A 1,138,698-nucleotide genomic window follows, 5' to 3' on the forward strand; every position below is an offset into this window, starting at 1 on the left:
GACCCTCTCTTTCTAAAATTATCCGCCGCCATTGTTGCAGCCCCTATTACCAGTCTGTTCAACCTCTCTTTCTTATCGTCCGAAATCCCTTAAGATTGGAAAGCTGCCGCGGTCATCCCCTATTCAAAAGGGGTGACACTCTAGACCCAAACTGTTATAGACCTATATTCACAGATCACTGACCATTTCGAATCCCACCATACCTTCTCCGCTGTGCAATTCGGTTTCCGAGCTGATAATGGGTGCACCTCAGCCACGCTCAAGGTTCTAAACGATATCATAACCGCCATCGATAAAAGACAGAACTGCAGAGCCTTCTTTATCGACCTGGCCAAGGCTTTCGACTCTCTCAATCACCGTATTCTTATCGGCAGGATCAATAGCCTTGGTTTCTCAAATGACTGCCTCGCCTGGTGCACCAACTACTTTGCAGACAGAGTTCAGTGTGTCAAATCGGAGGGCCTGTTGTCCAGACCTCTGGCAGTCTCTATGGGGGTACCACAGGGTTCAATTCTCGAGCTGACTCTTTTCTCCGTATATATCAATGATGTCGCTATTGCTGCGGGTGATTCCCTGATCCATTCTACGCAGACGACACCATACTGTATACATCTGACCCTTCTTTGGACACTGTGTTAACTCACCTCTAAACAAGCTTCAATGCCATCCAACACTCCTTCCGTGGCCTCCAACTGCTCTTAAACGCTAGTAAAACCAAATGCATGCTCTTCAACCGTTTGCTGCCCGCACCCACCTGCCCGACTAGCATCACTACTCTGGACAGTTCTGACCTAGAATACGTGGACAACTACAAATACGCTAGGTGTCTGGCTAGACTGTAAACTCTCCTTCCAGACTCATATCAAACATCTCCAATCCAAAATCAAATCTAGAATCGGCTTTCTATTCCGCAACAAAGCCTCCTTCACTCACTCCGCCAAACTTACCCAGTAAAACTGACTATCCTACCGATCCTCGACTTCGGCGACGTCATCTACAAAATACCTTCCAACACTCTACTCAGCAAACTGGATGTAGTCTATCACAGTGCCATCCGTTTTGTTACCAAAGCGCCTTATGCCACCCACCACTGCGACCTGTATGCTTTAGTCGGCTGGCCCTCACTACATATCTGTCGCCAGACCCACTTGCTCCAGATCATCTAAGTCTATGCTAGGTAAAGCTCCGCCTTATCTCAGCTCACTGGTCACGATAACAACACCCACCCGTAGCATACCAGCAGGTATATCTCACTGGTCATCCCCAAAGCCAACACCCCCTTTGGCCGCCTTTCCTTCCAGTTCTCTGTTGCCAGTGACTGGAACGAATTGCAAAAATCTCTGAAGCTGGAGACTTACATTTCCCTCACTAACTTTAAACATCAGCTATCTGGGCAGCTAACCAATCGCTGCAGCTGCACATAGTCCATCTGTAAATGGCCCACCCAATCTACCTACCTCATCCCCATATTGTTTTTATTTACTTTGCTGCTCTTTTGCACACCAGTATCACTACTTACACACCATCATCTGCTCATCTATCACCCCAGTGTTAATCTGCTAAATTGTTATCACTATGGCCTATTTATTGCCTTACCTCCTCATGCAATTTGCACACACTGTATATTGCACCCATTGTATATAGACTTTCTTTTTTTCTATTGTGTTATTGACTGTACACTTGTTTATTCCATGTGTAACTGTGTTGTTGTTTCTGTCGCACTGCTTTGCTTTATCTTGGCCAGGTCGCAGTTGTAAATGACAACTTGTTCTCAACTAGCTTACCTGGTTAAATAAAGGTGAAATAAAAAAATAAAAAACAGGTGTATGTGTGTGTGGAGGGGGGGGATGGCCCAACAGACCTTGATTTAGGCCTAGTTAGATTCATACTACTGTAGTGTTATGACGTGCATTATTTTTTATGTTGCAATATTTAGTATCTATTTTCCAGATCATTGATATTGAATCTAATATCCTTTTAAAATGAATAAACATAATTTAACAATGTATTCATTATTCAACAGCCTTACTTAAATACAGTACAAGTGGATGCATATCTGTGCGTGTTTTGCAAAAATAGGATACACATATTTTCTCAGACTACGGAACATTTCAATGTAATCTCAAATGAAAGCATTGTCTGCGTTTGATAATTTGTTAATTAAAATGGTTTCTTACATTTTACTTAATGCCTGCCAGTGGAATGCGTTTTTACTTCTCATAAGCATGTTTGAGCCTTTATTATTATAAGCCGCATGTCATGACAGGTGCGGTAGAGGTAAACCTACATCACAGTGTCCTTTCCCTGACTTCACATAGCAGTTCTTTAAAAGCCATTATCGACAGTGTCATTTACCATATAAGCCCCGTTTATACCTGGTTCTAACATGCATCCTTTGTCCTGAACTTGTCCATATTCTGATTGATCACACATTTTTAGACACTTAAAAGATGCATTGATCAGATCTTCCTGAACATGTCCGGAAGTAGTCAAACACACATTTTGTCTTTATATATCCTACAAGTGTAGACGGATATGTTTTTGTCTGGATATCTCTAAAATCATCGACAGGTGATGCTATTGACGTATTATGGCATCAACATGTGTCTTAAAATAAATGAGATTGTTTTGAAAGAATATCTGTCAAATAACTTGCATACAGGGAGGGACCAGGATATTTGGTCACAATACACACAGTGGATGGAAAAGAGACATTTTACGATCATGTAATCATGCAATCAGAATGTGGATAGATGAGGCGAAATTACATCTGAGTACCAGGTATAAACAAGGCTGATGTCAACTCTATCTCCATGCAAGCCACAAAGACTTTGCTGGGGCTTTGCCTGGGCACACTGTCTCTTTGCTTCCATAGCCTGTGTCCTTAACAGCATTAGTTGCTTAGTATGCAACAAATGACAGATTGATGGATCAATTGGAGCTGCATTCTCATTTGAACTCGGTAGAAAAATATGGCTCTTATGAATCGATAGGCTTTAATGATTCATAGCTGAGGTGCAAGGCTGCCTGGTTATTACCTCCCTCCTTCCCTTCCTCCCAGCAGTGATTGTGAGAAACTGGTGGTCGCTTGCCAGTAGCAGTGCTCCTCCTGGTAAATAACAGTGTTTACTGGGAAACACGCATCACTATATATTGTTTTAACCCTCACAACCAATGAAACTGCAGCAATTGGATCTGTTTGACTGTTCCTCTTCTGAAACGCTACTGTGAGATCCTATTCACTACAACACAAGCCACATTTCTCCACAAACACTGCCAAATGTTACGATAACTTTATTGCCTTTCTGTGCCTTTCTTGTTGCAACAATATTGTGCCACAGTGGGAAAATGCCTGCGTTCTCTCTGAAATCAAAACGAATGAAACTCATTTGCGATGTGTGCACTTAATCTTGCCAAGAAATTGGAAGTGAAATTGTGCTCAGTAAAAAAGTTCCACCAAACCTTTGATCACCGCAAATTCACATCCAACATTATTTATAATCCACTGAACTTGCCTTTGTGTGTGGTGTGCTGGCAAATGTGTATAAACTCAACAAAAAAAGAAACGTCCTCTCACTCTCAACTGCGTTAATTTTCAACAAACTTAACATGTGTAAATATTTGTATGAACATAACAAGATTCAACAACTGAGACAAACTGAGCAAGTTCCACAGACATGTGACTAACATAAATTGAATAATGTGTCTGGTGTGGCCAGTACTGCACCAGATTTACCAGTTCTTGCTGTGAGATGTTACCCCACCAATGCACCTGCAAGTTCCCGGACATTTCCTCAGATTCAACAGGTCCCAGACGTGCTCAATGGCATTGAGATCTGGGATCTTCGCTGGCAATGGCAGAACACTGACATTCCTGTCTTGTAGGAAATCACGCACAGAACAAGCAGTATGGCTGGTGGCATTTTCATGCTGGAGGGTCATGTCAGGATGAGCTGGCAGGAAGTGTACCACATGAGGGAGGAGGATGTCTTCCCTGTAACGCACAGCGTTGAGATTGCCTGCAATGACAACAAGCGCAGTCCGATGATGCTGTGACATACCTCCCCAGACCATGACGGACCCTCCACCTCCAAATTGATTCCGCTCCAGGGTACAGAATTTCTGTACAAGAATTTGATAGCAAGAATTTCTGCACAAACTTTCAGAAACCATCTCAGGGAAGTTCATCTGCGTGCTCGTCGTCCTCACCAGGGTCTTGACCTGACTGTAGTTTGGCGTCTTAACCGGTTTGAGCAGTTTGCTGATTTCAACGTTGTGAACAGAGAGCCCTATAGAGGTGGTGGGGTTATGGTATGGGCAGGCACATTTCATCCATGGCAATTTCAAGGCACAGAGATTCCATGATCAGATCCTGAGACCCATTGTTGTGGCATTCATCCGCCACCATTATCTCATGTTTCAGCATGATATTGCACAGCCGCATGTTGCAAGGATATGTACACAATTCCTGGAAGCTAAAAATGTCCCCGTTTCTCCATGGCGTGCATACTTTCCAGACCTGTCACCCATTGAGCATGATTGGGATGCTCTGAACTGATGTATACAACAGCGTATTCTAGGTCCCGCCAATATCCAGCAACTTCACACAGCCAGTGATGAGGAGTGGGACAACATTCCACAGGCCACAATCAACAGCCTGATCAACTCTATGCAAAGGAAATGTGTCACGCTGCCATAGATTAGGACCTAATGACTTTCTAAATTGCTACATGTTGCGTTTAAATTTGTTCAGCATTAAACACAGACAATCACGTTTTTGACTGCACTGGGCCTTTAAAACATGTGGGTTTGTAACCGCAGCACCAAAAACAAGTATAGTTGGCATATACATCTCAGTTAGCCGTGTTTGATTAGCATATTGTATATTCAGATAATACACAGTGAGATTCATTAGTCAGTAAAAGGAAAAGAATACAGAGGGAGTTTCGTACCTTTGGCGTTTAGCATTAGCACACAGGGAACTCTAGCAAACAATATCATTATAAATAGTCAACACATCCCTTCATCTCAAACAGGCAAGTTGTAAGAGTAACTATACTCAGCAAAAGAAGAATCGTCCCATTTTTAGGACCCTGTCTATCAAAGATAATTTGTAAAAATCCAAGTAACTTCCTAGATATTCATTGTAAAGGGTTTTAACACTGTTTCCCATGCTTGGTCAATGAACCATAAACAATTAATGAACGTGCACCTTTCTACTGACTCTGAAAAACACCAAAAGAAAGATGCCCAGGGTCCCTGCTCATCTGTGTGAACATGCCTTAGCCATGCTTGAGGACTGCAGATGTGTACAGGACAATAAATTGCAATGTCCATACTGTGAGACGCCTAAGACAGCATTACAGGGAGAAAGGATGGACAGCTGATCGTCCTCACAGTGGCAGACCACGTATAACAACACCTGCACAGGATCGGTACACACGAACATCACACCTGCGGGACAGGTACAGGATGGCAACAACAACTGCCCGAGTTACACCAGGAATGCACAATCCCTCCACCAGTGCTCAGACTGTCCGCAATAGGCTGAGAGAGGCTGGACTGAGGGCTTGTAGGCAGGTCCTCATCAGACATTGCTGCAACAACGTCACCTATGGGCACAAACCCACCGTCCCTGACCAGACAGGACTTGCAAAAAGTGCTCCTCCCTGACGAATTGCAGATTTGTCTCACCAGGGGTCGGATTTGCGTTTATCGTCGAAGGAATGAGCGTTACACTGAGGACTGTACTCTGGAGCGGGATCGATTTGGAGGTGGAGGATGCGTCATGGTCTGGGGCGGTGTGTCACAGCATAATCGGACTGAGCTTGTTGTCATTGCAGGCAACGCCTCATCCAGAGGGCACAAGAGGTCACTGAATGGCTTGATGAGCATGTAAACAGTGTAAACCATGTGACATGGCCGTCTCAGTCACCAGATCTCAAACCAATGGGAGAAGGGAGATTCTGGAGTGGCATTTGAGACAGCGTTTTCCATCAACAAAACACCAAATGATGGAATTTCTCATGGAACAGTGGTGTTGCAGCCCTCCAATTGTGTTCCAGACAGCTGGAAAAACTATGCCAAGGTGCATTGAATCTGTTCTGACTTGTCGTGGCCCAACGCCCTATTACATAATGACCGGTTGTGCTTCTGCTTGTACATGTTGGTTTTTGTCTATCCCCACCAGACGCTTAAATGACAAGCAAGATAAAATATTAAAACCAACTATACTAATTTGGGGAGAGGTCGAAACGTAACACATTCATGGACATTTAGCTAGCTTGCTGTTGCTAGCTAAATTGTCCTGAGATATAGACATTGGGTTGTTTTACCTGAAATGCATATGGTCATTTATTGATTTTTGCTGGATCTTTGTAGAATTTTGACCCGTTTTGAGTCAAATCCATATATAAAAGGGGAAACCTAGTCTGCTGTGGATTTTAAATGGCGGTTGGCAACCAACTTCAAAGTGCATTACCGCCACCAACTGTCCCTGACATTTTTCTTGGAGAGTAGTGGCTTCTTTGCTGCCCTTCTTGACACCAGACCATCCTCCAAAAGTCTTCGCCTCACTGTGCGTACTGATGCACTCACACCCGCCTGCTGCCATTCCTGAGCAAGCTCTGTACAGCTGGTGCCCCGATCCCGCAGCTGAATCAACTTTAGGAGACGGTCCTGGCGTTTGTTGAACTTTCTTGGGCACCCTGAAGCCTTCTTCACAACATTAGAACCGCTCTCCTTGAAGTTCTTGATGATCCGATAAATGTTTGATTTAGGTACAATCTTACTGGCAGCAATATCCTTGCCTGTGAAGCCCTTTTTGGGCAAAGCAATGATGACGGCATTCCAAGCACCACCCTCCTTTTGAAGCTTCCACTGACATGATGTCAGCTGGTCCTTTTGTGGCAGGGCTGAAATACAGAGGAAATGTTTTTGGGGGATTCAGTTCATTTGCATAGCAAATGTGTATTTTGCAATTAATTGCAATTCATCTGACCACTCTTTATAACATTCTGGATTATATGCAAATTGCCATTACACAAACTGAGGAGGCAGACTTTGTGAAAATTAATATTTGAGTAATTCTCAAATACTGTATGCTCGTAAATTCCAATGAGTAGATGGTAGAGGCAGGACTTGCAGCGCGTCAAGCGTCTAAAAGCTACCCAAACGCACGAGAGCAGTTTAGACAAAATTATTAAATAATATCTATGTGTACATTTATTTTTGCAATGCGGGCAGTCTGGTCAGCATGTTAAGACACTTTATATAGGTGTTTCCTTTATTTTGACAGTTACCTGTATCTGCTGTCTCAGTATACATTTGTTGATCACATGATATGAAAAACATTTGATTTCATAGGAACTGACACTAATTCCCAAATTAATTTAAGTAAAAAATGTAGCTTGGGTAAGCAGAGAGAGTCTACTTTGAAAACATTTGTAAAAACACAAAGAAAAACATTAACACGGTATGGATTAATGTAAGGCAGTCAGTGGCTTGTTTAGTTAAGGCTTTTTGATTAAATTATCATAAATTGTCTTTATTGTTGGTTTATCATGCACATTTTAGAGAATTCATTCTGATCTACAGGAGAGTACAGAAGAACAATGTGTTTTTCTTCGGCAATCAACTAATGTCAATTGAGGCGCTGGTTAAGAGTGACATTGTAATTGCGTTGTGGTGTTCTCCACTTAGATTTACTCTCATCAATAAATAAAATGCCATCAGCTGGTGTCTGATAAGTGTGTGCATTATTCTAAAGTAATGAGATTGTTCCTTTAAAGAGACAATGCATGATTCATATAGAAACATGAATGGAAAAAGATCACCCTACTGTAGGGAGTGATATTTCACCCTCTCATTGCTTCTTGCATCGCTGCTTCTTAAGGCTTAATCACAACACTTGGTACAGTGCAAATTCTAAACAGAGTAAGTTTGTGGCATTACAGTCAAATAAGACTGGAAATGTTTAGGTTTGCAGTATTTTTTAAATGTTTTAGTTTCGGCCATAGCAGACATATTTTATAAGCAAACGTGTTGTTAGTAGAGCTCCACTGTTTACCATCCAAGGACCCCTTTTCGCGCTTTAGTCAAGGTCTTCTCGAACAGTGTTGAGATTCAAGTGCTGTGTTGTGCACTGCGGAACACTACTTAGCCTTCTATTCCAGCCAACAAAATATAATAATTTGATGTCTTTGTAATCTGAAGAAAGGTAGATCAAATCAAATCAAATCAAATGTATTTATATAGCCCTTCGTACATCAGCTGATATCTCAAAGTGCTGTACAGAAACCCAGCCTAAAACCCCAAACAGCAAGCAATGCAGGTGTAGAAGCACGGTGGCTAGGAAAAACTCCCTAGAAAGGCCAAAACCTAGGAAGAAACCTAGAGAGGAACCAGGCTATGTGGGGTGGCCAGTCCTCTTCTGGCTGTGCCGGGTGGAGATTATAACAGAACATGGCCAAGATGTTCAAATGTTCATAAATGACCAGCATGGTCGAATAATAATAAGGCAGAACAGTTGAAACTGGAGCAGCAGCAGCACGGCCAGGTGGACTGGGGACAGCAAGGAGTCATCATGTCAGGTAGTCCTGGGGCATGGTCCTAGGGCTCAGGTCCTCCGAGAGAGAGAAAGAAAGAGAGAAGGAGAGAATTAGAGAACGCACACTTAGATTCACACAGGACACCGAATAGGACAGGAGAAGTACTCCAGATATAACAAACTGACCCTAGCCCCCGACACATAAACTACTGCAGCATAAATACTGGAGGCTGAGACAGGAGGGGTCAGGAGACACTGTGGCCCCATCCGAGGACACCCCCGGACAGGGCCAAACAGTAGCATTTACAATTGAATGTAAAATGTATCCTAAACATGAAATATTTCTGTCAAAATGCAATCTTGGTTACACAGGACTACCCCTTAAAGGCAATAATACATACCCAAACATCAATTATTATTTAATTTGGAAATATGACAAGCAATTAGACAAACTATTTTCAATGATGCATTGTCACTGACTAGACTTCATGTTTTACTGTAGAAATCTGTTGAAGGTTGTAACTAAGTCTACTATATTATTGTACTATTAGATTACAAATGATACAAGTGTAGACTATTACACTGCTGAGCCATATACACGGTGATGAATATGGACAGATCATGTTATCTGAGAGGAATTCACACATATCGGTTAGGGTCTTAATTAACCTTTCTGTTGATCAGTATGGAGTGCTTTATGGGTGTGCTTTGTTGTGAATAAAATGAAATAAGTGTTCTTCACATTTGCTTTTTAATCATCTCTGTGTGTCAAGCCTCTCCTGCACAACATCTGTCAAATACTCATTAAAGCTCAAGAGCTGAATAGATTGGTGTTTTGAACTGTTTTATTATGTAAGTTATTAAGGCTGTGAGTCAAGTGGTAATAATGTTTGTATGAGTAAGCCGCCGTGTTAGAAGACACCAGAACATCCAGACCCTTGTACATTTTTTAGTGGGCGTAGCTATGCTACAGATATGTGGGGTCCAAAATGATTGACACCCATGACAAACATGAGCAATAATGACTGTATAAAATGTATAATCTTAATTCTGAGCTGTATTGTATGCTCCAAAAAATGGGAAAGAGATTTTGTTAAAGAAGTAATACATGTTTTTCTCAAAGGTCGGGGTCAAAATTATTGACACCCCTAAAGACTCTTATGAAGTGTCAAAAGTTTAGTATTTGGTTGTATGTTCGTAGATCATACCGCCAAGACATGCTAACCTCCCCTGTTATTGGTAATGGCGAGAGGATAGCATGTCTTGGGGATATGATCTTTGACTCTCTGTAACTTTGTCATTCATCATTATCCACAATTCATTCCGGATTCTCCATAACTATGGTAGCATCCACATAAATGTAGAAGTGTTTAGAAACATTTTCTTATTTGCAATAAAAGTGACTCCAAATTTACACAATACAGTAGAAATTATTCATTTCTATTAGGCATAAAATAAACTCCAAATGCATCCAACCAGTTTGTAAAGTCACAACCAAATATTTCAAATAAAATCAAACTGTATTTGTCACATGTGCTGAATACAACAGGTGTAGACCGTACAGTGAAATGCTTACTTACATGCTCTTAACCAACAATGCAGTTAAGAAAAATACCCCAAAAATAAAGAAATAAAAGTAACAAATAATGAAAGCGCAGCAGTAAAATAACAATAGTGAGGCTATGTACAGGTTGTACTGGTACAGAGTCAATGTGCGGGGACACCGGTTAGTTGAGGTAATTGAAGTGATATGTACATGTAGGTAGAGTTATTAAAATGACTACGCATAGATAATAAACAGAGAGTAGCTGCAGCATAAAAGAGAGTAGTGCAAATAGTCTGGGTAGCCATTTGATTATATGTTCAGGAGTCTTATGGCTTGGGGGTAAAAGCTGTTTAGAAGTCTCTTGGACCTAGACTTGGCTTGCCGTGCAGTAGCAGAGAGTCGACGACTAGGTTGGCTGGAGTCTTTGACAATTTTTAGGGCCTTCCTCTGACACCGCATGGTATAGAGGTCCTGGATGGCATGGAGCATTTGCCCCAGTGATGTACTGGGCCATACGCACAACCCTCTGTAGTGCTTTACGGTCGGAGGCCGAGCAGTTGCAATACCAGGCAGTGATGCAAGCAGTCAGGATGATCTATATGGTGCAGCTGTAGAACCTTTTGAGGATCTGAGGACCCATGCAAAATCTTTTCAGTCTCCTGTCCATAGGTTTTGTTGTGTCCTCTTCACGACTGTCTTCGTATGCTTGGACCATAATAGTTTGTTGGTAATGTGGATACCAAGGAACTTGAAACTCACAACATGCTCCACTACAGCCCCGTCGATGAGAATGGGGGCGTGCTCCATCCTCCTTTTCATGTAGTCTCCTTGGTCTTGATCACGTTGAGGGAGAGGTCGTTGAGGGAGAGGTTGCTGTCCTGGCACTACACGGCCAGGTCTCTGACCTCCTCCCTACAGGCTGTCTTGTTGTTGATCAGGCCTACCACTGTTGTGTCATCGACAAACTTAATGATGGCGTTGGAGTCATGCCTGGCCATGCAGGCATGCGTGAACAGGGAGTACAGACTGAGACTGAGCACACACCCCTGAGGGGCCCACGTGTTGAGGATCAGCGTGGCGGATGTGTTGTTACCTACCCTTACCACCTGGGGGTGGCCCATCAGGAAGTTCGGGATCCAGTTGCATAGGGAAGTGTTTAGTCCCAGGGTCTTTAGCTTAGTGATGAGCTTTGATGGCACTATGGTGTTGAACGCTGAGTTGTAGTCAATGAATAGCATTCTCACGTAGGTGTTCCTTTTGTCCAGGTGTGAAAGGGCAGTGCGGTGTGCAATATAGATGACATCATATGTGGATCTGTTGGGGCGGTAGGCAAATTGGATTGGGTCTTGGATTTTCCGGGATGATGTTGCTGATGTGAGCCATGACCAGCCATTCGAAGCACTTCATGGCTACAGACGATAGTCATTTAGGCAGGTTGAAGCGGTATTTATTAGAGAGGGGTAAAGATAAAGATTTTGTTCGGGCGCCATGCCGAAAGGAAAAGAGTAGAATAGAGAGAGTACCACTACCAGACCCACACACATCAACAGGAGAGACTGCCTAGAGTGTAGCCTGTTTACCAGATAGCCAGTGGAGATAAAAGAGAATCCACACCCTATAAAACCCACATCACAGCACAGGGGTAACCCCACCAAGAACCTCATATAATAATAATAATAATAATAATAATAATAATGGCAGAGCAATTGAACAGCAACTTCATACAAGAAAGAACCCAGTCATCAACAGAGGATTTCCAGTAATCTGTATTATCTTCCAGTGGATGAGTGCAGAGGGTATAAATGTGGGGTGATGTTCATAGACACAACAAAGGCCTTAAAAATGTCCACAATCTTCTCGGCCACATGTCATTAGTACACCCCACCTCAATACAGTTCAAATAACAATACACAACTTGCAAGCAACCTCCCTTTTAACTAAAATGTCCACCCAAATACTTCTGGCAAGGCAATAATAGTCTAGCTCTAATGAACTTCAATGCGAAGTGCATCTGAAAAAATAGAAAGTCTGTTGCAGGGTAAAGCACTGACACAATAGAGGGAAGAAAAAGAGAGAAAGAGAATGAGAGAGATCTTCGCTGTGGTCTTCAGGCGTGCATGTGTACTGTCTGACTGTCCGATGGTTTATTGGATTGTATGTCAAAACTTCGCAACAATGTTGCTACTAATCCATGTGTTCCATAACCGGCGGGGTCCCAAATGAAAACAACCACGACCAAGAGCGGTCACACCGATTATTGAGTTAAATAGTTTATAATCTACACACGTTGAAAACAAACAAAACTTCTGCAGCATAGCACACACAATCAAACTGTCGCGCCACCCAAGAGCTCCTCCCTGAAAGAGCTGTCTTTATTTCCTCCTTCCTTACTGCTGATGCGCTCTTAAAGTGGCCGCGCACGGTGAAGGCTACGTGCAGGATGTGCTACCATATTTAGGCGAGTGCCGGTGTAGTATGATTTGATCTTAGTCCTGTATTGATGCTTTTCCTGTTTGATGGTTCGTCGGAGGGCAAAGCAGGATATCTTATAAGCTTCCAGGTTGAAAGCGGCAGCTCTACCCTTTAGCTCAGTGCTGATGTTGCCTGAAATCCATGGTTTGGGGTATGTCCGCACAGTCACTGTGGGGATGACGTCATCGATGCACTTATTGATGAAGCCAGTGACTGATGTGGTGTAGTCATCAATGCCATCGGAAAAATCCTGGAACATTTTCCAGTCTGTGCTAGCCAAACAGTCCTGTAGCTTAGCATCTGCTTCTGCTGACCACTTTTTTATTGACCGTGTCACCGGTAATTCCTGCTTTAGGTTTTGCTTGTCAGCAGGAATCAGGAGGATAGAATTATGGTCAGATTTGCCAAATGAAGGGCGAGGGAGAGCTTTGCACGCATCTCTGTGTGTGGAGTGAAGGTGGTCTAGAGTTTCTTTCCCTCTGGTTGCACATTTAACAGGCTGGTAGAAATGAGGTAAAACGGATTTAAGTTTCCCAGCATTAAAGTCACTGGCCACTAGGATTGCCGCCTCCTGGATGAGTGTTTTCCTGTTTGCTTATGGCAGTATACAGCTCATTGAGTGAGGTCTTCGTGCCAGCATTAGTTTGTGGTGGTAATTAGACAGCTACGAAGAATATAGAGGAAAACTCTCTTGGTAGATAGTGTGGTCTTTACCTCAGGTGAGCAAAACCTCAAGACTTCCTTAAATATTGTGCACCATCTGTTGTTTAAAAATATACATATACATTGTCTTACCAGAGGCTGCTGTATGTTATTCATGTCGTCGTTCAGCCACATAAGATATTACAGTTTTTAATTACCCATTGGTATGATATATGTGCTTGTAGTTCATCCACTTTATTATCCAGCAATTGTACGTTGGCCAATAGTACCGATGGCAAAGGCAGATTAGCCACTCGTAGCCGGATCCTTACAAGGCACCCCAATCTCCTTCCGCTATATCTCCGTCGTTTTCTCCTGCGAATGATGGGTAATAGGGTTTTTATTGGGTGTCTGGAGTAAATCCCTCTCGTCCGATTCATTAAAGAAAAATTATTCGTCCAGTTCAAGGTGAGTAATCACTGTTCTGATGTCCAGAAGCTCCTTTCAGTCATAAACTACAGCAGCAACATTATGTACAAAGTAAGTTAAAAACACTGTGGAAAAAAATTTACAAAATAGCACGATTGGTTAAGAGCATATGAAACGGCAGCCATCCCCTCCGGCGCCATCTTTTTGATTTATTTGATGCAGTCAATATTGCTCATCTTTATCAAGAGTGTCAATCGTTTCAGACCCCACTGTAGGTACAAAGACAAAACTTAACATCCTAGTCACTTGAAAAGGATTGAGCATCTATTCACTCCAGGATTTCAACAACAGCAAAAAATCTCAGGCCCACCCATTTGGGAGCCAAGCACACTCACTGGGGAGCCAGGCACAGCCAATCAGAAAATGTTTTTCCTCACAAAAGGGCTTTATTACAGAAATAAATACTCCTCAGTTTCATCAGCTGTCTGGGTGGCTGGTCTCAGACGATCCCGCAGGTGAAGAAGCCAGATGTGGAGGTCCTGGGCTGGCATGGTTACACGTGTTCTGCGAATGTGAGACCGGTTGGACATAATACTAAATTCTCTAAAAAGAATTATGCTTATGGTAGTGAAATGAACATTCAATTCTCTGGCAACAACTCTGGTGGAAATTCCTGCAGTCAGTATGTCAATTGCAAGCTCCCTAAAAACTTGAGACAGCTGTGTCATTGTGTTGTGTGACAAAACTGCACATTTTAGTGTGGCCTTTTTTTTGTCACCAGCACAAGTTGCACCAGTGTAATGATCATGCTGTTTAATCAGCTTCTTGATATGCCACACATGTCAGGTGGATGGGTTATTTTGGCTAAGGAGAAATGCTCACTAACAGAGATGTAAACCAAGTTGAGCACAACATTTGAAGAAATGTTTTTTTGTGCTTTTGTAACATTTTTGGGATCTTTTATTTCAGCTCATGAAACATGGGACCAACACTTCACATGTTGTGTTTATATTTTTGTGCAGTATATTTTGTACAATACAGATATACAGTACAGCAAATAGTACATACTCTGCCAACTATAATTTCCAATTGGTATATTTACTCATCAATGATATGGACAATATGATTATATTTTGTATTTCTATTCAATGACGTATTATTTCTGGAGGAATCTCTTCATCAGAAAACAAGGGTTTCTAGTACTTGTAGTGTCCTATCCATTGCACCTGCTTTGGTTCTAAATCAGCCCTAAAAAAGTGCAAATGATGGTGCACAGCTTTTACTAACCAACTCATTTAGTATTTATGTAGGACAATTACCTATTAACGACATACATGCGTCTTTGTCATGGCCATTAGACACCTTGGCAGGATAAGGACCAATAGCTGTGCCGCAAACACAGAGAACTAGAACTTAATACTGGTTTTCTGTGATATATGCCCACATTTGAGAGGAGCAAAATGCTCTCAATGAATGATGCAACCTAAAATCATAAGAGCATTTAGAAAGTAAATGTGTGACTCTCACTCTCAATAAAAATCTTGATGCTTTGTTTACGTAAATGCAGATGCTTTATATATCGTATACACTGATTGTACAAAATATTAGGAACACCTGCTCTTTCCATGACATAGGCAGACCAGGTGACTCCAGGTGAAAGCTATGCTCCCTTATTGATTTGACTTCAATCAGTGTAGATGAAGGGGAGGAGACGGGTTATAGAAGGCTCTTTAAGCCTTGAGACAATTGAGATCATGGATTGTGTACGTGTGCTATTCATAGGGGTGAATGGGCAAGACAAAATATTTAAGTGCACATGGTATGGTAGTAGGTACCAGGCGCATCGGTTTGAGTATGTCAAGAACTGCACACTGCTGGGTTTTTCAAGCTCAACAGTTTCCAACGTGTATCAAGAATGGTCCACCCACGCAAAGGACCTCCAGCAAACTTGACACAACTGTGGGAAGCATTGGAGTCAACACGGGCCAGCACCTCTGTGGAACGCTTTTGACCCCTTGTCGAGTCCATGCCCTGATGAGTGTAGGCTTTGAGGGCAAAAGGGGAGTCAATACTGGGAAGGTGTTCCTCATGTTTTGTCGACAAAAATGGCGTGTTGTTGATCATTATTATATAAAAGGTATAGTGTGTATCTTGAGTATCTTATAAAGGGGATATAACAATTCAATTCCTGAATATCAACTTACCCTACAATGTAACTACAATGTTAAAAAATAATTTTCAAGTTGCCTGCCTACACAGTACAATTAACCTTCTATTACTGAATTTCCACATATTTCCACATATTTCCACATATTTCCCACTAACACTCCATTGATTTCTAATTTGAATGTTGTCAGTGCATGAACATTGCATAACCTTCTTCCTTTTGAGACAGAGGAAGAACATTTTACTTGAGGCACATATCAAGGATTTACAAATAGCAGTATATTTATCCAAATTGAAATGCAAGAGCAACTGAATTACTGTTACCTTGAAGCTTATTTGGCACTCATAAAGGGTCCCTCTACATTGTCCAACCTTGGTGAGCCTTCTTTTTATTCTCAAATGTTTGCACTTAATTACTTAGTTATCACTGCTTATTCATTCGGGTTGCATGTATTTTTTCATTGATTTCAACAGCCATGGCCTTTTCGTGGATCAAGGCTTCTACAGAGGAATATGTCTACAGTGTGTCTGTGTTAGGATTCATAGTGGTTGTTATGTATGCAATATTTATCCAGAAAGAAGGAACTTGCAAACAAAGAATTAGTTAAAAGAATAAATAGCATATTTAGCAACCAATGTCCACATATTTATTCATATCTACTTATTCACCTTGAATTTGTGACTTTCTAAATTGAACATGTTGTTAGGTGTCCACTCTCTAAAACAAATATTTAAAATACTTTTACTGGCCTTCTAGGCAGAGTTGCAAAGAAAAAGCCATATCTCAGACTGACCAATAAGAAGGTACGATTAAGATGGGCAAAATAACACAGACACGGGACAGAGGAACTCTGCCTCGAATGCCAGCATCCCGGAGTCGCCTCTTCACTGTTGACGTTGAGACTGGTGTTTTGCGGCTACTATTTAATGAAGCTGCCAGTTGAGGACTTGTGAGGCATAACCAACAACTCCAATACCAGAAGTAAGTGTGAGTGATGTTGTTGCACGTGTGTGTGTCTGACTCTCCTACCTTGGCCTGCTGTAACTATGTATGTGAGTGAGTGAGATGTTAGTAAAATTCCTGAACAAAGTGTCTTCATCATTTTAGATTGCAGCCGGAAGCAACAAGAAGCGCTGTGATGTGTGTGGACCCAAGAAGGACAGAAGACAGTACACATGCATCAAGCGCAAGAAATACATTTACAGCACACACACAGTAAAATTCTGTCCCTCATGTGGTGTGTAGACCGGTCTTAATTTGTGCTCAATGTCAGCTCATTTATCATTGAAAACCTTGATTCATTTATATTTGTTCATGATGAACATGATTTATTCCACCCATGTCTTGATCATATATATATATTTGTTTTTACTTATAGCGCTTTTATTGATAAATGTTGCTGCCTCCAGCTCTGCCTTGGGGCGGCGATATTCCCCAGCCTGTGCCCAGGGTCCCTTGCCATCAAGTATCTCATCCCAACGATTGACAGCTGCCTCTGATTGAGAACCATACTAGGCCGAACACAGAAATCCCAAATTATAGAAAAACGAACATAGACAACCCACCCAACTCACACCCTGATCATACTAAAACAAAGGTCAGAACGTGACTGTATGCTGTCTACATTGCTTTTAATTGATATAAGTCAACATCTACCGTAATTTCTGGACTATTAAGCGCACCTGAATATAAGCTGCACCCACTGAATATTTAAAAAATATGTATTTTGTACATAAATAAGCCGCACATGTCTATAAGCCGCAGGTGCCTACCGGTACATTGAAACAAATTAACTTTACACAGCCTTTAAACGAAACACGGCTCGTAACAAAAATAAATAGGCTTTAACGAAACACGACTTGTAACAAAAATAAAAAAAATTGCAGTAGCCTACCAAGAAAGTCATTGGTCAATATCTTCCTCCTCCTGTGGACTGAAACCACTGAAATCATCTCATTCGGTGTCGGAGTTGAATAGCCTCAGAATTGCTTCATTCGATGTTGGATCGTTTTTCATTGTCGCTCTCATCACTTTCATCCGGAGGCAAATTCACTGCTGAGCTCATGCTGCCCTCTTCAACACGCAGCAGTCCAGCCTTTCGAAAGCCGTCAATGCTCCACACTGTCAGGACCCACTGGCAGACTTGACCATAAGTTGCTCTTCGCATGCGGCCCGATTTCTCCCCACTTGTCATCCAAGCCTCCCACTGAACATGGAGCGCCACCTTGATGGGAAGTTTGAGCACGCTCGATTTACGTCACATTATATGACGGTGCTCAGTTTTTTGGCGGCATGACTCTTGTGAAAACGGGAAACATCCTTAAATTTGCCGCGTCATTGTAGAAGTCGCGAGGTTCAAAGCGTGGGAAAAAAGTAGCGGCTTATAGTCCGGAAATTACGGTAAGTATTTTTACGTAAATGTTTATGGCATGTGCCCTGAGTGCTCGGTCGGTAATTCAGCCATGATCACTACAAGTTTAGATAGCTGGCTAAAGGACCCACAACATTATTGGGTTTTTAAAGCAATACAGCCCAGTGGCCCTGACCTCCAGAGGGCCCCCACTTGATTTTGTAAGTCACTCTCACTCAGATACCATATCAACATGGGATTCATCATGACAAAATGTGTATAATTGCAGGAAATTAGCTGTAAACCTGCAAACAAGTTATGTAAAGCAAACATTTGACCTGCTTGTGTTACTAAAAAACTTTGTCTACTAACAGATCTCTCTGTACGTAATCAATTATAGTTTTTAATCCTGGTGCTGAGTTAATGAGAGTTAATGTTTACTGGCTAATTGTATAGCTAATGTCTTTGAACACTGGTCACTTTAATAGTGTTGACATACTGTTTTCCACACTTCATACAGTATTCTGGTCAAGGCTCATCCTATATAACTACTTATCTACTGCTGTACACGCCTTTTTTATTCATATACTGTCCATAATGTTGATACAAGGCAAATCATATACATATACTGTATATTTATTCTGGACTCTGATATTGCTTTTTGGGATTTGTGTGCCAGTGTTACTGCACTGTTGGAGCTAGAAACATAAGCATTTCGCTGCACCTGGGATAACATCTGCAAACGGAAGAAATAACATTTTGTGCGGAACCAAACTAATTTTATTTTATTTGACAGTAGGCTGAGTTTGTCGATCAACTGATGTAAATGAAGCTACAGCAAACTATATGGTAACGGCTGGGGAAGTTTTAGCATGTTTTTGGCAAATTGGCTTTGTTTACTCTGCGGATACATTGATTATTCACAACAGTCAGATGAATCATTTAGCAGCGCAGCAATGCCATTTGACACATGATTTATCAATGACATTATTATCATCACTCGCTCCTTTAAAGTATATATTTTTTTACCATTGATTCCCAGTGCATTCACAGAAATCAGAACGCTATCACAGACGCCACTCTGTCGGGGCCGAGATGTACCTTGAGAAGGTAGGGGATGGTTGAGGATGGGGGGGAAGGAGAGACTAATTGGCTGAATGACAGGTACAGAGACCAAAGGAACAGGTCACTCCAGAACTCTAGTACCCTAGTGACAGCCACAACCAGCCAAACGGTGCATTCCAAATGGCATGAAGTGCTCAAATTTTGACCAGAGCCCCATGGGCCTTGGTCAAAATGAATGCAATAATGAATAAGGGTGCCATTTGAGCCGCACCTCTAAGCTAGGGTAATAATATACTCCAGCCTTGAACGGAGATGCACAGCCATATGTCTTTCTGTCACAATACGCTTGAGCGCCTCGTAGACAGATCATGCAAATATTTAACCTAGACCTGACCTTCCACATCCACATGCATATCTACCGCAGAGTCAGGGAGGATGCTCACAAATAAGGAGTGGACTCGATTATGGATGAGTTTCTATTTTATTTGCATTGTAACTACCCATTCTGAAATCACTCCACTGTTGCTCTAGTTGTTTCTTCTTTTGCTCGAATTCTCTCACAAACACATATACGACTACACACAACACACGCACATATAGGATGCTATCTGGAATCAATCTACTGCTCTTTACGAATGCCTTTGAATAGAATATTAAAAGGCCTCCTAGACCTACAGTAGTGGCTAATGGGGAGTGCCCTAGCTAGCGACAACATAAAAATTGGCCCTTTTAAAAAGCTGGCTATTTACCCCTCCCCCCCCCAAAAAAATGCATCCAGCTACCCTGATGAGAGTAGATAAAAATCAATCATGCTGTTTTAATTTTTCCAAACCAGATTGTTTTTTCATCCCATCATCCTAATGGCAGTGGCGCCACAGCTGTGTGAAATATTCCCCTGCCACATGTCCACATCCACGGGCCTGCTTCAAACAGGTAGCCCAGATCTGCAACAAGTGTCATCCTGCAAAGGTCACGTTATTGTAGGAGTCACCGGGATGCCTAGCTACTTCCAACACATCCAACAACATGAATTAACTTGGCCCACTTCTCACTTGTTGCCAAACGTGGCTCTCAAATTGGTTTATTTTCGATATAGTAGCCAGCCAGGCTATGTCCCAAATGATACCCTATTTCCTATGAGCCCTGGTCAAAAGTAGCACACTATATACAGAATAAGGTGCCATTAGGGATACTACCCCAGTGTTGCGCAGTTCGGCAAATTCCGAGCTTCCAAGTCTGCAAGCCGTGGCTATGAAGTCCCTGCTTTTTGGGGAAGGGGGATTCAGTCTGGGTCTCAACTTACTGTTGAGAGTTAGAATAGTAGAATACACGAGATGCAATTTTGAAATTTGGTTGGGCATCAGCAGTTTTACTCTTGTTATGTCAGTCAAAGTTACTCAAAATATTTTTTATTGGTAGTAGTGATGCTCGGGTCTGCTGTTTGTTGACTCGCACTGCCCGAAATTGCTAGTAACCCATTCACAACCTCCCAACTATATGTGATCATGTGAAAATCTGAGGCCTGACCCTAACCTGCATATATAGAAATGTGCTGTACAGTCAGATGGCAAAACAAGTTTTTGACAGACCTTTTTTAGATAAGCCTATGTTTCTGCTTAAAATTTCAGACATTTTGTTAGGATATTTGTTTGTCAACTTGTCCATAATTAGATGCATGCACATTCTCTTCTGTCATTACTTGACAGCAATTCCCAAACGTGACTCACATTTTTAAACAGTCCATTTATATTTTTCAATGGGGCAATACATTTGGGTGAGGTTTTTTCTCGCCTGAGTAGCCTCTTTACACTGCCAAAAATAAAATTAAACCATCTAATGTTCAGCGACATAATTACACAATGTCAAATACAGGTAGCCTAGTCAAATAATTAACATCCAATCACATTAACCTGTAACGTGCGTTGTTTGAAGGAGACGAAGGTGCAGCGTAATTTGTGGTCATCATATCTATTTAAATGAGAACCAGCAACAAAATAACAAAGTGAAAACAAAATGAACGTACCGTTCTGTAGGCTACAAGAGCTGTACAAAAACAACATCCCACAAAACTAAGGTGGCAAAAAAGGCTGTCTAAGTATGATTCCCAATCAGATACAACGATAGGCAGCAGTCCCTGATTGAGAACCATACCCGGCCAAAACATAGAAATAAAGAACATAGAACAACTCCCACCCGAGTCGCAACCTGACCAACCAAACATAGAGAATAAAAAGATCTCTATGGTCAGGGCGTGACAGTACACCCCCCCCCCCCCCCCAAAGGTGCGGACTCCGGCCGCGAACCTGACACTATAGGGGAGTGTCTGGGTGGGCATCTATCCTGGTGGCGGCTCCGGTGTGGTACGCAGACACCGCTCCACCTCTGGCTCCCCCAACTTTGGTGGCACCTCTGGTGCGGGGACCCTCTCCGCAGGCCCCGGACTGGGGACCCTTGTTGCAGGCCCCTGATTGGGGACCATCGCTGGAGGCCCCGGACTGGAGACCGTCGCTGGAGGCTCCGGACTGGAGACCATCGCTGGAGGCTCCGGACTGGAGACTGTCGCTGGAGGCTCCGGACTGGAGATTGCCGCTGGAGGCTCCGGACTGGAGACCGTGGCTGCACGCTCCGGACTGACCCATGGAGCAGGCACAGAATGAACCGGGCTGTGGGGGAGCACTGGAGATCTGGTACTTATCCTTGGCACCACTCTTCCAGGCTGAATGCCCACTTTAGCCCGGCACCTCCAGAGAGCAGGCACAGGTCGAACCGGACTGTGGGGAGCAATGGAGATCTGGTGCTTAGAACTTGCACCGCTCCTCATGGCTGAATGCCCACTTTAGCCCGGCACATGCGGAGCGCAGGCACAGGACACAATGAGCTGTTACAGCGCACCGGAGACACAGTGCGCAGAGCCGGCGCAGGATACCCTGGGCTGAAACAGCGCAGCAGAGACCAAGAGCGCTGAGCTGGCACAATTTGCCCTGGCTGGATGACCACTCTAGCGTGGCACTTGCGGAGAGCTGGCTCCGAGCGCACCAGGCTGTGCACGCGCACTGGAGACACTGTGCGCTTTACCACATAACACAGTGCCTGACCAGTACCACAGTCCTTGCTGTGAGCACGGGGAGTTAGCTCCACCAACCCCCCCTGTGTCACCCCCCCAAAAAAATGTTTTTTGGAGTGGCTTCCCGGTCTTCCTTGCCAGCCGTGACCCTGTGTAACGCTGGTCCCCTTTTCTCTCTGCTTCCGCCTTCCTTGCTGCCTCTGCTGCTTCCACGGCTGGCTCTCGTGTCCTCGCATCACCTCATCCCAGGTCCATGATGTCCTCCACTCTGTCTGCCCCTCCTGGCCACGCTGCTTGGTCCGCTTGTGGTGGGATCTTCTGTAACGTGCGTTGTTTGAAGGAGACCAAGGCGTAATTTGTGGTCATCATATTTATTTAAATGACAACCATCAACAAAATAACAAAGTGAAACCAAAACGAACGTACCGTTCCGTAGGCTACAAGAGCTGTACAAAAACAACATCCCACAAAACTAAAGTGGCAAACAGGCTGCCTAAGTATGATTCCCAATCAGAGATAACGATAGACATCTGTCCCTGATTGAGAACCATACCCGGCCAAAACATAGAAATAAAGAACATAGAGTTTCCCACCCGAGTCACACCCTGACCAACCAAACATAGAGAATTAAAATATCTCTACAGTGACATAAATGTTACTCTCTTGCTAGAATTCCACTAACTGTCCAGACGCAGATGCTGCTTTGCTCGAAAATTGATAAATGGTACAATTTAAGGAAAGGCCAATGCTACCACCAGCAGTGCTTCACCTGCACCTGTCGATGACACAAGTTGTTTTTCCAGGAGCACATCCAATGCTAGTGTCAGTAATTCTACATTTGTTGCTAGCACAGCTAGCATGGACACTGACAGTTGTGAATCTGATGCAGCCAAATAGCTACTGCCACCTTACCCGGGAAAGCACCGAACAACAAGGGACCTTGGACCATCGAAAGGCCCAATATGAGGAGAACTACATTGATTTGGGGTTCACTTATATTGGGAGTAGTGCCTTCCTCAGCCACAGTGTCTTATCAGCCACAGTGTGTTATATGTGCAAAAGTACTTTCTCACAATTCAATGAAACCTTCACTCTTGCGCAGACATTTAGAAACAAAACATGCCAATTAAAAAAATAAGCCACAGGGGGTTTTTTTAGCGAGAAATTAAAATGACTTTCGAGTACTACGACCTGTAAAAAAGAAACACATACCATTAAGAAGAATGGGCTAGAAGTGCCTTATATGGTGAGCTACCAAGTGGCTAGGATAGGCAAGTCCCATAATATTGTGGAGGACTTAATTCTACCTGCTGCTGCTGATATGGCTGGGACCGTGCTGGGGGAAAATGCCAAATAAACTATACAGACAAATCCTCCATCACTTTCACGACACATCAGTGACATGGCAGGAGATGTTTTGAAACAATTACTGCTTTGCATACAAGCCAGTGAATACTATGGTTTACAGCTGGATGAGTCAACAGACATGGTGGGTCTGGCACAGCTCCTGGTATATGTCTATTACGTTTGTGGGGGGTCAATTAAGGAAGGCATCCTTTTCTGCAAACCAGGACAACAGGAGAGGATATTTGTAAAGTACTGGACAGCTTTGTGACATCAAATGGACTTTGGTGGTCAAGACGTGTTGATATTTGTACTGATGGCGCAAAAGCCATGACAGGGAGACATAGTGGAGTGGTAATGTGCATGCAAGCAGTTGCTCCCAACGCCACTTGGGCACCCTGCAGCACCCACCAAGCGGCTCTTGCTGCCAAGGGAATGTCTTGTCTGACGTAAACCCAACACCTCTCATCACCCTGAACATCTTCTCCACAGTGAAGCATGGTGGTGGAAGCATCATGGAAACTGGTCAGAATTGAAGGAATGATGGATGGTGCTAAATACAGGGAAATTCTTGAGGGAAACCTGTTTCAGTCTTCCAGAGATTTGAGACTGGGACGGAGGTTCAACTTCCAGCAGGACAATGAACCTAAGCATACTGATAAAGCAACACTTGAGTGGTTTAAGGGGAAACATTTAAATGTCTTGGAATGGCCTAGTCAAAGCCCAGACCTCAATCCAATTGAGAATCTGTGGTATGACTTAAAGATTGCTGTACACCAGCGGAACCCATCCAACTTGATGGAGCTGGAGAAGTTTTGCCTTGAAGAATGGGCAAAAATCCCAGTGGCTAGATGTGCCAAGCTTACAGAGACCTACCCCAAGAGACTTGCAGCTGTAATTGCTGCAAAAGGTGGCTCTACAAGTATTGCCTTTGGGGGGATGAATAGTTATGCATGATCAAGTTTTTTTGTTTAATTTCATGTTTGTTTCACAATAAAAAATAATTGTAATTTCAAATTGACTTCCGGCGCCGACAGAGATGGCCGCCTCGCTTCGCGTTCCTAGGAAACTATGCAGTTTTTTGTTTTTTTACGTGTTATTTCTTACATTAGTACCCCAGGTCATCTTAGGTTTCATTACATACAGTCGAGAAGAACTACTGAATATAAGATCAGCGTCAACTCACCATCAGTACGACCAAGAATATGTTTTTCGCGACTCCGAAAAAGAGGGAAACGAGGCGGTCTTCTGGTCAGACTCCGGAGACGGGCACACCGTGCACCATTCCCTAGCATTCTTCTTGCCAATGTCCAGTCTCTTGACAACAAGGTTGATGAAATCCGAGCAAGGGTAGCATTCCAGAGGGACATCAGAGACTGTAACGTTCTTTGCTTCACGGAAACGTGGCTTACTGGAGAGACGCTATCCGAGGCGGTGCAGCCAACAGGTTTCTGCACGCATCGCGCAGACAGAAACAAACATCTTTCTGGTAAGAAGAGGGGCGGGGGCGTATGCCTTATGACTAACGTGACATGGTGTGATGAAAGAAACATACAGGAACTCAAATCCTTCTGTTCACCTGATTTAGAATTCCTCACAATCAAATGTAGACCGCATTATCTACCAAGAGAATTCTCTTCGATTATAATCACAGCCGTATATATCCCCCCCCAAGCAGACACATCGTTGGCTCTGAATGAACTTTATTTGACTATTTGCAAACTGCAAACCATTTATCCGGAGGCTGCATTCATTGTAGCTGGGGATTTTAACAAGGCTAATCTGAAAACAAGACTCCCTAAATTTTATCAGCATATCGATTGCGCAACCAGGGGTGGAAAGACCTTGGATCATTGTTACTCTAACTTCTGCAACGCATATAAGGCCCTGCCCCGCCCCCCTTTCGGAAAAGCTGACCACGACTCCATTTTGTTGATCCCTGCCTACAGACAGAAACTAAAACAAGAGGCTCCCACGCTGAGGTCTGTCCAACGCTGGTCCGACCAAGCTGACTCCACACTCCAAGACTGCTTCCATCACGTGGACTGGGACATGTTTCGTATTGCGTCAGACAACAACATTGACGAATACGCTGATTCGGTGTGCGAGTTCATTAGAACGTGCGTTGAAGATGTCGTTCCCATAGCAACGATTAAAACATTCCCTAACCAGAAACCGTGGATTGATGGCAGCATTCGCGTGAAACTGAAAGCGCGAACCACTGCTTTTAATCAGGGCAAGGTGTCTGGTAACATGACCGCATACAAACAGTGCAGCTATTCCCTCCGCAAGGCTATCAAACAAGCTAAGCGTCAGTACAGAGACAAAGTAGAATCTCAATTCAACGGCTCAGACACAAGAGGCATGTGGCAGGGTCTACAGTCAATCACGGACTACAGGAAGAAATCCAGCCCAGTCACGGACCAGGATGTCCTGCTCCCAGGCAGACTAAATAACTTTTTTGCCCGCTTTGAGGACAATACAGTGCCACTGACACGGCCTGCAACGAAAACTTGCGGTCTCTCCTTCACTGCAGCCGAGGTGAGTAAGACATTTAAACGTGTTAACCCTCGCAAGGCTGCAGGCCCAGACGGCATCCCCAGCCGCGCCCTCAGAGCATGCGCAGACCAGCTGGCCGGTGTGTTTACGGACATATTCAATCAATCCCTATACCAGTCTGCTGTTCCCACGTGCTTCAAGAGGGCCACCATTGTTCCTGTTCCCAAGAAAGCTAAGGTAACTGAGCTAAACGACTACCGCCCCGTAGCACTCACTTCCGTCATCATGAAGTGCTTTGAGAGACTAGTCAAGGACCATATCACCTCCACCCTACCTGACACCCTAGACCCACTCCAATTTGCTTACCGCCCAAATAGGTCCAAAGACGATGCAATCTCAACCACACTGCCCTAACCCATCTGGACAAGAGGAATACCTATGTGAGAATGCTGTTCATTGACTACAGCTCGGCATTCAACACCATAGTACCCTCCAAGCTCGTCATCAAGCTCGAGACCCTGGGTCTCGACCCCGCCCTGTGCAACTGGGTACTGGACTTCCTGACGGGCCGCCCCCAGGTGGTGAGGGTAGGCAACAACATCTCCTCCCCGCTGATCCTCAACACTGGGGCCCCACAAGGGTGCGTTCTGAGCCCTCTCCTGTACTCCTGTTCACCCACGACTGCGTGGCCACGCACGCCTCCAACTCAATCATCAAGTTTGCGGACGACACAACAGTGGTAGGCTTGATTACCAACAACGACGAGACGGCCTACAGGGAGGAGGTGAGGGCCCTCGGAGTGTGCTGTCAGGAAAATAACCTCACACTCAACGTCAACAAAACTAAGGAGATGATTGTGGACTTCAGGAAACAGCAGAGGGAACACCCCCCTATCCACATCGATGGAACAGTAGTGGAGAGGGTAGCAAGTTTTAAGTTCCTCGGCATACACATCACAGACAAACTGAATTGGTCCACTCACACAGACAGCATTGTGAAGAAGGCGCAGCAGCGCCTCTTCAACCTCAGGAGGCTGAAGAAATTCGGCTTGTCACCAAAAGCACTCACAAACTTCTACAGATGCACAATCGAGAGCATCCTGGCGGGCTGTATCACCGCCTGGTACGGCAACTGCTCCGCCCTCAACCGTAAGGCTCTCCAGAGGGTAGTGAGGTCTGCACAACGCATCACCGGGGGCAAACTACCTGCCCTCCAGGACACCTACACCACCCGATGTCACAGGAAGGCCATAAAGATCATCAAGGACATCAACCACTGCCTGTTCACCCCGCTAGCGTCCAGAAGGCGAGGTCAGTACAGGTGCATCAAAGCTGGGACCGAGAGACTGAAAAACAGCTTCTATCTCAAGGCCATCAGACTGTTAAACAGCCACCACTAACATTGAGTGGCTGCTGCCAACACACTGACACTGACTCAACTCCAGCCACTTTAATCATGGGAATTGATGGGAAATGATGTAAATATATCACTAGCCACTTTAAACAATGCTACCTTATATAATGTTACTTACCCTACATTATTCATCTCATATGCATACGTATATACTGTACTGTATATCATCGACTGTATCCTTATGTAATACATGTATCACTATCCACTTTAACTATGCCACTTTGTTTACATACTCATCTCATATGTATATACTGTACTCGATACCATCTACTGTATCTTGCCTATGCTGCTCTGTACCATCACTCATTCATATATCCTTATGTACATATTCTTTATCCCCTCACACTGTGTACAAGACAGTAGTTTTGGAATTGTTAGTTAGATTACTTGTTGGTTATTACTGCATTGTCGGAACTAGAAGCACAAGCATTTCGCTACACTCGCATTAACATCTGCTAACCATGTGTATGTGACAAATAAAATTTGATTTGATTTGAAATTTTAAGGTAACAAAATAGAAAAAATGCCAAGGGGGTGAATACTTTTGCAAGCCACTGTACACTGATGCCCTTTGCAACCACGTACTTATGTGAGAGGGGATTCTCGGCCCTCACTAGCATGAAAACTAAATACAGGCACAGACTGTGTATGGGAAATGATTTAAGACTGAGATTTTCTCCAATACAACCCAACATTTCAGAATTATGTGTGTCCTTTCAATCACACCCAAATAAGGTATCATATATAAGATGGCTAACTAAAGAGCGAAATGATTGATTATTATTATTTGTGTTCTGGTTCTATAAGAGCTCTTTGTCACTTCCCACAAGCCGGGTTGTGACAAACTCACACTCATTCTTATGTTTAATAAATGTATCGGATAGTGTGTGTGCTGCAGGCTTACAATGTTGGCAAAAAACTAAATTTGAGAGTGACCCTGACCCTGGTGTTAGAGGGGTTGTGAAGCTGGAGGTTGAATGTTTGAAGGGGTATGGGACTTGGACAAGTTTGGGAACCACTGTCCTAGAAGACTAAATAACCCCTTGCTCACCAGAATGTCAACCAGAATACTTCAATCTAGTTGACATCAGCAAAGTTTGTTTTTCTCTCTCCTCTTTCATCTCTGCTTCTCTCAGGCAGGCTAAGCAAAAATGTTTAGGGACCAGGGAGGAAATGCAATAACTCAACAACAAAAAAAAAGGGAAAGATTTTCCATGCAAAATGTACAAATGACAAAAGTTTGACAGGTTTTAAGGAAATGAAAAGCTGTTAATGCGACCCAACATGTTTTTGATAAGATTTCCGTTCAACTTGGATGCATATTTTTGGTTGAAAAACGATTTTTATTATGCTTATAAATATAGCACCGCCACCTTTACACGCATTCATTCTCTCAAGTCTCTCAAGTTGCTGAAAGAAATAAATAATATTTCTCAGTCAAAATGTACATTTGGTGTATCATTTTCCTGCAAGAAATGCTTCATTCTGCAGCAGGTAATATTATATTAGGCTATGTAAGACGTTATAGACCTGCATTCAATGTCCAGATATCAGTTAGGTTTCTATTTCCATTTAACCCATCTGAACAGTAGTCTAGTTCTCTGGATGTGCCATTTTGAAATCCCTGTCTTCTGACTGTCAAATGTGTTTTGTGCCTCACAATCATCACACAAAATATAGTTATGTGGCACTGCTATCATCCTCTTTCACCACGAGTACCTAATATTTCCTAAACATTATACTACTGTTTTTGCCCTACCTTCTATTTTATTTTCTACTTTCCATTTCGTAGCTTTCAACAAAACGTAATTAATTAATAATATTATTTTTTCCACTGTCAAGAAGGGGACCACTAAAATGTTTTGCTCGCAAAAGGCTATATGTCACGACTTCCGCCGAAGTTGGCGTTCGGCGGTCGACGTCACCGGCTTTCTAGTCACCATCGATCCATGTTTCATTTTAGTTTTGTTTTGTCTTCATTCTACACACCTGGTTTCCATTCCATAATCATGTTCCTTATTTAACCCTCTGGCTTCCCCTTTTGTTTTGTGCGTGATTGTTTTTGTCAAGGTGTTCCGTGTACGTGTTCTGGATTGTTCATGTTTATCCTTGTTGGATTATTGTTGATATTGAGTAAATATCGTGGCTTTACTCATACCTGTGTCCTGCGCCTGACTACGCTTTATTCCATTCACCTGGAACATTGACACGATGGCTGGCTTTGACTGTATGTGTGGGTAGGCAGACCCGCAAGCCACTGCGGCCCCTCATGGTGAGTTCAGAATTTTTGTGGCCCTTTCCTCCACGATCTGCAGCTGCATCCAACACCCAAGGGGGAGGGGATGGGAGAGCAGGGGAAGTGGGGGTTGGACTCCCTGCAGGAAGAGAGATATCCAAGGAATTTCAATTGATCAGTTCAACTGTTGATGTGTGCAACTAGCACCCTTAAGGCTTCCACATGCTTCCCAGCCGAAACAGTTCGGTAGAATTTGTGCATACTGTATGTTATGAAGACATTTTGTGATGTTTTTGTTCATTTTGGACTTTGATAAGGTTTTTTTCAGCTGTTCGGGCACAAATTCTTTCCTGAGGCAAGCCAAAGTTCAGAGCCAAAGTTCATCGGTGATTGGTCCCCCCTTCATCGGTGATTGGTCAACAGTAGGGATCCTTCAATAAAGTCTTTGTTGTCATTCAATGATAGACAACTCGTTTTCATGCTAATTTTTCCATTACAACTGCACCAAACATCTTCGTTAGATGTAAAATTGTACTTGTAAGATCATTTTTTTCTTGTTTTTCAAGCAAAGGTTTTTTTAATGGAGACTGTGAGCACACTCTTAGACGCCAGCCGAACTGAAGCATGCTGACTCCTTTACTCTCTCTTCTAGCTATAACAGTTCTTGTAGGTATTTAAAGGTTAATGCTTTGGCATTAATGATTCAAGACATCCCATTAGATGTTTAGAAAATGGACATTAGTCTTATTGAGTAGCCTGACAGAGTACCTGAAGGCATTGAGATGGAGATGGGGGAAGGGGGTTTTGAGGGAAGGGGTTGTTTGAAATCTATAAGCATTAAAAAACAGAACTGTGACACTGGCCCAGGGGCTTCATGCATCCCAAAATTCTGAGGTGGTCACAAAGTATGTGAGGATGTCTGGGAGGTGGTCCGGAGGTTGGTTAGCTCCCATTTAGTAAATTGGAGAATTAAAAAAAATGTTAACACTTGAAACAGTCATAATCATTATGCTTACAATGCCTTCAGAAAGTATTTACACCACCTTGACTTTTTCCACATTTTGCTGTGTTACAAAGTGGGTTTAAAATGTAAACGATCTACACAAAATCCTCTGTCAAAGTGGAAGTAAAATTCTAGCATTAAAACAAAAAGATACATTAAAACACTATCTTGATAAGGTAAATATTCAACCCCCAGAGTCAATACAAGGCAGTGATTACAGCTGTGAGTCTTTCTGGATAATCCCCAACTGGATTGTGCAACATTTGCCCATTGTAATGGTTTTCTTTCGGTGAAGGAGAGTCGGACCAAAATGCAGCGTGGTGGTTATTCATGTTCTTTAATTAATAAAGACACTATACATGAAATAACTAATAAAACAATAAATGTGCGAAAACCTAAACAGCCCTATCTGGTGCAAACACAGAGACAGGAACAATCACCCACAAAACCCAACACCAAACAGGCTACCTAAATATGGTTCCCAATCAGAGACAGTGACTAACACCTGCCTCTGATTGAGAACCATATCAGGCCAAACATAGAAATAGACAAACCAGACACACAACATAGAATGCCCACCCAGCTCACGTCCTGACCAACACTAAAACAAGGAAAACACACGAACGATGGTCAGAACGTGACAGTACCTCCCCTCCAAGGTGCGGACTCCGAACGCACAACCTAAACCTATAGGGGAGGGTGTGGGTGGGAATCTGTCCGCGGTGGCGGCTCTGGCGCTGGACGTGGACCCCACTCCATAAATGTCTTAGTCCACCTCCTTAGCGTCCCTAGATAGGCGACCCTCGCCGACGACCTTGGCCTAGTAGTCCTCACCAAGGGCCCCACTGGACTGAGGGGCAGCTCGGGACTGAGGTAGCTCGGGACTGAGGGGTAGCTCGGGACTGAGGGGTAGCTCGGGACTGAGGGGAAGCTCAGGACTGAGAGGAAGCCCAGGCAGGTAGTTGGCTCTGGCAGATCCCGGCTGGCTGGCAGTTCTGGCAGATCCCGGCTGACTGGCGGATCCTGGCTGACTGGCGGATCTGGAAGATCCTGGCTGAATGGCGGATCCTGGCTGAATAGCGGATCCTGGCTGACTGGCAGATCTGGAAGATCCTGGCTGAATGGCAGCTCTGGCTGCTCCATGCTGACTGGCAGCTCTGGCTGCTCCATGCTGACTGGCAGCTCTGGCTCCTCCATGCTGACTGGCAGCTCTGGCTGCTCCATGCTGACTGGCAGCTCTGGCTGCTCCATGCTGACTGGCTGCTCTGGCTGCTCCATGCTGACTGGCTGCTCCATGCTGACTGGCGGCTCTGGCTGCTCCTTGCTGACTGGCGGCTCTGGCTGCTCCATGCTGACTGGGGGCTCTGGCGGCTCCATGCAGACTGGCAGCTCTGGCGGCTCCTTGCAGACTGGCAGCTCTGGCGGCTCCTTGCAGACTGGCAGCTCTGGCGGCTCCTTGCAGACTGGCAGCTCTGGCGGCTCCTTGCAGACTGGCAGCTCTGGCGGCTCCTTGCAGACTGCCAGCTCTGGCGGCTCCTTGCAGACTGGCAGCTCTGGCGGCTCCTTGCAGACTGGCAGCTCTGGCGGCTCCTTGCAGACTGGCAGCTCTGGCGGCTCCTTGCAGACTGGCAGCTCTGGCGGCATCCTGCAGACTGACAGCTCTGGCGGCTCCTTGCAGACTGGCAGCTCCTTGCAGACTGGCAGCTCCTTGCAGACTGGCAGCTCTATGCAGACTGGCAGCTCTATGCAGACTGGAGACTCCGGCAGCGCTGTAGAGATGGAAGGCTCTGGCAGCGCTGAACAGGCGGGAGACTCCGGCAGAGCTGTAGAGGCGGAAGGCTCTGGCAGCGCTGGACAGGCGAGGCGCACTGTAGGCCTGATGCTGGCACTGGTGGTACTGGGCCGAGAACACGCACAGGAAGCCTGGTGCGGGGAGCTGCAACCGGAGGGCTGGTGCGTGGAGGTGGTACTGGGTAGACCGGACCGTGCAGGTGCACTGGAGCTCTTGAGCACCGAGCCTGCCCAACCTTACCTGGTTGAATGCTCTCGGTCGCCCTGCCAGTGTGGCGAGGTGGAATAGCCCGCACTGGGCTATGCAGGCGAACCGGAGACACCGAGCGCAAGGCTGGTGCCATGTAAGCCGGCCCAAGGAGACGCACTGGAGACCAGATGCGTAGAGCCGGCTTCAATGCACTTGGCTCGATGCTCACTCTAGCCCGGCCGATACGCGGAGCTTGAATGTACCGCACCGGGCTATGCACCCGCACTGGAGACACCGTGCGCACCACAGCATAACACGGTGCCTGCCCGGTCTCTCTAGCCCCCCGGTAAGCACAGGAAGTTTGCCCAGGTCTACTACCTGGCGCAGCCATACTCCCTGTGAGCCCCCCCAATACATTTTTGGGGCTGACTCTCGGGCTTCCATCCGCGTCGCCGTGTTTCCTCCTCATACCAGCGCCTCTCCGCTTTCGCCACCTCCAGTTCTTCTTTGGGGCGGCGATATTCTCCTGGGTGAGCCCAGGGTCCTCTTCCGTCTAATTGGTCCTCCCATGTCTAGTCCTCTCGCTGCTCCTGCTGCTGTTTCTCCTGCTGCACCTTGGGACGGCGACACTCCCCTGGCTTTGTCCAGGGTCCTCTCCCGTCGAGGATTTCTTCCCAAGTCCAGAAGTCCTTATCGCGCTTCTCCTGCTGCTGCCCGTTACCACGCCGCTTGGTCCTGTTGTGGTGGGTGATTCTGTAACGGTTTTCTTTAGGTGAAGGAGAGTCGGACCAAAATGCAGAGTGGTGGTTATTCATGTTCTTTAATTAATAAAGACATAAATGAAATAACTAATAAAACAATAAATGTGCGAAAACCTAAACAGCCGTATCTGGTGCAAACACAGAGACAGGAACAATCACCCACAAAACCCAACACCAAACAGGCTACCTAAATATGGTTCCCAATCAGAGACAGTGACTAACACCTGCCTCTGATTGAGAACCATATCAGGCCAAACATAGAAATAGACAAACCAGACACACAACATAGAATGCCCACCCAGCTCACGTCCTGACCAACACTAAAACAAGGAAAACACACACGAACGATGGTCAGAACGTGACACCCATTTATTATTGTTGATCCTACTTGAGACGCAGACGTCTCAAGTAGGCACCTGGAAATGCAAATGCGCTACTCTAAATGCTAAATGTACTCGTTAAAACTCAAACGTTCTTTAAAACACACATACAGGGTATTGAATTAAAGCTACACTCGTTGTGAATCTAGCCAACAAGTCAGATTTTTAAAATGCTTTTCGGCGAAAGCATGAGAAGCTATTATCTGATAGCATGCAACACCCCAAAATGCCTGAAGGCGACGTAAACAAAAGAATTAGCGTAGCCGGCGCTACACAAATAGCAGAAACAAAATATAAAACATTCATTACCTTTGACGAGCTTCTTTCTTGGCACTCCTATATGCCCCATAAACATCACTATTGGGTCTTTTTTTCGATTAAATCGGTCCATATATACCCAAAATAGCCATCTATGGAAACTGTGTAATTCAGAAAAAAACATTGTTTCAAAACGCTGCGTCATTTTTTAAAATTAAAAAAGTAGACGATAAACTTTCACAAAACACTTCGAAATACTTTTGTAATCCAACTTTAGGTATTAGTAAACGTTTATAATCTATCAAAATGATCACGGGGCGATGTGTATTCAATAGCTCCACGTCTTCAAATCATGGTCGAAAATCTCTACTCCAAAACATCCTGTCGGAGACCGGAAGAAATGGAATGTCTTTCCTTTGTTTGACTAAGAAATAACTCTCAGGAAAATGACGACAATGGCAGCATCGTGTGGTATCTGTAGGAATTGCATCCGTGGCCCTATTTAATTTGGTGTCCTTTAAACAATACATGCAAGTGGCGCATGGATATTATTTTCAGCTTTCAGTGACCAGTTTTTCTTGCGCTTTTCGATGAAACACACGCTCTGTTATGGTCACAGCCGTGATTTAACCAGTTTTAGAAACTTCAGAGTGTTTTCTATCCACACATACTAATCATATGCATATACTATATTCCTGGCATGAGTAGCAGGACGCTGAAATGTTGCGCGATTTTTAACAGAATGTTCGAAAAAGGAGGGGGTAGACTTAAGAGGTTTTGGGATAGGTGGGACGGTAGCATCCCACCTCGACAACAGCGAGTGAAATTGCAGAGCACCAAATTCAAAAACAGAAATACTCAAAATAAAAATTCCTAAAACATACAAGTTTTAATTCAACCGCTGTGTCAGATTTCAAAAAGGCTTTAGGGTGAAAGTAAACTATGCGATTATCTGAGAACAGTGCCTAGCAGACAAATCATTACAAACACTAACCAGCCAAGCAGAGGAGTAACAAAAGTCAGAAATAGCGATAGAATTTATCACTTACCTTTGATGATCTTTGTATGGTTGCACTCACAAGACTCCATGTTACACAATAACTGTTTGTTTTGTTTGATAAAGTCCCTGTTTATGTCCGAAAACCTCCTTTTGTTAGTGCGATTTGTTCAATAATCCATTGGCACAAAGCACGGTCACAGCAGGCAGACGAAAAATAAAAAAGTACCATAAAGGTTCATAGAAACATGTCAAACGATGTTTATAATCAATCCTCAGGTTGTTTTTGTCATAAATAACCGATCATATTTCGACAGGACAATAGCTTCATCAATAGAAAAGGAAAAACAAGAAAGGCGCACTCTCGAGATCGCGCAGGACACATCTCTGGAAAAAGCCTGTAACAATGCCTAAAGACTGGCCACATGTAGTGGAAGCCATAGGGATCGTGAACTGCGTCAGTCTTTGTATAGTGGATAGGCTTTCAATGGAAAAACAGACATTTCAAAATAATAGCACTTCCTGGATGGATTTTCCTCAGGTTTTCGCCTGCCATATCAGTTCTGTTATACTCACAGACATTATTTTAACAGTTTTGGAAACGTTAGAGTATTTTCTATTCAAATCTACCAGTTATATGCATATCCTAGCTTCTAGGCCTGAGTAGCAGGCAGTTAACTTTGGGCACCTCAGTCATCCAAACTTCCGAATACTGCCCCCTATCCCAACAAAGTGTAATAGTATCCACAAAACTCCAGTATCAACAGTGAGGTGACTCAGCGATGCTGGCCTTCTAAGCAGAGTTGCAAAGAAAAGCCATATCTCTCTCCAGTGTCTGTTATTTTGCCCATCTTAACCTTTTCTTTTTATTGGACAGTCTGAGACACAGCTTCTTTTTTTTTTACAATTCTGGATTAGCTAACATAACGGGCCTCTGTATGCCTATGTAGATATTCCATAAAAAAATCTGCCGTTTCCAGCTGCAATAGTCATTTACAACATTAACAATGTCTACACTGTATTTCTGATCAATTTGATGTTTTTTTAATAAATGTGCTTCCCTTTCAAAAACAAGGACATTTCTAAGTGACCCCAAACTTTTGAACGGTAGTGTATGTTATACGTGCATCATACACGTGATGCACAATAGGGGCTACTGTTATGATTCTTCTCATTGTGGCATCTACAGTACCAGACCTGAGTTCAAATAATATGATTAACTTCAAAAACTCTTGAAAGTCTGATTGAGCCAGCACAGAGGGCCAGACAGCCAGGGCTTGTATGTGAAGTTTTGGGACTATTCTATCGGTCCCATTGAGCCAGGCAAACGTAATCAATCTTGCCTATACTCTTGATAAATGAACAAGGTTTCTCTTGTTGTCTATATCTGTGTATATAGAGAGGTTGGGGGTTAGAGTCATTATCCTCCTAAGATCGATGTCCACACAACCCCAGTTGGAATCTAATTAGCATAGAAAAGAAATCCCCATCAAAATCTGTCAGTTTAAGCTTGAGATATTTTAGCATTTTTTTGCATTGGCTGTGTCTCGATCCACCGCATCCACCTATGCAACACTTCCGCATCTGTGGTGGATAGTGACAAGTGAAAAGTGGTGTTTGTCAGACCATGAGACATCCCGTAAATTGGTCTTCTGACAAAAATCCTGACCCCTCTATGGTAAGATGAGACTCTCACAAACACGTTTGTCTTCTCCATTTTTTTCTACGAGCCCCACAAGCATCTTGGGACTCGTTTGAAGTTGGTAGAGCCAATCTGCCATCTTCTGTTTGTAGCGTTCGAACAGTTTGTGCTAGACACTAATATGACCCATCCATGTAAAGGAGAGACTCTCCAAACACGTACAGTACCAGTCAAATGTTTGGACACACCTTCTCATTCAAGAATTCCAAGAGTGTGCAAAGTTGTCATCAAGGCAAAGGGTGGCTACTTTGAAGAATATAAAATATATTGATTATATATTGACTTGTTTAACACTTCTTTGGTTACTACATGATTCCATATGTGTTATTTCATAGGTTTGATGTCTTCAATATTATTCTACATTCTAAATAGTAAAAAAATAAAGAAAAACCCAGGAATGAATAGGTGTGTCCAAAGTTTTTTTGACTGGTACTGTATATGTCGGTTGTTTTGCTCTAGGAGGCCCACAGGCCTTACAAGACTTGTCTGGTCCCAGTACCAGTTGAGAAAATATGGAAGTACAGTATATACAGAGACTGTTTAGTGGCAAAAATAATGTAGTGAATCTGTTATTCAATGCGTTTGTGTGGGCTAATAGCAGTAAGGCCAAAAATTATTATTCATAAAATTGTTTTTATATATTTTTTATATACTTCAAGCGGTCTTAAACTAATATATCAAATAGAAGAATTATCCTTGGTATGACCTTAAAACAATTCCATATAGTTTAGTAGTACCCTCCTCCCGCAGATTAGACAGACTCTTAAGAGTTTATAAGAAGGTGAGTGTTGTTTCTCTGCATTTTGTTTCTCAGTCAGATGTATCAATAAAGATTTGATTCATAGATTGAAAACAATGTAGCCGACAATAAAATATAGTATCATCATGCCTTTTGCTCTAGTAATATAATTCAAGTATATCATCTATTATTTGAATTTCTTCGCTATATATCCCAGCCTAGAGTGAACACTTAATAAACACAAAAAAAGCAAGCTATGATACACACCCATTGGTGCATGGGTCAGTAAGACATAATTCCGTCTTGGTTTTTGGTATAACCTGCAATTTATCTTCCATGTCTTGTGGGTTGGCACCAAAATGGTGGAACAGTTCTGGTGTTCCCCTCTGAATATCTACAAACATACAGCTAGTGCTGGCCTGCAAGATCCAAAAAATCCAGCACTGGCATCGTACCATAGCCTATAATAATGGTGGCGCATTATCTCGGCTAACAACATATTTCCTTGTTGAGGGCAATTTGGCAATGGTCTTGATGTTAATGCCCCACAAGCCTGTGGAATGAAGCTTGGCGAATGGTTGAAAAAGACACCCCCTCACACACACTGTGTATTCTGTGATTGATTAGCACAGTGACATTGGTACAATAGCTCCGAGGGGGTGAGATCCCTAAATAGAAGGTTTTAAGCAACAGTGAAGCGAGCCAAGAATTCGGATCATCTGTGAATGCGATGAGAGAAGAAAGAGCTCCTGGTGCTTTTCAAGTAATAGCTTCACACAATTGTGAAGTCTGTGAAAATGTACTTTCTGACTTTAAAGGGGCAATCCTTAGTTGTTACATCTATTTTTGAACTTCGACAATCAATGGGTACATATCATTAACTAATTAAGAATATACATGTTTTACTCATGAGCTCAGTTCAATTGTCGTACCATATCAGAACCCAAAATATAAGCTTGTTTAATTCTAGTGTTTGTAAACAAAGTAAATGTAAACAACCACTAAAAACACTAAAACATGGTTAAAACTACAATGTTGTTATCATGGATGGTCAGTACTTTCATCCATAGCCTAGTCTATGGATTCTGAGAGTGGTTGCATTTCTCTAGCCCCATCCCTCAGCTTTTTACTGAAACTGTGTCAGGGAAAACACTTTGTCAATGTTTCAATTAAGGATTGCCGATTGAAAATGTTGTGTATCCAATTTTGTTGTCAAATTTTTGACCGTCTGACTCCATGTGGATTCTTCTATTTTTCACCTGTAGGGAAATCTACCATCAGGAGATTTCCCATTCCGTTGTACCTGTTATGGTGGCCATTGTGATTTTTTTCTCTGATCTTGTCTTTCTCTAGACTATATTCCACTTCACCTACAGTTTATTTGGCAAACCTTGATGCTTTGGATCTCCCCTACTTTTTCAGAGGTATGCAGCGTGTATAACATTCAATCAACAAGTCAAACCAATATTCCTAAAGACCGCCTCAGTCTCATTTAGAGCGAGACATATCATCTGCCAACTGACAGGAATCCACACCTTCACCACAATGTACTGTTTTGACATGTGGAAAATCACATCTCTTCTACCTGACAAGCATTACACCCCCTCAGTCATTCTCTAGAATGCCCAATGCACATAAAGGTATGCCAGCACTACAAAAGGTTGTAGGAAAATGGTGCTTGTTGGGGTAAATACCTACTAGAAGTCTATATGAAATATCATGATTATGTACCCTGCTGTCTCCTTCCCTCTTTTTGAAATACTTCAAAGCTCATTGTAGCTTTCTAAGCCAGACCAAGATACCTTGCAGGTAGATATCAGCCTGCTCGCAACTCAGACAAAGCCTCTTTCTTTGCCTGCTACATTGCTGTACCACAACGTGTATGCTGGGAGTCGGGAAGCAAGTACAGGGAGTGCAAATGTAATAATAAATAGAACATTGTACAAAACAAGAATCACGTGACGAGTACAGACATGAAACAGAGTCAGAGTCAATCACGACTGAGGAAAGAACCAAGGGGAGTGACAGATATAGGGGAGGTAATCAGTAAGGTGATGCGGTACAGGTGAGCGTCATGAGGCGCAGGTGCGCGTAACGATGGTGGCAGGTGTGCGTATTGTCCATGCTATGGAAACTTAATAATGTAATATGGGAAATGGATGTGTTTTTGTTAAGATAGGGATGTGATTTGAGAGGTTGTCAGAGATAATTGTTTTTCATAACTTTGCGCAGTGAGTAATCACTGCCCCAGAGTGAGGTCAGGGAGCGTGCCAGCCTGCCAGAACCGCCCCTTTAGAGCAAAAGGTTTAAATGATGGGTTAAGAAAAAAACACATTGAACCAGAAAAAGCGTGAATCGGCAGCTACACTTTAAACTGGTTTGAACTTTGAATATTAACACGAGGTGGTGACGATAAACTCGCCTCCCGGACAATCACTGGTACGGCTGATTAGCTGTCCTAAATAAAGTATCTTCGAAAGCAATTTTTTAAAACTCTGCTCAAACCATTGTATTACGCTGCTCTCATCACCCCACCACCAGATACGACTGGCTATCCCATCTTCAAATAAGTATCTACAAGATTGAATGGAAGGAAAATCAACTTTGTAGGTCTGTTCAGGACTACACGACAAGTCATAGGATACCAGACAACTACGAAGAAGGACAACAGTTGGAACCATTTCAGACAATCAGAGCCTTACAAGCGTGTCGTGAAAAGACCCAACCCCCTTTCCAATGCTGCCCTGTTCATGAGAGATCCCTAGCGAACCCAGGCATTTCACGTACATACATTCAGGATTTGTTGTTCAAAGTGTGCACAGTGTATGGTTATTGTTGGTGAGAGTAATTTCTGAATGTGGCAATGTTAAGTCTCTCTGTCCCTCTCCATCTCTTCTTTAACAAGCATCCATGTTGTTGTCATTCCGCGAGGGACCTGTTTTCAGCGTATTATGCCTCCAGTCAATAACAGGTGCAGAGTGTGTGTGTTTATCGTGTATTCCCATTTAATTAGCTAGTAAATAAATAAACTACTTTGTGTAGTACTGAATCATAAGTAAGGCTCGGACTTTTGCAGATGCAAGGAGGTTACGACTTCAGAATGGTGATATGATACGAGGTTATGATTAATAAGTTGACTGTTTATAGATGTGATAGGTAAAGACCTTTTTAGACCTGATTAATTTAAATTGGGTAACAATTAAATATAGTTGGTTAATTAGATAAATAACAGTCTTCGGATTAATGTTAAAAGTCAAGTCATGACAACAGTTTCCTCCATACTTTGGAAAATCTGAAGGTTTCATAGGCTGGTAAGGTAGGAGGTTACAGCCTACCTGTCTGGATGGCATGGCGACCGACCTGGAGAGATGACTTGGTTTACGACACACCTCTGGACCTCTCTCTCTCTCTCTCTCTCTCTCTCTTTTCTCTCTCTGGGTTTCTCATTTCCTCCCTCTCTCTTTTTTCTTTCCTCTCTACCCAGACCTACATGCCACATTACATTCTGAAGGTGAATCCCATAAATACTGAAATTACTTAGGAGGATAAATTACCCAGGAGGCCATTTTTTAAATATTTTATATATTTTTTTCTCCGGGCTGGTTATTTTAGAATGAGGCCCGGGTTCATTTGGTTTGCGTAATGTCAAAGGAATAGAATCCCTGATACCACAGCCCAGGTACCATAAAGGCCCATTTTGTGGAAATGATGCCAAAAAATAAATGTATATTTTCCTTGAAGAAATGATGGATATAGACAAAGGACGAATGAAGGGAAGGAGGGAAAAAATGTGCTGATTTACTTAATCCCACCAGATAGGTATATCAATTCCAGATTGGTTCCTTACCGCTCAGATTTCCTCGCTCCGTCTGAATTTTTATCTATGAAAACAGGCTGGGGAAATTAATCTCCTGAAGCCTTCTTACAGGGTCACATCCACGACCCACAGATATTCTCAGCAGGTGTTCCGTGTGTGTCTGTGTGTGCGCACACGAGTGTACTGTAAGTGTCATTGTGTATGAGTTAGTGAGTGTGTGTCCAAATTCCTTCTACACATGACAATTGTATTTCATTGTTCTTATTTAGTTATGTGAAAAGGCACAGTGATTTGTCATAGATCATAGAAAATCAAGCCTTAGTGGATACAATTTGTCAGTATATGATTGTAGAAGGTAGCTATTCATGAAGCTATTATAATGCATTGCCATCTTTTAGCATGGGTTCAATTGTTGTTCCTTATTTGTATGTCAAACTATTTACTAATTTCTTGGAAATGTAAAACAATATATAGAATGGACCTATCCCTTCAGACCACTGCAATTTAGCTGGTACACCACTAACATTTAAATTGAGGCCGTGACCGGGAGTCCCATGAGGTGGCACACAATTGGCCCTGCATCTTCCGGGTTAGGGGAGCGTTTGGCCGGGGGACTTTACTTAGCTCCTCGCACTCTAGCAAATCCTTGTGGCGGGCCTGGCACCTGCAGGCTGACTTCAGTCATCAGTTGACCGGTGTTTCCTCTGACACATTGGTGCAGCAGGGCTAAGTGAGTGGATGTAAAGAAGCACAGTTTGGTGGGCCATGTTCCGGAGGAAGCATGACTCCACCTTCGCCTCTCCCGAGCCGTTGCAGCGATGAGACAAGATCCTAATCATGAAATGTTATAAGAATTTGAATGGAATTATTTTAGTACCACAAAGATGGCCCCAGTCACCATCAAATATCGTCTTAAATGTTCATGTCTGTTTTATAATCTATTATTCTATAATTTCAATAGATTTTCTATGGATGATTGACAGTGTAATTTATAACAGGTATTCCAATTCAGAAATTCTCTGGTGTGTGGACCTCCAACCATTTGAAAGTTGAAATAAAAATGCTTTTGCCATTTTAGTAAATGTATCAACCAAAACATGATACCCACCCTGCATTCAAGAGCATGTTGTCTCAACCAATGACAGGCACAACACAAAATACTCAGATGATGTAAAACAGGGTCTAAGCTACAACATATGCTAATATGATTTGTTTTTGTTTTCTGACGTTGAAGTTAAAAACAAGAAATATATATATATTTTTTTAAATCAAGAAATTCAAAAATAAACACAAAAAAAAGAAACCTCACTGTCACTGTCAACTCCTCTCACTGTCAACTGCATTTATTTTCAGCAACTTAACATGTGTAAATATTTTTATGAACATAACCAGATTTAACAACTGAAACATAAATTGAACAAGTTCCACAGACCTGTTGACTAACAGAAATGGAATAATGTGTCCCTGAACAAGGGGGGGGGGATTACAGTCCATATCTGGTGTGGCCACCAGCTGTGTTAAGTACTGCAGTGCATCTCCTCCGCACTTATAATTTGCTGTGAGATGTTAACCCCCTCTTCCACCAAGGCACCTGCAAGTTTCCGGACATTTCTGGGGGGGAATGGCCCTAGCCCTCACCCTCCGATCCAACAGGTCCCAGACGTGCTCAATGGGAATGAGATCAGGGCTCTTCTCTGGCCATGGCAGAACACTGACATTCCAGGAAATCACGCACAGAACGAGCAGTATGGCTGGTGGCATTGTCATGCTGGAGGGTCACGTCAGGATGAGCCTGCAGGAAGGGATCCACATGAGGGAGGAGGATGTCATCCCTGTAATGTACAGTGTTGAGATTGCCTGCAATGACAGCAAGCTCAGTCCGATGATGTGACACACCGCCCCAGACCATGACGGACCCTCCACCTCCAAATCGATCCCGCTCCAGAGTACAGACCTCAGTGTAACGCTCATTCCTTCGACGATAGATGTGAATCCGACCATCACCCCTGCTGAGACAAAACCGCGATTTGTCACTGAAAAGCACTTTTTGCCTGTCTGGTTCAGCGACTGTAGGTTTGTGCCCATAGGCAACGTTGTTGCCAGTGATGTCTGGTGAGTAACTGCTTCACAACAGGCCTACAAGCCCTCATTACCAGCCTCTCTCAGACTATTGCGGACAGTCTGAGCACTGATGGAGAGATAGTGCATTCCTGGTGTAACTCAGGCAGTTGCCATCCTGTACCTGTCCCGCGGGTGTGATGTTCGGATGTACCGATCCTGTGCAGGTGTTGTTTATACGTGGTTTAACCACTGCGAGGACGATCACCTGTCCGTCCTGTCTCCCTGTCTTAGGCGTCTCACAGTATGAACTTTGCAATTTATTGCCCTGGCAATACATCTGTAGTCCTTATGCCTCCTTGCAGCATGCCTAAGGCACGTTCACGCAGATCAGCAGGGACCCTGGGCATCTTTTTTAAAATGTTTTTCAGAGTCAGTAGAAGGTCTCTTTAGTGTTATAAGTTTTCATAACTGTGACCTTAATTGCCTTCCGTCATTAATTGTTTATGGTTCATTGAAGCATGGCAAACAGTGTTAAAACCCTTTACAATGAATATCTGTGAAGTTATTTGGATTTTAACTAATTATCTTTGAAAGACAGGGTTCTGAAAAAGGGACATTTCTTTTTTTGCTGAGTTTAGTTTGACAACCCTGTTTGTAAAATGTAAAATTATATAAATCAACCGTTTATCTTTTCCAGTGATGAGGACATGGGTGTCTGATGATGATGCAAATTTGGTAAACACTGAGCACCTTTCTCTCTTGAATGTTTTGTTTTTCAGGTCCAAAAAGTCACTTTCTGAACACTTCGACAATCTACAAATATGTATGAAGCGTTTCAGTCAAATCAAAAGGGGTGCTGTCAAAAAGTGATTGAATTCAAATGGATTTACCCATATATGACTTGCAAAACAGGTTATGTACAGACATTATGATTGATCACTCTTCCTTGGACTTATAGATTGCCATCTCGAGGGAGAGAATAAAAGGTTATTGCATGGATGTGAACTTGTTTCCGATAGAGGCTTGGAAAAGTGCTAGTTGAGAAGCTTTGGAGGTGAAAGGCAAAGCGTTCAATGTGCTAAGGTGTTTATCATTGAAATTGTTTCCCACTCTCCCACAACATACAGTGAAGGTGAAGTCTGAGCAGTGTGTAGGTTGGTTAGTAGTGCACTTCGGGAGATCTGGGTGTAGACTTCAAATGCAAGTACAGTACATTTCTTGCCCTAATCAAGTGAAACTCTTTCCAATGACAAAAACTGCAACAAGCTATAACATGAATTTTATTATTGATTTGAGTTATAGTGCAGACAGTAGTTGCATTTTTGTTCTGCGTAGACTATGAAGGCAGCTAGGGACTAGCATTAGATCGTTCACAGCATGTATTGTCAACACTGAAAGATGGTTTCAATGTCCTTTTCAGTGTTTACTTGAGGTATTTGATACACCTGTGTTTTGGAACTCAATGGCATACCCTTGAGTGACATTATTTCTCAAGTTCAACTATGTCATAGTGCTGTTGATGCTGCCCATAATAGATCATTATGACATTATCAGTTATGTCTTTATAAACACCACATTTTCCAGATATTTCCTTTAGGAGATTTCCTGTGTTGTGTGTTTATTTCACCATTGATATGTTCTAAGTCATTTTCAGAATTTATGGAACATCAGGAACTACTGGAATGTCTACCAATGGAATGCTTATCTTTTTGTGAGAAATTACATTGGTCACTTAAAGAATAAAAGATTAATAGCACTCACTTTAGATTATGGACCGCAAAAATACTTTACTAATGATTAGTAGGTTCATAAATGTGGGAGTAATGATTAATACATAATGAACACACTGAACAAAAACATAAACGCAACATGTAAAGTGTTGGTTCCATGTTTCATGAGCTGAAATAAAAAATCCACTTTATTTTAAGAATGTGAAATAATAGAATAATAGTAGAGAGCATTATTTATTTCAGCTTTTATTTATTTCATCACATTCCCAGTGGGTCAGAAGTTTAAATACACTCAATTAGTATTTGGTAGCATTTCCTTTAAATTGTTTAACTTGGGTCAAACGTTTCCGGTAGCCTTCCACAAGCTTCCCACAATAAGTTTGGTGAATTTTGACCCATTCCTCCTGACAGAGCTGGTGTAGGCCTCCTTGCTCGCACACACTTTTTCAGTTCTGCCCACACATTTTCTATGGGATTGAGATCAGGGCTTTGTGACGGCCACTCCAATACCTTGACTTTGTAGTCCTTAAGCCATTTTGCCACAACTTTGGAAGTATGCTTGCGGTCATTGTCATTTTGAAGACCCATTTGCGTTCAAGCTTTAACTTCCTGTCTGATGTCTTGAGATGTTGCTTCAATTTTTCCACATGATTTTCCCGCCTCATGATACCATCTATTTTGAGAAGTGCACCAGTCCCTCCTGCAGCAAAGCAACCCCCACAACATGATGCTGCCACCCCTGTGCTTCACGGTTGGGATGCTGTTCTTCAGCTTGCAAGCCTCCCCCTTTATCCTCCAAACATAACGATGGTCATTATGGCCAAACAGTTCTATGGACATTTCTCCAAAAAGTACGATCGTTGTCCCCATGTCCAGTTGAAACCAGTAGTCTGTTTTTTTTATGGCGGTCTAGGAGCAGTAGCTTCTTCCTTGCTGAGTGGCCTTTCAGGTTTTGTCGATATAGGAATCGTTTTACTTTGGATATACAGTGCCTTGCGAAAGTATTCGGCCCCCTTGAACTTTGCGACCTTTTGCCACATTTCAGGCTTCAAACATAAAGATATAAAACTGTATTTTTTTGTGAAGAATCAACAACAAGTGGGACACAATCATGAAGTGGAACGACATTTATTGGATATTTCAAACTTTTTTAACAAATCAAAAACTGAAAAATTGGGCGTGCAAAATTATTCAGCCCCCTTAAGTTAATACTTTGTAGCGCCACCTTTTGCTGCGATTACAGCTGTAAGTCGCTTGGGGTATGTCTCTATCAGTTTTGCATATCGAGAGACTGAAATTTTTCCCATTCCTCCTTGCAAAACAGCTCGAGCTCAGTGAGGTTGGATGGAGAGCATTTGTGAACAGCAGTTTTCAGTTCTTTCCACAGATTCTCGATTGGATTCAGGTCTGGACTTTGACTTGACCATTCTAACACCTGGATATGTTTATTTTTGAACCATTCCATTGTAGATTTTGCTTTATGTTTTGGATCATTGTCTTGTTGGAAGACAAATCTCCGTCCCAGTCTCAGGTCTTTTGCAGACTCCATCAGGTTTTCTTCCAGAATGGTCCTGTATTTGGCTCCATCCATCTTCCCATCAATTTTAACCATCTTCCCTGTCCCTGCTGAAGAAAAGCAAGCCCAAACCATGATGCTGCCACCACCATGTTTGACAGTGGGGATGGTGTGTTCAGCTGTGTTGCTTTTACGCCAAACATAACGTTTTGCATTGTTGCCAAAAAGTTCAATTTTGGTTTCATCTGACCAGAGCACCTTCTTCCACATGTTTGGTGTGTCTCCCAGGTGGCTTGTGGCAAACTTTAAACAACACATTTTATGGATATCTTTAAGAAATGGCTTTCTTCTTGCCACTCTTCCATAAAGGCCAGATTTGTGCAATATACGACTTTGTTGTCCTATGGACAGAGTCTCCCACCTCAGCTGTAGATCTCTGCAGTTCATCCAGAGTGATCATGGGCCTCTTGGCTGCATCTCTGATCAGTCTTCTCCTTGTATGAGCTGAAAGTTTAGAGGGACGGCCAGGTCTTGGTAGATTTGCAGTGGTCTGATACTCCTTCCATTTCAATATTATTGCTTGCACAGTGCTCCTTGGGATGTTTAAAGCTTGGGAAATCTTTTTGTATCCAAATCCGGCTTTAAACTTCTTCACAACAGTATCTCGGACCTGCCTGGTGTGTTCCTTGTTTTTCATGATGCTCTCTGCGCTTTTAACGGACCTCTGAGAATATCACAGTGCAGATGCATTCATATGGAGACTTAATTACACACAGATGGATTGTATTTATCATCATTAGTCATTTAGGTCAACATTGGATCATTCAGAGATCCTCACTGAACTTCTGGAGAGAGTTTGCTGCACTGAAAGAAGGGGCTGAATAATTTTGCACGCCCAATTTTTCAGTTTTTGATTTGTTAAAAAAGTTTGAAATATCCAATAAATATCGTTCCACTTCATGATTGTGTCCCACTTGTTGTTGATTCTTCACAAAAAAATACAGTTTTATATCTTTATGTTTGAAGCCTGAAATGTGGCAAAAGGTCGCAAAGTTCAAGGGGGCCGAATACTTTCGCAAGGCACTGTATATGCTTTTGTACCTGTTTCCTCCAGCATTTTCACAAGGTCCTTTGCTGTTGTTCTGGTATTGATTTTCACTTTTCGCACCAAAGTAGCTTCAGCTCTAGGAGACAGAACGCGTCTCCTTCCTGAGCAGTATGACAGCTGCGTGGTCCCATGGTGTTTATATTTGCGTACTATTGTTTGTACAGATGATTGTGGTACCTTCAGACATTTGGAAATTGCTCCCAAGGATGAACCAGACTTGTGGAGGTCTACAATTCTTTTCTGAGGTCTTGGCTGATTTATTTTTTATTTTTCCATGATGTCAAGCAAAGAGGCACTGAGTTTGAAAGTAGGCCTTGAAATACATCCACAGGTACACCTCCAATTGACTCAAATTATGTCAATTAGCCTATCAGAAGCATCTAAAGCCATGACATCATCTTCTGTAATTTCCCAAGCTGTTTAAAGGCACAAAGTAGATGTCCTAACCAACTTTCCAAAACTACAGTTAGTTAAAAGAAATTTGTGGAGTGGTTGAAAAACGAGTTTTAATGACTCCAACCTAAGTTTATGTAAACTTCAAACTTCAACTGTACATCGCTTTTATCCTTTCCTCAGTGAACACTGGAGCAGAGCCCGAACCTACGGAGGTAGGGGACACACGCCTCTCTGCGGTGGAGCAACGCAGCTGGAGGCTGAGGCTCTGTCTCTATTGTGGTCAAGCAGGGCATCAGCTTCAGCAGTGTCCAGTTCGTCCCAATTAGGGATCCACGAGAGCAGAGTGATGGTCACGTAATCTTCCACCTCCTGGGGCAGGTGTGAGTATCTCATCTTCATCAGTTTCTGCTTAACCCTTTTTAGTGTCGCTCACACTAGCTCGCTGTTCCTCATGTACTGTTTCTACAGCGCTAGTGGATTCCTGTGCCTTTATTGACCAATCCATTGCCTCCTCTCTGAACATCCCCTCTTACCCATTCTCCTCTCTGTTTTAGGTTCAGTTCAAGGCCTTGATAATCGGCCCCTAGGATCCGGAACCACACACACATCACCACTCACCCTAATGTCAGGAAAACATCCCCTTCGTCATCACTAGTGCACCGGCTCACTATAATTCTTGGCCCCCCTGGCTCCAACGCCATAACCCCACCATCTCATGGTTGAGGATGAGAATCACGGACTAGTCACCTGAATGCCAAAGGACATGTTTTCCTGTTCCTCTCGTGTCGGAGTCCCTGTGGTCTGGGACGTAGATGTTAACATTTGCAAGGCTCTGGAGAGGGAACCCCCACTACCTGTGCACATCTATGTCACCACAGAGATAAGGGAACAACTGTTGACCTTGGCACACACAGCTGTCATTGCTGGACATCCTGGGATCACCCGTACTATACAATCGATCTCGAAAAGTATTGGTGGCCCACCTCGGTACGTCAACACCTGTTCTGTGTGTGCCGATACTAAGTCTCCCGGCATGCTCCAGCAGGATAACTCCTTCCCGTGCCTCAGCGTCTCTGGTTTCATCTGTCCATTGACTTTGTTATTGATCTACCCTTCTTCTGACGATCTCACCACCATTCTGGTGGTTGTGGAACAATTTTCAAAATCATGCCGTTTCTTCCCTCTCTCTGGTCTCCCTACTGCTCTCCCAGCCACTGAGGCACTGTTCCAGCAGGTCTTCCCGGCATTATGTCCTTCCGGAGGACATCGTCTCCGACCGTGGCTCCCAATTCACATCATGGGTATGGAGAGCCTTTATGGTGAAGCTCGGGGTCACAGTCAGCCTCACTTCCGGGTATAGGCCTCAGTCAAATGGGCAGGTGGAGAGGATGAACCAGGAGCTGGGGAGGTTCATGAGGAGTCACTGCCAGGACTGGCAGGGGGAGTGGGCCCGATTCCTTCCATGGGCGGAGTACACTTCATTACGTCACTCTTCCACCGGGCTGACTCCCTTCCTGTGTGTTCTGTGTTTTCAGCCGGACCTGACTCTGTGGACCCCGGGCCAGACCAAAGCTCCTGCGGTGGATGAGTGGTTCAGGCACGCAGAAGAAGTGTGGAGCGATGCTCACGTGAGACTCCAGCGTGCCGTCCACATATACAGGAAACTCACTCTACATCTTTAGATGAAGTTCCGTGGAAAAAGGAATGGGGTGTTGAAATAATTTTCTGATTTGGCTCATTAATCTACAGGTATATGGTCCAAATCAGGAGCATCCGTACTTCTTGGAAAATATTTATACCAATTTTATACCAACTTACAAGCAACAAACGAAATCATTATGTTGGTAGACTTTAACACAGTGTTAAGTACCTTGATGGACAATAAAGGAAATCGCTTTACAAATGATCATCACTGTGCCCTTAAGGTGATCACAAATATTATGGACACATTAGAAATAGTGGACATTTTGAAGACAAAACAACCCTGACTTGGAGGAGACTTAAACAAGCTAGTGTTTTGACTACTTTCTTATCTCTTTCTCTCTTGTATTGATAGAAGACAGAATGTGAACGGACCATCATCTAATTGGTCTTCACATGACTCTTACAGACTTTCCAAGTGGATGGGGATATTGAACATTTTATCAAAGTCTAATGGAGGACAATTTATAACTGACATTTTTCCCAGTACAAAATTAGGTTCAGCAATTCCCCGTATTGTTTGGGATACCTTTAAATGTACCTCAGAGGTCATTCAATTCGATATTCATTGCAAAGAAAAGACTTACAAGGGAAATACAGGTGTATAGCAATAGAAACGATACTATAGAGATACAAAACAAAATGACTGGAGGAACTTATTCAAAAACAATCTAATGTAATCTATTACACAAATAAAGCAAACTGGATGGAACATGGCGAAAAACGCACCAAATTCTTCCTCAATCTCCGACACAGGAATGCTACCAAAAGGAATTTGTAGAAAATCATTACTTAATACGGAGTCATCCATGATTCTCAGAACAAATTTTTTAAAGACAAAGCTAAATATTTTAAGCAGATGTTTTCTTTTCCATCTCATCCTAACTCTCAATGACGATTGCTGTAAGGAATTATTTCCAAGTAATAAAAAACATTGACAATTAACAAATGCACAAAAAAATCAGTGTGAAGGCCAGATTACAGAGGAAGAAGCTTTTGAGGCTATTAAATCCTTTGTCTGGAAAAACCCCAGGGCTTCATTGCATACAGGTAGAGGTATATCAAGCCTTTTTATATACTCAAATCTCCATTATTAACAACTCCTATAGAAGTGGTGGAATGTCTGATATCACTATTATTAAAACAAGATGGCAAATATAAAGATCCAGTCTATCTAAAAAACTGGAGGACTTTAACACTTGTTGAGATGCATAAATACTAGCAAAATTAATAGTACTCAAAATTAAATAGGTTTTTACCAGGTATTGTTCATCCTGATCAAACTGATAATTTATGACAACTACTAGAAATAATTGAAACATCTAAGAAGCCAGGCCTGGTATTCATACAGGATTTTGAAAAGGCCTTTAATAAAGTAAGACTGGATTTTATATATAAATACATGGATTATTTCTATTACGGTGAGACGCTTATTCAATTGGTAGACGTAATGTATAGGAACCCCAGAGAGTTTTGAGCTGTGAAGAGGAGTTAAACAAGGATGTCTGCTGTCACCATATCTATTTGTTATGGCCATCAAAGTACTAGCTATTAAAGTCTGATCAAATAATGTAAAAGGATTATAAATCCAGGGCTTAAAAACAGAGGTGTCCATGTAAGTCAACAATTGAAGTTTTAAGTCCGCAAGCTAGATCCCTGTAATATCTCATTGACGATCTAGATAACTTTTCTGTACTAAAGCCGAATTATGATAAGTGTCGCATTGGATCATTAATCTTTACCCTGCAGTTTACCTATAAAATGGGCTGACGGTGAAGTAGACATACTTGGTATTCATATCACAAAAGATACAGTATAAATTAGCTCTCTGCAATGAATTTCAATAGAAAACTAGTAAAAATAGACAAGATCCTGCAACCATGTATATTTATGGAAGAATTACACTGATTATCTCCTTAGTTATATCTCAGTTTACTCCTAATGATTCATTTTTCAAATCATATCAGCAAAACATATTTTGCCTTATCTTGGATGCTAAACCAGACAAGATAAAGTGTGCCTATCTATATAATGAATATGAACTGTGTGGGTTGAGATTATATAAAAGCACCAAACCTCTGTCAAAGTTATATATACTTATACAAAAGTTTTTCTTGAACCCAAAATGTTTCTCAAGATGATTACTAAGAAAAGCTCATCCATCGTTTAAAAATTGACTATTGGCCTTTGTGCAGATTGCCAGGTCTCATTTTGATTAATTGAACATGAAACCTTGTTCAAATAATCTCTCTTTTATTTCATCCCCCAGAAAAGATAGAACAAATATTATGGTTGAACTCAAATGTGCTGGTTGATAAAATACCTGTATTAATGGAAAAGGAAAATTGTAAATTGGAATGGAAGAGTTATGTGTTTCATGGAGCTTTTGGGATTTTAAGGGAAGGTCTGCTGAATCCAAGATTACAACCAATTGATTTACCGCATTACCCAAAAAATGGAGGAGGCAGGTGGCAGCAGGAGGAGGTAGTGAACTTGTCTGCCTGCCCGATATAAAGGATCAAAACTGGTGGAGGAATAAAAATAGCATAAATAGGAAAGTATACCAGTTTAATTTGAGGACCAGAATGTTGACAGCTGTTCCATACAAATTGCAAAATAGCTGTGAATATACCGATTCCATGGCACAGGGTGTACGAGTGGCACAGCGGTCTAAGGCACTGCATCTCAGTGCTAGAGGCGTCACTGCAGACCCTGGTTTGTTTCCAGCCGGCCGTGATTGGGAATCACAACCGGCCGGGATTGGGAGTCCCAAAGGGCGGACACAATTGGCCCAGTGTTGTCTGGGTTAGGGTTTGGCCGGGATAGGCCACCATTGTAAATAAGAATTTGCTCTTAACTGACTTGCCTAGTTAAATTAAGGTTAAATACAAAAAAAAATATATAAAATGAGATTCAATACTTTGCTCTTTCAGCTAAGATTATTGCACAGAATTCTTGTCACCAACAACATTTTGAGTATTTGGGGCATACCTAGGTGCCTGGTTAGACTGTAAACTCTCCTTCCAGACTCACATTAAACATTTCCAATCCAAAATTAAATCTAGAGTCAGCTTCCTCTTTCGCAACAAAGCATCCTTCCCTCATGCTGCCAAACATACCCTCGTAAAACTGACTATCCTACCGATGATTGACTTTCATGATGTCATTTACAAAATAGTCTCTACTGCAAAATTGAATGCAGTCTATCACAGTGCCATCCGTTTTCTCACCAAAGCCCCATATATTACCCACCACTGTGACCCGTATGCTCTCGTCGGCTGGCCCTCGCTTCATATTTGTCGCCAAACCCACTGGCTCCAAGTCATCTAAAAGTATTTGCTAGGTAAAGCCCCTCCTTATCTCAGCTCACTGGTCACCATAGCAGCACCCACCCATAGCAAGCGCTCCAACAGGTATATTTCACTGGTCACCCCCAAAGCCAACTCCTACGGTGGCCGCCTTTCCTTCCAGTTCTCTGCTGCCAATGACTGGAACGAATTGCCCTCACTAACTTTAAGCATCAGCTGTCAGAGCAGCTTACAGATCATTGCATCTGTACATAGCCCATCTGTAAATAGCCTACCCAACTACCACATCCCCATATTGTTATTTATTTTTTTGGTCCTTTGCACCCCAGTATCTCTACTTGCACATTCATCATCTGCACATCTATCGCTTCAGTGTTTAATTGCTAAATTGTAATTATTTTGCCAATATTGACTATTTACTTCCTTACCTTCCTAATTTCACTTCATTTGCACACACTGTATATAGACTTTTCTATTGTGTTAGTGGCTGTACGTTTGCTTATTCCATTTGTAACTCTGTTGTTTGTGTCGCACTGCTTTGCTTTATCTTGGCCAGGTCGCAGTTGTAAATGAGAACTTTTTCTCAACTAGCCTACCTGGTTAAATAAAGGTAAAACAATCATCTCAGCTCTTCAGATTATTTTGTGAGGATGCACTGTCAAAAGACTATTATGTTCTGATATTGCCCTCAGGTAGCCCGTTTCTGTTCCCAGGTTCAGGAATGGCTGAAAAAGCATAACATTAATCTAAAATTGACGCTAGAAATAGCATTGTTGGGAGATCTGGAGGGACATGGTCAGTCAATAACTAATATACTAAAATACTTTCACGAAGAGTATATCTTCAATTCGGAATCTGTGGATTATTTTCGATTATATAGGTTCAAATTGTATGTTAAACATCACAGCATAGTTGAAAGATATATGGCGCGTAGAAATCCGAAGATGGTGGAGAGCAGAGATAGTTGGGATGGGCTGAGGGAAACTGAAGGCTGAGATGTGGAACTGGAGACAAGTGGATAAGGAGTTGCTGGGCGGGGGATAGAATGACGGTCAAAGATAAGAGTAAAAAGTCTAAATAAACCTCCCCAAAAAATTGGTTTTGAACGACACTGAGGGGGAACGCTATTACATCAAATACTGGTTTGCCTGAGGCTGATGCCACGCATGTGCCTGTACGCGTGTACACATGCATCCACACAAACTCGGATTCAAATGCACACATTTGTACACACATGGACTGTGGAACTGTTGTGGATCTTGGATGGTTGGTGGTCTGGAGGTTGGGAGCTTGGGCCAGCGGCCGTAAGGTTGCTGGTCCGGCTCCCTGATTTGACTTGGTGGGAGATCTGCTCGACATGCCGCTTGGCGAGGTGCTTGACCTTTGACCCTCCTGTGTGTTGCTCTGGATGGGAGTGTCTGCTAGATGACTGAATGTAATGTAAATATTGATCGGTAAATGTATGTTTTAATACTCAATCAAATTAAAATATTTGGTATATAAATGCCTTATAAATGTTTATTATTAATCCTTAATATAAAGTGTTACTAGAAAAGTGAATAAGCTGCAGTTCATATGACTTATTGGTGAGTATCTTTAAGAGCTTCCATGTCATTTAGTTGGTTTTGATAGTCATGAGCATATTCTAAAGCAAACCAGCATTACCATAGCAACAGGTAGGAAGGTTTTGACTTGTCAACTACTGAAGACCAATGATACACCGCTGAGGTATTCGGTTTTGTTTGCTTCAAAAGCCTTCTACATTGTCATCCCCGTAAAGGAATTGTCACCCCCCTTTTGCTTTTTCTACCTCTCTCTAGCTATTCTAGCATTTCAAACAGCATGTCATTAAGCCACATCATTTTAAACACTCAAAAGCAGGTTTTATAGACCTACGTTATGAATAATTCATGTTTGTAGCTAAAGGTTTCTTAAGTACGTGGTGCAATGTTCATCTAAACGTAATGTGCTTCAAATAGAATGGGAATTTCATGGCATCAACACCTCCTCTTATGTCAGAGAAAGCAATGAGCACAGTTGCTCACGACCTCACAGCATAAATATCATAAAGGATTTTACTTTATTTTAAACTTTGCGGTAGCCTACTCACAGCATAATAGATGTCACTTGTCTTTCACAAGTCCCCTTGGTGAAATCCCTCAGGTAGACATCACGCAGGTAACCATTTTGTATTGGAACATGATCTTAACACCTTACAATGACAATCTCACTTGCCTGTCAGTCATGACAGAGAAAAGGGGGCGAAGGTGTTAGAAGCAGACGGGAACTGTTTGAGGGGGAACAGGAAGCAGCTGCTGTTTAATGGGGTTGGGCCAAGAGCCCCCTACCTCTCCAGACAAATGCCAGTGCTGAACAGGGCTCTCGCTGCTGAGAGCAGGCCAGGCTAGGAGGGCAGAGGGGGCACAACCTGTCAGAAACAACACTGCCAACCCAGAGTGCCATTTGGAGGTAGCATTGACTGAAAGTGACTTTCAAAGTTCCACTCAGAGGGTTGGTGGATTGTCATTGCACAGTCCCTGCTTACAGGTCTAGTGTACCAAAAGGTTAGCCCAGGTGCGAACATTAAACAAACATTATTTTAACCAAAATGAATAGCCTCTGTAAATGATTCATTCATATTAATGTGCTCAATGGTATACTACAACTGTTTAACTTTGTATTTAAATTGAATCTCATCCAAAGGAAATGTGAATTGGTTAAATGCACCATGGAAGATTATCACAACTATTGATATGATCCAAAGTACTCTGAAGCAATTGATGGTGATATCCCATAGCTATTGACAAGCTGTCAAACAGGTTTCATTTGAAAGAGGGGGGAGATGTCAAGCTTAGAAAGAGCCTTATGGGACCAGGTAGTTCAAAATGGCAGACAATAATTAAATTCAGTGGTGCGCCACAGATGTGTTTATTCTCTTCCTCTCTGTTCTATCATATTCACTCTGAATAAGATTGTCAGATTAAGATAAAGCCAATTTGGGGTAGGTTTTGTGTGTTATTGGCGAGGGAAAGTGACTCCAAGATGAATATTTCCTCAATAATGGCCTCTCCATCTGCGGCTCCACAGATTTCGAGTGACCCCGACTACATCTAATTTGAGAGCAAATTCCTGCTGTTGCGTCTACCGCAGTGACATATTTTTTTCGCTAGCTTGGCCTGTAGAACATGGTGAGAGCTATTGCCTATCTGATTGCCAGTGTAATTGCACGCGACAGAGAACTCCCACAAAGTCATCAATCAGCCACTATCCATGTGAGGTTTAACTGAATTTAATTTCCCCCTCCCTTTTTGAAGTCCCAGTCCGCGTGTGGGTGAATTTGTTCAATGGAGAATGTTACATGTATCATATGATGCAGTAGCATCCGTTACAAAGTTACCCACTGTTATTTTCTTTTATCTGTTTATCTGCTGTATGAATTGTATTATGTCGTCCATTGATCATATACTGTATAGGTCTGTGCCACAGTCTGCACAGGTGTGCTAGGCTTATTTCCTAAAGTAAAAATGCTTTTTAAAACCACAATAGCGGGTGCAAAAATTTGATTGCAAAGGAATTCAACTTCATTATGAGAAATAAACTTTTCCAAAATACAATGGTGCGCTCTCCATAGCACTGAAATAATTTGAATGTCGATATACCAACATGCTATATATGAGTGTAAATAAAAACAGGGAAGTACACATCAAAAAGCACAATAACAATCTATTTTTTCATTAAGTCTGCAGAGAGAGTCTAGGAGTGATATAGTAGTAAACTCAATCAAATTATGCTTTTTCTTGTACCTTTTGCAGACAGTCAATACATTTGATTTACAAAGTTATCATCCTTCCTCCAGTCATCAGAAATGTGTATCATGAATAACATGTCATGTTCCATTCGTATGTCTTTACTGTTAAGACTCAAACTGTTGTAGCGGTATTGTTATAGAGGGATAAACATAAAGATTTTTGTTGGGGAGCCAGCCAGGTATTAACCCTGTTGATAGGAAAGGAGTAGGATAGAGAGAGTACCACTACCAGATACACACACATCAGCAGAAGAGACTGCCTAGAGTGTAGCCTGTTTGCCAGATAGCTAATGGAGAGAAAGGATAAGACACACCATATAAACACAAGTCACAGCAATCCAACCAATAATACCTCATACAATAATACGGATTAGAGCAACTCATTGGCAACCAGTGGAGGCTCCTCTGAAGAGGAGGACCATTCTACTCAGTGAATTCCAGACAAATTAAAAAGAATGAAACATTTCAAAGTTATCCTTTTTAGATAAAACTTTACTAAATATATTCACGTCACCAAATACCTGATTAAAACACACTGTTTTGCAATGAAGGTATACAGTAGTCTTAACAACACGCTCTAGGCTAGCACCATGGTGTAGCCAGATGATAGCTATTTCCCGTCCTCCTCTGGCTACATTGACTTCAATACAAAACCTAGGAGGTTCATAGGCCTTAACCCCTTCCAAAGACCTACAGGGTAATTATGACCACTTCCAGAGGACGTCCTCCAACCATTCAAAGCTTTCATAGGATTAGGATCAGAGAACAAACCTAGTGTGGTGTTTTGGGGTTGTGCCACAGAGCATTATGGGGGTTCTATGTGTTGAGAAGCTTGGTGAGTTGGTGACATATTGGATAGAGATTGAGAGTGATAGTTGAGCATTTTTAGGATATTTCTATTCAAATTAAACTGAACAAAAATATAAACACAACATTCAACAATTTCAAAGATTTTACTGAGTTACAGTTCATATAAGTAATACATTAATTAGGCCCTAATCTGGATTTCACATGACTGCTGGTCACTATTTTTTTTTATTTTTTAGTATGGGTGTGGATCATATAGCATGACACATCTCCTTCGCCAAGAGTTGATCAGGCTGTTGATTTTGGTCTGTGGAATCTTGTACCATTCCTGGAACACGCTGTCGTACACGTCGACCCAGAGCATCATTCTATGCTCAATGAGTGACATGTCTGGTGAGTATGCAGGCCATGGAAGAACTGGGACATTTTTAGATTCCAGGAATTGTGTACAGATCCTTATGACATGGGGCCATGCATTATCATGCTGAAACTTGAGGTGATGGAGGCGGATGAATAGCATGACAATGGGCCTCAGGATCTTGCCACGGTATCTCTGTGTATTCAAATTGCTATCAATATAATGCTGTTGTGTTCGTTGTCCATAGCTTATGCCTTTCCATACCATAACCACATCGCCACCATGGGGCACTCTGTTCACAACATTGACATCAGCAAACCACTCGCCCACAATACGCAATACAGGTGGTCTGCGGTTGTGAGGCCGGTTGGACGTACTGCCAAATACTCTGAAACAACGTTGGAGGCAGCTTTTGGTAGAGAAATTAACATTCAATTATCTGGCAACAGCTCAGGTGGACATTACTGCAGTCAGCATGCCAATTGCATGCTCCCTCAAAACTTGAGAGATCTGTGGCTTTGTGTTGTGTGACAAAACTGCACATTTTAGAGGGGCCTTTTGTTGTCTCCAGTACAAGGTGCACCTCTGTAATGCTCATGCTGTTTCATCAGCTTCTTAATATGCCACATTTGTCAGGTGGATGGATTATATTGGCAAAGGAGAAATGGTCACTAACAGGGATGTGAAGAAATTTGTGTGCAAAATTAAAGAGAAATATGCTTTTTGTGCGCATGGAAAACTTCTGGGAACTTTTATTTGAGCTCATTAAACATGGGGCCACTTTATGTATTGCATTTATATTTCTGTCCAGTGTAGTTTCTTCAAACTTCAGGAGATAAAGGCGGTAGATTGTATACTGTTTTCTTTGTTTTAGAACTTTATTTTTGTGTGGAGTTAAAATTACCTTAATAAGTGAGTGCAGTTTTCTCCACCAGAATGTCTAGCTAATGCTAACAACAATGTCATAGATTTTTTTGTTGAAGAACCCCATTCATTGCTCACTGATTCAAGCTTTTTGGAAAAAGCAGCATCTATTCTATAACGGACGAACGTCTGCATATTCAAACTGCACAACACGAGAAGGTAAGAAGAAACAAAGTCACAGATAGTCTAGTCTAAATATAATTAATATTAACAAGTATAAGGTTGTTGCAGTTTGACAGGGTTTTCATACTCCCCACAAGTTTTTTGTAAACCATGTGACCTGATTAGGAAAAACTGGTACCATCATAGCCCATATATAACCTTTTTTTTTTTTACAACTAATTAATCACTGGCATACCCTATAGGGTCTAGAGATTTCCTGGTTAGGTTACCAGATAAAAACTATGGGCCCCGGGATGAAAAAAAAATGCCCCACCACTCTGTGATCTACGGTTCCACCAGTCTGCTCTCACCACTCTACTACCATTGTCAACTCTCTCCTGACATGAACTGAAGCCACTTCTCATGTGCCCTCTCATCCACTGGCACATTGCATGTTTCATCTCCAAGCACTGTGAGAAGACCTGTCCATTTTCTCTCATTACTGTATGTAAAGTCAATCACACACAATCACATTATTACACATCAATGGTTTACTCCTTGCTGAACTAACTCATTCTTAGCTATTTTGTATAACTGTGTAGTGTGTTGTGTTATTGTCCTGCACTCAGTGGAAGAGTTGAGCTCTTCTCCAGAACTATCCATGAGCCTGTCCTGCACTGAAGCCTATGAATACCTCAACCTCTGTCCTGCACTGAAGTCAATCTTCTGAACACCTCAACCTCTGTCCTGCACTGAAGCCTATGAACACCTCAACATCTCTCCTGCACTCAAGTCAATCTTCTGAACTCCTCAACCTCTGTCCTGCACTGAAGCCTATGAATACCTCAACCTCTGTCCTGCACTGAAGCCTATGAACAACGCAACCCATGTCCTGCACTGAAGTCTATGACCACTTCAATCTCTGTCCTGCACTGAAGTCAATCTTCTGAACACCTCAACTCATACCTCATACCCTCATTCAATCACTGCTGTGATCCCTACCCAACACTGTGTAAGTATCCTCCTCATTCCCATTCCCCATAATATTTTATTAAATACTTATTTCCCACCATCATTTGCAAATAAATTCATAACAAATCCCAAAATGTGATTTTCTGGATTTTTTCCCCTCATTTTGTCTGTCATAGTTGAAGTGTACCAAGAGAATTCTCTTCGATTATAATCACAGCCGTATATATCCCCCCCCAAGCAGACACATCGATGGCTCTGAATGAACTTTATTTAACTCTCTGCAAACTGGAAACGATTTATCCGGAGGCTGCATTCATTGTAGCTGGGGATTTTAACAACGCTAATCTGAAAACAAGACTCCCTAAATTTTATCAGCATATCGATTGCGCAACCAGGGGTGGAAAGACCTTGGATCATTGTTACTCTAACTTCCGCGACGCATATAAGGCCCTGCCCCGCCCCCCTTTCGGAAAAGATGACCACGACTCCATTTTGTTGATCCCTGCCTACAGACAGAAAGAGGCTCCCACGCTGAGGTCTGTCCAACGCTGGTCCGACCAAGCTGACTCCACACTCCAAGACTGCTTCCATCACGTGGACTGGGAGATGTTTCGTATTGCGTCAGATAACAACATTGACGATTACGCTGATTCGGTGTGCGAGTTCATTAGAACGTGCGTTGAAGATGTCGTTCCCATAGCAACGATTAAAACATTCCCTAACCAGAAACCGTGGATTGATGGCAGCATTCGTGTGAAACTGAAAGCGCGAACCACTGCTTTTAATCAGGGCAAGGTGTCTGGTAACGTGACCGAATACAAACAGTGCAGCTATTCCCTCCGCAAGGCTATCAAACAAGCTAAGCGCCAGTACAGAGACAAAGTAGAATCTCAATTCAACGGCTCAGACACAAGAGGCATGTGGCAGGGTCTACAGTCAATCACGGACTACAGGAAGAAATCCAGCCCAGTCACGGACCAGGATGTCTTGCTCCCAGGCAGACTAAATAACTTTTTTGCCCGCTTTGAGGACAATACAGTGCCACTGACACGGCCTTCAACGGAAACATGCGGTCTCTCCTTCACTGCAGCCGAGGTGAGTAAGACATTTAAACGTGTTAACCCTCGCAAGGCTGCAGGCCCAGACGGCATCCCCAGCCGCGCCCTCAGAGCATGCGCAGACCAGCTGGCCGGTGTGTTTACGGACATATTCAATCAATCCCTATACCAGTCTGCTGTTCCCACATGCTTCAAGAGGGCCACCATTGTTCCTGTTCCCAAGAAAGCTAAGGTAACTGAGCTAAACGACTACCGCCCCGTAGCACTCACATCCGTCATCATGAAGTGCTTTGAGAGACTAGTCAAGGACCATATCACCTCCACCCTACCTGGCATCCTAGACCCACTCCAATTTGCTTACCGCCCAAATAGGTCCACAGACAATGCAATCTCAACCACACTGCACACTGCCCTAACCCATCTGGACAAGAGGAATACCTATGTGAGAATGCTGTTCATCGACTACAGCTCGGCATTCAACACCATAGTACCCTCCAAGCTCGTCATCAAGCTCGAGACCCTGGGTCTCGACCCCGCCCTGTGCAACTGGGTACTGGACTTCCTGACGGGCCGCCCCCAGGTGGTGAGGGTAGGCAACAACATCTCCTCCCCGCTGATCCTCAACACTGGGGCACCACAAGGGTGCGTTCTGAGCCCTCTCCTGTACTCCCTGTTCACCCACGACTGCGTGGCCACGCACGCCTCCAACTCAATCATCAAGTTTGCGGACGACACAACAGTGGTAGGCTTGATTACCAACAACGACGAGACGGCCTACAGGGAGGAGGTGAGGGCCCTCGGAGTGTGGTGTCAGGAAAATAACCTCACACTCAACGTCAACAAAACTAAGGAGATGATTGTGGACTTCAGGAAACAGCAGAGGGAACACCCCCCTATCCACATCGATGGAACAGTAGTGGAGAGGGTAGCAAGTTTTAAGTTCCTCGGCATACACATCACAGACAAACTGAATTGGTCCACTCACACAGACAGCATCGTGAAGAAGGCGCAGCAGCGCCTCTTCAACCTCAGGAGGCTGAAGAAATTCGGCTTGTCACCAAAAGCACTCACAAACTTCTACAGATGCACAATCGAGAGCATCCTGGCGGGCTGTATCACCGCCTGGTATGGCAACTGCATCGCCCTCAACCGTAAGGCTCTCCAGAGGGTAGTGAGGTCTGCACAACGCATCACCGGGGGAAAACTACCTGCCCTCCAGGACACCTACACCACCCGATGTCACAGGAAGGCCATAAAGATCATCAAGGACATCAACCACCCGAGCCACTGCCTGTTCACCCCGCTATCATCCAGAAGGCGAGGTCAGTACAGGTGCATCAAAGCTGGGACCGAGAGACTGAAAAACAGCTTCTATCTCAAGGCCATCAGACTGTTAAACAGCCACCACTAACACTGAGTGGCTGCTGCCAACACACTGACACTGACTCAACTCCGGCCACTTTAATAATGGGAATTGATGGGAAATGATGTAAATACATCACTAGCCACTTTAAACAATGCTACCTTATATAATGTTACTTACCCTACATTATTCATCTCATATGCATACGTATATACTGTACTCTATATCATCGACTGTATCCTTATGTAATACATGTATCACTAGCCACTTTAAACTATGCCACTTTGTTTACATACTCATCTCATTTGTACATACTGTACTCGATACCATCTACTGTATCTTGCCTATGCTGCTCTGTACCATCACTCATTCACATATCCTTATGTACATATTCTTTATCCCCTTACACTGTGTACAAGACAGTAGTTTTGGAATTGTTATTTAGATTACTTGTTATTACTGCATTGTCGGAACTAGAAGCACAAGCATTTCGCTACACTCGCATTAACATCTGCTAACCATGTGTATGTGACAAATAAAATTTGATTTGATTTGATTTGATGAACATTACAGGCCTCTCTCATCTTTTTAAGTGGGAGAACTTGCACAATTGGTGGCTGACTAAATACTTTTTTTGCCCCACTGTAAATGGTATTAATTCCTGCAGTAGGAAAGTTCCACCTCGGCACTGCACAAAAAAAGGAAAAAGTGCAAAAAGAGAAGAAATGTCTGTGTAAAGCACTGAAGAGATAGAGATTTAGAAATAAAGAGAGAAAAAGAGGGGGTTTAGCTGTGGTAGGCACTCAAGGCTTGAAGTATATTCGTCCCTCTGTCCATCCCACGATTTGGTATGTAAGTTTGACTAACAAAAAGCTTCATAACAATGTTGCTAATAATCAATGACATCCAAGGAATGAATGGCCCAACAGGTTCCAAACCGTTGGGAGTAAAGCGATAAAGGCTAAAAACACCGAAAAATTAACATGGCTTCTGTCAGGAATTGCATTCAGATTGAAAATCTTCATCAGAGACCGAGAGCTCTCACACAGAGTCAGAAGAGCCATTTTTACGTCTTCCTTCCTGACAGCTGATGCTCTTTTAAAGTAGTTTTAATGAAAATAGAGAATAATGTGGCCATTGGTGACAACAGTTGCATAATATTGTTGCATAAAGACTATTTTCAAAAGGACTTTAGTGGAATTAAGCATCACTATATGATCAAAACATAATCAAAAGCAAGTGCAGTTATAGTATATTGTAGGTATACCAGCATGTACGTGTTTACTTTGTGCACTTACATTATACAATTAACTGTTAAAGTAGAGTAAGGTGAGCAGAGATTATACTCCAAAATATTAATAGAAACGATATTCCCTCGTTCGTTAATGTTTCATCGTAAGAGGGGGGCCTTGCCACAACAGAGCAATGTCGTTCTCATCAAGGACTTAATTAGCTGTCATAATATGGCCAAGAGGGATTTTATATAAAAGATGGTTCCCTTGTCACAGTACAGCAGTAGCAGATAGCGATGGTAACTGTATATGTGGAAGCCTTTTCAGCTCCTGTCCATTACTAGCATGGTTAAACCAGACGGATTGCAGCACTCATGTGAAACAATGGTTTTGTGTAGCGTTCATTCTACTAGTGCTTTACAGGTGCATGTGGTGGTTGGTGATGTAAAATGTTTGGGAGGATTGCTATTATATAATAAAACACATTTTTTAAAGTGGGATATTCTTCTCTTCCTCCTTGTAGGAGCCTCCTCTGCCCAGACCTGTGTCCTTCTGGGATGTATGTTTCCATCCTCTCTCCAAAAGCAAAGGAAATGACAATGGGGAAAAATGGATAAAGTTTATTTGAAAAGACATGTACAGTATCACAGGTGTCAGACATCTGGACTGGGAGAGCGCCACATGTCCCATGTCATCAGTGGTCTTTTACCATGCTCAGACAGGCAGGCAGGCAAGCAGACAGACAGACATAGTGACACACACACACACATAGCCACATTGAAACAGACACACACATATGTACCCCAAACAGACATGGGCGTTGTATAGCAGTGATCCTAATCAAAAGTGCTGTCTCAGTCAAAAATCTAATCAAATCAAATTGTATTGTCACATACACATGGTTAGCAGATGTTATTGTGAGTGTAGAGAAATGCTTGTGCTTCTAGTCCTGACAGTTCAGCAATATCTAACAAGTAATATCTAACAATTCCACAACAGATAGCTAATACACACGAATCGAAGTAAGGAATGGAATACGAACATACAAATATAAAATATATGGATGAGCAATGTCAGATCGGCATAGGCTAAGATGCAATAAATAGTATAGAAAACAGTACATATGAGATGAGTAATGCAAGATATGTAAACATTTTTTAAATTGAATTATTAAAGTTACTAGTGTTCCATTTATTAAAGTGGCCAATGATTGTCTAGGGTGGCTAGGGTTATCCATGATTATCTTTTTGGCCTTCCTGTGACATCGGGTGCTGTAGGTGTCCAGGAGAGCAGGTTGTTTGCCCCCGGTGATGCGTTGTGAAGACCACACCATCCTCTAGAGAGCCCTGCGGTTGTGGGTGGTGCAGTTGCCATACCAGCCCGACAGGATGCTCTCAATTGTGCATCTGTAAAAGTTTTTGAGGGTTTTAGGTGACAAGCCCAATTTCTTCAGCCTCCTGAGGTCGAAGAGGAGCTGTTGGGCCTTCTTCACCACACTGTCTGTGGTAATTTGTGGTTTAGTATGGTACCCTGCGTCACTACTTCATTGCTCTAGACCAGCGCAAGGGGGCGTTAGAGCACAGATTATGCTTTTGGGTCCCAAGGCGCTACTGTGTCTCTAGCTGATAATTAATGGGCGACATAAACCAAATAGGAACTGATAATTGTGCACAACTTCAGTATTACTTGCTAAAACTGTTGTTACACTAAGGTTTTTAAACTAAGAGAAACTTAGACTACAATTAGGGTGTGGAAATGTCAGGATTATTTTGCTCTTACTGCAGTACAGTGGCCTACTCCCGACCAGTCATGCTGTACAGCACCCAAGTGGTGAAGTGGTCTAAGACACTGCATCGCAGTGCAAGCTGTGTTGATATAGATGCTGGTTCAATACATGTGCTGTCCTTGACAGGGAGACCCAATTTAAATGACAAACTTTATTTACAAATTAGTAACAATGTCTCACCCCATGTTCAAGAATGGCCTTTTTCTCGCTCACTTTACATTATTTGAATACAAAATAATCAAAGCAATTGTTATTATTAACAAATTAAAAATTATATAAAAACCCCTTACATATTTTCACAGATATATTATTAAACCTGTTTTTCACAAGCGTAGCAGGCTGTGAATTCTGCAAACGTTTCTAGGATGGGCTATTAGCAGGATAAGCGTCATCCGGGTTAGGGGAGGGTTTGGCTGAACGAGATGTCCTTGTCCAAAAAATAGGAAAGGTGGGGCTTCTCTCCCTCTAAAAACAGAAATAAATATTTTTGCCTTTATAAATATTATTTTGGCCTTTATTCATATTAAAATCGCTCACTTTAATTTTTTTTGAAAACAAAATAATCTCAGCAAAAAAAGAAACTTTCCTTTTTTCAGGACCCTGTCTTTCAAAGATAATTAGTAAAAATCCAAAAAACTTCACAGATCTTCATTGTAAAGGTTTTGAACACTGTTTCCCATGCTTGTTCAATGAACCATAAACAATGAATGAACATGCACCTGTGGAACGGTCGTTAAGACACTAACAGCTTTCAAACTGTAGGCAATTAAGGTCACAGTTATGAAAACTTTGGACAGTAAAGAGGCTCTGAAAAATACAGAAAGAAAGATGCCCAGGGTCCCTGCTCATCTGCGTGAATGTGCCTGCAAGGAGGCATGAGGATTGCAGATGTGGCCAGGGCAATAAATTGCAATGTCCAAACTGTGAGAAGCCTAAGACAGTGCTGCAGGGAGACAGGGTGGATAGATGATCGTCCTCGCAGTGGCAGACCACATGTAACAACACCTGCACACGATTGGTACATCCGAACATCACACCTGCGGGACAGGTACAGGATGGCAACAACAACTGCCTGAGTCACACCAGGGACGCACAATCACCCCATCAGTGCTCAGACTGTCCGCAATAGGCTGAGAGAGGTTAAACGGAAGTCTTGTAGGCCTGTTGTAAGGCAGGTTCTCACCAGACATCACCGGCAACAGCATCGCCTATGGGCACAAACCCACCATCGCTGGACCAGACAGGACTGGCAAAAAGTGTTCTTCACTGATGAGTTGTGGTTTTGTCTCAGCAGGGGTGATGGTCGGATTCGTGTTTATTGTCGAAGGAATGAGCGTTACACTGAGGCCTGTCCCTCTGGAGCGGGATCGATTTGGATGTGGAGGGTCCGTCATGGTCTGGAGCAGCATCATCGGACTGAGCTTGTTGTCATTGCAGGCAATCTCAACGCTGTGTGTTACAGGGAAGACATCTTCCTCCCTCATGTGGTACCCTTCCTGCAGGCTCAGTACTTAATGCAGCTGTTGGCCACACCAGATTCTGACTTGTATTTGTGATTTTGAAACCCCCTTTGTTCAGGGACACATTGTTCAATTTCTGTTAGTCACATGTCTGTGGAACTTCAGTTTATGTCTTAGTTGTTGAATCTTTTTATATTCATGTTAAGTTTGCTGAAAATAAAACTCAGTCGACAGTAGAGGACGTTTCTTTTTTTGCTGAGTTTATATAGCCTACCCACTGTGGTCAACTATGTGAGCACCGTTTCGTGCTGCTCTGAGACAAGCACGGAGAAACTAAAATGTTCCATTGTATTCCATGTTATTCGTAAGATATACACTACCATTCAAAATGTTGGGGTCACTTAGAAATGTCCTTGTTTTTTAAAGAAAGGTAAAATTACATAAAAATGATCAGAAATACAGTGCAGTTATTGTTTTTGTTGAAAATGACAATTGTAGCTGGAAATGGCAGATTTGTTTTCTACAAAGGCATATTATCAGCAACCATTACTCCTGTTTTCCAATGGCACGTTATGTTAGCTAATCCAAATGTATAATTTTAAGAGACTAACACAACATGCCATTGGATCACAGGAGTGATGGTTGCTGATAATGGGCTTCTGTACGCCTATGCCTATGTTGATATTCCATAAAAAAATCTGCCGTTCCCAGCTACATAGGGGTGGCAGGGTAGCCTAGTGGTTAGAGCGTTGGACTAGTAACTGGAAGGTTGCGAGTTCAAACCCCCGAGCTGACAAGGTACAATTCTGTTGTTCTGCCCCTGAACAGGCAGTTAACCCACTGTTCCTAGGCCATCAAGTAAGAAAGTTTTCTTAACTGACTTGCCTGGTTAAATAAAGGTTAAATTAAATAATCATCATTAATGTCTACACTGTATTTCTGATCAATTTGATGTTATTTCAATGGATAAAAAATATGCTTTTCTTTCAAAAACAAGGACATTTCTAAGTGACCTCAAACGTTTAAACGGTAGTGTAAATATTGACTGAATATAAGCAAAATAATCAAGTTGATGGCACAGTCATATAGCCTCGACACCTACATAAAGCTGAGTGACTCACTTATTCATGGCTTTGGATCAAAATAAATAAGTACCAACATTCTTTCTGATAGTCTTTAATAAAGAAATGTTTTAGTTATCCTGACCGGGACACCATGTGCAGTATTATAATAGCCCATTAGGGGATATTAGCAGGACAGTATACTCTTACCAACAACTGGTCAACTCTCTAAAGTTTGATACTTTGCACAAGGCAATTAATCAGCATTAAAAACTTTGTGGATGGGCTTCCCGAATGGCGCAGCGGTCGTAGACACTGCAGCGCAGTGCAAACTGTTTTTCTACAGATGCTGCTCCCTCTAAAAACAGAAATAAATCATTCTAAATAACAAAATGGCCAACATGCTGAAGAATGGCCTTTTTCTCGCTCACTCTAGGTTAAATGAAAACATCCTGAAAACATCACCAAAATATTATTTTTTAAACAAAGCAATTGTTATTATTAGTATAAATGCATTTATAATTATATAAAAGCCCCTTAGATATTCTCACAGATCAGATTTGCCCTAATGAAAAATTACCCTTAGATATTAATGACTAAATCTAATTATTGGCAGAGAGTCAAGTTCTTGAAAAGCATTTTTTTTTCGATATACAGTAGGCCTACCGTATATGAAATGAGTCTCACTAGTGCTGTTAAAAGTGGTGTAGGTCTTATTTATTTAAAAACCATATTGAAGTTAGAAGCAATAGCCTACCCACTGTGGTAAACTATTTCAGGACCGTTTCGCGCTGCTCTGAGACAAGCATGGGGACTGGTCTTGATAAATCAATAAGATTTTTTTATTTTTTACTGAATCTCCATTTGGGTATTAGTTAGACTACAATTAGGGTGTGGAAATGTTATGCTCTTAGTATTGTAGCCTACTCCCAACTGTCACGTTGTAAAGCGCCATATTTTCCGTTCCATCCTAATGGAAACCCTGAGGATTACATTTTTCTTGGAATAGAAACATCATAATATTAATCTAATTAATTAAGCAACATTTCTTAAAATCAATCCCATATACTATGTTCTTACAAAAAATTTATTAAATTCTCTAGTATAGCCACTATCAAATGCTTCTCAAAGATGCCCTCTGGTGGTCAAACTAGCATTAATGGTAACAATGGCTGACAATTAAAAACGTGCCATAGAATTCCGTGGCAGCCCGCAATGCATGTTATTTTGCTGCAAGGCAGTTTGCCGCAACTTTTAATGGAGGAACCACTGTATGTGCAACGAGGAACTTAAAACCTTCCACCTTCTCCACTGCTGTCCCATCGATGTGGATAGGGCAGCGCCCTCTACTGTTTCCGGAGGATCATCTCCTTTGTTTTCTTGAAGTTGAGTGAGAGGTTATTTTCCTGACACCACACTCCGCGAGCCCTCAACTCCTCCCTGTAGGCTGTCTTGTCATTGTTGGTAATCAAGCCTACTACAGTTGATATGTCTGGAGGCATGCATGGCCATGCAGTCATGGGTGAACAGGGAATACAAGAGGGGACTGAGCATGCACTCTTGTGGGGCCCCAGTGTTGAGGATTAGCAAAGTGGAGATGTTGTTTCCTACCTTCACCACCTGGGGGCAACCCGCCAGGAAGTCCAGAACCCAATTGCACAGGGCGGGGTTGAGACCCAGGGCCTCAAGCTTAATGATGAGCTTGGAGAGTACTATGGTGTTGAATGCTGAGCTATAGACAATGAACAGCATTCTTACATAGGTATTCCTCTTAACCAGATGAAATAGGGCAGTGTGGTGGCGATTGCATCGTGTGTGGATTTATTGGGGCGGTAAGCAAATTTAAGTGGGTTTAGGTTGACAGGTAAGGTGGAGGTGATATGATCCTTGACTAGTCTGATCAAAGCACTTGCTGATGACAGAAGTGAGTGCTATGGGGCAATAGTCATTTAGTTCAGTTATCTTTGCATTCTTGGGTACAGGAACAATGGTGGCCATCTTGATGCATGTGGGGACAGCAGACTGGGATAGGGAGAGGTTGAATATGTTCGTAAACACACAATCCAGCTGGTCTGCGCATGTTCTGAGTATGCGGCTAGGGATTCCATCTGGCCCGCAGCTTTGCGAGGGTTAACACATTTAAATGTCTTACTTACGTATGCCACGGAGAAGGAGAGCCTACTGTCCCGTGTAGCGGGCTGCATTGGTGGCACTGTCTTATCCTCAAAGCAGGCAAAGAAGATGTTTAATTTGTCTGGAACAAGACGTCAGTGTCCGTGACATGGCTGGTTTTCCTTTTGTAGTCCATGATTGTCTGTAGACCCTGCCACTTACGTCTCGTGTCTGAGCCGTTGAAATGTGACTCCACTTTGTCTCTGTGCTGATATTTTGCTTATTTGATTGCCTTCTGGAGGGAATGACTACTCTGTTTGTATTCTGCCATATTCCCAGTCGCCTTTCCATGGTTAAATGTGGTGGTACGCGCATTCTGGTTAGGGTAGGTTTTAATAGTCATAGTGGGTACAACATCTCCTATACACTTCCTTGTAAACTCACATACCAAATCAGTGTATACGTCGATATTATTCTCTGAGGCTACCTGGAACAAATCCCAGTCCGCGTGGTAAAAAAAATCTTGAATTGTGGATTCTGATCGGTCAGACCAGCGTTGAATAATAGGTACTTCCTGTTTGAGTTTTGCCTATAGGAAGGAAAGAGCAAAATTAAGCCGTGGTCAGATTTTCTGAAAGGAGGGTGGCGGAGGGCCTTGTATGCATCGCGGAAGTTAGAGTAACAATGGTCCAGTGTTTTTCCAGCACGAGTGCTGCAGTCGATATGCTGATAGAATTTATGCATCCTTTTACTTAAATTTGCTTTGTTAAAATCCCCAGATACAATAATTGCAGTCTCAGGATATATGGTTTCCAGTTAGCATAAAGTCCAGTGAAGTTCCTTGAGGGCCGTCATGGTATCGGCTTGAGGGGGGAGGCTGTGACAATAACCAAAGAGAATTCTCTTGTGAGATAATACGGTCGGCATTTGATTGTGAGGAATTCTTGATCATCTGAACAAAAGTTCCTGTATGTCGTTAATCATGAAACATACATGAAAAGCCCTTCTTCTTCCAGGTGAGATGTTTTTTCCTGTCGGTTCGACGCACTGAGAATCCAGCTGGTTGTTCCGACTCCGATAGCATATCCCGAGAGAGCCATGTTTCCGTGAAACAAAGTATGTTACGATCCCTGATGTCTCTCTGGAAAGCAACCCTTGCCCTGATTTGGTCAATTTTGTTATCTAGGGACTGGATATTAGCGATAAAAATACTCAGAAGCGGTGGGTGGTGTGCAGTTCTCCGAAGTCTGACTAGAAGACCGAGCCGACTCCCTTTACTCCGGTGGCGTTGTTTTGCGTCAGCCTCTGGAATCAGTTCAAATGCCCTGGAGCGGGCTGCATACTAAAGGATCCGCTTCGGGAAAGTTGTATTCCAGGTCGTAGTGCTGGTAAGTTCACGTCCCTCTTATATATAATTGTTCTTCCAAGGCTGTATGTAATAACGCTTAAGATTTTCTGGGCTAACAGTGTAGTAAATAATACATAAAAAAGAAAATACTCCAAAGTTTCCAAAGGACTAGAAGCGAGGCAGCCCTCTCTGTCAGCGCCATTGTACAGTCGTAGCCAAAAGTTTTGAGAATTAAAAATATATTAATTTTCACAAAGTTTGCTGCCTCAGTGTCTTTAGATGTTTTTGTCAGATGTTACTATGGACTACTGAAGTAAAAGCATTTCATAAGTGTCAAAGGCTTTTATTGACAATTACATGAAGTTGATGCAAAGAGTCAATATTTGCAGTGTTGACCCTTCCCAAGATCTATGCAATCCGCCCTGGCATGCTATCAATTAACTTCTGGGCCACATCCAGACTGATGGCAGCCCAATCTTGCATAATCAATGCTTGATTTGGTCAGAATTTGTGGCTTTTTGTTTGTCCACCCGCCTCTTGAGGATTGACCACAAGTTTACAATGGGATTAAGGTCTGGGGAGTTTCCTGGCCATGGACCCAAAATATCGATGTTTTGTTCCCCGAGCCACTTAGTTATCACTTTTGCCTTATGGGAAAATGCTCAATCATCCTGGAAAAGGCATTGTTCGTCACCAAACTGTTCCTGGATGGTTGGGAAAAGTTGCTCTTGGAGGATGTGTTGGTACCATTCTTTATTCATGGCTCTGTTCTTAGGCAAAATTGTGAGTGAGCCCACTCTCTTGGCTGAGAAGCAACCCCACACATGAATGGTCTCAGGATGCTTGACTGTTGGCATGACACAGGTCTGATGGTAGCGCTCACCTTGTCTTCTCCAGACAAGCATTCTTCCAGATGCCCCAATCAATCGGAAAGGGGATTCATCAGAGAAAATGAAAATGACCCCAGTCCTCAGCAGTCCAATCCCTGTACCTTTGGCAGAATATCAGTCTGTCCCTGATGTTTTTCCTGGAGAGAAATGGTTTCTTTGCTGACCTTCTTGACACCAGGCCATCCTCCAAAGTCTTCACCTCACTGTGCGTGCAGATGCACTCACTCCTGCCTGCTGCCATTCCTGAGCAAGCTCTGTACTGGGGGTGCCCCGAACCCGCAGCTGAATCAACTTTAGAAGATGGTCCTGGCGCTTGCTGGACTTTCTTGGGTGCCCTGAAGCCTTCTTCACAACAATTGAACTGCTCTCCTTGAAGTTCTTGATGATACGATAAATGGTTGATTTAGGTGCAATCTTACTGGCAGCAATATCCTTGCCTGTGAAGCCCTTTTTGTGCAAAGCAATGATGACAGCACGTGTTTCCTTGCAGGTAACCATGGCTGACAGAGGAAGAACAATGATTCCAAGCACCACCCTCCTTTTGAAGCTTCCAGTCTGGTTTTTGAACTCAATCAGCATCACAGAGTGATCTCCAGCATTGTCCTCGTCAACACTCACACCTGTGTTAACGAGAGAATCACTGACATGATGTCAGCTGGTCCTTTTGTGGCAGGGCTGAAATGCAGTGGAAATGTTTTTTGGGGGGATTCAGTTCATTTGCATGGCAAAGGGGGACTTTGCAATTCATCTGATCACTCTTCATAACATTCTGGAGTATATGCGTATTGCCATCATACAAACTGAGGCAGCAGACTTAGTGAAAATCAATATTTGTTTCATTCTCAAAACTTTTTGCCACGACTGTATATAAGTCTTAGAGAGACAACATGTCTTACGACACTCGGCAGACCTATCGATGACACCAGAGCCCCAGAGTGGTAAATAAAAAGATCTCCAGGCAAAATAAAACGTCAAGATTTTGATTTTCAGATGTTCTCACATGTCAAGCCACCTAACTCAACCTGGAGTCTAATTTTAGCTGACCCCCCTGCTGCAGTAGAGTGTCTTCCAGTGTGTTATGTTCTCCAGTGTAATTATACCTCTTCTTAGTATCATGCGTTTTGTGCCCTCAACAGCTTCAAATATGCATTTGTACAACTCCACTTAAATCTGAAGACATCAACATTCATACAACATGGTATCATTACAAATGATGCCAATTGCCTAAGCATAGTTGATGAGATATTGCGATCCCATTCTCTGGTTTTTGTGTCATAAGGGCAGCCGGCAGACGGCTCTGCGAGTGTGATGGCACCCGAGGCAGTAATAGATGTTCTGTGGAGCTGTAGGTTTCATGAGTTGAGAGACTTTCCTTCCATTACTGGGATCAGGCCCTGTTCCTTCTGCCTCATTTGCAGTATGATTGGAGGCCAAAAGAGCGAGTCCGGGCCATCACAGCCTGATTCACTCCCATAATAAACAAGATTCATAATTAGTAAGGGGATCAACTGAATTTTTTATAAAGCTTGAACGTGTGTGTGTTTGGTGTGTGTGCCTTGGTGAATATATGTTTGCTTGTATCTATTGACGTGTTTGTTTGTGTGTGAACGTGTGTTTGCAATAGTGTGTAATTGTGTGTGTGTGTTTCTGTTGGCCTTCGTATCAATGCTAATTGCTGCTAATGAGATGGCTAGTAGACTGTGTTTGTCAGAGGGACTAAGTACCTGGCTATATATATTGTCCCAATTTTCCCTTTCATTGCATCTGGCCCCTCCATTTACACAGACCCTTTTCCACATGGCTATCCCTGCAAAGCAAGAACCACCCCAGCTTTTTATTATTAGAATGGCCTCGACGTGGGCTTCTTTCAAAAGGTTAATTGCCGCTGTCCCTCTCTCGCCTGATGAAGATTATTTTCATCTAGCAAAGCATAGCACTTCACAGAGCACTTGTTCCTGCTGTTATGGTACAATGAAGTTCCTTACCTCACAGTGAAATGGGAAAAAGGAATAAAAAAACACTCCCCTTTCAACCTCCGCCTTCAGTGCGTTAGAGTGAAGTCTTAACGTTGGAGATGATTACTCATTAGAGCCCTGTGTTGAGAGAGAGAGACGAGCTCGCTTGTCATGGTGATCGCTAATTTGGCCAAAGCTAAAGAGCCTTCTGCCAGTGATAGACTTTAATAATCCCACTACCTCCCTTTGCTATATGGCCAATTTAGTACAGCTGCTGTAATACAAATACTTTTAGCTTTGTTTGTGATCTCCTAATATCTTGTGACGGATTTTGAATGTGAAAGAAACGCAATCTCCTTAATAGCCTCGTCCTAGCCTCCACAGTATGTTGAACTGAGATTTATTCTTCTTGTTGACCACTTGTTGACCAGGCTCGATGTTATTCGTGTCGACATCTGAAAACATTTGGATTGAATCCATCAGAACGACTGTAGTTGAAACCAACAGAGAAGATGTTTGAAAAGCGGCAGATCCCAAAGGGGTTGTGTCATGGCTGATGTGATCACAGCTTTCTGGAGCAGCTACCTGATTGATTAGAAACATGGAAAGACACCAACATTCTCGTGCTTAGTTATCGGAGCTCAGACTTCACAATCAACCTGGTTTCAGGGCCACTTGGCATGGTCGTGACAGCAAAACCCACGGTGCAAACAAATGCGTATTTTCAGTAATGGATCAAACAAATCAAATGTGTTTATGGTAGAGTAGCTCGTTTCCTCCCCAAGAACATTGGCCACTAAGTGTTTAACACTAATCCGACCTAGACCTCAAACACTGTGAATTGTACTGCACGGTCAGTATAAAATGCTTGGTCAGAACATGTTGTTCAATCTTAATAGATATGAAGTACAGCAAGGGAAAATAAAAGATAAGGCCTCATGGCCCATCCTGACCCCGACACAACCCTATTGGCTATCAACTCAATGCAGCAATGGTAGATGTGACTGAACAATAGCAAACATTGGAACTCTGAGATGAGGAAGTGATGTCATCATTGCCATTATGCTTAGTGTAAAGGTTTGTTTTATACTAGAACATGGAGTACATAAAGGCAAATGGTTCAGCAGTGTCACTGTTCTTTGAGCAGCAGCGGCACACTTATAACGACATGACCTTGCTACTAGTCTTAAGAGACGTATTGACAACAAATGACCATTCAACCTCGATAGGTCTTGAAAGGCCTTGAAAGGTCTTGAAAGGCCTGAGTTGGACGCAATAGGAGATGGTTCAGTTGATGAAAATGTACAGTATACTTTCTGATATGCTGTTAGGCGATTCCTCCGAATAGCCAGAGAGTGCCTATGAACCTGGGAGGCAGCAGCCAATGTCAAGGCATTAGCAGTTATCACACAGAGCAGAGAAAATAGTGGAGCAATATAAGTGAGTTGTGTGTGTTCACAAAAAAAGTATATTGTGTGTGTGCCTGTGTGTGTGTGGGTGCGTGCTTGTGTGTGTGTGGGTGCGTGCACATTGAGTATGGAGTGGCACAGAGCAGTCACCTGGAAGTGAAGGAAAGGGAGGCCTGTCAGCTTTCCAATAGATGTGTAAATTAGTTCCTAGACTAATGTCAGGGACATTTGAATGTACCTGTAGCTAGGTTTCCATCCAATTGGCAACAGATTTGCGTGCGAATATTAAAAAATCCGTATTAAAACAATTTGCCCACCAAATTGACTTGTTACAGATAAAAGGCTGTGCGTGATGACTGTGCGCGCTAAAAGGCTGTGCGCGCTGTTCAAAATACATTTGTGGTTAAATTCTGAATATAAAATTCAAGTTAAATGGGTTTCCATAGCATTTTCTGTTTAAATAAGTTGATGAACTTCACAGGGTGGTGAATGTGCGATGGAAACCCATTTCATTTGTGTTCTTCATTCAGTAAGGATTTTTACGTGCACTATTTCCTCACTCACTACCTTTTACATGCAACAAGTCAATTTGATAGATTCTGCAAGTTTACTTCGATATGATGGTTATTATATCAATATTTGCGCATAAAAGGGTTTCTACCGACATTTCTTACACATATATTTCCAACATAAAAAGATCCCACCTTGTCTAGCTTATTAGTTTTGTCGACCTTTTGAAAGTTTACTGAAAAATGTTCTGTTTCCATCATTTTTTATCCGACATGTACTTTACTTGCATAAAAAGGTTGGATAGAAAACTGGTTACTGACAGGCAAATATGTTTTACGAAACTGGTGGGAAATTGCTTATGCCATTTTTTCTCATTAACATTTTATTAAAATATCTTGTTATACCTGCTTTCGAAAACAGATGCTCACTAAAGGAGCTTGTTCAACTTTGATTTTAAAATTGATGTGGCTTAATACAACACCATTTGCATAATAAAGTACCTAATTGAACATTCGCCTATATTTAATACGATCACATGGTCCGCATGGCCGTAAGACTTATTCATTTTCCTGGTCATTAATAAATGATAAAACACCAAATACAATATTTATAAAATTAAATATTCAGAGGTTTCGGAACGCAATACACTGAGTGTACAAAACATTAGGACCACCTTCCTAATATTGAGTTGGACCCCTTTTTGCCCTCAGAACAGCCTCATTTGGTTGGGTAATGGACTACAATGTGTTGAAAGCGTTCCACAGGGATGCTGGCCAATGTTGAGTCCCCGAGTTGTGTCAATTTGGCTGGATGTCCTTTGGGTGGTGGACCATTCTTGATACACACAGGAAATGTTGAACATGAGAAAAACCCAGCAGCGTTGCAGTTCTTGACACAATCAAACTGGTACGCCTGGCACCGAGTACCATTCCCCATTCAAAGGCACTTAAATCATTTGTCTTGCCCATTCACCCTCTGAATGGCACACATACACAATATCTCAATTGTCTCAAGGCTTAAAAATCCTTTAACCTGTCTCCTCTTCATCTACACTGGTTGAAGTGGATTTAACAAGTGACATAAATAAGGGATCATACTGTAGCTTTCAACTGGATTAACCTGATGTCATGGAAAGAGCAGGTATCCCTAATGTTTTGTACACTCAGTGTAGGTTGAAGGATATAAACACTTATTAAAGCTTCCATGTATTTCAGTTTGAGGTAATTTCAGAGGGTCTGTGACATTTTTTCATAATGGCCAGTTCAAATGAGAAGTAAGGCCAGAAAGGAATGAAACCGGGGCATTAACTTGTCCCATAGCCACTGTGATAGGACCCTACTGTACAGTATCAGTCAAAAGTTTGGACACACCTACTTATTCAAGGGTTTTTCTTTATTTGTACTATTTTCGACATAGGCAAGACATCAACACTATGAAATAACACATATGGAATCATGTAGCAACCAAAAAATATCAAAATATATTTTATATTTGAGATTCTTCAAACTAGCCACCCTTTGCCTTGATGACAGCTTTGCACACTCTTGGAATTCTCTCAACCAGCTTCATGCATTTCAATTAACAGGTGTGACTTGTCAGAAGTTAATTTGTGGAATTTCTTTCTTTCTTACATGCTGACCAGACCGGACACATCGCGTGCGCGAGCGTCACAAAATAAATGTAGAAATCCATGTTATTCAATTATTGCACCCACACTGCTCGCGCGCGCCAACGAGCGTCTGCGACGCCAAGGGTTAAAATAGAAGTCATTCCTATTTCTGACCTCAATCGCACTGCAAGTCCTGCCTCTCCCATCTCCTCATTGGTTTATAGAAGCAGGTACCCACGTGCCATCTCCTCATTGGTTATACCCACGTGGGTGATTGAAAGATTAACTTTGTTGCAGGTTGTCATGGTAATACTATGAAAGTTTAGATGCGATCACCATATAAGTTCAAAGATGAAAAAGCCTGGAAGGAGGAGAGATGACTAGAAACGATTCGTTTGGCTGTTTTATGTGTGGATTAATTGTCGGAGTAGAGGTCCTTGTGCATTTCAGGTAAAATAACAACTCAATGTTTATATCCCAGGACAAATTACCAAGCTAGCTAAATAGGACAAATTAGCTAGCAAGTGCAAGCTAACTTGCTAAATTGCCATACATGTTTAATGCTTTTCGACCTGTCCCCAAATTAATGTAATTGGTTCAGAGTTTGTTTTGATATTTGAATCTGCTTGTTGTGATCGCGTTTGGTGTAGGGGAACAAAATACATTTAAGCACGATAGCGCAGGATGGCGCATGCACGCAGCCGGTTTGGGTTCCGTGTTGATATGTGTTTAGCCAATCATTTGTGATGTGACAAGGTAGGGTTGGTATACAAAAGATAGCCCTTTTTCGTAAAATACCAATTCAATATTATGGCATGTACAGATCAAATAAGCAAAGAGAAACAACAGTCCATCGTAACTTTAAGGCATTAAGGTCAGTCAATCTGGAAAATTTCAAGAACTTTGAAAGTTTCTTCAATTGCAGTAGCAAAAACCATCAAGCGCTATCTTGAAACTGTCTCTCATGAGGACCGCCACAGTAAAGGAAGACGGAGAGTTGTCTCTGCTGCAGAGGTTAAGTTCATTAGAACCATAGACTTAATTTCAGCCCAAATAAATGCTTCACATAGTTCAAGTAACAGACACATTTCAACCCCAACTGTTCAGACGAGACTGCGTGAATCAGGCCTTCATGGTCGAATTGCTGCAAAGAAAACACTACTAAAGGACAGCAATACGAAGAAGAGACTTGCTTGGGCCAAGAAAGATGAGCAATGGACATTAGACCAGTGGAAATCTGTCCTTTGGTGTGATGAGTCCAAATTTGAGATGTTGGTTCCAACCGCCATGCCTTTGTGAGACGAGAGTAGAGTAGGTGAACGGATGATCTCCACATGTGTGGTTCCGACCGCGAAGCATGGAGGAGGAGGTGTGATGGTGTGTGGGTGCTTTGCTCATGACACCGTCTGTGATTTCTTTAGAATTCAAGGCACACTTAACTAGCATGGCTACCTCAGCATTCTGCAGCGACACGCCATCCCATCTGGTTTGTACTTAGATGGACTTTCATTTGTTTGTCAACAGGAAATTAAGGAAAAGCAGCCAACAAGTGATCAGCAATATGTGGGAACTCCTTGAAAGAATGCCAAGAGTGTGCAAAGCTGTCATCAAGGCAAAGGGTGGCTACTTTGAAGAATCTAAAATATAACATATTTTGATTTGTTTAAACACTTTTTTTGGTTGCTTCATGATTTCATCGTTTTGATGTCTTCACTATTATTCTACAATGTAGAAAAAAAAGAAAAAAAAAACCTTGAATGAGTAGGTGTGTCCAAACTATTGACTGGTACTGTATATTTAAAGGGACAGTACAAGTGGCACTTCAAAGCCAAGTTAAACTTTGCTTTTTTGAACTGTAGTGTTCCTTAACAGTACATTTGAAAAAATAGAATAATAAACGTAACTAAGACATTTAACCAGCTTTGAAGTACACTTTTTAAAAGTTGTTAATGTTAATGAACATTGTAAGAATAATTGACAGACAATAGGACAAAAATTTGGGTGTACTAGCAAATAAATAACCTACGTTTTGTAGTCCCTCGTCCCTTTCCATGGTTAATGGGCATTTTCCTGTACCTTTCTGCCTTTTTATAATGATAGTTTTCTTTATTCTGACACAGCTTTATTCTGACCTCAGCTTTGCTTCAAGCATTTATTTATCTGTAATTTCTTCGGGTTCTTGAGGGGAGCGACACTGATCTTTAGTGTGTAATTGATGCATAAAACATGTTGTGCTAAATGTGTTACAACTCCATAGATCAGTGATGACCCCCGCTAATACATTTGTTAAAACTTGTTGGGGATAGGGGGCAGTATTTTCACTTTGGATTAATTGCGTGCCCATAGTGGACTGCATCCTACTCTGTCCTAGATTGCTAATATATGCATATTATTATTACTGTTGGATAGAAAACACTCTGAAGTTTCTAAAACTGTTTGAATTATGTCTGTGAGTATAACAGAACTCATAGGGCAGGCAATCTTCCAAATAGGAAGTGAAATTCTGAATACATGTCTCATTTCAAGTCATCGCCTATCCACTTCCAAATACGATATGGATCTGGTAGCACTTCCTACGCCTTCCACTAGATGTCCTCATTCAGTAGAATGTGGAATGGTCTTGGCAGAATGCAATTTCCTTGTGGCGCATTTCTCTGTGGGTGTCACCGTCGTTCCATTTGGCTGCAGATGAAAACGTATGATCCGGTTGGAACGTTATTGGATATATATGAAAATAACATCCTGAAGATTGATTCTCTACTTAGTTTGACCAGTTTATTCGACCTGGAATATATATTTTTGAAGTTTTCTTCCGAGTTGTCCTGGACCAGCGTCAGCTTTTGGGCACGTGAGCTGAAAGTGCTAGCAAATGTAGCTAATTGGACACTAGTATTGGACATTATGGAACAAAACAACAATTTATTGTGGAACTAGGACTCCTTGCACTGCATTCTGATGAAAGATCATCAAAGGTAAGGGAATATTTATGATGTAATTTCGTATTTCTGTTGACTCCAACATGGCGGAGAAATATATTTACGTCTAAGCGCTGTCTCAGATTATTGCATGGTAGGCTTTTTTCGGAACGTTTTAAAAAAATCTGACACAGCGGTTGCATTAAGAACCAGTGTATCTTTAATTATATGTAGAACATGTATCTTTAGTCAAAGTTTATGATGAGTATTTCTGTTATCTGGCGTAGCTTTCTATGATTCCTCCGGATATTTTGGAGGCATTTCTGAACATGGCGTCAATGTAAACCGAGATTTGTGGAGATAAATATGCATATTATCGAACAAAACATAAATGTATTGTGTAACATGTCATATGAGTGTCATCTGATGAAGATTTTCAAAAGGTTAGTGATTCATTTTATCTCTAATCCTGCTTTTGTGACTCTATCTTTGGCTGGGAAAAATGACATTTTTTTTTTATCTGGTGGTGGTCTAACATAAATATATGTTGTGTTTTCGCTGTAAAACATTTAAAAAATTGGACATGATGGGTAGATGAACAAGATGTTTATCTTTCATTTGCTGAATTGGACTTGTTAATGTGTGAAAGTTAAATATTTCTAAATAATATTTTTGAATTCCCTGCGCCACCTTTTCAGCTGAATGGGGGGGGGGGGGGGGGGATCACTAGGGGATCACCTTGCCATAACTGGTTTTAACTGTATTGAGCAACCATAGTGGATTTCCGATTCATATATTCATATTCATCATCGCTTCAATACAAGTGTTTATTCTCTTGATTATTGAGTTAAATTGCATATAGATAGCGTGATGCATGTTTTGGAAATACTGTAAATATCAATGACGATATGGTTTTTGAATATGTGCCATCAAATAGTTGATCTTCGACAACTTTCTTCCTTACCTATTCAGTTTGTCTATTCTACATATTTATTTGCTTTGTTTACTCAATCAAATGTTCTCCGCTGTTGAATAATCAAATATAAAAGGAAATTGATGATTCTGGTGGTGATGTGATGTAGAAAAATTGCTGCACCCAGAGTCATGCAGATTAATTGCCATATCGCTGACAAAACACTCAGAGATTCTTCAAGGCACGGACTTGCTTATCTTGCAAAATATGTTGACTGAAGAGCAGCAAGATTTATATTTTTCATACACCATAGTGAAATATATGGATTTACTTATATAATTCACAATTTAGCCATGCTTTAGATTAGGTTGAAGCAAAACTTGAGAAAATAAGTAAAATAATCAATATTATGCTATGTTTTGCTGAAGAAGTGCAAACTGTAGAAAGAGGTGTTTTGAAAAGATTTCTTGACACGTGTCAGTTTGCCATTGGTTGGCATCAGGGCGGCATTGGTTGGCATCCGGGTGACATTGGTTGGCATCAGGGTGGCATCGGTTGGCATCGCACATCTGCTCCCCAGGTTGTGCCAGTGTCACTTGTGCTCAGTGGGCATCGTTGGCAGTCACACCAGTCGTACCAGCTGCCTTCTTCACGATGCCAACTCTGATTAGCTTTACTGTTGGAGAGGTGGGTCCATCTATTGTCTGATGTATGATCACACAAGTTAAAGGGAGATTTGAGAATAAATAACTTTATTTTAGTTTATTAAGATCCCCATTAGCTACTGCACATGCAGCAACTACTCATCCTGGGGCCCACATTTTTTTATTTTTTTACAATATATGACAAAAGTACAGAACAATAATAGACAGTAACAACATAAAATATTACATTAAATTCAAAATAAAAATAAGAGTTATACTGTTTATAGGAAAGTCACCAAGAGACAACAAAAATACTATTTACACACTTTGACTTGCTACTTGCTGAGAAAAATATAAAAGGAGCCTTTCCTAAAATGACTCATTCACTGAGCATTGAGATGCTGACGTCGTTGATGGCTTGTTTTATAAAGGTATTTATCCGTTAATGTGCTGTGCCCAGAATTTCAAAGTGCATCGCTCGACATTAAGAGCGAGAGCTTGTCATTTGGATGGAGGCTGTCAAAATGCTTTGTTTGTTTCTCAGTGAGAGTATGGGAAGGTCAGAGTGGCAGAGTAAAACTCTGTTTTCCCCATTTAGCTGAAATTGCATTATCCCCCCAGGCCACTGACGACTGCTCAGAAAACTAACAACCTTTTCCTGAATCCATCCTGCACACTGTGGTTTACTCTCCTTTAAATCTGAGTCATTGCACCAGGAGAAGCAATTTTAAACCACCAAGATACCTTGAATAAGGAAAAAACATTTTCTGGAGGGATCTTTGTAACCTTAAACAGCCTTGTATTGCAGTGGGCTAAATCAGTGTCACATACAGTAGAGTGTTTCTTGGTAGTCTTAAACAAATCTACTTTGAAACAAAAGTGTAGACCTCACACACATGATCATGGGCTCAAACAAGTAAGAGACCTATACCGTGCTCAAATATAGAGTTGAAATGCATTCAATTTTGCATTTACATCCCAATATTAGACTTTATATACATCACAGAAGACTGAAATATAGCAAAACTGTTTGACATAGAAACAGCAGATTTTCAGAAGTAAAAAAATAATAATATTATTGATTATGAAACTATGAAAAATATGAATAACATTCCACCCATGAGGTCACTAGATGGTGATTGTCATTTGACTGCAGGAAAGGGATACTACATGGTCACCAGACCTGGGTTAAAAGAGTGTTTCTGTGTCCTTTCAAATACTTTAGCCGTGCTTGATTGAGCTTGCCTCGTGCAATGGAACCAATGGAATAGTCCCAAAAGTGCAAGCCCCGCCCACCTGGTACTTCAATTATGCTCAATCCAACGTTCAAAGTATTCGAAAGAAAACAAGTACTATTTAAACCCAGTTCTAATGGTCAGAGAATTAATACAGAGGCTCTCAAGCATTTGAAAGTGATTACAGGCAGGAAGCGTCTATCTGCGTAGTGCCTTTCACATCGATTTTCAACAGCCCAAGCCCAAGGAGGTAAAAAGGCATGCAATATTTCACCGGATACTGGAGTAGGCCAATCAAGTATGCAAGTGTTAGTGTTTGGATGGATTGGTGCTCTACATGCTATCTCCATTAGGTCTGCCTGGATGTTGCTGCAGGGTTTGCTGACCTGTGTAGTCTCTTACTCTCTGCATCTCTCTCTCTCGCTCTCTTTTTCTTTTCTCTCTCCCTCTCTCCATATCACTCTCTCCTCTCCCTCTCTCTCTTTCCCCCTATCCCTCTTCCTTTCTCTCTCTCTCTCTCTCTCTCTCTCTCTCTCTCTCTCTCTCTCTCTCTCTCTATCCCACTCTCTTTTTCTTCATCTCCCTCTCTCTCTTAATCCCCCCCCCCTTCTCTCCCTTCTGAGATGTGTAGTGGGCAAGACATCATATCATACACTTTTTCAAATGTGCTGGGGAAATATTTCATAGGATTTATCAGTGGAAGCTGCCATGTTTCGGGTTCGTCTGCACTCTGTGTTTTCCCTCTCATCCTTCTCCCTCTTCTTCTCATCCTCTTCTTCTACCCCTCATCCTTATTCTCCTGTAGAATGGCGTGGTTTTGTGAATAATTACAGTGTGCTCAGACGGAATGAAGTGGATCTTCTCTTTACCTTGCGCCAAGATTACACTCTTGTCTAATCAAACAAAGTTTTAATGGAGGCTGCTGCCATTTTGTTGGAAATTTCATATGAACCGGCGGGTGATAGGGTATATTTGGGAATTTCTATAATAAAAGAGACTCTGTCTCGTGCATAATAGAAAGTTTAATCACATGAGAAATTTCTCATAACTATGTAACCTCTTATAAAGGGGTGAATAATGTCCCTGACGAACTAATGAATGAAGATATTAGACAATCAGCGCCATCCGTCTAAGCTGCTTCAAACCGTCCTCGTTTCCCCTGCTCAATTAGATGACATTTTGTGGAGTCATTAGTGCCCACTTGGTGTGTGTAACGTGAAATGTATCCAGCATTGCCTAACCTAACTGCTGACCAATGACACAGGGAATTCTAGATAATTGTCCAACTTCCCAATTACCGTTGGATAGTTTTTTCAGACTAACCATGAAGTTTATTCATATTCCTAGTCTTGTTAGTTTCATGTGGAGATTTTTCCCAATTCCAAAACGGTATTTGATGCCCTGAAATAGAGATATAGGATAGGACATTTATAAATGGACATTTTCAAATATGATTTCATATTTCCGCTAATACAAACAGACAGAGGGGGAATTTGGTAAATGTGAGAAAAATAGGTAAATTGATTTAATATTGAGGATGGGACCCAATAATGCAAGGTTACCTCTGTCAGTGTCAGAGTGTGTGCTGCATCCAATTTTACTTGGACAAGAGAAATGTATGTAAGAATGTTGTTCATTGACTACAGCTCATCACCAAGGCCCTGGGTCTGAATCCCTCCCTGTGCAACTTGGTCCTGGACTTCCTGGTGGGCTGACCACAAGTGGTGAAGGTGGTCAACAATACCTCCTCCATGCTGATTCTAAACACAGGGGTACCACAGGGGTGCGTGCTCAGCCTCCTCCTGTCCTCCCTGTTCACCCTTGACTCTGTGGCCATGCACATCACCAAGTCAATCATCAAGTTTGCTTATGACACAACAGTGGTAGGCCTGATTATCAACAAACGATAAGACGGCCTACAGGGAGGAGGTGAAACATCTGGTGGAGTGATGCCAGGAAAATGACCACTCCCTCAACATCAACAAAATGAAGGAGCTGATCGTGGATTACAGAAGACAGCAGGGAGAGCACTCCCCCATCCACATCAAAGGCGCCGCAGTGGAGAGGTTCAAAATCTTCAAGTTCCTCGCAACAGCGCCTCTTCAACCTCAGGAGGCTGAAGAAATGTGGCTTGGTCCCTATGACCCTCACAAACTTCTACAGATGCATCCTGTTGGGCTCTATCACCGCCTGGTACAGCAATTTATACCCCCGCAACTGCAGGGCTCTCCAGAGGGCGGAATTCGAAAACCTCCTTGGTCTTTGTGGTTGAATCTGACATGGTAGTCATTCAAAAATCATGCTAAACACTATTATTGCACACAAAGTACTCACAAATTATTTTTTACAAATATTAAAACATTGTATCACACTGGTGAGCGTGTAGATTTGGGGGTTCTGTGTTGATACAATATGTAAGTCAGTGAATTTGATATTGGCGTGAAAAGACGAAGAACCTCATATAACAAACATTGCCACATTATTAAACTATGTGGTAGAGCAGGGTCACAAGGAATTATAGCTTTGATAAAGTACAACTGGCAAAACATGAGAACATATTTTGGGGTTTCGAAAACAATTCGGCTCAGGAAAACCAGTAGCTTAAAACTCGTGGGACTTTATTTTGTTTAATTCTATAATAGATTTATTGAATTGACGAAAGGGAGGAAGAGATAACAGAATTGTTAAAGTGGCATTGTAAATAGTAGAAGTTATGTTTGTTTTTACTATAATTAAATATTCACCTGTTAACATAACATTAGACGAAAAGACAGAGAGTAGAGATTCTAGAGGGCTTTCTGAGTTTAATGGAAAATATGTAGACAAGTGAAGATGACAAAGGAGAGTAAAGTTCATTAGAAAGTAAGAATTTCAAATTTGAATTGTTTGGATTGATTAAGAATTGGCTGACGTATTTTCTACATTTAGTGCATTACAGGTTCATCTTAAAATAACAGATGTTTAATGAGTGTGAAGCAGTGGTTAATGATAAAAAAATAGAGTCATATTGTTAAGAAGGATTGATGGGAACTTAATGAGTCTTGACAGTCTGTGAATGGTAATATGTTATTCATGTTTTTTTCATAGCACTCTAATGATGCAATATTTCAGTAATATGAAAAGCTGAGGTTTCAATACAAGGTTAAATGATGAGTAGAGGGATTGAGCCTTGAGATTGTAAAAAAGATTAGCTGTGGTTGAAAGCGAGCAGGCAGTGGGAGATTGAAGTAGAGGTATGAGAACCATTCTTTGACAGTTGCTGATTATTGTTGCTTGGTTTTTTAGTTCGGTAACTCCAGTGAATTTGTGAGCAGGAAGTTAATGTATTCTTAAATTACAATCTGTTTGAAGTAGATTGAAATGAGTATTGAATATTAAGGCTGAATCGCATCCAGGCGTGATTGTGGATCCCATAGGGGACGGCGCACAAAGGCCCAGCGTCAACTGGGTTTGGCCTGGGTAAGCCGCGTGTTTTCTATCCAATACTACCAATTACATGCATATCCTAGCTTCTGGTTATAAGTAACCGGCAGTTTACTTTGGGCACCTCAGTCATCCAAACTTCCAAATAGTGCCCCTAGCCCGAAGAAGTTTACAACAGGTTTATATTTTGACTAAATGAATGCAACAGGTTGAAATTACAACATTACTGGAAAGGGGTTATGGGTTTGTTTATTGTTTATTTTAGGTGTCGATTTCACTTAAACACTGTATTATCTGATGTGTTTTGAGTAGGATTCCTCCTTCCGGGAGTGATGGAAGTCCCCTACAGTATGTATGTTAAGGGAGAAGTAGGAGATTTAATCTAAAACAACTTTTTATTAAATGCCTGGGATCAAATATCACAGATTCCTTACGCTGAGAAATGTACTATATTTGCGACAGAAAAAACTATTACATTTAGAGGGGTAACAGGAACAATTTAAGGCGAAACAGCTATCACATATTTGTTGCACATTGCTCTAGTTACGATGCCAGGATAATTTAATTTGGTTCTGAAACGAGAAACCAGTCATATAATATAATATGGGAGTGAATTGTTAGACTCGGGGGCGAAATACATTTTGCTGTGTCTAGGGGTAGCACATGCTAAATTAAGCGCTCTTAAACATTGAGGTAGGTTAAAACGAACTATTAATGATCTGAGGGAGTACAGTGGACTTATCATCAGATTTTGTTTGTAGTTAAAACTTTTGGGTTGTAGTATAGTGAAAGCTAACGAAAAGTTTTGTGTTTTTTTCTGGGAAAATTGGAGTTTCATTATCTCTCTTTGAAATGTTTCCTGGGGCTATGGTCTTGGGGAGAGCAGTGAGTGAGATTGAGGCCGTAAACTACCAAATGAAATAAAGCCTGGACATTTTTGTGTGTTTTTACCATATGTCTTAGAGCCCAGGTATCTTAAAGGGGCACAAACACACTAACTTTTCTGAAGTTTTAATTAAACACGTGAATTTATTTGATAAAGAAATGTCCTGGAAACCAGGAACACAACATGTATGAAATGTTTGAATGTTTTTCATTACTTTGTCTAATATAGTAAGAAAAACTTATTTGAAGGGTATGTATGACCTCTGACCTGACTTTCCAGTGTGGTTTGATCACCCTCATTGGAAAGCCATTTGGTAAATTAATTTAAGGTCATTTGTTATACTGATTTGAAGGTCATTTGTAATGTTGATAATGATGATGCAGTTTATAGTTCTTAGCCATATTTGTGATTTGGACCAATGTGAAGAAGGAGAGGGCGCTGCCTTTGACTAACGGTCTATTTGCCGAAGTCTATTTTCCTATGACCGTATGGGTACAATTATTTTTCTTTATGGAGTTCTTAAGGGTAGTGATTTTAATTCAATTTTGTTTTATTTTTTGACCAGTAGTAGTGTTTTTTTTAAAGCATTACTCACATGGGGAGTTATTTGTCAAATGGGGGAGATAACAGTCCTCTGAGATTTTGGATTGAAGTTTACACGCCTTGATTGACATATAGGAGTGTATTGCATATGTGAAGAAGTGTATTTTTGTGTTTGCTCTGTTCTGTTTTGATACATACTGTATCTCACCAGATTAGGTTCGCTGGATTGTTGGGATTTCTCCCGGTGGGTTATAGGTCTAACTTCCTGACCCTGTGGCTCTGTGAGGAAGTTGACAGTGTAATGGGGAGTATAAGCCAGTTTGAAAAAAATTGTTTCAATAGAATGTATTGTTATTCTCTTTGACACATGTTTAGACATTGGTATTAAGAATAATTGGTCAAAGTAATAATCATATAGTTAATGCTTGTCTGGATTTCCTGAATCAAAATTGAACTTAACTGAACTGTTGTTCTTATCTGTCCTCTCAAGGTTATTGTGAAAGGTGACGTCAGTCGGTTTCATAATGCATGGAAGAGATAATTGGACCGAACACTCCCTCTAATTGGTTGAAGAAGAGTGACAAAGGTGTTCAATGCGGCCCAGTCCGCATCACTTCTACCAAGAGACCCGAGTCCTGAGCCAGCATCCAGTGTACAGCACCTGATCGGCGCTATCGTGTCTTTTCTCTCAGAAGTGTAACAGGAGTCCACGTGGAGTGAGCATGGGGAGAAATCTGTTCCAAACTTCTCTCATGTTGCTGGTATACATACTGGTTGACGAATGGACAAGACATAATGGGTGGTAAAGGTGATGGCGGCTCAGGCGAGACTTTGAAATTAGGACATTATCATGGGCCATCCACTTTGAACAGTAAAGCTATCTGAAGAAGACAATGAAGAACACACCAGAATATTGAGTGCCTGAAGGGGGGGCTTGGTCAACTGTGCCCAAAATTGATATAGACTTTTGGGGTATCAGATTGATTGTAAAAGGTCTACACACTACATACAATTGTAGTAATTTAGATTGAGAATGCCTTAAGATACTGATCTGTATAATCGTGATAAGAAAGGTAATAGTAGAATTTTTGGATATTTATACTGGATGTTAATATAAATGTACATTCTGCCAATGTTGATGTGTGTTAAATTTAGTTTCTACTTTGAGTGATAGGACAAATTTGAATCACTGAGCAACTTCATTCTAAATTTTGGTTGGATATTTAATTGGGTTTTTGATTATGATTTGGAAACTGAAGGATTGATTTGAGTTTAGTATGTTAATAACTATATGAGTGAAGCAATTCATGTATTATGGATTGATTGTTTTGATTGCTGTTATGATCTAAAGATTTTTACACTATTCTCAGTATGCCCTGCTGAATGGAGAGGATGAACTCTGATCCAGAGAGTGAAATCCTAACCTATTTGATCTATAGGCATTGCCTTATAAATAGTGGAATCATGATGTTTGTGTTGGGCCATATTAATTAGGCACCAACGGAATACATTAGACTTAAAACAGGAGTCACTACCTGGATTTGTCCAACAAGATATGCTAATGTTAGTTTCTGGGAAGGAAATAGTTATTTCCACCATGCTGATCCATTGGAGTGTGATAGATAACTAAAGCTTATTTTATTAAACTCCATTGTTGCATGTACTGCATTATGCATTAAATATGTGCTTTTCACTGTCTATGAAGATATAGCTTTGAATCTCATAAACTGTATGCATCTTCTGTTTTTCTTCATGGGTTTGTGCAGGTGACTGTGTATTAAGACCTCCCGAGACAAATTGCTAGAATGCTTAGAAAAGGGAGACTGTTCTATAGCAGCCGGTTACGTGCAGGAACCCATGCAATGAGTTATTGCTTTTATGCTTCTTGTTTTATGAAGAACGTATCCATTTTCAACGTGAGTTAATGTTCTTAAATTGAGAGAATTCTCAAAATGGGGAGGATGGTGGAAATTACAAGCCTATGTTATAATACTTTCCTTGCATCAAATGTTTGTTTTATGCAACATAATAGAGGGTTCTTATAACTCTATTGTGTCTGTGTGAAATGAAAGTGGGTCTCTGGGAGATAACACTGACAGGAGATTTACGATGTCTTTGGGGATACCGCAGTCCAGAGCATGAGTTAATGTTTCTGTTCTATACGGTACCAGGGAGACATGACTCCAGTATGGAGTTGTTGGGGGGCCAGACACTGGTCTCTACACAATGAAAACTGTTGAAGCAGCAGATACTGTCTGATGTGAATTATAAGTATCTTTCATTCAAATCGTAACCTTGTGACCCATTCCATACATATGTTGTGTTATGTAGACTGAAGGAGGATGGACTTTGCTATAAAATGCTGTGGCTCAAACCAGCTCATTGAGTTCTCAGTGATCACCTCCAGGGGTGGTTACCAACCAGCTCCATTACTGCAGTAATTAAATAATGTTTCATCGTTTTGAAGAAATCTAAAAGTCTCTCATTTTGATTACAATAATTCCACCACAAGAACAATGATCTCTGCAGCACTCCACTAATCAGATTTTTATGGCAGAGTGGCTAGACTGAAGTCACTCCTCAGGAAAAGGAATATGACAGCCCACTTGGAGTTTGCCAAAAAGCACCGAAAGGATTCAGACCATGAGAAAGAAGATTCTCTGGTCTGATTAAACCAAGATTGAACTCTTTGGCCTGAATACCAAGCGTCATGTCTGGAGGAAATCTGGCAACATCCCTACGGTGCATGGTGGTGGCAGCATCATGCCATGGGGATGTTTTTCAGCGTCAGGGACTGGTAGACCAGTCAGAATCGAGGGAAAGATGAATGGAGCAGTACAGAGAGATCCTTGATGAAAACCTGCTCCAGATCACTCAGGGCCTCAGACAGGGGCAAAGGTTCACCTTCCAACAGCACAACGAGCCTAAGCACACAGCCAAGAAAACAATTAGCCTATCAGAATCTTCTAAAGCCATGACATCATTTTCTGGAATTTTCCAAACTGTTTATAGGCACAGTCAACTTAATGTGTGTAAACTTCTGACCCACTGGAGTTGTGACACAGTGAATTATAAGTGAAATAATCTGTCTGTAAACAATCGTTGGAAAAATGCATTGTGTCATGCACAAAGTAGATATATATCCTAACCGACTTGCCAAAACTATAGTTTGTTGAAAGAAATTTGTGGAGTGGTTGAAAAACGAGTTTTAATGACTCCAACCTAAGTGTATGTAAACTTCTGACTTCAACTGTGTAATTGAAAACAAAAATGTGACTCAGTTGCTATTCTATTGCCTTTCAAAGCAGAAATCCTCATAATATAGGCCAGCAGGTCAATGACAAGTTATAATACTTGTGAGACGTGGTGAGATATGAATCATCTGACCATTTATTTCAAAATGTATGAGTTATCCTGTTATGAACCAATTAAATAATTTGGACTAACACTGAGCCATTTATACGATGTAGGTGACATTTATAAATACTACCTCGGCACTATGATGTCCCTTCACTCAGTCAAGTTGAAGTATTGCATTGTTTTGAGGCTCAAGGAATATTCAAGGTGGGGCTTGGGTGGTCCAGTGGTAACACTAACAGCAGTAAGCACACATTTGCCACTGTGATGGTTATGGGTTCAAAACGCACCTGTGACTATTTTGCCTCCTTGCCTTCCTCATCCATCTAATTATTCACTGTCTAAATAAAGCTTTAAGGAGGGGTTTTAAAGATACACATTTATATATTTACAGAACATTTTAACAGAACATCACAGATTTAGCCGGTGGTGACTTGTGCAATAGACACTGGCTGGAATGCGGTTTTAACCAATCAGCATTCAGGGTTAGACCCTGGTGGATGGGTAGCTCTGAGGTTGTAATGCTGTGTAGATTTTTATTTAACACTTATTTTATTAGGTAAGTTGACTGAGAACACATTCTCATTTACAGCAATGATCTGGGGAATAGTTACAGGGGAGATGAATGAGCAAATTGGAAGCTGGGGATGATTAGGTGGCCAGATTTGGAATTTAGCCAGGACACTGGGGTTAACACCCTTACTCTTACAATAAGTGCCATGGGATCTTTAGTGACCACAGAGAGTCAGGAAACCATTTAATGTCCAATCTGAAAGACAGCACCCTACGCAGAACAATATCTTCAATCACAGCCCTGCATACACAGCCTTGCACACTACAATAGAATAGAATGTACCTTTCATGCATATGAAGGCGCAGGACAACGTGCAATACATGTATAAGTGTAATTCAATGCAGTAGAAACAAAGTAGCTTGAATAACAGGCATATTGTAAGTCCTGAAGATATCAGTTTACTGGGGTTAAGCATATAAGAATCTGGAATTGTTGAAATTTTAATCTTTCCCTTGCCTTTCGGATATAAATTCTGACCTGGATCAGAGATTGAAATAACTGTTAATTCACTTCATGAATTATTTTATTGGTGTTCAACCGAGATAGTGTGTGTCTAAAACCCATGTATCATATACTCGCTGCTGCAATGTTCCTGAATTATATGGGGAACGGCTCATGTTAATGACAGTTCAGTGCCTTTGAAGAAAATACATCTTGGAAACTTACAGCAAACCCCATAAACTTGAGGTCACACACTATGCCGTATACTGTCCTCTCAGGATTGAGAACTGAACTGAATATACCACCAACCTGAAGATGTTGATTTAATCCTAGTATAATCAACATATGAGACTGGATCATTTTGAATGTTATTGTTTATGATAGGAGAGTGGGAATAGACAGCTGTGGCCCTTCAGTAGTGTGGTTACAGACAGAGTGCCCGAGACAGGGCTTGAGCCCCCGCCGCAAGGTGCATATCTAGTCTGGAGTTGGCTGTGCTACTACTAGACCAGATTCCAGCAACAAAATCATGTTATGATAGATGGCTGGTGTTCAGATAGATTTAGATGTATGATTTCACCTCAGCATGATTTGTAACTCCTCACATTTTCGGGTAATGTAGTAAACATTATTTGAATAAAGAGATCATTGTCGAGCTCATGGACCTGGCCACTTGACTGATGGGATGGCACAAGATATACAGTAACGTGTCTGTCTGGATATTGTGCCAACATCAACATCCTTTCTACCTAACAATGCATCTCCTTAGACTAGGGTCCCATGTGAATTGCTCATCACACAAGGCCCTCAATGAAGAAAACAGCTGTGATGACAGATGTTTAGAAGGATTCCCTCTACCTCCTTCCATAACGGGAATAGACGGTATTCCCAAATTCTCAAAGATGAAGCACATTGAAACACTGAATTCTCTGGATGCATGTGTAATGGTGACATACAGTGCCAACGGAAAGTATTCAGACTCCTTTACCTTTTCCACATTTTGTTACTTTACAGCCTTATTCTAAAATTGATTAATTGGGATTGGTGTCCCGCTAGCATTCCACTACGACAACATCCGGTGAAATTGCAGAGCGCGCAATTCAAAATACAAAAATTGTAATATTAAACATTCATGAAAATACAAAATGTCTTACATCATTTAAAAGTTCAACTTCTTGATCTTGTTAATCCAACCGACTTGTCAGATTTCAAAAAGGCTTTACGGCGAAAGCATACCATGCGATTATCTGAGGACAGCACCCCACATCAAAATTATTTTTCAAACCAGCACAGGCGTCACAAAATCCCAAATAGCGATAAAATAAATGACTTACCTTTGAAGATCTTCCTCTGATTGCAATCCCAAGGGTCCCAGCTACAGAATGAATTGTCGTTTTGTTCGATAAAGTCCCTCTTTATATCCAAAAAAGTTTGTTAAAGTTGGCACCATTGATTTCAGTAATCCACTCGTTCAACATGCATACAAACGAATCCAAAAAGTAAACGGTAAAGTTCGTCCAAACAAGTCAAACAACATTTCTAATTAATCCTCAGGTACTCTAATATCTAAATAAATGATAAAAATTTAAGACGGAGAATAGTATGTTCAATAGGGAAGTTAAATAACGAACAGCGTGCACCTCATTCACTTTTCTAATGAGGGACACCTTGGAAAAACTACAACTACTTGTTCATTTTTCAAAAAACAAGCCTGAAACCCTTTCTATAGACTGTTGACATCTAGTGTAGGCCATAGGAACTGCAATCTGGGTCCTATCTATTTGTTTGTTTTTCCCATAGGCTAGCACTGAAATGGTCTGTGACCTCAAAAACAAATTTTCCGGATGGATTTTCCTCTGGTTTTCGCCTGCCATATCAGTTCTGTTATACTCGCAGGCATTATTTTAACCTCTCTAGGGGGTGTGGGACGCTACCATCCCACCTGGCCAACATCCAGTGAAATTGCAGCGCGCCAAATTCAAAAGCAGAAATACTCATTATAAACATTCATGAAACATCTTTTTAAAGATAAACTTCTTGTTAATCCAACCACGGTGTCAGATTTCAAAAAGACTTTAAGGCGAAAGCATACCATGAGATAATCTGAGAACAGCGCCCAACAGACAAATCATTACAAACAGTAACCAGCCAAGTAGACGAGTAACAAAAGTCAGAAATAGCGTTAAAATGTATCACTTACCTTTGATGATCTTCATATCATTGCACTCCCAAGACTCCATGTTACACAATAAATGTTCGCTTTGTTGGTGCATTTAGTTCAGTAATAGGGATCATAGGGATCATGAACTGGTTCATAAGTCTTTGTATGTATTGTATTTAAATTGACTGATTTTCGTATATGAACTATGTGAACTGAAATTGTTGCATTCTGAGTATATATTTATTTTTTATGAATATAGCTGATTATATGAATGTTGTTGATTTACTCTAAATCATTTCAGATGAAAACAGTGCAAAATGTGTTTAATAATTCTGAAAACCGTTCCCAGTCTATTGTTATAGCCCTACTGTACGTTTGCTGGGCAATCCTTGTTTTAATTATAGTGCCTTGCAAAAGTATTCATTCCCCTTGGCATTTTTCCTATTTTGTTGCTTTACAACCTGTAACATACAGTGGGGCAAAAAGTATTTAGTCAGCCACCAATTGTGCAAGTTCTCCCACTTAAAAAGATGAGAGAGGCCTGTAATTTTCATCATAGGTACACTTCAACTATGACAGACAATATGAGAAAAAAAATTCCAGAAAATCACATTGTAGGATTTTTTATTTGGTTAGCTCAGGGTGTGACAAGAGTGGTTTGTGTAGTTTTTGTATTGTCTAGGTTTTTTTGCATGTTTATGGGGTTCCAGTCAAGGTGTTTATATCTGTCTATGGTTGCCTAGATTGGTTCTCAATCAGAGGCAGCTGTTTATCGTTGTCTCTGAATGGGGACCATATTTAGGTAGCCATATTCCTTGGATAGTTGGTGGGTTGTTATTCTATGTTTAGTTGCCTATTCTGCACTAGCCATATTGCTTCACGGTTAGTTTTTTTATATATAGTTTTTAGTTCTGTTCAGAGTTAACTCTTTAATAAAAGAGCTATGTTCGTTTACCACGCTGCGCCTTGCTCTCCTCTTTATGACAACCGTGTCACGTTCTGACCTTTATTTCCTTTGTTTTGTATTTATTTAGTACGAGGGCGTGAGTTGTTTTTCTATGATTTGGGTATTTCTATGTTTCGGCCTAGTATGGTTCTCAATCAGAGGCAGGTGTCATTAGTTGTCTCTGATTGAGAATCATACTTAGGTAGCCTGGGTTTCACTGTGTTTGTGGGTGATTGTTCCTGTCTTTGTGTTTACACCAGATAGGGCTGTTTTGAGTTCTCACGTTTCTTGTTTTCGTTAGTTTATTCATGTATAGTGTCTTCATTAAAATACAATGAATAACCACCACGCTGCGTTTTGGTCCGCCTCTACTTCACAACAAGAGAACCGTTACAGAATCACCCACCACAACAGGACCAAGCGGCGTGGTAACGGGCAACGGCAAAAGCAGCAGCAGGAGAAGGAACAGAGGCAGCAGCAACAGGAGCAGCAGCAGCAGCAGTGGGAGAGGCTGCACTACTTGGAGAAATGGACTTGGGAGGAGACTCTAGATGGGAAAGGACCCTGGGCAGAGCCAGGGGAATATTGCCGCCCCAAAGCCGAGCTGGAGGCAGCAAAAGCAGAGAGGCGGCATTATGAGGAGCTAGCACGGCAGAGCAGATGGAGGCCCGAGAGTCAGCCCCAAAAATTTATTGGGGGGGAACACAGAAAGTGTGGCGAAGCCAGGTAGGAAACCTGTGCCAACTTCCTGTGCTTACCGGGGGGCGAGAGAGACCGGGCAGGCACCGTGTTATGCGGTGGAGCGCACGGTGTCCTCAGTGCGGGTGCACAGCCCGGTGCGGTACATTCCAGCTCCGCGTATCGGCCGGGCTAGAGTGGGCATCGAGCCAAGTGCCATGAAGCCGGCTCTACGCATCTGGTCTCCAGTGCGTATCCTTGGGCCGGCTTACATGGCACCAGCCTTGCGCACGGTGTCCCCGGTTCGCTTGCATAGCCCAGTGCGGGCTATTCCACCTCGCGGCACTGGCAGGGCGACCGGGACCATTCAACCAGGTAAGGTTGGGCAGGCTCGGTTCTCCAGAGCTCCAGTGCGCCTGCACGGTCCGGTCTATCCGTCACCACCTCCACGCACCAGCCCTCCGGTGGCAGCCCCCTGCACCAGGCTGTCTCTCCGTCTCATCCCTACAGGTGCTCCTTCCTCTCCAGCGTCGCCTGAGCCACCCGTCTCCCCAGCGCCGCCTGAGCCACCAGTCTGCCCAGCGCCGCCTGAGCCACCCGTCTGCCCAGCGCCGCCTGAGCCACCCGTCTGCCCAGCGCCGCCTGAGCCTCCCGTCTGCCCAGCGCCGCCTGAGCCACCCATCTGCCCAGCGCCGCCTGAGCCGCCCGTCTGCCCAGCGCCGCCTGAACCGCCCGTCTGCCCAGCGCCGCCTGAGCCGCCCATCTGCCAAGCGCCGCCTGAGCCGCCCGTCTGCCCAGCGCCGCCAGTGCCGCCCGTCTGCCCAGCGCCGCCTGAGCCGCCCGTCTGCCCAGCGCCGCCAGTGCCGCCAGTCTGCAAGGAGCCGCCAGTGCCGCCAGTCTGCAAAGAGCCGCCAGTGCCGCCAGTCTGCAAGGAGCCGCCAGTGCCGCCAGTCAGCCAGGGGCCGCCAGTGCCGCCAGTCAGCCAGGGGCCGCCAGTGCCGCCAATAAGCCAGGGGCCGCCAGTGCCGCCAGTCAGCCAGGGGCCGCCAGTTAGCCAGGGGCCGCCAGTGCCGCCAGTCAGCCAGGGGCCGCCAGTGCCGCCAGTCAGCCAGGGGCCGCCCGTCTGCCCAGCGCCGCCTGAACCGCCCGTCTGCCCAGCGCCGCCTGAGCCGCCCGTCTGCCCAGCGCCGCCTGAGCCGCCCGTCTGCCCAGCGCCGCCAGTGCCGCCCATCTGCCCAGCGCCGCCTGAGCCGCCCGTCTACCCAGCGCCGCCAGTGCCGCCCGTCTGCCCAGCGCCGCCAGTGCCGCCCGTCTGCCCAGCACCGCCAGTGCCGCCAGTCTGCAAGGAGCCGCCAGTGCCGCCAGTCTGCAAAGAGCCGCCAGTGCCGCCAGTCAGTCAGGGGCCGCCAGTGCCGCCAGTCAGTCAGGGGCCGCCAGTCAGCCAAGGACTGCCAGTCAGCCAGGGGCCGCCAGTGCTGCCAGTCAGCCAGGGGCCGCCAGTGCCGCCAATAAGCCAGGGGCCGCCAGTGCCGCCAGTCAGCCAGGGGCCGCCAGTGCTGCCAGTCAGCCAGGGGCCACCAGTGTCGCCAGTCAGCCAGGGGCCGCCAGTCAGCCAGGGGCCGCCAGTGCCACCAGTCAGCCAGGGGCCGCCAGTGCCGCCAGTCAGCCAGGAGCCCCTCAGCCCAGAGGCGCCAGATCCCCTCAGCCCAGAGGCGCCAGAGCCCCTCAGCCCAGAGGCGCCAGAGCCCCTCAGCCCAGAGGCGCCAGAGCCCCTCAGCCCAGAGGCGCCAGAGCCCCTCTGTCCCGAGCAGCTGCCCCTCTGTCCCGAGCAGCTGCCCCTCTTTCCCGAGCAGCTGCCCCTCTGTCCCGAGCAGCTGCCCCTCTGTCCCGAGCAGCTGCCCCTCTGTCCAGTGGGGTCATGGAGAGGAGTTGCCAGGGTTAGAGAGCCACGGAGGCGGACAATGAGGCGGACTAAGACAATAGTGAAGTGGGGTCCGCGTCCCGCACCAGAGCTGCCACGGCGGACAGACGCCCACCCAGACCCTCCCCTATAGGTCAAGGTTTTGCGGCCGGAGTCCGCACCTTTGCGCGGGGGGGGGGGGTACTGTCACGTTCTGACCTTTATTTTCTTAGTTTTGTATTCATTTAGTATGGTCAGGGCGTGAGTTGGGTGGGCAGTCTATGTTTGTTTTTCTATGATTTGGGTATTTCTATGTTTCGGCCTAGTATGGTTCTCAATCAGAGGCAGGTGTCATTAGTTGTCTCTGATTGAGAATCATACTTAGGTAGCCTGGGTTTCACTGTGTTTGTGGGTGATTGTTCCTGTGTTTGCACCAGATAGGGCTGTTTTGAGTTCTCACGTTTCTTGTTTTCGTTAGTTTATTCATGTATAGTGTCTTCATTAAAATACAATGAATAACCACCACGCTGCGTTTTGGTCCGCCTCTACTTCACAACAAGAGAACCGTTACAAACCGTGACAGAACAACCCACCAAAAAAGGATCAAGCAGCGTGCTAAAAATGAGTGGACATCTTGGACCTGGGAGAAAGAGGAGTGGAGGACATCCTGGACCTGGGAGGAGGTAATGGCAGGGGACAAGACCATGCCATGGAAGCAGGTGGAGTTAGCACAGGAGGAACGGCGTCGATATGAGGGTACACGGCTGGCAAGGAAGCCTGAAAGGCAGCCCCAGATTTTTTTGGGTGGGGGCACACAAGGAGATTGCATGAGTCAGGTCGGAGACCTGAGCCAACTCCTCATGCTTACTGTGGGGAGAGTGTTACTGGTCAGGCACTGTGTTATGCGGTGGAGCGCAAGGTGTCTCCAGTGCGCTATTCTAGCCCGGTGCGCTCTATTCCAGCTCCTCGCATTGGCCGGGCTAGAATGGGCATCCAGCAATGAAGGAGGGTGCCGGCTCAGCGCTCCTGGTCTCCAGTGTACCTCCTTGGACCAGGATATCCTGCGCCGGCTTTGCGTACTGTGTCTCCGGTGAATCTACACAGCCCAGTACATCCTGTGCCAGCGCCCTGCATTTGCAGGGTGAAAATAAACATCCAGCCAGGACGGGTTGTGTCAGCTCTACACTCCAGACTTCCAGTACACCTCCACAGTCAGTACGTTTGTTCCTCCTCCCCGCACTCGCCCTGAGGTGTGTGTCACCAGCCCAGTACCACCAGTGACAACACCACGCACCAGGCTTCCAGTGTGCCTCCAGGGTCCAGTACGCCCTGTTCCTCCTCCCCGCACTCGCCCTGAAGTGCGTGTCCCCAGCCCCATACCACCAGTGCCGGCACCACGCACCAGGCCTACAGTGCGCCTCGGCAGTACAGAGCATCCGGTGACAGTACCCAATCCAGAGCGTCCGGCGACAGTACCCAGTCCATAGCGTCCGGCGACATTAGCCAGTCCAGAGCGTCCGGCGACAGTACCCAGTCCAGAGCGTCCGGCGACAGTACCCAGTCCAGAGCTTCCGGCGACAGTACCCAGTCCAGAGCTTCCGGCGACAGTACCCAGTCCAGAGCTTCCGGCGACAGTACCCAGTCCAGAGCATCTGGCGACAGTACCCAGTCCAGAGCTTCCGGCGACAGTTCACAGACACACTTCCGGCGCCGACAGAGATGGCCGCCTCGCTTCGCGTTCCTAGGAAACTATGCAGTTTTTTGTTTTTTTACGTGTTATTTCTTACATTAGTACCCCAGCTCATCTTAGGTTTCATTACATACAGTCGAGAAGAACTACTGAATATAAGATCAGCATCAACTCACCATCAGTACTACCAAGAATATGTTTTTCGCGACGCGGATCCTGTGTTCTGCCTTACAAACAGGACAACTGAGTGGATTCCATGCAGCGACCCAAAAAAAAAACAACTCAGAAAAAGAGGGAAACGAGGCGGTCTTCTGGTCAGACTCCGGAGACGGGCACATCGTGCACCACTCCCTAGCATTCTTCTTGCCAATGTCCAGTCTCTTGACAACAAGGTTGATGAAATCCGAGCAAGGGTAGCATTCCAGAGGGACATCAGAGACTGTAACGTTCTTTGCTTCACGGAAACGTGGCTCACTGGAGAGACTCTATCCGATGAGGTGCAGCCAACGGGTTTTTCCACACATCGCGCAGACAGAAACAAACAACTTTCTGGTAAGAAGAGGGGCGGGGGCGTATGCCTTATGACTAACGTGACATGGTGTGATGAAAGAAACATACAGGAACTCAAATCCTTCTGTTCACCTGATTTAGAATTCCTCACAATCAAATGTAGACCGCATTATCTACCAAGAGAATTCTCTTCGATTATAATCACAGCCGTATATATCCCCCCCCAAGCAGACACATCGATGGCTCTGAACGAACTTTATTTAACTCTTTGCAAACTGGAAACCATTCATCCGGAGGCTGCATTCATTGTAGCTGGGGATTTTAACAAGGCTAATCTGAAAACAAGACTCCCTAAATTTTATCAGCATATCGATTGCGCAACCAGGGGTGGAAAGACCTTGGATCATTGTTACTCTAACTTCCGCGACGCATATAAGGCCCTGCCCCGCCCCCCTTTCGGAAAAGCTGACCACGACTCCATTTTGTTGATCCCTGCCTACAGACAGAAACTAAAACAAGAGGCTCCCACGCTGAGGTCTGTCCAACGCTGGTCCGACCAAGCTGACTCCACACTCCAAGACTGCTTCCACCACGTGGACTGGGACATGTTTCGTATTGCGTCAGACAACAACATTGACGAATACGCTGATTCGGTGTGTGAGTTCATTAGAACGTGCGTTGAAGATGTCGTTCCCATAGCAACGATTAAAACATTCCCTAACCAGAAACCGTGGATTGATGGCAGCATTCGTGTGAAACTGAAAGCGCGAACCACTGCTTTTAATCAGGGGAAGGTGTCTGGTAACATGACCGAATACAAACAGTGCAGCTATTCCCTCCGCAAGGCTATCAAACAAGCTAAGCGTCAGTACAGAGACAAAGTAGAATCTCAATTCAACGGCTCAGACACAAGAGGCATGTGGCAGGGTCTACAGTCAATCACGGACTACAGGAAGAAATCCAGCCCAGTCACGGACCAGGATGTCCTGCTCCCAGGCAGACTAAATAACTTTTTTTGCCCGCTTTGAGGACAATACAGTGCCACTGACACGGCCTGCAACGAAAACATGCGGTCTCTCCTTCACTGCAGCCGAGGTGAGTAAGACATTTAAACGTGTTAACCCTCGCAAGGCTGCAGGCCCAGACGGCATCCCCAGCCGCGCCCTCAGAGCATGCGCAGACCAGCTGGCCGGTGTGTTTACGGACATATTCAATCAATCCCTATACCAGTCTGCTGTTCCCACATGCTTCAAGAGGGCCACCATTGTTCCTGTTCCCAAGAAAGCTAAGGTAACTGAGCTAAACGACTACCGCCCCGTAGCACTCACTTCCGTCATCATGAAGTGCTTTGAGAGACTAGTCAAGGACCATATCACCTCCACCCTACCTGACACCCTAGACCCACTCCAATTTGCTTACCGCCCAAATAGGTCCACAGACGATGCAATCTCAACCACACTGCACACCGCCCTAACCCATCTGGACAAGAGGAATACCTATGTGAGAATGCTGTTCATTGACTACAGCTCGGCATTCAACACCATAGTACCCTCCAAGCTCGTCATCAAGCTCGAGACCCTGGGTCTCGACCCCGCCCTGTGCAACTGGGTACTGGACTTCCTGACGGGCCGCCCCCAGGTGGTGAGGGTAGGCAACAACATCTCCTCCCCGCTGATCCTCAACACTGGGGCCCCACAAGGGTGCGTTCTGAGCCCTCTCCTGTACTCCCTGTTCACCCACGACTGCGTGGCCACGCACGCCTCCAACTCAATCATCAAGTTTGCGGACGACACAACAGTGGTAGGCTTGATTACCAACAACGACGAGACGGCCTACAGGGAGGAGGTGAGGGCCCTCGGAGTGTGGTGTCAGGAAAATAACCTCACACTCAACGTCAACAAAACTAAGGAGATGATTGTGGACTTCAGGAAACAGCAGAGGGAACACCCCCCTATCCACATCGATGGAACAGTAGTGGAGAGGGTAGCAAGTTTTAAGTTCCTCGGCATACACATCACAGACAAACTGAATTGGTCCACTCACACAGACAGCATTGTGAAGAAGGCGCAGCAGCGCCTCTTCAACCTCAGGAGGCTGAAGAGATTCGGCTTGTCACCAAAAGCACTCACAAACTTCTACAGATGCACAATCGAGAGCATCCTGGCGGGCTGTATCACCGCCTGGTACGGCAACTGCTCCGCCCTCAACCGTAAGGCTCTCCAGAGGGTGGTGAGGTCTGCACAACGCATCACCGGGGGCAAACTACCTGCCCTCCAGGACACCTACACCACCCGATGTCACAGGAAGGCCATAAAGATCATCAAGGACATCAAACACCCGAGCCACTGCCTGTTCACCCCGCTATCATCCAGAAGGCGAGGTCAGTACAGGTGCATCAAAGCTGGGACCGAGAGACTGAAAAACAGCTTCTATCTCAAGGCCATCAGACTGTTAAACAGCCACCACTAACATTGAGTGGCTGCTGCCAACACACTGACACTGACTCAACTCCAGCCACTTTAATAATGGGATTTGATGGGAAATGATGTAAATATATCACTAGCCACTTTAAACAATGCTACCTTATATAATGTTACTTACCCTACATTATTCATCTCATATGCATACGTATATACTGTACTCTATATCATCGACTGTATCCTTATGTAATACATGTATCACTAGCCACTTTAAACTATGCCACTTTGTTTACATACTCATCTCATTTGTACATACTGTACTCGATACCATCTACTGTATCTTGCCTATGCTGCTCTGTACCATCACTCATTCATATATCCTTATGTACATATTCTTTATCCCCTTACACTGTGTACAAGACAGTAGTTTTGGAATTGTTAGTTAGATTACTTGTTGGTTATTACTGCATTGTCGGAACTAGAAGCACAAGCATTTCGCTACACTCGCATTAACATCTGCTAACCATGTGTATGTGACAAATACAATTTGATTTGATTTGATTTGATTTGAACCTCAAATGACAGGCCACAGTCCGGAACCTTAAACGACGGGCCATAGTCTGGAACCTCAAATGACGGGCCACAGTCAGGAACCTCAACCGATGGTCGACAGTCTGGAATTTCCAGCGGCGGTCCCCAGTCCGGGGTTTCCAGCGACGGTCCCCAGTCCGGGGTTTCCAGCGACGGTCCCCAGTCCGGGGTTTCCAGCGACGGTCCCCAGTCTGGGGTTTCCAGCGAAGGTCCCCAGTCCGGGGTTTCCAGCGATGGTCCCCAGTCCGGGGTCTCCAGCGGCGGTCCCCAGTCCGGGGTTTCCAGCGGCGGTCCTCAGTCCGGGGTCTCCAGCGGCAGTCACCAGTCCGGGGTCTCCAGCGGCGGTCCCCAGTCCGGGGTTTCCAGCGGCGGTCCTCAGTCCGGGGTTTCCAGTGGCGGTCCCCAGTCCGGGGTTTCCAGTGGCGGTCCCCAGTCCGGGGTCTCCAGTGATGGTCCCCAGTGCAGAACATCCGGCGATGATCCACACAGCGAGGGTCCCCAGTCCGGGGCCTAAGGCCAGGATCCGCAGTCCAGAGCCTCCGACGATGATCCACGGGTCAGTGATACGAAAGCTGACTCTGAGTAAAGACGGGGGGCGGCGTCCAGAACCAAAGCCACCACCAAGGTTAGATGCCCACCCAGACCCTCCCATATAGGTTTAGGTTTGCGGCCGGGAGTCCGCACCTTTGACTTGACTTTAGTTCTTTGTTTTCTTTATTATTTGGTTAGGGTGGTTTGTGTAGTTTTTGTATTGTCTTGTATTTGTATTGTTTTTGTATTGTCTTGTCATATTGTATATGTCTATCGTTGTCTCTGATTGGGGACCATATTTAGGTAGCCATATACCTTGGATAGTTGGTGGGTTGTTATTCTATGTTTAGGTGCCTGTTCTGCACCTGCCATATTGCTTCACGGTTCATTTTGTTGTTTTCTTTAGTTCTGTCCAGTGTTCTCTCTTTAATTAAAGAGTTATGTTCGCTTACCACGCTGCGCCTTGGTCTCCTCACTATGACGACCGTGACACTGACTGTGTATATTGGTTCCTGACTTCCCTGAAAAGTTGCCTATCACGGGGGCTATTCGATGCACAGGATGTTTTTGTGCTGGTTTGATACATTTTTTTTGAATGGGGCATGCTTATTTAAGATGGTGAGGAAAGCACTTTTAAAGAATAACCAGGCATCCTCTACTGACAGGTATCCTGGAAGGATATTGACCTGCTCGCTGGAGTATTTTAGGGAGTGTTTCACAGTGATGAGGGGTGGTCGTTCGACCGCGGGCCCATTACAGACACAGGCAATGAGGCAGTGATTGCTGAGATGCTGGTTGAAGACAGCAGAGGTGTATTTGGAGGGCAAGTTGGTCAGGATAATAACTATGAGCTTGCCCATGTTTACAGATTTAGGTTTGTACCTGGTAGGTTCCTTGATAATTTGTGTGAGATTGAGGGCATCTAGCTTAAATGGTAGGACGGCTGGGGTGCTAAACATATCCCAGTTTAGATCACCTAACAACTCCACCCTCTTTGACAGTTCTATCTTGACGGAAAATGTTGTAGTTGGGGATGGACATTTCTGAATTTTTGGTGGCCTTCCTAAGCCAGGATTTAGACAAGGCTAGGACATCATATTTGAGGGAGTGTGCTAAAGCAGTGAATAAAACAAATTTAGGGAGGAGGCTAATGATGTAAACATGCATGAAACCAAGGCTTTTATGGTTACAGAAGTCAACAAATGAGAGCACCTGGGGAATAGGTGTAGTACTGGGGGCTACAGGGCCTGGGTTAACCTCTACATAACCAGAGGAACGGAGGAGTAGGATAAGGGTACAGCTAAAGGCTATAAGAACTGGTTGTCTAGTGCATTGTGAACAGAGAATAAAGGGGCAGATTTCTGGGCGTGGTAGAATAGATTCAGGGCATAATGTACAGACAAGGGTAAGATGTGAGTACAGTGGAGGTAAACCTAGGCATTGAGTGACGATGAGAGAGGTTGCATTTCTGGAGGCACCAGTTAAGCCAGGTGAGGTCTCTGCGTGCATTGGGGGTGGGACAAATGAGCTATCTAAGGCATGCTGAGCGGGACTGGGGGCTCTACAGTGAAATACAACAATAACTAACCGAAACAGCAATAGACAAGGTATATTGACATTAGAGATAGGCATAAAGCGTGTTGGTCGGGAGAGCTAATACAAAAACGGGTAAATGGCGATGAATGGGCAGAGAGTGTCAGGTACACACAGGACCTGAGTTTGAGGCTGGGGCCGACAGATAAACAAAATGAGGTACAGTGTTAATGAACAGACCAACAGGCATCAGCTGTGTAGCTGGGTGATCATCAGCGTCCAATGAGCAGCAATAGGTGAGTCAGGGAGCCATTTGGTAATTGCTACTATGCTAGGCGAATGGTAGACACAGCTTTCCAAAAGCTAGCGGGCCGGCGCAAGCAGATGGGTCTTTGGCGACATCACAACGAAAAAGCCTGTTGAAACCACATTGGACGATTACGTCGGTAGACCAGTCATGATGGATCGGCAGGGCTCCATGTCGACAATAAAGGGTCCAGGCTAATTGGCAAAAGAGGTGTTGTAGCCAAAGAATTAACTGGTATACTCTGTCGGATAAAGGGGAGATGGCCCTAGCTCGAGGCAAGCTCAAGGCTAACTGCTGCTTGCTTCAGGACAGAGGCATTAGCCAACAGTAGCCACTTGGTTGCAGCTAGCTAGCTGTGATGATCTGGTGTAATGGTCCAGAGCTTGCGGCATGAATCCGGTGATGTGGTGGAGAAAATCAGTCCGATATGCTCTGGGTATATATCGCGCTGTGCAAACTGGCTGATAATTGTCCGTGCTAAAGGTGAAGACCGCTAGCAGTGGCAAACAATGACTAGTAGCTAGTTTGCTGTCTAGCTTCTGATGGAAGTTCCAGATATAAGGTATAAATAAATAGCAGATCGGGTTGAAGGAAAGTACGTTTAGTTCGTAGATGGAAAGTGAGCTTAAAATATATAGGTAAAAATGAAAAACTTACTGTTTACAGACTAACTAACACAGGACGGGACAAGACAAACACACGTCCGACTGCTACGCCATCTTGGAAGAGAGAGAATGTATTCTCCTGTCTTCTATTATAGTTGTGCATGTTGAAATCCTTGAACGTGTTTCCATGGAAAAGCTAAAGAGCCTTTATACTGGATATTCAGTTTGAGCGAGTGAGCATCAAGTAAGTGGTTGAATGTTTCACCGGCTAATTGGAAGACAGTGCTAAATTGGTGCTTTGCTGTCTCGACTCAAACCTAAACTGACTGCGTGAATCAGGCCTTCATGGTCGAATTGCTGCAAAGAAAACACTACTAAAGGATACCAATAATAAGAAGAGACTTGCTTGGGCCAAGAAATTGACATTAGACCAGTGGAAATTTGTCCTTTGGTCTGATGAGTTCAAATTTGAGGTTTTTGGTTCCAACCGCTGTCTTTTTGTGAGACTCACAGTCGGTGAACGGATGATCTCCGCATGTGTGGTTCCCATCATGAAGCATGGAGGAGGTGGGGTGATGGTGTGGGGGTTTTTGCTTGTGGCACGGTTAGTGATTTATTTAGAATTCAAGGCACACTTAATCACCATGGCTACCACAGCATTCTGCAGCGATACGTCATCCCATCTGGTTTGCATTCAGTGGGACTATCATTTGTTTTTTTCACAGGACAATGACACAACACACATCCAGGCTGTGTAAGGGCTATTTGATCAAGACGGAGAGTGATTGAGTACTGCATCAGATGACATGGCCTCCACAATCACCCAACCTCAACACAATTGAGATGGTTTGGGATGAGTTGGAATTCAGAGTGAAGAGAAAGCAGCCAAGAGTTGCTCAGCATATGTGGGAACTCCTTCAATACTGTTCAAAAAGCATTGCTCATGAAGCTGGTTGAGAGAATGCCAAGTGTGTGCAACGCTGCAATCAAGGCAAAGGATGGCTACTTTGAAGAATCTCAAATATATTGGGATTTTTTTAAACACTTGTTGGGTTACTACACATGTTATTTCATAGTTTTGATTTCTTCACTATTATTCTACAATGTACAAAATGGTAAAAATAAAGAAAAACCCTTGAATTAGTAGGTGTGTCCAAACTTTTGACTGGTACTGTAATTATCAAAAGCTCAATTATTATTATTATTATTTTACAGATAGCCAGGGGAACACTCCTACATAGACATATTTACAAACTAAGTATTTGTGTTTTGTGAGTCCTCCAGATCAGAGGCAGTAGGGATCAGAATTTGATAATTTTCCTGTCCTGCATTTAAAATGTAACGAGAAAATTGAAAATGTTTTCAGTAAAAAGTACTATTTATTTTCTTTAGGAATGTAGTGTGGCAAAAGATAAAGTTGACAAAAATATAAATAGTAAAGTACAGATATCCCAAAAAACGACTTAAGTAGTACGTTATAGTTTTTTTTACTTAAGTACCATACGCAACTACTTTACAATATATCACAGTGATATGTCTTCCTGCATTGTGTTATTTGTTTCAAAAGCAGCTTTAAAGCATTTTCAATAGCAGTGGAACTTTTCAGAAATGTTTGGGAAATAAATGGTTTGTTTCACCCTTTCATTTCTAACCCAGGAGAGAATCCTGTAAGAGTTCTGCAAAACTCGTCTCTCCTCCCTGTTGGAGACTGCAATCTTCATATTGACTCGCTAGAAAATAGAATTCCTGGAGAGATGGAGGTGGGGGAATTAAAAGAAACACAGACATACAGGTGTTGCAGGAATAAAGCCGAAAAAATGGTGAGGAAAAAACAGCTACAAAATGGGATGGGGTTGGAGGAGGAAAGGTGGGATGGAGGAATGGTAGTATTAGACTGGGCTTACTTTTTAATTAGCTATGGTAGCCCGTGGCTGTGCACAAACACTGGCCTCCTCCTCATATGCAAAGTTCCCTGGAAGCCCATCTAATAGAATGATTGACTGCACCGGCAAAATCAACTGATAATTACCTTCAAAAGCATTGCACTCGTGTTTGATGACCAGGGGGTTTAAAACACATGATGGATAACTGCCTCCTGACCGCATGTATAAAGATTGATAATTGGCATTCTCGCCTTAGAATATTAACTCAAGGTTTTTTTGTTGGGGGCTTCTGTGTACTCATCGGCTGGCTGTACAGTGGTTTTAATCTCTCTCTGCCTAATTGTGAATACCCACCTTCAGTTATGGATCAATCTGTTGTGTGTGGAGCCGTGTTTTTTCCCGGGTGGCTCGGTTGGCTCGTCCCTGTGTACTTATACGCACGCAAATTGCCATTGTAGTTATGTTTATGTTGGAAAAACAAAAATGTATGTTCATTTTCACGATGAGTTCAAACTGGGTCACGCAAAAGCCTATCTCGGAGGTGGTAGCATTTCATATAGTTCTTGGTTTGGTCTCCCAGGTCTCGGAGTGATTCTCTCATTTTACTTGGAGAGAAGGAGAGGGGAAGGACTGAGGCCATAACTACCTTCCTTTGTGTTTCGTCTAATTGGCCAGCCAGGGAAATCAGCCATTGAAATGGTGTCACAGAGAATGGGAAGCTATCCCGAATGAGAAAGTGTTTGGGGGAACTTGTCAGGGGGCCGACATTAACAACATGCAGAAGAAGCAGCAGCAGCAACCTCCATAGTCTCTCACAGGAGAGAGATGCCCCAGTAAAGCAAATGGTACTGACAGGGAAGGCTGAATACTAGTCACACAACTCACTGCTCTCGGGTCAGCTCTTATCATCAAACCTTCACACTTATTTAGTTAACCTGACAAGTCGGTTTAAGAACAAATTCTTATTTACAAGGATGGCCTGACCTTGCAGACCTCACATGAGGTGACTGAATACAAAGGATAATTGTGTGGTGTCGGTGTGACTTCTAAACAGTTTGTTTTATTGTAATTTCCCAGTGGTGCCTTAAAGCCTCCGCATCAGACATCATTACTATATAGCCAGAATAATGAATGTTGAATGTCAAAATAAGCTGCTTTAATTATCCGAATGGTGTGAATTCACCCCCGATCACTTCAGACTTGACTTCTCCTATGAAGTGACCTCATTAATTCATATTAAATTCACACCTCTCAGGGGTGTTGTTCACAGGTTCCTTTCTCCTCCCCTGCCATCCTCGACCTCCCGTCTCCTCAAACTATGTGGTCTGTTTGTCTGTCCTGTCTGTTCATTTAATAATTTAATGAACAGACAGGACAGACACAAACCGAACACATAGTTGTGTCCCAAATGACACCAGATTACCTATGTAGTGTACTATCTTTGGCCAGAGCCTGTCAAAAGTAGTGTATTAATTGGAAATAGGGTGTCATTTGGGATGCAGATATATGGAATTGATTACATGGTGGTATGAAAATATCGCTCAAGTTGCTAACTATATCATGTTGAGTTTTTTTAACTGACAAACGGAGAACACTCTCAGAAATAACAAAAAATACTGTGTTCTTGAGGTGATTTCCTGTTGGCTATGATCTGTTGTGTGGAGGTTGCTACACACACTGTTTTTTTTACCATAATTCATGGGGTCATGCCGGATAATGATGATTGAAAGCGCTGTCATGTGTCCGGTCATACACTCCAAAATGTCAATACAATGCCTAATGTGTACTCTGAATAATTTTCACTCTGTGTTATGTTTAAAATCAAATCAATCTTTAGAGGATAAAAACATGTTTGTTTACCACTTATCTTTGTGGCACCGTACAGTTTGACTGGCTGGTTGTTAAGTCTTGACAAAAAACGAATAAGTAAGAACTTATTGCCAATAATGTGTTGCTATGGACCATTCACACGTTTTTACTAAACTCACACACAGCATGTACTAAAATGAGCTAATGGATGACCCAAGTGAACGCAAACAATTGTCAAGTAACAATGAATCGCATGTCTCTGTTTTCAATATCCTCTGCCTAATAGTCAAAATTCTTAATTTAGGTATAGTTTTCCTATAAATGCTATTCTTAGAGAGATATGACCTGAAGAGACATTTTTATTAAATGTAAGACCTTATTATGTAGATCTACAGTATATCATCTTGGGACTGACTGCATAATTTTGCTGTTAGGATCACTTTTCAGCTCTATGGACAGATCCACAATTTGTTAGGATAACTTTCATTATGCAATCTCAACAAAAGCATCTCTCCTTTCTTTGAGTTTAGGGCAGAATTTGAGTAAGGTGGCAGAAATGTCATAACCACACGGGAGAGGATATCAACTGAAAAGTGTAAGTCAAGTTGTACATGACAGACCAACCGACCGACAGACAGAGCAATTATACACAGTACCAGTCAAAAGTTTGGACACACCTACTCATTCGAGGGTTTTTGTTTATTTAGACTATTTTCTACATTGCAGAATAATAGTAAAGACATCAAAGCTATGAAATAACACAAATTATATTTTAGTTTTTTCATAATAGCCAGCCTTTGCTTTGATGACAGCTTTGCACACTCTTGGCATTCTCTCAACTAGCTTCATAAGGAATGCTTTTCCAACAGTATTGAAGAAGTTCCCACGTATGCTGAGCACTTGTTGGCTGCTTTTTCTTCACTCTGTGGTCCAACTCTTCCCAACAATCTCAATTGGTTTAAGATTGGGTGATTATGGAGGCCAGGTCATCTGATGCAGCACTCAATCACTCTCCTTCTTGGTCAAATAGCCCTTACACAGCCTTGTCCTGTTGAAAAACAAATGATGGTCCCACTAAGCACAAACTAGATGGGATGTCGTATCGCTGCAGAATGCTATGGTAGCCATGGTGGTTAAGTGTGCCTTGAATTCTAAATAAACCACTGACAGTGTCACCAGCAAAACATCCCCACACCATCACCCCTCCTCCTCCATGATTCACTGTGGGGACCACATATGTGGAGATCATCTGTTCACCAACTATGTGTCTCTCAAAAAGACTGGTTGGAACCAAAAATCTCAAATTTGAACTCAACAGACCAAATGACAGATTTCCACTGGTCTAATGTCAATTTCTTGGCCCAAGTCTATTCTTCTTATTGATGTCCTTTAGTAGTGGTTTCTTTGCAGCAATTCGACCATGAAGGCCTGATCCACGCAGTCTCCTTCTGAACAGTTGATGTTGAGATGTGTCTGGTACTTGAACTCTTGAAATGTTCATGTCTGTGAAGCATTTATTTGTGCTGCAATTTCTGAGGCTGGAAACTGTAATGATCTTATTCTTTGCAGCAGAAGTAACTCTGGGTCTTCCTTTCCTGTGGCGGTCCTCATGACAGCCAGTTCATTCATAGTGCTTCATGTTTTTTTTTGCAAATTCACTTGAAGAAACGGTCAAAGTTCTTGACATTTTGCCCATTGACTGACTTTCACTGACCACCCTCTTAAGGATCTGCCCCTTTTTTTTAATTTTTGCCTAAAATGATATACCCAAATCTAACTGCATGCAGCTCAGAACCTGGAGCAAGGATATGCATATTCTTTATACCATTTGAAAGGAAACACTTTTTGTGGAAATATGAAATTAATGTTGGAGAATGTAATACAAAGTAAAAAATTCATTTAAAAAAAATAATTTGTACCATCTTTGAAATGCATCTTTGAAATGCTATGGCAGCATGGTATGTGCAACATTTTAGACTGATCCAATGAATCATTGCATATCTGCTCAAAATGTTGTATCAAGACTGCCCAAATGTGCCTAACTGGTTTATTAATACATTTTCAAGTTCATAATTTTGCACTCTTACTTAAAACCTCATGCTAATCACTCTAGTCTACGTTAGCTTAACCGTCACTTGGAGGGGGCACAGATCCTGTTGAGGTTTTAACACTTTTTTGTTTACTACTTGATTCCATGTGTGTTATTTCGTAGTTTGGAGGTCTTCACTATTATTAAACGATGTAGGAAATCGTAAAAAATAAACAAAAACCCTTGAATGAGTAAGTGTGTCCAAAATTTTGACTGGTACTGTATCTCATTGAGTGTGGACAATAGAGTGAACCAGTAACAGTTTGCAAGTAAAACACAGACGTGGTTGCCTAGTCTCTGTCTGTGAGGTGTTGATACATTCGGGACAGAACAGAGTGAGATAAGTTGCTGTAGCAACCAGTCTAATCAGTTCTGGCCATAGTATCTAACTTCGCTCTCATTAAAGCAGGCGAGTGACATTTAACTATAGCACCAAGGGACCCCACAATGCAAATAAATGGAGAGAAACTCAGTGCAGAGAATTATAATGACCTCCTTATTCTACTTTTAATGACCCAATTGAGATCTCAAGGTCAAATTCCTCAGGAAAGGTAGTCTTACCAGTCTTGCAAGCCCCTACCCTACCAGTACAACCTCGCCTCACGGTTGGCTAATGGTTCCATTTAACCCTGCAGTGTGGGGCATGTTGAGAAACAGAGTATGAAGGCTAATAGCTTTATCACTTTCCTTAACTCCCTCATACTTAACTCCACTTCTAGACTGGCTTAAGAAGCCCCCTATCCTGGTATGTTCATGCTACGTTTCTTACAGGGGTCTTTTAATTTAATCCCTCAGGCTCACCTAATGAAGAGGTAATGAAAAGTTAATCCACATTTCTAGCTTAGCTTTTACTGTGCCTTTGGCGAGTGCTGCTTTTAACTGCCTATAACTATCTTGCTCTCTTATTAACTTTAAAATCATGGGTCATTAACAGTAGGTTGGTAGATGCAACCCCGTTGGCTGGTTTTTGCCCGAGCACACTGCATCTCTGAGTGAGGAACACGTTCCTGAAGGAAGTTTAAAGTGCAATTAGGGACAGCAACCCTTGGTACACATTGATCTCTTATTAGGAAGGATACAAGCTGGGTTTTTGGGAGCACGGCTGTCACAGTATCGACTTTACTTCGCTTCAAGGTCTCACCCTCCAGGGCCAGTGAAATTGGGCGCCAGAACTCTGCCCAGACTGTACCCATTTTCAATCCTTGTTTCTCATATAAAGGATAAGGTGTGCACACAAAGAGTTGAGTTCATTGAGATAATTGGAAAAATGCTTTGTCAGTGTACTTTTGAAATATAGGCGTTTTGAACCCAGTCTGACAATGGCAGCTTACTCTTATTTTTATTTCTATTAGAGTGGCTAAACATATTGATTTTGTATGTCTTTATTTTTTTATATGAAAGGAAAAAAATAATGATTTAAAGGGGTAATAAAAAATGAATCACCTTGCAAGCTGAGTTGGGCTCTTAGTTATTTGAAATTACAGCCAAGGCTAGTAGCATGTCGTCTTTCCTCATAGTTTGATTCTGATCCGAGTAAGAAATGGCTCCATTTCCTTGTCTCTCTCTGCCTGCACATGACAACGCGGAGTCAAAAAACACGTTAGAACGAGCCAAGTGATTTGATTACAAATGGTTAATGGAAGGGCAAACAAGTGTAAATTAAACATTCCTGGGGCTTTCTTGACAGCTCCTAACTGATTACCAATTCATCATTTTGGGGCTGTGGTGATATATAGTTCTCCCACCAACGCTGCTTAGAAGAATAAGAATGAGTTTAACGAATGGGGATGAGGCTAATTGTTCTGTCCTTGCGAGACCACCAGTCGATATAGATACCATACTTGGGTTCAAATACTATTTGAAATCTTTTATAGTTTAAATATTTTCTTTAGCCTGCCTGGAGTACCAGGATTTATGGCTCTTCCATTGCTCTAGGCAAGCTGAATCAAGCCCAGCAATAGTATTTGAGCCCTGGTCTGCTAAAATCCACTCTATATCAAGATATTCCACATCAGAATTTGTACAACCTCAAGGATTCTCAGCAAGAAAAACAGTATCTTATATATGAGCAAAACATACTTCTCTATCTGTTTTCCTTCACTGAAAGTAGAAAATCATGGTCTTGAAGAGTTTTCTTGACATTATAAACTGTTACTGTATATGTTTTCCCTTCTTCATATTCTTTCATAAGTTACTTTACAATGAAAACAACGTGTTTGTCTTTCCACTATATTAAAGTCCACATTATTTTAATTGTGAATATCCAATGAATTCCACTTGACCTAGATAAAGATAAGAGAGGAGAGAAGAGAAATGACGTACAAATTAGAGAAAACTGGCAGAGAAAGTTAAAGGTACTGGGAGCACTGGCATCTCCTGCACATTTTCGTCAGTCTGCGTGATGTTATGTCCATGTTGAAATTTTAATCAAACGCATATCAGACTGCGAGTGGCTAGTTGCCTGTCACTGCTTTTATCTAGTCTTTGGGGACTCTCTCCTGGCTCTGCTTGGGCACCACCTGTGCCTTTCTGTATGCCTTATTGTGCCAATCACATTCCCCTGTCCCCTCAGGAGGCTCGGCACAAGTCTCTATCTAATTTCTGCTCTACGATTTCTCCTGTTTTCTTTCCTTCTTTCTCTCAGACAGAAATGTGATATCCACTGCAGGGTTATCATCACCTGAAACGTGTCTATAAATAAATTTGTCAAGATGACAGTCAGTAACTGTCACTCAATCATTATAATCAAGCATTCACAACATCCAGGACTAAGAATGTGTGGCTGCCCACATTTGTAAGAATGGAATATTCTATAGAAGTGTACACAGTCACCTAGGAAATGGATTACATAACTGTGAACATAAGTAGGTGGGGAAGAAGTAACTACATTTTTAGCTGTGTTTTTAATTCTCCGTTTTGGCCTTCAACACAGTTGATACAGAACAGATTTCACAGGGAAAAGCATGCACAAAATATTTAAAATTGCAAGTGACAGAATGTACCGGTATCAAACAAGCGACTGCTGACTTGCTCCCATCCTTTCTCTATGTACTGCAGCACTTTTCCAACAACTCACAGTTAAAGATAAAACAAGAAAAATAGAAATAGTGACACAAGGAATAAATACACGAATAACGAGGAAAAGTAACATGGCTATATAGAGGGATTACCAGTACCGAGTCCATGTGCAGGGGTACGAGGTAATTGAGGTAGCTTTGTACATATAGGTATGGGTAAAGTGACTAGCAACAGGATAGATAACAGACAGTAGCAGTAGTCTATGTGGTGAGTGTGCAAGTGTGTGTGTATGAGTGTGTGGGACGTCAGTATGCATGTGCACGTCTTTTGTGTGTGTAGGAGTAGGTTGTGTGTGGGAGTATGTAGTGTGTGTGTGTGTGTGTGTGTGTGTGTGTGTGTGTGTGTGTGTGTGTGTTGGTTTGTCAGTGTAAGTATGTGTGAGTGTGTGGAGAGAGTCCAGTGTGTGCGGATAGAGTTAGTGCAAAAAAAGGACGATGCTGTTAATCCAGACAGCCATTTTATGAGCTATTTAGCAGTCTTGTTTAGCAGTGTTATGGCTTGGGGGGTAGAAGCTGTTAAGGGTCCTGTTTGTTCCAGACTTGGTGCACTGGTACACAGGCAGTGTCAGAGGATACAGTCTGTACTGTACAACCACACAGCATCAGTGTACTACTGCTTCTGCTCCTCTAAAGCATTGTCTTCCTTTTTTTCCACAGGGGGAGATGATTATCTGTTGTCACACTCAACTACAATATTCCAGTTCCTTTTACAGCCACTGCAACGGAGCCTGGATGGTACTTGATGCATTCACTCACGATTTAACACACATTCAGTGATTTATTTATCTGGGCCTGCTCTGTAATTGTGCAGGAATTCCTTTGCATACCTAATTCCGACAATGAGTTATGGCTTGTGCGGTACACCGTGGCCGCTATGCCATACAGTCTATTTCGCATGGTTAGAAATCAATTTCTGAGTGTTTACATAGTCTGGCTGGTGTCAGGCTGGTGAGGCTGGGTGGTGTCAGGCTTGTGATGACTTGAAACCGGTGACTGTTGTAGCCCCAAATCGACTCATCTTAATATTAAAAACATGCTGCTTATGTATTTTTAACCGCTGATATTTGATACTATTTGGTTATACTCCACAATTACACTTTGTGAAGTTGTTCATCATTTATTTGAGGGCTTTCATCATGTACGTTAGAAACACGATCGCGACTAATCTGAGGATTGTTCGAGAACATCAAAGTTGAGCTAGCCTTACCCGCACTTAGAGTGGGTTTGTTGTGAAAGTGCTGAACTTGGTGGTGGTGGAATTAGTTATGCTTGTGGGTATTGGCCATATAAAAGCATGAAATCCATGTTTTTTAAGGCTCTCGCTTAATTCCTTGATCCTCTTTATCCCTCATTCTTATTCATTACAGTAGATAATATGCCTGAATTTGGTTTTAGAAACCGAGATCATTAAATCTGGCTGTAACATTTTAAGATATGGACCACAATATTTTTTTTGTAGCAAAAACCAAGATATATTCCTCTACATCGATAAACTAAACGTTTTTGTTTAAAGCAGGGGGGTTGACAGGAGAGGGGTGCTGGACAATAAATCAAGATTTGCTGAATTTCAATTTCACTGTCACGCCCTGACCTTAGTATTCTTTGTTATTTTGGTTAGGTCAGGGTGTGACGAAGGTGATATGTGTTTTGACCTGTCTAGGGTTTTTGTATGTTTATGATTTTTTCTAATTCTAGGTGTTTTTATGTCTTTGGTTGCCTAGATTGGTTCTCAATCAAAGGCAGCTGTTTATCGTTGTCTCTGATTGGGGACCATATTTAGGTAGCCATATTCCTTGGGTATTTTGTGGGTTATTGTCTATGTGTATTTGCATGTCAGCACTCGTTGTATTAGCTTCATGTTCATTTTGCTGTTTTGTATAGTTTGTTAAGTGTTCTTCGTTTATTAAAAGAAGATGTATTTATATCACGCTGGGCCTTGGTCTCCTCGTTACGACGAACGTGACATTCACACTTATGAAATAACCAGGGCCTTGAGTGTTTTGGGAGACGTGGATCAGCAGAATTTATCTCAGATGATAGGGAAACATGTTGGAGGCCAACTAACATTTCTACAGCATCCGGCAAAATGTAAAGCTACGCTTTAACCTCTGAATTGGTATTTAAGTAACTGGGAGCCACACCATAATCAGCCATTTTCTCATAGCAATAATGAAATGGTGTTTGTTTAGGTTGTCTTTGTTGTAGACTAATGAAATAATTGGCTATTCAATGTAGGCATATTGTGTAATAATGTGTAGAAAGGATGACCTGCGACATCCCTTTGTCACTATAGCCATCTTTCTCTTGTCTTTGCCAAAAAGGATTGTGTTGCAGGGTTGTGAGTGTTCTGTTGCTGAGATACCATTTTTGTTTTTTCCACTATTGTGTAAGATATTTCTGGGAGAGATTAGAAAGCTCAGGAAATATATACTTTTGAAGTCGGAAGTTTACATACATTTAGGTTGGAGTCATTAAAACTCGTTTTACAACCACTCCACAAATGTATTTTTAAACTATAGTTTTGGCAAGTCGGTTAGGACATCTACTTTGTGCATGACAAGTAATTTTTTCCAACAATTGTTTACAGACGGATTATTTCACTTAAATATTTCACATAATTCACTGTAAAAGTGCAAATCAATCCATGAACAACAGCAAAGGACCTTGTGAAGATGCTGGAGGAAACAGGTACAAAAGTATCTATATCCACAGTAAAACAAGTCATATATCGACATAACCTGAAAGGCCGCTCAGCAAGAAAGAAAAAAAAAAGCCAGACTACGGTTTGCAACTGCACATGGGGACAAAGATCATACTTTTTGGAGAAACGTCTTCTGGTCTGATGAAACAAAAATATAACTGTTTGGCCATCATTATTTTTGGAGAAAAAAATGGGGAGGCTTGCAAGCCGAAGACACCATCCCAACCGTAAAGCATAGGGGTGGCAGCATCATGTTGTGGGGGTGCTTTGCTTCAGAAGGAACGGGTGCAATTCACAAAATAGATTGCATCATGAGGGAGAAATGATGTGGATATATTGAAGCAACATCTCAAGAAATCAGTTAAAGCTTGGTTGCAAATGGGTCTTCCAAATGGACAATGACCCCAAGCACACTTTCAAAGTTGTGGCAAAATGGCTTAAGGACAACAAAGTCAAGGTATTGGAATGGGCATCACCTTAATCCTACAGAGAATCTGTGGACAGAACTAACTCCGTTACACCAGCTCTGTCAGGAGGAATGGGCCAACATTCACCCAACTTATTGTGGGAAGCTTGTGGAAGGCTACCTGAAACATTTAACCCAAGTTAAACAATTTAAAGGAAATGCTACCAAATACTAATTGAGTGTATGTAAACATCTGAACCACTGGGAATGTGATGAAAGAAATAAAGCTAAAATAAATAATTCTCTCTACTATTATTCTGTCATTTCACGTTCTTAAAATAAAGTGGTGATCCTAACGGACCTAAAACAGGGAATTTTCACTCTGATTAAATGTTAGGAATTGTGAAAAACTGAGTTTAAATGTATTTGACTAAGGTGTTTGTACAGTCGTGTGAAAAAGTTTTGGGCACCCCTGACAATTTCCATGATATCCATTTATAAATAATTGGGTGTTTGGATAAGCAATTTCATTTTTATCTATCAAATAACTGATGGACACAGTAATATTTCAGTAGTGAAATGAGGTTTATTGGATTAACAGAAAATGCATCAAAACAAAATTAGAAAGGTGCATAAATTTGGGCACCCCAATAGAAAAATCACATCAATATTAAGTAGAGCCTCCTTTTGCTAAAATAACAGCATCTAGACGCTTCCCATAGCCTCTAATGAGTGTCTGGATTCTGGATGAAGGTATTTTGGACCATTCCTCCTTACAAAACATCTCCAGTTCAGTTAGGTTTGATGGTTGCCGAGCATGGACAGCCCGCTTCAAATCATCCCACAGATTCTCAATGATATTCAGGTCTGGGGACTGGGATGGCCATTCCAGAACATTGTACTTGTTCATCTGCATAAATGCCCGTGTAGATTTTGAACAGTGTTTTGGGTCGTTGTCTTGTTGAAAACTTCATCCCCGGCGTGACTTCAACTTTGTAACTGATTCTTCAACATTATTCCCAAGAATCTGCTGATATTGAGTGGAATCCATGAAACCCTCAACTTTAACAAGATTCCCAGTACCGCACTGGCCACACAGCCCCACGGCATGATGGAACCCCCACCAAATTTTACTGTGGGTAGCAAGTGTTTTTCTTGGAACGCTGTGTTCTTTTGCCGCCATGCACAACGTCCCTTGTTATGACAAAATAACTAAATCTTTGTTTCATCAGTCCACAGCACCTTATTCCAAAATGAAGCTGGCTTGTTCAAATGTGCGTTTGCATACATTAAGCGACTGTTTGTGGTTCGTGTGCAGAAAAGGCTTCTTCCGCATCACCCTCCCATACAGCTTCTCCTTGTGCAAAGTGCGCTGAATTGTTGAGCGATGCACAGTGACACCATCTGCAGCAAGATGATGTTGTAGATCTTTGGAGGTGGTCTGTGGGCTGTTTTTGACCGTTGTCACCATCCTTCGCCTTTGCCTCTCCGATATTTTCCTTGGCCTGCCACTTCTGGCCTTAACAAGAACTGTGCCTGTGGTCTTCCACTTCCTCACTATGTTCCTCACAGTGGACACTGACAGCTTAAATCTCAGCGATAGCCTTTTGTAGCCTTCCTCTAAACCATAATGTTGAACCATCTTTGTCTTCAGATCATTTGAGAGTTGTTTTGAGGCCCCCATGTTGCCACTCTTCAGAGGAGAGTCAAAGACACCAACAACTTGCATTTGGACACCTTAAATACCTTTTCTCATGATTGGATGTGCTTGTATATGAAGTTCAAGGCTTAATGAGCTCACCAAACCAATTATGTGTTCCAATTAATCAGTGCTAAGTAGTTACAGGTATTCAAATCAACAGAATGACAAGGGTGCCCACAGTTTTTGCATAGCCTATTTTTCACATTTAATTTAATTTCATTCAACTTAATATTGCTACACTAAAAATCTTTGTCTACCCCAGTACTAAGCTTTTATTAGAAAATGAATGGCATGCCACTGTGATCATTTTCTGTGACGACAGAGTAAATTATTATGCAGCCTCAGAGGGGTGCCCAAACCTTTTCATACGACTGTAAACTTTCGACTTCCATTAAAATAGCATCAAATGGATCAGAAATACATTGTAGACATTGTTAATGTTGTAAATGACTATTGTAGCTGGAAACGGCAGATTTTTTATGGGAATATCTACATAGACGTACAGAGGCCCAGTATCAGCAACCGTCACTCCTGTGTTCCAATGGCACGTTGTGTTAGCTAATCCAAGTTGATCATTTTAAAAGGCTAATTGATCATTAGAAAACCCTTTTGCAATTATGTTAGCAATGAGCTGAAAACTGCTGTACTGATTAGAGAAGCAATAAAACTGGCCTTCTTTAGACTAGTATCTGGAGCATCAGCATTTGTGGGTTCAATTACAGCCTCAAAATGGCCAGAAACAAATATTAGTTTTGATGTCTTCACTATTATTCTACAATGTAGAAAATAGTTCAAATAAAGAAAAACCCTTGCATGAGTAGATCCAAACTTTTGACTGGTACTGTATATACTGTATATATATACACACACAGTGCCTTTGGAAATTATTCAGGCCCCTTGACTTTTTCCACGTGTTAGTTTCAGCCTTATTCTAAAATGGATTAAATAAAACAATAACCTATATAATAACCTATAATGAAAAAGCGAAACCAGGTTTTTAAAAAGTTTATTTACATAAGTACATCCATTGCTATGGACTCGGAATTATGTTCTGGTGCATCCTGTTTCCACAACTTGGAGTCCACCTGTAGTAAATCCAATTAATTAGACATGATTTGGAAAGGCACACACCTGTCTATATAAGGTCCTATATAAGGTCCCACAGTTGACAGTGCGTAAGAGCAAAAACCAAGCCATGAGGTCGTTGGAATTGTCTGTAGATCTCCGAGACAGAATTGTGTTGAGGCACAGATCTGGGGAAGGGTACCAAAACATTTCTGCAGCATCTAAGGTCCTCACGAACACAGTGGTCTCAATCATTCTTAAATGGAAGGAATTTAGAAACACCAAGATTCTTCCTAGAGCTGGCCGCCCAGCCAAACTGAGAAATCAGTGGAGCAAGGCCTTGGTCAGGGAGGTGACCAAGAACCCGGTGGTCGCTCTGACAAAACTCTGGAGTTCCTCTGTGGAGATGGGAGAACCTTCCAGAAGTACAACCACCTCTGCAGCACTCCACCAATCAGGCCTTTATGGTAGTGTCCAGACGAAAGCCACCCCTCAGTAAAAGGCACATGACAGCCCGCTTGGAGTTTAGCTAAAGACTCTTAGAACATGAGAAACACGATTCTCTGGTCTGATCAAACTAAGATTGAACTCTTTGGCCGGAATGCCATGTGTAATGTCTGGAGGAAACCTGGCACCATCCCTAAGTTGAAGCATAGTGGTGGTAGCATCATGCTGTGGGGAAGTTTTCAGCGGCAGGGACTGGGACACTAGTCAGGATCGAAGGAAAGATGAATGGAGCTAAGCACACAGCCAAGGCAATGCATTAGTGGCTTCGGGACAACTCTCAATGTCCTTGAGTGGCCCAGCCAGATTCCTGACTTGAACCCGGTCGAACATCTCTGGAGAGACCTGAAAATAGCTGTGAAGCAATGCTCCCTATCCAACCTGACAGAGCTTGAGGAAATCGGAGAACTTCCCAAATACAGGTGTGCCAAGCTTGTAGCGTCATACCCAAGAAGACTCAAGGCTGTAATCGCTGCCATCGGTGCTTCAACAAAGTATGGAGTAAAGGGTCTGAATACTTATGTAAATGTTATATTTCAGTTTCATTTTAGATTAGCAAAAGCGTCTCATTACTTTGTCATTATGGGGTATTGTGTGTAGATTGCTGAGGAAAAAAAGCAATTTAATCCATTTTAGAATAAGACTGTAACCTAACAAAATGTGGAAAAAGTCAAGGGGTCTGAATACTATCTGAATGATTTTCAAGCATTGCCACAAATCTACTTCCATTCGTTTGTATGGGTTACCTTCAGACGAGTCCTGTGACACCATTGTGTTTGTGAAAGTCTCCCCTTTCCATAGTTGTGCTCCACTCCTTTGATTGGTGTAACGTTTATTTGAAACCACAATCTATCGATCTATCCAGATCAGGGATGGGCAACTCCTGTCCTCGAGGGCCTGATTGGTTTCACACTTTTGCCCCAGCTAACACACCTGACTCCAATAATCAACTAATCATGATCTGCAGTTTAGAATTACTTTAGTCCGCTGTGTTTGCTAGGGATGGGGATAAAGTGTGACACCACTCCGGCCCCTGAGGACTGGAGTTGCCCATCTCTGAACCAGATAATGAGAAGGCACCCGCAAAAGAAAACCTAAAGAACTTGTCATTTGCAGCATGCATGATCATGAACAAAGTCATTGTAGCCTATAATATGTGGAAGATGCCAATAGATGTCAAAGATACTGTTGGCCAGTGGTTTCCATCTGTGGCAAAGTTTTCCCTAAATCAATGTTTATGACAAATCCAGCTCCAGAACCAGCCATGAAGCCAGCTGGCAATTTTTTTGAATACAGTGTAATTAAAAATAGAGTTAGCTAGCAAGTGCCCTATTTGTTGATGTTCATCAACTCCACATGGAAATTCCCACACCCAATTCGTGAATAAGCAGCCTTTGTCATTCTTCGGAGGTGGAACCTAAACACGCATTTCCTCCTAGGAAAGGAATTAAGTCGAAATAGTGGCAGCCACTTACACTGGGGGGTTCTTTTAACGATGTGGGGGTTTTGTACGTCCCGGACACCAGCTGTTTTTGCAGTAACCAGGGGTGCTGAACCGGGTCCTATTGGAGGAGGGTGAGGAGGCACCTACTCTATGGTTAGCATCGGGGCCACTCGGCCAGGGGGAATTAATTAGCAAAGGGCTAATGGAGAAGAAGCCTGCCTTGCACTGCATGATTAATTAATTATAATGTTCTGCTTGATGGCTCTTTAAGGACCATGGTTCTTTTCTGCTCGCTGCTGATGCACTGTCAGCAGTTGTTGATCTATTACCAAAAGGAGTGAGCCGTGTAAAGTAACACGATACACTACCAAGTTACTTTACAAATGACTAGTTGTAATGTGATAGAGGGAAATGTAATTGGCAGATTGATTACACTCTGTATTCAACCTATTTCCTCGAAACATATGCAATTACACTGATACCGGACATGCTATCTTGAACCCTCGCATAATTACTGTACGTCAGTTCGAATAGAGAATGTCTGTCTTCTTTTTTCAATACGGCTTTAATTTGACAATGTTCAGATCTTTGATGTTCTCCGAAGGCTGTGGTGCAGATTATAGGAGTCAATCATTGTAGTTGGATTGACACAATTAATTAAACATTTTTTAAATGATTTGAGCCAGGCCAAGGTGAAACATAAGACAATGGAGACAAAAAAAGTTTTGTGCCTTGAATTTGACTCTTATGATGGCACACGAAACCAGGGTACTGGAGACTATTTGAAACTCAGTAAAAAATGTAGGTGTTGATATTTTGAATAAAAGGGATTTATCAGCAGATATTGGGAACAGTTAATCCTGTTTTCCAAAAGTAAATAGCATACATTGGACATGGTGGCATTGCCAAGCCAAACTTGATTGCGGTTTTATGTGATATTGGTCTGGACACATTTTGCCTTCTACCGAGAGGCCATCATGCAGTCCTCACAGAGCCCTTGGCACAGCTAATAGGCCAGCTGATATATTGGAATATTTGCAGTGGGCCCAGCTTGAAAGCTGTGCCTAGCATTCATCCATTCGTCTCTGTTGGAGGCACTTTGGCACCAAAAAAGGCATTCTTTTAACGGCCTAATTCGGGTCATTTCACGGAACCAGTCATCTGAACAAGCTAACAGGCCTACCGAGGTCTGAGTGGAACAGCTTTGGGGTACTGCATGAGTTAGAAACTTCCGTCCTAACAGGACATCTGTGACATGGCAATCTGTTCTCTCAGACATCTCATGTTGCGATTGATGTTTCCATTGTAATTTTCAATGTTGGCACACTTATTTATCTGCTTTAGGTTTTGTGTTGAACTGTGGATACATTAGAAACTGGCTGTATGGCTATACAGAGAACGTAGTAGATGGATGTGAGAGACGTTTAAGTTTTGAGTGAAAATTAAATGTCACGGAGGAGGTATGCAAGCAGATACCTTAAGGGTGAGCAGGGTGAAATTAGAGTAGGTGAAGTGAGACTGGAAGATCATTTCCAATCTGAAAATCCAGTGTGACTGTTAATTTTTTATGCAGCTCAACCAAGTTACGCTTCACCGTAAGAGAACCCATTATGTCTGGTGGTGACTAACATACAGTTGAAGTCGGAAGTTTACTTACACCTTAGCCAAATACATTTAAAACTCAGTTTCACAATTCCTGACTTTTAATCCTTGGAAAAATGACCTGTCTTAGGTCAGTTAGGATAACCACTTTATTTTAAGAATGTGAAATTTCAGAATAATAGTAGAGATAATTATTTATTTCAGCTTTTATTTCATTCATCACATTCCCAGTGGGTCAGAAGTTTACATACACTCAAATAGTATTTGGTAGCATTGCCTTGTTTAACTTGGGTCAAACGTTTCTGGTAGCCTTCCACAAGCTTCCCTCAATAAGTTGGGTGAATTTTGGCCCATTCCTACTGACAGAGCTGGTGTAACTGAGTCAGATTGTTAAGGCCTCCTTGCTCGCACATGCTTTTTCAGTTCTGCCCACACATTTTCTATAGGATTGAGGTAAGGGCTTTGTGATTGCCACTCCAATACCTTGACTTTGTTGTCCTTAAGCAATTTTGCCACAACTTCGGAAGTATGCTTGGGGTCATTGTTCATTTGGAAGACCCATTTGTGATCAAACTTCCTGACTGATGTCTTGAGATGTTGTTTCAATATATCTACATAATTTCCCTACCTCCTACCTGCACCAGGCTGGGAAGACTGAATCTGCAATAGTTAAGCAGCTTGGTTTAAAGAAATCAACTGTGGGAGCAATTATTAGGAAATGGAAGACATACAAGACCACTGATAATCTCCCTCAATCTGGGCTCCACGCAAGATCCCACCCCGTGGGGTCAAAATGATCACAAGAACGGTGAGCAAAAATCCCAGAACCACACGGGGAGGATCTTAGTGAATGACCTGCAGAGAGCCGGGACCAAAGTAACAAAGCCTACCATCAGTAACACACAACGCCGCCGGGGACTCAAATCCTGCAGTGCCAGACGTGTCTTCCTGCTTAAGCCAGTATATGTCCAGGCCCGTCTGAAGTTTGCTAGAGAGCATTTGGATGATCCAGAAGAAGATTGGGAGAATGTCATATGGTCAGATGAAACCAAAATATAACTTTTTGGTAAAAACTCAACTCGTCGTGTTTGGAAGACAAAGAATGCTGAATTGCATTCAAAGAACACCATACCTACTGCGAAGCATGGGGGTGGAAACATCATGCTTTGGGGCTGTTTTTCTGAAAAGGGACCAGGACGACTGATCTGTGTAAAGGAAAGAATGAATGGGGCCATGTATCGTGAGATTTTGAGTGAAAACCACCTTCCATCAGCAAGGGCATTGAAGATGAAACGTGGCTGGGTCTTTCAGCGTGAAAATGATCCCAAACACACCGCCCGGGCAACGAAGGAGTGGCTTCGTAAGAAGCATTTCAAGGTCCTGGAGTGGCCTAGCCAGTTTCCAGATCTCAACCCCATAGAAAATCTTTGGAGGGAGTTGAAAGTCCGTGTTGCCCAGCAACAGCCCCAAAACATCAATGCTCTAGAGGAGATCTGCATGGAGGAATGGGTCAAAATACCAGCAACAGTGTGTGAAAACCTTGTGAAAACTTACAGAAAACGTGTGACCTCTGTCATTGCCAACAAAGGGTATATAACAAAGTATTGAGATTAACTTTTGTTATTGACCAAATACTTTTTTTCCACCATAATTTGCAAATAAATTCATAAAAAATCCTACAATGTGATTTTCTGGATTTTTTTTCTAATTTTGTCTATCATAGTTTAAGTGTACCTATGATGAAAATTACAGGCCTCTCTCATCTTTTTAAGTGTGAGAACTTGCACAATTGGTGGCTGACTAAATACTTTTTTGCCCCACTGTATGTATGGGAATCTGGTGTGATTGTGTCCGTCCACCAAGATTACCATTATTCTGCAAGATTTGCAATATGACCTGTGTCTGTAACATGTTAGGATTAACGAAAAATTATGTATGTGCTGGCATATGTGTAATGTTAGGATTTAGATTATCAAAGTGTTTATTCTTATTTTGTGTGGATCCAGGAAGAGTAGCGGCTGGGTCTGAATAAAATAAAAATGTAAAGTTTCTCCCAGTCAAACGTATTCTCCATTCATGTAATATACCTATGCGTGTACTTCATAATGTCATGGTTTCTCTGGAATGATGATCAAAATAGTATAATATAAACCATTTACTGCTGAGTTAAATTAATCCTCACAATCAAGGTTCTGAAACCGAAAAACACAATTTTTTTCTTTGTTTTTGTTTTGATAATGAAGTGATTTCCGTGATTGTGAATTGAATAACTGCTTTTCCCATACATTTCCGTACAAGTATTCAGACCCCTTTACTTTTTCCACGTTATGTTACAGCCTTATTCTAAAATTGATTAAATAAATAGCAATCTACACACAATACCCCATAATGACTAAATGAAAACAGGCTTAGAAATGTTTGTAAAAATGTAAAACAGAAATACTTTACTTACATCAGTATTTAGACCCTTTGCTATGAGACTAGAAATAAATTGAGCTCAGGTGCATCCTGTTTCCATTGATCATCCTTGAGATGTTTCCACAACTTGAATGGATTCCACCTGTGGTAAATTCAATTTATTGGACATGATTTGGAAAGGCACATACCCGTCTATATAAGGTTCCACAATTGACAGTGCATGTCAGAGCAAAAACCAAGCCATGAGGTTGAAGGAATTGTTCGTAGAGCTCCAAGACAGGATTGTGTCGAGGCACAGATCTGGGGGATGGTACCAACATTTTTTTGCTGCATTGAAGGTCCCCAAGAACACATTGACCAATTCTTAAATGGAAGAAATTAAGAACCACCAAGACTCTTCCTAGAGCTGTCCGCCCAGCCAAACTGAGCAATCAGGGGAGGAGGGTCTTGGTCAGGGAGGTGACCAATAACCCGATAGTCGCTCTGACAGAGCTCTAGAGTTCCTTTGTGGAAATAGGAGAACCTTCCAGAAGGACAGCCATCTTTGCAGCAATCTACCAATTAGGATTTTATGGTAGAGTGGCCAAACAGAAGCCACTCCTCAGCAAAAGGCACATGACAGCCCGCTTGGAGTTTGCTAAAAGGCACTTAAAGACTCTCAGACCATGAGAAACAATATTCTCTGGTCTGATGAAAACAAGATTGAACTCTTTGGCCTGAATGCCAAGCATCAAGTCTGGAGGAAAGCTGGCACCATCCTTATGGTGAAGCATGGGTGGCAGCATCATGCTGTGGTGAAGTTTTTCAGCAGCAGGGACTGGTAGATTAGTCAGGAATAAGGCAAAGATGAACAGAGCAAAGTACAGAGAGATCCCTGATGAAAACCTGCTCCAGAACACTCAAAACCTCAGACTGGGGTGAAGGTTCACCTTCAAACGACCCTAACCACACAGCCAAGACAACGCAGGAGTTGCTTCGGGGACAAATCTCTGAAAGTCCTTGAGTGGCCCAGCCAGAGCCCGGACTTGAACCCAATCGAATATCTCTGGAGAGACCTGAAAATAGCTGTGCAGCAACGCTCCCCATCCAACCTGACAAAGCTTGAGAGGTTCTGCAGAGAGAAGTGGGAGAAACTCCTCAAATACAGGTGTACCAAGCTTGTAGGGTCATACCCAAGAGGACTCGAGGCTGTAATCTCTGTCAAAGGTGCTTCAAAAAGGTACTAAGTAAAGGGTCTGAATACTTAGGTAAATTGTTTAAAAAACAGTTCTTGTTAACATTAATTGCAAGTGCATGAAACCAGGAGGACTGTCACGTTCTGACCTTAGTTATTTTGTTATGTCTTTGTTTTAGTGTGAGTTGGGTGGGTAGTCTAAATTCTTTTTTTCTATGATTTGGTATTTCTGTGTTTGGCCTGGTATGGTTCTCAATCAGAGGCAGCTGTCAATCGTTGTCCCTGATTGAGAACCATACTTATGCAGCCTGTTTTCACCCTTGAGTTGTGGGTGATTATACTTTCTGTTTAGTGTGGTTTGCACCTGAAGGAGCTGTTTCGGTTGTGCTTTTTTGTTTCTTTGTTTTGTGTTGTTCAGTTTAAATAAATAACATGAACAAGTACCACGCTGCGCTTTGGTCCTCACCTTATTTCACCGACGACCATTACAGAATCACCCACCGCGGTGTCTGGCAGCCAGTCCAGAGATTCTGGACGGCAAGGGACCCTGGGCACAGGCTGGGGAATATCGCTGCCCCAAAGCAGAGCTGGAGGCAGTGAAAGCTGAGCAGCGGTGGTATGAGCAGGCAGCTCGCGGCTGGGACGAGAGGCAGCCCCAAAAATGTCTTGGGAGGGGGGGGGCACACGGGGAGTGTGGCTATGTCAGGTAGGAGACATGAGCCAACTCCCCGTGCCGGCTCAGCGCATCTGATCTCCAATGCGTCTCCTCGGGCCGGGGTACATGGCACCAGCCCTACGCATGGTGTCCACGGTTCGCCAGCACAGCCCAGTGCGGTCTATTCCACCTCGCCGCACTGGCCTGGCTACGGGGAGTATCCAGCCAGGTAGGGTTGTGCAGGCTCGGTAGGGTTGTGCAGGCTCGGTGCTCGAGACATCCAGTGCGCCTCCACGGTCCGGTCTATCCGGTGCCTCCTCTATGCACCAGGCCTCCGGTGGCAGCCCCCGCTCCAGGCTGTCTCTCCAGCTCCTCCCTACAGGTGCTGCCGCCGGTCAGTAGTCTATGTTCTTTTTTTCTATGATTTGGTATTTCTGTGTTTGGCCTGGTATGGTTCTCAATCAGAGGCAACTGTCAATCGTTGTCCCTGATTGAGAACCATACTTAGGCAGCCTGTTTTCACCCTTGAATTGTGGGTGATTAAACTTTCTGTTTAGTGTGTTTTGCACCTGAAGGAGCTGTTTCTGTTGTGCTTTTTTGTTCAGTTTAATTAAATAACATGAACAAGTACCACACTGCGCTTTGGTATTCACCTTCTTCCGCCGACGACCGTTACAAGGACTTTTTCTGTTCCTCTTTTCAGCATCCACCATGAGGAAATAGGGCCGATGCAACGTCTAAGCAACTTTGTACTCGATCAGCCCCAGGAGCCAGATGTAATAATAGCAATAAATAATAATAAAAGATGTGCCGCAAAGCTCTCCTTCCTCCTCTTAATATCAATACGGAATCCAATGGTGCTGGACTTACCTCTTTATTGATCCTGGAGCTGTGCAAAGAATAGAAATGCATGTGTTTTATAATTTATCACAGATAAGTGATTTTAATCTTGCTGAACCAGGGCTATTGATCGGAAAGGTGTTGTGTTCAATGTAAAAAAAAAAAAATGCAGTCAATTAGTCATTAATAAGAATGTCCCAGGCCTTCACTGTAAACGTCTGATTTGATTCTGCATGGAATTCGTTGTGTTAAATGGTTCCCTGCTGGAGGCTGAATTTTAGCCTGGAATTCACACTGTTATGCTACATTTCACTATAGTTTTTTATATTGTGAAGTGAAACAACAGCATATCTGTTAGGATTCCGGACTAGCTCTATTTCATCTCATCAAATGTTTGTCAGTCTTCCTTCCAGAAACAGAGCTTTTGTAATTCGGTAGTAAATGCCATTCCCATGGATGGTGTGAACATGCTGGATGTTATGGTGGACAGGTGGCAGCTGGTCTCATAAAAGCGGCACAATGGTGGAGAACAATGAGAAGGCAGAGTCAATGAGCATTGGAGAGCATCATGAAACTGGTGCCATGCCATTGTGTAGAGCCATTGGTCCATTTTATGGCACCTGGAAGGGTGATAAGCCTCTCTCTCTCAAACACAAACGCACACACACAAATCGATAGCCACATGCACTCACACACACGTACACACAAACACACTCTCTCACATGCATGCACGCACACATACAAACACACACACAAGCTACATACAAGAAAACAAGCCCTAAGTAAAAACACAATACCTTCTCTGGACACAAGATTCCATGACTCCATCCAAGGCCAGGCTATCTCAATCCTGCCGATTCGGGATGTCTCGCACCCGTAAAAGTTCAGCTGCTGATGTCTTATTTATTGAACCAACGCCACATCCATCACGTCAAATCCTCTGCAATATTACCTACCGAGCTTGCATGCAGCACATTTCAATTGGGTCCAGCCTAGCAGGGAGGAGAGCTGTATGTGAGTGGGAGGCCATTTTAACATTTTATACTGTGCTTTTGGCTGGTTGCCATTACCACACCTGAATACACCAGCAGTGTAAAGGTCGGGGGTCAAGAATATAAACCGTTAGCATCTCATTAGTTAATTATCCCCCTCCTGTGCCAGCTGTGTGATTTGCAGGTGGTGTTAACCTACATGGAGGCAGCCGCTGTATTTCATTCTGAAGGAGCAAGCCGTTCACTTCTTTCCCACTCACTTATTATAATATTATAACAGTAATAATATGATATTATACAGTAGCTCATATGTTCTTAAAGAGACCCTTATTATATACCACAGTCCTGCTTTGCTTGCTATCTGTATGTTGGAAATGTTGTCAATAGCAGTCAAGGTTCATTATAATTTATAATGGTTGGGGGCCAGTGCTAAAAAGGATGATGATCCTTCAATGGAGATAAGAATAAGCCAATGGTGAGAGCTTTTCCACATCCATCCCCATCCCCTGTTATCCGGTGGGACGGAGGAGAGAGGGACAAACATCCGAAGAAATAATGTTTGCCGTCAATGGTTCCAAATTGCATGTGGATTGCTCATATCTTTCTTGTAACCACCTTACAGGATGCTGTCGGAAACGTCAGAGCAGAGAAGAGCATCTCTAACAAAACATGTCTAAGATTAACTGTTTTAAAACTCAGCGTTTGAACATGGCTTCTTGGAAGAGCTACACAATTATTAAAAACAACCAATATTCTAAAACAAAAAAAATGCTCCGTTAGGGAAATTGCTCATTTCAATTTGAAAAGAGCAGAATGTGTTCGCTAACTTGCCAAAGGTGTTTTTGAAAGTACAGCAGCTATTCTACTTCGGCATAGCATAGTTTTTCTCCCACTCCTGTCAGTTTTTTTTCTTCTCAATTTGTGATACGAACGATGTATAATGCAAAAGTCAAACTCCCTCTGAACAATGGACTGTATTCTTATTCCTGTCAGGTTCGGCTGTAATTGCATTCTCTTTAGTGATTTGAATTCTGACACTTCATTTTAACAATGACAGTATTGTAATTGCTCGGAACAGTCGCGGGTGAACATTGAGCGATATCAAAACACAGCTCCCACCTTTCTCCTTCACTACTCTTCCAAGTAAATTCTAGCAAAGCTGCAACGAGGCACTACGGATATCGCTTGAGACCTGGCCCGTTGCTCGTCATCCATTTGATAATGTATCTGGAGAAAAAAACATAATTGAAAACAAAATTTACACAAGCTCTACAATGGGAAAGCTGAATAACCGAAATCAAAGACTCACTCAACCTGTCACAATTCACTTGTTGAAAACAAATGGAACCACGTCTTGTGGTCACGATACTGGACTTTCTATAGAAAGGACTTATTTTCTATAGAAAGGAATGACAGGAAATTGTATTAAACGGGTGAGAATTCCTACAGCTGTTTTATGGCATAGCACAAGGTGAGTGTGGCCATGTTTAGGATGCTGCTCAGGGGGGAAGAAGAGGAGGCATGGTGCCACATGCCAATTGCCACCCGTCAGATGCCTCACATGAGTTCTGCCAGCAGCCACGTTGATTGAAAGTTTGACAGCAAATCACAGGAGTGAGTTGTCCGGGGCTGGAAATGCATTATAAGTCCATGATCTGGATTATCGGAGCGAGGCCCTACTTTCTCTCCCATCCTTCCAATGATCTATGGTCATTTCCCTGGAATTACGGAAGCGAATAACCTCCTCAAACACACCCACCAGACCGATTAACGCGGGAGACCTGGGGACCCAGAGTTGCGCGTGACCATGAAGAGCATCGATGTCAAAGCTTAAGTGAGAGGGACCGGCAAAGGGGAAATCATCCAAAGAGTCGGCAATGATAGATAGGAGAAAAAAGTTGCCAATGATAGGAGGGGGATTCAGAGTGAATCTTTTAGCCGATTGTTGGTTCCGCTTTGTGGTTGATACAACGGAGAGGGGCTTCCCATCTGTCCTGCTTTCACCTTGGCCAGTGCCTGCACACCTCACTGGGATGCTTGTCACACCTCAGTGGGCCAACTCTGGGTATATGTCCACGGAGACCGGGTCATAGAGCACAAAGAGCAGGCTCCCGTCATCAATCATACAGATGAGCACTGTGGACGAGTGGGACGCTTCTGTATGATGGCCAAGAATCCACTTTGGGCATTTGGTTTGGCATGATGGGAAAGAAGTTTATCTGCTTGAAGTGTTTCTGGGAAGATTTAGTTCTTCTGACAATGTTTTTAGAGTAATTGTATGTTCCAAAACAATTAGTTTGACACAGGTTGATTAAAAACCCTGCAAATAAATATTATGACAATATTGTGTAAATGCCATGTACTGTAACTACAATGTAACTACCATATCACATAATCAATAAGGTCTACTATAACCTTTAACTATTCAATATTTAACAACTTACATTTCACTATTATGGTCATTTGAGTTGGAATAGTGGTCTGCCACAGTCCACTAATTAAATAGTGAACCCATCAACCAGTCATGTTACTTCGCCAAGCGTCCCAAATGGCACCATTTTCCCTACATAGTGCACTACGTTTGACATGAGCCCTGGATTCAGGTCAAAAGTAGTGCACTATGTATAGAATAGGGTGCCATTTGGGGAAAATAATTGGTCATGCGTCAGGTAAAGAAGCTAAAGGTTTATTCAGAGGGAGCCATTATGTGAAATGCATAATTGCCTGGCTTTAACAGGAGGTCAATTATAATGGAGTTTTGTCACCCATAGGGTCGATAATCAACATGTGTAGGGACATGCTGGACTAACCGCTAATCCATAGCCGGCGCACTTGAGCGTACCTAGCTTACTGGCCTGGTGGGTTATTCAGTGCTTAGTCAAGATTATTTTATCCCCACCACCTAATTCAGAGATTCAGTTCAGAATAGAAAAGGTGCTTCAGTCTTGGTATGGTTTTCCCTTTTACACAGTCATTGAGGAAAAACAACTGAGATCCACCGAGGCCAGATACCTATAAAGAGACTATGCTCGAAATGTCTTCCTTTCCCATAATGACTCATCGAACACATAGGAGTATGATAAACTTCATGTAAAAGTGTTACCGATGTGACTCTGCCATCCTCACAGCCCATTTGGGCTGCTATGTTGTAACCACTACAATATAGCAGTTGTTCCGTTAGTGTCAGGCATAATTCCGTTATGCAGAGATCTGCTTAATGTGTTCACTACAGAAGTAAATGTTTTTACTGTATCCTATTTGCTGCTGCCGCCGTGTGTGTGTGTCTTGTTATGGGGGGAGTGATCTTTAACTTTGATGGACTAATCGGCTGTGTGTGTGTGTGTGTCTGTCTGTGTGTTTGCATGCATGGTTATGGGGGACTGATGTACTAATTACCTGTGTTTAATGTGTGCATGCATGCTTGCACGCTCACATGTTTGCTCTGCTAATCAGGACCACCTGGCCGTCAGGAGATAATAGACACAGTATTAGCCCCTCCAATACAGGTGAATGTCAGCAAAGGATTGTTTTGGAAAGCCGTCTTTAAAATCAGCCAGTCGTCCTCTCGGGGGGATTAAGGAGGGACTCTGGTGACGCTAACGTCACTCGGCACCATCCCAAATAGGTCAGGGCCCGCGTATGAAGACTTAAGCATCTTATGAGGAGATTGACTTGAGTTAGAATGAAGACGGTCCTGTTTAAAGTAGATGAACAAGCGACTTTTTCTGTATTATGTGTCATTTATTAAATTGTAAAAGTGAGTATAGTCCATTTGAGGAGTGAATACAAGTTTGCTCATCAAATATACCCAAAACATACGTGCTTTACATACGTAGATAAAAAGAATTTGAGCAGTTGGTGTACTTGCTTTGACAATGTTATTCCCTCCACCAACAGACCAGACCACCACTAAGAGCCTATAGCAATATCCGTCCACCAAATGCAGCCTACACAGGTTCCTACCAAGGTTCACCACAGCAAAATATAGTACCCGCCAGCTATGTGATACTTCTCTCCTCTTCACACTCCTCCCTGCCCAGTCTTCTTTACCCAGGACATAACACAAATCACCCCCAGTTGAGAACTAGATTTATTTCGCTCGTCATTTTGTTCTATTTTCTGTTTTGAAAATGTGTCTTGTCAGCCAGCGCCCGAAAGTCCTACTGATGTGCATCATAACTCCTCCTAATTTGACCTTATTCAAAGATTGCCTATATGTGTCAGGGCTCTGCAGGAGAGGGCCCTCATATTGAGCTGGAAAAGAGAGGAGAGTCTCAGTGGAAGGCCAATTACATAAGACAGACTGGTCTTAACACAGAACAAATACATTAAAGATCCATTTAACAATTGATTTAGCCTGTCTGGAGTATACTGCACTTGTGTTCTGTACCGCTAAAATATTTGAAAGAAAACACTATTTTAATACAGCCCTGGATAAGACGAGTGCATTTGGACAGTTCTCTAAACATCCTAAAATACTGCATGTGCCTCCCATCAAACATCCTATATCCAACAGTGGATGTCTGAGTGACATTTTGTTGTGATGAAGTAGTCAAATAGTTACCTAAGTCAAAGCTGTTGAGTTGCTCTGGGGCCAATACTCCCGTAACCCTTGGGAAACATTCAGTACTTTTGTGTCGCAACTGTCAACCATAGAAACACAGACGTGGTTGTTTAGCTGGCCTGACTCAGGGAATAAACAGGATGGATGGAGGTTTAGTTAACACATATTGCAGATAGATAGCACTCGCTGTGGAATGTGTTTGTCTCAACCGTCTCACTCCAGCTCCCCCCCCCCCCCCCCCCCCATGTACCAGTGGTGTTCTTTTTAGGGTGAATTACAATTGCATTAGTCACTGTCTCTTGTCAGAGGTACGCCAAGGCTTTATTTTGACTCCTGTTATGTTGCGAGGGCTGTTTAGTATGATCAGATGCTGCTGGTGGTATGCTGGATACTCAATTTCTGGGTTACCATAAAAGTAGTGCACTAAATGGGAATGGGGTGCAATTTGGGAAACACACCATTCCCCATTGCTGCTTTTTTGGCTTACACATCCTGACTCATTTTCCAGTGCGTCAACAGTATTGATTAACTGCTTACCACAATGAGGAGCTTTTTTTGAGGAGTTTCTTGTCACAACAGACGTTTGCTCTGACTTTTCCCAAACATTTAGTGTTGTTTTGTTAGAATGAATCCTGCACATTAGTATTATTGTCAGGGGAAGGCACGGAGAAAGGAGTGGACTTAATCAAAATGACATGAAACGGGTCATTCCACGAAGTGAGTCCTTTTTGGTGATAAAAAAAAAAGTAAATTCACCTAATTTTAACATTTTGTCATGAAGAGCACATGTTCAACTTAAAGACATGCTCTGGTACTTTGGCGACTACTAAGTCTTTTTTTAAACCTGTCGCTTTGGGCAGGATATGTCAATGTGTAGTTCAAACATGCATGATCTATAAACAGAAAAACTGTTTTACCTCAATCAGCCACGAAATCACTAGTTTGAAAGTGACTTTTCTGGAAGCTGTGCGGTGCCACTTTCCCTACATTTACCCCCATGTTTTTTATTTATTTTATTTTATTTTACCTTTATTTAACCAGGTAGGCAAGTTGAGAACAAGTTCTCATTTACAATTGCGACCTGGCCAAGATAAAGCAAAGCAGTTCGACAGATACAACAACACAGAGTTACACATGGAGTAAAACAAACATACAGTCAATAATAAAGTATAAACAAGTCTATATACAATGTGAGCAAATGAGGTGAGAAGGGAGGTAAAGGCAAAAAAAGGCCTTGGTGGCAAGGTAAATACAATATAGCAAGTAAAACACTGGAATGGTAGTTTTGCAATGGAAGAATGTGCAAAGTAGAAATAAAAATAATGGGGTGCAAAGGAGCAAAATAAATAAATTAATTAAATACAGTTGGGAAAGAGGTAGTTGATAGGGCTAAATTATATGTGGGCTATGTACAGGTGCAGTAATCTGTGAGCTGCTCTGACAGTTGGTGCTTAAAGCTAGTGAGGGAGATAAGAGTTTCCAGTTTCAGAGATTTTTGTAGTTCGTTCCAGTCATTGGCAGCAGAGAACTGGAAAGAGAGGCGGCCAAAGAAAGAATTGGTTTTGGGGGTGACTAGAGAGATATACCTGCTGGAGCGTGTGCTACAGGTGGGAGATGCTATGGTGACCAGCGAGCTGAGATAAGGGGGGACTTTACCTAGCAGGGTCTTGTAGATGACATGGAGCCAGTGGGTTTGGCGACGAGTATGAAGCGAGGGCCAGCCAACGAGAGCGTACAGGTCGCAATGGTGGGTAGTGTATGGGGCTTTGGTGACAAAACGGATTGCACTGTGATAGACTGCATCCAGTTTGTTGAGTAGGGTATTGGAGGCTATTTTGTAAATTACATCGCCAAAGTCGAGGATTGGTAGGATGGTCAGTTTTACAAGGGTATGTTTGGCAGCATGAGTGAAGGATGCTTTGTTGCGAAATAGGAAGCCAATTCTAGATTTAACTTTGGATTGGAGATGTTTGATATGGGTCTGGAAGGAGAGTTTACAGTCTAACCAGACACCTAAGTATTTGTAGTTGTCCACGTATTCTAAGTCAGAGCCGTCCAGAGTAGTGATGTTGGACAGGCGGGTAGGTGCAGGTAGTGATCGGTTGAAGAGCATGCATTTAGTTTTACTTGTATTTAAGAGCAGTTGGAGGCCACGGAAGGAGAGTTGTATGGCATTGAAGCTTGCCTGGAGGGTTGTTAACACAGTGTCCAAAGAAGGGCCGGAAGTATACAGAATGGTGTCGTCTGCGTAGAGGTGGATCAGAGACTCACCAGCAGCAAGAGCGACCTCATTGATGTATACAGAGAAGAGAGTCGGTCCAAGAATTGAACCCTGTGGCACCCCCATAGAGACTGCCAGAGGTCCGGACAACAGACCCTCAGATTTGACACACTGAACTCTATCAGAGAAGTAGTTGGTGAACCAGGCGAGGCAATCATTTGAGAAACCAAGGCTGTTGAGTCTGCCGATGAGGATGTGGTGATTGACAGAGTCGAAAGCCTTGGCCAGATCAATGAATACGGCTGCACAGTAATGTTTCTTATCGATGGCGGTTAAGATATCGTTTAGGACCTTGAGCGTGGCTGAGGTGCACCCATGACCAGCTCTGAAACCAGATTGCATAGCAGAGAAGGTATGGTGAGATTCAAAATGGTCGGTAATCTGTTTGTTGACTTGGCTTTCGAAGACCTTAGAAAGGCATGGTAGGATAGATATAGGTCTGTAGCAGTTTGGGTCAAGAGTGTCCCCCCCTTTGAAGAGGGGGATGACCGCAGCTGCTTTCCAATCTTTGGGAATCTCAGACGACACGAAAGAGAGGTTGAACAGGCTAGTAATAGGGGTGGCAACAATTTCGGCAGATAATTTTAGAAAGAAAGGGTCCAGATTGTCTAGCCCGGCTGATTTGTAGGGGTCCAGATTTTGCAGCTCTTTCAGAACATCAGCTGAATGGATTTGGGAGAAGGAGAAATGGGGAAGGCTTGGGCGAGTTGCTGTTGGGGGTGCAGTGCTGTTGACAGGGGTAGGAGTAGCCAGGTGGAAAGCATGGCCAGCAGTAGAAAAATGCTTATTGAAATTTTCAATTATGGTGGATTTATCAGTGGTGACAGTGTTTCCTATCTTCAGTGCAGTGGGCAGCTGGGAGGAGGTGTTCTTATTCTCCATGGACTTTACAGTGTCCCAGAACTTTTTTGAGTTAGTGTTGCAAGAAGCAAATTTCTGCTTGAAAAAGCTAGCCTTGGCTTTTCTAACTGCCTGTGTATAATGGTTTCTAGCTTCCCTGAACAGCTGCATATCACGGGGGCTGTTCGATGCTAATGCAGAACGCCATAGGACGTTTTTGTGTTGATTAAGGGCAGTCAGGTCTGGGGAGAACCAAGGGCTATATCTGTTCCTGGTTCTAAATTTCTTGAATGGGGCATGTTTATTTAAGATGGTTAGGAAGGCATTTTTAAAAAATATCCAGGCATCCTCTACTGACGGGATGAGGTCAATATCCTTCCAGGATACCCCGGCCAGGTCGATTAGAAAGGCCTGCTCGCTGAAGTGTTTCAGGGAGCGTTTTACAGTGATGAGAGGAGGTCGTTTGACCGCTGACCCATTACGGATGCAGGCAATGAGGCAGTGATCGCTGAGATCTTGGTTGAAGACAGCAGAGGTGTATTTAGAGGGGAAGTTGGTTAGGATGATATCTATGAGGGTGCCCGTGTTTAAGGCTTTGGGGAGGTACCTGGTAGGTTCATTGATAATTTGTGTGAGATTGAGGGCATCAAGTTTAGATTGTAGGATGGCTGGGGTGTTAAGCATGTTCCAGTTTAGGTCGCCTAGCAGCACGAGCTCTGAAGATAGATGGGGGGCAATCAGTTCACATATGGTGTCCAGAGCACAGCTGGGGGCAGAGGGTGGTCTATAGCAGGCGGCAACGGTGAGAGACTTGTTTTTAGAAAGGTGGATTTTTAAAAGTAGAAGTTCAAATTGTTTGGGTACAGACATGGATAGTAGGACAGAACTCTGCAGGCTATCTTTGCAGTAAATTGCAACACCGCCCCCTTTGGCAGTTCTATCTTGTCTGAAAATGTTGTAGTTTGGAATTAAAATGTCTGAATTTTTGGTGGTCTTCCTAAGCCAGGATTCAGACACAGCTAGAACATCCGGGTTGGCAGAGTGTGCTAAAGCAGTGAAAAGAACAAACTTAGGGAGGAGGCTTCTAATGTTAACATGCATGAAACCAAGGCTATTACGGTTACAGAAGTCGTCAAAAGAGAGCGCCTGGGGAATAGGAGTGGAGCTAGGCACTGCAGGGCCTGGATTCACCTCTACATCGCCAGAGGAACATAGGAGGAGTAGAATAAGGGTGCGACTGAAAGCAATAAGAATTGGTCGTCTAGAACGTCTGGAACAGAGAGTAAATGGAGGTTTCTGGGGGCGATAAAATAGCATCAAGGTATAATGTACAGACAAAGGTAAGGTAGGATGTGAATACAGTGGAGGTAAACCTAGGTATTGAGTGATGAAGAGAGAGATATTGTCTCTAGAAACATCATTGAAACCAGGAGATGTCATTGCATATGTGGGTGGTGGAACTAATAGGTTGGATAAGGTATAGTGAGCAGGACTAGAGGCTCTACAGTGAAATAAGCCAATAAACACTAACCAGAACAGCAATGGACAAGACATATTGACATTAAGGAGAGGCATGCTTAGTCGAGTGATCAAAAGGGTCCAGTGAGTGGAGAGGTTGGTTTAGGGTCACGGCGATTTAGACAGCTAGCCAAGCCAACCGGTAGCAAGCTAGCATAGGATGGAGTCTGTTGTTAGCCACCTCTTGCGTTCGGTCAGTAGATTAGTGGGGTTCCGTGTGGTAGAGGGGATTAATCCAAATCACACAACAACAAAAATAAGAACAATAGATATAGTTATAGAGGCCCGAGAAGAAAACATAATAATTCAAATAAATAAATTGTCCGATTGTCTATTCAGATAGCAGCCGGAAAGACAGCTAACGGTTAGCGGGCCGCAGATGGGCGTTCCGGTAACGTCGCGACAGAGGAGCCAGCCGGATCTCCTTCAGGTAGATAACGTCGGCAGTCCGGTTGTGAAGGCCCGGTGGGGCTCCGCGTAGGCAGTGAAACGGGTCCGGATAGGTGACTGCAGCCCAGGAGTGAATGATGGAACTCAGGCGTGATTGACGGAGCTGGCTAGCACCGGAACAATCGATGTTTGCTCCGGAATCGACGAAAGCCGACTGTCACACGGATAGCAGCTAGCTAGCTGTGAGATCCGGGTATGAACGTCCAGAGAGCAGTTGAAATCCAGGGACATGGAGAGAAAAAAAAAAATGGTCCGGTATGTTCCGTTTCCCGAGCCGCGCTGCGCCGTACAAAACTGGCGATAGATTTTCGATAGATTTTCGAACTAAAGGACAGCCGATGACCACAAACCGTGGTTAGCTTCTGATTAGCTTCTGGGCTAGCTCCTGGCTAGCTTCTGGCTAGTTTCTGGCCAGCCTCCTGGAGTTTCTGGCTAGCTTCCTGAAGGATTGCAGATCTGAGGTAAATAATACTTTTTTATAAATATAAATTGGTGAGGCTGGTTGCAGGAGAGTGTTTAGAAGATGAGTTGATGGAAAATAAAAATAAAATGTATGTGAAAAAAAGTTGTAAATATATATATATACAGGACACGACAAGACGAGGACAAAAGACGTCTGAACTGCTATGCGATCTTGGAGAAAAAAAATGTGGGCCAGCTACCTGGCAATTCGAGGTTCAGCTACTGAGCTTCAGCCCCTCGCTATTTGAGTGACAGCGAGCAAGAAGAATACACAATATAGCGAGAGAGAGAGCAATGGCGTTGTGCAAATACATTTAAACTCAGTTTTTCACAATTCCTGACATTTAATCCTAGTAAAATTTCCTTGTTTTAGGTCGGTTAGGATCACCACTTTATTTTAAGAATGTGAAATGTCAGAATAATAGTAGAAATAATTATTTATTTCAGATTTTTTTATTTCATCACATGGTTAGAATTTTACATACACTAAATTAGTATTGGGTAGCTTTGCCTTTAAATTGTTTAACTTGGGTCAAACGTTTTGGGTAACCTTCCACAACTTTGGAAGTGTGCTTGGAGTCATTGTCCATTTGGAAGACCCATTTGCGACCAAGCTTTAACTTCCTTACTGATGTCTTGAGATGTTGCCTCAATATATCCACATCATTTTCCATCCTCATGATGCCATCTATTTTGTGATGTGCACCAGTCCCTCCTGCAGCAAAGCACCCCGTGCTTCACGGTTGGGATGGTGTTCTTCGGCTTGCAAGCCTCCCCATTTTTCCTTCAAACATAAAGATGGTCATTATGGTCAAACAGTTCTATTGTTGTTTCACCAGACCGGTTATGTTGATATAGGACTCGTTTTACTGTGGATATATATACTTTTGTACCTGCTTCCTCCAGCATCTTCACAAGGTCCTTTGCTGTTGTTCAGGGATTGATTTGCACTTTTCGCACCAAAGTATGTTCATCTCTAGGAGACAGAACGGGTCTCCTTCCTGAGCGGTATGATGGCTGCGTGGTCCCATGGTGTTTATACTTGCGTACTATTGTTTGTACAGATGAACGTGGTACCTTCAGGTGTTTGGAAATTGCTCCAAAGGATGATTCAGACTTGTGGAGGTCTACAATTATTTTGGTTTTCCCATGATGTCAAGCAAAGAGGCACTGCGTATGAAAGTAGGCCTTGAAATACATCCACAGGTACACCTCCAATTGATTCAAATTTTGTCAATTAGCCTATCAGAAGCTTCTAAAGCCATGACATAATATTCTGGAATTTTCCAAGCTGTTTAAAGGCATAGTCAACTTATGACCCACTGGAACTGGAATTATAAGTGAAATAATCTGTCTGTAAACATTTGTTGGTAAAATGACTTGTGATATGCACAAAGTAGATGTCCTAACCGACTTTCCACAAAATTCTTGTTAACAAAATATAGTTTTGGCGTGGATGAAAAACGAGTTTTAATTACTCCAACTGTATCTGCACATTTGTGACATAGTACACCATTGTTCAGGGTGCTATTTTTGGCTCTTGGGTGCTACTTTCAGAACAACTGGCTAAAAAGGATACACAAGTACCAGAGAATATCTTTCTTAAAAACTTGTTTGTAAGAGGGTTGACTGTAACAGGATGACAAATTAATCTTAAATCAGCCATAAATCACTCATGTGATAGGGCCAATTGAATGTAAGCTTCACAAAACAATTTACATTGTTAAAACATATCTGGCTTGTCTATCTATTGGTAACATGGTTGATGTTATTTTCCACCACAAGCCACAGAAACTGGCCAAAAAGAGTAAAACCAGCCTACCTGATGGCGTAACAAAGTTTTAAAAAAAATGTCACTCATTTAAAGGTCAACCCTGTTACGTGAACTGATCTTCCGGAAATCAATGTTTCTTTTGAAAAATTATATTTAAAAAGCAATACTTTTACCATATTAAAACGAGCTTTGGGACAGTAAACGAAAGGTTGCTTGTTCGAATCGCAGAGTCAGCAAGGTGAAAATATCTCCCCGGGGACAAATGTCAGGACATCAATAAAAAACATTGCATATCAGTTGAGATTTTAGTAATAGTTTGCAACAAAAAAATAGCAAGCACACACAAACACATTGTTTTAACTATCCAAGTGGGGGACAAAAAATGTATTCCCATTCAAAATGGTATTTTCCCTAAACCCTTAACTAAACTAACCTTAACCCCAAACCCCTAACTAACCCCTAAGCCAAAAATAACACTTGCTGAAGCAGATTCAGCGATGTACAGGTGCATCAAAGCAGGGACCGAGAAACTGAAAAACAGCTTCTATCTCAAGGCCATCAGACTGTTAAACAGCCACCACTAACATTGAGTGGCTGCTGCCAACACACTGACTCAACGCCAGCCACTTTAATAATGGGAATTGATGGAAAATATATCACTAGCCACTTTAAACAATGCGACTTAATATAATGTTTACACACCCTACATTACTCATCTCATATGTATATGTATATACTGTACTCTATATCATCTACTGCATCTTCATGTAATACATGTATCACTAGCCACTTTAAATTATGCCACTTTGTTTACAATACCCTACATTACTCATCTCATATGTATATACTGTACTCGATACCATTTACTGCATCTTGCCTATGCCGTTCTGTACCATCACTCATTCATATATCTTTATGTACATATTCTTTATCCCTTCACACTGTGTGTATAAGGTAGTAGTTTTGGAATTGTTAGGTTAGATTACTCATTGGTTATTACTGCATTGTCGGAACTAGAAGCACAAGCATTTCGCTACACTCGCATTAACATCTGCTAACCATGTGTATGTGACAAATACATTTGATTTGATTTGATTAAGATAGTTTCTGATATAGCTGACATGCTGACATTACTCCATGTGTAACTCTTTGCTTTATCTTGGCCAGGTCGCAGTTGCAAATGAGAACTTGTTCTCAACTAGCCTACCTGGTTAAATAAAGGTGAAATAAAAAAAATAAGCAGCGTTTACCTTGAATGCAGTCTCTGTTAAAGCGGAAACAGTGTCTTTACATTTCAATCGTGCTGTAAAGTAAAATTCCACGATGCTGATTGAATAGAGCCCCAGGACTTTACAATGATGGCGAAAGCTTGTAGAAATGTTGCAGTTAAGTGGGTTTATACCTTCCTAGAAGTCACAGAGGGACATGTCAACTGCTGCATTTTGGTACTTTAGTAAGTCTTTATTCATATAGAAATCATATTTATTGAATCTTCCATGTGGTCTATATTATTAAAATGATATATTGGTGCTCAATTTCTACTTAAAATATCAAAGTGATGCAAAAGGGATTTATTTTGTGGAACGACCCAGACAGCGGCAAACCCTACAGCAGTGGTCACCAACCTTTTCTGAGTCAAGATCACTTTTGCATTCAAAAAGAATGACGAAATCTACCGCTCAGATTTTTTGTTTTTAAACATGACTTCAAAAATGTAACATTAACCTAATAAAAACAGTTCTGCAGGAACGTTGGGTAGGCATGAAACATTACCACGGCATATTGGCTATATATTTCAAAACTCAAGCTTTTGAAACGAAATAGATCAGCCGAGCATAAATTAAAACAATTTGCAAATAATTAGCTGTTTTATTTTATTAGACTGATGGTACATGCATCTGATGGGTCGTGGAAGCTCTGTAGACACAGTGATTGGCCAGCGCTGTAGGTGCACCCAGAGATCTTCCGGTCCGCTGGGTCGGCAGAGTTTGTCTTTTTAGGCAAATTAAATGGTTACACGGCGCGAGGGGCTTCTGATGCACCAACCGCCAACACACACAAGGAAAAGAAGGAGCGCACGCTTTTCTACAGAAATGTTTGCGGATCGAATAGGAATGCCTTGAAGATCGACCGGTTGGTGCCACTGCCGTACAGTGATAATACATAGTGTATGTTTGTAAGTTTATGTTCAGAGTTGTTTGCGTGTGAGTGAGGGCTATTTATTCATTCATCCTGGTAGTAGTTGTCCTTGCTTCATGGCAAAAGCCCTTAGTTAAACCCGCATTATTATGCCAGTTACAGACAGGTTTTTCATATTTAATGTCCTGTATACTGTCGCTTACCTCAATCCACAAGGGTTGCCATTTGCTTTTCGAAACATCCAAGTAAATACAGTACATAACACTGAGGTCCACTACACTTGGCCTCAATATACTAGCCTCCTGTTTTTTTCCTTGAAAGTTCTTCTTTCTTTCAGCCATCCTGCTCTGCCCTGTCGGTATCAATCCCTCCACCAGGATCATCATCAACCGTCCCTGGTCTTAATGTGGCAACCGATCAGATTAGCAAGGCCAACTATTTCTGGACCAATATGGGGTCCCGGTATCTCCCCCCAACATGTAATGAGAAAAATGAGATTGAATTTGAAACTCGGTTTGACTGGGGGATTAGCCAAGGAGCCTGAGAGTTCTTTACCTCAGTTGGATTGAAGCTGGGGGAGGAGAAGGGGGGAGGATTGTATGTGATTACCTATATTTGAGTTAAACGGATCGCTGTGTGTGCAGGGTACTTAGGACATGTGATGAATGCGATTTAGAATGTGTCACCACCAAGAAAAATGACATGTTAACAATTTAATGGAAGCATACACTGTATATAAAGCGTGCAACTTTTTTTGTCACTGTATAGCGGAGGGATTCTTATCCTTGTCCCTTCCATGCACTACAGTGACATACAGGCAACAGCTAATTTCCCAAATTTTATTAACAGCTGCCTTTTTTTCTCCAGATCTGACACCGGAATAGAAAGATAGTTAAATATGTGCACACACACAGACATGTATGAGACCAGCATCCTTGATGGAAACACTAATCCTTCCTCTCCAGTGTGTTAATACACTAACATCACACACACACACACGCACACACAAACTCTGCCACGCACTGGAGCTCAGCTGTTCGATATTCGCTATAGTCTGGAAGGCTTTGGATGCCCATTGTACTGACGTCTCAATGGTGTTCATAAACAAGCCTGTAATTTACAGCCCTTGTTTACAGTGCCTTGGAAAAGTATTCATCCCCCTTGGTGTTCCTATTTTGTTGCATTACAACCTGTAATTTAAAAGGATTTTTAAATTTGGATTTAATGTAAAGGACAGACACAAAATAGTCCAAATTGATGAAGTTCAAAACATTTGAAATTCAAAAACTGAAAGTGGTGCGTGTATATGTATTCACGCCTTGTGCTATGAAGCTCCTAAATAGGATCTGGTGCAAGCAATTACCTTCAGAAGTCACATAATTAGTTAAATAAAGTGTCACCATGATCTGTCACATGATCTCAGCAGTTCTTAAAGGCCCCAGAGTCTGCAACACCAAGCAAGTGACACCATGAAGACCAAGGAGCTCTCCAAACAGGCCAGGGACAAATTTGTGGAGAAGTACAGATCAGGGATGGGTTATAAAAAAAAAACGTTGAAAATCCACAGAGCACCATTTAATTCATTAGTAAAAAATGGAAAGAACACGGCACCACAACAAACCTGCCAACCTGCCGCCCAGAGAGACAACAAAGTGAGCAAAGATAACCCTGAAGGAGCTGCAAAGCTCCCATTAAAAAAATAAGCAAACACGTTTGGTGTGGAAGACTCCCCAAACATATGGAGGAAGATACTCTGGTCAGATGACACTAAAATTGAGCTTTTTGGCCATCAAGGAAAACCCAACACCTCTCATCACCACGAGAACACCATCCCCACAGTGAAGCATGGTAGTGACAACATCATGCTGTGGGGATGTTTTTCATCAGCAGGGACTGGGAAACTGGTCAGAATTGAAGGAATGATGGATGGTGCTAAATACAGGGAAATTCTTGAGGGAAAGCTGTTTCAGTCTTCCAGAGATTTGAGGCTGGGACGGAGATTCACATTCCAGCAGGATAATGACCCTAAGCATACTGCTAAAGCAACACTTGAGTGGTTTAAGGGGAAACATTGAAATGTCTTGGAATGGCCTAGTCAAAGCCAAGACCTCAATCCAATTGAGAATCTGTGGTATGACTTAAAGATTGCTGTACACCAGGGGAACCCATCCAATTTGAAGGAGCTGGAGCAGTTTTGCCTTAAAGAATGTCTTTGTAAGCTAGATGTGCCAAGCTTACAAAGACATACCCAAAGAGACGTCCAGTACCTCAATCTAACGTACCTCAATCTGGCCTTGAGCTCTGTGAGCCCCTCATCTCATCATGTTTATAAGGACAAGATATCTCCTATTTAATGGCCTTTAAGATGTCCTCGAGAGAGAAATCCCTGCCAAAATAGGACAAAACACTAATTTGCATGACTAATAGACTTTCTGAACGACAAACACATGTACATACTCTGTCACGCACACACTTTATTTTATTCAATAAATAACCAAGTGACTTGTGTTGCTCGGAAACCATACCAAAACTACTTGCATCATTTTAACAGTCAATGACATTGGGCCCAAATCCCAGTGTGTGTCGTAGGTTCCGGAGGTTAATGCAGAATCAAGGTATGATGTAGTACACCACGGTATATCTCATTTGCCCACTTCTGAAGTCGGGGGGGGGGGGGGGGGGGGGGGGGTAGTAAAAAATAAAAAAGTGCACTCCTGTCCCCAAAGTTCAAAATATTTTTACTCGGCTCTCCCTTTGTAATTAATTGAATGCTTTTGTGACACAGTTGATGCCACACAGGGCCCCAGGACAGAAGGTTGAGGGTTCGCAGACCATCACAGACTAGCTCACTCTCCCTGCATGTTTCAGTACTTCACGATCGGAGCCGGTTGCAGACAATGATCAGCTAGGGGAATCCGATTTTCAACATTCTGATGTCGTATTTAAAATGACATAAAATACATGCAACAATTTCTCCACCAACAGGTTTCTGTGCTAGTGCACCACACGACCAATAAACAAAACATACTGACTTTAGGCACTTCAATATCATGGTTTACGTTTTCGACACCACAATAAATAGACCACGTCAATCTCGACAAACAAAATACACATCCCTCCCTACCTTGTAGGTTTACCCAAAATCTCCGAATGTCATGTAACAGATGTCTCTTTCCATTCGCCATTGCACAGTTTGGATTGATTGATTTTATTTGCGGGTAAAAACAAATACATATATGCACAAATGTTAAAAGTGAGCGTACTGCACAATAAAGATGGGGACTTATTTCCATTGTGGTCCCGACACTTGCTGCAACATATGCTAAGGACTAAATGGTGTCTAATTTGTGACTCGTTCCAGGAAGCTAGTCGCACATCACTACTTCACAAAAGAGGCATTTGAAGGTACATTTGTTTATGGGCAGAAATGTATTCTGGAAGATGTGAACTTTCATGTTCAGGTTAATAACAAACTTGTATACCATTTGTAAATAAACTTGTTAAATTACGAGCCTAGTTGGTTTAGCCACTGAAAAAGTCAGAAACCTTCCCGCTAGCCATGATTGGCTGGACATGCCGAGAGATGAGGTCAGATTGGTGTGCATGTAGCATGCTTCTGTCTATAACATGAGCTGTTAATACTTTCTACCGTGGCTTTTTTGAAAGATGCCATGAAGAACCGCAAAAGTGATGCTACTGCTCCCAACATTGCTGCTCTGATTTTAAGAAGCGCTATCAACGAAGATCAGTCAGAAAAAGTTGTGATGGACTACTTTTTGGAGAATGATCATGCTATGCTGACTCTCTGACTCTGAAAATGATTCAGATGACGAGGAAAACATTTTCATTGAACCAGACATTGTAGTCTTCTGATGACAGTGATCGTGAAGAAACAGAGATAAACAATGTTGTTTTCACAGAAGCAGTTGAATGCCCGGTGGAAGCAGAGCATGATTGCAAATGCGCTGGGAGTCGAAAAGAGAACACAGAAGGCTGTCGAATAAAACACCTGTCTCCAGATTACATCTTCAAACTAAGGGCAACAATGGAGTCCATGACAGAGAGGGAGAAGTTTTCATTCATGTATACGGGTAGCTTTAGCAGAAATGATATTTTTCAAATTTTGTAAAAGTCATTTTTATTGCAAGGTAAAGTCCACCGTTAGTTAGCTGACAGTAGCTGTCTGGCTCAATTGGCTAACATTACGTGTTTCAGCTGTGAAGTAATATTATTGGTATCTCAGAAACCCATTTGTGTTATAGCCTAATGTCAGCTAGCTAGCTAACATTGAGCCTAGTTGGTTAGCTAAGGGCAACCATGGCATCCTTGACAGTGAGGGAGAAGTGTTCATCCATGTATTCCGGTAAGAGTCTTGCTACATTTTCAGATATTATAAATTTCTAATTTTGTCAGAAAGTTGTTTTCATTCCATGAAAGCGTGCTGGCTCGCTAGCTAATGTTACGTGTATGAGCTGTGGTCATATTATTAGTATCTCCATTTACTTTGCTAGCTAGCTAACATTGATTAATTAATGGTGCATAGTTGTATGGGTTAAGATTACTATTTCACTGTACCGTTTACACCTGCGGTATCCTATGCGTGTGCCAAATAAAAATGTATTTGATATAGTGTGTGATTGCCAGAGACGTTAATGTGAAGGACAACTTTAGCTGCACCAAAGTCAGATTATGATATAGGCCAAGGACTAGTTCATTTTTACTACTACTTTCACAATTTTTTGTCTTAATCTTTGATGGTTTACTACAGTACTTACTCACTATGTCCAGCACATGTGCATCCTTAAAGAGATGGGTGGGGCTAAGGCTTAAGAGAGTTTGAACGATGTTGAATGGGTGTAGACATTGACAATGGTTTCATGGTTCCAACAGGGGCAGGCAATAGACAGGTCAAGGCAGGCAGGGGTCAGTAGGCAGGCTCAGGGTCAGGGGCAGGCAGAGTGGTCAGGCAGGTGGGCTCAGAGTCAGGGCAGGCAAGGGTCCAAACCAGGAGGGTAAGACAAGGAGAGACTGGAAAAAGCAGGAGCTGAGAACATAAACGCTGGTTCACTTGACCAACAAGATGAACTGGCAATGGACAAACAGAGAACACAGGTATAAATACACAGGGGATAAGGGGCAACACCTGGAAGGGTGTTGAGACAATCACAGGGACAGGTAAACAGATCAGAGTGTGACAGTAGACAAAGATCTGCTCTCCAGTATGTACCAAAACAGTCACGGGCCATTTTCTCAAAAGTTTATCAACTCTCAAAGCACGATATAGCATTTTCAGCCAAAAACAATTTCAAATGTTGCTAGCTAGGACTGAATCAAGGAGGTGGGTCACATTTACACATCTCCATCTGGCTTTCGAGGGTCAGCTTATTTTTGAATTGTAAAGATTTTTCTTCAACTCCACAGGTTTAACACTTTGTGCACCCGAACACTATCATAGCCTTTCTCTCTCGCCATCAATTCCGTTCAAATTGCATTACCTGTCTCTTGCGCAACACTCACCATGCGCTCAGCTGGCCTCTCTCCTTAAAAACCTTCACCAAAGTTATGAACAGGCTATATTGCAGCAATTACCAACAAAGGCAAGTGCATACAGAAAAGCAAAGTGTATAAGGGAAGTACCAAAACAGCTTGATATATGGGAGGTGCATGCATGCAGATGAGGAAATGTGGCTAGGATGGAAGAAATTATATAGTAAAACCTGCAAGAGAGAACGTCCCCTGTGCCCAATAAAAAAAACACAGAACTATCCCCAAAGATGTGTTATTTTTTTTGGACCACCCCTCCCCTCCAGTAAATTGTGATCTGTCCCTTAAATCAACAGACCCATGTTTTAATAGAAGTGCAATAATCGAAGAAATCACCTTCTTCATATTTTTGATCATCTACTGTTCCTTGAGAACTCAGCAGGTATGTATTCAGATCTGACAAGAGTTTAATGGAGTCGTGAGGGGAACCACTGGCATTGGCAATCAAATTCACATACTGTGCCCTTGAAAACCCAAGAATGCCGCAATTCACACGTCATCTTACCTCCCAAAGTGAACCTGACGGCTAATCACCTGCAAGCCCTTTCTTCGGCCATGTGTCCAAGTGAGACTTCAACACCGGTGCCAAGCCATATACATCCCTGTGCGAGACACAAACAGAGAAAAAAAGAGAGAATTTTAATCAAAGCTCAAAGGGAAAAAAAACTGTTATTTTTCACTGCACTGCTCGATGACGGTATAGCACCTATACTGCCACCACCTAACTCAATGCCGTCCCTTTGAATTTCAAGATGGCTCATCTCGCAAGGCTACCCTGCAATATTACACAGTTCAAGCAAAGTACCTGGAGAACCTCTGCAGCCTTCATTGGGTATTAGATTTTCGCTCTCATACACTATGGGTTGGAAAGCGTGGCCCACCTCTGCTACAGCCAATATGGTAACACTTTACATTAAGTTGCCCCTAATACTTATGTTCTGTAACTACATAGTAATAACTATAGTAACATAGTAGCTATAAAGGCATTGCTATGTAATTACATGGTAATTGGATTTAGAGGTATCAGTTTTTACACAATTGAAACAAGGACTGCAATTTCACATCCACTTGCTGAAAGTAATTCCACATATGTAATTTCTAATGTGTTATGTCTTATTTTTGCTAGACTGACTTTTTCACACATTGTTAACATTGTTTGAATGGTAACCCTTTATTTGAAGGGAATATAACATTTTTAAGCAGTACATAATCAACTTCAAGACAATGCATGTATGAACTGCTTATAAATGCTCTATGTATGGGTTATTTGTGTTATATGTACCCTTCAAAATAAAGTGTTACTGTCTGAAGTGTAAGGCTGTTACAATAACATAAAATCTGAAAATATCGTAGCATCTCACCCGTTGCAATTTTACTGAGATTATTCATGCGTGACAGATACTTTTCCTAGACCAAATGCTATAAAAACGGGTTAAAATCCTTTGTCGACTGTCAACAGTAGACATGAATACCGTCTTTGTCAGATAGGCTCAGCACTAAGGTGGTGAAAGGGGCTTATCAAGCTTGTGCTGAATGCTTGTAATAATCAATTACAGGTGACTATCCGTGACCTTCAAATATATTGAATCTGCAGAAATACAATGAGTGTATTTGAATTGCACACATCAATGCACTACTGCCTTCATTGAGCACAGAGGGCAGGAATTGTCCTGAAAATAAAGGTGTACTGTGCCGGAACTGGTCAGGCAAACTCCTAACTCTAACCGAATATCATGCTGAAATGCATCTGCTCTCTCCAGCCTTATCTCTCCAAGTTTCCCTTAGTAGTTTAGGGCTTTTATATTGCATGAAGTGCATTGGTGTCATATTGGGCTCTGTCTTGTTCCCTAACATGCTTCCCTTTGTCTCCTCTCAATGAATCCAGGTCCCACCAGTGTATATGAGCCTGAGAAACTCTCTTAATGAAGTCTACAGGTGTCAGATCCCCCCAAGGAGATGTGGGTGGGGAGTCAGGAGCAGGTGACACAAGTTCCGAAGGAAAAGGGTTGTTTTATTCAACAAGCTCATAAATAACAGGACACCGGGCTGCAACAGTAGCCACAAAACCCCACTCAGACACAGTCCAGGGAAAAACCACCTGTTAAAAATGAACTAAAGAAAAACGCAACCCAAAACTAACTGACAGTCAAACGAAAACAAGGCAACATTGTATAGATGTATGTTTCCGTATTTATATACCTGTAGTTGATTGCTTTTGATGGTTTTGTTAGACAGATAAACATAATGTTTATAATGAAGTTGATATGGAAGGTCACTGCAGATTTTTAACTAACAGTTGGTTATAGGTGATGTGTGCTTTTTATGATTTTGTTGATACAGATTTTGGTAAAGGTTGTATTAACTGTTCGCATCCTTCTGGCTCAGAATAATTTCCATCCTGCAAAATGTTAGAACCTGCAATCAATCAGGAAATGGTCTCTCCTTTGTTGAGCACAATACTTTTGTTCCATTGTTATCTGTCACTTGGGTTCAAAGCCTTACAAGTTATTTCCTTAGCAGACTCCGTTTCTATTTGATTTGGACAGTATGTCATGCAGTTATAAAGTATTAAATGTGTCTGACAAAGATAGCAGTAATTGGGAACCGGTAGCGATTGTTGTGGCTGTTCTGGTGGGGATTGTTGGAGTTTTAGTCATAATAAGCAAAATATAACATGTGTTTTAGAGCAGAAGGAGTCATAACACAGATCTCAGTCTTCTTTTTGTAGAGCCGTTTTTAAGCAAGTGTAGTCATTAGTGCACTGCCAAAACTAACTAGTACAATGGAGAACACATGTCAGATGCTAAAAGCAATGTAAAACTATTCTTATTGTCTTGTTTCTCTAAGGAATTGTGTGTACTTGTACGTTTGTCTTCTCTGTGGTTGTGAATAAGGAGGAAAATGAAAGTGCTAAAAAAGGAATATGAAAGTGCTAAAAAGACCCTTTGTTTTTTAACCTGAAAATGTTTCAATTCGCAGATTTGCACAATGGAGGGGATCCAAATTATTCAGGAATATACTGCACGTTGTAAACAGAGAGTACTTCTGCTTCATTGCTCACACTTGAACAGGTCATGCACCTGTCTTTCACCTGCCCTTGTGCTTGTCTCCACCCCCCTCCAGGTATCGCCCATCTTCCCTATTATCCCATGTGTTTATACCTGTGTTCGCAGTTTGTTTGTTGCCAGCTTGTCTTGTTCGTTCAAGCTTACCAGCGGTTTTCCTGTCAGCTTCTATCGTTTCCCAGCCTCTCTTTGCTAGTCTTCCCGGTTTTGACCTTTGCCTGTCCTCATCCTGTACCTTTGCTCCACCTGAACCCTGCCTGTCCCTGACCCTGAGTCCACCTGCCGTCCTGTACCTTTCTCTTACCCTGGATTTTGCCTTGACCTGTCTTTGCCTGCCCGTTTGCTACAATAAATAGTGTTACTTCGACAATCTGCATCTTGGTCTTACCTTGATCCCTGATACCTGTCTATGTGTTCCACCATTACGTAACCAAAATGCAAAAACTCTGCCAATTCATTAATTCAGCTACACTACCTTTACCTTCATTTCAATTGTTCTACCGTAGCCTACTAGGTGTCAGTGAGGCCTGCAATATTCATGAGTTCACATCTATAAAACAAAATAACAACATATTCAGAGGTTGGTCCTCAATTAAACTCATAATTAACGATGTAACACAATGTTGTCTGAAAAAAATTTGATCAAAATTACCTTCATACCACAAATAGATGAAATGGAATTTAATTAAATGCAGCTGTAATAACATGGATCAGACACATGTACTACATCTGCAATGTGAAAAACAAAACAAAATGATGCACAAATTCAGTAGTCATGTAACCTAAATGTTCTTATTAATATAGGGGTCCCCGTTTGTAGACAGTTTTGTGGTTTTCGCATGGGACAGAAATAGCGTTGTTTAAATAGTTATTCAGGCAACAATATTTTGGCGGGGAGGGGTGGTGTTGTTGCTCATTAAAATAGCTACACCAGCTTGGTTGAATAATTTCAAGTAGTGTTGCTATGGCAGACTTTGATCCAATTAGGTCTGTGATATGCTAATATCACCACAACAATGTAGGTACGTAGTTTGAAATACTCTCTGCCCTCAAAACGCAAGTAAATGAAAACCATGAATCTCAGCACTTTTGTAATTATCCTAGACTTGAAGATCAAAGGATATTTTCCCATGAAATATATTTACCTCGAGTGAATATAAAGTTGACTAAGATGAACCCAAATTCTAGCTGCAAATACAGCACAACTTCCAATGTAGATTTTCAGTTTGTAACTACACTACCGTTCAAAGCTTTGGGGTCACTAGAAATTTCCTTGTTTTTGAAAGAGAAGCACATTTTTGTCCGTTAAAATAACATCAAATTGATCAGAAATACAGTAACATTCTTAATGTTGTAAATGACTATCGTAGCTGGAAACGGCAGATTTTTTAATGGAATATCTACATAGGCGTACAGAGGCCCATTATCAGCAACCATCACTACTGTGTTCCAATGGTGCACAACTGATTAAGAGGACAAGTACATTAGAGTCTCTAGTTTGAGAAACAGACACCTCACAAGTCCTCAACTGGCAACGTCATTAAATAGTACCCCGCAAAACACCAGTCTCAACATCAACAGTGAAGAGGCGACTCCGGGAGCTGGCCTTCTAGGCAGAGTTGCAAAGAAAAAAAACATATCTCAGACTGTCCAATAAAAATAAAAGATTAAGATGGGCAAAAGAACACAGACACTGGACAGAGGAACTCTGCCTAGAAGGCCAGTATCCCAGAGTTGCATCTTCACTGTTGATGTTGAGACTGGTGTTTTGCGGGTACTATCAGTTGAGAACTTGTTAGGCGTCTGTTTCTCAAACTAGGCACTCTACTGTATTTGTCCTCTTGCTCAGTTGTGCACTGGGGCCTTCCACTCCTCTTTCTATTCTGGTTTGAGCCCGTTTGCGATGTTCTGTGAAGGGAGTAGAACACAGCGTTGTACGAGCTCTTCAGTTTTTTGGCAATGTCTTGCAATGAATAGCCTTAATTTCTCAGAACAAGAATAGACTGACGAGTTTCAGAAAAAAGGTCTTTGTTTTTGGCCATTTTGAGCCCACAAATGCTGATGCTCCAGATACTCAACTAGTCTAAAGAAGGACAGTTTAATTGCTTCTTTAATCAGAACAATCGTTTTTCAGCTGTGCTAACATAATTGCAAAAGGGTTTTCTAATGATCGATTAGTGAACACAATCGTGATGGTTGCTGATAATGGGCCTCTGTACACCTGTGTAGATATTCCGTAAAAAAATCAGTCGTTTCCAGCTCCAATAGTCATTTACAACATTAACAATGTCACAAAAAGTGCTTTTCTTTCAAAAACAAGGACATTTCTAAGTGACCCCAAACTTTTGAACCGTAGGTTAACAATATTCGTCGTCTGAAGAACTACCCACAAAAACCCCATGGGAAAAAGCTACCTAAGTACGGTTCCCAATCAGAGACAACGAAAGACAGCTGTCCCTGATTGAGAACCATACCCGGCCAAAACAAAGAAATAAAAAAACATAGAATGTCCACCCAAATCACACCCTGACCAAACCAAAATAGAGACATAAAAAGCTCTAAGGTCAGGGCGCAACACGTAGTGTACATTCACTAGTCCATACTAGAGCCCATTTGATTTACTTCTGAGGAAGTGTAATTGAAAAAAGGCGGAGAATATTTTCTGAATTCTTCTTGAGCTGTGGAGTGAGCTGTTGAATGCCAGAACAGGCCAGAATCATTGCCAAATGATTTTGACTGGCTCTGAACAGGGGTTCTAAGAGTTTGAGCACTTCTAAAACAGTTATTTTTGCCTTTTGGATTAAAGTTCATTTCCAGACACAGAAATACCCCAGCCCACCGCTTAAGACTCTCTCTCTCCAGCTGCTGCTCTCTCCCCCAATGCCTTCTTTCTCCCTGTTGCCCTTCAGGTTTCATCACCCTCGCAATGGAGGATTCGCTATGATCCCAGGACACACACTGTCTATCCTCCATTACCCAGACCTCATGGCCCACTGCATCCATGCTTCATTCACGCTTCCTGGCACTCAGGAAAACAACGTAATTTGTATGTGCGTGTGTGTGTGTGTGTGGGCATGTGCACGATTTAATGTATGTGTGTGTGAATATAATTATTTTCATACATGTTTTATTGCTGACTCTTGTTGGTTAGCAAGTATATACACAGCAAATATACATTGTAGTTCATACTATAGTTGCATTCATAATGATAATGTAGTTTTGCACGCTTAAAGGAAAATAGCACCCAAAAACCATCCCCCAGCCTCTGCCTCTTACGGTGAAACTCTCCGCGTATCGAAACCTCCACACCCCTGAAAACTTGATGATGATGTTTCCACCCCCATGCTTCACAGTAGGTATGGTGTTCTTTGGATGCAACTCAGCATTCTTTGTCCTCCAAACACGACGAGTTGAGTTTTTACCAAAAAGTTATATTTTGGTTTCATCTGACCATATGACATTCTCCCAATCTTCTTCTGGATCATCCAAATGCTCTCTAGCAAACTTCAGACGGGCCTGGACATGTACTGGCTTAAGCAGGGGGACACGTCTGGCACTGCAGGAATTGAGTCCCTGGCGGCGTAGTGTGTTACTGATGGTAGGCTTTGTTACTTTGGTCCCAGCTCTCTGCAGGTCATTCTCTAGGTCCCCCCGTGTGGTTCTGGGATTTTTGCTCACCGTTCTTGTGATAATTTTGACCCCACAGGGTGAGATCTTGCGTGGAGCCCCAGATCGAGGGAGATTATCAGTGGTCTTGTAATTGCTCCCACAGTTGATTTCTTCAAACCAAGCTGCTTAACTATTGCAGATTCAGTCTTCCCAGCCTGATGCAGGTCTACAATTTTGTTTCTGGTGTCCTTTGACAGCTCTTTGGTCTTGGCCATAGTAAATTTTGGAGTGTGACTGTTTAAGGTTGTGGACAGGTGTCTTTTATGCTGATAACAAGTTCAAACAGGTGCCATTAATACAGGTAACGAGTGGAGGACAGAGAAGCCTCTTAAAGAAGAAGTTACAGGTCTGTGAGAGCTAGAAATCTTGCTTGTTTGAATGTGACCAAATACTTATTTTCCACCATAATTTGCAAATAAATTCATAAAAATTCCTACAATGTGATTTTCTGGATTTTTTTACTGATTTTGTCTGTCATAGTTGAAGTGTACCTATGATGAAAATTACAGGCCTCTCATCTTTTTAAGTGGGAGAACTTGCACAATTGGTGGCTGACTAAATACTTTTTTGCCCCACTGTATATGCTACTGTTAACATTGTTATTATATACATATACTATCCATTGGCAGTAAAGTATGTGAATATGCACAAAAGAGTGTATATACGTGCACGTGTCTGTGCATGGACCAAGGACACTTGGTCTTATCCTGTTTCACCTCACCAAACACCCCCCCCCCCCCCCATCCCCAGAAGGAAGCATGGGTAGAGTGAGTAAAAGGGAAGTGCCTCTAGGTCATCAGGCTGCTGATTATTCCGCACACCATCGTCCTGCGCACCTACGCCTCTTGACACTCACCTGGACTCCATCACCTCCTTGATTACATTCCCTATGTCTGTCACTCCCCTTGGTTCTTTCCTCAGGTGCTATTGACTCAGTTTCATGTCGGTTCGTTATTTGTGGTTCATGTTTATTGTTTTGTTTATTTATTAAATCACTCACTCCCTGTACTTGCTTCCTGACTCTCAGCGCATGCGTTACACTCTGTAATAGTGTCATCAAATGAAAAATGATTAGTACCAAACCAAGCATTAGTACAGTACTGTGCTAGTTTGCAGTCAGACCTATATTGGGGCTAAAGGGAAATGTTTGAGACTCGGGCATCAGTTACTACAGTGTGGGTTTTTAACTTTAATTGATCACTCAGCAAATTGGAACAGTTCTTGGTACATGGTTTCTGATGTTAGACCATATGTGCTGCCATTTGTCTTTTCAAAAACCTAGTGTGACCAAGTATAATCATTGTGGAAATACAACATCGTTCTCTCTTTTCCTCTCTGTGCAGTCAACTTTGTAGCATGGATCTTCTTAGCTCAGCACTGACTAAGAATCCTGGCATAGGCCTACATGAGTCTGTTTTTTAAACAGAGCTCAGACACTCAGTAACAAAGACTAAAGTGTCTTTGTTATTGTGACACAGTGTTCTTCTCCGACAAATCAGGTCAACCTGCCTTTGCCCAGAGACACAAACACCCTGACTAGGAAGATAAATTGTTTTATCCATAGAATGCAATTAAAAACTGTGAAATCAGTCAAAGTAATTTGATATATTGGATTCTTATCTTTCTCCGTGTGCGCACAAGCGATTGCGTTTACCATCAAACTCAAGGAAATCGGGACTTGAGGTGGAAGGCAGAGGAAGTTGACTGGTGGTTTACTCACCAGTCAAGTCAAATAAAGTTGAAGGCTATTTAGACTCAACCAATGGAGCTTGTCGTCACTAGAAAATATTTTTGGGGACGCTATTCCATCCTTAAATGTTTATATACAGTATATCTGTTTGGCAATATGTCTCAAAATTATTGGAACAGCTTAGTAACCTTGATCATTCTCATTGTGTGATTTCCATGGATGCTTAACTCACTGATATCCAAAGTTGAAGGTTTCTTGTACTGTGTGTTGCAAGCAGGGGTTTATGTCAATCAAACCAAGACATACAGTATGCTAATGTCTAAATGTACTGAAGCATGAGAGACGAGAAGATACAGAACAATTATTGTGTAATCAATACATTATATAATTAAAGGAATGCACACGGCTGTGAAAATATAAATATAAATATAATATACTCTACAGTGCCTTGCGAAAGTATTCGGCCCCCTTGAACTTTGCGACCTTTTGCCACATTTCAGGCTTCAAACATAAAGACATAAAACTGTATTTTTATGTGAAGAATCAACAACAAGTGGGACACAATCATGAAGTGGAACGACATTTATTGGATATTTCAAACTTTTTTAACAAGTCAAAAACTGAAAAATTGGGCGTGCAAAATTATTCAGCCCCTTTACTTTCAGTGCAGCAAACTCTCTCCAGAAGTTCAGTGAGGATCTCTGAATGATCCAATGTTGACCTAAATGACTAATGATGATAAATACAATCCACCTGTGTGTAATCAAGTCTTCGTATAAATGCACCTGCACTGTGATAGTCTCAGAGGTCCGTTAAAAGCGCAGAGAGCATCATAAAGAACAAGGAACACACCAGGCAGGTCCGAGATACTGTTGTGAAGACGTTTAGTGCCGGATTTGGATACAAAAAGATTTCCCAAGCTTTAAACATCCCAAGGAGCACTGTGCAAGCGATAATATTGAAATGGAAGGAGTATCAGACCACTGCAAATCTACCGAGACCTGGCCGTCCCTCTAAACTTTCAGCTCATACAAGGAGAAGACTGATCAGAGATGCAGCCAAGAGGCCCATGATCACTCTGGATGAACTGCAGAGATCTACAGCTGAGGTGGGAGACTCTGTCCATAGGACAACAATCAGTCGTATATTTCACAAATCTGGCCTTTATGGAAGAGTGGCAAGAAGAAAGCCATTTCTTAAAGATATCCATAAAAAGTGTAGTTTAAAGTTTGCCACAAGCCACCTGGGAGACACACCAAACATGTGGTAGAAGGTGCTCTGGTCAGATGAAACCAAAATGGAACTTTTTGGCGTAAAAGCAACACAGCTGAACACACCATCCCCACTGTCAAACATGGTGGTGGCAGCATCATGGTTTGGGCCTGCTTTTCTTCAGCAGGGACAGGGAAGATGGTTAAAATTGATGGGAAGATGGATGGAGCCAAATACAGGACCATTCTGGAAGAAAACCTGATGGAGTCTGCAAAAGACCTGAGACTGGGACGGAGATTTGTCTTCCAACAAGACAATGATCCAAAACATAAATCAAAATCTACAATGGAATGGTTCAAAAATAAACATATCCAGGTGTTAGAATGGCCAAGTCAAAGTCCAGACCTGAATCCAATCGAGAATCTGTGGAAAGAACTGAAAACTGCTGTTCACAAATGCTCTCCATCCAACCTCACTGAGCTCGAGCTGTTTTGCAAGGAGGAATGGGAAAAAATTTCAGTCTCTCGATGTGCAAAACTGATAGAGACATATCCCAAGCGACTTACAGCTGTAATCGCAGCAAAAGGTGGCGCTACAAAGTATTAACTTAAGGGGGCTGAATAATTTTGCACGCCCAATTTTTCAGTTTTTGATTTGTTAAAAAAGTTTGAAATATCCAATAAATGTCGTTCCACTTCATGATTGTGTCCCACTTGTTGTTGATTCTTCACAAAAAAATACAGTTTTATATCTTTATGTTTGAAGCCTGAAATGTGGCAAAAGGTCGCAAAGTTCAAGGGGGCCGAATACTTTCGCAAGGCACTGTACATATCACCACCCCTCTCCAGGTGTTGCCCATCTTCTTAATTATCCCCTGTGTATTTATACCTGTGTTCTCTGTTTGCCAGAGCCTACCGGCAGTTTTCCCTCTGTCCTGGTCTCTCAATTGCTCCTGTTTACTAATTTTCCCGGTGTTGACCTTTTCTGCCGTCCCTGACCCTGAGTCTGCCTGTCGTCTTGTACCTTTGCCCCACCTATCTGGATTACTGACCTCTGCCTACCCTGAGCCTGCCTGCAACCTGTACCTTTTCCCCACCTATCTGGATTACTGACCCCTGCCTGCCCTTGACCTGTCTTTCCTGTCCCTGTTGGATTAATAACCTGTTGTCTGCATCTGGGAGGCACTGGTTGGAAGGGGCGGAATATCCGTTCATTGTGTGGACCGACCACAAAAACCTGGAGTATCTCTTCACCGCCAAGTGTCTCAACTCCAGGCAAGCGAGATGGGCCCTGCTGTTAACCTGGTTCAACTTTTCCCTCTCTTATCAGCCGGGGTCCAAGAACGTCAATCCGGATGCCCTGTTTCACCGCTATAGCCCCACGTTTACCACCCCGTAGCCCGAGACCATCCTTCTCACCTCGTGCCTGGCGATGGCAGTCAGCCGGGGTATAGAGAAACATGTCCAGAGGCGCAGCGGTCCCAGCCGAACCCTGGGGGGAGGGCCCAGGTAACCAGATGTTTGTGCCTGACACTGTCCGCCCAGCGACCCTGGAATGGGCCATTCTTCCAGGCTTGCCTGCCACCCGGGCTCCCGTCGGATCCTGGCCTACAATGGTTCCGGATGTTGCCCCGTTTGTCGCTGCCTGCACGGTCTGCGCCCAGAAGAAGATTCCTGGGCAAGCTACTGCTGGTCTTCTGCAACCACTGCCTGTCCCTCACTGTCCGTAGTCCCACATATCTCTGGATTTTGTCACGGGTCTCCCTCTGTAATAGGGCCACACTGCCATCCTGACTGTGGTCGACTGTTTTTCCAAAGCCGCCCACTTTATTCCTCTCCCTAAACTACCCTTTAAGGAGACGGCATTGCTCATGGTGAAGCATGTCTTCCAGATCCACGGGCTGCCCATGGATGGGGTCCTCAGTTTTTGTCCCGGTTCTGGAAGACCACCCCCAGTCCAATGGCCAAGTCAGAGTGAGCCAACCAAGACCTCGAGACTACTCTGCACTGCCTGGTCTCCGCCAACCCACCACCTGGAGCCAGCAGCTTGTGTGGGTGGAATACACATACAACACCCTCCCCAGCTCTGCCCTGGACCTTTTGCCATTTGAGTGTTCCCTGGGGTATTGGCCTCCGATCTTCCCCGAGCAGGAAGAAATGTCAGCATACCTTCTGCCCAGATGTTTGCCGCATCGCTGTCATTGTACCTGGAGCAGAGCCTGGTTGGCCATCAAGGCCACCTCCAGGTATCGATGTCAGGCAGATTGACATAGGCTACGGCTCCCTGGTATCATCTTGGGCAGAAGGTATGGCTATCTACCCGGGATCTGCCCCTCCGGGCGGAATCCCGCAAACTCTCCCCTCCGGTTAATCAGCCCATTTCCCATCTCCAAAATGATTAGCCCCTCCGCTGTTCGTCTTCTGCTGCCCTATACCCTTCATATACATGCCAACTTTCATGTGTCCAGAGTTAAACCCATGTCTCACAGCCCTTTGTCTCTTGTTTCCAGGCCCACCCCTCTCTCCCGTATCATCGAAGGCCAACTGGCATACACGGTGAGGCGTCTCCTGAAGGTTTGACCTCGGGGCAGGGAGTTCCAGTACTTGGTTGACTGGGAGAGTTATATTCCGGAGGAGAGGTGCTGGGTCCCCGCCAGGGACATCCTAGACCAAGGACTCATCGTGGATTTCCAACATCGCGGATTTCCAACACACCGACACCCCGGTCAACCAGGAATGCTCCCAGGTAGGATGCCAAGTCGCATCTCTAGAGGACGGGTGGTACTGTCACACCCTGATCTGTTTCACCCATCTTTGTGATTGTCTCCAACCTGCTCCAGGTGTCACCCATTTTCTCCATTATCCCCTGTGTATTTATATATGTGTTCTCTGTCTGTTGCCAGTTCATTTTGTTTCGTCAAGCCTACCAGCGTTTTTCCCTCTGTTCCTGTCTCTCGATTGATCCTGTTCTCTCGATTGATCCTGTTCCTGTCTCTCGATTGATCCCATTGTCTTGTTTTTGCCGCACCTGTCTGGATTATGACCTCTGCCTACCCTGATCCTGCCTGCCTGCCGTCCTTTACCTTTGCCCCACCTGTCTGGATTACGACCTCTGCCTACCCTGATCCTGCCTGCCGTCCTATACCTTTGCCCCACCTGTCTGGATTACGACATCTGCACACCCTGATCCTGCCTGCCGTCCTTTACCTTTGCCCCACCTGTCTGGATTACGACCTCTGCCTACCCTGATCCTGCCTGCTGTCCTTTACCTTTGCCCCACCTGCCTGGATTACGACCTCTGCCTACCCTGATCCTGCCTGCTGTCCTTTACCTTTGCCCCACCTGCCTGGATTACTGGGGTGGCAGGTAGCCTTGTGGTAAGAGCACTGGACTAGTAACCGAAAGGTTGCAAAATCGAATCCTCGAGCTGACAAAGTAAAAGATCTGTTGTTTTGCCCCTGATGAAGGCACATAACCCAATGTTCCTCGGCCGTAATTGAAAATAAGAATTTGTTCTTAACTGACTTGCCTAGACAAATAAAGATAAAATAAAATATCACTGACCCATGCCTGCCCTTGACCTGTCTTTTGCGTGCCCGTTGGATTAATAAACTGTTGTTACTTCAACGTTGTCTGCATCTGGTTCTTACCTGAAATGTGATAGTAATGTATGCCTTCTGAAATTACATGGCTTCCAATAACATATGGGGGTATAAAGAAAGCAATGGTTCAACTATGATTTTCATTTATTTTACTCAAAATCAACTTACTCTTTCTTTATAACAAATACCAACAGATCTAATCTCCAACACAACAGACAAGCTAAATTACACACAGTCGCCATTGCGTTTATTTTCTGCCCCTCTCAGAAATGTTATGTAGTTTCAAAAAGAGCTAGCTATTAGACCCAAGTGCATGTATTGCTCTTATAGGTTGAGTCTCAAATGGTGTCTAATTCTTATGCAGTGAACTACTTTTGACCAGGGCCCATAGGGCTCAGGTCAAAAGTAGTTCGCTATACAGAGATTAGGGTGCCATTCTGGACTCAACAATCTAATGTCTTCCTGTAATCAGCAGGAAGTCTGTTTTCTCTAGTCATTTAGTGACCCCTTCAAAGCCTGCTAATGATTCACACATTACTGTTGAGAGTATCACGCCACCTCATGGGAAGGCCTTGCAGAAGACCACACAGCACACAGTTTGGTCTTTTACACCAGCTGAACATCCCAACATGGTCCCATTTGTTCTCCCAATACATTCTGATGCACAGTGGTTGTAACTGATGAAGACAGATTGATTGATCAGAGGAGTGGATGGAGGTGGCATCAGAGCACTCAGTCTGGCAGTGTAGCTGCAGGCTGCAATCGTGGCACCCCCTAGGTCTACACAAGCATGAGGAATCTGATAATGGCAGGGGAGGAAGAGAATCTCGGCAGGGGGCCCCCTATGAATTACCGGCTGCATTTATGGAGAGAGTTGCAGTGCCGGAATGCTAATTAAGGATTTGATAAGACGGAGCGAGCAGAACCGGAGTCAAGTGCGAGAGACACATGTGCCATGCACGCGTGGCCTATTTCTGCCAAGCAGTTTCCTTTTTTTCTGATGACAGAAGAAGAGGCCAAGGACCTGGGAAGTGCTGGGCCCTACAGTTTATGAAATGGACGAGACAGCCTTTCCCATATTGTAACCAGATATTCTGATTTGTAGGGGTTGTCTGAGACAAGCCGTGTTGGCATTTTAGAGACAGGGCTTTAAGGGGTAATGAGTGGTGCTAATTAAGTGGGTTTCCCGCTGTGTCCATTCTTCTAGTGCAGTGTCCATATTAGGACAGTCACAAGTGTGCCACATGTGTTCTAATATGACAAAGATTCTGGTATGGTGTCCATACTAGGACAGTCATGCTTGTGCATCTTGTGTTCTAATATGGACACCATACTCCTTTTCAGACGAAGCGTAGGACTGTACTGACCAAGGCATAGCAGCACATTGTCCCGCTTGTTTTATGTGTAAAGTGAGAACAATATCCGTTGATTAGCATAGGGCATAAAACAGAGTGAGGCATAGCAAAATCAATAATGGTGAGGGAGACCATTTACTGTTAATTATTTTGTAGATTCATGACCTCGTGTCAGCCTGTGCTGTTGTTGGGAGGACTAGAAAAAGGAGAATAGCAAAAGGAGTACGGGAAAAACACGCTGGTTGACTTGACTAACCTACAAGACAAACTGGCACAGAGAGACAGGAAACACAGGGATAAATACACTGGCGAAAACAAGCGACACCTGGACGGGGTGGAGACAATCACAGGAACAGGTGAAACAGATCAGGGCATGACACCTCTGATGATGGGGTGGACACATCTGGCCGTAATGAATGTCTTGATCAAAACAGGATGCCACAGCCACTGCTAAACGAGCCATTCAAAGTGCCCCGTCAGCCGTCATACAAAGAAATGTCTATGTATCTCTGTGTCATGCCGCATGCCATCCTTTCCAAAAAGAGCAATGTGATTAAATAAGTGCCACAGCACTGCCAGGAGATGTAATGAAGCTGGCACACGTATGACGGGAGAGATGATCCTGACTTTAATTGACAACCTGTCGTAGTGCAGCAATGTCAGGGAAGACAATATAATGTGTATGCCCAGAGTGACCAGAGATCTGAGAGAGTTCCTATTTGTTTTTGACTAGTGTGTTGGAGATACTGTTGTTGCTTGACAAAATTACTAATGTGTCGACCGATGTAGATGTATAGGCATGATTACCAAGCCAAATTCTCCCAAATAGACTCCTCTAAAGTGATGCACAACCTAAAGGCACATCATGCAGTTACGACACTGAAAACTTCACAGTGCACAGTGCGATATTCTACCTTGCAAGACTGTCACGTCTGAAGAATTTAAACATTATTCCAACCCTCAGCCCACAGAGAGGGAAATTCAGCCCACAGTGAGCATCTAATTAAAAACACTTGAGTCTGCAATTCCGTGCACAAGAACATATACCCAGAGGGACTTCCTTTGGCGTAGTAATATTGCATTTTCTTCTGCTTGCCTTGGTTGACGACTCTATATGGAGTGTTTTCTACAGTAAATGTGTGTGTGTGCAGTGAATGAACACACTTACGGTTCAATGCCTTAAGCATAATTACCTTACATGCCCCAACGCATGTATTGGAGTCTACATTCCTACTTCTTCTACTGTTCCATTTGAATAGACAATAAAACCTGTTGTATCTTCCATATTTCTATAGTCTTCTATCTCCCTTCTCGAGACATTTGTAGCCTTCAGACATTATTGAAGTTGACATAGCTCTTGGTGGCAATGTTATTTTTGCATTTTTCTCATTTCATGCAGGTTTTGTTTTCTCCATATTTCCTTTGTGTCGTGGAAGATCAGTGTTTCTTCCGTTCACCTTGACTGGGTCAATAAACTCATCCTCCATGGAAAGTGACAGTTATGTCATATTCTCGAGGTTAAACAGATGTGGTATTTAGTTTGTTGCCACTCTGTTGTTGTGCCGCTATAATTAGAACTAACACAATTCCCATTTGTCATGTTTTGGAAAGTAACATGGGGTGTGGTCTGTCACGTGTTTTATTCTCCCAGAATTATCTGAATGCTATGTAACTAAATTGCTAGAGAAATAAAAACACAAAATATATCTTGATCACTGATGGAAGCACTTATCTTCTCAAGGTTATGGTAACAACACAATAAATAGGGATTAAGACTACGATTACAAAGTGTACTTTGTAGCCACTGTTTTAAGAAATAATACAAGTTGGAGCCCGAAGCAAGCCAAATAAGCCATTAATTTATTCAATTTTTTTTACTTTAATATTATTTGTTCTAGTCATATCCTTGTCATTATGATATTTTCCCTCAACTTTAGAAAACACAATTCTAACAGAGTGAATCTCTAACTGTGTCAGCAGGAAATGCATGTTTTTTCCCCCGCACACTACACTTTCAATGTATAGCTATGACTACACTACACAGTCCCTCCAGGATTCTGCAATCGCAATTATTTTTGTTTGCAAAAGAGGGACTCACTACAGTGAGTGGCCAAGAAAGGGAGATCAGGTTGCTGATCATTTCGAAGGCAAATCTGATCAGCCAAGACTTGTCAGCAGAGGCAAACAACTCCAGAAGGAATGCATCAAAATGGGGAAGGAAATCATATCCGTCTGGATTCAATTTGTGTTGTAAATTCACTTTGTTGCAACAGCAGGAACACGGCCATGTTGCAACTCTCAACATTCCTCTCACAACCACCACAAGCATGATCCAAGTCCCTGTTCGCTCAGGTTATTGCCTGACTGTAACGTGTACCCTGGGAGTCGGGAAGCAAGTACAGGGAGTGCAAATGTAATAATAAATAAAATATGGAACAAAAACTAAACATGAATAGCGTAGGCATGAAACAGAAACAATAACGTCTCAGGAAAGAACCAAGGGGAGTGCCAGATAAAGGAGAGGTAATCAGGAAGGTGATGGAGTCCAGGTGAATCTCATGAGTCACAGGTGCGCGTAATAATCTGGCGACGTCGAGCGTCGGAGTGGAAGTACACGTGACACTGGCTATTTTCTTCCTCTTATTTAAAAAATATATACTTTCAGTGAATTGATTCGGATACTAATCTCTTTTGAGATGTGTCAAGGGGGTAATAAATAAATAAAAAGCCATTAACGTGGGGGTCCAGAACAGAAATTCCCCCCTTCCCATTATTTGTCCTCTAGGATCAGCTTCAATCTTTAGGCTGTTTTTGGCGATTAGGCTCCTTAATGTTGTCAACTGAGTTTTTATTTTAAATCAGCGGCCACTGCCTTTTCTCTCCTCCCCCCTCCTTTTCTCCCTTGCCCCAGGGCTCAGTGTGTGAGAGGGGAATGGATGGGAATGCACCCCATGCCTCCTTCCCCATCCCCCCTTTCTCCTGGAGGGACTGTCTGCCACTATGGAGCTACAGATGACCCTTGCTATTGTAGCACAAACTTCCAAATTAATTTACCCCCCCTTCGACACCTCATGTCTCTGGAGATGGTGCCAACTCCCACATACACATGGATGTCTGTCATTTCCTCCCATACTGCGATTGATACACCAATGATGAACGGTGTAACATCCTCGTTCATGTGTTTGGGTAAGATGGTAACAAGAGACTTGGCCAAGGGTAGTCTCAGCATTGAAACCCATCCTTGGTGTTGAGGTACAGTGTTACATAAGGGTAGTTGATGGGCAAAGAAATGCACTATGACGTGTTAGCAAGGCCTTGTTAGAGATATTCACACATCCCGACCAGTCATCTGTCTTTTCTTCAGTAAAATGAATGCAATCTAAGCCCTGTCTAATCCGGGGATGGGGGTTATACCAAACCATATGGCATTTTTTTTCTTTTAAAAGTTCATACCAAGGATCATTTAGCAATTTGATATGAATTAAGACCCCTTGAAGCATAAAGAAATATATATATATTTGATGACATTTTTTTTTTGGCCTTACTGCCATTAGCCGATACAAACACATTGAACAATTTTTAGGGACTATCAAAAGGAAGTTTGTTCTTTAGTGTCTCTCCTATATCTGCGTGATATAAGATCAGGAAACATTTCTTAGTTTTTCGGACACTTATTTAACCGCATGTTTTTGGCATTAAACAGACTTCATACGTATACTGTATACTTCAATAATTTTTTTCAATTGGTACCGCAGGACCTTTGGACGGTTCTTGTGAGGCCTGTGGCGGTCCTAGAGCAAAACATGTACATGTTTGTGAGAGTCTCACCTTATCACAGAAGGGTCATATTAGTGTGTAGCTCAAAATGTTCTACAGACAGAAGTTGGCAGATTATTTGGGTACCAAAAAATGTCTGCAGCATTGAAGGTCCTCAAGAACGTAGTGGCCTCCATAGTTCTTCAATTAAATAAGTTTGAAACCACCAAGAGTCTTCTTAGAGCTGACCTCCCGGCCAAACTGAGCAATCAGGGAAGGGCCTTGGTCAGGGAGGTGACCAAGAACCCGATGGTCTTTCTGACAGAGCTTCAGAATTCCTTTGTGGAGATGGGAGAACATTCCAGATGGACAACCATCTCTGCAGCACTCCACCAATCAGGCCTTTATGGTAGAGTCGCCAGACAGAAACCACTCCTCAGTAAAAGGGCACATGACAGCCCGCTTGGAGTTTGCCAAAAGGTGCCTAAAGGACTCTAAGACCATGAGAAACATGATTCTCTGGTCTGATGAAACCAAGATTGAACTCTGTGGCCTGAATGCCAAGCATCACGTCTGGAGGAAACCTGGCACCATCCCTACGGTGAAGCATGGTGGTGGCAGCATCATGTTGGGATGTTTTTCAGGGGCAGGGACTTGGAGACTAGTCAGGATCGAGGGAATGATGAACGGAGCAAAGTACATAGAAAGTTTCACATGTAACTGCATTTCCGATTTTCACTTGAAAGTTTGTAACATATTCAACTGTGAGGTGAAATTATGTTTTTCTTCTCACATGTAATAAGGTGGTGTTAACATCTGAACTCTAAATCTAATACACGTGAAAATATGGTTTCACGTGAAATTTAAGGTCAACATTTTAAAACAGTTTTTTTTGTAAGGGCACAGTCAATGTAGGCTCCAAGTTCACTGACCCTAGTGGCGTTACTACAGCACAGCGGCGTGATGGAGGTGAATCGGGTAAGTAGGAAAGTTTTGACATCCCATGGCGATGAAAGCGCCCAAAGAGTTTTGTCATGTTATGTTGCTAGTAGATAATAAAAAATGAAGATATCCACCTACATTACATGGCCAAAGGTATGTGGACACGACTTCAAATTATTGGATTCTGCTTTTTCAGTCACACCCGTTGCTGACAGGTGTACAAATCGAGCAGACAACCATGCAATCTCCAATGTCCATAGACAGCAGAATGGCCCGTACTGAAGCGCTCAGTGACTTAACGTGCCACTGTCATAGGATGCCATTTTAGCATGTCAACCTTGGTGGGGCAAACTTTAGAGTTTTTTGGATGATAGCAAAGCCACTACACAACACAACAGTAAACAATACATTAATTGCACTATCATGGAGACAAACGGTGCACACAAACTGTTAGGGCCTACATAAAGCTGTCCCAACAGCAGTACCAACCCCTTACCACTGCTACACCTGGCTATCAGTGGAGCCTTGTCTGGCAGCGAAACAGTTAATGCATCCTCAAACATAGTTGATATGGCTGACTTGCTTAAACAAATGTGGTTTACAAACTATGGCATAAGGGGAAAACGAGCAGATAAGATGTGATCCGTCATTTTGATTATGACATTAATGAGCGAGCTAGGACAGACGTAGTCAATATAACTATTTGTTAAGCACTTTTGAAATGTACAGCAAAATACCAAATTACCAAATTATTAGGGTGAGGCACATGGGCTACTAATAGCTTACTACACAACAATACACTTAGTATTACTTTATTAGCTACAGTATATTTGGCATATTACATAACTTATTCAGTAGCATAAAATTGTGCTCGGCTCACTTGAACAGGAAGGTGGCGCGATGGTCCTTTGTGGGCAAGTTTTGTCATCAAAATCTATCATTCTCTGGATTTATGGTGCTTTCAAGACAACTGGGGACAAGGTCGAAGAATGAAGACATCAGAGATCTTCAGGTCGGAGATGTAGAATGAGGCCCGAGTTCCCGACGGCAATTTCATGTCGGATGATCGTTCAAAACAGAGCTAGTTTTTTTCCGTTCCCAGTTCTGAATTTACAGTTGTTTTGTGCTCGTTAGAAGTCATGCTGGATTGACATGTCCGATGTTGAATGTTTGTTATTTTAAGCTTGGAAAAGAGACCCTTAAACCCAGACTTGGAACCACAAACCCACTCCACTAGCCGGCTAGTGATTGCTTTGTAATGCTTGCAGTTAGCCACTAATTCATTCCAAACCATTCATTGTTGAATTAGCGATTTCCAACTTGTGTAATGTTGATGGCCGATGAGCACCGATACACTCTGCCCTGAATAATGGATTGCTACTGCACCTTTCCAACAAGTCAGTTCATCAAATTTCTGCCCTGCTAGAGTATCCTTGCCAACTGTAAGTTATGTTATTGTGAAGTGGAAATGTCTAGGAGCAACAACGGCTCAGCCGTGAAGTGGTAGGCCACACAAGTTGCAACACTCCCTACTGATTTCCAAACTGCCTCTGGAAGCAACGTCAGTACAATAATTGTTTGTTGGGAGCTTCACGAAATGGGGTTTCATGGCTGAGCAGTCGCACACAAGTCGAAGATCACTATGCACAATGTCAAGCATTGGCTGAAATGGTATAAAGCCCACCACCATTGGACTTTGGGCAGTGGAAATGCATTCTCTGGAGTGATGAATCATGCTTCACCAACTGGCAGTCCATCGGACAAATGGCAACAAATACCAAAATGCTACCTGCCCGAATGCATGGTGCCAACTGTAAAGTTTGGTGAAGGAGGAAAAATGGTCTGTGGCTGATTTTCATGGTTCGGGCTTGGCCCCTTAGTTCCAGTGAAGGGAAACCATAATGCTATAGCATACAATGACATTCTGTGCTTCCAACTTTGTGGAAATGCCACTCTGCACAAAGTAAGGTCCATACAGAAATGGTTTGTCGAGACCATTGTGGAAGAACTTGACTGGCTGGCACAGAGCCCTGACCTCAACTCCGTTGAACACTTTTGGGAGGAATTGGAACTGCGAGCCAGGCGTAATCGCCCAATATCAGTGCCCCACCTCACAAATTCTTGAGTCTGAATGGAAGCAAGCAGCAAAGCATCAAATTTCCAACATCTAGTGGAGGCTGTTATAGCAGCAAAGGTGGGACAAACTCTATATTACTGCCCATGACGAGCAGGTGCCCACATACTTTTGGCTATGTAGTGTATCTAAGTAAACCGAGCAAATCAAAACGATCTTGCCCACTCACACGGATCTCTCATTGTGTCTGGGTTGGAATAAGATAACTAGGTAGCAAGCAAGCTACAACTCCATCAACAGAATACGGCATGTTTAGCAGAAAGAAATGGTCAAAGACCAATCGGTATTGTTTATTTCGCTATTGGTTATGTTTATTTCAAGATATAGCTTTCTTTTTACTGAACTGCCTGATCTTTATTGGGCGATATAACTTGTAGGCCATCATGATAGCCAATGTTTGTGTTAACCATTATACCTGGATTTACTGCTGATAGCACGTGGCTAACTATAGTTTTAGCAGAGTTAACAGAGTTTTAGCCAGTTTGGTTATAGACATTCAACGTCTACTATGATGATAAAGGTTTATCTAGATTTTGTGCAACATTATGAGAAATGCTGATGTGCTTAACTACTAATAAGTGTTGTTTTTCAAGGCTGCTAGAGATGAACTAGTAGGGGTAAACCAGGGGTGTGAAATGGGCTATGCTAAAAGCCTGCAAGCTGCGAGTGATACATTTTTTTTTGCTGATATAGAATTAATAAATAATAACAAACTGCTCCTCTTTACTTCACATTCCCAAATGCTTTGTCAACATGGAATTCTGATAAAATATAAATTTCTCCCAGAACACCCAATGCAAAGTAATGTGTCATATTGGGACTTTTAGGTGAAAGGATGACACAAATCAGAATGTTTAACAGCAACCTAATTCTGCAAACTTCCCTTTAAGCCTGTTTTGTTTAACGAGTATATATCACGTTCACTGTCTTCAAACTCCCTGTCATAGATGAGCCAAGGCGCAGCGTGCATGTAATTCCACATCTTTAATAAAGTGAAACCGGCACAAAAAACAGGTAAACAGAAACCGAACGTGACGCAACCGTGGCGCACACAAACACACACAGAAAATAAATAATTACCCACCAAAACAGGTGGGAAAAAGGCTGCCTAAGTATGATTCCCAATCAGAGACAACAATAGACAGCTGCCTCTGATTGGGAACCATACCCGCAAAAAACGAAGAAATAGAAAACATAGAATGCCCACCCAAATCACACCCTGACCTAACTAAATAGAGAAATAAAAAGGCTCTCTAAGGTCAGGGCATGACAGTATATAGTAATCAAGATGCAACCTCCATACTCTGTGGGTATTTAGTAGAGGGAACGTCTATCATCGGCGCAGTCGCACCGCATAGTATGTAATTGATATGTGATTTGACTGGAAACCTGTGAAACCACAGGCAAATTCTAGGCTTGTTCATTTCCACAAATAACCAGAGTGGCATCTCACAACGAGGACCTGTCACTCCTCTCTGAACATACTCTAGTTCTCATGGCGATTAATTATTAATTACACAAGCGTATGGAGCAAGAGGGTAATATTATGATGAGAGAGTTTCTTATTAAAAATTAACTTTGAATTAGCTTTCAGAGTTCAGTTAGATTAAAGGAATGTGCGGCTGCTCATGTCAATATGGCCTCGCACGCGGTTCCCTACGCCACTGGACAGCCACAATTCATGAGCGAGTAGATTACTTTGGTTCTTATTTCATCAAAAACAACTTGATCTAGGTATTTTTAGCGGGCGGATAATTAACTGTGTTTCCTCAGTCGTTAAAAACGTGTTGAAGTGAAAGATAACTACCCCTTCTTTTCCGTTCTATTTGTGGCTCGTATGAGACTAATTGTGTGTCATTATCCTGGCATGTGACTATTGATGAGTACCAAGGTGGCGTGCTCCTTCAAAGAGGTCACAGAAAGAATCACAACACCCTTGTGCAATAGCTCCGTAGAGTCCTCACGAGATTTCAAAATTGGAATAAATTGACTTCAGAAACAGTGAGAACACAAGTGAGATTACATCTTTAGGCTTGAAACTGTCACTTGTAGATTGAGGTCTCCTAATATGGACACCGTGCACTTAGTAGTTTGGTATTTGTCAGAATGGGGTGGTTGACAATTTAATATGTTTGAATCAAAGCTTGTGCACATACGTCACATAAATTATGTATTAAATAATGTAAATAAGATGGAGACAAAGTGCCAACAGATACGGGAGGTGGGTGGACATATTAGGGCTAGCTCATCCACTATAAATATTTCAACTTTCTCAACACAGGGTAATCGACAAGAAATAATAAAAATGCATGAATCACGGCACTGTTCCAGAAATAAGATTATTAAAAGCAAATATTGTACCAAATAGTTTCCAATTTGTCTCAATATAAAAAAATATATAAAAAATGGGTTGCCACATTAGCACTCCTATGCCATAGATCTTTGAAAAGAAGAACAGGGCTGTGAACTAGTGCCCTCCTCAGATTCCGTTATCTGTTCATTTTCAACCCTAACAGCCTGTGGAATTTGACAGGGGCGCAAAGTTGCCACAAGCGTCTGACATTCCATGCTATTTACCTTGTGACTAATTTCTAATTCTTAATTGATTGCTAACTGAGGGACAGCACCCCACAGTATGTTGATGTATCGTTGATCCGTGATACTTTTGGGCTGTGAATTTATGATCCCTTCTCAGCTCTGGGAGAAACATTGTCATGCACATTTCATACTGTAATTTGTGTGCTACACAACACTGTCGCAATGCTAAAATGCTAATGTCAACGCAACTTGTCTGTCAATTCTTCAGGACCTTGGATGCAGCAACCGGGGAGGTGGATATGCACAGGATCACACTCTTTACTCAACTGGCCAATCCGAAGGATGCAGTCTGCCTTCAGGAGCAGGTACCAGTGTTGATTGTGGCAGGGGTCTGCAGTTGCTAGGCAACACCATCTATCTGTTATTAAGCAAAATTGTTGTGGGTACGGGCTATTTATTAAATGTATAAATCGCTGGTAATCTGTGCTCTTCAGATAAGGTGTGATGCCGGCACATCACACCGTATTCATTTCCGGAGGAATATCTGAAATTGATCATTTCAAGAGGTTGAGGTCACCCTTGCAAAATAAATCTGGAAAAAATCGTGAAAAAACGTGGTTTTCAGACACGTTACTTTCTTTATTTGACGTTTACATTTTAGTCATTTAGCAGACCCTCTTATCCAGAGCGACTTTCAGTTAGTTTATTTTTCACCACTTCCAGCTAAATCAAGTATTTCCTTGCAATATTTTATTTCCAATACTATGATTTTTGTTATCGACTTCAGAAGCTGTGGAAGATATTAATGACAGAAAAGTAACTCACTAGAGAATTGCACCATATAATAACACTACTCTATTAAAACCTCTCTGGGATAGGCTTGCCAAAAGCCAGGGAAAATGGCTCAGAGCGCCAAATTAAAATAAATTACTCTAAAAATCAAACTTTCATTAAATCACACATGCAAGATAGCAAATTAAAGCTACACTCGTTGTGAATCCAGCCAACATGTCAGATTTCAAAAAGGCATAATAGCATAAGATGCTATTATCTGATGATAGCACAACAGTAAACAATGAGAGAGTAGCATATTTCAACCCTTCAGGCGCGACACAAAACGCAGAAATAAAATATAAATCATGCCTTACCTTTGACGAGCTTCTTTTGTTGGCACTCCAATATGTCCCATAAACATCACAAATGGTCCTTTTGTTCGATTAATTCCGTCCATATATATCTAAAATGTATTTGGCGCGTTTGATCCAGAAAAACACTGGTTCCAACTTGACCAACGTCACTACAAAATATCTCAAAAGTTACCTGTAAACTTTGCCAAAACATTTCAAACTACTTTTGTAATACAACTTTAGGTATTTTTAAACGTAAATAATCGATACAATTGAAGACGGGATGATCTGTGATCAATACAAAAAGAAAACAAACTGACACTATTTTTCTAGTCACGCGCCTCTCTCATTCAGTCAACTTCAAGTGACTCTCATTCAAGATGGCCGTACTTCTTCATTACACAAAGGAAAAACCTCAAACAATTTCTAAAGACTGGTGACATCCTGTGGAAGCGGTAGGAACTGCAAGCAAGTCCTTGTTTCCCAATGAAAACCAATTGAAAAGACAGTGACCTCAAAAAAAAAGTCTGAAAGGTTTGTCCTTCAAACAGTTTTAGAAACTTCAGAGTGTTTCCTACCCACATCTACTAATAATATGCATATCTTATATTCTGGGGATGAGTAGTAGGCAGTTGAATTTGAGCATCCTATTCATCAAAAAGTGACAATGCTGCCCCTTATCCCAAATAAGTTTTAAGAGGAGTCCGTAATTTGCTTTCTAATGATCATGATCTTTTCCTCAAAGAAGTTCATGCATTTATTACTGCTGAAGTGAAAGCCATCCTCTCATGGGGCATGATTCTTTTTAATTAGCTTTGCGAGAGTATCAAAAATAAATGTCTTATTTTGTTCTTAAAATAAAAAAAATAGGATGATCGAGCAGCATTGAGGGCTCTTCGATACTGCATGGTACGGTACTGTCTTTCCAAGCTAGTCGGAAGACTTCCAGTTTGGTGTGGCACCATTTCCGTTCCAATGTTCTGGAAGCTTGCTTCAGAGCTTGGGTTTTTTCTGTATATCAGGGATCTAGTTTCTTTTGACAAATGTTTTTAGTTTTTACGGGTGCATCTAGGGTATTGCGCAAGGTTTTGAGTTCCTCAGATAGGTGTTTAACTGATTTTTGTCCTCTGACATTCTTTGGTAGGCAGAGGGAATCTGGAATGGCATCAAGGAATCTTTGGGTTGTCTGAGAATTTATAGCACGACTTCTGATGCTCCTTGGTTGGGGTCTGAGCAGATTATTTGTTGCGATTGCAAAAGTAATAAAATGGTGGTCCGATAGTCCAGGGTTAAGAGGAAAAACATTAAGATCCACAACATTTATTCCATGGAACAAAACTAGGTCCAGAGTATGACTGTGGCAGTGAGTAGGTCCAGAGACATGTTGGACAACACCCAATGAGTCGATTATGGCTCTGAAAGCCTTTTGGAGTGGGTCTGTGGACTTTTCCATGTGAATATTAAAGTCACCAAAAATTAGAATATCATCTGCTATGATTACAAGGTCCGATAGGAATTCAGGGAACTCAGTGAGGAGCGCTGTATATGGCCCAGGAGACCTGTAAACAATAGCTATAAAAAGTTATTGGGTTGGCTACATAGATTTCATGACTAGAAGCTCAAAAGATGAAAATGTTTATTTTTTTTGTAAATTGAAATTTGCTATGGTAAATGTTAGCAACACCTCTGCCTTTGCGGGATGCACAGAGGATATGGTCACTAGTGTAACCAGGAGGTGAGGCCTCATTTAACACAGTACATTTATCAGGCTTAAGACATGTTTCAGTCAGGCCAATCACATCAAGATTATGATCAGTGATTAGTTCATTGACTATAACTGCCTTTGAAGTGAGTGATCTAACATTAAGTAGCCCTATTTTCCCTCATGATGCCATCTATTTTGAAGTGCACCAGTCCCTCCTGCAGCAAAGCACCCCCACAACATGATGCTGCCATCCCCATGCTTCACGGTTGGGATGGTGTTCTTTTGCCTATCAGAAGCTTCTAAAGCCATGACATCATTTTCCGGAATTTTCCCAGCGGTTTAAAGACACAGTCAACTTAGTGTATGTAAACTTCTGATCCACTGGAATTATGATACAAGTGAAATAATCTGTCTGTAAACAATTGTTGGAAAAATTATTGTCATGCACAAAGTAGATGTTCTTACCGACTTCCCAAAACTATAGTTTTATAGTGGTTGAAAAACAAGTTTTAATGACTCCAACCTAAGTGTATGTAAACTTCCGACTTCAACTGTAACTCTGCAAAGATGAGATTTTCCCAGTTGGTTTTCTTACATGCAAAACTCCAAATTAGATTTTCACATGTTGATTGTGTTTCACATGTGAACTGGCAATTCCATATGTGAAAGTCAGATTTGTTTTACATGTGAACCTGCAAATTACATTATCACGTGATTGACTTTCATTTTACATTTGAATCATTCAGCAGACACTCTTTTCCAGAGCAACTTACAGTTGTGTCTAGTGCAAGTTCTGATTCAGGGTTGAGGTGAGGAGGAAGAATATTTAAGATGCTGTTTAAGATGCTGTTTGGTTTCAGATGTTTTCGGAAGATGGTCAGGGACTCTGCTGTCCAAGCTTCAGGGGAAGGCTGGTTGTACCATTGGGTTCCAGGACAGAGAAGTGTTTGGACAGGGCTGAGAGGGAGCTGCCCTGCTGTAGGTGTGGGAGGGCCAAGAGACCTGAGTTGGCAGAACAGAGTGCTCGGGTTGGGGTGTATGGTTTGAAGGTAGGGAGGAACAGTTCTTCTTGCTGTTCTGTAGGTAAGCACCATGGTCTTGTACTGGATGCAAGCTTCAACTGAATGCCAGTGGTATGTGCGGAGGAGTGGAGTGAAATGAAAGAACTTGGGAAGGTTGAAAGCGTTCTGGATAAGGTGCAGAGGTTTGATGGCACAAGCGGGGAGCCTAGCCTGGATTAGGACCTACATGGCTTCCTGAGTGAGGTAGGGTTGTACTCTATGGATGTTGCAAAGCATGAACCTGCAAGAGTGAGTCTCTGCTTTGATGCTTGGGAGGGAGGAGAGTAGGGGAAGAGGCAGAATCAGGAGACAGGAGGGAGAAGGATTTAGCAGAAGGAAGAGGTGATAGGATAGAAAAAGCAAAGATTGCGACAGCGCATGACCAACTGGGTAGAGGCTGAGTTGTTAGGGTTGGAGGAAAGGGAGACAGAAAAGGAAACAAAGTGATCATAGACCTGGGGGTGGGCTGCAGTGAGATTAGTAGTCGAGGAGCCTTTACAAAAGATGATGTCAAGCGTATTGAGTTGGAGGGGATTGGGGAAATGGTAAGGTCAAAAGAGGCAAGGTGGGAAAAGAGAGAATTGGAGAGAAATTAATCGAAGGCAGATGTCGGGAGGCTGAAGTCGCCAAGTACAATCGGCGAGCCATAGTCAGGAAATTAGCTTATCAATGTGTCAATCTCATTGAGGAACAGCAAGGGCACCTGGTTGGCGATAATGTTAAGCTTGAGTTGACAAGTGACAGCATGGAATTCAAATGAAGAGATGGACAGTTGAGAGAGAGATAAAAGAGAATCTTCACTTAGGCAAAACGAGTAGACCTGTGCCACAACCGCAACGACCAGATGCTCTCGGACTATGAGAAAATGTAGTCAGATGAAGAAAGAGCAGCTGGCATGTTCTCTGGGATGATCCATGTCTCCGTCAGGGCCAAAACAATCTAGGGCCTGAAGGGCAGCATAGGCTAAGATGAACTCTGCATTCTTGCAATTCTACACGTGAAAGTGAGATTTCCACGTGAATGTTTTTAACATTTGAAACCAGAAACTTCACATGTGAAAACATTTTATTAACCTCGCATGAAAAGATGGTGTTAACATGTGAACAAAAACTTTTAGACATGAAAATCTCACTTTCACGTGAACTTGCCATTACACATGTGAAAAAACGATTTTCACACGTGAAACTGCAAATGTACATGTTTTTTTTTTGTAAGGGCAGTGAAATAAATAAGTACTTTTAATTTTGTTGCTTCAGGCTTTGGGTGCTTTAGGCTTTGTATTGTTTTTACCAGAAGTGAATTGTTCTGTCTGTTGTGTGGAGAGCTCGAGGTACAAGGTTGTGCAGCTAGATAAGTGGAGTTTATGGGCTGTCAGTATCCCCCTGACAGAACAGATGAATCCGCTGTGAAACTACAGGTAAGAATGAATAGTTTGGGATAGTTTGTTTAACAGATGAGCTATAGGTGATAGATATTTTCTGGAGGCCCGTGATATATGTATGTACTTCTTGGCAAACGGTGCAGTGAGCAAGCAGAAGTGATGAGTATCGTGACATCGAAGGCATATATCACACAGAAGCATGCAAGGAGCCAGAGCATCCATTTCAACTTCAAATGTTTGTCGGTTATGTTGGAACCCCAAATAGCCAATCCTCTCACAGCTCATCTCCAGTCTAGAAACAAGAACATTAGCCACCAATTCCGCAGGTGCATTAATGAACTGTATGATGTTGCTCTTAACACTCAATTCCATGGAACAAAGATAAGTATTGTCTACAAATTATTGTGGAAATACATGCATTCAACATGCTGGCATCTGGTTGATGCATAAATATGAATACAGTATCCGTGGTTTGAAATGACAGCAAGAGAGCGAGGGAGCAAGTGATAGCAATTGAGGCAAAAAGAGACATGAGGCATCAAGCCAAGCCATGTCTATTAGTCCCACATTTTCCCAGATTACCCTCACATGAAAGGTACACTCCTTAACTGTGGCATTTTTTACTCTGTGCCGTTAATACATTAAATATGATATCTGTCCTGCAGCACACAGCTGCTTGGTTAAAAGGAGGTTTCGTATCATGGTGGACAGGGCCCAGCCAGCACAGTTCGGGCACACACAAATGGGCACAGATACACCACAAAGGACACATGCACGCACACACACTGTTACTTTCTCACAAGTACACGCGCACACACTTTCACTCTCTCTCTCTCTCACACACACACACAGGCTGAGCCATGCTAGTTTCGCCAGGGGCTGGCTGATTACAAGGAGGCTTCACTTTGGAATTCAGGCAATTATCGACCCACCCAGTCCCAAGCATCAGCCCTGCGTTTGTTACCCTTATTTTTTTACTACTTTATACAGTGCCTTGCGAAAGTATTCGGCCCCCTTGAACTTTGCGACCTTTTGCCACATTTCAGGCTTCAAACATAAATTATAAAACTGTATTTTTTTTTAAAGAATCAACAACAAGTGGGACACAATCATTAAGTGGAACGACATTTATTGGATATTTCAAACTTTTTTAACAAATCAAAAACTGAAAAATTGGGCGTGCAAAATTATTCAGCCCCCTTAAGTTAATACTTTGTAGCGCCACCTTTTGCTGCGATTACAGCTGTAAGTCGCTTGGGGTATGTCTATCAGTTTTGCACATCGATAGACTGACATTTTTTCCCATTCCTCCTTGCAAAACAGCTCGAGCTCAGTGAGGTTGGATGGAGAGCATTTGTGAACAGCAGTTTTCAGTTCTTTCCACAGATTCTCGATTGGATTCAGGTCTGGCCATTCTAACACCTGGATATGTTTATTTTTGAACCATTCCATTGTAGATTTTGCTTTATGTTTTGGATCATTGTCTTGTTGGAAGACAAATCTCCGTCCCAGTCTCAGGTCTTTTGCAGACTCCATCAGGTTTTCTTCCAGAATGGTCCTGTATTTGGCTCCATCCATCTTCCCATCAATTTTAACCATCTTCCCTGTCCCTGCTGAAGAAAAGCAGGCCCAAACCATGATGCTGCCACCACCATGTTTGACAGTGGGGATGGTGTGTTCAGCTGTGTTGCTTTTACGCCAAACATAACGTTTTGCATTGTTGCCAAAAATTATAATTTTGGTTTCATCTGACCAGAGCACCTTCTTCCACATGTTTGGTGTGTCTCCCAGGTGGCTTGTGGCAAACTTTAAACAACACTTTTTATGGATATCTTTAAGAAATGGCTTTCTTCTTGCCACTCTTCCATAAAGGCCAGATTTGTGCAATATACAACTGATTGTTGTCCTATGGACAGAGTCTCCCACCTCAGCTGTAGATCTCTACAGTTCATCCAGAGTGATCATTGGCCTCTTGGCTGCATCTCTGATCAGTCTTCTCCTTGTATGAGCTGAAAGTTTAGAGGGACGGCCAGGTCTTGGTAGATTTGCAGTGGTCTGATACTCCTTCCATTTCAATATTATCGCTTGCACAGTGCTCCTTGGGATGTTTAAAGCTTGGGAAATCTTTTTGTATCCAAATCCGGCTTTAAACTTCTTCACAACAGTATCTCGGACCTGCCTGGTGTGTTCCTTGTTCTTCATGATGCTCTCTGCGCTTTTAACGGAACTCTGAGACTATCACAGTGCAGGTGCATTTATACAGAGACTTGATTACACACAGGTGGATTGTATTTATCATCATTAGTCATTTAGGTCAACATTGGATCATTCAGAGATCCTCACTGAACTTCTGGAGAGAGTTTGCTGCACTGAAAGTAAAGGGGCTGAATAATTTTGCACGCCCAATTTTTCAGTCTTTGATTTGTTAAAAAAGTTTGAAATATCCAATAAATGTCGTTCCACTTCATGATTGTGTCCCACTTGTTGTTGATTCTTCACAAAAAAATACAGTTTTATATCTTTATGTTTGAAGCCTGAAATGTGGCAAAAGGTCGCAAAGTTCAAGGGGGCCGAATACTTTCGCAAGGCACTGTATATTATTTTTACTCCAGACCGCTATGCTTCAAATGGAATTTAAATGGCCCTCCCTTACTAAAAAAAATGTATCATTGGCTTCCCCTCTCTGTTTCTCGTTTAGTCTCCCGCCTGATAATGCACTTTGTTTATTATTATTTGCTCCGGCAACGTTTCATGCTGGTCCTGTTGGTTGGTGGTCCACTGGTAAAGTTTCCTCTGTAAGATCCTTGGCCTGCGTTCCAAATGGCACCCTATTACATTTTATATTGCGTTACTTTTGACCAGGGGTCATTGTTCAAACTTTGTGCACTATATAGGGAATAGGGTGCCATTTGGGACACATTGTTGTGCTAGTTCTTCTTTCTCATGTTGTGTCTGTATGGTGTTGTCCCCTCAACTCACATAACTCGTTTTACAGTATTCCATACTCACTTTGCTATCTATTTCTCAGTGGAATTTCAGACTAGTACTGTACATGTGAAATACAAAGTGTGAGATTTGCACCATCTTTGCGACCAATCATAGTCTGGGATGAACATGCTGGAGTCAGTTTTATTTAACTAGGCAAGTCAGTTATGAACAAATTCGAAAGGCAAAAGGGCACCTGCGGGGACGGGTGATTAAAAATAAAAACACACAACAAAACACCACATAAAGAGAGACCTAAGACAACAACATAGCAAGGCAGCAACACATGACAACACAGCATAGTACAACACAACATGGTACAAATATTATTGGGCACAGACAACAGCACAAAGATCAAGAAGGTAGAGACAACAATACATTACACTAAGCAGCCACAACTGTCAGTAAGAGTGTCCATGATTGAGTCTTTGAATGAGGAGATTAAGATAAAACTGTCCAGTTTGAGTGTTTGTTGTAGAATATTCCAGTTGCTGGCTGCAGTGAACTGAAAAGACGAGCGACCCAAGGATGTATGTGCATTGGAGACCTATAACAGAATATGACTGGCAGAATGGGTGTTGTATATGGAGGATGAGGGCTGCAGTAGATGTATCAGATAGGGGGGAGAGAGGCCTAAGAGGGTTTTATAAATAACTGGTTGATGCCACTGGCATCAACCAGTGGGTCTTGCAACGGGTATACATACAGACATAACCAGTTTACAGAGGAGTATAGAGTGCAGTGATGTGTCCTATGAGGAGCATTGGTGGCAAATCTGATGGTAGAGAACATCTAGCCACTCGAGAGCATCCTTACATGCCGATCTATAAATTATGTCTCTGTAATCTAGCATGGGTAGGATGGTCACCTGAATCAGGCAGTGGTGGAAAAAGTACCCAATTGTCATACTTGAGTACAGATACCTTAATAAAAAGTCAAAGTAAAATACTACTTGAGTAAAAGTGTCATAGTATTTGGTTTTAAATATACTTAAGTATCAAAAGTAAAAGCATAAATAAAGTCCTTATATTAGGCAAACCAGACGGCATCATTTTCTTGTATTGATTTTATTTATGAATAGCAAGAGGCACGCTCCAACACTCAGACATAATTTACAAATAAGCGCAGTGCGCGCTAACCAAGGTTGCCAGGTGCATGGTGTTTCCTCCGACACATTGGTGCGCGCTGGATGCACGCTGTGTTAAGAAGCAGTGCGGCTTGGTTGGGTTGTGTATCGGAGGACGCATGACTTTCAACCTTTGTCTCTCCCGAGCCCGTACGGGAGTTGTAGTGATGAGACAAGATAGTAACTACTAAAAAAACCATTGGATACCACGAAATAGGGGAGAAAAGGGGATAAAATTCCCCCCCCCAAAAAAATATATATATGAATAGTAAAGTAAAGTACAGATACCCCCAAAATATACTTAAGTACAGTAGCACTTTCAATTATTTGTATTTTACACCACTGGAATCAGGGTTCGTTTGGCAGCTGGGGTGAAAGAGGAGCGATTACGATAGAGGAAACCAGGTCTAGATTTAACTTTAGCCTGCAGCTTTGATATGTGCTGAGAGAAGGACAGTGTACCACCTAGTCATACTCCCAAGTACTTGTATGAGGTTATTACCTCAAGCTCTAAACCCTCAGAGGTAGTAATAAAACCTGTGGGGAGAGGGGCATTCTTCTTACCAAACCACATTTCCTTTGTTTTGGAGATGTTCAGAACAAGTTTAAGGGTAGAGAAAGCTTGTTAGACACGAAGAAAGCGTTGTTGTAGAGCGTTTAACACAAAGTCCGGGGAGGGACCAGCTGAGTAAAAGACTTTCATCTGCATATTAAATGGATGAGAGAGCTTCCTACTGCCTGAGCTATGTCAAATCAAATCACATTTTATTGGTAACATGCACATGGTTAGCAGATGTTAATGCGAGTGTAGAGAAATACTTTTGCTTCTAGTAATGACAAATCCGACAATTATATAACAATTCCCCAATGACTACCTAATACACACAAATCTAAAGGGGTGAATCAGAATATGTACATATACATATATGGACGAGCGAAGGCCGAGCAGCATATGCAAGGTGCAGTAGTTGGTATAAAATACAGTACATACAAATTATGAGTATTGTAAGATATGTAAACATTATTAAAGTACCATTATTAAAGTGCCATTGTTTAAAGTGACTGGTGATCCATTTATTCAAGTGGCCAGTGATTGGGTCTCAATATAGGCAGCAGCCTCTCTGAGTTAGTGATTGCTGTTAAGCAGTCTGATGGCCTTGAGACAGAAGCTGTTTTTCAGTCTCTCAGTCCCAGCTTTGATGCACCTGTACTGACCTCACCTTCTGGATGGTAACGGTGTGGACAGGCAGTGGCTCGGTTGTTGTTGGCCTTAATGATCTTTTTGGCCTTCTTGTGACATTAGGTGCTGTAGGTGTCATGGTGGGCAGGTAGTTTGCCCCCGGTGATGCGTTGTGCAGACCCCAACACCCTCTGGAGAGCCTTGCGGTTGAGGGTGGTGCAGCTGCCATAGCAGGCGGTGATACAGGATGTTCTCGATTGTGGACCTGTAAAAGTTTGGGAGGGTTTTGGGTGACAATCCACATTTCTTCAGCTTCCTGAGGTTGATGAGGTGCTGTTGGCCTTCTTCACCACACTGTCTGTGTGGGTGGACCATTTCAGGTTTTCTGAGATGTGTACGCCAAGGAACTTTCCACCTTCCCCACTGCTGTCTCTTCGATGTGGATAGGGAGGTGCTCCCTCTGCTGTTTCCTGAAGTCCACGATCATCTCCTTTGTTTTGTTGAAGTTGAGTGAGAGGTTGTTTTCTTGACACCACACTCTGAGGGCCCTCACCTCCTCCCTGTAGGCTGTCTCGTCGTTGTTGGTAATCAAGCCCACTACTGGTGGGTTGTCTGCAAACTTGATGATTGAGTTGGAGGTGTGCATGGCCACACAGTCGTCAGTGAACAGGGAGTACAGGAGGGGGCTGAGCACGCACCATTGTGGAGCCCCAGGGTAAAGGGTCAGCGAAGTGGAGATGTTTTTTCCTACCTTCGCCACCTTGGGGCGGCCCATCAGAAAGTCCAGGACCCAATTGCACAGGGCGGGCTTTGCTCGAATTTTGTCTACCTTGTTGTCAAGAGACTGGACGTTGGTGAGTAGTATACTCGGGAGCGGTGGGCAATGTGCACGTCTACGGAGTCTTACCAGGAGGCCACTCTGTCTGCCCCTTCTGCGGCTCTGTTGTTTTGGGTCGGCTTCTGGCATTAGATCCATTGTCCTGGGTGGTGGTCCAAACAGAGGATCCACTTCTGGAAAGTCGTATTCCTGGTCGTAATGTTGGTAAGTTGACGTTGCTCTTATATACAATAGTTATTCCCGGCTGTATGTAATAAGACTTAAGATTTCCTGGGGTAACGATATAAGAAATAATACATAAAATTTAAAAAATACTGCATATTTTCCTAAGGACTCGAAGCGAGGCGACCATCTCTGTCGTAACCATCTTGCCATATGTTGTTGATGTAAATTGAGAAGACCGTGGGGCCTAGGATCGAGCCTTGGGGTACTCCCTTGGTGACAGGCAATGGCTGAGATAGCAGATGTTCTGACTTTATACACTGCACTCTTTGAGAGAGGTAGTTAACAAACCAGGCCAAAGACCCCTCATAGACACCAATACTCCTTAGCTGGTCCACAAGAATGGAATGGTCTACTGTATCAAAAGCTTTGGCCAAGTCAATAAAAATAGCAGCACAACATTGCTTAGAATCAAGGGCAATGGTGACATCCCTGAGGACCTTTAAGGTTGCAGTGACACATCCATAACCTGAGCGGAAACCAGATTGCATACCAGAAAGAATACTATAGACATCAAGAAAGCCATTATTGAAAAAATTTTCCCAACACTTTTGAAAAACAGGGCAAAATAGAAACAGGCCTAATAATGAGTTATGTGAGTTATTGCAAAACATTGATGGCCAGATAGTCCACTGTCTACAACAAGATAAATATTTAGACATTTACTGTATCAAATTGACAGTCTGTCTGTGCCAAGTTTAGCGGACTGGTGTTACCTTGAGGACCTAGCCTATTTGTATTCAGTGTAGTGCTCATACAGGAGAGCCAGTAAAGTGGAGGGATACAGATAAGAGGTGTGATTAGATGAAGAGGGACAAAGTTTAAACCTGCAGCCTGTGCACACAGAAACCATAATCCTAGGGATATCTAATTTCGGTACTCCTCGAGTTTAGCTTCACCAGATGACCTCAGGTTAGAAGCCGTAGGTTACTAAATCCTTGAGGAAGTCTAAAACAATCAAATCCAATAAATAAATAAATAAATAAATAAAGGAGCAGATAAAATTTGAATGATTTAAACACTTGTTTTGAGTGTCCTGTGACTCTCAGAATATATCTGATGTTCTGTGCTGAGCTTACTTTTCGTCTTGTTTTGTAGCAGACATAATGTTGCCCCTACTCTAATTTAGTTTGTTAGATGTGATGCTTGCCCCATACTTCCCTTCTGAAAGTGTCTGTATTTTCCATTGAGTTTTATTTAGCAGGCCCGCCATAGTTAGGGTGGAGGGTAATTTGCAGCATGATATCAGATCAGACAATGCCCTTCTCACCGACCGTGGGGCCAGGGAAGAGGTGTCATGCCGATAGTTGGCACAGGGGCATCTCCCAAACTCATACTTAGCAATCAAGAAGCCATTTCAGGCTATCAATCAAGTTAGTGTAGCTTGCTTGTCTAACTATAGTTGGCATGCCTGCTGGTAAGGTTGGTAGACTTTAGAACTAAATGTACTGTTTAAGATGCACATTCCTTTAATTTTTTTACCCAGATTTTAGCAGTGATGCAGAGATGCATATTTAGTTTCTGTATAAAATTATGTTTTTTTGATATGCAGAAAAGTACATATTATTTTCTTATAATTATAACGATGTGCGATGAGAGTCAGGAAGCAAGGCCAGGGAGTGAGTGTTTTAATAAATAAACACACCATAATACAAAATAACAAACACAAAACAACACACAGACATAACACAGGAACAGAAACAATGATGCCTGGGGAAGGAACCAAAGGGAGTGACATATATAGGGCAGGTGATGGAGTCCAGGTGAGTCTGATGACACGCAGGTGCGCCATAACGAGCAGCCTGGTGACCTAGAGGCCGGAGAGGGAGCACACGTGACAATAATTACAGTGCATTCAGAAAATATTCACACCCCTTCCCTTTTTCCAGATGTGGTTGTGTTACAGCCTGAATTTAAAATTGATTAAATTTAGATTTTTTTGTCACTGGCCTACAAACAATACCCATCATGTCAAAGTGGAATTATCTTTGAAAATGAAAAGCTGTCTCGAGTCAATACATTTTCAACCCCTTTGTTATGGAAATCCTAAATAAGTTCAGGAGTTAACATGTACATAATAAGTTGCATGGACTCACTGTGTGCAAAAAATATTGTTTAACATGATTTCTAAATGACAACCTCATCTCAGTACTCAACTTCGTCTTGGGCCTAACAACACCCATGCCAATATACAGTATCCTCCAAACACTGGCTTCTCTGGCATTATCACTTAAATAAGGCACAATAGCCTTATTCAGCCCGATGCGATACTGTAGTAGAGATTCCCCATGCAAGGGGAATCTGGGCAAATGTGGGACTAATGACATGGCTTGGGTTGATGCCTCATGTCTCTTTTTGCCGCAATCTCTCACTCGCTCCCTCTGTCATATTTCAAAGCACATATATTAATATTTATGCATTAACCAGATGCCAGCATTTTGAATGCATGGATGCTCACAATCATTTGTAGATGATCGTTGTCTTTGTTCCATGTCATTAAGAGTGTTAGTTAGATATAACTCAAACAAAAAGTGTAAAAATAGCGAAATCCTACAGTTTATAGATGCACCTATGGAATGTGTGTTTAACCTTTCTGATCTCCCCATCCCGGATCCGGGTTCGTGAATACAGACTCAAGCTCATTACCATAACGCAACGTTAACTATTCATGAAAATCGCAAATGAAATGAAATAAATATGCCATCTCTCAAGCTTAGCCTTTTGTTAACAACACTGTCATCTCAGATTTTCAAAATATGCTTCTCAACCATTGCAAAACAAGCATTTGTGTAACAGTATTGATGGCTAACGTAGCATTTAGCATTAGCATTCAGCTGGCAACATTTACACAAAAAAACAGAAAAGCATTCAAAAAAATCATTTACCTTTGAAGAACTTCAGATGTTTTCAATGAGGAGACTCTCAGATAGCAAATGTTCAGTTTTTCCTGAAAGATTATTTGTTTAGGACAAATCGCTCCGTTTTCTGCGTCACGTTTAGCTATGAAAAAACCCCTGTATCCAGGATTGTGTAAATCTATCAGCAAGCTCATTAGCATAACACAACGTTAACTATTTATGAAAATCGCAAATGAAATGAAATAAATATGCCATCTCTCAAGCTTAGCCTTTTGTAAACAACACTGTCATCTCAGATTTTCAAAATATGCTTCTCAACCATAGGAAAACAATCATTTGTGTAAAAGTAGCTAGCTAGAGTTAGCATTTCGCGTTAGCATTTAGCGTTAGCATTAGCGTTAGCATCCAGCATGCAACATTAACAAAAACATAAAAGCCTTCAAATAAAATCATTTACCTTTGAAGAACTTCTGATGTTTTCAATGAGGATACTCTCAGTTAGATAGCAATGCTCAGTTTTTCCAAAAAGATTCCTTGTGTATTAGAAATAGCTCCGTTTTATACATCACATTTGGCTACCAAAAAAAATCCATAAATTCAGTCCTCAAAACGCAAACTTTTTTCCAAATTAACTCCATAATATCGACTGAAAACATGGCAAACGTTTTTTAGAATCAAGCCTCAAGGTGTTTTTCACATATCTCTTCATTGATACATCGTTCTTGGACACATGCTTTCTCTCCTGAATCCCAGGAGAAAATGACCGCACCTGAAGATTACGCACAAATTTAGACAAAGGACACCGGGCGGACCTCTGGAAAATGTAGTCTCTTATGGCCAATCTTCCAATGATATGCCTACAAATACGTCACAATGCTGCTAAGACCTTGGGCGAACGACAGAAAGTGTAGGCTCATTCCTTGCGCAATCACAGCCATATAAGGAGAGAATGGAAAACAGAGCTTCAGAAATTCTGCTAATTCCTGGGTGATGCATCATCTTGGTTTCGCCTGTAGAATGAGTTCTGGGGCACTTACAGACAAAATCTTTGCAGATTCTGAAACTTCAGAGTGTTTTCTTTCCAAAACTGTCAAGAATATGCATAGTCGAGCATCTTTTCGTGACAAAATATCGCGCTTAAAACGGGAACGTTTTTTATCCAAAAATGAAATAGCGCCCCTAGAGCTCTAATGTTCCTTTACAAAACTGTTACCAAAATAATTTAAATAACAATGATATTGCATATTTTCATACAATTTCATTCTTCCACCAGAAGACAAAGATATGTTTGTTATTTATTTTGGTCATATTGCTTATGACCCAGTCCGCATACCCCTTTCCTGCAGTCAAATCACCTAGTGGCCTCATGGGTGGAAAGTTATTAACATTTTTCAGAATTAATAAACAATTATATATATGCATAAATACATACACACACATTTTTTTACCTCCTTTTTCTCCCCAATTTCAATCTTGTCTCATTGCTGCACGGGCTCGGGAGGTGAAGATCAAGTCATGCGTCCTCTAAAACATGACCCGCCAAACCACGCTTCTTAACACATGCCCACTTAACCTGGAAGCTAGCCTCACCAATGCATCAGAGGAAACAACGTTCAACTGACGACCGGGGTCAGCCTGCAGGAGCCCGACCTACAACAAGGAGTCGCTAGAGCACGATGAGCCAAGTAAAGCCCCCCCGACCAAACACTCCCCCAACGACGTTGGCCTAATTGTGCACCGCCCTATGGGACTCCCGATCACGGCCAATTGTGATACGGCCCAGGATTGAACCAGGGTCTGTAGTGATGACTCTAGCACTGCAGTACCTTAGACCTCACTCGGGGAGGCCAATTATTATTATTTTCAAACGGTTTTGTTATATTTCAGTCTTCTTTGATGTATATAAATTGTCATATTTGGATGCAAACCCAAAATGTAATGCATTTCAAATCTATCTCTGACATGGTACTGGTGTCTTATTTTTTTGCCTATAACGTGTGAGGCGTACACTGTTGTTTGAAAGTAGATTTGTTTAAAAACCTGTTAAGGATATGGCAGACATATTTTGGAGAGATTGGGTACCCCTAGTAAACTGGAAAAAAAATCTGTCAAAAATATTATTGGATAGAAAACACTCTAAAGATTCTAAAACCGTTGGAATTATGTCTGTAAGTATAGCAGAACTCACAGGGCAGGCATTCTTCCAAACTAGTTTTTGTGGCCATGAAAGTTGGAGCAACTTTGACGTCATGGCCCCCACCCTTCCCAACCAGTTATGATTCTGGGGAGACTTTCTATCTCTTCCGCTAGATGTCCTCTTTCAGTAGAGCTTTGAATCGTTCAAATCCCGCGAGAATTGACCCTATGGGAGTGAAATTAGTGCGTGCCACGAGAGAATAGGCTGTGCGTATGGGCGCGAATTGGTCCCAGCCATTCCTTTGTTCCAGCACTCAGGAGAAGGGCAGACGATGGCCGATTGAATTGAAGTTTGTTTTGCGTGTCTAAAACATCATAAAGCTTGCTTCTGCACTTTGACCTGTTTAGTCGACATATAATATGTAATTTTGAAGTTTTGATGCGCAACTTTTCCGGACCAGAGGACGTTTTGGGTGCATTTCAGCTGATGTTATTAGCAGTAGCTAATACAAAGACGCAAGACTTGAAACCAAACGATGTATTGGGTAAGTATGAAGCCTTCCAGAACATTCTGAACGAAGACCATCGAAGGTAAGGGAATATTTATGCTTAAATCTGTGTTTCTGTTGACTCCAACATTACGTAGAAATGTAGCTTGGAACTGAGCGCTGTCTCAGCATATGGAATAGTGTGCGATTTCTGTAACGTTAAAAATAAATCTAACACAGCGGTTGCATAAAGAAGCAGTGTATCTTTCTAACTATATGTAGAACATGTATATTTAGTCAAAGTTTATGATGTCTATTTACGTTATCTTGCCGCTCTACATAGATTTCCTGCGGGCATTTTTGAGTAATTTCTGAACGTGAACTCACTGTAAATGGACATTTATGGATATAAATGGCATATTATTGAAAAAAAAATATATGTACTGTGTAACATGTCATATTACTGTCATCTGATGAAGACTTTCAAAAGGTTAGTGAGCGATTTATTTTTTAATCCTGCGTTTGTTGATTGCATGTTTTGGCTATTCAAATGAGCTGTGTCTGGTGGTGGTTTTACATATATATGTGCTATGTTTTCGCCATAAAACATTTTAGAAATCTGACTTGCTGGCTAGATGAACAAGGTGTTTATCTTTCATTTGAGCTATTGGACTTGTTAATGTGTGGAGGTTAAATATTTTTAAGAATATTTTTGCGTTCCATGCGCCACCGTTTCAGCTGAACGTGGGAGGGTTGATTCCCAATTGGGAACCAGTATCGTAGACAGGTTAATGTAGGGTGCATTCGTATATTCACTCTGGCTATCTACTCCGATTTCAGAGCACTCTCGTCTGAGTGTGCCAAAGTGCCGAATAACTGATGAATTTATGAATGCTCAACAACCGTTGAATATGGCTGGTGTCAATAAACGACAGCATTGTAAAAACGCATTAGGAAGTTGTTTCCAGCAGCACAGTTAGTCACCAACACTCTGGATAACATGAAAACAGGCTAACCAACTCTTCTAGGGCGAGTAAAATGGTCTCATTTGTGTCTGGAAGTAGCAAGCAAGCTAGCCAACATTAGCCAGATAACGGAATGAAACGCTCTCAAAATAAAAACAGACAACTTAATTAACAGTGCTCTGAATTTACAAACAACCCAGAGTGCACTCTGACACACTGGAGACAATTTATGAATGCACCCTGAGTATGCCAGAGCGCAGAATAATTGATGAATTTAGGAACTCGCAATACCCGTTGAATAAGGCTGGTGTCAGTAAATGTTGGCAAAAAAAGCATAATTCAATTGTTGCTAGCAACACAGTTACAGTCACAAACGTTCTGGATAACATGAACAGTCTACCCAGCCCAGTAAAATGGTCAGAGTGAAGTCTTCTCTCATTTGTGTCTGAAAGTAGCTAGCAATATAGCCAATGTTAGCCAGTTAGCTTGGGTGCTTGACTGCCATTGTGAGGTCAGAATACTCAGGATCAACCCTACTCCTCGGCCAGTGCGTCCAGTGTGCGCTCTGAATGCTCCAAGAGCAAAACACTCTGAATTTAAGAACTGACAATCTGACAATGATCTAAAATTATGAGCTCAGAGCGCACTCTGGCACTCCAGATAGAATTTTGAATGACTACCTCAACTCTGTACCCCACACATACAATTATTTGTAAGGCAGTCCCTCAGTCGAGCAGTGAATTTCAAACACAGATTCAACCACAAAGACCAGGGATGTTTTCCATTGCCTCGCAAAGAAGGGTACCTATTGGTTGATGGATCAACAACAAAGTTGTTACTCCACAATACCAACCTAAATGACAGAATGAAAATGAGAACAGAATACAATTATTCCAAAACATGCATCCTAAAGTAATACTGCAAAAAAATGTGGTAAAGCAATTCACTTTTGTGAGCGGACCAAGTAATTGGGCGTCACTCTAAAGCGGGAAGGTGGAATAAACGAGTCAGGAGTAAGTTTTCTTGATTGAACACAGTTCTCTATTGAGGGCATTGGGTCAACACAAACACTCCAACATAATCAATGAAAATCTTCCAAGGAAAAACATACATCTTCTCCAGATGAAACAAGAACATAATAGGATTATCTTTAAACTACAACAAAAAGTCACAGGATTGTCACCGTCTTAGTGGTTCTTCCTGGATAGCTCCTCTCTCTCAGTGGCCATCTTCCAGAGATAGTTTTCCCCCCTCTCTGCTGGTTCCATTCTCTCTCTTATAGGGGAAGGAGAGTATGTCATTAGTACCGTCAGCTGTGCTTAATTGCCTCTGGTTACCTTGTCTCCCATGCCTTGTTGGGCTACTATCCATGAGCCCAGCCTGCCCTCTGGTGGTCCTTCCACATACCATCCCCCCCAGGACCGAACCGCAGGGTCGGGATCCAGACGCACCGTCTTGGTCGCGTCGGGACAGCGCGTCTGCATTCCCGTTCCTCGATCCGGCCCTGTGGATGACATGGAAAGATAACGGTTGTAACGACAAAAACCATCTGGCTATTCTGTTGTTATTGTTTCTCTTACCAGCCATCCACGTGAGGGGCGCAAGGTCAGTAACTAATGCAAACCTCCGACCCAGTAGTAGTACCGGAGATAATCGAGGGCCCACTTGATGGCTAAGGCCTCTTTCTCTACGGTCGCATACCTCTGTTTTCCCGATCGCTGAGCTTCCTACTAATGAAGAGAATCTGCTTCTCTTCTTCACCTTTACCCTGAGCTAGTACGGCCCCGAGCCCTGTATCCGAGGCGTCGACCTGCACAATGAACTCTTGTGAGAAGTCCGGAGCCTGTAGAATGGGATCAGACCTTCTTCCTCCTGTCAGGTTGCTTGATGAGGTAATTGAGGTAATTGACCGGTGAGACCCTTTTCATTACCTCGTAGGGCCCCCTCCACTGCGCCAGCAAGCGATGTTCGGCAGTGGGCACAAGCACCATCACTTTCTCTCCCACGGTGAACTCACGGGGGGTCGCGGACTTATCATAGGCCCGGCCTTGGGTCCTTTGGGCCTTCTCCATATGCTCCTTGACTATGGGCCACACTGCTGACAGGCGGTCTCTCATCAGAGTAATGTGTTCTATTGTGGATCGAAAGGGGCATGGTTGGGTCTCCCAGGTCTCCTTGGCTAAGTCGAGGATCCCTCGACAGGGTCTGCCATAGAGCAATTCAAACGGAGAGAATCCAGTGGATGCCTGGGGTACTTCTCGCAGGGCAAACATTAAGTGTGGGAGAAGCATGTCCCAGTTTTTCCCGTCTCGGGACACCACTCTTCTCAACATGCTTTTAATCGTTTTGTTCAAGCGTTCACACAACCCGTCTGTTTGAGGGTGGAATATGCTTGTACGTATCTGTTGAACCTGATATAACCGACACAAGTCCTTCATCAACCGGGACATGAACGGGGTTCCTTGATCGGTTAAGATAGTCTTGGGGAGGCCCACGAGAGAACATCAGGAATAACTCCTTGGCAATTCCCTTTGACGACATGTTACGCAGAGGTATGGCCTCCGGGAACTTGGTAGCGTAATCTATAACCACTAGGATGTACTCGTGTCCTCTGGCGGATTTTGGGAGGGGTCCTACGAGGTCCATAGCTATGCGTTCAAAGGGAGTCTCTATGATGGGGAGAGGAATCAAAGGGTTACGTAGGTGTGGCCGTGGGGCTGTACGTTGACATTGATCACACGTCCTACAATACCTGGCCACATCCCGGGTGACCCGTGACCAATAGAATCTCTGCATGATTCTGTCAATAGTCTTGTCTCGTGCCAGGTGTCCTCCTAGGACGTGGGAATGGGCTAACTGTAGAACTGTATCCCTGTATGGCCTAGGCACCATTAGTAATTCCTGGTTTTCCCCCCTTCGTCGTACGACCCAGTATAAGAGACCCCGCCTGATTGCATAGTAAGGAAGAGGGGGCTCACCTGATCCGTCGACGTTCCTCCCGTCGATCACCTTCACCTTCCTCATGGCCTCCCTTAGGTCTGGGTCTCTATGCTGCGAGGTGCCCGAACTGTCCCTTTAATTCCTGGGGCAGGTCGACCTCGGTAGAGGGATGTGGAGGATGTTCCACATCCCCATCAGGGGTGACCGAGGAGAATCCCTTCCAGGTTCCCTCCTCGGATGGAGCTTCAAATATATCCCTTAGCGCCTGGTTGCTCCTTTCTTCCTGCGTTGTGTATAACCCTTCACATGTGTCTTCATCGGTGGTTTCCTGGAATATCTGTTGTAAACGTTGGGTCGCTGTTTCTTCCCCTGCTGCAGAGGACGAGGACGCGTCTCCTTGTAGGACTACTACCTCGGGCTTGGATTTTCTCTTCTTTCCTGTCCCCCTTCTTCCTGTACATAACGTCATCTGCCGAAGCTCCTTATATAGGGGACAGTCTCTCCCGATCAATAATGGCACCTTCAGCTGGGGCACTTTCCCTGCCCTGACTGTACACCTTCCTTTTGGAGTGAGAATAGGCAGATTCACAGTGGGGTAATAGTGGGTGTCTCCATGGATACAGGATACGGCTACTTTGTCTGGTAGCAGTGTTGCGGAGGTCACCATCCGCTCCTCTACTAACGTAACCATACTTCCCGAGTCGAGAATAGCTACCACATCTTGTCCTTCGACTCGCACCGGAATCTCTGAGGCTGGGGCTATCTCTGCTAACCAACAGTGTTGATCCTGCCCCCTCAAAACGGGATGTGTGGGGATAGGCAGTGATGACTCCGTGACCATGGGCTCATCCTTGCTAGGACATTGTGGGGCATAATGGTTGGGAGACTGACATTTATAACACCGACCCTGCTGTGTGGTGGCTGACTTCTCCCACCTCTGGGGGGGGTTTGGACGTTTCGGTGGCGGGCGCGCCGGGGTGAGTCGTGGTACGGGATTGGAATGCTCCTTCCGTTCCTCCTTGTCACTTTTTAACAACTCCCCTGTAGACTGATATGTTTCCACCGCCTGGGCTATGTCGTCGGCTGACAACAGGTTGGCTTGCCCCACAACCCTTTTTAAGTCACTGGGTAATTCTCTCAATATCTTGTCCACTACGAGAGTCTCTATCACATGTCCTACTCCCTTTCCAGGTTCTAGCCACTGTTTCGTCAGTCGTATTAATGCGAAGATCTGGGCACGGACGGGTTGATCAGCTGTATAGGTCCATTGATGGAATTTTACAGCCCTATCTCTGGCAGTCAGCTGGTACCGGGACAGGATCTCGGTTTTTAGTCGCCCATAGTCCGCAGCTTCGCGGGAATCCAGGTCAAAATAGGCTTCCTGAGCCACCCCGGTCAAAAGAGGGGCTAATGCGCTCGCACATTCTGTGGGCAGCCACTCTTCCAAGGTGGCCGTCCTTTCGAAGGTCATGAGGAAGGCCTCAATATCATCCTCCTTGGAGAGACGAGGTAAGATGGCGTGAGCAGCCGCTCTTGGCTTAACTCTAGGTTCTTCTCGTCGGCTCAGCTGTTGTTGCAGGAGTTCTATGGTTGTCTGCTGTGCCGTGATCAATTGTTGTAGTAGGGCGTTATCCATCGTTCTTGAATGGTTCCTCCGGGTCTACTGGAAGAATCTTGATTTACTCACTTATCCTTGTGTCACTCGTCCACCTAATGCCCGCATCCTCCACCAATGTGAGCGGACCAAGTAATTGGGCGTCACTCTAAAGCGGGAAGGTGGAATAAACGAGTCAGGAGTAAGTTTTCTTGATTGAACACAGTTCTCTATTGAGGGCATTGGGTCAACACAAACACTCCAACATAATCAATGAAAATCTTCCAAGGAAAAACATACATCTTCTCCAGATGAAATAAGAACATAATAGGATTATCTTTAAACTACAACAAAAAGTCACAGGATTGTCACCGTCTTAGTGGTTCTTCCTGGATAGCTCCTCTCTCTCAGTGGCCATCTTCCAGAGATAGTTTTCCCCCTTCTCTGCTGGTTCCATTCTCTCTCTTATAGGGGAAGGAGAGTATGTCATTAGTACCGTCAGCTGTGCTTAATTGCCTCTGGTTACCTTGTCTCCCATGCCTTGTTGGGCTACTATCCATGAGCCCAGCCTGCCCTCTGGTGGTCCTTCCACACTTTTCTTCCTAAAAAAATGAACCCTAAATTTGGGGCAAATCCAATCAAATATTTGAATGCATCACGTTATGGGTATGCTAAAAATACTGGGTAGTTTTCCAGGATAAAAAAAAGTATGGAAGTGAGCTACACAGGCAAAATCCTAGAGGAAAACCTTGCTCAGTCTAAATTCCACCAGACATTGGAGATTAATTCATCTTTCAGCAGGATAATAACCTAAAATACGAGACCAAGTGTACACTTGAGTTGCTTAGAAAGAAGGCCGTGAGTGTTCCTGAGTGGCCGAGTTAAAGCTTTGACTGAAATGTATGGCAAGACCTAGAAATGGTTATCTAGCAATGATCAACCAATTTGACAGAACTTGAAAAATATTTAATGAAGCTGCCAGTTGAGGACTTGTGAGGCGTCTGTTTCTCAAACTAGACACTCTAATTTACTTGTCCTCTTGCTCCGTTGTGCAGCTGAGCCTCCCACTCCTCGTTTTATTCTGGTTAGGGACAGTTTGCACTGTTCTGTGAAGGGAGTAGTACACAGTGTTGTACGAAATCTTCAGTTTCTTGTCAATTTCTCGCATGGAATAGCCTTCATTTCACAGAACAAGAATAGACTAGCAAGTAGTAACTTGGTGCCGACAGAGATTTCACCTTTATTTAACCAGGTAGGCTAGTTGAGAACAAGTTCTCATTTACAACTGTGACCTGGCCAAGATAAAGCATAGCAGTGTGAGCAGACAACAACACAGAGTTATACATGGAGTAAACAATAAACAAGTAAATAACACAGTAGAAAAAAATAAAAAAGAGTCTATATACATTGTGTGCAAAAGGCATGAGGAGGTAGGCGAATAATTACAATTTTCAGATTAACACTGGAGTGATAAATGATCAGATGGTCATGTGCAGGTAGAGATACTGGTGTAAATAAATAAAAACAGTATGGGGATGAGGTAGGTAAATTGGGTGGGCTATTTACCGATGGACTATGTACAGCAACGTCAACTTACCAACATTACGACCAGGAATACGACTTTCCTGAAACGGATCCTCTGGTTGGACCACCACCCAGGACAATGGATCGGATTCCAGTAGGTGACCCAAAACAATGGCACCGCAGAATGGGCAGACAGAGCGGCCTTCTGGTCAGGCTCCGTAGACGGGCTCACTGCTCCCGAGTATACTACTCGCCAATGTCCAGTCTCTTGACAACAAGGTAGACAAAATTCGAGCAAGGGTTGCCTTCCAGAGAGACATCAGAGATTGTAACATTCTCTGTTTCACAGAAACATGGCTCACTCGGGATACGTTATCAGAGTCTGCACAGCCACCCGGTTTCTTCACGCATCGCCCCGACAGAAACAAACGTATCTCTGGTAAGAAGAAGGGCGGGGGTGTGTGCCTTTATGATTAACGAGTCGTGGTGTGATCATAACATACAGGAACTCATGTCCTTTTGTTCACCTGACCTAGAATCCTTACAATCAAATGCCGACCACATTATCTACCAAGAGAATTATCTTCGATTATAATCACAGCCATGTATAGCCCCCCCAAGCAGACACCACGACGGTCCTGAAAGAACTTCACTGGACACCATATATCCTGAGGCTGCATTTATTTATAGTAGCTGGGGATTTTAATAAAGCTAATCTGAAAAAGAGGTTCTCTAAATTTTATCAACATATCGAATGCGCGACCTGGGCTGCTAGCATTCTGGATCATTGCTACTCTAACTTCCGCGACGCATACAAAGCCCTCCCTCACCCTCCTTTTGGCAAATCTGACCACGACTCAATATAGTTGCTCCCAGCCTATAGACAGAAACTAAAACAGGAAACGCCTGTGCTCAGGTCTGTTCAACATTGGTCCGACCAATCTCATTCCATGCTTCAAGATTGCATCGATCAAGTGGACTGGGATAAGTTCTGGATCTCCTCAGACAACAACATTGATGTATACGCTGCTTCGGTGAGCGAGTTTATGAGCAAGTGCATCAGTGATGTTGTACCGTGACTATTAAAACCTTCCCAAACCAGAAACCGTGTATTGATGGCAGCATTCACAAAACTGAAAGCGCGAACCACTGCTTTTAATCATGGCAAGACGACCGGAAACATGACCGAATACAAACAGTGTAGCTAGTCCCTCTGCAAGTCCATCAAACAAGTTAAGTGTCAGTATAGAGACAAAGTAGAGTTGTAATTCAACGGCTCAGACACAAAACGTATGTGGCAGGGTCTACCATCAATCACGGATTACAAAAAGAAAACCAGCCCCGTCGCGGACACCGACGTCTTGCTCCCAGACAAACAAAACAACTTCTTTGCTCGCTTTGAGGACAATACAGTGCCACTGAAACGGCCCGCTACCAAAACCTGCGGGCTCTCCTTCACCACAGCCAACATGAGTAAAACATTTAAACGTGTTAACCCTCGCAAGGTTGCCAGCCCAGACTGCATACCTAGCCAGGTCCTCAGAGCATGCGCAGACCAGCTGGCTGGTGTGTTTACGGACATATTCAATCCCTATCCTAGTCTGCTGTTCCTGCATGCTTCAAGAGGGCCAACATTGTTCCTGTTCCCAAGAAAGGTAACTAAGGTAACTGAGCTAAACGACTATCCCCCCGTAGCACTCAATTCCGTCATCATGAAGTGCTTTGAGAGACTAGTCAAAGCACCTCCACCCTACGGGATACCCTAGACCCACACCAATTTGCTACCGCCCCAATAGATCCACAGACGATGCAATCACAATCACACTGCACACTGCCCTAACCCATCTGGACAAGTGGAATACCTATGTAAGAATGCTGTTCATCAATTACAGCTCAGCATTTAACACCATAGTACTGTCCAAACTCTGCATTAATCTCGAGACCCTGGGTCTCAACCCCACCCTGTGCAACTGGGTCCAGGACATTTTGACGGGCCACTCCCAGGTGGTGAGAGTAGGAAACAACACCTCCATCCTGCTGATCCTCAAAACTGGGGCCCCGCAAGGGTGCGTTCTCAGCCCTCTCCTGTACTCCCTTTTCACTTCAACTCAATCATCAAGTTTGCAGACGACACTACAGTGGTAGGCTTGATTACCAACAACGACGAGACGGCCTACAGTAGGGAGGTGATGGCCCTCGGAGTGTGGTGTCAGGAAAAAAACCTCACACTCAATGTCAACAAAACAAAGGAGATGATCGTGGACTTCAGGAAACAGCAGAGGGAGCACTCTCCCCTATCCACATCGACGGGACAGTAGTGGAGAAGGTGGAAAGTTTTAAGTTCCTCGGCGTACACATCGCGGACAAACTGAAATGGTCCACCCACACAGAGAGTGTTGTGAAGAAGGCGCAACAGCGCCTCTTCAACCTCAGGAGGCTGAAGAAATGTGGCTTGTCACCAAAAACAATCACAAACTTTTACAGATGCACAATCGAGAGCATCCTGTCGGGCTGTATCACCGCCTGGTACGGCAACTGCTCCGCCCACAACCGTAAGGCTCTCCAGAGGGTAGTGAGGTCTGCACAACGCATCACCGGGGGCAAACTATCTGCCCTCCAGCACACCTGCACCCCAAGATGTCACAGGAATGCCAAAAAGATCATCAAGGACAACAACCACCTGAGCCACCGCCTGTTCACCCTGCTATCATCCAGAAGGCGAGGTCAGTACAGGTGCATCAAAGCTGGGACCGAGAGACTGAAAAACAGCTTCTACCTCAAGGCCATCAGACTGTTAAACATCCATCACTGACATTGAGTGGTTGCTTTCAACATACTGACTCAAATCTCTAGCCACTTTAATAATATAAAATTGGATCTAATAAATGTATCACTAGTCACTTTAAACAATGCCACTTTATATAATGTTTACATACCCTACATTACTCATCTCATATCTCAAATATGTGGGAAAAGATATGATTGTTACCAACGTCATTAAATGTTTTGATAACGATAACAGAGAAAGGGCATGTTCGGATGCAGTTTAGGATTGTACAAAATGAGCTAGGCTTTACTTCACAGTACTTTACATACTATACACAAATCATCACTACTATGAGTTAATGACATCTTATTCTATCTAATCTCACTTGTGGCCGCTGTGGAGGAAGTTGAACTACATAGACCAGGGGTTCACAAACATTTTCACTCAGGCCCCCCTTCCAGCATTGGGGAATATCATGTGCTCTTCCACGGGCCTATCACCTTTTGAGTGTTCCCTGGGGTATCAGTCACCGCTCTTCCCTGAGCAGGAAGAAGAGGTCGGCATATATTCTGCCCAGATGTTTGTCCACGTTGTCGTCGTACTTGAAGACCACCTACAGGTATCGATGACAAGAAGATCGCCACCGGACCCCGGATCAGCTAGGAGAGAAGGTATGGCTGTCCACGTGGGATCTGCCCCTGCGGATGGAATCCCGCAAACTCTCCATCCGGTTTATCAGCCCGTTTCCCATCTCCAAAGTCATTAGCCCCTCTGCTGTTTGTCTTCTGTTGCCCCATACGCTTCGTATACATCCTAACCTTCATGTGTCCAGAGTTAAACAGCCCTTTGTCTCCTGTTTCCAGGCCCACCCCTCTCCCCCGTCTCATCGACGGCCAACTGGCGTACACTGTGAGGCATCTCCCTCGGGGCAGGGGATTCCAGTACCTGGATGACTAGGAGCGTTGTGGCCCGGAGGAGAGGTGCTGTGTCCCCGCCAGGGACATCCTGGCATCATTGTGGATTTCCAACGCCAGCACCCCGGTCAACCAGGTATGCACCCAGGTAAGACGCCAGGTGGTGGGGGGGGGTACTGTTACACCCTGATCTGTTTCACCTGTCTTTATGATCGTCTCCACCCCCCTCCAGGTGTCTCCCATCTTCCCCATTATCCCCTGTGTTCTCTGTTAGCCTGTTACCTGTTCGTTTTGTTTCGTCAAGCCTACCAGCATTTTCCCCTCTGCTCCTGTTTACTAGTTTTTCCAGTGTTGACCATTCTGCCTGCCCTGACCCTGCCTGCCGTCCTATACCTTGACCTGCCTTTCTGCCTGCCCCTGTTTGATTAATAAACTGTTGCTACTTCGACATTGTCTACATCTGGGTCTTACCTGAAACGTGATAGACTTGACAAGAGGAAAACTAATAATGCACTACCCAATTTCAAAACTGCAACTTGTCCATTCTACTATTACAACTTTCAAGAGTAAGTTGATAGCCGGACTGAGTTCCTTTAAAAAAAGGAACTCCTACCAACCCCTGCCAAACTCTCAGTTTGGGAACCACTGAGTATCAAAAGTATAAGTATAAACCATTTCAAATTCCTTATATTAAGCAAACCAGACAGCACCATTTTATTTTTCATTGACCGATAGCCAGGGGCACACTCCAACACTCAGACATAATTTACAAACAAAGCATTTGTGTTTAGTGAGTCCGCAAGATTAAAAGCAGTAGGGATGACAAGGAATGTTCTCTTGTTAAGTGTGTGAATTGGACCATTTTCCTGTCAAAATGTAATAAGCATTTTTGAGTGTCAGGGAAAATGTATGGAGTAAAAAGTACATTATTTTCTTTAGGAATGTAGTGAAGTAAATATTGGCAAAAATATAAATAGTACAATACATATACGCAAAAAAATGACTTAAGTAGTACTAAAGTATTTTTACTGAAGTACTTTACACCACTGTAGACGATTAGAACAGTCTGGAATCACATACTGTTAATTTCAAAGCTCCATATCAGTCCTTGACACATATTCCCAGGAGTCTGGAGACTAAGGATTACACAAACCTGGTGTGAAACTGTTCCCCTAGCCAGATTGTGTATGTATAAATGTAGAGCCACACTCTTAAATCTTGGACTACTGCCGGTGGAGAGAGGGGGCCGAGATGAAGAGAAGAAGAGGACAAGGATCCATCTTTTCCCCTTCTGTGTGTGGCTTATATTCGCGACTGAGCTAAAGTAGTGGTGGAGTGCATTTAAAATGTGTGTAGGGAAGAATGTGTTTACATGTTTGTGTGGTGTGTGTGTATATGTGTGAGTGTGTGTTAAGCTGGAAGCCGGTAGATGTAGCAATTAAGGAAGTCTGTGTTTTCCTCGAGACTGTAACAGAAATCTCAGATAGATGACAATACATAAATGAAAACACAGCAGCTGAGGCCAAGCGACGCACCAGTAGCTTGCCATAGGGAAGACTCAGGGAGCATCTCCTAAGTAGTGCACTATAATAGGGAATAGGGTGACATTTGGGAAGCAGAATAAGGTCTCTGTGCCCGGAAGACTACCACAACAGATGCCAGAGCTAGTCCAACCCGCCCCACATATACAAAAAGGAACTGCATTTAATCAGTGACCCTCTGGCTTTAGAAAGAGAAAACGAAAGCGAAAAATAACAAAAGAAAGAAAGATAAAGAATTCAAACACAACTTGCTTTTTTGCATCTGTGGAGCTTGCAAGCTTTTCCCATCTACTGTAGCTTTAATTTCAGAATCCTTATGTATCAAAATGACCAAAGGGATTAAAGGCAGATGAAGCCCTAATCGCTTTAAATTAATCCTGAAAATGTATATTTGATCTGCCTGAGAAAAGGACCACTGTGTGTCCATTAAATGCCTTTTATTTTGTTTTCTACTCATGGGCTGCGCCCCCGCCCCCCCTTAATGCAGCCAATAACCAAGGTGGTGTGGAGTGGGACTGCATCCCAAATGACACCCTCTTCCTTACAAAGTGCACTTATTTTGACTAGAGCCGTGCACTTTGCAGGGAATAGGGTGTCATTTGGGACTCACACTGGCGTGGAGTGGAAGACTATCTCATCCATCATGATCAATGTCTCCATGTGACCATCATATCAGTGCAAAACAGAAGGCTATTCATGGCTACTCGCAACACCCAATGAAGCTTAAAAACGAGTCTAAACGTGATCGAATTTAGGGCAAAAACAATGGCTGTCAACAAAACTGCAAGCAAATCTAATTGTATGTAATTTCCATTTCTATTACTTGCTGGAAGGGATGTTAGTGACTGGTGAGTGGCGTGTTTCTGTTCAGTAAAATGCAACTTAGAGATCATTTTTGAATCATTACATGGCTATCTAAAATTATTGATTGATTTATAGTCTTGTTCAATGTTTGTTTTGGAGAAGGCCTTTTCCTGTTTTTAGTCAATATAAAATGGATTCCTCTGTCAAAAAGACCATCTGAAACCGATATGGTGATTTTAACATTTGTACAGTTATCCTGGTTTTAAATAGTATTTGTATTCTTTAGCTGCAATTGGGTGAGCTTGTCTAGCACAATGGAACCATTGGAATTGTTCCAAAATTGAAAAATGTATACTAAAAACCATTACTCAAGGCATTTGAAAGAAATACTGTACTTTTATAACAGGTCTACAGTAAGTGTCCCGAAGAAACAAATGCCATAGATCTACGGGAAAAGCTCAAACAAGAATGAACAAAACACTTTCGCCAAAACATGAATGTACAGAATATTAAACACAGTCCCTTGAATGAGGTTGAGTATATTCATATGGAGATCAATCAGATCATAACATACAGAGAGGGTATTGAGGATTGTGTCATCAGAAGAGAGCATGAAGAAGCAACTCTCGGCAAATAAGCCTATACGATAATCTCCAGCGAAGTTGCTCTTAAAAAGAATGAGACATCATTAGTCACACAATCACTTTGTTCAGCTGTCGCAGAGAGAAACTTAAGCTTAGACAAATGTTCCAGTTGGACATTACGTGCCTGGGTAATAATTATGATACGAGCACCAGAACACACACACAATGAATGCGCGTACACACATCTATACAGTACATTCGGAAAGTATTCAGACCCCTTTACTTTTTCAACATTGTTACGTTACAGCCTTATTCTAAAATAAATTCAATAGTTTTTTCTCTCATACTCCATGATGACAAAGTGAAAACTGTTTTCAGAAAATGTTGCTAATTTATAATAAATATAAAAACATATTTAGACCCTTTGCTATGAGACTCGAAATTGAGCACAGGTGCATACTCTTTCCATTGATCATCCTTCAGATGTTTCTTCAACTTGATTGGAGTCCACCTGTAGCAAATTCAATTGATTGGATATGATTTGGAAAGGCACACATCTGTCTTTATAATGTCCCACAGTTGACAGTGCGTGTCAGAGCAAAAACCAAGTCATGAGGTCAAAGGAATTGTCCGTTGAGCTCAGAGACAGGATTGTGCCGAGGCACAGACCTGGGGAAGGGTACCAAAACATTTCTGCAGCATTGAAGGTCCCAAGAAAACAGTGGCCTCCATCATTCTTAAATGGAAAAAGTTTGGAACCACCAAGACTCTTCCTAGAGCTGGCAGACCGGCCAAACTGAGCAATCGGGGAAGAAGAGCCTTGAACAGGGAGGTGACTTTGGGTCACTTTGACAGAGCTCCAGAGTTCCTCTGTGGAGATGAGAGAACCTTCCAGAACGACACCAATCAGGCTTTTATGGTAGAGTGGCCAGACGGAAACCACTCCTCAGTAAAAGGTTCACCTTCCCGGACAGCCCGCTTGGAGTTTGTCAAAAGGCACCTAAAGACTAAGAAACGAGATTCTCTTGTCTGATGAAACCAAGATTGAACTCTTTGGCCTGGAGGAAACCTGGCACCATCCCTACAGTGAAGCATGGTGGTGGCAGCATCATGCTGTGGGGATGTTTTTCAGCGGCAAGGACTGGGAGACTAGTCAGGATCGAGGGAAAGATGAATGGAGCAAAGTACAGAGAGATCCTTGATGAAAACCTACTCCAGGGCTCTCAGGACCTCAGACTGGGGTAAAGGTTCATCTTCCCAGACTTTGAACCATCGAACATCTCTGGAGAGATCTGAAAATAGCTGTGCAGCGATGCTCCCCATGCAACCTTACAGAGCTTGAGAGGATCTGCAAGCTTGTAGCATCATACCCAAGAAGACTTGAGGCTGTAATTGCTGCCAAAGGTGCTTCAACAAAGTACTGAGTAAATGGTCTGAATACTTGTGATATCAGCAGAGGGAACACCCCCCTATCCACATCGATGGAACAGTAGTGGAGAGGGTAGCAAGTTTTAAGTTCCTCGGCATACACATCACAGACAAACTGAATTGGTCCACTCACACAGACAGCATCGTGAAGAAGGCGCAGCAGCGCCTCTTCAACCTCAGGAGGCTGAAGAAATTCGGCTTGTCACCAAAAGCACTCACAAACTTCTACAGATGCACAATCGAGAGCATCCTGGCGGGCTGTATCACCGCCTGGTACGGCAACTGCACCGCCCTCAACCGTAAGGCTCTCCAGAGGGTAGTGAGGTCTGCACAACGCATCACCGGGGGCAAACTACCTGCCCTCCAGGACACCTACACCACCCGATGTCACAGGAAGGCCATAAAGATCATCAAGGACATCAACCACCCGAGCCACTGCCTGTTCACCCCGCTATCATCCAGAAGGCGAGGTCAGTACAGGTGCATCAAAGCTGGGACCGAGAGACTGAAAAACAGCTTCTATCTCAAGGCCATCAGACTGTTAAACAGCCACCACTAACACTGAATGGCTGCTGCCAACACACTGACACTGACTCAACTCCAGCCACTTTAATAATGGGAATTGATGGGAAATGATGTAAATATATCACTAGCCACTTTAAACAATGCTACCTTATATAATGTTACTTACCCTACATTACTCATCTCATATGCATACGTATATACTGTACTCTATATCATCGACTGTATCCTTATGTAATACATGTATCACTAGCCACTTTAAACTATGCCACTTTGTTTACATACTCATCTCATTTGTACATACTGTACTCGATACCATCTACTGTATCTTGCCTATGCTGCTCTGTACCATCACTCATTCATATATCCTTATGTACATATTCTTTATCCCCTTACACTGTGTACAAGACAGTAGTTTTGGAATTGTTAGTTAGATTACTTGTTATTACTGCATTGTCGGAACTAGAAGCACAAGCATTTCGCTACACTCGCATTAACATCTGCTAACCATGTGTATGTGACAAATAAAATTTGATTTGATTTGATTTCAGTTTGAACTTTTTTTCGAAATGTGAACAAACATTTCTAAAAAACATTTTTTGCTATGACATTATAGGGTATAGTATGTAGATTGTTGAGGAAAAATATAAAATAATACATTTTAGAATAAGTCTGTAATCAAGGGTTCTGAATACTGAATGCACTGTATTTGACACGTGCACACACGCACATGTACTTCAACCGCACTCTTTTTTTGTTATGACAAACTGACAAAACTTTACGACCTAATGGTGTAAGTTAGATGCATTTGATACCTGTGTGTACATGTCCATCCAACTGGTCATCTACTTAAAGTTTACAGCATATGGGAGCCATTCAACCTCAAGGAGAAATCCCCATTTAAAAAAAAAACTCCCTCTTTAACTGTGGGAAGATCGAATTTCGATTTTGGGCTCATAATCTAACCACCCAATGGGAGTATGTACAACATTCTCCCTTTACATTTGTCTGTCTACTATTTTTTTTATGTAGCACTTACTCAAACGGGGCTAGTAAAACCAGCCCTGACAGATTTAGAGCATACTCTATGTCCTCTGTGTCACAAGGTGCACCTGCCACTCAAAAAGTGATTGAGAAGAGATGGGGTTGCAAAATGAAAGAGAAGATTTGGTCTTTTTAGCTTCTGAATGCCGTCAAGGCGTCAACTGGTCATTTTAAGCGCCCCCTGGGTTAAGCTGCACACTGTGTTTTCAATGTCAGGTATTGTAAGTAATAAAAATCCCTTGTCATACTTTGAATATGACAGGCAAAAGTACCGTATGTTTTCAAAGTTGAAAGATTATGACAGGCACTGCATGTTGCTCTATGCTTGAAAGAAACAAAGTTAAGGGACTCCAACAAAACTTACACTCATATCCCTAATAACTGTTAATTTACCGTACTCAAGTAAAATAGTAAATACAGTACAATTAGCTTGTTTACTTGAATCAAGTACTGCACATTATTCTCTTGCAAAACACAATACACATATCTATGAAACATCTAACCTACTGCAGGATCATTTAGTTCAGAGGGCCACATTCAGTCTTAAACAACGTCCGGAGGGCCACACCGAAAGTGTTATATTTTCTCACCAGTAAAATGTGCAAATAATAGTCCTCTAATTTCCAATGATTAGCGAGCTGTACACAGTCAAGAAACTGTATGAATGTAGGTCCATTATCATCAGAAGATGGTGCCGACAGACATGGCAGCTCTGCTTCTAGCTCCTAAGCAACTTTGCGCCATTACTAGCCGGCCTCCACCCAATACCCTTCCCGTAACTTAGTCAATGTCACTAGCCGGCTATTCAACCCTGCACCTTAGAGGCTGCTGCCCTGTGTACATAGATGTGAAATCACGAGGCATTTTAATCATGTTTACTTACTGTTTTACTCATTTCATATGCACTGTATATACGGAATTCTAGTCAATGCCACTCTAACATTGCTCGTCCTAATATTTATATATTTCTTAATTCCATTCTTTTACTTTTAGATTTGTGTGCAGTGTTGTAAATTGTTACACACTACTGCACTGTTGGAGCATTTCACTACACCCGCATTAACCTCTGCTAAATATGTGTATGCGACCGATAAAATTGTATTTTATTTCTACAGTTTCAATTTGGTTTCATTCATTTTAAAATATTGAGTTTGTTTCCCCTGCAAAAACATTATCACAAAAATAAATATATATATTTATTTATTTTACTGAAACCACCCATGGGCGGGATTGGACCCCCTCTTGGCTGTATGTTTGACACCCCTGATTTAGTTGTAGTGGTAGACACACTTGGGAAATAACTGGTGGGCTGGAGTTCTGGGTTAGCTGACCAATGGCCGTGGAAGGGAGCATGACACAGCCGTATTGATTCTGTTCCCTTAAAAAATATTAGCACCATTCTAAAACCTCAATGTTACCCCAATACATCAGACATGTAAGGCAACACAAGACATCCTGAATTGAAATTGTGGATATATACAGTATCCATATCTACTGGATTTCTATCCATCGGTGTATACACTGGCGGTGTTCAGACAGGCAGCCCAATTCTGGTATTTTTTCCACTTTTTTGTATTTAGTGGTATGGAATGCACCATATTTGCCTACACACACACACACACACACACACACACACACACACACACACACACACACACACACACACACACACACACACACACACACACACACACACACACACACACACACACACACACAAACCCTTCACTCCAGTGGGTCATGGATTGTTTGGTCAAACAATCCATTTTACAATTGGCACTTTGCATTCGGGCCTGTAGCATTCTCCTGGCACATCCAAATGGAGAAGCATGATTTATCACTCCAGAGAACGCGTTTCCACTGTTTCCACCGTCCAACGACGGCAAGCTTTACACCTCTCCAGCCGACGCTTGGCACTGAGCATGGTGATCTTAGGCTTGTGTGCGGTTGCTCGGCCATGAAACCCATTTCATGAAGCTCCCGTCAAACGGTTCATGTGCTGAAGTTGCTTCCAGAGGCAGTTTGGAAGTTAGTAGTGAGTGTTGCAACTGAGGACAGGCAATTATTACGCGCTACACACTTCAGCTCTTGGCGGGCCCTTTCTGTGAGCTTTAGTGGACTACCACTTCGAGGCTGAGCCGTTGTTGCTCCTAGATATTTCCACTTCACAATACTGCACTTACAGTTGACCGGGGCAGCTCTAGCAGAGCAGACAAACTGACTTGTTGTAAAGGTGGCACCCAATAGCGGTGCCACATTAAAAGTTACTGAGCTATCAATAAGGCCATGCTACTGCCAATATTTATCTATGGAGATTACATGGCTGTGTGCTCGATTTGATACACTTGTCAGCAACAGGTGTGGCTGAAATAGCCGAATCTACAAATGTTTTCCTCCAACGCATCTGTGCAGTGCTTTCCTGCAAGCCATGGATCAGGCTGGAACTTAGTTTGCAGCAGAGTTATCTTCACTCGTGTGTGTGTGTGTGTGTGTGTGTGTGTGTGTGTGTGTGTGTGTGTGTGTGTGTGTGTGTGTGTGTGTGTGTGTGTGTGTGTGTGTGTGAGAGATTCATCCATGCAAATACACTCTACCTGTATTCTCAACATGAGACCAGAACAGACAGTACACCGGCGAAGTGTCCCACAATCAAAATACTTCAAACAAAGCACGCGACCGCAAACCCGATCTCTTGATCTGGGCGTAGGGAAATTAACCTACAGTGCATTCAAACACCTCCGTGATTAAATCACCACTTAATCCTCTATGCTTATCGGTGCGGAAGGCCAGGGTGAGCATAAGAGTGGCCTGCTGTTCCTTATCCCCTCCCAGCGTGGGCCTCGATGCTGATCAGAGGAGAGGGGGACACAGGTGGAGACCTGGAACAGTGTCATCATGGCTCCTCAGACAGAAGAAAAACAGTCTGGCTTTGACGACGGGGGCCGGATTTAGCAGGCCTTTGGAAATGCCAGCCAAATGCCTTTTTCTCTCGTCTCTCCGATTCATCCTCTCAAAACAATATCATTGTGGAACGAGGACATTAGTGGAGACTGGAGAGAGGGTTGAATATTGAACTGGGGTGAATCTGATCGGAGCTAAAATCCCTCAGGAACAAAAGAGAAGATTAAAACTGAAGCGAACTGAAGCAATGGCGGGACAGCAAAAGGCCTACTGCCTGAAAGAAATTGCACAGACCCTTTGTAAGCATTAAAGGAATAAGGCATAGTAGAACTAGGTGTACAAATTGTGTGAATTTCTTTGACGGGACTAACTGAAATGTTTCCAACAGATGAAATATAGAAAGCACGGTTGCAATTGAAAGAGAACACTGGAGATTATCAGACCAAAAGGTGAGGACACATCAGTTCACCTGACAAAGATTAAACTGCTAATTTTATGTGTATTTTACATTTACTGTACTTTTCACAGCATTTGTCAATAATGACATCTGAAAATACTCTGGATACATTCAGTAACATAATAAGAATAGTCATTGCAATTTTGGGGTAGGTAAAACATAAGAAACAATTATTGCAAGGGTTTGAATGAGAGGCGTAACTGGTGTCTTCAAGTGAACACAAACACCTCTCCAAACTGTGCACAGTTCTCAAGGAAAGAGCCTTCAACAATAAGGTGCTTTTTTGAGCTCTCCTAGCTTTGCTGTTAAGGAACTAAAGCAAGCACACTTTTTTTGTTTGGAACACAGCACTGCATCCACACCATCACACAATTGCGGTTATTGTTTATGCAATGAAAATAAGATATATTATGAGTTGCAATTTGGGTCAGGTGGGCATCATTAGAATTTTTATTCCACTGCCAACATGACTACCTGAGGCACTTCAGACAAACATATTGTAACTGTGGTGCGTATAGAATGGAGTGATGAGTGCATTCAAGTGCATGTTCCACAGCTAATTTTCTTAACAAAATGACAAACATAGGCTCACCCTGTTCAGGACAACTCATGAGTTTTCAAATATGGAAGTTTGAAGTGCACATTTGGACTGGGTGTACGGTTTGCTTGTAGGACATCAACGCAGTATTTTATCATAGTCCTCAAAGTCTCATCTGTCAGAATACATCGATTCCTCTCGATCTACAGCAACATTTGTTTGCGCGTAGTACACACGTTTAGAACGGCTGTCAGTTGAGTCCCAGACAACACTGTAAAAGTGAAGCGCTCTGACATCATATATAGTACGTTACTGTACAGCCACTGAGTTCCAATGATGGTGCTTATCAGTGATCAAATCTGCAATTTTCAACCTTTATATGGGATGACAGGGGCTGTGATTGTAAAGGGATACAATGACTAGCTTTCCGATACGTTTATATTAAAAACCTGCTGTTAAAAGGTCTTGATAGAACTGGAGACTGAGGAGAGGCTAACACTCAGATAAAGGATTGGAATCTGCAATAAGCTCGTATCAGGCCACAACAAATCTTGGCATCACCAGTCAACATCATTAAATAACTAACCTCCCACTGGGCACACACTGGTTGAATCAACTTTGTTTCCACGTCATTTCAATGAAAGTATGTTGAACCAACATGGAATAGATGTTGAATTGATGTATTTTCCCAGTGGCCTATAGACAAAATGTTACTTTTACTCTACTCCTTTTTTTAAGAGAAAAAAAAGTGAAGTCCAGTAAGAATAAAGTATTCTACAGTAAATGTTGGATCTATAACTCTTGACTTCATTAAAATGTGAACTAGCTTCCCTCCAAAAGCTTACAGTTCTGTCATCCTATCCCATTTCTTCCAGGACATATCCCCAACCTCTCAGTAGCTCATAATTCCTTTACACTGCCACACTGTATACAATTACAGGGCATGCATGCACAGAACTTCCTCACACAGCCCCTCTGCTCCATGTTAACACCCATCATTATTAATCTAATTAATTACAGAATAATTTGACGAGCTAAAGACTAAGCAAATGTAATAGAGAGTATGCCTGCACTACACATCACGCTTCCCAATTAGAAATGGACAAATTATCCTTCTGTCAGGACCATTTGAATTCTGGTGAGCACGATGATGTAAAATTATTGAGCATTCAATTGGACAAAACTCTGTTCAGTAACTAGGCTTAATTATGGTTTTCTGATACAACAGGGCTCGGATCCCTCAGGAGCGAACTGCCCTGTCTTGACATCTTCTACATGGAGAAAATGCTAAATCCTTCGCCATAATCGTTGAGCTTTGATTGCATTTCACCCCAGGCTGGTCTCATAGACTAGAAGTAACTTATGGCTTGGGGGTAGAGGCTGTCAATAAGTCTTTTGGAACTTGACTTGGTGCTCTGGTACCGCTTGCCATCCGATAGCAGAGAGAAGAGTCTATAACTAAGGTGGCTGGAGTCTTCAACAATTTTTAGGGCCTTCCTCTGGCACCGCCTGGTATAGAGGTCCTGGATGGCAGGAAGCTTGGCCCAAGTGATGTTGAAGTTCAGAATAAGGAAAACAGTCGATTGAAATAAATTAAATGACTGGGAACACAGATATGCATACAGCATACCAGCAGCATACCACCCTGCTCCAGCAGCATACCACCCTGCATACCACTGCTGGCTTGCTTCTGAAGCTAAGCAGGGTTGGTCCTGGTCAGTCCCTGGATGGGAGACCAGATGCTGCTGGAAGTGGTGTTGGAGGGACAGTAGGAGGTACTCTTCCCTCTGGTCTAAGTCTAAAAAAATATCCCAATGCCCCAGGGCAGTGATTGGGGACACTGCCCTGTGTAGGGTGGCGTCTTTCGGATGGGACGTTAAACGGGTGTCCTGACTCTCTGAGGTCATTAAAGATCCCATGGCACTTATCGTAAGAGTAGGGGTGTTAACCCCGGTGTCCTGGCTAAATTCCCAATCTGGCCCTCAAACCATCACGGTCACCTAACAATCCCCAGTTTACAATTGGCTCATTCATCCCCCTCCTCTCCCCTGTAACTATTACCCAGGTCGTTGCTGCAAATGAGAACGTGTTCTCAGTCAACTTACCTGGTAAAATAATGGATAAATTAAAAATAAATAAAAATACCTTAGGGGAGTGGTTCAGAAAACTAGTCAGTATCTGGAATGACCATCATTTGCATCATACAGCATGACACATCTCCTTTGCATAGAGTTGATCAGGCTGTTGATTGTGACCTGTGGAATGTTGTCCCACTCCTCTTCAATGGCTGTGCGAAGTTGATGGATATTGGCTGGAATTGGAACACGTTCTCGTACACGTCAATCCATTGCATCCCAAACCATGCTCAATGGGTGACATGTCTGGTGAGTATGCAGGCCTTTGAAGAACTGAGACATTTTCATCTTCAGGAATTGTGTATAGATAGGCATATGGGGTTATCATGCTGAAGCATGAGCTGATGGCGATGAATGAATGACAATGGGGCTCAGGATCTCGTCTCGGTGACTCTGTGCATTCAAATTGCTATTGATAAAATGCAATTCTGTTCTTTGTCCATAGCTTATTCCTACCCATACCATAACCACACAACGCTATCTCCCAGGTACAGTTGTAACCGGGATTACTTTCTTTGGTACTGGGGGGGCAGTATTGAGTGGCTTGTATAAAAAGGTGCCCAGAGTAAACTGCCAGATCCTCAGTCCCAGTTGCTAATATATATATATTTTTTTGCGAATTGGATTGATCCCCCCTACCACACGGAACCCCACTAATCCTACCGACGGAAACGCACGAGGTGGCTAAAAACAGACCTCCATCCTATGCTAGCTTGCTACCGATGGCTCTGCTAGCTGTCTGAATCGCTGTGACCCTAACCAACCTCACTACTCACTGGACCCTTTTGATCACTCGACTAAGAATGCCTCTCCTTAATGTCAATATGCCTTGTCCATTGCTGTTCTGGTTAGTGTTTATTGGCTTATTTCACTGTAGAGACTCTAGTCCTGCTCACTATACCTTATCCAACCTATTTGTTCCACCACCCACACATGCGATGACATCTCCTGGTTTCAATGATGTTTCTAGAGACAATCTCTCTCTCATCATTACTCAATACCTAGGTTTACCTCAACTGTATTCACATCCTACCATACCTTTGTCTGTACATTATACCTTGAAGCTATTTTATCGCCCTCAGAAACCTCCTTTTACTCTCTGCGTTCTAGACGACCAATTCTTATTGCTTTTAGCCGTACCCTTATCCTACTCCTCCTCTGTTCCTCTGGCGATGTAGAGGTGAATCCAGGCCCTGCAGTGCCTAGCTCCACTCCTATTCCCCAGGCGCTCTATTTTGATGACTTCTGTAAACGTAATAGCCTTGGTTTCATGCATGTTAACATTAGAGGCCTCCTCCCTAAGTTTGTTTTATTCACTGCTTTAGCACACTCTGCCAACCCGGATGTTCTAGCTGTGTCTGAATCCTGGCTTAGGAAGATCACCAAAAATTCTGACATTTTCATCCCAAACTACAACATTTTCAGACAAGATAGAACTGCCAAAGGGGGCGGTGTTGCAATCTACTGCAAAGATAGCCTGCAGAGAGAGTTCTGTACCCAAACAATTTGAACTTCTACTTTAAAAATCCACCTCTCTAAAAACAAGTCTCTCACCGTTGCCGCCTGCTATAGACCACCCTCTGCCCCCAGCTGTGCTCTGGACACCATATGTGAACTGATTGCTCCCCATCTATCTTCAGAGCTCGTGCTGCTAGGTGACCTAAACTGGAACATGCTTAACACCCCAGCCATCCTACAATCTAAGCTTGATGCCCTCAATCTCACACAAATTATCAATGAACCTACCAGGTACCTCCCCAAAGGCGTAAACACGGGCACCCTCATAGATATCATCCTAACCAACTTGCCCTCTAAATACACCTCTGCTGTCTTCAACCAAGATCTCAGCGATCACTGCCTCATTGCCTGCATCCGTAATGGGTCAGTGGTCAAACGACCTCCACTCATCACTGTCAAACGCTCCCTGAAACACTTCAGCGAGCAGGCCTTTCTAATCGACCTGGCCGGGGTATCCTGGAAGGATATTGATCTCATCCCGTCAGTAGAGGATGCCTGGTTATTTTATTTTTTTTATATATTTTTTTAGATGTATATATATATATTTTTAAATGCCTTCCTAACCATCTTAAATAAGCATGCCGCATTCAAGAAATGTAGATCCAGGAACAGATATAGCCCTTGGTTCTCCCTAGACCTGACTGCCCTTAACCAACACAAAAACATCCTATGGCGTTCTGCATTAGCATCGAACAGCCCCCGTGATATGCAGCTGTTCAGGGAAGCTAGAAACCATTATACACAGGCATTTTGAAAAGCCAAGGCTAGCTTTTTCAAGCAGAATTTTGCTTCCTGCAACACTAACTCAAAAAAGTTCTGGGACGCTGTAAAGTCCATGGAGAATAAGAACACCTCCTCCCAGCTGCCCACTGCACTGAAGATAGGAAATACTGTCACCACTGATAAATCCACTATAATTGAGAATTTCAATAAGCATTTTTCTACGGCTGGCCATGCTTTCCACCTGGCTACTCCTACCCCGGTCAACAGCACTGCACCCCCCACAGCAACTCACCTAAGCCTTCCCCATTTCTCCTTCTCCGAAATCCAGTCAGCTGATGTTCTGAAAGAGCTGCAAAATCTGGACCCTACAAATCAGCTGGGCTAGACAATCTGGACCCCTTCTTTCTAAAATGATCTGCCAAAAATTTTGCCACCCCTATTACTAGCCTGTTCAACCTCTCTTTCGTGTCGTCTGAGATTCCCAAAGATTGGAAAGCAGCTGCTGTCATCCCCCTCTTCAAAGGGGGGGACACTCTTGACCCAAACTGCTACAGACCTATATCTATCCTACCATGCCTTTCTAAGGTCTTCGAAAGCCAAGTCAACAAACAGATTACCGACCATTACGAATCTCACCATACCTTCTCTGCTATGCAATCTGGTTTCAGAGCTGGTCATGGGTGCACCGCAGCCACGCTCAAGGTCCTAAACGATATCTTAACCGCCATCGATAAGAAACATTACTGTGCAGCCGTATTCATTGATCTGGCCAAGGCTTTCGACTCTGTCAATCACCACATCCTCATCGGCAGACTCGACAGCCTTGGTTTCTCAAATGATTGCCTCGCCTGGTTCATCAACTACCTCTCTCTCACTTATCTCCCTCACTAGCTTTAAGCACCAACTGTCAGAGCAGCTCACAGATTATTTATTTATTTTGCTCCTTTGCACCCCATTATTTTTATTTCTATTTTGCACATTCTTCCACTGCAAATCTACCATTCCAGTGTTTTACTTGCTATATTGTATTTACTTTGCCACCATGGCTTTTTTTTGCCTTTACCTCCCTTATCTCACCTCATTTACTCACATCGTATATAGACTTGTTTATACTGTATTATTGACTGTATGTTTGTTTTACTCCATGTGTAACTCTGTGTCGTTGTATGTGTCGAACTGCTTTGCTTTATCTTGGCCAGGTCGCAATTGTAAATGAGAACTTGTTCTCAACTTGCCTACCTGGTTAAATAAAGGTGACATAAAATACAATTAAAAAATATGCATGAATGAGGTCTGTGAGTATAACAGAACTCATATGGCAGGCAAAAACATGAGAAAAAATCCAACCAGGAAGTGGGAAATCTGAGGTTTGTAGGTTTTCAAGTCATTGCCTATCGAATATTCAGTGTCAATGGGGTCATATTGCACTTCCTAAGGCTTCCACTTGATGTCAACAGTCATTAGAACTTTGTTTGAGGCTTCTACTATGAAGGGGGAGAGAAAGAGAGCTATTTCAACCAGGTGTCTGGTATGAGCTGATCACGCGCACTCCCGTGAGAGGTAGCTGCGTCCCATTGCATTTCTAAAGACTAAGGATTTCTCCGGGTTGGAACATTATTGAAGATTTATGTTAAAAACATCCTAAAAATTGATTCTATACATCGTTTGACATGTTTCTACGAACTGTAACGGAACTTTTGGACTTTTCAACTGGACCTAGTGCTCGCACCTCATGAATTTGGATTACTGGACTAAACGTGACAACAAAAAGAAGGTATTTGGACATAAATGATGGACTTTATCGAACAAAACCTACATTTATTATGGAACTGGGATTCCTGGGAGTGCATTCTGATGAAGATCAACAAAGGTAAGTGAATATTTATAATGCTATTTATAATGTTACTTCTGTTGACTCCACAACATGGCAGGTATGGCTTGTTTTTGTGGCTTAGCGCTGTACTCAGATTATTGCATGGTGTGCTTTTTACATAAAGTTTTTTTGAAATCTGATACAGCGGTTGCATTAATGAGAAGTGGATCTAAAATCCCATGCATAACACTTGTATCTTTTAGCAATGTTTATTATGAGTATTTCTGTAAATTGATGTGGCTCTCTGCAAAATCATCGGATGTTTTGGAACTACTGAACATAACGCGCCAATGTAAACTGAGATTTTTGCCTATAAATATTAACTTTATCGAACAAAACATACATGTATTGTGTAACATGAAGTCCTATGAGTGTCATCTGATGAAGATCATCAAAGGTTAGTGATTAACTTTATCTCTACTTCTGATTTTTGTTACTCCTCTCTTTGGCTGGAAAAAGGGCTGTGTTTTTCTGTGACTAGGTGTCGACCTAACATAATCGTTTGGTGTGCTTTTGTCGTAAAGCCTTTTTGAAATCGGACACTGTGGCTGGATTTACAACAAGTTTATCTTTAAAATTGTGTAAAATACCAATTTGTTGAGTAGGGTATTGGAATTTTAATCATGGGATTTCTGTTGTTTTGATTTTGGTGCCCTGCAATTTCACTGGCTGTTGGCGAGATAGGATGCTACCGTCCCACATATCCCAGAGAGGTTAATCCGTGAAGGGCACAATTCTTCAGTGTGCCAGTGGCCATCGAAGGTGTGCATTTGCTGAAATTTGTTCTTAGGTCGAACTGCAGTCAGGTCAAGATCCTGGTGAAGACAACGAGCACGCAGATGAGCTTCCCTGAGACAGTTTCTGACAGTTCATACCGAAATTCTTCGGTTGTGCAAATCCACAGTTTCATCAGCTATCCGGCTGGCTTGTTTCAGATGATCCCGCAGGTGAAGAAGCCGAATGTGGAGGTCCTGGGCTGGCGTGGTTATACGTGGTCTGCGGTTAAGAGGCCGGTTAGATGTACTGCCAAATTCTATAAAACGGCTTATGGTAGCGAAACAAACATTCAATTCTTTGGCAACAGCTCTGGTGGAAATTCCTGCACATCTGCAGCATCGTGACAAAACAGCAGATTTTAGAGAGGCCTTTTATTGTTGTAATGATTATGCTGTTTAATCAGCTACTTGATATGACACACCTGTCAGGGGGATGGATTTTGACAAAAGAGAAGTGCTCACTAACAGTGATATATATAAAAAAAAGTTTTTTTTATTTCAGCTCATGAAACATGGGACCAAAACTTTACCCAGACTAAAACAGACACAGACTATTTGCATTGCCTCCCACCTCTTTTACACTGCTGCTACTCTCTGTTATTATCTATGCATAACCACTTTAACTCTACCTACATGTACATATTACCTTAATTACCTCGACTAACCGTTGCCCTCGCACATTGACTCTGTACCGGTACCCCTTGTATATAGCCTCGCTAATGTTATTCTACTGCTGCTCTTTTATTATTTTTTTCTTAACACATACTTTTCTTAAAATTGCATTGTTGGTTAAGGGCTTGTAAGTAAGCATTACACCTGTTGTATTCGGCGCATGTGCCAAATAAAATTTGATATATGTTTTTGGTCAGTATACTTTTTTGCTACTTTGCAACTACTTAGCATGTTAGCTAACCCTCTCCCCCTAACCCCTTGCCTAGCTAACATTCGTAACATATAATTTGTTTTGCTAATTTGTAACACATAATACGAATTGTATTCCATAACACGAATTAGTGACGGACATCCACAAATGAATACATACATATCATTTTATAATGAGGGATACGTGGAGAAAATCAAATCTCTCGGAAATGAAAATGATTGGCCCTCCCTTCAGTAAAATATATTTTTACTGACCCTCCCTGAACTTTTGAAAAAAAACTATTAACCATCCTCTATACCCAAAATAATAATTAAAACATAAAGTGGATATGTTTTTGCCATGTAATGCTTGATTTTGCAAGAGTTACATGGAAAAGTAGCCAGAAGGTTGTGGATTCACAGGCCACCGTGGACAAGGGTGAAATATATCCATTTTAATAAAAGCACTGCTGAATCTATCATGTTATTTAGCCTTTTATGAACCCATTTCATGCAATTCTATGTCATTTTACATGACTGGAGACAAGCAGAATATTTTTCATTACAACAGAGCATGACAACGAATGAGCACATGCTGTAGTACCATACAGGCTATTGTTAAAAATGAGGATAGTCTAAATTTGGAACAGTGCTAAAGTTGTCTATCAACTGTAAAAAAAAATAATAATAATAACAAAAATAAAAAATAACCAGTTGCAACTGAAGTATCTGATCATCAATGAATTTGACAAAAAGCCATTCATTGGTTAACTTCGAGATTGGTGAGCTAACACAGGCTAATGCGATTAGCATGAGGTTGTAAGAAACAAGAACATTTCCCAGGACATAGACATATCTGATATTGGCAGAAAGATTAACATGGATTAACTCGAAACTAACTGCACTATCCAATTTACAGCAGCTACTACAGTGAAATAATACCATCCTATTGTTTGAGGAGAGTGCACAATTTTGAACATGAAAAGTTATTAATAAACAAATTAGGCACATTTGGGCAGTCTTGATACAACATTTTGAACAGATATACAATGATTCATTGGATGAGTCTAAAACTTTGCACATACACTGATGCCATCTAGTGGCCAAAATCTAAATTGCACCTGGGCTGGAATAATACATTATGGTCTTTCTCTTGCATTTCAAAGACGATGGTACAAAAAAATACAGTTCGTTTTTTCTTTGTATTATATTTTACCAGATCTATTGTGTAATATTCTACTACATTCCTTTCACATTTCCACAAACTTCAAAGTGTTTCCTTTCCAATGGTACCAAGAATATGTATATCCTTGCTTCAGGGCCTGAGCAGTTAGATTTGGGTATGTCGTTTCAGGCGAAAGTTGAAAAAAAGGTGCTAATCCCATTAAATCAGGGATGTACTTGTAACTTTTTTTCATTTAGGAAACTGTCATTTTCAAATGTATTCTATATTATTCCATGATATTATTGTTAAAAAATAGATTTGTGTTGACTGTGATTAGGGCATGGGAATATAAGAGCATATGCTAGGCTAAATTAACAAACAAGACATGCACAGTTCACCACATGATCCTTAAACCAAAAACTTGTGTTTCTAAAAGTGGCATTGTATAGCCTAATAAGGCTTCCCCCCCCCCCCCCCCATTATTATTTAAGGAGTGCATGGTGACTGAAGGAATTGGCGGACAAAATCTATGGATAGTAGACTATAATTTTGTCTGTCACAAGGTAGGCCCACCTTTAATTAATTGAAAAGGAAAAAATAGGCTCCAACACAAAGCATTCTTGTTGTTAGTAGCCTAGAGTCAAATTAAAATGATACTTTAAATGAATTAGGTCTTCTCGAATTAGCCTAGCTTTAGCACCCATGCGCTGTCCGTCTTCACTCCATTTCATAGTAATGTATGTAAAGTACTCGAATATGGTTATTGTGAGATCAATAACTTTCCCCAGCTGTCATCCTTGGCAGATCTATGATGAGGAACATCTTGGTTCCCAGTGCAAAAACCCTGTGCAGGATATTACGAGGTTGCTTCAGACCTTTCTGTGACAGATACCAGGAGCTGATGCTGTCTTAGTCCATGTGGGGTTAAACGTCATCAGAAGGGCTGGCTTGGAACTTCTGAAAATGTATTTTAAAGACCTGATTCTAGCACTGAAAGATTCCAAAAAGTGGCCAATCATTTCAGGTTGGTTACCATCACACCGCGGGTGTGAAAGATTCAGCAGGCTACTGGCATTACACACCTGGCTAAAAGACTACTGTAGCCCTGTTGGAATCACTTTTATAGATACGTTTGAAACCTTCTGGAAACAGAAGATACTCTACAGGAATGACAGAGTCCATCCAAATCATTGTGGCTCCTGGACTTATCAATGACCCCAAGACCAACTCAGTTAATCCCTACCATTGTGACACTAAGTTGTCATAATACTGCATCAAAAGTACATTATCCCAGGGGGGTTGGCAGACACAATGTAAGTAACTTAATGTATGTCCCCCTAACTGCTCTGAATACGTCTGTTGATCCTACAGCTATTGTATTCTGTAATCACGTGCCTATGAGTTACACTGTTAGCACTGAGGCGGTGTAGGAAAAGTCCACTGTGTGCAGCTCACTGTGCAGCTCCACTTTAAATAAGCTTCCCAGTAAATATTTCCCAGTCGTCCAGGTTTTTTCTTAACTGACTTGCCGAATTAAATACAGGTTAAATAAATAAATAATAATGTGTTAAAAATAATCAAGCAACCCAGAAAGAGGTAGGTTAATATAGTCAATAACGTGCTTGTAACAGATTACATTCATATTCTGACTATCTCTGAAACTCACTTGATGATACACTGGTAGTTGTACATAATGTAGCTATCACATCTACCAAAAATAAATACCAACGGAGGATCTCATGTTGAAGTAATATGGCTACAGGTTAAAACTGCCTCACCCATGAAGGAAAGCTACTATAGACAACTTTTTACATCTGCTCCTGCCACGCCCTCTACTGCTCATCCTGTGTCTCCTTGACCTGCTGCCACTCCCCCAGTGCTCTCTCCCTCTCTCTCTGTGTTTGAGATTGTGTGGGCGGATACGTGTGTGCTGGAGTCAGTCGTGGTCTCTGCACAGATCGTAGTCAGTGTATGTTTCTAGCCATGTGTTACTATTTAGATCCTCTTGTGCCTGTTTTCTTGCCTGACAGTTTTCCTCTCTGCTACAGTTCTGCCTGCTCTGACTCTGGTCTCTGCCTCCAGTCCCACGTCTCCTCATCCTGCTACTCTGCCCTGAATTCCCCACTTTACTGCTCCCTTGGATTCCCCTCCGGACCTGCTTACCCTGTCTCAACCCCTCTCGCTCCAGCCTCAGCCTCAGCCTCCGCACCTGGTTTCCTGCAACCCGCACTCCATCTTCCCTGCGTTTCAATAAATACCTTGGTTACTTCCTCCCAGTCTCCTCGTCTGAGTCTGCTCTTGAATTTCCCTGTTCCACTCTGCGTAACACAACCAAGTGCTAACAGTCAGTATCTGGATAATATGTGTGAAATGCTTGATAATGTACGTTTGTGATATCAACAGAGAAGTATATTTTCTGGGTGATTTAAATATTAACTGGGTTTCATCAAGCTGCCCACTCAAGAAACGGCAAACTGTAACCTAAATATTTCCAATATGCTGTAATAGAAATGAGGCCATGCTCATTTTAAACGGCATTGACCACAAATGGTTTAGTAGTGTGGTCAGGTGCCACAAAGAGGGACTTAGGAAAATTACAATTGGCTCAGAACAGGGAACTAACATTAATGATATGCATGTCAATCTCTCATGGCTCAAAGTAGAAGAGAGATTGACCTCATCACTACTTGTTTTTGTAAGAAGTGTTGACAAGCTGAATGTCCCGAGCTGTCTGTTTAAACTACTAGCACACAGCTTGGACACCCATAGATACCCCACAAGACACGCCACCAGAGGTCGCTTCACAATCCCCAAGTCCGGAACAGACTATGGGAGGCGCACAGTACTACATAGAGCCATCAAATTGTATTTGTCACATGCGCCAAAAACAACAGGTGTAGTAGACCTTACCGTGAAATGTTTACAAACCCTTAGCCATGCAGTTCAAGAAAATATTTACAAAAAAATAAAGGAACATGAAATAACAATAGGGGGTACTGCTACCGAGTCAATATGCGGGGGTACAGACTAGTCGAGGTATTTTGTACGTGTAGGTAAGGGTAAAGTGACTATGCATAGATAATAAACAGTGAGTAGCAGCAGTGTAAAAACAAAAAGGGGGAGAGTTTCTATTGGACAAGTTCAGTTGTTTATCCCCTTTTTTCAACAGAATCAGGTATGAATAGACCCCTGATCACGCGTAAACACAGTTCACTTTGATAGCGGCCACGTTGTATTCCTTCTCTCATCTATGCGCACTACTCCTCTCACCTTGTCCCTTCTCTTGTGGACTTCAACAAAGGGGGGGGGGATTAAAGTAAATAGTCCGGATGGCCATTTGATTAATTGTTCAGCAGGCTTGGGGGTAAAAGCTGTTAAGGAGCCTTTTGACCTGGACTCTGGTAACGCTTGCCATGCGGTAGCAGGGAGAGCAGTCTATAAATTGGGTGATTGGAGTCTTTGGCAATTTTTGAGTATCTGGGGACTCATGCCATATCTTTTCAGTCTCCTGAGTGGGAAAAGGTGTTGTCATGCCCTCTTCACAACTGTCTTGGTGTGTTTGGATCATGATAGTTTGTTGGTGACGTGGACACCATGGAACTTGAAACTCTACCTGCTCCACCACAGCCCAGTTGATGTAAATGGGGTCTCTGACCTCCTCCCTATAGGCTGTCCTATCATTGTCTGTGATCAGGCCTACCACTGTTGTGTTGTTACCAAACTTAATGATGGTGTTGGAGTCGTGCTTGGCCACGCAGTCGTGGGTGAACAGGGAGTACAGGAGGGGACTAAGCACGCACCCCTTAGGGGCCCTTGTGTTGAGGATCAGCATGGCAGATGTGTTGTTGTGAGCCATGACCAGCCTTTCAAAGTACTTCATGGCTACACACTTGAGTGCTACGGGCAGCAGTCATTTAGGCAGGTTACCTTTGCTTTCTTAGGCACAGGGACAATGGTGAGCTGCTTGAAACATGTTGGTATAACAGACTCGGTCAAGGAGAGATTGAAAATGTCAGTGAAGACACGTGTGCATGCTCTGAGTACACATCCTGGTAATCCGTCTGAACCTGTGACCTTGTGAATGTTGACCTGTGTCATGACGTGGCCCTTTCTGGATGTAGCTTGTAGCTCTGCAACCCCCCACCCCACCCCCCCTTTCACTCTCTCTCCTAAACAAGGTTTATTACCTCAGGTCATAAATACCATGCAATCTGGAGGTAGAGAGCCTAGAGAGAACAAAGAAAGACTTGGCCAAACTCCTAAATCCCCAAAATGTGAGAAATAAAACAATATTTCTACTTTTGAGAATGTGGAAATGGTCCATGGGAACTTAAGGGACAGTCATGTTGAGTGTGTTTCATTTGGTGATCTCATGAAGGACAGGAAACACACAACTGTTCTTCTTAAAGTGTACATTTTCCAGCTGTCAGGTTTACATTTAAATATTGTGAAACGTATGTTTCTGTACTACCTGTGAAAAGATGTAATGTGATGTTAACTTTCTAAATGAGAGTCTGGACATTCATATAAAGATTGACTAGTCAGTGGCCACACCCACGTGAGCCCAGACATCACATTAGGCGTCATGGATCGGGCTTTTCTCTGAAATGTATAAAACCACCCGTGAAGTCTTGCATGGTTAAGACCAAGCAAACCACGCTGTAAGCTAAGGTTGCAAATGGTTAAACTCTGAGACTATCGATCACAAAAAAAAAGAACAAATCTTAGATGTATTACTTGTCTGCAGCTGGAAATTACGTAAGTCTAGAACGAGAAAACTGACAACCGCCAAAGCATCTATCTATGAGAACATTTCTGAATGGTACTCTGAAGTACCACCTACAACCACGAAAGACTTTGTGGCTTCAATGAAAGTTAACCAGAGACTCTGATGAACCCTACAGGATGATAGAGGATTCCAACAGAGGATAAACTCAGCAAAAAAAGAAACGTCCTCTCACAGTCAACTGCGTTTATTTTCAGCAAACTTAACATATCTAAATATTTGTATGAAAATAACAAGATTCAATAACTGAGACATAAACTGAAGAAGTTCCACAGACGTGACTAACAGACATTGAATAATGTGTCCCTGAACTAAGGACTGCAGTGCATCTCCTCCTCATGGACTGCACCATATTTGCCCGTTCTTGCTGTGAGATGTTACCCCACTCTTCCTCCAAGGCACCTGCAAGTTCACAGATTTTTCTGGGGGGAATTGCCCTAGCCCTCACCCTCCAAACCAACAGGTCCCAGACGTGCTCAATGGGATTGAGATCCGGGCTCTTCGCTGGCCATGGCAGAACACTGACTTTCCTCTCCTCCAGGGAATCACACACAGAACAAGCAGTATGGCTGGTGGCATTGTCATACTGGAGGGTCATGTCAGGATGAGCCTGCAGCAAGGGTACCACATGAGGGAGGAGGATGTCTTCCCTGTAACACACAACGTTGAGATTGCCTGCAATGACAACAAGCTCAGTCCAATGATGCTGTGACACACCACCCCAGATCATGATGGACTCTCCACCTCCAAATCAATCCCGCTCCAGAGGGACAGGCCTCGGTGTAACGCTCAGTCCTTCAACGATAAATGTGAATCCAACCATCACCCCTGGTGAGACAAAGCCGGGAATCGTCAGTGAAGGGCACTTTTTTCCAGTCCTGTCTGGTCCAGCGATGGTGGGTTTGTGCCCATAGGCGACGTTGTTGCAGGTGATGTCTGGGAAGTAACAGGCCTACAAGCCCTCAGTCCAGCCTCTCTCAGCCTATTGCGGACAGTCTGAGCACTGATGGAGGGATTGTGTGTTCCTGGTGTAACCTCAGCAGTTGTTTTACCATCCTGTACATGTCCCGCAAGTGTGATGTTCGGATGTACCGATCCTGTGCAGGTGTTGATACATGTGGTCTGCCACTGCGAGGATGATCAGCTGCCCGTTCTGTCTCCCTGTGGCGCTGTTTTAGGCGTCTCACAGTACGGACATGCATATTTATTGCCCTGGCCACATCTGCAGTCCTCATGCCTCCTTGCAGCATGCCTAAGGCACGTTCACGCAGATGAGCAGGGACCCTGGACAGCTTTCTTTTTGTGTTTTTCAGAGTCAGTAGAAAGGCCTCTTTACTGTCCTAAGTTTTCATAACTGTGACCTTAATTGCCTACGTAAGTTGTTCGTGTCTTAACAACCATTCCACAGGTGCATTTTCATTAATTGTTTATGGTTCATTGAACAAGCATGGGAAACGGTGTTTAAACCCTTTACAATGAAGATCTGTGAAGTTATTTGGATATTTAATAATTATCTTTGAAAGATACGTTCCTGAAAAAGGGACGTTTCTTTTTTTACTGAGTTAATATATACATTGCAATTATTCTTGAATGAGTGGCCATTCATGTGCAAACGATTAGCATTTCAATTAATAATAATTATAGACTGTGTGTAGTGAATCCATTTGTCTTTCCCGCTAAGTCCCCCACCCCTTTCCTTTTGTCTACCAAGCGGACATATTGGCTTTGCCCACTAGGGACTTTTCTATCATTGTTAGTAACCAATATCTACTGTTTGTTTGTTATTTAGTTAGTTAGCAAATAATTAAGCCAATTTGTATATTGCTGATTCAATATGGAAACTAGGGTCCGTGCAGATAACCACGAATGTTACGACGTTCAGATGAGACTGATAGAAGGTAACAATTAATAATCATTAATGGAAGACTGTAATTGATAAGATATTAAAATACCTGAAGAGTTATATTTGGGAAATTATACCTCTGTAACTCTAAACATTTTCCCATGCCCAGACTTCCTATTTAATTAATGCTTAGATGATTAGTTATTAGTTTAATAATGTAATACTTAAACGTAGAAAACTGAATTGATATAAATAAGTCTTCACATGTAATGATTGTCCAGAAACGAAGGTCTTGCTTCAAAGGTCTTTAAAGGTCTTGCTCACATCGGCGACAGACTGCGTGATCACACAGTCAACCAGGAACAGCTGGTAGGCTTGTGTCACTGGGCAGTCCGCGGCTGGGTTTCCCTTTGTAGTCCGAAATAGTTTGCAAACCCTGTCACAGCCGAAGAGCGTCAGAGCCGGTGTAGTAGGATTACATTTTCGTCCTGTGTTGACGCTTTGCCTGTTTGATGGTTCGTCTGAGGGCATAGCGGGATTTCTTATAAGCGTCCGGATTAGTGTTCCGCTCCTTGAAAGCGGCAGCTCTAGTCTTTAGCTCAGTGGGGATGTTGCCTGTAATCCATGGCTTCGGGTTGGAATATCTACTTGCGGTCACTGTGGGGACGACGTCGTCGTCGATGCACTTATTGATGACGCTGGCGACTGAGGTGGTATACCCGGGCACATTCCAGTCTGTGCTAGCAAAACAGTCCTGTAGAGTAGCATTTGCGTCATCTGACCACTTTTGTATTGAGCAAGACACTGGTATTTAGTTTTTGCTTGTAAACAGGAATCAGGAGGATAGATTTATGGTCAGATTTACCAAATGGACGGTGAGGGAGAGCTCTGTGAAGAGTAAATGTGGTCTAGATTTTTTTCCCCTCTGATTGCACATGTGACATGCTGGTAGAAATTAGGTAAAATGGATTTCAGTTTGACTGCATTAAAGTCCCCGGCCAATAGGAGCACCGCTTGTGGTGAGCATTTTTTGTTTGCTTATGGCCTTATACAGCTTGTTGAGTACAGTCTTAGTGCCAGCATCAGTTTGTTGTGGTAAATAGAAGGCTACGAAATATATAGATGAAAACTATCTTGGTAGATACTGTGGTCTACAGCTTATCATTAGGTACTCTACCTCAGGCGAGCATTACCTCGAGACCTATTAGACATTGCGCACCAGCTGTTTTTTTACCCTCTCCCCGACTAATTATCACCCTGAGGCACCCTGATCTCCGCCCCCTGTATTTCCGTCTTTTCTTCACACGTATTTGGGACTCGTCTCGGAGAGGCAGTATATCCTTTGCGTCGGACTCGTTAAAGAAAAAAATCTTTGTCCAGTTTGAGGTGAGTAATTGCTGTTCTGCTGTCCAGAAGCTATTTCCGGTCATAAGAGACAGTAGCAGCAACATTATGTACAAAATAAGTTACAAACAATGCGGAAAAAAACACACAAAATAGCACAATTGGTTAGGAGCCCTTAAAACAGCAGCCATCCCCTCCGGCATCATTCTCACACCTCTATTCCACATCAGGTAACTGATGCAAAGCTGTATAATAAGATTTAAAAAATACTCCTTATGGAACAGCAGGGACTGTGAAGAGACATGCATACGTACACAAGCGCTAGCACACGCACTCTAAACACATGCACATTGTAATATTGTTGTATGGTGGTATTATACATTGTGTTGTAGATATGTAGTGGTGTAATAATGTTATATGATGTACAGTTTTATCTTTTGTTTTATATGCAATGTAAGTGCCTTAACGTGTATGGACCCAAGGAAGAGTACGTAGCTGCTGCCATGGAAGCAGCGAATGGGGATCCTTAATAAGTACAAAATACAATTACAAACTCTGATAAATAGCTTCATTATGGGCAACTAAATATTTTGTTTTTTATTCAAATCAATTATAGCAATAGCAATAATTTTTTTGTGCCAGGGACACTCCAGAGGTGTCAACAGCCAGTCTGTTGCAATATTGACATTTTGTTGCACCAAAGGATGAGAAGCTGGTCTCAAATAAATCGGTAGAATGAAAGGGAATTACCATCTTCAAATCAAATTTTATTTGTCTGGTGCGCCAAATACAAGAGCTTACTTACAGGCTCTTACCAACCGTGCAAAAAAGGTATTATGTGAACAATAGGTAGGTAAAGAAATAAAACAACAGTAAAAAGACAGGCTATATACAGTAGCGAGGCTGCATACAGACACAGGTTAGTCAGGCTGATTGAGGTAGTATGTACATGTAGATATGGTTAAAGTGACTACGCATATATGATGAACAGAGAGTAGCAGTAGCGTAAAAGAGGGGTTGGCAGGTGGTGGGTGGTACACAATGCAGATAGCCCGGTTAGCCAATGTGCGGGAGCACTGGTTGGTCGGCCCAATTGAGGTAGATGTACATGAATGTATAGTTAAAGAGACTATGCATATATTATAAACAGAGAGTGGTTGGGGTGCCACACAATGCAAATGGTCCAGGTAGCCATTTGATGACCTGTTCAGGAGTCTTATGGCTTGGGGGTAAAAACTGTTGAGAAGGCTTTTTGTCCTAGACTTGGCACTCCTGTACCGCTTACAATGCGGTAGTAGAGAGAACAGTCTATGACTGGGGTGGCTGGGGTCTTTGACAATTGTTAGGGCCTTCCTCTGACACCGCCAGGTGTAGAGGTCCTGGATGGCAGGCAGCTTAGCCCCAGTGATGTACTGGGTCGTACGCACTACCCTCTGTAGTGCCTTGTGGTCAGAGGCCGAGCAATTGCCGTACCAGGCAGTGATGCAACCAGTCAGGATGTTCTCGATGTTGCAGCTGTAGAAGCTTTTGAGGATCTCATGACCCATGCCAAATCTTTTTAGTCTGAGGGGGAATAGGCTTTGTCGTGCCCTCTTCATGAATGTCTTGGTGTGTTTGGACCATTCTAGTTTGTTGTTGATGTGGACACCAAGGAACTTGAAGCTCTTTACCTGCTCACCTACAGCCCCGTCGATGAGAATGGGGGCGTGCTCGGTCCTCCTTTTCCTGTGGTCCACAATCATTTCCTTAGTCTTGGTTACGTTGAGGGATAGGTTGTTATTCTGGCACCTCCTGGCCAGGTCTCTGACCTGCTCCCTATAGGCTGTCTCGTCGTTGTTGGTGATCAGGCCCACCACTGTTGTGTCATCTGCAAACTTAATGATGGTGTTGGAGTCGTGCCTGGCCAGGGAGTACAGGAGGGGACTGAGCACGCACCCCTGGGGAGCTCCAGTGTTGAGGATCAGCGTGGCGGATGTGTTGCTACCTACCCTCACCACCTGGGGGTGGCCCGTCAGGAAGTCCAGGATCCAGTTGCAGAAGGAGGTGTTTAATCCCAGGATCCTTGGCTTAGTGATGAGCTTTGAGGGTACTATGGTGTTGAACGCTGAGCTGTAGTCAATGAATAGCATTTTCACATAAGTGTTCCTTTTGTCCAGGTGGGAAAGGGCAGTTTGGAGTGCAATAGAGATTGCATCATCTGTGAATCTGTTTGGCGGTATGCAAATTGGAGAGGGTTTAGGGTTGCTGTGATACTGGTGTTGATGTGAGTCATTCAAAGCACTTCATGGCTACAGACGTGAGTGCTACAGGTCTGTAGTCATTTAGGCAGGTTGTGTTTGTGTTCTTGGGCACAGGGACTATGGTGGTCTGCTTGAAACATGCTGGTATTACAGACTCAATAAGGAACATGTTGAAAATGTCAGTGAAAACACCTGCCAGTTGGTCAGCACATGTCCGGAGAACACGTCCTGGTAATCCGCCTGGCCCCGCAGCCTTGTGTATGTTGACCTGTTTAAAGGTCTTACTCACGTCGGCTACAGAGAGCGTGATCACACAGTCATCAGGACCAGCTGATGCTCTCATGCATGCCTCTGTGTTGCTTGCCTCGAAGCGAGCATAGAAGTGATTTAGCTCATCTGGTAGGCTCGTGTCACTGGGCAGCACGCGGCTGTGCTTCCCTTTGCAGTCACAGTCATCTTCACTGCCATCTTGCAGAGTTTTGGGTATTCTCATTAAAAAAAGTATTCAGGTCTTGGTCACAGGACAGCTCCAATAGTCTATCATCAAGAACTGGTGACAAACTGTGAGTCTCTTCAGCTCTGGTGAACAGATGACCCATCCACTGCTTTCCCGTGCGTGCAGCAGATGTGACCCCATCCATTTGTGAATGTGATCCATGTCTACATAACCTACGTCAGCCAGAGTTGAGAATAGGATGAACATAGCGAAAATGCCTCGATCCTCGGTCTCTCCAGACGCCCCGCTTTTTCTTGAAATCGGCAATTTTACAATTTGTTTGGAAAATGTCACTTACGTGACCCTGCATGGATAGGTTGAGCAGCAGTCTCGTCAGTAGGCCTACAGATCCCAATATAACGATCCCAATATCCACGTCCAGTTATGTATTTCACCTGCAGTTGTATTCTGAGCCAAGTCTTTGCAACAAATACATATTCATATGCTGTATTTAGCAAATATATACAAGAAATGTTGATTCGAAATGTCAGTTGTCTAATCTAATTGGATAGCAAACCAATTTGATGTGCGGGCTGTCTAAAACCTGCATGTGATTGAATATCATCTGCCATATCCTGGATTCTGGGTGTGACAGTGTCATTGGAAAGTGGGATTTCATTGATCTTTGTGCAATAATCTTCAATTATTGCACCCACACTGCTCGTGCGTGTCAACAAGCATCTGCGTTGCCAAGGGCTAAAATAGAAGTCCTTTCTATTTCTGATGCAGATCTCACTGCAAGTCCTGCCTCTCCCATCTCTTCATTGGTTTGTAGAAGCAGGTACCCACGTGCCATCTCCTCATTGGTTATACCCATGTGGGTGATTGAAAGACGAACTGTGTTGCCGGTTGTCGTGGTAATACTATGAAAGTTTAGATGCCAATCACCTAATGTTTATATCCCAGGACAAATTAGCTAGCAACAGCAAGCTAGCTAAATAGGACAAATTAGCTAGCAAGTGCAAGCTAACTAGCTAAATTTCCATAAATATTTAATGCTTTTCGACCTGTCCCCAAATCAATGTAATTAATTCTGCGTTTGCTTTGATATTTTAACCTGCATGTCGTGATCGTGTTTAGTGTAAGGGGACAACATAAATGTGTGCATGATGGCGCACGCGCGTATGACGGTTTTATTAAACTCTCATTGTCTGAGAAAATATTGAGCAGCTTTTTTTGGTGGTTGGTGAAGTTTATCCTTGAGATGTGGATGCTTTGTTTCTAAAAGTCTGTGCATTTTCAAAGGCTTCATATACAGTGCCTTGCGAAAGTATTCGGCCCCCTTGAACTTTGCGACCTTTTGCCAAATTTCAGGCTTCAAACATAAAGATATAAAACTGTATTTTTTTGTGAAGAATCAACAACAAGTGGGACACAATCATGAAGTGGAACGACATTTATTGGATATTTCAAACTTTTTTAACAAATCAAAAACTGAAAAATTGGGCGTGCAAAATTATTCAGCCCCTTTACTTTCAGTGCAGCAAACTCTCTCCAGAAGTTCAGTGAGGATCTCTGAATGATCCAATGTTGACCTAAATGACTAATGATGATAAATACAATCCACCTGTGTGTAATCAAGTCTCCGTATAAATGCACCTGCACTGTGATAGTCTCAGAGGTCCGTTAAAAGCGCAGAGAGCATCATGAAGAACAAGGAACACACCAGGCAGGTCCGAGATACTGTTGTGAAGAAGTTTAAAGCCGGATTTGGATACAAAAAGATTTCCCAAGCTTTAAACATCCCAAGGAGCACTGTGCAAGCGATAATATTGAAATGGAAGGAGTATCAGACCACTGCAAATCTACCAAGACCTGGCCGTCCCTCTAAACTTTCAGCTCATACAAGGAGAAGACTGATCAGAGATGCAGCCAAGAGGCCCATGATCACTCTGGATGAACTGCAGAGATCTACAGCTGAGGTGGGAGACTCTGTCCATAGGACAACAATCAGTCGTATATTGCACAAATCTGGCCTTTATGGAAGAGTGGCAAGAAGAAAGCCATTTCTTAAAGATATCCATAAAAAGTGTTGTTTAAAGTTTGCCACAAGCCACCTGGGAGACACACCAAACATGTGGAAGAAGGTGCTCTGGTCAGATGAAACCAAAATGGAACTTTTTGGCAACAATGCAAGACGTTATGTTTGGCGTAAAAGCAACACAGCTCATCACCCTGAACACACCATCCCCACTGTCAAACATGGTGGTGGCAGCATCATGGTTTGGGCTTGCTTTTCTTCAGCAGGGACAGGGAAGATGGTTAAAATTGATGGGAAGATGGATGGAGCCAAATACAGGACCATTCTGGAAGAAAACCTGATGGAGTCTGCAAAAGACCTGAGACTGGGACGGAGATTGGTCTTCCAACAAGACAATGATCCAAAACATAAAGCAAAATCTACAATGGAATGGTTCAAAAATAAACATATCCAGGTGTTAGAATGGCCAAGTCAAAGTCCAGACCTGAATCCAATCGAGAATCTGTGGAAAGAACTGAAAACTGCTGTTCACAAATGCTCTCCATCCAACCTCACTGAGCTCGAGCGGTTTTGCAAGGAGGAATGGGAAAAAATGTCAGTCTCTCGATGTGCAAAACTGATAGAGACATACCCCAAGCGACTTTCAGCTGTAATCGCAGCAAAAGGTGGCGCTACAAAGTATTAACTTAAGGGGGCTGAATAATTTTGCACGCCCAATTTTTCAGTTTTTGATTTGTTAAAAAAGTTTGAAATATCCAATAAATGTCGTTCCACTTCATGATTGTGTCCCACTTGTTGTTGATTCTTCACAAAAACATACAGTTTTATATCTTTGTGTTTGAAGCCTGAAATGTGGCAAAAGGTTGCAAAGTTCAAGGGGGCCGAATACTTTCGCAAGGCACTGTAGTTGCCAGTTTTGGCGGGGAGCTGTTATTTGAAACAATTCCAGGGAGAGCGAGAGAGAGCTTGCAGCGCAGCAGGACTAGCTTGTGTGTGTGTGTGAGTTGTGTGGCTACACTTCGTCATGGCAACACAATTTGTTTACTGTGGCCTGCATAGTTCAACGCATTGCGCAAGCAGGAATACGACAAGTATCAAGTATTTACTGAAGTCAAATATGTCGCTGACCACAAAAAAAACAATCTATTCAAGACAAATATGCAGCAGAACGGTAGGCATTCTTCCACTGACCGTCGCATTTTATTGAGACCACACTAGGTGTCACGCCCTGACCGTACAGAGCGTTTTATGTCTCTATTTTGGTTTGGTCAGGGTGTGATTTGGGTGGGCAGTCTATGTTCTATGTTCTGTGATTTTCTATTTCTATGTGTTTGGCCGGGTGTGGTTCTCAATCAGAGGCAGCTGTCTATCGTTGTCTCTGAATGAGAACCATACTTAGGTATCCATTTCCCCCACCTGTTTTGTGGGAAGTTAACTTTGTCTTTGTTCAGAGCACATAGCCCAACGCTTCACGGTGTGGTTTTTGTTCTTCGTTTTGTCGGAGTCATTTTTTAATAAAGAGAAAATGTACGCTTACCATGCCACCCTTTGGTCCAGTCCTTCAGCCAGCCTTGACAGAACTTCCCACCACCAACGGACCAAGCAGCATGGTAAGGTGGACTCCTGGACATGGCAGGACGTTCTGGACGGCAAGGGAGTCTCCACATGGGAGGAGATCCTGGCGGGAAGGGATCGCCTTCCATGGGAACAGGTGGAGGCAGCTAGGAGAGCAGAGGCAACCGGAGAAAGGAACCAGCGGTATGTGGGAACACGGCTAGAAAGGAAGCCCGAGAGGCAGCCCCCCCCAAAAAAAAAAAATTGGGGGGGGGGGACACACGGGGAATGTGGCAGAGTCAGGAAGCAGACCTGAGCCAACTCCCCGTGCTTACCTTGGAGAGCATAGGACTGGTCAGGCCCCGTGCTATGGGGTGATACTCACGATGTCGAGGCGGAGCATTCACAGGCCGGTGTGCTCGGTGCCAGCGTCCCACATTTGCCGGGTGAAAGCTGACATCCAGCCAGAACGGGTGGAGCCAGCTCTGCGCTCGAGACCACCAGTGCGCCTCCACGACCCAGTGTATCCAGTGCCTCGGCCAAGGAAGAGGCCTCCTGGATGTCTCCCCAGCCCGGTGAGTCCTATGCCTGCTCCCAGAGCCAGGTCTCCTGTGTGTCTCCCCAACCCAGTGAGTCCTGAGCCGCCCACCTGTCCGGAGCTGCCAGTCTCCCTCCTGTCCGGAGCTGCCAGAGTCTCCCGCCTTCGACGTGTTTGGCCGGTTGTGGTTCTCAATCAGAGGCAGCTGTCTATCGTTGTCTCTGATTGAGAACCATACTTAGGTACCCTTTTCCCCCACCTGTTTTGTGGGAAGTTAACTTTGTCTTTGTTCAGGGCACATAGCCCAAAGCTTCACGGTGTGGTTTTTGTTCTTTGTTTTGTCGTCGTCATTTTTGAATAAAGAGAAAATGTATGCTTACCATGCTGCACTTTGGTCCAGTCCTTCAGCCAGGCGTGACACTAGGCACACTTGATATTGCGCAACCAGCAGAGAATCAGGGATGAGGAGCATCATCGAGCACACATGAAATACTATAGCAAGCAACTAATTCTCAAACCCTGAGCAATATGACATTTAATGGTTTCAAAAATACATGACCCTCCCCTGGACTACATTTAAAAAAATACTAAACCATCCATCCCCCTGACTGAAATTGAAAAAGAATGTCCCTCCCCCATTTTCCTCCAGTTATTAACTATTGTGTACAATTCAAACTCCCTAAATGTAGCAGGCAGATATTGTGGGCTATGACCAGAGGCATTGAGGTGACATTTCCACTGGCAAATTGAGGTGTAATCCTTTGAAAATGGAATGTCAATATATGCTATTCAAAAGCTGGAATCCTTAATTTAGCTGCAGAAACTGAATGTATCACAGACACCACTAAACTGTACTTCTTCTAAGTGGGAAAAGTAACACAGACTACAACAATGCCACTGTATAATGGATTAGCAGCAGAGCTGAATCCAGATTGAATTTAAAGCAGGTCTCTGTAACTCTTAGGCACACCTGAATTCTGTTACAACTGAGTTGTTGGGATGGGAATAAGATGCTAGTTAGAACGCCCACACTGACAGTACTGTTGACACGGAAGATATAGATAAATGAAGCATGCTAATGCTTTCCAGGGGCTCAATGCTCCAGATAATCCAAGGACCTGTCATTGCTCGGATTAACTCGTAATATGAATATGAGGATTAGGCAGAGAATATTATAAAAGGTGAATATGGGCTACCAGTCTGAATAAAAATATTTGCACAACTTAATACAACTTAATACTACAGAAAGTTATTATTCAAAACAAGGTACTGTGTCAATGCTCATAGATCATAAATGAAACCTTGTGTGAAATATAGAACACACAGTGAAAATGTGGGTTACGACCCATACAATATAAATATCTATATTAAAATGCAAACGAATGTAGATTATACCATTTTTTTTTACACTGAAAAGCCCTACAAAGTTAAATTGGGAAGCTGATAAGGTGACGTTGAGAAGTTTGGGGGGCATTCGTGATGACTGGTGCCCAAGATGTTTCGAAAGAACGCGCAGATGTTGAATGGGTGGAGGATGTCAGAGTGAAATGTAGCTGCGGCAGGTGCCAAGATACACCCTGCATCAGAAATAGAAACAGGTAGACACCAGGCGCCAGCCACAAGTTACTGGCACATGGTGAAGTGGACTTGGCACCGGCAGCTAGCGAACAGATGTTAGATCCAGGACAGATAATTACATCAGTGAGCGAGCAGACATTTTTCCACTTAATTTCAGTCTTTTAAAAGTGTGACTAGTCCCAGAGTTCCTCGGCTAGCGAGACGCCCCCGGACCCTTTCCTGGTAGGGTGCCCAAGGCATTGCACAGCGCCCAGTAGGGTTGCTGATCGGTGGGCCTTCAACATGGCCTAGGCCTCGTGGGGGGGAGTGGGGGTGTCAGTCCTGGCGGTAGAAGAAAGTGGTGGGGAGGGAGGGGGAGTGTGTGGGTGGAGGGGGGGGACAGCAAAAGCAAAATTAATCTCTTTTGTTGGGTTGAATGAGGATACACCCGGGCTAATTAAATAGTGCTTAGATGACACATGCATTGTTGATGAAATAACAAATAGGCTTTTGATTGGCAATTTCACCCTTCATCAAGTGCCAACTTGACATCAACGGTAGAGTGGAACCTTCAAAAAACCTGAAAGGTAAAGGAAAATGTATTTGATGTGTCAAAAAGCAAAGAAAAGGTTGCCTAGATAAGCCAGGGTATTTTGTTAATGGAAGTAGCATTGGGTAAAACTGTATTGCATGTGCATAAAAAAACGTCCCAATCCCCATTGACTAATTCTGTATTGCATGTCCATTAAAAAAATGACCCCATCCTCCTGTCAGCCTTAAAGAAATAAAGTTTCTACTTCATTTTCTGCCTAGTTTATGAGGGTACACTTATGACCAGATTTTCTCTTACTGGTGTATATCATGGCTCTTGCTCTGTTCTCTATCCGACATCTCGGTTGCATTTGGTACCAGGAAAATAACTCTGGAAGATAGTTAATAGGTTAGTGGGAACAGGACAATTTCTAAGTAGATCTTAGTTGCAATTTAGCGACCCAGATCCACAATGCCATGCCGGGATTGAGCTCCAGGACAATGGTTCTCCCTGGCCCAGGCCCACAATAAATCTCACCTTAAAAGGTAGTTAACTTGTTCTGCTACATTGCTTAATGAGCTGAACTAGTAAACAGTGCGGTGTTACTTTCTCTGATTGATCGGTGACAGCGTCTTTATGGCCGTCAGGTGAAACTCGAAGGGACAGCACAGGGGGCCTCGTGGCAGCCACTTTCACCACATCCCTCCTCAGTAACAAATGTGTTGGTGTGTTTGTTTCCTCAACACTCAATAAAATAAAAGGGAGTAGGTAGTCCTCCAAAGAGGTGACTTCACAGCTTTTATGATTGTGTGGGGGCTGAGTGGGCGGAGGGGAAGGCGGCTGAACTGCATTAGGGAAATTTACAGTCCAAAAGACATTAGATAATTCACGGCGTGAAACAGTGTAATAAATAATGGGCGCGGGCAAATAGGCTGCCGCATTGACTATCACCGAGCGACAAAGACCTTTGTTGCCCTTCCTGGTGCAAGTGGGCACCAATAACCCCCCTCCTGACAGCAACCTGTCTGAAATACAAGTGCCCTTCACCCAACCTATGAGAGACGTTCTACGGGATAAATATGGAAGGTTGATATAGCACTTTATTATGAATAATGAGGACATTTGCATAATATTGAACAGCTTCTTGATATTGTATATAGAGACAGTACATCCTCTAAGATGAATTTCTTCATAAAGTGTATGACTCCAACTCATTTCTGAATGTAAAATATCAAAGTAATGGTTCTTGTTTGACATTAAATGAGAGACACTTCCACCCTTTATTAAACCTCCATTTCCATTGATTGACATTGGTTCTGATCTTCCTCCCCGGATCCCAATAGGCCTACACATCCACAGACTGTCATGGGAATAGACATTGCAGCTATGCACTTAAGTGCTCCCTCCGATTATAATCCACCACTCACACCCTTATTTAACCTACAAAGAAGTAGGAATTAAAAATACTTTTGATCCGAATGTGCAAATTGTTCAATCAGATAAACAAGGTAGATGGATTCTTTTAAATATGTTATTGGAACATAAAGAGATTTGGCTCAATCTATATGGTCCAAATAATGATGATCCATGCTTCTTTGAAAATAGAAATAGTAATTTATCAAGTCTACAAGAAATACAAGACTATTATTTTGGTGGGAGCTTTTTTTTTTAATTACCTCGATGGACCGTAAACTAAATCACACTATAAACTATCACCCTTATGCACTTAATGAAAACACAAATATCGTGGATATATGGAAACTTAAATATACTGAACTAGTGAGATCGGACCATCAAATCATTGGCATGTACAGTGCATTTGGAAAGTGTTCAGACATTACATCTTTATTCTAATATGGAATAAATTCCACACAATACCCAATAATGGTTTTAAAGATTTTAACAAAAATAAATAACTTATTTTCATAAGTATTCAGACATTTTGCTATGAGACTCGAAATTGAGCTCAGGTGCATCCTGTTTCCATTGATCATCCTTGTTTCTACAACTTGATTAGAGTCCACCTGTGGTATATTCAATTGATTGGACATGATTTGGAAAGGCACACACCTGTCTATATAAGATCCCACAGTTGACAGTGCATGTCAGAGCAAAAAACAAACCATGAGGTTGAAGGAATTGTCCGTCGAGCTCCGAAACAAGATTGTGTCGAGGCTCAGATCTCCGGAAGGGTACCAAAACATTTTTGCAGCATTGAAGGTCCCCAAGAACCCAGTGGCGTACATCATTCTTAAATGGAAGATGCTTGGAACCACCAAGACTCTTCCTAGAGCTGGCTGCCCGGCCAAACTGAGCAATCTGGGGAGAAGGGCCTTGGTGAGGGAGATGACCAAGAACCCGATGGTCACTCTGACAGAGCTCCAGAGTTCCTCTGTGGAGATGGGATAACCTCCCAGAAGGACAACCATCTCTCCAGCACTCCACCAATCAGGCCTGAAGCCACTCCTCAGTAAAAAAGGCACATGACAGCCCGCTTGGAGTTGCCAAAAGGCACCTAAAAACTCTCAGACGATGAAAAACAAGATTATCTGGTTTGAATAAACAAAGATTGAACTCTTTGGCCTGAATACCAAACATCACGTCTGGTGGAAACCTGGCACCATCCCTACATTGAAGCATGGTGGTGGCAGCATCATGCTGTGGTGATGTTTTTCAGCAGCAGGGACTGGGAGACTAGTCAGGATCGAGGAAAAGATGAACAGAGCAAATTACAGAGAGATCTTGATGAAAACCTTCTCCAGAGTGCTCAGGACCTCAGACTGGGGCGAACGTAAAGCGTTCAACAGGACAACGACCCTAAGCACACAGCCAAGGCAAAGCACTAGTGGCTTCGGTCTTTGAATGTCCTTGAGTGGCCCAGCCAAAGCCCGGACTTGAACCCGATCGAACATCTCTGCAGAGATCTTAAAATAGCTGTGCAGCGATGCTCCCCATCCAACCTGACAGAACTTGAGAGGAGCAGCAGAGAAGAATGGGAGAAACTCCCCAAATACAGATGTGCCAAGCTTGTACGGTCATACGCAAGAAGGCTTGAGGCTGTAATCGCTGCCAGACGTGCTTCAACAAAGTACTCAGTAAAGGTTCTGAATACTTATGGAAATGTGATATTTCATTTTTTTGTCATTATGGGGTATTGTGTGTAGATTGATGAAGGACGTTTGAAAAAAAATCAATTTTAGAGTAAGGATGTAACGTAACAAAATGTGGAAAAAGTCAAGGGGTCTAAATACTTTCTGAAGGCACTGTACATTACTCTTACAGAATTTCCACTTGGGGGAGGATATTGGACAATTAATCAAAGCCTATTGGATGACAACATGTTTTTAACCAGGACAGAATAATATATAACGGACTTTTTCCTACATGACATGCCATACAGTGCCATGAAAAAGTATTCATCCCAATTGCAGTTTTTTCTATTTTGTTGTATTACAACCTGTAATTTAAATGTACTTTTATTTGGATTTCATGTAATGGACATACACAAAAGAGTCCAAATTGGTGAAGTGAAATGTAAAATAAATAATAATGATTTAAACGGAAAAGTGGTGCATGCACGTGTATTCACCCCTTTTGCTATGAAGACCCCAATACGATCTGGTGCAACCAATTACCTTCAGAAGTCACATACAGTGCCTTGCGAAAGTATTCGGCCCCCTTGAACTTTGCGACCGTTTGCCACATTTCAGGCTTCAAACATAAAGATATAAAACTGTATTTTTTTTGTGAAGAATCAACAACAAGTGGGACACAATCATGAAGTGGAACGACATTTATTGGATATTTCAAACTTTTTTAACATTTCAAAAACTGAAAAATTGGGTGTGCAAAATTATTCAGCCCCTTTACTTTCAGTGCAGCAAACTCTCTCCAGAAGTTCAGTGAGGATCTCTGAATGATCCAATGTTGACCTAAATGACTAATGATGATAAATACAATCCACCTGTGTGTAATCAGGTCTCCGTATAAATGCACCTGCACTGTGATAGTCTCAGAGGTCCGTTAAAAGCGCCAGTCTCAAATCTCTGGAAGACTAAAACAGGTTTCCGTCAAGAATTTATTTGGCACCATCCATCATTCCTTCAATTCTGATCAGTTTCCCAGTCCCTGCCGATGAAAAACATCCCCACAGGGATGGTGTTCTCGGGGTGATGGGAGTTGTTGGGTTTGCGCTAGACATAGCGTTTTACTTGATGGCCAAAAAGCTACATTTTAGTCTCATCTGACCAGAGTACCTTCTTCCATATGTTTGGGGAGTCTCCCACATGCCTTTTGGCCAACACCAAACATTTTTGCTTATTTTTTTCTTTAATTAATGGATTTTTTCTGGCCACTCTTCCATCAAGACCAGCTCTGTGGAGTGTACGACTTAAAGTGGTCCTATGGACAGATACTTCAATCTCCGCTGTGGAAATTTGCAGCTACCTCAGAGTTATCTTTGGTCTCTTTGTTGCCTCTCTGATTAATGCCCTCCTTGCCTGGTCCGTGAGTTTTGGTGGGCGGCCCTCTCTTGGCAGGTTTGTAGTGGTGCCATATTCTTTTCATTTTTTATGATGGATTTAATGGTGCTCCATGGGATGTTCAAAGTTTCGGATATTTTTTTATAACCCAACCCTGATCTGTACTTCTCCACAACTTCGTCCCTGACCTGTTCGGAGAGCTCCTTGATCGTCAGGGTGCTGCTTGCTTGGTGGTGCCCTTTTCTTAGTGGTGTTGCAGACTCTGGGGCCTTTCAGAATGGGTGTATATATACTGAAATCATGTGACACATCGATTGCACACAGGGGAACTTTATTTAACTAATTATGTGACTTCTGAATGTAATTGGTTGCACCAGATCTTATTTAGGAACTTCATAGCAAAGGGGGTAAATACATATGCACGCACCACTTTTCAGTTTTACGTTTTAGAATTTTTTTAATTCAACTTTACCAATTTGGACTATAAAAATCTATTTAAATTACAGGTTGTAATGCAACAAAATAGGAAAACCGCCAAGTGGGATGAATACTTTTGCAAGGCACTGTAGTGTACATAAGTACCGAGCTAGGAATTCCATTAAGCCTTTCGCATACTTCTAGTTTTCATGCACATTTTTTCGCTTGAGAAAAATACTGCACCCAACATCTTAGTTTGTAAAATTGTGTAACTAAGACCTCCTTGGTAAAAACTTGGTAAAAACTATATATAGATTTCTTGATCTGTCTGATAAATTCAGTGTACAAGTGTATACTGAATATGTTGTTGCTATGGCGTCTCAAGAGGAACAAACAGTAATTTGGACGGGTTTTTCTTGTTTTTCAAGCAAAAGGTAGTGTGCAAGGCACAGACTTTCACTTCGCCTAGCTGAGCATGCAGGCGCCTTCACATTACACATCTGTGGCATTGACTCCATCTCTAAGCAACTGGAGGTGATATTTCATCGCAAACTCATCATTTCAGAGACAAGAGGCAGGTGTCCATTCCTTCCCAATTCAATGTGAGGCTGACACTAACATTCAAAGCAACACCATTAGTCAGGTATGTAACATTGTGGGAAAATATTCATTGCTCATTGTTTGGTGGAATACATATACCCAAGTTAAATAACACAAAAAGAGTGAGTCTGCATTCATAGAAAACACATGTAAAATGGCAAACACATTTCACTTGTGCATTAACAGTACACACATGTCAACTCTGAGTGTGGCATTCTCCCCCACTGTTTGCTCCCAAACAAATCAATATGGCCTCATTAATAATAACTACATAATGCAAATGAGCCAAGGGCACCATTGTTGTGGAAGGGGGCCTGTCATTCCCAACAGTTAAATGCAAATCAAATGCTATCGCCCCGCACACTCTAACAGTGAGGTAGGCCTGATGCCTTTTGTGCTCCCATTGCACCAGCAGGAGGTACATGGCCTTTGATGACATGGTAAAGCACTCCTGACTGAAAGGGACTTGTCAATCACATCAGAGAACCACACAATACCCACTCTGTCTGTAATTATGGGCTTCATTACACTGCTGTATACCTACTGTCACACACAAACACACACAAACACACAGCTAACAGAAATATGAAATCCCTCCTACTTTTCTGTAATCTTCTTAAGGAAATTTGCACATCATAATGTGCTAAATTCTCTGGCTTGGCTGTTTGAACACAACAGTTTGGAGATGTGCGGCAGTGGGCACAAAGGCAGCGCAGTCGCTAAATGTCAAAGGAGATTTTACTCACAGATTGTAATGTAAAACATTTTCGGTTTTCTCTAATGAACAGAATGTTGCTGTGGTATTATAGAGTCTCATGGAGTGATAGTTTGGAATATGTTCTTTTTCAACCAAGCGGTTGATGGGAAAAGTCCCAGGCAGCAGCCTCTCTGTGCTAGTGATGGCTGTTTAACAGTCGGATGGCCTTGAGATAGAAGCTGTTTTCAGTCCCAGCTATGATGCACCTGTACTGACCTCACCTTCTGGATCGTAGCGGGGTGGTTGTTGTCCTTGATGGTTGCTTTGGCCTTCCTGTGACATCGGGTGCTGTAGGTGTCCTGGAGCGCAGTTTGCCGACCGCACCACCATCTGGAGAGTCCTGCGGTTGTGGGTGGAGCAGTTTCCGTACCAAGCGTTGATACAGCCTGACAGGATGCTCTCAATTGTGCATCTGTAAAATGTTGAGGTTTTTAGGTGACAAGCCACATTTCTTCAGCCTCCTGAGGTTGAAGAGGCGCTGTTGAGCCTTCTTCACCACACTGTCTGTGTGGGTAGACCATTTCAGTTTGTCAGCTTTCCACCTTTTCCACTACTGTCCCATCAATGTGGATAGGAGGGTGCTCCCTCTGCTGTTTCCTGAAGTCCACGATCATCTCCTTTATTTTGTTGACGTTTAGTGAGAGGTTATTTTAGTGAGAGGTCCCAGTGTTGAGGATCAGCGAAGTGGAGATGTTGTTTCCTACCTTCACGAAGTCCAGGACCCAATTGCACAGGGTGTGGTTGAGACCCAGGTCCTCAAGCTTAATGATAAGCTTGGAGGGTACCATGGTGTTTAATGCCGAGCTGTAGTCAATGAAGTGCATTCTTACATAAGTTTTCCTCTTGTACAGATGGGATAGGGCTGTGTGCAGTGTGATGGCAGTTTGCATCGTCTGTGGACCTATTGGGGTGGTAAGCAAATTCAAGTGGGTCTAGGGTGACAGGTAAGATGGAGGTTTTATGATCCTCTAGTCTCTCAAAGCACTTCATGATGACAGAAGTGAGTGCTATGGGGCATTAGTCATTTCGTTCAGTTACCTTTGCATTCTTGGGTACAAAAACAATGGTGGCCATCTTGAAGCATGTGGGGACAGCAGACTGGGATAGGGAGAGATGTAATATGTTCGTAAACACACCATCCAGCTGGTCTGTCCATGCTCTGAGGATGGAGCTAGGGATGCCGTCTGGGCCGGCAGCCTTGCGAGGGTTAACAGGATCGCGAACTACTTTCCTAATGAGGCTCTCCTTGGATAAAATACATTTACTTGCTTGTCTTTCAATAAACAAGCCTGAAACCTTGTATAAAGATTGTTTACATCTAGTGGAAGCCATAGGCACTGCAATCTGGGAGTTATGTTTTTGTATAGCCCAGAGGCTTGCATTGGAAAGGCCTGTGACATACAAAAATATAATTTTCTGGATGGATTTTTCTCAGATTTCCGCCTGCCATATCAGTTCTGTTATACTCACAAACATTATTTTAACAGTTTTAAAAGCTTCAGTGTTTTCTATCCAATGCTACCAATTATATGCAAATTCTAGCTTCTGGGCCTGAGTAACAGGCAGTTTACTTTGGGCACGTCAGACAGGAGGAAATTCAGGATACTGCCCCCTAGCCCTAAGTAGATGTCTTACTCACGTCGGCCACGGAGAAGGAGAGCCCACAGTCCTTGGTAGCGGGCCTCGTCGGTGGCACAGTATTATCCTCAAAGCGGGCAAAGAAGGTATTTAGTTTGTCTGGAAACAAGACGTGGGTGTCCGTGACGTGGCTGGTTTTCCTTTTGAAGACCGTGATTGTCTATAGACCCTGTCACATACTTCTCGTGTCTGAGCCCTTGAATTGTGACACCACTTTGTCTCTATACTGACATTTTGCTTGTGTGATTGCCTTATGGAGGGAACCTTCACTGATTCAACTGCACCCAACTCACCCATCCTGAAACCACAAATGGATCCACCAAAAGACAAGGGTCCACTTTCTCCATAAATGTCACTCCTACTGGATGATATTCTTCTTTATCATGTCCATCGATACCAGGCTTGGGCTCGGAACTCTTCACCACACCTTTCACCTCACTTAACTCACCCTAATTACCTTCCATTTCACCTCCAGAACTCGGTCTGGTGCATGGTTCACTCTGTTTGCCCTTGACACCAATCTTCTTCAACATCCCATTTCCATTTTCATCACAATCTTCCTCAAATTCAATTCGTCCTAGTGGCATCCCGACATAACTCCATCTTATAATCGTCCTGCTCACATAAGAAACGTGTCTTCTCCAGGCGCCGACATTTCGAATGCATGAGCAGTGGCACAACCGTTCTCCTTTCAAATCATTCTTGGCCTAATTCAAGATGGTTTGGCCTAATTCGAGATGGCTATGTTTTGGGCCACACCACCAACCACACCGACACCAACAGATTTAAAGGCCTATGCTTCAGGGGTGAATATAATCAATAAACCAGTCTTTTTTTCAATGTAATTCAATGACTGAGTTAACATTAGCCTTGGCCAACAATACTGTGTATGCCATGTCAAAAACAATCCCACCACCTGTCAGAGGACTTTGTTATGGTCCCATTCATCCATCAGCTCACCACCCCATCAAATTGTATAATAATGAGACCCTTTGGCATTGTGGGGCTCTTCTCAATCTCTCCTTCAGTCTCCCCCCCCCCCCCCCCCCCCCCCACACTCCATGCAGGCAATAATGCTGGGGGGAGAACATTGAGAGTTAATGAATTGGTGTAATGGGAAGACTGAAGTAATAACACAAATGAAGTCTTTCATGGGCTTTTTATGGATCTATGGCTAATTAATGAAAAATGGAGGGCACCTATTGTCTCCCAGCAAATCCAATCCCCTTTTATTTGCCAATCACCCTTATGCGCTTCAGCCTAACGTTTTAATCACTTCAACTCCAGTACACCAGGCCAGTCCCCTAGTCGATTATTACAATTCAATTTAGCATATTAATTATAGCCGCAGCCGAAGGGGATGTACTTTCTACTCCGCCGTGAACCTGGACCTTTCTTCTATATTCTTTTCTCCCCCAACCATGTTTACTTATCTTTCAACTTTTTTAGGCCCGTGTTTGTATTGCATTGTACTATGGGATGGAGGTTATCTTAACAGTATGGTAATTTGCAGCTTACTGCCCCAGGACATTGGCTTAAATGAGCGGACATCTCTCTGTGGGGAGGTTTCCCCTGGTAATCCCTGTATAAAAAGGAAAATAAGATCACTGATGCCCCCATGGGCGGGGACATACTCCATCCTCTGGCTGAGAGGCCGTGGCAGGTGTGGTCTAGCACTGTGTGTGTGTGTGTGTGTGTGTGTGTGTGTGTGTGTGTGTGTGTGTGTGTGTGTGTGTGTGTGTGTGTGTGTGTGTGTGTGTGTGTGTGTGTGTGTGTGTGTGTGTGTGTGTGTGTGTGTGTGTGTGTGTGTGTGTGTGTGTGTGTGTGTGTGTGTGTGTGTGTGTGTGTGTGTGTGTGTGTGTGTGTGTGTGTGTGTGTGTGTGTGTGTGTGTGTGTGTGTGTGTGTGTGTGTGTGTGTGTGTGTGTGTGTGTGTGTGTGTGTGTGTGTGTGTGTGTGTGTGTGTGTGTGTGTGTGTGTGTGTGTGTGTGTGTGTGTGTGTGTGTGTGTGTGTGTGTGTGTGTGTGTGTGTGTGTGTGTGTGTGTGTGTGTGTGTGTGTGTGTGTGTGTGTGTGTGTGTGTGTGTGTGTGTGTGTGTGTGTGTGTGTGTGTGTGTGTGTGTGTGTGTGTGTGTGTGTGTGTGTGTGTGTGTGTGTGTGTGTGTGTGTGTGTGTGTGTGTGTGTGTGTGTGTGTGTGTGTGTGTGTGTGTGTGTGTGTGTGTGTGTGTGTGTGTGTGTGTGTGTGTGTGTGTGTGTGTGTGTGTGTGTGTGTGTGTGTGTGTGTGTGTGTGTGTGTGTGTGTGTGTGTGTGTGTGTGTGTGTGTGTGTGTGTGTGTGTGTGTGTGTGTGTGTGTGTGTGTGTGTGTGTGTGTGTGTGTGTGTGTGTGTGTGTGTGTGTGTGTGTGTGTGTGTGTGTGTGTGTGTGTGTGTGTGTGTGTGTGTGTGTGTGTGTGTGTGTGTGTGTGTGTGTGTGTGTGTGTGTGTGTGTGTGTGTGAGAGAGAGAGAGAGAGAGAGAGAGAGGCAGGGCCACTACTCCTCTCCCTGTGTCTGGTCCTGTAAAGTGTAAAAAGCTGGACAGGTGCAAAAGGCTGAGAGAATGGATGACCCTTTCATGGTTGTTGAAGAACGATGGAGTGAGAGAGACGGAGAATATGTAGCACATTAATATTAGCTTTTGCCTGGAGACAGGAAATTCCAAAGCTAATTTGTGACCCAGCAGAATTTTAAATTGTGTTTTTACAATGGACAAAAATAGAAAGTCAGAGCTAGAAAATGCTATATCATACACTGCAGTTGAGGAACAATGGAAAAGTAATTCTCTTTGAAAGTTAATAAACTTGTAACCCCACTTTTGAGAAAATGTTTTGGTACACCCAGAGTAAGGTAGTGTAGGTAACAACCAAAGATTAAGACTAAAAGTGGTGAAAGTAGTAGCAAAAAGTAATAGTAAAAATACACTTTATCTAGTCCTTGAACTATATCCTAATCTGACTTTGATCCAGGTCATGTTGTTCTTCACATTAACTTCTCTGGTAAATACACACTATATCAAATAAAATCTAAGTTTATTTGTCACCTGCACAGGATACAGAAGGTGGAAACGGTACAGTGAAATGGTTAATTGCATAGTGGAGTCTTTTGTTAGACTGATAATTCCAAACCATACTACCATACATCATGCATGAATCTGCAGGTAGCTAAAGCTAACCAACTAAGTTCAATGTTAGCTAGCTAGCTAACATTAGGCTATAACTAGTGATGCAAATGGTTTTCTGTGATATGAGTAATATTACAACACAGCTCATATACGTAAAATCAGCTAGCGAGCCAGCCAGCCAGCTAACGTTAGCTAGCTAGGTAACAGTACGCTTTAACTTGCAATGAAAATGACTTTCTGACTAAATTAAAAACGCATAATATCTGAAAATGTAGCTAGACTCTTACCCGTATACATGCATGAATGGTTCTCCCTCTCTGTCATGGATGCCATGGTTGCCCTTAGCTAACCAACTAGGTTCAATGTTAGGTAGATAGCAATAAAAAATATTTTCTGAGATACAAATAATATTAGTACACAGCTCATACATGTAACGTTAGCTAGCGAGCCAGCCGCAAATGTCTGCTAACTAGCTAGCTAAAACTACACTTTACATGGATGAACGCTTCTCATTCTCTGTAACGGATGCCATGTTTGCCCTTAGTTTGAAGATGTAATCCGGAGACAGGTGTTTTTTTACAACAGCCTTCTGTGTTCAAATACTGATTCATTTGAGAGTGGTAACATTTCTTCACCCCCAGAAATGGGTGACAACTTTGTTGTTGTTTGAACTGCAGAATCAATGGGTGAAAGAACCAATTTGAGCCCCTTTACAAACCAATAAATATATATTAACATTGGGAACATTGAACAGATTCCCAGATGGCATGTGTCTTACATAAAAAAAACATGTTTACATTACATAGTACATGAATGAGGTAAACCTACTCTAGGAGTATGTATTAGGCTGTTTGAGAGAAGGTTTGAAAATGTTTAAACCGATGTGAGTACATACACTACATGACCAAAAGTATGTGGATACCTGCTTGTCGAACATCTCATTCCAAAGCCATGGGCATTAATATAGAGTTGGTCCCTCCTTTGCCACTATGACAACCTTGTCTCTCCTGGGAAGGCTTTCCACTAGATGTTGGAACATTGCAGCGGGGACTTGCTTCCATTACCTTTATTTAACGAGGCAAGTCAGTTAAGAACAAATTCTTATTTTCAATGACGACCTAGGAACAGTGGGTTAACTGCCTTGTTCAGAGGCAGAACGACAGATTTTTACCTTGTCAGCTCTGGGATTTGATCTAGCAATCTTTCGGTTACTGGCCCAATGCTCTAACTACTAGGCTACCTGCCACCCCAATACGTCAATTAGCTTATAATTTCTATATTTTTCGGCTTCAGCCTTATTTCACTTAAAAATTTGTTTTTTGTATTCATTTCCAGGTTTTTTCCCAGGGAGTCTGATCATAGCACAAGTCCTGCCATCAAACATTATTACTGTATTATTCCGTAACAACAACATGGGTGTCAATGACAGCCTAAAGTGTTTGGTTTTCAAAATGGTACAGCTCTGTAGCAGTTTAAGTTACAGAGACTACTAGACCAACAAACTGTAAAAAGATCTTACAATTACATAAATAGTTTATGAACTATGCAATGAAAATATGCTCACATTTGCATAAAAGGGATACATTTACCACAGTACATAACCACCCCCATTATGCTATTATTATTATTATTATTATTACGCAGTTAAACTGGCCACAGGACCATTCTTTACAAAACTTGATATACAGCATCCATGGACCAGAATTTCAATCTCCAATGGTCTATCAATTGTAGGAGTGTAGCTCAAACAAGATGGTCACTCTGAACCAATTAATGTTTATAAGGTTTGCGGCCTATCAAATAAATCCTTATAAATTGTAAACGAATTGGTGGATCACCACATAACTTCGTATTTAACGTGTCAATCCCTTTAGCCTTACCAATATCCACCACATGATTGTACTGTTATTAGTATATGTCTGTCTCTTAACCTGTTCACTCGGGGTTAAGAAAGTTGGCACATAGTCAGTGTTCCAAGAAAAGGTACTAAAGGTAGCCTGTAGAATATGGTTCTGTTTGTCAGAGGAGGGGGAGCCAGGAAAATGTGTGGTTAGTTAAAAGTTTGGTTAATAATGCAACACATCAATCTAATTCCTATTATGAACCAAAAATGATGTCTGAAAAATCTGAGGATGAACTGCTTGGTGTAGTTTCATTGTCAGAGAGAAGTCGCAAGGGAGCGAGTGATTTCTTTCTGTCTTTTGCTTAGAAAACGCTCTTTTTTTTGCCCTATCCAACAATCTCAAAGTTAAAGAATATAATTAAGAAATGTATAGGACGAGCAATGTCGGAGTAGTGTTGACTAGAATACAGTAAAATACAGTATACATATGAAATTAGTAAAACAGTATGTAAACATTATTAAAGTGCCCAATTTTTCCATGTCTATGTACACAGGGCAGCAGCCTCTAAGGTGCAGGGTTGAGCCGTGTGGTAGCCGTGTGGTAACCGTGTGGTAGCCTGCTAGTGACAGTGATGAAGTTAAGGGAAGGGTACTGGGTGGAGGCCGGCTATTGATGGCTATTTAACAGTCTGATGGCTTTGAGATGGAAGCTGTTTTTCAGCCTCTCGGTCCCAGCTTTGATTCACCTGTACTGACCTCGCCTTCTGGATGATAGCAGAATGAACAGGCGTCACTGCCACATACGCCTCGTGTCTGAGCCATTGAATTGCAACTCCACTTTGACTCTGTACTGACGTTTAGCCTGTGTGATTGCCTTACGGAGGGCATAACAACACTGTTTGTATTCAACCATATTCCCAGTCACCTTGCCGTGGTTAAATGCGGTGAACTCAGCTGGCTGTATGGACGGGGACTGTATATCCAGAGAGAGCCCTGATTCCGTGAAACAGAGTATGTTACAGTCCCCAATGTCTCTCTGGAAGGAGATCCTCGCCCTGAGCTCATCTACTTTATTGTCCAGGGACTGAATATTAGCAAGTAATATACTCAGAAGCGGAAGATGGTCCGCGCTTTGAGTCGGAATAGAAGTCCACTCCGAATACCTCTTCTCCGCTGTTGGTGTCTTGGAGCAGCCTCTGGGATAAGTTCAATTGCCTTGAGGGGTACGAACAAAGGATCCAATTATGGAAAGTCGTGCTGGTGAGTTACCGCCACTCTGATATCCAAAAGTTATTTCCGACAGTATGTAATAACACAAAAAAAAACAGTAGTACAGGATAAGGTAGGAGGGTTTAGTTTTTCTTAATGTTTGTTTCTTTATTCATATAGTCCGTAAGCTGTGAATGACTACACACTCCAGTACCGTAGGTACCTCTAATTGTTGTTTGCAGACTGCCATAATACCTTAAAAGAAGAACACTGGGAGTGGTTTTTGCATAGACAAGTGAATACCATACTGTAACGTTAGGGCATTGTCGTAAGAGATTGGTTATTTGTACCATTGTTGAATGTTCAAACTGAAATGGGTAACTATTATGTTAAGGTAATGATTATTTAAATTATAAAGTTGTTGCTTTGTTTTCTGAAACTGTCGCTGGGCAGTGATGGTTGTTAACATTAGCTAGCTAGCCAATGTTAGTTGAAACAGACCAAAGGGGGTTAGTTAGCTAATAAACCTTGGTTGCATTTTTTCTGCGTATCATTCTATGCATCGTTCTGTTTGTGTCTAGATAACAACGTTAGACGTTGAACATAGGAACTAGCTAGCGTTAGCTAGGTTAGGTAACGTTTGAACATTGACCCCCCCCCCCCCCCCCTCAACAAGATACACAGTAAGCTAGATTGGTAGGGCCTTCGGTCATTGTAATGAAATAAGTCATCGTATTCCCTTTTAATCTACTTTAACATTGTAGCTAGCAATATAACGTTAGTCACGTTAGCGAACGGCGCCATTGTACCGCCGATATAAGTGGATGCTATTTAGCTAACGTTAACTAGCTAGCAAAATATCTAGCTAGCTAAGTTATCTCGCTACCTGGCTAGCTACAGACTTGCGACCTTCGACAACAAGCTACAGCCTTGCTACATTCCTCCTGCGAGTAGTTTTGGTCATTCCTCCATGTGGACAAAAAAGCTAGGACTTAAGCTAGGACTCCAGTACAGTAGGTGGCGGTAATGCACCATAACGTTGGATGCCAACTACTGAAGAAGAGGCGGGGGAGACACCGCCTGTAGTTAACTAGCTAGAACAATGGTAGACAGTGTCCTTTGCTGTCTTTCCCGCAATTTTGTTAACGGAGGTGAGGACAGGTGTTTCGGCAATTGGGAGCAAAGGACACGGTGTTCTAGCTAGTTAGGCTGTAAACTCTCCTTCCAGACTCGCATTAAGCATCTCCAATCCAAAATGAAATCTAGAATCGGCTTCATATTTCGCAACAAAGCATCCTTCACTCATGCTGCCAAACATACCCTCGTAAAACGAACTATCCTACCGATCCTTGACTTCGGCGATTTCAGTTACAAAATAGCCTCCAACATTCTACTCAGCAAATTGGATGCAGTCTATCACAGTGCCATCCGTTTTTTCACCAAAGCCCCATATACTACCCACCACTGCGACCTGTATGCTCTCGTTGGCTGGCCCTCACTTCATATTCGTCTCCAAACCCACTGGCTCCAGGTCATCTATAAGTCTTTGCTAGGTAGTTCACTGGTCACCATAGAAGCACCCACACGTAGCACGCGCTCCAGTAGGTATAGTTCATTGGTCACCCCCGAAGCCAATTCCTCTTTGGCCGTCTTTCCATCAAGTTCTCTGCAGCCAATGACTGGAATGAATTGCAAAAATCACTGAAGCTGGAGACTCATATCTCCCATACTAACATTAAGCATCAGCTGTCAGAGCAGCTCACAGATCATTGCACCTGTACATAGCCCATCTGTAAATATCCCATCCAACTATCTTATCCCTATTGCAACAATTGTCTTCCTCTTCTGATGAGGAATAGGATGGATCGGACCAATGCGCAGCGTGGTAAGTGTTCATGTTAAATTTATTAGAACAAAGTAACAAAGAGAGTGAAATGAAAACGAAACAGTCCTGTAAGGTGCAGCAACACAAAACAACTACCCACAAATCATTGTGGGAAAACAGGCTGCCTAAGTATGGTTCTCAATCAGAGACAACGATTGACAGCTGCCTCTGATTGGGAACCATACCAGGCCAAAAGCAGAAATACAAAACATAGAATGCCCACCCCAACTCACGCCCTGACCAAACTAAAATAGACACATAAAAAAGGAACTAAGGTCAGGACGTGACACCTATATTGTTCTTTTTTTTCTTTTCTCCTCACTCCAGTGTTTAATTGCTAAATTGTATTTTTTTTTTTAAACATTCATTTAACTAGGCAAGTCAGTTTAGAACAAATTCTTATTTTCAATGACAGCCTAGGAACAGTGGGTTAACTCTCTGTTCAGAGGCAGAACAACAGCTTTGTACCTTGTCAGCTCAGGGATTTGAACTTGCAACCTTTCAGTTACTAGTCCAACGCTCTAACCACTAGGCTACCCTGCCTTATTGCCCTACTCCCCTAATCTTACCTCATTTGCACACAGTGTATATAGATTTTTGGATGGATGCATTCACAGACACAGCGATCAGCTTGTTGGTGTTGAACTGATAGCACAGTGCTATAGGAGACGGCAAAAGAGAGGGCTTCATTATGAGTCTCATACTACAAATCCAGTTTGAGGAGTTAGCGAGGTAACTTTGGTCATCTTTGGTCAACTCTGAGTTCAACTCGCAATAACCGGTACCTTAAAAGTGGCTCACATTTTAGCCAGATACAGTGCCTTGCGAAAGTATTCGGCCCCCTTGAACTTTGCGACCTTTTGCCACATTTCAGGCTTCAAACATAAAGATATAAAACTGTATTTTTTTTGTGAAGAATCAACAACAAGTGGGACACAATCATGAAGTGGAACGACATTTATTGGATATTTCAAACTTTTTTAACAAATCAAAAACTGAAAAATTGGGCGTGCAAAAGTATTCAGCCCCATTAAGTTAATACTTTGTAGCGCCACCTTTTGCTGCGATTACAGCTGTAAGTCGCTTGGGGTATGTCTCTATCAGTTTTGCACATTGAGAGACTGAAATTTTTTCCCATTCCTCCTTGCAAAACAGCTCGAGCTCAGTGAGGTTGGATGGAGAGCATTTGTGAACAGCAGTTTTCAGTTCTTTCCACAGATTCTCGATTGGATTCAGGTCTGGACTTTGACTTGGCCATTCTAACACCTGGATATGTTTATTTTTGAACCATTCCATTGTAGATTTTGCTTTATGTTTTGGATCATTGTCTTGTTGGAAGACAAATCTCCGTCCCAGTCTCAGGTCTTTTGCAGACTTCCAGAATGGTCCTGTATTTGGCTCCATCCATCTTCCCATCAATTTTAACCATCTTCCCTGTCCCTGCTGAAGAAAACAGGCCCAAACCATGATGCTGCCACCACCATGTTTGACAGTGGGGATGGTGTGTTCAGCTGTGTTGCTTTTACGCCAAACATAACGTTTTGCATTGTTGCCAAAAAGTTCAATTTTGGTTTAATCTGACCAGAGCACCTTTTTCCACATGTTTGGTGTGTCTCCCAGGTGGCTTGTGGCAAGACACTTTTTATGGATATCTTTAAGAAATGGCTTTCTTCTTGCCACTCTTCCATAAAGGCCAGATTTGTGCAATATACGACTGATTGTTGTCCTATGGACAGAGTCTCCCACCTCAGCTGTAGATCTCTGCAGTTCATCCAGAGTGATCATGGGCCTCTTGGTTGCATCTCTGATCAGTCTTCTCCTTGTATGAGCTGAAAGTTTAGAGGGACGGCCAGGTCTTGGTAGATTTGCAGTGGTCTGATACTCCTTCCATTTCAATATTATCGCTTGCACAGTGCTCCTTGGGATGTTTAAAGCTTGGGAAATATTTTTGTATCCAAATCCGGCTTTAAACTTCTTCACAACAGTATCTCGGACCTGCCTGGTGTGTTCCTTGTTCTTCATGATGCTCTCTGCGCTTTTGACGGACCTCTGAGACTATCACAGTGCAGGTGCATTTATACAGAGACTTGATTACACACAGGTGGATTGTATTTATCATCATTAGTCATTTAGGTCATCATTGGATCATTCAGAGATCCTCACTGAACTTCTGGAGAGAGTTTGCTGCACTGAAAGTAAAGGGGCTGAATAATTTTGCACGCCCAATTTTTCAGTTTTTGATTTGTTAAAAAAAATTGAAATATCCAATAAATGTCGTTCCACTTCATGATTGTGTCCCACTTGTTGTTGATTCTTCACAAAAAAATACAGTTTTATATCGTTATGTTTGAAGCCTGAAATGTGGCAAAAGGTCGCAAAGTTCAAGGGGGCCGAATACTTTCGCAAGGCACTGTACATTTCTATGACAACGAATCCTTCAGAACTAACCTGCTCCGGGGCAGGCTAACTCAGGGCTAACTTGATTTATCCTGAATGAAATGACTGAGCCATGAGTTGAGGACCAATGAATTTATATCCCCTTCATTTGAGGAAGATGACTGATTCAATATTTTATGAATCAAATGTAATTTTTTGTGTAAAGAAATAGTCATGTTAAAATACATAAGACATTACACATTTACTAAGGACAGCATTTGCTTTCCAAACTGTACATTTTTTGTGCGATTGTATTTTGAAATTTGAGAAAGGCAAACCAACCATATATATATAATCCATAGATGGCGCTTCCCATTCAAGTCAAGACTGGCAGCCATTGTTAGTGTACCCAACAGTGTGTGATTCCTTCACCATTACATCATAATTTAAAATAAAGTGAATAACCTGTTATATCTTCTTGTTTGTTTTGCCAGGGAGGTCCAGAAGATTAATATGAATAGTACTGATTACTTTATTACAATCATGTTGGTAAGGTTGACTACAGTGAAATATTGTTATGCTTTTAATGTTTTGGTATTGTAATACTTTCTGTAACTGGTCTCAACACCTGCTGCTTGCATTTCAATAACTACGTTGTTTATGAATTACACAATTGAAACTGTTGCGGCATTATGCTATTGTGCAGTCTGTAATTTGAGCATTAGTTTGATTAGCTAACATAGCTAACTAGCTAGCTACGGTGAAGAGGTTGATTTGATGCAACAAAGTTTGTAGCCGATCTGAGCTGATGCCTGTTAATAGTTCATCTACCTTGGATTTAATTGTGAATATGGCTGAGATTGAACGCAAGTAGTACTGTATATTGAGGGTCAATGTTGTCAAGGTACAACAATTTAGCTAGCCAGCTAGCCCACTTGTGCCATAGCTGGGCTGCTCGGATGAGACGTGAACCTGGGAGCCTGGCTAGAAAGCTAGCTAGCAACTATCATTTCAACGTCAACACATTTCAATGATGTAGGCTATCTGGCTTGAATTACAATTTAAATATGGCTTTGATATGGCGGTGAACAAAAATATTGAGCATCAGCATGTATATTGAGCATCAGCTAAAAACTTGTGTAGCTAGCTATCTACTGTTGCAAAGACAGGAGTGGCTAGGTTTCAGTTTTGCATCACAGCTCGGTACATAGACCAGGTAGATCAACAATGAAGATATGCTGCATTTCTCACTTCGAATTAAAATTACAGAGCATACAATCTCATTAAAAAAAAAAGTGGTTTCTCCTTCAACAAAAATTAAATATGTGCCTGTTATCCCCCATGTAATTAGTTAGCTCTCCTTCATGATTTGCTGTAAAATATCTATCCATCCTTCTAGCAAGAAAACAAGCGAGCGGATAGCGGCGTCGTCTGCTGACCATATCGGGAATTGAGTTCTCAACCAGTGTGCCAATGTGTGTGCCGTCCTGTAACATGGAGTATTGACGAAGAAATTACAAAGGGAAAAAACACTAACCTGTATTGCTGACTCAAAATGGCTATAGATTAACCTGTGTAAATATCATACAGAGTTCACATTGTTTTGAAATATTAGCGTATCACTCATAGAAAAGAAACCTGGTATGCACAGGTAACCTCAGAGATCATGCTCTCCGCCTCCATTTCACTTGTTTCACTTGCTTCTACAGAGGATTTCCTCTGTCCCTTCCTCCCTCTTTTTCTACCACACTGCTTTCTCCTGGCACTCCTAGCATGGCTTGTCACTATCCCAGCACACACGGACAGATGGGGCCTGCTTTTTATGTACTAATCAAGGAGGAATTTGCTCTCTCACAGACACGTCACCCTCCTGACCCCTGCGTCTAGCCACATGAATTATTCATCCTCAGCGAGGTGAGAGCTGCTTCCGTGGAAGGACGGGAAGGGAGAAGATGGAGGGGGGTGGGGGGAAGATAGGGACGGAGGGACGTATATAGTTCCGGCGCCAGCTCACCTCTTGGTGTTCACAATGTGTTCCCTCTCCACCCCACAGGAGGTTTGCTTGGAACATCTGGGTCAGACCCCTTGTGCTGTCCCCTTCTCTCTCATCCCTCCATTCTATCATCCTTCCTCCCTCCATCCCTCTCTCTAGAGATGCCTGAGGGACACTCCATCAGGCCATTGACATCAGGAGCAGAGCAGAGTGACTAAGTGAGCAACGGTGGAGGAGAAGGAACAAACATCCATGGATTGCTAAGGTCAGATGAAAGTCATATTTTAGTTTTGTTTGGTGGAACTGTTAAACTGTTGTTTTATTTCCTCTGAATTCATATAGCCACATTTTCAAACTTCAAACAACTGATTGATAATGACAAAATTAACAGGAGGATACTTTGTAAAAGCTACACAGAAAGATGAGCAGCGACAAACATGCTTTCACCTACCATCTCATAAAACCTGGAGCACCTCAAGTTAAACACTCTCTAATTATGTCACTTCATATCTATTCACTCCAAAAAGGGGATACAAGTGCAGAGAGTGAGACCTTTAATTTGGTGGTGGAACCGCTGATCTTGTGACCTCTTGGAGAGGAAGTGGTGTGCGTGACGGCCCGAATCAGTGACAACATTTACATAGGTAATCACAGGGAAAAGCCATATGAGCTACCTGTATAGGTTGCTAAATGTTAGAAGCAGAAGAAGAAGAATTACACATTATACAATATCTTTAATATAGGCCTTTGTCAACCATTTGATAATTATTAATTTAGTATTTTTCCCTGGACTCATCGAAAGTGTGGGCTATTTATACTTTATAAATGTATAAATGTGTCCAGTGAGTGTCATTTCTTACAAAAATATGGACATGCCATTGGTAAAAATGACAGCAGTACCTGATGCTACTTAAGGTCTCAAAATGTCCAAGAACATATCGATGGTTTAACAATAAGCACACAATACAGATGTTTAAGTTACAAAACAGTCATACTTAAGACATACTCCATCCTGTGTAAAACACAGTTTTTAGTCTGAAAATGCTAAAATAAGCCTTTCTTGGCAATGACTTTTCCACCAAAACCAAGGTGTGGATTGCAGCAGTCACTCCTTAGACCAGTCTAATCTTGGTTAACCCAGATCTAAAATCTTGCATACTGTGATTCAGTTCTGGATCCATACATTTTAGAAATAGGGTGTTCTGGTTTGCAGACTCCACCCTCTAATAAGGAAACTCTCGTGCCTTTTAGGGAATGATAATTTTATAATTGGCAAAAGCTAAATCTGATTTAGAAATAAAAATTTAAGAAAAATAAATCACTATTTTAGAAAAAGCCCAACAAGATATTTTAGCTACTGGTAGCTACTAGATAGCTACTGGTTAAACCAAATAAAGCATACTACTTAATGGCAAATAAACCTGCAGCTTTCACGAAATGAATACATGCTTAACCAGTTATAATTTTCAAAGATAAAGATACAAGAGCAGCGATGAGAAACAACAATGTGATTAATGACAATTAATGAGAGTGATGGAGTGCTGCATCAGGTGACCTGGCCTCCACAGTCACCCAACCTCAACCCTATTGAGATGGTTTGGGATGAGTTGGTCCGCAGAGTGAAGGAAAAGCAGCCAACAAGTGCTCAGCATATTTGGGAACTCCTTCAAGACTGTTGGAAAATCATTCCTCATGAAGCTGATTGAGAGAATGCCAAGAGTGTGCAAAGCTGTCATCAAGGCAAAGGGTGACTACTTTGAAGAATCTCAAATATAAAATATATTTTGATTTGTTTAACACTTTTTTGGGTTACTAAATGATTCCATATGTGTTATTTCATAGTTTTGATGTCTTCACTATTATTATACAATGTAGAAAATAATTCAAATAAAGAAAAACCCTGGAATGAGTAGGTGTGTACAAACTTTTGACTGGTACTGTATATATAGATTATATAGATGTACATAAAACATATACTGTATTAAAATGTGGAAATCAATTAATCTGGCCTTCATTAACGCAATGGAAAAATCTAATGATTTATTATTGAAATATGGATATACCATGGGCGACCGGGATAGATACATTGGTACAGTTTAAGGCCATTGTGGCAAACAATAATGCAGGCACTAGGGATGAATGTGTGAGCATGCAGGTCTGAGCAGAGACCCGATCTAGATCAGGTCTCTGCTCAGATCTAATTGTTGTTTGTGTTCGTCTGGAAGTTGTTGTTCATATGTGTATTTTTGTATTTGGAGGACAAATACTATATATAAAAAAAGGAATGTCTACCAGTGGCATGTCCATCTTTTTTTTTATTACACAGGTCACTCAGAATATGTATCATTATATTTATAAAGTGTAAATAGCCGACACTTTAGTTGAGGTCACAAAAAAACGTAACTAATGATTATTAAATGGTTTAAAAGGACATACAGTGCATTTGGAAAATATTCGGACCCCTTGACTCCACATTTTGTTACGTTACAGCCTTATTCAAAAAATTCTCATCAATCTCCACACTATACTCCATAATAACAAAGGGGGGGAAAAAATATTTCTTTTTTATTGAGCTCATCAGGTTTCCATTGATCATCTATGAGATGTTTCTACAAGTTAATTGGAGTCCACCTGTGGTAAATTCAATTGATTTGACCTGATTCTGAAAGGCACACACCTGTCTATATAAGAACCTTCCAGAAGGACAACCATCTCCGGAACACTCCACCAGTCAGGCATTTATGGTAGAGTGGGCAGACAGAAGTAAAAGGCACGTGACAACACACTTGGAGTTTGCCAAAAGCTACCAAAAGGACTCAGACCATGAGAAACAAGATTCTCTGGTCTGAGGAAACCAAGATTGAACACAATGGCCTGGATGCCAAGCGTACCATCTGGAGGAAACCCGGTACCATCCATACAGTGAAGCTTGGTGGTGGCCGCTTCATGCCATGGTAATGTTTTTCAACGGCAAGGACCATTGAAAAACCGAGAGAAACTTCCCAAATACAGGTGTGCAGAGCTTGTAGTGCCATACCCAAGAAGACTTGAGGCTGTAATCGCTGCCAAATATGCTTCAACAAAGTACAGAGTAAAGGGTCTGAATGCATTTGAATAGTTTCTTTTACATAAATTAGCAAAAACATCTAAAAACCTGTTTTTGCTTTGTCATTATGTGGCATTGTGTGTAGATTGATGAGGGGGGGGGGGGGGGGGGGGACTATTTAATACATTTAAAAATAAGGCTGTAACTTAACAAATTGTGGAAAAAGTCAAGGGATCTGAGTACTCTCCGAATGCACTGTATATTAAACATCTTGTGCTTGGAGTAGTGATTCATAAATAATAAATAAACGATTTACTAATCCATTACAAATACTATATTACATGGAGTTATTATATAAATTGATACCCATTATACTCATCTTAGCGAGGGTAATCCATTTACATTCACCCATCAAGCTCACTCAGATCATTAGAAGGCTATTTCCATATTGCCCATTAGTTGCTTGAGCAACATTTGACTCGAAATAGAGGCACAGATTGTCTCTAGGCAGAACAATAACAAGTGGATAGGAATGACATGCAAATGCATCCTTAGATCTAAAAAACACATTGTCTGTCAGATCCACCAATGACAGGGAGTTCCCAAAGGCATCAAGCAGATATAATGGCCTGCTTAGACTCCCTCCAACTTTGTCAGAGTTTCGAAAATCTGTCATATTTACTGCTCTTCAATGTTCCTTTGAATAAATCATACCCATTGATGCTGAAACATAGATTCAGTATTGCGGCTTTCATGTGTTTATCGGGGCCTTTCGGACGTCCATCTTAATAGATGGAAATAGGAGAGTACGGCACGCTCCGCCGAGAATCCATCCATGAAGCGATGACTTTCAGCTACCTTGCATAAGGTGGGCAAACCAGTGGGGAGCAAGCAGCCATTATGGGCAATGTTGTGGTTCATTTGGTTACTGTGCAGGAAAACATGATCTTTCCCAGTGGCCAGAGGATTCAGCACAGCAGGGGCGCTGGAGAGGAGTCGCCTGTAAATTACAGACTAATTACCGCTTGTATTGAGCTGGAATTCAGCCTGAGCCCAACCCACCACTATTCTCCCCTGCGAAAAGACATGGGAGGACTTTACACTTCACTTAAGCACAGCGGTCATATGCAGCACAGTAGAGCATAAGAGATGCAGCTCAATGGATTTCGAGCTGTAGTGAAGCATCAGCCTTTAATGTAAAAAAAATACATGCTCTACAGAGTACACATACAGTTGAAGTCAGAAGTTTATATACTCCTTTGTCAAATACATTTAAACTCAGTTTTTCACCATTTCTGACCTTTAATCCAACTAAAAAGTCCCTGTCTTAGGTCAGTTAGGATCACCACTTTATTTTAAGAATGTGATAATAATAGTAGAGAATGAGAATGATTGATTTATTTCAGGTTTTATTTATTTCATCACATTCCCAGTGGGTCAGAAGTTTACATACACTCAATTAGTATTTGGTTACATTGCCTTTAAATGATTTAACTTGAGTCAAATGCTTCAGGTAGCCTTCCAAAAGCTTCTCACAATAAGTTGGGTGAATTTTGGCCCATTCCTCCTGACAGAGCTGGTGTAACTGAGTCAGGTTTTTATGCCTCCATGCACAAGCTTTTTCAGTTCTGCCCACATTTTCTATAGGATTGAGGTCAGGGCTTTGTGATGGCCAATCCAATACCCTGACTTTGTTGTCCTGAAGCCATTTTTCCACAACTCTGGAAGTATGCTTGAGGTCAAGGTTCATTTGGAAGACCCATTTGCAACCAAGCTTTAACTTCATGACTGATGTCTTGAGATATTGCATCAATATATCCACATAATTTTCCTACCTCATGATGCCACCTATTTTGTGAAGTACACCAGTCCCTCCTACAGCAAAGCACCCCAACAACATGATGCTGGTCATCATGGCCAAACAATTCTATTATTGTTTCATCAGACCAAAGGAAATTTATCCAAAACGTACGATCTTTGTCCCCATGTGTAGTTGCAAACCGTAGTCTGGCTTTTTTTATGGCGGTTTTGGAGCAGTGGCTTCTTCCTTGCTGAGCTGCCTTTCAGGTTATGTCGATATAGGACTCGTTTTACTGTGGATATAGATACTTTTGCACTTTTTGCACCAAAGTATGTTCATGTCTAGGACACGGTGCTTCTCCTTCCTGAGCGGTATGACTGCTGCGTAGTCTCATGGTGTCTATCCTTTTGTACTATTGTTTGTATAGATGGACGTGGTTCCTTCAGGCGTTTGGAAATTGCTACCAAGGATGAACCAGAGTTGTGGAGGTCTACAATTTTTTTTCTGAGGTCTTGGCTGATTTCTTTTTATTTTCCCATGATGTCAAGCAGAGGCACTGAGTTGGAAGGTAGGCCTTGAAATACATCCACAGGTACACCTCTAATTTACTCAAATGATGTCAATTAGCCTATCAGAAGCTTCTAAAGCCATGACATCATTCTCTGGAATTTTCCAACCTGTTTAAAGGCACAGTCAACTTAGTGTATGTAAACTTCTGACCCACTGGAATTGTGATAAAGTGAATTATAAGTGAAATAATCTGTCTGCAAACAATTGTTGGAAAAATTGCTTGTGTCATGAACTAAGTAGATGTCCTAACCAACTTGCCAAAACTATAGTTTGTTAACAAGAATTTTGTGGAGTGGTTGAAAAACGATTTTTAATGACTCCAGCCTAAGTGAATGTAAACTTCAGACTTCAACTGTATCTAAGTACGTTCATCTCTAGGACACACAGGATAGTACATAGTACATAGTACACACAGGATAGATGTACTACATATTTCCATGAATAATGAGTGACTCACTAACAAGACTTAAATAATACATTCCATTGGTCATAATCAAAAAGGGGTCCTATTATTGGGAACAGAACTGTGAGGTAGTCTTTTAACTTCTTTGGGATAGGGGGCAGCATTTTCACTTTTGGTTGAATAGCGTTCCCAGAGTAAACTGCCTCCTACTCAGTCCCAGATGCTAATATATGCATATTATTATTAGTATTCGATAGAAAACACTCTGAAGTTTCTACAATTGTTTGAATAATGTCTGTGAATATAACAGATCTCATATGGCAGGCAAAAACCTGAGAAAAAAATCAGGATTCCTGGGAGTGCATTCTGATGAAGATCTTCAAAGGTAAGTGAATATTTATAATGCTATTTCTGACTAATGTTGACTGCGCAACATGGCAGATATTTATTTTGGCTGTTTTGGGCTCCGTACTGAGATGATGCTTTTTCCGTAAGGTTTTTTTAAATTCTGACACAGCGGTTGCATTAAAGAGAAGTTGATCTATATTTCCATTTATAACACATGTATTTTCATCAACATTTATAATGAGTATTTCTGTAAATTGATGTGGCTCTCTGCATGTTTTGGAACTACTTACTGAACATAACACGCCAACGTAAAATGAGATTTAAAATGAACTTTACCGAAAAAACTTACATGTAGTGTGTAACATGAAGTCCCATGAGTGTCATCTGATGAAGGACACTCATAGGATGAATTTTATCTCTATTTGTGCTTTTTGTGACTGGATTAACAAGAATTGTATCTTTAAAATGGTGCCTAATACTTGTATGTTTGAGAAATTAGATTTATGAAATTTCAGTTGATTTGTATTTGGCGCCCTGCAATTTCATTGGCTGTTGGCGAGGGGGTTGCCTCGCCAACAGCCAATGAGGGGTTCTTAATGATCAATTAGCCTTTTAAAATGCTAAACTTGGATTAGCTAACACAACGTGCCATTGGAACACAGGAGTGATAGTTGCTGATAATGGGCCTCTGTACGCCTATGTAGATATTCCATTAAAAATCAGCCGTTTCCAGCAACAATGGTAGCAATGTCTACACTGTATTTCTGATCAATTTTATGTCGTTTTTTTTACAAAAAAAATGTGCTTTTCTTTCAAAAACAAGGGCATTTCTAAGTGACCCCAAACTTTTGAAAGTTGTGTATATAAGCACTCACCAAAATATTATAAAGCTTGCTCAACTTTGGATGTTTGGGGGGGATAAGTGGTGAGGGTGAAGGAATAGTGGTGGGTGGATGGAGAAGTTGGATGGGTGTGGTTGGGGGAATGGGATGGAAGGTTGCGAGTGATTCAATACTTTGTGTTTATGTGCCTTTGTTCTATGTTTTTTTGTGTTGTTCTTGAGGGCAGGCCACAGACTGTGTGTATTGTGCCTCCTCTTCCGGAAGGAGAAAATTACAAAATTAATAAAAATGTGGTCAGATGAAAAGAGAAAAAGCAAGAAGAAGAACCTGTACCTTATGTCATCTGTACCTTGTGTCACCTTGTGTGACTCTGGCATTGCTCCTTCTGATATTGCCCGTTCTGATATGTCTTAATCTCCTGTTTCTTTTTTTTTTTTTTTGGGGGGGGGGGGGGGGGGGTATTTGTATATTAGTATGGTACTCTTAAACATTTAGTGCACTCACTGCTGGAGCTAGAAACGTAAGCATTTTGCAGCACCTGCTTTAACATCTGCAAACCTGTATATGCAACAAATAAACTTTGATTTGATTTGTAAATCCCTGAGCAGAAGACCTTGTCTTTTATTTGTGCTTCTCATGCACAACACCCGGGTCTTTATCTTCCTCAAAAAATAATGTATAATACACACAAGGCAAACGAGGGCCCACGAGAGACGAAACCTCTCAATGGTGTTTACAAGCATCTCTCCACCAAGAGTGAGAAAGAAGCCCACAAGCAATCTGCACTGAGATAAGAGATAAATAAAAAGAGAGAAAGAGAAAGGAGGAGGAGTGGCAGAGAGAGAGAAAGGAGGGATGGAGAGGGAAAGGCAGAGATAGAGAAATTAAGAAAGAGAGAGTGAAAGGGAGTAGAGGGAGAAGAAAAAATACGGGCATGTATGTCCAGTCCAGTCCCGGGGATCTGTTATGGTTCTCTTGCTCTACAGGAGAATTGTTTTTGATGACTGGAGGGAGATGAGTCTGAGCTTCAAGATCTGAGGCCCTGTATCAAAGCAAGCCACACTTGAGACCCTGTATCAAAGCTAGCCACACCCCACCATGGGTATTCATTCACCCTCTCTCCCCGCCATCCCCAGCCTGAGCAGCAGCTCACTGTCAAATCATTCACAGCGTGGTTACCATGGGCACTGTGCCTAGCTTCACTAGTTCCTATTTCTTTGTGTTTTCTTGTCTATTCTTGTCTGTTCTTCTTCTTTCCTCTCTTCTCTACTCCCCTTCCTTCTTACTTTCTCTTACCATTCCATACAGTAGCTGCTAAAACCAGAAGCAGTATATTGACAGGCCCCACATTACTCTGGCCCCAGTAAAAACAACTCCGGCTCTCTCTCCACCCAGAATTTCCACCTCTGCACAGAACTTCTATCTTTGTTTCCCTCAATATTGTATTTTGTCAAAGACATCAGGATGGCATTCAAGTCTTTCAGGAGGGCCCAGGGGACATAGCTGCAGGAAGTAGGGGTGCTGAGAGTGCTGCACCCCCCCCCCCCCCCCCTCCAGAGAATTGGGATGGAGGTATTGAAACTAGTGAGGCCCGTGACCAATCTCCACAGTGAGAATAGTAGAGAGGGCAACCCATTAGCACCTGGGAGGCTGGTAGATTGCAGCTTTGGTAAAGCCTCTTAGCCCAGGTCCGTGCCACTATGGCATGGCGGTGTGGCACAGGTTCAAGTGATATTTACACACTGTTTGCCTCTGTATTACAGTGGGGGCCCACGGTAGATGCCACACCTGCAATGCCAAGGTGAGGCGGGAACAGTGCCCACCTGTGTCATTCCAGCCTGGGTAAGTTAGTTTGGGTAGAGGGAGAGGGTAATTATCTAATTTCCTACTGGTGTGTGTTACAAAGAAAGGAGGGAGTGGCGGGACAAAGTCACAACACTGCATTTATTTAAGTGCAAACAACCTTATTGTGGTTTTGGAGCGGCTGTGGTTTTGAAGAGCGCTTTTGAAGTAGGTATCATGGAATCTTCAGATATCATGAATAAATCTGTACCTGAATCATTCGCCGCCTGATTCAAAGAGAAAGTGCTTGTGAAGTAAAATGGACATTGTTATTAAACACAAGTCTTTCCAGGGAAATATAACAGGTCTCTGTGCTGACATTGATGACTCGCTCCATTGTAATGTCACGATGGTCTTGTCAGACACAGCTGTGATGTAAATTAGCTCAACCTTTGGGTAAAGAAATGACAATACTATTCCAACAACAACACACCACACATTCCTCCTTCCCTACATTTGATTTCCTGGCAAACTCCTTGCACTGTTTTATGACAGCTGGATTGCCTTCAATGATCGAAAGGAAAAAATAACTAATCGGAAACCAACAGCTGGTAGATACGGCTAAGGATAACAGATAGCAGGATTTCATCCCAATAAAAAGTATATCATATGTACAGGCGGATGCTGCTATGAGGCCTGGCGAAGGGTTAAATGGTGGTGTCCCTGCAGTGTACTAACAGCAATCCAAATATAGGGGAGGAGAGGTGGAACGAGAGAGTGAGAGTGATAGGGGGTTGGAGGAGTGGAGGGCAGTTGTGGCGGACACATGTGTGCCTGTGAAGAAGTCAGAGCAGCTGCATAGAGTAGACAAAGAAACAGCCGCTGTATTGAGGGGTTCAGAGGGAGGAAGGCGCATCAGACTGAAGTGCAATTATTATTATTATTTTAGTAATTTAGCAGATGCTCTTATACAGAGCAACTTACAATTACTGCAGTCAACTTAAGATAATATAGCTAGGAGACAACAACACAATCGTATCAAGTACATTTTCCCTCAACAAAGTATTTATCAGCAAAGGCAGTGCTAGTAGGAAAAGATAAGAGCCTTTTTTTTCAATTTGGGGGATTTATTTAAGATACTCTTCAAGAAGTAGGGTTTCAGACATTTTTGGAAGATGGGCAGGGACTCCACTGTCCTGACTTTAGGGGAGGCTTGTTCCACAATTGGAGTGCCAGGACAGAGAAGGGCTTTGACTAGTCTGAGTGGGAGCTGCCCTCTTGCAGGGGTGGGAGGGCCAGAAGACCAGAGGTGGCGGAACGGAGTACTCTGGTTGGGGTGTAGGGTTTGAGCATAGCCCGAAGGTAAGGAGGGGCAGTTGAAGATGATGCAAGCTTCGACTGGAATCCAGTGGAGTGTTTAGAGGAGCGGAGTGATTCTCATCAACGGGGCTATAGTGGAGCAGGTTGAGAGCTTCAAGTTCCTTGGTGTCCACATCAACAACAAACTAGAATGGTCCAAACACACCAAGACAGTTGTGAAGAGGGCACGACAAAGCCTATTCTCCCTCAGGAAACTGAAAAGATCTGGCATTGGTCTTGAGATCCTCAAAAGGTTCTACAACTGCAACGTCGAATGCATCACTGCCTGGTACGGCAACTGCTCGGCCTCTGACCGCAATGCACTACAGAGGGTAGTGAGTACGGCCCAGTACATCACTGGGGCTAAGCTGCCTGCCATCCAGGACCTCTACACCAGGCGGTGTCAGAGGAAGGCCCTAAAAAATGTCAAAGACCCCAGCCACCCCAGTCATAGACTGTTCTCTCTACTACTGCATGGCAAGCGGTACCAGAGTGCCAAGGCTAGGACAAAAAGGCTTCTCAACAGTTTTTATCCCCAAGCCATAATACTCCTGAACAGGTAATCAAATGGCTACCTGGACTATTTGCATTCTGTGCCCCCCCCCAACCCCTCTTTTTACGCTGCTGCTACTCTCTGTTTATCATATATGCATAGTCACTTTAACTATACATTCATGTGAATACTACCTCATTTGGGCTGACCAGCCAGTGCTCCCGCACATTGGCTAACCGGGCTATCTGCATTGTGTACCACCCACCACCCGCCAACCCCTCTTTTAAGCTACTGCTACTCTCTGTTCATCATATATGCATAGTCACTTTAACCATATTTACATGTACATACTACCTCAATCAGACTGACTAACCTGTGTCTGTAGGTAGCCTCGCTACTTTTAAAGCCTTGCTACTGTACTGTCATGGCCAAAAGTTTTGAGAATGACACAAATATTAATTCTCACAAAGTCTGCTGCCTCAGTTTGTATGATGGCAATTTGCATATACTCCAGAATGTTATGAAGAGTGATTTGCCATGCAAATGAACTGAATCCCCAAAAAACATTTCCACTGCATTTCAGCCCTGCCACAAAAGGACCAGGTGACATCATGTCAGTGATTCTCTTGTTAACACAGGTGTGAGTGTTGACAAGGACAAGGCTGGAGATCACTCTGTCATGCTGATTGAGTTTGAATAACAGACTGGAAGCTTCAAAAGGAGGATGGTGATTGGAATCATTGTTCTTCCTCTGTCAACCATGGTTACCTGCTAGGAAACACGTGCTGTCAAAAAGGGCTTCACAGGCAAGGATATTGTTGCCAGTAAGATTGCATCCTGATCAACCATTTATCAGATCATCAAGAACTTCAAGGAGAGCGGTTCAATTGTTGTGAAGAAGGCTCCAGGCTGCCCAAGAAAGTCTAGCAAGCGCAAGGACCGTTACAGAGCTTGCTCAGTAATGGCAGCAGGCAGGTGTGAGTGCATCTGCACGCACAGTGAGGCGAAGACTTTTGGAGGATAGCCTGGTGTCAAGAAGGGCAGCAAAGAAGCCACTTCTCTCCAGGAAAAACATCAAGGACAGACTGGTATTCTGCAAATGGTACAGGGATTGGACTGCTGGGGACTGGGGTAAAGTCATTTTCTCTGATGAATCCCCTTTCCGATTGTTTGGGGCATCCGGAAAAAATCTTGTCCGGAGTAGACAAGGTGAGTGCTACCATCAGTCCTGTGTCATGCCAACGGTAAGGCATCCTGAGACCATTCATATGTGGGGTTGCCTCTCAGCCAAGGGAGTGGGCTCAATCACAATTTTGCCTAAGAACACAGCCATAAGATGCCCAACCCTGAGAGGGTGGAGAGAAGAATCTAATGGTTCACTGTGTCAAAGGCAGGGGATCGATCTTGGACAGTGGTTCTCAATCCTGGTCCTGGGGACCCAAAGGGGTGCACATTTTTGTTTTTGCCCTAGTACTACACACCTGATTCAAATCATCAAAGCCTGTTGATGAGTCGATCATTTCAATCAGCTACGGCAACAAAAAAAATGTGCACCCCTTTGGGTCCCCAGGACCAGGATTGAGAACCAGTGATCTAGGAGAGTGGGAACAGAGGAGAGAGAGTCAGCTTTGGAACAGTGGAGAGCCTCTGTGACACAGAGGAGAGCGGTCTCAGTTGAATGAGCCATCTTGAAGCCTGACTGGTTAGAGTTAAGAAGATCGCTCTGAGAGAGATAACGAGAAAGTTATTCAGAGACTGCACGCTCAAGTGTTTTGGAAAGAAAAGAAAGAAGGGATACCGGTCAGTAGTTTTTGACGTCAGAGAGGTCAAATAACCCCATTCTAGTAGCCCTGTCCTCTGCTTGTTCTTCTCTCCAAGAGAGGAAATTATCATTACAATCATAACATTTAATTGACAGGCGGCCACGACCAGGCACGTGCTGATATTCTGACCGGTATCTGTGGGATTAAAGCAGGCCCAGAGTCCTTGTGGGTAATTCTTCAATACAAATAGCCTTTAGCCGCACCCTCATACTACTCCTTCTCTGTTCCGCGGGTGATGTGGAGGTAAACACAGGCCCTGCATGTCCCCAGGCACCCTCATTTGTTGACTTCTGTGATCGAAAAAGCCTTGGTTTCATGCATGTCAACATCAGAAGCCTCCCCCCTAAGTTTGTTTTACTCACTGCTTTAGCACACTCTGCTAACCCTGATGTCCTTGCCGTGTCTGAATCCTGGCTCAGGAAGGCCACCAAAAATTCAGAGATTTCCATACCCAACTATAACATCTTCCGTCAAGATAGAACTGCCAAAGGGGGAGGAGTTGCAGTCTACTGCAGAGATAGCCTGCAAAGTAATGTCATACTTTCCAGGTCCATACCCAAACAGTTCGAACTACTAATTTTGAAAATTACTCTCTCCAGAAATAAGTCTCTCACTGTTGCCGCCTGCTACCGACCCCCCTCAGCTCCCAGCTGTGCCCTGGACACCATTTGTGAATTGATCGCCCCCCATCTAGCTTCAGAGTTTGTTCTGTTAGGTGACCTAAACTGGGATATGCTTAACACCCCGGCAGTCCTACAATCTAAGCTAGATGCCCTCAATCTCACACAAATCATCAAGGAACCCACTAGGTACAACCCTAACTCTGTAAACAAGGGCACCCTCATAGACGTCATCCTGACCAACTGGCCCTCCAAATACACATCTGCTGTCTTCAACCAGGATCTCAGCGATCACTGCCTCATTGCCTGTATCCGCTACGGAGCCGCAGTCAAACGACCACCCCTCATCACTGTCAAACGCTCCCTAAAACACTTCTGTGAGCAGGCCTTTCTAATCGACCTGGCCCGGGTATCCTGGAAGGACATTGACCTCATCCGGTCAGTTGAGGATGCCTGGTCATTCTTTAAAAGTAAATTCCTCACCATTTTAGATAAGCATGCTCCGTTCAAAAAATGCAGAACTAAGAACAGATACAGCCCTTGGTTCGCTCCAGACCTGACTGCCCTCGACCAGCACAAAAACATCCTGTGGCGGACTGCAATAACATCGAATAGTCCCCGCGATATGCAACTGTTCAGGGAAGTCAGGAACCAATACACGCAGTCAGTCAGGAAAGCTAAGGCCAGCTTCTTCAGGCAGAATTTTGCATCCTGTAGCTCCAACTCCAAAAAGTTCTGGGACACTGTGAAGTCCATGGAGAACAAGAGCACCTCCTCCCAGCTGCCCACTGCACTGAGGCTAGGTAACACGGTCACCACCGATAAATCCATGATTATCGAAAACTTCAATAAGCATTTCTCAACGGCTGGCCGTGCCTTCCGCCTGGCTACTCCAACCTCGGCCAACAGCTCCGCCCCCCCCCCGCAGCTCCTCGCCCAAGCCTCTCCAGGTTCTCCTTTACCCAAATCCAGATAGCAGATGTTCTGAAAGAGCTGCAAAACCTGGACCCGTACAAATCAGCTGGGCTTGACAATCTGGACCCTCTATTTCTGAAACTATCCGCCGCCATTGTCGCAACCCCTATTACCAGCCTGTTCAACCTCTCTTTCATATCGTCTGAGATCCCCAAGGATTGGAAAGCTGCCGCAGTCATCCCCCTCTTCAAAGGGGGAGACACCCTGGACCCAAACTGTTACAGACCTATATCCATCCTGCCCTGCCTATCTAAGGTCTTCGAAAGCCAAGTCAACAAACAGGTCACTGACCATCTCGAATCCCACCGTACCTTCTCCGCTGTGCAATCTGGTTTCCGAGCCGGTCACGGGTGCACCTCAGCCACACTCAAGGTACTAAACGATATCATAACCGCCATCGATAAAAGACAGTACTGTGCAGCCGTCTTCATCGACCTTGCCAAGGCTTTCGACTCTGTCAATCACCATATTCTTATCGGCAGACTCAGTAGCCTCGGTTTTTCGGATGACTGCCTTGCCTGGTTCACCAATTACTTTGCAGACAGAGTTCAGTGTGTCAAATCGGAGGGCATGCTGTCCGGTCCTCTGGCAGTCTCTATGGGGGTGCCACAGGGTTCAATTCTCGGGCCGACTCTTTTCTCTGTATATATCAATGATGTTGCTCTTGAGGCGGGCGATTCCCTGATCCACCTCTACGCAGACGACACCATTCTATATACTTTCGGCCCGTCATTGGACACTGTGCTATCTAACCTCCAAACGAGCTTCAATGCCATACAACACTCCTTCCATGGCCTCCAACTGCTCTTAAACGCTAGTAAAACCAAATGCATGCTTTTCAACCGATCGCTGCCTGCACCCGCATGCCCGACTAGCATCACCACCATGGATGGTTCCGACCTTGAATATGTGGACATCTATAAGTACCTAGCTGTCTGGCTAGACTGCAAACTCTCCTTCCAGACTCATATCAAACATCTCCAATCGAAAATCAAATCAAGAGTCGGCTTTCTATTACGCAACAAAGCCTCCTTCACTCACGCCGCCAAGCTTACCCTAGTAAAACTGACTATCCTACCGATCCTCGACTTCGGCGATGTCATTTACAAAATGGCTTCCAACACTCTACTCAGCAAACTGGATGCAGTCTATCACAGTGCCATCCGTTTTGTCACTAAAGCACCTTATACCACCCACCACTGCGACTTGTATGCTCTAGTCGGCTGGCACACGCTACATATTCGTCGCCAGACCCACTGGCTCCAGGTCATCTACAAGTCCATGCTAGGTATAGCTCCGCCTTATCTCAGTTCACTGGTCACGATGGCAACACCCATCCGTAGCACGCGCTCCAGCAGGTGTATCTCACTGATAATCCCTAAAGCCAACACCTCATTTGGCCGCCTTTCGTTCCAGTACTCTGCTGCCTGTGACTGGAACGAATTGCAAAAATCGCTGTTGGAGACTTTTATCTCCCTCACCAACTTCAAACATCAGCTATCTGAGCAGCTAACCGATCGCTGCAGCTGTACATAGTCTATTGGTAAATAGCCCACCCATTTTCACCTACCTCATCCCCATACTGTTTTTATTTATTTACTTTTCTGCTCTTTTGCACACCAATATCTCTACCTGTACATGACCATCTGATCATTTATCACTCCAGTGTTAATCTGCAAAATTGTAATTATTCGCCCACCTCCTCATGCCTTTTGCACACAATGTACAATGTTATCCCCCCTTTTTTTTCTACTGTGTTATTGACTTGTTAATTGTTTACTCCATGTGTAACTCTGTGTTGTCTGTTCACACTGCTATGCTTTATCTTGGCCAGGTCGCAGTTGCAAATGAGAACTTGTTCTCAACTAGCCTACCTGGTTAAATAAAGGTGAAATAAAAAAATACAAATAAAAAAATAGCAGGGCTCCCCAGACACAGCCCCCTGTGAGGCGGCAGGCAGCCGGTGCATATTAGCAAGGGTGTGAAGGAGAAATCATTACTTTATATCCAAACTCCTGCATGCCCTACATCCCCTTACACACACACACACACACGACGTTCAACGACAACACACAAACCCCTTCTTCCCTCCAGCACAGGAAGGGAAGTTCAGGAGGCAGAGGAGTTCAGGAAACGGGGGGTTGAGGTGTGGGTTGAGGTGTGTGGGTGTGTGTGTGTGCGTACGTGTTTGTGTGTTGGGCATGCAAAATAAGGATGTCTCTTTCAGGTGGAAGGAAAGAATGATAGAGATATCACATGAGTGTGAAGGAGAAGAACATTTGGTGGCAGGTATCCTAGCGGTTAAGAGTGTTGGGCCAGTAACCGAAAGGTCGTTGGTTCGAATCCACGAGCTGACAAGGTGAAAAATCGGTCTGTGTTCTTGAGCAAGGCACTTAACCCTAATTGCTCCTGTAAATCACTCTGGATTAGAGCGTCTGCTAAATCAGTGGGTCCCAAACTGTTGTTCGGGACACACTTGAACTAAAAGGAGGAGCTTCCGATAACTCCAATAGCACGTGAATGTAGCACTAGTTATAATGTTTGAGCATAAGAACACACAATTAAGATGTTTTTAAGCAAATTACCTGCAATTATTATCTCAACTCCATGACAAAATGTATAGAATTGCAGAAAATGTGGCTTTAAAACTGCAACATTTTATTTAAGCTCCATGGCAATATGTTTAGAATTACAGGAAATTAAAACTACAAAAATGTCTCTCCACTTCCAAGATTATATTTTTTTCTTGAGAAGGGACGAGAAGGGACGAGACGATTGATGATGGAGGGAGTGAGAATGAGAGAGGAAAGACATCCCACTCTGGGAAATGGAGGGTAGAGGCAGACGGGAGGGGGTACATGCTATGAGCTTTGCACCCAGCAGAGGCCATCACTTCCTGGGTGTAATTGTGGCGGGATGGGCCCCTGATTGATGACGGGGTAGCCCGCCGAACCTCTAACCCACCTCTGGTGCTATGCAGTAGGGACCTGTATGGCTCAGGTGTTGGCACCCCTCCCATGGTTCCCTCCACCAGCTTGGGCCACATATTTCAAGCAGTCACGATTCATGAGCGCCAGTGCTTTCCTCCGACCCCGGCAGGCCTGCAGCACATATCATCAGGTAAAACTCAAAACAGTCGTGCCCTTCCACGATTAATGAACCCCAGACTGGCAGAGCTCTCGCCCTCATTCTGTTAAGCTCCCTCCATGTTATAGCCACCATGTCCACCATGCCACCCACACAACCTCAACAGTGTTAGATCCCATGGTGGCCCAACACCCTATTAAGACCCATTATGTTGGTGTTTCCTATATTTTGGCAGTTACCTGTGTGTGCTTGTGTTAAAACTTAATCCACGGTTATTTTTTTTAAACTATTCATCCTCTGTGGCTAAATTATGCTATTTTATGTATTTTGAACATTGAGAGTGGGCTCCTGTAGTTAAAAAATGTGTCCCTGATTAACAGGAGGCACGGTTCAAGGAGTAAAAAACATATGGGCATATCATAATCCAAGTAAATGCGTCCCCCCATTCATGTACGGACACAAATCGCCACAGGCGTACATTGCATATTCTAACTAGTTATGGTTATCTGGTTTAGTGTAAACGCTGCAAGTAAATGATGCCTCGTTCCCCGCCGGGACTCGGGAAATTCTCGACTGCCATTGCTCCGAGAGCATTGTGAATATTTCGACATCGCTCAGTTTTGCGTGCATGGTTTTAAAACGTATGTGATTTTTATTTCATGGGGACAGAATGTGTTAAAAGCCGAGAAGCTAGTGACCTGTTTCATTTCTCTCCCTTTCAGTGGTGCACTTATACCGAGTGGCACTTACCAACACAATGCACTTTAGCTGTTTGCTCTCTCCATACAGTTAACATGCCTTTTCGTGTCTGGAAATCTGGGGGACAATGAGTGGAAAAGGAAGAAACAGAGACATTGAAACTTTCACTGTTGGACTGTACACAGAGACATGTATGTACAACCGGCCTGGGTTCAAATAGTATTTGTCTTCTTTCAAATACTTTAACTATGCTTCTTTGAACAGGTCCGCCATAATTGAACCAATGGAATAGTCCCTACAGTGCAAACCCCGCCGGTCTGGCACTCAAGGCTCAATCAAACACTATTTGAACCCATGTCTGCTGTACAGTACAACCATCATACATTACCACCTTAAACTTGTAGTACAGGACCTGCAGAAGCAAATACTCTTACATTAGTGGAAGAAAACAAAAAGACTCTGAAAATACCCTTAAGTCAGACTTGAACCAGGTTGCAAAAAAGAACGCCAGCGAGGGTGAAGGAGGGCATTTGAGGCAAGCTGGCGTATAATCTGTCCCCGAAAAAAAGCACTTTCAGCACGTATTCATAAAGGTTCTCTAAGTGCCTCCAGTGGGACTCCGACGGGGCCCTCCCTGCAGACTGAGACATTTCACAGGCCCACAGGCAGAGCGAGCCGAGAGCAGAGTGGGCAGAGAGAGAATGTCTTCATCATGAGCAGAATAGGAATGACACCCCACTGGGGTCTATTAGGGATCCTTTACATACAATGGCAGCCTTTTCCGACGCAAGGAAGCAAAGGAAAAACAACGTAAAGCCCCAGCCTACCACGGCAGGGGGATTGAGGTCAGTGCAGTGACAAAACAGAATGTGATAAAAAATGTCATAAAAAGAGCTGCAGTGAAATGTGTTGTTGTACATGGTCAGCCACAGTAGTACGGCACCCCTCCAGAAAATTACATTTAAGTTCCATGTTCAAGAGCACATCGCCAGATTTTCATCTTGTCGGCTCAGATTTTATTTTATTCGAACCAGCAACCTTTCTGTTACTAACGCTCTGATCAATAGGCTATCTGCCACCCTCAATAATAACAATTATAATAATCATAATCATAATATATAAAGTGTATACAGGGCCTATTATATATTGTAAGGTGTTTCGTGTGGCCAAAGGGAGGGTAAACTGACCAAAACTGATCAAATATATCATCAAATTATCTGGAAATAAAAGTCTACGAAAGTAATATGGCAGAAAAAGTACTTGGTCCAGATTGGCACCAACTTGGACAATTAGGCTGGTGAGCAATAGCTGCACATTGGCCAGACGTTACAGAGTGGTCAGTTCTCATTTGAACTGCACTTAGTACTTTTACTACTCGTATCACCGATGAATAAGGTGGCATCCATTATCAGCTCTCAGCTGAAGGAATTCTCAGCTCGACATGGCGCTCATTAAAATTGTATTGGCAGGGTGCCATTTTCACTTATTCGCTTAATTGCCTGGTTATGTAGATGGGAGAGATGACATTGAAGGTGTCTGTGCCAAAGGACGTGTACAATCGCTCTAGTCAGGCCTGCCGTTTGAAAGAACCCCATCACTTGCTAGACACAGAGCCCCCGAATTAGGCCACAGACAAATTATGGCAGGAGGAGGTGATGTATTAATGTCCTACTAGTCATCAATCACCCAGGAGTGGAACTCTTTGTGTTGCTCCGTGTACAGTAGCTACGTTACTAGCAGCGTGTGGCTCTCATGTTTGACTCCCTGCTCACCTCATTCATTTTCCCCGAACTGCGGGACGAAGGAGAGGTGTCACAGCGGCGCTGGCTAGCTAGCACAGAACTAACTAGCCTCAGTGCTAATGGTCTCAGTGCTAACCTTAGTGGTAGCTCTATGCTAACATCAGTGCTAGCTCAGTGCAAACCTGTGTTAGCTCAATAATAATAATAATAATAACAATATTACATTACATTTATACTTTTATTTTCATTGAAAAACATTTGCAAAGTGCTACAGCTCAAATTTCAGCGCTGTCTAAGTGCTAACACAGATAAAAAGGTTAGTTATCATAATCTTTGTTTGCTGAACAGTGCTAGTAGACTCAGTGCTAACCTCTGTGCTAGCTCGGTGCTAATGTTAACATCAGTGCTAACCTCAGTGCCACCTGTCTCAGTGCTAGCTAAGGGGTTACTGTCTCAGTACTAACCCCGGAGCTAGCTCAGTGCTAACTTCAGAGCTAACTGTCACAGTGTTAACCCAGTGCTCACCTCAGTTGTGTTTCCTCACTGTGGCTGATGACAGGCACATGAATGCAGCTCCCCTGGTGATAGGCACATCAAACGAGTTCGATGCCTGTGAGTCATCGATGGCAACCCATCAAACAGTTCTAGTTGACAGGTGTGCTTGAGAACATGTTTAAATATGTCCATGTGCGTGTGGGTGTTTGGGAATGTGTCACTGTGTGACAGTGTATGTGAATATGTGTGACAGGATGTGTCTCTGTCTATGTCTGTGTGTGTGTGCGTGCATTGTGTGTAAATGTTTGTGAAACATTTATTGTCGACATCTGAGAGTCAATTCTTACAGCATGACCAAGTGTATTAATGTGTATCAATGTCTGTGCGCTTGTCCAAATACCCATACTTGCATCCTAAATAGTAAGCCGTTTGAGTATGTGGAAAAAAATTACGATTTATAGTATGTGACATTTCGAAAATAGAGTATACTTTAAATACCCAGATGTCATCGACAACTGCTGATAATCAGATTTGTGGATGTGCTACCGAAATTAACCAATAACGTGAAACAACTTAATTGGGCGTTCTCAGTATGTGAAAATATAAATATTTATTGTATGTGCATTCTCTAAATCGGGTATGGTTTAAATGCCAGGATGTTATACTAATATTGACTCTTCATCTAGTAGAATTCGATGAACACTTTTCCACAATGCAATTGTAACCGATGTGAAATGGCTAGCTAGTTAGTGGTGGTGTGCGCTAATAGCGTTTCAATCGGTGGCGTCACTTGCTCTGAGATCTTGAAGTAGTGGTTCCCCTTGCTCTGCAAGGGCCCTGGCTTTTGTGGAGCGATGGGTAACGATGCTTTGTGGGTGTCAGTTGTTGATGTGTGCAGAGGGTCCCTGGTTCGAGCCCGGGTATGGGTATGGGTGAGGGGACAGACTAAAGTTATACTGTGACACAATTGTGGGCTGTGAGTGATAGGCCCAAGTTCTCTTCAAGTACCCAAACAACAAAACTAGGCTACTTAATTGGGAAGATGATGAATATCGAAGTTTCTGCAGTGGTGTTTACATGTAGGCTAAGTCGTCGGCACTGGGGACTCAGGATGGCTGCGTTATTGATGTCATGTTAATCAGGCCTTCTGATTTGAACATATGGATTGTATTTTTCTTGTAGATTAGGCTACCGATTTAATTTTATGGATCTAGCCTTAGCAGTTATTCTGATCTCGTTCCCAATGATCAGTGCTTTAGTTTATTATATTGCTGTCCAGCATTTCTGAATTATGCGATGCTCCCGACTGAATACATTTAGCCTTTTGATTTGAAGATTTGAAGAGTTTTAGTGTGTGTACTAGGCTATTTGATAGGCTATATTGAATTAAATGTATATACAGCGCTTTGGTTTCACTAATAAATATGTTGAAATAGAACCAAATTATATTTTTTGGCTTCAGTCCTTTTTAAATAGTGGGCTACGGTATACAGTAGGAAAAATGTGATAATCTGCTTTGAATTTGGAAAAATCCACCCGCACTTGGCCTCGCCACTGCTGATGAGTACAATGAGTACATAGTATGCAGATTTAGTATGCAGTACGTTAGTATGGGTATTCTAACTCGACCACTGTCTTCAATAGAAGGTATACACAGTATACAGGAGGTTGGAGTGGGGCTGTGTATTTCTGGGGCTGTACAAGGCAAACTGGTTGAATCAATGTTGTTTTCATGCCATTTAAACAACAACAACAAAATCTAAGTAATGACGTTGAGTCAAAGTGGAAAACTGATTGGATTTGCAAAAAGTCAGCAACATAAGGCAATTTACAGTGCATTCGGAAAGTATTCAGACCCTTTGACTTTTTCCACATTTTGTTATGTTGCAGCCTTATTCTAAAGTGGATTAAATAAACACATTTATTCATCAATTTACACATAATACCCCATAATGACAATGCGAAAACAGGTTTTAAGATTTTTTTGCAAATTTATAAAACATAAAACACAGAAATACCTTATTTTACAGTTTTCAGACCCTTTGCTTTCAGACTCAAAATTCAGCTCAGGTGCATCCTGTTTCCATTGATAATCCTTGAGATGTTTCTACAACTTGATTGGCGTCCACCTGTGGTAAATTCAATTGACTGGACATGATTTGGAAAGACACACACTTGTAAGGTCCCACAGTTGATAGTGCATATCAGAGAAAAATCCAGCCATGAGGTCGAAGGAAATGTCAGTACAGCTCCAAGACAAGATTGTGTCGTGGCACAGAAAATGTACCAAAAAATGTCTGTAGCATTGAAGGTCCCCAAGAAAACAGTGGCCTCCATCATTCTTAAATGAAAGAAGTTTGGAACCACCAAGATTCTTCCTAGAACTTTCCGCCTGTCCAAACTGAACAATCGGGAGAGAAGAGCCTTGGTCAGGGAGGTAACCAAGAACCCGATGGTCACTCTGACAGAGCTCTAGAGTCCCTCTGTGGAAATGGGAGAACCTTCCAGAAGGACAACCATCTCTGCAGCACTCCACCAATCAGGCCTTAATTGTAGTGCCCAGACGGAAGCCACTTCTCATTAAAAAGCACATGACAATCCGCTTGGAGTTTGCCAAAAGGCACCTAAAGGACTCTCAGAGCATGAGAAACACGATTCTCTGGTCTGATAAAACCAAGATTGAACCCTTTGACCTGAATTCCAAGCATCAAGTATGAATGGTGGCAGCATCATGCTGTGGGGATGTTTTTCAGGTGCAGGAACTGGGAGACTAGTCAGGATTGAGGGAAAGATGAACAGAGATAAGTACAGAGAGATCCTTGATGAAAACCTGCTCCAGAGCATTCAGGACCTCAGACTGGGGCAAAGGTTCACCTTCCAACAGGACAACAACCCTAAGCACACAGCCAAGACAATACATGAGTGGCATTGGGACAAGTCTCTGAATGTCCTTGAGTGGCCCAGCCAGATCCCGGACTTGAACCCGTTCGAACATGTCTGAAGAAACCTGAAAATAGCTGTGCAGTGACACTCCGCATCCAAACTTACAGATCTTGAGAGGATCTGCAGAGAAGAATGGGAGAAACTCCCCAATTACAGGTGTACCAAGCTTTTAGCGTCATACCGAAGAAGACTCGATTCTGTAATCGTTGCCAAAAGTACTGAGTAAAAATACTTTAAAGTACTACTTACAACTTTTTTTTTTATCTGTACTTTTCCATTTATTTATTTTTTGACAAGTTTTACTTCACCACATTCCTAAAGAAAATAATGTACTTTTTATTCCATACATTTTCCCTTAGCTGGACAGGAAAATGGTCAAATTCACACACTTATTAAGAGAACATCCCTGGTAATCTCTACTGCTTCTGATCTGTCGGACTCACTAAACACAAATGCTTCATTTGTAAATTATGTCTGAGTGTTGAAGTGTGCCCCTGGCTATCCGTAAATAAAAAGAAAAAAAAGAAAATTCCGCCGTCTGGTTTGCTTAATATAAGGAATTTGAAATTACTTATACTTTTACTTTTGATACTTATGTATATATAAAACCAAATACTTTTAGCCTTTTACTAAAGTAGTATTTTACTGAGTGACTCACTTTTACTTCAGTAATTTTCTATTAATGTATCTTTACTTTTACTCAATTATGACAATTGGGTGCTTTTTCCAACACTGGATATTTGTAATTTTTTAAAACTTTTGCAAATGTAAAAAAAAATCTTTTTTTTTTTTTGTCATTATTGGGTATTGTGTGTAGATTGACGAGGGGGTAAAAAACGAAGTAACCAATTTTAGAATAAGGCTGTAACGTAACAAAATGTGGAAAGTGTCAAGGGGACTGAATACTTTCCGAATGCACTGGAGTCTTTTTTAAACTTTTAACCTAAATCCAATGACGTGAGGTTTTTTGTTGATTTCACGTGAGTTGACTAGTAAATCAAAACTAGACGTCGAAATGATGTCTGTGCCCAGCGGGAGGGGTGAATACACAGAGCCTCATTAGTAATTTCCTCTCTCTCATCGGTGATCATCCCGGCTCTCCACCTTATCCTCAAGGTCTGTTTGATTGGTACATTACATGTGTGGGAGTCCCAGTGCATCTTACCCGCTCTCACTATAATGAGAAAAATGACACTTTCACTCATTTCAACATCTTACAAATGCTTTGCCAACACAAACCTCCTGGTGTAAGAGATATTACGGATACATTTTTTTCCCCCTCTAAAAAAAAGGTAGGCCTAACCCTGGATCTCGGAAATGTTGTGATTGCCTCTCAACCACTGATGCAATTTTGTTTTGTTCTCACTCAAGGTTTACGAATTGCAAAAGCTCCATTACTCACCAGCAGTATATGAGCAATGTATTTTCAAACATTACCCTCCTCCACCCCCATGATAAATAATAGTCATTCAATGTATGTTCAATTTATTTTCATTCATTGATGGATTTCGCAAGTGAATGTGTTCACTTTAAATTGGTATCTATTCAATACTTAGTCAAGTCTCTTGATGAAACTATTTGGTTCACCCCACGTCAATTAAAAACACAAAACAGTTGTCAAAATAGAGGCCTATCCATCAGCTCAATTTCAAGTCTCATTTAAGTATGTCTTATTCATCATATTGATTTGGATCATTAAAACCCATGTCTACTGTATGGTGCAGTAAAGCCTTCACAGACGATTAATCATACAGCAATCAACACCCACACTGACATGAACACAGGCAATCAATCATGAAAATGACCTTGATTCATCCAAAATCTGAAACCGATGCAAAAATGATCAGAGGAACACAAATCAGTGTTCTTATTATGGCAATTCCATTAAAAGCAACAAGACCCTACTATAGTCTTCTATTGGCAATGATTGACATCCTCTTGGAATGCTTAGGTGCAGGTCAATCTTGTGAGATCATGTTTCTGCTCTCAGCCAATCCTTTTAATGTGGCCCTGTGAAGAACATCAAGGTGATACTTGGCACGCTCGCACACACACATATTACGTTTACATTGTACACTACCGTTCAAAAGTTTGGGGTCACTTAGAAATGTCCTTGTTTTTTAAAAGAAAAACACGTTTTTTTGGCCATTAAAATAACATCAAATTGATCAGAAATACAGTGCAGACATTGTTAATGTTGTAAATGACTATTGTAGCTGGAAACGGCTGATGTTTTTATGGAATATCTACATAGGTGTACAGAGGCCCATTATCAGCAACCATCACTCCTGTGTTCCAATGGCATGTTGTGTTAGCTAATCCAAGTTTATCATTTTAAAAGGCTATTTGATCATTAGAAAACCCTTTTGCAATTATGTTAGCACAGCTGAAAACTGTTGTTCTGATTAAAGAAGCAATAAAACTGGCCTTCTTTAGACTAGTTGAGTATCTGGAGCATCAGCATTTGTGGGTTCGATTACAGGCTCAAAATGGCCAGAAACAAAGAACTAGGCTATTCCATGCGAGCAATTGCCAAGAAACTGAAGATCTCGTACAAAGCTGTGTACTACTCCCTTCACAGAACAGTGCAAATTGTCTCTAACCAGAATTGAAAGAGGAGCGGGAGACCCCGGTGCACAACTGAGCAAGAGGATAAGTACATTAGAGTGTATAGTTTGAGAAACAGATGCCTCACAAGTCCTCAACTGGCAGCTTCATTAAATAGTACCTGCAAAACACCAGTCTCAAAGTCAACAGTGAAGAGGCGACTCTGGAATGCTGGCCTTCTAAGCACTAGACACAAAGTTTTTGATACAGAAGTTTTATAGAGAATTAATCAAATATGTGTATCTGTTAGAGGACGGATGAGTGGATGCAGAAGAGGAACATCTTTCCAGAGTGGAATGTGTCATTTCAATGAGAAACAACAGTTCTGGTAAAAAATAGAGTAGCTTATCATTGAGACAACAAAATGTCCTATCACACGCTACAATGACCAATGATTAGTCAAACAATCCAAGACAATCCCCCAAAATAAAACAAAAACAGGTTTCAGTTTGACATTTGGCATAATCCGCCAACCACTCCAACCACTCTCCATGCACTCTTAACACCACACAATTGGCTTGACAATAAAAAAAAAATATTCTCAGGTGAACAGGAGGACCGTGGAATATTTGGCTGGGAGAGAAAAGTAAAGAAGGCACAGCTGGCTTTTAAGAGGAAGCACTCCCTGGGAGCCTGTGAGAGGTCACAGCTAGATAGGCCACGAAGCGCTGCTCGGCAGAAGCCCTGTGTAAAGGCAGAAGGCCTGTGCCACTGTGTGCAGACGTTCCTGTGCTCCGATGGCTCTGGCTCCACACAGATACAGACAGCACACACAACACACAGTACTGTACACGCATACCATACATATGTGAGCAAACACACAAGACATACTATGAATTCAAACAAACACACATAATCACATCTCTCCTCTCCACAGACACACCACTGACTCTTTCCCCTCCACTCCATGGCAACAGGCTCCACATAATCCACAGGGCTGTTACAAGATGGTGGTGGGTTTAAATGACCTCTTCAAGGTCTAGGATACTTTAGTGAATGCAGGCAGGTGGGTGCCCCTCAAACTGCAACAACAAAAACATAATTTTCTCTATTCTCCATCAGCCTCCATTCAATGCCCACGAGTACACCTTCAGTAACTACAAACACAAAGAAGTACTACATGAACACTCCGACCTTCACAAAGTGTGACTTATTATGCATGTATTGCACAGTTGGGCACATTTAAATAGCAGGGTTCTATACAAACAATCGATAGAACAAGAAAGAATGTGCTCCTGTTAAGTCCTCGGCTATATGCATTTTTCAACCTCAGTGAACCCTTGAACCCCAGGTGCATTATGGAGGTGTGGGTTAAGGGGCATTCAAGCCATAGGTACGTAGCCCACCTAACAAAGAAGATGCAGTGGACATGCCTAGTGAATGGCTATGCATTGTGAGAAAAGGTTATGTTGAAGTTGCGTAGGGACAATGAATGCTGTGAGGCCCAGGCACCAGAAGACCAGGGGACCAGACCACTGCCGTCAAAATCCCAGCGTCAGCAGTCCGCCGACCGTGACGAATAGAAACAAAAACAGCTTTGAGTGGCAGACAGCAGAGTGGGACTGTGCCACGCAATCCGCACCGTCTGTCCACCAACGACCGGATCCCACCGCTGCCACCAGTGGACACATGCATCTGGTGACCGGGGCTCTCTGTGACCACACCAATCAGTTGCTTAATATTCTCACCGAGTTCCCTTCTCTATGTCCCACAGTGATTCAGATGTCAGTGGAGAGCAACCTTTCAACAGGAAATGAAATATTAATGGTCACTTATAACAGTGGCTTATAAAAGTAATGTCGCCGTAATGGCAGGCTGACATTGAGATCCAATCAGTCAAAAAGCACATATAAAAAGGATGAAATATGTCACTTATTGGATTGTGAATTGGGACAGAGCACACATGGATTCTGAATAGCCTGTCTTCTGGAACCAGCATCTTGTGCAGTTTAGTTCCAAAAGTGTACTTTGTCTTGTAACGTCCTCATTGACAGTTGGTCAGTGAGCTACAAGATAAAATGAATAATGTTGTTTGTCATGTTAAATCCTGAGTAAATATGACAATAGAAGTTGTATTATACCTATTTTTATTGTCACCCCTTCATGAATTATGCGACTGGCCAAAGGCTATACTGTTGACTAGGGAGAGAAATGTTATATTGATAAATCTCCAGCTTTCACCCACAGATTTCATTGTGTTAACAAATAATTTTGTTTGCAAAACAATTTTGCATTTAATAAATCATCAAAAGGGGAGAGGCTACTATCATTCAATATCGGCATCCCACTTTTGAAATCAAAGATCATGTCCTTTTCACTGACAATACATTCAAAAACTGTGTCGTGTCTTTTGGCTGTGCCGGATTAAGTGATATGACATGCTAGTAAATAAAATCCTTTTTCCATAATTAATATAACCTGATTGAGCTCATTATGTAAATATAATTAACTAGAAAGTCAGGGCACCACAAAATAATATTTATCTTCCGAATAAACTCTTAAAGACCTAGTAATATTTTACATCATTAGCAGTCAATATTAATTGTCACCTTAATTCAGTCTCATCTAAAAGTTGTAAATTCTTGGTTATCTTCACGAACTAACAAGTTGAATCAGCATTACAAAATTGGGTTGAATTATTTATTTACTAAATACCTAACTAATCACACAGAATTACATATACACAATGAATTATACCTTGATTACAAATTACGTCACTTCTGTAGTGAATAAGAGTTCAAAGTTCATACCATTCACAACCAAAGCTCACGCTGAGGTTGGCTTAATTCTGTAGTTGACATGTTAGTCCTTTTAACAAAGAGTCTGCAGACCTCACGTACTTGGAACAGGAGGTTACATTTTCGTCAAGGCTTTATGTTGTGGAGCGAGAAGGGTGTGTCTGAAAGGTTTTATAACCCATGTCTCTATTTGAGCAGAGCCCAAACCCAAATATCTAATTTGGAAGCTAAAATTACATTTCATCTCTTCACCAATAATTTTACATTAAAACATTTAAATTGAGCAACAATTCCATGTGACTCCGATAACTACAATGTGCAGACTTTCCACTGTAGAGTTTATGTCATCCTGTCATTGATGAGAATGTCTCAGATGACAACCAAACTGACATCATATTCATTAAGTACCACCGCATATGTTCAATTGGTCAGATTACCAGAATATAGTTAATTTCCCCCCACCTTCTGATGTTCCCAGAATCTCTATGTTAGCCAAGGGATTTTCAAATGTCACATCAGTAGGGGGGGAGAGGTATTTATGACTGTCATAAACCTACCCCCAGGCCAACGTCATGACAACTGTGTCCTCTTCAATACATTATTTAAACAAATATTCTGCAAGGTTGTTTTAGATGTGGGCACAGGGACTGATTTCTAACATGTATGGAACTAACCTGAAGTCTGTCTCTTTGTAAAGTCATTTATATTCCATAAACATTCAGTAAGTGCCTGCCAGATCTAATCATATTTCTAGATAGTCTGAATAGTCTGATACACAACATCACAATCTCAAAGGTACTGTCATTTTGATTTAAGGCCAGGTACCACAGGCTAAAATGACCTTTTTGCATGTACTAATACATTTTTAGATTTTGGGGGTATTTTGGTCCATTAGTATTACTATATTCAACAACAAAAAATGACAAAGTTGATTAATATGTATGTTTTCATTCGTTTATCATACTACCGTCATCAAAATATCATGACTTATAACCATTTTTAACAGTCTCCATCACGGCATGGCATAATGTGTGCAGCCATTTTTTCTGTCCTTCTATGCAGGGACTGGCACAAGATGACTGTTGATATTAGGGGTAGCTTTTCCACGCTGGGGCGGCTTCCTCATTGGTATTTCCTGTACAGCCTTGGCAAATTCGTCACATTTCATAAACTTCCTTATTATTCACTGGCGGTGAGAGTAATGCAGCTCTGCCACTTGCAGTGAGCAAGAGAGAGGGGGAGATCTTTCGCTCTCGTTAACCCTCCTACCAAACCCTGACTGTGACTTCCGCCTCTCTGCTCCACTCGCAGGTCCCATTCACCAGAAGAGTAGGTGCTGGAGAGGGCATGCGGTGGAGGGCTCCCAAATTCAGTAACTCCTCCTTCCTATTCACATACACATACATTCCACAGCATTGTATCTCCCGTGGGGAGTGAAGTAATCACTGTGTGGTGTGTGCATCCCTAGTAGGTTAGGCAAACAGAGATATCTAGAAGTGACAGGCCCCATTAGGGGAGGAAGTGAGGGGTATAGGAGCAGTTGCAGGAACAGAGAAAGAGATCCATCAGCTGGGCCCTGAAACAAGCAAGGCCCGGTCCCCTGGTGCTTCTTAGTCGCCCTGGAGCCAAGAAGCTGTTAGAAGCCAGATGAATGTGACCCAGGATCGGTGCAAATGCAGCCAGGCAGCCATTTTGGATCTGTCGACTTCTGTCTGCACCGCCCTTGTATATCTTCGTTGGTCGCTGAGTGTGCCCATAAAGGCAGGCGGGCAGTGGGGGTTTATACACTGAGCAGGTGGCCATGTTTTAAGGGCCAGAAAGCATAAAAAAACACAACCTGCCTCCAGCATCTGTGTGGCTATAAAACACATTTATGTCATGATGTCCATTGGTTGTCCCTGAAGTGTGATTCAGGCTATGGTGAATTTGGGGCAGAGAGGGAGAAACAGGACTGACTGTTTTTTTTGTGTTGTACTCTGAGTGGAGCTGTGTAAAGTCTGCGGCAATAACCTTTGACCCCCTAACAAAACCATTTCATTGTGTATGTCGGGCTGCGGTGAAGGTCGGAATAGTATGGGGCTCCTTTCTCTCTTTAGAGGTATTTGAGTTCTAGGAAATGTGAAAACAACCAAAGTCAGATAAAAAGGGACATTTTTACTTTCCTGTGCAGCCCGCATTTTCCTTTTGAGTTTGTTCTATGTGCTGTTTCCAGTCCTCCTCCTCTACCTTTACTTCCGTGGCTGTTCCAAAGAAGAGTGCCTGCCTGCGAAGTCGTCCCGATGGGCAGCGGCGGCAGTGCGCCCACTGGAGCGTAAAGTATGCCACAAGGTGGACCGGCATATTAATGGGCTCCGATGAGAGCAGCTGACCTGTGAAGCAGCGCGGACAGCGGTGAGGTGAGCAGCTCTCCCTATCCATAAATCCAGCCAACAGCCGTCCCCGTCGTTCACCTCCACATCAGCTCCCCCTTCCTCTAGGGCCCCATTAATGGAATGTCAAATCATGCTTCATTACCGATGGGTGACAGAGTAGTCAATAAGGGTTTGGATGTTCCATCTGGTTAAGGTCATAACTGGCCCCTGTTTGTGCTCTTGATTCAACCCCCCATAACAAATAAAGAGTCATTTACAGTCTTCAGGGCCACAGTCATGGTCCTAAGTCGAGTAAAGGATGCAGCCTGCGTACATTTATGGCGGAAGCAAATGTGTAATGTTATAGCACCGTTCCGAAATGTTATGATATTTTTGGTGTCCCTGGATTTGTGGTCTTCAAATTAACGTATGCTCTAATTTGCTCTTCCGGTGAATCGGTACCTGCGAGCAGAGGTCAAAGCCAGTGTTTGGTAAGAGGGTTAACGAGAGCGAAAGATCTCTCCCTCTCTCTTGCTCTCGACTGCGAGTGGCAGAGCTGCATTACTCTCGCCGCCAGTGAATAATAAGGAAGTTTATGAAATGTGACGAATGTGCCAAGGCTGTACATGAAATACGAATGAGGAAGCCACCCCAGCGTGGAAAAGCTACCCCTAATATCAACAGTCACCTTCTGCCAGTCCCTGCATGGAAGGACAAAAAAAGAGAAAATGGCTACACACATTACGCCATGCCGTGATGGAGTCTGTTGCCGTGATGAACCTACACTCTTATAAACAAGGGTTCCTAAAGGTTGTTGGTTTTCCCCTTGGTTGTCCCCATAGGATAACCCTTTTTGGTTCCAGGTAGAACTCTTTTGGGTTCCATGTAGAACGATTCCACCTTGAACCAATAACATGTGCATGGGCATGTGAGGAATCTGGGCATGCAGACAGGTGATCGGGCACGTGTGGGCAGTGTGCCATGGTAAGCTGGCACATGTGCGGGGAACACAGAAGGATGAAGGTACAGACGTGGAGACGACAGGATGTTGTGTCACGGAGATCATTGCTGGCAGCCCAGCTAACAACAAACTTTCCAACAACTTTAGAGAACGTTCCCTTAAGAGTCTCCTTAGGTCATTTTCACAGGAATGTTCCAGTGATGTGCAAGGACTGGTTCCAAGAGACCACTCCCTTAATGTCAACTTAGAACATGGTTACCATGTTCTCAGAATATTAAATATAAATGTTCTAGACACGTTTCATTGGAACGTTGCAAGAATATTCCAGTGTCCAGTTTTCTGAGGGTTAGGAGAATATTCGATCAATGTCCAACCAAACATACACAGAAAATAAGATATTAATGTTCTAAGTAAAAAGTATGTAGACAACTGCTCGTTGATTCCAAAATCATGGGTATTAATATGGAGTTGTTCCCCTCTTTTCTGCTATAACAGCCTCTACTCTTCTGGGAAGGCTTTCCACTAGATGTTGGAATATTTCTGCAGGGACTTGCTTCCATTCAGCCACAAGAGCATTAGTGAGGTCGGGCACTGATGTTGGGAACGCCTGGGTCGCAGTCGGCATTCCAATTCTTCCCAAAGGTGTTCGATGAGGTCAGGGTTCGCGCTTTCAGTTTTGCGTGAATGCCGCCATCTATCCACAGTTTCTAGTTAGTGTAGGTTTTAATAGTCACAGTTGGTACATCTCCTATGCACTTCCTTATAAATTCACTCACCGAATCAGCGTATAAATCTATATTATTCTCTGAGGCTACCCAGAACATGTCCCAGTCCGCATGATCAAAACAATCTTGAAGCATGGATTCCGATTGGTCAGACCAGCGTTGAATGGTCCTTGTCACGGGTACATCCTGTTTGAGTTTCTGCCTATAGGAGGAGATAAGCAAAAAGGATTCATAGTCAGATTTGCCGAACGGAGTATGGGGGAGGGCCTTGTCTGTATCAGTGATCCAGTGTTTTGCCAGCCCGGGTACTACAATCAATATGCTGATAGAATTTAGGCAGCCTTGTTCTCAAATTTGTTTCGTCAAAATCCCTAGCTACAATAAATGCAGCCTCCGGATATATGGTTTCCAGTTTGCATAGAGTCCAGTGGAGTTCCTTGAGGGCCGTTGTGGTATCGGCTTTAGGGGGGATATACACTGCTGTGACAATAACCAACGAGAATTCTCTTGGGAGATAAATCAAATCAAATTTTATTTAAACATATATACATGGTTAGCAGATGTTAATGCGAGTGTAGCGAAAATGCTTGTGCTTCTAGTTCCGACAATGCAGTAATAACCAATGAGTAATCTAGCTAACAATTCCAAAACTACTACCTTATACACACAAGCGTAAAGGGATAAAGAATATGTACATAAAGATATATGAATGAGTGATGGTACAGAGCGGCATAGGCAAGATGCAGTAGATGGTATCGAGTACAGTATATACATATGAGATGAGTATGTAAACAAAGTGGCATAGTTTAAAGTGGCTAGTGATACATGTATTACATAAAGATGCAGTAGATGATATTGAGTACAGTATATACGTATACATATGAGATAAATAATGTAGGGTATGTAAACAAAGTAGCATTGTTTAAAGTGGCAAGTGATATATTTGACATCAATTCCCATAATTCCCATTATTAAAGTGGCTGGAGTTGAGTCAGTGTGTTGGCAGCAGCCACTCAATGTTAGTGGTGGCTGTTTAACAGTCTGATGGCCTTGAGATAGAAGCTGTTTTTCAGTCTCTCGGTCCCAGCTTTGCTGCACCTGTACTGACCTCGCCTTCTGGATGATAGCGGGGTGAACAGGCAGGTGCTCGGGTGGTTGTTGTCCTTGATGATCTTTATGGCCTTCCTGTGACATCGGGTGGTGTAGGTGTCCTGGAGGGCAGGTAGTTTGCCCCCGGTGATGCGTTGTGCAGACCTCACTACCCTCTGGAGAGCCTTATGGTTGTGGGCGGAGCAGTTGCCGTACCAGGCGGTGATACAGCCCGACAGGATGCTCTCGATTGTGCATCTGTAGAACTTTGTGAGTGCTTTTGGTGACAAGCCGAATTTCTTCAGCCTCCTGAGGTTGAAGAGGCGCTGCTGCGCCTTCTTCACGATGCTGTCTGTGTGGGTGGACCAATTCAGTTTATCTGTGATGTGTACACCGAGGAACTTAAAACTTGCTACCCTCTCCACTACTGTTCCATCGATGTGGATAGGGGGGTGTTCCCTCTGCTGTTTCCTGAAGTCCACAATCATCTCCTTAGTTTTGTTGACGTTGAGTGTGAGGTTATTTTCCTGATACCACACTCCGAGGGCCCTCACCTCCTCCCTGTAGGCCGTCTCGTCATTGTTGGCAATCAAGCCTACCACTGTTGTGTCGTCCACAAACTTGATGATTGAGTTGGAGGCGTGCGTGGCCACGCAGTCGTGGGTGAACATGGAGTACAGGAGAGGGCTCAGAACGCACCCTTGTGGGGCCATAGTGTTGAGGATCAGCGGGGTGGAGATGTTGTTACCTACCCTCACCACCTGGGGGCGGCCCGTCAGGAAGTCCAGTACCCAGTGGCACAGGGCGGGGTCGAGACCCAGGGTCTCCAGCTTGATGACGAGTTTGGAGGGTACTATGGTGTTAAATGCTGAGCTCTTGTCCAGATGGGTTAGGGCAGTGTGCAGTGTGGTTGAGATTGCATCGTCTGTGGACCTATTTGGGCGGTAAGCAAATTGGAGTGGGTCAAGGGTGTCAGGTAGGGTGGAGGTGATATGGTCCTTGACTAGTCTCTCAAAGCACTTCATGATGACGGAAGTGAGTGCTACGGGGCGGTAGTCGTTTAGCTCAGTTACCTTAGCTTTCTTGGGAACAGGAACAATGGTGGCCCTCTTGAAGCATGTGGGAACAGCAGACTGGGATAAGGATTGATTGAATATGTCCGTAAACACACCAGCCAGCTGGTCTGCGCATGCTCTGAGGGCACGGCTGAGGATGCCATCTGGGCCTGCAGCCTTGCGAGGGTTAATACGTTTAAATGTTTTACTCACCTCGGCTGCAGTGAAGGAGAGTCTGCATGCTTTGGTTGCGGGCCGCGTCAGTGGCACTGTATTGTCCTCAAAGCAGGCAAAAAAAGTTATTTAGTCTGCCTGGGAGCAAGGCATCCTGGTCCGTGACTGGGCTGGTTTTCTTTTTGTAATCCGTGATTGACTGTAGACCCTGCCACATACCTCTTGTGTCTGAGCCGGCTCAGACACAAGAGGTATAATACGGATGGCAATGTTTGTCTATGGAGATAGTGTGGCTGTGTGCCTGATTTTATACACCTGTCAGCAATGGATGTGGGTGAAATAGCCAAATCCACTATATTGAAAGGGTGTCCGCATACTTTTGTATAAATAGTGTATGTTGCTAAGAAGGTTAGAGTAGGGTGACTCCTGTAGCGGGTCTCAAACCCAGGTCACCAGCAAAAATGACAAATACCGTAACCACTGACCCAATAAGGGATACCTCTAGGGGATGTGTTTATTGGGCTTGTATAGTTAGGCCCTGTCCAGAAGAAACCCTAACCCCTCTTCCTTAGGCACTTGTGTAGATCTGAAACAACTTGATAGGTGTAAGCAATAGGGTAAATGCACTTTGAAGTATACAGTGCATTCGGAAAGTATTCAGACCACTTTAGTTTTTTAACATTTTCCTCATCAATCTACACACAATACCCCATAATGACAAAGTGAAAACAGGTTTTAATTTTTTTTTGTAAATTTAAAAATGAAAAAACAGAAATACCCTACTTACATAAGTATTCAGACCCTTTGCCATGAGACTCAAAAATTGAGCTCCGGTGCATCCTGTTTCCATTGATCATCCTTGATGTTTCTTCAACTTGATTGGAGTCCACCTGTGATAAATTCAATTGATTGGACATGATTTGGAAAGGCACATACCTGTCTATATAACGTCCCACACTTGACAGTGCATGGCAGAGCAAAACCAAGCCATGGGGTCGAAGGAATTGTTCGTAGACAGGCACAGATCTAGGAAAGGGTACCAAAAAATGTCTGCAGCATTGAAGGTCCCCAAGAACACAGTGGCGTACATCATTCTTAAATGGAAAAAGTTTGGAACCACCAAGACTCTTCCTAGAGCTTGCCACCCGGCCAAACTGAACAATCGGGTGAGAAGGGCCTTGGTCAGGGAGTTGACCAAGAACCCGATGGTCACTCTGACAGAGCTCCAGAGTTCCTCTGTGGAGATGGGATATCCTCCCAGATGGACAAACATCTCTGCAGCACTCCACCAATCAGGCCTGAAGCCACTCCTCAGTAAAAGGCACATGACAGCACACTTGGAGTTAGCCAAAAGGCACCTAAAGACTCTCAGAGCATGAGAAACACGATTCTCTGGTCTGATGAAACCAAGATTGAACCTTTTGGCCTGAATGCCAAGCCTCATGTCTGGTGGAAACCTGCCACCATTCCTACTGTGAAGCATGGTGGTGGCAGCATCATGCTGTGTGGAAGTTTTTCAGATGCAGGGACTGGGAGACTAGTCAGGGTCAAGGGAAATATGAAAGGAGCAAAGTACAGAGAGATCCTTGATGAAAACCTGCTCCAGAGTGCTCAGGAACTCAGACTGGGGTGAAGGTTCGCCTTCCAACAGGCCAACGACCCTAACCACACAGCCAAGACAACGCAGGAGTGGCATTGAGACAAGTCTCTGAATGTCCTAGAGAGCCTGGACTTGAACCCGATCTAACATCTCTGGAGAGACCGGAAAATAGCTGTTCAGCGAAGCTCCCCATCTAACCTGCCAGAGCTTGAGAGGATCTACAGAGGAGAATGGGAGAAACTTCCAAATACAGGTGTGCCAAGCTTGTAGCGTCATACCCAAGAAGACTCGAGGCTGTAACCGCTGCTAAATGTACTTCAACAAAGTACTGTGGAAAGGGTCTGAATACTTACGTAAATGTGATGTGTCAATTTTAATTTTTTATCGATTTGCAAACATTTCTAAAAACCTATTTTTGTTTTGTCAATATGGGGTATTGTGTGTAGATTGATGAGGGGGGAAAAAAAGCAATTTAATCCATTTAAGAATAGGGCTGTTAACGTAACAACATTTGAAAAAAGTGAAGTGGTCTGAATTCTTTCCGAAAGCACTTTGTCTCGGCTCTGTTAAAAGTACACTCAAGAAAACCTTGTATTGATCTTAGTGATTCAGGAGTATCAATAAAACAGGTTAATATGCCCCATTCAACATTAAAGAACTACACAGAAATAAGTAAATCAAAGATGAGAGACTAGTCAAATGAACTTATAACTGACACAGACATGATGGCATTGCAGGATCTCAATGCTGTGAACCAAGAGCTTGTGAGTTCATATCCCAGGTGAGGACATATTGAATAATAATTACTGTATAAAAATGAACATGCACAATGTAACCATGTATGTTAAAGTGAGTCAAATGTATAAGTTGAAAACACTATGTTAAAAGCACTGTGTTTGTGAGTATCCCGAACCTTGCAAACAGTACAAAAAGAGCTGTGAATGGATCAGTGGTTCACCAATCAGGGCCTTGATAACAGTAAAAGGGTGTGTGTGACAAAAATGTTTCTTTGGGACCATCAGGCGACGTCCTGACAACTGATACACTGAAATGTTCTTTCAACGTTCCCATGAAATGTGTCTAGAACATTAATACGGTATATTCTGAGAACATGGCAACCATGTTCTGTGTATTTTGGTAGAACGTTAATGGAATATTGTCATAACCCTCAGATAACTGCACACATAAATGTTCTTGGAGTGTCCCATAAAATGTGACTATAACATTAATGTTGTATACTGTATGTTGGTGTTAAAGTTAATGTTGTAACTTTAACACCAAAACATACAATAAAAGGTTATTTGAAGGTTTTTGCTAACATAGATAGAATGTTACAATAACTAACGGAAAACTGGACACTCAAACACTAGGGAAACATTACAGGTAACATTACAAAAACGTTCTCTCTCTCTCTCTCCCTAGAATTATTTGCTGGGATCGCGTTATTTTATTGAAGTCCTGCAGTATGTGACCTTATTATTCTGGGTACACTCGCGTTCTACGACTAAAGAAACACTCGATGCCAAACAAGTCACTGGAAGAAAGTGAATCTAACAAAAGACATTCAGAAATGAGGGGCTCTTTTTGGTATAATACCTTTTTTAATGTGATGTCAATCACATTGCATCAATATCTTAATGAAACAAACGTTTTTGTTGTTGTTGTGGTATTTCTTTCTATTAGGCTTAAACTATCGTAATCTCACTCATCTTTCTATGAGCTTATCCAGTCTCTCTATCCTTTGATAGCCAGACCTTGTAGTCTATTTACATAGCAGGGCTATGAAAGCCTCTTTTGACTGAAGTCGACTGTCTGCATCTCTTCCTCTTTATCTCTGCTGGCTATGCCACTGCAGGTCAGTCCTTGCTGCTAGGGAGAAGAGAAACAGGGAGAGATAAAAGCATACTTTGCGCGCATGTTTGTTTACTTGCTTGCACACTTTGAACCTTTCAGTGCAAACTAAGTCCTGTTCTGTTTAAACTGAGGCATTATTAATGAATCTGGGGTTAAGACGCTATGGCTCCAAAATGATAGCAGGCCTGAATAGAATGCCGCTTTATTTTTTCATGAATGTGTGTGTAAGTGTGTATGCATGTGTGTTTTCAGAGAGAGAGAGAGTGTGTGTGAGTGCTCTTGTCTTCAAGGCTTTTACCCCGGTAATTTGGAGTGTGTGTTTGCTTGCGTACATGCGGGTGTGCATGTTTTTGCACATTCTCCGCTGGGACTACTTCAGCTAAGAAGCAAAAACTAAGTAAAACTTTGGGAAGGGCTTTTATGTACTTCGGAGTGAACCTGATCTTCAGAAAGCCTTTTCATTAAAACATATTTTTTTCAGGATCCACTCTCAAACGGGCATTCAATTACCAAGCTCCCTCCCTCCATCCATCCACCCCTCTTTCCCTATTCTTGGTTCTGCATTATGGATGCTTGTTCATGCATCACCACTGCCGAAGAGCATGGGTCGCATAGTGGAGCAATGTGGGGCAGATCAGTAAGTATTCAGGGAGTCAGCCTTTAACAACTAATATTGTGTTGCTGGGACCAATGGCGTACCTGACACCCCTGCAGCCCCCGCAAGGTGGGGGTGGCCACGAGCTCTGGGGGCCAATTCGCCTGTCATCGATGTAATTGTTTTTACCAAAAGCACTTCATAAATCTTTTTTAATTTCCATATGTAGTAGGGAGCTATGTGTTTGTTTCTTGGGCTTCAGGAATGTGACTGAAAAAGTGCCTCAGGCCTTGAAAAAGTAAAAAAATGTACTGAGTGAAAGTAAGGGGATATCACTGAACAAATGCCATGCTCAAGGTTACGACGGCGCCAGTGCAATGAGTGGAGCTTACTCTTAGATAGTTTGTTCGGAGTTCTAGTTCAGAAAATGATCTCTCTGCAGAAGTGACAGTTACAGGGATTGTAAAAACTGCTTGATTACTTGTAGCAACATCAGTTAAACTGGACAGAAGGAAGTGATGCTTCAAATACAGCCGTGTGTAACATTGTTACTTGAGTCTCTCATTTTCCTTAGTTACTGGCCTCAACATGTTATGGAAAGAGATGAACTGTGTAGGAAGCTCTGGCAACAGGTCGCCTGGATACTAGACAGCAAATAATTTGGCAGATGCGAACAGATTATCATCTTTAGGAGACAACAGTTCTTGAGGGCTTGAACAAAACAAGCGGTTTATGATTTCGCTCATACTGGTGAACCGGCATTTGAGTTTTGTGGTTGCAATATCAACAGTCCCTTATCTCTGTTATATCTTGGCATGCATCATTCAAAACTAAGTTTAAATTATGGACATATAATGCATAATGACTGTCTGAAATGTCAATACTCAATATAGAAAAGAGTCGGGCCTGCAAACTGGACCTACAGGCTGTAGTGAAAACATTTGAAAAGATTTGCACACGAAAATGCAAGGCAACTACAGGCCTCTATGTAGTAAACAAAAGAGAGAAGTACAGACACAGAGATACTTTTTTTCTGAGAGAAAGAAAGAGAAAAAGAGACAGAGAGAGAATCAGCAAGGAGGACTTCAGGAGACCAGGGGAGTCTCTCAAGTTGGTTTTAATTTTATTTGATTTAATTTACTGTGAATATTGCAGCCTATTTGTGTTTGCTATTAGCCAGAGAAAATCTGCAGAATTCAACAATAAATAGTAGCTGAATTTATCCTAAAGCCGACTACTTTTGTGTGTAATTTGAAGTGTAATTTATATGAACAGTTTATAAATAGCAGCTAAATCAGGTATATTATAGACATGACAATAGTCTCGTTTTGATTGGCCAGGGCATGTTAAAGTGAGTTTTTCCCTTCCTAAAAAAAAAGAAGCAGATACCGAACATCCCTTTGAGCATGGTGAAGTTATCAATTACGCTTTGGATGGTGTATCAATACACCCAGTAACGACAAAGATACAGGCGTCCTTCCTAACTCAGTTGCTGGCGAGGAAGGAAGCCGCTCAGGGATTTCACCATTAGGCAAATTGGTGATTTTAATGGTTGTGATAGGTCAAAACTGAGGATAGATCAACAGCACACACACACACACAAAAGAGAGACAGAGGAGACATAACACTAACACTTTCTACAAACAATTAACAACCAATTAGTAATTCGGAATTGATGATGCATCATAATGAGATGGTGAGTACTGAATGACTCCAACTACTTAAGGTCTTTGTAGACTGTATGATTATAGCCCTCTTATGCCACTATGTTGCCATCACAGACAACATTTTGAAGTTGTGGGCAAATTCTAGTCACTCCACAAAACTAACCGGCATGACAAAGTGAAATAAAAAAGCTTGTACAGAAGAAAAATATTCATGAACATTTTTTTTTTATTTTTTTTTATTTCACCTTTATTTAACCAGGTAGGCTAGTTGAGAACAAGTTCTCATTTGCAACTGCGACCTGGCCAAGATAAGGCATAGCAGTGTGAACAGACAACACAGAGTTACACATGGAGTAAACAATTAACAAGTCAATAACACAGTAGAAAAAAAGGGGAGTCTATATATACATTGTGTGCAAAAGGCATGAGGTAGGCAAATAATTACAATTATGCAGATTAACACTGGAGTGATAAATGATCAGATGGTTATGTACAGGTAGAGATATTGGTGTGCAAAAGAGCAGAAAAATAAAAATAAATAAATAAAAACAGTATGGGGATGAGGTAGGTGAAAATGGGTGGGCTATTTACCAATAGACTATGTACAGCTGCAGCGATCGGTTAGCTGCTCAGATAGCAGATGTTTGAAGTTGGTGAGGGAGATAAAAGTCTCCAACTTCAGCGATTTTTGCAATTCGTTCCAGTCACAGGCAGCAGAGAACTGGAACGAAAGGCGGCCAAATGAGGTGTTGGCTTTAGGGATGATCAGTGAGATACACCTGCTGGAGCGCGTGCTACGGATGGGTGTTGCCATCGTAACCAGTGAACTGAGATAAGGCGGAGCTTAACATGTATCAAGACATTAAAGTAATGCTGCAAAACAAATGGCAAGGATATGCATTTTTTTTCCTGAATACAAAGCAGTACTACTCTTCACATTTTCAAGCATGGTGGTAGCTGGATCATGTTATGGGTATGCCTGTCATCAGCAAGGACTAGGACATTTTTTTGTGGGATGAAAATAAACATAATAGCGCTAAGCACATGCAAAATCCTAGAGAAAAATCTGGTTCAGTCTGCTTTCCAACAGAAATAAATGTACCTTTCAGCAAGACAATAACCCAAAAACATGAGGCCAAATATACACTGGAGTTGCTTAGCAAGACAACATTGAATGTGGAAAAAGTCAAGGGGTGTGACTACTTTCTGAATGCACTGCACATACGGTAGCTAGTGAGAGTCGAGGTGAGAAATGTGGTCATTTTTAGCACTACACAGCCGACTCAAATAATCAACTTATCATCAAGTGTTGATGATTTGAATCAGGTGTGTAGTGCTAATGCAAAAACAGTATATCGTTCTTCACTGTCCCTGTCCCACACTGGGAACCAGAGATCCTCTACTCGCAAACACACCGAGCAGAGAATCACAGTCCTCCTTTACGACGTACCAATGGTTTGTGCTACCCAAAAGGCACCAATTGGATGCCTCCATATGCAACATTTCAAGCTAGCTGTGGAGTGAGCTTACAGCACGTTCCCAACTCTGTTACACATTTGTATGTGATCATGTATTAGAGTACGACTGGGATTCTTCTCGTGGCCCACCTGCCCTTAGCACTACTCATTCCTAGCACTGTACTTGTACACCTCAGTCTTGCCTTGATCATTCTTCAGTGAGACGAGGTGGTGGTACTGGGGGGTTGCCTTCTGTCTCATTCATCCGAGGTAGGAACACTGGTGAGGGGGGGGGGGGGGGGGGGGTGTAAGAGGGATAGATGGGAAGGAGAGAAAATTGACATGGTCTTATCAGTAAAAGCCAATTTATAATTGCTCCAGATTTACAATCCGGAGGCTCCTTACGGAGGGTGTGACGCAATTGCAGAGCCTCTGGAGGCTTGTGGAGGCCAAATCGAGTTCTGTACCACATCGCAGTGCACCTCACACATGTTGTAACAACGTGGAGGACTTCGTATAGCTCTGCATTGACATGATTGGTTGACAGTAGGTGGGGGCAAGAGGTCCTGTATAAACACAAATTCACTTCCTTGACAACTTCCTTCACAACAGCTCTGCTCTGCAAAGCACAAAAAAGTATGTTTGCTCTGACTTCTGCCGAGGCCGCATCTCAGTAAATGCTGTACGGCCACTGCAGATGTGGATTGACCATGCAGAGCCGTTAAGGTATACCAGTATAAAAACAGGTATTCTTGTTGAGGCAAATAATGCATTACTAAACCTAAAAAGAGATTGAGGAGCCATTGAGACATTGAGGAGCTGAGGGGAAGATACACAAGTGTACATGGAGAGGAAGCCATAGGTGGAGTTGACTCTGTATGTCTCCTAGTTGAACATCTCACTGGCATCCCAGCCATTAGACTAACAGAGAGCGTTACAAAGGTATGGTGGTTAGTGTGTTTGTCAGTGTGTCTCGCTGTATCTGTCATCAGAGTGGTATACTACGAAGTAAGCTAGATCTACTCAGGCTTTTGTAAAGCTAGCCAGCTTCAGTTAGTTCCACATTTCAGGTCAGGCTTCATCAGTACTATGACGGTGGATATTGCTCGTCCGCCTGTAGCTAACTCTAGCAGACTTGTAACTGTGTGTGCATGTTGCACTTTGCTAGTCGAACGCCAAACTCTTCATTGAGACAATGCTGAAGCATCAATCGATCGGATAGTCAATGCCAAATTTTAATTTGTGCCAAAATTTAAATGAAAGAGAAGCGATCTTGCAAATTCATCAGGCTATGGTGTGAAATAGGCTTTTCAAAGTGCCGACTTTATCTTATAACTTATCGTTTATGCCATCTTTAGTGTGCTTATCAATGCACAAGCACCTTTATCCACTCCTATCGCTCCTTGTGGAACAGCTTGTTGCGTTGTGACCATAGACGTACCCGTTTTTTTCTCTAGTCCCCGTTTTCTAGTTTTCACGGTTTTGACCATTCTGCCTACCCTGACCCTGACCCTGCCTGCTGTTCTGTACCTTGTGACACTGACCTCTGCCTGTCCTGAACCTGAGCCTGCCTGCTGTACCTTTCGGACTCTGCTCTGGATTACTGACCTGATGTTTGCCTGCCCTCTTTTTTTTGTAATAACCTTTTGTTACTTCGAACTGCCTGCATCTGGGTCTTCTCCTGAGCCGTGATATGTTCACGATGTGTATTTTTGACTGTTGTTAGTATGATATTGTGTAACCCATTTGTGTGTTATACTTGATGTGCTTGCTCTGTGACAGGTCGTCATTGTAAATAAGAATTTGTTCTTAATTGACATACGTGTATAAATAAAGGTTAAACATTTTTTTTTAACAACCAAACAATTCTATTTTGGTGACTACCCTATTCCAGCAACAATCTATGCAAAATATACATCATATACTTACTTGCAGCATGGTTTTTGGTACTTTGTATTTATTTAACCTTTATTTAACTAGACTAAGAACAGGTTGGGCCAATTGTGCGCCTCCCTATGGTACTCCCGATCACGGCCGGTTGTGATACAGCCCGGTATCGAACCCGGGTCTGTAGTAACGCCTCTAGCACTGCAATGTGCCTTAGATCGCTGCACAACTCGGTACTGTATCTCTTTGTCTACCCACTCTTTGTTACTTCTCATATGAGACCTTGAACATTACATTGGTAGGGTAAACTGAAAAGATAATGAAATCAGAACGTTTTGATCTGTTTCTTTGTAAAAGGTGCAGAAGACAATATCAGTCTGCACACTAAGTTTAATTAAATCTTAGTAATCGCTGTTGATTTGCTGCACCTGGCGCTGATCTGAATTGGCTGAAGGTGAGATGTCATGAATGTTGCACATTCAAATAATGTATTTTATCAGAGAAGGAGAGGCGAAGCGAGAGGTTTAACTCTGGATCAAATCTCTCCAAAATAAGCCCAATGCGTTTCTATGGGCTTATTTTGGACCTAAGCTTGGCCTTCCCGCCTTTGGGACAATGACTACCATTGTTAGAGTGGAGACATGAGCATCTCGTCATTATATACAGATCTCTGATTCTATCAAACTGACATTCCCTACTCCAGTGAGTGTACAAAATTTTATGAACACCTGCTCTTTCCATGACATAGACTGACCAGGTGAATCCAGGTGAAAGCTATGATCCCTTATTCATGTGACCTGTTAAATCCACTTCAATCAGTGTAGATAAAGGCGAGAAGGTTAAATAATGATTTTTTTTAGCCTTGAGACAATTGAGAAAAGGACTGTGTATGTGTGCAATTCAGAGAGTGAATGGGCAAGACAAAATATTTAAGTGTCTTCGAACGGGGTATGGTAGTAGGTGCCAGGCGCACCGGTTTGAGTGTGTCAAGAACTGCAACACCGCTGGCTTTTTCACACTCAGTTTCCTGTGGATCAAGAATGGTCCACCACCCAAAGGACATCCAGCCAACTTGACACAAACACGGGAAGTATTGGAGTCAACAATGGCCAGCATCCCTGTGGAACGCTTTGACACCTTGCAGAGTCCATGCCCCGATAACTGAAGGCTGTTCTGAGGGCAAAAGGGGGTGAAACTCAATATTAGGAAGATGTTCCTAATGTTTTGTACACTCAGTGTACATCTATCTGGTTCTGTGAATACACTTCTGAAGGTGTGCCTCGTTTATTTATTGTCTATTTCTGTGTTTGAATTAAATCCTTAAGATCGTCAACAATAACTTTGGAAAGAGGAGATTCTCTCAAACACGACGGTGTTCTCCGTTTTCCACAATGACACACAAGTGTCACGTAGTCGTCTGAAGGTAACCGGTACTAGTTATTAAACAATTTATAGATGTATGGAGGTAGGTTTGTGTCATAAAAAAAGGGATTAAATAGGATATAGGGAAAACACTTCAAAACCTTATTGCTTATGATACATTTTTTTCCCCATTTATGAATGTTTTATTCAATGCGATTATATGAGTTATAGTAGTAAAGGCCCCCAAAAATATCAAATAGCTAAATTATCCATGGTATAACCATCTTAAAACAATTCCATGTTAGCTTAATAGACCCCCCCCCCCCCCTACAGATAAAACAAGCAAGGTACATTCTAACTATCAAGTATTTTATAACTCACCAACCCTTCCTTCATTCCACTGACACTCAGCACTTTGACCAAAGACCTCACAAGTTTGACAGATAAAAGTGCTCGCACTTCAGTCCTGCTAGATGGTTATACATGTCCCCCAAAAATATTTTCTCCCTCTTTCCTCTCTCACCTTAATCTCTATCTGACCTGCTCTTGAAAGGGTCACTGTTTGTCCGTCCGTCAGACGGTCTGTCTGCCTAATGGAACTTCTGCCTCAGTGATTTGAAGACGGCCAGGGAGAGTTTTTTATTAGGATCCCCATTAGCCGACAGGTAGTCTTCCTGGGGTCCGATACTTAATGGAAAAGACATTACAGACAGAAAAATACTTCACAATTGACATTTCTATTTTACATTTTTAGTAATTTAGCAGATGCTCTTTTTCAGAGCAACTTACAGCAGTGAATGCATACATTTTTTTGTACTGGTCCCCCGTGGGAATCAAATTGTCACACTGTATAATGATAGGAGACAAGCGCAGGAATAAGTAATAGAGGGTTCTTATTTTCTCCACCCAAACAAAAGCGCGAGGTGTAAACCTATAAATAATACACGGGTCGAGGCCCGTAAAGCATGTGCACGATAACATGTAGCATGGAAGCCGATACAATAGCACAGGTCCTCACAACACCAACGGACATAGTAACAATAACCGACAAGGACAATGGGGAACAGTGGGCACATATATACACATACAGTGCCTTGCGAAAGTATTCGGCCGCCTTGAACTTTGCGACCTTTTACCACATTTCAGGCTTCAAACATAAAGATATAAAACTGTATTTTTTTGTGAAGAATCAACAACAAGTGGGACACAATCATGAAGTGGAACGACATTTATTGGATATTTCAAACTTTTTTAACAAATCAAAAACTGAAAAATTGGGCGTGCAAAATTATTAAAACGTATGTATGGGGGAAATGTGTATTTATCCCCGGGACACACCCGGGCTCAGGTGTGTCCATTTTGCTGAAGACCCTCCCAGCTCTGCCCACCGCCATCCTATTAAGGAAAGCAAGAGCAGAGAGAAAGAATATGGCCAACAGAGTGGGAGGGTCACTACATCCAATGGGTATGGATACAACTTTAGAACAAAGTTCTGCAGCATTGGTAAAAATGTGATCAATACATGTGGATGATGTAGTTCCTGTACTATTTGCAAACACTTCTGTAGGTTGATCAATAACCTGAGCCAGATTACAGAAACTGGTTCCAGTAAGAAGCTTCCTCTTGAGCAGACAGCTTGATGAAAACCAGTCTCTATTCAGGTCACCCAGAAATTTGACCTCTCTGTTAGCATCACACACATTATCAAGCGTTGCGCAGATATTATCCAGATGCTGGCTATTAGCACTTGGGGACAATAGCAACACCCCAAAAGAAGAGACTTTAGATGAGGCAGGTCAACTTCCAACCACAACAACATTAGACATAAGCGTAACAGGAATATGGCTCTGAACATATACAGCAACACCTCTAAAGGCATTCCTGTAGTACTGAGCGATTACTGTTTTTTGATGTCGGTTTCAATTTCGGTTCAATTGTTAAAAAATATTTTTTACAATTATTCCGGTTTCGCTAATTATTTTAATTAAATAAACTATGCATTATGTAGGTTGAATGCTGTAACAACCCAGTATAAAACAATTAATAAAAGTCCCTTGATGGTAGTGACTGACCATTACCGCTCATCACTCATTAACCATCATTTATTCACATTTATATTTTATATTATTCACGTTTATATTTCAGTTGTTTGGTATATTATATTTGTTTTATTTGATTACTTTATTATTTCATTTCAAGTCGTCATCTCATCTCTATAGCGCTGTTGCCTATGTTGTCTGACAGAATCTGAATTTTTGTAGTTTCTTAAAGTAAATAAGGCATTAGTTTATGACTGTGGAATACCAACTATCAATCCCTTAGATCATGTACACTACCGGTCAAAAGTTGAAGATCAAATATTCAGTCAAGGGTTTTTATTAATTTTTTATATTTTCTATGTTGTATAATAATAGTGAAGACATCAAAACTATGAAATAGCACATATGGAATCATTGGAAAAGCATTCCAGGTGAAGCTGGTTGAGAGAATGCCAAGAGTGTGCAAAGCTGTCATCAAGGCAAAGGGTGGCTATTTATATTTTTTGTTTAACACTTTTTTGGTTACTACATGATTCCATAGTTTTGATGTCTTCATTATTATTCTACAATGTAGAAAATAGTAAAAATAAAGAATCCCATGAATGAGTAGGTGTTCTAAAACTTTTGACCGGTACTGTATTTTCAAAGCAACGTCTCTCTATCCGTCTCCATCGCATGTTCTTATCTCTCCTCTCTCTCCATGTCTGCCCCACACTAGCCTAACATAGCAGGCAAAAAAGAAACACACAGACCAGACAAGTAAGCACGCAATGGATTGAGGTCACTGTAGTTAATTACCATGTTTTCTGTGCTCAACTATGTGGAATGCCTATTGGAACCTACAACACCCTAGTCCATCGCACAGCTTGATCTTATTTTTCTCTAGAGAAGCTCACAGAAAGAAAAAAATATGAAATGGAAACCAAATAATTTAACATTTTGGTTAATTGCGCAGCACTACATTCCTGTCTCTTCTGTAGATGTTATATCCTTGTATTTCTACTGAAATTGCTACTCCACATACAGGAAGGAGGGAGGATGGGAGAGAGGGGGATGGATAAGACTGGAAGGTGTGTGTGAATGGGAGATAGAAAGATGGGTGCCGTGGAGGGAGGCAGAAAGAGAGGGAGATGGAGAGGAGAGACAGGGGTATGTGGATAGGAGACATGAACATATTCTGACAGGTTGTAGCCTCTCCTATGACAACCCCTCCCAGCTGGCAAGTGACTACTCCACCTGGATCGGGTTTCTGGTTGGATGCGGTTCGGGTGAGATAGAGATGGAGAAGGATGGGGGAGTTAGGGGATACAGGACCATGTTGGGAGCAGCAGTGAGCTCCACAGCCCCAGGGCAGACAGGAGAAAAGATGCCAACTCGCTGCCCGTCTGCTAGCGAGGGGAGAGGGAGGAGAGAGATTATGACAGGAAGACGGTTCCTGAGAGCCAGCCTCAGCAGACATTTTGGGTCTGCAGTGATCTAAAGAAGGAAACGACCATGTATGGGGTAGGAGACACAAACAACCCCTAGTCCCTAATCAGGCATTTGTTTAAATGGGGTGGCAGGGTAGCCTAGTGGTTAGAGCATTGGACTAGTAACCGGAAGGTTGCAAGTTCAAATCCCCGAGCTGACAAGGTACAAATCAGTCGTTCTGCCCCTGAACAGGCAGTTAACCCACTGTTCCTAGGCCGTCATTGAAAATAAGAATTTCTACTTAACCTTGCCTTGTTAAATAAAGATGAAATACATCTGATAAGTGTAAATAATATGGCACCTACCATAATGCTTACATGTATATATATTTTATAGAACTAGTGCAAGAGGTGGCCACGCACATGAGGGGGTTTTAGGGTTTCAGATGTATTCGGAACAGGGGTAGGAACTCTGATGTCCTGGTTCCACCATTGGGGTGCCAGGACAGAGCAGAGCTTAGACTGTGCTGAGCGGGGGCTGCCCGCCCGTAGGGGTGGGAGGGCCAAGAGACCAGAGGTGGCAGAACTCAATGCTTGGGTTGGGGGTGTAGGAGTTGAACATAGCTTGAAAGTAGGGAGGGGCAGTTCCTCTTGACACTCCGTAGGCAAGTACCATGGTCTTGTAATGGGCTACAGTGGGATGCAGCGTTCTGGATAAGTCGCAGTGGTTTGATGGCACGAGCGGGGAGCCCAGCCAACATAAGAGTTGCAATAGTCCAGACAGTAAAATGACAAATGCCTGGATTAGGACCTGCGCCGCTTCCTGTGTGAAGTAGGTTCGGTACTCTATGGATGTTGTAGAGAATGAACCCGCAGGAGCGAGTCACTGCTTTGATGTTTGCAGAGAACGACAGGGTGAAGTCCAGGTTCAGTTTTTTGCACTCTGTGAGGGGGACATCGGGAAGTTGTCAACTGTGATGGAAAGGTCTTGGACAGGGCAGGCCTTCACCGGGAGGAAGAGCAGCTCTGTCTTCCTGAGCTTGAGGTGGTGGGCCGACATCCAAGCTGAAATATCTGCCAGGCATCACTCCGCTGCTATCTCATTTTCTATCTTGGCTGGATGTAATAATCTAAACGCCACACTGTTTCAAATGGGCACTCTTTTCTAACATCACATTGGGTTTAACGGGACTGATCAAATTCACTACAGGTTCCATTTCCGCATGTCTTTGTGATGATCATCCGATGATCAGTGGGCTGTTGTTAGAGCTGTGTAACCCTGGAGAATGCCAGGAAAAAATATATCATTGTGTCTCCCACAGACAGACACCTGCTGACAAGCGCGCGCGCACACACACACACACACACACGCTGCTCAACAAAAGGTTCCTCCAACTCTGAGACAGAATTAGCTCAGGTAAGTAGGGAGTCGTTACTTTCTCCCTACTTCGCCTCGCCTTGCACACGCTTTTATATTCCTGGAAGTTTGGGAAACAAACACGCAACATGTTATGTTGTACTATTGTTGACAGCTGATCTGTCAGCGGAGAGCGTGTGGACTCTGCTCATCTTTCAGACACTGAAAGGGCTAGTTTACCTGGGGTGTCAAAAATAACAAAATCCCATCGCCGCATACCATATATACTGCTGCACTGCTAAGCTCATTACCTGTACAGGGCCACCCATGCCTCATCCCAGTTAGTAGCTCAACATTATCCCTCACCTTCGTAAGAAGTACAATTTCACCAGACCAGACAAATACGACAAGAGGAGCATAATCTTTCTGAATCACCTCGAAAAGACAAAAGTGGAACACCTTCCCTGTAGCTATTGTTGTAATCATCAGTCAAAGCTGTAAACTTGTCGTGTTACATTCTAGGAGGAGCATAATCTTTCTGAATCACCCCAAAGACTTATGGAGGCAAAAACAGACCCACTTCGCTGTTGTTGTCATCATCAGACAAAGCTGTAGGCATTTGTATTACATTCTAAGGAAGAAGAGCAGAGTGAGGTTCTGTGCCAAAGCTAGTAGCCGTAGGTAGCAGGTGTGTAAAAACAAGCTAAGAGTAAAGTAAACCTCAAACTGGCTGATCTCGGTCTCCGAGGCTGACGTAAGTAAGACCTCTAAACAGGTCAACAGTCATAAGGCCGCTGAGCCAGACGGAATACTATGGAGCTTCCTCAGAGCATACGCAGACCAGCTTGCAGGCGTCTTTACGGACATTTTCAACCTTTCTCTGTCCCATTCTGTAATCCCCACATGCCTCAAGCTAACCGCCATTGTTCCTGTTCCCAAGAACAGTAAGGTAACCTGCCAGAATGACTACTGCCCAATAACATTCACATCTGTAATAATGAAGTGCTAAGAAAGACTGGTCATGGCACACATAAACTCCACCCCCCCTGACACCCTAGACCCACTCGTTTGCTTACCGCCCCAAAAGATCCACAGAAAATGCAAACTCGATAGCACTCCACACTGCTCTCTCCCACCTAGACAAGAGGGGAAGTACAGTGCATTCAGAAAGTATTCAGACCACTTGACTTTCTCCACATTTTGTTACGTTAAAGCCTTATTCTAAAACTGATTAAATATGTTTTTTTCGTCCTCATCAACTACAGTACACACAAATACCCCATAATGACAAAGAAATAATAGGTTATGTGAATTTTTTGCAAATGTATAAAAATACAAAACTGATTTAGATAAGTATTCAGACCCTTTATGTGTGAGACTCAACATTGAGCTCAGGTGCATCCTATTTCCATGGATAATCCCTGGGATCTTTGTACAACTTGATTGGAGTCCACCTGTGGTACATTTAAATGATTGGACTAAATAAGGTCCCATAGTTGACAGTGCATGTTAGAGCAAAAACCAATCCATGAGGTCGAATGAATTGTGCGTAGAGCTCTGAAACAGAATTTTGTTGAGGCACAGATCTGAGGAAGGGTACCAAAAAATGTCTGCAGTCTTGAAGGTGCCCAAAAACACAGTGGCCTCCATCATTTTAAAATGGAAGACGTTTGGAACCACCAAGACTTCTTAGAATTATCTGCCCGGCCAAACTGAGCAATCAGGAGAGAATGGCCTTGGTCAGGGGGGTGAACTCTGTGGAGATGGGAGAACTTTCCAAAGGACAATCATCTCTGCATCACTCCACTAATCAGGCCTTGGTAGAGAGGACAGACGGAAGCCACTCCTCAGTAAAAGACCCACGACAGCCCACTTGGAGTTTGGTAAAAGGCACCTAAAGGACTCTCAAGCCATGAGAAACAAGATTCTCTGGTCTGATGAAACCAAGATTGAAATCTTTGGCCTGAATGCCAAGCATCACATCTGGAGGAAACCTGGCACCATCCCTACAGTGAAGCATGGTGGTGGCAGAATCACACTGTGGGGATTTTTCAGTGGCAGGGACTGAGAGACTTGTCAGGATGGAGGGAAAGATAAACAGAGCAAAGTACAGAGAGATCCTTGATCAAAACCTTCTCCAGAGCGCTCAGGACCTCAGACCGGGGCGAAGGTTCACCTTCCAACAGAACAACGACCCTAAGTACACAGACAAGACAACACAGAAGTGGCTTCAGGACAAGTCTCTGAATGTCCTTGTGTGGCCCAGCAGAGCCCAGACTTGAACCCAATTGAACATCTCTGGAGAGACCCGAAAATAGCTGTGCAGCAACGCTCCCCATCCAACCTGACAGAGCTTGAGAGGATCTGCAGAGAAGAATGGGAGAAACTCCCCAAATACAGGTGTGCCAAGCTTGTATCATCATACCCAAGAAGACTGTGTGCAGATTGATGAGGAAAAACATGTATTTACCCCATTTTAGAATAAGTCTGTAACTTAACAAAGTGTGGAAAAAGACAAAGGGTCTGAATACTTTCCGATAGCACTGTACCTATGTGAGAATGCTGTTCATTGACTATAGCTCATCATTCAACACCATATTCCCCTCCAAGCCTGTCACCAAGCTCGGGAATCTGGGACTGAACACCTCCCTCTGCAACTGGATCCTGGCACCTGTTAATTGAAATTAATTCCAGGCCTCATGAAGCTGATTGAGAGAATAGCAAGAGTGTGCAAAGCTGTCATCAAGGGAAATGGTGGCTACTTTGAAGAATCTCAAATGGAAAATGTGTTTAATGCTTTTTTTTTTTTTTTTTTTTTTATTTCATAGTTTTGATGTCTTCATTATGATAAAATGTAGAAAATTATCAAAATAAAGAAAAACCCTTGAATGAGTAGGTGTGTCCAAACGTTTGACTGGTACTGTATATAACTATACTTTCACTATCCTTCTCTATCTAGTTTAAATACATTTCAGGTGTTTTGTCAATGTACCACAAAATGTTACTTGCTAACAAAAACAGAAATATAGCACAACATGTGAAATAGCCACTCTTCAAAATCATCAGCACAAAATAAATAGCCTAAGCTGTGTACATTTGAGGACAAGGGGAGCAATATCGACAACCTGCCCAAAAATTCTCCAACTTACTTCAACGCAAGGAAATCATGGATTTACGTCTGGAGAGGGAGAAATAAGTAAAACAATTACATATTTATCACTCTCCAGACAAAAATGCCATGATTTCCCTGCATTGAAGTATGTGGGAGGATTTTTTTTTGCAAGTAGAAGAGATTGCTTCTGTTGTTTGCCTCAACTTCATGGGTTGATGGTCATTTCCATAAGCTACAGTTAGTGCTGACAGTGTTATCTTCTTGCCTTTGACACAGCGCAAGATAAAGGGCTGGGGCGTGAAGCTCCAAATATGTTGCCTTTCTAGGTATGACTGGAGCGGTCCCATTTATCATGCGCTTACACCACTAGCACTCAGTACTCTCTGTCCATAAGTCAGCCAGGAACAGGTATCATCTGCTCGGTCATTGTAGCGAGACTGTAATGGAAGAAAGTGAGGGAAGCTGTACACTACTTACAGGCTGTAGGTATAATGCATTATGATGAAGCTATAATGCATTGTAATACCCTATTATCATCAGGGACAGGTATCATCTGCTTTGCCATCAGGAGGAAATTATCCTAACAAAAAAAACAACAAACATTTTAAGTCAGATAAAAATAGACAGCGACATAATAAATCCTTATACCTGTCAGCTAAAGTGTTACTTACAAGAATGACAGGCGATACTCAGTGATTAGATCAGGAAAATAGACATTTAAACAGGGGTTGATAAAAAAATCAGTTTGTACTTAGGAGACACAAGTCAATGGTAAAGATGACACTTCTTTCAGAAATCAATTTATATAACAAAGTGGTTATTATTTAGTATGATATTCCGTTACATACTTCACGCAGGAACAGTGTGCATAACAATTACATTTTGTCTTCCTTATGGATACAAATAAATGTAAAGATATTACAAATATAAATTGTTTTTACGAAAAAAAGAAAGAAAAAAGTAAATGTGAACAAAGCCGAGGGCAGGCAGGGCTATGGTAGCATACATCATGTCAACATTGTTACTTTATCTTTTCTTTATTCATCATATCATAATGTTTCGTTGACAAATTACAATATAAAGGACTAACAAATTGGGAACAATAAGGAAATGCGGCCCGCAATGAACTATTTGCTTAAAATAACACTTTCACCAAGTGGTTCACTTGGTTTCTGTGGCAATGTAGCAATCATGAAGTTGAAGTGCACCGTCAATGAGTTTGAACGTCGATCCAAAATTTTGCTACTAATCAGAATACACCAAATGATGGCACCTAATAGTTTCACATACAACTGCCTCCTCATTGACACACATCACTCTTATGGTCAGTTTCTCAGTTAGGGCATTATTCTGACTTGAGATCCACTTGCCCAATTCAGACGTTCATGTAAATCATTTATTGATGTCAATAAGAGACTTGGGTGAACATGTGAGTTAATCGGGTCGTCCTTAGTATGGTCACCTCACAGCAGATCTCAATTAAGAATAATGCCTTTAGTGGCAAACACGGGGTGAGCATGAAATTATTTGGCCCAATCAGAGGGACCATTTAACACTACTGTGGTGGTTCAGTCCATTGACAGGTACTGTTGCCACCTGCAACACTGCTACTAGTATCTGCGTATACACAGCACACATTTATCACTCCACAGCACAAGTTGAATAGCCTGGTCACATATCTGTTTGTGCTGCATAGGCGACAGTTCGCTATACAGCACAAAACAGATATGGGACCAGCCTACAGGGGAAAATACAACAATCACAAATGGGGTAGGTAGTTTTAGTCTCTGATTTCATTGTACCAGGAAATCAAGAATGAGAGATCCATCTGGAATTTAAAAAAAAGTATAATTCAGTCAAAATATTCTGTATTAAATTCCAAAAGATATTATTTGATGATATTTGCATGAATTGTGTTCCATTATGTGCGATCACATCACAATTTCATATTTTCAATGTATCAATGTTTAACTGCTTAAATGTGTACTATGGACTTGTTTAAAGAGTTGGCAACCAGGTTCAAAATCTAGATTTGATTCTGTACAAGCTAAACTATTATTTCACTTGACTAGGAGAGATATTTGATCCCTTTTGATAAATACAAAAACCAAACATTACAACTGAGGATCCAGTCACCCTTCTGTAACAGTTTTTCATGTTTTGAATACTTGGCACAAAAAAAAACACATTTGATGAAAGTAGGATAAAACAACAATTTGTCTGTCTAATTATTCAAATTGAAGCTAGGAGCATTCTGAAGATCGCAGACTCACACGTAGAGTAATTTATGGAATTGGAATATGTTACAAATCAAACACCTTTGGGTGTGGGTTCACAACGTTCATAGTGTTGTATGGGTGGGAGTTCAAGAAATGGACTGTTAAGAAAACAGCATGTACTGTGTGATGGTAAAATAGAACAAAAGGGTGATTTTTAATGAGAAAAAGCCAATCAATGCCTTTGGCAGTGCTGGACCTTCCACAACGGGTCTCTCTAGTGTATATGACACATTGTGTGAAGCCAAAGCTATGGCAAACACACTCCTTCACTTCTTTCTCTGGCTGCATCCCAAATAGAACCAGATTCCCTATGTAGTGCAATCATTTTGACCAGGGCCCATAGAGCTCCAGTTAAAAACACTATGTGGGGAATGGTGTGCCATTTGGGATGAAGCTTCTCTGTAACTGTACACCCCCATCTCAACAGAACATGACTCATCTCCTTCCTGGACTATGCCACACTTCTCTCAGGTAACTCTCATGCACCTTGAACCTGAAGGAATAGAATATTATGGAGATCGAATTGATGAAACTTGGCCAGTGAGGCTTCTAAGACAAGGAGTGCAACAAACCGTCTCATCACACACCTCGCTGGCAGACTGTTTAAACAGCAACATTGCTTTTCTCCCAAGCTTCTGTTCCGATCACGGGGAAGGCTTGATTTTCTGCCAGCAGCTTTTCCAGCAGTGTTATGGTAATTACCTCACATTATGGCAAGCGGTTACTCACGCCATAAGCAGTAGGGCAAGGGAGGGTGTGTGGAGGCTTCCCTTACTGAGATAGCCACCATGTTGTCTGCATCAACCCTCAATGTATTCCTCTGGCTACGGTTGCCTTTTGCGGGAAAGCGACCGTTTCTCTAGCATCTGCTTACTGCTCAGACATGGAAAGGACAAGCGTGCTCGAGGCCCTCTTTGTGAATATGGGAATAAATATGTGTGAAAAAAAGGGGTAAAAATCTCAAATGGCTCCTTACTGTTAGCACAATAATTTGAGATTTATTTTCTAACTGAATTCTCAAACTAGCATTTATGCATTTGATTATTTTTTTTATTTGGCAAGTTTGTTACGTACGACATTTTGTCAAATGAATGTGAAGTCTGGGCAGGTTATGCTACGGTTAGAAGGAAACTGATAGTAACGGGAAAGCTCTTAGCACTGACATTAAGAAATGGGGAAATCCCTTTCTGACAAGCTAATGGCTTAGCATGCTAATGCTAGTAAGCCATTTAGAAGCCTGACTGGAGCAGACAAGCTAATGCTTTAGCTAGCGCTAGCTAACAATTCAGAAGCTCGACTGGCTTGTGTGGTCGAGCGCTCAGTAAAAGCAGCCTTTCGCTGAGGCTTGTATGTTCATTTATATTTCAGATTCTGCGTGAACAGCTAGCGTGCAAAACCTCTCAAGACCTAAGGCATTTGACATTTAAGGGAGAAAAAAACACAAAACAATAAATACAATCCACAATATATGGAGAATTCAGTCAAGGATCAGTGATGCACATTTACAGGGTGCAGTTCTGTGTCGTTGTTGTGAGATACGTTATTCATAATATGATCTGGTTTCATGCCAGAGAAAATAATATTTGACAGAAAAAGGGTTTCACCCCTGTGGCCACAGTCAATTGCTGGATGTGTTGAATACAAGCAGAAAAGAAAAGGAAAGCTTTGCTGGGTGTGGTTAGTAAAATCTTCTTGCTGAAAAGCATACAATATAGTGCAGTCCTCACTGACTATTCTCTAGCTACATCACTACTCACATTTCTCAAGCAATACTGCACCCAATCGGAATAATATGACCAGAGATGAGAGGACAAGTTCTGTGGACCTATATGACAATATGAGAGACCATGTATGATGTGTCCAGTCAAAAAAGCAAAAACAACAAAGAAAAAAAAAGCTTTTTCAAAACATCCAAAGCTTTAAACAGTCATGTACAGGCAGAGCCATGAGAAAGTAGTGAATAAATATGTAAGGCGGTCAGACCAACAGTATGACTATTGAATGTTCTGTGAGTGAAAATGTACTGTTCTTGGTTTGTCAGTTCCTCAGTTCAGCATAGCCTCTCTATGGGTCTTTTTTTTCCTTCAGGACCTGGCAGTATGTATGTATGTATGTATGTATGTGTGTATGTGTGTATGTGTGTGTGTGTGTGTGTGTGTGTGTGTGTGTGTGTAATATATACAGTTGAAGTCAGAGGTTTACATACACCTTAGCCAAATACATTTAAACTCAGTATTTCACAATTCCTGACATTTAATCCTAGTAAAAAGTCCCTGTCTAAGGTCAGTTAGGATCACCACTTTATTTTAAGAATGTGAAATGTCAGAATAATAGTAGAGAGAATGATTTAGTTCAGCTTTTATTTCTTTCATCACATTCCCAGTGGGTCAGAAGTTTACGTACACTCAATCAGTATTTGGTAGCATTGCCTTTACATTGTTTAACTTGGGTCAAACATTTCAGGTAGCTTTCCACAATAAGTTGGGTGAATTTTGGCTCATTCCTCCTGACAGAGCTGGTGTAACTGAGTCAGGTTTGTAAGGCCTCCATGCTCGCACAAGCTTTTTCAGTTCTGCCCACACATTTTCTATGGGATTGAGGTCAGGGCTTTGTGATGGCCACTCTCTAATACTTTGACTTTGTTGTCCTTAAGCCATTTTGCCACAACTTTGGAAGAATGGTCATTGTCCATTTGGAACCAAGCTTTATCTTCCTGACTGATGTCTTGAGATGTTGCTTCAATATATCCACATAATTTTCCCACCTCATGATGCCATCTATTTTGTGAAGTGCACCAGTCCCTCCTGTAGCAAAGCACCACCACAACATGATGCTGCCATCCCTGTGCTTCACAGTTGGGATGGTGTTCTTTGGCTTGCAAGCATCCCCATTTTCCCTTCAAACATAACAATGGGCATTATAGCCAAACAATTATATTTTTGTTTCATCAGACCAGAGGACATTTCTCCAAAAAGTATGATCTTTGTCCCCATGTGCAGTTGCAAACCAGTCTGGCATTTTTATGGTGGTTTTTGAGCAGTGGCTTCTTCCTTGCTGAGCGGCCTTTCAGGTTATGTCGACATAGGACTCATTTTACTGTGGATATAGATACTTTTGTACCTGTTTCCTCCAGCATCTTCACAAGGTCCTTTGCTGTTGTTCTGGGATTGATTGGCACTTTTCGCACCAAAGTACGTTCATTGCTAGGAGACAGAATGCATCTCCTTCCTGAGTGGTATGATGCCTGCGTGGTCCCATGGTGTTTATACTTGCGTACTATTGTTTGTACAGATGAACGTGGTATCTTCAGGAGTTTGGAAATTGTTCCCAAAGATGAACCAGACTTGTGGAGGTCCATGATTTCTTTTGATTTTCCCATGATATCAAGCAAAGAAGTAATGAGTTTGAAGGTAGGCCTTGAAATACATCCACAGGTACACCTCCAATTGACTCAAATTATGTCAATTAGCCTATCAGAAGCTTCTAAAGCCATGACATACTTTTCTGGAATGTTCCATGCTGTTTAATGGCACGGTCAACTTCGTGTAGGTAAACTTCTGACCCACTGGAATTGTGGTACAGTGAATTCTAAGTAAAATAATATGTCTGTAAACAATTGTTGGAAAAATTACTTGCGTCATGCACACAGTAGATGTCCTAACCGACTTGCCAAAACTATAGTTTGTAAACAAGACATTTGTGGAGTGGTTGAAAAACGAGTTTTAATGACTCCAACCTAAGTGGATGTATGCTTCCGACTTCAACTGTGTGTGTGTGTATATATATATATATATATATATATATATATATATATATATATATATATATATATATATATATATATATATATATATATATATATACACTATATGAGTAAAAGTATGTGGACACTTGCTCGTCGAACATCTCATTCCAAAATCATGGGCATTAGTATGGAGTTTGGTCCCCCATTTGCTCCTATAACAGACTCCACTCTTCTGGGAAGGCGTTCCACTAGAATTTGGAACATTGCTGTGGGGACTTACTTCCATTCAGCCACAAGAGCATTAGTGAGGTCGGGCGATTAGGCCTGGCTCACAGTCGGCGTTCCAATTCATTCATCCCAAAGGTGGTAGATGAGATTGAGGTCAGGGCTCTGTGCCGGCCAGTCAAGTTCTTCCACATCGATCTCTACAAACTATTTCTGTATGGACCGTGATTTGTGCACTGTAATGCTGAAACAGGAAAGGGCCTTCCCCAAACTGCCACAAAATTGGAAGCACATAATAGTCTAGAATTTCATTGTCACTGTAGCTTTAAGATTCCCTTCACTGGAACTAAGGGGCCTAGCCCGAACTATGAAAAACCGACCCAGACCATTATTCCTCCTCCACCAAACTTTATAGCTGGCACTATGCATTAGGGCAGGGAGCAATCTCCTGGCATCTACCAAACCCAGAGTCGTCCTTTGGACTGCCAGATGATGAAGCGTGATTCCACTGCCCCAGAGTCCAATGGTGGCTAGCTTTACACCACTCCAGCCGAAGCTTGGCATTGCGCATGGTGATATTAGGCTTGTGTGCGGCTGCTCGGCCATGGAAATCCATTTCATGAAGCTCCCAACGAACAGTTATTGTGCTGACGTTGCTTCCAGAGGCAGTTTGAAAGTCGGTAGTGAGTGTTGCGACATCAGCACTCAGCGGTCCTGTTCTGTGAGCTTGTTCGGCCTACCAGTTCACGGCTGAGCCATCGTTGCTCCTAGACATTTCCATGTCACAATAACAGCACTTACAGTTGACCAGGGCAGCTCTAGCAGGGCAGAAATTTGACTAACTGACTTGTTGGAAAGGTGGCATCCTATGACGGTGCCACGTTGAAAGTCACTAAGCTCTTTAGAATGGGACATTCTACTGCCAATGTTTGTCTATGGAGACTGCATGACTGTATGCTCGATTATATACACCTGTCAGCAACTGGTGTGGCTGAAATGGCCGAATGCACAAATTTTAAGGGGTGTCCACATACTTTTGTATATATAGTGTATGTGTGTTCATGTGTTGGTGTGTTTTTTTTATGTGTCTGTGAGTGTTTAAGTGCGTGTGTGTGTGCCACACGGCTTGGGTCCATCTCTCCTACTATACGTCCTCAGATTCTCCTCGCAGGCCTCTTTGGCACTTGTCTAACGTCTTCTGGTAGGCGCGGGCCATCATCGAGCCTGGGGGTTTGCGTTGTGGCGTGATCGAGACCTTTCCAGGACCGCACGGCGGTTGTCTGAAGAGAGAGAGAGAGAGAGAAAAAAAAATAGAAAGAGAACAGGAAAGTGTTGTTAGAGTCATAGTAACACACAGACGGTACCTCAAATAAAAAAAAGGGTTGTGATGGGAAGGAGGGAGGGAAAACATCAACAACATAACCCAAGCTGATTAATAAGAGAGCATCAGGGTTGAGAGGAAGAGACAAGAGGGGCTGGAGTGGTGGTGCTTGCGTCTGGTGTCATAGTAACTCCATTGAGCTCGGGATCTGGCCTCCCACTCAAGAGCCCTTCCACCTATTCTCACATCACAGGGAGCATGTCAACTTTATATTTCCTTATCAACTTTATATTCATCATATCCAACAACACCCCAACGTCAACATAATTGCGTGTTTCTGCGTTTTGTGGAGAAAAATATATAGAGGGAGATATGACATCGGCGTGCCTCGTGTGATTTGAACCAATTATGAGTAGGCATTGTCTACTTCAGGCACAGCGCTACACCGGGGCAATGGGGGGCTATAGGCACGTCGCAAATCGGCATAGCCCCAGTTAAGCCCCCTCAAGCATTTTAGTATTTTTAAATTGAAAAAAATATTTTTAAAGTTAATAACCAGCCATTCTGTTCTCAATCCGATCCCTGGCTGCGTGCCAGACCCACGTATGACGTGTGTGTGTGTCTGGTGTGTGTGCTCGTGCACGTTAGGCTACGTTATGTGAGCTAACTTCTAGCTAGCTAGTCGCCCATCTCACCCTGTTGCGATGGACCGTTTTCTGATCAAGAGAAGAGTACGGGTAGAAAATAAAAATCCAGACCCAGACCCTGTCTCTGAGGGGGCTAAGGAAGAAAAAGGAGATAAGAAAGATGAGTCGGAGAGAGAAACTCGTGAGCCAAGACGTGAGGGAGCACCAGAGCAGTTTGTCGCTGCTAGCTGTTCCACAGCCACCGTTGGCTGCACCGTTAGCACAGCCACCGCTCCCTCTGATTTAAGCCTGTCACCTGTTGAAGAACTAAGGCGCCCTCTTCTTCGGCGTTATCCAGCCACAAAAGTTGGACAGCAGGATCACTACTTCAATTGTAGATGGTATGAGGATTGCAAATGGCTGGAATAATCTATGTCAAAGACCGTGCTTTCTGCTTTGCATGCCCTTACTTTCAACGTCCAGGAAACCATGGTGGAGAGAAGGGGGCATTTACCCACCATGGCTACCAGAACTGGAAGAACAAGTTCGTTCAAGACACACAATGCGGAGCATACAGTGCCTTGCGAAAGTATTCGGCCACCTTGAACTTTGCGACCTTTTGCCACATTTCAGGCTTAAAACATAAAGATATAAAACTGTATTTTTTTGTGAAGAATCAACAACAAGTGGGACACAATCATGAAGTGGAACGACATTTATTGGATATTTCAAACTTTTTTAACAAATCAAAAACTGAAAAATTGGGCGTGCAAAATTATTCAGCCCCTTTACTTTCAGTGCAGCAAACTCTCTCCAGAAGTTCAGGGAGGATCTCTGAATGATCCAATGTTGACCTAAATGACTAATGATGATAAATACAATCCACCTGTGTGTAATCAAGTCTCCGTATAAATGCACCTGCACTGTGATAGTTTTAGAGGTCCGTTAAAAGCGCAGAGAGCATCATGAAGAACAAGGAACACACCAGGCAGGTCCGAGATACTGTTGTGAAGAAGTTTAAAGCCGGATTTGGATACAAAAAGATTTCCCAAGCTTTAAACATCCCAAGGAGCACTGTGCAAGCGATAATATTGAAATGGAAGGAGTATCAGACCACTGCAAATCTACCAAGACCTGGCCGTCCCTCTAAACATTCAGCTCATACAAGGAGAAGACTGATCAGAGATGCAGCCAAGAGGCCCATGATCACTCTGGATGAACTGCAGAGATCTACAGCTGAGGTGGGAGACTCTGTCCATAGGACAACAATCAGTCGTATATTGCACAAATCTGGCCTTTATGGAAGAGTGGCAAGAAGAAAGCCATTTCTTAAAGATATCCATAAAAAGTGTTGTTTAAAGTTTGCCACAAGCCACCTGGGAGACACACCAAACATGTGGAAGAAGGTGCTCTGGTCAGATGAAACCAAAATTTAACTTTTTGGCAACAATGCAAAACGTTATGTTTGGCGTAAAAGCAACACAGCTGAACACACCATCCCCACTGTCAAACATGGTGGTGGCAGCATCATGGTTTGGGCCTGCTTTTCTTCAGCAGGGACAGGGAAGATGGTTAAAATTGATGGGAAGATGGATGGAGCCAAATACAGGACCATTCTGGAAGAAAACCTGATGGAGTCTGCAAAAGACCTGAGACTGGGACGGAGATTTGTCTTCCAACAAGACAATGATCCAAAACATAAAGCAAAATCTACAATGGAATGGTTCAAAAATAAACATATCCAGGTGTTAGAATGGCCAAGTCAAAGTCCAGACCTGAATCCAATCGAGAATCTGTGGAAAGAACTGAAAACTGCTGTTCACAAATGCTCTCCATCCAACCTCACTGAGCTCGAGCTGTTTTGCAAGGAGGAATGGGAAAAAAATTCAGTCTCTCGATGTGCAAAACTGATAGAGACATACCCCAAGCGACTTACAGCTGTAATCGCAGCAAAAGGTGGCGCTACAAAGTATTAACTTAAGGGGGCTAAGTAATTTTGCACGCCCAATTTTTCAGTTTTTGATTTGTTAAAAAAGTTTGAAATATCCAATAAATGTCGTTCCACTTCATGATTGTGTCCCACTTGTTGTTGATTCTTTTACAAAAAAATACAGTTTTATATCTTTATGTTTGAAGACTGAAATGTGGCAAAAGGTCGCAAAGTTCAAGGGGGCCGAATACTTTCGCAAGGCACTGTAAATATGCAATGACAGCGTGGAATGAGTGGACTATTAAGAAAGAGTCTGGCTCAACAATATGCAATGCTCTAAGTGATGAACATTCAAAAATTGTCAGAGAGAACAGAGAGTATATGAGATCTGTCGTGGAGTCATTGCGTTACACTGCATACCAGGGACTTTCACAGAGAGGAGACATAGAAAACGACATGGCTGTCAACCAGGGAAACTTCCTTGAACTTTTACAGGTCATAGGCAAATTCGGCAAAACAGTTGCACAGGAAAATCTCGAAGTACACGCATCATGATATACAGAATGAAATACTGGGCAAACCCTCGACTCGGCAACCTTGCCTGCCTGTCCATGCACACAGAAAGAACCAGGGCCCTGGATGTCCAGAAGATTATAGACGTATTTGCACTGAACCACAACGGACGTATCGTCCTTCCATAAAACAACACTTGGTGAGTATCTGAAAGGCCTTTTATTCATTGACAGAGCGCGCCTTTCTGGTGGTGGGAACATTATTAAATCGCGCTGATCTCGAACTGGACGAAACAAGAAGATGCCAGTCGGCCTAGAAGTATTTTTGCAATAGAAATATAATCCCTAAGAAAAATGATAGCCAGCTCGTTTTTTCACCACGTGTACACAGTTGACAGGCATAGGGTAAATTCACTTCTCGTTGTGGCTGCACTGTGGATATAATCATTTCTGATGTTGTGATGGACATTTAATCCGTAACATTATAATCAATGCAGAGCAGGATACATGTATATTGTCAGTCTACAAGTTATTTTGGTTTGCAATATAAATATAATCACTAAGATTGTGATGATAGCCAGTTCGTTTTACAAGTGTGTGCACAGTTAACAGGCATAGGCTAACTGCATTGCACTTGTCATTGTTGTTGTACTTTGGATATTATTAATGTCATTTCTGATGTTGTGATAGCCATTTCATTTCAAACATTATCACCAATGCACAGTTGTCTGATTATACATATGGAATAAATGCACTTAAATGTCATGAAAATCAACTATTTTCTTAGCACCCCCACGTATTGGGCAAAAATCCTGGCGCCGTGCCTGGTCTACTAATCAGTTGATGATGTCATTGGAAACGCTTATCTTCCTCTATCTTTTTTGTTACAAAACATTGAAATGCACCGTTTTCACATATGTTGATGTTGGTGTGGTGCTGGAGATGAGCAATATGAAGTTGCACAATTTAGAAATGTCCCTTTAATGCAGGCCAAACTTAATGCAGAGACACACACCGCACAACCCTAAAGATCAAGGGTGCCAGGCAAGTACACAAACACAGCACACTACAAACACAGCACTCTCTCTCTCTCAGAGAGAGAGAGAGATAGAGAGAGAGAGTCTTGTCTTTGGTTAGTTTCAAAGGGGATTTGTTGTAAGGCAAGGTGTTCCGAATTTCTATTAGGACTTCCAATATTTATGCAACAGGTTTCACTCTGGCTGCTCCTGCGAGCTCACTTAGAAACCTTTGGGTTGGCTGCGTCGGCCCACGCCTCCCAAGTCCATAAGAGAATTACAAGCAATCCCTCCCTCCCTCTCAAACAGGCCAACCATGGCTGCCCATGGCTACCCATGGCACGGCCCCGCCATGCCAGGTGGCAGGAGGGTTGGGCGGCACTGGGCGGCCAGGAAGCAAGATATCAACGGAAACAAGGTAGCTAGCTAAGCCCATGCAGGCCTCCCCTGGCACTGCCATGGTGGAGCCCATTACTCAGTGCCAGCTGTGGGGTGCCAGGTGTCCCGGGCTGGGCGTTGTTTAATGCGACAGAGTGACTGTGACGGCAGTGGGGTGCACACATCTCCACTACCAAGACTTCCAACACAGACGCCTCAGATTGAGAGAGAGCATGCAGATGGCGCACAGAAGGAGAGGGGGGAGTAGGATGGAGGAGAGAATGCCGGGGGGGGGGGGGGGGTAACAGATAGGGAGGGAGATTGAAAAGAAGAGGGGGAGAAGGACAGACAGAAAGAAGAAATCAGGGCAGATATAAAAAAGGGAGGAACCTAGAGAGAAAGAGAGAGAGCCTGAGTGAAAAAAAGAAAGAGGCAGAGAAAGCCGGAGAGATATATATGCATAGAGAGAGACAGATGTGCTATATGCTTCCCGCTGACTTGAGTTGCTGAGAGTTAAAGCCTGCGACCTTCTGAACTTCACATGCCCCATATTGCAGAGCACATCTGAGAGACTTTCCACGTTCACCCTCCCTTTCATCTTCAAAAACGCTTCCAAGGGTTTCCCGTGCCTACGGGGCAAGTTCGAACAACTTCACGGGCGCCAAATGTTCCATGCAAACCACCACCAATGGTAAACAATAAACTTTAAAACAAGAGACCAAGGAACCAACTTTAAAACAAATCCAGTGCCAGAAAAAGTCCATGTCCGATTCCTCGCCTTTTGCAATTCCAATCAAGGTGACCTCATTTCGGGACGAGCACTCGCCTCTGACCTTGAGCCCATTAGAACAGCATATAATGGAGGCACTTGGAGAATACAGTCCTCCTCCCTTTAATACCGGGTTTAGAACTGGCTGTATCTATTACCAGACGTGGGAGGGAGAAAATAAGGAGGAGTGAGGACAGATGAAAGAGAGAAAGGAGACGGACTGGGTATGGCCAAGAAATGAAGAGTAGGGATGGAGCGAGAAAACACAAACACTTCAACACAGGAAATAATTATCGCCGTCTGTTTGGAATCACTTTGAAGATTTGAAGTTGCACACATTATGCGCTAAGGTCGGCATGAAGACACTCGATCAACTTCTTGAACTTGTTCGGCGCAGTGAAGAACCAGCCATTGTGTGCAGAAGGTTGAAATTGGAAATGGTTCACACAGTTCCCATCTCTACAAGTTCCCCAGCGAAGATTGCCTTTCCATTCAGGTGACCAGACAACAGTTTTAAAATGACATGGGTAATTGCATCAAGCCTACTGTTGAAGGTATGGGTAAGCTTTTACATAGACTTGGTGAGAGGAGGGAAGAGGGAAGGTGGCCGGTAAAATCAAATGCATCTCCCAGTGGAAACATTTGCTTCTAATAGCCCTTCCAGTTCGCATCGTCAGGTATAAAAGCCCATCTTTCCTCCCCACATCAATCTAGCGCCAACAACTGCACAAACAGCAGCCCATTTCTATTGGTAGACTAAACGTTACATCCTCTACAGGGATGAAAACACTTAAACACCCATAGAAACACACACACACATACTATACAAGGACAACCACACACCAAACAACTTCAAGGGTATTTCTAGCACTGATCACGAATCTGTCTGCTGCCATCGGTTTTTGATGGCTCCCTTTACCTGCTTCTCCCCGAGGCGACATCTTTTAGTGTTAGCGAAGTCACAGAAGCACAAGAGAGGGAGAAAGGGGGAATTGACAAAATAATAAGAGCATTCCTGGTTACAGTGGGGACTAAGCTCTCACAGAGCTTAATTAAATGCAAACGACCAGCATTCTTTCTTGTTCCTTGAGTGGTAAAGCAGCACACCAAGGGGGGGGGGGGGGGGGGGTGTATCACCACACAACACACTCTAAAGGGGTGTATAACAATGCATCCCAGTTATCCATGCCACAGGGAGACGCAGTCTGTATAGGCCAAAGGTAATATGAAGGGAGGACACCAAAATGGCAAAATGATAACCAACCATATGAAGGGAGGACGCCAAAATGATAACCAACCTGGAGGCCTCCTTCGCACTTGCGCGAACACACACACACACACACACACACACACACACACACACACACACACACACACACACACACACAGAGCTCTTGTCTGATTTACTGGAAAGCGTCCAGTAAAATGCCATTTCATGTTGTGATGGAGCGATGGGGAGCTCCAGCGTCTCTGGTCCCTCCAAAAGAGATGAAAACCCATAATGGGTTTTGTGTTACTTTCATCCTTTACTAATTACACAGTATTACATCATCAGCGGGGCCTGTGATCCGAACGCAAAGAGAAAGCCTGCTAGTAATCTATCAAAGTATTCCCAGTCAGATCTTCCAGGGGTTCCTGGAAAACCGGTAAACTGAGCAGGGATTAAATACAGTATGTTAAAGTTCATTAACATCTGGGTAAGCTGCCGGTTTAGCAACTGCATAAACACACTGTATGTATCCATTAGGGTTAAGGTAACAGTGGTAAAGGTAAGCATAATCACCATCATCATCCTTCTCCTTTTAGGATAATTACACACACGGCCAAACACACTCACACAACACTTTATAATTCAATGAGACAAAATGCAATATGGGGTGATTCAATATTTTTCTGCGTCACACGCCATTACTCCCAGTTCTCTGAGAGCTGTGCTATCCGCTGCAACTTCTATCTTTCCCTCACATCTTCTCCCTGTCTTCAGCCAGGGCTAGTGGCTGCAGAGTAATGGAGCTCCAGGAAACACCAGAAGCAAGATATATAAATGGGATGCAGGGGGCAGAGCAGACATTTTTCCGGCTTTAATTTATAGGGTTGCAGAAGCAAAACTACAGTTTGCGCCATAACAGAGGCCTGTTCAAAGATGAGAGTAATTGCTTTGAATGGGGAAAACTGGAGTCCAACTGAAGGGTTCTGGAGGAGGGTAGGGGGGTGAGATGGAGAGAGAGAGTGTGGAGAGAAAGATAAATAGCAGAGAGAGAGAGGGGGGGAGAGGAGAGGGAGAGAGCAAGACAAGTGGAGAGGGATTAGGGTCGAAGAACATGATAACCAACCATATGAAGGGAGGACGCCAAAATGAAGGTAGGAAGGACGCCAAAATGATAACCAACCAGGAGGCCTCCTTCACACTTTTACCCATAGACTGATCTCAGATCAGGGGTAATTTATCAGTTGGGGTTGAAATCTATAGTCAACAACACAGAATTAATTTAGGGGATTACTAGGAGCAACTGCCTGCTTTTCTTCACATTTGTCTGATCAGCTTCTGTGATAGGCATCTGTTATATGTGTTATACGTCCACTGCACTGGCTGTGTAACAGTGTCGGAGAAAAGACAAAAGATTGATTGACGTGAAGGGATAATCAAAAACACAATAACACAATTTTGACAGTGTAAAGAATATTATAACACTGTCAGATTGTGGCAGAGTTGCATTGACTTCAGTAGACCCCCTCTAAACATTGCTATATACTGTATTTCCTAACAGAATTTAACAAAAAAGACTGCAAGAGCTCACAGAAAGCTTGGTTTATTTACTCAAACTTTTATAGCTATACAACTGCAAAGCATGTCAATGGCTCGGCAATGTCTCGTGTCTGGTATCTTGTGAAGGCCTTTGGTCTTCAGTAATGTCAGCTAAATGAGTGTACGGGGTGTCAGGAAATTTTATGGGGTGTGTTCTTCACGGGGCCTGTATCAGATAGAAAAAGGGATCAGAGTGGTGTGACAGAGGAAACACAGAAGGCGGGCCTGGATATGCTGAGGCAAGATGCTGAAATTCTCCTCCCTCTTTCTCTCGCCCGTTCTCTCTCTCTCTCTTGCCCGTTCTCTCTATCTTTCTCACTCACTTTCTCCCTCCTTCACTCCTCTCCCACTCTTTCCTGTCCACCTCTTTCACTCTCCCTCCATCTCAGGATCCCATGCAAGCATGGCCGGATTTACAGATGTTTACATGAAATCAAGGGTTAGTTGTCAAATGCCCAAATCCCCAGGAACTACCAAAAAGCAACCCCAAACAACAAAACCTGCTTGAAATTCAAGGAGAAAGCAGATAAGCTTAAGGTATGGTGTGCCTGGCGTGTATGTATACCCAGCTAAAATCCTTTGGAGGGAAAAGTGAATCTAAAGTGAGCCTAGTTTGACAGTTTGTTGAGACAAAGGATAACGAAATGTTAATGGGATATAAAAGCGGCGTCAGTCCAAACACAACTGATGCGTATCTCTCTCATGTCCATATCGTGGATCTCAATCATGCATGGGGTCGCCTGTGATGTAGCACGCTGCTCACCAGTTACACACACACACTGGTGAATGACCCAGATACTCAATACAACCTATTCTCTCGACCAATAAAAATGCCTCTTTCTCACAAATCTACCTTAAGGACTGCATTAAAGTACTGACCAACCGGGCACTTTAGCCCCCTATTTGAAAGGAGGCAGCATCTTAACTGATTTTGCTACAGGCCTTGCGTCTTCCTTTGCCCACTGCTGTGCCCCTCCACACCAGTCCCTCCTCCCCCCACACTTCTCCATTGTCCGCTGCCCCCTCTCTTTCTTTCTCTCTCTCCCCTGCTCGCTGTCGCTGAAAGGGGAGTAGGGGCTGAGAGTAATGTCTCTTGACAGCTCGGAACACAATACGGCGCAGGAGACCTGGAAATCACTACACATGTCCATAAACAAATATTTTTTGTTTAGAGGGGAGATAGAGTACTAGGTTACCTCCTCGGCGGGACGGCTTTGACAGGCTTGTACCAGTGACAAACAGTGTGACGGGAAGAGAGAGAAAAACTGTGTGTGTGTATGTGTCAATCTCACGATCAAAAATAAAAAAAGTTGAAACTTCTTCCTCTGCAGCCTAGCGTGTGCTCAGTCTTTTAGGCCTCTATCTTTGATTGAAAACAACAAGCTTGACAGGCCGCTAGTACTTGTGATTTCTCATTGGGCCCTCTTCCCTTCTGATATCTGGACTGGAGGTTTCTTTTGCTACGGAACAATACTTCCTAGCATTCTCCTGGCAGTCGAGGCAATGCACAAACGCACCAAACAGGCAAAAGATGAAAACCTTCTTGCAATCGATCAAGCGCCAGAGGCAAAACTCCCATTCATGATCATCAGCTCAGCAGTAGATTTCAGGAAGCAGGCTTCAGAAAAAAAAAAATCAATTTCAACTGTGCATTCACTCCTCAAATCGTTAGGGTGCCTGCTCAATGCCTGTTTGAGATTCATTGCTAGGCTAGCTGTCCATATTGGCAAAAGGCTAGCATTGGGGTATATAAGGCTGTGGGGAAAATAGCATTGACAGTAAGCCTCTGAGTGGGGGGTTCATTACTGGCCTAAGCCTGTAGCCCGGGGGGCAGGCTGGAGCTGGAGTCAGCAATGAACACAGATGGGGTCTGTGGCATCTAGTGCAGCTAGGGCCCGTGCTTTTCCTAGTCCTGAGCCAGGATAGCGGGTAATCCATCAGGTCCAGGCACAGGGCCGCCCGAGGGGGGGGCAATCGCTGATCCTCCAAAACTGATAGGGGGCTCGGCGGGAGGCCAGGGTGGGCCTTGGGGCACTAGCAGCTCCAGAGGCCAGAGCTGGGGTGAGCTGGACCAAATGGAGTCAGTGCACTGGCCTGGTTCAGCACAGCTTGACTTGTCTCCGCAACCGCCAACCGCTTGTCCTCCGTACCAGTGTAGTAAAGTGGCTGCGGCCAAAAACACACACCGTGAACCATACCATATCATTCAATGATACCATAGGCCAACATCAATCAAAGCACATACAAAACTGTCAGCATCGTTCACCTTTGCAAAAACACATCACTGTCTCTGTGTCACGTAGCACTTATGACGCCTACAACAACCTAGAATCACTCACCATCCAATTCAACCAAATGTCAACACAGAAAGAGCTGTGAATTGCTTGTAATTATATGTGGGACCCGTATGCATGTACTGTAGCCGGCAGAGAGGACAAGGAGTCCGGAGGAGCCTAATTGTGCTGCAGCCAGAACCACTTAAACAAGGGTCTAATGGTGTGGCCTGCAGGAGAAGAAACACAGGAGGAAAGAGAGCAACTCCGCCCTGACACAGCACTGCTTTGATTGAGAGAGTTAGACAAATGGATGCTAAGATATAGTTTGACAGACAGATGGGAGTGTAAATGGATGATTTGGCAGCGTGATAAAGTAAATAGACTGACGGACCACCAAACAAATACAGGAAGAAAATGTGCCAGGTTGTGGACACAAAAGCCTCTGTGATGATGGGAACGCTAGATAGCCTGGTAAACACAGATGGACCATGCTGATACGAGGCAGGATAGACGGTTTCATTCTATTTGTTTGCCCAAACCGATATTTGATATTGGATGTAGTTCGCATCGAGAATCATTTCAAGGGAGAATGTCTTGATGTGAATGTTATGGAGGAGGCGTCAAGAGGAAGTGACGGACACATCTCTACATTATCTACAAAATTTTGGCATTAGCGTTCACATTACTGCATGTCAAGTCATTGCCATCACATTCATCCATCTTTTTCTTTTCCAAACATCCCTGAATAAAACCACACAACCTCATACAGTACTGAGCTAAGCTGATGGCCGCTCTGACAACTCAGTGCCTCATTACTGTCAGATGCTGTTGATGATGTCACAATTAGAGTTTGGAGGGTTTGAAAGGGGCCGTCTCCTACTCGGAGAAGCAGCCTCTCTCTGCTGTTCCTTCAGGGACCTGAGGGGGCCCGAGGGGGCAACGCGAGACAGCCCTGAGAAGTGTTGCAGGGTTGTTAATAGACAGCGGGGCCCCAAAATCATGGCCTTTAGAGGTGCTGCATCTCTCACTGTCTGACAGCCTACAGTGACTTTGGCTCCCGCAATGACCCTTTCAGAGTGCACTCCCAATGACGCGCACACACCAACACACTCACAGGTGCATATGCTCAAATACACAGAGGAGGCAGGCATGAAAACACACACAGGCAGGGACACAGGGCACACACACACACACACACACACAAGTGATGAGACAAAGACACACACACACTAACCTATTCACAAACCAGAAATAACACAATAGGCTGCTGGAATTCCACTTGAGACTGCATTCACCTCAGGAGGGATGAAATGAAAAGTAAGATGTGCTGTTGCCATAGTGAAATACAACAATTTACTCCTATAAAAGAACAACATGCTAAAATATCCACGGTGGAAAACGGGTGAAGAAGGGCTAGTATGACCATTGTCCACTAATATAGGTCTAGATACAGTGGGGAGAATGAGTATTTGATACACTGCCGATTTTGCAGGTTTTCCTACTTACAAAGCATGTAGAGGTCTGTAATTTGTATCATAGGTACACTTCAACTGTGAGAGACGGAATCTAAAACAAAAATCAAGAAAATCACATTGTATGATGTTTAAGTAATTAATTTGCATTTTATTGCATGACATGACATGACAAGTATTTGACACATCAGAAAGGCAGAACTTAATATTTGGTACAGAAACCTTTGTTTGCAATTACAGAGATCATACGTTTCCTGTAGTTCTTGACCAGGTTTGCACACACTGCAGCAGGGATTTTGGCCCACTCCTCCATACAGACCTTCTCCAGATCCTTCGGGTTTTGGGGCTGTCGCTGGGCAAGATTTTCTATTGGGTTCAGGTCTGGAGACTGGCTAGGCCACTCCAGGACCTTGAGATTCTTCTTACAGAGCCACTCCTTAGTTGCCCTGGCTTTGTGTTTCGGGTTGTTGTCATGCTGGAAGACCCATCTTCAATGCTCTTACTGAGGGAAGGTTGTTGTTGGCCAAGATCTAGCGATACATGGCCCCATTCATCCTCCCCTCAATACGGTGCAGTCGTCCTGTCCCCTTTGCAGAAAAGCATCCCCAAAGAATGATGTTTCCACCTCCATGCTTCATGGTTGGGATGGTGTTCTTGGGGTTGTACTTCTTCTTCCTCCAAACACGGTGAGTGGAGTTTAGACCAAAAAGCTATATTTTTTGTCTCATCAGACAACATGACCTTCTCCCATTCCTCCTCTGGATCATCCAGATGGTCATTGGCAAATGTCAGGACATGTGCTGGCTTGAGCAGGGGGACCTTGCGTGCGCTTCAGGATTTTAATCCATGACGGCGTAGTGTGTTACAAATGGTTTTCTTTGAGACTGTGGTCCCAGCTCTCTTCAGGTCATTGACCAGGTCCTGCCATGTAGTTCTGGGCTGATCCCTCACCTTCCTCATGATCATTGATGCCCCACGAGGTGAGATCTTGCATGGAGCCCCAGACCGAGGGTGATTGACCGTCATCTTGAACTTCTTCCATTTTCTAATAATTGAGCCAACAGTTGTTGCCTTCTCACCAAGCTGCTTGCCTATTGTCCTGTAGCCCATCCCAGCCTTGTGCAGGTCTACAATTTTATCCCTGATGTCCTTACACAGCTCTCTGGTCTTGGCCATTGTGGAGAGGTTGGAGTCTGTTTGATTGAGTGTGTGGACATGTGTCTTTTATACAGGTAACGAGTTCAAACAGGTGCAGTTAATACAGGTAATGAGTGGAGAACAGGAGGGCTTCTTAAAGAAAAACGAACAGGTTTGTGAGAGCCGGAATTCTTACTGGTTGGTAGGTGATCAAATACTTATGTCATGCAATAAAATGCAAATTAATTATTTAAAAATCATTCAATGTGATTTTCTGGATTTTTGTTTTAGATTCCATCTCTCACAGTTGAAGTCTACCTATGATAAAAATTACAGACCTCTACCTGCTTTGTAAGTGGGGAAAACCTGCAAAATCGGCAGTGTATCAAATACTTGTTCTCCCCACTGTATAAGGAAACAAATGTGTGTACCCTAGATACTCCGCAGGTACTCTGCACACTGAAACAGGTCGTAGCTAACACTCAGAGGTCCCTTGTTTCTCCTCACAAACCCTCAAACTATTAGTTTGCAATGGGTCTACCCCTGGAAAGTTCTCCTCCACACCAAATATGCCCTGTGGCCTTTTCAAACCCGGCTGCTTTCAGAACTCACCAGGACTCCTCTCCAATCCTCTCCTCGCCCTATGGAGATAAATAAAACATGCTGTTGTTGATTATTTATTTACCAATTGGTCTTTTGATGTGTTCCAGTGCACAAAAAAAGCGGAGAGAGATCATGGGAGTGCAGTGAGAGTTTAAAAGGGTCTCTTTCCTCAACAACATCAGGCCCATTTGGTGAAGATGATGCAGAAGATGCCGTGTTTCCTGTGGCTTGGCATTAAAGACAGAGTGAGTTCTAGTCTCCTCTCTCCACTCTGAATCATTCATCAGTCGGCTCTCCCGGATGTACAAAAATCACCCGCGATGGGCCGCACCTCGCTGCACTTCACATTCCCTGCATGTTTTGCACCGAGAAGTCTACACTTCGACATATCTGATGCCATCTCAGCTAAGGGAAGGGAGGTGCCACGTTATTGCATCATAGTCATTCTAAAAGGACAAGGTGGGATGTGCAGTTCCCTCCTAAATACCATGCAGGAAATGGTTCTAGAACAGTTCATGCTCAAACATTAATTTGACTCCCTGACCGAATGAACAGAGAAGGAGATACAAGAGCATATAACTAAATCACTGCAATCAACTGACAGTGAAACTCATTCAGTACGACTGGATGTCTAAGTAAAGGCCGTAGATGTCCCAGTGCAAACAGCTTGCTCTGTTGCCTTTCACTGTGGGAGGTAAAAGGTGTAGGGCTTTGCATGCATCTTCCTTAACCACGGCTGCCACTCACTCTGTGCAGCACAGCGAGGGGTCCACCACAGACCTGTGACGTGTTTGTGTGTTAGATTGTTTTCCACCACCCACACGCATCTTACCAACACGTCCCGGGCAACAATGGATCTTCGCAGGGATAAAAAATGTATCCGCACTCCCTTCACTTATTTATCGAAAAAAGGATGAAGATGTTCTGCAGCGAAGCCCCCCGAGAGATGTTCACATGCCAGCTCCGGTGCCACTTTACCCGCAAGGTTTTCAATAAAACAAGCAAACAACAAGATTCCGACACCTTTAAATAAGTGATCGTTCCTGAATAAAGTGGTGTACACAGGTCCTCTCAACAAGGCTCCTCATCACTCTTTTATGGGGCCTTGCTCGGGACAAAGCCTCTTCGGAGGAGCGGGGGGAGCAAAGGAAAGAGGCGACTGGTAAACAAGGGAAACAGGGAAGTGGTTTGAGGAGGTGGCTCCTGTTCAAGACGCCAATCTGGTGGCACAACATTGGTTAGGATCCCACAATGTTGTTTGAAGAATTTACGAGTGCAAACCGCAACACAGGAGGCTGTCACCTGCCTCTCTAGCTTTTCTCTCTTCTCTCTACTTTTCTCGCTGTACCTTTCTCCCTCTCTCCGTGACTCTTTCTCTCTGTACATCTGCATCGCGATAAAATGCTGTAAAAGCTCCACCCTCCAAGTTGTGTTTGTTTACTCTTTTACTTCCCTGTTTTTCTTTATCTCTCGTCCAATCGCAGTGACAGGGTGTGCAATAAGCGGTTTGAAAGTTCTGAGTGGCTGGCTTGCCAGATGCTCGGGCGTCTGTCATGGCGAGCTATTGTTAGCTCGTTTTTGATGAGGTTTACATGCGGAAAAGCCATCAACTATGAGATAAATGAAAATAGGAGACAGGATCAGTTGTAATCCCTACACCTGGCTGTTATAAGTGGTGAGAACCTCCAGGTAAAAACACAAATGTACAACCAGCTGTGAAAACTGATTTTGGTCAGTGAATTAGCGAATCTACAGTACAATTTTGGCACCGTTTTCCAGCAGATCTAAGTCAGCATACAAAACAGACACACATGTGCAGCCCCCCCCCCCCCCCCCCACACACACACACACACACACACACCATTACAACCCACATACACACACCACTACCAACCCCCACCCCCTGTGCTAGCTTAAAAAAGGAAAATAGGTCATTCTCCAACTCTCCCTCTTCCTCCCAGCGGGCACTCTGTGCCATGCCACAGTCCTGTACCCCAACGGTCCATGCTGTTACCCAGCCCTCCCTGCCTTTCCGTGGCAGGCCCTATGGCAACACACCTGTGTCAACATTCCTTCCCCGGCCTTCCTTGGGCTCAATTAGCATTAAAGTTTCAGGTCCCTGTCTGGTCTACCACTGTCTAGTCCACACACTATAGCAGTGTCCCAAATGGAACCCTGTTCACAACATAGTGCACTTCTTTTGAACAGGGCCCCGGTCAAAAGTACTGCACTATATAAAGAATATGGTGCAATTTGGGCATGGTGGCATAGGACTGTACATTGGAGGGGCCAGGGAGGGAAACCCGTCAAGGAACCACAGACAGCTACACGCACCAGCCTTGTCAACCTATCCATCAAAGCAGGTGCATACAGGAGGATGCAAAGAGGCACAGGCCTCAATGCTGTCCTGATTTTAACTGTTCAACCTTCTCCTCCTCAGTTCAACCAAATTAGTCTGAACACGACTTTGCTAATTCCTTTTTCTCTCCGGTGGTTAAAAGGCTGTATCACAAGTCCCATATGGCGGCGCACAATTGGCCCAGCGTCGTCCGGGTTTGGCCGGGGTAGGCCGTCATTGTAAATAAGAATTTGTTCTTAAATGACTTGCCTAGTTAAATAAAGGTTACATAAAATTCTAATAAAAAAAGAGCTGATTGAACTTCAGATTGTATCATTCACTCCTAGAAAGAGTTTCAGGAGATGGATGCAGAAACATGAGAGGGGAATAGTAAATAGGCAAATCAGTTGGAGTGAATGACAGTGGGGAGACAAAATTAAGTCTCCAAGTAGTTCAATCAATTTCCATGTATTCTTATGATGCATTCTTTGCATCCTGACCTAACATAAAAAATACGTCCTCTTCTGAAGGATAACTAAATAAAGAAATATAAGTCTTGAAAAACAAGCCTGATGACATGGTAAGGACAAGAAGATCAACAAGACATGAATGCCCCTTGTGGGATAAATCAAGTATTTTTATTTGAATTGAAGAAGAGATCAACAGGTTTTGGGCAAGGCTGAGAAGGTATATTTTGAGGCCTACTCACCAGCAAATATGCCCATAGTCGGGACACAGGAAGTGGGTGTGCTGGGTCACAGAAAGTGTGTATGTGATTGGTCACAGGAAGTGTGTGTCTCATGCAGCCACTCTTTGGCGAAGGGAAAAGAGGGAGAACACAGAGGGCAGCTGTACCTGCGGCCATCTCTTCTGACAGCGCCCTTCATGTCATAGCACGGGACCCGACATCAGATCTGACAGAAGTGCCCTCTACGCCACATCACCCCACACACACATCGGCTCAAACCCGCGCACACACACATTCAAGAACACACAAACACACACACTGGCTCAAATGCATGCGCGCGCAGACTTGTTTAAACATGCACAGTCACACTCATGCACATACACGCTTGCAAACACAAACACACAGGCACACACACACAGACACAACACCACACACACATAGAACACACCCACTCGCTGCTGCCCAGCAACCCAGTGTGACAACTATCAATAGGGAGTCTCTGCCAGACAGCAAAGTAAACAAAGAGGGGACACAAAAGAGCTGGAATCAAAGGCTGCGCAGGGACCCTATTATTCCCAAGAGCAGGAAATCATTTGTTAGCAATTTGTGACTCATTTTAGGACCTTTTTATGCAGGGCGGTAGTTGTGCGTATGTAGGCTGGGGGCTTGGAGGGGAGTGTGGGAGGAGTGGGTGCTTAACTTGGCCTCATATATTTATACTGTCAAATAGTTTGTTCTTTAAAATGTTGCAATCCCAAGAACTTGTTGGCTAATCAGCACATTTGTTTTTTTCTTTTATTTCTGGCTGTGCAGAATGAAAAGTCTTGCGCCAAGACGTGAATTGATGGATTTCAACCGTGGGCACAATTCAATTTGATTGATCGTGTGTGGAAGGAAGAAGTGGAGGCCTAGTTTCTATTCAACCCCTTTCAGAAAGTATTACACAATGTATTTCTGCAATCACACAGTAGTGTGTGTTCCACATGAATTGAAACCTAAGTTTCTGATAGGGATTTTATATGGCCTCTTCGACTGTCTTAATCGCTGTCAATCAATAGCCAATTACAAATCGCATGAACCATTAGACTCTGCTAATTAGCCATACGTTAACACAAGTTATTGCCTTCTACAGCTAGCTACCTTTCCTATACTCGCTAGGGGCCTATCGGGTTGCTTTAATACTGTCACGAGAAACACTGTACTGCAAAGCAAGTTACCAGGCTGTTAGGCTGGACTTCTATGAAGAGGATAGAGTGGTGGAATAGGAGGATATTTCAAAACATTGTATTTCATACAGTTATTCATCATGGTTCTCGATCGTATTTATTAGTCAATATTCATTAGGCATGGCTTGCGTGAGAGTGTGGTTGTCCTATGGTAATTTTGCATGCAACCTTCCCACAACGTTCTGGGAATGGTGCAGATTACCCAGCTAGCATATAATGTTCTGGAACCATATGTTTCTCAGGAAGGAATTTCAGTACTTCAGCATAACGTTTCCTACAGGTTTCGTCATGGTTCTAAAGTAATGTTCGCAAATTGTTCAATGGAAGTTTCAATATTTCATGATAATGTTTTCTACAGGTTTGAAATCAAAATGAAACCTGTGTATCATGTCGTCGTTTCTACTGTAGCATGGAGTCATTAAAACTCGTTTTTTAACCCCTCCACAAATTTCTTGTTAAGAAACTTTAGTTTTGACAAGTCGGTTAGGACATCTATTTTGTGCATGACTTGTAATTTTTGTTTACAGACAGATTATTTCACTTAGAATTCACTGTATCACAATTTCAGTGGGTCAGAAGTGTACATACACTGAGTTGACTGTGCCTTTAAAGAGGTTAGAAAATTCCAGAAAATTATGTCATGGCTTTAGAAGCTTCTGATAGGCTAACTGGCATTATTTGAGTCAATTGTAGGTGTACCTGTGGATGTACTTCAAGGCCTACCTTCAAACTCAGTGCCTCTATGCTTGACATCATTGGAAATCAAAAGAAATCAGGCAAGACCTTAGAAAAAAAATTGTAGACCTCCACAAGTCTGGTTCATCCTTGGGAACAATTTCCAAACACCTGAAGGTACCACATTCATCTGTATAAACACCATGGGACTACGCAGCCCTCATACCACCCAGGATGGAGACATGTTCTTTGGTGCAAATCAATCCGAGAACAACAGTAAAGGACCTTGTGAAGATGCTGGAGGAAACACGTACAAAAGTATCTATATCCACAGTAAATCGAGTCCTATATCGACATAACCTGAAAGGCCGCTCAGCAAGGAAGAAGCCACTGCTCCAAAACCGCCAGACTACGGTTTGCAACTGCACATGGGGATAAAGATCGTAGTTTTTGGAGAAATGTCTTCTGGTCTGATGAAACAAAAATAGAACTGTTTGGCCATAATGACTATCGTTATGTTTGGAGGAAAAAGGATGACGCTTGCAAGCCGAAGAACACCATCCCATCCGTGAAGCACGGGGGTGGCAGCATCATGTTGTGGGGGCGCTTTGCTGCAGGAGGTACTGGTGCACAAAATAGAAAGCTTCACGAGGATTGGAAAATTATGTGGATATATTGAAGCAACATCTCAAGACATCAGTCAGGAAGTTAAAGCTTGGTCGCAAATGGGTCTTACAAATGGATAATGACCCCAAGCATACTTCCAAAGTTGTGGCAAAATGGCTTAAGGACAACAAAGTCAAAGTATTGGAGTGGCCATCACAAAGCCCTGACCTCAATCCTATAGAAAAGTTGTGGGCAGAACTGCAAAAGCGTGTGCGAGCAAGGAGGCCTACAAACCTGACTCAGTTACACCAGCTCTGTCAGGAGGAATGGGCCAAAATTCACCCAACTTATTGTGGGAAGCTTGTGGAAGGCTACCCGAAACGTTTGACCCAAGTTAAACAAATTAAAGGCAATGCTACCAAATGCTAATTGAGTGTATGTACACTTCTAAACCACTGGGAATGTGATGAAAGAAATGAAAGCTGAAATAAATAATTATCTCTACTATTTGTTTGTACATGTGAAAAGGTTAAGAAATATCAGAAGGAGGAACATAAATCTGGAATTTAATTCTGGAACCCTCAAAAAGCAAGCAATGCAGGTTTAGGAAAAACTCCCTAGAAAGGCCGGAAACTAGGAAAAAACCTAGAGAGCTTGGCACACCTGTATTTGGGGAGTTTCTCCTAATTCTTCTCTGCAGATCCTCTCAGGCTGGATGGGAAAGGTCTCTGCACAGCTATTTTCAGGTTTTCACAGCGATGTTCAATTGGGTTCAAGTCCGGGCTTTGGCTGGGTAACTCAAGCGTTGTGTGCTTAGGGTTGTTGTCCTGTTGGAAGGTGAACCTTCGCCCCTCTCTGAGTTCCTGAGCGCTCTGGAGCAAGTTTTCATCAAGGATCTCTATGTACATTGCTCCGTTCATCTTTGCATCAATCCTGACTAGTCTCCCAGTCTCTGCACCTGAAAAACATCCCCACATCATGATGCTGCCACCACCATGCTTCACAGTAGGGATGGTGCCGGTTTTCCTCCAGATGTGACCATTGGCATCCAGGCCAAAGAGTTTAATCTTGATTTCATCATACCAGAGAATCTTGTTTCTCATGGTCTGAGAGTCCTAAACTCCAAACGGGCTGTCATATGCCTTTTACAGAGGAGTGGCTTCCGTCTGGCCATTCTACCATAAAGGCCTGATTGGTAGAGTGCTGCAGAGATGGTTCTCCTTCTGGAAGGTTCTCCCATCTCCACAGAGGAACTGGAGCTCTGTCAGAGTGAACATCGGGTTCTTGATCACCTCCCCGACGAAGGCCCTACTCCCCCAATTGCTTAGCTCTAGGAATAGTTTTGGTGGTTCCAAACTTCTTCCATTTAAATATGATGTAGGCCACTGTGTTCTTGGGGACCTTTAATGCTGCAAATTTGTTTTGGTACCCTTCCCCAGATCTGTGCCTGGGCACAATCCTTGGTTTTTGCTCTGACATGCACAGTCAACAGTGGGACCTTATATAGAGACGTGTGTGCCTTTCCAAATCATGTCCAATCAATTTAATTTACCACAGGTGGACTCCAATCAAGTCATAGAAACATCTGATGGATGATCAATAGAAAAAGAATGGACGTGAGCTAAATTTAGAGTCTCATAGCAAAGGGTCTGAATACTTATGTAAATAAGGTATTTCTGGATTTTATTTTTAATAAATGTATGAGAAAAAAATGAACAACCTATTTTTGCTTGATCATTTTGGGTATTTGGTGTACATTGATGAGGAAACTTTTTTATTTAATCATTTTTAGAACAAGGCTGTAACGTAACAAAATGTGGAAAATGTCAAGAGTTCTGAATAATTTACAAATGCATTGTATTGACAGTAGAGACAGTATATGAACAGAAAAGGTTTGTACAGCAGTAGATATATAGGATGAGCCATGACTAGAATACAGTACATATACATAAAGTTGGTGAAAAAGTATTTTAACATTATTAAAGTGACCAGTGTTCAATGACTATACTGTATGTACATAGGGAAGGGTAGAGGGTAGAGTATCGCAGGGTAGAGTACCAGGTGGTAGCCAGCTAGTAACAGTGACTAAGGTTCAGGGCAGGGTACTGGGCGGAGGCTGGCTAGTGGTGACTGTTTACCTAGTCTGATGGCCTGGAGATATATGCTATTTATCAGTCTCTCAGTCCCAGCTTTGATGCACTTGTACTGTAGATGGTAGCAGGTTGAACAGGCCGTAGTTCGGGTGGCTGAGGTCCTTGATGATCTTCTTGGCCTTCCTGTGACAACGGGTGCTGTAAATGTCCTGGAGGGCAGGGAGTGGGCCCCTGATGATGCGTTGGGCTGACCTCACCACCCTCTGGATAGCCCTGCGGTTGCGGACGGTGCAATTGTCGTACCAGGAGGAGATACAGCCAGACAGGATGCTCTCAACGGTGCATCTGTAGAAGTTCGTGAGGGTCTTAGGAGCCAAAAAACTAGGCCAAATCAGCGGGTGCAGTTCCCCTTTAAGAAATCCTTGATTCAACCCAATAGCCGTCTAATTGTGTGCTTGTGTGTGTGTGTGCGTAGTAGGTGTTTGCATTAGGTGAGTATGAGTCAAGGACAGGGCATTTGGAGTGTGTGTGTGTGTGTGTGTGTGTGTGTGTGCGCGTGCGCTGCAGGATGAAGACTAAAGGTCCTCCTGTGACAAGTCTACAGGGACCAGAAACATCTGGTGGACCGGCTGCTCCTCTGGTTAACATGCTCTTCCAATCTGCACCAGATGCTCTTCTGTGAAAATGTAAACCTGTTTATTATTACTTGAAGAAAATGCAATGTTATTGGCACCAGAGAGCCTCCATCCTCCTCGTCCACTCCAACAACCCCTCCTTGTGTGTAGCTTTTTGCGGATTGAATGCTGGCTAATTCCCATATCCGTGCTGTCATCTAACTTCTGAGAGACAGTATTCCCACACACAGGCACTAAAAAAGTAAGAACGGACAAATCGCAGCCACGCTCATCCTGTCAGAATAAGGAGATCTCAAGGAAGTAGTACTCATCGGAGCGGGCGCTGTGTGGCACCTTCTCACCTTTTTATTTATTTCACCTTTATTTAACCAGGCAAGTTGAGAACAAGTTCTCATTTACAATTGCGACCTGGCCAAGATAAAGCAAAGCAGTTCGACACATACAACGACACTGAGTTACACATGGAGTAAAACAAACATACAGTCAATAATACAGTATGAACAAGTCTATATACGATGTCAGCAAATGAGGTGAGATAAGGGAGGCAAAGGCATAAAAAGGCCATGGTGGCAAAGTAAATACAATATAGCAAGTAAAACCCAGGAATGGCAGATTTGCAGTGGAAGAATGTGCAAAGTAGAGATAGAAATAATGGGGTGCAAAGGAGAAAAATAAATAAATAAATAAAATAAATACAGTAGGGAAAGAGGTAGTTGTTTGGGCTAAATTATAGGTGGGCTATGTACAGGTGCAGTAATCTGTGAGCTGCTCTGACAGTTGGTGCTTAAAGCTAGTGAGGGAGATAAGTGTTCAGTTTCAGAGATTTTTGTAGTTCGTTCCAGTCATCGGCAGCAGAGAACTGGAAGGAGAGGCGGCCAAAGAAAGAATTGGTTTTGGAGGTGACCAGAGAGATATACTTGCTGGAGCGCGTGCTACAGGTGGGTGATGCTATGGTGACCAGCGAGCTGAGATAAGGGGGGACTTTACCTAGCAGGGTCTTGTAGATGACATGGAGCCAGTGGATTTTGCGACGAGTATGAAGCGAGGGCCAGCCAACGAGAGCGTACAGGTCGCAATGGTGGGTAGTATATGGGGCTTTGGTGACAAAACGGATTGCACTGTGATAGACTGCATCCAATTTGTTGAGTAGGGTTACCTTGCGTAATTAATTTTTTCTTTATTTAACTTGGCAAGTTAGTTAAGATCAAATTCTTATTTTCAATGACGGCCTAGGAACAGTGGGTTAACTGCCTTGTTCAGGGGCAGAACGACAGATTTTTACCTTGTCAGCTCAGGGACTCAATCTTGTAACCTTTCGGTTACTAGTCCAACGCTCTAACCACGAGGCTACCTGCCACCCCGTAAGGAAACAGGGTGAGATGGGTATGTGGGATCCCTTGTGTCTGGTGTCTGGGTTAATGGAAACAGTTAATATGACAGGCATGGCAGGCCTTGGTGGGGTTTCTTTACCAGAGGACATCTTATTCTCCATTGAAAGCTAGTTTTGTGCCAGTGAGGCATAAATGCAATGAGCTGAACAGAGATGACAGTCTTACTTAAACAGCCCCTCCCCACCTGTCTAACCTCTAACCTCAACCCAACACAACCAACCAACCCTTTAGGACATCACAACCAGGCAGTTCAGTTCGCAACCAGGCAGCCTCTCTCTGGATAATGATGGTGCCACTGACGTCTGGGCTAGCGAGGGAATAGAGTAATCTCATCACTGGCCATGGAGGAGGAGATGTGGAGAGGTGGGGGAGGAGGGAAGAGCTAGCATGGCTAGCACTAGGGCTACTAGCAGTTGCTAGCAGTAATAGCAGTGGCTCTGTGTAATGGCTTGATGGCCAGGCTATGAGCACTAGAAGAGCTAGCACAGCTAACATGGCTAGTGGTATCTGCTACTAGCTACTAGCAGTACTACCAGTGGCTCTGTGAAATCATGCGGCTGATGATGGCGTGGATACAAGCGCTAAGAGAGCCAACAGGGCTAGTGCTAAGCTACCTGCTACTCCGGTCGATTAGGCCCAAACGTCTGTGTCAGCCACACCGATGCCTACCAGCTCCTTCAGTGGCGTGACAAAGGTAGATCATTTGTTTTCTAGCACAAACACACGAAAACAAGGCCGGGTAGAGATCAGAACACAAATTCCTCTCTCAGTCAGCTCTCACCGCTCTCTAGAGAGAAAAAAATATCTATAGATTTTTTTCTCAGATAAATAATACTGAAGAGAAAAGGAACATAAATAAAACTCAGTAAACAATAAGAGAGTCGGAGGGCGAGATGGTAGAGGGGTGTAACGGCTCTCGTCGAAAGGAGTGGACCAAAGCGCAGCAAGGAAAGTGTTCATTAAAACACTCAAACAAAATAACAAACATGAAAACGAAAGCGCACAGTTCTGTCAGGTACAGACACTAAACAGAAAACAAGATCCCACAAAACCCAAAAGAAAAATGACAAGTTATATGTGATCCCCAATCAGAGACAACGATAGACAGCTGCCTCTGACTGGGAACACACACACGGCCAAAAACAAAGAAATAGAAACCATAAGACTTTCCCACCCGAGTCACACCCTGACCTAACCAAACATAGAGAATAAAAAGGATCTCTAAGGTCAGGGCGTGACAGGATGAGAATGGACAACAAACATGAAAAGCCTTTCTTGTGTTATTGGTAAGCACCAGTGAATGGAATACTGAGAAGAAGGAGGGCAGAGACCAGCTCTCTACAGTACGAGTTGTGCATGATTGAACCTGCTGGATATGCATAGATCTTTCCCTGATATTGAACCACATAACCAGCACCTAAGTACCTCCAGAGCGACCGGCCGTCTCTGACCATCACACACTCCAGCCCCAAATTTATGAATCTTACCGGGCTCTCCTGCACTTTATCCCTCTGCCATCAATAATTTCCGCCAAGTTATAGAACCTCTTTGTGTGTCATCATCAGCAATAGAACGCACATGAGAATGAGGGAGAGGTAGAGAAGAGATATATACGAGTGGTAGAGAGAGAATACATGTGTAAGTGTTAGAGGGAGAGAGGGAGATATGAATTAATAGAAAGAGATGGATAAAAAGAGATACAGCGAGAAAACGTGAGAGGGATAAAAAGCATTTCTACGTTTTCAATGATTCACCGATACAGGGCCAGCTCTGCCTGATGAACAATAGAAATGCAGTCGGGATTAAATATCTAAACTAAATAAGTGAAGGCGACCAGACGAAGTGGCTGCGGCTAATTTGATTGGGATCCACTCTGACAGAAAATGTACTTTTAATGAAGAGCCATGTGCCGGGAGAAATTAGCCATTACCCCTGCAAAGTTGATATAAAAAGTTGTATAAATTACAGTGGTGTTGGCGGTGATCGCGGAGAAAAGGTTCAGTCGGCGGAGCATCCTGGACCGTTTAACTGTACACCGGGCAGACACTGAAGGCTGAAGGGAGCCTGGCCTGGGCCTGAATTCCTTCTCTTCCTTCCAGCAGTCGACAAGCCGTTAGAGGAGTTAAAAAGCCCCAGCGTCTGCTCTTTGCTTGCTGGACAGGAAGTGGGCGACTGACAGCGCTGAGCTGGCATGTGACAAGCGCGGCAGAACAAACCTGTTGTGACGCGTCGGCTCCCTCGTTCGCTGCCTGTGATCAGATACGGTGGGACAAGGGACCATATGGGGTGGCAGAGCTTGTTCATCCAATCACAAGGCTTGCATATGGGGCTAGTGGTGGAGGAGGTGGGGGGAGGCGGAGTAGGAGAAGGGGAGAAGACTCTTGAGGTTTCCAGGTTGTCATAGGAAATGACAGAGGAAGAGAGGAAGAAGGGAGGAGAACCAGTGAAGCCAACAGGAATGTGGCTAATCTACTGAAAGCTGGAGAATGTGCAAAGAATGGAGTGGGGGAGGGTGACATGTTCTGACATGCTCTTTGAACCATGACCTTTGACCCTAGCCCAGCCACAACACAAGTTCATTGGTAACTAACAGCCTTAGGTAATACAGAACACAGAATAGCTACTTTTTTATTGGTTCTCCAGTTATTTGCTCATCCCATTGCAGAAAAAAGGTAACCACTGACTCTGTCGTCTTCCAAATTACACATTAAAAGGGAGGCAAAAAACACATGATTAAATAATCACGGCTGTCATTCCCGAGTCTCGTTCAAATACAGAGTAAGGCAACTCCACCGCCCACAACCACAGGGCTCTCCAGAGGGTGGTGCGGTCTGCACAACGCATCACCGGGGGGAAACTACCTGCCCTCCAGGACATCTACAGCACCCGATGTCACAGGATGGCCAAAAATATCATCAAGGACAACAACGACCAGAACAGGTGCATCAAAGATGGAACCGAGAGACTGAAAAACAGCGTCTATCTCAAGGCCATCAGACTGTTAAATAGCCATCACTAGCACAGAGAGGCTGCTGCCTTCATACAGACATGAAATCATTGGCCACTTTAATAAATGGAACACCAGTCACTTTAATAATGTCACTTTAATAATGTTTACAGTCTTGCATTCTCATCTCAGCTCATATGTATATACTGTATTCTATTCTGTACAAACAATAGTACGCAAGTATAAACACCATGGGACCACGCAGCCGTCATACCGCTCAGGAAGGAGACGCGTTCTGTCTCCTAGAGATGAACTCCTAAGTGAAATAATCTGTCTGTAAACAATTGTTGGAAAAATTACTTGTGTCATGTACAAAGTAGATGTCCTACTTGCCAAAACTATAGTTTGTTAACAAGAAATTTGTGGAGTGGTTGAAAAACGAGTTTTAATGACTCCAACCGAAGTGTATGTAAACTTCCTACTTCAACTGTATTCTTATTCCCTTCCGTTACTTAAAGTTGTGTTTATTAGGTATTTGTTGTGAAATTGTTAGATATTACTTGTTAGATTTTGCTGTACTGTCGGAACTAGAAGCACAAGCATTTCGCTACACTCACAATAACATCTGCAAACACGTGTATGTCACCAATACAATTTGATTTGATTTGATTATGGCTACACTTTCAGAGGTGAAAGGGCTGAAAATGTAAGCCTATAGCACATGGAGCCCTGTAATGGAAATAAACATAATCTCACTAAAGACAGATTTTTTGGGGGGATGAGAAAAAGAACATGTCGACTCGGCTGCCAAGAGGCTATATAAACCCTTTATAAGGTACCCGAATAACATTACACACCGCCACCCCGATAAAAGTGTTTGGCACTCGACGGTGGGAAAAGCAAATGTTATCCAGTTTGTTACTTCCTGCCACCTTGCCGGCTCATTCAATTTTTGCCAGTCAGATACTCATGAACATGGGTATAATTTAGGATTAGATTGCGGCTGTTTTTGAATCAAGTGTACCCTGACAGAGTAAAGATGTTTGCCTGCACTGAATACTAAATAACACGTCTATCGTAGTCAGCAGATTTTCCTGGGATATCTGCTAATTTTGTTATTTGAAGGCTGTTAAAGAGAGCAATGCAGTAGATCGAAAGTATGGATTTCATGGATGTCAGTGTCCTTCAACTCTAGTAAAACCAGAGAAACCTTGTTCATTCAATCCTCAATATCATTGATAAATCCTTTCAAAATTGAGTTCTAATACAATATCGGTGACTTTTTTTATACTCAGTAAACTACTGCCCAGTGAAATAGTACTGGGCCTGGAAGGTATCCAAAATAGACTGTGATTTTGAGGTAAATACAGAGCCTACTTTGTGGTTAACATGCTAGAAAAAAAACAACGCAAAATGAGGACGAGATGAATCCAGCGGGGAATACGGCAACTAGCATTGGCAACACAGACACACATCCTCCCAAGAAGTCACCTGGTCTCACTCGCACCCTTTCCTCCTGCTTTCCCTAGCCCCGTTTGCCCTCTGCCATGCGCTCTCCTCTCTTCTTCGTTCCTACCTCAAAACTGTTCCACGTTTCCACTCGCAGCCGACAAAACAAATTTCATCTCAAAAGAGAGACGATCACAGTGACTTGTGGAGAATAAGCAAAAAGGCGGTCACGACGTGTACGCATGGGATCAAGGTTTGAGGAGAGCTATATAAAGTTGTTATTTCCGGGAATTACGAGGGAAATCCAAGACCTATGAGGTCAGGGAGACCACGAAGAGGGCCTTGCTAATAGTGAGAGATGGGGGTTCCAAGGGAATGCAACGAGAAGAACATTGGCTACTGATGCTCCTAACCTCGTGGACACTTACACCACACAAGAGTGTGTACCATACTGCAACAATAAGGGCCTACCTGAGGTGTTTGCTTGGGAAAACAAGGTTGTAATCATGGCATGCACTGTATCTGGTCTACACACAGATTCAGAGGGGCCTTAGCTACCTCTGACTATCCAGCCACACATTTGGCTAAAATTGGGGCCACTCGCACTCCCTTTCACCAGAGTGATGCTTATTTGATGAGCTTGGGCATTCATAAAGGACTCGTCCTCGTCCAATAAAATGGTCATATTCTGACTACAGATAATAGATGTAGCCATTCTAAGCAAATAATAGTGTCTATAATGAAATCAGTGGAGCAGAAAAGAGGCGCTCTTTCATTTCCTCCTGGTGGGCTGTGTGTTTTGTACATCCCATTATTCATCAGGTCCACTGCTGATAACAGGGACATTTGCATCTGATTCAGAAATGCTTTATGACCTCTCACCAATGCAAATTACTTGACCCAAAAAAGGGAAAGTCTTACATTCAATTAGTCAAGACAAACTTTGTTGTGTCTCTGGGGCCAGGAAAGTCTGTCCATTGGTAGCATCGTGAGGTGAGGTCGTTCGCTATCCTCAGGTAAGGTTGCTATCTGGCTATCTAGATCATTCTTCTCGACAATAACAATGGGAGTTCCTCTGTCATTTCAATAGTTAGCATTAAAAGCTAAAATCATGCTAGTATTGCTGTATTCCAGGCCAGGTAACTACAACAGGCATGCATATATGCTTTTGCTCATATTTTTTCCTGAACTGCCCTGGTTTAAAAAAGTAAAATAAAAACACAGAGGAAATGGCGAATAAACTCTGCTTCTCTCTACAGAAAATATTTGACTTAACCATGCATTTTCCACAGTTCAAAACCGAAAACCTTTCCATATGAAATCTTTTCAGCAAAGTCAGGAACAGAACATCCTGTGTAATATTTGTGATAAATCATGGGTGCAGAGGGAGATTGTGCTGCCTCAAATAAAAAAAGAGATGCTATCGAGAGATAGGGATGGAGAGAGAGAAAGAGAGAGAGAGAGAAAAGCACAACGCCTTTGTAAAAATGTGCTGTGGCATTTCCACCCGAGCTTGCATGTGCTACAACACACACTTCACTGGCAGGGTGATAGAGTATGGCATCACATGATCTTCTGACATCCAAGACAAGGCTGAATGTCATTTTCAGAACAGCTAACGGCAAGAGCATGGAACAGGTGTGTGTGTGTGTGTGTGTGTGTGTGTGTGTGTGTGTGTGTGTGTGTGTGTGTGTGTACCTGGTTTCCTAACTGATCCTGTAAACCCGATTTCACATGCAAGACACACCCTGACTCTAATTCAGACCAGTTCAATTTGATCCATGACAGATGTAAGCTGATTGAAATGGTGGTGCTGGACAGAGGGGTTGAATAAATATGTGGCTGAACATGTTATTGAGCAACGGGGGAGTCTTTGAGTGGCGAGGTGAGCTAGCTACTGCTGCTTCTCTCTCGCTCTCCCTCCCTCGTTCACTACTGCAGCCATGACCTTTCTGCTTCACATGATGCATATACTCTTCTCCCTCCCTCCCTCCCTCTCTCTCCTTCCCACCCTGAGGCTCTGAGGCATACTGTTGCTGATGACTGACTCAGATATGCTCTTATCACAGATGCTCGGCTCACTTCTACATCTAAAATATGCCACATAACCATGCTCTCATGGTACGACTCTAGCAGTGAGGCTAGCCCTGGCTCAACATTAGACAGCTGTGGCTTTTCAAGAGCCTGTACACAGAAAGAGAAACCATAATAACAAATGTTCTGAGTATGTTCTCTGAATGTTGCTGGGTTTTGCTGTGTCTTTTCCACTTGCGGTTGTAGAGATAGAAATGTGTCAGGGAAGCACACAGAGTTGGGCATATTGGGAGCATGGTGACCGTAAAATAATTTCATATCACCGAATGGTGGAAAGAACAACTGTATTATGAAAGAGGGAGATTAATTATGCTTGGAGGGATTGGGGGAAACTAGGCCTCAGACAGTTACCTGAAACACACAGTTGGTTGTTTTCCATGGCTAAAGAGTCAGCTAGCGCACACAGCTAGCGCACCAATCTGACTCCTCAGTACGCAACAAGCTGGAAAGCTAGTCCTAATTGGCTAGTCTGCATGACTAATGTTGCTTATGTGGTCTGTCTATGTTGAGTGCATAAGAGGCATTCATAAAATGAGGAACTAGGGCCTTGGATCCTGGGTTCTGTCGAAGCTTAGCTTTGAAAGGAAAATATCAGCATATAATTTCTCAAGTCTTTTTTACCAGTTAAACCTTGACGGGGAGTTCTCTTTCCTCAAACCTCAAAATTATTCATACAAATATATATCCTCCTCCTCACTACCCGCAAAAGTAATATTTGTTATCGGCCTGACTTCAATAAATTGAGTTTTTTTGCATTTATCTGGCCCACTGATTCCATTTCCCCCTTTTCCAAAAAGGCCGAATGAACAGAGGCCTGCACCTGCACTTCCAAAGAAATGTAATGCCCTGTCAACCACGCACAAAAAAAATCACTCCCCAGAAAAGAGGCAAAAAGGCTAAGCCGTGGTCTAAACTCTAGAGAACAGAGGCTAAGGGTTAGTAGGACATTGGGCCCAGGCCTGGAACTAAAGAGGGGCATGCCTCCCCTTGCATTCTCTTGCCTGTGAAACAATTGGGGTCTGTGGGAAAAGAATGGTCTCTGGACTAGATGCCATCCATATTTTGGGGTCTGGGGCACTTCCAGGGCCCAGTGCTTTGTATGAGGGACAGGACAGCTACCTACTGTGGAGCAAGCAACTGTGATGAAGAGGTAATGTGCACAACTATTATAGACTAAAATCCTAGATACTAGAGTCCCTCTATTTTTCTCTCTACTCCAAACACCAGTCTCTTCCTTTCAAACTACCAACCCACCCATGCACCCAAACCTCCCACCAATATAAAGGTGGGTTTATAAGGGTTACCAATACAATCTGACCTCTGAAACAACAAGTGTATGGTACATTACGGAAAAAATGGGATTCGTAGAGAAAGTCCATTTAAAAAACATAAAAGCGAGGACAATTGGATATGGAAGTGCTCTCTTTCTCTTTACCAGTTAAAGCATACTCTTATTCTCCAAGTCACACTCAGATCTGTCTAGCACACAAGATCACAATGAAGACTCGTGTTCATAGTTTTCACGAGCGGAGACGAGAAAATTGCCTTTGTTGAATGTTTTACAATGGTGGAATCATATAACGGTTGGCACTGAGGACCTCTTGAGATCATATTGCTCATATTGTTCACCAACTACAACGTTCTATGTCTAACACCAACAGATTCTAGGGTAGTTGTTCTACGTCTAACATCAACATATTGTAGAGTAGTTGTTCTATGTCTAACACCAACAGATTCTAGGGTAGTTGTTCTACGTCTAACATTAACATATTGTAGAGTAGTTGTTCTATGTCTAACATCAACAGATTCTAGGGTAGTTGTTCTATATCTAACATCAACATATTGTAGAGTAGTTGTTCTATGTCTAATATCAACAGATTCTACAGTAGTTGTTACATGTCTAACATTGAACAATTCTAGAGTAGTTGTTCTATGTCTAACACCAACAGATTGTAGGGTAGTTGTTCTATGTCTAATATCAACAGATTGTAGAGTAGTTGTTCTACGTCTAACATCAACATATTGTAGAGTAGTTGTTCTATGTCTAACATCAACAGATTCTAGGGTAGTTGTTCTATGTGTAACGTCAACAGATTCTAGGGTAGTTGTTCTATGTCTAACATCAACAGATTGTAGAGTAGTTGTTCTATGTCTATAATCAACATATTGTAGAGTAGTTGTTCTATGTCTAATATCAACAGATTCTACAGTAGTTGTTACATGTCTAACATTGAACAATTCTAGAGTAGTTGTTCTATGTCTAACACCAACAGATTGTAGGGTAGTTGTTCTATGTCTAATATCAACAGATTGTAGAGTAGTTGTTCTAACATTGACAGATTGTAGGGTAGTTGTTCTATGTCTAACACCAACAGATTGTAGAGTAGTTGTTCTACGTCTAACATCAACATATTGTATGGTAGTTGTTCTATGTCTAACATCAACATATTGTAGAGTAGTTGTTCTACGTCTAACATCAACATATTGTATGGTAGTTGTTCTATGTCTAACATCAACATATTGTAGAGTAGTTGTTCTACGTCTAACATCAACATATTGTAGAGTAGTCGTTATATGTCTAACACCAACATATTGTAGAGTAGTCGTTCTATGTCTAACATCAACAGATTCTAGGGTAGTTGTTCTATGTGTAACGTCAACAGATTCTAGGGTAGTTGTTCTATGTCTAACATCAACAGATTGTAGGGTAGTTGTTCTATGTCTAATATCAACAGATTGTAGAGTAGTTGTTCTACGTCTAACATCAACATATTGTAGAGTAGTTGTTCTATGTCTAACATCAACAGATTCTAGGGTAGTTGTTCTATGTGTAACGTCAACAGATTCTAGGGTAGTTGTTCTATGTCTAACATCAACAGATTGTAGAGTAGTTGTTCTATGTCTAACATCAACAGATTGTAGAGTAGTTGTTCTATGTCTATCATCAACATATTGTAGAGTAGTTGTTCTATGTCTAACATCAACAGATTGTAGAGTAGTTGTTCTACGTCTAACATCAACATATTGTAGAGTAGTTGTTCTATGTCTAACACCAACAGATTGTAGAGTAGTTGTTCTACGTCTAACATCAACATATTGTAGAGTAGTTGTTCTATGTCTAACATCAACAGATTCTAGGGTAGTTGTTCTATGTGTAACGTCAACAGATTCTAGGGTAGTTGTTCTATGTCTAACATCAACAGATTCTAGGGTAGTTGTTCTATGTGTAACGTCAACAGATTCTAGGGTAGTTGTTCTATGTCTAACATCAACAGATTGTAGAGTAGTTGTTCTATGTCTATCATCAACATATTGTAGAGTAGTTGTTCTATGTCTAACATCAACAGATTCTAGAGTAGTTGTTCTATGTCTAACATCAACATATTGTAGAGTAGTTGTTCTATGTCTAATATCAACAGATTGTAGAGTAGTTGTTATATGTCTAACATCAACAGATTGTAGAGTAGTTGTTCTATGTCTATCATCAACATATTGTAGAGTAGTTGTTCTACGTCTAATATCAACAGATTCTAGGGTAGTTGTTCTACGTCTAACATCAACAGATTCTAGAGTAGTTAAATTTTTTCTGCTGGAGTGACCCTCTCTCCAGTCTCACCTTGAGGAACAGTGCATCTAGTTAGTGATTGGTCCTGGGTCTGAGGGCATGTGAGGGTAAGGGCGGCATTGTCACTCCCAGCAGTGGCTCAATAGAGTTGGGCTAATCCCAGGCCGAGGCCTGACTGACGGGCTCCTACTATAGCCAGAGTTGGCCCTGGGCTTTGCACTAGGCTCCATTCACAAGCCCTCTGAAACATTCAAAGCCTTTCCTTCTAAAGTGCCAAACTTTTGTTCCTTTCTCAATGGGCCGACCAGAGGTAATCCCATAGATCGGAGGGCTGTTCAAAATCAGATTATTTCCACCGAAATCACCCTTTCTCCACCTGCCAGTTAACTATGTCCCCACCATTGTCTTCGACCTGAATAAGCCATTTTAGGCATGATGGAGACTGGATGTGTATTGCTGCATTTATTGCTACATTTATTCTAAAAGCAAAGAAAATAGTTTTTTTTCCCCCGTCCTTTCCCTATATTTTTCTATGAAGAAGAAATCTGGGCCACATGCCCCCGAGGAACGCAAAGTGCATTAATTCTTTTCCACCTTTTCTCTCAGGCGGATTTTTTCGGGCTGGACTATCAAAGCAATTATTATACCAGCCTGCTTTTCTATTATGAGGGGGATATGACTGACAACAGCGTGATGAGGGGGTGGCACTTGGTTACAATTTATTCGATCTAAAAGCCTTTTTCATTGCCCACCGCGTCACGTAAACAAACCGGTCATATTCAAATAAAAACGATTAAAATATAAGACCTCTGCAAATGTTTCCAAACGTGCTGCTGCCTGCCTCTGCCGTTCTACCTTGTGTGATCGAGAGCGATATTTCCGCCTAGAATGACAAACGATTAGTGCGAGGAATGGATTGATGGAGAGGAAGTGAGAAAAAGAAACAAAAGAAAAGCAGAGCACAGTGTCGGGAAGAGGAGGGTAAAATGGAAGGTTGATAAAGGACTGGGGAAGGAGGTACGGGGGGATGACAAGAAAGAGAGCGATAGCACGTCAGCTAATAAGTCTCCCGGCATTTTATTTCTCCGATACCATATCTGTACAGTACCTGCGACCCAAATGCCACCCTGTTCCCTTTATAGTGTACTACTTTTAACCAGGGCCCATAGCTCTGGTCAAAAGCAGTGCATTATAAAGTGGAATAGTGTGCAATTTGTGACACATCCAGTGCCGTTGAGGGCCCCTAGCCTCCCATCAAAGCTCTATCCTTCTGCCCTCTCTCCCATTGACTGATTCCCCTCGTCAATTATTCAGCCTTTATAAGCAGCCACCATCTATTCTGTTAGTAACAGATCTGTCAGCCTTATGTGCTGTCATAAAACTTTTTGCAATAGGCAAAAGAAGATCCATCAATCACACGGTTACCGACCACTGTAAACAGATACATGAAAAGATACAGAGTGAGAGAAGACAGAAGAGTGATCTGCTGTGAAGCGGAGTATTTTACAACACTGTGATTTTTACATGCTTCTTCTGTTACGTGATGATATGTTAATCAAACTGAACATTGTCCTGGCATGGTGTATAGTGTGTATAATCACAGGACAGTATGGACCTGTACCCGTGTCTGTCGATCTGGTGCCGTATGCATCAAAAGTCTCAAAGGAGGAGTGCTGATCCACGATCAGTTTTGACTTTCAGGTTTTAATTATTTGAATAATAAGGACAAGTAAGACCTGATCCTAGATCAGCACCCCTACTTTGAGAGGCTTTGTGAATACAGGCCCTGGATGAGGATGAGGCTTCTGAGCATTGATTAAGAGCATAGTCACCAGCCCGACTTCTTCCGTGCTGTCCTCCAGTATAATCTACAACTCCTGAATCATAATCTACCGCCTGAATCATTCCTCGGACAGCCAGTGTAGCCCAGGCTCCAGCGCGCGCGCGCACACACACACACACACACACGCACACGCACACTCACTCACTCACTCCTAGTGACTCCCAGTGCCAAAACCCACCACAGCCCCATCCATATAACAGCAGTCTGCCGCAGGGCAACACTGACCTAACCCACTGGAAAGGAAGTCATCTGCAGGAGAGAGAGAGAGAGCAAAACAACTGCTCCCTAGTTGAGGTAACGCAGTGAGTCGCCAGCCTCATCCTTTACTTAGCGCTCTCCCCCTCAGGGCGCCGAGGTCACTTGGCAAACTCCACTAGCCTCCTCGTTGATGAACACTTCCTGTCCTTTCCGCGCCACGCACTCCACCGGCCCATTGGTTTGTGTTTCAGCCCATCGAATTCAAACAGCCACAGATTAGCACCACACTGATGATCCTAGCTGAAAGTCCTAGAAAACAATAAAGAAAGTGCCACACTCCCAGTCTGTGTTACTCAGTGTGCGTTGGGTGTGGGTCTCCAACTCGAGACCCTAATATAGCTGAACCCCCAAACATTCAGCCATTTTTTCTCTTGATGTCCTGCATTTGAAAGGAAAATGTTTGTGAAGTTATGGAACACGGTCTATTTTTAAACAATTATATTAGTCATCTGTTAGAAGGTATTGCAAATTATGGAATTCATGAATACCAAGTAATTTTTCCTTCTCAGCACGGGAAGAATTTGGGATTATTTCAAATAAAGTCCTAAAGCTAGCTGGGTAGTTTGGTTGAACCCAGCTGGTTCTGAGATTCTGAACATCACGGGAGACGGATGCTAATCAACTCCTAGTAATTTAGGATTTCTTAAAATTTATTTAACTAGACAGGTCAGTTAAGAACAAATTCTTACTTACAATGACAGCCTACCGGGGAACAGTTCAGGGGCTGAATGACAGATTTTCACCTTGCCAGCTCGGGGATTCGATCCAGCAACCTTTCAGTTACTGGCCCAATGCTTTAACCACTAGGCCACCTGCCACTAGGCTACGTGGGGTAAATGAGTGGGAGATTCGAGAGGGGTGGGATTACCCCCTCAGTGTAATGTCAAAATCTGCTCCACCATTTAGCATGTGGGTGCTAGCACAGACAATATATGAGGCTTGCTATCCTATGGCAGAGATACTGTAGAGAAAAACAAAATAATCATGGGAGATTAAGTAGTTACCCAACCTTTAGCATGTAGCCATCACCCAGAATAGCTAGCATCTCCTTGGGCAGACCTTTGTCTAGAATATTGGCAAACAGGATAACGACCTCAATTGGTACACTAGTGGGTAATTAGGCATGGCCGTTCCCCAGTCTCTGGGAAGAGTAAATATGTCAATATGTAAATATGGGAGAATAAACAACCATTAGGGGTTACACAAGTTGCCCTCTAATTGCATCATCATCGCCATAGAGAGCCATTGCAAAAAAAGCTAAGGGGACATTTCAAGATCCACACAGTCACAGATGATATCAAAGGCGCTTTTAAATCACTGGTGGAAAAAGTACCCAATTGTCATACTTGAGTAAAAGTAAAGATACCTTAATAGAAAATGACTCAAGTAAAAGTGAAAATCACCCAGTAAAATCCTACTTGAGTAAAAGTCTAAAAGTATTTGGTTTTAAATATACTTGAATATCAAATGTAATTGCTAAAATATATTTAAGTATCAAAAGTAAAAGTATAAATAATTACATTAAGCAAACCGGACGGCACCATTATCTTGTTTTTACTTTATTAACGGACAGCCTGGAGCACACTCCAACACTCAGACAGAATTGACAAACAATGCATGTTTAGTGTACAGATAACCCTAAAAAAAAAAAACTTTAAAAAACGAGTACTTTCAAGTATTTTTACTTAAGTACTTTACACTACTGCTTTTAATTTAAACATCAATGATTATAAGTTTAAAATCAGATGTGGACAAACTCCCCCTGACAATGGACCAAAATATCATGCCTGCAGTTTTAAGAAGTCATGGCTGTATTGCAGCCATCTTGCACTGTTCATGAGTCCTGCTGCACACAGTCGATGTGGAAGTCTGTGTTAAAAAAAGCACTCTAAAAATAACCCAAACCTATGAGGAGGTCTCACGCTGCTCAAATCAATCCAGAAACCACCCAACTATAAGTCAGAAGAAAAAAAATAGGAAAGAAAGAAAAAAGAGAGGAGAAAGAAAGAGAAAGCAAGAGCGAGAAAGGACCCACTAAACCAGTGGGATTAGTGCTAAGTAACTAAATGGGTCATATCAGTTTTCCATTAACAGGAGAGAGGGATAGCCATTTGGACTGCTGGAATCTAAATGGTGAACCTGCTCTCCCTCCTCCGACAGACGGGGCCATTAATTCGAGTGTAAATGTTGCACACACTTAGGCACACTCTCTTTCTCCCACTTTCTCTCGTTCCTTCTTTCACTGCACAAATGGAAATTTGCCGTCACATCCTTGAGCCCCGTCCATAAATAACATTGACACAAATAAACAGATAAATAAATAAATAAATGCGTGCAGACTCGCAAATGGGCATCCGTCAGCATTAGTGACGGAGCGATATCAGGCACAATGACGCTTGGAGTGCCTGGGTGGGCACAGAGATTCTTGCCGATGGCTCTCTGCCGAACAAACCGACGCGAGGGCTCTCCACATTTTAAGGCAGCCTTCACTGCTGACTTCTTTTTACTCTCCCCTCACTATCGCTGTTGCTCTCTCTCTCTCTTGCTTGGTTTAACTCTGTGTTTCTCTCTGTCCGTCTTTCTCTCCTCCTCTGCCAACCGATCTCCATCTCCATCTTGAACCCTAAGTACTCATTCCCTCTCTCTCTCTTTCCCTCTCACTCAATTATCTTTCTTACCCTCTCCTCCCCTCCTCTCTATCTCTCTCTAGGTCACCCTCTCCCTTACTCTTTCCTCCCTTCCACCCATCCCTTCTCTAGCTCTCTCTCTTACTCTCCTCACCCTCAAACCCTCAACTCCCACTAGCTCTCTCCCTTCTTTTTATCCTGCCTTACAACCCTCCTCTCTCTCTCTCCATCTTTTCTCCCTGCCTGTCTAAACAGAAGTGCTACAGCACGCGGGAAGTGACGTTAATGTTCTTTCTCTGTGTCATTGGGTTTGTACAGTTGCCAGGCCGTTGAAAGCCAGTGGTCCGTCTCTGTCGCACACAAACACCTACACCAGACAGCTGACTGTATCCCAGTTGTGACCTTGAAACACCTCATGAATTTTTATCATTGCACACTTTCATTGAACTTTTAAAGACTAAATTAAAAGGCTACACTTGATAAATAGTGCAAACATCCCCCTAGTAGCTATTTCACATCTGTTTGTAAATATGATACATTTAACAGCTCAACATCTGTTTTGTTACTTGTGATGTGAATTGAGGCAAAATAAATTAAGTAAATTAGGGGATCCTCTAAGGGAGATCTACTGCTCGGTGCTCAGTCTAATGTATCGCTACCCTTATCTACAACCAAGAGTGCTATTTTAATGCCACAGGTCAGATATAAAGTTGCCCCTATTAGAACATTAAAACTAAATTCCTAATACTCACTGATAGCATGGTCCCAGATCTATTTTGTGCAGTATAGCCAATTTCTACAGCTGTATGGCAAGACAGAACAAACATATCTGGGACCAGGATAACTAACTGACTCTCCAGTGTAAACAATCTGTCCAGATTGCCTGTGCTTACTGCACTGTGGGGAGCAAAATATTGCACTGTTAAAAATGTTATGGGTAAACAGATAGTATATTTGGAAAGTTCTGAGTACATTTTCTACATTTTGTTACATTATTATTCTAAAATGGGTTAAATTGTGTTTTTCCCAAAAACAATCGACACACAATATTATGACAAAGCAAAAACAGGTGTTTAGACATTTTTGCACATTTATTAAAAATAAAAACTTAAATATCACATTGACATAAGTATTCAGACCCTTTACTCAGTACTTTGTTCAAGCACCTATGGCAGTGATTACAGCCTCAAGTCTTCTTGGGTTTGACGCTACAAGCTTGGCACACTTGTATTTGGGGAGTTTCTCCCCTTCTTCTCCGCAGATCCTCTCAAGCTCTGTCTGTTTGGATGGGGATCGTCGCTGCACACCTATTTTCAGATCTCTCCAGAGTTGTTTGATCGGTATCAAGCAACAGACGCCTCAACTCACAGCTTCATTAAATAGTACCCGCAAAACACCAGCCTCAACGTCAACAGTGAAGAGGCAACTCCGGGATACTGACCTTCTAGGCAGAGTTGCAAAGAAAAAGCCATATCTCAGACTGGCCAATAAAAAGAAAAGATTAAGATGGGCAAAAGAATACAGACACTGGACGTTGAGACTGGTGTTTTGCGGGTACTATTTAATGAAGCTGCCAGTTGAGGACTTGCGAGGCATCTGTTTCTCAAACTAGACACTCAAATATATTTATCCTCTTCCTCAGTTGTGCACCGGGGCCTCCCACTCATCTTTCTATTCTGGTTAGAGACAGTTTGCACTGATTCTGTGAAGGGTGTAGTACACAGCGCTGTACCAGATCTTCAGTTTCTTGGCAATTTCTCGCATGGAATAGCCTTAATTTCTCAGAACAAGGATAGACAGACGAGTTTCAGAAGAAAGGTTTTTGTTTCTGGACATATTGAGTCTGTAATCGAACCCACAAATGCTTCAATGGCGGTGTATTTTTATTTTTTTTATTTTAATACAATTTCAAAAATATCTAAAACCTGTTTTCATTTTTGTCATTTTTGGGTATTGTGTGTAGATTGATGAGGATACATTTTTTTTTAAATAAAGCTGTAACGTAACAAAATGTGGAAAAAGTAAAGGGGTCTGAATTCTTTTCGTATGCACTGTATATATGACATTAACGTATACCTTTTGACTTTACTATGGCTGTCGTCGGGTTTGTTGCTTAGGAATATCTACACAGATATACCACAAAGTTCTTTAGAGAATTAATATGAATTCGGAGGGCAGAAATGCTATTAAAGCATTAGATCTCTCACTAGAGGCTTCAGTTATGCAAAAGCTTTACTTAAGTCCGAACTGGTTCTCGAGCAGATTAGCAAGAATGGCCTTTTTCCCTTTATTCATATTGCAATCTTTCCCTTTTGGGTTATTTGAATATGAAAAAATCTCCTAAATATAGCTATTTTTAAAACAATCCACAGAAAGTTGGTTGCAATTTCAGTTTAATCTACCAGAAACAAATATTATGTTTAAACTCAATTATAATGGATGAAAAAAACATTATTTTTTAATAAAGAAAAAAAAGTGGTATAATCTTTGTAAATTATATCATAAGTAGGACTGGTAGAGTTATGTCACACATGCAGCTAACAAAAATATATGGACATTTCTGCTCTATCCAAAATTACAACTAACTTTGCAGCATTACCGCAAAAAAATTGGAAGAGGCAAAGGGAATGGTCTGTGGCCCTGCATTTAAAGACCAAAATTGGTAAAAAGAAAAAAATAGATCAATAAAAAAGTATACCAGTTTCATTTACAGTGCCTTGTGAAAGTATTCGGCCCCCTTGAACTTTGCGACCTTTTGCCACATTTCAGGCTTCAAACATAAAGATATAAAACTGCATTTTTTTGTGAAGAATCAACAACAAGTGGGACACAATCATGAAGTGGAACGACGTTTATTGGATATTTCAAACTTTTTTAACAAATCAAAAACTGAAAAATTGGGCGTGCAAAATTATTCAGCCCCTTTACTTTCGGTGCAGCAAACTCTCTCCAGAAGTTCAGTGAGGATCTCTGAATGATCCAATGTTGACCTAAATGACGAATGATGATAAATACAATCCACCTGTGTGTAATCAAGTCTCCGTATAAATGCACCTGCACTGTGATAGTCTCAGAGGTCCGTTAAAAGCGCAGAGAGCATCATGAAGAACAAGGAACACACCAGGCAGGTCCGAGATACTGTTGTGAAGAAGTTTAAAGCCGGATTTGAATACAAAAAGATTTCCCAAGCTTTAAACATCCCAAGGAGCACTGTGCAAGCGATAATATTGAAATGGAAGGAGTATCAGACCACTGCAAATCTACCAAGACCTGGCCGTCCCTCTAAACTTTCAGCTCATACAAGGAGAAGACTGATCAGAGATGCAGCCAAGAGGCCCATTATCACTCTGGATGAACTGCAGAGATCTACAGCTGAGGTGGGAGACTCTGTCCATAGGACAACAATCAGTCGTATATTGCACAAATCTGGCCTTTATGGAAGAGTGGCAAGAAGAAAGCCATTTCTTGAAGATATCCATAAAAAGTGTTGTTTAAAGTTTGCCACAAGCCACCTGGGAGACACACCAAACATGTGGAAGAAGGTGCTCTGGTCAGATGAAACAAAAATTTAACTTTTTGGCAACAATGCAAAACGTTATGTTTGGCGTAAAAGCAACACAGCTCATCACACTGAACACACCATCCCCACTGTCAAACATGGTGGTGGCAGCATCATGGTTTGGGCCTGCTTTTCTTCAGCAGGGACAGGGAAGATGGTTAAAATTGATGGGAAGATGGATGGAGCCAAATACAGGACCATTCTGGAAGAAAACCTGATGGAGTCTGCAAAAGACCTGAGACTGGGACGGAGATTTGTCTTCCAACAAGACAATGATCCAAAACATAAAGCAAAATCTACAATGGAATGGTTCAAAAATAAACATATCCAGGTGTTAGAATGGCCAAGTCAAAGTCCAGACCTGAATCCAATCGAGAATCTGTGGAAAGAACTGAAAACTGCTGTTCACAAATGCTCTCCATCCAACCTCACTGAGCTCGAGCTGTTTTGCAAGGAGGAATGGGAAAAAATGTCAGTCTCTCGATGTGCAAAACTGATAGAGACATACCCCAAGCGACTTACAGCTGTAATCGCAGCAAAAGGTGGCGCTACAAAGTATTAACTTAAGGGGGCTGAATAATTTTGCACGCCCAATTTTTCAGTTTTTGATTTGTTAAAAAAGTTTGAAATATCCAATAAATGTTGTTCCACTTCATGATTGTGTCCCACTTGTTGTTGATTCTTCACAAAAAAATACAGTTTTATATCTTTATGTTTGAAGCCTGAAATGTGGCAAAAGGTTGCAAAGTTCAAGGGGGCCGAATACTTTCGCAAGGCACTGTAACTATCTAAAAATGTACAGCTGTGCCACACAGATTGCAAAATAGTTGGGAAGAGATTTTCGAAACGTAGAGTTTTTCAATAAATTATTAGACATAATTTTGCAGCCAACAGAATGTTATATGTAGGGTATATGGGGGATACAACCATCCCAGCTCTGCAGATATTGCTGAAAGAGACAGAATCATCAGATCATTTGTAGCTTGTTTTTGGTCTTAGGTTCAGGAATGGCTGAAGATTTGCACCATTTACTTGGAACTAACTCCAAGAGTGTAAAGCTGTCATCAAGACAAAGGGTGGCTACTTTGAAGAATCTCAAATATAAAATCTATTTTGATTTGTTTAATACTTTTTTGGCTACTACACGACTCCATATGTGTTATTACATCATTTTGATGTCTTCACTATTATTCTAAAATGTAGAAAATAGTAAAAACTAAGAAAAACCCTGGAATGAGTAGGTGTGTCCAAACTTTTGACCTTTACTGTATTTGGCAAATATAAATCAATGGTGTTCAGAGATACAGTGGGGAGAACAAGTATTTGATACACTGCCATTTTGCAGGTTTTCCTACTTACAAAGCATAGAGATGGTCTGTAATTTTTATCATAGGTACACTTCAAAAGTGAGAGACGGAATCTAAAACAAAAATCCAGAAAATCACATTGTATGATTTTTAAGTAATTAATTTGCATTTTATTGCATGACATAAGTATTTGACACATCAGAAAAGCAGAACATAATATTTGGTACAGAAACCTTTGTTTGCAATTACAGAGATCATACGTTTCCTGTAGTTCTTGACCAGGTTTGCACACACTGCAGCAGGGATTTTGGCCCACTCCTCCATACAGACCTTCTCCAGATCCTTCAGGTTTCGGGGCTGTCGCTGGGCAATACGGACTTTCAGCTCCCTCCAAAGATTTTCTATTGGGTTCAGGTCTGGAGACTGGCTAGGCCACTCCAGGACCTTGAGATGCTTCTTACGGAGCCACTCCTTAGTTGCCCTGGATGTGTGTTTCGGGTCGTTGTCATGCTGGAAGACCCAGCCACGACCCATCTTCAATGCTATTACTGAGGGAAGGAGGTTGTTGGCCAAGATCTAGCGATTCACGGCCCCATCCATCCTCCCCTCAATACGGTGCAGTCGTCCTGTCCCCTTTGCAGAAAAGCATCCCCAAAGAATGACGTTTCCACCTCCATGCTTCACGGTTGGGATGGTGTTCTTGGGGTTGTACTCATCCTTCTTCTTCCTCCAAACACGGCGAGTGGAGTTTAGACCAAAACGCTATATTTTTGTCTCATCAGACCACATGACATTCTCCCATTCCTCCTCTGGATCATCCAGATGGTCATTGGCAAACTTCAGACGGGCCTGGACATGCGCTGGCTTGAGCAGGGGGACCTTGCGTGCGCTGCAGGATTTTAATCCATGACGGCGTAGTGTGTTACTAATGGTTTTCTTTGAGACTGTGGTCCCAGCTCTTTTCAGGTCATTGACCAGGTCCTGCCATGTAGTTCTGGGCTGATCCCTCACCTTCCTCGTGATCATTGATGCCCCACGAGGTGAGATCTTGCATGGAGCCCCAGAACGAGGGTGATTGACCGTCATCTTGAACTTCTTCCATTTTCCAAAAAATTGCGGCAACAGTTGTTGCCTTCTCACCAAGCTGCTTGCCTATTGTCCTGTAGCCCATCTCCCAGGCTTGTGCAGGTCTACAATTTTACCCCTGATGTCCTTACACAGCTATCTGGTCTTGGCCATTGTGGAGAGGTTGGAGTCTGTTTGATTGAGTGTGTGGACAGGTGTCTTTTATACAGGTAACGAGTTCAAACAGGTGCAGTTAATACAGGTAATGAGTGGAGAACAGGAGGGCTTCTTAAGAAAAACTAACAGGTCTGCGAAAGCCGGAATTGTTATTGGTTGGTAGGTGATCAAATACTTAAGTCATGCAATAAAATGCAAAATAATTACATAAAAGTCATACCATGAGATTTTCTGGACTTTTTTTAGACCTCTACATGCTTTGTAAGTAGGAAAACCTGCAAAATCGGCAGTGTATCAAATACTTGTTCTCCCCACTGTAGATGGGAAGGGTTGAGTGTAGCTGAAGGATGGGACAAAAAAAAAAACAAGATAAGTCATTTAAAATATACTGTGTAAGTAAAATGTATATAGTATGAATAAGCTGGAAGTAGAAGCCTAATTGTTGCTTTCCATTAGTTTACTCCCATTAGGGGAGGGGTGATAGGGAAAGGAAAATATATTTTAAAAAATACATATATATTTAAAATGATTTGTGCATGGGGGCATTGTCCTGCTGAAACAGGAAAAGGCCTTCCCCAAACTGTTGCCACAAAGTTGGAAGCATGAAAAAAAGACCCGGATCATTACTCCTCTTTCACCAAACCTCACAGTTGGCACTATGCATTGGGGCAGGTAGCTTTCTCCTGGCATCCGCCAAACCCAGATTTTTCCGTCGGACTGCCAGATGGTGAAGCGTGATACATCACTCCAGAGAACGCGTTTCCAATGGCGGCGAGCTTCACACAACTCCAGCCGATGCTTGGCATTGCACATGTTGATCTTAGGCTTGTGTGAGGCTGCTTGAACATGGAAACGCATTTCATGAAGCTCCCGACGAACAGTACTTGTGCTGAGTTTGCTTCCAGAGACAGTTTGGAATTCGGTAGTGAGTGTTGCAAACCAAGGATAGACGATTTTTACGCGTCACTCGCTTCCGCACTCGGTGGTCCTGTTCTGTGTGCTTGTGTGTCCTACCACTTCAAGGCTGAGCCGTTGTTGCTCCTAGACATTTCCACTTCACAATAACAGCACTTACAGTTAACCAGGGCAGCTCTAGCAGGGTAGAAATTCAACGAACTGCCTTGTTGTCGAGGTAGCATTCTATGACGGTGCCAAATTGAAAGTCAATGAGCTCATCAGTAAGGCCATTCTACTGCCGATGTTTGTCTATGGCGATTGCATGGCTTTATGCTCGATTTAATACATCCGTCAGCAACGGGTGTGGCTGAAAGGTCCATATACTTTTGTTTATATAATACAAAAATATATATGGGGGATTGGAAATGATGCAGACAATTACACAGCTAGAAGCCACAGTCTATTTGCAATATTAAAGCTGACCCCCCCCCCCCCCCCCCCCCACAACCTAAAAAAAAGTTAGTCAGAGAAAATAGATACAAAATTATAATTGATTGTTTTAGCTTGACCTTTCATTTACCTGTGGACTTGTGAACCCGAACAAACAAAGCTACCCTCATGTTGTCATTATAGCTTTGGTAAGTGTGGCTTCTGCCAATTAGAGCTTTGGAACAAACTACATTTGAAAATCACCTAATATGTAACGGTACAATCCAATGAACTGCTAATCAAACGAATCTGCCGATCAAGACACAATTGCAAAACATAGCATTTTGCAGCTCGCAAACAACCTCAGACATGTATCAAAATGTCTGAATTTTCTACTCCCCCCCCCCATGCTTCCTTATTACACGCCATCCAGCCCGCCAAATGGAGAACTAAAATATTAATTATGCGCTATGGCGCCTGACAGATCATGGATAATGGCTGACACTCCAATGCAAACACCACCCAGATGCTATTTGTCTGTGGGTAAATGGCCACCTCGCCATTTGGAGATGAAAAAAATGTATATATTGGGGAAATGACAGTGGGAAATAGCATTAAAAGGGTGCAATCGCCTCTCATCGTTACGGAACATAACTACATTTCATTGTGGAGAGCCTTTATTTATTCTACTGCCAAATATTATTAGAACCTCTTCACTCTCTTTCGGCTTTAATAGGCGATGAGTAAGGTTTAATTTGTCCAAGGGAACTGTCCATCCTTCAAAAGGCTAAGTATGATAGCTGCGGAGATTCCATTGGAATATTATGAGGCCGATTTTTCAGCCCTGAGGACAGTCAGTTGGTTGGTTCATACGCCTCTCTATGCCGTCTCTGTTCTTTCTCTCTCTCCAAGTGATTCCCCCTTTGCTTTTAGCAGCTGAGAGTTATAGGTCTATTAGGAATTCATCACACAATGAGTGAAATCAATCCTATTGTGCGAATGTGCCAGCGTAAAAAATAAGATAAAACCTTCAATTATGGGGGCTCAGAAGAATATTTGCCCTCCCAAATTGATCCGATATTGACAATTTACACTTCAGATGACCTTTTCCAAGATCTGCCCACATATTTGAGGACCAGTGCTGTATTGGGAGTATTTGGAGAGTGGATAGAGAAGTGGGAAATGCTGTTATATTGCAATGCTTTAGATAAAAAAATAGGAGATGGGGTATAAACTGCATTTCACAGAAAACTGAAAGGGTATTCACGAAACACACAGGCGAGGAGTAAGGCCTGCCATTGTAAGTGTACACACAGATGGGTCTGCGTCATATGGACACAGTATGAGAGGAGGCGGGCACCTAGATGGGACCCTTAACGAAGGTCAAAAGCCTCTTGTAAGGAACCATATAATGCATGGCTGGAGATGTGGTCGTCTTCGGCTTGCCATTCAGAAAGTCCAACCTTTTATTGAAATTTGATTTATCCTCAAAAAATTGATCTTGTGTCACACTCGACTCATTTTAACTGTCCACTCCAGCTCGACTGGCGGAGTAAAACGGTAGATCAGTTATGCGGCGGGGGTACTCAAACGGCACATAAAATCCTCATCTATATTTCCATGATGATATTCCGCTAGGCCTGTCAAATGGATTTTTTTCTGGGCGGAAGGTCCTTTGGGTCTGTGAGAAGAACAGAGGGGGACAATAGAAGTGAAGCACATCCACCCTCGGACATCAAACCGACGGTCTGTCGGGCCTCTGATCCATCAGTCTCTCCTCTATCTAGCCTCTTCCCCTTGGCTGTTGATAAGTATCCTTTATCTATCACGAGCAGGTGATAGGGTTCAAGCGGCCGTCTTCACAGAGCCTTCTCTTCCCCTCTATTGATATCTAGGATCTACTAAGCCATACCCAGTCCATAGCCAAGCGCACATTCCAGGTCCCCTCGGCTCTAGCAAGTCACATTAGCTCCACTACCTTTAGCAGTAGTGGAGGATAGTAAAACAAGGATAGTAAAACAAGGAAAATTCTCCCTTGTGGGGACATTTCTCACATCCCCATCAGGACAAACGCTATTTTAAGCTTAGGGATTAGGTTTAGGGTTACAACTAGGGTTACAATTAGGGTTAGGGTAAGGGGTTAGTGGTTAGGGTTAGGAGTTAGGTTTATGGTTAGGGTTAAGGTAAGGGTAAGGGTAGGGGTTAGGGAAAATAGGATTTTGAATGGAAATACATTTTAGGTCCCCACGAGGATAGAAGAACATAACGTGTGTCTGTGAGCGTGTGTGCGTTTACAGTACATGCACCTGTGTACATGTCTATGCGTGTACGTGTGTCTGAGAACGTGAGGGAGCACAAGCCAGAGAGTGGGAGACATAATGAAAGACAGGAAGGGAGCGATAAAGAGACATACACCAGAACACATATGTGAGAGGAAATGACTTGCTAAAGGAATTGCGAACACCATCACATCCACGTGATATAATAGCGTTTATTAATTTAAGTAACAAACTGTGTAATTCTCCCCAGATCACATGCAGGATGAAGAAATGGCTCACTAGCTCAAAAAAACATAGCCATCCAGTACACAGGCCCATTAGTAGGGACAACCGGTATTTGGTATTGAGTGATAATTTACAACACGATGATGTGAATAATAAAAGAGGAGAAAAAAAAATCCTTTAGCGGTGTCCGGCTTTCTCTTCCCGCTGCTCTCTCCCCTCTCTTTCATTTGCTTCATTGCAGATTCATCCCATTCTCTCCTTAAAAATGTCATGACTGAAAATAGGTAATTTAATCTTCATTAAATTTACAGGGGGCCAGCTCTCCCCTCTTGCCTGGGTGAATTAGCGGCTAGACCAGTGAGATTAGGCGGTTGGGTTCTGAAATCCCATAACTGTGACAAGCGTTATATCACAGCATCTCTTCTGGTTTTTAATGGAGGAAAGATGATCTCTATCCATTCAATGTCAAAGAGGCCCTTATGAGGCTAGTGGAAGGACACACACACATGTACGCACACACACACACACATGTACATATGCACACACACACACACACACACACACACACACACACACACACACACACACACACACAAGCTCATACATGCACACATTCTCACACACACACACTTTTGATGGGCAACACAGTGAAGGTGAATCCAGAGAGTCAGAGAGGAGGGGATAGTACTGGTTAGGGACATCGTAATGACTTTGAAAATAGGCAGTAAATAAATACCGATTGGCTCCCATCCTCTTTTGAAATCTGATTGATGTGCCTTTTGGGAGATGCCCGTATAAAAGAGCTACTGAGTCTGTGGCTTTCATCACAGACCAATCGATGGTGAGAGGATGTATGAGCCGGCTCCATGCCTCTCTCTTACCAACCAATCTCTTGGGTTATATACCGGGTATCAACACACCAGAGTGGGGGGAAAGAGGGGGCTTTTGTGAACAAAACTCCCCATGCTCTTATTTGCCCATATTCGTTTGAACATCAGTGTTGAGATTTGATGAGCTCTTGTATGCAGCAGGGTTGGGGTCAATTTTAATTCAGTCCATTCAGGAAGTGAACTGAAATTCTAATTGTTTAAGTGGAATTTCAGTTTACATCCTGAATTGACTGAATTGAACCTCTTGAAGCTAGGGGGCACTATTTTTATGTTTAGAAAAATAACGTTCCCAAAGTAAACGTCCTATTTCTCAGGACCAGATGCTAGAATATGCAAATAATTGACAGATTAGGATAGAAAACACTCTAAAGTTTACAAAACTGTCAAAATATTGTCTGTGAGTATAACAGAACTGATATTGCAGGTGAAACCCTGAGAAAAATCAAACCAGGAATTGCCTCCCATTGCTCCATTTAAAGGGATATCAACCATATTCCTTTTCCTATTGCTTCCTCAAGGTGTCAACAGTCTTCAGACATAGTTTCAGGCTTTTATTTTGAAAAATGAGCCAGAACGATAACATCGCGTCAAGTGGTCACATGAGTTTTGCTCGCGCAACAGAATTTGGACAGCTATTGTTTTTCCCTCTCCTACTGTGAAAGACATTTGCGGTTGATATATTATCGATTATATATATATTAAAAACAACCTGAGGGTTGATTATTACAAACTTTGACATGTTTCTGTGGACATTACGGATATTATTTGGAATTTGTCTGCGTTGTCGTGACCGCTCTTTCCTGTGGATTTCTGAACATAATCAGCCAAACAAACAGAGGTATTTTGGATATAAAAATAATCTTTATGGAACAAAAGGAACATTTGTTGTGTAACTGGGAGTCTCGTGAGTGAAAACATCCGAAGATCAGCAAAGGTAAACTATTAATTTGATTGCTTTTCTGATTTTCGTGACCAAGCTACCTGATGCTAAGTGTACTTAATGTTTTGTCATGCGATCGATAAACTTACGCAAACGCTTGGATTGCTTTCTCTGTAAAGCATAATTGCAAAATCTGAGACGACAGGTGGATTAACAAAAGGCTAAATTGTGTTTTGCAATATTGCACTTGTGATTTCATGAATATTAATATTTTTAGTAATTTTATTTGACTGAGGCGCTATGCTATTTAGCGGTTGCTGATGACAATTATCCTGTTTAAGGGATGGGTAGAAGTTAGCAATCTCTCCTGTCCTATATGTTGTTGTTGGTAATGTAGGTTATCTGTAGATCATTCGGAAAGTATTCAGACCCCTTGGCTTTTTCCACATTTTGTTACAGACTTATTTAAAACATATTTAAAAAAAAATTAAAAATTCCTCATCAATCTAAACCTCATAATGACAAAGCAAAAACAGGTTTTTAGAAAAATGTGCTAATTTATAAAAAATGTAAACGGAAAAAACGTATTTACGTAAGTATTCAGACCCTTTGCTATGAGACTCGAAATTGAGCTCAGGTGCATCGTGTTTACATTGATCACCCTTGAAATGTTTCTACAACTTGATTGGAGTCAACCTGTGGTAATTTCAATTGATTGGACATTATTTGGAAAGATGAAATCAAGATTAAACTCTTTGGCCTGAATGCCAAGCGTCACATCTGGAGGAAACCTGGCACCATCCCTACGGTGAAGCATGGTGGCATGATCATGCTGTGGGGATGTTTTTCAGTGGCAGGGAAAGGGCGACTAGTCAGGATTGAGGGAAAGATGAATGGAGTACATATACCGTTGTTTGTTGTTGGTTATGTTGCCTTTCTACAGTGGGGTCCGGAATTATTGACACCCTTGATAATCATTCAAATTCTGAGCTACAGTGTACGCTCAAAAAAATTCTGATAAAATTGCTCAGAAAAATTGATTTTGATTAACAAGTAATACTTTTTTTCTCAAAAAGGGAGGAGTCAAAATTATTTACACCCATTTTCAATCCCCTTTAATACCCAACCTTGCTTGAATAAACGGCACTAAGGCTTTTTCAACAACAAAAAGATGAGTTGAGGAACACATTGGGAGGGATCTTAGACCATTCCTCTATACAGAATCCTTCCAGCCACAAGTTTTCAAGTCGAGAGATTATAGTTGATTTTGTTAATAATTTCTTTGTGAAGCAACTTACAGTAGAGAGTGCATACATTTTTTAAACTCTTTCATACAGGTCCCCCATGGAAATTGAACCCACAACCCTGGTGTTGCAGGTGCCATGCTCTACCAACGGAGCCACACGGGACTCAGTTGGGGTAAATATCTTGCTGGAAGATCCACTCACGGCCAAGTTTCTGGCAGACGCAATAAGGTTTTGGGCTAAAATGTCCTGGTACTGGGTAAAGTTCATGATGCTGTTGACCTTAACAAGGGCACAAGGATCAGTGGAAGCAAAATAGCCCCATAACATCAGAGATCCACCACCATACTTCACAGTAGGTATGGGGTTATTTTCTGCTCATGCATTCTTATTTCGACACCAAACCCACCACTGGTGTGCATGGCCAAAGAGCTCTATTTTCATGTCATCCAATAAATGTAAACGCCTGTAGTTTGCTAAACGACATTGGCACTTGGATTGAAACCGGTGCTTTGGTCAGATAACATGAAAATAGAGCTATTTGGCCACACACAGCAGTGTTGGCTTTAGTATCAAAAATAGAAAGCATAAGCGGTGCCTGCACTACCGTTTTCAGCCTAGTAATATTAAGCCCCTTGAGAATAAATCGAGTTTTCTGAATTGAATTGAGACGTGTGCAGCCTTTCTAATTTGAAGGAAAAAATACACTTCCTGGAAATTATATATGCCCGAGTTGACCCAAATATCATGCCAATAACATGCATTGTCTGATTGAGGAGAATGAGAACTCAAAAACCCACACAACAGAATGCCTGGTTCTAGCCTCTGTCAATTAGGACTGGCTTCTGTAATTGCATCAAGTAGGTTATGATGACTTCACAGGGTTTAGTTACGTTCCACACAACTGGAGAGGCGGAGATGTTGGAAATGTTCTGGAAATTGGCTTGAACCCTAAAAGTACCGATCAAAAATGTCAATTGTCAATGTTTTGTTCTGAAATTGTAAGACTTTGTCAAACAACTAGTTACTGACAAAAAAACACACTTTACCATGATTTCTGTGTTAATATGGAGGACTGAAAAAATAATATCTCTTTTGTATACTAGTGGTGGGTGGCTAAGCTGAAAATGTGGACACAATAGTAGACTTTGTGATAAAAGCACAACATTTGGCACAGAGGTAGATGTACGGTGTACAGAAAGTATTCATACCCCTTGAGCTATTCCAAATTTTACAGCCTGAATTCAAAATTGATTAAATATATTATTATTTTTCTCACCCATTTACACAAAATACCCCATAGTGAAAACACGTTTTCATTTTTTATTTATTGAAAATGAAATACAGAAATATCTAATTGACAAGAGTATTCACACCCCTGAGTCAATAGAAGTTAGCACCTTTGGCAGTGATTACTGCTGTGAGTCTTTCAGTGAAAATCTCTAAGAGCTTTCCACACCTGGATTGTACAACATATTATTATTTTTCTAAATTCTTCAAGCTCTGTCAAATTAGTTGTTGAGTGCTACCAAGTCTTGCCATATATTTTCAAGCAGCTTTAAGTAAAAACTGTTACTCAACCATTCAAGAACGTTCACTGTCGTCTTCGTAAACTCCAGTGTAGATTTTGCCTTGTGTTTTAGGTTATTGTCCTGCTGAAAGGTGAATTCATCTCCTAGTGTCTGGTGGAAAGCAGACTGAACCAGGTTTTACTCTAGGATTTTGCCTGTGCTTAAGTCCATTCCATGTATTTTTTTATAGAAAAAATCTCCTCAGTCCTTAATTATTACAAGCATACCCATACCATGATGCAGCCACCACTATGCTTGAAAATATGGAGAGCTGTACTCAGTAATGTGTTGTATTGTATTCAGAACAAAAACAAAACATTTTTTTTTTTCAGTATTCATTTAGTGCCTTGTTGCAAACAGGATGCATGTTTTGGAAAATATTTATTACGTACAGGTTTCCTTCGTTTCACTCTGTCAATTAGGATAGTACTTGTGGAGTAACTATAGTGCTGTAAACACTAACTGTTTCATGATGAAATCCCTGAGTGGTTTCCTTCCTCTCCTGCAACTGACTTAGGAAGGATGCCTGTATCTTTGTATTGACTGGGTGTATTGATACACCCTCCAAAGTGTAATTAATAACTTCACCATGCTCAAAGGGATATTCATTATCAGTTTTTTACCTATCTACCAATAGGTCCCCTTCTTTGCGAGGCATTGGAAAACCTCCCTGTTCTTTGTGGTTGAATCTGTGTTTGAAATTCACTGCTTGACTGAGGGACCTTTATAGATAATTGTATGTGTGGGGGTACAGATATGTGGTAGTTATTCAAAAATCATGTTATTGCACGCAGAGTGAGTCCATGCAATTTTTTATGTGACTTATACATATTTACTCCTGAACTTATTTAGGTTTGCCACAACAAAACATAATTCCACTTTGACATTATGGGTTACTGTGTGTAGGTCAGTGACCAAAAATGTTATCCATTTTAAATTCAAGCTGTAACAACACAACAAAATGTGGAAAAAATAATGGGGTGTGAATACTTTCTGAAGGCACTGTATGTACCCTGAAAATATATAGATATGGATTCACCCATATATTTGGCCCCTGGTGGCGTGCCACTATAACTAAAAAATAACTTCCAGTCAATGTCTCTATACCAAACCGAGAGTCATCTTGAAGAGGCAATTGGAACTGAGTTGATAGCCCGTAGTGTTCCAAAGTTAGAGCTAAAAGTCTGATGGTACCGGCGCCCATATCACCCATACCACTGGACATCATATGTCCTACGGATATGCCAGATTAGCTCAATCAACATTTTCTCAGCCTCTGAGTATCACAGAATCATAGCAATGTGAATGAATAACAGACATACTGTATTTTCATAACAAATGGCTATGGATGAAATTGATACTGTAAATACCTGTTCAAAACATGAAAAACATAGTCATTTTTTAAATCAAATTTGACTATACCTTTTTTTTTAATGTTTCAATATATGCTAATTTGGGGATTTTTTTTTGTTTCAAAAGGTTCATAAAATAAAAAGTGTTACTAATTGAAAGACAGTGTCTCTGCAATCATTACCAATTTGGTGTAAAAATGACCCCTTTTTTAAGCAAAACATATTTTGGCACTTTTAGGGTTCATTGTGATTGGTGCCTCCTGGTAATATACGAGTCTCTACGTAATGTACCTACAGACTCTTGAGGAAATGTGAGGGAGAGCAGTTCCATCTTGACAATATTAAGGAAAGACAAGCTGCTTTCAACTGAACTCCTCCAATGTAAACAAACTCCTCTTGTATATGATGCTCGTTTGTAGGATGACAAAAGGTTAATCACACTTTGAAACTGTAAGATTTCAACAGACATGACTAAGCAGGAGTAGATTCTGTGGACTTCATGAAATTATCACAAATGTTATTGTCTCTGAGAGGGAGGGATTTCTGGGCTAAGTTCTTATCAAGTTCAGAGTCAGTTCTGTGTCGTAATGGGATGAATAAGAAAAGAAAACGATGAGAAAAGGAAAATCACAGACGAATATTACAGATGTTGTTCTGACCTAGAAATCATTTTCGAAAAGCTGACACTCAAATGTCGACAATTTTCCTCCTCTGTTGTCGCCAAAATAGCAACAACCTCCTCCAAAAGACAGCTAATCAGCGATTCGGGAGAAGGAGCCTTTAATCGTCTATTCAACCGTCGGTAGCAGGGGGAGCTTAATTGTTTATTTTCACAGCTGGTGCATTTCTGATTGCGTCCCAAATGGAGCCATATTCCCTATGTAGTGCATTAATGTTGACCAGGGTAGTAGTGTGCTATATTGGGGATTTTCCTCAAAGTGCGCCCAAAGATTGGCGCTCTAACCGCTCGCAACATACACATTTGATCCAAATTTCCTTTAAAGCATGGTGCTTTGATTTCAGAACCTATTTGCCACACAATCCTTGGGAGCCTGCACATGTCAAGAGGATTCTCTGCTACACCATACCTCTCATAACCTAATGGGGTTACAATCCACACAGCTGTTTATCAAATCATATACAGGCCTCTATCTTGACAATAGAAAGACATGCACACAGATACACACTGCACACGTATCAGAATACAATAATGCATTGCCAATTCGAGGAGCAGCGGGGTTGTATATATCTCATATGATTTGTGAGGACCGTAGTGTGAGGACTCAGCAGTGCCATGCAGTGAGAAGCGAAGAGAATACGTACAGAAACAATTGGCCCATTGGCTTGTGTACGGCTTATCATAACTATACAGGGTAGAAGGTCAAATGCATATACAAAGCAGGAGTGCTACTAAGGAAAATAACACAAACACAGAAATACATAAACCAGTGGTCACCAACCGGTCGATCGACTAGGCATTCCTAGTCGATCACCAAACATTTCTGCAGAAAAGCCGCAGGCCAATCGGATAGCTCATATCACCGTGCCTATAGCTTCTAGGACCCCACAGCAAAGTTTGATACTAGCGTGACATTTCATAACTTTTAAAACCATGACCAGAGAGAGATGGTCAAAGAATACTGCAAAGAGCTGCTGTTTTTATGAGTGAATTCATGTTCCACTTTCTAATCAGCATTTTTTTTTTTTTTTTCTAAAGATGAAACGCGTTTTTTCCCCTACTTCCACTCACGCTGCAGCTGCAATGAATGAGTAGCCAAGTGTATCAACAGCCCTGCGTTTAAAAAATACAAAATAAAATTAGCAGCTCGTCGTGTCTATTTTAATATCAAGAAATATTTCACTTTCTCTGGTTATAGGAACAGCATGAATTTGTGCACGAGGCAGAAATAATGCCGTTGTGACTCGAGTTCCTCCATCAGGTGGAAGACGGTGTCTCTGGTCAGCCTCACCGGAGGAAAGGAGAGAGCCGGGACCATGAGAGGCAGACCTTCCGCTGCTCTCTCCCTCTCTCAACTGTTATCGAAGCTCGAATTTTGAAATATAATATGGTCTGAGAAGTGCAATATTGGCAGGGTGAACATTTGGCCAATACGCTGTGATAATGTATGAGGACTGCACAAACCTCATTCCTACATAGCGTTTATTAGGTTAAAGTTGCATAGAAGTACATTTTTTAAGTCATAAATTTTTTTTACTAGATCTCGGCTTGCTTTTTAACTATGAAAGTGATAGACACACACAAACAAAGACAATACACACACACACGTGCGCGCAGAGACGCACACACGCACACTTGAAGAGACACAGGCAGAGACAAAGGCAAAGACAGTCAACAGCATAACATGCACCCCACAGAGATGTACCAGACTGGAGAGGTAGGTGGTGAGAGGTAGGTGGTGGGTGGAAGAAATCACAACATTCCACAGACATTTGTTTCAAAGTAGGCCAGGGCACACAAAGGCAAGAATACATTAAAGGGGAGTATTTGTAGGTGTTTGCGCATTGTGCAACGGTTTACATTTACCAGACGAAAGCCCTGGTAGGAAAAAAAGAGCGAGGGATGGAGCATGCCGAAAAAAATCAGTGTGTGGCGAGTGACGAAAGCCAACTATAGCCCTTGTGTTGCTAACAAAGCGCTTCCTAAAAAGTGCCATGAGACAGGATGTGAAGTCATGCTCTATCAGCGTAGATCTACAATAAAAGGGCTGGTCTACTTAACAGAAACCAGAGTAACCTTCAGTCACTTAGTTAACAAAGCCGGTGCATCCAAAATTCAACCCTATCACCTAGCGCACTACATTTGGTCAGATCTCTATGAGGCCTACAGTTGAAGTCAGAAGTTTACATACACTTAGGTTGAAACTAAACTTGTTTTTCAACCACTCTACACATTTCTTGTTAACAAACTATAGTTTTGGCAAGTCTGTTAGGACATGTGCATGACACAAGTAATTTTTCCAACAATTGTTTACAGACAGATTATTTCACTTATAATTCACTGTATCACAATTCCAGCAGGTCAGAAGTTTACATACACTGAGTTGACTGTGACTTTATACAGCTTGGAAAATTCCAGAAAATTATGTCATGGCTTTAGAAGCTTCTGATTGGCTAATTGATATCATTTGAGTCAATTGGAGGTGTACCTGTGGATGTTTCAAGGCCTACCTTCAACCTCAGTGCCTCTTTGCTTGACATCATGGGAAAATCAAAAGAAATCAGCGAAGTCCTCAGAATGTTTTTTTTGTAGACCTCCACAAGTCTGGTTCATCCTTGGAAACAATTTCCAAATGCCTAAATGTACCACGTTCATCTGTACAAACAATTGTACGCAAGTGTAAACACCATGGGGACAACGTAGCCATCATACCTCTCAGGAAGGAGACGCGTTTTGTCTCCTAGAATGAACGTACTTTGGTGAGAAAAGTGCAAATCAATCCGAGAACAACAGCGAAGGACTTGTGAAGATGCTGGAGGAAACAGGTACAAAAGTATATAGATACACAGTAAAACGAGTCCTAAATCGATGTAACTTGAAAGGCCGCTCTGCAAGGAAGAAGACACTGCTCCAAAACCACCATAAAAAAGCCAGACTACGGTTTGCAACTGCACATGGGGACAAAGATCGTACTTTTTGGAGAAATGTCCTCTGGTCTGATGAAACAAAAATAGAACTGCTTGGCCGTAATGACCATCGTTGTGTATGGAGGGAAAAGGGGGAGGCTTGCCAGCCGAAGAACACCATCCCAACCATGAAGCACGGGGTGGCAGCATCATGTTGTGGGGTGCTTTGCTGCAGGAGGGACTGGTGCCCAAAATAGATGGCATTATGAGAAGGGACAATTATGTGGATATATTGAAGCAACATCTCAAGACATCAGTCAGGAAGTTAAAGCTTGGTCGCAAATGTGTCTTCCAAATGGGCAATGACCCCAAACATACTTTCAAAGTTGTGGCACAATGGATTAAGGACAACAAAGTCAAGGTATTGGAGTGGCCATCACAAAGCCCTACAAACCTGACTCAGTTACACCAGCTCTGTCAGGAGGAATGGGCCAAAATTCACTGAATCTTGTGGAAGGCTACATGACAAGTTTGACCCAAATTAAACAATTTAAAGGCAATGCTACCAAATACTCATTGAGTGTATGTAAACTTCTGACCCACTGGGAATGTGATAAAAAAAAATTTAAAAAAATTAAATAATTCATTTTCTCTACTATTATTCTGACATTTCACAATCTTAAAATAAAGTTGTGATCCTAACTGACCTAAAACAGGGATTTTTTTTTGACTGGGATTAAATGCCAGGAATTGTGAAAAACTTCTGACTTCAACTGTATATTCATTCCTGTTATTGAGATAATCAATCTTCTATATGTAACCTAATCAAACCATTCAAATCAATCTAATCAGTCTGTAACCACGTCAAGTTGATATCACCACTGAATTGAGGGTGTAGAACTAAGCCTATATCAGACCGAAACAAGATAATACTATGTAACCTAATTGACTGTCGCCACAGAAATAATCAGACAAGTTATGGATCAGTGTAGGAGTCTGTCAGAGAGTGCACCAGCTCTGGTTCAGTAGGAGAGAGAAGAAGCCATATGAGTTACACAGCCAGGAGTAGAGGTGGTGCAGTACAGTGCAGCATAGAAGCAGGTTCAGGGTTAAACTACAGACACACAGATTGGTTGTGTTACCATGGTTAGCACCTGGCCACCGAGAGGCAGGACTGGATGGATTTTGATCACCTGCAACATTGACGAAATAAACAGAAGAAAAAGAAAGGGAGGACAAGGAGAGGGGGAAGAGAAAGAGAGAAATATATCAGACACCAATTATCCACTCTGAAAAGTTTTGGTGTTGGCACAAACAGTACAAACTGCCTCATTCACACAGAAAAAAGACACTTGAGAAGGAAAATAGATTGGGTTGGTTTGGAATCATGTCATGTGTATCTCCCATGTTGTCAGTCTGGGTGAACTATGTTAGAGTAGGAGAGATATTGTGGATGAAGGGCAGGTGAATCAGAAGAGTGCGTTTGTGTGTGTGTGTGGGGGGGGGGGGGGGGGGATGTGCATACAATACTGTGTGTGCAATCCTTTGTGTTTGTGCATTGTGTGTGTGTGTGTGTGTTTCTCCACATGGCTGCCTGGCTGCCAGCAAGCTCAAAATGCAGGCCAAGCTAAGAAGAGTAGGACTCAGGAGTGTGAGTTGTGACACCCTGTTTCATTAACCTGGTCTTATTGGACAAACTTGACATGGGACCTAGTAGGGAGATGTGATTGGCCAAGATAAGCAAGAGGAGAGACAATGTGGGAAATGAACAGGTCATTTCACATAGTGACAGTTAATTTAGGACAATTATTTTGGTCACGGAGTGCATATGCTGGTTTATTTGTTGTTGAGGTTGTTAGGATAACACTGAATGAGTGCTCCATAAGAGCTTTGACAACATATGCTTGTCTGAAATAGGCTTTTTACTATAGGCCCTTTTATAATTAACTCCACACCACCAAGGCACTTGTATAGATTTGAGAGGACTGTATAGATGTGAGCAATGTGGTGAAAATTACACCCAGCCTATCGGAGGGAAAGGGGGAGCTACTACCATATTCAGTGCCAAGGTCCAGGGCCCTAAAACCTCTGTGCATACTCACTCGACTCTGTTCATACTAAGCTATGTTAACCGAAGCCTAATGAGGCCCAATAAACACCCGATATAACAGTTTAGTGATTAGCATGGAGCAGGTAGTGCACCAGGAATATCGCAGCACCTGTGGATCCTCCAGCTCCTCCAATACAGACAGGGCTCTGTCTCTCCACCTGCATTTCAATGTAACCCGGAACCTCTACCAGGTGGCACCTTACCATCCCCCTGGATACAGGCCATTCATCATGGCAGGATGGAATATCTTAACATTAGGATTACGTTAACTCACTTCTAGCCCATAGCCCCCACTCGCATCCCATTTCTATTGTGATCTGCACCTTACGAATGACAATGTGACGATGAATGTGTAATGAAGTGCACGGGGATAGCACACGTGTGTGTAGTGAGTGTGTGTGTTGGGGAAGGCCCCAACCCCACACACACAGAGAAGCACATGAGCGTACAGACATGTGTCCGCCCTTGGCATATACCGACTTTCATATTAAGGACAATGGACGAGACTGAGTGTGTTGATGGAATCAGGTTATACATAACGTTTAAAGAGGTAAGGCAGTTACTCTGTGTCCGTGCAGGACACAGATGGTCGCCAGCGAGGGAGGAAGTAACCTCGCCAGAGGTGGGGGGTCCTTACCGTTGCGCGGGGTTCGTTTTCGGCGGTCGCGGAAGGCCGCTCCGGATTGCAGGGCTTCCATTAAGCTGTCCATCACACCTGTCTCATTCTCTCCTCCCTCTGTAGAACAGGACAGACAGAGCATATGGTTAGAGGATATACACCCACACTGAAAAAAAAAATCTCAGATACACTAAAATACACACACACGTACGACTCGTCAAGCCAGACTTCTCTCTTGGTTTGGATATGTAATTGGGAGCCAGTATCCATGCACATTTTGGATCCACAATGCATGTATTTGAATGTGTAAGTGTTTGTGTGTGCCTGCAAGTGTATTTACATGCTTGCATACAGTATGAAATGTCAGAGGCCCGGAGCAGTCAAGTGCCTCAGAAGGAGTTTTACGACCCTGTGCCTTGCCCCGCTCCACTAGTCCTCTCAACGACCTACTCCTCCAGATGCCCTACAGCTATACACACAGGCCTACTTCACTGTGGTCTACCCTGTCCTCAACCCTCCCCTCTCCTTCCCTTCCTTCCTTTCCCTATGGTGACACTTTACTTGTATCTCTCCTCCCCTTCCATCTTCTCCCAGGGATATAGGACATACACGCACACACGCACACAGCCAGGTACTGTACATTGTTGGGGAGAGGGAAACTAATCATGATGTGTGAAGTTAGCAAATCCGTCAGAGAGCCGGGGCCTCGTTATCCCCTAATTAAAACGTGATAGTGAACCCTAGTAAATACATCACAGAGACAGAGAGAGGGCTCACTGTTACATTTGGCAAGATCCCCAGGGCCCAGGTGGCACCTGATACCCAGGGACAGAGGAAGTGATGAGGGGAGGGAGGGAGGACAGGTACAATGGCTTGATGAGGTGCTACATTGCTGGGAAGAGTTTTGTCGATTTCTTCGGTTTTAGCCCATCTTAACCCATTTTGGAAAGAACATTTCCTGCGAGCGGGGTATCACTTATTCTCAAGACAGACCCTCCTGCATAAAGGTTCGCTTTTCTGTAATTCCCTGCCGCGCAATCGACGAGACTCGCTAATTCAGAAAACGGCAGAATATATTTGCCCTGGGTTTTAACAGCTCAAAATCAGAGAGGCGGTGCGAGAACAAGAACACGGTAAACAACAGTCGTCTTCTAAGTGGGCTATGTGTCAGATCAAGAGAAGTTTGCTGTGGGGATTTAGACATCATTCTCAAATCATCCAAAATGCATGAGTTTTTTTACTTTAATTTCTGTTGAAGCATTATATTTAGTGTGTCGAGGGGAAGCGTTTGGACACAGTTGGGGATGTTAAGAGATTCTCAGAAGCCAGGGCCTCATCTTTGAGCTATGAGCTTCCGGCATTAGAGCTGAGGTCTGGCCGGCTGTGGTGGAACGTCGGGTCCAATAGGACATTGTTAATGGAGCGCTGGAAGGTCACCGGGGAGCATGTTTCCCATTTTAGTCATTTTGCTTCTTTGTGTCTGTGATCCTCCGTCTTGAACTCAGTCTACCCAGCCTAGCTCCCAAGCCTTGGTCATTACAAATGATGAATTGGGCTACAGTTAAGCGAGAACTAGGACAAATTGATCAAAGTTGTCAGGGGCCCTGTGTGATGTCTAGGTCTCTGAGAAGAATGAAACTGAAGCAAGCGCTGTCTAAAAGTTTTCCAGGAGCCAAGGTGCAGTAGATAAATGTTTACCTGCCCGGACTTAACACGTTGCATTCATGTCGAGGTCCTGGTTCGCCTAGATACGGAAAAACATGAACAAAGTGGGAGCCGGTGCTGTTCTCAGTGTCATAGCTGTTAGATACAGATTGGCAATCTTGTTTATACAGGGCAAAGCAGGTGAAATGCATGTCCCGCTTTAAACCAATTAGCAAGGCTATCAAAGTGTAGCCGAGCCAATTTGAAGATAAGCACTAGCTACTTGGACTTTGCTTTGTTCTGTTTCAAGATGGTCTAATTAAGCTTGATTTAATCTAGGTGGCTTTTAAACAAAGCACATAGAAAGAGAGATCATACACTTTGGTTTTCAAAGTAGCCCTTGGGAAGGGCCTTAGGAAGAGGGAATGAGACGAGCAAATCAAGAAAAGAAATTAGCGCAAATAAAGCGTTTGTGGCTAATTAACATAAGATGCGTTTCTATTCTTGGGTACATCTTTTTTTTTGTAAATCATTTATCATTGGGAGGTTGTGTTGCTTGGATAAGGCAACAAAAATAATACTGTGCGTCTAGCTTCTCTATGGTAATAGTGGAATATGTGGCATTTCCTCAAATGAATTATGTCCCAGTGTCAACTTCTTCGATTCCTAAATTAAATTTGCCCGACAACGCCACGCCGCAATGGAAAAACAAAAGATTGATCAACGCTCACTGAAAGTGCTGCTGAAAGTCCATCCTCAGACTCTGGCTGGCACAAACGTTTCTTCTCTGCCATGATGCCCAGAAGCGAAATAAGAAGCCCCGGCCTTTCTCGCCGTAAACATTACCCACAAGTTAGTTCAGCCATGTATGCAAACGATGGATGGCATAGTAACCTTAATGATCCCAATTTAAAATAGTGTCTGTTCTGGACCACAATGATGAACAGAGGGCCCACTGACTCATTAGTATGGGGGTAAAGATAGATGACCCAGATATAGGACCAAATGCTTCGTCTTCTCTGAATCCTTCCATCTGAGCCATGTGGTGTACCATGCTGTACGCATGGCAATGCACTGCACACACTGTGCTAATACGTGTAGAGACAGAGACAGTGGCCTATCCCAAAACTCCCTCTCCTCTTCCCCTCCTGTGGTAGCACAGTGGGGCCATGGATGTACTAAGCCGTTTGGCGGTTGGAATGTTTTCCAAAGGCAGACCCGGTGTCATCGACGGAACAATGATGGAGCGGCCCAGTATTGACCGGCTCCACACTAAATCTTGGTAAAGAGCACTTAGCTCCCCTGCGTAAGCCACAGAAATAATATGTTTCAATGGTCATCAGTGGAGGCTTTCATCCACAGCCGTCCTCTGCCTGCATTAGCCGCTGAAGTGACTCTGGTTATGTCTTAAATGGCAACCTATTCCTTACATAGTGCACTACTTTTAGTGCACTACTTAAAAAGGGCATATATGGCTATAATCAAAATAAATTAATTATATAGGCAATAGGGTGCCGTTTGGGACATACACTCTGTGCTTTAGGGATTCCCCCCACCCCGTCCGAAGCCATTCAGTTGGAGACAGGGGAGACGTGACGTGACAGGCCCTGGGTCTAATGCACTGTTTAATAGTTCCATCTACCTTATGTGTCTTGATCAGGGGAGAGTCTCCCATTGGAGTGATGTAAGGCGGTTGTTAAAACGCTGCCTGTGTAGAGGGAGAGGGCGTTCTGGTGTTTACACAGTGGACAATTCTATTCACACAACTGTGTGTGTGTTAGTGTGCATGTGTCTTTGTGCCTATGTTGGGTGTGTGTGTGCTTGCGTGGTGTGCATATGTGCATGCTATGTGTGTGTGTGCGCTCCAGCACAGACTGGTGTCAGCCATGCAGTGTGACCTATAGCGGTGGCTGCTCTGGGCCAGTTCAGAGGATGAACTAGAGAGCCAGACAGACCCCTCTAATAGCTACAGTGGCTTGCAAAATAATTAAATATTTTTTATTATGAGAAAAATAAAAAATATTCACACACCCCCAAAGTCAATACTTTGTAGAACCACCTTTTGCAGCAATTGCAGCTGCAAGTCTCTTGGGGTATGTCTCTATATGCTTAGCACATCCAGCCACTGGGATTTTTTCCCATTCTTCAAGGCAAAGCTGCTCCAGCTCCTTCAAGTTGGATGGGTTCTGCTGGTGTACAGCAATCTTTACGTCATACCACAGATTCTCAATTGGATTGAGGTCTGGGCTTTGACTAGGCCACTGCAATACATTTAAATGTTTCCCCTTAAACCACTCGAGTGTAGCTTTAGCAGTATGCTTCGGGTCATTGTCCTGCTGGAAGGTAAACCTCCGTCCCAGTCTCAAATCTCTGGAAGACTGAAACAGGTTTCCCTCAAGAATTTCCCTGTATTTCCCTGCATCCTTCAATTCTGACCAGTTTCCAGTCCCTGCTGATGAAAAACAGTGTTCTTGGGGTGATGTGAGGTGTTGGGTTTGCGCCAGACATAGCGTTTTCCTTGATGGCCAAAAAGCTACATCTGACCAGAGTACCTTCTTCCATGTGTTTTGGGAGTCTCCCACATACCTTTTGGCGAACACCAAACGTGTTTGCTTATTTTGTTCTTTAAGCAATGGCTTTTTGTTGGCCACTCTTCTGTAAAGCCCAGCTCTGTGGAGTGTACGGCTTAAAGTGGTCCTATGGACAGATACTCCAAACTCCGCTCTGGAGCTTTGCAGATTCTTCAGGGTTATCTTTTGTCTCTTTGTTGCCTCTCTGATTACTGCCCTCCTTGCCTGGTCTGTGAGTTTTGTTGGGCGGCACTCTCTTGGCAGGTTTGTTGTGGTCCCATAGTCTTTCAATTTTTTAATAACGGATTTAATGGTTCCGTAGGATGTTCAAAGTTTCTGATATTTTTTGATAACCCAACCCTAATCTGTACTTCTCCACAACTTTGTCCCTGACCTGTTTGGAGAGCTCCTTGGTCTTCATGGTGCCGCTTGCTTAGTGGTGTTGCAGACTCTGTGGCCTTTCAGAACAGGTGTAGATATACTGAGATCATGTGACACTTATATTCCACACAGGTGGACTTTATTCAACTTATTATGTGACTTCTGAAGGTAATTGGTTGCACTAGATCTTATTTAGGGGCTTCATAGCAAAGGGGGTGAATACATATGCACGCAACACTTCTCAGTTTTTTTTATTTAGAATTTTCTTGAAAGAAATTACTTTTTTTCATTTCACTTCACCAATTTGGACTATTTTGTGTATGTCCATTACATGAAATCCAAATAAAAATCCATTTAAATTACAGGTTGTAATGCAACAAAATAGGAAAAGCGCCAAGGGGGATGAATACTTTTGCAAGGCACTGTAACACATCATCAAAAACCTCCACAGTGTAGCTCTATACTACTTAATTTACTGTCAGTATACTTCTATTAAATACAAATATAAGATTTTACTGTGTACCAAAACACATCTTCAGGTAACATAAATACAATAATTTGTATGTGGATGCAAGACAAAAATAAAATGCAGATCTGTTAACTTCCTCTGAATCCCAAATGGCAACATATTCCCCACCTATGGTAAACCACCACCTTTGGTAAAAAATTAAATAATAATTATAACACCACTTAAGGAATATGGTGCCTATTGAGAAGCAGACTTTCATCCTCTTCCCATCCTCCGAAGAGAAACGGACGCACTTTGGTTTCAATCTGTATTCGTCGCCATGCTTTCCTTCTTAAGCACCAAAGGGATGGCATTCTTATCATTATGCAGCAGTGTCAACACAGGCTGTTCATAAATTCAATTTGCTATCTGTCATCTCCCTCCATGTTGGGGGGGAAGAAATACAGAGGGATCGATGGAGAACTACATTTCTGATGGCTCGCATACAGTCGCCGACAGCTCTGGAGGGAAGGGACCAAAACTGACAAAAACAAGCAGAATTAAAGCAGAGAGTTTCTGTCTGGTCTGAGTCGCGGTACATAATACAAATAGGGTGCGAAATGGCACCCTATTCCCTATTTAGTGCACTACTTTTGAACCAGGGCCCATATTCTGCAATAAATAACACGATTTATATTGGTAGCTGTTGCAGCGGCAAACATCACTAATTCTAATTCAACATGTATCAATAATAATTATATGTCATACAGTAATATGAGGATAATAACATTAGGTTAGTGTTTATGTCATCATTACCAGCAACAGCGTGGTGTTAGCGAACACACCGGTAATCTCCTAGTTAAACCGATAAGAGTGTGTAAAGACAAATAAGGGAACTACATCAGTAGGAAAACGTGCATTGTGTGGTTTTTTTGCGTCGTCTGTGTGTCTGTCTCTGTTTGCGTGTTTATGTATTGCTTGTGTGTCTCTGACAGTATTTGTGTGTGTGTGTGTATTTATGATTTGCCTCTGTTCGTCTGTCTCTCTGTCAGTGTTTGTGTATTACCTGTGTGTGTATTGTGTGCGTGCGTGTCTGTATCTGTGTCGCTGCCGTCTCCAGCCTCCCCTGCTCCAGCTTTCCCAGTGACAGATCCCCTACTCTCATTTGCACTGTAATGAGCTCTAATAAGTGCTTGCAGCCCTGTGCTTGATGTGCTGAGACCACTCTGAAGGGAGAATGATGCTGCTCCTACTGGAGATGCGCTCCCTATCACCCTTGCCATTCACTCTCTCTCTATCTCTCTCATTCGCACTCTCCCTTGCTTTTCTCCCACTTTCTTTTCCTCTCTCTCCCCTTTCTCTCTCTTGATGGAAAACAAGAAGTAGAAGAAGTTTTCTTTTCTTCCCGGGAATTGTTTTTAAACACATTTTAGCTCATCTGAAGGGCTGCAGAGTCATCTGTGCAATTAACCTGGTGCATTAGCTGTGAACAAAGCTTTTGTGTGGAGGGAGGGAAGCTTGCACTATGGCCAGGTGTATGGCCAGGTGTACAGGCGGTGCCTCTCTCTCTTTCTCCCCCCCCCCCCCCCAGTCAGCCAGCCAGATAGAGCCAAACAGTCAGACATCACTGCCATGGAGGGAGGGCTGGGAGGACAGACACAAGCCACACCCCTCTCTCTCCTCTCGCCTAGCTTTCAACCACACATACACAGATGACTGATTCACGCTATAGAGCCAAACTGAGCAACACCGAAACGTAAGCTGAAAGGTTTGTTTATCCCTCAAATAAGACCATAGCAGACATCTGAGTGCTCCCTCTTCTATTTCTTTTCGTGGGATAGTCAGGTGAAGTATCCTGGGGTAAGATTACATTTTAGCTTCCTGTTCTGTGTCTTTTTGTACTACGTTTGAGCAGAAAATATAGGACCCTCTCCAGTGGAGGGGTGGTGGGGGGGCTCTTCTGCCTAATGAGGAAGATGGATACACAAGCAGATTATTCTTGACTGTTTGACTGTAACAGCTTGATGTGCAAACCCACTCATGTCCTCCGTAATAGAATTATGGATGCTCCTACATCCCCCCTGTTCCGATGGGAATAGGAGTGCAAGGCTGGCAAGCCCCAGGATGGCGCCAAAGGGTCGGGCGCCCGGGGAGGAGGGTAGGGGAGGGTGGAGTGGAGTGGGTCAGGACAAAGACCAGGGAGGCACAAAATGAGGATGAGGGCCCCAGTGAGGTCTCTACTGGTTTTGACACAAGATGAAGAGGGTGGTGTGCTACAAAGATGAAAGTAAGACCCCGTTCGCTCCCATCACTCTGTTTTGGCCCACAGAACCAGTGAGAGAAGGATGAGAAAGAGACAGTGGTGGCGAGAGAAAGAGATGAAAGTGGATTAGCCACCGTGGCGATTTGCGTTTGTGGCATGGAGACGAAAGCCCCAGTGATGCCCTGAATAGCTGGATGCATGAATAAGTGAATAAACAAAAACAAAAGTAAACCCTCTCCATCTGGATTAGTAGGCGGTAGCAGCAGCGAGGCCACATGTGAGGCTGGGGTGGGAGAGAAAGAGTAAAGCTACATGTAACAAAGGAGACAGCACCACTACTACTTCTACTACTACTACCACCTCTAACTCTCTTTACATGGAGTAATATTCTATAGGGAAAAATATAGAAAATGTTTTAAAACATTTTTGCATTTCCTTTTGGGCAAGGCCAGCTGGTGCCTGCCTGTTTCAGTCTGTTTTTCTGTTTGGTGCCTAATGAACATGACCCAGCATGCTAGTCCACAGGGGTAGCTCCAGCCTAGACAAGGCAGCCAGCCTGACTGGCTAATTGACAGAGGTAGAGTTGACACACTTTAGGAGGACCACATGGAGTCACCATGTCACTGAGCCAAGTAAGGCCGTACAGAGGCAAGGGCTACATACAGTAGTTGAGTAGTCCTAATGGATCAGTGGGTTAGAGTATTATGCTGGCCAAACCAGGGCTGTGGGTTATATTCCTGCATAGGCAACTTTAACTGGATATATGTGTCTCTGCCAATGTCAGCAGTTCTGTTCAGTAAGCTGCTTTGAATAAAGATGAACGCTATATGACCATATTATAAGCACTGGCATAATCAACTTCATTTTTTTGGTATTATTCTTTTATTTTTTTAGGAACTCAGTCTTACTCAGTCTTACACCAGGTGCAATTTGGAAATTTGATTGCCTCAGCAGTTTTTCTCTTATGTAAGTCAATGACATTCATTCAATTAGCCATGTCAACATTTTTTTTATGGATCGGTAGTTAGTCTAGCCAGCTATCTAAACTTGTAGTAATCATGAATACCGACCAGGCACGCACGGCACGTGCCCAGGGGCCCTGACATCCAGGGGTCACCCATTGATTTTGTTAGTCATTCTCACTCGAATATGAGTGATGGCAAATGTGTAGAATTGCAGAAAATTAGCGTTCAAACAGCAAAGATGTCGCTCCACCTTTCCCATGGCAAAATGGGTAGAATTGAGTGGCATTTGCTATAAAACTGCAAATTTTTTCTCTTTGCCCCATTACAAAATTAGAATAATTGCATGAAATTGCTAATTTTTTGCTCCAGCCCATGGATTGTTTTGAATTGCAGAAAATGTATTTGATTTATTTTACCATAGTATAGTATGGTAATAGTTACAGAGGAGAGGAGATGAATGAGCCAATTGGAAGCCAATTAATGAATGAGCCAATTAAGACTTGTTTTAAAACCGCAACATTTTCTCTACACCTGATTGCAAAATGTGTAGGATTGCAGGAAATGTCTCTTCGTCATTAAGAGTTGGCCAACCAAATCTCACTTAGGGTCCGCAAAAGGCTAGGGCATATTATACCATTATAGTTCCTGCATCCACTAGCTCACAGTAGACGAGGACGACAGTGTGAGCAGTGCTAAGAGGTCCAGTGGTCTAGGGGAGTTTGCGAGACAGGGTGACTCTCAATCATACAAATTAAATCTGTACAACTTCCATACCAGTCTGCCATCCATCCAGAACACATCTCCCTGTCCTCAGTCTCTCTCAAAGTGGCACACTTAACATTCTCTGCCTTCCATTTCGCCCAGATGAGGTATCATCTTCTCCGACTCCCAATCCCGTTTTTTTGCAGCCAGCCGTCTTGGTGGCGAGTAAACAGATTTGACAATGCAATTTGGATGGGCTTTGTAGTGAGTATAATTATGTTTGATTGACTGTAAAGTGACTCCAGACGTCCAGATCGTGAAGTCTCTTGAATTGATCTGGGAGACGTCGGGCAGACCACCCATGACTGCATGAGGAAATGTAAGGATTGAATGAGATTCAACTTAATGAAATTGAACCTTTTTTTCTTCCTAAGGGAGGCGGCTTCATACGTTTAGGCAAGGAAGGAGGATTGGAGGGAAAATGTCACCAATGAGGAATCATAGACACACACACAGATGTATTGTATCTTCTCATTTAGATCTGCCTTCCTGACCTGAGGGAAAAGCAGACCAAATGATGTCAAACAGATTTAAAGTGGTTAGACACTTCAAGTACCACTCCTAGTTAGGCCTCTCTCTCCACACATAGACCACTTTTTATTTTATTTTTTATGTAAAAATACTATTTGATACAACAGACGCCGACATAAAAAACTGGGGAAACAATAATTGTTTCCTGGGGTAACAATAATTGCAGATGAAATAATGATCGTTGGATAATCGAAGGGTTTCCAAGATCTTCACAACGTGGATGGCACATTGTCCGAAAAATTATTTTGATAAAAATGCATCGAAAACAATGTCTGGGTAGGAAATGGACAAGCGCAGAGTTTCCCAAACTCAGTCCTCGGGACCCTAAGGGATGCACCTTTAGATTTTTGCCCTAGCATTACTCAACTGATTCAAATAATCATCAAGCGTTCATCATTTGAATCAGTTATGTGGTGTTAAGGCAACAAAAAAAATTAACACGAAGCCCTGGGGTCCAGAGTTTGGGAAACGCTGGACAAGGGACTGGCTTATTGTATCACCTTAAAAGACAGAAATACAGACAGATGGTGTGCATCCCAATTACACTCTATTCCCTATATAGAGAATAGGGTGCCATTTGGGACACAGAAACAGTCTCACACACACACACACACACACACACACACACACACAAACACACACACAGTGCATCAGTGCCTTGGGGCACAGTCAGATCCTCCAAGATGATACGAACGCAATCTAATATGGCGTTATTTATTAGAGTTGATGGACTACAGCAGATAAACCCGATGAAGCCCAATGCCCTTGTTGCACCTTCCAAGGTAATGACAAAAATCTCAAATTCACAATGGCTACAACCTAAATGGAACTCTACTCCCCTACTCCATATACAGCACAATTTTTTACCAGAGCCCTATGGGGGAATAGGCTGCCATTTGGGATGCAGTCAATGCCGTCCACCACGTGCAGGAGGAATTTTCCCGAGCGCTCATTTGGTTTGCTTCCTACCAGCGCCTATGCCCCGGATCCCTGCGGCATTGAAATGTAACGTAGCATTATTTAAAAGAGGATGCTGCCATGCTGACAGCTGGCGTAAATAACACGTGCAAAAGTGACAGGTCAGCAGTGGCCGTCGTATGCAGATGTGGTGTTCGAGGATCCTTTCTACACACGTCGCCAATGAGGAATAACACACGTACACACACCACCGAGACATGCACACACACACAGACACACAAGCCATCAAGATAAACTGAAAAGAAAATTAGCTCATGGAATAAACATGCAGAAGCGGGAATGTCAGGGCACGACACCAAACATCCTAATCATGTCGATGAATCTGTCCTTACTCACCAGCGTCTGTATCAAACATGAAGATCAATATTATCCCACTAATACTAGACTAATTTAAAAGCTAAGCTAAAGGAATACTATGATGTCTGTTCCAATATGCACACTAGCCTACTGCTTACAGTAGTGTGAGTCAATGCATTGGGTACGCAATTCTGAGTGGAATTTTATTGGAGCAAAACCACAGTCTCTGCAAAAACACTCCTTTTCCCCATAGGTCTCATCTTCCAGCTGTAATATATACTATATCTCTAAGATCATCCTGTGACAATGTTGTCCCCTGCCCTTTTATACAGAGAAGAACATTATGGGGACATTGTGCGACCACGAGGACACAACCTTTTCTCAGCGTCAGCCTCCTGTCATCGCCTCTCTATAATCACCTGCCTGACAAAGTCCCCACACAGGTAAACACACACGCACACGCACGCACACACGCACAGGCGCACACACACACCTCCCCCACACACACAGGCACGCTCTCTCCGGCCCATACGTGTGCTGGCTGTCACTGTCAAACACCACCATCAATCTCCGTCCCCTTCATACTGCCCCTGTCACCCCAGTTACCGTCGGCCCCAGGCAACGGCAAAAACATCTCAGGCTCCCCCGAGACTGGCATGCATTGCGCACACATTTCTGATGGAGATCGGCATATATGCACAATCTGCATTTAAGATGCCACAAGCCTGACCTTGTTAGCTAGGTATAGAGATTGAGATTGACATGGTTGAGGTATACTACTGTATTGTAAAATGTGGATAAACAGGATCTATACATTGATAAAAATGCCTACCAAAGCCACTGGTGGTTCTTTGCTGTCTTTTCCATACCCTTCTATTGTAATACCCGCTTGCTGTAGCGTGTACTTTGTGTGAAAAGCGTGACACCCACTAGTTTTTTTCCCTTCGTTTTTCAAGGAGATATGTAGTCTCTTCAAGTTGCAAAGCCGACAGGGAGAATACATGAATAGGTGTTAGAGGCCATCATTGTCAATGTTGTTCTCTCTCTGAAAGCCATAAGGCATGCCAACCTTATTCTAATAGGCCTGGTGAACTGGGCAAGAGTAGTAGATCATCAGCCAAATGGATGCTTTTTAAACGGTTGCACTCAGTCACTCTTGAAGAGTGCCTTTTAATAATAAAAGGCGCAAGACAAATGAAAAGCTAATTATATAATCGGCTTTATGGATAACCTGTGAAAAGACCTCCTTATTTTCACACTTATTTAGTCCATGACAATATGTTAAGGTTGTGTCCGCACCAGTTAGAGAGATTAGGAAGGTTGCTGGCTTGTTTTTAGTAATCGTCTCAGAGCAATTTTAATGAAATGGTGTGCTTTTATTTCAAGGCGAGCAGTCGTTCATCTTATTTTGAACTCTGAATCAGAGTGGTTTGATTCGACATAACTTGAGTTTTCACACAGTAAACATTGATGTCAGTGAATAGCCTACACCAACTTAGCTAAAGGCCAAAGCCCCCGTCTCGATTGTTGATAATATTCCCCCATAGCAGAGAATTGTATGAAACTGAATTCTGTCAGTGCCTGCAAGCTGCTGGAAAAATGGATTGGAGTGGATCTGCAGATTTTAATTCGCACTGTGAAGAATGATCACATGCAGGTAAAAGTGAATTAGGAAAAAAGCATCTGTGAGCCTCCAACTATATGAGTACTTTATAAGATTGCTGGAATAGTTTGGGAACTATTGGTTTTGTAATTTACAAATATTCCATAAAGAATACAAGTATTACAACAGGTAAACGGGTTAACAATTACTGTGCGTTAGGAAGCTAGGCACAAATGGGTCTATGTAATACAGGACACAATGCACAGCCATTGTTATCGTAGCAAGTTGCAACGACAGCTTTTCAGCTCAGAATCTTAAATTCAATAATTCACCTCATACGTCTTCAAAATGATGTACTGTTTATCTATTTACCAACAATAAAGCCCCTTATGCCCCTTGTCATAATACTATACAGGCTCTAAAAAACCAAACCAAACCAAACAGGTGAACGAAAACATCAAATGAACTTAGTAATTATTTTAATGAATCATTTTTAATGATAGAGTGTGTTGTGATTCATGTGAAATGCATTTTAAATACACTTGACTTTGTATTTACCGTGTTGTTCTAACTTACCTGGATTATTACTATAAGAAATGTTCAAAGGACTTTTAACTTGTTGTTGAATTGTTCCAATGTGTCCCCTATGCCATGTCACATTGTGCTCAAATCAGCGTAATACTTGCTTTCAGGCCCCATTCAGACCTAAGTGGATTTGACTGTAGGGACGCTGTCCACGTGCGGGCAGCGACACTGACTGAGACCTGGGCACTGACCCTGTCTGATGCCAGCCGGTCATGGGTGGCACACCAGTGCCCACTTGTCCACCCCCCTACTCCGTCTGATGGCTGAAACATCAATGACGTCAACTTGTAAACTAAGGATGTTTTCCCCCATTAGAATGTCAAATCCAGTCTTTCCTATAGTTATCCCTCCCTCCCTCTCCCGGCTGTCGACACACTCTCTGTGACATTGTTTCATATCTGCAAGCATAATAAATACCCTGTTGGGATGAAATATCTCATTAGAGACGGAAGGATTAGGGTGGATTTAGGCGGTATTTTACAGCAGCGTTGGCTCGCCTGTTCACTTGTAGCCGAGGTAAAGCAATTTGGGTTAATACTGAACATCTGGTCAGTCCAAGAGAATATGGTAATCCACTTAGGGGAAATTAAAACAAATGGAGAGAAGTACGTAATGATTTCATAAGCAATTTCCCATATTAGTATTTCCAATACTTCACAACGAAAACTGATTTAGCCCGACCCTTGTCAAGGGCATCAATAACAGGCGTTCAAGCAAGTACTTGCTGACTGAAAAGAGTACATTCTCAAGTTTCACTCCTGGGCAATGGAGGGGACTTTTTTGTGTGCCATTTCCTAAAAGCATTTGTCCATCAGCCCCTCCCCCCCACCCACCCGACCACCACCACCCAACGCCATCCTCTTAAAGCTAAATGAATTAAATTCTCATTAAATATGCATTTCATTGTTAATCATTTGCATGTGAAGCGGATTAGTTATCAATTTGCTAAATGACTTAAAATCTATCTCTTTACCAAAATAGCCCCTTGAAATTGCATTAAACACCATAGTATGATCCATCAAACAGACCTCACACGTTGGAATGAATTAATGCATGAAACCGTAAAAAAGTCACATTTAAATGCACAGGTAACTAACAAAATAAAGGAAACACTTGAGTAAATGAGGAATACAACATCTATTGAAAGCAGGTGCATGCACACAGCTGTTGTTCAGTTAATTAAGCCATTAACATTATATTATGCTTAGGGTCATGTATAAAAATGCCCAGTTTCCCAATATTCTGGCTACCATGGCTAGAATAAGATATCTCATTGTCTTTGAAAGAGGGGTCTCAAAAGAGCATAGGGTATGTGTGTGTGTCTCATTCACTAGATCTCAACCCGACTGAACACTTACGGGAGATTCTGGAGCAGAGCATGAGACGGCGTTTTCCATCACCACCAACAAAACACTAAATTACGGAATTTCTCATAAAAAAAAATAGTGCATCCCTCCAATAACGTTCCAGACACTTGTCGAATCTAGGAGCATTGAAGCTGTTCTGGCGGCTCAGGTTAGCCCAACATCCTATTAAGACACTATATGTTGGTGTTTCCTTTATTTTGGTTGTTACCTGTATGTCATTCCAGGAAAATATTGGACATACGTTTTGTCCCAGCTGGCTGTGAAAAGATATTTGGATACACCGAAGGTGATGATAGTGTACATTTGTTATAAATGTATTATATTGAAGCAAGCATTGTAACCAGAGATACATATATTCTGGGATAGGGGAGCCTAGTTTTGAAGGGGGGCTGAACTTCCAGATTCAGCCTCAGTTTCATTTCTCCTCATTAGGAAATGTGACTGTGAACAAGATTTGGGTCTTGAAGGCGTGCTTTGATATGGATGTCTCTTGTGTCTGGAAGTAGTCTAGACTAGCTAGCAAGCTAGCCAACTTCTTTCACCAATTAGCTTCAGCCGGCCAGTGTGCGACTGTGGCAAAGTTAGTTTAACTTTGGATAACCAGCCTCTAGGCGCTAGTCAGGGACCATCATTAAATTAGACGATGAAAATGGGACAGTGGTCTCATTAAAAGCTAATTTAATTTCTACAATTTATAGTTGGATAGAGGTTAAGTCATTGAAATTTGGAGCTACTGATATTTAAAAAATATTGTCTCATGTACATTTACTGATGGTCCATAACTAGCCCTATAGGGATTTTGAATGTCAAACCAAATTGACCATGGGAATTCTGATTGGTTCACGTGCAGCTGCGCCCCAAATTGATTACTTGGGTGCTGAAGGTTATGGGCAACTCATGGAAAACTGTTACGTTACCCTTCATTCCACTCCATTTTCCCCCCCTAATTATCTCGCAAATCTCCTTTTTGGATGAGACTGACTTGATGACAAACATGATCCTATTTACACTTTGTAGTCAATTTAGACACTCAAATACATTTTTCTGACTAATATCGATGCCACATAGGCCGTTTTGTACCAGAAAATTTGTTTATTGCCTTCAGTTGGTCTTTGCATTAATTTCCAAGAAAATGTATGTCACATCAAGCCAAGAGATCTATTTTTGACCTACCGCCTTGATTGGGTCTTATGTAGCAAAATTTGAAATTGTGTGTTTTTACATTGGATAAAAACAGATACACAGAGCTACAAAATTGAATATCATGCACTGCATTTGAGGAACAATGGGAAAGTAATTATGCTTTGAAAGTTGATCAACTTGTAACCTCACTTTTGAGAAAATTACCGTAGAACATTTTGGTACCTACTGGAGAGCTCTTCTTTGTCTGTACCCATTCAGAATCATTCACACCCTCTTAAGCTTTAGCCCCCACCCAAACTCTGACCATTTTACTCGCCCTAGCAGAGGTGGTTAGGCTATTTTCATGTTATCTAGAGCGTTGGTGACTGTAACTGTGCTGCTGGCAACAATTTAATTACGCTACTCTCTAGCAGGGTAGAATAAAATAATAATGGATACAATGGAAAAAATACTAGATAGACTGACATCTGTGTTCTGAACAGAGCACTAAATAGAAAACCTAACCTTGTACCCCCTTTTAAGCTGAATTACAGCAAGTTCACCATTTGCAGGCCCATTTAGACAGGATAAGAAAATAAAAAATCATCCAACTGTCATTCCCCTTCCAGTTCTTCACTAAAAGGACCTAGTTAGGGTACAGAATGTGCCGGGAAAAACGATCTAAGAGGGACGAATCGACTTTGATTTAATCGTATTGGCTTATTGGTTTCAGAACCACCAACCGCCTACGATATCAAGCTGCTAGGTATCGTCGTCCTTGAAACATGAAAGGCTCGGGATTCAGAATTACAACGTCTGGATGATCAGACACTAAGTCGAGAGAGACCAGGAGTCTGGGTAACGGGGATGGCAGAGTATCCATGCTATCTCCTAGGCTCCAGGCTACCTGTCCGTGTCCTTGTCATGTTTTCTTAATTCCCCAACGTATTATGTCTTCTGACTGAAACAGATATCAAAATCTGCTCGGGCAGAAATCTTTAATATCACACCTGTTTCCCTCTATCTGCTTAGAAATAGAGGGGGAGGGATAGGGAGAGGGATGGTGGGAGGAAGACCAAGATAAACCGAGAGGAACACAGAGAGAGAGAGAGAGAGAGAGAGAGAGAGAGAGAGAGAGAGAGAGAGAGAGAGTGGGAATGAAAGTGATAGAGTAGAGAGAGAGAGAGAGAGAGACAGGCTTCCAAGGCATCTTCAGAAGACAGCGATTCTGGATTATTAAAAGTGAAGCTTTCAAAGAGGTCACCGTTTGAAATACTTGCATGCATCAATTATCTCACAGAGAGTAACAGCAGCAGTGTGTGATGGAGAGTGACTTGGAGCGGCTTGTCACATTGCTGAATGCGGCAGAGCTACAGAAAGGTCCTCGGCTAGCTGTGACATTTGAAACTGGTGGATTGTAAAAAATCCCAGTGTGTTTGTCAGAAAATAACAAAAAGAGACCACACTGACTGGTTCCCAGCCCCCCAAAGGCCTCTAGGCACAACATTCTGCCTGACTCAATGTCATCTCAGTAATAGGGAACTGAGATTCACGGATCTCTATTGCTATTTTGCCATGTCTGAATAACTGTGCTGTCTGAAATAATCAATAGCGTTTTCACCACCATTACTTTGTTTATGAGAAAGATAAAGGCAGTCGTTCAAAACGATAAACTACTGTATAAATGACCTGGCTGGGACAGAATCAAAATGTCCAAATCCAAACCAGGAAGTTGGCAAAAATAATTTCCTACAAATCTCTCTAAAACTTACTGTTAACTGTAATAAATTAAGTTTTAATGTTGTGAACATTTTTGCAATTATTTCCCACTCATTTCTCTTACACGTCTATGGTTAAAAAAGTAATAATTGCAACTCCATTTTAGTCATCCAGGTTTGTTACAGCTGCAATATGTAACTTTTTGGGCGACCCGACTAAATGCACATAGAAATGTGAGTTATAAATCTGTCATTCTCATTGAAAGCAAGTCGAAGAAGGGCTATCTGTGCTATTTCCATGTTTAGCATTCTTAAGTTTAGTTTTTGCATCTTTTACTTTCAGTTTTGTACACCAGCTTCAAACAGCTAAAAAAACTAAATTTTTGGTTATTGTGAAGATCCAGTATTTCACAGTGGTTAACATGGTGCAATGATTCTCTGCACTGCTTGTTTCATCACACACACTGAAATTAGACAACTATTTCTAATTTTAGAAACCAGGAAATGGCGGAGCGATTTCTGCCTTTTGCACCTTGAAATGTTTTAATAGCAAAAAAAGGGCGGTGTTATTCTGTGTGATGTGCCAGCCCTATTAACTGTCTGCTCTACAAAGCCAGCGGACCTGATATCCCATCTTTACATGTGACCTACATCCACCATGACACTGGAGGCCAACAGCCTGCTCTCTGCTTGTCACCCCGCAGAGCTGAGCTGGGCTACACCCAACAGCCAACACAGTGACGAACACAGGGACATAATAGGGATTCACAATGGAACTGCTAGGCTTTGTTGTCACTGTCACTATTTCTATTGCTACTACTGCTACTATACTGACTACAACTACTATGGAGGACAACTATAAGTACTGTCTTCTAATACAATACCTAGGTTCAAATATATGACTTTTAAGTAGCTATTTGAATATATACTCTTATGAACGACAAAGTCTAACACTGTAGTAATACTACTGTGACTATTAGCCTACTCCTATGACTAATATTAGATAATATTGATACATTGTTTGGAGTTTGGAGGATATTGGCACGGTTCGTCTCGAACAACACCCGTGCCAATATATCTTCCAAACACCGGCTTCTCGGCATTATCTCTTTTATATAACGGGTTACCAACATATTCAAATAATGATTGGCATATTTTCATTAAAAAAGTTATTTTGCTTAATTTATTCAAACTATTTAATCCTTCCACAAGATATAGTCCCCACACAAATCTAGGGTTCTATCGGTTCAGTTGCCAGAGACACGACCCAGTCGTTCAGTCTTTTTGTTTTGTATCTATGGATGCAACCCAGTCATTCGTTCTAGCTAGACAACTACGACCAACTTACAGTCGCGTCAAATAGTGCAGCCAGAATAACAACAGTAGCTGCATTGGCATTTGTTTAAGCTGTTTTTCTAGTGACATTTATTTGGATACATCCATAACAACGAGCTAATGAGGCATGATTTCGCCTGGCATAGAAAATGTAATATCTCGTCAGGACACAATCACTTCAAATTGAAGTTGGAAAGACGGCAAACTAGCTGCACTTCGTTTCGTTTTACCTTTTACATTTCTTTGTATATATCCATAAAAATGATGCCAGCTGATTCATGTATTCGACTGGCTGAGAAACGCTGCTTATTTTCACATCCCAACTCAAGACACATCCATTACTATGGGACGTCTGGAGATCGAATTTGAATATTGAAATAATGTTGCAAATGTTATAGAGAGACAGCAAGGTTTATAAGAAACTCTGCTGTTGAAAACTAAATGTTAGTCTAAAAGAAATGTCAGATAATGTCTAGATGCTTTTTATAGTGGAGATCAAGTTTATAAAATTGTCTGGCTGAGCTGATGAGACAGTGGATTGCGCAGTCAGATGGAACAGAGTAAATAGGCATTTCAAAGTCAGAGCTTTAGCCGGTGGTAACTTGTGGAATAGACACCGGCTGGAATGCGGTTTTAACGAATCAGCATTCAGGATTAGAACCACCCGTTGTATCATTATTAGCAATCATCATCAGAACGATATCAATAATACATATATGAATATTGAACAAAACATATGAATATGGATACTATACCAAACTGTTGTTCACTATTAAATAGAGACAGGATAAAACACATGCTAACATTAGGGTGTGTTTTTTGTAGATCTGAGTGTGCAAAGTGTGTGATTTCTTCTCAGTGATAAAGATGCCTCTCCTCCCCCCTGTAGAGTTCAGCTCAGTGTGAAGTACCATTCAGTGCTGCATCCCTTACTCAAGCTATGCACCCCTCAACACACCTCTCTCCCAGACACTCTCAAACACACACAAACACATAAACACACCAACACAGCCTCCCACCCATACACACAGACCCCTCCCCCCTCAACACACACACACGCACACACGTGCGCACGCACACACTCTCAAACTCTCTCTCTCTCTAGAAGTGACAGAAGAAGTGGCGTACCTTTGTTCATGTCAATCAGCTGCTTCTTCTTTTGCTGGCGCTCCTGCTTCTCGCGCTCTGCTTTCTCCTTGGCCAGTCTGGCTCTCTTGATCTTCTCCTCCATCTCCCTCTTCTTGTGGTTCTCTTTCACCGCCTCCTGGAGAGGGAAAGGGAAGACACACACAGGCATGAGGATCCAGGCACACACACGCAGGCACACACACACGCGCACACACACTCACATACACACAGGCACACACATGCGCACACACACACACACGCGCGCGCACACACACGCGCATGCACACACACACACACACACACACACACACACACACACACACACACACACACACACACAGGCACACACATGCGCACACACACACACAGGCAGTTAAAATTCAGTTCCTGACGCCACTTTACTTCTCCAAAAGCTCAGTACTGGAGGATCCCGTCATCAAATGTATAGTTTCATAGGAAATGGAATAAACAATGCAATTGAAAAGCACAAACATATTTATTTCTTATGTGGGCATCTTTGCATCAACACAAATATTGAAAGGAGACATGCGATGGCACATTTCAATAATACATCAATCAACATTATACATAATAAAGATAACACTGCATCACACACACAGTACAGTACAGTAACAGGATGGTGCATTCCACTGCAGTAAGACCAGACATTCTCTTTGGAAATATGTCAAAAACATCAATATTTATAGAATATCTTTGTTATTCCACATTAATTATTTGTGTTTTCATATAGAGGTTCACTGCATGTGAGTGTGTTGTGTTGAGACTCTCTATATATTGCTTCAAGCTTGTCTTGTTTTTATGCCTGACTAAGGTCGATGACCTAAGAGTGTATTTTGCATCTAGAGTGTGCAGTGTATCGTCAGTCTTTTTAAGTCTTTACCTTACAAAGATGGCGGGGAACCATAACATAAGAGGGTGACACTATAGTGAACCAGTCTCCTAAGCAGGAGAGAGAGAGAGGAGAGAGACGACAGATATCACCCTCTGCCCTCTTCACTGGCTTAAATGTCACCGAGCTGTCAGGGAAGGAGCTTGAGGAGAAAACAGAGAAAACAGTAGGGGGCTCTCCGCTCGCACAAAATGTTCTGACGCCAGGTGAAAGAGAGGGGGGAAGGAGACACTACCACGCAACCTTTGGAGCCCACAAAGGTTCTCTCACCCCGGGCCTGTGGCGCATGCATGACAGACCTCATCTTAGAGTGTGTGTGTGTTCATGCATCCATGTGTGTGTGTTTGTGTGTGTGACTGTGCGTGCATGTGCAACTGTGCATGTATCTGACTTTTCCGACATATGTGTATTTGAAAGTGTGTGTGCGTGTGTGTGTATATTTGTAAGTGTGTGTTTAACTATATTTGGTTATTTGTTTTACTATACTATACCATAAGTCCCCACTACAATAGTAAACAAACACATATTTTACCAACGGGGGACATTTTGTTAGTCCCCACAAGGTCAAATGCTATTTCTAGGGGGTTTAGGGTTAAGGTTAGAATTGGTGTTAAAGTTAGAATTAGGTTTAGGGTTAGGAACTAGGGTTTGTTTTAAGGTTAGGGTAAAGAGCTAGGGTTAGGGTTAAGGTTCGGTTTTGGGGTTAGGGTAAGAGTCAGGATTAGAGGTTAGGGAAAATAGGACTTTGAATGGGACTGGATTGTGTTAGTTATACAAGACTGTGTGTGTGTTTGTGTGTGTGTATCTTGGCACGCCCTGCTCCCTCTTTCTCCTCCAAGGTCTGATATAATGAGTGTCGACAGTCAGACACCCCCCTCAAAATCCCCCCATGGTTTCCTGACGTGTGTCGTGTTGGCGGCTAAGACACAGGGATTACGGAGATCGTGTGGAAGGAGCAAGGAAACAAGCAGCTCATCATGCCAGTCAATAGTGAAGCCTCAGCTCCCAAGGACGAGAGCACTCATTGTCACTGTCTCCTTGTGAGATGACAAGGACAAAGGGAGAGAGAGAGAGGCCGAGAGAAAGCCACACACAGACAAAGATAGAGAGAGACATAGGGAGAAGGAATAACGCAGAGAGAGGGAGGGAGGGAGAGAGAGAGAGAGCGAGAGCGAGAGAGAGAGAGAGCGCGAGAGAGAGAGAGAGAGAGAGAGAGAGAGAGACAGAGAAACAGAGGAAGAGTGAAATAGATAAAGGAATATCATGCTCCACATGTCTAACGTTATTTAGACCTGGGAGCAGCATTCACATATTCACTCATTCCTTTGTGTGCCTGTGCATTGAATCGAGGATACTGGATTCACTGGTGATATAGATACCCATGGTGTGTGTAAACATGTTGACTGTGTGCACTTTACATAATTATCGAATACAGAGGGTAAGTGATGATGCATTGCCTCCCCTCCCTATTCAGTAATGAATCCACTATTGTGTTTTAGCACATTGTTGTAGAGCCCTATAGGCTATATTGGTCTACATCTGCAGTTGATCAAATCCGTTGTCATCGTAGTTCGATAAGACAATTCAATTCATTTGAGGAAGATATTATAAACCACCTTCTAGTTGAGTGCTAGATTACATATCAAATGATTTGACAAAAAAAAAGACCAAAAAAATTACTCTAAATAAACAAGCAATTCTGACCGTAAACACAATTACACAGCGTAATTGCTAGAACTGATCAAACATGCTCTACCCACTAATTGCCATAGCAATAAATATGTTTTTCGTTTGTTTTTCCCCTTCTCTATATGCTGTTACTTGCTTTGTGCCAATGGCAACGTCTATGTATCCGTTTGATCTGTTTCCTTATTTGTCCTCTTGTAAGAAGACTTATGGGAGATAAACTGTACCCAAGGGAAGGTTTTTCCAGTGTAATCTTCAGAGCAGGATTCAAACTTTGACATGATTGAGAGTGTAGGGCAATGACACACAGGTTGCTTTCAAGGATAAGGACAACATAAAAGACCTCTGATAATAATACACAGTTGAAGTCGGAAGTATACAAACACATTAGCCAAATATATTTAAACTCAGTTTTTCGCAATTCCTGACATTTAATCCCAGTAAAAATTCCCTGTTTTAGGTCAGTTAGGATCACCACTTTATTTTAAGAATGTGAAATGTCAGAATAATAGTAGAGACAATTATTTCTTTCAGCTTTTATTTCTTTCATCACATTTCCAGTGTCAGAAGTTTACATACACTCAATTAGTATTTGGTAGCATTGCCTTTAAATTGTTCAACTTGGTCAAACATTTTGACCCAAGCTTCCCAGAATAAGTTGGGTGAATTTTGGCCCATTCCTCCTGACAGAGCTGGTGTAACTGAGTCAGGTTTGTAGGCCTCCTTGCTCGCACAAACTTTTTATGTTCTACCCACACATTTTCTATAGGATTGAGGTCAGGGCTTTGTGATGGCCACTCCAATACCTTGACTTTGTTGTCCTTAAGCCATTTTGTCACAACTTTGGAAGTATGCTTGGGGTCATTGTCCATTTGGAAGACCCATTTGCGACCAAGCTTTATCTTCCTGACTGATGTCTTGAGATGTTGCTTCAATATATCCACATAATTGTCCTCCCTCATGATGCCATCTATTTTGTGAAGTGCACCAGTCCCTCCTGCAGCAAAGCACCCCCACAATGTGATGCTGCTACCCCCGTGCTTCACAGTTGGGATGGTGTTCTTCGGCTTGCATGCCGCCGCCCCCTTTTTCCTCCAAACATAATGATGGGCATTATGTTTCATCAGACCAGAGGACATTTCTCCAAAAACTACGATCTTTGTCCCCATGTGCAGTTGCAAACCGTAGTCTGGCTTTTTTATGAAGGTTTTGGGGCAGTGGCTTCTTCCTTGCAGAGTGGCCTTTCAGGTTATGTCAATATCGGACTCGTTTTACTGTGAATATAGATACTTTTGTACCTGTTTCCTCCAGCATCTTCACAAGGTCATTTGCTGTTGTTCTGGGATTAATTTACACTTTTTGCACCATATTACGTTCATCTCTAGGAGACAGAGCGCGTCTCCTTCCTGAGCGGTATGATGGCTGCGTGGTCCCATGGTGTTTATACTTGCATGCTATTGCTTGTACAGATGAACGTGGCACCTTCAGGCATTTGGAAATGGAAAGGATTGCAAGGATGAACCAGACTTATGGAGGTTATTTTTCTGATGTCTTCCCTGATTTCTTTTGATTTTCTCATGATGTCAAGCAAAGAGGCACTGAGTTTGAAGGTATGGTTTGAAATACATCCACATGTACACCTCCAATTGACTCAAATTATGTCAATTAGCTTATCAGAAGCTTCTAAAGCCATCATTTTCTGGAATTTTCCAAGATGTTTAAAGGCACAGTCAACATAGTATGTAAACTTCTGACCCACTGGAATTGTGATACAGTGAATTATAAGTGAAATAATATGTCTGTAAACAATTGTTGGAAAAATTACTTGTGTCATTCACAAAGTAGAAGTCCTAACTGACTTGCCAAAACTATAGTTTGTTAACAAGAAATTTGGGGAGTGGTTGAAAAACAAGTTTTAATGACCCCAACCTAAGTGTACGTAAACTTTCGACTTCAACTGTACAACTCAGACATAACATGAATTCTAGATATTACCTTTGACATAATACCTATTTACTGTTGCTAAGATGGGAGATTCAAAAGGTTAGTTTTGAACTAATGCATGATTTTTGAACATACATTTTCTCAGAATGGAGATTGTTATGTCAATGCTTTTCAGTTGAACATTCATAACAAACTACCTGTCTCCCTGAATCAAGCTTATCTCCATGGTTACACAGCATATCCTTAAACTTATCGATTATACCCACAGCGATGTTCACTGACATTGAACATTTTTTGTTGACAGCTAATGGCAGAACTTAAACAAGAAAACTTTGTTTATTTTTTTTGTGTTATTGTCTGTGTGTTGAACGTCATCGGAAAATGAATGGCGAGACAGGAAAAGAGATAGTAAAGACTGAACACAGTAGGACGTCTTCAGGTATTCAGCGGTGGTCACCAATCGATACGTTAAGGTAAATTAGAAAGGGGGATTGGGTTTCAACATTAAATAATCCAAAAGTCATTACTAAAGCTGATTATGAGAGAGAAAAAAGCCTCACTTAAAACTATTTCGTTAATTGGAACAACTCTAGGTGGGGTATTTAAAAACCGAGCTGGAAGATGGAGGGATGGAGATAGAAAATGAAAGGAGATTAAAGGATGAGTGAACTGCGGATGTTACACAAAGTCACAGATGGGTGGTTTCTGCAGTTAAATAAAACAAACTAACCATTACAGTACATAAACTACAGTGGCTATCACGTAAACCGTGATGTACAATATATTCTAAATTGTTGAAATTAGACTCTCACTATCCAAAAGATAATTACCAAGCTACAGGTAACTGCGAAAAATAAAGGAAACACTTAAAGTAAATGAGGGTTACAAATTGTATTGAAAGCAGGTCATTCCACACAGGTCTGGTTCCTGAGTTAATTAAGCAAAAAAACATTCCTTCATGCTTAGGGTCATGTATTAAAATGCCCAGTTGCTTTGAAAGAGGGGTCTCAAAGGAGCATAGGGGGTTTACAGTGCATTCAGAAAGTATTCAGACCCCTTCACTTTTTGCACATTTTGTTACGTTACAGCCTGATTCTAAAATTGATTAACATTTTCGTTTTTTTCACTCAACAATCTACACACAATACCCCATAATGACAAAGCAGAAACAGTTTTTTAGAAATGTTTGCAAATATATTAAAAATAAAAATCTGAAATATCACATTTACATAAGTATTCAGACCCTTTACGCAGTACTTTGTTGAAGTACATTTGGCATTGATTACAGCCTTGAATCTTCTTGGGTATGGCGCTACAAGCTTGGCACAACAGTATTTGGAGAGTTTCTCCCATTCATCTCTGCAGATCCTCAAGCTCTGTCAGGTTGGATGGGGAGTGTTGCTGCACAGCTATTTTCAGGTCTCTCCATAGATGTTCGATCAGGTTCAAGTCCAGGGTCTGGCTAGTGTCGTGACATGTCTACCATTAATGTGATGACGGCTATTCATTGAATAATTACCTCCGACGTTTAAACATTATCCGATTACATTCATTATGTAACAATTAACTCATTAGGAATCTGGGGCACCATGGGAAAAGTTTGTTAATGAGTTTCATGAATTAACTCAATAATCTATCAGAATATATCGTTATCATCCCAGCCATCAATTTATAATTTCCTCATATAAGTCTCATTATGAACATCGTTGACCTAGTAAATCTGCACGAACCCTAGCCTAAAAGTGATGATTCAGCGATACATAAATTGTCTTAATCATTTATTTACTAACTAAATAATCACACAGAAATGCATTAAACACACGTTGTAGGTTATTGATTACTAACATAATGCAATGAAAAGTCCCTAGTGGACTAACCCGATATGATGGCTTGTTACACAATGGAAAGGGAGCGGCATGTAAGGAGAGGGAGAGACAAAGAGAGTGGGCTGGTACATACATGTGGAAGCTATGCTCAAAAGAATGAATACTTTACACATGAACGACTGCTCATTCAGAAAATAAATGCAACACATATATTTATGTGTGTATGTCTTTGTCGTCTCTTTGTTGAAATCACCAGGTCCGCCTATGGGGGGTAGTTCGACAGAAGTCTCTGATTTGTCCACCAGAGGACACAATGTCCTTTGTAGTTGTAGTTTCTTTGTTCGGGAGTGTTTGTTAGAATGTATCCATCAGAGATGTATCACACAGTGGTAATAGGGAAATATTATTATTTTCTCGTCTTCGGTCGAGTTTCCTAGACTATTTAACATGTACAGCTGCAGACTGTTAATGTGTCGTCTTTATCTTCATCACTCATTGAGAGTTTCAGAGGTTCTTACCATTTTCTGGTTTCGTAGTTTTCTGGTCAGTTTAATTTAAATTGCCACCATTTCAACGTGTGGACTGTGTCCTCACGTTCTCTGGTCTAGTATGTTAATTGTTCAGCGTGTCCTTTAAGTACTCGCCTTGGAGGATGGTTCCATCATGTTGACACAATGTCTGTGCTCACATGGGCGTGGTTACTGACTTGGCAAAATATCTGAAAATTAATTATCTCATTTAGAAGGCTAAAGTCACATGGCTATCTTTTCACAAAAAGTTTCATATTTAATCATCTAAGTTTCACAACATTTAGATGCAAACCTGGCAACTCGGACGTGTCTACTTTCAGAGTGACAGGTATTGTGTTATACCATCCGTAATGACGTCAAAAATTGCTAAATGATATGTCATGATTATTGTTTGGATCCCCAAAAATAATTTCCCACATTCTTTATGTTAGAAATATTGTTTCATTATTCACTTTTGGATGTTGGAGTTCTGGCAAAGTCTCCTTTTGATTCCCACCAAGGAGAGAGTCATGCCACATGGCCACTCAAGGACATTCAGAGACTTGTCCCGAAGCCACTCCTGCATTGTCTTGGCTGTGTGCTTAGGGTAGTTGTCCTGTTGGAAGGTGAACCTTCCACCCATTATGAGGTCCTGAGTGCTCTGAAACAGGTTTTCATCAAGGATCTCTATGTACTTTGCTCCGTTCATCCATCCCTCGATCCTGACTAATCTCACAGTCCTTGCCGCTGAAAAACAGGCCAAAGAGTTCAATCTTGGTTTCATCTGACCAGAGAATCTTGTACCTAGTAGTACATCCGTTCCATCTAGTAGTACATTCACAGGTTCTGCTCCTACATACATACACAGTCCAAGGAGTGTGTTTGATTCTCCATGCTAGCAGAGTAAATATAATGCCCAATAGATTGCTTCACACGTAGCGGTATAGAATAGAATGGAATAGAGCTGCTTTAATTGCACTGTTCTGTTGCACCATTGATTTCACACGCACACACACACACATACACACACACACACACACACACACACACACACACACACACACACACACACACACACACACACACACAGAAATATATATTGTAGATTTTGTATCTCATTTAAATGTTAACACTAACACTGTCTCTGTAGCACAACAGAACTTTGGGCAGCCTATGTGTTTATCCACCATCTGTTTCAGTATGTGCCAGCTTCTAATGGAATGGTGTCAGGAACTTATGGGGTACAAGTACACTAACTTGTCTTTGAGGCGCATTGTTATTATATTTTCCTTACTGAGGAAATTACAATTCAGAATCAATGAAATCTAGTTAAGATTGAGTAAAGCCTACAGTGTGAATATCAGTGACTTAATCATTGAGAGCCAGTATCCATAGCAATATGTTTGTGTGTCTGTGTACAGTACGTTTGTGTTAGAAGAGTGCAGCAGCTGTAGCAGCTGCGGAGGATGATGCAGCAGTCACAGGGGCGTGGCAGGAGAAGCATCATATTACCGGCCCCATCATTATTATCATTATTAGCATACTTTTGAGATCGAGCCACGAGCCAATGGCCCTGAAAAGATGGGACACACACCCACCCGGTCACGCACGCACGCACGCACGCACACCCACACACCCACACACCCACACACACACCTACCAGCCAACATATTTTGATCTCTAAGCTTATGCGATGATGCTTGCAACCCCACACCCATTAGTCTTGCTTTATTGGTCTTATTAGTAAGTCACTCAATTAATGACTAAGACTGTTAGCTCGTCCTCCATCTGCCCGGGCTTTGATAACTCATTAATGTAGAGATCCTCATCCTCCTCTCTGCCCCTGGTCAGGATTACACACACAGAGCCGACTGATTGCATTTCACTTCGACTCCATCCACTCCATATTCAAATATGGCCGTCTATATTAAAATAGCAAATTGTCAGGGCATTTCTATATATGTGGACTTTATGCACAAAATTTAAAGATTTGTATTAGCTTCGCTGTCAGTAGAAAAGAACCCATAGCTAATGGATTTATGTTATCTGTTGTAGTCAGCTCTATGAGGTCTATGTACTTAAATGCCTCATGACAGTCGGTGTTGCATTAAGCCAAGGCTTTTTAGTCAAAGCAATTTAGAGGAAAGTAGTATTCCAATTGAGTTCTTTATCGTCTGGGATGGCCCTGTGTGTAATGAATGCATTACATAGGCCAAACAACACTGTGTGATGCCGGCGAATAAATGTTTAGCCTCAAATTACTCAAAGCCCATATGATGAACTGTAAAGAACCATACATTTACTGTGCATGTTGAATGGGAGTCAGAGTGAAATCAATTGGAAAGTTAAATGAGGTCTCCGTCATGAATATGAATTTCTTTAATGACCCCAACTGCCGACCAGTCACAATATCCATTTGCTGTATCACTATAGCTGTATCAGCATTATATACAGTATACCCTAAGTGCCTGTAGTTTAAGTGATGGGTGATGCAAGGACGTACCGCTAGCATAGCCAAAGCATAAATACTCTCCCCAAGACAGATCCACAATAGCTGGCTAGGCTGCGACTGGCTAACCAAGCTTAGCATGGTGCAAAGGGGAAGGGCTGAACAGCTAGCACCTATAGCTGCAAAGAAAACGGTTAAATTATTTCCGTTTTACATGGGGAAAAACAAACAACCAACATGAAATATACATTGAACACCAAACATTCCTCGAAGTTAGAAGCTTCTGTCAACTGGGGCTCCCAACGAGTAAGGAAAACCAGATTAAATATTGGGAATATAGTTGCTATTCATCCAAGGATTGTTTACTTTATACACTAAGAACAACCCCAGACTCTATCCCAACCCTCACCTCAACCGCCCACTTCCCCAGGCCACTCCTACTCCTTGGCATTGAAGTCATAATCAGTAATAACTTATTCATAAAGACCTATTTGCTTGAGAGAAGAATGTACTTCTTAGCGGTCACCTCCTTTAGGAGGCCGTGCAACGGCAAATCCTTGGGGAGCGCCGTGTCGTACGCTGGTACACTTTGATCACCGGAAGGAAAGTTAGTTTTAGATATGGGAAGGAGAGAGAGAAGAGAGAGAAGAATCTCAGACAAGGGGACCTTGCCATTCACATGAATAGGTTTGGAAAACGTTGCACTTTCTGGACATCGTGTCATCATCCTGACACATTCAAAACAAATTGGGCACCGGAAGGAGAGGGAGAGATGGAGGAAGGAGAAAGGAGTTAAACAAATGTTTAAAATACTTCTACCCGGGAGGTAGGGTCTCTGCTTTGTTCTCCACCGTTTGAGTTGGGACAAATATCCCTAGTTTAAGACCAAAATGTCCCTGCACCTAACAACCCCCTCTTGAGCATTCTGTATATTTTCATGAGCGTGTTTTTCTGACATTTAATTTTCAGACTCACCTCACGTTCAGTCCAATAAATGTTATATTTGTGTTTTTTAATAAACTGGAAATGTGTTGCTGTTTGTATAATTGTCTCTGTACTATTTTCCTGGATATTCAGAGGTTTGTGTTGAAATACTGACGTCCATTGATCATGGTGTAGTTTCACCACCTTGATAATCTAAATATATCCAAAGCAATTCGTTTCTGTCAGTGGCGTGTATTCATGGACAAAGCATATTCTATTTGACAAGAGCACATGTTCACTCAACAACCCTCAAGCCACCACAGTTTTTCTGATCTTGCAAACCTGGGCAGTTCCCTTAACCGACAAAAAAAAAAAAAAAAACATTACGGCAAACCTGAAACTAAAGCTCTTTGGTCGAGTCCGGAAACAATGAGGCTCTCGAACCAGGCTGCAGTGATCAGTGTCCGGAGGCACAACAAAACAGGTGAAGAAAAACAGAGACAGTCTGAAGAAGCTGGTCATCGCAGTAATGTACTTGGGACGGCAGGGGCAAAGCCTTCAGGGAGCACGACGAGTCAGCAACAATTTTGCGGTATTCGCGTCAATGCATTTGCAGTGTTCGACACTGCCATGGTGTCATCCTCATAACAGCCAGGAGGATGACACTACAGACATGTCCTGCAAATGTCACTTGATAATCCTAGCACGCTATTTAAATGACAAATAAGGGTGTTATATGCTAGAGATTCCTGGGCTTTTCAGTTGTGAGTGCAGAGAGAAATGCAGAGGCCATCACTGCTGTTGTAATGCAAACTATTGGCAAACGCAACCAAGCAGCCAAACTCATTTGCCAGAATTACAACGGGGCAAGCTGCAAGAGAGGGCGGCGAGGTGGGGTTCAGGAGCTCGTGAAAAGCCGCTGTCAATATGCCCTGTTATGCCCACAAAGTACATTTAGTTTTATGACAGGGGACAAGCAATAGTTTGTTTTTTTGCATCCATAGACAGTTTTCATAACTGTTTTACCCAGTCATGCAAAAAGACAAGCATGCTTACTGAGGTTGACGATAACATTCAGGTACAGGGAGGTTGTGCCACTCCTTGGAACTTCAAAAGTAGAGCAGTGCATGCTGTGCACGAAGGCCAGAGATCATTGGACATGGTTTTTGATCAGATCAATATTGAGCCAGACTGGGATAAATATTACATCGTCCAGAGCAGTGCTCTGAAACAGAAACTGAAGGAGTTCATGTTACAAGTACATCAGCTGAAAGGTCATTTTCCTGTCTGAAAATGATTAAAACCTACATACACAATTGTTGTGGACAAGAGAGACAAAAACATTTAAATGGAAGAGGGTGTACTGTATGAACTTAAGTCCAGCGGAGGAGGCTACTGTATTACAGAGTCATAGACCCCTTTTCAGCATGAAAGAGAGGAGGATGGTATTCTTCTGCAAGTAGGGTAAATCAACATTTTTTTTTCTCTTTTCTCTTGCGTACACACACACACTGATTAATTGGACTGAATTGTTTTTGGTGTTTTTAAATTGCTAATGTCCTAGGCTAGGTATATTGTTGATGTTGTTGAAATGTTGAAGTTGAAACGGTTTGTGTTGTCATCTTCGCCGTAAGATGATGAGTAGCTAGGATTCCATCCAATTGGCGACAAATTTGAATGCAAATATTCTAAAACGCAAATTTTCCCACCAGTGGTGTGTTTCCACAAAACGGACTTGTTGCGGATAAAAGTCAGTGCACACAAAATATAATTTTTCAGGTACCTAATAAAAATCGAAAGTTTCCATCGTATTTTCAACTCTATTAATAGTTTTGTCACAAAAACTGTTGGGTTATATAGCAAATGTATATACTCTGGTCTTGGCACATGTGCTCTAGCCAAAGGCTCACGAATACAGGGTGGGTAGGTTGTGTGGGTAGGCTAGCCTACATGATAAGAATATTATGGATAAGAGTGAGAATATTTCTTCAAGCATTAATCGTCATGTCATAAGAATAAGACCTTGGATATTTATTGAAAAGGAGCATCAAGATCAATGTACACCTTCACAACTCTGTGAAGTGCAGGTGGATAGATGGCAGCATTCGCGCAAAACTGAAAGCACGAAGCACCGCATTTAACCACAGCAAGGTATGGCAGGATACAAACACGGTAGTCATTCCCTCCGCAAGGCAATCAAACAGCCAACACGTCAATATCGAGACAAAGTGAATTTGCAATTCAACTGCTCAGACACAAGACGTAGAGTGGTTGCTCCACTAACAGTTTTGTGATTATGCGGTACCCTGCATCACCACTTCATTGCGCCAGACCAGCGCAACAAGGGGGAGTTAGAGCACTGATTATGCTTTTGGGTCCTACTGTGTCTCTAGCTGACAACGAATGGGTGACATAAACCTAAATAGAGAAGGATAACTGTGTACAACTTCAGTGTTACTTACTAAAACTGTTGTTACACTAAGATTTGTATTAATTTGTTTTGTTAGGATTATTTCGCTCTTACTGTAGTATTGTAGTCCACTCCCGACCGGTCATGTCGTACAGCGCCTGAGTGGTGCAAAGTCTAAGACACTGCATAGCAGTGCAAGCTGTGTTGTTACAAATGCTGGTTCAATACTCATGCCATCCTTGACAGGGAGACCCATGAGATGACTGTAGGTTTTTGGTTTCTCTCCTTCTAAAAACAGAAATAAATCATTCTAATTAACAAACTGGCTTTATTTACAAATTAGTAACAATGTCTCATCCCATATTCAAGAATGGCCTTTTTCTCACTCATTTTATGTTATTTTAAAATAACAAAATCATCTCCAAAATATTGTTATTTTTTAAACAAAGCGATTATCATTATTATTAATTTAGAATTATACAAAAGCCCCTTGGATATTCTCACAGATATATTATATCTGGAGGACAATATACATTGGTCATGGCTCTCGAGTGGCGCACAATGGGATTGCCTTGCAGTTCTCCAGCTGTATCCACTGCAACACTTTTAGGGGCATTGCACTAATAATGGCGCTGACTAGGGAAACATTCCCGCTGTTCTAGCAGGTATCTGGACAAAATACTTGCCTAGATGGAGGTCAGGGGGAAAATTCTATCATCAAATTAATTTCTAAGTTAGGCTCTAAGTTAAGTATTATTATTATGTTACACATCCAACCGTGATTGGGAGTCCCATATGCAGGCACACAATTGGCCCAGTGTTTCTCTCCCTCTAAAAACAGAAATGTTTTTGCCTTTACAAATATTATTTTGGCCTTTATTCAGATTACAATCCCTTACCTAATTATTTTTAAAAACCTCCAAAATAACCTCAAATATCATTATACAGTATCAAGTTGATGGCACAGTCAAATAGCCGGCACCTACATAAAGCTGAGTGACTCACTCATTCATGGCTTTGGATCAAAATAAATAAGTACCAACATTCTTTCTGGTAGTCTTTAAATAAATAAATGTTTTGGTCAACCTGACCTGGACACCATGTACAGTTTTATAATATGGGCTACTAGCAGGATAATATACCTTTACCAACACATCTCAGTATTTTGATACTTTGTGGATGGGGCCTCCCCTGTGGCGCAGCTGTCTAAGTCACCGTATCGCAATGCAAACTGTGTTGCTACAGATACCAATGTTGGGAGACCCATGAGGCGGCTTTTGGTTTTAATTTAGAAACCTCCAATCCTCTATATGTAATTATTGGTGGAGAGTCACGTCATATTTTTCGATATATACTGTAGGCCTATCGTAAGCGACATGAGTCTCACTATTGTTGAGTAATGTGCTGTTAAAAGTGGTGTATGTCTTATTTATTTAAAGAGCATATTGAAGTTAGAAGCAATAGGATTTGAAGCATTAGCCTACAACTATTTTAGCACCGTTTCGCGCTGGTCTGAGACAAGCATGGGGACTGGTCTTGTTAAATCAATTAGATTTTGACTGAATCTCCACTTGGGGATTGGTTAGACTAAAAAAAGTGATATAGAAATGTTATGCTCTTAGTGTAACCTTTATTTATCTAGGCAAGTCAGTTAATTATTATTACAAGGACAGCCTACTCTTTCCTCCCCGTCGAGGAATTGAACCCTGATCTCCCACGTGCCAGCACATGACACAGGGATTCTTTAGCTAAATAGCCCAGTACTATGTAGCCTACTCCCGACCGTCACAATGTACAGCGCAATTCCATCCAAACGGAAACCCAGAGGTTTTTCTGTTTTTCTTGGAATATAAACACCATAATATTAATCAAATATTAATCAAATTAACCAAACTCTAAAAGTAATTGGAAAGGTAGATACAAATTATTTGTGACATTGTGGTTACAATAAAGAATGTAAACAAGATGCTGTGTTTTTATTTACAGTAGAGATGGAAAACAGGTTTTCAAACACTTGTAGCCTGATTATCAGGACAATAGACTCTTTATAGCCCAGCTACCGTAGGTGTGAACATCCCCTTACCTGCAATGTATTCAATGGTTCAGAGTACTCCCCAATATCGTGGTATCCAACTGTTAGTAGTTACTGTCTTATCTCATCGCTACAACTCCCGTACGGACTCGGAAGAGACAAAGGTCGAGAGCCATGTGTCCTCTGAAACAAAACCCAACCAAGCCGCACTGCTTCTTAAGCGGGCATTCAACCCGGAATGTGTTGGAGGAAACACCATACACCTAGCGACCTGGTCAGCGTGCACTGCACCCAGCCCGCCATAGGAGTCGCTAAAGATTTTCTATTGGGTTCAGGTCTGGAGACTGGCTAGGCCACTCCAGGACCTTGAGATGCTTGGCTGTGTGTTTCGGGTCATTGTCATGCTGGAAGACCCAGCCATGACCCATCTTCAATGCTATTACTGAGGGAAGGAGGTTGTTGGCCAAGATCTCGCGATACACGGCCCCATCCATCCTCCCCTCAATACGGTGCAGTTGTCCTGTCCCCTTTGCAGAAAAGCATCCCCAAAGAATGATGTTTCCACCTCCATGCTTCACGGTTGGGATGGTGTTCTTGGGGTTGTACTCATCCTTCTTCTTCCTCCAAACAAGGCGAGTGGAGTTTAGACCAAAAAGCTATATTGTTGTCTCATCAGAACACATGACCACCTCCCATTCCTCCTCTGGATCATCCAGATGGTCATTGGCAAACTTCAGACGGGCCTGGAAATGAGCTGGCTTGAGCAGGGGGACCTTGCGTGCGCTGCAGGATTTTAATCCATGATGGCGTAGTGTGTTACTAATGGTTTTCTTTATGACTATGGTCCCAGCTCTCTTCAGGTCATTGACCAGGTCCTGTCGTGTAGTTCTGGACTGATCCCTCACCTTCCTCATGATCATTGATGCCCCACGAGGTGAGATCTTGCATGGAGCCCCAGACCAAGTGTGATTGACCATCATCTTGAACTTCTTCCATTTTCCAATAATTGCGCCAACAGTTGGTGCCTTCTCACCAAGCTGCTTGCCTATTGTCCTGTAGCCCATCCCAGCCTTGTGCAGGTGTACAATTTTATCCCTGATGTCCTTACACAGCTATCTGGTCTTGGCCATTGTGGAGAAGTTGGAGTCTGTTTGATTGAGTGTGTGGACAGGTGTCTTTTATACAGGTAACGAGTTCAAACAGGTGCAGTTAATACAGGTAATGAGTGGAGAACAGGAGGGCTTCTTAAAGAAAAACTAACAGGTCTATGAGAGCTGGAATTCTTACTGGTTGGTAGGTGATCAAATACTTATGTCATGCAATAAAATGCAAATTAATTACTTAAAAATCATACAATGTGATTTTTTGGAATTTGTTTTAGATTAGTTTTAGATAGTCTCTCACAGTTGAAAGTGTACCTATGATAAAAATTACAGACCTCTACATGCTTTGTAAGTAAGAAAACCTGCAAAATCGGCAGTGTATCAAATACTTGTTCTCCCCACTGTATATGTATATATATATATATATATACACACACTGCTCAAAACAATATAGGGAACACTAAAATAACACATAGTTGAATGTGTTGACAACAAAATCACACAAAAATGATCAATGGAAATCAAATTTATCAACCCATGGAGGTCTGGATTTGGAGTCACACTCAAAATTAAAGTGGAAAACCACACTACAGGCTGATCCAACTTTGATGTAATGTCCTTAAAACAAGTCAAAATGAGGCTCAGTAGTGTGTGTGGCCTCCACGTGCCTGTATGACCTCCCTACAACGCCTGGGCATGCTCCTGATGAGGTGGCGGATGGTCTCCTGAGGGATCTCCTCCCAGACCTGGACTAAAACATCTGCCAACTCCTGGACAGTCTGTGGTGCAACGTGCCGTTGGTGGATGGAGCGAGACATGATGTCCCAGATGTGCTCAATTGGATTCAGGTCTGGGGAACGGGCGGGCCAGTCCATAGCATCAATGCCTTCCTCTTGCAGGAACTGCTGACACTCCAGCCACATGAGGTCTAGCATTGTCTGGCAGTAGGAGGTACCCAGGGCCAACCGCACCAGCATATGGTCTCACAAGGGGTCTGAGGATCTCATCTCGGTTCCTTAATGGCAGTCAGGCCTGCTCTGGCGATCACATTTAGGGCTGTGCGGCCCCCCCAAAGAAATGCCACCCCACACCATGACTGACCCACCGCCAAACCGGTCATGCTAGAGGATGTTGCAGGCAGCAGAACGTTCTCCACGGCGTCTCCAGACTCTTTCACGTCTGTCACGTGCTCAGCGTGAACCTGCTTTCATCTGTGAAGAGCACAGGGTGCCAGTGGCGAATTTGCCAATCTTGGTGTTCTCTGGCAAATGCCAAACATCCTGCACGGTGTTGGGCTGTAAGCACAACCCCCACCTGTGGACATCGGTCCCTCATACCACCCTCATGGAGTCTGTTTCTGACCGTTTGAGCAGACACATGCACATTTGTGGCCTGCTGGAGATCATTTTGCAGGGCTCTGGCAGTGCTCCTCCTGCTCCTCCTTGCACAAAGGCGGACGTAGCGGTCCTGCTGCTGGGTTGTTGCCCTCCTACGGCCTCCACCACGTCTCCTGATGTACTGGCCTGTCTCCTGGTAGCGCCTCCATGCTCTGGACACTATGCTGACAGACACAGCAAACCTTCTTGCCACAGCTCGCATTGATGTGCCATCCTGGATGAGCTGCACTACCTGAGCCACTTGTGTGGGTTGTAGACTCCGTCTCATGCTACCACTAGAGTGAAAGCACCGCCAGCATTCAAAAGTGACCAAAACATCAGGCAGGAAGCATAGGAACTGAGAAGTCGTCTGTGGTCACCAGCTGCAGAACCACTCCTTTATTGGGGGTGTCTTGCTAATTGCCTATAATTTCCACCTGTTGTCTATTCCACTTGCACAACAGCATGTGAAATTTAATTTCAATCAGTGTTGCTTCCTAAGTGGACAGTTTGATTTCACAGAAGTGTGATTGACTTGGAGTTACATTGTGTTGTTTAAGTGTTCCCTTTATTTTTTTGAGCAGTGTATATATGGTTTCCAGTTTACATATAGTTCAGTGAAGTACCTTGAGGGCCATCATGGTGTCTGCTTGAGGGGGTATATACACTGGTAAAAGCAAATTGCTATGATATAATCCTTAGTCATTGTATTCAGTTCAATCCAAACACTACTAACTAGCTATTTGAAAATGGTGGGAGGTAATAGCTTAAATACAGCGGACTTATGTCAAAATAATGTTTACAATAAAATACAATATATCAGAGTAATACAATACATCATATGCTACGATATCATTCTTAGTCATTGTATTCCTTGAAATGGTGGGAGGTAGCTAATAAGTCTAATACATTTTTTTTTTTTACAATGGAATAAAATATACTAGAATAGAAAGAGTCACCCTCCACGGTTCCAAGCTCTTCACAGTTTTAATAAGCGCAGGCCTCAACAGACTTACCACACCCCTCTACCTGTGTAAGACCTGCTTGACTGTTTGACGCACTGAAGGCGGAGGCACTTTCATTTTCTTTCTGACAAGTACACTGGCACGCTAATGAAAGTACATTTAAAGGGGATAAGAAGCTTCCAAAGTCTCTTTACTCAGTGTGGAACTTACACTATTCCGTGATACATTATACATTCCGTTCTCAGGCACAGGCTGTGTCCCAAATGGCACCCTATTCCCTACAAAGTTCTCACTTTTTCACCATGGTCTTGGTCAAAAGTAGTGCACTATGTAGGGACTAGGGTGCTATTTGGGAAGTACCTAAAGTTTATGTACGGCTTAATCTGTCCTATAAACCCGCCCCTCCGTCGCCAGGCTCCCAGGTCTGTAAGGCACATTTCTTTATCTGCTCTTAAGACGGTGCCAACTTTCTTAAATCTGAGACAGCTGCTCTTGCTTTTGGTTTAACACACCGAAAGTAAAATGGCATCAGCCATGGATTTCACTAATGGTTTTTTGAGATAGATGTGTTCGTGAATTGAAAGTAGCTTTCCTTTCTAAAAAACTGTTTTCAGTTATCGTGTCCTCACTGCTGTTGGAATGGTTCACATTTGTGTTCTCTCACGAGGAATGGAGAAACATGTGTTTTTGTTACCTCATGAGTTTTGAAGTACACTCTAAGAAAAAAAAAGTGCTATTTAGAACCTAAAAGGGTTCTTCGGCTGTCCCCATAGAATTCCAGGTATAACCCTTTTGGTTCCAGGTATGTATAACCCTTTCCACAGGAGATTCTATATGGAACCCAAAAGGGTTCTACCTGGAGCCAAAAAATGTTATCCTATGGGGACAGCCGACGAACCCTTTTGGAACTATATTTTCTAAGTGTACAGTAGAACTACACTACTAAAGTCAATGGACACTAACGTACCTATGAACTAAGAGCATTTTATCTGCATTTTTAGCACACCATCTGTAACTGCCTAACTATTATTTAAAAGCATGTTTGAGATAAATCCAACATTTTCTCATTGATCAAGTATAAACAAAGACACCTATCAAACTGATAAAGTTACCATTTGGGTCTTTAACAGGGTTGACAATAAAAGGGTTGAGGTTTTTAGGTGAAGATCGGCCATTACTCCTCATGTGGTGAAGAGCATGGGATGACATGGCAAGGTTGATGTGTTGAGTTCAACCACCTCAGTCAAAGATGATAAAGCAATTATAAATAGACAAAAAAGGGTACTTTTTTTCTCTCACCATGCTGTTCAGAAGACCCAAACGATGTCACCTGCTGTGAATAATTTAACTTGGTGGAATGGTTGATTATTTTAAATTGTTTTAAAATGAGGGACATACGTGAATGCATCCCGAATCACACAAATATAAATAATCATCTTCATCTTCAGCAAAATGACAAGGCCTTTACAATGCTGGTGAAACTTGGGATACATTTCAGGATTAAGTGTGTTGAAATCTTCCTAGAAGTGACACAGGGTTGGTGTAGGGACATGTCAAAATGATGCATTTTGGGACTTTAGCAAGCCTTTATTCATATAAAACATATGATGTATTGACTTCTCCATGTGGTCTATATTAAAGTGCACTCCATTGAATATAACAAGCTAATAACATTCAATATTGGTGCATCATTTCCACTTCAAACTTCAAAGGGACGTAAACTACAACAATTTTCATGGAACGACCCACACTTACTGATGACAAATTGAGAAAAAAACAACACGTGCGCGTGTTTGTATGTGTGTGTGTGTGTCATGACCGTACAGGTAAGATATATTTTCCATCTTTTCCAAAGAGAACAACTTGTATATGTGCTGTACTCACCACAAAGAGGCTGCGGAAGGAGGCCAGGTCACCGAAGAAGTCTTCGACGCTGAGGACGTGGGGGTCGAAGGCGTAGTAGCTTCCCAGGCTCTCGTATAGCTTCTGCATGTTCTTGTGCATGGTGGAAAGCTTCTCGTATTGCTCCCGCGAATGCTTGGAGAAGCCGTGAAGGGAGGTACAGTCAAGGAAAGTAACATGTTTTTTTTGTCAATAGCATTTGAAAAATCGATTCAAATACTTTAATTGTGCCTGATTGAGCTTGCCTTGCTCAATAAACCAATAGAAAGGTCCCCAAACGTTAAACCCCACACATCTGGCACTCCAGGTGACTGGCACTCCAGACAGACTCATGGAAACGCTCAACAACACAAAAATGGTACTTCATAACACTTTGTCACCATGATGTGTGATGTCACACAACAATAAACAGTCATCATTAAGCAAATGGAGAAAACTATAACTTCGCATCATTCACTCTCTTGCAGGGAAAAGAATAGCGGCGCGAAAGCCAGTGCTTTCCAGACAGGAGAGGTCAGAGAACGTGTGTTGTCATACCAACAATAGAAAACCATCCCTGAGCTAGTTATCAAACCACCACCACTCACTCGTTTGTAAACCCACCCACACAATAAATGCTAAAAGAAAACATTGAATTTCACACAAGGAAAGGTCGGAGAAACTATTGTGTGTGTTTCAATAACCTCTCCATCTCACTTTGGAGTCTTTGGCACCATGGGCTAATAGCACGCGGGCCAGGAGTAATAGGAATGTATTTTGTAGTAGGCCGCAACACAAATGGCTGTTGGAATAGCTGATTTCAGTCATTGTTCCATTGTTTCTCCCTACAAGAGAGGGGTTGGGTCGTCTTGAACCGCGGCCCATGCCGCACTGTGTAATTTACAGGGCAGATGAAGCACTTTCTACCGGGTGAATGGCTATTAACAGCTGCTCCTGTCAGTGAGGCATTATCCCAGCGACCTCTGAACGCATGGAGACCAGACTCTGGTTGTTCTTTGCCACAAACGCAGATGGAAAAACACACAGTGTGACAGTGTGTGAGATGAGGTGAAAAGCACACCTATATTGCACACATTTTGCAAAACAACTTTCAGAAGGCATGGTAGCAGGCATGGATACACACACAGCAGTGTGACTGGACACACACACACACAACCACTACGGAGCTCTCACTGTCAGCAACATACAACAACACTGAGGATTGTTAGACACAACACGGCATCCAACACCGCCACTGTTCTATCAATCACTTACATAATCCTTCATCTATCTACCTGTATCTCCTGATCTATGCATTTGTGCATCTGTCCCAGGCTGTCTAAAACTGATCTATAGGCCTATTGGCTGGGCTGTGGATCTATGGATGGGGGCTGGTTTGTATGGGATCTATCAGGGGTTCTATGGGGGATCCTATGGGGGTGTGATGGCTGATCGGGGGCCTTGCTGCAGCCGTGTCCTCGCCGACGTTGAATCAAACTGAGCAGGGATGAAAGCAGGGCCGGCAGGAGGCGAGACAAGCTGGATTAGCTCTCAGCGGGTCAGTGTTTACTGGACCTCAACAGCAGCACTGGCAATGACCAACGCTACAGCCCACACAGCCTGGCGATGATAGATTTATCTGGCTGATAGATGTGTCTATCTCTCTCTTTATCTCCCTTTCACTTTTTCTGTCACACTGTCTATCTCGCTTACTCTCCCTTTCTCTCGCTCTCTCTCTCTCTGTCACTTTCTCCATTTCTCTCTGTTTTCCTCTATCTTTCTTTTTATATATATTGTTTCTCTCTCTTTCTCCCTCTCTCATCAGCTCCCTTTAAAGATCAAAAGAGCGGGATGGAAGGGTGTTTACATCAAACCTTGTTTCCACACATCCAATCTCTCAAAGATGCCAACTTTCAACAAAGTTGTACAGTAGTTCTAGCCCATTAAGGTCTGGCTAAACCACAATATGGTCCTGCTTAACCAATGTTCCTGACTATTTTTCTCTCCCCTTCACCAGCTGAAAGCAGCACTTTTAGTGTCACGTGATAATGAGCCCAAAAATGTAATCAAATCCACTAATGGTGCAAGGTTTGAGTGTTTCACACAAGTGCTCCCACTCCCTTTGTCATATGATTCTAGCTTAAACACTAGAACCAATAAAGCAGTCAATTTGACTGCTCACGAAGTCAAGCTCCCTCCATTCTTGACTTTTCCTAAATAAGTCTATACAACAAACTGTCAGTGTTTGAATCTTAATATCACAAATAGAACTGGAGTTATAACCAGTTATAGGAGGGCATGTAATTTTTTAAATGGGTTTTCCCCTATTGCTCCTTCTCCCAACAGTTGTAAATACCTAGCTGATAATTGCCCTGATAATTGCTTCGAAACTAAACCTAAAATACACCAAAACTAATTTCACAAAAATAACAACAGATTCCAAAAATTAAGTAAAGTATGATGATGAGAAAGGGGGTGAATGGGTGAGTTGATGAGCTCCCGAGTGGCGCAGCGGTCTATGGCACTGTATCTCAGTGCATGAGGCGTCACTGCAAACACCCTGGTTTCGAATCCAGGCTGTATCACAACCGAAAGTGATTGGGAGTCCCATAGGGACAATTGGCCCAGTGTCCTCTAGGTTTGGCCGGTGTAGGCCATCATTGTAAATAAGAATTTGTTCTTAACTGACTTGCCAAGTTAATAAGGGTAAAAAAAAAAAAATCTATGAGCGAGGGGAAGTGCATAATTCTGTAGAGGCATAATTCCGTAATTACCAATAGTGAATGAAGAACAGGGCAGGTTCATTGTATTGTATTGATCCATTCTAATTATAATCTTAAAATAGTATGTACCCTATATCAGTCCACTGAATCCAAGCAGTCTGATCAGTCTACTCTAGCCTACTCGGAGTAGGCTACACAGTGAGAGTGTGTGTACATTTAATTTTTTGGTGCTTTTTACCCCTTTTCTCCACAATTTTGTGTTATCCAATTGGTCGATACAGTCTTGTCCCATCGCTGCAACTCACATACGGACTCGGGAGAGGCGAAGGTCGAGAGCCATGCGTCCTCCGAAACTCGACCCTACCATGCCACACTGCTTCTTGACTCACTGCTCGCTTAACCCGGAAGTCAGCCGCACCAATGTATCGGAGGAAACACCATACAACTGGCGACCGTGTCACCATGCATGCGCCCGGACCACCACAGAAGTTGGAGGCCAAACCCTCCCCTAACCCGGATGATGCTGGGCCAATTGTGCATTGCCTCATGGGTCTCCCGGTCATGGCTGGCTGCTACACAGCCCGGGATCGAACCCGGATCTGTTGTAACGCCTCTAGCACTGAGTGTGTGTAATTGTACATGCTGAACGGCTTCCAATATCTGGGAAAAAAATCGGGCAGCAGGAGAGAGTGTCGGCGAATGTGGTGATGAGGCTTGTGGAACCTTGCGTTGGCAAGCGGAAAAATGTAACCTTGGACAATTTCTTCACTTCACTGTCATTGGCCGGCCCTGCAAAATAAGGCACCTGCACAGCCGTTGCACAGTACTCCACAATGGTGCTGAAGAATGACAAGATAATGGGGACACAATAAAGAGAGAACCGGAGACTATTACACACTACAAACAAACAAAGGTATGTCAAAGTGTGTCAAGCAAGTGAAAGTTCCGAAGATTTCTGTCAACTGTTAGGACACCGAATAACAGCTCAATTAAATTCAACCAATGCCATTGCGTGAAGACGCACAAAATGTAAACATGAGCTGACAGTAATTGACTATTTTTGATTGCTGCTATATCAACGCTTATGTTAATTATAATGCCATTATTGCTTTTGTGCTGATTTTTACTATTTATCAAGGCCACTTGGTGCTTAAAATGATGTTTAGGCTACTGATGTTTTCATCATTTGACCACGCGTATGGCTGACAATCAGTCTTGGTGGATGGAGTATTTAGTTTATTTTGTCATTAGAAGAATAAGCTGTTACCGTGTTCCAACACATATGCCTTCCGTTTCATAGTTGTAACAAAGGCACTTCAAAAATAAAATGCATAGAACACTTGAATTTGTGTTTTTGTAGCCAGCCTACAGTAACGTAAACTAATGAAAATGCTTTAGTGTTATTTTAAATATTATTTTAAAAAGTATTCTAATGTTACCCAAGCCTTCATAAAAACAACACAATTATTATTTTTACGCTAGCACATATGAAATGTATTAATTACACTGTTAGAATGTTGCAGTCAGAATGACTGCTCATTAGCTTGAAGGTGGTCCCCTTGAGGCCCACCGATTCAAGTGTTCATGTTCAACCTAATAGTGCGTATATAGAATTCAGGTTATGCAAGTTTGGTTCCAAATATAACTAAGGGATATTACTATTATTACAACATTATTATGATATATTTCAAGCAAACGGTGAGAATAGAGAACAGAGTGTGATGGTGAGGAGTCGTCAATGGCCTATGCTCGCTAGGGAGAGGCAGGCTGAAGTAAGTAAACCGTGAGGATGAGAAGTGTTCATAACAGGTGAATGGATGAATCAAGCAGGTGAGAAAGTTGAGGTAACTGTGCTTGAGCTGTTCACGTGGCTGTGCTGTGGTGTGCCATGCATTGATTGCTGGGCCACTTGTTGTTCAGCATGAGTGAGGTATCTACACCAGAGCAGTGAAGGGTTGCTGTCCGTCTATCTGGATGCCTGTCCATCTACCTGGCTGCTTGTCCCTCTGTCTGTCCCTCTGTCTGTCCCTCTGTCTGTCTGTCCGTCCGCCCGTCCGTCCGTCCGTCTGCGTGCCTGCCTGTCTGTCTGTCTGTCTGTCGCTGGGGACTGGTGTTAGGCTCAATGGGTTTCAGCGACTGTTCTTTCCACATCAAAGACATGTCATACTGACAGTATCTGACACCTGACTGTCCTACAGCAGTGCCAGCATGCAGCCTTCTCAAACAAAATATCTCAATTTCTCATACAGTCTCTCTCTGTTACTCTGCTATTCTCGTGCTTTCTCTCTGCTGGTCTCTCTCTCTCTCTCTCTCTCTCTCTCTCTCTCTCTTCCATTGTCCTGCTATCTTTTTTATCTTTCTTATTTTCTTGCGTCCTTGCTATTTCCCCATTCTCTCCATCTCAAAATCACACACACTCACATACAGACACATCGTTTTCTCTCAGTATTTATTCCCTCTCTCCCTGCTCCCTCTCTCCCTCCTCATTCCTCCCTGTCCTCCCATATTCAGAGAGAGAGGAAACTTTCAGAAGTGCTCTCAGCACTCACTGTGCCTGTTTCCTGTGTCACCTGGGCTTCAAAAAGCTCTGAGCGGAGAGGGGTCTCAAGGTAAAGCATAACGCAGCCTCCTCTGGCAGCCAGGCTCTGCCTGTTTGTCAGTCTCCTCTCATCTCCCCGTCTCTCTCTCCACCAGCTGTCCTCAAAGGAGGAAAGGAAAGGCTGCATTACCTCTGCACTGCGCCTTACATCACTGACGCAGAGCAAGATTCATTGTTAGGGAGTTGTAGTGGGCTGATACAAGGGATGTACTGGATATATATATGGATTAATGGACTGGCTACTAGACTGTCCAATACTCAGAATATTACATCACTTTCTAGATTCCTAGAACAATATACTAGTTCTTTATCAGCTCTGCCTGCAATTTGCTATGTTGCTATGTTGTCCCTTACTTTGCCTTTTGCACAAGAGGCTAGTCAGTTATTTAAAAAGAAAAATTGAATCATTATTGGATTCTTAAGGACATTTAGCCCAGTAGAGAACTGTGTTCTGTCATAGTCAGTCTGAGCCCACCATTCCTCCACTCTCAGCCGGCTAACGCCTCTACGTCTGTCCCTGTCTAATGCCTCTCTCTCCCTCCACCTCACTCCACGTCAACACCACTAGGTCACATCCAATCCCATGAGTTGGCCCGGGCGCTAACGCCCTGTGACAGCCTCCGCGGTCTCTGCCACGGCCCGTCACAGGGGGTTGTCAATCTGCACCAGCTGACGTGTGGCCTCCAATTCTGTCCTGTACACAACACAATACAACAGGCTGGTACTGGTTGGCACCGGCGCCATCATGGCCATACCTGGCTCACCCCAATGTTGCTGTCCAAGGGACTGTACACTCTGCTTCCTGGTTGGATAGACTGTGTCCAGTCTACTGGGCAGCCACAGTGTAATTTGGCTCAAAGGGACACAGGGGATAAAGAAGCCTGAGAGCCTGGGTAGGAAAAGCTCAGGTTTAGCGTCGGGCCTCCAGAGTACCAGGGTCCAACAGGCACATAGGAAAAAGCATTAAATAAACATTAATGGAACTGGGTTAGAGGAGATTTATTAAGAGAGCTTTTTGGCCCCTTCGTCGAAGAGAGTGACGTGCACCATTTGAATAACTCTTACATGCACACAGGTAAACAAACAAGTCAATTTATGTGGCCATTTTGAAAATAAATGTTTCAGCTGTTCTTCCAGGGGAAGTGTGTGTGTGTTTTTATTTTGGAATGGTTTATGACAAAACCGAGAAGTTGAACAAGGTCGAATCCCCGAAAAAACTCTTGGCTTTCAGGCTACAGTAAGTCTGACTTGGTGTCACGTTGCCGTGTGCTAAAAACAAGGCCTTAATCGTGGCTTAGTGATGATGAAAACACCCTTTGCCAATGGTAAATACACTGATAAAGAGTGACTGATTAAACAATACACACAGTAACGAGAACAACTTTGTTTCATAAGCTCAGAGTTTGTGACAGCATACCAGTAGATTAAAAGTGGAAAAGAAGAGTTAGGTCATATACAGATTGACTCCCAGAATTGTTTCCTCATTTTGAAAACTTTGTGGACCCAATGTTCTGACAGATATGTCTGACTGACTCTAGCACTGCAGAACTGTATCAATAATGTGGTAGGTGAGAAAAATATGTGATAGTCAGTTTTAAAATATACTCTTATAGGCTGGCTTTTGTCCCCAAAAACATTTCTCACAAACTGCTTTACATTACCCCTACCTATACCTCCAAAGAGGAAGCAGCAGCACAGTGGCAAAAAAAACCAGGAAAAGCTAATTAAGAAACCTAGAGCACAACCAGACTGTGTGCCTACAACTGTCTGAACTCAGAATTCTAGTCAATAACAACCAGAATACTTCTCCAACTCCCTAAAACTCCATTTGAATGTAGGGAAAAGGTTTGTTGTGCCCATGAAAAGAACACAAAAGTTGGGTTCATTTCACACAGTGAAAATAATTAAAATTGTACCAAATTGAAATCCACAGCACTGTAAAACTCATTGAAAACTGCTGGACGTTATCCAAAGTAATTAACAAAACACCTTGGACATGCCATAGACAACACCCTCCCCATTCTCATTCATATTGCTGTCCGGTCTTCCTATCTCTTTCATTCTCGCCTTTTTCTTTCTTCTCTCTCTCCCTCTCTGCCCCCTCTCTCTTTCTCTCCCTCCCTCTCTAGCTCCCTCTCTCCCCCTCTGTCCTTCACTTCCAACAAGGTGAGAATTGTCTGATAGTGTCACTCCTGCCACTCCTCCATGTGTAATTACGTTTCATTGTACGGCTGCACGAGCAATCAGAGCACATCCTCATTTAGCGGTGACCCCCACCGGTGAAAAAGGATGGAAATGGAGCACAACCGAGGGAGTGGTAAGATGACTGAAGAGGTACTCGTTTACTCCAATGTATATTGACGAGGATAGTTTGGCTGAGGAGAAACCTTTTGTCGGCATCCCAAATGGCACCCTATTCTCTTTAAAATACATTACCTTTGACCGGGCCCATTGGCCTGTGGACAAAAGTAGTGCACTATGAAGGAAAGTGGGTGCATCAATTAGCTACCCGGAGATGTTAAATAACAAGACGGTACAGAAAACACAAAGGAGTATAAAAGGTGTATATCTGGATCTGTCAACTACAACAGTAGTACACACATGCACGTACACAAGCATAGAACTAATGGAAATGAGGCTTTTAACTTCTCCACGTACATTGGGTCTCTCCTTAATGTCCCTTATCTCTGAGTAAGGCTGGCAGCTGAGAGTCAAATCTGATTGCAGATCAGTGTCTCTGTCAATGTCCCAAGTGCATACACAGACTTACAAGTAAAGATACAGACACAGTCAGAAACACAATAACATTAAAAGTACACATGCACAGCCTTTCACACTTAAGATCAGAAACGCACACACACACACACACACACACACACACACACACACACACACACACACACACACACACACACACACACACACATTTTATGATTTCAGAGGTACTGCTAGGGTTGCAAAGCGTCGGAGCATTTCTGGTAAATTTCCAGAATTTTTCTGGAAATTTTCATGGGAAGGTAAGCCCTGGAAATTGAGGAATTTTGCTTAAATTAATCAAAAAAGTTAGCTTACAACAGTGAACCTTTGTTGTGGGATACACATAAGGGAATTCTAGGTCTTGTGGCATATTTTGGTTAAACTATCCCCAATTCAATGGAATTGCAACCCTCTGCATGCACAGTGCATTCTTCCATCACATGTGCAGTGCACTATTCCATCACATGTACAGCTGTTCTCAAGATCTTGCACACAAATGAGATGCTATTGAGCCCACACTACTACACTGTCTGAGCCAAGGACTACATGCTTTCTGGTAAGTTTTGATTACAATACTGGGTGGGGTGAATATATTTTATATGACATACAGTTGTAGTAAAGAGTAGCCTACAACAAAGTGTGTTTAAATAATTTCTTCTAGTTAGTTTTTGTTACCATGTGGGTTTTAGCTTGCTTGAGCCTGCTAACCGAGCAATGTTAATTAATCTGTTTCCATACGTTTCATTTAAAAAATATATATCTTACAAAGGGGTTGTTTAATCTAACAGCATAACTATTTATGTATACATGGAATTGTATTTGTTCTTTTACACATTTTTCATTATCTTTACAGGAAAAGGACGCGGGCTGTTACGATCGTTTAAAGATGGTTTGGACCAAGGTGCAGCGTGGTAGGCGAACAACTTACTTTATTTAAAATGAACACCGAAAAACAACAAAATACAAAACGAACATAAAGTTCTGCAGGCTACACAGCACCTATACAAAATCAAGATCCCACAAACTAAGGTGGAAAACTGGCTGCCTATGTATTATCCCCAATCAGAGACAACGATAGACAGCTGCTTCTGATTGGGAACCATACCCGGCCAACAAAGAAATAGAACACATAGATTTTCCCATTCAAGTCACACCCTGACCTAACCAAATAGAGAATAAAAAAGGCTCTCGAAGGGCACTATCTGATGTGTGGAGACATTTCACTGCTGCTTGTGTAGAAGGAAAAGGAATGCCACAAAGATGCAGAATCATCTGGCCAAGTGCATAAAGTTCCCTCAGCGCTCACAACAAGCAACCTCTGACAAAAGTCCCAATACTTCTATATTCCAGGTGAAAATGATGAATCAGAATCATCGATAGCAACAGCTCATGGTCCTCCTGGAATCAGACGTTTTTTTGACTCAACGGAGGAACGTAGTCAGAGGAATGCTGATGAATGTCTTGCTCAAGCTGTGTATGCAACTGGTTCACCTCTGATGCTCACAGTCAATGTGTATTGGAAGATATTTCTGAATGTTCTTCGCCCAGCATACACCCCTCCAACCAGACATGCTTTATCTACTAATTTGTTGGATGCAGAGTTCAACAGAGTTCAAGTGAAGATCAAGCAAATCATAGAGAAAGCAGACTGTATTGCAATCACCTCTGATGGGTGGTCGGATGTTTGTGGGCAAGGAATAATTTACTACATCATCTCCACCCCTCAACCAGTATTCTACAAGAGAACAGACACAAGCGACAACAGGCACACTGTTCTCTACATTGCAGATGAGCTGAAGGTGGTCATTAATGACCTTGGACCACAGAAGGTAGTTGCACTGGTGACAGACAATGCTGCGAACATGAAGGCTGCTTGGTCTAAAGTGGAGAAGTCCTTCCTTCACATCACACCCATTGGCTGTGCTGCTCATGCATTGAATCTGCTCCTCAAGGACATCATGGCAGTGAAAACAATGGATACACTCTACAAGAGAGCCAAGGAAATGGTTAGGTATGTGAAGGGTCATCAAGTTATAGCAGAAATCCAACAAGCAAAGTGAGAAGAATATGAGCACAACTTTGAAGCTGCCCAGCAATACCCGTTGGGGTGTTGTTGTCATCATGTTTCACAGTCTCCTGGAGGGGAAGGAGTCTCTCCAAGAAATGGCCATATCACAGTCTGCCGATATGGGCAGCCCCATCAAGAGGATCCTCCTGGATGATGTATTTTGGGCGAGAGTGGTGACCAGCCTGAAAATCCTGAAACCTATAGCAGTAGCCATTGCACGGCTGTCTGATGTTCAGACTTGCTGATGTAAGAGAATAAATCTGTACCGCCTTGTCCACTTCACTAATCATTTGCAATTATGTCTACTTATGATAAGGTTAAAGGTTTATGTTTCTGTCTCCAAATGATATGGTAAATATATCCAATGCAAAAAACATCAACATTTAAATGGTATTAATATTAATTTGCATATATTTCCGTTAATTCCCATATATTCCGGTTAATTGCCACAGAAAGTTTCCACCTCTGAATATTCCCCAAAATGTGTAACCCTAGGTACTGCTCATGACCATACAAACACATCCTGCCGCGAAGGACGCGTACGCATGCATGCACACACGAACACGCAGACACGTCAACGCACACACACACACTAATGAAAGGGTCGGGCTGTGAAGTGTTGTGTCAGTGGTTAGATGAATCTCTACTTCCCCATAGAGACCACTTTCCATCTCCTCCCTCCCTCCTCAGCATTTGAAAAATTAAAAGGAAGATTCAGTGTCAATTTTACTGTCGATTTATTTTGCTATGCTCGCCGCTGAAATATTAATGTGCGTTGAGAGGAAGGGCAAGTTAGCCTCACTTGAGTATTCACAGCTCCGTGCTTGCACCCAGCTGCTGTTGCAACAACTCAATGAGTGGAGGGATCACAACGTGCACATGGTGTAATGACCACCTCTGAAATGGATTGCAACTGGATAGTGAACAATCAGACATAAGGTGTTAGGTCAGTGTGGGTTAAGTATTGAATGATTGATTTGTAGAGTCAGCAGAAAAAATGGTGCCATTGACTGACATCCAAGATTCATCCTAGCGAGCTGTGTGTAGAGCATACACAGACAGGGATATTGGCTCATGCATATATATGTAAAGACACACACAAGCATACAAACAAATATGTACAGTATATCACATGTATCAAAAAAGATGTCATCATATCTACCTATTTCCAGTGTTAAATGCAGACACCAAAACATATATACATGTATATATATCATAAAGCACGTGTCATCTTGTTAACTACACCTTTTCTAGTTGAACACACTTACAATTTGTTGTTTATTTCTAGTGTGGTTCCCAATGTCACCCTGCTCCTCCCACAGCGTGGTCTTCGTGTAATTTAGCGTCAGTGAAAACATGACAATGCAGATCTGCCTTGTTTACCAGACTCTGGCTTCATCTTGTCAACTCGTAAAAGGTCAAACATCCCGCTTCCCCAAACGGTTGATCTAATCGGTAAACATCAATTCATACCTCTCCGCATTGCAACCGTAACTCAAAATAGCTCCGTGCAGTGTATCACGGATAGACACGAAGATGAAGACTGGCACTCGATGCTAATTGTTTATCACAGATATACACGAAGGTGGACTTCTCCTCAGAGCGCTAATGGTCCTGTATCATCTCCTCACTGATGCTAAGCTAATGTAATTAGGATAACAACTAGATTGTATCTGTAAACATCATCTTCTCCGTATTAGAACTATGACTCAAAATAGCTCTATAGTGTATTATATACAGTGGGGGAAAAAAGTATTTAGTCAGCCACCAATTGTGCAAGTTCTCCCACTTAAAAAGATGAGAGAGGCCTGTAATTTTCATCATAGGTACACTTCACCTATGAGAGACAAAATGAGAAGAAAAAAAATCCAGAAAATCACATCATAGGATTATGGTGGAAAATACTTTTTTGGTCACCTACAAACAAGCAAGATTTCTGGCTCTCACAGACCTGTAACTTCTTCTTTAAGAGGCTCCTCTGTCCTACACTCGTTACCTGTATTAATGGCACCTGTTTGAACTTGTTATCAGTATAAAAGACACCTGTCCACAACCTCAAACAGTCACACTCCAAACTCCACTATGGCCAAGACCAAAGAGGTGTCAAAGGACACCAGAAAAAAAAATGTAGACCTGCACCAGGCTGGAAAGACTGAATCTGCAATAGGTAAGCAGCTTGGTTTGAAGAAATCAACTGTGGGAGCAATTATTAGGAAATGGAAGACATACAAGACCACTGATAATCTCCCTCAATCTGGGGCTCCACGCAAGATCTCACCCCGGGGGGACCTAGTGAATGACCTGCAGAGAGCTGGGACCAAAGTAACAAAGCCTACCATCAGTAACACACTACACCGCCAGGGACTCAAATCCTGCAGTGCCAGACGTGTCCCCCTGCTTAAGCCAGTACATGTCCAGGCCCGTCTGAAGTTTGCTAGAGAGCATTTGGATGATCCAGAAGAAGATTGGCAGAATGTCATATGGTCAGATGAAACCAAAATATAACTTTTTGGTAAAAACTCAACTCGTCGTGTCTGGAGGACAAATAATGCTGAATTGCATCCAAAGAACACCATACCTACTGTGAAGCATGGGGCTGGAAACGTCATGCTTTGGGGCTGTTTTTCTGCAAAGGGACCAGGACGACTGATCCGTGTAAAGGAAAGAATGAATGGGGCCATGTATCGTGAGATTTTGAGTGAAAACCTCCTTCCATCAGCAAGGGCATTGAAGATGAAACGTGGCTGGGTATTTCAGCATGACATTGATCCCAAACACACTGCCCAGGCAACAAATGAGTGGCTTCGTAAGAAGCATGTCAAGGTCCTGGAGTGGCCTAGCCAGTCTCCAGATCTCAACCCCATAGAAAATCTTTGGAGGGAGTTGAAAGTCTGTGTTGCCCAGCAACAGTCCCAAAACATCACTGCTCTAGAGGAGATCTGCATGGAGGAATGGGCCAAAATACCAGCAACCGTGTGTGAAAACCTTGTGAAGACTTAAAGAAAACGTTTGACCTCTGTCATTGCCAACAAAGGGTATATAACAAAGTATTGAGATAAACTTTTGTTATTGACCAAATACTTATTTTCCACCATAATTTGCAAAAAATTCGTAAAAAATCCTACAATGTGATTTTCTGGATTTTTTTTCTCATTTTGTCTGTCATAGTTGAAGTGTACCTATGATGAAAATTACATGCCTCTCTCATCTTTTTAAGTGGGAGAACTTGCACAATTGGTGGCTGACTAAATACTTTTTTGCCCCACTGTATAGGCTATACACAACTTCTCCTCAGAAGAAGTTCACATTCCTGTATCATCTTGTCAATGATGCTAAAGTAATGTAGTTGAGATAACAATTGGGCGCAGTAGATAAGAACCAGATGTAATTGTATGGAAGGTGGATCTGTGGGGCTCTCTGCCTGGCATAGAGAGGGTACTTGCTTAGAATACATTTTTTGGGTTCTGCAGGGGGCATATGGAGGAATCTCATGCTGGATAGATATCTCTCCTTTCTCTATTTCTCCATCTCTTTATCTCGCTCACACACACACACACACACACACACACACACACACACACACACACACACACACACACACACACACACACACACACACACACACACACACACACACACACACACACACACACACACACACACACACACACACACACACACACACACACACACACACACACACAAGCACACACTCGTTGCTCAGAATGCTTTCACCTGATGGTAATTAAGTTTATCGCGCTGTGATTACATGAATTACACAATTGGATCCACTGATTGTATCTCGGGTGCTGATGAAATGGGAACAATTGCAGGTTTGCCATTTTTAATTGAAAACTACTGCAGCATAGAGCCCAACATTCTGAGAAGGTGGGAAAGATGTGGGGGAAAATAATCAAATAACCCCCAGATCTGGAGCAAACAAAGGGGGAAGGAACAAAGGTTAACAAAACAATGAACAAAGGTTAACAAAGCCACAATTAGAATTTTCCCAGCTTCTTACAAGCTAGTTTGAGGTTACTCCTAACAAGTCAGCCTCTTAGTCACAAGAGGTTGTCCTAATATGGACACCCTAGTTGCAAGGTAACAATATGCTGTGTTCTTCCTACCTGACAACAACTCACAAATCTGCTAAACGGTGGCTCTCAGGAGGCCAGTTAATATATGCATAATCAACCTGCACACGCCAGTAATCAAGACGAGTCTGTGTTTTTTCAAACGGGATGCCCTGCTGGGATAGGCTTTCATGTCCTCCTCCAGACGACAGCAGAGTGTTTTAAATGTCAATACAGTATCAAAATTCCACACGACGAGCCGCTCTAAGCACATAAATGCTCTTAGCTCTGTACAAATTGGATCGATCGCTGTCACTTTTGCAGCAAACTAAACAGTTGAATTTTTACGGTGGGTGTGTGGGTGGCTATTATTCTAATAAGGACTCTCTCACATGTTCAGATTCATTTCTCCAAATCAATTACACAAAATAATTTCATTCCGCTTGCCAACTTGTTTACGGGACATTCCAGCTAGTCAGGCGAATCTGGATAGAGTCCGATGAGGAAAGCAAAAGCAATCGACAGAAGGAGGGAGTGTAGGTTAAGTTATGGGCAAGAAAGTAGTATTAGTAGTAGTGGTGGTAGTAATAGTTGTAGTAATAATAGTGGGCTTAAATAACTGTCTGATGAAGAATTCAACAGCAATCGACAAAAGTAGGGTGTGCAGGTTAAGTTATGGGCAAGAAAGTAGTAGTAGTAGTAGTAGTAGTGGTACTATTTGTAGTTGTTGTGGTAGTAGTGGTAGTAGTAATAGGCTAAAAGAAGTGTCTGATGAGTAAAGCATAAGCAATCAACAAAAGGAGGGAGGTTAAGTTATGGGCAAGAAAGTATTAGTAGTTTTAGTGGTGGTAGTAGTGGTAGAAAAGGAGTACTGGTAGATTTAGTAGTACATTTCCATTTTAGTCATATAGCAGACACTCTAATCCAGAGCGATGTATAGGAGCAATTACGATTAAGTGCATTGCTTAAGGGCATATCGACACATTTTTCACCTACTCGGCTCAGTGATTCGAACCAGTGAGGACTACTGCAGTAGTTGTAGCCTTCGAAAAAAAGTTGCATTTCATTTTACATACCATGAAACTACTTTTTGCATTTGCATGCTGTATGGTTCTATGGTAAATGTACAGGTGTGGCTACGGTTGAGTAGGTTACTTTCTAAATGTAATCCATTATAGTTACTAATTACCTGTCCAAAATGTAATCAGTAACGTAACTTTTGAAATACCGAAACTCAGTAACATAATCTGATTACTTTTCCATTAAAATAAAATTCCACCCCAAAAGTATATTGTGGTATTTGTTTCATTCGTCCATTGTTGATATAGTCCCAAAATGTTTTGTATGTCAACAATCAGGTTTTCATGATACAGAAATACAGCCAGTATGAAAATGAATATTACCAATTGATAAATCAATGTTAAAGTTTAGATAGGTGGCCATAAATTGTTGTAGCGTTTTACTTTATGGGTTGGTTACAGCGCATTCGTAAAGAATTCAGAACCCTTGACTTTTTCCACATTTTGTTGCGTTACAGCCTTATTCGAAAATGTATTAAATTGTTTTCCAAATGTCAAAAAAAAAACGAACATCTATTTATTTACATAAGTATTCAGACCCTTTACCCAGTACATTGTTTAAGCACCTTTGGCAACGATTACAGCCTTGAGTCTTCTTGGGTATGACGCTACAGGCTTGGCACATCTGTATTTGGGGAGGTTCTCCCATTCTTCTCTGCAGATCCTCTCAAGCTCTGTCAGTTTGGATGGGGAGCTTCGCTGCACAGCTATTTTCAGGTCTCTCCAGAGATGTTCAGTCTTCAAGTTCGGGGTCTGGCTGGGCCACTCAATGACATTCAGAGACTTGTCCCGAAACCTCTCCTGTGTTTTCTTGGCTGTGTGCTTAGGGTCGTTGTCCGGTTGGAAGGTGAACCTTCGCCCCAGTCTGAGCGCTCTGGAGCAGGTTTTCATCAAGGATCGCTCTCTACTTTGCTCCACTTATATTTCCCTCGATCCTGACTAATCTCCAAGTCCCTGTCGCTGAAAAACATCCCCCCAGCCTGATACTGCCACCACCATGTCTCACCGTAGGGATGGTGCCATTTCCTCCAGATATGACGTTTAGCACTCAGACCAAAGTGTTCAATTTTGGTTTCATCAGACCAGAGAATCTTGTTTCTTATGGTCTGAGAGTCTTTAGGTGCCTTTTGGCAAACTCCACCTCCATGACCAAGGCCCTTCTCCCACGATTGCTCAGTTTGGCCGGGAGGCCAGCTCTAGGAAGATTCTTGGTGGTTCAAAACTACTTCCATTTAAGCATGATGGAGGCCACTGTGTTCTTGAGGACTTCAATGCTGCAGAAATGTTTTGGTAACCTTCCCCAAATTTGTGCCACGACACAATCCTGTTTCGGAGCTCTACGGGCAATTCCTTTGACCTCAATGCTTGGTTTTTGTTCTGATATGCACTGTCAACTGTGGGACCTTTTTTTAGACAGGTGTGTGCCTTTCCAAATCATGTCCAATCAGTTGAATTTACCACAACTGGACTCCAATCAAGTTGTAGAAACATCTCAAGGATGATCAATGGAAACAGGATGCACCCAAGCTCAATTTCAAGTCTCATAGCAAATGGTCTGAATATTTATGTAAGTAAGATATTTCCATTTATTATTTTTCATACATTTGAAAAAATGTCTAAAAACATGTTTTTGCTTTGTCATTATGGGGTATTGTGTGTTGATTGAAGAGGAAAAAATGTATTTAATCAATTTTAGAATAAGGCTGTAATGTAACAAAATGTGGAAAAAGTCAAGGGGTCTGAATACTTTCCGAAAGCACTGTATGCAGGCTTCTTCTAACCCATTGATTTCTGCTAAAGATAATAATATGATTGGGTTATATCTTTACATTAATACCAAAGTCTGTCATTTTAATTAATTTAATACCCCCTGATCTTCAAGAATGGGACTTTGAAAGATGGAAGTATACCGTAGATTAGACAAATTATTTTACCTGAGCATAACCCAAAAACTAAGAACTTGCCCTACTAAGCCTGTCCTACTCTATTGTTTATGATTTTGTTGTCATGTAGGACTGATTGGGCTCATTGCTTCGAGTTGAAAAATAAATGCTGCTCTCATGGAATGGCATGCTATGAGCACTACCGAAAAGTGTTATTTGCATGTGAAAAATGAATGCCATGTTCTGCATTTGCTATAGGCCTATTGTTTACGTTTTTGTTGGTGACACCTTGACATCTCGATAATTTGCAGCTGTTTAAAGCATGAATCTATTTTCGTAAAAAAGCTGAGGGATGGGCCTGGAGAAACGTAACCACTCTCAGATTATTAGACAGAGCTAAGGATGCAAGCACTGACAATCCATGATATCAAAACATTATGAACATCTTCTCTTTCCATGACATAAAATTACCTGGTGAATCCAGGTGAAAGCTATGAACCCTTATTGAAGGCACTTATTCAATCCACTTCAATCAGTGTTGATGAAGGAGAGGAGACAGGATAAAGAAGGAGTTTTAAGCCTTGATACATGGATGCCATTCAGAGGGTGAATAGGCAAGACAAAAACCTTACAGTGCCTTGCAAAAGTATTCATCCCCCTTGGCATTTTTCCTATTTTGTTGCATTACAACCTGTAGTTTAAATTGATTTTTATTTGGAATTCATGTAATGGACATACATAAAAAACTTGAAATTGGTGAAGTGAAATTAAAAAAATGAAGAAAAAAAACAGAAAAGTGGTGAGTACATATGTATTCACCCCCTTTGCTATGAAGCCCCTAAATAAGTTCTGCTGCAAACAATTACCTTCAGAAGTTACATAATTAGTCAAATAAAGTCCACCTGTGTGCAATCTAAGTGTCACATGATCTGCCACATGAGCTCAGTACATAAAAAATATCTGAAACTTTGAATATGCCACGGAGCACCATTAAATCCATAATTAAAAAATGAAAATAATATGGCCCACAACAAACCTGCCAAGAGAGGGCTGCCCACCAAAACTCACGAACCAGGCAAGGAAGGCATTAATCAGAGAGGCAAAAAAGAGACCAAAGATAACCCTGAAGGAGCTGGGCTTGACGGAATAGTGGCCAGAAAAAAAGACATTGCTTAAAGAAAAAAATAAGCGAACACATTTGGTGTTCGCCAAAAGGCATGTGGGAGACTCCCCAAACATATAGACAATGGTACTTTGGTCAGATGAGACTAAAATGTAGCTTTTTGGCCATCAACAAAAATGTTTTTCATCGGCAGGGACTGGGAAACTGGTCAGAATTGAAAGAATGATGGATGGTGCTAAAGAGGGAAATTCTTAAGGGAAACCTATTTCAGTCTTCCAGAGATTTGAGACTGGGACGGAGGTTCACCTTCCAGCAGGACAATGATCCTAAGCATACTGCTAAAGCAACACTCAAGTGGTTTAAGGGGAAACATTTAAATATCTTGGAATGGCCTAGTCAAAGCCCAGACCTCAATCAAATTGAGAATCTGTGGTATGACTCAAAGATTGCTGTGCACCAGCAGAACCGATCCAACTTGAAGGAGCTGGAGCAGTTTTGCCTTGAAGAATGGGCAAAGATCCCAGTGGCTAGATGTGCCAAGTTTACAGAGACATAACCCAATAGATTTCCAGCTGTAATTGCTGCAAAAGGTGGCTTTACAAAGTATTGACTTTGGGGGGGTGAATAGTGCACGTTCAAGTTCTGTTTTTTTTGTCTTATCTCTTGTTTGTTTCACACTAAACAATATTCAAAGTGGTAGGCATGTTGTGCAAATAAAATTATACAAACCCCCCGAAAAAAAATCCATGATTCCATGATTGTGGTACCATGATTGTGTTCTAAAAAAATGTATATCCGTAAATAATGACCACGAAGATTGCCATTACCCTATTCACTATAATGGGGGATCATGTTTTCTGAAAACAATGGCTGCAGTACCGTGGTCGGCCTTTAACTTGACATCCTCAATGCGAGGGGGCAGTCGTTTCCCCTGGGTAATGCAATTTGTATTTACATTTCCAATGTTTACAAACATTGGAGAAAAACAAGAATCTATTGTGTGTTCTCATGGGGTGTGACCGTGGATCAAAGATCATGTGGCATTTATAAGTTATATTATTCAAAAATCAATGGGGATATAGCATTAGTCTATTAATTAATCTAGTCCAAAAAATAATTACAATATAGCAATTAAACACTGGTGTGATAGATGTGCATAAGATGTGTACAAGTAGAGGTACTGGGGTGCAAAAGAGCAAAAATAAATAAAATAGATAACAGTATGGGGATGAGGTAGTTGGGTGGGCTATTTACAGATAGGCTACGTACAGGTGCAGTCATCTGTGAGCTGCTCTGACAGCTGGTGCATAAAGATAGTGAGGGAGATATGAGTCTCCAGCTTCAGTGATTTTTGCAGTTCGTTCCAGTCATTGGGAGCAGAGAACTGGAAGGAAAGGCAGCCGAAGCGGGAATTGGCTTTGACCAGTGAAATATACCTGCTAGAGCGCGTGCTACGGGTGGATGCTGCTATGGTGACCAGTGAGCTGAGATAAGGCAGGGCTTTACCTAGCAAAGTCTTATAGATGACCTGGAGCCAGTGGGTTTGGCTACGAATTTGAAGCGAGGGCCAGCCAACGAGAGCGTACAGGTCGCAGTAGTGGGTAGTATATGGGGCTTTGGTGAAATACGGATGGCACTGTGATAGACTGCATCCAATTTGCTGAGTAGAGTGTTGGAGGCTATTTTGTAAATGACATCGCCGAAGTCAAGGATCGGTGGGATAGTCAGTTTTACGAGGGTATGTTTGACAGCATGAGTGAAGGATGCTTTGTTGCGAAATAGGAAGCTGATTCTAGATTTAATTGTGGATTGGAGATGCTTAATATGAATCTGGAAGGAGATTTTACAGTCTAGCCAGACACCTAGATATTTGTAGTTGTCCACATATTCAGAACCGTCCAGAGTAGTGATGCTGAGCGGGCGGGCAGGTGAGGGCAGCGATCGGTTAAAGAGCATGCATTTAGTTTTACTTGCATTTAAGAGCAGTTGGAGGCCACGGAAGGAGAGTTGTATGGCATTGAAGCTTGTCTGGAGGTTAGTTAACACAGTGTCCAAAGAAGGGCCAGATGTAAACAGAATGCGTAGAGGGAAATCGGGGAATCATCCGTAGCAAGAGCGACATCGTTGATCTCAGACGATACGAAAGAGGTTGAACATGCTAGAAATAGGTGTTGCAACAAAAAAGAGAGGGCCCAGATTGTCTAGCCCGGCTGATTTGTAGGGGTCCAGATTTTGCAGCTCTTTCAGAACATCAGCTATCTGGATTTGGTTGAATGAGAAATGGGGGAGGCTTGGGCAAGTTGCTGTGGGGGGTGCAGGGCTGTTGACCGGGGTAGGGGTAGCTAGGTGGAAAGCATGGCGAGCCGTAGAATAATGCTTATTGAAATTCTCCATTATCGTGGATTTATCGGTGGTGACAGTGTTTCCTAGCCTCAGTGCAGTGGGCAACTGGGAGGAGGTGCTCTTATTCTCCATGGACATTAAAGTGTCCCAGAACCTTTTGGAGTTTGTGCTACAGGATACAAATTTCTGTTTGAAAAAGCTAGCCTTTGCTTTCCTAACTGCCTGTGTATATTGGTACCTAACTTCCCTGAAAAGTTGCATATTGCGGGGGCTATTCAAAGCTAATGCAGTACGCCACAGGATGTTTTTGTGCTGGTCAAGGGTAATCAGGTCTGGAGTGAACCAGGGGCTATATCTGTTCCTGGTTCAAAATGTTTTGAAATGGGCACGCTTATTTAAGCTGGTGAGGAAAGCACTTTTAAAGAATAACCAGGCATCCTCTACTGACAAAATGAGGTCATGTCCTTCCAGGATACCCGGGCCAGGTCGATTAGAAAGGCCTGCTCGCTGAAGTGTTGTAGGGAGCGTTTGACAGTGATGAGTGGTGGTCGTTTGACCGCAGACCCATTACAGACACAGACAATGAGGCAGTGATCGCTGAGATCCTGGTTGAAGACAGCAGAGGTGTATTTGGAGGGCAGGTTGGTTAGGATGATATCTATGAGGGTGCCCGTGATTACAGATTTGAGTTTGTACCTGGTAGGTTCATTGATAATTTGAGTGAGATTGAGGGCATCAAGCTAAGATTATTAAGCATTTCCCAGTTTAGGTCACATAACAGCACAAGCTCTGAAGAAAGATGGGGGGCAATGAATTCACATATTGTGTCCTGGGCACAGCTGGGGGCAGAAGGTGGTCTATAGCAAGTAGCAAAGGTGAGAGACTTGTTTCTGGAAAGGTGGATTTTTAAAAGTAGGAGCTCAAATAGTTTGGACACAGACCTGGATAGTAAAACAGAACTCTGCAGGCTCTCTCTGCAGTAGATTGCAACTCTGCCCCCTTTGCCAGTTCTATCTTGTTGGAAAATGTTATAGTTACAGATGGAAATGTCAGGGTTTTTGGTGGTCTTCCTAAGCCAGGATTCAGACACAGCTAGGACATCAGGGTTTGGCATAGTGTGCTAAGGCAGTGAATAAAACAAACTTAGGGAGGAGGCTTCTGATGTTAACATGCATGAAACCAAGGCTTTTACGGTTACAGAAGTCAACAAATGAGAGCGTCTGGGGAATGGGAGTGGGGCTAGGCACTGCAGGGCCTGGTTTAACCTCCACATCACCAGAGGAACAGATGATGAGTAGGATAAGGGTGCGGCTAAAAGCTAAAGAACTGGTCGTCTAGTACGTTCGGACAGAGAGTAAAAGGAGCAGGTTTCTGAGCACAGTAGAATAGATTCAAGGCATAATGTACAGACAAAGGTATGGTCAGATGTGAATACAGTAGAGTTAAACTTGTGCACTGATTTACGATGAGAGAGATAATGTCCCTAGAAACATAATTTAAACTAGGTGAGGTCACTGGATGTGTGGGAGGTGGAACTAAAGGGTTAACTAAGGCGTATTGAGCAGGTCTAGAGGCTCTACAGTGAAATAAGGCAATAATTACTAACCAAGACAGCAATGGACAAGGCATATTGACATTAGGGAGAGGCATGCATAGCCGAGTGAGTGAATGAGAGTGAGTGGCTCGGACCGGAGACACGGCGATTCAGGTAGCTAGCAGGCCGGGACTAGCAAGCTAGCAGAAGGGCCTTAGAGGGACGTCACGATGGAAGAAAGTCTGTTGTAGCCCCCACATGCTGTTACGTCTGCAGAGTAGTCGTCGTGGATCAGCAGGGCTCCGTGTGGTAAAAGGGTCCAAGCCAATTGGCAGAATAGGTATAGTGGCCAAAGAATTTGTCCGATGCTCTAGACAGCTAGTGGGCCGCGGCTAGCAGGCTAGCAGATGGGCATTCAGGGGACGCCGCGACGGAGGAGCCAGTTGATAAACCCCCTCGGGCGAATTACGTTGGTAGTCAAGTCATGATGGGTCGGCGGGGGTCCAGGCCGATTGGCAAAATAGGTATTGTAGCCCAAGGAGTGGCTAATGGACCTCTTCAGCTAGCTGGGAGATGGGCCTAGCAAGGCTAGCTCCAGGCTAATTGGTTATTGCTTCAGGACAGAGACGTTAGCCAGGAGTGGCCACTCGGATAGCAGATAGCTAGCTGCGATGATCCAGGTGAAAAGGTTGAGAGCTTTTCAATCCAGAGATATGGAGAAAAATACATCCGGTTTGTTCCGGTTTGAGTCGCGCTGTGCAGACTGGCGAGTGTTGTCCGTGCTGATGGTAGCTGATGACCGCTAGCAGTGGCTAGCTGACTACTAGCTAGTAGATAGTTAGCTGGCTAGCTTCTGTTGGGTTTCCAGTTCAGAAGTAAAGAAATAGCAGATCTATACCACATTGGGTGAGGCGGATTGCAGGAGGTTAAGAAAATTATGAAAACATTTTTATCGAACAAAAAATATATAAAAATATATATACATGGGACACGACAAGACGAGGACAAAAAGACGTTTGAGCTTGCGTCCGTTAGGCCTAAGAGAAACAAAATGACACCACCGCTGTCGTCCTTATCTCTAAGCATTTATTCAAACTGGATCATCTTTGGATGCCAACAGTAGTCACACCATTGGAAGACATAGCTTGGACCGTAGCCTAAAACAAGACTATTCCTGCTCTTCTCCCGCGATCCATCAAATGCAAGTGTGTGTCATCATAGTGGTCTCTGTCTTGTGGTCAGGCTCGATCAGGCGGAACAAACGTGTGCCTTTTTTCAATGCTGATTTGAATGTCATTGAGACAACAGAAAGGTGTCGCAAACATCCTTTCTGAATGTAAAAGTAATCCTAGAAGTAATCATCTAGTTTTTCTAAAGTATCTGTAATCTCATTACAATATTTTTACCGGTAACATAGCGGATTACAGTTATTTTTTTTGTAACCCGTTACTCCCCAACCCTGGGTATGGCATCATGTGCACTGGGGGTAATCTAATTGTTATGCGGAATGTACAACAGCTGCATTTTTCAATAATAGAAGACTAGCATAATGTGCTAGTGGGTACACAATAATTAGTACAATCCATTGAACATGAGAGGATCTGAACAATCAATCAATGCTAAATTAGGTGTTTTGAATATTTAAGATTAAACTAGATACATAATATGTACAGGACATGCTCATACATTTAGCAATGATTGGATGTCAAGGCTAGAGGGGGCGTGAGGGGGGTTGATGGGGTAGTGGGTGGGTGGGCTCGAGTGGAAGAGTGGAAAAACAAATGGAGCCGTCTCCTTTGGCGAGAACGAGGAGGCACGAGGAGAGAGACCTATTTTTAGCAAATTAATGTAAGGCTCTAAATAATTAACTGATAATGATCTGACAATCAGAAGTAAGATAAAATGATCTCCCCAAGATTTTTTCCCCCGTTAGCGCGGGGTGGCTAAGGAGCGTTATAGATATGATGTGGGTCCCCAGTTAATAAAGCCACTGGTACTATGCCTACTGCCATGCAGCAAAAAGGTAATTGATAGGGGGAATGAGATGCGTGTGCTGGAGGCGAGTGGATTTGACCATGATTAGTGTCTAATGACTGACAGAAAACTGGCAACCACGCTCTGTTTGTGACATAGTAGACCGGTGAATATAGTCTTTCCACATGCAGGGCCTGATTCTGATACACATCTCCCCTGTGCTGTACTAGCTGCTGACAATTGCATGCAAAATACTGTCTCTGTGTGTAAACAGCCCTGTGGCAAGGCAATCACAGATTCCCCAAAAAATCAATGACATGAAATTGCACCCACACACAGAAAGCTGGAAACGACGGGGTGGCTGGTGGTTGGAGATGCTTGGTGGAGACAAAAACGATGATGATGTCAACATTGATTCATATTCAAATTGTTCAATGTATATTTCTCACCTTTTTCTTCAAGACCAAGTCCTGAATTTGCAGTCCTACTCTTCTGAAAAACACCACTGCATAGAGAATGATTGTGACATAAGTAGGCTATATAGTTTGAAAACACTACCAGGGACACTGCATTCAAACCTTGCAAAGAACGTAGAATGAACACAGTCAACACTGGACATATGATGAGATAGAAACTGTTTTCTTTACTTCTTCTCCAGAAATATTAATCTAGAGCCATTTTAAAGAGATGAACTCAGATAAACTTATCCAGCTAGGCCCTCACTGTTCCATTCAACCGTATGTCTAAGAAATTGAGTGCTGTCTGAAAGCTAGTCTTTCCTGCCTGTTGGTTGTGTGTTTAGGTGAGTGGATTCCTGCCCAAGATATCTCTCCTCCCCCTGAGAGGGCGCCTCCTGGAAAAAGAGAGAGAAAGAAAGAGAGGAAGAGGAGAGAGAGAACATTGACAGGGGAGTTGATGAATAGCCCCGAGCTGTGTGTTTGTGCTCCAACTACTGAAAATCAAGGTGCTAATGGTTTCTCTACCCGCAGCTCTCCTACCTGCCTTGCTCCTTTCTCTTCCTCCCTCCATCTAGTTCTCCTTCTCTCCCCCTCCCTGTCCTCCCTCTATTTAAACATTGTTCCATCTGCATATTCATGTCGAACCATCTGTCAAGCTAAGTATATCAATCCGTCAATCCCTCTATCTCTCTGTCACTCTTTTTTTCTTTCCCTCCATTCCACGGCTGTCACCGCTGCGGCTGATATCTAATTTTCAAACACTGTACCACCTCCCCGGCTAAGAGAATGGGAGAGAAAAACAAGAACAAATGGAAATGCGGAATTGTGACTGAGCCTCATGCATCTGACAGGAGCTTTCGATATAAATAAAAAAAGCTTTTCACGAGAACCAAAAATTGTTTACACACATGTAACATTTTATTTTCTTAAATGGATGTGGGAAGAAAGCGGACCCTTTATTCTAACAAAATTACAAATCATAACACTCAAAGCACAAGGAGACAGTTTATTAGGTACACAACCCCATTCACAACAATTGATCGCTTCTACAGACACTGAGTCACGTGGCTATGGCCTGCTATATAAAGCAGGCAGACAGGCATCGAGGCATTCAGTTATTGTCGATTGAACTTTAGAATGGGAAAAACTAGTGGCACAAGCGACTTTGAGCGGGGTATGATCGTCGGAGCCAGTATCTCAGAAACGTCTGCCCTCCTGGGCTTTTCCCGCGCGACAGTGTCTAAGGTTTACCGAGAATGTACAACAAACTAAAAACATCAAGTCAGCAGCAGTCCTGTGGGTGAAAACAGCTTGTTGATGAGGAGGTCAATGGAGAATGGCAAGAATTGTGCAAGCTAACAGGCAGGCCACAAACAATTAACGCAGCACAACAGTGGTGTCCAGAACGGCATTTCGGGAACGGACAACTCAACGATTCTTGTCACGGATGGGCTACTGCAGCATAAAACAACACCATGTTCCACTCCTATCAGCTAAAAACAAAAAGAAGTGGCTCCAGCGGGCATGTGATCACCAACACTGGGCAATTGAGGAGTGAAAAAACATCACCTGGTCTGACGAATCCAGGTCCCTGTTGTGTCATACCGATGGCAACCTTTTATAAAATCAATAGCACCGCTAAACACAGTTCTTCTCCAAACTGTCTGACCCCATCACAGCCCCATATCAATCCACCCAGGCAGAGGAAAACAACAGGCAAACAAATAAATTAGAGCCTCCCTGCCCTCCTCCTCTCTTCCAAAAGGCAGTCTAACATTGCAACCAGACAACATAACGTTCACTATATGACCACATCCATAGTCCCTCCTGACAGTGACTGTCTCTAAAATTACATCAAATCAAATTTTTTTTAAATGGTCGCATACACACACTTAGCATATGTTATTGCGGGTGTAGCAATATGCTTGTGTTCCTAGCTCCAACAGTGCAGTGATATCTTACAATACACACAAATGTAAAAAGTAAAAGAATGGAATTAAGAAATATAGACATATTAGGATGAGCAATGTCAGAGTTTGGAGCATAAATATATATATGTGCTCCCGAGTGGTGCAGCGGTCTAAGGCACTGCATCTCAGTGCTAGAGGCATCACTACAGACCCTGGTTCCATTCAAGGCTGTATGACAACCAGCCGTGATTGGGAGTCCCATAGAGCGGCGCACAATTGGCCCAGCGTCGTTCGGGTTAGGGTTTGGCCAGGGTAGGACGTCAATGTAAATAAGAATTTGTTCTTAACTGACTTGCATAGTTAAATAAAGGTTCAATACAATAAATATATATATATATATATATATATATATATATATATATATATATATATATATATATACATACACACACTACAGCTCAAAAGTTTGGGGTCACTAAGAAATGTCCTTGTTTTTGAAAGAAAAAAGCAAATTTTTTGTCCATTAAAATAACAAATTGATCAGAAATACAGTGTAGACCTTGTTACTATTGTAACCTGAAACAGACAATTTTTTATGGAATATCTACATAGGTGTACAGAGGCCGATTATCAGCTACCATCACTCCTGTGTTCCAATGGCACATTCTGTTAGCTAATCCAAGTGTATCATTTTAAAAGGCTAATTGATCATTAGAAAAACATTTTGCAATTATGTTAGCACAGCTGCAAACTGTTGTTCTGATTAAAGAAGCAATAAAACTGTCCTTCTTTAGAATAGTTGAGTATCTGGAGAATCAGTATTTGTGGGTTCGATTACAGGCTAAAAATGGCCAGAAACAAAAAAAAAACTTTTTCTGAAACTCGTCAGTCTATTCTTGTTCTGAGAAATGAAGGCTATTCAATGTGAGAAATTGCCAAGAAACTGAAGATCTCGTACAATGCTGTGGATTACTCCCTTCACAGAACTGGCCCTAACCAGAATAGAAAGAAGAGTGGGAGGGCCCAGTGCACAAGTCAGCAAGAGGACAAGCACATTAGAGTGTCTAGTTTGAGAAACAGACGCATCACAAGTCCTCAACTGGCAGCCTTATTAAATAGTACCCGGAAAATACCAGTCTCAACATCAACAGTGAAGAGACAACTCCGGGATGCTGGCCTTCTAGGCAGAGTTGTAAAGAAAAAGCCATATCTCAGACTGGCCAATGAAAATACAATATTAAGATGAGCAAAATAACATTGGACAGAGGAACTCTGCCTAGAAGGCCAGCATCCCGTATTCGCCTCTTCATTGTTGACTTTGAGACTGGTGTTTTGCGGGTACTATTTAATGAAGCTGCCAGTTGAGGACTTGAGGCGTCTGGTGCATCATTCTTACATATGTACTCCTCTTGTCCAGATGGGATAGGGCAGTGTCCAGTGCGATGGCGTCATCTGTGGATCTATTGGGGCGGTAGGCAAATTGCAGTGGGTCTAGGGTGTCGGGTGAGATGGAGGTGAAATGATCCTTTAATTGCCTCTCAAAGCACTTCATGAGTGCCTCTCAAAGCACCACGGGGCGATAGTCATTTAGTTCAGTTACCGTCACTTTATTGGGTACAGGAACAATGGTGGACATCTTGAAGCAAATGGTGCAACAGAATGGGATAGGGGGAAATTGACTATGTTCGTAAATACACCAGTCAGCTGGTCTGTGCATGCTCTGAGGACGCAGCTAGGGATGCCATCTGGGCCAGTAGCCCTGCGAGGGTTAACACGCTTAAATGTCTTACTCACGTCAGCCACGGAGAACGAGTCCATAGTCCACGGGAGCGGTGGTGGCCCGCATCGCCGGCACTGTGTTTTCCTTGAAGCGGGCGAAGAAGGTGTTTAGCTTGTCCGGGAGCAAGACGTTGGTGTTCAACGGAAAACCATGGTTGGTTTTCCCTTTATAATCCATGATTGTCTGAAATTGTGACTCCACTATCTCTCTACTGACGTTTTGCCTGTTTGATTGCCTTACGAAGGGCATAACTGTACTATTTGTACTCAACCATATTCTCAGTCACCTTGCCGTGGTTATTATTAAAGTTCCCAGCTACAATAAATGCAGCCTAAGGATATGCGGTTTCCAGAATGACCACGTCTATAGAACTTCAGCTACCACCAACAGTCACCCTGACTGTGACTGTCACTAATATGACCACATCCATAGATTTATTTATTTATTTTTTATTGAACTTTTATTTAACTAGGCAAGTCAGTTAAAGAACAAATTCATATTTACAATGATGGCCAACCAAAAGCCAAAAGGCCTCCTGCGGGGAAGGGGGCTGGGATTAAAAATAAAGTCTAAATATAGGACAAAACACACATCACGACAAGAGAGACAACACAACACTACATAAAGAGAGACCTAAGACAACAACATAGCATTTCACCAACACATGACAACACAGCACGGTAGCAACACCACATGACAACAACATGGTCGCAACACAACATGGCAGCAGCACAACATGGTACAAACATTATTGGGCACAGACAACAGTACAAAGGGCAAGAAGGTAGAGACAACAATACATCACATGAAAGCAGCCACAACTGTCAGTAAGAGTCTTTGTATGGAGAGATTGAGATAAAAATGTCCAGTTTGAGTGTTTTTTGCAGCTCGCTCCAGTCGATAGCTGCAGAGGAGCGACCCAGGGATGTGTGTGCTTTGGGGAACTTTAACATAATGTGACTGGCAGAACGGGTGTTGTATGTGGAGGATGTATGTGGAGGATGAGGGCTGCAGTAGGGGGGAGTGAAGCCTAAGAGAGTTTTATAAATACGCCTCAACCACTGTGTCTTGCGACGGGTACAGAGATGACCAGATTACAGAGGAATATAGAGTGCAGTGACGTGTCCTATACGGAGTATTGGTGGCAAATCTGAATGGGCGAATGGTAAAGACCATCTAGCCGCTCGAGAGTACCCTTACCTGCTGATCTATAAATTATGTCTATGTAACATAGCTTGGGTAGGATGGTCATCTGAATCAGGGTTAGTTTGGAAGCTGGGGTGAAAGAGGAGCGATGACGATAGAGGAAATCAAGTCTAGATTTAACCTTAGTCTGCAGCTTTGATATGTACTGAGAAAAGGACAGTGTATCGTTTAGCCATACTCCCAAGTACTAGTACTTCAGCTACTGCCAACAGTCACTCTATATTTAATCATCATTTTATTTGGCCATTTATTCTTGACTCACTATGGTTCCATTTTAGAGGAACCTTGTTATTTTCTTGACTTTTACAATCCTAACACAACAATCTTAGCACTGGCGGTAGTTAGTGTTGGGGAGTAGTGAACTACATGTACAGTAGTTAACTGGTAATTCAACTCCATTTTGCACTGGTAGTTGAACTAATTTCAAATCGTGGTAGTGTTTTTCAATAGTTAATAACTTTTTTTTTGCCATGAAGCGGTGTAGATAACTACTGGAACTACAGACTACTTTTTTTTGCAAAAATAAATACAATATGTGTGAAGTAGGCAATAATTTAATTTCTTCTTCGGGCATCAGACCATCCTAATTGTTACTTGAAACATATTTGTTGTGTTTAATAGGCTAACTTACACATGATGTTAACATCTGACTACAGAGTGATCTGTTCCTGCAATTTGTGCTCTATGACATTTCAGATTTAGATATCATTTTTCACAAAGTAGCTTGGTTGCAGTGAACTACTTTTCCAAAGGAGCTTTAGTTAAGAAAACTATATTTTTCTTAAGGGTAGCTTTAGTGTAGCTTACTTTCTTCCAGTGTAAAGTAATTTGTAATTTGGTAAACTATAATTTCAGAGTACCTTCCCCAACACTGTGGTAGCGCTATAGGCTCGGGGGTGTGTCAGAAATATTTGCTTTATTAATTAAACATGTTGAATGTGTTTGCAGTCGACATTGTAAGAAGCCTAACTGCATGGCTTCAATACGGAAATATATTGCTAAACAGCATTCACTGATATAGGGGCTAGGCCTACTGTACATTGCATTACGTCTGTCATGTCTGAGCCATGGACATACATGCAAAACTTTGTCAATAAATAAAATTCAATACACTATTGATATGGCTTAAAAAGAGAGTGAATAATTTGAATCTAAATGAAACAACTTGTTTTAAATGTACTGTCTAAATACAGTTACAGGCAACATAATTGCTCCCCGTGGGCAATATAATAATATGGTAGACTATGGAGGCTTTTAAGCACATCCAAAACAATAACAGGAGGAGGCTAAATAATGATAAAAAGGGGATGTCCGCTCCCTGTTTTGCTGCTCCCAAACTTTATCTTTTAATAAAGCCTTGGTGAAGAATATTTATTTCAAATCAGTATCACGAGCCAAACCCTTTATTGATAGGCTGCTATTTGGCGAACACATTGGGCAGGACAAAAAGACTGCCTTCATTGAGGGGAGGGGAGGCTATGCTTGGTTTTTAATCAAATGAAACGAAAAACAAGCTATCTGTTTTTTAAAAGAACAATAATATTTCTAATTAGGATGGGGTTACACAAAGACTTAATGTCTCTACGCATCAAATTTGCACATCTATACAAAATGCTAGGCTCCTGCCAATTGTATCATTGCCTGTATGCGAGGGATAATCAACAACAACAAAAATGACGTTGTTATGGCATTATAAGAGGAATGAATAGTCTAGAGGAGCGCATCTTTGGTAATTGGAAGAGGGGCACTTTTTGAAAATGGGGATGGATAGCCTACCTGAACATCCAAAATTAAGTAAGCAGTTATTTGAACTGTGAATCATGAAAAAGGGGGTAAAAACCTTGTAAAAAATGTTAAGGCAGTCTCAGTAGACCATTTATAAAATCCTTTTATTCATAGGTTACTTGGCTAATGCATGGCCAGGATAAAAAGACGCACCTTTGTGAAGCTGCTAAACCAGAGGTTTTGCTTGGTTTAATTAAAATGTAACTTTAATGGGGGAGAACCCATCTTTTTTTAAATGTTTCTAAATACGAGATTCATCGTCACAAAAGGCACATCTCTCGTTCCACGGGCACTTCGTCACTGCAGTGTGCGCTTCCGCTCTCAAAATCCATGCTGTTACCAACTGCTTTACCATTAAAGCCTGCTTTCGGTGGGTCTTAAAACTTTCCTTTAGCGCTGCATGACATTGTCCCTTTTGCGCTTGTTTTTAAGGACACATCTCAAATATTGGCACCCCTGCCATCTTAGTGTAAATTGCTGAACCTGGCGTAAGGGGTGGAAAATGCCAGTGCCCCAGTTTTTACATGATGAAATTGCAAACTAACGTGCGTTTGATACTTGCGCCTCCTTATCACCAGCCGAAAATAGAGACCTGGGTGTCATATAAAGACTTTTGCCAAGGAGGCCTAATCAGACTGCTGAGGCTCCATAGTGAGTGGAGATGTCTGTACTCTATCATTACAGTCAAGCAGTCTTCTCTGGAAAGATAAACCATTTCCCCCTCTCACCTGGAATCATCTCCACGGTGCTAAAATTCAACAATTCCATAACACGTTTTGAAGCCCCGTGTTTTGATTTGGGGTGGTGGAAAGTGAGAGAAATCCATACAAATATCAACACATCTCAAGGAGAGACAAAAGAAGAACTACGGGTAGGCAGTGGGTGAAAAGCTGGGTAAACAGAGGTGACATGGCTTGTCTTACAACTCAAGAAAAGAGCTCTCACAGAGCTATTTGTCTGAGTTCACATTCTGAGAGCCGCTTCAAGCTCTCGTAAAAGATTGAAAATGCTAACGCTATAGCTCAATGAGGGGAACTTGAACGCCAAACACCTATGCAAACAAAACATGCACTCAATAGTATGCTTCTGAGTCATTGAGAGCAGACGGAATATAGAGATAGTGAAAACAAGGTAGATATCCACCGTGATAAGGTCTTGTAAGAAGTCTAGAAAAGCAGAATTTATTGGTTACGTTTACAGCCTAGAAGTACTCCATATGCTTGGGATGGAGTGTGGCAATTTGTCTGCCTCTCTTGGGTTAATTTGCATGGAGTTGGGTTTCATATCCACATAGGTACGCTAGCCTAAATGTGTGCCATCACCCTCGGCAGGTGGCAGGGCAGACACATTTGATATGGGGGAATAAAACAAAATGTTTGTCTTTCAAAGAGCTTCCATTTCATCTGATCTTGTGTGATTGCTGCCTCTCTTGCTCTCTTCATGCCGCCTCTCTTGCCATCAACAGCTCTCGTCATTAACATTAACTGCCACTGTTCGCTGGTGAGGCCACAGTAACTCACTTATTTTTTTAATTACCATTTCTTATTCTCCATCGACAACCCTGAGCCTAGGAGAGCCCAAAGGACACCCTGCTTCTGCTTCCCAAATGAAGAGACTCATTGAATGACTATGTGCATTCTGGTTGTCAATTGCAATGCATGGGGTACAATAAAAACATTAGCCAGGTAATATAAGATGAAGGGGTGCAGTTGGCACGTGTGTGTTTTCTCCTTTTTGTCTTCATTTTTTTCTTATATGTGGGCTAACGGCAGAATATCGACCAGTGACACAATCTATATCAACCATTAAGATGCAAATGTATTTACCAAGCGTCACTTTGATGCTACAGTAATAACAAGCAGTGGAGAACAATTGTGCCTCAAATGTGCTGCACCGTGACTTGTTTAACAAAGCCTAGTCGCTGGTAATGAAACAAGCACAAATGAAAAGTGTGGTTTTGACTGTCAATGGAAAACAGCAAACATATCAGAAAAGCTATACAGTACGAAACTTGGTCCTGGGGCCCTCCCTTTTGTTTTTTGCCCTAGCACTACACAGCTGATTCAAATAACCAAATCATCATCAAGCTTTGATTATTTGAATCATCTGGACCGACTTTGAATCAGCTGGAACGTCTAGAATAGGCATATAAGTGCGATGTATCGCCAGGCCTGGAATACATGGTCAATTGCATTCATGCTCTTGTACTGTAATATTGATAGACTGTCTTCTAACTACTAGATAAATGAACATAGCTGAACATACTGCTTCCTGTTCGTTGGCGTATAACAGTCTCACACTGCTAGTTGTGTATCTGCAGGAAGTGTTGAGTAGGCTCCCTTTACTGCTTGCGTCTGATATCCCTCCTTTTTTTCTCTCCCTCATTTGATGCTATAAATGAAAAGCATATTATTAGCATATTATTTTTTACTTTTTTGTAAGATTTTATTTTATATTTTATAAACAACATCACACAAACATCAGCTACATCTCCTGTGCCCGCATCACTTGGCCACATGGCCCAAAAACACTATCAATATTGAAATAATACATCTTTAGATTTTTCCATTGTGTTAATGATTGCGGATCGATTGATTTCTACGTTTTTAATGTACATTTTTTAAAGATAGCAGACAAGATGGCACTTTTTTTCCCCTTCCTTTAAGGCAATTCCAAAGGTGTGTTAGCACTGGGCTAGCCTAATCACGTGCTTCATCCCTGGGCGTGTTTCCAGAGTCGGGAGACGAAATAAGGCTCCTCGTGCGCCACTGCCCAGCGGTGTCTTCAGCTTGGTAGGAAGACAAGCCAAGACCCAGCTTTTGGAGTGCTATGTACCTTCCAAGCCTGGGTAGAATGCCAAAACACTCATTTACACTATCAATGGCATTTATGATAGGGAGGGGAAAGAGGAAAAGACAGATTGTTTGCCATCTCTCATTAGCCACTCAATTGACGGTGACATTTTTGTCTTCCTCTGTGATAGTGATCTGTGAACACGTGAGGGATCTATCGAGCAACTTTCCTGGACATAAATAAATCAACACAGGGAACGCCATGGAAAAATAAATGGAATAATGGGATTCATGGAAAACCCACCTTCCACTGAGGACAATTAAAATATTTTCGATTGAAAAGCAGACATCAAAAGAACAATAGTAGTACAATATTACACACTGTAGGAATTATAGCTCTATCAAATATTCATAGGCTGAGTAACTCGTGAGTGTGATCATCACAGCGTGTAGTTTTCACACTGAGCATCACTGAGACGAAGCAACAAGCCGAGACCTCCCACTTCGTGTTTGTTGGTTTAACCTAAAATAACCTGTTTATGCAGCCATTGCTGAAGTGTAAACGTGATCTACACTGAGCTGAGCCACACAGAGATAGTATAGAACCCTGCAGCTTCTGACAATATCAATAGTTTGTTCATTAGTGACCTGACATAACCGCCAGGCAATCTGACCCATCCAAAGTACTTCCTCGACGTGATTGACTAGTCTCCATACAAATCGGTGTACTGCAAGGGCAAGAGGGAACAACCAACACGTCGTTGAAGACCACACAAAGGGCAGCTGAAATATTCAAGCACATGAAATTTCATAGAAATTGACAATTACCTATCATATTTGATGATATCATAGAATGTTCAATTAAGGCTTTAGCATGGATAACATAATTTAGTAATTTATTCATGGTGCATCCGACAATTAAATACCATATTGAAAGCAATAATTAAATAATACGGCCCAATCAAGCATCTTAAAGCCATAAATTCAAATTCTGGATACAATAATAAAAAGTGTTGCACAGAAATACCAGCATATATTAAGCAAGTAAATATATTTCTATTGGCCAATAAAAACATACATATTTCCCTATCATCAGCCAGAGGAGCAGAGAATAACTGTAGAGAATAACTGTGGTAATCACCCAAAATGGATGAGGGAGTGCAGGAATTTAGATTTGGGGAAGAAATGAAGTGTGCTGGAAACTCTTTGAACAGCAGAGTGAATTGGTGGGGTGGTACATCAACAGAAGGGTCAATGTATGGAGAATACCAACTCAGTCACTCACCAACTCAATCACTCACTTCCTGACTGAAATCAGAAAAAGAGTTAACAACCCCCTTCAGGGCTTAGCCAAATGGTGTGAGACAGAGACAGAGACAGAGAGATAGATAGAGAGCGAGAGAGAGAATGGGGGAGCCTTGCTCATCTTTGCAGATCGCTCCATCTCCGTGAAAGAGGACTGAGAGACAGAGAGGAGTATTAACGCTAATCTCACCGGCGCACCTTGAAAAGGAGAGTCTGACTTTCATTTGCCACCGACAAGCTTCCGCTTGTGATCTCCCTGAACGACAAATGCGCCCAGCGAATAGATTACATATCGCCTTTAGTTCGCTGCCTTTTATTGTCACATATGGTAAATCTACCTTCAAAGAACAAAAATTGTTAACGGCAGAAACGGTTGTGTTCCCTCTTGCAGTTTAATTGAGCTCATTATAACCTACAATATAGACAATAATGAAGTACAAATGTAATAATGAAGTACAAATGAATTGCATAAAGGTTCGAGGCCGCTGTATAGAAAAGTCAGAGTAAACCATAATCTTAAAGCCATATTAATGAGTGTAATTAACTTGAGATATTGAGGGTTTTGACATTGTCTCTTGTGACCAATAACAACTGACAAGCTTACAAGTGTATATATATCCCCCATTTCTAAGAAAATAGTGTTGTAGATGCAGTTTACTTGTAATAGGATAAGCAGATTTTGTTCAGGGATTAAGCGTATCTCTCTGGAGATCTATTAGGAGCTAAATCCTCCTGGCTCTCTTATTAATCACAATCTGTCCCGTGTTACAATCTTATCCGCAATGTTTTCACCAACCCTGAGCTCCCTCTAGCTTCCCACCTCCCATACATGCACACACACACGCTAGCTTCACCCCTTACCACCACCCCCAACCACCCACCACCACCACCACACGCACACCACTGACAAACACGCCACATAAAAGCCCAATACACATCAAGGACACCTTAACCCACCACTCTAAAAGCCATTAATAGCGAGTGTTGCAGGAGACCCAGCTGGTAACCACTGGATTGCAGACCTGTGTACCTGGCACAGCAGGCCATTCCTTCACCCAACGTGGGATAATAACAAACAAGGTAGGAACAGATGCTAAATATGTACTTCCGCGGGGGTAATTCACATATAATGGCTAAAGTGACATTAAAGAACATAGAGGAGTGGGGGGTGGGGGGGGGAGAAGACAAAAAGAAAAAAAACTTCCCAGTTAAATAGGCTCTGACAGAGGAGCATGTTGGGTGTTTAGTGAAGGATAGGTCCTAATGGGGTTGATTCTATAGCATGACACATGTTGTACAAAGACATGTGCCATTGAATTCACTACTACCACATATCCTACAAAACTACTACAGTATATTCTATATGTAATTGTATGTTCACTACTACAAAGTGCTTAGCATTGGACAATGACGTGTGATGGTATGAACCAATCTGTCCAAGACACATCATTAACTATTTAGTCCATATAGGATCATTTATAATAGATCATGGTCTTTAAACAGTCACTAGTGCCGGGATTTAATTACAAAACCCAGACAGGGATTTTGGGGAGAGACAAAAGGCGTGGAAATGCTGAAACAAACAAAATGAAGATGCTAAAACAATTATTTTTTATAATTATATTATAGATCAGTTTTTGAGGTTAATTCTGTCTGGCATGTGAGGGGATCAATGAAGATCCAAGATGGTGGTCCTAGAGGAAGTGGGATGAGTTTTTCTCTGGTTACAAGCACGTTTGGAATTTGGGAGTTTAGTTCTGCTGATTGGCTAAAGGACAATGAGGAGGAATGGAACATGACCCGTCAGTCAAATCAACACGTTAGAAAATCGGCCGGCCACACATATCCATTTTAAACACGCACTCGCACTTGCACACATACACTCAATAGTCTTGATGTGCTTTGTCAGTGGTTTCTGTGGACAAAAGATTAACTTTTTAACTTTATTAGATACATTCTATAGTAGGCCTATGGGATACGTATGTCACTACAGGGGGTGATGGGTCTGAAATCACAACACTATCTCCAACTGAGGCTTGATGTTGTGCTGTTGAAACTTTGAGCTAGACTCTTCGAGACAGAGTTACACTAAAAAGACACTTGCGGGAAGAAGGAAGAGGCTCTAAAACAAAAGTGTATCGTATCCCCCAAAACAAAGTCCACGTACGACGCTGTCTAATTTGATCGAAGCTGAACCCGCCTGAAAGTGGAGCAGCCATTTCTTATCAGAAGCGACACAGAAGATAACAAAAAAGAGAGAGGGTAAAAAACGAATGGAGGAGCTCAGAAGCAAGACAACGCAGACACCCACGACACCTGTCAGCCCATGCATCACTCCACACACTGCCACCCACTCTCCTCTCCTCACAGAAGTGTAATTAAACGTAACTCATTTAACAGATGAGACAATTAAAATGATTCAAGTCCAGACTTTTCACACGCTACGTTGCCAAAGAAACTCCCATAGACTATAGCGGTGGGGTAATGGTTTCCAGGTAAAAAATAAATAAATAAAAGGAGAAAAAAGGGAAAAGAGAAAAACACACACAACTATTTACAGTTTCCCACTGTTGAAGAAGGTCAAATTAACATCTAGAAGGGAAAAGTTTTTTTTGCTGTCGGTTTAGAATCAACTCAAAAGACGAGCCTGTCCTGTGGGCATCGCTTGTGTCTGTCTAGTTGTCTTCACACCAGTCCCATTTCACAGCCTGCTCCAGATCTGTTGCCCCCCCCCCCCCCCCCCCCCCCCCCCCCCTCACTCACACACACACGGTCTCTCATCACCTTGCTCTGAAATGAATTAGATCGACACGGTCCTCAATCATTTTAATCACTCTATTGGAAAATGCCTTGTTACTGGCTATCATTCTACACTGACTCTAGGCTATTGTGCACACCCGCACTAACACCCACCACCCGGTTCTCTGAAATGCCTGAGATATGGGAGAAACGGATAACAGATGGCTGATGATTTGCGGGAGCGTTCCTAATTTTCACTCCTCTGCCCTTTCTGAGAGTGAGCCTACTTTGGAATTTAGGTTTAGCATCTGCTTTCTAATGCAATGGGGAAACACACACTCCCAGTTGTTTACCGCTCTCAGCTAGGTGCAGCATGACACAATCAGGGGCTAAAATCAGAACTACCTGCACTAGTGAAGGAATAGCCTTAATTAAGGATCGGACCCTTTTTTACAATTTTCGCCTAAAATGACATACCCAAATCTAACTGCCTGTAGCTCAGGACCTGAAGCAAGGATATGCATATTCTTGATACCATTTGAAAGGAAACACTTTGGAAATGTAAAATGAAGGTAGGAGAATGTAACACATTAGATCTGGTGAAAGATAATACAAATAAAAAAACATTCATAATCTATATATATTTTTTGGGAATAGGGTGACATTTGGAACACAGTCTAGGACATATGTCGCTCAATCCGGAGGCATCCTTTACCACCCCAAACATGAATCCAAAAAATAAGACATAGCATGTGCCCACAGATGACTAAATATCACAACCACACACCATCTGCAGAGTCCCCGGGGACTGCACTAACAACAACCTGCATGGTGGTACGAACGCCCAGAATGTGGCTTTATTGAATGCTGCTGTGTGTAAAGGCACTTTGCTGGAGCATCAAGCACTGGAGTGACAGTGAGAGCCGCCGTATCTCTTTGGTCACACACATGTCCCTGCCTCGCAGTCGCAAGCCTGAATGTGATGCATTTCGCACCTGTGTCTGCTCTGTGGCATGTGACATCAGGCCGCAGCCGGCCGGCGTGCCCTCTCTGTCAACCGCCTTGTTGACTGCTAATTAAAGAGGAAGTGTGAGTAAGCGAACAATGTTTTGAAGGGAATCGGATTTGAACCCGGTCTTCTAAGATCGCTGGCGCTCGTTGACAGGCCTGTTGGAGGGAGGAACGATGGACCGTAGATGTGTGAGAAATTATGTCTGTGAGTTAAGAGAATGAAAGAAGGGAGGTAGAGAGAGAGAAAGAGAGAGAGATAATAAAAGGAAACACTAATCATGTGGTAGAAGGTGGTAGACAAAAACAAACTAATTTAATTTCTCACACATCTGCTCTGTTACTACATACTCCTCTCTTTCTCTCACAATACCCTGGACAGAAACATTTCACCAAAAAACCTGAGGTTCCCAGCAATGCTCCTACACACCAGTTAAGGAAGGAAGAGGGAAGCAGAAGCCAGGGTGATCAATTCTCCATCACCAGAAAGTCAATTCAATGTCAGTGCTGGCCAAGTCTCACACATTCCCTGTTCCTGTCAAATGACAGGGCTTACGTCCTGTCGGCTAAGGACAGGTGTGCTGTTGCTGCGAGCTGCAGCCGCCGCTCCTGGAGCTCGCGGCCATCTCAACACTGGCTCGGCGTTATAGACAGGCCTCAGGGGAACTGGCCTGCCCTAACGTACCTCCTTGCCCGTCCAAATCAAATGTTCAAATAATGATAATTTATTTGACATAGATGCGCGCCGACAGAAAGATTAATCAATCTCAAATAAAGCATCCGAGTGATCGAAACAAAGCCTCTCTGTCTCAGTATGTGAGGACCATGTATCTGATGCTGTCTGGACAAAAAGAGTATGGCATGTCATACTATTTCTGTCCAGACAGCATCTTATACACTAAATATACAAAATGATGTGGACACCCCTTCAAATTAGTCAATTCGGATATTTCAGCCACATCCTTTGCTGACAGGTGTATGAAACTGAGCACACAGCCATGCAATCTCCATAGACACACATTGGCAGTAGAATGGCTTTACTGAAGAGCTCAGTGACTTTCAGCGTGGCACCGTCATAGGATGCCACCTTTCCAACATGTTAGTTCGTCAAATTTCTGACCTGCTAGAGCTGCCAAGTGAACTGTAAGTCCTAGTAGTATTGTGAAGTGGAAACGTCTAGGAGCAACAACAGCTCAGCCGGGAAGTGGTAGGCCGCACAAGCTCACAGAACGGGCCCGGCGATTGCTGAAGCATGTAATGCGTAAAAATTGCCTGTCCTCTGTTGCAACACTCACTATCGAGGTCCAAACTGCCTCTCAAAGCAACATCAGTACAATAACTGTTCGTCGGGAGCTTCATGAAATGTGTTTCCATGGCCGAGCAGCCTTAAGATCACCATGGGCAATGCCAAGCGTCGGCTGGAGGTTTGTGAAGCTCGCTGCCATTGGACTCTGGAGCAGTGAATACGTGTTCTCTAGAGTAATGAGTCACGCCTCACCATCTAGCAGTCTGATGGACAAATCTGGGTTTGACAATGCCAGGAGAACGCTGCCAGCCAAAATGCATAGTGCCACGTGTAAAGTTTGGTGGAGGAGGAATAATGGTCTGGGGCTGTTTTTCATGGTTTGGGCTAGGCCCCTTAGTTCCAGTGAAGGGAAATCTTAATGATATAGCATACAATGACATTCTAGATGATTCTGTGGCAACAGTTTGGGGTGCGCTCCAGAATGCGCTCAGCTGTCTGCTGCCAATTCTTGCACATTCATTGTGTGAATTGTTTGCCCTTTGATTGTTTATTTTGATCAGTTCTCCATTACATACACCTACTCATTCAAGGGTTTTTTCTTTATTTTTTACTATTTACTACATTGTAGAACAAGAGTGAAGACAAAACTATTTTACCAGTAGGCCTAGTAAATGTATCATTAATCCCATGAATCATTAATTTCTAATAATGCAGTTATTAATTACAGTCATTTACTGTTCACATTATCTTTGCAGTGTACACAACCTAATACAATTGCGAAAACCAGGTTTTGGTTTGATTTCTTAACCATAACTTACAAATTTTGTCAATTTCTTCATTCTCTATCCTTTGTAGTGCTCTTTGTGAGCAATGAACACTTGAATCGTTTCTCTGTCCTGATAATGTTGAGGGAGCGTGCGCGCCTGAGAATACATAGAAGTACCTAGCCTGCTGCGCGAAAATGTAGGAAAATACCCATTTGGAGATATACAGTGGTGGAAAAAGTACTCAATTGTCATACTTGAGTAAAAGTAAAGATACCTTAAAAGTGAAAGTCACCCAGTAAATATACTTAAGGACCAAAAGTAAATGGAATTGCTAAAATGTACCTAAGTATCAAAAGTGAACGTACAACCATAAACCATTTCAAATTCCTTATATTAAGCAAACCAGACGGCACAATGCGTTTTAAATTATTATTGACGGATAGCCAGGGTCACACTCCAACACTCAGCTTATTAACGAAGCATATGTGTTTAGTGAGTCCTTCAGATCAGAGGCAGTAGGGATGCCCAGGGATGTTCTCTTGGTAAGTGAGTTGGACCATTTTCCTGTCAAAATGTAACGAGTACTTTTGGGTGTCAGGGAAAATGTACGGAGTAAAATGTATATTATTTTCTTTAGGAATGTAGTGAAGTAAAAGTTGGCAAAAATATAAATAGTAAAGAAGAGTACAGGTACCCCAAAAAACTACTTAGGCAGTACTTTAAAGTATTTTTTACTAAAGTACTTTACACCACTGGATTTCTATTGTCTTAACTCACCACGTCCACCATTAATAAGCTGAGCGTCTCAATCCTTTTTCTTCTTGAAACAGTAAGTCAACAAAGTCCGTTTTTTTAACATCAATTGTGAACGATAATAGTTCTTCACAGTAGTCTATTTGAAAAATATTTCCAACACTCTCCCGGCCTTGATAATCGCCAAGCCTCGGTGTGAAAAATATCATAATCTGATGATCCCATATGTGACTCGTTTCAGGAAACTAGGCGTGTGTCATGGGTCACTACTTCACAGGAGAACCATTTGAACATCGTAAACTGGCTCTAACCAGAATAGAAAGAGGACTGGGAGGCCCAAGTGCACAACTGAGCAAGATGATAAGTACATTAGTGTCAGACACCTTAAAAATCCTCATAAGTCCTCAGTTTCCCGGAGTCACCTCTTCATTGTTGATGTTGAGACGGGTGTTTTGCGGGTACTATTTAATGAAGCTGCCAGTTGAGGACTTGTGAGGCATCTGTTTCTCAAACTAGACACTCTAATGTACTTGACCTCTTGCTCAGTTGTGCTCCTGGGCCTCCAACTCCTCTTTCTATTCTGGTTAGAGCCAGTTTGCGTTGTTCTATGAAGGGAGTAGTACACAGCATTGTACGAGATCTTCAGTTTCTTGGCAATTTCTCGGATGGAATAGCCTTCATTTCTCAGAACAAGAATAGAGTTTCAGAAGAAAGGTCTTTGTTACTGGCCATTTTGGGCCTGTAATGGAACCCACAAATGCAGATATTCCAGATAAACAACTAGTCTAAAGAAGGACAGTTTTATTGCTTCTTAAATCAGAACAACAGTTTTCAGCTGTGCTAACATAATTGCAAAAGGTTTTTCTGATGATCAATTAGCCTTTTAAAATGATCAACTTGGATTAATAACAGAATGTGCCATTAGAACACAGGAGTGATAGTAGCTGATTATGGGCCTCTGTAAGGCTATGTAGATATTCCATAAATAAATCTGTTGTTTCCAGCTACAATAGTCATTTACAACATTAACAATGTCTACACTGTATTTCTGATCAATTTGATGTTATTTTAATGGACCAAAAATGTGCTTTTCTTTCTATAACAAGGACATTTATAAGTGACCCCAAACTTTTGAACGGTAGTGTATATAGTGTTGTAGAACTGCATAAGTGTTGCTTAAAAAAATATGAAAATGCTGCTGTCTGCTTAATATAAAGAATTGTAAATTATTTACACTTTTAAAATCCAAGTAGGATTTTATTGTAGGACTTTCACTTTTACTCATGAATGACAATTGAGTACTTGTTCAAACGCTGCTAGCAAGCTAGCCAACGTTAGCCAGAGTGCTTGGATCAAACTTTAAAGAAATGGGTGGGGCTAAAGCTTAAGAGGGTGTGAACAATGTTTAATGGGCGTAGACAAAGAAGAGCTCTCCATTAGGTACCAAACATTCCCATGTCCATTTTCTCAAAAGTTGATCAACTTTCAAAGCAGAATTACTTTCCCATTCTCCTCAAATGCAGTGTAAGATATACCATTTGTAGCCCTGTGTCTCTGCTGTTATCCAATGTAAAAAAAAAACACGATTTCAAACTTTGCTACAGAAGACTGGATCAAGGCAGTCGTCACATATATCCAGTGGAAACGTCATAAAAAACAGTTCTCGGGAATACAATGTTGATACAATGTTGCAAGTTCGCTAGCAACAGCTTCGGGGCGGACCCAAGTTGTTTGATTTGATACAATGCTTCTCTTCTCTAGCTATAGCTCAAGTCAATACAGATAGAAAAGAAGTCAGACAAGCGGAGTAGAGAGATGACTGTGATTGAAATAACATTCATTTTTATCAGAATATTTTCAAGTTTTAATTTGTCGGCTTTTGGCCTATGTATTTTACTGAGGTGACGATGGAAGTTATAGGCCTATTGCTGCATTGGCCTATAGGCTCTCTGTGTTCCATGTGCTCATTACTTTAGTCACCAATGGATCACGGCTTATCAATTTCTCTACAGCATATGCCAAAGGCTGGTGCTCTCGCATACATTTTATTTTAACTGACATATTTTTATTCAGATTTTTACGAATAACCACGTGACAATGATTGTAAAGAAATGAAAATGTTTTTTGAATGTTATTGAACTTAAACTGTTCCACAAAAAAGCACAAAATAAGCATAGCTGGCACTTAGATCAGTAGAAATAGATAGGATAAATTGTAAGTTTCCCCAAATTTGAAACTCACGTGCCACCTATGGTCTTTACTATAACAACCATTCCAAAAATATGTACAGGCTCAAGCGTGTGCACGTGAGGTCCTGTGATTGTTTTACCTTCCCCTCTATGGAAATCAAATACACGTCCAACTGATTCGTTCTGGCGCCAGCTCCGTCTCCACAGCCGAAGCCAAACTCTACTCATCTCTAATAATCATGTTTATGGATGATCCTGAATCAACATAGCACCACAAGCCCATCTGGAGGTCACGATGCTTCACCACTGCCTTTAATTGAGGGTTAATCATCAATTAAATTCAGCCCGGAAGACTATAGCTTTCACTTGTATATCACTATTATACTGTATTTCAATGCTGTGAATCTGACACCAGGTTTCTGTTATAACAGAGGTTTCATTCTCAAAGCATTACCTGGATGAATAAAGGCTAGCTAAAACAACACAACATGACAAGACAACCACTATTACAGTCAATGTTGATCTGATTGTAGCTGTGATTACACTGTTGAAGGAGAGAATGACCACCACCCATGCAAGTCAGTCTTGCCCGCTTGAGACTGTGCAAGAAGTAACTACAAGACCAGCCATGTTGACGCCTGTGTAGAATGCAATATAAAGCAATAACTAATTTGAGGCGAGCAGTTACTGTGATTGAAGTAAACCAATCGAGCGACATGGGGGAACAGGATCAGTTGCAATGATCGCAGACTATTGATGAAGCAGTCAATTATTATTATTATAATTTTTTTTTGTACCTTTATTTAACTAGGCAAGTCAGTTAAGAACAAATTCTTATTTTCAATGACGGCCTAGGAACAGTGGGTTAACTGCCTGTTCAGGGGCAGAATGACAGACCTTGTCAGCTCGAGGATATGAACTTGCAACCTTTCGGTTACTAGTCCAACACTCTAACCACTAGGCTACCCTGCCGCAGCTTATTTATAGACCCAGGAAGAGGTTCAGAGCGACACACCACAAGGTGCCCTCCTGCTCCTGTTTGTTTGGCCAGTTCAGTTCAATCACCATACTTAAAGTCAAAGTGTTCACAAGAGAAAGTCCTCCGAACCAAAGGGGTAGGGAAATGACACAATGCAGGGCCAATGAGTCAACTAGCTAACCTTCCTAAGTTTTCTAAAATAACTTTGTAGTACACAGTTCATGATGAACAATAGGTTTGAAATGGGCACGGTGCAACTGACTCAATACTCCTAATTTTTAATATTCAAGTTTCACTTTTGTAATCAATCAGGCAATCAAGAGCAAGTTCTATTAGCGGAGTATTTATTAAAGTTATCTTGCTAACGGATTGATTCCGATATGTGATGAATCCCTCTGGAACGGTGGGCTGAAAGTTAAGATGTGTCTCTCTACTCTGGGGTGATCATATACAATACTGTACCAAGTGTTAGCGGTTTGTGACAAGACAACAAATAAGACAACAGACCGTACAGAGATTTAAATGATGTTGGGATGTTATAAGCAATTCCTATTAAAATGTATAACATCCAATCAACACTGTCTAGACATCACAAATGAGGCCAAGGGTACCTCTGCACAACACGTGTCACTGTGTAAAATTATTATATTTTTTCCCATCACAAGATATGCCGCGTCGGTACTGACAATTCTGTCTCAAGAGTTGACTGACAGTGGAAAGACAACCTATACCATTTGAAATGAGCAGGCAAGAAAACAAAGGATGTCAGAGTGAGTCAGAGAGAGCACTATTGAGAGCTGGAGGGGGGCTGGAGGAGAGGGGGAGGAAAAAGTTTTCCCTCTCTCCATGTCTCTGTCCTCGAGACGCACCATCACGCTGCCTCCCCCCGCGGCGGCCCACTCTGACAGGATTTGGTGGCGGGGACCGTCTCCTGCCGCCACCTTCCCCCCTCTGCGTGATTTATGAGCCTCATTTTGTCAATTAATGGAAGAAACCCCTGTTGATTACCATCAGATTGCCATTTGTAACTGTTAGTGTTCCTGGCTGTCAAGGATTCATTTGAATTGGAAGCTACATTTTGATCCGACTTCTTTTTTTTTTTGTCATCTCTTGCATCCAAGCCGGAGCTCTGAACGTATTGTAACCTAGGTGGCGTTCAGCAGGGTTCAACGATGTGAAAGAAGCTGTTAGAAAAGTCATGAATAGAGCTCTTGTGATTCCTTGACTCTAAATGTCAGAGAGCGGTGTCTGTTGTAGCTACATAATATGTTTATATCTGATAGTTCCACAACATGCGCTAATGAACACAGGAGTGGCTTGAATTGGCTTGGCTTGGGCTCTGTTGTCTCTCTGCTCTTTCATAACTGCATCCAAAGGCACACTAAGACGGTTGAAGGCCAAATCCTGTCTTAGTAGTCAAGTCTGATGTTGACAACATCATACACAAACAATTAGTAACACGGTAGCAATTAGTACACTTTTTTCATACTGAATATATTCATAGGTTTAAAGCGTGCAAATACAGTCAATGGATCCGGCTAATAGTGTCTCAGTGCATGTGAATTCACATGACGGGAGATGACAGCCCTGGAGCTATATGTGGATGGTGGAAAAACTGATACCACAGCGTTGTCAGGATAAGAGGACGGATAGCCACAGATAGTGGAAGAGCACTAGGCTAAAACGGAGCCAAGGCAAAAAGCAGAAAACACTAGTATTCCCTAGGCGATGTCAGCTGTAAAATAATAGCATATATATATATATATATATATATATATATATATATATATATATATATATATATATATATATATATATATATATATATAAGTATGTGGGCATCACTTCAAATTAGTGGACTTGGCAATTTCAGTCACAACCCGTTGCTGACAGGTGAATAAATTGAGCACACAGCCATGCAATCTCCATAGACAAACCTTGGCAGTAGAACGGCTTTACTGAAGAGCTCAGTGACTTTCATATCCGCACCGTCATGTTAGTCGGGAGCTCATGAAATGGTTTTACTTGGCCGAGCAGCCACACACAAGCCTAAAATCACCATGCACCAAGCGTTGGCTAGAGTGATGAAAAGCTCTCTACCATTGGACTCTGGAGCAGCGGACATGCGTTCACTGGAGTGATGAATCACGCTTCACCATCTGGCAGTCCAAAAGACGAATCTGGGTTTGGCGGATGCCAGTAGAACCCTACCTGCCCCAATGCATGGTGCCAACTGTAAAGTTTTGTGGAGGAGAAATAACGGTCTGGAGCTATTTTCATGGTTCAGACTAGGCCACTTAGTTTCAGTGAAGGGAAATCTTATCGCTACAGCATACATTCTAGACGGTTCTGTGGCAACAGTTTGGGGAAGGCCCTTTCCTGTTTCCTGTTGCCCCAGGCACAAAGCAAGGTCCATACAGAAATTATTTGTCGAGATCGGTGTGGAAGAACTTGACTGGCCTGCACAGAGCCCTGACCTCAACCACATCCAATGGATGAATTAGAATGCTTTCTGCGAGCCATGCCTAATTAACATTATTAATACTCTTGTGGCTGAATGGATGAACGAAGTCCCCGCAGCAATGTTCCAACATCTAGTGGAAAGCCTTCCCAGAAGAGTGGGCTGTTATAGCAGCAAATGGGGGACAAACTCCATATTAATGCCCATGATTTTGGAATGAGACGTTCAATGAGCAGGTGTCCACATACTTTTGGCCATGTAGTGTATGTGAGGAAATGTTTGGGAATTCATTTGATTTACATTTTACAGCAGTCTTTCATCTCGGCAGCTACAGCTAATGATACACATGGCTTTTTCATCAAGGAGCTCATCCCAGTGGTTTAGGGCCTGCCCAGTGGTTCTTATTTGCAATAAAGCACAATAAATGGTGAATATATTGCTGTCTGCAGTGGAATAAATGTCCAGCCATTCCCTCTCACCCACCAGCATTAATTACACTTCCACTTCCCATTTTACAAATAACCTGTGCATCAGCAGAGGTAATAGCTTATCGTCATTTCCGGGAGTGAGTTGTAACAATGCATAATGACATGTTAAAATTACACTGCAATTCAACGTGCCATTTATTTATAGTCGGTTTCCTGACACGCAATCCCAACCGTTAAACCAAACATATGTCTCCAATTCTCAACTGATGAGGTGTCGTGCTGAAACAAACAGTAAACCACAACGTCTCACTTCAAGAAGACAAACCCTCCAATCGCGGTTTTCCCTCACCATTTGCATTTGATAGAATAAATTGCAGACAATGGTTACAATTCAACAGAGAGGGGGGTACGGGATTTCATTAAAACATCAAATGAAAGTGAAATCATGAGGCATGACGGTGAGAGAGTAGGAAGGCTGAGAGCAAAAGAGAGAGAGAGTTAGAGAGAGAGAGAGAGCGAGACAAGTCTGTGTCTCTACAGCAGGATTAGAGCTGCAGCAACAAGTGCTGAGGGGCTTTGCATCAAACCCATGAGCCCATGACAAATGAGTCTGACTGTGTTCTGTCTATTACCCAGCACTAAACCCGAGCCTATTGGGGGGGGGGGGGGGGGGGGGGGTAATGAGGTGCATATTGGAGCCGCCTGGCTCCGAAAGGGAGTCACAAGTTACTGTAGAAGTAGGGAGTGAGTAGGAGGAATCATCTGTATGGAGGCAGGCCAAACTCTATTCATGGGTTGCATGTTACGCACAATATTGTTTTGAGCGTTTGTTTTGGACTGAGGCATTCTACTCAATAGATCCTCATTGGGCACTGATGAAGATTTGGTCTAAAGTGCATTACAGTGGCTTGGAAATACAATGACATTCAAAAGGAGGCAAATAATTAGTAGGAAACCCTTTAGTCATCAGATTGACTTCAGATTCAGTATAAGGTTAGCTAGCTAGCTAAGATTGAGGGGAGGCCATCGGATATAAGCTAGTTTATTTTTGACAAACTTTGCTAGCTAATGACAACATTGCCATCTGTCTAAAGTAAATTTGATGACATGATCATGTGAGAAAAGTTGTTTCCTACTAAATATTTTACGTTCATAACAATGGCATGGCACAACCGAGTGACGGATGTGCAACCTACATGAATAGGCGCTATATAGAGTAGCCAATCTCACTAAGATAACTTTGTACATCCATGCAGTCCATCACCAAAAGCTACTTGTGTTGTGTACTTGGTATCAGGTAATCTGCAAATACAACTCTCGACCCTGTAGGCCAGCCAGGCCTTTCTAATCACTCTCTCCAGAGAGGTGCAAGGGCATCCAGTTGTTAATGTAAGGGCATCCTAGGACACGGTAGGGTCATTGGGGATGGGATACCTCTGGAGAAGCGCCAGGCTTGGAGGTCTATCCCTCTGAGACCCCTGACTGGCAGGCAAGGCACTGAGGCTTGATAATGGGAACATGACAGGGGAGTCACCCAGGATGAAGTAGAGGTTAGGCCTGGGCCAGTCTACTGGAGCCTTACACCACCTCCCCTGCCCCTTTTCCCTGGCTCTCCATCCACCCCCTGGGAGCCAGAAGGCCAGGCAGCCTGTCAGCTAACTCTACTGGCTAATGGACCTGCCACATCAGGCCTGGTGTCGCAGCCTAACAAGAGACTGATTGGAGAATTTCTGGGGAATTCACTCGCATAATGACACAGCACATTGAGACATTGAGACGTCCTAGCATCTGTGGCCGTATAGGCAGGCAACAGCACTAACACGGAGACTCAACTAAGGAGTGACAAAATAGTTTTGGCTGTTGACAATAAACGAAACATGTGTCCTCTCAGTGAGTCAGTTCGGTTGGAGTGGAATACACTGTGGAAGTGTGTGTCTTAGCTTGCGGGGGTTCAAAAGTGTATACAGTTCTAGCAGAAATGACTGGCTAGTTGACAACTTCACCCATCTACCTATGGAACCTAAGACAATAACTTATTAGAAAAACAGTTCTTAGAAAAGCATAGGAAGTATCAGTTTGATATCTTGCTCTTACATATATCTGAGTAGAACTTTCTGTAACGCTGAGATTAATTGCATTGATCATGACAATGAAATAGTGACATTGTTTTAGGGGTCTGGGCAGTATGATAGGTACAAGTGCATTTGTGATTCGTGTAGAATTCATGTCCAGGTGTCAATTAAACTCAATGTTTGGTTGAGTTCAGCTCCCACTAAACCCCTCCCACCACTTAAACAATCAATACGCCATTACCTTTATCATCAATGGGTATTGAAGTTGTGTTGAATACCATCCTAATCACTACAATACAAATACAGCTGTCGTCTCACCAAAGCATGGGCGTTTGTTGTTGGGTGGCATTATCAGTCAAATTGAGATTTGAAGAGGCAGTCATCGAGCTTCCCTCCCCTCATTCAGATACGCATCCTCCATCAGGCCACATATCAAGGCAATCAAAGATAATTAGAATATTAGCTCTACGCAAAATGCTATCACACAAAACACACGGCTTTGAATGCCATTTCCCATTAAACACGGATCTGGTGGAAGACAGCAACATAATTACACACGCAAGCTTTTCCCTTTTGTGTTTCCCTGCCCCCGCCCTCTTTATGACTATCATCATTAGAATGGCAATTATTATTGTCATTTTTGGCAGATGTTGTTAATTCCGGATCGACACCTATTAAAATTGGTTAATTAAAATCTTATGGTCTCCTGTGACACCAGTGAATGAAACGTGTCTATTGTTTTGGCAAGCTGGCTGTTTCTATAGCTTCTATCTTCTATAGACATCCATGTTGAGACAATACGAAGATAGGACAGTACCAGAAACTGGGATAGCCACCAAGGGGTACCGAGATACGGTCACAAATGCACCACTCAGGGAAATAAACAGTTATTTTGTATTCCTCTCCTATATTTATTTACCAGGTTTACGTTTTTGAATGTCTGCTTAATTAAAAAGCTCCTGGGCTTATCTGTGCTGCCAATATGAATTATTTAGCCACAAAATGTACAATGAATTTCATTAAAAAAGGAGGGCGCTTACAAAAAGAGCGCGTTGACGAGGTAAACATTGTACTGTTGACCTGGTTTACTACTACGAGGAAGTACAAACGTAAACAAATTAGACGGATTATAACGGGCATACATTTGAAGTAATGAAAAATATCAGATCTACAGTAATTATCATTCATAATGGCGAAGGTATATTTGTCGAGTTTCCATCTCGACAGTGCAGCTAAATCTTTACAGGTGGTTTACCTATGCATGTGGTAATTAAATACCAGTCATCCTTTGTTCAGGAATTAGTAAGAATCTTTCAGTTTTCTTATCCTGTTCTCAGTTAAGCAAAACCACCTTTAGTTATAAAGGGGGATGTCGCTAGCAGAGATACATTAGTTAAACTGTAAGTGTCAAACGTCAACACAGGAAACACAGAATGAGCGCTCATACTGGCTATTCTGAAATACCACAAGACTAGTCATTTGGCATGACCTCCAAAATAAAAACACATAACTTCCTTTGAAGTATCAAACTGATGGATCGGTTTACAACAGAAGGTGCTACCTGCATAAATGTCATACGGTTGGTATTACAGTGTAGTGTGTGTGTGTATGTGCATGTGTGTGTGAATGCTTGTGTATGAGGGATGAGTCTGTCTGGGTGTACCGAGTTACCGTTACACAGTCACACAGTGAGGTGTGTGTGTGTGTGTGTGTGTGTGTGTGTGTGGGGGCCTTGCAGTAGCGCAGGCCTGAAAGCTACAGTATACCACGTTCTAAAGTAGGAATGTTTTATTCACTACTTACATTTGCGTCCGTAATTATTGACACCCTTGATAAAGATGAGGAAAAATGACTGTATAAAATAAATAATTAAAATACTGACCTTTATTGTATGCCTCCCCCAACACCACCAAAATTGTGAAATTATACTGTTAATACTTAAAACATTTTGTTTAAATGCACACAATGGCAAAAATCTACTTTTTTTTGTTGAAAGACTATGCCCAGAGCTTACGCATGATGTTGCACAACGATTTACAAAACAATACCCCATAATTAAAAAGTGAAAATATATTTTTATACATTTTGAAAATGTGTTGAAAATGAAATATAGACATATACAATACCCCTGAATCAATACTTTGCAGAAGCACCTTTGTGTAAGTCTCTAATAGCTTTGCATACTTGGATTGTGTAACATTTGCCCATTATTATTTTCAAACATTCTTCAAGCTCTGTCAAATTGGTTGTTGATCATTGCTAGACAACCATTTTCTTGCAATATATTTTCCAAGTAGATTTAAGTACAAATTGTAACTAGGCCACATTCACAGTCTTCTTGGTAGTAGGACGTGTTGTCGTGTCCCTTGTATATATCGTTTGTTTTCGTTTTTTTTTCTTCACATATCTTTAAAACTTTTTGCTGAACCTCAACTTCTTCTAAATACTCTCCTGCAACCCGCCTCACCCAACGTAGCTTTTTTTCCTAAAGTATTTATATTTACTTCGGATCTGGAACCCCTCAACTGAAGCTAGCCAACTAGCCAACTAACTACCAGCTTCAGCAAAACATTGCTAGCGGTCTTCAGCTAACCGGTCATCAGCTAACCTTTAGCTCGGAAAGCTCTCGCCAGTTCGAACAACGCGACTCTAACCAGAGCATAACGGACCTATTTATTATTTTATTTTTATTTTTCATCCCCGGATTCCCATCGCAAACGGAACATTTTGAGCTCCTGGGCTACAATATCCAGACCCACGACCGGTCCATCGATGTCACCGCATGAAGAGGAATAAACAGACTCCCCCCATCGCGACGTCCCCAAAGGCTAACTCTCTAGCCCTTGCTATCTCCTTGCTTGCAAATTCGGCCTGCTAACTGCTAGCTTGTTTAGCCCGGTCCGCTAACTGCTACCGTGTTTAGCACCGTCTACTAACTGTTAGCTTGTTAGCACAGGCCTGCTAACCATCTGAATCGCCGCGTCCCAAACACTCACTGAACCCATATTTACTTTCTATCCCTTTTCGATTTTTAATTTGTTTATACCTTCCGGTAACCTGCCTCACCCAATGTGATACGGAACCGCTATTATCTTTACATTTTTAGAACACACTCAAGAACCTTCAGAAGCTAACCAGCTAACTGGCTACAAGCTATTTAGTCATTGTTAGTTTTCTAACCTGGATAACACTCGCCAGTCCAGCTTCCCTGCCCCATCCACCGCTGCCCCTTGGACACTGATCACTTGGCTACATAGCTGATGCATGCTGGACTGTCCATTAATTCACGGTAATCCATTCTGATTGTTTATGTTTTATCTGTCGGCCCCAGCCGCACTTAGGCTCTGTGTGTAGTTAATCCGACCCTCTCTGCCTAATCAATCGCCATTCTACCTGCTGTTGTTGTGCTAGCTGATTAGCTGTTGTTGTCTCACCTACTGTTTTAGCTAGCTCTGCCAATTCAACACCTGTGATTACTGTATGCCTTGCTGTATGTCTCTCTCAAATGTCAATATGCCTTGTATACTGTTGTGCAGGTTAGTTATCATTGTTTTAGTTTACAATGGAGCCCCTAGTTCCACTCTTTATACCCCTGATACCTCCTTTGTCCCACCCCCCACACATGCGGTGACCTCACCCACTACAACCAGCATGTCCAGAGATACAACCTCTCTCATCATCACCCAGTGCCTGGGCTTACCTCCGCTGTACCCGCACCCCACCATACCCCTGTTTGCGCATTATGCCCTGAATATATTCTACCATGCCCAGAAACCTGCTCCTCTTATTCTCTGTCCCCAACGCCCTAGGCGACCAGTTTTGATAGCCTTCAGCCGCACCCTCATACTACTCCTTCTCTGTTCCGCGGGTGATGTGGAGGTAAACCCAGGCCCTGCATGTCCCCAGGCACCCTCATTTGTTGACTTCTGTGATCGAAAAAGCCTTGGTTTCATGCATGTCAAAATCAGAAGCCTCCTCCCTAAGTGTGTCTTACTCACTGCTCTAGCACACTCTGCTAACCCTGATGTCCTTGCCGTGTCTGAATCCTGGCTCAGGAAGGCCACCAAAAATTCTGAGATTTCCATACCCAACTATAACATCTTCCGTCAAGATAGAACTGCCAAAGGGGGAGGAGTTGCAGTCTACTGCAGAGATAGCCTGCAAAGTAATGTCATACTCTCCAGGTCCATACCCAAACAGTTCGAACTACTAATTTTGAAAATTACTCTCTCCAGAAATAAGTCTCTCACTGTTGCCGCCTGCTACCGACCCCCCTCAGCTCCCAGCTGTGCCCTGGACACCATTTGTGAATTGATCGCCCCCCATCTAGCTTCAGAGTTTGTTCTGTTAGGTGACCTAAACTGGGATATGCTTAACACCCCGGCAGTCCTACAATCTAAGCTAGATGCCCTCAATCTCACTCAAATCATCAAGGAACCCACCAGGTACAACCCTAACTCTGTAAACAAGGGCACCCTCATTGACGTCATCCTGACCAACTGGCCCTCCAAATACACCTCCGCTGTCTACAACCAGGATCTCAGCGATCACTGCCTCATTGCCTGTATCCGCTACGGAGCCGCAGTCAAACGACCACCCCTCATCACTGTCAAACGCTCCCTAAAACACTTCTGTGAGCAGGCCTTTCTAATCGACCTGGCCCGGGTATCCTGGAAGGACATTGACCTCATCCCGTCAGTTGAGGATGCCTGGTCTTTCTTTAAAAGTAACTTCCTCACCATTTTAGATAAGCATGCTCCATTCAAAAAATGCAGAACTAAGAACAGATATAGCCCCTGGTTCACTCCAGACCTGACTGCCCTCGACCAGCACAAAAACATCCTGTGGCGGACTGCGCTAACATCGAATAGTCCCCGCGATATGCAACTGTTCAGGGAAGTCAGGAACCAATACACACAGTCAGTCAGGAAAGCTAAAGCCAACTTCTTCAGGCAGAAGTTTGCATCCTGTAGCTCCAACTCCAAAAAGTTCTGGGACACTGTGAAGTCCATGGAGAACAAGAGCACCTCCTCCCAGCTGCCCACTGCACTGAGGCTAGGTAACATGGTCACCACCGATAAATCCATGATTATCGAAAACTTCAACAAGCATTTCTCAAGGGCTGGCCATACCTTCCGCCTGGCTACTCCAACCTCGGACAACAGCTCCCCCCCCCCCGCAGCTACTCGCCCAAGCCTCTCCAGGTTCTCCTTTACCCAAATCCAGATAGCAGATGTTCTGAAAGAGCTGCAAAACCTGGACCCGTACAAATCAGCTGGGCTGGACAATCTGGACCCTCTAGTCCTGAAACTATCCGCCGCCATTGTCGCAACCCCTATTACCAGCCTGTTCAACCTCTCTTTCATATCGTCTGAGATCCCCAAGGATTGGAAAGCTGCCGCAGTCATCCCCCTCTTCAAAGGGGGCGACACCCTGGACCCAAACTGTTACAGACCTATATCCATCCTGCCCTGCCTATCTAAGGTCTTCGAAAGCAAAGTCAACAAACAGGTCACTGACCATCTTGAATCCCACCGTACCTTCTCCGCTGTGCAATCTGGTTTCCGAGCCGGTCACGGGTGTACCTCAGCCACGCTCAAGGTACTAAACGATATCATAACCGCCATCGATAAAAGACAGTACTGTGCAGCCGTCTTCATAGACCTTGCCAAGGCTTTCGACTCTGTCAATCACCGTATTCTTATCGGCAGACTCAGTAGCCTCGGTTTTTCGGATGACTGCCTTGCCTGGTTCACCAATTACTTTGCAGACAGAGTTCAGTGTGTCAAATCGGAGGGCATGCTGTCCGGTCCTCTGGCAGTCTCTATGGGGGTGCCACAGGGTTCAATTCTCGGACTCTTTTCTCTGTATATATCAATGATGTTTCTCATGCTGCGGGCGATTCCCTGATCCACCTCTACGCAGACGACACCATTCTATATACTTCCGGCCCGTCCTTGGACACTGTGCTATCTAACCTCCAAACGAGCTTCAATGCCATACAGCACTCCTTCCGTGGCCTCCAACTGCTCTTAAACGCTAGTAAAACCAAATGCATGCTTTTCAACCGTTCGCTGCCTGCACCCGCACGCCTGACCAGCATCACCACCCTGGATGGTTCCGACCTTGAATATGTGGACATCTATAAGTACCTAGGTGTCTGGCTAGACTCTAAACTCTCCTTCCAGACTCATATCAAACATCTCCAATCGAAAATCAAATCAAGAGTCAAGCTTTCTATTCCGCAACAAAGCCTCCTTCACTCACGCCGCCAAACTTACCCTAGTAAAACTGACTATCCTACCGATCCTCGACTTCGGCGATGTCATCTACAAAATTGCTTCCAACACTCTACTCAGCAAACTGGATGCAGTTTATCACAGTGCCATCCGTTTTGTCACTAAAGCACCTTATACCACCCACCACTGCGACTTGTATGCTCTAGTCGGCTGGCCCTCGCTACATATTCGTCGCCAGACCCACTGGCTCCAGGTCATCTACAAGTCCATGCTAGGTAAAGCTCCGCCTTATCTCAGTTCACTGGTTACGATGGCAACACCCATCCGTAGCACGCGCTCCAGCAGGTGTATCTCACTGATCATCCCTAAAGCCAACACCTCATTTGGCCGCCTTTCGTTCCAGTTCTCTGCTGCCTGTGACTGGAACGAATTGCAAAAATCGCTGAAGTTGGAGACTTTTATCTCCCTCACCAACTTCAAACATCTGCTATCTGAGCAGCTAACCGATCGCTGCAGCTGTACATAGTCTATTGGTAAATAGCCCACCCATTCTCACCTACCTCATCCCCATACTGTTTTTATTTATTTATTTTTCTGCTCTTTTGCACACCAATATCTCTACCTGTACATAACCATCTGATCATTTATCACTCCAGTGTTAATCTGCATAATTGTAATTATTTGCCTACCTTCTCATGCCTTTTGCACACAATGTATATATAGACTCCCCTTTTTTTACTGTGTTATTGACTTGTTAATTGTTTACTCCATGTGTAACTCTGTGTTGTCTGTTCACACTGCTATGCCTTATCTTGGCCAGGTCGCAGTTGCAAATGAGAACTTGTTCTCAACTAGCCTACCTGGTTAAATAAAGGTGAAATAAAAATAAATAAAAATAAATAAATAAACTCCAGTGTATATTTTGCACTGAGTTTTAGGTTATTGTCCTGCTGAAAGGTGAATTAATCTCCAAGTGTATGGTTGAAAGCAGACTGAACCAGGTTTTACTCTATGATTTTGCCTGTGCTTAGCTCCATTTCTTTAAGTTTTAATCCTGAAAAACTCACCTGTCCTTAACGATTACAAGCATACCCATAACATGAGTAGAGAGAATTATTTATTTCAGATTTTATTTCTTTCATCACATCCCCAGTGGATCAGAAGTGTACATACACTCAATTAGTATTTGGTTGCATTGCCTTTAAATTGTTTAACTTGGGTCAAATGTTTCGGGTAGCCTTCCACAAGCTTCCCACAATAGATTGGGTGAATTTTGGAGCATTCCTCCTGACAGAGCTGGTGTAACTGAGTCAGGTTTGTAGGCCTCCTTGCTCGCACAAGCTTTTTCAGCACTGACCACAAATTGTCTGTAGGATTAAGGTCAGGGCTTCGTGATGGCGACTCCAATACCTTGACTTTGTTGTCCTTAAGCCATTTTGAAACAACTTTGGAAATATGCTTAGGGTCATTGTCCATTTGGAAGACCCATTTGGGACAAAGCTTTAACTTCTTGACTGATGTCTTGAGATGTTGCTTCAATATATCCACATATTTTTCCACCCTCATGATGCCATCTATTTTGTGAAGTGCACCAATCCCTCCTGCATCAAAGCACCCCACAACATGATGCTGCCACCCCCGTGCCTCACGGTTGGGATGTTGTTCTTAGGCTTGCAAGCCTCCCCCTTTTTCCTCAAAACATAACGATGTTATGGCCAAACAGTTCTATTTTTGTTTTATCATACCAGAGGTCATTTCAACAAAAAGTATGATCTTTGTCCCCATGCGCAGTTGCAAACCTTAGTCTTTTTTTTTTATTGCGGTTTAGGAGCAGTGGCTTCTTCCTTGCTGAGCGGCCTTTCAGGTTATGTCGATATATGGGACTCGTTTTACTGTGGATATACAGTGGGGCAAAACATTTTTTTTTGTCAGTCACCAATTTTGCAAGTTCTCCCACTTAAAAAGATGAGAGAGGCCTGTAATGTAAAAAAAATCCAGAAAATCACATTGTAGGATTTTTTATGAATTTATTTGCAAATTATTGTGGAAAATAAGTATTTGGTCACCTATAAACACGCAAGATTTCTGGCTCTCACAGACCTGTAACTTCTTCTTTAAGAAGAACCACTCGTTACCTGTATTAATGGCACCTGTTTGAACTTGTTATCAGTATAAAAGACACCTGTCCACAACCTCAAACAGTCACACTCCAAACTCCACATGTCCAGGCCCATCTGAAGTTTGATAGAGAGCATTTGGATGATCCAGAAGAAGATTGGGAGAATGTAATATGGTCAGATGAAACCAAAATATAACTTTTTGGTAAAAACTCAACTCGTCGTGTTTGGAGGACAAAGAATGCTGAGTTGCATCCAAAGAACACCATACCTACTGTGAAGCATGGGGGTGGAAACATCATGCTTTGGGGCTGTTTTTCTGCAAAGGGACCAGGACGACTGATCCGTGTAAAGGAAAGAATGAATGGGGACATGTATTGTGAGATTTTGAGTGAAAACCTCATTCCAGCAAGGGCATTGAAGATGAAACGTGGCTGGGTCTTTCAGCATGACAATGATCCCAAACACACCGCCCGGGCAACGAAGGAGTGGCTTTGTAAGAAGCATTTCAAGGTCCTGGAGTGGCCCAGCCAGTCTCCAGATCTCAACCCCATAGAAAATCTTTGGGGGGAGTTGAAAGTCCGTGTTGCCCAGCAACAGCCCCAAAGCATCACTGCTCTAGAGGAGATCTGCATGGAGGAATGGGCCAAAATACCAGTATTGAGATAAACTTTTGTTATTGACCAAATACTTTTCCATCCATAATTTGCAAATAAATGCATTAATCCTACAATGTGATTTTCTGGATTTATTATGACATTTACAGGCCTCTCTCATCTTTTTAAGTGGGAGAACTTGCACAATTGGTGGCTGACTAAATACTTTTTTTCCCCACTGTAGATACTTTTGTACCTGTTTCCTCCAGCATCTTCACAAGGTCCTTTGCTATTGTTCTGGGATTGATTGGCACTTTTCGCACCAAAGTACATTCATCTCTAGGAGACAGAACGCGTCTCCTTCCAGAGTGGTATGACAGCTGTGTGGTCCCATGGTGTTTATACATGTGTGCTATTGTTTGTACAGATGAATGTGGTACCTTCAGGCGTTTGGAAATTGCTCCCAAGGACGAACCAGACTTGTGGAGGTCTTGGCTGACATATTTTGATTTTCCCATGATGTCAAGCAAAGAGGCACTGAGTTTGAAGTTAGACCTTTAAATACATCCACAGATACACCTCAAATTGACCCAAATGATGTCAATTATGACACCATTTTCTGGAATTTTCCAAGCTGTTTAAAGGCACAGTCAACTTAGTGTATGTAAACTTCTGACCCACTGGAATTGTGATACAGTGAATAATAAGTGAAATAATATGTCTGTAAACAATTGTTGTAAAAGTTACTTGTGTCATGCACAAAGTAGATGTCTTAACCGATTTGCCAAAACTACAGTTTGTTAACAATACATTTGTGGAGTGGTTAAAAACAAGATTTAATGACTCCAACCTAAGTGTATGTAAACTTCTGATTTCAACTGTATGTTTATCCCTGTTTCGTTCCATTTGCTTCCGTTTAAAAAAACATTTTTAAACAGAATCAGTACAAACACAGTTCACTTTCATAGCAGCCACATACAAGCAGCATCTTGTATGTATAATTATTTCTTGCATCTATCTACGTGCTCTCCTCCTCTCACCTTTTACCTTAGCTTGTGGACTTCAGTGCAGAACACATATGCTGTCTGATGAGGCAAAAAAACATTTCCATACCAAACCTCTAACCGCTACACACCACCTACATCATTGTCACGTCACAGTCAACATAGCTACTAGAACCAACGCGTTAGTAGACCCGCTACAATCATGCAACAGAGTGCACAGTCGCCAGCAAGCAGTTTAGCAGTTACACCGGTGACCACGATGGCAATAAATTAATACAACTAAAAGCTTACCTTCACTTGGAAGAGTTCCAGTATTGGATAGCCATAGTCAGCTAACTAACATAGCATCCCTCTCTGTTTGGGCCAAGTGTTTGATTAGGCTAAACTAGCTAGATGCATTCGATGCTAGCTAAATAAGTGAAAGTGAAAAATACATATACTATGACATCTCTCTCTTTTCTCCATAATTGAAAGATTTCAATTCTCAAAAATTGTTCAACTATTGTCTCTCTTTGAGTCAACTACATGTTATGCACTGCAATGATAGCTAACTGTAGCTAGCTATGGATGGGGGGGAGAACAAGAGCCTCCTAAGTTTTGTATTGAAGTCAATGTACCCAGAAGAGGACAGAAGCTAGCTGTCCTCTGGCTACACAATGGTGCTACCCTACAGAGGACTACTGAGGCTACTGTAGACCTTCATTGCAAAATAGTGTGATTTGATCAATTATTTGGTGACATGTGGATATATTTAGAATAGTTGTAGCTATTTTTATGAAAATCCACTGTGGATGATGGTCTTCCCATTCCTCTTCCGAGCCTCTCTATACTTTAGTGCCTTGTTGCAAACAAGATGCATGTGTTGTATTCTGCACAGGCTTCCTTCTTTCACTCTGTTAATTAGTATTGTGGAGTAACTACAATGTTGTTGATCCATCCTCAGTTTTGTCCTATCATAGCCATTAAACTCTGTAACTGTTTTAAAGTCACCATTGACCTAATGGTGAAATCCCTGACCGGTTTCCATCCTCTCAGGCAACGGAGTTAGGAAGGACGCCTGTTTCTTTTTAGTGAATTGATACACCATCCAAAGTGTAATTATTAACTTCACCATTCTCAAAGGTATATTCAATGTCTGCTTTTTTTTTACCCACCCTTAAACCCTAACCCTTACCGTAACCATTTTACATTTCAACTTCAATGGGGTAAGGACATCCCAAGGATCCCTAATAGCACCATCTTTGAGGACAGGTATTTCCATTATTAGAGTGGTCACTTGACTATCTTGTCAATATAATTGACAATATTTGCCTAAGCATGATAGGCTGTTAATTGCTTATTTAACTCAGGAGCCACACCTGTGTGGAAACACCTGCTTTCAATATACAGTACTTATTATCCCTCATTTATTCAATTGTTTCCATTATTTTTACAGTTATTTTTTATTTTTTTAATTGACAGGTTGTTGGTACAGTGGTTGCTCCACTAAAAATGTTGTGATTATGCTGCGGGACTTCGTGGTAATTCGTGGTTTAGTACGGTACCCTGAGTCACTACTTCATTGCTCCAGACCAGCGCAACAAGGGGGAGTTAGAGCACTGATTAGCACTGACAACGAATGGGCGACATAAACCTAAATAGAAACTGATAATTGTGTAAGACTTCAGTATTACTTATTAAAACTGTTGTTACACTAAGGATTTTATTATTTTAGGATTATTTTGCTCTTACTGTAGTACTGTAGCTAAAACACTGCATTAAGTCTAAGACACTGCATTACAGTGCAAGATGTGTTGATACAGATACTGGTTCAATACCTGTGCCGGCCTTGAGTGGGAGACAAATGAGATGACTGTAGGTTTTTGGTTTCTCTCCTTCTAAAAACATGAATAAATAATTGTAAATAGCAAATTGGCTTTATTTACAAATTAGTAACACTGTCTCACTCCATGTTCAAAAATGGCCTTTTTCTCACTCATTTTACGTATTTGAAAATGAAATCATCTCGAAAATATTGTTATTTTTTAAACAAAGCAATTATTATTATTATTAATTTAGAATTATATAAAATCCCCTTGGATATTCTCACAGATATATTATCAACCCTGTTATTAGCAGGACAATATATATTGGTCATGGCTCCCGAGTGGCGCACAATGGGATTGCCTTGCAGTTCTCCATCTGTATCCACTGAAAGCAGGCAAGGTTCAAGGCACGAGGGCAGGGGGCACAGGAGGGGCCACAACACTTTAAGGGGCATTGCACTAATAATGGCGCTGACAAGGGAAACGTTCCCGCTATTCTTAGTGCCAGTCTGCATGTTCAAACTAAAACAATGTAACTCATAATGGCATCTTTATGCTTTTGTTAATAAAATAATGACAACACTCTTTCAAAATGCCAATATTTATTTAGTTAAGGATCAATAACAAATTACTATGGGAATAAATATCACTGAATTACAGAAATATTGGAACAAAGTTGTCTAACGAAGGTAAAAAAATGATTGCTTACTGGAAAATACTCTTTCAAAACATACATGGTCTTGTTGTACAGCGCCATTATGGCTATTAGCAGGTAGCTGGACAATAGACCTGCCTAGCAGGAGGGTAGGGGGAGAATTCTATCGTCAAATGTATTTCTTAGTTAGGTTCTTAGTCACGACCGGCTGTGATTGGTTGCAATTTCAGTTTAATCCACCAGAAAAGACAAAACAAATAATACAACAAAAAGTATTATTATTAGTATGTATCACATCCGACCATGATTGGGAGTCCCATAGAGCGGCCCACAATTGGCCCAGCATTTCTCTCCCTCTAAAAACAGAAATACATGTTTTGGCCTTTACATATATTGTTTTGGCCTTTATTCAGATTACAATCGCTTTTAAAAAAAATAATAAACTCCACAATATCATTACATTATCAGGATGGTGGCACAGTTATATAGCAGCACCTACAGTGCCTTGCGAAAGTATTCGGCCCCCTTGAACTTTGCGACCTTTTGCCACATTGCAGGCTTCAAACATAAATATATAAAACTGTATTTATTGTGAAGAATCAACAACAAGTGGGACACAATCATGGAGTGGAACGACATTTATTGGATATTTCAAACTTTTTTAACAAATCAAAAACTGAAAAATTGGGAGTGCAAAATGATTCAGCCCCCTTAAGTTAATACTTTGTAGCGCCACCTTTTGCTGTGATTACAGCTGTAAGTCGCTTGGGGTATGTCTCTATCAGTTTTGCACATCGAGAGACTGATTTTTTTTCCCATTCCTCCTTGCAAAACAGCTCGAGCTCAGTGAGGTTGGATGGAGAGCATTTGTGAACAGCAGTTTTCAGTTCTTTCCACAGATGCTCAATTGGATTCAGGTCTGGACATTGACTTGGCCATTCTAACACCTGGATATGTTTATTTTTGAACCATTCCATTGTAGATTTTGCTTTATGTTTTGGATCATTGTCTTGTTGGAAGTCAAATCTCCGTCCCAGTCTCAGGTCTTTTGCAGACTCCATCAGGTTTTCTTCCAGAATGGTCCTGTATTTGGCTCCATCCATCTTCCCATCAATTTTAACCATCTTCCCTGTCCCTGCTGAAGAAAAGCAGGCCCAAACCATGATGCTGCCACCACCATGTTTGACAGTGGGGATGGTGTGTTCATGGTGATGAGCTGTGTTGCTTTTACGCCAAACATAACGTTTTGCATTGTTGCCAAAAAGTTCAATTTTGGTTTCATCTGACCAGAGCACCTTCTTCCACATGTTTGGTGTGTCTCCCAGGTGGCTTGTGGCAAACTTTAAACAACACTTTTTATGGATATCTTTAAGAAATGTCTTTCTTCTTGCCACTCTTCCATAAAGGCCAGATTTGTGCAATATACGACTGATTGTTGTCCTATGGACAGAGTCTCCCACCTCAGCTGTAGATCTCTGCAGTTCATCCAGAGTGATCATGGGCCTCTTGGCTGCATCTCTGATCAGTCTTCTCCTTGTATGAGCTGAAAGTTTAGAGGGACGGCCAGGTCTTGGTAGATTTGCAGTGGTCTGATACTCCTTCCATTTCAATATTATCGCTTGCACAGTGCTCCTTGGGATGTTTAAAGCTTGGGAAATCTTTTTGTATCCAAATCCGGCTTTAAACTTCTTCACAACAGTATCTCGGACCTGCCTGGTGTGTTCCTTGTTCTTCATGATGCTCTCTGCGCTTTTAACGGACCTCTGAGACTATCACAGTGCAGGTGCATTTATACGGAGACCTGATTACACACAGGTGGATTGTATTTATCATCATTAGTCATTTAGGTCAACATTGGATCATTCAGAGATCCTCACTGAACTTCTGGAGAGAGTTTGCTGCCCTGAAAGTAAAGGGGCTGAATAATTTTGCACGCCCAATTTTTCAGTTTTTGATTTGTTAAAAAAGTTTGAAATTTCCAATAAATTCCGTTCCAATTCATGATTGTGTCCCACTTGTTGTTGATTCTTCACAAAAAAATACAGTTTTATATCTTTATGTTTGAAGCCTGAAATGTAGCAAAAGGTCGCAAAGTTCAAGGGGGCCGAATACTTTCGCAAGGCACTGTATCTATTATCAATGTTTATTATGAGTATTTCTGCAAATATATGTGGCTCTCTACCAAAATCACTGCATGTTTTGGAACTACTGAACATTACATGCCAATGTAAAATGAGATTTTTGGATATAAATATGCACTTTATCGAACAAAACATACATGTATTGTGTAACATGAAGTCCTATGAGTGTCATCTGATGAAGATCAAAGGTTAGTGATTAATTTAATCTATATTTCTGCTTTTTGTGACTCGTCTCTTTGGCTGGAAAAATTGCTGTTTTTCTGTGACTTGGTGGTGACCTAACATAATCGTTTGTGGAGCTTTCACTGTAATGCCTTTTTGAAATCAGACACTGGCTGGATTAACAAGAATGTTATCTTTGCCTAATAGTTGTATGTTTGATAAATTAGATTTATGAGATTTCTGTGTTTTGAATTTGGTGCCCTGCAATTTCACTGGCTGTTGGCGAGGGGTTCCGCTAGTGGAACAAGGTTCCGCCCAGACAGGTTAAGCAACATTTCTTAAAATCAGTCCCATATACTATGTTCTTATAAAAAAACTTTTACATTTTCTAGTACAGCCTCTATTGAAGGCTATCAAATGCTTCTCAGAGATGCCCTCTTATGGTCAAACTAGCACTAACTAGCATTAATGGTACCAGTGGTTGAAGAATTCTGCGGCACCATGCAAGCTGTGCTGCAGTACGCTGCAACTTTTAAAGGACAAATCACTGTACAATAAGGGGGAACATGGGGTGAGTGGCAATCCATTAATTAATTTCCTGTCCTTTTGTCTTTATACTGTTCCAAGATAACAAGTATGTATGGGAAGACAATGCAATTTATCTGTTTGTATGTTCTTCTATTTTAATTAATTTTATTAAACACATTATACAATGTATTGTACCTGGGGGGAGTTACCTCAGATAAGAAGTGATGCTTTTAGCTGTATACTTATTTCAATACACCACACAGCGAATGCAGTGAGCTACAGTATAGCCCCACGTGACCAAAGCACAGCTACAGGTCTTAATGTGTCAGGGGAGGGGTTCAAAATTACACAAGCTGAATTCGACTTCTCAGGTCCCTTGGGGGCTGAAAGGTTAAGCTAAATATCAGCGGGCTGAACTATGGCATTGAGTACCGCAGGGGCCATCCGTCCATCAATGCTCAGCCCTGCTTCTCATTGCCACGGCGACCCACGACACTCCCATTAGCAACCCAGCATGTTATCCACAGTCCCTATAGTCTGTCCCTCCCTCAGAGTCCTACTCCTTCATATCCACTAGTTATAGATCTGTAAAGGGGAGGAGGGGGGGGGGGGGGGGGGGGGCTGGAATCAACCAAGCCACTCAAGCCTCTCCAGTGAATTAGTAGCCCCCAGGGGCCAATGCCTCAATTCCCAGCCTTTGTGGGCTACCATTAAATCTGATAGATAGATATCACTAAACTGCTGAACAAACACCCCATTCAGTACTTTGCATACATTACGGTAGTGGAGGGAGAAAAATAAATACGGAAAGCTAAATTAAATACCTCCGCTGGGGTGTGTGAGAGGCCAGAAAGTACTAGGAGTTGGGTTCAGGCTGTCTTGTTCAGTAGATAACGACTGCAGATATGAACTGGTAAATGCAGCCATTTGAAATCTGTGAATTAAAGTATATGAGGTATTCACCATTTGCTGGTGTGGATATTCTAACTCATAATCTCTAAGCCAGTTGAATTAATTAGAAACATTTAACAGATTCATATTCATTATAAAAACAATAATAACCTCAAGAGGTGAATTAAAGTTGTGCTGCTTTGATACATTCATTGTTACCTTTCAAAACCTAAAATTGGCAACTGCTGCAAGTCTTAGAAAAAAGGCCAAAGGGACTCTGTCAAACACAAGCACACACACACACACAAATGCACGCACACACACACACACACACACACACACACACACACACACACACACACACACACACACACACACACACACACACACACACACACACACACACACACACACACGCAGACAAACTCTACCATACACACTTCCTCATTTATCACTGCTCTACAGTCAAGATGATATAAGCAACTTTTTCAGGGTTGCTCAACCATCAAATGCATGACCTTTTCTGCTTTTGTTGTTGTTGTTGTTTCATCGGTCATGTTTCAAGGCATCAGCGGCCTTCTTTAATCCCAGTAAGAAGTTTAAAAAAGGTATGTTGGCGTTTGACTTGGCTGGTTTATCTTTACAAAAACCGCAAACAATGTGGCTAGGAATTTCAAACTGTCAGTTTCACACACCCTACAATGTGTTATATGGATTATGGTTATCTAAGCCAAAGTCAAAATAAAACATAGCACATCAAATCTGGGAAAATCAAGCAGTCTTTCCATCTCCTTATCTCACACATATGGTTTCACTTCCCTCTCTTACCCAGGGGCACAACTGTAGATCTGATATCTTAGCAAGCATTTTTTTTTAAACACACAATGTTCTGCATGTGAAAACCTTTCACAACACTATTGTTTATGTTCACTTCAATGTTCAAGGAGAAAATAAGAAGAGAGTAGGATGATTCAAAGCAAAGGCGATTTTCATCCTTTTTGACAGTTCAACATCATGAATTGTAAGGAAAAAACTGAAGGGGCGTGAAACATTCAACACACCTGGAGAAGTGTGTTCAGGATCCTACAGTACAAAGAAATGCACCTTCGATCACACATCTATTATTTAGAAACCTTGCGAATTACCCTTGATGCCTAATCATGTGAACTGATTTGTTTAGTTGCGGTTGAGCAATGTTATTTTGACCAGCAGATTAACTTTATCACTTCATTACCCGGAAAAAAAGGTCACATGCAGGTCAAACTCTAGAGGTGAAAGAGTGAGGTGTTTGCTAACAGGGAGAGACAGAGAGCAGAAGGGAGGACTGATACACACTGATATGCTCTCCTCCTTGCTATTTGAGTCACCTCGACTCCCAACGTTGATTGTGGGTGACAAAGGAAAAAGCAAAACAGCTTTCTGGCTTTCTTTATCAAGGATAACAATGCCTACTCTGTCATGGGCAAAGGCGTGAGCGTAGCTTGGTTACAATCCCCTGTCATTCACCCTCAATCTGTCTGAACACAGAGAAAGAGGGTAGGTGGGAACGCTACAAAATGGAGCTAAGAAAACAACACATTTCAATATTTCCTCTATAGCTATTTTCACAATGAGGCAGTCACTAAAATGTGTTCGGCAAATGCAACTGAGGCTCCATTTTGGTTCTGATGCCAGATCAGGTGAGGAAGGAGGTGGGAGGAAGTGGGGCGTTTCCAGGCAGCTTCTCTCCCTCTCTCTCTCTCTCTCTCTCTGGGGACACGATCCAGACAGTGAGGGAAAGCACTGCTGCAGTATATCTGCAGTTCTCCATTTCATCTCACTCATGCTCACATTCTACAAGAAGCCCCGGAATCGATACTGACATCAGGGGCCTTGAGCTGCCTTTTCTGCCTGTTTGGTTCAGAGCTGCAAAGGAGGTCTTAGCCGGAGCCTCTGTTTTTTAATTACAGATATTTTTTTTGACTGGGAGCAGATTGCTAATGTATGAGTTGGCTATTACTTTTATGCCTGCCAAAGTGCAAAGCAAGCTTAAATAAATCTCCACTTTGACTACACTAAGAAATAACTCAAATTAAGGTTAAACACCATCTTAAGTGTGAGCATTGAACATATGGAATGCCTCCTGAATTGATGAATTACCCTTGAATTGATGATTCTTGCACTCCCTTAATAAATGTGGTAACTCATATCGAGAGACAGAGGATACAGGAATTCCGTCTGTTTTACTGCAGACATCGATAGGAGGTATCATAGCCCCAATGAGACCCTATATTGTGTGTATAAGTGCCATATATCTAGACAAACCTATTCTGCCGAGGCGCCGTCCTCCTTAAAATGGACACTGAGAAGTGCTCAGGCATCACTAATTTGATTTGAGAGCCGAACCGCTTGAGTTTAAGTGAAAGCACTCTGTTATCGAAAATAGAGAAGGGCCATGAGAGGTGATAGCCCACAGAAGGTCTGTGTGGAGAGGGCTGTGGCCGGTCGGGAGATGAAATCAGGAGGTGGCAATAAGTCAGCGTGGGGGAACGATCCCCCATTAGAGTCCCGGAGGGTAGGCAGTGGTGGAGTGGTGGTAAAAATAGCTCCAGGCCTGAACTCTCTCTGGGGAGAGGAGGAGGAGGAGATCTGATAAACATCACTAGTGGCAAGGCAGCCATATCCATTCCTTTAAGCCCCTGGGTACTACTAGTCACACGTATGGCCCTTAACTACTCTTTCCAGCCAGGGAGAACACAAGCACAGAACAGTCTCTCTGGTGGCAAATCCACAGGCGCCCAATGGCCAAACCATGTCTAGCATGGCTTTCTACTTCAGCAACAGTTGCAGATAAGACAAGGGGAGGAATCAATGAAATACATGTAAAGGATATGGACAATTTTTCCACAAACTTATCTTTTTTGTCGTCTGTCTTGGGGAAATTCTCAATGTCGTTTTCTAGCCTCTGGATGTGTCGCTCCATGGTGCTCAGACTGCTTTTCAGGATCTCGGCAGAAACTGGAGAAAGATGGAGAAAATACTTATATCATTAATATACTGTATTATAAAAGTTCAATACATGGCAGACGAACTGAATATCTATAAATATGAATGTCTTTGATGTAGATTGTTCCAATCAGCGTTGTTTGCTGAGGTTAGGCTGAGTTGGTTCACACCAGAATCTGCCTCAGCACAACATTCTGTGTGGCCTGAAAAGCGAGTGTGCGTGCGTCAGTGTGTGCCCGGTAGAGTGGCTCGAGCTCATTAATCAGTCTGTAATCACTGTTTACAGAGTTCCTTTGGACTGCTCACTCTCACTATTCAGATCAACCCTTTCAAGTGAGGACTTCAAAGACTTGTGAATGTCTTAGGGGATCAGACAGGACAGGAGAGTAGTTACTGGTGCCATGTATAGGCTTTAGTGTTATTAATTAGGGATGCACATTTCAGTCAATTTTGCTCCTGACTAACTGACCCTCATTAACCGGTCAACAAACGGTTACATTTTTTTCAAACAGTAACATGACATGACCAACAGAAAATAGTATGCAAGCATTCAAGGAACGGACATTTTTTGTTAAGAGCTTAATGGCAACATGCAACAATAGCAAGCCTATCGTCTTACAGTCAAAAGGTTATAGACTATTATTGAACATGCAACTCCTGTAATGAAGCTGCTAATAAAATATAATTTTCAAACATTTGCCAAAATGGAATTCGTGGGAAAACACAGTTCTAAACTGTACACCTAATGTGAGAGGTTCCATACAGTGGGGCAAAAAAGTATTTAGTCAGTCAAAAATTGTGCAAGTTCTCCCACTTAAATAGTAATTTTCATCATAGGTAAACTGGAATTTTCATCATAGGTACACTTCAACTATGATAGACAAAATTAGAAAAAAAATCCAGAAAATCACATTGTAGGATTTTTTATGAATTTATTTGCAAATTATGGTGGAAAATAAGTATTTGGTCAATAACAAAAGTTTATCTCAATACTTTGTTGGCAATGACAGAGGTCAAACGTTTTCTGTAAGTCTTCACAAGGTTTTCACACACTGTTGCTGGTATTTTGGCCCATTCCTCCATGCATATCTCCTCTAGAGCAGTGATGTTTTGGGGCTGTTGCTGGGCAAGACGGACTTTCAACTCCCTCCAAATATTTTCTATGGGGTTGAGATCTGGAGACTGGCTAGGCCACTCCAGGACCTTGAAATGCTTCTTACGAAGCCACTCCTTCGTTGCCCGGGCGGTGTGTTTGGGATCATTGTCATGATGAAAGACCCAGCCACGTTTCATCTTCAATGCCCTTGCTGATGGAAGGAGGGTTTTCACTCAAAATGTCACGATATATGGCCCCATTCATTCTTTCCTTTACACGGATCAGTCGTTGTGGTCCCTTTGCAGAAAAACAGCCCCAAAGCAAAATGTTTCCACCACCATGCTTCACAGTAGGTATGGTGTTCTTTGGATACAACTCAGCATTCTTTGTCCTCCAAACACGACGAGAGTTTTTACCAAAAAGTTATATTTTGGTTTCATCTGACGAATTGACATTCTCCCAATCTTCTTCTGGATCATCCAAATGCTCTCTAGCAAACTTCAGACGGGCCTGGACATGTACTGGCTTAAACAGGGGGACACGTCTGGCACTGCATGATTTGAGTCCCTGGCAGCGCAGTGTGTTACTGATGGTAGGCTTTGTTACTTTGTTCCCAGCTCTCTGCAGGTCATTCACTAGGTCCCCCCGTGTGGTTCTGGGATTTTTGCTCACCGTTCTTGTGAACATTTTGACCCCACGGGGTGAGATCTTGCGTGGAGCCCCAGATCGAGGGAGATTATCAGTGGTCTTGTATGTCTTCCATTTCCTAATAATTGCTCCCACAGCTGGTTTCTTCAAACCAAGATGCTTACCTATTGCAGATTCAGTCTTCCCAGCCTGATGCAGGTCTACAATTTTGTTTCTGGTGTCCTTTGACAGCTCTTTGGTCTTGGCCATAGTGGAGTTTGGAGTGTGACTGTTTGAGGATGTAGACAGGTGTCTTTTATACTGATAACAAGTTCAAACAGGTGCCATTAATACAGGTAACGAGTGGAGGACAGAGGAGCATCTTAAAGAAGAAGTTACAGGTCTGTGAGAGACAGAAATCTTGCTTGTTTGTAGGTGACCAAATACTTATTTTCCACCATAATTTGCAAATAAATGCATTAAAAATCTTACAATGTGATTTTCTGGATTTTTTTTTCTCATTTTGTCTGTCATAGTTGAAGTGTACCTATGATACAGTGTACCTATGATACAAGTGTACCTAGAGGCCTCTCTCATCTTTTTAAGTGGGAGAACTTGCACAATTGGTGACTTACTAAATACTTTTTTGCCCCACTGTATATGACAGAGATAAAACTTGGATGGAAAACTAATAACAACAACTAGGATGGGTTGCTGATATTAATAGGATTGTGCCTTTGGCTTCTGGACAACGAAATAAAGTTAATATGATAATCAATAGAACAGGAGCAAAGAAAGCTGTTTAATAATGGCTTGAGGAAGTCTTTATAAAACAACTGTGGCTGACAGCGCCAGGCTATCAATTACGAGTTGAGATCGAGAAATCAAAATAGTAGCTTGTTTTAATCGTGGCCATCAATACAGTTTCTAGCATGCATTTGCTTTTAGAATTGTTATTTGTTGCGCAATGACTGGGCACATATTTCACTCTAGTAACAGCTTTTTTAAGAACCTGCTCTAGCGCTGCCTGACAGGAAATAGGCTATCCCACTCCTCAAACTGGGCTCTGTATGCCAATTTAATTACCCCAAATTATGGAAATGAATATGAACCTACAGACTGATAAGCATGACCGGTCAAATGTATTTTCGGTGGCTAACAGATTTACGGTTCACATCCCTATTACTAATACACAGACACTTCCGACTATGACTACACGGTGTGTGAACTGGTCACAGGCAAATATATGGGTCAATGATGTTTTGCCTGGGTCTGCGTCACAGAGTGGACACCAAGAGGTTACAGCGCAAACGTTTACAGACTTTTTAAGAGACATATTTTTGACTTGTACTTGTCTTTATCAAGAGTCCTCCACTAGACTGAACATATTCATTCAATAATAGTGACAGATAGTTAAACAATAAGACTTCTATGGAGTTACAATGGATTGGGCTGTGGGCAGTGGCTGTGGTAAGCCTCAGCATGGATAATAATATCAAAGTATAGGATGTTAAAAGTATCCTCCTTTATAAAAGTGCTTCCATCTTGACTAGTTCAAAGCCATCCCATGCTATTTAGATAAACCTTCACATGGAAATGTCAAATCAAGCCTCAGTGTTTAATTGGACTTGCCTATCTTTACTCAAATATTCAGTAATAAAAACCTACTTCAAAGCATGTCTCCACAATGTACCTGTCTTGCAATGTCCGCGCGCCACATGTGGTATTCAATTGCTTTTTGAGCCTACCATGTCTAGCCTATATGATGCCCTTGTAACGTGTGAAATAAAAATATTGTCTCTCATTGCATCTTCTACATTTATTGCAGCGAGTCATACATGATGGCAGGGCAGGCAAACAACATGTCAGGACTCACCACTATGCTTGCCACCAGGCCCAGCGCCCTTTATGTTTCCCAACCCATCCAACGAGCTGTGTGGAAACTATTAAGAAAGGGGTATTCTCATTGACACCAGGGAAGCCTATTATTTCTTTACAGCCATCATACAGCTCCCACCTGGTTTTATTTTGTATTTTCTAACAATCCCACTGCCCAGTGAGTGGGGGGACGAAACACTAACAGTACACAGAGGCATACACAGTTACACCGGGGCCACAAATCAATCTAGCGACGGTAGCAACGATGCAGAGGATGAGCGAGGGTGAGGTCATTAGTGGGATGCTTGGAGGGATCTGGTGACTGGGGATATAGTGTCCCCCCACCATTCAAGGCCCACAAAGCCGAGGGTTATGTCTTACTCCTGGGGACACTAGGGGATGGGGCGGGGCGGCATGCCCGCAGTCAACACAGCACCACAGCCCAACTACAGCACTGATAGGGCCATAGAGAGCACCCAAACTGTTGTTAGTGTGATCTGAGCCAGCACTGATAGTAGGGGGAAATTAAGAGCTAGAGAGGTGGGCACACAGACAGGCAGAGATGGATAGATTAGATACACACAGATGCATCATACCTGGGAACCGTTCATCATTTGCCAACGAAACTCAGGGAACTCAGGTAAACTCAAAGGGGTCTGTGTCTGAATGACAGGAGTACAGGCTTGGCTAATAACAGAGTTGAGGTAGCTGATCTGTATTGGCTTCAGTAGCCATCACACTGAGACACAGGGGGTTAGCTAACTGAGATTCTCCAGAAGACTCATTTACAGCACTATGATGAAGCCTAACTGCAAAATGTCAACGAACTGGAGAGAGCATACCCTGCAAACAATAATAAGTCGTTAGGACGTCCCTGGGACTTCACAAAATGGTTGCCTAAAGTCGTCAGGATGTTGTGTCATGGTCCCCTGGACATTTTATCAAGTTCCTGATTGGCCCTGGGGATGTCCCTAAGGACAATTTTTTAGGACGCTGTCTCATTGTCCCCTGGAGGTCTTGGACAAGTTCCAAGTTTGTCCTGAGGACGTCAATTGATGGTCGCACAGAAACATCCTACCCACAAATGATTTTTATATTTTACCCAGGGTACGTACACCTCAGTTTCATTACACATCATCCTTTTGTAATGTTACCAAAGCCATCAAGGCCCTAAATGGTGAACCACTGATCCAGTCATAACTCTTTGTGTTTTGGAAATGCTAGGGACAACCAGACACATGAACAATGCTTTCAACATACACGATTACATTGTGTATGTTTCCTCATACAGTCATTATTATTATGTCCTCCCCTGGGATTTGAACTCACAATCTCTTGGTTCACGACATTCTGATCTTATTGCCACGCCACCATGCCTGTGTCAATGACACATTTCACCTGTAGGCCTATTCCTACACTTTGCACAAAGTAAATCTCAGCTCTATTAAAAATACACTGAAGAAAAACAAATATATTTATCATAGTGATTCAGGGGTAACATTAAACATAATAATATGCCCCACCAACATTAAACAACTATACTGAAAACCCAAACTAAATGTCTGAAATAAGTTCATGAAATCAATGAGAAAATAGTCTGATTAACTGATGACTAAAATACCAGTGCGGATGGCATTATTTTGCTAAGTGCAGAGATGTGTCATAGATAATGAATATGTAGACAGCCTATAGGGAGGAGGTCAGAGACTTGTCGGTGTGGTGCCAGGACAACAACCTCTCCCTCAATGTGAGCAAGATAAAGGAGCTAATCATGGACAATAGGAAAAGGAAGACCGAACAGGCATTAACATCGACAGGGCGTGGGCCAAGATTTTTAAGTTCCTTGGTGTCCACCAACGAAGTGTCATGGTCCAAACACACCAAGACACTTGTGAAGAGGGCACAGCAACACCTTTTCCCCCTCGGGTGACTGAAAAAATGTGGCATGGGTCCCCACATCCTCATAAAGTTCTACAGAGGCACCATCGAGAGCATCCAGACTGGTTGCATTACCACCTGGTTTGGGAACTGCTTGACATCTGACCATAAGGCGCTACAGAGGGTAGTGCGTACGGCCCAGTACATCATTGGGGCCAAGCTTCCTGACATGCAGGACCTCTATACCAGACTGTGTCAGAAGAAGGCCCAAAAAATGGTCATAGACTGTTCTCTCTGCTACCGCACGGCAAGCGGTACCAGAGCGCCAAGTCTAGGACCAAAAGGCTCCTTAACAGCTTCTACCCCCAAGCCATAAGACTGCTGAACAATTAATCAAATGGACACCCAGACTATTTTTACACTGCTGCTACTCGCTGTTTAGTATCTATGCATAGTCACTTTACAAATTAACTCGACCAACCTGTACCCCCACACAGAGACTCATTCGGGACTTCTCCTTAGATGGGGGACTGGTTTTGTGGCTGTTGGACTTCCTGAGCCAACACTCACAGCGAGTCAAAATAAGTCCCCATATGTCGGATATACACAATACCAACACAGGCTCTCCTCAGGGATGTGTTTTGTCCCCACTCCTGTACATCTTGTACACAAATAGTTGAACTAGTTCCCATACTGACAGACACCTCGTTAAGTTTGCTGATGACACTGTCTTGATCAGCCTGTTGTATGATGACGAGGACCATTATGGCCAAGTCCTAGATTACTTTGTAGATTGGTGTGAGGAATCACACTTGGTCCTCAATACCAACAAGACCAAAGAGATGTGCATAGACTTCAGGAAGCGTACAACACCTACCTCTGCAACATCCATCAGAGGTCAGAATATAGAAATTGTAGAGGAATACAAATATATGGGTGTCCTTTTGGACAATCAGCTTTAGTGGATTAAATGTACAGACCTGATCTACAAAAAGAGCCAACAGAGACTGTACTTTCTCAAAAAGCTGGGATCTTCTAATATAGACTTCTATACTGACTCTGTTTTACAAATATTTTATTGAGAGTAATTTAAACTTTTTGTATTGTGTGTTGGTTTGACAATGCCACTGTCAGTCAGAGAAATATGTTGAGAAGGATTATTACCACAGCAAGCAAGGTGCTTGGAGTCAAACAGTCAGGCCTGGATGAGATCTTTAAGGTCAGGGCCCTCCGTAAGGCTCACACAATCATTTTAGACCCAAGCCACCCCCTCTAACTGGACTTTGAACTACTCCCCTCTGGGCGCAGGTATAGGGCACCCCTCAGCAGGAAAAACAGAACTAGACAATCGTTTGTGCCAGGTGTGATATCCCTCCTAAATAGCTCGGGCTAATGTACATATTGACTCCGTAAGGCCAGCGGGCTAGTCTTGAATTGTTTCATTTATTATAATTATGATAATTTATTTTATTGTTATCTAACTGTTATGAAAGTTGTGTTGTCAATTTTGTTTTGTATTTAAACACCACTTTAAATGTGTACATGACACTGCAACAACATGTCCCCATGGGGACAATAAAGTCAGTAAGTACCGGTACCTCCTGTATATAGCCCAATTATTGTGATGTCATTTTCTTCTGTTACATTTAGATTATTATATATATTTTTTCACTATATTTTATTCAGTAAATATTTTCTTAACTCTATTTCTCCAACGGCATTGTTGGCTAAGGGCTTGTAATCATTTCATGTTGTATTCGGTGTATGTGACAAATAACATTTGATTTGATCATGTCAAATATAACCATATTGTCATTGATGAAAGACTCTTGCACTATTTTAACTGAACAACTTACCTAAAAAGAAATGCCATTATATGACTCTACTTATAATGGTTTGGGACACCTGTGCCCATCATCTGACAAAAACCTCCAGGGGACCATGACACAACGTCCCAAGAAAGATCAGGGGACCATGACACGATGTCCCAAGAACATCCTAAATACGTCCTCGGTCAAACCAGGAACTATAAAAAGGTATCCCAGAGAACAATCCCTTGGGACCATCATGCGCAGTCTTAAGAACTAGTAAAATGAACGGGAACTAAACAAAACCTGCAGGGAACAATGACACAACATCCCAAGAACATTCAGGGGACCATGACACAACGTCCCAAGAGCGCAATCCTAAGGACTAGTGAAATGAAAGTCCTGAGAATGTCCTAAAAATATCCTGAAACGGTCCTCTGTGATGTCCCAGGAGCATACAGGAAACTAGACAAAGGTCATACCGAGAACGTCAGTGAGATAATGTCGACGCCAAAACCCTTAAGAGACCTAATTGGCACGTCACCAAATGTCCTCAGGACGCCCCGTATGTTGGGATATTAGATGTTTTTTTATGTAGTGAGAACGCTTGGAAGCATGCAGTGTTGGAAAGTAATCTTTCTACATGTTGTATCTTTCGTAAATGTAGTTTTATAACTGACTAAAACAAGCAGACAAACTAAAGAATTGCATTTTAAAACGTTTTGCTGTTAGCCAATTGGGTAACTAATGTAACAACGATTGCTTTCCCCACGAGCGGGCGGGGCCGCAACGTTCTATTAAATACCGACTGGGACTTACTGTGCATTATAATAACAATGATAATAATAACAAGAAGGAAATAATGCACACTCTAGAATGCCCTCCAAGCCAATCAGAAACCAGTATTCAACAATGCCATGGTATAACGTAATGTATTGTGTCTACTAAAACCAACATTTATAATTCAGCACATTAAAATGATGCACTGGGAGCCTATAATTTAACATTTTGGATGAGAGTTAGGGAATGGGCTAAGAAAGTAACATTTTCTAATTAAGCGGTGTTAATTAGTGTTTTCAGGGTAAACTTTATCGTAGCTTCAGAAGGAAAATCAGATTGCTTGTCGCTATGCAAAGTGCAATATAAACAACAAAGGCCTCCCCAAAAAAATATGGAAATTTCTCTTTTGAAGTCACTTTAAAAAGGAAGGGCCTGTTATGGGTCAGTTCGTGCTTTTTAGAAAATAAATCTACATAAGACTACCATTCCTCTCTGTCTATAATATAAGGCGCTGCAGGAAGCATGTTCAGCACGAAGTAGGGATCCTTTTGGGATATCATTAGTAAAATGAACACCAAAATAATACTGTTTTCAGGGACAACTTTCAACAAACAACTGGTATCTACAGAATGCACATTTCCTATGGACAAAGAGAGGGAGAAAAAACACAAGCACTATGCCTATGTACACTTCTTCACATAGAAAATGATTTCTGGCTGGTGAATTATCCTAATGACCACTGTCAGCAAGACCTGCTAGTGTCTTTAAAAACGTGCATTGAAACGTGTGTTTCTAAGCTGGATGAGCGCGCACATTTTTACCCCCAGGTAACCCCTTACACATGCAAAACCATGTCAATTATTCTTTCAACAATCTACACTTTAGTCTGCAGCCATGCTATAGCCATTGGTGTCAAGATATTTCTGGGTGTAAGAAATGTTATTTGTACATGTTTAACGAGAAGAAAGTGAGAGTGTGACTGGGAGAGAGAGAGAGAGAGAGAGAGAGAGAGAGAGAGAGAGAGCGAGAGAGAGAGAGAGATAACAAGAAAGGGAGGGACAAAATCAGAGGGCAGGAGACAGAGAAATAGGGAACAGGATTTGAGAAGCAAGAGGTAGATGAGAGAGAGCGAGAACAATAAATAACAACCAAGAGAGAGAAAGAGAGAGAGGAAGCCCATTTCTTTACTGACAGAGTTACACAATAAGACAAACTCCTCTGTGGTGAACACCTTTCAGATTTACAGCATCGTTACCGTGCTATTGCCCTATGCTATCGGCCCTCTGTGGACTAGTCACTTCCATATGGAAAGGACAGACAATAAAGGTAACATAAAACCAAATGAGGTCATGCACAAATTAATTCCACTTAACACAAAAGTACAGTATGTATGTGGGATTGTGTATGGTTTTGATTTGTGTGTGTGTGTGTGTGTGTGTGTGTGTGTGTGTGTGTGTGTGTGTGTGTGTGTGTGTGTGTTTGGGTGACAAATTAGGATTCAGATGTATGGTTCCAACATTCACACGTCTAAACCACATTCATTTCAGATGACATAATTAAGATGTGTTTTTATGATTCAGAGCCCCAGCTATCCACTTGACAAATTAAGACTTACACCGTGGTGAAGAGAGAGGAGCAAAAAATATTAACCGACATTACAAGGCGCACCCACTGCCATTAGTAAAGGTTCATTAGCTCGCCCATAGAATGAAGTTCACTATATTCTTCCCCTGATAAATGAAGGCGGTTTGGGGTGTGAGAGGGAGAGTGTATGGGGCCACAGCAGCAGTATCAGCCCTTCAATCAGATGTAAAATGAGTTTCAAGCTCCAGAGACCCTAAAAGTGAAGACCTTTCAGCGTGCCACACAATTCACCCTGGCCCCAGCTTATTAACTCGACACTTCAAAATCTTAATGATTCCAATTCACCTCCCCTGCATGTAGAAATATGAAGTGGAAACAGAGAACAACCTTGAAACGACCCCTTTTCACCACATGACCAAAACAGACACATGACCTAAACAGTTCATTCAACAATTGCGAGTCTTCTTCATATTATGCTGAAATTACGAGAAGAAGAAACCCAATGAATTGTTATGCTGTAAAACCGTTGGTGAGATTATTATTTTAAGGCATTGCCATTTTGTTATTGTGCTCCCATTTTGTACCTGTGCTCATTGCTCACACAACCGCCTTGACTGACATGGTACCTATTTGCAGTTACACAGAAAACGTGCTTTGAGTTGTACATTTACCTGGTGGCAACCTGAAAGTGAATATGACATGAAGTGGGAGAGACGCAGACAAGAGATGCAGCAGCATACTGTTGTTTGAGTGCGAGACAAAAGGATCAACACAACTCAGCGTGTTCCCCTTTCAGCGGGAATCAAAGTGGTTCCAGTTGCAGGAGTGAAAGTGATACTGTTGCAGTGACAAAGCAGTCAAATTGTTCCTCGTGATTACCCGAGGTTCTTGTGACGTTGAAACGCGAGTCGGCAAGAGAAGGGGATATTTAAGTCTGCACAGAGCGATGAACAAATGAGGCAATTTTACATGTACAGTAAAACAGAGGATTAGGAAAGTTCTGAGCATGTTATTAACTCTGGCCAGATATACTTTTGTTTTGAGTGATCGACTTGCCATTCAAAGAGCTTTATATGGGATGACTTTCAATGGTGCTTCTCAAGGAGAAAATTCACAAGTTTATCAATGTACAGAGAGATGATGAATACTTTCCCAATTATACTCAGTTATAAATAAGTCAATCAATCGGCTATTGCATACAGTACAACTGTGGAAATTGTATTATCAACTGAGTACCAGAAAACAAACAGAAAGTAGTTTGCACACAATTCAATTAATTTCACTTGGGGGGATGGTGTGTAAATCCATACTGTACACAGCCGCGCAGAATTACAAATCCCCATCAATGATGTGGAATGGGATGGAAATAAAGGAAATAATTCCTTTTTACTTTCACTCCACTTACTTTAATTTGTATTTTCTCTCAAATCCCCAACTTAACAAAGTGTTCTCATAATTCAGTATTTATTTATCGATTTTAATGAAGAAAATATTTTGTGTGGAACAAAACCATAATATGCTGCCGAAATTAACTTCGAGTAAGTGTAAGCCATTGAAATTTGTTAAATCCTCACTGATGGAATGAAAACACACTCCAATCATTTAAGGTAGGCTAGAAAACAGTCTTGGTCATTGTAATCAGACAAAGAATACTTGGATTAACATCTGAAATATTAATGAGCAGATGGGAAATAGTCTGCACCTAGTTTGAAGCGGTTTATTCAATTGATTGAGTGACATAAAGTGACATTTTAGAATATTACGAAGACATCCATTGCAACTCCCACCTTACACAGTGTATTGACTATATCCTTACTCCTTATCTAAGATGACTCATTGAGAGAACAAATATGGTGCCTTCGGAAAGTATTCACACATCTTTATTTTTTCCAAATTTTCTTGTGTTACAGCGTGCATTTCAAATGGATTCAAGTGAGATTTTGTTTCACTGGCCTACACATAATAACCCGTAATGTCAAAGTACAATTGTGTTTTTAGACATTTTTTCAAATCAATTAAAAAAGTCAAAGCGGAAATGTCTTGAGTCAATAAGTATTCAACATCTTTGTTATGGCAAGTCTAAATAAGTTCAGGAGTAAAAACAAGTCATATAATAAGTTGCATGGACTCGCTCTGTGAGCGATAATAGTGTTTAGCATGATTTTTTCATCTCTGTACCCCACACATACAAGTCTATGTAAGGTCCCTCAGTTGCACAGTGAACTTCAAACACAGGCTAAACTACAAAGACCGGGGACGTTTTCCAATGCCTCGCAAAGGGCGGCACCTTTTGGTAGGTGGGTAAAAAAAATGTAAAAAGCATGGTGCATGGTGAAGTTATTATTTAGTTATTAATTACACTTTGAATGGTGCATCAATAGACCCAGTCACTACAAAGAGACATGCATCCTTCCTAACTCAGTTGACGGAGAGGAAATAAACCTATCAGGGATTAGGCCAATGGTGACTTTAAAACAGTTAAAGAGTTTAAAGAGTTTAATGGCTGTGATAGGACAAAACTGTGAAAAAAAAACTGTGATAGGACAAAACTGAGGATGGATCAAAAACATTGTAGTTACTTCACAATACTAACCTAAATGATAGAGTGAATAGAGGAAGCCTGTAAAGAACAAAACATACTCCAAAACATGCGTCCTGTTTGCAATAAGGCACTAAAAGTAAAACTGCAAACAATCAGGTTTTCCTCTAAGGTTTTGCCAGTGCTTAGCTCTATTCCGTTCATTTTTATCCCCCCCAAAAATCCCTAGTCCTTGCTGACAGCAAGCATACCCATAACATGATGCAGCCACCACCATGCTTGAAAATATGAAGAGTGGTACTCAGTGATGTGTTGTGTTGGATTTGCCACTAACATAACACTTTGTATTCAGGAGATACAGGTAATTTCTTTGTCAAATTCTTAGCATTTTTACTTTAGTGCCTTAATGCAACCATGTTTTGGAATATTTTTTATTCTGTACAGGCTTCCTTCTTTTTACTTAAGTTAGTATTGTGAAGTAACTACAATGTTGTTGATCCATCCTCAGCTTTGTCCTATCACAGCCATTCAACTCTGTAACTGTTTTAAAGTCACCATTGCCATCATGGTGAAATCGCTGAGCGGTGTCATTCCTCTGCGTCAACTGAGTTAGAAAGGACACCTGTATCTTTGTAGTGACTGGGTCTATTGATGCACCCTCTAAAGTGTAATTAATAACTTCACCATGCTCAGAGGGATGCCTGCTTTTTTTTTCATTTTTACCCATCTACCAATAGGTGCCCTTCTTTGCGAGGCATTGGGAATCCTCCCTGTTCTTTGTGGTTGAATCTGTGTTTGAAAATCCCTGCTCGACTGAGGGACCTTACAGATAATTGTATGTGTGGGGTACAGAGTTGAGGTAGTCATTCAATAATATTAAACACTATTATTGCACACAGAGTGAGTCCATACAATTTAAGACATTTCAGCTTTTCATTTTTTATACATTTGTACAAATGTATAAAAACATAATTCCACTTTGACATCATGGGCCATTGTGTGTATGCTAGTCACACAAAATCTAAATGTAATAAATGTTAAATTCAGGATGTAACACAATATAATGTGAAAAAAGTCAAGGGGTGTGAATACTTTCTGAAGGCACCGCATCTGAGGAGAAAGAACTTCTCGTTTGGAAGGAGAGTCATGCCTCTGAAATGTTATTGCTTTTGGCAGCCATCAGAGCTGCAGCCAGTGCCAGATCTCAAGAGGAATCACAAATGGAGTCAATTACAATATATTTTGATGCATGGGAAAGTTGTCCCGGAGTGACGACAATTGGGAAGTTGTGTGGAAATCAGTCGGGGAGCTATGTAGGCGCTATGTACATAAGCTGTATGGATCTCTGCCCTCTGGAACAAGGAATAAACAAATATATTTAAAAAAAAACTCCTCAGCCACACAAAATGAATGACTTCCCTTCCAGGCGATAAATGTGCCAATATACAAACTGAGTCACTCTTCAAGGAGTAGCTCAAAGCAGATGGTCACTTCACTTTGTGGAAACAGGTTTTTAATTTGATACATCATTGGAAGGCCTCAAAATCTGTCTCTCGATTAGGTACAATTCGGTTCTGGGGATAACAGCAGGAAAGCGACGTGACAAGACGTGTCTGTACAGAGAAGCACAATGTGGAAGTGCTTGGATAGGCGGGATGCTGACCATAGCCTGAGATGGCTACTGTGTATGTGTGTCTGTGTGTGCAGGTGGTGGGTGGGCCATTGGAACAAGTGAGGCCTACCACCGAAACAGATGGCTAAGCCGTGGGATATTTACAGGTTAACACACACCTTTTGTCCTCGGCATAGAATCTCTTCCACTGCCCCAGGGCAAGGGGTTTAGTGTCCAAGTGTCTCCACCAATACCAATAACATTCCAGATCACTAAAGAACATCCATCCCCCTTTCTGAAAACTGTACTTTGGTTCAATGCACAAAATTATCAATAATCCCCTGTACTGACCATTAAGTGCCCATACAGTATATTTTCCTATCCGCCATTTTCCAGTATTCAATCATTGTGCTCTGTCATTTATCATAGCATATAATGACAAAAAAAGACTCCTTCATTCAGTCATTTAGTATTTTATTTCTTCTCATTATTAGTTTAAAAAAAAAAGAAAATCTAAAAAAAAACATGATAGTCTATGTGAGACACATTGGTGACACCTTTCCCAAGAGCGGAGAAGATGAGAGTAAACACAGGCAGCTCAAGGGGCGAGCTGAGATGGAGGGGCAGGCGGAAGCAGCCTGGAGAGGTTGACTCATGTCTTTACACTCATTCACCATTGCCGTTTCACCTCACACCCCCATGGAACAGACACACTTCACTGATGGCCTGACATTTCCGGAGTGAAGAGACACCCGGCGAAAAGTTAGTTGAACGCTTCACTCTATTTGGGTAAGAAGTCAACAGACAGGAAGAGCACATGCAAATGTAAATGACAATTGGAGAGTGAAGTGACAGACGAGAGAGAAGATATGTTTGACTGTCATTCAAAAAGCACAGACAGTTTTGTGTTTTGTACCCTAAGGCATCCTTCGCCTTGTGGTGACTCTGGGTGTGACTGTATCCCCCCTGCAAACAATGAATTACATTTCTTTACAGATAAATCAACTTTCCACAGTCTCAGTTGAAACCGGGTGGCAGTTATCCCTCAACAATACTCCAAGGTCAGGTGGCTAGTCAGTGAGAAAGGAGTCTCATTTAAATGACCCTCTCTATCGCTCTCTCACTCACTCACTTTCTCTCATTCTCTCTCACTCCTTTACCCAATCTCTCTCTCCACCTCCTACTCTTTTCCTCTCTCTGTCCCTGTCTCTCTCGTCTATTGGCATTCACTCACTGTCCCCATTCGTAGCTCAACAGCTCCCTCTGTGAGAGAGAGACAACTGCTAGAGTCAGGAACTCTCCTTATATGGGCATGTTTACACAAAACCTTCCAAAGTTAATTGACTAACCTTTTACACTGAGACAGTGGAGTTTGACTAGTCTCCGAGAAGTTCTAAAAGACAGTTACCCCAAACTCCTCATGTCGAAAAGTAGAATAATGGCCAATCTAATTTGAGTCAACATATACTGTACATTTGAGTTTCAATGTGTTCTCATGTGTTCTCATCCTGGTTTTTCATCCAGGGTCAGGAAGTTTGTTTAATCGAATATAGAGGATCTGTTTTCTTTCGTAAAGTGTGCGTGTCTCTCACATATTTTAGGCTACACCCTCTCTACTTTTGCATATTTGGGACAAAATAAACCCACTTCACCTAAGGAGAATACATTATCATTGCGGAACAGATTTTCAAAAGCAGCATAAATGAATTAGAGTCTGCAAATGTGTTTGCTAGTGCGAGAGAGCCTGACAAGACTGAGGAGGTATGCCATGACTCAACGAGAGAGAATAATTCTTCTAATTACTGTAGCTGGTCAAGAGATGAGGGGAGACCTCACCATCTATAGTTCATACAGGTGAATCTAATAAATTGGGGCGTCAGTGAAGCCCTGCTGACTAGTGTCACATTCCGTGCTCTGTCCGCATAAAACACTCCTCATAGATCATCAATGAGCCTTCGTAATGAAGACTTTTGTTTGTGGAAGATTGGCCTTTTAACGCAAGCGGTCACACCACTTTTGTTTCTTGGCTGTGCCCTTGGGCCAAACCAGGAGTCTGATGTTAGGAAGAGCTTTGGAGCTTTGTCATTGGTGCAATGAGTCCAAATGATTCCATTGGTCAGAAAACACACACCATCTCAATGCTTTTCTTTTAGTGTCTGGTGGTCTTACTTCTTTAGTTCTGGTCTGTGTTATATGACTGTAGTGCAACATCTTATCAAATTGCTTCCATCGTCATCTTCATTATTTGGAATCGCTGGACACAGAATAACAAGTAGCATGCCGGAAGGCAGAAATGTAATAAGAATTATCAACAGGATTTTTCCCTGCAGGTATTGTAAATGCTAAATTAAAATTCAGCCAAACAGCTATACACTAAATTGCGGAGCGTCACAGAATAGATGACTAGATCCCTCCACTGTATTAAAAATCATTATAATTCCAGCCTCATCCATCCGTCCATTAATCTACAGTGCCGGCCCATGAGCAACCTAGCTGGCCCCATGGAGCCCAGAGATGAGGAATTGCAACATTCCTCCACTTTTCTGTGTTTGATATCCCCATCCATTCCTTGTACTGTAATCCAGTAGCATTTTTAAAAGGTTGCAACGTGAACCCGGGTTCAATCTCGTGCGATTACCGCAGCCATTTGTCCCTGATTAATGGCAGCTTGGAGATGAAAATTACGTATTAATTGGAGACTGACGGCAGCCGTCTGTCATTAATAGCTGTTAATACAAGGTGAGCAAAGGGTGTGGGAGTCTGTCATTTAGCTGGGTCCTGGCCCAATCTCTGTGGCAAAGCTTTAGAGTATCTCCCAGTGCAGGTTGACAAGGTAGAATGGATGGTGAACAAAGGTGGCGAGGCCGGAATGGGAATGTTGTATAATTGAAGGCACTTGGGGAGCTTCAAGAACAGGAGTTGTGGAGTTCGGTGCTGGGGCTCCTGTGGGGATCAACAGTGCTGGGGCTCCTGTGGGGGTCGACGGCGGGCCCAGAGAGAGACAAATAAAAATGAGGACCACAGACATCTGCCAGGCGCTCCCTGCCTGGTAACCGCCACAGGAGTCTCCTTTATGCCGTGGTGAATGCAGATAATTATCTACATAGAGCTGCTTTACAGATTCAACGCCCCCTTACCACCACCTCTCCCTACAAACACTTACTGTTACTCAATGACCAAAATGGAATCATTCATCTTCTTAGCATCTTCACTCAAAAGATGGGAGTGATTTTAAATAATCACCAAATTAAAATTTAAGGAATCGATTCAGGTGTAAAAGAATGGAGGCATAGAGGTGGAGAGATTGATAGTGAGGGAGATGTCTAATGGTGAGATGGGGCCGAATGAAGAAACAAGAGTGGTGTGTTTCTAATTAGTGGAGCTGTGTGCAACATGTTCCTAACTAATTGAGTTCAGTGGCTCAGCGTAGGGGTCTCGTTTTAGAATAGAAGCACAATAACCTGCTGATTTAATCTGTGGACAACGTAGTGTTATTACGGATCCTCGACAGGCAAATGTTCGGCTGAAGGAAATTTAACAACAATTAATGAACAATGAGCTCACAAATGGGTTTAGTTTTGCAGCCTTACACAGTGTAAAATACCTGGGACATGTTCATTAGGGCGCACAGACAAAAGTGTTTAAAACAGTTGTTCAACTGAAATTCCTTTCCTATTGGACAAGTCCAGGAATTCCCTACCTGTTTCAGTCTGTTTTCTTCAGTTTGGTGGCTAATGAATACAGCCCTGTTGGATCAATTCCCCTCATTGTCAGGTATTTGTGTTTAAATCTGCACTGGGGGTGGAAACAGTATCAGAATGTACACTACCGGCGCCAACTCCAATGTCTATTAAAACTGATTGTTCTCAGGGGCGCATGACCTTCTGCTTGTATTGGTGCCGAGGCCCCGGTGGGATACCCCATGTCCCCGATATCTGGCTAATAAACTCCATCTGAAGTGATTTATATCCCCTTACGGGATAAAAAAGGTCAGATCAATTCTCACACCCACCACCTTTGTCTTAATTTAAACCGCCTGCCGTCGAGAGACGTCATAAAACATAACAACGCTGCCCGAGAAAGCACATGTAGAAAGAAGTGTGCATTCACAATGTGTTTGAGGCGGGAATGCGCTCGGTATTGATTGCATTGAATTGCCTTTTTACTATTACATCCAGAGGAGACACAGGGAGAAGACTCAGGCATTACATTGCAGAAAGCTATAAACCTGGCCTCCTATCCACCTCAGGCAATCCTTAAACTCATCAACACTTTAATGAGACTTCTGGAGCTGGGAGATGAATTAATGGCCAGATTTTCTCTCTCTTTTTTTTCTTTCCCCCCCTTCTCTCTCTTCTTTCTCTCATGCAGAATGGTGGGGAAGACCACGTGGGGAGGAACAGGCATGGCCCTCTGATCTATAAGGCATGTCCAAGACATAGAGGGACATTGATGAGTGTGAAGAACGTAAAAAATAAAATAAAAAAAGGAACATTTAAAAAAAGGTTTTTACTGGTATTGGATTCATCTGCTTCAATCTTTACTAAACCTAAAACACAATCCATGTAACTAGCTCGTCATTTCAGCAGGTCAAATAAAAGTGATCATTTGAAAATAACATGATAAATGTCTTTATCATGAGCATTGATTATTACGGGTTAGATCAATGTTGGGTCTATGCTTCTTTAGTGGTGCAGTGAGCCATGTGGCTCTCACGCAAGACAATTCTCTTCAATACCCCAACACATACTCTTAGAAGGCATTGTACCCACTCATGCTTCAGCCAAAATGGAAATGTCAAGCATCCATTAGTACGTTGTAGAGAGGCTTGACTCATGTCATCCAAACCCTGTCGAAACCCATCACCCTCAAAAGATGAAAGGAAGACATCACAACGATGATTTCAGAAATGATTATTTTTGGGCTAATCAATGTTGATACTCATTAAAACACTGGCATGATGTGCACACCAACATTTGAACACATACCTGGTCCTGTGTGGCTCAGTTGATAGAGCATGATGTTTGCAAGGTCTGTATTGTGGGTTTGATTCCTGCTGGGGCCACCCATACCAAAGAATATAAGGATACACGACTGTATGTCACTTTGGATAAAAGGGGGAAGGACTTTACCCTCTGCTTGGTTCATCTTTGCTCCATCTACTTTTACAGTTTTGGTGCTCTCACACTTCACATTACTCAGATTATGACTACCTCCCCTTGCACTCCATTGGCGTTGTCTTTTCTTCCGGGGAGGGCTTGCATGTGTTTGATTATGCATATCTCCTGTATGTACTGTTAAGGACTTAACATGTTATGTTAGAGTAGACATATCACATTAATCACATCTATTATGTCCCAGGATTCCAAAGGGAAAACAAAGCTAGACATCAATTCCTATAGTGACAGAAAAAATGAAAAATATATGGATTTGAGTGTCCTGACATAACCCCTCCACAGACAGTTTTTATTTATTTTTATCAGTGGTTGAGGGGTGCTCTTTCGTATCTGCTGTGTTGTACGACATGCGTGAATCTGCTATCAGACTATTTGTCTCGCTGGTTAAAAGCAAACTACAATATTTCCAAATGCATTGTCAATGGCTGGCACACATTATAGCAACATATACTGTACTTCAGTGAGGCTACTACAGAGACAATACTGAATAGGAAAGATCTACAATGCAATTCATATGAGAAAAAAATATGCCACAGGAAAAACTAAAATGGGGCTTATTCTGTATAACAAGTTGAGATCAATATCAAAGGCAGTATCTTATCGCTCATGTTTTGTTATTATATATATTTCTGCCACAACATTCAATAGGTGATATGCTCAACACAATACCACAGGTTATTGTGAAATAGACACACATTACTTACTAAAAATTCATGACAGGCACACAAAAAACTCCATAAGTTCACAACACATTTCATTTGCATTATACCATTTTCTTTCTTTATAATGCATTTATGTACATTACACAAATTCCAATTTGCTGTGGATAACGTTAGATAGCCGAGCTAACGTTAGCAACCTATCTAGCCTAAGGGTTAGGGGTTAAGGGATAGGTTTAGGTGTTAGGGGTTATGGTTAGGTAACATACTATTAGCTAAAGAGTTAAGATTAGGGTTATGAGTTATGCTAAAGGATTAAGGTTAGGGTTAGGGTTAGGGGAAGGCTTAGCTTACATGCTAAGTAGTTGCAAAGTACAGTTGAAGTTGGAAGTTTACATACAATTAGTCAAATACATTTAAACTCAGTAGTTTGCAATTCCTGACATTTAATCCAAGAAAAATTCCCTGTCTGAGGTCAGTTAGGATCCCCACTTTATTTTAAGAATGTGAAATGTCAGAATAATAGTAGAGATAATGATTTCTTTCAGCTTTTATTTCTTTCATCACATTTGGCCCATTCCTCCTGACAGAGCTGTTTAACTGAGTCAGGATTGTAGGCCTCCTTGCTCGAACGCACTTTTTCAGTTCTGCCCACACATTTTCTATAGGATTGAGGTCAGGGCTTAGTGATGGCCACTCCAAAACCTTGACTTTGTGGTCCGTAAGCCATTTTGCAACAACTTTGAAAGTATGCTTGAGGTCATTGTCCATTTGGAAGACCCATTTGTGAGCAAGCCCCCCTCCCCCTTTTTCCTCCAAACATAACGATGGTCATTATGGCCAAACAGTTCTATTTTTGTTTCATCAGACCAGTGGACATTTATCCAAAACGTACGATCTTTGTCCCCATGTGCAGTTGCAAACAGTAGTCTGGCTATTTTTATGGTGGTTTTGGAGCAGTGGCTTCTTCCTTGCTGAGCGGCCTTTCAGGTTATGTCGATATAGGACTCGTTTTACTGTGGATATAAAGACTTTTGTACCTGTTTCCTCCAGCATCTTCACAAGGTCCTTTGCTGTTGTTCTGTGATTGATTTGCACTTTTCTCACCAAAGTACGTTCATCTCTAGGAGACAGAACGCGTCTCCTTCCTGAGCGGTATGACGGATGTGTGGTCCAATGGTGTTTATTATTTGGTACTATTGTTTGTACAGATGAACCTGGTACCTTCAGGCGTTTGGCAATTGCTCCCAATGATGAACAAGACTTGTGGAGGTGTACAATTTAGCCTATCAGAAGTCATTACATTATTTTCAGGAATTTTCCAAGCTGTTTAAAGGCACAGTCAACTTAGTGTATGTAAACTTCTGACCCACTGGAATTATGATACAGTGAAATAAGTGAAATAATCTGTCTGTAAACAAGTGTTGGAAAGGTTACTTGTGTCATGCACAAAGTAGATGTCCTAACCGACTTGCCAACACTATAGTGTGATAACAAGAGATTTGTGGAGTGGTTGAAAAACAAGTTTTAATGACTCCAACCTAAGTGTATGTAAACTTCTGACTTCAACTGTAGTTAAACATAGTAATTACTCGCAAAGTTGCTAATTAGCTAAAATGCTAAAGTTGTCCACGATGAGATTCAAACACGCAACCTTTATGTAGCTATGCTTTGCATCATTCCACCAACCACCCACCCCCCCTGACCAACCTCCCTCCCTCCTATAATTTATGTCTTAAGTAACATACTGTCCTTCTCTGTGATTGAAATGCACTGTATACAAACCCGTTTACTGCACACCAACATGTCCACTTAAGAGAAGTGAGAAGTGAGAGAGAAACGTCTTAAACACTCTGCACTCCTTCAAAGTTCTAGTACAAAGTTCTATAATAGGTAGATATGAAGAGTTGAGGCCTGTGGGGGGGGGGGGGGGGGATATCAGATAACTCACTTCCTGTTGTGAACAGACAAAAGGGCTCATTATGGCTAATAGAAACACACAATAAAAAGATTACACCACATATGAACCATACGCTGATACACAGATTTAGGGCAGGGGAGAGTCGCATGACAGTGGGATAATGTTTTGTTTTTTTAAATCGCAGGGCCCCCCGGGCAGCTTCAGTGTCTGCTCGCATTTCATTACCTTTTACTTGAGGAGATTTGTAGCTCCGAGCGAACTAGCCCCATTGTAATAACCAACAGCCAAGGGCCTCTCAGGCATTAGGCTGCTTTCCCTCTGCTCGCCCTGAACGTTATGTTATGTGAGCGAGAACAGAGACATACTGAATAAGCTGGCATGTTTTCAAGAGGCAAACCTTGAGGGGTGAATGAAGTGCAATTCATTCCAAAACAATCAGGACAATTAGCTCGCAAGAAGACTCAATCAAAAATGTACATGATTTAAAATTAATTCATTGTGTGTTGAAATATCTAACTGGCTTGCACATGCCAAACTAAATGAGGAGGCCAGAAACACCAGAGACATGTGGCTCTCGAACGGCCCAGGAGTTTAAAGGCAGGGGGAAAAAAAATAAAATCGAGATAAGGCTTCATGGGGAGAGGGAGCTGGTGGGGGTGTGTTGAGGCGTAATAATGGTTGCCTGAGCCGTAATCCCCTCTGTTTGCGATTTTATTGGCAGTCCCTCTGAAGAATGGTGGCTCCCTATTATGACTTAACACGTCAAAATGGCAGCGTGGCACACGCCGAAAAGGCCATCTGAAGATAAACACAGCAAATGCAGCGAGTGGCTCTGTCTGCTGGGAGCCGGTGTACTCCAGACTAACATAGGTTAAATTTGGCCGGCAACAATATATTCTGTCCCTCCCTGTACCTCGGGCAGAAATCAAAACAGAGCTTTCAGTCAGGAGTTGGGAGCAGCTGGCTATGCCTACTCACCACAGCAAGGGAGAGGAGAGGGAGAGAGGGCCTTTTTCTAGATGCTCTTATAGTGGCTGATCATGAAGATGTTCATTTCTCTCCACTTTTTAAGCATTACCGCATTGTAAGTGTGAAAGCTTGAAAACGGTCTCTTATGTAACTGCTGCATTTAGAAATGTTTTCCAATCTATGGCTTATGACTTATCGATAGGACACAATCAATAAAAGGAACAGCTTATTGTATTTACATTAGGAAATCAGAACATTTTTTGGACTGTCTCGGGCAGTATCATTATACAGGAAAAAGCGCCAGATCTGGCAGCGGGTAATATGGACTATCCCTTTCATGACCATTTTAATACCCCTTTCCCAATTATGCAATTATTTTTGCAAAATCAAATTCATTATTTATCGCACCACGCTCCCGTAGGCCCGGCCCTGTTCCCTCTGATCAGCATGCAGTCGACCTGGCTTCCTTGTCACAATTCTGGTCTGCAATTTTACATGCAAATATGCTGCGGTTGATTTGAAAAATATTTGAATATAGATCACACAACACAACTTCGTATCACAGGGCCAAACAGGGGGTGAAAAATGGAAATCGTCAACATGTAAGAAAAAGGTCAAACTCGAGCCCTATAATAATTATTTTGAAAACACAACTGCTGGAAGTGAAATGTAATTTAAATGCCTAAAGAAAAACATTTGCATTGATGAGGATGAATTACATTAGGAAATAAAACAAACAGACATTCATGGCTCTGTGAACAGGGGAGTATCATGCTAAGGTGGTTTTGGCAGTGTTTCCCAAGTCCGGTCCTCGAGTACTCCCCACAGTACATATTTTTGTTGGGGGTACTCGAGGACCGGAGTTGGGATATACTGGCCTATGGGAGGTCATATTCTGGTGAAACAGTCACATCAAAGTACATGAACTTGAACAGTGATTCAACTTCATTGTTTCACGTAAATTCTAGCACCAAACTGTTGCATTCTATTACCCTACTTCTATGAAGAAAAAAAAGAGGAAGCTGCTATTTGCTGTATAGCATATACCGTAACTATCATGCCATTGGGCTTGGGCCTTGTTGTTTTTCCACACAGCTTTGGCTGCACTGATAACCAACAGTCCAATAATGTGACAGAGAATGCAGAAATATTATCAGGTGACATAAATAAAAAAAAAACATGGATAAAGTGGATTCATGATGACACACCAAGAGAACTTTAGCATATGCTTAATTTGTAATTGTAAGTGTGCAGGCAGTCCTAGTGAAAGCAATATAAGCCCTGTTTTCAAGTTATAGAGAGGACTGTGATCACCCATGTTCTGGCCACATCAGTGATCCGCTAGGGAGAATACATCTGTGGAAGTGGAATCTTTACCGGTAGGTGTGTATTCATGGATGCCAAGGGAAGCCACGCTTCCCCTCAAAAATTGCCCAATATATATATATATATATATATATTTTTTTTTGCTTTCGTCTCTTTGTATCATTATGTTCCTTCAATTCGCAAGAGGCTGAATGTATCTCACAGGAGAAAGCATCCAAGTGAGCGAAATAGCGCCCCTCTGTCGCTCTACGTGTAGGTCATCTATCAAATGCTGTCTAGTCCAAGTGAGCATTTGGCCTCCTTCGCTAAAAAAAAATTACAAAAAATGTGCCAATCAGCATTGAGCTAAACTGAGCGAGCTCAACTGTGAATGGTCCTGGCCCAAAGCAAAGGGAAGCCAGCTTGGATTTTGGCAACACTCCTATCAAATCGCATTGAGAGCATACGTCATTGACAAAAACAACTTGAATTGTTTGCATCTTGTTGTGTTATTGTCCTCCGGTAGCTAGCTAGCTAAAATTGGCCCTTTCCTAAATTAGCCATGGATGGACAACAAAAAAATAATAGCGAGTACTGTATGACAGAGTGATAGACAGTTCCGTCAACATGAAAGATAGGAGGATTGAATTGCGAGTCAACATGTTTTTCTACTTGCACTAAAGCGCACACACGCACACATAAATCAGAACTATGGATATATTTAGCTTACGTTGATTGAACTAAATTGTTTTTGGCATCTTTTAGTTGTCACTGTATCAGACTAAGCAGAGGTGATTTGTTGATGTTGAAATGTTGAAGTTGAAATGGTGCTGGAATAGTGGAGGCAGCTCCTGCTTTCTTTGCGACTTGTGGTAACTCTCTGTGGCTCTAAATCCATAGTTGTTTAGTGGTCCAACAATGTTAGAAACATTAACTTGCTTCACCATGCTGTAGGCCATGCAACTGTCTGTTACATGCAATATGTTTGTGGTCTTCACCGGACAGAGGTTGCGATCCGGTTTTGTGACAAAACAAAGGTCTGGTTGAATTTATTCTGCCACGGTGTCTTCTTATTGTCTCGGCCTATATATCATGGTCGCAAGGCATATGAATGAACATATTATATATTGCAAACAATACAATTATCAAAACACATAGGTTGTAATATGGCTTCCCCAGTGATTTTACCCACGCACCACTGCTGATCTTTACCCATGGCGGCATGCATTAGCTCAAGAGAGAGATATAGGGGGAATCCACTCCCTGGGGTCCACTAAAACCCAATGAGGAGTGGTGCAATGTCTTGCACCAGCCCATACTTTTAAATGATATATTGATGACGGCCGATGATAAAAATGACCCTATTTGGTTTCATAATCAATGGCCTGCTTCCATTGACACGAGGGGGCCTGGCGAAAAGCTGCGGCGGTCAATAAGAGAGAGAATGAGGGGAGGAGAGGAAAGGGGGAGAGGAGAGAGAAACACGCAGCCGGTTGAGCGCAATGGGCTTCCACTGGTCAGAAAACAATCCATTGATTACTGGATAAATAGCATGCCTGTGTGTGTTGTGTTTTTTCTCTACGGGCTGGGATGAAATTTGTGTGTACAGAGCAAGGGGGAACGGGTGGGGCAGAGATTGACAGCCCCCGATAAGGACCCCGCCCCTCCCTTTCCGCTGATGTGAAAAATGTCACTAGCCTGATCAACATTTTTCACATGACAGTTACCGCCACCGATAAAGGTCGGAGTAGGTTTGGGGACCGTTCCCTTATGGATATCTGTCAGAAAACATGAGAAATGGGATTTGAAATGATCTGCCATCTGTTTTAATGAGCGCAAGTTGCTGCTTACATCACAAGACAATTACGCTGTCTGGGAGGTTTAGTCCCTAGAAGAGGCCCTCCCCTAAGGTAGCTGTGGGATGCCCATATGAGGATGAGTGTGCAGGCTCCCCTGTGAGGTGACAGTGATATGGACATTGCAATACCAGAATGCTAACAGGCATCTTTGTGGTCAGCTCAGGGTGTCAATTCACCAGCCCCCCAGTCCACCTTCCTGTCTCAAACCACCTCATGCATTTTAATTAGCCACCATTGGTGAATACTAATTCTGCCGCTATTAAATTATGAAAGACATTTCAATATCTGCAAATGAAGTGGTTTCAAGCACAGGGTCTGAGCTCAACATGGCTCCGGGGATGATACGTTTTAGGAGTGCAGCTTTGGCTTTTATATGCAATCTCTTTTCAAAACACCAGTCACCATGGAAGCCACACGTCCAGAACACACGTCAAAAGGATGCACATGTGTCTGCTCTTCAACTACCTTAATTTCAGCCCATATTACAATCACCTGCACTCATCACTGTAACACCCACAATAGCATCATGTCTGGCAGGTGCAGGGATCAGGGTGGAAAAACAACATTTCCTGCACGTGTGTACAACAATATTCCTCATTATCTTGCCTATCAGGTTCCCAGGACTGTCATGTTATCACAAGTTCTCAATGACAACACATTATGCAAAGTTGCATCACGTTCAGAAGATCAACCCCGCGTTCAGCTTCTCAGGGTTTCTCTGTGTTTGTCAATCAGTTGAACCGCGGTTCCTTTTGCGCAGCAATTATGTGAAAGGTCAACACCATTACCTCTTAGCCCCCACTTCCGTGTTATACAGAAAACTAAACGTGTAATACACACGTCGGGCCTATTGATAATGCACTGACCCAATTCCAGTTCATGTCGTCTTTATTCCAAGGCCGCCGAGATGGGAGAGATCTCATCCAATTAAGAGGACTATTAAGCTACAATAGGTAACCTTTAGAATGTCTGTCTTATCATGAAGCCGATAGGCATTACACTATGATATTTACCCACACAGGAACACGTAGCTACTGAGTCACACCGTGAAATGCGATGATCATGGCCAGCCTCATCCTAAACTGTTCATTCTAAATGTTCAATCTAACTAACCTTGCTCTGTATGCCAATGTCATGATCATGACTCGTGCTCAGAGAGTTGGTATTTTGTTTCTGAAACCTTATTATTTACTCATTTCTAAAGGTTGAACATACATTCTATGTTATCTTCAATAGTCAAAATAACCCCTCTGGTCAAAAAAAAAAGCCTGTGTCCCCACAATATTCACCAATTATATGGGTTGCTTTCTAAAGTATACCTCAAAAATAGGTTATATATATATTTTTTTTTATCTGTTATTTTACCAGGTAAGTTGACTGAGAACACATTCTCATTTGCAGCAAATGACCTGGGGAATAGTTACAGGGGAGAAATGAGCCAATTGTAAACTGGGGTTTATTAGGTGACCGTGATGGTTTGATGGCAGATTGGGAATTTAGCCAGGACACCGGGGTTAACACCCCTACTCTTACGATAAGTGACATGGGATCTTTAATGGCCTCAGAGAGTCAGGACACCCGTTTAACGTCCCATCCGAAAGACAGCACCCTACACAGGGCAGTGTTCCCAATCACTGCCCTGGGGGATTGGGATATTTTTAGACCAGAGGAAAGAGTGCCTCCTACTGGCCCTCCAACACCACTTCCAGCAGCATCTGGTATCCCATCCAGGACCAACCCTGCTTAGCTTCAGAAGCAAGCCAGCAGTGGTATGCAGGGTGGTGTGTATATATTTATATATAATCTTCTATGGCTGTCTGTTCTAAACCCCTTATAGGTCCACTTTTTCATTATTTCTGTATATATATATATACAGTGGGGCAAAAAAGTATTTAGTCAGCCACAAATTGTGCAAGTTCTCCCACTTAAAATGATGAGAGAGGCCTAATTTTCATCATAGGTACACTTCAACTATGACAGACAAAATGAGAAAAAATATATATATTTGCAAATTATGGTGGAAAATAAGTATTTGGTCAATAACAAAAATGTATCTCAATACTTTAGTTATATACCCTTTGTTGGCAATGACAGAGGTCAAACATATTCTGTAAGTCTTCACAAAGTTTTCACACACTGTTGCTGGTATTTTGGCCCATTCCTCCATGCAGATCTCCTCTAGAGCATTGATGTTTTGGGGCTGTTGCTGGGCAACATGGACTTTCAACTCCCTCCAAAGATTTTCTATGGGGTTGAGATCTGGAGACTGGCTAGGCCACTCCAGGACCTTGAAATGCTTCTTACGAAGCCACTCCTTCGTTGCCCGGGCGGTGTGTTTGGGATCATTGTCATGCTGAAAGAGCCTCAGTCATGTTTCATCTCCAATGCCCTTGCTGATGGAAGGAGGTTTTCACTCAAAATCTCACGATACATGGCCCCATTCATTCTTTCCTTTACACAGATCAGTCGTCCTGGTCCTTTTGCAGAAAAAAAGCCCCAAAGCATGATGTTTCCACCCCATGCTTCACAGTAGGTATGGTGTTATTTGTCCCCCTGGCTTAAGCAGGGGGACACGTCTGGCACTGCAGGATTTGAGTCCCTGGCGGCGTAGTGTGTTACTGATGGTAGGCTTTGTTACTTTGGTCCCAGCTCTCTGCAGGTCATTCACTAGGTCCCCCCGTGTGATTCTGGGATTTTTGCTCACCGTTCTTGTGATCATTTTGACCCCCACGGGGTGAGATCTTGCGTGGAGCCCCAGATCGAGGGAGATTATCAGTGGTCTTGTATTTCTTCCATTTCCTAATAATTGCTCCCACAGTTGATTTCTTCAAACCAAGCTGCTTACCTATTGCAGATTCAGTCTTCCCAGCCTGGTGCAGGTCTACAATTGTGTTTCTGGTGTCCTTTGACAGCTCTTTGGACTTGGCCATAGTGGAGTTTGGAGTGTGACTGTTTGAGGTTGTGGACAGGTGTCTTTTATACTGATAACAAGTTCAAACAGGTGCCATTAATACAGGTAACGAGTGGAGGACAGAGGAGCCTCTTAAAGAAGAAGTTACAGGTCTGTGAGAGCCAGAAATCTTGCTTGTTTGTAGGTGACCAAATAGTTATTTTCCACCAAAATTTGCAAATAAATTCATTAAAAATCCTACAATGTGATTTTCTGGATTTTTTAAAATCATTTTGTCAGTTTTAGTTGAAGTGTACCTATGATGAAAATTACAGGCCTCTCATCTTTTTAAGTGGGAGAACTTGCACAATTGGTGGCTGACTAAATACTTTTTTGCCCCACTGTATATAAATAATGAAAAAGTGGACCTATGAGGGGTTTAGAACAGACAGCCATAGAAGATTGTTGCATAAGCTGTAGGAATAACATTAAGGACAACTGTGCCTCACACATATAACCCCTTTTAAAAGTATATTCAAAGCCTTCCTGTGAAATCAATTCACTGGAAATAGTTAACTGCATGACAAATTGGAACAACAGCTTTTCTGTTCCAGATCTAGGATAGCAGGTGGTCCGACGTCATGATAACCATGTTCATCACATGCACTTCAACAACTTCCATCAAACGTAGACAGAACGGAGGATTCAACGTATATCGACAAATATGTTTTGTAGATGAAACTATCAATTTTAGTGTGGGGTAAAAACAATTGAAAATCGAGAGATCGAGAGAGAGAGAGAGAGAGACAGAGAGAGGAGAGAGACCGAAAAAAAGGCAATTGACAAAATTTGATGAAATTGTGCCAGTAAACGCTTTTGTTACCCGTCAATATAGAGCACTCAAGCACAGACAAGCTGCAATTCCCTTTCCTTTCACAGCTCAGACCCAAATCCAGGTCATCTCCTGAACACGGCGTGCGCTCAGTGCCATACACAGCCTGCCTCCCACCTCTCCCAGTCTATCCAGAAATAACAGGCAGCCTTGCAAATTGCCAAAGCCCACACTTATCTTGATGTTCTCATGCAAATCTGCATTTGCAAGTAAAACGGAAAGCAGATTAACAAAGGTCAAGACATCTGTAACGGGTTTGGATCCAAAACATCTTTGCCAGGACCGCACTCTCACTTCCACTGCGACAGCGCTTTCATCTTTATCATTTTGCAAAGCCTCACTCGTCAATCCGGGGAAACTGCCTTTTAAAAACTAATTTGCACACAATGTCCTGATTAAAGACAGTTTCATTTAAAAACAGGCTTTTCAATATTTTCAGCACCACTGATGCCAGATACATTCAGGTGCCAGAGAGAAGAGAAACGTCACAAAAGCCAGGGTTTGTGTCGCCCATGCAAATGCACTGGTAATACATTTCCGGATTGGAAACAAGGACATATTGAAAAGATGTCATGGAAAATGTATGTACGTTCCACCACAAACACGGGTTGACTTCATTGTCCAAGAGAAGAGCCACAAAGTACGCTTGGCTTTTGGAGAATACAAATGAACATGTTTGGCTCTACACAAACTTAATGAATGTGATGAAAGGAAATCTTCGATAAACATTATCACTGCATAGGTGATTCCAGGTTTGCAATGACACTCATTTCAACATCATTTACTGTAAAGGACAGTTATTTGGTAAGAATGATGCTACACGTAGAAAGTCTTCTTGATATACAGATTCCACAATTGTCCATCAAAAACTGTCTCGAAGGACAAAATGACAAGTTAAGAAGGCATTTATAGCATCTAGAGATGACAGCCGTCCTGACTGTGATGCACCTCTGCCTGTCTCAGCATCCCCTACTGGTAAGGTGAGTGTACTCCTCCAGCAAAGCCCCACAGCTTTCTGTTCCATAATTGAACTCAGTCTCCGCAAACTTCCAATAGGGAAACTGTTGCCCAGTTGACGCCCCAACCTGAATTCACAAGGCTCTCGAGGTTACCTCAACTGCCGAAGATGACATCCAAAGCAAATGTGTTTGTGCCACGTTTCTCACAGTTGATAACGCCAACAGACTCGATAGATCGACGTTCCTGTTCTTATTGTCCTCAGTAGAGTGTGAGCACGCCACCGTTTTGAAAGAGAATATAAAAGACAAAGTGGTCCCCCCCGATGTGCTACTCAGCTTGTGTTCTCAGTTCATGTGTTTTACATGTCATACAGCTACTTCCCAAGCAGTGTGACAATCAATATGGTTGTTAAAACAGGGGTACTACTACCCTATAAACTGTACACCAACACTACAGCTGTAAGCGGAGCTTTGTCTTTCATGCACACTCACCTGCCTTGCAAACGTCCTCTAGCCAGTTCAACGCGTGGATGATTCAGTCATGTGCACCATTTCCCAGATGCATTAACAGTGCATTTTTTCCTCTTATCGTCAAGACTCCAGATGGCCCCCAGACGGCGCTTCCTCGAAATTTGTCACATCAAGTAAACACTCCAATTCAAACACCAATTTGTTTGTTCACTGCACATATTCAAGAGATTCTGAGAAGGACCACAAGAAGCAGTTGCAACTGTAATTCAGCTTGGAGTCCCAACCTGACATCATTTGACAGCTTTTGACTTGTTCCTGACTCGAACACACCCGTCAAGAGTGTAGTGGGGTATCTAGTCTCAGAGAAATTGTAGGGCAAACAATTACTCTTGAACAAATGTACTGCAGCATATAGGTCACTTAAGCCACCACTCCAAACCCCATTAAATCAGGTAGGTAATCATTACCTGAGAAGTTGCTGAAATCCTTTAGCCTGTAGGGATCACTGTGCATCAGTGGGTAGTAAGGGAAGAGAGACACATAAATACATTTTAAATAGAGCTTCCCTGTCCACTTCAGCCGTTCGAACACTCCTGGCATGGCAAGTGGTCGACTGTGACAGGTCGTATTTCTAGCCTGGCAAACAGCATTATTCTCATTCCCAGGCCCATTGTCAACTCTCATCGAAATCTGCTGTCAGAGACTGGGGCCCCATGCTAACCAGGGCAGCCGGATTCAATGCATGTGTCCATCTCTGTCTACATCCATATAGGAAACAGTGATGGGAGGAGAAGGGGTGAGAGCTAAAAAAGGAAGGAAGGAGGAGGGGTGACAACAGGAAGAGAGGTCTCTCTGTCTCCCAATGTTGCATGCTGCCCATCCACCATGAGGTAAAAGAAGAAGAAAAAAAACACTCTCAAGAGAGGACATCACTCATTCATGGCTGGTGATGTTGAACAGGTCTGCTTCCTGCTTCTGATATTCTTCATGACAGACTGTCCATTCTCACCGCCCAGGTCTTGTGCTCCCGACAGGACACCCTGCTCTGGAGAATCAGGCTCAGGCTGAGTGCACCTCCCAACACAGGTAAGGGAAGTGCACCTCCCAATATTTGCCCACTATCACTTAATGCTGAGGTGACTGGTGAGATGACTAATGGCTGAAGCCATGGAATGCAATATTGATAGTAAATTGAAATATTTTGTCATATGCAAGTGGGCATTATGTGCTTGTGATCTTAAGGGATCTTCATGGGTTTAACAAAGCCTTTACTTCCTCTGTTGCTTTTTAAGCAGTGTTTCACAACACTGACCACAGAACACTGTAAAGCCTAGAGGTATGCATCATTTTAAAATGTGTATCTGCTTGCAGAGCGCTGAATTGAGTGTGCAGTCAAACCAAATAGAAACCTGGGTCTCAAGACTGGCAGACTGTCAGAGAGTATACACCAGGAGCCCGGTGCCAAAACAAGTAGCCTTTGTCAATTTCATTTGATGTAGAAATAATGAAGTCTCAAAAAACAAAAGCTTTGGAGGAGAGTCTGATTGAAGTCTAGACATTGATACAATACTAGGTGACACGTATGTGCATACTCAAATACACACAGACACATGTACACACACACACACAAGCATGCACCCACCGACGCAAGATAATACACACACACACACACACACACACAAAAAGTATGGGAAAAGTAATGTAAAACCCTTACCCTGCTTATCTTAAAAGTGAAGTAAGCATACGCTGATTAAAACAACTGTTTTTCAGAGCAATCTTTTGAATAATTAATCACCGTTCCAGTCGTATATTCGATCTGCACATGTGCCAGCAGTGGTAGCCTCTATCTTATGTGCGAGTGAAGTGGGCTCAGAAAAACTGAAAGTATGCATCTTAGAAATAGTTTTCACATATAAACTTTATATGTCCGAACTCAGAATGAAAAAGGCTTTGCAAAAAAAACATGGTCACTGTGCTGATTTTGATTGGCTATTGTCTGCATTCATCAAACGTCCCATCAGTAGCCTGATTTCAGATGCCCATGCAAACAGGATTATTAGAGAAATTAATCTTATTGCAAAGCATGTAAACATTTTTACATTTTAGTAATTTAGCTGACACTGTTATCCAGAGCAACTTACAAAAGTGAGTGGATACATTTTTTTTTACTCTTTCCTGTACTGGACCCCCATGGGACCATTATATATATACATTAGATATTATTATATTAATCTAGCTACCCACAATAATAATATTATTGTGTGCATGTAACTGTGCTCAATGTGACATACTTAATCAAAGTATACTGTAAATAGACAGTCATACACGACAAAATAATAATTTTAAGTTGTAAGAAACAACAAGCACCTGTTTATATGTACACAGAGTGAACAAAAAGTTAGGAACACCTTCCTAATATTGAGTTGCACTCCCTTTTGCCCTCAAAACAGCCTCACTTCGTCGAGGCATGTACTCTACAAGGTGTCGAAAGCGTCCACAGAGATGCTGGCCCATGTTGACTCGAATGCTTATCACAGTTGTGTCAAACTGGCTGGATGTCCTTTGGGTGGTGGACCATTCTTGATACACACGGGAAACAGTTGAGCATGAAAAACCTAGCAGTGTTGCAGTTATTGATACACTCAAACCGGTGTGTCTGGCAAATACTACCATACCCCGTTCAAAAGCACTTCAATCTTGTGTCTTGAAAGGAACAGATGCACAATCCATGTCTCAATTGTGTCGAGGTTTAAAAATCCTTCTTTAAATCGGTCTCCTCCCCTTCATCTACACTGATTGAAGTGGATTTAACAAGTGACATCAAAAAGGGATCATAGCTTTTACCTGGTCAGTCTATGTGTTGCTAACGTATTGTAGACACAACAACAGTGATAATCAGGGTCCGGGAGAGGTTATCCTTCACACCTGGCCATTCTAATATAGCTCAATGAGAAAGCTCATTGTCATTGGAAGGTAGTTAGATTAGGGTTTAAGAGCTTTGGGCCAGTAACTGACAGGTCGCTGGTTCAAATCCCCAGGCCAACTAGGTGAAAAATCTGTCGACGGGGCCTTTTAGCAAGGTAATTAACCCTAATTGCTCCTGTAAGTTGCTCTGAATAAGAGTGCCTGATGAAATTAAAATTGGAGAGTCGATGACATCCCAGGAGTGGTAAGTCCAGGTTGGGACCGATCAGAGCTCCCTTATTGGAAAACTGCTGCTGTTGTATGGCAAATCAAATTGGATTTGTCACATGCTCCGAATACAACACCGTGAAAGGATTACTTACAAGCCCTTAACCAACAACTCTTCTACATTTGCGCACACTACATAGATATGTCTATTGTGTTATTGACTGTACGTTTGTTTATGTGTAACTCTGTGTCGTTGTTTTTGTCGCACTGCTTTGCATCATCTTGGCCAGGTCGCAGTTGTAAATGAGAATGTGTTCTCAACTGGCCTACCTGGATGAATAAAGGTGAAATAAAAAAATAAAAAACAATGCAGTTCAAGAAATAGAGTGGTCAATGTAAATACTGTGGGTGGCAAATTTATTACTTGTTCAGCTGTCTCAAAGTCAATTCAGTCTGAGACATGATTAACAAAGGTGTGATCCAAATCAGTCACTTTTTATCACGAGCATACAGCATATGCCCTCTCAGGAGACATGCAGCTGTGGTAGGGGAGTCAATACAACAATGGTAGTCATACAAACATTGCACCACTGCTGGATTGTCAATCATCATCTGAATTGGATTTCATGGAGTCAAAGTCCAAATGCATATCCAAACATGAAATCTACTGAAAAGTAGTAACTGCTCCTTCACTTTGCATTTGATTACAAATATTATTGTATGGATAGGTTTGCCTGGGATAGTTATTTTGCATGAAGCATAGGGATACATGGCAATGGATAGTCTTCTAAACAGCCAGCAATGAAAACAAAGGATTGTGTTCTATATTCCACATGTATTCAGACAGACTCTCACTCCAACTTAGAAGTTTAAAACTCACTCCACTTATTCTGTCCTTTGTGACCTTTCATTATTTCAAAGGAACAATCAGACCAAAATGTACTTGACAATGTTTGTTGCTACAATAACACACAGGCACTTCTCTCCAATATTATTCGGACAAGAGATGCCCATAACCTTTGTATGTTTTTAGAATTTTAGTTAAGCCATTCAAAAGACACATTTAAAGATGTTCCATCTCATTAAACAGTTCAACATCAGGGCGTTGCTACTTGTACATTATTTTTCTTCTCAGTACTTTTTTTTATTTTTTAAATTCAATATATTTCCGCTAAAAGGTACAGTTGGTACTGAACAGAGAGTGTGTGTGTGTGTGTGTGTGTGTGTGTGTGTTGACACACTCTAAAAAAGAGGGATAAACTAAAATACCCAATACATCCCGGAGAACCTATTTGCCCATGAACCATTCTAATGGAGTGTAGCGACAGGACTTATTAACAGGTCACTGGAAGCTACATTCAAAGTCTCTGCTCTGCTGTATTTCTAAGGCAACTACTTTGAAACTGACATCAAGCAACAACAACAAAATAAAATAAATAAAATGCCTCTACCCACAAGGCACCATTTACTTGAATAAGTAAAGTGAGAGACGGGTCAGCACTCCAAAATATGTTGCGTAAAGCTTAATTATTCATTTTTAGATTTGTTTCACCTTCTTCAGTGTGCAGGTTCAAATCTTACAATCAGAAACAACATTTTTTAGGAAATATAGGTGCTTCCAATCAGGGTAATTGGTCCTCCGCCATTTACTTGAATGACACTGGATCAAGAGGGCTACTGCAGGGGTCTCCAACCCTGTTCCTGGAGAGCTACCCTCCTGTATGTTTTCACTCCAACCCCAGTTGTAACTAACCTTATTCCGTTTTTCAACCAGTAAATTAATAGAATCACGTTTGGAGATTTGGAGCATAAACCAGTAGGTCTCCAGGAACAGGGTTCGAGAGCCCTAGTTTACTGGTTCTTAAAATTGACAAACATGTATTCCCCTTAAAAACCTTATTATCAGGATAATATATACTAATCGTATAGTAAATACAATTGTGCTTTCCATATGTAACTTACAACACAGTGGTATTTAACTCTGTTGCATAGTGTTGAACAGACAGGGGAGCATATGCTCAATATGAAGCAGATGTAGTTCTGCATGCTCTGTTATTATTTGAATGGTATTATATGAAGTATTTGTGTCTATCATTATTAAAAATGGAAGGCTAAATACAAGGCCAAGTGGATTATTGAGTTTCGACTGCACCACATGAGATGTCAGCTAGGGTCCACGAGCTTAGCCTTCTCACGAACACTCTTGTGGAGGCAAAATAATTATACATCATGTCAAACAATCTATTCTCTCGGACCCATCTGAAGAGGTCCAGAAAGAATACAACAGCGTAGTGTGAATATACTGAACAAAAATATAAATGCAACATGCAACAATTTCAATGTTACTGAGTTCAAAGAAGGAAATCAGTCAATTGAAATAAAGTCATTAGGCCACAGCCATGGGTGGGCCTGGGACGGCATAGGCCCACCCACTTGGGAGCCAGGTCCAGCCACTGGGGAGCCAGGCACAGCCAATCAGAATTAGTTTTCTCCACAGAATGGCTTTATTACAGACAGAAAAACTCCTAAGAACCCACAACCCACTCCCCCTCCTCAGTCGATCCCGCAGGTGAAGAAGCCGGATGTGGAACTCCTGGGCTGGCGTGGTTATACGTGGTCCGTGGATGTGAGACCAGTTAGATGTACTGCCAAATTCTATAAATACAACATTGGCTTATGGATGATACATTAACATTACATTCTCTGGCAACAGCTCTGTTGGATATTCCTGCAGTCAGCATGCCAACTGCATGCTCTATTATAACTTGAGACAACTGTGACATTGTGTTCTGTGACAAAACCACACATTTTAGAGTTACCTTTAATTGACCCAAGCACAAGGTGCACCTGTGTAATGGGCATGTGGTTAAATGAGCTTCTTGACATGCCACATCTGTCAGGTGGGTGGATTATCTTGGCAAGGGAGAAATGCTCACTAACAGGGATGTAAACACATTTGTGCACACCATTTGAGAGAAACAAGCTTTGTGTGTGTATGGAACATTTTGGGGATATTTTATTTCAGCTCATGAAAAATGAGCTTTGCATGTTCTGTTTATATTTTTGTCCAGTATATATACAGTAAATATAAACTCAGCAACAAAATAAACATCCCCTTTTTCAGGACCCTGTCTTTCAAAGATAATTTGTAAAAACCTAAATAACTTAACAGATCTTCATCGTAAAGGGTTTAAACACTGCTCCCATGCTTGTTCAATGAACCATAAACAATGAATGACCTGTGAAATGGTCATTAAGACACTAACAAATAACAGACGGTAGGCAATTAAGGTCATAGTTATGAAAACTTAGGACACTAAAGAGGCCTTTCTACTGACTCTGAAAAACACCAAAAGAAAGATGCCCAGGGTCCCAGCTCATCTGCGTGAACGTGCCTAAGATCAAATCAAATCAAATTGTATTTGTCACATACACATGGTTAGCAGATGTTAATGCGAGAGTAGCGAAATGCTTGTGTAAAAAAACAAAAAACTGCATAGTTTCCTAGGAACGCGAAGCGAGGCGGCCATCTCTGTCGGCGCCGGAAGTTCACGAGACATGCTGCAAGGAGGCATGAGGACTGCAGATGTGGCCAGGACAATAAATTGCAATGTCCATACTGTGAGATGCCCAAGACAGCACTACAGGGAGACAGGAAGGACAGCTGATCGACCTCGCAGGGGCAGACCATGTGTAACAACACCTGCACAGGATCGGTACATCCGAACATCACCCCTGAGGGACAGGTACAGGGTGGCAACAACAACTGCCTGAGTTACACCAGGAACGCACAATCCCTCCATCAGTGCTCAGACTGTCTGCAATAGGCTGAGAGAGGCTGGACTGAGGGCTTGTAGGCCTGTTGTAAGGCAGGTCCTCACCAGACATCACCGGCAACAACGTCGCCTATGGGCACAAACTCACCGTTGCTGGACCAGTCGGGACCGGCAAAAAGTGCTCTTCATTGACGAGTTGTGGTTTTGTCTCACCAGGGGTGATGGTCGGAATCACGTTTATTGTCGAAGGAATGAGCATTACGCCTGTACTCTGGAGCGGGATCGATTTGGAGGTGGAGGGTCTGTCATGGTCTGGGGTGGTGTGTCACAGCATCATCGGACTGAGCTTGTTGTCATTGCAGGCAATCTCGACGCTGTGCATTACAGGGAAGACATATTCCTCCCTCATGTGGTACCCTTCCTGCAGGCTCATCCTGACATGACCCTGCTGCATGACAATGATACCAGCCATACCGATCATTATGTGAGTGATTTCCTGTAAGACAGGAATGTCAGTGTTCTGCAAGGGCCAGCGAATTGTGAAGAGCATGTCTGGGACCTGTTGGATCTGGGGGTGAGGGCTAGGGACATTCCCCCCAGAAATGTCCGGGAACTTGCTGGTGCCTTGGTGGAAGATTGGGGTAACATCTCACAGCAAGAACTGGAAAATCTGGTCCAGTCCATAAGAAGGAGATGCACTGCAGTACTTAATGCAGGGGGAGGCTGGCAGCATCATGTTGTGGGAGTGCTTTGCTGCAGGAGGGACTGGTATACTTCACAAAATAGATGGCATCATGAGGGAGGAAAATTATGTGGATATATTGAAGCAACATCTCAAGATTGGGCGCAAATGGGTCTTCCAAATGGACAATGACCCCAAGCAGACTTCCAAAGCTGTGGCAAAATGGCTTAAGGAAAACAAAGTCAAGTTATTGGAGTGGCCATCACAAAGCCCTGACCTCAATCCTACAGAAGATTTGTGGGCAGAACTGAAAAAGTGTGTGCGAGCAAGGATCCTAAAAACCTGACTCAGTTACAAAATGGGCCAAAATTCACCCAACTTATTGTGGGAAGGGTACCCAACACATTTGACCGAAGTTAAACAATTTAAAGGCAATGCTACCAAATGCTAATTGAGTGTTGTCACACCCTGGTCGAAGTATTTTGTGTTTATCTTTATTTATTTGGTCAGGCCAGGGTGTGGCATGGGTTTTTGTATGTGGTGTGTATGTATGGGGATTGTAGCTAGTGGGGTGTTCTAGCTAAGTCTATGGCTGTCTGAAGTGGTTCTCAATCAGAGGCAGGTGTTTATCGTTGTCTCTGATTGGGAACCATATTTAGGCAGCCATATTCTTTGAGTTTGGTGTGGGTGATTGTCCTTATTATCATGATGTCCTTGTTCTGTGTTAGTTTTACACAAGTATAGGCTGTTTCGGTTTTCGTTACGTTTATTGTTTTTGTAGTGTTTGTATTGATTCGTGTTTTACGTTTGTTCATTAAAACATGGATCGCAATCTACACGCTGCATTTTGGTCCGACTCTCCTTCTCATCAAGAAAACCGTTACAGAATCACCCAACACAAAGGGACCAAGCAGCGTGTCAACAGGCAAGAACAGCCCAAAGTGGAGTACAGTATGGACTATACTTCTTGGGAGGAGATAGACAGGTGGGCGGTCGACCCAGGGAGAGTGCCGGAGCCCGCCTGGGATTCGATGGAGCAGTGCGCGGAAGGATATAGGAGAATGGAGTTTGCGAAGCAAGCAAGGCGGCGCGGACGGAGGCCCCATAGTCAGCCCCAAAAATTTATTGGGGGGGGGCTCAGGGAGAGTGTGGCAGAGTCAGGAGCCAGACCTGAGCCAACTCTCCCTGTTTATCGTGAGGAGCCAAGGAGGAGACCAGAACCAGAGCCGGTGTTGGAGGTGAGCGAAACAGAGACTGTGAAGGAGTTAATGGGGAAATTGGAGGAGAGAGAAATGAGGGAGTTGCTGTGTTGGTGTTTTAAACATGGAATTCGCCCGACGGAGCGTGTCGGGGATTTGATGGCACCTGGGTCAGCGCTCCATACTCGTCCTGAGGTGCGTGTTAGTCGGCTGGTGAAGATGGTGCCAGTCTCACGTACCAGGCCTCCTGTGCACCTCCCTAGCCTTGCACGTCCTGTGCCAGCACCGCTCTCAAGATCTCCAGTACGCCTTCACGGTCTAACCCATCCTGTGCCACCTCCACACCCCAGCCCTCCGGTAGCAGCTCCCCGCACCAGGCTTCCTGTGCGTGTCCTCGGCCCAGTACCACCAGTGCCAGCACCACGCATCAGGCCTACAGTGCGCCTCGCCTGTCCAGCGCTGTCGGAGCCCTCCTCCTCTCCAGCGCTGTCGGAGTCTCCCGCCTGTTTAGCGCTGTTAGAGCCTTCCTTCTCTACAGCGCTGCCGGAGTCTCCCGCCTGTTCAGAACTGCCAGTTAGCATAGAGCTGCCAGTTAGCATAGAGCTGCCAGTTAGCATAGAGCTGCCAGTTAGCAAGGAGCTGCCAGTCTGCAAGGAGCTGCCAGTCTGCAAGGAGCTGCCAGTCTGCAAGGAGCTGCCAGTCTGCAAGGAGCTGCCAGTCTGCAAGGAGCTGCCAGTCTGCAAGGAGCTGCCAGTCTGCAAGGAGCCGCCAGAGCTGCCTGTCTGCAGGATGCCGCCAAAGCTGCCTGTCTGCAGGATGCCGCCAAAGCTGACAGTCTGCAAGGAGCCGCCAGAGCTGCCAGTCTGCAAGAAGCCGCCAGAGCTGCCAGTCTGCAAGGAGCCGCCAGAGCTGCCAGTCTGCAAGGAGCCGCCAGAGCTGCCAGTCTGCAAGGAGCCGCCAGAGCTGCCAGTTAGCATGGAGCAGCCAGGGCCGCCAGTCAGCGTGGAGCAGCCAGGGCCGCCAGTCAGCGTGGAGCAGCCAGGGCCGCCAGTCAGCGTGGAGCAGCCAGGGCCGCCAGTCAGCATGGAGCAGCCAGGGCCGCCAGTCAGCATGGAGCAGCCAGGGCCGCCAGTCAGCATGGAGCAGCCAGGGCCGCCAGTCAGCATGGAGCAGCCAGGGCCGCCAGTCAGCATGGAGCAGCCAGTCAGCATGGAGCAGCCAGAGCAGCCAGTCAGCATGGAGCAGCCAGAGCAGCCAGTCAGCATGGAGCAGCCAGAGCTGCCAGTCAGCATGGAGCAGCCAGTCAGCATGGAGCAGCCAGAGCTGCCAGTCAGCATGGAGCAGCCAGTCAGCATGGAGCAGCCAGAGCTGCCAGTCATCATGGAGCAGCCAGTCAGCATGGAGCAGCCAGATCTGCCAGTCGACCAGACTCTCCCAGATCTGCCAGTCGACCAGACTCTTCCAGATCTGCCAGTCGACCAGACTCTTCCAGATCTGCCAGTCGACCAGACTCTTCCAGATCTGCCAGTCGACCAGACTCTTCCAGATCTGCCAGTCGACCAGACTCTTCCAGATCTGCCAGTCGACCAGACTCTTCCAGATCTGCCAGTCGACCAGACTCTTCCAGATCTGCCAGTCAGCCAGGATCTGTCAGTCAGCCAGGATCTGCCAGTCAGCCAGGATCTGCCAGTCAGCCAGGATCTGCCGAAACCACCAGCCAGCCTGGATCTGGTAGATTCATCAACCTGCCTGAGCTTCCTCTCACTCCTGAGCTTCCTCTCACTCCTGAGCTTCCTCTCACTCCTGAGCTTCCCCTCAGTTCCGAGCTGCCTCAGTCCCGAGCTGCCCCTCAGTCCCGATCTGCTCCTCAGTCCAGTGGGGTTCTGGGTGAGGACTACTAGGCCATGGTCGGCGGCGAGGGTGGACTATCCAGGGACGCGAGGAGAAGGGACTAAGACATTGATTGAGTGGGGTCCACGTCCCGCGCCGGAGCCGCCACCATGGACAGACGCCCACCCGGACCCTCCCTATTGTTTTGAGGTGCGTTCGGGAGTCCGCACCTTAGGGGGGGGGTTCTGTCACACCCTGGTCGAAGTATTTTGTGTTTATCTTTATTTATTTGGTCAGGCCAGGGTGTGGCATGGGTTTTTGTATGTGGTGTGTATGTATGGGGATTGTAGTTAGTGGGGTGTTCTAGCTAAGTCTATGGCTGTCTGAAGTGGTTCTCAATCAGAGGCAGGTGTTTATCGTTGTCTCTGATTGGGAACCATATTTAGGCAGCCATATTCTTTGAGTTTGGTGTGGGTGATTGTCCTTATTATCATGATGTCCTTGTTCTGTGTTAGTTTTACACAAGTATAGGCTGTTTCGGTTTTCGTTACGTTTATTGTTTTTGTAGTGTTTGTATTGATTCGTGTTTTACGTTTGTTCATTAAAACATGGATCGCAATCTACACGCTGCATTTTGGTCCGACTCTCCTTCTCATCAAGAAAACCGTTACAAGTGTATGTAAACTTCTGACCCACTGGGAATGTGATGAAAGAAATAAAAGCTCACTACTACTATTCTGACATTTCACATTCTTAAAATAAAATGGTGATCCTAACAGACCAAAGACAGGGAATTTTTACTCAGATTAAATGTCTGTTTACTTTGCAAATCTCCCTATGTTGCAGAGACCTCGGGATGTGGTGCCCATAATCTCTTAATGTGACGGTATTCTGCAAGCATGTAGGTGAAGCAGAGATAAGGGCCATTCTTTTTTTTTTAGGAGGAAAAATAGAGTAGAATGTAGGGCACATCTCCATGGATTGATCTGAAAGGAAAATGTACTCCTCAGGTGTGACAGCCAAAACATTTCACAGCAAAAGTAGAACACACCACAGAAAGATGGAGATGGAAAGGGAAGAGATGCAGTGTTCAAGTAAACACAGTTGGTATGAAAAATCTATGTTTTGTCAAAATCTTTCCAATGCTCAAATGTGTCTGCAAGACATGTTTGCTGACAGGCAGAGGTACACTATATATACAAAAGTATGTGGACATCACTTCAAATTAATCAATTCCGCTATTTCATCCACACCCGTTGCTGACAGGTGTATAAAATCGAGCACACAGCCATGCAATCTCCATAGACAAAACATTGGCAGTAGAATGACCTTCCTGAAGAGCTCAGTGACATTCAAAGTCACACTGTCATGGGATGCCACCTTTGCAACAAGTCAGTTCGTCAAATTTATGCCGTGCTAGAGCTGCCCCGGTCAACTGTAAGCGCTGTTATTGTGAAGTGGAAATGTCTATGAGCAACAACGGCTTAGCCACACAGTGGTAGGCCACACAAGCTCACACAATGGGATTGCCGAGTGCTGGTGCACGTAGCGCTTAAAAATTGTCTGTCCTTGGTTGCAACACTCACCACCAAGTTCCAAACGGCCTCTGGAAGCAACGTCAGCACAATAACTGTTCATTGGGAGCTTCATGAAATTGGTTTCCATGGCTGAGCAGCCATGTGCAATGCCTAGTGTCGGCTGGAGTGGTGTAAAGCTCGACGCCATTGGAAATCTGGAGCAGTGGAAACACGTGCTCTAGAGTGATTAAACATGCTTCACCATCTGGCAGTCCGGCGGACAAATCTAGGTTTGGCAGATGCCAGGAGAATGCTACCTGCCCAAATGCATAGTGTCAACTGTAAAGTTTGGTGGAGGATGAATAATGGTCTGGGGATTTTTTTCATGGTCGGGCTAGGCCCTTAAGTTCTAGTGAAGGGAAATCTTAACGTTACAGCATACAATGACATTCTAGACAATTCTGTGCTTCCAACTTTGGTGCAACAGTTTCGGAAAGGCCCCTTTCTCTTTCAGCATGCACAAAGCGAGGTCCATACAGACATGGTTTGTCGAGATCAGTATGGAAGAACTTGATTGGCCTGCACAGAGCCCTGACTGCAACCCCATCGAAAACCTTCAGGATTAATTGGAAGGCTGACTGCGAGCCAGTGCCCGACCTCACTAATGCTCTTGTGGCTGAATGGAAGCAAGTCCCTGCAGCAATGTTCCAACAAAAAAGCCTTCCCAAAAGAATGGAGGCTATTATAGCAGCAAAGCGGGTACCAACTCCATATCAATGCTCATGATTTTGCAATGAGATGTTCAACAAGCAGGTGTCCACATACTTTTGGTAATGTAGTGTACGATGAAGGAGATTTATTTTGCAGTGTCAGTCTAATTTCAAGAACTTGCTGATTTGGTACAGTGCTCATTGGACACATCTAGAATATAACTGGAATAAAGAGAAAATGTTTTGTTCGAGTAATAGTCAAAAACAATGAAGTTGTGCCACATAATTTTTATGAGAAATTAAAATGTTCTTCTGAGACATTCAGGCGAACGCACATTTATTTGTCACACAGAAGGGTCCTTTGTATAACTCAGATTTGAGTTACGTCCATCTTTTCAACAGTTCTATTGAGCCGACTACATACAGAGTCCTTGGGTTGGAGTGTGAGAGTATCTTCCTAACGCCATGATTCCCTTCAAATTCCATTCAGAACCAAAGACAAATGTTCCTCTGTGTTTCATCCCATGCAGAATGGAATTTTGTCAACGTAATACAGCTTAGAGCCAAGTAGTGCTGGGAGTTTAAATGGGAAATGGGCAGTGCTTTATTATGCCGCAATGCCTTGGAAATGAATGTGGATAATAGATATATTCACAACGGTATTAATATCTTCAAAGTTCAACTTTTTTTTTCTCCCACTCTCTCACTCAATTTTCCCTCTCCCAGGCTCCAAACTATTTGCCATAGGCTATGCCTTATACTAAATAGATTTATGAGAACATTTGTGTCATATTTCCTATTTTTCCCAGTTTGTCAAGACAAATCGTCAGCGTGGCCTCTGAGTGGAATCTCCACACAAGCTTGGCCCTCATTGTCAGGGGCCTACAGATTTATCTCCGGAGGAGAATAAAACAAGTCAAATTGGTCAATGACACTTCTCTCAGGGCTTTGGGCAGGACAATTAGCACAAGTTCAGGGGTAGGAAAAAATCTGATAATACTACCATTTTCAACAACTCTACAATCACTATCCGATTATACACTTTGAAAAAAAGCAGGAAATGGAGAGCAGGAAATGCCCACGAGAAATGGTGTTGATCTGCCTCGATCATTTGTCCACAATAATAGCCCATGTTCATAAAAACAAATACTTTATTGACGGACGTGCATTCAAGGCGAATGCTCCGTGAGGCGGTTATAATAAATCAAAGTGATGAGTGGAGGAGCCATCGGTATATACAGTATGTCAGAGAGGTAATAAAAGCAAATCGCAGCAGAGAAGTGAGAGGTGAATCTCCTTTGGAATGTGATTCAGATGGCCCACATTAGACACGGCACATAGAATGCCGGTAGCAATGTTCAACCTGACCCCATTTAAAGCTTAACTAACAACGTATATATTTTTGGTGTGTGTGTGCCTTTGGCCCAGGCACAGGGATGAACTCCTGATCTCCTTTCCCACACTGGCACTACCCTGGGGAAATCTTCTATCTTTAATTATCATCTCCGTGCACTAAGTAGCTGTGTGTGGCGAACAGAAACGTGGCGGCGGTGGACTCTATTCCCACGGCGGTCCACTCAGCACGGGGCTGGCAGGCCCAACGTTGGGCAGAGTAAAACGGGGGCATGGAGCCGGATATGGCACATTTTGGGCCCACACCTTCTGTCAGAGACAGGGAATAAAGTGTGTCCTTTCCTGTCAGAAGGAATATCTTGGGTCTCTGGAGAAATGTTGTCATACATGTCCTTGTGTGATGTTCTGATTGTCAAAGTGAGATTCCCAAGTAACGCGTAAAAATTGGTTGAAGGAACCATCGAAGGCTAGATTTGCACCTGTTTTTCTCCTGAGGGAATGTATTTGAAATGATCCTCTCTGGAAAAAAGTGAAGCAAGTTTTGCACTAGTTAAATCTCTTAGTAAACCAGATGGTAAATTTACATGAAGTAAAATATTTTTGTTGGGTAGTGGAAGAAGTGAATACAGTTTTACTTTACCATTTAACGCAAATCAGTTCCATTTTGTCAAAGTTAAATTGAGTAAACTAGTTGGTCTGACTACATTGATAGACTACTATATCAACTTTCTTACTTGATTGTGGGGCAGTTATATCACACATTTAATCATAAATAACTACACTCGGACTACTACATTTTTAAACACTCTCTCACTAGAATACCACAGTATAAAATACCACAGCATATGCAATGTGTAATGTAATGCATTGTTAAAAGTTTTAAATAAATAAACTATTCCATGTTCATAAAGCCCTCTCTGGGCTGGAGTGGGATCAGTGGGAAAATGGACCTACTGGCCAGAAAGGGGGAACCCCTTTCCAGACCAACTCTGCCCCCAGGGGGGGGGACACAAGTTAATTGAGCATAGCATATATAGGGCCCTATACAATACATTGTATTTTTTCCCAATTTCCAATTTTCTCCGTTTTGTTTTTCCAGGTTTCCTATTTTTCAAGTTTTTGGGGGTTGTTGCTCTCAAAAAAAATCACACCTTTTAAATAGAAAAAACAACTAAATTGGATGTTTTAAGTCCACAACAATAATACGTTTAGATTGACCCTTTAATGCAAGTGCACACCATGCAAGAGACAGTTGTTTGGTTATTGATGTTTCTGTTGCATTCATGTGACTGCAGAGTTTGCAAAAAAAACAAACACATTAGATTGATGCAAATGGGGCCCTGGGGCCCAGCATGGGGCCCTGGGTCTGAACTCCACCCTGTGCAACTGGGTCCTGGACTTCCTTACGGGCCACCCCAGGTGGTGAAGGTAGGAAACAACACCTCTTCGTCACTGATCCTCAACACAGGGGCTCCACAAGGGTGCGTACTCAGCCCCCTGCTGTACTCCCTGCTCACCCATGACTGCGTGGCCACACACGCCTCAAACTCAATCATCAAGTTTGCATACGACAAAACCATAGTAGGCCTGATTACCAACAATGACGAGACATCCTCCAGGGAGGAGTTGAGGGCTCTGGCGGAGTGGTGCCAGGAAAACAACCTCTCCTATTAGCCAACGTACAATCAGTGGATAACAAAATAGACAAGCTACGATCATGAATATCCTACCAATGGGACATTAAAAACTGTAATATCTTATGTTTCACCGAGTTTTTGCTGAACGCCGACATGAATAACATACAGCTGGCGGGTTTTAAGCTGTATCGGCAGGATAGAACAGTTGCCTCCGGTAAGACAAGGGGTGGTGGTCTGTGCATATTTGTAAACAACAGCTGGTGCACAAAATCTAATATTAAGGAAGTCTCAAAGTTTTGCTCGCCTGAGGCAGAGTATCTCATGATAAGTTGAAGACCCCACTATTTACCAAGGACATTTCCATCTATATTCCTTGTAGCTGTCAATTTACCACCACACACCGATGCTGGCACTAAGTCCGCACTCAATGAGCTGTATACGGCCATAAGAAAATAGGAAAACGCTCATCCAGAAGCGGAGCTCCTAGTGGCCGGGGACTTTAATTCAGGGAAACTTAAATCTGTTTTACCTCATTTCTACCAGCATGTTAAATGTGCACCCAGAGGGAAAAAAATCTCAAAACAACCTTTACTACGCACACAGAGATGTTTACAAGGTCTCCCTCACCCTCTGTTTGGCAAATCTGACCATAATTATATCCTTTTGATTCCTGCTTACAAGCAAAAACAAAAGCAAGACGCACCAATGACTCGGTCAATAAAGAAGTGGTCAGATTACGCAGATGCTAAGCTACAGGACTACTTTGCTGGCACACACTGGAATATGTTCCCGGGATTTTCCAATGGCATTGGGTCTAGGGTTTCTAGAATGATGGTGCTAATGGTGCTGATGTGAGCCATGTGGAAAAAGTCACCCGTACACCACATCAGTCACTGGCTTCATCAATAAATGCATAAATGACGTCGCCCCCCACAGGTACCGTACATACATACTCCAACCAGATGCCATGAATTACATGTAACATTTGCTCTGAGCTAAAGGGTAGAGCTGCCGCTTTCAAGGAGCGGGAGTATAACCCGTGCGAGTATAACAAATCCCAATATGCCCTCAGACGAACCATCAAACAGGCAAAGCATCAATACAGGACTAAGATTGAATCGTACTACACCTGCTCTGACGCTTGTCGGACATGGCAGGGCTTGCAAACTATTACAGACTACAAAGGGTAGTACAGACGCGAGCTGCCCAGTGACACGACCTAACCAGATGAGCTAAATTACTTCATGCTCGCTTCGAGGCAAGCAACACTGAAGCACTCATGAGAGCATCAGCTGTTCCAGACGACTGTGTGATCACGCTCTCCGTAGCCGATGTGAGTAAGACATTTAAACAGGTCAATATTCACAAAGCCGTGGGGCCAGACGGATTACCAGGACGTGTACTCTGAGCATGCACTGACCAACTGGCAAGTGTCTTCCCTGACATTTTCAACCTGTCCCTGTCCGAGTCTGTAATACCAACATGTTTCAAGCAGACCAACATAGTCCCTGTGCCAAAGAACACTAAGATAACATGCCTAAATGACTACACGTAGCACTCATGTCTGTAGCCATGAAGTGCTTTGAAAGGCTAGTCATGGCTCACATCAGCACCATTATTCTAGAAACCCTAGACTCACTCAAATTTGTATACCGCCCCAACAGATCCACATTTAATGCGATCTCTATTGCTTTCCACACTGCCCTTTCCCACCTGGACAAAACCATCGACAGAATCCTGACTGGGTGCATCACCGCCTGGTATGGCAACTGCTCGGCCTCTGACCGCAAGGCATTACGGAGTGTAGTGAGTACTACCCTGTACATCACTGGGGCCAAGCCTCCTGCAATTCAGGACCTCTAAACCAGGCGGTGTCAGAAGAAGGCCCTAAAAATGTATTGTTGTTGTTGTTGTACCTGTTGTATTAGGCGCATGTGACAAATACAATTTGATTTGATTGGTCAAAATAGCTGATTTGTGATGAATGGAATGTTGGAAGTCTGGGAGTTGATAATGTCACAATGGGACCTTTAGAATGTTGAACAAATACCATGAAAGTGCATGAATATGGACAAAATAAATTGACAAAATAAATATAAGAAATATTAAGAGTAACAAATATTTCTTTGTAAGACCCATTAATCAGGCCTGAAGAGATTTTGAAGAGGTCGATCACCACTCTGAGGTGGGATTTGAGTAGTATTTTTCCTCAATCAAAGTATTTGCGTCCACATTTCACCTGCATAAGCTCTAGGATTTAGCCAGCGGATCTAGCAGGTGCTTATATGAGCAGAGAGATCATAGCACATGCAAGGCAGCCCTCACTTAAGATTTCCCTCCACAGTCTAAAAGCCACAGGCAGCACATGGATCTGAGAACACTAAGTTATTGAATAAAGCCAAGATAGCAGGATAAATCCCATTGAAAAGAGAGATGGTCCTTAAAACTAAACATTAAGAATGTAGATAAAGGGTAGCGAGAAAGAAGCAATGCTCTGGATTCCATTAAGCATGGCCTCCGAGATCCAAAATCACTTGTGAGAAGTGCTCCCCTGTACTTCCAGCAAAATAATTGACTGAACCTTTGGTCGGTACATAGTTCTGAAGTTGTGTCAGAAAATGCTTTAAGTCACCACTGGCAGTCCCAGACTCCAAGAAATGAGTTGAGGAGAGCTTCATCGATAACAATTGTCCAGCAGACAAGGTCAACATTAAAGCCTTCGGCGCAGGCACTGTTCACAGTGCAACAAAAACGCTAGCTGAATACATGCTAATCATCGTCTATTGTGACAGTGTGAGGTAAGGAGCACTCCGACAATGAAGAACACAACACATGAGGAAATGGCTACTCATTTAAAAAAAAAAAAAAAAAATCAATGTTCAAACACAGAAACGGTGTCTAATACTGGGTCTTACTACTCACCGTTGAGAGAAGGTCAAAGGACCATGTACTAAGTAAGCTTCATTGGACATAAAGCTCCACAACATAAAGTTTATGACCTAACTCCTCCAATGTCTTACATTAGAGGGGATAATCAATGCAAAACAGCACCTGATTCATATTGCTGCCAGACGTTACAAGGGCATCAGGCCTCAATATTTACTGTCCTAGGAAATTACAAAACAATATCTAACCACAACAAATAGAGCCAGTGGCCTTGCAGAGAGTATGTATAACAATAACGCTGATTCACTTCCTGTGTTTGGAATGTGCACTCAACTTGATTGATTTTAATCTTGTGCCCCCGATGAGGACCGACATGAAAACAATTCAAGAGCACATCCTTTGCCTACTGATATGTATGCTGACGTGGAGGGAACATTGTAAGAATGGGATACATATGTTGGAGAAGCTCAAAAGAGTAGCATTTGTTTTATTGGGTAGGAATCTGAATCAGATGACAGCTTCTATGAAGTCGTTCACAACCCACTCCATCTAACCAATATTTGAGGGTGCGCCTGGAATACAAGGAATGTGCACTACAGTGCCATTTTGTCATCTCAAAACTACTGGCATGCCAACTCAACCTCAATGATTAGAATATAATAATACGTTATTGTTCCAGCTGAGATGGTGCTTCATTTTGCTCTGTTCCCCAAGACAACACAAACACACGCCATACGTTAGGCACATATAAACGAGCACAGGGTGAGCAACAGTTCAGCACCCCTGGAGCTACGTCGGGGTTAAGTGCCTTGATCAGCAGCCTTTTGGTTGCTAGTTCATCTCCCATATTGTCTAGCCTCTATTTCAAACAAGCAACCTTCTGGTTAATGGTCTGTTTTTTTGTGGGGTGTTTTTTTACTTCTGGGCTGAAACGAGCACGTAGTCTAAACAAAACATACTCTTGCATAAGAATGTGCGATTCATGTATAAACAGCACAACAACCCCACAATGTCAGTCCTTATTGTCATCGGTCCACTTGTCCCAGGCCATCGTTGAGACTCAGCACATTCCCTGGCCCCTGTGTGTCTCTCTGGGTGAACCGGAGGATTCAAATGAGCTGTGACCTTGAGGCAGGTGAGCCTTTGATAATGGGTGTGTCCATAGAGAAAGGAGTCTCCCGTGGGGACAACTGTGTGTGCTGAGCCGGGCTCCAGTTAGCCATGATCTCTACCTGCACGGGGAGGAGTCTAGCCTCCATCCTCCCTCTACAGCTGCTCTCTATGGGCAAGACAGCTTCCAAGATAATAAGGGATGCAATCATGTGTGTCAAGGAAGGGGAGAGTGGTCGACCTGCTAGGAGTCCAAATGCAGATCTATCACCTCGTTAGCATGTAGCATTTATAATTCACAAGCATGGAGGGTTGCAGTTTAATTAAGTTCTGCATCTACACAACTCTATGAAAATGCAATGACTGAGAAAACAAGATGGCTTATACATAACTCTACAGGAATGGCTATTGAGATTTCAGTGAGGCCTGTTCTGAAGTTCTGAAGGCCAGTGGATTTATTCGAGACAGGAAGTTTTGTCAAATCAAATGTTGTTAATACATCAATTATAGATGAACATAACAGTGATTCCCCTAATGTTTTTGGAGGGATGAATCAGAATACGGATAATAGACTGCAAATGGAAGTAATACAATCAAACCAAAAAAGGGCATTTACTGAATCACATTAATGATTGCCGGCAAATGCCAAATTACACCACTCGACCCAGAGTGGATTGTACAATGATCCAGTTACCATTGATTAGCAATTATCTTTTTATTTCTTTATTTGGACTTGTCATGACAGAGGCAGAACATTAACATTACATGGAAACAATATAAGTCCATTAACATGGGCGGGGAAGCAGTGGGCAAAACACAGAATAATGTGATTAAGGGAGACTGCCTGCAATAGAGCAGACAAAGGCGGGCCTACCGGTCTCCTGTCTCTGCCTGACTCGCATTCTTTCTTCTCTCTGTCTCACTCTTTCACTTTCTTCCTTTATTTCTCTATCTCTGAGGAGCAGTAGAGGTTAGGGACTTGGAGAGAGAGAGGCACTTTGGAGTGGGCAATCAAGGGAAGGGAACTGAAGAAAAACCTTTCTCAGGGAAATCAGCCGGAACTGATTGCTCTTTTCAATCAGGTAAATTAAGTGTGCTTGCTCCAGCCCTTTGTAGATGGGCTTGTGATTATTCTATCGTTTGAACCCCCTCTCCCTCCTCCTCCTCCTCAAACCCCACACCCTTCCCCCTTCCGACCAGCCAACCCCGGTTTTCCCCCACGGGACTTGACGCAACAAGCAGAAATTCGCCGGCTCAGGGCCTCTAGCTGTACACAGGTTTGCAAGGTCACGTGGCCTCACTTCAGCTACAGATCACAAAAGAGGGTGGTGGTACTAAACACGGAGGCACGCTGTTCTGCTCCCTAAATTACTCGATGCATTACTCCGCCGTGCTGAACTGATGCTTTGATGGAGGAGACGGGGCTAAATAGAGAGGAAGTTGTTTACATATATATTATTTAATTTATAATTCAATGCATCACAATTCCAGTCGGTCAGAAGTTTACATACACTAAGTTGACTGTGCCTTTTTAAAAAACGTAGAAAATTCCAGAACATGATGTCATAGTTTTAGAAGCTTCTTATAGGCTAATTGACATAATTTGAGTCAATTGGAGGTGTACCTGTGGATGTATTTCAAGGCTTACCTTCAAACTCAGTGCCTCATTGCTTGACATCTTGGGACAATTAAAAGAAATCAGCCAAGATCTCAGTAAAAACATGATAGACCTCCACAAGTCTGGTTCATCCCTGTGAGCAATGTCCAAACGCCTGAAGGTACCATGTTCATCTGTACAAACAATAGTATGCAAGTGTAAACACAATGGGACCACGCAGCCGTCATACCGCTCAGGAAGGAGACGTGTTCCGTCTCCTAGAGATGAATGTACTTTGGTGCGAAAAGTGCAAATCAATCCCAGAGCAACAGCAAAGGACCTTGTGAAGATGCCTGAGGAAACTGGTACAAAAGTATCTATATCCAAAGTAAAACGAGTCCTATATCGACAAAACCTGAAAGGCTGATCAGCAAGAAAGAAGCCACTGCTCCAAAATCAACATAAAAAGCCAGACCATGGTATGCAACTTCACATGGAGAAATGTCCTCTGGTCTGATGAAACAAAAATAGAACTGTTTGGCCATCGTTATGTTTGGAGGAAAATGGGGAGGCTTGCAAGCTGAAGAATACCATCCCAACCGTGAAACACGGGGTTTGCAGCATCATGCTGTGGGGGTGCTGCAGGAGGGACTGGCAGACTTCACAAAATAGATGGCATCATGAGGCAGGACAATTATGTGAATATATTGATGCAACATCTCAAGACACCAGTCAGGAAGTTAAAGCTTGGTCGCAAATGGGTCTTCCAAATGGACAATGACCCCAAGCATACGTCCAAAGTTGTGGAAAAAAGTCAAGCATACTTCCAAAATTGTGGCAAAAGGGCCATCACAAAGCCCTGACCTCAACCCTATAGAAAATATGTGGGCAGAACTGAAAAAGCATGTGCGAGCAAGGAGGCCTGACTCAGTTACACCAGCTCTGTCAGGAAGAAATGGGCCAAAATTCACCCAACTTATTGTGGGAAGCTTGTGGAAGGCTACCTGAAACGTTTGACACAAGTTAAACAATTTAAAGGCAATGCAACCGAAAACGAATTGAGTGTACGTAAACTTCTGACACACTCGGAATGTGATGAAAGAAATAAAAGCTGAAATAAATCATTCACTCTACTATTATTCTGACATTTCACATTCTTAAAATAAAGTGGTGATCCTAACTGACCAAAGACAGGGCATTTTTACTAGGATTAAATGTCAGGAATTGTGAAAAACTGAGTTTAAATGTCTTTGGCGAAGGTGTATGTAAACTTCCGACTTCAACTGTAATTCCATTCTAGCATGCCGCCGGCCACGGGCCAAGTAGAAGAGAAGGAATAAACCAAAGAGGAGAAACTAAACAGTTATTTTAGTGGAGACATGGAAACAAAGTTAATCTAATGCACTGTAGTGATTAAAGAGAGTGAGAAAGAGAGATGCAAAAAAGAGAGGAGAATGAGAGATGACTAGATATACTGTAGCTCGGTTTAGGGCAAACTGAACAATGTTTTACCATGTTCTAATACCAATTTACCTGACAGGAGACCAAAAAGCCTTGTAAAGGATCTGGAAGATAGTCAGTAAATTATTCAGCTGGGCCTCGTTCTACACAAGTGTAAAAGCTCCTCCAGACTGGTATCAAGCCAACACGTGGCCCAGCCATCGCCAAGCTCCCTTTGTGTTCCAGCCTCAAAGTGTTCTCTGATTAAATTTGTTTTAGTGAGGCTAGGCAGCTGAGATTTTAGCTTCTTTGTTTCTCTCCTCTCCGGCAGCTCAAACTACCCTTAAAATCACAGAAAACAACATGAGCGCTGACGCTCCCCCTTGTGTCATTTAAAACATAGATCACAGAGTTCTGTTTCTTGTTGGAGTGGGAAACTCAATCATCAAATTCCTTTTGCACCTGTGAAAGGGCACTTCTGTCAAGGCTAGTGCTATCAGGGATCCTTGGGATGTCCCTACCCTAATCCTAACTCTTACCTTAACCATTTTACATTTCAACTTTAATGGGGTGGTGTCAGAGTTGGACGTCCCAAGGATCCCACAACGGATTAAAAAAGCATCACTTCAGGATTAAAACCAATGCTGTCTGCTGACAAATAGGCATGAGATAAAAACAAAATATATTTCCAATCTCATTCCTTCTGTCTCTCTCCCTAAGGAATCATATGCTCTTAAAGGAATAGTTTTTCGGGTTTTAACCCCCAATTATATTCTAGCCTTAAGAGAAAATGAAAATGTCCATGGACAATAAAGTTATTGTATTGTATATACGTTCTGTGTTAATTAATATATACATAAAATACAGGCACCAATGAAAGCACTGTGAAGTAAACAGCTTTATATCCTCTACAGCCTTCTCCTTAGTGTCATGTCTGTGTTTTCCAATGGTGTTTGCCATAATGAATTGAGTCAGCTTATTAGTCTCACCCAATTGAACTAACAAGCATGTACAAGAATTGATTGTCCCTGAAATGACTTGAGTGAGTTGATACACGTTCACCGTTTGAGCCGTACACTCATCCATCTATATCCATAATAAAGACTGTGTCTGGTCCACTTTAACAATGGCTGCCTCGCTGCCTCAGTCGAGCACATAATTCATGGGAATTAGATTAAAGAACCAATTAGGTAACTAACAAAGTAAATAGGCATCTGGGGATTCCCCATTGAATACTTGAGAATGGAATTAGCACATCATTCGTTTATTGACAGGGGAAATGACAGCATGGTCAGAGAAACACGTCTATTCCCAGTCACAATGAGGCCGCAAACACTTACGTGACAGGAGGGAACACACAGGTTAGAGCGTCGGGACTAGTAATCGGAAGATTGCAAGATCGAATCCCTGAGCTGACAAGGTACACATCTGTCGTTCTGCCCCTGAACAAGACAGTTAACCCACTGTTCCTAGGCCGTCATTGAAAATAAGAATTTATTCTTCACTGACTTGCCTAGTTGAATAAAGGTACAATAAATAAAAATACATGTCGGGTAAACAACATAATTCAAATGTGTGAACAACGTAGCATGTTTACTCTCGAGGTAATTACACCACTTGAGCTGTAAAGACGCCACTTCCACACCACAAATGACAGCCACTTTCTCTTATTCTCAAAGCCAATCCACAATGGCAGATAAAGACAATAACGTGTGGTGCTTTAAAGCCACTCCTTCTGTCCTGTCAACACGCCATGCCTCCCATCCGGTGTGTTGACCTTTCTTGGTGGTCATCTCAAAATGTATACGAGTCAATTGTGCTCCATTGAAGTCCTCCCATCGACCACTGAAACTGCTGATATCCAGATCTCATCCATATTGAATCTACGGGGGGGCGCTCTTCCTGAGCGGAAGACTGTTCCAGATTTACACATAACACACGGATTAAGAGCGGCTCTCTGGCCATTAGGCATTGTTATTCCATCTGATCCAACAGGCCTAATTAAAGTATCTTAACCTTGTTGGGCCTAATCTCTTGGGTCACTCTATAAAACATGGGAGGGTCTAAATCAAGTAAAATGCCTCGGAGCCTCTTGGTTTAAGAGAAAAGCAATAAAGGATTTGAACACCGCCTTGTAAGCCATGTAGTGTGGGATCTGGGAGCTGCTGGTGAAGAAAAGGCAGCAGCAAGGTAAATATCCTAAGGTCACGCAATGAAACTAGCTTCCCGAAACAAGCAGTCTGAAAACAAGTCGTAACGTTGTGTCATTGTGATAATGCAGCGAAAAAGACAATCCCATTGGCCATTTACAATTTGATTTAACTGGGTTTATATTGTATAAAGAGTGAGGATACCGGTGGGGGAAGAAGGTGAAGAAAATACTTTGATGAAAACAAACAAAGAACATCATAATTGTAATCAACATCTTTCTTAATTGAAATGGAGCCAAGGAAGACACATAACTATACTATGTGGGCCTTGTTGAGGGATTTATAATGGCTACCGACAAAACACAATGCAGAGGGGTCAAAACAAGAAGATCAGGAAATGAAACATGGCAGTAAATTGGTAAAGGTGACTGCTAACACCTAGAATGATTGCAGCTGTGGAGTAAATTGCATTTTGTCTGAAATATGTTGTGCTTTCCTGTGAGATGGTACAATTTCAAGAGGCAGAAATTGCCGGGTGGAATATATCTTGTTTGTTGAAAGTATAGCTTACTGTCTTGCCAGGTCCAATTAGAGCATTTTGCTATTGCGATATGCTAGTATGACAACACGTGTTTATTACTCTCTGACTTTGCAGTATATAGTACTGTACATCTATCTCTCACAAAATAATAGAAGCTACTGTCTAAGGTTGTCTTCGTAGTATTATGGTTCAACCAGTGATGCAGTGTCCATTATTTAAAGAGGACGGACTGGCTTACCTTTGCTAGCACTCTCCACGTGTTCCAGCTCTTCAGGGAACCTCAGGATCTCTGGGTACTTCTCTTCACACTTTTCGGCCAGGAAGTGAAGCAGAGTTGTGTTTTGGTCGGACGACTTAGTGTCTCGAAGCTGAGAGAGAGGTGAAGTCATGGGTGAGTCACAACATCAGTTGTTCTTATAATATATGCATATAGCAAAAGCTTTTATCCCAACGTGACTGACAACAGTGAGTGCATACATTGTAGTACATTTGACCTCCAACTCACGACCCTGGCGTTGCTATCGCCATGCTCTTACCAACTGAGCCACACAGGACCATAGAATGTTCTTAGAACGTTACAGATGTAGAATCTTAATTTCAGCCAGTTTGCTACAGCAGGAAAGTAATCCTGCAGCAACAGGAAATGTGAATAATTATGTGTATTTTAGTTCATGTACATTTTTCTAGGGGTTGATAAATCAAGTCTGACATTTCAAAGTGGAAATTACAGACTTCAGAAGCCTTTTTAAACCTCACATACACTACAAGTTTGACATGCTTTCCTTCAACAAGGTGATCAAAATAAGAACCCACATCTGTAGAAAATGCCACGACAACAAAGGATCTGCATGAAACAACCAACATAAGGGCAGGAGAGCTTATGCATGTATGCTTTCAGCTCGCTTCATTTCAGTCTTTCAGGAACCACCTTTGGCCTACTGTGCTTTTACCATATGACAGAGGCATATGAGGAGGGCCTATATAGTACAGTTTGTTAGTGAAGGTCACATACATTTCTAGAGATAAGATGGGCTGAGAGGCATTCTGAGAACTATGCATCTGCAAGAGAGCACAAGGGCAGATATGCCAATGCATTAAGTAGACTTGAATACAAACACAAATTATTAATACACACAGAAAAACACACAACATATCAAACAGCACATCTGAATAAAAAAATATGAAAGGTTGGAGAAAGGAAAAGAGAATGGAATATGCTAGACTAGATAAATACAATTGGAGAGAAAAAGGCCAGTACAGCGACTGCCAGCAGCATATTTTCCATTGTGGACAACTGCACACGCCTTTCAGAGATTCTGCATGACCTTTCAATGACATGTTTGTGCTGGAGAGCAGGGACAAGCCAAATCCCTTTCCTCCCCTCTTCCTCTCTTAACATCCTGTCCAATTTTTAGAGCAATTGACTCATTGATGCATTCATCCCTATATGCATTTTCTCACTTGGTTTAATTTTTTCACATAGGCTTAATTTCAGTGCCATCAAAAAATATTCACACCCCTTGACTTGTTCCACATTCCGTTGTGTTACAGCCTGCATTTTTAAATGTTTTTTTTTAGATTTTGTATCACTGGCTTACTACACACAATACTCCATAATGTCAAAGTGCAAATGTTTTAAGACATTTCTACAAATTAAGAAAAATGAATTAGTTGAAATGTCTTGCGTCAATAAGTGTTCAACCCCTTCGTTATGGCAAGCTTAAATATATTCACAATACTAGCCTAATTTACATAGTTAAAAGAAGGAAGCCCGTAGAGAATAAAAATATTCCAAAACATGCATCCTGTTTGCAACATAGCACTAAATAAGAAGATGGCGTCTACGTACATGGCAACTCTGCTTCTAGCTCCTAAGCAACTTTGCAGTATATTTTTTGTGTGTGTTATTTTTTTACATGATTAGCTTAGAACATTTTGTTGTGTTATTACATACAGCCGGAACTATTGTGGACTTCAGGAAACAGCAGAGGGAGCACCCCCCTATCCACATCGACGGGACAGTAGTGGAGAAGGTGGAAAGTTTTAAGTTCCCCGGCGTACACATCACGGACAAACTGAAATGGTCCACCCACACAGACATCGTGGTGAAGAATGCGCAACAGCGTCCTAATATTTATATAAAAAAGTCTGGACACTTCTACTCATTCAAGGGTTTTTGTTTATTTTTTAACTATTTCCTACAGTGAACACATCAAAACTATGAAATAACACATGGAATCATGTAGTAATCAAAAAATAATCTCACACATAACATATATTTGGATTCGTTTAACACTTTTTTGGTTACTACATGATTCCATAAGTGATATTTCATAATTGTGATGTCATTACTATTATTCTATAATGTAGAAAATAATATAAATAAAGAAAAACCCTGGAATGAGTAGGTGTGTTCAATCTTTTAACTGGCACTGTATTTCTTCATTTCATTATTTTACTTTTAGATATGTGTTTGTATTGTTGTGAATGGTTAGATACTACTGCACTGTAGGAGCTAGGAGTTAGGAACACAAGCATTTCGCTACACCCGCACAACCATCTGCTAAATATGTGTATGTCACCAATAAAATTGGATTTGAAAGTAATACTGCAAAGATGTGGCAAAGCAATTCACTTTTTTTCATTAATACAAAGTGTTACGTTTGGGGAAAATCCAATGCAACACATTACTGAGTACCACTCTCCATATTTTCAAGCATAGTGGTGGCTGCATCATGTATACTTGTAATATTTAGCGACTGGGGAGTTTTTAAGGATACACATGAAATAGAATAGAACAAAGGACAGGCAAAATCCTAGAGGAAAACCTAGTTCAGTCTGCTTTCCACCAGACAAGGGACAATAACCTAAAACACAAGACCAAATCTACACTGGAGCTGCTTACCAAGAAGACAGTGGATATTCCGGAGTGGCAGAGTTACAGCTTTGACTAAAATCTGCTTGAACATCTATGGCAAGACTGAAAAATGGTTGTCTAGCAATGTTCAACAACCAATTTGACAGAGCGTAAATCATTTAAAAAATAATCTGCAAATGTTGTACAATCAAGGCAGGCAAATCACTTAGGAAGACTCACAGCTGTAATCGCTGCCAGAGGTGATTTGAACATCTATTGACTCGGGGGTGTGAATACTTAGGTCAATTGTATAGTTGTGTATGTCACTTTCACGACATTTGCAAAAATTTCTAAAAACGTGTTTTCACTTTGACATTAGAGGGGCATTGTGTGTATATGGGTGAGAAAAAAAAATGATGATTTAATACATGTTTTATTCAGGCTGAAACACAACAAAATGTGGAATAAGTCAAGGGGTATGAATACTTTCTGAAGTGTGGGTCGGCACTTCAAAATAAAGAATGTCCCTCATGACTGGCTAGGTCAGACGCACTGCACTGCTGTTTACCTAGATGTCAGTTCCTTTGGCCATTCACAAATATGAATGGTAGAGAAATTGGTGAATAAAGCTATTACTATGTAACTACCTACAAACACAGTGTTGGTTCTACAGTCATTTTTGTGTAGTTACATTAGGGGAACAAAAGTACAATTGTTAAGGTAAATTACGTATGGTTTGTAAAGTGTTACCGAATCTTACAACTACTGGATCATACCACAGTATTTACCCATAAATATACTATAATGTATGTTTACTGTAAATATAAATATTTCAGCAGGACTGGGGAGGAGGGGTTGGGGAGTTACCCACTTAGCAAGATCTGTCAGGCTGCATCTGAGCAGTATTGAATCATACATCCACGTCAGCACAGCACTGCAAGGTGTGTGTATTAACAACCCCTCCCCACCAAATGTTTTATTTTGCTGCTGGAAAACAAGTTATATATTTTACCCTTTTTACTTATTTACTTAGGTAATGCAAAGGCAAGTTTGAATTTAATTACAGCTGTTCATTACATTGGACCCATGTGTCAACCACTCCTAAAAAATACTTAGTTGCTCCACAACGCTTCCCAGCACAAAGGTATCAAAAATGCAAAAAGTGCAATCGTAGTTGACCCTTTCACGAATCTCGGGCACAAAACTTTGAAAAGGAATTGAAAATAGATATACGTTGCGGTATAGTACAACAGGAAACATCTATTCAACTCTAAATGTGTAACAACCCAGAGAGGTAGTCGAGCATACTGCATAACTCCCTAACTCCTTTTTTCCCCGCATCCCTCCCTCCCTCCCTCATGGAGATAGGAGGGACAAAGTAGGGTCTGAAGGGCTGCTTTAGGTAGGGGCACCGGGGATGGCTTACCCCCCTCGCCCTCGACGGCTCAAACAGATTGTTTTCTGTCAAGACTTGACTTCAGGATGGCTGGTTTGAGGGGGGAGAAGAGAGAGGGAGATATCCTTTTTTTAAACATAAAAAAAAGATGGTTTCCATATCCCCAAGGTCAGCCCAGAAAGGCACAGCAAATTCAAACCACCAGTGCAGTGGCAACTGCAGCAGCTGTGATACAGTATTAACCTTCTTACGAAGAGCCATGCCAAACTCTCAAGATTCTGGCAGACCTCCCTGGGAACAAATGTTTTATGATCAAGATTTTATTGCTACAAAAGGGTTACATTACATTGATGTGTGGGGTAGCCAGTGGTTGACTAAGACAACAGGTAAACCACATGATCATATGAGAGAGTAAATCCATTCCCATTCCAATTTATGTTTTCTCTTCTGCGTTGTCTTAAAATGTATAACGTTTTGGACATCAGAGAAAGGGAGTCTTATTTGAGTCAGAAGACGATGTAGGGAAGATATACAAAACCTTGCAGAGAGCATATCCAACTGACAATCTCTTAGAAAACAATAAAAACTATTGGAACCAAAACTTAAAAAGAAGTGATGTTGGCACAAGATGGAGGGAAAGTTGGAGCAAACAGTTGAAGTCAGAAGTTTACATACACCTTAGCCAAATACCTTTTAAACTCAATTTTTCACAATTCCTGACATTAGACAAATTATTTATTTCAGCTTTTATTTCTTTCAACACATTTCCAGCAGGTCAGAAGTTTAAATACACTCAATTAGTATTTGGTAGTTTGTACAGATGAACGTGGTACCTTCAGGCATTTGGAAATTGCTCCCAAGGGTGAACCAGACTTGTGGAGTTCTACAATTGTTTTTCTGAGGTCTTGGCTGATTTCCTTTGATTTTCCCATGATGTCAAGCAAAGAGGCACTGAGTTTGAAGGTTGACCTTGAAATACATCCACAGGTACACCTCCAATTCACTCAAATTATGTCAATTAGAATATCCGAAGCCTCTAAAGCCATGACATCATCTTCAGGAATTGTCCATGCTGTTTAAAGGCACAGTCAACTTAGTGTATGTAAACTTCTGACCCAATGGAGATGTGATACAGTGAATTATAAGTGAAATAATCTGTCTGTAAAAAAAAAAAAAAAAAAAAAAATACTTGTGTCATGCACAAAGTAGATGTCCTAACCGACATGCCAAAACTATAGCTTGTGAACAAGAAATGTGTGGAGTGGTTGAAAAACGAGTTTTAATGACTCCAACCTAAGTGCATGTAAACTTCCGACTTCAACTGTATACTATTCTATCCTACATAGTCTACATATAAACTAAATATTATGTCCACAAACTGTCCATAATCTCTATACATCCCATCACATATATATACAGTACCAGTCAATAGTTGACACCTACTCATTCAAGGGTTTTTCTTTGATTTTACAATTTTCTTCATTGTTTTCTTCATTGTAGAAAACTATGAAATAACACATACAGAATTATGTAGTAACCCAAAATCAACATTTATTTTATATTTTATATTTTTCAAAGTAGCCACCCTTTGCCTTGATGAGAAAGTCCAAGATCAGCACTTTTGTTTTTTGTTTTTTACGCTGAAGATTATTTTCCCGGCACCACTCCGCCAAGGCCCTCACCTCCTCCCTGTAGGCTGTCTCATCATTGTTGTGTCATCTGCAGACTTGATGATTGTGTCATCTGCAAACTTGATGATTGAGTTGGATGTGTGCATGGCCATGTAGCCATTGGTGAACAGGGAGTACAAGAGGAGGCTGAGCATGCACCCTTGTGGGGTCCCTGTGTTGAGGATCAGCATAGTGGAGGTGTTGTTTCCTACCTTCACCACCTGCGGGCGGAATTTCAGGAAGTCCAGGATGCAGTTTCACAGGGTTGGGTTCAGCCCCAGGGTCCTGAGCTTAACGATGAGCTTGGAGGGTACTATGTTGTTGAAGGCTGAGCTATAGTCAATGAACAGCATTCTTACGGAGGTATTCCTCTTGTCCAGATGGGATAGGGCAGAGTGCAGTGTGATGGCAATTGCATCGTCTGTGGATCTATTGGGGTGGTATACAAATTGAAGTGGTTCTAGGGTGTCAGGTAAGGTGGAGGTGATATTATCCCACACTAGCCTCTCAAATCCCTTCATGAAGACAGAAGTGAGTGCTACGGGGCAATAGTCATTTAGATCAGTAACCATTGATTTCTTAGGTACAGGAACAATGGTGGACAGCAGAATGGGATAGGGAGAGATTGAATATGTCCATAAACCCTCCAGCCAGCTGGTCTGCGCATGCTCTGAGGACGTGGCTAGGGATGCCGTCTGGGCCGGCAGCCTTGCGAGGGTTAACATGCTTAAACGTCTTACTCACTTCGGCAACGCTAGTCGGTGGCACTGTTATCAGCAAAGCGGGCAAAGAAGGTGTTTAGCTTGTCTGGAAGCAAGATGTCTGTGTCCGCAATGTGGCTGGTTTTCTCTTTGTGTTTGTCTGTAGACTCTGCTACATACATCTCGTGTCTGAGCCGTTGAATTCTGACTCCATTTTGTCTCTGCACTGACTTTTTGCCTGTTTTATTCCCTTACGGGGGCATACCTGCACTGTTTGTATTCCACCATATTCCCAGTCGCCTTGCCGTGGTTAAAAGTGGTGGTTCACATTTTCAGTTTTGCACTAATGCTACCATCTCTTTCCACAGTTTTTGGTTTGGGTAGGTTTTAAAAGTCACAGTGGGAACAACATCCCCTATACTCTTCCAGATGAACCTAGTCACCATATAAGTTTATACATCAATGTTATTCTTAGAGGCACCCGGAAGATATCCCAGTCTGTGTGGATGGGGACAATATATCTGGAGAGAGCCATGATTCCGTGAAAAAGAGTATGTTACAGTCCCTGATGTCTCTCTGAAAGGAGATCCTCACCCTGAGCTTGTCTACTTTATTGTCCAGGGACTGAGCATTAGCGATTAATATACTTGGAAGTGGTGGATGGTGTGCACAACACCTGAGTCAGACTAGAAGTCCACTTCGAATATTTTTTTTCCGGCAGAGGCGTCTTGGAGCAGCCTTTGAGGTAAGTTCAATTGTTTAGGGAGGTACGAACAAAGGATTCAATTCAGGAAAGTCGTCTGGTCAGAATGCTGGTGAGTTACTGCCACTCTGAAATCCAAAAGTTATTTCTTGGCTGTATGTAATAACACAAACAACTTTCTAGGCTAATAATGTTTGAAAAACATAAATAAAATAACTTAAAAAAATATATAAAAAAAACAACAATCTTAATGTCAACAGTGAAGAGGTGACTCCGGGATGCTGGCATTCTAGGGAGAGTTCCTCTATCCAGTGTCTGTGTTATTTTGCCCATCTTAATCTTTTATTATTAAGATATGGCTTTTTTTTTGCAACTCTGCCAGAGGGCACGCATCCCGGAATCGCCTCTTCACTGTTGACATTGAGACTGGTGATTTGTGGGTACTATGTAATGAAGCTGCCAGTTGAGGACTTGTAAGGTGTATTTTTCTCAAACTAGACACTCCAATGTACTTGTACTCTTGCTCAGTTGTGCACTGGGGCCTCCCACTCCTCTTTCTATTCTGGTTAGCCAGTTTGCACGGATCTGTGAAGGGAGTAGTGTACAGCATTGTATGAGATCTTCAGTTTCTTGGCAATTTCTCGGATGTAATAGCCTTCATTTCTCAGAACAAGTATAGACTGACAAGTTTCAGAAGAAAGGTTTTTGTTTCTGGCCATTTTGAGCCTGTAATCGAACCCACAAATGTTGATGGTCCAGATACTCAACTAGTCTAAAGAAGGCTAGTTTTATAGTTTTCAGCTCAATTAACATAATTGCAAAAGGGTTTTCTAATGATCAATTAGCTTTTCAAAATTATAAACTTGGATTAGCTAACACAAACGTGCCATTGGAACACAGGAGTGATGGTTGCTGATAATGGGCAGCCGTACACCTATGCAGATATTCCATAACAATCTGCCATTTCCAGCTACAAAAGTCATTTACAACATTAACAATGTCTACACTGTATTTCTGATCAATTTGATGTTATTTTAATGGATCAAAAATGTGCTTTTCTTTCAAAAACAAACAAAAAACATTCTAAGTGACCCCAAAATGTTGAACGGTAGTGTATGCATATATATATATATATATATATATATATATATATATATATATATATATATATATATATATACACACAGTATATCACAAAAGTGAGTACACCCCTCACATTTTTGTAAATATTTGAGTATATATTTTAATGTGACAACACTGAAGAAATGCCACTTTGCTACAATGTAAAGTAGTGTACAGCTTGTATAACAGTGTCAATATGCTGTCCCCTGAAAATAACTCAAAACACAGCCATTCATGTCTAAACCGCTGGTAACAAAAGTGAGTACACCCTTAAGTGAAAATATTTTGTGTGGCCACCATCATCTTCCAGCACTGCCTTAACCCTCTTGGGCATGGAGTTCACCAGAGCTTCACAACTTGCCACTGGAGTCATCTTCCACTCCTCCGTGATGACATCACGGAGCTGGTGGATGTTAGAGACCTTTCACTTCTCCACCTTCCGTTTGAGGATGCCCCACAGATGCTCAATAGGTTTTAGGTCTGGAGACATGCTTGGCCAGTCCATCACCTTTACCCTCAGCTTCTTTAGCAAGGCAGTGGTCGTCTTGGAGGTGTGTTTGGGGTCGTTATAATGTTGGAATACTGCCCTAAGCTCCAGTCTCTGAAGGGAGGGGATCATGCTCTGCTTCAGTATGTCACAGTACACTTTGGCATTCATGGTTCCCTCAATGAACTGTAGCTCCCCAGTGCCGGCAGCACTCATGCAGCCCAAGACCATGACACTCCCACCACCATGCTTGACTGTAGGCAAGACACACTTGTCTTTGTACTCCTCACCTGGTTGCCGCCACACACGCTTGACACCATCTGAACCAAATAAGTTTATCTTGGTCTCATCAGACCACAGGACATGGTTCCAGTAATCCATGTCCTTAGTCTGCAAGTCTTCAGCAAACTGTTTGCAGGCTTTCTTGTGCATCATCTTTAGAAGAGGCTTCCTTCATTAATACAGGTAACGAGTGGAGGACAGAGGAGCCTCTTAAAGAAGAAGTTACAGGTCTGTGAGAGCCAGAAATATTGCTTGCTTGTAGGTGACCAAATACTTATTTTCCACCATAATTTGCAAATAAATTCATTAAAAATCCTACAATGTGATTTTCTGGATCTTTTTCCTTCTCATTTTGTCTGTCATAGTTGAAGTGTACCTATGATGACAATTACAGGCCTCTCTCATCTTTTTAAGTGGGAGAACTTGCACAATTGGTGGCTGACTAAATATTTTTCCCCCCACTGTATGTAAGTTGTTGTTCGTATGTGCATGTTTGTATTTGGTATAAATAAAAAAAAACATTATCAATTGGACTACTTTCTTGATTCCTCATAATCACAACAAAATGGAATATGGTGCACATTTTAGGACTAAACAGCAGCATATGTAGAATAGGGCTGTTGGAAGACCAATCAAAGTCATTGGCAACATTCCCACCCCCTGCCACTGTCAGGGGCAAGATGGCAAAGGGAGTGTGAGCCGAGTCGATTACAGATAATACAATTGACCACGCTCCAGGACATAAACACTTACATGATTACAACAGAACCAACCATGTGGTTCAGTTCACATTCTGACGCATCGGGCTGTGATAAAAGGGCATACACATTGCCACTGATAGTCTAATGGTAATGAGTGTTAATGCAACAGGCCACTATGCTTCTGCTCCGATAGCCATAGAAGCACCATGATGAGCATCACCATCAGCACACTTCCTTTCATCACACATTGGCTTCTAATCTCTTTATAAAGCAGCACGTTAACCTCACCAGCCCCAATTTAACACTTGCTAAGGGTGAAAGATACTTATTATTCAGGCACATCCTGTTAAAGCACTCTTTTCTCTCTGTTACACCATCCCTCTTCTCTCTTCTCAGTTCTCTTCACTTATCTTTACTTATTTTCTCTTGGTTTTTCTCTTTTTCCAACTTGCTTAGGTTGACAGACAGACGGTCCCCTCGTCTTGGTCCCTACTTTGTGCAGCCACAAATGTTGTCTTAGCTCTAATGATCAATAATTACTTTAAACAATATGCACGGTGAGGGGAATCACCTACCATGGTTCTACGCAAACAATGGCCTCATATTAATCGTTGCACATCACAGGCAGATAATTAGCTATTCAAAGGGCTCTGATCAATAAAGTATTTAGTGTGGATGAGGCCTTTGTACCCTTTTGAAAGTGAAAGGAGTGTTCCGCAGAATTATAAAGCAATTGTTACCAGGGAAAAATGAAAAGCGGTGAAAACCCAAACTCGAAAAGCCGGGAGGGGGTGGATTGATGTAATATTTAAATAATTCCCAATTTCATTCCCTATATCATGGAAGGCATGAGGAACGCACCAGTACAGACATGAAAACAATACCAACCACTTGGTGGTGGGGGAACGTAGTATTACCCGAATCCTAATGGTGTTCTCTTTATTTAAACATAATTATGCTCTGCTGCACCCCACACTCAGCCACTGGGTTGTTTACCATTCACTGTCTAAGCACGCGCGCGCGCACACACACACACACACACACACACACACACACACACACACACACACACACACACACACACACACACACACACACACACACACACACACACACACACACACACACACACACACACACACACACACACACACACACACACACACACACACACACACACACACACACACACACACACACACACAGAGAGAGAGAGTAAAGCAACAATACAGGTGTAAAGATAACACACTTTAAAGGCTTTCACTAGTTCCATAAAAAGTCAGGTCTACACTGATGACCCCGGCAGGTTTAGTGCAAGTCTGTTTTCTCTGGTTTCCACAGATACCACCACAAGAACAACTTATAGCTTTGTATCAGCTAGGTTACAGCTATCACCATCAGAACAACTTATGGCTTTGTATCAGCTAGGTCACAGCTATCACCACCAGAACAACGTATGGCTTTGTATCAGCTAGGTCACAGCTATCACCACCAGAACAACTTAGGGCTTTGTATCTGCTAGGTCACAGCTATCACCACCAGAACAACTTAGGGCTTTGCACCAGCTAGGTCACAGCTATCACACCCACAACAATTTGGGGCTTTGTATCGGCTAGGTCTTTGAACAGCAAACATACGCTTAGTAGACACTCATTTTCTGAAGTAAATTCAAAATACTATTTTTCCTTAATTAAGAACCCAAACAGTACATTTTGAAAATGAAAGAGCATTGTCAGCAAACACACTTGCCAAGCCTCTAGCTTGAATTATCATGAACACTCCAGCAGATCTGTTGTCTACAGAAGAGTAGACAAGTCTTGACATTACTCTCAGTAAGAGATATCTAATTCCATTCAGAATTACACAGATTAACCCCTTTAGATAACAACATTTCATTAAATTATATACCATTCATAATACAACTATGAGAAAATGTAGTGGTGGACAGAAGAGGTAAGACATACATGTTGATTGACCTTTGTTTCCATTGCGTTGGATATAGATCCTTCTGTAGATGCATAAGACAATTATATATGACAATAACTCATACAAAATAATGGTTATACTACAATATATTTTAGGGACTGTCATGGTTTGTCGGTGTCTTGGGTCAGTTATTCACTGTCAAACTCAATCTAAATAATCAACATTACAGGGCTATGCAATTAGGTCCTGGAGGGCCTAAACATTTATGCTGTTTGTTTCTGGTAGTTAATTGCACTCACCTGGTGTCCCAGGTCTAAATCTGTTCCTGAAAATGATGAAAACCAGAAGAGTAACTAGCCCCGAGGGACATACATTATACCAAGATGGCATAGCAGTTCAGACGTCTTTTGTCCTCGTCTTGTCGTGTCCTGTATATATATATATATATATATATTTACAACTTTTTTCAAATACATTTTATTTTTATTTTCCATCAACTCATCTTCAAAACACTCTCCTGCAACCCGCCTCACCAATTTATATTTATAAAAAAGTATTATTTACCTCAAATCTGTAATCCTCCAAGAAGCTAGCCAGAAACTCCAAGAAGCTAGCCTGAAACCAGCCAGAAGCTAGCCAGAAGCTAGCCCAGAAGCTAATCCAGAAGCTAGTTCAGAAGCTAGTTAGCTTCTTTACTGGCAAATTGTTAGTATTCAGCTAACCACGGTTTGTGGTCATCAGCTATCCTTTAGCTCGAAAATCTATCGCCAGTTTTGTACGGCACAGCGCGGCTCGGAACGGAACATACCGGACCAATTTTTCTCTCCATGTCCCTGGATTTCGACTGCTCTCTGGACATTCATACCCGGATCTCACAGCTAGCTAGCTGCTATCCGTGTGACTATCGGCTTTCGTCGATTCCGGAGCAAACATCAATTATTCCGGAGCTGGCCAGCTCCGTCAATCACTCCTGAGTTCCATTAATCACTCCTGGGCTGCAGTCACCTATCCGGATCCGTTTTACTGCCTACGCGGAGCCCCACCGGGCCTTCACAACTGGACTGCCGACGTTATCTACCCGAAGGAGATCCGGCTGGCTCCTCCGTCGCGACGTTACCTGAACGCCCATCTGCGGCCTGCTAACCGTTAGCTGTCTTACCGGCTGCTATCTGAATAGACAATCGGACAATTTATTTATTTTTATTATTATTATGTTTTCTTCTTGGGCCTCTATAACTACAGTGCCTTGCGAAAGTATTCGGCCCCCTTGAACTTTGCGACCTTTTGCCACATTTCAGTCTTCAAACATAAAGATATAAAACTGTATTTTTTTGTGAAGAATCAACAACAAGTGGGACACAATCATGAAGTGGAACGACATTTATTGGATATTTCAAACTTTTTTAACAAATCAAAAACTGAAAATTTGGGCGTGCAAAATTATTCAGCCCCCTTAAGTTAATACTTTGTAGCGTCACCTTTTGCTGCGATTACAGCTGTAAGTCGCTTGGGGTATGTCTCTATCAGTTTTGCACATCGAGAGACTGAAATTTTTCCCATTCCTCCTTGCAAAACAGCTCGAGCTCAGTGAGGTTGGATGGAGAGCATTTGTGAACAGCAGTTTTCAGTTCTTTCCACAGATTCTCGATTGGATTCAGGTCTGGACTTTGACTTGGCCATTCTAACACCTGGATATGTTTATTTTTGAACCATTCCATTGTAGATGTTGCTTTATGTTTCGGATCATTGTCTTGTTGGAAGATAAATCTCCGCCCCAGTCTCAGGTCTTTTGCAGACTCCATCAGGTTTTCTTCCAGAATGGTCCTGTATTTGGCTCCATCCATCTTCCCATCAATTTTAACCATCTTCCCTGTCCCTGCTGAAGAAAAGCAGGCCCAAACCATGATGCTGCCACCACCATGTTTGACAGTGGGGATGGTGTGTTCAGCTGTGTTGCTTTTACGCCAAACATAACGTCTTGCATTGTTGCCAAAAAGTTCACTTTTGGTTTCATCTGACCAGAGCACCTTCTTCCACATGTTTGGTGTGTCTCCCAGGTGGCTTGTGGCAAACTTTAAAAAAACACTTTTTTATGGATATCTTTAAGAAATGGCTTTCTTCTTGCCACTCTTCCATAAAGGCCAGATTTGTGCAATATACGACTGATTGTTGTCCTATGGACAGAGTCTCCCAACTCAGCTGTAGATCTCTGCAGTTCATCCAGAGTGATCATGGGCCTCTTGGCTGCATCTCTGATCAGGCTTCTCCTTGTATGAGCTGAAAGTTTAGAGGGACGGCCAGGTCTTGGTAGATTTGCAATGGTCTGATACTCCTTCCACTTCAATATTATCGCTTGCACAGTGCTCCTTGGGATGTTTAAAGCTTGGGAAATATTTTTGTATCCAAAACCGGCTTTAAACTTCTTCACAACAGTATCTCGGACCTGCCTGGTGTGTTCCTTGTTCTTCATGATGCTCTCTGCGCTTTTAACGGACCTCTGAGACTATCACAGTGAAGGTGCATTTATACAGAGACTTGATTACACACAGGTGGATTGTATTTATCATCATTAGTCATTTAGGTCAACATTGGATCATTCAGAGATCCTCACTGAACTTCTGGAGAGAGTTTGCTGCACTGAAAGTAAAGGGGCTGAATAATTTTGCACGCCCAATTTTTCTGTTTTTGATTTGTTAAAAAAGTTTGAAATATCCAATAAATGTCGTTCCACTTCATGATTGTGTCCCACTTGTTGTTGATTCTTCACAAAAAAATACAGTTTTATATCTTTATGTTTGAAGCCTGAAATGTGGCAAAAGGTCGCAAAGTTCAAGGGGGCCGAATACTTTCGCAAGGCACTGTATATCTATTGTTTTTAGTTTTGTTGTTGTTGTGTGATTTGGATTAATCCCCTCTACCACACGGAACCCCACTAATCTACTGACGGAACGCAAGAGGTGGCTAACAACAGACCTCCATCCTATGCTAGCTTGCTACCGATGGCCTGGCTAGCTGTCTAAATCGCCGTAACCCCCAACCAACCTCTCCACTCACTGGACCCTTTTGATCACTCGACTAAGCTTGCCTCTCCTTAATGTCAATATGTCTTGTCCATTGCTGTTCTGGTTAGTGTTTATTGGCTTATTTCACTGTAGAGCCTCTAGTCCTGCTCACTATACCTTATCCAACCTATTAGTTCCACCACCCACACATGCAATGACATCTCCTGGTTTCAATGTTTCTAGAGACAATATCTCTCTCTTCATCACTCAATACCTATGTTTACCTCCACTGTATTCACATTCTACCATACCTTTGTCTGTACATTATACCTTGATGCTATTTTATCGCCCCCAGAAACCTCCTTTTACTCTGTTCCAGACGACCAATTCTCATAGCTTTTAGCCGTACCCTTATTCTACTCCTCCTATGTTCCTCTGGCGATGTAGAGGTGAATCCAGGCCCTGCAGTGCCTAGCTCCACTCCTATTCCCCAGGCGCTCTCTTTTGATGACTTCTGTAACCGTAATAGCCTTGGTTTCATGCATGTTAACATTAGAAGCCTCCTCCCTAAGTTTGTTCTATTCACTGCTTTAGCACACTCTGCCAACCCGGATGTTCTAGCTGTGTCTGAATCCTGGCTTAGGAAGACCACCAAAAATTCAGAAATTTTAATTCCAAACTACAACATTTTCAGACAAGATAGAACTGCCAAAGGGGGCGGTGTTGCAATCTACTGCAAAGATAGCCTGCAGAGTTCTGTCCTACTATCCAGGTCTGTACCCAAACAATTTGAACTTCTACTTTTAAAAATCCACCTCTCTAAAAACAAGTCTCTCACCGTTGCCGCCTGCTATAGACCACCCTCTGCCCCCAGCTGTGCTCTGGACACCATATGTGAACTGATTGCCCCCCATCTATCTTCAGAGCTCGTGCTGCTAGGCGACCTAAACTGGAACATGCTTAACACCCCAGCCATCCTACAATCTAAACTTGATGCCCTCAATCTCACACAAATTATCAATGAACCTACCAGGTACCTCCCCAAAGCCTTAAACACGGGCACCCTCATAGATATCATCCTAACCAACTTCCCCTCTAAATACACCTCTGCTGTCTTCAACCAAGATCTCAGCGATCACTGCCTCATTGCCTGCATCCGTAATGGGTCAGCGGTCAAACGACCTCCACTCATCACTGTAAAACGCTCCCTGAAACACTTCTGTGAGCAGGCCTTTCTAATCTTTCTAAGCAGCTGTTCAGGGAAGCTAGAAACCATTATACACAGGCAGTTAGAAAAGCCAAGGCTTTTTCAAGCAGACATTTTCTTCCTGCAACACTAACTCAAAAAAGTTCTGGGACACTGTAAAGTCCATGGAGAATAAGAACACCTCCTCCCAGCTACCCACTGCACTGAAGATAGGAAACACTGTCACCACTGATAAATCCACCATAATTGAGAATTTCAATAAGCATTTTTCTACGGCTGGCCATGCTTTCCACCTGGCTACTCCTACCCCGGTCAACAGCACTGCACCCCCAACAGCAACTCGCCCAAGCCTCCCCCATTTCTCCTTCTCCCAAATCCATTCAGCTGATGTTCTGAAAGAGCTGCAAAATCTGGACCCCTACAAATCAGCCGGGCTAGACAATCTGGACCCTTTCTTTCTAAAATTATCTGCCGAAATTGTTGCCACATCTATTACTAGCCTGTTCAACCTCTCTTTCGTGTCGTCTGAGATTCCCAAATATTGGAAAGCAGCTGCAGTCATCCCCCTCTTCAAAGGGGGGGGACACTCTTGACTGCTACAGACCTATATCTATCCTACCATGCCTTTCTAAGGTCTTCGAAAGCCAAGTCAACAAACAGATAACCCACCATTTCGAATCTCACCATACCTTCTCTGCTATGCAATCTGGTTTCAGAGCTGGTCATGGGTGCACCTCAGCCACGCGCAGACTCGACAGCCTTGGTTTCTCAAATGATTGCCTCGCCTGGTTCACCAACTACTTCTCTGATAGAGTTCAGTGTGTCAAATCGGAGGGTCTGCTGTCCGGACCTCTGGCAGTCTCTATGGGGTAGCCACAGGGTTCAATTCTTGGACCGACTCTCTTCTCTGTATACATCAATGAGGTCACTCTTGCTGCTGGTGAGTCTCTGATCCACCTCTACGCAGACGACACCATTCTGTATACTTTCGGCCCTTCTTTGGACACAACCCTCCAGGCAAGCTTCAATGCCATACAACTCTCCTTCCGTGGCCTCCAATTGCTCTTAAATACAAGTAAAACCAAATGCATGCTCTTCAACCGATCGCTACCTGCACCTACCCGCCTGTCCAACATCACTACTCTGGATGGCTCTGACTTAGAATACGTGGACAACTACAAATACTTAGGTGTCTGCTTAGACTGTAAACTCTCCTTCCAGACCCATATCAAACATCTCCAATCCAAAGTTAAATATAGAATTGGCTTCCTATTTTGCAACAAAGCATCCTTCACTCATGCTGCCAAACATACCCTTGTAAAACTGACCATCCTACCAATCCTCGACTTTGGCGATGTCATTTACAAAATAGCCTCCAGTACCCTACTCAACAAATTGGATGCAGTCTATCACAGTGCAATCCGTTTTGTCACCAAAGCCCCATATACTACCCACCATTGCGACCTGTACGCTCTCGTTGGCTGGCCCTCGCTTCATACTCGTCGCCAAACCCACTGGCTCCATGTCATCTACAAGACCCTGCTAGGTAAAGTCCCCCCTTATCTCAACTCGCTGGTCACCATAGCATCTCCCACCTGTAGCACACGCTCCAGCAGGTATATCTCTCTAGTCACCCCCAAAACCAATTCTTTATTTGGCCGTCTCTCCTTCCAGTTCTCTGCTGCCAAAGACTGGAACGAACTACAAAAATCTCTGAAACTGGAAACACTTATCTCCCTCACTAGCTTTAAGCACCAACTGTCAGAGCAGCTCACAGATTACTGCACCTGTACATAGCCCACCTATAATTTAGCCCAAACAACTACCTCTTTCCCAACTGTATTTAATTTTTATTTATTTATTTATTTTGCTCCTTTGCACCCCATTATTTTTATTTCTACTTTGCACATTCTTCCATTGCAAAACCACCATTCCAGTGTTTTACTTGCTATATTGTATTTACTTTGCCACCATGGCCTTTTTTGCCTTTACCTCCCTTCTCACCTCATTTGCTCACATTGTATATACTGTAGACTTGTTTATACTGTATTATTGACTGTATGTTTGTTTTACTCGATGTGTAACTCTGTGTCGTTGTATCTGTCGAACTGCTTTGCTTTATCTTGGCCAGGTCGCAATTGTAAATCAGAACTTGTTCTCAACTTGCCTACCTGGTTAAATAAAGGTAAAATAAAATAAATAAAACATATTTGAATAGCTTGGACAGCATATTATGTCCATCAAAACCGGCAGGTAGCCTGGCAGATTATGAGCATTGGGCCAGTAACCAAAAGGTTACTGGATCGAATCTCCGGGCTGACAAGGTAAAAAAAAAAAAGGTGTTGTTCTACCCCTGAGCAAGGCAGTTAACCCACTGTTCACCGACCCTCGATGACATGGATGTCGATTAAGGCAGAGGACACATTTCAGTTGAATGTATTCAGTTGTACAACTGACTAGGTATCCCCCTTTCCCCTTATACCCTATATTGTAGCTGTCATCTCAAGACACCCACAAACACTGTTTATAGAGGCCTTGTTGTTGCATATTGCTGCACATGTATCCCCTACATAATTACAAGATATTTAAATGGCAGTTATTATGGCCTGCCTGAATCTCTGTGTTGCTAATGACAATGTGGCTAGTGGTCATAGAAGTGAATGTGAAATGAGCAAGGGAAGGAGAAAAAAAATAGTGTTGAGCTGGTGGTAATTTCACATCGTATAGGCTAATTCTACATGGATGTAGGTAATAAAATACTCCTGATGCATTAGTGAAATGCTGTACTTCTACCTATTTATGTCTCTGGAATGACTGCCACCCCAACTCGATGCTGATTCTCCTCTGGCTTATCCACAGTTGTCCCACACAAACGAGATGCCCTGGGTTGGCACAGTGGGTGGTAATTGGCTAAGCAGATGCCTATTGCCCAATGATAAATCATGCGGTCATATTACTGTACCAGCACAGAGCCTGGGCACACAGTGGTTTGTGAGAATGACATACCGTACACACACACTGGATCATGTTAAAGGAGCATAATGTAGTCCTATATTAAAACACAGCTGTCTCTAAAATGTAGCAAAAACCTGAGACCCGCCTGCTAAACCGTGGACGAACCAGTCTTTAGAAAAGAAAAGAAACGAGGATGCTGGCACTGTCTCATCTACAAGGAGTCTGGAAAGAAACACTGTGCCGATCGATCGATAGATCGATAGATAGATAGATAGATAGATAGATAGATAGATAGATAGATAGATAGAGAGAGAGAGAGAGAGAGAGAGAGAGAGAGAGAGAGAGAGAGAGAGAGAGAGAGAGAGAGAGAGAGAGAGAGAGAGAGAGAGAGAGAGAGAGAGAGAGAGAGAGAGAGAGAGAGAGAGAGAGAGAGAGAGAGAGAGAGAGAGAGAGAGAGAGAGAGAGAGAGAGAGAGAGAGAGAGAGAGAGAGAGAGAGAGGACAGAGTGTGTGTGTGCTAACGTCTCCACTTCAGTGCATAAGAAACTCCATATTCATTCCACACTGTGATTGCCATGCTACTGGAACTGCATGCTGGGAGAGCTAATTAGCACAATCCACCTCTGTGTGCACAGTCCGACAATATCCTCACCATACAGACGCTGCAGTCAGCCATGCCTACATAACACACACACTCTCACACAAAAATGTGAGCACAAACACTGACACAAACACTCACACAAACCCACACAAGCATATTCAAACAAGTATACACACGCACGTGCACACAAATGTGAGCACAAACACTCAGGCGTACACACACACACACACACACACACACACACACACACACACACACACACACACACACACACACACACACACACAAAACACTTTTTTCATTTGATGAGGATCAATCATCTGCTCACATAGATATGATAATCACAATTTAATGTCATGCATTTCACATTTTAATTGGTTTATTGTTATACCCCAAACTGTCATTACCGCATGCAAGCGTGCATCTGTGCTCTTCTCATCTGCTACCTCAGATCAGCAGTATGCGGTGAACAAATACAACTTACTTAACTAGGAACCAGAGAGTTGTACATTTCCTAGAAAATGTTCAATCTAACAGCACTCTACATAATCAAACATCTGCCCCAACAAATAATACAGTGAATTCACACATATATTGGTTATTGTTCACAGATACATATGGTTATGCATCTGCTTGTGATTTACTGAAATAACAATGGCACTGCAAGTACAAACTAAAGCACAAACTAGTACCCAAACTGTACTATGCTGGCTCAGATATTTTTTCATATTGTTCTTTCCAGCACGGTTCCAGCAAATATGATAAGTAGGCTAGCCCCGTACAGCTTAGTTTTGCTCAGTAGTGTGAAAAGGGCACAATAATCCACAACTTCCCAGATAGCTAGCGGATTCCAGCTCCCATCACAGTGCTGTGTTGTGAATATCTGCCATCTTGTTGATTTTTCTAAATGTATGTTAACAATATAAAGAGATGTCCTGACTCTAAACATGGGCCAACACAGGGCTGCAGGGCTAGGGTGGAGTAGGCAAGAGAGTCACTGACATCTATTGAGTACAGTGCAGTTCACTAACTTTAAGTGGTGAAACCCTGTGGTTTCCAAAATATCATATCAAGGTATTTACAAAAATGTAATAATTGACAGTATTTTATGTTTTTTTAGTTGTCTTTATGAGTAGTGAGTGAACCTATGGAGGCAACACATATATCCTAAGTGATTTTAATGGGTCTTTCTGCATTCTGATTGTTTTATACTGTTCAATCCCACTGTACTCATTTGATTTAATTTCCACACTGCCACGTAGGGCTGCATGATATGGGCAAACAATCTATGCCTCATTTTTAACCAAATGTTTAAATTGCAATATGACTTGTGATTTAGAGTAAAACACTTGGGTGAACTGTTGGAATCATGGAAATAGAATGATTATACACATTCTATAGTTAACATATAACAGTGGGCACTTTGAATACAGTATTGTTTGATATGACAACGGATGAAAATGTTAGGGAGGAGTTATTGTGACAGGGTAGGAACCTAGGGGACCTACAAGTGTTTCCTAGGGGAACTATACTCTTTGCCTACACTGAACGTTTTCTCTTAGCTACTTCATGTAGCTAACATATTCATCCTTCACACATTCCTCTTTGATTTAGAAGATACTGTTGCACAAACCACACACTGATTTGGTCAACACCATCACTGGTATTATCAGGCTGTATAGCTAATTACATTTGCCCTGACTAGCAATTAGCATTAGTGGCTAAAAATATTTTGGCACAACTTGCTAATAAAATACAAACTAGCTGTTCGTAGATGAAAGAAACACAAACATATAATGTGATCATATAACACCAGTGGATTTACATTAAGAACCAAAGTGAAAACATCATTGTTGCCATCAACATGCTACATTGAACATGCAGACTGAAAACAAGTGTCTCGTGGTCGAGGAACAACAAAGGTACTCCTTGAGTGACTGGGGTGGGGCCGGGTCTTGGTGGAAAGTGACATGGAAGGAGGGAGGGAGATGACTCAAGTAGCGAAGTAAACTATAAAAATGGAAGCTACACACGTCACATTCCATTTAACAAATCAACAATTCAAAAAACTGCTATAGAATACCGGTATATCGTAAAATACAGTACACCACGAGCCCTAATTACCAGCTGATTAGCCTAGGGAGGTGAGGAACAGAGACATAACTTGCTCAGTGACATAACTTCCTCAATTCATCTGCAGGGGACAAGAAAATGAATAATTTCTTCTAATGAATAAGTTTCTCTTGACTGCCCTTGACCAGTACAAAAACATCCTGTGGCGTTCTGCATTAGCATCGAATAGCCCCCGTGATATGCAACTTTCCAGGAAAGAAAGGAACCAATATACACAGTCAGTTAGGAAAGCTAAGGCTAGCCTTTTCAAAGTTTTAGGACACTGTAAAGTCCATGGAGAATAAGAGCACCTCCTCCCAGCTGTCCACTGCACTGAGGCTAAGAAACACCGTCACAACCGATAAATTTACGATAATCGATCATTTCAATAAGCATTTTTCTACGGCTGGCCATGCTTTCCACCTGGCTACCCCCACCCCGGCCAACAGCTCTGCAACCCTGCAGCTACTTGCCCCCCCCCCCCCCCAAATCCAGACAGCTGATGTTCTGAAAGAGCTGCAAAATCTGGATCCCTACAAATCAGCTGGGCTACACAAACTGGACCGTCTCATTGATCAAATTTGTCTGCCGCAAACTGTTATAGACCTATCATCAAATCAAATCAAATGTATTTATATAGCCCATCTTACATCAGCTGATATCTCAAAGTGCTGTACAGAAACCCAGCCTAAATCCCAAACAGCAAGCAATGCAGGTGTATAAACACGGTGGCTAGGCAAAACTCCCTAGAAAGGTCAAAACCATGGAAGAAACCTAGAGAGGAACCAGGCTATGAGGGGTGGCCAGTCCTCTTCTCTTCCTTTTCTCTGTATATATCAATGATGTTACTCTTGCTGCTGGAGATTCTCTGATTCACCTCTACGCAGACGACGCCATTTTGTATACTTCTGGCCCTTCTTTGGACACTGTGTTAACAAACCTCCAAATGAGCTTCAATGCCAAACAACAGTATTCCGTGGCCTCCAACTGCTTTTAAATGCTTGTAAAACTAAATGCATGCTCTTCAACCGCATGCTGCCCTCACACACCCTCCCGCCCGACTAGCAACACTACTCTGGAAAGTTCTGACTTAGTATACGTGGACAACTGCAAATACCTAGGTGTCTGGTTAGACTGTAAACTCTCTTTCCAAACTCATATTAAGCATCTCCAAACCAAAATAAAATCTAGAATCGGCTTCCTATTTCGCAACAAAGCCTCCTTCATTCATGCTGCCAAACATGTCCTCGTAAAACTGACAATCCTAGCCATCCTTGACTTTGGTGATGTCATTTACAAAATAGCCTCCAACATTCTACTCAGCAAACTGGATGTAGTCTATCACAGTGCCATCCGTTTTGTCACCAAAGCCCCATATACTACCCACCACTGCGACCTGTATGTTCTCGTTGGCTGGCCCTCGCTAAATAGTTGTCGCTAAACCCACTGGCTCCAGGTCAACCATACGTCTTTGCTAGGTAAAGCCCCACCTTTTCACAGCTCACTGGTCACAATAGCAACAACCACCCGAGCTCCAGCAGGTATATTTCACTGGTCAAAGCCAACACCTGCTTTGGCCGCCTTTCCTTCCAGTTCTCTGCTGCCAATGACTGGAGTGAATTGCAAAAATCACTGAAGCTGGAGACTTATATATCCCTCTCTAGCTTTAAGCAACAGCTGTCAGGGCAGCTTACAAAGCCTCCTTTGTAAGCTGCTCTGACACTGTACCGGTCGGTACTCAGGCAATCTGTAAATATCACACCCAACTACCTAATCCCCATATTGTTATTTATCATTTTGCTCCTTTGCACCCCAGTATCTCTACTTGCACATTATCATCTGCACATCTATCACTCCAGTGTTAATGCTCAATTATAATTATTTCACCTCTATGGCCTATATATTGCCTTACCTCCCTACTCTTCTACATACAAATATTTTTATATTGTGTTGTTCGCTGTACGTTTGTTTATCTCATGTGTAACTCTATGTTGTTGTTTTTGTCGCACTGCTTTGCTTTATCTTGGCCAGGTCGCAGTTGTAAATGAGAATGTGTTCTCAACTTGACTACATGGTTAAATAAACGTGAAATATATTTTTTTCATGAAAACAATGTGACACATATGTACAACAACACAACAATAATGTAAATCAATATACCAGTTTGCTTACTACGAGGGTGATATTAGATTAAAGGGTTTAATAGTCACATGTACAGGGTTGCAGATGTAATTATAGGGTACAGTGAAATTCTTGAGATCTGAGCTCAAACAATGTAGGACAAAGTGAAAAAAGAGAGAGAATAATAGAAATTGAAATAATGATAACATATACATATGTGACCTGATTCAGGAAACTAGGTGTATGTCACAAGTCATGACTTCACAGGAGACCCTTTTGAACTTGTTTAAAAAAAATAATCAAAATACATTTTTTGGCAGAAATTCCTTCTCGAACATGTGAACTTTCATGTGCCTTAATAGCAAACTTTTATACCATCTGTAAATACAAATAAAGTTGTTAAATTATGAGCCTAGTTGGGTTATCCAAAGAAAAAGCCAGGAACCTTCCCGCTAAAAATGATTGGCTGAGATAAAGAGTGGGCTTGACATGGCAAGAGATGAGTTTCAAATTGGTATTGCGATGAAGCATTTTGTGTCTATACAATGAGCTGCTTGTTATGCATAGATAATACTTTCTACTGCAGTTTTTTTGGAAGATATAATGTTAGCTATGGAGAACTGCAAATATGTTGCTACTGCTCTCAATAACATTGCTGCACATAAAATGAATCAGACTGATTTAGGTAAAAACATTTTAATTGAATAAAACATTGTAGATTAGTTTAAGTGTACGAACTGTGTGTGTAATGTTAGTGATATTTTCCCATAATGCCATTTTGCATTGCTAGTTATAGCCTAATGTTAGCTAGCTAATTAGCCATCATTGAACCTATTTGGTTACCTTTAGCTAGCTATGACAATCGGTTTGTATTTCTAGTTAAAGCTTGCTGTTAGCTAGCCAGCTGAAGTTCGATGCAGCATTGAATTTGGTTAATTTTAGCTAGTTATGGCAATCAGTTTGCTAGTAACTTTACTTTATGGATTGGGATTTTAGTTCATTTTTTAGCTAGCTGGTGTTGTTGTCGCCAAGGAGCGGTCGGAATCAGTCGGGACCAGGTTTCAGCTGCTTCGCAACGCTGACATCCTTCCTCCCATAGAAAGACTGCCTGTACAAGCACCACCTGGACTGAACACAGCTGGACAAACATATATTTTTGAGAAGATCAGGGAGTTTTGTGATGAAGGGGCAATGACCATCACATGGCCTGAACCAAATTCAAGGGCAGGACAGAAACAAGCTCTCCGAATATAGGTTCCCTTGTTCATGTGTGGTTTGGACGGACCAGTCATCAGCACTATCTGCAGTGCCTCTATTAAAATGAATCTCTACTAACACACATAGTATGTTGCTGCAACTATTTATTGTTTGATCCTGCTGCTCAACCACTTTACCCCTGATTGTATGAAAATAAACACCCCGTTTATTACTATTGTTATAAATATTGTTAGAGTATTATTTTATTTATATTGACACTATCTATTTCTGATATTGCTACTATGCAAGTAACCATTTGGCTGTACCATTTACACCTTAAGAAGAGACCCATCCACTTAGCAACACTTAGCAAAATATTGATATAGAAAATGGAAATGGTGTGGTCGTAAAATGATTTTATGACATACCACAACAATATCATGTGACCGTATCAAGTGTCCACCACATACAGTTGAAGTCAGATGTTTACATACACAGGTTGGAGTCATTAAAACTCGTTTTTCAACTACTCCACACATTTCTAGTTAACACATTATAGTTTTGGCAAGTCGGTTAGGACATCTACTTTGTGCATGACACAAGTAATTTTTCCAACAATTGTTTATAGACAGATTATTTCACTTATAATTCACTGTATCACAATTTCAGCCGATCAGAAGTTTACATACACTAAGTTGATTGTGCCATTAAACAGCTTAGAAAATTCCCGAAAATTATGTTATGGCTTTAGAAGCTTCTGATAGGCTAATTGACATAATTTGAATGAATTGGAGGTGTACCTGTGGATGTATTTCAAGGCCTACCTTCAAACTCAGTGCCTCTTTGCTTGACATCATGGAAAAATCTAAATAAATCAGCTAAGACCTCAGTAAAATAATTGTAGAACTCCACAAGTCTGGTTCATCCTTGGGAGCAATTTCCAAACGCCTGAAGGTAACATGTTCATCTGTGCAAACAATAGTATGCAAGTATAAACACCATGGGACCACACAGCCGTCATACTGCTCAGGTAGGAGACACATTCTGTCTCCTAGAGATGAACGTACTTTGGTGCGAAAAGTGCAAATCAATCCCAGAACAAGAGCAAAGGACCTTGTGAAGATGCTGGAGGAAACAGGTACAAACATATATATATCCACAGTAAAACAAGTCCTATATCGACATAACCTGAAAGGCGGCTCAGCAAGGAAGAAGCCACTGCTCCAAAACCACCATAAAAAAGCCAAACTATGGACTGCAGAGATCGTACGATTTGCCAAGATAGTACCTTTTGCAGAAAAGTCCTCTGGTCTGATGAAGCAAAAATATAAATGTTTGGCCATAATGACCATCATTGTGTTTGGAGGAAAAAGGGGGAGGCTTGCAACCTGAAGAACACCATCCCAACCGTGAAACACGGGGGTGGAAGCATTCATGTTGTGGGGGTGCTTTTCTGCACTTCACACTTTGACTGGAGCACTTCACAAAATAGATGGCATCATGAGGTAGGAAAATTACGTGGATATATTGAAGCAACATCTCAAGACACCACGTTAAAGCTTGGTCGCAAATGGGTCTTCCAAATGGACAATGACCCCAAGCATACGTCCAAAGTTGTGGGAAAAAAAGTAAAGGTATTGTGACGGCCATCACAAAGCCCTGACCTCAATCCCATAAACAATGTGTGGGCAGAACTAAAAAAAGCATGTGCAAGGAGGCCTACAAACCTGACTCAGTTACACCAACTCTGTCAGGAGGAATGGGCCAACATTCACCCAACTTATTGTGGGAAGCTTGTGGAAGGCTACCTGAAACGTTTGACCAAAGTTAAACAATTTAAAGGCAATGCTACCAAATACCACATTTCCTTATTGTAGTCTACTACCACTTTTAGTATTAATCTTTACTACACTGTTTAGCACATGACCTCATGAATCATTAAAGAGATGGGTGGGCTGGCTTAAGAGGGTGTGACCAACGCTGAATGGGTGTAGACAAAGAGCTCTCCAGTAGATATCAAAACATTCAAAGTCCCTTTTCTCAAAAGTGATTTTACAAGTTGATCAACTTTCAAAGCAAAATTACTTTCCCATTGTTCCTCAAAAATGCTGTATATGATACATAATTTTGTAGATCTGAGTCTACTTTTTCCCAATGTAAAAAAAAAAAAAAACTATTACCGATTTGAGCCGGTCAGTCACATATTAACAAATGATAAATGTCCATTGGGGTGGGGGAAGGATAAATGTCAATTTCTCCTATGCTGCCCATGTCTGAGTTAGGAAAATGGGGAGAACAGGCCATGGCTTGGGTGGCTGGGGTCCCTGATTAACTTATTGGCCTTCCTACGACACCTGGTGTTGTTGGTGTCCTGGAGGGGAGGCTGTGTAATGCACACTGCAGTGCAATGCACACTGCCCTGTCAGGGCGCTAGGTGAATTGGAGAGTGTTGAATGTGTCAGGGAGGGAGAAGGTGATGCGGTCTTTGACTAGCCTCTCGAAGCACTTCATGATGACGGATGTGAGTGCTATGGCTCTGTAGTCATTGATTCTTGGGCACAGGGATGATAGTGAACATCTTTGAAGAAGGTGGTGTTAACGGCTAGAGCTAGAGCAAGATTGAAAATGCCCGAAAACACAACAGCCAGCTGGTCTGCACATGGTGTGGCTAGGGATGCCATCTGGGCCAGCTGCCTTGTGAGGGTTAACAAATGTGAAGGACTTACAATCGTCCTCCGTGGAGACGGTAAGTACGTAGTCCTTGTTGTCCTCAGGGGCTCTACTCGGCCGATCAGATTCGTCATGGTGCACGAAGCGTGATAAAATATATATTTAGCTTTTCCGATAGGATGATGTTAGTGTCCACAACGTGGCTGGCTATCTTTTAGTGATCTGTGATCTGCATAGGTCTTATTTGTACTGCTTTACCATAATATTGTCCCCGGTCACCTTGTCATGTTTATAAGCAGCATCTCTCCTTCAGTTTCCCTACAAGGCTGCCATCAATCCACATTTTTTGATTTGGGTAGGCTTTATAGGTTGTGTCATGTATAACAGTGTCTTATAGATGAATCATTGCTTATTTCATTGTGATGATCCAACACAGCAATTTGAGATAATTAATCTATCGTAATTCATTTTCTGTATCAGTATCTAAACAAATCTCTCAAATACTCACTATAATGCATTGGGTATATCCACATTTTAGAAAGGGGTCACGGTCTAGGACATACTCTCTTTCCAATTCGGCCACCATACCTCATGGTTCCACCCTCCAGATAATCATATAGATCTGTTTCAAATTACTGAGGCATACTTGTCAGCAGCTATGTAAGCTCTGTGAGTAATCATATTCTACAATTGACAGATCTAATTTGCCTGTTGTTATGAGGTTCCATTGCGTGTCAAGGCACCTTTTCAGGAATAACTACCGCACGCACGCACGCTTGGAGCCATACACTCCACAGAGCTGGGCTTGACGGAAGAGTGGCCAGAAAAAAAAACAATTTCTTAAAGAAAAAAATAAGCAAACACATTTGGTGTTCGCCAAAAGGCATGTTGGAAACTCCCCAACCATATGGAAGAAGGTACTCTGGTCAGATGACACTAAAATTGAGCTTTTTGGCCATCAAGGAAAACACTGGTCAGAATGGAAGGAATGATGGATGGTGCTAAATAGAGGGACATTCTTGAGGGAAACCTGTTTCAGTCTTCGAGAGATTTGAGACTGGAACAGAGGTTCACCTTCCAGCAGGACAATGACCCTAAGCATTCTGAAATAGCAAAACTCAAGTGGAACATTTAAATGTCTTGGAATGGCCTAGTCAAAGCCCAGACCTAAATCCAATTGAGAATATGTGATATGACTTAAAGATTGCTGTACACCAGCATAACCCTGGAGCAGTTTTGCTTTGAAGAATGGACAAAAATCCCAGTGGCTAGATGTGCCAAGCTTACAGAGACATACCCAAAGACTTGCATCTGTAATTGCTGTAGAAGGTGGCTCTACAAAGTATTGACTGCGGGGGGGGGGGGGGGGGGGGGTAGTTATGCACGCTCAATAAAACATATTTTGCATCTTCAAAGTGGTAGGTATGTTGAGTAAATCAAATGATACAAACCCACAAAAAAATATATTTTAAGTCCAGGTTGTAAGGCAACAAAATAGGAAACATTCCAAGGGGGGTGAATACTTTCCCAAGCCACTGTATGTTAAAACAGAGTAAAGTCTAGAGACACGGCTTAGACGACCATGAAATGTCTGCTGGCAACATGAAGACCTAATGAAGCCAAAGTTCTAAAGTTTATTTTAACTTCCAGGTACGCAGGTTCTGGAGAGTAATTTTCAGTAGACTAGTAGACTAGACACCATGGTGAAATTAGTCCTGCAATTAGGATTAGAAGAGGCAGCATCACAATTAGTTAAATTCCTTCTGATTCATGACAATGTACTGTATTTACGTTAATTGCACCATACAAACCAGATGGGCCAAATTTGAGTCTTCATTATATTACCCACATTCTATGTGAGGAGAGTTTGTTTAACATGGGATATGGGATATCGCTTTGAGTTAACATTACACCAAGTCCCTAACTAGTTAGTACACTCCCATGTACTCACTCTATCACACTTAACATTCCAAGTCGTGAGCCAAGATATTGGCTGCCTGTATGATAATGACAATCCGTCAAGATGTTAAAGGGAAATATATAAATAAAGGAACAATTAAGTAATACAATACAAAAAGTGGCAATGGGAATATAGATCCCTCACGCCAACAGAAGGATTGTCAAAACCTGATTACTCAATTTAACTTTCACCAAAGGAGTTCTACAACCTGGCTCTCTTCAATAAATTATTATTGTAAAGATATTTGCTCACATGTAATCTGTGAATTTCAGTTTGAGCAGCTAAGGTAAGTGTGTAAGTGTGCGTATGTTCTCATGTATGCAAGTGTTTGTGTGTGTGTGTGTGTGTGTGTCAGTGGCGGCGATTGGGTGAAGGCTCGGGAATCATGGCAGTGGGGCTGAGTGGCCTTTGTTAATTTTTGGAGTGTGGACTCCAGCTACAGACGGTGGTACTAATCTCAGACATCAACACACTGCCTAAGCCAGGTTTTTGGGGGGAGAGTGACAAGAGATTATCACTGAGCCCCCAGGCTACACCCCTGGCTATGGCCAGGTTATTAGAGGTGGAGAGGGGGAGATGGGATAGTGGATGTGGATGTTGTCCAATAACAATCTATTTTTAAATTAACAATATATTTTCTCCATAAACTAAATTGGAATGATGTTTAAAATAGCTTTTGCTGTGAGAAACATCTGTCCATCAAAACTATTGTTATAAATTATAGGGACATCTTCTGTCAGTGCTCTGTCAAAGTATGTGAATTGTAAAAGGAACACAATGATAGGTAAAATACTTTTGTTATTCAAGATTTACTTTTGTTATTCAGGATTCTAAAAGTAACATAATCTGGTATAAGGAGAGAGGGCAGATTGTAATGAATGCATATCATTCTTCAATCCTTAACAATTATGAGATGAGAATGTATAAAACATCACAGGAGGAAGTACTAGTTGGATCTCAACACATTATTGTTGTCATTGTACAGGTAAGCAACAGAAGGCAAAATATGAGTTTTTGAATCAACACTTTTCTACAATGAAAACAAAATCAGCATTTTTATTTCCATTCAGTGCCCTTAATAAACCCTTGATGATAAAATACAGAGGAATCTCCTCATAATTAAACCATAGTGATACAACAGCCGTGGTTGTTCAGAGAGCAGCCTCCCACTAACTCCTCTCCACACAGAGTCTGCAGCCCATATATTAAGATGAATGATGTATATGCTGGGTCCCCAAAGGGTGAGAGAACAACCCAGCTTTAATGAACTTAATGTCTAATTTAAAGCCCTTTTCTTGCGTACGGCTTTGAAAGCTGCTCCGACCGAGCGGTAAGGCTTCTCCCCGCGCGGTTTCATTTTATTTGAAGTTGCTGTAATCTGTGTGTGCATTCCTCCGAGTCTACCTTTCCTGAGAGATGTCAAATCTCTTCCACAGAACTTATTTTTTTGTGAGAAGTCGATGACAAGAAGCCAAGGAGCCAAGAATCCAAAGCAGTTCAGGCTAAAGTTTTATGCTTTTTTCTCTCTATTTTATACTCCTCATTCTTTATCTCAATAAGATTAAAGTTAACTGAAGCTTTAAACAGCCTGGATGCCCTTAGTGTCCCAAGCAAGAAGATGCCCAGGGTCGGGAAGCAACATAACTTCAATAGATAAAAATGCCAACCCTTCACTTCAAGGACTGAAGATAGAACTCTGCTTACATTCCTCCACCGATCAAACACACATGAAGAAAGGTCCTCTCCATTGATATGACTTCTATGAAAACACAGAGAACTGGGCGATCATTTTGTTGTGAACGGCAGGTTATGATAATAGCCGTGGCCATTAATGTTACTCATGGTATTACCTTAGGAAGCTTCCAGATGTTTTACAAGATGCCATTTCCGATGTTCCTTTTTTTCAAGTACACACGTAAGATGTAGGACTGGGGACCTGACCTTTCAGTTTAAAGTCAAACATTCAAATGACTTCTCAAAGCGATAGCCTGTTCTGTTTAACTTAAGCTGTGGTCAACCATTTAAAGTAATTATATGCCTGGATAATTTTCTTTAACCTCAGTAAGTCAGTGATAAAACAGAAACACTGTTCAATGATGAGTAATTACACCAGCTGTTCCTAACTTCACCGTTAACTTGTTTCAATAACAAAACAAAATGAGTGTGTCCATTGTCTCACGACTTCCTTTTGAAGACTAGGTGGATTCTCCATCTTCTGATGATGAAATCCCTGTTGCGTGTAACTGATACCCTGCTATCTGAAAAATGAGAGGAATACACGCAATCCCTCCATTCATCAAGCAAATAATGAATGTTGTGAGGAAGAAAAAAGTGCCTAGTAAAGTGCATTCAGGGCACAAAAATGCCTTGCATTAACCTTCTCCTCACCCTATACTCAGCTGACTCATATAACCAACTTTCATCACTGCCCCTTGTAAAAACTGAAGCCAATATTGAGGCATTGGCTCCAGCATAGGCCCCTGGGGGACTCAGTGTCTGTGTCCCTCTGGCCTTGGCAGGGACAGAAGGGATGGTCTGGGGGGGGTCAGCTCTTGCACTTTACCTGAACAACCTCCCTGATGAGCCCATTAGATAGCTGGGAGGCCATTTAGTTGATTGACCCTAGTTGAGAATGTGGACATTTTCTTCCCTGGCCATCAATAATATGCCAGTCAGCCTCCTGGGGTTAGTCCGATCTCTACACACCAGACACTTCACTCTGATTCAGCCCCGGGCTGCAGGGAGACCAAAGTGAGGTTGGACCTGCGTATCAATTGGCACCATATTACCTATTTAGTGCACTATGTTTGACCAGGGCCCATAATGCTTTGATCAAAAGTAGTGCACTATGTAGGAAATATTATTTCATTTGAGACGTATAATGGGTTTTCAACACTAACAGTCATATGTATTGAATCATGCCACTCTTTATGAGTTAATGACTACGCTAGTTGTATTATTAGTACATGCTATAATTTATATTACATTTTATTTTGGGTGTGATTTAGAAGCATTTTACTGTCCTCCAAAAATAAATCAAATTAAAGGTAGTATTGCGTTTTGTCAGAAGAATGTGACTGAACAAAAATTGTTATGAAACTTGTTTTGTCATTATGGATATGGACCATTTAAAATTGAACTAAAGTTATATACAATATATTTCAGAAACAAATAGTTTATAATACATTACATTTAACTTGGTACTATGATTATGATGCTCGTCTATACTGGATGTCATTAATTAAAACAAACATTGATTAAATATCACATCTGATAATATATAGAGGGGATCACTTCATAGTGTGTGAAATTGTGTTTCTCTACTTAGGGGCAATTTGGGTAACTTCTGTCTTGCAAAGACACACCATGAAACACATCAACTGGTGGAGGGTGAAGGTGTCCCTAGACAAATTAAATCAAATCAAAGCGTATTGGTTGCGTACAAATATTTGCAGATGTTATCGCTGGTGGAGTAAAATGCTTGTGTTTCTAGCTCCAACAGTGCATTAGTATTAACTAGCAATACACAGCAACAGGCACATAATTCCCTTAAAGCTAGTGAGGGAGATAAGTGTTTCCAGTTTCAGAGATGTTTGTAGTTCGTTCCAGTCATTGGCAGCAGAGTACTGGAAGGAGAGGCGGCCAAAGGAAGAATTGGTTTTGGGGGTGACCAGAGAGATATACCTGCTGGATCCCGTGCTACAGGTGGGTGCTGCTATGGTGACCAGCGAGCTGAGGTAAGGGGGGACTTTACCTAGCAAGGTCTTGTAGATGACCTGGAGCCAGTGGGTTTGAAGACGAGTATGAAGCGAGTGCCAGCCAACGAGAGCATACAGGTCGCAGTGGTGGGTAGTATATGGGGCTTTGGTGACAAAACGGATGGCACTGTGATAGACTGCTTACAATTTATTAAGTAGGGTATTGGAGGCTATTTTGTAAATTACATCGCCAAAGTCGAGGATCGGTAGGATGGTCAGTTTTACAAGGGTATGAGTGGCAGCATGAGTGAAGGATGCTTTGTTGCAAAATAGGAAGCCAATTCTAGATGTAACTTTGGATTGGAGATGTTTGATGTGAGTCTGGAAGGAGATTTTACAGTCTAACCAGACACCTAGGTATTTGTAATTGTCCACATATTCTAAGTCAGAGCCGTCCAGAGCAGTGATGTTGGACAAGCGGGCAGGTGCAGGCAGCGATCGGTTGGAGAGCATGCATTTAGTTTTACTTGTACTGAAGAGTAATTGGAGACCACGGAAGGAGAGTTGTATGGCATTGAAGCTCGCCTGGAGGGTTGTTAACACAGTGTTCAAAGAAGGGCCAGAAGTATACAGAATGATGTCATCTGCGTAGAGGTGGATCAGAGACTCACCAGCAGCAAGAGCGACATCATAGATGTATACAGAGAAGAGTCGGTCCAATAATTGAACCCTGTGGCACCCCCATAGACAATGCCAGAGGCCCGGAAAACAGACCCTCCGATTTGACACACTGAACTCTATCAGAGAAGTAGTTGGTAAACCAAGCGAGGCAATAATTTGAGAAACCAATGCTGTCGAGTCTGCCAATGAGGATGTGGTGATTGAGTCGAAAGCTTTGGCCAGGTCAATGAATACGGCTACCTTATGAAGATGCTGGAGGAAATTGGTACAAAAGTATCAATATCCCCAGTAAAACGAATCCTATATCGACATAGCCTGAAAGGCCTCCTCAGCAAGGAAGAAGCCACTGCTCCAAAACCGACATAAAAAAGCCAGACTACAGTTTGCAACTGCACATGGGGACAAAGATTGTACTTTTTTGGATAAATGTCATCTGGTCTGATGAAACAAAAATATAACTGTTTGGCCATAATGACCATTGTTATGTTTGGAGGAAAAAGGGTGACGCTTGCAAGCTGAAGAACACCATCCCAAACGTGAAGAATGGGAGTGGCAGCATCATGTTGTGGGGTGCTTTGCTGCAAGAGGGACTGCTGCACTTCACAAATAGATGGCATCATGAAGCAGGACAATAATGTGGATATATTGAAGCAACATCTCAAGACATCAGTCAGGAAGTTAAAGCTTGGGCACAAGTGGGTCTTCCAAATGGACAATGATCCCAAGCATACTTCCAAAGCTGTGCCAAAATGGCTTAAGGACAAAAAGTCAAGGTATTGGAGTGGCCATCACCAATAATTGGCCTCAATCCCATAGAAAATGTGTGGGCAGAACTGAAAAGAAAGCAAGGAGGCCTACAAACCTGACTCAGTTACACCAGCTCTGTCAGGAGGAATGGGCCAAAATTCACCCATTTAATGCAACCAAATGCTACCAAATACTAATTGAGTGTATGTAAACTTCTGACCCAATGGAAATGTGATGACATAAATAAAAGCTGAACTAAATCATTCTCTCTACTATAAATCTGACATTTCACATTCTTAAAATAAAGTGGTGATCCTAACTGACCTAAAACAGGGAATTTTTACTAGTATTTTTTACTAGTATCACATTACAGGAATTGTGAAACACTGAGTTTAAATGTATGTACATTTCCGACTTCATACATAGTATATGTACAGTGGGGCAAAAAAGTATTTAGTCAGCCACCAATTGTGCAAGTTCTCCAACTTAAAAAGATGAGAGAGGCCTGTAATTTTCATCATAGGTACACTTCAACTATGACAGACAAAATGCAGAAAATCACATTGTAGGATTTTCTATGAATTTATTAGCAAATTATGGTGGAAAATAAGTATTTGGTCACCTACAAACAAGCAAGATTTCTGGCTCTCACAGACATGTAACTTCTTCTTTAAGGGGCTCCTCTATCCTCCACTCGTTACCTGTATTAATGGCACCTGTTTAACTTGTTATCAGTATAAAAGACACCTGTCCACAACCTCAAACAGTCACACTCCAAACTCCACGATGGCCAAGACCAAAGAGCTGTCAAAGGACACCAGAAACAAAATTGTAGACCTGCACCAGGCTGGGAAGACTGAATATGCAATAGTTAAGCAGCTTGGTTTGAAGAAATCAACTGTGGGAGCAAATATTAGGAAATGGAAGACATACAAGAGCACTGATAATCACCCTCGATCTGGGGCTCTACGCAAGATCTCACCCCGTGGGGTCCAAATTACCACAAGAACGGTGAGCAAAAATCCTAGAACCACACGGGGGGCCCTAGTGAATGACCTTCAGAGAGCTGGGACCAAAGTAACAAAGCCTACTATCAGTAACACACTACGCCGCCAGGGACTCAAATCCTTCAGTGCCAGACGTGTCCCCCTGCTTAAGCCAGTACATGTCCAGGCCCGTCTGAAGTTTGCTAGAGAGCATTTGGATGATCCAGAAGAAGATTGGATGAATGTCATATGGTCAGATGAAACCAAAATATAACTTGTTGGTAAAAACTCAACTCGTCGTGTTTGGAGGACAAAGAATGCTGAGTTGCATCCAAAGAATGCTGAGTTGCATCCAAAGAACACCATACCTACTGTGAAGCATGGGGGTGGAAACATCAGGAGTGGTTCTGCAGTTTGTGACAACAGACCACTTCTCAGTTCCTATGCTTCCTGGCTGATGTTTTGGTCACTTTTGAATGCTGCCGGTGCTTTCACTCTAGTGGTAGCATGAGACGGAGTCTACAACCCACACACGGGGCTAAGGTAGTGCAGCTCATCCAGGATGGCACATCAATGCGAGCTGTGGCAAGAAGGTTTGCTGTGTCTCTCAGCGTACTGTCCAGAGCATGGAGGCGGTACCAGGGAGACAGGCCAGTACATCAGGAGACGTGGAGGAGGCCGTAGGAGGGCAACGACCCAGCAGCAGGACCGCTACCAGAGGAGCACTGCCAGAGCCCTGCAAAATTACCTCCAGCAGGCCACAAATGTGCATGTGTCTGCTCAAACGGTCAGAAACAGACTCCATGAGGGTGGTAGGGCCCGACGTCCACAGGTGGGGGTTGTGCTTACAGCCCAACACCGTGCACGGTGCCTGGCATTTGCCAGAGAACACCAAGATTGGCAAATTCGCCACGGGCGCCCTGTGCTCTTCACAGATGAAAGCAGGTTCACACTGAGCACATGTGACAGACGTGACAGTCTGGAGACGCCGTGGAGAACGTTCTGCTGCCTGCAACATCCTCCAGCATGACCGGTTTGGCGGTGCGTCAGTCATGGTGAGGTGTGGCATTTCTTTGGGGGGCCGCACAGCCCTCCATGTGCTCGCCAGAGGTAGCCTGACTGCCATTAGGTACCGAGATGAGATCATCAGACCCCTTGTGAGACCATATGCTGGTGCGGTTGGCCCTGGGTCCCTCCTAATGCAAGACAATGCTAGACCTCATGTGGCTGGAGTGTGTCAACAGTTCCTGCAAGAGGAAGGCATTGATGCTATGGACTGGCCCGCCCGTTCCCCAGACCTGAATCCAATTGAGCACATCTGGGACATCATGTCTCGCTCCATCCACCAACGCCACGTTGCACCACAGACTGTCCCAGGAGTTGGCGGATGCTTTATAGTCCAGGTCTGGGAGGAGATCCCTCAGGAGACCATCAGGCACCTCATCAGGAGCATGCTCAGGTGTTGTAGGGACGTCATACAGGCACATGGAGGCAACACACACTACTGAGCCTCATTTTGACTTGTTTTAAGGACATTACATCAAAGTTGGATCAGCCTGTAGTGTGGTTTTCCACTTTAATTTTGAGTGTGACTCCAAATCCAGACCTCCATGGGTTGATAAATTTGATTTCCATTGATCATTTTTGTGTGATTTTGTTGTCAGCACATTCAACTATGTAAACAAAAAAAGTATTTAATAAGAATATTTCATTCATTCAGATCTAGGATGTGTTATTTAGTGTTCCCTTTATTTTTTGAGCAGTGTATATTCTGGACTTTAATTTGACATTTTTTTGGGGGGGGCGGGTGAATTACACACACACATACACATTCAGTGGCCACTTTATTACATATACATATGCAGTAGTGGGTCGAACCCCCCTTTGCTTCCATAACAGACTGAATTATTCGGTGCATGAAAATGTAGCTCAATGGGTATCAATCGACCTTAACGTGCACCAGGAAAACATTCCCCACAATATTACACCACCGCCACCTGCCTGTATCGTTGACATCAGGCATGATGGGGCCAAGGACTCATGCTGCTTACGCCAAATCCTGTCTTTGCAACCAGCATGAAGCAACAGGAACCTGGATTTGTTGGACCAATCAAGGTTTTTTCACTCCACAATTGTCCAATGGAGTCGCTCCTTAGTATTTTTAGCTGATAGGAGTGGAACCTGGTGTGGTCGTCTACTGCAATAGCTAATCTGTGGCAATGACCTAGTAGTTGTGCATTCCAAGATGACGTTCTGCATGCCACTGTTGTACTGCGCCGTTATTTGCCTGTTTGTGACCCGCCTATCAGCTTTCACAATTCTCATTTGACCTCTCAACAATGAGCTGTTTTTATCCAAAGGATTGCCACTGATTGGATGTTTTTTGTTTGTCGCAACATTCTGTCTATACCCTAGACCAGTGGTTAGACTTCTGAGTCAAAATGCAAGCCGAGATCGTCCGCTGAGATATAAAATGTAAAATGTAAGCTTAGGCAACATTAACCAATTAAAAACAGTTCTGTAGCAATGAGGTTTGTGCAGTAGGCTATTGGCCCAATACGTGATCAATGCATATTGGCTACGCTTGAATTGCCCCATGAATTAGCATGTTTACATGCACAGTAAACATTTGATATTAAACTGATTATGGCAAAAGGCATGGTATGGCTTTATTCATTTAATCACCTTACTCTGCTTATCTTAATCGGAGTAAGTGTCACACCCTGATCTATTTCACTTGTCTTGTGCTTTTCTCCACCACCACCACCAGGTGTCTCCCATTTGTCCCATTATCTCCTGTGTACTTATACCCACATTTTCTGTTTGTCTGTTATCAGTTCGTCTTGTCCCGTCAAGTCTTACCAGCATTTTTTTCGAGGAATTGTCTACATTGCCAAGAGAATCCGAGGTTACACAAATTCCCCCGGGAATCACAGAGGTCTGCCGTCTCGCCTTCTCCGAAGCCAATGCAACTTGGCAAAGGTAGATTGTCTCCTGCCGAATGGTAACATAGACTGAAAACCAAGACCTGTCTGCATTGTGGTCATTACATTTCTACATGTCCTGTAAAAATATCCGGCTCATCAGGAGGTATGAGTATGCAGGTGGGCATTATGGAGAATGTTGAGTCTCCCCTTACTCGTACTCCTCTCCACGCCATCCTGCTGTGAGGTGTCCGATCCAAATCTCTATGGGTACTCATTGACTCTGGGGCCGACAATAATTTTATGGACGCTACCCTGGTGTCTGAGCTGGGAATCCCCACTCGACCCCTCTCCATTCCCATGGATGTCAGAGCGCTGGATGGGCGTTCAATTGGCAGAGTAAACCACAGCATGGTTCCTATCAACCTGCGAGTGTCATGCAACCACAGCGAATCGATCCAGTTTCTACTTATCGAATCCCCTCAGATACCCATTGCGTTGCGGCTCCAGAGACACAATCCCCTTGTTGACTGGACTGTGGGTTCGATCAAGGGATTAGAGCCTGCCACGGGACATCTTCCTGCAGGCTTGAGAAAAAGCCCCAGACATCTCCACCGTTCCCGTGGTGTACCAGTACATCCGGGAGGTTTTCAGCAAGCCCGTGCCTCCTCGCTACCTCCACATCGGCCATATGACTGCGCCATCGACCTTCTCCCAGGCTACACCGCATCGGGGGATGGCTTTATTCCCTGTCGGGTCCGGAGACCAAGGCGATGGAGACGTACAGTACCAAGAGTGTGCAAAGCTGTAATCAAGGTAAAGGGTGGCTATTTTGACGTCTTCACTATTATTCTACAAATGGTAAAGATAGTAAAAATAAAGAAAAACCCTTGAATGAGTAGGTGTGTCCAGTCTGGGACTGTCCAACGCTTACCGTCTGGTACGAATATGGGAAGGGGATGAGTGGAAGACCACCTTTAGCGGCCAATACAAATAACGGGTGATGCAATTCGGACTGACCAGCACTGCTGTGTTCCAGGCCCTGGTTAACGACATTCTCTGTGACATGTTGAACCGGTTCGTGTTCGTCTACCTTGATGACATCCTCATTTTTTCCCCGCTCAGCTCAAGAACATGTAATCCATGTCCAACAAGTCCTCCAGCGTCCTCTAGAGAACCAGCTGTTCATCAAAAAAAAAGAGAATTCCATCGCTCCACAATCTCTTTACTTGGATACATCATAGCTGCAGGCAACATACAGATGGATCCTGGAAAGGTTAGAGCGGTGGTGGATTTGGAGCAACCCATCCAGAGTGCAGCTGCAATACTTAATTTGGTTCACTAATTTATATCACCGGTTCATCTGGGGTTACAGCCCACATCCTAATTAATCTTGTCCCGGCAGTTCGTGGTGGAGGTCGATGCCTCGGATGCTGGAGTGGGGTCTGTGGACAGGACACTGATATCACATCAACCCCAAGACAGTTGCCAAGAGTCAATGGATCTCAGTGTGCAACCAAATGCTTTCTGTAAATAGTTTCTCCCATTACTCCACTCAAAACAAACCCCTACTATGGCACCAAATCCACTGACAAGAAAGTGTCTGATGCTGGTATGATCTCTACTATATAATTAAACTGGGGACAGTTGAAGTGAGCAAGATTGAGAGAGAGAGAGACAAAAGTAAGCCTGAAAGGGGAGAGGTCAAACTCATGCAGTCCTTGCAGTACCAACCTTGCAGAGGAAGCTGATGTTGAAGCCGAAGGTCTGGGCGTTCCGGGAGCCGGCGTTCATGTAGTTGCCCACCAGCAGCACCATCTCCAGCAGATTGCTGAAGCTGTCACTCTTCTTCAGCTCCTCACAGGCGAACGTCACGTTCATGATGTCCGGTCTGATGTTGTTCACCTGCTCCTCGAAGGTCAGCTTGAAGAGGATGCCGTTGAGGCGCGAACGCAGCAGCTTCACAGAGCTCATCTAGAGGAAAACATAACAATATTTTGTTAGGAACAGTATAGGAAGCCTCCGTATGGTTTATAAAAGCTCTACGCTGTCCTGATTAAGTTATATGCTGTTTAAAGTGTGGCCAACGTGACCATGTAGAGCTCTACAGCAAATGTATGGAAAATATACTTATGAAATATTACATTGTCTCCGGGTAAGTACAATGCGTTCAGCTTTTTGTCAAGATTCACTAATTGAAATGTATCTTGTCTGGCTTTCTAGACTAGACAGAAGTCCCTTCATCAACTATGGCATGAATCACACCTGATAACATTAATAAGTAGTGATGGGCCACTGAACAATATCTAGGCCCAAGCAAGACCAGATAGCTGCACTCGGAAAAAAGAGAAATAATCAGTCATGAAACAGATTTGCCGGTAAATAATATAACTCCAATCAATATGTTTTATTCCGTGCCTGTAGGGCTTGAAATGTGTTTTAAAAAATGAGGACAAACTGTCTGAAAATTAGAAATATAGCAAGTGGAGGAGTCGAGGCAGCAGTTGAGAGATTGCCTCGCATCCTCCACCAACATGCCACAGATTGCCGTATAATCTGACGCTATGAGGCAGACACGGTCCTGATGTTTCATTCCAGCTATTCATGTTCATGAGCATGTTGTCGATCAAATGGAAGCCATTATGCCCCCCATCCACTTCCCCCACCCTTGATTTGATTTCTCAGTATAAGAGGGAAATCACAATAAAAGATAGACAGCTCTTGCAGGAGTGGAGGCTGAAAGTGACTTATTTCCCTCATGAGCTCCTGTGTGTCGTGGCGGTGTTGATGAGGTAGCTTCACCAGCGGGAGCGGTATATTACCCCTGCATCTCTATGCTAGATCACACAGGGGAATTGTCACACCTTGCGTCATAACATCCTCAAAGAGTCACAGGTACAGACACACCACCCCAAAAAGTAAATTGTACTGAATGAGTGCAAATTGAGTTGCATGTCTACCTTTACCACAATGCAACGTTATCATGTTATTCTTAACACATCAGGTTGACTGAGAACACTCTCTTTCACATCAACGACCTAAAAGAGTATAAAGAACCTGAAGATACAGGTAACTGCTAAAACAAAGGAAACACCAACATAAAGTGTCTTAAAATAATGGACAAAATAATGGCATGCCCAGAATTTTTATTCATGACCCTAAGCATGATGGATTGTTAATTGCTTAATTAACTCAGGAACCACACCTGTGTGGAAGCAACGACTATCATAATTTGTATCCCTCATTAACTCAAGTGTTTCCACTATGTTGGCAGATACCTGTATAAAGATATAGCTAAACATACAAAGTCCTCTGTAACCTACTTGATACTGAGCTCTGGATAAATCAATGTGGTATAAAAATGTAAATGTTAACTTTATAGACGTATGACTGTAGAAAGTGTAAAAAAAAAACACATTAAGCTAAAGTATAACCTCAAAATCAGCTGCACCTAGCACTTGAGGCAACTATACGAAAATACCTATAGTGGCTTGGAAAGCATCATTGAGATGTCCTGACTTCACAACGAAGTAGAGTGCACTAACTTGATTACAGAGAACCCAAAGCCTGAGGCTATGATTATATCACTGGGAAATATTGAAAGTTTCAAACATATTATGGAATTTGTTGACACCTGGAATGACAGTGTCATTTTAACAGCTACTATATTTCACACTTGATTATTGATCAAAATCACAGCTTCTCTCAGTCAAAGAGCAGACTGCCATTTTTGACCTGTCATAAAAAAATATCTTTATAATTCCACTCTTTTAATTTTACATTACAGTGTCTCTTTAAATATTGAATAGGTCTGAGCCTGAAGAAAGCCTCAAGGCTGTATGGCTGTATTTTTTATATCCCCAAATGTTTTTCTCAAAAAGGGGTGTGTGTGTGTTTGTGTGTGTGTGCGTGTGTGTGTGTGTGTGTGTGTGTGTGTGTGTGTGTGTGTGTGTCAGTGTAGGTGTGTGTGAAGCAGCATCTTCTCCCTGAGGGGCTTTAGCTAGGTGCTATGGTGTAATACGTAAGCCTACTCACCACAATGCCAAACTGCTCTGGCTCGCACAGTTCCTCATACTCGCCCTTAAGTTCTGCCAATGAGCTCAGCTCCTTCTGCTCCGGTAGGTTCTTTATCAGGTTCTGCAAACACACACAGATACACACACATGTATATACTGGCTATATCTGAAACTATCTTAGATAATTCATTTGATGATGCAGTGGTAGCAATACATGCTTACAACATATACAGAAGAGTTAGGAATGCCAATTGGGGATGTGTTCGTCCCACCTGGACAAAAGGAACACCAATTTTAGAATGCAACTCAATGACTACAGCTCAGTGTTCAACATGGTCCAAGCACACCAAGACAGTCGTGAAGAGGCCACGACAAAACCTATTCCCCCTCAGGAGACTGAACATATTTGGCATGGGTCCTGAGATCCTCAAAAGGTTTTACAGCTGCACCATCGAGAGCATCACTGCCTGGAATGGCAAATGCTCGGCCTCCGACCGAAAGGCACTACAGAGGTCAGTACGTACGGGCCATTACATCACTGGGGCCAAGCTTCCTGTCATCCATGTCCTCTATGCCAGGCGGTGTCAGAGAAAGGCCCTACAAACGGTCAAAGACTCCAGCCACCCTAGTCATAGACTGTTCTCATCGCTACCATATGGCAAGGCTTCCAAATTATATTCTACCCCAAGCCATAAGACTCCTGAACATCTAATCAAATGGCTACTCAGACAATTTGCAATTTGCCCCCCCCCCCCCCCCAGTTTAAATTTTTTTAAACTGTATTGTTGGTTAGGGCTTGTAAGCAAGCATTTCACTGTATTCGGTGCATGTGACAAATAACACTTGATTTGTATACAGTACCAGTCAAAAGTTTGGACACCTACTCATTCAAGGGTTTTTCTTTATGTTTTACTATTTTTATCATGTACATAATCATGTAGTAACCAAAAAAGTTTGAAACAAATCATAATACTTTATATTTGAGATTCTTCAAAGTAGACACCCTTTGCCTTGATGACAGCTTTGCACACTCTTGGCATGCTCTCAACCAGCTTCATGAGGTAGTCACCTGGAATGCATTTCAATTAACAGGTGTGCCTTCTTAAAACGTAATTTGTGAAATGTATTTCCTACTTTGAACCAATCAGTTGTGTTGTGACAAGGTAGGGATGGTATACAGAACATAGCCCTATTTGGTGAAATACTATGGCACGTCCATATTATGGCAAGAAAAGCTCAAATAAGCAAAGATAAATTACAATCCATCATTACTTTAAGACATGAAGGTCAGTCAATAAGGAACATTTCAAAAACTTTGAAAGTTTCTACAAGTGCAGTTGGAAAAACCACCAAGCACTATGATGAAACTGGCTCTCACGAGGACCGCCACAGGAAAGGAAGAACCAAAGTTACCTCTGCTGCAAAGGATAAGTTCATTAAAGTTACCAGGCTCAGAAATTGAAGCCCAAATTAATTATTCACAGAGTTCAAGTGACAGACACATCTCAACATCAACTATTCAGAGGAGACTGTGTGAATCAGGCCTTCATGGTCGATTTGCTGCAAAGAAAACACTACTAAAAGACACCAATAAGAAGAAGAGACTTGATTGGGCAAAGAAACACAGGCAATGTACATTAGACCAGTGGAAAAATGTCCTTTGGTCTGGAGTCCAAATTTGAGATTTTTGGTTCCAACCACCGTGTCTTTGTGAGACGCAGAGTAGGTGAATGGATGGTCTCTGCATGTGTGGTTCCCACCATGAAGCATTTCGGAGGAGGTGTTATGGTGTGGGGGTGCTTTGCTGGTGACACTGTTGTCGTGTCTGTGAATATCATTAAATATGAAGACTTATTTTATCAAATCAATTATCTGTGTAATTATTATTACGTGATTTAACGAATCATGTAAACTTTAATTAACTAGGAAGTCAGAGCATCGGGGGAAAATGTTTATAGACTCTCTATTTCCCGAATAGACTCTTCAAATATTTTCATATATTATCGAGTACAATCTTGTATTAATGTATCATTATTACTAACTCATCAGGTCTAATTACTGAGCGTCACAAACCCTTGGATATCTGCACGAACCCTAGCCTAAATAATGATGTAAAGAAAGTAGGCACTGAGTTTGAAGGTAGGCCTTGAAATACATCCACAGGTACACCTCCAATTGACTCAAATTATGTCAATTAGTCTATCAGAAGCTTCTAAAGCCATGACATCATTTTCTGGAACTTTCCAAGCAGTTTAAAGCCACAGTCAACTTAGTGTATGTAAACATCTGACCCACTGGTATTGTGATACAGTGAATTATAAGTGAAATAATCTGTTTCTAAACAATTGTTGGAAAAATTACTCATGTCAAGCACAAAGTAGCTGTCCTAACCGACTTGCCAAGACTATAGTTTGTTAACAAGAAATGTGTGGAGTGATTGAAATACAAGATTTAATGACTCCAACCTAAGTGTATGTAAACTTCCGACTTCAACTGTATGTGTGTTTCCTGTCCCGCATGAGATCACCAAATGAAACACACTTGTCATGACTGTCCCTTAAGTGTCCATGGACCACTCCAACATTCTCAAAAAATATAAATATGGTTTAATTATTCAAACGTTTGATGTACAAGCGCCTTTCTGTGTTCCACAGTTTACATTCCAACTCAAAACACTACAGAGCAGCCAACTTCCCGCTCTCCCTCTCTACGAGAGAGAGCACGCTGTAACCTGATCCTTCAGATCGTCACAGGAGAGTCATGACACTGTCGATGATTTACTTAGAATTCAAGGCACACTTAACCAGCATGGCTACCACAGCATTCTGCAGCGATACGCCATCACATCTGGTTTGCACTTAGTGTGACTATCATTTGTTTTTCAACAGGACAATAACCCAAAACACACCTCCAGGCCATGTAAGGGCTATTTGACCAAGAAGGAGAGTGATGGAGTGCTGCATGGCCCCCACAGTCACCCGACCTCAACCCAGTTGAGATAGTTTGGGATGAGTTGGACAGCAGAGTGAAGGAAAAACAGCCAACAAGTGCTCAGCATATGTGGGTACTCCTTCAAGACAGTTGGAAAAAAACATTCCTCATGAAGCTGGTTGAAAGAATGCCAAGAGTGTGCAAAACTGTCATCAAGGTAAAGAAAGGGTGGCTACTTTGAAGAAGCTAAAATATAACATATATTTTGATTTGATTAACACTTTTTTGGTTACTACATGTTTCCATATCTGTCATTTAATAGTTGTGATGTCTGCACTATTATTCTACAATGTAGAAAATAGTAAAACATAAAGAAAAACCCTTGAATGAGGTGTGTCCAAACATTTGACTGGTACTATATATTCAGAGTCATATTCATATAAAGCTTAGAGAAGAACTCAATATTATAACTCAACAAATAACCAAAACAAATATTATTGTGGGAACTTGATATATGCCACAGAGTGATAACAGTCAGTGTCTAGATAATAGGGATGGGGACAGTTATTTGAATATTCTAATATCCGAACAGACACAGTATTTGATTTCTTGTGAGAGTATTATTATTAAAATAGGCACATTTTAAAGAAAAGGCTTTGTCTAACATTTTATTATCTATGTTACACATTGCTACATACAAGGATATTAGACAATAATATTAGACAAATATATTAGATATTAGATACCATGACATTAGACAATTGTATATGAGTGCACCCCATAACAAAACGTACCGGTAGCCTACACACTTTTCAAGTGTGTAGCTTGTTATTGTCGGTCAATCAAAGCAGCACTACCATCAGAGGATCCATGTGTAGCAAGTGAAATGGACAATTTCTAATTAATGCAAAATGGAATTACAATTACATAATTAAGTTGGCTAAATTAGAAGAATAATACCCTGACTACACCGTGCGCCAGCATTGCAAAATAGATTCCTAAGTGTATGCTATTCAATTATTGCACCCACACTGCTCGCGCGCGTCAACGAGCGTCTGCGTTGCCAAGGGCTAAAATAGAAGTCATTCCTATTTCTGACGCAGATCGCACTGCAAGTCCTGCCTCTCCCATCTCTTCATTGGTTTATAGAAGCAGGTACCCACGTGCCATCTCCTCATTTGTTATACCCACGTGGGTGATTGAAAGACGGACTGTGTTGCCGGTTGTCGTGGTAGTACTATGATTGTTTAGATGCCAATCACCATATAAGTTCAAAGATGAAAAAGCCTGGAAGGAGAAGAGATGACTAGAAACAATTTGGTTGACCATTTTATGTGTGGATTAAATGTCAGAGTAGATGACCTTGTGCATTTAAGGTAAAATAACAACCTAATGTTTATTTCCCAGGCCAAATTAGCTAGCAACAGCAAGCTAGCTAAATAGGACAAATTCATTAGCAAGTGCAAGCTAACTATCTAAATTGCCATAAATGTTTCATGCTTTTTGACCTGTCCCCAAATGAATGTCATTGGTTCAGAGTTTGTTTTGATATTTTAACCTGTGTGTCGTGATTGCGTTTGGTGTAGGGAGACAAAATAAATGTATGCACGATGTCGCACGCGCACAGCCGGTTTGGGTTCCGTGTTAGACTACAATGATCAACCAACAGGTAGGCTGTTGTTGAATATGAACGGAGTTGTAGACAAGGATGTGGGGAGTGCAGAAAAATAGCCTTAATTAGCCTTGCTAGCTAACTAAACTCATCAAAACAAGACATTTCCCATTTTCAGGACACAGTCTTTCAAAGATAATTCATAAAAACCTAAATAACTTCACAGATCTTCATTGTAAAGGGTTTGAACACTGTTTCCCATGCTTGTTCAATGAACCATACATAAATAATGAACATGCACCTGTGGAACGGTCGTTAAGACACTAACAGATAACAGACGGTAGGAAATTAACATCACAATTATGAAAACTTAGGACACTAAAGGAGGCAATTCTACTGACTCTGAAAAACACCAAAAGAAAGATGCCCAGGGTCCCAGCTCATGCGCGTGAATGTGCCTTAGACATGCTGCAAGGAGGCGTGAGGACTGCAGATGTGGCCAGGGCAATAAATTGCAATGTCCATACTGGGAGATGCCTAAGACAGCGCTACAGGGAGACAGGATGGACAGCTGATCGTCCTCACAGTGGCAGACCATGTGTAACAGCACCTGCACATGATCGGTACATCCGGAATTCACACCTGCGGGACAGGTACAGGATGGCAACAACAACAGGCCGAATTACACCAGGAACGCACAATCCCTCCATCAGTGCTGACTGTCTGCAATAAGCTGGGAGAGGCTGGACCGAAGGCTTGTAGGTCCTCACCAGACATCACCGGCAACAGCATCGCCTATGGGCACAAACCCACCGTCGCTGGAAGTGACAGGACTGGCTAAAAGTACTGTTCACTGACGAGTCACGGTTTTGTGTCACCAGGGGTGATGGTCGGATTCGCGTTTATCGTCAAAGGAATGAGCGTTACACCGAGGCCTGTACTCTGGAGCGGGATTGATTTGGTGGTGGAGGGTCCGTCATGGTCTGGGGCGGTGTGTAACAGCATCATCGGACTGAACTTGTTGTCATTGCAGGCAAATACCATGGTATTTTCCTGCCATGGTAGTAATATTAAAAAACAACCATAGAACCATCATGTTTTCTGGTCATTACTATGGCAGGAAAATAGCATGGTATTGCAACAGTACCATGATATTTTCTGCCATGGTAGTGACCAAAAAAATGTACCACGGCATTTCTTTCATTGTACTACCATGGTATATTTTTGTAAGGGTCTCTCTCTCCCTCCTGTCAGGCACAACAGACCCTGCTCCTCTAACACCCCTCCCCCACATGTCTGTACTGAAACAACAAGCAGCCTCTTGTGAGTCTCGCAAGCGAGTCCCCATTTGAGTTGAAACCCCTTTTTTCATTCTTTAAAACATGTATTTTGACTATCCAAATATGCAGAAGAAGAAAAATTGAGATATTATTTGAACAGTGAAATCATTTCAAATGCCCATCCCTAGTGGAGAGGTAGGAGGATGGATAGGTCAGGTCAGGTTATCTGGTGTTCTCACTGCTGGATGCATCTACCTCAGTGAGAAGGACTTAAGTAAGAGCTCCGGTGAAACACAGTTCAAACACTTAAGTGTTTACTTGGAATTCATGCCTATTTACCATTCATAAATAAGATTAAATAAGATTAACCTGGTATCGGTAGTTTTGAAATTGAATTTGACTTTCAGAAAGCCAAAGTCGAACTTTACAATTATCATACAGGTCCAAAAAGTGAGGAAGATGAGTAGGAGGAGGAGGGATAAAACCTTAATTTCCCTTAAATGTTAATTGTGCATGGAAAGGTCAGTTCAGTAAATTAAATGAAGCACAGCGGGAAAAAAAACGTTATTATTCTCGGAAAGAGGAGGATGAGAAAGAGGAGGAGGAGAGGTGCCCTTTCCCTGATCTTCTGGTGTCTTCCTCCCTCATTAGCTCCCCTAATTTAGAAAGCAGGAGCAGGCTGGGCCTTGGTCACATGATCAGGCTAGACCAGGACAGACAGAGACATGCACGCGCACACATGCACATACAAAGATGCACACACAGACACATAGGCACACCCATCCACAAACAGACACACATTGACCACTGTCCTGGACTGGAGCAGCCATGAGCCATCATACAGTACATGGGCCAGAGTCTACTGTCCACTAATGATGACAGCTCTCCCCTTCCCCTGGGGAGTCACCAGTCGAGAAACCAACAAGTTGGAAAGAAATACTGTGGGGATTGTCAGTTCCAGTGTGGGCTGCAACAGTTCTATGAAACGTGTGTTCCTTCTATATTAGCCACTGAATGTTTTCCCAATTAGAGCTAACAAGTGTGTGCAAGTTATGTAGCCTCATTATATTTCAATAATGAACGCTATTAATCATAGTGAACACCAATTAAGAACCATCGCAGAGAATGGGATGTGGGAGATGACGTTCCATAACATCTGAGTACAGTGTACTAACGGCTACGGTGTACAAATGATGGGGCTTCCAAATGGATCTATGGACCCTGGCCAAAAGTAGTGCACTCTATAGGGAATAGGGTGCCATTTGGAACTCAACCTTAATTTCCACCCCAAAAAGAGACAGCTATTCAGTCTTGACCTTTCAGGCAGGAAACCCAGATTGATTGATTACTCACTCCACTAAGTTCTACTGTTCTCCATGGAGAAGCTGCTGATAATGGCTTATTAGCCATTATGGAAATAAATGATTGTCTTTTACAAAAATGACATAATTGATAGAAAATCATTAGAAAAACATAAATGGATAACACCTTGCAGTGAAAAATTAAGTAAATGTACGCTCAAAGTCGGTCACAGTTTATGACACACTTCTTATTGTGTGCAAAACACATTTTAATATTAATAACCCTGTTAGTTTGAAAGTGCAAACCAGGAAATAACCTCCAAAAATATTGCAACCCAATTCAAAAGAACATTACTGTAACTTTTCTTGGCTTGTGTAGCAGAAACATTATAATTTATTTATTGTAGATTCAAACTGCCACTCGACTATTGCCTTCCCATTGCAAATTAAATAACTGGTTTGGAGCTCTTTGCCGGTTTTGAGGGCACACGTCCACAATCTCCCGTGAACTACGTGAAAAGGCGGGCAGAACAGGCCCCCATTAACATCGATGGGGCTGTAGTGGAGTGGGTCGAGAGTTTTAAGATCCTTGGTGTCCACATCACTCAACAACCTATCGTGGTCCAAACACACCAAGGCAGTTGTGAAGAGGGCACGACAAAACATTTTCCCTCTCAGGAGACTGAAAATATTTGGCATGGGTATCCAGATCCTCAAAAGGTTATACAGCTGCACCATCGAGAGCATCCTTACCGATTGCATCACCTTCTCGTATGTTAACTGCTCAGCATCTGACCATAAGGCGCTACAGAGGGTAGTGTGTACGGCCTAGTACATAACTGGGGACAAGCTTCCTGACATCCGGGCGGGGTCATAGGAAAGCCCATAAAATAGCCAGACTCCAGTCACCCAGGTCGTAGACTGTTTTGTCTGCTACCGCACGGCAAGCGGTACCGGAGCACCAAGTCTGTGGCCAAAAGGCTCCTAAACAGCTTCTACCCCCAAGCCATAAGACTGCAGAACAATTAATAAAATGGACACCGGACTAATTACTGCTGCTACTCACTGTTTATTATCTATGCATAGTTACATCAACCCTACCTACATGTACAAATTGCCTCAACTAACTTGTACCCCTGCACACTGATTCGGTACCGGTACCCCTTGTATATAGCCTCATTGTTTTTTATTGTGTTACTTTTATATTACTTTTTACTTTTGTTTATTTGGTCAAGTCTTCTTAAGTCTTCTTGAACTGCACTGTTGGTTAAGGGCTTGTCAGTAAGCATTTCACAGTAAGGTCCACACTTGTTGTATTTGGCGCATGAGACAAATAAAGTTTGATTTGAATTGTGCAACAAAGATCCATCCTGAACAACATATCTTTGATTCATGATTCAGCCTTGGCAATCATCATCACTAATGCTCCCAGAATCCGGTTATTGGGGTTGTTGTCCTCTGCGGCAGCAAGTTGAGAAGAGACAAGGGGGGATTACGCAAGCGGAAGTTTCTTTCTATGTCCTCTTCATATCTCTTCCGAGTGTGAGGAATACGACCCTGGCAGTTGGGTTGAACAACAAAGACCTGCTGAACAACATATCTTTGATTCAGGAGTAAATGCAACTACACAACAGCGAACCCATTCAGCCTTGGCAATCATCATCACTAATGCTCCCAGAATCCGATTATTGGGGTTGAGAAGAGACAATTAGAGTGTGTTCTGGCCTCGTCTGCGACCGCTTCCACTGGTGTCTCCAAGACTTCAGTCTGTGCTGCTCAGTTTGGTAAAGAGTTTGAGATGGAGATGGAATTTCTCAGTGTGATTATTATTTAATATGTCTGTAATCTAGTTAATTACCAGCAGTCCCCATATGAATAGGCCAGACTTCTCATGTCAGACCTCCAGACAGACACATACAGCATCTGGGGGAGATTATTGGAGGGCTGCTACAGTTACCACATGTTCATTTGGGGTCCTGGAGACGAATGACCTCCAGATAGATCAACAGAGAGTGTAACTATTTGTATTGACCAATGGCCACTGATTGTGCAGGGAAATTGTACTAATCGGTCATTCTGTTGATTAGGAATACTATACAATATTGTATGAGACAGGACCAACTATCAAGAAACTGGTTCCATGCATTGATACTCCAATTAAAAATCATATATAAGTGATATTGTGGAATACAATTTTAATATGATGACATGTCTTGTTTTAGTCATCTATCAGGTATTTCATGAGACTGTATAAAGCGTACAGTTGGACTTTGACACAGTGCTCATTCTACTAGCAGGTTGTTTTCTGATTGGAAGAGTATTTACACAAACAGGTTACGTGGACCAATTTCTCTCCCGTTTCCTTTCCATGGCAGAAATATACTTTTCCTGTGATTCTTTCTTCCAGGCAGGGAATATTCCCAACAGTGAAGTCGAGGAGAAGGGAAGATCAACAAATCTAAAATTATAGTCACAGGGACAGCACAATCAACACAAATTTTATCCAAGCATTCAACTATTTATTAAAGTCAAAGGACTCAAACAACAGGACGAATCAGGGGGAAACTGTTTGTTTTCCTCTCTAAACACCTCGCGGGAAGCCGACACAGAAACATTTGAGATTTTTCACATCCCATTCAAGGACAGCAAGTTGGGGTTTTCGATGTGTTTGACAGATGCAATTTTATAGTTTTAATTTATTTGTGTCAGAGCATGGTGTTTTTTTCCCTGTGATGAAGTGTAACGTCGGACTGACGTCTTCCCACTGTGGCAACGCAGCAGGTCTCCAAAGGCCTCTGTTTGAGTTCGATACCGAAGAGCAGTCAAACAAGTGCCCTTCTAAAGAGGTCTCCACATCCATTTTCATTTCAATCATGACAGTTTCATCAAGGATATTTCTTTTTTCAAACTGAGTTTCAGAGTTTACAACTCTTGAAAGGTGGAAACGTGATAGTTTGATGCAGTTTTAGGGGATTGAATTGCAGGTAACTCTCAAAACAGATAATGGAAGCAGATGAGACTCCTTGCTTAGCGAGTACCACCATACCTGGTGCAAACTTGGGACCTCTGCCTCACGAACACACGTGACCATCCTCCCTCAGGCGTCTTAGACGATCATGCCACCTCAAAAGCTAGCTAATGAGGCGACGTAAGCGGGAAACTTAATGCTGAGAAGTAAGTTTCACACATCCCCATGTGCTATATCTACACAGTATGCAAATGAGTGAATGCCAAAACGTGTCAAGAATGACTAAGACCAATGGCTAAGACCTTTTTGCTTGAATACACCAGAAATGGACAACAACAAAAAAGTATATAACTTATATATATATATATATATATATATATATATATATATATATATATATATATATATATATATATATATATTTACATTTTTAAACCAGGAGGCAAGTCATGACATATTTAGTATGCCTATTTCAAACAGAGTAACTTCAGATGCCTTTCATGTCAAATCCCAATAAACAATTTTAATGACAGCATCTATGCAGACTCTTTATCCCCTTAGTGAGGAATTAACTGAGTGTGTAGAAATGTGTCCTCATTCCGCGTCTTCGGGTCTGTCTCCTGACTAAATAATAAAACACTTAATATTAATCAGGGTGCGCTTTCTCCTCAATCAACACTAATAAAGTACAAAAATTAGTGGAAACAGGTGGCATAAAGCCCAGGGCCATGGATTCAGATAAAAATATAGTTCAGCAATCAGCTATTTCTAGAGTTGATTTTGTCAGTCTGCCAAATTGTCAATCCAAAGTTAACATAAAAACCAACAGAAGGCATACATTTCTTTAATTCTGAAGTGAGATTTTGACAAGTTTGTAGACTAAACTGTTTGGAGGAGACGGTCTAAAATTATACTGTTACATTGCAATGGGCGAGGGGACGGGCGATGGGCGAGGGGACATTGCAATGTAACAGTATAATTTTAGACCGTCCCCTCGCCCATACCCGGGCGCGAACCAGGGACCTTCTGCACACATCAACAGTCACCCTCGAAGCATCGTTACCCATCGCTCCACAAAAGCCGCGGCCCTTGCAGAGCAAGGGGAACTACTACTTCAAGGTCTCAGAGCAAGTGACGTCACTGATTTAAACGCTATTTAGCGCCCAAGCTAACTAAGATAGCCGTTTCACATCCGTTACACTCACCCCCCTTTTGACCTTCCTCCTTTTCCGCAGCAACCAGTGATCCGGGTCAACAGCATCAATGTAACAGTATAATTTTAGACCGTCCCCTCGCCCATACCCGGGCGCGAACCAGGGACCTTCTGCACACATCAACAACTCACCCTCGAAGCATCGTTACCCATCGCTCCACAAAAGCCACGGCCCTTGCAGAGCAAGGGGAACTACTACTTCAAGGTCTCAGAGCAAGTGACGTCACCGATTGAAACGCTATTTAGCGCACACTGCTAACTAAGCTAGCCGTTTCACATCCGTTACACATGACACAATTAATTTTTCCAACAATTGTTTACAAACATATTATTTAACTTATAATTCCCAATCCCAGCAGGTCAGAAGTTGACTGTGCCTTTAAACAGCTTGGAAAATTCCAGAAAAGGATTATGATAGGCTAATTGACATAATTTGAGTCAATTGGAGGTGTACCTGTGGATGTATTTCAAGGCCTACCTTCAAACTCAGTGCCTCTTTGCTAGAAATGATGAGAAAATCTAAAGAAATCAGCTAAGACCTCAGTAAAATAATTGTAGAACTCCACAAGTCTGGTTCATCCTTGGGAGCAATTTCCAAACGCCTGAAGGTAACATGTTCATCTGTGCAAACAATAGTATGCAAGTATAAACACCATGGGACCACACAGCCGTCATACTGCTCAGGTAGGAGACACATTCTGTCTCCTAGAGATGAACATACTTTGGTGCAAAAAGTACAAATCAATCCCAGAACAAGAGCAAAGGACCTTGTGAAGATGCTGGAGGAAACAGGTACAAACATATCTATATCCACAGTAAAACAAGTCCTATATCGACATAACCTGAAAGGCCGCTCAGCAAGGAAGAAGCCTCTGCTCCAAAACCGCCATAAAAAATATCAAACTTTTTGGAGAAATGTCCTCTGGTCCGATGAAACAAAAATATAACTGTTTGGCCATAATAACTATTGTTATGTTGAGGAAAAAGGGTGACCTCAATCCTATAGAAAATGTCTGGGATGAACTGAAAAAGCATGTGTGAGCAAGGAGGACTACAAACCTGACTCAGTTACACCAGCTCTGTCAGGAGGAATGGGACAAAATTCACCCAACTTATTGTGGGAAGCTTGTGGAAGGCTACCCGAAACGTTTGACACAAGTAAACAATTTAAAGGCAATGCTACCAAATACTAATTGAGTGTATGTAAACTTCTGACCCACTGGGAATGTGATGAAAGAAATAAAAGCTGAAATAAATCATTATCTCTACTATTATTCTCACATTTCACATTATTAAAATAAAGTGGTGATCCTAACTGACAAAAGACAGGGAATTGGTACTCGGATTAAATGTCAGGATTTGTGAAAAACTGATTTTAAATGTAGTTGGCTACGGTGTATGTAAACTTCCGAATTCAACTGTATGTAAATATGATATTTTTGTATTTAATTTTCAATAAATGTGCAAATATTTTTTTAAACATGTTTTCACTTTGTAATTATGGTATATTGTGTGAAACGCATTACAACGTGTAAAATGTCAAGTGGTGTGAATACTTTCTGAAGGTGCATGCGTACACCTGCATGTTTGTGTGCATACGTGTACATGTGTGCATATGTGCATTATCCAAGATCCACTTGCGGCCAATGTTCAGCAATACTCTCAGAGGAAACCATGTTTGGCGCTAAAATGTCCTTGTTCTGTGTAAAGTTCAAGATGCCATTGACCTTATCAAGGGCCCCAGGACCATTGGAAGCAAAATAGCCCCATAACATTAAATATCCACCACCATATTTAACAGTAGGTATGGGGTTCTTTTTTACTCATCCATTATTTCAAAACAAAAAGTTTTGAATTCAACTGCTACATCTTGCCATAATTTACATGAATACACTTGATCTACAAATTGTTTCTCCTGCAACATGCAATAAGGCATGCAGTAAACCTGCTCACACTTTGAAATTGTGACTAATAGTTGCCATGGGCCTTTTTGCCTTGTGAGCGACATTCACTTAAAAATGTTATTCTAATTACCATAGAAAATTTCACACCATGCAGTTTGTACGCTCCACACCATTTCCCAAAAGTTGAAAGTGATGTACCCAGCTGATAGTCATACGATATTACACATAAAACAACGGATTAAATACATTATGTAAAGTATGATGGGGAGAAAGGGGGATAATGGGTGAGTTGATGAGCGAGGGGAAGGAACGATGCATAATTATGTAATTACCATTTGTGAATGAAGAACAGGGTGGGTTCATTGTATTGTATTGATCCATTCTAATTATAATCTCTAAATGGTATGTACGCTATATCAGTCCACTGAATCAAAGCTGTCTTATCAGTCTACTCTAGCGTACTTGGAGTAGGCTACACAGTCCCATGTGACTACCTCATGAAGCTGGTTGAGAGAATACCAAGATTGTGCAAAGCTGTCATCAAGGCAAAGGGTGGCTACTTTGAAGAATCTCAAATAAAACATATATTTTGAATTATTTCATTTTTTTGGGATATGGCATGATTCGATTGTGTTATTGCATAGTTTTGATGTCTTCACTATTATTCTACAATGTAGAAAATACTGAAAATAAAGAAAAACCCTGGAATGAGTAGGTGTGTCCAAACTTTTGACTGGTACTGTACATGTTGGTTGTTTTGCTCTAGGATGCCCACAGGCTTCGCAAGACTCGGTAGCTTGGTACCAGTTTATTAGGTACACCAATATAGTAGTGGGTAGGACCCCCTTTGCCTCCATGGAAATGTTGCTCAATTGGTACCAAGAGACCTAGTGTGTGCCAAGAAAACATTTCCAAAACCAACATTTGACACCAGGCAGGATTGTGCCATGGACTCTGCTGCTTATGCCAAATTCTGACTCTGCCATCAGCATGACGAAACAGGAACTGGGATTCGTCGGACCAGGCAATGTTTTTCCACTCCTCAATTGTCCAGTGTTGGTGATAGTGTACCCACTGGAGCCGCTTCTTATTGTTTAAAGCTGTAAGAAATGGAACCTGGTGTGGTTGTCTGCTGCAATAGCCCATCCATAAAAAGTTATGCATTCTGAGATGCTGTTGTACTGCACAGTTTTTTGCCTGATTGTGTCTGTTAGCTTGCACAACTCTTGCCATTCTCCTTCGACCTTCTTCATCAAAGAGCTGTTTTCGCCCATAGAACTGCCACTTACTGGATGTTTATTGTTTGTCGCATCAGCTTCAGTAAACCCTAGACACTGTCGTGCATGAAAAACCCAGGAGGCTGGCCGTTTCTGATACTGGAACCGTTGTGCCTAGCACCGACGATCATGAAGCTTAAAGTCGCTTAGGTCGCTAGTTTTTCCTATTCTAAAGTTCAGTCGAACAGTAACTGAATGTCTCGGTGCCTGTCTGCTTTAAATAGCAAGCCACCAGCGAGTGAATCACTGGCTGTAGGAGCAAACCATTTTCGTGAATGGGGTGTTTGCACCTAATAAACTGGCCTCTGGGTGTGCTGTATACGGAAGGACTTTAGTGGGAAAAAATAAACATAATTTTCTGATCGTTCATATACAGTTGAAGTCGGAAGTTTACATACACTTAGGTTGGAGTCATTAAAACCCTAGTGTGACAGGTTCCTCTCGGGTTCCTCTCTACTCTACTCTCTACTCTAGCGTGGCAAGTTCCTCACTACTCTAGTGTGACAGGTTCCTCACTACTCTAGCATGGAAGGTTCCTCACTACTCTAGCGTGGAAGGTTCCTCACTATTCTGTCAACACTCAGATTGAATAGATTGGGGTGTGGCGTCAGTTGTAACGACTGGTACATTCAGTGCCCTTGGACTTATCAACTAAGGGCATTGATATTTTATTTTACCTTTATTTAACTAGGCAAGTTAGTTAAGAACAAATTCTTATTTTCAATGACGGCCTAGGAACAGTGGGTGAACTGCCTGTTCAGGGGCAGAACGACAGATTTGTACCTTGTCAGCTCGGGGGTTTGAACTTGAACTTGCAACCTTCCGGTTACTAGTCCAAAGCTCTAACCACTAGGCCACCCTGCCGCCCCGGCTTTACACCATCAATGGCATCTATAATGTGTTATAGCATGTGCATATTTTGAGTGTGTGTGACAGCTGCATTGAACAGCTTTGCAAAACATGATCACACTACTTAGAATATCTAAGCACACCTTTTATACACATCATAATCAAAACATATTAGGCTATATGCCACAAAGCAAACTACAAAGTAAAGACATTATGTATCGCATTTGAAAACTATACCATGGTTATTAATGTAACCCTACATGGTTACACAGTATGTCCCACTTCTACTATGTCATGATGTTGGCCTGATGGGAGAGGTGTTATGAGCCCCATAAATACCTTCCACCCGTTTCTCTCTCTCCACTCTATAGAGTTGACTCTTGAAAAGCCCTTTGTTAACATAGAGATTCTGGGAACATCAAAAGGTGGGAAACGGATCCATATTTCAGTAATCCAATCAGAAAATATGCATTGGTACTTAATGAATATGTGGTCAGATCAGTTGGCGTCTGAGACATGATTACGGATGATAGGATGACAAACTGTATCTTGGAAAATCTACACATTCTAGTTATCAGATTCACATGGAATTGTTGTACAATTTAAATGTTTAAATATGAAACTATTTGGGAAAAGATTCAATTGATTTTATAGCTTCTTAATGAGAGAATGGCTTGTCATAACAACACCACTCTGCTCACTCAGAGGCCCTGCCCAAGTGAACAGACATGGGTTGTAAACTTTGAAACACGCCTTTCTTTCACCACTTATTAAACCCGTTGACGAAAATTACAACTGCGTTAAAAAGGACAAGGTCACCTACAGAACTAAGCCAACCTCTGGTTGAACGACAAGAACCTAACGAAATTAGCATCGGATTTCAACGTGAAGATGACGATCCACACGCCGAAGGGATGAATTTCAACTACACCAGCCAGAATATAGCATGAGCTTAAAGTATGGCAACTTGGTATGAACTTTGAACTCTTATTCACTGAAGAAGTGATACCTCCTAGCTGTTGCGTTAGCGCAGCAACTGTAGACGTGGGCTAGGAGATGACGTACAGAGTATCTGTTCCTACCACACGACAACGGTCTACCAAGTATCCGTCCTACCACAGACATTCTTCAAAGGACAACCCGGCCTTCCATCTACGACCAACCGATCGAAGTGCAGCTCAGAGTAAATATGTATTGCATTTTCCTATTCCAAATGGCCGGTTATTTAGAATGCATGCGATTCTGTATTTACAATAGAGTAGCTGCCTACGGCCCGATAGAGACACAAAATATTTTTGTTCCTCAGTCTTCCCGCTCTTTCATTCAAAACCCAACCCCCTTTCTTTGTGTAACCAGCCGTCATATCTGTTCTGTCCGCTAGGGACGTTTTCCTTTATGAAATCATTTGTAATCAATGTATGATCCATTCTGTCTAGATGTAATTCTGTGTGATTATTTAGGGATTTAGTAAATAAATAATTAAGTCACATTTTGTATTGCTGATTCAACTAATAATCAAGAATGTACTACTTTCAGATGAGACAAAATAAGGTGACGATTAAATATTGACTGCTATTGTGGTAAAAGATTACCAGGTCTTTAAGAGTTTATTCGGAAGATAAAAGCTCAATAAACATTATTTTGTGTTAAAATAAACCCGACTTTCTAGTTAATTACATTTACTTGATTAGCTTAATCAGGTAATATTAATTACAGAGAAATAATTTCATAGAATAGCATGTCGTATAACTTAATCCGGCATAGCCAAAGACACGACAGCTATTTACCATGACTTACTTCAAACAATGTGCCCATATTTATCCATTATGACATGCTGGGCTTAAACACATTAAAACTACCATTTGTATTTTCCTTTATATCTGAAAGTAGTTTTCTTCTCTTAATACTCCCTCTCGACAGCGCATTTGCACACAACATGTATTGATTACAAATGAATAAGCAGAGTCAAGCCGTGTAGTCATTAGCCTTTCCTTTTGAAAAGGATGTGGGGTAATATTAAACACATCGGCCAACATAAAACATTAAGGAACCACTCAGATATTCTGCAAAACAAGCCCCCAGGGCGAAATCCACCAATGAGCCTGAGCTTTACCATTCACGGTGCTTGTGCACACAAACAAGGACACATACCATACCATACCACAAACACACACAAACACACACACACACACACACACACACACACACACACACACACACACACACACACACACACACACACACACACACACACACACACACACACACACACACACACACACACACACACACACACACACACACACACACACACGTGTGCAGTCCGGTGTCCACAAACACACACCAAAAAGTTAGTGCACCTAAAGATTTTGTATTTACCCATCTCGCCACAGCCTGAGTGAGTGACAGCTAAAGCCTTGGTGGAAGAGAGAGTAGAGCACCAGAAGTTCAAGCAGCAAAGTCCGCAGAAGTTTCTTAAGCTAACTGAGTTAGTTTTTCATGTCGAATGAGGGGTCAAGGAGAGAGCCTTAGCTCCACACAGTTGTCACGGTACATCAAAACATCCATGGGATCGACTACATTTTTTTTACAATTGTGGCAATGGACACTCTTCGCCATTGACACCAAAGTCTTCCCTGAGAAATCTAGAAGTTATGTGTTCCCCTCCCCTCTGTCAAGTGTCCTCTGACTAAAGCAATTTGAAGATCTCATAAAACCAAATATAATACCTGAGTCATTTTTATGAGCTATTATGGCCTTGGTTGGGCATAAGTACCTTTAAAATAACTCCTTGTTGCCACAGAAAAATGATCACAATGACCAACAATGTATCCTTCAAAGGGTCCATACATATGCCATTGTGTACTCACATTTATTTGTGTGCATGCATTAGCTTTGAAGTGACATGGCTAATTTGGAAATGGAGACCAATTGAAAATGATAGACTCCCTCTCTCTGCCTGATTGACCACACGGGATATAGTGTAGAGTACAACAAGTGCTGTGGGGCATTACGGGACTTCATGCATGTTAGATCTCCAACAGATTCTTAGACTGTCATCGGTGGAAACATTATGTGCCCAGTCGGGAAGAACATGAAGGTTTACAAGCGTGATGTTTTAAATCAGAGAATAAGGCTGACCTGTACATTCCCTAAAAGAACCTTCAGACATATTTGAAGCCTTTAAAATGATATTATCTAACAGGACCTTGAAATACCTTCCAAATCTTGGAAAACTACATCTGCTAACAAATCCCTTCAAATGGGCAGCATGAAAAAGCAGTCTTGGGAGTGTCTTTTTTTTTGTGGCCGTTTGGTGCTGCTTTCACGGCTCTAGGTCTCTGCCCACTGCGTTGTAGCTACCAATGCATTATCTCAGTAAGTTACACAGCCTGTGAGGAGCTCATTAATGAGCTGTGCATTGTTTGGCCTTATTGTGCTCAGTTGGCACCAACTGCACAAAGGCACCGAACCAAATACCACCATTATGTCAGTTAAGCCTTCCCGACAGGGCAGAGAAGGCCACGAAGGGGTTCTTGGAATGATTAAGGAGCCAACAGAAAAGCTAACTTAAGACACTGGCAATGGAATGATCCTGCCTCGTCGTTCTTGAGTTTGTTTTGTCAATTATAGCTGGGGGCTAGATTCAAATGAAAAAGGGCGCTCCAGAGTATGAACTGTAATGTGTGTCAGTGTGGTGGTTGGAGCCCATCCCACGGTCCACGACCCCCTGCTCCCATTGGTGCGGTGATTAACTTGAAAATACTTCATAGGTGTGAACCAGTCTGAACAGAGCACCAGTGTTTTAAAGTGTGGCTGAACTGTTATTATGTGATCTGAATAAAGAGCGAAGCCGAGGCCCTCAGGTTGTGGCCTTGTCACACTGCAGACAATGGGAGTCAAGGCTGGGAGGGGATAGGGGGGGTCACACGTGCCTGCCCCCGTCCCCAGACAATGCACTTCCACACGTCTCTTTCACTGCCACCTCTCCGAGTGGCTTTGTCAGCCCGGCGGCCTTTTCAAGGAGACCTTTGCCCCGGTTTTGCCGTGAAACACTCAGACGTTTTAATGGGCGAACATTCGTAACAAAAAAATATACTGTTTTTGCAACCTTTTCATCTAATTGTTACAGCGGGTCTTTTGTACTGACACGCAGAGGCCATCTGACATCTTCTGGGTATGTGGCGATGAAGAAATGGAGCTAACATCTAAAACGGACCTCTCTGCAATCGTGAATAAAGCTATGATCAGATGGAGCTCATAAAGAAGCACCTGAATGGAAAGGGCCATTGTTCAGAGGATGGCATCTTACAGAAAGACTGGAGATGTGTGGGTGGAAGGGAATTTGTACTGAGTGAGGATGTAGGTAAAGCTAATAGTACATTGGAAGAGAGAGAATCCTATGGATGTATGTGCTGGATGGACTGTTTGGTGGTGTCTGCCGGAGTTCGGGGATCTGTACATCATAGGGTGGGGTGCTGATGGCTTCTAATGTAGCGTATGGAGAGCCAATCAACTCCAATATGTATTCCCCTTGGACAGGGTGACACTTCACATGGATGGACGTATCAAGGCCGGCGTGCCACGACGTTTCACAGACGTTTCACAGACAAATCATTGCATTAGACATTTTTTTTTATTTTATTTTAAATTTATTTAACAAGGCAAGTCAGTTAAGAACAAATTGTTATTTTCAATGACGGCCTAGGAACAGTGGGTTACTGCCTCGTTCAGGGGCAGAACGACAGATTTTTACCTTGTCAGCTCGGGGATTCTATCTTGCAACCTTTCGGTTACTATTCCAATGCTCTAACCACTAGGCTACCTGCCGCTCCCGGCGTGTCGACATGGGGCCGGGAAGATGATGAGATTGAATATGGTCTTATATACATTAAGAGCCCTACTTTCTCTCCCTCCCTCCATATCTATATGTCTATCTATTCATCCATCTTTTTTCTTCCCTTCATTCACTTTCCACATTCCTCTTTGAAAGAGCTGTAGCAGAGGTGCCCTTTTGAACTGAAGTGAATTTTCAATAAATACTCTGCCTCCTGGGAATGGTGCCGTGGGATCCCTGGTTCATATTGAGCAGGGATAGTATCGGTTTCGCCGTGGGCATGAGTGGACTACCGAGGCCCTTGCTTTGCGTACACAATTTTCTAGATGTTTCACATTGTGGTCAAGTTGGCGAAGGGGGTGACAGCGAGGCTGCTCACGCCCCTCCCTAGCTCTCCTCTCCTGGGGGCCGATATCTCCTTGACTGCAGTGTGAAGGAGGGCTGGACTGAACTCTTCTCACTCTACCCTTTGACCTTTGCTGGAAGCGAAGCGAGAGGCAGAGAGAAATCCCCCTCCACAGAGAACCACTCTGTACCTAACACATCTCTTAAACCCTTTCTCCCATCTATATGAGAGGGCTCATTAGGATCTAACCATCACGTTCCCTTTCCGCTTATAGCAACCTCAACCGCATCCATACCTCCCCCGACACCTCTCCTCTCATGGCTTACCAACTTCTTAGATTCCAAGTCACCTCTCCATTCCACAAGTCTGCCCGGCGACAACACATAAGGAATATTACTGTTTCCCACGTCTGTACTTAGGCCTTGGTGAGTCGTCGAGTGTTCAAGTGAGGGAACAGTACAGTGTGGCTGTTTGACCCGGCCATATATTTGTATGTGGAACAGGGATCGGGAACGACAATGGAATAGGATGGGATATGGCCGGGGTTCTGTTGACAGATTAATCTCCCCTCGACGGAAAGGCTGAATGTGGAAAAAGGTCATCACGTTAGCTTCCCTATGCCTCTGCAAAGCGGCGGTGGGGTTTGAGCCGTTTGGCTTTAACGCAGGCCCTGTGCTCTGCCAGATTGCGAGCCAATTAAAGGTTATCAGAGCTCAAAATAACAGTATTGCAGGGGCGGCTGACGGTCAGAGTGAGAACATCTAAATAAAAATATTTGTAACGAGTGCGCTGAGAGTCGGGAAGCAAGTTCAGGGAGTGAGTTTTTTAATAAATACAAGAAACAACGAACATGAAACACAAAGAATGCACCGACATGAAAACAGAGTCAATAACACCTGAGGAAAGAACCAAGGGGAGTGACACATATAGGGAAGATAATCAAGGAGGCGATGGAGACCAGGTGAGTGTCAGGAGGCGCAGGTGCGCGAGACGATGGTGACAGGTGTGCGGGATAATCAGCAGCCTGATGACCTAGAGGCCGGAGAGGGGGTATACGTGACAACATTTCAACGGCGCCACACTTTCCTACTGTCGTTGAAGAGCCTCAGAGCTTAGTAGTGACCTTCTGTGGTGCTGTGTGTGTTTACTACTAAACCATAAGGATAAAGGACAAATAAAATACATATCTACAGGGTAATTGATCTATTTTTCTGAGTGAGAAAGGCCTACATACTGGTTGCGTTCCAGTCAAGACTGAGAGAACGTACAGTTCACTGCACAGGAACAATAGGAATGATACCCTCTAGTGGTCTAGCTCACAGAGACACATACACTGCCAAGCTTACATGGAAATGTGCTCCTTTTTAATTCACTCCCCCCCCCCCCCCCTTTCTATACGCCTACTACTTAACATTAGACAGAAACACAAAAAAGGAAACAGGGCTGCGGGAGAGAAGTAATAAAAGGATAGGGCGGGCGATGTCAATGCAGATTGCACCTCTTGTGCCAAGCCAACGCAGCTCTACCTCAAACGAGCCGCCCCATTCATAATTATTCCGTTCTCCCTGACAAGGAATACAGAAGCAATGTGTAAATAGGGTACCTCAAGCTGGATCATCAATCATGGCATAAGAGAAAGGGCAGGGGAAAGGAGGGTGGAGTTGGAGGGAGTTTTGCCAAGCCCTGTCCCACACCATCTATTATGAGTGTATGAATAGGAGGTCCCTATGGTGTGGAAGAATGGGGTGATGCTGACGTGTTCCAAAAAAATTAGATGGGGTCACCAGGCTACCTATCACACATTAAAACACAAAGGTGCATCTTGACGGACTACAATTGCCGAGCACACACACATACATACAGACACACATGTGCCCACAGTTCACACACATCCACATGCATATGCACGCACATGCGCACACCCAAGGGGGTCAGACGGTAGGTTGGACTGACCTGGATCAGTGATTCGCTCAGCCTCTCTTCGTCCACCTCCAGCACAATGTCCCGGATCTCTTCATAAGGCAGCCGGAATGAGCCCAGGAAAATTGCTGTTGTGATATAGAAAGGGAAGACAAGTCATTTTCCTCTTATTTTTTGTATTAGACCGGGAGGTTCAAAAGAGTGATTTCACCACACATTGGCCCCTCAGAAAAAACGAACCCAGAGCAAACTTGTCTCTTAGAAAAGTAATACACTTTCAGCTCTTTGATCGGATTGTTAGTGAAAACAAACATTTGTGCACCAATTACCAGATAATGACTTGATGTGTCAATCTCCTAACCTTTGGTTAAACCACAGATTCAACATTCAACATAAGGACATAATCTCAGTAATGCCAAGTGGGTCTGGTGTGGTCAAGAGCATCGGCCCGGCTACATCTTAGCTAGGTTTCCAGTGAGAACGAGTGTTCTGAGAGTTAGATGGATGCGAAGACAATGATTATTTATAGGCAGGCATTCTCAGCGGACACCCCAGGCTCCAGGTGGGTCTGGAGGATGCTCTCAAGGGGAATTTGGACATTTTGGCTGGTAGGCTGGTATGGGTGGGAGTTACCAGCGGAGGTCTGGTAATGAGTGTCTTCACAGAACTGCTACAGCAGGCCCCTCTTCTCTAGGGTTGCACAATTCTGGTTGCATTACCAAATTCCTAGGATTTTCAGAACCAGGATTCCTGGAAAACCTGGGAATTTGGGGAGTTACTATACATTTGCAAGTCTACTCTGATCCATAATTATTGGAAAACAAATATAATAACTTAACTTAATATCTCTCATATTATGCTCCCAAGTAAATGTCAGCCCAAAAATGAAGCTAAAACAGAACAGACATGTTTCCAAAGATACATATCCAAAGGGAATGTTTTGGCAGTAAGATTGTGTGATGAGTGAAAATGAAACACATATTATGAATTAAACACCTACTATGAATAAAGCTAACAATGAACACAACACACTTAATATCTGCTGCTAATAAAAAAAAAGTAGGGTGTTTTGTGGCATGAGGAGCAATGCAAAACAAATTCCATAACTCAAGAGGCCGGATAATGAGTCAAAGGTGTAACATCTGCTTCCAGCTCACACCCTCAAATAGGCACAGTTGAAGTCAGAAGTTTGCATACACTTAGGTTGGAGTCATTAAAACTCGTTTTTCAACCACTCCACAAATTCCTTGTAAACAAACTATAGTTTTCGCAAGACGGTTAGGATATCTACTTTGTGCATGACACAATTTTTCCAACAATTGTTTACAGACAGATTATTTCACTTATAATTAATGGTATCACAATTCCAGTGGGTCAGACGTTTACATACACTAAGTTCACTGTGCCTTTAAACAGCTTGGAAAACTCCAGAAAATTATGTAATGGCTTTAGAAGCATCTGATAGGCTAATTGACATCATTTGAGTCAATTGGAGGTGTACCTGTGGATGTATTTCAAGGCCTACCTTCAAACTCAGTGCCTCTTTGCTTGACATCATGGGAAAATCAAAAGAAATCCACCAAGACCTAAGAAAATAAATTGAAAACCTCCACAAGTCTGGTTTATCCTTGGGAGAAATTTCCAAACGCCTGAAGGTACCACGTTCATCTGTACAAACAATTGTACGCAAGCATAAACACCATGGGACCCGCAGCCGTCATACAGCTCAGGAAGGAGACGCGTTCTGTCTCCTAGAGATGAACATACTTTGGTGCTAAAAGTACTCTGGTCTGATGAAACAAAAATATAACTGTTTGGCCATCATGACCATCGTCATGTTTGGAGGAAAAATGGGGAGGCTTGCAAGCCGAAAACATCATCCCAACCGTGAAGCACGGGGGTGGCAGCATCATGTTGTGGGGGTGCTTCACAAAATACAGTCATCGCCAAAAGTTTTGAGAATGACACAAATATTAATTTCCACAAAGTTTGTTGCTTCAGTGTCTTTAGATATTTTTGTCAGATGTTACTATGGAATACTGAAGTAAAATCACAAACATGTAATAAGTGTCAAAGGCTTTTATTGACAATTACATGAAGTTGATACAAAGAGTCAATATGTGCAGTGTTGACCCTTCTTTTTCCAAGACCTCTGCAATCTGCCCTGGCATGCTGTCAATTAACTTCTGGGCCACATCCTGACTGATGGCACCCCATTCTTGCATAATACATGCTTGGAGTTTGTCAGAATTTGTGGGTTTTTGTTTGTCCACCCACCTTTTGAGGATTGACCACAAGTTCTCAATGGAATTAAGGTCTGGGGTGTTTCCTGGCCATGGACCCAAAATATAGATGTTTTGTTCCCTGAGTCACTTTTGCCTTATGGCAAGGTGCTCCATCATGCTGGAAAAGGCATTGTTCGTCACCAAACTGTTCCTTTGATGATTGGGAGAAGTTGCTCTCGGAGAATGTGTTGGTACCATTCTTTATTCATGGCTGTGTTCTTAGGCAAAGTTGTGAGTGAGCAAATGGGTCTTTCAAATGGACAATGACCCCAAGCATACTTCCAAAGTTGTGGAAAAATGGCTTAAAGACAAGGTATTGGAGTGGCCACCACAAAGCCCTTACCTCAAGCCCATAGAAAAATTGTGGGCAGAACTGAAAAAGCGTGTGCGAGCAAGGAGGCCTACAAACCTGACTCAGTTACACCAACTCTGTCAGAAGGAATGGGCTAAAATTCATCCAGCTTATTGTGGGAAGCTTGTGGAAGGCTAACCGAAACGTTTGACCCAAGTTAATCAATTTAAGGCAATGCTGCCAAATAGTAATTTAGTGAATGTAAACTTCTGACCCACTGGGAATTTGATGAAAGAAAAAAATCTGAAATAAAGCACTCTCTAATATTATTCTCACATTTCACATTCTTAAAATAAAGTGGTGATCCTAATTGACCTAAAACAGGGACTTTTTACTATGATTAAATGTCAGGAATTTGGCTACGGTGTATGTAAACTTCCAACTTCAACTGTCGATCCCCTGAACGCAGCTCACTTTCCAGCCCACTTTCCAGCTCACACTCTCAAACACCTAGGTCCCCTGAACGCAGCTCACTCTCCAGATACCAATCAACTGAATTATAATCACCTGTTCACACACCTGTATGTCATTATCACACACTATTTAGTTCAGTTCTTTGCACCCAATCAATGTGAGGTTTTGTAACACACGTCTTTCAGAGCTGTGGGTTTCCCGCGAGTTACTCCTCCCGTGTATGATAGTTGTTGCCTGCCTCACTAATGATGCCTTTTGCCTGTTCCCTGCCTGTACTTTAACCTGTCGGATTTCCTGTTAACTACCTATTGCCTGATCTCCCGGATTACACTACTAGTCTTCTCCCTGCCTGTATTGTTGCCCTTTTTGGACCTCCTATGTATTACCTTCTGCCTGCCTCTGGACCCAGTTGCGTGCCTCCTCTTGTGGTCCTCTTCAATAAACACCTGCTGCGCCCTGTGCTTGAAACCAGCTCTCTGTCTCGCCTTGTGTTCATGAGAAAAGGTTCTCAAAGTATGTTTTGAATTGTCAACTGTGGGAAGTTTAACAACTTGCATGAGAGTATTAAACACATTTGCTGTTACATTTTAATTGGTGGAAGATAAAAGTTTCAACTCATCTGTTGCATCATTAGCATAATTTACACTCTTGCTATGAGTGAGCTATTTGACTTGCCTTTCAACAAGTCTCGCCATGACAGATGCACACAGTAATTTAGCTCCAGTCTCACTCCAGTCTCGTCGTTGGATTCCTACTATATTAATCAACAATCCCAAAAACTTTAAATGGCTCTGAAAAACAATGAAGACATTATATAAAGGTTGGCAAAGAGATCAGATGTTGATGATGAGTGGAGGGAGGGAATATGAAGAACAATTGAAGAACCACAACAAATATGATGTTACTGTACAAACACAACATCTATTAATACAATAATTTAGCCTGATCATTATCCTCCTTTGTCAAAGTGTACAATGTTAAAGCACAGGCTAAATAAACTTGTCTCGTGTCAAAATGGGTCTGTAGAGTTCCCTGTGGACAACCGCTGAAGAGAAAAGCAAAGCATAAGTCAGTAGTTCCATGTGTGTATGTTATGCTGCCAGATCACTATGTACTGTATGGGGTGAAGGCTGACTCCATTTCCAGCATAGCATGCCTGACCCGATTCCCATCCAGTGCTTTTCTCATCTCACTTCATAGATGCTTCCAAAATGGCACCCTATTCTCGTTAGCACACTACTTTTGAGTCATTTTCACCCTGGTCAAAGGAAGTGCACTGTATAGACAATAGGGTGCCACTTGGGAGATATCAGCACAGATGGGGTGACAGAGTAAGAACCCCCACTCATGTCTATTGTTACAGCTGGGCTGCTTCCCACTGCTCCACACCCAGTCCCCAGGTTACAGTTAGACATAAATAGTATTGTTTCACAGCACAAATATTGCTTAAGCAGTCATTGAGGACAGAGGAGATCATTATATTTGGACTCGGAGGATATTGAGAAACCTGGAGGGGGATGTAGGTGGTTAGTGTTAGTCAGAGACTGCTCACAGGACTTAGTGGGCTTGAAAATAATTCCTCATCCCAGTCATCATTTCACAACTTCCATTCGCAACATCAATTTCCAGTCAGTGTCCAGCTAGCTAAGAGAGGGAAAACCACCACCGCTGTTAGTTGAGTACATAGAACAGAGCCATATTCCTGAGGGGATGAGTGGGCGTGTGAGTGTGTAAGTATGCAATCAGCCACTCGAAAATCATCATGGTTCCATTGTCACATAGCCAATAAGAAGTACATACTGTAACCCTCTCTCACATACACTTAGGCAGACAAGCACATTTGTATTTGTATTTATTATGGATCCTCAGTAGTATCATTAGCTTCCATGGGTCCAGCAAAATGAAGGCAGTTTATACAATTTTAAAACATTACAATACATACACAGATTTCACAGCAGTGTGCCCTCAGGCCCATGCTCCACCACTACCACATATCTACAGTACTAAATCCATGTGTATGTATAGTGTGTATGTTATCGTCTGTGTGTGTATATGTGTATGCATGCATGTGTCTGTGCCAATGTTTGTGTTGCTTCACAGTCCCCACTGTACCATAAGGTGTTTTTTTATCTGTTTTTTACATCTATTTGTACTGCTTGCGTCAGTTACTTGATGTGAAATAGAGTTACACATAGTCATGGCTCTATGTAGTGCTGTGTGCCTCCCATAGTCTGTTCTGGACTTGGGAACTGGGAAGAGACCTCGTGTGGCATATCTTGTGGGGTATGCATGGGTGTCCGAGCTGTGTGCCAGTAGTTTAGACAGACAGCTTGGTGCATTCAACATGTCAATACCTATCCTAACTAAAAGTAGTGATGAAGTCAATATCTCCTCCACTTTCAGCCAGGAGAGATTGACATGCACATTATTCATATTAGCTCTCTGTGTATATCCAAGGGTCAGCTGTCCTGCCCTGTTCTGAGCCAATTGCAATTTTCCTAGGTACTTTTTTGTGGCACCTGACCACATGCCTGAACAGTAGTCAAGGTGTGACAAAACTAGAGCCTGTAAAGACCTGCCTTGTTGACAGTGTTGTTAAGAAGGCAGAGCATTACTTTATTATAGACAGACTTCTCCCCATCTTAGCTACTACTGCATCAATATGTTTTGACCATGACAGTTTACAATCTAGTGTTACTCCAAGCAGTTTAGTCATCTCAACTTGCTCAATTTCCATATAATGTATTACAAGATTTGGTTGAGGGTTAGGGTTTAGTGAGTGTTTTGTTCCAAATACAAATACTTTTAGTTTAATAAATATTTAGGGCTAACTTATTATTTGCCACCCACTCTGAAACTAAATGCAGCTCTTTGTTGAGTGTTGCAATCATTTCAGTTACTGTGGTAGATTATGTCTATAATGTTGAGTCATCTGCATACATAGAAACTCTGGCTTTACTTAAAGTCAGTGGCATATTGTTAGTAAAAATTGAAAAATGTAAGGGGCCTAAACAGCTACCCTGGGGAATTCCAGATTCAAACTGGATTATATTTGATAGGCTTCCATTAAAGAACACCCTCTGTGTTCTATTAGACAAGTAACTCTTTATCCACATTATAGCAGGGGGTGTAAAGCCCTAACACACATTTTTCCAGCAGCAGACTATGATCAATAATGGCAAAAGCTGCACTGAAGTCTAACAACACAGCCCCCACAATCATTTTATCATCAATTTATCATGATTTCAGAAAATCATCAGTCATTTGTGTAAGTGATGTGCTTGTTGACTGTCCTTCCCTATAGAGCATGCTGAAATCCTGTTGTCAATTTGCTTACTGTAAAATAGATTTGTATCTGGTCAAACACAATTTATTTTTACTTTTTTTGCCTGGTAACAGGCTGATTGGTCGGCTATTTGAGACAGTAAAGGGGGCTTTACTATTCTTGGGAAGCGGAATGACTTTAGCTTCCCTCCAGGCCTGAGGGCACACACTCTCTAATAGGCTTAAATTGAAGATGTGGCAAATAGGAGTGGCAATATTGTCTGCTATTATCCTCAGTAATTTTAAAACTAGATTGTCAGTCACTGTTGGCTTGTCAGTGTTGATAGACAGCAATAATTTTTTCACCTCTTACACAATGACTTTATGGAATTCAAAAGTACAATTATTGTCTTTCATAATTTGGTACAATATACTTTGATGTGTAGTGTCAGCGTTTGATGCTGGCATGTCATACATCTGATTCAATGAATGAAGGAGCCGAGTTGGCTTTTTTCCCCAAAATTTCATTTACGGTGCCCCAAAGCTAATTACTATCATTATTTATCTTTGTTTCATAGTGTAGTTTATTTATATTTAGTATAGTCACATTATTTCTTAACTTCTTCGATATAGGGGGCGCTCTTTTAATTTTTGGATAAAAAAACATTCCTGTTTTAAACAAGATATTTTGTCACGAAAATATGTTTGACTATGCATATCATTGACAGCTTTGGAAAGAAAACACTCTGACGTTTCCAAAACTGCAAAGATATTATCTGTGAGTGCCACAGAACTGATGCTACAGGCGAAACCAAGATGAAATTTCAAACAGGAAATGCCCCAGATTTTGAAGGCACTGTGTTCCAGTGTCTCCTTATATGGTTGTGAATACGCAAGGAATGAGCCTACACTTTCTGTCGTTTCCCCAAGGTGTCTGCAGCATTGTGACATATTTGTAGGCATATCATTGGAAGATTGACCATAAGAGACTACATTTACCAGGTGCTCGCTTGGTGTCCTCCGTTGCAATTATTGTGTAATCTCCAGCTGCGTGTATTTTTCCATTTGCTTCAGAGGAGAAACCCAACTGCCACGAATGACTTATCATCGAATAGATATGTGAAAAACACCTTGAGGATTGATTCTAAACAATGTTTGCCATGTTTCTGTCGATATTATGGAGTTAATTTGGAAAAAAGTTTGGCGTTGTAATGACTGAATTTTCAGTTTTTTTTCTTAGCCAAACGTGATGAACAAAACGGAGCGATTTCTCCTACACAAATAATATTTTTGGAAAAACTGAACATTTGCTATCTAACTGAGAGTCTCCTCATTGAAAACATCCGAAGTTCTTCAAAGGTAAATTATTTTATTTGAATGCTTTTCTTGTTTTTGTGAAAATGTTGCCTGCTGAATGCTAGGCTTAATGCTATGCTAGCTATCAATACTCTTACACAAATGCTTGTGTAGCTATGGTTGAAAAGCATATTTTGAATATCTGAGATGACAGTGTTGTTAACAAAAGGCTAAGCTTGTGAGCCAATATATTTATTTCATTTCATTTGCGATTTTCATGAATAGTTAACGTTGCGTTATGGTAATGAGCTTGAGGCTATGATTACGCTCCCGGATACGGGATTGCTCGACGCAAGAAGTTAATTTGCAGTACAAATATATGAATGAGCGAAGGCCGAACGGCATAGGCAAGATGAGATGGTATAGAATACAGTATATGCATATGAGATAAGTAATGTAGGGTATGTAAACATTATATAAAGTGTCATTGTTTAAAGTGGCTAGTGATACATTTATTACATACATTTTTAATTATTAAAGTGGCTAGAGATGAGTCAGTATGTTGGCAGCAGCCACTCAATGTTAGTGATGGCTGTTTAACATTCTGATGGCTTTGAGATAGAAGCTGTTTTTCAGTCTCTCGGTCCCCACTTTGATGCACCTGTACTGACCTCGCCTTCTGGATGATAGCAGGGTGAACAGGCAGTTGCTCAGGTGGTTGTTGTCCTTGATTATCTCTTTGGCCTTCCTGTGACATCAGGTGATGTAGGTGTCCTGGAGGGCAGGTAGTTTGCCCCTGGTGATGCGTTGTACAGACCTCCCTACCCTCTGGAGAGCCTTACGGTTGTGGGAGGAGCAGTTGCCGTACCAGGCGGTGATACAGCCCGACAGGATGCTCTCGATTGTGCATCTGTAAAAGTGTGTTTTTGGTGACAAGCCAAATTTCTTCAGCCTCCTGAGGTTGAAGAGGCACTGCTGCGCCTTCTTCACCATGTTGTCTATGTGTGTGGACCATTTCAGTTTGTCCGTGATGTGTACGCCGAGGAACTTAAAACTTTCCACCTTCTCCATTACTGGGCGGGGTCGTGACCCAGGGTCTCGAGTTTGGAGGGTACTATTGTGTTAAATGCTGAGCCGTAGTCGATGAACAGCATTCTTACATAGGTATTCTTCTTGTCAAGATGGGTTAGCGCAGTCTGCAGTGGTATTGCGATTGCATCGTCTGTGGACCTATTGGGACGGTAAACAAATTGGAGTGGGTCTAGGGTGTCAGGTAGGGTGGAGGTGACATGGTCCTTGACTAGTCTCTCAAAGCACTTCATGATGACGGAAGTGAGTGCTACGGGGCGGTAGTCATTTAGCTCAGTTACCTTAGCTTTCCTGGGAACAGGAACAATGGTGGCCCTCTTGAAGCATGTGGGAACAGTAGACTGGGATAAGGATTGATTGAATATGTCCCTAAACACACCAGCCAGCTGGTCTGCACATGCTATGAGGACGCGGCTGGGGATGCCGTCTGGGTTGGCAGCCTTGAGAGGGTTAACACATGCCCAGCTACAATAAATGCAGTCTCAGGATATGTGGTTTCCAGTTTACATAGTCAAATGAAGTTCTTTCAGGGCCGTCAATGTGTCTGATTGGGGCGGGATATACATGACTGTGATTATAATCGAAGAGAATTCTCTTGGTAGATAATGCGGTCGGCATTTGATTGTAAGGGATTCTAGGTCAGGTGAACAAAAGGACTTGAGTTCCTGTATGTTGTTATGATCACACAACGTCTCGCTAATCATAAGGCATACACCCCCGCCCTTCTTCTTACCAGAGAGATGTTTGTTTCTGTCGGCGGGATGCGTGAAGAAGCCGGTGGCTGTACCGACTCTGATGATGTATCCCGAGTGAGCCATGTTTCCATGAAATAAATAACGTTACAATCTCGGATTGGGAGACTCATCAGAGGTAGACTTACTCATGTTATTTACATTGGAACTGATAGAGCAGGGTGAGCTGCATAAAGTGGTCTTCCTACTATTGCACACTACCTCAGTGCTAACAGTGTACCTCTGGTTTATAGGCTCATGATTACTGATTACAATAGCTGTAGGATAAACAGATGTATTCGGAGCAATTAGGAGTACATACATTACATTACTTACATTGTGTTTGCCAATGCCCCTAAGATAATTTATATTTGATGCAGCATTATGATGACTCATTGTCACAATGGAAGGGATTTACTGAGCTGGTCTTGGATCATTTACCAGTCATTGTTTGGACGCAGCCTTGAAATGTGTGGACAGAGTCCAGGAGCCAAGATGATTTGGATGGACTCAGTCATTCCTGTAGAGTATCTTCTCCAGCAGAGCTACGGTAGTCTTTTAGCCAGATGTGTAATGCCAGCAGTCTGCTGAATCTTTCACACCCGCGGCCCAACAATGGTAGTGGACATCAAAATGATAGTTTAATGCTAATAGCAGTTCTTTAAAATCAATTTTGGAAGCAGCATTGTTATGTCATGTCCTCATGTTCCTGGGTAGCACATGGTTTTTGCCTTGGGGACCGAGATGTTTCTCACCATAGAGCTGCCTATGATGAAAGCTGGTGATGTTAAATTGGCCGGTCTCTCAGGCAGCCTTACGGTCTGGTGAGGCTGGGAGCTCCGAGGATAACGGAGAGGGAGACAGAGCTGAGGATGAAGATGCAGGTACCTCCGGATCCGTTCTTGATTGGGAAGCCACCATGGACGAAGGCGCCGGAACCTTTGGATACAGGGCGGCAAAGATGTTTCTGGTCTGTGTCAGTTCCAGGATCAACATCTCCATGGAGACCCCCGTTGCCAGAGGACGCCTTCTTCGACTTCCACGGCGAGTGACATACCTCCATGGCTGGTTGGTTGGGTCGAGATCAGCTCCATTCTCCAGGGAAGGGGAAGACCCCTTCGAGGATGGAACCCTGCCTAGCACCGGCCAGTCTGGCTGTGGAAAGCCGACATGGTGGCAAAACTCCCACAAGATCAGAGTGGTGTCCGGCTACTGGGGCGTGGGTTCCCCAGTAGCTTATGTAGGTTTGCCACGTCCTTGCTAAAAGTAGCTAAGAGTAGCTGTAGTCCTCTGCAAGCAAGCAAGGACCACATTGTCCCGGTACACAGCAAAGTAAACGCAGCTCCTGCAACGTTGAAAACGTTCAAGAGCGGCCTTCATTTGAGACCGCCGAGCCAGCTAGGCTAGCTGGGGTTTTGTATCTCTCCCCCTATACTGAATCTGGCAGGATAGCAGGTTTCAGTTTTGGCAGGTTCAGGTTTCAGTTTCGATGTTCGACAGCGTTCAACAACAACAAAAGTATGTCTGATGACGTCAGAGTGCATTAATCTTAGTACACACAAGCCAAAACATACACAGATATGCATAAGAAAACACACACACACACAATTGTAGTGTGTGCACTACTTTATATATTTTTGTACCAATTGAGAACGTTGGGCTAATTCCCTGAGACCTGGATCTTCTCTGGAAAATCATTATTTTAGTATGTTTGGGGTTTACTGCCAGGGCCCAGGTCTGGCAGTACTGCTCTAGCAGGTCCACGCTCTGCTGTAGGCCATGTGCTGTGGGTGACAGCAGGCATAGGTAATCTGCGAAGAATAGGCATTTAACTTCTGAATTGTGGAGACTAACACCAGGGGCTGAGGATTTTTCTAGAATAGTGGCCAATTTGTTGATACAAATATTGAAGAGTGCAGGGCTCAAATTACAACCCTGATGAAGGCCCTGCCGCTGGTTAAAGAATTATGTTATTTTCTTGCCCAATTGTAATGCTGCACGTATTGCCAGTACACATTTTTTTATTTAATTATGCCATATGTTTTACCCCCTACACCACTTTCAATAACTTTGTAGAACAGTCCTGTATGCCAAATAGAATCAAATGCGTGTTGGAAGTCGATAAAGCAAGCGTATATTTTGGTATTATTTTGGTGGACATGTTTATCTATCAGGGTGTGTAGGGTGTAAATATGATCAGTTGTGCAATGTTTTGGTATAAATCCAATGGCTTTTACTTAAGATATTGTGCTTATTAAGGAAGTTTAGAACTCTTATATTTATAATACTACAGAAAACCTCCCCCAAGTTACTGTTCACACAAATGCCTCTGTAATTGTTAGGGTCAAATTTGTCTCTGTTTTTAAAGATTGGGGTTGAGTCCTTGATCCCAGATGTCAGGGAAATAACCTACATTCAGGATTCATTCTACATAACCTACATTAAACAGTTTTAATATAGCCAATTGAAATTTTGCACAAGTGAGTTTGAGCATCTCATTTAGGATGCCATCAGGTCAGCATGCTTTTTAACATTTGAGAGCCTGAAGTTTCTTATAGAGCTCCTGGTCAGTAATTGGGGAGTCCAATGGATTTTGATTGTCCTTTAAAGCTTTTTCTAATCCATTCAACTTCTCATGAATTTGGCGTTGTTCTGCGTTTGTGTCAATTTGATCTCTCTCTCTCTCTCTCTCTCTCTCTCTCTCTCTCTCTCTCTCTCTCTCTCTCTCTCTCTCTCTCTCTCTCTCTCTCTCATATTGAAGGGGCATTAGAGGTTGAAGGGTAGTGGCTGAGTGACTGTGGATGACTGGAGGCGAATGGAGGAGCTGTGTAATGGCACATGTTCCCCCAAGTCGTCACTGTGCCATACCGGAGGTGAGATCCCCTACCCTTGTCGTCATCGCTTCCTGCCAAATATGAGACCCATCTGCTGTGGTGATAATCAAACATGGCAGGAACACTAGTTGTCGTCGTCACCCTCCCACTCACACACTCCCACATACACACTCCCACATACACACTCACACACATGTGAATACACTCTCACACACACACACACACACACACACACACACACACACACACACTCACACACACACACACACACACACACACACACACACACACACACACACACACACACACACACACACAGAAACAGACAGGCACACACACCCCTTACACCCACACAAGTGAGGTTCTCGGCCCCATACCCAACACCAAAACCCGCTTTATTGCCTCCTGACGAAATCATTGATATGTTCATCACAAAGGAACAGTGACAATATGAATCAATACTTAATACTGTACCTCATTGTCAACACAACTGCTATCAGTCAGAGAGAGTAGGAGGAAATGAGAGGGGGGTTGGGGATAAGTTGCTATTTCTGGGATTTCATCTCCCCCGGTTTTGACATACAAGTTTAGCCCCCACTTGTTCCCCCCCCCCCCCCAACAGCTCCCTGTAGATTTAAAGTATCTCCCCCCATAAATATATTCATCTTGTGTTGATGTATTCTGTTTCAGATCTGGTAAAAACAACAAACAGGGATAGACAAGGGAAGAAGTGGAGTTTAGGTGACCTGATATTTTAGCATTTAAAGCATGCATATTGCATGAGGTGTTATCAGAGGTATTGCATATCTAAGGTAGGGGATATCTAGGGTAAACGCCATAATAAATTGCATTCTCATGCTCCCCTCATCAATCTCAGAGAAAATATGTCATGGCCACCCCTCTCCATGGATAATGAATTCATCCGCACACTTTGTGAAGGCAGGGATGGAGGATTCACAAAGATGGAAAATGGGGGGACTGGGAGCTGTCAAAGTGACAGAGGGTTCCCCTGGGGAGGGTATAAGCCACCTATCGATAACCGATATCTGGCAAGAGCTGATAAGCAAGTTTGGGAAAAGCCAGCCTATAGCCTTCCATCTCATATAGCCTGGAATCCAAACGGAATATCCTTATGTCACAACCTGATCTGTTTCACCTTGTGAGAGTGACTCCACCCCCCTCCAGGTGTCGCCTATCTTCCCCATTATCCCCTGTGTATTTATACCTGTGTTCTCTGTTTGTCCGTTGCCAGTTTGTCTTGTTTGCTTTTCCCAGTCTCTCTTTTTCTCGCCCTCCTGGTTTTGACCTTTGGCTGTCCTGACTGAGCCTGCCTGCCTGACCACTCTGCCTGCCCCTGACCCTGAGCTTTGCCCCACCTCTGGATTGTTGACCTCTGCCTACCCTGAGCCTGCCTGCCGTTCGGTACCATTGCCCCACCTCTGGTTTACTGACACCTGCCTGCCTTGACCTGTCAATTGCCTGCCCTTGTTGGAATATTAAACCATTGCCAAATCAATGTGTCTGCATCTGGGTTTTACCTTCATTCCTGAAACATCCAATTTCACTGCAGAAGTGAAGTCAACAGAACAACTAAAATATATTCAGCATGGATTCCAGGCTATGAGAATTTGGGCTATGCTACCATGACAAAGTTCAACTGGAATCCAAACTGAATATTGCTCCATTGCACTGATTAAGTTTGGTCAAACAATATAAAAAAATAGCTGGTATTTATCATGTGATACAGGAAGAAGTCTAAATGTTCACAGGTCAGAGGTGGAGAGAGATACGGTGATGGCGTTGCTCGCAGCATATGGTCCACACCTGCTGCTAGGGATGATGACAACATAAACGCCCGGCTTTGTCTCTTGGTCCTGTTATGCGTTGATTTTACAAATGGTATCAGAGGGGGCTGGGACTTAATTCATTTGTAGCAGTGATGACCCCCAGCCTATTGCCAAGAAAACACTTACCCATGGCTCAGGTAAAACAATATACGTGTTAAATGCATTAGAAATGTTTGTAGGGTATGCAAATGTGTGTAATCATGACACTAAGAACATTTGTCATCATAAGCATGTAAATTGGTTGACAGTCCCAAAGCGCAATAATGCTATAGGAGTTGCATGACACGTGTACTCTTAATGTAATATGTGTTTATAAAACACACTGTGCCCCATAGGGGGCTGAATGCAAACATGCTAGTAGGTATTGACCGTCCAAAAGCGCAATAGCCCTATGAGCTGAGTTATATGACACAGGTACTCTGAATGTAACATGTATTTGTAAAACGCACCTTGCCCAATTGAGCCAAAATTCTAGTAGCTAATAGCGTCAAATTATGTTTTGATGACCAATTTTCACAATTCGATTATACCGTTCCTGGCACATAGGGAGAACGGGTTCTCAGATGGACAAGACTTGTATAAAGGGGCAACTTACACAAATTCTGTGCCGTCTTGCCGTCCAAGATTCGCAGCTCCTTCGCCTTTTTCTTGAATTGGGTCATCCTGGCATCTGTCTCATCCACCTCCTTTTTCACTGTAGAAGGAATAGAAGGGATGCATATTCAATTGTGATGAACATAACTGGTGTATGGAAAGTGCAAGCATGTCTGGGACCCATAAGCAATGAGGAAATGTTTTCTTTAGTTTATATCTTTAACTCACATTTTTTTTTTTCATAATGACCGTTATTCAGAGTTTCTTTACAAAACATACGCTAACTGTATATTAAGAGCACCCAAGGTGACAATACATATGAGACCTGTTCACATATGGAGAAACATCAATAGACAAAGGGGTGTTTAACGGAGTAAATAAGTGATGAAAGGACCTTTAACCCAACACAGGAACACACCCATCCGACCAATCGAAACCAAGTGAAGAGACTAGACGTCGGCATGGCCGATTAATAAGGGACGATTTCAAGTTTTCAAAACAATTGGTAATCGGCATTTTTGGATGCCAATTATGGCTGATTACATTGCACTCCACGAGGAGACTGCGTGGCAGGCTGACCACCTGTTACGCGAGTGCAGCAAGGAGCCAAGGTAAGTTGCTAGCTAGCATTAAACTTATCTTGTAAAAAACAATCAATCTTAACATAATCACTAGTTAACTACACATGGTTGATGATATTACTACAACTACTACTAGTACTACTACTACTACTACTAAATTGTGTCACTTCTCTTGCGTTCTGTGTCAGGGTATATGCAGCCGTTTGGGCCGTCTGGCTCGTTGCGAACTGTGTGAAGACCATTTATTCATAACAAAGACCGCAATTAATTTGCCAGAATTGTACATAATTATGACATAACATTGAAGGTTGTGCAATATAACAGCAATATTTAGACTTATGGATGCCATCTGTTTGATAAAATACGGAACGGTTCCATATTTCACTGAAATAATAAATGTTTTGTTTTAAAAATTACAGTTTCTGGATTTGACCATACTAATGACCTAAGGTTCATATTTATGTGTCATTGTTATATTATAATTAAGTCTATGATTTGATATTTGATAGAGCAGTCTGGCTAAATGGTGGTAGGTAGCAGCATGCTTGTAAGCATTCATTCAAACAGCACTTTCCTGTGTTTGCCAGCAGCTCTTCGCAATGCTACAGCGCTGTTTATGACTTCAAGCCTATCAACTCCCGAGATTAGGCTGGCAATAATATAGTGCCCATAAGAACATACAATAGTCAAAGGTATATGAAATACAAATGGTATAGAGAGAAATAGTTCTATAATTCCTATAATAACTACAACCTTAAACTTCTTAAATGGGAATATTGAAGACTCATTTTAAAAGGAACCACCAGCTTTCATATGTTCTCATGTTCTGAGCAAGGAACTTAAACGTTAGTTTTTTTTACATGGCACATATTGCACTTTTACTTTCTTCTCCAACACTGTTTTTTCCTTATTTAAACCAAATTGAACGTTTCACTATTTATTTGAGACTAAATAGATTATTAATTTTGTATCATATTAAGTTAAAATAAAAGTGTTCATTCAGTATTGTTGTAATTGTTATTATTGCAAATATATATTATATATATTGGTTGATTAATTGGTATCTGCATTTTTTGGTCCTCCAATAATCAGTATCAGAGTTGAAAAATCCTGATCGGTCGACCTCTAAAAGAGACACTGCAAAGGATGTCAGTTTCTCGCACATTCATGCATAATACTAATGTAAACCCTGGTCTGCTGAAGTAAGCTTGCAGTAGCAGCTTGTGTATGTGTGTGTGTGTGTGTGTGTGTGTGTGTGTGTGTGTGTGTGTGTGTGTGTGTGTGTGTGTGTGTGTGTGTGTGTGTGTGTGTGTGTGTGTGTGTGTGTGTGTGTGTGTGTGTGTGTGTGTGTGTGGTTGCATGATTGTGTATGTGTCTGCATATGTGTGTGTGAGTGTACATGTGTGTAGATAGTTGACAAACATCCCCTTCCCCAAGGCTCGCTCTGTCAGCCTCCCAAAGCCATGGAGATAATTGTGTTCCCAGTGTAATCCTGGAGAGCGCCACACACTGCTGCTCGACTTAGCACACAGGCAGGCAGGCAGCACACAGGCAACCCACAGAATTAATATCATACGTGTCGTACTCAGAAGACCGGCCCCAATCTGAACGACTGTGTGAGTCAGGGAGATTCCACACGGTATAGGTGACGCCATGTGTCTGACGCCATGTGTCAGCGAATCATCCGTCTTAAGTTGACTTCAGCATGTACGCAAAGTCGCAAAAACACAGACAGACAGACACACGGAAAGACACAGACAAATGTGTACAAGCATGCACACACCAGGTTTGGGGTCAATTCAAATTAAAGTCAGCCAATTCAGGAAATCAACGGAAATTCCAATCCAATGTCTCAATAGACTGAAAAGGACAAGCTATTTATTTCAAACCTTTTTATATTTAGAATTTTTATTTCAAATTACTTCCTGAATTTAGTAATTTTAATTCAAACTTACCCCAGCAAGCACACACATACAAATTAACTACAATCACAGAGCCTCCACTCAGGAATGAGAAACTTCTCTTTAAACAGGAAGGAGGGAGACAGGGGGAAGAAGAGGGGGGGGGGGGGGGGGTAGTGGTAACAGGTGGAGACAATGGTAACATCAGGAGAAGGAGAGAAGAAGACTCCGCCATTTCAGCCCCCCCCCCCCCCCCCACCCTTCCATCCCCTCAAGACGCCTTGTGGGAGCAGAAGCACGCCTAGCCACTAATCATCACAACTCCTCTATTTATTTAAGCCCAAGGTGGGACTCTCCCAGGAAATACCCAGAACAAACAACCAGCTCCCCAGAAAGTATATGCATATTTGAAGAAACAATCAAAGAGGCAAAAACAGCCGGTAGAGAGGAGAAGATGTTGCTAGAGGCGCCAGGCACAACCAGCCTCAGCCTCTTTCCCAGTCAGCCTGTCAACATAACACTTCAGGGAAGATATTGTTTATACTATATACTGTGCTGCTGGAATAGGGAGGTGGAATAGGGAGGGTGATACTATGATCTAACCTCTCAAAACTGGTCTAGAGACAGACCTCAGTTATATTCCATTCTGACATAATGCTCCTCCCTACTAACAACCTTTATATAGATAGATAGGAAGACACATTCTCAAGTGTCTTGTGGATAGACACAAAGCGTAGGAGTGAAACAATGTATGAACTTTTGAAGACCTACAGAGGTATTCAATAATGACCGACCTATAATGTTCTCCATGGAAAATATGGGCCAAAAAAATGATTGCATGGCTGTTTAAGGAAAGAATAATAGGTAAAGGGTTGTAGAACACAGTGTAGAATATACACTCCATCTGGAGGCATTGCATTTCTTCCTGGAAAACAACTGTGTTACAGGAAAGCCTCCACTAAAAAAAACACTGTGAAACTGTAATCCGAGGATATGACTTTAAGAGGCCCTTGATTTCGCAGGGCTGTGAAAAGATACTGTGTCACAGCATTTCACAGTGAATTTATACAGAACATAAATATAAAACGCAACATGCAACATTTTCAATTATTTTACTGAGTTACAATTCATATAAGGAAATCAGTCAATTGAAATGAATTCAATAGGCCCTAATCTGTGGATTTGACATGACTGGGCAGGGGCACAGCCATGGGTGGGCCTGGGAGAGCATAGGCCCAACCACTTATTTTCTGCACTCACTTTTTTTCAAGCAGCATCTGGATACAGCCACTTGGTGCACGTTATTCAAAATACATTAGGTGAAAAGCATCATGACAAGTCCCCTGGTGATGACATCGCGGACCCATAATGCCCCAGGTCAAGAGCAGTGGGCCGGTTGGCCAAGCCTCATTCATGGGCCAAGTGTGTTTTTACTCAGCTTGGTGGCAGGGAATCAGAAACCTTGCTGTGCTTCTCACAGAGACTGAGTCTCAGACAAAGAAACTAGAGGCCCAGAAAAAATAAAACATCAGGAATCACTGATCTCCCCACGGGGATGCCTATATATATATATATGTTTTTTTTTTTTTGCAGGCAGTAACTGGGACAACGATGGGCCATATTGGGGCCCTGGATCCCCCTTCAAATCCCATTCCTCCCTTTCCCCTTTCTGCCAGCTGGATCTCCCACCTGGGTACCTCGCACTCTCGGCGGGACGCTCTCGACACATTCGGCTGTGCCTCAGCTGTCCTCAGCCCCTCCCCCATGCCTGCGGGGCTTGCGGCACCAGCTCATATTAAACGGAAAGCAAAGCAGCACCTCTAATAATCAAAAACAGACACATTCCAAACTTATACTGTCCCATCGTGCTTCTCATGTCTTGCTGGGCTCAGGGTAGAAGCAGCAGCGGTCTAGGTTAGAGGAAGGGATGGTCGCTTCTACCTGGCTGCTTCCTGCTAGGCTACATGTTGACTGATTCAATAATGCCGCACGCCGCAGGTTTCCATATTACTCCATGTGGGGACAGATGGGGCATGGAGGGGGATGTCACAAATTGCCTGCCGGTGTCCAGGAAGTGTGGGCAGGATAACTAAAGGCTGCTTACTACAAGAACAGAAAACTTTCTCTAGATCATGTTTTAAAGATACCAATTCTAAATGGGAAAATTGACCAGAAAAATACTCCTTTCACTAGTCATCAGTATTGTTTCCTGCCCAACATAAAGTTTGCATGCAAATAGAGTGTGGGAATGGAACAGTCCAAGTTTTACATCTGCCAAGTAAACACGTAAAAAGTTCAACATGCCCTCAAGGGTATGGCTTGACAGTGTATAAATCCACTTGCCAGCACCAAACATGTTTTACTGACTGCCCAGTGTCTAAGATGTAAGACTCCAACAATAAGCGCCATCCCTCTCTAGAGCCTCTTATTTGTTAATGCAATCTTCCATGCATCCATTTCTGAAAGAGCTTTGTGGTGGGTGGAACAAGGGGGTGAAATTGGCAGCCAGCAGGTTTGCTGAAGCTGTCGGGCACAATGAAAGCATGGAGCCCATTTCTCATCAAGATGTATCATTCATATGACAGGGGCTGTCAGGCCCGGCACATGATGATAATGCAATCTTAATCACAAATGAATAACAGCGAGAGGCACTGGGCTTTCATTAATTGTTTTCCTTGGCGAACAAAAGTAGCACTTAGCATCTATGCTAGAGCTATTGACAAGATCAGGTGGTAGGTTCATTTGAACGGGAATGAGCAGGGCGGGGACCATGTTGCTTTCCTCCGGTTATGTGCTTAACCAAGCTAGATAGCAAGCTGGGCCTTGTATCCGGAAAAACAATAAAACTAATGCAGATGGCTCGTTACTTTTTTTTTCACGGACTTCTCCGATCAGACACAGAAATCAAAGTTCAGTAAGACATGCTGAGCACTTATAACAGCATAACACACAGCAAATATTTGTTAATATTCACAGCAAAACATGTGCATTGAGCAAGGCCAGATGGACCACTCAGGAAAAGGGAGGTTTCTGGTTGATCTTGACCAATAATGTGTCAGTGTAACATGAAGAACGAGAGTTTCCCAATGCTTTCCTGGAACTCCATATCTTGCAAGGGAGGGAAATGCATACGAGACTGATATCGAAAAGAGAAAACTATTTCCAAATCACCGTTAAATGATAACACTTAAGATAATATGCCAAGATAACCACATGCATGTTAGCCACGGCCCAGTATAATAGTTACATTTCATTATCAGTGGAAGGGGAGTATAGCAGCTTGTTAAGGCCAGTTGAGCCTACCACAGGAGGAAGGATTGAAAAAAAAATACATAAACGACACAAGCAATAGAAAATGATTTGGCCAGTTTAAGATGGCTTGGCGTCTATGTGAGCCTTGTCTGTGAGTTTTGGACCGGGGTTAGCCCTGGGGAGCTCCTAATAACCAGAGTTCTTCCACACTTGGGCGTTCGCTGTGTTTACTGGCCCACAGTATTTCTGCTGGTAGCGTTCCATGAGATATAATCTCCCTAAAGAACGGCCAGAAGGGCCCGGGGCATTAGAAAGCTAAACACTACCACATGTTCACTTCTGGAGACTGAGACTTGTCCGAGGGAGCGCAGCCACCACCAGACGACAACCCACCAGATGACAATGCCCGAGCGATGGGAGGCCTTTGGAAAGTAGAAACTGAAGAAAGCGTTGATGACAGGTGTATGTAAGGGCAGGCTGACATAGAGTGGACCCGACAATGTGGAGTCTGGCTGTCCAGGAGGCAATTTATTCCCCCGCGAATGTGCAATATGCCTGCAAACATGTGCTCTGTCCTCCATCTATCTGACTCACGCTGGGGATTGAGCTACTAGAGCTGCATGCCCCTCTAAAGGAGATGGATTCTGAGAAGAGGAAAGCCATAGCGCTCGGCCGATGCCTGCTTTAGCTGCAGCTCACACATCTCGATGTGTAATACTTAAACATTTCAACGTAATAGAAAAACATACAGATTTATTTGAAAGGATATTAGTTGTTTGGGATGCAGCTGGTTTCTCTAAAGGAATGCTTTGGATATAGGACTATTGTTTTATTGTGCATCTGGCCCGGCCAACAAGGCTGATATGGGGAATAGAAAGGGATGTGTTTTGGCAGTGTAAGTGTAATAGTAGACAGTGCAATTGTCCGTGTCAATGAGTTGACATCTGCTTTTAAATGTACATTCTCTGTTAGATGTTTATAATGTAATACAGTAACAGCTAACAAGTGGTGGTGGTAAGCTTTTACATGGCCATGTAGGACCTATTTTTATGCTGTCTCTTAACAAGAGATCATGTGGTCAAATTGCCTGCGAGTCATTGAGAAGAGTTCTTTCAAATGTCCTGTTAAGTACCCAGAGTGCATATCAAGCATATTAGTGAGTCGTGTTCCAGGGGCTGTTGCCTTTGAAGCGCTCACAATTTCACCCCCGAAAACAGATGTGAAATCTTACACTGAAGACCATGGTCAATGGACAGCAGTGTTTTGTGGATGAGTAAAAATATATTAAGGGAAAAAAAGAGAGAAGGGTGAGTGGACAAAGAGTTTGCAAAATGCCGTTGGCGGGGTATAGAGGTATAGGGTATAGCGAAACAAGAGCTTGGACAATCACACCTTGAGTAATGAGCGCGAGACCTCCCAAAATAGGGAGCACAACTTGAGGTTTGACCAGCGTATTCCAGCTGTGTCCAATTTCTCCCATTGACTAGGGCTAAACAGGTCTATCTATCAAACCCGAAGACAATTTACCATTGGGATATAAACCTTCTCTCTCCACTCCTCCCTCAATCTAGGATCTCAAAAGCATGCTGGCAAACCCTCATTGATTCGAAAAAGACCAGTCAATATAATTTTTGGGGCACAAATTGAATCTGAGCGCAACATAACAAAGACTCCGGGAGCAAGATAAAAGCTTAATGTACATTCCAATTTTGTCAGATCTTTTTTTCTGTGGCTGATCGGTCGAGCACGATTTCTGATTATGTGGTCTGGAAATTTGTGTCTGCAGCAGCCGTCCATCGGACAATCCATTATCAGAGAAGCAATTTGGGCATATCATCAGCGCCTCCTGAGAGAAGCCTGTTAAGAGATGTTGGTAATAAATACCTGTCTGGTGGACTGAATAGGTATAATCAATCCTCGCTCTGAGAGCTGAGTTAGTTAAGCCATTTGTATAACAGCTTCCTTGTTGCCCAGGCTTGACCTTCATAGTGGGAACATTTCGGACCGACTGTCTCACCACTCCCCAAACCCAAGGTGAGGAGGAGCTGCAGCTGGGGGAGAGGTTGTACTCTCATCCATGCAATCATCATCATGCTTAATGACAACAAGGAGTGAGGGAAGTGGCTACTAATGATATTGATGGTAATGGAAATCATGGTGTGTGTGTGTGCGTGCACGTGCCTGCCTGTTGGTAAGCGTGCCTCTGCACGCGCAATCCTACGTCTGCACATGCCTGACTGTCCACATGAACGAACGTGAGTGTTCAATTCAACCGTCACTCTCTCTGAAGGTCACCTGTGTTTTCCCCTCAGCAGCTGGTTCTCGTCGGTCCAGGTCTCACAGACGAGGGAGATAAGAGGGAGGAGGCGGCGTTGAAAGGAAAGAGGAATCTCCCAGTGTGACACACTGACCCATGGCCCAGTAATGGCTTCAGTATGAGGGGAAGAGGAGAGGAGGGGAGAGGCCCAGCCTGGAGACGCAGCTGGGCCTGGAGCGGAGCCCTGTGGGATAACTGAGTGGGATAACCTCCTACTCCATCTCGTGTGTGTGAGAGAGAAACTAATTCATACAGATCTCTGGTTTATGTCCTCTAAACGTTGTTATGTCATTACTCCGACCTGCATGTTTGACCGGGAGAGATGAGAGGGAATGGGCGGGATCGCTAACCACTAACATAGAGGTAGACGTTCAGTATTCATAAATGAGGTTCCTTTACCATACATCAGAAATGGAAATTCAGTCCTGTAACCTCCCATGTTATCATGAAATAATATGAACATGTGATGTGCATGTTGAAGAATCCAGCAACTATTGTTCGAGATTTAACACTGTGATGTCTCAGAATCATCCATCCGTGATTGCTTTCATGGATCGCACTCTTCCAGAGGTTTCATATACGAGTTGCCGGAGCATTACTAATCACACATTCCACCTGGAGGGGATCTGCTGACTCCTACTGCTAAACGCTTATCTCATAGAGTGGGGAATCCGATTAATGGGAAATGAAAACAGTCTTCCACAAAGGAAAGATGGAATATTGCATTACCCACAGTGCTGTTTCAGTCAATTAAAAGATATTACACCGAAAATAATTAGATGGCTTTTGACACAAGAATGAAACAGGTCTAATCTTGGGGAAACTAAATTAAATTAGTATATGAAAAGAAAAAAAGTTGTCTCTCAGTATAAACAAGATTCTCATTGACCCCAGCTTCGACCTCTAATAACTCTGTTATTTCATTTAAGTGTGTTGAGACTTTGATAACTTTGTTGTTCTCTTCCTTCTCTGTCTGGGGGAGCAAGAGAGTGTGGGAAGACTCTGAGAGTGTGAGAAGGCTCTGACCTGGCCTTGTTAGTTGGCCGTGGAGAGAGCTCTTGAGGGCAGCTGCGGATTGGGCATGACAGGAGTTGAGCTCCAGGAACCTGTTCTCCGGCTGTTCTGGGGTAGCCCGTCGTGACCCAATGCACTTGAGCGCCTGGAGAGGCAGTTGCTGATGCTACAAACGGCTGCCCCCAGCGTCCATTAAGCCCAGGCCTTGCCTAGCTGGGTTTAAGCATCCAGCAGGCGAAACGCTGCAGCCTACAGTCGGCTCATGTCACAGCTAAAGGATGGAAAGCAGAAAGCTGGGCCACTTCAAATAGCTGGCAGGATAACTGAGGTCCCAGTAGTCTCTATTACCTCTCCCAGCTCCACAGGCCCAGACCCAGCCTGAGTGCTGAAGTATAGAGAGCAGGGAGAGAGAAGGGATATGTAACAGCTAGCAGAAGCAGGACCAGGCTCACCTTAACCATCTCTGTTTTTCCAACTATGCCTTCAGGATGCAATGACCACACACACACACACACACACACACACACACACACACACACACACAAACAAACACAAATATGCAGTGATACAGCTCTTATTGCAAGCTCATTGTCTCAAACTCTCATTGTCTCTTTCTTGCTCTAACAAAGACCATACTTTTGCTACTGCTAAGTTGAAGTATAAAAGAATAATCCTAAAAATGGTCAACAATATTTGTGTTGATACCACTATGAGCATGACTGATTCTCTGTTTGACTGATGATACTGGTCTGCGTTCTGTACATTTGTCAGCTGACAGAACCTAATCTTCCCCTTTCTATCATGGAGTGTTTTTCTCTCTCTCGCTCTAACATTTTGGGGGATGAAGACATGATGAAAAATGGCGAGTGAACCAAGTGTGAGTGGTCCATTTGTAGTCTGCGCGTTTGGAGTTTCCTATATATTTTTCCTCCTCCTCTCATCACCATCTGATCATGCCTTCTCCTCCAGTGATCCTGAAGCCAAACCACCCTGTGCTCACATAACCCAGCCTAACTACTAAATAAATAATTACTTCTGGGATACCGGCCTCTGCAGCCGGTGTATTGTGTGTCCTTTCTGCACCGAGAGCCTTAATAGGCTCTTAAAACATCACTTCCTGTGGCCGTACGATGTGCTGACACACCAGTTGTGTGACTACCTCCCTGCCCACTTGTTCTACCTCTGTGATATTGAGAGGAGTAGACTTGAGTGTCTACCTGCCGTCATTACCTTTTAGTTCATATTTAGCCACTGGTGTTTTGGCTTAGGAAATACCGCTTTGGCTCTTCAGACTTTTTCTCTATTCAAACAAAAAGTATTGTCAACCAAAGGCAAAAAACCCGGTGGGGTGCAGCTCGGATTTACAAGGTTTATGTTTTAGAAACGTGGTTAAGTATTATCCCCTTCACTTGAAGGTTAACCGATAAGTTGATCCAATTTGTCTACGAAGGTGTGAAAGGACTTAAGAAATACTTCACATGTCTGCACGGGGAAATGTCAAGGTTTGCTGAAGGATAAGGAGGAAGAAAATGACTTCCTTTCTGGCGGAGAGGCTCCACGGTTGTTAGCAGCAATTGGTTTATCCCGGAGAATCAACACCGTCTGAGGCAGATAAGACAGTATAATTGTAAGTCCCCAATCCTATAAAAATAGCAGCTCCAGCTAAAATGCAAGTCTTGCCACACGGCACAAACACATTCGGATCTCCCTGGCTGACGATAAAAAAATGTTGACAACCGTTGAGTGCTGAGTATATTGTTAACCAGCCGGGCTGCAGTGCAAGATTGAGGCTTTAAAGGCTTTGTCTGTGTCAAATCCTGATGACTATTCTTCAGACAGCCTCTCGTCCTACATGCTCTGGTGACATGTAGGTGTCAAAGCAGACATGCCCTGATTAAAGATGTACTATTCAGCATCTGGGGGGAGAAGAGAGAGGTGTTCAGTCGTGAACTGCATTTGAATCCGATGCGTCTGTCAATGTATACCTGCCTTGACTTACTATAAGCAAACTCTTGGGCTCTCGCGCTTGTTTCTCTCCTCTTTTGCTATGCATAACAGATCAAAGAGACATGGCAGTTATGCTCAATCAGTGGACCAACCCAAGAGAGGGGAATGTAAGATGAGGACAAAAATAAATCAGAGCTCGTAAGAACACATGGGGAGAGTGTACTAGGGCCAGAAGTCGCAGTAGGAATGCATGCAGCAGGGAGGCTTATTGTTGTTAGAGAGGGTGCCCTGTTGTGGTGCTGTGGGGTGTGTTCTCCATGTGGGCCATGTGATCGGCTCTAGGTCCTGCTGGTAAAGGGAAAGACATGGAAGGACAGACCGAGAAAAAAAGAGGGAGAGCGAGAGAGAACGCCAGGGCTGATAGACTTCTCATTTGGCCCTCATGGTTTATGTTACTCAGGTCATCCCCCCTGAGGACTTGCATCACAAACCCACATGCTAACAACTCCCCAGCCCTCCTACTCTGCATTAACCACTTCCTGTGAGGCTCCCATAACCAGGCCTGCTGACAGCCAGCCAGGGCCAAAATAACACCTGAAAAAACAGAGACATGATTTTGTGGAAATCACTAAAGAGGAGTCCCAGAAATGAAAAAAGGGAGAGGATGGTGGATGACACCTTGAGAAAAGAATAGAAAACATTTGAAAAAGTAAGAGAGCTCATGCGTCGTTTAACACTAGAACCGCCAAAACGATCAATCTGACAGTTTTACATTTTTTTTATTTGAATAACTTGATTTCAATAACCTTGAATCCACATGTCCCTCTTTTTGTAAATATCAATATTTTACACTATCAGTACTTTGTGATAAATATCATAAACAAAAACTGAACATTTCATCTTCAAAGCGCCATGATGTATGCATTTACTGGTAGAATTGTCGTCGGAGCTCGTCGTCGGATGAGAAATGACCGGACCAAGGTACAGCGTGGTAAGCGTACATTCTCTCTTTATTTGAAAACATAACACCGGGAAAAAACAATGAACACAAACCGAACGTAAAGGTAGTCGTGCAGAAAGCAACAAACAAAAGACAAGATCCCACAAAACCCAACAGGAAACTGACAACTAATATCTGATTCCCAATCAGAGACAATGATAGACAGCTGCCTCCGATTTGTGAATCCTAACCCTAACCAAACAGAGAAATAAAAAAGGCTCTCTAAGGTCAGGGCATGAAAATAATAGCCTACCAAAGCCACCAATCTAATAAACCCATTTTATATACACAAAGACATCCATTCATATTTTGTTTCTGAAGGTCATAAAATAAAAAAAAACATGATACTCAGACAATTTATTTCAAAATAACTAACGATATACGCTGAGTGTCGGGAAGCAAGTTCAGGGAGAGTGTTAATAAAATAAACATAATCCAAAATAAGAAACACTAACAGCATACAGACATGAAACAGAAACAATAACACCTGGGGAAGGAACCAAAGGGAGTGATGGAGTCGAGGTGAGTCTGACGACACACAGGTGCGCAAGTGTGCGCCATAACGCGCAGCCTGGTGACCTAGAGGCCGGAGAGGGAGCCCACCTGACAATAGGCGAGGCGCGGGAAACCTGTCAGTCCGGCAGAGATGTGGGAGCATGGCGACCTAGAGCGCCGAAGAGAGCATACGTGATGGTACCCGCTCCCCGGCGCGTTCGGCTCTAGCCGCAGGACTCCAAACAAAGGGATGATCCCGGGGATCAGGAGCAGACAGGTCACCCCTGTTAATGCGCGGGAACCTGACAGACCGGCTGAGGCAGGGGAGCCTGGCGATCTGGCTGGCATGAGAGCCTGACAAACTGGCGGAGGCAGGGGAGCCTGCCGATCTGTCAGAGGCATGAGAGTCTGTAGCGGCTCCCGGACCCAACGTTATTCCCACCGAAACAAAAAACACTCCCTGATGCTTCCCTTTGGTGAAGTGTCATTATGCAATGATATGCACTGAGATTAGGGCAGCAAGTTCAGGGAGTGAGTGCTTTAATAAAATAAACATAATCCAAAACAAGAAACACTAACAACACACAAACATGAAACAATGACACCTGGGGAAGGAGCCAAAGTGAGTGGCATTTATAGGGAAGGTAATCAGGGAAGTGAAGAGTCTGACGACGCGCAGGTGCGCGTAACAATGGTGACAGGTGTGCGCCGTAACGAGCAGCCTGGTGACCTAGAGGCCGGAGAGGGAGCACGCGTGACAATAACATAATAGCATGTTTTGAGTTGTATTTATCTGTGCTTAGTAGCCGAGGCTATATGGATGCGCCATTCCAATGAAATCATTTAGCAGACATCACACGCTCATATTCCCCTACCCTACCAAAGTCAACACACACATATTTTACAGTAAGAATCAAGTCTCTTTATTTCTCAATTTGATCAATAATAATAGTGTTACCCATCAGACGATTCTCAATGTAATATTGTCTTTAGGCCATTATTATTCTTATTATATGCGTGAAATGAATTCCAATATAGTGTAGGTGTAGATTGGATGAGCCAGATGTTGTCTTACAGTCAGAAAATACACTATCATCTTATTTTTGTATTTACAGTCTATGGGCTTCTGGATCAATTAATACACTGATGTCCTGAGGTTTGTTATCACTCATTTCAACTAAATTAATGCATTCATTTTGCAATGTATTATTTATGGGATATTTATTATACTGAAATATCAATGGTCAGAATGACAGTCTAATAGTTATGAAATTCATGTGCTCCGGGTGTTAAAACATCCTTCATTACGGCTTTGTGTAACGACTCTCGTGGGTTGAAGAAGGAGACCAAGGTGCAGCGTGGTGGGCGTTCATGATATTTAATAAACTGAACACCGCAACAAAATAAAAAAGTAGAAAAGATGAACGCGCACAGTTCTGTATGGCAACAAAACAGCTAAACAGAAAATAACTCAAACGGAAAATCACAATTTATATATGATCCCCAATCAGAGACAACGATAGATTGGGAACCACACTAGGCAAAAACAACGAAGAAATAGAAAACATAAATTATCCCACCCGAGTCACACCCTGACCAAACCAATCATAGAGAATAAATAAGGATCTCTAAATGCCATATATTTCTGATTTGGCTTCCACCGACGTCGGAGTCTGTCGTTAGATGAGGTTAGAAGTGCAACATTGATTATGGTCTCCCTTGTTTGGTTCACTGACAAGCCTTTTAGTGAAGCTTAAGGAGCTTAATGAGTTAAAATGACAGACTTGCACTTCCGAGCAGCCATTAGGGTGCAGCAACCGCTGCTACTGTCGTGCCGGGTGGGACTTTTGATTCCCGCTCATGCTGAAGCCTTGAATGCTGTGCTGGTGGGATTGTAAAATAAAGGTTTGACCTCCACTGCATTGGAATTAGGGGTATCGATGTTCCAACCCCACTCTCAGCGGGCTGGGTTATGAGGTCTTTGCAAGACCTGCTGCTAATACCTCAGTCTAGATTACTCTTGGATTTCTGTGTTAACCCATGGCAGTAAAAGGGGCGATGAAGGTTCAGAGACTGCCACTTAGTGCTCTGTTTTGCCTTGTAAAGTGCAGCCTCTGGGCCAATGGAGAACTCCAGCAAAAAAAAAAAAAAAAAAAAAAAAAAATCACAGAGCCAACATGGGCTAATACCCGTTTCTGTGTTACTGCTCCACACGCCCATCATCATCCGAAATCATTGGGTTACCGCTGGCTATCTCAATTACGATATTAAAGGACATGTTTATTTCACCTCTCCAACTCTCTCGTTCACTCCCTCTTTCTCTTTAGGGGAAAGGGTTGACTTACTCTGACTCCAGGTACAGAGTCTTTTGTAGTGGCTGTCCCAGTGGCTTTGGAGAAAGAGTGGCTTCCCAGAAAAAAACTAATCCATAAACATCATCAGGTTACAACCAGACCTTTACGAGCAGGCCTCGGGTCAATGCTGGACCAGGAAACACAACATATTGACAGAAACTCCACTCAGGAAATGAACCAACCCAAACAGAGTCACTGTTTTAGCCCTCCCACCAGCATTCCAGTAAGAGAGGAAAACAAATACTTGGGGTGGCTCGGGAATATGATAATAAAGGACAACGGCAAAGCGTTGGATCCTTTCGAGGCACGTGGATGATCAATGGGCCAATTGAAAGGGGGCCTGTGTGGCGAGAGTGGCAGCGTGAGTGGTATCTCTCTCTCTGATCTCTCTACAGAGAGCATTGTGTTCAAAGCCCCGCTTAATTACAGGTGGATTTGGGAGAAGTGAACCACCTGAACAAAGGCAGCTGCAATTTAACGTGAAACAGATATATGGTTATCTCCTTTGGCGTGTTCCTCACCCTTAGCCTCCTGTTCTCTGTGCGATGGCACCGGAATACTAAGCATTTGCATCCACCCAAAATGATAATGGGACGCATCTAAAATGGCACCCTATTGCCTTTATAGTGCCCTATGTGCCTTGGTTAAACAGAGTGCACTATATAGGGAATATTAGGACAATATTTAGGACTTAACCATGAACAAGGGGTTGACCACGTGTTTGAATCTCCACTTGGTTCTTGTGTTTGAATGTCCTAATGAGGAGTAGTGAAGGGCAGAGAAACTCACTCTCTACAGAACTTACAGTGGGGCTGATCAAAACAGGGTGTTGGCTGCTCCAGGCCTTTTACAAGGTGCTGCTGGATGAAGGGAGTCTGCATGAGAGCAAACACACATCTAAAGGCACACCGTGATCACTGGAATGTGTGTTATCTCTGTTTTATTTACCAGGCTCAGCAGCTCCATACCAGGCTCAACCAGAAACACACACACACACACAGGAACGCACACAAACACATGCAATGCAGACACACACACACACATAACCCTTGCAGTGCTACTGGCTGGCCTTGATCTCGTCAGGAGTCTTTGGAATTTCTGACCCCCTGGTATGGGTCTCTCTGCTGGATTGAATCAACCTCTGCACAGACATGCACGTACCAATGCACGGACACACACACACACACACACACACACACACACACACACACACACACACACACACACACACACACACACACACACACACACACACACACACACACAAATGCCCTTTGCATGAATGCAATGATAAACAACAGATAAATGGAGCACCATCCATGTCCATTCCTCTCCTTTACATCCCATCTGCTCATCTCAAATGGCCATAAACAAGAGGTAAACATGGGTTTATCTGAAAACCATATGCTTAGCTGCTGCCAAGTGTCAAATGTCAGGCACATTTGCTTGTGATATATAGCATAATGTAAGTGCATGCATGTTTAAGATAAATAGATGGCACCAAACCAGTGAAAAGGAATTCATCATGGCAAATCCCTAGCTTGAGAGAATTTCTAAATACGGTGAAATGTAATAACTTAAAAAAGAATGTCCCATTCATACTTTTGAAGACTAATACATTCTAACCCACTCCTCTATGTATCACACCGTCTATCCATTTGTTATATGAGAGACAAACAGACATACACGGTTGCACGTACAGAGAGATATGTCACAATAGGTAAAAATATCAGCAAAACATCCCAGACTAAAGACTTAAATAAATGTGGTGTATATGATCTGCTATTAATGCCCAACGTTTGTGGAAACACTGCAGCTAGAACACTACCATTACAAATCAGAAAAAGCTTTAGATGCTTCAACATGGATGTACAGAACTGTAGCATTTAACTGCTTAAATGGTTACTGATGCCATTACTTTTGAGTTGCCATCTCAGTGTCACTCTTGTATCTCTGTTTTCATGTGTAGATGCTTTGGTGTGAGGCAACTATGCCAAAATATGCATCCCAGTAGCACACTTATCAGTGCTGTTTACTAAAGCTCACGGCAACGAAGCTAAGGGTTTTCACCTGATGCACTTCCATTTGCTTATATAGTTCCTTGTACGCATTCCGAGAAAGATAGAGGGTGAGAAAAGCTCTGATCTTGTCTCTTTCAAGTTTTTCAATGTGAAAAAGCATAAGTTACACATACCTAACCTCACGGCAGTGACAAGCTACAAATGTGTATTATAACACTTCCCAACCTGATGCATATATCAACTTGTTCCTACAGTACCTTCAGAAAGTGTTTATACCCCTTAACTTATTCCAAATGTTGTTTGTTACAGCCTGAATTCAAAATGGATTAAATATATTTTTTCTCACCCATCTACACACAGTACCCCATAATGACAAAGTGAAAACTTTTTAATACATTTTAGCAAATTAATTGCAAAACAAAATACATAAATAACTCATTTGCATAACCTTTCACACCACTGAGTCGATATTTTGTAAAAACACTTTTGGCAGTGAATACAGCTGTGAGTCTTTCTGGGTAATATATAATAATAATAATAATAATAAAAATAATAATAATATGTATTTATAAAGCCCTTTTTACATCAGCCAATGTCACAAAGTGCTGTATAAAAACCCAGCCTAAAACCCTAAAACAGCAAGCAATGCAGAATGCAGAAGCACGGTGGCTAGGAAAAACTCCCTAGAAAGGCCAGAACCTAGTAAGAAACCTAGAGAGGAACCAGGCTTTGAGGGGTGGCCAGTCCTCTTCTGGCTGTGCCGGGTGGAGATTATAACAGAACATGGCCAAGATGTTCAACGTTCATAGATGACCAGCAGGGTCAGATAATAATAATCACAGTGGTTGTAGAGGGTGCAACAGGTCAGCACTTCAGGAGTAAATGTCAGTTGGCTTTTCATAGCCGATCATTCAGAGTTAGAGACAGCAGGTGCGGTAGAGAGAGAGTCCAAAACAGCATGTACGGGACAGGCTAGCACGTACAGTGAATAGGTCAGGGTTCCATAGCCGCAGGCAGAACAGTTGAAATTGGAGAAGCAGCATGACCAGGTGGACTGGGGAGAGCACGGTAAGTCTCCAACAGCTTTCCAAACCTGGATTGTGCAATATTTGCCCATTGTTCTTTTCAAAATCATTCAAGCTCTGTCAAATTGGTTGTTGATCATTGCTAGACAACCACTTTCTGGTCGTACCATATATTTTCAAGTAGATTTAAGTCAAAACTATAACTCGGCCACACAGGAACATTCATTGTCTTCTTGGTAAGTAACTCCAGTGTAGATGTGGCCTTGTGGTTTAGGTTATTGTCCTGCTGAAAGGTGAATTAATCTCCCCGTGTCTGGTGGAAAGCAGGATTTTGTCTACGATTTTGCCTGTGCTTGTCACGTGTGCTCCCTCTCCGGCCTCTAGGTCACCAGGCTGCTCGTTCATGGCACACACCGGTCACCAGCGATAGACGCATTTGTGCATATTGACACTCAACTGGACTGCATCACCTCCTTGATCACCTGCCCTATATGTCACTCCATTTGGTTCCTTCCCCAGGCGTCATTGTTTCTGTTTCAGTTTCAAGTCTGTGTGCTGTTAGTGTTTCTTGTTTTGGTTAATGATCCGTTTATACTATTAAAACACTCACTCCCTGAACTTGCTTCCCGACTCTCAGTGCACAGCGTTACAGTGCCTAGCTCAATTACGTTTATTTTTATCCTGAAAAGTGCCCATTCAAGTCTACCCATAACATGATGCATTCACCACTATACTTGAAAATATGCTTGGTACTCAGTAAGTGTTGGATTTCCCCCAAACATAATACTTTGTATTCAGGACAAAAAATTAATTGCCTTGCCACATTTGTATTACTTTAGTACCTTGCTGCAAACAGGACGCATGTTTTGGTATAGTTTTATTCTGTACAGACTTCTTTATTGTCACTCTATCAATTAGGCTAGTATTGTAAAGTAACTACAATGTTGTTGATTCATCCTCAGCGCTCTGCTATCACAGCCATTAAATTATGTGACTGTTTTAAAGTGTCCTTCCTCTGCGGCAACTGAGTTAGGAAGGATGCCTGTGTCTTTGTAGTTGCTGGGTGTATTCATACACCATCTAAAGTGTAAGTAACAACTGTGCCACGCTCCAATATATATTCAATGTCTGACCTTCTTTGTAAGACATTGGAAAACCTCCCTGTTCTTTGTGGTTGAATCTGTGTTTGAAATTCACTGCTTGACTGAGGGGCTGAATACTTAGTGACTCAAGACATTTCAAAATAAATAAATTACAAATAATCCAAAAATATTTTACAAAATATATATAAAAAAAACATAATTCCAATTTGACATTATGGGTTATTGTGTGTCAGTGACAAAAAAATCAGAATTTAATCCATTTGAAATTCGGGCTGTAGCAAGAACATTTTGAAAAAGTCAAGGGTTGTGAATACTTTTCGAAGGCAATGTATAATTTTCAAAAACTTCAGAAATAATAAGATAAGAAAAAGGTGAGAAAAAGGTGAACCGAGATTTAGTTAAGACCTTTGCACTCACGATCACAGCAGTCAACTCTCAGTTTCATCATCATGTGAAAAAGAAAATGTGTGTTGTGCCTGTTTCCTCAGACTAAGTCTTTACCTGATTTAGATTGATCTGTTTAGGTGTGACAGGACTGGTGCTGGGGAAAGTTCAGAAATCCCACGGTGCAGGCGACAGACACAGCGATTGAATCTAAGTCTTCAGAGTGCCAGGCAGGGAAAAAGCCGGGGTTCATCTTGAAAGGGAGATGGACTGCTTTTGGTCGTCCATAATTGATGACGTCGGAGGACAAGTTGGCTGGGAGTTGAGTCGGGGTAATAGAAAGCACCATGCCTGCCACACGCCTCAACCCTCCTACCCAGCCCAGGAACTCTTATCTCGGGCTGCAGCTCGGCCTGTCGAGGCGGGGTTGCTTGTGAGATGTGTGGGGAACAGCGGGAACGAGCCTGTTGTGATGTTTGTCGAAAAAAATGTAAGTTGCTACGGAAAAAGACAGAAAGAGGGAGAGTGAAAGCAAGAGAGACAGTCAGCCAACATCAAAACAACAGCCCCCCACCAAAAAACAGTAGGGGTCTTTAATCTCCACCCCCCCCCAACCCAAGCAAATCATTACACTGACTCACCCAGCTTATCCACTTATGTGGATTTGAAAGGGAGTTCATGTTGAAACGGAACTGGAAATGGAATATAGTTTAAATTCTTATATCTTCTTATTTTTATTTTCAAAAAAGATTTGACATCCTTTAGAGGGTTTGTGTGTTTTTGTGGGTGATATTAGTTGCTTTCCTTCAGAGGAAAGTCAGATTGTATATTTAACTGTAGAATAAAAAAATATTCAACTGCTTAGATCAACAAAAGAAACAATGGTATGGCCCTAGTGTTGGAATATGGTGGAACTGTCCATTGCGCTGCTCAATCGACAATCAATTAACAGGCGATGATTTTGGCAAGTACTCAGACATGCAAGATACAAAGTGTTTTCAAGCATAAGCAACATGCAAACTGCTTGGCAGCGTTTTCAAGGATTACGACTTCAACCAAACACATAAGAGAAACATAGATGAACATGGATTTTTAGGGATTCAGTTCAGCAAAAAACATTTCAATTCCACTACACAAATTCTCCCCCACTCTAAAAAGTCTAGAACCTTTCAAGTATTCTCCAACAGCCAAACCACATCAGTAGAAATGGGAATATCAGAAACATAGCAAAAAAAAGTAATGAAACTGCCAAGAGAGTCTGTCCAGGGACATGTATGCCGATTGAGATGGAACTTAGGCTTAAAGTGTTTTAACTATGCATCTTAAAAAGAACGACTGAAGGTGTCACACCCCTTTCCCAGAACACCACGAAGTGCACTCATTACAAAGTGAAACTAAACTGTGTAGTTACATGAACTGTCCTGTGCTGAACATGATTCCAGAATATATAGACAGGCTAAAAATCTCACTGTAACTCTTAAATGTATTCAAAGTCATGGTCTTTTTTTGTATACAGTTTTCCCATCAAGAGATACATATTCTGTAGCCTATTACGAATGTAATTGTTTGTATTATAGGTTTGCCATGTGTTATGGATTGTCATGCTATTTTGTATGCAATGTTTGATTATGTAAATAAAGCCAAAGTCGCTCGTTCGCTATTTATAAAATATCAACTTGACCTAAACATAGGATGTTATAATAATGTTTTTCATCCTTGCTGTACAAATCATTGATTGTAGCATAATGGCAGGCAGGATTTGAGCTTCAAGTACATATATTTACATATATTTTACAATTCAATAATTAAACATCAAGTAGCATGTGAACATGTGTGAGCTTTCAGATAATAGTAGCCCATAAGCAAAAATATATAAGAATGTTGAAGCGACTCAGGTGTAACCTATGGCTAATTTCTAGGTAAATCTATCGATTGCACATGTGAAAGTCAATATGTAGCCTAATTATTACATATTCTCTGTTTTGATTATTTAATTTTTTGGAATACTTGATTTGTTTGTTCATAACATTGCAAACTGTTTAGGTAATTTATAATCAACTATGACATTTTCGTCAGTCAGACAGATAAACATATACACTGTATGTTCAGCAGAGATATTCTGGGTGTTTTGGGAAACGGCTCATCACCGGGGGCACACTGCCTGCCCTCCAGGATATCTAAAACACCCGGTGTCACAAGAATGTCAAAAATGATCATCAAGGACCTCAGCCTCCCGAGCCACGGCCTGTTCACCATGTGACCATCTAGCAAGGTGAACAGGGAGACAGTACAGGTGCATCAAAGCTGGGACCGAGAGACTGAAAACTTTAGTCACTATCCACCCAGTACCTACCCCCCCATTACTCTACCCTGCTGGCTAGTTAAAGATCCAGGCAGCCTCTCGTTTTAACAATAAATTATCAAGGTCACCCCCTCTCCTAGGGAGGGTGACATATTCGATGCCAATATAACGCAGAGACGAAATAAAGTGGCCTGCCTCCAAGAAGTGGGCCGCAACTGGATAAGTAAAGTTTTTACACCTAATGGTGCTACGATGCTCTGAGATACGTACTTTTAATTTGCTCTTTGTTTTACCACATGGACAAGTTATAAGATAAATAACTGCCTTAGTGGAGCACGTAATAACACCTTTGATTGGGATCGATTTCCCTGTTTGTGGGTGTTTGAAGGATCTACATTGATAAGTGCCATTGCATTGAGCACAGCCATTACATTTGTAATTTCCATCCAGTAGGGGTGCAAATAGACGTTGTTCAGGAATATCTTGGGGTGGTAAATCAGAGTGTACCAATTGGTCTCCGAGATTTCTGCCCCGCGAGAATACAACCAAGGGAAGGTCCGAAAACACATTACCGAGACTATCATCGGATTTTAGAATGTGCCAATGTTTGTGAACAATTCCCTTAATTTGTTCAGAACGCTTTGAATAGTGGGTAGTTAGAACACAATAATGCGTCTTTTTGCGAGACTGACCTTGAAAAAGGTCATGTCTCGTTTTGTTTTTAATTTTCTCAATGGCAATATTAATCTGATCATTTGTGTAGCCCCTCTCCTTGAACTTTCTTTGCGTCTCAGCCATATTTCTGTCGAAATCTGTCTTTTTTTATTTTGCAAATTCTTTTGATTCGACAGGATTGGCTGTAGGGCAAACTACTTTTCAAGGGAAGTGGGTGACAACTATCAGCCCTCAACAAACTGTCATGATCAGTAGGCTTCCTGTAAAGATCAGTGTATAGAACATTATCTTCACACAAGATCAGAAGATCAAGAAAACTGATTTGACGTGTATCAGATTGCATAGTAAACATCAAATGATCAGAACAGGAGTTAAGAAAAGCATGTAATGCCTGGAGCTGTTTTGCATCACCCATACATAGAACAAAAATATCATCAATATACTGTTTCCAAATAATGATGTTAGGCAAGAAAACATTTTTGAGAGGATTGAAAATAGACTATTTCTCCATGTAACCCACACACAAATTAGCATAGATAGGAGCCATGGGGGATCCCACAGCAGTACCCTTCGTCTGAATGAAGAAATAATTTAGAAACATGAAATAGTTACTTTTACCGCCATCAACAAAAGACAGTACTGTGCAGCTGTCTTCATCAACCTGGCCAATGCCATCGACACTGTCAATCACCAAATGTTTATAGGCAGACACAATAGCCTTGGCTTCTCAAATGACTGCCTTGCCTGGTTCACCAACTACTTCTCAGATAGAGTTCAGTGTGTCAAATCGGAGGGCCTGTTGTCCGGACCTCTGGCAGTCTCTATGGGGGTGCCACAGGGTTCAATTCACGGGCCGACTCTTTTCTCTGTATATAACAATGTCGCTCTTGCTGCTGGTGATTCTCTGATCCACCTCTACGCAGATGACACCATTCTGTATACATCTGGCCCTTCTTTGGGCACTGTGCTAACAAACCTCCAAACGAGCTACAATACTCCTTCTGTGGCCTCCAACTGCTTTTAAATGCTAGTAAAACTAAGTGCATGCTCTTCAACGGAATGCTTCCCGCACCCTCCCGCCCGACTAGCATCACTACTCTGGATGGTTCTGACCAAGAATATGTGGACACCTACAAATACCTAGGTGTCTGATTAGACTGTAAACTCTCCTTCCAGACTCACATAAAGCATCTCCAATCCAAAATAAAATCTAGAATTGCAACAAAGCCTCCTTCATTCATGCTGCCAAACATACCTCGTAAAACTGACTAGCTTACCGATCATTGACTTCGGTGATGTCATTTACAAAATTGCCTCGAACACTCTACTCAAACTGGATGTAGTCTATCACAGTGCCATCCGTTTTGTCACCAAAGCCCCATATACTACCCACCAATACGACCTGTATGCTCTCGTTGGCTGGCCCTCAATACATTTCCGTCGCCAAACCCACTGGCTCCAGGTCATCTATAAGTATTTGCTAGGTAAAGCTCCACCTTATCTCAGCTCACTGGTCACCATAGCAACACCCACCCGTAGCACACACTCCAGCAGGTATATCGCACTGGTCATCCCCAAAGTTAAAATGTAATTTGTCTGCCTTTCCTTCCAGTTATCTGCTGCCAACGACTGGAACGATTTGCAGAAATCTCTGAAGCTGGAGTCTTATACAGTGGGGCAAAAAAGTATTTAGTCAGCCACCAATTGTGCAAGTTCTCCAACTTAAAAAGATGAGAGAGGCCTGTAATTCATCATAGGTACACTTCAACTATGACAGACAAAATTAGGAGAAAAAAAATCCAGAAAATCACATTGTAGGATTTTTAATGAATTTATTTGCAAATGATGGTGGAAAATAAGTATTTGGTCACCTACAAACAAGCAAGATTTCTGGCTCTCACAGACCTGTAACTTCTTCTTTAAGGGGCTCCTCTCTCCTCCAATCATTACCTGTATTAATGGCACCTGTTTGAACTTGTTATCAGTATAAAAGACACCTGTCCACAACCTCAAAGTGGTCACACTCCAAACTCCACTATGGCCAAGACCAAAGAGCGTTCAAAGGACACCAGAAACAAAATTGTAGACCTGCACCAGGCTGGGAAGACTGAATCTGCAATAGGTAAGCAGTTTGATTTGACGAAATCAACTGTGGGAGCAATTATTAGGAAATGGAAGACATACAAGACCACTGATAATCTCCCTCGATCTGGGGCTCCACGCAAGATCTCACCCTGTGAGGTCAAAATGATCACAAGAACAGTGAGCAAAAATCCCAGAACCACACGGGGGAGCCTAGTGAATGACCTGCAGAGAGCTGGGACCAAAGTAACAAAGCCTACCATCAGTAACACACTACGCCGCCAGGGACTCAAATCCTGCAGTGCCAGACGTGTCCCCCTGCTTAAGCCAGTACATGTCCAGGCCCGTCTGAAGTTTGCTAGAGAGCATTTGGATGATCCTGAAGAAGATTGGGAGAATGTCATATGGTCAGATGAAACCAAAATATAACTTTTTGGTAAAAACTCAACTCGTCGTATTTGGAGGACAAAGAGTGCTCAGTTGCATCCAGAGAACACCATACCTACTGTGAAGCATGGTGGTGGAAACATCATGCTTTGCGGCTGTTTTTCTGCAAAGGGACCAGGACGACTGATCCGTGTAAAGGAAAGAATGAATGGGGCCATGTATCGTGAGATTTTGAGTGAAAACCTCCTTCCATCAGCAAGGGCATTGAAGATGAAACGTGGCTGGGTCTTTCAGCATGACAATGATCCCAAACACACCGCCCGGGCAACGAAGGATTGGCTTCGTAAGAAGCATTTCAAGGTCCTTGAGTGGCCTAGCCAGTCTCCAGATCTCAACCCCATAGAACATCTTTGGAGGGAGTTGAAAGTCTGTGTTGCCCAGCAACAGCCCCAAAACATCACTGCTCTAGAGGAGATCTGCATGGAGGAATGGGCCAAAATACCAGCAACAGTGTGTGAAAACCTTGTGAAGACTTACAGAAAATGTTTGACCTCTGTCAATGCCAACAAAGGGTATATAACAAAGTATTGAGATAAACTTTTGTTATTACTTATTTTCCACCATCATTTGCAAATAAATTCATTAAAATTCCTACAATGTGATTTTCTGGATTTATTTTTTAATTTTGTCTGTCATAGTTGAAGTGTATCTATGATGAGAATTACAGGCCTCTCTCATCTTTTTGAGTGGGAGAACTTGCACAATTGGTGGCTGACTAAATACTTATTTTGCCCCACTGTATCTCCCTCTCTAACTTTAAGCATCAGCTGTCAGAGCAGCTTACCGATCACTGTACCTGTACACAGCCCATCTGTAAATAGCACACCCAACTACCTCATCCCAATATTATTACTTACCCTCTTGCTCTTTTGCATCCCAGTATTTCTACTTGCACATCATCATCTGCACATCTATCACTCCAGTGTTAATTCTAAATATTCTGCCACTATGGCCTATTTATTGCCTTACCTCCCTAATCTTCTACATTTGCAAACACTGTACATATATTATTATATTTTTAATTTCTATTGTGTTATTGACTATGTTTATTTGTGTAACTCTGTGTTGTTTTTTTTGTCGCACTGCTTTGCTTTATCTTGGCCAGGTCGCAGTTGTAAATTAGAACGTTTTCTGAACTGACCTACCTGGTCAAATAAAGGTGAAATGTGTATATATATATATATATATATATATATATATATATATATTTTTTTTTTTTTTTTTAAATAACAATGCAATGACATCCTACCCCAGCCAAACATGGACGAAGCTGGGCCAATTGTGTGCCGCCCTATGGGTCTCCAAATCACAGCCTGATTGGGATTCAGCCTGGATTCGAACCAGGGACTATCGTGATGCCTCTTGCATGAAGATGCAGTACCTTAGACCGCTGTGCCACTCAGGAGACCGAACATGAGAGTCATTGAACACTGGTCACTTTGATAATATGAATTGTTCTGAAATGGTTTCTGTAGTTATAAACAGATAGGATTAGCATTCCTGCAACATTATTTTGTTATTTAATTTACACTACATGACCAAAAGTATGTGGACACCTGCTTGTCAAACATCTCCTTTCAAAATCATGGGTATTATTATGGAGTTGGGCCCTTCACTGGAACTGAGGGGCCAAGCCCGAACCATGAAAAACAGCCCCAGACCATTATTCCTCCTCCACCAAACTTTCAAGTTGGCACTATGCATTAGGGCAGGTAGCATTTTCCTGGCATCCGCCAAACCCATATTTGTGAAGTGTGATTCATCACTCCAGACAACGGGTTTCCACTGCTCCAGAGTCCAATGGCGGCAAGCTTTACACCACTCCAGCCAAAGTTTGGCATTGCGCTTGGTGATCTTAGGCTTGTGTGTGGCTGCTCGGCCATGGAAACCCATTTTCGGGTGCTGATGTTGCTTCCAGAGGCAGCTTGAAACTCGGTAGTGAGTGTTGCAACCGTGGACAGATCTTTAATTCTTTATACTCGCTACACACTTCAGCACTCGGCGGTCCAGTTCGGTGAGCTTGTGTTGCCTACCACTTTGCGGCTGAGCCGTTGTTACTCCTCTTCACAATAACATCACTTACAGTTGACCGGGGAAGCTCGAGCAGGGCAGAAATTTGACGAACTGACTTGTTGGAAAGGTGGCATCCTATGACTGTGCAACGTTGAAAGTCATTGAGCTCTCCAGTAAGGCCATTCTACAGACAATGTGTGTCTATGGAGATTGCTTGGCTGACTGCTCGATTTGACACACCTGTCAGCAATGGGTGTGGCTGCAATAGCCAAACCCACTATTTTTGTATATATATTGCAATTTGATCTTTGAAAACCTTTGAAAACCTAAGCTAAGTGTTTACTCGGTTTATATGTAAAAACTGCATTATCGACATTAACAGATGATCCCTGCGTACACATAAATACACATCAAAATACACATCAATATTCACATCAGTACAGGCCAATACAGAGAGAGAATTCTATCCCCCCAGGCTCTCGGGAATGAAGCACATGGACGTCTATTTCACATTCCACTCAGGTGGGGTGGGCCCTGCCACCTGGAGCTCACCAGATATGCATGCATAGTAACTACTGTATTGGCATTCTATTTTTCCAATAGTTGGTATTTCACTTTCAAAGTAGGCCATCACTAAAGGACAGAGCACTTTCACTGCCTACCAATTTCATCAGAGCGAAGATAAGTGGTCTCCATCGCTTGCTTGTTCTAACCACCTTGCATTCTCTGTCTCTCTCGCTCCCTCTCTCTGAGACATTAAAAAGACATCACACTCCGGTTTGTGTGTGTGTTTATGTCCTCATCACCATCCACGTCTTATCTCACTGTGGTAAGTCCACACTACAGTATTAATATCAGTCATATCCAAACTGTATGGTTCAGAATATAAGATTCTGAGAATCTCCCTCTCTCCCCCTCTCGGTCCCCCTGTCTCTCCGTCTCTCTCTCATCCTCACTCTCTCTTAGGCAAGATGCCTCCCATGTAGTTTATCTTATCTGATATGAAGCTCACAAAAAACATTCCCCAAGGCCGGCTTGGGCCTTATGAGACTCCCCAGGGATTTGGGAACAGCAAGGAAGCCCACACTCACTGCTCACCACCCCCACTGAAGCACACAGTTTACGACTGTAGAATACAATATGTGGAACTCCCTGTTGTCAGTTCCATTGCTTCTATTGGGTTCTATTACTTTACATTTATTGCATCAAATAAATCCACATCAATATATGATTTGTATTCATTCTAATTCTCTGAACTCCGCAGGTTTTATGATCCCAGAAAGAGTAGATTGACACTAACTCAAAAACCTGTGGTGCTATATCATCACATACAGTGCGATGTTATGTAAAAAAATTAATTATCGTCTGTGTGTAACCGATTATTTTCACAGAATCCAATTCCGCAACCATTAATTGACAAGATTTGAATCATTTGGGAAGCTCGGGCTTTATTATTGGGTTCAGTCTGGCATTTTAAATCTCACTTGGGGGATACTGTATGCAGGGTGCAAAAAGGGAAATGAATGAGCTACAGAGAAATGCTTCTCAGCATATCCTGTTGTCCTGTCTTGAGCTGCACCCACGAATAAACTTGAGTACAAACATACAACTAGAGCACCGCTATTCCGATTCGATTAAAAACAGCCCGGCAAGGCTACAACAATGGCAAATTATACACCTGAAGGTAGCATGTTAACTACATAAAATAACACTGGACCAAAGAGCGAGCTCTATTTCTTTTGGTTGTTGCCGATGTTTCCCGGTTAGCTTGTCTATCTATAGCAACAAATTCAAAGATTTTACTGAGTTACAGTTCATAGAAGATTATCAGTCAATTTAAATTAATTAATTAGGCCCTAATCTATGGATTTCACATGACTGGGTAGGGGCACAGCCATGGGTGGGCCTGGCAGGGCATAGGCACACCCACTTGGGAGTATGGCCCACCCACTGGGGAGCAAGGCCCAGCCAATCAGAATGAGTTTTTACCCACAAAAGGGATTTATTACAGACAGAAGTACTCCTCAGTTTCATCAGCTGTCCGGGTGGCTGGTCTCAAACGATCACGCAGGTGAAGAAATTGGATGTGGAGGTCCTGGGCTGGTGTGCTTACACGTGGTCTGCGGTTGTGAGAAGGGTTGAACATACTCAATTTTATGGCAACAGCTCTGGTGGACATTCCTGCAATCAGGATGCCTACTGCACGCTCCCTCAAAACTTGAGACATCTTTGGCATTGTGTTGTGTGACAAAACTGCACATTTTAGAGTGGCCTTTTATTGTCCCCAGCACAAGGTGCACATGTGTATTGACCATGCTGTTTAATCAGCTTCTAGATATACCACACCTGTCATGTGGATGGATAATTGAGGCAAAGGACAAATGCTCACTAACAATGATGTAAACAAATTTGTGCAGAACATTTGAGAGAAATAAGCTTTTTGTGTGTATGGAAAATATCTCAGATCTTTAATTTCAGCTCATGAAACAAGAGACCAACTCTTTACATGTTGCATTTATACAGTGCCTTGTGAAAGTATTCGGCCCCCTTGAACTTTGCGACCTTTTGCCACATTTCAGGCTTCAAACATAAAGATATAAAACTGTATTTTTTTGTGAAGAATCAACAACAAGTGGGAACCAATCATGAAGTGGAACGACATTTATTGGATATTTCAAACTTTTTTAACAAATCAAAAACTGAAAAATTGGGCGTGCAAAATTATTCAGCCCCTTTACTTTCAGTGCAGCAAACTCTCTCCAGAAGTTCAGTGAGGATCTCTGAATGATCCAATGTTGACCTAAATGACTAATGAGGATAAATACAATCCACCTGTGTGTAATCAAGTCTCCGTATAAATGCACCTGCACTGTGATAGTCTCAGAGGTCCGTTAAAAGCGCAGAGAGCATCATGAAGAACAAGGAACACACCAGGCAGGTCCGAGATACTGTTGTGAAGAAGTTTAAAGCCGGATTTGGATACAAAAATATTTCCCAAGCTTTAAACATCCCAAGGAGCACTGTGCAAGCGATAATATTGAAATGGAAGGAGTATCAGACCACTGCAAATCTACCAAGACCTGGCCGTCCCTCTAAACTTTCAGCTCATACAAGGAGAAGACTGATCAGAGATGCAGCCAAGAGGCCCATGATCACTCTGGATGAACTGCAGAGATCTACAGCTGAGGTGGGAGACTCTGTCCATAGGACAACAATCAGTCGTATATTGCACAAATCTGGCCTTTATGGAAGAGTGGCAAGAAGAAAGCCATTTCTTAAAGATATCCATAAAAAGTGTTGTTTAAAGTTTGCCACAAGCCACCTGGGAGACACACCAAACATGTGGAAGAAGGTGCTCTGGTCAGATGAAACCAAAATTGAACTTTTTGGCAACAATGCAAAACGTTATGTTTGGCGTAAAAGCAACACAGCTCATCACCCTGAACACACCATCCCCACTGTCAAACATGGTGGTGGCAGCATCATGGTTTGGGCCTGCTTTTCTTCAGCAGGGACAGGGAAGATGATTAAAATTGATGGGAAGATGGATGGAGCCAAATACAGGACCATTCTGGAAGAAAACCTGATGGAGTCTGCAAAAGACCTGAGACTGGGACGGAGATTTGTCTTCCAACAAGACAATGATCCAAAACATAAAGCAAAATCTACAATGGAATGGTTCAAAAATAAACATATCCAGGTGTTAGAATGGCCAAGTCAAAGTCCAGACCTGAATCCAATCGAGAATCTGTGGAAAGAACTGAAAACTGCTGTTCACAAATTCTCTCCATCCAACCGCACTGAGCTCGAGCTGTTTTGCAAGGAGAAATTTCAGTCTCTCGATGTGCAAAACTGATAGAGACATACCCCAAGCGACTTACAGCTGTAATCGCAGCAAAAGGTGGCGCTACAAAGTATTAACTTAAGGGGGCTGAATAATTTTGCACGCCCAATTTTTCAGTTTTTGATTTGTTAAAAAAGTTTGAAATATCCAATAAATGTCGTTCCACTTCATGATTGTTGTTGATTCTTCACAAAAAAATACAGTTTTATATCTTTATGTTTGAAGCCTGAAATGTGGCAAAAGGTCGCAAAGTTCAAGGGGGCCGAATACTTTCGCAAGGCACTGTATTTTAGCTAAGTTTATTTTTCATCAAGAACTAGGGTTGCAAAGGGTCAGATATTTTCCGGGAATTTGAGGAATTTGGCTTAATTCATCAAAAAAAGTTAAGCCTTTTTTGTGTTATACACATAAGGCAATTCTAGGTGTTGTGGCACATTTTTGTTAAACTATCCCATATTCAATGGAATTGCAAGTCTCTGCATGCACTGTGCATTCTTCCATCACATGTGCAGTACACTCTCCCATCACATCTACAGCTGATTCTCAAGATCTTGCACACTAATGAGATGCTATTGAGTTCACGCTACTACACTGTCTGAGTCAAGGAATACATGCTTTCTGGAAAGTTTTGATTACAATACTGGGTGGGGTGAATACATTTTAAAAGGCATACATGTTTTTTTGTAAACTAGTAAATAGTATCCTACAACAAAGTGTGTTTAAATCATTTCTAACTTTTTAACAATTTCTGCTAGTTGGTTTTGGGGTTTTAGCTTGCTTGAGCATGCTAACTGAGGAGTGTTAATTCACCTATTTCCATACATGTTTCATTTTAAAACATTTATATTACAAAGGAGTTGTTTAATATAACTGCTTAACTATGTATCTGTACATGGAATTGTATTTGGGTTTAAAAAAGTTTTTTTTAATCATCTTTACAGGAAAATGCCACGGGCACTATCTGATGTGTGGAGACAATTCACTGCAGCTAATGTAGAAGGAAATGCTGTGTATATTTGCAAATACTGTGCCAAATCAAATGTGAAGAATGCAACACAGATGCAGAATAATCTGACCAAGCGCATAAAGTTCCCTCAGCACTCACAACAAACAACCTCTTGACAAAAGACCCTCTACTTCCATTCAAGGTGAAAATGATGAATCGGACACCTCATCGATAGCAACAGCTCACGGTCCACCTGGAATCAGAAGTTTTTTTGACTCAATGAAGGAACGTAGTCAGCATACTGTGTAACGATTTTCGTCCTCCTCTTCTGAGGAGGAGTAGGAAGGATCGGACCAATACGCAACATGGTAAGTGTTCATTATATTTTTTATTAAATCTGAACACTACACAAAATGAAAACAAAACAGTTACGTGTGGAAAACACAGACACAGAAAATAATCACCACAACCAAAATGGGGAAAACAGGCTACCTAAGTATGATTCTCAATCAGAGACAACGATCGAAAGGAACTAAGGTCAGAACGTGACATACTGTTTCAAATTAGCTATTTATCATTATGATGTTGTTAGCAATATGACAAAATTATAACAATTGTCATATTGCATACCAACTATGACATGTGTCTATCTATATATTACTACACACCACCAACACCACAGACAGAGACCATACCCCACCATGGGGAGCTAGGTTAAGTAGGCCCATTGGCAAAAGCAATCAACCTCCACTATCATCCAATGAGGCCACTTGCCTCCCTGCGTTTGGGTAAACATACTAACACGGCTGATGGGTATCCCCCAAACAATAGGGGGCCATTACCTGAGACAATATGTTCTAAAACAGCCAAGAGGCTTCCTCCAATAGCCAGTAAAAAAACAGCTGTTTCATTTAAAGCTAGCTGAGCCTCACCGGAAGAACCCCCCCACACACAAAGCCTATTTGGGCCATATTTATTGATGCAGCAATAAACACAAAGGATCAATTTAGGTGGGAGCCTCGCATTGTATGTCATGTCAATCCTGTTTACGATGTTCTAGGGAGCAGTAGGGTGAGTGGAGACTGCATTATCACTGCTTTCCAGCAGTGCCAATCCCCACAGCGAAGATGATTGTACATTTCCTTTTCAACCCCCCCCCCCCCCCCCCCACACCCTTTTTTTTTCTCCTCTCCTCTCCTCTCTCCTCTCCTCTAGTCTCCTTGGCGGCACACCTTTTCATCACCTCCCCATCACTTAGAATGTCTGCTTTCCATTTAGAATGTCAGGGAGGATGGTGGAGGTGGTAAGGTTCAGTGGGCTAGTCCAGGCCCTGGTTGATGCTTCTCAGGATATGGGGAGTGAAAATACCACCTCCTGATGGGGAGGAAATAAGACACCTAATGATTATGGACGGTCAGAACACATATTTTCGTTTTTTTTATCGGCCCCCGGAAGATATGGATGGAAATGGGTTCTCCTAGACGCTCCTATATGGCAGCTTCACATCTCTCACGTTTTCAAAGTAAACTATATGATAGTCCATATATTGTGAGAGGCATACGTGCTAGGGAGGCATGGGGATGACAAAGAGGTTGCATGCCGTAAGCCATACTACTGAACAATTATTCCAGCAAGAATGTGTACTATATAAGGGCTGTTTTTCACTGTGATAGAATCAAGCTTAATTTCCTGCATATCTGGATTTGATCATCTTGAAATAATAGAGAATTCAGTCAGGGACATTTACTCAGTGCCTTTTCTTTTTGTCGATTTGGATTATTTTACTCATTGACCTGCTGCAAGGGTGCATCTCTTCATCACTGACAGAATCACTCAAGGGAGAGATATACAAGAGAAAAAGGCAAATCTTCTATAACGGAAAGTACAGTACCCTACTACAAAACAACAAAATCCTGTCTCACCCGGATATAGCCTTCCACAAATGGACATCTGGTACCCTCCCAATACTGCCCCTCCAATTTTTATTCCTAATTATGAGCTATTTAGCTGATAATGGTGTAAACGGCTTTCTTTGCCCTCCAGCTACGGAACAATTTGTGAAAGCAAAAAAAAATGTCTCACTCGAAATCTTCAATTAGGGAAGGGAAAAGACTCGGCAGGGGGAAGAAAAAAAGGGTAAAGTTGGCCGCCTTATATTGGAAGATATGATGCAAGGCTGGGTTAGTAGACACTGAATTGAATCCACTCTCTCCATCAGAGCAAGGCATCTGCTTGCAGCATTGAAATGCCCAGATTTGCAATGCAAGATAATAAACTGCAGTATGCATGAGCTCCATTGTACATATTCTCCTTCAAATCCGGGGGGGGGGGGGGGGGGGGGACTACTGTGTACCTCTCATTATGTGTGGTGGGAAGAGACGGAGCCTTCTATCGTCCCCCCAAGTTTAATGAACCGGTGAGAGGAACCTAGTGGAGTTTCATCCTTTCATTTCACATGTAATCTGACAACCGACCGTCAGAGCTGCATGCGCCCTATCGTCGCGGTGGCACACGCGCACACATTCCCTGCGTGTTTCAGTCATCAACGAGTTGATGTGGGCCACCGTGACATCTCTCAGGGTGCGACGTGCGGGTTAGCAGGGTGGGTGTCTCAGGTCTCTGACGGAGACTCGCAGGCGGGCCCTGTCAGTAACAAGCCTAGAGCAGATGCCAACTCTCAACCCTGAATGAGGAACAGTGAGAGAGGGCCATGAGGATGTACCGCAGTGGTTTTCATGACAATATCTCAGCGGCAGGTCCACAGAAACATACACCACCCTGAAAACAACACAAACGGATCATTCAATCTGTTTCAGTCTGCTTTATGGGGTGTTGTGTTAGGAATGATACGGCAACACCCACAAGGATGTCACGGTGCCTTCATAAAGGTGTTATGAATGCCTATGTAGACCATACCCCTTTGCGTTAAGTTACTACACAGAAGAAGCGCAAGGGTACCCACAACTCCCAATCGAACACAATGACATGCAACAAACTCCCACAACAGAGTCAACAGGCACGGCTCCAGTATCTAAATTAAAAGAAAGCATTTTGCAAGACACAAAACCGAACACAGGTCTTACATCTTAGAGCCTGTTGCACAAACGCAACTGTTATTTTCTCTACGAGAGCATCTTTATTAGATGTGTGCTTTGGGTCCTCCCCCCTCTCTCCTTCAGGAGCCAAATAACACACTGATAAGTTCCACAGTCCCTCCCACCAGAGCTCCACAACGTGCAAACACAGCTCTCTCTCTCTCTCCTCTGGATTAAAAGCTCTTAATTGTCCCTAATTATACAAACTCATTGCTTTTTTCTCGATGTCTCTGCATTTCTCTGGGTTTTCTTTCCCTTTCCACGGGGCCGTAAACCGTGTTTCGGGACCGGATTTAATAAGCGCTGTTGCCTTGTGAGGGTTTCTGGCTTAATGGGTGCAAGGGCTTGCTTGATAAGTCTCCATTTCATCACACACACTTTATTAATTAATTATATAATAAAAACTTTAAGCAATTTGCTTTCCTTAATGGCTTCTTTTAGCAAGAGATTTGCGGCCAATTAATTCCGTCGCCAGGGTACTACCGCTCCTTTGTTAAGCGGAGTATGTCGAGAGTGACGTCAGGGTTCCACGTTTAGGGGGCACAGAGCAATGTGGATAATTTGGTTAATAACATTTATGATTTTACATGAATAATGCATGTGGTACAGTATACACACACATCACAAATAGATACAGTATCCACACAGCATTCAAACAATTACAAGGATATATGTAATGAATACTAAGGAAGGTACAGTAGGTCTTCATGAACACCCCAAAGGCAGCCAAGGTTTGTTTCAATTACAAGCTATTTGGGGCAACAAAAAAACTACTGGTGCTCTCCCTTTTGAATCTGTGGGTAGCATCAATGAATCCCGCTGCCCTCTACTTAAGAGACCTGCTAACAACCCTCAGACAACCTAACCCACCCAGGTCGGTTGGCTACCTATACACATGTAGCGGGGGTTAATCTCTCTTTAACCCCTCGCACAGCCAGTCCAGCCTCTCCCCCGACGAGCCTTACAGGAATAATTCAGGATAATTAAGAGACAAATTCCGCCAGTGAGATGAATGGGCTTGACTTGACGTGGCTCTCGGAGCACCCCGCCACTGCACTGACCTCCCTTCTTCCTCTCCTGATAAGGCGGCAGACTGGGCAATTTACTGTACAGTGGGGAAGTGTGGATGGAGAATAAGATGAGTGTTGAACAGATATTATGGATGAAGACAAATATGTCAACCTATATTGTATGTTGTCCATAACCATATGTCAGGAAGAACTGCAAACAAAAACAGACAAAAAACAGCACATTAATGATTGTAAGTAAACAGTAACAAGAGTGCATGACCTAACTGAAGTAAAAAAGTAAAAAAATAAAAAGGAAAAGGGGGATACCTAGTCAGTTGTACAACTGAATGCCTTCAACTGAAATGTGTCTTCCACATTTAACCCAACCCCTCTGAATCAGAGGTGTGGCGGGGGGGCCATAATCGACATGCCACTTCTTCGGTGCACGGGGAACAGTGGATTAACTGTCTTGTGACATATTTTTTACCTTGTCAGCTCGGGGATTCGATCCCGAAACCTTTAGTTTACTGGCCCGACGCTCTAACCACTAGTACCTCCGGTCCCTGGGATCTCGAAAGACTATAACACAGGAAGTGAAGAAGTGAGAAGCCAGCTGATATTGTGCCTCTGTTTCAGTCTAATGAATCCCTTGCACATACACAGGAGAGGGTCCCCAGAGCTCTGTGCACATATCTGTGTCCATGATTACTCTTTATAGCTGACTGGCAACTCACTTCGGCCAACAGAGACAGGAGTGAACCGGACCTCCATTCCCCTCTATGCAAACAAACAAACACACCACACACAGGTATTGTCCTCATACACCCGAACACATGCAGAAAGAGAATAAAAGAGAGAAAGAGAGACAGAGAGAGAGACAGAGAGTGAGAGAGCGAGAGAGAGAGATGGAGAACGAGAGAGAACGAGACAGATACACCAAGGAGAGTAAGGTGATGGGAGAATACCAATGTCAGTCAGTAAGCAGGCCGGTTCTCAGGATGCAGTGCGAACACAGTGGCAAAGGTCTGGATTCATTTTAATAAGGGCCTGGGAGACCTGCGATGCTACTTGACGCTCAGAACCTCGGAACATCAATAGACTACGCCGTGTGTGAAACGATCTTCAAGTCTGTCGTAACAATTTAGAACGGACATTTCCCAGAGTAAAAAGGATATGTGAACTTGTGTTCTATTATTCCACCATCCACTGCTGTGAGAGTCTATCAAGCTCGATTGGTCAAGTTCATAAATATAATTACTATGAAAGGTGGCAATAGCATTTACAGTGCCTTGCGAAAGTATTCGGCCCCCTTGAACTTTGCGACCTTTTGCCACATTTCAGGCTTCAAACATAAAGATATAAAACTGTATTTTTTTGTGAAGAATCAACAACAATCATGAAGTGGAACGACATTTATTGGATATTTCAAACGTTTTTAACAAATCAAAAACTGAAAAATTGGGCGTGCAAAATTATTCAGCCCCTTTACTTTCAGTGCAGCAAACTCTCTCCAGAAGTTCAGTGAGGATCTCTGAATGATCCAATGTTGACCTAAATGACTAATGATGATACATACAATCCACCTGTGTGTAATCAAGTCTCCGTATAAATGCACCTGCACTGTGATAGTCTCAGAGGTCCGTTAAAAGCGCAGAGAGCATCATGAAGAACAAGGAACACACCAGGCAGGTCCGAGATACTGTTGTGAAGAAGTTTAAAGCCGGATTTGGATACAAAAAGATTTCCCAAGCTTTAAACATCCCAAGGAGCACTGTGCAAGCGATAATATTGAAATGGAAGGAGTATCAGACCACTGCAAATCTACCAAGACCTGGCCGTCCCTCTAAACTTTCAGCTCATACAAGGAGAAGACTGATCAGAGATGCAGCCAAGAGGCCCATGATCACTCTGGATGAACTGCAGAGATCTACAGCTGAGGTGGGAGACTCTGTCCATAGGACAACAATCAGTCGTATATTGCACAAATCTGGCCTTTATGGAAGAGTGGCAAGAAGAAAGCCATTTCTTAAAGATATCCATAAAAAGTGTTGTTTAAAGTTTGCCACAAGCCACCTGGGAGACACACCAAACATGTGGAAGAAGGTGCTCTGGTCAGATGAAACCAAAATTGAACTTTTTGGCAACAATGCAAAACGTTATGTTTAGCGTAAAAGCAACACAGCTGAACACACCATCCCCACTGTCAAACATGGTGGTGGCAGCATCATGGTTTGGGCCTGCTTTTCTTCAGCAGGGACAGGGAAGATGGTTAAAATTGATGGGAAGATGGATGGAGCCAAATACAGGACCATTCTGGAAGAAAACCTGATGGAGTCTGCAAAAGACCTGAGACTGGGACGGAGATTTGTCTTCCAACAAGACAATGATCCAAAACATAAAGCAAAATCTACAATGGAATGGTTCAAAAATAAACATATCCAGGTGTTAGAATGGCCAAGTCAAAGTCCAGACCTGAATCCAATCGAGAATCTGTGGAAAGAACTGAAAACTGCTGTTCACAAATGCTCTCCATCCAACCTCACTGAGCTCGAGCTGTTTTGCAAGGAGGAATGGGAAAAAATGTCAGTCTCTCGATGTGCAAAACTGATAGAGACATACCCCAAGCGACTTACAGCTGTAATCGCAGCAAAAGGTGGCGCTACAAAGTATTAACTTAAGGAGGCTGAATAATTTTGCACGCCCAATTTTTCAGTTTTTGATTTGTTAAAAAAGTTTGAAATATCCAATAAATGTCGTTCCACTTCATGATTGTGTCCCACTTGTTGTTGATTCTTCACAAAAAAATACAGTTTTATATCTTTATGTTTGAAGCCTGAAATGTGGCAAAAGGTCGCAAAGTTCAAGGGGGCCGAATACTTTCGCAAGGCACTGTATATTTACCATTAAAATCCCAACTGAATTTGGGGATGAATAGCATTTCAACAGAAATAAATGAAAGAAGAGGTATAGAAGTAGATAGAACCAGAGAGAGTGGAGCTATGGTGAGGGACGTCTAACTACAGGAGGAGTCAAAAGGCATCACACTAAAACACTGGGGTTGAATTGAATCAATGCCCTGCAACCCAGCTGCAGCAGGATGTGTGTGTATATGTGTGTTTGTGTGTGAGAGATATAGTGTGTATGTGTCTGATCCTCCCGCCCATGATATTGAATGCATCTAGCAGGAATACATTTGGTGTCAAACAAGCGTCTCAATGAACAGGGGTTAGCAAGGTCTGACCCCGGCACAGTTGACTCTGCACCACCCCAGGGCCTAATCCTTTTTCACTTATCAATCATTTACACAGCTTTCAAGTGTAGCCCTCAACCCCCCAACTTCCACAGTATGAGTGCCAATATTAACCTTCACACTCAAACAAACGTGTGGAGAACTGGGGAGGATGGTGTAGAAGTGTCACAAGCAGATAGACTAATCCTTCGAACAACTGAGTGAAAATAATGTCTATGAGCGCTACAGGGCAAGCGCATAGGGAAGTGAAAGGGAAGTTGAGTAAGTTGTCCAGTGAGTGATCAAATGTAAGTCTTGTGGATGTATCTGTCACACCCTGATCTGTTTCACCTGTCCTTGTTGTTGTCTCCACCCCCCTCCAGGTGTCGCTTGTCTTTCCCAGTGTATTTATCCCTGTGTTTCCTGTCTCTCTGTGCCAGTTCGTCTTGTACATCCAAGTCAACCAGCGTTTTTTTTTTCACGGGTTTCCTGCTTGGCCTTTTCTCCTTTTTCTAGTCCTCCCAGTTTTGACCCTTGCCTGTTTCTGGACTCTGTACCCGCCTGCCTGACCATTCTGCCTGCCTCGACCACGAGCCTGTCTGCCACTCTTTACCTCCTGGACTCTGATCTGGTTATGACCTTTTGCCTGTCCACAACCATTCTCTTGCCTACCCCCTTTGGATTTATTAAACATCTTAAACTCCAACCATCTGCTTCCTGTGTCTGCATTTGGGTCTCGCCTAGTTTCATGATAGTGTTAGTATCAAGAAGTCAAGCAAGCTGATCGCTTTGCGAAATATGACAGTAGAAAATGCAATGTAGACATTACAAGTTGGTTCAAAATCATTAGGCCCTAACAAGTACATGTACAATGTCCCATTTTCAAATTTGAATAATGAATCATATATCCTGACCTGATAGCACTTAATTATTTGTTAACCATGAAACAAAGGCATTATTTTGCAAGTGTCTTCAGATATTGTCCTCACTCTCCTCATGTCTCCTCTCTTTCTCTCTTTCTTTCTCTCTCTCGGGGGATCTGAGCCCTAGTACCATGCCTCAGGACTACCTGGCATGATGACTCCTTGCTGTCCCCAGTCTACCTGGCCGTGCTGCTGCTCCAGTTTCAACTGTTCTGCCTGCGGCTATGGAACCCTGACCTGTTCACTGGATGTGCTACCTGTCCCAGACGTGCTGTTTTCAACTCTCTAGAGACAGCAGGAGCAGAAGAGATACTCTTAATGATCGGCTATGAAAAGCCAACTGACATTTACTCCTGAGGTGCTGACTTGCTGCACCCTCGACAACTACTGTGATTATTATTATTTGACCATAATGGTCATTTATGAACATTTGAACATCTTGGCCATGTTCTGTTATAATCTTCACCCGGCACAGCCAGAAGAGGACTGGCCACCCCTCATAGCCTGGTTCCTATCTAAGTTTCGGCCTTTCTAGGGAGTTTTTCCAAGCCACCGTGCTTCTGCACCTGCATTGCTTGCTGTTTGGGGTTTTAGGCTGGGTTTCAGCACTTTGAGATACAGTGGGGCAAAAAGTATTTAGTCAGCCACAAATTGTGCAAGTTCTCCCACTTAAAAAGATGAGAGAGGCCTGTAATTTTCATCATAGGTACACTTCAACTATGACAGACAAAATGAGAAAAAAAATCCAGAAAATCACATTGTAGATTTTTATGAATTTATTTGCAAATTATGGTGGAAAATAAGTATTTGGTCAATAACAAAAGTTTATCTCAATACTTTGTTATATACCCTTTGTTGGCAATGACAGAGGTCACACGTTTTCTGTAAGTCTTCACAAGGTTTTCACACACTGTTGCTGGTATTTTGGCCCATTCCTCCATGCAGATCTCCTCTAGAGCAGTGATGTTTCGGGGCTGTTGCTGGGCAACACGGACTTTCAACTCCCTCCAAAGATTTTCTATGGGGTTGAGATCTGGAGACTGGCTAGGCCACCTTGAAATGCTTCTTACGAAGCCACTCCATCGTTGCCCGGGCAGTGTGTTTGGGATTATTGTCATGCTGAAAGACCCAGCCACGTTTCATCTTCAATGCCCTTGCTGATGGAAGGAGGTTTTCACTCAAAATCTCACGATACATGGCCCCATTCATTCTTTCCTTTACACGGATCAGTCGTCCTGGTCCCTTTGCAGAAAAACAGCCCCAAAGCATGATGTTTCCACCCCATGCTTCACAGTAGGTATGGTGTTCTTTGGATGCAACTCAGCATTCTTTGTCCTCCAAACATGACGAGTTGAGTTTTTACCAAAAGGTTCTATTTTGGTTTCATCTGACCATATGACATTCTCCCAATCTTCTTCTAGGTCATCCAAATGCTCTCTAGCAAACTTCAGACGTGCCTGGACATGTACTGGCTTAAGCAGGGGGACACGTCAGGCACTGCAGGATTTGAGTCCCTGGCGGCGTAGTGTGTTACTGATGGTAGGCTGTGTCACTTTGGTCCCAGCTCTCTGCACTAGGTCCCCCCGTGTGGTTCTGGGATTTTTGCTCACCGTTCTTGTAATCATTTTGACCCCACGGGGTGAGATCTTGCGTGGAGCCCCAGATCGAGGGAGATTATCAGTGGTCTTGTATGTCTTCCATTTCCATACATTTTATTTTATTTTTAGTGAACACATAAAAACACTGAATTCAGGAAATGAAGCATTCTTCGAAAACTGAGAATAGGCTGGAATTGTACAAGAGTTCCAGTCGTCGTGAGTAATGATAATTCACAGAACAACAATGAGCTAGACCTTGTAAACTCTACATGCATAATGTAAACAGAGCAGTAAGTGAATATATTACATTCCATGACTACAACAAGACTTTATGGAGACGTACCTCTTTCGCGTCTTTCAGGTGTGTTTGATTGATTTTTAGTCACTAGACTGACTAGAGCATATTTAAATGTGTCAATTTACAGTATAAACCATTTTAATGTGACTGTCACAGAGAATGTAATTAGCCTAACTCACACATTCTCTCTAGCACTTATTCTAGGCTTTCCCATATGGACAAGAAGTTTTCTGAACAAAGTTGAAACATCTGGACACTAGCCATCTGCATTAACAATCCATTCCTAATTCATTACGTCTCTTTTTCACAATTGAGCACATGGCCTGTTTGTCTAAAGTAGTGGACTAAACCCTAGACAGCCTCTTCAAAACAATACTAAAGCTGCTGGGAAAATGGATATTGATAGAAAATAGGTTCAATAATCAAATCATATTTAAAGATGCCAAAGAGGGAAGATGAAACTGTGTACGATTGAGGTGAAAAGGACAAGGGGGTGAAGAGGACAAGGAGACTGAATCCCCCCTTCACGGTGAAAAAATTGGCCATAGTCCTGTCTTTAACAAACAATAAGTATGGAGATGAGCAGAGGTCATCCAAGAGCGGTCAGTTTATTTTCTAATTATGCGCCATGGATGATGTCTGAATGACCCAATGACCCATAATCTTGTGCCCACCCTCAGCCCAGATGTAAGCAGTGCTGGGACAAACCCTGGAGGATTGGGAGCTCCCTCCCTCGATGTTTGTCCGGGTCAAGACACCAACGGCGGGCCTAGCGGTGCTGGAATGCCCCTACATTGTGAGTCTGTGCTCCTTTGTATGGCTGACAAATGGAGTGGCTACTGATGCAATGTGGGGAAGGAGGAGGGGAGATGGGGCCCCACAATGGCAGCAGGTGCTGAGGGGGACCTGACATTTGCACAGTGGCTTCCGTGACACACAAGCTAATGCCCATTGAAAGTGGGCGACTGTTTTGCCAAAAAGGCTCCAATATACAGACACATAAATCCTGGACTGACTCCTGTAGCCTTATTATTTTAGCCCTCCCCTTCTCTTTCTCATCAAATCCCGTTAGGGGAGACAATTGCCCAGATGCATGTCATTGTTGCAGAGGTCAAGCCCAGACAGACCTTCTCCAATGACAACAAGCATCCTCTCTTCTCTCTCTTCAACTCCCACAGTTCAGTGTGCCAGGCATATGGCTGACCACGCTCCAGCTTCGGTCACACTTTTGTGCCATGACGGCAGCTGTGCAAGAGTACTTTTATGTCCATTTGTTCTCCAGGCCAGAACATAGATTCCCATTGCCTCAAAATAGTCAGTTCACTGTGCCATTCCTATTTGGGTTTAACACTATGCCTTCGCAACTCACATTAAGAGCCACAAATAAATATAGATTGCTCGGCTCACTTATATGAAAATATAATATGGGGTTGCACTTGAGCAATGGAATACAATTTGAATATGTATAGTTGGCAAGGGAATCCGATTGTAATATGTATAGTTGCAGTACTCGCTGCATTTATAATGTGGAACACACAATAACAATAAGTCCCTCCAACCTGCCATTCTCGTCACTGTCATGGCTGTCATTAACAATTTGGCAAATATTGCTCTAAAGTGGGAGGTCTACTGTTCCCCGCTTTTTCCACTACTGAATAAAATCTGTTTGGAGCAATGTTTCCTTTTCTCTATATTTATCTCCTGAATAATGTGAAGAGTGGAAAGGAGATAAAATGTGGAACAAAGAAAAAAGGGAGGTTAAGAATAAGTTGGTATGGATGGACTGACGGGGTGGTAGCACACTAAGCTGATTCTGAAAGAGTGGAAAAGGGCGCGGGGGGGGGGGGGGGGTATTTTCTGGGTGAAGAGGGGGCTCGAGTAATGTGTAACTAATTGTGTGTATGAAAAGGCATTTATTTATATTTTTCTCTCTTTCCCGCCCTCTCTCTTGTCTGTGGCTGGACACAAATAATGAAAGCGTAATCCGCTTAGATGGGAAATCTATGGCGGGGCTGTGCTGTATGAATTAATAAACTGACGATGCAGAATCATCAATGAGGTTAGGTGGGGTGGGTGGGGGGTGGGTTGTTCCATCAATGCCTTAGGTCTGTGACAGTAATGAATATGGCCCCCAGTCGGCACAAAGGCCCACTATTGTCTCGGACCACCATGACAATCCACTGTGAACATTAATAAAATATCATGGGGCATCTCATTAAATGAGAGGGAGCCGATATGGAAAAACATTCCAGCAGGGCCAACCGAGTCACGAGGGTTCAGCACAACAAGCTGTGGCAGGTGGAGAAGAAACGATATAAGAACAAGCAAGGCATGAGTGGACCAAAATAAATATTTCCATTATCTTTCCACAATGTACAGTATATAAATGTATATGGTTGAAGTCAAAAGATTACATACACCTTAGCCAAATACATTTAAACTTGTTTTTTACAATTTAATCCTAGTAAAAATTCCCTGTTTTAGGTCAGTTAGGATCACCACTTTATTTTAAGAATGTGAAATGTCAGAATAATAGTAGAGATAATGATTTATTGTAGGTTTTATTTCTTTCATCACATGCTCAGTGGGTCAGAAGTGTACATACACCCAATTAGTATTTGGTAGCATTGCCTATAAATTGTTTAACTTGGGTCAAACATTTCAGGTAGCCTTCCACAATAAGTTGGGTAAATTTCGGTCCATTCCTCCCGACAGAGCTGGTGTAACTGAGTCAGGTTTGGAGGCCTCCTTGCTCGCACATGCTTTTTCAGTTTTGCCCACAAATTTTCAATACGATTGAGGTCAGGGCTTTGTGATGGCCACTCCAATACCTAGACATTGTTGTTCTTAAGCAATTTTGCCAAAAGTTTGGAAGTATGCTTGGGGTCATTGTCCATTTGGAAGACTCATTTGCGACCAAGGTTTAACTTCCTGACTGGTGTCTTGAGATGTTTCTTCAATATATCCACATAATGTTCCTGCCTCATGATGTCATCTAGTTTGTCCCTCCTGCAGCAAAGCACACCCACAACATGATGTTGCCACCCCGGTGCTTCACGGTTGGGACAGTGTTTTTCCGCTTGCAAGCCTCCCCCTTTTTCCTCCAAACATAACGATGGTCATTATGGCCAAACAATTATATTTTCGTTTCATCAGACCAGAGGACATTTCTCCAAAAAGTATGAGCTTTGTACCCATGTGCAGTTGCAAACCGTAGTCTGGCTTTGTAATGACAGTTTTGGAGCAGTGGCTTCTTCCTTGCTGAGCGGCCTTTCAGGTTATGTTGATATAGGACTCGTTTTACTGTTGATATAGATACTTTGTACCGGTTTCCTCCAGCATCTTCACATGGTCCTTTGCTCTTGTTCTGCGATTGATTTACACTTTTCGCACCACTTTTCTCCTTCCTGAGCGGTATGATGGCTGCGTGGTCCCATGGTGTTTATACTTGCGTACTATTGTTTGTACAGATGCATTTGGTACCTTCAGGCGTTTGGAAATTACTCCCAAGGATGAACCAGACTTGTGGAGGTCTACAATTTATTTTTTAAGGTATTGGCTGATTTCTTTTGATTTTCCCATGATGTCAAGCACGGAGTTTGAAGGTAGGCCTTGAAATACATCCACAGGTACACCTCCAATCGACTCAAATGATGTAAATTAGCCTATCAGAAGCATCTAAAGCCATGACATCCTTTTCTGGAATTTTCCAAGCTGTTTTAAAGGCACAGTCAACTTAGTGTTTGCAAACTTCTGACCCACTGGAATTGTGATACAGTGACTCCAACCTAAGTGTATGTAAACTTCCCAACTTCAACTGTATATACACTAAATATACAAAATGATGTGGACACCACTTCAAATTTGAGGATTTGGCTATTTCAGCCTCATCCGTTACTGACAGGTGTATAAAACCGAGCACACAGCCAAGCAATCTCCATAGACAATCATTGGCAGAAGAATGGTCTTACTGAAGAGATCAGTGACTTTCAACGTGGCACCGTCATAGGATGCCACCTTTCCAACAAGTCAGTTCGTCAAATGTATCAGAAATGCCCTCTTGAACATGTGAACTTTCATGTGCCTTAATTCCAAAGGTATTTGTGTGATCTGTAAATATGAAAAAAATATTGAATTATGAGCCTAGTTTAGACAAGGAGAAAGCATTGAGCTATATAGTGAGAAAGAAAGGACTCTTCCTGGTTAGTCATGGCTGGCTGAGATAATGGAGTGGTTGGACATTTTATTTTATGCAACCTTTATTTAACTAGGCAAGTCAGTTAAGAATAAATTCTTATTTACACTGTGCGCCACCCTATGGGTCTCCCAATCACGGCCGGTTGTGATACAGCCTGGGATCGAACCAGGGTCTGTAAGTGACGCCTCTGGCACTGAGATGCAGTGCCTTAGATCTCTTCCGCTACTCAGATGAGTCCTGAATGGCATGTCATGTCACAGGCTTGTGTATAACGGAATGGGGGCTTCCCTGGTCAGTATATAGATAATCTTTGCTAACTCAGATTTGTTTTTTGGAAAGATATAGCTTTGGACAACTGCAAAAGTGTTGCTACAGCTCTCAAAAACAGTGTTACCCCAAATGTTGTAGAGTTTAACTATAGAGAGACTACATTCTGGACGACAATATGATGCTGACTCACATGTGTTTAACAGTCAAGGCTTAAACAAAGAAGAGCTCTCTAGGAGGTGTGAAAATCTCATCAAAATATTTCAAAGGGCATTTTCTCCTACTTGTACTTGTCTCTTAAGTGGAATAGCAAGTTTATTCACTTTTTCCTCCAACCTTGTATCTTTATTGACCTCCTATTGTTATTTTTTCACTATCTCTATGCACACTCACTGGGCCCTACACACTCACTCACACATAATAAGCGCATACATTTATACTGATTCCACACACACGCACAGCCACTCACATACAACCTGATGCTACTCGGTTTATCTTATATCCTGTTGCCTACTCACCTTACCCCTATACATATCTACCTCTGTCAGTATCCCTACACAATGTAAATATGGTATTGGAACTGACCCTTTATATAGTATGTTGACTTACTTACTTACTGTTTGTGTGCTTCCTATTTCACCTTATTTCCTGTGTGTTTTTTCAAGCATTACAATGTTATTGATTATTGCAATGTTGGATTTTTAGTTAGCAAGAACGGCATTTCACTGTACTTGTGCAAATGACATTAATTAACAACTTGAAACTCCAGTGTATGATATAACAGAAACCTTCATGAAATGCAACAATAAGCAAATCACTTACATATGATTAGCATCAATAGAGAAATCCGGACATTTTTTTTTTCTTCTATACTGTCATTGTATATAATACAATACATATTTACATTATAGCTGGCACATATTTACATATTTAATCCTGAGTGGTGCAGCGGTCTAAGGCACTGCATCTCAGTGCTAGAGGCATCACTACAGACCCTGGTTCGATTCCAGGCTGTATCACAACGGGCCGTGATTGGGAGTGCCATAGTGTGGCACACAATTGGCCCAGCGTCGTCCGGGTTTGGCCGGGGTAGGTCATCATTGTAAAAAAGATTGTGTTCTTAACTGACTTGTCTAGTTAAATAAATAAAAACACACATATATATATATATATATATATAACAACTGCAAATCTCACAGCAGATAAATGGAAATAGTTTTATTTATGTGAAATAAAACAGTTCAACCTAGCTTGAGAAAATATTTTGATTAAGTATGCATTTTTTGCACAGGCAAATTAAAGGGCTACTGCACAGTTGTTTTTTTATTTGAAGCCTGCTGGACATTGCACTGCTCTGTTAGATTGTACTCATATAACACTTGCCCTGGTATGCAGAAAATCCATTTAGCACTTTTCTATTAATGGGGCATGCTGAGAAACGATGTTGGCACAGGTACAGAAACTGACTAATAATATCATCGCTCATCACTATCAGTGTGGCGTCCTCCTGCACATCTCCTGTTGAATCAGCTCTCTGCCAGCACTCATCAGCGGTTATACACATCTCCCAGTCACAACTGGTCCTGCTAGCCATTTAGCACCGCCACCACTAAATGTAAATATAGATTTACTCAATATTTCTGCCGTGCCTGAGCTCACACTGTTTTGGCCTCGGGACCCACGGCTGGTTAATGAACCGTTGGTGGGGGACCGGGCTAAAGGCCAGCTGATTTTTCAGTGCCTGCCATTAGCGTGAGGGGACAGCCACAGACCGGCGATGGATGTGTCTGTAGACTAAGGAAAATTATGATGTCATGGTGGGCGATGACATACGAGCGGCCGGCGTGTCAGCATCTCCAGATGGGCTGTGAAAGCCCCATGACATTTGCACTGTCAGGAGCTCAATTGGAGATTACCTTTTTCCTGGCTGGTGCAGGGATTGATGTGGCTCCTAGCAAGACTAATAGAGGGCCAATGATAGCCAGGTTGGTTGGATGTCCCTGCGCGCTATATGGCTACTGAAAGAGACTGGAGCCTTCTGTTGTATTCAGCATTGGAAAGAGAGAGTGAAAGAAGTTGGACTACAGTAGTACACTGCATTCGGGGAATTGGAGAGTGCAAAAAACCTGGGAGGGTAAACAAAGCAGAACATGGCTGCTCAATGACACGTGGACGTGTTGCGTCTGGGTCAAGATCAGGCTTGGCTGGGCCCAGGGAATGCCTGTGTGGAGCAGGCCGGTAGTGGGCAGCAGGCTGGGGGAGGGAGTTGACCTCTGGCTGTGGTTTAGTGAGTACAGTAAGGTACCGCTGTGGTTGATTAGCTGGGGCCGTGCTGCCCCGCGGCTATACGCTGCTCCTGCTGCAAAAACAGAACTGTGGGCCTCCATTCTAACTTCCCCCTGTCAGTCAATTGTTGGCCCACCGCTCAATCACTACTCTCTCACTGTGCCCTCGTTTCAACACCAAATAGAGGAATCAGCACGGCCTTCACCTTGTTCAGCCCCTGTGGTGCTAAGTCAATCAATGAGCTGGACAGGTCTGTGCCGTAGCCTCAGGCTACAGCGAACAGGCAACTGTCAAGTGTGGTCAGTTTGCAATGCCGCTGGAGACAAATAGGAATGGCCTCACTCACTTTGGTAAAATGTGAAAGTCTGAAAGTTGAGTAGGTGGTTTGGGTTAACCTTGAAGGTCTGAGTTTACCTGGGTTATATACAGTTGGTTTGCAGGAAACTAAATATGAAATGGTGCAGGTGCCGCGCCATTTAGCAAACCATACAATATGCACAAATCAAATCAAAGTTTATTTGTCACGTGCGCCGAATACAACAGGTGTAGTAGACCTTACAGTGAAATGCTTACTTACAGGCTCTAACCAAAAAAGGTATTAGGTGAACAATAGGTAAGTAAAGAAATAAAATAGTAAAAAGATAGTGAAAAATAACAGTAGTGAGGCTATATACAGTAGCGAGTCTATAACAGTAGCGAGGCTACATGCAGGCACCAGTTGTTGGTTGGGCTGATTGAGGTAGTATGTATATGTAGATATGGTTAAAGTGAATATGCATATATGATAAACAGAGAGTAGCAGTAGCGTAAAAGAGGGGTTAGCGGGTGGTGGGACACAATGCAGATAGCCCGGTTAGCCAATGTGCAAGGACACTGGATAGTTGGGCCAATTGAGGTAGTATGTACATGAATGTATAGTTAAAGTGACTATGCATATATGATAAACAGAGAGTAGCAGCAGCGTAAAAGAGGGGTTGGGGGGGCACACATGCAAATAGTTTGGGTAGCCATTTGATTACCTTTTCAGGAGTCTTATGGCTTGGGGGTAAAAACTGTTGAGAAGCCTTTTTGTCCTACACTTGGCACTCCGGTACCGCTTAAAATGCGGTAGTAGAGAGAACAATCTATGACTGGTGTGGCTGGGGTCTTTGACAATTTTTAGGGCCTTCCTCTGACACCGCCTGGTGTAGAGGTCCTGGAGTGCAGGCAGCTTAGCCCCAGTGATGTACTGGGCCGTACGCACTACCCTCTATAGTGCCTTGCGGTCGGAGGCTGAGCAATTGCCGTTACAGGCAGTGATGCAACCAGCAAGATGCTCTCGATGTTGCAGCTGTAGAACCTTTTGAGGATCTCAGGACCCATGCCAAATCGTTTTAGTTTCCTGAGGGGGAATAGGCTTTGTTGTGCCCTCTTCACGACTGTGTTGGTGTGTTTGGACCATTCTAGTTTGTTGGTGATGTGGACACCAAGGAACCTGAAGCTCTCAACCTGCTCCACCACAGCCCGGTCGATGAGAATGGGGGAGTGCTCGGTCCTCCTTTTCCTGTAGTCCACAATCATCTCCTTAGTCTTGGTTACGTTGAGGGATAGGTTGTTATTCTGGCACCGCCAAGTCTCTGACGTCCTCCCTATAGGCAGTCTCGTCATTGTCGGTGATCAGGCCTACCACTGTTGAATGTTTACCTGTTTAAAGGTCTTACTCACGTCAGCTACAATATGGATCTACAGAGTTGAGAAGAAAAAAATAAGTGGCTATGAAAGTGGTGCATGACCAGAAAGTTGAGGAGCAGGGAGGAGATGTGAGACTTATATCCTGGCCTTGGGCTGCAGGGGGAGATGAGAGTGAATCATACATGTGCCTTACAGTGACACAAGACAAATCTGCAGCTGCTGAAATTAACCAACTTATTATGAATGAGGAATAAAGCCCTGCAGTCTTAATTGATGATATGCTGGATGAAATTTGCCGTCAATGATGGATGGCTTGAAAATAGGAGCGAGAGCCTCAGCAAAGTCATATTTCATATTCAATCATCCCTTCTTATGAGTTCTACTATTTTGCGTTATTGATTGGTATCTGATGAGTTTTTATTTTGTAACAGACACGAATATTGGTTGACTAGCTCTTATAGGATTCTGTGGTATTTTGGCTTAGAACAGACGTGTACTTTGATGAGTACTTTGATGATTCATCTGAATGTAAGGAAAGCAATAAGCTACAGTATTTTTTTTTTGAGAAGCTATGGCATTGCATGCTGTGTTCTATTACATAGTCATGAATGTGTCATACACAAAACATAACATTTACATTCAGTTTGACCTTTAAGACTTACTCAAGTGTGTAACGGTAACGATCCATAAACTCATAACTACAACTTAAAGTACTTCCGATTTGAGAACTCTCCTGTCTGTCTGACCCTGTTCAATACAGACAATGACCTTAGCCCAGACATTCCAAACAAACAGATAAGCACTCCCTAGGCTCTTCCTGACCAGCAGTTCAAAGAAGAAGAAGAACACTCTGTGAGAGAAAAATATCAAAAAACAGCCCTTGGAAGCACCTTTATAATTGTCTGTGTGAGTTTATGGACACGGAACAGTTACAAGTTCACTCTGGTCAGGGCTAAAGCGCTTGCTCTGGGATTTTGCACTCAGGGAAAACAGTCTCGCCGAGTACTGAGCTCTTACACTGTTCTGACTCCTGCACAGTGTAAACTGAAGTCTTTTCAAACTCTTCTATCACCATCTAAATAAACCTACAGTGTACGTAAGGTCTGTGGCCTTGTCAAAGAGCACCTGGGAGGCAATTTCCTGTTATTTGTGCTAATATTTAAGAGTTACTCGACTAGGAGTGTTTCTAACGACATAGCCATAACCATCTTTAGAGCTGTAGCTAGGGCTGTTGCGGTGACCGTATTACCAACACACCGGCAGTCATGATTCATGATCGCAGTCAAATTCCACGTGACAGTTGAGTCACAGTAATCTCTTATGCACTCTGGACATTCTTTGGTAGTACCGAAATCACTAACGACCATCTGGACCTAATGGCCTGGTACTCAGCGCTCTATTGTCCCTGTAACCACTTTGACGTCAATGCAAATGCAAAAAAAAAAAACACATCAAACACTATAATAAACAGTATAATGCTTTTAAAACTCACCTTTGGGCTATATCACCTAACTGTGATGATCCTTTTGAAGAAATCATTTCAACAACAGGTTCAAACTGAGTGGAAAACATTGTGAATGTTGTTTCAAAGCCAAACAACAAAAGGGACAGAGCTTGCATTCAAATAACGTATGCCTATACTGCATATGAGCCCCACTCCCAAAACATTGATTAAAATATTGATTGTGCCTCTATATAACACAAAGCTAACACTCGAGCTCAGTGAGGTTGGATGGAGAGCATTTGTGAACAGCAGTTTTCAGTTCTTTCCACAGATTCTCGATTGGATTCAGGTCTGGACTTTGACTTGGCCATTCTAACACCTGGATATGTTTATTTTTGAACCATTCCATTGTAGATTTTGCTTTATGTTTTGGATCATTGTCTTGTTGGAAGACAAATCTCCGTCCCAGTCTCAGGTCTTTTGCAGACTCCATCAGGTTTTCTTCCAGAATGGTCCTGTATTTGGCTCCATCCATCTTCCCATCAATTTTAACCATCTTCCCTGTCCCTGCTGAAGAAAAGCAGGCCCAAACCATGATGCTGCCACCACCATGTTTGACAGTGGGGATGGTGTGTTCAGCTGTGTTGCTTTTACGCTAAACATAACGTTTTGCATTGTTGCCAAAAAGTTCAATTTTGGTTTCATCTGACCAGAGCACCTTCTTCCACATGTTTGGTGTGTCTCCCAGGTGGCTTGTGGCAAACTTTAAACAACACTTTTTATGGATATCTTTAAGAAATGGCTTTCTTCTTGCCACTCTTCCATAAAGGCCAGATTTGTGCAATATACGACTGATTGTTGTCCTATGGACAGAGTCTCCCACCTCAGCTGTAGATCTCTGCAGTTCATCCAGAGTGATCATGGGCCTCTTGGCTGCATCTCTGATCAGTCTTCTCCTTGTATGAGCTGAAAGTTTAGAGGGACGGCCAGGTCTTGGTAGATTTGCAGTGGTCTGATACTCCTTCCATTTCAATATTATCGCTTGCACAGTGCTCCTTGGGATGTTTAAAGCTTGGGAAATATTTTTGTATCCAAATCCGGCTTTAAACTTCTTCACAACAGTATCTCGGACCTGCCTGGTGTGTTCCTTGTTCTTCATGATGCTCTCTGCGCTTTTAACGGACCTCTGAGACTATCACAGTGCAGGTGCATTTATACGGAGACTTGATTACACACAGGTGGATTGTATGTATCATCATTAGTCATTTAGGTCAACATTGGATCATTCAGAGATCCTCACTGAACTTCTGGAGAGAGTTTGCTGCACTGAAAGTAAAGGGGCTGAATAATTTTGCACGCCCAATTTTTCAGTTTTTGATTTGTTAAAAAAGTAAATGTCGTTCCACTTCATGATTGTGTCCCACTTGTTGTTGATTCTTCACAAAAAAATACAGTTGTATATCTTTATGTTTGAAGCCTGAAATGTGGCAAAAGGTCGCAAAGTTCAAGGGGGCCAAATACTTTCGCAAGGCACTGTACGTTTAGTTGTGAAAACATTGTTACTATCAATGTTTGCAAATAAATTTCACTTTGTTTCCCAAATTCAGCACTGGGTAGCTGCAGGAACATGGTTGGAGAGCCCATGGGCAGAATATTACCTGTCCCACAGCGAGAAGCTACATGCTCCTCAAACAGTGGTTGATGTGTGAAGTGAAATAAGTGCTATTATACTGTCAGCGCATACATTTCTATATGTAATCTGGTGTGAAAGCAGAGTTTGGAAGATTTTCACTTAAAATAGGAGGATCCCAGCTGCTACCATATTCAGGCCTATTTCTCAGCTGCTCTGCTACAAGCCGGAGTAGCCTACCCGGCATGATTTCAACTGTTGGAAAGTGGCCTCTGTTTGCAATTTGAGTACATAAGGATGTATTTTTTCCCCTGCCCCTGTTACTACCTATTTGATAATGGGCTATTCTAAATCTAAACCAATTTTACATACTAGTAAAGACAAGATTAAATTGAGAACAGGGTGAAAATATGATAACTTGATGATAATTCAGGGTGTGCTGCATAAGTACAAGTTATTTTGTGTGACCTTTTCACATAGTCAATAGCCTATAGTTGCATCATGTAGCCCATATATTTTTTGATTTAGAAGAAATTCTAAGGTTTGTATCATTCACAACTAAATTTGACAAATAACTCTCTAAATTGAGCATTTAGGACAAGTTTCAAATGATGACTTTTACGCTCAACATAGCCACTTCATACACGGCATCACGCCCTGACCTTAGAGAGACTTTTTTATTCTCTATTTGGTTAGGTCAGGGTGTAACTTGGGTGGGCAAATCTATGTTTCTATTTCTTTGTTGGCCTAGTATGGTTCCCAATCAGAGGCAGCTGTTTATCATTGTCTCTGATTGGGGATCATACTTAGGCAGCCCTTTTTCCCACCTTCAGTTGTGGTATCTTGTTTTTGTACAGTTACTGTGTAGCCTGCAGAACGTTACGTTTGTTAATCTTTTTTTTTTTTTTTTTGGTGTTCATCAAAATAAAGAAAGATGTATGCCTACCACGCTGCGCCTTGGTCTCATTCCAATTAACGGACGTAACACACCTTCCGGAATGTGGGGGTGCATATGAAGTGGCTAAGTTGAGCGTAAATTGAACTATGTTCAACCATACTATTCTTACAATAAAATCATATAATATAAAATAATGTCACAGCATTAGCATATATTATCTGCTAAATGAACTAGCCTTCAGCCTATGGCATGGCGCATAGCCAGATAACCTACAGTAGGACAGCTCCAATTCAGTTCTTCTAAAATACATTTTATTCATATCAAAATGTTTCTTTAGACCAGCCTAAAATAAATAATGGATTTATTGTGATGGTATATATTACATTTATTTATTATACTTTTTTAAAAATGTAGATGTTACAATGGCGCACTGAGGCTGCTGATGCGGAGGCCTGGAGATGCTAAACGTGTTTATGTTAATTCACGGTCAATTACCGTGACACCGGCAGACATTTGCATGACAATAACTTGCTGACAAAATGTAATGACCTCCACAGCCCTAGCTGTAGCATTTGTCCTTTCTTTTCCATGACACATCTGCTCCGTGACAGTGGCATGTTGCTTCATGCTTTTTCAAATGACTTAAGTGCCTGGGCAGGAAACCTTGAGCAACACTAAGCATGTTATTACGTGTACGAGTAAGACAATTCTGATGGGGGGGAAGTCACTCAAGGAAATAAGTCAGATTGCATTCCCCAAAAGGATTTAAGGACTTGTTGGAGATGTACAATGTGGAGCGGATCACAGGTTATGGCAGAGGAGATCTCTTTAAATGATGTGGTGACAGTGGTAGACCCATGGCATCCCTATTCATATAATTAAGAGGAGCAAGTGAGAGGTAGTCCTCGACTGCGCTGCGACTTTAGACCAAGTTATTACCCTTACACTATACTACTAAGTGGGTCGCACGTCATTACGGTTTTAAAGACTCACATTTAGGTAACTGACAAAATAAAGGAAACTATTGAGTAAATGAAGGATAAAAAGTATATTGAAAGCAGATGCTTCCACACAGATGTGGTTCCTGAGGTAATTAAGCATTTAACATCCCATCATGCTTAGGGTCATGTATAAAAATGCCCAGTGTCTCAGTCACCTGATCTCAAACCAATTGAACACTTATGGGAGATTCTGGAGCAGCACCTGAGACAGTGTTTTCCACCACCATCAACAAAACACAAAATGATGGAATGTATCGGGACGGGACTTTGGTCCTTGAGACAAATTTTACAGCATGAGGAAAAACCCACTGTAACGTCACATCTAAAGTTTCCATTCGGTGCCATTATTTTTGACCAAATTACTCATGTCCTTTAGTTTCTGTGTGGCAAATTAGAAAAATGTTACCAATATATGCTTGAGTTATTAGATGTTTTATTCCAAGAATAACAATAGGTTTCACAGCTTCACGGTGAACCCCTATTTGATGGATCATCATAGCCTGCAGAAATCCAGGCTAGTCCTCCAGTACAGTTTCTGGTTGGTGTCAGACAACCATAGAGGCTAAATGCATTGGCACTCTCTTTCTTGTTACATTATGGATCACTTGCACAGGATCACAGTATGTAGACATCAATTATACTAGATTGTCTTCACACATCATTCTAAAGTTAATATGGATGCTATAGGCCCTACCGCACTACAACAGGAGTATGACCGATTTAGTGAGATAGGTAAAACACACGTGTCAGCATGACTTTCCTTTAAAATGAAAAGATTGAACAAAAAGACTAATCCACTGTCTGAGAAAGAAAAAAGTGTTTGACTACATACATTGGCGCCCCATAAACTTGTGTCATGTGATAAGAATCTCCACTTCCCCCCCACCGTTTCATCTTGGAGGCAGTCAATGAACCACGGGCCGAAGTGACAGGGGCGGATAAAAGACAACCTAATTAACACATCCCAGTGAAATAATGACAACGGACTATGAATACATATTGTCCCAGATGATCAAACGGAAGGTGTCGGTACTAGTGAGTGTGTGTGCGTGTGAAGCGGGTGGAGGAGGCATGTGTGTGTGTGTGTGTGTGTGTGTGTGTGTGTGTGTGTGTGTGTGTGTGTGTGTATGTGTGTGTTCGATAAGGGGTGAGGATAAGACTGCAGCAGTCTAAGGCGTGTAATATGCTAGAAGGTTATTTTAAAACAGCTGAGCCAGCCGGGCCCTCCCGCCCCTTCCAACCCAGTGAATAAAGGCAAAGCATGTCTACCGTGTGTACCCACCCCCCAATACCCTAGCCTAACCTACCCAAGCATCCACCCATTTCTGCTACAGACAACACAACCCTAGCTAACGAACACAAAGCCATCCTCACCAAAGGGAGAAAGTAATAACAAAGCTATTCAGAGAGACAGTGATGAACCTCAGAGCACTCCCACTGTTTGGAGCAGCGGTAGTCATTGTTGGTCTAGGAGTCCTATGCTGGGGAGTGTGCATAAGCTTGTTATCAATAAAAATGTTTCCTACCTACTACAGCTACCAGTAAATCTACACAAGACAAGTCTTGTAGGAAAACCCTCAAACGGATCACTAATACCTTTGACCTTACACAGCTGGTTAAAGGGCCAGCCAGGGTGACTTGTTGCTCTAAAACACAGATTGAGTTGGTGTTCAGCAATAAACCAGAGAGTGACTAAATCATTCAATATGGTTACTGGGCTATCTGATCATAATCTGACACTTATAGCCAGAAAGCTGTCTAAGAGCAGGTTTAACCTCTCTACTGTTAGAAAGCCGGAAAGCCGGATCAACTAAGAATACCTAAACGTGAAACTATTTTGAAAATGCAATTAAGGGAATTAACTGGAATGATCTCTTGTCCTATACAGACGTGGACGCTGATAGTCAGGTTTTTCTACAATAAATGGTTTCCTAAAGAAAATCAAATCCAAACATGTCCAAAAGAGCACTCTTCCTTGGCTAAAATGGAGAAATTTGGAAATTGATGAAAGAACGAGATTATGCTCTAAAAATAGCACTAAGATCCAAATTGGAGCATGACAGACGTAGGTTTACCATGTTGAGAAATAAGGTGATGAAGGAAATCAGACAGGCCAAGGCACACTTTTTATTAACATAATTGGTGAAGCAAAGGGAAATTGTAAATTGATCTGGGAGAATCTAAAAAAAGTTAACAGGGAAAGACTATAGTAACACTGCAAAAAGACTAGAAATCATGGTGAATAACAATCTAACACAGGATGCAGTCGAAATAGCAATAGCTTTCAATTCCTACTTTAATAACTCTGTCAGGGTACTGACACAGAACCCCTCCACTGGTTTCTTGGGTTCAGTGCTAGTGAATGACACTCAACCTGTCTTCATCATAAGGGAGGTTTCTGAGTCAAAGGTGAACAAGGTGTTTAGCTCACTAAAGAACTCTAAAGCCAAAGATGTGTTTGGACTGGACTCTACCTTTCTTAAAAACTACAAAGAGTCACTCATTGACCCCATTACTAAGGTCACCAACACATCTATTGGTCTCGGGTGTTTCCAAGGGTATGGAAGTCGGCCATAATAACGGCCATCGTTAAATTGGGCGACCCTGCTGATGTGAGTAACTACAGGCCCACCTGTGGTGTCAAAGGTTGTTGTGTAGCAGAACAACTGATTGCCCACCTCAACAACAGCCCCTTCACATTACACTCCATGCAGTTTGGCTTCAGAGTGAAACACTCCACAGAAACGGCCAACTGCTTTCTTCTGTAAAATGGGAGTCCAAGGTGGACAAAGGGGGCGTTGTTGGGGCTGTGTTTCTGGACCTAAGGAAGGCTTTTGATACTGTTAACCATGAGATTCTCATCACAAAATTGTCCAAGTTCAACTTTTCCCCCGATGCCTTGAGATGGATGAAATCATACCTTGAAGGCAGAACTCAGTGTGTGAGAGTGAGCAATGAGCTGTCGCCCACTCTTAGCTATGATGTGGGCGTGCCCCAAGGGTCAATACTGGGGCCCCTCCTGCCCTCTGTCTGTACTGGGTCTGAAGTTCAAATGTATGCAGATAATACAGTGATATATGTGCATGCAAAGAGCAAACAATAAGCTGCACAAGAACTCACTACTGTAATGGTCCAGGTTACAAAGTGGCTCAGTGACTCGTGTTTGCATCTCAATGTGAAAAAAACTGTTTGCATGTTCTTCACAAAGAAGGCAACAAATGCTACTGAGCCAGATGTCTATGTGTCAGGGGAGAAGCTCCAGGTGGTATCTGATTTTAAGTACCTTGGCATCATACTTGATTCCAACCTCTCTTTTAAAAAGCATGTGAAAAAGGTAATTCAAATAACCAAATTCAACCTAGCTAATTTACGATTTATACGACATTGTTTGACAACAGAGGTAGCAAAACTGTACTTCAAATCTATAATACTCCCCCACTTAACATACTGCTTGACTAGTTGGGCCCAAGCTTCCTGTACAACATTAAAACCTATTCAGTCTGTCTACAAACAGGCTTTCAAAGTGCTTGATAGGAAGCGCAATAGCCATCATCACTGTTACATCCTCAGAAAGCATGAGCTCCTGAGTAGGGAAAATATTGTGCAATACACCGAAGCGTGTCTTGACTTCAAGATCCTAAATGGCCTGGCTCCCCCTCCACTCAGTATTTCTGTTAAACAGAAAACCCAAACATATGGCAGCAGATCCACAAGGTATCCCATGAGAGGTGACTGTATAGTTCCCTTAAGTAAAGCACCTTTAGTAAATCCGTTTTCTCTGTGAGAGCTTCCCATGTCTGGAATACAATGCCATCAGACACACATAACTGAACCACATATCACACTTTCACAAAATGCATGAAGACATGGCTAAAGGTCAATCAGATTTGTGAACATAATCCCTAGCTGTGTATTGTTGCTTTCCATGTTGTCTGTAGCTTGTGAGGTGTGGAAACACTTTGTTGCTTTTATGAATTGTCTGGCTGTTTTTTATTCTATGTTGTTCTGTCTGTATGCTACGTCTTGCTTGTCCTATGTTGCTCTGCGTGTGCTCACTGCTCAATGATTGTCTATATTGTAATTGTTTTTAATAACCTGCCCAGGGACTGTGGTTTAAAATTAGCCGGCTGGCTAAAACCGTCACTTTTACTGAAACGTTGATTAATGTGCACTGTCCCTGTAAAAATTAAATAAATAAACTTAACAAAGGAATTTGCGTTTGAAATATTGGCAGAAGTTTAATTGTACATTTACTTTTGATGTGAAATCAAAATGAGTGTGTGTGTGTGTGTGTGTGTGTGTGTGTGTGTGTCTGTATGTGTCTGTGTGTGTGTGTGTGAATATGTACAAGTAGGCATGTATGTTTGTAAACAAACTGCATCTGTGCAGTAATCTTTGATTGATCAAGCGAGCACAAAGTGGAGAGTACTGTAATTTAGTTTTTGCGTCATCCGTTGCGTCTAGCAAATTGGACTCCTTTCTTTCATGTGTGAATTGCCTACAAATCAGTTTGGGGGAAGTTTCTACGGACTCGGAGATTAACATATTCTCCCATTGGCCCAGAAATAAAGGCATATTTAGCTGAGCAAATACAGCACACCTAGAACGAATGGCTGTACCTCTGTTCTTGATCATGTGCGATAGTGCTTAACAGGCAATAAAAAAAAAACTAAAGGACATTACTTTCCAACCAACTTCAATAAAGGGGGAGATTAATGGACTTGCATGCAGACCACTGAAGTGAACCGGAGGCTCGGGGGATTGGTAGGTGAGATAGAGTTGCAGAGTTTGAACCTATTATTTTTTTATTGCTACTAATATGGAATTGACCAAGAAGTGTCAACTCTTAAGGCACCCTCAGAAGACCCCGCCAACAGAGTGTACAGGGTTTACATAGGGGTCTGGCCATATTGTATACTGTACTCAGCCAGATGGTCAAACTGGGCCTAGAAGGGTGTGAGGTTAGGGAGCAGAACTCAGCAACCACCTTAGTTCACTGGAGCACCAGACCTCTGCTTCATTGGTGACACTTAGTATCCTGACCCATCCATTTCAAATCACATTTAATGAAATCTATGATACAACATAATAGACTAGTATTTGATTTAGTATGATTATAACATGGACTAAGGTGAGGTTGCCCCCATAGGCTGGTTAAGTTCAAACTCTTCCCATCTGCTGGGCTAGGATAGGTTACCAGAGGACGGGGTAAGCTGATCCAGATCTGTGCCTGTAGAAAACTTCAGATCTGGTGACTGAGGACATCTCCTAATTGGAGGTCCATCTGGCTGACCAGCCTGGACTGTCATCAGAGACTTCCCGGGGGGTGAGAAGATGGGAGTACAGGGAGTTCAGTTCAGTATCAATGCCTGCTCTCTCTGGTACAGTATGGGAACACATGCCGTTTCCTCCTACACACATGTATCGCCACACATATCATAAGCATCAACACTTAGTAATATGTGTTTCTAGTCCAACACTGAATGTTAATGTCAATCAGTCCCTCGCAACAGTGATGCTAAGCCAAATCAATGTATTCTAAAAGGAGTTCAGACTCCTTGGCTGGACTGGGTATAAATGGTAATTGGACAGTCATTGCTTTCATGGCTTTCAGTGGACAGATGGAATTTTGGTAATTGTGGTTGTAAGTGCCTGTTATACAGATGGATTGGAGCAGATAAGCCATAGCCGGGGCAGGCAGACACATTTCCAAGTCTCGAACGAAGATGTCAAGATGGTATCTGCGGGATCATTGAAGTGTTGTTAGTTCCATTTCCATATACAGGTGATAAGGGTTGGATTCAAACCTTTGTGATTAAAGATTATTATCACCGACATGGCATGCTGGCATAAGTCTGAAGCTAGGCCTTATCTGCTGGGAAGACCAGTATCAAGCTTCATGTTTTAACAGTGATTGGTGTGAGGAGGAAGGTATTTCTGACATCAGTGATATAATAGCTACAGTTGAAGTTGGAAGTTTACATTCACATTAGCCAAATACATTTAAACTCAGTTTTTCACAATTCCTGTAAAAAATCCCTGTCTTAGGTCAGTTAGGATCACCACTTTATTTTAAGAAAATGAAATGTCAGAATAATAGTAGAGTGAATTATATGTTTCAGAATTAATTTCATTCATCACATTCCCAGTGGGTCAGAAGTTTACATACACACAATTAGTATTTGGTAGCAATGCCTTTAAATTGTTTAACTTGGGTCAAATGTTTTGGGTAGCTTTCCACGAGCTTCCCACAATGTGGTGGGTGAATTTTGGCCCATTCCTCCTGACAGAGATGATTTGAAGGCATCCTTGCTCGTACACACACGCCTTTTCAGTTCTGCCCGCAAATGTTCTACAGGATTGAGGTCAGGGCTTGGTGATGGCCACTCCAATACCTTGACATTGTTGTCCTTAAGCCATTTGCCACAAGCTTGGGGTCATTGTCCATTTGGACGACCCATTTGCGACCAAACTTTAACTTGTCTTGAGATGTTGCTTCAATATATCAACGTAATTTTCCTACCTCATGAAGCAATCTATTTTGTGGAGTGCAACAGTCCCTCTTGCAGCAAAGCACCCCCACAACATGATGCTGCCACCCCGGTGCTTCACGGTTGGAATGGTGTTCTTAGGCTTGCAAGCCTCCCCCTTTTTCCTCCAAACATAACGATGGCCATTACGGCCAAACAGTTCTATTTTTGTTTCATCAGACCAGAGGACATTTCTCCAAAAAGTACGATCTTTGTCCACATTGTGCAGTTGCAAACCGTAGTCTGGCTTTTTAATGGCAGTTTTGAGCAGTGGCTTCTTCCTTGCTGAGCGGCCTTTCAGGTTATGTCGATATAGGACTCGTTTTTACTGGGGATATAGATACTTTTGTACCTGTTTCCTCCAGCATCTTCACAAGGTCATTTGCTGTTGTTCAGGGATTGATAACGCACTTCTCACACCAAAGTGAGTTCATCTCTAGGAGACAGAACGTGTCTCCTTCCCGAGTGGTATGATAAAACTATAGTGGTTGAAAAACGAGTTTTAATGACTCCAACCTAAGTGCATGTAAACTTTTTTTTTACTTCCTCACTGCGTATGAAAGTGGGACTTCATGCATGCAACGATGGAAATACGCACACATACACACAACCACAGAATCAGAAAGCAAGCAGACAATGACTGAAAACCTGCACGCTAGCTGCAGAGAATGTGCCACTACTGCTATTAGTGACACATTAACAACTCAGCAACATATAGGTACGGAAGCTGTTACAGCAACACGGGGAAAGCTGTGGTGGCACATAGTCACGCTTTGGGAGAAAGAAGAAATTCAAACAATGTGCCAACGACAAATTAAACAGGGATATTCATTGCCAAGCAGGCTCAAAATGAAAAGCAGAGAGGAGGTAGAACAACTAGAAACATCTTACGTTTCATCAGGAAAGGGGTCTCTTTAATTCACACACAGATACTTTAAAACACAAACAGCTGGGCTCTGTCAATGTAGATCAGATCTACGTTGCTCTTCTTCTTGTTATGTTTCATTGTTGCAAATCATCCCCCGCTGATGAACTGTACACAGCCACAGTAAAGGACGAAGACAGAATATTCTATTAGGTTGTCATGAAAAGGTCCTTTCTCGCTCACCTTTTCCTGGAGCCTAATTGGCACAGACTGGCTGGGTGTGTGTGGAGTGTGTGTATTTGTGGAGCTGGTGTGTGGCTGTACACTCGTCTGTCTGGAGGAAACACCGTTCCCAAATACACCTGCAGAGCAGTCGGTCTTATCAATGCATAAGAAACAAAAACAGAAAAAAAGATATGTTGTATTGTCACATACACTGGATAGATGAAGTGAAATGTGTTGTTTTACATGGTCAACCATAGTAGTACAGTGCCCCTGGAGCAATTTAAACAAGTTAGGGGAAAAATGGCTAGTCTCAGAGATCAGCGAGAAAAAGTGTTCCCTGGAACCCAGTCCTACCTAACCCTGGGAGAAAGTATGGGTAGATACAAGGCTCCCGCTGGTATAAGTCTCTGACTGTTCCCACTGCTCCCAGACCTGGAATTAGGCCCACAGAGCTCCAGCGGAGCAGTCCTGTCCAGGGCTAGCAGGCATTAGAGGACTGGGAAGGATGAAGCTGTGTAGGGGTCGACATGGCAGAATGAGGTCCTAGTTCTTCAAGAGAACACAGTTTGTTTGTGCTCAAGCACCCGGGAAGAGCTGTTCGCTGTTCTCAGACCAGGCCCCATTAAGGAGAACCAACATCTTCTGGCAGCCCCCTTTCTTATCCTAACTGTTCTCTGTTCAGGTGGAGCTGGACTGTTTGTTGGCTAACAATCAGGAAAGCTTATGAGTCTAAATCATAGGGGCCTGTGCCTGCCTGCCGACCACACTAGCACTGCCACCAGCCAGGCAGGCCTGTAAGTGCCACAGCCCATGATCATTTTTGGGGATGGTGTAATTGCCTTGAAAACATTCTAGCATCATTAGACCTGCAGTCTGTAAATGGCATTTGCAGGGGGAATGAAAGGGCACAGCTAACAGCTTCTCTGTAGGATAGTAAAGGTTATTTTTAATCACTGACAAGGAATCATTCCATATACTTCCCTACTCCCAATGTTCCTTGGACATCACTTCGCCTAGACTCGCTACTCCACTGCCAGCATCAACCGTAGGCTACACTAGCTAGGCTACTACACTGGGGAGCGTAGAGAGATGGTGGAAGCGCAAATAGGAGTCGGCAAGTCTGTTATTAAAGTGGTTGGTTGCAGACAAAAATATTTGACCATTGACCAGGCATGTGTCGGTACAAGGGAAGGGCCTAATTAGGGAGCTGGAGAGTGGACTTAGGTTACAGAAACAGTGGGGTGAGTTTGACCACCCACCACTAAACAATGTCAAGGTCAGGGATGATAGTGTCTCACAAACCCTAAGCTATACACTAGACATTGGTTAATTTGTTTTTGACTGTAAGGTCTGGCTATCACAACATTTGAAATAAAAGAGAGTTACAAAGGGTAACTCGGGGTCTGAGAGGACCAACTATAGATGGAACCAGATTCATTCCTAGTCATTTTAACATTGACATTAAGCCATCAACTCCATTCATCTTTTCAGTGAATCATCTAAATTCAAACAATTGAAAGCAAGTTCTGGCCACCTTTCGGAAATGTAAATACAGCTCTATAACATAAATCGCCAAAGTGTTAGACTAAAACACTTGTATTCAGGTGAATACTTATCAGTCAAACATCTCTTAGTTCAACTGTTGAACACAAAGAACCGTTTTCAGAAATCACAATACTCTGCAAATTGACCGCAAGAAGCCAAAACAGATATAACATTTGACTAAAACAATAATTTCAAACCTTGCTTGCATTTGATACAATCACATGTTTGTCTCTATTATGAGTGTGAATACTTGGAAACAGATTTCCAAAATTACAATCACTTGGAGCTGATTTCCTGGTGTTTTTACAGTATTTTATGTCCAACAATAACAATTCTACTCACATTTTTTGTAACCATTTTTCTCCGGGCCAAATGTGTTCCGCGGGCCACCAGTTGGGGAACTCTGCAGTAAGCAATGACATGACTGTCTAGGAGAAGGCTTCCCTTGCCTTTTGGATTATATTTTCTGTGCCGTTGTACGCTCGGCTTTTCACAGAAAATACAGACTTTTAAAAGCCTAAAAACTGGTACCTCTCAACCTCCAGGGCAATATTTAATAAATGGAACGCAAATTGCTATGCATGAAAACTAACTTTTGAAAGTGCAGAGCAACACAAGGCCTTCATCAATCGTTTTATTTTATTTTTTCAATTTTTCCTTTACAAAAAAAAAAGGAAAGACAACATGCAGACAAGATACAAGTTATTGTTCACCAGTCTTCCCCTCCTCCACTCCTCCTCTCTACCTCCCCTCCATCAACAGCAAGTCTGTTTCTTCAGCTGACAGCATGAAGACTGACACACATCACACACACACACACACACACACTCCACATCGTGATGCAGAATCTAGGTCAAAGATGCATTAAAATTGCAACAAAGTCCTGGGCTCTGCCATGGAGTTGCTGCGGAAACAATTCAAATTGATGTGGAAACCCTGGAGGGGCCCGGTGTACCTCACGTGGCGGGGACAACATTTCAAAAGTTTGCTGTGTAGTGTCAGGGACTTTTGACACACACATTCACAAAGAAAGAGACACACAAACACACCAGGACCACCACCAACAAAATGTGTTCCTACCATCTCAGCAGTACCTAAGAGTACACCCTTGGGCCTTGTACAGCTAACATAAGGAAGAGATGGATGTAGAGGGAAATAAACTTCACCAGCAGTTAAGAGCAGTGGCACTGACCTTATACAGTCTTTGACATCCCTTCGATCTTATAACCACAGGAGATGAGAAGAGAACTGGATAGAAGGAAAGAGAAGGAAAGAGAAAGAAGGAGAGAGGGACAGCTAGCAGTCACTCCCTCAAGAGCTTCTGTTTTTTGTGTAACGTCATTTAGTATCACTTTTTCACTCTTCCTTCTGTCATTTTATTTAAATGAACAGTCTATAACTGGCAAAAAAAAAAAAATCCCCCAAAAGCTGCCTTGCTCAAGGGACTTTCCTCAGGTGGAGAGCAACACAACATTTTATGAAATATCCTCAACGAGAAGGCTCCAATCGATCACCTCAGAGGTGAGGAACTAGGCATGAAAAGTATTAGAATGTATCTCAAATGGCACTCTATCCCCTTTATAGTGCACTACGTTTGACCAAAGAGATGTGTGCCCTGCTCAAAAGTAGTGCAATAGATAGGTAATTGGGTGCCATTTGGGACACACGGTTGTTTGTATGCGGAGCAGAGGGTCGAGGGCACAGACAGATTGCTCTCGGATTGGTACAAGTGTCCAAAGTCATTGCATGTCAGGGATTTGGCACAACACAGAACAGAGAGTCATATAAAAGGGAATAAACACACAGACAGGCAAGCATGACTTGTACACACACAGGCATGTATGCACGCAGGGTTGGGGAGTAACGGATAACAAAACAACTGTAATCCATTATGTTACCAGCTAAATTATTGTAAAACTAGATGATTGCCTCTAGGATTACTGTTAAATTCAGAAAGATTATTTTCTCAATGACATTCAAGACCACTGTAATGGCACACCAAATGTGTTTGATGGATTGTGGGAAAAGAGCAGGACCAGTTTATTGTAGGCTACAGTCCAAGCTATGTCTTCCAATGGTGCAACTGCTGTCGGCATTCCAGAGATTATCCAACTTGAATAAACACGAGGTAAGGACGGCACTAGTGGTGTAGCCTACGGGCAGTACGGACATCACGTACAGTACATACCCTTTTCATTGATAACAGCTTTGTACACTCTTGGCATTCTCCAAACTTTTGAATTGTACTGTATATTGGAGAGCCGAGTATATAACAGCCTACTTCTCCATCAGGTGATAATAAAGACACATGGATAATAAAGTGATACTTCTGGATGTATCTACTTTCCCTCAGATGGATTCTTAGATACTATTTATATGTCACTGTGTCCAGTATGAAGGAAGTTTGAGGTAATTTCGTGAGTCAATGCTAACTAGCTTTAGTGCTAAGTTGCATGCAGATAGCATGCAGGTACCATAGAATTCCAGTCATTGTGCTACCGCTAGTTAGCAATTGTGCTAGTGCTAGTTAGCAATTTCCTTCAAACTGCACGGAGAGACATAAAAATGGTATCCACGAGTGCATCTGACTCTGGGGAAGTATCCCTTTAAGACTATACATAATTACTAGCATATAATGGCTTTTTCCCAAGATGGCATAGCAGTTCAGACGTATTTTTGTCCTCGTCCTGTCGTGTCCCATATATATATATATATATATTTACAACTTTTTTTTCACATACATTTTTAATTTTCCAAAAACTCATCTTCAGAACACTCTCCTGCAATCCGCTTCACCAATTTATATTTATATAAAAAAGTATTATTTACCTCAGATCTGTGATCCTCCGAGAGGCTAGCAGGAAATTAGCCAGAAGCTAGCCGGGAGCTAGCCAGAAGCTGGTCCAGAAGCTACTCTGAAGTTGGTTCAGGGGCTAGTTCAGAAGCTAGTTAGCTTATTTACTGGCTAATCGTTGGTACTCAGCTGACCACGGTTTGTGATCATCGGCTGTCCTTTGGCTCGAGAATCTATCGCCAATTTTGTACGGCGCGGTGCAGCGCAGCGCGGCTCGGAGCGGAACATTTCGGACCAATTTTTCTCTCCATGTCCCTGGATTTCGGCCGCTGGCTCTGGACGTCCATGCCTGGATCTCGCAGCTAGCTAGCTGCTATTCGTGTGACTATCGGCTTTCGTCGATTCCGGAGCTAACATCAATTGTTCCGGAGCTAGCCAGCTGAAGAGTTCCATCAATCACTCCTGGGCTGCAGTCACCTATCCGGACCCATTTTGCTGCCTACGCGGACCCCCACCGGGCCTTCACGGCTGGACTGCCGACGTTGTCTACCCGAGGGAATTGTCCGGCTGGCTCCTCCGGCGCAACGTTGCCTGGGCGCCCATCTGCGGCCTGCTAGCCGTTGGCTATCTTATCGGCTGCTATCTGAATAGACAATCGGACAACTTTTATTTTATTTTTATTTATTTATTTATTTTTCTTCTTGGGCCTCTATAACTATATCAATTGTTTTTATTTTTGTTGTTATTGTGTGATTTGGATTAATCCCCTCTACCACATGGAAACCCACTAATCTACTGACGGAACGCAAGAGTTGGCTAATAACAGACCTCCATCCTATGCTAGCTTGCTCCTATGCTCGCTTGCTACCGATTTAGCTGTCTAAATCGCTGTGACCCCCAACCAACCTCTCCACTCACTGGACCCTTTTGATCACTCGACTGAGCATGCCTCTCCTTAATGTCAATATGCCTTGTCCATTGCTGTTCTGGTTAGTGTTTATTGGCTTATTTCACTGTAGAGCCTCTAGTCCTGCTCATTATACCTTATCCAACCTATTAGTTCCACCACCCACACATGCAATGACATCTCCTGGTTTCAATGATGTTTCTAGAGACAATATCTCTCTCTTCATCACTCAATATCTAGGTTTACCTCCACTGTATTCACATCCTACCTTACCTTTGTCTGTACATTATACCTTGATGCTATTTTATCGCCCCCAGAAACCTCATTTTACTCTCTGTTCCAGACGTTCTAAACGACCAATTCTTATTGCTTTTAGCCGCACCCTTATTCTACTCCTACTCTGTTCATCTGGCGATGTAGAGGTGAATCCAGGCCCTGCAGTGCCTAGCTCCACTCCTATTCCCCAGGCGCTCTCTTTTGACGACTTCTGTAACCGTAATAGCCTTGGTTTCATGCATGTTAACATTAGAAGCCTCCTCCCTAAGTTTGTTCTATTCACTGCTTTAGCACACTCTGCCAACCCGGATGTTCTAGCTGTGTCTGAATCCTGGCTTAGGAAGACCACCAAAAATTCGGACATTTTAATTCCAAACTACAACATTTTCAGACAAGATAGAACTGTCAAAGGGGGCGGTGTTGCAATCTACTGCAAAGATAGCCTGCAGAGTTCTGTCCTACTATCCAGGTCTGTACCCAAACAATTTGAACTTCTACTTTTAAAAATCCACCTCTCTAAAAACAAGTCTCTCACCGTTGCCGCCTGCTATAGACCACCCTCTGCCCCCAGCTGTGCTCTGGACACCATATGTGAACTGATTGCCCCCCATCTATCTTCAGAGCTTGTGCTGCTAGGGGACCTAAACTGGAACATGCTTAACACCCCAGCCATCCTACAATCTAAACTTGATGCCCTCAACCTCACACAAATTATCAATGAACCTACCAGGTACCTCCCCAAAGCCTTAAACAAGGGCACCCTCATAGATATCATCCTAACCAACTTGCCCTCTAAATACACCTCTGCTGTCTTCAACCAAGATCTCAGCGATCACTGCCTCATTCCCTGCATCCGTAATGGGTCAGCGGTCAAACAACCTCCACTAATCACTGTAAAACACTCCCTGAAACACTTCAGCGAGCAGGCCTTTCTAATCGACCTGGCCCGGGTATCCTGGAAGGATATTGATCTCATCCCGTCAGTAGAGGATGCCTGGATATTTTAAAAAAATGCCTTCCTAACCATCTTAAATAAACATGCCCCATTCAAGAAATGTAGAAGCAGGAACAGATATAGCCCTTGATTCTTCCCAGACCTGACTGCCCTTAACCAACACAAAAACATCCTATGGCGTTCTGCATTAGCATCGAACAGGCAGCCAAGGCTAGCTTTTTCAAGCAGAAATTTGCTTCCTGCAACACTAACTCAAAAAAGTTCTGGGACACTGTAAAGTCCATGGAGAAAAAGAACACCTCCTCCCAGCTGCCCACTGCACTGAAGATAGGAAACACTGTCACCACTGATAAATCCACCATAATTGAGAATTTCAATAATCATTTTTCTACGGCTGGCCATGCTTTCCACCTGGCTACTCCTACCCCGGCCAACAGCACTGCACCCCCCACAACAACTCGCCCAAGCCTTCCCCATTTCTCCTTCTCCCAAATCTGCTCAGCTGATGTTCTGAATGAGCTGCAAAATCTGGACCCCTACAAATCAGCCGGGCTAGACAATATGGACCCTTTCTTTCTAAAATTATCTGCCAAAATTGTTGCCACCCCTATTACTAGCCTGTTCAACCTCTCTTTCGTGTCGTCTGATATTCCCAAAGATTGGAAAGCAGCTGCGGTCATCCCCCTCTTCAAAGGGGGGGACACTCTTGACCCAAACTGCTACAGACCTATATCTATCCTACCATGCCTTTCTAAGGTCTTCGAAAGCCAGGTCAACAAACAGATTACCAATCATTTCGAATCTCACCATACCTTCTCTGCTATGCAATCTGGTTTCAGAGCTGGTCATGGGTGCACCTCAACCACGCTCAAGGTCCTAAATGATATCTTAACCGCCATCGATAAGAAACATTACTGTGCAGCCGTATTCATTGATCTGGCCAAGGCTTTCGACTCTGTCAATCACCACATCCTCATCGGCATACTCGACAGCCTTGGTTTCTCAAATGATTGCCTCGCCTGGTTCACCAACTACTTCTCTGATAGAGTTCAGTGTGTCAAATCGGAGGGTCTGCTGTCCGGACCTCTGGCAGTCTCTATGGGGGTGCCACAGGGTTCAATTCTTGGACCGACTCTCTTCTCTGTATACATCAATGAGGTCGCTCTTGCTGCTGGTGAGTCTCTGATCCACCTCTACGCAGACGACACCATTCTGTATACTTCTGGCCCTTCTTTGGACACTGTGTTAACAACCCTCCAGGCAAGCTTCAATGCCATAATACTCTCCTTCCGTGGCCTCCAAAACTGAATGCATGCTCTTCAACCGATCGCTACCTGTACCGATCGCCTGTCCAACATTACTACTCTGGACGGCTCTGACTTAGAATACGTGGACAACTACAAATACTTAGGTGTCTGGTTAGACTGTAAACTCTCCTTCCAGACCCATATTAAACATCTCCAATCCAAAGTTAAATCTAAAATTGGCTTCCTATTTCGCAACAAAGCATCCTTCACTCATGCTGCCAAACATACCCTTGTAAAACTGACCATCCTACCAATCCTCGACTTTGGCGATGTCATTTACAAAATAGCCTCCAATACCCTACTCAACAAATTGGATGCAGTCTATCACAGTGCAATCCGTTTTGTCACCAAAGCCCCATATACTACCCACCATTGCGACCTGTACGCTCTCGTTGGCTGGCCCTCGCTTCATACTTGTCGCCAAACCCACTGGCTCCATGTCATCTACAAGACCCTGCTAGGTAAAGTCCCCCCTTATCTCAGCTCGCTGGTCACCATTGCATCTCCCACCTGTAGCACGCGCTCCAGCAGGTATATCTCTCTAGTCACCCCCAAAACCAATTATTTCTTTGGCCGCCTCTCCTTCCAGTTCTCTGCTGCCAATGACTGGAACAAACTACAAAAATCTCTGAAACTGGAAACACTTATCTCCCTCACTAGCTTTAAGCACCAACTGTCAGAGCAGCTCACAGATTACTGCACCTGTACATAGCCCACCTATAATTTAGCCCAAACAACTACCTCTTTCCCTACTGTATTTAATTAATTTATTTATTTTGCTCCTTTGCACCCCATTATTCTTATTTCTACTTTGCACATTCTCCCATTGCAAATCTACCATTCCAGTGTTTTACTTGCTATATTGTATTTACTTTGCCACCATGGAATTTTTGCCTTTACCTCCCTTATCTCACCTCATTTGCTCACATTGTATATAGACTTGTTTATACTGTATTATTGGCTGTATGTTTGTTTTACTCCATGTGTAACTCTGTGTCGTTGTATGTGTCAAACTGCTTTGCTTTATCTTGGCCAGGTCGCAATTGTAAATGAGAACTTGTTCTCAACTTGCCTACCTGGTTAAATAAAGGTGAAATAAATAAATAAATAAATAAATAAAAATAATGACCCCCCCCTCTCAAAAAAAAAAGGTAGAACATTTCAATAATTAATTGTGTTCAATTCCAATTCCTGCACTTGCTGGTAACATTTGAAAAATGGTGTCAAAGTATAGGAGTGATTTTCAAAGGGGGACTCTGATGGGGCCTAATTAAGTGAATCCTCATTATTCCGAGCCGCAGTCACCTTTCTTGTGACCTGAAACAAAAATCCCCGCGGCATACCAGCTGGGATCTCACACAGAGAATGCATACACACACACACACATATATACAAGACTATATAGCTAGGTATTTTTTTAAAGCAATTTGCATTGAAAACTGCTCTCTGTAATGACGTTTCAAACACACACACACCAATGCATGCGGCAATATCCCACTATACTCAGCCATTCTCTTTACAGTTAACACACTCAGAAAACACACATTATCCATTCCATACCCTTAAGGTTATGGTGGTTTTACACTACCAGGGGGCTTCTAAAATAAGTATTTCAACCACACACAACCCTCAATGGCAAATTAATATGTGAAAAGAGGAAGAAAAGTTATCACACTCTCTCTCCTCTTTCTCTCTCCATTTTATATTGTAATTGTCTTTATCTGGTAATGAATGTCATATCTGCTATGCTTCCACCAGCAGCATGTGTTCCTGCACGAGTGAAGGGAGGGCACAGTGGCACACCAAATTCCTAATTATCAGAGAGGAACACACTGCGAGTGACCTACACACACACACACACACACACACACACACACACACAGCAACTCAACGTCACATAAAAAGGTAAAGGGACACAAACAATGTGAGGTACCCCGTCCACATAACTGGATGACTTCTTGCCCACTGTGTGTCACCACCGCAGGGGAGGCAGTAATATATTCCTTATTAACGGAGAACACAAACCTGCCTGGGTGTTTTAATGGTTGGTGAAAAAAGAGAAAACAAGCAAGTGTTGGCAATACATCAGACTGGCAATACATCAGACGGGTTGGGGGATGGTTATTTGGAGTGAACTGATATGGATTCCGGGGGGTCCCGACGGCAGCTATGTTGTGGTTATTAGTCATCTGAGCAGATAACAGGTTGTTTCTTAATTGGAAATCCCAGCAGAAGCCATTCGTATCCACACTGTAAAAATTATCAACAACTTCGGAGGGCCGGTACGGGATTTTCACTGTTCCTGTGGTACTTTACCATCCTACCGGATGAGAGATTGGAGGAGGTGAGAGGGGGGTCCAAGTAATGAGGGAGCGTTGGAGTAATGAGGCCAAATCAGTTTTGCCGACAGAGTTCCACTTTCTGAAAGCAACATGCTGTCGAAAGAGAGCTTGTAATTATGGGCTCCATAAAAGGAGGTGAACATTATTAAAATATACTTCACTTAATTCATTCAGCCACGTCTAGATAAAGTGGTGCTAACAAAGGAATTGTTTGTTAGCTTGTATTGTCCACGCGCTGATGAACATCCACTCTTTTGGTATAGGTAGAATATGGTGCTGCTTTGTGCTAGTCATAAACTTAGCAAAAAAATAAATATTCCTTTTTCAGGACCCTGTCTTTCAAAGATAATTTGCAAAAATCAAAATAACTTCACAGATCGACATTGTAAAGGGTTTAAACACTGTTTTTTCCCATGCTTGTTTATCGAACCATAAACAATTAATGAACATGCACCTATGGAACGGTCGTTAAGACACTAACAGCTTCCAGACGGTAGGAAATTAAGGTCACAGTTATGACAACTTAGGACACTAAAGAGGCCTTTCTACTGACTCTGAAAAACACCAAAAGAAAGATGCCCAGGGTGCCTGCTCATCTGCGTGAATGTACCTTAGGCATGCTGCAAGGAGGCATGAGGATTGCAGATGTGGCCAGGGCAATAAATTGCAATGTCCATACTGTGAGAAAGTGCTCTTCACTGATGAGTCGTGGTTTTGTCTCACCAGGGGTGATGGTCGGATTTGCGTTTATCGTTGAAGGAATGCGCCTTACACCGAGGTCTGTACTCTGGAGCGGGATCGATTTGGAGGTGGAAGGTCCGTCATGGTCTGGGGCGGTGTGTCACAGCATCATCGGACTGAGCTTGTTGTCATTGCAGGCAATCTCAACGCTGTGCATTACAGGGAAGACATCCTCCTCCCTCATGTGGTACCCTTCCTGCAGGCTCATCTTGACATGACCCTCCAGCATGACAATGCCACCAGCCATACTGCTCATTCTGTGTGTGATTTCCTACAAGACAGGAATGTCAGTGTTCTGCCATGGCCAGTGAAGAGCCCGGATCTCAATCCCATTGAGCATGTCTGGGACTGGTTGGATCAGAGGGTGAGGGCTAGGGACATTCCCCCCAGAAATGTCTGGGAACTTGCAGGTGCCTTGGTGGAAGAGTGGTTGTAACATCTCACTGGCAAAGAACTGGCAAATCTGGTGCAGTCCATGAGGAGGAGATGCACTGCAGTACTTAATGCAGTTGATTGCCACACCAGATACTGACTGTTACTTTTGACCCCCCCCCCCTCCTCCTTTGTTTAGGGACACATTATTCCACTTCTGCTAGTCACAGTCTTATGTTCATACAAATATTTACACGTTTAGTTTGCTGAAAATAAACACTGTTGACAGTGAGAGGACGTTTATTTTTTTGCTGAGTTTATGAACCTAATGATGTTGTAGGTCTGCATGCCCATCTCCTATTGCCTATCCTGCTCTGAGCGAACCATCAAAAAACCTTGCGAAGGGCAAAGAGATGATATGCCAAGGTCAATATTTGCAAATATCTGTTCTGTGTATTTACCTCCGAGAACGCTGGGTAATTTTGTGTGTGAGAGTGGTCCATATTTACCTTCTCTGGTCATTTTATTTTACCTTTATTTAACTAGGCAAGTCAGTTAAGAACAAATTCTTATTTTCAATGACGGCCTAGGAACAGTGGGTTAACTGCCTGTTCAGGGGCAGAACGACAGATTTGAACCTTGTCAGCTCGGGGATTTGAACTTGCAACCTTCCGGTTACTAGTCCAACACTCTAACCACTCGGCTACCCTGCCGCCCTACTTCCCATGAGCACTTGGGTTCTGCTGAAGGGGAGGAGGAAGGAAGGAATCAGAGTGAGAGAGCGTGAGAGAGAAAGAGAGCGAGAGAGAAGCAAAAATATATATATTTTCTTGGAATGCGTTTGCTTCCCTGGCTACAGAATGATCTGTTCCAGTGTGAAGCTATCTCTTCCTCTACCTTGAGCTGGGCCATGAGGTGCAGCACTAGGAGGGCACACTGGCAAAAGGAGTGTGTGAGAGAGAGAGTAAGAAAGAGACAGAGAAAGAAAGAAACAGAAAATGAGAAAGTGAGAAAGATGAGGGAGAGAGGATAGAGAGAGAGGGACAGAGAAAAAGGGAGCATTGAAAATGAGCAGAGGGAGGATGGTTATTTCTCCTTCAGCGCTACATGCACTTCATCCCTTCCTCCATCTCTCCGCTGGGCTATCATTAAGAGGCTTTAGGAGTCTGGCGAGAGGAGAGCCAATCTGCCAGGTATCTCTTCCTCCTTCCCCCTGAAATAAAATTCTCTCACCTCATGGAAAATTCATCAGACACCTTGTCTCTTAAATTGCCGGCGCGGGCTAGTTCGATGTGAAGCGTATTCCCAGGGAGGAATGTGCTGTTTTTTACTATGAGGCCAGGTAGGGGCCTAGGAGTGGAAGCTTGTCAATTGCCTGCCTTCCCCTCATTATACAGACAATTTCAGAGGACACATAGGTGGATACAGGTCCCTTGCAGGGAAATGATAGAGTACACAGCAGGAGTTATAGAGGGGGAGATCCATATGAACTTGTATGAACCCACAGGAACCTTCAAGAGTGTCTTTCTGAGATGACAATATCCCCGCTTCGCTTGATATCATCATCACCGGTATGCATTACATTTGAAATGGAAAAGGCCAAACATGTTATAACAGCAGCATGGATATCATACTTTAGACAATAAATATGGTTGGATTTAAATTAATTGAATATGTTTTGGGTTGAAATACCATTTCACTAATCTCTAGTTGGGTTACACAATGTATTCCTTTCCCTGCACTCCCTACACTAGGATATGTACAGTAGGATGTTTTTTGGGGGAAAGGGGTATCAAATGTTAATGCATTCCCATCTTGCAGTTGGAATATATATTTGCAGTGGGTTGATATAAAATATTTAAGGAATACTTGCCCATAAGACTTGTTCCCTTGCACATACAGCACCAGGTAGATAACCACAAATGGAATAGCATAATAGCATTCTATCGGTCTGTATGGTGATTTTCCATCTAAACATCTATGTTTGGCTCCAGTGAACCAGACAAATCATGGTTAATGAGGTCAAACGGGTCCCCCATGCCAAATCACTTGTTTGTGTGTGCTGGATTGCCTGCAAGTGATTGTATTTGTTGTAGAGTATGTGTAGGTGTTTGAGTGAGTGTATAATGAAACCAGGTAAATAATTTACATTGGTGCATGCATTCGTGCAATTCATCTTGAACAGAAATCCATATTCTTTACATTGCTACAGATATCAAAAGTGAAAGACAAAAAATTAGGTGTGTCTTTTTTTTCTCCACTCCGTAATTTCCTAATTGTACTGTTATGTATTATGTCCAACTTAATTACAGTAAATGAGCAAAAAATAAATAAAAATCCAAGTAACCTGAGATTGAGGAACATAGCTGACCTTCTATTCAACTGCATGCTTGTTAGCACTGAGCAGTCGCTACATAAAAAGACATGTGGGCCCATCCGTTGCCAAACACATTTCATCTTCCCTATGTCATCTAACACTGAACCGCGCCTCGTAGACAGAGACATGATATCCCGGGATAAAGGTTAAACTGGTTATGACAGAAACCATAAGAGGAAAAAGACCAGATTGCTAGTGGCATTGAAATCTACTTGCTCCCTGTTCGTCCCCCGGGGACATCAAATGTGTGAAAATGTATATTTTTTGTGTCAGTTCATAAAAAGCCCAATTTATTCCTACTACATCCCTAGTCCAAACAGTCCAAACATCTAACTTCAATGTTTGTGGGCTGTCACTAGGGGTAAAAATACATTTCCTCAATCGCTCTATGTAGTATTTACATTGGATAGAATGAAATATGGCATTATTTTCTGCTAGTTGTGTATATGGTTTACATAGAACGGGGTTGAAGCTCAGAGGGGAAGGACAACTCTTATGAGACATAGATACTAAAGATACCAAACCTCTAGTAGAATTCCAGTCATTGGCCTGTATCACAGTGTCCCCTACTGGTAGAGACAATACCTGGGGTTAGAATACAAATGTGTATGTATATATATATATATATATATATATATATATATATATATATATATATATATATATATATATATAAAATGTAGAACAAAATATGACTGTCTGCCTTGTAGAATGGAGAATCATGTCAGCTCTATTCTTTACATTTATATATGCAACAAACCATATGCCAATGGCGGACTACCTGAGGTTTGTTCAGAAAGGCTCAATATTACAGAATGTCCAGATAGAAATATGTCATGTAGTAGAAATATGGTTGTATGTCTTGTAGGATAGTGAATCGTGTCAGCTCTCATTACATTTATATATGCGATGGTCAGACCATCTCTCTGAACACTCCACTGTTTAAAAAAAAATACAGATAAGTAAATACATGACCATAGTATATATGTGTACATACTCACATGTAGAAGAAATGTACTGTTATATCATCATGGATATAACAGGGCAACTGCTTTTCCTGATTTAGTTTTGGAGACTGCTCATTAAGAAATTATATCGGCCATGATTGTAGCCAAATGAGAGGTGTCTTGGAGGTGTGGTTTGATTTAGGTGTGTTATGCTTGCATATTATACAGTACAACGGGTGGGTCTAATCCTGAATGCTGTTTGGTTAAAACCGCAATCCAGCAGGTGTTTACTATACAAGTTGATGTACCACCGGGTAGATCTTTGACATTAAAATGCCTATTTACTTAGTTCCATCTGACTGCGCAATCCACTGTCTAATCAGCCCAGCTATATATCCTCCGAACACTGGCTTCAAGGGCATTATAACTTTTATACAACGGGTTGCCAACATATTCATATAATGATTTTCACTTAATTATAAACCGGGTAGCTTTGCTCCTGGATGCTGATTGGCTGACAAAAAAAAAGTATTTTTACTGTTGGTACATTGTTAACCAGTTGATAATAGCAATAATGCACGAGGAGGTGTGGTATATTGTCAATACACCACAGCTAAGGGCTGTATCCAGGCACTCGTGCCTAAGAACAGCCCTTAGTCGTGGTTAGAGTGTTGGACTAGTAACCGAAAGGTTGCAAGATCGAATTCCCGAGCTGTCATTCTGCCCCTGAACAAGGCAGTTAACCCAGCATTCCTAGGCCATCATTGAAAATAAGAATTTGTTCTTAACTGACTTGCCTAGTTAAATAAAGGCTAAATTTAAAAATTATATCTATCCAGACAAGGGAGCGATTTGGGACCTGCATATCAAGTTGCTCCACCATTATCCATCAAGAAATGTTTTATTTATATACAAGAAACATATATACACGTACATTTTCTTACATGGGATACTACTACACATTTTACACTGATGGATGATGATGCACCCACACACCATCACACCTCCTTCTCCTGCATGCTTCACGGTGAGAACCACACATGCAGAGATCATCTGTTCACCTACTCTGCGTCTCATGGCGGTTGGAACCGAAAAGGACAGATTTCCACCGGTATAATGTACATTGCTCGTTTTTCTTGGCCCAGGCAAGTCTTTTCTTCGTATTGGTATCATTTAGTAGCGCTTTCTTTGCAGCAATTCAACCGTGAAGGCCTGATTCACCCAGTCTCCTCTGAACAGTTGATGTTGAGATGTGTCTGTAACTCTGTGAAGCATTTATTTGTGTTGCTGGTAACTCTAATGAACTTATCCTCTGCAGCAGAGGTTATTACATGATTCCATGTGTGTTATTTCATAGTGAGTGATGTCTTCACTATTATTCTACAATGTAGAAAATAGTCAAAATAAAGAAAAACCCTGGAATGAGTAGGTGTGTCCAAACTTTTGACTGGCACTGTAAATATGTGGGCCCATTTCAGTGAAATAATCCACTATGGAGGCCTAGACTAAAACCCAATGTATGCTTGATCCAAAAATGTGGTCGTAGGCCCCATATGGAGGGTGTGACACAATTGCAGAGCCACCAGAGGCATGGAAAGACCACATCAAGCTCCGTACCGCATCCCCATGTGCCTCCCAAATTGTAATTAAGTGATCTCTGTATACCTACGAATTGACATGATTGATTGACGGTAGGTGTGGGCGAAACATCCTGTAGAAAACACAAACACACTTCCTTGACAACAGCTATGCACTGCGCAAGAAGCATGAATGCCTTGACTTCTAGATGAGGCCATATCACTGTAAATGCAGCATGGCCAATCCAGACATCGAATTGACCATGCAACCAGATACACAATGCACTTCTCTCTCAAGAATGCGCTCTCTCCCGCCAATTTGTGCACATTCATATTTCCATAACTTCATTGTGTGAATTGTTTGTGTTTGGTTGTTAGTGTACATCAATTCCCCATTAAATATAGCACCAGTAGTACATTTACCATTATTTCCTATAAATCCTAATCTACAATGTTTGTTACAGTGTGGTGCCAAGATAACAACATCTCCCTCATCGTGATCAACACAGATGATTGTGGACTACAGGAAAATGAGGACCGAGCACACCCCCATTCTCATTGATGGGGCTGTAGTGGAGGAAGTTTAAAGCTTCAAGTTCCTTGGTGTCCACATCATCAAACTATCATGGTCCAAAAACACCAAGACAGTCGTGAAGAGGGCACTACAATGCCTATTGCCCCTCAGGAGAGTGAAACGATTTGGCATGGATTGGATCCTTAGATCCTCAAAATGTTTTACAGCTGCACCAGAGAGCATAATGAACTGTTGCATCACCGCCTGGTATGGCAACTGCTCGGCCTCCGACCGCAAGGCACTACAGAGGGTAGTGCGTACCGCCCAGTATATCACTGGGGTCAAGCTACCTGCCAGGAACTCTATAGCAGGCAGTATCAGAGGAAGGTCCTAAAAATTGCCAAAGACTCCATCCACCATAGCTATAGACTCTTATCTCTGCTACCACACGGCAAGGCTTCTTAACAGCTTCTAACCCCAAGCCATAAGACTCCTGAACAACTAATCAAAAACCCAGACTATTTGCATTGTCCCCCCAACCCCAATTTTTACATGGTTGCTACTCTCTGTTTATTATCTATAGTCACTTTACCTCTACATGTAAATATTACCTCAATTACCTCACCTAACCTGTGCCCCCGAACATTGACTCTGTACCGGTACCCCCTGTATATAACCTTGGTACTGTTATGTTATTGTTGCTCTTCAATTAGTTGTTATTTTTCAGTTTTTTCATGTATTTATTTTTTACTTAAGTTTATTTTAGTAAATACTTTCTTGACACTTATTTTTCTTAAAACTGCATTGTTGGTTAAGGGCTTGTAAGTAAGCATTTCACTGTAATACAATTTGATTTGATTTTGACTTTGGTTACAGTAATTTATGTTAATGCCTTCAATATTACTATTCCAGTATTCCCATTTTCATTGTCGGAGTGGACAGATTGTCTGGAGATTGCACAACCTCTGCTACACTCATGGAACACACGTTTTGGTTTATTTCATTCCATTTCTGAGTTCTGTCAATTTAGTCATTGTCTTTTGTTTGGCGCGCTCTTGTCAATGTTGAGTAAGGATGTGCACGCATAGAAGTAGGCCTATAGGCTACCTGGCCTGCACGCAAATGTAGGCATATAAATGTGCCCATTTGTGGATCTGAAAGTATTTCTGATTGGCTTAATGACCTGTGGAGCTTCTCAAAGTAATGTTTTCTTCACCTCAAACATCAAGCAAACAAAGTCTGTTTTTACATCCATTGAGAATTACAATGGTTTCTCAATGCATTTGAAAAATATTTCCAACTCTCTCCCTATTCGATAACCACGCAGTGTGAAAGGAAAAAATGTAATGCTCTGATCCAGTGGAAACATCATAAAATAGGCCTACCTGACTACTTCCTATTAGCGCTTGACTTGGACTGAAATAGGTTCCGGTACTAATTGTGGGTGCTGATACTGTTTATATTTATATGCATGAGCTCCACAATACTTTTGAGCTAATATTCTATAAGAGGAACAAGAACATTTGAAGTGCCGGTACTCAGCTCCGGTGAGCTCCTGCCCAAGTCAAGCACTGCTTCTTATCCCTTGCACAAATAGCCTACAGCTGTGTTTGTCCTAAGCTTATTGGTGTGGGAAACTCTGAGGGCCCAGAATATTTTATACAGTGTTGCAAGTTCACTAGTGTAAACTCCGGGATGGACCCAAGATACAATGTTTCAAGTTCATTGAAGACATGCCATGTGTAGCCAATGTGATTTATAGGATTTTTTTTTTATCAGGATATTTTCAAACTGGAGGCAAAAATGTATTTTTTTGCACGGCTTTATGTAGGCTATTACATAGTTGGCAATGGAAGTTACTTCATAGGTTTGTATCATTTTCATTTAGATTTGGATAGAATTTTGATTAACCACATGACAATGATTTTGAGATGTGAAAACATTATTATAAATTAAATTAAACTGTTTCACAAAAAGCTGCATGTAAAAACCATAACTGGCACGCAGATTTATAGAAATAGTAAGAAAAATTGGCATTCCACATGAAAGGTTGCCGACTCCTCGTGTAGCCTATTACCAGCAACTTCAGGAGAGTGATGGCAGAATCTGGTAAAGCCAGTAAGGAGCGGGAGGAGAATAGTTGGGTCAGGTTTTTCTTCTGGTTATCTAGATCTCTGGCTCCTTCTTGAGGCATTTGTATTATTTCATCAAACTGTAAGCTTAAAGCATCAGACAAGCTCAATGCATATAGGGAATTTTATTAAAACAGACAGGGTGTGTCTATATGTAGAAAAATACACTTGTTGACCCCATCAATTGGTCGAAAGAACAGACTACTTTTGGTCGACTAAGATTTTTACTTTGTCAGGGACAGCCCTACTTGTTTGTCCCTCCTGAGTCACCATAGCAACAACATGGCCACTTCCTCAAAATAGTAAATTCCTTTAAAAAGTCAGAACTAATCGAAGATAAATCAAGAAATCTGATATTAACCTTGACTTTTTTGTAGAGGACATTTAGCTACGGTGTTTGGTGCAGAATATATCAAGTAAAAAAAAACATGGAAAACTACTCAGTGCAGTCTATCGAGTCGGGAAAGTCTGGCTGCGAGCTCAGGACTGATTCCTGAAAAGTATAACATGTATACAATGTCATGCAAGCTAACAGGCTGACCACACCGCTCGCGTCGCTTGCGCGTTGCAAAATAAATGTCGAAATCTATGTTATTCAATTATTGCACCCACACTGCATAGGTATGCTCTACTACATTTACTCAGGATATGTGATCATGACTACCGATGCATTGGCAGATCAGATCTAGACTGTAGTTGGATCTACAATGGTATAGTCAAACCCTAACCTCTTCTAGAATCCTCCACACCACACAAACAATTGAAACACGCCATGAAAAGATACACGTCAGAACAAGTCAGATCAATATGTAAGCGTCAAGTCCAATAGCTTAGCTATGTACATGACTGTAGCCAGGGAAAATGAGGAACTGTGAGGAACAGAAAGGGCTTTCAGAAAGACCAGACATTTAGTTACAGAAAACAGTGATGATATTCAAAATAAGAGATAAAAGTATTGTGCGCAAATTCAATTAATTCAAACCTTGAGTAACCCCAACCGCACACGTTATTGTAACCCCTCTAAAAGCACACCTGACACTGATTCAACTTGTCAACTAATCATCAAGCCCACAATGAGTTGAATGAGGTGTGTTTGTCATGGGCTACAACGGAATTGTGTACTGTTGGGCGGTACTCGAGGACCAGGGTTGGGAAACACTGACTTAAGTGATATTTATTAATCAAACATGAATAGACAAATGTATCCATGTCTGAGTCTGCCCGACAAAAGCAAGGGGCAGGCGTCTCTGGTCTCCATGTGATACTGGCATGACCCTGAAGTTAATATTTAAAGAGTGCACCCGACAAGTGTCCCCTGTGAAGCTGTAAATCAAATGGTAGTGCAGGGATCAGAGAGACAGTTGGACAGACAGATGCACAGACACACACACGCCAAACAAACAGGATCTAACATAACTATACTATGAAACAAAGATACATTTTTATAAAGAATGGTAGTAAAAAGCTTTGGAGCACCTTAAATTAAATGTTGGGCAAAAAGGCAAACTCAGCTCCATCATTCATTGAATCAGATGGCTCATTCATCACAAAACCCACTGATATTGCCAAGTACTTGAATTATTTTTTCATTGGTAAGATTAGCAAACTTAGGCGTGACATGCCAGCAACAAACACTGACACTACACATTCAAGTATATCTGACAAAGTTATGAAAGACAAGCACTGTAATTTTGAATTCCATAAAGTAAATGTGGTAGAGGTGAAAAAGAAATGTTGTCTATGAACAATGACAAGCCACCTGGGTGTGACAACTTGGACAGAAAATTACTGAGGATCATAGTGGACGATATTGCCAATCCTATTTGCCATATATTTAATTTAAGCCTACTAGAAAATGTGGAACAGTGGGGACTGTGAAGAGACACACACACAGGCGCAGACATATGCATACACACACACAGTAACATAAGCACCATATTAGAGGTCGACCGATTAATCGGAATGGCCGATTAATTAGGGCCGATTTCAATTTTTTTTTCTTTTTTTACACCTTTATTTAATCTTTATTTAACTAGGCAAGTCAGTTAAGAACACATTCTTATTTTCAATGACGGCCTAGGAACGGTGGGTTAACTGCCTCGTTCAGGGGCAGAACAACAGATTTTCACCTTGTCAGCTCTGGGAATCCAATCTTGCAACCTTACAGTTAACTAGTCCAACGGAATAACGACCATTGCACTCCACAAGGAGACTGACTGCCTGTTACGCGAATGCAGTAAACCAAGGTAGGTTGCTAGCTAGCATTAAACTCATCTTATAAAAAACAATCAATCAATCATAATCACTAGTTAACTACACATGGTTGATGATATTATCTAGCGTGTCCAGCGTTGCGTATAATCTGACTGAGCATACAAGTATCTTAAGTATCTGACTGAGCGGTGGTAGGCAGAAGCAGGGGTGTAAACATTCATTCAAACAGCACTTTCGTGCGTTTTGCCAGCAGCTCTTCGTTGTGCGTCAAGCATTGCGCTGTTCATGACTTCAAGACTATCAACTCCCGAGATGAGGCTGGTGTAACCGAAGTGAAATGGCTGGCTAGTTAGGCCGCGCTAATAGCGTTTCAAACGTCACTCGCGCTGAGCCTTGGGGTGGTTGTTTTCCTTGCTCTGCATGGGTGACGCTGCTTCGAAGGGTGGCTGTTGTCGTTGTGTTCCTGGTTCGAGCCCAGGAAGGAGTGAGGAGAGGGACGGAAGCTATACTGTTACACTGGCAATACCAAAGTGCCTATAAGAACATCCAATAGTAAAGGTTAATGAAATACAAATGGTATAGAGACGTCTTACCTGGGAATATTGAAGACTCATGTTAAAAGCACCAGCTTTCATATGTTCTCATGTTCTGAGCAAGGAACTTAAATGTTAGCTTTCTTACATTGCACATATTGCACTTTGTTTTGCACTTTGCAAACACTTTGTTTTTGCATTATTTAAAACAAATGGAACATGTTTCATTATTTATTGGAGGCTAAATTGATTTTATTGATGTATTATATTCATTCAGTATTGTTGTAATTGTCATTATTACAAATAAAAATAAAATAAAAATTGGCCGATTAATCGGGCATCAGCCTTTTTGGTCCTCCAATAATCGGTATCGGCGTTGAAAACTCATAATCGGTCGACCTCTACACCATATACACATGGATTTTGTTTTGTAGATATGTGGTAGTAGTATAGTGGCCTGATGGAACTCACTTAATGTGTCGTGAAATCTGTTGTGAATGTATTGTATTGCTTTTAAAATTGTATAAATTGCCTTAAATATGCTGGACCCCAGGAAGTGTAGCTGCTGCCTCGGGATCCATAATAAATACAAATACAAATAACAGTGAAGGTATGCAGGAGCTACTCTGTCACCTGTCAGAGGGATTACTTCCTGGGTCTCTGTAAATTATAAAGGGAAAAAGGTTGCCCCCCCTCCCGATCTGATATTGATTTATCCGCTGAGGCAAGGATAGTATATTACTGTATATTGACAAGATAGTCAAGTTACATCTCTAACAATGGAAATACATGTCTTCAAAAGGTGGAAAGCAGATAGGATGAGGCGAGAACAGGTGAGACCATTCTATCCAATGTGAGGGCAGATACACACATTAAACAAGAGGCCATAAAGATAGATAGATGGCTCATCTTTGTATTTGTGCCATTATAGTGTCTGTGACAGCAAGGGCAGCGGCATTTAGGCAATCTCCATTTTAAAGTTGTATATTGGCTGATTGCTCCGAACTCTTAGGAATCCCCACCAGTTGACCTATTTAAAATGGTGGAAGCCCTCAATGGCAATGTCCATGCTAAAACGGATTATACCCATGATGAGTCCTTTATCTCTATGACAACAGGCACAACTCCCATATTTAAAAAACAACAACATTTTTTTGAATGTAACCTTTATTTAACTAGGCAAGTCTATTAAGAACAAATTCTTAATTACAATGACAGCCTACCGGGGAACAGTGGGTTAACTGCCTTGTTCAGGGGCAGAACGACCGATTTTTACCTTGTCAGCTCGGGGATTTGATCCAGTAACCTTTCGGTTACTGGCCAAACACTCTAACCCCTAGGCTACCTGCCACCCCAAAGTTGTTGCCAAAATGCCCCGCTTCGCCAGATCCTCTCTGGCTGAGGTCGGACACTCATGGGTGCAGTGGGATACAGACTTGACTGACCTATACCGCATCTCAGTGAAATGAGCACACACACAAAGGAAAGCAAACACACTGACACACACACTGTAAAAGCTGTCCTGCAATGTTATATAGTAATTATATCACACTATGTGACCAGGCCTTTGAAACACACCCATTTGCATCACTTCCATCATCCCCAACACACACAGCAATTAACAGGAACGTCTCAAACGGTAGCAATGGCAAAACACATAGTTATTCCACTTCAAGTCTTTAAAGTCTTAACCAAAAAGTAGTCTCTCTTCAAGAGCCCTGCCAAGCAAAAATAACTAGAACCAAATCCTTGGCAATGATCAATTGTCTTAGTTCTACAGGGCTCATACCCTTCTCTGGTGGTCCAACTCAGCATAACCATTTTCCAACACTCTCACTATCAACACGTGTGGACTAGCCTAATCAGCCAAAACTGCAGATACATTTCAACCCAATTGTTGGAAGGTGGATGTGTTGTTCCCAAGTGGCCATGTTAAGAGCATTGAAGCATGTCTGTGTCTTTTCACATTATAATACCAACCCAAACTGTACTAGGCTTAAGTTGGCACAGCTCCGCTCAGTCTTGTGAAAAGGGCATAGGCCTACTAGACTAGGGTTGGAGAGTATGACTATCGGTCCTGGAGGGTATAGAAACGAAATATGGCATTCAGAGCCACTCCTAGTGAAGTACCCAGTGGGATCTCCCACCATGCACTTCACCTGCCAGCTCCAATCTGCTCAACACCACTAACTGCTGCTGGATTGTGTAATTGCTGGCAAGAAGCTATTCACATTTGAGCTATTCAAGCTATTCATATTTTATCATGTGTTAAATTAATTTGGCCCAATTTTGTAGGGAGCAGATTTGCTGAGGCTGGGTCTGTGAGAATTCGATATCAATAAGTGTTCTCGTATTAAATAATGGCTAGACCTTGGCGAACCCCTTTAGGGTGTTTGTTTGACCACGTTTTTTTTTTCTGAATTAGAATGGACAGAACAATGGGGCGAATGCTGGCACACTGCCAGTGAGAACAATTATGTGTACACACACACACACACACACACACACACACACACACACACACACACACACACACACACACACACACACACACACACACACACACACACACACACACACACACACACACACACACACACACACACACACACACACACAGTGTGTGAGGCCCCATAGTATACTGACTCATGCCCGAGTGCAAGAGCCCCCTCCAAATGCTGCTGGTCATTTCAATCTAAAAACTGCACATTTCAGTACAGCTGAACTTCACTCATGCATCCCAGTGGCACTGGGGTATGAGGTATGAAATCACAGTAATAACTTGCAAAGTGGCATGTTGCCACCGAGGCGAGCTAATTTAGAAATCTCACTGCTCCTCACTTTCCAATAACTTGATGGCACTGTATGTACAAATCTTATCTGCCTGGGAACATGTTAATGTACATAAGCAGCCATAACTGTCTCGGCTGGTGTAGTTATCACATCACATTTGTATCTATGCCTTCATCTCCAATAATACTGCTCTTCAAGTGTTTTCTCCCCATCTCTGCTTCTCAATCTCTTTTGCTGTATCTCTCTCTCTTTTGCTCTCTTTCTTTTGCTCTCTCTCTTTCATTTGCTCTCCCTCTCTCCTTCCCTCCCTCCCTCTATCCATCCCTCTCGTCATCGCCCTCCAAACACATACACACACCTCAAAATGCCATCAAAAGAAATGGCGCAACACAGTAGACAGACTGCCACTTCCCCTCAATTGCCTCCTACACCCCACAGCAATGGCAAACACTTTTGGTAGCCCGAGCAAGCGTTGTGGACTATAGCAAGCTCTGGTTACCATGGGGACCGCTGCATCACCACATGCCTGTACGGTGGGGGTGGTTATGGGAGAAAGAGAGAGAGGGAGACTTGTGTCCATGGGGCTTAGTGGAGGAAGACTGCAGTCGACAAACTCACAGCGACCTTTGGGGGGGGGCTCACTAACACCCACTTCTTCAAAAACGCAGTGGAATTCATGCTATAGCCTCTTTATAACTGGAAAGCCTGCATATGGCGGAGTATATTGTGACTAAATATTGTCATTTTATTTAATTCTGCCATAACTGATGTATGGTAGGTATGCTTTTAAATTAAGCTATTTCTCTTACCTTCGTCCTTTTTGTTCTACCTGAAATGTTATGTCGGTATCTTAGCATACCTGTCTCCAACCATGTATCAGAATGCCCAGGGGGCCACAACATTGGATTTGACAGGAAGCTAACATTTCACACACAATGCTCCAGTCTGTTCATCACTAGGGGCATTAATAATCTCCCCAGCATGTGTTTATCAGTATTGGACCTGTAGTCAGTTGTGTGTCTACGTGTGTTTTGTATGTGTGTGCGTGTGTGTGTGTGTGTGTGTGTATGTAGGCAGACCAAAACCTGCCAGCCTGTTGGGGTGCCGACCGATCCGAGGGGGACGGGTAGTGGATGGCGGCGGGTGACCACACACACGCAAACACACACACACACTCTCCTGGGCACCACTGTGTCTAATGCGTTCAGCATAATGTCAACCATTGGGGATGTTTGCCTTTGTGTTAATTACACATCACCAGGAGCCCTCATGAACACACACACACTAAGATATACACACATACACACACCAGTGACCGAGTGCCAATGACCAGTCTGGTGTAGCGAAGAGTAGAGGAGGAGGGTGGATAAATATGCCAGCACCAGTGTAAGACAACAGTGGGTAATGAAGCGTTGAGAGAGAGGGTTCATTACAGATTTGCCTCAGCCTCGGCTTAAGTTTAGCCCCAGCCTCGGCTCTTACGTCTTTAATGAACATACCGAGCCCTCCGACGTGGTGGCGTGGGGGGGGCATAATATGCTCTGCAAAATCATCTACTACGGCGTTAGCTCATCATCGCTTGGCACATCCCCATGCCCTCGTTCTAGTGCCTAGCTACTGCCAATACTGTAAGACGAGCTGAAACCCTGAAAGCACAAACAATTAACCTCGGAGCATTAAAACGGCCCTCTCTTCTGCTTCCGGCCAATCAGCTCTCATGACCGCCTGCAATCCACCCAGGCCATTACAACTCTGGGAGAAAGCAGCTGGAAGCTTCTGTTTCTTTCAGTTTTCTCTAACCGCAGCAAGAAAACTGGTGTTGTGGAGAACCACAAGGGTGTGTTGTTGGCCAGTTATTGTTTGGCCCTGGGTGTCCAGTCCAATCCTCATGGGCAGCATGTCAGGGGCAGAGTAATGTCCTGCTAGGTGAGCCACGGGAGTTTTAATTGCATCGCTGGGGAGCCGGGCACTTCCAATCGTCAATTATGGATACGGCCGTAGCAGGATGTGTAAAAGATGTATGGCGTTTCCCTGGGATAAATTGCTCTCGATCGATCAGATTGTTAGGTAAGGGAGGGGATATGCCCGCTGTTGATGGTGTGTGTGTGCATTCGTGTATGTGCTTGTTTGCAAGTGTGTGTACATTCTCCCTCTAATTGAGTCTACCGTGATCTGTGGATTGACTTCACCTTGGTGACCTTTGCACAGAGGGGTGAACAGCTGCAGAGAGTGGATGAGAGGCCTGGGTAATGATATGCCACTGCTGCAGCACTGCTCTCCAAGAATCAAGCACTAATACAGCCCTGTGCAATGGCAAACAACACAGCAAACACAACATATAGCATTGATTCCTCCATCCCAAACTCAACACAAGCCCTAGCGACTAAAGACATATAGTGTACCGCCGTGTAAGTCAGACTCAATAACAGTTCAGGTAGAGGTGGATGATACTCAATTCAAGCCAGTAGAATAGTGCTCCTCTACATCTTTATTTCCACTGCAAACAGTGACAACTATATGATATATACTGAAAAGAAATAAGAAAAAGTGAGCTTCAATTTGACATATTTTCACAAGGTAAAAGTGGGATGCTGAGTGGGCAGCTGCTATTCAGCCAGTAACGTGTATTTCAATACCACTGAAAAATAAATTAAGCAATACGTCTCTATCTTGGTTTGGAGATTAAATATTAATTCAGTGGTGTGGTTTTCTGAGAAGTGTGATTAAAATGAAATCAAGGCATATCAGTGGTGGGCGATTCATTTCTCTTAACGGTGGCGTCAGAGGTGTGTGTTTTATCTCAGAGATGCCTGTGGCCTCCGAAAGGTTAATAAATGGATTCACCTTAAAATGATGTTTTGGGATTTTGGTAATGAAGCCCTTTATCTACTTTCCCAGAGTCAGATTAATTCATGGACACTATGAGTCTGTCTGAATCCCGATGTATCCCTTTAAACCAGAGGAATAACTGTATGGAAGAGAGGAAGGAAGAGAGGGAGAGTGTGCAAGAGTGCAGCCATTACCTTTAATGCAAATTCACTTAGCAGTCAAACCGACATGCCACAGATGGAGTGTCTGGACTCCGGTCTTCAAAAAAAGGATACTGCAGCTTACCTACTAAGCAGTCTCCGACCATAGGATGAGCAGGGCAAACTGGACTCACATCCAGCGGAACATTACCACATGTAGGGGGTATGTCACCGGTGATTTGACTAAGGCTGCAGCTAGCGATTAGCTGAGGGTCAGAGTGTTAGACTCAGTCAGGAGAAATGATGAAACGCTTCCTTGAATTGCAACCCCCTCACCCCCACGGTGGGAGGGATTTAGCGACACCCACTGCGGCAGACGAGCTGGGAAAAAGTTGGGCAGTGGTTGCATCTGTGAGGAAACGGCTTCACATCAGCTCCACGCTGCCCCGAGGGGCCTCACTCGCCATGATCCCTTAGTGTTTGTTTACAGCTCTAAAGAAAGGGACAAAGTTATTAAAAAAAATGTCCCGAAACATTAAAATAACGGCTCCCGTTTACAGGAGACTCACTTGGGGCCGGCTGTGCTTTCATTCATCACTTGTCGGTTTACGGGATTCTATAACCAGCCATCCCTGTTATCCTGTTATATGCAAAGACATATAACCCAACTTATTTTAATCTCTTCACCTTGCACCATTAAAATGCGTCACCATCTACACATGGCTGAAAATCAAGGAAGGTGTGAAGTAAAAAATAAATAAATAATCGCCAGTCAAAAAGAAAGGGGAGATACTGGGCTGTCAGAATGCTTTGGGGAGCTATTGAGGATATGTGGCATATTAAAAGAAAAGTTGAAAAAAGAAAATGTCACCGGTTTTAAAAACAGCTCTCTTTTCTGTAAGTGAGTCCATCCTTCCATCACCAGCAAGGAGGGAATTCAGAGGAGACATATCAGGTCGAATGAAAGAGAACTCTCCCAAGCATTCAGACTGAGTGATTGAAACAGCTGTGGTATGTGAAGGGAGAGAAAGAAAGAGAGAGGAGGGAGGGATCACAGCAATCAGTGTAGCGGCCTGTGCGCCCCGAAGGGAATCTGTTAAAAGTGCAGTGGAGAGAGCATGCACGTTCTGTGCCGAGCTACCCAGTCTTCTGGACAGTGAGGGTACAGGTTAAAATGGCTCTCTCTGTCATACACCTCTCCATCTCTCTCCATCTCGCACTCAGTCTTTTCTTCCCATTTCTTTCTCTTCAATTCTCACACATTTCTTTCCTTCTCTGTCCTCAGAGGTTGGTTGTCTTTTGGAAACACCATCTCTGATTAAAGAGACAGCGGCCATCTCTTACAAGTCCCTCCTCCTCTTCTCCCTCTCTTGTCTCTCTTCTGTTCTCATTGGCTCTGGAGAAGAAGCACTTTCCGACTATTAAGTCATTCGCCAGGTTGTTGGCTAGGAGAAGTCAGCATTGTTAATATTCAGAGAGGCACCATCTTGAACACGGTGCGCTCTGATTGTTTACCCAGGGCTCACCGACCGACACTTAGGCTGGAGACACTTTTCCCCTGTTGTCACCTCGCTCCTTCCTCCCTGGTCTCTCTCCCCATACCTATCCAGGCAGTTTGGCTTGTTGTGGGCACTTGTGGACCCAAACCAATTCCACCCGAGAGCCCTAAAGACAAATTTAACATGATAACATGTCACAAACTCTGGGCCTGGATTGTGCAGAGGAGAGGGGATGACGGGGGGAGCCGTGGCCTCTATGCACCTTTTTGATTTGGAAATGAGAGGAGTCAACCTGCAATTGGATCCAATATGTTTTGGGTTAGTGAAAAAAAGTGTCCAATTGAGATTAAACAATATCCAGGCAAATTATTGGCTGTCATTTCAGTAACCACGCTGATATGCTGAAATCGGTGTACATTTAAGTACAGATTATGAAATACAAAAGGTGGCTGAGTTGTTTTTAACTAGGCAAGTCAGTTGAGAACAAATTCTTATTTACAATGGTGGCCTACCCCAACAAAACCCTAACCCGGACGACGCTGGGCCAATTGTGTGCAGCCCTATGGGACTCCCAATCACGGCCGGTTGTGTAACAGCCTGGAATCGAACCAGGGTCTGTAGTTACACCTCTAGTACTGAGATGCAGTGCCTTTGACCGCTACACCACTCGCCACAATGGGTCAAAAAAACAAACCATGTTAGAGGCCTAGCTGAGAATATACAACATGCATTGGTATAGTAAAACAAAATATATCAGTGCCTGAATACCCATCAGTGTTTCCCCTATATTCAAATGGCAGTGGCACTGCTAAATTGATGCCACCACTTCAAATGGATTTATTTTAATTAATTAGTTATTAAGATCAGTGACAAGTTACAACCACTTAACCTGTATCATATACTCCACATTTTGGAGTCTGATCTTTATTCATAACGTTATAAATGACCAAAGAACTGGTAATGATCACGGTGAGGAGGTACTCCAGTTTAAGTGACTCAGCTAGCCTCGAATTGAGCCTCGAGATGTACTTCCGGCACCGACAGAGATGGCCGCATCGCTTCGCGTTCCTAGGAAACTATGCAGTTTTTTGTTTTTTTACGTGTTATTTCTTACATTGGTACCCCAGGTCGTCTTAGGTTTCATTACATACAGTCGAGAAGAACTACTGAACATAAGAGCAGCGTCAACTCACCATCAGTACGACCAAGAATATGACTTTCGCGAAGCGGATCCTGTGTTCTGCCTTTCACCCAGGACAACGGAATGGATCACAGCCGGCGACCCAAAAAAACAACTTTGTAAAAGGGGGAAACGAAGCGGTCTTCTGGTCAGACTCCGGAGACGGGCACATCGTGCACCACTCCCTAGCATTCTTCTCGCCAATGTCCAGTCTCTTGACAACAAGGTTGATGAAATCCGAGCAAGGGTAGCATTCCAGAGGGACATCAGAGACTGTAACGTTCTTTGCTTCACGGAAACATGGCTCACTGGAGAGATGCTATCGGAGTCGGTGCAGCCAGCTGGTTTCTCCACGCATCGCGCCGACAGAAACAAACATATTTCTGGTAAGAAGAGGGGCGGGGGCGTATGCTTCATGGTTAACGTGACGTGGTGTGGACACAACAACATACAGGAACTCAAGTCCTTCTGTTCACCTGATTTAGAATTCCTCACAATCAAATGTCGACCGCATTATCCACCAAGGGAATTCTCTTCGATTATAATCACAGCCGTATATATTCCCCCCCAAGCAGACACATCGATGGCTCTGAACGAACTTTATTTGACTCTTTGTAAACTGGAATCCATATATCCTGAGGCTGCATTCATTGTAGTTGGGGATTTTAACAAGGCTAATCTGAAAACAAGACTCCCTAAATTTTATCAGCATATCGATTGCGCAACCAGGGCTGGAAAAACCTTGGATCATTGCTATTCTAACTTCCGCGACGCATATAAGGCCCTGCCCCGCTCTCCTTTCGGAAAAGCTGACCACGACTCCATTTTGTTGATCCCTGCCTACAGACAGAAACTAAATCAAGAAGCTCCCGCGCTGGGGTCTGTTCAACGCTGGTCCGACCAATCTGATTCCACAAGACTGCTTCCATCACGTGGACTGGGATATGTTTCGTATTGCGTCAGACAACAACATTGACGAATACGCTGATTCGGTGAGCGAGTTCATTAGAAGGTGCGTTGAATATGTTGTTCCCATAGCAACGATTAAAACATTCCCAAACCAGAAACCGTGAATTGATGGCAAAAAAAAAGTGCAAACCACTGCTTTTAATCAGGGCAAGGTGACTGGAAACATGACCGAATACAAACAGTGTGACTATTCCCTCCGCAAGGCAATCAAACAAGCTAAGCGTCAGTATAGAGACAAAGTAGAATCTCAATTCAACGGCTCAGACACAAGAGGTATGTGGCAGGGTCTACAGTCAATCACGGATTACAAAAAGAAAACCAGCCCCGTCACGGACCAGGATGTCTTGCTCCCAGGCAGACTAAATAACTTTTTTGCCCACTTTGAGGACAATACAGTGCCACTGACACAGCCCGTAACTAAAACATGCGGACTCTCCTTCACTGCAGCCGACGTGAGGAAAACATTTAAACGTGTCAACCCTCGCAAGGCTGCAGGCCCAGACGGCATCCCCAGCCGCGCCCTCAGAGCATGCGCAAACCAGCTGGCTGGTGTGTTTACGGACATATTCAATCAATCCCTATCCCAGTCCGTTCCCACATGCTTCAAGAGGGCCACCATTGTTCCTGTTCCCAAGAAAGCTAAGGTAACTGAGCTAAACGACTACCGCCCCCCGTAGCACTCACTTCTGTCATCATGAAGTGCATTGAGAGACTAGTCAAGGACCATATCACCTCCACCCTACCTGACACCCTAGACCCACTCCAATTTGCTTACCGCCCAAATAGGTCCACAGACGATGCAATCTCAACCACACTGCACACTGCCCTAACCCATCTGGACAAGAGGAATACCTATGTGAGAATGCAGTTCATTGACTACAGCTCGGCATTTAACACCATAGTGCCCTCCAAACTCGTCATCAAGCTCGAGACCCTGGGTCTCGACCCCGCCCTGTGCAACTGGGTACTGGACTTCCTGACGGGCCACCCCCAGGTGGTGAGGGTAGGCAACAACATCTCCACCCCACTGATCCTCAACACTGGGGCCCCACAAGGGTGCGTTCTGAGCCCTCTCCTGTACTCCCTGTTCACCCACGACTGCGTGGCCACGCACGCCTCCAACTCAATCATCAAGTTTGAGGACGACACAACAGTGGTAGGCTTGATTACCAACAACGACGAGACGGCCTACAGGGAGGAGGTGAGGGCCCTCGGAGTGTGGTGTCAGGAAAATAACCTCACACTCAACGTCAACAAAACTAAGGAGATGATTGTGGACTTCAGGAAACAGCAGAGGGAACACTCCCTATCCACATCGATGGAACAGTAGTGGAGAGGGTAGTAAGTTTTAAGTTCCTCGGCGTACACATCACAGACAAACTGAATTTGTCCACCCACACAGACAGCATCGTGAACAAGGCGCAGCAGCGCCTCTTCAACCTCAGGAGGCTGAAGAAATTTGGCTTGTCACCAAAAGCACTCACAAACTTCTACAGATGCACAATCGAGAGCATCCTGTCGGGCTGTATCACCGCCTGGTACGGCAACTGCTCCGCCCACAACCGTAAGGCTCTCCAGAGGGTAGTGAGGTCCGCACAACGCATCACCGGGGGCAAACGACCTGCCCTCCAGGACACCTACACCACCCGATGTCACAGGAAGGCCATAAAGATCATCAAGGACCACAACCACCCGAGCCACTGCCTGTTCACCCAGCTATCATCCAGAAGGCGAGGTCAGCACAGGTGCATAAAAGCTGGGACCGAGAGACTGAAAAACAGCTTCTATCTCAAGGCCATCAGACTGTTAAACAGCCACCACTAACATTGAGTGGCTGCTGCCAACACACTGACTCAACTCCAGCCACATGAATAATGGGAATTGATGGGAAATTATGTAAAATATATCACTAGCCACTTTAAACAATGCTACCTAATATAATGTTTACATACCCTACATTATTCATCCCATATGTATACGTATATACTGCACTCTATATAATCTACTGCATCTTTATGTAATGCATGTATCACTAGCCACTTTAACTATGCCACTTTGTTTACATACTCATCTCATATGTATATACTGCACTCAATACCATCTACTGTATCTTGCCTATGCCGCTCTGTACCATCACTCATTCATATCTTTATGTACATATTCTTTATCCCCTCACACTGTGTACAAGACAGTAGTTTTGGAATTGTTAGCTAGATTACTTGTTGGTTATTACTGCATTGTCGGAAGTAGAAGCACAAGCATTTCTCTACACTCGCATTAACATCTGCTAACCATGTGTATGTGACAAATAAAATTTGATTTGATTTGATATAAATACACTCACTGAGATAAACTGTAATTTAACCACTGGTAGAGTTCCTTTGCAGTCTTTTGTGGATTTCAGAAATAATTCAGCTAAAGTTGCTAAATTTATTTTCTTACAAATAATGTGTACTTGTTTGAAACCAATCAGTTCATAATTTGCTCTAAAATGCTCTAGAATATTCATCCTAGTATGCAAGAGGTTAAGTAGGCCAAGTCCATGGCACAAGTAAACTCTTTCAAGTGAACGTATTAAGAAAATGGGAGCGATTGTTGCAAAGTAGAGACTTGTCTTGTGCAACATTAGACAGGACAAAGCCCATATACCTGGATAATATAGACAGACCTCTTGAGGAAAGCTTTGAATGCAGACCGGCAATTTGAGGTCTATTGTAATACACTAAAGAAGGCAGAAGACCAGGTCTGATGGACTGGCTTCACTTACCAAATGTGCACGTGCACGCGCACACGCACACACACACACACACACACACACACACACACACACACACACACACACACACACACACGCACACGCACACGCACAGGCACAGGCACAGGCACAGGCACACCCACGCACCATAAACGTTATTAAAGTCAGCACTTCTTGTTGGATGAATGTTGCAACGCAAAGTACACCTGAAGGCAAATAAAGCTAGCAGGAAGTAGGTTGGAGTCTCTTAGCAGGGCAGCTATTAAACAGGCCAATATTTGGAGTTGAGGGGAGGCTTAAAAGTTAAAGTATACAGTAGTTACCCAGAACAGTCTTAAACAGCCCTCATCTGAGCAGAGAAGATTAAAGTCAGTGGGACATTGCGGGGAGGCGATATGAAGTGGAAAACGGTCAGGAACGAGCTGGGAATAACAGCCGCCTTGACTCGCCTCTCGATCCAGGTCACCCCCTGCGGCCTAGCTAATGTACAATAAACCAATTACAAGCCATTAATATTTAAGGAGCTCATTTCACTCATATGCAATTTATAAAAACTGTGGAAGGATGAGTAAGGAAAATGGCTGCCCCCAAACAGAGGGAAATTAGCATAGGGTTGCATTTTGCTTTATTAAGACAAATTGTCCTGGCGCTCGAGAGCAATTAGACAAATGGCTCCCATTCTGAAACGTGTCATCAGGCGCCAACGAAGGCCCTGGAAGTCAGATTTTTCACATTAACACCACATTTGATTATCTGCAAGGCACTTTTGAAGAATATAATTATGTGCATCTCCAAATTCAATGGAGCATGCATGGGGTCTTGGTTTAGCCACACATTTTGGCAGGGGAAGAAGCAAACCTCTCCTTTTGCACAAAGTGTGGTGGTTTATCAAAGAAGTGTACGCCAAACTCACTTGTGATCTTGTTTGGGCAAGAGCACTGCCGTGAGAGAGTGTGCGTGCGTGTCTATGAGACTGGGCAACCTCAACTCCAGATGGTAAATGAGAGGTCCAAGGATGAGCGGGTTTCTGGAGCGGTGCAAGGGGGGACAGGATGGTGATTTCGAGAGAGAGAAGGGAAGGGAGGAGAAACATAAAGACTTGGGCAGCTCTGGCAATAAACAACCTCATCCTCAAGGAGGCACCGTGAACCATCACAATCAAACCCCTGTGCCCAACATCTTCAACACAGCGGTTAGCAAACGATTCCTTTATCATCGTACTCCCATGCTTTGCTGTTAATATGATCTAGACTGGGCACGAGCATATTGTCTATGGAACAGAGCATCTGACTCATTGGCCAGCAGCTTTTATTACATTATCTAAGGAGACACACATTCTCATGACGGTCAAGGGATGTGTCGCTTCGCTCAGTAACCGGCTTATCAAAGGGTTACAATTATCATCTAGTCGTCTGGAGTCGATGGGATGAAAAGTGGTACTTCCTTCACAATTATAAGTCTAATATTTTGTCTGAGAGGGTAATATATAGCTCAACTACAATAGATGCATTGTATGATTCCCATTGTTGCTGGGTAACCCTGAAGCAAAAGTCCAATAGTGAACCAGAGGTACTACCCATTTTGGCCATTCTCCTCAGGGGATGGGGAGTTTGTGTGTGCGTGCGGTTACTGGACAGGGACCTTTGTGACTTGGCGGAAGCCCCCTTTCCTGATTTGAAGCAACAGCCCAATAGATAACAGCACTGGCATTGCCTATTATAGCTCGCCAGGGGAGTCTGACTGTGTGTGCGGCTACTGGACATGGGCCTCACAGTTGACGGAAGCCGCCGTTCCTGTTTAGAAATACTGCAGCAAAGTTTGAAGGGAGGCTTGATATCCTCGGAGGAGCCTTTGCCACGCGTGAGCACCTTTGATCAGGGTACTGGGTCAGCCTGGGTGTAACAAAGTTATTAGGGAACTTATTAGGGCAGTCAGGGAGCCGCCTAAACCCACGCTGATTCCATCATTACCAGCGCTGCAGCAGGGTTATTACCATCCCACTGCGAGGGCTTTGTAGCAGGGTTTGTGGCTCAGCTAGTGTTTGTGTGCATCGGCAATGGCGGGAGCGACAACGTTCTAATGGGAGATGAATCTGGTTGGGAGGAGAGCTGAGGGATATGATCAAATCCTGGATGATAAATGGTGGAGCTCCGGCCAGAGTTGTCTTCAGGACTCTGGGGTTTAGAGCTGACCTTTAGAAGCATTAATGCAGGCTTGCTTTCTGGAAATGGGAATTGGGCATTATTGCTAAAGCTAAGAGAGAGCAGGACACCAGAGCAGAGGTGGATAATAGAAGAGGGAGAGGGTTAGCAGGACAAACTCTGCACAAAATTGGTAATATACCCACACACGCAGAGATATTACACAAAACAATAACCTTCTGTGATTTTGGCTGGAGCATGGGTTTCACAGTTTGGAGTGTGTTGGGTTGGCAGGCAAATTCATTGTCAACATCGCTTTTCTTTCTCCCTGCAATTGTAAATTAATGTTTATCAAATTGGAAACACCATTGCACATCTGTGATGATGTTAAGACACTTCTACTGCAAATGTCCATCAGAGAAGAAATTCACAGCGAGCCTCCATCAACGACAGTTTCCTTGTGAACACACTTAAAAAAAAAAAATCTAAGACCTTAGTTTAATTAAGTTCAGAGGGGATTTTAATAGCTTGGCTGAACCCAAACAGTCATTTCTCGACCTGTAGACCATGACACTCTCTCTCCCTGGCCTCCGCGGGTGGGCACTGGATGGAGTGCCGGGCTCATTAGCAGCCTCGCCATCATTAACATAGAAGCATGCTGGGAGAGGGAGGGGCCGGTGAACTTGATCAGAGGGGTCGAGCGCAGCCGCCAGGCTCCTCCCCGATAATTATGGCTGGGCCAGCTAACAACCCAATTATTTACATACATCTTCATTAGGTTTATCAGTAGAACTGCTAGTGTAGCGGAATAAGGAGGGACCCCTACTCACAGACCACTTAGTGTACACAGCCATCGATCCACTCTATGCTACACTACACTAGAGATTAAGAAGTGCAGTAGGATTGGGGGAAAATGATGCAAGAGACAAGTAGCGAGGCCAAGCCTTTTCTCCATCAACCTTCTTAAATAAGTTGAATATTTATAGTCATATTTCTGTTTTGTACAAATAAGGTGTTTTTACACGGAATAATGCATATGCTGAAAAATATGTATCAATATTGACAAACTTTGCAATACAGTTGACCAGTGGTGTCAAAATCATTCCATGGAGGGCCTAGTGTCTGAAAGTTTTTGTTTTTTCCTTTCAATTATGACCTAGACAATCAGGTGAGGGGAGTTCTTTACTAATTAATAACCTTAATTCATGAATCAAGTACAAGGGAGGAGCGGAAAACCCGCAGACACTCATCCCTCTGTGGAATGAGTTTGACACGTGTGCAGTAGACCAGGGTTGCCATTAAGTGTTATGCTACTTTAGTTGTTTTGTTCAGGATGGTTTCACTCTCTTAGTTTTGTTGCTGCCACACACTGATTAAAAGCTTCTCAGAACAGTCGGAAGCCTCAAACACATGTCATCATTACATCAAGGCATATGCCCTCTGTGTGTGTAGCAGGCGCTGTTGGCAATGGAGAAACGCTATTAGGAGAGCGCAGGTTGAAGAAGTTTGCCAACATCAATCTTATTTCAAACAGAACTGAAAAGCCTGGCCGACAGAATTGCTTTTCAAATGCAGCAGGCCATGCTAGGCGCTCAAACCACAAGTACATCTGATTTGATCCCAGGAGCTGAACACAGGCAGAACCGCTGATTGATACCACCAAGTGAAGGGACTCGGGGGTAAAGAAAAGAGAGAATGATAGAGGGAAGGGAAGAATGAGTGAGGGAGGAGGGAAAGGCCAAACTACCAGTTCTACAAGGGAAACCAAATAGCAATACAATGACGTGAGGAGTTGCTCTGCTCTCCGGAGCCGATTTAAATAAGTCAGAACAAATAGACCCTAGTGGACACATTTCCCCCAGTGTTGCAGCAAGGTCTGGCCTGGCAGAGAGAAGGGGTTGTTTGGGGGCAGCAGCTTTGATGGGGGTGGACAATTATTGACCTCCACTCTCTCATTCTTGGTAGGAGATGATGGGCGATAAGGGTCTACTTAGCAGGTTATGAGGGCACAGGTACAGTGGGTGACCTGGCTGTACAAAGTATCACTTCCCTTCCTCTTCCTTGGGAGATCAGGTCGATCCACAGAGGTGAAGATGGGCCTTAGAATCCAAAGGATAATCGGCCAACGCATTACCATCTCCGCAATCAGGCAAACATCTACAGTTTCGGTGAGTAAATGAAATTTAAAGCAATGTGAACAGGCTAGACCTTATATTCAGCAACTCTGCTTCCAGCAGACCCCTCAGACAACACTGCTGGCTTCAAGCGTTGTCGCTGGGATGTTGGCTGTTACTGCAGAAAGGTAGCCATAATTGGAAATACAGTAGGATTCTGATCATCTAAAGAGGCTAGAAGCAAAGCTGTAAATCCCTGTTGATTATGGTTTCCCCTTTCTTGTTAAAACCAATTAAATGGCACGGCTCGTGTTGTTTTCAGACAATGTGAGTAACAAGTGTGACTCCCGAGGAACGGCGAGTTAAACAGAAGCCTTTTTGCACCATTTTCCCAAGGCAGTTCCAGGTTCTAGGGAACACATTTACACCTGTTTGCCTCATCTTTCATAATGAAGCGTGCTTTAGTTATAAATAATCCAACCAAAATGGGGGGGGGGGGGGGTGGAGAGAAAAAGAAAGAGTACGAGAAAAATCAACAAAATTGAGGGCTGGCCAAACTTTTCACCAGATGAATAAAAGGTTGCGATTTTCCAGATATATTAAGTTGGTTTCGAGTAGGAACTTGTTTGGTAGGTTTGCTGGGAGGATTTATAGTCTTTGGTAATATGGTTAGACGGTGAGGTCTTGTGAACTAATTTGCCTTCCCAAGCATCACCTCACCTCACATAATACTCTCCATCTGGTACAGGAAGCTCAACCAGCAAAAATGTGTGTCACGTGTTATTGTCAAGGCTGTGCTTCTGGGAATCCAAAGATGAATAGTCAGTATAGAAATGGGGTCAGGCTCTTTGACAAAGGCTGCAATAACAGTAAAATGTTAAAGCACATCTTACTCTAAGGCATTCTTAGATCTCATGAGTTTGAATGATTCCCATTGTAAAGTGAAGGTTAAAAAAAAGTTTTTTTTTTTTTTTTAAGGATGGCTGCATATCGTTTTTTGCAAAATACTATTGCTCCCCTCCGCGATACCATCGCACGTCAAAGGCGTTTTCACCCGCTTTTAACTTTGTCTTAAAAAGAAAAAAGAGAATGGTACTCAGGATATCAAACATTAAACAGCATTGTTTTAATTCATGAGTGTATCATGTTCTGTTTCAACAATAGAGGGGAAAAGAGCTGAATCAGTGAACATGCTGCGGGCGTAATTGATAGGGATCCAGCTAAATCTTTCCAAGCTGCCTGAGGGACCACAGAGCTTACCTATAGAACCCGACTGTTACATGTATGAGGAAGAATTTCAATTTGAAAAAGACACTGAAAATAAATGTAAAGCAGAGTTACTCTGGGACCTATAGAACGCAAATAAAGGAAACATAACAACTATAAGAATGTAGATTAAAGAGAAAATGCCAATTAAAAGAAAATGGAATACAGTAATAAATATTGCATAATCATGTATTAATAAGTAGTATTATATTTTTTTTTGCAGGATCTGTATCCCTTGTTTGTCCGAGGTGAAAATGGATAGGAATTACACTTCTGAAAGAACAGACAAGTACAGCACACAAAAGCTACTATTAATTATTGCTGGTGTTAATTAGTAACCGTGTTTCTCCACCGGAACGCTATGGTTTCCTTGTCTGCGTGTTATGTTCTTGTGATCTCTTCCTCCCTTGCTGATGCCACGTTAAAAATAAAGCAAATGGTAGAGACCAAAGCAAAAACACTCCCAAACTACACCCTCGCCCCTACCAACACGCTCTGAGGGCCCTCCGTTGTCATGTGTTGCTGACGAAACTCAGAGGTTGAATTCCAAAGAGTGGTGATGGGATCAATCAACTTAGGGACAGACTCCAGACTTGAATGACGCAATTCATGTTCCACTTTTAAATGTGAGCATGAAAATCAAATTAACAAATTGTTTTAAAAGATATAAACCTCAGTCACAGTTAAACATTTAATTAAATGTGTCAAGTCTGGAAATAAGACAAACAAATGCACAATGCATATAATTAGGCACGCCTATCCATTCTTTTGTATGAAATTGCACAAACATATTGCAGTGCGTGTCAGGGATAGCACCTGGCTCTGATGCCTGCAACCTCAGTCAAAGTGGCTATCTGAGGGACTAATTAGCCCCTACGCCCTCGATAATTTTCACTCCCTCAGCTTTGGGACACTTGTGCAAATGGCGGTGGTGCGGGTAAATGTATCAATGGAGGGGCAAGAGGAAGGGGGTGATTTGGGATTCAGCCTGTGTCTTGTCGTCTCTCCTGCAGAGAGAGCAGTGACATGGCTCTTGGCCTTTACCCTTTGCTTCATTAAGCCCAGCTAAATTTGCTCCCTCGTTCCCGCTATTATTCTCTCCATCTGCATTGTGCCAACCAATCACATCCCAGCTTCAGGGCTACATTGCTGTTTATTTCATAGAGCACCAGAGAGATTTGTTTTGTTATGTAGTCGTCAGGGGAGAGGAGAGGAAAGGAGGAGAGGAGGGGAGAGGAGTAGAGTAGGAGCGGAGAGGAGGAGCAGAGAAGAGAGGAGAGGAAAGATGCCTACAGTCTGGCTTGTGTCCTGACAAGACTGTGAGGAGACACGGACAGTCATCAGGATTGGGGTCAATTTCACAAATGAATTTCTCATTCAATTCTCTCTCCCTGTAAATTCCATTTAATTCAATTCAAATTATAGGTCAGTCTTAGAATTCAGAAATAATAAATAATTTCAATGTTAGGTCAATTCCAATAATTAAATTCCCAATTCAATATTTTCCCCAACAATTCCACAAATACCCATTTTAATTAAATTCCCTCAGGGTTTCAGGCTGATCATGTCATTGTTCAGATTGCATAGCTATACTAGAAATATAGGAAATAAGATTGAAGTGATTAAAAACAAATCCTACAGTAAAATTTTATACTATGTGCATTCATTCCATTAACTGGGAAATGTACAAATATTGAACATTGCATTTTGAGTCCAAACAGTCTAATTAAATTCCAATTACATTACTTGAAAAACAAAATTTGAATTTGACTCAACATACATTTTCCACTTCAAAAGTAAATTGGAATTGATCTCAACCCTGGAAGTCATCACACCCACCAACTCAGAGAAGAGCTGTGATTCCAGTTCTGTATGACAGAGGTTACCCCTACGCTCCCACTTGGGGAGGAATTACAAGAGTGTGTACACATTACATACACATGTCAAGAGAGCTGGAAAACACTGGTATTGTCATGGGAGGACTACACCACAACACACCCTCTCCCTCAAAACACAAACTAGCTTTCCTTCGGCTTGTGTTATTCATCAGCAAGTTAGGTAGTCTGGATGTGTATCTCAGAAACAAACTGAGAAGATAAACTCCCAGAGCTTCCTTCACTGGGTCTCCCTTTGGAGGAGCATCGACTGGACTGGAAAAGGCTGTGCCAAGTCAAGCGTGACTGTCCTCAGTTCAGTCATACACATGCATATAAATACACATACACAGAGAAATGCAATAACATTTAACTTTTTTTGCAAGAATTGTGTGGGAGTCATTTTCATCACGTGCACACACACACACACACACACACACACCCATACACACCCACACACACACACACACACACACACACACACACTGAAAGTCACTCAACAAATAGAAAGAATCCCTACTGTATCTCCAGCTTCGAAACCCTGACACACAAACACAGTGCAGCAGCAACAGCAGTGGAACCGTTAATTGGCTCAGAGATTTCAACACACAACCATCCACAGCCGGATTGTTCAAAGACACAAGAAAAGGAGGATGGTTTTAACGATAATCAACATTTCACAGAGACAAATTGTTTCTTAAAGTGTCTGGAGATGAAAGCCACTTGGTTTCCCAGAGCCGGGTGGCCAAACAAAGAGTGTGTGTGTGTGTGTATATATATATTCATTAGTAAAAGAGGGGAGAGGCCTAATGGGGCCTGCTTACCTTTGGTCCTGGAGGAAAAGCTGAGGGAGAGCTGGGCAAAGAGGTCTTGGTTCTCAAACTTCTCCTCTTTGACTTTGATCCAGAAGCAATTCTCTGCCATTTCCTGAGGTACTACCTGCAACAACACAATGAGGATTAATTTATCGCAAGGTGCAATCAGAGGCCGTCATTCCTTCCACAGCCGGTCTGGCTACCACTCCACTTAAATGTAATTTCTTCAAACCTCACTCATTTTTGTGAGTGTGCACGCGCGTGCGTATGCACATTGGTGATCACCCATCATGTTGCACATCGCACTCCATTGACATGCACCAAAAACAGCACAGACGAAAATGATTGGTATAAATACTTCAATGTATCAGTTTCGCTTAAGGTTGAGAGGTTTGGCAACTTCACTGCATGAGAGTTGATGAAGAAGCTATTACATAAATACTGGTAGTCAAATGATAATCCATCATGAATAAAAATGGAAGAATCAAATGCTTTATTATTTAAATATTGAAAGAAATCTGGCTAAAGACAGAAACAACATTACACAATTTGAAATCATATGGGGCAGGTTCTTACAAGTATTAGAAACATCATTGGGTGTGGATACGGTGAGAATGTGGGACTGAGCAAGGGTGATGTCAATCATGTTTGTGGAAATGTTTGTAAATGTTAAGTTGTTTATAGTTTTTTTCTATGTATGTTTTTTGTTTATTGTACAAAACACACATGAAAAAAAAACACTACATGACCAAAAGTATGTGGACAACTGCTCATTGAACATCTCATTCCAAAAACATGGGCATTAATATGGAGTGTGTCCACCCTTTGCTGCTATAACAACCTCCACTCTTCTGTGAAGGCTTTCCACTAGATGATGGAACGTTGCTGTGGGGACTTGCTTCCATTTAGCGTTCTAATTCATCCCAAAAGTGTTTGATCAGGTTGATGTCAGGGCTCTGTGCATTCCAGTCAAGTTATTCCACATCGATCTCAACAAACCATTTATGTATGGACTTGCTTTCCTGAAACAGGAAAGGGCATTCCCCTTTCCTGTTGCCACAAAGTTGGAAGCACAGAATTGTCTAGATTGCAATTGTATGCTGTAGTGTAAAGATTTCCCTTCACTGGAACTAAGGGGCCTAGCCTGAACCATGAAAAACAGCCCCAGACCATTATTCCTCCTCTACCAAACTTTACAGTTGGCACTATGCATTCGGACAGGGAGTGTCAGCACTTGGTGATCCAGTTCTGTGAGCTTGTGTGGCCTGCTACTTTGCGGCTGAGCCGCTATTGCTCCTAGACATTTCCACTTCACAATAACAGCACTTACAGTTGATCGTGGCAGCTCTAGCAGGGCAGAAGCTTGACAAACTGACTTGTTGGAGAGGTGGCATACTATGACGGTGCCACTTTGAAAGTCACTGAGCTCTTCAGTAAGGCCATTCTATTGCCAATGTTTGTCTATGGAGATTGAATGGCTGTGTGCTTGATTTTATACACCTGTCAGCAATGGTATGGCTGAAAAAGCCAAATTCACTTACTTTTGTGTGTATATACAGTACCAGTCAAAAGTGTGGACACACATACTCATTCAAGGGTTTTTAATTATTGTTATTATTTTCTACATTGTAGAATAATATTGAAGACATCAAAACTATGAAATAACACATATGGAATCATGTAGTAAGCAAAAAAGTGTTAAACAAATCAAATATATATTCTATATTCAAGATTCTTCAATGTAGCCACCCTTCGCCTTGATGACAGCTTTGCACACGCTTGGCATTATCTCAACCAGCTTCAGGAGGTAGTCACTTGGAATGCATTTCAATTAACAGGTGTGCCTTGTTAAAAGTTTTAATGCGTTTGAGCCAATCAGTTGTATTGTGACAAGGTAGGGGTGTTATACAGAAGATAGCCCTATTTGGTAAAAGACCATGTCCATATTATGGCAAGAACATTTCAAATAAGCAAAGAGAAACAGCAGTCCATCATTACTTCAAGACACTCATTTATGAACAAATGTACACATGCAGCTCTCGTTTTGATCTCAAAACAAGTACATCTACTCATGCTGCAAACACAGACCAATTCAAAGTGAAGGCACAAATCTTTATACGGCAATGACTATTTGCATATAGGCCTAAAGCAGCTCTGATTGTTCAAGGACCGTGTAACACATCACAGTAAAATAGAAGGATATATTGATATATTGCAAAATTACATAGTAAAATTGTAGTGTACTGGGAAAGATGGGTTAGTCTGGACATCTGAGGGTAGGAATTAAGATTAGAGTGTACTGTATATGTTAGTGAAAATAGCTGTAAGTAGCAATCAACAGCCCTAGATTAACACTGAGGTATGTGTTAAACTATGTGCTAAACTAAAGGAACGATCTACCATACACAGGGCTATTGCAACAAACTTAGAGGCTATGGCCGAGGACATGAACACTTATAAGATGTCCTGCTATGATTCTTCACAGAACCATCAACACGCAAAAGGACAATATACGGAGAAAGTGGAATGCTATTACACCGGCACCGACGTTCGGCGCATGTGGCAGGGGCAACAGTCTATTAAGGATTACAAAGGTGGACCTAGCCGTGATCTATCCAATGACGTGTCTGTACCATGCACGAGGGTCCCCGCCATCCCAGAGGACAGGGTGATCTCGCTCTCCGAGGTCGACGTGAGTAAGGTTTTTAATCTGGTCAACACATACTGATGGTATTCCAGGGTGCGTTCTCAGAGCCTGCACAGACCAGCTGGCAGGCATCTTCACAGTCATTTTTCAACCTCTCCTTGTCCCAGTCTTTAATCCCCACATGTCTCAAGCTGACCACCATCATTCCTGTTCCCAATAACTCTAAGGCTACCTGCAACAATGACTACCACCCTGTAGCACTAATATTTGTAATCCTGAAATGCTTTGAAAGCATGGAACATCACCTCACTCAAATGTGCATACCGCCCCAACAGATCTACAGACTATGCAATCTCAATTGCACTCAACACTGCCCTCTACCATGTGAAAATTATGTTTGTTGACTACAGCTAGACTACAGTTGTGTCATCAAAGTTCGTCACCGAGCGTGGTACCCTGAGACTGAACATCTCCCTCTGCAACTGGATCCTGGACTTTCTGATGGGCCGACCCCAGGTGGTGAGAGTAGGCAACACCTCCACCATGCGGACTCTCAACACAGGGGCCTCTCAGGGGTGTGTTGACATTGACAGAGCCACAGTGGAGAAGAGCTTCAAGTTCCTCTGTGTCCACATCACTGAAGACTTTACATGGTCCTCTCACACCAGAACAGTCATGAAAAAGGCACGGCAACAACTCTTCTCCCTCAGGAGGCTGAAAAAATGTGGCTTGGCCCCCAGCTGGTTGTATCACCATCTGGTATGGCAACTGGCCCCACGCATCATTGGTGGCGAGTTCCCAGCCATTCAGGACGTACATGCCAGGTGGTGTCTGAGAAAGGCCTGAAAAATTGCCAGATTCCATCCCCCCGAGAAATGGACAGTTCTCCACGCTCCCATCCGGCAGGCAGTACCGGTGCATCAAGGCTCAGACAAACAGAACCCTAAACAGCGTATTCCCCTGGACTGCTATAAGACTGCTATATGGCTAACATCTACTGCTCTCCCTCTCCCACAGACTATCCACACTGACTCTATGCCCATCCACGTCCATACCCACTCAGACACAACATACGCTGCAGTTAAAATGATTTTTGATTAGATGTATTATTCCATTAAGCTGCTGTCCATTGATTATTGATTGCCGTTACCATTAGTATTTATCCTGCTAAAGATCATTATAATTTAATATATACTGTTTACATGTATATATTACCATTGCGATATTACCAAGTATTTATATATTCCTAATACCAGTAACTGTTTAGCCCTGTTTATATTTACAGTATATCCTACTACCAGTCACATATGCTACTGATTTCAAACACCTTCCTACTGTCAATGTCTCACTAGTTATAGTTATAAAAGGTCAAGCACGAGAGGAGAGAACGAAATTGTAACATTGTTTAGGCCTATTAAAGAATTGAAGTTATATGTTATCGCCGACCCGTAGGCATACTCACTGCCAATGAATGAATTGTGTTGGATAAACGAATGCAAAAATGATAATAGTTAATAATACAACTACAAATAATAATAATCCTACAATATTATGCTGAGATATTGTGAAAATGTATTATGTATTAGCCATTGATATGAAAACTATTGAGCAGTATTGATAGTGATATTGAGGAAATGTAAAGTTTAATTGACCAAATAACTGTTTAGATACATGTTTGGATATCATCGCTACAGCCCAGGCTCATAAACCTTTCAGGCCCTCATTCTCGAGACAGCTTAAGCTGGAGTGACGTACACCCAGAGCTCTGCAAAACTCAGTTGTGTGAGTTACAGTACTTAATGACAAGCTATAGGCTCTCTGCCTAGTTTGAAGGTAATTTGCCTTAGAAGCCGCCGTCGGTATATTGGAAATTTAGTGCGTATTTTTGTTAGTTTGAAAGTTCATATGCCAGTGTTTATCAACATACAGTGCATTTGGAAAGTATTGAGACCCCTTGACTTTTTCCACATTTTGTTATGTTACAGCCTTATTCTCAAATCCCCCATAATTACAAAGCAAATGCATAAAAATAAAAAATAAACTTTATTACATAATTACTCAGACCCTTTGCTATGAGAATCGAAATTGAGCTCAGGTGCATCCTGTTTCCATCTATCATCCTTGAGATGTTTCTACAACTTCATTAATGTCCACCTGCGGTAAATTCAATTGATTGGACATGATTTGTAAAGGCACACACTTTTCTATAAAAGGTCCCACAGTTGACAATGCATGTCAGAGCAAAAACCAAGCCATGAGGTCGAATGAATTGTACGTAGAGCTCCAAGACAGCATTGTGTCGAGGCACAGATCTGGGGAAGGGTACCAAAAATGTTTTGCAGCATTGAAGGTCCCCAAGAATACAGTGGCCTCTGTCATTTTTAAATGGTTTGAGTTTGGAACCACCAAAGCATCTTTCTAGAGCTGGCCACCCAGCCAAATTGAGCAATCGGGGGAGAAGGGCCTTGGTCAGGGAGGTGACCAAGAATGCAATGTATGTCTGGAGGAAACCTGGTACCATCCTTACGGTGAAGCGTGGTGGTGGCAGCATCATGTTGTGGGAATGTTTTTCAGCGGCAGGGACTGGTAGACTAGTCAGGTTTGAGGGAAAGAGGAACGGAGCAAAGTACAGAGAGATCCTTGATGAAAACCTGCTCCAGAGCACTCAGGACATCAGACTGGGTCGAAGGTTCACCTTCTTGGCACACAGCTAAGACAATGCAGGAGTGGCTTCGCAACAAGTCTCTGAATGTCTTTGAGTGGCCCAGCCAGAGCCCGGACTTGAGGACACAACCGAACATCTCTGGAGAGACATGAAAATAGCTGTGCAGCAACACTCCCCATCCAACGTGGCAGAGCTTGAGAGGATCTGCAGAGAAGAATGGGAGAAACCACCAAAATACAGGTGTGCCAAGCTTGTAGTGTCATACCCAAGAAGACTCAACGCTTTAATCGCTGACAAAGGTGCTTCAACAAAGTACTAAGTAAAGGGTCTGAAAATGTCATATTTCAGTTTTAGTTTTTCTTTGCAAAAATGTCCAAAAAAATGTATTTGTCATTATGGAGTTTTGTGTGTAGATTGATAAGGAAACAAATTAATTTAATCCATTTTAGAATAAGTCTGTAACGTAAGAAAATGTTAAAGAAGTTAATGGGTCTGAATACTCTCCGAATGCACTGAAGTGTACATATTTTGGATCTAGCTTTATTAATCGACCCTGCAATCTAAATACCACTATTTTGTCTTTGTGTGGGGCACAAAAAAATAAACAAACCAAAATCAAAGGTTTGCAAGGGTTCCCATATTTTGGTGTTAGTTTGTGGTTTACATATATTTTCCTTTCACATCAACATAAGTACTAGCTCTCAAAGTTCATTAAAACACTAGACAGAAAGCCTTACCACCAAGAGGGCCATCTCTTGATTACATAAATGTGATGGTGCAAAATAATTAGGTGCGCCTAGAAGACCCCAGCCAAAATTGAGACTCTTGTTGAATTCTCCCGAAGAAAATTGAGACGCCTTTCAAATCGGCACACACGCAGAACAAAACGGCCCCTTTGTATACCGTGGCTCCGACCGTGGCCCGCCGTAACGTACAGTGGCCCCGATGGCGGGCTTCTGTACATACAGAATGACAATAACCACCTCTTGCTGTATTTGCGCTTGATAATTGGCTAGTAATGTGTGTTGCGAAGTCCTTCGGAAGTCCATTACGGGTTGTGTTGTGTGCTGCAGACTGTGATGACACTCTGAGAGACGCACTGTTATGGCACTCAGTGTGGGCCAGCACAAGTGGTGTCTCATTGCAGCCTGTGTTATTAGACCCTCGACAAGACGGAGTGACGCGAGTTGCAAGGGCGGGGCGGCTCTAGAGAGACAGTCAGGGGCCCCCACTTGACGGGAGGTGTTTGTTGTAAAAAAAATTATGCAGGCGATAAAGAAATACAAGCAAACGACAGTGAGTGCAGCTCGGTGCAAAGTGCTGTAATGGTGACCATGGGTGAGATGATGGAGAGTAGGGCCAATGAGAATAGGAAAGAGTGTGAGGGCTGTTGTGGTGATGGCCTGATAAAATACTGTAGTGCCTGTGGGCCGCTCTCCACCTCATAGCCCCATTCAGGGCAATATGAAGTGGCCTACTCCAGCCCTGCTGTAACTAATTCACATCAGGTCCTGACGCTGTGGATCTGCTCTGCAAAATATAGTGTACAGTATCATGTGCATGCTTACAACAGAAGTTATATTCGAAGTGAGCCAATGTACAGCTGAACACTGCAAATGTCCATTGTGCTAAAGGAAGCACCATGGAAATCATGGAACAGCATAGGGCGGAACATTACATGCTGCTGTGATGTAGGATTTGAGGCTGAGTTTCCACAGGCAGCCCAATTCTGATATTGTGGCACAAATTGGTCTTTTGACCAAACAGATAATAATTAGTCCGAAGATCATTATTGGGCTGCCTGTGAAAACGCATCCTTAGATGAAGACACTGATCAATCCCTGAATTAATGGACACATGCTGTCATTTAGGTAAAATACCATTAGCATACCATATGGAACAATGCCATTTGAAAATGAATCACTTGCGTATTTAACTTACACTGGTTGATTCATATGACAGGAGAAAATGTTAATTGGACACAACACTCCTACTCTTTGGAAGCTAGAGGTTACTCATGCCATGTAAGAGTGGTGGCTTTAAAGTTCGATGGCCATTGGCAAGGCAGCCTGCTGTGAATGCAGTTCACCTGCGGATGAAGGATGAATGAGCTGCAACTGTGAACTCCTATATGCATAGCCTATTGAACCCAACCATGAGAAGGGAATTAGAGTTGAGTGCAATGAGGTGCAGTGTCTTCGGAAAGTTAAGACCCCTTGACTTTTTTCACATTTTGTTATGTTACAGCCTTATTTTAAAATTGATTACACAGTTGTTTCCCCCTCATCAATCTACACACAATACCCCATAATGATAAAAACTGTTTTTTAGAAATGTTTGCTAATTTCTTAAAAATAAACTGAAATATCACATTTACATAACATTACTCAGTACTTTGTTGAAGCACCTTTGGCAGAGATAAGAGCGTTGAGTCTTCTTGGGTATGGCGTTACAAGCTTGGCACACTTGTATTTGGGGAGTTTCTTCTCTTTTTCATTGCAGATCCTCTCAAGCTCTGCCAGGTTGCATGGGGAGCTTTGCTGTACAGCTATTTTCAGGTCTTTCCAGAGATGTTCGAAGGAGCTTGCTCTGGAGCAAGGAGCTTGCTCTAGAGCAAGGAGCATGATGCTGCTACCACCACGCTTCACCGTAGGGATGGTGCCAGGTTTTCACCAGACGTGACACCAAAGAATCTTGTTTCTAATGGTCTGAGAGTCTTTAGGTGTCATGGCTGTCATGTGCCTTTTACTGAGGAGTGGCTTCCGTCTGGAGTGTTGCAGAGATGTTTGTCCTTCTGGAAGGTTCTCCCATCTCCACAGAGAAACTCTAGAGCTCTGACCAAGGCCCTTCTCCCCCGATTGCTCAGCTTGGCTGGGCGGCCAGCTCTAGGAAGAGTCTTGGTGGTTCAAAACGTATTCCATTTAAGAATGATGGAGGCCACTGTATTCTTGGGGACCTTCAATGCTGCAGACATTTTTTGGTACTCTTCCCCAGATATGCGCCTCGACACAATCCTGTCTCGGAGCTCTACAGACAATGCCTTTGACCTCTTGGCACTGTCAACTGTGGGACCTTATATAGACAGGTGGGGTGTCTTTCAAAATCATGTCCAATTAATTACATTTACCACAGGTGGACTCCAATCAAGATGTAGAAACATCAAGAATGCTCAATGGAAACAGGATGCACCGGAGCTCAATTCCGTGTCTTATAGCAAAGGATCTGAATACTTATGTCAATAAGGTATTTCTGTATTTTGTTTTTAATAAATATGCAAAAATGTCCCAAAAACGTTTTTCACTTTGTCATTTTGTGGTATTGTGTGTAGATTGGTGAGATTTTTTTATAATCCATTTTAGAATAAGGTTGCAATGTAACAAAATTTGAAAAAAGTCAAGGGGTCTGAATACTTTCCCGAAGGCACTGTATATAAACCCTGGATTGCTGATGCAATGTATTGGCCATTGAGAGATGTTGAAGCCACTGGTCATCCATATTTGCACTCCCCAGTAGGAGCGGTCCTCCATAAGTATGAATGGAATTCTACAGCATTTTAATTAAATGTTTCAAGGACAAAATTACATGTACTTAAGTATTGTTTTGTTGCCAGGACAGTAACATTAGTAAATTGAAAAGGATGGAAAATGGAAAATGTTTTAATATATTGTTTCATTTTTTATTTGTATGTTTAGACCGCATAATATAATTTAAAATGTATGCATTAAGGTATCTGTAATAGAATACATGTGTCAAAAATGAATGTAGACAATATAAATGCATTTCTATAGCTTGCAAAATATGTTTAATAATGGAAGAGTACCAAGATGGCTGTGGTGGCTTCAATACAGCGCCCCCTGTCAGTCACCCAGGGTTAATACATATTATTGGTAGAGTGGCATATATGAGTTCATGAAGCACCCTCCCAAAATGGATTAATTCCAAGATAGACTGGGAGGATGTTCCCATTAAGTGTAGGAAAGTGTTGTTAAGCGGCTCCAGTACAGTAGTTCACTAAAAGTGAGGGTATAAGGTTGTGGAGGTTGGGGACTTCTCCACAGCATCCACACTGCTGCTGCAAACTGCCGGACTTTACAGTAAATGTGCTGCTGTTCCCCAGTGGTAAGGTTTTCTAACCATAGGAGATAAAACATTACGGTGTCGCTGCTTGAACATTTTAAAATCCTAACTTTATTGATGTTGGCTGCTTTTACTATTCGGAGCTGGTGTTTTTTTCCCCTGCTGTTTTAAGAGACATCTCCTGTGCATGAATTTAAAAAGCAAGAGGCGGACACAAACACTCACTCTCCATCCTAAGCTCTCTGTTTCGTTCTACCTCTCTCTCCACTCCCTACAATCTCTATACAATCTCCTTCAGTTCTTCTGCTCGTTCTCCAACATTTAATTACAGTGAGGTTGTACCTGCCTGCTATTCAACCAGTTGAAAGATAAGGCCTTCACCTACAGTTGAAGTAGGAAGTTTACATACATTTAGGTTGGAGTCATTAAAACTCGTTTTTCAACCACTCCACAAATGTCTTGTTAACAAACTGTAGTTTTGGCAAGTCGGTTAGGACATATACTTTTCCCATGACACAATTAGTTTTTCCAACAATTGTTTACATACAGATTATTTCAATTATAATTCACTGTATCACAATTCCAGTGGGTCAGACGTTTACATACACTAAGTTGACTGTGCCTTTAAACAGCTCGTAAAATTCCAGAAAATAATGTCAGAAGCTTCTGATAGGCTAATTGACATCATTTGAGTCAATTGAAGGTGTACCTGTGGATGTATTTCAATGCCTACCTTCAATTTCAGTGCCTCTTTGCTTGACATCATGGGAAAAAACAAAAGAAATCAGCCAAGATGTCAGAAAGAAAATTGTTGACCTCCACAAGTCTGGTTCATCATTGGGAGCAATACCCAAACGCCTGAAGGTACCACATTCATCTGTACAAACAATAGTACGCAAGTAAAAACACCATGGGACCACGTAGCCATCATACCATTCAGGAACGAGACGTGTTCTGTGGGCATAACTTAAAAAGTGTGTGTGAGCAAGGAGGCCTACAAACCTGACTCAGTTACACCAGCTCTGTCGGGGGGGGGGCTTGAGGAAGGCTACCCAAAACATTTGTTGTTCTTTTTTATTTCACCTTTATTTAACCAGGTAGGCTAGTTGAGAACAAGTTCTCATTTACAACTGCGACCTGGCCAAGAATAGAGCAAAGCAGTTCGAAACATACAACAAGACAGTTACATGGAATAAACAAACATACAGTCAATAACACAGTAGAAAAAAAATATATATATACAGTTTGTGCAAATGAGGAAAGATAAGGGGGGGTAAAGGCAATAAATAGGCCATGGTGGTGAAGTAATTACAATATATCAATTAAACACTGGGGTAATGGATGTGCAGAAGATAAATGTGCAAGTAGAGATACTGGGGTGCAAAGGAGCAAGATAAATAAGTAAAAACAGCATGCGGATGAGGTAGTTGGGATGGGCTATATTACAGAAGGGCTATGTACAGGTGTAGTGATATGTGAGCTGCTCTGACAGCTGGTGCTTAAAGCTAGTGAGGGAGATATGAGTCTCCAGCTTCAGTTATTTTTGCAGTTCTTTCCAGTCATTGGTAGGATAGAACTGGAAGGAAAGGCGGCCAAAGCAGGAATTGGCTTTGGGGGTGAAAAGTGAGAAATACCTGCTGGTACGGTTGGGTGCTGCTATGGTGACCAGTGAGCTGAGAAAAGGCAGGGCTTTACTTAGTAGAGACTTGTAGATGACCTGGAGCCAGTGGGTTTGGTGACGAGTATGAAGCGAGGGCCAGCCAACAAGAGCGTACAGGTCGCAATCGTGGGTAGTATATGGGGCTTTGGTGACAAAACAGATGGCACTGTGATAGACTGCATCCAATTTGTTGAGTAGAGTGTTGGAGGCTATTTTGTAAATGACATCGCCGAAGTCGAGGATCGGTAGGATGGTCAGTTTTACGAGGGTATGTATTGGCAGCATGAGTAAAGGATGCTTTGTTGCGAAATAGGAAGCCGATTCTAGATTTCATTTTGGATTGGAGATGCTTAATGTGAGTCTGGAAGGAGAGTTTACAGTCTAACTAGACACCTAGATATGTGTAGTTGTCCACATATTCTAAGTCAGAACTGTCCAGAGTAGTGATACTGGCCGGCGGGCAGGTGCGGGCAGCGATCGGTTGAAGAGCATGCAACTTGGAGTTTAAAGACCTTAGAAAGGCAGGGTAGGATATATATAGGTCTGTAGCAGTTTGGGTCTAGAATGTCTCCCCCTTTGAAGAGAGGGATGATCGCGGCAGCTTTCCAATCTTTGGGAATCTCAGACGATACGAAAGAGAGGTTGAACAGGCTAGTAATAGGGGTTGCAACAATTTCGGCAGATCAATTTAGAAAGAGAGGGTCCAGATTGTCTAGCCCGGCTGATTTGTAGGGGTCCAGATTTTGCAGCTCTTTCAGAATATCAGCTATCTGGATTTGGGTGAAGGAGAAATGGGGGAGGCTTGGCGAGTTGCTGCGGGGGGTGCCGGGCAGTTGACCGGGGTAGGGGTAGCCAGGTGGAAAGCATGGCCAGCCGTAGAAAAATGATTATTGAAATTCTCAGTTATAGTGGATTTATCAGGGGTGACAGTGTTTCCTAGCCTCAGTGTAGTGGGTAGCTGGGAGGAGGTGCTTTTATTCTCCATGGACTTTACAGTGTCCCAGAACTTTGAATTTGTGCTACAGGATGCAAATTTCTGTTTTAAAAAGCTAGCCTTAGCTTTCCTAACTGCCTGTGTATATTGGTTCCTAACTTCCCTGAAAAGTTGCACATCACGGGGGCTATTCGATGCTAATGCAGTACGCCACGGGATGTTTTTGTGCTGGTCAAGGGCAGTCAGGTCTGGAGTGAACCAAGGGCTATATCTGTTCTTGGATCAACATTTTTTGAATGGAGCATGCTTATTTAAGATGGTGAGGAAGGCACGTTTAGAGAATAACCAGGCATCCTCTACTGACGGGATGAGGTCAATATCATGCCATAATACCCGGGCGAGGTTGATTAGAAAAGCCTGCTCGCTGAAGTGTTTTAGGGAGCGTTTGACAGTGATGAGGTGTGGTCGTTTGACCGCAGACCCATTATGGATGCAGGCAATGAGGCAGTGATCGCTGAGATCTAGGTTGAAAACAGCAGAGGTGTATTTGGAGTGCATGTTGTTTAGGATGATATCTATGAGGGTGCCCGTGTTTATGGATTTGTGGTTGTACCTGGTAGGTTCATTGATAATTTGTGTGACATTGAGGGCATCAAGCTTAGATTGTAGGATGGCCGGGGTGTTAAAAGCATGTCCCAGTTTAGGTCACCTAGCAGCGCGAGCTCTGGAGATAGATGGGGGGCAATCAATTCACAAATGGTGTCCAGGGAACAGCTGGGGGCAGAGGGTGGTCTGTAGCAAGCGGCAACGGTGAGAGACTTTTTAAAAGTAGAAGCTCTAATTGTTTCGGTACAGACCTAGATAATAAGACAGATCTCTGCAGGCTATCTCTGCAGTAGATTGCAACTCCACCCCCTTTGGCAGTTCTATCTTGGCGGGAAATGTTATAGTTAAGGATGGACATTTCAGGGTTTTTGGTGGTCTTCCTAAGCCAGGATGCAGACATGGCTAAGACATCCAGGTTGGTAGTGTGCTAAAGCAGTGAATAAAACAAACTTAGGGAGGAGGCTTCTAATGTTAACATGCATGAAACCAAGGCTTTTACGGTTACAGAAGTCAACAAATGAGAGCACCTGTGGAATAGGAGAGGAGCTAGGCACTGCAGGCCCTGGATTAACCTCTACATCACCAGAGGAACAGAGGAGGAGTAGGATAAGGGTACGGCTAAAGGCTATAAGAACTGGTCGTCTAGTACATTACGAACTGAGAGTAAAAGGAGCAGGTTTCTGGGTGCGATAGAATGGATTCAAGGCATAATGTACAGACAAAGGTATGTAGGATGTGAGTACATTGGAGGTAAACCTAGGCATTGAGTGATGATGAGAGAGATATTGTCTCTAGAGACATTTAAACCAGGTGATGTCATCGCATATGTGGGAGGTGGAACTAAATGGTTGGTTGAGCAGGGCTCGAGGCTCTACAGTGAAATAAAACAATAATCACTAACCAGAACAGTAATGGACAAGGCATACTGACATTAGGGAGAGGCATGCGTAGCCGAGTGATCATAAGGGTACAGTGAATGGTTGGGCTGGCTGGAGACATGGAGATTCTGACAGCTAACAGGCCAGGGCTAGCAAGCTATCAGAAGTGAAAAGGATCTATTCAGTTTGACCCAAGTTAAACAATTTAAAGGCAATGCTACCAAATACTAATTGAGTGTATGTAAACTTCTGACCCACTGGGAATGTGAAATAAATAATTATCTCTACTATTATTCTAACATTTCACATTCTTAAAATAAAGTGGTCATCCTAACTGACCTAAGACAGGGAATTTTTACAAGGATTAAATGTCAGGAATTGTGAAAAACTGGGTTTAAATGTATTTGGCTAAGGTGTATGTAAACTCCCGACTTCAACTGTATAAACATCAAGTTACCAATAAATGTGTTTTCATATGTAGCTACAGCCAAAGTATTGTTATGGGGCTTAAAAATAGAATCCATAGCTGTGAAACTACAACGTCCATTTGCAATATTACAACAAAGATGTTACTTCAAAAAACATGTTTCCCTTTGGACATCACTGCACATCACGACACATGTGATAAAACAGTAGAGTGTGTACAATAATTTCCCATGATGCAAGATCCTCCTCTGCCCCATTTCAAATAACAAATGCACCTGGGGCGACCAGTGGCGCTGTTTGAATGATGGCAAACTTTTCAGTCCTTCGTTTCTCCAATTTCTTTTTAAAGCCTGTAAATGTGTGTATTCATATAGCTACAGTACACTAGTGGTTATGGGGCGGTTATAGGAAAGGGGGGCATGACGACAATATTCTAGGTCCCTCCTTCTGCTGTTTCTTTTTAAAGCTCAGGCCACAGTAGTGCTTGGCACCTCCATGGCTCCATCTGCTCCGAACAGAGAAGACAGATGACTCTGGTACCACTTAATAGACACAAGAGACACAGATTGCTTTTCCTCAGGTGGCTCTGAATGCCTTTGAGTGCTATCTAGCCATTTCATTTGCATCTCCAAACCCTAGCGCCTGCGGAGGCAAGGTTAATGCAGACGCACATTCAGTCGTTGCCGTGCCGGGACAGAGACGGATGTGCCAAAGTGGTGCACTCATGAATGCACACACACAATGTGCACACACACAGACACACAAACACATAGGAATACACAAATAAAGACAAATACACAGACAATGACACACACACACACACACACACACAGTGATGATAATGAGATGCAATTGGCTCACTTGTTGTCTCTCTAACTGTATCCACAAAGGAGTTCCCATCCCGGGCAGCTGTATAATGTTATAAATAATATGACCCATCACCAGGCCTGCATGGGTCTAGGCACGGCTGTGGAATTTGCATATGAGGTGTAGAAGTGGTGACATAAACCTGCGTCTTCAACACATTTCGGATGCTGCTGTAATCAATCTTTACCATTTCCATTGCGTGGTTTCCTGTTACATTGCAATCCTTGCTATCACTCGTATTCTGAGGCAAATTGTAAAAAAGTTACAAAATAGTTGCAGAAACTGGTTGATGCTGTTGCTGGATAATTTACTGAATCTTGTTTTTTTGTTTTTTTAAATATATGTTTTCTAAAAGTGAAATGACCATAAAATTTGAAAAACTTAATGTCTCTTATAAGATGTGCATCCTTGCTATACAACTATAATGCGATTCAGTGTGATTTCAACAGCAATCTGCAGTCAAAGGGAGATTTTTTTTTTCCTTTTGTCTGTTAATGCTGGTTGCAACTCCGAGATTCCTTAGGGCAATGGATAAATTAACTCAGAGGAGGATAAAGCCCAAATGAAGAGAATGATCCCCATTGATATTGTATTCAAATTTGTCGGAATGTTACAAAACACATTGTCTTTATTCAATGCTAAGAGTGTGTGTGAATGCAAGGACACTCGAGCAGCAGAAATTGTTTGCGCGAGGATCTCTTTGAATGGGTGCCGAGTGCAGAGCAGCGTGCCCTGTGGCTGAACGCTTGCATGAATAGACCGAGGGTAGTGTTGAATAGAGCGCACTCTCTCGATTTGTACCTACAGCAACATCTGAAAGGCCTGTTTTCTGTGCACGATGCTTATATTCAGAACTGTATACAGTGATTTAACAAACACAAATCCAACACGTTCATGATTTACACATCATAAGACGGGACTCGATGTCTCTGTGGAAAATCAGTACATGTCTATAATGGTACAATACTAAAGAGTGGATTTGTTTTATTCATTTCCGGACTCAATGTACACATAATGGAAGAGAGTAGATGATGATAGTCAGGATCAATTAGACAGAGCTTATTGTGTGTGTGTGTGTGTGTGTGTGTGTGTGTGCGCGTACAAGCGTGCGCGTGTTGGGGAGGTGTTACTGTACCTTGGACCAGTTGACCCTCTTCATGACGGCCTCAGGCTTGTAGGTCTTCTTGGCCTCCAGTCCATAAGGCAGCTTGATGACAGGCATGGCCATCATAGGAGGCGGAGGGATGCCCGGCGCCCCGGGGATGGGCGGAGGAGGTGGGGGTCCACATCCAGGGGGAGGGGGTGGCCCTCCTCCTGGAGGTGGCGGGGGTGGGGGTGGAGGGGGCATGCTGGCCATGCCAGGAGGAGGCGGAGGTGGGGGAGGAGGGGGAGGGCAGCCGCCTGGTGGGGGCGGAGGCGGGGGAGGGGGTGGAGGTGCCAACCCCCCCGGCAGAGGTGAAGGTGGGACTCCTGTCCCAGCCGCCGTTGGTCCGGCCGTGATCTGAAAAGACGGGAAAGCAATGTTAGAGACGGGACACAACATTCCCGTCATCCCAGCACTCATAGCCCGGGGACCTGGAGGCCAGAGCTTTTACCACCATTACATGGATTACACTAGTCCGGCTAATGCACCTGGGTGATGGGTGAGGATGGAGGTAGGAGTATTTAGGGGGGAAAGGGATGGGCATTATCGTACTCACTTCAATTACAGATGATTGCCTTGATCCTGTGTGCATGTGTGTTTGTGCTTCTTTGCACTTGCGCACGTGTGTGTGTATATTTGTGAAGAGAGTTGATAAAAGCATGTTTGAGGACTATCGTCCAAGTGCTATCGTCCCTTGCAATGAGCACTATCAGCCAGCCAGAGGCCAGCACCTCACACTGGAGAAAGTGGGTCGCTCAGCTCCCTAAGACTACCAGACACATTAAATACAGTGGGGCAAAAAAGTATTTAGTCAGCCAACAATTGTGCAAGTTCTCCCACTTAAAAAGATGAGGGGCCTGTAATTTTCATCATAGGTACACTTCAACTATGACAAACAAAATGAGAAAAAAAAATCCAGAAAATCACATTGTAGGATTTTTTATGAATTTATTTTCAAATTATGGTCGAAAATAAGTATTTGGTCACCTACAAACAAGCAAGATTTCTGGCTCTCACAGACCTGTAACTTCTCCTTATTAATGCCTGTTTGAACTTGTTATCAGTATAAAATACACCTATCCACAACCTCAAACAGTCACACTCCAAACTCCACTATGGCCAAGACCAAAGAGCTGTAAAAGGACACCAGAAACAAAATTGTAGACCTGCACCAGGCTGGGAAGACTGCATCTGCAAAAGGTAAGCAGCTTGGTTTTTAAGAAATCAACTGTGGGAGCAATTATTAGGAAATGGAAGACATACAAGACCACTGATAATCTCCCTCGATCTGGGGCTCCACGCAAGATCTCAACCCGTGGGGTCAAAACGATCACAAGAACGGTGAGCAAAAATCCCAGAACCACACGGGGGGACCTAGTGAATGACCTGCAGAGAGCTGGGACCAAAGTAACAAAGCCTACCATCAGTAACACACTACGCAGCCAGGGACTCAAATCATGCAGTGCCAGAAGTGTCCCCTTGCTTAAGCCAGTACATGTCCAGGCCCGTCTGAAGTTTGTTAGAGAGCATTTGGATGATCCAGAAGAAGATTGGGAGAATGTCATATGGTCAGATGAAACCAAAATATAACTTTTTGGTAAAAACTCAACTCGTCGTGTTTGGAGGACAAAGAATGCTGAGTTGCATCAAAAGAACACCATACCTACTGTGAAGCATGGGGGTGGAAACATCATGCTTTGGGGCTGTTTTTCTGCAAAGGGACCAGGACGACTGATCCGTGTAAAGGAAAGAATGAATGGGGCCATGTATCGTGATATTTTGAGTGAAAACCTCCTTCCATCTGCAAGGGCATTGAAGATGAAACGTGGCTGGGTCTTTCAGCATGACAATGATCCCAAACACACCGCCCGGGCAACGAAGGAGTGGCTTTGTAAGAAGCATTTCAAGGTCCTGGAGTGGCCTAGCCAGTCTCCAGATCTCAACCCCATAGAAAATCTTTGGAGGTAGTTGAAAGTCTGTGTTGTCCCAGCAACAGCCCCAAAACATCACTGCTCTAGAGGAGATCTACATGGAGGAATGGGCCAAAATACCAGCAACAGTGTGTGAAAACCTTGTGAAGACTTACAGAAAACGTTTGACCTCTGTTATATACCCTGTGTTGGCAATGACAAAGTTTTGAGATAAACTTTCGTTATTGACCAAATACTTATTTTCCACCATAATTTGCAAATAAATGCATTAAAAATCATACAATGTGATTTTCTGGATTTTTTTCCCTCATTTTGTCTGTCATAGTTGAAGTGTACCCTATGATGAAAATTACAGGCCTCTCTCATCTTTTTAAGTGGGAGAACTTGCACAATTGGTGGCTGACTAAATACTTTTTTGCCCCACTGTATGTAGATACATAAACAAGAACCTAATGAGCTGTAGGTAAATGTTGCAGGGAGGTATGTCACCTTTCCCATTAGAAGTCTGTAAAGCTCTAATACATGCTGAGTACGCTGGTGGCGACATGCGTGTGGATGGTGCACAGTGAGTGTGCAATATCTGTACAGTACAGAGTGTGAGAGTGTGAGAGTTTCAGTGTGTGTGTGATGTGTGTTTAAAGCACCCCATAGCCCACAGAGGATGCCCTTACATGGGCAGGATACAGACAATAAAGGGCAGATGTGTGAAAAGGCTGTACTTTGGCTGACACATGTTCTACAGGGGACGCTGCCAGTAATTAGTAGTGGGCCGCAAAAAGCCATTATAAACTGGGCGGTTCGAACCCTGAATGCTGATTGGCTGAAAGCAATGGTATACGGTCTGACAAAACATTTATGTTTACTGTCTAATTACGGTTGTAAACAGTTTAGCAATAAGGCACCTCAGGGGTTTGTGGTATATGGCCAATATAACACGGCTAAGGGCTGTATCCAGTGGCCATCGAGGCTGTATCCTCGTGCCTAAGAACAGCCCTTAGCCATGGTACAGTATATTGGCCATATACCGCATGCCTTATTTATTAAATACCCCCTTCAGAGGTCACCCTTAGAGTATATACAGTGCATTCGGAAAGAATTCAGACCACTTGACTTTTGTTACATTACAGCCTTATTCTAAAGTGGATAATTACATTTCAATTTGATTGTCAATCTACACACAATACCCCACAATGACACATTTTTAGAAATGTATAAAAATATCCCATTAACATAAGTATTCAGACTCTTTACTCAGTACTTTGTTGAAGAACCTTTGGCAGTGTTACAGCCTCAAGTATTCTTGGGTATGACGCTATAAGCTTGACTCTTTAGGGCATTATGACTCTTTATGTCATTAAGACTTAATGAATGCTACATTTCACCACTCAATAAGTGAAGTGTTACACAAAGCAGAAAAGGAAAAAGGAATGCCCATATTTATGGTGACCTCTGTGATTACTGTGTACTTAAGGAAAGATTATCAACCCTATTCGCACTCATTTCTTCACATGAGAGGAGCTCCGTGTCTGAGTTCATGTTTTTAATTGAATCAGACGCCGTTATATCTGCATTTTGCTAATAGATTAAGTGTATTAAGAGAAATATAGCCACCTGAAATGGAGTTGTTAATGAAGATGCTAATGCTATGCTAACGGCATCTATTGCAGTGGGGTTCTGCGGCTAGACAATGTATTGTATCGAATCCTCACATACTTGAGCACTCCGTTCCCTATTGACGCGTGTGTGTACACAGTGTATATGCAGCCGACATCTAACCATTGGGGGAGAACCCAGGGGATTGTCTGGCCACGGTTTAACTCCTAGATAAGAAACGCTGCCTCTGCCATCTTGAAGTCGACAAGATGGGTCTCACAAAGGAAGGCTATTAGGCGGTAGACAGGGGCAAAATTAAACCCATTACTGATAAGACAGAGACCAGCCAGCCCCTTGACAAGTCTGCCCGATCATAGTGCTTTACAGCATAAACATAATCATTGATAAAGGCGGTGGGGAGGGGGGCAATTAGACAGCCTATAGCGTAGATAGGATTTGACCTTTGGGATTTATTAGAAGACAACGGTCTTTCTTTCCAAAAGTTTGCCCCACAGCTTTTCCACAACGTCATTTCCAAAAACCAATTTTGCTACCCCCCCCACTCCGTCGATTATGTGGGTAATGTGGGACCAGTCTCATTTTTAAAGGCATTACAATTACAAAGTGTTTGATTACACAATGCCAGCAGTGGGTAGTTTATTAGGTAGGAAATTAAAAAGGTGTAGAGTGGTGAGGAGCGTTTGAAGCAGGCTGCCCCAACACCCATCGACACCCATATAGGTCTGTCAATCTCTGAGCCCGTCGTGGCCCATTTTCTCTTTTAAGATTAATACGAAAGAATGAAAGCAAATTAGCTGCTAAATGAGAGCACCGTCTTTTCTGCATTCAGGAGCCCTCTGAGCCTCCTAGCTCTGGCTGCTCCCGCTCACTTGTTTTCCCTCTCTCTCTCGTCCCGCCGTGCTCTGGGCCCTCCAGCTTCATCTACGGAATGCTAATCAACCCAGCGTTTGACAGCGCCTGAGGGATCCGCCGCCATCATCTCTCCGCTCTCCTCCGCCTTCTCCCACAGGTAAATCACTGGTGTACCATTCCTTTCCTACACCATAAAATCATATCATCAAGCATCTTCCAGAACCTTCTACCTAGCAACATAGCTTTGTTTGGGTTTTATTGGTTTCACTGAATAAAAATATAAAAGCAACATGCAACAAATTCAAAGTTACAGTTCATATAAGGAAACCAGTAAATTTAAATAAAATCATTAGGCTCTAATATATGGATTTCACATGACTGGGAATACAGATATGCATATGTTGGTCACAGATACTTAAAAAAAGGTAGGGCGTGGATCAGAAAACCAGTCAGTGTCTGGTGTGACCACCATTTGCCTCATGCAGTGCAACACATCTCCTTTGCATAGAGTTGATCAGGCTGTTGATTGTGCACTGTGGAATGTTATCCCACTCCTCTTCAATGGCTGTGTGAAGTTGCTGGATATTGTCGGGAACTTGAACACACGTCTATCCAGAGCACCCAAAACATGCTCAATGGTTGACGTCTGGTGGGTATGCAGGCCATGGAAGAACTGGGACATTTTTTAGCTTCCAGGAATTGTGTACAGATTGTGACATGGGTACATTATCATGCTAAAACATGAGATGATGGTGGCGGATCAATGGCATGACAATGGGCCTCAGGATCTCGTCACGGTATCTCTGTGCATTCAAATTGTGATTGATAAATTGCAATTAGGTTAGTTTTCCGTAGCTTATGCATGCCCATACCATAACCCCAATGCCACCATGGGGCACTCTGCTCACAACATTGACATCAGTAAACCGCTTGTCCACAATACCCTATACACGCTGTCTGCCATCTGCCCGGTAGTGTTGAAACCTGGGGTTCATCTGTTAAAACCTGTTAAGGATATGGCAGACATATGCCCCCTTTGGAGAGATTGGGTACCCCTAGTAAACTGGAAAAAAAATCTGTCAAAAATGTCTAATATATGCAAATAAAAATTATTATTGGATAGAAAACACTCTAAAGATTCTAAAACCGTTGGAATTATGTCTGTAAGTATAGCAGAACTCACAGGGCAGGCATTCTTCCAAACTAGTTTTTGTGGCCATGAAAGTTGGAGCAACTTTGACGTCATGGCCCCCACCCTTCCCAACCAGTTATGATTCTGGGGACACTTTCTATCTCTTCCGCTAGATGTCCTCTTTCATTAGAGCTTTGAATCGTTCAAATCAAAAGAATTGACCCTATGGGAGTGAAATTAGTGCGTGCCACGAGAGAATAGGCTGTGCGTATGGGCGCGAATTGGTCCCAGCCATTCCTTTGTTCCAGCACTCAAGAGAAGGGCAGACGATGGCCGATTGAATTGAAGTTTGTTTTGCGTGTCTAAAACATCATAAAGCTTGCTTCTGCACTTAGTTTGACCTGTTTAGTCGACATATAATGTGTAATTTTGAAGTTTTGATGCGCAACTTTTCCGGACCAGAGGACGTTTTGGGTGCATTTCAGCTGATGTTATTAGCAGTAGCTAATACAAAGACGCAAGACTTGAAACCAAACGATGTATTGGGTAAGTATGAAGCCTTCCAGAACATTCTGAACGAAGACCATCGAAGGTAAGGGAATATTTATGCTTAAATCTGTGTTTCTGTTGACTCCAACATTACGTGGAAATGTAGCTTGGAACTGAGCGCTGTCTCAGCATATGGAATAGTGTGCGATTTCTGTAACGTTAAAAATAAATCTAACACAGCGGTTGCATAAAGAAGCAGTGTATCTTTCTAACTATATGTAGAACATGTATATTTAGTCAAAGTTTATGATGTCTATTTACGTTATCTTGCCGCGCTACATAGATTTCCTGCGGGCATTTTTGAGTAATTTCTGAAGGTGAACTCACTGTAAATGGACATTTATGGATATAAATGGCATATTATTGAAAAAAAAAAATATGTACTGTGTAATATGTCATATTACTGTCATCTGATGAAGATTTTCAAAAGGTTAGTGAGCGATTTATTTTTTAATCCTGCGTTTGTTGATTGCATGTTTTGGCTATTGAAATGAGCTGTGTCTGGTGGTGGTTTTACATATATATGTGCTATGTTTTCGCCGTAAAACATTTTAGAAATCTGACTTGCTGGCTAGATGAACAAGGTGTTTATCTTTCATTTGAGCTATTGGACTTGTTAATGTGTGGAGGTTAAATATTTTTAAGAATATTTTTGCGTTCCATGCGCCACCGTTTCAGCTGAACGTGGGAGGGTTGATCCCCAATTGGGAACCAGTATCGTAGACAGGTTAAGAGCACCCTTCTCCAGCGTGCCAGTGGCCATCGAAGGTGAGCATTTGCCCATTGAAGTTAGTAACGACGCCAAACTGCAGTCAGGTCAAGACCCTGGTCAGGATGACTAGAATGCAGATAAGCTTCCCTGAAACGGTTACTGACAGATTGTGCAGAAATTATTCAGTTGTTCAAACACACAGTTTCATCAGCTGTCAGGGTGGCTAGTCTCCGACGATCCCGCAGGTGAACAAGCCGGATGTGGAGGTCCTGGGCTTGCATGGTTACACGTGGTCTGCGGTTGTGAGCCGGTTGGATGTACTACCAAATTCTCTAAAACAATGTTGGAGGTGGCTTATGGTAGAGAAATTAACATTCAATTATCCGGCAACAGCTCTGGTGGCCATTCCTGAAGTCAGCATGCCAATTGTGCACATCTGTGGCATTGTGTTATGTGACAAAACTGCATATTTTAGAGTTGCCTTTTATTGTCCCCAGCACAAGGGGCACTTGTGTAATGATCATGCTGGTTAATCAGATTATTGATATGCCACAACTGTCAGGTTGATGGATTATCTTGGCAAAGGAGAAATGCTCACAAACAGGGACGTAACCAAATGTGTACACAACATTTCCGACAATTAAGCTTTTTGTGAGTATAGGATCTTTTATTTCACCTCATGAAACATGGGACCAACACTTTGCATGTTGCATTTATATTTTGTTCAGCATAAGAGGCTGTTTATAGACCAATGGTGCTGTTTTTAGGCTGGGTCTTGGCAGCTCCAGCCTGGTCACTGATCATGGCTAGATGTGAGTCAGAGAGAGCTGAGGAGGGGTGAGCAATGCCTCCTAATTGCTTCCTGGCGGCTATCCGTCTTGCTAGGCTCATCTGGGGCTCCGACTATTGTAGGAGAGTGGAGTGATATGAAATCTAATCCGTTCATTGAGGAATCCAAAGCTTCTAGAACTCGACGGGGGGGACGAGGTCGGACGGGTGGGTAATTAACTTGGACTATTATGCAATTAAACCTTCCCCCAATTTTGGCACTAATGAGCAAAGCATATATTCAATTATAAAGTGTTTACTGGGGAGAATTACATCACAACATTCAAATGTCCACATTTGATTATATTTTATGGAACACCTCAGTTGAGAGGTTTCAAGTGCATCTCCCAGATTCATATAATACAATTTTTTGATGCAAGAAATTATGCAAGAAAATTAAACCTCAGCGCAATCTCCAAACTTCCTTCTCCAATTACAGACCAAGAGTGTGGCCCTATTATCATATTCTGTGTTTTCAAAGTAAGAATAATGTAGATCACTGCATAATTATCAAACATCAATCATATGTAAAGTTCAGAGCAAACATCATACTTGACTTGGAGGGTGAGTTGATTGAGTTTCTGGTTGAAGATTAGGTTTCTCAATGTCCAGGCAATACCGGTCAATCATGTTAATAACAGAAAGAAAAAGGGAAGGGAGGGACCCGGATGCAAAGGGATCACCCACCTGCACCTTGCTCACAGCTTCACTGATGAGTTTCTGAGCCTCTTTGAGCTTGTTTGTCTCGCTAGTTAACTGGACAGACGGCAAACACAGACACAAAGGACACACAGACACACGCACAGACACAGAGAGCAACAGAGGGACAGAGAGAGGGTGGTTAGCTAGACAGATAAAAGGAACAACAGTACTTTTGTTAACAGAGAACAGAGGCTAACATCAAACACAGAAAAAGCTCAAGCAGAGGGGTAAGTTATAGAGATATTCCCTGATACAGTTAAAACATGGTTATGATGAAATTAGTACTGTCTGTCTGTCTGTCTGTCTGTATGTCTGTCTGTCTGTACTACCTGTCAGATGGTATACCAAGTTCACATTTATTTAATATCCTCAAACAAGCAAATATTTTACAGCATTAAAATGTCACCATCCCATAAAGTTGTACTGGATATTAGATGAAAAAACCTAGTCATCTACAAAGCATAGATGAAACAGCCATTTATATGATAACACAGTGGTTGACAAGTATTTGTATCCTCAAAATCCATTCAATCCCTTTGGAACGCTATGTTGAAATATGTTCTAGCAAATCCCATTCACCACTTTTCCATCTCATTCAGTTAGGTTGGAGTCATTAAAACTAGTTTTTCAACCACTCCACAAAAGTATTGTTAAGAGACATATTATTTCACTTAATCACCATTCCAGTGGGTCAGAATAAAAATAAATCAGTCAAGACCTCAGATTCAAAAATGTTGGACCTCCACAAATCTGGTTCATCCTTTGGGAGCAATATCCAAATGTCTGAAGGTACCACGTTCATCTGTACAAACAATAGTACGCAAGAATAAACACCATGGGACCACGCAGCCATCATACCGCTCAGGAACGAGACGCGTTCTGTCTCCTAGAGATGAACGTATTTTGGTGCGAAAACTGCAAATCAATCCCAGAGAACAACAGCAAAGGACCTTGTGAAGATGTTGGAGGAAACAGGTACAAATGTATCTATATCCACAGAAAAACGGGTTCTATATCGATAGAAAGGCCACTCAGCAAGGAAGAAGCCACTGCTCCAAAACCGCCATAAAAAAAGCCACTCTACGGTTTGCAACTGCACATGGGGACAAAGATCGTACTTTTTGGAGAAATGCCCACTGGTCTGATGAAACAAAAATAGAACTGTTTGGCCATAATGACCATAGTTATGTTTGGAGGAAAAAGGGGGAAGCCTAAGAACACCATCCCAACCGTGAAGCATGGGGGTGGCAGCATCATGTTGTGGGGATGCTTTGCTGCAGGAGGGACTGGTGTACCTCACAAAATACATGGCATAAGTTATTAGTTAATTTAAAGGCTATGCTACCAAATACTAATTGAATCTATGTAAACTTCTGACCCACTGGGAATGTGATGAAAGAAATAAAAGCTGAAATAAGTCACTCTCTACAATTATTCTGACATTTCACGTTCTTCAAATAAAGTGGTTATCCTAACTGACCTAAGAAAGGGAATTTTTACTAGGATTAAATGTCAGGAATTGTGGAAAAACTGAGTTCAAATGTATTTGGCTATGGTGTATGTAAACTTCCAACTTCAACTGTGTGTGTGTGTGTGTGTGTATTTTATCCCGAAGACTCTGTGTTAGAAATGTGCCAAATGTGCCAAAAGTCACATTCTAACATCTTAACAACAGCCGTTGAGTAGATGGTACATACTCAACCGTGTAGTGAAACATATTTATATGGAGTTGTTCTTACAGAGTTCGCCTTTACTGTGCACTGAGGAGTATTAAATATTTAACATGTATAATGGAAAAGGAGATAGAAACTTCCATAAAGGAGACCGAATAAGGACTTCCATTTCTTGAACTTGGTCATAAAGTGCAAAATTTAAGGTGAATAGGGAACTTTTATTTTATACACCATCCTTAACTATGGACCATGGAGAGTTCAAGGCCATAGACAATCTCTATTTTAAAGACCATATCCCCTGAGGAATGTGGATGGCATACAGTGTCTTAACAAAACATGAACTTTAACAGTTCAAGCCTAGCTTAGACTTCAGCTGCGATGGATGGAATTTAAGTACATTACACTAGTACAGTACACAAAACACTCATGTACAGAGGAGCTATATTTTAAAGACCATATCCCAAGGGAAAGTGGATGGCATGTCGTGTCTTAACAAAAGACAAAGTTAAACCTCACAAGCATAGCTTAGACTCTTCAGCTATGATTGATGTAGCTTAAGTACATTACACGAGTACAATATAGTACACAATACACATGTATTAAACATAAGGTATTGAAAGAATTTACAAAAACATATGTTTTAAGATGTAATAGCCAGAGAAACAGCTGGTAGACTGGCAGAGCCAGAGAGTAGTCTGCTACGCCTTCCAACCTTTTCCTAACCATGCTGGTTCAGCTACATGACCGCCAGGTTGTGTAAGCCCAATAATGGCACGACACAGGTAGGTCCAAGGTACCTACCACACCTCTAAATGATTTCTCTCACCCTTATCCAATTCTACAAACACCTCCCCCGCTCTCTCTGAGCAGAGGTGGGTTCGTACGGGTTGGAAGGTGGATTAATTCCATTTGTTGTGTTTTCATTCCATTTTGTCAATGTTTACAGGCCATTCCTGTGCTCGATCGGATCGCGGGGGATAATCAAACAGACATCAAAAGGGGTCTGCTTGTTGCAATGTGAAAGTTCCCTGAGACAGACTCTCATTAAATGTGTCGGTTCACAGACAAGGTGAAGTCGTAGGGGCTAGGAGATAGAGTGAGACGCGTGTGCTTTTATTTCCATGAAGAGCTCTGTCGACGAGATGTGAACAGCGTTCCAACTTCATTCATATTCAATAAAATGGCAGATGCACCACCACAGCAGCTTTGATGAAGAATCTGAGTGTAGTGTGTCTTTGCATGGATTTAGAGGTGCATCGCTCCGGAAGATAATGGCTTTGTACAACACCGTGTCAGAGGTGGATTAGGTTGCATAATACAAAGGCTTTAGTCCTTCGGCTGTTGCAGTTTCAACCCTTTTAAACAGGTCGACTATAAACTAAGTTTTCAAAGGAAGAAAAAGGCCTGTATGTCTAGTCTTTGTGTAGGCTACATCATCAAGAAGGACACACTTTATAATTTAAATAATTGTCTTATTAAAATGGGAGTATCTTGCTAGCGCCTACATTTTCCTTTTCAATTGTGCTGCATTGCAAGATTTCCACACCGCAACCAAAGTTTTGCTGTGATTACAAAATGTGTACCTCCTGATAACGTGTTGTGAGATAAACAAAATAATGTGTCAGGAAGCCGTGGACATATTGAGAGCTATGACACATGTACTATGCCTGAAGAGATCAAATTAACGACGTGTGTCTGTTCTTAGCAAGAGCTTCCCTACTGAGCAACCTCCTACCTCCTACTCAAAAGGCACGGGTCTCTCTCTTTCTGTCCCTCTACGTGCCTCCAGTGCAATAGGAGAAACCCTTCGGGAAAACGACCTTATGAAACACATTTAATAAAGGAACCAATTTGACCATGAGCGCATTCCTGCCATGCAGTGTGTGACAACATACATGTTAACATCGCCCCCCTTTTTAGACCGTGCCAACACACCCACGGGATGTTACTTGAAGAACGTGTAGCCATATTCATGGGAGCTCTCACTGAGCGCATTAGATGTTTCCCTGCTGAGGCAGATGTCTGTTGATGTGCAAAGCTCCAGCAGCACCGAGGCATTTGAAGGAGCGTTCACAGACGGCAGGAAGAGAAGGAGCTGACTCTCGGGGGCTTCACTCTGCTACACTACCTGTTAATGCACCACAAACAGACTGGCTTCAAAAGACTGGGGGCCTGTTAGGGGGTGGGGTTGGGGGGGAAAAGCCTAGAAAAAGAGTACATAAAAAGCAGCACTCAGGGAAAGCAGGTAAGCAGAGTCTGACGCTGCCTGATGCAGAGAGAGAGCAGGAGAAAGAGAAAGATAGAGAGGAAGATAGAAAGGCAGTGATAAAGAGCAAAGAAAAAGAAGGGATGATAGAAAGTGATGAGAGGGGGAGGAGGTGCGGAGGAGCCCCAGCCACCGTGGCGGCCTCATGAATATGTGCAGGAGGCGGGTGGGCAGTCGTTGGGGCGCTGAGCGAATGATGAACGAGTTTGGCCGAGAGAGCAGGTAACGAGTGTCGACATGGCACTCAGGCAGATGAAGTGGGGGAGTGAGGACTGCACACAAATGAAGTGCAATCGGGGGAAGAAAGAAAAGGAACTTAGCCTTGGCCTGGCCAGGAAGAAGGCCAAGCCGCGCGCTGCACCTAAATGAGAATAAATGGTCGTTGAGGCTGCCAGGGATCTTAATGATAGCGACTTGTCTTTGGGAAAAGTCCCGGCGATGCGTGACAGGGCTAAATGTGCAGGTGCGGAAAAGCGATGGGATGGGGGAGCGTGGACATTTGCAACTGCAACAGAATTTAGTTTGGAGAAAAACAATCTCGGATACTGGATGCCATGCCATCTTTCAGCATTGGTTTATATTAAATCCGGTAAGCAGGGAAGTAAACTGCCCTTTCGTCTCAAGGCAGCACTGAAGTGTTTAAAATTGGGTTAAGGAGGAAATAGCAGTAATTTTCTATGCTCAGGTTTGAGGGGTTTTGTTTGGAAGAGACAGGGATGCCAAGGCCAGAGAATAAATGCAATCCATCTCTTTGATGATACAATTGCATGGAACAGGCTCCCATGGAGCAATTCACCCAATATCGAATGCAAGATTTTAAAAAGGAGATTGACCCTTTATTGAATCAAACACTCCCACATGGCTGAAAAATACCCACTTAGAAGGAGTCTCGCATCCGTGATTGGGGTAGAAAGGTTTCAATTTGACCAAATTAGTAAAAGTCATTTTCCTCACAACCGGATTAACTTGGACCATCATGCTTTGGAGAAACAACTAAATGCCTTCTTTCATATGATGTGATCAATGTTAGATGCTAGCCCCAATCTTGGTTTAGTGTTTCCATTATTTCCCATTCTCTTGTCAATACTGGGTTTGTACAAAACCTCTATGGAGAGCATGTGGCTTCAGACTGCAGTTTGGGGTTGTGGGTGTGCATGCCCCCCCCCTCTCCTCTGTTGTCATTACCTGGGTCTTCAGGTTGCAGATCTGCCCTTCCAGCTCTTTGATTTTCTCCTCCTTCTTCTGGGACTCGGCCTGGGCATCCTGCCGAGCGCTGAACTCCTCATCGAACTGCAACAATTCAACACAGCACAAACACACACAGACACACACACTCTCTGGTTAGGGCCAGGGTGTCTCAAGAGAACGGCCTACTGCGGGGCATGTCAACACACACAAAAAAACACAGCCTCGCATGCACTTGTCCCCCATCTCTATTCATAGGCCTCTGGTGGCCCTCTACCCCGTCGTCTTCTGTCTGTGTTTTGGGTCTGGCTTTCATGTGTTGGTGATGGACCTAACCTTTGTGGGAAAGTAACCAGTGTCAGGACAATGTTTTCTCTGTCACCACAGGAGCGGTCACTGCTCGCATTCCAGGACGCCTCAGATGTACACAAATGTATGCACTCACTACTGTAAGTCACTCTGGATAAGAGCATCTGCTAAACAAATGAATTGTCCCCCACCACACAGAGGCAGGGATGATGTGGGGAGTGGAGGCATCTGCTGGCTGGTGATACTTGACCAAGCCTTTAGAGAGGAGTACCTTGAGTACCAAACTCTACCCTGCCTTTAATCAGACATAATGGTCTGAGTCACAACACTTCTGGAGGATTCTGTTGGATGGACCAATGACTCTCACAGTGTCAACTGATTAAATGTACTGTCTATCATTACATTGGAATAAAGTACATTTGTCCTTCCTTTGAAGATGAATGTGGACGCTTAATAAAGTACTGCAACCCAGTTCTAAAGTATTTAAAAGCATCAGAAGGTATGCTATCACATTGGGCTGAGTGGATGAGAGGAGACTCCATTCTTCCCTAAACACTGTAGCTTTTATTCTAAAACGTAACTCATAAAACACATCTCAGAGAGTTTGCTGAACCGTTTCCTCTCCGGTGTGTCTTTGATGCACAAAATGACCTAAAGTAATAAGTTAATACATGAGAAAACTGGTTATTTGAAGGCCCCTATTGCACCTATTGCAATGACATGTCCATAAAGGGTTCTGAACAGTATCTGTACATATCGTAACTCGCACCCCGTCGCGGACACAAACACGTTTATATGTTGGAGCATCGGAATTGATCCTTGCAAAACTGAGACAGATCATGTACTTCTGTTGCCAGCTATTGATCAGGGCCCAGAAATCAATAGCTTGTCTGGGAGCTCTAGGTGGAAAAACGTTTCTGATGGGAGTGTGGTGGTGGCATACCAATGGCATTGAGAGGTTGATGCATTATACTTCACCTTCTTGGAGAACTCAGCAGCCTTCAGATCGCTCTCATCCACTTTGGCTTTATCCACGCACTGATCTGTAAGACAAAAGGGGCCGACAGCAGTGACGACAGTAAGCAACCATGAAGTGACTCTGATTCTCTCAATTATACTGTACATTGTTAACATCCGATTTAAGACTCCAAATCAAACGTAAAGTGAATATTACAACGGCGAGAGAGAGAGAGAGAGAGAAAGAGAAAGGAAATAGAGGTAATGAGTGAAGAACCTGTCATCTCCTTCTTTTCCACATATCCCCCCTGGGAATTTGTATTCTGTTCGGCAGGTTTGCTGACCTTCATTTAAAAAAACCAAGCCCCGAAACATTTGTTTTCAACTCATTAAAGCACAGCGATAGAAAAAAAGTTAGAAAATCTAACATTAATATGTTTTTCATGGATGGGCTTGGAAACTTTTAATGAGCCTTTGTTGGCAAGTCACAGAACTGTTAGTGACAATAACAAAAAAAAAGAAAGGAGATCTCAGTTATTTCATGATATTGTCTCTATTTGAAGACAATGAATGATTGCATATCTAATTTAGGGCAAACAGACATGGTTTCCTCTATGATTCCTGGAAAGCTGCTGATGAATGTCTTCAGCAGAGTGAAAACCTTGTGAAATCTCCATGAGCTTATGATGAGACATGATGTGCCACAGTCACACCTAACAGATAATGTATTATGTATGCATAATCAGACTACCTTATCTTATATATGTCAAGCAGCTGCAGGTGTTTCTGGGTAGGCTCTCGGGGGGGGGGAGATAATAATAGAATGGCAACGGAATATAGCGACATCCCCCACCGTGTCCGCGGAAAAATATGTCAGAGGATGATTTAGACAGACTTGAAGACAAAATGTAATTTATACTGAATCAACAAGACTAGCATAAAAAAAACAGATAGTGATTTAAACTCTAATTTTCTTTCTGTCTGTACAATATGTAGGTGAGGGCGACCTAGGAGGCAAAAGCAGAAACCAACAAAAAACGATTTAAAATGTGTTCATAATGACATAAGTGTATAATGGTTACCTACTTGGGTGCAAATTCACCCTTCTTAATGTCAGAGGAAGCACAGAGATCTGGCAGACTTACCGATGAGGTGGGTGAAGTCTACATCCAATCTCTCCCTGTATCCGAAGTCTGGGTCCATCCCACTGCGATGGAGGACCACCTGTGAGACACATTCCTCTATCACCTTGTAGTACTGGGGCCTGAGAGAGCAGGGAGCCAAGCACAACACAGTTAGCATACACACCAAGAACAGGAGAATGACAAACTTACACAGCCCTAATTCTCCACAAATTATCCCCTTAGTCAACCTAGAGGTCACAGAATGCCAGATCGAAAAGGTTTCACAGTTGAAAAAAAACATTAAATCAAATTTGATCACTTGCTTTTGCGCAGATCTTGAAATCACTAAATTAATCTCGGTGGTGTGGAACTCGGAGAGGTTTGGCTCGCGTCCATTCAAGGTGACAAACGGGGAGTGCGGCCAACCGTCACGATGCCCGCTCGCCTAATTTGCAATCATCTTTGCCAATTAAGGGCGCTCATAAACCAAAAATGCTAATCTAATCAGTGTAATGTGTCTAATTAAAGGCACAATGGCATGGAAAACATGTCTGCGTGTTTTGGGAGGGTGACATAGCGAGGGGGTATCGTCAGCCGGGGCTCATGTTCACACCACACAGGTTGGCGTGTGACCTTTCCCCAGTTATATTATCAACTTTAATTGCGAGTGACATTTAGCAAATACAATGTCAACTTAAGCTGAGCCCCGTAGTGGCAAATAATTAGGTTCCAAGCATGACCTTGAATGGTGCCAGCAGAAATGCAATTTTCCCACCAGAAATGTCTCATCTCCTCTCCCCCCGAGCACACGGAGACTGCATTTTAATGATTAGGGATCGTTTCCGAGGAACTATCGCCCGGCTCAAAAATCCACACTCGAGGTACATGGATAATTTATCACTTGCTCCCGGTCAATGCTAGTTAAATCCGGGATTCACAAAATGAATGTGGATCTTTCCAGGTTACGAGAAGTTGTTGCCAGTCATAGCACACTTACTTTATGATGCCTATGCCAACTTATTTGATTAGGATTACTTCCTCAGGGCAGTATGGAACTGCATGGAAAGCAATGATCGGTGTGAAACAAAAAATATGTGAATGTAGAAGTATAACCTACACTTCAGATAGTTGTAACTTCATTGGACAACTATCTGGAGTTTGCTTAATTAAAGTGATGTTGACTGAGTGACAGCCGGTGAACTACTGTTTAAACACTGTTTAAAAAACATGTGCATAGACTATATGGGGAAGTTTCTCAGATAAATTAAGCCTAGTCCTGGACTAAAAAGCAGTGTCAATGGAGAACTGGAACCGCTCATATACGCACACACAGAGACAGAGAGAGTCATTTTGTACTGTGGCTATGTGAGAAGCCTCATAATCACACTGTGGGTGAAGGAGGTTAGGCACAGCTGCCAGCCGGTCCTCATGTACCCTAATATGTTTTCCTCCCACACAGAAAGATCTGAGGGACGCCTATATTAGGAGTGCCAGCAATCTGTGGACGGCAGATTTGCTGTGCTCTAATTTCCTCTTGGCTTCTGTCGTCGGACGCAATGCTTCTCACTGATACTCAGGGTGAGTGGTGGGGAGGCTCAGAGGGCTGATATCATAACATGGCTATGATGCAGATAAGAAAATCAAAGCTTGTTTCAAAGTCCTGCTCTTTTTCTACTTCTTTTGGAAAGGAGAGCAGGGGGTAAGAGCATTGATGTGGCTCAAATAGACAAATTCCTCTGAGCGGAGGCCTCTTTATGAACTAGATAGGCTGGATTTGTTGGGATGCATTTAATTTCAGAGAGATCACGTCAAAAAAACAAAAGTGCAGAGCTCTGAATATGAATGGGGAAACACGTGCGAGTGCATATTGACAAACAATTGACATGATCTAATTTCTGCTTATACTATATGCATTATATGTGGGGCTTTATTTGTGATGACAAGGAGCAAATGGTGGTTCCCTCTAAAATGTGGGCAGTCCTTATCATAACGTAAACAGATATTAGAAGAACCAAAACAAGTCAAACCAGATTTCCATTAAGCACAACGTTTTTGTAAGCATGAAATGGCAAATGTTTTGTTCCAACGACTGGATTCGCCCACTCGTGATGATAACGAGCGAGCACACGTCGCCCCTGTGTGGCTTAGCGCTAACCCGGCTTACGACTGTCACCGATGTAGACCACATTATTATCTCAATAAGCTGCCCTATTTTCCCGGCATCCCCCGCTCCTCCCTGCCACCGCCACTGAGATAACTGGGGAAGGGAAACAGCGAGCGAGTGACCCAGAACTGTCAAGCCCTACCAGAGCCTGGACAGGGCAGGGCACCAGAAGTCAACATACAGTGCCTTCAGAAAGTATTCACACCCCACATTTTGTTGTGTTACAAATGTGTTTTAAAATGGATTGAATTGAGATTTTGTGCCACTGATCTACACACAGCACCCCGTAATGTCAAAGTAGAATTATGTTTTAGAAATGTTTACAAAATGAAAAGCTGAAATGTATTGAGTCAAAAAGTATTCAACCCTTTTGTTATGGTAAGCCTAAATAAGTTTGGGAGTAAAAATGTCACATAATACAAGTCACATACTAAGTTGCATGGACTCTGTGTGCAATAATAGTGTTTAACATGATTTTTGAATGACTACTTCATCTCTGTACCCCACACATACAATTATCAGTAAGGTCCCTTAGTCTGGCAGTGAAGTTCAAGCACAGATTCAACCACAAAGACCAGGGAGGTTTTACAATACCTCACAAAGAAGACAACTATTGGTAGATAGGTAAACATTTTAAATGCATACATTGAATATCTCTTTCTCGCAAAGAAGGACACACATTGGTAGATGGGTAACACAATGAAGCATGGTGTAGTTATTAATTACACTTTGGATGGTGTATCAATACAACCAATCACTACAACGATACAGGCGCCAAGTGACAACATGGCTTACAGTTGCCAGAGAGGAAGGAAGTCGGAATGAAACCTTTCAGGCATTTCACAATGAGGCCAATGGTTTTTAAACGACGGCTGTGATAGGAGCAATGTTCCCTCAAATTTCAGGCCTGCAGAGCGGAAACATTCAGGGCTTGAAATTAACCTGTTTATCCACTTGTCCTTCAGACAAGGTGACTGAAAATGTTGTTGTGCTGTTTGATGCAAGAAACCACTTTACAAAATAAAATGCATTATTATTCCCATACCATTATTACAGAGAATCAGACAAATTATGCTACCCTCTGCCTGTTGGTTACTTAGCTTATTCAAGCCTGTCTCAAAATACAACACTCCCCTTTAAATACAAAAAAAGCACTTTACCTTACTAGCTTTTCAAATGCACACGTTTTCTGCTCTTGTAGGAAGCAATCACTCCCCTATTGCTGACTACAAATTATCTTTAACTGGGCTAATAACTTACTAACTAGAAAATGATGTGAACAAAATGTGCACACGTGTCTACATACAGCTCTCGCTTTGATCTCAAAACAAGGGCATCTACTCAAAACCGCTCATGCTGTAAACAGTCCAGTTCAAAGTAAATGGCACAGATCCATATATGGCAATGGTATATGTGCCTATAGGGCTACTGCAGCTCAGATTTTTTATGACACACCGGTCAGTCTGTGTAGAGTACGGGCTGGGTCATGTATGTCAATGCAATAGAATCCTATTCCGATGCGTTCTGCCTAAAATATCTTGCAAAGTTAGTTTTTCATACTAAGTCTTGTATACTTCGTTTTGTTTCGGTATGTTGCATTGAAAGTAGCTAATATTGCGTTGATTCTATCACAGTTGCCACAGGAAAGGGAAAAGTTGATAGTGTTAACTAACAGGGAAAACTCTAGAAAGTTGAGTGAAGTTCAATCTCGTGCTTCTCTCTGTGGGCTGATATTTATTCTACAAGACAGTCCCGGGGAACTGCACAGTAGTCTCGGGATACTGTGCGCCTGTGAACGTGCGCAGTTTAGAGGGAACATTGGATAGGAGATAACTGAGGATGGATCAACAACATTGTAGTTACTCCACAATACTAACATAAATTACAGAGTGAAAAGAAGGAAGCCCCCAAAAAATTATTCCAAAACATGCATCCTGTTTTCAATAAGTCACGGCCCTGAATACAAAGGGCTGTAATCACTGCCAAATGTGAGTCTAACATGTATTGATTCAGGGGGTTGAATTCTTATATAATCAAGATACATTAGTATTTTACTTTCCATAAATTACATTTAAAAGAAATACAAAATAAAGGATTTCTTCCACTTTGACACAGTATTCTGTTTAGATCGTTGACATTTTTTTTTTTTTTTTACAATTAAATCAATTGTTATCCAACTTTGTAACAACATCATGTGGGAAAAGTCAAGGGGTGTTAATACTTTATGAAAGCACTGTACGTCCCCAGCACCAGTCCTTCCATCTTTCACTCTGTCACCTTCCCCCTCTATTTGGCTTCTAGCACCAGCACAAGCTCCCCTCCCAACCCCCTGCTCCACAAGACCAGTGTAATCCCCATATCGCTCCTCTCCAAAAGAGGAGATTGCTCTATATTTACCAGGGGTTTGAATTGCTCCCATTTGTTAAGCATGGCACTCACAGATTAATTACTGAAAATAAAATAAGCCACAAATGTTGGCCATTATTATATTCTAAATTCTTCATGCTCTGTCAAATTGGTTTTTGATCATTGCTAGACAACCATTTGCAGGTCTTGCCATAGATTTTCAAGTAGATTTAAGTCAAAACTGTAACTAGGCCACTCAGAAACATTCACTGTCTTCTTGATAAGGAACTTCCATGTAGATATGGCCTTGTGTTTTAGGTTGTTGTCCTGCTGAAAGGTGAATTCATCTCCCAGTCTCTGGTGGAAAGCAGACTGAAGCAGGTTTTCTTCTAGGATGTTGCCAGTGCTTAGCTCCATTTAGTAAATGTTTTATCTTGAAAAAGTCCCCAGTCCTTAACAATTACAAGCATACCCATAACAACATGCAGCCCCCACTATGCTTGAAAATATGGAGAGTGGTACTCAGTAATGTGTTGTTTTGGATTTGCTCCAAACATAACTTTTCGTCCTGAATACAAAGTCTTAATTTCTTTGCCACATTTTTTGCAGTATAACTTTAGTGCCTTGTTGCAAACAGGATGCATGTTTTTGAATGTTTTTATTTAGGTTAGTATTGTGGAGTAACTACAATGTTGTTGACCCATCCTCAGTTTTCTCCCATCACAGCCAGCTAAACTCGGTAACTGGTTTAAATCATTGAGTCACCATTGGCCTCATGGTGAAATCCCTGAGCGGTTTCCTTCCTCTCTGGCAACTGAATTAGGAAGGACAATTGTATCTTTGTAGTGACTGGGTGTATTGATACACCATCCAAAGTGTAATTAATAACTTCACCATGCTCAAAGAGATATTCAATGTATGCATTTAAAATGTTTACCTATCTACCAATAGTTGTCTTCTTTGTGAGGTATTGGAAATCCTCCCTGGTCTTTGTGGTTGAATCTGAATTTGTAATTTACTGCTTGACTGAGGGATCTTATAGATAATTGTATGTGTGGGGTAAAGAGATGAGGTAACCACTCATGTTAAACAATATTATAGCACAGAGTCCATGTTTATTAGCAAATTTTTCCTCCTGAACTTATTTAGGCTTGCCATAACAAAGGGGTTGAATACTTATTGACTCAAGACATTTAAACTTTCATTTTTAATTAATTTGTAAAAAAGATTGAAAAACATAATTCCACGTTGACATTATGGGATATTGTGTGTAGGTGTCATGTGTGCTCCCTCTCCGGCCTCTAGGTCACCAGGCTGCTCGTTATGGCGCACACCTGTCACCATCGTTACGCGCACCTGCGCGTCATCAGACTCACCTGGATTCCATCACTTCCCTGATTACCTTCCCTATGTTTGTCACTCCCTTTGGCTCCTTCCCCGGGCATTATTGTTTCTGTTTCATGTCTGTGCGTTGTTTGTGTTTTCTTGTTTTGTATTATGTTACGTTTATTTATTAAAACACTCACTCCCTGAACTTGCTTCCTGACTCTCAGCGCACTTGTTACAGTAGGCCAGTGACAGAAATCTCAATTTAAATTCAGGCTATAACACAGCAAAAAGGGGGTTCTGAAGGCACTGTAACACCTTTGAAATCAAAGCCCCCGTTCTGCTGGAATATTGGCATAGGCATGTCTCTGTTGCATGCCCCTTTGATCAGGAAGCCCTCCTATACACCTATGGACAAGTTTCGCTCCATCACCTGACTTGGCCTGACAGCGAGTGCGAGTGACGACGGTGGCCAACTCATCAAAACCTGAAATGATTTTACGGGATCCCTTTAATCTAAAATTAAAGACATACCCTTTCCCAACCAGCCAATTTAATTTGGAACATAAAAAGATATGCAGGTTCAAAGTAGCCGAAAAAGGATATATTGATGATGAATTGAGGCCAAGCTGGATATAGAACCTTGAGTCAGACCAACCGACCGCACCTCGCAAAGCCCGATGATGTATGTGGAATTATATGTCTTCCTCGTGAAGTAGGGGAGGAGAGAGAGCAGAGAGGAAAGTATTTTTAAAAGCTTATCTTTAATAAGCACATTCATTTTTTATGACCATTTGTAGTGATCCTTTTGGAGAGCTGTGGCGTCAGTAGTGGGGAGAAGACGCAGACAGGAGTGCTGAGGTGGACTTGCTGTACTCGCTGCTTAATGTGTTTTCTATTTCTCACCTTCTCCAACAAGATGAGGAATGCATTATTCATACCAGCCGAGTGAGCAGCATCTTGTCTATGGTAAATTCTTCTTCTCTCTCTCGTCTATCCTCTTTCCTTCTCTCTTTTCTGTAAAATATGTTCATTCTGTGAAAAGTCTGACACAGCAGCAAATTGATCACTGTCATTGTCATCACAGAAGCCGCCGCAGTCTCCATCCTTTTTCCTGTGATTGACACATTTACACTGCCGAGGCAGGCTGCCATTTGAATAATTACCTAATCGTTCAAAACTACAGAATATTAGATCTGTTCTGATATGACCCTGGCACTTTGCACACAGTGGTTAGAGTCAGACAGAGGCAGAGAGAGACAGAAGGAAAGAGAGAGAAACAGAGCGAGACAGATCGAGACAGATGCCTTGAGAGGACATGTGAATCTTTAATTAAAGGATTACATTTCTTTTTATCATCAATTGCACATAAGGTCCAATCGAAACTTGACTTCCGCTTTTAACCCAACCCCTCTGGATCGGAGAGGTGCGGGGGCTGCCAATTTGGGCGCCCGGGGAGCTGTTGTTGTGGGGGGGGGCTTAATAACTGCGTTGCTCAAGGGCAGAACAACAGATTTTGGGGGATTTTAACTGGCAACCTTTGGGTTACTGGCCTAACGTTCTAACCGCTAGGTCATCTGCCAAGGTAATGTTTAATGCTTACATGCCTTCTGACCTCTCAGTGCTACACTTTCACCACTAAGCACTTCTGAATAAGCTACCTTCTTATTTATCATCACTCATCAATATTAGAATTCCGAAAACCAGGTCTCAAGCATGGATTACACTTGAGGCCCATGCGATTTCCACAGAGTTGGGTATGGCTGCCTTTTCCTGTTACGCTCCTTGCCTATGGAATAGCCTGCAGACTAAACTTAAACTTGAGACTCTTGTCCCCCTTGCCCATTTTAAATATTTATTGGAGCATTTTTATTTTTGTATTGCTTGTTACTGTTTCAGGTAATGCAAGTTGTTGTGCTGTTAGTAGAGTAACCTATGTGTAAATGTAATATGTTGCTGAATTTTTTTGTGTTATCTGTGATCGTTTTGTTTGTCTTGTGTAGTTTCTTAATCATTGTACCTAAACTGTATGTGTAAACATGTATACCAAGGGCCCAGCTGTAAAAGAGACCTTGGTCTCAGTCTGTGTTCCTTGTTGAAATAAAGGTATAATAATAAAGTGCTAAGGATATAAAAGCATGTATGGGAAATGGTAGATTGCAGGAAGTAGCTTTACATCTGAAAGGCTCGTAGCACACTGTAATCTACAGGAGTCAGTGACGTGTCGTGTTATCTGGCCCAACTCGAATATGGTGTCAAGGAGAGGACATCTCTGTGTTGATAATGCAGAATTAGCGCATCAGCTCTACAGAGTAAAGTATATCCCCTATAGAGCTACATACAGTATAGAGTAGAAATGGTTTAATGTCAAAATGTTTGCCTCATGCCTTTCTCAAGACCAGCCTTGTGGAAATGCAGTCTTCCTGTGAAAACAGTGAAAAGAGACGTGGGTGTTTGGGGGCAGAAGTCACCTGATGTAGTAGTCATTCCTGATGAGAAGGAGGTGCTGTAGGATGGACAGGAAGTAGGTCTCCGATCCAGTGTCTTTCACCATGTTGGACAGGAGATGGTACACCTCACCCATATCAGTGAGCAGGTGATTAAGGTATATAACAGCATGGCCTTTTTGCTTGTACAGTATGAGTGAAAATGTACTAGGCATCATGCAGAAAAAAACTAGAGATTTAATAAAGGAAAAATATACAGCAGTACAATCTATGTGCCCTTTCTAACCAATTCCATTATTAGCTTTCACTACCTCTCCTCATAGCAATCTAATAATATAGTGACAGTGCATTCTAAAATACATCAGAATCATTTCGATAGATCCTCAATTCACGGTGTTTGTTTGCTTTTTCCCCTCAATCAAGTACTCAGACATGCGTCATTGTGTACAAGCAAACACTGCGACAAATCCTCACATCCGTTTTCCCATCGGGGAGCTGCAGAAGAGTAAACAGCTAACATGAGGAGGGGAATTGGCAATAAAGAATGGTCCCTGTGGTCTACCTGTCACTTGACACCTTTCAAGGAGGAGGAAATTAATCACATGAAAACTCCATTGGGTTTGAATATTTTAAGGGACAATCATGAAAAGGGGATCAGTCACTGTGGAAAATATTGCTGAAATTCAAGTCTTCACGATTGTGCCTTGTCATGTCCGTCGAAGAGAAAAGATGTGTTCTTAAACTTGCAAAAGGTATTGATTATGTGTCGGACAACTCGGCTCCCCAAGGAGCGTGAGCGATGGCTTTTGATGTCTAAAATAGTTGTTGAATCAGATAAGAAATCATTGTCTGTTGGGGTTTTTTTTGTCAGAAAAGTGGTGTCTTTAAAAAAATGTATATATATTATGTCCGTTTCTCTGAGTTGAATTGCTGGCTATTTGTTTTCCAAAAAGAACAGGAACTGTCAGAGGCTGCGAAATGGAGCACTTGGCACATCTCACAGTTGATTTGTATGGAATTGAAACCATAGGAAGCAACGTTCAAATCAAGGCAAAAGTGACTTTACAAATAATATCCAAGTGTGATTTCAGAATAATATCATGATCAAATGACCATCTATTGTATATCTGTGTTTATGAGAAATATTTACATGGGATTTTAATCTATAGCCAGATTTAATTTGATCTTGTTTGAACTACAACAACAACAAAACAGTCCCAAAACTGTAAAGAAAAAGTGAGAAATAAATAGCCTGAGGGGGTTATGCATAACTGTTTGGTTGAGAAAGGATCCTCCCGTGGATATTCATCGTTTGAAAGGCATGTAAAAAAAAAAAACTAAACAAATAGCCCAATTAGATAATATGTGCACACATGCTGAAAACAAGGAAATAGAGTAAGGTTGGAAAGTGCATTGTTAAACTGAGAAGGATGAAAAAATCAATAGCCATCATAATATGTAATGTGCGTTTTAACAATGTCTGCTAAAATATTTGCGTGCTGACTGTGGCGTGATACACTGTATGGTTTGAAACCCTTTCACAGTCAGTGGCTCTGCGTTCATTCACATTTGTCTGTGGTCAGCAAGCAGTAAATAAACCTATCTGATTTGAGTAATTTTTTTGCCCAGAGGGCTTAAAAGGAGGGACCAAGGGCCTGCCTTCCTCAGATTATGGGAGAGGAGAGAGGACAAGGTTGGACTTGCTTCGTTTCGGGGTTTTTAGAATAGGCCATGTCAAAGTTGGGTGGCCCCGTCAAAGTTGTGTAAAGCAAATTACATCATTCCAATGGAAAAACTGTTAAACTCATTGTCTCAAAATATTTCAATGATAATCGAGCGTTGATTGCCTCTGAAAAGTTAACTTTAGCATGAATGAGCATCACCTGACAATCAGTACAAAGACATGACATGCAAAATGACAGAACACCGCATCATTCTCTCCAACTGTACTCACTATTTCATACATCACATGATCCGGCCACCGCAATCAGTGCAAATCTATCCTTTTTTTAACACTGTTTGACATTTTCCTATTCACTTCCGCCACAATTGTAATTAAAACGGTTCTCCCATATCAAATTCGGCTAGCGCAGGAGATGGGAATACAGGCTTCTCTGAAGTATCGTTTCCCACTCCTGTATTAGCCTGGATGAAGTCGATGAGAATTACCAAGTCGGTGAGATGCAATTATAGGCTCACCACACTGGTATTTGAGGGGGGGGGGGGGGGGGGGGGGGGGGGGTAACTGTAAGTATGGAAGAAGCCCGGACTTGGAAAGTGTCCAAGCAGCTACATCTATCAGTAAGCAGCAGACATGAACAAAGCTCTACCTACAGAACAATGCAAATCCAAAAGCACACACTTCTCTTTTTCTCCCTCGCTCTCTTTCTCTTGCTACATTTGACTTCTACTCATGTTGTGGAGCTAGGGATCATGAATAAAAATGAGCAGCAGTGGAGGTGCGATGTGGACCAGTCAGTGGTAGGGTCAATCAATCACTATTCCACAGCATCATTAATATTCATTAGTGGCCCCAAGTCACCCCTCAGCACCCGGACCTGGGCCGGACACAGAGGACACGCGTCTCTCTGTGTTAATATTCATGAGGCAGGCAGGGAAACAAGCTACAGAGGAGGCAGCCGGGAATGTGTGTTTGTGTGTGTGCATGTTTGTGTGTGTCAGAGAGTAGAGCTAGCATGCACATCATGAAGACTATTCACAGATCAATACCACATTGTCCTTGGAAACAAACATTGGGCCCAATAATTTGTGAACCTGCTCAAGCACATCATTAATCCAGGTGCAGTGTCCGTTTTTTCCCCCTTCCCTCGCTCTCTCTCTTTCTCTCCTTCTCGGAGCGTCAACAGTAACTGTCACTCAGCACAGCACTCAGTGGCGGATATTCGAGCACTGTGGGATTTGGGGAGACAAAGGTTGGCAGAGAGAACATCTGTATAACAGTATCTAGCCCTGCACTGTCTACCTATCATGTCAGTGTTTCACACATCCAAATGCCCTTAGAGACGCTCCTTGAATTATTAGGCACCTGGCCAAATATGCTTTAAAACAAGTCTCAAACTCAGGACCCAATTAGGGCTCACTTTTAACCACTCATAAAGTTTCCAGTTGAGCGGACCTAGCGGGACGACTTGGAGAAACCAACTTGTCATATCTAACTAAACGGAAAAGAAGAAAGGTAAGGTAATTGCTCAAATGGACACAGGTGTGATTAACCAGACAAAACAAAGAGGTGACTGAAGAGTGACCTCGTGTACCAGCCAAAGCAACGGCACTAAAACATGTATCCACTGTACCATAACAAGACTTAAAAGTGATAGCCATAAAATAAACAGTTTGTTCTGAAGACAAAACAAGTGGTAGTGATTGACAGCTGCCTTCTGTGTCTTGCATCATCTACAGTGCCTTGCGAAAGTATTCGGCCCCCTTGAACTTTGCGACCTTTTGCCACATTTCAGGCTTCAAACATAAAGATATAAAACTGTATTTTTTTGTGAAGAATCAACAACAAGTGGGACACAATCATGAAGTGGAACGACATTTATTGGATATTTCAAACTTTTTTAACAAATCAAAAACTGAAAAATTGGGCGTGCAAAATTATTCAGCCCCTTTACTTTCAGTGCAGCAAACTCTCTCCAGAAGTTCAGTGAGGATCTCTGAATGATCCAATGTTGACCTAAATGACTAATGAGGATAATACAATCCACCTGTGTGTAATCAAGTCTCCGTATAAATGCACCTGCACTGTGATAGTCTCAGAGGTCCGTTAAAAGCGCAGAGAGCATCATGAAGAACAAGGAACACACCAGGCAGGTCCGAGATACTGTTGTGAAGAAGTTTAAAGCCGGATTTGGATACAAAAAGATTTCCCAAGCTTTAAACATCCCAAGGAGCACGGTGCAAGCGATAATATTGAAATGGAAGGAGTATCAGACCACTGCAAATCTACCAAGACCTGGCCGTCCCTCTAAACTTTCAGCTCATACAAGGAGAAGACTGATCAGAGATGCAGCCAAGAGGCCCATGATCACTCTGGATGAACTGCAGAGATCTACAGCTGAGGTGGGAGACTCTGTCCATAGGACAACAATCAGTCGTATATTGCACAAATCTGGCCTTTATGGAAGAGTGGCAGGAAGAAAGCCATTTCTTAAAGATATCCATAAAAAGTGTTGTTTAAAGTTTGCCACAAGCCACCTGGGAGACACACCAAACATGTGGAAGAAGGTGCTCTGGTCAGATGAAACCAAAATTGAACTTTTTGGCAACAATGCAAAATGTTATGTTTGGCGTAAATCAACACAGCTGAACACACCATCCCCACTGTCAAACATGGTGGTGGCAGCATCATGGTTTGGGCCTACTTTTCTTCAGCAGGGACAGGGAAGATGGTTAACCTGTTAGATCTCTAGGGGCGCTATTTCATTTTTGGATAAAAAACGTTCCCGTTTTAAGCGCGATATTTTTTCACGACTATGCATATTCTTGACAGTTTTGGAAAGAAAACACTCTGAAGTTTCAGAATCTGCAAAGATTTTGTCTGTAAGTGCCCCAGAACTCATTCTACAGGCGAAACCAAGATGATGCATCAACCAGGAAATTAGCAGAATTTCTGAAGCTCTGTTTTCCATTGTCTCCTTATATGGCTGTGATTGCACAAGGAATGAGCCTACACTTTCTGTCGTTCCCTCAAGGTCTTAGCAGCATTGTGACGTATTTGTAGGCATATCATTGGAAGATTGACCATAAGAGACTACATTTTCCAAGTGTCCGCCTGGTGTCCTGCGTGGAATTCGGTGCGCAATTGCCAGCTGCTTGTACTTTTCCATTTGATATAGGGGAGAGACCATGTGTCCAAGAACGATATATCAATGAAGAGATATGTGAAAAACACCTTGATGATTGATTCTAAACAACGTTTGCCATGTTTTCAGTCGATATTATGGAGTTAATTTGGAAAAAAGTTCGCGTTTTGAGGACTGAATTTTCGGTTTTTTTTGGTAGCCAAATGTGATGTATAAAACGGAGCTATTTCTAAAACACAAAGAATATTTTTGGAAAAACTGAGCATCTGCTATCTAACTGAGAGTATCCTCATTGAAAACATCAGAAGTTCTTCAAAGGTAAATTATTTTATTTGAAGGCTTTTATGTTTTTGTTGAAATGTTGCGTGCTGGATGCTAACGCTAATGCTAACGCTAAATGCTACACTAGCTAGCTACTTTTACACAAATTATTGTTTTCCTATGGTTGAGAAGCATATTTTGAAAATCTGAGATGACAGTGTTGTTTACAAAAGGCTAAGCTTGCGAGATGGCATATTTATTTCATTTCATTTGCGATTTTCATGAATAGTTAACGTTGCGTTATGGTAATGAGCTTGAGGCTGTAGTCACGATACCGGATCCGGGTTTGGGAGATCAGAGAGGTTAAAATTGATGGGAAGATGGATGGAGCCAAATACAGGGCCATTCTGGAAGAAAACCTGATGGAGTCTGCAAAAGACCTGAGACTGGGACGGAGATTTGTCTTCCAACAAGACAATGATCCAAAACATAAAGCAAAATCTACAATGGAATGGTTAAAAAATAAACATATCCAGGTGTTAGAATGGCCAAGTCAAAGTCCAGACCTGAATCCAATCGAGAATCTGTGGAAAGAACTGAAAACTGCTGTTCACAAATGCTCTCCATCCAACCTCACTGATCTCGAGCTGTTTTGCAAGGAGGAATGGGAAAAAATTTCAGTCTCTCGCTGTGCAAAACTGATAGAGACATACCCCAAGCGACTTACAGCTGTAATCGCAGCAAAAGGTGGCGCTACAAAGTATTAACTTAAGGGGGCTGAATCATTTTGCACGCCCAATTTTTCAGTTTTTGATTTGATAAAAAAGTTTGAAATATCCAATAAATGTCGTTCCACTTCATGATTGTGTCCCACTTGTTGTTGATTCTTTACAAAAAAATACAGTTTTATATCTTTATGTTTGAAGCCTGAAATGTGGCAAAAGGTCGCAAAGTTCAAGGGGGCCGAATACTTTCGCAAGGCACTGTAGGTAAGATCCAAGAGATGAGGAATGGCGATGAGAGGGGGAGAAGAACCGAGGCAAGAAAGGGTGAGAAGAGATTGTTTACCTGGTTAAACAGGTAAGAGATAGGTGAGGGAGATTGCACTATACATCCTCAAATTCTTCTCTAATGAATCCGACCATGCCTGCTTTAGACCTGTAAGCCTGGTAAGGCCCGACACAATACACTCATTCCCAGCAGCCCTTTTCCGGTGCAGTGGCACAGACGGACAAAAGGATATTCCATCTCAGCACGGATGTCATCAAGGCGATGGGAGAGCTCAATGGAGTCCTCCTCCTTGTTCTCGTTGAACACCTTCAGTTGGATGTCCAGCTCCTCGGTCTCTTTCATCTCCTGTAATTCAGAGACATGAATAGACTGTGGTATTAGACAGAAAAGGACTCAATACCTCATTATCGATTGGTCCAACGGAACGGAAAATATTGGCCTGTGTTGTATTGTAATGTGATTTAATGAGATAGACAACAGAGCATTGGACGCATATACTGTACCGTGCAGATTAATTCATTTATATACAGTGTTATCAGTACTACATAAACCTACACAACTCAACTAAATTGTACTACCCTATAATGGTTCTAGGGATGTGAACGTTTAAACATTCAAATTATTTAAACAAAATGGGGATCCTTAACGTTTTTTACGTAGCAGAAAGTAAACAGCATAGAGGGTATATTTCCGCAACAGCACAAGGCTCAACTTCTCCGCTGTTTTGGTGCCCTTACTACCATGCTGTGACAGCATGAAGAGAACCCGTGCACATGCGCAGAAACTGTGTGTGGCTGTGTAAGAGTGAAGTGTTGCATCTCGCTCATCTCATTATCCTAGCGTATTCATATCGTTGATGATATGTCACAGCATGCCATTGCAAGATTTGTATTTCCCGATAGATATGCCGAGTGCACGGTTCTGCCTATACTGTGCCCCTCACTTATCTTTCTGTCCCTCACTAGCTTGCTATTAAAGATGCAAGTGTTTTCGGAAGTATTGCAGTTTAAACATTTGTCATATCCCTAACTAGTCCCATTAACGGAGACCATTGTTGATGGCGCACAATTGAGAGCGTCGATCGCCTCTGAAAAGTTAACGGCGAACAATTGGCACAGCGTCGTCCGGGTTAGGGGTTGGCCAGGGTAGGCCGTCATTGTAAATAATAATTTGTTTTTAACTGACTTTCCTAGTTAAATAAAGGTTAAATAAAATAAAAATGTATGAAATAAAATACTCATCACCCCCCTTCCCTGCCAGCCTGGTATCCCCGAATCACCCAGCTCTCTACACCTGCCCATTCCACAAGGGGCTTTAACGGTGCACTTTACAACTTTCCTATGAATCATCAGAGTTGGAGTTTACCGATGACACCATGCCAAATGTAACCCAATTTCTGCATCTATCAATCACCTCGCTGCTCTTCGGCCATGCCACCTGTCTTCGGAAACGACAGTTCAGAGAGGGAAGCAGCACGCAATGCCACAGAAATAAGGGGACTCGAGGACTGTGGGCCAATAGCAATACCCCAGTACTTCATCATGGGTCTGGTTCATTTTTATTTTCCTCTTGGTCACTTGACTATTTATTGGCTCCACAACACAACAATTAGTGGGCCCTGCGTCAGTTTAAATGCTTGCATTAAAGCTTCAAATGCGGCATTAATGAATTATTGTAAAGGAAACTCCATCATATCGGGGGGCAGAGAGGAAGATAATTGAACTAATGACAGCAATAATCAAGCGGAGCAGTCAGGATGACTTATTAACAAGTGGCAAATTCCCCTCTGCAAATTAGGTCATGAGTGATGAGTGGATGCTTATTTGTCTTAACCGAGTGCAAGGATCTGACTGCTGATTGATGATGCCCAGAGCGAGCTGTGATCAGTGAGGTGGTACCACGTGGTGAGGTGAGCTAGAACGCTTCAATATAATAATGGGAGCAATATACATGCAGTATACAAATGCATAAAGGGATGTGCATTTGCTAATTCCTGTAATGGCCCAGAAAAATGTGGGGTGTCAAACATAAGACATGCAAGGGAGTCCAATCCAGACCACAGGAGGTTAGAGTAAAAAATGTATTTTTTGGGGGGGGCGGGGGGAAGGGGGGAACAAATTCAATATACTTTAAGTTGACTAAAACCAAATCGAAACAGTGTATATATGATAATGCACCTACATTCATACAGTTTCTTCACTATGCCTAGCTCACTATTTTTTGCAAATTGTGACGACAAGGAAATCTAACCAATTTTTAGGGTGGCTCACCGGTAGGATCTTTTTGAGGCCACAGCGGAGGAACTCATTGCGCAGATGTATCCTGAAGTCCAGATCGTCCGGAGAGGTGACCAGGGCGTTGATCAGCTGCATGCAGGCCACCTGTTGTTCAGCACACAAATGCCGGAGAGACCGTTAGAGAGAACACATTTATGGCATTCCTTCCACTGAACGTTAAATGATATGGTGATTTATCATGCTTGACCTCTGTGTACGGTATCAATCTATTTTATGATGTAGCAGGCACTGTTGAGTTACAAGAGCTATGTGTGAAAAAACATATGTTTACACATTTTCCCAGAGATTAAAGGAAAGAGGAGAGCAAAGCGATGAGAGGGAAGAGGAGAGATAGGCCATAGTCTGAGTATGGTGCAAAAAGGAAGTAGAGGGTAAGAGGAAGTCGAAAAGAGAAGAAATCCGGGGAGTCCGCTGACCAGATATGCATTTGTAATTGATTTATTGGATTAGGGAAGAGACGAGGGATGGAGCGATGGGAGAAAGAGGGCAAAGGGAAAACGCTGATGGGCCTTAACGGACTATAAGGCGGCTCTGGGGAGCAGCGCTGGGAGAAGACAGAGTGCTCGTCCAACAGGCGAATTTATCAGGAGCTGAAGGAAGGATCTCCGTGAACGACATGTGAAAAGTAGTCTTTAGAAAACCTCTATCGGCACGTTTGTGTTGGCCCGCATTTTTTTTTATTAACGGTCCATTGTGAATGCTGTCCCTGGGCTGTTTTTCACACCGATTCCTCCTGTAAGTGTTTTCCTGGAGAGACTCATACAGACACACACATGCGCACATGTACACACACGCATGCACGCGCACACACACAGACACCCACATACTCTAGCCCAATTAATGCCCTCGGAGAACATGGCTAGTGGGAATTCAGCTGGCGATGGGGAATAAGAGCCATCTGGAATGAACAGCATTGGTTTGTTTTTGGTGTGTTTTTCCCCCTTCTATAGCCGGGGGGACAGAGGGATCTAACAGGTTTCTATTAATCCAGTGGAGTGAGGGCACACAGTGTTATGGTTTATGGGAATGTGTCGGTGCTAATGGAGACTCTTTATTCAGACATATGCGCCAGGCCTGCCGCGCCCCGGGAAAGCAGTGTGCTTAAAGGGATACTTTGGGATACTAATTTTGGCAATGAGGCTCTTTGTCTATTTCCCCAGAGTCCCCAGAGTCCGACTAACTCGTAGATACCATTTTTATGTCTCTGTGTCATTTTGCGAGTCAATGCTAACTAGCATTAGTGCATTGACTGGATATGGGTATACTATATTTAGCATTGGCTCACACAACTACCTACAACTTCCTTCATACTGGACACAGAGAAATATCGTATCCACAAGTTAATCTGACTCCGGGGAAGTAGATAAAGAGCCTAATTGCCAAAACCCCAAAGTATCCCTTTAAGGAGAACTCCAAGGCTGTTCTGTGCTGCTGGTGGTGTGGAAGGGGATGTGACAGTGGCTTTGAGAGCATGCCAATGGAGCCAAGCAGCAACATAGCAGACCTCTAAATGATCCAATAGGGTCTCCAGAGCCGTGGACCAAGAACTGGGCATCCAAGCCTGAAGTCTACACACCAGGGACGCTAGACTAGAAACCTTGCTGAAACTATCTCCACTCTCATCACTTTACTTCCATCTTTAGCCTTTCAAAAGCAAGAGAGATATTTTGAGAGTTATTTTGTCTGGATGAGTAGCTAGGTCCATACTTCTCTTCCTCTACATGTAGATTTGTCCTCCTATCATATGAAGCAGACAAACCCCGACAATGTTTGTTGTGTGAAATTGGTTCAGGGAGGGTTATTGTGGTGCTTGTTTCCGGGGTTGGTGACAACGCGAGGGGGGAGCTCAGGCATCATGTGAACCTGAGCTTACAGTAGGAGATTTCTGTCAGTGTAATTAAAAGTGGGACTGCTGGGATGGTTTAAAGTTGGGATGCAGGCTGGCTTTCTCTCTACAGTGGAGTGAGAAAAGCCTGAACCATCAGCAAAACCCATTTTAATCACATTAACAAAGTCAGGATCCACAGCACCATCTGAAGGTTTTTAAAAAGTATTCTAATTTCTTTTAACCTTCTGCATCAGCAAGGTAGTTTAATTTACTTCACAATTAGCGGTGGCTCTTTTCATTCGCGACAGTTTTAGGATTGAGGAAAACAATCATTCCCTACTCCCCCCCCCCATTGATTCCCTACTCCCCCCACCCACCCACCCCCCATTCCTTCCTTCCCATAGATCCACCACTCTGCACATTACAAATTATTTCACTAATTATTAAATACACGGTTTGCAGTTATTTGTTCCAGAGTGCCAGAGAAAGAAAAGTAAAATACAGAAGAAAAGACAGGTGCATTACTGTATGGCAGCCCTTTTCCTCTGGGTCCTCAGAGACCCACCTCGACAACACTGAGAAAAAGCTGAAAAATATTTATTACGAGGATGAGAAAAAAAAAAATCTCAGAAAGTCAACATCTCTCTTCTGGTCTCATGTTATTTTTAGGAGTCCTTTTCAGAACTTCTCTAGTGAAGCAGATTATGATTATTAGGGCAGGAGAGAGAACCTTCAACGCATTTTAATAGCCCACGGTCGACTCCGTGTCAAAAACCGGCTCCAAGCCGAGAGGCCATTTTTGACTGACTAGAGCCGAGTTCTGTCCATTGCACATGACATGGCATACTTGGGTGATTTATTGTATTATGTGCATATATGTGACTTTTAAAAAGGTGTTTCTTTCCACAACTTGCCTCAAAGGTCAACAAGTTAAGATCATGGATAAAACTTGGAAGAGTTGCTCAACTAGTTTGTGAATTAATATCTATGAATGCAGAATAATGTTGTATGACTCGAATCCAAGCAGACTAGCATTAAAATAATACAGGCATTACAACAAGTGATACTCTGTAAGTGGCAGGTTGAAAGAGTGTTGTGAATTGAATGAGATGGGTTCTAAGGGAAAGATGTGGAGAAAGGGGTGCATGAATCAATGTGTGCATGTGTGTGTGTGTGTGTGTGTGTGTGTGTGTGTGTGTGTTTATGTTATATGAGTGTGTCTATATCCAACAGGCTTTGTATGTACTGACCTGGAGCTGTTGGGCTTCGTGATTCTCCAGTCCCTCCACTATCGGCGCAAATCTCTCCTTGTTATTCCTCTCTGCTGCAATTGTCATGGCAGCCAGAATCTTATCCAGGCTGAGAGAAAGCAAATACACAAAAAAGTCAACAAGCGCCTTTATCACCCCACCGACAGGACATTTAAGATAAGATCATTTTCACCTCAACCCCATATATCATCTCGTCTCTTCCCATGTCATTGTCAGGGGCATTCTGTGGGGACCCAAGACAAATTTTTGTATTTGTTGGCAACACTGTGCATTGTATGTAACCAATTTAGCCGCCACAGTTCATTGCTCTGGTGATGCTCATACATAGCCTGTGTAGCTGATATCATCCACAGTAAAAATCTATTCATAATAAAATGTAGTTGACGATGCAAGAGCAGGAGCAATTTATTACAGGGAAAAGAGTACAGAAGTAACGTATACAAACACCTATTGTTGTTAAAGCAAATTAGACCGTTTACAAGCGCTCACGGCACCTTTGCTGAATAATGATTAGGTCAATTTCAGACGAAGGCATCACACTAAAGAAATATGTTGCTGTGCGCCTGCACACAAACGGGGGCTGCAACACAAGTAGGTGAAGTCAGTTTAAATAGCCACTTCAGTAAACGGCAAACAAAAGTTATTTAGCTGGCGTCACTTTATCATACCATCAGATCAGACATGGGGGCCTCTCTCATCGGGGTTGTAAATGCTAGGTTCGCTGTTGTGCCTTTATCTCCTATACACAGGAGAAGCACAACAAAGAGTAGGCGAGAGAGAGAGAGAGAGAGAGCTGCGTGGAAGCTTTTTTTTTTTTTTTTTCTCAGCTCATTCTTTTTCTTCTTCTGTTTCTCGCCTCTTTGCCATCCAGGATGCGCTGAAGCGTTCGTGGGTCCCCAGGGAGGAATGATGTCTCATGACCCAGCCATGCCTGTGATCTTCCCCATTGCTCAAAAATAGTCTTGCAGAGGAGCAAGGAGAGGGAAGATGTGGGGAGAACCTACACTCGGTCTACCCACCGAGTACCACCCATCCCATTGATGGCATGGGAGGAGGATGGAGGTCTGTTGACAAAAACGAGTCATTTATAGGTTATATTAGACTGATGTGTGTTATGTGAGTTTGCCTCCATCCAAATCGTTGCACTGGGAAGGGGAAACTCTGCCAGGGATAAAATATTAATCATAATTTGATATTTTACTGGAAATCCTAGGAAAAAAATGTGTGACCTATAACCATGATGTGAAGTATATGTGTGGAATAAATGTAACATATACAGTACCAGTCAAAAGTGTGGACACGCCTACTCATTCAAGTTTTTTTTCTTTCTTTTCACTATTTTCTACTTTGTAGAATAATAGTGAAGACATCAAAACTATGAAATAACACATATGGAATTACGTAGTAACAAAAAAGTGTTAAACAAATCAAAACATCTGTTATATTTTAGATTCTTCAAAGTAGCCTCCCTTTTCCTTGATAACAGCATTGCACACTCTTGGCATTCTTTCAACCAGCTTCACCTGGAATGCTTTTCCAACAGTCTTGAAAGAGTTCCAACATGTGCTGAGCACTCGTTGGCTGCTTTTCCTTCACTCTGCGGTCCAAGTCATCCCAAACCATTTCAATTGGGTTGAGGTCAGATGATTGTGGAGGCCAGGTTATTTGATGCAACACTCGATTACTCTCCTTCTTGGTCAAATAGCCCTTACACAATAGCCCCCCTGTTGAAAAACAAATGACAGTCCCACTAAGCGCAAACCAGATGGGATGGTGTAACGCTGGAGAATGCTGTGATAGCCGTGCTGGTTAAGTGTGCCTTGAATTCTAAATAAATCACAGACAGTGTCACCAGCAAAGCACACCCACACAATCACACCTCCTCCTCCATGCTCCACGCAGAGACCATCCGTTCACCTACTCTGCATCTCACAAAGACACGGTGGTTGGAACCAAAAATCTCAAAATGTGGACTCACCAGGGCAAAGGACAGAATTCCACTGGTCTAATGTACATTGCTCCTGTTTCTTGGCCCAAGCAAGTCTCTTCTTCTTATTGGTGTCCTTTAGTAGTGGTTTCTTTTAAGCAATTCAACCATGAAGGCCTGATTCACACAGTCTCCTCTGAACAGTTGATGTTGAGATGTGTCTGTTACTTGAACTCTGTGAAGCATTTATTTGGGCTGCAATTCCTGAGACTTTTAACTCTAATGAACTTATCCTCTGCAGCAGAGGTAACTTTGGGTCTTCCTTTCCTGTGGTGGTCCTCATGAGAGCCAGTTTCATTATAACACTTGATGGTTTTTGTGACTGGACTTGAAGAAACTTCCAAAGTTCTTGAAATGTTCCAGATTGACTGACCTTCATATCTTAAAGTAATGATGGACTGTCGGTTCTCATTGCTTATTTGAGCTGTTCTTGCCATAATATGGACTTGGTCTTTTACTAAATAGGGCTATCTTCTGTATATCATCACAACATCGTCGTCACAACATAACTGATTGGCTCAAACGCATTAAGAAGGAATTAAATGAACTTTTAACAAGGCACACCTCTCAACTGAAATGCATTCCCGGTGACTACCTCATGAAGCTGGTTGAGATAATACCAAGAGTGTGCAAAGCTGTCATCAAGGCAAAGGGTGGCTACTTTGAAGAATCTCAAATATAATAAAATACATGTTGGTTACTACATGATTCCATATGTGTTATTTCATAGTTTTGATGTCTTCACAATTATTCTACAACGTAGAAATAGTAAAAATAAAGAAAAACCCTTGAATGAGTAGGTGTGTCCAAACTTTTGACTGGTACTGTAGAAAAATGGAGCAGCCTTTTTCTATGTGATAGGGGTGATAAAGCTGCAGACATGTACAGACATAGTGGTTTTAATGCCTGTTCAAACTGTAACTTGAAAAAAGCGCTACATCTGCTTAAATCCTCGCGTTCGCCCTTTGATTCCGTCACTTAGTTTGTGGTGTTGACAATGAGCCAACGTCACAGCGTAGCTCTCTAGCAGACGAGGTTGTCGGAAAGTGAGGCCTCAGCTCTATTTTCTGTCAATCAGCTGTGCATGCTTAAACATGGCTGTGATCATTGGAAGGATTGAGACAGTCGTCTTCAACACACACACATCTTTACATTCCTACATTGAACATAGCAGGGGCCAAAACCATGGTCCCGCAGACGCATTCAGAGGAGCTGATGTGCGAAAAACAGTTTTAACTGGGTTCTCGTATTCGTCAGTTTGTTTATTTTCCTCTGCTGCATGCAGACCTACTTTGAAGTGCCATTGTTATTCTAGTCCAGCTCTGTGGCAGACACAATAAAAAAGAGCTCTGCTGGATTCAATTTATAATCTGTCAGCGAAGCTGTGTGTTCATGGCCAACAACACTGAGCACTTAAATACATTACACAGCCCAAACTGCTAAATCAGAACATGTTAACTGGCAGTGCACCGATACAGCTCAAAGCCCTTGCTGCAAATGCAATGAGTGCACAGAATGTATTGTGCTGGGGCCAATGACAGATTGTCTACAACACAGGAGGTTGGTGACACCATAATTGGGGAGGATGGGCTCATAGTAATGGCTGGAACGGAATAAATGGATCCATGTGTTTGATACCATTTAATTCACTCCATTCCAGCCATCATTATGAGCCGTCCTCCCCTCAGCAGCCTCCTGTGGCTTACAAATATATTTCCTTAATCTCGTAATGTACATGACGGTATTACGTTGCTAGAGGGAGAAGTGGGGAGGAAGACAATGCATGGGCACAGAGAGTGACATTGAGGATTTAATAATGGTGGATGAGTGTTGCTAATGTAGTATGGTTGCAGTGAACTTACATGTTTTCCTCTCCAATGATACAGATAGCTGAGAGGATCTTGACGATCTCAGTCATCATACTGGTCTGTTTGGGGTCAATGGCCCTGGCCAGGAGCAGCAAGCTCCGCTCATCTTCCAGAATCCTTTGTAGTCCATACTGTAGACATGTAAGAGGAAGAAAAGAAAAAGTGTCCATAGGGTATAAATTAATGAGAGCATTTGCATTCATAGAGATCGCTCACTTACAGTTAAAAAAAAAAAAAAAGAACTACTAACTTTACAAAGAACCTCTAATATAAGTAATAGTTAGCCCTAATTCTCTTTTAAAGAGGGACATAGAGGCCAAGGGAAAATTGAGATTATGATGAATTAAGCCAATTCAGGACAGGGCTGTGGGGACAAATACTTATAGTCCTCTACTATCTTTAAATCTATCTCAGATTCAAGCAATGGGCATACTTGACCACGTATGGGGATTTTATAAAGGGTAACAATATCAATAGCTCATCCATCCTTGAACAATGTGCTACTTTTGAGAGATGAGACAGTGCTGCTTCCCAAAAAAGAATAATTAAATACTTGGTGACAATGGGCTCAACATGGGAAATTAGCTACGCTTTACTTGCCCGTAATAGCACTTGTCACAGTCCAGCCATTCTAGATAGGAAAAACAGCCAACCTGGTCTCATCATACAGGATTTTGAGATGACTACATACGGGGTATAAAGTGATATCACTTCTTATTGATTTCCTTTCTACCGCTCTTGCTCCTTTTCAATGTGAATAAGACTTTATTCCAGGATTGCCATTGAAATTGAGGCATTGAAGCTGTAGAAATTCAGTCTATGTTTGGAGCACTTTAAGGTGAATACAGAACCACCTCTGCACTGTACTGTCCTTCTCTTCCCACCTCGGATTACTTTGAGTCGATGTAAAAAGCAGAATAAATGATTACATTGATTGTTCAAGTGGTTGAGGGCCAACTTTGGGTGCCAATTGAGTCCTGCTATATAGCTATCTAAAAACACTCAGGAATCAAGAAAAACTGGAGTAAGTAAAACTTTTGTAATGAAAGCCTAGGACCAACCCAACAAATACAAACCTTATTGTTCATGAAGGCCTTGAGACATTGGATCAGCTTGTGCTGGTTTCTTTTGTCAATACTTTCTTGCCTGAAAAAGAGTTGAGAAAAGACAGGAATGATAGATTTAGACAGTATGTAGAGCATATTGAGAAGAAAAATAGTTGAAATGTAAGAAGCTTACTGTTTCTTATCCAGCAACTTATCCAATGCATCCAAGAGGAGGCCCAGTCCTTCATGGCCAAAGTTGTTCACCCAGCTAGGAATAATTTTAATAAAAAAACAGACAGTCAGAAAACTAAGTCAGACAACGTACATACTGTAGTTTGGAGCCAGACTAACAGCTGTTGAATCATACATAAAAAGTAATTGGTGGTATTGGTTTCATTGTCATTGAGGAGAATGATCATCTCCACAAAAATTGTCTCTATTTTTCCTGGTTATTTCTGTGGAGAATCTATTGATGAGAGATAGAATCGCCAATCAACACAGTCCCCTTTTTTTATAACACTAAATGCTAGAATGTGTATCACATAATCATTTACAGGCAAATGAACAATCATCCATCATATGTCCTGCTCCTGTGGTCTAGCAGTGTGATTCTAGGCCCCCAGCAGCATGCTGTAGTGCCACCAAAAGATTAAGCAATGCAAGAAAGATAACACTGTAATCGATAATGGATCGCGGGAGATAATTGGCAATAAACCACAAGCGTATCTGGAGACAGCAAATGATCCAGTGCAGATGAGACTGTTTGTCAGCGATGGGATATGTGGAGGAGAGTGAGTGAGGCAGGGGCTGACCCCCCGATCACACCTAGATTATGTCATTAGCATCACTTTCTCTTGCCGCGCGATTGTCAATAACACAAAACGCATTGAGCAATTTGTAGCATTAAAGGGACGTAATTCAATGATTTATTTTGCCTTCTTGACAATGATTCAACGCAATAAGAACATGCATATTAAAATCATTTGTATTGACTCGGCAGTCAGAGAAGACCCTCGATTAGGAACGATGCTTACTGGCCCGAGGCTGTTTCTCCGAGGTGAAGTGAGGTATTTCTTTGATCTGCAGCAAAATTAATGGAGAATTATTAAGACTACTGAAGCCCTCCGAACCCATTCCTCAAAATGCATTACCGGGCCAAGCCCAACTCAATTTGCAACTTACTACCATTACGCTGTACAGTACAGCATAATGATCTTCTTTGTTATAAAACCACTCAGCTTAATGTCCAAAATGTATAACTCTGCTTACTGAGGAGAGCCTCGCGGTTCAATGTTTGCCACTTCCCTTCAAGTGATCTGCTTTGCGGCAGGCAGCTTATTGCATGCAAACACAGTTAGCTAAACCCGATAGCAAAAAAATGTGTTCTCGGGGAAACAATCGAGCCCCGCTCAATGTAATGCACAAACATGTGCTGTTTATGACAGCCCGACATCAATACAGAGGTGGTAGGAGCAAATGACTTTACGTGAGACATCAAAAAAGAGGGGAAAGACGCGACATGGTTGATGGAGCGGTTACGCGAGCGCTAGGGGAAATTAAGCAAATATTTGTGGAGAGGTATTCTGATTATTACACAGTGCTCTGTGTAACCGGGCGGTCGTATACAATGTCTAGGAGTGTAAAACAAGCGGCCGCAAAAACTGCCATGACAACCAAATGAGATGCATCGGGTGATCACGTTCGTAGCTCAGGCAGATTACATTGAATCTAGCCTGACCTGATACACTGGACAGTGACAGTTGAAATAACCTGTGCCTCAACATATCCACTTCCTCAACAAGCTGGGAAGTAAACAAAGCAAAAACGTTGCTACTTCACAGAAAACACTGACAGCTGGTTAAGTGAAGATGCCTCCTTTCCCTAGCATGTTGTCACAAGCTTTTATTGTTTTGAGACAACCATCTCTTCACTGCAGGGAAATCAAGCAGCTTTCGTTTGGAGGTGACTAAAGTGGATGAATAGTGGAGCTAGGATTTAAAGTGTGGGTCCAGGGTGGGTAGTCTCATCCTGTCTGTATGTCTGTGTCGTCTCTCTATGTTGTCCATCGGTCTGTCTGGCTGTCCATCGGTCTGTCCGTCTGTCAAAGCTGCAACAGCACAATAGGCAAATAGGATCCTATTCCCTTTCAGCTTCCTCCTTTAATCAATTTGTGGCATGAATTCAAGGATCTCATTAACTTGGGGTGGAACTTGTTCATGAAATATTGATGGATATAATCTTGCAGTTAAGTGTCAACAAATTGTGTTACTTTCCACAATCATGTACAGTACATTCCCCTGCCAAAATGAAAAAGTAGCCATTTTTTATGTATACTATTTATGCTGGTAAAGACACAATTATGCTGTTTTTATGTTAGATGCCACAAATCCCAGAACTATATGAGATGATTTCAGTCTGGACCCAGAGCACGGATGCAAACGTAAACAATGTGTTGATAATGCTTATTTGCGCACTGCATAGAGATATATAAGGAATTTCCTGTCTGTTCAGATAGGAAACGGAATGTAGAAGATTTGTTGCTATGTCAGCTTCATATTCTGTGTTAATCTTCCCTGCCAACAAGAATAGTTATTGGGAGGCAATAATAACTAATACTTCATCTGTCTTTTAAGTTCCCAAATGGAAACATTTATACATCTGACCTTTGCTGCCACCGTGTATGTAGCTCACGAACAAGGCAATGCAATTCCCTATAATGAAATAATAAGCTGCCGTGGTGTGTCACTATCAAGTATGCCATATGTGGTGTTGAATGGATTTACTGAGTGGTGTTAATCATATTGCTACAGACAGATTTGGCATGGGAAATGTAATTGATGCTGGAGAGAATGCTTTGCTTTTGTGCAACAGCCAATGCAACCGACTCGACTGGAATTGTTCATTGCTGACTGTGGAATCTGACACGCATTCAGTCTGACTGATCAGTTGGCCTGTGTTGTGATGCCTTTCAGGAACATTGATTTCAGCCAGTAGCCCAACATTGTTCAGTCTTGTTGTGTTATTTAATTGGGACTGGCATCGGGGAGTATTGTGTCATTGAGAGCAATATATATTTCATATTGTATTATGGGCTGAGCCATACCTCTGTCCCACTCTGCCACTCCTGACCCATTCAGCACTGCTGCATTCCACTTGAGGCCTTGAGCTCTTAGCAACAAATTGCTCTTGACATTATAACCTGAAACCGAGCACAGGGAGACTTCCAGCCTTATGATTCTGCATTCTGAAGGCTACAGCCATTTCCCACCAATCGACGCAATGGCTTACTGAAAGAATCAGAATAGCACGCCCAATGGGAATGATGTCAAATGCCCACACATATAAATCTGAAAGGTACATACATATACCTTTCAGATGTTCTAAAATGTTGCAGAATTTTGACACTGAATGTTATTAGATCTTCAGCCAAAACCTACTATTAGATAAAGGGAACCTGAGTGAACAAATAATATAACATGTTGATAAATTCATTAAGTTGTAAAAAAAAGTTATGCAACACCCAATGACTGTGTGAAAAGGTAGGGCCCCTTTACACTCAAAAACTGGATGCTGTAATGTCGGCAACCAAACGCTTCCTGTAGTTGTTGATCTAGAAAAGTTCCACTTATGACTAATTTGTCCAAAGAACATTCTTCCAGGAGTCTTGACGATCTTCCAGGTACGTTTTGGCAAACTTTAGACGACATGGATCTCGTTATGTCTAGTGAAAACTGAAAACTAAACCCTTCATTCCACAGTAAGAACCTCATACCCTAAATCCGTAAACACAGGCACCCTCATAGATATCATCCTGACCAACCTGCCCTCTAAATACACCTTGGCTGTCTTCAACCAGGATCTCAGCCATCACTGCTTCATTGCCTGCATCGGCAGTCAAACGACCACCCCTAGTCACTGTCAAACGCTCCCTAAAACACTTCAGCGAGCAGGCCTTTCTAATCGACCTGGCCCGGGTATCCTTGAAGGATATTGTCCTCATCCCGTCAGTAGAGGATGCCTGGTTATTCTTTAAAAGTGCTTTCCTCACCATCTTAAATAAGCATGCCCCATTCAAAAAACTAACTAAGAACAGATATAGCCCATGGTTCATTCCAGACTTTGCTGCCCTTGACCAACACAAAAACATCCTGTGGCGTACTGCATTAGCATCAAATAGCCCCCGTGATATACACAGGCAGTTAGGAAAGCAAAGGCTAGCTTTTTCAAACAGAAATTTGCATCCTGTAGCACAAATTCCAAAAAGTTCTGGGACACTGTAAAGTCCATGGAGAATAAGAGCACCTCCTCTCAGCAGCCCACTGCACTGAGGCTAGGAAACACTGTCACCACCGATAAATCTACGATAATCGAGAATTTCAATAAGCATTTTTCTACGGCTGGCCATGCTTTCCACCTGGCTACTCCTACCCCGATCAACAGCTCTGCACCCCCCACAGCAACTTGCCCAGGCCTCCCCCATTTCTCCTTCACCCAAATCCAGGTAGCTGATGTTATGAAATGGCTGCAAAATCTGGACCCCACAAATCAGCCTGGCTAGACAATCTGGACCCTCTCTTTCTAAAATGATCCGCCGCAATTTTTAGCAAATGCTATGTTCAACCTCTCTTTCGTATCGTCTGAGATCCCAAAGATTGGAAAGCTGCCGCGGTCATGCCCCTCTTCATAGGGGGAGACACTCTAGACCCAAACTGTTACAGACCTATATCTATCCTACCTTGCCTTTCTAAAGTCTTCAAACTCCAAGTTAACAAACAGATCACCGACCATTTCGAATCCCTCATTACCTTCTCCGCTATGCAATCTGGTTTCCGAGATGTTCATGGGTGCACCTCAGCCACGCTCAAGGTCCTAAACGAAATCATAACCGCCACCGATAAACAACAATACTGTGCAGCCGTCTTCATCGACCTGGCCAATGCTTTCGACTCAATCACGGCATTCTTATCGGCAGACTCAAAAGCCCTGGTTTCTCAAATGACTGCCTCACCTGGTTCACCAACTACTTCTCTGATAGAGTTCAGTGTGTCAAATCGGAGGGCCTGTTGTCTGGACAGCTGGCACACTATGGGGGTGCCACAGGGTTCAATTCTCGGGCAGACTATTTTCTCTGTATACATCAATGATGTTGCTCTTGCTGCTGGTGATTCTCTGATCTACCGCTATGCAGACAACACCGTTCTGTATACATCTGGCCCTTCTTTGGACACTGTGTAAACAAACCTCCGTAAACAAACTACTTCCGTTGCCTCCAACTGCTCTTAAATGCAAATAAAACTAAATACATGCTCTTCAACCGATCGCTGCCCGCACCCGCCCGCCCGTCTAGCATCACTACTCTGGACGGTTCTGACTTAGAATATGTGGACAACTACAAATATCTAGGTGTCTGGTTAGACTGCAAACTCTCCTTCCAGACTCACATTAAGCATCTACAATCCAAAATAAAATATAGAATCGGCTTCCTATTTCGCAACTAAGTCTCCTTCACTCATGCTGCCAAACTTACCATCGTAAGACAGACTATCTTACAGATCCTTCACTTTGGCGATGTCATTTACAAAATAGCCTCCAACACTCAGCAAATTGGATGTAGTCTATCACAGTGCCGGCCGTTTTGTCACCAAAGCCCCATATACTACCCACATTGCAACCTGTATGCTCTTGTTAGCTGTCCCTCGCTTCATATTCGTCGCCAAACCCACTGGCTCCAGGTCCTCTATAAGTCTTTGCTAGGTAAAGCCCCGTCTTACCTCAGCACACTGGTCATCATAGCAGCACCCACCCGTAGTACGCACTCCAGCAGGTAAATTTCACTGGTCATCCCCAAAGCCAACTCCTCCTTTAGCCACCTTTCCTTCCAATTCTCTGCTGCCAATGACTGGAATGAATTGCAAAAACAATCACTGAAGTTGGAGTCTTACATCTCCCTCACTAACGTTAAGCATCAGCTGTCAGAGCAGCTTACCGATCATTGCACCAGTACACAGCCCGTATGTAAATAGCCTCATCCCCATATTGTTTTTTATTTAATTTTCCTTTGCATCCCAGTATCTCTACTTGCACATTCATCTTCTGCACATCTATCACTCCAGCGTTAATGCTAAACTGTAATTTTTTGCCACTATGGCCTATTTATTGCCTTACCTCCCTAGTCTTAATACATTTCCACACACTGTATATAGATTTATCCCATGTCTAACTCTGTGTTGTTTGTGTCGCACTCCTTTGCTTTATCTTGGCCAGGTCACAGTTGTAAATGAGAACTTGTTCTCAACTGCCCTACCTGGTTAAATGAAAGGTGAAATAAAAAAATAAAAAATATTGAAGGTCAAGCACGGAGGTGGTAGTGTGATGGTTTGGGGATGCTTTGCTGACTCAGGACCTGGACAACTTGCAATCATTGAAGGAACAATGCATTCTGCTCTGTATCAGAGAATTCTAAAGGAGAATGTCTGGCCATCTTTCTGTGAGCTGAAGCACACTTTGGTCATGTATCAAGACAAATGTAATGTTTTGAATGGCCAAGTTAAAGTCCAGACCTAAAACCAATTGAGATGTTGTGGCAGGACCTGAAAAGAGCAGTTCATACTCGAAAACCACCAAATGTAGTGGAGTTAAAGTAGTTCTGCAATGGCCAAAATTCCTCCACAGCAATGTGAGAGACTGATCAACAACTACAAGATGTGCTTGGTTGCAGTCATTGCAGCTAAAGGTGGCACACCCAGTTATTGAGTGTAAGGGAGCAATTACTTTTTTACACATGGGCATTGGGTGTTAACTTTTTGTATTAAATAAATGAAATAAGTATCAAAATATTGTGTTATTTGTTCACTCGGGTTCCCTTTATCTAATATGACTTTTTATGCTAAAATGGAGAAAATCCGAAAAGGGGTAAATACATTTTCACGGCATATGCTGTAAAGGGTATAAACTACAATGTAAATGAGTCATGGTGATAACAAGAAAATTCTGAATAGCAATGACTGCAGTTAGCACGCAACATCTCCATTTTGCTCTTTGGTCAGACAGAAGATGTTAAGTTCACATTCTCAAGAATGATACAATTTCAAATTTGTCCATATAAAACGTTCATCAGTATCCTCAAACAATTGCCTGTCTGAAAGGTTATGACCTTTGCAAAACCAAGAAAATAGTGTTGAGTAGCTAATTAATGAATAAAAAATACATACATCTTTGTGAATAAGACTTAATGAATGGCATAGCCTTTCCACACCCTGACCATGACCTCCTGGATATCTCTGCTGCCCTCTGGGCATCAGATGTAATACACAACACAAACCAGGAAGGAGAAAGGTCAAAATATGAAACACCTGGAAGAATGATTAATATAGAATGTTTTGTTCTCAATAGGCACTGATGGAAAGAAAGAAAGAAAGAAAGAAAGAAAGAAAGAAAGAAAGAAAGAAAGAAAGAAAGAAAGAAAAAAAGAAAGAAAGAAAGGGAACACAGAGATGGCATTGTGTTAGGAAAAAAGGGTATAATTGAGACGCAAACCCAATCATTTCACTTGGTTCTTTCTTCCTTCTTCCTAGAAGTGGACTGAAATGCTCAGATGTCCCGACCACACACAGCTCTCAAATGAAGTACACTTTTACTCCACTGCCTCCTCTGTCCTCTCTAGCAGATCCATTTTTGATGACGGGACATGAGTTTGTCCACCGACCATCCACTCAGATACGGTACCAGTTAAAAGTTTGGACACACGTAGTCATTGAAGGGTTTTTTCTTTATTTTTACTATTTTCTACTTTGTAGAATAATAGTGAAGACATCAAAACTATGAAATAACACATAAGGAATCGTGAAGCTAACAAAACATTTTTAAATAAATAAAAATGTATTTTAGATTTTAGATTCTTCAAAGTAGAATGGCATTCTCTCAGCCAGCTATTTTGAGGAATGCTTTTCCAACAGTCTTGAAGGAGTTCCCACATATGCTGAGCACTCGTTGGCTGCTTTTCCTTCACTCTGCAGTCCAACTCATCCCAAACCATCTCAATTGGGTTGAGGTCAGGTGATTGTGGAGGCCAGGTCATCAGAGGCAGCACTCCATCACTCTCCTTCTTGGTCAAATAGCCCTTACACAGCCTGGAGGTGTGTTTTGGGTCATTGTCCTGTTGAAAAACAAATGATAGTCCCACTAAGCGCAAACCAGATGGGATGGTGTATCGCTGCAGAATGCTGTGATAGTCATGCTGGTTAAGTGTGCCTTGAATTCTAAATAAATCACAGACCGTGTCACCAGCAAAGCACCCCCATACCATCACACCTCCTCCTCCATGCATCACGCTGGGAACCACACATGGTGAGATCATCCGTTCACCTACTTTGTGTCTCACAAAGACACGGTGGTTGGAAACAAAAATCTCAAAAGTTGGACTCATCAGACCAAAGGCCATATTTCCACGGTCTACTATCCATTGCTCCTGTTTCTTGGCCCAAGCAAGTCTCTTCTTCTTATTGGTGTCCTTTAGTAGTGGCTTCTTTGCAGCAATTCGACCATGAAGGCCTGATTCACGCAGTCTCTTCTGAACAGTTGATGTTGAACTCTGTGAATAATTGAACTGTAATGAACGTATCTTCTGCAGCAGAGGTAACTCTGGGTCTTCACTATTATTCTACAATACAGAAAATAGTACAAATACAGAAAAACCCTGGAATGAGTAGGTGTGTCCAAACTTTTTTCCAAACTTTTGACTGGTACTGTAGGTACGGGGGAGGGGGGGGGGGTGAGAGCAGAGAATATAAGTAATTATCTTTGCTTTGAACACAGTGACAATGGGAGCGCTCGTACCCTGTAGAAACCACTGTCGAAACCATGTAGAAAACACTGCAAACGCATGGCTAATTTCACACCGGGGAGAGTGGACAGCACCAGGCATCGGTGGAGTGGTCATGTGATTGACTACAAAGACACATTAACCTTCCTGGCTAGCAAGAGAGGGAGGCAACAGAGATATTGGATTTCAGAGAGGGTGAAAGCCCAGCGGCGTACTCCGAGGGACAATATTCCCGGTGTCAGCACCCTGCGAATATGATTGCCTGGCATCGGAAGTGCCCGACGCCTCTACTGGCATTTGAGTCTCAGCAGGATACCCCCCCCCCCCCCCATAAAAAAGATGGTGGTCACAAAATTTCTGCACATCAAAACCCACAACATAAATTAATGTTCCAGGGATGTGGAGTTAAGGGAAGGAGGGTGGTGGTGAAGGTGGGTGGTTGAGTGCAGACAAAGAAAGCGCTGAAGGCAGCAACATGTGTCAAGGGAAAGTGAAGAAGCAACATCATGATGAAATCAACTTAGTGACTGGGGACAGGGGGAAAGCTCTGCGCACTTCCCCAGACACTTCTAAATGACCCCCCGCAGAGCGCAAAACACTCCTGAAATGTGCAATTATCTCCTAAACAGCACAAGGCTCCTCCAGCGCAGATGATAGAGGGAAGTGGAGGGAAAAACTACTGTGCAGTTACTAAAGCATTCGTGATTGATCAGGCCCATTAATTGAAATGGGGCTTGTATATAGCTATACCTGTGTGGAAGATCTGAGGATGAATGCCACGGTTTGACGTGGTGAGCAGTATAGGACCTACACAACTCCAGATCCCTCACCCCCTAGTGGGTCGCTCTCTTTTTATCTTGACAGCCTGGAAAGGAATCATAGTGCCACCTCCCTCAACATAATGATAGAATATCTTTGCAAAGAGCTGCTATATATATATATTGTAATAAAGTGTTTAGTTGTATTCTTGCTTTATGGTTATTTCCCTTTCTTTTTTGCTCTTTGTGGATTCCACCACACAACAGGAGTTATTGAGGGAATCCTGAAAGTTAACTCAGTTAACTAATATTTATATCTAGATACTTTTCCACTGCACCTAATAGACAGAGTAGTTTCTGACAGCAGACCACTGTGAACTGTCATTCCACAGAGAACCACATGCCTGGGCAACATGACAACGTCCACAAAAATTATATATTTAAACTACTATAAATAGAAGCTCTGCATTGACAAAACAATAAACAAGGAAACTGAAGTTGTAGAAATTGCAATGGCCATGGGGTAGTGGATGTAGAGCAATAGCATGACAATTATCCCCCTGTACCTGTGCCGTAATACCATTTCTAACTAAATCAATATGGAATTCAAATCAGATACGTGCATTATGTATGCCTCGCTCCAGGGCTCCTGTAGATATGGCTACCGCTGAGGTGAACATATGGTGTCATAAAAATAAATGGGCATCTCTCTTAAAATGTGCTCAGTCACTGAGGACATTTGGATCTTTGGCTCCTTTACTGCCTCTGGGAAAAAAGGCTGCAATGAAGTCGGCGACGTGATAGTTTTAATCTAGCTAACCCACTCTTTTCTGAGTGTGTAGACATTATAGTGGAATGTACAAGAAATGTTAACGTGAAAGATTGCCTCTTAATTAAGCATGGTTCATTATCAATTGTAAAGTTTAAAGCAGGCCTGTCTGTCACAACTTTTTGTGTGCTCTACTGTTCATGATAATCTGGTAAAAAATGTTTTAAATCAGTTTAGCCAATTTATTGCTGGAAATTATTAGAATGGGAACAGAAAACAAATGGGGAGAGTCAAATAAATAAATTGTGTTAACTACAAAAACAACACATTGCAATATCAAAATCCATGCCTCTTGGGCCCATGCAAAGATTATTTTCTAATTTCCAAAACCTATTTCTCCTTAACAAGTGCCAGTGCAAAAAATGGGCTTGTCTGTAGCCTAGGGGGGTGCAGGACAGTTTATAATAACATTTGGAGTCTGGAGAGTCAAGTCCCACAGCATAGACGACCCTGGCTGAGTTCTTCAAACCCTTTTTCACTCCATCACCATGGTAAAACAATTTATTTCACGGACCGAGAGGTGAAGTTTTGATAACTTTATTTCTTACTTCCTGGAGTTTGATAGTTTGGTAAAAAATCAAACGGCAAGTTTCCATTACGTCCCAGAGCGGAGCTGGGAAGGGAAGGGCAGCTTGACCCAAAAAAGTCAGTGCTGTGACTATCTTGCCCTCTCTGTGCTTGTAGGAGAGCTTTTCAAAAACTCCATCATAGAACACCAAGAACACGGACATTCTAAAGCTAGCCGACATGAATATTATGGCTTTCTGTCTTGGTTACAACACATTTGGCCATAAGATTTAAGGCTTTGGGAACGTATTTCCTGACAAATATGCCACTGAAATATGAGAAAGCACAATATACTTTTGAACCCCTTTGAAGACATCGTGTTTTATAAAGCCATATATCAACTTTCTTGGACCGGCGTCGAACTTGATTTAGCTGTAGAAAACACATTCTCTCCCCTCGCTGTAATAAAGCATCTCTGGCAGACTGGGCTGGCACCTACGTGTCTTCCCAAACACTGCAGAAACATCTGTCAGCACAGTGTTGACTCTTTATTACATGAATACACTTCCCATAACCAGGCTTCAGCTCTCAGCTTGAGGAGACACTCTCTTTACATCCAAAAGACTAAGAGCTCTTCACTGACTGTCAACCTGGCTGTAATAAGCCATCATCCACTCAACATTGTGGTAGATCATGTTTTAGTGGATTTACATTTATTTTTCTGTTATTTTACCAGGTAAGTTGACTGAGAACACGTTCTCATTTGCAGCAACGACCTGGGGAATAGTTACAGGGGAGAGGAGGGGGATGAATGAGCCCATTGTAAATTGGGGATTATTAGGTGACTGTGATGGTTTGAGGGCCAGATTGGGAATTTAGCCAGGACACCAGGGTTAACACCCCTACTCTTACGATAAGTGCCATGGGATCTTTAATGACCTCAGAGTGTCAGGACACCCGTTTAACGCCCCATCCGAAAGACGGCACCCTACACAGGGCAGTGTCCCCAATCACTGCCCTGGGGCATTGGGATATTTTTTTAGACCAGAGGAAAGAGTGCCTCCTACTGGCCCTCCAACACCACTTCCAGCAGCATGGTCTCCCATCCAGGAACTGACCAGGACCAACCCTACTTAGCTTTAGAATTAAGCCAGCAGTGGTATGCAGGGTGGTAAGTAATTTGTCATTGTAAATTACAAATAACTACTATGTCAGCTTTGGTGACATGTCACTAAAATGGCTCACTCTCAGTTGGATATTCAGTAAAATACAATAACTAAGGCCTATTTTTATTTAAGGTTGGTCAATATGACTGACTATCGGGAATATAGCTGCTGTTTTCGAAAATGGAGTATATTTGTCATTTTAGACATGCCCTTTTTCCCCAAACGTCAAGAAACCTCCTATGGTTTTTGGAAGCCAGCTTTTGGGATTCAGCAAAGACCTTCGACAAAGCTGTTATTCCAAAGAAATTTACACCAAAGCTTCTCTAACAAACAAACTACAGACATGACAAAATGTATTGGAGGTCATGTACGTTTCAAAAGTGTAACTTTTCTGAAAACCATCTTTCAAAGTCAGTCCCTTGGTGGGTGTTTAATTGTTTCTCAGTCAATCATCTTGTTATCGTCGGTCAATCAAGGCTGATGAACTGCCTCTTGTAAAGAAGCATCCCCACTTCAAAGCTACTATTAAGCCCATTACCAGCGCTATGCGTTACCTTCTGTAGTGCATGGCTACAGGCATTAAGCCAGGGTAAAGCTGGTGAGGCCGAGAGACACAGACACCCTGGCAGTAGCTGTGAGATCACTACAGTACAATGCTCCATCTTGACTCTCCAGCCCTGACCCAGAGAAGGAGAAAACTCCTAGCGTCAGCAGCAATTCACAGATGCCTGCACACAAAGGCCCACAAATTGCCACAGAGAAACTGTCACAGTTATGCTATGAAGATTTTCCCACATAATGAAAAGTTGGTGCCAAGTTCAATTTTGGTCTGAATCTGTCTGGAGGATCTGAGAGTCGAGCACATTTTATATGGAACTCACTGCTGGGATTTGAAGGGAGTCAGACTAATACTAAAGGCTTAGCACAAGGATCTCCAAAGCTGGGCCCTTGAAAGTGTGAAGCAGTGTGTTCCCTGTGTAGGACCTAAGAACGCTCTTACTTCCTCTTTTAAGGTATTGGTGGAGCATCGGGACAGGTAGAGGTAGTAGCTCAGAGGGGGAGAGCTCCAACCATGTTTGTCACGTCCTGGCCTTAGTTCCTTGTTTTAGTTTCTATTTTAGGTTGGTCAAGGCGTGAGTTGGAGTGGGCATTTTATGTGTAGTTTTGGTTTTCTATGTGTTTGGCCTGGTATGGTTCTCAATCAGAGGCAGCTGTCAATCGTTGTCTCTGATTGAGAACCATACTTAAGCAGCCTGTTTTTCCCACTTGAGTGGTGGGTGATTGTTTTCTGTGTCTGTGTTTCCTCCATACAAAACTGTTTCGTTTTTTGTTTCTGTCTTTCAATTTGTTATTTTGTATTTTCGTGTTCAGTGACTTTTCATTAAAAATTACGAACACTTACCACACTGCACATTGGTCCGATCTTTCATACTCCTCGTCAGAGGAGGACGAATCGCGTTACAATGTTGTTTGAGAGGAAAATTATCCCCACTAAGAAGTGAACTTAGTAGTGGGAAGCGGAGCCTGAAAAATATAAATGTACATGACAAAAGCCTGTCGGGTTTGTGCATGAGTGGGTGTGAAAAGAAGTTTAGAAATACTTATTTGCTTTTGTGATATTCAATTCCTGCACTTCTGCTGCCAGCCCTGTTGCACTTCTCTCACACTGTAACACCATAAAAAAATTAACAATACGACACCACACTTTAACTCCCTATACATAAATGAGAAAATAAGAGGCTTTGATTATCTGTGAGTTGGCATCTCGCATCAAGTCAGTGGATTAGAAGTTAATGAATTACCACTCGTTGGAAAGTGGTGAGAGCCGGCGTCGTGACAGGTCTAAATTAAGAAGTGAATATCCAAATGAAAGAATTAAAAAGGGCTTAGAAAGAAGTGTGAGATGAATAATTGGTCAAGGAGTAATTGTTTTACAAAAGAGGGGAGTGGGGGAGAGAAAATGGCAGCTTGAGGAAACTGGAAGCATGGAGACGGATGGGGCTTGATGGTGCTTCGGGCGATGCCATCTGTGAGGGAATGTTGGAGGGTTGCTTGCCACACATCTGTTTTGGACTGACTGGGAGACGAGGGGGGATGAAGGAACTGCAGCACCAGCCCTGCAGCCACCTGGGCCGGCAAACAGGTGCACAGCCCAGCCAATTAAACTATTACACAAACACAGGCCACCGGGAGGACATTAACTGGCTGTGGCGCATTACAGAGCAACACAAGTCTCTCAGAGAAAAAGACTAACACTACTACAGAACTAGAAGCTTTCACTTTTTCTGCTGAGTTAAGGAGAGGTAATTGGGGAGGGAGGTGCCTGGCGATCCACAAACAGCACTGTTTTAATGAATTTCTAAGTCCCACTTATTGGTCTTTCGTTTCTGGATTGAAAGGTATAGCAAGCATTCTTAAAACACACAGACGAAAGAAAACAAAGCATTCAACATAGTTTTGTATAGCCGAGTTTAGCGTTGATGGTCTATAATTGCTTATGGAAACGTGGTGGTTAGGGGGAATTTTGTATTGGTCAAATAGGTATGCTGTATTGACCTTTCTCCCTGTGTTATCGCATGCCACAATATATATTTCTCACATGGTCTCTGAAAATTCAGGTAACTTCCAAAATTAAGAAAACACCTAAATAAAGTGTCTTAATAGGGCATTTGGCCACCACGTGCCAGAACAGTTTCAATACACCTTGGGATATAATCTACAAGTGTCTGGAACTTGTAGGTATGCAACAATATTCCACCACAGGAAATGCCATAATTTGGTGTCTTGTTGAAGGTGGTGGAAAACACAAAAAAATTGTTCCAATTGGGTTGAGATCTGGTGACTGAGACGGTCATGGCTTATGGTTTACATCGTTTTCATGCTCATCAAACCATTCCATGACCACGTGTGCCCTGTGTATGGGTGCATTGTACACCAATGGAGCATAGCTATGATAGCCAAAATAATGGCCAACAGGATTGAATGTTAATTGTTTAATTAACTCAGGAACCACACCTGTGTGGAAGCACCTGCTTTCAATATACTTTGTATCCCTCATTTACTCAAGTGTTTCCATTATTTTGGCAGTTACCTACCTGTATGTTACGCTGCGCTGAGTGATCAGCAAGGGTGGAGAGAGTTGAGCTGCATGTAATTCTACAGTTTACCAAAAATAGGTATACAGATAAAACACCATAGTGCCCTGTGTTCATTTTTCACCTCAAACTACATTGCCAAAAGTAGATATCAGGTATTTGTATAGCAGTACCTTAATAACTATAGAATACCGCTACCACGGAATTACAATCTGATAGATACAGAATATATCCTTACTAAAACAACGCTAAAAGGGATTTTAAATCAAATGTATAGGAACATATTTGTTGCTCAAACATACGCATACAGTTAGTCTTCTATGGTCAATGAGAGAAGGAGAACTGAGCCCCTTGGCAAAACTACAGGATGATTTGCATTTTCTCTACATGTAAAGTTCCTCCTTATACCAAGTTAGTGCCAAAGGAGGAGCCAGAGTTGCTGCTCAGGTCACTTAAACAACCCCCTAGAGCAGCCACACAAGTCTTTGACAGTGTAGTACTGCAGGGTGATAACTTTGTGGCTGTCAACTATTTTTGTAATTTTACTCTGGCCAGAAAGTCCTTTTGACGTAGGATTTTTCTTCAAAGATTATAGGCATCTACTTTTGTTTAAGTGAAATTAATTATTAAACTAACCATGAAAGAGCACTTGCAGTAAAGCTTGTCCTTATGTAGTCCACAGGTGGTAATTAAAAAATAAAGTGAATTAAGCAGCTGTGTTTTGCATGGCTGTTCCCAACACACAGACTATTGCAGAGAAAAGGTTACATTAACATGCAATCAGAACACAGGTCGGCAAGTTTGCATTTCCTGTGTGTTGTGATCCGTGACAATTAAGTGCAATCATATTAATTGTGAGTAACCTTAGCTATGCTCCAAGAACATCTCCTCCCACCCTCAATTCCCATTTAGTGTAACACTGAAAGTTGTGAAGAGGAGCAGAGTAGCAAGAGCAGGCTTCCAACAGTTCTGTGTTTCTCCCAGCTCTTCCCTGTCTCACCCCAGGGTGTCTAGACCTGTGTTTCTCCCAGCTCTTCCCCGTCTCACCCCAGGGTGCCTGGCTAGACCTGGCCTTCCGTGGGCGCCCATGATTGCTGCCGCAGAGCGCCGCTCCCTCGCTCAGTAGTCACAAGTTCAGGTTTGAAAAAAAGGTTTGAAAACACCCAGAGGGCGGACTTGGCCTCCCTTGGCACCAACTGGCCTGTCGCCGTGTGAGGAGTGATGTGATTTTCATAGCTAGCGGTGCAGAACTTTACAGCTCAGCAAGGCACACAGGGAGCGTTACGTGGGCTTTTCAAGCAAAAGTGATTTACGCTCATTTCCCATGATTAATGGGCAGGTAGACGAAGTTGGTGGGTAAACAGCACAAAGGCAGGTCTGGGAACAGTTATTGTGTGATCAGATAAAGCCGAACAATAAAAGGGTGTCTTTAGCTTAATGAAGGCAAGAACTTGGGAGGTTACCTTGAGGCTGTGTATATACTTCCTTGGTGTTTTGTTCAAAGAAGCAGAAAAGCAAAGTTTTTTCTGATTCAGCGGCCTCATTTATCAATCAAGCGTATGGACACATCTGTGCGTAAACCAACCATGTGTGGGATCATTTCCACGCAAAGTGGAAATCATTTCCACGCAAGCCATGATCATGCGTACCCATCAGTGCCAAGCGGTGGAATAAGAGAACTGCTTCTCAGGCGTAGAACGGGGAAAATATATGTTCAAAATGTGTGAAATTGTGAGAGTAATAATTTATTTAAATTTAAATTCGATTTTATTGCATTTCCATTGTGAATTCATGCAACATACGTTGACAAGCTATATCATATTATTTGACCACATCAGTGCATTTGTTACAATAATAATCCATATAAAGTACAGTAAATTGTCCAAATTAGAGGCACGTGTGAAAGTGGGACTTTTTTTTGCAGAAAGTACAGATTGGCTCATCAGATATCGTTTCCCAAAACCAATTTTGGGATTTAAGACTTTAGAAAGGCAAACAGATGCCATTCCGGTGCGCATCAAAGTGCTATCCACCCTTGGGTTTTTGGCAACAGGTGTTTGCCGATTAGCCACTTACATCCCCAGATGAGCCAATGTTTTGGATGCAATCATCAGCAAAACAAACCATTTCTGTACACCATCGCACAACAGGTTGAAGTCAAGAGGAGTTTCTTTGCCATGATGCCATCAATGAGTTCCCAAATACAAACGGAGCAATAGACAGCACACACATGGCCATAAAAGCACCATCTAAAAACTAGTACAACTATGTGAACAGAAAAGGCTTCCACTCTTAATGTGCAGGTGACAGGTAATGTGATGCGCAAAATACGCTGCTGAATGTTTTGATTTTCACTGGTCAAGAACTGAGTGAGCCAAATGAAACATTTTTGTTGTACTCAATCTCTGACACTAGCGCCTCTATTTCCGTCTCTGAAAAGTTTAGCTATGTTTGGTTGTGCCGTTTGTATGTCAAGGTACGGCGTTGTATTTTCCCCAAAGACTTTGATTTTGACAATATATTGTTAATTAGAGGCGTTTTGAAATACAAATAGCCAAGGTCAATTGGTATTTAGCAATGTTATCTCCTACAGGTGTGCATATGACATTTGTTTTAGTTGTTTTTGATAAATAACACTTTTCTATGCGTACAAACATTCTAAATTCTGTTTGTAAGTAGTATTTTAGAATAGTTTCAATGCATTATTGATAAATGAGGCCCCTGGTTTCTAGCAACACAATTAATCAGCCACAGTGAGAGAGCGAGATGGGCGGGATTTTTGGGGGTAAAAATCTATTAATTGCTTTGGAGTGCAGAGCACATCGTGTTGTTCTGTGAGTTAGCATGATCTTTCTAGTGAGACCACACCAAAGCCTATTCAAGCTGTTAGGATGCTAAGATAACGCCTCCGCTGTATCTACTGGATCAAATAAATGGCCCGCTGGGCCACTGCCGGGTCATCGCCAAGAACTGGGAGTCAGACATAAAAGAAGATCTGCCACTCATCTGATGACCACTTTATATGCACTGTTCATTGATTCACATTAAGCAATCTCTCCAACAGTGGGGCTCGGTGAATAATTGAGAGTGTTCTGCTATCATTGAGGATTCCTCTGTGCTGTTGGGACCAAATTACATTTGAAGATCCCCATCTACAAGAACCGAAGATGAGAACTTTGTGGTTGGAAAAAGGCTCCCCAAATGCAGTCGCCATGGCCTAATTATGGTTGAGTGAAGGGCCAATCAAAGCTTGCTAGAAACGGGAAAAGGACTGAGACAAACGGGGAATTATTTTAAAGTAATGCATTACTATGATCAAAACAGATTTTTTTTTAAATAGGGGGGTGTGGGCAGCTAAACCCACTCTTGGTGATGGGAGAGAGGGAGAGATATTAAAATCAAACTGGTTGATCTTAGGGTGAGGGCCGCCTTGCAATTTAATGTCTCAGATACAGAGAATGGCTGGCTTGGCTGATGTGGAAAAGTGGACTTCCTATCTATAAGAGCCTAATGGATAGAGTGGTGATGGAATGGCAGACTATGGGCTTCCGCTCGTTTAGTGGGCTACACCATTGGCTATGCTCGTTCTAATGGGCTATGCTACGGGCTATGCTTGTTTAACCAAGCCCATTATTCCGTGTGGGCCTAAAAGATCTCCTGACATACATCCTATATGCGATGGAAGGAATCCAGCAGATGCCAATTTGGTTTGATTTCTTAGGCTGCATTCACACAGAGAACCCAATTCTGATCGTTTTTCCACTAGCAGATCAGTATTGAAAAATATCTGATGGGTAAAGATCTGATTTCTTTTGACCAATCACAATTAGTGGAAAAAACGCAAATCTGTTTTTTGGGGAGAACCAAACCGAGAATTTAGTGAACATCAAGAACAGGTTGGCTAGAATGGAGGTTTATTTGGGGGCACTTTGCACTGTGGAACCCTTATGTTCCACCAAAGAATCAAGAGGGTTAAGTAAGCAAGAGAGTAAGGACACTTACCTGACAGGGTTACTGGTGAGAGAGACGCGAAGGGACTCCAGGCAGATGAGCAGCTTGTCCTCAGTGATGCCGGAACGCAGCTCGTGGACATACTCCTGTGACGACAATGTACACTCATGCTTGCTGTTCCTCAGTCCTCCCTGGAGAGAAAACGTACAACAGAAGAATGTCATTATTATAGTCCTGAAACGGTAGTCATATTACTCTGTTAAAAAGTGACCACAAAATATTTGCCAATCCTGACACAGGAAAACCTATGAAAAAGTATTATAAAGTACTAGATCAAATATTTAAAAAAGTGAAAAATATAAACACAGCAAAGGCCATTTATATAATCTAGCCTAGATATAATCTAGCTACAGTGCCTTGCGAAAGTATTCGGCCCCCTTGAACTTTGCGACCTTTTGCCACATTTCAGGCTTCAAACATAAAGATATAAAACTGTATTTTTTTGTGAAGAATCAACAACAAGTGGGACACAATCATGAAGTGGAACGACATTTATTGGATATTTCAAACTTTTTTAACAAATCAAAAACTGAAAAATTGGGCGTGCAAAATTATTCAGCCCCTTTACTTTCAGTGCAGCAAACTCTCTCCAGAAGTTCAGTGAGGATCTCTGAATGATCCAATGTTGACCTAAATGACTAATGAGGATAAATACAATCCACCTGTGTGTAATCAAGTCTCCGTATAAATGCACCTGCACTGTGATAGTCTCAGAGGTCCGTTAAAAGCGCAGAGAGCATCATGAAGAACAAGGAACACACCAGGCAGGTCCGAGATACTGTTGTGAAGAAGTTTAAAGCCGGATTTGGATACAAAAAGATTTCCCAAGCTTTAAACATCCCAAGTAGCACTGTGCAAGCGATAATATTGAAATGGAAGGAGTATCAGACCACTGCAAATCTACCAAGACCTGGCCGTCCCTCTAAACTTTCAGCTCATACAAGGAGAAGACTGATCAGAGATGCAGCCAAGAGGTCCATGATCACTCTGGATGAACTGCAGAGATCTACAGCTGAGGTGGGAGACTCTGTCCATAGGACAACAATCAGTCGTATATTGCACAAATCTGGCCTTTATGGAAGAGTGGCAAGAAGAAAGACATTTCTTAAAGATATCCATAAAAAGTGTTGTTTAAAGTTTGCCACAAGCCACCTGGGAGACACACCAAACATGTGGAAGAAGGTGCTCTGGTCAGATGAAACCAAAATTGAACTTTTTGGCAACAATGCAAAACGTTATGTTTGGCGTAAAAGCAACACAGCTGAACACACCATCCCCACTGTCAAACATGGTGGTGGCAGCATCATGGTTTGGGCCTACTTTTCTTCAGCAGGGACAGGGAAGATGGTTAAAATTGATGGGAAGATGGATGGAGCCAAATACAGGGCCATTCTGGAAGAAAACCTGATGGAGTCTGCAAAAGACCTGAGACTGGGACGGAGATTTGTCTTCCAACAAGACAATGATCCAAAACATAAAGCAAAATCTACAATGGAATGATTCAAAAATAAACATATCCAGGTGTTAGAATGGCCAAGTCAAAGTCCAGACCTGAATCCAATCGAGAATCTGTGGAAAGAACTGAAAACTGCTGTTCACAAATGCTCTCCATCCAACCTCACTGAGCTCGAGCTGTTTTGCAAGGAGGAATGGGAAAAAATGTCAGTCTCTCGATGTGCAAAACTGATAGAGAAAGACCCCAAGCGACTTACAGCTGTAATCGCAGCAAAAGGTGGCGCTACAAAGTATTAACTTAAGGGGGCTGAATAATTTTGCACGCCCAATTTTTCAGTTTTTGATTTGTTAAAAAAGTTTGAAATATCCAATAAATGTCGTTCCACTTCATGATTGTGTCCCACTTGTTGTTGATTCTTCACAAAAAAATACAGTTTTATTTCTTTATGTTTGAAGCCTGAAATGTGGCAAAAGGTCGCAAAGTTCAAGGGGGCCGAATACTTTCGCAAGGCACTGTACATACAGTTGAAGTCGGAAGTTTACATACACTTAGGTTGGAGTCATTAAAACTCGTTTTTCAACCACTCCACACATGTCATGGCATTAGAAGCTTCTAATTGACATAATTTCAGTCATTTGGAGGTGTACCTGTGGTTGTATTTCAAGGCCTACCTATACATTTCTGACCCACTGGAATTGTGATACAGTGAATTACAAGTGAAATAATCTGTCTGTAAACGATTTTTGGAAAAATTACCATGCACAAAGTATATGTCCTAAGCTATAGTTTGTGAACAAGAAATGTGTGGAGTGGTTGAAAAACGTGTTTAAATGACTCCAACCTAAGTATGTAAACTTCCAACTTCAACTGTATATATATATATATAAAACTAGATAGAAAGGATGTCGAAATTATAATGGACGTAAACGTTTTTAAAAAACTGCTCTTTTTCTGGCCCGTAAATTGATTTTAATGAAGAAATTGTTCCCTCAAATTGTTCCCTCTCTGTGGCCCTCCATTGAATTTTGAAATCCTGACGTGGCCATCAAGCAAAAAGATTTGCCCACCCCTAAACTAGCCACTGATATTGATAACTGCATAACACAAATCAAAGCCTTGAACTTCAGTTGGGGGGAATTGTAGGTGCAATTAAGCTGAAGCCCAGATGATCTCTTCTGACAGGAGGAAGGGGGTCATGGCCATGGGATCCCCAGGTATCACACCTCCTCACAGCACACATCAGGAGTAGTATGTCAAAGCACTGTGGACTCCAGTAGGTGAGAATGATTACCTGTACTAGATACTGCGTGTCTTCCTATCTTTACCCCCGCCCAACTCAGACGTCAAAATAGCTCCAGCACCTCTGTCAAATACAGCAAAAAAATAAAAAATGAATTGCAACAACACAAGTTAGAAATGTTCTTTCTGGATCACAGTGATTTGATCGATAATTTAAATAGCAAATGAGGTCATGTCATTTGCAATCTCCCAAGGGTGATACTGTGAAGAGGAGCCAAAACTCTGCCACCGTATTCAGAGAGTTCTATGGGGATGGGAATGGCTCCAGATATATTCTCTCACTTTGACTTCCATCAATCAGCTAAAGCTGAACTGACACAGAGGTCTATCCCACAGAGAGTTATTCAATGAGGATAGCTGCCAACCCTCCCGACTAACATACATGCTGAACACAAGCGGCCATGCTTCCTCTAAATGGATTCCAGTGTAGAACCTCCAAAAGAGAGGCTTTGTAACATGCTGCACACTGATGCCTTCACAAAGACCCTACCTGCTGCTGGCAGAGATAGACCGACAGTCTCATCTCCCATGAACATATCACTACCCAATACTGGGGGTTGGATTGGGCTACACTGTTGTACAGCTATTGCAAAATACCTGATGAGTCGATGCCTCGTATCTAAAACAACATGGCTGTGGACAAAGATGGGGTCTCCCGAGTGGCGCAGAGGTCTAAGGAACTGCATCTCAGTGCTAGAGGAGACATTACAGACCCTGGTTCGATTCCAGGCTATATCACAACTGGCTATGATTGGGAGTCCCATAGGGCGGCGCACAATTGGCCCAACGTCGTCCGGGTTAGGGGGTGTTTGGCCAGGATAGTCCGTCATTGTAAGTAAGAATTGCCTAGTTAAATAAAGGTTACAAAATAAATATATGTATTTTTTAATAAAGATGGATGTGGGAAGGGGGATAGCCAGGACTGGTGACGGAATTGTGTAGGGATAATTAAGAAACAAAATCACTGAGTCTATCAAATATAGTACAGGGCCTGTACAAACAGTCTCCCTTCTCTTTCTGTTGATAAATCCTGTTGCGACTCTAGGGGGTATTTTCATTTTTGGGAAAAAAACGTATTTTGTCAGGACAAGATGCTAGAATATACATATAATTGACAGCTTTGGATAGAAAACACTCTAACATTTCCAAAACTGTAAAGATATTGTCTGTGAGTATAACAGAACTGATGTTGCAGGCGAAATCCTCAAGGTGTCTACAGCATTGTGACGTAGTTTTACGCATTTATGTTGAAGAATAGCTTTTAGGCGACTACATTGCAAGTGGTCACCTGATGCCCCTAGAGAGATTCTCGCGTAAAATACAGAGGTATCCATTACTCCAATCTGTCCTACTGAAAAACTAATTGTCCCAATGGATATATTATCGGATAGATATTTTAAAAACACCTTGAGGATTGATTATAAACAACGTTTGCCATGTTTCTGTCGATATTATGGAGCTAATTTGGATTTTTTTCGTCGTTTTCTTGACTGCAATTTCCGGGCGATTTCTCAGCCAAACGTGAAGAACAAACGGAGCTATTTCGCCTACAAAAATAATATTTTTGGTAAAAAAGGAACATTTGCTATCTAACTGGGAGTCTCGTGAGTGAAAACATCCGAAGCTCATCAAAGGTAAACAATTTAATTTTATTGCTTTTCTGATTTCCGTGACCAAGCTGCTAGCTGGACAAAATGCTATGCTAGGCTATCGATAAACTTACACAAATGCTCGTGCAGCTTTGGCTGTAAAGCATATTTTGAAAATCTGAGATGACAGGGTGATTAACAAAAGGCTAAGCTGTGTCTCAATATATTTCATTTGTGATTTTCATGAATAGGAATATTAGGGATATTTACAGTGCCTTGCGAAAGTATTCGGCCCCCTTGAACTTTGCGACCTTTTGCCACATTTCAGGCTTCAAACATAAAGATATAAAACGGTATTTTTGTGTGAAGAATCAACAACAAGTGGGACACAATCATGAAGTGGAACGACATTTATTGGATATTTCAAACTTTTTTAACAAATCAAAAACTGAAAAATTGGGCGTGCAAAATTATTCAGCCCCCTTAAGTTAATACTTTGTAGCGCCACCTTTTGCTGCGATTACAGCTGTAAGTCGCTTGGGGTATGTCTCTATCAGTTTTGCACAGCGAGAGACTGACATTTTTTCCCATTCCTCCTTGCAAAACAGCTCGAGCTCAGTGAGGTTGGATGGAGAGCATTTGTGAACAGCAGTTTTCAGTTCTTTCCACAGATTCTCGATTGGATTCAGGTCTGGACTTTGACTTGGCCATTCTAACACCTGGATATGTTTATTTTTGAACCATTCCATTGTAGATTTTGCTTTATGTTTTGGATCATTGTCTTGTTGGAAGACAAATCTCCGTCCCAGTCTCAGGTCTTTTGCAGACTCCATCAGGTTTTCTTCCAGAATGGTCCTGTATTTGGCTCCATCCATCTTCCCATCAATTTTAACCATCTTCCCTGTCCCTGCTGAAGAAAAGCAGGCCCAAACCATGATGCTGCCACCACCATGTTTGACAGTGGGGATGGTGTGTTCAGCTGTGTTGCTTTTACGCCAAACATAACGTTTTGCATTGTTGCCAAAAAGTTCAATTTTGGTTTCATCTGACCAGAGCACCTTCTTCCACATGTTTGGTGTGTCTCCCAGGTGGCTTGTGGCAAACTTTAAACAACACTTTTTATGGATATCTTTAAGAAATGGCTTTCTTCTTGTCACTCTTCCATAAAGGCCATATTTGTGCAATATACGACTGATTGTTGTCCTATGGACAGAGTCTCCCACCTCAGCTGTAGATCTCTGCAGTTCATCCAGAGTGATCATGGGCCTCTTGGCTGCATCTCTGATCAGTCTTCTCCTTGTATGAGCTGAAAGTTTAGAGGGACGGCCAGGTCTTGGTAGATTTGCAGTGGTCTGATACTCCTTCCATTTCAATATTATCGCTTGCGCAGTGCTCCTTGGGCTGTTTAAAGCTTGGGAAATCTTTTTGTATCCAAATCCGGCTTTAAACTTCTTCACAACAGTATCTCGGACCTGCCTGGTGTGTTCCTTGTTCTTCATGATGCTCTCTGCGCTTTTAACGGACCTCTGAGACTATCACAGTGCAGGTGCATTTATACGGAGACTTGATTACACACAGGTGGATTGTATTTATCATCATTAGTCATTTAGGTCAACATTGGATCATTCAGAGATCCTCACTGAACATCTGGAGAGAGTTTGCTGCACTGAAAGTAAAGGGGCTGAATAATTTTGCACGCCCAATTTTTCAGTTTTTGATTTGTTAAAAAAGTTTGAAATATTCAATAAATGTTGTTCCACTTCATGATTGTGTCCCACTTGTTGTTGATTCTTCACGAAAAAATACAGTTTTATATCTTTATGTTTGAAGCCTGAAATGTGGCAAAAGGTCGCAAAGTTCAAGGGGGCCGAATACTTTCGCAAGGCACTGTATGTCCGTTGCGTTATGCTAATTAGTGTCAGGCGATGATTACGCTCTAGCATGCGGGATGGGGAGTCAGTAGGGGTGACCAACTGTGTTATAAAAACTATTGGTTGTGTATACATGGTTTGTTTCCTCAGATCAATAGCAGGTAATAGTTCAAGGACTCGCAGTTTCCAGAACCTTAAGATCATTAGATAATTGTATCTTACCTGAAAAAGTCACACCAAATTGTTGTTTTATTAAATGACTATTTTTGGGGGGTGAAAAATCTAAGTTCATACTGACAGATGTAGCCAATTTAATAGCTTATTATAGAATTATAGAAGGCAGACATTATAGAATATGCATAAAAAAGCATCCTCCAATTGCAACGTCTGTCTATGCCCACACATATTCTCAAAGAAATTGCCACCCTAAAATCTCATTAGAAATTAAAAGGTGTTTTTGGTTTAACAGTAATGTTTTAGGTCTATGTTATGGTACATATATTTTGTTCTGTTATGTCAAATGCTAATGAATCATGATTTTATCTTGCAAGACATTTATTCAGCTTTGATCAAACTTTACTGAACGAGCACCATGGTGAGAAGTGACGATCTTCTATTTGTAATAATAATAATAATAATAATAAGTGATGAGTATGACTATTAGGCAATAGATCTTGATGAGATGTCCTTTTCAGCAATTGGAGAGCCCGTCGTGGTGCTGAAAGAGCAGCGGCCAGGATCGCACAATAATGTTAAAGAAGTTCATCCAAATTGTGGTGCGGAAGGATAGCGCTGTCATTCGGCCAGTTCAGGAACAAACAACAATTTGCAGTAGGCCTATAGCCTAACAGCCATACGACTATGTGGTATAGGCACTTGTGGGCTATAGCCTAATGTAAATACAAATAGCTTAATATTATTGTTTGCGAGGAGAGCTTTATTGCGAGTAAGCATTTCATTGTATTGTTTAGCTTCGTATCATAAAAAAACGTTGTTTTGATTAGCTTGAACACATTACTACAGAATAAAAGAAAACAGAGAGGTGTACTATCAATTCATAGAATGTGTTTGCATATATTAAATATGCTATCAAATCAATTGTCCAAGTAGTGAATATACAGTGCCTTCAAAATGTATTCATACCCTTTGACTTTTCCACATGTTGTTGTGTTACAGCCTGCATTTAAAATGGATTCAATTTAGATTTTTTTGTGCCACTGGCCTAAACACAATACACCATAATGTCAAATTTCTCCCATCTATTCAGATCAATATTTGTTTTACCTGCCAAGACGACTGGAAAACATTGCGTACATTCCCACTAGTATCTAAACCTAGTCAAGACAAAGACATTGTGAGTTCTCTCAATCCATTCTCTGTTCTACTATTCTTTCACATTGATCATGTGAAGAAATATGCAATGTAAAACAATATATACTACATTGAATGACTATTCTTGTAAATCACATTGTCAGATTACCTTACACAATGTGGTATTGTTGAGGGTGTTCTTTCAGATAAACGTGAGAACAAAGTAGGGACAAACAGGGAGCTGTTTGTCCCAGCTGCACCAACAGGGAGTTTGGGTGTAATAAGTGACTTATTTCATTTGGAGGGAAAATTGGTCTGGTAAACAGTCTTCCACATGGCAGAGTCAAAGAGAAAGAGTCAGTCTGGTCTACGTGAAAGATGAGGGAAGGACAGCAAGCTAATGACATTGTTGAGAAGGGGGGGGAAAAAAGCTCAGTGGGATTCTTGTTATTGTGAAAGGATACATTTGGTCAGTAGTTCACAAAAAAAAAATCTAATCAAGTAAAAAGTGGCATTGCTATGAATAATTGGAAGGTTTTCCTTCTATGAATCCATGTACAGCATACAATATATTATAATATTGTCCAGATCGTCCAGATCCCACATCCAATATTGTCCATTCATTAGTTTTTTAATTGGGAGAATAGATTTGGTTGCATCACTACCTCCACAGACATTCTACCTGACTTAAACACTATCAACCTTACCGGGAGGTGAGCAGAGCTGCTTCAATAAAAGTAAAGATTTTATGAGAGCTCAAATGATCTGCAGTTAAACACATACACTGTACATTATTTCCCATGGCCCTTTCTAACCTTCTATTTCATCCTGTAAAATCTAAATTCTCTCTCTCTCTCATATGATGTCTATATACAGTGTTGTAATGATGTGCAGATACTTAAAATACAAAAGGGAAAATAAATAAACATAAATATAGGTTGTATTTGCAATGTTTTTTGTTCTTCACTGGTTGCCCTTTTCTTGTGGCAACAGGTCACAAATATTGCTGCTGTGATTGCACACTGTGGTATTTCATCCAATAGATATGGGAGTTTATCAAAATTGGATTTGTTTTCGAATTCTTTGTGGGTCTGTGTAATCTGAGGGAAAGATGTGTCTCTAATATGGTCATACATTTGGCAAGAGGTTAGGAAGTGCAGCTCAGTTTCCACCTCATGTTGTGGGCAGTGTGCACATAGCCTGTCTTCTCTTGAGAGCCAGGTCTGCCTTCAGCGGCCTTTCTCAATAGCAAGCCTATGCTCACTGAGTATGTACATAGTCAAAGCTTTCCTTAAGTCTGGGTCAGTCACAGTGGTCAGGTATTCTGCCACTGTGTACTCTCTGTTTAGGGCCAAATAGCATTCTAGTTTGCTCAGTTTTTTTGTAAATTCTTTCCAATGCGTCAAGTAATTATATTTTTGATTTCTCATGACTTGGTTGGGTTTAATTGTGTTGCTGTCCTGGGGGTCTGTGGGGTCTGTTTGTGTTTGTGAACAGAGCCCCAGGACCAGCTTGCTTAGGGGGCTCTTCTCCAGGTTCCTTTCTCTGTAGGTCATTACTTTGTTATGGCAGGTTTAGAAATCGCTTCCTTTTAGGTGGTTGTAGAATTTAACGACTCGTCTGGATTTTGATAATTAGCCGGGTATCGACCTAATTCTTTTCTGCATGCATTATTTGGTGTTTTACATTGTACAAGGATGACATTTTTGCAGAATTTGGTGTTTGTCCCATTTTGTTGGTGAGCAGACCCCAGACTTTGCAACCATAAAGGGCAATGGTTTCTATAACTGATTCAAGTATTTTTTTGCCAGATCCAAATTGGTATGTAGAATTTTATGTTAATTTTTATGGCATAGAAGGCCGTTAACCGCACACTTGTTGTTTGTGTACATGGATTTTATAATGTTGTATGTTTTTCCCCCCAACACCACTTTACATCAATTTGTATAGCAGGCCCACATGCCAAATTAAGCTTTTGTAAATTAAAACTAAGCATGAGAAGACTTTGCCTTTGTTTTGGTTTGTTCATTTGTCAATTAGAGTGTGCAGGGTGAATACGTGGTCTCTCAAATGGCAGAAGTGGTTTATCTATACATCTCCGTTTTGGGTAGATAACTCTCCATGTTGTTTTTTTGTCTAGAGTTTTCCAATTTTCCCAGAAGGGGTTCAATTCTGTGGATTCTGTCTGTCCCATTGTGGTGTTGAGGTTGTGGTCCAGGTCTGAGGTGGGCTGTTTTTGCTGGCTTCTCTGGGGGAGTATCCTGCTCTCTGTCACACCTCAGCTTCCTCACCTCCTACTTCAGTGCCATGTGTCCCTCTTTATTAAGATCATCTCTTTCTGGGACCTCTTCCCATGACTTATGTCACTCTTTCTCCCCCATGCTAAGGTCTATCTTAGTCCTTTTTTTTTGGGATCTCAAGTTCCCATTTACAATTCAGTTAGTTTGCTACACATCTGTCGTCAACCCTCAATTTACATACAACACAACAGTCGTTTTTCTCTTCTTCTTTATCTGTAACCTCTATCCTTTCTCTAAAGTCCAATACACCTGGACCTCTGCACAAAGCAAACTCAAAAACCTTTGTATGTTTCACACCTTGTGATTCACAGAAAGAATGTGTAACACAACGTGCCAGTGGGTTGTTGTTTAATACTTATACAATCTCTCTGGATAAGTTATATTCAGTGTATTGAAAAGACTATGTTGTGTTTTTTTCCGCAAGCGCTTTGGAACAAGCAGACTCACTCTATACAAATCCAATCAGAATAAAGGCTAGTACTGCACATATTTACATATTCCCCATTTTTATGAGGCCACTGAGTCATGCTTTTGAATAGAACATGTGAAGTGTGTGTCTACAAATAATTATGATGCATGTATTGGAGTCAAGAATAATGACAAGTACTCTAATTGAGAATAATGACGTGTATTCTAGTTGAGAATAATTAGGTGAGTATTCGCGTTGTACGTACAGTATGCATGCGCGACACCTACGTGATGTCAAACCCATGTTTTTCTTTAGAAGAGACTATATCTAAATCCAATACATTTGTTTACATCACATCTTATGGAAATTTCTTGATATCATTTTTTCCACTCAGCAACTCCCATAAGGCTGACCACTCTGTACGGAAGGTTTATGACTCAGGTTTCACTCTCCGTTGACCTTAACCTCTTGGAAATGAAAGACACAGGCCATAATAGGCTGCTTAATGACCCTGGCCCAAATCAATCTGTTGGGATGATTTTAACATTACTGCCACCACATCACATCAATCATGAGGGCATCCAGCGAGACCAACCAGGCTACTGAGTAATTGAGTTTCCCCTTCAGGCCCGGGGAACATAGGCAAATTGACAAAAAGAGACCACCGAGAGGGAGGGAGGGTGGGAAAGAAGGGTTGAGAGAGGGAAAGGAGAGAGACACAACAAACACCATTGTAAATACAACCCAGATTTATGTTTATTTATTTGAACTTTTGTACTTTAACTATATTTGCACGTCGTTGCAACACTGTACAGAGCCATAATATGACATTTGAAATGTCTCTTTTCGTTTGGAACTTTTGTGAGTGAAATGTTTACTGTAAATTTTTCATTGTTTATTTCACTTTTGTTTATTATCTATTTCACTTGCTTTGGCAATGTAAATATATGTTTTCCATGCCAATATAACTGTTTGAATTGAATTGAGATGGAGAAAAGAGAAGTAGATACAGAGAAAGTCAGGAAGAGAGAGTGAGAGAAAATGAGAGAGATGGAGAGGCGGAGAAGCATGACAACCTGATTTCTAGAGGACAGACACAGGCTCTTTGACCACAGATGAGAGAGCCTCATCTCCTGCTTTTATTGAATCCCGTATTCATCGATACCAGTATTTCCTGCCAAAGAAAATAGTACTGGGGAGCAATTCAATGTCATTTTGGGGATAAAGGGGACATGGCTGGTCTCTCTCTCCCTCCCTCCATCCATCCATCCATCTCTACCTCTCTACAGTATTGCAATTCCTCTCTCTTGTTCTCCTCACCCAGGGCGAGGTGCCTGAAACCGGGGCAAATGGAGAGGGAGAGCAGGCCACGGCAGGCTGCACCGCCACATGTCATCTTCACCTGTAATGAGACAATAACAAGCTGGCAGCCTCCACCACCGCCCGGTCCCCCCACTCAACAAGAGTGATAGATACATTATTCAAGCTCTTTGTCAGCTCAATGAGAAGCAACGTGCCAGGCATAGGGTCTGGAACTGTGCATCAGGAGATGCCTCTCTGTCTCTGTCCTTGGCTCTTTTACTGCCTGCCTTCCTCTCGGTCTCCCCTTGCATCTATCTCTGCTTCTGTCCTTGGTTCTTTCACTGCCTGCCTCTCCCTCTGCCTGCCTCTCTCACTCTCTGCCTGCCTCTCTTACTCTCTGCCTGCCTCTCTCTCTCTTACTCTCTGCCTGCCTCTCTCTCTCTTACTCGCTGCCTGCCTCTCTCTCGCTTACTCTCTGCCTGCCTCTCTCTCTCTTACTCTCTGCCTGCCTCTCTCTCTCTCTTACTCTCTGCCTGCCACTCTCTCGCTCTCTGCCTGCCCCTCTCTCGCTCTCTATTCTGCCTGCCCCTCTCGCGCTCTCTATTCTGCCTGCCCCTCTCTCGCTCTCTATTCTGCCTGCCTCTCGTTCTCTATTCTGCCTGCCTCTCGCTCTCTATTCTGCCTGCCTCCCTCTCGCTCTTCTGCCTGCCTCCCTCTCGCTCTCTCTCTATTCTGCCTGCCTCTCTCTCGCTCTCTCTCTATTCTGCCTGCCTCTCTCTCGCTCTCTCTCTATTCTGCCTGCCTCGCTCTCTCTATTCTGCCTGCCTCGCTCTCTCTATTCTGCCTGCCTCGCTCTCTGCCTTCCCTCTCTCTGCCCGCCCTCTCTCACTGCCTTTCTCCCTGACTCTCACTCCCTCTCCCTCTGCCTGCCTCTTGCTTTGTCTCTCTCTTGCCTCTATCTTCATCTGTGCCTGACTGCCTCTCGTCCGTCTCTAAAGTGTACTGGAAGGGCATAATTAGGGACCGATGGGAGTATATGATAGTAGTGCAACGCATTGGCAATGTAATTCATCTCAGTACGAGGTCACAATGTGTGTGTGCGCGTGCCACTTTTAACACCAAAAACCAAATAATTATCAGGAAAGAGGTGAATTAATTACTCGCTGTGTACTTTGTGTTTGAGAGGTACTGACACTTTTCAAGAGCTAATATCTTAACGCAAATACAATATTGTAACTTTATGACACAAAGGAGGAACTGAAGGCATAGAGGAACAGAGCGGAAACTAAACCAGGAATGGTACGAAGCCACAATGTGAGCCGAAAGAATAATAGCTACATTCGGTAGTGGTTGCGTAATAATACATTTAGTCATATAAACATCTGGCTCGTTAAATAATTGCCTGAAAAAGTGGGGGAATAACGAAAATCGAAATGCCTCACCTTTATGTGTGATTAATGAAAATTAGCAGAGCGCCCCACTGATCTTTTGAAATATAATACAGATACAATCTAACGCAATTAGTGCACATCAAGCAGTATCAAAGCCAAGTGGCTGGAATAATTTTCTTCCTTAATTTCCTGCTCATTAAGGGTTGACTGACAGGCTTTGGGGGGAGGAGGTTTAGAGCTATGAGAATGTGTGCACGCACGCACGGGCTCAAGCACATGCAAACACACACACACACACACACTCATACCCTTACATAAACAAACATCTTGTGTAATAGAAAGTTTGGTGTATTGTGGCGGCTACGCAAAGAGAACCCAAAGGTCAGTGTGGAGAACGGATCAGTTGAGATGCTATAGCTGCCAGGACAATGACTTTCTCCAGCACAGCTTCCCTGCTTAAAAGGACAGCAGTGGCAGCCCCTGTTGTCTGCAGATAAGGACATTTCATCTGCCCGGGGAGGCTGCTCAGCGGGTGATTTCCCACCAGGACCCCATGGCCATCCTCTTTCTCCATCTCCTGCTCGCCACACATCTAAAAGAGTTGTGTCCCAGCGGATGGTGTGTTTTTTTCAAGCCCAGGAGAGGAGAGGGAAGGATGGATGGGGGAGGGATGGAGGCCAGGCCGCGAGTGATGATGGAAATAATTCTCTGTTTCACAATGAACACAACCCGAGGTGTTGTTTTTCTTCCTCTGCTATTTTCTCTTCCTCCTCTTCCGTGCCTTTGCAGTAGAGACAAAAGTATATCTATCAATGACGGTCTACAAACCTACACTATCTAACCCACTCTATACAGTAGTTTTCACCCTGCCAACCACAACAACTGCATACAGCAGACTGTCTTAATCCAGGCATTCTCATGACCAAAAAAACTAAAGGAAGTCACTGCCACACAATTCTACACCAACAAGCTGATCACAATAGAGAAGGGTGGAAAAAACTAACAAAACAACAGTCCACCAAGTAGAGGAGGGAACACTCAAATAAAATGTCAATTTTAAGAGGAAATGTGTTCTTGGATCGAGGCCAAGACATCCGAGAGAGGGGGAACAAACAAAGCAAAGGGCTTGTCTGTTGATTAAAGAGGTCCCACTGGTGACAGCAGCAGTTCCTAGCCCCGAGAAGATTACCACATTAAAATACCCCCCCCCCCACACACACACACACACACACACACACACACACACACACACACACACTCCAACGCAAGTACAGCCCTATAATACCTTGTAAAGTCAGTCTAACATTGCGGAGCGAGATGGGCTCGGAGATGGAGATGTTGTTTTGTTGGAGAGGATTGGAACAGACTAAGTCAGAGTGTATGAGTGGCACTAACCAAAAGGGCAGCTGCACAGGGGACAGCACTATATTATTAGTGCTGTCCACTACAACAACAAAAAGCTGCAACATAAATACAGCCATTTCTGACTGAAAAGTTCTGTTACTGAAATCCCTCATTTGTTTAGGAAAAACATTCCCTATTCCCTCAACCCTTGCTCTCTTTACATGACATGTATGCATCAGATGCACATGACCAATAGGGTCTGACCTACAGTATAGCCAATCATAATCACATAAATAAATTGGTTATATGTGTGACAAATACATTCGAAACTGGAAAATGTTTACTGGTTGCTCTGGTTGCTCAGGAGGTAAAGGGGAAGTAAGATGTGGAATACATTTGACTAGCTGTGGAAAATACTGCAGACCAAGAAAAAGAAGCAAGGGAGCTAGCACTGACTGCCAAACAGGTGTTGTTAGATTACAGTATCATTTTTTGAACTGTTTGGAACAATTTAAACAAAACTAAATAAATGATAAGCGTACCAGAGAGTCTGTTGTAATGTTTTTGAAAAGCCTTTATGACAGCAAAGACTAAAAAGAGTCGCATTCATTTGTGAATGCAATTTCTGAAATTGAACGATTGCTTTGTTATTATAAAACTTAAAATGCTTGTTTGCATTTCAAATCATGAATGACTCGTATGCTGTGTGATGACATGAACAAATAAATGATTGATTATTTCAATAGTTATTTGGCTACTGTATCCAAGTAAGTTACAGTAATAAGACGAAAGAGGATTGCTCTTAGGCCTACAGCTTGATGGTGGTTATACAAGGCTGCTATACTAAGCCTACTAATGATAATGACATTACTTATTATTATAATGATGATCATCATAATAATAGTAATAATATGAATAAGGAGATCAAGAAAAAGGAGGCTTATTATTATTTTAAATAAAACATTTTGGACAATTTGGAACACTGTAAAAAACACTAAATACAATTTAATAATACCAGAGAGGCTGTTCTAATGAAAAAAACTGTAAAGCATAGGAACTGTCAAAAACAGCAGAATTATGTGAATTTTTTTATCCAACATGTTGTGGTTGCGTGAGGCTTGGTGCTGACAGAATCAGTAGTCTATTTAAAACAAATACTGAAACAGGATCTGTCCTATTTCTGTAGATATACAGTATATGGATGATTTATAAAGCCAGCCACAATTAACAATAAGGCTATTGATAGACCTAATTAAGTTTCCTCTCTCCTCACTTTTCTTAAGACAATTAAGGCAAGGGCTGTTTCCCCATCTCCTAACTCCGCTGCTGACTCCGCCGCATTGTTTTCAACACCAATATGCTGGTTAACTTTGCTATTAAGCACATACTGTAGCAACATGGTCAATGAAAAGGTGCCAATTCGACAGCGCACTGTTGTGTTTCAGACAGCGTGTTTCAGACAGCGACCACTATCCAACGCAAGACAACACGTATTTTTTATAAAATAATAATATTTTTATTAGTGTTGCACCACTGTTCTTATGTAATATAACCATATACAATTTTAGTAGCACGTCTTAGAGTGGTGGACTGTGCCATCCCCACGGCCTACACTATGACATTATATATATATTTTGCTACTGCTAGACAAAATATATCTCGGTCGACCAAACAACTGACCAGTCAACTAAATGGGGTCAGCCCTTGATATTAAATATTGTTATTTATAATAGTTTATTCATTCATTACTTGGATTTACAGAGATACCTTTGAATAAAAGGATACCACAGTGCCTTGCAAAAGTATTCACCCCTCTTGGCGTTTTTCATATTTTGTTTTATTACAACCTGTAATTTAAATTGACTTTTATTTGGATTTCATGTAATAGACATGAACAAAATAGTCCAAATTGGTGAAGTGAAATGAAAAAATATTACCTTCCAGCAGGATAATGACCCTAAGCATACTGCAAAACCAACACTTGAGTGGTTTAAGAGGAAACATTTTAATGTCTTGATATGTCCTTGTCAAAGCCCAGACCTCAATCCAACTGAGAATCTGTGGTATGACTTAAAGATTGCTTTACACCAGTGGAACCCATCCAACTTGAAGGACCTGGAGCAGTTTTGCCTTGAAGAATGGGCAAAAATCCCAGTGGCTAGATGTGCCAAGCTTATAAAGATATACCCCAAGAGACTTGCAGTTGTATTTGCTGCAAGAGGTGGCTCTACAAAGTATTGACTTTGGGGGGGTGAATAGTTATACACGCTCAAGCTTTCCGTTTTTTTTGTCTTATTTCTGGTTTGTTCCACAATAAAAATTATTTTGCATCTTCAAAGTGGTAGACATGTTGTTTAAATCAAATTATACAAACCCCCAAAAAATCGATTTTAATTCCAGGTTGTAAGGCAACAAAATAGGAAAAATGCCAAGGGGGTGAATACTTTCGCAAGCCACTGTATGTTGCTTTAAACTCACTCACACACATTTAAACTCCTTCAGCATCAAAACACCTTGCACACCTCAGAATTTAAATGATGTCTCGTGTATATGCAGTCAAACCTAGTTCAAAGTGACCCCTCCCTGACTACCAACAAGAATGGTGTGTGCGTGTGTTGTTTACCACTCAGAAGTAACTTGCTTCCTCTCCTTTTAGATACCTTAACCCTGTGTGTGATCACCTGCCAGTGGGTCCACTACATTTGGGAGACGCAGAGACAGACAACACCAGACACACAGCGAATAGACCGATCAGGCTGACTCATACTCATGCTCAGCCAGCCCCCCCCCCCCCCCCCCTCCCCCGACCACACACACCTCGATCCCCTGCTGGCTCTGGCCCAGTAATACACAGGGGCTACAGCAGACGATGGGTCTGCATCAGCATATCTCAGTGTCTTAAACCAGTCCATGGAGACCTGACCCGCAGTAAGGCATCATCAATGATGTTTCTAATAGTATCTGAAAAACTTCTGAAACGATATTGAATGCTGCAGTGAGAATAGTGGAGCAGAGCTTGAATGGCATTATCACTCATGGCATGAGCATATCAGGAAAAGTCCATCCTATAGGGCCTTCAGGAGATGTTGGGAAGTTCAAGACTATTGCTAAGAGTTTTGCAAAGACTTTTGTGAAGATACAACATCTGCAAAGTCACCCAAAGTCAGTTGAGCAGTTTTGCTGGAAAGAGGATATCAACCGGAAACTAAGCAAGTCTGATAAATGGGATTTGAAGATAGACTCTAAATGTTGGTGTTCCAGATATATGAAAATATCAATAAAACATGATGTGATTCCGAGAATCAGAAACAACCTCGGAGAGCAACTCTGAAATGCATCTCTGAGAGATGACAGGACAAAACCAACCGGTTCCAAAGCCAACCGGAGGCTGTTGACTGATAAATAAAATAAAATCCTGGAGATAGGGGGCCGCCGGCGTTCTATGCATGGCAAATGAATATATAAATAAAATATTTAAACATCAAAGACTTTATTTTTAAAGAAAGTATGTAATGTATACAGTACACATTGACAGGATGGGAGACGACTTGTTAGGGTAAATAGTCAATTACACACTGAAGCACTCTAAGACGAGTTTCTAACAACGAGGCTACAAGGACATTATTATACAAAGAAGTTAGTGTTCTTACCAATTTTGTCTTGCTTGTGTTTTTGACATGGAATATATAAAAGTAGCAACTGGTCTACGAAAAAAAATATATCATTAGACCAACGGAGAAAACCTAAAATGGAAATAAATTGCTCATTCACAATCCAGAAAACATTGTCATTCCACCAATTCGTGTAACTTAGTAAAACAAAAGATTGATTTCACCAAATGTTTTTATTCTGTCATAAAAAGCAGATGTTCAACTTCGTAAAACAAATAGCTTTCCCATCTCAAGTGGTAAAATAAAAAAAATGACTATAGTATAAGTGCGTAATGCGGGCAAAATAAATCAAATGGTTGAACATAACAAGGTTGACAATTTCTTCTTAAATCAGCCATGAATCCCCTTGTGACAAGCTTGTTGTGTGCAATAGAGAGTGGCAATTGAATGCAAGCTTTGCAAAAAAAAAATGTACTGCAGGGTTCTCCCCAAAGAATGTAAGAGGGACGCTGTGTCACCTTGTGGACTGGCTACAACACTACTATTTAAAAACAAATATATAATAATAATATTAATAATAAAGAATCAATATACACACACATATATATATATATATATATATATACAGCAAAAACACAAATGGGGGGGTCAAAATAAAGTACCAGTCAGTATCTGGTGTGGCCACTACCTGCATTAATTACTGCAGTGCATCTCCTCCTAATGGACTGCACCAGATTTGTCACTTCTTGCTGTGAGATGTTACCCCACTCTTCCACCAAAACACCTGCAAGTTCCCGGACATTTCTAGGGGGAATTGCCCTAGCCCTCATCCTCCGATCCAACAGGTCCCAGACATGCTTGATGGGATTGAGATTTGGGCTCTTCGCTGGCCATGGCAGAACACTGACATTCCTGTCTTGCAGGAAATCACGCACAGAACGAGGTGTATGGCTGGAGGCAGTGTCATGCTGGAGGGTCATGTCAGGATGAGCCTGCAGGAAGGGTACCACATGAGGGAGGAGGATGTCTTCCCTGTAACGCACAGCGAGATTTCCTGCAATGACAACAAGATTAGTCCGATGATGCGGTGACACACCGCCCCAGGCCATGAGGGACCCTCCACCTCCAAATCGATCCCGCGCCAGAGTACAGATCTTTGTGTAACGCTCATTCCTTCGACAAAAAACTCAAATCCAACCATCACCCCTGGTAAGACAAAACCATGACTCGTCAGTGAAGAGCACTTTTTTTTGCCAGTCCTGTCTGGTCCAGCGAAGGTGGGTTTGTGTCCATAGGCGAAGTTGTTGCCAGTGATGTCTGGTAAGGACCTGCCTTACAACAGGCCTACAAGCCCTCAGTCTAACCTCTCTCAGCCTATTGCAGACAGTCTGTGCACTGATGGAGGGATTGTACGTTCCTGGTGTAACTCGGGCAGTTGTTGTTGCCATCGTGTGTGTACCTGTCCCGCAGGTGTGATGTTCGGATGTACCGATCCTGTGCAGGTGATGTTACACGATGTCTGCCACTGTGAGGACGATCAGCTGTCCGTCCGGTATCCCTGTAGCGCTGTCGTTGGCATCTCACAGTACGGACATTGCAATTTATTGCCCTGGCTACATCTGCAGTCCTCATGCCTCCTTGTAGCATGCCTAAGGCAAGTTCACGCAGATGAGTAGGGACCCTGGGCATCTATCTTTTGGTGTTTTTCAGAGTCAGTAGAAAGGCCTCTTTTAGTGTCCTAAGTTTTCATAACTGTGACCTTAATTGCCTACAGTATGTAAGCTGTTAGTGTCTTAACGACTGTTACACAGGTGCATGTTCATTCATTGTTTATAGTTCACTTAACAAGCATGGCAAACAGCGTTTCAACCCTTTACAACGATTTATCTTTGAAAGACAGGGATTTGAAAAAGGGACGTTTCTATTTTTGCTAAGTTTATAAATATATATATACACAGTGTATATACAGTTGAAGTCGGAAGTTTACGTACACTTAGGTTGAAGTCATTAAAACTCGTTTTTCAACCAGTCCACAAATGTTCATGTTAACAAACTATAGTTTTGGCAAGTGGGTTAGGACATCTACTTTGTGCATTACACAAGTGATTTTTTCAACAATTGTTTACAGACAGATTATTTCACTTAGAAATCACTGTATCACAATTCCAGTGGGTATGACATTTACATACACTAAGTTTACAGTCTTTAAACAGCTTGGTAAATTCCAGAAAATGATGACATGGCTTTAGAAGCTTCTGATAGGCTAATTGACATCATTTCAGTCATTTGGAGGTGTACCTGTGGATGTATTTCAAGGCCAACCTTCAAACTCAGTGCCTCTTTGCTTGACATAATGGGAAAACCAAAAGCAATCAGCCAAGACCTCAGAAAAAAAATTGTAGACTTCCACAAGTCTGGGTTCATCCTTGGGAGCAATTTCCAAACGCCTGAATGTACAACGTTCATCTGTACAAACAATAGTATGCAAGTATAAACACCATGGGACAACACAGCTGTCATACCGCTCAAGAAGGAGACGCGTTCTGTCTCCTAGAGATGAACGTACTTTGGTGCGAAAATTGTAAATCAATCCCAGAACAACAGCAAAGGACCTTGTGAAGATGCTGGAGGAAACAGGTATAAAAGTATCTATATCACCAGTAAAATGTGTCATATGTCGACATAACTTGAAAGGCCGCTCAGCAATGAAGAAGCCACTGCTCCAAAACCACCATTAAAAAAAAGCCAGACTACGGTTTGCAACTGCACATGGGGACAAAGATCGTACTTTCTGGAGAAATGTCCTCTGGTCTGATGAAACAAAAATAGAACTGTTTGGCCATAACGACCATTGTTATGTTTGGAGGAAAAGGGGGATGCTTGCAAGCCGAATAACACCATCCCAACCGTGAAGCACGGGGGTGGCAGCATCATGTTGTGGGGGTGCTTTACTGCAAGAGGGAATGGTGCACAACACAAAATAGATGGCTTCGTGAGGAATGGAAAAGTATGTGGATATATTGAAGCAACATCTCAAGACACCAGTTAGTTAAGGAAGTTAAAGCTTGGTCGCAAATGGGTCTTCCAAATGGACAATGACCCCAAGGATACTTCCAAAGTTGTGGCAAAATGGCTTAAGGACAACAAAGTCAAGGTATTGGAGTGGCCATCATAAAGCCCTGACCTCAATCCTATAGAAAATTTGTGGGCAGAACTGAAAAAGCCTGTGCGAGCAAGGAGGCCTACAAACCTGACTCAGTTACACCAGCTCTGTCAGGAGGAATGGGCAAAATTCACCCAACTTATTGTGGGAAGCTTGTGGAAAGCTACCCGAAACGTTTGATAAAAGTTAAACTATTTAAAGGCAATGCTACCAAATTCTAATTGAGTGTATGTAAACGTCTGACCAACTGGGAATGTGATGAAAGAAATAAAAGCAGAAAAAAAAAATTATCTCTACTATTATTCTGACATTTCACACTCTTAAAATGAAGTGGTCTTCCAAAATTACCTAAGACAGGGAATTTGTACTAGTATTAAATGTCAGGAATTGTGAAACGGAGTTTAAATGTATTCTGCTAAGGTGTATGTAAACTTCCAACTTCAACTGTATACACACACTGTATACACACAAAAAATGTAGAACATTACTCATTCAAGGGTTTTTCTTTATTTTTACTATTTTCTACATTGTAGAAAATATTAACTATTCACTTTTAAATAACACATACGGAATCATGTAGTAACCAAAAAAGTGTAAAACATATCAAAATACATTTTAGATTCTTCAAAGTAGCCACCCTTTGCGTTGATGACAGCGTTTCACACTCTTGGCATTCTCTCAACCAGCTTCACCTGGAATGCTTTTCCAACAGTCTTGAAGGAGTTCCCACAATGCTGAGCACATGTTGGCTGATTTTCCTTCACTCTGCGGTCCAACCTTTCCCAAACCATCTCAATTGGGATGAGATTGGGTGATTGTGGAGGCCAGATCATCTGATGCAGCACTCCATCACTCTCCTTCTTGGTCAAATAGCCCTTACACAGCCTGGAGGTGTGTTGGGTCATTGTCCTGTTGAAAAACAAATCATAAGCACAAACCAGATGGTATGGTGTATCGCTGCAGAATGCTGTGGTAGCCATGCTGGTTAAGTGTGCATTGGATTTTAAATAAATCACAGACAGTGTCACCAGAAAAGCATTCCCAAACCATCAAACCACCTCCTCCATGCTTCACGGTGGGGACCACATATGCAGAGACCATCCGTTCACCTCCTCTGCGTCTCACAAAGACACGGCGGTTGGAACCAAAAATCTCAAATTTGGACTCATCAGAGCAAAGGACAGATTTCCACTGTCCTATTGTCCATTTCTCATGTTTCTTGGCCCAAGCAAGTCTCTTCTTATTGGTGTCCTTTATTAGTGGTTTCTTTGCAGCAGTTCGACCATGAAGGCCTGATTCACCCAGTCTCCTCTGAACAGTTGATGTTGAGATGTGTCTGTTACTTGAACTCGTGAAGCATTTATTTGGGCAGCAATTTCTGAGGTTGGTATCTCTAATGAACTGATACTCTGCAGCAGAGGTAACTCTGGGTCTTCCTTTCTGGTGGCGATCATCATGAGAGCCAGTTTCATCATAGCTCTTGATGGTTGTTGCGACTGCACTTGAAGAAACTTTCAAAGTTCTTGACATTTTCCAGATTGACTGACCTTTAGGTCTTAAAGTAATGATGGACTGTCATTTCTCTTTGCTTATCTGAGCTTTTCTTGCCATAATATGGACTTGGTCTTTTGTCAAATAGGGTTGTCTTCTGTTTACCACCCTACATTGTCACAACACAACTGATTGGCTCAAAGGCATTAAGGAAAGAAATTCACAAATTAACTTCTAACAAGGCACACCTTTTAATTGAAAGGCATTCCAGGTGACCACCTCATGAAGCTGGTTGTGAGAATGCCAAGAGTGTACAAAGCTGTCGTCAAGGAAAAGGGTGGCTACTTTGAAAAATCTCAAACATAAAGTATATTTTGATATGTTTACTACTTGTTTGGTTACTACATTATTCCATAAGTGTTCTTTCATAGTTTTGATGTCTTCACTATTTTTCTACAATGTAGATAATAGTAAAAATTATGAAAAACCCTGAAATGAGTAGGTGTGTCCAAACTTTTGACTGGTACTGTAAAAGCAGACACATAAACACATGCACAAGCATACACACACACACAAAAAGAAATATGCATGCACGCACATACACATACAAATCCCTGCAAGTGTATACTCACACAGCAAGCAAACTAACATCCCAAGCCATTACAATTGAGCTGTACTAGGAATGTTCCATCTTATAATAATCTCCTACTGTCTTGATAACATTTTCTATGCATTTTAGTCAACTCTTTCAATTAAGAGCCAATTAATGTAAGACAAAAGGGACTGCTGTCACTCTGAGGATGAGGACGGCGCTGCTAGTCGTCTCCTCATAGCATGACTTAGGGGTTTAGAAGAGTGTGTCTGTGCCTCTTTCCGTGTTTTTGTAAGCGTGTGTGTGTGTGTGTGTGTGAATCCTCCTCCAAGCCTATCTCCCAGTGCTTTGCAGGTCTCCAGTCTGCACTGAATCTCAATGACACCTTAATAAAGACAGAAACAGATGCCAGACAGAGCCAGCTAGTATACCTGCCTGAGACTCTGGAGAGAGAGAGAGAGTCATTTAAAGTCATACAACCTCTAACTGCATTTCCTTATGCTATAGCTACAGGCACTAGAAGCACAAACTGACAAGGGGAAACATGCGAGCACTGCTTATTATAAAGATAACATTGTGTGTGACTAGTGTAAAAAATGCTGATATGGTACCAAAACCTCACACAAGAAAATGCCAGATACCGCATTAACACTCATCAGCTTCATCATCCATGTCAGACAGACACAATTATATTTTATGGACAGGTGCCTTTTGTGATTCAAAAGCACAGCATAACAGGATCGTTGAGGACAGGTTATGGATTTTTCTACGGCCAACTCAGCCTAATAACGAGCCACAACACCCGCCCGGAGTAGAGCGTCTTGCTTTCAACGGAACTCCGCCGGTCTCCTCCTTCCGCCAATCAATTGGTGAAGGTCAGCCACCAGTGGCTCAATAAAGCCCTGAAAGGTCTGTGCGACATACAACACACAATGTTCAATATGCAAATTGGCCAGAAATAAGAAAATAAAGGGAAAGGAAAAGACAATATTAGACAGCACCTCAAATGGAAGGATCCTACTGTATTATTTAGCATATTTATACTATGTCACGGAGGGGTAAACAAGCTGGTTGTTTAACGAAGGTACTGTAAATCGCAGTGGATCTCATTTAAAGAGCTTGAAGGCAGACTCGCTTGCATTGTTTGGACTGCGAGGGCCTAATGAACTGGTCTCCACTCCTTACATTTTCTGTGTAGGGACCGCAGAAGTGGCAGTCAAGGGGGCAGTGTAACGCTCTAAAGTTTTGGCTTTTTTTATTTTGTTTTTATAAACGAGGGAGAAAACAGTAGAGATGTGCTCTTTGATGTTATGTACACCCGTTTACTGCTTTCCCCTCCTTCTCTCACTTCTTTCTCTTCCCAAACCCTCTCTGCAGGGAGCTGACCCAAATCCAGCGTTTGGGCGCGCACGCACGCACGCACGCACGCACACACACACACACACACACACACACACACACACACACACACACACACACACACACACACACACACACACACACACACACACACACACACACACACACACACACGGCCTGAGTAACTGTTTGTTCACGCTGTTTTTTTCCCTCCATCGTTGCCCAGAAACTTGACAGAACAACATTTCAACAGGTAACCAAGATTTCAATCATATTTTGTTGACTTATTATATTATTAAATTATATCTGTTTCTCCAGGTCCTGTCCTGCTACAACCATCGGTCTGAATGAAAGGGATCCACACCATGGGTGAAAAGTAAGTATCCGCTCGGACTCTTGGTACTGTCTGTTTGTTTATCTATCCACATGGAGAATGCATAATTCAACTTATCTGACAAAAAACCCTGAGAGAGGGAGAAAGAAGGAGAGATATATTTTATATTTCTCCCAGAATGAGTTTAACACAAATGTACTGCTTTGTTTTTAAGAAACCAGTTACATAAGAGAGCCCTGTCTTTCTCTGGTCCAGAAGCTACAATGGGAAGCATTGTGATATTAATAAATTGACACTTTCATTTACTTAACGAACAAAGGAGATGTTTCAATGTGTTTTAAGTATTTGTATAATATGTGAAATACACAAAAGAGAGAAAGTCAGACTAATGGAGAATGGAGGAAGATATTGTATGTTAGGGTCTGTATGCATGAGTACAGTATTAGTGTGTAGGAATGTACAAGTGTGTTAGAGGTTAATATGTGTTGGCTGGGACACTAATGATTTCCGATCGCCAAAAGTGTTAGCGGATAGATGGGCTGCCCGCTGACGGCCGTGATTAATGACAATGAGACTTCTAGACCTGGTGATGATAGGCGGAGGGAGGGAGTGTGTGTGGTGTCGATTCAGTATTGGCCACACACACACACGGAAACATATTCATGGGAGAATGGATTTTCCTAAATATCAAACCACTCTGTTGCGTAAACATTCAGTATGATAAGCTTATTCTCTAAATTCCAGTTGGCTTTGATCTTACGCTCATGTGTGTATTGGGGTTGTCTGTAATAATAACCAATTTATTCCCCCTTATTTTTTTCCTGCAAGGGAGTAAAATAAGATTTAAAATTGTCCACCAGTATCCGGTAGGAAAATAACACATGAAACACATGATGAATATACCGTTGAAGTCGTAAGTTTACATACACCCTATCCAATTACATTTAAACCCAGTTTTTCACAATTCCTGACATTTAATCCTAGTAAAAATGCCCTGTCTTAGGTCAGATAGGATCACTACTTTATTTTAAGAATGTAAAATGTCAGAATAATAGTAGAGAGAATGATTTATTTTAGCTTTCATTTCTTTCATAACATTCCCAGTGGGTCAGAAGTGTACATACACTCAATTAGTATTTGATAGCATTGCCTTTAAATTGTTTAACTTGGCTCAAACGTTTCAGGTTTTGCCATTTTGCCACAACCTTGGAAGTATGCTTGGGGTCATTGTCCATTTGGAAGACCCATTTACGACCAAGCTTTAACTTCCTGACTGATGTCTTGAGATGTTGCTTCAATATAGCCACATCATTTTCCTGCCTCATGATGCCATCTATTTTGTGAAGTGCACCAGGCCCTCCTGCAGTGAAGCACTCCCACAACATGATGCTACCACCCCCGTGCTTTACGGTTGGGATGGTGTTATTCGGCTTGCAAGCCTCCCCCTTTTTCCCCCAAACGTAGCGATGCTCATTACGGCCAAACAGTTCTATTTTTGTTTCATCAGACCAGAGGACATTTCTCCAGAAAGTACGATCTTTGTCCCCATGTGCAAACATTAGTCTGGCTTTTCTATGGCGGGTTTGGAGCAGTGGCTTCTTCCTTGCAGAGAGGCCATTCAGGTTATGTCGATATAGGACTTGTTTTACTGTGGATATAGATACTTTCGTACCTGTTTCCTCCAGCATGTTCACAGGGTCCTTCGCTGTTGTTCTGGGATTGATTTGCACTTTTAGCACCAAAGTATGTTCATCTCTAGGAGACAGAACGCATCTCCTTCCTGAGCGGTATGATGGCTGCGTGGTCCCATGGTGTTTATACTTGCATACCATTTTTTGTACAGATGAACGTGGTACCTTCAGGAATTTGGAAATTGCTCCCAAGGATGAACCTTTTTTGGTTTTCCCATGATGTCAAGCAAAGAGGTACTGAGTTTGAAGGTAGGCCTTGAAATACATTGTCACGCCCTGGCCTTAGTTATCTTTGTTTTCTTTATTATTTTGGTTAGGTCAGGGTGTGACGAGGGTGGTTTGTTTAGTTTTGTATTGTCTAGTTTTTTTTGTATGTCTACGGGGTTTTGTAAGTCTAGGTGTTTATATGTCTGTGGTTGCCTAGATTGGTTCTCAATCAGAGGCAGCTGTTTATCGTTGTCTCTGATTGGGGCCAATATTTTGGTAGCCATATTCCTTGGGTAGTTTGTGGGTTCTTAGTCTATGTTTAGTTGCCTGTCTGCACTAGCCATAATAGCTTCACGGTTTGTTTTGTTGTTTTGTATAGTTTTGTTCAGTGTTTGTTCTTTCATTAAAAAAGTATGTACCACGCTGAGCCGTGACATACATCCACAGGTACACCTCCAATTGACTCAAATTATGTCAATTAGCCTATAAGAAGCTTCTAAAGCCATGACATAATTTTCTGGAATTTTCCAAGACTGTTTAAAGGCACAGTCAACTTAGTGCATGTAAACTTCTGACCCACTGGAATTGTGATATAGGGAATTATAAGTTAAATAATCTGTCTGTAAACAATTGTTGGAAAAATCACTTGTGTCATGTCATGCACACAGTAGATGTCCTAATCGACTTCCCAAAACTCTAGTTTGTTAACAAGAAACTTGTGGAGTGGTTGAAAAATGAGTTTTAATGACTCCAACATAAGTGTGTGTAAACTTCCGACTAAAAACTTCCGACAAAAAACGCATATAGATGATCTTCAAATCAAATCAAATGTATTTATATAGACCTTCTTACACCAGCTGATATATCAAAGTGCTGTACAGAAACCCAGCCTAAAACCCCAAACAGCAAGCAATGCAGGTGTAGAAGCACGGTGGCTAGGAAAAACTCCCATGAAAGGCCAAAACCTTGAAAGAAACCAGGCTATGAGGGGTGGCCAGTCCTCTTCTGGCTGTGCCGGGTGGAGATTATAACAGAACATGGCCAAGATGTTCAAATGTTCATAAATGACCAGCATGGTAAAATAACAGATAAGGTGAGTGAGTATTCTGTGGGGGAATTCTGTGGCGTGTGTGTGTGTGTGTAAGTGTGTGTGCGTGCCTGTGTGGGTCACGCACATGAAAAGGCTCCTCTCCTAATCAACTCTTATTGGACTCATTCAGCCCGCGATGAGGGGGAAACAAAAGCTGTTTCGTCTTATATCTGCACCATTACACTGCCTCCATCTAGGGAGCCCACGTCCATTCAATAGCAGTAGAAATACCTATTCATCAAGTCTGCTGCCCGACACACACACACGCACGCACGCTCGCACACACACACCTTATAACAGATGGAGAGATCTTTAACTGCCCATAAATGAACGCTACAACTTGCAAATAAAAGCCCTTGCATCAGCAGAGAGCGGCTCTCTCTTCAGGTTTGGCTGGACTACGCCAACAAAACAAGATTAATTAGCCTGTTGAATGGGAAGGTTCAGTCATGGCAGGTTGCCTTACTGCGGCCCCAGTGAAGCTGAATTGTGAGTCGAGGCATCTTGTCTACTGGAGAACAATGACGGAAGAACCCTTGAGGAACGCTAGAATAACGATTTGGGAGTCATGGCAAGTTGCCTTGCTGCAGCCCAAAGTGATGCTGAAGCGAGAGGCCTCCTGTGGACTGGAAAATAATGCAAAAATAATGCAAAAATAATGCTAGAATAATGCTAGAATAACGACAGAATAACACTAGAATAATGCTTGAATTACGCTAGAATAACGCTAGAATAACGCTACAATACTACCTAGAATAATGCTAGAATAACGCTAGAATAACGCTACAATACTACCTAGAATAATACTAGAATAACGCTAAAATAACGCTGGAATAATACTAGAATAAAACTGGAATAATGATAAATAACACTAGAATAATACTAGATTGTTTTATTTTACCTTTATTTACCTAGGTAAGTTAGTTAAGATGACATTCTTATTTTCAATGACGGCCTAGGAACAGTGGGTTAAACTGCCTTGTTTAGGGGCAGAACGACAGACTTTGTACTTTGTCAGCTCGATCATGCAACCTTTCGTTTACTAGTCCAACACTCTAACCACTAGTCTACACTGCCGCCCAGAATAACGTTAGAATAACGCTAGAATAATCCTAGAATAACGTTAGAATAACGTTAGAACAATGAGAATAACACTAGAATAACGCTAGCATAACGCTAGAATAATGCTTGAATAACGCTAGAATAACACTAGAATAACGCTAGAATAACGCTAGAATAACACTAGACTAAAACTAGAATAACTCTAGAATAACGCAAGAATACGAGAATACTGCTAGAATAACACGAGAATAACACTACAATAATACTAGAATAACGCTAGAATAATAGAATAACGCTAGAATAATACTAGAATAATGCTAGAATAATACTACAATAGTACTAGAATAATGCTACAATAACCCTAGAATAATACTAGAACAATGCTAGAATAATACTAGAATAATGCTACAATAGTGCTAGAATAACACTAGAATAATGCTACAATAACGCTAGAATAATACTAGAATAATACGAGAATAATACTAGAATAACGCTAGAATAACTAAAATAACGCTAGAATAGTACGAGAATAACACTAGAATAATACAAGAATACTGCTAGAATAAAACTAGAATAACGTTAGAATGATGCTACAATAATTAATGCTAGAATAACACTAGAATAATGCTACAATACCGCTAGAATAACACTAGAATAATACTTGAATAACGCTACAATAATGCTACAATAATACTTGAATAACGCTAGAATAATGCTAGAATAATGCTACAATAATACTTGAATAACGCTAGAATAACGCTAGAATAATGCTAGAATAATGCTAGAATAATGCTAGAATAATACTAGAATAATGCTACAATAACGCTAGAATAATACTACAATAATATTTGAGTAACACTAGAATAATACTAGAATAACGCTACAATAATAATAGAATAACGCTAGAATAATACTAGAATAACGCTACAATAATAATAGAATAACGCTAGAATAATACTAGAATAACGCTACAATAATAATAGAATAATGCTAGAAATGCTACAATAACCCTAGAATAACGCTAGAATAATACTAGAACAATGCTAGAATAATAATAGAATAATGCTACAATAACGCTAGAATAACACTAGAATAATACTAGAATAATGCTAGAATACGAGAATAATACTAGAATAAAGCTAGAATAATACTAGAATAACTAAAATAACGCTAGAATAGTACGAGAACAACGCTAGAATAATACGAGAATACCGCTAGAATAATACTAGAATAACTAAAATAACGCTAGAATAGTACGAGAATAACGCTAGAATAATACGAGAATACCGCTAGAATAATACTACAATAATTAATGCTAGAATAACACTAGAACAATGCTACAATAACGCTAGAATAACGCTAGAATAACACTAGAATAATACTTGAATAACACTAGAATAACGCTACAATAATACTTGAATAACGCTAGAATAATGCTAGAATAACGCTAGAATAATGCTAGAATAATACTAGAATAATGCTACAATAACGCTAGAATAATACTACAATAATACTTGAATTACGCTAGAATAATGCTAGAATAACGGTAGAATAATGCTACAACAATAGAATAATCATTTTTATAGGGAGCCAAGGAAAGCAACTATTGCCTGTATCAGTGATGGACACTACCTAGAATGTGGACCAATATGGGGAGGCTTGAGGAGAGAGCTTGAGGACTCCACTGAGTTCTTCAAGTGCCTCAGGACTCGAAGCACATGGCGCCACCCACCCTTAAAGCTTCAATGAAGTACAAAGTGCATATTGAAAAGTGCAGGGCTAGATAATTGCTGTGTTTAGAGAAGAGTTGATGAGAGAGCGATAGAGAGAGACTCGTAAGAGGCAATGTTCCTACCGTTTGATCCAAAAGATCAGAGGCTGTAATGAATCATCATTGTGACTAATACAGAGACACTGGCTGCATGTATGTGTGTTTCCCCACTAATAATTTAGCAGAGGCGGATCGGTGCTAAATTAATATATTTGAATACATGTTTTTACCATTTCTGCAGAGACGTGCTTTTAAGATCAGAGGGACAAGTTACATACAGGTAACTGCCAAAATAATGTTAACATGTGTGGTTCCCTAAGTTAAATTAAGCAATGCTTAGGGTCATGTTTAAAAATACTGGGCAGGCCATTATATTGTCACAGGACATGCCTGAATGGTTTGATGAGAACAAAAATGATGTAAACCATTTGCCATGGCTGTCTCAGTTACCAGATCTCAACCCAATTGAACACTTATAGGTGATTCTGGAGTGGCACCCGAGACAGAGTTTTCCACCGCCATCAAAAAAAAAACATTATGGAATTTCTTGTGGAAGAATGGTGTTGCATCCCTCCAACTGTAACGCTCGTCGAAATGGGTAGACCAAGGCACAGTGTGATTTGGGTCCATCATCATTTATTTTAATGTGAACCAGCAACAAAAAAACTATGAGAAACAAACGTACAGCCTTGTAGGGCTCAAAAGCAACAACACAAAAACAAGATCCCACAAACAACAGGTGGGAAAAAGGCTACCTAAATATGATCCCCAATCAGAGACAACGATAGACAGCTGCCTCTGATTGGGAAACATACCAGGCCAACAAAGAAATACAAAAACTAGACTACACATAGAAATAATAAACTAGAACACCCCCATGTCACGCCCTGACCTACTCCACCATAGAAAATAAAGGCTTTCTATGGTCAGGACGTGACACCAACCGAGTTCCAAATACTTGCAGAATCTACAAGGTGGATTGAAGCCGTTCTGGCTCGTGGTGGCTCAACGCCCTATTTAACACTATGTTGATGTTTCCTTTATTTTGGCAATTACCTGTATATTCCTCATCAGATCATCAGAGAAAACTCCAAGTTATCCAGCTAGCAAGCTAATCCTGGAAGTGTAGTCAACCCTATTAATAGATGTACAGTACCAGTCAAAAATGTGGACACTCATTCAAGGGGTTTTCTTTATTTTTACTATTTTCAAAATTGCAGAATAATAATGAAGACATCAACAGTATGGAATAACACATATGGAATCATGTAGTAACCAAAAAAGTGTTCATATTTTATATTTGAGATTCTTCAAAGTAGCCAACCTTTGCCTTGATGACAGCTTTGCACACTCTTGGAATGCATTTCAAACGACAGTCCATCATTACTTTAAGACATGAATGTCAGTCAATCTGGAATATTTCAAGAACTTTGAAAGTTTCTTCAAGTGCAGTTGCAAAAACCATCAAGCGTTATGATGAAACTGGCTCTCATGAAGACCGCCACAGGACCCAGAGATGCCTCTGCTGCAGAGAATAAGTTCATTAGAGTTAACTGCACATCAGATTGCAGTCCAAATAAATGCTTCACAAAGTTCAAGTAACAGGCACATCTCAACAACAATTGTTCAGAGGAGACTGGGTGAATCAGGCCTTCATGGTCGAATTGCTTCAAAGAAACCACTACTAAAGGACACCAATAAGAAGAAGAGACTTGCTTGGGCCAAGAAACATGAGAAATGGACAAATAGACAGTTGAAATCTGTCCTTTGCTCTGATGAGTCCAAATTTGAGATTTTTGGTTCCAACCGCCGTGTCTTTGTGTGACGCAGAGGAGGTGAACGGATGTCTCCGCATATGTGGTTCCCACCGTGAAGCATGGAGGAGGAGATATGATGGTGGTGCGTGGGTGCTCTACTGGTGAAACTGTCAATTATTTATTTAGAATTCAAGGACACTTAACCAGCATGGTTTTTAACACTTTTTGGGTTACTACATGATTCCATATGTGTTATTTTATAGTTCTTCCCTATTACTCTACAATTTAGAAACATGTAAAAAATAAAGAATAACCTGTGTTCAAACTGTGTTCAAACTTTTGACTTGTACTGTATGTAATAACTGTTAGCGAAGAAACAGTAACGTTACGCTATAAAAATATTTTGGGGGGTTAAATTAAACTGAGATTCAAAGGAAGAGAACCTAATTTAGTGTTCATGCATTTTGGAGTAGAATTTCCTAAAAAAAATTCACAACAGAAGTAACCTTCTCACAGTCGTTCACAGTTCCCACCACCTCTGCCACCGCTGTTGAAAAAAATCCTAGGGGAAACACTGGTTGTGTGTGTGTACATGTCTGTACGGCATCTTTGTCTTGTGTATCTTTGCTGTGTATCTACAGTGAATGCAGAAAGTATTCAGTCCCCGTCTGACCACTTTACCATAATGTCCTGATTGGTGGAAGGTTCTCCCATCTCCACAGAGGAACTCTAGAGCTCTGTTAGAGTGACCATTGAGTTCTTGGTCACCACCCTGACCAAGGCCCTTCTCTCCCGACTGGGCCGGGCGGCCAGCCCTAGGAAGAGTCTGGTGGTTCCAAACTTCTTCCATTTAAGAATGAAGGAGGCCACTGTGTTCTTGGGGACATTCAATGCTGCAGAAATGTTTTAGTACCCTTCCCCAGATCTGTTTTTCGACACAATTATATCTCCAGTGTAGATTGCTGAGGATTTTTTTTTAAATGTAATCCATTTTAGAATAAAGCTGTAACGTAACAAAATGTGAAAAAAGTAATGAGGTCTGAATCCTTTCCAAAGGCACTGTATATCTGTGTGTGTGTGTCCTAGGCTTGTTTGTGCCGGTGTCTATTGGAGTCTCTTTGTGTGTGTCTGAGACAGTGAGACATCGTGGCTCTCCAGGCTTTAGCGGCCACTAGCGGACCCCTCCCTCCTCCTCCTCCTCCTCCTCCTCCTCTGCCCCCTTTTCTTCGGCACCGCTGACAGGTGTGACCTTTCGGCTGGGTGAGCAGCGCATGTTCTTGCCGCTCTCGCCCCCAGACACAGGCCCGGGATTAGTCAGCCTCTCCAAGGATCATGGGGGCTGTGCGCGAGTGCGCAGTTCCCGTCGCTGAGGCCGATGGGGCCACGGTATGAAAAATAGAACACCTAATGCCTGCAGATAGAGACATTCATCAACCGTTGGAAGCCGCAGTCTGCGCAGTGGGCCGCCATCCCAGTTCACATATTTCTCCATATCACTTGAAATGCAGAAACAACTCAATTATTTGTGGATGAGATCATAAAAGAGAGATGGGGAGTTTCATTAGACCACTGTCGCGCTTTAATATAATTTACAGCATTTTTAAGGATGCCGGTAGGAGTTTCTTAGGCTTTAAGTGATTTATTATGTTGTGAGACATCACAGGCTAGACTGTAGTTTTGACTGTCTCATCTCAATCGTTGAGTGGGGGTGGAGCCTACGATGCAGTCGCTGTCCGTCATTAGGCGAGGTTCAGTCGGGCGCCGCCATTGACCGTCTTTTGAATGAAAGTTGCTGGCGGTAACAATGGGCTTGTGGGACACAAGGATTAAGGCAAGGCATGTACCCTGGGAAACCGTAGCCATGCCAACTGGCGCCGAGCAACCCAACCAGTTAACCTCTGCGGTGAACCAATAGGCCCTGGGGTAGGGCTTGGTAATAATGTGTCTACCCTCCCTCCCTCCCTCCCTCCATCAGCTCCATCCCTCCTCCTCTCCATCTCTCCATCCATCTCTCTGTTGATCCTGACATGTCAGATTAATTAGCTCGAGTGAGAAAAACCTGCCCAAGTTAGCGCCGGAATAGCATAATTCAATTTGGGATATCTCCTTGCTCCCTTCGTTTATTCAAATTCTGGCTACTCTGACGAGAGGGGTGAGATAAATCAGAATAGGACGATCATTGGAAATATCAAAGCCTAAAGGTTTGGTACCTTGGGACTGCTGCATCGCCTGGTAAAATAGTAAGAGAGAAGTCCAACTTCAAAGAGAGAATGTACTAACAGAGAAGTGGTGATACTGTAGCAAGTCACACAAACAACTTTGAAAAATATGTCCCAAATGTTAAGCACTGACTCTTGACTTTATAATTGCCCCTTCAATTAGAAAATCATACCTTTATCTACCGTTTTCTACAATTTATAAAAGTCCACAGGCTCCCTCACATGCTGACTACACCAGGCCCGCTCGTGGGTCTGCGTGCTCCATTGCGTGCATGTTGATTTTGTCCACCCACAACGGACGCGATTAGGACACGCAGGTTGAAATATAAAAACAATCTCTGAACCAACTATATTAATTTGGGGACAGGTCGAAAATAATTAAACATTTATGGCAATTTAGTTAGCTAGCTTGCTGTTGCTACCTAACTTGTCCTGGGATATAAACATTGGGTTGTCATTTTACCTGTTATGCACAAGGTCCTCTACTCCAACAATTAATCCACAGATAAAAGGGGAAACAGAGTTTGTTTCTAGTAATCTCTCCTCAATAAGGTTTCTTCTTCTTCTTTGGACATTATATGGCGGTTGGCAAACAACTTTAAGGTGCATTACCACAACCAAATGGACTGGAGTGTGGCCCTCATCTTTCAATCACCCATGTGGGTATATGCTCCTAAAAACCAATGAGGAGAGGCAAGACTTGCAACGCATCAAGCATCACAAATACAACCAAGTTCTATTTTAGAGCCTGGCTACGCAGACGCTTGTTGACGCGTGTGCAGTATGGATCCAATTTTTTAATAACATGTATGTGTACATTTATTTTTGCAACGCTCGCCCACGAGCACGCGACACAGGCGGTGTGGTCAGCATGTTAGTATCTTTAAACATACAACACATCACATTGGACTGATGTTGTTATTTTCTGCCAGAGAACAGGTGAGGAGAGGGTTTTTAAATTGGGCCTGTACATAACAAATGCTACAGCATATGCAAAGGGATAAAAGACTGCAAAAGACAGCAGGAATTCAAACACACTGACTATCAAGATCTCAAGGTGCCTTTTGGAAATACTTCCCTCATCCATCCATCCATCCATACACACATCTTCAGCTTCTTCTCTATCAAACCTTCATCGCAGTGTTAATGCAGTCTTAATGCAGTGTTATTGCAGTCTTAATGCAGTGGTTAATGCAGTGTTGGATCATATGTGAGTGTGTGTGTGTCTGCATCCTGATGTGTGTGCTCCGTCTGTGTGTGTGAGTGTGTGAAATTGGTGTGTGGTTGTGTGTGTGGTTGTGTGTGTGTGTGTGTGTGTGTGTGTGCGCATGTGTGTGTGTGCGCATGTGTGTGTGATCATTCATGTATGCAGCTTATAGTGTAAACAGTTCATACATGTCTGAGTGTGCTTTCACTCTTTCCCTCCGCTTGTGTGCCGGGGGGCTAGCTGTCAGACGTAGGGGGTTAAACGGTCTGTGAGAATGGGATTTAGTAAGGCATAGACAGCTTTGGCACTAGCTGCTTCAAAGAGGAGAAGGGTACGGCTTCCTCCTGCGTTTGCTTTTCATTCCTGTGGATAAATGCAGTGCTGCTTTAAGGAAGTTAATTTAAAAACAGAATCTTTCTGTGGCACACTGAGCAGTGTGTGTGATGTGGTGTGGTGTGTGTGTGTGTGTGTGTTGGAGAAAGGATAAAAGGGTCTTGGGTGCATTATAAACACACCACATGCTGGTCAGACACCAAATTACACACACCAAATTAAGACAAACACACAGAGACAGAGAGAGAGCGAGAGAGAGAGAGTGTAGGGAAAGAGGAGAGTAAAGGGGAGGGAATAGACCTGGTAGTGTGTATTCTAACTCAGTCCAAGTCGATGTGGTATGTGATACAGAGATCATCAATAAATTCTATAAATCTCCTTCTGTTGCTTCACATTAAATATACAGTACCAGTCAAAATAACACACCTACATTACTCACTCAAGGGTTTTTCTTTATTTTAAGACACAGCGTGACTTACCCAGCCACCCCCGCAAACACACATAGGTGTCACATATAGGATCCTGATGCTCTTCAACACAGTGTTTCCCATACTTTTTAAAGGAAGGGAAGCTATCCAGCCTAAAAGAGTTGTTTTAATTATGAATTTTCTTTCCAGAAGCCCTAGACGTTGCTTTGGGAGCCTTTTCACCTCGCCCGAAGAAGAAAAACATCTAGCAGAAAATTGCTTCATCATATCAACCTCTATCATGCAAGCGTGTCACTAGCAACTTACATCTGACGTAGAATCACAACACAGTCGACTAGAACATGAACATGTCCCTTTTAACCAAAACCACTCAGTATTTCACTTCATTCCACTTGGTTTAGTGGGCTGTAACTCTCGGTCTTGTTCCGCCGGCACAGCTTGCTCCGAGGGTGTGAAATGTGAAACGCTGATCCTGGGAGAGAATGATGAGCAGGCAAAGATCACTCAAAGTTCCACCCGCCAAGTTCAAATATGTCAACTTTGATTTGAAAATGTGGTCTCAAAATTTGCCCCGTGACAGGGACAGGATTTTATGGCTTTTCCATACAGGTGGTTTCAAGGCCGACCGAAAGAAGACTGACCAGGGTAAAAGTGAAATGAAGGAGCTTGTGCGGCACCCGTTGCCAACTCTAAACTGCTATCAGCCAGAGGACTTTACTGCTTTGGGCCGCCACCCAAAGGCTGAGAGAGAGAGGAAGAGTATTTACAATGAACAGCGGTCCCCTTTTACCCCCAATATTTGCAAAGAGGATGTTGAAATTACATTATGGTTCATGATCAATATTAAAACGGGCACCCGGCGACAATCTCCCTCCCTTTAGCGCGGCCCTGTCTGGGGTTCTGCAACGCAGCTAGCGTTATCCTAGCGTTTTCCAAGGGTTAGCAGGGATGATAGGAATGAGTCCTGATGAAAGCCAATCAGAGGCTTAGGAACAATTGTGGTCACAATTGACCCAGAGTTCCTAGTCATTGGTCGCGTTCCAGGTGGTCTTTTTTGCAGTCAAGCTGCGCAAATGTTGCAAACTTCTCCGGGCATTGTGAAATTTGTATTTCACAGCGCTGTATGGGTTTAAACGGACAGCCATTCTGAACTTTTTTTTAAATATATTTTTCTATATTTAACTAGGCAAGCCAGTTAAGGACAAACTCTTATTTTACAATGATGGCCTACCCTGGCCAAACCCTCCCCTAACCCGGACGATGCTGGGCCAAATGGGACTCCCGATCATGGCCAGTTGTGATACAGCCCAGGATCAAACCATGGCCTGTAGTGACACCTATTGCACTGAGATGCAGTGCCTTAGACCACTGTGCCACTTGAGAGCACATCATGCGACAGGAAGTTGCCCCATCCTTCCCGACAATTTTATTTTTACTGTTTTGTTGTCTGACTGAGGGGAATTCTGTAAATTAAGAGGACTATGTAGTTTGAAATATGATGTCATACAAGCAAGCCAAACATCTGAGTCCGAATGGGCTCTTCCCATTTCCATATCATAAGACTCATGTCATATACAGTGTCAACGTTTATGATCACTATGTTTGATGTACAGTGAGATGACATGGCGTCATACCCTGGATTGTTCTGAACAGAATGAGCCTGTTTGTTTATTGTGAAGAAAACTTCGCACAGCACACGCACCTGAAGGCACTCATGACTCCTTTCTACCTGCACCAAAAGTACTATTTGTTTCCCTGAATTGCATTGCATCTTATTTAATAACTTATCAAGTCATGTTGAACAACAGAACAAGAGTTCAAATGACACCCACCTGACCCAGATTGCAATTTATAATGGACAGTTTTTGGATTGCGTAAAAAAAATCAGTAATTGTGTTATGGCGGGGTTGCACAGTTGTGTTCCAACCAAAACAAGTGGGCTTGCTTTAGTTCGTCAACGGCACAGCTAAGATAGCTCAAAAAAAGTCAGAAAAGTGCGCTGAAATTACTTGGGGACTGGGTACACTTTGGAGAGGTGTGGCCACTTGGAGACACCAGTTAGTCCCCTCATACAAACAAAAATGTTTGTTGTCTTATGTTGCACCAAGCCCACATTTTCTAGGAATATTCTTATCATGTTATTGAACATCTCCAGAGTATTTTCAGATTTCGTCATTAAGAAATGTGGCAAAAAGTATAGTAAATGTAAAACGCACATAAAATCAACAGTGTAATGTTTGGATTCAGTCTTGTGTCAGGTGAACTGTTGTCCTCACCTTTGGTCTAATAATTTCCCCATAATCTCCAAACTGTTCCCTTTCAATTGCTTCTATGGTTATGCATATGCTTTTTATATTTCTCTGTAAGAAACATTTCAATTTAGCCCTATCCATATAGGCCAATTAGGGTAGCAGGTAGCCTAGTGGTTAGGGCGTTGGGCCAGTAACCGAAACGGTTGCTAGATCGAATCCCCGAGATGATAAGAATCTGTCGTTCTGCTCCTGAATACGGCAGTTAACCCACTGTTCCTAGGCTGTCATTGTAAATAAGAATTTGTTCTCCATGGACTTGCCAAGTTAAAAAAAAAAAATAATAATAATTCCCATGAGGGTTAAAGGGTTAAATTAACTAGGCTACTTTCCAATTTGCTAGTCGGGAAAATGTCTGCAGAGCTCTCTCTCACCAGAATGAGCAATATGTATCTTCTAGCGATCTATTGATAGGACAGTCAGTCATAAAGTGAGCAATGACAGGGAGACACAGCTGTTTTGACAGTCTGCTGTCTGTCCTGCCTTCTGGTACCTGGGAGTGTGGGTGTGTGCGCTGTGGTTGCAGTCACATTTATTTACATGGGGGGAGAGAGCATGATACTTCATCATCTCTGTGAGTGAATTAGCACGCCTCATATAATGTGGCAATGTTGAGTCAAAATCCACTTAGCCTATTGTTTTCTGCCACATTAATTTATTTTCTTTTACGTGTTTCATATGCAGCCAAGGAGTAGTGGCACATAGGCTATTACTGTGGTTTGATTGACGAACAGCAAACTACCAAACTAGTTTATAAAAGGTGTCGAACTGATTGAATAAAGTCGATCTCATATATCCTTGTCATTCATAAATCTTACAACAAAGTTATATGTGCATGGTATTGCATGGGGTAAACTAAAGATATCGTTTGTATTTTCACTATGAAGTCGATCAGGACTTGACAGACAGTGACGTTAAAGTGAGTGACTTGTCAGTATTCTACTGAATCACATTGGTAAGAGAGCCATTCATTTCCATACTGTTAGGCTTTTTGGAACTTATCTGCAGATAAATTCTGAAACATTCAATAAAGATGGTGAATCCTCCACTCAGTGGTGTAATGGAGGGTATACGCAGATATATGCTGTAGACACACTTTTTTTCCCCCCCAGTGGGCATGGTGTACACATTTTTTATTCCTCATTATTTCTTCACATTTTAAGCACAGCAATATGCACATGGCGGTAGTTAATTAAGTGTGAATGTTACATAACGCAATTTGCGGGAAAACAATGTTCTAAAATGCACATGTGAGCGGTTTCATGAAAATATCAGTTAAAATGTAGAAAGAGGAGATCTAAAGATACCACAAGTATCATGGGTTTCTAATATGACTAGGATAATGCCTTTGGCTGTTAGACAATGAAATAACGTTATTTTTTGAAAACCAATAGAAGCCAGCAGACACATATTACATGATTGTTTAAGGAGAAATATATATGGCTTCTGTTTTTCTTTTAAGTCTTTTTTTAAATAAATGACATACTGCAAACCTCAACTGATGTTAACACGTACGGACCCAGAACTTAATTGAGCATCTGTTCTGTTTATTTTAGACTCATTTTGTCATTTGAAAAAGTGCCATCACACAATTTCTTTGATTTTAAATGTAAACTTTAATTGATGTTTTCAAGATAATTTGGCCTAATTACTTCATTGTTCTGTTTAATTGAAATACATAATTTGAAGAACCAACATAATTTTGTCAATTTTTATCTTGCAGTAAAATACTTCAATCTGAAGAGAAAACAGGTTAAATGTTAAAAGGTTTTGTCACGGCTGTTGAAGGAAGAGGACCAAGGTGCAATATTCTCTTACTTAGAAAATAGTCCTGATCAAATAGGCCTAACAACTAACAATACACTGAGTTCATACATTTTCAGTCATTTAAATTGAAAACACAATACCACATACGTTTTCTGATCTGGGAGGTAAACACAGTTTTCAATCATTTCACTGTTTATTTTGAATGGAATCAATGCATTAGAATGTGCCTGAGGCCACCAAAATAGAGCTTGTTCCCGGAGGAGCCTGGCTGGCTACTTTTTCTATTTGACTGGCTACTCCATATGCTTGTGGAAAGCACTGAACCTCCATTCAAATACCTCCATTCAATTTGATCTAGAACTAGGCTTTGATTCATAAATAATGCTGATCATATTCTCTTTGTCTTTGGGCTACATCAAAGGTCATCAGACTCTTTCACCCTCCTATAAAATCCACAGCTTTACCACCTGCCATAAATCCAATACCAAATTGATCTGTCACCGCTCAACATGTGCCGAGCGCACACACGCACACGCACACACGGTTCAAGTAGCTGTTCTAACCTCTGTGCTGTGTCTATTCTGACTTTGCCTAATCCATATTAAATCCATGCTTGCATCGATCGCTTTTAATGACTTCATAACATCCGTAGAAATATGGATCAAAATTATTTTTCACCCATTCCATCCATACCCAGAAATAGCTGTGAAATTGTTATATTCCTTTTGCATGTCGTTATAAGCTCTGATCACCTTGCACTCTCTCTTTGTACTATACAGAACGTTGGTTGGATCAAGGCTCAACGATTAGCATGCGAAAAGGTACGTCTGTCTGCCATGCACCAGTGACAGCACTGATATCACCCTGTGGAAGCAAATTCCCTCTGGTTTAATCACTTGAATACAAAGGCACCCGGTCGAGGAATTCCTACCCATTCAGAAGGCATTGGAGTAACATTAAACTCAGTCAGGGTAAGACAAGCATCACATTCACCCATCCAACAATGGACTGATGCACTGCAGTTCAATTGGGCCGTATAATCCTGCCGTAAACCATTTCCAGATAATGCGAAACTGGTTAGTGGGCAGACATAATGAGGTTTATCACATTGTAAATGCAACCAATTTCCCCCCGTTCCCTGAATTACGCTTAAGGACACACAGGCACTGAGGTGTAAAACTCTTTAAGCCTGTTGGAAATCGTGCATTGGGAGGGAAAGTGAGTCAGAGAGCCTTTCATAAAACAAGATCCAAAACTCCAACAAAGTGGATAGAAAAAGGTGAAGTCACTTCACTGGTGTGTACATACACCTCCATTGCAACTCAAGCTGTCCCTGCTCGATCATGCCGATCCCCTCTCTCTGCTCCGTGGTTGCGTAGGATGGCATTAGGCATTAATAGCCATTTTAAATGAAGATCTCCTGCAAAATCCCCTGGATCGGACAGAGGGAGCGTTCCTCTAGATTTCCCAGGGTGAGGGCCTCGGTGCCGACACAAGTGAAGGCAATCTCCCGAGTGGGTCTCCCTGAACGCACCCGGCTTGCCTAATGAAGACAACAACCGCATATGAAACAAGGAGGTAATTGACAACTATCCTACAGAGATTTTCCAGCAACAAGGTTTCATCTGAATACGAGATCCAAATAACAACCGGGCCATGAAAAAAAGTAGGGAATAAAAGAGAAAAGAAACAAACAACTAATACAGTGGCAGCAAAACAAGGTTGTGTGAATATTAATGGTGGGCTTAGCTTGATCTCTCACCATGGAAACATTACCAAAAAGCCTGAACGCAATTAATTAGAAATGGGTGCTTGACCTTCAAGGTGTATCCACTACAGTGTTTGTTGATGGGATCCGGGGACAGGTTTGTTCATGTGAGATTACAATCTTGGAGAGTTGAATTAATCATCGTTAGTTAATATTGTGTGACATTGGGATGCATGTGGAGGGATCTAGTAGAAGATTAGTGGATGGGAGACACAGAGGACTGAGCCAGGCTGTTAGTAGTGAGGAGGAGCCAGGAAACATCTTTTAGCTTGGCCCCTAACCCGTCTGTCTCTGATGACTCGACATAGGAAAGGCTTTAGTAATGTACTGTAAAGGGTCTGGCTGTAGCTAACAGAGCTTTTCACACAAACACACAGAGTAGCTATTAAAGCTAGATATGACTGCCTGCAAGTCCTGTCGCTGCTATCGCAGCAGCAGTTCATCTAACTACATGTTCTCTTGAACACATTACGTTGCATGTATGAGCACGAGATGATAGGAGTAGCTGAGCTACACGGGACTATCAAATTATAGTTCATCACCTTCCTACCTGCCGAGTAATGACATTTAGCCAATCCTATAAAAATCCCAGGAAACCTGTGGGTATAAATCAATGGCTCTCCAGCTGCTTCTCACATCCATTATTTATCAAGCCCTGCTTCCACATCATATTTGATAGGCAGCCCTTTCCCGCAACAGCAAGAGTGTACACACACACACAAACACCTACACACCAAAACCCACATCTGAAGTATAAGAACCCCCATCATGCTTGCTAACTCCCCAAACCCCCTAGCCCCATGGAAAAGAGGATCAGTGTGTGTCTGTGCTGACAAGCCAGTTTACATCAAATCCCATTAGTTTGAATCCAGGCAAACCGTTAAATTTGTTGGCTCCAACCTGGTGCTCTCTCCTATGGGACACACGTGTCAAAGACTAGGCTTCAGGCACCATCACTGCGGTCTCTAAGGCTGTCCACATGTAACTCCTGTCATTACAACCACAGCCTTCTATCTACCTGCCAAAGATATACTAGAGCATTGTTTATAAAGCATCACCAAAAGACATATCTGAGACTAAGAGAGGGAAGCAAGGGAGGGAGTGAAGGAGGTTGTGTGTGTACGCATAGGGCAAAAGGATGTGATGAGGGGGGCTCTAGTTCCAACAGCAGTGAAAGAGTACCCTCTGCAGGTGGATTGGGAGAACTTCAGGTCCGGGATGGATTAGGGGGTGGAGGGTGGAGGGTGGAGAGAGTAGACACAGGCTGAATGACTCTGAGTCTATGCACTGTATGTATTGGGCAAGTCACAAGCATGGTTCCTTGAAGTGCTATAGTGTTGTATATCTGTTGCCTTCTGGTTTGGCCATGAGAATTAACCGGCCTTGTAGCAAAGACGTTGACAATACGAAAGTCGCTAGTCTATCGAGCAACTTGTTCTATCTACTAGCCTTCTCAATAATATAGCCCAAGGCTATATATTAAAAATGTATGTCTGTTTTATTTGATTGAATAATGAGCCTACGCATGTAGGCCTGTTCACCCCGCTATCATCCAGAAGCCGAGGTCAGTACAGGTGCATCAAAGCTGGGACCGTGAGACTGAAAAACAGCTTATATCTCAAGGCCATCAGACTAGAGGTCGACCGATTAATCGGAATGGCCTATTAATTAGGGCCAATTTTTTTAGTTTTCATAACCATCGGAAATATGTATTTTTGGACACCGATTTGGCCGATTCCAAAAAATTTACAACACGTTTATTTATCCTTTATTTAACTAGGCAGGTCAGTTAAGAACACATTCTTATTTTCAATGATGGCCTAGGAACGGTGGGTTAACTTCCTTGTTCAGGGGCAGAATGACAGATTTTGACCTTGTCAGCTCAGGGAATCAATCTTGCAAACTTACAGTTCACTAGTCCAACGCTCTGACCACCTGATTACATTGCACTCCACGAGGAGACTGCCTGTTACGCCAATGCAGTAAGAAGCCAAGGTAAGTTGCTAGCTAGTATTAAACTTATAAAAACAATCAATCAATCATAATCACTAGTTAACTACACATGGTTGATGATATTACTAGTTTATCTAGCGTGTACTGCATTGCATATAAACGATGCGGTGCATATTCGCGAAAAAGGAATTTCTTGTTCCAATGTGTACCTAACCATAAACATCAATGCCTTTCTTAAAATCAATACACAGAAGTATAGATTTTTAAAGCTGCATATTTTGCTAAACGAAATCAGGGTTAGCAGGCAATATTAACCAGGTGAAATTGTGTCACTTCTCTTGCGTTCATTGCACGCAGAGTCAGTGTATATGCAACAGTTTGGGCCGCCTAATTTCCTAGAATTTTAGATAATTATGACATAACATTGGAGGTTGTGCAATGTAACAGGAATATGTAACAGTTCCGTATTTCACTGAAAGAATAAACGTCTTGTTTTCGAGATGATAGTTTCCGGATTCAACCATATTAATGACCTAAGGCTCTTATTTCTGTGTGTTATTATGTTATAATTAAGTCTATGATTTGATATTTGATAGAGCAGTCTGACTGAGCAATGTTATGCACAAACAGGCTCGTAAACATTAATTCGAACAGCACATTTGTGCGTTTTGCCAGCAGCTCATCACTGTGCTTCAAGCGTATCAACTCCCGAGATTAGGCTGGTGTAACTGATGTGAAATGGCTAGCTAGTTAGCGGGGTGACCGCTAATAGCGTTTCAAATGTCACTCGCTCTGAGACTTGGAGTAGTTGTTCCCCTTGCTCTGCATGGGTAACGCTGCTTCGAGGGTGGCTGTTGTCAATGTGTTCCTGGTTAGAGCCCAGGTAGGGGCGAGGAGAGGGACGTAAGCTATACTGTTACACTGGCAATACTAAAGTGCATATAAGAACATCAAATAGTCAAAGGTATATGAAATACAAATCGTATAGAGAGAAATTGTCCTATAATTCCTATAATAACTACAACCTAAAACTTCTTACCTGGGAATATTGAAGACTCCTGTTAAAAGGAACCACCAGCTTTCATACACTGCTCAAAAAAATAAAGGGAACACTTAAACAACGCAATGTAACTCCAAGTCAATCACACTTCTGTGAAATCAAACTGTCCACTTAGGAAGCAACACTTATTGACAATAAATTGCACATGCTGTTGTGCAAATGGAATAGACAACAGGTGGAAATGATAGGCATTTAGCAAGACACCCCCAATAAAGGAATGGTTCTGCAGGTGGGGACCACAGACCACTTCTCAGTTCCTATGCTTCCTGGCTGATGTTTTGGTCACTTTTGAATGCTGGCGGTGCTTTCACTCTAATGGTAGCATGAGCTGGAGTCTACAACCCACACAAGTGGCTCAGGTAGTGCAGCTCATCCAGGATGGCACATCAATGAGAGCTGTGGCAAGAAGGTTTGCTGTGTCTGTCAGCGTAGTGTCCAGAGCATGGAGGCGCTACCAGGAGACAGGCCAGTACATCAGGAGACGTGGAGGAGGCCGTAGGAGGGCAACAACCCAGCAGCAGGACCGCTACCTCCGACTTTGTGCAAGGAGGAGCAGGAGGAGCACTGCCAGAGCCCTGCAAAATGACCTTCAGCAGACCATCAATGTGCATGTGTCTGCTCAAACGGTCAGAAACAGACTCCATGAGGGTGTTATGAGGGCCCGACATTCACAGGTGGGGGTTGTGCTTAAAGCCCAACACCGTGCAGGACGTTTTTCATTTGCCAGAGAACACCAAGATTGGCAAATTCGCCACTGGCGCCCTGTGCTCTTCACAGATGAAAGCAGGTTCACACTGAGCACATGTGACAGACATGACAGTCTGGAGACGCCGTGGAGAACGTTCTGCTGACTGCAACATCCTCCAGCATGACTGGTTTGGTGGTGGGTCAGTCATGGTGTGGGGTGGCATTTCTTTGGGGGGCCGCACAGCGGTAGCCTGACTGCCATTAGGTACCGAGATGAGATCCTCAGACCCCTTGTGAGACCATATGCTGGTGCGGTTGGCCCTGGGTTCCTCCTAATGCAAGACAATGCTAGACCTTATGTGGCTGGAGTGTGTCAGCAGTTCCTGCAAGAGGAAGGCATTAATGCTATGGACTGGCCCACCCGTTCCCCAGACCTGAATCCAATTGAGCACATCTGGGACAACATGTCTCGCTCCATCCACCAACGCCACGTTGCACCACAGACTGTCCAGGAGTTGGCGGATGCTTTAGTCCAGGTCTGGGAGGAGATCCCTCAGGAGACCATCCACCCCCTCATTAGGAGCATGCCCAGGCGTTGTAGGGAGGTCATACAGGCACGTGGAGGCCACACACACTACTGAGCCTCATTTTGACTTGTTTTAAGGACATTACATCATAGTTGGATCCGCCTGTAGTGTGGTTTTCCACTTTAATTTTGAGTGTGACTCCAAATCCAGACCTCCATGGGTTGATAAATTTGATTTCCATTGATCATTTTTGTGTGATTTTGTTGTCAACACATTCAACTATGTAAAGAAAAAAGTATTTAATAAGAATATTTCATTAATTCAGATCTAGGATGTGTTATTTTAGTGTTCCCTTTATTTATTTTTGAGCAGTGTATGTTCTCATGTTCTGAGCAAGGAACTTAAATGTTAGCTTTTTTACATGGCACATATTGCACTTTTGCTTTCTTCTCCAACACTTTGTTTTTGCATTATTTAAACCAAATTGAACATGTTTATTTTTATTTGAGGCTAAATTGATTTTATTGATCTATTATATTAAGATAAAATAAGTGTTCATTCAGTATTGTTGTAATCGTCATTATTACAATGTTATTTTTTTATAAAACTGTCGATTAATCGGTATCTGCTTTTTTTGGTCCTCCAATAAATCGGTATCGGTATGGGCGTTGAAAAATTCATAATCGGTCGACCTCTACATCAGACTGTTAAATAGACGTCAATAGCCGGATTCCACCCAGTACCCTGCGCTGAACCTTGTCACTGTGACTAGCCGGCTACCACCCGGTTACTCAACCCTGCACCTTAGAGGCTGCTGCCCTGTGTACATAAACATGGAATCACTGGTCACTTTAATAATGCAACACTAGTCCCTTTAATAAAGGTTACATACTGTTTTACTCCTTTCGTATGTATATACTGTATTCTACTGTATTTTAGTCAATACCAACATTGCTCATACTTTTAGATTTGTATGTATTGTTGTGAATTGTTAGATACTACTGCACTGTGGGCGCTAGGAACACAAGCATTTCGCTAGACCTTGAAATAACATCTGAATGTGACAAATAACATCTGATTCATATGGCTCGCTGTTCAGACGTCAGCCATTTGTTTCTGAGAACATTGTCAAGTGTTTCTGAAATGACAACACATCTTTGCCTAGTAACGAGAAAATGGTGACTCTGACCATGACACCGGCCTAGTTGGAGAAAGCGTTGAAATAATTAAAACGCCCAGGGACAGTAGTTTCTGAATACCATGACAAATGTATTTTCCCTTCGTTGTGATCCTTAAAACAGGAACGTCTTGCAGCCTGATGGCGGCATTCCACCGGCTACCTATTCTGGAGAAACAACATTGCAGCCCTTTAGCAACCATTATCAATAGAATGGCTACATTTTCAGAACAACACGGAGTCATAGCAAGCTTCTTGAATATTGATGTCAATAGGTCGTCGCCTATCGATAGTATTGAAAGACATACTCAAGTCGATGGGAAGAATCAAGCCTATTGCCTAAAGGTCAAGCAACAAAACCAATTGAAGTGCTTTGGTTCTGCAGGTTGAAGATATGAAGCACAATAGGAAGTATTTTGTGATGTTGAAAAACAATGGTACAGAATTTCCAGGAACGATTAGCATTATTTACTGTTGCGGCATATTGAAGAGAAGCGAGGGAGGCGAGAAGGAACACCAAGTCTTTCTCTCAATTGCATTACAGAGACGTGATTGACAGTGTGATATTGCCTAGCGAAGTCTGGCGCTGCATCTTGATTTGCTCACGACTCAGTACATATTGGGGAAATCATTTTTGGGAGGGAAGTAACAGACGGGGAAAAAACAAAGGCTGAATAAATGAACTCAATGCTGGCTGAATTATACAGAGTCGGTCTTGTTGTGTAAATTTCCCTAAGTGAGACACTCTTCTCATTTTATCAACCTATTTTCTGGTCCACTGCACCAACCAACTCTTAAAACAAGTTCAATGTGGAGGTCAAGCTGGTGTCAGGGTCTTGCTGCCCGGTTTAACAGAAGACTCTCCTTATTAGAAGTGAACTCGGATAAGGTCACTGATGACCACGCTCCAGCAGTCCCATACGACCACTTTATGAAGCTAATTAGTTAAGTTTGGCTCATGTCTGGGACCAAAACCGAAAACAGAATTAATCATGTTGTTTTCTCAGACAAAGTTGTTGAGTAGAAGGAAAGATGGGATCATTTGTATAGTATGTGAATGTATACTGTGTAGGGCTGACGCCTTCAAAGCTCTGATAACGCATGTAATGGCCTTTAATCAAATTAAGCCTACACTATAAGCAGTCCCACACCATTTCCTGTAGCGTTATGATGAACGTGGGGCGGCAGGGTAGCCTAGTGGTTAGAGCGTTCGACTAGTAACCGGAAGGTTGCAAGTTCAAATCCCTGAGCTGACAAGGTACAAATCTGTCGTTCTGCCCCTGAACAGGCAGCTAACCCACTGTTCCTAGGCCGTCATTGAAAATAAGATTTTTTTTCTTAACTGACTTGCCTTGTTAAATTCAATAAAAAGCGTTGACACCATTTCCTTAAATATATGTTTACGACCATAGACGAGCCAACACTGAAAGCATCATCTGATGCTCCCTGGATGACAACTCAAAGCTGATGAACGAGCCAATGCAACTTAAACGTTAGCTTTCTTACATGGCACATATTGCACTTTTACTTTCTTCTCCAACACTTTGTTTTTACATTATTTAAACCAAATTGAACATGTTTCATTATTTATTTGAGGCTAATTGATTTTATTGATGTATAGTAAGTATAGTAAGTTAAAATAAGTGTTCATTCAGTATTGTTGTAATGGTCATTATTACAAATACATTTTTTTAAAGTATTTTTTTAATTTAAAATCGGCCGATTAATCGGTATTGGCGTTGAAAAATCATAGTCGGTCGACCTCTAATACACATAGCAATTAACGGATCAAAACACACAGAAACCAAACCAGTGCAGCTACACACTTCACAGTACGTTGTTGTCACTCCGCAATCACAATTATAGATCAAACTATTCAAAGTCAAAAGAGAGGACAGAGCGACGCCCCTCTGAAGGATGTCAGAAAGTATTTTAAAACAAATGCTTGATTGCTTTGTAAACGAACTTCTAGCGCTAGGACCCGTTTGATAAGAAAATAAGTGTGTATGATTAGGTTATTAGGCTGAATTCTTTCACAATAGCATTCTACAATCAAGAAATTGGCAGAGACGATCGATACAGCCTGACACCTCGTCTTCGGGGGGTGGGGAGGGATAGGAAGGTGGATGGGAGACCCAGAATCAATTAGTGTGTGCCAGGCGCACTCAGAACATTACTTTTAATCTTCTAATGCATCTGCGGTGGCGAAGGCAGTCCCGGAATGCCCCAGCTTCTAAAGAGGGAGGGATCGATCTCTCTCTGAAACGTCTAACAAGGGGGGCTGTCCTGGACATTTCAACAGCATCCAGACACAATGAAAAGGAAAGCCACTAAATCCTCTTATCTGAGTAGTGAGTGAATTTACTTGATGTCACATTTTAACTTGGGTCTGAAATACTACAGTAATCCCTGGAAATTGTTTCCTAATTCATTTGAAGAGCTGGTTAATCTCGGAGATGTACTTTAATGTGCGTTAATGTACTGTAATGTACGTTAAGTGGCTTGAATACAGAGTTGAGTGAGAGATTTAGTTTTAAAAAAGTTCCATTGTCTGACATGAACCAAATAGGACAAATAAAAATGACTTAAAAATACAACTGGGACACGTCTTCTCAGAGTCCCTTGCTGTACTCTCAAAGTGATAGCCTAGTCCTAATAAACTGAAACACTGATGCATTTTTGGTAAAAAAAATAAAAATAAATTGGTTGTACACCAAATCACCAGTCCCAAATATAGGTCACAGCACTGATAGCATTGGGGGGAAAAGGCAAGTGAAGAATTGACTGTGTGGTTCTCGCACATTCCGAAGCAGGTTATATAGTATGGCTCATTCCATTGGACAGTCGTCACTTACACAGCGGCTCTGTGACAGGAGTCCGACTCAATGGTAGAAAAAAGCCATCCCGGCATTCCCGCTTCCCATTCCCGGCACTAATGCACTGTGGCAACCTTCTAACTATCCAATTCCATCCGCAGAATCCCAGGGGTTTACCCTAGTCCCTCATCTGTTCACCATTTCCAACCGTATCACTCTTTCATTAGACCCCACACCTCCATCTGAGAGATGGGGGTAGAAAGGGAGGGAAAGAGAGAGAGAGAGAGGAAAGCCTCAGAGGGAAAACGACAAGGGAGAGCTACAGCGCCAGCTCATGTCAAAGCAAGGCCCTGGAGGACAAAAGAGAGAGAGCGAGAGAACGAGTTGAGGGAAAAGGAAGAATTCTGTAATTCTACAGCTCAACCCTCCTCCCTGAGCTGTAGAATTACCATTCTGAGGATGTTTACCCAGCGCGGCAGAGCTGAAAATGACAAATCAGGGAGGGTGTGTGTCTATCTGTCTGTGTGTGTGTGGTGCCCCTGGAGGAGGGAGGATAAGGACCAATCCCCGCCACTGACTGATTCTACAGCTAACCTCCATGCTAACCTCACCAGCACCGGCCCGTGTAGTGGGAAGATGGACACGGCAGAACAATCTCTATCTCTCTCTCTCTCTGTCGAGGGTTGACAGCCATTAAAAGGTGCTGCTGAGATGCTGAGAGCAATGTCCAACACCCCCTCTTTTTGTCACAGAGAGGGAATCTATTCCTCAGAACAGGTATAAATTAAGTAATAACAGAGTTATTTTTTATGATTAAAAGAGATGCGAACAATTGAAAGGAAAGGGGGAGAGAAAGTGAAATAAAGGGTGCAAAAGATGTGTGTGTGAGGGTGTGTGTTTGTGGTATGTTTGTGTGTGAGTGTGTGTGTCCTTGTTTGTGTGTGATGGAGAGAAATAAAACACTTCCAGGATAGAGAGAGAGAAATAAAAATACTTCCTGGAAAGGAAAAAGAAAGGAGAATACCGTATGTTGTCTCAGGAGTCAGGTTTTGGTTTATATCTTATTAACTACATATTGACTGTATATGGCCAAGTTATCATTACTCATGTGTATTTATTCCTTGTGTTATTATTTGTATATTATTTCTATTTTTTTTTCTCTGCATTGTTGGGAAGGGCCTGTAAGTAAGCATTTCACTGTTAGTCTACACCTGTTGTTTACGAAGCATGACAAATACAATTTAATTTGAACAGACTCCTCAAATAAGTGGAATGTTCATATCTGACATATCTGACTCTAAAGCACTGCGATGGTACCCAACAAAAACCTCTCACAATAAATAATTCCCTCGCTGAAAAATGTGTACCAAGCGTACCAAATAAAATTAGGGGGGGGGGAGTAGAACCGTATGGCGACCACTAAGACAAAAATCTGTCAACTTTTTTTCCGAGTCTTGCGTAAGAGTACAAAATATTATAAACGACTGATGGCCAGGTTCCCTGCTGTGTTGTAACTCCCTCCTATAGGCTCCTCAAAAAGCTCTGAACCTGGACTATTCTGGAAGTGTGGCCCACTTCGGATCACGATCATCTCCTCAGAGAGCACGGGCGGTGAAATTACAAAAGGGGCTCCCAATTATGTGTGACAGCTCCCATAATTCCACACCACTGGGAGCATGGGGAGGGAATGCAGATATCTTCACACCACCACTCCTCTTGGCAGTTGGCACCCTCAACAAAGATTACCATTTCTAAAGTTTTGCTTAGGGAGTTAAGATGGCGATGCAAAGGTTTTTTTGTAAGGGAAAGAAAAGGTGTTGAGGGAGAGACGTACTGTAGGAGACCGTATGAGACAATATGAGTTGAACGAGCTGTTTGAATAATAACAGTTTGGCCGGTCTAGCGGTCATTAACTTGCGGTTGAAGAGTGTTCAGAGCTGTTGGATTCCAGAGATGGGATAGAAATAGTAAAAGTCCCTGTGGTCCTCAGACACTTCCAAATTCAGTCATGTCTCCTTAATTAAAAGTATAACAGAGCCTGCGAGGTGCTTCTTCCATCATCATCCACCATACTGGGTTAAATAAATAAGTTGTATTTTAGGGGATAACACTCATTACTTTACAAAAAGGATTACATTTAACTAGGATTAATATAAAACTATGTTAGACGTTTTACGCCAACGTTATTAATAAAAGTTAATCCATGTTGGTGTAACCTATCATTTTTTTTAACGTTTTTTTTTTTAAATGGAACTTACAGAGTAAGTCCTAGTGATAAGAAGTGCATTACTGTTTGTGTTGAGTATAACACTCATTTAGATATTTATTTATATGAACATCCATTAAGATGTGGTAATTATATTGTTAGTGCTTGAGAACAAACAGCATAACCAGCCTCTATAATATTCCCTGGCCTGCTCCTTCTTTTGCATGACAATAGATACACTGAATATGTAAACTCAGCAAAAAAAGAAACGTCCTCTCACTGTCAACTGCGTTTATTTTCAGAAAACCTAACATGTGTAAATATTTGTATGATTCAACAACAGACATAAACTGAACAGGTTCCACAGACATGTGACTAACAGAAATTGAAAAATGTGTCCATGAGCAGGGGGGGGGGGGTCAAAATAAAAAGTAACATTCAATATCTGGTGTGGCCACCAGCTGTTTATGTACAGCAGTGCATCTCCTCCTCATGGACTGCACCAGATTTGCCAGTTCTTGCTTTGAGTTCTTGCTGTGAGTTACCCCACTCCTCCACCAAGGCACCTGCAAGTTCCCGGACATTTCTGGGGGGAATGGCCCTAGCCCTCACCCTACGATCCAACAGGTCCCAGACGTGCTCAATGGGATTGAGATCCGGGCTATTCGCTGACCATGGCAGAACACTGACATTCCTGTCTTGCAGGAAATCACTCACAGAACGAGCAGTATGGCTGGTGGCATTGTCATGCTGGAGGGTCATGTCAGGATGAGCCTGCGGGAAGGGTACCACATGAGGAAGGAGGATGTCTTCCCTGTAATGAACAGCGTTGAGATTGCCTGCAATGACAACAAGCGCAGTCCGATGATACTGTGACACACCGCCCCAGACCATGACGGACCCTCCACCTCCAAATCGAGAGTACAGGCCTCGGTGTAACGCTCATTCCTTTGACGATAAACGCAAAGCCGACCATCACCCCTGGTGAGACAAAACCGCGACTTGTCAGTGAAGAGCACTTTTTGCCAGTCCTTTCTGATCCAGCATCAGTGGGTTTGTGCCCATAGGCGACGTTGTTGCCGGTGATGTCTGGTGAGGACCTGCCTTACAACAGGCCTACAAGCCCTCAGTCCAGCCTCTCTCAGGCTATTGCGGACAGTCTGAGCACTGATGGAGAGATTGTGCGTTCTTGGTGTAACTCCTGCAGTTGTTGTTGCCATCGTGTACCTGTCCCGCAGGTGTGATGTTTGGATGTACCGATCCTGTGCAGGTTGTTGTTACACATGTTCTGCCACTGCGAGGACGATCAGCTGTCCGTCCTGTCTCCCTGTAGCGCAGTCTTAGGCATCTCACAGTACTGACATTGCAATTTATTGCCCTGGTCACATCTGCAGTCCTCATGCCTCCTTGCAGCATGCCTAAGGCACGTTCACGCAGATAAGCAGGGACCCTGGGCATCTTTCTTTTGGTGTTTTTCAGAGTCAGTAGAAAGGCCAACTTACTGTCCTAAGTTTTCATAACTGTTACCTTAATTTTCTACCGTCTGTAAGCTGTTAGTGTCTTAACAACCGTTCCACAGTGCATGTTCATTAATTGTTTATGGTTCATTGAACAAGCACGGGAAATAGTGTTTAAACCCTTAACAATGAAGATCTGTGAAGTTATTTGGATTTTTACAAATTATCTTTGAAAGACAGGGTCCTGAAAAAGGTATGTTTATTTTTTTGCTGAGTTTACATGTATCCTGTGCCTGACTTTAGTCATGAATTAACTATTACAATAAAATAACCTTCATTTATACTTTTTGTACCTACTTTGTACTATTGTAGATGTGTACTTTTACACTGTTTCTGCCTCACATAGGTAATAAATAGCCGCTCTTGCTGTCCACGGATGCGGAGAACATGTTCACATAGGTTATTAGCTCAAGGAACAGAATCGTTTGCAATTATTCCATTAAAACTCATTAACGCATTATGTGTTCCAATTAAACAAAAGGCTGTAGACCTGAAGTGCAAACCCATCTCTGAGTATTTTGGAGTGTGAAAAATAATAAAAGCTATTGATTGTGACCTCCAGTTCAGTTTGTTTTGACAGGTCGCAACCTCAAAATGTATTTATTATAATTTTTTGCTTTGGTCTATGCGTTGCAAGGAATATCTATTAGAGACTTGTTTTTTTCTGTGACATGTTAGAGAATAGATAAAATGCTCTTTCGAAACTAAAAACCTGACCGGCGGATTACGGCTTTCTTTAGGAGGAATAATATTGTTTCTGTGCACATGTGTTTCTAATCATCTGCTAAACTCATCCTCATCATTGTGTTTCAACCTTGTCCATAGAAACTAATGAAACAGACAGACACAAATATGCTCCGTAGCCACTGGGCTTTACAGAGAGTAACAGCTTTGTTGAAGCCAATTGTTTTTTAAGTTGTTTGCACAGATCACTATAAAACAGAGGCTATTGAAAGATGAAGCCTGAAGTGGCTTTTCTTGGCTTTTCGGTGCCAGAGTCTAGAGTGTGTGTGGTAGAAACAAGATGTTACACACCTTTAACGCATGAAGTTGTCTTTTATGAACAACGACAGTCCAACTTATTAGAATCGCAAAAGACTGTTGATTAAACGATGGGAAAAGCGCTCATCTCTCTTTCCAGACTAGCCAGGGGATGGGCAATGTTTTTCACATGTACATTTGTGACCCATAGAGGTCATTTATTTAGCTTTTAGATGAGTTGCAGAGATGCACTGGTTGTCATTATGCTAATCATAAGCATCAAACTTTTTACATGAAGCCCACACCGTTAAACCATCCCAAAATCGTAGCATCCTTTATTTGCAAATTATATGAAAAGTTCTATATATTTTGACGTAATGCTACTATACGTTGGATGTGGCAATGACTTATCAATGTTCTGGATTCAAACTGACGCAAGATGGAGTACAACCCCACCCCCTTTTGTACCTCCTGAGGATTCCTGGACAGCAGCCCAGCCGACACAATCCCCTTTCTCCCACACACCTGTGCATTGGGGATACTTAACTGTGTGTCAGCTTGCATTAGGGCCGGGGAAAAAGCACTCCGTCTGGAGAGAGAAGTAGCCTGCGCCAGTGACAGGCTGCCTGACTAGATTTCTTTCAACAGGGGGTTGTGGAGGGGGGTAGCAGTTGATGAGGTTGTTCCATTGTTCTATCAGTCCCTCTTCTAACACACACCTCTCCGGTCCTGTCTACTACTATGCCAAAGAACTTGGTCCAGCATTGTCGCAGGGGAAATAATGTGTGCGTCAGTGGTGAGCCGAGGGTACAGGACACATACATGGGCGGCGTGTGAGCGAGTAGTGAGAGTGTCCACTCCACTCTGGCTCAAGCTGGAGCGGGCAATGGGACCCTGACATACGAGAAGGTAACAAGGTGAACGAGGCAATGCAGTGTGTTAGGGGACTACCGTGTTCAGGGCTTGTGTGTGTTTACAGAACCTCGTGTCTGTCTGACTCAACACTTGCATGGTCAGCCGGTGTGTGTGTGTATGTGCGAGTGTGTGTGTGACATAGAAGGAGAGGTAGAAATAGGGAAGTGGGTTGAATCAGAGGACCCTACACACTTAGGTGACACACCCCCATGAAGATCTAAAGGTCTAAATGAGGACAGGGAAAGGGGGACAGAAGAAGGGGGACTCAGTCTATTGTAGGCAGGGCATGAGCCATATGCTATGAGGACACTTTGTGTCACAAGACTGACTGAGGCTTGGAATGACAACAAAAAAAATCCCTTGGTGTAGCTTGAGAAATATTCCATCTGTAGTATCAGTCTTCAAATTCAACCATATCATTCCATGGTGTGTTGAATGAGCAGCAGAAAAATATGTATTTTTCCAATCAACATCACCATAACGTGATGTTAGTGCCTGCTCCACTTACTCATTAATAGCTCTAGCCTGTCCTGAGGAACCACTGAACTTACTGGGAGTCTTGGCTGCACCACCACCTATGCTGTACAGAAGTTAACACACTTCAATAATGCAACACAGCATGTAGAAATATTGAAACGGCTAATTACTATTCCCAAGACAATGTCCAGTATAGGATAGAACACTAAAACGCAAGAAGATACCGGTAGCTTTCAGCTTTGTAGGCTAGCTAACGTTCCTCGCTAGCTTACAGCTGAAGCCATTATCAATTCATAACCTAGTACCTCACAAAACTTTTGCTGATTACAAAGCTGAAACGTTATTAACGTTATTGCTGATTACAAAGCTAAAACATGATTAATGTTATTTATTCACTCATGCCGCACCCAGTCAATGGAGTCTTTGCTCAAGCCTCAAACTGACTTTGTGTTTGAATGACATTGTGTCTTAAAGAGCACTTGAATAATATAAGATATTGCTTCTTCTATGCAAATGTTGTTGATAACAGATTATTTTAATCTGTAGCCAGAACAAGCTAAATAACTCAATGCATGTACACACTTCTATTGAATATGCATTCACCTGTATTGTGAATAGGCCTAAGCTAGATCTTGATTTACCCAGTCTATCAATAGAGATTTACCATTCAAATAAATTATTACCATTATGTTGCAATGTGGTTAGATTGGTAAAATCAAGTGCCATTCTGTGACTTGGGCTAATTCGCCTTCTTTTATTTTGCCGTGGTTTCATTTTGGTATCAAGTATCGTTATGGTATCAATATCGAATTTTAAACTTGGTATCGAAGTCAGAATTCGGATATCTTGACAACACTAATGGTAAGTATCCAAAACATTTAAACCTTGTATGTCTCACCACCCCCCATGACATCGCTCAATTCATTCTGACCGGCAGGGAAGGAAATATACACCTTACCTTGCACACACAATTATAACCATAGTAATACAATCCATAAATTATTAAGTTAGGAGTTACAATAGCCTAACCTCATCCAATCATGCTAGTGTGATCTATAATTCAACAAGGGCTGTCAAGGTCCTTTTATTATTACTGACAGACTGGAATATCATATTAGCCAGTGCTCTCTCCCTCCATCTCTCTTTCTCATTATCCCTCTGTCTTGTGCGCTCTCCATTCTACATTTCAATAATCAACTGGGGCCCAACACACCATTCCACCACGTAGACGTATTACTTAAGTTATTAACTGGGAAACGTGAACAAATAACACAAACGCGGTAGTTACGCTTTATTCAAAGAAGACTCCGTAAACAGAAAAATAAACTTGACTTTCAGTTTCAACTGAGGCGGGTTCTCTAACCCTCATTGGAACTTATATTATTGGAATAAAATGCAAGGTTAAGAATTCAAATCTAAATGGAAATGCCGAAATGGCACAAAAATGAACATTACGTGACTATGCGGCAAAGAAAGAGCAAAAAGAAAAGAAAGAAAAACAAGATATTTTTTATCATCTTTTCCTAATTATGATCTGTAACAATACCCAAGTTGTTTTGCACATAATTAGCTATATGATATGCAAGTAGACGTTATCAGATGTATGCTGAGCAAGAGAGAGCGCTCTAAGAATTCTCTTTATAACCTCAAGCATTAATTCTGCATATTACAATCTATTATAGAGATCTGAATAGCTGATTTCTTCTATGGGAAAACATCTGGAGAGAAAGAGAGTACTTCAATGAGACTATTGTATCAAAAAGGCACTCATCTGTTGGGGTGAAATGCAAATCTTTATGTTACAACACAACCAAAGGGCTAGGAGAGACAGTGTTACTAGTGCAGTTAGAATGGCTGAGCAGGAGTCTCAAATCCCTGATTGATGCTATTATATATACAGCAGTGGGAGAGGTACACACAATACACACACAACTACAAAAATAAGCCCTACACACACACACACACACACACACACACACACACACGGGTAAGTGTAACTTCTGAAACCCTACCTCTGAGTATATTAAATAACTCCTATGGCGCCCCCTCCCCCAAACAAGGCACTTATTTTATCCAACTAGCACTGAGTGATGATAAATACTTTGAGAGAAAATGTACTTGTTAAGATTGTGATATGTTGCTGTCTCACCTAGCTATTGTCAAGTCCTGACCGTAGTTCCTTTTTTTATGTCTCTATTTTAGGTTGGTCAGGGTGTGAGTTGGGGTGGGCATTCTGTTTTGTTCTATGTTTGTATTTCTATGTGTTTGGCATGGTATGGTTCCCAATCAGAGGCAGCTGTCAATCGTTGTCTCTGAGAACCATACTTAGGCAGCCCAGTTTCGCCCTTGAGTTGTGGGTAGTTGTTTTCTGTTGTGTGTCTGCACCAGACAGAACTGTTTCGGTCGTTCGCTTTGTTATTTTTGTTATTTCTGTGTTCATTTAATAAAAATGGACACATGCCACGCTGCACCTTGGTCCTCTCCTTCCAACAGCGTTACAGCTATCTTAAGACAAATGCACTAAATTGTAAGTCGCTCTGGATAAAACTGTCTGATAAAATGACTAAAATGTAAAATGTAAAGTAGGGACTCTCGTTGGCACACAGTTCCTGCTGTCTCACCCCTTAAGCCATTCCTGTCCTGTGCTTACTCCGAAGCCCTGAATGAACTGTATACGCTTCATCTGTTCCGCAGCGCTGCACTGTCTGTCTCCATCGTTATTTACCAAGAATGCCTACCCTCTAGTCTCTCTGCCTCCAGCACACATACTCTAACACATCCTCTTACGCTATCACCTTTATCAATTCATCATGACCACGGCTCTACTCACCTACTCTTCCATCTCCCTGGTGGAATGATCATGCCCATCTATCTTATTGACATCATGAATGCCCTGGGACTCCTGTTTGTGTGTGTGTGTGTGTGTTCGTTTGTGGGCCTGTGTGTGCCAACCCCCTGGTCAGTCATGTCTCCTTCACGCTCCAGTGTTCAATAATGAAAGCGACAGGGCCGGGTGGTGACCAGCGCTGAGCCTTGCCCCTGTCCCCGTTTCTGTCTGGGTCTTCTGGGAGAACAGTGCATTAAAGGAAAGCTTTTTACAGGCCTGGGCCGTGTGAGAACCAAGCCCTTCCCCCCAAAACAGAACACGGAGGCCCAGACGTATTCATAAAGTACCAAACGGAAGAAAACGGACTGAAATAGGGGGACAATACATGGATTTTTCCAATAATTTTTCCAATAATTAAGGCTTAATCAAAGATTTTACTGAGTTACAGTTCATGTAAGGAAATCAGTCAATTCAAGTAAATTCATTAGGCTCTAATCTATGGATTTCACATGACTGGGTAGGGGAGCATCCATGGGTGGCCGGGGAGGGCATATGCCCACCCACTTGGGAGCCAGAGACACCCACTGGGAAGCCAGGCCCAGCCAATCAGAATTTGATTTCACCCACAAAAGGGCTTTATTACAGACAGAAATACTCCTTAGCACGCCTCCCGTGTGGCGCAGTGGTTAAGGGTGCTGTACTACAGCGCCAGCTGTGCCATCAGAGGCTCTGTCGTAATCGGCCGAGACCGGGAGGTTCGTGGGGCGACGCACAATTGGCCTAGCATCGTCCGGGTTAGGAAGGGCTTGGCCGGTAGGGATGTCTTTGTCTCATCGCGCACCAGCGACTCCTGTGGCGCAGTGCGCGCTAACCAAGGTTGCCAGGTGCACTGTGTTTCCTCCGACACATTGGTGCGGCTGGCTTCCGGGTTGGATGCGCGCTGTGTTAAGAAGCAGTGCGGATTGGTTGGGTTGTGTATCGGAGGACACATGACTTTCAACCTTCGTCTCTCCCGAGCCCGTACGGGAGTTGTAGCGATGAGACAAGATAGTAGCTACTAAAAACAATTGGATACCACAAAATTGGGGAGAAAAAGGGGTAAAATTGAACACACAAAAAAATATATATATACACTCCTTAGCACCTCCTCAGATGAAGAGCTGGATGTGAAAATTCTCTAAAATGATGTTGGAGGTGGATTGTGGTATAGAAATTAACATTAAATTCCCTGGCAACAGCTCTGGTGGATTGCAAGCTCCCTCAGCTTGAGACATCTGTGGTATTGCGTTGTGACACAAAACTGCTCATTTTAGAATTGAGTTTTATTGTCCCCAGTACAAGGTGCAATGGTATAATGATCATGCTGTTTAATCAGCTTCTTGATATGCCACACCTGTCAGGTGGATGGATTATCTTGGCAAAGCAGAAATGCTCACTAACAGGAATGTAAACAAATTGGTGGTCAAAATTATAGAGTGTGCATGGAAAATGTCTGGGGTCTTTTTACTCAGCTCATGAAACATGGGACCAACACTTTACATATTGCATGTATATTTTTGTTCAGTATATCTCTCCATCTAACTCCACTCATCTGGAGCCTAGCAGGGAACAGGGCTGTCAACACAGCCTAGGAAAGTTGCGCTTTCCCCCTCACAGGGCTCTCTAGGGAGTTCGGGCTGGAGGAACTTTAAGTCTGGTCGGATGTGATAGAGTATATGTGAAACACAGGAACACAGGGAAAGAAAGGAGAAGGTCTCCCCACATGGTCTCAGTGCAATTCCTACCTGCGCTCGCATAATGTAAAGACATAGGCATATGCACACACGTGCACGCACAGGCACATACACCCTCCTCATCTCACTGTGGACAGGAGGAACACTCCCACCACATCATCTCAGAGTGCTTTTCATCATACTGTGACAGTGTCAGCTCCAGTCCCAATCACATTGATATTCAATACCCTGAGCTCTGGACTGGGAGAGATGTTACAATGCCAAAAAAGATGACATTGGAATAACTTTCTCCTGCATCTGTTCACACTCACACACAAGTATGGTTACACAAATACTGTATATTGACAGAAGCACACTCACAGAAAGAAAACATGCAGTATTTCATTCCACACGACGTATGCACACACATACAAACACAGCATATAATTTCCGTTAATGAGCAGATTTGATTCGTTATGCTTGATGAAGCTGTGTGAAGGTCTCTGTACTTTCAGAGATCACTCGATCCTCCCTATAGGCCACCTGCCAACCACACACATTCAGACTGACTGACTGATTGACAGTTCTGCATACATCAGTCTAAATGCCTGCTCCAGCAACAGTAAAAAATTACTATTCCACATTATACAGCACCCACTCACATTTACGCCCCTGAGCCAAATATGAGGAAGGTAGGGGGTTTATGCATTGGAATGCCATGTTGTGATTTAACTGCAGTCATTTGTATCTGTCATTTGAAAAATAAAAAATGCATTAAGGGCTAAACAAAGACATAATGTTGTCTGGTAAACAGTTTTATTACTTTGCCCATAAAGTGTAGATATTAAAGATTTTTATGAAGAGATTTACATTGATATAAAATGTGAATTATTGATGACTTACATAGACGGTTGAGGGAATCAAAGTGACAGCAAATCAATCCAACTCTACACCGTCTAGATACTTTTTCCAGTGTTGTCTGAAAGGGAATAAAGCTCTTAATTATGAATCAACATTCTCACAGCAACATTCTTTTGACTTGAGTCTCGTCCGTCCGTCCGTCCGTCTGTCTCAGACTGTTCCTGACAGTCATGGAACAGAGGAGCCAGCCCAAGTTAGCCTAGAATCCTACCCTAGCCGCAGGTTTTCTGTGCATTTAATAGCAACTGGTTTGTTCATAAGAATACTTGGTTACTGCAGAATTCAATATAATTCCAATGCATGAACTACATATTGATATGTTTAATCTTAGAAATAGATGCATTCTATTACGGTTTTCTTGGTAGCCTATTGGTTTTCGTGGTTGTAAGAGAAACTGTACATATTGGAAACGTGTTTATGGTAGGCTTGGCATTGCTTAATTGATTACGTGGGTCGAATTTGATCCACAGAAGTCTATTGTGCCATATCACAACTCATGATTGTCCATGTTTGATTGGTCTACTTGTTTGTCAAGACATCTGTGTATGCCTGCATCTCACTGTAGTAGACCGCAGGCTGTTTTGGTTATTTGGATCTCCTTTCTCCTTTTAGTTTACTGAGTTTGTTTACTGTTAATGTAACTAGCCTAAATATAGATTGTGTCATGCCTTTACATTAACAATTATATAATTTAGCAGACGCTCTTATCCAGAGCGACTTACAGTAGTGAGTTCATTCATTTTCATACTTTTTTCATACTAGTCCCCCGTGGGAATCGAACCCACAACCATGGCATTGCAAGTGCTTCAAAAGCACTCAATGGTCTCAGAGTCTCGGCATTTGAACTTTTTGTTTTTTGTGATATAAGCCAAATTCAATATAATTCCAATGCCAGAACTCCCCAAAAATGTGCCCCCTCATTGATTTCATCTGCCCCCATTGTCACTTTATCCTAGCGCCTGATGTACCTCTGATGCCTGTGTACCTGCAGTATGTGTGCGCGCCAGCAGGTCCACGTGTGTTAGCGACTAGTTAACCTCTCCACTCCTCTCACTCCAGGTAGTAGAATGGGCTTGTTAAATTTGGTTAATTAGTCCTCTGTGTAATCTGGCTTCCCAGGCAATGCAAAGTCAACAGTATTGGCCCACTGAATGTGAATAGAGTACATCTTCACCTCACCAGCTAGGTGGCTACATCACCCCCCCCTCCCCTCTAAACTCTGTTTCCTGGATCCCACAGTAGCCCTGCCTCACCTGGAATCACTCCAAAATCAGTGTGGATTGAATGTGTGTGTGTGTGTGGGGGGGGGTCCCCCTCCTCCACTCCTCAATTACAATGAAGTCTGGCAGTTACCTCTTCCCCCAAGGGGGAAATCTTGCAGTCATTTGCAGATGGTGTTGTGGAGGGGACACACACACACACAGAGAGACACACAGACACATAAACATACCGCGTGAGGGGTGTGTGTTTGTGGAGGGGACACACACACACACACAGAGACACACAGACACATAAACATACCGCGTGAGGGGTGTGTGTGTGGGAGTGAACTGCGGTAAAGACAGTTAAGCTCTATCCCTTTACCTCTGCCTGAGCCGAGAGGAGATAGAGAAACAGAGGCAGAGACAAAAGACTAACACGGTTCCTCCAGATCGAGCCTGACAGACAGATGCAGCCCAGTCTGCTGATCAAAGAACAATTCCTCCATGGAGACACATTTAAGGGAGAAAAACCCCTACACCACCCCTACCCAATACTCCTGTAAAGTGGTGAATTACCTCCAAACATTTGCTTCTATCCCCAAAACGCACACACGCATAGACACACACACAATCAAAATATTAAGAAAAGATTTACAACCGAGTCTTGTGGGACCAATTTTTTTTTAGAAAAAAAAAGGAAAAAACAATTTCCTTATTTTGGCTGCTATTTGTTTTTTTCTCTCATTCCAACTCAATCAGGGCTGCATGTGTGATGGGTTGAACATAAAACAGCCATAACTCACTGAAAATAGAGATCACAGGAAAGATGCAGTGCTGGAAAATGTATCCCACTCCCATCTCGTTCCCCTCTCCACAATCCCCAATTCACCTCGCAATCTGCTCCGCAAACTAAACAACCCACAGACGGACAAATACAGCCGATTCCTTCAATCACAGGGGAGCTCTGCATAACGTCACACAAACACGTTTCACCGGTAACCACTCAAACTTCGATCAACAAACATTTTGTTTTTCATGTTTCCGCCATCTATCTCCTTGTGACGTCTCAAACGGCTGAGATGGGAGTTAGCGAATGAAGATGAGGGCTGGAGGAGAGATACCAACAAAAATTTGATATTTTGAGACCTTTCAACAATCCAAAAGCATGGGATATTGTAGAAAGAGATGATAAATATTTCATTGCCTAGCAGACTAGCGCCACATGGTCAATAAAGAAGAAAGACGAAGAGCGGATGGAGAATATTCCAAAACAACAACAAACGTCCCAAAGGTTCTTCAGGCCTGTCACTTTCCGCATGTTTGCGTTCCATCACTTCTGGAATGGTATGTTTTTCTCTCCACACTTATGAATACTCAGAGATCGATAGAGTCTTCTTTTATCTCCATGTGCCCATTTATGCCATCGCTGTCAACATGAAACCCTTCAAGTCAGTCATCGCAATTGCATGAGGGTACCGACTGAAGACACAACCGACAGGCACTAACAGGCATGTACCCCCCCCCCCCCCCCCCCCCCCCCCCCACCACCACACACACAGACCATAATACTACGGTAGCCCTGGGTAAGACAACCTTATGCAGAGTCATCTCAAAGTCATGGATCTGCGAGGAGAGGAGGAATAATAAAGGACTAATAAAAATGCTCATTAAAACTGTCGTTGACTCTCATCTCCGGGTGCACCCTGCAGAAAGACATGGGCCTTCACATTACATTACATCCTAAAGTATTTCAATGGCCAGTACTGCAGTAAAGACTTCCTTTTTTTAAACTTAGCTTGACAGATTGCCAACGTTTTTCATTGAAAGAATAGGGAGCGTTACTTTTTCCACCATGACCGGCAAATCAGAATTTACTAACTTTTTTTTTTTATCACTACATCACTGCCTGGGCCTATTTTTACTTTTTTATTTTATTTTGATTTCACCTTTATTTAACCAGGTAGGCCAAGTTCTCATTTACAACTGCGACCTGGCCAAGATAAAGCAAAGCAGTGCGACAAAAACAACACAGAGTTACACACGGGATAAACACACGTACAGTCAATAACACAATAGAAAAATCGATATACAGTGTGTGCAAATGTAGTAAGATTATGGAGGGAAGGCAATAAATAGGCCATAGTGGCGAAATAATTACAATTTAGCATTAACACTGGAGTGATAGATGTGCAGAAGATGAATGTGCAAGTAGAGATACTGGGGTGCAAAGGATTTTTTTAAAGAACAATATGTGGATGAGATAGTTGGGTGGGCTATTTACAGATGTGCTGTGTACAGGTGCAATGATCGGTAAGCTGCTCTGACAGCTGATGCTTAACGTTAGTGAGGGAGATATAAGTCTCTAGCTTCAGTGATTTTTGCAATTCGTTCCAGTCATTGGCAGCAGAGAACTGGTAGGAGTTGGCTTTGGGGATGACCAGTGAAATATACCTGCTGGAGCGTGTGCTACGGGTGGGTGCTGCTATAGTGACCAGTGAGGCGGGGCTTTACCTAGCAAAAACGTATAGATGACCTGGAGCCAGTGGATTTGGAGACGAATATGAAGCGAGGGGAAGCCAACGAGCATATACAGGTCGCAGTGGTGGGTAGTATATGGGGCTTTGGTGACAAAACGGATGGCACTGTGATAGACTACATCAAATGCTAAATGTGAGAATGGAAGGAGAGTTTGCAGTTTAACCAGAAACCTAGGAATTGGTAGTTGTCCACAAGTCAGAACCGTCCAGAGTAGTGATGCTAGACGGGCAGGCGAGCAGGTGCGGGCAGCGATCGGTTGAAGAGCATGTATTTAGTTTTACTTGCATTTAAGAGCAGTTGGAGGCAACGGAATTAGTGTTGTATGGCATTGAAGCTCATCTGGAGGTTTGTTAACACAGTGTCCAAAGAAGGGCCAGATGTATACAGAATCGTGTTGTCTGCATAGAGGTGGATCAGAGAATCACCAGCAGCAAGAGCGACATCATTGATGTATACAGAGAAGAGAGCCGGCCCGAGAATTGAACCCTGTGGCACCCCCATAGAGACTGCCAGAGGTCAGGACATCAGGCCCTCTGATTTGACACACTGAATTCTGTCTGAGAAGTAGTTGGAGAACCAGGTGAGGCAGTCATTTGAGAAACCAAGGCTGTTGAGAATAAGAATGCTGTGATTGGCAGAGTCGAAAGCCTTTGCCAGGTCGATGAAGACGGCTCCACAGTATTGTCTTTTATCGATGGTATCATTTAGGACCTTGAGCGTGGCTGAGGTGCACCCATGACCAGCTTGGAAACTAGATTGCATAGCGGAGAAGGTACGGTGAGATTCGAAATGGTCGGTGATCTGTTTGTTGACTTGGCTTTCGAAGACCTTAGAAAGGCAGGGTAGGATAGATATAGGTCTGTAGCAGTTTGGGTCTAGAGTGTCTCCCCCTTTGAAGAGGGGGATGCCCGCGGCAGTTTTCCAATCTTTAGGGATCTCAGACGATACAAAAGAGAGGTTGAACAGGCTAGTAATCGGAGTTGCAACAATTGCGGCTGATAATTTTAGAAAAAGAGGGTCCAGATTGTCTAGTCTAGCTGATTTGTAGGGGCCCAGAGTTTGTAGCTCTTTCATAACATCAGCTATCTGGATTTGGAGGGGGGAAGCAAGGTGGAAAGCAGGGACAGCCATAGAAAAATGCTGATTGAAATTCTCGATTTTCGTAGATTTATCAGTGGTGACAGTGTTTCCTAGCCTCAGCGCAGTGGGCAGCTGGGAGGAGGTGCTCTTATCCTCCATGGACTTTACAGTGTCCCAGAACTTTTTGGAGCTTGTGCAACAGGATGCAAATTTCTGTTTGTAAAAGCTAGCCTTTGCTTTCCTAACTGCCTGTCTACTGACGGAATGAGGTCAATATCCTTCCAGGATACCCGGGCCAGATCGATTAGATAGGCCTGCTCGCTGAAGTGTTTTAGGGAGCGTTTGACAGTGATGAGTGGTGGTCGTTTGACCGCAGACCCATTACGGATGCAGGCAATGAGGCAGTGATGGCTGAGATCCTGGTTGAAGACAGCAGAGGTGTATTTAGAGGGCAGGTTGGTCAGGATGATATCTATGAGGGTGCCCACGTTTACGGATTTATGGTTGTACCTGGTAGGTTCCCTGATAATTTATGTAAGATTGAGGGCATTCAGCTTGAATTGTAGGACGGCCGGGGTGTTAAGCATATCCAAGTTAAGTTCACCTAACAGTATGAACTCTGAAGATAAATGGGGGGCAATTCATTCACATATGATGTCCAGGGCACAGCTGGAGGCTGAGGGGGGTCTATAACAAGCGGCAACAGTGAGACTTATTTCTGGAAAGGTGGATTTTTTAAAGTAGGAGCTCGAACTGTTTGGGCACAGACCTGGATAGCATGACAGAACTCTGCAGACTATCTCTGCAGTAGATTGCAACTCCACCCCCTTTGGCAGTACTATCTTGGCGGAAAATGTTGTAGTTGGGGATGTAAATTTCAGAATTTTTGGTGGCCTTCCAAAGCCAGGATTCAGACACAGCTAGGACATCAGGGTTGGCGGAGTGTGCTAAAGCAGTGAGTAAAACAAACTTAGGGAGGAGGCTTCTGATGTTAACATGCATGAAACCAAGGCTTTTACTGTTACAGAAGTCAACAAATTATAATGCATGGGGAATAGGAGGGGAACTGGGGCTACAGGGCCTGGGTTAACCTTTACATCACCAAAGGAACAGAGGAGTAGGATAAGGGTACGGCTAAAAGCTATGATAACTGGTCGTCTAGTGCTTTGAGAACAGAGAATAAAAAGAGCAGATTTCTAGGTGTGGTAGAATAGATTCAGGGCATAATGTACAGACAATGGTATGGAAGGATGTGAGTGTACAGTGGAGGTAAATCTAGGCGTTGAGTGACAATGAGAGAGGTTTCGTAGTAGCCACTCGTTTGCAGCTAGCTAGCTTCGACGATCTGGTGTAATGATCCAGAGCGGCAGGAAACCGGTGATGTGGTAGTAGAGAGAAACAGTCCGATATGCTCTGGGTTGATATCGTGCTGTGCAGACTGGCAGGAACTGTCTGAGCTAAGGCTGGCTGGTGACTGAGAAAAAGGTGAAGACCACTAGCCGTGGCTAACAAAAACCAGTAGCTAGATAGCTGGCTAGCTCCTGATGAAAGTTTCAGTTATAAGGAATAAAAATAGCAGATCTGTACCACATTGGCTGAGGCAGGTTGCAGGAAAGTATATTTAGTTCATAGATAGAGAGTGAGATTAAGATACAGTTGAAGTCAGAAGTTCACATACACTTAGGTTGGAGTCATTAAAACGCATTTTTCAACCACTCCAGAAATGTCTTGTTAACAAACTATAGTTTTGGCAAGTTGTTTGGAACATCTACTTTCTGCATGACACAAATGATTTCTCCAACAATTGTTGACTGACATATTATTTCAAGTATAATTCACTGTATCACAATTCCACTGGGTCAGAAGTTTACATACACTGAGTTGACTGTGTCTTTAAACAGCTTGTAAAATTCCAGAAAATTATGTCATGGCTTTAGAAGCTTCTGAAAAGCTAATTGACATCATTTGAGTCGATTAGAGGTGTACCTGTGGATGTATTTTAAGGCCTACCTTCAAACTCCCCTAGAGATGAACGTACTTTGGTGTGCGAAAAAGGGCAAATCAATCCCAGAACAGCAGCAAAGGACCTTGTGAAGATGCTGGAGGAAACAGGTACAAATGTATCTATATCCACAGTAACACAAGTCCTATATCGACATAACCTGAAAGGCCGCTCAGCAAGGAAGAAGCCACTGCTCCAAAACCGCCATAAAAAAGCCAGAATGCGGTTTGCAACTGCACATGGGGACAAAGATGGTACTTTTTGGAGAAATGTCCTCTGGTCTGATCAAACAAAAATAGAACTGTTTGGCCATAATGACCATCGTTATGTTGGAGGAAAAAGGGGGAGGCTTGCAAGCCGAAGAACACCACCCGAACCGTGAAGCACGGGAGTGGCAGCATCATGTTGTGGGGGTGCTTTGCTTCACAAAATAGATGTCACTTCACAAAATAGATGGCTTCATGAGACAGGAAAATGACATGGATATATTGAAGGAACATCTCAAGACATCAGTCAGGAAGTTAAAGCTTGGTCGCAAACGGGTCTTCCAAATGGACAATGACCCCAAGCATACTTCCAAAGTTGTGGCAAAATATCTTAAGGACAACAAAGTCAAGGTATTCGAGTGGCCATCACAAAGCCCTGACCTCCCGTAGAAAATGTGTGGGCAAAACTGAAAAAGCATGTGAGAGCAAGGAGGACTACAAACCTGACTCAGTTACACCAGCTCTGTCAGGAGGAATGGGACAAAATTCTTATTGTGGGAAGCTTGTGGAAGGCTACCCAAAACGTTTGACCCAAGTTAAACAATTTAAAGGCAATGCTACCAAATTCTAATTGAGTGAATGTAAACGTCTGACCCACTGGGAATGTGATGAAAGAAATGAAATCTGAAATGAATCATTCTCTCTACTATTATTCTGACATTTCACATTCTGAAAATAAAGTGGTGATCCTGACTGACCTAAGACAGGGAATTTTTACTCAAATTAAATGTCAGGAATTGTGAAAAACTGAGTTTAAATGTACTTAGCTCCGGTGTATGTACATTTCCGACTTATACGTAAAAAGACTGCCTATTTACACAGGATAAGACACGGGATAAGACAAAGACAAACACACACGTCTGACTGTTACGCCATCTTGGAATAAAATCAATTGACCACATCCAAAATCATCTCTATGGCCAGTACCATGGTACAGTCCAACTATATAACCAAGCATACAATAAACAGTTATAACTTTTCACTTACAGGTTGTTCACAGAGCACACACTTTAGCATAGCTGGTAACACGTGAAGAATTAGAGGTCGACCGATTAATCGGCATGGCTGATTAATTAGGGACGATTTCAAGTTATAAGAATCGGTAATCGGCCTTTTTGGACGCTGATTGGACGCTGATTATGGCCGATTACATTGTAATCCACGAGGAGACTGCAAGGCAGGCTGACCACCTGTTACGTGAGTGCAGCATCAAAATGTCCTTGTGGCTGCAAGTTGCTAGCTAGCATTAAACTTATCTTATAAAAAAAACAATCAATCTTCACATAATCACTTGTTAACTAGTGTTCTGCGTTGCATATAATCAAGCAGCCTATTACTTGATGATTTAACAAAAGTGCATTCGTGAAAAAAAAAACAATCATTGCAATAATGTACCTAACCATCAATGTCTTTCTTAAAATCAATACACAAGTATTGAGGGGGGCGGCAGGTAGCCTAGTGGTTAGAGCATTGGACTAGTAACCGAAAGGTTGCAAGATTGAATCCCCGAGCTGACAAGGTAAAAATCTGTTGTTCTGCCCTTGAACAAGGCAGTTTAACCCACTGTTCCTAGGCTGTCATTGAAAATAAGAATTTGTTCTTAACTGACTTGCCTAGTTAAATTAAGGTTATATATTTATAAGAAATGTGTTAGCAGGCAAAATTAACTGGTGCAAGCAGAGTCAGGGTATATGCAGCAGTTTGGGCCGCCTGGCTAGTTGTGAACTGTTGAAAGGCCATTTATCCTTACAAAGACCAGAATGAATTTGCCAGAATTTTACATACATATTTGATAGAGCAGTCTGACTGAGCGGTGGTAGGTAGCAGCAGGCTCATAAGCATTAATTCAAACAGCAGCTCTTAGCAATGCTGGGATGCTACAGCGCTGTTTATGACTTCAAGCCTATCAACTCCCGAGATTAGGCTGGCAATACTAAAGTGCCTCTAAGAACATCCAATAGTCAAAGGTATATGAAATACAAAATGGTATAGAGAGAAATAGTCCTTTAATTCCTATAATAACTACAACCTAAAACTTATTTCCTGGGAATATTGAGGACTCATGTTAAAAGGAACCACCAGCTTTCATATGTTCTCATGTTCTGAGCAAGGAACTTAAACGTTGGCTTTTTTACATGGCACACATTGCACTTTTACTTTCTTCAACACTGTTTTTGCATTATTTAAACCAAATTGAACATGTTTCATTATTTATTTGATACTAAATTGATTTTATTTATGTATTATATTAAGTTAAAATAAAAGTGTTCATTGTTCATTCAGTACTGTTGTAATTGTCATTTATTACAAATATATATAAAAATCGGCCTATTAATCAATATCGGATTTTTTTGGTCCTCCAATTATCGGTATCGGTGTTGAAAAATCATAATCTGTCGACCTCTAGAAATAATACGGTGCATCACTCAGCTAACACTTAACAGAGTGCTAATTGCGAGGCACACATTGTAATCTAGATCAACACTGAACATACTTATAGAACAGCTAAAGAAGCTCAACGACCTTCTTGAGAATTTCAGACAAAAGAGTACTGAACTTAGTAGGAAATCAACTAAATGTATGGAACTTAATAGAACAATACTTAATTTGAATGAATTTAATTTGAATGAATGAACAAATTACATCAGTGATTCTTAATGTTCCTTCAACTTTCTAAAGCAACGGCACAGGAATGCCCCTGTCTGTTTTAGCACTTGTCTACCACTTTCAGTAGCCGTTAGCAATGATGCTAAGAACCACGTCTTCTGGTAGATGGAAAGGCTTTCACAAAAACCTTCTCAATTAAATGTTAACTACAGAGTAGCCTATGTCTACCTGGCAGAACGATATCATGTTTACTTGCATCAATCCAGTGGCAATTTGTTCAGCAATCTCTGCAATCACATACAGAAACACTGCTAACCAAACAAGTCTTGCTGGTGCAAGATAACCTTGAAATATGTAGACACCCTTGAATTAAAGGGTATCTACATCCAAAAATACAGTGAATCACTCAAAAAGGTATCTACGCCCAAGAATACAGTGCATCACTCAATTAACACTGAACAGAGCACTAATTGCAAGATATAGATAGACTATATCTGGTTCTTTCTTAAATTTAATATTCATACATTGCAATCTAAATTAACAAAGAAAATCCTTACAGAACATCTAAAGAAGCTCAACGACTTTCAACAAGAGACTCTCTCCCCCCAGACTCCTACATATTCCATACAGTGTAGTGCTGCTGAGGCCCAAAAAGCTATGCAACAGTCAGTATCCCTCCACTGTGGTTGATAGTCAGAGGTTTTAATTACAGAGGGCAAGGAGTTGAACAAAACTGCTATGGGTGGGGTAAGCATCAATTAACCCACCCAGGCTCCCTCCTTCCCTTTCTCTCTGCCAGACGGCACAGTAAAGCAGTTTATAAACAACCACCCCTTTTGGTTTCTATTCCAATGGCCACGAGCGTTGTAATACAATAAATAAAGAGAAAAAAGCAGTACCTCAGAAACCCTAACTGGTTTGATTAGCATAAATCTCAGCCCCTAATATGCTAAGTTTAATTTTAGGAAATGAACTCTCGCCTGCAGGGCTCCTCCAAGCCTAAATTAATTGTGAGTCAATGAACGCCGTTACCGCCAGTGCTCTAACTCACTTTGCGATGGCAAGCAGTGGGCGCAGCTATCAACAAAAAAAAAAGCCTCAATGTGTATGTAAATGTCCCCCTAATTGCAGTTGGAAAGCAAGTGTAACGATGCAATTTAAAAATATATATTTTCACTTTCTCCTGGTGGAACTTTCAACTTGAAAAGGGAAACCGCGTCAGAGTGCACACATAACATTGGAAATGTGTAAAACTGGGATCGGTTAATTACGAGGCGACAGAATTTGGCCTGACTGATAAACTGAGAGGCTGATGTGGCTTTTGGTTTTAAATGGAAAGATAAAAAAGGGATCATGTGGCAAATTCCACCATTGGCTAGATAGCAAGTGAAGAACAGCAGAAGGAGAAAAGACAAAAGACAATTAATCTATATTTGAAACCCTATATGGTCTCATTACAGTAAGTGGCAGAAAACACTATATGCCCTATTAATACAATCGCTCCGATTGGAGGAGAGGGGTGTGGACTGCAAAAATATACTTTGCATACAACGCAGAGAAAGGGGCAAAAAGTGAAGCACAAACATTGTAAATACAGTACAACCCATATTTATGTACATTTTCCCCTTTGTACATAATTTAACATTTGAAATGCCTCTATACTTTTGAAACTTTTGTGAGTGTAATGTTTACTGTTAATTTCTGATTGTTTATTTCACTTTTGTCTATTATTTATTTCACTTGCTTTGGCAATGTAAACATTTGTTTCAAAATGCCAATAAAGCCAATTGAATTGAGAGAGAAAGAGGGAACGACAGAGAGAAAGATGGTCAGAGTCAAAGAGAGAGACAGTGCCCCCATCATGAGAGAGAGAGAGAGAGAGAGAGAGAATGAGAGAGAGACAGTGCCCCCTTCATGAGAGAGAGAGAGAGAGACATTGAGAGAGAGACAGTGCCCCCACCATGAGAGAGAGAGAGAGTGAGAGAGAGACAGTGCACCCACTATGAGTTTACACCATGATGCAATTAATTAATAAACTCCTTCAGTGAAGTGGTTATTAACATGAGTTGCTGGGCTGTTTTTTTCTCCCTGAGTATCAGCACTCACTGCGCTACAGCCACACCTAATTATCAAGTGCAAGTGATTTTCTTCACAACTTCTCTACAAAACTTTTCAACTTTTCTCACGGTTTCCTCCCAGATTACACTAACTCACTGCAACGCGGTCTCTACACTCTCTCTCAATCCATTGTTCCACATGAATCAACCATCTTTTATTTATTCTTTCAGCAATTAATGGGAAGTGTATTTCACACAATGTTGATGTTTTTTTTGCGAGAATCACTTCACGCGGCAACATCCTTCCAGTCATTAGTTCAGTTCGGGCTACCAATTCTTTGGAGCAAAACCTTTTAATGCACCATAAATGTGCCACTCAGTCTGTCGCTGTGATGAAACCCTGTGATATGCCTCATCAAACGGAATAAACTAACATAAAGCCTATGCAACCAAACTGAAACATCCTTTAAAGAGGAGGAGGAGTATGTCACAGTATGTCAGGAGTCTGGAATTAAATCAAACCAGGGTCATTTCATTAGTACTTACCGTAGGTAAACCTTTGTCCAAGTGTCTCATTGGACAAATTCAGGTAGGTCTCTCCCCATTTCAGCACGTTTACTTTAATTTTGTTCCTAGTGAATACTACCCAGGACTTCAGGTTGACATCTTGACTCCTGCACCGTGAATATGACCATGTGAAGTACTATGATTAAATAGTTTGGGCGGTGAAGAAACACTGAATGACAGATTGAATCCAGTTCCGGTGAATCCGGCCCTTGGTTCTTCAAACCTCCCTTCAGTGTACTTGTTACCAATTTGAACTCGACACTCAAGATGATTGCATTCCATTGGATTCCAGGAACAAGGTTATTTCTACAGATTGTGTTTGATGTTTGATAAAATTCAGTCCTCGAGCTAAACCCTTTAGAATCCTCTCTACCTAGCACTGATGTGAGATGGTACAGCAGATACTGTAGCATGGGTAGGGTGAGGTGGGGTAGTGGCTGCTGATGATACTCCATAGAAAATGATCATCTCTGGTTGGGGGTCAAGAGGGGTCATCCAACAGAGGAGGGTCCTTGATCAATTTAACAGCCACACAGTCTAATGAGAGAGGAGCATCCGCCCTCAAACACACACCCAGGTTCAAAGAGAAGAGGGTTCTATGCATGATTTAGTGATTGTCTGTCAGGGCGAAGTCCCCACCGTCTGCTCCCTCTACTGCCGGTCTCTCCCCTGGGTGTCATTCTGCAATCCACCGCCAAATAAATTTTGATACAGGGGGTCTTCAGCTGCAACAGTGGCATGCAGAAAGGGAGAGGAAGAGAGGGAGAGGGAGGGAGAGAGAGTGAGAGACAAAAGGTAGAGGAAGAAAGAGAGTTAGATAGAGAGGAATTGACCGTGAAAAAAGAGGGGACCAGTGGTGGAATGAAGAGAACGGGAGGAGAGAAAAGACAATGGGGAAATAGGAGAGAGGTATGACAAAAAGAGAGAGATATGTAGAGAAAAAAAACGAGGTGCCCTCCCCAACCAACATATCCCAGGTATACCTCTCAGCAGGAACAACTAGCATCGCCTGTTTAACTGGAGCAGACATTCTCGAGCAGGCATTCAGGGATCCTGAGTGGCACAGCCGTCTAAGGCACTGTATCGCAGTGCTAGCGGCGTCACAACGGACCCGGGTTTGATCCCGGGTTTGAATGTGGACACTTGCTCGTCAAATATCTCATTCCAAAATCATGGGCATTAATAGGGAGTTGGTCCCCCTTTTGCTGCCATTACAGCCTCCACTCTTCTGGAAAGGCTTTCCACAAGATGTTGGAACATTGCGGTGCGGATTTCCTTCCATTCAGCCACAAGAGCATTAGTGAGGTTGGGCGATTAGGCCTGGCTCACCGTCTGTGTTCCAATTCCAAAAGGTGTCCGATGGGGTTGAGGTCAGGACTCTGCAGGCAAATCATGTTCTTCCACACCGATCTCGTCAAACCATTTCTGCATGGACTTTGCTTTGTGCACGGGGGCATTGTCATGCTGAAACAGGAAAGGGCCTTCCCCAAACTTCGCCACAAAGTTGGAAGCACAGACTTGTCTAGAATGTCATTGTATGGCGTAGCATTAATATTACCCTTCACTGGAACTAAGGGGCCTAGCCAGAACCATGAAAAACAGCCTCAGACCATTATTCCTCCTCCACCAAACTTTACAGTTGGTACTATGCAATCGGGAAGTAAGCGTTCTCTTGGCATCCACCAAACCCAGATTAGTCCGTCGGACTGTCAGATGGTAAAGCGTGATTCATCATTCCAGAGAACACGTTTCCAATGCTCCAGAGTCCAATGGCGGCGAGCTTTACACAACTCCAGCCGACACTTGGCATTGCGCATGGTGATCTTAGGCTTGTGTGTGGCTGCTCGGCCATGGAAACCCATTTCATGAAGCTCCAGACGAAGAGTTATTGTGCTGACGTTGCTTCCAGAGGCAGTTTGGAACTCAGCACTAACAGCACTCCGCACTAACAGCACTCCGCACTAACAGCAGACCGAGGCAGCTCTAGCAGTGCAGAAATTTGACGAACTGACTAATTGGAAAGGTGGCATCCTATGACGATGCCACGTTGAAAGTCACTGAGCTCTTCAGTAAGGACCATTCTATTGCTGATGTTTGTCTATGGAGATTGCATGGCTGTGTTCGATTGTATACACCTGTCAGCAACAGGTATGGCTGAAATAGCCGAAGAGGAGTCCACATAAACTATATGTACAAGAGTATCTTTGTTAATCAGCTTTCTGCACCAATGTGTTCAACACATTGTTCCACAGATGCCGAACATTCCATGGCACCAAAGGGACAAAGGGAGAGGCTGTTTAATTTTAGCTGCTGAGCCTTGATAACTTGGAGAGTAATGGATTTATCTCGGAGGAGTCGGCCTGCGATTGATACACGCTGGTTTTAATCTGCTTAGTTCCCTCTGACTAGAATCTAATAAAGATAGGTCAGGCATTTTTCATATTCCTTGTTCCCCCTTCATTCTCTGACACTGGGCTAATAGGATTGAGGAAGGAGGGGGTCGCTGTTAATTGTATTGGCGCACGTACCCGAGTATAGTTTTAATCCGCCTGCTTATAGCAGAGCGCTGCTCCCTCATGAACGACCCCCCTTTCTCTCTCCCCTCCCTTCTCCCTCACTCATTCCCTACCGCTCTCACTTCTCACTCACAACCTCCTAGCACTCACTCTCCACTCCCATCACCATTAACAAGAACAGGTGTTATCCTACGCACTGAATGATGGGATCTTCAGTTATATGAGTCATCCATTATATAAATGTACAAATGTGTCGATGCCATGTTATTCCACTCAATCCCAAGGTTTTCTATATAATAGGTATGCACAAATCGGGACTGGAAAAGACAACAGCCAGCCAAATACAAAAAGGCACAGATGCATGAAAAATTTGTGGACTTGTCAAAAAAGACAATCTACATGTGAAATCTAGGTATTTTCATTGAATCAATGTCAAAATTTGAGATTTGCAATTGAATTATGTAGTTGGATTGAATGATAAAATCATTTATCATGCTAGCTACAAGAGTGGCCTTGGGCAAAGTGCTCTCAAGTATGAAATAAAAGCTGGTTAGGAAAAAAAAAGGTCCACACGTTGTTGCAAACAATTTCCAATGAGTGAGTGAGTGAGAAAGCCAGTGAACAAGTGAGCGAGTGAGTGCAGAACTGCAGATGGCATTTTTCGACCATTAATGAAACAATATAACTCTAATTCAATAAAGACAAGGGTGAGAACATAAACTGAGCGATATAACAGATTGAGGAAAGCCTTGTTGGAGATGAGACAAATCCCTTGTACAGATACAGTAGAGGAGAGCGGGGTAAATTGAGCAATGTTTTACATCAGCATCACTCTGTCAAGGGAAATATAGTATTCTTTCTAACAAAGATATCCACATATACAGTTGAAGTCGGAAGTTTACATACAATTAGGTTGGAGTCATTAAAACTTTTTTTTCAACCACTCCACAAATTTCTTGTTAACAAACTATAGTTTTGGCAAGTTGGTTAAGACATCTACTTTGCGCATAACACAAGTCATTTTTCCAACAATTGTTCACAGAAAGATTATTTCAGAACCTTACATACACTAAGTTGAATGTGCCTTTAAACAACAAAATTCCAGAAAATTATGTCATGGCTTTAGAAGCTTCTGATAGGCTAACTGACATCATTTGAGTCAACTGGTGGATGTATTTCAAGGCCTACCTTCAAACTCAGTGCCTCTTTGCTTGACATCATGGAAAAATTAAAGAAAACAACCAAGACCTCAGAAAAAATTATAGACCTCCACAAGTCTGGTTCATTCTTGGGAGCAATTTCCAAACGCCTGAAGGTACCACGTTCATCTGTACAAACAATAGTACGCAAGTATAAACACCATGGGACCACGCAGCTGTCATATCGCTCAGGAAGGAGACGCGTTCTGTCTCCTAGAGATGAACGTACTTTGGTGCGAAAAGTGCAAATCAATCCCAGAACAACAGCAAAGGACCTTGTGAAGATGCTGGAGGAAGCAGGTACAAATGTATCTATATCCACAGTAAAACGAGTCCTAGATCAACATAACCTGGAAGGCTGCTCAGCAAGGAAGAAGCCACTGCTCCAAAACCACCATAAAAAGCCAGACTACGGTTTGCAACTGCACATGGGAAGCTTGTGGAAGGCTGCCTGAAACGCTTGACCCAAGTTATACAATTTAAAGGAAATGCTACCAAATTCTAATTGAGTGTGTGTGTAAACTTCTGACCCACTGGGAATATGATGAAAGAAAAAGATAAGTAATTCTCTCTACTAATATTCTGACATTTCACATTCTTAAAATAAAGTGGTGATCCTAACTGACCGAAGACAGGGACTTTTTACAAGGATTAAATGTCAGGAATTGTGAAAAACCGAGTTTAAATGTGTTTGGCTAAGGTGTAAACTTCCGACTTCAACTGTACACAACCTCATCAGAGGGTGGTAATATTATGCAGATCATGTTTGCATCAAAAGATGTTCTGTCATATTTTATGTTGTGTATCCCCAGCTGCGACATTGTATGCGTCCAAAATGGCACTACTTTTATAGTATAGTGCACTACTTTTGACCAGAGCCCTATGAATCCCTATGAAAGTAGCACACTACATAGGGTATGTGTGCTGAACACAACAAGCTCTCCCACTGTGTGTCGACTCCCACGTGCCCACTTAGGAGGCCGCTTGGCTGGGATTCAGAGTGAGAGCGTGCGCGCTACCTATGGTACATGCTTCTTGACTTTGTTTTTTTCTTTAGGCCTATTGATGTTTCTCGTGTGTGTTTGTGTGAGACATGTCATACCATATTAGGAGGTAGTTATCAAGAGATCTACATCTGGCTCTGTGTCAGTTTGGCTGCATGTTGTGGAACCTCTGTACTGTTGTCAGCGTGTTTTTTTGTGTCTCTACACACTGAGACACACCCATACACACCCTGAATGTGTGTCTGTTTACCCTAGCCACCTTCACACCCTCAATAGGTGAGTGGGTATGGCACAGCAATCAGCTGGCCCTGGCATGCCACACATGGTCTAGTTTGGAGCGGTGTACTGTACACTGTAAACATCCTGCGTCAGCATGTAGCTTGCATGAACACAGCGCCCACTCTTACCTTGAGGCTACCTTATTGGGTCTTTTCCCTTTTGCCCTGTATCCTAACATCCAATTGGAGATGTTTCCATTGGGTTTACTAGCATTAGTACGCGTTGTTTGCTGTGAGGCGTATGGGAGTAAGCTGGTAGGAAGTTTGGGACTCCTTAGAAGAGCAGCCTTTCAGGACTACCAGTACATCATATTATTGCATATTACAAGGAAAGCATGGCCGTTGGTACAAGTATGAGTAAGAAAATGTAGGGTCGAGTGACCGGTTAAGCTACATAAAGGAAATAGTACCCAGATATAATTTTAACACCAGAACCGCTGGGCCTCGACAGACCACCCTTCAAGCTAATGAGCAGTCATTCTTACTGCAACATTCATAAATGCTATCACAAAAATAATAATTTGGTTGTGTTTTTGAAGGCATTAGAATAATTATATTTTATGTCAAATTACACAACCATGTGTTGAAACATGGTAACAGTGTCTTTTTATTACCATTTTTTTTTAAATATCCCAACCTGTCACGCCCTGACCTTTTAGAAAGCCGTTTTATTTCTCAATTTGGTTAGGTGAGGGTGTGATTTGGGGTGGGCATTCTGTGTTTATTTTTTTGTTTTGGCCGAGTGTGGTTCCCAATCAGAGGCAGCTGTCTGTCGTTGTCTCTGATTGGGAATCATATTTAGGGAGCCTTTTTCCCACCTGTGTTTGCGGGTAGTTATTTTCTGTTTAGTCTCTGTTACCTGACAGAACTGGTCACTTTCGTTTTGTTACTTTGTTTGAGTGTTTTTTTTTGTTGTTTTAAAAAAAAATCATATACACTTTTCACGCTGCGCTTTGGTCCACTCCTTCCGGCGACAAGCGTTACACAACCACCAAGATGCACGGTCAAGTTGTGCAGCAAAATGATGAAAACATCAGTATCCTAAACATCATTGTAAGCACCAAGTGGCCTTGATAAATGGTGAAACTAATAATGGCATTATAATGAATGTGTCTATATGACCGCAATCAAAAAGAGTAAATTATTGTCAGCTCCTGCTTGTGTCAGTCTTCACGTAATGGTATCAGTTGGATTTCATGTAGCAGTTATCCCTTGTCCTAACTGTTTTTGTAACTTTCACTTGCTTGACAATCTTTAACGCATCTTTGTTTGGTTATAGTGCTTAATAGTCTCCGGTTTTCTCTTTATTGTGTCCCCATCATCTTGTCATTCTTCAGCACCGTTGAAGGAGGGAACTCCTGTCTCACTTTGTTCATGGTGCCAGCCAGAGTTGTTTTCTTTGCAAGCAACATGTTCGCCAATGACCGTGAACTGAAGAAGTTGTCCATGGAGACATTTCTCCCCTTGCAAACGTAAGGTTCCACAAGCTTCATCGCCACATTCTCCGACACTCGCTCCCCTGCTGCCCGATGTGGTACTTTTCCCAGATATTGAAAGCCGTTCAAGCATGTACAATTATGCAAGTTCTCACTGTGTAGCCTACTCCAAGTACGCTAGAGTACACTGATAAGACTGCTTGGATTCAGTGGACTGATACATGGTACATACCATTTTAAGATTATAATTAAAATGGATCAATACAATAGAATGACCCGCCCTGTTCTTCATTCACTATTGGTTATTGCATAATTATGCATCGTCCGAGTCCCCTCGCTCATCAACTCACCCCTTTCTCCCCCATCAAACTTTACTTTATGTATTTAATCTGTTATCTGTGTGAAATTAGTTTCGGTATAGTTTAGGTTCCATTTCGAGGCAATTATCAAGTTATTATCAGCTGGGCACTGCACTTTCGACTGTTGGAAGAGCAGAGCAGGCCCTACTGTTAAAAAAAAACAAAAGAATACAATCGCGAGCAGTCTACATGACTGTTTTAGCAGTTCTAGTGTTAAAAAGATGTCAGTCACTGTAGTGGCCTTTTCAACACTGTCTCTTCCCTCGCAGCCGATAGGGTTGTTGACTGAGCGGGTTCCATTTCCATAGTATTAGGCTCTCCCCTCTAAAACCATGGCTCCTGTAGGGCTCTAATAGCCAACAGGGGGAGAAAAAAGGGCAGGCATTTAGATTTGAGTTTTTACACACAAAGCTACAGGAAACCTTAGGTATGCAGCTCACACCACACTGTGTGATCAGTGTGTGCATTGAGGCAAAATAGGATTCCGTCTGGTTAGGTAAGAGAAGAGAAAGGGAGGAATGCAAAGATGAATAAAAAATGTAGTATAGGACTTAAGAAATATTCCATTTGAGGAAGCTTTACTTCATTATCAAGAAACTGAATTTAATATTCCCTGCAGCAATGCAAACATTAAAATAGGCGTTTTTAATATGCTGGTCAGATGCGGTGCTGCTGCCGGCCAATTGAGCTCGGAAAGAAACAGACACAAGGGAGCGAGACTTAAAGAAGCAGCCAAACTTCTGTTGAGGATTTTCTGCCCCTCTGCCTCGATTTTGCTGGGCCTAAGTTAAGTAGTAGGAAGATGAGCGAGTTTGTCTCGTCTTTTTCTGGGGTTCTTTTGATTATCACCTATCACTTTTTGTTTTCTACAGTGAACAATAGCAGAGTGGCTTTTTTCCTCAGCACTCAATAAACAGTTCGATAGACTGATATTATTCTTAGGGATGAGGAATCATGCCCTGGAGAAGCAGGGTTTTATTAGAAAATATGAATCTTGTCAGCCGGTCCTAAGGAATATAAACGACGTGCAGTCGCTAGGTCAGATTGAATTTGCAGATAAAGTGGAGCTTAATATTCAAAATTATCATAGTGATATCCACAACATCCCTCAAACCCGGTTGGCTCCCATGCTATAGATCGGGGACGCTGGTTCCAGGAAACGAACAAATTAATTAAAGCAGATCAATTTTTTAAATAACTTATGTTTTTTTGCGCACGGTCCTTGTTATGCTACATTTGCTTAAGTTTGATGATGGATGTTACGAGTATGGTGGTCAGAAAACCGGAAGCTTCTTGCATTTCTTCCGTTTGGGTGGGAAACTCAGTTCAGCTATTTCAAATCCTGTGTCTTGTAGAGCACATTGGTGGTCCTAAGTAAAACTGGAACCATTCTGTATGTCTGCAGTGTTTTCTGTTTATTTGGCGTCATATGTGTGCACAATGTGTACGTTTGAAATATGTGTTTTCATGTTACCGCTGTGATCCAAATACAGGCTGTATTGAATCAACAGAGCGAAAGAAAATGTACTAATTACGTTTCTGCTCTAGTCATGGCTTGGTGACCACCTTGTCATTTTCCTCCAAGGAGGATAACTACTGAAAACAGACAGAGGGAAACGTTTAAGATCAAATTTGTCACAGATTTGTGGTCTTGGCGATGTTTGGTTGGACATGTATCATATTTAGAGGGCCCACGGTGCTGAAAGCAGTAAATATTGAACTCTCTCAAACAGAATGTGAATTCCGACTAAGAATTGGTACAGTGAAGGGATTTGTGTCTGCCGTGAATCACACATGATATAGGCACTGTAAAGGAATACTGTAATCACTCACAAACCACAGTCAGATACAAAGGCCACACAACATATGAGTTAAAGCCCCTTGAACATATTCACATGCATGAGAGTGGGGTAAGTTGAGCCACCCTTGTTTCTAGGAAACCGTACCCAAAATGTATAATTTGACCAAATATTTAGGAACAAGTTATCATTTCATGGAGCCTGTGAAGGAAGAACCCACATGGATAAAGTGGAAAGCAAATTAGGTAAAACGAATGAAGTCAAATTAATGTATTGTGTTAGAGGTTTCATGAAGCTTGTTGTTCAATTATTAAAATAATCAATCGAGTTAATGGCATTATTTAAAATCGGGATTAATCACAGTTTTAGAATTTGCTCAAATTTGGCCCTAACTAAAAAATATATATATTTAGAAAGTAGTGCATCGTGTTACAGGCATACAATGTTTTAAACAACACAAAGGTCACTGTAACATACAGATATTAATACTCCCAGTGTTTAAGTAGGCCTACTCCCTATTATAAATGTTCTTGAAGTTTAACACTTGCACACTCACACAGGCATTCTAAATTAGTGTTCTCCCAATTGCTGATTTGGAGGGTTGACTATAAGAAAAAAGAACTGGCTCTATGTATACGAAGAACAAATAGTGTTTTAACCTGTCCAACAATGTTAGGATTTCCACAGAAGACAATAACAACAGATCAACCAGGTATGTTCATGTAAGATAAATACATATATTAGATCTAGCAGGCTACTTATTCATGTTCTTCTTCCAACATGAACTAGTCACAAGCTGCTACTACTCAATTTGGAATCATTTGACCTGAGAACTACAACAAAAAGTAACTCGATGGAATGGATGTCCTGTTCTGATTAAAATCATTGTGGGAAGTTAGTTATATCAAGAGGCATTCAGCCATGGCATTGTAAACATTATTTTCGTTAGCGTAACTAGCTGGCTACTTCTGAACAAATTATATTTGGTTGTAGCAGTGTGGGCTATTATAGGCTAAATGTTTCCTTTTGGGTAAGTTGAGCAAATATACGTTTTTTTCTTCCCAGGCCAGGCAAGGCATTACCGCTGGGATATGAGGTAACAACAGTGCCTGGCTTACTTTAAGTGTTTAGAAAACGGCAAAACGTTTTTTTTTTTTGCGGTTAAGCATGTGTTAAAATATGCTTGAAATGATTAAAATACAATTTGTGACTGTGTTGAATTGTGTTTGGGAAATAAAGATAGACATGGTTTTAAAAAGGTAGTGGTAATATTTAATTCAGTTCAGAAATTTGTAGGCGGCTTAACTTACCCTGTCCCGCGGCCCAACTTACCCCCTACCTGGGCAAATAGTGCCAAGAGAACACCTTTTTTGGACAAGCTATGTTTTCAAAACTATAATGTTAACATAAATTCAGATTATTTTCCAGAATACACATTATCCTCAAATACAGTTGAAGTCGGAAGTTTACACCTTAGCCAAATACATTTAAACTCAGTTTTTCACAATTCCTGACATTTAATCCTTTAAAAAGTCCCTGTCTTCAGTCAGTTAGGATCACCACTTTATTTTAAGAAAGTGAAATGTCAGAATATTAGTAGAGTGATTTATTTCAGATTTTATTTCTTTCATCACATTACCAGTGGGTCAGAAGTTTACATTCACTCAATTAGTATTTGGTAGCATTGCCTTTAAATTGTTTTACTATGGTCAAACACAATTTTCCATTCCTCATTCCTCATGAAGCCATCTATTTTGTGAAGTGCACCAATCCCTCCTGCAACAAAGCACCCCACAACATGATGTTGCCACCCCGTTGCTTCACGGTTGGGATGGTGTTCTTCGGCTTGCAAGCCTCCCCCTTTTTCCTCCAAACATAATGATGGTCATTATGGCCAAACAGTTCTATTTTTGTTTCCTCAGACCAGAGGACATTTCTCCAAAAAGTACCTTTGTGTCATGCACAAAGTAGATGTCCTAACCGACTTGCCAAAACTAACAAGAAATTTGTGGAGTGGTTGAAAAACGAGTTTTAATGACTCCAACCTAAGAGCATGTAAACTTCGACTTCAACTGTATGTATGCCATCTTTATCAAGCAAATTGAAAACCTCTTCATTTTATGGAAGGCGTGTTTCAAAAGGAAACACTTACTATCACATGTTCTAAAACACATAATAGAGATATATTGCAGCGAGGTAAACACTGAGGATACCAAATATTAGGAACATTTTCCTAATATTGAGTTGCACCACAGAACATGGTCTCTACAAGGCGTCGAAAGCGTTCCACAGGGATGCTGGCCCATGTTGACTCCAGTGCTTCCCACAGTTGTGTCAAGTTGGCTGGATGTCCTTTGGGTGGTGGACCATTGGTGGACCACAGGAAACCTAGCAGTGTTGCAGTTGTTGACACAAACCGGTGCGCCTGGCACCTACTACAATACCCTGTTCAAAGGCACTTAAATTAACCCTCTGAATGGCACACATTCACAATCCATGTCCCAATTGTCTCAAGGCTTAAACATCCTTCTTTAACCTGTCTCCTCCCCTTCATCTACACAGATTGAAGTGCATTTAACAAGTGACATCAATACGGGATCACAGCTGTCATGATGTTGCCCTCTTTGAGTACATCGAGCACCATCCCCCGCTCTCTGCTTCTACAACCAGACTGCTGTGGGCAGAGTGAGGTCGTAAATTCCTAAGGAAGACCCTGTCTCATGGACACACAGTTATAGAGAATAGTTTTTGTGGAGACAAAGGAAATCCTTCCACCTCACAGAACGTGAGGTACGAACAAATTTCATGTTCCAGAGAAAGTGTAAAAGATCGGTGAAGAATCCAGCTACGAACTGGTGCGTTTGGAACAACTTGGGAAGCTCAAGAGAGACGGTGTGGCTACATTACCATAACACTGTTTATATGATAGCCTCAGATATGAGGTTTACATCTAAATGTTATATAAGATGAATGAGTGAGGATGATACTGTTTGAATAATGGTAAGATTATTGTGGACTTTTTAATGAAGACAAATACAATTCCCTTTTGATTTGAACTAAATCAGAGGACTGCCCCTGAGCCAGTTAGGGTCAGACATCCTGGCACAGCCCTCTTCTGCCATTCTGGATAAAACCCCACTTTGAGAAATTATCAGCAGACCATGTTTTTCTCCAGTAGGAGAGGGACTGAAGGTTGTAGACCATTGCTGAATCTGTTAACCATACCACGTGGTTAAAACTCTTAGACTATCGATACCGACAGAATAAGAATAAGTCTTTGATAATAATTACTAGTCTGCAGCTAGGAATTCGGCATCATTGAACGAGAAGAACTACAACCGCCGAAACATCCATCCTATAACGAATGTGACTCTGAACAATCCCCTCTAACCACAACCGAGAGAGGGAGAGAAACTGACAATTCTGCAAAAGAAATGAACTTTTCACCAGCGATCAAGACGACACACTGAGAGTAAATATATATATTGATTGCAATTGTTCCCGAATGAGTGAGCGTTCATGTGTAAGGGATTAGCACTTTAATTGTTATTAACTCTGTAGGGACTTCTTAGTCGACCCACCATTGCCCCTCAGTCTAACAAGCTGCCATGTCGGTTCAGTCCACTAGGGCACATTCTATCATTTCATGTAACCATATTTACTGTTTGTTTATGCATTTCTGTGAATTACTTACCCCGTTAGTAATAAATAAATGATTTAAGACAATTGATGTATGGATGACTCATAGTCAAGACTAGGTTTGTGCAGATAGCCAACAATTTACAACGTTTGGAATGAGACTAACGTGAGGTTAAATAAATAAATCATTAATCAGAAGACTATTGATTAGATATGAAAATATCTGAAAGGTTATATTGGGAAAATTATAACTTTGTAATCTGAATACTTTCCTTGGTGCCCCCTATTTCCTAGTTAATTACAGTTACACGATTAATTACTTTGATCGCGTTATACTAATTACAGGGAATCTTTGATAAAACTATGTCTTCAATGTAATGATAGTAAAGACACAACACAGCTTTCACCTGGATTGGTTAAGGGCTTGTAAGTAAGCATTTCAGGTAGTATTCGGCGCATGTGACAAATATGATTTGATTTTGATTTGATTTGATTTACCTGGTCAGTCTATGTCATAGAAAGAGCAGGTGTTTTTAGTGTTTTGTACACCTGTTGAAAGAGCACAGAAGGAATTATGCACTAAAAGCACCCCCCCCCCCCCTATTTTTGGTGTGATACCTGCTTCATACCTGCATTAAGAGACAGAGCCATTCAGAGTCTCCCTCGCTTAGTTCCACTTATCAACTTCAAGATGATGGAACTGGAGATGTGTTAACTCTACAAAGTACATAAGTCTCGGGCTGGCGGGCTGGTGTGTTGGCGCCAGGCAGAGTGTAGGAAAGAAAGTGATAGATAAAAGGGTAGAGGGAGGGAGGGGTGGATGACAGGCATGTGAAGAAGCGCACCTCTGAAGTGTCAGAAGATTCAGACGATGGGCTCGGCTGATGAGGAAGAAGAGGAAAAGAAAGGGGGTGGACTGACGGCAAATCCGAGATATCGAAGACAGTGGCAAGACTTTAATGTCATGAACGTCACATTATTACATGAGTACGAGGTAACCTTGTTGGGGGATTGTGAAGTTGAAGGCGTGTGAGAACAGCATGGTTAGAGGGTAAGACATTAAACGTACGTGTGTACACAGGTGTGTTTCTGTGAGCGGGTGTTTGTGTGGGGGTTGGGCAGATGGGTATGGCATGATGGGGGTGGGAGAATTGTAAAAACAAACACAAACCATGTGCTAGCCTACGCCTGAGAAATTAATCAATTATGTACCAGCACTCTTAATCACTGTGACACTCTTGATAAAACACCAGCCAGAGTAATGAGTAAAAGTAATATAAATGTAAGACCGCCATCCCTGAAAACTTGGCCCTGCAAAATCAATGTCCGGACTGGGCGTTGCAGCATTGAAAATTGCTGCAAAGCAATCAATCCCGCTTAAGTTTTATCAATCCACTCCGCTAGCTTAGCCCAGAGGAATCTAGCCAGGGGCTTCAACTGCAGGCACCTGAAGAGACGGGCCTGTAGACAAAGACAAAGCCTTGTCAATAGGAGTTAGTATTTCATCAACTTTGTTCCTTAATCACCAAGATCTTTCACGTGGCAGTACTATCTGTCATCTCTCAGGAGGAGCCAAAGGAAAACATCTTGTCTTGTTTCAATTGGAGTAACTGGTATGTGTGCGTGCATTCCTCCCTCCCTGATGACATCACCCTTATGATTCTCCCGCTATTTGATGGCAATTACTTGGAAGCAACCTTTGGCACACATGCCATAAAATGTACCTTTGAATTTAGTTAAGATAAGATGGAAAAAACTTCCTGGGAAAAGTGATCACTTCATTAGACGTGCAGAAATGAATGATGTCTTAATGTGAGTAAAGAGAGATTTGGAGGACCCGTATTCTCTTCCGTTGTTCGTGGGGGTGTAGGGGGGGGGGAGAAAGGAGAGGGAGAGAAGGCGTATCCAGTGCATATCACTAGCCAAGTGAGACGCTTCATATAAATCTAGACATATTATAGCTGGAGGGTTCACCGTCTTCGAGAAAAATTAACGCAAATGTTCTGATTTAAAGAAGTTGCGTTGATATTAATTTTGGATTGGGAAATGACAATGATGTGATTTGTTATCAGAGTAGTCAAAAGAATGTCAAATCTGACCTGACAACAAAACTACGCCCTCTCAATACTGAAACTGGCAACTTCCCATTTCAATGACTTTCAATGAAGTCTCATTGTAGTTAGTTTTTAGCCAAACAAATATTAGTTAAACATTATCTGGTTACTCCAGAGGATTTGGCAGCATCGTAAACACCACTTTAGCAGTTACTTAACAAGCCCAACATTGTAGCAATGTTGTAGCAATGTGTATGTATCACACTAACAACCTGCCTTGCCACATGCCTTCACCCTGTTGCCTCAAGCTGGTAAGACATCTCAGCCCTGAAACCTTGCAGATTGAGTTGACAAATGACTCATACTCTTCATGCTCACTGCCACGGCAGACATAGTTTCTGCATCTGATTTGGTTAGTTTTGACTTAATTCAAAAGGCAGACTTGACAACCTATCATTTACACTGAACCTGTCACCTTAGAGAAAAACTGTGGTTGGGGGGGATCTCTCTAGTCGACGCTCCCTGACTCAAAATGACAGTTACAAGTCTAATAGTCGAGTTCTCTGCCACTCTCTCTTGCCTTTACAGCCTTGTAAACATGCAGCCAATGTGTCACCAGGTGAATTTGGGAGACTTTTTGACTCTTTGGAAAGGTTTCTGAAAGGTAGTGCACCATGTGACAATGTTTGCAATTTGATAGTTTTCAAAGTGAATAAATATAGCTCAACCTCAGTGAACTCAAAGACACCACTGCTACACATCCCAGAACAGTTGAAGATGGAGGACATATTGAGTTGGTGATCGGCAAGCTTCATGTACACGAGGTTGAGTAATATTTTCTAATGGACACATAATAACTTCCTGGAATTCCAAACATATGAGTGGTGACTCAATGATGTATTCAATTGAGGTTGTGTGAAGGAGAAGGTGTCACCATGCCGGGATAAATAAGACTTGAATAAGTATGACTAGACATACGACACGATTCATGGATGGACTGACAATTGACTGACAGCAGCCAAAAACGAGATTGAAGAAGAGGAAGGGGAGTGGAGGACGAAGAGGAGGAGAGGAATAAGTGTACAAAAGGAGTACAAAGCACCCAAGGAGTAGCAGTGCTAAGATAGTTATTTATTTATAAAGAGCGGGACTTAAGCGGTACTCATGACAGGCATCTGCTCTGTTGCTGCAGCGACTTTCAATACACACACACACACACACACACACACACACACACACACACACACACACACACACACACACACATCATCCCCAGCATGGCAACATTCCCCACTGCACAGTGTGAGAGTGTGGGCATCACGTTCCACAATGATTCGAATGAGCTCCACAAAGACTCTTTATTTTGACTATTTTCTACATTGTAGAATAATAGTGGAGACATCAAAACTATGAAATAGCACATATGGAATTATGTAGTAACCAAAGAAAGTGTTAAACCATTCAAAATATATTTTAGATTCTTCAAAGTAGCCACTCTTTGCCTTGATGACAACGTTGCATAGTCTTGGCATTCTCTCAACCAGCTTCAGTCTTGAAGTAGTTCCCACATATGCTGAGCACTTTTTGGCTGCTTTTCCTTCACTCTGCGGTCCGACTCATCCCAAACCATCTCAATTGGGTTGAGGTTGGGTGATTGTGGAGGCCAGGTCATCTGATGCAGCACTCCATCACTCTCATTCTTGGTCAAATAGCCCTTACACAGCCTGGAGGAGTGTTGGATCATTGTCCTGTTGAAAAACAACTGATAGTCCCACTAAGCGCAAACCAGATGGGATGGTGTATCGCTGCAGAATGATGTGGTAGCCATGCTGGGTTTAGTGTGCCTTGAATTCTACATAAATCACCTACAGTGTCACCAACAAAGCACCATCACACCTCATCCTCCATGCTTCATGGTGGGAACCACACATGTGGAGATCATCCGTTCCCCTACTCTGCGTCTCACAAAGACACAGCAATTGAAAACAAAAATCTAAAATGTGGACTCATCAGACCAAAGAACAGATTTCCACGGTCTAATGTACATTGCTTGTGTTTCTTGGCCCAAGCAAGTCTCTTCTTCTTATTGGTGTCCTTCAGTAGTGGTTTCTTTGCAGCAATTCAACCATGAAGGCCTGATTCACGCAGACTCCTCCGAACAGTTGATTTTGCTATGTGTCTGTTACTTGAACTTTGAATAATATATTTGGGCTGCAATTTCTGAGGCTGGCAACTCTAATGAACTTATCCTCTTTTAGCAGAGGTAACACTGGGTCTTCCTTTCCTGTGGCGGTCCTCATGAGAGCCAGTTTCATCATAGCGCTTAATGGTTTTTGCGACTGCACTTGAAGAAACTTTCAGAGTTCTTGAAATGTTCTAGATTGACTGACCTTCATGTCTTAAAGTAATGATTGGTCTTTTACCAAATAGGACTATCTTCTGTATACCACTCCTACCTTGTCATAACACAACTTATTGGCTCAAACACATTAAGAAAATAAATTCCACAAATTAACTTTTAACAAGGCACACCTGTTAATTGAAATGGATTCCAGGTGACTACCTCATGAAGCTGGTTGAGAAAATGCCAAGAGTGTGAAAAGCTGTAAAGGCAAGGGGTGGCCACTATCCAGAATCTCAAAAATAAAATATATTTGGAATTGTTTAACACTTTTTTGAATACTACATGATTCCATATGTGTTATTGCATAGTTTGATGTCTTCACTGTTATTCTACAATGTAGAAAATAGTACAAATAAAGAACAACTTTGGAATGAGTAGGTGTGTACAAACGTTTGACTGGTAGCGTAAATCCACATACAGTCAGTCGGTGACTGCAAGAAAGCAACACTAGGAAGATGCCTTTACTGAGTCTAGAAAAAGCAGGGTAATCATTTGTAGCGGTGCTCAAGGAAGGAAAACAACCACTGATTGGAAGAGCTGATGGGATCTATTCAAGCTGAAGTATCACTCTTACCAGTGACACCTGTCAGATATCGCAACCTAGCATGCTAATCATGGCAACACGAACTGTCACGATGGGATGAAACAGTAACAGAAAAAGTGCTTGCAATCTTAGGTCGTGTATCACATACTTTCTCGACAAAACAGGAAATGACACATCAATAACACACATGGAAGATTGTTCAATATAAGACAAGACCGCATTTTTAAGACTATGAACGTGGCTGCAGACACCTTCGTAACAAAGTCATCTCATCTAATTTAGCACCAGTTAACTTGTGGCCAAAAGCCAAGAAGTGAGCCGCGCCGGAACTGACAGTAGCCTCCAGTCCTAATTATGAAAAGTAAGAGAATGATTAAGTTGAGTGTTGTTTAATGACTTTTAACACATTAGTTTGGAAGCCGCTGTAGGCGCGTGAGGACGCACCAAATGACTAGCGATTTGGGGTTTAATTTACTCCCACATGGATGAGGTAATCAGGATGGTTCTAATATGTCTAATAGTCAAATAACACATGCGCGTATACAAACACACAGAAATAGACATTGGCACACATACACCACACACAACAAACACAAACACTTAGACAAAGACATTATGCACAAAGAAAATCACAGACACCGTCATTTTTACTAGCCTTGACGACTTGATTACTTTTGGCCAGAGCCTACAAGGTTTTAACATTAGATCAGCCATCGCTACCTGTACGTCCAAATCTGAACCTACATGCACCCACAGAAACAAAAAAAACTATGATTTGTTTCCAAGGCTTTCCAAACATAATTAAGGTTCTCTATTCAAATTTTTCATCCCTTCCCTTTGCTGAAGCCCTCGGTGAATAGCCCAACTTCACATTCATCTCAGTGCAATGAGAAATTATCATAATGATCGTAATTGCTCCAGTCAAACAATGAGACAAGGACAGAATCACGGATGATAGAAATTAAGACAAATGAGTTTGGGTTGTCTTTATTGAGCAAGGAGCACAGCAAGTTGTTACAACACCTCAGCTGATGTTGTGTCTTGTGTGTTGTGTGGTGGTGTGTGTGTGTGTATGAGAGAGAGTGTGTCCTTGGAGCCAAACCACTAAGTACTACTCTGTTTCAGCCGTGGACTCTATCTTTAATGTTGTTTTAACAGGGAGCTGTCCACTCGCCCTGTGGTGCTAAAACCAGTCTGCTGTTGAGCACCAGGCAATATAGTGACATGCTAGTGCTTTAGGCTCGTACCAAAACACCCACATAGGGTACAGGTTACCTACACGTTTGCTCAATATCCACATGTTTAGTGGGTAGTGTAATCATGGGTAGCTTAATTGGTGCTTCCTTGCAAGCAATTTAGCCAATAAGCCTAGTCAGCACTGAGCAAAACCGGGCTCCCTGGGGCTCTCACTCAATCAGCGAGGCCCGATGCCGCTTCCTGATTCCTCGGCAGCACCTGAATGTACAGGTGTCTATGAAAAAGCATGTATTGGATTACTCTCTTACAGTGATACTGCGGGAGTAGGGGAGTTGTAGGGTTGGGGGCTAGAGTTTTGTGGGAGGGAAGAGTCTATTGGTTGCCAATTATACCCGAGGTGACTTAAGAGGATTAGAGACCGTGGCTGAGTCCCAAATGGCACCCTATCACCTATATAGTGCACTACTTTTGACAAGGACCCTGGTAAAAAGTATTACACTATATAGGGAACAGGGTGCTATTTGAGATGCAAGCACAGACGGAAACGGATCCACCTGGGCAGCTCTCCCTTCAAGCCTCCGGGCCCCTCTGCCCTCATTCCCCCCCAGCCCAGGGCCTAATCTACACACAGGTGTTAGAAGAAGAGAAGCCAGGTTGGGCCTTCAGTATGGCTTCCGCTGGGAGGCCTACACCTGGCTGTGTGTCTGGCTACAGAGGGACTGTGGAAGTTAAGAGCTAGGAGTTTTCATTGAGATTGATAATTACTTGTGTGCTGCAGCTGTGGACATGTGGGCAGAATTGAAACAAACCCAACCTTCATTTACGTTGTGATGCAGTCAAAATTCCCCTTTTCACACTTGGTAGTCATTTTTGACAGTAGAATACATGTTTCTGACTCATATCGATGCCACATAGGCTGTTTTCTAAATGAGAAGTAGTTTTTTTAGGCGCAGTTGCTCTTTAAAATATTCCTCATTATCTTTCACAATTAGTGGGCTCAGCGATGTGCTGAACAACATAAACTGTGAGGACAAGTACCTGAAGGATTTGATTCTCTCCCTCCCTCCTTGTTTCTATGTCTCTCCCACTCTCCCCTTCCCTACAGGTGGAAATGTTACATTCCAGTACTTATCAAACCATCAGACTGTTTACCCAGCTGTGTGTGGATTATATCCCCCTAACCCTGCATGTCCTCAGATATCATTCATATATGATCATACACACCAAATTCTATCTATTTCTCTTTCAGAAAAAGAAAAGGCTTCATTTTCCTATTTCCATTAATGGAATGCAAATAATAAGGTTGTGGGTGGAAAGAAAGAAAAACAGATTATTATCTTGTGCTGCTTTTTTGCCACTGCGTAAATGGCTTGCACGGTCTCCTGTGCCTGGGCTATTCCAGAGTGTATCAATCAGTGTGGCAGAGATTTGAAATGCACGAAATGAGCAGGGCCAATCAGCAGTTTTTTTTTCTACAAATAGAGAGGGTCAGCAGAAATGCTACTCGGCAACACGGCTTCTCTTTCCCCCCAACCATGCAGAAAAGGACAAGGTCCAATTGATAGACTAAGGCCATCCGTTTGCTAGTTAAATCTTTCCATTTTCATTGCAATTATATTAATATATCTACACAGAGATACCACATCCTGAATAAGATAAAGATGGCCACTAGTAATTATCTAAGGTTTTTTATTTATTATAATATAATGGGCTTGTCAGTTGTGTTTTAGAGGGTTAATCAACATTAGCATGTGTTAAATAAGTAAATACAAACGATGTGCTACACTTATTTTGGCCAACGGATTCACAGTAAACTGGAAGTGGTAAAAAGGTAGAAACAACACTTATATTGTTATCCACTCATCTGAATTTTGAGGTTACACCGATAATAAATAGCATTTAAAACATCATATTTAATTAGGACTAATCAAGTGAGGCTCCTACCAACATTAGAAAGAATACACAACTTTGCAATTATCTGAATTAATTGGTGTAAACAGTTACCTTGAGTGGATGTGTGTATCATATAAACAAGATAACGTAAAACAATGCATTAACTTATATAGCCTGATGGATCACATAATATCGATAGATGATTAACAGACCAATACAAACACTGTGATTAAAGAAACGTAGGAGGTTGTTTGTTTTCATCGAGTCAATAAGAATAGGCAAACAATAAGAAAATATATAAATAAATATGAAACATAGAGGCCTTCCTCAATAGTGTATATTTTATCTGTGTGACATGTAGGATTGAGCGATATACTGTTTATACCGTATAGCAGGGTACAATGGGTTGGGGGCACCCCCGCCACTCAAGGAAACTGCTTATAACTATTAAGTATAACTATTAAGATTAAGTTAAGTACAACTATAAGAAATCTAAGATGTGTCAAATAAATGATATCAAGCTCAGGGATCCAGCTATGCTTTTGGTTTGCTAACTTGCTAGTTAAGTGGCTAGATGTAAAGATCAAGCTTCTTGGGTTACAGCAGAGACATTCAATCCACTCCTGGATTTCCATTGACCCGGGTTTACTCGACAAAAGCAATGTCGCAAAAAAATCTTTGCGATATGCGTCTTGGAAACGGCTGATAGGAGAGATTTTCTAAAGATCGAAAACATTTTCATCCATTAGACAGGGGTGGATTTAAACGTTTTCCAATTTCCTTTATTGTGACAAATGATGGAAACGGTGTTTTCCAAATAAATTACGATTACTGAATAATTGTGAAGGTACACGGGGCCTGTGATGTTAACACATAACTCTGAAGCTCCAATCCACATTTCATTTTAAATTCCAACTGCCTGCTAAATCTATTTTTCAACTATAAAAATAACGTTTCTTTGCAGGATCATTGTCCTGACGTTCAAAAACGGCTGAAATGTTTGGCCTTGCTTTTCTGGTTGGCTGGATGCAAGTTTCACCAACCAATTATTTCAGATCCAGAGGAGAGCACATTTCACAATCGCACGGACCGTGACGATATGTGCAAGCACATAATATTTATTAGAATATGGCAAATATTAGTAAATTTGTGTATTCTATGCTGGCTTTTGTGGGCTACATGAGACATGAAACCGATAGCTGGTAGGGCAAACAGACTGTCACCTATTTATTAGCGCACAATTTTCCTAAATGGATAATGGAAACACCTTTCAGGTGTGAAGTCATTACATCCACGTCCAGCTGTTTTTAATCGACACAAGATTGTTATATGAAAACATTGTAGGAGGCAATTGTCTAATTAATTTTCAATGTGAATGTTCTAAATGTCGACATTGGACAAGTTAATGGAAACATACAGTACTGTGCCTTCAGAAAGTATTGTTTCCACATTTTGTTAAGTTACAGCGTTATTCTAAAATGGATTAAATAAATATATTTTCTCAGCAATTACCAGTGGTGTAAAGTACTAAAGTAAAACTACTTTAAAGTACTACTTAAGGAGTTTTTGGAGTATCTGTACTTTACTATTTACATTTGACAAATTTTACATTTACTTCACTACATTCCTAAAGAAAATAATGTACATTTTACTCCATACATTTTTCCCTGACACCAAAAAGTACTCGTTACATTTCGAATGCTTAGCTGGAGAAGAAAATAGTCAAATTCACGCACTTCAAGAGAACATCCCTGGTCATCCCTACTGCCTCTGATCTGACGGACTCACTAAACACAAATGCTTCGCTTGAAAATTATGTCTGAGTGTTGGAGTGTGCCCCTGGCTATCCCTAAAAAAATAATACAATTATCCAGTCTGGTTTGCTTAATTTAGGAATGTGAAGTGATTTATACTTTTACTTTTGATACTTAAGTATATTTAAAACCAAATACTTTAAGACTTTTACTCAAGTAGGATTTTACTTGGTGACTTTCACTTTTCAAGTAGGATTTTACTCTGTGACTTTCATTTTCTATTAAGGCATCTTTATTACTACTCAAGTATGGTATTTGGGTACTTTTTCCACCACTGGCATTCTACACACAATACCTCATAATGACCAAGCAAAAATATTGTTTTGCAAAATCAGAAATACCTTATTTACATAAGTATTCAGACCCTTTAATATGAGACTCGAAATTGAGCCAGGTACATCCTGTTTCCATTGATTATCATTGAGATGTTTCTACAACTTGAATGAAGTCCACCTGTGGTAAATTCATTTGATTGGACATGATTTAGAAAGGCACACACCTGTCTATATAAGGTCCCACAGTTGACAGTGCATGTCAGAGCAAAAACCAAACAATGATAAGGAAGGAATTGTCCGTAGAGCTCCAACACAGGATTGTGTTGAGGCACAGATCTGGGGAAGAGTACCAAAACATTTTTGCAGCATTTAAGGTTCTTAAATTGAAGAAACTAAGCCACCAGGGGGAGAGAAGGGCCTTGGTTAGGGAGGTGACCAAGAACCGATGGTCACTCTGACATAGCGCTACAGTTCCTCTGTGGATTTGGGAGAACCTTCTCTGCAGCATTCCACCAAGCAGGCCTTTATGGTAGAGTGGCCAGACGAAAGCCACTCCTCAGTAAAAGGCACCGGACAGCCCGCTTGGAGTTAGCCAAAAGGCACCTAAAGACTCTCAGACCATGATAAACAACATTCTCTGGTCTGATGAAACCAAGATTGAACCCTGTGGCCTGAATGCCAAGTGTCACGTCTGGAGGAAACCTGGCACCATCCCTACGGTGAAGCATGGTGGTGGCAGCATCATGCTGTGGGGATGTTTTTCAGTGGTAGAGACTAGGAGGGACTGGAAGACTAGTCAGGATCGAGGCAAAGATGAGCGGAGCAAAGTACAAAGAGATCCTTGATGAAAACCTGCTCCAGAGCACTCAGGACCTCAGACTGGGGTGAAGGTTCACCTTCCAACAGGACAACGGACGCTAAGCACACAGCCTAGACAACGCAGGAGTGATTTTAAGACAAGTCTCTGGATGACCTTGAGTGGCCCAGCCAAAACTCGGACTTGAACCCGATCAAACATCTCTAGAGAGACCTGAAAATATCTGTGCAGCGACGCTCCCCATCCAACCAGACAGAGCTTGAGATGATCTGCAGAGAAGAATCGGAGAAACTCAGCAAATGCAGGTGTGCCAAGCTTGTAGCGTCATACCCAAGAAGACTCTGTGCTTTAATCACTGACAAAGGTGCTTCAACAAAGTGCTGAGTAAAGGTTGTGATACCGTTTTTAATTTTTAATAAATTAACACATTTCGAAAACAAAAAACAGTTTTTGCTTTGTCATTATGGGGTATTGAGGATTCAAAAAATGTGTTTTGAATAAGGCTGTAACGTAACAAAATGTGGAAAAGTCAAGGGGTCTGAATACTTTCCGAAGGCACTGTACCTATTGAGAGAAGGTGCCCACAAATTCTCCCAATAAAACAAAAAACTGATCTTGAGCACATGGACAAAGTCCTTCAGACGGGCAAGACAATAACACATGTTCATCAGCCCCATCTAAATGCACAGGCTGGTTTGTTTCCAATCAATTATTATGTCATTGTTAGGTCAGAAAACCCCTTGGCTGTCCTCTCTCACGCCAGCTATTTATTTATTTTTACCTTTATTTAACTAGGCAAGTCAGTTAAGAACAAATTCTTATTTACAATGACGGCCTAGGAACAGTGGATTAACTGCCTTGTTCAGGGGCAGAACGATAGATTTGTACCTTGTCAGCTCGGGTATTTGATCTTGCAACCTTTCAGTTACTAGTCCAACGCTCTAACCACTAGGCTACCAGCCTACTGTACACACAAATATTTGTGCCGTATTCAAATGTCAGCCAAAGAAGTCCGCAGCAGTGGCGGATGGCAAATGGAAAAGGAATTACAATGATTTGACTAGTACACTTGAAAAGACTCGTGTTAACTATGCATGGAGAATGGTGCCCGGCACCCAAAGTGAGGGCATCATCTTTAATCGGTGGGTAATTTATTGACTCCCATTTACACCGCCCCGTAATATGAGTGATCAAGGCCCCCATCCGTAAAAATGCAATAAACCAGGGAAGTGTTTTGTGAACAAAAGCAAATAACAAAGTCCACACATCATTATGTTGCCTTCATAAACTATTAGAATGGCTCCAAATGGTGGGGTGGATGGGTGGGAGCAACAATGGATGCCAAATAGGGCCGTCGGTTCATAAGCCATTAGGATGAGTAAATGGTAGAGGGGGAAGGGGGTCACAATGCCTGCCAAATGGGGACTCGGGTTCAAGTTGTGGTTAAGCATGTCAAACATGGAGACACTAAAGTGGCTGACACTTCATCACATGGCTATTTTCAATGATAAAAATTACTCCCTGCCTCAAGTGGAACCTTATTCCCTATATAGAGCACTCATTTTTACCAGAGCCCTTAGGGAATAGGGTGTCATTTTGGACACACCATCCATCTCCCGCCCCACCCCCCCCCCCCAGAACAACAAACTAACTAAATAGATAGTGCCGAGTATATAAATAGCCCAAGAAAGCCATCCAAGGAGCAATAATAAATAATATGGCACACTGTTCTAGCTAATTCATTAATACCACGTCTAGAAGAATCCATCCGTGTACAGACACCACCAGCCCATGGTTTGATGCTCTTTGTATAGATTAAATAATTAATTAGAGGTCTGCCCACTATCATCGTTTTCCAAAATAATTCATTAAGAGACTGATCCGACTGCTCCGGGGTGAAGTTGAAGTATCCCCTAGATACAGATCTAGGATCAGCTTCCCCTACCCCAATCCTCACCTTAACCATAGGATCAGCATCTAAGGGTAACTTCACCGATCAGTCACGAAAAACACCACCTAGCTGCTATAAGTGTATCGATTTTCACATGAGATCACCAATCTCCCTGCTGTATAAAATTATTTGGCGGGGTGAAGGGGGGGGGGGGGTTCAAACCATCCTGAATTCATACAAGATTATCTCTAATGCACAAGGAAACAACAAACACTCGTCCGTCAAGGAGAATATAGCTGTGTATTAGCGGGTGGCTCTGTTTTCATTACGTTTTCAGAGAATACAGAATAAAATTAAGACGGAAAGACAAAGACGGATGCAATTAAGCGTCACGCTTGTTGTTTCACTCAATTGACTTTTGAAGTGCAAAGTCGGGTATTATCATACTGATACAGGGAACATGTGTGGAGATGTAGGGGAGTCAGAGACGTGGTACGTTCATTGTGTTACCACTCCTACCTTGTCACAACACAACTGATTGTCTGAAACGCATTAAGAAGGAAATAAATTCCACAAATTCCATTTTAACAAGGCACACCTGTTAACTGAAATGCATTCCAGGTGACTAACTCATGAAGCTAGTTGACAGAATGCCAAGAGTGTGCAAAGCTGTCATCGAGTCAAAGGGTGGCTACTTTGAAGAATCTCAAATATAAAAAATATTTTGGTTACTTCATGATTCCATGTGTTGATGTCTTCACTATTATTCTACAATGTAGAAAATAGTAGGTGTGGTCAAACTTTTGACTGGTACTGTACATCTAACTACAGTAGAGTGTATTGTGATGCAGCAGGTACCACTATACTGTACAGTGATGTAAGGAAATATCAGCCTTGTGAGGATTAGATGCACTACAGCGTGATGAGAGGGAGGACAATAGGAAAGCCCACCTCTCTCTTTTTTCTCTCTCCCGCTCAATCTGTTGTCTGTTCTCGCTCGTCTCTCCCTCTCTGCTTCTCTCTCCATCTGCCCCTCTGTCTCTTTCTCTCTCTCCCCCTCTCCCCTCTTTTCCCATCTCGGAGTGAATGGGCGCAGGGTGGCTTCACTGCACGTCGGCAGAAGTTCCACAAAAGCCGGTGGAGGTCCAGGGGCCAGGCACAGAGAGAGAGGGAGAAAAGGGAGGAGTGAAACACAGCTTTCTCCTCTCCTCTCTCTGGTGCAGAGGGGAGGGAGAGAGCAGCTCTGTCCACAGACTAAAAAACTTTGAATTAGGGCTACAGTTATCAAAATCCAGAAAATAGCTGTTAAATTCTACAACCACCTAAAACGGAATCAATGCCCACACATTCCACAAAATGGAGTGTAAACTGAGCTGCACTTCCTAACCTCCTGACAAATGTCTGACCACATTAGAGAAACATATTCCCCACAGATCACACAGACCCACAAAGAATTTGAAAACAAATCAAACATTGATAAACTCTCATTTCTGTGAAATACTACAGTGTGCAATCACAGCAGCAAGACTTGTGGCCCGTTACCATGAGAAAAGGGCCACCAAATCGTTGTGCTTTGACCCCTAAAACCATTAGGATGATCAATTCCATTCTAATAAGAAAACATCTGGAACAAAGGCCCCTAATAGCAGACAGATGCTGGGTAAAGTGGGATAATTAGGGTTGGGCTGAGAGATGCTGACTAATGCAGGCAATTTTGGAAATGCACTGTCAATCCATAAAACAAAACACACTGAATATTTGATATATATTTAATATCTCTCTTCTATTAATTATGACAGAGTGATATCAGTAATGGCTGTGGGTGAGTGCGAGAGTGTGAGTATGCGGATGCCACACAGAGACAGAGAGAGAATACTACTGTGTCAAGGTTTGCTATGACAAATGCTGATTTGAGCAGCATCAAAATTGGTCAATTAAGGGGGGAAAGCTGCTTTCAGGTAATGTTTCATCTTATTAAATAAGGTATAAATCAATCTTCAGGAATGTGAGGTGTTCATGGCGTTTAATGATTGTGTGTGCGCGTGGATGGTAGAGAAAGATAGGGCTACACTTTCATTTATGGACATAGATACAGTACACTTACCATTCAGACATTCATGTGACATAGAGACCATTGTGTGTCCTTGTGCACTGCACATCGTTCAAGCCTATACACCATTGATTAGAAAAGCTTAACAAAAGCAGTCCAGAGTCCACCTCCTAAAAGTCAATGTGAGAGGCAGACAATTAAGGCCCAAGCATACAAAAAGGAAGAATAGAGGATAGGCAGCAGGAAAACTTGGTAATGCACTGGCTATACAAGTCTTTGGTAATCATTAATACATATAATTTACCTTAAGTATGCGGCGTAGTATACCGTCAGTATACCGTCAGCTTCTCAGAGAAACCCCATTTGTATTACCGCAAACCAATCATTATATTTAATGTGAATACCTCAAGGAAATCCTTCTCTCTCCCTCTAAGACGCCCTTTTCAATGTTGATACAAGTATGCCTTTTCTTCTCCCACATAACAGACGTAATGTTATCTTGCTTTCGTGTTCTAGTATTTTATCACGATTCAAGGTAACACAACATCTCAATTCACCTGTGTGAAATAGAAGAGAGAATAGCACGTCTATCCCTACTCAGACACTCAACAGCGAAGTTAGAGGTCATACTGACGAGACTTTACCACAACTATCTTCATTCAATATTATGTGTAACCTGTGCAGCATTGCCTGTATTTTGCCATATTATGTATTTTTGGATGGGTATACAAATATGGCACCGTTTCAGTCATTCATTAACTTTGCTCTAATTCCTGGAAATCAGGCTCCCTTGAGAGGTACTTCTGTTTAAAAGGGGAGGTATCTGAATACCAAAAGAGATGCATTAGCCTAGAATAGACAGTTTGGGGAATAGGAGGAAATAGCAAGTTTGACAGCAGCAGCAGACAGCAACAGATATGACAGAACACTGTTCCACAGAGAACATGACACTGTTGGTAAAGAAGCCTCACAACTAACAGTAATTGGTTTTAAAATAATATAATTTATTATCGTTATGGAGGCTTGTTCAGAAATGCAAACAGAGGGGGGAAACATTTCCCTGGAGGCTTGGGCTGAACTGCTTAACCAAAAACCAGGAGATGAAAGGAGCAATTCAATGGACAATTTTGGTTTGTTTTTATCAGAATAAGCTTTTGAGATGTTGCTGTTATGCTCGGCAACAAGATTTTTCGTCTTCATTTTTTGGTGTAAATGCTAGCCTATACCTGACACTGAGCCCCTAGAGGGGACTTACAAACAATTTGGCAAACACCATGATATAGCATGATTCATAGGTGAGGGGCTACTGATGAGAAAGATCTGAGGGGGGCAGACTAAAAGCTCAATGTGATTGATGTCCATTTACCTGCTAAGTCTATATCCCACATCAAGGGCATCGCCATTTCATGAAACACTTAAATAACCTTATGGGCAATATTCAGTAATTGGTTCCCATTCTAAAGAAATGCTTTATACGTTTTTGACACCAACTGGTGGAGTATTATGACGGCCCTATTCTGTCTGTCAAGCTTCGACCGAAAAAGACAAGATGGATATTTTTAAGTTTTTAACTCATATTCCATTTGGCACAGACGGCTGAAGAAAACAGAATTGCCATATGGCTGTGTTTTAAAAATGTATGTGGCATGATGGTGGTGGGCACCTGAGCAGAGGGGGGCTTTGTTGGGTGAGGCGGCATCTGCGCCGTTGTGTCCCCGTTTGAGGAGAAACACATGACATCCACAAACAAGCCTGCTGCCAGGCCACGCCAGCCTTACCTACCCCACCTATTGCACGGCTCTACTACACACTCATAGGTGGCTCTGAATCAGTCCTGTATTCATTTATTTATTTATTTATATTTATTTAGCCAGGAAAGTCAGTTAAGAACAAATTCTTATTTACAATTACGGCCTACCAAAAGGCAAAAGGCCTCCTGCGGGGATGGGATTAAAAATAATAATAATAATAATAATAATAAAACAAAATATATTAATATAGGACTAAACACACATCACGACAAGAGAGACATAAAGTCAGAAAACAACGTAGCAAGGCAGCAACACATGACAACACACCATGGTAGAAACACAACATGACAACAACATGGTAGCAGCAGAAAACATGTAACAAATATTATTAGCCAATATCAGGAGCCTCAATACCCGCATTCAGACAGATGAATGGAGGGATAGATAGATTTGATTAATTGATTAGATAGATAGATACTACAGATATATACACCACAGAGAGACAGATAGAAATAGAGTAGTGCCCTCTGCCATGCTGTGCCAGCCACATCTCCACTACACTCGTGTGACACTGAATTAGTCCTGTATCAGGAACATTCAACACCCAAACACAGAGCGGAACAGATAGCTTCTGTCATCTCTATGCATCTCTATGTGCCCAGAAAAACATAGCTTGATCAGGGGGCTCAATACCCAGATACAGGGATTCAATGGAATGGATTTTGAGGTGGATATAGAGACATGAGATTTTGAGTTGTGCAGCTATGAGAACACTAACATGTTTTTATAGTGAGGAGTGCGTTTTCTTCATTCGTCACACCGGCGCCACAGATAAATTATTCAGGTCACGATTACATAAATGTCTGGTCAATATGTGGGGCCTTGTCGATAACAGGCGAGGTTGTGTTACGTTGAGCTTTCTCACTGTCGTGCCATTGTGTTTGAGACTTGTGAGGCTTAAGAACAAAAGCAGAGCAGAACATTTGTCTGCAATGTTAAGAGGCCATCTTGGTTGTGGAGTTTTCAGAGAAAAAATTAAGCGGTGAAGAATCTGTTTTCTTGTTGTTTTTTTCAACTGCAAAGTGAGGCTGATCGGTGTATCGATCGGTGAAAGATGGATCCATTTGAATGCTGTTGAGGCGTTTCACACTTATTCTCCTCTTTAAAGATCAGACAACTTCTTACAAATGGCATAAGGGAGCCAGACATAGTGGTGCGGGGTGTGTGTGTGTGTGTGTGTGTGTGTGTGTGTGTGTGTGTGTGTGTGTAGGCTGCTAGGTAGAACAAAACCTATTTGGTCAATTCCATAGCAACATTGTGACTTTTCCCATACCTTTTTCCTCTTTTGCACCATGGAGAGTTCAATAGACTTCTATTGCCATCTTGCGGCAACCTTCAGTACTTCACCTCAGAGACAGAAAGCGGTTGATGCTGCTGACCACCATCAACACTCGAAAGGGGAATAAATATCTAAATACAGTATTTATAGCAAAGGCGAGCGATACAGACAATACGTCGTCGGCATGCATACACAGACAGAGGCCAATGTGAAAGTATCTTTGTCATAATTAAAAATGGAAACCTTGCCAAATGTTATTTTAAAAGGATTTCGCTACACCCGCAATAACATCTGCTAAACACGTGTATGTGACCAATACAATTTGATTTGATTTGAAAAATACCGCTAATGTCAAAACTGTGTACTGTTTTGTCTTGGTAAGTACGCCTGAAAGTTATGCGGAAGGGCGGACTCCCAGCTCTTCAGGCTCTCTTGCTAGGCGGACGACACAAAGGGAGAAGTCGTAAAACTTCAAAGCGGACATTTTAACCGTGCGACACATCTCTCTCGGGTGCCCTTAAAAGGGAAAACTGCAAAGGAAGAAATTATAGCGCTGAGTCACCCAGCCTTGATCAGATCACCGATCATTACAGGCAACCGGGGAACTGCCTGGGAATCAGTAGAAGCAGTGCTGTTGATGAGGCGATTATGGGGCTTACTTACTTCCTGTGCGGATGGTATGACAGCAGTGGAGCATGTTGGAGGAGACTGGAAGGGAATAGGCAAGGTACACCTTGCTAGAGATGTGCTGGGTGGGCTTATTGACTACGGCGGGGGCAAATAAGGGGAGCTCCAAGAAGAGTTTGGAGGGGTTAAGAGGGGAGATTATGATATATCAGTCAGCATAGCTGTGGCTCTTTCCACCTCCACCTTTTTCCACCCCCGAGCTGGAGTGACTTTGGTTTAGCCCAGAAATGTCCTTATAACTTATGAACTGATGCCTCTGCGTCAGTGAGTCAAACAAACAACAACTAAGAGTCTCTCTAGGATGATGTAAAGTATCTACTTCTGGTGGAAAGTAGCTACCTCCTCCTCCACGCAACTGGCTGGACTCACTGGTGAAATCAACAGATGTTTTGAACTGCTGCCCAGTGCACAAGCACACATGTGCACACACGCACTCCTGTGACCGCTGCCTGCGGTCGAAGGCACATGCCAAATATGCACCGCCATGGTGGAGTTGTACTGAGTTTGGCATGGGCAACAGAGCATCACGGGAGGGGATGGAGTCAGACAAGGTTAGGGAAAGGACTACTCAGTTATCACACACCGACAATACATACACACCGACACACAAACAGGAGACGTGATATACTAAGGGAGACATCTCTAGTAATCACCCACCACCTTGCATAAAAAAACATGGCCGTAAAACACAAAACAAATAACTTACTAAATATAAACATATGTGGCGGGGGAGGGAAGGAGCCAATCCTTCCCTTCACCGGGGGGCACCAACTGAATCAAGCCCGTCCAAACGACCATAAAAAGCGAAGGGGTACACTGAATTTCACAGCTGTGTGAACAGTTAAAGCAGAGGAGGCCGGGGATGCTGTGGTGGAATCGCAGACAGAGACGAGTTGTAAAAATATGCCATAAAGTTTATGGAGCCTAATGCAGCCTGCAGGAGCACCCCGTGGAGCCGGCGTGCCGTGTAGTGTGTTAGAGAGAGCCGTGGGGGAGATGAACCACTGAGCGCGTAGGCAGTGTTCACCCAGCCCCATTACTGACAGCCCCAATATCACACACACACACACACACACACACACAGGAAGACACACAGGCAAGCAGGCTTGCCAAACACACACAGAAAAAGCAGGCACATACACACGCACTTATTTTTTTCTGTGTTTCTGTCTAAATATAGTCTTGCTCTCTCCCTCTATCTTTGGCTCTGGCTCTTTCTCTCCATTCCGCTTTTCCTTAATATCCAAATCTGAGAGGAGAGGACATGTTCAAGTCATGATGTTGCTTCAGGGCCAATGACAGTGCTGCTTACAAACACAAGGACAAGGTCATCAAAACACACACACACACACTCCATATGCTTTCAATATCAGCATACCATGTCCACTCCAGACGCCCTTTCATGTTCCCTTCAAAATAATGAGATCCAGCTCTCTACCTTTGAAAGCACGAAGCCTGATTGTCTCTCTTCCTTTGAAAAGAGATGTACTTTGCCTTCAGAAAGTATTCATACCCCTTCACTTATTCCACCTTCTGTTGTGTTACAGCCTGAATTCAAAATGGATTAAAAAAAAACAGGGAAACATGTTAGACATTTTTGCAAATGTACTGAAAGTGAAATACATAAATATCTCATTAACATAAGCATATACCCCTGAGTCAATACATCTTAGAATCAAATTTGGCAGTGATTACAGATGTGAGTCTTTCTGGGTAAGTCTCTAAGAGCTTTGCACACCTGGATTGTACAATATTTGCACATTATTATTATTTTAATTCTTAAAGCTCTGTCAAGTTGGTTGTTGATCATTGCCGGACAGCCATTTTCAAGTCTTCAAGTCAGACTGAACCAGGTTTTCCTCTAGGATTTTGCCTGTGCTTAGCTCATTTCCGTTTATTTTTATCCTAAAAAAAATCCCTAGTTCTTGCAGATGACAAGCATACCCATAAAATGATGCCTGCTTTAAAAGATGAGCACTCAGTGGTATTCTGTGATGTGTTGTTTTGGAATTGCCCCAAACATAACTCTTTGTATTCAGGACAAAAATAATAATTTATTTGACACAATTTTTTGCAGTTTTACTTTAGTGCCTTATTGCAAACAAGGTGCAAGTTTTCGAAAAAGAAAAACAATTCTGTACAGGCTTCCTTCTTTTCACTTAGGTTGGTATTGTGGAGTAACTACAATGGTGTTGATCCTTCCTCAGTTTTGTCCTATAACAGCCATTAAACTCTAACTGTTTTAAAGTCACCATTGGACCCATGGTGAAATCCCTGAGGGGTTTCCTTCCTCTCCGGCAACTGTGATAGGAAAGACACCTGCATCTTTGTATTGACTCGGTGTATTGCTACACCATCCAAAGTGTAATTAAGAACTTCACCATGTTCAAAGGGATATTCATTGTCTGCTTTTTTATTTTTACCCCCCCAATAGGTGCCCTTCTGTACGAGGCATTGGAAAACTCCCCTGGTCTTTTGTGGTTGAATCTGTGTTTGAAATTCACTGCTTGATCTGAATCTGAAACGATTGAGGGACCTTACAGATAATTGTATGTGTGAGGTACAGAGCTCAGGTAATCATTAAACACATTTTTTGCACAGTGTGTCCATGCAACTTATTGTGACATGTTTTTTTTTTACTCCCAAACGTATTTAAGCTTGCCATAACAAAGGGGTTGAATACTTAGAAACTCAAGACATTTTAGCTTCTTATTTTTTTATTAATTTGTAAAACATAATTCCACTTTGACATTATGGGTTATTACGTGTAGGCCAGTGACACCAAATCTCAATTTAATGGAAAAATAGTCAAGGTGTGCAAATACTTTCTGAAGGCACTGTATTTAGTATAATGCAGTGGTGGGGAGAGGAGAGTATAGATGAGAGAACAGGGGTAAGGAGAGAAAAGAAGAGGCACTTAAAAGAAAAGGGACTTCTCCGCTTTTCCTCTGCAGTGGGAGTTAGGGAGTGTGTTCACTCAGAGGTTCCTCCCACGAGTTACGCTGCTACCTACCACAGCTCAGAAATCATGTTCTATATTTGTTGCACTTTACCTCTCCCACAGTTGCACTCATCTTACGACCAAGGTGGGCGTTTGAAGACAGGAACATTTCAGTTGAATCTAGTGAAAGGTTAGCCAAGCCAAGCATGGAAAATAATCTTGGAGAAATGCTGCAAATATGTTGCAAACAATAGTATTGTAATAGTGTAGCAGTAATACAGTATACAACACTAGAATAGAGTGCGTTCGGAACGTATTCAGCCCCCTTGCCTTTTTCCACATTATCTTATGTTACAGCCTTATTCTAAAATTGATTTGATTAAATACATTTTCTTCCTCATCAATATACACACAATAACCTAGAATGACAAAGCGAAAACGTCTTTTTTTTTTTTTTTTATGTTTCAAATGTATTAAAAATAAAAAACAGAAATACCTTACTTATGTAAGTATTCAGACCCTTTTCCATGAGACTGTGAATAGAGCATCCTGTTTCCATTGATCGTCCTTGAGATGTTTCTATAACTTGATTGGAGTCCACCTGTGATAAATTCAATTGATTGGACATGATTTGGAAAGGCACATACTGTACCTGTCTATATAAGGTCTCACAGTTGACAGTGCATATTAGAGCAAAAACCAAGCCATGAGGTCGAACAAATTGTACGTAGAGCTCAGAGACAGGATTGAACTAGCTGTGCAAATATGCTCCCCATCCAACCAGACAGAGAGGATCTGCAGAGAAGAATGGGAGAAACAACCCAAATACAGGTGTGCCAAGCTTGTAGTGTCATACCCAAGAAGACTCAAGTCTTTAATCGATGCCAAAAGTGCTTCAACAAAGTACTGAGTTAAGGGTCTGAATACTTAGGTAAATGTTATATTTCAGTTTATTTTTAGTTTTTTTTTATAAATTTGCAAACATTTCTAAAAACCTGTTTTTGCTTTGTCATTATGGGGTATTGTGTGTAGATTGATGAGGGAAAAAAAGCAATTTAATCAATTTTAGAATAGAAAAGTAATGGGGTCTGAATAATTTCTGAATGTACTGTACATTGGAAGAATATACAGGCACTGAATTATTTGTTTTTTTGTCTGGTTGAAACATCCAACTTGGAGTGACGGAACAGCTACAATGCCATGTATACAAGAGAGGAAGTTAATAAATAGCATGTCTCGTCAAGAGGCAGAAACGCAAACTCCTGCACAATGCTGTTTAATTCAATTCATGAGCACTATATTTAAATCCCTTTGCTCTCTCAAAACCAATATGCTGCCGAATTCCGACAGACTCAACAGACATAGAAATAACCTAGAAAAGGTCTCTGAATTGTATAAAGCATGAATCAATCAGATCTACACTTGACATTTCTGAATTAGAGTTGGACTGAAAGACATTAAAATTGTATGCCAAAAGGTGTCTGCGTACCAAGTTTCTATATTGAAGTATTAATAAAGGGCTCGGGGGAAGAGCGAGGGGACAAATGAAAATTAATATTGTTTTACTGTCAATCCATGCTGAGCCCTGGGAAACTTGAATATGATTGATGGCCTAGCGCACAACACAAACACCACTGATCTACAGACTCAATATAGGCCTAATGGCGCTGCATTGCTGATGTTATAGCAGGGAATCATAGGCGTATAGACAGTACAATATGGCTTGAAGAAGATAGATGTGTTGTTTGTAATGACTGAAATGATCCCAGTAGAGCAGTGGTTCCCAAACTTTTTATAGTTCCGTACCCCTTCAAACATTCAACCTCCAGCTAGCACCAGGTTGTTGTTGTTTTTTTCCATCATTGTAAGCCTGCAGCGCACACACACAATACGATGCATTTATTTAACTTAAGAATGAGTGTGAGTTGTCACTACCTGGCTCTTAGAGCTCTTATAGGACCAGGGCACAAATAATAAATAATAAATCAAGAATTTTGCTCTTTATAAAACTGTATTTGTTCATGGAAAATTGGGAATAACTCACCACATGAGAAGGCTGCACATAACTCTGCAATGTTGGGTTGAATTGGAGAGACTCTCAGTCTTAAATCGTTTTCCACACAGTCTGTGCCTATATTTAGTTCATGCAGTGAGGTCCGAGAATCCACTCTCACATAGGTACGTGGTTGCAAAGGGCATCAGTAACAGTGTGATTTTCCAAGGCCAAATAATCTGAGCGCTGCCCAATCCAGAAATCTGTCAGTGGCTTCTGATTTTTGTTTATTTATTTTTTTTTTTTTTTTTACCGTTATTTAACTAGGCAAGTCAGTTAAGAACAAATTCTTATTTTCAATGACGGCCTAACTGCCTGTTCAGGGGCAGAACGACAGATTTGTACCTTGTCAGCTCAGGGGTTTGAACTTGCAACCTTCCGGTTACTAGTCCAACGCTCTAACCACTAGGCTACCCTGCCGCCCAGATTAAATGCAATTGTCACTTGTTGCAATTCCGATGAGGCTCTCGTGATCAGATATCTGTAACTGGACTGGAGGCAGGGCATGAAAGGGATAACGAATCCAGTTGTTTGTCATACTTTTCGGAAAAGTACCTGCATAATTGCGTACCCAACTCACTCAGGTGCTTCGCTTTATCACAATTGACATTGTCCGTAAGATTGACTTCATTTGTCAACAAAAAAATCATACAATGATGGAAATACCTGTGGGTTGTCCTTGTTAGAGTTCCAACTTCTTAATCATAGCCTCAATTTTGTCCCACACATTGAATATAGTTGCGAAGATTCCCTGTAATCCTAGATTCAGATCATTCAGCCGAGAAAAAACATCACCCAGATAGGCCAGTTGTGTGAAACACTCGTCATCATGCAAGCGGTCAGACAAGTGAAAATGATGGTCAGTAAAGAAAATCTTAAGCTCGTCTCTCAATTTAAAAAAAAGTTTCAATACTTTTCCCCTTGATAACCAGCGCACTTCTGTATGTTGTAAAATAGTTACATGGTCGCTGCCCATATCATTGCATAGTGCAGAAAATACACGAGAGTTCAGAGGCCTTGCTTTAACAAAGTTAACCATTTTCACTGTAGTGTACAAAACGTCTTTCAAGCTGTCAAGCATTCCTTTGGCAGCAAGAGCCTCTCGGTTGATGCTGCAGTGTACCCAAGTGGCGTCAGGAGCAACTGCTTGCACGCGCGTTACCACTCCACGATGTCTCCCTGTCATGGCTTTTGCGTCATCAGTACAGATACCAACATGAGCAGCAGCTACGTTTGGCTACGGAATTCCCGCGAGAGAGTAACGGTTAATGTGATTGGATGTTAATTATTTGACTACACTACCTGTATTTGACATTGTATTGTTATTTCGCAGAACACGAGATGGTTTAATTTTATTTTTGGTAGTGAAACAAGGCTACTCAAGCAAGAAATAAACCTCACCCAAATGTTGGAAAATATAAATGGACTGTTTGAAAACATAAAGAATTATTATTATCATTTTTTTTTTTTACGTGAATCACATTTCTATTTGGTGTATCCCCGACGGCATTGCACGTACCCCCAGTTCGGGAATACCTGCAGTATGCAGGATGCTCATCCCCTGACTCTTCGTGAGTAGATAATCTAAATATCACCTCAACAGGTTAAATATAAAACATAAAAGTCATACACAATACATTTGGAAAAGCACATGACAGCCCCCTTGGAGTTTGCCAAAAGGCACTTAAAGGACCCTCAGACCATGAGAAACAAGATTCTCTGGTCTGATTAAACCAAGATTTAACTCTTTGGCCTGAATGCCAAGCATCACGTCTGGAGGAAACATGGCACCATCCCTACGGCGAAGCATGGTGGTGGCAGCATCATGCTGTGGGGATTTTCTTCACCGGCAGGGAATGGGGGACTAGTCAGGATCGAGGGAAAGATGAACGGAGCAAAGTACAGAGAGATCCTTGATCAAAACCAGCTCCAGAACTCTCTATGTATGCATAGATATTAAGGGAGAGTAGCAGCAGCTTTCCAGGGGGGGGGGGGGGGGGGCAGCAATGGAAATAGTCTGGGTAGCCATTTGATTAGCTGTTCAGGATTCTTAAGGCTTGGGGGTAGAAGCTATTTAGGAGCCTCTTGGACCTAGACATGGCACTCTGGTACCGCTTGCCGTGCGGTAGCAGAGACAACAGTCTATGGTTAGGGTGGATGGAGTCTTTGACAATTTTTAGGGCCTTCCTCTGACACTGCCTACTATAGAGGTCCTGGATGGCAGGAAGCTTGGCCTGGTGATGTACTGGGCCGTACGCACTACCCTCTGTAGTGCCTTGGGGTCAGAGGCTGAGCATTTGCCATACCAGGCAGTGATGCAACCTGTCAGGATGCTCTCGATGGTGCAGCTGTAAAACCTTTTGAGGATCTGAGGACCCATGCCAAATCTTTTCAGCCTCTTGAGGGGGAATAGGTTGTGTCGTGCCCTCTTCACAACTGTCTTGGTGCGCTTGGACCATGTTAGTTTGTTGGTGATGTGGACACCAACGAACTTGTAGCTCTCAACCTGCTCCACCACAGCCCCGTCAAAGAGAATGGGGGTGTGCGCGGTCCTCCTTTTCCTGTAGTAGACAATCATCTCCTTTGTCCTGATCACGTTGAGGGAGAGGTTGTTGTCCTTGCACCACACGGTCAGGTCTCTGACCTCCTCCCTATAGCCTGTCTCATCGTTGTCGGTGATCATTGTTGTGTCATCAGCAAACTTAATGATGATGTTGGAGTCGTGCCTGGCCGTGCAGTCATGAGTGAACAGGGAGTATAGGAGGGGACTGAGCACGCACCCCTGAGAGGCCCCCCATGTTGATGGTGAGCACGGCGGATATTTTGTTACATACTCTTATCACCTTGGGGCGGCCCGTCAGGAAGTCCAGGATCCATTTGCAGAGGGAGGTGTTAAGTCCCAGGGTCCTTAGCTTAGTGATGAGCTTTGAGGGCACTATGGGTTTGAACACTGAGCTGTAGTCAATGAATAGCATTCTCCCATAGGTGTTCCTTTTGTCCAGGTGTGAAAGAGCAGTTTGGTGTGCAATAAAGATTGCATCATCTGTGGATTTGTTGGTGCAGTATATGCAAATTGGAGTGGGTCTACGGTTTCTGGGATAATTGTGTTGATGTGAAACAAAAATAAGTATTTTCAGACGTGTGGGGCTTGGAAGGAAAAGGGGATGAGGGAGGGTGGTATTGGTTTCATTCAGATTTTGTTTTTACAAAAGGCCCACCAAAAAACATTGCTGCTGGTAGCGAGGAAGGGTAGTGAGTGAAACAAGTGGCGGCAGTTGATGCTCCCTCTAACTCTGTCTTTGCAGCCATCCCTCCCTCTATCCATTGAGGCCTTGAACAGGCCTTAAACACAATGAGCAGGAGTGCATCAGGTGACGAAAAGCCTTGGAGTGCGTGCCGCGCTAGATATGGCATTGGCCAATTAAATGAGCGGAACAGGCAAAACAAATGCCAAGGTTATCGATTTGCCTGGGAATACAGCCTTCCTCTGGAATACACAGAAACAAAGAGGCGGAATCGGGAGAGAAGCATAACATTTCAGCTTAAATGAGAATTGTTTTAAGTGCCTCTCCTCAAACATTGGAACAAAAGACGCTAGAAAGCATTGGCCATTCTCCGTGTTCAATGGTACCTACCTCAAAGTGTCTGAGCGCTCTCAATAAATAGATACTGTGCATTCTCAACTGCAGGATAATTAATTGAATACCATTTCATTAAAAGGTTACATGTTAAAAGATTCAAGTTCATGGAAGAATAATCTGTTAAATTGTATCATACACTCAATACACTCAAGCCAATGCCAATCATTAAATATGCTGTCTGCAATATTTTTTATGACCTGTTCTTCCTACATTCATTGAATGTCCTTCGCCTCTACTTTTGGGGGAAAACTAACTACTCTCTCCAATCACTTCAAAGCGCTATTCTGTCACTAAACTGTTCTAGCGCTCCTTGGGGAGGTCTTGTCAGCCGATACATACAGCTCACTTTCACACCACTAAAAGAGGTCATCCTTAAAAACAGGCCTCGGCCATTTTATACAAGTGAAGAGGTTAGGCTTGCGTCCCAAGTGTGAGCCAGATGTAATTCATTTTTTAAACAACAAGCTTTGTCCATTACTCTGGCAGACAAAAAAAACATGATTCTCTGAAATAGACCCATTCAGCCATCACCAATCCAACAGACTCCTCAAGTCCCCAAGGTCTGAGGTGTTTTAGGCTCCCTCCTCCCCATTTGTCCCCCTTTCTCACCCCTTGAAATATTGTAGGCTGACCAGTATGTTATCTTGGAAATGTGCTCAGTCTCAGGGACGGCCGGTCATATGGATAGCGATCTCCTCCAGTTGATCAGATCAGCTCCTAAAGGGCAGGGTGTGTAACCCCTTAAAATCCATCTCTCTGGAAACAGCGGTACTGGGGACTTCAAGAGCTGCATTCCGACTGGGGCTGCCCTGCCCCTGCCTGCGTGTAACTGATGGTTCGCAGGCAGCTCGCACTAACAGGACCAATTGAAACACTGTTGTTCCAAGCGTGGCAGTTGAGTTGTGATGTAAATCATCCTTGTTTTAAAAAGAGACGACCTCTGAGGTCATCAAGCTGGTTGATAGATGCTAGAACTGCAACCAGCCTGTCTGTCCATCTGCCTGTCTATTTACCAGTCTAGTTTGCCTGCAGACAACTTGACAGTCAACTACTTTGTGGTCCTCATCTTCCACCGCTCGATCAACAAGGTGTAGAGGCAGATGAGACACACTCAGCAGTGGCAGAGGTGAATATGGACACACTGGCCAGACTGAATTAGAGGCAATTCACACCACCCGCTACTCCGCCTCCCATCGCGCCCCTACCTGGGGAAGGTGCCAGAGAGATTTCATGGCTGAGACAGAGGAATAAGTATTGCAGGCTCCCTACAGACCCCACAGTACATTCAGTTCCCCCAGCCCTCCCAACCACCCCGACTGCACAAGGATCCCTCAGAGGCGCCGCAATGACAGTGTGAAAATGGAATCTTCCAGCCCAATCCGAAGCTAACCGTAGCCACACCAGGCAAACTGAGCTAAACTCCTCTCTTGACTGGTTCTTTAGGTTCTGAGTTGAGCTTTTTAGTCTCTTCAGACTGACAGCTCCCTGCTTTCTCAGTGTTAGCTCTGTGTTAGCCCGCTCCACGAGGCACTGATGTGAGTCTGACTGAAGGAGAGGTTAAAGGTCAGAGACGTCAGGGGAAATGTTACTATCATCCTCAGATTTTTGAGAAACTTCCTCAAAGTGAGAGCTGTCTGAGTGGCACACAAACTTCAAACTAGGCCTTTGCTGCTCTCGGATAAACAGTCTTCGTACACCTCTATCCTCCGTACAATGAAGTCTGTTCCTGCTAATCAAGACAACATATTTCGGTTCGTAACAATGTCTTAAATAATCTACTTTTGCAACAGAAATACCCTGGCAAAAAATAACAGTTTGTCAAAGAATCAACACAAATAACATCTGTCTGTAGAGCGAGTCAAAAAACAAGAAGGTTGTCTGGGCCCCTCAGTAGACCACAGACCAGGTCTTCTACATCCAAAATGGCACCCTAATCACTAGATAATGCACTAGATTTAACCAGGGCCTATAGGGGTCTCAGACGTATTGCACTACATAGGGAAAATGGTGTCATTTGGGACCCAGCCCAGGTCACAGTGTACTGGTTGGTTTACCTTGTCCTCATTCTCTCTAAGCCTCTGGGCCTCCTTAATCCTGAAGGAGGCTTATGAAAGCAATAAAACGCCATTAAAGGTGACAATTCACACTAGCAAAAAGCAATAAGAGAGCTTTTTTCCCAAAAGCCCTGCCCCCCAAAAACGGAATGCCTTCTCACAATAGGCAATAGGGCTTTACGTTGTGAGAAATTGCCAGAGCAGATCTGCAATTACCGTATTACAGTGGCAGAGAAATGAAGAAACTTCGGCAGCCCCTTGGACAGTGTATATTTATAAATATTATTAGGGTTGTTTGCAAGCTAGTGGGGGAGAAAAGTGACAGCAACAACACAAACAACGGTGTACATTTCTGAGACATAGGAGATATGCCTTAATGTTGTGGAATTGAGACGGGGGGTGTTGACAACAAATTCAGATGTATTGCGGCGAATACCCAATCGCTAAATTAAACCAGGCTGACATTTCTGGAAGGTTGGGGAATAATGCACTCAATATATTTTCCACTGTTCAATCAGCAAACGCATTGTGTGCATGTGTCTGTGTCTGTGTCTGTGTGTGTGTAATGCAATCTAATCAAGTGATCGTTTCTCCAGTGTGCTGTCTCAAGGAAAGAACACAATGAAAGCCATTTAGATGCAAAACGTTCCAAAAAAACAGATTAGACTGCAGATTATTATTATTTGCCTAAAAACTATTGCTCATCCCTGGTATTACAATATTTAAATGCTAATATGGGTTAGTCTGCAATCCATTTCAAAAAGAGAAACAACTTAGACCAACAAAAGGGCCCCCAGTTCATTTGCAAGGCTGTATAATTTTGAAATCCTTCATTGGAAAAGTGTTCCAATTTGCATGCAAGAATTGTGTCAACAATTTATAGCCTTTCCAAATCACAGCCTATTAGCGAAGTCAATGCTGAAAAAAATATGTAAGCCATAAAAAAGATGACCTTACTTGTAGATTCGGGGACAAACTGACTAGACTAGAATATTTTAAAAGGGAAAGGAGAAGAAAGGGGAGGGAGGAGAGGGAGAGATGCATGAGAGGAACACGACTCACAAAGCGTAATAATATAAAGGGCGTACTTACCGTGACTTTGCTCCCAGTGATCTGCATGCAGCGGTCAGCGGAGAGGAGTTAATGTGCAAAAAGACAACAAACGGCACAATCATTAGTAGGCCAAGAATGTCCTCTCAAATATGAGGTATCAAGCGCACCTTATTCTGACATTACATAGGCTACACACTGTGCTCACACGGCTACATACACTACTGAACACTTATAGGGTAACATAGCTGAACTAAAAGTTGAGGGTGCATCATGGTAAGACAGTGTCTGTTCGTTTGGCAGCCATTTTAAAAGAATATGGAGTCTCCTGTTCACTTGGCCTCTATGTGAGTCGGTTCCTATTTTAATATTTTTTTAAAATTTTGGGACTGTTTTTATATTTGTGGACTTTAATTAGCCTGTACATGATCTCAATGTTAATGACAATATAATACAATATTAAAAGAGACAGTTCAAATGATCTGTATCATGATTTAACAAACATTTTCAGATCAGTTTATTCAGTTTGTTCACAGTCCAACAAACTGTCATTTTAAAAAACGTCAAAATTTGACACAAATCCAATTGTCTTTGCGCTTGATTGATTTCCCATGGAATTAACCCCTAAAATGGCAGTTTGTCCACAGCAAAACAAACATGTTGCTCTCATCTCCCAAAGACCAAAATCAATCAGCTGCCATCTGTGCTTGACTTCAGGTGTCAGATTTAGCGACTCCGCGTAGCACCTTGGAGCTCATGCAGTCGGCATGATTTCTGGAGTTTAACCTTGTTATCTGCCAATAGTGGCGGGCAGTGGGGAGCGTTTTCTCTATTATGGCAGCGTGTCTCGCAGTGGGTGGGTGTCTGTCAGCCTAGTAAATGTATTCTAATCTGCAGCTGAGCACAACCCTCTCTCTCGCCCGCCAGCTGCACTCCGAGAAGCACCGTGCAGTGTACACTGATCACAGGAAGTTACAAAGTCACTGCACATCAAGACAGCGAAGACATACTCTCTCTCTCCATCGCTTGATCTCTCTCTCTGCCTCTCATTCCATCTTTCTCTCTCTTTCTCTCAATCACTCGCTCTATCACACTTTCTGTCTTCTCTGCATTCCTTCACTCACTCACTCTCTCGCTCCCTTCTTTCTCTTTCTTCCTCCCTGGCTCTCTGTAGTCGACTGTAATTCCCTCGCTCTCATTCTTTCTCTCGCTCTCTTTATCAATCTCTCTCTCCATCTCCCTCTCTCCCATTTGACGCTCGGCTTCCCTCTCCTCTATCAGAGTTTATGGCGGCAATAAAGTCAGTTTTAACTGTGTTGCCGCTTGATCATGTGCACTGTGCTTTTCACCATAAATCCACATTTCCCCAGTCGTCCTCTGATGAATCTAGCGTATCATTGTCTAACTTTGAGGATATCTTCACACGGTCTGGTTATTATCGGGAGAATCGGGACCTTGAATCACATAGAGGTGAGTGACTACTGTCTCCAGCATTGTTCTGGTGTTGTTTTAGTGTTGATGAGAATACATGGTGAGAAAATTAAACATGTTTCTTTTCTGACTTGTTGTTTTGGCGGCTTGACCAAAAAGATCAGACATTATCTTGAAAAGCCCCAAGTAGCATCACTGTCAGGGAGCTCAAGGGGGAATAGCGCTTTATGCGCTAACATCCATTTCCTCACGCAAGATAACACCTCATTCTCGCTAAAACTGACAGAATACCTGTAAATTCTAAGAGAAAAAACAACCTAAAGGTAGTCCTAATAATAATTGGTTATTGTTGGATGTGTGTATGCTAATGAGCATCTCTAGTGCTCCATTATAGTACAACTCCCTAGTAAACAAACTTCTGAAGGAAATGTCATCAGGAGCAGTGGCATTTATTTATATTCTCCCCTCACTATCATTAGCATTAGCATCATTTCTCATATGGTGTGGGGAAAATAAAGTTATTTATTCATTAGAGAAGATAACAGTGTGACAGGAGAAGAATAACAAGGCCTTCATTCTCTGACGAATTGTCAGGCTTCACTGCGAGAACGGGGTGGCACATTGGTGATTGGTCAAATTACTATTTGAAATACCATGGTATTATTGATGGGGCATGTTGGTAATTGGTCAAATCCCTTTTAAACACCAGCATGTTAATTTCAAATTGTGTTAGTACAAAGGCAGCAAAATGGTTGCCCAATACATGTGACTAGTTGCCTCTCAAGACCCGGCCGTCACACTCATTCTCATCGTGAACATTTGAATTGGAACAGGGAAATCATTTGCAAGGTGAGAGAGAAGCAAAGGTTTTTTCTTCCCACTCGTAAGAAAAGATAAATGATTGCGTTAGTGTGAAAGGCATGCATTTGGCACATTTAATGACACTGGCATACATTTGTCAGAAATAATTTAAGAGAGAACAAAAGAGAAAAGAACGGGGGAAAAAAGTTAATGGCAAAGGACATCCAAACTTGCTGCAAGAGCCATGCTGGATTTCATTGTACGGAACTCATATTCAAATAAACAGGGTCAATGGCAATATTACAAATCATCTCCTTTGAAAAGACATTGGCTGAATCCCAAATGGCACCCTATTTCCTACGTAGTACACCAGCCTCCTATGGGCCCTGGTCATTAGAGGTGCACTTGCATAGGTATTAGGGTGTCTTTTGGGACACAGACAGTCTGTGTTTTGTGTTGGGGGATAACTTGAAAAACTCCCACAGATGCATACTGGTAGTAAATGGAAAGAGTTCTCAATCTTGCCCAGTGATAAACTAGAGAGGTGACAAGACATGAAAAATACAACTCTCAAGAGGAGCCATGTTTGGAGAGAATACACAAACTAATAATCAGCCCCACGCTCCCATTAGCTAGCTAGTATTTTTTGGCCTAATAACCTCAGGGAAATATAATACAAGTTAATGGCCTTATTTTTCATAGTGGAATGATAATAACAATATATTGGATGAATAGATTTGCCTAGTTAAATAAAGGTTCAATTAAAAAATATATAAAAATAAAAAGATTGGGGGAATAAATAATAATGACATTATCCAGAACAATAAAGGATAATAACTCTAAATCTCTCTATATATGAACACAAAAAGGATCTCAAAAAGGGTGCATTTGGTTTGGTAGTTAAATCTAAAATGGTGATCCCCTCCCTATACTGGTGCTCAGGTCTGTTGAGAACGACAGTCAAGCAAAAAGGCCAAGGACTTTGGAGACATGTTTGTCGCTCCACTAATATTTGCACTTTATACCGCCATTCCTAATGTAATCATTATGTGAATTAGCTTAAGCTAAATTTTAGGTAGAGGGAGAGCTGATGGAACTCCCTATTGCCTTACAATATAGATAATAAACAGACGGATCTCATTGCTTTGATGATATTCTCTTTTTGCCATTATACTTTAAACATTTCTATGATCTCTGTTAGTTGGTGGCAATGATCTAGTCGAGAACAGAAAGACACACAGGAAAGAGGTGACTTGGTGTGTGAGTGAGTGCACGTTATTAGTCAATTTTCCTGCAAAAGGAAAATTCCCTAGAAAGCATTCAGGCATACAAAGAAGACCTTAAAACTGTTAGAGGAAGAGAACTAACAAATATTTAATTAAGGCACATATTAGTTGTGAAAACACCCCACCACAAGATCCCAAAAATGAACCCAAAAGCTAAATGCAGATATTGTCAGACCATACCATGGTAATATCCAATGTAGTACCATGTCTCAATTTCCCTCTATCACGTGTCAATTGCCTGTCAATTACGGATTATTAGTAGCGAACAAGTAGTTAAATCAACAAAAAATGTATTATTACATTTTTTTGCCTTAGTCCTTCAAGTATGAACAAAAACCTTCCTTGAAAAGGCACACAATCACACTGCGCTCACCGAAACATATTCATCCAAAACTCTATTCCCTATATAGTGCACTACTTTTGACCACGGCCCATAGGGCTCTGGTGAAAAGTAGAGCACAAGATAGGGAAAAGGGTGCCATTTGGGACATAGACTAACCCACAGCATACTCTTCACCTACAGGAGTCTAATTGGCCAGAGTAATGTTATGTCTATCATTATTTACAGAAACCAGTAGGGATGGATTGGGTTTCTAACATGGGGTGAGGATTTGCTCTGCCATGTTGAAGAGAGGCACTTATCACACAGAAACACATCTGTCCCCTGGACGGCTAAGCTTACCTACCCTGTCATAATGGTGTGTGTGTGTGTGTTTGCGCGCAAGTGTCTGTGTCTCTATATTCTATTCTGAAATCCATCCAACGGGCTCCCACCTACAGGGCCTATAGAATGTGAGGGGTAGGGAGGACGCTGAAAGACAGCCGAGCCCTACTCCCTTTCACCCAGACAGAGGGTACTGTTCATTTGAATAATACAGCAGTGCTCACAAAGCATAATGGGCCCAGTGAAGAATTCAATAATCTCTGATCATCATCATTATTATTAATAATGCCACTTAATTACCATATCAATGAGAGGGGTAATAAATGATCATGTCAAAGGCCGGCGAGTGACTTGATAGAGGAGTCTATGAGTAAATGTGAGCCTACCCTCAGTAGGGGCCTTAAACTTCATAAAGAGAATTCACCTTATATAACCCTGGGATTTACGCTCCTCAAAAGTGCTGGGTTTACCACTGTTATTGGTTTAGATTGTTGAAAGTGTAAAGCGATGCGTTACAAATTCGAATGAAAACATGTTCCTTCCCCAATATTAAGCAACTGAGAGTTACGTTTGCGCTACAACAAAAGTGGTTTGATAAGGGGTGAAAAAATGTAATGGAAGCAATAATCAGAGATTAGGGGCTCAAGCAAGGAGAGCGAGACGGAGTGAGAGTGTGAAAGAGTGGTAGAGAGAGAGGGGCACAGAAAGAAAGTATATCAGGTTAAGCTCATTATTCCATTATTCTGTAGTGTCTTGATAGTGTAGAATGTCATATTTTTCAGCCCACTCACTACTACTACACTGGGTGAGAGTAGCCCATTGGTTACAATAAAATGCAGAAAGCCCATTAGTTTCATTACAGATATATAATACAGAAAGACCATTCGTTTACAACAACAACTTACAGATTTGGCGGTGGTGGAGATGTACTGGACAACCATCTCTCGCTTGGTGCTCAGATCCTTCCCACGCAGTGGGGCTTTACGCTCCTCATTCAGGTTCATGTCCTCCTGAGGAAACAAACAAAGAAAGTGAGGATAAATGACTACTACACATCATGGGGCAATTATGGCCATTTTCAATCCATTAAGACTCTACCAACGGCACCTTAAAGGATGTCAACACTCTTTACTCAAATGGAAACAGTCAATTATTATCCCACTGTTTGCTGCTGCCAAAGATGCAACCCTCTAACAAGGGTCTCAAGTGTATGTTACACTACAAAAGGTCACTCTTGGGTCATAGCACTTTATGTCCAGCTTCTGTGTTTTAGTTGAGGGTACAGTCCCTCTTTCTCTCTATAGGCAATGTGACAGACAGGCATAGCAACAGGGGGTAATGAAGACAATCCCACAGCTAGTGACATTAATAACTACCCCTGGAAACAGAAGTGAGGCCAAAGTATGATACATCACCCTCTGTTATACAGCAGAGTGAATATCATACAACACCGCCTGTAAAGAGGAATGGTAAGGTAGATTACCATACAACAATATCATTAAGCAGTGCCTGGATAGACAGTAGCTTATGTCTCTTTTGCTATTATCTTCAGCATACATTCTACGTTTTATTCTGCACCACAAAAAAAGGCCCTTTCTTGTCAAAGAGATGAGGGGATGGTGGGAGGGACGCAAGGAGTGAGGGAGGGATGGAAAGAAGAGCACTAACAGCAGGGGAATGACATGATGAGGATAGCAGGAGGATGGGAGGATGTTTATCCGGAGCCCTCTCAGACAAAGGTATGGACTGAATGACACAGAAAAACACATGGCTGAAGTCATATGGCTGAGTGGCGCTGCTGTGAAACCATGCTGCCATCTAGTGGGAGAAAGTATGGTGCATTTTTATTTTGTTCGCCGACGTTCTGTACAGTGATTTGGCTGAGCTTCTTTTGCTGTATGGTGAAGGTGTTGAATGTAAAGCCTAGAATGTAAAATCAAGATTGGCCTAGTCCTAAATGGCAACATATTCCCTACCTATATAGTGCACTACTTTTTGAGTCCTATGGACCCTTGTCAAAAGTAGTGCACTATGAAGGAAATAGGGTGCCATTTTTGGACACAACCACAGATAAATCAACCATATGTTACCTATATGTCCACTGTATGATCTAACATTTGGTGAAAAGATTTACATTCCCGTTCCTTCATTTTCTTTAGTTCAGTTTGTAGACTGGTACAGTATAGTCTGTGGCTGTTGAAAGACACTAGGTACAGCATCATGGATATTACCATTAATGGTATCATGACCCAATGTCCTCCTCCTCCACCTCCACCTCCACCTCCTCCTCTTCCCTCTACATTTTGTCTCAGTAAATACACCAAGAGTTGGGGCGCACTCGTGGAGGGAAACTTTACCAATTGGCCGTTTTCTAAATACCCGGGACCGGAATACTTTTTAATTAACCTCTGAACTCTGCTAATTTGGCCGGTTAAATGGCATTCAATAAACGAGGCAAAACGCAGAGCGGAGAATAGAGGAGGGAATGTGGGGGAGAGACAGCAGGGCCTGAGGGGTACTCGTCAGGGTCGACTAGAAGAGAGAGAGAGGCCTCTGTTCTGCCACCCAAAAATGATTAATTATACTATTATTAATTATATCCTCGCAGGTCTACATGGAAGAATCCCAACATATCCCTGGCAGCAGACTCAGGTAATTGAAACGTTTACACAGGCACCCTACAAACTGTGTGTGGAGTTATTTGTGTGTGTGTGTGTGTGTGTGTGTGTGTGTGTTCTTTCATGTTGCCTGACGGTTCTATCCACCTCTGCTTGGCTGGCCTAACAGTCAAACGGACTGGGTCTTAACTCTGTATCACCTGATTCAGCATTCAGAGCTACTACTGTAGGAAACAACGTGAGACAGACAAAATAACTGCCTTGGATACGTCAGAAATCACAAAGCAATGTGGAGAGATGTGCTGCCTGTGAACACAGCTTGGGGCTTCCAATGGCTTTCATTGCCAGGGATAATGAATGGGGTGCCGCCATATCTGTCTGCTGTTGAAAAGGACATGGACAAGGGAAAAGGTTGAGTATGAGAGAAGTATGTTGAGAAGGAGAGAAAACATTGTTTTAATTTGCTTCGACTATGACAAATCTGTGACAAAATTATTTTCTCCGGTGCCCCCAAGTTTAATTCATAGAGTTTAGGGGCACATCTAGGCTCTCCTCCTCTGTGGTTTAAGTGCCCGTCTTGTTCAGACAGAGAAAGTGTAACTGCAATGGAGGGTCACAGCGGCTGTTATTACGGAGAATGCTGCTCCTGGCAATGAGGCATAGGCACATAAAGGCTCAAACTAGCCTCATCAGCACAGTAATGGTCACTTTCGCTCACTCAGTCTCTCGCAGTCTCTCTCTCTCTCTCTCTCTCTCTCTCTCTCTCACGTACATACACCAATTCTATCTCTTTCTGAAGTTGACAGTGACAACTAGGAGGGAGGATGATATTTTGGATGTATTCCCTGCAAAATCAATAGATATGAATGATAAAGAGATCATAAAACTAAAAACTACAACAGCAAGTGAAGGCATGTTTATAGCAAGAGTTCACAGATTGTAAGTCAATTCCAGGTATTCTCTCTCTAGAATACATGGAATACGACAGAGAGGCAATATAACCGACAGCCATAGCAATAGGAGGTAATGTCGACAAGCCCACAGGTAGTGACAGTAATAACTACCGCTTGGAAACAGAAGAGTTAGGATGGAGTATGATGTATCAATTGGCCCTGGTCAAAAGTAGTGCACCATATACAATGCCATTTGGGATGCAGAATTGGAAATGATCATCCACAATACAGACAGGTTTGTATGATATGTACTCTGCTCTATAACAGAGCGCGATAGGGTGCCATTTGCGACACATCCCTTGGAACATTCTGTGCCAACATGTAGGAGAGTGGATTGACAAATGTGTATGCATGTGTGATGCTGGGTAGTGATGGGTCAAAAAAAAGAAAATAAAAGACAATTCCATACAGTTATATATTGCAATATTATTTTGGGATATTATATCTATCGTTTTTGTTTAAAAAAACAAATTGCCACTGTAGGTAGCATTAGCTAGAGCTAGTCGGCTGTACCTGAGCCAAAACTCCAGTATTTTTCATCCTATAGCTTGTTCTCCAACTTTAAATAGTGTTTTCAGCACTTTTATTTCCCTGGCTGATCAAAACGTGTTTTCTCATGCGCTCATGTCTCTCTGCAGCAGACATATAGTAAGCTATTAGTTTGGAACATCAAATCTCAATAAAATTGCAGCATCGAATTGCAATACAAAGAATCATAAGAATTGTGAGAATCGCAATCGTATCGGCACCTAAGTATAGTTATAATATTGTATCATGAGGTCCCTGGCAATTCACAGCCCTAATGCTGCTGCCTATGGCTCATTCGCCTCACTGTTTGTCCGCATCTAACGTGCTTCACTGCGGTCGGCCAGGCGAGAGACAATTGTTCCAATAACAAAGTTCACACACAGAGATACGTGTGGTCTAAAGGGCATGGTCTGGACAAGACAAGGAGTGACCTGTCCGTCTATCCATTAATCTGTCATGGAACGTCCTCGACGGTCGTAACAACCCCTTCCTTCTCCCTCCTAGTCATACCCTTGTACAGGATAAATGTGTCTGAATATTAATGGTAAATGGGGCGATGGAGATGATGGGGAAGGGTACAGATTCATAAAGAGGGGAGTTTGCCGCTGGCTAAATGAGGATGTAAACGTGTGCGTCACATCGCGGCTTGCTGTTTTCACAGCACCACGTCCCTCATTAAGAATTCTGCCACCGCGCCTCCTCCTCGCCAAAGACTCTCCCTCCAATGGGAGATTTCAGAGGATTTACCACAGTGAATTTATATCAGAGGCTCCAACTCCAGGGTCCAGCTGTGCACATCTAAAGAACCCAAGGACGCCGCACAAGACTACACACACTCTCCTTGTGGCAGAGTGGAAGCCACGGCAGCCGTAATGTGGCTCTCAGGCAGGCAGCAGCTACTGGTTTAACATGACCAATACTGTAACACTAACAACAGCACTAGCACAAACACTACAGTAACACTAACACACACACACACACGACACCCTACAGTACAGTACACACTACCACTTCTAATACTAACACAAACACTACACCCCACAGTACACACTACCACTACTAATACTAACACAAACACTACACCCTACAGTACAAACTACCACAACACCCAACATGAACACACTAGAACTACACGCCACAGTACACACTGCTACTACTAATACTAACACAAACACTACACCCTACAGTACACCCTACCACTACTAACACTAACAAACACTACACTCTACAGTACACACTACCTCTACTAACACTAACAAACACTACACCCTACAGTACACACTACTAATACTAACAAACACTACACTCTACAGTACACACCTCTACTAACACTAACAAACACTACACCCTACAGTACACACTTCCACTACTAACACAAACACTACACAGTACACACTATCACTACTAATACAAACACAAACACTACACTCTACAGTACACACTACCACTACTGTTACACTAACACTACACCCTACAGTACACACTACCACTACTAATACTAACACAAACACTACACCCTACAGTACACAATACCACTACTGTTACACTAACACTACACCCTACAGTACACACTACCACTTCTAATACTAACACAAACACGACACCCCACAGTACACAATACCACTACTAACACTAACACAAACCCTACAGTACACACTACCACTACTAACACAAACACAACACCCTACAGTACACACTACCACTACTGTTACACTAACACTACACCCTACAGTACACACTACCACGACTAACACTTACAAACACTACACTCTACAGTACACACTACCACTACTAACACTAACACAAACACTACATGCTACAGTACACACAACCACTACTAATACTAACTCAAACACTACACACTACCACTACTAATATTAACAAACACTACACTCTACAGTACACACTACCACTACTAACACTAACAAACACTACACGCTACAGTACACACTACCACTACTAATACTAACACAAACACTAACACAAACACTACACCCTACAGTACACACGACCACTACTAACACAAACACAAACACTACACGCTACAGTACACACTACCACTACTAACACGAACACTACACCCTACACTAACAGTCCTCCAATGATTTCATAACAGGTCGGGAGGAGCTCATTTGTCTGTATCTACCAACCCAGTGCTGCTCTTCTTCCCAGAACCTTTTGATGACCTGGTAGCATTATGGGCTTCTCTAGTTTTTTTTTTTTTTTTTTGGGGGGGGGGGGATATGCAGACTACATGCTGTCAAGGCTGTCCTGTGAGGATTTGAATGGGTCAGATCAGCTTGGCAATGGATGACAGTAACCAGACCTTCCCTCACCCACAGGGGAGGAGGGAACTGGGCCGGTTTGACAGGTCATACCTTTTCGTAAATTAAAGGGGCGGAGATCCAGACAGTTCTCCTTCTCCAAAATCCACCAAGGAATGTCCTTTGATAGCAGACATGGGGAATGGTCAGAGATGATCTATTGAAAACTAATGTCAGAATGTTTTTTATTCTGTGATGTCATTAAAAAGAGTTATAAAGGAAATACTGTAACTTGAAAAGTATACACTCCATGTATGAAGTCTGCATCCTTAACGTTCTATATATATATATATATATATATATCAAAAAGTATGAAAGTATCTTTGTTAAGATAGGAATGTGATTTTAGGAACCACAAGATACAGTGCCTTGCGAAAGTATTCGGCCCCCTTGAACTTTGCGACCTTTTGCCAGATTTCAGGCTTCAAACATAAAGATATAAAACTGTATTTTTTTGTGAAGAATCAACAACAAGTGGGACACAATCATGATGTGGAACGACATTTATTGGATATTTCAAACTTTTTTAACAAATCAAAAACTGAAAAATTGGGCGTGCAAAATTATTCAGCCCCCTTAAGTTAATACTTTGTAGCGCCACCTTTTGCTGCGATTACAGCTGTAAGTCGCTTGGGGTATGTCTCTATCAGTTTTGCACATCGAGAGACTGAATTTTTTCCCCATTCCTCCTTGCAAAACAGCTTGAGCTCAGTGAGGTTGGATGGAGAGCATTTGTGAACAGCCGTTTTCAGTTCTTTCCACAGATTCTCGATTGGATTCAGGTCTGGACTTTGACTTGACCATTCTAACACCTGGATATGTTTATTTTTGAACCATTCCATTGTAGATTTTGCTTTATGTTTTGGATCATTGTCCTCCCAGACCAGAGAGGTGTGTAGAGTTGCAGCTCATGTCCAGAGTAGTTTGAACCTTGAATATCAACACGAGGAAGAGGTGAGAAGCTCACCTTCCAGACAATCACTGGTACGGCTGATTAGCTGTCCTAAGTCAAATATCTAGAAAAGCTAATTTAAGTGGGACCATCCTACTACTCTTTTCAAATCACTGTATCCTACTACTCTCACACCAATGGGAACCATCTGTCTAGCCTATCTTCCAATGAACATCTTCCAGAGTGAACAACAGTAGAAGACTGTTGGACAATCAGAGCCTTACAAGCGTGCCGCTGAAAGGCCAACCCATCACCCTTCCTAAGGAGGGCTTAGTTCCAACAGAGACAGATGCACACGTAAATACATTCATGATTTCTTACTCCAAATGGGCGGTGGTTCATGTGTAAAGTATATGATTACTGGGAGAATAGTTTCTCAAATGTATCGACAAGAAGTGTCTATTTTTCTTACTCACTCTCCATGTTGATGTGTAAAAAGCCACCATATTGTGTCAGTCCGCTAGTGACCTTTTTCTCATGTATTAAGTTGGTATGTTTATTCTGTGTTATTATTTAGTTCGCTGGTAAATAAATAAATAAACCAATTTATGTAGTACTGATTCATAAGTAAGGCTGGGGTTATTACAGATCCAAGAAGGTTACGACTGTTCAGAATGATGATATGATAAGAGGTTCTGTTTAATATGTTGACTGTTTTATGGATGTGATAGGTAAAATACCTTTAGAGTTTCATTCGGAAGATGGTAACTCTTTAAACAACTGCTCTCGTGGTGCCCCAAATTCCTAATGAATTTACATGATTCATTTAAAATCGGGTAACAATTAAAGTTAGTTGATTCAATAAATAACATTGATCAGATTATTGAAAGTAAAGTCACGATAACACTGAAGGAAAATCACATTTGGATTTGTCTTAGTCATTAAAGCACAACATGGGGGCTCCTTGGTCAACCCCCTAACACCCTGACTTGAAACTAGAGTGTTAAAGCAGCAGTGCATGCCATGTTATCAATCAATAAGAGCATGGGGATACGAGGAGATACACAGAGAACAACAAAATGCTATGTTTTTTTTAAAGCAACGGCAAACCTTCTTTATTGAGTATCACTGTATTGAGACTACGATTATGCAGTTTGAATGTCATTTGATTTAGCTACTCCAATTCAAGCTAATATAAATAAAGTTCCATTTGTGCATTATAATTTCAACATAGGCTGCTGTTAGTACTTTAGCTATGAAAATGCTCTACAATCTATAGATAGGGGCATGTTGGTGCTGGCAGCTTCAAAAGCACGTAAAGGTAATACAAACCCCTTTACTTCATTGTAATTAAGCTTTCAGTGAAGGTTCTCAGTGCAACACATTTTCAGCCGCTGAGAAACATGCCTTTCCTGTCATCGAAGCCTGAGTTTAATGTCAGAGCGTGGTGAGCACAAACACAGTAATTGAGAGGTGAGCTGGATGAGACGAGGTGAGGCAAAAAAAAATAGACTGATCGTGATAAAAAACACGAGAGAATCTGCATCACTTAGGCTTTCGCAACAATAACCATTATATGAAAAAAAGGTATACAGAGTGACACACGCACACACACACACACACGCCTATGCAATGAAGCCAGGGTATCGGCTGAAAGCTTCTTGTTAAATTTTCAATCCGGCAGCATACACAGAGCCAACCAGAGCCAATTTCTGTGGAATTAAAAAGCAGGGGTTGCAAAAGACGTTTGACCTTGGAGATGAGTACGAGTTGAACTTAAAATTCAACAAAGTCCGTCATCAACAAGGGGAAATGTTTTCACCTGTAAATTCATTCATTTTTACATAACCTATGGGTTGTTATTAAAGGTCCAAGGTAGCTATTACTTATGAGTCTGGCAAGCCAGACTAGTCAGACTACCTAGTAGTTGGGGCTCGACTTGAGTCTAAAAACAAGGCGAACAAAGCGTAAAGATGGGGGGTTAGGTCATGCATTATTTTTCCCTCTCCTTTCATCAAGTCAAGCAAAACCCCACAAGGGGGCAATATTGAGCTTTGAACAGAGAGTTCCATGGGAATGCTCATTGATCAACCCATCATCTCCTACTAAAACCATGTCACATGTGTCTGTGGGACCACAACTACGCTTGCCTCACAACTAGCAAGGATAGGACACCATGTACGTTGCATGCCATGTATAATTACATGTAACTGCAAAGTGATCAGCTACAATTATTTCAAATACACAACAACAGGTTGAACTGATGCAAATTCACGGTTTATTATCACACTATGCTAGATACGCACACTCTTATAATTCATAACACAAAGGGAAGAGCTCGAACATCATGTTAAAGCCATATGAGTGTTACACCATTTTCTATTGAATATCACCGGGTAGAAGACAGGCATTTATAGTGCATCTTTACTGGTAACAGGAGAGAGCTATGAGTAACACTGTAATTAAAGTAACCAAACTCTTTGTATCACCCTCGCTATTTTATGGTTGTCTAGTAGTTACCGGTGATGTGTATAAACCTTGGATGACAGACATGGGATCGCTGTAATGAAGCCACCGTGCAGTCATCTTGGTACTCATCTAATGTAAAAAATATTTTGGTAGCAATATCAATGCATTTACCCATAGGTTTATAGACCAATAAGACGGCCCCAAATGTGTTCCAATTCGGTGAAGGGTCGGAGAGGTACTCAGGTCCACACTCATTGAGGAAACTAAACTAAAATCTGTGGGTGTGGAATAGCGTTTGGCCGGAGCAAGGAGTCTGGGTAGCCAGGCAAGCTCTCTGTAGCTCTGATGAGCTCTCTGTAGGAACTCTGTAGCTCTCTGATGGAGCTCTCTGTAGCTCTGTGATGGAGCTCTCTGTAGCTCTGTGATGGAGCTCTCTGTAGCTCTCTGATGGAGCTCTCTGTAGCTCTCTGATGGAGCTCTCTGTAGCTCTCTGATGGAGCTCTCTGTAGCTCTCTGATGGAGCTCTTTGAAGCTCTCTGATGGAGCTCTCTGTAGCTCTGATAGAGCACTCTGAAGCTCTCTGATGGAGTACTCTGTGGCTCTCTGATGGAGTACTCTGTGGCTCTCTGATGGAGCACTCTGTAGCTCTAATAGAGCACTCTGTAGCTCTAATAGAGCACTCTGTAGCTCTAATAGAGCACTCTGTAGCTCTAATAGAGCACTCTATAGCTCTCTGATGGAGCTCTCTGTAGCTCTCAGATGGAGCTCTCCGTAGCTCTCTGATATAGCTCTCTGTTGGAGCTCTGTAGCTCTCTGATGGATCACTCTGGAGCTCCCTGTTTGAACGAGGGCTGAGTCAAGTGAACTTGAGTTACCGAGTTAAGTGAGAAGTCACGACAGGGTTACGCTGATACACTCACTCCTGTCTCTCTCTTTGATCTATGTGCTCTCTATGCTGAGCGTCAGCGTGATTTTAGAGCTGTGACACGGCTCTGCGCAGCGAACCAGGTAAGTACTGCTCAGCAGAAGCTTAGCCTGAGCAGAGCTCCCTGCCTGCAGATTACGAAGAAAAGAAGAGTGGCGCATAGTATGAGACACAAAAGCACCCACATTAACATGATGTAATTATAGAGGGCAATAGAAAAGAAAACCGCTACATTTCTTTGCCAAAACACATCACATCTACTGATATCATTATTATGACAACCAGTGGAGACAGAGATCCACCTAAAGATCAGACTCTCTGGTGAACAGTAAAATAACAATGTGATTGGTAGCTCGTACTAAAAAGGACCCACGGTGAGTTTCAGACATAGAATCAGTAACCATGTCCATTCTACCCATTACATCTCTATGGTTCAAGACAAGTAGTGGTTGAAGGTGTAATCCCATAGTACATATACATTGAGTGTACAAAACATTATGAACATGACATAGACAGACCAGATGAATCCAGGTGAAAGCCATGATCCCTTTTTTATGTCACTTGTTAAATCCACTTCAAATCAGTATAGATGATTTAGTATAGAAGGATTTTTAAACCTCGAGACAATTGAGACATGGATTGTGCATGTGTTCCATTCAGAGGGTAAATGGGCAAGACAAAAGATTTAAGTGCCTTTGAACTTGATATGGCAGTAGGTGCCAGGCACACCGGTTCGTGTCAATAACTGCAACACTGCTAGGTTTTTGCTTAACAGTTTCCGGTGTGTATGAAGAATGATACACCACCCAAAGGCTAATCCAGCCAACTTGACACAACTCTGGGAAGCATTGGAGTCAACAAGGGCCAGCGTCCCTGTGGAACACTCTCGACACCTTGTAGAGTCCATGTTCTGATGTGCAACTCGATATTAGGAAGGTGTTCTTAATGTTTTGTAAACTCAGTGTACACTGCCAGGGACCTCACAATACCAATACGGATTGTAATATGGATTTTAATTCTCACGATTCTGTAGGTATTGCGATTAGATACCGCAATTTTATTGCAATTTGACATTTCAAACACATTGCTCACTATATGTCTGCTGCAGAAAGACAAGAGAGAGCCATGAGAAAACTAGTTTTGATCAGTCAGGGAAATACTGTACTGAAAACAGGGACTCTACATTCATTCTTAGAGGGGAGCACTGTGGATAATGGTGGCTATATACACTTGGTTCAAAAGGAGAGTTACAGTATCGGACTTACCATCATCTTCTCAAAGAGAGCGTTGATCTCCTTCTCGGAGAGGTTCATGGAGCGGTCGTCGAAGAGAGGCTGGGGCATGGGCATCTCTACCTGAATGGACATGGGGTCTGTGGAGTGCTGGATCAGGGGCTTGTCCTTCTTATTCCCAGTCTTCCGGAAACTGGTGATCCGGTCACGCTGAAGGGGAAAGAGAGGGTGGCATTACCAGTGTGTATGGTAAGTGTTACGACATATAGTATTTAACTAGGAATATTTAGCTAGGCTTCAGGCTTTCTGAATGCTTACATACTGTAGAGTTGAGTGATACTGTCATATGCCTGCCATGTCTTTCAAGCTCCTTCCCAACCTTTAAACAGGCATCAGCTGGTTGGGATGGTACCACAGGCCAGCTAAAGTAAAGCGTTTTGCCTGTGACAAGGGGCGGACTGATAATGTGTGCTCATCTTCTGTTGTGTCGTAAAAAAAAATGATGTTAGATTAAATGATAATGTGCTTTAACAAGGGGTGTAACATTGCTTGCTCTATTTCAAACTTTGATGTATTAATCTGTACAGTTCATGTGTATCTGAATGAAAACATGGTACATAATAAAATGGTACACTGTTAAATACAGCGACGTCATCGATTTTAACTTACCTTCACACTTACCATTAACCCTGTAGATTAGGATTGTTCAAAATCACAGACTGTTATGGGAGTCTGTATAACTTAAGTACATATGCCTCAGAAAGATACTCTCCTCACAGACAGTACTCAGCTATTCTAGCTACACCGATGAATTAAGAACAAATGTCAATCGCATAAGTAAAAATACATTCACCTGAGCTGTGCTTGATTTAGTTTGCAGGGGGCAATGGGACAAATGGAATCGTCCCAAAAGTGCAAACTGCAAGCATTAAATCAAGCGCACCTCATATGTATTCAGGGCCGACGACAGAAGACAGACCAAGATCAAACGATATGCCGCCAGCAGCACACACCTTTGTTACACAGTCAGAAGAGGGTAAGTCCATGCACCAGTCGCTGTTAGTTAGTCGTCAGTGGTATTAGCTATATGGGTTTAGGGGTCATGCTTGTGTGAAATGAATGAATGAACATACATATGAAAAGGAATAAGACAAATCAATTAATACGACTTTTTATTAATGATAGCACACCTGAATCTACACTGAAATCATTGTGGACGGACCAGTGAAAGACAAACCAATGATGTTCAACATGATTGTAGAATCTACATGTAATACAATCCATTGAAACAGCACCAGTGTTTGACCCAGATAGAGTGTACTTGTTCTTTGTTAATGAATTATTAAGAGGAATAATAACAAATACAATATATAAGCCTGTTGGATACTGTTGGGCTGATATTTGACTGATTATGCTAGGCATTCATACGTGATCATTTGGCCACATTAAATAACCATAAAATACTGTAATGACAGTAATACAGGAACCCTACTTGGTTTACTGAGGGCACCGTGTCACTCTTGTTTCATTGATCCATCCACAGATTTCAGTTCAACATCCTGTGCAGCCATGACACAAAGAGAAGATGATGCGAAACAAAATACACAAAGAAATGAAAACAGGACGCCTTACCATGTCGTCAGCCAATGTTTTTATGTGTATGTTCTGTTGAAGGGAAGGCACATTGTGAAAAATAAGATCCAACTGAAAATGACAGCCCCATGGTGTGCATGTGAAGGAGAATATCCAAAATGTCACAATACACAGTAACAGATGGACATGCATGCAAACGTGACAGAAATGTCATAAAGCCTCAGACGAACCCATATGAATGAACCTATGAATAACCACATCTATGAATAACACCAATGCCAAAAGTATGCAAAGCTGCCATCAAAGCAAAGGGTGGCTACTTTGAAGAATCTCAAATATGAAATAGATTTTGATTTGTTGAACACTTTTTTGGTTACTACATGATTCCATATGTTATTTCATAGTTTTGATGTCTTTAATTCATTTTTTAAATAGTAAAAATAAAGAAAAACCCTTGAATGGTTAGGTTTTCTAAACTTTTGACTGGTACTGTAACGGTTTTCTTGCGGTGAAGGAGAGGAGGACCAAAATGCAGCGTGGTTACTATTCATGTTTTTCAATAAGACAACTAAACATGAACATAATACAAAACAACAAACGTGGAAAACCGAAACAGCCTATACTGGTGCAAACTAACACAGAGACAGGAACAATCACCCACAAACACACAGTGAAACCCAGGCTACCTAAGTATGATTCTCAATCAGAGACAACTAATGACACCTGCCTCTGAGAACCATACTAGGCCGAAACATAGAAATACCCAAATCATTGTTTGTTTTTCTGACTGCCCACCCCAACTCACGCCCTGACCATACTAAATAATGACAAAACAAAGGAAATAAAGGTCAGAACGTGACAGGTACTGTATGTTTCACAAATTTGGACAGGACAGTACAGTAAAGTAAAGAAAAGTAGAGTGCAGTACAGTACACTAGAGTAGAGTACAATATAATGTACTGTATTGTACTGTACATATTTACTTTACTGTACTGTACTCTGATCTGCTCTGCTGTACGCTACTCTACTGTGCTCTATTGTGCTGTCATGTCCAAATTTGGGAAACATAAACATTGGTTCAGCCTGGTCTGGTCCGGACCAACCAAATGTGGCCTTGTTTAGGGAAGGAGCTCATTAGTATAATAGCTATTGTGTAGAATTAACTAAATATGCAAAATAAGGTTATTGCATATTTTAACCTTTGTGTACCTATTCGGGATACAAACACCATAAAGAGAATGATATGAATATTCATAATTAAGCATAGTACAGATCAGGGACCCATGATGTAATTCTGTTACCGTAATTCCATTACCGGTTATAAATCCACTTAACCTACTGTAGTTCAATAACTAAAAAAAAATGTTCTCAAACTCAAGAGCTGTGTTCAAATACTCATACTAACTGCACTAACCGTACTACTTGTGATGTAAATTGAGTATGTAGTATGCTTATTGGACATGTATGGATATGGATATAGTATGGATATAGTTAGTATGCCAAAAGTTCCCGGATGTCGTACTACATTCGCCAAAATACGAAGTATACGAGCAGTGGACACTATTTCCGTGCTTTAGGACCCATAATGAAATTTGTGTCCTAACCGATGTGCTAACTGACTTGCCAAAACTAGTTTGTTAACAAGACATTTGTGGAGTGGTTGAAAAACAAGTTTTAATGACTCCAACCTAAGTGTATGTAAACTTCCGACTTCAACTGTAGGCCCCCGAAAAAAAACTCCCAAAACAGATGTTTGTTTCCTTTCCAGACACAAGGCATACATTGCCAATGGCCTGTGGCTCTGCTGCGGACGGCCGTTTGTAAAGACGCCTCAGTCACACACTGACACAGGAAGCAGGAAACAACACAACACCATATGCTGTGGCACTATGCTGTGGGGGCTGTGAAGCGCTAACGATTGGGGAACGTGGGGTGTTGTGGCCATAAAGCGGACCTCCTGCGGAGGGGATTCTCTCCTCGGTTAATCTCAGGCTATCGCTCTCAACGGCTTTACACTGCAACTCCTCGAGCCGTTAGCCCCATAGCTCCCTGAGGCTAAAGACTGCAGCTAGCAGACGCTCAAACTGCCATATCTATTACTTCTACGAATCAACAGTTGGTAGGTGTTTTCTGTCATGGATAGAGCCTCTATCTATGAATTTCCACATCTAGTTCTAGTCCCTATGGACAATGTGAAAGTGTTATTTAATTACTCCTTCGAGGCAGCCTTGTCAAGATGATACCTGCATACTATCACTGCTCCAAAAGGTTACGTGAGGTAACAGAGAGCAATGTCTCGACTGTATTGCTCAGGTGATGCCAACAGTGTCATGCCAGCAAAAACGCTGACATTACACATCCAAGTATATCTGACCAAATGATAAAAGACAAGCATTGTCATTTAGAATTCCAAAAAGTGAGTGTGGAAGATGTGAAAAGATTACTGTTGTCTATCAACAATGACAAGCCACTGGGGTCTGACAACTTGGATGCAGGTGCTTCTACACCTGCATTGCTTGCTGTTTGGGGTTTTAGGCTGGGTTTCTGTACAGCACTTTGAAATATCAGCTGATGTACGAAGGGCTATATAAATAAATTTGATTTGGATGGAAATTTTACTGAAGATAATAGCGGACGATATTGCCACTCCAATTTGCCATATCTTCAATTGAAGCCTGCTTGAAAGTGTGAGCTCTCAGGCCTGGAGGGAAGCAAAAGTAACTCCGCTACCTAAAAATAGTAAAGCCGGCCTCCCGAGTGGTGCAGCGCTGTAAGTTTGATCCCAGGCTGTGTCACAACCGGCCGTGACTGGGAGTCCCATGGCTCATCGTGCGCTAGCGACTCCTTGTGGCCTGCTGGGCGTTTGCAGGCTGACTTTGGTCGTCAATTGAATGGTATTTCCTCTGACACATTGGTGCAGCTGGCTTCCGGGTTAAGCGGACGGGTGTTAAGAAGCGCCGTTTGGTGGGTCATGTTTCGGAGGACGCATGACTTGACCTTTCCTATATGCTATTTTACAGTGAACAAATAGACAGACTTTCAGTATGCTTATAGGGAAGGACATTCACCAAGCACAGCACTTACACAAATGACTGATGACAGGTTGAGAGAAATTGATAATAAAACAATTGTGGGGCTATTTTGTTAGACTTCAGTGCGGCTTTTGACATTATCGATCATAGTCTGCTGCTGGAAAAACTTATGTTTTGGCTTTACACCCCCTGCTATATTGTGGATAAAGAGTTACTTGTCTAACAGAACATGGAGGGTGTTAATTAATGGAACCCTCTCCAACATAATCCGGAAAGAATCAGGAATTTCTCAGGGTAGCTGTCTAGGACCCTTAATTTTTCAATCTTTACAAACAACATGCTACTGGCTTTGAGTAAAGCCAGTGTGTCTATGTATGCGGATGATTAAACACTATAAACGTCGGGTACTACAGCTACGGAAATGATTGCAACACTTAACAAAGCGCTACAGTTAGTTTCATAATGGGTGGCGAGAAATAAGTTAGTCCTAAATATTTCCAAAACTAAAAGCATTGTATTTGGGACAAATCATTCACTAAACCCTAAACCTTAACTAAATATTGTAATGAATAATGTGGAAATTGAGCAAGTTCAGGTGACTAAACTGCTTGGAGTAACCCTGGATTATAAACTGGTCAAAACATATTGATACAACAGTAGCTAAAATGAGGACCAATCTGTCCATAAAAAGGTGCTACTCTCCTTAACAGCACTATCAACAAGGCCGGTCCTACAGGCCCTAGTTTTGTCGCACCTGGACTACTGTTTCAGTCATATGGTCAGGTGTCACAAAAAAGGACTTAGGAAAATTGCAATTGGCTCAGAACAGGGCAGCACGGCTGGCCCTTGGATATACACAGATAGCTAACATTAATAATATGCATGTCAGTATCTCCTGGATCAAAGTGGAGGAGAGATTGACTTCATCGCTACTTGTATTTGTGAGAGGAATTGACAAGTTGAATGCCCCGAGCTGTCTGTTTGAGCTGGCACACAGCAAGGAAACCCATGTATACCCAACAAGACATGCCACCAGAGGTTTCTTCACAGTCCCCAAGTCCAGAACATGGGAGAGGAGCACAGTACTACATAGTGCTATAACAACATGAAACTCTATTCCATATCAAGTAAATCATGCAAGCAGTAAAATTGTATGTAAAAAAAATATAAAAATACACCTTATGGAACAGTGGGGACTGTGAAGCAACACAAACATAGGCACAGACATATGGATACACACACGATAACATATGCAGTATACACACACGTACACAAGGATTTTGTGTTGTAGATATGTGGTAGTAGAGTAGAGGCATGAGGGTACAACCATAACATGTGGGGAAATCGGTTTTGAATGTATTGTAATATTTAAAAAAATATATAAAAAATGCATAACGGCATTAATTTTGCTGGACCCCAGGAAGAGTAGCTGCAGCCTTGAGCGAAGCAGCTAATGGTTCTCAATACAATAAAACAGGGCCAAAGCATTGTCAGAAGAACTGTTGTGCTGTTAACTACAATGGTTAGCTTTACTGACAGATAATGACCACTAAACATGTGACTGTGGATAATCACAAAGATACGTTGATTAGGCTAAACATTATCTCTCAACTTAAGAAGCAATAGCTAATAAGGTTGTAGTCTCAATCTTAACGCTAACCTAACTCCTAGTTTATGGTTCACTAAATAGACAAGGATATGATATTATCCCGATACTTTGGTGCCGATACGAGATACAGTTGAAGTCGGAAGTTTACATACACTTAGGTTGGAGTCATTAAAACTAGTTTTTCAACCACTCCACACATTTCTTGTTAACAAACTATAGTTTTGGCAAGTCAGTTAGGACATCTACTTTGTCATCTACTAAGTCATTTTTTCAAAAATTGTTTACAAACAGATTATTTCACTTAAATTTCACTGTATCACAATTCCAGTGGGTCAGAAGTTTATATTAACTAAGTTGACTGTGCCGTTAACCATCTTGGAAAATTCCAGAAAATTATGTCATAGCTTTATAAGCTTCTGATAGGCTAATTGACATCATTTGAGTCAATTGGAGGTGTACGTGTGGATGTATTTCAAGGCCTACCTTCAAACTTAGTGCCTCTTTGCTTGACATCATGGGAAAATCTAAGGAAAAAAGAGCCAAGACCTCAGAAAAAAAGTGTAGACCTCCAAAAGTCTGGTTCATCCTTGGGAGCAATTTCCAAATGCCTGAAAGTACCACGTTCATCTGTACAGACAATAGTACGCAAGTATAAACACCATGGGACCACGCAGCTGTCATACCGCTCAGGAAGGAGACGTGTTGTATCTCAGAGATTAACGTACTTTGGTGCGAAAAGTGCAAATCGATCCCTGAACAACAGCAAATGACCTTGTGAAGATGCTGGAGGAAACAGGTACAAAAGTATCTATATCCACAGTACAACGAGTGCTATATCAACATAACCTGAAAGGCCGCTCAGCAAGGAAGATGCCACTGCTCCAAAACCTCCATAATAAAGCCAGACTACTGTTTGCAACTGCACATGGGGACAAAGATCATACTTTTTGGAGAAATATCCTCTGGTCTGATTAAACAAAAATAGAACTGTTTGGCCATAATGACCATCATTATGTTTGGAGGGAAAAGGGGGAGGCTTGCAAGTCAAAGAACACCATCCCAACCGTGAAGCACGGGAGTGGCAGCATCATGTTGTGGGGGTGCTTTCCTGCAGGAGGGACTGGTGCACTTCACAAAATAGATGGCATCATGAGGAATGGAAAATTATGTGGATGTATTGAAGCACCCTCTCAAGTTAAAGCTTGGTTGCAAATGGGTCTTCCAAATGGACAATGACCCCAAGCAAAATTCCAAAGTTGTGGCAAAATGGCTTAAGGACAACAAAGTCAAGGTATTGGAGTGGCCATCACAAAGCCCTGACCTCAATCATATAGAAAATATGTGGGCAGAACTGAAAAAAATGTGTGCGAGCAAGGAGGCCTACAAACCTGACTCAGTTACACCAGCTCTGTCAAGAGGAATGGGGCAAAAGTCACCCAACTTATTGTGGGAAGCTTGTGGAAGGCTACCCAAAATGTTTGACACAAGTTAAACAATTTAAAGGCAATGCTACCAAATACTAATTGAGTGTATGTAAACTTCTGACCCACTGGGAATGTGATGAAAGAAAGAAAAGCTTAAATAAATCATTCTCTCTACTATTATTCTGACATTTCACATTCTTAAAATAAAGTGGTGATCCTAACTGACCTAAGACCGTGATTTTTTACTAGGATTAAATGTCAGCAATTGTGGAAAAACTGAGTTTAAATGTACTTGGCTAAGGTGTCCGTAAACTTCCGACTTCAACTGTGTATTGCGATTCTCACTATTTGATAAGTACTGCGATTGGTTACTGTGATTTTACTGCAATTCGATGTTCCAAACATATTGCTCACCACACAGTGCATTCGGAAAATATTCAGACCCCTTTTTTTCACATTTTGTTACGTCACAGCATTATTCTACAATCGATTAAATAAAACATTCTCATCAATCTACACACAATACCGAAAAATAACAAAGTGAAATTCTTGGAAAGGTCCCGGCATACACCTATATATAGAGGCTTTTATATATATATAAAAAAGGTCCCACAGTTGACAGTGCATGTCAGAGCAAGAACGAAGCAATGAGGTTAAAGGAATTTTCCGTAGAGCTCTGAGACAGGATTCTGTCGAGGGACAGGTCTGAGGAAGGGGTACCAAAAAATGTCTGCAGCATTGAAGGTCCCCAAGAACACATTGGCCTTCATTATTCTTAGATGGAAGATGACCAAGGGAAAGATGAACGGAGCAAAGTTCAGAGATCCTTGATGAAAACTTGCTCCAGAGCACTCAGGACCTCAGACTGGGGTGAAGGTTCACCTTCCAACAGGAAGGCCCTATCCACAAAGGCAAGACAACGCAGGAGTAACTTCAGGACAAGTCTCTGAATGTCCTTGACTGGCCCAGCCAGATCCCGGACTTGAACCCAATCGAACATCTCTGGAGAGACTTGAAAATAGCTGTGAAGCAACGCTCCCCAACCAACCTGACAGAGCTTGAGATGATCTGCAGAGAAGAATGAGATGATCTGCAGAGAAGAATGGGAGGATCTCCCCAAATACAGGTGTGCCAAGCTTGTAGTGTCTTACCCAAGAAGACTTGAGGCTGTAATCGCAGCCAAAGGTGCTTTAACAAAGTACTGAGTAAAGGGTCTGAACACTTACGTAAATGTTATATTTCAATTTTAAATTAATTTCTTTATGCTTTGTCATTATGGGGTATTGTGTGCAGATTGGTGAGGAAAAGCAACAATTGAATCCATTTTAGAATAAGGCTATAATGTAACAAAATGTGGAAAAAGTCAAGGGGTCTGAATACTTTCCATATGCACTGTATGTTACTGCAGAGGGACAAGAGAGAGCCATGAGAAAGCAAGTTTTGATCAGTCAAACAAATTGGAGTTTGGTGCAGGTACAACCAACTATTGCAAAAATAATATTGCGATATTGTCAAAACGATATATGGTCAGAAATAATATCCAGAAAATATGTAACTATCTATATTTCCCCCCCATCATTACTTTCAAACATTGTCTCTACAAGTGTGTAAAACATTGCACATTTTTCAAATGGGGTAATTTAACATATTTTAATCAGTTTAACAACAAGGGAACCTCTGTTGAGCTAATCGTCTTTACTTTAGGGGAAACCATCATTTTACTTCTGCACAGTCATTATCGCACGGCAACATATAGCAACAATGCAATTTGGTTTCCTTTAGGGGAAAACATCAATTCACTTCCGCACAGTCATTATCGTATGCCAACACTACAACAATGCAATTTACCACATAACAATTAACCATGCACGTCCTCTGGGCTTCTCTGGCTTATTAAAACCTCAACTCTTTCATTGTAATAAATGTTTATTGCCCAACGTTAATTCCTCAAAATAACCCAAATCGAATTAGCCCTCAGCTCCTTCATTATCGAAATAGGATTTTGTTTAGATAAAGGTTAATAAAATTGAAAAGCCCACTACAATTTTGCTGGATTCATGGGTCCATATGAGTATGGAGAATATCACAAATATAACTCATCTGGCAAGAGTTTTTAAATAAAAAAGGACTACAGTCGTGGCCAAACGTTTTGAGAATGACACAAATATAAATTTTCACAAATTCTGCTGCCTCAGTGTCTTTAGATATTTTTGTCAGATGTTACTATGGAATACTGAAGTATAATTACAATAATTTCATAAGTGTCAAAGGCTTTTGTTGACAACTACATGAAGTTGATGCAAAGAGTCAATATTTGCAGTGTTGACCCTTCTTTTTCAAGACCTCTGCAATCCGCCCTGGCATGCTGTCAATTAACTTCTGGGCCACATCCTGACTGATGGCACCCCATTCTTGCATAATACATGCTTGGAGTTTGTCAGAGTTTGTGGGTTTTAATCTGTCCACCCACCTCTTGAGGATTGACCACAAGTTCTCAATGGGATTAAGGTCTGGGTAGTTTCCTGGCCATGGACCCAAAATATTGATGTTTTGTTCCCCGAGCCAATTTTGCCTTATAGCAAGGTGCTCCATCATGCTGGAAAAGACTTTGTTCATCACCAAACTGTTCCTGGATGGTTGTGAGAGGTTGCTCATGGAGGATGTGTTGGTACCATTCTTTATTTCTTTGCTGTGTACTTGTGAGTGAGCCCACTCCCTTAGCTGAGAAGCAACGCCACACATGAATGGTCTCAGGATGCTTTACTGTTGGCATGACACAGGACTGATGGTAGCGCTCACCTCGTCTTCTCTGGACAAGCTTTTTTCCGGATGCCCCAAACAATCAGAAAGGGGATTCAGAGAAAATTACTTTACCCCAGTCCTCAGCAGTCCAATCCCTGTACCTTTTGCAGAATATCAGTCTGTCCCTGATGTTTTTCCTGGAGAGAGGTGGCTTCTTTGCTGCCCTTCTTGACACCAGGCCATCCTCCAAAAGTCTTCGCCCCACTGTGCATTCAAAGGCACTTACACCTGCCTGCTGCCATTCCTTAGCAAGCTCTGTACTGGTGGTGCCCCGATCCCGCAGCTGAATCAACTTTAGGAGACGGTCCTGGCGCTTGCTGGACTTTCTTGGGAGCCCTGAAACCTTCTTCACAACAATTGAACCGCTCTCCTTGAAGTTCTTGATGATCCGATAAATGGTTGATTTAGGTGCAATCTTACTGGGAGCAATATCCTTGCCTGTGAAGCCCTTTTTGTGCAAAGCAATGAGGGCACGTGTTTCCTTGCAGGTAACCATGGATGACAGAGGAAGAACAATAATTCCAAGCACCACCCTCCTTTTGAAGCTTCCAGTCTGTTATTCACACTCAATCAGCATGACAGAGTGATCTCCAGCCTTGTCCTCGTCAACACTCACACCTGTGTTAACGAGAGAATCACTGAGATGATGTCAGCTGGTCCTTTTGTGGCAGGGCTGAAATGCAGTGGAAATGTTTTGGGGGGATTCAGTTAATTTGCATGGCAAAGAGGGACTTTGCAATTAATTGCAATTCATCTGATCACTCTTCATAACATTCTGGAGTATATGCAAATTGCCATCATACAAACTGAGGCAGCAGACTTTGTGAAAATTAATATTTGTGTCGTTCTCAAAACTTTTGGCCACGACTGTACAATAACTACTCAGTTTGCTTTCTTCTGGGCTAAAGGATATAGGGCCAATTTTAATTCCAGATACCGTCCTGCATTAGCAAATCTAAATGGTTTAGTAATGTTGTATTCATAAAGTGTCTCAGAGTAGGAATCAGTTTTGACTTTAAGATCATAATGAAAACAATTACATGGATAGTAAGGGGGGGGGGGGAGTCTGATCCTAGGTCAGAGGTTCAATTGGCTTGCTCAAGGTGATACCACTAGGTGGTGTATGACATTTCCACAACTGCATTACATACTATCAATTCACATCTTTCCATGCCAAACATGTAGGCCTAGTTTCAAATATGTTTTTTCTACATATGTTATTTTTACATCATTACGCCATCTGCACATGAAGCACTTCCTGCTCACTCAATGGGGAAAAAAATCCCCATTAAATACGGATGGCATTTTCAGAGTTCATCTAAAAAGCAGCATGGAGACATGCTTACACGGAAATCAGGGTTTTGCTTTAATTACTTGTAATTCATAACCAACAAAGGATAACTAGGAGTGCTTGGTGTTGTTGGCACTAATGACTGTATCGCCATGTGCCGCTACTAACAATTCTTGACAACCTTGTGTCACTGCTCCCGCTCTCCCAGTCTCCTTCATAGCCTCTAGTATTCCAAATGTTCACTTCCACTTCCACTCTGCAATCACAGTTCGTCTGCATTCCTCACTATTGGATTTCCATTCTGGGCGTGGAAAGTGACGAATCCTTCTACCCAGGGACATGTTCACAGAATTGGGTTGAGTGTGAATCCAAAAACCTGCTAGAATGTATGTAGCACTTTCTTCTTAGTTAAACCAAACAGCTTGAACATAGTGGTTCACAGTTTACACATTTAGTTTTGGCCTCACTGGTTTATATGGACACAGCTTATTCAGTAGTAAACAAAACCACAATGCACTGTATGTTGCTAAGGGACCGTCTCTGTTGACAGACTGAAGTACTGACCTAGAGTTCGCTTAACAGTGTGTGTGTGTGTGTGTGTGTGTGTGTGTGTGTATGTGTGTGTGTGTGTGTGTGTGAGTGAAACAGATACAGACTCATTACATGGAAAGGCAGCAGACACCCCAGTATAAAAGTATATATACAGTAATATTGTGGACATATTCATTGAAAACAAGAATTTGTTCTTAACTTACTTGCATAGTTAGTTAAAGTTTAAATAATAAAAGGATCATGCCGAGATTAATCTGAGCACTCCACTGACATTTGCCCTGTTCATAAAATCCATCAGATAATGTTTAGACTGAGGGGCTCCCCCTTTCACTTGTCTCTGTGGTAGATGGGGAAAGAGCAGGGGAGGAATGACTGCCACCACCCTCTCATTGAACCATGGAAGTTCAAGGACGACCGCGGTACTGCTTGCATTATGATTATAATGAATGGAAAAATGGCAATCTTCGTGGTCAATCTTTGTGTAAATAAAACATGTTTTAAAAGACAATCATAGTACCAATAATTGGTTATAAAAACACCAGATGTATGTCCTTGAGCAGATTATTTTAAAATCGCACACAAAACAAGTATTTCTAGCTTCATTTATAATTTAGCTCCTAATTGCAACCTGCAGTACCCCATTTGGCCGTCAACTTGAGTTAAGGCGTCCACATACTTCCCATCTGGAACAGTTTGTGCATCACATGAGGTTGGTGGCATGTTAAATGGGGAGGACAGACTCGTGGTAATGGCTGGAGTGGAATTAGTGGAATGATATCAAACACACAGTTTCTATTTTGAGGAAGTGGATGGCTATGGAGTTTCAAGATGGACAAACAGTACGATTGCCGCTTTTTTCTATTTTTTCGAACGAAGGTCTTTTACGGGAGTATGCGAGCACACTCATTCGGCTCGCCTAACCGAACTCAAGAATGTGGAAGGCGTTACTCAATGAGAGGGGACATCACTGAGCTCAAACTGTGCATGTTATATACCCTTGAGCCGCCATCTTAACCGACTTAATTTGGCTTCAATGCGCTATTGAGTCTTCACATAGGAATAATGGTGTCACGTGATTAGGGCCATCACCGACAAAAACAAACCTTGGTCGACTTAGAGTCATCCTGTTCTTTCGACCAATCAATTGGTCAAAATGTTGAAACTTATTTTTCCATATATAAAACCAACGACATATGCACTGAGCTTGTCTGATGCTTTAAGCAAACTGTTTGATAAAATAATAAAGACACAGATATTACTAAAGAAAGAGCCCGATGGTCACACTGTGTAAAAAAAAAGAAAGATGGCGAGTGCCTGTGTGATTGACGCAGGTCGTCTGACTCTCCTCCCTAATGCAGTGAAAAAGGCACCACAGCACAGCAAGTGTTTATTGCACTGTCCGGCTGTTCCTGTAACATAATTTCATCCATTTAGTTAGCGAAATCCCAAATTTGCTTAGAAAAAACATTCTGTAATCCCTCAACCCTTGCTCTCTTTACGTGAAACATGTAAGCATTGCATGCATGTGAACAATAGGGACTGACCTATGACCTATCATAATCAAAATTGCGAGTCTCATAGGAAAGGTTCTGAATGCTTTGGAAATAAAGTATTTCAGTTTTAGAATCATTTTAAAATAAGTCTGTAATGTAACAAAATGTGGAAAAAGGGAAGGGGTCTGAATACTTTCTGAATGCACTGTATATACAGTACCAGTCAAACATTTGGACACCTACTCATTCAAGGGTTTTTCTTTATTTGTACTATTTTCTACATTGTTGATTAATAGTGAAGACATCAAAACTATGAAATAACACATAGTAACTCAAAAATGTTAAACAAATCCAAATATATTTTATATTTGAGATTCTTCAAAGTAGCCACCCATTGCCTTGATGACAGCTTTGCACACTCTTGGAAATTCTCTTAACCAGCTTCATGAGATAGTTACCTGGAATTTCAATTAACATGTGTCTTGTTAAAAGTTCATTTGTGGAATGTATTTCCTTCTTAATGCATTTGAGCCAATCAGTTGTGTTGTGACAAGTTAGGGGTGGTATACAGAAGTCAATATTATGGCAAGAACAGCTCAAATAAGCAAAGAGAAATGACAGTCCATTATTACTTTAAGACATGAAGGTCAGTCAAAACGGAAAATGTCAAGAACTTTGAAAGTTTCTTCAAGCGCAATCGTAAAAACTATCAAGCGCTATGACAAAACTGGCTCTCATGAGGACCGCCACAGGAAAGGAAGACCCAGAGATGCCTCTGCTGCAGAGGATAAGTTCATTAGAGTTAACTGCACCTCAGGTTGCAGCTCAAATAAATGCTTCACAGAATTCAAGTAACAGACACATCTCAACAACTGTTCAGAGGAGACTCAGGCCTTCATGGTCAAATTGATGCAAAGAAACCACTACTAAAGGACACCAATAATAAGAAGAGACTTGTTTGGGCCAAGAAACACAAGCAATGGACATTGGACTGGTGGAAGGTGGTATTTTGGTCTGATGAGTCCAAATTTGAGATTTTTGGTTCTAACCGCCGTGTCTTTGTGAGACGTAGAGTAGGTGAATGGATGATCTCCGCATGTGTGGTTCTCACAGTGAAGCATGGAGGAGGTGGTGTGATGGTGCTTTGCTGGTGACACTTTCTGTGATTTATTTAGAATTCAAGGCACACTTAACCAGCATGGCTACCACAGCATTCTGCAGCGATACGCCATCCCATCTGGTTTGCAACTATCATTTGTTTTTCAGAAAGACAACGGCCCAACACACCTCCAGGCTGTGTAAGGGCTATATGAGATGGTTTGTGATGAGTTGGACCGCAGAGTGAAGGAAAAGTAGCCAACAAGTGCTCAGCATATATGGGAACTGCTTCAAGACTATTGGAAAATCATTCCAGGTGAAGCTGGTTGAGAGAATCCCAAGAGTGTGCAAAGCTGGCATCAAGGCAAAGGGTGGCTATTTTGAAGAATCTAAAATATATTTTGATTTGTTTAACACTTTTTTTGGTTACTATATGATTTTGTATGTGTTATTTCATAGTTGTCTATGTGTTATTTCATGATGTCTTAACTATTATTCTACAATGCAGAAAGTAGTACAAATAAAGAAAAAACCTTGAATGAGTAGGTGTTCTAAAACTTTTGACCGGTAGTGTATATTTGCCTTTAAAGTTGGAGCACATCGACTGGTATTTTCATCACTGGATAAAAAGCTTCTTTTTTTTTTTTTAACCCAGACAAATTGGCCAGCAACCTATTTATTTATTTTTGGGGCCAAATAGGGCAAATGGAAACCCTGGGCCACAGCTAGATAACTACTTAGCAAGATACCGAAGAAGAAATGTAATTCACCCTCCATAAACCCAATCCCGACAGTGCCTATTTCATATCCAAATGTTTAGCTAGCTAGCTAACGTTTACATATATTCACTAGCAAGCACAACATAGCTACTTAGCTAGATAGTGCAGTGTCCTTAGCTAGCTAGATAACTTGGCAGCTAACACAGGCAGTTATTTCATGTAAACTAGCTAATCCACTGTGATATAATTATATCAATACTAACTAAAGTGGTTAACTAGCGTAAAGGAAGTATTTAGTGTTTTGTGCATTGTGTCTGTGCACTTAGCTAGCTACCATCCCATAGCCAACATTGCATATGAAGTCTGACTGGTTCATCCGTGGATGTACGGAGAAAATGCCTTTGCCATTTTAAAAGTAGAAATGGTTCGTTCGTCACTACCGGATCGTCATGCAGCAGGTACCGCTTTTGTTGTAGCAAGATAAGGGACGGCCTCCCACTGTGATAAGTAACTATCAGCAGTTTCTCGGTGTGTTTCATGCTTTAGTCTCTTTTCGTATTATTTTTAACCTTTATTTAACTAGGCAAGTCAGTTGAGAACAAATTCTTATTTTCATTGACGGCCTAGGAACAGTGGGTTAACTGCCTTGTTCAGGGGCTGAACGACCTATTTTTACCTTGTCAGCTCAGGGATTCGATCTTGCAACCATTAATTTACTAGTCCAATGCTCTAACCACTAGGCTACCTGCCGCCCCACCTCAACATCAAGACATTGAAGTCATGTGGAAAGAACTGACTATTTACCAACTCATTTGGGAGTTTACTAGAGTTGGGGGGGTCCTTGCCAATGTACTGTATCGTGATAAAATGTAATCATGAGGTCCCTGACAATACCCAGCCCTAGTAATTTACACCACGTCAAGGTTGAAGAATGAGATTTATACTTCTTTATTCTTCTAATTGCCAAGAACAGGCCTGTATAAATATCTGACAGGGTGATGTCAGATCAGATGGAGCCGTTTCTTCCACAGCCAGCGTGACTAAAGCATTCTTCACAACTTCCTCTCTCCCACTTCCTGAGTGGCATGAAAAACTCACATGGTTTATTTCCTGTTGTTCTCTTCTCACACAGACCCTCTATCTCCACAATTGAGGACCAGGCCACCAGGGACACCATACAAAATCACAAAATGACATAGAATAATTTATATCTGATATTGCTATCTACCTCTATCAGCCAAATTAGTTTTACCACAACAGTAACACCACAGCACCACTGAGTCATTGAAATGTAGGCATCCACTACTATTGATATGGTAGGCTTCTGTATACAGTAGACCTTGTACTGTTGTGTTGTATCACTCTTTGGTGGCCATGGCATGTTAGCATATTAGCCGTGTTTGAACTAGGCCTATTCTTTCTTTCAGTATTTTTTTATGGAAGTATAACACCCCACCTTCACACATGTAGCTGTGACCTGATGTGCACCCTAAAGCCCCTAAAAACGTGCCAAAATTGGAATCACTGAGGTATAACAATCCCTTCCTCTCTGTGTGTGTGTGTGTGTGTGTGTGTGTGTGTGTTGAACTCTGTGTGACCTTTGAGATACTGATCTACACTAATCCTTTTGCTATAGCTAAAAGAGAGCATTGGCGAAAAGGACTATGGCATTCTAGGAATTTGGCAGTCATACGCCTATACTGTCACCTGATCATATGAAAGTTCACATGAGGTACGCTAGTGTGGTTACAATGTAAGATGTCGTTTACTTGATGTTGTTTACTTGGCAAGAAGACAAATTTTACACCTACATCATGGATTTCCATCTTCAGCCTGAGAAACTTTAGCTAGTAGTCCCAACAGAATTCCAGAACATGAACGGAAACCATGTAACCACAACAGTGAAAATAATATAGGATATCTCCCCTGAGAAATGTAATCTCATCCAAAATATTTCATTTAGGCAAAAGATACACTATTTTGTTCTCCAATGCTATGAGCAACCATTAACATTGTGAATCAAGGGGTCCAGTAACCCTCCACAATGACAGTCTATTATTCCACCCTACTGTATAATCTCTTATGTCACTTGTCTATTTATCATATAAACCTTGGCATGGAATCTAGCTAGGGTATTTATGCAATAAGTTAGGACATACATTCATACACATTTTATTTGTGCAAGTCTAATCATTAATATAATCTATATGACATATGGACTAGGCCAGTGTTTCCAAATCCAATCCTCGCATACACCCAACAGCACACATTTTTTTAACATTTCTAATTCACATGCATATAAATTACACACTTGTAAATGTGAAATAGGATTAAGACTGGAGTTGGCAAACACTGGGCTAGGCTACAGTTTGAATTTGACAAATCAACCAACTCCAAATTTGGAGGAGATTAAGTTTTTTTTTTATATTTTCCCTGTATTGTACAATCATGTCATCAGTCATACCACCTAAATTGCTTCACACATGAAGTCAGAGAGCAGTCACAAAACGTGTCAGTATCTCAATGTCAACATTATTATTATGCTGACATGCTTTGAGAGCAGCTCTATTCAAATATATGTATGACTACTACACACTGAAATGTAGAGTAAATAAGCTTTTCTGCCTCTCAGTTAATTAAAATTGGCCTTAAATTGGTTTTCACGCATGTTAACTGAATCAAAATCTTTATTTGAGATTCACTTACATTAAACGAGTTGAAATACAGCTTAGCATTTACTCCGTTTCATTATTAAAACAATATAACCCACATAATCCTCCAGTTGTCAAGGGATCTTGGGGTACATATGGTGGCACACTTCGCTCTCTCTCGCTCTCTCTCTCTCTCTGAGGTCACAATTTACTTTGGAATGCAGAGGAGGGGGCTCTAGGTCTGGATAACCGGATCTCCTGAATACCTTCAAAATGACTTCACTCCTTCTGTTCATTCCGTTAGAAGTCAAAGGTGCTTGGCGGTTATACTTTGATAACTGCAAACATGGGGCAACCAAAAATGACTCATTCATGACATTTGTGACAGACAACCTGATAAAAGTGGCCTTAACCTTAAAATCATCTGAGGTGTTATCCTGATGTCCTTGGCTGTTATTTTGTGTCCACATCACAAACCAGAGCCCAGATAGTGTTGTTGTGACGTTATCCTGCCGGTGACTCAATAAAACAAACACAGCTTTCAAATGTTTGTCTCCTCACCAGAGTTTCAACAGGTCAGACTGAGCCTTTCGCTGAAGTTTAAAGGATACCCACGCTAAAGGGAATCATACTGCCCTGCCACCACAACTCTCAGTGGCGCTGCTTTGAAATGACAACCTCCACCTCTAATCCACCTTAAAACACAGACTCATCACTATCCCTAAATTCTGGCCTCGATCCACACACATTCCCACTGATCACAGACAATCTCTGAATCTCTTTCTCTGGAAGAAATCAAGGGTGGCAAAGTCAGGGAAAGTGTTGGGAAATATTTTGGCGTGTATATAAGCCTGCGTGCATTAGGCATGCATGTGCAAAGAGGGGAGAAAAAAAGGAGGGAAAAACTAAAAGTCAGATCAAGGCTCCACCCAGGGATGAATGATGACTTCCTCCCTCCACTCTCAGGCCATCTGGGTTAGCAAGAGCCCGAGCACGGGCCTGCATCTCTTTGCCTTGGCTGCACTGTTGAGGATTAGGCAACACTAGTGAACATGCCTGAGACCTCTTAAGGATTGTGTAGCGCGCAGTGAGCTCACCGAATGAGAGTCCTGGGATGACATCAGCATTCAGCAAGGCAGTAGTGAGGCAGCACCTAAGAACACTAAAGACCGGACTGTGGTGTCAACGAATGGAAGGCAGTGGCTGGGAAGGCAGTGGCTGGGCAACTGGAGGACATTTAAGAGTTACATGGTGGTGTTGTAACGCTCTACATTTCCACAACATTTAAATACCACATGAACTGCACCCTCTCGGGAGACCATGGGGGTTCTAGTCCTACTATGTCATTACAGTCTACAAAACACAGGGGTTTTCTGCTGGCTAGAAATCACAGCCATTCTATTTACGTTAGTTAACCCTGCTGGAACACATACCAGAGATTACAAGTTTTGTGCCTCCAGCATTGCACCCCATTCCAACCCCTCCCCACTGCCTGCAACCCAAGAGCAAGAGGAATTATTTATTTGTTTTGTTAGTACTTCTCGTCACGGTCATTCTTGGGCTGGGAATTGCTAGAGACCTCGCGATACAATATCACAATACTTAGGTGCCAATACGATATGTATTGCGATTTGATACTGTGATTTTATTGCGATTCGATGATTCGAACATATTCGAACATATTGCTCACCAGCAGAGGGACGAGAGAGAGCCATGAGAAAAAAAAAAAGTGCTGAAAACAAATTGGCACCCTATTTTTAAAAAAATATGGAAAACTCGCTATGAAGAAAAAATATGGGAGTTTTGGTACAGGTACAGCCAACTAGTGCAAAAAGAATATTGCAATTTTGTCAAAGCGATGCAATACAATAATATCATCAAAAAGAATATCCCGATATGCATTTATTTATTATACACAGAGCTCTGTGTGGCTGCTCCTCTGGTCTAGAGTCTTAGCTTGAGGCAACGAGAGGTTTGACAGAAGAGTCCTGCCCATCGCAGTCAGGACATAGTTGAGTAAAAATTGGAAGGACATATTTGGTAAACAAAGTCATAAAGTCGGCCAGATAGCCATCCTGCTCTTTAATTTTAGGCTAAACGGATAATCTTCTTTACCTTAGTGGTGGCCAAGGTTAGGGCATTGTCCTGGATAACTCATCATCTCTCTTGATCCACAGATTAACTGAATGAACTCGCTGTCATACTAGACTTAACTACTTAACATGCTGGCCTTGTACAGGAACCCTTCCCAGGTTACACTATAGTAAGTCAGTGATAGGAAATGGAGCAGTGTCAAGACATGTGATCAGCTCAACTGTATGACTACATCCTGGTTGAGCAGAGGAGGCAACTTTGCCTTCTTTGACTTTTGCTCAAGGAGCTTACAAACAGCAGGGCAAGAACAGTCCACTGTACCGCAGTTGATTGACAACTCTGGTGGCACAGAAAGCCCTGTGGCGGCAAGTGGCAAAAGCTTAACTTTTTTCGATTCAAGCGGCAGAGGCAAATATGCGGCTGTGTTCCCATGTAGAATTTCCACTTTCCCTCCCTTTGCGTTTCTGCCGCTGTTTGTAACCTGCTTCTTTTACAGCCCATCTTTCCAACCAGTTTTAGTTTCCCACAGGGTGAGTGGAGTGGTCATTATGATGACCACACTGGAGAGAGACCACATCCCTTCAGTGTTGTAATTAAGACATGGGAAGAGTCCACCTTAAAAATAATCCTGAGATGGTGACTAATTTATAACTGAACATGGTTTATTTTGGGGAAAATTTTGTTGAAGTTAATTCAGTCAAAGTAGTTTGTGAAATACGAATAATGATGTATACCCCACTTAAATTTCAGGCAAGAGATGAGGTGCTGGGCCTTCCGGGTGGCGCAGTGGTTAAGGGTGCTGTACTGCAGCGCCAGCTGTGCCATCAGAGACCCTGGGTTCGCGCCCAGGCTCTGTCGTAACCGGCCACGACGGGGAGGTCCGTTGGGCGACGCACAATTGGCCTAGCGTCGTCCGGGTTAGGGAGGGCTTGGTCGGTAGGGATGTCCTTGTCTCATCGCACACCAGCGACTCCTGTGGCCGGCCGGGCGCAGTGCGCGCTTAACCGAGGTTGCCAGGTGCACGGCTTCCGGGTTGGATGCGCGCTGTGTTAAGAAGCAGTGCGGCTAGGTTGGGTTGTGTATCGGAGGACGCATGACTTTCATTTCAACCTTTGTCTCTCCTGAGCCCGTACGGGAGTTGTAGCGATGAGGCGATGAGTAGCTAGTAGCTACTACAACAATTGGACACTACGAAATTGGGGAGAAAAAGGGGTAAAATAAAAAATAAAAGAGATGAGGTGCTCTGGGCAGTAATAGCTCAATAGAGATCACAACTATACACCTCCTATATCAACCACTTAGTGGACAATTTATTACACCATCAGGTTCGCTCCTACAGGCTGGCTTGCAAGCCAGAAACGGACGGCATCCTGGGCTCACACACAACAGTGTCTAGGATTTACAGAGTGCGACAAACAGTGCGACAAACAAAAAACATCCAGTCCTGTGGCCAAAAACAGTTAGTTGATGAGAGGTCGAAGGAGAATGGCAAGAATCGTGCAAACTAACAGGCAGGCAAAAACAGGTAAATAACGACGCAGTGCAGAACGGCATATCGGAATGCACAGACGACCACACCGGGTCCCACTCCTATCAGCTAAAAACAAAAAAGAAGCAGCTCCAGTGAGCCCCCGATCAACAACACTGGGAAATTGAGGAGTGGAAAAACATTGCCTGGTCCGATGAATCCTGGTTCCTGTAATGGTGTGGGGAATGTTTTCCTGGCACACGTTAGGTCCCTTGAGCAATGTTTCCATGCCCCAAAGAATTCAGGCTGTTCTGGAGGCAAAGGGGTGTCCAACCCAGTACTAAATGGGTGTACCTAATAAACTGGCTGGACACTGAGTGTATATCAACCAGTGTAGGGGTAACTAAACAACGCTAGACACTGTATCAGACTAGGCCGATAGGGAGACTCCACAGCTGAATTGAAGGGGTAACTAAACAACGCTAGACACTGTATCAGACTAGGCCGATAGGGAGACTCCACAGCTGAATTGAAGAATGAAATAAAGTCTGTTAGATACAAGCTATCAGTTATTATCAACAAGTAACTTAGCTGCCTAGCCTATGCACTGTTGCTTGGTGGTTGTTCATGTCATAGTGCTGATAATACCGTTTAGTTTGGTTCAGGTTTTATCTATAATGCTGACACTCATGCGCAGCACAAAAGACTGCTCTGCAAACCACAAGGACTTGTTCTGCCCTCATGGTCAGCAAGTTGCTGACCTTTCCACTTAAACCGTCTCTGCAAAATGAATGCTTTGAGGTTCAAACTATCAACTGTAATGGAGACCATATCAAAGGCCTCACCTGGTACTTGTAGGAAAGACTTAGATCAAAAAGCATAGGGTTTTCAAAAGTAACTTAAGTGAAATACGAGCAGCCATCTAGGCTAAAATATGACTATTACATTAAATAGTAATACGATTCCCATTTGGGGCTACCAGCCCATCAATATATATTTTTAAGCGTGTCTTGCACCACAGGGACGCAGTGCATGACATGTGATATAGTCAACTCCCCAGGGTTACTAGCGTGAGCAGTGGGGTTGGTTCATAAACTGTTGTGATGGATTGACTTTAACACACGGGCATACAATTAAGGTGACTGATTAAAAAGGTCTAATGCAAAACAGTAAATGGGGCATGCACATAAATTCCTTTGCATGGCTTTCAACACCCGAACTTATGAGTTGTAAAACTGATTCACTCATAACTAGCATGCGAAAACTATGTAACAATTTACGTAACTTAGTCAAAATGACATTATATTGCAATGGGAAGTCTGTATATCAGTTAACCCTTGAATGTCAAATAACAGGACACAGTTCAGATTAACTTTTCAAAGGAAGTTGGCTCAAAAAAACTCTGAAAATACCTACCAGTTTTTTGTTTTTACTTTCATCCTCTTTTTCTTTCTTTTTATTAGGTTTATTAGGATCCTCTCCACCACTTGCTTGATCCATTTTGAGATTTAGTTCCTGTACAGACTTCAGAAGACTCCTCAAAAGTAAACTCCACCACTCTTGTGAACACTTTCAAAAATACCAGTTAGGTTTCCTCAAAGCCCATGCCATTCAAGTTGGCTTCAAATAAAAATGTTGGTAAATGTATTCCAAAGTTTGTTCTTATAATTGTATCCAGCTGAGAAGTAAAACACTTTTGCTTGACGAAGAAAGGTGTGGCAGGGTAGCCCTGTTTCCATCCAGATGTCCCTTTATCACAGTAGCAACGGTCTCAGTCCAAACCGCAGAGAAATCTGGCGCAAAAAGAACAAATTATATTTTAGAATGTCAATGGCAATCGTTCTCACCTGTGGTGCACAAATGTTTATCTAAAATCACTGTACCGCTCCATGTTGACACCTGCTTTAAGGAATAACCTACTTATTATGCAGGTACCTTTGCTGTGAATAGCGTACATCGTAATACCGTACATCAATGTGTTAAAAACAGCCAGTCAACGGTTTGTTTTAAGAAGAAACAAGATGTTGCCATTTGCTTGCGTGGAATACAGTTAAATAAATGCATTATATTACATTACATTACACAAAACAAACTTAGTAGCTGACTATGTAGCATGGATATTAACAATGTAACAACCTAATAGAAATGTAGCAGTGTTACCATGATTATATGGAGAGTTTACACTGTCAAGACACATTGTAAACATGCAACATTACTGCCAACAAATCCAAAATATTAATGAAATGTATTTGAAATATCAAACATTTTATAGGATAGGAAAACCACCGTTGCTGCCTAAGCGCTTACTTTAGAAATGCCTTACAAAACGGGGAGCAAATAAATTTTATTTGACCTGAATAGCTCCAATAAACTTAATTGACTTGCTGCAGTCGCTTAAAATATGTAAACAATGTAACAATTAAATAAATCTGTCAAAGACAACTCACAAAATATCATCCCAAGCTTACCATTTCAACCAAACATGAGAGCCAGGCCCACTGTAGTTCTGCTCACCGAACATTCCGATTCGCCCACGGGCCATGCGAGGAAGCAAGGATTCCGTCAGCCATTGGTCACATCAGCGATCACTCGAGAGGTCGCGGTTGCTGGCGTCAACGAGGAGGAGACTATTGTTGAAATTGAGAGGTCAGACTGATTTCACAGCGACTGGATAGTGTTTAAATCATACAAGGCTCGCAGCGGACATAAGGAAATCCAGCAAGCGAGCGTGTACGTTTCTGTTCATCGTGGCATGTTTGTGAGAGACGGATAGCGCGAAAGCGCGAACCGAACACAATAGGTTGCTTATATTTGATATAGCTAAACTACAAATGGAGGAAAACTATGAAATAATATTTTAGACTGATCCAATAGAAATCAAACTCTACTCCACTAACTCAATTTTTTGTAACCTAATTTGGGATCACAACTATAGCTGGATTTGCATGTTTGAATACATGAGATATTTCATATTTAAAAGTCTGATGACAGTCAGACTTATTTTGTCCCATGACAGGAAATTTTAAAGTATCGCGATCATGCATGGTCTGCCTTACAGGAATACAGTTACTGGAGCAGAAAACTGTCCCCCACAGGCCACAGACTGCAGGTGCCATTTTCCCACAGACATCTATTGATGTGCCATTCTGAATCATCCAGTCATTGATTTACAACAGAGTACACACACGATGGAAGCAAATTGAATGGTTGTGTGGCCGTTACTTTGAGATGAGTTAAAATGTATTGGAAATGCATGTACATTTAAATAGGGGCACAAATCAACTTGTTGTGTACAAAGTTTTGCATTTCAGAGCTGCAGCGAAATGCTTATGTTTCTATCACTGGGGCTCCCGAGTGGTGTAGCGGTCTAAGGCACTGCATCTCAGTGGTTGAAATCCAGGCTGCATCACATCCGGCTGTGATTGGGAGTCCCATAGGGCGGTGCACAATTGGCCCAGGGTCGTCCAGTTTTGTCGGGGGTAGGCCGTCATTGTAAATAAGAATTTGTTCTTAACTGGCGTGCCTAGTTAAATAATAATAAGAAGAAGAAGCTCCAACAACACAGCAATACACAAAATTCAAAAGAAGACAAAAAAAGGAACAAGCAATTAAGAGATATCAGAATGAGCAATGTCCAGAATATAAATATGTATGTGAATGGTGTGTACTGTACAGACATTGTGGGCAGAATATGAATAGAAAAGGTGTGTACAGTAGAATGAGCCATGACTAGAATACAGTACAGACACAGTGGTAAAACATTATGTAAACATTATGAAAGTGACCAGTGTTCAATGTCAATGTACAGTTGATGTCGTAAGTTTAAATAAACTTAGGTTGGAGTCATTAAAACTTGTAATTCATTGTATCACAATTCCAGTGGGTCAGAAGTTTACATACACTAAGTTGACTGTGCCTTAAAACAGCATGGAAAATTCCAGAAAATTATGTCATGGCTTTAGAAGCTTCTGACAGGATAATTGACATAATTTGAGTCCACAAGTACCTGTGGATGTATTTCAAGGCCTACCTTCAAACTCAGTGCCTCTTTGCTTGACATCATGGGAAAATCTAAATAAATCATCCAAGACCTCAGAAAAAAGATTGTAGACCTCCAGAAGTCTGGTTCCTTGGGAGCAATTTCCAAATGCCTGAAGGTACCACGTTCATCTGTACAAACAATGGTCTCAATTATAAACACCATGGGACCACGCAGCCGTCATACCGCTCAAGAAGGAGATGCATTCTGTCTCCTAGAGATTAACGTACTTTGGTGCGAAAGTGCAAATCAATACCAGAACAACAGCAAAATACCTTGTGAAGATGCTGGAGGAAACAGGTACAAATGTATCTATATCCAAAGTAAAACAAGTCCTATAGCGACATAACCTGAAAGGCCGCTCAGCAAGGAAGATGCCACTGCTCCAAAACCCCCATAAAAAGACAGACTACGGTTTGCAACTGCACATGGGGACAAAGATCATACTTTTTGGAGAAATGTCCTCTGGTCTGATGAAACAAAAATAGAGCTGTTTGGCCATAATGACTATCGTTATGTTTGGAGGAAAAGGGGGAGGCTTGCAAGCCGAAGAACAGCATCCCAACTGTGAAGCACAGGGGTGGCAGCATCATGTTGTGGGGGTGCTTTCCTGCAGGAGGGACTGGTGCACTTCACAAAATAGATGGCATCACGAGGAATGGAAAATTATGTGGATATATTGATGCAACATCTCAAGACATCAGTCAGGAAGTTAATGCTTGTTCGCAAATGGGTCTTCCAAATGGACAATGACCCCAAGAATTCTTCAAAAGTTGTGGCAAAATGGCTTTAGGACAACAAAGTCAAGATATTGGAGTGGCCATCACAAAGCCCTGACCTCAATCCCATAGAACATTTGTGGGCGGAACTGAAAAAGCGTGTGTGAGCAAGGAGGCCTACAAGCCTGACTCAGTTACACCAGCTCTGTCAGGAGGAATGGGACAAAATTCACCCAACTTATTGTGGGAGGCTTATGGAAGGCTACCCGAAACGTTTGACCCAAGTTAAACAATTTGAAGGTAATGCTACCAAATACTAATTGAGTGTATGTAAACTTCTGACCCACTGGGAATGTGATGAGATTTTTTAAAACTGAAATAAATTGTTCTCTCTACTATTATTCTGACATTTCACAATCTTAAAATAAAGTGGTGATCCTAACTGACCTAAGGCAGTTGTAAGTTCGTCAATCAAAATACAACACAGGCACAATGTGTTCTATTCACAAAATGTGTGGTGGTCCCCTTTTGAAGAACTGTGCAAGAGCCAAAGTAGGCCCACTGCTGTTTCTAGAATGAGTGCCCTTGTGTTCACCAGCATTATTATTGTTTTGTTTTTTGTATGTGTGTGTGTGTGTGTTGGGGGGGCGGTATGCACAGGGCACCATCTGGATGTTCTTGGTGTGATAAGCTTGCTCTGTTTGTACACCAGGGTCTTGTTCAGTGGGTGGAAACGTTTTGAAATAGAGAGACACAAGGAGGGAACCATCTGATCCTATCCAATAAGAAGAATGATTAAAGAAGACTGACTTATTGAACATTTCCCAGGGCTGACGGTCCAATTCTCTCGCCTGAATCCAGGGGCAGGACTTGGGCAGGAAGCTACCAACGCTGCCTCTTCCGCCCTAACTGTTGCTGTCCCAGCTGTTAGCCTGTGTGGGAGGGGACGACACCATCACTAGCAGATAGGCAGACACTCTGGGGTGGGTGACAGATCGGACTCCCATTGTTTAGAAAGAGTGTGTGTACACTAAGCTCATTATCATATTTAATTGCTTACACTGTAAGCCTTTGTTGGTGTTGTCAGGGATTTTGGCCAACAGCTAGCATTGACTGATCACATAGACAGATCTCTCCCAGTTTCAAGTTTCTTTAAAGTGGCACTCCAGTCTCCTTTTCACCTCATTTGACACCCGATTTACTTAAAAAGGCACATTTCAATAGGTGGTCCAGTAAAAAATCAAATAAAAATATCACTGGAGGACGTCTTTAAGGATGTGTACTTGGTCTTAATTTCAATTAAATACACATTGTGTTTAAGTAGCAGGCCTAAATAGACCAGAAATGTAAAGCAGTGAGCTTTTCCAACAATTACATCTGTGTGGTGGTGTGTAAGCATCAGGAAGAGTAGACTGTGTACACAATCTTACTGAAGATGCATGGGTATTGCTAAATATTGGTTATTGAGTGTTTACCAATCAGAGTTTGAAAAAAAAGGATAGACCAAGTGTATTTGCCATTGTATCTTCAGTAACTATGTTTATAATGAGATAAAAGGAATATAATGTTATACCCTGAATTATTAAAAAAAACTTTTTTCAATTGAAAGTAACTACCATTCACTGTGTGAGCAATGAGCAGCCCTGTAGACGTGATCCAAGTACCACTTTTCTATAATTTCTATGCGATCTTCGCTATATGAGCCACATTACAATTTCCACCATATGGGTTAACACTATTGGTGCAATGCGTAGAGTTTCATGCCAAAAACCCAGGTTCACTTCCTTATCCCTCCATTCACTATATTGGTGTCAGAAGTGGGATGGTGGTCATGAGGCCATTGAGAATGCACCGCTGGGGCTGCGATAGGTCTACACATGGAGACCTGCCTTACCGTTCAGAGGGGACAGTGTAGCGATCCTCACTAAATAAACCACGTTACAATTCCCATCAATTGGGTTAACCTTTCATGCCAGCAACCCAGGTTTACTTCCCTGGTGCTACAATAGAGAAACATTTCTTCTATTTGAATTTTAAATAAAGCTTAGTTGAAACCAGGATTTTGGCTAACTTCTAAACAACTAGCATACACTGTGTGAGCAGCCATATGGGCCTGCTCCAAGTAGGATTTCCAAGACTGACGGGATGGGACAGACGGTTTGGAATGAATGGAGCACAGGCACTCCTGTCACTCAAAGTCCTGACCGTGGAAGATGAATGACCCGTGTCCAGTTGTCCACTTAACCTCCAGGCTTCTTTGAAGACACCTCTGTCTGTCCAGAGTTCAGCCAGGCTGCTAATCACACACTGGGGCTTGGAATGGGTCAGTAGTCTAGTGTGGTTATACTGTATGTTGTTCAATTATTTACTCTTCAGTACGTATGCAGATTAAGTGTACATTTGCATTTGCCTAGTATATTTAGTTTAGTAGTCTAAGTGTGTGTACTGTATACAGAACCAATAAATAGAGAGCCAGTGTTAATTAGCACTCTTGCACGGACTTTCCACATGTTGTTGTGTTACAACCTTCATCATTGTTGTACACAAAAATCCCGTTGTGTCAAAGTGAAGACTAAATTCTATAACATGCTACAAATTAATTCAAAATGAAAAACTGAAATTCCCTGGTAAGCTTAATATGCAGCATTCACTTTGTCCAAATGTTTGTGTTACAACCTGGAATTAAAATGAATTTAATTGGGATTTTTTTGTGACTGTTCAACACAAATAATCTATAATAAATTCGAAGTGAAAAGAAAATGTTAGACATTTTTACAAATTAATATAATTTCCTGGTTAGATAAATATTAACCCCGAGTCAATAATTGTAACTATATCAAGCTATAACTTTTTGGGATTAGTGATTAATCCTGCAGTTTTAAAACTTCGATTTAGCCTGTGATCAAACAATGTACAATTTAACATGAAATACGAATTGGAAATGAAAGAAAGAGTGGACTAGACGCTCTGAAATTCAGAGACTTTCAAATAGGAACACAACATTTCTTTAGTGGCCATTCAATGGTTGTGTGTTTCTCTAGAATACATAATCTCCCATTCACAAGTAAAGACATTACCTGTAAATATTTACAGTACTATAATGGGGTTTTGGGCCGCAGCTGTCCCAAAGCACTGTACTAGGTCATTTTATTTCACCATCTGTCTCAACTGTACTCAAATCACACCAAGTTATTTCAATGGAAAGTTTAAATCAAAAACAAGTTGATAAATTTAACCGCTGAATCACAGATTTTGACATTCTAAGAGGTGCTGCAGCACTCTGTGGTCAGAGTGAAATACTGGTGTGAGAATGCTCTGCCCTTTGGTTTCCAGGCTTGAACAAACTATAGAAAGGAGCTACTGTATCTTTAACTCCAATTTGATTCAATAGACTACATGATACGCATGCAGAATCATATCAGAATCATGCAAAAGTAGTCAGACCCTTGGATTTCTTTACATTTTATTGTTTTACAAAGTGGGATTAAAATGTGTTTTTAATTTTTTTTGTCCACAATCTACACAAAATACTCTAATGTCAAAGTAAAAGAAACATTACATTTAAAGATAAATAACAATTCAAGAACTAAAATAGCCATTGCATAAGTTTTCAGCTTCCTGAGTCAATACATGTTAGAAACATCTTTGGCATCGATTTCAACTGTGAGTCTTCGAGGGTAAGTCTATAAGAGCTTTGCATACCTGGATTGTCCAATATTTGCCCATTATTCTTTTAAAAATTCTTAAAGCTCTGTCAAGATGTTGGCGATCATGGCTAGACAGCAATTTTCAAGCCTTGCCATGTATTTTGAAGCAGATAATTCACAACTGTAACTTGGCAACTTGGCAAGATATTCAATGTTGGATTTTTTATTGGTACACATCTACCTGCTGCACCTCTTTTTGAGGCTTTCGAAAAGCTCCCTGGTCTTTGTAGTTTAATCTGTGCATGAAATTCAATACTTTACCTGAAGGACCGTACAGGAGTGGAGGCTGCTGAGGGGAGAACGGCTCATAATAATGGCTGGAACGGAGCGAATGGAGTCAAACACATGGAAACCATGTTTGATGCATTTAATTCCATTACACTTATTCCGATCCAGCACTACCATGAGCCCATCCTCCCCAATTAAGGTGCCACCAACCTCCTGTGCCATACAGATGTATGTATGGGAGACAGAGGAAGGGTTAATCATTCAGTCCATGTAACTTCTTATGAGATTTGTTAAGCCAAATTACTTCTGAGCTAACATAGGCTTGCCTAAACAAAGGGTCTGAATACTTCTGGAACGACTATTTTAGTTATACATTTTTTAAAATCTTAATTAAAAAATACATATTTTTCTTCCACTTTGACATGAGTATTTGTGTAGATTGTTGACAAAAAAAATACAATTAAATCAATTTTAATCCCACAAAATGTCAAAGGAATCCAAGGGGTCTGAAAACCTTTTCAAGGCATTGTATATGTGGTATACATTACACAAAGAGTACACTGTTAACAGCTTGTTGAGCAGGAAGCCGTGCATTTAGAAAGTATTCACACCCCTTGACTTTTTCAAAATGTTGTGGTTTTACAGCCTGAATTTAAAATTGATAACAGTAAGATTTTATGTCACTGGCCTACACACAATACCCCATAATGTCAAAGTTGAATTATGTTTTTAGAAATGAATTAAAAATGAAAATCTGAAATGACTTAATTCAATATGTATTCAACCCCTTATGGCAAGCCTAATTAAGTTCAGTAGTCGAAATCTGCTTAAGAAGTCATATTATTTGCATGGGTTCACTGTGTGCAAGTGTGTTTAACATGATTTTTTTATTACTACCGCATCTCTGTACCCCACACATCCAGATAATTGTAAGGTCCCTCAGGTGAGCAGTGAATTTCAAACACAGATTCAACCACAAAGACCAAGGAGGTTTTCCAATGCTTCGCAAAGAAGGGCACGTATTGGTAGATGGGGAAAAATCAAAAAAATAGCAGACATTTAATTTACCTTTAAGCATGATGAAGTTAATAAGGTACAGGTGTTCTTAACTCAGTTGCCGGAGAGGAATAAAACCACTCAGGAATTTCACCATGAGGCCAATGGGAACTTCAAAACAGTTACAGTGTTTAATGGCTATCAAAGGAGAAAACTGAGGATGGGATCAACAACATTTAAGTTACTCCACAATACTAACCTACTTGACAGAATGAAAAGGAAGCCTATACAGAATAAAACTATTCCAAAACATGCATACTGTTTGCAATTAGGCACTAAAGTAAAACTGCAGAAAACGTCTAAAAGAAATTACTTAATTAATTAATTGGGGCAAATCCAACATAACACATCACTGACTACCACTTCATATTTTCAAGCATGGTGGTGGCTGCATCATGTTATGGGTATGCTGGTCATCAGCAAGGATGATAGAAGACCAGCATCCCGGAGTCGCCTCTTCACTGTTGATGTTGAGACGGGTGTTTTGCGGGTACTATTTAATGAAGCTGCGGACTTGTGAGGCGTCTGTTTCTCAAACTAGACACTCTCGTGTACTTGTCCTCTTGCTCAGTTGTGCACCGGGGCCTCCCACTCCTCTTTCTATTCCGGTTAGAGACAGTTTGCGCTGTTCTGTGAAGGGAGTAGTACACAGCGTTGTACCAGATCTTCAGTTTCTTGGCAATTTCCCACATGGAATAGCCTTCATTTCTCAGAACAAGAACAGACTGACGAGTTTCAGAAGAAAGTTCTTTGTTTTTGGCCATTTTGAGCCTGTAATCGAACACACAAATGCTGATGCTCCAGATACTCAACTAGTCTAAAGGCCAGCTTTATTGCTTCTTTAATCAGCACACAGTTCTCAGCTGTGCTAACATAATTGCAAAATGTTTTTCTAATGATCAATTAGCCCTTTAAAATTATAAACTTAAATGAGCTAACACAATGTGCCATTGGAACACAGGAGTGATGGCTGCTGATTTTTTACTGTTATTTAACTAGGCAAGTCAGTTAAGAACAAATTCTTATTTTCAATGGTGGCCTAGGAACAGTGGGTTAACAGATTTGTACCTTGTCAGCTTAGGGGTTTGAACTTGCAACCTTCTGGTTGCTAGTCCACCACTCTAACCACAAGGCTACCCTGCCGCCCCAGGGCCTCTGTAGATATTCCATAAAAAAATCTGCTGTTTCCAGCTACAGTAGTCATTTACAACATTAACAATGTCTACACTGTATTTCTGATCAATTTGCTGTAATTTTAATGGACAAAAAATAAGCTTTTCTTTAAAAAAAAGGGCATTTCTAAGTGACCCCAAACTTTTGAATGGTGGTAGTGTTGAGACAACATTGAATGTTCCTGAGTGGCTTAGTTACAGTTTTGACTTTTCTGCTTGAAAACCTATGACAAGACTTGGGAAAAAAATATTGTACAGTACAGCACAAATATGCAAAGTTCCTAGAGACTTACCCAGAAAGACACACAGCTGTAATCTCTGCCAAAGCTGATTCTAACTTGTGTTAATTCAAGGGTGTGAATACTTATGTAAATGAGATTTCTGTATTTAATCTTCATTACATTTGCTAAAATGTCTAAAAACATGTTTTCACTGTCATTATATTGTATTGTACACACACTCGGTTTGGAACATTACTTTGTCCTGTTTATTTTCATCCATCTCTTGGTAGCACTGGATGCATCAGAGTCGACATCCGCTTGCCATGTCTATAATTAAATAACTGGTGCTGCGCTGGATGCTAGCTGGATACTGGACATCACTCTCCCATGAGTCAGTGGGCCCGTTTTAACTACACTCCTGTGGGCCTGAAACTGATTTCAATGCTCTGTTTATCCAGCTTCACAGTGCCCTGTCGGATGATTTCCTGTGGCTGGCAATGAAAGGGCTTCCATTTTTTCAAGGATGACACTTTGGTTCACTCAAAACCATGACAAATCTTTCTGAATTGTTTAGATTCTGCAGCAGAGAGAACACCATTCGGATCGTCCCAGGTGTGTGACCATTGTTTCAGTAGAAGTGGACAGAGGAAAGTTTACATTGGGCGTTAACTTATGAAGCTGGATTCTGTCAATCAATGCACCTTATGTAGGTTTGACATCGCTATACACATATACTAGGTGTAGGTCAGAGTTGGACATTCAATCTTTATATTTGTTGTATGGCCAGAGCATGATAATGAGTCATTGATGTAAAAACGGACGCTAAAAGTGCCTCTGAAACTATTATTCTGAATATGACTTGTTGTAATATTTTCAAATAATTTGCATTCATGCAATGAAAGTTCAATTTCGACTCATTGCACTCATTATGCACTGACATGCCTTCCCAGTTACCCGGCATCATAGGGGTTGTAGAGAGTAAGCACTGTGTTTATACCTGAGAGATGAAAGGGAAATTACTAGTCAATTATTCATTGCCCTCCCGCTGTACAGCAAGGCAGGTCCGGCTCTGACTCTTGGCTGGCAGCGTTAACACAGGGAGGATAGAGGGCAATTCAGGGTAAACGCTACTCCGTACTTTTACTATTGCTGGAAAACACTAGGCGTTCCCACTTTGTACCACAGTATACCAGACCTGAGTTCGAATATGAATTGAAATCTTTCAAATTAGGTTAGCTAAAATTGATTGAACATGCCTGCAAGCCCTGCCCTTTCAATCAAAATCAAATGTTATTTGTCACATGCTTTAAACAACAGGTTTAAACCATCTCTGTTATTTAAAAAAAAAGCATCTCTGCATTGTTGGAAAAGGCCTGTAAGTATGCCTGCCTTACAGGCTGTTCCCAACAATGCAGAGCAAAATTGAGAAATACAAAGCTAATAACGAGGAATAAGTACACAATGACTTGGCTATATACACAGGATACCAGTAAAGAGTCGATGTGCAGGGGTATGAGGTAATTGAGGTAGATACTGTATGTCAGGGACAACCAACTAGATACATCCGCGGGCCATTTTGTCTTGAGCGGATGTTCAGGGGGCCAGAACGTATTTTTTTTTTTAAAAGTTTAGACTTCATATTGACTGCAAGAAGCCGAAACAGATAATATTTGACTAAAACAATCATTTCAAACCTTGATTACCTCCTGGAACATTGTCCTGTGTAGGGTGCCGCCTTTCGGATGGGACGTTAAAACGGGTGTCCTGAGTCTGTGGTCATTCAAAATCCCATGGCTCTTAGTGTAAGAGTAGGGGTGTTCACCTCAGTGTCATGGTTAAATTCCCATCATGGCCACCTAATCATCCCCCTCATTCCTAATCGGCAACAGTGCATTTGGAAAGCATTTAGACCCCTTCACTTAATCCACATTGTGTTATGTTACAGCCTTAATCTACACACAATACCCCATAATGACAAAGGGAAAACAGCGTTTTAGAAAATGTTGTAACTGTATTGAAATTCTAAAACAGAAATACCTTATTTACATGAAGTATTCAGACCTTTTGCTAGGAGACTCAAAATTGAGCTCCTAAAATCTATATTCTAAAATCGATTAAATAAAACATTTCTCATCAATCTATGCACAATACCCAATAATGACAAAGTGAAATTCTTGGAAATGTATTAAAAATAATAAACAGAAATACCTTATTTACATCCGTATTTGGACCCTTTGATATGAGACTCAAAATTGAGCTCAGGCGCCTCCTGTTTCCATTGATCATCCTTGAGATGTATCTACAACTTGATTGGAGTCCACCTGTGGTAAATTCAATTGATTGGATAGGCACACATCTGTCTATAAAAAGGTCCCACAGTTGACAGTGCATGTCAGAGAAAAAACGAAGCCATGAGGTCGAATTGAGGAATTGAGGAATTGTCTGTAAAGGTCCGAGACAGGAAGGTGTCGAGGCACAGATCTGGGGATAGGTACCAAAAAATGTCTGCAGCACTGAAGGTCCCCAAGAAGACAGTGGCCTCCATCATTCTTAAATGAAAGAAGTTTGGAACCACCAAGACTCTTCATAGAGCCGGCCGCCCAGCTAAACTGAGCAATCGGGGGGAGAAGGGCCTTGGTCAAGGATGTAACCAAGAACCCGATGGTCACTTTAACATTGGTCCAGAGTTCCTCTGTGGAGATGGGAGAACCTTCCAGAAGGACAATTTCTTCTACCACCAATCTGGCCTTTATGGTAGAGTTGCCAGACGGAAGCCACTCCTCAGTAAAAAAGGCACATGACAGCCCGCTTGGAGTTTGCCAAAAGGTACCTAAAGGACTCTCAGACCATGAGAAACAAGATTCTCTCGTCTGATGAAACCAAGATTGAACTCTTTGGACTGAATGGCAAGTGGAGGAAATGAGGCACTGCACATCATCTCGCCAATAAATGTGCAAACATTTCTAAAAAGCTGTTTTTGCTTTGTTATTATGGGGTGTAGATTGATCATTGAATAAAAATCTATTATAGGAAGCAGCTGTAACGTAATATCAAGTTAAAATAAATGAAGGGGTCTGAATACTTTCCAAATGCACTGTATATCACTCCTCACCTCTCCACCTGATAGCTGATGTATGGTGAGAGTTCTGGCACCAAAATGGTCACCGTGCATCACTGAGGTGGGTGCGACACATTGATCGTGGATGACGTAAGTTTCCCCCTACTAAGTAAAGCACTTGGACTACCGCAGTTCGTAGATAAGTGCTATTTACAGTACAAGTCAAAAGTATGGACACACCTACTGATTCCAGGGTTTTTCATTTTTTTAAAACTATTTTCTACATTGTAGAAATAGTGAAGACATCAAAACTATGAAAGAACACATGAAATCATGTAGTATTCCTTTAATATATGACAGGGTGTAACCCCCCAGCAGCTCCCTCCTCCCCTCTTCTGTGGATGAGGTTCTGGTTACTGTCATCCACTGCTAATCTGACCCGACCCATTCGGATCCTCACAAGATAGTCATGACACTTGTTAAGAGTTAATTTGTGGAATTTCTTTCCTCCTTAATGCGTTGGAGCCAATCAGTTGTGTTATGATAAGGTAGGGGTGGTATACAGGAGATAGCCCTATTTGGTAAAAGAACAAGTCCATATTATGGCAAGAACAGCTCAAATAAGCAAAGAGAAACAACAATCCATCATTACTTCAAGACACGAAGGGCAGTCAATACGGAACATTTCTTTGAAAGTTTCTTCAAGTGCAGTCGCAAAAACCATCAAGCACTATGATGAAACTGGCTCTCATGAGGACCGCTACAGGAAAGGAATCCCAGAGTTACTGCACCTCAGATTGCAGCCCAAATAAATGCTTCACAGAGTTCAAGTAAAGGACACATCAACTGTTCAGAGGAGGCTGCAAAGAAACCACTACTAAATGACACCAATAAGAAGATACTTGTTTGGGCTAAGAAACATGGGCAATGGACTGTTGTAAATCTGTCCTTTGGTCTGATGAGTCCAAATTGGAGACTTTTGGTTCCAACCGCCGTGTATTTGTGAGACGTAGAGTAGGTGAACGGAAAATCTCTGTATGTGTGGTTCTCACCTTGAAGCATGGAGGAGCAGGTGTGATGGTGTGGGGGTGCTTTGCTGGTGACACTGTCAGTGATTTATTTAGAATTCAAGGCACACTTAATCACTATGGCTACCACAGCATTCTGCAGCAATATGAACAGGACAACGACCCAACACACCTCCAGGCTGTGTAAGGGCTATTTGACCAAGAAGAAGAGTGATTGAGTGCTGCATCAGATGATCTGGCCTCCACAATCACCTGACCTCAACTCAATTGAGATGGTATGGAATGAGTTGGCCTGCAGAGTGAAGGGAGACTGTTGGAAAAGCATTCCAGGTGAAGCTAATTGAGAGAATGCCAAGTGTGCAAAGCTGTCAAAGGCAAATGGTGGCTACTTTGAAGAATCTAAAATATATTTCGATTTGTTTAACACTTTTTTGATTACTATATTATTTCGTATGTGTTATTTCGTAGTTTTGATGTCTTCACTATTATTATACAATGTAGAAATTAGTACAAATAAAGGAAAACCCTTGAATGAGTAGGGGTTCTAAAACTTTTGACCAGTAGTGTACATCTTATTCAGGTTGGAGAGGGAAGTGTGATTGAGTCCTCTATGGATCAGTTGGTGCGGTATGCGAATTGGAGTGGGCCCAGGGTGTCATGATTAGGTTGATGTGAGCAATGACCAGTCTTAGGTTAAAGCGTTTCATGGCTACAGATGTGACTGCTTCAGCGCAATAGTCATTTAGACAGGTTAGTTTGGCGTTCTTGGGAACAGGGACTATGGTGATCTGCTTGAAACACGGCGGTATTATAGACAGGCCAAATGCATTTGAAAGAAGACTATTTGAACCCAGGTCTGCAGTATACCACTTCTGACTTCTCTCCATGTGCTTCTGTGGGTGAATTTAGGCCCATTCCTCCTGACAGAGCTGGTGTAACTGAATCAGGTTTGTAGACCTCCTTTCTCGCACATGCTATTCAGTTCTGCCAACAAATGTTTTAAAAGGATTGAGGTCAGGGCTTTGTGATGGCCACTCCAATACCTTGAATTTGTTGCCCTTAAGTCATTTTACCACGATTTTGGAAGTATGCTTGGGGCCATTGTCCATTAGGAAGACCCATTTGCGACCAAGCTTGACTGATGTCTTGAAATGTTGCCATCTATTTGTGAAGTGCACCTGTCCCTCCTGCAGCAAAGCACCCTCACAACATGATGCTGCCACCCCTGTGCTTCACGGTTGGGATGGTTTTCTTCGGCTTGCAAGCCTCCCCTTTCCCTCCAAACATAATGATGGTCATTATGGCCAAACAGTTCTATTTTTGTTTCATCAGACCAGAGGACATTTCTCCAAAATGTACGATCTTTGTCCCCATGTGCAGTTGCAAACCGTAGTCTGGCTTTTTATGCGGTTTTGGAGCAGTGGTTTCTTCCTTGCTGAGCGGCCTTTCAGGTTATGTCGATATAGGACTCGTTTTACTGTGGATATAGATACTTTTGTACCTGTTTCCTCCAGCATCTTCACAAGGTCCTTTGCTGTTGTTCTGGGATTGATTTGCACTTTTCACATCAAAGTACGTTAATCTCTAGGAGACAGAATGCGTCTCCTTCCTGAGCGATATGACAGCTGCGTGGTCCCATGGTGTTTATACTTGCATACTATTGTTTGTACAGATAAATGTGTTACCTTCAGGCATTTGGAAATTGCTCCCAAGGATGAAACAGACTTGTGGAGGTCTGCAATTTTTTTTCTGAGGTCTTGGTTGATTTCTTTTGATTTTCCCATGTCAAGCAATGAGGCACCGAGTTGAAAGGTAGGCCTTGAAATACATCCACAGGTACACCTCCAATTGACTCAAATTATGTGAATTGGCCTATCAGAAGCTTCTAAAGCCATGACATCATTTTCTGGAATTTTCCAAGTTGTTTAAAGGCAAATGTTATTGTATTCTATTTTTTCAAAAAAAATTGTACCATCATCTTTGAAATGCGCAATTTGGATTTTGGCCACTAGATGGGAGCAGTGTATGTGAAAAGTGTTAGACTGATCGAAGGAACCATTGCATTCCTGTTCAAAATTTTGTGTCAAGACTGTCCAAATGTGCTTAATTGTTTTATTAATACATTTTCAAGTTCATAACTTTGCACTCTCCTCAAACAATAGAATGCTATTATTTCACTGTAATAGCTACTGTAAATTGGACAGTGCAGTTAGATTAACAAGAACTTAAGCTTTCTGCCGTTATCAGATATGTCTGTGTCCTAGGAAATGTTATTGTTACTTACAACCTCATGCTAATCGCCTACGTTAGCTCAACCATCCTGTGGGTGGGACACCGATCTGTAGAGAACCTTGGTTCATTGGATCAATCCCTAATGTTGCATATCAAAGTAGTGTAGATCACAGTGCTTTTCAAAAATATTCATCCCCCTTGACATTTTTCCTATTTTGTTGCATTACAACCTGCAATTTCATTTGATTTTTATTTGGATTTCATGTAAAAAAAAAGAGTCAAAATTGGTGAAGTGAAATGAATTCTAAAAAATAAACTGATAAGTGCTATGGAGCCCCTAAATAAGAACTGATGCAACCAATTACCTTTCAGAAGTCGCATAATTAGTTAAATAAAGTCCACCTTTGTGCAATCTAAGTGTCACATGATCTATCACATGATCTCAGTACACCTGTTCTGAAAGGCCCCAGAGTCTACAACACCACGAAGCAAGGGGCATCACCAAGCAAGCGACACCATGACCAAGGAGCTCTCCAAACAGGTCAGAGACAACATTGTGGAGAAGTACAGATCAGTTTTGGGTAAAAAAAAAAAAAACAATATTTTGAACATCCCACAGAGTACCATTAAATTCATTATTAAAAATGGAAAGAATATGGCACCACAACAAACCTGCCAAGAGAGTGTCACCCACCAAAACCAAAATGGACCAGGCAAGGAGGGCATTAATCAGAGAGGTAACAAAGAGACCAAAGATAACCCTGAAGGACCTGCAAAGCTCCACAGTGGAGATTAGAGTATCTGTCCATAGTACCACTTTAAGCCTTACACTCCACAGAGCTGGACTTTACAGAAGAGTGGCCAGAAAAAAAGCCATTGCTTAAAGAAAAAAATAAGCAAACATGTTTGGTGTTGGTCAAAAGGCATGTGGGAGACTCCCCAAACATATGGAAGAAGGTACTCTGGTCAGATGAGACTAAAATGGACCTTTTTGGCCATCAAGGAAAGCGCTATGTCTGTCACAAACCCAACACCTCTCATCACCCCGAGAGCACCATCCCGAGAACACCACCCCGAGAACACCAATGTTTTTCATCGGCAGGGACTGGCAAACTGGTCAGAATTGAAGGAATGATGGATGGCGCCTAATACAGGGAAATTCTTGAAGATAACCTGTTTCAGTCTTCCGGAGATTTGAGACTGGGATGGAGGTTCACCTTCCAGCAGGACAATGACCCTAAGGATACTGCTAAAGCTACACTTGAGTGGTTTAAGGGAAAACATTTATATATCTTGGAATAGCCTAGTCAAAGCCCAGACCTCAATCCAGTCTGTGGTATGACTTAAAGATTGCTGTACACCAGCGGAACCCATCCAATTTGTCATACTTGAGTAACAGTAAAGATACCTTAGTAGAAAATAACTCAAGTAAAAGTGAGTCACTCAGTAAAATAGTACTTGTGTAAAAGTCTATAAGTATTTGGTTTTAAATATACTTATGTGCATTTTATCAATTCTATTTACTTTTGATACCTAAGTATCACGGCATAATTTTATGTTTTATTGACGGAGAGCCAGGGGAATATTCCAACACTCAGACATACAGTACCAGTGAAAAGTTTGGACCCCATTTCAAGGGGTTTTCTTTAATTTTACAATTTTCTTCATTGTAGTATAATAGTGAAGACATCAAAACTAACACATATGGAACATGTCGTAACCAAAAATATGTTAAACAAATATATTTTTTATTTGAGGTTCTTCAAAGTAGCCATCCTTTAACTTGATGACAACTTTGCACACTCTTGGCATTCTATCAACCAGCTTCATGAGGAATTGTCACGGTGTGCGCTACTGGTGGAGAAGTCAGGTGCAGGAGAGCAGAGAGTTGTGAACAGGCGCACACTTTATTAAGGCAGTGGCAAATAAAACAGACAGACGCCACTGCTTCAAAACCTCCAGCCAAAGGTAAAAGTGCTACGCGCAAAACAGTCACAAACATTTAGCAAACGTGTACAATAAACATCCCACGTGAAAAGCCACAGAAATACAGGGAAAAACCCAGCCTGGCGCATACACACAAGCATGTAACAAAAACAATTTCACACAAAGACATGGAGGGGAACAGAGGAATAAATACATGCAGTGTGATTAGGGAATGGAAACCAGGTGTGCAGGGATCAAGACAAAACAAATGGAACAATGGAAAAATGGAGCGGCGATGGCTAGAAAGCCGGTGACGTCGACCGCCGAACGAACAAGGAGAGGAGCCGACTTCGGCGGAAGTCGTGACAGGAATGCTTTTCCAAAAGTCTTGAAGGAGTTCCTACATATCCTGAGCACTTGTTTGAAGATTTTCCTTCACTCTGCGGTCCAACTCATTCCAAACCATTTCAATTTGGTTGATTATGGATTCCACGTCATCTGATGCAGCACTCCATCACTCTCCTTGGTCAAATAGCCCTTACACAGCCTGGATGTGTGTTGGGTCATTGTCCTGTTGAAAAACAAATGATCATCCCACTAAGTGCTAACCAGATGGGATGGCGTATTGCTGCAAAAAACTGTGGTAGCCATGCTGGTTTAGTGTGCCTTGAATTCTAAATACATCTCAGTGTCACCAGCAAAGCACCCCCTCACCACCACCCCCATGTTTCATGGTGAAAGCCACACATGCGGAGATCATCCGTTCACCTACTCTGCGTCTCACATATACACGGCGGTTCGAACCAAAAATCTCCAATTTGGACTCATCAGACCGAAACACAGATTTCCACCGGTCTAATGTCCATTGCTCCTGCTTCTTTGCCCAAGCAAGTCTCTTCTTATTATTGGTGTCCTTTAGTTGAGTTTTTTAAAAGGGTTTTTTTCACCTTTATTTAACCAGGTAGGCTAGTTGACAACAAGTTCTCATTTACAACTGCGACTTGGCCAAGATAAAGCATAGCAGTGTGAACAGACAGCAACACAGAGTTATACATGGAGTAAACAATAAACAAGTCAATAACACAGTAGAATTATAATTGTTTAAATAAAGAAAAATAGACTATATACATTGTGTGCAAAAGGCATGAGGAGGTAGGCGAATAATTACAATTTAGCAGATTAACACTGGAGTGATAAATGATACTGGTGTGCAAAAGAGCAGAAAAGTAAATAAATAAAAACAGTATGGGGATGAGGTAGGTAAATTGGGTGGGCTATTTACCGATGGACTATGTACAGCTGCAGCGATCAGTTAGCTGCTCAGATAGCAGATGTTTAAAGTTGGTGAGGGAGATAAAAGTCTCCAACTTCAACGATTTTTGCAATTCGTTCCAGTCACAGGCAGCAGAGAACTGGAAGGAAAGGCGGCCAAATGAGGTGTTGGCTTTAGGGACGATCAGTGAGATACACCTGCTGGAGCGCGTGGTACGGGTGGGTGTTGCCATCGTGACCAGTGAACTGAGATAAGGCGGAGCTTTACCTAGCACGGAATTGTAGATGACCTGGAGCCAGTGGGTCTGGTGACGAATATGTAGCGAGGGCCAGCCGACTAGAGCATACATGTCGCAGTGGTGGGTGGTATCGGTAGTATAGTCAGTTTTACTAGGGTAAGTTTGGCGGCGTGAGTGATGGAGGTTTTGTTGCGAAATAGAAAGCCGATTCTAGATTTGATTTTGGATTGGAGATGTTTGATATGATTCTGGAAGGAGAGTTTACAGTCTAGCCAGACACCCAGGTACTAGACGTCCACATATTCTAGGTCGGAACCATTCAGGGTGGTGATGCTAGTCGGGCATGCGGGTGCAGGCAGCGAACGGTTGAAAAGCATGCATTTGGTTTTTACTAGCGTTTAAGAGCAGTTGGAGGCCACGGAAGGAGTGTTGTATGGCATTGAAGCTCGTTTGGAGGTTAGATAGAACAGTGTCCAAGGAAGGGTCAGAAGTATACAGAATGGTGTCGTCTGCGTAGAGGTGGATCAGGGAATCGCCCGCAGCAAGAGCAACATCATTGATATATACAGAGAAAATAGTCGGCCCGAGAATTGAACCCTGTGGTACCCCCATAGAGACTGCCAGAGGACTGGACAACATGCCCTCCGATTTGACACACTGAACTCTGTCTGCAAAGTAGTTGGTGAACCAGGCAAGTCAGTCATTAGAAAAACCGAGGCTACTGAGTCTGTCGATAAGAATATGGTGATTGACAGAGTCGAAAGCCTTGGCCAGGTCGATGAAGACGGCTGCACAGTACTGTCTTTTATCAATGGCGGTTATGGTATCGTTTAGTACCTTTAGCGTGGCTGAGGTGCACCCGTGACCGGCTCGGAAACCAGATTGCACAGAGGAGAAGGTACGGTGGGACTCGAGATGGTCAGTGATCTGTTCGTTGACTTGGCTTTCGAAGACCTTAGATAGGCAGGGCAGGATGGATATAGGTCTGTAACAGTTTTGGTCCAGGGTGTCTCCCCCTTTGAAGAGGGGGATGACCGCGGCAGCTTTCAAGTCCTTGGGGATCTCAGACGATATGAAAGAGAGGTTGAACAGGCTGGTAATAGGGTTGGGACAGTGGTGGCGGATAGTTTCAGAAATAGAGGGTCCAGATTGTCAAGCCCAGCTGATTTGTACGGGTCCAGGTTTTGCAGCTCTTTCAGAACATCTGCTATCTGGATTTGGGTAAAGGAGAAGCTGGGGAGGCCTGGGCGAGTAGCTGCGGGGGGGAGCTGTTGACTGAGGTTGGAGTAGCCAGGAGGAAGGCATGGCCAGCCGTTGAGAAATGCTTGCTGAAGTTTTCAATTGTCATGGATTTATCGGTGGTGACCTAGCCTCAGTGCAGTGGGCAGCTGGGAGGAGGTGCTCTTCTTCTCCATGGACTTTACTTTACAGTGTCCCAGAACTGTTTGGAGTTAGAGCTACAGGATGCAAATTTCTGCTTGAAAAAGCTGGCGTGTATTGGTTCCTGACTTCCCTGAACATTTGCATATCGCGGGGACTATTTGATCCTATTGCAGTCAGCCACAGAATGTTTTTGTGCTGGTCGAGAGCACTCAGGTCTGGAGTGAACCAGGGGCTATATCTGTTCTTAGTTCTGCATTTTTTGAACAGAGCATGCTTATCTAAGATGGTGAGGAAGTTACTTTTAAAGGATGACCTGGCATCCTCAACTCACGGGATGAGGTCATTATCCTTCCAGGATACCCGGGCCAGGTCGATTAGAAAGGCCTGCTCGCAGAAGTGTTTTAGGGAGCATTTGACAGTGATTAGGGGTGGTCGTTTGACTGTAGCGGATACAGGCAACGAGGCAGTGATCGCTGAGATCCTGATTGAAGACAGCGGAGGTGTATTTGGAGGGCCAGTTGGTCAGGATAACATCTATGAGGGTGCCCTTGTTTACAGATTTAGGGATGTACCTGGTGGGTTCCTTGATGATTTGTGTGAGATTGAGGGCATCTAGCTTAGATTGTAGGACTGCTGGGGTTTTAAGCATATCCCAGTTTAGGTCACCTAACAGAACAAACTCTGAAGCTAGATGGGGGGGCGATCAATTCACAAATGGTGTCCAGGGCACAGCTGGGAGCTGAGGGGGGTTGGTAGTAGCAGGCGGCAACAGTGAGAGACTTATTTCTGCAGAGATTAATTTTTTCGAACTGTTTGGGTATGGACCTGGAGAGTATGACATTACTTTGCAGGCTATCTCTGCAGTAGACTGCAACTCCTCCCCCTTTGGCAGTTCTATCTTGACGGAAAATGTTGTAGTTGGGTATGGGAATCTTTTGGTAGCCTTCCTAAGCCAGGATTCAGACACAGCAAGGACATCCGGGTTGGCAGAATAAAAGGAGCAGATTTCTGGGTGTGGTATAATATATTCAGGGCATAATGCGCAGACATGGGTATGGTGGGGTGCGGGTACAGCGGAGGTAAGCCCAGGCACTGGGTGATGATAAGAGAGGTTGTATCTCTGGACATGCTGGTTGTAATGGGTGAGGTCACCGCATGTGTGGGAGGTGGGACAAAGGAGGTATCATAGGTATGAAGAGTGGAACTAAACTAAAACAATGATAACTAACCTGAACAACAGTATACAAGGCATATTGACATTTGAGAGAGACATACAGCGAGGCATAAAGTAATTGCAGGTGTTGATTGGTAGAGCTAGCTAAAACAACAGGTGAGACAACAACAGCTAATCAGTTAACACAACAACAGCAGGTAAAATGGCGATGACTAGGTAGAGAGGGTCGGATTAACTACACACAGAGCCTGAGTTCACGGCTAGGGCTGACATATAAAAAATAAATAAACAGAATGGATTACCGTGATTAATGGACAGTCCAGTAGGCATCAGCTATCTAGCCAAGTGATCATAGTGTCCCAGGGGGCAGCAGTAGATGGAACAGGGGAGCCTCACTACGCTAGCGACACGGCGTTTAAAGTTAGTAGTGTCTGCTCCGACGGAGGCCGTATGAAGGCACAGCAGAAGGAGTATTCGTCGGCAGACCAGACGTGGTGGTGCGGCGGGGCGCGGTGTCGACAGAGAATCCAAGCTAGATGGCGAAAGAGGTATTGTGGAATTTAGTTTGCTAGCCGGGAGATGTGCCTGGCTCATGGCTAACTGGTGCTAGCTTCGTATCAGTGGCGTTAGCCACTATATCCAATCGGTAGCAGCGGTGATCCGGTGCCAAGGTCCAGAGTTTACAGCAAGGATCCGGTGGAGTTTTGGGCTCTAGCTGTGTATGAGTGGGGTTCGGGTGAACAGCTGAGTAGGCCGGGAGGTGGGCCTCAGGGAATAGCTTCGGTACTAGGTGCCACGGTGAGTGAAAGCTAGCTGTGAGCTAGCTGTGAAGATCAGAAGTAGTGGTCCAGGGATTACGGCAGGAATCCGGTGTTGTTGTAGAGAGTCAGTCCGATATTGGTAGACAAGCGATATTGGTAGACAGGCATGTATTATCCAGGCTAAAAACAGGGCTGGTATCTGTGCAGAAGGTAAAAGCCGCTAGCAGTGGCTAACAATGACTAAATAGCTTGTAGCTAATTAGCTAGTTAGCTTCTGGAGATTCTTGAATGTGTTCTAAAATTGAAAATAATAGCAATGCCGTATCACATTGGGTGAGGCAGGTTACCGGAAGTTATAATCGAGAAGAGATTGAAAATAAATTGACATATATATACAAAAAAACAAACGTACACGAGAGGACAAAACAAACACGTCTTCACTGCTACGCCATCTTGGTATCCTAGTAATTGTTTCATTGCAGCAATTTGACCAATGAAGGCTGATTCACACAGTCTCCTCTGAACAGTTGATGTTGAGATGTGTCTGTTACTTGAACTCTGTGAAGCATTTATTTGGGCTGCAATCTGAGGTGCAGTTAAGTCTACTGAATTTATCCTCTGCAGCAAAGGAAACTCTGGGTCTTCCTTTCTTGTGGCAGTCCTCATGAGAGCCAGTTTCATTGCGCTTGATGATTTTTGCAACTGCACTTGAAGAAACTTTCAAAGTTCTTGAAATGTTCTGGATTGACTGACCATGTCTGAAAGTAATGATGGACTGCTGTTTCTCTTTGCTAATTTGAGCTGTTGTTGCCATAATATGGACTTAGCCCTATTTGGTAAAAGATAATCTTCTGTATATCACCCCTACCTTGTCACAACACAACTGATTGGATCAAACACATTAAGGAGGAAAGATATTCCACAAATTAACTTTTAACAAAGCACACCTGTTATGAGGATGGTTGAGAGAATGCCAAGAGTGCGCAAAGCTGTCACAAATGAAAAGGGTGGCTACTGTATAAAAAAAACAAAATAAAAAAAGGTTAGCTGACATGGGCTACTTGATATGGACATTTCTGACATGTTATAAATAGTTCTCTAAGGTATGCAATGATGTATACCCCACAGTTTGGTAACCACTGATCTAGCTGAGCGCACATGCATCTTATTTTGAAAACTGGAGCCATCTATCTGGTTCTGAGATTGAATTAGACTGCAGGCAAAAGGTGTTTGCGATATAAACACTGCCATGTCGGTTGGATATAGTTGAGCCACAATGCCTGTAATGTAAAAGGAAATGTATAGAATATCCAAAGATGCAGCATTACAACTTCTCAAGAAAATAGGACACAAAACATAATTTCTTTAAAATGAAATGGTGTGAAATACAAATGAACAGGTACACTTAGGAAAATAAGGTGCCATCTAGAACCTAAAAGTGTTATGCTGCTGTCCCCATTCGAATAACCCTTATTGGTTTCAGGTAGAACCCTTTTGGTTCCACATGGGTTTCTACCTGGAACCAAAAAGAGTTCTATCGGGTTCTCCTATGGGGACAGCCGAAGAACGCTTTTTTCTAAGAGTGTATAAAATGACCTGCAGTAGCCTAAGTAATGCATCTCAAGATGTCAGTTCATTGTTAAAGGGACTTGCCAGAAGTACTGTATATCATGTAACTGGAAGTATGTGACACTGTTCTTGAGAACTAGCTCCAGACACACAGTAGACCGATGACCCAACTCAGGTCATCTCTGAGCTGATGTAACAAAAGAGATTGAAGGACAGACTGTCTACTTCGAATGACTCACCAACAGCAGCAGCAGTCGGGGAGAGAGAAGCCATTGGTTACCATGGCACTCAACTACTTGAGGATTCTGCTGCAAGGCCACTTTGCATTGAGACAGTTGACTGATTGTGGATGGTGCTGAACTCAGAACGTAGGATTGAGCTAATAAAGACCCAAGACTACATATATTAAAACACATGGTCCACAACATCAGCTAAGCAAGCCAGACAACTGGTGCTGGAGTTTACTTATGACATGTTACAGTATTGCAACATGCTTAATTGATGGAATAAGTAGCTGGTTAAGTTGCATTTGGAGCATGCTAACTGATAAGCTGTAGCTAAGTAAACACATATGCATCTTGGACTACATTTTAAGTGTCCATAATATTAGGTGAACCGTTTCTTAAACAATACAATATAGCCATTTAGCAATGGAAAAACACAGCATGACTTCCAAATATGGCATTGAAATTCAAGTATTGTGGCATAATTACTTGGCAAACTTAATTTTGATAAAAGTAACGGGCAATTCTGCAACACAAGGGGGGGTGTAAGGCAGATTTTAAAATAAGTAAAGTTGGGAATTGAGCTCCACCCATCCTGGGGAATATAGCACAAAACAGACCTATAAAAAGTAATGTCAACCATGAGAGGGAAACACCTCTGATGACCCTGTTTTTTCCTGTGGTCAGGGTTCCTTGGTTTTGAACACCGCCGTAAGTGGAGAGCAATCAAGCTACACAAAACAGCCTAGCTCTCCATCCGCAGGCTGCCTCACAGTAAGTGGTTCCTATTGTTCTGTCTAGGGCTGAGAGGGGATACAGGACATATGGAGGGGTTTCCATCAGAACAGAGCCCAGGTAGGCATGACACTGTACTCGCCTTAGACGGGAAACTCAGGAGGAGACCAGCTCAAGATCACCACTCAGATCAACCGAAAACAGACAATAGTCTGGGACAAATGCTTTGTGGTATGGGTGTGTCCCTGACCGGTTTCTGTACCCTCTAAATAGAAGTCTAAATTTGACCTTATCAACATCCAGACTGACCAACAAATGTGGCAGTCTGCCTCTCACAAATACAGAACTTCACAGACCTGACATCCAAGGCACAATAATACCATGGTCTCATGAGACTGATGTGGGCAATGATGAGTAAAGGACACATAGGGATGCTATTGTTTTTAACCTCATATCCATGCCCTCATAGGGTGCAAAAGCTGTACTTGAACAGCTTTTAACTAGACCATGTATCCATTGGTCTCATAAATAAGTGTCACACCCTGACCATAGTTTGCTTTGTATGTTTCTATGTTTTGTTTGGTCAGGGTGTGATCTGAGTGGGCATTCTATGTTGGATGTCTAGTTTGTTTGTTTCTGTGTTTGGGCCTGATATGGTTCTCAATCAGAGGCAGGTGTTAGTCATTGTCTCTCATTGGAAACCATAATTAGGATAGCCTGTTTTGTGTAGGGTTTTGTGGGTGGTTGTTTCCGTGTCTGTGTTTGTTTCACCACACAGGACTGTTTCGGTTTTCACATTTATTGTTTTGTATATTTGTAGTGTTTTTCCCGGTATTCGTCATGATTAAAGATGTTTAACCCTAACCACGTTGCGTTTTGGTCTGCTTCTCCTTCCCAGGAAGAAAACCGTTTACAATAAGAAAACTGCCATGAATGGGCTCATGCCATGCTCAAACTCATAGCCTTTTGGTATTCATATATTTTAATTCCTGACTTTTCAGGAGAAAATGCACCAATGGCTTCTGTAATTAGAAGTCACCTAATATTTGACACGATTGCAATCAACTACATACTTATAACTAAAATGCTTATTTGTGACAGATGCAATTGTTGCAAAGAAAGCTTGCATCCCACTTGTAAAGGGATTTAATTGGACATTCTCGAAGCATACATAGCCCACATTGGCTTCTTGGCACGTACACATTCCCATTGACTTGAGGGGAAGTGCCAGTCCATGTCTATACTGTACATTATAAAAAGGCTTGTTCAGTTGGACTGGGGATAAACACCATTTTGAAGTCATTAGCGCTCTTGACAATGAACACTGGTTGGGAAAATGTCTATTTTGAACTTAAGTAAACATTGTATTTATTTGTCAAGTGTCTTTCGCTTGATTGCCATGGATTATTTGCCTTTCTGAATAATGGCAATCATACAAAGAGCATGGGCAATTGTTATTATTGTTACAGTATGATAGCAGTAATGGAAACTATTATCCCCAAAGAGGAAAGCAAAGGGGGAAGTCGGCAGACTGTCCAGATAGACGAACCCTTCAACAAAACATGAAGGATACTGAATAAAAATATAAATGCAACATGTAAAGTGTTGTTCTCATGTTTCATGAGCTGAAATTAAAGATCCCAGATATTTTCCATACACAAAAAGCTTATTTCGGGGTGGCAGGGTAGCCTAGTGGTTAGAGTGTTGGACTAGTAACCGGAAGGTTGTGAGTTCAAACCCCCGAGCTGACAAGGTACAAATCTGTCGTTCTGCCCCTGAACAGGCAGTTAACCCACTGTTCCCAGGCCGTCATTGAAAATAAGAATTTGTTCTTAACTGACTTGCCTGGTTAAATAAAGGTTAAATAAAATTAAAAAAAAATTCTCTCAAATGTTGTGCAGAATATCTTTTACATCCCTGTTAGTGAGCATTTAACCTTTGCAAAGAAAATCCCTCCACCTGACCGGTGTGGCATATCAAGAAGCTGATTAAACAACATGATCATTACACAGGTGCACCTTGTGCTGGATACAATAAAATGCCACTCTAAAATGTGCAGTTTTGTCAAACACCAAAATGCCACAGATGTTTCAAGTTTTTGAGGGAACGTGCAATTGGCGTGTTGACTGCAGGAATGTCCACCAGAGCTGTTGCCAGATAATATAATTTTAATTTCTCTACCATAAGCCACCTGAAATGAAGTTTTAGAGAATTTGTCGGTACTTCCAACTGGCCTCACAACCGCAGACCATGTGTAACCATGCCAGCGCAGGACCTCCGCATCCGTCTTTTTCACCTGCGGGATCGTCTGAGACCAGCCACCCGGACAGCTGATTAAACTGTGGATTTGCACAACCGAAGGATTTCTGCACAATCGTCAGAAATCATCTCAGGGAAGCTCATCTGCATGCTTGTCGTCTTCACCAGGGTCTTGACCTGACTGCAGTTCGGCATCGTAAATGACTTCAGTGTGCCAATGCTCAACTTTGATGGCCACTGGCACGCTTGAGAAGTGTGCTCTTCACGGATGAATCCTGGTTTCAACTGTACCGGGCAGAGAGCAGACAGCGTGTATAGTGTCATGTGGTTCAGCAATTTGCTGATGTCAACAATGTGAACAGAGTGCCCCATGGTGGTGGTGGGTTTATGGTATGGGCAGGCATAAACCACAGACAACGAACACAATTGCATTTTATCAATGGCAATTTAATGCACATAGATACTGTAACGAGATCCTGAGGCCCATTGTTGTGCCATTCATCGACAGCATGTTCCAGTTCCCGCCAATATCCAGCAACTTCGCACAGCCATTGAAGAGGTGTGGTACAACATTCCACAGGCCACATAATCGACAGCCTGATCAACTTTTTGCAAAAGAGATGTGTCGTGCTGCATGAGACAAATGGCGGTCACACCAGACACTGACTGGTTTTCGGATCCACAACCCTACCTTTTTTAAGCTACCTGTGACCAACAGATGCATATCTGTATTCCCAGTCATGTGACATTTATTAGATTAGGGCCTAAGGAATGTATTATTTGTTGCATGTTGCATTTATATTTTTGTTCAGTGTAAATTACAGTGTTGACGGAGTTCATCTACATAGTAAGGTCATAAATAACTTTTTTTTTTTTTTAATAACATTGACTGTACATTTTAGGTGCTCTGAACAGTATTTAATCCTTCCTGTTCTCTAGTGTCCAATCAAAGTATTCCATCATGCACTCAGGTGACAGGGTACCAAAAGATACAATCACTAAACTAGGAACAATTCTACCCCATCTCATTTGCATTTCTGTGACTTCCTTGATTCAGCTGATGGAACATTTTAGAGTTGTCGAAAGGTTGAATTCAGTACGTCAGGAACATCACATTTTCACAGATCTGAACTGTTTTTTTTCTATGATCAGTCAAAAGAGAACTACACACTGACATCAAACTAGATCAGAGACTGCCCCCTATAGCACACACCAAATGAAGTCACCACATGAAGCAGTAGCTCTTACAGTGGGACATGGAACAAATTCCACATGAAAAACATAGCCCTCTTTTCCTTTAGTTTCTCTGATCCTGTGCTTTTAAGAAACTACGCCACCATTTCAAGATGTGTGTAAAAATGATCATACTAAAATGTAAAACGCACAGTGGTAGACACATGGGGCTAAAGTATCAGTGTAAATGAACTCATGCAGGGAAGCGACAGGGTCTCTCAGAAAGCATTGCAGTGATCAGTGAACACTTACTGAATATGAATAAAAGCAGCATATGATTGATAAGCATCTTGCTTTTCCCGGCTCATAAAAACAGTCATAACAGGCTGTCGGAGAGAAGTAGTTTCCTGAATTCCCTGTCCAAATGGATTTTGGGGTATTTGAAAAAATTGAGACGATAACCAAAGGTTCTTGAACTGTCCTTACAAGACATATATCCTATTCTCAACGTCTCCGTGTCAGCACTTGAAAGATTCAGATCTGGGTTCAAATGGTATTTGAAATCATTCATCAAGCATTTGCTTGAGTCGGACTGGAGAGCCAGGTGGGAGGGATTTGCACTTTTGGGACTATTCCATTGTGTGAGGCAAGCGCAATAAAGCACAGATAAAGTATCTGAAAGATTTCAAATACTATTTGAATCCAGGACTGGATTGACAATGGAGGCTTAAAATGGGGAGACAGGGTAAACTGAGCCTTCACTTGTCCAGATGGTGGAGATAAACTGAAAAGATAAGGCATAGGAGATTAGTTGCCAGATCTTCATACTAAATTTAACCTCTATGATCTTCCATAAAACCATATATTTAATTGTTTCTTGGACATACTGTGGTAGCAGATGTTTGTTTGTCTAGTCATCCATCTTCATTTGTTTTCTAAAGTGTACCGGTTCTCCATTTTCATACTATGCAAATAAATGCTTAATGGTCATCCTCCTCATGAGTAGAAATGTCAGGCACCAGACAGCAGCATTATCCTAGACATAGCCCCTTGGAAAATACTTAACATGCATTCCTCCTTCCTCCCTTCATTGAGGGGATAAGTGTAAGCAATATTGTCACCTCATTGCTTTAAACCAATCCATTCCTCTTAGATATGTGATGACTGACTTAAAGTAAAGAAAAGAAGAAAGGATGCATTGAGGTGTTCAAACAGAGCCTGTAGTGGGACTACAAATGGGTGTGGAAGAGCAGCCGGTGAGCTGATAGGGGGAGGAAGAGAGAAGGCAGCAGTCCTGGAAAGGAAATGGAATGGTTCCTCTGGGAGAGCCATGTTGGCCACAGCACTATGGGGGAAAACAGTGGAAAGTGCCCGCCCTCTGACCAACCCTTCCACAAGTGACATTCCTCCCTCAGATCGACATTGCCTATGCTACAAAAATAAACCTGCTCTAAGTTGCAGCGCAAAAGCAGGGGTTTACATCTAGGAATTGCAGTCTCTCTATAGTGTGTGTGTCAATCTGTTTCTGTGCATTTATAATGTTTTGTTATGCTAAGTATTAATGGGTGACAAAGCAACATTTTAGAGCCATTACTGGGGAGAGTCCTGCAGCGTGATTACTGGTGTACTTGAAGAGCACCTGGTAAAATTAAAATTATATTCCTCCCGTCTCTTATGAGCCTCAAATGGCTCAAATGGTTTTTGATTGTCCCACAAAATATTCTAACTCTCCTCATGGCCTTCCTTTAATTGAAGCGGAGGTAAAGTAGGGTTAGCCCAGCTGCTGTTCTAGAGCGTAGTGATTCCATTCCCCTTTAAAGTGAGATGCCTAAAAGTGGGATGACAAAACTAAAAACATCTGCAAAACAGGGAGACAAAAATAACTAGACTGATTCATGTTTTTCGTCTGCCTTTAATGCATTCCCATGCCTTTAATGCATTCCCAGAAGGGTTCACATTTAAATTATCACAGATTAATATTTCCCACCTGTACGTATACTTCGTCTCAACATGAAGTCACTGAAGGGTCAAGCATCTCTAATTGAATAAAGTATATGAAATATGTTTTTGAACACCCTACTGTTCAACACTCCTTTTTCACCCGACCACCAACGGTTTCCTCCCTACATTCATGGTACTTCCTGCATTTACAATGCTTTGTAAACCTATCCACACAGTCCAATATAACTTGCCTGGACTGCACTGGAGTAGCACAAAGTGTGATGTCAACATCAATCATTGCAGGGGTGGATATCTGATGGAACAGTGGGTCTATAGAGCTCATATCTTCAGTCATTTACTGCTGCTCCATTTCAAATTGTACACTGGTGATTGGCTCTAGCGGCATGCTGTGGCCCCAGAGGTCACAGAGCTTAGTTACAGCTCTGACCCAGACTTTCTGGGAACATTCCCATAGCGAATAATCCAACCATAAATGGTGCCAATGATAAGTATTCCTTGGATTTTTGACATTAGTGATTTTGTTGTTACAACCAGGGCTGTGGCGGTGACCGCATTACCGCCTCGCCGGTGGTCACAAGTCATGAAGGCAGTCAAATTCCATGTGACTTTAGTAATTAGGCTTCTCCAGCTCTAATGCTGCTTATGGTCATTAGTAGTCTACCAAACTTGCTAACTGCCTGGCACTCGTCACTCTATTGTCCCTCTAATCACTCTAACATCAATGCTAATGTCATCGAAAATCGCTATCAAACACTTCGTGAGAGCCCAAGAGCTCATGTTTGCGCAACATTTCTATAGGCTATGCAATTGCTCATAGTGATGGCCTCTATTAAAAAGAGGAGGATCCCATCAAATTTCTATAGGCTAGGCCTACTATATTTGTTCATCAACTTTTCTAATATTATTAAGCACATTGCTTATCTTTACAACAGGAGTATAGCCTACCTGGCAGGCATGAAAATTAACCACTGGAAAAGCGTCCCCCGTTCTCTCTTTAGGTGCATAGATGACATGTATTTTTTCCCCTGCCCCTGTTTGAGACCGGTGCATTCTAAATCGAAGCACATTTCACACATACAGTGCTTTCGGAAAGTACTTTTTCTACATTTTGTTACGTTTATAGCCTTATTCTAAAATTGATTACATATTTTTTTCCCATCTCAATCTAAACACAATACCTCATAATGACAAAGCAAAAACTGTTTTTTAGATATGTTTGCAAATGTATTTTTTAAAAATCAATAACTGAAATATTTACATACAGTAGGTATTCAGACCCTTTACTCAGTACTTTGTTGAAGCACCTTTGGCAGCGATTACAGCATCAAGTCTTCTTGGGTATGACGCTACAAGCTCGGCACACTGGTATTTAGGAAGTTTCTTCTCTGCAGATGCTTTCAAGCTCTGTCAGGTAGGATGGGGAGTGTTGCTGCACAGCTATTTTTCAGGTCTCTCCAGAGATGTTTGATTGGGTTCAAGTCCGCGCTCTGGCTGGGCCACTCAAGGACATTCAGAGACTTGTCCTGAAGCCACTCCTGCATTGTCTTGTTTGTGTGCTTAGGGTCGTTGTCCTGTTGGGAGGTGAAACTTCACCCCAGTCTGAGATCCTGAGTGCTCTGGAGCAGGTTTTCATGAAGGATCTCTGTACTTTGCTCGTGAGTAAGACATTTAAGCATGTTAACCCTCGCAAGGCTGCCGGCCCAGACAGCATTCCTAGCCTTGTCCTCAGAGCATGCGCAGATCAGCTGGCTGGAGTGTTTATGGATATATTCAATCTTCCTCTATCCCAGTCTGCTGTTCCCACATACTTCAAGATGTCCACCATTGTTCCTGTACCCAAGAAAGCAAAGGTAACTTAACGAAATGACTACCACCCCATATCACTCACTTCTGTCATCATGAAGTACTTTGAGAGACTAGTCAAGGATCATATCACCTCTACCTTACCTGACACCCTAGACCCACTTCAATTTGCTTACCGCCCCAATAGCACAGATGAATCAATCGCCATCGCACTGCACACCGCCCTATCCCATCTGAACAAGAGGAAAACCTGTGTAATAATGCAGTTCATTGACTGTAGCGCAGCATTCAACACCATAGCACCCTCCAAGGTCATCATTAAGCTCGGGGCCCTGGGTGTGAACCCCATCCTGTGCAACTGAGTCCTGGACTCCCCCCCCCCCCCCCCCCCAGGTGGTGATGTTAGGAAACACCACTTCGCTGATCTGCAACACATGGGCCCCATAAGGGTGCGTGCTCAGCCCCCACCCGTACTCCCTGTTACAAATGACTCAATCAAATTTGCAGACGACACAACAGTATTGATTACCAACAATGACGAGACAGCCTACAGGGAGTAGGTGAGGGCCCTGGGATTATGGTGCCTGGAAAATAACCTCTCACTCAATGTTAACAAAATAAAGGCGCTGATTGTGGACCTCAGGAAACAGCAGAGGGAGCACCCCCCTATCCACATTGATGGGACTGCAGTGGAGAAGGTGGAAAGCTTCAAGTTCCTCGGTATAGACATCACTGACAAACTGAAATGGTCCAACAACACAGACAGTGTGGTGAAGAAGGCGCAACAGAGCTTCTTCAACCTCAGGAGGCTGAGGAAATTTGGCTTGGCACTTAAATCCCTCAAACTTTTACAGATGCACAATTGAGAGCATCCTGTCGGGCTGCCTGGTAAGGAAACTGCACTGCCCACAACAGCAAGGCACTCCAGAGGGTGATGCGGTCTGCCCAATGCATCACCCGGGGCAAACTACCTGCCCTCCAGCACACCTACAGCACCCGATGTCACAGGAAGGCCAAAAAGATCACCAAGGACAACAACCACCCAAGCCACTGGCTGTTCATCAAGCCAAATGGTGGCTATTTAATAAATATTAAATATGTTTTGATTTGTTTAACACTTTTTCCCTATGTGTTATTTCATAGTTTTGATGTCTTCACTATTATTCTACAATGTAGAACATAGTAAAATAAAGAAAACCCTTGAATGAATAGGTGTTCTAAATATTTTGACCAGTAGTGTATATTATTCTTAATTCCATTCCTTTACTTTAGATTTGAGTGTATTGTTGTGAAATTGTTAGATATTACTGCAATGTTGGAGCTAGAAACACAAGCATTTCGCTACACAATACAATTTGATTTGCTTGTGAATGTGTTTACAGCCTACGCAAAAAACGAAGCTCATGCCATTCAAGCAACTTTTTTCAAATCATCATTAGCCGCATCATGCAACCTTCCAATGTATTAAAAATCAAAACATATAGCCTGACGTTTGTAGAACTAAAGTTACATTAATAATAATAAATTAGGCATATAGGAGTACCTGTTTCTTTGTTAACCACTCAACACAGAATATCTGCATGTGCGGCACTCCCTCAAATTGTTTGGAGAAAATATCCTTTCTATTTTATTCAGCTTTGTTCAATTGTATTCTTCATACAATACTGTTCATACTTTGTTCATACTGTCTGCTAAATGAGCTAGTTTAGCCCACAGCCATTTGGCATAACCAGATCAGGGCAACTCGGGGTACGTTATTCTGTTCTTTTGAAATAGACTTCATTTTCTTCATATCATGTTTCTTTAGACCGGTCTAAAATAATGGATTTGTGAAGGTGTAGGCTACATTAGATGAATTTATTCGATTTTTAGATGTTCCAAAAGTTCTGCATCAGTGGCTTGTAGGAAGCCAGGAGATGCTAAATGTGTTTGTGTTAATTAACGGTCAGTTATTTGCTTGACAATCACCGGCTGACAACATTGTGACCGCCACAGCCCTAGTTACAACATGGAATTAAAATGTCATTTTAAAATAAATCGTTTACGTTTATGGATTTTCCCTCTCATAATATTGGGTATTGTGTCGATCCGTATTGAAATATCCCAATTAAATGTATTTTAATTCCAGATTGTAACACTTTTTTTTTTAAAGAAAGAAAATCCCTATGAGCTCAGTATTTGAAGAATCAGACATGTTTGTGTAGCCACCCTGAGAGATACAGGGTCTCTCTACACTTTTAACCGTCCCTGGGTGATTCCACATAGAGTTGGTTGTGATAAGAGAATTTAATATTGATTCCCGTCTCTCATTTGTAAAATCTTCTATTGGGCAGAAGAGAGAGAAACGACTTTCCAGAGAGACCCTAGGAACTGCCAGGAACTTTTATGAGAAATATTCTATGACACTGTGATTCTCTCTGATGTTCTTTGAGTATAATCCTTATTAAACTGGTTGTTAAATGTTGGTTTTTGTTTTCCTCTTACAGAGAGTGATTCACATGACTCCACATATATTTTGTCAGTTAGCAATAATTGAATTCCCCTACATTTTATATTTTATTTTACAATAAAAAACAAAGAAAGATGAATATGATGTGTGCCACAATGATCAGCACCATCTGCTGTTGTAAGGGTCTGGTTACCCATACAAAACAGACACAAACATGATGCTAGATTCATCACAGAAGCTGTCTTACACTGACACCTAGAGGATCGAGACCAAACTAACTACAGAAACCAAAGACGCATCACCCACTCACACTGACATGTAAGTGTTTTCTAAATATTTATGAACGCCCAACTTGATTACGAACACAACTTGATGTGAATGACTCCATTCCAATGAACTCATCCTCCCCATACCAGACTCAACTGTTCAAAGATCAACAGTCAATGCTTTCCAGACGGAACCATTGAAAACCTGATAGTGAACACAGCATGATCCACTTCCATCACTTTAACGGCTACTCCTACAATGTGCCATTGTTTTCTGAAGCACAGGTGTGGTTGTAAACCTTTCAGGCAGTATACTGTGGGGGAACATCATATCATCAATGGAACATAGGGCTATTGGAGCCACATTACGGCTGCAGCCTGGAGCCCATCCACAGCCCATCCACTTAGTCATGCTCCACTGCAATGTTGGCGATCAGCAACGGCAGCCTAGGAATATGTTGGAATAATGCCCCAGATGGCTTCATGAGGCGTGGCCGGCCAAATGACAGGCATCCTCTGCCAAATGGCCTTGCTTAACTCTCAGCAAGGTCAGCGGTGGTTACATATGGGTGGGTTTGTGAGGGAAACATTTGATGCTCCATTCAGACAATAGCAGACATAATATTGTGACAATGGCAGGGAGAGTAAGTTCACCTACACTCTATGGAGTACAGAAATAAATAAATTGTATGCACAGTATGTGCGGCGGCACAACATTCAACATTCTAGGGGTAGGGTTAGAACTATGTTTCTTGGTTTCATTATCACAAAAAACTCCTAAAGTTTTGAGATCTTTGTCTGAGACTTTCGTCACCCTTAACTTACACTGCTTCTCCAAAATATGGGGAGTTATACACCTTTCTCTTCTTGCATCAAGCACTTTAATCAAAAATAGCTTTTTTAAAATGTATTTTGTCCAATATCCAGATATAACAGGGTAGCAGGTGAGCTCTTTTCCATTTGTGCTGAGCTCCGGCGAGACAAGAATGTTATCAGAGCTCTGCCCCTAGTCAGCAGTGCCAGAGGGTCGTGTTGTGTGGTAGCCTGTTACAGGTTTACTCATCTCATCCATAAAGGGGGCACACGGTGCCCATGGCCGCTCATTTGGCTTAGACTTCCAATCGCACCTGTCAAAAGTTTCTACCAGCCCTTAACTAATCGCTGCCCCTGGAGGATGGAGTATGTGTGTGTGTGGAAAGAGGGGGCACTAAGTGCATTCAATGACTCCCAACAACATACAACCCACATCCTCTCCATACAACGCAGCATCCTCTCCATACAATCCTCAACAACACACAATCACCACCACCACCACACCATCGCTCCCATATAGAGCCCACCATCTAGCATTTAGTGCTATGGGGAGGAGGTTCAAGATAGGCAAGGGTTCTCCGTGTAAACTGGAAGCGCAATTACAGACCCTTTCTGAAGGCTATTACCCATACTCCCTTGGTGCTTTTTTTCACAGCCCCGCTGAAACCGACGGGGGGAAATGACTATGGTCAGATTTGCCGAGTCAGACAGAGCATTAATGAGAGGAGCTGGGAAGAAATGGCTTTGACACTACAGGCACTTCGAACCCGGCACGCAAAGGAACACTAAACTCCAGGGCAATAAGGGAAAGAGACAGCTACGTATATCATCGCAGAAGGGTAGCTCGTATCTCAGAGGTGGACCACCATATCGCCACTGCTTGGGCAGGGCATTACAAAACACGGGAATGGGAAGTATAGCAAAGTATCCTCGAGTAAGGGCCCACAATGGCAGAGAGAGAGCTTTCATTAAGGCTTAACACAGAGTAAATCGCCACGGCGCAGCGTGACGAGGGAGCCATTCGACCCAGATAATGGGTGAAAACAAAAAGAGCCAATTGAAAGCTCATTACAGTGCCAAAATATATGAGGCCACTTAAAGGAAATAACGATGAAACAAGGCCTAAATTGTAGTTGAGTAACAACCAAATCTAACTACCAACAGCTCATTCCCATGTCGCACTCACATCAGACAAGGAAAATGAATTAATCCAGGGTCTGAGCTAGCTAATCGAATTTTTGTTTTTACTAGAGGGCTGCGTCTACAGAACAATTATGCCTTGTTGATTGTCCCAGTGATACAGTAGCTAGAGAGGGGAAAGCTAGGCAATTGAGCATGAAGAGGGCCTAAGGCGCTGATCAGAGCAGCTAGGCAATATTTTAGGATACATTTACATAGCCCCTTCAGGATCCTGATGATTTCTACCAAGAGCTCTATACCTCTCCCCGTACATGAATTACATTTATTCCACAGTTAAGTCTGTCACAAAAGCCAAGGTAAGAGAGTGTTTTTGCAATGCCGCGAGTTATGCTTGTCGCAGTTCCATGAAGTCAAAAGCAAAATGGTGGTCATTACCAGGGTTGGGTAGGTTAATTTCTAAATGTAATCCGTTACAGTTACTACTTACCTGTCTAAAATTGTAATCATTAACGTAACTTTTAGATGATCCAAACTCAGTAACGTCATCTGATTATATTTAGTTACTTTTAGATTACTTTCCCCTTAAGAGGCCTTAGAAGAATACAAAAATGTATGTTACCAATTGAACGAAGGGCATGGAAGGATAAATCAATGTTAAAGTTTACATAGCTGTCCATATATGGATGTTAAATTTTACTTTATGGGTTGGTTATGTAGGCTTCTACTAACCCATCGCTTTCTACTACATATAATGATTATGATATAATAATATGATTAAATTATACATTTACATTTAAAACCAAAGTCTATCAGAATTCCAGTCATTACAATAAATGTTATACCCCTGGATCTTCAAGAATAAGACTTGGAAATATAAAAGTATTTGTTTTACCTGAGCATAACCCCAAAACTAAGGACTTATTAGCCAGCCCTACTCTGTTGTTTATGATTTTGCTGTCATGGAGGACTGATTGGGCTCATTGATTCGAGTTGAAAAATAAATTCTGTGCTCATGGAATGGCATGCTTTGAGAACTACTGAAAAGTGCTATTTACATGTGAAAAATGAATGCTATAGGCCTATTGTTTACCTTTTTGTTGGTTACACTTTGATATCTTGATAATATGCAGCTGTTTAAAGAGCAAATCCACAGATGAAACATTGACAACGGTCGTCCCGCCTCCGTTTTGGCAAAAAGCTGAGTGATGGGCCTGGAGAAATGTAATCACTGTCAGATTTATAGACATTGCTATGGAGGCAAGGACTATTGTTTGAACCATGTTATGAGGATATACAGTGTTTGTTTACATTGTTTACAAACATTGGAGAAAAACAAGTTTATATTTTGGGTTATCATGGAGTGTGACAGCTGAATTTAGCTCATGAGGCATTTCTAAATTATAATCTTCAAGAATCAATGGATATATAATTTATAAGTATAAAAATGTAACAACTACAGATTGCCCCTTTAAGTCTATCAAAAGTGCATGAGTTTGAGCATGAGTCCATTAGGCCTATAGATAGTTTTTTTATCAGCATGAATTATATTGAGCAATAGAAGCCTCACTTTTATTCCATACAGTGCCTTGCGAAAGTATTCGGCCCCCTTGAACTTTGCGACCTTTTGCCACATTTCAGGCTTCAAACATAAAGATATAAAACTGTATTTTTTTGTGAAGAATCAACAACAAGTGGGACACAATCATGAAGTGGAACGACATTTATTGGATATTTCAAACTTTTTTAACAAATCAAAAACTGAAAAATTGGGCGTGCAAAATTATTCAGCCCCCTTAAGTTAATACTTTGTAGCGCCACCTTTTGCTGCGATTACAGCTGTAAGTCGCTTGGGGTATGTCTCTATCAGTTTTGCACATCGAGAGACTGACATTTTTTCCCATTCCTCCTTGCAAAACAGCTCGAGCTCAGTGAGGTTGGATGGAGAGCATTTGTGAACAGCAGTTTTCAGTTCTTTTCAGTTCTTTCCACAGATTCTCGATTGGATTCAGGTCTGGACTTTGACTTGGCCATTCTAACACCTGGATATGTTTATTTTTGAACCATTCTATTGTAGATTTTGCTTTATGTTTTGGATCATTGTCTTGTTGGAAGACAAATCTCCGTCCCAGTCTCAGGTCTTTTGCAGACTCCATCAGGTTTTCTTCCAGAATGGTTCTGTATTTGGCTCCATCCATCTTCCCATCAATTTTAACCATCTTCCCTGTCCCTGCTGAAGAAAAGCAGGCCCAAACCATGATGCTGCCACCACCATGTTTGACAGTGGGGATGGTGTGTTCAGCTGTGTTGCTTTTACGCCAAACAACGTTTTGCATTGTTGCCAAAAAGTTCAATTTTGGTTTCATCTGACCAGAGCACCTTCTTCCACATGTTTGGTGTGTCTCCCAGGTGGCTTGTGGCAAACTTTAAACAACACTTTTTATGGATATCTTTAAGAAATGTCTTTCTTCTTGCCACTCTTCCATAAAGGCCAGATTTGTGCAATATACGACTGATTGTTGTCCTATGGACAGAGTCTCCCACCTCAGCTGTAGATCTCTGCAGTTCATCCAGAGTGATCATGGGCCTCTTGGCTGCATCTCTGATCAGTCTTCTCCTTGTATGAGCTGAAAGTTTAGAGGGACGGCCAGGTCTTGGTAGATTTGCAGTGGTCTGATACTCCTTCCATTTCAATATTATCGCTTGCACAGTGCTCCTTGGGATGTTTAAAGCTTGGGAAATATTTTTGTATCCAAATCCGGCTTTAAACTTCTTCACAACAGTATCTCGGACCTGCCTGGTGTGTTCCTTGTTCTTCATGATGCTCTCTGCGCTTTTAACGGACCTCTGAGACTATCACATTGCAGGTGCATTTATACGGAGACTTGATTACACACAGGTGGATTGTATTTATCATCAGTAGTCATTTAGGTCAACATTGGATCATTCAGAGATCCTCACTGAACTTCTGGAGAGAGTTTGCTGCACTGAAAGTAAAGGGGCTGAATAATTTTGCACGCCCAATCTTTCAGTTTTTGAATTGTTAAAAAAGTTTGAAATATCCAATAAATGTCGTTCCACTTCATGATTGTGTCCCACTTGTTGTTGATTCTTCACAAAAAAATACAGTTTTATATCTTTATGTTTGAAGCCTGAAATGTGGCAAAAGGTCGCAAAGTTCAAGGGGGCCGAATACTTTCGCAAGGCACTGTAGGTTGGGATCCGCACTATGCATCTGTTGCAAGAGTGTATTTTTCACAGGCTGTCCACTGGTTTCAAAAACAATGATTGATAGGCAGTTTAAACTTCTTGAATTCAACCATTATTGGGTTCAAATACACATTTAGATTTGTGAACAGCCATCCACAACAACCACAATCTGTAAGGTTCAAATAGCAAAATGAGAGAGCAGCCGTGTGATTCACATCAATGCGCGATATCAATAATAAGTGATGTCCGTATCGCCATAGGCTACACCACTGCTGTCATCCTTACCTCCAAGCGTTTATTCAAGTTGGATAATCTTTGGATGCCGACAGCAGTCACACCATTGGAAGACATAGCTTGGACTGTAGCCTTCAAAAGCCTATTCCTGCTCTTTTCCCCCGATCCATCAAACACATTTTGTGTGTCATCATAGTGGTCTCCGACTTATGGTCAGACTCGCTATCGTTGAAGAAATGTGAACTTATGCCTTTTTTCAATTATGATTTTATAGTCATTGATAGAACTGAAGTGTCAAATATTTTTTTCCACAAACACCCTTTCAATTAAAAAGTAATCCTCGAAGTAATCTAGTTTTTCAAAAGTATCTGTAATCTGATTACAATATTTTTGCTGGTAACGTAAGGGACTAACATTCGTTTTTTGTAATCCCTTACATGTAGCGTTACTCCCCAACCCTGGTTGTTACTCATTGAAATGCTGAGAAAACTGACTCAACGTTGCACTTTGTTTTACCACCAACATCAATAAAAGCTGTAGTCAAACATAGAGAGAAGCAGAAACCTGAATGACGCATCGTCATTTCATTTTCCATTGAAGCATCAGTGTAACTGATGGGTGGAACATCAGTATCTGATGATATCACCCAGACATGCCCATGTTTATTTAAAGGGTTCTTCTAACAACACAAGGAGAACACCCACGTGTTTCTGAAATCTGTTGACTGAATCTGTTAAATAATTGATGATTGAGTGGGGATTTTAGTGGGGGAAATGTAAACACGCATAGTCAAAAGTAAAAATCTAAGTTTTTGGATTAAGCAAACATGAGCATGCAGGCTTTTGCTCCTACCCTACACAAACACATCCGATTCAGTCAAGCAAGGTCCTGAGCAGCAGGTGATGATAGATTGAGGATGTTTTGATGAACAACTCTAAGTGAGATCTGTATTAGACAGATCTTTTTTCCCTCATTCAATTAGCTAAAACATTCTTGAAATATGGAAGAAATATTCTACACGTGAAGAGGGATTGAGTGAACAAAGAGGTCCTTAGGGAAACAAATCGATTTGAGAGTGCTTCGGAGCGGTGACAGACAATATCAATTATTATAGAGCACCTGCCTGCCCAACAGTTCACTTGTGATGCTACCACAGCCTCAACTCAAACTACATTTGGCGAAAATATTAATTTGATCAAACATAATCCCAACAGTTTTAATATTGCGCTTGTCATATCGTTGCGCCTGAAATATGTAATTACCCGGTTTCCACCGGTCACTTGACTGTGAAAGTGGCACTGACTGACTGCATCCTCAGGCAGATTATGTTTCACTGAGGCTGGCTGACGAAAGGTGACTAAGACCTTAGGCTGATTGCAAACCAATTACTCAAGTGGATAATCTCAGTTACAGTATACTGTATGTAAAATAGAGAGAATATTTGACACTGTGGCACCATAATGGCTCAACAGTCAGGACAGACATGTTCTACGGCTCCTGCCACTCAATGATGTACACCGACTACACCAAACATTAGGAACATCTTCCTAACCTCCCCAGGGCATGAACTCCACAAGGTGTCGAAAGCATTTGACAGGGATGCTGGCCCATGTTGATGCCAATGCTTCCCACAGTTGTCCCAAGTTGGCTGTATGTCCTTTGGGTGGTGGACCATTCTTGACCCAGCAGCATTGCAGTTCTTGACACAAGCTGGTGCACCTGGCACATACCATACCCCGTTTAAAGGCACCTACATTTGTCTTGCCCATTCACCCTCTGAATGGCACACATACACAAGTCATGTAACAATTGTCTTGAGGCTTAAAAATCCTTCTTTAACCCGTCTCCTCCCCTTCATCTACATGGATTGAAGTGGATTTAACAAGTGACATCAATAAGGGATCATAGATTTCGCCTGGATTCACCTGGTCAGTCTATGTCATGGACAGACAGGTGTTCTTAATGTTGGTTATACATTACAAACATTTATTGACTGACTGCTACAGTAGATGTAACAGGTAGAGGCTACAGTAAATCCTCACAAACACATATTCCCTTTGGGTGTAACTACAGCATGTCTCTGACCTGAGGTCTAACACCAAAGTTATCCTCTAAACTCTGCTACACCTGTACTGAGATACCAACACTCAATGTTGATCAAATTCCTGTATCCTCTATGCAAAATCTGTCAAATGTGTTCCACTCACTAAAATGGATGCTGTTCTACCTTGCAGATAAAAATGACTTTGCAGCAAGTAGTCTTTCTGTTATTCAAAAGCAACCAAGAGACAGTGGACTACCAGCCTAACACCAACCTGACAACGTCAATGGACTGTGTCTCAGTCTCCAATGCCTTGAAAGGATAACACACAAATGGCTTTGAGTGCACAGAATCCAGCACATTTTGTCCTACTGCAGCACATAATTGTTGCTTCCAAACTCCTCTGCTAGGAGGGCTTAATGATTCAATCTATAAGTGACTGATTTATCCTTTAAAATGTTCTCAGTTGAGCTTTGGTTAGTAATTGTTATAGTCTGGTATTAGCAAGAGCCACATTCCTGTGTATGATTTGCTCTCAAGTCAAGTGGACAACAGTTTGTCTCTATGGTGATACGGTCATGCAAGTGGCCTCCTTCTCATTCTCCTTCTAAAACTAGAATATGGTGTCCATACTAGGACAGCCTCAGTCTACCTTGGTGCACAAAGCCGCTACCTTCCTTGTGTTGCAGTGCCACCTAGTGGCCACTGACTAAATGGCATCATGCATTGTAATCACAGGAAATTTTGGAGCCTATTGAATTCTTAAAAACTAAATTACTTTAGAGGACAGTTCGAAATGTACTAGGGTGGGGGTGGGGGGTGGGGAGGGGGGGGGGGGGGGGGCTGGTACAAAACAGAGGAGGGTTTACCAACTTTTCTTTTGTTGTGGGAAGAGTTGTATGTGTATATTACACTTGTACTTTTATTGGGCAAGGGGGAGGTTAGTGTGTTTTTTCCATGGTTTACATTTGCCATTTTGCAGGTTTTACCATATAGCCAAATTTCCACATCTACTTGCATGTGCCTCCCCTATCAAGTTGTTTTGGTAAATCCCTTATGTGCTACGCTTTTCCGTGTGCTTACTATACCACATCAATAATCTACCAGTCACCTGTTTATCCTGCCCTCTATCCTTAGTGACAATAGTGGTAGTTGTATCGTTTGTCCAGATTTGCAATAGATTGCTAGTTATTCATACATTTTTAAATGATACCTGGTTTTATAGCAGAGCTGTGCTTAATATGAGAAGCTGAGAAATAAATATAAGAACACATTTAACCCCACATATCACCACTGTTTGAGGAGCATGCTCTCACTGCGTGACAGGTGATATTCCGCCCAAACTCTGTATGCCATGGGCTATTCAACCCTGTTCCTGCAGCTTCCCAGTGCTTCATTTGGGAAACCAAGTGAAATCAATTTGGGCCCATCTATAGTAACAAGCTTTCGCAACAAGCCTATGCAACAAGCTCTAATATGCCTATGTTCTCTTTTAATTAATCGTCACCTTAGAGAGCACTGTCCATTTCGTTGTGTTAGGCTTTGTTTTAGGATCATGTTTTACACTCAGTTTCAACCTGCTTTTGAACTTCTCAAATTGATCTTCACAGTGAGGTGAGTTTTAAAAGCAGGATACTGATTTGATAAGTGTTTGATGTGATTTTGATTGCATTGATGTGAAAATGGTTAGAGGGACAATAGAGCCCTGAGTACCAGGCCATTAGGACCTGATGGTCATCAGCAAGTTGGGTACTACCACAGCATGTTTAGAGTGCATAAGACGAGATAACTGTGACTCAACGGTCACATGGAATTTTTACTGTGGCCATGACCCATGACTGCCGGTGTGGTGCTAATACGGTCACTGCAATAGTCCTAATCATACCACTCATAAAATCATTCAAATCTTCACACATTTTCGATGTACACTACCGTTCAAAAGTTTGGGGTCACATAGACATTACCTTGTTTTTGAAAGAAAAGCATATTTTTTGTCCATTAAAATAACATCAAAATGATCAGAAATACAGTGTAGACATTGTTAATGTTGTAAATGACTAATGAAGAGGCGACTCCGGGATGCTGGCCTTCTAGTCAGAGTTGCAAAGAAAAAGCCATATTTCAGACTGGCCAATAAAAATAAAAGATTAAGATGGGCAAAATAACACAGACACTGGACAGAGAAACTCTGCTTAGAAGGCCAGCATCCCGGAGTCGTCTCTTCACTGTTGACATTAAGAATGGTGTTTTGAGGGTACTATTTAATGAAGCTGCCAGTTGAGGACTTGTGAGGCATCTGTTTCTCAAACTAGACACTTTCATGTACTTGTCCTCTTGCTCAGTTGTGCACCGGGGCCTCCCACTCGTCTTTCTATTGGATTAGCTGACACAAAGGAGTGTTGGTTGCTGATAATGGGCCCCTCTACGCCTATGTATATATTCCATAAAAAATCTGCCGTTTCCAGATACAATAGTCATTTACAACATTAACAATGTCTGTATTTCAGATCAATTTGATGTTATTTTATTGGACATTTTTTATATCCACAAGATAGAGGAATAGCATATGGACAGCGCAGAGGTCAGGTGCGTTATTGCGCATGAAAGAACAGTAAATCAAATTGAATTGTATTTGTCACATGTGTGGAATACAACAGGTATTACCGTGAAATGCTTACTTACAAGCCCTTAACCAACAATAAAGTTAAGAAAAACAAGTGCTATGAAAGTATTTATGAACTGAAAAAAAATACAAGGGGTACCGGTACAGAGTCAATGTGCCAATGAAGTCAATGAACCGGTTAGTCGAGGTAATGTGTACATGTAAGTAGAGGAAAAATGACTATGCATAGATAATAAAGAGGGTACCAGCAGTTTAAAGAAAATTTGGGTTTGGCGGGGAGATAGTCCGGGTAGCCATTTGATTAGCTGTTCAGGGGTTTTATGGCTAGGGGTAGAAGCTGTTAAGAAACCTTTAGGACCTAAACTTGGCGCTCCGGTACCGCTTGCCGTGCGAGAACAGTCTATGACTAGGGTGGCTGGAGTCTTTGCCAAATTTCTGGGCCTGGATGGCAGGAAGCTTGGCCCCAGTGTTGTACTGGGTCGTACACACTACCCTTTGTAGTGCCTTGCAGACAGAGGCCGAGCAGTTGCCATACCAGGCAGTGATGCAACCAGTCAGGATGCTCTTGATGGTGCAGCTGTAGAACTTTGAGGACAACAAAGACCTTGAAGCTCTCAATCTGCTCCACTACATGATGAGAATGGGGACTTGCTCTACCCTCCTTTTCCATAGTCAATGATCATATGCTTTGTCTTGATCACATTGAGGAAGATGTTGTTATCCTGGCACCATAGTGCCAGTTCGCTGACCTCCTCCCTATAGGTGGTTTCATCGTTGTCGGTTATCAGGCCTACCACTGTTGTGTCGTCGGCAAACTTGATGGTGTTGTAGTGCTTGGCCATGCAGTCATGGGTGAACAGAGAGTACAGTAGGGGACTGAGAATGCACCCGAGGGGCCCCGGTGGCAGATGTGTTGTTACCTACCCGTACCACCTGGGAGTGGCCATCAGGAAGTCCAGGATCCAGTTGCAGAGGGAGGTGTTTAGTCCCAGGGTCCTTCACTTAGTACTGAGCTTTGAGGGCACTATGGTGTTGAACGCTGAGGTGTAGTCAATGAATAGCATTCTCATGTAGTTGTTTCTTTTTTCCAGGTGGGAAAGGGCAGTGTGGAGTGCAATAGAGATTGCGTCATCTGTGGATCTGTTGGGATGGTATGTAAATTGGAGTGGGTTTAGGGTTTCTGGGATAATGATGTTGATTTGAGCCATGACCAGCCTTTCAAAGCACTTCATGGCAACATACACGAGTGCTACAGGTCGGTAATCATTTAGGCATGTTACCTTGGTGTTCTTGGGCACAGGGACTTTGGTGGTCTGCTTGAAACATGTTGGTATCGTAGACTCGGTCAGGGACAGGATGAAAATGTCAGTGAAAACACTTGCCAGTTGGTCAGCGCATGCTCGCAGTACACATCCTGGTAAACTTGTGACTGTTGACCTGTTTAAAAGTTGTCCGGAACAGCGGGTGCGCTCATACATCCTTCAGTGTTGCTTGCCTCGAAGCACGCATAGAAGTAATTTAGATTGTCTGGTAGGCTCGTGTTACTGGGCAGTTCATGGCTGTGCTTCCGCTTGTAGTCTGTAATAGTTTGCAAGCCCTGCCACATCCGAAGAGCGTTGGTGCCGAAGTAGTAGGATTCAATCTTAGTCCTGTATTGACACTTTGCCTATTTGATAGTTCGTCAGAGGGCATAGCAGGATTTATTAAAAGTGTTCCGCTCCTTGAAAGCGGCAGCTCTACCCTTTAGCTCAGTGCGGATGTTGCCTGTTATCCATGGCTTCTGGTTGGGGTTTGTACGTACGGTTACTGTGGGGACATTTTCATCGATGCACTTATTGATGAAGCCAGTGACTGATGTGGTGTACTCCTCAATGCCATCGGAAGAATTCCGGAACATATTCCAGTCTGTGCTAACGAAACGGTCCTGTAGCTTAGCATCTGCGTCATCTGGCTACTTCCATGTTGAGCGAGTCATTGGTACTTCCTGCTTTAGTTTTTGCTTGTTAGCAGGAATCAGGAGGATAGAGTTATGGTTAGATTTGCCAAATGGAGGCTAAGGAGAGCTTTGTATGCGTCTGTGTGTGGAGGGAAGGTGGTCTAGTTTTTTTTCCTCTGGTTGCACATGTAACATGCTGGTAGAAAGTAGGTCTTAGGATTTAAGTTTCCCTGTAATAAAGTCCCCGGCCACTTGGAGTGCTGCCTCTGGATGAGCATTTTCTTGTTTGCTTATGGCTTTATACAGTTTATTGACTGCGGTTTTAGTGCCAGCATCGGTTTGTGGTGGTAAATAGACAGCTACAAAAAATATAGATAAAAACTCTACCTATTGGTAAATAATGTGGTCTACAGCTTATCATGAAATACTCTACCTCAGGCGAGCAAAACCTTGAGACTTCCTCAGCCAGCTGAATGTTATCCATGTCGTCGTTCAGCCATGACTCGGTGAAACATAAGATATTACAGTTAATGTCCCGTTAGTAGGATAGTCTTGATCAGAGCTCATCCAGTTTTTTATCCAATGATTGCACGTTGGCTAATAGGTGGAGGCGGATTACCCACTCGTCGTCGGATCCTTACAAGGCACCCCAACCTACGTCCCCTATATCTCTGACTCTTCTTCATGCGAATGACGGGGATTTGGGCCTTGTCTGGCGTCTGAAGTAAATCCTTCACCTCCGACTCATTAAAGAAAGAATCAGTATGCCCAGTATGAGGTGAGTAATTGCTGTTCTGATATCCAGAAGCAGAAACATTATGTACAAAATAAGTCACAAATAACGTGAAGAAATACACACAACAGCACAATTTTTTAGGACCCATTAAAAAGGAAGTTATCTCCTTTAGCGCCATTCTTATACAGGAAGTACCGGTACCGAGTCAATGTGCGGGGGTGCAGGTTAGTCGAGGTAATTTGTGCATGTACTGTATGTAGGTAGGTGTAAAGTGATTATGCATAGATAAGCAGCAAGGAACAGCAGTGTAGGGGGGATGTCAATGCAATAGTCCGGGTGGCCATTTGATTAATTATTCAGCAGTCTTATGGCTTGGGGGTAGCTTTTAAGGAGCCTTTTGGACCTAGATTTGGCGCGTCAGTCCCGCTTGCCGTGCTGTAGCAGGGTGAACAGTCTATGACTTGGGTGATTGGAGTCTTTGACAATTTTTTGGGCCTTCCTCTGACTCCGTCTAGTATATACACAGTGCCTTCGCAAAGTATTCAGACCCCTGGACTTTGTCCACATTTTGTTACATTAGCCTTATTCTAAAATGGATCAAATAAAATAAAATCCTCAGCAATCTACACAAAATACCCCATAATGACAAAGCGAAAACAGGTTAATATACATTTTTGCAACTGTATTATGAATTAAAAAACAGAAATACCTTATTTAAGTGTTCAGACCCTTTGCTATGAGACAAGAAATTGAGCTCAGGTGCATCCTGTTTCCATTGATCATTCTTGATATGTTTCTACAACTTGATTGGAGTCCACCTGTGGTAAATTCAATTGGTTTGACATGATTTGGAAAGGCACACTCTTGTCTATATAAAAGGTCCCACAGTTGACAGTGCATGTCAGAGCAAAAACCAAGCCATGACGTCCAAGGAATTGTCTGTGGAGCTCTGAGACAGGATTATGTCAAGGCACAGATCTGGGGAAGAGTTCAAAAAAATGTCCCCAAGAACACAGTGGCCTCCATCATTCTTAACTGGAAGAAGTTTGCAACCACCGAGACTCTTCCTGGAGCTGGCCACTCAGCCTAACTGAGCAATCGGAGTGACAGAGGTGACCAAGAACCTGATGGTCACTCAGATAGAGCTCTAGAGATCCTCTGTGGAGATGGGAGAATTTTCCAGAAGGGCAAGCATCTCTGCAGCACTCCACCCATCATACCTTTATGGTAGAGTAGCCAGACGGAAGCCACTCCTCAGTAAGAGGCACATGACAGCCCGCTTGGAGTTTGCCAAAAAGCACCTAAAGACTCTCAGACCATGAGAAACAAGATTCTCTGTCTAATGAAACCAAGATTGAACTCTTTGGCCTGAATGCCAAGCATCACATTTGGAGGAAATCTGGCACCATCCCTACAGTGAAGCATGGTGGTGGCAGCATAATTTTTCAGTGGCAGGGACTGGGAGACTAGTCAGGATCGAGGAAAAGATGAATGAAGTAAAGTTCAGTGAGATCCTTGATGAAAAACTTCTCCAGAGCGCTCAGGGCCTCAGACTGGGGCTAAGGTTTGCCTTCCAACAGGACAACGACCCTAAGCACACTGTCAGGACAACACAGGAGTGGCAAGTCTCTGAACGTCCTGCAGAGAAGAATGTGAGAAAATCCCCAAATACAGATGTGCCAAGCTTGTAGTGTCATACCCAAGAATTCTCGATGTTGTAATCATTACCAACAAGGTGCTTCAATATATTACTGAGAAAAGGGTCTATTGCTCACATCTGCTACGGAGAGTGTGATTACACAGTCATCTGGAACAGCTGGTGCACTCATCCTTGACTCAGTTTTGCTTGCCTCGAAGCGAGCTTTAAAAAATTGTCAAAGACTCCAGTCACCCAAGTCATAGACTGTTCTCTTTGTTACCACACGGCAAGCGGTACTTGAGTGCCCAGTCTAGGTCAAAAAGGCTCCTTAATAGCTTATACCCCCAAGCCATAAGACCCCCCTTTGTTTTTACACTGCTGTTACTCACTGTTTTATCTATGCATAATCACTTTACCCATACCTAAATGTACAAATTACCTCAACTAACCTGTACCCCCACACATTGCCTCAGTACTGGTACCCCTGTATATAGCCTCATTGTTATTTATCGTGTAATTTATTTATTTTTACTCAAGTTTAGTTAGTAAATCTTATCTTAACTCTTTTTTCTTAAAACTGCTTTGTTGGTTAAGGGCTTGTAAGTAAGCATTTCAAGGTAAGGTTTACACCTGTTGTATTTGGCACATGTGAGAACTACAAATTAATTTGATTAGACTTGACCATTCTAGATAAACACAGGATACTGTTGAGCGTGAAAAAGCCAGCAGTGTTGCAGTTATTGACACAAACGGTTCACCAGGCAGGTACTACCATACCCCGTTCAAAGACACTTAAATATTTTGTCTTGCCCATTCACCCTCTGAATGGCACACATACACAAGCAGCTTATATAATTTGATTTATTTATTTTTATTTCACCTTTATTTAACCAGGTAGGCTAGTTGAGAACAAGTTCTCATTTACAACTGTGTCCTGGCCAAGATAAAGCAAAGCAGTTTGACACAAACAACAACACAGAGTTACACATGGAATAAACAAAATACAGTCAATAATACAGTAGAAAAAGTATATATACAGTGTGTGCAAATGAGGTAGGATAAGGGAGGTAAGGCAATACATAGGCCATGGTGGCGAAGTAATTACAATATAGCAATTCAACACTGGAATGGTAGATGTGCAGAAGATGAATGTGCAAGTAGAAATACTGGGGTGCAAAGGAGCAAGATAAATAAATAAATACAGTATGAGGATGAGGTAGTTGGATGGGCTATTTACAGATGGGCTATGTACAGGTGCAGTGATCTGTGAGCTGCTCTGACAGCTGGTGCATAAAGATAGTGAGGGAGATATGAGTCTTCAGCTTCAGTTTTTTTGCAGTTCGTTCCAGTCATTGGCAGCAGAGAACTGGAAGGAATGGCGGCCAAAGGAAGAATTGGCTTTGGAGGTGAAAAGTGATCTATACCTGCTGGAGCGCTTTCTAATGGGTGGGTGCTGCTGTGGTGACCACTGAGCTGAGATAAGACTTGTAGATGACTTGGAGCCAATGGGTTAGGAGACGAGTATGAAGCGAGTGTTAGCCAACGAGAGCGTACAGGTCACAGTGGTGGGTAATATATATTCGGCTTTGGTGACAAAACGGATGGCACTCTGATAGACTGCATCCAATTTGTTGAGTAGAGTGTTGGAGGCTATTTTGAAAATGACATTGCCAAAGTCAAGGATCGGAAGGATGGTCAGTTTTACGAGGGTATGTTTGGCAGCATGCGTGGAGATGCTTAATGTGAGTCTGTAAGGAGAGTTTACAGTTTAACCAGACACCTAGGTATTTGTAGTTGTCCACATATTCTATGTCAGAACCGTCCAGAGTGGTGATGCTGGACGGGCTGGCAGGTGTGGGCAGCGATCGGTTGAAGAGCATGCATTTAGTTTTACTTGCAATTAAGAGCAGTTGGAGGCCACGGGAAGGAGAGTTGTAATTGCATTGAAGCTCGTCTGTAGGTTTGTTAACAGTGTCCAAAATAGGGCCAGAGGTATACAGAATGGTGTCGTCTGCTTAGAGGTTGATCAGAAAATCACCAGCAGCAAGAGCGACATCATTGATGTATACAGAGAAGTGAGACGGCCCTAGAATTGAACCCTGTGGTACCCCCATAGACACTGCCAGAGGTCCGGACAACAGGCCCTCCGATTTAACACACTGAACTCTATCAGAGAAGTAGTTGGTGAACTAGGCAAGGTAATCATTTGAGAAACCAAGGCTGTTGAGTCTGCAAATAAGAATGCCGTGATTGACAGAGTCGAAGCCTTGGCCAGGTCGATGAAGACGGCTGCACACTAATGTCTTTTTCGATGGCGGTTATGATATCGTTTAGGACCTTGAGCGTGTCTGAGGTGCACCCATGACCAGCTCTGAAACCAGACTGCATAGCGGAGAAGGTACTGTGGGATTCTAAATGGTCGGTAATCTATTTGTTAACTTGGCTTTTGAAGACTTTAGAAAGGCAGGCTAGGATAGATAGGTCTATAACAGTTTGGGTCTAGAGTGTCTCCCGCTTTGAAGAGGGAATCTTTGGGAATCTCAGACAATACGAAAGAGAGGTTGAACAAGCTAGTAATAGGGTTGCAACAATTTTGGCAGATCATTTTTACAAAGAGAGGGTCCAGATTGTCTAGCCCGGATGATTTGTAGGGGGTCCACATTTTGCAGCTCTTTCAGAACATCAGCTATCTGGATTTGGGTGAAGGAGAAATGAGGGAGGCGAGTTGCTGTAAGGGGTGAAGGTCTGTTGACCGGGGTAGGTGTAGCAAGGTGGAAAGCATGGCCAGCCGTAGAAAAATGCTTATTGAAATTCTCAATTATAGTGGATTTATCGGTGGTGACAGTGTTTCCTAGCCTCAGTGCAGTGGGAAGCTGGGATGAGGTGCTCTTATTGTCCATGGACTTTACAGTGTCCCAGAACTTTTTTTAGTTTGTGCTAAAGGATGAATAATAATGATATTATAGAGGTCTGCAAACAAACGTTAAAAGGTACATGCTGCCACCTATTGTGCTGGAGTGTGTGGTCAATAACGGTTTACAACATTTCTAAATCTTCCTACCCAACTCAGTTCTGAGAGAAAAAAAAAATCTCACTACTACACACAGTCTCTCAATTCTCCACAACAGTAATACCTGCAATAGTTGGTCACTCCTATTAGATTTACCATATGTTAAACTATTCAATACAGACAGAAAATCTGAGCATACTATAATTCTAACAGGTTATACCTCTATCCACTGGAGGGCAACTGCTATTGCTGACATTTCATATGTTAGTCTTGTCTGCACATCAAATTAAGGAACATAAGTGCATGCTCCTGTGCGCCCACTATCTGGGTCCTTGGATCCATCTGCGAAAAGCGGTAAAAAAGCAGAACAACTTCTACCGATATAGTTGTCAACCAATTTCCCTAGATCACTGACTTCTGACCAATCTTCAATTTTCTCTACCAAGGTTAGATCAACAACAGGATCTGGGAGTAGCCATTGAGGAACATCCCCTAGCATCACAGAAGGGCCAACCTCCAACTCCCTCAAACCACTCATCAGCACGCTTTCCAACTGTCAAAGCCACTGATTTGTCGACTAGTATATTCCCAACAGTCATCTAGAACAGTAGCAGTGGGATGCTCAGCCTCAATGCCTTTCAACCTAACCCAATAAGCTAATTATTTTTTTTACAACATATATCCATAGGCATCTCACCTGCCTCCACGAGTATGGCACGTGTTAATTTAAATGCACCAGTACATATCCTTGAAGCTATATGCTGTTGTATATCCTGCTTTTAGCCAAAGTAAAAAACAGAAATTCAAGTGTTGCTACATCAGACCGAATCCAGGTGGTGAGTCACAATTGTTATTCTGATCAGAGCTGGGGTGTATGTTTCATGATTAACTACTCATGGTGTACTGTAATTGAAACAACATACAGGAACTCAAGTCCTTTTGTTCACCTGACCTAGAATTTCTCACAATCAAATCAGACCATATTACCTCCCAAGAGAATTCTTGTTGGTTATTGTCACAGCCGTGTATATCCCCCTTCAGCCGATACCACAACGGCCCTCAATGAACTTCACTGGACTTTATGTGAACTGGAAACCATATATCCTGAGGCTGCATTTCTTGTAGCTGAGGATTTTAATAAAGCAAATTTGAGAACAAGGCTACCTAAATTCTATCAGCATATTGATTGTAGCACTTGCGCTGACATAACACTGAATCACTCCTACTCTAATTTCCGCAATGCAAACAAGGCCCTCCCCTGCCCTCTCGGCAAATCTGACCACAACTCCATTTTGCTCCTCCCTTCCTATAGGCAGAAACTCAAACAGGTCTGACCAATCGGAATCCACACTTCAAGATTGTTTTGATCACACGGACTGGGACATGTTCCGGGTTGCCTTTGCAAATGAGAACTTGTTCTCAACTAGCCTACCTGGTTAAATAAAGGTGGGAAAAAAAGCCTCAGAGGAAAATATTGATTTATACGCTGATTCAGTGAGTGAGTTTATCAGGAAGTGCATAGGAGAAGTACCCACTATGACTATGACTGTAATTAAACCTACCCTAACCAGAAACCATGAAGATGGCGGCATTCGCGCAAAACTGAAAGCGCGAACCACTGCATTCAACCATGGAAAGGTGACAGGGTATATGGCAGAATACAAACAGTGTAGTTCCCTCTGCAAGGCATTCAAACAAGCAAAATGTCAGTATAGAGACAAAGTGGAGTCGCTATACAACTGCTCAGACACGAGACATATGTGGTAGGGTCTACAGAAAATCACGGACTACAAAAAGAAAACCAGCCATGTCACGGACACCGACGTCCTGCTTCCAGACAAACTAAACACCCTCTTTGCAAGCTTTGAGGATAATACAGTGCCACCGACGCGGCCCGCTTCCATGGACTGTGGGCTCTCCTTCTCCGTGGCAGACATTTAAGCGTGTTAACCCTCGCAGGGCTGCCAGCCCAGTTGGCATCCCTAGCCCCATCCTCAGACCATGCTCAGACCAGCTGGCTGGTGTGTTTACGGACATATTCAACCTCTCCCTATAACAGTCTGCTGTCCCTACATGCTTCAAGATGGCCACCATTGTTCCTGTACCCAAGAAGGTAAAGGTAATTGAACTAAATGACTATCGCCCCATAGCACTCAATTCTGTCATCATGAAGTGCTTTGAGAGATTAGTCAATGATCATATCACCTCCAACTTACCTGACACCCTAGACCCACTTCAATTTGCATACTGCCCCAATAGGTCCACAGACGACGCAATCGCCATCACACTGCCCTATCCCATCTGGACAAGAGGAATACCTATGTCAGAATGCTGTTCGTTGACTACAGCTCAGCATTCAACACCACAGTACCCTCCAAGCTCATCATTAAGCTTGAAGCCCTGGGTCTCAACCTCGCCCTGTGCATTTGAGTCCTGGACTTCCTGATGGTTCGCTCCTAGGTGGTACAGGTAGGAAACAACATCTCCACTTTGCTGATCCTCAACATTGGGGCCCCACAAAGGTGTGTGCTCAGCCCCCTCCTGTACTCCCTGTTCACTCATGACGGCGTTGCCATGCCCTCCTCCAACTCAATTAAGTTTGCAGACGACACAACTGTAGTAGGCTTGAGTATCATCACTACCACAGAGAGGCTGCTGCCTATATACGAACTTGAAATCATTGGCCACTTCAATAAATGGATCACTAGTCACTTTAATAATGTTTACATATCTTGCATTACATATGTATATACTGCATTTTATACCATCTATTGCATCTTGCCTATGCCGCTTGGTCATTGCTCATCCGTATATTTATTTATGTATATATTCTTATTCCATTTATTTGACTTAGATTTGTGTGTATTAGGTAGTTGTGGAATTGTTAGATATTGCTGTACTGTCGGAACTAGAAGCACAAGCATTTCGCAACATTCGCAATAACATCTGCTAACAATGTGTATGTGACCAGTAAAATCTGATTTGATTTAAACTTTTTTTGAGAAGAACAAAGAAGACGTCGCCACTGACAATTTAAAACACCAGTCAATCAACCATCTTTCAACATCCACTGTAACTTGTTGAATAGATTTGATCACAAGGAACATTCCTTCCCTTCTTCCAAATAACTCCATCATCAGCCCCAATACCCCTATCCACATTGTTAATAATAATGTTGAACAAAATGGAACTGATAGCACTACCTTGATGAATACAATTGTCTACTCCTTAGGCATCAGATACATTTGACATTCCTTCTCCTCTTACAAATAGCTCCATCATCAGCATATAGGGAAGCCCCAATACCCCTACCTACATTTGAAAGCACATCGTTAATCATGTTGAACAGAATAGGACTGATAGCACTGCCTTGAGGAACACCATTGTCTACTCCATAGGCATGAAAGCCAACACCTCATTTGTCCGCCTTTCCTTCCAGTTCTCTGCTGCCCGTGACTTGAACGAATTGCAAAAATCGTTGAAGTTGGAGACTTTTATCTCCCTAACCGATCGCTGCAGCTGTACATAGTCCATCGGTAAATAGCCCACCCAATTTACCTACCTCATCCCCATACTGTTTTTATTTATTTACTTTTCTGCTCTTTTGCACACCAGTATCTCTACCTGCACATGACCATCTGATCATTTATCACTCCAGTGTTAATCTGCTAAATTGTAATTATTCGTCTACCTCCTCATGCCTTTTGCACAAAATGTATATAGACTCTTTTTTTCTTTTTCTTTTTTTTCTACTGTGTTAATGACTTGTTTATTGTTTACTCCATGTGTAACTCTGTGTTGTTGTCTGTTCACACTGCTTTGCTTTATCTTGGCCAGGTCGCAGTTGTAAATGAGAACTTGTTCTCAACTTGCCTACCTGGTTGAATAAAGGTGAAATAAATAAAAAGGCATCTGATACATGCGACATACCTTCCCCTCTTCCAAATAGCTCCATCATCAGCATAGGAAAGCCCCAATACCCCACCTACACTACCGTTCAAAAGGTTGGGGTCACTTAGAAATGTCCTTGTTTTTGAAAGAAAATTACATTTTCTGTCCATGAAAGTAACATCAACTTGATCAGAAATACAGTGTCGACATTGTTAATGTTGTAAATGACTATTGTAGCTGGAAACGGTAGATTTTTTATGAATATCTACATAAGCCCATTATCAGCAGCCATCACTCCTGTGTTCCAATGGCGCGTTGTGTTAGCTAATCCAAGTTTATTATTTTAAAGTGCTAATTAATCATTAGAAAACCTTTTTGCAATTATGTTAGCACAGCTGAAAACTGTTGTCCAGAAAAAATAAGCAATAAAACTGGCCTTCTTTAGACTAGTTGAGTATCCGGAGCATCAGCATTTGGGGGTTCAATTACAGGCTCAAAATGGCAAGAAACTTTCTTCTGAAATTGCCAAGAAACTGAAGATATCGTACAACGCTGTGTACTACTCCCTTCACAGAACAGACTGGCTCTAACCAGAATAGAAAGAGGAGTGGGAGGCCCCAGTGCACAACTGAGCAAGAAGATAAGTACATTAGAGTGTCTAGTTTGAGAAACAGACACCTCACAAGTCCTCAGCTGGCAGCTTCATTAAATAGTACCCTCAAAACATCATTCTCAACGTCAACAGTGAAGAGACGACTCCGGGACGCCGGCATTCTAGGCAGAGTTGCAAAGAAAAAGTCAGATCTCTCAGACTGGCCAATAAAAAGAAAAGACTACGATGGGCAAAAGAACAGACACTGGACAGAGGAACTATGCCAGGCGGTGATACAGCCATGCTCTCAATTGTGCATCTTTCTTCAGTAAAACCTTCTCAAACATTAATAGTACTGACAGGCTTTCACTTCTCTGACACTCTTTCATTGTGAGCAGCCTTTTGGCTTCAATAACTATGCCCCCCTCTGTATTTTATATTATATTATCTACGGACATAGAAAATTCCAGAAATTCATTTTCAGAAGCTTCCCTTGCTGAACATGGTCAGCACAGAATATTAACAACCTACCATTATCAATGAACTGGGCTAATGTGACTTTACCCATCTCTTTCTTAATGGCATTGGTTAATCAAATAGGGTGTAGATGAGACTCTGTGGTCACAACAAACATGATTACAATTTTCCAATTTGACACATCATTCCTTTTGTTTTTCACTACCTTCACCCTCTTGATGTTCTCGTCACTAGAAGTGTCACTAGAAGTGCCACTAGAAGCAGCACTTATAGCATGACCATTATTTTTCACCACAGACCATCCAGGTCCTTGACTTTCCTCCTCCCCACCCATACCTTCAGAACTATCATTCATGTTGACCACAGTCCAGCACAGCTGTTGCTAAAACCGCATACCACAATATAAAACTATGAATTCTATTTAGCTTCCTAGTTTGAAGTCGAAACCCTCAAATGCCTGTAACCAGAACTGTCAATACAACATCACCTGCGTCCGGCCGTTTCCTCACTGGGCTTCTGAAAGCCACAACCCAAGTTTCAATTGTCTCAAGGCTTAAAAATACTTCTTTGCTCTCCTTCATCTAGACGAAATGAAGTGAATTAACAGGTGACATCAATAAGGGATCATAGCCTTTACCGTTGTATCTCAAGGCTGCAGCTCAAAGTGTTAGCAGTTGATGTTACTCTTCAATGACATAAACCCAAAAGCAAATCAGGGGTAGGAAAATAGGTTTATTCAGAGGATAAATTGGATAAATCATAGATGTTATGCTGAGAGGTAGATTGTAGATGTTCATATTCTCCTGTCCTCAGTGATTCTCCCCTGAACAAAAGGACAGGATGTAGTTTATAACCCAGCCCTAGCTTGTGGTTGACCAATTAGAATTCCTTGCAATAAAACTGGGCCAATGGCCAAATTACAAGTATCCTATTTCAGACTCAATATATAGGCAAATTCCTCCCATGTCTCTACATTAATCCCCATTACAGAAAAAAACACTATTTTCTTGATCATTAGTACTGTTTTGACCTCTCGTCCTCTGTCTCTGCGTTGTGTATTTATCTTTGAAATATTCTTATACAGTGCAGTGGTGGAGAGAGACTTAGCTGTATTTATAGTAGTGTTCATAGTAGTGTTCACTACCCTCATGAAGTCTTATTGAGTCAAATGGATGGAGCAATTATGGAGAATATGATATTACCTATAGAAGGGAAATTCCAAATAAGTAAAATGTCCATTTAGTTATGGAAGTGAAAATTTGACTTAAGTGGAAGTTAGGATTGTCCCCTGTGAGTTACATATTTTACATATTTTTTAACTTAATAGGAGGGTATGAAAGACCTGGCCGATACCACATTTTTACCCGCAAACAGCAGTCTCCTGGCTCATCCTCAGGTGAGGTCCCTTCATCATTAGTTGTTTCGGCGCTGATCAAGTTGATCAGGCCCCATTTGAGCCAGGTAGCATGTCCACTACTTCTCCCTCTGCAGCCACAGCCATTGCAATGGCTCACGTCCTAAAATACTTTAAAACATCCTAAATAAATTGTGCAAAAATACTTCATTTATTTAAAAGTTAATGCAGGATAAAACAAATAAAAACATACAAGACTGATGGCTACAAACTGTGGCTCACCTAAGACACACTCTAAAACAATGGCAACAACACCTCCTGAGTACATTGCCTTCAGCCTTGCAAAAGTATTCATCCCCCTTGGCATTTTTCCTATTTTGTTGCATTACAACCTAGATTTTTATTTGGATTTCATGTAATGGAACACAAAATAGTCAAAATTGGTGAGGTGAAATGAAAAAAATACTTTTTTCATAAAATTCAAAAAATAAATAAAAACAGAAGTGGTGCATGCATATGTATTCTCCCCCTTTGCGATGAAGCCCCTAAAGATCATGTGTAGCCAATTACATTCAGAAGTCACATAATTAGTTAAATAAAGTCCCACTGAGCACCTTTAAATCCATTATTAAAAAATGGAAAGAATATGGCACCACAAAAACCTGCCAAGAGAGTGTCACCCACCAAAACTGACGGACCAGGCAAGGAGGGCATTAATCAGAGAGACAACAAAGAGACCAAAGATAACACTGAAGGAGCTGCAAAGCTCCACAGTGGAGATTGGAGCATCTGTCCATAGTACCACTTTAAGCCGTACACTCCACAGAGCTAGACTTTACGGAAGAGTGGCCAGAAAAAAGCCATTGCTTAAAGAAAAAAATAAACAAACACGTTTGGTGTTGGTCGAAAGGCTTGTGGGAGACTCCCCAAACATATGAAAGAAGGTACTCTGGTCAGATGAGACTAAAATTGAGCTTTTTGGCCATCAAGGAAAGCGATGTGTCTGGCACAAACCCAACACCTCTCATCACCCCGAGAGCACCATTCTGGATGCTGCCACTACCATGCTGTGGGGATGTTTTTCATCGGCGGGGTCTGGGAAACTGGTCAGAATTGAAGGAATGATGGATGGAGCTAAATACAGGGAAATTCTTGAAGGAAACCTGTTTCAATCTTCCAGAGATTTGAGATTGGGATGGAGGTTCACCTTCCAGCAGGACAATGGCCCTAAATGTACTGCAAATGCTACACTCAAGTGGTTTAACCTCTCTGCACACCGAACCGTTTAGCGGGATGAAATTTGACAACATACGGTGATCGCTACATAAATAATCATATTAAACATTCATGAAAATACAAGTGTCTCACATGTTTCGAAAGCCTAGAATCTTGCTAATCCAACTGCCTTGTCAGATTTAAAAAAGGATTTACTGCGAAAGAATACGATGTGATTATCTGAGGATAGAGCCCCATTAAAAACAACTATTTCAACCAGCACAGGCGCAACAAAATCACAAACTGCAATAAAATAAATAGTTTACCTTTGACGATCTTCCTCTGTTTGTAATCCCAATGCTCATTGTTACACAATGAATGGACTTTTGTTTGATAAAATCCATTTTTACAGCCTAACACGAAACATTTTGTAAACCGCTTGTGTCGTGAATTCCGTCTCATTCCATTTTCGACGATACATTCGATGTAAATACACACACTAAACGTGACTTTTCCTGTCATGTTTGGTTTCATTGCAATCAACTGGTTTGTTTGTAACACAACCAAACCTGATGGGTCATTTCGCGGAATGTATTGACTGAAAGAAACCGATTTGAAGACAACAAGTAATGACATCATTGTGCACCAATGATATGACCGCTGTTTCGTTGAGTGACTGTATTTTAACCCAATGACCACTGATCGTCTTGAAATCTAGCTGGGTAGATAGCCAATAAGCTGAGGTAAACGGCAATATGTAATGTTTATGTGTTGGAAGACCAACCCATGTAGTTAACTCCGGCGTAAAGAGGTTCATTCGCCATCGAAGATTCATACCGGGAGGAGCCACGCATGTTACGCACAGTGTTGTTTTGGTAAAGCGCATCTTCAGCTGTTTATATATCAATCAGTATTGCGACTAAGTCAGGGAAAGCTAATTCTAAGTCTAGATATACAGATGTACACAGAATTGGATAAGAAATTGATCGGGAAAGAAAGGTGGTTGGAGGACGATTCATTTAGCGATTCCCAAATGGAGGAATATTTTTTGAACGGAGAGGACATCGTTTTGGACTGGTAAGTTTTTCTCATGCCAATGCCACTGTTTGAAATTAATAATATAAAATATTATTTGTGAAATGAAATAGCCTATTTGAGGCTGTTGAGGGGAGGGCAGGCCCACAACAATGGCAAAAGTGAAATGGAGACAGTAGATACAGCTGGTCTGTTGTAATATAATAAAGACAGTAGATCTAGCTGGTCTGTCATAATATAATAGAGACAGTAGATGTAGCTGAAATGTCATAATATAAAATAGACAGTAGATCTAGCAAGTCTATAATAATATATTCAACCTTATGTTCCCTGTACTCTATATACAGTGCCTTGCGAAAGTATTCGGCCCCCTTGAACTTTGCGACCTTTTGCCACATTTCAGGCTTCAAACATAAAGATATAAATCTGTATTTTTTTGTGAAGAATCAACAACAAGTGGGACACAATCATGAAGTGGAACGACATTTATTGGATATTTCAAACTTTTTTAACAAATCAAAAACTGAAAAATTGGGCGTGCAAAAATATTCAGCCCCTTTACTTTCAGTGCAGCAAACTCTCTCCAGAAGTTCAGTGAGGATCTCTGAATGATCCAATGTTGACCTAAATGACTAATGATGATAAATACAATCCACCTGTGTGTAATCAAGTCTCCGTATAAATGCACCTGCAATGTGATAGTCTCAGAGGTCCGTTAAAAGCGCAGAGAGCATCATGAAGAACAAGGAACACACCAGGCAGGTCCGAGATACTGTTGTGAAGAAGTTTAAAGCCGGATTTGGATACAAAAAGATTTCCCAAGCTTTAAACATCCCAAGGAGCACTGTGCAAGCGATAATATTGAAATGGAAGGAGTATCAGACCACTGCAAATCTACCAAGACCTGGCCGTCCCTCTAAACTTTCAGCTCATACAAGGAGAAGACTGATCAAAGATGCAGCCAAGAGGCCCATGATCACTCTGGATGAACTGCAGAGATCTACAGCTGAGGTGGGAGACTCTGTCCATAGGACAACAATCAGTCGTATATTGCACAAATCTGGCCATTATGGAAGAGTGGCAAGAAGAAAGCCATTTCTTAAAGATATCCATAAAAAGTGTTGTTTAAAGTTTGCCACAAGCCACCTGGGAGACACACCAAACATGTGGAAGAAGGTGCTCTGGTCAGATGAAACCAAAATTGAACTTTTTGGCAACAATGCAAAACGTTATGTTTGGCGTAAAAGCAACACAGCTGAACACACCATCCCCACTTTCAAACATGGTGGTGGCAGCATCATGGTTTGGGCCTGCTTTTCTTCAGCAGGGACAGGGAAGATGGTTAAAATTGATGGGAAGATGGATGGAGCCAAACACAGGACCATTCTGGAAGAAAACCTGATGGAGTCTGCAAAAGACCTGAGACTGGGACGGAGATTTGTCTTACAACAAGACAATGATCCAAAACATAAAGCAAAATCTACAATGGAATAGTTCAAAAATAAACATATTAGAATGGTCAAGTCAAAGTCCAGACCTGAATCCAATCGAGAATCTGTGGAAAGAACTGAAAACTGCTGTTCACAAATGCTCTCCATCCAACCTCACTGAGCTCGAGCTGTTTTGCAAGGAGGAATGGGAAAAAATGTCAGTCTCTCGATGTGCAAAACTGATAGAGACATACCCCAAGCGACTTACAGCTGTAATCGCAGCAAAAGGTGGCGCTACAAAGTATTAACTTAAGGGGGCTGAATAATTTTGCACGCCCAATTTTTCAGTTTTTGATTTGTTAAAAAAGTTTGAAATATCCAATAAATGTCGTTCCACTTCATGATTGTGTCCCACTTGTTGTTGATTCTTTACAAAAAAATACAGGGTTATATCTTTATGTTTGAAGCCTGAAATGTGGCAAAAGGTCGCAAAGTTCAAGGGGGCCGAATACTTTCGCAAGGCACTGTATATCTGTTTATTATACCTGTTGATACAGGGCTCATATGTGAAACTATTCTAACTGAACATTTTCTTTCACAGTGACACTGACTCCGAATGGGAGCCCCCATTGCCAAGGTGTCCATTCCCCTCTGAAGCTGGTTCATCCAGCTCCTGCCACAAGTGGTGTTCATCTGCCCAAATGTATTTCTGCAGGCATGGATGTGCCTCAGGGCCAAATGGGCACAGCATGGAGGCGTCGCTGTGTTCTTTGCAAAATTAAGTCCCCCATCACATGCACCACATGCTTGGTCACCCTCTGCTTTACAGCAGAAAGAGACTGCTATGGCACCTGGCATCAGCAGCACAATATTGTGTAGAGGACTGAGGGTTTTGTAAATGTATATATATTTTTTTCATGTTTTTTCTAAATTTTTTGGGGGGGTGTGTTAGAATACAATTTTCGTATTTTGTATATAGTTATTCCATTCAAAATGTATAACTTCACCAATTTGGCCACTTTGGTACATTTGAGCCACTTGTGACCTGGGTGACTTAGCACACTCATTTTGGAACTTTGCACAAGTACTGTTGCCCTCTTATGTTTTTCACTGAAATTGTCCCCATCATCCTATCTGAATGTTTGTTTTGTCTTGTTCATTTTAAAGATGATGATACAACAATAAAAATGAAAAAAAAAACATATGGTTTTTCCATTGTATTATCTAAGCCAGATCTATTGTGTTGTATTCTTCTTCATTCAATTCACATTTACACAGTGTTTTCTTTCAAATTAAATCAAGAATATGCATATCCCTGGTTCTGAGCCTGAGCTACAGGCAATTAGATTTGGTTATGTCTTCAGGGGGAAATTGAAAAAAGTAGGGGGGTAGCTGTAAGAGGTTATTAAGGAGAAACATTTAAATATCTTGGAATGGCCTAGTCAAAGCCCAGACCTCAATCCAATTTAGAATCTGTGGTTTGACTTAAAGATTGCTGTACACCAGCAGAACCCATCCAACTTGAAGGAGCTGGAGCAGTTTTGCCTTGAAGAATGGACAAAAATCCCAGTGGCTAGATGTGCCAAGCTTATAGAGACATACCCCCAAAGACTTGCAGCTGTAATTGCTGCAAAAGGTGTCTCTACAATGTATTGAGTTTGGGGGTTGAATAGTTATGCACGCTCAAGTTTTCTGTTTTTTTGTCTTGTTTCTTGTTTGTTTCACAATAAAAATGATTTTGCATCTTCAAAGTGGTAGGCATGTTGTTTAAATCAAATGATACAAATCCTCCCAAAAATCTATTTTAATTCCAGGTTGTAAGGTAACAAAATCGGAAAAATGCCACGGGGGGTGAATACTTTCACAAGCCACTGTATTAGGTCAAAATGTCCACACATGTGGTACTGAATTACACAGCCAATCAGCATACATTGGCAATTAGCAGTCAAGTGATGCAATTGATAAGGTAGCATTAGTATTACATGCAATGAGCAATGGTTATAATGAATGGCATTTTTTACATTTGGATTATCTGATAGTTAATAAATACAATGTGGTGAAGGCTTACTACTTTGCAGAGGGAAGGAGAAAGGCAGAGTGATTATCTTATTTTTGCCACTTGGTGGCAGAACATGCACATAAAAAGCTCAGTAGTAGTAGTAGTGTGTAGTAGTGTGTAACCTAGGAATACAAGGAGTGGCAGCCTCAGGTCTTGTGATCAATAATAAATGAGCTTGTATTCTAGGTAACCTTGAGAAGAACAACCATACAAGAGTACACTTTGTACATTGTCAAATAGAGAAATCTCCATATTTGACTGGAGGCTTATTGAGGTCACACATACACCATTGAGAATGCCCATCAAATCGAATCAAATTGTATTTGTCACATACACGTGTTTAGCAGATGTTATTGTGGGTGTAGCGAATTTATTGTGTTTCTAGCTCTACAGTGCAGTAATATCTCACAATTTCACAACAATTACACACAAATAAAAAGTAAAGGAATGGAATCAAGAAAGAATAAATATTTGGGCGAGCATTGTCAGAGCAGCATAGACTAAGATGCATATACAAGTATATACATATGAGATGAGTAATGCAAAATATGTAAACATTATTAAAGTGACTAGTGTTCTATTATTAAAGTGGCCAGTGATTCCAATTCTATGTTTATAGGGCAGCAGCCTCTAATGTGCTAATGATGGCTATTTAACAGTATTTAACAGTCTGATGGCCTTGAGATAGAAGCTGTTTATCAGTTTCTCGGTTCCAGCTTTGATGCACCTGTACTGACCTCGCCTTCTGGATGATAAAGGGGTGAACAGGCAGTTGTTGTCCTTAATGATCTTTTTTGGCCTTCCTGTGGCATTGGGTGCTGTAGGTGTTCTGGAGGGCAGGTCATTTGCGCCCGGTGATGAATTGGGCAGACTGCACAACCTGCATCCGCAGGGCTCTCCGGGGGCAGTCTGCCCAATTCATCACCGGGGGCAAATGACCTGCCCTCCAGGTGCCTTACCAGGCGGTGATACAGCCCAACAGGATGCTCTCAATTGTGCATCTGTAAAAGTTTGTGAGGGTTTTAGGTGCCAAGCTGAAATTCTTCCGCCTCCTGAGGTTGAAGAGGTGGTGTTGCGCCTTCTTCACCACACTGTCTGTGTGGGTGGACCATTTCAGTTTGTCAGTGATGTGTACACAGAGGAACTTGAAGCTTTCCACCTTCTCCACTGCAGTCCCTTCGATGTGGATAGGGGGGTGCTCCCTCTGCTGTTTACTGAAGTCCACGATCAGATCCTTTGTTTTATTGATATTGGGTGATAGGTTATTTTCCTGACACCACACTCCCAGGGCCCTCACCTCCTCCCTGTAGGCTGTCTCGTCATTGTTGGTAAACAGGCCTACTACTGTTGCGTTTTTTCCGACATTCACAACCCGGGGGCAGCCCATCAGGAAGTCCAGGACTCACTTGCACAGGGCGAGGTTCAGACCCAGGGCCTCAAGCTTATTATGACTTTGGAGGGTACTATGGTGTTGAATGCTGAGCTATAGTCAATAAACAAATCAAATCAAATTTTATTTGTCACATACGCCATTTACAACAGTGAAATGGTTACTTATGGCTGCAGGGGCAGTATTGAGTAGCTTGGATGAAAGGTGCCCAGAGTAGACGGCCTGCTCCTCAGTCCCAGTTGCTAATATATGCATATTATTATTAGTATTGGACAGAAAACACTCTGAAGTTTCTAAAACTGTTGGAATGATGTCTGTGAGTATAACAGAACTCATATGGCAGGCAAACACCTGAAAAGAAATCCAAACAGGAAGTGGGAAATCTGAGGTTGGTCGATTTTCAACCCAGCCGCTATTGAATACACAGTGGGATATTGGTTATGTTCCTAAGGCTTCCACTAGATGTCAACCGTCTTTAGAAACTTGAATGAAGCTTCTACTGTGATGTGGAGCCAGATGGAAGCTGTTTGACTCAGTGGTCTGGCAGAGAGTCAGGTCCTGGTCATGCGCATTTCACATAATAGCTACCTGGGTTCCATGGTATTTCTACAGACAATGGAATTCTCCGGTTGGAACGTTATTGAAGATTTATGATAACAACATCCTAAAGATTGATTCTATACTTAGTTTGACAAGTTTCTTCGACCTGTAATATAACTTTTTGAAGTTTTCATCCGACGTTCGGCTGGACCTGCATGATCGTTTGGATTTGTTTACTAACAAAAGTTGCTACTTGGATATAAATAATGGACATTATCGAACAAAACAAACATTCTGCATTCTTATGAAGATCATCAAAAGGTAAGGGAATATTTATAATGTTATTTCTGATTTCTGTTGACCCTAACATTGCGGATAATTCTTTTTTTATCTGAGCGCTGTCTCAGATTATTGCATGGTTTGCTTTTTCCGTAAAGTTTTTTTGAAATCTGACACAGCGGTTGCATTAAGGAGAGGTATATCTATATTTTCATGTCTAACAAATGTATTTATCAACATTTATATTGAGTATTTCTGTAAAATGTTGTGGCTCTCTGCAATATCACCGGATGTTTTTGTAACTAGTGAACGTAACGCGCCAATGTATACTGAGATTTTTTGATATAAATATGAACTTTATCAAACAAAACATACATGTATTGTGTAACATGAAGTCCTATGAGTATCATCTGATGAAGATCATCAAAGGTTAGTGATTCATTTTATCTCTATTTGTGCTTTTTGTGACTCCTCTCTTTGGCTGGAAAAATGGCTGAATTTTTCTGTGAGTTGGTGGTGACCTAACATAATCGTTTGTGGTGCTTTTGCTGTAAAGCCTATTTGAAATCGGACACTGTGGTGGGATTAACAACAAGAGTACCTTTAAAATGGTATATGATACATGTATGTTTGAGGAATTTTAATTATGAGATTTCTGTTGTTTTGAATTTGGCGCCCTGCACTTTCACTGGCTGTTGTCATATCGATCCCTATAACGGGATTGCAGCCCTAAGAAGTTTTAACCAAAGATGCAGTTTTAAGAAAGTATCTAGGACCTCAGCCACCCGAGCCACGGTCTGTTCACCCTGCTACCATCTTGCAGACAGAGACAATACGGGTGCGTCAAAGCTGTGACCGAGAGAATGAAAAACATCATCTATCACCATGGCCATCAGACTTATCACAGCTATCACTAACAAGTCTCTGCCCGGTACCCTGCCCTGCACCTTAGACACTGTCACTAGCCGGCTACCACCTGGTACTCTACCCTGCACCTTAGAGACTGCTGCCCTAAGTACCGAGTCATTGAACACTAGTCACTTTCATAATGTTTTCTACATAATGTTAATTGTTCCGAAATCATTTCTGTAGCTAGATACAGATAAGATTAGCATTCCTGCTAAATTATTCTGCTGAAATGTAATTTGATCTCTGAGAAACACCTGCTCTTTCCATGATATAGACTGACCAGGTGAATCCAGTTGAAAGCCATGATCCCTTATTGATGTCACCTGTTAAATCCACATCAGTCAGTGTAGATGAAGGGGAGGAGACAGGTTAAATATTTTTTTTTAAGACTTGAGACATAGATTGTGTATGTGTGCCATACCCCGTTCAAAAGCACTTCAATATTTTGTCTTGCCCATTCACACTGAATGACCATTTCTCAATAGTCTTACAGGCTGTGTCTGCAGGTTTTTGCTTGATTGATGAATTAAGGTCACAAATTAGTAAGCAACTCCCTTCACCTGGTTGTTTATTTTATTTAACTAGGCAAGTCAGTTAAGAACAAATTCTTATTTACAATGACAATCAGTGGGTTAACAGTGGGTTACCTACCTTGTTCAGAACAACCAAGTTTTACCTTGTCAGCTCAGGGATTTGACCTAGCAACCTTTTGGTTACTGGCCCAACGCACTAACCACTAGGCTACCTGCCGCCCAGATCGTAATCTAAAAACCGGCAGACACTCGGCCCTCTGTGGAATAAGTTTGACACCCCTGGCCCAGGGCATGCTTTTCCAGCATTTTGGAAGTACGATGATGGTGCTGGCCATCGAACGCTGTGTAGTGTTGTATCGTCCCATCTGTCCCTGTTGTTAATTCATTTGTAGCCAAACGTGTGGCCTCCCTCCCGTGACAACATTTACTCACACAGAAAATTCATCGCCTGTTATTTCCCTTGCTCCATCCACCGGGTATGGCATTATACAGCAAACCTGGTGACCTTAATTAGCACCTGTAGGATGACTGACCGTCAGAGACGCATGCACTCTCTCTCTCACACACACACACACACACACACACACACATACACACATGCACACATACACACACACACACACACACACACACACACACACACACACACACACACACACACACACACACACACACACACAAACAAAAAGTGGAGCTTGGGGGAAGAATGACCATGAGAGTGACACACTCTCCTCATCTTGAAGCTGACTTGGCCCACACTGTGCAGTGAGTGGGAGAGAAAGCAGTGTGTGACCTACGCAGGAGGCTCGACTGCTCCCGGCTGCCTGTGTGTGTATGTTAGTGCAGAAATGGGTAACAGAGCGCTCCAGTGGAGGCTGTCACATTCGAATTAGGAGTGGCCTACTTATTCACGAGGGAACCTCCAATGCCCTGCCTCTGGTACACAACACTCTGTGGCCTGCCCGCTTCCTTAAACTTCATGGCACACTTTGCCTTATCATTGTGAGATAGCGTTCAAGAGACCAACAGTCTACGAAGGAGCATCCAAGCTGTTGATGTACTGCAGCCACAGATGGAAAACAAAAAGGAATACTCAGACATCTCACCATACATATTGTAGTAACATATTGGTAACCTCACTCCTCAAGTGTATGAAATTGCTAGCTTTTCAGTGGTACAGCTGGCTAAGGCGTTGTCAACAGGGCTGTCATGTGTGTTTGTAAGACAGAGGACGCAAGATCCAAGGACTAGTGAGGAAGGTATACTGTAAAGCAAGCAGCTTTACAGTCCGCTACACCTGCATCACATGTGCACCTCACAGGGCAATCATAATTCAATTCAGTTCCTACCGTATTGATGGTGGAGGCAGTAAATGTTCTCAAACTGCATCAACAGTCTGGTCATTTCAGCCCACTAGATTATTTGTATATAAAACGTTTTATTCTCCATTCTAATGGGGATGGCCAGTGTAGTGGCTAGTTATTCTACTATTAGCCACATGGAGGCTAGCAGCTAGCGACCCCTTTACACAGCTGATAAATGGCTCTAAGGCAGCTTACTCTGCACAATTCCATTTTCCTGCTCATCCTTCCACAACTTTCGACTCAGCAATTCACAGTGACACCCACCAGTCCCCCAGACGAAGGCGGGGTGTGACACAATCCATCAGCATTCAACACAATTGCATTGGGTTACATGCAAAATAAGCCTCTTGGTGGAGTGCTGCAGAGATGCTTGTCCTTCTGGAAGATTCTCCCATCTCCACAGAGAAACTCTAGACCTCTGTTAGAGTGACCATCAGGTTCTTGGTCACATCCCTGACCAAGGCCCTTCTCCCCAAATTGCTCAGTTTGGCCGGGCGGCCAGCTCTAGGAAGAGTCTCGGTGGTTCCAAACATCTTCCATTTAAGAATGATGGAGGCCACTGTGTTCTTGGGGATCTTCAATGCTGCAGAAATGTTTTGGTACCGTTCCCCAGATCTGTGCCTCGACACAATCCTGTGTTGGAGCTCTGCGGACAATTCCTTCGACCTCATGGCTTGGTTTTTGAACTGTCAACCGTGGGACCTTATATAGACAGGTGTGTGCCTTTCCAAATCATGTCAATTGAATTTACCACAGGTGGACTCCAATCAAGTTGTAGAAAAACACCATAAAGATGGTCAATGGAAACAGGATGCACCTGAGTTGAATTTCAAATCTCATAGCAAAGTGTCTGAATATAAGTGTGGTATTTCTGTTTTCTCTTTGTTCTGTTTTCTCTTTGTACTGTTAGAGAAGCATGTAAAAAAAAAAAATTATTTAAAAAACCAGTGGGTCCGGCCAGTGGTTGACCTCAACACCAGAAAGGATGGTCTTCATAGAAGTTACAATCATCTTCCTTTCTTCCCCTTAAAAGCCCCTCGGCTAACTTTGATGGCACAATGTTATGTGTCAGGAAAGTGGATTTGAAACGGTACACTATTATTTTAGGATGGCTAAGGCCTTGGGCTCAATTCCCCTCGGTACCAATGGGGTTAAGCCATGGCTAATAATATGCCACATAAAATCTTTTTCACATAATCAGAAGTTTCAAGGCTGAACATAAGGAAACTCCATTTTGGGGTTTGAAAATGTTTTTTTTTGTTGCTGACTATCAGGCATATTATTGAATACGTTTACAGTAAGACAGGTGCAAGCTTGGATTGGACAAAGACTAAAGCCAAAATGTTGTTTGTGTCAGATGATGCAGCATGAATAAAAGAGGTCTATTTCTAGTACAGACATTTCTTAATCTACAATACATTTTTGCCCAGCACCTGTTTTCTTGAGTTTGGGATGGATGTGCATATCATCAACATATGCTTCACGGACTGGAAATATGCCATACATTTTTAGAAGTCACGTAGACAAACAGTTACGGAGAAAATAGTAAAATGTATATTCCTGTGGTACATTTTTATTTGAGACACACACTTATGTGCTCAGGATCTTCTCTTCTCCTCTGTTCTCCAGTGGAAATAGATCAATAGTTTCCTGGTTCCATGCTTCAATCCATGCCTCCCTCCTGTATCCCCCTTACCCCCCTGAGGCTGCTGTAAAATTCCCCATCTCCCGGTACCTTCCCTATTATGGAAGTTGTTTAATGAGAATATGTTTGCCACGAGGGGACGGTCAAGGGAAAGAGCTGAGCAGGTGGTTCTAAGCCCCAGCTGACGTTGATGAGTCTCTAATGCATTCCAAGGGGATTGTTGACATGGCTGTTTTCTGTACACACACACACACACACACACACACACACACACACACACACACACACAAAACACACACACACACACACACACACACACACACACACACACACACACACACACACACACACACACACACACAGCCCTTACCTTGAAAGTATTGCTTCCTTCTGCAGGGAGTGAGGCAGGACAGAAAAGTCAGAGAGTGAAAGTGTTTTACTGACGCTCAAGTCTCAGTCTTATCTAAGGGCCTCTCTTTTGTACCTACATGTACAGATAAACCATTCGATACGAAAGTAGATCTGTTTAAATTCTTTCGCAAGATTAAACTTAAGCATGTGTTTTCGCAAAACACTGATTCGGGCCTAGAAACAGATCAAAGAACTGGTACCTATTTTAAGCCCAAAAGCTAATTCTGTCCCATGGTTAACAACTCCTCGATTCATACCTATTGTAGGTTAGTCGAACAAGAAGCCATGTCAGTATATACGAGACAAACAAACCATATTCAGAAGAATCTCACTAGAACAGAAGAACTGGCACTCAATGAATTAATGAAAGATTCATCTTTGGTTATAAAACCTGCAAACAAGGGCGGTGCTGTGGTTGTTTTAGACTATATGTATGACTATACTATGTATAAAGAAGAAATTCATAGACAACTCAGCAATGAACGTTTCTATAGAAAACTGAGTGTTGATCCCACACAGGTGTTCCAAAGGGATATATGCTCGGATCTGGAGCAAGCCCTATTAAACAACCTGATCTCAAAACCTGAATATGAATGTCTTTGCTGCAAATGTGCCATACGTCCATGAATATATATTTTACCGAAATTACACAAACCTAAAACACAACAAGGCAACTATCAAGGCAGACCAGTGGTTGCAGGAATAGGCTCAATGCTAGAGCCTTTGTCAAACTTTGTAGACTCTTTTATTAAATCTCATGTGCAATCGTTGCCATCATATGTAAAAGACTCTATAGACTTTATAAACAAGATCTCACCAATAACGGGTTTAAAAGAAGACTGTAATTTTGGTCACATTAGATGTCGAGAGTCTATATACCAGTATTCCCCATGTGGGGGGGCTGGCAGCACTAGCACACTATTTGGGAGACAGATATACTAATGAATATCCACCAACAAACTTCATTCTAGAATTGGCTGAATATGTTTTGACGTACAACTATTTGAGGTTTGATGATGAATACTACCTCTAAACGAATGGAACATCGGTGGGCTCTACATTAGTTATGCTAACCTCTATATGGGTCTTTTTGAAGAAGTTTTGTTAATAATGTAAACGAGAATCCATTTTCCAGTCCTGAAGTGGTATCGATATATTGACGACATTTTTGGTATATGGGAAGGAACTGAAGAAGAATTGTCCGATTTTATGGCACTACTCAAAGACACTGACCCTAATCTCAAATTCACTATTGAACGTGACACTCAACGTGTTCACTATCTCGATATGTGGATTGAGAAATCAAATGGAACCCTATTTACAACTCTGTACAGAAAAGAAACAGACAGAAATACTATATTACAGAGTGACAGCTTCCACCCTGAGCCATTAAAAAGAGGACTTCCAAGAAGCCAGTTTTTCAGACTGCGCCGTATATGCCACTCCACAGAGGATTATCTAGAAAAAGCAGCGGAGATGCGCATGAGGATTCTAAGAAGAGGCTATCCCTCACAATGTGTGGATGAATTTGGCATTGGAAAAAACACGAGATGATCAGCTACAAAAAAGACCCGCTAAAGCCAAAGAACACTTTGTAATGTTCACAACTACATATACTTTGAATTCGTGAAAGTGGGAGGTGTGGTCAAGAAACACTGACATATTTTATCATCGGACCCAGCTCTACCGGCTGAATTTAAATATCCACCACCTATTGTGTATAGGAGAGGTCGTAATTTACGCGATAAATTGGTTCATGCCAACTGCCAGCCACAAAATAAAATGAGCTCTGACGAAGGCCGTGTGGCCGATACGTAAGCTTAATAAAGATCGGTGATACTATCAAGAGCAGTGTGCGGTTTCCTTTTTCCTTCAAGGCTTTCCATATTGAAATCATTGTCTGGTTTGATATGTAACGAATGTTGAATAGCCTATGTCAACAACAACATATGGTTTGACTCAGTGGTAGGTGCAATTTTCAGCACATCTGCCCCTGTGTTTTGTGCTTTGTGTGGGTAAATACTGTATGTATGTACTGGGGCGGCAGGGTAGCCTAGTGGTTAGAGAGTTGGACTAGTAACTGGAAGGTTGCAAGTTCAAATCCCTGAGCTGGTCATTCTGCCACTGAACAAGCAGTTAACCCACTCTTCCTAGTCCCTCATTGTAAATAAGAAATTGTTCTTAACTGACTTGCCTAGTAAAATTAAAATAAATGCATGTAGATCTAATGTTGTATCTGAGAGAGCACATTAAACACATTTGTTCTCTGTCCTTCATGTCATCTTTGTATTGGAAGTCAGCATTCTAATAAGGAAAAAATATAATTGCAAAAAATGAGTCCAAACTAAACAAGAATAGCACCACCCCCAGGCGTGTGTTTGTGAATAACAGCATGGGTAAATCCCTCATTCTCTTCATGAAAACAAGCCCCCCTTCATGAACAACGAGGCACCAAACCTGACTGTGCACTGGGATTCCAGTTTCCCTCAGTCAAACAGCTACAACACAAAGTGTTTCCCTCTCTCTCTCCATTTCTACTGCTCGTGCTCGAAAGGAATGAAGCATGTGTTCATTAAACATGCCACTTGGAAATAGGTTAGCTCACTTTCAAATGATTGGAGTAGAGTGTCATAATGAGGGAAAGGAAAGACAGAGTACAAGCAAGCAAAGAAACATAACCATCAATGCAAACATTGTAAAATGGACAATAATGACTCTAAATGTTATTGTGGCAATCCTGTCTTTTGTCATTCACCACGAGGCAGAAACCTTTGCGTTATGGGGGCTTATATAGTCCGTGTTTTCAGAACACCATAAATAAACTAAATGTCTAATTTCAGACGCACAGTAGAGGAGAGCATTATACATTAGTCCCAGTAACTGCCGTCTGCTAGAGACCATTCATTCCGGATACATGAATGCAACATCAACCACTATGGATCAACCAATGAGGCCGAAAGCACATAACATGAAAGAAAGATGGGGGGGAACGTCAGTGTGCAGTGTTGGAACATAGACGGGTTGGTTGACAATGTCAGGAAAATCATGCACAGCATCGATGTGGCCGGGAAGGCGTGCTTTGTTATGATTCTGAACAGTCAGATAGCTAAAACAATGACAAGAATCTGGCATGTGGGGAGTTGTAGGTGGCTTGTTCAAGCTTGTTATTGTTACCGTGTCTTGTTTTCAGGTGTTTTGACCGAAGTCATGTCTATGCTAATTAGGCAAACATTCGCTAGCTAGCTAACCAACAACTGTAACAATGTATTTGAGAGACAACAAGTGCTCATTGTGCAAATGTATTTATGTTTTCAAAAAACATTTGGAGACAAAATATAGTGTACATGTTGTCAGTCTAAGCCAACCCCGTCTGTTTTGCCCCATAGTTGCGCACGCTTCAGTTTTGTTGCTAAACAACCAACCCGTCTACATGGGGGTTGGGAGGAAGGAAATCCCTTTCTGATATTGTAGAGGGAGGCACACCATTTGCCAACTCCTGGAGGAAAGAGACTTTATGCAGAAGCTGGGAGGGCACAAAGAACATTAGCTATTAGCCCAACATGAGGTACAGTATTTAAACAACAAGTTGACAGTGAGCCTCAACATCCATTTGACCCTAGGGAACCCAGTGGGGAGTTCCGACCCTAACGACTACCATAGAGCCTATATCTTGCTGACTACCATTGAGCCTGTATCCTTTCGACTAATATAGAGACTATATCCTGCTCACTACCATAGATCTTATATACTGCTGACTAGTATATAACCTATATCCTGCTACTACCATACAGCCTATATCCTTTCTGACTAACATAGAGCCTGCTGCAGCTCTAATTCACTTCGTTCCATGGCCCAAATAGGAAACATATAGATTTCCTGACATCACAGACGTCATACAGACTGGAATTGACTAACTCCTGCGACAGTGAGTGATCCGGATAATACTAGTCCTATACCATCACTCCGCTGCTTGAGCTCGACTTATTTAATGGATTTTCAAATAAAGGGGCCTCGTATTTAATTGGTTTCAAAGGCATAGTGAGACGTCCCATGCAGCCTGTGTGTCAGCTCGGATCAGTGAGTGGGGGGCTAACAGGCTGACAGCAGGAGGGAGCCGACACAAGCTCCAGCTTCATGCGTATAAGGGCCCCTGATTGCTTGGACACCCATGATGTTCCCCCGACCAGGGAAACGGTGACTGCAGGCTATTTTATTCATGTAGGAAGATGGAGTAGGATAAGGAAATAAGGAGGGGTTCTGATTGCTTCCCCTGGGAAATGCTGTAGCTGAGGCATATTTACTGTATCATTCCTTTCCAGCTTGATGGGTTCATTCATATGAAAGATCTATGTCAGATGATTGAAAGATAATGAGAACCAGTGGGAGGCCAACTCCACTGGAAAAGAAAAGCTCATCCCCAGTTAGAACCCCCAGTAGGCTCGACCCTAATTTATGTGCTCTCTGACACCTGGAGTTGCATGGCAAACGGTCCAGGAACAAAGGACAATGCCCAAGGACTAGTCAGCCCTTCCCCCTCTGAGGGGCCAACATGTCTCTCTTTCTCAAGGCATCTGCATGCCTTCCAGCTGAAACAGTTTGGTAAAGTGTGTGCATATATTAAGATCATTTTTTTGATGTTTTTGTTCGTTTTGGACCTCAGTGAGTTTTTTTCCGGTTGCTCGGGCACACAGCAAAGTTTGGAGCCGAAGTCTACGCCCTTTCGTCTGTGATTGGTCAACAGTAGGGATTCATCAAAAAAGTATTTGTTGTCATTCAGTGATAGACGACTCGTTTTCATGCACATTTTTTCATTGAAAAATACTGCACCAAACATCTTAATTAGATGCAAAATTGACCGATTTCTTGACTTATCTTAGATTAATTCGGACTATTTTGAGAAGTGTATACTGGTTACAGCGTCTCAGTACCATTGCTACTAATTTTTCAAGCGAAGGTCTTTTAAGGGAGTATGCAAGCACACTCGTTCGGTTTGGCTAGCCGAGTTTGGCTAGGAGCCAGCTGAACTGAAGCATGCTGATGCCTTTACAGTATCCAGAGGACTGACTACTGAATGTGATAGATACCAGACATGGATATTATTATTTTTCTCCCCAATTTTGTGATTATGATCTTGTCTCATCGCTGCAACTCCCCAACTGGCTCGGGAGAACCGAAGGTCGAGTCATGTATCCTCCGAAACATAACCTGCCAAGCCGCGCTTCTTAACACTTGCTTGCTTAACCCGGGAAGCCAGCTGCACCAATGTGTCGGAGGAAACACCGTTCTACTGACGACTGAGGTCAGCCTGCAGGCATCCGGCCCACCACAAGGAGTCCCTAGAGCACGATGAGCCAAGTAAATGAGCCACCCCCCAGGCCAAACCCTGCACTAACCCAGACAATGCTGGACCAATTTTGCACCACCCTATGGATCTCCCGGTCACGGCTGGTTGTGACAAAACCTAGGATCGAACCCCAGGCTGTAGTGATGCCACAACACTGCGATGCAGTGGCTTAGACCACAGCGCCACTCAGGATTCCGACTATAATATTATTCTATCTGAAACTTGTTCACTGAGGATAACTCTGATGCTATCTATATGGATGTATGATCTCTGTGGTTACTTGTATCTGCACATGGTGAACTCTGAGAATTGGTCAGGAATTCTAGTTAATTTACATTGATCTCATCCCCCACACAAGACTTTAAATGCTGTGACACTCTGTGGAGATTATGCCTGGAAGTGTTTAGGTTACTGTAAACTTGGTATCGTTTCATTGGTCAATTGTGGTTGGTTTTGGGTTGAAAGCTTACAGCTTCATGTCTTTGTTCTGTCTCATCCTGTATCCAGTCCATGGAGGAAGGTTGTATGATCAATTCTCATTTCCTAGGCCTCTGGCCTGATAGACATCTCTTTCTTCATGCTATGTCCTTTATCTATATGCCTAGAAGTATGCTTTGTAATGCTTGTTAATGCTTTGTAACATAAGCTGTATGCCTCTGAATCCATTCATTGTACAATGTTAATTAAATATCTGCTTTTGATGTGGACAATTCTCAGACCATTTATTTCTAGTCAACGTCAACTTATTGCCTAATCCTTGCTTGTATATTTTAATTATCTTTATGGAGTCAGATGCACATTTTAATAGGCTAACTGCTTAGTCTTATTACGAGTCGCATGTGATGTGTATATTTACAGTACCAGTCAAACTTTTGGACACACCTAATCATTCTAGGGTTTTTCATTATTTTTACTATTTTCTACAATGTAGAATAATAGTGAAGACATCAAAACTATGAAATATGACATATGGAATAGTAATATGTGTAGTAACCAAAAAAGTGTCAAACAAATCAAATGATATATTATATTTATATTCTTCAAAGTAGCCACCCTTTGCATTGATGACAGCTTTGCACACTCTTGGCATTCTCTCAACCAGCTTAATGAGGTAGTCACCTGGAAATCAGACTTTCCCTACATAAAAGACTCATAGACCTAACATCCTGTTTACTAGTACATTAAGCTGTTGTTATAGAACAGTAATTATACTAAAGAGATACCTCAGGGCTGTCTATTATCCCCTTCATTTCACACAAACTCAGTTGCAAAAAACTCCCGACTAACGTGGATGTAATCAATGGTAGAACATCTGGCACTCCCTGGCAAAGTGTAGGGTGCTGGACTCGGGCAGAGGGCACTGCTCGAGGGAAGAAAGAGAGAGTGCCAGCTGGTCTGACCCATTACACAGATGTAAAAAAGGGTGCAAAAACATGTGACACACACTTAAAGCAAGCCTGAGGAGAAGGCTGGCTAGGCTTACATGCACTAGGTGGCTAACACTTTGATGTACATTAAACATTCATAAAGATCTTCACTCTGACTTATAGTAAGTAAGCAACCTTGTCCGTGCCAGAACGGCCCATAGGGCAGAAGGCCCTTAGGGTTTTATATGGAACCAATTTTGGTTAGGTGAAAGAAGAAGCAAATGTTGGAACCCTTTTTGGTTCTATGCAGACACTTTTTTTCTAAGAGTGCAGGCCATGATATCCTTCTGATTTGTAGTTAACAATCATCTAATTTCTAATCATGTTCATTAGAAATAATACTAAGAGCATTATTGTTGGTTTGGGTACATTCTTTCTGTGGGCTCTGATGGAAGGTACTATACAGTTATGGAAAGCCAGTTTCCGATCATGCCTATATTGCCTACAGGTGTTCTGTCCCACTGAATAGAAAGTAGGTATGTCATTCCCCTTTTCTGTGTTTTTATGTAATCCTTTTCTCTTCACCATTCCTGGCAACCTTCAGTACTTCATAAGTTATTGAAGGGATTTTCAGGGATTTCAATTCGCATTCTGGATAACACTGTGTAACTTCTAGCCTTTATTAATTTATTTTCAAGGATTTTCTGCTCATGGGATTTTTTGATAGACTTGAACAAGCCTTAGACATTCAAGCAGTAAACTGCAGTTTCGAATGTACTCAACCCAACAGAATGCATAAAATGCGGGTATCCTTTACATGTACAGTTGAAGTCGGAAGTTTACATACTTAGGTTCGAGTCATTAAAACACATTTTTCAACCACTCCACAAATTTCTTGTTAACAAACTATAGTTTTGGCAAGTCGGTTAGGACATCTACTTTGTACATGACACAAGTCATTTTTCCAACAATTGTTTACAGACAGAATATTTCACTTATAATTCACTGTATCACAATTCCAGTGGGTCAGAAGTTTACATACACTAAGTTGACTGTGCCGTTAAACAGCTTGGAAAATTCCAGAAAATTATGTCATTGCCTTAGCTTCTGATAGGCTAATTGACATAATTTCAGTCAATTGGAGGTGTACATGTGGATGTATTTCAAGGCCTACCTTCAAACTCGGTGCCTCTTTGCTTGACATCATGGGAAAATCAAAAGAAATCAGCCAAGACCACAAAGAAAAAATTGTAGAACTCCAAAAGTCTGGTTCATCCTTGGAAGCAATTTCCAAACGCCTGAAGGTACCACATTCATAGGTACAAACAATAGTACACAAGTATAAACACCATGGGACCACGCAGCCGTCATACCGCTCAGGAAGGAGACGTGTTCTGTCTCCTAGAGATGGACGTACTTTGTTGCGAAACGTGCAAATCAATCCCAGAACAACAGAAAAGCACAAAAGTATCTATATCCACAGTAAAACGAGTCCTACAGTACGTTTCATAACCTGAAAGGCCGCTCAGTAAGGAAAAAGCCACTGCTTCAAAACCACCATAAAAAAGCCAGACTACGGTTTGCAACTGCACATGGAGACAAAGATTGTACTTTTTGGAGAAATGTCCTCTGATCTTATGAAACAAACATAGAACTGTTTGGCCATAATGACCCTCATTATGTTTGGAAGAAAAAGGGGAGGCTAGCAAGCCGAAGAACACCATCCCAACCGTGAAGCACGGGGGTGGCAGCATCATGTTGTGGGGTTGCTTTGATGCAGGAGGGACTGGTGCACTTAACAAAATAGATGGCATCATCAGGAGGAAAAACTATTTGGATATATTGAAGCAATATCTCAAGACATCAAGTTCTTGTCAGGTCTTCCCAGGCTATGAAACCAGTCTATGAAATGCGCTTGAGATCTCAGGAAAAGCATAGAAAGAACTCCAACCAAGGGACAAATTGTGTGAAATAGTTCCAACTCTTAAAGCTGTTCGTTACTTAGCTGTGTGGCTGAGAATATGTACTTATTTGTGATCCTTTGTAGCTCAGTTGGTGCATGGTGCATGTAATGCCAGGTTAGTGGGTTTGATTCCATGGACTACCCATATGTTAGATGTATGCACACATGACTGTAATGTGAAAAATACATAGTTAATATGTGGCTAAAGGTAACAAAAGGTGACAGGGAATCTAATTTAAGAGCTTATTATGGTTGGTGGGTAGTTAGTACACACTAATGTATCAGTATGACAATCAGGTATTTATGACACTGAATCTGACTGCAGTATTAGATCCCCTGCCCCTTCACTGTACATTTTAATTGACTTCTCAGCAATTAATACGCACAATAGGAATTAGCTCATTTAGCTCATGGGCGGCAGGGTAGCCTAGTGGTTAGAGCATTGGACTAGTAACCGGAACGTTGGAAGTTCAAACCCCCGAGCTGACAAACAGGCAGTTAACCCACTGTTCCTAGGCCGTCATTGAAAATAACAATTTGTTCTTAACTGACTTGCCTAGTTAAATAAAGGTAAATAAAGATAATTTATTAAACAACTATCTGGCAAACAATTATCTCCTGCTATTAATTATGGCGTGCAGCATTATGACTTTATGTAGATTTAAGAGTGAAATAACTCCTCTTATCATAAAGTCAGAGAGAAATGTTGAACTGAATTAAGTGTTTGTAATATCCATTCAGGCTGTTTGGTAATGACTAAAATAACAATTTATAGTATAGTTGAAAGATTAGTGGAATCTGTGTGGGTAGCTGGACAGGTAGGATGACTGACAGTGAAGGTGAACACGTGTCAGGTGACAGAGGAATGGATGAGACTGAGGCAGGAATTCCTTTAACCATAAAGTGGTATATTTACTGAGTAGTGTGGATTCATGGACGCACAGAACTTCTGGATCAGATGGAGTTAAGGAAGAGAAAGCAGCGAGATCAGGCGATGGCAATTTCCTTCTTTTATGGAGTTGAGATCTGTCGGACATTTCCACCTGACCTAATTAAAGCGCCCCTGGCCCAGCTGAGTAAATGGCAATGAATTAAAGGATTATTCCACCAAAACTTTTACTTCATACAAATCACAGACTATTGCTATATTATAGGTTCTTACAGTACAGTTTGCTTGTTTGAATGAAATCTGCTCACAGTGGAACAAAAAAAGTGTACACCCAATATACTTCTTGTACACTGAGTGTACAAAACAGTAGGAACGCCTGCTCTTTCCATGACAATTTAAATTATAGATGAACAGTGAAATGCTTACTTATAGGCCATTCCTAAAAGTGCAGAACACAAAATTAAAAAAATGATATTAATAGAAAAAAAACGTAACACTAGGAATAAATACACAATGAGCAATGATAGCTTGGCTATCAAGTATTGAGTCGATGGGCAGGGGTACAAGGAAATGTAGGTAGATATGTACATGTCGGTAGGGGTAAAGTGACTAGGCAACAGGAAAGCTAATAGACAGGAGCAGCAGCGTACTGTATGTGACGAGTGTGGATGTGTGTAAGTGTGTGTGTGGCGAATGTGTGCCTGTGTGTATGTGTTTTGTGTGTGTGTATGTGTTGGAGTGTCAGTGTGAGTGTGTGGGTAGAGTTCAGTGAGTGTGCATAGAGTCAAAAGAGTTAGTGCAAAAAGGGCCAATGCAGATAGTCCAGGTAGCTAGTTGGTTATCTATTTAGCAGTCGTAGCGGTTGACATAGACTGACCAGGTAAATTCAGGTGAAACTTATGATGGCTTATTGATGTCACCTGTTAAATCTGTTGTAAATGAAGGGGAGGATACAGGTTAAAGAATGATTTTTTAAGCCTTAATACAATTGAGACATAGATTGTGTATGTGTGCCATTCAGAGGGTGAATGGGCAAGACAAAATATTGCAGTGCTTTTGAACGGGGTAGTAGGTGCCAGTTTGAGTGTGTCAAGAACTGCAGTGCTGCTGGGTTTTTCATGCTCAACAGTTTCCCTTGTGTATCAAGAATGGTCCACCACCCTAAGGACATCCAGCCAGCATCGATGTGGATGTCAAGATAGGCCAGCATCCCTATGGAATGCTTTGGACATCTTGTAGAGCCTATGCCCTGACAAATCGAGGCTGTTCTGAGGGGAAAATGGGGTGCAACTCATTATTGAGAAGGTGTTCCTAATGTTGTATACACTCAGTGTACAGTACAGTATATGAGAACTGTCATGACTGTCCTGTGAGGATTTGAATGGGTCAGATCAGCTTGGCAATGGATGACAATAACCAGACCTTCCCTCACCCACAGAATAGGGGAGGAGGGAACTGGGCCGCTTTGACACTTCACACCCAGTTGTAAATTCCTCTCCACTATTAACCAAAGTAATATCTTTGTTAGCAGAATTTTTCCCCCTGAAACTCTAACACATCCTAAAAGCGAATACTGGAAGAATATTTCTAACTTAAGAACGTGAGGAATGGTCAGAGATGATCTGTAGAAAACTAATGTCATATTGGTTTTTATTTTGTGATGGCATTAATACGGAAAGAGCATGTTCAATAGGAAAACGATATTAGCAGGTGCGAGTCCTCATCGTCGCACATTCACAGACTTCAGATTTCACAGATTTCCAACTCCCAGTACTAAAACTAAAACTCATAATTCTTCCTGAAATCTAGTGGAAGCCATATGAATTGCAATCTGGGAGCTGGATTTGGATATGCCCCTATACTTTTCATTGTAAACCATTTTCGGTTGTTTTTTTCTTTGGATTTTCTCCTACCATATCTATTGTGTTATAGTCTCATACATTATTTTAACATTTCTACAAACTTCAAAGTGTTTTCTATCCAATGGTGCCAGTTATATGCATATCCTGGCTTCTGGGCCTGAGTAACAGGCAGTTTACTTTGGGCATGTCAGTTAGGCGGAAATTCAGAAAAAAAGGACCCTAGCCCTAACAAGTTAAATATTATAGTTTAATTACATTTTAGGGTACCTGAGGATTAAATAGAAACATATTTTGACTTGTTTTAACTAAGTTTAACGGAGCTTTTTGGATTCCTTTCTCTGCATGTTGAATGATTGAATTACCCAAATCGATGGCGCCAACTAAACTGACTTTTTGGGATATAAAGAAGGATTTTATCTAACAAAATTTCACTACATGTTATAGCTGGAAAAATATGTTGATGTGGGGCGCCGTCCTCAAACAATCGCATGGCATGCTTTCGCTGTAAAGCTTATTGTAAATTGGACAGTGCAGTTAGATTAACACGAATGTAAGCTTTTAACCGATATAACACACTTGTATGTACCTAAATGTTTAAAATCCATTACTTTTTTGAATTGAGCGCCCTCCAATTTCACCAGAAGTTGTCGACAGGTGTCCCGGGACGCTTAGCCCTAATTAAAAAGGTTATAAAGGAAATACTTTAACTTGGAAATTATATCCCCTTTTTCTGTCATATTTCCATCCTTAACATTGTATATGAAAAGGTATGAAAGTATTTTTGTTAAGATAGGAATTTGATTTCAGGAGCCAAAAGATAATCTATCTCCTATAAACTGTGCATAGTAAGTAGCTATGCCCCGAGCGAGGTCAGAGAGCGTGTCAGACTGATGGCACTGCCCATTTCGGCCAAAATGGTTGGAACTTGGAATTTCAACACGAGTTGAAGAAAATCAACTCACCTCCAGACTAGACCAGAACATCGCCAGGCTGCAGCTACACGTGGAAAGTGGGTCAAACTCTGACTAACAACACGAGTTGGAGAGAGGAGAAAACTCCCCTCTTGGACAATCACTATAACGGCTGATTAGCAGTCCTAAGTCAAATATCTAGAAAAGCGAATCAACAGTGCCTTGCAAAAGTATTCACCCTCTTGGCATTTTACCTATTTTGTTTCATTACAACCTGTAATTTAAATGGATTATTATTTGGATTTCATGTAATGGACATACACAAAATAGTCCAAATTGGTGAAGAGAAATTAACAAATGTACTTGTTTCAAAAAATTCTAGAAAATTAAAAACGGAAAAGTGGTGCATGCATATGTATTCACCCCCTTTGCTATGAAGCCCCTAAATAAGATCTGGGGCAACCAATTACCTTCAGAAATCACATAATTAGTTAAATGAAGTCTACCTGTGTGCAATCTAAGTGTCACATTCTCTCTCACATGATCTCAGTATATATACACTTGTTCTGAAAGGCCCTAGAGTCTGCAACACCCCAAAGCAAGGGGCACCACCAAGCAAGCGGCACTATGAAGACCGCAAGGCGCTCTCCAAACAGGTCAGGGACAAAGTTGTGGAGAAGTACAGGTCAGGGATAGGTTATAAAAAAATATCCGAAACATTGAAAATCCCACAGAGCACCATTCAATTAATTATAAAAAAATTGGAAAGAATATGGCACCACAACAAACATGCCAAGAGAGGGTCGCCCATCAAAAATCACGGACCAGGCAAGGAGGGCATTAATTAATCAAAGAGGCAACAAAGAGACCAAAGATAACACTGAAGGAGCTGCAAACCATGTGTATGTGACAAATAAAATTTGATTTGATTTGATTTGAAATCTCAACAGCGGAGACTGGAGTATCTGTCCATAGGACCACTTTAAGCTGTACACTCCACAAATCAAAATCAAATCAAAATCAAATCTAATCAAATCAAATCAAATGTATTTATATAGCCCTTCGTACATCAGCTGATATCTCAAAGTGCTGTACAGAAACCCAGCCTAAAACCCCAAACAGCAAGCAATGCAGGTGTAGAAGCACGGTGGCTAGGAAAAACTCCCTAGAAAGGCCAAAACCTAGGAAGAAACCTAGAGAGGAACCAGGCTATGTGGGGTGGCCAGTCCTCTTCTGGCTGTGCCGGGTGGAGATTATAACAGAACATGGCCAAGATGTTCAAATGTTCATAAATGACCAGCATGGTCGAATAATAATAAGGCAGAACAGTTGAAACTGGAGCAGCAGCACGGTCAGGTGGACTGGGGACAGCAAGGAAGGAAGGATATAACCCCACCCACTTTGCCAAAGCACAGCCCCCACACCACTAGAGGGATATCTTCAACCACCAACTTACCATCCCGAGACAAGGCTGAGGATAGCCCACAAAGACCTCCGCCACGGCACAACCCAAGGGGGGGGGGGGGGCGCCAACCCAGACAGGATGACCACATCAGTGAATCAACCCACTCAGTGACGCACCCCCTGCAGGGACGGCATGAGAGAGCCCCAGTAAGCCAGTGACTCAGCCCCTGTAATAGGGTTAGAGGCAGAGAATCCCAGTGGAAAGAGGGTAAACCGGCCAGGCAGAGACAGCAAGGGCGGTTCGTTGCTCCAGAGCCTTTCCGTTCACCCTCCCCCTCCTGGGCCAGACTACACTCAATCATATGACCCACTGAAGAGATGAGTCTTCAGTAAAGACTTAAAGGTTGAGACCGAGTTTGCGTCTCTGACATGGGTAGGCAGACCGTTCCATAAAAATTGAGCTCTATAGGAGAAAGCCCTGCCTCCAGCTGTTTGCTTAGAAATTCTATGGACAATTAGGAGGCCTGCGTCTTGTGACCGTAGCGTACGTGTAGGTATGTACGGCAGGACCAAATCAGAGAGATAGGTAGGAGCAAGCCCATGTAATGCTTTGTAGGTTAGCAGTAAAACCTTGAAATCAGCCCTTGCTTTGACAGGAAGCCAGTGTAGAGAGGCTAGCACTGGAGTAATATGATCAAATTGTTTGGTTCTAGTCAGGATTCTAGCAGCCGTATTTAGCACTAACTGAAGTTTATTTAGTGCTTTATCCGGGTAGCTGGAAAGTAGAGCATTGCAGTAGTCTAACCTAGAAGTGACAAAAGCATGGATAAATTTTTCTGCATAATTTTTGGACAGAAAGTTTTTGATTTTTGCAATGTTACGTAGATGGAAAAAAGCTGTCCTTGAAATGGTCTTGATATGTTCTTCAAAAGAGAGATCAGGGTCCAGAGTAACGCCGAGGTCCTTCACAGTTTTATTTGAGACGACTGTACAACCATTAAGATTAATTGTCAGATACAACAGAAGATCTCTTTGTTTCTTGGGACCTAGAACAAGCATCTCTGTTTTGTCCGAGTTTAAAAGTAGAACGTTTGAAGCCATCCACTTCCTTATGTCTGAAACACATGCTTCTAGCAAGGGCAATTTTGGGGCTTCACCATGTTTCATTGAAATGTACAGCTGTGTGACATCCACATAGCAGTGAAAATTAACATTATGTTTTCAAATAACATCCCCAAGAGGTAAAATATATAGTGAAAACAATAGTGGTCCTAAAACGGAACCTTGAGGAACGCCGAAATTTACAGTTGATTTGTCAGAGGACAAACCATTCACAGAGACAAACTGTTATCTTTCCGACAGATAAGATCTAAACCTGGCCAGAACATGTCCGTGTAGACCAATTTGGGTTTCCAATCTCTCCAAAAGAATGTGGTGATCGATGGTATCAAAAGCAGCACTTAGGTCTAGGAGCACGAGGACAGATGCAGAGCCTCGGTCCGATGCCATTAAAATTTCATTTACCACCTTCACAAGGGCCGTCTCAGTTCTATGATGGGGTCTAAAACCAGACTGAAGCATTTCGTATACATTGTTTGTCTTCAGGAAGGCAGTGAGTTGCTGCGCAACAGCCTTTTCTAAAATTTTTGAGAGGAATGGAAGATTCGATATAGGCCGATAGTTTTTAAATATTTTCTGGGTCAAGGTTTGGCTTTTTCAAGAGAGGCTTTATTACTGCCACTTTTAGTGAGTTTGGTACACATCCGGTGGATAGAGAGACGTTTATTATGTTCAACATAGGAGGGCCAAGCACATGAAGCAGCTCTTTCAGTAGCTTAGTTGGAATAGGGTCCAGTATGCAGCTTGAAGGTTTAGAGGCCATGATTATTTTATCATTGTGTCAAGAGATATAGTACTAAAACACTTGAGCGTCTCTCTTGATCCTAGGTCCTGGCAGAGATGTGCAGACTCAGGACAACTGAGCTTTAAAGGAATACGCAGATTTAAAGAGGAGTCCGTAATTTGCTTTCTAATAATCATAATCTTTTCCTCAAAGAAGTTCATGAATTTATCACTGCTAAAGTGAAAGTCATCCTCTTTTGGGGAATGCTGCTTTTTAGTTAGCTTTGCGACAGTATCAAAAAGGAATTTCGGATTGTTCTTATTTTCCTCAATTAAGTTAGAAAAATAGGATGATCGAGCAGCAGTAAGGGCTCTTCGGCACTGCACAGTACTGTCTTTCCAAGCTAGTCGGAAGACTTCCAGTTTGGTGTGACGCCATTTCCGTTCCAATTTTCTGGAAGCTTGCTTCAGTGCTCCGGTATTTTCTGTGTACCAGGGAGCTAGTTTCTTATGAGAAATGTTTTTAGTTTTTAGGGGTGCAACTGCATCTAGGGTATTGCACAAGGTTAAATTGAGTTCCTCAGTTAGGTGGTTAACTGATTTTTGTCCTCTGGCGTCCTTGGGTAGACAGAGGGAATCTGGAAGGACATCAAGGAATCTTTGTGTTGTCTGTGAATTTATAGCACAACTTTTGATGTTCCTTGGTTGGGGTCTGAGCAGATTATTTGTTGCAATTGCAAACGTAAACGGAAGAAAATAAGCAAACACGTTTGGTGTTGGCCAAAAGGCATGTGGGAGACTCCTCAAACATATGGAAGAAGGTACTCTGGTCAGATGAGACTAAAATTGACCTTTTTGGCCATCAAGGAAAGCGCTATGCCTGGCGCAAACCAACATCTCACATTACCCCCATCCTCACAGTGAAGCATGGTGGTGGCAGCATCATGTTGTGGAATTGTTTTTCATTGGCAGGGACATGGAGTCTGGTCCGAATTGAAGGAATGATTGATGGCGCTAAATACAGGGAAATTCTTGAAGGAAACCTGTTTCAGTCTTCCAGAGATTTGAGACCTTCCAACAGGACAATGACCCTAAGCATACTGCTAAAGCAACACTTGAGTGGTTTAAGGGGAAACATTTAAATGTCTTGGTATGGCCTAGTCAAAGCCCAGATCTCAATCCAATTGAGAATCTGTGGTATGACTTAAAGATTGCTTTACACCAGCGGAACTCATCCAACTTGAAGGAGCTGGAGCAGTTTTGCCTTGAAGAATGGGCAAAAATCCCAGTGGCTAGATGTGTCAAGCTTATAGAGACATACCCCAAGCGACTTGCAGCTGTAACTGCTGCAAAAGGTGGCTCTACAAAGTATTGACTTTGAGGGGGGGTGAATAATTAAGCACACTCAAGCTTTCAGTTTTTTTGTCTTATTTCTTGTTTGTTCCACAATAAAAATGATTTTGCATCTTCAAAGTGGTAGGCATGTTGTTCAAATCAAATGATACAAACACCCCCAAAAATCGATTTTAATTCCAGGTTGTAAGGCAACAAAATCGGAAAAATGTCAAGGGGGTGAATACTTTCCATCCGACTACTCTTCAAATCATCCTACTGTACTACTCTTCTCAAATCACTGTAGTACGCTACTCTCATCACCCAATGGGAACCGTAAACACAGCTGGCTAGCCTTTCCTAGGAGCATCTTCCAGAGTGAACAACAGTAGAAGACGGGAAAGGGGAGACCCCTCTCGGACATTCAGAGCCAACAACCTTCCTAAGGAGGGCTGGTTCCGACAGAGACGGGCTGCGGTTTGTGTGCAAAGTATATGATTACTGTGAGATTAGTAAAAAAATATTATCAACGATAAGTGTCTATTTCCCTGTCTCTCTCTCTCTCTCTCTCTCTCTCTCTCCCCCCCCTCTTCCCCCTCTTCCGTATGTTGTGTTAGTCCGCTAGGGAACTTTTTCTGATGTATTACGTGTGTATGTTGATTCTGTGTTATTATTTAGTTAGCTAGTAAATAAATAATTAAACCAATTTGTGTAGTACTGAATCATAAGTAAGGCTGGTGTTTTTGCAGATCCAAGAAGGTTACGACTGTTCAGAATGATGATATAAGAGGTTATTATTTAATACGTTGACTGTTTTATGGATGTGATAGGTCAAGACCTAAAGAGTTTAATTCGGGAGATTGTAACTCTTTAAAAGAGAGCTCTCGTGGTGCCCCAAATACCTAATGAGTTAATTGTTGCATGATTTATTTAATCTTGTAACAATTAAACACAGTTAGTTGATTCGATAAATAACAGTCATTAGATTAATGAGAGTAAAGTCATGACAGAACATTTGCATAGCACAGCTGCACTTTGAAGTCAATTGCAACATACTCTTACTGTCCTGTCTACTTCCTGTCTTCCATTACCCACAGTTCCTCAACCTGTTCCCAGTGTGGTGTCTCCTGTGCCAATTTGCTCTGCTCAAGCAAGCGGAAATGAAGAATGATCGGATGTAATAAAAGTCTGACCTCAAACCTGGCTCTTTTTAACTGGCGTCTTTACAAGTTGCGGCCAGTTTATTTATAGATGATGAGCAGGTGGGCATGGTGGATTAACAACTATCCTGGGACTCCGATTGGGAGAAATTACTTTGAAGCTTTTTTGGCAGGGTCCAGCAGTCTATTTCGCTTTCACAAAGCCCCAGCTGATCCTGTTGGCTGGGGTTAGAGACATGGCACTGATTACTTTTAGATGGCACTTGAGTGACCGTGGTTCTTGGAAAGGGAGTATAAACTGAGTGAATAGCGCATAGACTGACAGGACAGTATTGCTTTTTCTGTCTGAGGGCAGTGAGGAGGGACATTTTATACAAACTTACAAAGTGATTGTTACAATATAAGGTGTGGAACCTGGCAAGTGAAGCTTATATTTGAATCCTACTTTGATGCCATGGAGCCCTCCTAATTTCTAAGATAGAAAGCCAAAAGTGTTATGCCTTATTCAGAACTCTTAGAAAGAGTATAGCATTGTTCTTCCTCGGCAAAGCTGTAAACAAGCACTTAGGTGTCTCCATTTTCCTTTGTGGAATGGGGTGCCTTGGGAGTTGAAGCAATTTCTCTATGTAGAAATGTGTGTGGCCCTACGTTAGTCACAAAAAGTGCAGCCTGAATAGTGTGAATAGAGTGAATAGGGAGGAAACTGTACATGCCTGTTAACATTGCTACCCTGTTAGTGGGTAACAATGTTCCCTAGCTGGGGCTTAGTGTTTGAACAGCAGTAGTTGAGCCTTGTTTGCTGTGAGATGCATCCCAAATGGCACCCTATTCCCTTTGTAGTGCACTACTTTTGACCAGGGTTTTGGGCCTGGTCAAAGGTGTGTGTGTGTGTGTGCATGCATGCTTGCGTGCGTGTACTTTTGTGTGTGTGTGTAGGCCATGTTGCCCTTGTTCGTAGCAGACACAATTTGTCCGTTAGTGAGGAGAGATACCGAGTGCAGTCATGCAAAGCGGCCCGGTCTCATCCAGGGACTCAGGTGATATTTTATATTTATCAGCTTTTCCACTGAAGGTGCTGGGCTTGCTATATACTGTACTTATGGCACTGTGAAAAATAAATAATCTTTACTGCGAGTCCCCACACACGTTTTTACTAGCAGCTAGTGAGTCTAAAGGTCAATCTGTATCTACATGAGGAATATTCTGCATATGCCTTGTTCTTTTAAAGGCCAAACTCACCTCTGGTGTGTATGGCCAAAGACCTCTATTTTCGTGTCATATGACCATAGCACTGGTTCCAATCCAAGTGTCAATGCCGTTTAACAAACTCCAGGCGGTGCTATGGTCAGATTACATGAAAATAGAACTCTTTGGCCACGCACACCAATGGTGGGTTTGGCCTTTGAAAGAAGAATGCATACCAGAAAATATGGTGGTGGATCTTTGACATTATGGGGCTATTTTGCTTGCACTGGTCCTGGGGCCTTTGTTAAGGTCAACGGCATCATGTAGCAGGACATTTTAGCTCAAAACCTGTTTGCCTCCTCTGTTAGGAGAATGAATCTCCCAGCAAGACAATACACCCGCCTCCCGAGTGGCTCAACGGTCTAAAGTGGAGTTACTACAGACCCGGGTTCATTCCTGGGCTGTACCACAACCGGCCATGGCCGTGAGTCCCATAGGACGTCCCACAATTGGCCCAGCGTTGTCTAGGTTAGGGAAGGGTTTGGCCGGTGGACCGCGCTCTAGTGACTCCTTGTGGCGGGCCGGGTGCCTGCGGGTTGACCAGGTTGACTGGTGTTTCCTCCGAGACATTGGTGCGGCTGGCTTCTGGATTAAGCTGGTGGGTGTTAAGGAACGCAGTTAGGCGGGTCATGTTTTGGAAGATCCATGCCTCCACTGAGCCTGTTTGGGAGTTGCAGTGATGAAACAAGGTTGACAATTGGGGAAAAAGGGGGGTAAAACACAATAAACCAAAGTACACATGAAAATCCACAATCCATCTCAGTCTCCGGACTTGAACCCCATTGAAAATTGGTTTGAACTGTGGTTTGAATTGAAGCGGGCAGTCCATATGCGCACACTAATGATATCAAGGATCTGAAACGATTCTGGGGAGCATTCAGATTATTTCTGGGGGTTTGTACTCCAGAAGTTGTCGACTGTTTTTGAGCTGGTCAGTTAGCTAGCATTTTTTTAAACTTGCGATATAAAAATATGATTGCTAGTCATTACTGAATTATTGAATGTAACTAATGAAACATTAAACCTCATAAAACCTCCTGGTAACCTTCATTTAGAGCGGGCATTTACTTGAAACAGGCCTTTATTTGCTGACATGTGTGCCTGGCTATTTTTTTAATTTATTGAACCTTTATTTAACTAGGCAAGTCAGCTAAGAACAAATTCATTGTTGCTATCAAAGTCATTCCAAAGTTTTAACAGAGCAAATGAATTAAATGTGATACTTTATCACTCATATATCATCAATGATGCTATTAATATGTTAAAATAATAGGATTAAATCAAATCAAACTTTAAATGCACATTAAACATTTTTTTTAAATTAAGTTATTTTCTTTTTTTACTAACATTTTTGTTTGAGATGGAGACGTGAAACCAACATATAAATTATACATTTGTAGTCAGTGGCACAGATGGAACTATCCAAGCAGAAGATACATCTCCTTCAAATGTTGATATTTTGTTGCGTTGACAACCAAACACAATTCATTATCACTAAATATCATAACATTTAAAATGTCACCCTCATAACAAATTGATGACTTTTTTCAAATCCAATACATTTTCCTCATATATTCCACATCACAATATGTTGACAAATTACTTTACTTCAACCAGTATGTGCCCAGTGGCCCAACACTTAATTCTCTCTCTCTCTCTCTCTCTCTGTAAGATCTCTCCTTCCTTACTTTCTTACTAGCTTCTTAAATTTAGTCTTGACTATAAAGCAAAGCATTGCGACAAAAACAACAAGACAGAGTTACACATAAACAAACGTACAGTCAATAACATAATAGAAAAATCTATGTCCAGTGTGTGCAAATGTAGAAGATTAGGGAGGTAAGGCAATAAGTAGGCCATATAAGCGAAACAATTACAATTTAGCATTAACACGAGTGATAGAGGGAGATATGTCTCTAGCTTCAGTGATTTTTGCAATTCATTCCAGTCATTGGCAGCAGAGAACTGGAAGGAAAGGCAGCCAAAGTAGGAGTTAGGAGTACCTAGCAAAGACTTATAGATGACCTGGAGCCAGTGGGTTTGACAACGAATATGTAGTGAGGGCCAGCCAACGAGAGCATACAGGTCGCAGTGGTGGGTAGTATATGGGGCTTTGGTGACAAAATGGATGTCCCTGTGATAGACTACATCCAGCAATCGGTTGAAGAGCATGCATTTAGTTTTACTAGAACTTAAAAGCAGTTGGAGGCCACGGAAGGAGTGTTGTATGGCATTGAAGCTTGTTGGAGGTTTGTTAACACAGTGTCCAAAGAAGTGCCAGATGTATACAGAATGGTGTCGTCTGTGTAGAGGTGGATCAGAGAATGACCAGCAGCAAGAACGACATCATTGATATATATACAGAGATAATATTCGGCCTGAGAATTGAACCCTGTGGCACCCCCATAAAGACTGCCAGAGGTCCGGACAACAGGCCCTCCTGTTGATTTGACACACTGAACTCTGTCTGAGAAGTAGTTGGTGAACCAGGCTTATGGAGACCTTATAAGGTTATCAGTGTCAGGAACTGGTAACTCTAATGAACTTATTCTCTGCAGCAGGGGTAACTCTGGGTCTTCCTTACCTGTGGCGGTCCTCATGAGAGCCAGTTTCATCATAGCGCTTGATGGTTTTTGCAACTACACTTGAAGAAATGTTCAAAGTTCTTGAAATGTTCCGCATTGACTGACCTTCATGTCTTAAAGTAATGATGGACTGTCATTTCCCTTTGCTTATTTGAGCAGATCTTTACCAAATAGGGCTATCTTCTGTATATCACCCCTGCCTTGTCACAACACAACTGATTGTCTCAAATGCATTAAGAAGGAAAGAAATTCCACAAATTTAACACTTTTTTGGTAACGACATGATTCGTTATGTGCTATTTCATAGTTTTGATGTCTTCACTATTATTATTATTAAACCCTGGAATGAGTAGTTGTGTCCAAACCTTTGACTGGTACTGTATATACACATAGAATATATTATTTTTCTTTACTATTGTATAATCTGGGGGTCGAGGGCCCTATGCGCATTGTGAAGTCTGCGTATAGCAGCAAAGGCAGCAGCAAAGGCTGCAGTGTAAGTATGGCTCCTACTCCTAGAACTCTATGAAAAGGCACTAATTGGCCTATCAGCCCAGCAAATAATGACAGTCAATATAACGATTATTCACCTCTTACACAGTCTTTATTGACTTTGCCTTCCACTCTATCTGAAGAAGAGTAACACAGTCATGGTCTTTATACTTGAGTGGAGAAATAAAGTAACTCTTTGACATGGAAATCTATGAGAATCTCTGGAACAGGAGTAGTCATTGTCTCGAAAGACAGGGGTGAGGAGGCACGTCCCTCTGAAGAACCGGACTGTACAGACCAAAATAAGTCTTGGCAAGGACACCGAAAGAAAATCATGTGCTGCAAAAACACACAGCACACCTCTGGGCCTAATTTAGCTGTGTGTATTTAAATATCAGCGCTGACCTTGTTCCATAGGACGGAGGGACTGAGGGAGAAGGTCTTGGCCCATATTCAGCACACTGAACTGTAGAGTAGAGTACACGCAGGGTAAGCGAAAGCAAATTAGGTACTTCGGCAGCTATGTTTTCACTGAGTCCAATTCACTTTCCCCTGCAGCTATTCACTCCATGGCACCGTCTGGGTTCTCAATGCTGTGAAATGTAATTTCTCCAACCTCATCCTCCTCGCAGCCTGCAGCTTGCCATGGAGCACATTTCAATTTAGATTTCACTGAATGGGTTCATCAATTATAGAGCATTTCAGGTAACAGATTGCAACTCAAGGACAACATAATGTGTTCCTGGTTGAACGCCTTCACCTGCCATTCACAGCATGGATTTTTATCAAATTTGTCTCACCACCTAGCCATTTTGCTGTCACAAATATCTTTCAAACTGCCGGTCTGTCGGTCTGTCACTTCATGGAGGCCATCAAAGAGTGATGTTTTTGATATGTCCCATGTGTAAATGTGTGTGTATGTGTGTGATTTACAATACAATACAGTACAATGCTTGTACTGAGGAAATATCACTCTTTACACAGGGTGTTCATAGGTATTTATAGTTGTCCACACATTCTAAGTCAGAACCGTCCAGAGTAGTGATGCTAGTTGAGCGGGCTTGTGCGGGCAGTGATCATTCAGTTTTACTTGCATTTAAGAGCAGTTGGAGGCCACGGAAGGAGTGTTGTATGGCATTGAAGCTCGCCTGGAGTTTTTTTTTAACAGAGAATCACCAGCAGCAAGAGAGACATCATTGATGTATACAGAGAAGAGAGTCAGCCCGAGAATTGAACCCTGTGGTACTCTCATAGAGACTGACAACAGGCCCTCCGATTCGACTCACTGAACTCTATCAGAGAAGTAGTTGGTGAACCAGGTGAGGCAGTCATTTGAGAAACCAGATGAGTCTGCCGATAAGAATGCGGTGATTGACAGAGTAGAAAGCCTTGGCCAGGTCGATGAAGACGGCTGCACTGTATTATCTTTTATCAATGGCGTTTATGATATAATTTAGGACCTTGAGCATGGCTGAGGTGCACCCATGACCAGCTTGGAAACCAGATTGCATAGTGGAGAAGGTACGGTGGGATTCAAAATGGTCGGTGATCTGTTTGTTAACTTGGCTTTAGAAGACCTTAGAAAGGCAGGGTAGGATAGATATAGGTCTGTAACAGTTTGGGTCTAGAGTGTCTCCCCCTTTAAAGAGGGGGATGACCGTGGCAGCTGTCCAATCTTTAGGGATCTCAGACGATACAAAAAAGAGGTTGAACAGGCTAGTAAAAGGGGTTGCAACAATAGCAGCGGATAATTTTATAAAGAGAGGGTCCAGATTGTCTAGCCCAGCTGATTTGTAGGGGTCCAGAGTTTGCAGCTCTTTCAGAACATCAGCTATCTGGATTTGGGTGAAGGAGAAGTGGGGGAGGCTTTGGCAAGGTGCTGTGGGGGGGTGCAGAGCTGTTGACCGGGTTAGGGGTAGCCAGGTGGAAAGCATGGCCAGCCGTAGAAAAATGCTTCTTGAAATTCACGATTTTCGTAGATTTATCGGTGGTGACAGTGTTTCCTAGCCTCAGTGCAGTGGGCAGCTGGGAGGAGGTGCTCTTATTCTCCATGGACTTTACAGTGTCCCAGAACATTTTGGAGTTTCTGCTACATGATGCACATTTCTGTTTGAAAAAGCTAGCCTTTGCTTTCCTAACTGCCTGTGTATATTGGTTCCTAACTTCCCTGGAAATGTGCATATCGCGGGGGCTATTTGATGCTAATGCAGTACGCCACAGGATGTTTTTGTGCCGGTCAAGGGCAGTCAAGTCTGGAGTGAACCAATATCAATATCTCTTGAACCAATATCTCTTCTTAGTTCTACAGTTCTTGATTGAGTTATGCTTATTTAAGATGGTGAGGAAAGCACTTTTAAAGAATAACCAGGCATCCTCTGCTGACGGAATGAGGTCAATATCCTTCCAGGATACCAGGGCCAGGACTATTAGAAAGGTTTTAGGGAGCGTTTGACAGTGATGAGGGCTGGTCGTTCAACCGCGACTCATTACGGACGTAGGCAATGAGGCAGTGATTGCTGAGATCCTGGTTGAAGACAGCAAAGGTGTATTTAGAGGGCAGGTTAGTCAGGATTATATCTACAAGGGTGCCCGTGTTTACAGATTTAGGGTTGTACCTGGTAGGTTCCTTGATAATTTGTGTGAGATTGAGGGCATCTAGCTTAGATTTTAGGATGGCCGGGGTGTTAAGCATATCCCACGTGTCTCAAGCACACTGCATTCTCATGCCTCATTCACTTCTACCTTATCAGTAAACAACACATATGCTGTCCATTGTTGTTTAGCCCCAATACATTTCTATTGCCATTTCATGCATAATGTTTATTTGTCGTAGTCTGTTAATTTATGTTTTTGATTCAACATGCCTAACATAGGGATTTATGTGCATACATTTGTGCCAGTGCATGAAATAGACTTACAAACATAGACATGTCTGTTGTCACGATTTACAAAATTGCAGGACTAGAAAGTGGAAACAGCTTAATGACAGCCACTTAAGGGGTTGTTATAGGGAGAAAGCTTGGGTAGAAAAAGTATATGTATGCTTATCAATGACAGACTTGACACTGAGTGATGAGGGAAATACATTGTTTGAGGATACTGCCACCAAATGTAGCGACGACTCAGCGACAAGCATGCTAACCTATCTTCATTAATGCTTCAATACTAGACGTCACCAATGATTTACTGCTACAAACAAGTATATCCGTTTATCTGGCCTTTAATTAGCGGTATCTGGATAGCTATATTAATGTAAGCCTCCGTGCAGTCTTGACTTAAATGCAAATAAAGTACAGCTGCTGGAGAAAATCTATGAAATCCCCTTTTTCTATTGAAACCAAACCTGGACTATTTCTATCCACATGACACAGATAGTGCAGTCTAAAAGTTTCCTACTCATTCAGCTTTCAAGGCTTCTCCAAGGACAAATCGATAACCAAAGTGTTTGGCCCATTTTGAAGACAACACAAATGAATTGAGCAACAGACTGGACATGATGTTTGCGCCATATCAACCTATCTACAACCCTATTGAATCAATGAAGACGCTCATATAAACAATGGTAGAACATTGGCCAATTTCACTATATGGGATTAACCTGAAACACTGACTGAACCCTCCATAAATAGACAATCAACAATGAATGAACAACAGATGGACTGATAGACCTTCTCTACTATTTACTATAACTATTACTCATGAAACCCCAATACTCTGTTGTAAAAATAGCCTATTCCATTAGTTATGTGAGGAAATTGACCACCACGTCGTACTTGTTGTACCCGTATTTTGCGATGCATGGTGTGGTAAACCGATTAGACTAGAAACAGTGTTGTTGTGCACGATGACTCGGGTTAATGGAGTAATGTGACGTAGCGTACTAGAGCCTGCGAGCACATTATGCAGAGCAGGGTGAGAGAAATCTGTATTTCATTTACTTCATAATAGTGGGTGTACATGAGAAACCACATTTAGGGCCAGAAGACGAACAGGGAGAAAAATGGTCACTTTACTTTTTGCGTTTAGACAAAGGAATTATCTTTTTTAAACAAAGAAGTAATCCCTTGTACTGAGGATTACATGTCGTGAGCTTCTTTATGGTGCTTTGGATCCACTTTTGTCTCAAGTTCTCTTATAGAATATTATTGTTCAAAGTACTCTAGATAAAGGTCCTATCGAAGTGCCAAGGTGTTGCTTACCCATCAGTCGTCCAGTGAAACATCCAGTGTTATTTTTTTATTCATAATTTCTGTGTCCTCAATCTATAACTAATCGTTTTTTCCCAAGCTCGTGTTTATGAAATAAAAAACCTCTACCTCTGGCTCTCTAAGGGGCCTATGAAAATTACATAGCTTCATGACCTACCTGTAAATTGACATGTCAAGTGTGTTCACTAGTACATCATGGTCTGACATTGCAATAAACAGATACAGTTTACATGATGAGTTCACTAAATGAAAAGATCAAATATTCATAAAACAAGTCAACCATTTAAGGTTAAAGCAGCAGGGATTGGCTAGTACCTCCTGTGGACTCCTCCAATCACATATTAATATAGCCTTTTAGGGACACCGATCCCGTATAGGTTAATATAGCCTTTGCACAAAATGACACTGGCTGTCAGAGAAATCAATTTACATAGTTAATGAAAATTAAGCTTTAACAATCTGTACATTTGGCAGAAAGATGGCAGAGAGCGCAGCTACAGCAACTACATTTAATTGTATTAATCTATCTCACACTAGTACGGGTAGCTTAAGCGGCAGAAAAGCAGACTTTCAAGGAGAGGTGAGAAATCTCAGAAGTGCAGGGCCGAAAATATAGAGTGATCATTTTAAAAGGGCTTAGTGGTGTGAAAACGGTATCAGCCTAGGAAATCTATACAGGTTATGGCTGCAAATTTTTCAAAACAGGAGTCGGACTCAAATGTCATGTTTACCCATACAAACCCACTTTATTGTAGATAAAGGGGAAGTAAACGCAGTGGTATTTACAGTATGGTAAACACTCCGCACAGATGTTCACTCAAGCAGATCGGAGAAATTGGTCAGCCATCTGGTCAGCAAAGAGCCAGGGTTGGAGCAGTGAGGCGCCCACGAGGCTAGAGTAGCCTCGCTAATAGCTATTCTGGCCCTCATTGCTATGCTGCCCAGGTAGTCTGTTTTTGGAAGCCCTCCATTCACTGTCATGTTGAATGAAATTAGAACAGTAATTGAAGGTTATTACAGTGAACAAAAATATAAACGCAACATGTAAAATGTTGGTCCCATGTTTCATGAGCTAAAATACAAAATCCCCCAAATTTTCCATAAAGTATGCACAAAATGCTTATTTTTCAAAAATCTTGTGCACAAATTTGTTTACATCCCTGTTAGTGAACATTTCTCCTCCGCCAAGATGGTATATCAAGAAGCTGATTAAAAAGCATTATCATTACACAGGTGCACCTTGTGCTGCGGACAATGAAAGGCCACTAAAATGTGCACTTTTGACACAATACCAAAGATGTGCAATTGGCATGCTGACTGCAGGAATGTCCAGCAGAGCTGTTGCCAGATAATGTAATGTTAATTTCTCTACCATAAGCTGCCTCCAATGTCATTTTAGAGAATTTGTCAGTAAGTCCCACTGGCCTCACAACCGTAAATCATGGGTAAGTATGCCAACCCAGGACCTCCACATCCGGCTTCTTCACCTACGGGATCATCTGAGGGGAGTGCTGAGCAGTTTTTCTGTCTGTTGGGAAAAACTCATTCTGATTGGCTGGACCTGGCTCCCCAGTGGGTGAGTCTTGCTGCCAAATGGGCAGACTTATGCCTTCCAAGGCCCACCCATGGCTGTACCCCTGCCCAGTCATGTGAAATCCATAAATTCATTAGGCACTACTCTATTTCAATAGACTGCTTTCCTTATATGAACTGTAATTCAGTAAAATCTTTGAAATTGTTGCATGCTGCGTTTAGATTTTTGGTCAGACCCTTGAATAAAAACAAACTACTTGCCGTTAGTATGAGAGGAAGCCTTGGCAGAGTGAAGCGTCCTGGTTGTAGTCTACACTGAGCACACCCCTGTCATGATGTGGCCCTTTCTGGGTATAGATAGTGGCTTCCCCCTCTCTCACTCTCTCCTACATCCAGGTTCTGTTATCTCAGGTCATCAATTCCTGGCGGAGACTCTCTCCACCTGGCCATGCAGTATGGAGAGAGTTTCACAGTAGAACTGAACAATAGCCATATTTTGGAGAATGTGTAAACTGTCGGTGGAGAAGCCAGCTAAGCAATTATTGTATAAAATGAATGAGTAAAGATGAAACTATTTGTGAAATGATGTAATGTGATGTTAAACCTTTAATGTGAGAGAATGATATTCCCTTTAAAGTTGAACTAAGTCCTTGGCCCGCCCCCATGAGCACAGACATGATCTAGCATCATGGAACAGCCCTTTCCTATTGTTACGAATAAAACCCCCTCTTTAGAAAATCCTCTTCTGACTGAGCAAACCCACAGCGTGAGCTGTGATTGCGAATAGTTTAGACCACAAAATCTCAGTATAAGTTAAGGTTGCAATGGTTATTAAATTCCTAACCATACCACTTGGAGCATTGGCTACATGGCTGGACATAGTTAAACTCTGAGACTATCGATTCCTACAAAATGAGAGCAAATTTTAGATACTAATTACTAGTCTGCAGCTAGAAATTATGCAAACCGGGGACGAGAATACCGACAGCCATCTATGAGAACATTTCTGAATGGGAATCTTCCCTATCCTTGCTAGTAACATATCACCTGTTTGTTTGTTTATGCATTTCTGTGATTATTTAGTTAGCTAGTAAATAAATGATCAAGCCAATTGGTGTATGGATGATTTATAGTAAAGGCTGGGTTCGTGCAGATAACCAACAATTTACGATGTTTGGACTGAGACTAACGTAGAAGACTAATTGATCAGATATTAAAATATGAGTTTGAGTTTTGATGAGTTTTTTCAGAAAATTATAACTTTGTAATCTCAAGATTTTCTGTGGTGCCGCAACTTCCTAGTTAATTACATTTACATGATTAGTTTAATCATGTAATTAATAATTACAGAGAATTAATTTGATCAAAGTCCAGGGGTTTATTCATTAGTGCAAAACGTTTTGCAACAATAACGAAAGTTTCTTATTGGGCAAATTTAGGTTACTCCCTCTGCATTTGCTTCCATTTGTTTTCAGTGAATACACTACAGGAGGTTGATGGCACATTAATTGGGGAGGACGGGCTCATGGTAATGGCTGGAGCGGAATCAGTAGAATGGTATCAAATACATCAAACACATGGTTTCCATGTATTTGATCTGCCAGGGATCAGGCATCAAGGAATACAGTCCATCATTACAGCAGTTAGACAGCAGAGCTAGACAGATGTTAAACAGCAGAGCTGGCTAACGTGATGAACACACTCCCCTCTGGTAAATTAGATTAAAGGGAAACAAGTGGAGTACTAACAAGAGCCATCCTTTCTCATGTGGTGTAAAGACAACCCACACTTAATTTTTTGTCAATGCCTAAATATGAAGAGTGGACGGTTAAATGGGCTTTACAAGTAAGGGATGACAATAGATGGGGGTGACACACTCAAGTGATGGAATGGATGAGTGGCAGGTTGATCAGGCACAGCTAACACCCTGACAGCCCCTTTAGTCTCACTCTCTCTCTCTCTCACACACACACACACACACACACACACACACGCACACACACACACACACACACATATATATATATATATATATATGCAGGATTCAATTCCTATCAGATATCTCAGTGTGTTGCCAGCAAGACTTTAATAATTGCTGCCTTTCCTGAACCGCATTTCTCTTGGATTTCACCATGTTAGAATTTCAGAATTTTTGCTGATCAAAACAGTTTTCCATACTTTTTGCTGACGTTCCCAAGCTGTCTATGAGAATGTGCTAAAAGATAGAATATCATCACACCGCTCATTTCATCACACTTTGATCAAACGCCGTTTATATTTATTACATTACACTACACTCGCACACAAGCGCACACACATGCACACAATCTTTAGATAGGGCTACAGCTCCTAGATTTCTCACTTTAGCAAACTGCGTAGATATATGATTTCAGCTCTGCTATGAAGGGTCATGCTGTCTCAGTGGAATCAGGAAAGATCTATTTGTGTAAAGTCTAAGGTCTGCGAAGCCCAGCATTCTCAATAAAGAACCTTCTCTACAAACAGTGATTTACAGTGAATAGGCATCTCTTTTTAAAGATTTTTCCATATTTGCTGTATGGGGCCTCTGCTTCAGGCTGATTTTCATGTCTTCCACTGCTTTTTTTTTGTTGACAGTCCTCCCCACTCTCCTTTTAGAAATATTTGGTTATTCGTCACTTATGGACTGTACCTAAACACACTGTTCCAACAGAACAACAGGAGCCATATGGTTCGTTCTCGTCTGAATGCTGGCAGTATTTTCCTAGTTTATTGTCGTAGTAAACATAATTTCCCATGACATCATTATATAAAGAGGGAGAAGTCACCTTAAAAACTCTGGAACCCACCACAGACACAATCAACACCAAACCTACACTCTACAGTGTCAACAAATCTAATAGTATGGACAAGAGGATGTCTGATTTATTATTTGGCAATGAAAAATCATGATACGATAGCATTTGTCAGATTAAGCTTAATTTAAAATGTTACACCTACAGATCCATTGATTTTCCCAGCCTGTGATTATGTGATTAAAGTAATTTATGCACAGTAACTATACACTTCCAACAGTCATGATGGATACAGTATCTTATATCCTATCAAGGTTGTGTTCATTCGGCACCAAATGGAAGAAAATGGCCTGAAACTACATCTGAAATGTTCATTTTTTTTCCATTGTAAAAGGTTTTAAAACATTTTAGGTTGCGTTGCCTCAATGAACATGGCCCAGGTAGTGAGTGATCAGGAATACAGTGTTGGAGGCTGTGGCCTGGAGACCTTCTGTCATAATGTGTTAGATTGGTCAAATGCATCAGAAGTTGAGGCTCAACATTTACATAATACAAATATATTGTTTATCCTCTGGATTTATTAAAAACAATATATTTTATAATAGAGAGAAGAGAAACATGTTGTGCCTCAACTTCTGATGAATTTACGCTATAGTACCTCTACTCCAGGTGTTTGGTCACGAAACCCTCCCTGTTCCTTAGATTGGTAAAACCCTATATTCTTTCAAAGTTTGCAGATTTGCAGAAGTCCTGGTGGATCTTGCAAATCCTGTGTCCTGTGTCTGTACTTTATCTGTGGTTCAGAAGTCAGAAGATCCTGGTATATGTACGGTTTAGTACAATAGCTTCCTCTCCTCATCTCCTTTCCTTCCTGATCACAGAGAAGAAAGGATTTGATAAGTGACAACAATTGTCAAAATCTAACCATTGGCTATACGTTGGCATAGAAGAAAGGAAATGAGATAAATAGAGGCAAATAAAATGTAAAAGAAGTGAAAGCAAAGCCTAAGTAGCAATCTAAGTGTTGGAACCTACTCGTGCAGTTCGATTAGTCCATTGACACCCTCACTATCGCTTCTCTCCTCTTGAGTTATCAGTCATTGGAGAGAGAGATACAGACACCACTGCTGCTGGTACTTGTCCTCCACATCTTCTGGGACTCCTCCTCATTATGATTAATGACACAATTTACTTTGTAATTAACACTTGGTCATTGAGTTGCTAAAAAAAGCCTGACAAGACAAGGAGAGGCAGAACATTGATGTCCTCTCTCGTCCCTGAGTACACGGCCCCTCCTGAGCCACAGAGTTGATTCCGACCACGACACATGCAGCGGATTTAATTAATCAACTCATTTACATATTTACTGGAGTTACTTTGCATAAATGTGCAGTGTGTGTAATATGAAACGTTTGCGCCAGTATTTGCATACAGTAGTTAGTAAGAACTATTTTGTTTGCAGAGAGAGAGCTTGACTATGTATGCTGAACGGTGTAGTGTTGATGTACAGTAGCTAATTGCCCCCCCCCCCCCCCTTAGAGATCCGGCATTTAAAAACTGCATAATTTGCGGGAAACTACATATTTACTGTTACCTTGTTTACATAGGGGTGATTGTGTGAATGATTTATGACGGAACGTTAAGGCAACATTAGGAACAATATCTCCTGGTGCATGCTGCGTGGTGCATGCTGCCTATCTTGATCCATTCAATCAAATCAAAGCTACTGTAAGCATGATTGAATGGTTGACTTTATCTGTTCAGAATCACCTGACCATAACACATGGAGCTTAACGCTATCTTAACTTTCTCTCCTTAGAAAACAACATAAAGGAAAACACATGCAACAATTTCACGAATGATACATTTTGGATGATCAGTGGAGAGAAAAGATAAAACACCATAGGAGAAATGGCCAAATTACAATAAAAAAAATTATTCAGAAAAGTTGATAGTGTTGAATGTTGCCATTTATTCAAGTGCCCATGCCATATATTGTTCAAGGGGAGGCTTTATTGAGATAAACAAGTATTTTTCTGGTTGCTAAAAAGATGATATCAAAACTTCCTTATAGAAAGACCCAGTAAACAACCTGACCAAGATGTCATAAAATATTTCATTGTATCCAGTTTTGCCTACTGGGTATGTGCTCTGCTGCTAACACCATGCAAAGATGAAAGCACACAACAAAGCCAAACAGACCGCTACAGAGGGGGAGAAAAAAAATGGTGCCTTGAGGAAGAAAAGATGCCAATTAGCCTATCATTTGTGTGTGCCTGTATTCATCATGTATGGATCAATGGGGTCAAAAGTCTCTCTCTCTCTCTCTCTCTGACCTCATCGCCACACTCCCAAGGGTAAAACACGGGGAAGGAACGGACTGATATATTGGGATTCTGCAAATTAAGTCCATTATGATTCTATGTTTTCCCAGGAATTGTACAGAAGTCTGATCTTAATTTGAGGAAAATAATCATCCAGCAATCAGGAAATGTGAATTATATGGATTATAATTAATGGACATTTTTGTAAGGTTTGATATGTTTTTCATTAGGGCAAATCAAGACAAATGTCAAACTCAGAATTAAAAACTTTAGAAGCCTTTTAAAAACTACAATACACTACAAGTTTGCAATTCCTGCCGTGCAAGAAAAATGATCAGCAACAAAAGAGTGATCAAAATGGGATCCTACATCTGTACTGTGAGAGTGGTATAGAAATGGTTTCAATATGTAAGGAATCTGGAGCAGACTGATGTTCATAACTACTTGATTTCAAGACAACAACATACAATGGGGCAAAAAAGTATTTAGTCAGCCACCAATTGTGCAAGTTCTCCCACTTAAAAAGATGAGAGAGGCCTGTAATTTTCATTATAGGTACACGTCAACTATGACAGACAAAATTAGAAGAAAAAAAATCCAGAAAATCACATTGTAGGATTTTTTAGTAATTCATTTGCATTTTATTGCATGACATAAGTATTTGATACATCAGAAAAGCAGAACTTAATATTTGATACAGAAACCTTTGTTTGCAATTACAGAGATCATACGTTTCCTGTAGTTCTTGACCAGGTTTGCACACATTGCAGCAGGGATTTTGGCCCACTCCTCCATACAGACCTTCTCCAGATCCTTCAGGTTTCGAGGCTGTCGCTGGGCAATACGGACTTTCAGCTCCCTCCAAAGATTTTCTATTGGGTTCAGGTCTGGAGACTGGCTAGGCCACTCCAGGACCTTGAGATACTTATTACGGAGCCACTCCTTAGTTGCCCTGGCTGTGTGTTTCGGGTCGTTGTCATGCTGGAAGAACCAGCCACGACCCATCTTCAATGCTCTTACTGAGGGAAGGAGGTTGTTGTACTCATCCTTCTTCAAACACGGCGAGTGGAGTTTAGACCAAAAAGCTCTATTTTTGTCTCATCAGACCACGTGAACTTCCCCCATTCCTCCTCTGGATCATCCAGATGGTCATTGGCAAACTTCAGACGGGCCTGGACATGCGCTGGCTTGAGCAGGGGGCCCTTGCGTGCGCTGCAGGATTTTAATCCATGACGGCGTAATGTGTTACTAATGGTTTTCTTTGAGACTGTGGTCCCAGCTCTCTTCAGGTCATTGACCAGGTCCTGCCGTGTAGTTCTGGGCTGATCCCGCACCTTCCTCATGATCATTGATTCCCCACAAGGTGAGATCTTGCATGGAGCCCCAGACCGAGGGTGATTGACCGTCATCTTGAACTTCTTCCATTTTCTAATAATTGCTCCAACAGTTGTTGCCTTCTCACCAAGCTGCTTGCCTATTGTCCTGTAGCCCATCCCAGCCTTGTGCAGGTCTACACTTTTATCCCTGATGTCCTTACACAGCTCCCTGGTCTTGGCCATTGTGGAGAGGTTGGAGTTTGATTGAGTGTGTGGACAGGTGTCTTTTATACAGGTAACGAGTTCAAACAGGTGCAGTTAATACAGGTGATGACTGGAGAACAGGAGGGCTTCTTAAAGAAAAACTAACATGTCTGTGTGAGCCGGAATTCTAACTGGTTGGTAGGTGATCAAATACTTATGTCATGCAATAAAATGGAAATTAATTACTTAAACATCATACAATGTGATTTTCTGGATTTTTGTTTTAGATTCCGTCTCTCACAGTTGAAGTGTACCTATGATAAAAATGACAGACCTCTCTCTACATGCTTTGTAAGTAGGAAAACCTGCCAAATCGGCAGTGTTTCAACTACTTGTTCTCCCCACTGTATATACAGTGGGGAGATATAAAAATAAAGGGAACACTTAAACAACACAATGTAACTCCAAGTCAATCACACTTCTGTGAAATCAAACTGTCCACTTAGGAAGTAACACTGATTAACAATAAATTGCACATGCTGTTGTGCAAATGGAATAGACAACAGGTGGAAATTATAGGCAATTTAGCAAGACACCCCCAATAAAGGAGTGGTTCTGCAGGTGGTGACCACAGACCACTTCTCAGTTCCTATGCTTCCTGGCTGATGTTTTGGTCACTTTTGAATGCTGGCAGTGCTTTCACACTAGTGGTAGCATGAGACGGAGTCTACAACCCACACAAGATGCTCAGGTAGTGCAGCTCATCCAGGATGGCACATCAATGCGAGCTGTGGCAAGAAGGTTTGCTGTGTCTGTCAGCGTAGTGTCCAGAGCATGGAGGCGCTACCAGGAGACAGGCCAGTACATCAGGAGACGTGGAGGAGGCCGTAGGAGGGCAATAACCCAGCAGCAGGACTGCTACCGCCGCATTTGTGCAAGGAGGAGCAGGAGGAGCACTGCCAGAGCCCTGCAAAATGACCTCCAGCAGGCCACAAATGTGCATGTGACAGACTCCATGAGGGTGGTATGAGGGCCCGACGTCCACAGGTGGGGGTTGTGCTTACAGCTCAACACCGTGCAGGACGTTTGGCATTTGCCAGAGAACACCAAGATTGGCAAATTCGCCACTGGCGCCCTGTGCTCTTCACAGATGAAAGCAGGTTCACACTGAGCACAGAGTCTGGAGATGCCATGGAGAACGTTCTGCTGCCAGCAACATCCTCCAGCATGACCGGTTTGGAGGTGGGTCAGTCATGGTGTGGGGTGGTATTTCTTTGGGGGCCGCACAGCCCTCCATGTGCTCGCCAGAGGTAGCCTGAATGCCATTAGGTACCGAGATGAGATCCTCAGACCCCTTGTGAGACCATATGCTGGTGGGGTTGGCCCTGGGTTCCTCCTAATGCAAGACAATGCTCAACCTCATGTGGCTGGAGTGTGTCAGCAGTTCCTGCAAGAGGAATGCATTAATGCTATGGACTGGCCCGCCCGTTCCCCAGACCTGAATCCAATTGAGCACGTCTGGGACATCATGTCTCGCTCCATCCACCAATGCCACGTTGCACCACAGACTGTCCAGGAGTTGGCGGATGCATTAGTCCAGGTCTGGGAGGAGATCCCTCAGGAGACCATCCGCCACCTCATCAGGAGCATGCCCAGGCGTTGTAGGGAGGTCATACAGGCACGTAGGAGGTCACACACACTACTGAGCCTCATTTTGACTTGTTTTAAGGACATTACATCAAAGTTTGATCAGCCTGTAGTGTGGTTTTCCACTTTAATTTTGAGTGTGACTCCAAATCCAGACCTCCATGGGTTGATAAATTCCATTGATAATTTTTGTGTGATTTTGTTGTCAACACATTCAACTATGTAAAGAAAAAAGTATTTAATAAGAATATTTCATTCATTCAGATCTAGGATGTGTTATTTTAGTGTTCCCTTTATTTTTTTGAGCAGTGTATACCAGTCAAAGTTTGGACACACCTACTCATTCCATGGTTTTTCTTTATTTTTACTATTTTCTACATTGGAAAATACTAGTGAAGACATCAAAACCAAGTAATAACACTTATGGAATCATGTAGTAAAAAAAGTGTTAAACAAAGATTCTTCAAAGTACCCGCCCTTTGCCTTGATGACAGCTTTAAACACCCTAATAAAATATATTTCATTTAACACTTTTTTTGTTTTGCTACATGATTCCATATGTTATTTCATTGTTTTTATGTCTTAACTATTATTCTACAATGTAGAAAATAGAAAAAATAAAGAAAACCGTTGAATGAGTAGGTTTGTTCAAACTTTTGAACGGTACTGTATATATATATGTTTTGCATGTTATTTTGGCATTAACACGTGTCACATATTTGCAAACAATGTAAAAAATAATGATAATAATTGAGTTAATAAAGGTGCATACAAACATGGTCTCTTTTTTACCTTCTTGAGTAAGGCAGCTCCAAAATGGAGATGTTTCAGCCTAGCTCAGTGCTTTCTGTGGTGGTGGGGCAGCCAGAGGAAAATACAGAGCGTTGTGGTTGGTAATGCTCTCTAGTTGCGCTGTGATTGGCTCAGTGTTCTGTCACTACGTCCGCAATATCTACAGGGAGAGCTAGAAAGTTCAAGCCCTTTGGGTGCTGCCATAGATTTACATTAGAAATGCCCATCCAAGAATGCTCAAGGTCATTGGCCACAGAAAAAATTACATCAAATCACATTTTATCTACCGTAGCTTTGATTAGACTGATCATTTCACCATCATACTTTCTAAATCTAAGCTAGCCAGCTAGACAAGTAGTTATCATCATGAAATTAAGTTGACAGTCTATGAAGAAACATATCGGTGCTCATCGGCCATTGGACATTAACAAACATTACACAACAAGTTGGACATCGCAAATTCAACAATGGGTAGTTTGGAAGGAATCAGTGGCAAGCATTGTAAAGCAATCACTAGCCTGCTATTCAGTGTAGACGGTGCGTGGTCCAAATGTGGGATTAAGGGTCTCTTTTCCAAGCTTAAAATGATAGACATTGACTTGCAACACCATGGGCCAGGAAAGGTCAAGTACATTGGTCATGCTGTCAATCCAGCATGACTTCTGCCACGTTCAAAACATCTGGAAACTCAGACCTGGGAAATCTCAGACTTCAGTGAATTCAAGACAACTGGGAACACAGAAAAAAACGAGCTCCAACTGGGAAAATACATTTTCAACGGTCATCCAAGTCAGAATTCCTAGTCGGGAACTCGGCCCTCTTTCTAGAGCTCCAACCAGAAAAACACTGACGTCATGATTCAATCTTGTTTTTTTTCCAGAGTTCCCAGTTGTCTTGAAAGAACCATACATCCAGACTTTGATGACAGTGTTTGATGACAAAATTGTGACAAAAAGTGAAGAAAAGATCATGATCATTAGAAAGCAAATTACGGACTCCTCTTTAAATCTGTGTATTTCTCCAAAGCTCCATTGTCCTGAGTCTGCACAACACTGCCAGGACTTAGGATCAAGGGAGACACTTGAGATTTGTAATACCATATCTCTTGACACATTGATGAAAATAGTCATGGCCTCTAAACCTTCAAGCTGCATACTGGACCTTATTCCAACTAAACTACTGAAAGAGCTGCTTCATGTGCTTGGCCCGCCTATATTGAACATAATAAATGCCTCCCTATCCACCAGATGTGTACCAAACTCACTAAAAGTGGCAGTTCTAAAGCTTCTCTTGAAAAAGCCAAACCTTGACCCAGAAAATATTTTTAAAACGAATCTGCCTATATCGAGTATCCCATTCCTCTCTAAGTTTTTAGGAAAAGCTGTTGCGCTACAACTCACTGCCTTCCTCAAGACAAACAATGTATACGAAACGCTTCGGTCTGGTTTTAGTCCCCAACATAGCACTGAGGCTGCACTCGTGAAGGTGGTAAATTACCTTTTAATGGCGTCAGACCTAGGCTCTGCATATGTCCTCATGCTACTAGACCTTAGTACTGCTTTTGATACCATCGATCACCACATTCTTTTGGAGAGATTGGAAACCCCAATTGGTCTACACGGACATGTTCTGGCCTAGTTTAGATCTCATTTGTCGGAAAGATATCAGTTTGTCTTTGTGGATGGTTTGTCCTCTGACAAATCAACTGTAGATTTCGGTGTTCCTCAAGGTTCAGTATTAGGACCACTATTGTTTTCACTATATATTTTACCTCTTGGTGATATCATTCGGAAACATAATGTTAATTTTCACTGCTATGCGGATGATAGACAGCTGTACATGTCGATGAAACATGGTGAAGCCCCAAAATTGCCTTCCCTGGAAGCCTGTGTGTCAGACATAAGGAAGTGGATGGCAGCAAATGTTTTACTTTTAAACTCAAACAAAACAGAGATGCTAGTTCTAGGTCCCAAGAAACAAAGAGATCTTCTGTTGGATCTGACAATTAATCTTGATGGTTGTACAGTTGTCTCAAATAAAACTGTGAAGGACCTCAGTGTTACTCTGGACCCCGATCTCTCTTTTGACGAACATCTCAAGACTGTTTCAAGGACAGCTTTTTTCCATGTAGGTAAAAATCTGAAACTTTCTGTCCAAAAATGACGCAGAAAAATTAATCCATGCTTTTGTCATTTCTAGATTAGACGACTGCAATGCTCTACTTTCCGGTTACCCGGATAAAGCACTAAGTAACTTCAGTTAGTGCTAAAGACGGCTGCTAGAATGTTGACTAGAACCAAAAATGTTTATCATATTACTCCATTGCCAACCTCTCTACTCTGGCTTCCTGTTATGGCTAGGTCTGATTTAAAGGTTTCACTGCTAACCTACAAAGTAGTACATGGGCTTGCTCCTACTTTTCTCTCTGATTTTCGATTTGGTCCTGCCGTACATACCTGCACGTATGCTACAGTCACAAGACACAGGCCTCCTTATTGTCCCTTGAATTTCTAGCAAACAGCTGGAGGCAGGGCTTTCTCCTATAGAGCTCATTTTTATGGAATGGTCTGCCTATCCATGTGACAGACTTAGACTCAGGCTTGACCTTTAAGTCTTTATTGAAGACTCATCTCTTCGGTATGTCCTATGATTGAGTGTAGTCTGGCCCAGGGGTGTGAAGGTGAAAGGAAAGGCACTGGAGCAACGAACCGCCCTTGCTGTCTCTGCCTGGCCGGTTCCCCTCTCTCCACTGGGATTCTCTGCCTCTTACCCTATTACTGGGGCTGAGTCACTGGCTTACTGGTGCTCTTCCATGCCATTCCTAGGAGGGGTGCGCCACTTGAGTGGGTTGAGTCACTGACGTGATCTTCCTTTCTGGGTGTCGGCAACCTTGGGTTTGTTCCCTGGTGGGAGATCTTTGTGGGCTATACTCGGCCTTGTCTCAGGATGGTAAATTGGTGGTTGAAGATATCCCTCTGGTGGTGTGGGGGCTGTGCTTTGGAAAAGTGGGTGATGTTAGATCCTGCCTGTTTAGCCCTTTCCGGGGGTATCATCGGATGGGGCCACAATGTCTCTTTGTCTCGGATGGGGCCCTTCTGTCTCAGCCGCCAGTATTTATGCTGCAATAGTTTGTGTCGGGGGGCTAGGATCAGTCTGTTGTATCTGGAGTATTTCTCCTGTCTTATCCAATGTACTGTGTGAATTTATGTATGCTCCCTCTAACTCTCTCTCTCTTTTCTCTCTTCACTCGGAGGACCTGGGCCCTAGGACCATGCCTCAGGACTACCTTGCCTGATGACTCCTTGCTGTCCCCAGTCCACCTGGTCGTGCTGCTGCTCAAGTTTTAACTGTTCTGTGACTCTCTCTACCGCACCTGCTGTCTCTAACTCTGAATGATCGGCTATGAAAAGCCAACTGACATTTATTCCTGTGGTGCTGATCTGCTGCACCCTCTACAACCACTGTTAATATTATTATTTGACCCTGCTGGTCATCTATGTACATTTGAACATCTTGGCCATATAATCTCCACCCGGCACAGCCAGAAGAGGACTGGCCACCCCTCAGAGCCTGGTTCCTCTCTAGATTTCTTCCTAGCTTACTTACTACACACTCTAGGGAGTTTTTCCTAGCCACGGTGCTTCTACATCTGCATTGCTTGCTGTTTGGGGTTTTAGGCTGGGTTTCTCTATAGCACTTTGTGACATCGGCTGATGTTAAAAAAGGGCTTAATAAATACATTTGATTGAAAATTTGATTAAGCACAGCACAACAAGGTGAGTCCAAAAACGGCTTGTATGCTGCTGCTTAAATTATGTAATAGCAAGGGAGATATGTATACTGTAGCTAAGAAATTAACAGTAAGTGTATGTTGTGTATCCCATTTGCCTCTCCCTAATAATTTGGTCCCTTTCCCCCTCATAGTGGTGGTGCACATGTAGCCTGTTTTAGAGAAATGTAATAATTTAATATTGTAAGAGCTTTCATTGTCTGCTTATGTGCCCCCTTTATTTATCCTATGGTTCTGACTTGGTGTACAGGGAGAATACTGTAAGAATGGCTCCTGTTCTGAAATCTGTCTCTGTACATTTCAAAAGTGGTTATATTGACTACGTCCGTCTTAGCGCGCTCATTAATGTCTTAATCGATATGATGGATTACCTCTCATCCACTCATCGTTCCCCTATGCCAGAGTTTGTACTTCTCAATAGTCAGTAGAAACCACATTTGTTTAAGCAAGTCAGCCATGTCAGCTATGTGTTTTTTAAATGCAGTAAATTAATTAACTGTTTCGCTTCCAGACAAGGCTCTGCTGATAGCCAGGTGTAGCGTTGATAAGGTGTTGTGACTGCTGTTGTGACTTTGCTGTTTGCACAGCTTTCTGTAGGCACTAACAGTTTGTGAGCACCATTTGTAACCGTAATAGTGCAATTAATGTATTGTTTAATATCACACCTCAGGAGAAGATACAGATGCAGACAGTTTCAAAGTAACAAAAGTTTTTTACAAAAACTGGGGGCAGGCAAACGACAGGTCAAGGGCAGGTAGAGGTCAGTAAATCCAGAGCAGAGTCAGACAGGTACAGAACGGCAGGCAGTCTCAAGGTCAGGGCAGGCAGAGGACAGTAATCTAGAGTGGTGTGACAATGTACAGAATGGCAGGTATGGTCAGGGCAAGCAGAATGGTCAAAACCGGGAAAGCTAGAGAACAGGAACTAGAGAAAGTCAAGAACACAGGAAAACCGTTGGTTTGCTTGACGAAAACAAAACTAACTAGCAACAGACAAACAGAGAACACAGGTATAAATACACTTGGGATAATGAGGAAGATGGGTGACACCTGTGGAGACAAGCACAAAGTGTCACGCCCTGATCTGTTTCACCTGTCCTTGTGATTGTCTCCACCCCCTCCAGGTGTCGCTTATTTTCCCCAGTGTATTTAACCCAGTGTTTCCTGTCTCTCTGTGCCAGTTCATCAGTTCATCTGCTTTTTGCATTCTCCTTTTTCTAGTCCTCCTGCTTTTGACCCTTGCCTGTTTCTGGACTTTGTACCTGCCTGCCTTACCATTCTGCCTGCTGTTACCATGAGCCTGTCTGCCACTCTGTATCTCCTGGACTCTGATCTGGTTTTGACCTTTTTCCTTGTCCACGACCATTCTCTTGCCTACCCCTTTAGATTAATAAACATTGTAAGACTCCAACCATCTGCCTCCTGTGTCTGCATTTGGGTCTCGCCTTGTGCCTTGATACAAAGACAGGTGAAACAGATTAGGGTGTGGCAGTTACTGTAGTTTCATCGTGGTTTGGTTTCAGAATTGTTTGTAGATTATAGCCACACTTGGCATAATGACCATAGGAGTTGACAACTGCATAAACTGATCTGGGACCAGGCTAGTTTCATCATAGCCTCTTTTTTGCATATTCAATAAAAATGCAGCTACAGATTGTCATAGACTTATGGCCACAAAACTTCATGTTACTGTCCTTGTGGATTGTGGATTGCTATCACGATCAATACATCTGACACATTTAATAGATTTAGCCCACGGTCCAATCAGAATAAGTGATGACATTACAGTTCTCCATATCATTACACCAATTAGCATGTTTTCTCACCCTTGGTAGTCATGCAATGACTTAAAGTCACAACCTGGCATTTAAACAGCCTCACCCTACCACTTGGGAAGATGAGAGAAGACTGCTATAGATGCAAGGAATGACATTCTACGAGCTTGGCATGATAGTGTCCTTGGAAACTGACAAGAACTGGTGTTATATACAGGTAACTGGCAAAAGGAAGCACCAACATAAAGTGTCTTAATAGGGCGTTGGGCATCCACAAGCCACAAGAACAGCGTCAATGCATCTCAGTATAGATTCTACAAGTGTCTGGAACTCTATTGGAGGAATGTGACACCATACTTCTATGAGAAATTCCATAATTTGGTGTTTTGTTGATGGGGGTGTAAAATGCTGTCTCAGGCACTGCTCCAGAATCTCCCACAAGTGTTCAGTTTGGTTGAGATCAGAGATGTATTCCAGAAAGCCGGATTAGTGAGTTAGTGAGATCTGTCAAACCAGAATGTGAGCAACTTAGAATTTCCTATCCTCACAACTTGGGGGTAGCCCATCAGAAATTCCAGGATCCAGTTGCAGAGGGAGGTGTTTAATTCCAGGGTCCTTACTTTAGTGATGAGCTTGGAGGGCGTTATGGGGTTTGAACACTGAGCTGTAGTCAATGAACAGCATTCTCACATAGGTGTTCCTTTTTGTCCAGGTGGGAAAGGTCAGTGTGGAGCGCAATCGAGATTGCGTCATCTGTGGATCTGTTGGGGCAGTAAGAGAATTGGAGTAGGTCCAGTGTCATCCGGCCCCACAGTGTTTTGGCTCATTGAGCGCCCCTGCCCATCTTGTTCCCCCAGTGTTTTGGCTCATTCTTCATTGGAGATCTTGGACACAGGCCTTCTGCTTAATCCGAAAGATAGGCATTATGGCACCATCTGTGGCTGCGATCCCATGGGAAGAGGGTTGGGGGACATTTGGGACTGTGTTTGGGGTACATTGTGCTGTCTTTATAGTCTCTATAGTGTTGCAAGCCTAGGCTGGATAGTCCAGCTGCCTGCTTATATATTGTCCTGTGTGGCTTAGTTGGTAAGAGGGCTGCGCTTGCAATGCCAAAGTTGTGGGATCGATTCCCACAGGGATTGCTTGTTAATGTATGCACTCACTTTTACTGTAAGTTGTGGATAAACGTGTCTGCAAATTGGCATATATGACTATATTAAATACTATTAAAACACTATAAAGCAGGAGACAATAGTGGATTGTTATCGGAATAATTTTTCAGTTGGATTACCCTATGTTGGGTCCCTGTAATGTATTATCGGACAAAGTCAAGGCTGGCCTAGCCATTAGCATTTGATAGATAGAGGAAGTAGTTCACCTCTTCCCCGGTGGCCTATTTTCAACCAGAATGCCTTGCTCTCTTGTCTGGGCTCTCCTTCTGGACCCTCCTCTAGTTGTGTCAACAAGAGCCTTCTGGAGGGTACTGGGTCAGACACTGGGAAGAAAGCATTGAAAAGCATTGAATTCATGGGGGGTTTGGTGGTAGATACATGGAGGGCGATTCATTAGAAAGCCTTTTTTCTTAGAACCTCGGTCAGAACCTTTTTTCTCAGAGCCGTGGCCACTGTCCGTTTTCTCATAGCCACAACCACTGTCCTTTTTCTCTCCCTCATTGGAATCAATATACTGTATATCAACAAGGGAAAGCAAAGGTCTTAACGATTTATTTAGTATCTTACTTGGGCAGTGAGTGGCAATTTTAGTATGTAAATGTTGGTGGGGCAAACTGATTTTTTTCCTGATGCATGCCAGCAAAACCACCACATAACACTAAACTGTCACACCCCGATCTGTTTCAACTGTCTTTGTGCTTGTTTCCACCCTACTCCAGTTGTTGCCCATCTTCCCCATTATCCCCAGTGTATTTATACCTGTGTTCTCTGTTTGTCAGTTGCCAGTTAGTTTTGCTTTGTCAAGCCGACCACCATTTTTTACCGTGCTCCTGTCTTTCTCAAGTTACTGTTTTCTAGCTTTCACAGTTGTTGACCATTCTGCCTGCCCTGACCCTGAGCCTGCCTTCCATTTTATACCTTGTCACACCACCCTGGATTACTGACCTCTGCCTGCCCTGACCCCGCTCTGTACCTTTCGGACTCTGCTCTAGACTACTGAATCTGCCTGCCCTTGACCTGTCGTTTGCTTGCCCTCTTGTTTTTGTAATAACCTTTTGTTACTTTGAACCTATCTGCATCTGGGTTTTCTCTTGTGCCTTGATAGTAACACTTTACTGTATGTGTCCTTATGTATGCATTCATAAAGCCTTTATAGCAACTATATAACACAATATTTGTCATAAGTAACGACATAGGATGTTATAGAACTAGTTAGAATTAGTGTTATAGATTACTGTTCGTCCTGTTGTTATACTCTAATGTCAACTGTTAATAACAACTGCTATTACGCAGTCTTCATGACAACTTACATCACATGTTACGCTACATAAGAGTCTACAGACCAGAAGTTTTTTTTTCTTTCTTTTTTTAGACCAGAAGTACACCCACAGTAAAGTGTCACCAAAACTACTGCTGACAGAGCAGCAAACATTCCCCATTATACAGTAACTCAAACACCATTACAGATTACAAAGCGTGATATCAAATACACGCCATCGTCCATAGAGCATTTGGTGGGCATGATTTCCTCTGGACTCAAGATCAATAAAGTTATTTTAATTTGAAAACTAAAGTTCTCAGTATGGAGTTAAAGGCTTTTGTAAATAACACCAGTTTGCGAACATTGTCAGACGAAGAGCTGAAGAGAATTTTATAAAAAGATTCTTCAGGTTGGTAAGAGAATATGGAGATAATTCCACAAGAAGAGGTTTCTCTGGTTACCCTATTCCCTTTATATGGGCCTTTGGGATCTGGTCAAATGTAGTGGACTAGAGAGAAGGGTGCCATTTGTGCCACAATCTGTTGACTGTGGGCATTTGAGAGTGAATTTAAGAGCCATTAAATGTCCCTACACTGACAGCTGGTCTAGATCATTCATCAAGTGACAGAGGAAAAAAGAGTTGGAACAATGTGGAGACCAGGGGGAAATGCAAAAGTGCTGAGGTAGTGAAGTAGGGCACAAGTTGATGAAACATTTCATGGAAGTATAGCCTGCAGACAGTCAACAACCATCTAATGTTTTCTCAACTATTTTAATACAATTGTACTATTTTCTACATAAGATTTTTTTTTATTTTCCTTCACAGCAGTGAATGAATTACATAATTCAAGTTGTGTGAAAATGGGATAGTACGACATTGATCATTTGAAAATAATATAAATTGATGTCTCAGCTTCTCAGGTTTGGTACAGATGTTATTTATAGGTTTCAAGAGAAGATATGGTTTATAAGAATCACTCCTCACAGAGAAACATGGTTATACGGCTACCCACCTTGGGAGACCCTTTCAGGGATCCCTCATCCCTTTCATTACGCACAACTGGGACCTATTCCCAGGGATTAGTAACTGTATAAGTATGCCCTAGGTTTACCAGTGTCCTGTCGATTGTTGTTACAATGTCCGTTGGTACGTGTGAGTACCTGTGCTGTGTGTTTTGGGCTTTCGTGCCCTTGTGGATTGCACAGATGATTACGGGTCTCGTCCCGTGTGTTAATCATTATGTGCGTGTGTTATTCATTCAAGGTATTCCTCGCTCTTAGTTTTTTTTTTTTTGCTACGTGTTTGTTTAGTCTTCGTCCCCGTGTCTTTACACGACACGCCGTAATTTGGGGCGTAATAAAAAAAACTATTACGCATTCCTGCGCCTGTTTCCAAAACCCTTTATACCAGCATGACAGACCCCCATATAGCCTACAACAGGGTTCCCCAACTGGCGGCCTGAGGGCCGAGTTTGGCATGCATGTGATTTTATTTGGCCCCAAATTTTTCAAAGCAAAATCCTATATACAGTGCCATCAGAAAGTACTCACACCCCTTGACATTTTAAAAATGTTAGTGTTAAAGCTTAAATTTAAAACATTTAAATTGAGATTTTGTGTCACTGACCTACACACAATACCCCATAAATGTAAAAGTGGAATTTTGTTTTTCAAAAATGTTACAAATTGTACTATTTCTGTATAAGAAATACCTTTATTTTCCTTCACAGTAGTGAATGAATGACAAAATTCAAGTTGTGCATAGTTGAAGACATTGCAGAGTCTTCTGAAGACAGTGATGGGGAAGAAACGGCGATCAACGGTGTTCTTGTCATGGAAGAAGTTGGCCGAGTTTTCAAATCAGTGGAATGTCTGGTAGAAGCAGAGTATGATAAGTAGATGAATAGAATTCTGGCGTTTAATTGCAAATGTTGAGGGAGTCGAAAAGAGAACACAGAAGGCTGTTGTATAAAACACCTGTCTTTGGATTACATCTTCAAACTAAGGGAAACCATGGCATTCGTGACAAAGAGGGAGAAAGATATGATGATTCTTATGGCATTGCACACGGTCAGTGTGAACCAGAGTGACTTGACACAACGGGTCAAGCAAGCTGTACAAACAAAACGGAAATGACACAGGACGTCTTATTTAATGAAAGGGGTTGCAGTCTGCCGTGAAGTGTTCATCCATGTATACGGGTAAGAGTCTAGCTACAGTTTCAGATATTATACATTTCTAATTTTGTCATCTCAGAATGTTATCTCAGAATGCCATTTCACATTGCTAGTTATAGCCTAATGTTAACTAGCTACCATTGAACCTATTTGATTAACTTTAGCTATCTATGCCCATCGGTTTGTATTGCTAGTACTCTATGGATTGGGATTATGGTTAATTCTTTAGCTATCTACATGTCTATTGATGTTGTGCAAGGTTCTCATGTCTTAAATTTTTTTTTGCTAGAACTTGTTTTACAGCTTCGATGCTCTGGAGCCTGGTGTTCGGGCTCAGTCATTACCAGGTTTCAGCTGCTGACTTCCTACCTCCCGTGTCTGCATGTACAAACACCACCTGGACTGGACACAGCTAGACAAACTGATATTTTTGAGAAGATCAGGGAGTTTTGCTACGACGAGGCTATGGACATGACCTGCACCAAAGTCAAGGGCAGGACAGAAACAGGCTCTCCGAACATACAGTACCAGTCAAAAGTTTGCACACACTGACTTATTCAAGGGTTTTTCTTTATTTTGACTATTTTCTACATTGTAGAATAATAGTGAAGACATCAAAACTATAAAATAACACTTATGGAGTCATGTAGTAACCAAGAAAGTGTTTTATATTTTATATTCTTCAAAGTAGCCTGACTTTGCCTTTATGACAGCTTTGCACACTGTTGGAATTCTCTCAACCAGCTTCACCTGGAATGCTTTTCCAACAGTCTTGAAGGAGTTCCAGCATATGCTGAGCACTTGTTGGCCGATTTTCCTTTACTCTGCGGTCCAACTCATCCCAAACCATCTGAATTGGGTTGAGGTCGGGTGATTGTGGAGGCCAGGTCATCTGATGCAGCACTCCATCACTCTCCTTCTTGGTCAAATAGCCGTTACACGGCCTGGAGGTTGAAAAACAAATGATGGTCCCACTAAGCACAAACCAGATGGGATGGCGTATCGCTGCAGAATGCTGTGGTAGCCATGCTGGTTAAGTGTGCCTTGAATTCTAAATAAATGACCAACAGTGTCACCGGAAAAGCACCCTCACATCATCACAGCTCTTCGTCCATGCTTCATGGTGGGAACCACACATGCAGAGATCATCCGTTCACCTACTCTGCGTCTCACAAAAAAATTATATGGCAATAGCTTTGGTGGATATTCCTGCAGTCAGCATGCTAATTGCACAAGCCCTCAAAACTGTGTGACAAAACTACACATTTTAGGGTGGCCTTTTATTGTCCCCATCACAAGATGCACCTGTGTAATGAGCATTCTGTTTAATTAGCTTCTTGATATGCCACACCTGTCAGGTGGATGAATTATCTTGGCAAAGGAGAAATGCTCACTAACAGGGATGTAAACACATTTTTACACAACATATGAAAGAAATAGTTTTTTTTGTGAGTATGGAAATTATCAGGGATATTTTATTTCAGCTCATGAAACATGGAACCAACACTTCACTTTACATGTTTCTTTATATTTTTGATCAGTATAATTGAAATACACACACACACACACACACACACACTCACACACACACACACGCACACACACACCTCAACATACACACATACACCCCTCTCAGTGCCCTCTAAATTAAGATCACCTCCAGCTTTTTATCCTCCCTGCTCTTCTCCTCTCCTCAGCTCTCCTCATCTACTCCTCTCCTCTCAAAGACACCCCCAGCCTTTATCAGTTTTTACCAGCCCCTCCGCTCTGTCTGCCCGCGTCTCCAATCTGCCATTGTTTATGGAGCGGTCGCTTGTCTGCTCACCTCCGCGTCAGATGCGCCTCAAAGGGCAGTGGGCCGTGGAGAAGGGGGACGAAGGGGGGCTGCGAGACACCTCGGTCTCTCGCCATCAGCCTCGATAGCTCCAGACACGCCCCATCCGTCACTGTCTAGCCACGGCTACCGTCAACCTTTCCCAGACTGCTATTCACCCGGCGCCATGCCACAAGCCACTTGTTTATTTATTCATACACGCATGCTCCTCCTAAAAATGTGAGAACCACAAGCTCCTGGTGAAAGGGGGTGGCAGGTAGTCTATTGGTTAGAGCGTTGGGCCAGTAACCGAAAGGTTTCTAGATCAAATCCCCAAGCTGACAAGGTAAAAAATCAGTTGTTCTGCCCCTGAACAAGGCAGTTAACCTACTGTTCCTAGGCTGTCATTGTAAATAATAAATTGTTCTTAACTGACTTGCCTAGTTAAATAAAGGTAAAAGAATTTAAGAAAAAAGGGCCAGTGAGTAGTAGTTTGCAGGGTGTGCTTTACTAAATAGAGAGATCATTAGAATCATTACAATGCAATTAATTATCAGATCCCCTCATAATACTAACACTAATAAACATGTGCAAACAAGGTGTAATGAAAACCAAAACACTATTAGTGTATGAATTACACGTCTCTGCAATGGTATCTATTTCCTGTATTCATATTATGGAATGTAAATGACACCACTGCACCATCAAGGTTACAGGCACAGTTGGCAATAAGGAGAGTTTCTATTCGATTTGTGAATGTATGGTAGAATTATAAAACATATGGAATATTATTAAATACAGGGGCATGCCAATCCCTATAATGTATGGAGGTAATGGAACGAGCTTCGGAGATGATTATCATTTTTAATTGGTAGCCCCACGTCTTTGTGATTATAGGCTACTGCGGGTTTTACTCTCAGTTCAATCGAATTCTGTAATCAATGAGCGGGAGTCAGCGGGAGACAGTTAGGACCTAGATTCCAAATGAATCGGAATTAAGCAAAATACATCAATTAGTGGATATTTATTCACAGCTGCATATTGCTTGGAGAGCTGATTAACTCATGAAGGACCAGAGCGGCAAGAAGGAGCACAGGATAAATAAAAAAAGCTGGAAAAGGGAAGGTTTCTGGCTCAGTGCAGGCAAAGTACGAGGCTAAAGTGTGAAAAGACACAAAGGATGGTGCAAAGTCCCCCAAAAAGCCTTATGTGCCCTGGCCAAAAGTATTGCACTAAATGAGGAATAGGGTGCCATTTGGGATGTACAATTTGTCTCTAATTAATTAAAGAGCACCATTAAATGTACAGAATAGGTAATCTTTGGGTGTTTCTTCCTTTTTTGGAAGGCTCAGATCTACGATGTGTTACAATGTACAAGCATCCCACTCCTATAAAAACCTTTGGTAGAGCCAGCATACCTGCATACACAATGACAATGCATCTTCAGGACTTTGCTACAAGTGGAGACCAAGAAAGAAAAAACTGCTACAGCCAGATACAGTGTTCCATTGTGTTGTTTAACAGGTTCCATTCATATTTGATGGACAGCCTCTGCAAGGTGAAAGATCCTCTCCCAACAACAGGATCATTTTGGCTCCAGTGAAAGACCTGTCTGTCATGCAATGTTGTATAGCTCAACCAGAACAAGCTGTTCTAAGCCTCAAACCTGGAGGGAATCCACTTTGTTGTTTCCAGCCTCAGTCTCTGAAGACCATGAAAAGACCATGAAAAGACCATGAAAATAATTGTACAGCAGCACCCAATTTTGAAGTGTTTGAGTGTGTGTGTGAGGGAATGGCCATCAACATGTTTAAACGTTTTTTTTAAAATTATTATAATAAATGCAACAATGGATGAAGATAATCCAAACTTTTTGAATGTTTAAATTCCATTTGATATTGGCTGAATTAGCCTATTGTACATAAACCATTGTACTGGCAAGGTCAAAAAATGGAGTTCAGGCATTTTGGTGGGAATTCAGGTAAGCCTATTGTAAAATGGCACTTTTTTTTCTTACAATGCACTCATTTATACATTTTCTTAGTATATTAGGCAGGGGTTGGAAATCATTTTTTTTTTATTGTTTCGTTCTGAACAGAACCACTGTTCCGATCAGTAAAATAAAGTTGTGAACAGATTGAAACCAAATAAAAGTACCAGTTCGACATTAAATCACTTCAGAGATCATGCAGTGCCGATAGAGCAGATTGCTATGGAGCAGGAAAGCTATAGTTCAGTGAGTTGTTTACATGCGTGATGGAAAGTGTAGGGAGCAAGATGCAATTTAAATTTTGCGGGCGGGGAGTGAGTGAGAGAGGATGGGGGAGGATGCTTGGCTTGAAGCGACAAGCATCTTGTGATGACATGCGTTATCTGAATTAGGCCCACAGAATTATACCTATGGAGGAGCGGCATCTATAGATAAACTGCTGATGGAAAACTGACTTTATAAATACATTTGATTGATTGATTGATTCAACTTTGATTGATTCAACTTGTCACGTCTGCTCCCGCACTCCTGTCATCATTTACGCACACCTGCCTTCCCTCGTCACGCGCATCAGCGATATTGAACTCACCTGGACTCACTCACTCATCTGTTTATTTCCTCCCCTATACAGTTTCCTGCGGATGCATTGATTGTTTTTTGTCCTTGTTTCTCGTTTGCTGACGCTGTTCCTGTCTTATTCGATGTCCGTTCTGCATTAAATGTTTAACTCACCGTGCCTGCTTTGTCTCTCCAGCGTCATCCCATGTGACAGAATGCATCAGCCCCCTCTCTGCAGCGGGATGACAGAATGCATCAGCCATCACACGAAGCGTCTGCGAGTACTGGCGTTCCGGTTGGTATGGTGGCATTGGCACTGAATCGCCACTGATGGAACCAGGGTTGGCTAGCCAGCTCGTCTGATGGAACCAGGGGTGGCTAGCCAGCTAGGCTTCCACGCCCCAGCTGGCTTGAGAGGTTTCCTTGCCCCGGTTGGCTCGGATGGCGCCCATCCTACGTCGTGCCTCAGCCAGATCGTCAGTTCTTGTTGGCCCAGCTGGTGCAGGAGTTTTTTGTTGTTGTTGCTGAAGTCGGGGTGGATTCCACCGCCGATGGAACCGTTCTTCCACACCCTTGCTGGCTCAACGGCCTCCCATCCCACCTCACTCTCCAACGGATCATCGAGCTTCCTCTCTGCAGCGGGATCGACATTTGTCTTGCCTCAGCCGGCTCGCCAGGCTCTCACGCTCCTGCCGGTTCGTCGGGCTTCCACGCGCCAACTGGCTTGCCCAGCACCCATGTCTCGGCCGGTTCGCCCAGGTGGGATGCCGGTTGGCGCCCCAAGAGTGGTGGTACTGTCACGTCTGCTCCCGCTCTACCCTCCGCCAGGCTGCCCTGCATCACACACTCCTGTCATCAATTACGCACACCTGCCTCACTCACTCATCTGTTTATTTCCTCTCCTATATTTGTCAGTTCCCTGCTCTGTTTCCTGCGGATTCATTGATTGTTTTTTGTCTTTATTTTATTTTATGCTGACGCTGTTCCTGTCCTCGTTCCATGTACGTTCTTTACTAAATGTTTGACGCTTCGTCTCTCCAGCGTCAACTCATGTGACACAACTCAGAGTTGACTTAACTTTGGACCAGAGAATCCAGCTAGCTAACAAGCTTGTGTGTGCAGACCGGTACCAGAATTAAAAACTCATCTTTTGGTACTGTCCATATGTAGCTTGTTTTTGGACGTAGGTTCAGGAATGGCTGAAGAATTGCAACATTTACTTGGAGCAAACTCTGCAAATAGCACTGCTAGGTGATTTGAAAAGTCATAGTCAATCGATCAACAATATAATAATACTCTTAGCAAAAATGTTAATCTTTAATTTACAATATGTAGAATCTGAGAAAAGAAAGGTTCAGAACTTTTGTGAAACATAACAGCACTGTTGAAAAATATATGTCAAAAACTGGATGGTGTTCAGAGATACTGTAGATGGGAGGGGTTGAGTGGAGCTGAAGGTTGGGACTAAAAGCAAACAATATATAACTATTGAAAAATATACTGTGTCCGTAAAATGCATATAGTATGTGCAGTATAAGCTGGAAGTAGAAGAAAAGTTTTGTTGTCTATTAGTTTACTCTGATCGGGGTGGGTGTGGTAGGGTTAGGGGAAAATAACAAACAAAGGAAAATATATATAGCTTTACCAATATATATATGGGGGATTGGAAATTAAGCAAAAAAATGTCAGTGTTAGAAGCCACAATCTATCTGCAATATTAAAACTGATCTACCCCGCCCCCCCAAAAAAATCACATCTTACCTTTTTGTGAAATGTGGTAACTATAGTATCCCTAACTAGCATTGGCAAAGTGAATCCATTCTTCTTTAATTAAACATCTCTCTCCCCATCTTCTGAATAATGCTTGTAATGTCAGTAAGCTACAACTATGCTTTGGAGGGGTAGGGGCAGGTAGCCTACACACACTGGCAGATATGTTCAGCTGGCAGGCAGACAAGAAGAAGTTGCTGATTGAAAAAGGGAGGGCTTTGTATAGGCACTTCGTTGCATTTTTTTGTGGGACTGACGAAAATGTTATTTAACCAGGTTGTGGGAAATGTGGGGGGTTCTTCTATGACCAGCTTATTCAGAATTAGAAGCAGAGAGTGTGAGCTTGTCAGTCAGGGAAAGAATAGTAACTGCGGAGGCCGCACAGAAGAAAAACCTTAAGCAACTTCAAACTCTAGGGGCCTCTTCTCATCCGTTGGCCTTTACAAGGGCTCATATGCTATATTTTGTCACCTTTAAACAGATATAGATTTTTACGAGAAGCTGCCAAGACTTATGTGTGGTGATATATGGACTACTGTACAGCACCTCTCATCCGGTCTAACTACAAGCAGTAGCGCGGCCTCACTTCAAATAAACTCCTGACAGCTAAAACCTTGTGGCTTTACAGCGCATTGAAGGGTTAGTAGCGGCTATCAAATCATTTTAAGGTTGTGTTAATCATCAGGGATTCACGGTGAGAGACTGAGGGAGGTAATAGGGAGGTAAGGAGGAAAAATACCGCCGCAAATCCATCCAAGGCTAAATAAATCTGGGTATTGAACTTTTTACGCTTGTATTTTACATTTTTGTGACTCCACCTGGATTTGGTCTTATGGAGCAACATTATTATTATTGTTATCATAGAACTACAAAATGGTATGATTTTTGAGGATCAACGGGAAATGAATTCTGGTTTGAAGACCTTGTAACCTCACTTTTGAGAAAATGGCCTTTGAATGTTTTGGTATCTAGTGAAGAGCTCTTCTTTGTCTACACCCATTCAGCGTCGTTCACACCCTCTTAAGATTTAGCCCCACCCATCTTGTTTTGCTCTCAGAGCGTTCAGAGTGCACCCTTGATACTCTAGCCGATGATTTGTTTACCTCTGGAAAACATGAAAACAACCTAACCAGCAACAATTTCATTACGCTTTTTTGTCGACATTTACTGTCACCGGCCATATTCAACAGGTGTTGTACACTTTAGCTTAAGACATGTAGGTAGCTAGGTAAACAATGAACCTCACTAGGTAAACAATGTGTAAGATCATCGGCTTCATCAATAGGTGCATCGACGACGTCGCCCCCGAAGTCCCCACGTACGTACATATCCCAACCAGTAACCATGGATTACAGGCAACATCTGCATCGAGCTAAAGGCTAGAGCTACCGCTTTCAAGGAGAGGGACACTAATCCGGACACTTATAAGAAATCCCGCTATGCCCTCAGACGAACCATCAAACAAGCAAAGCGTCAATACAGGATTAAGATTGAATCCTACCACACCGGCTCTGACGCTTGTCGGATGTGGCAGGGCATGAAAACTTCTACAGACCACACAGGGAAACCCAGAAGCGAGCTGCCCAGTGACGCGAGCCTACCAGACAAACTAAATGACTTTTAGGCAAGCAACACTGAAGCATGCACGAGAGCACCAGCTGTTCTGAATGACTGTGTGATAACGCTCTTGGTAGCCGATGTGAGCAAGACCTTTAAACAGGTCAACATTCACAAAGTCAAGCTTTTTTTTTTTTTCAAATTAAATTACTAAAAATATTTAATTTTCATGAAATCACAAGTGCAATATAGCAAAACACAGTTTAGCTTGTTGTTAATCCACCTGGCGTGTCAGATTTCAAAAAAGCTTTACAGCAAAAGCTATCCAAGCGTTTTTGTTAGGACATCTCTCTCAGCAGACAAAACATTACTAACAGCTATCAGCCAAGTAGATTGGTCACGAAAGTCAGAAAAGCAATCAAATTAATCACTTTTCTTTGATGATCTTCGGATGTTTGCACTCACGAGACTCCCAGTTACACAATAATTGTTCCTTTTGTTCCATAAAGATTATGTTTATATCCAAAATACCTTCATTTGGTTGGCGTGTTTTGTTCAGAAATCCACAGGCTCGAGCGGGCACGATGAGGCAGACGAAAATTCCAAATAGTATCCGTAAAGTTCGTAGAAACATGTCAAACGTTTTTTATAATGAAACCTCAATAAATAATCGATAATATTTCAACCGGACCGTAGCTTTTTCAATAGGAGAGAGAGAGAGAGAAAAGGTCTGCTCCAAGCTGTTGCGCATGCAAAACTCTGCTGGCACCCAGCCATCCACTGACGCGATGTGATCTTTCTCACTCATTTTTCAGAATAAAAGCCTGAAACTATGTCTAAAGACAGTTCACACCATGTGGGAGCCATAGAGAAAGGAATCTGGTTGATATCCCTTCAAATGGAGGGAAGGTATGCAATGGAACAGGGAGAATGTTTTCTCTTAGGCACTTCCTTGTTGGATTTTCCTCAGGTTTTCGCCTGCAATATCAGTTCTGTTATACTCACAGACAATATTTTGACAATTTTAGAATCTTTAGATTTCCTATCCTAATCTGACAATTATATGCATATTCTAGATTCTGGGTCTGAGAAATAGGCAGTTTCATTTGGGTACGTTTTTCATCCAAACATCGAAATTCTGCCCCCTACACTCAACAGGTTAATTGGATGATATGGCAACAGCCAGTGAAAGTGCAGGGCGCCAAATTCAAAACAACAGAAATCTCAGAATAACAATTCCTCAAACATACAAGTATCTTATACCATTTTAAAGGTAATCTTGTTGTTAATCCCAACACAGTGTCCGATTTCAAACATGCTTTAAAGCGAAAGCCCCACAAACGATTATGTTAGGTCACCACCAAGCCACAGAATAAACACAGCCATTTTTCCAGCCAAATTTCAACAGAAATACTCATCATAAATGTAGATGGTAACACAAGTTAAACACATGGAATTATAGATATACCTCTCCTTAATGCAACCACTGTGTCAGATTTCAAAAAAACTTTACTGAAAAAGCAAACTATGCAATAATCTGAGACGGCGCTCAGAAAAATAATCAAATTAGCCGCCATGTTGGAGTCAACAGAAACCAGAAGTTACATGATAAATATTCCCTTACCTTTGATGATCTGCATCAGAATGCACTCCCAGGAATCCTAGTTCCACAATAAATGCTTGAATTGTTCGATAATGTCGATTATGTCCAAATAGCTACTTTTGTTAGCACGTTAGGTATTTAAATCCAAACGTTCATGCAGGTCAAGCGTTACTTCGGACAAAAACTTAAAAAAGTTATATTACAGGTCGAAGAAACATTTCAAACTAAGTATAGAATCAATCTTCAATAAAGTTCCAACCGGAGAATTCCTTTGTGTCTAGAGGTGCAAGTCGATATCACGTGGAATGCGTGTGACCAGGAAATGGCTCTGCCCTAGGAAGTGCAACTTCATTCATATCCCAATGTGAATTAAACAGGGCCTGGGTTGAAAATCAACCAACCTCAGATTTCTCACTTCCTGTTTGGATTTTTCCTCAGGTTTTTGCCTGCCATATGAGTTCTGTTATACTCACAGACATCATTCAAACAGTTTTAGAAACTTCAGAGTGTTTTCTATCCAATACTAATAATAATATGCATATATTATCAACTGAGACTGAGGAGCAGGCCTTTTATTCAGGGAACCTCTGGGCACCTTTCATCCAAGCTACTCAATGCTGCCCCTGCCGCCATAAGAAGTTAAATAATTTTATTCTACATGCGTATTAGTCTTATCAGTGCTATGTACAATGCTAACTTGAAATAAGGGGGCCCATGTGCACAGTTACATGTTGAGCAACTTCAGACAAATCATTGAGACAAAGCTATAACAGTTCAATGCATGTTGTCAAAATGATCTTGTTTATTTCATCTTATTGTATTTTTCTTATCTATATTGAATACATAATTTAAACATTCACAGCGTAGGTTGGAACAAGTATGTGAACCCCTAGGCTAATGACTTATCCAAAAGCTAATTGGAGTCAGGAGTCAGCTAACTTGGAGTCCAATCAATGAGACGAGATTGGAGATTCTGTGGACAGATAAAACTAATGTTGAGTTGTTTGGAAGGAACACACAACACTATGTGTGGAGAAAAAAAGTCAGAGCACACAAAATGTCAAAACCTCATCAAAACCTCATCCCAACTGTAAAGTATGGTGGAGGGAGTATCATGGTTTGGGGCTGCTTTGCTGTTCTGCTTTGCTGCCTGGATAGCTTGCTTTCATCGACGAAAATATGAATTCCCAAGTTTATCAAGACATTTTGCAGGAGAATGTAAGGCCATCTGTCTGCCAGTTGAAGCTCAACAGAAGTTGGGTGATGCAATATGACAACGACACAAAACACAGAAATAAATCAACAACAGAATGACTTCAACAGAAGAAAATACACCTTCTGGAGTGGCCCAGTCAGAGTCCTGACCTCAACTCGATTGAGATGCTGTGGCATGACCTCAAGAGAGTGGTTCACACCAGACATCCCAAGGATATTGCTGAACTGAAACAGTTTTGTAATTAGGTATGGTCCAACATTTCTCCTGAATGTAGTGCCACTGTAAATAAATATGAGCATTTTCCAAACAGTGGTGTGTTTACACCAACCAGACTTCTGTCAGAGAAAAATCTGTGTATGATGACATAGAGCACACAAAATGTAATTTTTCGCTTAAGTTTTCATGTTCCCAAATACAAATCTAAAGTTCAATGTGTTTCCATCACATTTTCAGCCTTACCAATAGTTTTTTTTTGCATTAAATAGAAAATGTGCCTACTCTGGTCTTGGCACGTGCGCTCTAGCCAACAGCTCGCAGATGCGGGCGGGTAGGCTTTGAGGGTAGGCTAGTCTACATGATGAGATTATTATGGATAAGAGTGAGAATATTTGATTTGTCAAGGATCGATCATCATAGTAGTACACAACATAGCGAATAAGAGCCTTTAGGGATTCAGAGGTTTAAATCTCCTGTGTTTGTGACTCATCGTGTATTACTTAGAGGTTAACATGAATAATTAATGCAGGCCGGTTCAGTGCCTCAGACAATGATAATTTTTTAATCAAATTTTATTTATTTGAAGATTTGATCCAACTTCACACATTTTGCTGCTACTCAGTTACACACATTTGTACAGGTGGCCATGTAAGTGTCATTTACAAATTCAATGGAGGGTTTGGGGGCCTTTAAAAGCTGATGGTTGCCATAGAGACAAGAGGGTAGAGTGGTTGGGTGGTTGAAACGGGCGCCGGGAGAGACATCACCGATGTTTGCCAGGTTATTGTTCCAATTTATTCATTTCTTTCCTCTCTGTTACACAATAACTAGGGCCCTGTATACACTCAAGTTGAACAACTGAGGTACAACCCATTTGACACAACGGTTGGGTTACAACTGATCTTTTTGTGTTACAACGGTGTCTCAAACTACTGTGTAAACCTTTTTGTTCAGAAACTCTCAGTTGTATCAAAAATAGTTGTGTCAAAGTGTTGTACATCAGTTGTACAAGCTGAGTGTGCACAGGGCCATTTGAGCGAGCAACACGGTGACAGATAACCCCCATGAATCTGCTGTGTTATTTTAAACTCCTTAGTGATTAGATGTCTTGAACACCTCTTATTATGCATCCTTTAGTTATCGAGGTTCTTTAACTTGGCCTTGCCTCGTTTTCCTATTAACCATATTTATTGATGCAATTTCACGAGACAAGAGGCCCATTATCATGGCTCCTGGTGGGCTTTGCAATCATGCCGTTAGTCTCAATGTGTTTAGAGGTAATGTGAACTGACCACACACACAAACAAATTATTCGCCAACCTTGCCTTGCAGACAATCACTGAGAGAATCATATCTTCTATTATTCACATTTCTACATTTTCTGTTGCTGAGGTGGGTAGGCACAGCTGTTCTACACGGTTTGATTTGGTTAGATTGTTATCATTGCCCTTCAAATGAATTTATCTTTCCCACAAAATTACAGAAATTGAAAAATAACTATATGCTTATTGTGGCGGTGATAAAACAATCAAAGGAGACAACCACATTAAGTTAGTTATTATTTCCTTAAAGGGGCAATCTGGCATTGGTACATCAATTTGGCTTTTAAATTAATGATATGTGGGCGATCCCAGATCGCTCCTTTAATTGGCTAAATTCCCCCAAAAAGAGAGTGCATAATAAATGCATACTATTTTGCTCAAGACAGAATTAGACAGAGTTTTATGACTGCAGACAATCGTTTTCTTTCTTATTTAATTCCAGTTGTTGTGCATTTAACTACATAGGGAATAGGGGTGCCATTTGGGATACATCCTGTGTCCAAATCAAGACTACCGGTATCATCTCGCCCCCAGTTCCCACACACAAAGCAGCTTTCAACAACAGACACACATTCAAAAACATTTGCAATCTGATTAGGACACAGAGCCATTTGGGTGGCCTACATTTCCCCAGACAGTTTTGCAGAAATGAAGTATGTGGATATTTTTGTCTCATTAAGGGGATTAGATACACTCGCCTGGCCTCGTACAAAAGCTCAATTCATTCCCACTTATTGGATTGGAGTCTAAATTGCTACTGTTTTATTCAACTGTGCTCTGAAGTTTGTATTCGTTATGGGGACTATAGAAGCTATAGGCAAGTCAATGGGCACCATAAATGATGCCATGCAGAGTATCCTGGACAAGACATAGATCTGCTAAAAAAATATTCCTGCTTTACCATTTCAGTGTGTGACACCCTGTCTCTCAAAGAGTGGATGGACACAAGGACAAAATACCACGCAATAGCATTGTTCGGGATCCACCTTACCTGTTTATCTTCCTTCCATTCTAGAGATATGAATCAGGCTAGAATTCATTAAAGATGGCCGTTGCTTGCTATATTCCATCAGAAATGCCATGAGTAGAAGGCATGCTAGATTACTGACTGAGCTGGGGGAATAGAGACCTTTACAAAGTGTTTTTGTCTTTATTTCATTATTTCCCCCGACATCAGAGAGATAAAAGAATGACCTTTGAAGTCTCTCTTTCTCTTGTTTTTCTTTATTTCAGTGTATTCTAACAGTAGCCTTATCAGTTAATCTCTGTGGGGTGTCCGGGAGCGAGGCCCTAGCGAGGCTCCATGCTATGTTGTGTATCCATTCTCCCTCTCCCTCTGAGACCCAACATGGATCCTCAGAGATGACTCTTAATTCCAGTTCAATGAAAAATATAAGACATTCCCTATAGGCTCTTGGCAGGGGTAAGAAGTGGGACTCAATGGCTGCCCTAAGCAGAGAGACAGACCCCTGCTTGTACTTTTACACACAGACTTTTCTCCAAGGCCTTTTGAAGTTCTAGGAGAGGGAAGGAGGGAGGAGGGAGGAAAGAGAGTCAGGTCTACCTATCTCTGAGTCACCCATCTCAAGGCGAGCAACGAGATGAAAACTAAAGATGGGTTTTTTATTAAGTCTATCTCTCCCAAGCCTCGACAACCATATCATTAAGTAAAAATATAGATTGCCGGTTGTTTAGGGTATTTGGTATTTTAATCATTTTGCCTTTAGACAGCAGTCGCAGGGGGGCGATGTGATAAAAACATAGTGGATAGTTTGAGGTATGAATTTGATTTGATATGAGAACAACAATTATGATGGGGGGGGGTGGTGAAGCAACGGAAATCAATCTACTGTATAGGCAGGAGGCCGTCATTGTTCATTAAAAAAAGATGTTGATGTCACAAGGCAAATGTGTTACTAAGAGCTGTTTGAATCTGTTTGTCATGAAAGTGTGTGTGTGTGTGCGTGTGCATGCGTGTGTGTGTGTATTGTAGCACAACAAGCATTTTCCATGTTTAGTGGTCCCTCAGGAGTGGGTGTTGCATCCCACAATAGAGAAGTTTGCTGCTGCAGGCCACCAAATCTGACAACCAAAGATGCGTCTGTGACCTAAATGCTCAGGCACCGACTTGAGATGTGTATGAATCATAGTTCATTTCTGTGGGACAAGAAATACATTTCCCCAGTGACTACTATGCTGTCTCACATTGCATGGATGGACAACGGATGTATGCATTGAAAAGAAAAGAAAAGATTCAGAATGTGTAGAGTGCATAATATTGTGCTCCCAATGACTAAATGTGCGGCATCTCATTTGCAAATCATGCTGTCGGTGAGTTGCACAATTATTACCTGTGCATTACTGCTGTATATCCTGACAATCAGTCAAGGGGTTACGGTGGAATTTACAACATTGTATTATTCACATTACTTTATATTAGAATGTATTTTTGTATTAGTACATCTACACTCTGTCTGTTCTTCTGAGGAGACTCTGACGCTTAACGCTGACAGTTGATTTACGACACCTTGGTGATAAAACCTAAAGACTGCGTTCCATTCCATGATTAGTGTCTGTGTGAAATGCTGGTCTGTCGGCTTGTGCCAGGCAAACCGTCCCTCCAGTTTATATCTCTGACATCGCAGATGAATACTGGACTTTATCATTTGAGGGAAGGACCTAGTGTCCCGTGTTGCATTAGTATTTCTGTATAAACAAGCAGTAAATGACTTAGAGACAGAAACCTGGCGCAATGTAAATCTTGCTGTCTGTTGCTTGATAGCACAGTGTACCTTTGTATAATTCTACACATCTGTTGTTTGTCATGAACATTCAGGAGGATATACTTTCCTATAAAATGCTGTGGCTCAGTTCTGCTCGTTGGGCTCTCGGCGATCACATACGGGGGGCGTTGACCAGCTCCATTATTGCAGTAATTAATCGATATTAAAGTATGATTATTTGAAGAAATCCAAAAGTCTCACTCCTTTGAATATTCCAAGACAGGGTAAACAAGCACATTGTATGTTTAGATATCCAAAGTGTGTCACAAATGACACTCTATTTCCTATATACTGTAGAGCAGTAGTTTTGACCAGGACCCATTGGGCTCTGGTCAAAAGTAGTGCATTATGTAGGGAAAAAGGTGCCATTTGGGACATACAGTGCCTTGCGAAAGTATTCGGCCCCCTTGAACTTTGCGACCTTTTGCCATATTTCAGGCTTCAAACATAAAGATATAAAACTGTATTTTTTTGTGAAGAATCAACAACAAGTGGGACACAATCATGAAGTGGAACGACATTTATTGGATATTTCAAACTTTTTTAACAAATCAAAACCTGAAAAATTGGGCGTGCAAAATTATTCAGCCCCCTTAAGTTAATACCTTGTAGCGCCACCTTTTGCTGCGATTACAGCTGTAAGTCGCTTGGGGTATGCCTCTATCAGTTTTGCACATCGAGAGACAGACATTTTTTCCCATTCCTCCTTGCAAAACAGCTCAAGCTCAGTGAGGTTGGATGGAGAGCATTTGTGAACAGCAGTTTTCAGTTCTTTCCACAGATTCTCGATTGGATTCAGGTCTGGACTTTGACTTGGCCATTCTAACACCTGGATATGTTTATTTTTGAACCATTCCATTGTAGATTTTGCTTTATGTTTTGGATCATTGTCTTGTTGGAAGACAAATCTCCGTCCCAGTCTCAGGTCTTTTGCAGACTCCATCAGGTTTTCTTCCAGAATGGTCCTGTATTTGGCTCCATCCATCTTCCCATCAATTTTAACCATCTTCCCTGTCCCTGCTGAAGAAAAGCAGGCCCAAACCATGATGCTGCCACCACCATGTTTGACAGTGGGGATGGTGTGTTCAGGGTGATGAGCTGTGTTGCTTTTACGCCAAACATAACGTTTTGCATTGTTGCCAAAAAGTTCAATTTTGGTTTCATCTGACCAGAGCACCTTCTTCCACATGTTTGGTGTGTCTCCCAGGTGGCTTGTGGCAAACTTTAAACGACACTTTTTATGGATATCTTTAAGAAATGTCTTTCTTCTTGCCACTCTTCCATAAAGGCCAGATTTGTGCAATATACGACTGATTGTTGTCCTATGGACAGAGTCTCCCACCTCAGCTGTAGATCTCTGCAGTTCATCCAGAGTGATCATGGGCCTCTTGGCTGCATCTCTGATCAGTCTTCTCCTTGTATGAGCTGAAAGTTTAGAGGGACGGCCAGGTCTTGATAGATTTGCAGTGGTCTGATACTCCTTCCATTTCAATATTATCGCTTGCACAGTGCTCCTTGGGATGTTTAAAGCTTGGGAAATCTTTTTGTATCCAAATCCGCCTTTAAACTTCTTCACAACAGTATTTCGGACCTGCCTGGTGTGTTCCTTGTTCTTCATGATGCTCTCTGCGCTTTTAACGGACCTCTGAGACTATCACAGTGCAGGTGCATTTATACGGAGACTTGATTACACACAGGTGGATTGTATTTATCATCATTAGTCATTTAGGTCAACATTGGATCATTCAGAGATCCTCACTGAACTTCTGGAGAGAGTTTGCTGCACTGAAAGTAAAGGGGCTGAATAATTTTGCACGCCCAATTTTTCAGTTTTTGATTTGTTAAAAAAGTTTGAAATATCCAATAAATGTCGTTCCACTTCATGATTGTGTCCCACTTGTTGTTGATTCTTTACAAAAAAATACAGTTTTATATCTTTATGTTTGAAGCCTGAAATGTGGCAAAAGGTCGCAAAGTTCAAGGGGGCCGAATACTTTCGCAAGGCACTGTATGTCAAGTCTCTATCGGTAATGTATTTAACTACTGGACTGGTTCAGTCAGAGACACATGCCATTCCCAGAATCAAGCCATTTAATGAGAATCCTCTGCTCATTCTACCCACCCCCTCTGCTCTCATTCCAACCAACCTCTCCAGTTCGCCATTACATCTGGGATCATTCAAGCCAAACAAATAGTCAACATACTGTAGAATTAGTGAAATTTTCCTCAGTGATGTATGAAGGCAGCTAGCGTGGCAATTAGCAGTTCCCTGTTTGACTCCCCGATCTCCAATGAACCCTTAGAAAAACAAATTATACTCCTTGCCCCTTCACCAGGGGGTCAAAATCAAAAGTAACAGTCAGTATCAGAATGGCCCTGGCCCTCACCCGCCGATCCAACAGGTCCCAGACGTGCTCAATGGGATTGAGATCCGGGCTCTTCGCTGGCCATGGCAGAACACTGACATTCCTGTCTTGCAGGAAATCACACACAGAATGAGCAGTATGGCTGGTGACATTGTCATGCTGGAGGGTCATATCAGGATAAGCTTGCAGTAAGGGTACCACATGAGGGAGGAGGGTGTCTTCCCTGTAACGCACAGCGTTGAGATTGCCTACAATAACAAAAAGCTGTGACACACCGCCCCAGACCATGACGGACCCTCCACCTTCAAATCGATCCCGCTCCAGAGTACAGGCCTCGGTGTAACGCTCCTTCCTTCGACGATAAACACGAATCCGACCATCACCCCTGGTGAGACAAAACCACGACTCATCAGTGAAGAGAACTTTATGCCAGTCCTGTCTGGTCCAGTGACGGTGGGTTTGTGCTCATAGGCGACGTTGTTGCCAGTGATTTCTGGTGAGGACCTGCCTTTACAACAGGCCTACAAGCTCTCAGTCCAGCCTCTCTTGTGAGGATTGTGCGTTCCTGGTGTAACTCAGGCAGTTGTTGTTGCTGTCCTGTACCTGTTCCGCAGGTGTGATGTTCGGATATACTGATCCAGTTCAGGTTTTTTTATTTTATTTTTTTTTTTTTTATTTCACCTTTATTTAACCAGGTAGGCTAGTTGAGAACAAGTTCTCATTTGCAACTGCGACCTGGCCAAGATAAGGCATAGCAGTGTGAACAGACAACACAGAGTTACACATGGAGTAAACAATTAACAAGTCAATAACACAGTAGAAAAAAGGGGAGTCTATATATACATTGTGTGCAAAAGGCATGAGAAGGTAGGCAAATAATTACAATTATGCAGATTAACACTGGAGTGATAAATGATCAGATGGTTATGTACAGGTAGAGATTGGTGTGCAAAAGAGCAGAAAAATAAAAATAAATAAATAAAAACAGTATGGGGATGAGGTAGGTGAAAATGGGTGGGCTATTTACCAATAGACTATGTACAGCTGCAGCGATCGGTTAGCTGCTCGGATAGCAGATGTTTGAAGTTGGTGAGGGAGATAAAAGTCTCCAACTTCAGCGATTTTTGCAATTCGTTCCAGTCACAGGCAGCAGAGAACTGGAACGAAAGGCGGCCAAATGAGGTGTTGGCTTTAGGGATGATCAGTGAGATACACCTGCTGGAGCGCGTGCTACGGATGGGTGTTGCCATCGTAACCAGTGAACTGAGATAAGGCGGAGCTTTACCTAGCATGGACTTGTAGATGACCTGGAGCCAGTGGGTCTGGCGACGAATATGTAGCGAGGGCCAGCCGACTAGAGCATACAAGTCGCAGTGGTGGGTGGTATAAGGTGCTTTAGTGACAAAACGGATGGCACTGTGATAAACTGCATCCAGTTTGCTGAGTAGAGTGTTGGAAGCAATTTTGTAGATGACGTCGCCGAAGTCGAGGATCGGTAGGATGTTGTTACACGTGGTTTGCCACTGCGAGGACGATCAGCTGTCCGTCCTGTCTCCCTGTAGCGGTCTTAGGCGTTTCACATTGTGGACATTACAATTTATTACCCTGGCCACAGCTGCAGTCCTCATGCCTCCTTGCAGTATGCCTAAGGCACATTCACGCAGATGAGCAGGGACCCTGGTCATCTTTCTTTTGATGTTTTTCAGTCAGTAGAAAGGCCTCTTTTAGTATCCTAAGTTTTCATAACTGTGACTTTCCGTTCCACAGATACAGTTCATTAATTGTTTATGGTTCATTGAACAAACATGGGAAACAGTGTTTAAACCCTTTACGATGAAGATCTGTGAAGTTATTTGGATTTTTAGGAATTATCTTTGAAAGACAGGGTCCTGAAAAGGGACATTTATTTTTTCACTGAATTTAGTAACCAAAGAAGTGTTAAACAAATCAAATATATTTTATATTTGAGATTCTTCAATGTAGCAACCGTGCCTTGATGACAGATTTGCACACTCTTGGCATTTTCTCAACCAGCTTCATGAGGAATGCTTTTCCAACAGTCTGGAAGGAGTTCCAACATATGCTGAGTTCCCACGTAACAGACACATCTCAACATCAACTATTCTGAGGAGACTGTGTTATTCAGGCCTTCATGGTCGAATTGCTGCAAAGAAACCACTACTAAAGGGCACCAATAATAAGAAGAGACTTGCTTGTGCCAAGAAACATGAGTAATGGACATTAATGGACATTGATGATGGATTTGGAGTTGTGCGTGGCCACACAGTCATGGTGAAAAAAAGAGTACAGGAAGAAACTTAGCCCCCGTGTTGAGGGTCAGTGTGGCAGAGGTAATGTTGCCTACCCTCACCACCTAGGGTCAGACCATCAGGAAGTCCAGGATCCAGTTGCAGAGGGAGGAGTTGCAGTCAATGAATAGCATTCTCACGTAGGTATTCCTCTTATCTAGGTGGGTGAGGGCAGTGTGGAGTGCAAAGCGTGAGTGAAAGCAGGGGCGTTAAGTGATCATGCCATGCTCATGACCAGGAGAAGCATCTCCAGCTCTTGCTTTGGGATTCTAAATCTGGTTCTGCTTTGGATAATTAAACATTCATTAACAGGAAGACCAGTGATGGTCAATGAGGACACACAGCGTTCTCAATAACAAAAAAAAAACACAGAGCAAACCGTGAACATTAGCAGAATATTAGCTAAGATTCCCATTGTTCTAGTTCGGGTTTTAGCTAACATTAGGATGATAACACCCCAAGAACATCAAAAGAATGTAAAAAATATGGTTGTGTTTGTATGATTATGTCATATGAATGGGAAAAAATGCTATTAAATCTGAAGAGAAAAAAAATGAAGATGTATTTCAATCTGCTTTCTTACGCTTTAAGGAGCTAGAAATGTGTATATTGAGAATGTTGAAGTAAAACTTTAATATCTTCTTGGGCTGAAATCCCGTTAACAGGATGATATGACAACAGCCAGTGAAAGTGCAGGGCGCCAAAATCAAAACAACAGAAATGTCAGAATTATAATTCCTCAAACATACAAGTATTTTATACCATTTGAAAGGTAATCTTGTTGTTAATCCCACCACAGTGTCCGATATCAAATAGGCTTTACAGCGAAAGCACCACAAACGATTTTGTTAGGTCAGAGCCAAGCCTCAAAAAAACACAGCCATTTTTCCAGCCAAAGAGAGGAGTCACAAAAAGCAGAAATAGAGATAAAATTAATCACTAACCTTTGATGATCTTCATCAGATGACACTCATAGGACTTCATGCTACACAATACAAGTATGTTTTGTTTGATAAAGTTCATATTTATAAAAAAAAAATCTCAGTATACATTGGCGTGTTATGTTCAGTAGTTCCAAAAACATCCAGTGATCTTGCAGAGAGCCACATCAATTTACAGAAATACTCATTATAAATGTTGATGAAAATACAAGTGCTAAGCATGGAACTTTAGATACACTTCTCCTTAATGCAACCGCTGTGTCAGATTTCAAAAAAGCTTTACGGAAAAAGCAAACCATGCAATAATCTGAGTACGGCTCTCAGGCAAACAAATACATATATCCGCCATGTTGGAATCAACAGAAGTCAGAAATAACATTATAAATATTCACTTACCTTTGATGATCTTCATCAGAATGCACTCCCAGGAATCACAGTTCCACAATAAAGGTTTGATTTGTTCGATAATGTCCATCATTTATGAGCAAATAGCTTCTTTTGTTATCGCGTTTGGTAAACAAATCAAAACTCACGAAGAGCGTTCACTAGTTGCAGACGAAATGTCAAAAAGTTCCGTGACAGTCCGTAGAAACTTGTCAAATGATGTATGGAATCAATCTTTAGGATGTTTTTAACATAAATCTTCAATAATATTCCAACCTGGACAATTCCTTTGTCTTCAGAAAAGCAAAGGAACGGGAGATACCTCTCATGTGAAATGCGTGTGACCGGCGTGTGACTGCTGGCAGACCTCTGACTCATTCCCCTCTCATTCGGCCCCCCTTCATAGTAGAAGCATCAAACACGTTTCTAAAGACGGTAGACATCTAGTGGAAGCCTTAGGAAGTGCAACATGACCAATATCCCACTGTATCTTCAATAGGAGCTGAGTTGAACATCGACCAACCTCAGATTTCCCACTTCCTAGTTGTATTTTTCTCAGGTTTTTGCCTGCCATATGAGTTATGTTATACTCACAGACATCATTCAAACAGTTTTAGAAACTTCAGAGTGTTTTCTATCCAATACTAATAATAATATGCATATATTAGCAACTGGGACTGAGGAGCAGGCAGTTTACTCTGGGCACCTTATTCATCCAAGCTACTCAATACTGCCCCCCAGCCATAAGAAGATATAACATCTTCTAAATGAACTTGACATTTTCTGAGGACATAAAATGCATGGTCAAATGTATACTGTATGTAATATTATGTGAAGCCTAAAATAATGTTAGAAACGTCACATAAATTGACTTATTTGGAAATTACGGAACATTGTGCAACAATGTGGGAATGTTCTGTGCATCCTTCGTGAATATCATAAGAATATTTTTGCAACTTCCCAGACAACTCCCATAACTTAATTAAATGTTCCGGAATCCGTTAAAATAACTTATACCAGGTGTTCTGTCAACATTCTTGCAACATCAGAGACAAACATTAAATGAAAGTCAGCACAACTTTTAGTGTTTTGGGAACCGGTCTTATGTCATATCCCACACATTGTTCCCACAACCTAAAGAAATGTGTTAGGAACTTTTGAAGAAGACAAAACATGTGGTCCGGGAATGTTCTTGTAACATAAGGGTTTACCTTTTGTATGTTAATCTGCACAACTGGACAGTTTTTTATGTTTTGAGAACATATATTTTGTGATGTCCCCACAATGTTCCCACCAGACTGTTTCCACAGCCTAACAAAACATTATGGGAACCTTTAATAAGCACGACTGGCTGGATAGGTTTTGCAATATGAGTACATTTTCCGCAACCTAATAAATGTTCTAGGAACTTTCACAGAACTAATTGTGGCTTTCTCGGTAGGCACCTTGCCTTGACAGACGAACGTCATCTTCATAGATACTTTGAGGTTATTAGACAAATGTATTTCAGAATTATTGATATAAGGCTACTAGATTATTTGTTTTATCTGGCCTCCAGCCAGTCAACAGACTTAATTCCCCAACATAAACTTTGTTTTCAGTGCTATCTTTTATTTGTGTACATCACACAACCCTTTAAAAATAAATATTCACCTGGATATAATAAAATGAGTTATCACAAAAATAACATTCACGTAATAACCAGCCGAGACAGCAAACTCAAACAAACCTGACTCTGGATGTTACTCAGACTTTAGAAGATTGTCACGCTCGTGAGGAGAGATGGACCAAGGCGCAGCGGATGTAGCGTTCCACATATTTAATATAAAGTGAAACTTAGCAAAAACGAAACAATAAATCAATAAACTAACAACGAAACGTGACTACGTGGTGCACATGCACATGCTCAAAACACAAAATAATATCCCACAAAGAGGTGGGAAAAATGCTCCCTAAATATGATCCCCAATTAGAGACAACGATTACCAGCTGCCTCGAATTGGGAATCATACAAATCACCAACATAGAAAAATAAACTAGAACACCACATAGAAATAATAAACTAGAATACCCCCAGTCACGCCCTGGCCTACTACACCATAGAGAAACAAGCTTTCCCCCCCAATGATGCGGACTCCGGAAGCAAAACCTGAAACCAAATGGGGAGGGTAGGGGGGATGACTAGTGTCGGTGGCGACTCCGGTGCGGGTCGTAGTCCTCCCCCTAGACCCCGGAACCGACCATGGAGCCGGGCTGAACGACGTGCCCGTACTGGGAATTGGCGCAGAGGAATGCTCCGGCCTTGGAGCGGGACTAGACACCGTGTCTGGACTGGAACGTGCCTGGACTGGAGACTCCTGCCCTGGAGCGGGACTGGATGCCTTGCCTGGAAGCTACGGACCGTTGACCGTCGCTGGAGGTTCTGTTCTGTCGACCGTCGCTGGAGGTTCTGGACCGTCAACCGTCGCAGAAGGTTCCGGTCCGTCGACCGTCGCAGGAGGTTCCGGACTGTGGACCGTCGCAGGGCGTTCCGGACTGTGGACCGTCGCAGGTGGTTCTGGACTGTGGACCGTCGTAGGAGGTTCCGGACTGGAAACCGTCCTCGGAGGTTCCGTACTGGAAACCGTTGCCCGGAAGCTCCGGACTGGAAACCGTCGCCGGAAGCTCCGGACTGGAAACCGTCGCCGGAAGCTCTGGACTGGAAACCGGCGCCGGAAGCTCTGGACTGGGAAACGTTGCCGAAAGCGCTGGACTGGAAACAGTCGTCGGAAGCTCTGGCCTGGGAACCGTCGCCGGAAGCTCTGGACTGCGAACCGTCGCCGGAAGCTCTGGACTGCGAACCGTCGCAGGAGGTTCCGAGCCACCAACCGTCGCAGGAGGTTCCAGACTGTGGACCGTCACAGGAGGTTCCAGACTGTGGACCGTCGTAGGAGGTTCTGGACTGGAAACCGTCACCGGAGGTTCTGGACTGGAAACCGTCACCGGAGGTTCCGGACTGTGGACCGTCGCAGGATGTTCCGGACATTGGACTGTCATAGGAGGTTCCGGACTGTGGACCGTCGCAGGAGGTTCCGGACTGTGGACCGTCATAGGAGGTTCCGGACTGGAAACCGTCCTCGGTGGTTCTGGACTGGAAAGCATTGCCGGACGCTACAGACTGGAAACCATCGCCGGGAGCTCCGGACTGGAAACTGTCGCCGGAAGCTCTGGACTGGGAACCGTCGCCGGAAGCTCTGGACTGCGAACCGTCGCAGGAGGTTCCGGACTGTGGACTGTCGGAGGGCATTCCGGACTGTGGACCATCGCAGGGGGTTCCGGACTGTGGACCATCGCAGGAGGTTCCGGACTGGAAACCGTCCTCGGGGGTTCCGTACTGGAAACCGTTGCCGGAAGCTCCGGACTGGAAACCGTCGCCGGAAGCTCTGGACTGGAAATTGTCGCCGGAAGCTATGGACTGGGAACCGTCGCTAGAAGCTCTGGACTGTGAACCGTCGCAGGAGGTTCCAGGCCGTCGACCGTTGCAGGAGGTTCCGGACTGTGGTCCATCGCAGGGCGTTGCGGACTGTGGACAGTTGTAGAGGGTTTCGGACTGTGGATCGTCGCAGGGGGTTCCGGGCTGTGGACAGTCGCAGGAGGTTCCGGACTGTGGACCATCGCAGGAGGTTCCGGACTGTGGACCGTCGCCGGAGGTTCCGGACTGGAAACCATTGCCGGAAGCTCTGGACTGGAAACCGTCGCCGGAAGCTCTGGACTGGAAACCGTCGCCGGAAGCTCTGGACTGGAAACCGTTGTCGGAAGCTCTGGACTGGAAACTCGTCGGAAGCTCTGGACTGTGAACCGTCGCCGGAAGCTCTGGACTGCTTCCTTCACCGGCGGCTCTGGACTGCGAACCTTCTCTTGCGGTTCTGGACTGGGAAACCTTGCTGGCGGCTCTGAACTGCGAACCGTCGCTGGAGGCTCTGGACTGTGAACCGTCGCAGGAGGTTCCAGGCCGTCGACCGTTGCAGGAGGTTCCGGACTGTGGTCCATCGCAGGGCGTTGCGGACTGTGGACAGTTGTAGAGGGTTTCGGACTGTGGATCGTCGCAGGGGGTTCCGGGCTGTGGACAGTCGCAGGAGGTTCCGGACTGTGGACCGTTGCAGGAGGTTCTGGACTTTGGACCATCGTAGGAGGTTCCGGACTGTGGACCATCGCAGGAGGTTCCGGACTGTGGACCGTCGCCGGAGGTTCCGGACTGGAAACCATTGCTGGAAGCTCTGGACTGGAAACCGTCGCCGGAAGCTCTGGACTGGAAACCGTCGCCGGAAGCTCTGGACTGGAAACCGTTGTCGGAAGCTCTGGACTGGAAACTGTCGTCGGAAGCTCTGGACTGTGAACCGTCGCCGGAAGCTCTGGACTGCTTCCTTCACCGGCGGCTCTGGACTGCGAACCTTCTCTTGCGGTTCTGGACTGGGAAACCTTGCTGGCGGCTCTGAACTGCGAACCGTCGCTGGAGGCTCTGGACTGTGAACCCTCGCTGGCGGCTCTGGATTGTGAACGCTCGCTGGCGGCTCTGGACTGTGAACCGTCACTGGAGGCTTTGGACTGAGAATACGCACTGGAGGCCTAGTGTATGGAGCCGGTACAGGTGGCACCAGACTGGTGACACACACTTCAAGACGAGTGCGTGGACCTGGCACAGGACGTACCGGACTGGGGAGGCACACTGGAGGACTGATGCGTGGAGTCGGCACAGGTGGCACTGGACTGGTGACACACACTTCAGGGCAGGTGCGAGGAGGAGACACAGGACGTACCGGACTGGGGAGGCGCACTGGAGACCAGAAAGGTGGAGCCAGCCCAATTTGCACCAGACTGCTAACCGGATCCCGAGCAGAACACACTTGCACAACATCTCTCTCATCTCACTCTCTCCTAACCTCCCCAATGCCTCGCAGACCGTCTCTGGCACTTCAGGGTGAGTGCAGGAAGCAGGCACAGGACGTTCCAGACTGGAGACATGCACTTCAGGGAGAGTGCGAGGAGGAGACACAGGACGTACCGGACTGGGGAGGCGCACTGGCGGCCAGATGCGTGGTGCCGGCCCATGTTTCACAGGGCTGAAAATACGCTCCTCCAAACGCCTGCATTGCCGCATACTCCTAGCCAACTCCATTCTCCGGTATCCCTCCTCACACCGTTCCATCGAATCCCAGGCGGGCTCTGGTATTCTCCTTGTGTCGACAGATCTATCTCCTCCCAGGTGGTCTCTGGCTCTTCCCTCTGCTCAGCCGCCAGCTCCATGTTTCCCCCCCCCAAAATAATTTATTGGGGTTTCTGTGGCCGCGGTCCCCGGCGTCATCGCCGTCCTTCTTGCGTCCTCTGTGACTCCTGCCAAGGAAGGATCTCCTGTCCTTCCATTATTTCTTCCCAGGTCCAACTTATTTTCCCCATCGTAGCACGCTGCTTGGTCCTTGGTTGGTGGGATATTCTGTCACGCTCGTGAGGAGAGACGGACCAAGGTGCAGCGGATGTAGAGTTCCACATATACATTATAAAGTGAAACATAGCAAAAACAAAACAATACATCAATATACTAACAACGAAACGTGACTACGTGGTGCACATGCACAAAACACAAAATAATATCCCACAAACACAAGTGGGAAAAATGCTACCTAAATATGATCCCCAATTAGAGACAATGATTACCAGCTGCCTCTAATTGGGAATCATAAAAATCACCAACATAGAAAAATAAACTAGATCACCACATAGAAATAATAAACTACAACATCCCCAGTCACGCCCTGACCTACTACACCATAGAGAAACAAGGGCTCTCTATGGTCAGTGCGTAACAAAGATTGACTTCTCTCCTCTTTCTAACATTCTAACAAAAAAAAGAAGATATATATATATATATACATATATATATATATATATTCTACGTTTTTGCAGGTAAGGGGCCACAAGGTCAGGAAAAACTCCTGTCTCTAATCACCCCAATTTTGACACAGACTTTGAAGCCAGGCTTTGCGTAGCCTAAAGAAAATCCCTCAAACCACCCCCAAACTTCAGCAAAGGCCTAGTTCACCCTTTGCCTCAACATCGGCATGATACCACAGAACAACAATGAATCATCTAGGAAGGCTGCTTTATTTTCCAACAATCTGCTGCCATGGAGGACTACAGTTTCCACCTTTTGCAGTCAAAGATAAACAGTGCTTACTTCCGATTTCATCATGGGTAAAGAAAAAGCCCTTTCCATGTTGGACTCAGCAACCCCCTCTCATCTTCCTGACACAGTTGTAACGGATGAGGGAAGCTTTGTGTCTGGTTAGTGTTGTGTAGCGAAAGTCAATTCCCACTTAGACCTATTAACTCTGGCTAGGAGAAACATTTCCATTCCACAGCAGCTCTGAAGCTCTGGCCATCAATAACAATCAGAGAAAAACAAATTAACTCATGCCAGCGAATAGGATTCTGACCAACCGGGGGGGGGGGTCAATAAACACAATGGTAATTGGAGCCAATTTCTCCACCACTAATTTCAGACCTGATTCATGTTGTGGCTTAGTGACGCCAGTTTATTTTCTATTAAAGTCATTCCATTAATTCCATATCCAAATGCTTTCAATTTGAACTATGGTGAATCTGTAAAGCAGTAACTTCACAGATGCATGCATTTTAAATGCCCTGTTGATCTGTGGTTTCAGTGGAGGCTCCTCAGAGGAGGAAGGGGAGAACCAGTGAATGTCCTAAAAAAAAAATTGTGAAACATTAAAAAGTTATCATTTTTAGATACAACTATACTAAATATATTCACCAAATAACTATTTTAACCAAATAATTGATTAAAATTCACTGTTTTACAGTGGCCTGAACAGCACTCTGTAGGGTAGCACCAAGGTGTAGCCTGAGCTAGCATCTGTCCACCACTGGGGACATTGACTTCAATACAAAACCTAGGAGGCTCATGGTTCTCACCCCCTGCAATAGACTAACACAGTAATTATGGGGGATGAAAATGGCGCCGTAGAGAGAACACGGTGTTTCAGCGAGCTCTCGTGGCATTCGTAAATTTATATTTTTACATTAATCTCCTAGCTTGAAAAAGTGGTAGAATTGGCTAAGTAAGTTACCATATAATGAGTCTTGACGGCTTTTTCGCAAAAATCTCTGACAACATGCCCAACAGAACTACTAAGAAGTCGACCAAAACCACCACCCCTGTGGATGTGCATGAGGAGCTAGCTAACGTTAGCGAGGCTAGCACCATTGCGGATCCAGGCACAATGGACCTGGTGATTCAAAAGATGACTGATAACATTACTAAAGTGATCGATGCTAAGATAAGAACGGTCTTGGAAGCAATAGCAGGCCATTCAGCTGAACTACAGAGGGTTGTGGAACGTGTTGTTGAGGTGGAAGGAAGAATTGATGCAGTGGAAACTTCAACTACATGTATGGACGCTAAGATAAAAGCACTTGAGAAACAGGTGCGCGAAATGGCGGAGCACATTGACGACTTGGATAATCGAGGACGAAGATGCAATATTCGTGTTGTGGGACTCCCGGAAAATTCTGAAGGGACACGTTCAGTAAAATTCTTTGAGGAATGGATCCCTGGCTACCTACAAATGGACACTAAGGCTGGCCGTGTGAAGCTGGACAGAGCCCATCGCTCTCAAGCACCGATACCCGGTCCCAATCAGCGCCCACGGCCGGTGGTTATAAAGTTCCACAACTTCACCGACAAGCAGCGCGTCATGGACGCGGCTAGAAACATCGGCTCTGATGGTAGTCAACGTAAAAGTCCTAAGGTCTCATTCTTCAATGATTATTCCACTGCGGTTGTACGAAGACGCAAAGCGTTTGATGAGGCGAAGGCTCGACTCAGGAGAATGAAGATGGACTACGCACTGTTGTACCCGGCCACATTGAAGATTATGGTCAACGGATCACCTAAAAAGCTCTACACACCTGAAGAGGCTGCTGCGTTTATTGACTCTATCGGGTAAATAACTTTTAAGCTGCACCTCAGCAGCATTGGATAACTGTGTTTATTTTTGGTTGAATCTGATCATGAAACAGTGACGTGAGTCCTCACGTACTCCGGCTCAGTAATATTCGTATCTTTATTATTTTTCTTGCTAAAGTAGTAGCCGCTAGCTCAGGCTGAGATATGTGTGAATCCATATTGGTGCCCAGGCTTGGTTTTAGGTGGAAGAGCCTCAATCTTCTCCTATTGATTTTCTTTTCCATACATATAAAGGATGAGGCTATGGAGCGGCGATGCAGACTTAAGAGTCTACATTGGAGAGTTGAAATCCCCATGCATGTTAGCTAGTGGGAAAACCCCCTTTTGGATCTTTACATGTTTAATTTTTGGGTTTAGTATAGTTCGAGTTCAGGGTTCATATCGTTTGTTTATGCTCGGTGAGATAGAGGAGAGTTCAACACATGGAAAAAGGTACCACCCCACTTTTACAGTGGGATCCAGCCGGGATATTGAATGGTCAAGATACAATGGCAGGTAACGGACTGCGTGTATGTACATGGGACATTAGAGGGAGCCATAACCCCATTTAGAGGAAGAAGGTACTATCGTTTTTGAAAAAAGAAAATATTGATATTGCCCTGTTGCAAGAAACTCATTTGGATGATAAGGAGCACCTGAAATTACAACAAGGGGGGTTTGGTCAAGTGTTTTTCTCATAATTTACATCCAGAAGTAGAGGTGTAGCAATTCTGGTGAAAAATAACTTACCACTTAAGGTCTTGAATTGTGTGAAAGATAAATTTGGTCGCTTTGTTATAATTAATGGTACTTTACAAGGGCAGAACATTTCTATAATGAATATTTACTTCCCCCCTGCTCACCCCCCTGATTTCCTCACTAAGGTTTTTCTAGACTTTTCAGAATTAAACTCGGACACTGCAGTGGTTGGAGGAGATTTTAACTGCTTGTTGAACCCCCTTATTGATAGGTTCCCCAGCGGTATAGCTTCACTCTCTCCTCAAGCTAAGTCACTTAAAGCTATTTGTGATGATCTGGGGTATGCGGATGTCTGGAGAGCTTTTCATCCCTCCAACAGAGAGTTCACTTTTTTTCTCTGCACCTCCTGGATGTCAGACTAGAATATATTATTTTTTTGTGCCCAGGACGTCTCTGCAGTCTGTTCTATCCGCTAGGATAGGAAGCATAGTCATATCTGATCATGCTGAGGTGATCCTGGACATAAAACTCAACGGGGCATTCAATCGGTCAAGACATTGGAGGTTGAACACAACCATTCTTAAAGACCATACATTCACATCATATTTCATTACAGAGTTTAAAGCATTTTTCTCTATTTACTCTCAATCAACAGATAACCCCTAGCTCCTTTGGGAGACATGTAAAGCGTATGCCAGGGGTCTGATTATGTCGTACACAGCTACTAAGAGATGGAAAAAGCGTGAAAAGCAAAAAATGTTAGAGGGTGAATTAGGAACTAAAGAGAAGGACTACATTAAAATGCCCACTCCTGCCCTATTAAAGGAAATATCAGTCATTAGATCAACGTTAGACTCTCTCCTAACACAGGACGCTGAAAAGAAAATGAGATTTGTCAGGCAAAAGCTATATGAACATGGCGATAAGCCAGGAAAGTACTTGGCATACCTAGCTAAAAAGAGAGCTGACTCTCAGTCAATTGCTACTATTACTGACTCTGATGGTAATCATTTATATGAAAATAAATTGATAAGTGACTCATTTAAGAAATTTTATACAAATCTTTATGCCTCAGAACTGCCAAATGATGCACCCAAATTAATGGAGAACTTCTTTTGTAAGATTGAGCTCCCTACTATCTCCGAAGAGCAGAGGTCCCTCCTTAATGCCCCTATTACCAAGGAAGAGATAATGTTCGCAATTAAGAATCTGCAAAATGGTAAGGCCCCAGGACCAGACGGGTTTTGTAGTGAGTTCTATAAAGAGTTCCATGGCCTGATCCTTGAACCATTGCGTGATATGTTTAATCACTCATTTTCAAATGACCAACTCCCTCAAACGCTGAGAGAAGCCAACATTTCACTTATTCTCAAAAAGGGAAAATGTCCAGAGTCTTGTTCCTCGTACAGACCAATTTCCCTTCTGAATGTGGATAGAAAATTGCTTTCTAAAATTCTAGCCACAAGATTAGAGGACTCACTGCCACTAATTGTGAAAGGAGACCAAACTGGCTTCATTAAGGGCCGTAAGTCATGCAACAATGTCAGGCGGCTTCGTAATGTAATTCAAGCTTACCAACAAAGTGCTGTGGATGGTCTTGTGCTCTCCCTAGATGCTGAGAAAGCATTTGATCGTGTGGAGTGGTCTTACCTATTATTTGCTCTAAATAAATTTGGTCTGGGCGACAACTTTATAAAATGGGTGAAAGTTTTATATGATGATCCTCAGGCTGCTGTCCTTACTAATGGGCTAAGGTCAAATAGCTTCTCTATACACAGAGGTACCAGACAGGGCTGTCCTTTATCCCCCCTCCTCTTTGCACTCGTTATGGAACCACTGGCCAAGGCCATCAGGGTAACGCCTGCTATACAGGGGCTGCTCATTGGTGATGTTCACCATAAAATAAGCTTGTATGCTGATGATGTCCTGATATTCATCTCTAGTCCCGAGACTTCAATTACAGCTCTTATTAATATTATTGAATTATTCAGCGAATTCTCAGGCTACAAGATTAACCTAACTAAGTCAGAGGCTATGCCACTTGGTAGCCTGCACTCTGTACCTAATACTTCTCCCCCCTTTCCTTTTAAATGGTCTCCCTCAGGTTTCATGTATCTGGGTATATTTGTAACTCCTAAATTCCAGCAAATGTACAAAGCCAATTTTGTTCCCTTGTTTGATACAATAAGACAGGATCTGGAGCGCTGGAACTCTCTCCCGATTTCTTGGTTGGGTAGAATATCCCTCTTGAAAATGAACATTTTACCTAGACTACTTTACCCAATCCAAATGATCCCAGTATTACTCTCCAATAAGGTAATAAAGGATGTAAATGGATGGCTAAGTTCCTTTATATGGAGTAAACGCAAACCAAGACTTAAGATGGCAATATTGCAGCTGCCAAGTTCTTTGGGCGGCTTGGACCTGCCCAATATCAGGTTCTATCAATGGTGTGCCCACCTTTGTTATATTTCTGACTGGATCACAAATGATGACTCCTCTATTTGGTTAGACATTGAGACTTCTCTTTCAAAATACCGAATTACAGGATCTTTTATTTTTCAGAAGTTTCAAGTCTGTAGAAGATCACTGCAATAATCCCGTTACACTTAACACACTCAAAGTATGGAGGTCAGTTCAACACTTCCTGGGAAGGTCCAAACTAACCTCTGCTCTTACCCCAATTCTTAACAATCCAGATTTCAGTCCAGGATTGCTGGATGCCGGCTTTAACTTTTGGCTTAATAAGGGCATACGCAAGCTAAATGACTTATTTGTTGATAAGATTTTGTTGTCATTTGAGCAGATGGTCGAGAAATATCGACTCCCAAAGCAGGACTTTTTCCGCTTCCTACAAGTAAGACATTATATCCTGAAGAGCACCACCTTAATTGGTAACCCTGATGTGTCTGTCATTGAAAGAATGCTTTTTTTCCCACAAAGGAAAATGTCTGTAAGTCTGTTTTATGATACTTTAAGGTCCCTTTCTGCTGTCAACACACAGAGGGTGAAACAAGTGTGGGAGAAATAATTGTCTGTTACTATTGACGAAGAGATGTGGGAGGACATTTGGAGATATGCAAAAACAATATCTATATGTAATCGTACTAGAGCAATCCAGTTAAGAATAATACACAGATTGCATATTTCCCCAAATCGCAGACATGCTTTTAGCCCCACTTCCTCTTCCCCTCAGTGTCTTAAATGCAAAACTGATACAGGCACCCTAACACATTGTTTATGGTCATGTACCAAAATACAAAGATACTGGTCTGGTGTTCTGCAAGAAATTGAAAAGATCCTAGGGGTTGATCTAGAATTGGACCCAGTTTCTTTACTGTTAGGTCTCCCTAGTAGGCAGATTACTTCTGTGGGTAAAAGGAGGCTTTACAACATCCTTACCTTCGCAGCGAGGAAAAACATCATTTTACAGTGGATTAGTGATAAGGTTCCTTCTATTAAAGATTGGCATAAGATACTATTTGAATGGGTGCCTCTGGAATATCTGACATGTACATTGCATTCTAAAACAGACCAGTTCTACAAAGTATGGGAACCTTATCTAAATTACCTAGAACCTGAGGTATCAGCTATTATGCTGCAAGGATTCTCGTAGAATGACGGGGATGTATGTATTTCAGAACTACACTGTACGTTCCATGTGTGGAACCTAACCTCTTGGTTTAAACTGAGCTTTTTTGTTTAATTTCTGTTTGTAAGTTTGTTTAAAATGTATGTATTGAGAGACGCAATGATGGTGATGGGGTGAGAGAAGCACCGAGCGGGAAGAGGAAAATGGTGTACGTATGTATGGGTGTGTGTGTGTGCGTACGCGTATATGTGTGTATACGCATGAGTGTATGTATATGTATGGGTGTGTGTATGTATGTATGTGTATGTGTATATATGTATATACATATATATACGCGTAGATATGTGTAAGTGGGTGCTGTTTTTCTTCTTTTTTTTCTGTGTGCTTTGTCTCTGTTGTTGTATCTCTTAATATGGGTGAAAATTGTGAAATTCCAATAAAAATACTGTTAAAAAAAAACAACAACAAAAAAAAACACAGTAATTATGACATCTTCAGGGGGACGTACAGTGCTCTTGCAGCATGAACCGACATGTTGTCCACACAATTAAAGGATCAGAGAATGAATCTGGTACTGAAAGCATAAGCTACCGCTAGCTAGCACTGCAGTGCATAAAATGTGGTGCGTAGTTGACTCAAAGAGAGATAAAGACAATTGAACAGTTGAAGAGTTATGAATAAGTTCATTTCTTCCAAAATTAAGGAGGAGCAAGAGAGAGCTATATTTTTTTATATTTATTTTGTAGTATATCTTTTTTCAATTTCACTTTCACTTACTTTGGTAGCATTGAATGCAGCTAGCTAGTTTAGCCTACTCAAACACCCAGCTCAAACAGAGAGGAAAGCTATGTTAGCTAGTTGACTATGACTATCCAACACTTGAACTCTTCCAATTCAAGGTAAGCTTTTGGTTTTATAAATATATTGCCACCGGGGGCCCACCGTTGTAACTGCTAAACTGCTTGTTACTGACTGTACTGCATGATTATAGCTGGTTTACTAGCACGTTAGTTCTAGGAGCTATGTTGTCTATGATGTTACAACGATGTATGCTGTGTGTAGTGCTTAGCGGTCATGATATGAGTGTTTGGCTTGGAAAAATGTTACCGCCTGGTCACAGACAGCTGTGTTTTGTGCACTGAAGTCCACAAGGGAAGCGAAAAGGTGAGAGGAGAGCACGTAGACAGATGCGAGAAGGAATTATATATATATACAACAATTTGTTTGTATGTGGTTGCTATGAAAGTGAACTATGTTTGCATGTGATCAGGGGTGTATTCATTGCACTGATTCTGTTGAATCGGAAACAAACTGAAGGAAAAGGGGATAAACATACCTGAATTTGTCCAAACTCTTGTTTGCAACTGTTGGACTAATTACGCACTAGATCAGCTAGATGCAGGCAAGAGTGTGCAACGCAGTATTGATTGTGTCACCTTGATTACTCAAAATTCTCTCGACCTGTTGTAGCAACCTCATGATGGGTACAGGGAACATTTTAGTATCATGTAGTAGACTAAACCTATCGATGTTACATTGAGCTGGGTGAATGGAATATGAATGACAGTCATCCAATATGCTGTAATAGAAATAAGGCCATGTTCATAAAACAAATCATCCACCCTCCTCTTAAAACGGCACCGACCGCCACTGTGTTGTTTGTCTCATACCTGTTCATAAGACACTTCCCGCAGAGTAGACAAGGTTAAACCATTTTCATTTGCATTTTCTCAGATAGAAATCTGCTAGCCTAGCAGAGGGTTTACCTGAGAGAGGTTTACATGGTGAAGAGGGAGTATCACTCATGTCCTAACATGACAGACTAGTCCCTGGTCGAGACAGCTACTCCATCAGCCCAGGCCCCAGACTACACAACTGATATATAACAACATAAAGGTAAACACTAAAAGTAATTCAAACAGTCACATGACTTGACATGGAGACCTTTTTTTACCCTTGAAATACTGTGCGCTTTGATACTTAAATTCTTAGACATCTTGAGGGCATCACATGTACAGTATGTATGTGCCTTTTCATTCTAATGAAGTTAAAGTTTTAAAACAATTTCACGTAATGTATTTCTGCTCTCCACATGGGAATATATCATGTTTTAGAATGCACATTATGACAGAATCCCCCTCAAAATTAAGGAGAAATGACAAATTCCAGGTGTGACAACACCAGGCAAGAGACAAGCAAAACATAAAAACAGCAGCGGAGGGGAATTCATGTAATACTCCAATGACCAAGTTTTGTATACAGAAAATAAAAACTGCTTTTGGGAGAGCACATTCTTAATTAACTCTTCAGCAGCCACACTGTTGTTAACTAACTAAACTTTAATACTTTAATGCCTGTGTTGCATTCATTTTTCCATATTATGTATTCAGCGCTGCAGCTACATAGGGGCTACAGGACATTGTAATGCTGCCTTTTCACCGTCTTCCCATCTCCAGCCTTGGGACAGGCATTGAACACTCCTTCACATCCCATTGTTATGAATCTGACTCGTACCGATGCTGCTCAAAACGGCCACTTCTGCAATTTATGGCGAGATAGTCCTTTGGCTTTGTGAGCTATTCAAAAAATAAAATGATCAAATTGAGCATTTTATTTTGATTGAGAGATCTGAAAGGGAAACAATTTACATTTTGCATCAGGTAGAAAGAGGACAAGGAGCAGGGTAGAATATTCAAGCAAGGGTTAGTCAGCACTTCATTTGATTTACTTCCACAATATGTTTCAGTCTCATAAAATTGTACACACTCAAGCCAACACAAATAGATCTGTATTTCATTGCTCCGTACAACCGTTTGCCATGTCATAAAAAGGCTTTACAATTAAAATCCACTGCAACAAAGCTAACATGCCTGACATGTCTTGTCACATAATGACTTAAGATTAATGGACCAATGTGCTCAATGCACAAATCAGTATTGTTGATATATGGAGAATGGAAGGTGTGTGTGTGTGTGTGCGTGTGTCTGTGTGTATTTGCGTGCGTGTGCATATGCGTACACTAGCGTGTGTGTGCATATGCGTACACTAGCGTGTGTGTGCATGCACATGTACTGTTTAAGCATGTGTGTGTAATTAAAAACACAGACAGTATAAGGCAGCTTGACCAACAGTGGCTTCTCTGAAGTCAACTTATGGACTGAGGCATTGGGAGGCACGAGCCCTGAGCCACTGAAGATGTTACACAAGGACACCTGAACAAGAGTCCCAAGTTATCTCTCTGTGCCACACATTTGTTCCTCCACTTCTTTAACTTCCAAACAAAGGTAGTGACCGCAGAAAGGCAAATGATTTAGGAAGAGGCAGACTAGGTCCGGAATTGTCATTTGGGCCTTCCATACATGTTGCTGAAAAGGAGCGTTATCTGAGTCAGAGACAGAGGCACTCTAGCTAAGCAGCTAGAAATGAGCCAGAGAGAAAGTTTGAAAAGGTGGCGAATAGACGTTTCCGATTGAAAGGCCAGCCATGGTTTCTCTTTGGATCTGTGGTGCTTATCTGAAAGTAGGGAGAGCAGTTGGTCTGGCTGTCAAGGTCTCTGTGAGGCAGCAAAGTGTCGATGTGGGCCCGCTATGACAGAACGTATAGCAAAAGGACCTTACTGTATATTTTTTGTCATCACGTGAAGCTCCAACTTTTCTCCCCTTGAGACAAACCTCAGACATCACAGCCCCCAAGACCCAGTAACGTAATTGCAACCAGTTTTGTTTGCGGGGAAGAAGCAAAGAATTCCTATTTCACCCGTCTATAAGAGAACTCACTGTAATGTAAAGCAGAGGTATACCTTTGTTTTGAGATGAGGGACGACCAATTCAAGTGAGGTATCTTGGGATCCTCATCCAATAACTGTATGCAGTCAAACTGTTCATGTAAGGACATACCATATGTATGTAAAATGAAAGGAAACCATAGGTAGAAAGGAACTGTACCAATGCACTATAAGCAGGCAGGAAGTCATCAGGCATCGCAAAACTACGTAAACCTGCGTAGTCATAACAACGGTCTGACCCTTTCCTCTCATTTAGCCACTCTGGCTATTTATGTTAACACTCACTGCCCTCGATACAAGACGCTGCACTCTCCTTAAGTCTCACCACAGCTGTTTGACACCATCCTAGTCTGCCTGCCCTATCCAAGAGAGGTCAGAGAAAAGGATGATGTGGTTCAAGAAAACGAGGCCAGCAAAACCACAGGGCATGTACAGTATATGACATTGTATAATTATCCATGACTGTTTTGCACTTCTTCCTCCTGGCATATTTCATGTCTAATCTAAGAGGGGTTGATGTTGTTCTTGTGGAGATCGCCATCTCCCACTGAGTTCACAGATATTCCTTTGTAATGATGTGTCAATCAGGCTACTAAGCGACACCGTCAACTGCATTAATGTCCGAAGTGATCCGTGAGCTCGACTTGAAGCCGGCTGGGTGAATTCGATGGCAGATATCAGTTTTTTCTGTAATCCTCTTGATGCAGGTGCATTTATGTGCTGCCATTTCATTACTTCAGAGTTCTGACCACTTTCACATAAATCTGAAGCTGTTGGCAATGTTGGCATTGATGATATAATGGATAGGCTGTAAAACCTTGAGTAACAGTATATCGAAAAGGACAGTACATTCTGTCCCATTTCTGAAACAAAACTCCTACATCCTTTAAATCCTTCTGACATACTCGCCGAGGGTGTCTCAGAGAGAGTTCGGATATGCAAAAAACTCATTTCCAATTCACACGTGTATCATAATGAAATAGGACAAACATAAGTACCCACCAAATTATTATTAAAATTATTACATCCTTTAAATTTGTGCTGCATGTCTGGAGGATAAGTCATGACCTACAACCTGGGTCATCATATGTCCTCTTTCCTCAAAACTGGACATCAAAAAACTGATTCAGACTTGGAACACCACCCAGCAGGGAAAACTGGTATGTCTATAAATATCATGGTCCATAGCTGTGGGAAGTACGGGTGCTGAGGGCTTTGCAGCACCCTCTGATAAATCAAAGAATAACAATACTAAATAATAAAACAATTATAAGAATCCTGAAAATTTGTGAACTAGGCCTTTATTACTCCTGTATGAGCGGATACCCATGCTGTGGGAAATATATAAAAACTGCTTTGAAAGTTGTGGGTGCAATTTGCTAAAATTGTTTAGGTGATTCAGTGCTAGGGGGGCAAGATATCAAATCCTCAAAACATACTATTTTTGGCCTAAGCGCCTTCTCACCCAAATCTTTTTGGGCATCTTTGTTACTCACATACTTTGAGACACAATACTTCTGACTGCTTAGAAAACACATTGGGAAGTGAGAGACTTGTGTGTCTTCCCTTTTTTGGAGAACAATAGAAAATGACCACTTACCACATCACCAACAGCTGAAGATGACATAGGGTTGCTATTCCTAGCACCCTGGCTCAGATTTTGACTAAGCCTCTTGGTTAGACACATGGTAGACAAATCAAATAACATTTTAAAAAGGTAAATAACAAATCGTCAAATTTAAACTTCTCGGGGGGAATTCCCCCTTAACTCTCAATGAACTCTCCTTAATACAGCCAGGTCACCTGTGATACAAGTAAGCATTTGACATCCATCCATGTCTGAGGATGTCCGGAAATGACATGAAAACCGGCCATGACGGGCAACAGTGAGTGCTGTTGCCATCAAGTAGGTTTTGGTTTTGCTAGGGCATTGTGGACGGGGATGGTGGATGGGCGTAAGCAAATGTTGCAAATTTGAATCCAGTAATAGAAAGAGTTTTGTGAGCATCTGCCTCTAATTCCAAAGGTTGCAAGTTCGAATCCAGCGATAGAAAGCTTCTTTATTTCTTTTTCTCGCCTATCCCATAATTTAACCCGAACCTTAACCATTCGGATTTAATGCCTAACCTTACAATTTCGGAGTTAATGTCTAAATTAAATAGTTAATGCCTAAACTTAACCTTAAACATTTGACATTTGAGAAACATGGATGAATGTCTGACGTGAGACTGTGAGAGCTGGTTGCCTTAATCACCTCTGGTGATGGGTAGTCATTTACTATATGTCAACCCTTTAATTTAGTCAGTGCCTGTTGACATTCATGTGGATTGGCGGTCTACATTGGCAGCCTTGGATATAAAAAAAATGCTTTAGGCCTGCTATCTCATGCAAGAGTCTGTCCCATTGAATAAAGCCTTGCCGTCAACACGGAGTAAGAGCAAGCGATACAACATCTCCCTGAATTTATCATCTACTTTTGGGAAAATTCCTTTCTGGCGCTTCAAACACATGTAATCATATGATATAAACCTTCTCACTAGAAAGCATTTTGTGCTTTTGAAAGTTTGCCTAAAGCCAGACTTTTGGAGATCAAAATGTGAACCGTCAAATGGAGAAAGGCCATGAGGATTCGACTTAAAGGGAGGACTGCAATCTTTATGTATGAGGTGCTTAAATATGAGCAGGCACGTTCTTCATTGCATATGGGATCATCTCTTTGAATAGGCTTATCTGCATACCTTTTAAATAACTCTCATAGAATTGGTTTTGTTTATGGTTTCTTCATACCGTGTCCTAAGTAGATTGTGTCTATAGGCCAACAATTGGAAATTAAAAATATATCCTTTAATGTTGTGATTTAGATCATATGTTCATTACGCTATCGTTCACCTTAGAATAAACAGATAATTTGTGAATCTAACTTCACGCCCTCATCTTCATTATCTTAAACCTTTCATTGATTTTATGTCTCACCATCCACCATTTCGATTTGGAAAACTTTGTTGTCTAACCTCTGTTTTTTACCTTAACATATGCTGCTCCTGATGCAAGAGGAGGGACAATTGAACGATTTAACCGGATTAATTTCTACAAGACAAACCCTGTAAAGAAAGAGCCCAATTCCTTTCACTTCTTTCATGAAACCCATGTATCTTTTGTATGATCAAAAAGAGGAGCAGAGGATACACTGCAGGCATTGTATAGAACAGCATTTCTCTTACAGTACATCCACACTGCCAAGGCAACCACCAAATAAAATGATACTTTGACCTCGCCTTCATGTCGGTTTGTTAAGTAGTGTGAGGATAATAGCCTCTTTAGGCCATGAACAACATGGATCTCTACACAAAACCTTTAGTAATTCCTCTGAACCAGCATGTGTGGCGTTAAGTCTGCTGTTCTGCTATGGAGGATCAGTGGAAGAGAGGTTAGCTTCAAACACAGAGCATTACAGCCACAGGTCAATCCCTCCTTGGGGGCTTTAGAGTTGGGCGATTGTGTGCTGCAGGGATGTGTGTGTGTACCAATTTCAGAGGGAAGTGAAGGGTCAACACCTTGGAAGGTACACCTAAGCCTGCTTTATGGCCACTTTATCTTGGATTGTAACACACAAAAACTACAGGGCTAACAGGCGGGTCCCAAAGAGGCAAATAATGGTGCAGCACAAAATTGGTGTGCAGAACTGCATTTTGGGAACACACAGCTTGTCGGTCTTTGTCATAAATGGGCTATTGCAGCAGACGACCACACCAGGTTCCACTCCTATCTGCTAAAAACAAGAAGAATCAGCCCCAGTGGGCACACAATCACCAACCCTGGACAATTGAGGAGTGGAAAAACATTGCCTGGTCTGACGAATCCTGGTTCCTGTTGTGTCATGCAAGAGTCAGGATTTGGCGTAAGCAGCATGAGTAAATGGCCCCATCCTGCCTGGTGTCAATGGTAGTGTAATGTTTTCCTGGCACACATTAGGTCCCTTGATACCAATTGAGCAACGGTTCCATGCCCCAAAGAATTCTGGCTGTTCTGGAGGCAAAGGGGAGTCTGACCTGGTATTCGATGGGTATACCTAATAAACGGTCCACTGAGTGTAGATCCTTAAACTATTTACTAATAATTAGTTGTCTTTTTCTGAGAGCCTATTTATACTTTATGAATATATTCCTGCCATTGGTAGCCATTCCAGCAGTACCTGATGCTCATTAAGGTCGCAAAATAGCCTAGAACATACCAATGATAAAAGAATAAGCACACAACAAATTATGTTAAAATAAATATATTGAAGGTTTTATTTTTAATTTTTAAATGTTGTGAAATAACTTTTGCAAGGAGTTGAGGAAGAGTTGTAATATGAATGTTTTTTAATGTAGTCAACCTCGCAAACACAAACTAATTATAAAACAGAGAGTAACAGCAGATGTCGCCAAAATCTGGCTGGATTTTTTGTGGATTTTTATTCCTTCACTACAACTGAAATGTGAATGCGGTAGAAATGGTACATGTTTGATTTGCAGCAAGAAATGTTACATGTATAACTTTAAATAGCTTCCAATCTCTTTTAACCTCTGACTATTGTTCACACAATTTTTATTTGGCAGCACATTTACTGGGCTTTTAGAGGTAGTAAATCTTTAAAATTAACAGGATAGCACAATAATGTATTTAGATATTTGTTTCCTTACCTCGTAAGCAGTGTGTGGACTGCTCTTAGGGAAAGGGTTAGTGTGGTAGTTTCAATGTTTGGCTTTTCGTTACTGATTATTTGGACGTACCCGGATTGGGCCGAAGGCGGTGTTTAAACTGTGGGTCAGAAGATTACATGCATGCAATTAGTATTTGGTAGCATTGCCTTTAAATTGTTTAACTTGGGTCAAGCATTTTGGGTAGCTTTCCACAAGCTTGGGTGAATTTTGGGTGAATTTTGGCCCATTCCTCCTGACAGAGCTGGTGTAACTGAGTCAGGTTTGTAGGCCTTGATTTGCACTTTTTGCACCGAAGTACGTTCATCTCTCTAGGAGACAACGCGTCTCCTTCCTGAGCAGTATGACGGCTGCATGGTCCCATAATGTTTATACTTGTGTACTATTGTTTGTACAGATGAACGTGGTACCTTCAGGCATTTGGAAATTGCTCCCAAGGAAGAACCAGACTTGTGGAGGTCTACAATTTTTTAGCTGATTTCTTTTGATTTTCCCAAGATTTCAAGCAAAGAGGCACTGAGTTTGCCTCAAAAGATGTCAATTAGCCTATCAGAAGCTTCTAAAGCCATGACATCATTTTCTGGAATTTTCCAAGCTGTTTAAAGGCACAGTCTTAGAGTATGTAAACTTCTGACCCACTGGAAATGTGATACAGTGAATTATAAGTATAATAATCTGTCTATAAACAATTGTTGGAAAAATTACTTGTGTCATGCACAAGGTAGGTGTCCTAACCGACTTGCCAAAACTATAGTTTGTTAACAAGACATTTGTGGAGTGGTTGCAAAACAAATTTTAATGACTACACCCTAAGTGTATGTAAGCTTCCGACTTCAACTGTAAGTCTGAATATTGATGTAGCAACTGCAGATTGTCCCGTTAATCACGCAGCTGACCAAATTACGTAAGATTTTAGTTCTGGGTTAATGGAGCTTAGACTGCTCTAAGGAGTGACTGCAATCCACACTTTAGTTTTGGTAGATAAGTAATTGCCAAGATACGCACGCTTATGTTAGTATTTTGGGCCGAAAAACTTTTTTTTACTCAGCATAGAGCTGCACATCAGACTATTACAGTGTGACTTTTTTGGAATAACATTTCCATAATATTTTCATAAACATCCTCTGTATTCTGTGATTATTGTTTAATCATTGATATGTTCTAGGGACCATTTTGAGAGCTTAAGGAGCATCAGGTACTGCTGGAATGTCTACAAATGGATTGTCCATTTTTTTGTGCGAAATTACAATGGTCACTCAAAACATTTATGAGGTATTTAGAAAGTTTAAATAGCGCACACTTTAGTTGTTGAGGCCATGGAAGAAGACGTAACGAATTATTAGTAAATGGTTTATAAGGACCTATATTAAATATATTGTGAATGATCTTGTTAATCAGTCTTAAATACTTTAAAGGTTGTTTATAAATTTGTGAATAACTATATCACTAACATATACAAATGTAGGAGTACTGATTATTAAATGAATAAACTATTTAGTAATCCATTATAAATGCTTTATTACGTGGAGTTGGTATAAAGTGCTACCAACAACCCTGATAACAGACAACCTTTGCTGCAAAAACATTCTGTGGTTGTTGTTGTTGACTTGAAAAGTGTGTCGCGTGTACATTAATGTTTCAAAGTGTCTGTGATTTAGAGGGGGATACAGGTATGCGACAGGGATGAAAGTAGCTCGATACAGGACCTAAGTAGGTCTAAATGCGTGTTTGGTTATATAAACGCGGCAGACAGGACTTTCCATTAGGGCTGTATAGGCAGGAGGGACATGTTTAGTTATATTAAGGGTTCTGGGAGCTCCTTTACAGGACTTCAGAGGTACAGTAGTATGCAGTGCCTTCAGGATGAATTCATACCCCTTGACTTCTTCCACAATTTGATTTGTTAGTGCCTGAATTCAAAATTGATTAAATTAAATACAATTCTCACCCACCTACATACAATAACCTATAATGACATAGTGAAAACCTGTTTTTAGAAATGTTTGCAAATGTATTGAAAATGAAAATCAGAAATATCTCATTCACATAAGTATTCACATCCCTGAGTCAATACTTTGTATGAGCACCTTTGGCAGTGATTACAGCAGTGAGTCTTTCTGGGTAAGTCTCTAGGAGCTTTCCACACCTGGATCGTGCAACATTTGCCAATTATTATTTTCAAAATTCTTCAAGCTCTGTCAAATTGGTTGTTGATCATTGCTAGACAACCAATCACAGGTCTTATCATAGATTTTCAAAACTTGGCCCCTCAGGAACATTCACTGTCTTCCTGGTAATCAACTCCAGTGTAGATTTGGCCTGGTGTTTCAGGTTAATGTCCTGTTGAGAGGTGAATTAATCTCCCAGTGTCTGGTTGAAAGCACACTGAACCAGGTTTTTCTCTAGGATTTTTCCTGTGCTTAGCTGCATTCTATTTATTTTTTTATACTGAAAAACTCACCTTTCTTTAACGTTTACAAGCATACCCATAACATGATGCAACCACCACTATGCTTGAAAATATGGAGAGTGGTACTTAGTAATGTGTTGTATTGGATTTACCCCAAACATAACACTTCCACTTTCCATCACCAGTTTTCTTTTATCACAGCCATTAAACTCTGTAACTGTTTTAAAATCACCATTTGCCTCATGGGGAAATCACTGAGCAGAATCCTTCCTTTCAGCAACTGAGTTAGGAAGGATGCCTGTATCGTTGTAGTGACTGGGTGTGTTGATACACATTCCAAAGTGTAAGTGCTATAGCGGGACAACTTCCAATGAAATTGGAGGACGCGCAATTCAAATAATAAATAATCATAAATAATATGATTTTAAACATTTATGTACATATAAGTCTTATATCAGCTGAAATATTAAATTCTTGTTAATCTAACTGCACTGTCCGATTTACAGTAGCTATTACACCGGAAACATGCCATGCAATTGTTTGAGGACAGTGCCCCACATCAAAATGTTTTTCCACCGGCGCAGGTTTCACACATTCACAAATAACGATTAAATATTCACTTACTTTTTGAAAATCTTCCTCTGATTTGTCATCTGTTTTGCCAGCAGCATACCACCCTGCATACCACTGCTGGCTTGCTTCTGAAGCTAAGCAGTTCAGTTCAGTTCCTGGATGGGAGACCAGATGCTGCTGGAAGTGGTGTTGGAGGGCCAGTAGGAGGCACTCTTTCCTCTGGTCTAAAAAAATATCCCAATTCCCCAGGGTGGTGATTGGGGACACTGCCCTGTGTAGGGTGCTGTCTTTCGGATGGGATGTTAAATGTGTGTCCTGACTCTCTGAGGTCATTAAAGATCCCTTAGCACTTATTGTAAGAGTAGGGGTGTTAACCCCGGTGTCCTGGCTAAATTCCTAATCTGGCCCTCAAACCATCATGGTCACCTAATAATCCCCAGTTTACAATTGTCTCATTCATCCCCTGTAACTATTCCCCAGGTTGTTGCTGCAAATGAGAACATGTTCTCAGTCAACTTACCTGGTGAAATAATGGATAATAAAATAAAAAAGTCCAAACTGGTTTTAGTAGGTGTGTAAAGTCTTAGCAGCGTCCTTCTGCTAAAACTGATATTTCTTGTTCGTTTTTGAAGTTACAAGCCTGAAACCGTGAAAATAGACTGTTGACACCTAGTGGAAGCCATAGGAATGGCACCCAGGGAGCTGGGACGGTCTCTCAAAACAATTAAATTCTGTTTGGTTTTTCTTTGGACTTCCTCCTTTCATATCTATTGTATTATATACTCCTACATTATTTTAACATTTCTACAAACTTCAAGGTGTTTTCCTTTCAATGGTACCAATTATATGCATATCCTGGCTTCAGGGCCTAAACTACAGGCAGTTTACTTTGGGCACGTCATTCAGACAGGACCCATCTACCAATATGTGCCCTTCTATGCGAAGCATTCGAAAACCTCCCTCCTCATTGTGTGGGGTACAGAGATGAGGTAGTCATTAGAAAATCAAGTTAAACACTATTTTTGCAGACAGAGTCCTGCATCTTATTTTGTGACTTGTTAAGAACATTTATTTTTAAATGGAGATTGCATGGCTGTGTTTTTGATTTTATACACCTGTCAGCAAAAGGTGTTTTGCCAAATCCATTCATTTGAAGGAGTGTCCACATACTTTTGAGTATATATACACTACCGTTCAAACGTTTGGGGTCACTTAGAAATGTCCTCGTTTTTAAAAGAAAAGCACATTTTTCGTCCGTTAAAATAACATAAAATTGATCATAAACATTGTTAATGTTGTAAATGACTATTGTAGCTGAAAACGGCAGATTTTTAATGGAATGTTTACAGTGCCTTGCGAAAGTATTCGGCCCCTTTGAACTTTGCGACCTTTTGCCACATTTCAGGCTTCAAACATAAAGATATAAAACTGTATTTTTTTGTGAAGAATCAACAACAAGTGGGACACAATCATGAAGTGGAACAACATTTATTGGATATTTCAAACTTTTTTAACAAATCAAAAACTGAAAAATTGGGCGTGCAAAATTATTCAGCCCCTTTACTTTCAGTGCAGCAAACTCTCTCCAGAAGTTCAGTGAGGATCTCTGAATGATCCAACGTTGACCTAAATGACTAATGATGATAAATACAATCCACCTGTGTGTAATCAAGTCTCCGTATAAATGCACCTGCACTGTGATAGTCTCAGAGGTCCGTTAAAAGCGCAGAGAGCATCATGAAGAACAAGGAACACACCAGGCAGGTCCGAGATACTGTTGTGAAGAAGTTTAAAGCCGGATTTGGATACAAAAAGATTTCCCAAGCTTTAAACATCCCAAGGAGCACTGTGCAAGCGATAATATTGAAATGGAAGGAGTATCAGACCACTGCAAATCTACCAAGACCTGGCCGTCCCTCTAAACTTTCAGCTCAAACAAGGAGAAGACTGATCAGAGATGCAGCCAAGAGGCCCATGATCACTCTGGATGAACTTCAGAGATCTACAGCTGAGGTGGGAGACTCTGTCCATAGGACAACAATCAGTCGTATATTGCACAAATCTGGCCTTTATGGAAGAGTGGCAAGAAGAAAGCCATTTCTTAAAGATATCCATAAAAAGTGTTGTTTAAAGTTTGCCACAAGCCACCTGGGAGACACACCAAACATGTGGAAGAAGGTGCTCTGGACAGATGAAACCAAAATTGAACTTTTTGGCAACAATGCAAAACGTTATGTTTGGCGTAAAAGCAACACAGCTGAACACACCATCCCCACTGTCAAACATGGTGGTGGCAGCATCATGGTTTGGGCCTGCTTTTCTTCAGCAGGGACAGGGAAGATGGTTAAAATTAATGGGAAGATGGATGGAGCCAAATACAGGACCCACTTGTTGTTGATTCTTCACAAAAAAATACAGTTTTATATCTTTATGTTTGAAGCCTGAAATGTGGCAAAAGGTCGCAAAGTTCAAGGGGGCCGAATACTTTCGCAAGGCACTGTACATAGGCTCACTGAGGCCCATTTTCAGCAACCATCACTCCTGTGTTCCAATGGCAGATTCTGTTAGTTAATCCAAGTTTATAATTTTAAACGGCTAATTGATCATTAGAAAACCGTTTTGCAATGATGCTAGCACAGCTGAAAACTGTTGTTCTGATTAAAGAAGCAATACAACTGGCCTTCTTTAGACTAGTTGAGTATCTGGAGCATCAGCATTTGTGGGTTCGATTACAGACTCAAAATGTCCAGAAACAAAGAACTTTCTTCTGAAACTCATCAGTCTATTCTTGTTCTGAGAAATGAAGGCTATTCCATGCGAGAAATTGTCAAGAAACTGAAGATCTCAAAACTATGAAATAACACATATGGAATCATCTAGTAACCCAAAAAATGTAAAACAAATCAAAATATATTTTATATTTGAGATTGTTCAAAGTAGCCACCCTTTGCCTTGATGACAGATTTGCACACTCTTGGCATTCTCTCAAATGTTTAGCAAGAGAAAACAAAAACAAGCATTTCTTATTGGAGAAGGTCAGGTAGTTCCTCCATGTTTCGGTATATTTTCTTCCATTTGTTGCCTAATCATTGCAGCCCAGTTTTTAATGGGTATTGACATATTTTGGGAACTTACAGTGCCTTGCGAAAGTATTCGGCCCCCTTGAACTTTGCGACCTTTTGCCACATTTCAGGCTTCAAACATAAAGATATAAAACTGTATTTTTTTGTGAAGAATCAACAACAAGTGGGACACAATCATGAAGTGGAATGACATTTATTGGATATATCAAACTTTTTTAACAAATCAAAAACTGAAAAATTCAGTGTGCAAAATTATTCAGCCCCTTTACTTTCAGTGCAGCAAACTCTCTCCAGAAGTTCAGTGAGGATCTCTGAATGATCCAATGTTGACCTAAATGACTAATGATGATAAATACAATCCACCTGTGTGTAATCAAGTCTCCGTATAAATGCACCTGCACTGTGATAGTCTCAGAGGTCCGTTAAAAGCGCAGAGAGCATCATGAAGAACAAGGAACACACCAGGCAGGTCCGAGATACTGTTGTGAAGAAGTTTAAAGCCGGATTTGGATACAAAAAGATTTCCCAAGCTTTAAACATCCCAAGGAGCACTGTGCAAGCGATAATATTGAAATGGAAGGAGTATCAGACCACTGCAAATCTACCAAGACCTGGCCGTCCCTCTAAACTTTCAGCTCATACAAGGAGAAGACTGATCAGAGATGCAGCCAAGAGGCCCATGATCACTCTGGATGAACTGCAGAGATCTACAGCTGAGGTGGGAGACTCTGTCCATAGGACAACAATCAGTCGTATATTGCACAAATCTGGCCTTTATGGAAGAGTGGCAAGAAGAAAGCCATTTCTTAAAGATATCCATAAAAAGTGTTTAAAGTTTGCCACAAGCCACCTGGGAGACACACCAAACATGTGGAAGAAGGTGCTCTGGTCAGATGAAACCAAAATTGAACTTTTTGGCAACAATACAAAATGTTATGTTTGGCGTAAAAGCAACACAGCTGAACACACCATCCCCACTGTCAAACATGGTGGTGGCAGCATCATGGTTTGGGCCTGCTTTTCTTCAGCAGGGACAGGGAAGATGGTTACAATTGATGGGAAGATGGATGGAGCCAAATACAGGACCATTCTGGAAGAAAACCTGATGGAGTCTGCAAAAGACCTGAGACTGGGACAGAGATTTGTCTTCCAACAAGACAATGATCCAAAACATAAAGCAAAATCTACAATGGAATGGTTCAAAAATAAACATATCCAGGTGTTAGAATGGCCAAGTCAAAGTCCAGACCTGAATCCAATCGAGAATCTGTGGAAAGAACTGAAAACTGCTGTTCACAAATGCTCTCCATCCAACCTCACTGAGCTCGAGCTGTTTTGCAAGGAGGAATGGGAAAAAATGTCAGTCTCTCGATGTGCAAAACTGATAGAGACATACCCCAAGCGACTTACAGCTGTAATCGCAGCAAAAGGTGGCGCTACAAAGTATTAACTTAAGGGGGCTGAATAATTTTGCACGCCCAATTTTTCAGTTTTTGATTTGTTAAAACAGTTTGAAATATCCAATAAATGTTGTTCCACTTCATGATTGTGTCCCACTTGTTGTTGATTCTTCACAAAAAAATACAGTTTTATATCTTTATGTTTGAAGCCTGAAATGTGGCAAAAGGTCGCAAAGTTCAAGGGGGCCGAATACTTTCGCAAGGCACTGTATGTAAAATATTGATGTCAGTGTTATGAGCAGGAAAAATGCTCACCACTGCTTACGTGTAGACCCACCAGAGTACGCACACACAAAAACACTAAAGGTACACAGCAGAAGTGACAGTGACAGCTCCCGAGCTCCAAATTCACAACTTGATTTGTGGCCGAGCGAACCCTCCCCAAGCTAATGGGGCAGGGATGTCACGCGCCATTAATATTCGCCTATATTTGGACGGCGCTGCGCTCTCCACATCACCTTGTGTCTCTAGGTGGGTGATAGATGTATACCTGGCCCCAGATGTCAGCACTCCTGTTTGGGGGGACGTAGCAGCCAAGCAAGCCTAGGTGTGCAGCTCTACGCTCAGGGAAAATTGTGCTGTCAGCACAAGTGCTGCCGCCAACAAACACCATCCTTATTTCCCTCCCCCTCCTCCTTATTTTCCCTTCACTAATTTCATATTCTCCCCCTCCCCTTGATTGTGATTCCACCATCACCTCCTCTCAGCCCATTCCACAGCCTCATCTCAACCTGATCCACCTCCATCATCAGTGCTTCCACCCCCCCGTCCTCCTCCTTTTCTCTTCCCTTGTTTCCTATCCTCATCCATTTTGCCTCCACCAGCATGTCTTCACACCCCATTCCACGACTCTGTTCTCAACACAGCTCCACTTCCCTTAACACTTCCTCCACTTCCCTTAATCCATCCTCCATCACTCCTTTCCTCCATTGCAGGTTGTTACCATGGAGCTGTTGGCTACAAGGCATGATTGGAGGGGTGAGAGAGAGAGAGAGAGAGAGAGAGAGAGAGAGAGAGAGAGAGAGAGAGAGAGAGAGAGAGAGAGAGAGAGAGAGAGAGAGAGAGAGAGAGAGAGAGAGAGAGAGAGAGAGAGAGAGAGAGAGAGAGAGAGAGAGAGAGAGAGAGAGGTCAGTGGATGTGTAAAAACTCACGTACCCACCATTTCCAGGGGACTCAACAGTGGTAGGTGTAGCAACTCATGAGCCATTTTTACAGTCACAGTATTCCAACTCTTTTCTGGCTTCTATATTATGTCTGCTGAATAATAAAATAAGAACAGCTTTTCATTTCAATGTGAAAGGGAGAGCGTGAGGAAGAGAGAGAGAGAGAGAGAGAGAGAGAGAGAGAGAAAGGAAAACAAAGAGAAAGAGTATGCAAAAGCTTGTGATTGTCAGCTTCACATTTGCCTGTTGCCCAATCATAGCATCAGAATCTAATGCATCTTTATTAAGCTGGCTTCAGTGCAGAAAGAACAGGCAGATAATTGTCACACAAACACAAAAAAGGGTGAGAGTTTAATCAGGCGTTTTCTCCCCACGAATAGATTAAAAACATTAGCAAGACATGTACTGTATGTCTTTAGGAGGCGTCAGGGGCACATGGCGGAATCCGCGGGGAAGATGAATGACTTGAACAGAGGCAATTTGATGGTCAGGCCCCGTGAGTGATTTGTCAGGTCGCGCTCCTACCCTTTGATCTCCCAATTTACAAACCCATTCATGGATTCCTTTATCACTCCTCGCTTTGTGTTCCTCCTCTTCAGAAAATAGTGCCTTGCGAGGAGTCCCTATTCAGATTGGTGATTGAGGAGTCAGTGGTGGCATCAAAAGATAAACTAAAGTGGATAGACGAGAATGTTCAGAAAATGACTTGCCTTACAAATGACAAAGCGCTTTGGTGTTTTTTGAAAGGCTATATCCCCAGTTGGAAGTATTGAGCATGAAATAGATTTCACCCCCAGGACCCCCTACTTTGGTGTCTCATTTTATACACTCTTTGCCATTTCTATGACAGAGATGTGCTTGTCGGTTGTTAAATGTAAATTCACCCACTCAAAAAGACAGCCAGAAGTTTGTTGAAATCCCAATGTCTTATCACTATGCATTCAACCATCTGAACAATGTCTGTTTTTTTGTTTAGTTGTCATAAAGATGTGTTATCACTGCACTTTCAACCATTTAAAAGCACAACAAAGTTCAAATGGGAATACAGTGTTAGATATTTTGTATTTATTCAACAACCTAATGTGTTATAACTGTGCTTCATCTACTAGCACAGCCAAATTACCTGGATTGCGGCTGAGATTACATTAAAAGTACATAGTGCAAGTAATCATGGCTGTTTGAGATTCTGTGCAGATTATTGTAATAATTGCAGAGGCATTCAACCATCTGAACGATGTCTGTTTTTTTGTTTAGTTGTCATAAAGATGTGTTATCACTGCACTTTCAACCATTTAAAAGCACAACAAAGTTCAAATGGGAATACAGTGTTAGATATTTTGTATTTATACAACAACCTAATGTGTTATCACTGTGCTTCATCTATTAGCACAGCCAAATTACCTGGATTGCGGATGAGATTACATTAAAAGTACATAGTGCAAGTAATCATGGCTGTTTGAGATTCGGTGCAGATTATTGTAATAATTGTGAAGATCGCCAAAGACCTGCAACATGCACGCTTCCTAGGATTACATAAGAAGACATTTATAGTTACAGTAACCTCAGAATGTGGCCATGGATGTGTTACTCATGTTAAAAGGACACTTCAGGATTTTGGCAACGAGGGCTCTTTATCTACACTGAACAAAAATATAAACGCAACATGCAACTATTTCAAATATTTTATTGAGTTGCAGTTCATAATAACTCATAACATGTCTTCTTCGCATAGAGTTAATCAGGCTGTTGATTGTGGCCTGTGGAATGTTGTCCCACTCCTCTTCAATGTCTGTGAGAAGTTACTGGATATTGGCGGGAACTGGGACACCCTGTCGTACACGTCAATCCAGAGCATCCCAAACATGTGCATTGGGTGACATGTCTGGTTGAGTATGCAGGCCATGGAACAATTGGGACATTTTCAGCTTCCAGGAATTGTGTACTGCGACATGGGGTCATGCATTATCATGCTGAAACATGAGGTGATGGCGTCGGATGAATGGGACGACAATGGGCCACAGTATTTTGTGGTCTTTCTGCATTCAAATTGCCATCAATAAAATGCAATTGTGTTCGTTGTCTGTAGCTTGGCACCAGCATGCCAGTGGCTACTGAAGGTGAGCATTTTCTCACTAAAGTTGGTTACGAAGCCAAACTGCAGTCAGGTCAAGACCCTGGTTAGGACAATGAGCAAGCATATGAGCTTCCCTGAGACGGTTTCTGATAGTTTGTGCAGAAACTTACATTAGGTTGGACGTACTGCCAACTTCTCTAAAGCGATGTTGGAGGCAGCTTATGTAGAGAAATACACTTTTTGTGCATATGGAACATTTTGGTGGTCTTTTATTTTAGCTCATGAAACATGGGACCAACACTTTACATGTTGCATTTATATTTTGTTCAGTATATTCCCCAGAGTCAGGTGAACTCTTGGATACCAGTTTGTCTACAAATTAATAATTTATTTGTTGTCTATGTCACATCTACTCCCGCTCCGGTGCTCTACGTCACCTGTCTACTAACCACCGGTCATGGCAACCTATCACTACGCACACCTGCGCCTCATTATTAGCCACACCTGGACCTTATCACTTCTCTGATTACTCCCACTATATATAGCCCTCGGTCATTTCCCGTCAGGCGTTCTTGTCTCTGTACAACCTCACCTTCAGGACAGTGGCAGCATCCAGCGGATGGAATGAGCCGGCGCTCAGCACCCTATTCCGAAGAGGGTTGCGCGAGGATATCCAGACAGAGTTGGCATGCCAAGATGACACCCTCTCCTTGGACGCACATGTCTTGATGGCCATACTTCTGGATAACCTTCGGCAGGAGTGTCAGTACCACCATCACCACTCTCCCTCCTTCGTTGACCAATCTGAGTCAGAGGCTGAACTCATGGTTCAGGGGCTCCATGTGGCTGAGCGACACCGTCGGAGACATCTGTGGCTCTGTCGCTATTGCGGTGTCCACAAGGGCAGAAGGACAGCCCCTTGATCATCCATCTCCTTTCTAATATCCATATCACTAGCTGGCTGTCCCGCACATGTTGTATCTACTGTTCAAATCAAATCAAATTGTATTTGTCACATACACATGGTTTTCAAGAGGACTCCTATGCCACAGGGAATTTCATTGACCAGGCCCTTGCCTCCTCACTGAAAATCCACTCCTCTCTCCAATTCCGTTTCAAGTATTGGATGGTGTACCACTGCGATCCGGGACTGTCGCACACATCACAGCAACACTCGACTTCACTGTGGGACCTATGCACCAGGAAAGACTTCCCTTCCTCATCATCACTGCACCCACACACAAAGTCGGCCTCGGCCTCCCGTGACATCAACATCGTAACCCCACCATCTCCTGGTCAAGGAGAAGAATCATCACCTGGGCACCAGGATGCCGGAGGACCTGCTTTCCCTCACCTTGTGGTTCCACGTCTGTTGAGAGTCAGGTTAGTACCCACCAGCCTCAAGCCTATCCCTCCCATGTCATTGGCCCTGTGTTTTGGGACGTGGACTTGGACATCCGCCAGGCTCTGGAGAGGGAATCCGAGCCCTCTACCTGCCCTCCTGAACGAATCTACGTGTCCTCAGGGGTAAGGGATAGGCTGTTGACCTGGCCGCACACATCACTCACCACTGGACGCCCAAGTATCACTCAAACTATTCACTCCATTTCTGAGAAAAACGTTTTGACCACCTTGTTGCAGGACGTGGCTCACAATATCAACTCATGTTCAGTATGTGCCCAAACACAATACCCCTGGCACGCTCCAGCAGAGAAGCTCCTTCCCCTTCCCGTGCTTCAGCGTCCCTGGTCTTATCTGTTCATTGACTTTGTTACCGATCTCCCCTCTGAGGGTTTCTCCACCATTCTGGTGGTTGTGGACAGATTTTCAAAATCATGCCGGTTTATTCCTCTCTGGTCACTGTACCGCTATCCAGGTCCCTGAGGCACTGTTCCAGCAGGTCTTTCTGGCACTACGGCCTTCCAGAGGATTTTGTCTCCTACCATGGCCCCCAAATTACGTCACGGGTATGGAAGGCTTTCATGGAGAACCTGGGGGTCACGGTCAGCCTCACTTCCGGATACTGGCCTCAGTCCAATGGGCAGGTGGAGAGGATGAACCAGCAGCTGGGGAGGTTTCTGAGGAGTCACTGCCAGGACCTGGCAAGGGGAGTTCCCTGGGCGGAATACGGCCAGAATTCATTACGTCACTCCTCCATCGGGCTTACTCTTGTGTCCTGTGTTATTAGCCAGCCCTGGCTCTCTGCACTCCAAGCCAGACCGAAGCCCCTGCAATGGACGAATGGTTCCGGCGTGCAGAGGAAGTTTGGAATGATGCTTATGTGAGGCTTCAGAGTGCCGTACGTTGCCAGAAGGAGCAGGCGGATCGCCACCACAGTGCCTCTCCACCAGGAACCTCCCACTACACCTGCCCTGCAAGAAGCTGAGCCCCCGGTTTGTGGGGCTATTCAAGGTCCTCCGGAGGATCAACAAGGTGACTTATATCTTACAGCTCCCCACTAACTACCAGATATCATCTTCTTTTCATGTTTCTCTCCTCAGGCCGGTGGTTCCTGGTCCCCTGGCTGAAGCCGCTCACCACGACACCCCTCCGCCTCCTCTGAACATTGAGGGAGGTCCTGCCTATGATGTCAGATCCCTTCTGGACTCCTGACGTCTTGGAGGTTGGCTTCAGTACCTGGTGGACTTGGAGGGTTAGTGTCCAGAGGAGTGGTGTTGGGTTCCGGTGGACGACATTCTAGATCCCAACATCATCCGAGAATTCCACCTCTACCGTCCTCCTGGTCAGCGTCGTGGAGTGGCTAGAGCCGTGCGTCGGGAGGGGAATATCACCATGTCTACTCCCCCTGTCTGGCGCTCGACATCACGTCTACTAACCACTGGTCCTCGCAACACATCACTATGCACACATGGAAACCCTTCATTACGCACATCTGCACCTCATTATTAAGCACACCTGGACCATATCACTTCCCTGATTAGTCCCACTGTATATATCACTCCGTTGTCACTCTGTTGTCATTTCCCATCAGGCGTTATTGTCTCTGTTTATGTTCTCATGTCCAGACACTTCTCTTGTTTTTGTATCATTATGTGTTCATTTACAATACATTCTCCAAATGCACCTGCTTCCTAACGCCCTGCGTCTACATTAGTCTCTCAACTAAAGATGGTCAAAGAATAGCACTAAATCAAAGCAAATCCAACATTAAATGCACTTTAAACAGTTTGACTTTATTTTGATCTAATAACTTACATTTTTGGTGGAGATGGAGGCATGAATCCAACATATTAATAATTCACTGTAAGATTACATTTTAAAATCAACCAAAGCTTGATACCCTAGGCTATACGTTGCCTTTAGAAATTATTCATACCCCTTGATTTATTTCACATTTTGATTTGTTACAGCTTGAATTCAAGATGGATTCAATGTTTTTTTGTCACCCACTATAAAGACTAATTTCATAATGACCATATTTTTGGAAATGTTTGCAAATGTACTGAAAATGAAAATCTGAAATATCTCATTCACATCAGTATTCACATCTCTGAGTCAATACTTTGTATAAGCACCTTTGGCAGTGATTACAGCTGTGAGTCTTTCTGGGTAAGTCTCTACGAGCTTTCCACAGCTACATCGTGCAACATTTGCCAATTACTCTTTTTTACATTTGTCGAGCTCTGTCAAATTGGTTTTTGATCATTGCGACACAACTATTTTCAAGTCTTATCATAACATTTTCAAGTAGATTTAAGTCAAAACTGTAACTTGACCATTCAGGAACATTCACTGTCTTCTTGGTAAGTAACTCCAGTGTAGATTTGGCATTGTTTTAGGTTATTGTCCTGCTGAAAGGTGCATTCGTCTCCCAGTCTCTGGTGAAAGCAGACTACCAGGTTTTCCTCTAGGATTTTTCATGTGCCATAACGTTTAATATTTATCCTGAAAAATGTCAGAGTCCTTAACGATTACAAGCATACCCATAACATGATGCAGCTACCACTATGCTTGCAGATATGGAGAGTGATACTCAGTAATGTGTTGGATTGAAACATAACAATTTGTATTCAGGACAAAAGGTTAGTTGCTTTGCCACACTACATGACCAAAAGTATGTGGATTCCAAAATCATTCCAAAATCATGGGTATTAATATGGAGTTGGTCCCCCCTTTGCTGCTATAACATCTTCCTCTTCTGGAAAGGCTTTCCACTAGATGTTGGAAAATTGCTGCGGGGACTTGCTTCCATTCAGCCACAAGTGCAATAGTGAGGTCGGGCATTGATGAGGCGATTAGGCCTGGTTGGTAGTCGGCGTTCCAATTCACCTCAAAGGTGTTCAATGGGTTGAAGTCAGGGCTCTTTGCAGGCCAGTCAAGTTCTTCCCCACACCGATCTTGACAAACATTTTCTGCATGAACCTTGCTTTGTGCACATGGGCATTGTGGTGCAGAAACAGGAAAGGGCCTTCTCCAAACTGTTGCCACAAATTTGGAAGGACAGAATCATCTAGAATGTCATTGTAGGCTATAGCATTAAGATTTCCCTTCAATGAAACTAAGGGACCTAGCCCGAACCATGAAAAACAGCCCCAGACCATTATTCCACCTCCACCAAACTTCACAGTTGGCAGTTTGCATTTGTGCAGGTAGCTTTTTTCCTGGCATCCGCCAAACCCAGGTTGGAACTCGGTAATGAGTATTGCAACTGAGGACAGACAATTGTTAAGCGCTATGCACTTCAGCACTCTGTGATCTCGTTCTGTGAGCTTGTGTGGCCTGCCACTTCACGGCTAAGCCGCTGTGCTCCTAGAGGATTCCACTTCACAATAACAGCATTTACAGTTGTCCGGAGTAGCTGAGCAGAAATTTGACGAACTGACTTGTTGGAAAGATGGAATCCTTTGACGGTGCCATGTTGAAAGTCGCTGAGCTTTTCAGTAAGGCCATTCTGCTGCCAATGTTTGTCCTTGGAGATTTCATGGCTGTGTGCTTGATTTTACACCTGTCAGCAACGGGTGTGGCTGAAATAGCTGAATCCACTAATTTGAAGCTGTGTCCACATACGTTTGTATATACAGTATAGAGTATTCTTTCACACAGATTGAGTCCATGGAACTTATTAGGCAACTAGTTAAGCAAATTGTTACTTATTTGGGCTTGCCATAACAAAATAGTTATTGACTTCAGACATTTCAGCTTTTCATTTTTTATTAAATTTGTAAAACTTTCTAAGAACTAAATTCCACTTTGACATTATGGGGTATTGTGTGTAGGCCAGTGTCACAAAAAAAAATCTACATTTATGCCATTTTAAATTCAGGCTGTAACACAACAAAATGTGGAATAAGTCAAGGGGTGTGAATACTTTCAAGGCACTCTATGTATTGTCTATTTTTTGTTGAACCCTGGGTTGAACTGAAACAACAGCTGTTGATGACTTTGCAACTGCTATATACTGTAGGCCTAAATAGTGTATTTGATGATATATTACATATAAATTATGGTTATATTTCATTTGCTCTGTTAAAACGTAGTGTACCTACACTTTGTAATGACTTCGATTGCAATAGTGAATCTATAGTTATTAAAACAGCTTTCAATAATGATTCTCACCATAGCACATTGGTACTAGTCAGTGACAAAGCCAAGGGCTTGGGTTTGGATAAAGCCCTGGATGGGAGACCAAATGGATAGCTGTAGATAGATCAACTCTCC

At 42.3% G+C, this 1,138,698-nt stretch overlaps 1 protein-coding gene and 1 long non-coding RNA gene across 27 annotated transcripts; both read right to left on the minus strand.

Moving 5' to 3' along the window:
- Positions 1-8,495: 8,495 nt before the first annotated feature.
- LOC149972001 (uncharacterized) lies at positions 8,496-175,981 on the minus strand. The gene is made up of 3 exons (XR_016491731.1): positions 175,844-175,981; positions 151,239-151,335; positions 8,496-8,624 (listed from the first exon to the last, which is right to left on the minus strand). It is a non-coding gene; the product is annotated as an uncharacterized LOC149972001 (long non-coding RNA).
- Positions 175,982-312,453: 136,472 nt separating this feature from the next.
- On the minus strand, positions 312,454-962,716 carry LOC110505192 (protein diaphanous homolog 2). 26 transcript variants are annotated; one of them, XM_090219969.1, is made up of 33 exons: positions 962,594-962,716; positions 961,542-961,918; positions 939,932-939,964; positions 938,333-938,509; positions 927,264-927,368; positions 922,219-922,239; positions 804,957-805,096; positions 785,972-786,046; positions 785,809-785,878; positions 784,727-784,863; positions 780,857-780,965; positions 777,752-777,862; positions 775,714-775,826; positions 769,408-769,524; positions 761,122-761,240; positions 759,998-760,062; positions 758,711-758,815; positions 753,572-753,640; positions 745,258-745,623; positions 729,372-729,486; positions 624,585-624,683; positions 609,911-610,005; positions 587,459-587,560; positions 585,158-585,397; positions 544,957-545,086; positions 488,142-488,266; positions 419,101-419,265; positions 399,083-399,218; positions 379,404-379,502; positions 377,781-377,849; positions 365,735-365,746; positions 325,387-325,408; positions 312,459-319,195 (listed from the first exon to the last, which is right to left on the minus strand). In XM_090219969.1, exons 2-33 carry the CDS (start codon positions 961,623-961,625, stop codon positions 319,060-319,062), a joined length of 3,561 nt encoding a protein of 1,186 aa, XP_090076095.1. In that variant the 5' UTR covers positions 961,626-961,918; positions 962,594-962,716; the 3' UTR covers positions 312,459-319,059. The 26 variants fall into 26 exon arrangements, with proteins under 26 accessions (XP_021439915.3, XP_090076089.1, XP_090076085.1 ...); XM_021584237.3 differs by lacking the exons at positions 325,387-325,408; positions 365,735-365,746 and having other exon boundaries at positions 317,999-319,195; positions 377,799-377,849; XM_090219949.1 differs by lacking the exons at positions 325,387-325,408; positions 365,735-365,746 and having other exon boundaries at positions 317,999-319,195; positions 377,799-377,849; positions 962,573-962,633.
- Between the last annotated feature and the right edge of the window lie 175,982 nt (positions 962,717-1,138,698).

Source organism: Oncorhynchus mykiss, chromosome 25, assembly GCF_057628025.1.
Source record: "Oncorhynchus mykiss isolate SJ-2025 chromosome 25, ASM5762802v1, whole genome shotgun sequence".
NCBI classification, from domain to species: Eukaryota; Metazoa; Chordata; class Actinopteri; order Salmoniformes; family Salmonidae; genus Oncorhynchus; species Oncorhynchus mykiss.

What these genes read in the sequence shown, in the direction of transcription:
- LOC110505192 (XM_090219969.1), bottom strand. Translation starts at nt 961,625, where the DNA reads ATGGATCAAGCAAGTGGTGGAGAGGATCCTAATAAACCTAATAAAAAG. An exon ending in ACGAAGCCCAACAGCTCCAG is followed by an intron (nt 777,863 to 780,856) that starts GTCAGTACATAC and finishes GCTGAACAACAG; the next exon opens with GTGGCCTGCATGCAGCTGAT. An exon ending in AGTTTGTGGAAAAATTGTCC is followed by an intron (nt 419,266 to 488,141) that starts ATATCCTTTACA and finishes ACCTCCCTTCAC; the next exon opens with GGCTTCTCCAAGCATTCGCG.